The sequence below is a fragment of the Pleurodeles waltl genome, chromosome 8 (genome assembly GCF_031143425.1).
Source record: "Pleurodeles waltl isolate 20211129_DDA chromosome 8, aPleWal1.hap1.20221129, whole genome shotgun sequence".
Lineage (NCBI taxonomy): Eukaryota > Metazoa > Chordata > Amphibia > Caudata > Salamandridae > Pleurodeles > Pleurodeles waltl.
Window position 1 is genome coordinate 325,411,008 of NC_090447.1, and position 1,153,433 is coordinate 326,564,440.

At 44.2% G+C, this 1,153,433-nt stretch overlaps 1 protein-coding gene and 1 long non-coding RNA gene across 6 annotated transcripts; one reads left to right on the forward strand and one right to left on the reverse strand.

The window, feature by feature from the left end:
• The first annotated feature begins 110,381 nt into the window (after positions 1-110,381).
• Positions 110,382-631,770, forward strand: LOC138249932 (uncharacterized). 5 transcript variants are annotated; one of them, XM_069204181.1, is made up of 7 exons: positions 110,382-110,754; positions 113,603-113,710; positions 303,881-303,951; positions 457,656-457,744; positions 548,298-548,843; positions 559,863-559,922; positions 627,601-631,770. In XM_069204181.1, exons 1-5 carry the CDS (start codon positions 110,532-110,534, stop codon positions 548,392-548,394), a joined length of 588 nt encoding a protein of 195 aa, XP_069060282.1. In that variant the 5' UTR covers positions 110,382-110,531; the 3' UTR covers positions 548,395-548,843; positions 559,863-559,922; positions 627,601-631,770. The 5 variants fall into 5 exon arrangements, with proteins under 5 accessions (XP_069060282.1, XP_069060283.1, XP_069060284.1 ...); XM_069204182.1 differs by lacking the exon at positions 548,298-548,843 and having other exon boundaries at positions 457,638-457,744; XM_069204183.1 differs by lacking the exon at positions 548,298-548,843.
• LOC138249934 (uncharacterized) lies at positions 541,822-650,440 on the reverse strand. The gene is made up of 3 exons (XR_011194863.1): positions 650,352-650,440; positions 613,234-613,454; positions 541,822-542,166 (listed from the first exon to the last, which is right to left on the reverse strand). It is a non-coding gene; the product is annotated as an uncharacterized lncRNA (long non-coding RNA).
• Positions 650,441-1,153,433: the final 502,993 nt, after the last annotated feature.

Sequence of the window (1,153,433 nt, forward strand, 5' to 3'; positions counted from 1 at the left end):
TAGTGTTGTATAGTTTTTGTTGTGGAGTGTTATCGGGAGAGTGTCATCAAGTTCAGTCATTTAGATTAGCATAGAGTGGAGTACAGTGCTGTAAAGTGGAGTGGCATATAGTGCAGTAGAGTGTTGTAGAGTGGAGTGTTGTTAAGTGGAGTGTCGTACAGTAGACTGAAGGAGAATGTCGTAGAGTGTAGTGTCAGACTGGAGTATTGTAGAGTGATGTGCCATACAGAGGCGTGTGCTAGGGTGTTGCAGAGTGGCATTGAGTAGAGGGGCATACAACTGAGTAGAGTCTTCTAGAGTGAAGTGGTATACAGTAAAGTGGCATGTCGTGGAGTACAAAGAAGTGTCATATAGTAGAGTGGAGTGTTGTAGAGTGGGGTAGAGTGGTGCAGGGTTGAGGGGCATACAGTGGAGTAGAGTGTTCTAGAGTGGAGTGGCATAGAGTGAAGTGCATATTGTAGAGTACAGTGGAGTGTAATTTCGTAGAATGGAGTCTTGTACAGTAGAGTGTTGTAAAAATGGCATACAGTGCAGTACAGTGTTGTAGAGTGGAGTGGCATACAGTAGGGTGGAGGAGACTGTTATACAATGGAGTGCTGTGTCATAAATTGGAGTGGCATGTTGTAGAGGTGAGAGGAGTGGCACGTCATAGAATATCACACAGTGTAATAGAATGGCTTAGAGTGTACAGGCATAGAGTGGAGTAGAGTGTCATACAGTGGCATAGAATATTGTAAATGAAATTTCATAGAGCGGACTAGAGTGTCATACAGTGGAGCGGCATAGAGTGGAGTGTCGCCCAGTGGCAAGATTCATTAAAGTGGAGTGACATGGAGTAGAGAGTGGGGAGGCATACAGTGTCGTAGAGTTAAGTGGCATAGAATAGTGTAGAATGGAATAACGGAGTAGAGTGAAGCAGTGTGTCATAGGGCAGAGTTGAGTAAAATAGAGTAGAGTGGCATAAACATAGTTTCCATAGAGTGTTGTTGAGTGGAGCACAGTGTCGCAGAGTGGCCTTGAGTGGAGTAGAGTGTTGTACAGTGGACTGCCATAGAGTGGAGTAATGTGTGGTAGAGTGGAGGGGCATGGGGTGTCGTAGAATTGGGTAGTGTGTCATAGAGCAGGGTAAAGTGGAGTGCCATAGGTCAGAGTGGCATAGATTGGAATGTTGTATAATGTTGTATCATAGAGAGTCAGATCATACATTATTGTGTCCTACAGTGTCATGGCGTACAGTGGTGTGACATATAGGTGGTCATTACAACCCTGGCGGACGGTGTTAAAGCTGCGGTAATACCGCAAACAGGCCGACGGACAAAAAAAGGGAATTACGACCCTGGCGGAAACCGCCAACTAAGACAGCCACTTTAACACACCGCCCGCCACGGCGGTACAGACAAACAGCGCGGCGGTCACCGCCAACAGACAGGCGGAAGACAATGTACCGCCCACAATATCACAACACACCAATCCGCCACCTTTTCAAGGGCGGATTCACCGTGGATAAAAACACGGCGGAAACAGCCATTTCAATGGGAAAACGCTCACCTCAACACATCCCACGAGGACACCATGGATCCGGAACTACAAATACTCCCTGCCCTTGCATTCCTGCTCATCTACGACCAACAGCGACGTAGGCGCAGAACATACCGGTGAGTACAGCACCTACGACACGGGGAGGGGGGAGGCAAAAGTTACGGGGACACCCACCAAACACCCCCACCCCCACCCTCGCATATTACAACATACACACCAATGCATTCACAAAAATCACAGTAACAACCCACAATCCCCCCGGAAGAATGCAAAGACAAAGCGAATAGCGGTCAAACTTTGTATTGTGCCAATATACTACTCATTAAAAAATATCTGGATATATATATCACGAAATCTGTCAAAAATAAATGTACAATACAAGAAGTAGTGCAGATATGTACACAACAATGTCCGTGCACCATCAGTCCAAAAATGCATGGGCGACGCCCACAATAGATACCTGACCAAAATCCGAGAGAACACTGCCGGGGCATCAGATAGAAACACTACAGGCACCTCAGGGGGAAGGGAAGGGGGGGCACCTCAGCCAGATGAATGCAAAGCCAGATCCACGACGGGGCTCCATGCCCATTGATGTATCCTGGGGAGTGCAAAGCCACAGTCTCTCAAGTCACTTCAGTGGGTGGGTTGCCCACTGTGCCATCCTGGGGAGTGCAAAGCCACAGTCTCTCAAGTCTCTACAGTGGGTGGCTTGCCCACTGTTACATCCTGGGGAGTGCTAAGCCACAGTCTCTCAAGTCTCTACAGTGGGTGGCTTGCCCACTGTGACATCCTGGGGAATACAAAGCCACAGTCTCTCAAGTCTCTACAGTGGGTGGGTTGCCCACTGTGCCATCCTGGGGAGTGCAAAGACACATCTTCGCAAGTAGATGCAGTTCTCTACTGGTACTGTGTGGGACTGGTGCCCAGACTGGATGAGTCTCCCCGCGAAAGTACATGTCCTGTCACAGTCCCAGCTGCACATGGGAGAACGATGCCTGATGTGCTGGACTATTCATACCCACAGGGTCTTTGCCCTGTTCAGCGGTGCTTTGCCATGGCAGTCTTTGCCCTGTTCAGCGGTCTTCACCATGGCGGTCTTTGCCCTGTTCAGCGGTCTTCACCATGGCGGTCTTTGCCCTGTTCAGCGGTCTTCACCATGGCGGTCTTGGCCTTGTTCAGTGGTGCTTTGCCATGGCTGGCTATGGACTGTTCAGCGGTGCTTTGCCATGGCGGTCTTTGCCCTGTTCAGCGGTCTTCACCATGGCGGTCTTGGTCCTGTTCAGCGGTCTTCACCATGGCAGTCTTGGCCTTGTTCAGTGGTGCTTTGCCATGGCGGTCTTTGCCCTGTTCAGCGGTCTTCACCATGGCGGTCTTTGCCCTGTTCAGCGGTCTTCACCATGGCGGTCTTGGCCTTGTTCAGCGGTGCTTTGCCATGGCGGTCTTTGCCCTGTTCAGCGGTCTTCACCATGGCGGTCTTTGCCCTGTTCAGCGGTCTTCACCATGGCGGTCTTGGCCTTGTTCAGCGGTGCTTTGCCATGGCGGTCTTTGCCCTGTTCAGCGGTGCTTTGCCATGGCAGTCTTTGCCCTGTTCAGCGGTCTTCACCATGGCGGTCTTGGCCTTGTTCAGCGGTGCTTTGCCATGGCTGGCTATGGACTTTTCAGCGGTGCTTTGCCATGGCAGTCTTTGCCCTGTTCAGCGGTCTTCACCATGGCGGTCTTGGCCTTGTTCAGCGGTGCTTTGCCATCGCTGGCTATGGACTGTTCAGCGGTCTTCACCATGGCAGTCTTGGCCTTGTTCAGCGGTGCTTTGCCATGGCGGTTCTGGTACGGATATTGGTGTGTGGCATTACGATCTCCGCAATGGACATTGGTGTGTGGCATTACGATCTCCACAATGGACATTGGTGTGTGGCATGACGATCTCCACACTGGACATTGGTGTGTGGCATGACGATCTCCACACTGGACATTGGTATGTGGCATGACGAACTCCACACTGGACATTGGTGTGTGGCATGACGAACTCCACACTGGACATTGGTGTGTGGCATGATGAACTCCACACTGGACATTGGTGTGTGGCATGACGAACTCCACACTGGACATTGGTGTGTGGCATGACGAACTCCACACAGGACGTTGGTGTGTGGCTTGACGTTCCATCATTGCCCAGCGGGGCTGTGGGATTCTGGACCCTCCTGGGCTGTGCCTCTGGCGGTGGCGGTAGTCTCCTGACCAGTAACGATACTTGGGCCCTCCTGGGCTATGACTCTGGCGGTGGTCTCCTGACCAGTTACGATACTTGAGCCCTCCTGGGCTGTGACTCCGGCGGTGGCGGTGGTCTCCTGACCAGTAACGATACTTGGGCCCTCCTGGGCTATGACTTTGGCGGTGGTCTCCTGACCAGTTACGATACTTGAGCCCTCCTGGGCTGTGACTCTGGCGGTGGTGGTGGTCTCCTGACCAGTAACGATACTTGGGCCCTCCTGGGCTGTGACTCCGGCGGTGGCGGTGGTCTCCTGACCAGTAACGATACTTGGGCCCTCCTGGGCTATGACTCTGGCGGTGGTCTCCTGACCAGTTACGATACTTTAGCCCTCCTGGGCTGTGACTCGGCCGGTGGCGGTGGTCTCCTGACCAGTAACGATACTTGGGCCCTCCTGGGCTATGACTCTGGCGGTGGTCTCCTGACCAGTTACGATACTTGAGCCCTCCTGGGCTGTGACTCCGGCGGTGGTCTCCTGACCAGTAACGATACTTGGGCCCTCCTGGGCTGTGACTCCGGCGGTGGCGGTGGTCTCCTGACCAGTAACGATACTTGGGCCCTCCTGGGCTGTGACTCCGGCGGTGGTCTCCTGACCAGTAACGATACTTGGGCCCTCCTGGGCTATGACTCCGGCGGTGGTCTCCTGACCAGTAACGATACTTGGGCCCTGCTGGGCTATGACTCTGGCGGTGGTCTCCTGACCAGTAACGATACTTGGGCCCTCCTGGGCTATGACTCTGGCGGTGGTCTCTGGACCAGTGACGATGGTGCTGGCGGTTGTGTCTGGACCGCCGGAAATGATGGCGCACTTCTCCGCCGTGACACTCACAACAGGTTGGGGAGACTTCCTCGGGACCTTCCCCACCTTCTTTTGAGTTACAGATGACTCACCAATCGCCTTGGATCCCATTTCACTGTGTGTCCCACCAGGAGTCTTGACACGGTCCCGTCGTCCACTCTCCAATTTTGGAGCCTTTACAGGGGGTGGGCTGACAGTGCCTTGGCTCCGGGTCCTACTGCCTGCCCTGGTGGACGGGGCACTCCAAAAACCTGGTACACGCACCACTGCTACTGGAGGCTTTTTGGCTGAGGCGCTACGACGGGACTGATGAATTGGAGGGGGGGGGCAAAAAGGTCAATTTGACATAGGGACAGTTTCTGACGTAGACTGGGATGGGTAGCTGGAGGGGCTCTGGGAGTGGAGGAAGAGGAGGTGGTTGTAGGAGGTGTCAATTTAGCTGTTTTGGGTGCAGGTGCAGGTACTGGAGGCTGTCGTGAGGTGGATGGATGTTGGGTGAGTGATTGCCGGCGTTTGTGTACTTTGGGAGGGGGCGTCACAGACACACTGGGAGAGGACACAGGGGACGTGTATATGGCAGTGGAGGTGGTGAGTGCAGGTGAGCGGCTTGTGGTGCTGGGTGTCCTGCTGCAAATCCTAGTGCCTGTAGATGTGGTGAATGCAGGTGTGTGTGTAGACGACACTGGGAGGGAGGAGGGAGAAGAGGAGGAGGGGGACACAGTGGAGACAGTGGATGTTGCTGTGTCTGTATGGGTCTGATGCTTGTGTGAGTGTCTGTGGTGTGTGTGGTGCCTATGTTTGCTTGAGCTACTTGTGTGTGTTGACTTGTGTGCATGCTGGTCTGTAGGTGTGCTTGGGATGGGCTGGGGTACAGGGGATTGGATCTGGGTGGAAGAAGTTGGAGGGGGGAGGCTGGACACAGGGACAATGGCTGCCATCAGTGCTGAGGCCAGAGATTGCAGGGTTCGCTGAAGGACAGCCTGACCAGACTGAATGCCTTCCAGGAATGCATTACCGTGTTTCAACTCTCGTTCTACACCCTGGATGGCATTCACAATGGTAAACTGCCCAACAGTGAGTGACCTGAGGAGGTCAATGGCCTCCTCACTGAAGGCAGCAGGGGTGACTGGGGCAGGGCCTGAGGTGCCTGGGGCGAAGGTGATGCCCACCCTCCTGGGTGAGCGGGCACGGGGCGAACGCTGAGGGGCTGCTGGGAGGGCGGTGCTGGTAGGGGAGGTGGCGGCTGTACCTGTGGAAGTGGGGCACACAGATGGTGCTGCCACCACAGGGGAGCTCCCATCGGCGGACGAGTCCGTGTCGCTGTTTGGTGATCCTGTGGCCAACGTGAAGCTCCCCTCGTCCTCCGTCCCACTGGTGAATTCAGAGTCTGTGGTGTGGCCCTCCATGGCCATGTGGGATGCAGCTCCCTCGTGCTCCGGTGCCACTGTACCTCCGCCTGTTGATGCTGATGTACAGAAGGACAGGGAGAGCAGAAAAGGGGTGGAGACAGAAGAAAGAGAGTTTTAGTGCATGGCATACCGCTACCGTTGGCGGACAAGACAAACGCAGCAGCCCCCTGCATTACGCCGTGCTCCTGCCCTCTGCACATGCAATTTCTGGGATATGGCCTACATGGCAATGGTAGAAATCTGCCCACATGGATGGCAAAGGGGCAACTATACATCAATTTGCCTTTTTTTTTAGCTGGGGTAGAGTGCCACATGGCCTACATAACGGAGGGGCCTAGCCTACCTAACTCGCCCTGGCCTAGGGACACCCACAGCCCACCACCCACACCCAGACAGCTCCACTGCACGCAAAGTCCATAGGATGAGGTTGTACTCACCCCCTTGTGTCTGCTGTGATGTCCTTAAGCGCCCATCCAACTCCGGGTAGGCCACCGCCAGGATCCGGAACATCAGGGGGGTCATGGTGCGACGGGCACCCCTCCCACGTTGGGAGGCCATCCCCAGCTGAGCCTCTGCCGTCTTCTTGCTGCAGCGGCGAATGTCCTCCCATCTCTTCCGGCAGTGGGTGCCCCGTCTCTGGTGGGCCCCCAGGGTCCGGACTTCCTTGGCGATGGCACGCCAAATGCCCCTCTTCTGGTGGGCGCTGACCTACATGACATGCACAAGGAAAGAGGAACAGTCATTACCTACAGCACCATCGTTGTAATTGGCCCCCTCCCAACTCTATCCCTGTGGCCCATTCATCCCCATGCATGACTGTTCTATGTACTCTGCCCCCTTCCCTCATCCACCCAGCCCTCTCCACCCAGGCCTAGCCCATACGATGTGCTCCCTGTGTACTAACCTGTTGGTCTGGAGGACCGTAGAGTAGCGTATACTGGGGGAGGACCCCATCCACAAGTTTCTCCAGCTCCTGTGCAGTGAAGGCAGGGGCCCTTTCCCCAGGCGCAGCAGCCATCGTCGCTTCCAGACCGAGGTCACAACAGCACTAGCAGTGTAGGTCCTCTCCTGTCGAAGGTCAGGTATCTAGTGATTGAAGAGATAGAAAATGGTGGTGACGTCCGCGGCGGTGACGTCCGCGGCGGTGCGCATCATCACCGCCAGCGCACCTGTTCATTGGCTCCTGGGACACATAGGGTCCAATGCTAACCAATGCAGCATTGCGCCGCGCTCTACGACCGCCTACCGTGACGGTGTCCAACACCAGCGTAGTTACCCCACAATTCCATTGTCCCAGTTTAGAGGTCAGGCAGCCGCCATTTCAGGGGCCCACATGGCTTCAATTACTTCTGCATCACACATACCGAGGCCTACACTCAAAACCTTTCCCGGATGGGTTAATTGTCTGGTGTAGTCTTGTGTGTGACTGTGGGTACATACCTGGAGGAATGCTGACAGTTTTTTCGCTGTTGCCCTTCTTAGGCACCGTCAGTTGGGACATATTGGAAGATGGCGGAATCCGCCGGTGTACCGACCGCTGGTGGACCTGTTGACAATGGAAGAGCGACATGTCATCGTGACCTACCGGTTTGACCGTGCCACAATCCGGGAACTATGTACCCAGTTGGAGCCAGACCTGATGCCACCAATCCGCCATCCGACTGGAATCCCCCCTGACGTGCAGGTGCTGTCAGTGCTCCATTTCTTTGCAAGTGGGTCTTTTCAGACAACAGTGGCCATGGCATCAGGGATGTCCCAGCCTATGTTTTCCAACGTTTTGTCCAGAGTGTTGTCTGCCCTGCTGAAACACGTAAGGAGATACATCATTTTCCCTGAGGTGGCGGATTTGCCTACAGTGAAAGGTGACTTCTATGCCCTTGGACATATCCCCAACGTCATAGGTGCCATTGATGGGAACCATGTAGCTCTGGTCCCCCCTGCAGGAATGAACAGGTGTACAGGAACAGGAAGAGTTATCATTCGATGAATGTCCAGATGGTCTGTTTGGCAGACCAGTACATCTCGCAGGTAAATGCAATGTTCCCTGGCTCAGTGCATGACGCCTACATCCTGCGGAATAGCAGCATCCCTGATATGATGGGTGCACTCCAGAGGCACCGTGTAAGGCTATTTGGGGACTCTGGTTACCCCAACCTGTCCTGGCTACTGACCCCAGTGAGGAATCCCAGGACCAGGGCAGAGGAACGGTACAATGAGGCCCATGGGCGGACTAGGAGGGTGATCGAGCGTACCTTCGGCCTCCTGAAGGCCAGGTTCAGGTGCCTCCATATGACAGGTGGATCCCTATTCTACTCACCGAAGAAGGTGTGCGACATCATCATCGCCTGCTCCATGCTCCATAACTTGGCATTGCGACGCCAGGTGCCTTTTCTGCAGGAGGATGATCCAGATGACGGTGTTGTTGCAGCGGGTGAGCCTGTGGAGCCTGTGGACAGTGATGAGGAGAAAGATGAAGAAGATGAAAAAGACAACAGGGAGTCAGTCATACAGCAATATTTTCAATGAGACACAGGTGAGTACAATTTCATGTTTCACATTATATTACATTTCACACGTCTACCTCTATCCTCTACCTACATTTCACTCCCTATTTGGTAACTGAGTTGTCTCCTTCCATTTCAGTTTCAGTAATGTGGTAACCTACGTGTCAACAGCTTGCACCCTTGAAAGGCTTGTGATGTGTGACATTGGTATGTTGACCTTCCAATGGGTAACCTTTTTTAACACTGTAATTGACAATACAAAGTTCACAATCATTGACTGACTCCAATATTATTGAGGTTTCAAGGGTGTTTATTGAAGTGCATAAAAATATAGGGGGGTTGTGAAATGGGGAGAGGTCATGGGGGAAGAATGTCCATGGCAGAGTCCAGTCTATTAGTCTCACAGGTACATTGCACATCTGGCCATTGGAAGTGGAGCTGGGGCAGTTCCAATCTGGACAGGGTAACAAAGTGGGACAGTGGGGGACAATAGGGGTGGTCTTATTTCCTGGCAGGGGTCTTGCCATCTTCCTCTGTCCTGTTCCTGGATCTCAGGGCCCACTTTCGTGGTGGTTGTCCGTCTGCAGGGGGTGGGGTGCTGGTGTGGTGGTCCTGTGGCGGGGCATCCTGTCCACTAGCGCCGGCGGAGGTGGTGGGCATTTCATCGTCCTGGCTAGTGTCAGGGGCCCCTTGGAGTGCCACGGTGTCCCTCAAGGCCTTTTAAATGTCCGTCAGCACCCCTACAATGGTGCCCAGGGCGGAGCCGATGGTCCTGAGCTCCTCCCTGAACCCCAAATATTGTTCCTCCTGCAGACGCAGGGTCTCCTGCAACTTGTCCAGGACCGTTGCCATCGTCTCCTGGGAGTGGTGGTATGCTCCCATGATGGAGGATAGGGCCTCGTGGAGAGTGGGTTCCCTTGGCCTGTCCTCCCTCTGTCGCACAGCAGCCCTCCCAGTTCCCCGGTGTTCCTGTGCCTCCGTCCCCTGGACCGTGTGCCCACTACCACTGCCCCCAGGTCCCTCTTGTTGTTGGGGTGGTGGGTTACCCTGGGTGCCCTGTAGTGGTGGACACAGCGCTGATTGACCTGTCCTGGGTAGGGAGGTATGGGCCCGCTGGGTGGGTGCTGTGCTGGGGTTACCAGAGGGTGGAAGGTCGGTGTTGGGCTGTGGCTGGGCAAGGGGAACCGACTGTCCTGAGGCCCACGATGGTCCGGGCTGGTCATCAAGATCCAGTAGGGCAGATGTGCTGTCGTCACTGTGGGCCTCTTCTGGGGGTGGAGTGGTGTTGTCTGGACCGTCTGGTGTGGTGACATTCCTTCGGGTTCCTGCAGGGGTATAAGTACATGATTATTGCATGTGTGTGTTTCATGGTGTGCAATGGTTGGGTGTGCGTGAACCCCAGTGCAGGCATTCCTGTGTGGGGGCTTGTGTGGTGATGGTTGGGGGGTGTTGTGGGTCTGTGCAGTGGGCATGCTTTAGTGATGGGTGTCCATGCTTAGTTGTGTCATGCAGGTCTTGGGGTTGGGATGGGTGGTTGGTGTTATGGGTAGATTAGTGAGGAGTTAGGGTGATAGGGGAGGGTGCGAGGGTGGGGGTGTGTGATAGCATGCAGGTAGGGTGGGGGATATGATAGTGAAGATTTGACTTACCAGTGTCCGTTCCTCCAACGACTCCTGCGAGGCCCTCAGGATGCAAGATGGACAAGACTTGCTCCTCCCATGTTGTTAGTTGTGGGGGAGGAGGTGTATGTGTATTTTGAGCGCGGCGGTGTGTACCGCCAATGGAATACCGCGGTTGAAAAACCGCCACGTGGATTCGTGGGTCGTAATAGCATGGGTGTGTTTCTGTTGGCGTGGAGGTGGAGGATTTGTTTCCACATATTTATCGCTGACCTTTGGTGTGGCGGACTTGTGTGGGTGTCTGAATTTCGGCGGATTCCGTGATGTGTGTCATAATAGCTGTGGCGGTCTCCCGCCGCCGCCGCGGTGTATTGCCGGTCTTCTGCACGGCGGTAAGCGGCTTTTACCGCCAATGTTGTAATGACCCCCATAGTGTTGTGGTGTAGAGTGTTTTGGTGTACAGTGCTGTGGCGCAGAGTGGAGGGACGAGTGGAGTGGCGAAGAGTGGACCTGGTGCATCACAGTGAAAAATACAAAAAAGTGATGGATGGAATGCTTGAATTAATGTTAGCCACTGGTAATAACTTGGGGCTGCATCAAAGTCCTTTCTTTTCTGACCATTTATTTTAAGTACAAAAAAGTGGTAGGGCAAAGGAAAAGGATATACTGCCCAGTGCAGAGCAATTGATAGTTGCCCGCAGCCATCAGCAATTTAAAAGCAAAAAATATTAATGTAGGGGGGACCCCACCTCATCACACCCAACTTACGTTAATCCTCCTTAGTCCTGGTCCAATAGGAACAGTCCTGCCCGAGCTGCCAAGCCTGGTCCTCTCTCAACCATTATCCAAGCAAATCAAGACTGGTTTGGACCTAACTGGGCCTCTTTATTCATTCGTAGCTTGGTTCCAGTTGCACAGTGAGCACAGGACCCATATCTGGGCATTCATATCACACCTAGGGCATCACTACAGAAATTACAAAAAGTGATGGATGGAATGCATGATTTATTCTCATCCCCTGGTAATTACTTAAGGCTAGATCCCAATTTATATTTTAGTTTCCCACCATTCCACCTCAAATTAGTCCCAGTCACATGAAAATCAAACGGTACTCTCTTTGGACAGCCAATCGATACATTGGTGTTGAAATAATAAGATTCTGTTTGACCGACAAAACTAAGGGCCAGATGTAGCAAACCGTTTGCGAGTCGCAAACGGCGAAAATCGCCATTTGCGAGTCGCAAACGTGGGTTTGCCATGCAGAAATGCATATTGCGAGTCGTTACCGACTCGCAATATGCATTTCCGACTCGCAAATAGGAAGGTGTGTTCCCTTCCTATTTGCGAGTCGCTGTGGGATGCAATACCATTTGCGACCGCGTACGCGGTCGCAAATGGCATCGCAGTTACCATCCACTTCAAGTGGATGGTAACCCACTCGCAAATTGGAAGGGGTCCCCATGGGACCCCTTCCAGTTTGTGACTGGACCCAAAAATATTTTTTCAGGGCAGGGAGTGGTCCAAGGGTTTGCCATGCAGAAATGCATATTGCGAGTCGTTACCGACTCGCAATATGCATTTCCGACTCGCAAATAGGAAGGTGTGTTCCCTTCCTATTTGCGAGTCGCTGTGGGATGCAATACCATTTGCGACCGCGTACGCGGTCGCAAATGGCATCGCAGTTACCATCCACTTCAAGTGGATGGTAACCCACTCGCAAATTGGAAGGGGTCCCCATGGGACCCCTTCCAGTTTGTGACTGGACCCAAAAATATTTTTTCAGGGCAGGGAGTGGTCCAAGGGACCACTCCCTGCCCTGAAAAAATACCGAAACTAAAGGTTTCGGATTTTTTTTAAGTGCAGCTCGTTTTCCAGTAAGGAAAACGGGCTACACTTAAAAAAAAAAAAAACTGCTTTATTTAAAAGCAGGTCACGAACATGGAGGTCTGCTGACGTCAGCAGGCCTCCATGTTAGCGAGTGCCTATACTCGCAATGGGGCCGCAAATTGCGACCCACCTCATGAATATTGATGAGGTGGGTCATTGCGACCCCATTGCGAGTCACAGTCGGTGTCTGAGACACCGTACTGCATAGCAAATTGCGACTTGCAATTTGCGAGTCGGATGGACTCGCAAATTGCAAGTCGCAATTTTGCATTTTGCTACATCTGGCCCTGAGTTGTTTCAGAATCTGCAGAATGCCAAACATGGCGGAAATATGTATTGATGTATACAGTTTCCAATTGAATCCTATTGTGTCAACACCGATTTATCAATTGGCTGTCCAAGGAGAGTACTTGTAATTTGAATTACATTCATAATACACAAGACCTAATGAAGCGGTGAGTGAAACGTGTTGACTGTCTTGCTAAATTTTATACTGTTTATTGGAAGAAGAATAAAGAATACATCTATAAATGAAGCCTGGGCTTCCTTGGTTCTTTGAAGTTAAAGTATTGCATTTTTGTTGCCTCTCTGTTTTGTATGGCTTTAGGTGTGTGGATCTGGGACAGCTGAACCAGGGAGGAGAGTAGCACTATTACCTAAGTAGAAGACTTACAGGAACTAGCCTGTAGGTGCGGTGAAAGGCTTTTAGCTGTCCACAGTTAATGTAATATCCAATACATGGCCCATATGGATTACCAGTGGGTATGAACATTATTGTTTTTTTTTTATTTCCAAGAGAACAAAATTACATAGATATCCATAGTGCTACACAGCATTAAATACAACATTGTGACTGTATAAGAGGCCATAGCAGAGTAACAAGAATCACTCCAGAGCTAAGAGTCCCTCTGCACCTTGATTTAGGGCTGAAGGATACAAAATGTAGCAGTGCCTATGCTAAGAACACAATATAACTTGAACAATTGCAGCGGTGCCAGGGGTGATCAGTTGTTACCTGATTGAAGAGATGGAGGGGTGGTCAAGCTTTTGTCCGCTACATCAGCTGGGACAAGACATTTTTGTTTTGTAAATGTCTTTCTTGTAAGTTTCCATGTAATTGATCAGTGTATTTTCTCTTTGAGTTTCTCTTCTAGTTATACACTAGGGGGCATATTTATACTTTTTGGTGCAAAACTGCACTAATACAGTCTTGCATCGAAACGTTTTGCACCAGCTTGCACCATTCCTGAGCACCTGCCGGACACCATACATATGGACTGGAGCAAGCCGGCACAAAGGGTGGGTTAGCATTAAAAAAAATGACGCGAGCCGGGTTGGGGTGGAGGTATGGGAGAAGGGGGTTTTGCAAAAACAAACATGACGTTAGACAGGTTACAGTAAAAAAAAAATGACTCTAACTAGCCTAGCGTCATTTTCTGATGCAAAACCATCCATACCACAGGACTCCTGTTTTAGAAAAGAGTCATGCCCACCACCTCAATGGCCAGCACAGGGGACCAGTGTCCCCTGGGCATGGCCATTGCACCCAGTGCCATGTAGAGGGGCCCATTTCAGGGCCCCCAATGGCACTCTAAAAAATAAAACAAACCTGTACTTACCTGGGATGGGGTCCCCATCCTCTGCAGTCCCTCTGGTGTGGGTGGGGATGTCCCTGGGGCCTAGGGAGGGCACCTGTGGGCTTATTCCATGGTGTTCAGCAATGGAAATAGGCCCACACGTCCCCTAACGCCTGCCCTGACCCAGGCGTTAAATAATAGTGCAAAGCAACCATTATTTGACCCCTCCTCCCCCTCGTGTGTGATTTTAGCATGGGGGATAAATATGGCGCCAAGGCAATAGAGTATCTTTGCATGGGAAGGCCTACCGTTTATCTCATTGACGCAAGGTAGGTTTACATGTCCAAAAAATGACTTTAACTCCATAACTTTGGCGCTAGAAGGGTCTAGTGGCAAAGTATAAATATGGCGTTAGTTTTGCACCGAATTTGAGTAAAAAAAAACAAAAGACACAAACTTGGCGCAAAACAAGTATAGATATGCCCCCAGGTTTCAGTCATATCAATTATTGTGATATCAGTATCTAGGTCATGTGGTATCACCTCCTGGGATTCAGGGTCAAAGATCATATTTCACTTCCTGTCACATCATTAATGTCAGAGTGTGCAATGTCACATCCAGTAGCCCAGGCATTTTGGAAAATCGAGGTCCATTAAGCTAACCCTCCTACTTTTTGACCTACCTTCTCTGCTTCACAGGCTGAGGAATGGAAGGATTCTTTTAAGAAATAGAGAAAGAGACACATCTTTCATTAGGCAATATATTCCAGCTTTTTATTTTAGGCACAATAAATTAATTCTTTGGATATGCCAAACAGGTGAGAAGGTTTTAGTGATAAGGTGAACGAATATCCAGACACATAAAGAACAGAAACTAACCAAGATGACAAGGGGGACTGGGAGTAATCAAGGTCCAGCATACATGCTTCCTAACATAAGATAATGGATAAAAGGTATGCAGTTACTAACAAGAACAGGGTAAAGACACAATTTGTCACCCCTGATGTACAACAGGTCAGAAAGAAAATCAATTAATTTAGGAGCAAGAGCCCTCACCCACCCAGTTAGGTGGCATCTTCATCAATGGGCAGCTCCTCGTTAGGCCAGCACTGCAATGCCTAGAGGACACTCACAAGGGGGATCTTTTATGAACAAATGCTGCATAAGTGAAACTGTAAGATGTGCAGATTGAAACTAATAGATATTGAAAAATGGCTACGGGACACCTAAACTATTTTTATTCTCAAGGTGTAGATTGTCATGATTAACCCTTAAGCTGCTGGGCCTTCCCTCCTCCCCCTGCCCCCCTCCTTCGTCCCCCCAGTGCTGAGCCCTTTTTTGGCTAGTTTGCGCTTAGATCTTCATAACGTTTTGTCCACATATGCTATCCACACCAAATTTGTGTCCTTTTTTCCAACATCCTAGGGATTCTAAAGGTACCCAGAGTTTGTGGGTTACCCTGGAGGAGTCCAAGAAATTAGCCAAAATACAGCTAAAATTTTGTTTTTTTCAGAACAATAGGAAAAAAGGCGCTGCAGAAGAAAGCATGTGTTTTTCCCCTGAAAATGTCATCAACAAAGGCTTTAAGGTGTTAAAATCATCATCTTTCCAGCTTCCAGGAACAGGCAGACTTGAATCAGAAAACCACATTTTTCAACACAATTTTGGCATTTTACTGGGACACACCCCATTTTTACTATTTTTGGTGCTTTCAGCCTCCTTCCAGTTAGTGACTGAAATAGGTGTGAAACCAATGCTGGATCCTGGACAGCTAAACATTTCTGAAAAGTAGATAGAATTCTGAATTCAGCAAGGGGTCATCTTTGTAGATCCTTCAAGGTTTTCCTACAAAAAGTAACAGCTGAAATAAAACAAATATTGAAATTGAGGTGAAAAAGAGCCATTTCTGCCCACGTTTTCTTCTATAACTTCTTCCACCTATGACAGATTTTTGAAAGCAATATATTGTTACATCTGCTAGACTCTTCTGTTTGCAGGGGTATATAGGACTTGTAGGTTCATCAAGAACCCTAGGTACCCAAAGCCAATAAATGAGCTGTACCTTGCAATGGGTTTTCATTGTATACCGGGTATACAGCAATTCATTTGGTGAAATTTAAAGAGTGAAAAATAGATATCAAGGAAACCTTTGTATTTCCAAAATGGGCACAAGATAAGGTTTTGGTAAGCAGTGTTTAGTTGCACATCTCTGAATTCCGGGGTCCTCATACTAGCATGTGAATTACAGGGTATTTCTCAAATAGACTTCTTTGTTTACACACTGTCTTACATTTGGAAGGACAAAATGCAGAGAAAGATAAGGGGCAATAACACTTGTTCTGCTATTCTGTTTTCCCCCTAGTCTCCACTTGTGTGGGTAGGCCTAGTGCCTGCGTCAGGAAATGCCCCAAAACACAACGTGGACACATCACATTTTTCTTTTGCAAAGTGCCTAGCTGTGGAGTTTGGCCTATAGCTCAGCAGGCACTTAGGGAAACATAGCAAACCTACATATTTTTTTAAACTAGACACCTAGGGGAATCCAGGATGGTGTGACTTGTGGGATTCTCACTAGGTTCTGTTACCCAGAATCGTTTGCAAACCTCAAAATTTGGCAAAAGAACACTTTTTCTAATATTTCGGTGATAGAAAGTTCTGGAATCTGAGAGGAGCCACAAATTTTCATCTAACCAGCATTCCCCCAAGCCTCCTGATAAAAATGGTACCTCACTTGTGTGGGTAGGCATAGTGCCTACAACAGGAAAAGCCCCTAAACGAAAGACGGACACATCAAATTTTTATATTGAAAAATGATGTGATTTTTGGAAAGTGCCTTGCTGTGGAGTTTAGGTTGTAGCTCAGCAGGCACTTAGGGAAACCTACCAAACCTGCACATTTTTCAAAACTAAACACCTAGAGCAATCCGAGATGGGTTGACTTGTGGGGCTCTCACCTGGTTCTGTAACCCAGAATCCTTTGCAAACCTCAACATTTGGCAAAAAAAACACTTTTTCCTCATATTTCGGTGATGGAAAGTTATGGAATCTGGGAGGAGCCACAAACTTCCTTCTACCCAGCATTCCCCCAAGTCCTCCAATAAAAATGGTACCTCACTTGTGTGGGTAGGCTAGTACCCGCAACAGGAATGGATCACACAATGGTCAATGGTAGTCCTTGCATTAGGGCTATTGTTAGCCCTAGAGTGATCCATTCCTGACGGAGGTACTAGGCACAGGCACACAAGTGGGATTCTGTTTTTATCAGGAAAGTTGGGGAAACATTGGGTGGTAGGAATTTTGTGGATCCCTGCACATTTCTGTTGTTTCAGTGACGAAAAAGCAAGGAAATATTGTGTTTTTAATCAACATTTCACTTTGAACAATATTCTGGGTAAAAAAACTTTGTGAAATCCAAACACGCCACACTTCCGTTGACTGCCCTCAGTGTTTAGTTTTCAGATATGTCTAGGTTTAGTAGGCTTCCCTACATGGCCGTCGAGCCCAGGACCAAATACTCAGGTGACTGTCTTACAAAACCAGGCTATTTTGTGGTAGGTAATTTTGATATCTCCACAATCTGTTTTGGGTACTTTCCTGTTGCGGTCACTTGCCCACCCACACAAGTGAGGCAATGTTTTCCCTGGAGAGTTAGTGGAACACGGGATGGTAGAAAATGTGTGGCTGCCTGCAGATTTCAGGACTTCCCTGTACGAGGATGGCTGGATAGAAACACCAGACTGCACGGGTTGTCTTTGGTTTAGTAGATTTGATTTATTGAATTGATAGGTAATATACAAGCAACAGCTACAGATGATTGTTCTGTTCTGGTGGGTGGTGGTGACTTCTCCTTCAGATGCGTCTCTCGCGTCGTCCTCTTCTTCTTCTCTTTCTCCCAGGACCTCGCGGGAAGCGTGAGGAAAAAGAAGAATATAGAATCGGTAAGTGTGGGATTGCGGTTTTACTTTCTTAGTATTTTCCCTCTCTCTCTTCTTCTCGCCTGTATTCCCCTTTCTCCTGTCTTTTCTCCTTTGTTTCTTTCTTCTAGTATTCTCTTAGGCCTGGTCTATTTCTCTCCTTGCTCTCTTTCTTTCTTTTCCTCTGGGTCGAATACTCTAGATTTTCTTTCCTTCCTGTTTTCCCCTTCTCGAGTCCTTGCCTTTAACTTTTAATCATACTCATTTACGACTCTCCTCGCTGTCTTTTATCGCTCTTCTGTTTGTTTTGCTTCTTCCCAGTGTTTCCTGTTGTGGCCCCGTTTCCACCCCCCTTTTCTGCAGTGGTCCTCGTGCCGTGTCCCCCTTGGTTTTCCTTCCTTCGTAGTGCTCCCCGTGTCGCGTCCCCCTTTGTTTTCCCTTAATTCGTAGTGCTCCCCATGCCGTGTTCCCTTTTCTTTTCCTTTCTTGCCCTTTTCCCACACCTCCCGTCTTCCCGCCCCTTCCCCTTGTACCGCTCCCCGTACCTGGAAAGGCCACGCTTCTCCTGAAGGGTGGCGGCTTTTCCGTTCAGCTTCCCAGGGTCAGCGGCCGTCCACAGGGGTTCCCGTTGATTCCGATTCAGGCGGCGCTCCGCTCCTCCATGGAGCGGCTGCTTCTGTTCTGGTCTCGGTGGTTTCTGCAATCGTCTGTTCCTCCAAGTTTGCGAGCTCTGATGCCTCCCAGCTCCTATTCCCGTTGTGCTCACCCGAAGACAGAGGAAGCCGACTTTTAAATCCCGTTAGGTACCGCGGTCTCGTAATACAACCAATGCTAGCACTGTCATCCAAGGTCACTTCTGGTGCAACAAAGGCAGAGTCAGCACAAGTCCGGGCAGAGTGTGGGTCGGATCGAGAAGACCCATCACAAACACTCCCCCTAGAGAGCATCTGCCGATGACGCTCTGGCATGGGACGACGGGAGAGAAAGTCCGCATTGACCATGGCCCGGCCAGGAGAATGGAACACCTGGAAAGAAAAAGGTTGCAGAGAAAGAAACCATCGCAGGATTCTAGGGTTGGTGCCCTTATGTCGAGCGAGCCAGGTAAGAGGAGCGTGATCAGTTATGAGGGTAAAGGAGCGACCACTGAGGTAATAACGAAGGGATTCAATGGCCCACTTAATGGCCAGACACTCTTTCTCAATAGTCGGATAGTGGAGTTCCCGGGGAAGTAGTTTTCTACTTATGTAGAGGATGGGACGGGTAGTACCATCAGGTTGTGGTTGTGGCAACACAGCCCTAGCCCCACTCCTGAAGCATCAGTCTGTAAATAAAAGGGGACATTGAAATCAGGACAACATAAAACGGGGTCAGTGGATAGAGCATTCCTGAGTTGGAGAAAGCTATGCAGATAGGTCTCGGACAGGGTTTTAAAGGTTTTCGGGGATGTATTTTTCAGTAAGTTAGTAAGGTGCTCTTCAATTGTAGAAAAGCCGGGTATATACCTTTCTATAGTACCCGACGAGTCCTAGAAAGGCACGCACGTCTTTTTTGATGACAGGATAGGGATCTGTTGGATTGCCTCCACTTCCTCTACTTTAGGGCGGACCTGCCCCTGACCCAATATGTATCCCAGATATCGTATAGACGTATATCCCAGTTTACATTTTCCGGGATAGGTGGTCAGGTGTGCTTCTCGTAACGCCTGTAAGACCGCAGATAGGTGTTGGAGGTGGTCTGACCATGTGTCACTAAATATCACAATGTCGTCTAAGTATGCGGCCGCATATCTGTAATGGGGTCGTAAGACCATGTCCATTAATCTTTGGAAGGTGGCGGGGGCTCCATGTAATCCAAAGGGTAATACTGTAAATTGATATAACCCGGAGGGTGCTGCAAACGCAGTTTTCTCTCGGTCTGTTTTGGTTAGCGGTATCTGCCAATACCCTTTGGTTAGATCTATGGTGGACATAAACTTGGCGTGACCTATTTTCTCTAATAATTCGTCTACGCGGGGCTTGGGATAAGCGTCAAAATAAGTAAGCTCATTGACTCTTCGGTAATCTACACAAAATCTGGTAGTCCCATCTGGCTTAGGCACCAATACCACTGGAGAGCACCAAGGACTATGGGACGGTTCGATAATACCTGTCCATAGCATGTTTTGGACTTCTTGTTCCATTACCGCTTTCTTGGCCTTGGGATACGGTAGGGTCTTTGCCTTGCTATCTCTTCACTCTTTGTGTGGGTACTATGCTCAGTTAAGGAAGTGTGGCCAGGTTGTTGGGAGAAAACATCGGTATAGGATTGAACGACTTGGGCGAGGGACTCTTTATAGGAGTCCAATAAGTTGGTGTTGATCTGTGGTTGGGCTACCTCTGGGTTTTGGGTGGGATAGAAGGAGGGGTATGGTATGTCGTCACTATGGTCGGTTGTGATATATTGGACGCTCTGTGGGTTTTCTGCCTCCTGCCATTTTTTTAACAGGTTGATATGATAAATTTGGTCTCGATGCGGTCTATGGGGAAGGGCCAATCTATGTGTTGTGGGGTTGATTCGTTCAATTACTTCATAAGGCCCTTGCCATCGGGCCAACAATTTATTTTCGCTACTGGGGAGGAGGATCAGCGCCTTGTCCCCGACATTAAGGGTACGAAGGACACTTCTAGTATCGTGATGTTTCTTCTGTCTTTCCTGAGCTTCTCGGAGGTTGTCATGTGGTGCCCTATCCCAAACTGACTGTAAGTTTTCTCTTAATTCTTTAGTGTAAGTCAATAGGTCTTTTGTTTCTTCATCTGTCTCTTCCCCTTGTTCTACTAACATATCTAGGAGAGTTCGAGGGGTTCGGCCAAATAATAGTTCATAGGGGCTATGTCCAAGGGAGGATTGAGTGTGGGTACGTATTGCGTATAGTACAAGGGGTAATATTTTTTCCCAATCCTTTCCGTCCTCTGCAATACTTTTCCTAAGCAACGATTTAATAGTTCGATTATAGCGTTCCACTAGACCATCGGTTTCGGGGTGGTACACGGAAGTACTAATTTGTTTTATTCCCAATAACTTACAGACCTCTCCCATGAGTCTGGACATGAATGGGGAACCTTGATCAGTCAGAATCTCTTTTGGGAACCCCACACGTGAAAAGAACTCAATCATAGCCTGAGCAACTACCTTGGTGTGGGTACTCGGGAGGTGTATTGCCTCAGGGTATCGGGTGGCATAATCAACAAGTACTAGGATATATTGCCTCCCTCGAGTGGATGGAAGGAGGGGACCAATGATGTCCATTCCTACCCGAGAGAAAGGTGTCTCTATGATAGGGAGGGGTTGTAATGGGGCTGGGGGTTGGTTGACGGGATTATAGAGCTGGCATTTTTGACAACTTTGGCAGAACCAACGTATCTCCCCATATACTCCTGGCCAGTAGAATCGTTTAAGGACCGCCTCCTCAGTCTTATCCCTTCCGAGATGCCCTTCCCCGGCTCCCCCATGTGCTACCTGTAACACCTGTAAACGATGGCTGTTAGGGACTACTAATTGTCGCTGTTGATTATTACCCGTCTGTGGTCTCCTATGCAACAGATCATTATGAATGAAGAAGGAGGGGCCTGCTCCGGTACTCTCATTGCTAAGGGCTTTTTCCCACGCATGTTTCAGTGTGGGATCCTCTCTCTGATTTCGTCTAAAATCACTCGCTATGGTATATACCTTTCTTGTGACATCTGGTTCATCACTGTTCCCACAGTCCTCCTCACAGTATAACCGTCCCTGATTCCTTTTCTGTCTTCTACTTAAGTGGGGTTTTAGAGAACGTGTTTCAGTTATCTCCGTATCGCACGGTATTTCTTCCCACCACTTTCTCATGATGTGTTCCTCCCCAGCTTTACTTAACAACTGTGTAAAAGCTGGATAATCAGTCCCAATGATAATGTCTTCTTCGAGATGTGGCAACACCTCGACCCTGAGAGGTTCCTCCTCACCCCTCCACTGGAATTGGATCATAGCGACAGGATAATAGGATTGGTCTCCATGGACACAGGCAATTAAGACATGGGACTGGGGTATGGTTTGTTTTGGGCTCACCAGCTCTTGTCTTATTACACTCTGACTGCAGCCCGAGTCTACCGGAGCTACCTTCTCCTGCCCGTTCAAAAGAATGGGTAGAGTGTATGTGGGTTTGGTCACCCCGGCCCAGAACACCCTTCCTTTAGTAACCCCGATTTCCATGGGCTCCTCTGTTATCTCTTTTTTGTGGACAAAATCGTGCGATGTGCCCCCACTCTGAGCAGTTATAACATTGAGGACCATTTGTGGGATACGAGGTTGGATTTGGATGGGGCATACGTGCTCGTTCCGGTTCGTGGGAAGTCGGGTACAAGAAAGTAGTATTTTTCCCACTCCTGGGCGTATGGCGGCTGGTGTCAGGTTCCTAGTGGGGTTAGCCTTGAAATCCGGGCTTCTATGAAAAGCACATGCCAATTCAATGGCCGTTTCATTGTTTAACCCGGGATGTTGGCGAACCCAATTCCTTGTGGAGGACGGTCGGGCATCCAAGAATTGTTCCAGTACTACGACATCGAACATCTCTTCCCTGTTTTTTTCTGTGGGTCGCAGCCATCATCCCGCTGCATGTTGAACCCTGTAATATAAAGTACGAGGGCTCTCCCGTACTGTCCATTTCATATGTCTGAATTTATGTCGATAACTTTCACTATCCAGGCCCACTCTTTCCAGTATGGTCTTTTTAATGTCCGTATACGGGAGGGTGCCCGTAGGATTTATTGCCTGATATGTAGCCTGTAATTGTCCGGTCAACAGAGGAGCAATATACTGACCCCATTTATCTTCGGGCCAGTTAGCAGATCTGGCCACCCGCTCAAAATTCAGGAAGAAGGAGTCGGGATCCTCCTGTTCTTGATATTTTTGGAGTACACTGCTGGGTACATTGGGATGTACCTTCGTGTGGGCAATGGTTTCTGTTAACTTACTTAGGGCTGTTTCGTGGACGAGTTGATTGTTGGCCATAATTGTGGCCTGACTCTTAAGTGTGGTTTGCAATGCATCTCTCTCCTCTTTGGCCTCCTTCAGTTGCTGCTCCCACATCAACTGGAGATGTTGTTGCCCCTCTGCTAGTTGTGCGATAACATCGGCCATAGTCGGTTTTTCCTGCATGATCCCACTTCTGACACCACTTGTACGACGATGGCTGGATAGAAACACCAGACTGCGCGGGTTGTCTTTGGTTTAGTAGATTTGATTTATTGGATTGATAGGTAATATACAAGCAACAGCTTGCCATTGCCCTTTTCCCGCACCTCCCGTCTTCCCGCCCCTTCCCCTTGTACCGCTCCCCATACCTGGAAAGGCCACGCTTCTCCTGAAGAGTGGCGGCTTTTCCGTTCAGCTTCCTGGGGTCAGCGGCCATCCTCAGGGGTTCCCGTTGATTGCGATTCGGGCGGCGCTCTGCTCCTCCACGGAGCGGCTGCTTCTGTTCTGGTCTCGGTGGTTTCTGCAATCGTCTGTTCCTCCAAGTTCGCGAGCTCTGATGCCTCCCAGCTCCTATTCCTGTCGTGCTCACCCGAAGACAGAGGAAGCCGACTTTTAAATCCCGTTAGGTACTGCGGTCTCGTAATACAACCAATGCTAGCACTGTCATCCCGGGTCACTTCTGGTGCAACAAAGGCAGAGTCAGCACAAGTCCGGGCAGAGTGTGGGTTGGATCGAGGAGACCCATCACATTCCCCTCACTGAAATGCAAGACAAACGTGTTTTTAAGCAAAGTTTGTGATTTCAAGGGGATTCTGGGCAAAAGAAAACTGGTGAGGGCCACGTAAATCCTGCACCTTTGGACTCCGCTGCAACTAGTATGTCAAAAGTTAATCCACCACTCACACTGGTTGTTTTTAGCACCTCCAGAAATTTGGGTTTCAAGGCATGAATACTGAAAGTATCTGAACATTGAAACCAAGCCTTCTGAAGGTGTGCCACAAAGCCACATGTCCTGGCACCAGCCTCTTTATGGTCCATTCACAGGCCATTCAGGCACAACAAACAAACCTTTCATACCGCCGGCCACTGGCCAAATCCAAATAACTTACAGCTGCCAGACAAGAGCCTACCACATTCATATGCCATATGACAGAATAAGTTTGACTACATTTTACCACCTGTCACTTCCTGAACATTATCAAAGGCATGAGTAACAAACCTTTACTAATGACTCCCATGACAGCCACCTGAGGCTCAGGAAGATATGTTTTTCAAGCGCCTTTAGCGCACTCAGGAGCATATTTATAATCAGTTTGCACCGAAATTGGTGTCATTTTTTTACTCTAATTCGGTGCAAAACTAACTCCACATTTATACATTGGCGCTAGACACGTCTAGAGCCAAATTCATGGAGTTAAAGTAATTTTTGGAAAGTGGAAACCTACCTTGCGTTAATGAGATGCAAGGTAGGCGTTCCATACAAAAAATGACTCTATGGCCTTAACGCCATATTTATACTCCTGTGCAAAAATGGTGCAACGGAGGGAGGATGGGTCAAAAAATTGTGCAAAGCTTGCCTTGCCCCATTTTTAAGGCCTGGGTCAGGGCAGGCATTAGCTGACCTGTGGATTGATTTCCATCGTGGTATGTTGTGTGAAGTGATTCCTCGAACTGAGTGAGCATATCTACCTTTGAAACTAAGGCAAACATGCTGGGGAATTCTCGCGATGTTCTCTAAAGAGAAAGTCATAGGCTATCAAAAAGGGTTGTGTTTGACACACAGTGTAGTCTGTGAGAATGTAGCATATGTCCCAGCCTTTAACAACACAAAAGGATGATGGACGGAGTGCTACACAATTCAAACACTCACCCCCAGTCACAGAACTGGGTTCAATCCATTGTTCTTTTGCTCACCTTGCCACCCCAGTTTGGACCCATATGCAAATCAGTCTTGACCCTGTTCCTCATGGGAACAGTCCAGCCTGAACCACCAAGCCAGGTCCTCCATGGACCGGAAACAAGCATCCTGGGACCGGTTTCAGATTATCATCCTTCATCAACCAGGCTAGCTTGAATTCTGTGATACAGTGTGCACAGGACCAACGTCTGGGCATACCCTTCCCACTTAGGGCAACTTTAGCAATGCAAAAGAATAATGGATGGAGTGCTGAACAATTCAAACACTCACCCCCAGTAACACATCTGGGTTTAATCCATCCTTCTTTTGCTCATCATGCCACCCTAGTTTGGAACCAGCCACATGTAAATCAGTCTTGATCCTGTTCCTCATGGAAACTCTCCAGCCCAAACTACCAAGCCAGGTCCTCCCTGGCCTGGAAACAAGCACCTGGGACCGGTTTCAGAGTATCACCCTTCATCAGCCAGGCTAGCTTAAATCCAGTGGCACAGTGGCCATTGGACGCACGTCTGTGCATACCCTTCCCTCTTAGGGCAGCTTTATGTCCCAGCCAACAAAATGTGCAGTGCTGTCACTGTAATGCACTTATCATACAGCAAATTGAACATCTACTAAGTTCTGATGGAGGATGAACATGAAAAGCAGGTCAAAAACTGACCCATACATGTCATTGTCCTTCAGTGCTGGGATGGCACAAATGGGTTTGAATCCATAGGTGTAGAAAATTTACATCTGTACTAAGTTTACTATCCGTCTTCTACCTGTGCAATGTCCCTTTGAAGGTACACCTACCATAAGCTTTCCTTACCCGTTTATGTCTTTGTCCTCATCAGAGTCCTGACTAATCCTGTATAATTGCCAAGTGAACCTATACTAGTTTGTGGATGCAAGTTGGGGGTGTCCGAGTATGCCTTGGGAGACCTGTTCCTAGAACTGAATAAGCATATGTACTATTGAAACTAAGGCAGACATGCTGGTGAAGAAATCCTAAGGTCTCTAAAGTAAAAAGTCAAACAAATATCCTGTGGGACTCATTCACCAACACTTCTACTTTTGCTTTGAAAGTGAAGCTACAAATTGAGTTTGCACACTTTCAAACAAATAGAAATGTTGGTGAGTATGTCTGACAGGACATCTGTTTGACTTATTACACTTACTCTGGTTCTCATTGGCAATCATGGTGGTCCTTGTGTAGCATACATAAGTTCCCTAACAAGCACTTCAAAATTCAGTCACGCCTTCAACATTTTCCCACACAGGCTACTCCGTGACAATGTGGCATATGTTCTGTTCACTAGAATGTGCAGTATGGGGACTATAATGCATGTTAATTGAAGAGAACACCTACCATGTTCTGACGGTGGATATATGTGTCAAGCAGGCCATAAGGAAGTCCATGATTTCCTGAAGTAGATGAAGTAAAATTCTGTGGCTGCTTGCCTAACAAAGCAGTGGCCCATGGACATTAGGCATCCATGCACAGCCACAGAAAGGATTACCCAACAGCAGCTCCACCTCAGTCGATTTCCCAGAACTTTGCTTTAGTATGATACAACGTAAAGCAAGTAGGGACACAGAGGATTGGTTGAGATGGGCGTGGGGACAATAATACAGACTCTCCTGCCCCTTTCCATGCTTCGAGCACACTTTACAGCGACAACATGGACGATCCTTTTTGGGTGTTTTAGGAATGTGATCAGCAAAGTGTCGCTCCTGCAGCCTTGCCACATCCTTCAGAACATAAGAGGTGGAGGCTGCTGCTGCTTCTGTAACAGCAGTAAGGCTTTCAATTGCAGACAACTGGAAGTCAAGGAAAGTCATGAGTCTTCCTGTGGTTATCTAACGGTAAACAACATATGCATTCCATGTTGCCATCTGGATCAGGTGGGTAAACAGTTTCTTGTACCAAGTGTGAGTTTTATGACACTCATTGTATGGTTGAAGAACCTGGTCGTTCTTGGCCATCTGACCCCAAACCGTGATGGAGGACATGCTCACATCGTGAACTGTATTGAGCACGTATACATCATGCGTATCCAAGAACTTGATTGTGAGCAGTTCGTTGGAACGCAGCGCAGTACTCTGGGATTTCTGGAGCTTTTTGCAAACAAGGTCCTGCGAGAATCCTTTGGGGTTACAACAAACTGTACTGCAGGCCACAGTGCCAGCTTTGTAGAGCTCACTGAACAGCTCTACTCCTGTATGGAAACTGTCCACATAAGGGTTATAACCTTTGTGAAGGAGTGGCTGGACAAGTTCCCATACAATCCTACCTGTGACCTCTAACGAGGGAAGGCAGCCTACAGAGTTTAGGGTAGAGTCCTTCCCTGTATACACTCTAAAGCTGTACACGTAGGGCTCTCACATAGAATGTACAGCTTTATGCCATAGCGAGCTTTTTTGCTCGCACGGTACCGTCTGAACAGCAGCTGTCCTTTGTACAGGATCGAGGACTCATTGACTGCTATATTCTTTCCAGGAGGATAGATCTCTGGAAACCTGGCAGATAAATGTTCCATAACAGGCCAAATTTTGGACAACCTTTCATGGTCTGGATGGTCCCGGGCCAATGCAGCAGAATTGTCATTGAAATGCAGCATGTGTTGCAGTAGCAAAAAACGATCTCTGCTCATGTATGGTGCGAAGATAGGGGTTACCCAAACCGTGAGAGTCCTTCAGTAGGAGTGCAAGGTTGGTTTTTGCACTACCCCCATTTAGAGAGTAAGGCCCAAAAATATCTTCAATTCTGCCAGCAAAGTGGGTGTCCACTGGGGTGCCATAGAACAGGGCCCTAGAGTGCCTCCATGCTTCCCCAGAATTTGCTCTGAACGCATATTTGTTTGTTGCACAATTTCCTGAAGGAAGTCAACATCCAAAAATAGATGTACATAGTCGACCGGCAAAAGTTAGCCATATAGACTTTACATCAAGCGTCACCATTAAAAGGTGGAATTTGGGGCACAACTAAATCTGGGGCCTGCCAAGAGAGCACTCTCTCTGAGCTTGTGGCCGCATGCACCTGCTCGCTGGGTTGGGCTAACCCGCTATTGTCCCACTGCACAGTCCGTGCTTTCGAAGGGAGAGCACGATTGTCCTCATCGTCTCCCTCAGAATCACTGGAAGAGATGTCGTTAGATGGGACTCCGCCATCTGAAAAATCACTCCCGGACTCTTCCCTATTGTCCTCTCCCTCAGATGCTGTCTGAGTGTACCTCTAAAGTACTAGCCTACGTAGAAGGCAGATAGAGTCACAAAATTGCATGTGGATGTGTGTGGTGTCCAATAGTAAATGTCATCACCTTACCTTTGCTTCTTCTCTGATTCAGCAGATTCTCCGAAGACATTGAAAAAAAACAAAAAAGAAACATTATTACTTCACCTTACCACATACCCATCATCACAGTCTTTAGCGCTGGTGGCACCCAGTGCGACCGTAATTTTTGGTGCCCTGCCTCCCATGACGTCCTCTTCTAATTCCTTCAGTACCACCCAGCTAAACCGCTCCTCATATCTCCATAGGCCCCCTCCACATATATTTCATTTGTTTTAAAGCGCAGGTAATGCCTGGCTTTACTAATCGACTCAGCTAAATACATATATATCTTTTGCAGCAGGCATATAAACCATCTGCGCGACTTTATGATGTCAAAATTGCCACTAGACAAAAGACAGATCTATTTCTATATAGAGAGAATCTATCTCTCTCTACTTTCTCGGACCGTGGTAGTGAGGGAATTTGTGAAAAAGGTTATTTGGGTGGGAAGCAACAAAGATTGTTGTACTGGGGGCTACCAGCGCTAACGCCAGCCCTGCATAGAGGGTTCACATAACTGCTCATATACCACTGCCTCTTACTGTGCCATTAGATAAGAATGCCCACATAACCTACGTTTCATGGTCACATTGAATCACAAACCATTGCTCCGTAGTTTTCCACAAGGTCATAATTAATGACTCTTCTCACTACTTTTTATTTCCCACACCAGTCTCAATCACCAAAGTGACAGAAAATTGCAGTTCAATTGTAATATTATATAACACCAACATAATAGGAACTGCTGGTAATTTAATGTTTCCACAAGGATTATGCGGTAATGTGCTTTTTTGTTTAGAATGTTCAACTCTGTCATGCTCTATCAGAGAGGTGGGGGAAACAGAGAGGAATGGCTGGGAAGAAGGAAATATTTATAACTGAAGTGGTGGAGTTAAACTTTGAGAAAAAACATTTTTATGTTAAATACTATTGTTCATAAATTGTAGATATTTAAAATGCAGAACAGCCTAAAAGATTACAGCACTAATAACATAATTATAAATGAAAATGCAATTATTCTGAATATCATAAAATAAAATTAATTTTATGAAGTTTAAATTAAGAAAAACAATTCCCACTGAAAATATTTCTATTTTATTAATTACTAAAAGTGATGTATAGACTTAATTAAAATAATTGTATTGCATTTTATTACAAATTAATGACACATGAATTCTTAAATTCAAAAAAGGTTATTAAAATATGTTATAGTTACGGTACAGTTAAAGAGGCTACGTGCCTGATCAAGGCAGTTGCTGGAGATGATCCAGCTATAGAGGATGCTTTCAGAGAGTTCTACCAAGACTCTATATACTAGCAATCCTTTACCTCCAGATACAGTCACCCACTATCTAGATTCCCACCTACAGTACTCTTTACCATGGCATTGGCAGCATAACTTGAATGAGCCCATCTTGCTTGAGGAAGTGATTACAGCCTTTGTTAGACTTAAATCCAGAAAGGTGCCATGTCCAAATGGATACCCTTTGAGCCTGTATAAATCCTTCTGCCACAAACTAGCTCCCCTACTCATGCACCTCTTCAACAAGGTGGGAGATGAGGAGCCCCTCCCAGAAATGATGTGTTAAGCTGTGGTAACTGTTATCCCAAAACCAGGGAAGGACCCTACTCTGAGCAGCTCCTACACATCTATATCATTGTTGAACGTAAATGTGAAATTGTTAACAACGATTCTGGCTGCTAACTAGGCCAATGCTACCTACCATCATACATTCAGATCAATCAGGTTTCATTCTAGGTAGACAGTGTGGAGACAACACCGAGAAACACGTCCTTATTATAGGAAACGTTCACAGGAAAACTTGAAATGTCCTCCTCCTGCGCTTAGATGCAGAGGAGGTGTTTGATAGAGTTGACTGGCTATATATGAAGGAAGTATTAGAAAAACTAGGGCTGTGTCAGAGTCACCAGATCCTCGGGGTCTGCGCACGTTCCCAACACATCCACCACAAGACAGCTCCAATACTCTGATTAGAATGTCACAGAGTCTAAGAGAGTCCAAGTGGGGAAAAGGGGATTAGGAAGGGAACAGCTGGGAAGGAGACCTGTAGGAAACAAAAGGATAAAACACACAATATAAAGATTATATTATATTAATCATTACTAGACTATGATTCTAAGCATTGTCATACTGGAAACATGGATAACTTAAGCATGGACTAAAATAACTAGGCCTCACGATGTCTAGATACCTGTGAAGGAGTCAAGAAAGATTAATACAACTTTCCGACGAACCTCTCAATGAAATGTTACACATGGATTAGAAACATCAGAACCTTCTAGAATTACGCTTTCAAATTCAAGCATAGTATTTAGCATGAGGACCAGGAAATAATCTGAATGATTTCTATAACACCATATGAATTGTACTTAAGGGACTTATTATGCACATGCAATATAACATCTAGGATTCTAACACTTTAGTTTTCTTAAAATGCAGGAACATGAATTGCGCACATTGCGGATTTCCACAAGGGTTTATAAATGCCATGAAATGATTGTGCACAATGAATAACATGAGTTAGACACAAAAAATGAATCGCGCGTCTTGCCGATTCGAAGGCCACCAAGCAAATACCATGAAGTGGTAGCGCACAGTGAACATCGTGATTTAAGCACAAGAAATGAATTGCGCATCTTGCCAATTCGAATACCACCATGTGAATGCCATGAAATGGTAGCGCACAATGAGTAACATGAGTTTAGCACAAGAAATGAATTGCGCGTCCTGACGATTCAAATGTCACCACGTAAATGCCATGAAATGGTAACACACAATGAATATCATGAATTAAGCACAAGAAATGAATCGCGTGTTTTGCCAATTCGAATGCTACCTTGTTAATGCCATGAAATAGTAGCGCACACTGAATATTCACGAATTAAACACAAGAAATTAATCCCGCGTCTTGCCGATTCGAAGGCCACCATGTGAATGCCAAGAAATGGTAGTGCACAATGAATAACATGAATTAAGTACAAGAAATGAATCGTGCGTCTTGCCGATTCGGATGCCACCATGTGAATGTCAAGAAATGGTAGCGTACAATGAATAACATGAATTAAGCACAAGAAAGGAATCACGCGTTTTGCTGATTCGGATGCCACCATGTGAATGTCACGAAATGGTAGCGTTCAATGAATAACTTGAATTAAGCACAAGAAATGAATAGAGCGTCTTGCTGATTCGGATGTCCCCATGTGAATGCCATGAAATGGTAGCGTACAATGAATATCAAGATTTGTACACGAGTGAAGAATCGCGCGTCTTGCCGATTCGAGTGTCAGCATGTAAATGCCATAAAACATCAAGCGCACATTCACACGCACAAGAGCAAAATTGTTTTATCAAGCAAATTAGGCCCAAAAACTCAAAAGCCTTCGAGAACGGGATCGGGGGCCCAGCCCAATCTCCGTCTTACCGCCCTGATCAAGAATCACTGACAAAGTGAAAGGGCAAGGCCTGGAAGATCAAAGTAGGCCTCCGGAACAGGAGCTCAGGAAGTTGCTGCTGCTCTGCACCGGGACCTCTGAATAGTGAGCACGTGGAGCTGGGCTGGCTCCCTTATATAGAGTCTTGGCCCAGCCCACAAACCACACCCAGGCATGCTGCAGGGAAAGCTTCTAGAAGGCCCTGGAAAGGGACCACACCCTGACACACTCTGAAAGCCTGCAGCAGTACATTGCAAATTAACAGTATTTATAAGCTCCTTGAACATAAGTCTTCAGGATTAAACTTTGTAATGCAAAAGGTTAAACAACAGCATATCAGCACAATGCATAAATTACGTTATCTTGAAAGGGCTGGGTTTTTTCATTCTAGTCGCCCGTAGAGCGCGCACTGCCCTGATGTTGACAGGCTGGCCCTGCGATTCCTCCACATGGTTACCGCTAACTCCCTGATACCCACAGTCAGGATCAGAGTAAATGGTGTGCTATCACAGCCCAATTCTTATTGAGCGAAGAACCAAACAGGGTTGCCACCTCTCACTGCTTTTGTTTGCCCCTACATTAAAGCCCTTTACCAATGGAATTCAAAATTCTGAAGGGATTCAGGACCCTAAATTTGGCAATGAGATTGTCATGTTAACTATGTTTGCGCATGACATCATGCTCTACTTGTTGTAACCCGAATAATCTGTACACCTGCTCCTGGAAGAACTCCAAACATTCCAATCTGTACCCAATATTAAAATCACATCACCAAATAAGATGCTCTCCTGTAGTATCACCAGCCAGTTCAACTGAAGAACCTACATCACCTTATTCCAATACACTGGGAAACAGACCCCTTGGAGTACTTGGGAATTCTCATAGACCACATCCTATCTAAAGTGATCACCTTGAATTACACACAATTAAAACCTTACAGCAAGACTTCCATTGCTGGTACTCCAGACAGTTTCTTGGATGGCGTGAATTGTGGTAATTTAAATGAGAGTCTTGCCACAAATCCTCTACCTATTCCAAACTATACCCTTACCGCTACCTCCATCTATTCTTAAACGTTTTCAGACACTGCTAAATCTTCTTTATCTGGCAAAATAAGCATCCAAGAATTACGAACCGCAACTTTTGTAAATCAGTTGCTCAGGGAGGGCTGGCGGTTCCCTATTTTACATCATATTATCCAAGAATTACCAACTGCATCTTTTGTAAATCAGTTGCTTGAGGCGGGCTGGTGGTTCCCCATCTTACATCATATTATCAAGGGTCACAGCTATAATTCCTGGTGGAATGGGGCAAGAAGCACCCAAAGACGAAACGGTTCTTCACAGACTAACTTATAGCAGGTTTCTTCTCTAGCAAGTCCCAGGATTAGAAATCCCCAGCGCGCTGTATTCCTCGTCTGTAACTAGGGCCACAGTTGCTGTCTGGTATTAAATAGCTTCCCAGTCGGCATTTAGTTAATTCCCATCACCATTTACACTGATCTCTTTTAGCTCACATTTTACCAAAGCACATCTGCCCTCCCAGATTAAAACATGGAGATAGCACAAATGCTTTATAGTTGGCTCCCTCTTCGCAAACCAGTGAATACTTCCATTCAAAGTCATTATGCAAAAATTCAGTATTCCGGAGGCCAAATATTTCACAAAGACCCAACTTTGCCACTGGATTCTTCATCCCACAAAGAGAGGTGAGCAGCTAGACGGCACACTGGACTGGAGAAATGGCTTAAGGATGGACCTGACAACTGAGCTTTAATATTCACTCTTTACCGCTTTTTCATAGACTCCCCCTACAGCGAAAAACACCAGGAAAAAAACTGGGCTATAACCTGTCACTGACGGATTGGGACAAAATATTTGACAGAGGGCATAGATTTGCAGCTGAAGTACACAGTGGTAAAAGTGGGTACAGAATTCTGATGTATTGATATAAGATCCCGGAAAAGGTGGCAAGGTGGAATACGTCAAAATCTGGCAGTTGCTAGAGAGAGTGTGGGGCCCAGGGCACCCTTTTACATCTACTTTGGCAATGTCCCAAGCTTCACAAATATTGGGGGGATGTGCTCAAAGAAATCAACATTGCTTTCTCACACAAATCGCTATGGACCTTGCAATGATCCTACTAGGCATTTCCTACCCACACCAACGATCCCCAAAATCAGCCAGGGGTTAAACAGGTAGCTATGACCTTGGTTGCCACACTTCAGAATATACTGAGATCATGGGGAACAACCAGGGAGCCCACATTCCTTGACTGGACAGCCTACCTCTGGGAGACATTGACAATAGAAAAACTAGTGATGGCAAGTCAATCCATTCCCATCTCATACGAAATCATCTGGGATCTCATTATATGCATATTATCCTGAGACTACAGAGAAAATTCACATGCTCCCGATTTCTGAAAGTAGTACGACTTACCCTTAGAGAGCTGTCCCACCTTCTCCTTACACATGAGTAGTGATCACTCTCCTCACCCAGGAGCCTACACAAACTATTCAATCACTTCCTATACATAGGAACATTAACAGTGGGTCTAGTGGAATAAACAGATGAGGGGGGCTGGGAGTAGTAGGGGGTAAATGTTTGTGTTATGGTCTTGCTCCATGATAAATATAAAAAAGTCCTGCCTCGCCGGCTGCTGGAATGCAAGCAACAGTATGTGTAAAGACCTAAATTCAATTCAAAATAAACATTTAAACCAAAATATTTTATAATTAAGTAATAATGTTTTACTTTTAAAAATTGCTTTTAACATTACATTATAAGTGCATATATATATATATATATATATATTTATATATATATATATATATATATATATATATATATATATATATATAAATATATATATATATTTCTAATTACTCATTTACTAATTTAATTTAACATTATTTCCTGTGGGGTTTTATTTTACGTCCCTTTGTCCATTGTTTTCTACGGGAGGTTGCTGTTGTACTAGTGATTTGCCATGTGTGGTGCTGGACTTATTACAATTCTTAGATGGAGTAATTCACCACTGTTTAGGGTCCATTTTTGGTTGTAGTAACTTCATAAGTGCAGTTTGTGTCTAGCAATGGGCCTAGTCTGTTTTTGGGTTGGGAAATTTTCTCTCTACCCCCCTCCCTAACCCTCCATAAACCACCTCTCCCTCTTCCATAAACTGTTCCCGTTTTGTAATATGTAAGCCCCTTTTTCAGCTTCTTGGTCCCTCCCCCATTTACTAGTAAGTAGTAAACTTACATGTGTCAGTATCTCCCCATGGAAAAGATAGGAGCAGTGGACGTAGATATTTACACTAACAGGTTTTGAATAGCATTTTGTAGTACTTTAGTAGCACAGTTGTACTGCTACTGAACATACTACAAAATGTATTTTTTGTAACACAAAGACGTGGGGGATTACATGCTGCAGATAGGTCAGCAGAATATATAAGAATTAAATCTAACTGAAAACCGGTATAACAAAATGTCAACTATTTGCAGGGTATATGAATGGAGTGCGCATCTGAAGTACAGACAAAAAAGCTTATATATAGAAAATAAGGCTCCCAGCATAATTGGAATTTAAGGAGGGAGGGTGAAAACTCCGCTGTGAAAACATTAGTGCGTGAAATTAAGAGGACTCAGATAAAAGCTGTCTCCCAAACAAGAGGCATTTCAAAATACCAAACACGAAGTAGAAAACATCTGCAAATAAATAGCCCAGGAATGGGATCTTTAGCCATTTTCTAGGTTATGTGTATAGCGCTAACCAATGTTCCTTCTAATTATTTTTTTCTTTGTGCTGCAATGACCTCTTCGTGTCCTCACATTTCTTGTCTGTGTGTGCAACTGAGTGATACTAACAAACATGATACTAACTCTTAATGGGACCAGAAGTGACATCTCTCCATACATTTAAAATAGTTTAAATAATCAATTAAAAGCACATTTTTCTACTAAATTGTCTAAAGGCAAGACCTTTAGAAATTGTTCTCGAGGGGAGCCATGAATCGATCCAATTCCTTAGATTCTGCCTCTTGTATCGGGACTAGAGTGCCGAGAAGCAGAAACAGTACAACCCATGGTATGTGGGTCCATGGCGTCCACTCAGAAGCAGGGACAGCACAACCCAAGGAATCATAGACACCACAGGTAGTGGTTCTATGGGATGCACACTAAGCAGAGATGACACAACCCAAGGGCAGTCACTGACTCACAATGTGTGTTTATGCTGTAAACAGAAGTGGAAAAGGCACAACTGACTTGAGTGGGTGCTACTGGTGAACCGATGAGAAGAGCGGCTAAAATGTAGACTTGTGGAGGAAAATAAAGGTTAGAATTAAGAGAAGAGATAAGGCAGAAGTGGATAAGGAAAAAGGGAAGGTAAGAGTATAGAGGGCCTGATTACAACTTTGGAGGAGGTGTTAATCCGTCCCAAAAGTGACGGTAAAGTGACGGATATACCACCAGCCGTATTACGAGTCCATTATATCCTATGGAACTAGTAATACGGCTGTGGTATATCCGTCACATTTGGGACGGATTAACACCTCCTCCAAAGTTGTAATCAGGCCCAGAGTGTCTAAGTAAAGGTCCTATGCAGCCCTGACATACCCAAACAGGGAAGATGATGCAAGGAAACACCCTTAAACTCACTGCCACTCATCAGGATACCACAGGATGAAAGGTTAAACAGTGCAATGGGGAAGAATGACTGCTTGTGATTCACTTGACTGACAGCTTTTAGCCTTTGACGGCATTGGAAGGAGGCATTTGGACCAAAGCTGCTGAGAACAAGGTCATCCTCAGGATTATGGGCGCCCCAAGAAAGACCTATTTTGTGGGCTCCTGTTTGGAACATCCATCATTTTTAGAGTCGAGCCTGCGTTGCATGCGCTCGCGCATGCTTTCGCAGGGAGACTCTTTTGTATTTATAAAAGGGCTCGGAGCCCTGTCAACTTCACATCAGTGTTTTTTATTGGTTGGTTGGCTTCCCTAATAAAATCTGCTTGCTTTCATTAGTCGATGGCACGCATATGGCATGCCTTTTCCGGTGGCTAGCCCTCCTCCAGCGCAGCGACCAAGTACAGAAAACATGCCAGGCTCGCTGTTTTCTATGGGCTCGTGGACTTTTTTTTCTCTAATTTACGAGCCCGATCTCGCTTGGCAGAAGTCGAGCGCTTTACGTACTTGATTTCACTTTTTCGGGTTATGTACATAAATGCACTTTTGCCCTGTCCAGTTTCTTTCATATTTGGACTCATTTGGTAGAACCTATGGTCATGTCCGCCAAGGCCATCATACTAGGTAATTTTAATACTCATTTTGACGAGGTTCACAATCCGTCCGTTGTCGGCCCTTGATTGGACTCTTAAATTCTCTTCTGCTACACATGTAGCAGGACATCTATTAGATGGGGTCTTTACCTGCACTGAGGACCAGCTGGAACTATCGAATACCCCGCTAAGCTGGACTGATCATTTCCTTCTGACCTTTAAATTAACAGTCAGTCAGCCTTCCCTGACACCCAAAGCCAATAGTAAACTAATTAGGCAATGGAAACATGTCAAATTAGAACAGTTGGCGCCCGCCCTGGAAGAGGGATGGGACAAGGCTAACAAGCTGTCTCGGTCCCCGTTAGACAGCTTCAATCAGGGCATTAAAACTGCTATAAATCAGCTGGTCCCCTCCAAGGTATATGTGCAACGTAATTTTAAGATGCCCAGTAAACCTTGGTTTACTAAAGAACTCAAGCTCCTCTCAAAGAAAGTATCGCCAACAAGAACGACGCTGGAAACTCAACCCTTCTTTAAGGGATTAAGACACATTATAGATTGTTCTTAAAACTTACAAAGAAGCAAGTTTTAAAGCCAAATCGGAATTTTATACTTCCAAAAATAAAGAACCCTCAAACGCCAACAGAGAGCTCTTTAAAGTGATTAATGCACTGTCTTCCCCCAACACTGTCTGAATTGAAAAATTCCCAGGAATTCTGCAAAAAAGTAGCTCTGCACTTTGAAAATAAAATTTTACAAATGTATGCTAACTTCACTCCCTATCAGGACATGCTGGATCATCCTACCTTAATTCAGATGGACTCTAAAGTTAGCCATCACACTTCCCCTTCTCGGGATAACATTAAAAAGCTGATCTCTGAAATTAAATCAGGCTCTCCCCTGGACCATTGCCCCCTCTCTATTTTTCAATTGGCCCCCGAACTCTTCTCCTGAGCTTTAGTTCGCATTTTTCAGGAGGTCCTTATTTCCGGGGTTTATCCAGTTTCTTAGAAGGAGACCACAGTCATCCCCCTGAAAATAAAGCAAAATGGAGACAGCCAGGACATAAATAACCTACGTCCTATTGCGCTTCTTCCCTTTCTGGCTATGATTTTTGAAAAATATATCAATAAGGAACTAGTATATTTCTTAATGGAAGCAGGAGGCTTAGATGCCTCCCAACACGGCTTCAGAAAAGTACATAGCACAGAGTCCGTCCTGATTACTTCCTCGGACTCCATCCGGAGAATGGTGGACGAAGGGCAAGGGGCTTTTCTAATTTTATTAGATTTGTCTGTGGCCTTTGATACCATTTCTCTGCAAATCTTGCTTGCCCGCCTCTATCAAGCAGGCATCAGAGAGCAGGCTCTTAAGCTATTGGATTCCTTTTTGACTGATAGGTGGACCACGGTTAGTTGCGGTGACTGCAGATCCACGGCTTGCTTACTACTCTGTGGGGTTCCTCAGGGTTCAGCACTGAGCCCCACATTGTTCAATGTGTATGTTGCCCCACAGTTGATTATCCCAGTTAATAAGAACTGTAAAGAAGTGGCGGATTGTTTCAATAATTGCATGGAGGCAATAAATAGCTGGATGCAGACTAACTGGCTTAAATTAAATGGTGCCAAAACTGAAATTCTTTGCTTTGTACTTGGCAATGAGCGGTGGAACTCACTTTGGTGGCCGACTGATTGCGGCACCCCTCCAGTTCCAGTTACCGCCACTAGGAATTTAGGGATCATCTTTAATGATCGCCTATCTTTTAAAAGTCAAGTGAACCATACTGTAAAATCATGCTTGTGGACTTTAAAAATGTTAAAGAAAGTTTTTCCCTATCTTCAAAGGGAACGGAAAATCACAGTAACTTTGGCCCTGGTTATGTCCACAATGGACTATTGCAATGCCCTATTACTTAATATGGATAAAGATTCTCTGAACAAGCTACAGCTGATCCACAATGTGGCTGCTGGAACTATCCTTAATCTTCCCCGTTCAGTCTCTGCCAGAGATAGTCTCAAACAACTACACTGGGTCCGGGTGGCCCAGCGCATTATTTTTAAAACACTTTGCACGACTCATAAAGCTGTTCACGGCATCGGCTCCCACTATCTTGTCTCCAAACTTTACTGGTATAGACCTATGCGACTTCTCCGGTCATCTGGAGCTTACAAAATTCAGGCCCCTCGCACCAATAAAGCTAAATGGGGTGACAAAGCTTTCACGTGGCCACAGCAAAATGTTGGAACTCGCTTCCCCTCAATATCAGGAAGGAACTTAGGGCCAGATGTAGGTATATTCCAATTTGCGACTTGCAAATTGCTAGTCAGAGTGACTCGCAATTTGCAAGTAGCAAATTGGAATGTAGGATGGTGTCCCTGACACCATCTGTGACTCGCAAGGGGGTCGCAAAGGCCCACGTCATTAATATTAATACGGTGGGTCGCAAATTGCAACCCCCTTAAGACTCGCAGCACTCACAGGGATGGTGGCCTGCTGGAGACAACAGACCACCATGTCTGTGACTGCTTTTAAATAAAGCAGTTTTTTTCTTTTGTAATGCAGCCCGTTTTCCTTAAAGGAAAATGAGATGCATTACAAAACTAAAAAATGAAACGTTTATGGACCACTGCCTGCTCTGGAAAAATGTCATTAATGCCATTTACAAAATGTCATTAATGCCATTTGAAATGGGTGCTAACTGCGATTGCTTTGGGACCGCGTTTGCGGTCACAAAGCAATCTGGCATTGCACTGCGACTCGCAATTAGGAAGGGAACCCCCCTTCCTAATTGCGACTCACAAACCCTTTTTGCGATTCGGTAACCAGGTTACCGAATCGCAAAAGGTGTTTTGTGCATTGCCAAGTGAAGTTTGCACGTCGCCAACAGCGAAATTCGCTGTTGGCGACGTGCAAACTGTTTGCTACATCTGGCCCCTAGTTATTTAAGTTTCAGGAAATTAGTCAAAACTTTGGTTTTCCCACGATAGTTATTGGCCTCTGCCTTCTTGTTTTCTTCTCTCTGTTTAGTGTCTTGTGTCTCTCACCTCTGCTAGCTGGAATGCGCTTTATAAAAACTATTATACATACATACATACATGGGTAAAACGTTTGTAAATGCCTACAAAGTCGAGGATAATTAAGTTGTAGCAGAATAATAAAGTATATATAATTGAAAAGCAACATTGATAATTGAGAAGATTAAAAGCTCTGTAAATGGGAAGAAGTTTGAATCTGGAGTTTAAAATGTAAGTTGATACTCTTATCTTGACTTATGGGGGAGCAGCGCGAGTACAGCACATGCAATCCAGTATGGATGAATGGTCTCATTTCAAGCACTGGTATACACAGGCATAAAGAGAACACACATTAGGTGCTAAAAAGCAAAGTGATATAGTATAGTCCAGAATATCACTTTGATTTTTATAAATAAAATTACATTTTGAAAAGCTCCTATCTTCCCACTAAAATAAAAAGTCAGATTTTTGCATATTTCCATCATTTTGTGTATTTACAGAGTTTGAAATTGTAGCAATTACTTAGCCTAGGGTCTTTGACTTCCAGCAGTGATTAGGTGGGGGTCCACATAAGACAAAAGATCAAGAACCTATGTGCTAGCTCCTTGATTTAAAAAAAAAAATCTTTTTATTCAATATTTGCAGAATGCAGGCAGTGATCGTAAAACACATTATTTGTCATTTATATGGTATTGACAAAGGCAAACGTTTCATCAGTCTACAGTTTGGAACCCACGTGCACAACTTCGTAGACAGGGACACATACAAGATCATTCTCACTGTTCCCGGGTTGTGGTTCCTTCTCTGGCCTCCTCCCAGTGGCTACTCTGGCACCACCTCTGTCTCTCGGTAAGAGTGCCAGCTTCTCGAGATCTTTTCCTATTTTTTTGTGTATATCACTTTTTCAGCACGTTGGCAGCAGTCCATGTCTCGCCGCCACTCCCGAAGCATAGGAGGTTGCGATGCCCCCATGCTTTTGCAATATTTCTTTTTGTCACAATGGCCCCAACCTCAAGCTAAATCGCCATATATTTTGGCCATGTCCACTCACCCTTCACGTTAAGGAGAAGCCACTTGGCCTCTAGAATAGTAGTCACTGCTGCCACCCACACCATCAGGCCTATGACTCCCTCCCAGTAGGGTTGAATCTTTGGACAAGTCCAAATATATGCAGGAATGTCTCCTCTTGTCCACAATGTTATGTAATATTAGAGGTTTGTAAATTGCATGGATGCCCAGAGAAAGGGCTTCCCAGAGCAAGTACCAGGGTAACATAACCATAAAATCACACAACACAGTGGAGCGGGGTCATATTTTAAAAATAATAACTATAATTCTGATATTTACTCCAGGGTTTTTTGGTCCTCACAGAAGTCAATCAACATTTTTGGACGGAAAGGCCTCACCCACATAATGGCGGCATGCTTTATCATTGGCCAGTTCAACCAGCTGAGTCAAGATGATACTGACTCAGCGGTCTCAACTATAGCCCCAGCATAGAACCAGCTCGAATTGGGACAGGTAGATCAGATTAAGGTCTATTCTGGTCAATTGAGAACCAGGAAAAATAATTAAAACTGTCTTTGTGCCTATTCAAAGTTAATACTTTATTAGGGATAGTACGAGGTAGGGTTAAAATAAATCATTGGTGTAACTTTGATCTTGTTTGGATCAGTACACCTTCATAATTTCCTATACTGTTTTGGCCTTTTCCCAAGCACATATTTGGAACATCCTTTCTCAAAAGGTCTTGAGGCCTTCATCAGAGCATAATCTTAGTCAAAGATCCTACTGTCTGTCACATGTTGTGTTATCATACGTGCAAAAAGATAAGACTACCTCTTATCTGGTCCTCTAAGCACCTCCTGGGATCCTGCATTAAATAGGAAGAAATGCATGCATGTTTTCATATGAAGGCCAAAGTGCTTGAGAGAGTACATGGGGCCTCAGTGCTAAAAAAAAAGAAAAATTGAGGTTTTTATAATAAGATGATTCAAGATAATGAATGAGTTCACTGGCTGCGAGAAGTTGGCGCCACCTCATATATTCAATATGTAAGTGACAGTGCATCCTTATATGACAGAAAGGGACTTTTTAACATGAGAGCGACTTACAAAAGGAGGCCATCTAACATTTGTGAATGGTTGACATGTATTACCATTAAAATTGACAGGGATACTTTGACTTTAAAAACATTTCTTATGAGACGATATAGATGGTTCTGGGAAGTGTACTAGAAAAGAAGCTAAGTATTAATCCTCTATACATATAAAATATTGTTTATGAAAGTAACATTTCTTTGTATATTCTGACGTGTAGCGTGTGTGACAGTTAGTGAGACGCCATTGCCTAGTGACTGATGAGAATTTTCCCTGACAATTGCAGGGTAAGAGGCATTTATTAATTGCATACAATAATGGTTTGCTGTGATGTCACCCGCTAGTTTTAAAATTGGGTTTGAATTAGAGGTTGTTCACCTATATATGCACTGTCTGTAGAGTGCAGTGTGTGCACTCAAGTTATCACCAATGGTGTACTTTGGTTCCATGCCAAATGCAATTGATTTAATACAACAACATCTAAAAAAACTTTGAAATAATGTTATTTCTTCCTTTTTGATGCAAGATCCCAGGAGATGTTTAGAGGACAGGTAAGAGGTAGTCTTACTTTGTTGCATGTATGATAACACAACATGTGACGGATAGTAGGATCTTTGACTAAGGCTATTGCCCTGATAAAGGCCTCAATACTTTTTGAGAAAGGATAGTTCAAATAAGTACTTGGGAAAAGACTAAAACATGTTAGCACCAGTATAGGAAATAATGAAGTTGGACTGATCCAATCAAGATCAAAGTTGCACTACTAATTTATTGTAACCCTACCTCATACCATCCCTAATAAAGTATTATCTTTGGATAGGCATGAAGGCATTAATTATTTTTCCTGGTCCTCAATTGACCACAATAGACTTAATTCTGATCTCCATGTCCCAATAGGAGCTGGTTCTCTGCTGGGGCTACGGTTGAGACTGCTGAGTCAGTATCATCCTGACTCAGTGAGTTGGACTGGCCAATGATTAACCATGCCACCATTAGGTGGGTGAGGCCTTTCCATCCAAAAAAAATCGATTGATTTCTGTAAGGACCAACAACCTGGAATGAATATCAGGGTTAAAGTTATTGGCCGATTAACAAAGGTAAACTTACACTTTTGGTCTAAATTTATACCAAAGTGTAAGTTTATGACTTCTTGGTATTCACAAAGGTAAGTTACGAGTAGTATCTTTATGTCCACACTCGGGTGGATCATCCACACTCAGGCCGGATTATTCGCATTCGGGGCGGATCACCTGCACATGGGCCGGATAATCCGCAATTGGGTCGGATCAGGCAGAAATGAATGATGTCACACCTGTGTGAGTGCCTACCATCCCCCACCCAGCTGAAACTCCTCAGCCAACACCTAATCCCAGCCTTGCTGCATACATAAAAGCAAAGCTGACACAAACAAACCCTTTCAGACCTTGCAACATGTCGCAGAATGTGTTTGTCAGGTTGCCAATTGCTTTGCGACAGGATCAATAGAGGTGGAGGAGGAGAGTAGAGAGGATCTTTAGACAAAGGATAAACCTTTTTGGGATGTTCAGTCAAGATGTCCTGGCCAGATACTGCTTTCCCCCTGATATCATCCTGGAGATGGTTTGTGAGTGGGAGCAGGATATTGACTCAGTGCCCTGCCACTCCCAGGCCATTACAGCCTATGTCAAGATCCTAGCAGCTCTCCATTTCTTTGCTACGCGGTCATTCCAAAGGGTCACAGGTGACCTTGTGGGCATCTCCCAGGCAACCCAGTCCCAATGCCTGCATCAAGTACTGAGCTGCATCAATAGGAGAGCCCATCACCACATACAAATGCCCCATACACTGGCCAGAAGTCAAAGGGTAGCAAGATAACAGTGCCACGCCCTGCAAGCAGGTCCTATGTTCTGCATGCAGAGAGTATGCCCTGGGTGCAGATGATCTGCACTTGGGGCGTAGAATCAGGCGACAGACCAGAACCCAATTATTATCAACAAGAAGTGACACTGAGGAAATGCAAGGCAAATTGTCCCAGTCAGGAAGTTGCAGGCAGCCATTTTATAGTCATTCTGAGTCATCCTCTGCTACAGACAGGATCCTCAGCCATCCTGCTACTCAGTTCATCCTTACTGCCCCCAACATGGCTGAGAGAGCTGAAGAAAGGGCACTCCTCTTCAGTGAAAGGGAATTGGGCATCTTAGCTGGGGAAGCGCTGGACCAATACCTTCAGCTTTATGGGGGCCTGAGGACCAGCTGAACAACACAGTGTGCACTTGGATGTAGGACCATATTCTGCAGTGCTGCAGTGCAGTGGGAGCATACCCCTGGCAGGCCAGTACGTGCTACAAGCACTAGGAGGACCTGAAATGGCCTTGTTTGAGGGTCCAAGAACTGCTGGTGCAGTCCTCCCAGCCCTGTGTGCTCCCAGCCCTGCCTCATGCCATTGTACAGGAGGATCCTGAGTACAGCCTGGCCGACCCTCCATGCTCAGTTGGAGGAGTTGGAGCAGCAGAGTGCATTGCTTGCATGCTGTGTCTGATAGCATGGTGTGAGTGGTAACAGAGCTGTACAAACATGTATCACATGTCATCACGTGCAGTATATGGGCTTTTGCTGCAGCTGTCATAAGGCCAATGCCCCATAGGATCACACTGGAACCACTGACCCAAGTGCATCCTAGGACTTGTAGTGTGCTGGACACTACAGGGGAAATAGCCATCACTCATGCTTTCTTGTGAAGAAATGCAATGCCTCCACTATGACTGGGGAAGAAAGAGCCTTAGCACTGCTGGGTGCAATGCCAAATGGAGGGCCAGACACTGTCCAGTGTGAGGTGAAGTGGTCACATTTCCTGTGTCGGATGCTGTGACATGCATGCCTTGGTTGTGCGTATCATCAGTGTAAAAAAACATTTCTTGTATCTTGGAGTAATGGCTGACTTTGGAATACCTGTCTCACACAAAATGGTTCCGGAATTCTCAAGGTTGAACTAAAACAGTGGCTCATTTGTCTCATTTCAAACCTAACTAGCTGAGCCAACTTTGCACACATGCCAACTGGTGTGTAGCACCAACAGACATTCTTGAACTGCTAAATGTGGCACATGCCATGTAGATTGGCAGATAGTTTCAGGCATCCCCCAGTGCATGTACTCACAGCTTAGCAAAGGTCAGGGGCAAGGGCTTGTTTGTAGTAGTACACCCATTCAAGCATTTATGTGGAATCAACCCATGCTGCACAGGTGATATGCAATATTTTGAGGCTATCAAGTCTGCACTTGGCAGGATGATCATTGACACATGTGGCCCTATTCACAAGCGTTAACTTAGCCCAAAAGTCTTTTTTTTTTAGACCACAAGTCTAAGTTTAGACCTAAAGTCTAACTTTACTTGTTGTAAGCTTAGACTTTAGGCCTAAGTTTAGACTTTTGGTCTAAGTTTACATTTGTGAATCGGGCCCATGGCGTTGAGACGGACAGCTCCATCCAGACTGTGTTCCATCTCCACTTGTAGACTGACTTGTGAAGAAGACTAGGTAGTGAGGACAGGAAACCCTTGTCCCAATGTCCTTGGGCAACTTGAAACTCAGTCCAATAATTCACACGTACAGCTTTTATAGCCAAGATTTTTAGGTTTTGCTTAAGGTTTTTGTCAGTATAGTAGGGCTTACCACACACAATTGTAACAGATGTCAATGTGTGAGTTATGTCTGGACATATCAGTGATAGTACACATTCTGTTGGGAATCAAAGTCACCCGAAATTGGTCAATGAGATTAAAGGTGGACAAAGTCAGCTTTTGCTTCAGATACTCATGTGCTTTGCCATGATTTGGACATCAACTACATAATGTTCTCACTTCCATTTCAGTGGACCCGGCTGGCCAAGAAGACCAAGGAGAGGACTGGGGACCAAGAAGAGCTACCTGGGGACGATGGCTGGCACGACCTCTATCGTCTACTGAGGAAGAAGAGGAGGATGGACCTGTACCATCTACAGGCAGGGGAAGTGGGCCCACTTGGACCGACTCTGAGGAAAATAACCAGGAGGAGACTATGGAGACTGTAGGGGGGGGCATTGATCTGGACACCTCTGCCGAGGGGGGGAGGATGTCACCTCTCCCACGGCTATTGAAGAGCTTGATCAGCTAAAGGTATCCCCAGAGCCGCAATCTCCAACATCTGTGCCTGGCTTTGTCCCCTCCCTAGAAACTGAGGCCCCCAGTCCAACAGGGACGCCAGCTGCCACCCCTGCCATCAGTCTCCCTCCATGTGCATTCCCTAGTCCAAATGGGAGCTCTGTTGTCCCTGACACCCCACATCCCTCTTGTGCAACCCAATCCCCTCCCAGTGTTGTGACCCATCATCCTTGTGTCCCCCTGTCGTTCTTCCTACTCTGTTTCCCTCCTACCCCTTGTACCCCTGTGTGTCTCTGTCCTGTGGGGTATCAGGTCCTCCTATGACCAGCCAGGAAGAGGCCACAATGGCAGACACTCTCATTATCATAGAAAAAGGGGATGACCAGAAAGACAGTTGACTTGATATTTGATTTGGACTGGACCTTTCTTATTCCCCCTTGTGAATAGACTGTTTTCCCTGACACTTCCTGATGTGTTTTATTTATTTTGTCCAACCCCCTCCATGTCCCCTGCCTCTACTCTGTGAAGAGTAATATTTTATCTTTGTTTCTCCCTTCCCAATGGACGGTTGTGTTTTTTGTATTACATTTATCTATATTAAGAAAAAAGAGAGAAAGTATGTTGTGTAGTTCACTGTCTATGCTGGAACCATAGTATGGAATTCCACATCTGGAGTTGGTTGGCTATGCCTTCCGCATGACACAACTGTACACAGGTGGTTCTAGTAATGAACATGTCTTACCCACATTAAGCCTTTGAACATCATCAGCTAATGACCAAACTAATTTAAATGTGCAAAGTGTCATTTATTTATATAATACTGTGCATGCAAATGTCATAGTAGTCATGGGGGATCTCGGCTGCGTCTTCTCAGTTTTCGTGGTGAGGACTTTTGCAATGTTGTGTGTTTCCTGCAGTACTTAGTTCCAGGTGGGTGTGGTGCCTGTGTAGTGTTGGGGTTGGCTTGGACAGCGGGTGTCTGAGCTGTCCAGTGTGGAGTATCCCCTCCATCATCTTCATAACCAACGTATGGTATTTTGCACTCTCTTCCATCTGTATGGCCATGATGTCTCTTCTCCATGTCTTGCCAGGACGTATTCATCCTCCCCAACACCTGGGTCATTCTGTGCACCAACTGTGGGATGCAGCGCATGTCCTGCAGTGAGGCAGACATGTCAGACAGGGTAGCCCTTATGTCACAAATATACTGCCTCATATCTGACTGCTGCTGGAAAAAATCTTCCTCCCACTCTCTGACATGTATATCTGCCAGCCCTCTCCGCCTGGAACGCCCTCGGATACCAACAGCAGGTCCACAAGCAGGGAGGTGGTGCCAAGTGGGAGGTCGTGAGGACTAGATTTGTGCCTAGGGGCTACCTGCTCCTCACCAGAGCTGGCATGTCCCTCAGATGTTGGAGAGAAGGCTTGAGAAACACTGTCAGAGTAGGAATGTGTAGGGGAACCAACATGTCTGACTTGGATGTGAGGGTCATAAAAAGGTGAGCTGTGGGTTGGTGTTTGAAGAGGAATGGATAATTCTCTGGGACAGTGGTTCCCAACCTTTTGACTTTTGTGGACCCCCACTTTATCATTACTGGAACTCGGGGACTCCCACTGAATCATTATTTGAATCCGGGGACCCCCACTGAGTCATTATTCAAAGCTGGAGACCTAATCTGTTAATATTATTTAATTTTCTAAGCAGTCGCGGACCCCTGTGAAGGCTTCACGGACCCCCAGGGGTCCCAGGAACACAGGTTGTGAACCACTGCTCTGGGGTGTAGAAGGAGGCACCATGCCAAACACAGCAGATGTGGGCTTTGTGTGTGAGCTGCATGGGCCAAATGGTGTGGTCATAGGATTGGCCTTCACATTACTTGGATTCAGCCCCTAAAATCCCTCCTCTTCTACTTCTTCCTCCTCCTGGCCCTCTCCTGTGCCATTCTGGAAGTTCACAAGGCAACTTGGAAGAAAAGTGGTTTTGCCACAATGATCTTCATTGTCCCCACCTGTGAGGCAGAGTTTGCAACAGGCTAAGTATGTGGCTTACAACATGATGCAGTGCAACACAGGTATTGGTCAAAATATGTCTTAAATTCAACAAATGATCCACATGTGGCCTGGTTTGTGTACCCTAGACATGATAGCTCACGCTGTGGCACTGAGAAGTTCAATGCAAATGTGAAATGCCTAAGCAAACTCACCAGTCCCAACCACAGGTCTGTGTGGTATTGAGCTCCTTCTAGATGCCAGCTGCTGGACCGGGCTCCTTGACTGTGTAGCAGAGGAACAGGTCTGTGATGCAGCAGCTTTAGAGAGAGGTGACACCATGGTTACTACTCTCCATGTATCAAATGTGATTATTCACACCTGACATAAGCATCACAAATCAGTTGGAGTACATTTTGCACACCAACTGCAGAAGAGATAAAAAAATGGCAATATCTGCTCATCCACTTCCACAAGGAATTGGTTCTTGCTCAAGGGTGGGGTATCAATATGGCACAATATGGCACACTTACCTGACGGACGGATGGCAGGGAGTTTGACTGCAACAGCCAGGATGTCTGCTAACCCCTGGATGGTGTCAACGTAAAACTGATATTGTCCTGGCAGCAGATGTAACATAGCATACATATCCATTACTGATAGAAATGGATGATGGTGATGATTCCGCTTGTACATGTTAGAGATAAGGGCCAGTGATCTACAAGTTACACTAAGTCCCAGATCAACCATGTTCCACACTTATATGCAAACATGTAATTGGACATCACTGAGAGGTACAGGACAGGAATGACTTGAGTGTCCTGCACTGGCTACCTCTGGACACACCTACATGTTCATTGGCATCATGCATCCAAAGTATGATGTGGTATGTGCTAATTTGTGAAGGATTCTTCCTAAACCTGCAGAGTTGGACAATTATTGCACATCAGATTTTGTCAGTACATGTTTGATATACACAATTATTAACCAGGTGTGGGTGACATGTACAGTATTTAACCCCACCCAATAGGGCAACATTGCTAATTATGGACTGTGAGGGCAGCTGTCTCTGCTGTGCACTTATCCTTTAGCTTGTGTTTCAAATGTGTGCGTACAACTTCATGTTCTATGTTACCTGACAATGTATACAGTCATAGCCAGCACACATTCTGTGGTCCTCTATTCAGAGGTTCAATCATTTGTTATATTGCTGGCAAAAGGAAATTGACAGTATTAAAGGAGCCCACATCTTGCTCAAGTGGAAAAGCTGAGCTGTTCCCCAGCTTTACTGTTTTTACAATGTGCTGTTCAACAACTAGATGTCTAGCCTTCCCCTCCTTTACACCAAGCTTGCCACCCAATACCACACTCCCACAATGCAAGCCTGCTGGTATCAGTACACCCCTCACCAACAACATGATTTTAGCAGTTGTTTCCTGACATCTTGTCAGCAAGTATCCATGTCAGGAAATTAGGAACAGGTTGTGAATCCACTTCTCCATGATGGACTTGGGGACAACTTAATGAGCCCCTCAGGGCCCCGGAGGATCACTCTTTGTACAACTCCAGCTGCATTCACCACTAAACCATGTCTATGGGCCACAGCAGGCCACTTTGCATGGTTTGAAGTGACCTACGTGGAGTGTGTCAAGGTTGGATCAATCAATGTGTCGCCTCACTCTCCACTTGAATGACATTCCATAAGCTATGGGAACACTTGTAACAGTTCCCCAGAGTGACAGAGCCATATAGGGTAAAAGCACCTTATGTCCAGTGAGCTGAGTCATTGTGACTTGTCATATGAAGACCTCCAGCACTGACCCAGACAAAAATCATTTTACACGAGGGCCCACATGAACCCTTAGATAGGTAATGTATATTTACATGTTTGGTAGACATATCAATGGCCAACATGTTAGGCTGGTGTGTGGCATACTGTTATGAGCCATATATGAGCACATAGGGATAAGTGACAACAATGAAACTAAACATACATCACGTACTGCTGACATTTATAACACAGTTTAGGAGTAAAAGCTTATTGTGAAGCCATTGTCATGTATCGTTACCAGTGTCTGAAATCCATCCAGTGTGTGGTGCCTAAACAGAAGTCACACCCATACATGTTGCAGAGGTCACTGCAGGCTGTACCTTTCTGGACAACGTCACAGGGCCTACAATAATATGTGTGTGTTCAGTTAACATAGTAGTTGATATGTGATACACAAGCATTTCACAGGTTTAAAACAGTTCATGCATTCCATGTACAATAACTATGAATTGACTGGTAACAGAGTATGGGAGAATGTCCTCCCCTAGCCATATTTATGTACCAATTTGTGCTGATGATATGTGTTGTTGTGCTCCATGTTGTTACTTCACTGATAGTGCAGGGACCTGTGCTCCAGTGTGTGACTAATCTCTGGCTGTATGTGGCAACAGAACAGAAAGGTCATCAGACATGTCCAAGATATTTGGTTATGTGCATACTGTGACATGACTACACATTTGCATCTACATGCCAACAGCAGTGGTAAATGTATGAGGGACCTTTTCTAATGCCATACACCAGTGAGGAGTGTATGAGGCAGCAGTAATGGCTGACTGTTTGGGACTGTGGTATTGTAAATGTTTATAGCCATCACAAAGGACTCTGGTAGATGTAGTGTAATGGACTAGCTGAGACACATGAGGGGCAGAGTCACCATGCAGATTGCACTTATTTGGGACATCATTCATGGTCACATTTAATGAGTATCGCAAACATTAGTTATTTTGTGTCATTGTTAGTTACATTGCAAAGACTTGGCACCACATTGCGGTCATCAGTCACAGGCAGCCCATGTAGCAGCTGGGAGTCGATGGTAGAGAGGACATCCCTCTCAAGTGGGGTGAGTTAGAGGCGGGCTCCAGTTTGTACATGTAGGTAAGCCCTGGTCACCTCTATCCTGGTGTACTTCTCCTTCACCCTCCTCTTCTCATCCTTCCACTTCTTCTTGATGGCATTCACGGTCCAAATGTCCTCCCCTAGTGTAGTGACTGCTGTGGCCAACTGCTGCCATATAGCTGCCCCTTCTGTGAGGAACTGCTGCTGGAAGGTTGGATACCATGCAGACTCTTGTAGTTCCTCACAATAAATTTCAGGATCATGGTGGTCTACCCCTCTGTGTCATTTTTTTCCTCCTAGTGGGCAGCATGGATTCAGGATATTCAGCACGGTCAGGCATAGTTTGGTTTTTGGGAAACCAGAGCCTGGCTTGTGTGCTGCTTTTATCTGGTTTTTGGATCTGGGTTGCAGGTGGGTTTGATTATGTTGCGGTGCATGTGATTACACTGATTACGGCTGTGGTCCGGATGATCCAGCCCGAGTGCGGATGATCCGTCCCATGCGTGGATGATCCGTCCCAAGTGCGGATGATCTGGCCCGAGTGCGGATGTTCTGCCCGAATGCAGATGATCAGTACCAAGTACAGGTGATCCGACACGAGTGCAGACGTAAAGATACTACTCATAACTTACGTTTGTGACTACCAAGAAGTAATTTTGTCAATTTGTTTTTAATCTTGTTCTAACTCCTTTCTTTGGTACAATAAACAGTGTTGGTTTCCGGGGTTTAGAACCAATTTTAGTATCTCGCTCTCCTGCCTGAAGTAGTGCCTGACCGTGGCATTCTCTTGAGAACTTTCTACCAAGGCAGTCACCACCAAAAGATTTCTGGCAAAGAGCCCCCTAGCGGGGAGCCCGTCAAACATTGCAGCGCCGGTCTGACGAGGAGCACCCCGATGATGAAGTATGGCATCCTTCAGGATGTGTGAGGGCTCTTGCTCCTGAACTTGAAGGTTCTCGTAGATTATCTCTCCTTTGGAACAGTGTACTCTTTTTGTATAATTAGCAAGTTGGGAGACCGTACACTGGACCATCAATCTCCCTGTCCCTCTTTTGATGTTGATGTCTGAGTACAGCAGCTGTGCTGTGGGACCTTATTTACCTCTCTAGTGTGGTTTGATTCCCACTAGCTACTCTGTTACCATGGATAGTTTCCAAAGTTTGAGTTTTGATGATGATGTGGTGGCAGCAATTCTGCAAACCCCGTCAATCCTGAGTAATGATGGGTCAGCACCTTCAGGTAGTCTCAAAGAAGGCGGGGACAAGTTGTCCACCCTGAAACGTGATCTGATCAAAACCATAATGCATGGGACAATAATGACAGAGTATCTAAGAGCAAATATTGCCCCCAATGGCTTACTTGTGTCTAATATACCCAGGATCTTTCTACATGACCTGGCGTTTAGGAAGGATTGGGCCCAGATAGCCTGGAAGTGTACAAGGGATTGGCTAGTACTAATTATCAACACCTCCAGATGTCTGGCAGATGCAATTACCATCCAAATCAACCTCTTAGAAGGCACTTTGAAAACTACTGTTACTTTGGCCACTTTCAAAAGCCGCCTAACTGAGATCAACTCTGAATTAAATGAAACAAAAGATTTTCTTACAAACTAGAAGATCTCCAAACTCCAAAAGAATATTACCAAATTCAGCAGAGAGAAGGTCTATCCCTACATTCAAGAAGACTTTGAAGTAGACACCCAGTCCCGTTCATCTGATGAGTCACAGTCATCTTTCAGAAAACCACGGAATAACAGTAACAGCTCTTCCTCAGACGGATGGAGCACGGACGATAACCCCCCGCAACCCTATTATAATTACTCTCCCTTTCCTGCCAACCACCCAATGCCCTGGCAACCACCGTACCCTTTTTTCCAACCTCGCCCAGTGATGCCCTTCATGCCTTTTTTAGGCCGCGGACGGGGCAGAGGAAGAGGCAGAAGGAGAGGCAGAGGCAGGCGCATACAATGGCCCAGGGAGGAGCCTCGGATGGTTACCAGGAGTCAGGGCAAGAACCAACCCCTGAGAACTTACTGGTGAATGTATCCCCTAGACACCTTTCTGAGGTTGAGACCAATGTCCTCAATCGAGGCCTTGGGTTTGTTCTGACTCCTGTTGAAGGTTTTTTCAGACTTAACTGTGAACTTTCAAAAAATTTCCGCAAAATTCGGTTACAATTTTTCTTCCGTGATAAACCGGTTGATTCACTTCCTGTTGACTCCGGTTTGAGACCACCTTCTACGTTTGTTCCCCCTTTCTCCGATATCCCCTGTGAAGTTCTTGCATTTGAGAAGGCGGTGTTGGCAGACCTGTCTACATTACATCCTAAACATCCCTTTATCAATATCTCCACAATTGAAAGGAGAGCCTTAGGGACACTTGCTAGTGACACCACCATTGTTATTAATCAGGCTGATAAAGGAGGAGCAATTGGTATAATGAATACCGATGACTACAGACAGGAATGCTTGCGCCTGTTGAGTGATCCGACCTATTATTCTTCTATTACTTGTGTTCCTACACCCAGACTGCAATCTTAGATTGGGACCATGATTGAAGAAGCATTGAATAATTCCTGGATATCCTCCAAAGAGGCGTCCTTTCTAGACACTGCCAACCTGAGGGTACTGTATTTCTATTGTCTTCCCAAAATTCACAAAGGCAAATTGCCGCCTCCTGGACGTCCAATAGTGTCTGGGATTGGTTCCATCCTAGAACCACTGTCTATCTTTTGTGATCATTTCCTTCAGTCACTTGTAAGGGGATCCTCCACCTATTTACAAGACACTAAAGACATTTTGAATTTGATTGAGACCATTAACAATACAGTGGAAGTCCATGGTTTGATCACCCTAGACGTCGAGGCTCTGTACACTAACATACCCCAGGAGGCAACATTGCAGGTAGTGGAGACAGCATTACGTGAAAGCCCTGGGAATCTGTCCTCTCCTATTACTTTTATCATGCAATGTGCAACACTAGCCATGACAGAAAACTTTTTTTAGTTTGAAGACCAGTTCTATCATCAAATTAAAGGTACTTCTATGGGCAGCACATTTGCACTGAGTCTGGCCTGCCTTTACGTGTACAGCTTTGAGAAACAATTTATTCTTCCAGCTACCAATCCTCTTTTCAATCACATTAAGCTGTGGCGTCGTTATATCGACGACATTTTGGTTGTGTGGGAAGGCCCCCTGACCAACGTTGATTCTTTTACCGACTGGATCAACTCACTCAATCCTTACTTGAAATTTACCTCCACTGTTTCTACTACTCAAGTTTCCTTTCTAGACCTTTTGATCACTATCCGCAACGGTAAACTATCTACTTGTACATATCATAAACCCACAGACCATAATAGTTTACTTGCATACGACAGCCATCACCCAAAATCCCTACAGGATAACTTACCCTTTGGGCAATTCTTACGGTTAAGACGAAACTGTAGTTCACCACATGTGTATGAAGTCCAAGCTGGTGACTTACAAATTCAACTCCTTGCACAACAGTACTCATCGCAAATTGTCAGTCAAGGTCATAAGAGAGCTAGGAATAATAACCACAAAGCCCTACTTCACACAAACAAAAAGGAATGCAACACGCAATTGACTTGTGTCTCTACTTTTACTCCTCTATCTAATGACATAAAAAAATTAATCAACAAGAGATGGTCGATTCTAACAAGCGGCTGTAAAACGATCCCCAGACCTCTCTTTGCCTTTAAGCAACATCAGAATCTCAAGGATATAGTCATACATACCCGCCCCTCAGCTCGACCTCAGATTGACACACAAACAACACTCTGGAACCTTCCTCCCGTGGTGGGGCATTATCCTTGCGGGCATTGTAATGTTTGCCCTCTGACCAGCCATGCTAAGACTCTTGATTTGGAACCAATAGGCCAATGGCGTCTCACTAAATACACCAACTGCAATACTAAAAACTGCGTTTATATGGTCACGTGCCCTTGTGTCCTGCGATACGTTGGGATGACAAATAGACCAGTCAAGACACAAATAAATGAACACCATAGTAATATCAGGTGTGGACGCGTCACCACTAAATTGTGTGCCCATTTTTTAGAAGCACCCCACAATCCTGAAGATTTAACATGGGTAATCTTGGATGCCCCTAAGTTCAGATATGACACCTTGCATTCCTTGTTCAGGCTTGAACAACGATGGGTGTTTAAGCTCCGTACAAATATAGATGGATTGAATGACAATATCCCTTGGGTTTCATTGTCTTAATAATTACATTGAGTCGTATTGGGTTGTTAGAATGTGTAGGTGACAATACCCCTGCTGATTACCTTGAACACACCTCCATACTCAATGTTTCTTTATATGGACCCCATTTGACTTATTGGATCAAGAATGGCCATATATTTGTTCACACCAACTATCTTGGCATTGTAAAGAAGTTGCACAACGTCACTTCTCTGTGTTAGTTTTGTAAATATGTAGCCGAGCCAATTTTGGTTTTATTCCCCCAGTGTTGACACTTCACGCTTGGCACAGGTCTCGATGTCTGGAGGGGCATTTTTGCCCTTTTCCATTCCCCTTTTTGACCTGACTACTGTGGATATCCTTTGATTTCATTAGGATACTGAGATGGTATGTGGGACTATTTGTCCTTTTAATTAGAAACAACGGGAGCTATTTCCTTTCCATCACGGCTTCCTGTTGGGGAATTAGTCTTTGTCCTTCCCCTATTTCTGTGGCTTAGATAGAAGCTAGGTACCTTCCCTTCTTCTATCTTTATTAATTCCGACACGTGACCCGGAAGCGCGATAAGCTCGCGTCTCTGTATACTTTAAAAAAGTACCTTGGCGCCCGACGTTCATCGATCCGGGATAACACGCCGGGGTAGGTTCCACACAGAGGGCCCATCGCTGCACAAGTGAGTACTCCTTGACCTGTGCTCTTAAATACTGCGTTTATTTTGGACCGAAGAGCATTTTCTACACCCACTCTTGCACATCTTTAAGCTAGTCAGAGTCTTTCCCTCCTGCTAGCATGACCGATTACACACCTTTGGGGCCACAACGTTTTTTTTCGCCGCATGGTTTAGACACAGGGGTCCCTATGGCGTCAGTGTGTATGTGTCATAAATCAGAGACTACTAGCGTGTTTCATTTTTACCAAGAACAGGTTCAACTTTTTTGTCATTGTTGGTATTCTAGCCCTCGTGCGCTAGTTGTTTAGTGGTTGTGTCGCCCCTAATATGCTTTTAGACACCATCTGAAGCCTTTGTGTAGTCAATTTGACAAATTTCGTGACCAACAGGCAGCAATATATGCCCTTATATGAATATGGGTCCAAGCAATTGCTTTTCGACCTTGTTTTGCTCTGCCACTTACGTACCTATGATTATATTACATTGTCTTGACCATATTCAAATTGACTTGTAGTTCTACGAATGTTTGGTCTTCCCATTTTTTCTGATATTAGTAGCGACCGTCCTAGGCCAGTTCCTTCCCGTAGAGCCCTTTCCACGACTGGCGACGGTAAGCACATTACCTTTGTTCACACCATTGCATTATAGGTTGTCACCCTGTGTTTTCACTGGTTTATCATGGGTGACGTTGGCACAAACTATGTGTATTTTAATTTATGATTCTTTCTTAGGGCGACCTTTTTGTTCATTTGATCGATTGGACAGTATACTTCAATGTAAGTGACTGGATGTAAATACATATAAAAAAATATTTTTGTGTATCTAGTTAGACCTATCAGTGTCTTTACCAACTATGGGTCAGGAGAAGTCCCTTTTGTTATGATGGTCCTGAAGAAGCGTCATAGGATCTGTTTAGATGGCTGGACGGGAAACATGTTGACCGGTATCTAGGGGTGACGTGATAATTTCCCTGTCCCCATTCACTCAAGAAAGTGTTTGAGCATTACTTCTCAATTTACCACTTTCACTTTGTTTTTAATCTTGGTCTAACCCCTTTCTTTGGTACAATAAATAGTGTTGGTTTCCAGCGTTTAGAACCAATTTTAGTCTCTCGCTCTCCTGCCTGAAATAGGGCATGACCGTAGCATTCTCTTGAGAACGTTCTACCACGGCAGGCACCACCAAAAGATCTCCGGCAAAGAGCCCCCCAACGGGAAGCCCGTCAGACATTGTAGCGCCGGTCTGACGAGGAGCACCCCGATGATGAAGCATGACATCCGTCACGATATGTGAGGGCTCTTGCTCATGAACTTGAAGGTTCCCGTACATTATCTCTCCCTTGGAACAGTGCACTCTTTTTGTATAATTACCAAAAAGTAATAAACTTACACTTTTGGTCTAAACTTAGGTCAAAAGTGTAACTTTACCTTTGTGAATCGGGTCCACTATTTTTAAAATATGACCCCGCTCCACTACGTTCTGTGATTGTGTAGTGATTAGGAGTTAGTGGAGTGTTAAGGACACCTCCTACCTCTCTGTAGTGTTACTACACCGTAACCATAAAGTCAGCCGCAAAAGGGCAAAAAAGCAGAGTAACCCTTAGATCACATAAGAGGAGAAAAGCCAGGTCTACAAAGCTTTCCTGAAAGACAGATGGTTTGGGAAATTCCTAATATCAAAAGTAAGAGAATTCCAAAGTCAATGAGCTTTTACTCCAAGAGTGTCCACCTGCTCGTACTCTCTCAACTGAGGAACAGTGACCAGTTTAAGATTAGCTGATCGTAGAGAACAAGGTGGCTGGTATAGGGACACCATACTCACCAAAATAGAAGCCACCTGGGTGGACAGAATTTTGTGAGCAGTGCAAAGTGCTTTAAACTGCACCGCTTCTCCACTGAAGGCCAGTGCAGTTTCTTAAGCAGGCCAGAGGTTGAACAGAACTTTGAGCAGGAAAACAGCAACATGACTGCAACATATTGGACACACTGGAGTCTACCGATTACTGCTTTACTCGCACCTGGGTATAAGATATTGCAATAATCCAAGCATGATAGAATAGTTGCCTGTACAATGATCTGACAAACAGCAGGATCAAAGATACCATGAATAGGTTTCAGATTCCACTAAAGTCCAAAACATGTACCTGCTATAGCTTTTTCCTGTGCTTCAAACGATAACTTATTGTCTACCCCTACACCAAGATTTTTAACTACTGTCTTGGGTATTGGAGGACGCCCCAGAGAGGGGGGCCACCAGTGGTTGTCCCCAAGAAGGGAGGCTGTTTCAAATCCCGTAATTTCTGGCTTGTTAGCATTTAAACATAGACAATTGGCGCTCATCCACTCAGCCACGGCAAGCATCCTTTTCTGAAAAAAGCCCAGGTCGGCCATGGAATTATCGGAGAACGAAAGCAGAAGCTGAGTGTCATCTGCATAAGACACCAGTGGGAGACCCAATGCTTTCATGACCTGAGCCATGGGTTGAATATAAATGTTAAAGAGAGTCGGGCTTAATGCAAAGCCCTGAGGGACACAATGGCACAAAGTGTGAGATTGAGGAACAATGACCAGAAAGGAGCGCTCTGTACGCAACGAGGCAAGCCAGGCCAGTGCAGAACATTCTATACCAAACCCCTGTAGATGCTGTCAAATGTGGCACTTACGTTGAGTAAAATTAAAGCAGCAGGCCTACCTTTATTGAGAGTCCCACGCAGATGCTCTATAACAAGGAGGGCAGACTCAGTGCTGTGCCCCGGCCTGAAGCTGTATTGCGAATTGCCCAAGGACTGATTTACTTCTAAAAACTTAGCTAAAATGACATTCACATATTTTTCTGTCACTTTAGCCAAGTAGGGCAGCAAGGAGATGGGACAAAATATTTCCAGGTTGGAGGCATCTAGACATGGCTTCTTCTGGAGAGGAATAACTTTGGCATGCTTCCAAGAGCTTGGAACTGAGCCTAATGTTAGAGAAAGATTAGTCAGTTCAAGAAAAAGTAGTGTGAGAGAATCTTGCAGTTTGCAGAATAGGTCTGGCTTAAGGGGATCAGCAGGTGAGCCAGATTTTACTTGGTTACACAGAGAGTGTAACTCGGACAAACGCATCTGGGGTAGAGAGGTGAACCAAGGCAGGACCTTACCAATTAGGTTGTTTGCACTCTGATCGGTAATAGTCCAAATTTGCATAAATGGCATCTTTCTTGCCAATTAAGTGCTTAGCTAACTTCTCACACTGTGGGTTAGAGGCTTTTACAGGATCTAATGAAAGTCCTGGTTTAGTAAAGGTACCTAGAAGGGCAAAAATATCTTTACTAGGATTACTACTTCTTTTATTTTTGTCTGTAAAATAATCTGTCTGCACCTTCTTGTATGAGTATATGATATGTGTCAATTGCAGCTCTGTAGAGTGATTTTAGAGGAGGATCATACGATTTTCCCCAGGCACGTTATAGAACTTTGAAGCGTTTCTTGGATGCCATCAAAGTCTCATTAAACCAGGATGCTCCCTGTGGTTTCTTGCTAAGGGCCTGTCTCATAGGGATAAAGAAATCTAAGGCTGATGTCAACCAAGCTTCTATCCTGCTATCTGTTATCTCTGCAGTGGAAGCCACCCGAGGGCATCTGGTTTTAATATAGTCTTCAAATTTTGGAATATCAAGCTTATGCCATGGACGTTTAAAGATCGGTGCAGAGCCGCAAAGCTGTCTCACACAGGATTTACGTAAGGACATTGAGATCAAAAAGTACTCAGTCCAAGGCAGAGGGTGGGGGTTCACTACTGACAAGTCATGAAAGTTGGAAAATACTGAATCTCGAAGATGGCCTATTAAATGAGTAGCACCAGAGACTAATTGGGTTAACTGACAAGCTGCAAGCTCCTCTATCAAATGAATGCAACCTTGTATACAGTCCTTGGTTGGGGCCCTCCCCAGCTGGGTATAGCAGGGTTGAAGCATATTATGACCTATGTAGGATGCACTGTTGAGCCAGGCAGAACCCAGCTTGAATAGCAATTTCTCTGGGACTCTGTAGAGCTTCTCCATACTCCTCGTCCTCCATGTGCCCCACATCTTCTTTCTATCTGACTGTAAGGGACCCCACAACCTCCAGAGCGTTATTCATGATTTTTTATATGTTAGTGAGGTGGCCTTTTTACCCATAGGGTCTAGTAAGAGTCTGTCTTCCAAGGGTGAGGATTCTTCTATTTGTAAACCTCGTGGGAGGTGTGCCCAAAGGATGCGTGTCGATAGTGATAGTTCTGGAACTTCTCTTGTAGTTCAAAGGATGCGTGTCGATAGTGATAGTGCTGTGAGTCAGCTGGCTGGAACTTCTCTTGTAGTTCAGGTCCGGGACCCACTCTCTTTCCAAAGATCCCATAACCTCTCTATGCCTGTAAGCTGCCTCCTCAAATATCCCTTCAATCTCCTAACCTCAGACATTAGGTCACTGTCCCACATAGGGGTATGTTCCATCATTCTACCAGTCCATGCCAAGAAAGCCACATGCCATGTATCTGCTTGCTGATTATGCACATTGCATTCCACCTGCTCCAGCTCTAACTGCCAAAACATGTGCTCTTCACAATGTGATCTGTATTGAACATGTGCCACAATCAGGAGGATAATTATTCAATTCTTTAAAAAGCAATCAACTGCCAAAAGGCACATGTGTGCATTTTAATATTTAAGAATGCTTGCGAGTCTCAGGCTTGCTTGACTTTGTACCTATTGCTCTGCTCACCTGTTTCCAGGCAAGTTCCTTGTCCTCCAGCCTACCGCAAGTCGAGTTCCAGTGCAAGTACTGTGCCTTGTTCTCCAGCCTGTGTCCAGTCGAGTTCCAGTATTCCTCATTCTCCAACCAGTTTCGAGTCAAGTTCCCACAGTTCTTGTCCTCCCGACAGCCTGCGGAGTCCCGGCTTTCCTCTCTGTCTTCTGTGATGACCCTGTATTTCCTGTAAAAGAGAGAAAATAGGAAAGGTGAAAAAACCCAGTTTAGGTTCTTCTGGAATTTGCAAGCAAGTAACTTCATTTCACTGGCAGGAAAGATGAACTGCTTAAATTAAACAAAACAGAGCTCTGTCCTTTAAATAATTTATAACAATAAGAACTAGCATGATTTATCATTTGGGTGGGAATCCAAGATACCACTGAACAGTCATGAAGGAAAGACATATTTCCTGTAATAAGCCCTCCCCTGAGAATTAGGAGATTGGAAATAGAAATAGAGCAAGTTCCTCAGAACCATAATTGGCAAGAGATTATGCCAGAATACAAAGAAGCCCACTAGTCAAGCTGATTGTTTTGGAGTTTGGACATTGCTTCAGAAGCTCTGAAAGTATTACAAAAAGAGGAAGAGACTTGTTCAGCCTTGTAGAAACATATGCATGTGTCAACAATAACTGCCCAGAATCCTAAAAAAACAAGAACCCAGTATTTTGAGAAATCAGAAGTCCTGACACACGACACGCAGTCCAGGGTCCAGCAGTCCCATTTTGCAGTCCACAAAGCAGAAACTGGTATTTTATCTTTTTCTCTTCCCAAACCCCCTTCCCCTTAAGAACTTGTGATAGGTTAAAGTACTCTTCATCGTGATCACGTTAGTCCTCACCGGGATTGGGGAATTGTCATCGCCCCATAGGAATGCCTGGAATTCAGGTGAGTGGCTTGCACAGAAAACCGAGTATCGGCAGGGCTTTTCTAGTTTTGGTTTGATATAATATTGGAAGGTACATTTTAGGTCCCATTGCCTCCTTGTCTACCCATAGTGCAGGTTCCTGACGATCAGCATAGACCCAGCCATTAATAATCACCAACTGGGATGTCCAATAGTATTTAAGTATGTCTGGGACCGCTAGTCCCCCACATACCCCCTTCTGGAGATTGCGCAGGCTATTCTGGCTGGCCCTCCATCCCCGTGCAGAAGATGGACTTCCTGGTCTATCTTTTGAAAAAAGGGGCGTGGAATGGGAAAGGTTGTGTTTAGAAGTGCATATAATAAACAGGGCACAGCCATCATCAAATTCAAAGCAGATCTACCCATCAGGGATAATGGCAGCTTCGGCCAATGTCCTACATCCCAATGGAACCTATCTAGAACTGCTTATAGATTCCTTTTTAAGAATTCTGCTGCATCTTTTGTAATGTGGATTCCCAGGCAGGTGAATCCATCCAGTTGATTTCAGAGTGATATCGCCCGTGGTAAGCGTGGTACCCCCGCCAATGGGAATATCCCAATGTATGCAATAACAGGAGTGATTCAGATGCTTAGGTAAAGTAGGACATCTTCCGCATATAGGGAGGTGCATTCCTCCCAATAATCCCTGTCTCATATTCCCTAAATAAGTGGGTCTGCCCGCACCCAGGCCACCAGGGGTTCTAGCGCTAGCGCAAATAACATGGGTGATAATGTGCACCCTTATCGGGTACCTATACTCAAGCTGAAGTGCCTAGATAGCACCCCATTGACTTTGACCCTCACCACTGGGTTTGTGTACAAAAGTCAGACCCAGGCACCAAAACTAGGGTCAAAGTGTATTGCAACAGTATCATAGCAGTGTCCTGAGTGGCCTTTCCTTTCAAGTGGAGCACTCCATACAACCAATTTAAATTGAGGCATGCCCCCCTGTGAGGCCTTAACCCCAATTGATCGGGGTGTATAACCGAAGTGATCACTTTACAGAGCCATAGTGCTAATACTTTAGCCATCACCTCAGCCTCCACATTCATGAGTGAGATGAGTTGATAGGAGGAACAATTTGTAGGTGGCTTGTTTTTCTTTGGGATCACCACAATCGCCACTTATCTTTGATCTATGGGGAGTTCACCTTCATGCAGGGAAGCATGGTATATAGCCAAAAGGTATGGGGACACATTTGATGCCATCCTCTTGTGTATTTCAACAGGTAGGCTGTTAGGGTCTGTCGCCTTCGCATCTTGCAGGGATCTTAAGGCTTCTATGACTTAATTCTCAGGAATAGCACTCTCTATTGCGTCCCTGTCTGGATCCAACAGGGTTTGGACTTGAATGTTTTCAAGAAACTCATCACATTACCCGGACTTTGTCCCAGAGGTAGTTGTGTAAAAATTCTGATAGTAGGCAGAAAAGGCCTCTTCTATGTCATCCGCTGACTCACATTGATCGCCCTTTTCGATCAAGAAAATGCACCATTACTCCCCTGTCCTGGTCTCTCCTTTCCAGCCGTGCCTGGAGCCTGCCCGCATTATTTTCAACCTCATAGAGTCAGCATTGCACACAAAGTGTGTTTCCTGGCTAAATCTTCCAAGAGTGGCCAGAATCTGTTTGAGCCAGAGCTCATGGCTCCGCTGTGCCTGTGCATGATCTGGGGTAGCACACTCTAATTCTTGGATGTCCCACTCTAAGGCCCCTAGTGCCTCTCGCTTTTCCTTTTTAGTTCTTGTGATCATACAGATTGCCTGGCAGACAATCACCATTTTGAACGCTTACCACACTATACACGGGGACTGGACTGTACCCACATTTTCTCAGAAGTATTACACTGCTACTTTTTTGAGTTGTGTCATCTCAGTCTTATCTTTGAATTACCAGGGATCTGTTCGTAGTACTGTGTCTCGTCCAGGAAACAACCCTAGAAAGGTTGCGTCCAGTGGTGTGTGATCAGATATTTTTCTGGGCCTTGGTCGGTAGCCCATGAATCTAGATGTCGTGGTATGATGTGTCATTATATAGTCCAGGCGAGGACCACTGGAGTGGGCCGCTGAGTAGAATGTTTATTGACAGTCCAGGTGGTAATGTGAACTCCAAAGATCCATGAGGTCGGGGCAGCCGTAAAGATTGGTAATGTAGAGGATCTCACCTCACAAGTTCTTGGACCTGTTCTATCTATCATAGAGTCCATAGCTGCGTTACAGTCTCCCCCATAACTAGTACTCCCAGAGGCATTCCTATTAAAATGTCACTGAGGTCTGGCATTGTTTGTGCATGCAGTTTAGGTGGAATGTAAACCAAACAGATATTTAAGGAACATCTCTGCCAGCTTCTGGATTGTGCCACATAGCTCTCTAAGGAGTTGTGCCATGTAGCCTGGGGGATATATGGAAGTGATTTCTTAATCAGTATTCTCTCTCCTTTGGAGTCGGATGTGGAACCGGCATGCACTGTCAGTGTATACCCGATCCTATTCACAGCCTGGTAGTTATTGCCCTTCAAATGTGTCTCATGTATAAGAGCAATGTCTGGGGAATGCCTTCTCAGGCATTGCAGCACCATCATTCCCTTAATTTTTCTTTCCAACCCATTAACATTCCAGGTTATTATCTTTAGAACTGCCCACCACCGCAACATGCAGAGTGCCCGTCGTCCTAATAAAAACATGATACAGTTAGAACGTTACTTGTACACCAACCAATAAGTCATTGCTCTTCCATCAGTCAGTCAACCATTCCAATTGTAGAATATTGTTCTGCCCCCCAAAAAAGTTTATGCAGCTCACTGCAGTCTCAGACCTCCTTACTGCACCCATTAGAGTATGGCAGTCAGTTGGTCACAACAAAACATCTTGTTGTCCAGGCCAGAGTCTTCACCCATATCTCTTAGGTCACTCCTGATCATTGCGATCTTGCACTGGGGATCAATGGTTGTCCAGTGGCTTGGTACCTTTCTTATTGTGTTTGTGTTTCTTTTGCACTTCTTGCCAGCCCTCTAACCAGTCCCATGCTTCCTCAGGTGTCTCAAAATGCCATGTCTTGCCATCAGCAGCTACTCAGAGTCTTGCCAGGAACATTATCATGTATTTCAAGTCTGCACCCCCCAGGGCCTTCTTGACCTCCAAAAAGCTATGTGGTTGGTGCTAGACTCAAAGTGTAAAGTCCAGAAAAAAATTGATCATTGTGTTTTCAAATTGGATAGCCCCTGTTGCTCGAGCTGCCTGCATTATGGCATCCTGGCCCTACAGTTAAATATGCGGTCTATTATGGTCTGGGGTGGCACCCCAGGTTTAGGTGGGGGGGGAACGGGTGCCCTATGCACCCTTTCAACCGTAAGAAAGTAGGAAAGTCTTTACGGCCTGAGGTATTTGTGATAAGTTCCTCCACAAAGAGTTTGATGCTTGGGCCTTCTGCCTTTTCTGGGACACCTATGATTCGGATATTATTGCGGCATGTCCTTCCTTCTTGGTCTTCGAGCTTCGCTGCATACTGAGTATGCTTCTCCACTAACTTGAAAATCCTTTCCACTACAGATATTGTGGAACCTTGCAGAGCGACCATGTTAGATTCCGTCGAAGTGACCTTTACCGATAGTCTCTGGTAGTCTGCCCGAAGGAGGGCAACGTCGATTGTCACTGCATCTAATTTCAGCTCTATGGTACCCTTTAGGTCCTTTATTGCTGCCATTATTTCTTTGAGGGAGGTTTCATCCCTGGAGGCCTCTTCCTCCCGGGGGTGGCTCGTCTCTGGTCCTGAAGATGATCCCCCCTGTTCAAGAGGCCAGGAGTGCCACTGCATCTATCTGTCCATCTTCTTGTTGCAGGCGCCCCGCATCCCCCAACCATGCCAGGTACAGGCAAGCTGCAGTATCCGTCCCCTCTATCTTATTACTTCAAGGCTGCAATGCCTCAAATGAACTCCCAGTGGCCTGGGAAAGACGGTTGTGGTGGTTGGGTGTTAAATCCGGTATGACTTGATAAGAGACGGGCTACGTCATGCGTCCTCTAAGTTCATTTGCTCCCTGGGGAACCAGGAGCTCACCTATTTGTACTATACCGCCCATCACCATCAGTGGTTGCTCAAGGGGTGACCTGGGGAGAGGGGAATTTGCGTCTCAGAAGTCCCCAGGATATTGGAAGTGGTCAGTCCCCACTGGCACATGCAGGCCTAGGTAGCATGGCCCACAGTCACCTGCAATCACAGGTTCCCCCCCTCACCAGCACCAAATCACAGGCCAAATGGCGGTGCTTTGTCTCTTCGCCTGCGGCCACTCACCTTCACTGTCCCCCAGAGGCAGGTAGACAGGACATTCGCAGGCACCCACATCGGGCATCCGAGTCCCCAGGATTCCTTGCAACAGTCCTGTGGTGTAAAGACACGCCAGTTGGATGTTCCTGCTTCTTGCTGTTCAGAATCGGGCAGACGGGCTGGAGTTGGCTACCACCAAGGAGTTGTCCGCACCTCGTCCTGCACTGACACAGGCTCACTACAAGGCCGCTGCATTCTCGGGCCGATTTCGAAGCTCTGGCCTCTCTCACCCCTCTCATTCTCAGGCCAAGGGTGCCTCGAGCGCTACTTGCCACACCCCAGTTCACACCATTGCCTGGGGACCGCTGCACTCCATGGGCATTCTGTAGCCCTTCAGCTGCTCGGGGGGGGTTTAGATGCTGCTGCCAATTCTGAGAAAATCTGTACAAATGTGGGATGATTGAGATGCTTTCAGTGGAGCGGACTTAGGCTGTGGCCATTTTCTACAGTGTCAAGCCACCCCCTAAAATGTGCTAGCTCATTGATGATCATTGTTTGAACTTGAAGTACTGCCAGAGGATTCACTTCCATCATTGGTTTAAATATGGCACATCTCCACCATAATGCAATGGTTTCTGTTATCTTCTTGAGAGTCACTGCTATCACAAATCTACAAGGATTCACGTTATATTAGCCAAGCACGGTTGAACCCCTATCGCACTATGTTCAGCAATTCACATAGGTCTGTAGGTTCTCTTCCTTGCCCAATGGTCTACCTCAGGTAATTTAATAACTCTTCAGCGATTACTACTCAATAGCTCTATTTAAGTCTAAGGCTCTACCCATGTGACTTCTAGCTCTCTTGTCTATACTTTGTGAGTCCCACATAAGTATATCTATTTTGCATTCACTATTATCTTGCATACAGTGTTACATACTATGGAAAGGTTGTGCTCATAACCCTAGGTCATTTTCCTTTTATTTCAGTACTTTTAATGACATCTGTCCATGTGGAGGCTTTTTATGTTTTTTGTTTCTGCAGTGCTGAAAGGTTATTTGACAATATTCAAGATGGGTATTGTTATTTAACTCTGGTATCCCAGAGACCCAGGTACTATTTCACGTCAAGTGCATAATAAAGTTATGCACTTTCTACATCGGGGATTGAGTTAAGCAGTCAAGGCTTGCGCTTGGAGGTGACAGAGCATTTTTAATCCAAATACTGTGTGACAGGCAATTATACTCAATTTCAAAGCACAGTTAAAGGTATATCTTTGCAAAGGAATATGTAGTGATTTACTTGTAGGAAAATAATTAACTACACAATAATTAAAGGAAAGGATTCCCTAATTTTTAATGCAACATAGCACAGAGCACATTTGCTGTGCTGTATTGTGCAAGAGGAAAAATACAGCGCAGAGCAATATCTACTAAAACTGGCATGCTGTCGCTGTCATTCCCTGCATTGGTGCACAAACTGACTGCCCTGGAGCAATGCTCAGCCTCGCACTATGGTGTAGGGGTGATTGTATTCTGTCTAGCATACAATTTGTACTTGAAACGTGCTCTCCCAGTACAAGTTCCTACACCTAGACAAACTCAGAAGGACCCCTTGCACTGGATGTGTCTTGTGCACAACAGCACACATGCAATATACAGGTGCCCTATCTAGCAGACAAGACATCTCAGAACAGTGTAGAAATCCTTTTAGATGTAATGCACATCACAGGAAAATTATTCCTATTGGGTTAAAGATAAGGTATTATGTTTGGCTTTGAATAACTTTAACCCAAAGACACTGCATAAACACAAAAACTGGACTACAGAAATTAAGGTTAAAGAACAGAAAGAAAAATACATTGGCAATGTAAGCTACTGGACCACCAGCCCTGGCACTTATGTGCACTTCTATTAAGTGATCAGAAAAATGGTATCACTCAGTGCAACATGCCAATGACTGAAGTGGGCTGATCCAATGCCATATGCTGTATGTTGTTGTTGGCAGAAGCAAAATGTAAATGACTGCTGAACACACCAATTGATTAGGAGGGCTGGCCCAAAGTACATTGGTGTTTTAATATATGAATGCAATGTTCATTTCAATTATTAATTTATATGATTATATAAGGCTGGCAAGAAAACCAAAGAAGATTTTTCTGGGCCAGAACTAATAGTGATAAAGAAAAGATTATTTCAATTGTATGTCTCTGTTAGAAAATGGCCCTCTCTGAAGGGTCACCACAAAACTTTTTGCCTCTTTTCCTGACCGCGTTTCTGTTGGCTTTAGGGCTCTGTGCACTTTACCACTGCTAACAAGTGCTAAAGTGCTTGTGCTCTCGCCCCTAAAATATGGTAGAATTGGCTCATACTCTAATGGCATACTTAACTCACTACAAAAGTCCATAGTAATGTGTACTATATGTTCCCATGGCCTGTAAATGAAATGCTACTAGTGGTCCTGCAGCACTGATTGTGCCAGCCATCTAAGTAGCTCCTTAACCATGTTTCAGGTCTGCCACTCCAGAGCCTGTTTGTACTGTTGTAAACTGCCATGTTGACCTGGCAAGTTAAACTCTTGCCAAGCCTAAATCTACCGTTTTATGCATATAGCTCAGCTCTAAGGTAGGCCCTACTTGACCCACAGGGTGGGATGCCTTGTATTTAAAAGGCAGGAAATGTACTTTAAAGTTTTACATGCCCTGGTAGTGAAAAACTCCCAAATTCACTTTTTCACTAATGCAAGGCTTATCTCTCCCATAGAAAAATATTAGGATGAATTTATTACATTTTATAAATGTTAATCCCAATCTGGAAGAGATAAATTTGACAAGTTTGGCGTCTCTGAACTCACAATTTAAAATCATAACTTATGGTGAAGTCAAATTTTAAATTGCAGTTCTGAAAATGCCATTTTTAGAAAGTTGGCGTTTTTATTTTACTTTAGCCATTTGGTGCCTAGAGCCTGTCTCCATTACACATCTTGGGTGGGGTGACAGCTGGATTTGTGCATTCCCTCTAGACAGTCACACACAAGGGGAGCATAGGTGTGATAGATAGGCCATCAAAATCCTGATGGGTCATCCTGGGCAGGATGGGTCGAAGGGGCTGACACTTACACCGAAAAAGGAACTATCATGCCTCATGCAAAGAGCTGCATAACCCCCTGTAGTCTGGAACCAGGGCACGAAGGGAGGCCCTCTGTGCACTTCAAAGACCCTTCTTTTAAGCCTCCCCCACTTCAAAGGCACAACTAGGTATAAGTACTGTACCTCCAACACCACCAACTCAGTAGACTTCTGGACCTGTGAATACTCTGCCAAGAAGAGCTGCTGTGTTGCTACAGGCACTAATGTTGTGCTGAACTGCTATTTTGATACACCACACTAGACTAAGATGTAATAAGGCTTTACGGAGCTGACCTGCTGCCCTCCTGCCTGGGAGTGAGAAGGACTTGACTACATCCCAGAATCAAAGTGACTCCAAGGGCTTGCAAGTTTGCCTCCTGTTTTCTGAACTCTCAGGGATACAAAAGACTGCTACAGTTCCTGGACCGATCTTCAACCAGCCCCTGGCACCCAGGAAGTGCCTTTCCTAGGTCTGGGCCATTAAAAGTTGTTTTGTGGCTGAAATCCAGCTTTTGGGCTCCTCGCGAATGCAAACTGGCCCACTTGCACTCCAACTACACCACTCGCACAAAGAATCAGCGCGAGTCACCACAAGTTTGTCTCTTTGCACAGTAAGCATTACCGCTCATGACCACAAGGCTCCAGTTCACCCGTAAGTGACGCCCGGCTGACTCATTGTGCCTGCGGACCACCACAAGCAAGGCACTCCTTGCTCCCAGCAAACTTCTTCCCCGCGAACAGGACTCTTGGATCAATTCTGAGAAGGTAAAACACCAGGACTTATCTGGGATTGTATGTGACCCATGCTCCATCGTGGCAAGCCTGAACTTTTCGATTTGCCCCTGTTTAGTGTGACCAGATTTTCCCAGTTGGTGCATTTTAATGTTTAAAAATTCATAGCTCAACTTCTTCTTATTGGATGTCTGTCATTTTGCTCTTGTTTTCTTAATAACATTACTCTCTCTTTATCTAATCAGGTGTGGTGACTTTTTGTGTGGTGTTTTTATTGTTTTACTGTTTGAAGCGTTGCACAAATACTTTACTCATTGCCCCTTAAGTTAAGCCTGATTCTTCTGTGTGAAGCTACCAGAAGGTGATCCCAAGTTAAGTTATGGTGGTATCTGACTGACCGTGACTAGGAATGTGGTTCCTGCTTGGACAGGATGCATACCTCTGCCAACCAGAAACCCAATTCTAACAGTCTTCCATTGGAAAATGGGTTTGATACATTTTAGGAGTCGCCCAAGAAAGACTTCTTCACATTTTGCAATTAGCAGTAAGGTGGAATTAACTACAACTACAACTAAGTTCAGCCACCAATATTAATCAGCCATGGGGTTTTGAAAGAGATCATAAAATCATGTTGAATCTTCAAGAATTGATTGGATGGTTTGTCACATTCATCTTTGTAACTGTAATGTGTGAATTTAGATATTATGGGTTGTCGTCACATGCATGCCTAATTAAAGATAATTATTGCTTTTGCCAATATTAAGAATGCTATATATCGAAAAACATTTAACCTGATGCTAACCTATTGCTCCTTTTCCACGTGTCAATCCATGAAGTGCTTGAAAGGAAACATTGCTACTACACATTTTGCACTAAAGATTTGAACCCATGGACTTTTTTTGCATTTATTTATGCAGTCTTTGTGGGCCTGAATTGATCGGTATTAAAGAAACTATGGACATTAAATTAAACAAAACATCTTCTTTCGTATTGTCATATTTTTAGCAATGTTTCTAGTCAGCATGGTGTAATTTTGCAGCATTAGGCTTATCACTACTTTTTCCACATTTCTGGGTTCATCTAAATGAAAGTCACATGCCAGAAATGTTGGCATAAGTATGCAAATTGGAAGTGAAACACATCTTAAAATCTCTGTATTTCACTGGGTACAAGGAAAGGGGTTTCTTCACCAGGAGATATATTTCCCTAATGGCTAGTTAAATGTGCTAATGCACGTGTCCCAAACTTGCAGCTGTGAAATGTCTTCTGCGGAACATCCACAGGAATAAGTTTAGTACAGAAGAACTCCTGTAAATATACAACCTCAACAGATGTACATAAGTACCTTAGGTCATATTATTAAATTCACAAAAAGGCAGGGCAAGAATTCCACTTTGTAGTATGTTTTGTAGTACTAAGGAGTACTACAAAGCTTATTCCGAAGTGATATTTACAAACTGCATTTTTCAGTAAATTTACACTTTTAAGTAAATGTACTACTTTTCAGTGTCCACAAACTATACTTTTGTAGGAACTTACACTACTGCAGTGACTTAAACCTTTATAGTAAATCCAGCACTACACATGGCCAACCACTGGTATTGCCCCATTAGAAAATAATGAAGGTAGTGACTTACTACAAAACAAATGTTACTACAAAAGTATTAGCGACTACAAAAGTGCAATTTGTGAATATTGAAAAGTAGTGAACATATTGAACAATGTAAATTACTACAAAAGTGCAGTTTGTGAATAGCATTTTGTCATAAGGTTTGTAGTACTACTTTAGTGCTACAAAACGTACTACAAAGTGCAGTTTGTGAATCAGACCCCCTGCATCTACTTAAAGAATAGAAGTAAACCTTCAGCAAGCGCATTCCTGAGCCTTAAGATCAAATTAGTGAATTGGCTACTGAGTGTTTGTCACTCCACTGTACAGAATTAATTTTGAGAGTTTGTCATTTCACTCTTTTGGCAAATTGCTTTTCTAAAGGCATTGGATGAATACGCATGTATTATGAGCAGTGAACATGATATTACCTTTATTCATCTATTTCTTCCTGGGTTTCTTTATACTCTGTATCAGCTCAAATCCATTGAAGATATCAGATATTGCCACTGGCAAAAACAAAAAGAATGCTGATCAGATCTGAACATGACAGAAACCAGGTAACAATTAACTTTCAGAAACTTCCCAGTAACTAAATACAGTTTTACAAGACCCTAAAAGGCACTCATTAAATATTCAAGTATGTTCATGGTGTGCCAAGTCAGTGAAGTTTAATTAATGCTTCCAGGACATGAGTTTTTATTTTCAAAATGTGCAGGAATGTCCCGTGTAGGTCAATAATTACCTCCATTGTGCCATTATCACAGGTTCCTCACAAATGCTATAGGTGCCCCCTTATGACAAGAATTACATACAATATGCTGGTGCTAGAATTTTGCCAAAGATGCTGTCTATGTATCATGGGTGACCCACATCAAAACCTTTCTATAGTATGAGAGATCCAGCATTATGCCATGTTTGCCTGCCTCCCATATGCCATGATTGTCCTTCCTAATGCCACAAATTAGCACCAGTATTTTGCCATTGGTGTGCAATAAGCCAAACGTTAACTCTGCTGTGCCAGTATTGAGCCATGAGTGCCCATTATGCCAAGAATCACCTCAAACAAGCTAGCTCCAGCATTTCATAATGGGTGTCGCTTATTCAAGAATTACCTTCAAAACGCTGCGGTCAGCATTTTGCAATGGTTGCCTCTAATGCCAAGGATTACCTCCAGCGTGCTAGTTCCAGCACTTTGTCTCTTATGACAATATTTACTTCTAGAGTATGAATGCCAGTATTGTAGAATGACTATCCTACATGCCAAGAGGTACCTCTTGTATACCATGCCAGAATGTTGCCTTGGGTGCCCCTTATGATAAGAATTACATCCAATATGCAAATACCAGCCTTTTGCCATGGGTAGCCCCATTCCAAGGACTACGTCCATAAGCCTGGGCAAGTGGCACACTCAAAAGCATAACGTGCTCCCCACACACTCTCACTCACTCATTGACATTCACTCACTTGTTTCATTCAGTCACTCACATTCTCACATCCTTCCAATCTCTAACACTCCCTCACACTTATTTTTTATCACTCACTCATTCACTGGCGTTCATTGTCACACTCACTCACTCTTACTCTCAGTTTCACACTAGCTCTCTAATTCTCACAGTCTCACATATCCTCATTCATTCTAATCCACTCATTCTCACTCACAGTTATTCTCACTGCCACTCACTTCCATTCACACACATAAAATTTTACACACTCACCTATATACACTTTCTGAAACACATACATACACAGGCACATTTTTTTCAGCAACCTCCACTTGCCGGTTCTGCTGGGCTTCAGCTCTTCAGCTGCTTAGACTGTATAGATCCTCAGAGCAGGAGCAACAGCTTTCACACTCCTCTATTAATGAAGCAAGAAACTGAAAGCTTGCACAGTGCTTATATCAACCTGGTGCATCTTACAGGCTCAAGCCTTTGGCCCCTTGTTTTTTCCACTTTATCCTCTACATCCTAGGTGAGGCTCCTGATCTCAACCCACCCTGTGACGATTTAGGAGAGGTTGAGGTGACAGCCTGAATAACAGGTTATCACTCAGCTCTATAGGTCTGGAGCTCAATATGCCTGGAGCTACCTTTAGAGGTAATGCCATGGCATGTCACTAATGTGGAGGTACTGAGATGTGGCAGACCCCCGACACTAGGGTTGGAAATTTGCCACCCCTGGAACGCCTTTCTTATCACTAGTACAGATGCCTCTATGTGCTTGCTACTTCCATCAGACATAACTCAATGCCTTAGGTTTCTGCTTGTCCCTTCCTCCGATCGGGTCAGTATTTGTTTTTGTACCAAATTGTAATGCTATTCGTATTTAACCACCAGCTCCATCTTGACTACTGACTCCATTTTGTGCTCAGCTTAGCTTCACGCACCATCAGGTAGTTTTCCGAGTACAGCTTGTGCAATATGTGTTAGCTCTTTCTCACTGAAAGATGGGTACATAACATGCAGGAGTGAAGAGTACTGATGATAAGATGTACCAGGCTGAGAATATTTATGGTAAGGCAGGGAACAGCTCGGTCTTCGAAAAACACTGTGAGATTTGGCCAGTCTCACGCGTGCTCCTTTCCAACACTGACCTGCACAGGAGCAGGCCGCAGCCAGCGTTTAAATAACAACTTACAGTATGGGAGGGGGAGTTTCTAGAATTCTCCTCTCCTCTCTAGCTTATTTTTAGTATTTAAGAGGGAAGCTTGATGAATTGGGTTAGTCAGAACTCATTCTGGGAGGGGGACGTCTTTGCCCAGATTCCCAGTGAGGGTGGTTCTCTCTTTCCGTAGTCATCTGGGTTCTCGACTTGAGGTTGGCAAAGAGATGATGCCACTGTCAAGCCCTATTGTGATGCATCTTATTTTTAGCTTTGAGTTGTGCATGAATATATAATCACTATATATATAGAAATATTATCCATGATTGATGTAGTGTATTTTCATTGTTTCTATGATCAATATTATTCTGCTGCTGTGATTATTTTCAGAAGTGTACTTGTGTTGCTGCATTTGACCTGCACGCTTTCCCTGTACGAAACTTACGAACTTTGCGAAGTGCCTTAATAAATTTATTTCTCAGACTAAGAGTGCTGCATTGTTGGCATTCCTTTCATTTAGTCTTTTCTCAGTCTGAAGTATAGCACAACACAAATGTGAATAAAACGGGGGCAGAAAATAAGGAGAGGGATGCCCCAATGCACATTATGGTGAGCTGCCACTTCATAGCATATTGAAATATTCCTGGTACCAGTAAAATAGAAAAACACCCGTCAGACAATTTTATAAACAGAGTGGCAATAATCATGTGCATTTTAAAGTACAAATCTCAGCACAGTGTGGTTTGTAGAAGCTTATAATTAGCTATCAATCACAATGGTATAATGGGGTGACTGTGGTAGTGTTTGGGGTAGATGTTGTTATAGAAATCTCCTTACATGACACATTCATAGTCTAAAAGGGTTTATTACTAAAAGAAAAATTGTTTTTCTGTGACTCACAGAGTCAATCGACAAGGGGTCCCTCTGAAATAATCAATGGAGAAAAGCTGCTCAAATATAGGCAACATTCAACATTCCTTTACCACACATAAGCTCATAGCAGTGGTCTTCAAACTGGGGGGGCGGGCCCCCGCGATGGGGGATTCAAGTGATCCCAGGGGGGGCGCCAGGCTCTGGCCAAAAGAAGCATTACACAGATAACAGTGTTTTGTTTTAAGCAGAAACATGTTATTGCACTTTTAAAAAGGTAACAGTACTTAACTGCAATGTTTAAATACGTCTAGACATATTTAAACATTACCATCTTTATAAAATAATTGTGAAAAATTCTGAGAAGGGCCCAAAGATTTTATTTGTCAACTGGGGGGCGCGGCATAAAGAAGTTTGGAGACCACTGGTTTATAGCATTATTCACATGGACAGCTTTCGCACAATACATATAAGCCAGTGCCCAGGTGAGCTCATGAGCACTGATGAAAGACCTTCGATAGTAACAAAAAAGTAAACAGTTTTTGACTGAGCAAACTACTTCATTAATCTGTGCTTCGAGAGCCAAAACGCAAGGAGCATCAACGTCAGAGAACGGTACTTAATGTGGGAAATGTTATCCGGAGAATGCTGAAGCCAGTTAAAGTTAAACTAATACAGGCAAAAAATGTGTTTAAGGTTTTTCACAGTGACTAGAAATAGTAAGAGTTAAGCTGCCAAATAATGCTGACAGTCAGAGGCCCAAATTACAAGGTATGGGGAACATGCTTTCAGTAAGAAATATGTACGTTCGAAACAACAAATGGTTGACGAGTGATTTGTGACACAGGAAATACATTTAAGGACATATTTGTATGTGTGACCCTGGAAACTCAACAGCGCATGTTTAGTACTCTATCAAAAATAATTTGCTTGCCAATAAACTTTAATTTCGTACCATGCGTTTACAAGATTTCCACATGTGGCTTTACCGTGTATTAAATTTGCATGTGGAAATACTGAAAGTGAAAGACCCAGTGGCAAATCCACATGCGAAACAATCACAAACATTAATTATGAACTGCATGGAAACCATTTCAACATGAGGAATCAGCACCCAAAAATAACGCTTCCTACCCTGAGTAGGTTAAATTTTTAACATGCCTTCTGTCAGATCAACCTAAAAGGAAGATTAAACTACAATGGATCTCTAGAAAGTAATTAAAACCACCCTAAATTGTTAATTAAAAACAAAAGGTGATACATTTGAGAGAGCTTGGTACCCAGTAACTTCCTACCTAACGAGTAAAGATATGCTGTTAACATGCCCAAAAGCATTGAGATTGGTGCGTACTGTATCCTTAACTCAGCCAAGGAGGTTGTTTAAGTGCAAATCATTAAGCGTAATATGGGAGAACCAGTGGGATGTTAATCGTTGACTTAAGAATTTACAATTTTTTTTAGACTGACGTGAGCCACTGGTGGGGATTGGGAAAAGTGGGGGGGAATTTTGGGGACATCGAGGATAAGAGAATAGCTCCTTATATTCTTTGCACCTGCTTTGGAATTGCGAAGTGACGTGTTCTTGTAGCTTAGCTTAAAATCAATAAAATCGTGTCGTACAAAAAAAGTACTATCACACAATCCTCTTGAACAGTGATTTTTTTTGTAAAGTCCACCAACTGCAACAAGCAAATAACTCATCCCTTTCGCTTAACAAATATTCCCTCAATACAACTAAGAAAACTCTTCACAATTACCCTTGATTGCCATTACCACCTTCCACCATTCACCATATTACCCCATGTTTTGGATCAAGCCCTTTTTGCAGGGTTCCCCAGATTTCTTGTTTTCTGTTGCTGAACCCGTTTTTTGTTGGCATTAAGACCTTGCACTTTCCCCTGCTTGAGAGTGATAAACAGTTTTCACTCTCTTCCTAAAACATGGTAAAATTGGTATATCCAGGGCATGTAAATTAAATTTCTAACAGTGGGCAGCAGCAGTACTCCTTGTGCTACCCACTAAAAAAGCTTTTTTAAACATGCCTCAGGCCTTTCACTGTAGACTGTGGTGCAGTTTTAAACTACCACCTCAGCCTGGCAAAATACACCTTTTGCCAGGCCTAAACCTTGATTTTTAATACCTATAAGTCACCCCTAATGTAGGCCCTAAAGGCTTATAGAGCAGGGGGCATTGTATTCTTACGTACATTTCTTCATTCACGTTTTACATGGTAACAATACAGAGTAATGCCATTGGTGTAGCCAGGTTGCATACAGTACAATTACTCTTAACCTATGGAGCAGTACCACCCCCAGAAAGGCCTTAATTTGACTATCTACTCACCCAACACTCTGACCTGGTGACCCATTTCATTCTTCCCTGTATGTTATTGGCAGTGGGTCTACTATTCTCAGAACCCTTTCCGCCCATTCTGCTGTGTCCTCTGCCACATGCTCATCTCTGTGGGCACGCTTAATGTGCTGCTCATCTGCCACCATCCACTCCAGTAAGTCCTGCCTCCAGGCCGAGATCTTGAGGAGCCGGGGCCCTCGCCAACTGATAGCAATCCAGCATCTCACCAGCCCCACCCCCAATGCAACTATTCAGGCCAGCATCTTTGGTATCCTGCTCCCTGTGGGAGCACTCCCAGGAGAGACACTTTTACCGTTCTTGGCAGCAAAACTCCTGTTGTATGTGACAAAGTACTAAAAAACATTGATCCAAAAACCTGTCAACCGCCCACAGTCCCAGGTCATATGTAAACATCCTGCTGTTGGCTCACCGCATCTACTACATCTGAAAGATGAGCCAGGATACATTTTAAGGAGTCTGAGAGGGGTCATATAGGCTTGATTCAAATAATTAAATGAGTTTAAAGCGTGCGTTGGGTGACACACACAAAACACCCTCCCACAGTCAGAGTGCCATCTCTCTCTAGCCCTGAGAGCTTCCCACCGTCTGCCAGCAGGGCCTCCTGCAGGTGCATGATGAGGCGTTGGCAGCACACAAGTCTCCTAATCTTTGTAAAACCTCACGCCTCCTTGGTTCATTTGGAAACATGGTCCAAATGCCCTGGGCTGCATGTGCCAGGCAAGCATACTCCAAGAATCGACCTGGGCCAATTTCAAAACTATTCTGGGGTTGGTCAAACGTGATGTGATACCATTTAATGGCATGTAGGTCTTTGACTTTCTTGCAGCCCCTCCCCCTCTCAAAAGACACATTTCATAGCACAGCAGAAAATGATCTAAGCATTTACAGGGTTAAGTCCTCAGCACAGGGCACCCTACACAAGACCACAAACACTACTCTGTGCCACACTCTACCCTTCTGGTGCAGCAAGTAGGGTAATGAGTAAGGGACATATTCCCCATCATAAGAAACTCCTGAAGCACCTAGGGGTCATAGGTTCCCACAAGTAGGGTCTTTTCCCAGTTCATCTCTAGGTCTAACCACTGTACTGCACGCTGTAGTTGTGATGTTGCATAATATAGAAAGGGGACTGGCAGTCTGAGCCCCCGACTCTGTCAAAATATTTTGCACGTGTTCAATTTGACCCGACTTCTATCACCCACCCAAACTAGGCGTCTAAACAATCTGTTCAGCTGTACAAACATTGAGGGAGGAATTGGCCACATTGCATTCTGCAGTATGTAGAGGAAGCACAGCAGGAACACAATTTTCACTGCAGAAATACACCCCATCATGGAGAGTGGAAGTGTCTACCAGAACACTACTGACTGAGCCAGCTCCTCCACCACCCTTTCCACAATCAGTGCAGAGTGAGCTTTTGAGTCTTGTGCTACCCAGATCTCCAAATACAAAGAAGCCTCAAATTCCCAGGGTATTCCAGTCACATCGGGAGTTCCATTTCTCCCTGTACCAGTCCCACCAGGGGAAACAGCCTGGAATTTGCCCTGTTTGGGTGAAACCCCGAGACTGCAGCAAATTTGTTCGATTTTCCCAGCAACAACAGGACAGATGTTGTTCAGGTGCCAAAGGTTGTACAGGGTACTCCTCCTCAAGATAAACCCAGTTTGGTCCAGATGTATGTGCGTTCTGACCACTCGCATCAACCTGCTGGCCACACTCTTGCAAAGTATTTTCAGATCATGGAGAGAGACCTGTATAACATTAGATCCATCTAGTCCTTCCCATCTAGGGGTCATTGTATTTAAAATGTAGGAAATGTTTACTTACGTTTTACAACTGGCAGTAAACAAAACTCCTAAAGTCGTTTTTCATTAGCATATCTCTCCCAGTAACTAAAACTGGGTTACCTTATAACATTTGATAAGTGCTAACTTTATATTTGGAAAAGATAGAGATATGTTGTTCACACTCAAATTAATTGAAATATGAGATATACTGTTCACACTCAAAATAAGTGTAATTTAAAATCCGCTTAATAGTAAAGTCAGATTTTAAGAATTTAGAAAATTACATTTTAGGAATATGTCATTTTCTTGTCCCAGCCCTTTGTGCCTTCTGCCAATGACCTGAGTCACATTACTGTGAATGGCTCTACTGTTGGTGTTTGTGTATTGCGTCCAGACAGTAACGCAAAGGGGGCTTTGGTGTGAACAATATGGGCCATCCTTGCAGGATGACTAGAGAGAGGCTATCCCCAGCCCCACTTACACTTCAAAGGGTTTTAACTCCTGCATAAACAAAGGAAACTTGAACAGCAGCAACTGGCAATGCGAGTCCTGCACTTTGCCCTACAACCGGGAAGCACAATTGGGAGTACGGGGTTCTTGTGTCAGGGGCAGATCAGTAGTGCATCATTTGTAGTACTGAGCCCCTCGTGGACCTCAACTCGAGGCAGGAAAGGGGTGGACTGAAGTGTATGGGGTGGGAGGGGAATTTCCTTTACGGACTAGGTGGTCTCACACACTCAATGGTGTCATGCTTCATCATATGACCACCTAGCCCCACCCAGGTAGGACAATGCCACCTGGGCGGACTCAACCTCACTGTTAAAGGAACAGGAGGGAGTGCGTAAATCAGTTCTGATTCTGGAACGGGATCCAGCTAGACTAGGAAATAAAAACACCTAAACAGATACCTATGTAAGTATTTTAATAGGACGTTCTGTTTGATGTGATTAAAAAGAGGACTGGGACGCCAAGGTGAGAGCAATGACTCACTGGGTCTCCTATCTAAAATGAAAAGGCCGACATGTTTCTGCCCTCAAAATAGAGCTATGGAAGGTCTTGGGGCATTCATCAGGGCGCAGGATCCCCGCTGTACATGTTTGGTAAGCAATGTATAGGTGGTAATGATTAAGTAGAAACTAGTGACACCCAGAAGGGCGGAGGGCCTACCTTGCCGAGGAAATACCTGGGGAGTACCTAAAGGAAGTAAGACAAATCAGTCCGGTACTAGGGGTGACAAAGTGGCACAGCAATACACGGCAATCCACAACACACGTGAAAGGAAGCATGCACGACCCAGCAATACTGGGTGCGTAAGGTATATTTCACATAAAAAATTATATAACACGTTTTGGCGTGATGGACAACAAAGACGGGGAGAGTATCTTACCCTATCACAAGAGGCTAGTAGCCTCCGGTGTCCAGGAGAGGGAGCGTCCCCTTATAATCAGACTCTGAGGTAAGGGAAGGAGGAAAAGGGAGATGCTACGTGAGAAGAAATAAAGGAGAAAGCAAAAAGAAAAGAGAAAAAAGAAAGGAGAGAAACAAGAAAAGAGAAGACCCCTAGACCAGCGAGGGTAGTGTCCTGGAAAAATGGAGACTGAGTAAGGTCCAGGCCCTACAAAAAGGGCAGAGACATGGACAAGAAGAATAAGTAGAAGTAAAAGTGGGGGCTGGTAATGAAAAGAGTGAAGGGTAAGAAGGGGAGGAAAAAGGGTAGAGGTGGGGTAACAGAGAAGGTTAAAAATGATATAGATAAAAGAAGAAAGTGTAGCAATGGATAATAGTTTGCCCTACAACAACAACATCCTGCAATGACTGCCAATGTAAAGCTACCAGAATGACCATCTGTAATGCCCTACCAGCTCTCCAAACTAATGCAACAACCGTCCACAAATTCCAGACAGCTCTTCACACTGCAGCAATGACCATCCACAACACTCAGCCCCTTCTGCATGGCTTGATGCTGATTGCCTATAACAGGGCTAACAAGGAGGTGGCAACTTGGCCATTTGACAAACTTTGTATTTAACTGTTCATAGGATCTTACTGATGTAATATATGTTTACATTTGTCTTTTGTTGTGACCTCACTTTCACGAGTGCTACACCAATCTCACCTTATGAAACACCCTTCTATATAATGTTGCTGTCTTACAATACGTGATTGATGTTTTGTTTTTGGCTAAGTGGTGCAAAGTGGTGCTAAGTGGTGCGTTGTTGTAAGTCACTACATAACATATTTAAGGGGGATTCTTGGACCCCTTATCCAAAAAGTTGTTTTTCTAAATCTTTTGTTGGTGTTAATATGTGAAACATTCTGGAATTATATATTCATCTATGAGAAAAGCATATACTATTAGCAAGATCTCCAATGTATGTGCACCTTGTGTTGGAGAACGAAGATGCACGCTTCTGCCAGACCAACCTTCAGACCCCACAAGCCTGCAGCTCCTACAGGGGCTGGGCGGACTTACCATCAAATGGGCAGCAGCGGCCCAGCCTTCTCTGCAATCATAGATTATAGCAGGGAGCTGAGGTGCAGCTGAGCAAAAAAAGCTTAAGATCTGGCCTCTCCAGCAGCAATAATGTTGAGTACACCCCCTGGAACAGTGGTTCCAAGCTGCGTAAAGAACTGCAACATCATGGCATAGGGGGCCCAGACCTCCAGGAAGCATCTGAGGTTAGCGCCACCTGTCTCCTTCAACTCCACTCTGCTTGGACTACCGGGAGCAGCTTTCAGGCTGTTTGGCCTTCACTCTCCTGGAAGAGGAACAACTACAGGGTATTCCTTACACACACCCTTGAGTCAGATGGGTCCTGAGCAAGCTGAAAGGTCTTTGCTTGATACAACAGCTGCTGATGGCCAAGCAGTCTGTCCCTAAATAGACCAAGTATGCCCAATCAACCAGAGTACAGTGCTAGATAGACCATTCATGATCAGATCACCCTAGCTAACCATTCACTACCATTGGGGCACAGCCAGACTGTTAGGGTTTGTGCACAGCAAAGAGCATGTCCCCTCTCACTGCACTAGTGGGTTCTGTAACAGCTCCCTTTTAAACTTACTATTGAAAGCCTTTCTTGTTATCTCACCTTCCCCCCCCCAGGCTTCTGTGTATGTTGTTTAATGTGCTGTTTTGTTTACACATTGGGCCTTGCTTTTACCAAGGCGTCTTTAAAACACTCCTCCCTAGGCCATGTGTTAATTCAACTCACTTGTATAATAACTGAAACTCTGCACACCTTTCAAGAACATGTGCAGCATGTGAGGACCACACCCAGCTCTTCAAACCACACCCAGCTCTGCACACCTTTCAAGAACATGTGCAGCATGTGAGGACCACACCCAGCCCTTCAAACCACACCCAGCTCTTCGAACCACACCCAGCCCTGTCTATAAAAGGCAGCCCCCGAGCCTCACCCAGTGCTTGTGCTCGTCTACCTCCCGCTTACCTGAGACCAGATCCCTCGGCGCTGGCACTCCTGCTCTCTACAGACTTTCATTGGCTTCCTCCGGTTTCCGGTTCCTCCTTGCCTCAGCCTCTCTCCTACAAGCAACCTGCAAAAGAGAAAGAAGACAAGGTTAGACTGATCAGTATCTCTTGCCAGCAACAAGTAAGTGCAAAACTTTTTATTACCTGAAAGAACTTTGACAACAATTTCTGGATTCGTGTATAAACAATTTGAAACAAGACACCTTCCACGAACATTGTGTTTCAAACTCTTTGTTACAAGAATACTTTGCGGAACTTTGTGAAGCAAACATTTTTTTTTTATGGAACTTTTAAGAATTGAACAGTGTAAACCATTAACAGCAAGACAAACAGTAAATCAAGGACTTGCACAAATTACATGCTGTATTTTGATGTAAAAGTACAGTATTTGTTTTATAATAGATTCTGGAAATATGGGAAAAGTGAGTCTGCTATTGGGAGTTTAGGCTTTAGTTATATTAAGATGAATGTTAGATATTGGTAATTCTGATAACAGTATTTGTTTAATGTTTTAGAAGCTTTACAGCAATAGAAAGCACATCCCAGAGTAGTAACACATTCCAAACCTGAAAACTAGAGACCAGGATCCAAGAGGTACTTTTAGAAGAGAATTTCTAATAAATAAAGGGATAGTCAGGAACCCATTTAGGAATAGGTTGTACTTATCTGTTCTTTGTTTATGTTTCATTAGGCACCAGTTTCTACAGAAGTCAGAAAGGGCCGCAGATTTGTGCAGCACTTCAACAGTGGAAACGCAAGAACGGTGTTGTCTCTCTTTTTTATTTTATCCACTTCCCCCCTTCCCTTGAGCTTCTGTTCTTAGTGCACTGTTTTAAAAACTAGTGTGCTGGAACAAGCAGTTTCAGGGTGGGGTCGGATTGTCTTCAACCTCCATCAGAACTGAACAAGGACTCAGGTGAGCTGGGCTTTGACACAGACAGCCAACCATAAAGTCTGGACACTGGACTGTACTCTATATGGATGGGACTTTCTGCTTGCACTAAAGAGGCAGGCTGGATAATGGAGGATACTTCACTTCAAGCCAGTGGGTGGATGGAGCCTGAGCCCTGAGGGTCCAGGCCCTGGAGGTTCAGCAGGAGGTTTGGAGTCTGATGAGAGCTTTTGTCCCAGAAAAGTCCAGGAGTTCCTGCAAGGCATCTGGAAACCTGAAATTGGTGCAAGGACCACATCAGGCCAGCATACAGAGCCCAACCCCAAGTTTCCTGCCGTAGGCCAACAGGCTCACTAAGCTCTGATTGGGACTAGGTACTTCTAACTGCTCTTAGATTTGGGAGCCATCCCTGGCCCTAAGGATTCTTGTCCAATATACAGAAGGATACCTTTGGTCAGTGGTTGAACCTGGCACTTCCCAAGGAGCCTAAAGTCAATCTTGTCATAGTCTCTTGACTGAGAGCAGGATCTAGTTAGTGAGAGTATTCCTTTCTAGGGGGAAGGTGACTAGGTTTTCTTGTAATCTAGGTATCCAGAGTGGCATAGGGTCTTCTGAGTGGAAGCATCTAACCTCATGGTGCCTTGGATGTAAGAACATTTCAAACAAGCCCTCATTGAGAATTCTAGTGCAGCCACAAATTCTGATCTGAGTGTACCATCTATATGTTATTTGGTACACAACCCAATCAGTGACTTTGGTATGACAAATTTTGCACACCCCTGGTTATGATAAAAATCACACATGTGTAATTTTGGACACTCCTTTACGAGAAACCACTAATAGAAGAATTGAGAGACACAGGACTAAGAGCCATATGTCCCAGAACTGGGCCGTTTGAAACATGAAAATAGCATTTTGCCATGTACCAATTGTAGGAAAGTACCCCCTTTTTGGCATGCTATCCCCAATTTCTGCCTGATGTCAGTGTGTTTGACTGTGTCACTGGGATCCTGTTAACCAGGACCCCAGTGCTTATGCTCTCTTCCCTCTAAATGTTGTCACTGCATACTGGTAACCCAGTATTTCAGTCAGAATTAGCATACTGGTCACCCCTAATAAGTCCCTAGTATATGATACCTAGGTACCCAGGGCATTGGGGTTCCAGGGGATCCCTATGGGCTGCAGAATTACTTTTGCCAACCATAGGATGCCCATGCAAAGGCTTCTACAGGACTGCCATTGCAGCCTGTGTGAAATGGTGCATGCACCCTTTCACTGCCATTTACACTGCACCAGTCCACTTATAAGTCACCCATATGTCAGACCTTCCAACCCTGAAGGCTAGGTGCAGAGTGCCTGTGTGTGAGGGCACCCCTGCACTAGCAAAGGTGCCCCCACATCATCCAGGACCATTTTGCTGGACTTCGTGAGTGCGGGAACACCATTTTACGTGTGCACTGTACATAGGTCACTACATGTACAGCTCCATAATGGTAACTCCGAATATGGCCATGTTTGGTATCAAACCTGTTGGAATCAACCCCAAGGCTGTTGCAAGCATTGGTTGTTTGATTCCATGCACTCTGGGGGCTCCTTAGAGGACCCCCAGTATTACCATTACAGCTTTCTGAGGTTTTCCAGGCAGCCCCAGCTGCTGCCGCCTCACAGACAGGTTTCTGCCCACCTGTTGCTTGAGAAGCTCAAGCCCAGGGAGGAAGGCAGAATAAAAGATTCCCTTTGAGAGAGGGATGTTACACCCTCTCCCCTTGGAAATAGGTGTTACAAGCATGGGAGGGGTAGCATCTGAGTGGTCAGTGCCAGCAGGTAACGTCAGAGCCCTCCAGTGATAGGTGTTTACCTGTTAGCTGACCAATCCCCTTTTCAGGGCTATTTAGGGTCTCTCTCTTGGGTGGTTCTTCAGATTCAGATTGCAAGACTCCATCAGGAATCCTCTGCATCCTTTACTTCACCTTTTTACCGAGGAAACTGAATCTGGACCCTCCAAGGAACTCTACAACTGCAACAAAGAAGCAAAGATGACTTTTGCAACATTGTATCTTCAGCTCATGCCAGCAATTGCAACTTTTTTCCCGGTCGTGCATCCTCAGAGGACAGCCAGCCTTCAGCCTGCACCAGAAGAATGAAGAAATCTCCCTTGAAGTGAAGGAGTCATTTCCCTGCTTCAGCGGGCACCCCTCTGCAGTGATGACCGGTGGCTTGGGTCCCCTCTCATGAAGAAGTGCGTGGACTCAGCAACACGGGTGGTGGACTAAAGTGGTCCCGACGGTCCTGAAGTCCAGCTGTCCAACTTTGGTGGAGGTAAGAGCTTGCCTCAATACACAAGACAGTACCCCCTTGCACTGTGTGTTTTGCAGTTCCCAAGGCTTGTTGGCATCCTTCCACAAAGTTCTTTGTGCACCGTGCAGCTTCAGCCCCCAGCACTCCTTCCAGTGATGCACAGCTTCCTGCATGGTTCTCTAGTGGCGTGGGATCTCTTTGTGTAGTGCTGCATGGGCCTCCTTTTGCACCTTCTTTGCCCCTGTGGCGTGGGACTCGTGTGCATGCTGCCTGGTCTTCTATGGGCTCTCTGAGTTGCTGAGAACCCCCCCTGCCTCCCCCCCATCCTGGATACATGCCACCAGGTCCCTCCTGGTCCTGGGCAGAGACGTTTTCTGCTAAACACGAGCTTTGCAAGTGCCAAGGCTTGTTGGCAGAATCCAGCGATACAAACCAGACTGCAATCATCCATCCGGAGTGGGACATCATCTGCACCAACCAGGAACCGCATCCATCTTCTTGGGTGCAGTACTGACTGTTCTTCTTCACTGGTGGTTCTTCTTTTGCACCTCCATCTGAGTTAGCAGGGTCTGCTGTTCTCCCTGGACTCTTCAGTGCTTCTTGGACTTGGTCCCCTTCTTCCACAAGTTTTCAGGTCCAGGAATCCATAGTTGGTGTCTTGCAGTCTCTTCTGGTTTTTGCAAAATCTTCTATCACGTGTTTTTGTGTGTTCTAGGCAAGTTACTGTGATTTACTCCTGCTTTCCTGAGCTCTGGGTTGGGTTCTACTACTTATCTTTGGTGTTTTCTAACACTCCCGGCGCCTCTCTACACACTAAACTTGCCTAGGTGGAAAACTGATTTTCGCATTTCACTATTTTAGTATATGGTTTGTGTTCCCCCAGGCCCATTTCTAATTATTGCGATTTTCACTATTTGCACTGTTTTCTAACTGTTTTTACATCTATTTTTGCATTCTAGTGTATTTACTGTGTATATTACTTGCCTCCAAACAGAGTGTAGTCTTTAAGGAATTTTTGGCATTTGTGTCACCAAAATAAAGTACCTTTTTTGTAACACTGAGGCTCTCATTATGAACATGGCAGTCTGGACCGCCGCGCCGGCAGTGGCAGTCATTACGGCCAACGGCATGGCGGCCTAGACCGCCATATTCTGAACATAGTAGTGAACTGGCTGCAAAGCAGCCAGTCATACCACCCACCGCCAGGCCACAGTCCACCGCTGGGCCAACTGTGAGCACAATCAGCCAAGCAGTGGAGGCAGGACAAGCGGTGGGATTACGATCCTAATTCCACCAGGAATTCCCTGGAGATTTACCCCGCCAGGTAATCCCTGGCAGATAGCATACAGGTGACAGGAATAATCATTCCTATCACCTGTATGTGACATGCCTGGCCCCTCCCCCTTTCCACTTTCCCTACCCACCCCCCCAGCCCCTAGAACACTCCCCACCCACTGAATACTGAAAACCGCCCCCCTAACCCTCTGCCCCCAAAACCCCATGCAGGTCCTCCCACCCCAACCTACACCATCCCCCACCCCTACATACAGGTCCCCCCAATCCCCCACATCCACATTCACTCATTCACAGACATGCACACATGCATAAATGCACTCAGACACACATCCCCCCACAGACTCCCACACCCCCCCATGCACTCACACACACACACACCCTCCCCCTTCCCTCTCGGACAGCACTTACCTTTTCCGATGTGCTGCTCCGGGAGGTAACAGGCTCCTTGGATGCTGCTCCGCCACCATCGCCGTCTCTCCATACACCGCCACGCCTAAAACTGCTTCATAATAGGCGTGGTGGTGTAGGGAGTGACAGAGGAGCAGCATCCACCCCTGCCAACGACTGTCAGCATGGCGCATGGTGGGCCTCACCGCCATCAATGGTAATGAGGCTCCATGTGTCATTATGTGGCGGAATGCTGGCCGCCAATACTGGCGGTCTTTTGTTGTCCGCCGGCATGGTTGGCGGCGGGGCATCCCTCCATGTACTTAATGAGGGCCTGAGTATTTTCTTTCATGTGTGTGGGTACTGTGTGACTACAGTGGTATTGCATGAGCTTTGCATGTCTCCTAGTTAAGCCTTGGCAGCTCATCGACTCTACTCCTAGAGAGCCTGGCTTCTAGACACTGACTACATTTCCCTAATAAGGGATAACTGGACCTGGTATAAGGTGTAAGTACTTTAGGTACCTACTACAAACAGGCCAGCCTCCTACACCAATGCTATTTTGCGATTTGCTAATCTATTTACCGAATAACAAAATAGGTTTGGAAGTCCCTATTTAGAAGGGGCATGCTGAGGGCGTCCCTTCCTGATAGCAAGTCATAGTGGTATGTGTTAGAAATGGGTCTCTAGTTGGCATAGTTATACACCTTTGTCCAAGTAGGGACCACAATCCTAGTCAGGGTACGTCACAACACAATCCAAATAATCCTGTGCCCACCCTCTGGTAGCTTGGCACTGTGCAGTTAGGTTTAACTTAGAAGGCAATGTGTAAAGTATTTGTGCAATAAATCATAAAGTAACACAGTGAAACCACCGCAGAAATAGACCAAACAGGTTTAGAAAAATAGATTATATTTATCTGAATAAAATAAGGTAAAAATTACAAAGATCCAATAAGCACAAATTGAAATAGCACTGTTTTTTTCCATAGAAATAACAATACCTGGTTTGAGTAAAAAATAATGGCACATGGAGACCGCATACGAGGAGATGTGTGGACAAATAAGGTGTTGTGTTGGAGTTTCCGACGCGGCACAGATGATGCATTATTTCTTTTCATGCGGCAAGAGGTTTGCATAATTTTTCGGTGCACATCCTTGGTTCCTCACTGTGATGCAGGGATATTTTGAAGCCCAGGGATGATGCTTTGAAAATGCTTGATGCACTGGAAGTAGGAACAGGCACTGCATCGATCCAGTAGGCGATGCGTCTAACTTTCCATTGCAAGGTAAGTGCTGCGTTAAATTTACAGTCTGGGCTGCACCATTCCGGTTGGCTGTGCTGCGATTTCTCAGCCGCAATGAAGGCTTTGCGTCTATTTCCGCAGGGTGTAGGAGGCTGGCCTGGCTTGTAGTGGGTACCAAGGGGTACTTACACCTTGCACCAGGGCAAGGTATCCCTTATTAGTGTAGAGGGGTGTCTAGCAGCTTAGGCTGATAGAAAAGGTAGCTTAGCAGAGCAGCTTAGGCTGAACTAGGAGACGAGTGAAGCTCCTACAGTACCACTAGTGTCATATGCACAATATCATAAGAAAACACAATACACAGATATACTAAAAATAAAGGTATTTTATTTTTATGACAATATGCCAAAGTATCTCAGTGAGTACCCTCAGTATGAGGATAGCAAATATACACAAGATATATGTACACAATACCAAAATATGCAGTAATAGCAATAGAAAACAGTGCAAACAATGTATAGTCACAATAGAATGCAATGGGGGCACATAGGGATAGGGGCAACACAAACCATATACTCTAGAAGTGGAATGCGAACCACGAATGGACCCCAAACCTATGTGACCTTGTAGAGGGTCGCTGGGACTGTAAGAAAACAGTGAGGGTTAGAAAAATAGCCCACCCCAAGACCCTGAAAAGTGGGTGCAAAGTGCACCTAAGTTCCCCAAAGAGCACAGAAGTCGTGATAGGGGAATTCTGCAAGGAAGACCAACACCAGCAATGCAACAACGATGGATTTCCAGACGAGAGTACCTGTGGAACAAGGGGACCAAGTCCAAAAGTCACGATCAAGTCGGGAGTGGGCAGATGCCCAGGAAATGCCAGCTGTGGGTGCAAAGAAGCTGCCACCAGATGGTAGAAGCTGTGGATTCTGCAAGAACGACAAGGGCTAGAAACTTCCCCTTTGGAGGATGGATGTCCGACTTCATGAAGAGTCGTGCAGAGGTGTTTCCGTGCAGAAAGACTGCAAACAACCTTGCTAGCTGCAAGGGTCACGGTTAGGGTTTTTGGATGCTGCTGTGGCCCAGGAGGGACCAGGATGTCGCCAGTTGCGTGAGGGGACAGAGGGGGCGCCCAGCAAGATAATGAGCCCTCTCAGAAGCAAGCAGCACCCGCAGAAGTGCCGGAAGAGGCACTACAAAGTGGAGTGAACCAGAGCTCACCCGAAGTCACAAAAGAGGGTCCCACGACGCCGGAGGACAACTCAGGAGGTCGTGCACTGCAGGTTAGAGTGCCGGGGACCTAGGCTTAGCTGTGCACAAAGGAAATCCTGGAAGAGTGCACAGGAGCCGGAGTAGCTGCAAAACACGCGGTTCCCAGCAATGCAGTCTAGCGTGGGGAGGCAAGGACTTACCTCCACCAAACTTGGACTGAAGAGTCACTGGACTGTGAGAGTCACTTGGACAGAGTTGCTGAGTTCAAGGGACCTCGCTCGTCGTGCTGAGAGGGGACCCAGAGGACCGGTGATGCAGTTCTTTGGTGCCTGCGGTTGCAGGGGGAAGATTTCGTCGACCCACGGGAGATTTCTTCGGAGCTTCTAGTGCAGAGAGGAGGCAGACTACCCCCACAGCATGCACCACCAGGAAAACAGTCGAGAAGGTGGCAGGATCAGCGTTACAAGGTCGCAGTAGTCGTCTTTGCTACTTTGTTGCAGTTTTGCAGGCTTCCAGCACGGTCAGCAGTCGATTCCTTGGCAGAAGGTGAAGAGAGAGATGCAGAGGAACTCTGATGAGCTCTTGAATTCGTAATCTAAGGAATTCCCCAAAGCAGAGACCCTAAATAGCCAGAAAAGGAGGTTTGGCTACTTAGGAGAGAGGATAGGCTAGCAACACCTGAAGGAGCCTATCAGAAGGAGTCTCTGACGTCACCTGCTGGCACTGGCCACTCAAAGCAGTCCAGTGTGCCAGCAGCACCTCTGTTTCCAAGATGGCAGAGGTCTGGAGCACACTGGAGGAGCTCTGGGCACCTCCCAGGGGAGGTCAGGGGAGTGGTCACTCCCCTTTCCTTTGTCCAGTTTCGCGCCAGAGCAGGGCTGAGGGATCCCTCAACCGGTGCAGACTGGCTTATGCAGAGATGGGCACCATCTGTGCCCATCAAAGCATTTCCAGAGGTTGGGGGAGGCTACTCCTCCCAAGCCCTAACACCTTTTTCCAAAGGGAGAGGGTATAACACCCTCTCTCTGAGGAAGTCCTTTGTTCTGCCTTCCTGGGCCAAGCCTGGCTGGACCCCAGGAGGGCAGAAACCTGTCTGAGGGGTTGGCAGCAGCAGCAGCTGCAGTGAAACCCCGGGAAAGGCAGTTTGGCAGTACCCCGGTCTGAGCTAGAGACTCGGGGGATCATGGAATTCAATGATCTTAGACATGTTACATGGCCATGTTCGGAGTTACCATTGTGACGCTATACATATGTTGTGACATATGTATAGTGCACGCGTGTAATGGTGTCCCCATACTCACAAAGTCCGGGGAATTTGCCCTGAACAATGTGGGAGCACCTTGGCTAGTGCCAGGGTGCCCACACACTAAGTAACTTAGCACCCAACCTTTACCAGGTAAAGGTTAGACATATAGGTGACTTATAAGTTACTTAAGTGCAGTGGTAAATGTCTGTGAAATAACGTGGACGTTATTTCACTCAGGCTGCACTGGCAGGCCTGTGTAAGAATTGTCAGATCTCCCTATGGGTGGCACAAGAAATGCTGCAGCCCATAGGGATCTTCTGGAACCCCAATACCCTGGGTACCTCAGTACCATATACTAGGGAATTATAAGGGTGTTCCAGTATGCCAATGTAAATTGGTAAAATTGGTCACTAGTCTGTTAGTGACAATTTGGAAAGAAGTGAGAGAGCATAACCACTGAGGTTCTGGATAGCAGAGCCTCAGTGAGACAGTTAGTCATAACACAGGTAACACATACAGGGCACACTTATGAGCACTGGGGCCCTGGCTGGCAGGGTCCCAGTGACACATACAACTAAAACAACATATATACAGTGAAATATGGGGGTAACATGCCAGGCAAGATGGTACTTTCCTACACAACCCACCCCCCAAATGAAGGACAATAAGACTAGCCATGACGTGATGAGTCTTCATTGTCTAAGTGGAAATATCTGGAGAGTCCATCTGCATTGGAGTGGGTACTCCCAGATCTATGTTCCACTGTATAGTCCATTACCTGTAGGGATATGGACCACCTCAACAATTTAGGGTTTTCACCTTTCATTTGTTTTAGCCAAAGTAGAGGTTTGTGGTCTGTCTGAACAATGAAGTGAGTGCCAAACAGGTATGGCCTCAACTTCTTCAGTGCCCAGACCACAGCAAAGGCCTCCCTCTCTATGGCAGACCAACGCTTTTCTCTAGGGGTCAACCTCCTGCTGATAAAAGCAACAGGTTGATCCTGGCCCTCAGAATTAAGTTGTGATAAGACTGCCCCTACCCCTAATTCAGATGCATCAGTTTGGACAATGAATTTTTTGGAGTAACAGGGGCTTTTCAGGACAGGTGCAGAGCACATGGCCTGCTTCAGCTCCTCAAAAGCTTTCTGACAGTTTGCTGTCCATAATACCTTTTTAGGCATTTTCTTAGATGTGAGGTCATTAAGAGGGGCTGCTATGGAGCCATAGTTGTTTATGAACCTCCTGTAATACCCAGTGAGGCCTAAAAAGGCTCTCACCTGAGTCTGAGTTGTAGGGGGAACCCAATCTATAAAAGTTTGGATTTTCCCCTGAAGTGGTGCAATCTGTTCTCCACCTACCAGGTGTCCCAGATAAACCACTTTCCCCTGCCCTATCTGGCATTTTGAAGCCTTGATAGTGAGGCCTGCCTTTTGCAGGGCCTCCAGAACTTTCCATAGGTGGACCAGGTGATCATCCCAGCTGGAGCTAAAGACAGCTATATCATCTGGATATGCTGCACTAAAAGCTTCCAGCCCTTGCAGGACTGTGTTCACCAACCTTTGAAAAGTGGCAGGTGCATTTTTCAATCCAAAAGGCATTACTGTGAATTGATAATGGCCTCCAATGGTTGAAAATGCAGTTTTTGCTTTTGTATCCTCTGATAACTTGATCTGCCAATACCCTGCAGTCAAATCAAAGGTGCTTAGATACTTGGCAGAGGCCAGTGTATCTATTAGCTCATCTGCCCTGGGTATAGGGTGAGCATCAGTTTTGGTTACCTGGTTGAGACCTCTGTAGTCAACACAAAATCTAATTTCCCTTTTGCCATCTTTGGAATGAGGTTTTGGTACAAGTACCACAGAAGAGGCCCATGGACTTTCAGAGTGCTCAACCACCCCCAGTTCAAGCATTTTCTGCACCTCTTGTTTTATGCAGTCTCTGACATGGTCAGGCTGCCTATAGATCTTACTTTTGACAGGCAAGCTGTCTCCAGTATCTATAGTGTGCTCACACCAAGAAGTGGTGCCTGGCACAGTAGAGAAGAGTTCAGAAAACTGACCCGGGAGATTTATGCAGTGGTCTTTCTGCTCAGCAGTAAGACAATCTGCCAAATCTACACCTTCCACTAGAGCATCTTGTTTTGTGGAAGAGAAGAGATCAGGGAGAGAGTCACTCTCTTCTTCCTGTCCCTCATCTGTTGCCATTAACAGGGTGAGATCAGCCCTGTCATAGTAGGGTTTCAGGCGATTGACATGGAGCACCCTAAGGGGACTCCTGGCAGTGCCTAAGTCAACTAAGTAGGTGACTTCACCCTTTTTCTCAACAATAATGTGGGGTCCACTCCATTTGTCTTGGAGTGCTCTTGGGGCCACAGGCTCCAAAACCCACACTTTCTGCCCTGGTTGTTACTGAACCAAAACATCCTTCTGGTCATGCCATTGCTTTTGGAGCTCTTGGCTGGCCTGAAGGTTTTTACTGGCCTTTTTCATGTACTCAGCCATTCTAGATCTTAGGCCAAGTACATAGTCCACTATGTCTTGCTTAGGAGCTTTTAAAGGTTGTTCCCAACCCTCCTTCACAAGTGTTAGAGGACCTCTCACAGGGTGTCCAAATAGGAGTTCAAAGGGGCTGAAGCCCACTCCTTTCTGGGGTACCTCCCTGTAAGCAAAAAGGAGGCAAAGTAACAGGACGTCCCATCTCCTGCGGAGTTTGTCAGGGAGTCCCATTATCATTCCTTTGAGAGTTTTATTAAACCTCACAACCAGCCCATTTGTTTGTGGATGATAGGGTGTGGTGAACTTGTATGTTACACCACATTCCTTCCACATGGCCTTTAAGTAAGCAGACATGAAATTGCTTCCCCTGTCTGATACCACCTCTTTTGGGAAGCCCACCCTGGAAAAGATTCCCAGGAGGGCCTTTGCCACTGCAGGAGCTGTAGTGGTCCTTAGAGGAATTGCTTCAGGATATCTGGTGGCATGGTCCACTACCACCAAGATAAACCTATTGCCTGAAGCAGTAGGAGGGTCAAGGGGGCCAACTATGTCAACCCCTACCCTTTCAAAGGGAACCCCAACCACAGGCAGTGGAATAAGGGGTGCCTTTGGAGTGCCACCTGTTTTGCCACTGGCTTGACAGGTTCCACAGGACTTACAAAATTCCTTTGTGTCCTCTGATATTCTAGGCCAATGAAACAAGGGGACAAGCCTGTCCCAAGTTTTCATTTGCCCCAAATGTCCAGCTAAGAGAATGTCGTGGGCTAGAGTTAGGAGGAACTTTCTGTATTCCTGAGGAATCACCAATCTCCTGGCAGCTCCAGGTTTTAGATCCCTTGCTTCAGTATACAAAAGGTCGTCCTCCCAGTAAACTCTGTGAGAGTCACTGACATCCCCATTTGCTTGTTTGACAGCTTGCTGCCTTAGACCCTCTAGTGTGGGACAGGTATGCTGTGCCACACTCAGCTCCTCCCTAGCAGGCCCCCTTCACCCAAAAGCTCAGCAGTGTCTGCTTCCAGCTCCTCTGGTGTAGGTTCTGCGCAGGGTGGAAATTCTTCTTCCTCAGAAGTTGAATCCACTGTAGAGGAAGGGATAGTAGGTAGTGTTTTACCTTTACTAACCCTAGCTTTAGGGAGCACTTGGTCCATTCTTCCAGGATCCAAGTCACCCTGTCCTTTTTGCTTTTTGGCCTGAGCCCTGGTTAAAGCAAAAATATGCCCTGGAATGCCCAGCATTGCTGCATGAGCCTCCAACTCCTCTTCTGCCCAAGCCGATGTCTCTAAATCGTTCCCTAGTAGACAGTCTACAGGTAAATCTGAGGCAACCACAACTTTCTTTGGACCAGTAACCCCCCCCAGTTGAGATTCACAACAGCCATGGGGTGGCTAAGAGTGTTGTTATGAGCATCGGTTACTTGTTACTGGTGACCAAGTAGGTGTTGTTCAGGGTGGACCAGTTTCTCTATTACCATTGTAACACTGGCACCTGTGTCCCTGTAGGCCTGAACCTCAACACCATTTATTAGTGGAAGTTGCTTGTACTTATCCATATTAAGGGGACAAGCAACCAAGGTGGCCAAATCAATGGCCCCCTCAGAGACTAACACAGCCTCTGTGGTCTCCCTAACAAGACCAACCCCAACTAAGTTACCAAAAGTGAGCCCAGCTACTCCCTTGGATTGGCTATTAGTAGGTTTGCTCCCACCACCACTGCTATTACTAGGGGCACTAGGTGTAGTAGCAGGGGTTGTAGTGGTAGGAGGCTTGGTGCTTTTCTTTGGGCAACTGGGATCAGTTGTCCAATGGCCTTTTATTTTACATAAATAGCACCATGGTTTCTTTTCTTTGTTTTGATTTGAAGAGGATTTGGGCCCACCACCCCCACCAGAGTGTTTTTGTGGGCCTGATGAAGACTCATTTTTAGATTTGTCCCCACCCTTGTCAGAATACTTACCATCCTTCTTCTTGCCATCCTTGTCACCCCCTGTATGAACTTCTCTGTTCACCCTTGTTCTGACCCATTTGTCTGCCTTCTTTCCCAATTCTTGGGGAGAGGTCACATCAGAGTCTACCAGGTACTGGTGTAACAAATCAGACAAACAATTATTAAGAATATGCTCTCTCAGGATTAAGTTATACAGGCTTTCATAGTCAGACACTTTACTGCCATGTAACCACCCCTCCAAGGCCTTCACTGAATGGTCAACAAAGTCTACCCAGTCTTGTGAAGACTCCTTTTTGGTTTCTCTGAACTTCATCCTGTACTGTTCAGTGGTTAAGCCATAACCATCAAGGAGTGCATTCTTAAGAACTGTAAAATTATTGCCATCACTTTCTTTAACAGTAAGGAGCCTATCCCTACCCTTTCCACTGAAAGATAGCCATAGGATAGCATCCCACTGCCTTTGAGGGACCTCCTGTACAACACAGGCCCTCTCAAGTGCAGCAAACCACTTGTTAATGCCACCCCCCTCCTTGTAAGGGGGAACTATCTTGTGCAGATTCCTAGAATCATGCTCTTTTGCAGGATGACTATTTGGAATACTGCTGCTGCCACCATGGGGTCCTAACCCCAACCTCTGTCTTTCTTTTTCTAAATCAAAGGCTTGTCTATCTAAATCCAGCTGTTGCTTCTTGAGCTTCAGCCTGGATTCTTCCACTCTCAATCTATTGAGCTCTCTTTCTAACACTCTGTCATCAGGGTGGGTGGGTGGGGCATGCCTTGACACAGAAGTATGGTGAGAATGAACAGAGGGAGACCTGTCCCTAACAGGTGGCACTCTAACATTCTGGCCTACAGAAGTAACACTCCTACTATGATGAGAAGTAACACTCTTACTGTGATGTGAATTCACATCAGTACCAGCTATGCTAGGTGGCCTGCTAATGGGCAGGTTGGGAAGGTTCCCTTCTAAATCTTTTGCTAGGGGTGCCCCAGGGTCAGATTGGGAACCATCAGCTAATTTCTCAACAGAAGTGCCAACTAAGGTCTTATCTTGTTCAATTAGCATATTAACCAATAGTTCTCTAGAGGGATTCTTCCCTACCCCTAAACCTCTTTCAATGCAGAGACTCCTTGCTCCTTTCCAGCTAAGGTGATCATAAGCAAGTTTGGACAGATCAACAGTTTGACCTGTGCCAGACATTATAGAAAGTGTTTAAGGGACAGAAAAAGAAAGAAAAAGTTTTTAGAACTTTTTAAAGAACAGAAAAAAAACTTTTAAAACTTTTTAATAACGTTTTGAAAGTTTTAGAGGTACTTTTCAGCGCTTAGCAAAGAAGTGAGAGGAGAAAAGCAAAACTTTTTGGTTAGGTGTACATACACTGAACTTGTTTTGTATATTTTTCTCTTATGAAAAGTACAATATGACAAAGTGGTAAGTAGTTGCAAAGTACTTACCCCACCACTGCACAAGGAGGCTGGCCTGGCTTGTAGTGGGTACCAAGGGGTACTTACACCTTGCACCAGGGCCAGGTATCCCTTATTAGTGTAGAGGGGTGTCTAGCAGCTTAGGCTGATAGAAAAGGTAGCTTAGCAGAGCAGCTTAGGCTGAACTAGGAGACGAGTGAAGCTCCTACAGTACCACTAGTGTCATATGCACAATATCATAAGAAAACACAATACACAGATATACTAAAAATAAAGGTATTTTATTTTTATGACAATATGCCAAAGTATCTCAGTGAGTACCCTCAGTATGAGGATAGCTAATATACACAAGATATATGTACACAATACCAAAATATGCAGTAATAGCAATAGAAAACAGTGCAAAAAATGTATAGTCACAATAGAATGCAATGGGGGCACATAGGGATAGGGGCAACACAAACCATATACTCTAGAAGTGGAATGCGAACCACGAATGGACCCCAAACTTATGTGACCTTGTAGAGGGTCGCTGGGACTGTAAGAAAACAGTAAGGGTTAGAAAAATAGCCCACCCCAAGACCCTAAAAAGTGGGTGCAAAGTGCACCTAAGTTCCCCAAAGAGCACAGAAGTCGTGATAGGGGAATTCTGCAAGGAAGACCAACACCAGCAATGCAACAACAATGGATTTCCAGACGAGAGTACCTGTGGAACAAGGGGACCAAGTCCAAAAGTCACGATCAAGTCGGGAGTGGGCAGATGCCCAGGAAATGCCAGCTGTGGGTGCAAAGAAGCTGCCACTGGATGGTAGCAGCTGTGGATTCTGCAAGAACGACAAGGGCTAGAAACTTCCCCTTTGGAGGATGGATGTCCCACGTCGAGAAGAGTCGTGCAGAGGTGTTTCCATGCAGAAAGATCGCAAACAAGCTTTGCTAGCTGCAAGGGTTGCAGTTTGGGTTTTTGGATGCTGCTGTGGCCCAGGAGGGACCAGGATGTCGCCAATTGCGTGAGGGGACAGAGGGGGCACCCAGCAAGACAAGGAGCCCTCTCAGAAGCAAGCAGCACCCGCAGAAGTGCCGGAACAGGCACTACAAAGTGGAGTGAACCGGAGCTCACCCGAAATCACAAAAGAGGGTCCCATGACGCCGGAGGACTACTCAGGAGGTCGTGCACTGCAGGTTAGAGTGCTGGGGACCTAGGCTTGGCTGTGCGCAAAGGAAATCCTGGAAGAGTGCACAGGAGCCGGAGTAGCTGCAAAACACGCGGTTCCCAGCAAAGCAGTCTAGCGTGGGGAGGCAAGGACTTACCTCCACCAAACTTGGACTGAAGAGTCACTGGACTGTGGGAGTCACTTGGACAGAGTTGCTGAGTTCAAGGGACCTCGCTCGTTGTGCTGAGAGGGGACCCCGAGGGCCCGGTGATGTAGTTCTTTGGTGCCTGCAGTTGCAGGGGGAAGATTCCGTCGACCCACGGGAGATTTCTTCGGAGCTTCTAGTGCAGAGAGGAGGCAGACTACCCCCACAGCATGCACCACCAGGAAAACAGTCGAGAAGGCGGCAGGATCAGCGTTACAAGGTTGCAGTAGTCGTCTTTGCTACTTTGTTGCAGTTTTGCAGGCTTCCAGCGCGGTCAGCAGTAGATTCCTTGGCAGAAGGTGAAGAGAGAGATGCAGAGGAACTCTGATGAGCTCTTGCATTCGTAATCTAAGGAATTCCCCAAAGCAGAGACCCTAAATAGCCAGAAAAGGAGGTTTGGCTACTTAGGAGAGAGGATAGGCTAGCAACACCTGAAGGAGCCTATCAGAAGGAGTCTCTGACGTCACCTGCTGGCACTGGCCACTCAGAGCAGTCCAGTGTGCCAGCAGCACCTCTGTTTCCAAGATGGCAGAGGTCTGGAGCACACTGGAGGAGCTCTGGGCACCTCCCAGGGGAGGTGCAGGTCAGGGGAGTGGTCACTCCCCTTTCCTTTGTCCAGTTTCGCGCCAGAGCAGGGCTGAGGGATCCCTGAACCGGTGCAGACTGGCTTATGCAGAGATGGGCACCATCTGTGCCCATCAAAGCATTTCCAGAGGCTGGGCGAGGCTACTCCTCCCAAGCCCTAACACCTTTTTCCAAAGGGAGAGGGTGTAATACCCTCTCTCTGAGGAAGTCCTTTGTTCTGCCTTCCTGGGCCAAGCCTGGCTGGACCCCAGGAGGGCAGAAACCTGTCTGAGGGGTTGGCAGCAGCAGCAGTGAAACCCCGGGAAAGGCAGTTTGGCAGTACCCGGGTCTGAGCTAGAGACTCGGGGATCATGTGGCATTGGGGTGACAATTTCATGATCTTAGACATGTTACATGGCCATGTTCGGAGTTACCATTGTGACGCTATACATATGTCGTGACATATGTATAGTGTACGCGTGTAATGGTGTCCCGCACTCACAAAGTCCGGGGAATTTGCCCTGAACAATGTGGGAGCACCTTGGCTAGTGCCAGGGTGCCCACACACTAAGTAACTTAGCACCCAACCTTTACCAGGTAAAGGTTAGACATATAGGTGACTTATAAGTTACTTAAGTGCAGTGGTAAATGGCTGTGAAATAACGTGGACGTTATTTCACTCAGGCTGCACTGGCAGGCCTGTGTAAGAATTGTCAGATCTCCCTATGCGTGGCACAAGAAATGCTGCAGCCCATAGGGATCTCCTGGAACCCCAATACCCTGGGTACCTCAGTACCATATACTAGGGAATTATAAGGGTGTTCCAGTATGCCAATGTAAAGTGGTAAAATTGGTCACTAGCCTGTTAGTGACAATTTGGAAAGAAGTGAGAGAGCATAACCACTGAGGTTCTGGATAGCAGAGCCTCAGTGCGACAGTTAGTCATAACACAGGTAACACATACAGGGCGCAGTTATGAGCACTGGGGCCCTGGCTGGCAGGGTCCCAGTGACACATACAACTAAAACATCATATATACAGTGAAATAGGGGGTAACATGCCAGGCAAGATGGTACTTTCCTACACAGGGGTTGCATTGATTTTCGATGCACAAGGAATTTCTTGCAGAGGTGAAGTCTTTGTTGGCCCTGATACTTCAGACACCGGAGCCAAGCCCTTGAAGAGCAGTTTTGGGGAAGGCAGAGTCCTTCCAGCAAAGTCAGAGGCCAGCAGGGCAGCAATCCATCTCAGCAAAGCAGTCCAGATGAGTCCTTTGGGCAACCAGGCAGCTCTAGGTCCAGAAGTGCCTGAGTTGGTGGGGTCGGAGACCTAGTTTATGCATCCAAAAATGCCTTTGAAGTGGGGGAGACTTCAAAGAGTGGTTTTGAAGTGCACAAGTTCCCCTTCCAGCCCAGTCCTGTCTGCCACGGTCCCAGTGGGGAGTTATCAATCTATTGTGTGAGTGTCAGGCCCTCCACCGTTCCAGCCCAGAAAGATCCATTCAGTATGAAGGTGAATGCTGATGTCACATAGTGTCCGGTGTTTGTGGTTGTCTGGGTGAAATGCACAAGGGAGCTGTCAACCAGCACGGACCAGATGCTAATTGGAGACAGGCTGGAAGGCACAGATGAGTTTAAGTTCAGAAAAATGCTCACTTTCTAAAAGTGTAATTTCTAAAATAGTAATATTAAATCCAACCTCACCAATAAGCAGGATTTCCTATTACCATTCTGGACATACTAAATATGACCTGGTTACCCCTTTCAGATCAGAAATTACCACTTAAAAAGTATATGAGGGCAATCCTAATGCTAGTCTATGAAAGGAGCAGGCCTCACAATAGTGGGAAACAAATGTAGACGTTTTTCACTACCAGGACATATAAAACACACATGTACATGTCCTGCCTTTTACCTACGTAGCACCCTGCCCTATGGGTTACCTAGAGCCTACCTTAAGGGTGATTTATATGTAGAAAAGGGGGAGTTTAAGGCTTGGCAAGCACTTTTAAATGCCAAGTAGAAGTGGCAGTGAAACTGCACACACAGGCCTTGCAATGGTAGGCCTGAGACATGGTTAAGGGGCTACTTATGGGGGTGGCACAATCAGTGCTGCAGACCCACTAGTAGCATTTAATTTACATGCCCGGGGCACCAGCAGTGCACTTTACTAGGGACTTATAAGAAAATCAAATATGCCAATTGGGGATGAACCAATGTGTTACCATGTTTAAGGGAGAGAGCATGTGCACTTTAGCATTGGTTAGCAGTGGTAAAGCATGCAGAGTCCTAAAAACAGCAAAAACAGTGTCAGAAAAGTGGAAGGAGGCAGGCAGGCACAAAGTTGGGGGATGACCACTCTAAGGCTGTCAGGTCTAACAGTATGTAAGATTGTTTTGCGGCCGTGAATGAGTTTGCAAACAATTGCATTTACCACCAACTTCAAGTTGGTGGTAGCCCATTCACAAAAATGGGGACGGCAACATTTTTTCAGAGCAAGCAGTGGTCCCAAGGACCGCTGCTTACTCTGAAAAAAAGAAAAAGGAAACTTTTCTTTTTTTTTTGTTTGTAATGCATCCGGTTTGCCTTTAAGTAAAATGAGCTGCATTACAAAAAGAACTGCTTTATTTAAAAAAAAGCAGTCACAGACATGATGGTCTGCTGTCCCCAGCAAGCCACCATCTCTGAAAGTGTGGCCATTCCTAATGGGGTCGCAAATTGGGGCCTACCTCATGAATATTAATAAGTTAGGTCATTTGTAACCTCAGTGGGAATCGCTATATGTCTCTGAGACACATTTGTATATTTCATTTTGTGAGTCTCTAATTATGTTTCACAATGAATCCCAATTTGAGACTCTCAAAATGAAATGGTCGTACACCTGGCCCTAAATGTGCAACAATATGCTCACGAGACAGCTTTATTTAAAAATAAGTTCTGAACAAGAAGGAATTACTGAAAACAGGCCTACTGAGAATTCAGTCTTCGCTCTCCAACCACTTCCTAAATCCTAATCCGTACAAGACAGAATTTTTATCTTCTCACCTAACAGCAGCCTTGCACATAAACCGTTCATTCACTCAGACACTCTTGCCAGCATGCCTGTGACTTCAAATATAGCAACATCTTTGGGGTTTATTATAGATCATAAACTTCCACATCATAGACACTCAAGCTACATAGCTAAGAATATTCAACAGCTATTTTTCACCTTATGCAACTTAAGGTACCTGATCGTGACCCAAGACATTCAGATCTTACCATATTTCTCAGTTATATGTATGCAATAAAAGACTGAATTGCACTTCCTCGTGGCACCCAAAATCTACCCTCTGACCTCTAAAAGCAGTTCTGAAGTAAACAGACGCACCTTTCTCTAGTTTTAATGTAACTAAACTAGTTTCAAATGGACAGACAATGCGTTCTTAGAAGGCATACATCGTATACCCATACGGCAACGCTCCAACATGCTCGGCACAGAAATTCAGAGTCTGAGATAAAAACAAAAGCTTTAGGACCAAAATGCCCAAGGTACTGATCCCTAAATTCAAGAAACAAAAAAAACGTAATTAATCCTTCCCTGCGGCAGCCCCAAAAATGTGGAACAGCATTCCCCCAGCAGGATAAGGTGCCCCCTCTCCCTACAATAAGCTCAAACTTTATCTTGTAGTCGAGAAAGACTGTGAAAGCCTGATACCTTACTATCGCTTGAATTGTTTGTCTTTTATCCGTATTACCTGTAAGCACTAAAGTTTGATATCTGTCTCTGTATTTAATGTGCTCTGACATTAACAATGACATTGTCTGCACTTTATGAAACTTTTAAACATATAAATACGTAATCACAGGAACTAGCATTGATTGGCTTGTAACAGGGTTCAAGCACAGGCACTGGTAGGCAATAGCACCGTAGAGGGGATCGCTATAATGACCTGGTGCCACATTAAGACTACCACACACAGATGCCTTAGAGTACAGCCGCAAGAGGGTGCCAGATTGCTATGAAGTATTCTTTTGGAGAGGGATACACTCAATCTTACTTTGTATAAGGCACATCACAGGAAACAGTGCTGGAAAGCAGGGTGGTCCATTCAGATCCCGGCTCAATAGCTATTTCTGGGCTGGTTCTGAAGCCACTCAATCCATGGAAACATGCTGAATTTGTCCTGGTGTCATTTCCTGACAGCAGGACATAATGCAGAAGTGCCCGCAAGTTGTCTGCATTCCGTTAGGAGCAGCAACCTGCAGGCAGTGATTAGGTTTTCTTATTTTAAATTCCAGGTAGGCTCAAAACTAATGCCTGATTTAAAAGGCCATCAGCCTTACTTTTGTTCAAGTATAATCCAGGCTCGAAGCCTTCTGGAGCCTAACACCTAGACCCCAATGCAATGGAAGGAAACTAAGGTGCACAGTTTGTTATTCCTTCACAAATACTTAAGATAGACTATAGGAGGCAGTTTTTAACTTTCTTCAACACCCCCATGTAAGAGATGTGCTTGCACTGTAAGAATGCAAGATGCATCTGTGTGTAAGTGTTATTATACAAATATTGATGTTAATGGCACCTACTATTTTTTTATTCTTTTATAGTGCTACACATACCAGTGTAGGGTTTTAGAGAGCTTTACATCACACAGAGAGGCACAATAAATCATGCAAGTGTGTAAATCAATGTACAGGAAATGTTACATTAAACCAGGGTCTCCAACCTTTTCTTTTATAAGAGCCACTTATATTCAATTAAAGTCATAGTGAGCTACTAATATTATTAGTGTTGCAATAGTGCCCACATCAGAAAAGGTTACATTATTAGTCACCCCATGCAGGATTACCAACAGTGATCACCTTAGTGCATAAAACAACGTTGCCAGTAGTAACGTTAAAAGACTGTCAATTTTGATTCCTTTTATATAGATACTCCATAACAGCCATAGCTACAATCCTCCTGCCACCAGTGTAATAATAGTAATACGTCTCCCCAGCACCAAACGATTTATCACTCAAATATCAGCTTTAAAAATATTTTGGAAATTCAACCATTTTTCTTCAATCATCAGCCTATAAATTCTGAAAATACACAAATATTCATCTCCAATACACACTTTTTGATTTTGGTATACATATATGATTTAATTCAGCCTAACAAAAGCTTCTAATTTAGCGGGCTGGGCCACACATAGGGGAGCTACTGACAGGCAGTTGGAGAGCTACCAGTAGGTCACGAGCTACTCATAGGAAAAGCCTGCATAAAGCAATGATTGTTATAAGGTGTAGGAATCGCATATCACCCATACTTGTAGACATTACATGTTAGGAGTGAATGATCAGGAATAACACAAAAAGAGTATATTAAAAATAACACAGCGATTGTGGTTGTCTGTACTATCAAGACTGTATTTCTTCCCAAATTAACGCTTCTTTGCAAATGTAGAATAATAACAGATTGACAAAAACAATAGGGATCTAAACCCATGACTTACAGTTTGCATGCAGCTCCTTAATGCCGGTAAATAGATCAATGTGCTAGACTAGAAGGGTTGAAATTTATGATCTAGAAGTAATAAAAGGGTCTCAGAGTCAAAGGAAGTACCTTCCTTACCTATCTAAATAAAATACAAATCGGTAATCTGCATGTTACATGATGTGCTTTGCAGCAGGCAGATTAACACTATGACAGCGGTTCTTAACCTTATGACATCTGTGGACCCCCAATTAATCATTACTTGAACCCAGACACCCCAATAAATCATTATTGGAATTAGGGGATCCCCAACTGAGCCATTACTGGAATTTGGGGGCATCAGCCTAAGCAATACCAATGATTTTAACTGCAAAACATTACACACAAATACAGAAACAAGCATTCATCAAACACACATATGATTAAATATTTTCTTTAATTTACAAATAAAAAAAATCAAACATTTTAATTTACATAGTATAGTTGGAGCTTCTCTAAATGCAACTGAGTCTACTCATTGTCCATATTATATTGTTTGATGCAACTGCACTGGTCCACAAATCAATATGAGATTGCTGACTTTATTTTTAGCCTTAAACTTGAAACTCCTTTGCAATTACAGAACGTTTTACATTTGTCAATTTACATTTTACTTCTTTATTTATATACACTTTATGAATCTGTTATATTATTTATTTTTTAAGCAGTTGCTGACCCTCTGAACAGATGTCATCGACCCCTTAGGGTCCCTGGACCACAGGTGAAGAACAGCGGCTCTATGCTACTTTATGAGTAAAAACTGTGACTGGACCAACACAGCGTTCTCCGCGCACTGTGTTAACACCTTGAGTTATTTTGCCACCATTATAATTCCCACAGATTTGCTGGGCACATAATGATCTCTGCAGCAGGTGTCTAAACACTGTAAGATATTTTAAAGTGAAGCGTCTTTGTGACCAATTAAATAATGTAGAACACATTTACTTTCACATATGTCCTTGTTGCCAATTTATTTGCAGCAGTTTTTTTTTTTAAATAAATGTATACGTTGACTGTTGGACTCTACTTTTACCTTTCAAGCTCTGCCTCTCATGACTCCAACCCCTTTCCTCTGCCCCACCTTGACCTCCAATCAGGTGTGCAACGACCATTGGGCTGAGAGGGCTTGAGTTCCCCCCCCCCACCCCCACCCCCCCTAGTCAGATTCCCTGGTGTGGGCTGGCTGGGCTTAGGCTACCGACTTGATCTTTAGCCACATCCGCTAGTAGTTCCTGCGATGACGGTTAAAGCCCCGACAAAACATTGGGTGTTTTTATTGTTTCCATAATCACTGCTGCCTTCCTGTCTCATGTTATATAACATGATTGTTTCAAAGCCATACAAAAAGTAAAGACACGCCCTATCTAATGTGGACAGGTGAATATCGGCAGAGTCAAAAATGCCATGCTCGCTAACATCTAAATAGCATCCAGCAACACTTCCACTTCAATATGTGCCCTACAATAAATACTCATCATGGGTTAAAAAACACAGCTTTGTCAGAAGAATCTTGCCTTCCAAAGAACTTAGTCTAGTGTATTGAATTATAACATGTATTATAATAGAGTTTTGTTTATTTCTTTATACTGTGAAGCCAGTGTAAAAGGTACAAAACAAAGATTACGTTTTGACATCAAATAAAACAAAAGAGCCTTCCATCTAAAAATCTGCTTACTGTGCATTATTGGAGCTGGGTGTATGTGGGTAGTTATATGTGCCTTTTTTTGTCATCTACAGGCATCAATGCACAACCTGAAGACATTTTAAGTTAATGCAGGGGTGTCCAACCTTTCAACTTTTCGAGGCTGATAAAATGGATATCACTGAGTTAAGGATAGAACACATTATTTAGAGTCATGCAACATTTGCAGCAAGACCAAGGCTGATTAGCACATGGCTGGTTCCTTTCAGAGGTGGCATGGTGGGCATAAAATGATGGACTGAAATGCAGCCTCATGCAGTTACTAGTGGCAGAGATTAATTTAAACTTTCCACCCATTGCTCTTTTGCTTTCTTCAGTGCCACGCTCTAAAAGCCCAGACCTGAGTCCTGTGCTCACCATATTATAGGGCTCAAGCACCCTACTGACCAGGTCGAATGGGCCAAAACCAGTTTAGGGTTGCATGTGGTATTGTTCAGAGGGGTCAGGGAATTATAGTCTAAACTGAACTATTCCTAATGGAGCCGGGCTAAGGCTGATTTGCTAGTATCTGCCTGTGTGTGGTACGGCAGGCAAACCAATTATGCACTGGAATGTGGTTCTGAGTAATTGCCACTTGTTGAAATTAATTTAAAAAATCCACTCAGCACTTTTCTGCTTTTGGCAGAATCTGCTGTAGCAATCACTATGTAGAACACAATGTTACATATTTGTTAAACGACATACAAAGATTCCATGGATTTTGCTGGAGTTTGTACCATTACCTTCCCAGTGTATTTGGGGCTATTTGTGACATTCTGGCCTTTGCATGTTTTAGCCTCTTTTCCACTCCTGACACAGTGGGAAATGTCTGCTCATTGTAGGGTATTTAACATCTGCTATGGGCTGGGTGTTTTAGCACCTACCTAGTTACTTTCTATGGGTCATGTGACTTTCACACCCTGTCTTTACCACCTTGACTATCTGCCATCTTTTAGTCTTTGTTTTCATGTGATGGGATTTACCACCACAACTCCCAGCTGACTGTTGGTGTCCTAGGGACCAGAATAAACAAATGTAATGGGCTGGGTGGTTTGAAGATCAGTCTTGAGGGAAGACAGATAAGTTCTGGAAGATGACAGAGGTGTTAGCAGGTGTCCACTGACCCAACACTCTGAGCTGGGATCTAGCCCAGATCCCCAGATCTCCCCTTCTGCATATATTGCTATATATTGCTGGGGACCTCAAAGTAGACTTCTGCGCTTACCCTGTCTTCAAATACAAACTTTAACACTGAGGTGATCCCCAGGGCAAAGCCCTGCCCCTCACACCAGCCTTCATACACTATTGGTGTCAGGAGGCCCCTAGGCCCATCTTTCTGCTGCCCATGCTCTACCTGTTCTGTCTGTCAAGTGAGCATGTATTGGTGTTGTCAATGATGGACATGTTTTGTGTGGGAGAACATCATGCATGAATTGTACTTGCTGAGCCGGTTGATGTGTTTTTTGAATGTGCAACACTGTTACTACATTTGAAGTAGCATTTCATGTTCAGATGGTGCAGTGTGGTAATGGCCCACATAATATTGTGGTTGTACTACTGACTTTTATTTTAGACCAAGTTGCTGGCCGGGGACATGGTGACCATCTGGCAACATGCATCCATGCCAGCTGCGTTGTCCAAAATTCTGCCTTTGTGGGATGTATATTTGATGCAAATAGCACTTAGTGCTCACCTGAGAGAAATTTTCTCTGAGGTTGTTTTGTAACAGGTATGGTAGGCCAATGTGGTGGATGTCTGAGGGAGAAATTGATGAACAGAGCACAATTATTTGGGGGTGAAGAAGAGGGGCGGAGGAAAGCAAGGGGAGACTGAAAATGCAGGAGATGAAGCGCTAAGTGGTTGCAGAATGACAAGCAGAGAAGGAACTCAGAGAAAGATGAGGAGGTGAGACAGAAAACGAGTGAGAATGAAAGAGAGACTGAAAAATCCTAGAAAGAGAGATCCAAGGAGACTGGCAAAAAAATAGAGAAAGTGTAGGGCCATGAGAAAGATCCCAGAGAAACAGAGAAAAAAAGGTGCTTCAAAAGTTAAAAAGAAATGTTACTTTGCTTATTTGTCTCTGATTGTCTTAAGATGATATTTTGCTTTTCTGTGTAGCCTTTTAAGCCATCATTTAATCACTTCAAAGCATAGAGGGGTGGTCAACAGAAAATGAGGGGAAAGAAAGGTAGAATATAAGGCAGAGAGGATGAACCTTGTACATGAAGACGGTATTCTCCAAGATACCGGTCTCTCACCAGAGAGGCCGCAGTGCTTTTTTGCGAAACCAGCTTTAAGCATCTGACCAACAGCTATGCAGTACAGAAAACTAGATACAATCAGTGGCAGGAGAGATCAGTGAAGGATGTTCTTGGGTTGTGGGTTGACAGTAAGAAGAGTCAGATGCCGATAGAGCTTTGTAAATCTTACAAAGATACTAAGGTAGGTCAAATAGAGTCCCAATGAGGTAGGAAAGTGTCCAGCTGCTCTACAATATCTAAAGTCTGACCTCTCATGAGCATCCTACTAATAGTTACATTTCATGTGTGCCCACTGCTGAAAAAGTGTTTGATGAAGATCTGATCTGCGAGGGCAGAGGGCATTAGTTTTGGAGATTTTAGGTCTTTAATAATTGTTTAAGAGGTAGAAAGGAGCAATTTAGGTTTGTAAGAGGGGCCATGCAAATTACTCCTGTTTATCCAAAACCTTTTTCTCAATTAATCTTATGTAACTGCATCACTGCTGTAAGAAGCTAGGCTACTCTTGTTTCTATAAGTACATTGTTATGCTTTCACTGGGCATTGCTGCAAGAAGTCGTATTTCATACTCCTGTTTCTCCTACTCAAGGATTTCAAGTAACTGTTTATACCACTCTGTGTAAAAACATTGTGAAGAAATTCTACAGACTTAAGGCTGTAGCATTTCCTCTTCTTGCACTGTTACTGTCTTCAGAAATCATTAATATTTATAACTCTTCTGCTACTAATGTTCACATATGTGATACATACTTGGGTGTTGGTTTTGTGCAGTCATGGACTTCAAACAACTAAAGTACCGAAGTGGAATTGGCATTACATACCCTTTGAATGTGGAAGGCAATTAATTGGTTGATCTTTTGACCCCCCCCTCCGCCCCCTGAGCCTCTCAGCCCTCCTTTTGATTTCCCAGTGCAGGATTTTTAGAGATATGTTTAGTTTCTGATCCAGCAACTGTCTTGATGAACCTCAAAGGTAACAATACCAAACACTGCCAGGGTTTGCAAATGTTCTAACACCTGCAGCAGCTGACACCACTGGGTAACTCTACTTTTTGTGCAGTATATGCACCATGGATAATCATACTTTATATTCAGTTTCTGTGCTTCATCAGATGCACAAACATCTTTACAAATATAAGCTGCTTCAGGCCTTGGTACTTGCAAAGCATATCAAAAGCATGAATATGCAATTGGAGCTGGACTTCAGAGCTACCATGTAGTACCACTGAATACAGCTTCAATGTTCTGTGAGTTATGCTGTCCTGATTATGTAGTATACCACAATGGTAAAGGGAGCCTCAACTAGTCACTGTGACCCAGGTTCTGAAATTGGCTATGCTGCCAGTCATCAAAGTGGTACTCCCCTTCCCCCCAAACTCTGAATCTAGTTCCACCCCTGCCCCCAGTGTATGGGTTCTTAGTTTATTTTTTTCCCAAGTCCATCATGCAGTGCTTTAAATGGGCAGGTACTATCCGGCTCTGAGTACCTGCATTCTTTAATTTGAAGGGGAGAGTACCTGCACCTCTCAGCACTACTGCAATACATTACACCTGATGAGTACCTGCACTTCTCGAGAGCAAACTGGTACTCTGAACAGAGAGCACGTGCACTTCTACATTTCCATTTAAAGCACTGCCATCAAGTATTCCAAAGTAGTACAGGTCATTAATGACAAATTCATAGGGAAATATGCGAGCTCAGTGACACACCATCTCTTCGGTCGCAAATTAAAAGTACAATTCCATAAAAAGGACTTTTATGGTAGAAACCTCAAAAAAGTCTAAAAGAGCAAATACCATGTTTATTGGAAGTATTTGTGTTCTACTGCGCTTTACTGGCTGTAAATACGATGTTAGTTGATTTTAAAAGGATTTTAATAATCTCGCCCGGGGTTTCCTGCTGGCAGTTTATTGTTTTACGTCTCGCAAGTACCGAAGCTCGTGAAAAATATCGATGGCCCGTATTGGAGATCTGTGTTTTAAGAAGCGTTCAGCTATTATCCCCCTCTTTGGTTTGTTTTACCACTGTTGAATGCGTGCATGTGGAGACGCAGTACGATAAGTCATAGTTTAAATACCCCTTTCACACAGTAAGTGCACCGTGCTATTTAAGATATCCTTATGAAATGGGCACGTTTTGAAAAAAGGAGTTTTCAAAGAAAACAAGTTTCAGTCCGGAAAAGCCCACGCACTTCTTTTCGGACGGGGGTCCGCAGGGGGAAACGGCTGCTGCGAGAGAGCCTGGCACTTGGCGTTGTGTGTGTGTGTGTGTGTGGGGGGGGGGGGGGGAGGTCTGGCAGGTGGGCCGCAGCCGAGGAGTCTCCGGTGGGCGGGGGCCACGGGGTTCTGCATGCAGGCTGCTTGTTGTCAGGCGGGGGCCGGCAGGGGGGCACACACACAGCTCGGTGGCGGGATCAGGTGACTGTTTGTCAGGTTGCAGCGGCAGGCGGCTTGGGGCGACACAGAAGGGCTGGTGCTGGCAACATACGAAAAGAGGGGGAGAGAAACGCTGCACAGGCGCCCCGGATTCCTGCAAGTAAGCGAGAGTGGGAGGATGAGGGAGGCGGGTGGGTTTGACGGAGGAGACACACACAGGGTTGGAGGAGGACAGGGGAGGCAGAGGTGGCGGGGGCTCGCAGAGGAGGTGGAGGAATGCAGCAGGGGAGGCACAAGTCGGGAGTCCAGACAGGATGTTTGTAGCACGGCGAGCGGGCATCAGGCTGCTTGCTCTGCATTAAAAAGCAGATGAGGTCGTGGCGCAGCTTCCCCTGCGCGCTGAGGTGTTTGGGCAAGACCAGCAGAAGACCGGCGGCTCTGCGCGGGTCCTCCGGTCGGGTGTGTGGAGCCAGCCGTTTCCCCTTCTGGACCATCTGCTCCTGCGCAGCAGTTCATCTCGCTGGTCTGCAGGTTGAATATGCAGGAGTTCCGCTGTCTCGTCCTTGTCCAGACAGGCGCGGGAGCCAGACAGGTAGGACGCTATCAGTGTCCGAACTCAGACTCGGCAGCTCACTCGCATGACGCTCTCGTCAGCCAGCAACTTTCACATTCACTTATGTGGAATGTGCAGAGGAGTGGAACAACCCCTCCTTCTACCCTCCAGGATATAGGGATGCGTTGGGGAGGAACACATGGAGTTTATTTTGCATTATTATTATTATTTGTATCATATTATTGAGCTCTTCTCATATGGAAGTGACTTAGATTTTGATACGGTTAGTGGTTCCGTTGCTCGTGCATAGGTTTTAAAATTTACTAGGTTAGAAGAACGTCCCATGGGATGATAGGTAAATGGATTATGGTGTTAAATTGACATTTGACTCCGAGATCCCACTTCCTTGAGTTCGCGAAATCGCCTTTTAGCACCGTAGAGCGAGCCTCACATTACCGAGGCGTGAAGTGTTGCCGTTTATATGTGGTTACATTATCACAAGTCAACTACGTATGAGCTTAGGCTGACCTTTGCTTACATGACCAGACATTTGATCTCCATACCTTAACAAGGGCAGCACATCACGGATTAAACAAATCACCCAAAAATGTATGGCAGTGTCTCCTTCCACCCATGGCACAAGAAGCAAAGATAAGATGACTGAAGTTTAAAGTTTTGATCAGCCCCCGGATAAATGTTGGTGCAAAAACGTGCTGTCCACAGTGCCGCCTTTATCACCCAGAAATATTGCTGAATCTGGGCCCAAGTTTCCGCTAGGGTGCTTGGCGTTCCCATCATAGTCCACTCCTGTGAGTTCAACAGACCCCTCAGTTCTGCAAGAAGGACCAGAGGATTTCTGCTTTCCCGACTGCACGTGTTTTGAATTCTTCTGGTTGTCCTGCATGTGGACATAGCAACCGATCAGTTTGTTCCACCATAGCTAATCCTGGCAGAGGAAAGCATTTTGCAGTGGGTTTGAGAACTCATCCCAGTGTGTGAGAAGTTGAGGCTTTTCCGACTTAGGGCAACAATCTCTGCAAGCACTTTTTTAGAGGGATCACCCAGATCTTACACTAGGTCTCAAAACCCAACCAGTCGCATTATGTATTTATGTATGTGTGTGCTATATCTATAGCTCTAACTTAGCCAACAGGCTGTGGTGCGCTGCACAGAGTCAAAGACAAGCATAAAGTCAAGTGACAGGAGAGGTAGCTAGTTTATCAACGAGTTATGCATTGTTATGTACTGTTGTTAAAGGAGGTGCTTCCTAAACTCTTTCCTAAATTAGAGCAGTGATAGGGTGATCCGGATGAATACTGGATGTTGTTCCTGATCCTGGATGCATCGATGGAAAAGGCATGCAGTCTTGTCTTTTTTGTCACTTCTTGGTCTGTTGTCTGATGGTGTCCTGGCTGTGGATCTGCCAAAAACCACCAGAGATGGTGGTACAAACCATTAACCAAGACTAATTCTCGAATTCTTATTGGTGATAACCCAGGGTTAGGTAAAAACCTTGCATTTTTAACTTTCACTGATGATTCTCTATAAAATAACTCCACCACAAATGCATTACATTCTCTGATATGTGACCTCCCTCAAAGAAATAACCCAAATGGTATTGTATCTAACAGTGCCCCGAATTATTGTGCAGGTACAAGTCACAATATGTTCTAATGACCCATGTATTGAAAGAAACATTTTCATAAAGTTCTTACTGACCTTGATACTTTACTAGAAAAGCAGAAGGCATTAATAGGTGAAGTGTACCAGATCCAGGGTGTTCCAATGGATCTCTTAATTCCAGTGGAGCCAGTAATCCTGCAGCCAGCATCATCAGAAGTGAGAGGCCACTTGTAATAAGGACTTACATTTCTGAATTGCAACGTTTAATCAAAAGGCAAAAAAAATCTTTAATTTTGATCTACTGGACAGAATGTTTTTATCCTAAATGTAAGGATTCCAGTGTATTGAAGCACTGCTATTGACTACTTTGTGCATTTGTCAAAATGCACATTTTGCTGTAAATACCATGAGACAACAGTGAGTGTTTTTTTGTATATCTTTCTAGGAAGTGAATTTGCCACCGTTCACTGGGCCAGATCCAAATTCATTTAGAGATTTATTTTGTTTCTAAAATTCCCAGATCAACACGTTACGTGCAACACAGCTGAACTTTCCTGTGCTCCTTTACCTAAGCCCACTGTCTTGCCCTTCAGATTTTACAACAAAAGCTGTTGCTCAGCCCGCTTGTAATGAGCAGCCTTACACTCACTGCAGTCGTTGGTTCCCTGAGCAGCGGGAGCAGGTGCCAGAAACACCTGTTCCAAAATGTGTTGTTGTTAGATAGTCCTCAAAGGGATCATTTTTATTTCCTTCCTTTCAGGACTTGGGATGCATTTTAATAGTTTTACACCATACAACTAAAACTGTGTGAACTGCGAGTTATTGCCACTGGTTAAATCATCAGTTTAAAGTCAGTGTCAAACATTCTAATCTTGGCTCGTCTACTTTATCACCCTTGCAAGGTGGGGTGGCAGAGGGCCAGGTCTGCTGTAGATTTGCAACATTGCAGAGAGGAATGTGGTTGAAATTGTTTGTCTGTGTGCCATGTCACCTGCAGTATTTTACCGAGCACACTCTCCAACAACATAGTTGTTTGCCTTTTGTCTCATGCCCAATTTCATACATTTTATTTGGTTTAAATAATGGCATGGGTAAGGTCTCCATGAAGCTGTTCTCTTGGAAATCAACACTCAGTGTTAAAATGCTATCTAAAAAGAATCAAGATGGGGATATTTTGTATTGTAATGTAGCACAGCATTTCTACTGTATGTAACAAAATGTACTCACAACTTTTACCTATTTTTTAAAACTTTATTTACTGCAGCTGGCAGTGTAGCAATCGGCAGCACAGACTGGCAGGTGCTACGTGAAGATATGCAGCACAAACGAGTACAGACCAACTTGACCAAGCCTTTGAGCAAGAAAAACACAAGTATGTTGGAGCGATTACCTCAAAGTCCTGTGATAATCATTTTTTCTTTATTTTTTCTGCTGTATGGTACAACATATTTACAGCTCTATACGGGATACACAGTTTGTAAAATATAGCAGATATTTTAAATATTTGTGTCAGAGTAGGAGAGCTTGTGAATGCTAATAAACTGTATACCTAGGGTATTATAACATTTCAACCAGGTACTTAAGTTTTGGAATAAATAAGTGGCTCGTTTCAGTACTGAAAACAGACATATTTAATATTAGGTTCATTTCTACAGAAAAAGGAACACAGCAAATTTAAAGTATTGTCTTTTGAGCTAAACTAACCGAGTGACCATCTGTATTTGTGTCTGTTCATGTGGCATTCTGATGGGCAGTCACAAATACCAGTAGTGCTAACTAGTGGCCTGCTGCAATTAATAAACATTGGCCAGATCCCATCTCCACCATCTATACCTTCAAACTCAACTCAGTTTTCCTAAATGTTTTGGGAGTGTTTTTCCACAGTATATCTGGAGTATTCTTTAACACACACCGGCCCTCACCCAAAATCATAGTAAAGATCTGGTCTTCCTAAGGAATGCTTTGTAAATATCTGAGGCGTTTTCGGGGAATGCCTCTCTTGGCTTTACTTATTCACTTCAGTAGGCACTGTTCTACATAACTTTCTTATTACACAAGTAGGGGGAAGTCCCGCACTCTCAGCTGTTTTCTACTGTGGATTGCCCAGAGCCCATGCGTGAAAGCTCATCCTTCAGATGCCATTTATTTCTCTTTTTGAAATGGGCAAAACTGTCTTGGCAGCCTTGGAATACGATGAAACTCGTCGCTGCATGCCATTGGAAAGCAATGACTGTAGCAATAGAACAAGTTCATGTGATTGTCAAACAGGAACATGGAACACCAAAGCATATTTACGCAGGACTGGAACCAGTACCTTTAAAAGCAAGTACTATAATTGTTTACTGAGCACAAATCACTGATGCAGACAGATCCAATATAGGGCGAAAATGTATATAAAAGCAGTAAAGCATTTGATGCTAATGTCTGAGTATTTGTAAGTAAGCCAGTCTGGAATGCCTTGCATGATGATCCCCACAATGTTCAGGGTAAACGTTATTGAACATACATGGACAGGAGATTCTGCTGCAATGTCCCCTGGCCCAGGTGGTGCTGGAAGCCGCATGGTATAGTCTTATTAAGCAACCATTGTTTTATCTGTGTTTGTGTGGCATTGTCAGAGTTCATACTCTGAAACATTAGGAAGTCTCCATGTCGAGCAAGGACAAATTCAGTGGTAAACAAGTGCATTAGGTTGGTAAGATCGCCAGTGCTGAGAACCTTTCTAAGGAAATGTTCTTCATATTTGTAGAGCTAACACTTTATGTGCAAGCAGCCACATTTTCTGCATCTTCACAACTACCTTTGGAATACCTGATCTAGTATTAAAAACATAAGTAGAATACCTTCTGAACCACACTGCCACCCAAGGACAATGCTGTTGCTAAGAGTCTTGAAATCTTCGGTCTTACATTTATGAGCTCTAGTGCCATCAGTCAAGATCATTGTCTAAGTCACTGCTTCCATCACTGCCCAACATGCTAACAGGCATCTTATCCTAGAAACCTTAAGCATAACTTTATTACCACCTCCCTAACAGCTGACTGCTGAACTGGGAATCTTGGAGGCTTCAAGACTAGTAGATTTGCTCACCTTACCTTTTGTGTTCCCAAAAAGATAAAAAAAGACACACCTACAACTGTGTCACCTTCTTAACTTCATCATAAAGATGTTTGGTCAACACCCAAGATTCTGGATCATGGGTTTGAGGATGTAGAGTTTCTGTGTCCAGTGCCAAGTGCTTTTCTATTTACATATTTGCTTCCATGCTACAAGGCAAAAATTGGGCACCAAAACCCTGCTGGTCATCTTCCTGCCAAAGTACATTTAGGGGCATATTTATACTCTGTTTGCGCCGAATGTGCGTCAAAATTTTTGACGCACATTCAGCGCAAACACTGCCCCATATTTATACTTTGACGTCCGACCCCGGGGGCGTCAAAGTTCCACCATGTGCGTCATTTTTTAGAAGGGGGAACCAGCCTTGCGTTAATTATATGCAAGGTAGGCGTTCCCTTCCAAAAAATGACTTTAAGGCCTGTGCCCCATATTTATACTGTGACGTCATTTTGACGCACAGGAGGGGGCAGGCCTTAAAAAACGGCGCCCAGCCTGATGGGCGCCGTTTTTTAACACCTGGGTCAGGGCAGGCGTTAAGGGACCTGTGGGCTCAGAAGGAGCCCAGAAGTGCCCTCCCATGCCCCCAGGGGACACCCCCTGCCACACTTGCCCACCCCAGGAGGACACCCAAGGATGGAGGGATCCATCCCAGGGAAGTTAAGGTAAGTTCAGGTAAGTATTTTTTTTCATATTTTTTTTGTGGCATAGGGGGGGGGCCTGATTTGTGCCCCCCTACATACCACTATGCCCAATGACCATGCCCAGGGGACATAAGTCCCCTGGGCATGGCCATTGGGCAAGGGGGCATGACTCCTGTCCTTGCTAAGACAGGAGTCATTTCAATGGGGGTTGGGCATCAAAAAAAATGGCGCAAATCGGGTTGAGGCCAAAATTTTGCCTCAGACCTGACTTGCCCCATTTTTTGACGCCCAAGCTCCATTTTCCCCTACGCCGGCGCTGCCTGGTGTGAGTCATTTTTTTTTTTACGCACACCAGTCCGCAGCGCCGGCTAACGTCATTCAATAAATAAGGCGCCCGCATGGCGCTTTGGAATGGCGTTAGCCGGCGTTAAAATGTTTGACGCACAACTGCGTTGTCGCAGTTGTGCGTCAAAAAGTATAAATATGGGCCTTAGTGTGCCAGCGGATCCTTGCATTGTCATGGCTTAGCCCTCCCGAACACTGCTGCTGAATCTATAACCCAAACCCAACCTTTGAAAACTCAGCAAAAATCGTTTGTTGGTCTGTACTGGTCTTGTTCCATTTCTCCTGCTCCCCTTTATCTCACCCACTTACTTCGATAGTTCTCTTCAGTATGCATGAGCACTATACAAAATAACGTCAATAAATATACATAGATTATAGACCTTGAGTTGTTAGTTTATATGTTTCAAAGCTTTACTTATCTGAGCAAGTCATCTATTGCTACTGGTAAGATATATCAAATTTGCATCTCAATCTTCATCTACTCAGTGTCACAAGTTGTATATGAAGTAAAGCTGAGCTAATTTTTTGAGGGGAACAGGAGAGGGGTGTTTTGCTTGTGGATGGAACTATGCTGATTGTCTCCATGAAAGATGAGACAATGGAATTTGCTGGAATTTCTTAGTTTAGGCATCTCAACTACCACTTCTCTGCCAATCATGGGCTAATTTCCAAAATGAGAAGTGCATCATAGACTTTTACAGCCCAGATCTACCTTTTTAGCACATTCGGTTGCATTTAAGTGACAAAAGGAACTTCTAGTTTATTTACCACATATACTATACTTATCTCATCACCTCCTAGATATGGCTTTCCAAAGTCTGCTTTCTATTTAACTGAAGCATCTATGCTGTAAGTGTTCTTCTTCAAAACAAGCCAGTAAGAACCAGTTTTAGGTCAGCCTTATTAATCTACTTTCCTCATGACAGAAAATCAAGCAGTTTTCCTAAGCTATTGATGATGTCAGTTTAGTAACCTTTATGATGACAGTGGTTTCTTTTCACAGTCCTCATCATGAAGGGACAGAGGCAATCTCAGGCCTACAAGCACAGCCATTGGTGTGCAGGATGCTCTCCTACCTCCCTTCTTCATCCTGAATATCGGTCTTCTTGGGAACATGTGTACAAGGGATGAAGTTCTGCAGCAACATGCCATGTGGTCTGGTCCGTGGTTTAGATCTGGTTACCATTTCGTAACTCTTGAACAAGAGAACTCGAGCTACTTCCAGTGAATAAGATGAAAGACACAGGAAGCTATCCAAATCCTGACACCTCAATGAATCAGCTAAGGTACAAACAGTGAGAACAGGGTAGGCCTCCCTAGGTGGCTACAAGAGTATGATAAAGTAATTGAGTTGACAGGTCACAAGTTGCTAGATTGTTTGCAAACTTTGTAGAAAAGGGGAAACCGTTTTATAAATAATGAATGGGTATTTTGTATCAGCTTGGTAGCTGCTGTTTTCTTTCAAATGGGTATATTTCTCTTTTTATATCTATGGGTTTAGCTTTAATGAGTTCATGGAACTCATGTCAACATTAACAATATTGATAATGACCTGTGAATGTATATTGATACCATCATGAGTGAAACTGTAGAACTAATTCCAGGAGAGTTTTAAATGATTTATGAACACATTTCAAGTGCTGTTAGTTCTGCACAATCCCGAGCCAATGATGATCGAAGACCATTGTTTTGTAGTCAATCAATTCATTTCCTTAAGCTGGAAAGATTTTTCTTACATTTAATTAAAAATAATGTGTTACATACAGTAAGTATATATCTAAAACATAATTAACAGCACTTGTGACATTAAAAAGGATTGGTAAATGAGCAAAATGTCTTTAGAAAAAGATGTTAAGTTTAGGGAGACATTTTTATCATTGTAATACTTACACTTGTTAGTGAAATGTAATACCGTGTATACTTCATGATACCTGATTAACTAGCTGCAAATGTAATACAACAGAAGAGGGACATAAAGTGGAGAAGAAAGTAGAAACAGCCAGGAAACTGGTAAACATACACATAATAGAGGTACCACTGTACATGTTTGAAGTATTGAAAATAATTTCTCATAAATATTAGGTTAATTAGATGCACAATATAACAAATGTAATTGTAATGATGGCTGCACAAAAACCTCATCTCTTCCTACATTTAAACCTTTATCCTAAGGTACTAAGGGCCAGATGTAGCAAAGAGTTTTTCCCATTCTGTGTCAATGGGAAAATGTGTTCGTTCATATGGCCCTAAGTGGCATTTGTTAAGTAAACCATAGTGAACCTTTTTTGACAATAGCATGAAATAGCATTAGCTGTATCAATTCTGTAATTAACACGTCACGTTTCACCAGTAGGTACAATATGGCATTTGAGTATCTGTCCAACATTTGTATAGCAATTTATATTAAGATTAATCAATGATTGTATAATATGGACAACCTAAGGAAATAACCAGAGAACCCAAGGAGAGGTTGGTAATAGACAAACATGTAAAGACTAGTAGTTTATTTAATCTTTCTCTACATTATTTTGCAAAACTGTAGACTTTCCTACATTACTTGTTAAGATACCAGATTCAGAGTGTCACAACCTATATTTATTTTGAAATGTGGAGAGTTATTTCTGTTTTACTTAGAGTTGATAAAAGTCTTCTGTGCACCAAAAAACAAAGTCTGCGCTACGGAAGCAAACTTAGACATTGTATACAATCTCAGCAAAAAAAACAAAACAGATCCAGGGTTTTACAGTCGACTTTACCATTTTATACAGTGAGTGCCCCAACTGTAATGATGTCTGAATTCCTAATTATTTTGTCATGGATGAACACGGACCATGTGTGTGCACCATGACATAGGTCTGTCTTACCGATAGCCATCTTTTTGGACCAGGAATGGCACCCAAAGTGTTACCCTCCCCTGTAAATCGCTACTGCCTTTACCAGTAGTTGGGCAACATGAGCGCGGTGATGACAGCATACCGTGTAGTGATCAGTAAGAGTGAACAGGCCTTTTTACCTGTGTCACTGGAGTGAGGCCTACAGGCCCACTAAAATAAAGTTACTCTGGGGTGTGCTTAGCTCACCCATGGCCTATTTCAGTTTAGTATGCAGTACTGTGCAGCATATGTGTGTTATACATGTACTAGGTGTAATTGTCCTCTGAATGATACAATACCAGGATAGTGCGCTGTGGTGTGTGTATATTATATGCATGTGCTGGACGTATGTGTGCCTGTGAATGGTACAATGCATAAAGGATGTAGTGCTGTATGGTGCATGTATGTTATATGCATGTGCTGCGTGTATGCGTCCCTGTTAGTGGTATATACATGGAAGATTATGTTTTCCATTTTGGGAGACCCAGGGCTAACAGGAGGAGCATGAGGGGAATCTCGTAGACAGATTTGTGGATTGCTGCATTCCTGTGAGCTGGGTGGGACACACTGGAGGAAGGAAGAGCTATCCTCTTCAGTACACTTCAAAAGGTGCTTGTGGATTCAGAGAGAGGTCACAGGAAAGTCGCCTGGGCATATCTCAGGAAGGAGATGAGGCTAATAAGAGAAGCATAAAGAGTAGGGCCAGAGCCCTGGGTAATCTTTTGATACACATCGGTGTGGCTGTCATCTAGGACTGAACCTCTAGTGACTCCCATGGCCTGTGTTGTGTGGCTTTCAGATTTGGAGTCACTCCTGCTGTGTCAGGCTGCTTTCTGGAGGAAGGAAAGTGCAGAGGAGAGACACTTCAAAAAGAACCAGATCACCGAACATAAACTTTAAAGACTCAGGCTCTAAATCGCATTTGGTGTCTACAAATGGACTAAAAGAAGGCGTGGTCAAGGTCTCCAAAATTGTCAGCTGTCAAGCAGGCAGTCGGGCAGTACAAAGAGGAGCAGTTTTTCAAGACTTTTGCCTGTGATAGGGACTGGGGGGGCGAGGCCTTCTAGTCTCGCAATTGGGTGAGGGAACATCACCCAGAGACTTCAAGACGACCTCCAGCATCAGGAGCCTGGAGCACAAGTACCTGCTTGCTTGCCAAGACCAGTGAGCCAAGTGAGGAAGCCGAGAATGCTGGAGGGAGCGCGGCCCAGTGGGGGATCCTGTTGCTTGGATCTCTATAGTGAGGTGGCTGCAGCATCAATCGGGTTATTGCTTATGTGCAGGGAAAAGTCATCGACCAGAGGAGGGCCACCTTGAAGTGAGCTGTGACTGTTGCTCCACCGATCGAGTCATGGCTCTTATAGAGGTTTAGTCAGTGACCTCTTGTGCCAAGTGGGCCACCTTGAAGATTGCTGTTGTACTGATCGGGCTGTAGCACATGTACAGAGTGGACACAGTGCCCTGATATGTCAGGGGGCCATTGGGACAAGGCAATGAACATAGGGGGTTATTACAACTTTGGAGGAGGTGTTAATTCTTCCCAAAAGTAACGGTAAAGTGACGGATATACCACCAGCCGTATTACGAGTCCATTATATCCTATGGAACTCGTAATACGGCTGGTGGTATATCCGTCACTTTACCGTCACTTTTGGGACGGATTAACACCTCCTCCAAAGTTGTAATAACCCTCATAATCTGGTTAAGACTGTCATTGTGAGGAGGAAGCCACTCTTGTGACCCAACCCAGCCCTAGCACCGGCTAAGGACCAGCACCAGGAGCATTGCAATCCTCCATGCATCTGTGGGGAGAATCCCGAGAAACTTAGCAGTGATCAGAGGAGCATAGAGGATCCCCTGGCCACTGCCTCTGCAGGACTGTGCATGAGGAACTTGAGGGCACCCGACCACTGCCCCTCTTAAACTGCGTGTGAGGAACTTACCAGAGACAGCTGCTGCAGCTTCAGCACCTGCAAAGGAGGCGTGCTCAGAGCTTATGGTTGCTTAGATCCTGCTGGTGTGGGTATGACTAATTCACAGGCCGGGTGGCCCCGGGAAATCTTGCCTGACATATAGCACTTTAGCGCTGGAATGCTTTAATAAAGAATCGGAGTGGGACTCTTGAGACTTGGACTACTAGTGGGGCTTAACTTGAATGTTGCATATATTGAATGAAGAATAACCACTAGTGAGAGGGGAGTGGGACTGAAGAAACCGCCTATAAAATGCTAGAGCCCTGACCTCAGGGTTTGAGTTAGTGTTTGTGAATGTCGTGTATTACTTTGTGTTCATATATAAATACAATTTTGTTCCCTAAAAGTAGGTATTTGACTAAACAGTCATTCATTGCTGCTCTGCTAAACATATTTTGAGTTGTGAGCCTGTGTTCACCGCCCCTCCCCATGTCTACCTCCCTGCTGAGAAGCCTTGGACTGCCAACCCCAAGAATCAGTTGCTCAGGATCCATAGTAGGTCAGGCCACCAGACATCATAAGTAAAAGGCCTCAACGCCCACAGGCAAGAGGGGGGAAGAGAATAATTTCAGACCTCTTGTAGCACTACCCATGAAAGAAAAGAGGATACTGAACGTGCACTAGCAAGGTGTGCACAAGTATGCCCAGATCTCTTGACAGCCTGTGACTGGAGGAAAGCCTGTGAGCAAGTAAAATAAATCTTTCCCAGTACACAATCCACATTTCAGTACCTACATAAGCTGATTCACATTTCACTACCTACGTAAAACAAACATTACAGTGAAAAAACTAGTATTAATTTATCCAGATTGGATATATGCTTGCAGGAGATGTGGATTGTAAGGGGTTGACTTTATTCACATAGTGTGGGACTGCTCTCAAATGGCCAAGGTTTATGATAGAGTAGTGGGGAGTCTCTGCGTAGCAACATGGTCACTGTTGACAAGATCTACCAAGCAGTGTTTGTTAGGACTATTTCCCACAAAGATTAATTACAAAATGGAAATAAGGTTTGCATCTTTGGGCAAAGTCTTGGCAAAAAAGTGAATAGCTATAATTTGAGTCAACCTGATTGCCCAAAAGTTGATCAGTGGAAACAAGATTTGCAGGAATGGAGAATCAAGATTTGAAAGCCTCGAGAAAAGAGGAGAAATTAACAGAAGACTGGGTTTCTATGCTGGCAAAATTGATAGACCCACCCAATAACAGTCTCCTGAGTGTCTGATATAACATACATTGCTTTATAATAATAATATTTGACAATTAAATTGGAATATGTGCTTAAGGGCTGGAAGGAGACTGGACCATATTCAAATTAATCTGCAGTACTGTATGTGGGGTGCATGTGAACTGGTGTGTACCTGAAATTTTATTTTTCTTTCTGATGACACTGTTCAAATAATAATAAAAGGAATAAAAACAGTAATTGAAATAACCAAACAAAATTCCTGCCCTAAAAAGATTTCCAACATATGGTTTTATTTTTAATCCTTATTATATTTGTGGACCTCATTGGGGAAGGGACAAATCCATTTATGACATTTTTTATTCTGTAACCAATTAGAGATATGTAAAACACTCGAAACACAGAAAAAGAGATAATAATGGTAAGAACAGGTTGTCTTGTAAAAGTTTAAGAATTGAAACAATGCAACCAATAATAGGATTGCCTCAGGCAAAAGGAGATTTCAAGTCTGCAAATTTTACTCAACCTTCAGTTTTTGTTTTGTCCCTCTGGATAATTCTAAGTTCATTTTTATGCTATAAAAAGTTAGGTAAATACATTCTATAGATTTGAATACATAATTAGGTATAACAAATGGAAATATTGATAAGTATGAAAAAAGGAACTGACATACGTTTAATGGATTCCAGTCAACAATGACAAGGCAGATCTAACGAAGATAATTTATCAATTTAAGAACTTAGGGCCCGATGTACAATAGTTGTTTGTGATTGTGGAATACTGTGATTCACAAAATGACAGGTTTGTGACTTCAAAATGCTACACTGGTATATGTAATTGTTAGCTTATGAGTCTGAAAACTGTTTCTGATATACAGTAACGTTTGCGACTCATTCTGAAATGTAAATAGGAGATTGTGTGAAAGGGATGTTCCCCCTACTATTTACAAGTTGCAATAAAATGTATCATTAGAAGCAATTGTTCTGTTATCAACACTGACGTAGGGTGATAAGTTACTCACAAAGGGGGAGCATTTCCCAACGAAAAGCCTCCCAATGTTTTCCTTTGGGTATTGGGGCAAGTGCCTTGAGGTGGAGCACACAGTTTGCCATGTGTCCAATGCATGCCCTGACCACTCTCCCCATCCCACCCTGCGTAATTCCCGTTAGCAGATGAAAAAAATAAATACAGCCTGTATTCTTATAAGGGACAGGGGCTGCTTTTAAAAACAATCACTGGGAAATCCAGTACTTCTGGCCTTGGGAAACCTGTGTGATTAAAGGTTTCTTTTGTATTGCAAGCATATTCTATAAAAAAGGAAACAGAGAGAAAACATGCATCTTAAACATGCTGCAATCCTTTACATTTATAAAAAAAATCATATAATTTCAACTGAGCAGTATGAGTGCTTTCTGTCAGAAAGGTGAACTTTGTATGCACATAAAAACTCTTTTAGTGTTAGTGCACAGATCTGGAAAATATTATTGATATTGATGCAAATAAAGGTACTGTTAGCTTTGAATTATTGCAACCTGAAGAAAAAATGTCAAAAAGCATAAACAATGGATAGAAAAATATTGTAACCTGAAGAAACAATTTCAAAAAGTATAAATAATGGATATAAAAATATCTGGAAAATAAAGTATTGACTGAAGAATGCTCATTCAAAATGCTGTGCCTCAGTGCAGGAGAGCCAATGGAAGAAGTGGGATGACCCATTACCTAATGCTGTATGCTATGGTGGATAGAACCAACATTTGAATGCCAACTGAATGGCCCAGTGGCGGAAGAGAACTGAAGCCCTTCAATCTATGTAAAAAGTATGCACTTAGATTTAATACCATTTTTGATTTCATGGCACTGGCAAGACAAATAAAGCTTTCACTTGGAAGAAATACAAAAGCAGGGATTAGTCTACTGTCCTTGGCAGGCCTCCATCCCTGTATTTGCAGGTATTTCCTTCGGGGGCAGGTGGGTTCACAAAATGTCTTTTGCTTTACCAATATTCACAAAGCAGGCTCTGTAAGCTCCTACTAATGACCATTTTGTGATGCCATTGATTGGTATGTCAGCTGTGTTGCAAAATTAAGCCCTGCCCACCAGCCAGAAAGTGTGCTATTGTTATAAGCTGGTTTGTGAAAAGAGCTCATTACATCAAGTCCAAATATTTATTTTATATGAATAAAATCCATTTTATTGTGTATATGACATTATTTGAATATATGTACCATGATAATTTATGTATTGAACTTGTATTGTAATCCAGTTTCAGTAGATATCTGATATTTAGAGGGGCTATCTTTGTTTTTTGAAAATGTACTTTATCACCTAATGTGTCCCAGTATAATTTGATTTTGTTAAGAAAGACTGTAGAACATGAGCTATGGTTATATATATACATACATATATATATTTACTTAGAAACAAAAAGTTAGAGGAACGTTATAGTTAGGTTCTGAATTTACTCACACAAAACCATAGAAATTCAGCAGTGATAGTTATGGTTAGCTGAAGTAACTATAACTCGTGCCCTAAGGAAACTATAAGTTGCGCCCGCCATGCAGTTTTCTCATATTACATTGATATTGTCAATGATGTTATCAAAGATGTCATGAGTGTTGTAATATGTGGGGTAATTAGCAGTGCAAGGCAAGGGCACAAGTTCCAGTTACCTTAGGGCACTAGTTATAGTTCTTCAGCGAACCGTAACTGCTGAATTTCTATGATTTTGTGCGTGTGAAGTCAGCACTTAACTATAACGTCCCTCTATCCTTTGGTTTTTTAAAGTGAATTACTTTGTTTTTTTAATTCTATTTCCCAATTATATTAGTTTTTTTCAGTGAATTTATACTTTCTTTTAATGTTTAGTAATTGTAATTACTTTATGTTAATCCAACCACCATGATGCACGGCCTTTGGCCATGCGCAGCAAGGTTTGGCTGCAGGCCAGACCCAGCGGCCTATCCCCTATAAGCAGTCAACTCCCTCATATCCCCTATAAGCAACCACCTTTGGCCGTGTGTGGCGGAGGTTGACTGCAGTGCCTGGCCTGTGGCTAGGCCCTGCTGCCAACACCCTACTGTCACCAAATCCCACACCACACACGGCCTTCAGCCATGAGCAGTGGGGGTTGGCTGCAGGGACACACCTGTGGCCAGGCTCTGCAGTCAGCACCCTTTAAGCTCAACACCACGCATCATGCATTGCCTTTGGCCGTGCGCAGCGGGGGTGGCCAGAAGCCCTGGCCTGTGGTCAGGCCCTGCAGCCTACCCCCATAAGAAATCAACCAACGGCACGCATGGCCTTCAGCCGTGTGCAGTGGAGGTTGCCCGCAGAGCCTGACCTTCAGTCAGTCCCATAAAAGCCCCAAATGCCGCGCCATGCATGGCCTTCATCGAAAAAAAGAAAAAGGAAAAGGGGGCTGGGCACATATAACATAACACCCTTTCCTTGGTCCGGGGGTGCCCCTGGGACCCTGCAAGTGCCAAAAATTATGTTTTTGAAGCATTATTGCCAAAATCCGTGTATTGATCCACAGATTTTGCCGAAATTTTTTTAAAAAGCAGTCTCCTAGCTTGTTCTTATTTTTTCCCCCGGGTGGACCAGGTCCCTGGGGCACGGCCAATATAACAAATTATGAAGGGGCACACTGGGCCCCTCTCCTAGGGCTTTTAAAAGCCCCAGGGACTACTACTAAGTATACCGGATGGCCAAACAGATCCACCAGGGCCCTGGAGCCCACTGACTCACTGGGGCCACATAATGAAAATAGGGGAGCTGCACTGACCTCCTCACACCCAGGAAACCAGTACCTCCCGTGCTACATTAAAAAAAATATATGAGGTGCCCTCATGGAACCTTTCCAGGGACCACCACCTCTCTAGTGCTACATAATAAAAATAGTTCGGGGGCTGCACGCACCGTCCCCCTCTCCCCTCGGGACCATCCCCTCCCTGGGGCCAACTTTGTACTTTAAATTGGAGGGGGCCTCCATAAGCCGATTTCAGCCCCAGGAACCCCATCCAGTCACGTCCTCCTGGGTGCCTCACCCAGGGCACTCAGTTTACTTTGATGAGGCCCCGGAGTCCTGGCTGGCTCCTCACTTCCTGCGGGAGCCAGTATTGCTTATACACGCAAGGAGCTGCTAAATGTGCCGCTTCCTGCATGCAGGAGCTATACTTCCATCTCTTTCAGGCAGGGAAAGAGATGAAATCACTGCTTTCAGCAAGCTGGATTTTTACACCTCCTGCTTGCTTGAGGCGGAGTGTTTGCTTTTGCTTGGTTGGAGCTATCACTGCTCCCGCCAAGCAAAAGCAAACTGTTATCTCCTGAGGGTGGGACCCTCGGGAGGTAACCAGTGCTGGCCCTGGAGATGGTGGTTCCCAGGGCCATATATGGCTCTAGGAGGGGGGCGTGCAGCACCCTTCCTTTCTTCTGTACAGGCCGGCCTCAGGGAGGTGGTGGTCTCTGGGACTGTATATGACCCAGGTGGGGGGCCCATGGTCCCCCTCCATGTTTTTAAATGTTTATATGGCCTGGGGGTGGTGATGGTTCCTGGGGCGGGCTGCGCAGCCCCCCAAGCAATATTTATTATGTAGCCCCAAGTAGTTGGTGGTCTCAGGGACCTGGAGGTTCACGTGGCTCTCGTCTATTTATTAAATATAGCCCCAGGGAGGTGGTGGTCCCTGGGGACCAGAGGGGGTCTGTGCACCCCCTAAACTATTTCTGTTATGTAGCCCCAGGCCCTCCATATATTTCATAAATGTAGGTCTGGGGAGATGGCAGTCCCCAGGGCTTTTAAAAGGCCTAGGAGGGGGCCTCTTTATTATCTTGTGCATGTCCCTGGGCCCTAGCCCACCCGGGGTGGCAAGTTACTAAGAGGCCTAGGAGACCATGCTTTTAGGAAAAACATTCAGCAAAATCCACGGATCCACCAGCAGATTTTGCAGACAAAAATAAAAAAATCTTTTGAACCCTGGCGGGGTACCCGGGGGGACCTCAGGACCAAGGCAAGGGGATTAGGATATTCCTACTCTTCCCTTTTCTTTTTTTTTTTACTTTTCTTTGTGACTCAGCTGAAGCTCAGTCCGAAAATGGCTGCTACCACTTCCTGGTTGAAGTGTTGGCAGCCAATCAGATATCAGCATGGGGGCGTTGGCTCTGTGGAGGATCCACATCCCTAGATGTGTATATTTTTTAACCTTTAACTCCGAAACTACTGAACGGATTTACCCCTAATCACAAAAAGCACGATCTGTGCACCAAGATCTAGCTTCCTTCCAAGTTTGGTGTAATTTTGTTCAGCAGATTGAGCTGTAGCCGTGGCTAAAAGCCCTATGGGAATAACTTGGGAAATGCACTCCACCCCTTTTTCTCATATATATATATATATATATATATATATATAGAGAGAGAGAGAGAGATATATATATATAGATATACGTAGCAACAGAACCTTACGACAAGGACAAGCACAGACACCAGTGTGCAGGGCACATAGTACATAAAACAGAGTTTATTAACAAAGCTTCACCAACATGTTTTGGCCATAGCCTTGATCACAGTGTGTATACACACACACACACACACACACACATTTATTAGCTACCGGTGGTCTCTAGTAGGTAGTTATAGCTAGGATCTGGGTTTTATAGGAAAAAAGTGTTTTGACTTGCCTATATCTTTGGCACTGTTAGATGAATCTTCAAAAATTTTTACAAAAAAGTGTCCTGTAGGGTCTTGTTGTGCATGGAAAGTTTCAGGACGATCCGTCAAATAGGGGCAGAGAAAAAGGGGTGGAGTGCATTTCCCAAGTTATAGTAGTATAATGTGAGAAAAACATCAATAGCTAATCCATCCGCTCCATAGGATTTGCCTTTTCTTAGAGTTAATGGAAAAAGACTATCTCATCCAGCATAACCTCAGACTTTAAAGAAGCAAAATCAAATTGTTCATAATTAGTAATAGTTATGAAGTATCCATCCAGTTATCTGTGAAGAATACCTTATCTTACAGGGTAATGGTTAGAATAAAAATGCACTTGAAATATTCATCTCAGGAAGATCAACTGAGCTATCACATTCATCAGTAATGCTCTCAATATGCTTTAGCTAACCTTTTTACCATCCTTATTCTAATCCCATAATATTTAGCTTTTATTTTATAGGTCTGGCTAGAATACAGATTTACATGTCTGCAAAAATTCATGTAATTGTGTGTGTTGAGACCCTCCAGAGATGGTGTGTTTGCAAGCCAGATACATTTGGGTGTAGGTTGTGATTGCCTTGTAAATGATGCAGTTGGTTTTAAAAGTGCTGCAGGCTTGAAAGGGGAGCTAGTGGAGTTCCATTTGTCCATTTGTATGTGGGTGAAGAGTTTGTATTTTCACATTGTATCCAATTGTAAAGCAATGCATGCCTCTCACTGAGCAGTAGAAAGGAAATTACCCAACAGTGAAAACTATAGAGTGGTCTCACCCTGGTAAGTAAAACACTGATAACTGAATAAAACTGGTTAGAAATTCAGTCTAATAGCCAGGGCAACATGCCTAGACACCCACACGGAGCACACTAAGACAAATGAGATATAAATTAAAGGGGAGCCTGGTGCATGAGCTGTTGGTAACAGAAAACCCATCAACAAAAGCATTGCCAGGCATAGCTGTATAAGACATGCTGGTTTAATGCCTCCCCAAACCCAGAATTAATGTGTCTTGTGACCAGATCAGTCCTTACTGCTATATTGGGCTGGGATCACACCACTTAGTACAGATGTATCAGGAATCTGTGTGGTAGCCATGTTGGAATGAGAAACGCAGCAAGATTTATTTGTATGTGAAATGTGACCCTAATGCCATCGGAGCCCAAGTCTCAATTTTGTCCACGCACTCTTAGCTGGAAAGTAATCTCCTATACTCCTCCAAGCGGAGGCCTTCGTAGTCACATACATTGTGCATTTACCTAGGGAGATGCTTGTCTAAGGGAAAAACTACAACCAATTTGAATACCAAGGTGAGTGACATGTGTACTGATACTGTACCACAGCACCATTCAAACATGACTTACTTAGCTATCCTGCCATCTGCCTCCTGCCAGAAGACCAACCAGCATTTCACTTTACAAGCTAGCACAGTCATGGAGGTCACTTGAACTACTGATTCCCTGCAGATTGATCCAGTTGGAACATGGCGAGTAATTTTTTCAACAGAAATGGGTTCAAGAAGGCCAACCGAAATACTAAATGCTTTCTCACCCAACAAGTCACTGCTCTCAGGGAGGTCAAAGGGCCAGCTAATCATAGCCTGTCTAGCTTTGCTACAGCCATAAGCATTTTTTTTCTCTCTTTGCTGCATGTTTTAATTTGCATCTCCGGCACACAATGGCAATCAACATGTTACAAAAGTATTTCTGAATAGCCAGTAGTGGCATCTTTGACTTGTATTTAGAATTAATTAATAAATTGTTTTTATAAGATTCATCTTGGCTGTATTGGCCATGAATGATGAGCCCTTGAACAGGATTATGGTTATAGTCTCTAGAAATGATTTGATCATGGTCAAGGCCTTTCCTGGCAAATGTATGCAAAAAGACAGTTATCATTAAATGTGACAAGTATCTTAATCACTGTGCTGTAAGCAAATCCATCACTGGCAATAGTCGTGCTCATGAAATGGTAGCAAAGTCCAAGCTATACAGATAAGCTATTAGTATAGTTCACGCTTTACATAGGTCTACAAATACTGGCAAGATGTTTAATAATTTACTGGAATCATATGATTATACTCAGAAACAAAACAACTGTTCCTAAAAAGTACCACACAAGACTTTTGACCAAGTATGTTTTTAGTGTCAATGCAGTCAGTATTACAGAAGAGGCCAGACAAGTGCCTCCAGCCCCATCTGTAATACTAAAATGCCCGAGGTGCAGAAATCAGGTGCAAATGCCTGTTGTGCCCTCAGGACACTTAGTTGAACACAGCCCTTGGAGCCTACATTGTGTTTTCAATTCTTTTTATCAAGCTTAATATCTCTATAAAAACCAAAACAAAGATGTATCACAACATGACAATAGGGCGCCCCGCAATTGTGGTGCATTTGAATCTCTAGTACATGAGTATGCACATGGATAAGCTACACATTGAGAAAGTATCAGAAAGCTGAATGAATACAATGGCAGGAGGCCTGGCCCAGTCAGAGCAGCGAGGTTGAAACTTAATTGCACAGCAGTGTGTCGGTCTTAGGGGGGCAGGGGGGCAGGCAGGGAGCGGTGATCTCCCCGGGCTGCTAATAGGTCGAAAACATTGAGTGTTGACAGATAGGCATGAAGCGGCTGCCAGATATCTTTCAGGCGTGATGTGGGTGGTTGTCTGGATGCATGTATTTTGCTTGTTGAATCAAAGTATATGAGACTACGAAGCCATGCCCGTACTGTGGGGAGTGTTTTGGAGCCCCAAGCTAGTAGGAGGGCTATGGCTGTGTATCACCGCAGTGGCCTAGCAATAGTCTCCACATAGCCCATGAGTGCCATCTGGGAGTAAGGAGCCACAGAGACCTCCTACATAGAGGAGAACGTGACAAAAACATCCCTTCAATACTCCGAAACCATGCCACAAGTCCACACCAAATGCACAAAGTCAGCATCCTCCTCCGCACACTTCCAACAAGTGGAGGGTCGTGCGGGATCAAACCTGACCATGTCGTTTGGTGCCAAGTACATTCTGCGAAGAAATTTGTAGTGAATGAGCTTGTGTCTATGATGGAGTGATACTGTGCATGTCTGGGAGCAACATGCATACCACACTTTGTCTGAGATCTGGCATCCCACGCCCCCCTATCCCCGATCGGGAGATGAGTGAAGAAAGTATGATATAACTTAGCAACTGAGCAATTATGATACAAGCAAGTATGATACAACTTAGTAATGAAATGGTGGCTGAGTCGGCAGTGATGGGTGATGTCAGGGGTGTAAAATCAGTGGGCGTGAGCCAGGAAGTGGGGATTAGTGTGCGCAGTGTACTCTGCAGCCTGCTAAGCACAAGTGATCCATGGTCGTTGCGGTGCGAAATTAAAGTATCTCAGTCCGCAAAAATATATGTCTGTGTGGGAAAAGGCCACCCATAGTGATAAGGTTGTGGGAGCACAGGGTGAGATGTACCAATTTTCCTGTGTGAGTGGGAGCCATGTGTTATCTCTCAGGGTGAGAGCTGGTGAATAAATTGAGGTATGCGCCAGTAGGTGCACCAATCACTGCCATGCCCAGCAAGTCCTGACCAAAGATTGGACATCTGTGGGGTCCAATTGGACACCCGACGGGAGCAGAGATGGCCATTTATTGGGGAACACCAGGTCTCTCTCTGGAATGAAGTATGGCACCCGGGCATTGAAATGGTACCAACAGTATGTGTAGTGGCACTGGAAGCTAAATAGTATAATAAAAAATGAGGAACACCAAAGCCCCCACTCTCGTATGGGAGTGTTAGTAGTTCCCAGCTCATGCAAGGGCATTTGCCAGCACAGATCAATTGTGTCAGGGAGCTCTGAAGTGTTTGGAAAAATGAGTTATTAAGGGGGATCGGGATATTTACGAACAGATACAAAAAGCGTGAGAGAGCAACCATTTTTGATCAAGGTGATTTAATGCGCGTGGACAGTGGAAGACAAATACATTTGTCTATCTGTGTATTAAATTTATCCATTGCTGGCCATAGTCGAGGTGGATTATTTGTTCCTGGTTCCTATGTATAAAAATAACAAGGTATTTGACCTGATCATCGCACCAGGAAAGTGGGTATTCAAAAGCTACCTCTGTGAGGGGGAATAACTCAGACTTGTTCCAATTTATCCTTAGTCCCAAAAACTCCCTAAATCAGGCTTGTTCCTGAAGATCTAGGACCAAGTTGGTAGTGGGGTGGCGGAGAAATAGGAGAACATCATCCACTTAGAGAAAGACCAGCAAAGGACCCATCTTGAATTGCAGTCCTCTATGCAGGTGCCTCTCCTGTAGGGGCCGGCCAAGAGGTTCCATTGAGATTATAAAGAGAAGAGGGGACAGGAGGCAAATCTGACTTGTTCCTCTAGTAATGGGGAAAGCTGCAGTCAGGAGGCAACCCTGACTTGTTCCTCTAGTAATGGGGAAAGCTGCAGTCAATGTACCATTGATGCGCAGTCAGGGAGGAATACAGCAACATTATTAAGGAGATAAAGCCATGGGGTATGCCCAGTTTGTGGGAGGAGGGTGTCCTCCAAGAAAGACCATTCCAGAATGTCAAAGGCTTTCTCTGCATCTAATAGGGTGATTACCACATAAACCTTAGGCGATACCCTATGAAGCGTTGCAAAGACTGCCTGCAGATTGATGGATGTGGGTCTGTGGGGCACAAAACCCGCTTGGGCATGCAAAACGATCTGATCAATGAGCAGCGACAGGCTGTTAGCGAGCAGTTTGGCCAAAATCTTATTAGCAAAGTTTAATAAGGATACCTTACCTGGTTTCAACAGTAGAGTAACCTCTGCCTTCCTAGTCGTTCCCATCTCCAGGGCCTCTTGATACAGATCAAGAAGGTGAGGGGCCAGGAGACTTTTATAGTTTTTATAAAAGACACTGGTGAAGATGTCTGACCTGGGCACCTTGGAACCATCCAAACTATCAATGGCGAGCAGGATTTCTTCCTCGTAAAAGGGTTCACTGAGGTATTGCTGTTGCGCTGAGCTCAGCCATACCATGGTCACCTCACTAGATATTACAACAACTCAGGGGCACAAGATGTAACCCGGGCCTTATACAGTTGAGTATAATAGTTGAGGAGGTGTGCCTGTATATCAGCAGTATTCAAGGCCACAGAACCATTGGGCAAACGCATCTCTGGGATGTAGGAGACGAATCGGGAGGGGGGGGTCAGAGGAGGCATGCCAGCATGCGACCTAGCCTGTCACCCTTGCCATATCAACTTGCCCTTGGGTATTTGCCCATGAACTTGATCTCGTGCTCTGCAAGTTCCCGGAACTCGTCCATGAGGCAGGACCACACCCAAAAAGATGCCCTATCAGCACATGGTGTAGTCGCAGTCCAGCTCGGCAAGGCTGATTCCACCAAGCCCATGTCTTTCCAAATGGAGTGTTGACCCCCAGAATGTTTAGATATGACAATCCCTCTCATGTAGGCCTTAAAGGCCTCCTATAGCATCACCTTGGAGGGTGCCATGTGTGCGTTAGTAGCAAAGTATTCTGTGATGGCCGACATTGCTTGGAAGTGCCATAGGCATTCCATGTAGTCCATGCATGGAGCTTTAGGCGGACCGGGGAGTGACTTGACAGAGTACTCAGGAGATGGGTGACCTTCCGAGCCAGGGTAAGGTCACGGGTGACAACCATAAGCAGGTTCAAGAAGTTCAACCAGCATACCCAAAGCCACATTCTCAACTGTAAACCCACCAGTACACCCAAGGACTTGTTTTCATCCTACAAAAAAGCATGTTCTTGGAGGTCATATTACCTACTCCTACTGTGCAGGTCTACTATTGAGGCACAGCCTGACGATCTTTCCTGCCACTAGAAATAGGCTCATGGAAGCTAGCTAGCCTCCCCAAGCCCTCAGTCTCACCCCCATAAGCCAGCACTGTTATGGAGCTTACATAACCTGCTAATCTGCAGGTCCAAGCAGTTGCTGGGCACCCAACTTTCACATCAACAGGAACTGATTCAAGTAGGCTAACCAGCATACTGAAGGCTTCAGTCTTGACCCACGCTCATGGTAGGCAGATGATTTACCCTTACTCCATAGTCCCAGACAGTTGTGGCTTGCACAGTTTTCCTCTCATTATGAAAATGACCAAGAAGGCCAACTATACACCCTAAGGTCTCAATCCTGCTTTGCAATGGAGTACACTTGCAAACATCATGTGACCTACTGATACTCTCCAACCACGGGCAGACATTGCCCACCCAGCTTTCCCACCGGCAGCAGTAGGTTTAAGAAGTTCAACCATAATTTCAAAGACTTAAATTTTGCCCCACAAATCGGGGTACCCAAAGAGACTGTGGTGGTCATTCCGACCTAGGCGGGCGGCGGTTGCCGCCCGCCCGTCGGAAGCCGCCTGAATACCGCCCCGCGGTCAATAGACCGCGAGGGGTATTCTGACTTTCCCGCTGGGCCGGCGGGCGATCTGATTCAGATCGCCCGCCGGCCCAGCGGGAAAGCGCCTTCCACAAGGAAGCCGGCTCGGAATCGAGCCGGCGGAGTGGAAGGCGTGCGACGGGTGCAGCAGCACCCGTCGCGCTTTTCAGTGTCTGCATCGCAGACACTGAAAAGCCTAGTTGGGCCCTGTTAGGGGGCCCCAAGACGCCCGTTCCCGCCGGCCAGGTTCTGGCGGTAAGAACCGCCAGAGCCAGGCCGGCGGGAAGGGGGTCGGAATCCCCATGGCAGCGGGAAACTGGCGGGAGACCGCCAGTTTTCCCTGTCTGACCGCGGCGTTAGCGCCGCGGTCAGAATGCCCTTAGGGGCACCGCCGGCCTGTCGCCGGTGCTCCCGCGCCCGTTGGCCCTGGCGGATTGTATCCGCCAGGGTCAGAATGAGGGCCTAAATGAACTCTGCAGCTCCATCACAATCGCTGGAAGTTTTAAATATGCATATGTGTAACATTTCTGTGTTTCTTATTGTCCTGTTAATTTTCTATTTGAGGTGCCCTAGTAGTAAAGGCTTGCAATTAATAAACATGTTTACAAAGATGTAATGGCTGACACCCTTGTGTTCAAATACAAGCTGACCATCACTTTCATCACTTTTCCAGTTGAAGGATGTTATCTTACACAATCACGTGACTAACGGTCTTTTAGTTTTTTTGTGCTTAATACCAGGGGTGTGACAGAGCCAACTGGGATTACCAGTTACTTTTAAATTGTAGTGGGTACAGCCTTTTTAGGGATATTTATGCATTTTATTTTTGGTAGTTTAATAGTGACAAGTTTAATGTTAAATGCAAATGTTCCTTTTACATAGCTTCAACAAATGTCATTGTGCTTTTATGATCACAGTGTTTAATTTTATATTTATGTCTGACTTTTGGAAATGTACTGGTGTTCCTCTGTTGCCTTAATATCCCTGTTACTTTTTACAGTGCATTGTTAATGTTTTATTTAACTAGTGCTTTATTTCTTAGTGTTTGTATGTGTGACATCTGTGGGGCTAAGCAAGACTCTAAGTTGCACTTTGTATTCTGTTAAGGCTAAAGAGTGGTGGGGCAAATCTGAACATTAGTGCATGATCATTTGGTGGTGGGGCAAATCGTAACATGCATAATCGTGGTTATTCTTCACACATTGTGGGCCTTTTTAGCACAATGATGCCTATCCCTGGTATAATGCCTAAACTGGCATAATATTGTTTTTAATTTCTGTGCTCATACCGTTTATTACTACTGGCGTCTGAAGCCTTAGCCTTGAAGATTGATTTAACTTCTCTTCATCAAGCCATCCACGCATATAGCTATACAGAATACCTAGGCCTCCATCCATACAGTCACTTATTCAGCTATTCATCCATCCCAAGACTGACTCATTAATTATCCATGCGCTCTGCCATACTTTTATTCATGCGCTCACTCATTCATCCAACCATTAACACATTCTCACATTTACCCATGCACCCATCCATATAACCGCACACACATTCAGTCCATGAATAAGTATGTTCACTAACAGCCAGACTTATTGCCTTGTCAATGTCTGTTAATAATAAACCACAAGTGTGATAAAGTAGATTATTACTGGGGGGTAGGCGACTGCCCACCTAATTAAATAATACTGGTACTACAGGTTCCCAGAGCCAGTAAATTAAATACTACGAGCGGGCCTGCCGCCCCTTATTGTGGCATGCACTTAAGTAGCCCTTTTGAACATGCCCCAGGTCTGCCATTGCAGCCTGCATGCAGTTTTAAACTGTCATTTCGACATGGGAAAACAAACCTTAGCCAGGCCCAAACCTTATTTTTTAATTCATATAGGTCATCCCTAAAGTAGGCCCTAAACAGCCGAAAGGACAGGTGGTAGTGTATTTAATAATTTGGACATGTACTTTTAAGTTTTACATGTCCTGGTATGAAAAACTCACAAATTCGTTTTTCATTACTGCGAAGCATACCTCTTCCGTAGGATAACATTGAGTTACCTTATTAAATTTAATAACCCTTTGATTAGGAAATGTACATTAAAACCCTCTTTAATAGTAAAGCTGGATTTTAAGTCACAATTCTGAAAATGCCTCTTGTAGAAAGTTAGCATTTTCATGTTCTAACAACTTAGTGCCTGCAGGTTGATTCTGGATCACATAACTAGGGTTAGTTGGCAGTTGTATTCCTCCCAGACAGCCACACAATAGAAGGAGTAGGTGTTGGCAGCATAGGCCATCTTCATTTGATGGGAGGGGTGGAGATGTCTCCTGTTACACTAGCACTCCAAAGACACTGCCTCAGCCCACATACAAAGAACTTCACCCTAGCATTTTGTAACCCCAGACCCAAAACAGGGAGATAGGAAATTCCAAACCTAGATGGGGGTGGGGAAGAGGGACAGAAGTGGAGTCTACAGATTTCTCACATTTCAAAGCTAGCAGCAGCAATAAATATTAGACCCTTAAACCAACTCTTTAGATCACTTCTGGTCATGTGGCAAACTCATAAAAAGGACTGATATGCTACCATACTGCTTGAAGGATTGCCCTGCTATGTAAGGAAGGAAGACTAGAACAACTGCTTATCCCTGAACCACCAAATTACTCCAATGGCTAGGTGACTGGCCTCCTGTTCTGAGCTACAGTGACAACACAAGCTCCAGGGACCTGCCCTGCATCTGCCCAGCTGCCCAGACTCAACTAGACCTACCTGTTCCCAGCTGCTGCCCTCTGCTGTAGTGAGTCCTGATCCCTAGGAGATACCAGGTCCTAGACCCTTGGCGAGCATTAGAGTGTAATTCTTCTGGCCCAACTATGGTTTTCTCAGAAATACCTGAGCTTAACGCAGCATGATTCAGGGCCTCACATCACAGCCTTCACAGCTTCTTATTGGAACCGACGCATGTATTGCAGTGCGCTGCATCAAGGACATAAAGTACAAGTTCAAAGGGACTAACCTGGTCCCTGTATCCGGCCTGCTCCCCCACCCCATCACAGTTGGCCTGAACTTGTGACTTTGTCTGGTCCAGCACGGCCAGATAACCACAATTGGCACTTTGTGCTTTTAGGCGCTTACTTATCTTAAAACCTTGAAATTCCATGTCTCTGATTCTACTGATTAGGCTTTTGTTGTTTTGGTGTCAAATGATTGTAAAAACAATTACTGTATTTTTCTAAATTGGTGTATGATTTTTCTTGTGTTGTGTTTTCACTTTATTGCTCTTTGTGTGGTGCATAAACACATTGCACGTTGCCTCTAAGATAAGCCTGACTGCTTCTGTGCTAAATTACCCCAGAGGGTTACGCGCAGGTTAATTTAACGAGTGTGTTTGGTTCACCGTGGTAAGGACTGTGGCTGTTGCTTGACAAGGGCTCAGACCCTTTTCAGCCAACAACCCAATTTCCCACACCAGCTGCCCGGCATTGATCATAAACTTTCACATATTACTGGAAGACTTGATGATGAAGAGCAGAGAATCTCGGACCCGAAGAATCAGCAGGAGTGCTCCAGAAAAGGTCCCAGAATCTTTGTAAAGAAATTAGTACTTTAAGGAGCAGATAGGCGGAAATTAAAAATTATTCCACCAGCCCAATCTGAGGTTTATCGGGTTTCCAATGAATGCTGAAAGTGCAAGTGGAATGAGTCCACTAGCTAAAAGACGATGCAAAAATAAATCATGCCCAATTTCACTTTTGATCTTACAATTTTGGGAGCCCATCAGGTTCCTGGCAAATCCAGAGCCCTCATTTGAAATACCCATAGACAGTCTTGGTTAATTTTTCAGGTTACCAGATCAAAGAACAGGTATTGGCCAAAGCAATGCAACAGAAGGCGTTCAGTTCTTTAGAATATTTTTCTTGTCAGGTCTTCTCAGATATCGCAGCAGACAGGCCAGAAGCACTTTAGAAACCTACTGGACCCTTTTAGATTTGGTGGAATGCTAGCCTCACTTGTTCAGCAGACTAAACTGAAAGTCTTGCATAAGGACCAACTTCAGGTTTTTACTTCAGTTGAGCAGGTGCAGTTCATTCTAAAATTATTGCTAAAATCCTCCCTATTGGAGAGCCCTTGAGTTCAGTTCCATGGCAACTTGTGTTGGAGAGAGTGTCTTCAACTCCCCAGGGGGAACGGCAGGGAGGGATGTATTGGAGCGTTAGGGGCAGGGAGAGAGGTAATGGAAGGGGCATGGGGTCCCGCTGGTTGGTTGGGGGTGGGGTAGCAGGGTGGGAGGGGCTGTGGGGTAAATGTAGATGGAAAAAGAGGAGAAATTATAGTCTTAAACTGAGCCTTTTTTGCAATCACAGTGTCAGGAGATGGTCAGTCCTCGATTATTGCTGATATAGGCTGTATATGCACTTGAGGTATTTTAGTATCCACATGCACATTTGCAAGGAAGTCATGATATGTACAAGTTATTCAGATATGGTGAAGCTCTTCTATTCCAAACTTGCATCTGAAAGGAGGGACGAGATAGAGAGGGTCCAAGAAGTTGTAAAGTCCTCAAAATAGGATTATAAATTGTTTTGTGTCACATTTTTAGAAATAAAGTCTCAGTCCTTTTGGAATATTTTGCACTTTTTCAGCACAGGCACATTAGAGATTATTTTGCATATGTTGCCTTCTCATTGTGACGGTAATCTATGTTCTTTAGGCTTCAAAAAGTTGTCTAGATGTTCAGCTGTTCACCATTACTGATTACACAGACTTGTTGTGCAAGGTAGAACTTTCTGAACTCAGATGAGAACGGGGAGCGGGACAGTTTGAAGATTCTCTCAGTCAGTGCCAACAGTCTGAATAATAAACATGAATGGCAAGCCTTAGAAAAGTGAATATTAGTTTATACTCCTTACATAATCTTCATTCAAGAGACTCATATAAAGCATTCTAAATCAGCTGATTTTGGTATGTTTCAGAAGTGAGCAGGGTTTGAATGTATTTGTACATCCACAGCAGCCCATAGCGGTGTGGGTATATTTATTAGTAAATATTTGCAGAAAGAGATTCAAGTTTTCTAGGTAGATAGAGAGCAGATGGGCTTTGATAAATGGGTCAATAGACAGCTCATGACTTACATTAGCTACGATGTATGCCTCATATTGGACCATTCTGCACTACTTGTTGAGCTATTCTATTCTCTTATGCTTAGCTTAATCCGGGGAAAGTGATTTAAGAAGTGGATTTCAGTTTTCTCCAAAAATCAAGCTTAGATGCATCCATGATGAACTGCAGACCAAATAAATGCAGAATGGCTAGGATACTGTCACAAAATCAGAAAGGTTTTAATTTAGTAGACCCCCTTGAGAAGTACGTTTCCCAATCAGCATGAATGTACTTGCCTACCAGATAGATGTAAGTCTGCAGCAAGGCTAGATAATTTTTTTGTACCCTTCATTTTAGCTCTGAAACAATACATTCATCGTCCAAATGGCTTCTCTGCTTCTTCTACGCTAGAAATGCATATTGTCGCCATTTGGAAGCCTCCAGCTATTTATAGGTGAGCACTCAATAGACCATATCTGGAGGAGGAACTCTGGGTTACAGAAATAGAAACAGACATCCATCAGTTTGTTTTCAGAATGGGCACTCACCCTTGATGTTGTGTGGGATGCATTTAAGGCAACCATAAGGGCGACTATATTGTTCAAAAACATTGTAAAGAGGAGAAAGTCTCACAAGGAAAGGAAGAAGCTGGGAGAACTAAAACAGACCCATGATAATTACCTAAGAAATAAGAGCAGTTGCAACAGCCAGATTTTTGAACGGTTGAAAAGAGAAATTCTGGTTGACTATTACAAGGAAATAAACCAGAATAATAGAGCCTTATATGCAGGAGGTATACGAGGAAAGTGAGTACTTGGGTTGGCTTGCAGCCTGGCATGCACATAAAAGAGCATCTAAAAACACATCAATGTCACTGTATGATAGGGGCACTGATTCTTGGATCATAGTTGCCAAAACGATTCAGGATAATGTATTTCAACATTATAAAAGTATTTATTATCTTCAACAAGACTTCCACAAACCTGAAGTCTTTTTTAACAAATCTCCTGATTTGTGTTTTAGTTTTAGTTAGAACAGTTACAGTGGAAAATGTGGCTAAGGGCCTCATTACGAGGGTGGTGGTGACAGTCGACCCGCCGCAGCTGTGGGGGTCTGACCGCCATATTACAATGGCATAGGCAGTGCAGAGGCCCCCTGCCCAGCAGGCTCATTTGCAGGCAGTGCGCATCCTGAGGCTGCTGGTCGGCCCCCTATGTGCCACGAGGTACCACTCAGCTCCTTTAAGGGAGCCGATTGCAATCTCTTAGCACTGGGAACGCTCTATTTCAAGGTTTCTGCCAGATAGCCAGAACAAGCCACCAGAAACCTTGTAATAGGGCCTGGGAGGACACCACCTCCATGGTGGTGGCGTCCTCCCTTCAAGTTTGGCGGTCCTGAGTTGGGACTGCCAAACCCATAATGAGCCCCTTAGTCTTTGCAAATGGAAAGGCGTGCAGAGAAGACAGCCTTCTGGTGGAGTTTAAGTTTAGTGAAAATACTAAATACATACATTGGGAAACTAGCAAACCACATATTGCAGGAAAGAAGCATGCCCCCATCTTTTAGTGCTTGAGTTGTGGTTAGTTGTTTTAAAAAATAAATTCCCATAAGCCAGTTAGTCTGTTCCTGTAGGTCAATTAGTCTGTGGAATTCAGATTATAAGATAATAACTAAACTGCTGGGCAATAGATTATATCAAGTGGTAGGTCTGTTTCAAAACAAAGAATAAAATGGCTTTATACCTGAAGGCAATTACCAACTAATATGCTTTATTTAGTTGAAGCCCTTGTGTCTTTCAATAGTAAATGGATCCCTGCTCAGTTTTTTAGATGCTAAGAAGGCCTTCGATCTTGGCAACTAGCAAATCCTTTTTTCCCATTTTGAAAGCATTTGGCCTTCGTCCCAGCTCGTTACAGTGCTAACTAATCTTTTTGAAGTATTAAAGTCCCAATTGATTGCAAACTCTACCGATGTTGATATTTGCAAAGTCAATTATGGCACTAGAGCAGATACCCACTGTCTCCTATTTTATTGGCTTTTTTTAATTGAGTCCCTAATGATCGCCTTTAGAAAAGATATGCAAATTAAGGCTCTGATTGATGAAATGTTGAAAGATGAAATTGTATGTGGATGACACTGCTTTTTAAAGATCTAAGGCAGATGAGCAGTGTACTCTTTTATATTTATTTGAGTTTTTCAAGCGATAGGAAGATATAAGATAAATACGTTGGAAACTAAGGCCCTCATTCTGACCTTGGCGGGCGGCGGAGGCCGCCCGCCAAAGTCCCGCCGTCAGATTACCGTTCCGCGGTCGAAAGACCGCGGCGGTAATTCTGACTTTCCCGCTGGGCTGGCGGGCGGTCGCCTTCAGACCGCCCGCCAGCCCAGCGGGAAAGAGGCTTCCACGATGAAGCCGGCTCGGAATCGAGCCGGCGGAGTGGAAGCTGTGCGACGGGTGCAGTTGCACCCGTCGCGTATTTTGAAATACATGTAGGGGCCCTCTTACGGGGGCCCCGCGACCCCCCCCTACCGCCATCCGGATCCCGGCGGTCGGACCGCCGGGATCTGGATGGCGGTAGGGGGGGTCGGAATCCCCGCGGCGGTGCAGCAAGCTGCGCCGCCGTGGAGGATTCAATGGGGCGGCGGTACACTGGCGGGAGCCCGCCAGTGGTGCCGGTCCGACCGCGGCTTTACCGCTGCGGTCGGAATCCCCATTGGAGCACTGCCGGCCTGTCGGCGGTGCTCCCGCGGTCCTCCGCCCTGGCGGTCAAAGACCGCCAGGGTCAGAATGACCGCCTAAGATTTTATTATGTAATTGCACTTTAGACACTTTGACCCACAGGCCTGCATCCATTGATTAACTCAAATCTAAAGCAACAGTTGGGTATATTTACAGCTACCATTGTTGAGGTCCTATATGACTGACTATAGACTTTTTATAGATAACATTAAGGGCCTGATTACAACTTTGGAGGACGGTGTTAAACCGTCCCAAAAGTGGAGGATATACCACCTACCGTATTACGAGTCCATTATATCCTATGGAACTCGTAATACGGTAGGTGGTATATCCACCACTTTTGGGACGGTTTAACACCGTCCTCCAAAGTTGTAATCAGGCCCTAAATCTTTATAAAATTGATCCTCTGTCCTCTTTCAATTATAGGAAGAGTAGCACTACTTAAAATTCTGTTTCACTGCTATTCAATTCTCTATTTTCTGCACTTCCTTGCTTTTTTCAGAAAAATTGAGGGGCTGATCTCTGCTTTTATATGGGCTACTAAATCACCCTGGCTCACATTGCACATGTTAAACAAACAAATGAAGGGGACTTGGCATTGCCAGATGTAAAGCAACACTATTTTGCAGGTTTTTCACATTTTTCCTCCCATTTCAATTATGTTTATTCCTTATACAATATATTAAATAATAACTTCATGTGCCAGATGCTGGCAGAATATAATATTTTGGATATTATGGCCCTCATTCTGACCTTGGCGGGCGGCGGAGGCCGCCCGCCAAAGTCCCGCCGTCAGATTACCGTTCCGCGGTCGAAAGACCGCGGCGGTCATTCTGACTTTCCCGCTGGGCTGGCGGGCGGTCGCCTTCAGACCGCCCGCCAGCCCAGCGGGAAAGAGGCTTCCACGATGAAGCCGGCTCGGAATCGAGCCGGCGGAGTGGAAGCTGTGCGACGGGTGCAGTTGCACCCGTCGCGTATTTCACTGTCTGCGCAGCAGACGGTGAAATACATGTAGGGGCCCTCTTACGGGGGCCCCTGCAGTGCCCATGCCAGTGGCATGGGCACTGCAGGGGCCCCCAGGGGCCCCGCGACCCCCCCTACCGCCATCCGGATCCCGGCGGTCCGACCGCCGGGATCTGGATGGCGGTAGGGGGGGTCGGAATCCCCGCGGCGGTGCAGCAAGCTGCGCCGCCGCGGAGGATTCAATGGGGCGGCGGTACACTGGCGGGACCCCGCCAGTGGTGCCGGTCCGACCGCGGCTTTACCGCCGCGGTCGGAATCCCCATTGTAGCACCGCCGGCCTGTCGGCGGTGCTCCCGCGGTCCTCCGCCCTGGCGGTCAAAGACCGCCAGGGTCAGAATGACCACCTATATGTTTGACCAAATCACAGAAGATATAAAACTGTTTTGAGCTTTAAAAAGGCAAGATCAGCTGTTCAGATCTTATTCTATCTTACATTTTAATGCATTTACTCAGGTAGGAGATATGTTAATGATCGGGCAACTCTTGGAAAGGAATATGATGCCAAGATAGATAATAAATGGCCATTCTATCCTGGCAGATTTCTTGAACAAGGATAACAAGAAAACATGGGTTAATATTAATTCCTAGAACAAATGTTTTTATACCACTTTCTGAAGAATCTCAATCTCAAAGAAGTTAGTAGTAGCTTGGAGATGGTTTAAGATCTTATAGAGACGATTACACTAAGATCATGGACATCATTTAGGGATCCCCAGAGGTCACAGCTGCAAACTCTGGCTTGCCCTTTGCGACTCCTGGCACTGCCTTTGCCACCATGGCAAATTCAGTGCCAGGAACACAGTGGCTACTCGTCCCTATGGATGTCAGTGTGGCTCCACCCTCTTTGTTTTCTGTCAATATTTTACTACACTAATAGTGAATAATAACAATTTATTCACTATTAGTATTATAGAAATGTGAATATGCCCATCTATGACAGCTAAGGCAATTAAAAATGCTTTTAAATGTAGGTTGTGTGCGTGCTTATAGGTGAGAGTGTGTTTATGTGAGGGTTTGTGTGTGCAAGTGTGAATTTTTCTGTATGTTTAAGTATGTTTCTGTGATTGAAGGTGGAAGTCAAGGGGCGGGTGATGTAACTTCTGCTACCCCTGGCATTTTGGTGAATTGACACCCATGAGTAGGATCAATCAGATATTGCAAATCTAGATCAGACTCAGCATTAAAGATTAATACATTTACAAGAATGTCTCAGAAATAACATACAGCCAATAAATAAACTACTTTTTAGGACATGTGGAATAAAATAAATGGTTATCATTTTTCTGTCCTTAACAGCTGCAAATTTCTGCAGAATGCAGTTTTTTACAAAATGGTTACTATAGAGAACACCAGTATTTATTCTTAATACAATGTCACAAATTTCATCTAGCTCTTTTAGATATTCATCCCACTTAGTGGGCAGTTTGACTCACACCTGTGCCTGGCTGTGCCTAAAACTAGAGGGATGTTGGGCTGAAATATACCAGTATAACCAGGCAACATTGGGCTTAACCCTGCCCGAAGACTCTCACGCCCTCATTTCGAGTCTGGCAGTCCTGGGATTGTCAGACTCACGGTGGCGGTCCGACAGCCACATTATGACCATGGCGAAAGCTCCACGATCAGACCACCGGCACCGCCACTTTTTCACCGGCCGACGGCCTGGCGGTACTGGCGGTCTTAATCTGCCTAGGAATTATGACTCCCGTGTCTGCCAGCTTTTGCTTGGCGGTTCCACCACCATGCAAGGCTGGCAGAGACAGGATGTGGGGCCCCATGGGAACCCCTGCACTGCCCATGCATGTGGCAGCCCCGTCGTGGTTTTCACTGCCTGAATTACAGGCAGTGAAAAGCGCAACCGGTGCTGTGGCACCCGACACACTGCAACATTGTCGCTGCTCGATTACGAGCCAGTGTCAATGTTGTGGGTAGTTTCCCACTGGGCCAGTGGGTGAAAACTCTGTTTCCGCCCGCTGACCCAGCGGGAAACTCATAATAGGGCCAGCGGGCAGAAAACTGAACTGGTGAACATCCGACCTAAAGAGTTTGGCCCTCATAACTTTCTGTCCACATAACCTATACACGCTAAATTTGTGTCCATTGTTTCCAATACCCTAGGGATTCTAGAGATGTGTGGGTTCCCCTGGAGGAGACCAAGAAATTAGCCAAAATACAGCTAAACTTTTGTTCTTTTTTAAAAAAAATGAAGAAAAAGGGCTGCAGAAGAATGCTTGTGTTTTTTTCCCTGAAAATGGCATCAACAAAGGGTTTGCAGTGCTAAAATCACCATCTTCCCAGTGTCAGGAAAAGGCAGACTTCAATCAGAAAACCACATTTTTCAACACCATTTTGACATTTTACTAGGACATTACTGTTTTTTTTTTTTTTTTGCTTGCAGCCTCCTTCCAGCTAGTGACAGAACTGGGGTGTGAAACCAATGCTGGATCCTGGACAGACAAACATTTCTGAAAAGTATACGAAATTCTGAATTCAGCAAGGAGTCATTTGCGTAGATCCTTCAAGGCTTTCCTACAGAAAGTGAGAACTAAAATAAAAAAATATTAAAATTGAGGTAAAAAAGAGCCATTTCTGTCCACGTTTTCTTCTATAACTTTTTGCAGCTGTGGCAGATTTTTTAAAGCAATATACCGTTACGTCTGCTGGACTCTTCTTGTTCATTGTATACCGGGATTACAGCAATTAATTTGGTGAAATAAAAAGAGTGAAAAATAGGTATCAAGGATTTCCAAAATGGGCACAAGATAAGGTGTTGAGAAACAGTGGTTATTTGCACATCTCTTAATTCCGGGGTCCCCATACTAGCATGTGAATTGCAGGGCATTTCTCAAATAGATGCCTTTTTTAGACACTGTGGGGGTCATTACAAGCTTGGCGGGCGGCTACCCCCGCCCGCCAAGCTGTAACCGCAGTGCAGCCGCCAATGCGGCTGCACTCCCGCGATCCCCATTACAACATCCCCGCTGGGCCGGCGGGCGCAAACCTAGTTTACGCCCGCCGGCCCAGCGGGGATGCGGCCGCAACATAGGAGCCCGCTCCTAATGGAGCCGGCGGTGTTGCAGCCGTGCGACGGGTGCAGTAGCACCCGTCGCGCTTTTCACTGTCTGCTATGCAGACAGTGAAAAGCTGCAGGGCCCTGTTAGGGGGCCCCTGCACTGCCCATGCCAGTGGCATGGGCAGTGCAGGGGCCCCCAGGGGCCCCAGGACTCCCCTTACCGCCAGCCTCTTCCTGGCGGTGCAAACCGCCAGAAACAGGCTGGTGGTAGGGGAGTCATAATCCCCAGGGCAGCACTGCTTGCAGCGCTGCCCTGGTGGATTATCACCGCCAGGGCTAAAACGGCGGAAAACCGCCGACCCCGGCGGTGCGACCACCAGCCTGTTGGCGGTACGGACGCCACTTTAGCCCTGGCGGTTTCCGACCGCCAGGGTTAAAATGACGCCATATATTCCATTTGGAAGGAAAAAATTTACAGAAAGACAAGGGGCAATAACACTTGTTCTTCTATTCTGTGTTCCCCCAAGTCTCCCAATAGAAATGGTACCTCACTTGCGTGGGTAGGCCTAATGCCTGCAACAGGAAATGCAACATGGACACATCACATTTTTACATTGAAATCTGACTTGTTTTTTGGAATTGCCTTGCTGTGGATTTTGGCCTCTAGCTCAGCCAGCACCTAGGGAAACCTACCAAACCTGTGCATATTTTAAAATTAGACACCTAGAGGAACCCAGGATGGGGTAACTTGTGAGGCTCTCACCAGGTTCTGTTACCCAGAATCCTTTGCAAACCTCAAAATTTGGCAAAAAAACACTTTTTCCTCACATTTTGGTGATAGAAAGTTCTGGAATCTGAGAGGCGCCACAAATTTCCTTCCACTCAGCATTCTCCCAACTCTCCCAATAAACATGGTACCTCACTTGTGTGGGTAGGCCTTGTGCCCGTTACAGGAAATGCCCCAAAACACTACGTGGACACATCAAAATTATCAAATACAAAACTACCTGTATTTACCTGGGGGGGGTGGGGGGCACCTGCGTTTTTGGTCCTGGACTCAGGAGCCATCTAGGGAAACCTACCAAACCCAGACATTTCTGAAAACTAGACACACAAGGGAGTCCAGGGAGGTCTGACTTGTGTGGATCCCCCAGTGTTTTCTTACCCAGTATCCTCAGCAAACCTTAAATTTAGCTAAAAAAAAACAAATTTTCCCCACATTTCTGTTGTGGGATCACCGCACCGGCACAAATTTCCTACCACCCAACGTTCCCCTCAGCCTCCCGATAAAAAAGATACGTCACTTGTGTATGTGGGCCAAGTGCCTGTGACAAGGAAGAGCCAAAACATGTTGAAATTGAGGGGAAAGCAAAGCAGGTCCAAAAGGGCATTTTGAAAAAAAAGTTTTTAGGCTGACAAGTGGGGCAGAATTTTTATTGGTATACATGCAACAACGCTGGGTGGTAGGAATTTTGTGGATTCCTGCAGATTCCGGAAGGTTTCATCACAAAAATGTGGGAAAAATGTGTGATTTCAAGCTAAGTTGGAGGTTTGCAGGGCATTATGGGTAAGAAAATGGTGCGGGTGCATGTGAAGCACACCACCCTGGACTCACCCGATGTTTAGTTTTCAGATGTGTCTAGGTCTCATAGATTTTTCTACATGGCAACGTCCTAAAGTCCAAAAAGTGCAGCCCTCACAATTCCAAAAGAGATGATTTTGAGAGTTAGACAAGCTCTCATGGCCCAAATGTAAAACAAAAACCCAAAATAATCAAATGTTCTCTTGCTTGCCATTTGGATATGATCTTTTAGTGTGTGGGGGGAGAGCTGAAAGACTGTTACCCCCTTCATTTGGGCCATGCTCATACTGGTTGGTAGCCACCACCCCACATTTTTTTTTTAATTCCCTGGCCTCTAGTAGGCTTTCTGCCCCCCCTCAGGGAGTGAATCAGGGGTAGTTGCCCCATCTGCGCACAGGTGGGTAGAACAACTTTGTCCCTGTTTATTTGGGGTGGGGTATGGCCATACCCCCACCCTCTTTTTTTAAAACAAATTCTTCCTTCATGTCTGGTGGGCTTTATGCCCCCCTTGGGGGCAGATGGGCCTTACAAAAATGGGCCAATCTATCCCCAAGGGGAGCAGAAATGGCCAATACTAATGTGCCCCCATGGGGAGCGACCCTTGCCCAAGTGGCTGTCCCCCCAAACAAAACACACACACCTACCCCTGATGCCTAAGTGGTTTCTCCCCCCCCCCGGGGGCAGATCGGCCTATTAGAAATAGGACCATCCACCCGAAGGGGGGGCATAAATGGCCTAAAATAAATTTGCCCCCCAGGGGAGCGACCCTTGCCTAAGGGGTTGCTCCCCATCTGTAAAACAATTTAAAAAATCCTGGTGCCTAGTGATTTCTGCCCCCCAAAGGAGGGCAGAAATCGCCTAAAATAAAATTGTCCCCCAGGGGAGCGACCCTTGCCTAAGGGTCACTCCCCACATCTGCAAAATAATAAAAAAACATGATCCCTGGTGTCTAGTGGCTTCTGCCCCTCCTGGGGGCAGATCAACCTAATTAAAATAGGCTGAACTGCCCCCAGGGGGGGGGTCAGAAAAGGCTTTAAAAAAATGCCCCCAGGGGAGCGACCCTTGCCCATGGGGGGGAGCGCAAGACATTACGTCTGTGGCCCTGAAGGTATTAATTGGGGTATCCAATCCTTGTACAGTAAACGATATAAAAAAATTGAAGTTACAAGAAAATTAAAATAAATAGCATTAGAGAGTGTGAAACGTCTCAAAGATTAATTAGCAGGAGCAAATATTCCCCTTTCAGCACAAAAAGAAATATAAGAAAATGAGAATGTTAAAGAACATGAAGCAGTTCAAGTATAATCACTTAAAAATGAGGGACGACATTTTTTTTAAAGTTGGGTAGAGAACAAAGTAAAGCAGATAAGCAAGTTTTCCAACAACCTGAAGAAAAATATGTAAAAACAACATGATAGATTTAAAAAGGCCTATGTGTTCGCACAGGAATACAACTAATCAAATAATATCTGTAGAAAGGCACAATAATACAGTCTTTCAATCAATTTATCAGCCATTTAAGTAAGCCTCTTCAGCTTGACAACTGTCTGTATCTTCAACTCTTCATGTGTTAATGCCGTATTAAGCTTGCACTTCGAATACAACAAAAAGATGATATGTTGAATGAAATGTGAAGATTAATCTCAGCAATTTGTACTTGTTGAAGGCTGAAGCAGTAGATCATGTTTGCTCAAGTTAATTCATTGCACAACTACAGATGTTAAAAACCTGAATCCAGTTTGATTACCCTTGGCCCATTCAGAAGAATAGTCTCCTTGTTTCATGATGGCATTTGAGAAAATGTGGCATTCAGTTGAATTTAGTGAAACGTTTAGTGGCAAGATGCAAATGCAGGTACATTAGCATTCCTTAGTGTATTTTAGTTTGCTACACAAGATGGCAAGTCAGTATTATGAGGCAAAGTCCCTCGCACTAATCCACTAACAATACAAAAGAAAGCAATTCTGCTTTTACAATCTGCTGTCATTGATAATTATCTTATAAATGCTGTATTTGTTGAAATAGCTCAGCAAGTAGTTAACTAATTAAATGTGAGTTAAGACACCGAGACAGTGATGAATGAACGCCTCTTACTCTGTCTCATCTGAGGTATTGGTTTCCTTCATGAGATTAAACATATGCCCATTAATCAATGATCTCATCTTCAAATATTCATACATTACTGAAGTTACGACTACAGTTGGTGCTGACCTCATACTTCGGTTTGTTGGCTCTTGTGTCGGCACAACTTTTCCTTAAGTATATATGTGGTTGACACACTTTTTAATTTCAAATACATTTGTAAAATGTTATGTCACCACATGAAATGTAGAAATGTGCAAGCTTGGATACTGTTTCATTTCTCTCTCTCTCCCTTGCTTTTTTTCATTCTTTCTCTCTCTCTCCCCCTTCTCTTATTCTTGATTCCTGTTTCTTTATTTCACAAACTCTTTATATTTGCATGACTGTTTTAATATATTGTGTAGTTGCCCCGACGTACAGTTTGCACAGCAGTTTCATTTGTATTTAAACACTGCTATGTATCTGCATTTCAAATATAACTTCTCCATTAAGAAAGAGTTAAATCTCTCTCCTCTTTTCCTTTCAGCTCTGTTCTGCCTTGATATAGAATTGTTTCATGTGTATATGTGTTGAAAATTGCATTACTCCATTAAAAGCCTGTTCTTAGCTATAAGATGACTATTAGGAGATTTTGGCATTATTGTTGCTATTAGCAGGAAAGCTGTTTGAGAAATAATAGAATGACCATATTCAGCATCCCGCAATGGTCTGTGCAGAGAAACATTGCATGGATATGTCTTTATTAATGACTACTGAGGTAAAATACTCACATGAAAATCAATAAAACCGTTTATAAACCCATCATACCAAAGTTTTGATTCTAAATAACACCTGTTGTGCATATCTCTACAAATATATTTTTTGTGCACTGTAAATTATGGCATTTTGCTTGATCATGTATGAGCAACTGTCTAAAAATAAATGTTCTTCTGTGCCAGGTCTAGTTTGGTCAGTACTTTGTTGCTTTTTGTTTGCTTTTTTCATTCCATTATTTATTTATCTTTTTAATATTTTTCTTTGTTTATTTAAATTATACTTTCAGTTTACACTAGTTCAGTAGCTGCAGTGAATAATCTTTCTGTCAGTAATTGCAAGCCTCTGGCCGCCATATTTAAGTAACAGCAAGTTTTCATTTTTCTTCTCTTGATTTTTATGGCATATCCTTGTAATAATGTTTTAAAAGAAAAATATCATCACATCAGCTTTCCAAGGCAAAACAAATTGGTCTTGCAAATTATAGTTTCTTTTAGACGGCTATAGTCTTGTATTGTTATGAATTTTTTGTCGTGAGTTGATCCACTGATATTCAGCTTTTCTGGCAGACAGTGGGCATTTTATTTGGTATTGCTTGTAGGCAGGCAGTATAGTAATCTTTGAAGATCATGCAGGTGTGGAGCTGCCTCCAGCCAGGATGACAAAACTAAGCCTTCAGTGGCAGTTGTGAAATCCCCTTCTACAAGTAAACGTTTGCTTTTCATAGGGGTTAGAGTTGATACAATGTTCTGTGTTTTTATAGCAATTGACATCTGGAAGACAAATGAAATGTTAGGATTTTGCACTCTGCTTGAGAAGAAAGTTGAATCTGTCTAGCTCCACCATGTCTTCTATTGCCATAATTGCAAACATGTCAGTCACAGGTAAGGTATATGCTAGAATGATTGGCATGATTACATAACATTTTGAAATCAAATCTAAGGTGGGAGAATCCCTACAGCATCTGTTAAAAGATAGGTTGGACAGCAGTGTACACAGTGGTGATTAACTGGCATGAATGTGTGGATAATACAAAATGTTAGTAAGACTCCATTGGGTAGCGCAACACAACTGGATGTTGCAGAGCTTATGAGTGCTTCGCTTACAAACACCAAGTTACATTAAACTCAGGTGATACCGGCAGATTGAGTGCTCAAGTGTTGAGGTATTTGTAGATGTTTGTTTGAAATAGACTATACACACTTTAGCGGTGCCAGTGAATGAGAAATCATAAAATCATAGTGGGGTTTCATTTTAACAAGGTCAATATCTCCACAATCATCACTTTTTTTCAAAGGGGACTCTAACGACCACATAGACTGTGGTTCTTGGACAACAGACCCAAAATGGATGAAGGAGGATGACTAACAATGTGAACCATACAGAGAGATCCTGGTTAAGACTCAATAGATACAGACTGCTGTTATCACATGCAAGTAGACCTTTATGCAGTCTATGTGGCAGAACCAAAACAGCCACAACTACTAAGGCAGTGCCACTACGAACACCAGGATTCAGACAAAAGTGTTTATTTTCACAGCAATATCTCAAATCCAACTAAACTACAAACTGCCTATCAATATACAGTGAAGGATACAGGAGCCCACACTTGTAAGCCAGTCTTCACAAACTTCTTCATCCAGGCTGCCAATAAAAAAATGAGCCCCCCCTAAAATAAAAAGTACATTCTCAACACAGTTAAATCTGGTATGCCATCTTTGAGAGGCAAAGTATGGTGCAGATCGAGAGACACATAGGCATATGATAAGAGCCTGTATATTTACCATTAAAACAGTATGATTACTTGGACGCAACTGATGCATGAGTCAAACGCAACATGGACAATTGATTGTGGCATCCCAGCATTACTGAGATATCTAAGCAGAACGCACATCCTTGATTAAAGGCAGTCTAGCTACATGTGGATAGTTGAGCCAACCACCTTATTCCTCTGAGGACAATAAATGCTTCTGAGAACTAGTGGCTGGTGCGAATACGCTTCATAACTTCCTGGTAACAGCAACCTTGTTGCTATTGCGTACCGTATGTGTGTCAAATTGTTATTGCACATTGGTGGTAGTAGATCATTCGGATGAGTGAAATATCAGCTGAATACTATATTTTTCACTGTGCTACCATTTGCTCTGATAGCATACGTCATTGCACAACCATGAAAGTAACACAGCAAACTCAGTCTGCAAATTTCTGTAGACACAGTTTTTAGATTTATTCCAAATGCAGAGAAATTGATCTTTTAACTGGACTGCAGGATGTGAGACTGCAAAGACTTGCTCCTACTTTGGAAGTGGACTTCATCACTTCCAATAACAGTTGCACTGTCAGGGATGTCCAGCATGTGGTTGGTGTAATGTTTAGGCCCTGCTTTGCTCATGTTTCCCATGTGTTAAGAACTTTACACCTTATTCAGTATAAATCTGGTTAGTAAATTCTGCCTTTAGTCCAGAACATATACCAATGTTTCAACCAATGGCACAGTGCCTGCCATTGTCTTGCGTGCCTTTAAGCTGCACAAAACCTTGCTACAAATCTGCTGAAAGTGCCTTTCCTCATAACTAGTAGCTTCTCCCTGTCTGAGTGGTTGTATTAGTTGTGTGAGTGGCTGTAAGGATATGTGAGTGGGTTTGCAAGTGGCTGTCTAGCTCTTTCAGTGGGTGTGTAAGTGGCTGTATAGGTGTGTGAATGGGTCTGTGAATGTTATTTGGGTCTGTGAGGTGCTCTGTCAGTGGTTGTATGGATTTGTGAGTGGATGTTTAAGTGGTTGTATGGGTGTGTGAGTGTATCAATGTATGAATTGGTGTGAGTAGCATTGTGTGCAAGTTTGAGTAGTTCTGTTGGAGTGCTTGAGTAAGTGGCTGTATGAGTGTGTGTTGCTGTCTTTGTTATATGTGTGTGAGTGTGTTTGTGAGTAGTTGTGTGAGTAGGTTTGTAAGTGGTTATGTGGGTGTGTGAATGAGTGAATGGGTGTGTAAGTGATTGTATGAGTGTGTTACTAGATGAGTGAGTGCATGTGTGGGTTTGTTAGTGATTGTGACTGTAGATGTGTGAGTGGGTATGGTTGTATGGGTCTGTGAATGGGTCTGTGAGTGGGTGTCTGAGTGTTTGTGTGTCTGAGTGAGTGAATGGTGGTATAGGTATGTCAGTGGGTGAGTGAGAGGTTGAGGGTTTCTCTAATTGGCTGTATAAGTGTATCATTGGGTGTGGGAGTGGTTATGTAGTTGTGTGAGTGGGTGTATGAGTGGTTGTGTGTTTGATGTCATCAGTGATGCCACTAACCTTGTCTTGAGTGATGTAATATGTGAGGTCGTAAGCAGTGCATTGGAAGGGCATGGAGCATAAGTTATTGTGAGGTAAGGTAACTAAAACTGCTCAATTTCTATGGTGTTGTACCTTTAGAATTTGTGCCTAATTATAACATCCCCATAACCTTTGATTGTTTTTCTGTGAATTTTCAAGGTTGTTAAAATTTTATTTTCCTAATTACAACGTCCCTGTAACCTTTGTTTTTATCAGTGGATTTCTGTTTTTTTATAATTACATTTCCTAACAATAGTCACCCTTTAAACTTTGTTTTTCAGTGAATTTCTTAGTTTTTTTTGTAAATCTTTTAGTAAGTATAAAGTATGCATACCTTCTGATTTGTTTGTGATTTTTTTTTGTTACTTTTAAATTTAATTTACAATGATATTCTATATCTGTGTAACATATGTTTTATTTAGAAAATATTTTATATTATTTGATAATAAATGGCCTGATTAATGTGACGGGTATACCACCTACCCTATTACGAGTCCATTAAATCCTATGGAACTCGTAATACGGTAGGTGGTATATCTGTCACATTTGGGACAGATTAACACCGTCCTCCAAAGTTGTAATCAGGCCCAAAATGTTTAATAGTATTTAATTGTGCTGTGCAATGTAGTTTTTTCATAATTGAAAAATACTTTTTAAGTAGATTAATTTTTTACAGGCTTTATAAATGTAATTAAATACATTTTGATAACAAAATATTAATTTTGTATGTAAATTTATTTTTTTTAAACATTTTTGGAACCATTGATCCCCTGTGGGTCTGAAAAATCTAGACTGGACTGCCAAATCTCTATGCTTTATGTTTGTGATCACATTGTTGGAATGTATCCATGAATTCAGATTGCAGATTCGACAAACATTTAAACAAATATTTTGTATATATATTCACCTATATTGCCTTTAGTAACACAATTGTGCACATATTTATAGGTTTAAATGTGCACCCTATATTTGTTTTTAGACACAGTTGTTGATTGTTCGCGATTTACAAATTTGTAATTATGTGGGCTGGGATCGCAAATCCGCCCAGTGGGACAACCTTGCCATTTAATTGGCTGCAACAGGACCCCACCCTACTGTATTTGAAGCCACACCCTACAGCAGGTATTTCCACTTTCATCTCTCTGGAGACGGAAGGAACATCGAGTGTTCCTGGGTTTTTCTGCAGATTTTTTACTGTTTGTCCTTGAAAAATGGCTAAAGCTTCATCTTTGCAGGAACCTCATGCATACATCAGTAAGGAGGAAGAACAGGAGGCATCTCCTCCCAAAAAGGAGAGTAAAGTGTGGAAACATTTGTCCATACCATTGGGGGGGAGAAAAGGTGACTGTCAAATATGTAACATCTGTGGCAAAGAGTTATCAAGAGGGACTACAATGAAGTATCCACAAGGAAATAGCTGCATGTGGAATCACTTGCAAGCCATACACAAGAGGGTTGATAATCGTTTGATGTGGGACAAGACAGCTAGACCAGGTCCTTCAACATCTTCTGGATCACAGGGAGAAGCCTCATCATCCTCCATGATTACCATCACAGCTCTTTGCCAAGAAGTTAGGGAAATGGTGACACACTGTGGCAAATGGCAGATGCCAATAGCCCTCAAGGTCTCATCTATCACTGTGTTCTTCGCTTCTGTGCAAAACCACCGTTGTTAGTTTTTTTTACATTTCAAAAACAAGTTAATCCAGTGTGTAAAGTCAAGGCAGTTGTTTCTTTTTATTTTCCTCTGTTCAGTTGTGTTACAACCAGCTTGTTTTTTGTTTATTAAAATACAAAAAAAACAAAAGATAAAAAAGTGGTTAAAAAAGAAAACAGTTTGTGTTAGAACTATTTCATCCAGTCCAAAAAGAGCAGTCTTTGTGTTTTTGTTGTTTTAATAGCTACATATTGTGGAAGTGTATAAGTGCATGTATGAGTGTTTATCTCAATGTATGACTGTTCACATCAGTGTCTGGCTGTGTGTCTCAGTGTGTGCATCTGTGTGTGCCAGCATATGCATCAGAGTGTGCCTTGGTATGTCAATGTATGCATAAGTTCCTTTCTCGGTGTGTAAGTGTATGCATCAATTTGGGCCTGAGTGTGTCAGTGTATGTATAGGTGTGTGCCTGGGTGTGTTAGTGTATACATGAGTGTGTGTGAGTGTATGCATCAGTGTGTTCCTGGGTGTGTCAGTGTATGCAGAAATGTGTTCCTAGATATGTTAGCGTAAGCATCAGTGTGTGTCTGGTTGTGTTAGTGTATACATAAGTGTGTGCCTGGGTGTGTCAGTGTATGTATCAGTGTGTGCCTGGGTGTGTCAGTGTATGTATAAGTTTGTGTGTGGGTGTGTCAGTGTATGCACAAATGTGTGTTTGAGTGTGTTATTGGATGTATTAGTGTTTGCTTGGGTGTGTCAGAGTCTGCATCGCATGGGTGTGTGAATGTCTGCATCAGTGTCTGTATGGGTGGGCCGGTGGTATATCAATGTCTGTCTCAGTACATACCTTAGGTATGTGAATTCTTTGACCAAGAGTGAAAGAACTAATTAATTAAGTACATTGCTCCAATAGATAGTTCTGTTGATCTGTACCTGTGATGTTGTTCTCATTACATTGTGTCCATCCACTTTTAGTTTTTAAATAGAGATATTAGTATCCAGATGTACTAATAACTGCTTTATGAAAGATGAGGGCCTTAATAGTGTTTGTTTATCCAGAAATCGTTTTGTTCTTATGGTTTATAGTTTGTAATGTCTGGATCCAATTTACTGCCATCTGCTCTGTATTGTAGAATTAACTGCACACAAGCTTGTTGAAAGCCTTATAAAGCCATCACCCCTTGTAGGGCGTATGATGTCATAAATATTCATAATACAGGTGCCACAAAAATACTATTTCACTTTTTCAGCTACAATCCTCCTTAGAATCTAGGTTCAAGAAACAGAAGATAAGAATTCGGTAGCTTATAAGGCACTCTTTGCTTGAAGATGAGTTTACTGTCATTGCACTTTGTCCATCCATTTTTATTTTTTAAATACCTTTTATAGTGTCCAGATTTAACAGTAACTCCTTCATGAAATATAACTGCCCTAGTGATGTATGTTTTACTGAAATAGATATTTACCCTGCTTTAAAATTTGTAATTTCTTTTTCCCATTTATTCTATCTTTTCTGCATTGCTGTAGCATTAAAATAAGATACTTGCCACTTCTTCGTATATGTAAAGTTGACATAGCATCTGATCAACAATTTCTGCATGTGCTGTTTTCTGCAGCTTCTTTTAGCAGTCTCTCAAAATTGACAGTTTTGCAATCTGGTAGTTTTAAGTAAGTAAATCGCTCTGAATCTATTTCTGTACTTGATGTTGAAGAACAGTGTTCACAGTCATGGTTTCATGACTAACTAAGTCCAAATAAGTTGTCAATAGGTACTTTCTCTTCTTCTAAAATACCAAAGATTACCATTAGAAATTCTTATGCATCTTCTTGAGTGTTTTGGGTAAACTGTACAAACACAGTGCATGCGTCTGCAAGGTCTCAAATGTGTGATGCACAATGTGTTTTACTTCTATCATTGGAGATAAGTTGTAACATAGCAAATAGTTCAGAGTACTATCTCTTCTCTTTTCTCCGTTCAGTTACATGAACAACATGAGATATCGTAAACGATGTGTTGAGATCCGCATTGGCATAGCAGTTGACAACTGGTAACTAACAATATCTCCGGTATTCTCTGTTTTTTTTCTTAATTTAATGGTCGTTCTTTCCCTTCTCAGCAAGGTCAGTATAATCCTTTGAAAGTTTTCACCTCGGGCAGCGGGTAGGTTTTTCACAACCCGAATTCTCTCATAAATTAGGAGCATAAACACTTCTCAATTGGTTGTACACCTTCACACAACTTGGATTGGCATTTACTTTACTGACACCAAACTCAACAAGATACAAACCGGACAGTGTTCTAACTCACGATAAGGCTAAATATGACATACCTTCCTTAAACATGGTACTACCAATATTAATAAATGCTGCATCTGCACTTAAACCTTGGGATTTATAAATAGTCACAGCATATGCTAGAGAAACTGGAAACTGCTTCCGCCAAACATCCAAGTCTTTCAGAAGTAAAAATTGTGCAGTGGACCCTCCAATCTGTTTTACGCCATCAACATGATCAGATTTTATCGCTAGGTATTCAACCTCATTCCTGTGAGCAAAGGACATGAAGTCATCACTTAAGCAATTGCACCATTAACTAATCCTTCCTCAACATTTAAATTTCACTGCAAAACTACTCTGCAGTTCTTACAAACACAGAACACTACTCTAATCCTGCAGTTATGGAAACAGATTCTTCCAATGAATCCAATTTGGCTTGTGGTTTTTTTCTTTAATAATACTGTCACACCCTTGTGTTCTATTTTGTCTGTTGCTTTAAGTTGCAAAAAATCTTCCTTCTCCAATTTGAGTAATTTTTCATTAAAATAGGAGTACTCCTGAAGTATAGGCATTAGGCAGACTATGGATTTTCCTTCTTGAATAAAACTGAATATTAGCTCTGCTGCTGTCATCTTTGTAGAAAACTGTTTCTTTACAGGTAGACTTTCTAAGCGACGTTTCCCGTCTTTTTTGAGAAGTATTACTCTAATATCTTTGAGAATATTTGCTGATTCAATGTCAGATGCTTGTCGCATATTCCTAAGTAGTTCTTTGTATTGGAAGTTCAACCAAAAGTTTATGTTTCCAATACTTCCCAAAGATTTCTGAATTTTGTCATGGAAAAGTGTTTTGAATACAAGCTGTCTTTTGATTGGGGGTAAGTTGTAATAGATCGCCAAACACAATCAAGTGCTTTCCTCCAAGCAGCACATCACAGTCTGTCTTTAAAATCTGTTGCATTCTCAAGTGTACAAAGGCAAGCATTAAGTTTTAGACCGTGCTCACGTCATCAATGATTAAAAGTTTTAATTTCTGCAGTACTCGTGAGACCTCATACCAAGCTTCCTCAGATAACACTTGATGCTCAAATTTGTTGTCAAGTTCCACGGGCAGCATGAGAAGTCAATGTAAAGTAATTCCTTCATTGCTGTGCACAGCTAATCCACTGAGTACTGTTACTATACATGATAAATTAGAGTATAGTTCTCTGTAGGAAAGCAGTGAGAACATCTATTAAAAATCATATCACGGTGCCAGCTTGACCACTGAAATACAATAGTATTGGCTTAAATTCTGTGCATATACACTGTTTCTTTTTATGAAGGAATCCATGCTCAACTCTGTCTTTTACCTCCATTTATATTTCTTTTTGTTCATCATTTGGTTGTACAACTGACAGTTCCAAATCAACACTTTCCTATTTTGCTTGTTGCATTGCAGTCTCCACCTCATTCATGGCAATGGCAGCTTCGTTTCCAATAACTGGTTGTCCAAGAGGATCTTGACATAGGGGTCCTGAACTTTGGCTGCTTTATGAACTCTCCTTAGCAATCTCAGCAGCAATTGTTTCTTCCTGTTCAATCTCATCATTTAACATTTTCAAATAGTTAGGAAACACTGAATGCTGCCTTTTACAGCATTGAAAGAATCTTCATAGCAGTCAAAGTCTCCGAGTAATTCTGATTTAGAACACCAAGGCTTGAATAGTTCTAGAGGTGCCAAATCGAAAAACTCTGTTTATCAAGAGCTTGGCAACACAGTTTTCTGTGGTTAATTAGACTGCCTTTTGTGTGTCAAACCAGGCAACCTTCACAAACAACAACTGCATATTTCCCTTCATCTACATTTTCTGTTACATTATTTCTGTATCTCTAGTGTTGAAGCATTTAATAAAGACACATATTTTCAGGATGTGGCCTCCTTCTTTAATAGTAAGTGTCCAACATGTTTGTTTCACAATGTGTGTACTTTCCAGTGGAACTCTACTAGTTACTGAATTTCTGGAAAAGACTTCAACACTCTATTTCGCGTGCTTTGATTTTGATTTGATTTGATTTATTATTTGTAAAGCACGACTGGCACTCCCAAAGGAGCATCCTGGCGCTAGTGTAGGAGAACAACAGGATTTGGTAGCTAAGGAACCCATAGCAGCAAAAACAGAAACATGTTACAGAATGTCGGAGTAGCAAGGGGGATCTGAAATCTCATAAATCCAGGTCTTATGATGTTTACTAAAAGCAGATTCATTGACAATGAACCTCAAATAACTGGGTAGAGAGTTCCAGGCCTTTGCTCCAAGAGCCGTGAAAGATTTACCACCTTTTGTTTTTAATTTCAAATAGGATGGTTTCAATAAGTTGGCCTGTGATGATCTCAACAATCTATTAGAATGGTAATGTTTAAACCTTGTCTTATGGATCGGCAGCCAATGGAGGAGGTCTAAGGCTGCTGAGGCTGAAGATCTCCAAGGCCATTTAAGAACTGCTTTTGCAGCAGCATGCTGAACAATCTAAGCCTCTGAAGGCTTTGTTTTGAGGAGCCGGTAAACAGGTTATTACAGTAATCTAGCCTAGAGGTAATAAGGGCACTTGCTGCAGTTTTCCTGACAGCTAATGGTAGAAGATCAAAACATGTCTTCAATAATTTGATTAAATTAAAACAAGAACCTACAATTGTCTGGGCATAAGGGCAGAAAGACAGCTGGAAGTCGAACTTCACTCCAAGATTTCAGACTACATCAACTGTGAGCAGGGGTAGGGGGAAATTCTCAGGCCACCAAAGGGAGGGGTGAATTAGTTGGTTTTACCCAATAACATAATCTAAATTTTTTCTGTATTGCACTTATGATGGTTAGACTGCATCCAATTAATAAGTGTGATTAAACAATTTTTGAAGTTTCGTTCTGAGCCCAAAGAGGATTTGTCCATCTATAAAATCAACTGAATATCATCAGCGTATGAGATAGGCTGGATCCCAAACGATGAAAACAAGGAAAGTAGTGGGCCATATAGATATTAAATAGGACTCGACCCAGTGAGGTTTCCTGTGATACTCAAGCCTCCACTGAGGTTACCTTAGAGGAATTTGACCATTTGTTTGCATCCAGTAAGAAATTATTTCAACCACAGGAATGCGGGTCCGACAGTTCCACGCTCTTGGATGCGATATAGAAGGCTATCTTGGGAGATGGTATTGAATGCAGCTGATAGGTCCAATAGAACCAACACAGCATTCTTCCCTTCATGGAGAGTAAGTTTCGGCCACTTCCAGCAGGGCGGTTTCAGTTGAGTCCTCAGGGTGGAATTCTGACTGAAAAGCATGAAGGGCATTGGCGGTTTCTAAAAAAGAGATTAATTGAGTGTTCACCATTTTTTCTAGCATTTTACTCAGCGATGCTACCAGAGAGATGGATCTCAAGTTGGACATGATAGTCGCACTAAGTGGAAGTTTCTCATTAAGTGGTTTCACCACTGCCATCTTCCAGGCTTCTGAGACTTCTGCTAGAGTCAACAAATTGTTCAAGATCCTATTGATTACAGGGTTCACAATATCTACCAATTCATGAAGGGCCGTAAGCGGGTAGGGGTCATTAGGTGACCCAGATTTACATGTCAGGATGGCTTGATGCATCTGTTCCATTGAAATGGCCTGAAATGTCATCAACAGATTGAGATCTTCCTTTGCAGCCATTATTTCTTTGGAGCTAATTCAATGGGGATGGGGTAAAATGTTTACAAATCCCATGTATCTTGCTAAAAAAAAGAAGAGATAGTGCTACACAGGAATTGTGAAGGGGGAATCTGACCTTCCATTCCCTTGGGCTTAAGAAATGAATAAGAAATATCAAAAATTGCTTTTTGTTGAATTTAGCTGATTCTATTTGAATTGAGAAGTATGACCCTTTATCTGTTTATGATATTCTTTAAGTGATGCTCTAAAGGCTACTAAATCATCGGGGTGGTAGGCTATCTGTCATTTCCTCTCCATTTGCTTACATTGGAGGTGTAACTCTCTCAGAGTTGGATTGAACCAGGGGGCAGAAGGACGTGGTTCCAGCTTTATATTTGCTGATATATCAGCAGAGGCGCTCTCTCTGTGGCCAGAATTATCCACCTATTCTAAGTCTCTACATGATCTGCTACACAACCTATAAAGGAAAGTAAAGACTTATCTAGAGCTTGTAGAAACCTGGGATTAGATAAAAGTTTTCCCCATCTGTGAGTTGTCGTAGCGGTCATGGGATGCTCAAAGGGGATAGGTTTCTCTAACTCGCAGGTTAGGCAGAAAGGAGTGTGAGTGATCTGACCAACTCACTTGTTTGGGGTTATTGACCCCAAGCAGAGGATTATTGGTACAGATACCATCAGCAGAATGACCTTGCTCATGGGTTGAGCCTGAGACTAAGTTGCATAGATCCAAGAGACTCATGGTGTCCAAGAAATTGCTAACTTCAGAAAAGTTTCTACATTCCAGGTGTAGATTAAAATCCCCTAAAATAGTAAAGTTTGAGTATCGCATAACTAGGGGGGCTAGAGTCTCACCAACTGAGGCTAGAAACTTAGAGTTTGCCCCTGGAGTGCGGTATATCAAGATAGGAGGGAAGGATAATGAAGGGCTCACCCTAAAACAGAATCTTAGGCACTGAGCGTCATCTGGGGGGCTGAAGTTGATTGCGTTAAGTTTCAAGATTTCCTTAAAAATCATGACAAACTCCCCCCCCCCCACCCGGCAATCAGGTCTGTCCTGCTTAAATACCTGAGTTTTGAGAGGCAGCATGGCTGGCGCTAGCTGCATCCACGTCGTAGATGGGTGCAGATGGGTTTGCCTTAGACTGTTTGAGTTTGCTTCTCTCAAAAAGATGAGTAAGTCATCCTTTGCGTACTACTCAACTGAATATCACAAACCAAGTAGGTGCACCTACGTTTCGCAACATACATTTCAGTTCACCATGGCGATGATAGCAATACTTGTTGATACCATGTTGCCATGCCATCAAGTTGTATTCCAACTTTTCATCTTTACCCTGAACGTTGTCAACAAATTCTTTTGCATACGGATTTTGTAGATTAACCTCTGTCTTCAGTATGTGGTTTACAGCATATGATAGTCCAGGCAAGTCACTCTTAAATAATAGATGGAATATATATGGAATAGTTTGATGAACTCTAAGGTCCTCTAAATATAATGTGGCTGACCTGTACTCAGGTGCTGGTACTTTTATGGGGCGGTCATCATACTGCCCATGCACTTCAGTTGGAAATGGTTGTGTAAAACAGCAAGATTCCAACCTTTTCTCCCACATTCTCATTGGAGCTCCTTTTGCTTGTTTCATTTGAAAAAGATAAATAGCATTGGCAATAATGTCTTTTGAATGGAGTGGATGGATACTACAGTGTTCATTTATTTCTTCTGATTTGTTTCTATCTACTTTTTCAATCTATCCACTTGATGGTAACATTTCATCTTCCATACAACTTCCATCTCTAATAACATCAACATTTTTGTAATAGATGTTATTTTGTTTTAGGTATAATGTAGCTTTTTAAACTTTATTAACATCCACTAGCTCTTGCCAGATTTATTTTGTTTTTAGTAGGCACACCATTTACTACAATGATAAGTGGTTCATCAATATCTCTCTGCATGCCCACAGTTTCAATATTCCATTTAAAATCTAAAGGTAAGTAGACCACTCTTTCTTTAACACCTTTCTGTAGATCTGTCGGTGGTAGTTTCCCAGTATTTGTTTCCATACAAACAATTGCTTGAAAAGGGTATATAGATTGTATCAGATTCATAAATATTTAATTATCAAGGTTCTTTTGGAATTGAAACCAATTCTAACTTGTTATGTGTTGCCCTGGCAGGCATTTTATTATCCTCTAACTTATCACAGCAATACTTACATATAATTTGCGAAGTTGACAAATTAAAGTGTTCCTTCCACAAATAAATATACAGCAAATCCTTGCCACTTATCTCTGTTCTTTTGTTCAGTTTATGAGAATAAAACAACAATTGAGTTTGCTTTTGTAGTGTGTGCATCAACAACAAATACAGTTTGGTTTTTCTGAAGAAATGTTGTTAAACCTTGCAGTCTCTTATGTAAAGTTATCAGTACTAATACCTGTGTCCTGTTCTTTTACACATGCACATACCAATGCCCCATTTTCCCTACACTCTTGTTCAGAACCAAAGAAACGTACCAGAACATCTTCACAAACTGTTTCTACCCTGCTAGAGTACCATACAATAGAGCTCTATTAGTTTCTCCTAAACATAAGGCAGGAGTTTTCACAAAGTAAAGTCTCCTAACTAAATTTTGTAATTTAGAATGATGAACAGCCAACTTTCTAAAGTGATGAAACATGTTTGTACATACTTTCTTGGGTAGACAGGCCAGTGAATGTCCTTGTAAATTAGTATACTTCCTCAATCTGCAAGGATCTAGTCATTGTAAAATTGCAATTTTCTGTTCCACACTTCTGTCTGGAAATTGATTTAGAAAATGTGTTAATATGTCAGTCGATACCTGCCGCACCCTACAAATACTACTACATTTCCACTTATATAAAGGACTATGTTTACCTCTACCTCGTACCTCTTCCACTATATCTTGTTCTACATTTCTAGGAACGATCTGCTCTTTCGCGATTGGAATACCATCTTTTACCTCAATGCATCGACCAGTTGGGTGTGTCAGTGTGTGCATTGGTGCGTGTCCGGGTGTGTAACTAGCTGTATTAATGTTTTACTGGGTATGCCTGTGGCTGTATCAGTGTGTGCCTGGTTGTGTCAGAGCCTGCATCAGAATATGCCTGGGTGTCTGTTTGGCTGAGTGTGTCAGTGTCTGCATCAATGTGTGCATGGGTGTGCCAGTGGCTGCATTAGTGTTTGCCTGGGTGGGTTAGTGTGCGTCTCACTGTATGCCTGGGTGTGTAAGTAGCTGTATTAGTGTATGCTTGGGTATGTAAGTAGCTATATAAGTGTTTGGCTGTGTGTATCAGTGCCTGCATCGGTGTGTTCTTCAATGTGTCAGTGGCTGCAATGGAGCCATGAATGTGTTAGTGGATGTATTAGTGATTAAATGGGGGTGTACATAGTTTTCTAAGTGTCTTTCTCAGTGTGTCACCTTCTGTTTAGCTATAAAACCTTTGGGTTCATGAACACTTTTCTGAGACTATAATTGGGTATATAAGTGAAGTGCTTTTGTAGTGTGTAACACACACTCTAAGTCTGTCATATTGGACTTACACATATGCTTATAAATTACTGTATGGATGAGTGACTAGGTGTATCAGTACTAATTGATTGTATGAGTGCCTCTGTGGCTATCTCACTAGATTTGTAAGTAACTATCTCAGTGTATGAATGCCTACCTTAGTAACTGTATGGGTCTCTCAATGGGCATGTAAGCCCCTCTATTGATTGGTCACTAGCTGTGTTAGTGAGTTTTGTAATAGTGTCTAAAGTGACTCTAATTTGTGTACATAACTGCTGTCTAGATATCACAGACTATGTGTAAATGCCTCTGTCATCATGTGACTCAAGCCTAAAGGGCCCTATAGTTTTTCAAAAAGGTATACAGTAGCTAAATTAATCAGTGAGTATGTATGGTTCTCTACGTCTGTCTGTAGCTGACTTCTTTCAGAATTTGGAGATCTGTATGAGTTAAACACACATTGTCTATATGGTAGTCTGAAAGAATATTTTACTACAGTGTGGCAGTTACTCTCTGGTTATACATGTATGCTGATCATACTCATGTCTATAGAACTGTAACTTGATATGTAAGCGCTTGCTGGATTTCCTCTGTCAGTACAAAATATGAACTAATCAGTTATTTACTATAATTAAATATCTACTTTTATTTCCGAAACTCATTCATTTGTAGTAGTGTGATAAAATAGCTCTTGTTACTCTTTATAAATTATTATTCCTCCTTTGCTGCTCACTGTATTTTTTCTTATTATCATCCTGTTCCCTCATATTATATTACTTTTTACTTAAATATGTTTGTTAGTCTGAAACTTGTTTTGTCAGTATCAGTTACAATCTCTTCTCACTGAAAATGTGAATGCTGAAGCAGAAGAATGGTATACCACTCTCCTACAGAGGAACCATTAATGGCAACCTTTTCCACTTTGCTTTAAAGGTTGCTAAGGCAGAAAACAAATCACAGCCTTCCTTTCATTTATGACTTATGTTATACCGCTTCTGAATGGTCAGCCTTGTTCACCCTTTCTAAGACTCCTGTAAAGACGCCCAAATTGGTAGGGGTTTTGGGCGGATCTGCTGCAGTGCTCAGCGCGACCCCCAGTATAAATTTGCAGCAGATCTGCGAATCTATAAATCTATTTCAAAATCTGCTATTAAACAATGTAATTTATACTCCACTTGGTGTAAATGACTAAATTTGGCTCCAAACGCTGTTCATTCAGTATTTTCTTTGATACCACTCTCCTACTATGTTATTAGTCTATTTTTTGTTGCATTCCCCCACATGCTCTCATAGCTCCATTTCTATAGTGACCAAGATTGATACATTCTCTGCAAGCACTAGGTTAAAAGTTCAAACCACTTACTGATGGGAGCATACTAGCTTCAAACTCAACCGCACCAGTTGTTGAGTGTTTGCAATTATAAGCATATCCCAAACACCATTACTTTGTTGGTATTCCTCCAACGCCTATCACACATCTACATTCTTTCATCTCAATATCACTACCTACTTTTAGGGAGCAGTAATTTACACTATTTGATAAAATTTGATCTTTTACATTTTAGGGGGAATCCTCCATTTTAAATGCCTTTCGTTTTAAGTCTGTCGTATGGAGCTGCAGCCTTTTCCTGTGTGCTACTCCAGTGTTCATTCATAATGCTCAGAGTGTGGATTGTGGGTTATAGTTCTGTGTTTTGGGGCCAGAGAGTGTGCTAGAAACAGTGGCATTGACAGGGACCTGGGTTTACCTAATGGGGATATTACTTGAGTTCATCAGAGAGGGTTAAAATGGCATCAGTTGATATCTTTGCTTAAAAGCGTTATGGATGTTCAATATCCGGACCTCATGATTGTGCACTGTGGTAGCAATGACCTGGCACAGTTACTGAGCTACGACTGGAAATCCCAATGAGAGTTACCTGTGGTAAATTAATGGCATGTTCCCCACACACTGCCATGGTATTTTTCAACTTTTCGCAAAGGCAGGAGTGGATGTGATCAACAGAATTCTGTCCACAGATAGGCAAATCCAGAAAACGTGAATAAAACTGTTTCTGCGTTCCTCAGAGACCACAATGTGGTCGCTATATACCACAACAATTTACACTTTGATATGGATGGTATGTGTAGAAATAATGGAGTTCTTTTGACAGAGAAAGGTCACAGTGTGTTCCTCTGGGACTTCAAAGCCTGCATCCTCCTTTTCCCAAAGACAGATTTATTTTTTTAACTTCAATTTTTTTAATCTTAATTGGACCTGTGGATCTAGTGCAGATTCACAAACCAAAAGCACTCATCCAATACACGCCTGCAACACTTCAGGATGACTCAGTGAATGTCTCAGTGGTTTCATCTGTGTATCAGTGGGTGTATCAGTAAATGTGTATGTCTGTGAGTGGGTGAGAGAGTGTCTGTGTGGGTCTGTGAGTGGGTGTGAGAGTTTCTGGGTTTGTAAATAGGTGGAAGAGTGCTTGGGTCTCTTAGTGTCTGAATGGGTCTGTGAGTGTGTGTGGGTGTGTGAGTGTCTGTGAGTCCGTGGGTCTGTAAGTGAGTGTGTGAGTGGGTCTGTGAGTGTCTGAGTGGGTGTATAACTGAGTGTATGAGTGTCTCAGTGGGTGTGTGAGTGTCCGAGTTGAGTGTGTGAGTGTCTGGCTGGGTGGCTGAGAAGGTGTGTGAGTATTTGAGTGGGTGTGTAAGTTGTGTGAGGGTCTGGCTGGGTGTGTGAGTGAGTATATGTGTGTCTGAGTAGGTCTGTGAGTCAGTGTGAGGGTCTGTTGGTGTCTGTGTGGGTCTGTGAGTGGGTGTTTGAGTGTCTCTCTGGGTCTGTGAGTGGGTGTGTGTCTCTTTTAGTCTGAATGGTTGTGTGAATGTCTGTGAGGGCCTGTGAGTGGGTGTGAGAGTCTCTGGATAAGTGGGTCTGTGAGTATCTGAGTTGGTATGTGACTGAGTGTATGAGTGTCTCAGTGGGTGTGTGAGTGTCTGAGTTGGGTGTGTGAGTCTCTGAGTGAGCCTTTGAGTGGGTGTGCGAGTGTCTGAGTGGGCCTGTGTCGGACTGTGTGATTGAGGAGGTGTGTGAATATGTGAGTGGGTCTGCAAATAGGTGTGGGAGTGTCTGGCTGGGTGTGAGAGCGGGTGTGGGAGTGTCTAGGTCTGTGAGTGTGTGAGTGAGTCTGTCAGTGTCTGGGTCTATGAGTGGGTGTGTAAATGTTTGAGTAGCTATGTGAGTGGCTCTCTCTTGGGGTCTGTGAGTGGGTGTGTGAGTGTCTCTCTGGGTCTGTGAGTGGGTGTGTCTATCCTAGTTTGAATGGGTGTGTGAATGTCTTTGTGGACCTGTGAGTGGGTGTGAGAGTGTCTCTCTGGGTGTGTGAATGGGTGTGTAAGTGTCTGTGTGGATCTGTGAGTGGGTGAGTGAGTGCCTCTATGGGTCTGTGAGTGGGTGTGTGAATATCTGTCTTAGTCTGAGTGGTTGTGTGAGTGTCTGTGGGCTTGTGAGTGGGTGTGAAAGTGTCTGTGAGAGGGTGTGTAAGTGTCTGTGTGGGTCTGTGAGTGGGTGTGTGAGTGTCTCTGTGGGTCTATGAGTTGGTCTGAGAGTGTCTGTAAGTGGGTGAGAGTGTCTGTGTGGGTCTGTGAGTAGGTGTGAAAATGCTTGTGTGGATTTTATAGTGTGTGTTGGTCAGAGTAGGTCTGTGAGTGGGTGTGTGAGTGTCCCTGGGTGTGTGAGTGGGTTTGTGAGTGCCTCTCTTGGTCAGCGAGCGGGTGTGTGGATATCTCTCCGGGTCTGTGAGTGGATGTGTGAATGTGTGTGGGTCTGTGATTGGGTGTGAGAACACTTGTATGGGTTTGTGAGTGAGTGTGGGTCTGAGTGAGTCTGTCAGAGCATCGGTGTGTCTGTGAGTGGGTTTGTTAGTGGCTGAGTAGGTTTGTGAGTGAGTCTGTGTGTCTCTATGGGTTTTTAAGTAAGCATGTGAATGTCTTCATGGGTCTGAGAGTGTGTGGGTCTGTGAGTGGGGGTGAGAGTGTCTGTGTGGGTCTGTGAGTGGGTGTCTGAATGTCTGTGTGGGTCTGAGAGTGTCTGTGTGGGTCTGTAAGTGGGTGTGAGAGTGTCTGTGTGGGTGTCTGAGTTCCTGCATAGGTGTGTTAGTGGGTCTGAGAGTGTCTGTGAGTGTCTGTGAGTAGGTGTGTGACTCTGAGTGGGTTTGTGAACGAGTGTGAGAATGCTTGGGTGGGTTTGTGAGTGACTGTGTTGGTCTGTGAGTGGGTGTGTGAGTAAACTGCTGAACGGATTTACACCAAACCACAAAAGGGGCTCTTTCTGGACCAAGAGCTAGCTTTCTGCCAAACTTGGTGTATTTCTGTCCCACAGTTTGGGCTGTAATTATGTTCATAATCTCTATGGGAAATTGCATGGGGAAAATGTGGTTTTTGACACCCCCTTTTTCTCGGTCCATGCATGATAGACAGCAGCTGAAGTGAGTGGCAAAACTAGTTTTGAAAAGTTCATGAGAATTTGTCAACTGACACTCAGGTTATTGGCAAAACAACAAAAAAACATTTCCTATGGAAATTAGGTCCTAACTTTAACTACTTAGTGGTGATCTCCAGTATGTAAGTTATTTAGTTTTATATATGTGTGTGTGTGTGTGTGTGTGTGTGTAAATATATTTATATTTTTTAGAAGAGAAGAATGCATGCTTGACTTGACATTCATTTCTGAAGCTGTCTAATATCATTACATTTCTACACAAACTATGTGATCTGTTTTAATAATGGATTTGGGAATAATTATTTGTTTACATTCATATGGCTATTTCTGTAAAGTTTCTGTTTTAAAACTAGACAGTGTACATTTAGAATAGTACATTCCTCTACTTAATAGAGGAAAGACTTTCAGGAAGGTGGCTTGTTGATACCTTAAAAACGACACCCTCTTTTATCTCTCTCTGATTCAAATATGAGCAAACAAATAGAGGAAAGAGCCAATAGAGACATTGGGAGAGGAGAAAAGGCAGAAGTGCTGCTGACTGTCTGGACGGGTTGGGCCCTCCAACTATTGGTGGCTTAGTAAAGAAAATGCAGACTATTTGGCAATAGTGAATAGTACATAATCTGTAGGTGATCTTACTGGCCTGGTAGTTGGAGGGAGGCAAACCCAGGTGTCCATGAGATGTAGCAAACACTTTAAAGAGAGCCATGAGAGAAGACAGGGGGGTGTAACAGAAAGCTACAAGAGCTTACCAAAATACTTGCGCCATAAAGACAGGGACAGTGGTAAAATAGATCAAAATTGTACAGAAAAAGCCAAGTGTGCGCTCACTACATTCCTGGGCAAGGGAATAGAGTCTAAAGCTCTACTTGAAAATGCTGCTTCTGATGGTGGAAGTATTATAGGCCATTCTGTTAGAACACCATGCAGCTGCTATGTTGAACTGTGACAAACTCATGACCAGTCCCCTATCTCTCAAGAGAGGAACCCACCTTTTTAATGTGAATTGAGTGCAAGACCAATACTTCAGTCTTCCATGTGCAGAGATGTGACTCAGTGACTACAGATGTCATTCACCTCAAACCGGTCGGTGATCTCCAAGTGTACCTTTGAGCCTTGGAAGAAAGACACCCTCTCCAAGCAGAAACGTTCTACATACTCAGAGGGGACACAATCATTTCAACTGGCAAGTGTGCCCCAAACTAGAGTGGCCAGAGATCAAGTGCTGTGTGAACCTGCAAGTAACATTAGCACTCCCCAGCTGGTGTAATAGTGTGACTTGCTCTCACAAGCAGATTTGCAAAGGTTCTATGGAGCATTGGTCTCAGTTTCAAATTATAGTGTCTGTGCTCTGAGAAAGTCCATTTGAGCAATACGTCCTCAAAGAGAAGGACATAAATGATAGGTCTGCTGTACTCACTGCAGCCGCTGCGCAAAAGGGGTCATTAAATTTTTCAGAGTCAGAAAATGTTTCACTAACAGAGCTGCTTATTGTGGGATGTCCATTGATAAATTCATGTTCTCTGATATTAGGTGACAGATCTCTAAAGGTAGGTCTGTTGCCTCAGAGATGATGGTTACTGGGCTTGAATCAATATAATCTTCTAATCCCAAAGATACTTACTATATTCTACTATATTTTTTCTGGGGAGGCCACTTACCATCCTGAATATGCTCCATGTCTGCTGTAAAAATGTAAAAATTAGAATTTTAGAGTAAAACTAAACTCAATCTAGACGAGTGATAAATTAGATACCACAAAAGTAGAAGATTCAGAAATTTGGAAGCCAGAGGAAAATGCATTTGTTACATCAGGGGTTAGGGACAGACATAAGAATTAAGGGCCTGATTTAGAGTTTGACAGATGAGTTACTCCATCACAAATGTGCGGGATATCCTGTCCACTGCATTATGATTTCCCATAGGATATAACAGGATAGTAATAAGGCAGACAGGATATCCATCACGTTTGCCCGTCAAGCTCTAAATCAGGCCCTAAGTGTACAGTGTGGTACGGTGTGAGAGATGAGGTACAGCGTATGGGTTAATGCTAGAGTAGCACCTGCAAGCTAGAAAGTGCATTCACCAGAAAGATCTGACGGCTCTGACCTGAATGTAAAAAAACATTTTTTGTCAGGTAAAATTGTTAATTGTTGCCATTCATCATGGTAGATATTCATTAGCAAAACATAAAACCAAACACCTCTTGACCTTGATCTGCTTTTAAATAAGGTGATACATTCTGACTGGTAGTCATAAAAGGCACTATTTGGAAAGTAAAATAATTGCGGAGTGTTTCAGGAGCAGATTGTTTTCTTACTTCAGTCTTATGTTAATTTAATGTACTGTGCATTGCACCTATTCAGTAGTACTTGTCTTCGTCAATCATGCTTTGAAAGTGAGTTTCAAGAAAAAGGGCAGTATAAGCACAACATAGCATATTGTATGCGATATTTTGTATTAAGATCACCTCATGATCTTATTACAATAATTGTTTTTTACAAACAGACACATAAGTGCACATAAGTGAGCACACATTCTGTCTGTGCCTCAGTGTATCCACCCAGTTTCTCTGTCTCATGCTCCTGTGTTTTGCTGTCTGTTTCTCAAATGCCTGTTTTCTCCTCTTTCCCTCTCCAGTTCTGCCATCCACACTGCAAGGTCTAGTCTTGGCATTATGGGGGTTATTCTAACTTTGGAGGAGTGTTAATCCGTCCCAAAAGTGACGGTAAAGTGACGGATATACCACCAGCCGTATTACGAGTTCCATAGGATATAATGGACTCGTAATACGGCTGGTGGTAAATCCGTCACTTTTCCGTCACTTTTGGGACGGATTAACACCTCCTCCAAAGTTAGAATAACCCCCTATATACTTAAAAGCAAAATTGTATTATGTGTCCCCTTTGTGCCTCTAGCAGCTCAACATTTCCTGATTAATGTTCTGGTTTACCTTCCCAAAATGGACCTCTCAATCTAACAGGTCCACTTAGTGCACTGAATATAGAATGGCATCATGTTCATGAGGTCCATAAACAATCATCCTAAGTTTAAGAAGTCAGACTTTCAACAAATGTGAAGATTTCCTAATGTTTAGAGATCAAGATCAACACATTTGCATTTGTGTATTTATGTAAAAGATACAATACCAGTTTTGAATATGTGCAGTGTACATGCATATCTTTCACTGCTCGTAATTTGTTGATTTGTGCAGCATAAGCTTGATAGAAATTGTAGTATTGGTCCTTATCTGGCTAGGTGCATTTGACATTTTTTCTTTTTTAGGGGAGTGCTTTGCACCTTTGTCTGTTGGCTGGTGTTATAGGTAGTCTATTGGCTAGGGGGCTACTGTACAAAATGTTTTAACAGTTGCAAACCTTCAGATTTGCTAAATCTGAGAGTTTGCGACTGGTAAAAAATATTTCTATATTTACTAAACACACTTATTGGTTCAGAACTGTGTTTCTAAATTGGAAAATGGGGTGCAGCAATGGATTACAATTTGCTATTTGGAAGGGACATGTTGTGGGTGTTAGTTCCTAACTGCGATTCATCCCTTTATGTATCAATAGTTTGCACAATTCTGGACCACAAGCCATTAGTTACAAACTCCAAAGTTGGTCTGGTAACTGATTTGGAGAGAGAAAAGTATTCCCCTTGGACCACTTCCCCTTTAAGAATGTTTTAAAAAATAGACGTTTTTAGTCCACCGGATCACTGCCAGCTTTCAGTGAAGCTTTTGAAAAAAAAAAAAGCATTTTTACTTTTAAACATAATTCTGTTTCATTGAAGGGAAAGTATGTGTTTATTCTGTAATTCTACACAGTCGCAGGCGTGGGGTTCTGCTGACCCTTGCAGGACCCCACCCCTGTTGTGGTCTATAGCAGGGTCTCAAACTGAGAACTGGCTAACGAATGATTATTAGGCAAGTTATCATGTGACCTCTGGTACCCTATTTTGTGAAAGCACGGATTTGTTCTTAGTTGGTTTAAAAGATCCATTTACCAAACCCAACATTCACTGCACCAACAGCTCCCTACAACCCACTGACACTAACACAGTCCTGCAACCAAATACACAACAATCCACACTCACATGCATGCTCAACACCATCTCACCCAGCAGGCATGCTATAAAGATCTGGAACCTGCTGCATAACTATGCCGTGACCTATTATGCCATATAAAAACATGGCGGAATCCTTCATTAGCACCTGACATTGCCACAGCCACCCTCCCTGGTTACAAGATTGCCAGGCAAGTCTTCCCAAACAAGGAGACGGATCACCAACATCCACAAGAACACCATCAGCTAGACCTCATTTATGGACACCTCATCCCCCAATGTGAAACACCTGTGTTTCAAACTCTACGTCACAGCCAACTTCACCGTAAGAGGCACCCTCAACTAGAGACCACCGGATCCAGTCACCAACTTCACTAACGCTATCACAGATGTTGTTGCACCATTCACCCTTAATGCTAGCAATTACATCCTTCCCAGAACCCTGAACTTCCACCTGGAAGACCACGCTGACCCCAACTCAAAGGCACATATTAAAGCCCTTGGTGGCCTGGGCCTCACCCGACGAGTAAAGGGACCCACGTACATCCCTGCACATCTCCTGGACCTTATTTTCACCAACTTCAGCAACATCTGAGTAGAGGAGCCTTCCCAGTTCCCTGAACAGGCCATAGCCATGATCAAGTTCAACATCCCCATCCTGGTCCAATGCACATGCACCACCTCAGGCCCAGCCTGTTGACACTGAAACAGCATCACTTACAAGGATCAGAACATTGCTTTCAACACCCACCAACTCAAACGCAGCAACAGCCTCCCCAAATCCATAAAAAATGTCAACAATGGGATCACCTGCTCAGACTCCCTGGAACCCCCTCAAACACAGCAATACAACAAGATCCAGACCCTAGCACAGTACACTGATGAAGAGCCACTGAAATAAACTAGGGCACAAATGGAGAATTAGCCAGGACAATGCAGACAGGAGCACATTCAAATCCATCCTGAAACACTACCATCAAATTATCGGGACCACCAAACGCACCACTCTGGTGGACAACATCAGTGCCAGCTCCGACATAAGCAAATAAATCTTCCCTCTTGTAAAACATTGCACCTCAAGCCACCTCATTATCAGCCGGCTCCAACTCTCTCACTTCCTCGCAGGACCTCTATAATTATTTCTCTCAATTCTCCAGCAACAAAATCACCTCAATTTACAGCAACTCCAGCCCGTCATACTCACCAGAAGGCAGCAAACCATTCAGAACTCGGTGGGCCAAAATCACTTCCAACCTCCCATAGAACACTCACATCACACCAGACCAGACCTGAAGGAACTCCACTGGCTATCCTTCCACTAACATGCAGAATTCTGATTCCTCACCTCCTCTTTCAAGGCCCTACATAACACTGGCCCAACATACCTCACCAATTGCATCTGCTTTCACAAACCTTCCAGACACCTACTCTCGTCTGGACTTCTTCTTGCACAAATCTCACTCATACATGCAGCACCTAGATATCCTTACCGGTGATTAGTCGAGCCCTATAAATCCTGTTTGATTGATTGATACAGACCACCACATCTGGTAGTCAAGCCTTCTCCTGCATCGCTCCTAAAGCATGGAATGACCTGTTGCTACACATAAGAGTCTCCCCCTCACTTTTTGAACTCTGCAAGGAGCTGAGGTACCTGGCTTTTTGAGTAGTCCCACTAGGCCCTATGTCTGTCTAGACTCACACCTGCTCAGCTCCACAATACCCTTCTGGGTGATAGTGCCCTCTACAAACCTGAGTAACACAACATAACATTCCCAAAATGCTTGTGTATAACCTGCAAAAACTTTTTGAGAATGGAATAATAGTACATCAGGCACTTGCTCTTGTAGTACTTATGAATTTTAGGAGTAAGCCAGGAGTAATCATGGCTTACTTCTAAATTTCATGCATAGCTGAAAAGTACACAAGGATAAATCACACCTCCTCATATACCAATCTTTGTTAATCAGGCATATTGCGTTAAATATTTTACTTACTAGTGCTTGCACATTGCGCTCAGTCAACAGCTAAGGAACGCAGAGCTTAATTTTAATTTTCTTTACCATCAGGCCAAGGGCATATTTTTATGCTGATTTGTTTTTGTATATTGCAGCGTAGAAAAGGGATGGATGGAATGCTTGCATTAATCTGAGCCCCTAGTAATTACTTAGGATGCATCCCAGTCCATCATTATTTTTGCAAACAATGTCACCCTAATTTGGACCTATCCACAATGCAAATCAGTCTTGACAATGCTCCAGGTGGAACAGTACAGCCCATGCTGCCAAACTAGATCCTCCCTGAACTGGAACACAGGCAACCCAGGTCAGATTTTGCCCTAGTTAGCCAGGTATAGCTTGATGCTAGTAACACAGTGTGCATGGGACCCACAATTAGGCATATCCATCCTACTTAGGGTGATACACTAAAGCATACAAAGTGATGGATGGAATGCCTAAATCAATCTCAGCCACTGGTAATTACTGGTGCTGCATCCTAATTTATCATTATTTTGCACACCTTACCAAGGTTGGACCTAGCCTTAGGTAAACCATTCTTGGCTATGCTCCAACAGGAACTGTCCAGCCCAAACTGCCAAGCGAGGTCTTCACTGAACTGGAACACAAGCAACCCAGGACTGATTTAACCATAGGTGGGGTTGATCAGCCCGGTATAGCTTTATTTTGAAAACTCATATATGCTCAACCTTCACTTCATACCAAGATTGGTCTTTTCTTGGAATAGTGTGTTGATTAAGCTGTTTATTCATAACCTACATCAGGTGGCATTTCTATGCTGTGTTTAGTTATAAATCACCAATTGGTCCATATTGTTGACATTGGCAAGCAGAATCTAAGCCTTGACATATGACCAAAAATTGTTAAATTCTTAACAACTCACTTTACATCTCTGTATTTTGAATTGTAAATGTATTGTACAAAACTGTATAGAGTGCTATCTCCTATTTCCCCATTATCATATTCCACTGCATCTCCGTTGCTTCCTGGTTTCCAGGATCTGTTATAAGCTGAAACCACAAACACTCCACTGTTCTACATAAACCACCTCATACGTGTGTTTCTTCTGAAACATAGAGGCAGATGCTTGGTAGTCCAGAGGCCAGGAATGTGCAATGCCCTCATCCATATTCTGAAATATGAACCGAAACCCATGAAGTTCAGGGAACCTTTCAAATCTGGTGTTTAGCCTTGTGCACAGACTTCCGCGTCAGGGTGGAAGAGCATCTGATATGGCTACTAACTTCCTTCCAGGCAGGCTCCATTGCTTTCTTAGTTCTCTTTTTGTGTGTACCTATTTAACTAACTCTAGTGCTCTGAAGTAATGTACCGACTTACAAATATTACTTTACAGAACTCCTGAAAAATCTGTTGTAGGAAGTTGGCTCTGTATGTGCTATTTCAAAGTAAGGAATAGCATGCACAGAGTCCAAGGGTTCCCCTTAGAGGTAAAATAGTGGTAAAAATAGATAATACTAATGCTCTATTTTGTGGTAGTGTGGTCGAGCAGTAGGCTTATCCAAGGAGTAGTGTTAAGCATTTGTTGTACATACACATAGACAATAAATGAGGTACACACACTCAGAGACAAATCCAGCCAATAGGTTTTTATATAGAAAAATATCTTTTCTTAGTTTATTTTAAGAACCACAGGTTCAAATTCTACATGTAATAGCTTATTCGAAAGGTATTGCAGGTAAGTACTTTAGGAACTTCAAATCATCAAAATTGCATGTATACTTTTCAAGTTATTGACAAATAGCTGTTTTAAAAGTGGACACTTAGTGCAATTTTCACAGTTCCTAGGGGAGGTAAGTATTTGTTAGTTTTACCAGGTAAGTAAGACACTTACAGGGTTCAGTTCTTGGTCCAAGGTAGCCCACCGTTGGGGGTTCAGAGCAACCCCAAAGTCACCACACCAGCAGCTCAGGGCCGGTCAGGTGCAGAGTTCAAAGTGGTGCCCAAAACACATAGGCTAGAATGGAGAGAAGGGGGTGCCCCGGTTCCGGTCTGCTTGCAGGTAAGTACCCGCGTCTTTGGAGGGCAGACCAGGGAGGTTTTGTAGGGCACCGGGGGGGACACAAGTCCACACAGAAATTTCACCCTCAGCGGCGCGGGGGCGGCCGGGTGCAGTGTAGAAACAAGCGTCGGGTTCGCAATGTTAGTCTATGAGAGATCTCGGGATCTCTTCAGCGCTGCAGGCAGGCAAGGGGGGGGTTCCTCGGGGAAACCTCCACTTGGGCAAGGGAGAGGGACTCCTGGGGGTCACTCCTCCAGTGAAAGTCCGGTCCTTCAGGTCCTGGGGGCTGCGGGTGCAGGGTCTCTCCCAGGTGTCGGGACTTAGGTTTCAGAGAGTCGCGGTCAGGGGAAGCCTCGGGATTCCCTCTGCAGGCGGCGCTGTGGGGGCTCAGGGGGGACAGGGTTTGGTACTCACAGTATCAGAGTAGTCCTGGGGTCCCTCCTGAGGTGTCGGATCTCCACCAGCCGAGTCGGGGTCGCCGGGTGCAGTGTTGCAAGTCTCACGCTTCTTGCGGGGAGCTTGCAGGGATCTTTAAAGTTGCTGGAAACAAAGTTGCAGCTTTTCTTGGAGCAGGTCCGCTGTCCTCGGGAGTTTCTTGTCTTTTCGAAGCAGGGGCAGTCCTCAGAGGATGTCGAGGTCGCTGGTCCCTTCGGAAGGCGTCGCTGGAGCAGGATCTTTGGAAGGCAGGAGACAGGCCGGTGAGTTTCTGGAGCCAAGGCAGTTGTCGTCTTCTGGTCTTCCGCTGCAGGGGTTTTCAGCTGGGCAGTCCTTCTTCTTGTTGCAGGAATCTAATTTTCTAGGGTTCAGGGTAGCCCTTAAATACTAAATTTAAGGGCGTGTTTAGGTCTGGGGGGTTAGTAGCCAATGGCCACTAGCCCTGAGGGTGGGTACACCCTCTTTGTGCCTCCTCCCAAGGGGAGGGGGTCACATCCCTAATCCTATTGGGGGAATCCTCCATCTGCAAGATGGAGGATTTCTAAAAGTTAGAGTCACCTCAGCTCAGGACACCTTAGGGGCTGTCCTGACTGGCCAGTGACTCCTCCTTGTTATTCTCATTATTTTCTCCGGCCTTGCCGCCAAAAGTGGGGCCTGGCCGGAGGGGGCGGGCAACTCCACTAGCTGGAGTGTCCTGCTGGGTTGGCACAAAGGAGGTGAGCCTTTGAGGCTCACCGCCAGGTGTGACAATTCCTGCCTGGGAGAGGTGTTAGCATCTCCACCCAGTGCAGGCTTTGTTACTGGCCTCAGAGTGACAAAGGCACTCTCCCCATGGGGCCAGCAACATGTCTCGGTTTGTGGCAGGCTGCTAAAACTAGTCAGCCTACACAGATAGTCGGTTAAGTTTCAGGGGGCACCTCTAAGGTGCCCTCTGTGGTGTATTTTACAATAAAATGTACACTGGCATCAGTGTGCATTTATTGTGCTGAGAAGTTTGATACCAAACTTCCCAGTTTTCAGTGTAGCCATTATGGTGCTGTGGAGTTCGTGTTTGACAGACTCCCAGACCATATACTCTTATGGCTACCCTGCACTTACAATGTCTAAGGTTTTGTTTAGACACTGTAGGGGTACCATGCTCATGCACTGGTACCCTCACCTATGGTATAGTGCACCCTGCCTTAGGGCTGTAAGGCCTGCTAGAGGGGTGTCTTACCTATACTGCATAGGCAGTGAGAGGCTGGCATGGCACCCTGCGGGGAGTGCCATGTCGACTTACTCGTTTTGTCCTCACTAGCACACACAAGCTGGCAAGCAGTGTGTCTGTGCTGAGTGAGGGGTCTCTAGGGTGGCATAAGACATGCTGCAGCCCTTAGAGACCTTCCTTGGCATCAGGGCCCTTGGTACTAGAAGTACCAGTTACAAGGGACTTATCTGGATGCCAGGGTCTGCCAATTGTGGATACAAAAGTACAGGTTAGGGAAAGAACACTGGTGCTGGGGCCTGGTTAGCAGGCCTCAGCACACTTTCAATTGTAAACATAGCATCAGCAAAGGCAAAAAGTCAGGGGGCAACCATGCCAAGGAGGCATTTCCTTACACAACCCCCCCCCAAACGAAAGAGGATGAGACTAACCTTTCCCAAGAGAGTCTTCATTTTCTAAGTGGAAGAACCTGGAAAGGCCATCTGCATTGGCATGGGCAGTCCCAGGTCTGTGTTCCACTATAAAGTCCATTCCCTGTAGGGAGATGGACCACCTCAACAGTTTAGGATTTTCACCTTTCATTTGCATCAGCCATTTGAGAGGTCTGTGGTCAGTTTGAACTAGGAAGTGAGTCCCAAAGAGGTATGGTCTCAGCTTCTTCAGGGACCAAACCACAGCAAAGGCCTCCCTCTCAATGGCACTCCAACGCTGCTCCCTGGGGAGTAACCTCCTGCTAATGAAAGCAACAGGCTGGTCAAGGCCATCATCATTTGTTTGGGACAAAACTGCCCCTATCCCATGTTCAGAGGCATCAGTCTGCACAATGAACTGCTTAGAATAATCTGGAGCTTTGAGAACTGGTGCTGAGCACATTGCTTGTTTCAGGGTGTCAAAGGCCTGTTGGCAGTCCACAGTCCAGTTCACTTTCTTGGGCATTTTCTTGGAGGTGAGCTCAGTGAGGGCTGTCACAATGGATCCATATCCCTTCACAAACCTCCTGTAGTACCCAGTCAAGCCAAGGAATGCCCTGACTTGAGTCTGGGTTTTTGGAGCTACCCAGTCCAGAATGGTCTGGATCTTGGGTTGGAGTGGCTGAACTTGGCCTCCACCTACAAGGTGGCCCAAGTAAACCACAGTTCCCTGCCCTATCTGGCATTTGGATGCCTTGATAGAGAGGCCTGCAGATTGCAGAGCCTTCAAAACCTTCCTCAGGTGGACCAGGTGATCCTGCCAGGTGGAGCTAAAGACAGCAATATCATCAAGATAAGCTGTGCTAAAGGACTCCAAGCCAGCAAGGACTTGATTCACCAACCTTTGGAAGGTGGCAGGGGCATTCTTTAAACCAAAGGGCATAACAGTAAACTGATAATGCCCATCAGGTGTGGAGAATGCTGTCTTTTCTTTTGCTCCAGGTGCCATTTTTATTTGCCAGTACCCTGCTGTCAAGTCAAAGGTACTTAGAAATTTGGCAGCACCTAATTTATCAATGAGCTCATCAGCTCTTGGAATTGGATGGGCATCTGTCTTGGTGACAGAATTGAGCCCTCTGTAGTCCACACAAAACCTCATCTCTTTCTTTCCATCTTTGGTGTGAGGTTTGGGGACTAAGACCACTGGGCTGGCCCAGGGGCTGTCAGAGCGCTCAATTACTCCCAATTCCAGCATCTTGTGGACTTCCACCTTGATGCTTTCCTTAACATGGTCAGACTGTCTGAAGATTTTGTTTTTGACAGGCATGCTGTCTCCTGTGTCCACCTCATGGGTACACAGGGGTGTCTGACCAGGGGTTAGGGAGAAAAGCTCAGGAAACTGTTGTAGGACTCTCCTACAATCAGCTTGCTGTTGGCCAGAGAGGGTGTCTGAGTAGATCACTCCATCTACTGTACCATCTTTTGGGTCTGATGACAGAAGATCAGGGAGAGGTTCACTCTCTGCCTCCTGATCCTCATCTGTTACCATCAACAGATTGACATCAGCCCTGTCGTGGAAGAGCTTAAGGCGGTTTACATGGATCACCCTCTTGGGGCTCCTGCTTGTGCCCAGGTCCACCAAGTAGGTGACCTGACTCTTCCTTTCTAGTACTGGGTAAGGGCCACTCCATTTGTCCTGGAGTGCCCTGGGAGCCACAGGCTCCAGAACCCAGACTTTCTGCCCTGGTTGGAACTCAACCAGTGCAGCCTTTTGGTCATACCAAAACTTCTGGAGCTGTTGGCTGGCCTCAAGGTTTTTGGTTGCCTTTTCCATGTACTCTGCCATTCTAGAGCGAAGGCCAAGTACATAGTCCACTATGTCCTGTTTAGGCTCGTGGAGAGGTCTCTCCCAGCCTTCTTTAACAAGGGCAAGTGGTCCCCTTACAGGATGACCAAACAGAAGTTCAAAGGGTGAGAATCCTACTCCCTTCTGTGGCACCTCTCTGTAAGCGAAAAGCAGACATGGCAAGAGGACATCCCATCTCCTTTTGAGCTTTTCTGGGAGCCCCATGATCATGCCTTTTAATGTCTTGTTGAATCTCTCAACCAAGCCATTAGTTTGTGGATGGTATGGTGTAGTGAATTTATAAGTCACTCCACACTCATTCCACATGTGCTTTAGGTATGCTGACATGAAGTTGGTACCTCTGTCAGACACCACCTCCTTAGGGAAACCCACTCTGGTAAAGATACCAATGAGGGCCTTGGCTACTGCAGGGGCAGTAGTCGACCTAAGGGGAATAGCTTCAGGATACCTGGTAGCATGATCCACTACTACCAGGATATACATATTTCCTGAGGCTGTGGGAGGCTCCAGTGGACCAACTATGTCCACACCCACTCTTTCAAAGGGCACCCCCACCACTGGAAGTGGAATGAGGGGGGCCTTTGGATGCCCACCTGTCTTACCACTGGCTTGACAGGTGGGGCAGGAGAGGCAAAACTCCTTAACCATGTTGGACATATTGGGCCAGTAGAAGTGGTTGACTAACCTCTCCCACGTCTTGGTTTGTCCCAAATGTCCAGCAAGGGGAATGTCATGGGCCAATGTTAGGATGAACTCTCTGAACAGTTGAGGCACTACCACTCTCCTAGTGGCACCAGGTTTGGGGTCTCTGGCCTCAGTGTACAGGAGCCCATCTTCCCAATAGACCCTATGTGTTCCATTTTTCTTGCCTTTGGACTCTTCAGCAGCTTGCTGCCTAAGGCCTTCAAGAGAGGGACAGGTTTCTTGTCCCTTACACAGCTCTTCCCTTGAGGGTCCCCCTGGGCCTAAGAGCTCAACCTGATAAGGTTCAAGCTCCAAAGGCTCAGTTCCCTCAGAGGGCAGAACTTCTTCCTGAGAAGAGAGGTTCCCTTTCTTTTGCTGTGTTGCAGTTGGTTTCCCAACTGACTTTCCTGTTCTCTTGGTAGGCTGGGCCATTTTTCCAGACTCCAGCTCTACTTTTTCACCCTGTGCCTTGCATTGTGCTCTTGTTTTCACACACACCAGTTCAGGGATACCCAGCATTGCTGCATGGGTTTTTAGCTCTACCTCAGCCCATGCTGAGGACTCCAGGTCATTTCCAAGCAGACAGTCCACTGGGATATTTGAGGAGACCACCACCTGTTTCAGGCCATTGACCCCTCCCCATTCTAAAGTAACCATTGCCATGGGATGTACTTTTCTCTGATTGTCAGCGTTGGTGACTGTGTAAGTTTTTCCAGTCAGGTATTGGCCAGGGGAAACCAGTTTCTCTGTCACCATGGTGACACTGGCACCTGTATCCCTCAGGCCCTCTATTCTAGTCCCATTAATTAAGAGTTGTTGTCTGTATTTTTGCATGTTAGGCGGCCAGACAGCTAGTGTGGCTAAATCCACCCCACCCTCAGAAACTAGAGTAGCTTCAGTGTGAACCCTGATTTGCTCTGGGCACACTGTTGATCCCACTTGGAGACTAGCCATACCAGTGTTACCTGGATGGGAGTTTGGAGTGGAACCTTTCTTGGGACAGGCCTTGTCTCCAGTTTGGTGTCCATGCTGTTTACAGCTATGACACCAGGCCTTTTTGGGATCAAAGTTTTTACCCTTGTACCCATTGTTTTGTGAAGAGGCTCTGGGCCCACCCTCCTGTGCAGGTTTTTGGGGGCCTGTAGAAGACTCTTTACTATTTTTAGTTTTGGTTGTCTCATCACCCTTCTGCTGGGGAGTCTTTGTGACCCCTTTCTTTTGGTCACCCCCTGTTGAAGTCTTGGACACCCTTGTCTTGACCCAATGGTCCGCCTTCTTTCCCAATTCTTGGGGAGAAATTGGTCCTAGGTCTACCAGATGCTGATGCAGTTTATCATTGAAACAATTACTTAACAGGTGTTCTTTCACAAATAAATTGTACAGCCCATCATAATTACTTACACCACTGCCTTGAATCCAACCATCTAGTGTTTTCACTGAGTAGTCAACAAAGTCAACCCAGGTCTGGCTCGAGGATTTTTGAGCCCCCCTGAACCTAATCCTGTACTCCTCAGTGGAGAATCCAAAGCCCTCAATCAGGGTACCCTTCATGAGGTCATAAGATTCTGCATCTTGTCCAGAGAGTGTGAGGAGTCTATCCCTACACTTTCCTGTGAACATTTCCCAAAGGAGAGCACCCCAGTGAGATCTGTTCACTTTTCTGGTTACACAAGCCCTCTCAAAAGCTGTGAACCATTTGGTGATGTCATCACCATCTTCATATTTAGTTACAATCCCTTTGGGGATTTTCAACATGTCAGGAGAATCTCTGACCCTATTTATGTTGCTGCCACCATTGATGGGTCCTAGGCCCATCTCTTGTCTTTCCCTCTCTATGGCTAGGATCTGTCTTTCCAAAGCCAATCTTTTGGCCATCCTGGCTAACTGGATGTCCTCTTCACTGGGGCTATCCTCAGTGATTTCAGAGGTGTTGGTCTCTCCTGTGAGGGAACCAGCATCTCTGACTATTATTTTAGGAGTCAGGGTTTGAGGGACCCTGTTCTCCCTAGATAGGACTGGTAGGGGGGAATTGTCCTCCAAGTCACTATCCTCTTCCTCTGAGTTGCCACCCTCAGAGGGGTTGGCCTTTTCAAACTCTGCCAAAAGCTCCTGGAGCTGTATTTTGGTAGGTTTGGGGCCCATTGTTATTTTCTTTAGTTTACAGAGTGACCTTAGCTCTCTCATCTGTAGATGGAGGTAAGGTGTGGTGTCGAGTTCCACCACATTCACATCTGTGCTAGACATTATGCTTCTAAAAGTTGGAATACTTTTTAAGAAACTAAAACTGATTCTAGAATCTAATTCAAACTTTTAACAAACTTTTAAACTCTAAAAGAAATGCTAAACAGGATCTAACACAAGGCCCTAGCAGGTCTTTTAAGAATTTAGAAAACTTTTCAAATTGCAAAAATCAATTTCTAATGACAATTTTGGAATTTGTCGTGTGATCAGGTATTGGCTGAGTAGTCCAGCAAATGCAAAGTCTTGTACCCCACCGCTGATCCACCAATGTAGGAAGTTGGCTCTGTATGTGCTATTTCAAAGTAAGGAATAGCATGCACAGAGTCCAAGGGTTCCCCTTAGAGGTAAAATAGTGGTAAAAATAGATAATACTAATGCTCTATTTTGTGGTAGTGTGGTCGAGCAGTAGGCTTATCCAAGGAGTAGTGTTAAGCATTTGTTGTACATACACATAGACAATAAATGAGGTACACACACTCAGAGACAAATCCAGCCAATAGGTTTTTATATAGAAAAATATCTTTTCTTAGTTTATTTTAAGAACCACAGGTTCAAATTCTACATGTAATAGCTTATTCGAAAGGTATTGCAGGTAAGTACTTTAGGAACTTCAAATCATCAAAATTGCATGTATACTTTTCAAGTTATTGACAAATAGCTGTTTTAAAAGTGGACACAGTGCAATTTTCACAGTTCCTAGGGGAGGTAAGTATTTGTTAGTTTTACCAGGTAAGTAAGACACTTACAGGGTTCAGTTCTTGGTCCAAGGTAGCCCACCGTTGGGGGTTCAGAGCAACCCCAAAGTCACCACACCAGCAGCTCAGGGCCGGTCAGGTGCAGAGTTCAAAGTGGTGCCCAAAACACATAGGCTAGAATGGAGAGAAGGGGGTGCCCCGGTTCCGGTCTGCTTGCAGGTAAGTACCCGCGTCTTTGGAGGGCAGACCAGGGAGGTTTTGTAGGGCACCGGGGGGGACACAAGTCCACACAGAAATTTCACCCTCAGCGGCGCGGGGGCGGCCGGGTGCAGTGTAGAAACAAGCGTCGGGTTCGCAATGTTAGTCTATGAGAGATCTCGGGATCTCTTCAGCGCTGCAGGCAGGCAAGGGGGGGGTTCCTCGGGGAAACCTCCACTTGGGCAAGGGAGAGGGACTCCTGGGGGTCACTCCTCCAGTGAAAGTCCGGTCCTTCAGGTCCTGGGGGCTGCGGGTGCAGGGTCTCTCCCAGGTGTCGGGACTTAGGTTTCAGAGAGTCGCGGTCAGGGGAAGCCTCGGGATTCCCTCTGCAGGCGGCGCTGTGGGGGCTCAGGGGGGACAGGGTTTGGTACTCACAGTATCAGAGTAGTCCTGGGGTCCCTCCTGAGGTGTCGGATCTCCACCAGCCGAGTCGGGGTCGCCGGGTGCAGTGTTGCAAGTCTCACGCTTCTTGCGGGGAGCTTGCAGGGATCTTTAAAGTTGCTGGAAACAAAGTTGCAGCTTTTCTTGGAGCAGGTCCGCTGTCCTCGGGAGTTTCTTGTCTTTTCGAAGCAGGGGCAGTCCTCAGAGGATGTCGAGGTCGCTGGTCCCTTCGGAAGGCGTCGCTGGAGCAGGATCTTTGGAAGGCAGGAGACAGGCCGGTGAGTTTCTGGAGCCAAGGCAGTTGTCGTCTTCTGGTCTTCCGCTGCAGGGGTTTTCAGCTGGGCAGTCCTTCTTCTTGTTGCAGGAATCTAATTTTCTAGGGTTCAGGGTAGCCCTTAAATACTAAATTTAAGGGCGTGTTTAGGTCTGGGGGGTTAGTAGCCAATGGCCACTAGCCCTGAGGGTGGGTACACCCTCTTTGTGCCTCCTCCCAAGGGGAGGGGGTCACATCCCTAATCCTATTGGGGGAATCCTCCATCTGCAAGATGGAGGATTTCTAAAAGTTAGAGTCACCTCAGCTCAGGACACCTTAGGGGCTGTCCTGACTGGCCAGTGACTCCTCCTTGTTATTCTCATTATTTTCTCCGGCCTTGCCGCCAAAAGTGGGGCCTGGCCGGAGGGGGCGGGCAACTCCACTAGCTGGAGTGTCCTGCTGGGTTGGCACAAAGGAGGTGAGCCTTTGAGGCTCACCGCCAGGTGTGACAATTCCTGCCTGGGAGAGGTGTTAGCATCTCCACCCAGTGCAGGCTTTGTTACTGGCCTCAGAGTGACAAAGGCACTCTCCCCATGGGGCCAGCAACATGTCTCGGTTTGTGGCAGGCTGCTAAAACTAGTCAGCCTACACAGATAGTCGGTTAAGTTTCAGGGGGCACCTCTAAGGTGCCCTCTGTGGTGTATTTTACAATAAAATGTACACTGGCATCAGTGTGCATTTATTGTGCTGAGAAGTTTGATACCAAACTTCCCAGTTTTCAGTGTAGCCATTATGGTGCTGTGGAGTTCGTGTTTGACAGACTCCCAGACCATATACTCTTATGGCTACCCTGCACTTACAATGTCTAAGGTTTTGTTTAGACACTGTAGGGGTACCATGCTCATGCACTGGTACCCTCACCTATGGTATAGTGCACCCTGCCTTAGGGCTGTAAGGCCTGCTAGAGGGGTGTCTTACCTATACTGCATAGGCAGTGAGAGGCTGGCATGGCACCCTGAGGGGAGTGCCATGTCGACTTACTCGTTTTGTCCTCACTAGCACACACAAGCTGGCAAGCAGTGTGTCTGTGCTGAGTGAGGGGTCTCTAGGGTGGCATAAGACATGCTGCAGCCCTTAGAGACCTTCCTTGGCATCAGGGCCCTTGGTACTAGAAGTACCAGTTACAAGGGACTTATCTGGATGCCAGGGTCTGCCAATTGTGGATACAAAAGTACAGGTTAGGGAAAGAACACTGGTGCTGGGGCCTGGTTAGCAGGCCTCAGCACACTTTCAATTGTAAACATAGCATCAGCAAAGGCAAAAAGTCAGGGGGCAACCATGCCAAGGAGGCATTTCCTTACATCTGTGAATAATTTTTTGTTTATGAATTGGTCAGATTCTACTTAGATGTAAGAACGTAAAACAGAATAACGTGTCAAGGCTGTCTGTAAGGTGTTGTGTTCCATTGTTTATACATTTATCTAAGGTTTTTAGATGTAATTTACTGCATTACAGTAACATTTATGCTTAAATGGAGCTTCTCACCAAAAGACATAGACATTGTCAGGCTGGCCTATAGGGCAATCAGGCATTACCCATTGGGCTGATCTGACAAGGTCAGTGTGTGAGCCAGTTTTGTGGATGTTTGTAGGCCTGTTCTATGGACAGGTGAAACGGTTTTTACTGTTTATTTCCCTCATATTACAACAATTATTGCCTGCAGCTAATACAAATGGATGCAGTCTCCCATAACCTACCAAAATAACCAAGAAGCATGTCTTTACAAGTTAACAAAATGCCATATTTTGCAAATGAGGACCCCTTTTTTATTTATCTGGATTACTGATGGAGTAAATGTTATTTTGGTGTGTAGGCCTATTTTTGTTCCAGTCCGAACCTGGACACAGACCACACCTAGTAATAATCTGTGCTTTCTTACACCCCAGCATGTATTGCACTATTTTTATATTACTTTCTCTGACAATTCACAGTGATTAAATAAATTGGCAGCCTTCTGAATACATGTTCAGGAATCTCGAGGTGGCCACAGATTTTAAAAATGGGCAGCCAGCCTTGAATATGATGTACATTAAGCTACTGTAAACCTAACCCAAGGGTGCAGCCAGAGTGCACTAGGGCTGGGGCCCAGTAGCGTGAGGGCCCACATTCCACCTGCTGCTGTTACGGGGCCCTCCACACTGTGGAGCCTCCAGGCCTCCTCTTACTCTAGGATGTGTTTTCTGTTGTGGGAGTATGGAAAAGTCGGGGGTGAGGGTGAATGTCTGTATCCTTGTCATGTAATATATGCCTACTAATTTAAATGCTGCCTTCAGAAATGGAGCATGGCACATATCTTCGGCCAGCTTGGGCACAGTTTTTTGGCAGACACTTAATGACAGAGAATGTATATGGAAAACAGACTGCACATACACATGGAATATATAATTAAATCAGCTGGTATATAAGCATAGAGTGTACAGGGACAATATAATGCACATATACCATGCTTTATGAAGGCAGCCTGCACATACACTCAGAACTTGTAGGGGAAGCACTTTACACATACACAGTATACATGAAAGCAAGTTACCCTTTTGCTAGCATGCAAACACACATGGATCCAGCAGTCTGCACATACACACGGACTGTATAGGGAAAGGAGCCTGGAAATACACACAGCAGGGGCATGGCTATCTATAGTACACCAGGTACATTGGCACCAAGACCCAGGAGCTTTGAACGGCCCACTGCATCAAAATTATAACTGCTTTTCACTGTTAAACCAGGAGGTGGGGGCCTACCCCTCATGCTTGCATTAGGACTAGTAGAATCCATGCTACGCCTCTGCCACAAACAATTACCAGAGTTTTCTGGGTGCAGGTTCCACATATCTTCCATATAGAGCCACTAATATTTCTAAAACCTGTTACAGGCAGGTGAACTACCTTGCTCAGACTATGGCTGTTACAAAGGTGATGCCTAGTGGAGAGTCTGTGGCTGCAGCTTGCACAAGAAGTCCAGGTCTTCACAGTTCTTGTCTGTCACAGATAGGGGCGAACTTTTCCAGTTTGCACGTTGCTGTCGATGCCAAGTAGTGCCTAAGTGGAAAGTGCTTTCTGAAAAAAGCCTTAAAATGGAGGAAAACTCCCAGGGGGCAATAAAACCTCCATGATGGCTTTGAGGCATCAAGGCTGGACGTCGGACCAGGTATCAAGGAAAGAAGGCTGAAGAGATCTAGGAAAACACTGAAAAAGAAAACAGGATGGCGAATGTGGTTGGAAGGCACCACTAGGAAAGGAAGTAACAGTTGAATAACTGGAACTTTCGAAGTTACGTACTGTAGCACTGGAACATGACCACAGGAAACCTAAGTGCTCCAATGCAAGGAGTGAACAGATATCCTTTCTGTTATAGGCCAAAAACAGGAAAGTACTTCATGAAACTTGGACCACCATGTTGGATTGGACCGCTCCCATAGACTAACAATGTGACAGCCATCTTCAAATGGGCAGTATGTGCTATCATAGAGATTCTCACACAAGGACTCTGGGAAAGGGAAACTACTGTCCTGTGAAGGCGCCAAGAATATCTCAACATGGATTCCTGCAGTTGGATGGTAAAGGAGGATAAACCAGCAGACTGGCTGCCTTGAGTAATGTTGTCACAGGGATCGTAGCAGTCAACTGGTGTCTTCTTGGCCCTCTCCGCTCCTGAAAGATCGGGCATCCCGTCTGTCCAATATAGCCGTGGGTGCTGACTCTGTGAGGAACTGCGGCAGAAGTGCCACCTTATGGCCTGATTCTGGAGCTCCTAGTTTATCTTGTACACTTGAAGAAGTGGTGAGCCAGTACTGGATCATTAAGAGAGAAAGCATCTTTACATCTTTTCCAGTGGATCAAAGCTGTAGTTTCTCTCTGCAGGTGTGAGAATTACAAATCTCTTGAACTTCAAATTTTGTTCCTAGTAATCCAAAATAGGAGGCAAGGACAAAAGACATCAAAAAGCATCAGCTTGGTCAGGATTCAGGTGAGGGGAATGAAACATTGGATTAATTTTTCCAATTCAGAGGCAGCTGAATCTTGAAGGCAACTGAATTAATCGTTTGAATGATCTTAAAAGGTCCATAGAATAGAGTTTTCAATTTGTTCTGAGAAAGATAATAAGGGAAAAACTTAGAGGATAACCACATTTGATCCCCAATGTTGTAGGTAGGAGAAAATGTATGATGGCCCTCAGCATATAATTTCAAGTTCAAATTTTTATTAGAGATATGGAGCCTCATTATGATGCTGGCAGTGCAAGAACCACCAGCCTCGTGGTGGTCCAACTGCCACATTACAACCCTGGTGGGCAGACCCACCAGGGGACCGCTGTCTCCACCGGGAACGTGTTTCCTGGCAGTCTGACTACAATCTAAGTTGTACTCAGCCAGGGTGGCGCTAATTTCAATGCTGCCTGGCTGATTCCAACTCAGCTTTTCACCAGCTTTCTCATGGCATGGTCCCTGTCATGACAAGGCTGGTGGTGTGGAATCGCATTTTACAGTTCTTAGGTATGCTATGCCTAGTGGCCCCTGTGATACACAATGACAATCTCTGCACTGGCCTAGCATTAAGTAAAGAGGCCTACAAATGTAATTCGCTACTGCTAGGAACGCATTATGTTGCAAGGCTTGCCCTCTGAACAGCCATCATGAAATATCATCGTCATTGCATGCTAGCTGAAGCAATCTCCCTTCTGGAAAGTACCAGTCTGAGTACGTGATGTTCTCAAGTTCTGTCACAAGATGGACCATGTGATATTAGGCACGTAGGCCACCTTGTGTAAAATCCTTTTCTATGCTTTTTGTTACTATATATGGTATGATAGGAAAAACTACCTCAGCCATAATGGAGAAGTAGTCATACGTCAATCATACGTCAAAGCCAAAGAACCAATAAGACGTTGAATTATGTTTGTGGTTTAATACTATAAAAGATCGTGTATTACTTCCTTGTATTAGGCTGTTCGTGTACACTAGTACAGAGCATCCTCCATGTTAAAAGTCTTTCTATTTCTATCTCTAATAAATCCTAAATGTTTATCTAGAAAGAGCTGGCTAACGGTCGTTTGTATCCTGAATGGGTGCTGAATAATTAGGCTTCTACAATGGAAAGCCAGTGCCGGGGGCAACAGGCCCCCCCCTGCCCAGCACAGTCAGAATGCGCACCGTGCTGGGTACTTTTGCACTACGGTATTGTCCTCGGCTTCCTTAAAGGAACCAAGACCAATAACATAGCACTGTTCCTACCACGCAGCCCGGCGGGAACCGCATACTACAATTTCCCCACCGGTCAGCTCAGTGGGAACATTGTAATATGCTCAAGGGGGATGCCATGCCGCCAAACTAATGATAAGGCCGTTAGATCTTACAGCGAGATCTACAATATATAAAATACAACCATTTAATACAATTTTAAAAAAGATCTAAAAAATGTAAAACATTTTTCACACATTAATTTATTCACTGGGCAATTTATCACCTCCATTGCAGCTTTTATAGTTTTAACACCATTCTTTTTAAAATGTGGTTTTAAAATCTGTTCTTGGTAAATCCTTAACACAGGACAAACATATATGACATTCCCAATTGTCTGTACACCAGTATAGCAGAAACTACAGAATCTTTCGTAGCAGGCTTTATTCCGACATGTGTCCATTATGGATTTTAGTGGCAGACATTTAAGCCTGCATAGCAATATACACTTATGCACCCTATGCTCCAGGTTCCAATTGAAATATGCCTGTGGTGTAGCTGCCTGGCAGGATTGGATGACACCATGGATGTGAGGTTTTGCTCTGCATAAATCCATATCATGCACCATTCAATACATTTTCATATTGTGCTTTACAATGTTTTTAAGGTGAACATAGCTCATATTTTGCATATCCCGTTTATTCAGAGAATAGTGCTGCGGTCAAATAAAACATTAGATAGAAACGAGATAGACTGTGCAGAGGCAAAGACACGTTACATAGCTATAAGTCTCCTTAATGATCTTTAGCATGTGAAATACAATGATAACATCTTAAAATAGCAGCTAGGCCTATTATATGAATACTCACCAACCCAAATTCTAATCTTAGTGTGTCTATTGAAACTATAGAATTTAAAATGCAAATAGTTCACAAAATCTTACCTTCCACTTTATGCTTAAAGTGCCCTTGACTAATTTGTATTGTCTGTACAGCATATAAGAGAATTGAAGGAACCTTCATTTAGTATACAGCTAAGAGATGTTTAAAATGTCTATAACTTGTCGCTCCATAAATCCCTTTAGTGCATTATCATGGACATAAGGCCTTATATGATATATGTGCAATATGATCCTTTTCAGCCAAATTTGCTGATATAATTTTTCCCAGATAAGTGTATGACTTTACTACTTCTGAAGTAGAATTATTGTAAAACCACTTTTTGTCAGTTGGGCACCCTTTTGGACAAAACTGCATGATTTTGGTCTTGTTTATATTGACCTCCTAAAACTGGGCATCAGATTAGGAGGCCAAAACATCAAGATGTTTCTGAAGGCCTTTATGAGTCAGGTCTATCAGGACAATATCATTGGCATGAAGCAGTGTCCCCAAAGGATAGACATCTAATTTTGGGGCATCCCCGGCTTAACACATCAGGCAGATCTGCTATATATAAAGAAAAACGCAAGGCTGCCAATAGGCAGCCCTGCTTCAGGTCATTTTCTTGCATATAATTTAATCCTTTGGTCTGACTCCTGAAGACTAAAAAAAATCATCTAACACTGTGGAAGACTGTAGTGCTCTAGAGATGCTATTTCAGGGGTTTCTGTTCACAGGCACACAGAGGATGCACGGAAGGCGCGCCTAAGGCAAGCCTATCTGTGCCTATCGACGTCTGGACTGCACCCGGTGCCTGCATCTTCTAACCGGGACTTGCCTCTAGTCATTAGATACTCAAGAGAGGACCTTTGGAGATTATGTGGGAAAGGTGAGTCTGCCCCTTAGGGCCTTTTTCATTTCTCAATATATATGAGCGATGTCATTTTAATTGTAGGGCTTGTGGTTTTCAGCTGAGATATTTGCATGCTATTGTCTTTGCTAATTCAATGAGTAATGGAATCAGTCAGTTTAGGATCGATAAAATTGGAGGGCCTAAAGCCGATGAGCCAGGGATTAAGTTCAAAGAGTTTCTCATCAATGTAAGATCCCTAGTTAAACATTAATTGGAGTTTGCAGATTTTCTAGTATCACACAACCCTGATTGGGTTTTTGTTACAGTGTCATGGACTAATGAAGCCTCTGGTCCAGATCTGGTTGACACTATCCCACTGGGCTTTTCCATCCTCAGACTAGATAGAGCACGTAGGTTGGAGGAGGCTTGACTGTTTTTTTAAGCTCATTATCTTTGCCATATTGAATCTGACCTAAACACTAGCTCCTGAAAAGCTTTTTATTTCAAGCTTAAATTGTCATATTCTAGCACATTTGCAGGGATGCTGGTCTATAGGCCCCCTGGTCCAAGAACTACTTTTCCAAATTAGATTGAGACTGTTATAGAACCCTCCCTGGTAAAAACGTAGGTTGACCATCTTGGGTGATTTTAATTTTCAGCATGAAGATAATGTGAATAAAGACACCACTGCACTAAAGGAGTCCCTTAGCAGTGTGGGGCTATGCCAGTTGGTTACAACACCTGCCCATGTGGCCGGGCACACCATAGCTGATATTTTTATGAACAATCCATGGGTTTCATTCCAGTCCATGTCCCCTCTTAGTTGGTCAGAACATGGAGCTGTGTTATTCTCACTAACACTCCCCCTTTCGTATGTGAAATGCCTCTCATTCAATGCCAAGGTTGGTAGGAGAAATTGGAAGGGGGTATCTGCAGAAGCCTTTGTAAATGTTTTTGGTAATTTGTGCGTGGAGTTATATGATAAGGCAGATAAGGGTGCAGAGGCGTTTTGTGACCTGGGTAGGAAAGGCTGGAGATGCAATAGCCCCATTCATGTGATTAAGCTGAGGAGGAACTCCCCACATGGCCCCTTGGATCAACGAGAGGCTAAAAGCTCTTAGACATGTTACCGTCAGAAACGAATATGGAGCAGGTCCTATGAGGGACAAGAAAGAGTCATTTATAAGAGTAGGATTAGAGAGTATACAATAGCTTTCAAAGAGGAAAAATCATTATACTGTACCAACAAAATTAATTCGGCTTCATCCTCTTAAGAGCTCTTTAGAGTGGTACAACAGGTCTCCTCCTCTCCTTTTGTCAGAGGGAATGAAGGGTCGCACAACATTTTTTTCCAGCTTAGAATTACTAACATCTATGATGAGCCGGAACGAACCAAAAGAGCAAGCAACAGGCTGTGATCTCTTACTAGTGAGCATCAGAGGGATCCTGATATCATCCCACATGGTATTGATCAAGAGAATAATGTCCTTTTTTTTATGCCGCTTATCCCCAAAATGGTGGAACAGCACCTTGTTAATACAGTGCAGGTTCACCTTTGGAGATATGCGGCCGTGCAGTGTTGCATGTGGTGACTGGTACCTTGGTACACCCCCTTGAATCTCTAATGAATATGGCGATCTCATTTGGCTGCTATCAACAACTATGGAAGGAGGTGGTGGTCAGGCCTCTTCTTAAAAAATCGATAGTAAGGACTGTATGAACTACCATCTGATCTTGCTCCTTCCAGTGCCTGCTAAGATGATGGAAATACATTTAAGTGTCCATCTGATGATGTTTGTGGAAGACCACGGATGGTGATAGATCACAGTTTGGCGACATCACAGATGCATTAGTGTCAGTCACAGATTTATTAGGCGGTTAGTGGGTGAGGGGCAAGGTGTGGCCTTGATCCTGTTGGATCTATCTGTGGCCTTTGATACCATCTCACCCTCTCTACTAATTGAATGCCTATAAGTGATGGGCATTACAGCTAGGGCCTTGGCACTGTTGTCGTCCTTCCTCAAAGATAGCTCTCAAACGGTTATGCTGAAGCAATACTATTTGAATGTTTTCTCCTTGCCTTGTGGAGTACCACAGGCCTCATCTTTGAGCTCTATGTTATTTAATCTCTATGCTTCTCCACTTGCCAACATTAACTGTTCCTATTGGCTGCAGACGATATCTTTGTTGACGACAAATAAATCATTTTGTTGATTCCCAAGAACTCTGCAGCCACACAAGTTAATTTCTCACATTGTATGTCTGTGGTAGCATAATGGTTGGGAAGACATTTTCTTAAATTCAGTGGTGAGAAGACTGAGGTGCTGCTTTTTGGAACTCATTCTTCGGTCTGGAACGATGCTTGGTGGACTGACTTCGTTGGCACCTTGCCTGTCCCAGTTGATAAGGCTAACAATCTTGGAGTGATTCTAGATACGGAGCTCTCTCTTAATTGACAGGCCAATCACACAGTTGCTTCTGGCTTATAAAAAGGCTGAAAAAAATATTTCCCTTCATTCCTGTATTAGCACAGACGCAGGTTTCTGTGACATTGGTTAGGTCCAGAATAGATTATTGTAGTGCTCTCTATCTGGACCCCAAAATCAGTGCCCAAGCAAAACTGCAAGTAGCACAAAACGCCCTCGCTATGGCTGTTCTGGACATTCCTAATCGCCAATCTGTGTCAGTGGGGCTGGGGGAGCTTTCCTGGCTCCCAATCAGAAAGTGCATACAATTTAAGGCCATCTGTATGGTACATAATAAGACTCTATCAAATTTGCCCAGCTGAAATAAGGGGGATATTCCAGGTAGAGACCAACGTTCTGCCATCACAATCTAGTTACTATGCACAGAGTATGCAAGGTGAGAGCTGAGAGACTCTGGAACTCGCTCCCCCAATCTCTGACTTCTATCAAAGGATATTTGGCCTTCAGAAAGGCATTAAAGACATGGCTGTATACTGTGTAGACTCCTCTGTTTGTGGCCTTGCAGCTGTTGATTTACCGCCTGATTGTGCAGGTGGCTGTAAATATAGCGCCTTGACGCCTTTGGGCAATTGTGGTGTACACATTTAAAATCAAAAATCAATCAAATCAACTGTTGAACAAAACTGGTGTCCTCAGGAGTAATGGCTGAACCTTGAAAATCAGAGAGACAGTCTTGAGAACGAAGACCATGGAAAACGAAGAATGGTGAAGACTGAGTTGTGCTATGGATGGATTAGTTATAAGAAAACTCAATTCTATGCAGTGGTGGTGAACAGATTCCTAAATCTCTATTTGCTTTTAAACGTACCACGAATGTCAAGGATCTATTAGTCCACACTAGACCTCGGCCTGCCCCTTTACCACCCCGACAACATTCATTATGGGGTATCCCACCCGTGGCTGGCCATTTCCCATGCGGTACCTGCAATGCTTGCGCCTTCACCAAACGGTTAAAATCCATTGACTTTGAATCTATAGGCACTTGGCAACTGGTCAAACACACTAACTGTAACACTAGGAACTGTGTATATATGATCACCTGCCCATGTGGTTTACAATACATAGAAATGACCACAAGAGCAGTGAAACTGAGAATCAACGAACATCGTAGCAATATTAGATGTGGTCGTGCCACAACAAAATTGGCTCTTCACTTCCTTGAGATTAGACATAGCCCTGATGACATGTGGTGGGTTGTTCTTCAAACTAACTCACGAAACACAACTAACTCTCTATTTGAGCTAGAACAACAATGGGTGTTTAAACTGCGTACTCATGTTAGGGGATTGAATGATGATATTCCTTGGATGAGTTTAATTAATTGACTCCACCATCTGTCTTTAGTTGTGTTCCGACCTCATTATCTTCACAGTCCCTTGATTTATATGTTGGCTCCATGACCATATGTTTGAGTCTATATACATATTTTGTTGTTTTTACACTTATACTGATATGGCTCAGTCAGAGGTGGCATAACTGCATTATTATTCTATTTCTCTCCTATGGCACGTTGTTCTAGAGGTTGCTTCCTCTGTGGACTCTATAATTGTTACGAGTCCGTTTTTTACTTTCATCCGTGTTTTCTTTCCCCCGGGTCTCCCTCTTGTTGGAGCCCTTTGTCTCTTTCCGTGTTTTCCTTAATTGCGCTCGGGCGCCGCACAGTTGTGTGACCCCGCGTACACCGGAAACACTAATTTGTGATTTCCGGGACGCGGGGTTTAACACCGGCACGTTCGTGGTGCCTTTCATTCTTCAGGAACCACGGACCCGGGTAGGTTCCTGACCGGCAGCGGCAGCAATCTCAAGTAAGTGCATGACTGTCTGCACTCATGTGGCCTGCGCCCACCATTTCGGGACCCGGCCTATTGCTTTCCATTATTGTTCACCTCTTCTGTTCACTTTGTGTGACTCTACAGGATGTTTTTCCGGTAAATCCGGCTACTCCCCCTATAAATTCAAGTAATTTTTTAACCTACTGGGACTCATTAAATTTTCAAATTCATGATAAAATGAGCCAATGTTTTTCTTAAGGGCTGTCTGTGATCTGTACTGGTCTTTTCTTTATTTTAGTCCACTATCTATGGATTTAATTTACCAAAACCTTACCTCCACTACTCGCTGGGTCTATAATTTTTTTAGGCATACCAGCAGTTTGAGTTTTTTATTGATCATAGCACACACTCCATCTACCCTGATAATAGGAACTATAATGTTATCCTTACAGCAGGTCTACTCTTCCATGATATTCTGAACGTGATTTACCTTGACAACTAATTGGTGTTCCTTTCTCTTTTAACCTTCTTACACCTCTTCCTTAGACTTAATTTGTGCCTGACCATTGGTCTCTGTGTTCCTAGGAAGCTTGTTCTCTAAATTGGGACGGTAAGCCAAGACGATGTATAAATGCATGCGTTTTCTTCACCAGTTGACACTTTCACTGTGTAGCACGGTTGCCTTCTTTCCCACAATATATATTTTTGACCTATAGTAACTTGGTTTGATTCGCCCTGCTTTTGATTGACCTGTGTAATTTCATTTGCAGGGCGACAGTTAGGAATTATTGGTTCCATACTGATGTAAGTGACTGGTTACTTTTTCCTGATAATCTCTGGTTACTAGTAATCCGTACACCTCTATGATTAAGGAGACACACTTGGCCCTTATAATTAGGAGATACACATAGTCATCTAGGTCCTGACGAAGCATCACTGGATCCGTATGGACCACCAGGATGTGAAACATGTTGACCCATGACAGGGCTGGTTTTGGAAATTTCTCCAATCCCCCCATTGTTACCTTTGATATAGAGTGATTGATCATTATCTCTGTTTCACTCTCATGACTATACTAACCTTGGTCCCGACCTTCCATCTGGTCTAATAAATTAGTTGACCCGTTGGAGGTTCTGAGAGCCAATTTTAACCACTATTCCTTTGATATCCTCTGTTACTTATTCACTCCTGGGGTCACGGCACCGTCATTGAAAAAGATCTCCGGCAAAGAGCCCCTCTCCACCTGGGGTGGTGCCCGTCAGACATTGCAGTGCCGGTCTGACGAGGAGCAGCTCCGATGATGAAGCATGACATCCTCATGGATGTGTGAGGTTTCTTGCTCCTAAATTTTAGGACCCCTGCCATAAGTTCCCTTTCTCTCCGTTTGGAACAGTGTATCATATATTTTTTGACATTTTTTAATAAGAAAACTCAACCATGGCGAAAAAGGAAGACCAGTGATTTTGATTGAAATTACAGAAGCATTGAAGATATTGGGGCACATTATGACCCGGTGGTAAAAACCGCCTACCGCAGCGGCGACAGCCACCTAAAGACATCACCGAAGCTATGAGCCGTCCGCCCTATTATGACCACAGCTGGATTTCCACCAGAAGGTTGGCGGAGATCCGGCTGTGGCTATGCCGGCGGATGGCGGTAAGGTGGCGCTGCTGCCAGCAGCAGGGCCACGCCAGTAGTCCGCTGCAGACCGTATCATGACCCATGATACGGCCTGGCGGTGTTCTGCTGGCGGACATTGCTGGTGGCAGCATCCCCCCATCCCGTCTCCGGCCACAGGACCCTCTGACAACAGGTAAGTCAGGTGCTCCAACAGGGAGAGGGAGGCAGGTGGCGGGTGTTGTGTGTGTGTGTGGGTGTGGGTGTGTATGTGTATGCCTGTGTGTGTATGTATGCGGGTGTGTGATGTGTGTTGTATGTGTGCATGTATGGATGTGTGAGTGCGTGTATGTTGTGTGAATGCGTGTGTGCATGTATGTATGTCAGTGTGTGTGAATGGATGTATGCATGCGTGGATGAATGTGGGAATGAGTGTGTATGCGTGTTTGTGTCAATGAAGGTGCTTGTATGTAGTGGGGGTTCTGGGGAGGCGGTGGTGGTGGGGATTTGGGGAGGGGGAAGGGGCGGGGAAGACCCCTATCAGTGACAGGGAAGGGATTCCCTGTCACTGATAGTGCCTACCGCCATGGTTTTCGTGGTGGTAAGGTTGCCACGAAAACCATGGTGGTAGGCGGGGTCATAATCCCGCAGGCGGGCAAGTGATGGCCACCGGGCTGGAGACTGAAGTCTCCAGCCCGGCGGTCATTACTGCTGTGGCAGTTGGTGTGGTACACTGGGGGGTTTGGCTTTAGCCAAACCGCCAATGTCTTAATATGGAGAAAAGTACCGCCAGCCTGTTGACAGTACTTTCCTCCATATTAACGACGTCCGCAGGGGTCATAATGACCCCCATTGTTCTAGTCCTTGGTTTAATCATTCAGTTTGGCCATTTGTCTAGGGGTGAAAACTGGAGAGCAGGGCCACATCAATGTGAAGAGATTTCCAAAAATAAAAGATATTCAGAGAGCCTGATCCAAAACAATAACTTGGGGCAAACCATGCAAATGAAAATTTTCCGGTTAAAAATATGTCCCAAGCCCTTGGTAGAAGGCAATGCCCTAAGGGCTGTGAAATGAGCCACTTTGAAAAAATAATCAATGGTGGCCACGATTACCTGATTCACTTCAGAAGGAGGCAAAACTATGATGAAATAAGTACAAATAATGTGCCAAAGTTCTGGTGGAATTGGTAAAGGTTGAAGAAGGCCTGATGATTGAGTGATCGGTCTTCCCCTGAGCACAGACAGGGCAAGAACCAATATACAGTTCAATTTTACTATCGAATGGAGGATCACCGAAAGATCAAAGAATGAGTTCCAGAGTAGATTTAAGCCCTCAATTACCAGCAGTCAGAGAATTGTGGCACATCTTGAGCACTTCAGCTCTCAACTCTTTGGAAGGAATAAATAAGGCTTAATTAAAAAAAAGCCAAGCAAAAAACAAGATTTCTCTTGTTATGCAGTACTCCTTGCAATATTTCCCATTCATTGCGGGGAACCTTGGCTTGAATTATTTCAAGAAATGATTGAACTACCCCAATGATCTTATGTGGAGAAAGGATATTTTAACCACATGTTGATGGAGCTTGGGGAAATCCACATCAGAGGGCATCAGCCAGGATGTTCTTAAGTCTCGGAATATGAATGATGATGAAGTCTTATTGGTAGAAAAAATAAGACCAACTAGCTTGACGACTGTTCCTACACTGCATATTCAAGAGATACTAAAGGTTGCTTATTTTCTTGACCAGGGCACATCCTCATAAAGGTTTTAGCACACTGAAATAGCACATACAAAGCTAGAAAAAAATGGAAGAAAGAATGAAAAAAGGAAAATTATTTCTTCTGTATAGGGCCATTGTGTAACCATGCAGCCACCTCAGACAGCTTGACGATGGTAAGTTTACTAAATCCAATCCATTCCAGAGCCTTCAGGCAGATGTTAAGAACATTTTTCCTTGAAATGTTCGGGGGGGGGTGGGGGGGGCAATAGATGGTGAAGCTTGGGTGGATGGGCTCATTTACAGGAGAAAGCCAAGTCAACCAGGGCGATATCTTTTTATGGGTGCTTTGTGATGAGTAGGGCTGGTCACAGGATTAGGGGGTGAGGGTTCTACCCAGTCTCTGCTTTGCTATAGGCGTCCTTGAAAAAAGAGGTTTTCAGGTGGTTTCTGAAACTCAGGTAGATCTATTGACCTCTGAAGCCTGAGGTTGATTTGTTCCTTAGACGGGGTTCGGGGATTCGAGAGATCCTCCTCTTTGTTTTAATCGTCTGGGTTTACTTTGGCAGGCTTTTACCTGCTTAAATAAAAATGTCTTTGTTGTCAGAGTTGTTGAAAGGCAAGATTTCCTATAAATGAGAGCGCGAAACATTGCTTGGCCTTACATTCAACACAGTATTTTAATAACCTTTAAAAACATGAAACATTGTTGCCTGACTTTTCCAAAGTTTTCAAAAATATTTTTGCAAGTCATACTGCTGCTTGGTGCCAGAGGCTTTTACCTTCTACCGACAGCAATGTTCCATTTTTCTGACCTACTTTAGAAAAAGTATTTAGCATTCTTGTATAGTGCCTGGCAGATCGCTCTGGAAACAGCGTTCTCTGACACTAAGATGCAGGCACCAGGGCTGCACCAGCATCGCCGCTCTATCACAGTATACATAGATAAATAGCGGCGCAGTGAATAACACACCCCCGCCCCCCACTCCCGGGCCGCCGGCGCTCATCATTTGGCATCTCTGTTAAAATGAGCCCAACGTGTCTCTGGTGCAATCCCAATTTAAAGGCTACGCAGGCATTTCATCGAGCACCGTTTACATGCAGTCGCGTCTGCGTTTTGGCGGCAAACGAGACTCTGATTATGGTGGTGCTTTGCCAGAAGAGCATGTCTCATGTTTCTGCCCTTTAACCTCGCTATAATTTGATTTGGAAAATAATATTTTTTCATTATTATAAACTCCTTGGCCCTTTTCTTTTCTATACCAGATCATAAACAACTATCACGGCCACATGTGTAATTATTTCCTGTTTGACAGATACATGTTTCCTCTGAAGTAAGTTCTGAAATAACTTCTGACAGGGATTTAAAGGTTCTCTGGGTAGCAGTGAATAACTATAATTAGACTCCCGATTTAAGTTAGAGATGCACACATTCCTCAAGGTTATGAGATAGCAGTCTGACCCCCGAATAAGAGCGGATGTTGTGCACATACTGCATAGCTCCAGGATTCCAGTATGCATAATGTTATCTTAATCGTTTTATGTAAGGCTTACTGTAGGACGCAGCCAGGATTAAAGTCTTCAAATATGGCATTACTCATTAAACCACATCCAACAAACTAAATGTCCACCAGTACTGTATCTTTTAAGAGGATAGCACCTTCTTGTGCTGAGTAATAATCACAAGTGTTTTGAAGCAGTAAAGTACAAGGGCTAAACTAGATTTTCTTTAACATGGGGCAGAAATATCACAAACTGGATGAAGTGAATCTTCTGACGTATTTCCTTAGCAATGTTTCTCCAAGGTACGATCCTATACTTAACATATATGTGAAGGGTGTCACATGTCTCCATAAGAGGCTCCTAGTTAGGAGGAAAAGCCTAAAAGGACAGAACAGACTTCCTTAGCAACAGGAATAGTTCTTGATTTAAGATGAAAAGCGTTATAAGAGTTTTGAAGCCAGACAACAAACTTCCTTGAGTCTGAGTAGAGAAAGTGTGTAGCAGAATCTTCTAGGCTGAAGAATCCAACAGGGAACATCATCTGCATTATTAAATCGTAAAAATCAGGAACAAAAACGTAAGGTGGGCAAAGATGTGATGAAAAACAGGGGAATCAAAAGCATTGTAACTCATCCTTCTGAAATCTAAGCTCCCATATAAGGGGTAAAAAATGATGCACAGGAAAATGCTTGAGCTCCATGTTGGAAAAGGGAGCTCTGGCAGTTCAAACTGGAAAGATGACCATTTTGATTGGTAAAGAATGTAACCCAAACCACACCTATCAAAACGTTATCCTCATTGGGCAGAAGAGAGATGGTATGCCTGACAACTTGCCTTACATCTCTCTTTGGTCTCTGGTACTACGTATTGACACTCTCCTTCCTCTGAACTCTCACCCTGACACCCTGGACCATGTGCAGAGCAGCTTGCCACCAGTCAAAAACCTTCAGAGCTACCCCAAGTACACTGATGCCAGCCCAAGATCCTGGACCAAGTACACTTATGCCAGCCAAAGGTCCTGGACCAAACAGCCTGGAAATACTTCCTACACACCACATTTGTGAAAAACACAGCTTAGTTCTTCTGTCTGCAAATTTAACACGAGGTGTCTGACAACAATAATACGATTTTGCAACCTTGCTATTACATGCTGTGCTTCACTGGCCTTTGGCTCTGGGTTCAATAGCAGACAATTGAGTTTGCTGAGGCTCCTGCGGATTAGTTCCCAGTTTAGAAATTTTTTAAACATTGCATTTATATTAAATAATGTACACAACATCCACAATAATATACAGATAAAAGTCAAACATACTTAAAATAACATCAGGTTTGAGCTTTGAAGTAGTATAGCACAAACCATTCTCAGGTGTGCAACAGTGATAAATAATTCAATAGGTTGTTGAATACCCAATCTTTATTTATACTGGAATTCAATTGTTATTGGATTCTTTTTAAAAGAGAAAGAAGACAATTGAATGGGAGCACACAAGCAAAGTAGATGGGCTCAAGAAAATTGAGCAAACCACAGTGACAAGTGCATAACGTGATTAAATACATTAAGAAAAGTTTTTTATATATGTTATATATATCACCTGTACCTCTGCTTTATGCAGATAGCTTTCAAGTTTTGCTTGGGAATATGTCAATAATCCTTATATATTCACATGAGATAGTGTGCTGCTTTCCCACATTCCTAAAATGATTCTCTTTGCAATCATTACTACTTTTTAAATATGGTTCTTCGGTAAATACATTTGATAATATCCTGGAATTATCAGGGTTTTAGAGATTGTTATATGAGTTACCAAAACAAAAGGAATTCCTCTTAAAGAATCATTCTAAAAAATTGTTGTATTCTTTTGCATTCATATAGCATATGTATTAGAACACTTCTAAGGTCATGGCGTGGCCAACAATTGGCATTATCTGACAGCCCCACCCCGAGAAGTTTCACCAGAGACCTTTAAATGCTTGTGGATTTACTGCGTATCGCAGACTGTACGTAACTTAATTTTCCAGCGAAAGTCCAGGGAGACCAAAATACGATATTTCCAATATGTTTTAAGGCCTGGAGTCTCCAGAGTGTAGAATCCTTTTGAAAATGTATTTCCTGCTCTGATAAATTATTCCAAAATTGCTTCAACCTAAAACATCTACCGAACAGCAAGGCAGAGAGGATGCCAAGGTTTGGGGTGCAAAGAGTCTCATTGTCCAGTTCAATGACTAGTGGGAAACTGGTGTCCAGGCAAGATACTCTAAGAAACCTGTAATGAAAAGTTTGCATTTCGAGCTGGTCTCTCAGCTTTTCCTGCTGTGGACCAGCCATAAAGGGTATGGATCAATCTAAACTTAATTTGATTATATTTCTTGACGAGTAAAGCCACAGATTGTCAAAACATATACTGCAAACCAAAAACAAATCCAGGACTGCAGAGTTTCTATACTCAACGCTGAATAAAACTAACACATAAATACATCAATGAACATTTATTTAACAAAAAAATAAAAACAGTTACACTCAGTCTCAAATACTGAAACGATTTCGCATGCTCAAGTACAATTTTAGGGTTAAAAAGACATAATTACTGAGGGGTATTCCAGGATCCCATTATCAGGATAGAATTAAACATTCCTGATTCTTATATGATTTTTCTTGTAAGTTTCATAATGCGCTTGTGGCCATTCCTAAACTTAAATTTGGCCCTGGGTTTCTGGCATGAGTTTTTTTTTAGCATAGGAAGCGGTATATGTAGGCAAAGCAGTTTCTCCACTAGAACACATTTCCAGTGAATAAAAACATTAAAAACAGGATGTCCAGGTTCTCTATCAATTTTACATACCATTTCTGCATGCAGACATTTACATTTGCTACTTTCCATCATATAGGGCTGCTTATGTATCAAAATATACTTCAAATGTACTACTAGCTCAGTTGAGACAATTTTCAAGCTTTTCGGAAACAAACCATTGTGAACCAGGCTCACATTGTATGCTGTTATTTACAGCATAATGAGTGACAGGTTGCTGTACATAAGGTGCTGAGCCCCAGTAGTCATCATAGCTACGTCTCTGCAGACTACAAAGGCATCACATTTGGGTCTGCAGTAGTTAAGTCTTTCTGCACCTGTTGACAGGGATGTGGATGTTCAATTACAATTTTGTTTTCCGATAACTTCAGAAAATTCTCCTGCAGCTATTCAGAGATGATGTCCGAAAAAAACAGAATTCAAGCTGTGCGGTGAATGCAGGAAGCAGGTGTTAGTCATGGACCTGCACGGTGTGTGCCTTTGATGCTTGGGACCCAGTCACAACTCAAAGTCATGCAATAAATGCACCCTCATGTATCTGAAGGGGATCCAGGCGCAGGAGGTGAAACTACATTCCCAAACGTAATAAAGATCATAGTTGAAAAATAGATCCTGCACCAGTCCTCTGGCCAGTCACAATCTTGTAAATGGAGTCTATCTTGCAGAAAGGTCCAGTACCACTCGAAGTCTTCTGGTAAGTCGAAGATCCGCTATAAGTGCAAGTAGGGCAAGTGTGACTTCACCCCATCTTTCTACTCAAAATCAGGCGAGAAGGTTTGCGATCATACCCCACAAGTGTCTTCTGACTCCGATATGGTCCTGCAATTGGTCCAAGAGCCCAAATATCACAGCCATGTCATCCCTGCAGGGAAACCATGATGCAGCTATATCAGAAGTTCCCTCCTCCTTCTGTTGCACCTTTGGACCCCTCTAAACAGCAACAGGCTCAAGTTGGGCTCCCTCAGTGCCAACTGACCCTGAGGGGTCTGATCCTTTTCAGTTGCCAGTTCATGCTTCCAACACGGGTCCTAATGTCCACATCCATTCACTCTGTGCAAACGCCACTACCAACTCTGCCATCACAGGACCTGATCCTAAATCGAATATAAGTTGGAACGAATGCTGGAACCATGCATGCCTAAAAATGCAGTTGGAACAACAACAGTGTTGTTACCACAAATGCCTTTACCACAAATGCCTTAGCAATGATTTTTTTGTTGTAAAGGCATTCCTGGTAAAAGCATGCCTGGAACGACATGTGTGGTTCCAGCATGTGACCCCGACCTCCTGACCCCTAAAACAATCGTACCCCAACCCTCACCCCTAAAAACAATTCTACGCTACCCCGACCACCACCCCAAAACTTAAACTACCCGCCTCAAAACTACTGCAACCCTCCATCTGCCTAAAACTTCAACTACCCCGGCCACCCCTCCGCCCCTAAAAACTAAAAGTACCCCAACCCACTACAGTGACTCCCCTAAACCCTAGACTACCCTGACCCCTATCCCTAAAATTTAAAAATACCCCGACCATCCACCCCGCCCCTAAATCTACCATGGCCCCCCACCCCTCTAAAACTTAAACTACCTCACCCCTAAAACTACCGTGACCCCCACCCCTAAAAATCTAAAAGTAGCCCCTGCCCCTAAACCTACCCCAACCCTGCCCCAGCCCCACTTATCTGACTATGACACCCCATCTAAAACTTAAACTAGCCCGACCACCCAACCCTACTTCTAAAAACTAAAAATACTATGACCCCCAACCCGCCCCTAAAACTACCCCCACCTCGCCCCTAAAAACTAAAAATACCGCAACCACCATCCCCCTCCCCTAAAACTACTGCGCCCCCAAAACCTAAACTACCTGACCCCCCCACCCCGCCCCTAAAAACTAAAAATACCCCGACCCCCACCCCTAAAACTATCGCGACTTCGCCACCCGTAAAACTTAAACAATCCCGCCCCTAAAAAATGAAAAATACCCAGACTGCCCCACCCCGCCCCTAAAACAGCCCCAGCTTCACTTAACTGCCCCCCCCTCCTCCTCCAAAGCCGACTCCCTTCTTCTGTGCCTTAGCCATGCATGTGCGTTGTTCAGCACATGCGTTTTTAAGCTTTCGTTGTTCACAACTTCCTTCTTCTGAAGTCGTGCTTCAAGATTTTTCACCCCAAATCTGTTATTCAACCCTGTGCTATTATCGGTTTGCTCTAATCCTGTGTCATCCTATCAGATCACAAAAGCACAATCAATCAGTTTGCTAACTTAATCCTGGACCTCTGCCTTGATGCCAGTACTTTCAGGGGCAGGAGGCCTTATTTGCATCTGACTCTGATGCAGTTCATGTTATACAAAATGTTCCCTATGACACTGATGGTGACGAGGAGGTGGACAACTGTTCTCCCTCACTATATCAATAATGGGCACCACAATGTACAAACTGTTATAGGGCTAGATACATCACCAGAAACTGAGCTAGACTCACCACCTGGGGCACCAATGGAAGTGTTTCTTTAGCAGTAGTTGTGCAAAGGGCCACCAATAGAACTGTCTCTTTAGCAGTAGTTGTGCAAAGGGCTGCAGAATGGCTTGATTTACAGTTCACTACTGTGGAAACCAAGACAAACCTGTTAACTGAGATCCTTCAACTAGGCCCAACTTCTTCTAAGCCATTACAGCAATTCAGTGAGGATCTTACAGTCAGCCATATGACCCCTTGGCCCAAACATGCTTGGGCCATGTGGTCAGTCATCCTGTTGCCAGGTGACTTACGCCAACCCCTGGTGACACCAATTTTCTAACAAGACACCCTATGCCTTAAAGCTAGGTGGTACGGGTGTTGACGAGTAAAATCACTCCTCGTGCCTTTTTGACCAATCCTCCTGATAAAGAATAAGGCTTCAAAACACGTTGATGCCTTCAGTAAAAGATTGTTCTATTCAGTCAGGTCGGCTTTAAAGTCTTTTAAAGTGGTATGCCTTCTGGGCTGGTACCTCCATACTTTATGGGACATGTCCAGGTAAATCATGCAAGCCAGTCTGGAAAACCTCACAGCCTTGCTGGCTCAAACAATACATGATGACAAGGATACTGTAAGTTATGTCTTGCCTTCTGGTTTGGGCACCATGGGCTGTGTGATAAGAGCTATTAGCACCAATGTAGTGCAAGATAGCAGGCCTAGATGTTATCAACCAGTTTTCAGGGGATGTTTGGTTATCCTTCATAGACACGCTTTTTGATAACACTAGGTTGTTTTGAGAGAAGGCTTATTTAGCGGTCAAACAATTAGGACAGTCCATCCACAGCACAATGTTTGGGGCTCTTGTCCCCTTCCAAGCAGCTCCATCAGCAGTATAGGAAGTTTACTTATCTATTCCTGCTACCCTTTCTGAGGTATAGGCCATCAACCAGGACTCTCAAGCCACTTTGTCCTTTTCTTTCAGTCTGACTCCAGGTGTGACCCATCTCCTTGCAATCAGCCATGAGGCCTCAGCACCAGGTGTTTCTTGGCCTTCCTATTTTAATTTTCCCTTTTCTCCTAAGGGTTTAAGGTCAGGGCTTGCCTTATGGTATTTGATGCAGCCTTGCAGAGATGTGGCCTATCCAGCCACAACATCTTTTCATGATTTCTTCATGAGCAGGAAGTTGGGAAGTCTGCTGCCATAGGTTGTTGTTGCTGATAGTGTTTGGCCAGTGGATTTGGAGGATTTTCCTCAGACAGGTATTGATGGATGTCTAGATTCTGTTGCTGGTGATCACTGTTGTCCTCCAAATTTCTGCTCCAGATAAAAGGACTGATTATACACTGGTGTTAAAAAGCCTGATCTTGGTTTGCAGCGTTATGTCTTTGGAGCCCCACATCTAAACTTGCTTTGAGGACTCTTGCCTTGATGTCGGCGTCTGTGCCGCCCTGCTTGTCTATGACACTGCCCAGGTAGGTGAAGGTGTCAACCTCTTCCAGTGCATCACCTGCAAGAGTGACTACAATTGTGCTAGCTGTGTTAGCCTGCAGGATCTTGGTTTTTCCCCTGTAGATGTTGAAACCAATTTGTGCTGATGTGGCTCCCACATTGTCGGTCTTCTCTTGCATCTGCAGATGGGTATGGGAGAGTAGAGCCAGGTTGTCTGCAAAGTCCAGGTCATCGATGTGCATCCAAGGTGTATCTGGATCCCATTTCTTCTCCTTGTTGTGAATGTCTTTGTGATCCAATCTATGGCCAGCAGGCAATGAAAAGGTGAGAGCAAACAACCCTGGTGGGCTTCACTTCTCAATTGGAAGCTACTGTGAGTTTTCCTCCATGGACTATTTTGTAGGTCATACCCTCATAAGAGTTCCTGATGACTCGTACAAGTTTATCTGGCACACCATAGTGATGGAGGAATTTACAAAGAGTCTTTCTGTCCACGCTGTTGTATGCCTTCTCATAGTCAATAAAGTTGACATAGTGGGGGGAGTTCCATCCCATCGACTGCTCAATGATGATGTGCAGTGTTGACATCTGGTCTGTGCAGGATCTATCTTTGTATAAGCTAGTTTGGTGTTCATGCATCTGAACGACCACTTGTGGCTTCATTCTGTTCAGGATGAGTCTGTTGAACACTTCCTGGGCTTGAAAGAAGAGTTATCCCTCTGTATTTTTCACAGTTACTCAGATCACCTTTCCAAGCTGATGGAACTTCTTCCTCTCCTCAGATCCTCCCAAACATGGAGTAGAGCATATCTACTGATTTGTCAATGTTTGCCTTCAGTGCCTCTGCAGGAATGTTGTCAGGTTCTGCCGCCTTCCTATTTTTGAGATGTTTGATGGCTTACTGTATTTCTTCATTGGTTGGTCTGCTGCAGTCAGTTGGCAAGTCCTTGCCATAGTGGAGACTATGGCACAAGCTTGTTCAGCTGTTCTTCAATGTACTCCACCCATCTTTGTTGTTAGCATTCGTTACCCAAGATTGCCTTCCAAGCTTTCTTTTAACAGGTCTTTTTGGCTTTCTGTCTGAGAGTTTCCTTGTTATGTCATAGAGTTCTTTCACATTTCCATGGCTTGCTACTTCCAGGGCATCTTTGGCAAGACCATTGATTAATTTTTGCTTGTCTGCTTTTAAGCTTCTCTTTGCTTCCTTTTCGGCTTTGGTGTATCCGCAACAAGGTTTGGCTTTTTCTGCTCTGTTTGGCTGGTGTTGACTGCAGCTTTATTTTCCTTTCTCTCTTAGATTTTGCAGAGATTTTTGGTAGAGATCCCATCTTTATGCTGATGTTTCTTGGGACCCAGTGCCTCCTGGCAGGTTGATGTCACTGTTTCATTGATTTTCTCCCACTGACTTTCTACTGGGTCTCTATCATTCTATAGTTCTTACAGTACTTGAAACATGTCACTGAGTATTCACTTCATTTGTGTGCATCTTTGAGGAGGATGGCATTATTTATTTTTTGAGACTTTTTGAGTGCATATTGTAACTTGATCTAACACCATAATATACTTTAACAGGGAGTCACGGACTAGGACTTGGAGACGTGAACACTGCAACTGTGAGGCATGGACAGGAATATGAGAAGCTGTTTTTGTCACTGGCAGGCACAGACATTAGACAATGAGACTTGGAGTTACGGATACTGTGGCCTGGAGTTACAGACACTGGGGTTCGGAGGCACAGATGCTTGGCTAGTGAACACATGTACAGGGTGTGGGGAAACTCTGTCAATGAAATAGGAAGATACAGACAGTGGGATGGAGAGATATGGACACTGGCCAGGAGAAGTGCTGGACCATGGAGACCAAGACATGGGCCTGGTGAGACATGGGGATGGCAAGACAGACGTGAAGGCTGGGTATGGGTAGGACAACACAGGACAAGGGAGGTAATTTGACAAGGAACATGGGCATTGTAACTGCACTGATAAGGCATAGACACAAGGTTAGGGGTGCATGGACACAGTGAGAGGCACAGACATATACAAGGTGAAATGAGAGGGATAAAACACACAGAGAAAGGGCTTGTGAGTCACAGGACACTTATAATGATGGGCTGTTTGCACTAGCACAACATGGAACATATACTCAGACTGGGAGAAGTAAATAATAGAGCATAGTCTTAGGGCCCCTGGAGCAGTGAGATATGGACATTAAGTCAGATAACTACATACACTGACAAAAGGATTCAGGGATATATGCATTGTGGCAGGGATACTGGAACATTGTGCTAGAGGGATGTGAACACTGGGAGAGACTAGGCCACAGACAATGGAATACAGAGACGAAGGCACTGGGAGAGGTAGGCACATACATGAGCAGGAAATGACTTAAATGTACATTGTGATGTGGGGACAATGGGCCAAATGTACAAAACATTTAGCATTTCTTAATGGACCGAATCTCAATTTCGGTCCAATAAGAAATGTTAAATGGCCTTTCCATATGTACATAGGCATTTAGGGAATTGCAAAGTGTGATTTTTACTGTGTAGACATTTCATTCTGTGATCCCCAAATAAGGAATTCGCAAATAGGGATTTCCTATTTCAATTTCTTAAGCACATTTACAAATCATACCCTAAATGCGAAATGGGCATTTAGGAAGTGCAATTACCATCGACTCCAAGTCAATGGTAAACATGTGCAATTTAAAAAAATCATTTTTCAAACTTACATGTAGTGCGCACTGGCCCCTAGGGCATTTGTGAATGTTACATGTGCACCACCTGTTTTGGGGCTACATCGGGGGGCCTTAGGGCCATAGTCCCCCTTGGTATTGCATTTCCTAATCTGTGATTCCCTGTTCGGAAATCACAAATTAGGAGATGTAAAACCATTCCTACCTATGAGCCATTAGGTCCATTGGAAGGAATGGTTTAGCATTTCTTAAACAGCAACATCCTAATAGTGATTCCTAGTCTGTAGGAATCACTATTAAGAAATTGCTATTTTTGTATGTTTCATTTTGCATTTCCTAAAAAGCGATTTCTAAAGTGTCGGTATTTAGGAAATGCAAAATGCGATTTTTGTATATTTGGCCCATTTTCCCTGGGACTGAAAGGCAAGAATTCAGAAGCATAGGCAAGGGTCAGGGTGAGGTGGCCAGCATTAATACAGACCCATCCTTACACAAAACACCCAATCTGAACCTTCACGCTTAAAGCCAATCTCATAAACATTCTTTGAGGTGGGCAAAAGTTGTAAGGCCAGATCCCCGAGAAGAATGATGACTGCTGGGCCACATATATGCATGCCTTCTACACCGATTACACTATTTAATTGAACATGGTTTTGGGGATGGCTGCAAAACTGGACCCTCATTTCCAGCTCTTTCTGGTCCCCCATAGCACAACCTGTAATTACAGTGCACATGACCTACCACCGACCCATGCATGGGAGCTGTAGAAGCTTGTTACATCCACTTCTGTATGGGGTTCTACTTAATGGAAACCCATTAGTGGTAGACAACTCTCTGTTCCCTGTGACCCCCTTTAGCATAAGAGGTTTTATAATTGTCAAAGACATTTCCCTTTAAGAACAAAAAGTAGCATACCATACAATACCATGCACTGCCGTGCTGTCCCATAGTATACCTTACCGCACAGCACTGGAGAAACACTAGACCTTCAGGAAATTTTCTGGATTTGGGGGTGCAGTAGTTTGGAATGATGTGAATTGTCTGGATCCGTTGTATCGCAGGGTCTGAAACTTTAGGATGGTAGTAATATGGGTAAAAGGAAGCACGGCGCAAAATATGATCACATGGTTTGTCCATAACAGTTTATTTCTATTTTCTGCACAATCCGAATAAGAAAATGGAGAAAAAAATGTATTTAATTTTCTTCCCGCCAATCTGCCACCACTAGAGTGTGACACTTTGATGAAAGTTACTAACATTAAGTCCCTGCACTTTGTACATTTCTTGTAGAAGATAAAGTGGCAGACTGAGACTCCTGGCTCCAGAACCCATCAGTTTCCGTCTACGAACCTTTGAACAGAGCTAAAAATACATGTCCGTAAGCGGACGGGCTGGTAACCTTAAACATGTTTTGCAATACAAGTCACAAGCTTACATGTATTGATCTGATATTTTTTTTATTGCTAGAACAAAATTAGGTTAATGACCTCAGTGCCAATGCCACTGCCCCTGTAACGGGAGACACATACTACAAGCAGTGCGCCATTTGAATGATTGTGGAGACCGCTTTCATGTGGAGTATGTCACAGTTTTTTTGCATGGCCACTGCTCTCACAGAGCATAGTCCATACTTCTTAAGTGTGTCTGTTTTGCTTGTGAGTGTTGCAGACTGGTGCCTGTTGATGGTCAACAGAGTAAGATGATAATAGGGTGGAGCAGGCTGGACCTGGCCAAGAAACAGGACCTAGATTATGTTGCCCCACAGTGAGGTCCAGACCCATTGAAACAGTAATTGGAGATCCTACCTTTTGTATCTTTTTGAGTGGGTCAGGATCGTTTGGCTAGAACGCATGTTCTTGGTGGGATCATGATGGGGAACACATTTGTTCTGTTACTTCAAGAATCAAAGACTGCATCCCTGAAACAAAACCCTGTATTATGTGTAAATAGTCATTCTTTTTTTTCTTTGCTGTGTAAGAAGGAGCTGGAGCTGTATTGTAGATATGTGGCATTGCCCCCACTTTTCAGCGTCCCACACTAGTGGTAGGCCGGGTACAAATCACAACAGTGTGCCCTATCACAGTAGATGCGCTCTTGCCTGCACTGGCAACACTATAGTAGTAAAATGTGCACCTTTCACTTTTATGTACAGTACAGTCTACCGTAGTACTGTGTAAATTACAATGAGTGACTGCACCGACCTGCAGGGGGATTCCCGGGGGAGTTCTAGGGGCTTCATTTCCTTCCATTTAGTGAATGCGGTGTGGGGGGCACACTGACTGTGTACTCTCTCTATGTGACTCACAGTATACCTCCTGACAAGCACTTTATCACTGCACCCATGTCTGTGATATGATGCAGGCACACAGGCAAATGGTTCCCTCATCTGCATGGAGCCGGAACCCCATGGAAATAAAAGGAATCCCCCTTTAGATCGTGCCAGAAGGAGCCACACACACGTTTGTAGCCCTTTCTGTAATATCAAACTGCCCAGGGTACGGACTCAAAAAGTGGGCGCACAGGCACTTTGTGAACTTGGGACCCTTTAAATTATGTGAACCCTAAAGGGAAAATCCGTGTTTTTGAGATTCTGGAATGTCGTTTCGGTCTTGTTTTGTAGTCTGTATGGCTACTGGGTTTCGAATTTCTTAAGACTTCCAAAGGTAATTTTTCAGTAGTCTTACTCATTTCCACATGGCAACTCGAAAAGAAAAGTGGGAGAACCTGCCTTAGTACATTCATAACATATTCATAGTGTGTGTTGCATGTGCTGTATGTAGCACAGTAGTGTGCTTTGCAAAAGCACAGTCAGATAATTCAACACGTGCTTCATGTAATATGTTAGTATTATAGAGCTTTCACCGCATATTAACTTTTGATGATAAAAGCTGAAATTGCCAGAACTGATTCAATAAAAATATGGAAGATTAGGAAAGCTATTAACTGCCCAGTTGTATTTCTGCATATGTTTAACTATTAATAGAAGCCTTTTCTGCACTGAATCAGTTTGCCTTTTAGACGTTTAATAGAAAATGCATATCATCATTTTGTATTAGGTAGGATTTAATGGCTTTAAAATTTAATTAATGTTCAACTTACGAAGTAGATATGGAAAGTATGTAACACCTTACCAAAAAAGTTACAAGTACCAGATTCTAAAATTCAGCTACACACAAAACAAAAAGTCCATTCTGAAACACACTGCAATATTGGACTGAGATCGGTAAATGAGGAATCCCACCTCTCATCTTTTCACAAAATTATGACAATTCTTACTTTGAAGATGTGCCTCAGAGGCAAAGCTGAAGTCTGGTGTTCAGTAGAGTCTTTCAAGCTGTTCTGAGTACGTCCACCAGTACAGATTACTCTTTCGGGCACAAGATGTAACCTGTGGCATATTGGGAGCTACCTAGAAAGCCAGTCTGTCAAGTTTACATATGCCTCATTGACTTCTGGAATGCATGGTTAGGTATACAGTGCAACTATCCATCTGCTCTCCATTACTTCGAAAACCACTTTCATTCAGCCCCAGCATGCCCACCCAGTATTGATTTGCCCTGCAAAAATCCAATGTGTATACCATGCAAACAGTCATAGTAGGTCCGCCATGTTGTCACAATAGTCCATTGACTTGCATCCCTCTTACTTAGTCTTCTGTTGGTATTTCGCATCTTTTCTCCACCTTTGTATTTATAGAATAGTATGAAATCCCATTGGGCATCATCTGTTATTTCTACATTTTAAAATAAACTAGGACAAATAAAAACAGGCATCACATTAAACTTCTTCATTCCTGCTTGCTCTGAGAGGGACCTGAACGTTGGTTGGTCTTAAGTTATTGTTGGGCCTTCAGGAAGTGTTTTTTAAGCTTTGTATACATATAGCGACCAGACTCTGATATAGTGTAACTGATGCAAATCAAAATTAAGATTCTATATTTGCATGTGCGATTATTTTGCTTTTTGGTGGGAGTTTGGCTTAAATTGTGTCTTTCTTGCACCACATTACTCCCACTTGGCATGATCAAAAGTGTACAACTTGTCTGGTTTCATAGCACTATGGAGCATCCGTTTTTGTCAGAAATTTTTCTTCTAAGTGTGGCGGAGTCATAATGAGATCATATCTCTATGACTGTGTAAAGTAACTAATATAATATTAACTGTATCATACACCACATATATAGATCATATCGAAAATAAATGAGTTCCTCTTCAGCAAACCCAATCCCTTTTGTTTGAACATTATACCTTCTGTAAGAGTGATTAACCAAAGAAAGTCACTGTAACTCCTTTCTGGCCACTCATCCCTAACAGGTAAACTTTAATGGATAAAGAAACTCTTTAGTCCAGTTTCCATGCAAGGCTTCAGGAGTAATAGTTATGTGACTTCAGAAACACTGGAGAAATCCCCGAATTCTTTCTGCAGATAGAAGAAAAAGGGATGCTCTCTGGAAATGCCATGATATTTTCAGGCTCCCTCCTATGCAAGCTGAAAGGACCTACTTTCCTCTTTTCCGGACTACAGCCATATTTCAAATAAAAAGAAAGAGCTTCCTTATAGGCTGCTCACTGTCAGGAGTTTCACTTGTAGGAAGATATGCTACTAGGTTATTGAGAATCATGTCTGTACTCTCACAAAGTAAAAACAAATAGCTTTACTTAATTCTGATGTACATGCTTAAATTGCCTACCTCAAGTGGAGGTATCCTTGATGCCTAATAGAAGGCAATTATCTAATTATAGTCCTCCAACAACAACATTTGCATTGAAAAGTTAGTATTTCAGAATCTAGCACCATGGTAGTGGAACCTATTGTGTTCCCTCTTTTTGGACAAGTAAGACCACAAGGCTCAATATCCAACAGTCAATCAAGGTAAAGTTTCATGTAGGAAGATTAGGCAGAAGTCTACCTAACATTCTCTTCTTGGTCTATTACCAACATGTGTGTGAATAAACTAGAGCTATACATAATGAGACAAAGAGAAGCGATCTTCTATTACATAGACACTTATGCTCAGGCAGTGCTTAATTTGTAAAGGAATAGGTGCTGGTGTCCAGATCTCGGCTCAGAACCCCATAGGTTTCAATCCACCTTATGGCTCTTCCATCAGGCACTCCCTTCCCCTTTATCTCACTCTGGCAGGCTCTAGCTTTTTCCCTTTTTGACAGCTTTACTGTTTTTCTCTTCCTCCTTCTTTACCCACCCTTTGTGTGTTTTTTCTGTCTTTTTCTCACAGGAAAAATAAGCTCTGGTCCCCAAAAATGAGGGCCGGTCCCCCCGCCTGCTCAAATTGAGCATTGGGCTTATGTGATGTGCGCTCTGCTCTGAGACTGATAGACATGCTGCAAGTCTACCACTGTTACACAACAGTCCAATAGGTTCTGATAGGCAATTTCTTTTAGTGATGTTGGGCCCTTTTAATTAACTTGAGATTTCGCACAGGTATGCTCACCAAAAGATGGCTGTGGTGCAAAGGATTGTTCAGGAATATTTTTTACGTTGATCTACCTATCTGACCATCTATAAGAGTTGGGTCTAACACCTACAGCTGGCACAAAAACAAAGGGCATAATTAGGAATTTGCGTCAACTAATCAATTCATTTCAGCCCTTGGACATGGGTTACACACGAGGGTTACTTTGTGAAGCGTTGATGTCAGTCCTCGTTTTGAACGTTTGTTTTTTTCTAAGTGAGGACCATCACAAGTATATGATTTATCACAGTACACTGTCTTTGAAACATCTCTTATCAATTTTTTGACCCTGATTGAAGACACCTTAGGACAAGATAACTAATCAACATGTCAATCAACAAGTCAATAACGTCATCAATAAGACTCAGAAACCACCATGACCTTTCAGTCATGAATAACCACACCAGTTTAGTATGATTTTGTGATGTTTATTCCCTATTTATTACAATTCTACTAGCACGTTTATTAGTCTCAACACCATGAAACACATCAGCATTGTCATAATATGGCAACTCGAATAAGATTTCATCAAAGTAAAGAAAAGAGCACAAACATTAGAACATAGCACAACGTCAACATAGGTTATTCTTAGCAGAGTATCATTAGAGCATTATTCAACAAAGCATTGAGCCAGTCATTTGTCTATTTGCGTCCGCTTCAGTGAATCCCTTAACTAACCTCGAATTAGCATTGGCATGTTGGGCTTCATGCAAAAAATTTGGTAACACGAATTTAGAAAACATCTAACTATGGTCTCTGTCAAAAGAAGCAGTTGTTACCTAGAAATGAAAGGCAATCAGACAATTACAATTTCATCATCATATAGTTACCCTCCGTAATGGGTTACTCTTCGTTCTCAGGACATCAGTTGATTCGCCATCAATCAGGGAATTCGGCAAGGTGGGTGAGAAGGGACACTTTCCTCATAAGGAGGAAAAGTATATAACGGGCAAGGTAAGGCAAGGATGGTTTAAAGAACCAAACAGAAAAGTCTCTATGCAGAGTGACAAAGTGTCTGGGTCATAACAAAAGTTTGCAATGGCATCTCCTAATGGTTCCTCGTGTCAAAGGTTTTTATCCCTTTTCTGTTACAGTCCCCTAATTCCTGATTGGTTAGCGTTGGCACCCCACCATCTTCATCCAGTGGGTTTACAGTTTTAGTATCAAATTTTGTCACCCCATAACAGTTCTCACGTAGTTTATTGGTTCTTATGACTGACGTCTCCAGCGGGCAGAATGTCCGGTATGATTTCATACTCTCGTGTTCCTCTCTCATCTTCAGTCAGTAGGTCCATTGTCTGTACCGGTTCAGGCGACCTTGTACCTGTAACTAGTCTACAGTGTTGCATTCAGCAAAAATGTTTCTTCTACTAAGTCTTATTTCATGAGAACGGATCTACTATGGTTACATTCATCCTTTAGCTTTGGAAAAGTACAAGTACATGTCCTTCAGCAAGTCAGCACACTGCACGTTAGAAAAACACATTTAATATGAAAACTGGGAAACTAGGCCTCGACTCATGCTAACTAAGACCTATTGATTTATTACCAAAAACCTTAATATAACTCTTAATATTAGGGTAAAATCATACTTTAACATCTAATTTTCATTATTATTAGTCAGTTTCATTAGTCATTGTATACATTGGTGGCCACTCCCACTGGGCACATTTCAAGCGCGTTTTTAGCAATAACACATTAATACATTTTCTATGCGGCATTATTATGTATTAGTTCATAAACATTTCATGTTAATTTTGAGTATAGGTTGCTACGCTCTCTCACAGTCTATTGTATTGAGCCTGTCGTGCAACCTTCCACCAGAATTTAGATCACAAAAACAATCTGATGGAGCTGCTTGTCCTTCTGTGTCATCAACAAAGAGGCCAATCACAACCTTACAACTGTGTGATCACATGTAGCAAGGAGTTTCATCAGGGAGGTGAAGGATGTTGCAGTTTAAATGGGGCTCCCATTTCATTTATGACACTCAACGATACATAAGATATTTGAGGAAATCAACCCTCTGGGCCATGTTTACACCATTTAACCATTTAATGTGTTTCTTAAACGACTTGATTAAAAACAGGATTTATGCTTTGGGTAAATAGTAATTATTTCTTAACTCGCAACTAAGTAGCTGCACAAGAGATCTAATTTTGTCCAGATTTCCATTCACCTTATAAACCTCAGATTTCTAGAACTTTTCAACCCTTCATTAGCAAAGGGGAGACTTTTTAGGGGCTAAGAGATGCAGAGCTTATAACTTGTCTATTTCCTAGGCTCCCACAAACAGTCCCTTTCTTGATTGCTTACCTGTTTCTTGTTTGCTGTTGGTGAACCAAGAGAGAGATAGTATGTTGGAACTTTCCACGTCATGGCAAGGTAAATATTTGAAGGCTATTCTTCTCACAGAGAGCTGTGCAAAGATTAATAGGTGCTGTTAAGAGGTGTCAATGATTTCCCTCTCTGTAGCCCAGAGGCACACATTGTCCCAATCTCCCAGACCTGAGTGGGAGATAGATGGTGGGGTGCTGTACATGAGCTTTACTAGTTACTTATCTCTCCGTACCGCGGCCAACATCCACACTAGACTCACCACCCCTTAACTAGCAAGCATCAACACAGTGCAGCGAGCTCCATTATTCTTTGGGTCTATAGCTGGGTAGATGCACCTACACTGTGGGGCTGTACCTTCACTTATGTGCCTGAACTGAGCATATTGGCCTATGCATGAGAACATGAACCTGCCTTAGCATGTAATGTCATATGTGAGCACTAGAGCTATGCCTGCTCATTATGAGGTTGCACGGGGCGAGACAGTATCTGAACGTCTGAGGCTATTCCTGTGCATTTTGAGGTTGGCCTGTACCCAAGAGGATACAACGAGGAACTTGAGCCTTCGCCTGAACATTTGAGGCTGTGTATATTATATTTTCACTTGTGCATTTAAAGCTGAAATTGGGTATTTGATGTTGCACCTGGGCATTTAAAACTATGCCCACGAACACTAGAATTATGGGATTCTGTGGACATTGCATTTTCCAACCAGGTATGAATTTGCTGGACAGACCACATAATCTACCATTCACTGCATGATTGGCAGGTATCAACAAAAAGTAGTTTTGCACTCAAATTGATAACAGTTTGCTAAACAAAAGTGCTACGCGTGATACCACACAATTTGCAAGCACTTTGAAAAGGTCATCTTTCAGCTGCAGATTGCTATATTATGAGATTAAACTGACACTAGTGAGATGAAAAGTTTACAGAGATCTTATTAATGTGTGTTAAAATGATAAAAAAGAGAAATACAACTTCTCCAGAATGTGCCAAAAAGCAACAGATAATGTCCCTTTTCTCTACGCGTAATTTTGTCAACCATGTTGGACAATTCTGTCCTCTATTTGGCCTAAATAATGGCCTACAGTGACCTTGGCCTAAACGTAAGAGTATATTTCTGGACTTTCATGGCTATTAGGGCGAATTAGTCAATGCTTAGGCATTTAAAACTGTGTGAGGGCATTTCAAACTATGCTTGAACCCCTGACAATGCCTGTGCCTGGCAGTCCATGGGAATCTGAAGCTGTTCCTGATGGTGCGCTTTACACTGTTTGGGTAGAGGAGCCTGTGGCTAGGCTTTCGAGGCCATGCCTGGGAATCAAGTTTGTGATTGGGTATGTGAGACAAGCCTGAACATTTGATACTGACCCAAGGTTTTTAAAGCTGTGCCCATGCAAGTACTGGTTGTGCCAGGGTGTCTGTGATTGTGCCTTTGCTTTTTACACAAGGAGAGAAGGGCATGGAATGGAGAAAACTAGAGAGTGAGAGTACAGCGGAACTAAAGCAGTAATGAAACGATAGGGCAGGAAAGGGAGGTAGGCTAGAACAAAAGATGAGAGGAAACAAGGAGGAAACATACTGAAGGCAGGAACAAAAGAAGACAGTAATGAAGAAAGGACTACAAGATGTAAGGAACACCAGGTAAAGATAAAGGGAAAGCAGAGAAAGAAGCTAAGGTAGGAAGAGAGTAAAAGGAAATAAATAAATTAAATTAAAAGGAAGCAACTATAAAGGAAGAACACTTGGAAGGAACCTGATTACACGACATAGCCAGAATGAGACTTAGTGAATTGAGTGGCACTATTTCAATATAAAGCTAACCGATTGACAAAGAATGTGAAAATTGAAAAGGAAAATGATTAACAACTAATTATGGAAATTCACAGAAATTGAGAGAATCTATTTATTCAGCAATTGCCATGAAGAGAAAGAAACAAGGAAGATAGAAAATGTGATGAATAAAGACTTTCTATAACCAAATAAAAAAAATGTATGCACAGAGTCAAAATGAAAAAGACATACAGTAAAAAAACCACAAACAATAAAACATAAAGCATTATTAAAAACGGCGAATACACGACATTTGGAGAGAAAAATACATAGGGTAAAAAAAAAAAAAAAATTCCAATAGATGCATAATAAGCTTTGGCAAAGCCAATAGATTGCGCCTATTCAAGAGCTATTAGCTTTGCCAATTGGTTTTAGCCATGTTCTACACCAGTGTGGCTGCTGTTCAGCATGGCTAAAAGTTGGTGACATAGAAAAGAGTGGTGTGGAGTGTCATAGAGTGGAATGGCGAAGAGTGGAGTAGAGTGTTGCAGAGTGGAGTGGCATACACTGGAGTGGCATAGAGTAGAGTGGACTAGGGTATAGTGCATTGGCGTATAGTTTTGCACAGTATAGCTGCATAGAGTGCAGGTTCACTGAATTCAGCGGCATACAATACAGCATTATAGAATGCAGTGGTGTAGATTAGAGTGGTGCATAGTCGAGTGCAGTGGCACAGAGTAGTATGGTGCAGAATAGAGTAGAGTGGCATAGAGTAGATTGGGTTATAGTGGTGCAGAGTAGAGTGGCGTAGAGTTGAGTGGTGCAGAGTTGAGTGGCATAGAGTGCAGTGGTGTAGAGTAGCATAGAGTACTGCAGAGTAGACTATAGTGCTGTAGATTGCAGTGACATAGAGTGCAATGGCATAGAGTGGAGTAGTACAGAGTGGAGTGGCATAGAGTTCAGTAGTGAGAATGCAGTGTTGCAGAGTCGAGTGAGGTGGCATAGACTGCAGTGACATAGAACGCAGTTCTGTAGAGTGCATTGGCGTATAGTGTAGTGGTTAAGAGACTGGTGTAGAGTGCAGTGGCATAGAGTGGAGTGGCGCAGAGTGGAGTGCAGTGGCGTAGAATGCAGTTGTGTAGAGTGCATTGGCGTAGCGTGCAGTGGTAAAGAGTAGAGTGGTGTAGAGTGCAGTGGCATTGAGTTGAGTGGCGTGTAGAGTGGTGTAGAGTATCTTGTCTCAGAGCAGAGTGAAGTGGCATGGTGTGGAATGGTGCAGGGTAGGGTGCAGTTGCATAGAGTGGCAGAGTTTAACTGTAGAGTAAAGTGGTGTAGAGTGTAGTGGTGCAGAGAAGACTAGAGTGGCGTACATAGGATTGGGGTATAGAGTTGAATGTTACAGAGTATATTGAATGGTCATAGAGTGTATTGGCATAGAGTGCAGTGGCATAGAGGTGAGTTGTGAAGAGTAGATTGGTGTGGCCTAGACTGCAGTGGTGTAGAGTGCAGTGGGGAAGAGTGTAGTGGTGTAGAGTAGAGTGGTGAAGAGTGCATTGGCATAGAATATATTGGTACAGAGTAGAGTAGAGAGGCACAGCGTAAAGTGACATAGAATGCAGTGGAGTGGTGTGAAGAGAAGTGGTGCAGAGTAGAGTGCAATGGTGTTGAGTGGTGCAAGGTAGACTGTAGTGCCATAAAGTGGTGTATGTATGGTGTGGTAGAAGACTATCATTACAGACAACACATTTTCAATTGAAATGATTATTACATTTGTACAGACATACAGTTTTACTAATAAAACTATACAGTGCAGACGAACATTTATGGAAATTGTATCACCTTTTGTAATGATTTGTTTTGATCACATTAAAGTATTTGTTTCCAACACCCTTAAGAAGTTACAAAAAATGTGCTTCATTTGTGTTCCTAATTCGATATATTCTGAAATACTTAGTTCATTTATTGTTGTTGTGTGCTAGAAAAAACTCTTTCCTACCCCATAGTATACAGCAGGATTGCCATATAAATCCCCTTGGAAGACAGCACCTGACATTTGACCTCGGTCTTTGAATGCACAGCAAATGTCACATGATAAGAACAAGATTTACATGCCTGTTTACCGAAAGTGAGCACTTGGAAGGAAATTGTAAATAAGGTTTGGGCAAGGGAAGGTACAAACTTAAGCTGGACAGCCTAAAACCAGCCAATGGAAAGCAAGAAAATGTGAGTTACAGACCACAAAGCCAATGGCAATCAACGGGCAGAATACATTCCTAGATCAGCTTTCTGAATGTCCCAAAGATGTCGTTAGCAAACCAGACAGGTGCGCTGTAGTGTAAGCTGCAACCTAAAAAGAAATAACAGAATTAGAGCAGCAAATTAAGAGAGGAAATGACAAAAGATAGAATGAAAAGAATAAAAAATGCATGGCTAAACAAATGCATAGAAAGGCAGGAAAGGAAGAGGAGAGAAAGCAAGTGGAAACAACACAAAGACAAAGGTAAAGAAACCAGAGTGTGCAATGAAAGATTAAAGAAAACAAAAAACATGAGGAAAGGTTACTCTAGAAGTACAGAGAAGGAATTAAGCAGTTTGAAAATGACGTGTAGTATTAGTTGCTTGCTTCACTGCGTTGATACTATGCGTACCTATGACTGGTTGGCTTTGCTAGCTCTTACTTTTGTAGAGGTAGATTTTATTTTTCCTATCTCATGCTATAAAGGCTTGTCTCTAGCCACTTTCTTCTTGCTCATCTGTAGCGTTGGTAAACTGCGCTAAGGTAGCATAAATCCCTAGTATTTTTATAATTACTCTAACAAATACCAGGCTTGTAGCCTTTCCCTTATTCCTCTCAAAACCAGCCTCAAATGATAAGTAATAAATGCCAAAGTACAAATGTTCATTATACAAGCCGAGAGTGTAATAACGTGAAGGGATTTTAACTGTGATGTCGTTAATGTGCCCCAATTAGTCCCCTGTTGTTCATCATTTTCTGCTGTGAAGAGGATCATTTATATTTGAATAAATGGTTTCCTCGTCTGTCCAATTAAGAACATTTTCCAGATATAATCTGCTAATTTAGCATTTATATGATGCTTCCAGTTTGGGGACCATCACTGCACAAATGTTGAGCTGTGAATGAAACACTGCTTTATAGGTTTAAAACACTGAGTCAAGTAGGTTTTGCTTGAAGACTTTACATTTCTAGTCATGTTTAACTTTAAAGCTTTTTGCTTTTTCAGACTCCTGTGGCTTCCCTGGTACACCCACACCACTCCATACGCTGTAATTGCTTGGAGTATGCTGTATTCAACTCTCACTTCCTCTATATTTAATAACATGCATTGTTTGTACTGGAGAGAGGCGATACATGATTTTTCCTGTGCCAGACTTTATTTTTGGACTTTCTGCCAGCAGTATAGCTAGGTCCCATGCACAGACTCTTTCATGCGCCTGGTGGAATTATTCCAGCATTAAAGGGGAAATGTGTCTGGTGCCTTTTTCTGTAAAGTATACAAAAAGTGATGAATGGAATGTGTGCAATAATGTAAGAAACTGGTAGTTATTGCAACCGCATCCCAATCCATCATTATTTTGTACATCATGCTACCTCAAGTTTGGACTTGCCGAATGCAAATCAGTCTTGATCTTTCTCTGCTGAGAACAGTCCAGCCCAAAAAGTCAGACCAGATCCTGGATGCAAACTGAGGTGGCATGGTGTGTAAAAAAAAATGTTAGTTTGGGATGTGGCCTTGACTAATTACCAATGGCTGAGTTTAATTCAAGCATTCCGTCCATCACTTTTTTGTATTTGATGCCATATGCTGGGCAGATGCATGTGTTAGGCTAACAACATTGTGTCAATGATGGTGAGTTCTTACACCACCACCCCTCAGCTCTTTTCTGATCTAACATTGTATGCTGGCTATTCTCCACTAGTGCCACTCAATCCACATTCATCTCTGTGGGACTGTCAGTTCATGGGCATTGTGCAGAGAGAGGGGTTCTGCATGGATAATTTTACACAGGTGAGAATCTCTGTTTTGATAAGTTGAGCTTGGAGTCCTTGTATAGCATCAAATGATCCACTCTTAGTGATTAAGAGCCTAGGGCAGAGAAGTCTACCCTAGGTCTGAATGCTAATTCAGTTAAAGGATTATCTGTGTGCTTTTCGGATAGTTGTACTAGAGGAGGTAGAAAGATTTAATGATGTCTTTGTTGGGGTTCAAGTACACGTCAAATGGGAAGTGTATGACGGTGGAGCCTTAAAGGGTGCCTGCATCTATGGGGAGAGGTGTGAGAAGGAATGGAGGATCGGACATTATTTTAGATTTCTTTGTAAAACATGATATGATGTAGTTCAACAAGTTCTTTGTATTCTAAGGTCAGCCTTACTCGTAAGTAGGATGGGTTGGTGTTGTGTATCAGTGGCTGAAGAAAGGCGTAATAGAATGAATACAGCAAAGCCATTCTGATCTACGGTAGATCTGAGGTCATCCCAGATGATGAGGTACCTTGACTGGTAAGGTATCCTGTTGGGGGTCAGAATATGTTTTTTAAGAGAGCAGAGAGTTGCAAGTATGGTGTTCTCTCTGTGAGTTCCCACCTAAAGAGTCTGTTCTCATTTGGTCTCTAGTTTGTGGTGTCAGATGAGTTGGTGCCATTTTATCTAAATTTAGCTTTGTAGTTATTTGACAGTTTCACAGTATTACAGGGTTAATTCTTTCAATGATAGTTTAAATCCACAAACACACTGACTGTTGAAACACCCCACCATATTTGAAGCACTGTCCCACCACTACAATGATAGTAACTACTGCTCTGCAAAGTCTATGTGTAGGAAACTGGGATATTAGTTGAGTAGGGTGGAGACCCTATTTAAGCAACAAACACAATCCTTGTCAGGGTGTACCAAGAAAGTAACTCAATTAACCTGTGCTTAACCCTCTGGTAGCTTGGCACAAAAGTAGTCAGACTTAATTTAGAGGCACGTGTGTTACATATTTCTGCAGCACACAAACAGCAATAAAGTGGAAACACAGCACAAGAAAACTCCCACAACAATTTAGAAAAACTGAATAACATTTAATAAATAAAACAAAATCTCATCATTAGAACTGGAGATGTGCAAATTCAAAGTTTTAGGTAAGTATAGTGCATAAAAGCACAAAGCATCTTTTGCGGTAATCTGGTCATGCTGCACTGGGGAAAGTCACAACTTGAGACCGACCGCAATGGAGCATGGTCCAAATAAAGGGACAAGGTTAGCCCCACTGAAAATGTTGCCTTTTCAAAGTCTGGTGTGAAGAGTTCAGTTATCAATGGAGTGGCCACAAAGAGCAGGTAGAGCATTGTGATTGGTGATGCAGTAGCACAAAGAGCAGGCTTGGCATCCACGACTGTCACCGCTGCAGCATGAAGATCCAGTCAAGCATTGTAGATGGTTCTTGCTGGAGCGTTGTGTTGGTGGTCACTATGGGCTGTTGTTGCTGTACTGTGAAGGGCAGGTCTCACAATTCCGGTTATGACTGGTGGTCTCTGTTGCGTGAAGAGTCAGGTCCACCAGAGCTTCATGTTGGTGGACGTCCCAGCAGCAGAGTCTTGGCCCAAACTAGACTCCTTGTGGTCACAAAGAGCCCAAACCTTTAAGATTTCTGTTTCAGAGAAGGACATTCTAATGCTAATCAAGGGTTACAGGCAGCAGGCACCAAATGGTGAGGACAAGAAAATGCCAGCTTTCTAAAAATGGCATTTTCAGAATTGTGACTTAAAAATCTGACTTTACCATTAAAGATGAGTTTAAATTACAATTCCTTTGAGTCTAAGCTTGATATTCCTATGTGTTCCCAATCATACATTAGCACTTTATCAAATGTAATAAAGTAACTCAATGCTATTCAACGGTAGAGATAGGACCTGAAGTAGTGAAAAAGAATTTAGGAATTTCTCACTACCTGGACATATAAAACCTAAAAACACATGTCCTACTTTTTAAATACAATGGTCCCTGCTCTGTGGGCTGTTTTGGACTTACCTTAGAGGTAAATTATATGTTTAAAAAAGGAAGGTTCAGGGCTTGCAAAAGGGTGTTTTTGCCACACCGAATTGGCAGTTTTAAAACGGCACTGCAGGCTGCAATGGCAGGCCTGAGACATGTTTTAAAAGGCTATATAAGTGGGTGGTACAATGAGTGCTGCAGGCCCAATAGTAGCATTTAGTTTACAGGCCCTGTGTACATGTAGTACCAAATACTAATGTCAAGTAAATTAAATGTGCCAATCAAGCACAAGTCATTTGTACCATGATTTAGGGCGAAAGCACAAACTCTTTAGCAATGGTTAGCAGTCGAAAAGATCACAGTCCGAATGACAAAAAAAATCAGAAACAGGAGGGTGAAAGGCAAAACATTTGGGGAAAGTCCATTCCAAGGATGATAGGTCTAACAATATGTAGTTTATTGTAAAATATAACCTGTGTCCACAAAAGGAATAGTTCTCTGGATATTGCTAGATGCCAAATAAATTCAAAACCCCAAAGGTAGCTGAGATTCTATATTAACCAGAAGTCCATTTTGACCTTTCTTTGTGAAATTAACAAAGTGATATTTTGTCAGATGTTACCTTTATTAGAGGACCAAAAATTTTTAGTTTCGCACTAGTCAAGACCTCAAAGGAATCTAAATCAGATAGTTCTAATGCAGTTGACCAGATATTTCATATCAGAGCATTCAACTGTATTTCAAAGTAAGTGAAGGGAAATGACAACTTGGAAAATACAACAAAAGAAGAATCCATAATATTGATATCTTTCAGCTGTGAGTCAGAATAATAATCAACATAAGAGACAATGATATACATATTTCTCAATGAGATCTTGGGGAAATAAACACAAATAGGGATTAACGTTGGGTAAAGGGGGTACAAAAAACGTCTGTCTCTGTTTAATCTTATATTTTTTGCATGTGAACATTTATCTGACTATTATTAGTGTGTATCTCATTATTTGAAGTTTATTTGTGAGCTTCACATTAGTGCCTTCAATACAATTCCTGATACAGTGTATATGTGTTCATGTGATTAGTTCTGTAGTGGTCTGCATTAAAGACAATGTGAATTTGGTATGTTATGTAAATTATTTAGAGTCAACATCTATCATTGTACGCTTCAACACAACAACAAAGTAAAGAAAAAGCACTTGAAGGTATTCAGGAATACTGTGTTTATTAATCTATTTGATCCAGCTACTTAATTCGTAGTAACACTGAAGTTCCTCTGGTTTGAAGCATATCAAAAGTAAATGATTCATTAATTTTAGATGCACACCCAATAAAGACCTTATGTAAATAGCATATTATATCAGTGATCTCTGCAGTTCTGGACTATTACATATCTAAAGAGTGAATTAGTAGTTAGCAGTATGTTTCAGGTCTGCTGTGAAAAGGATGCCTTGCCAGTAACAAATTACTTAACCACCTCTAAATTCAACAGTTCTGCTACTCAGTGGAGATGAAGCAGGGACACAAGTACCCAGTGGTCTGTAACCTCTGGATTCGTGGTTCTTCAGTTAGAAATTGGGAAGACCTCCAGAACTCTATTCAAGCTTCAAGTTTAATAATGTGTCTGCAATGACTGGAGCAGAGAATGAATAAAGGGGTTTAGAGACACGCACCTCCCCCAACCCCAACACTCCTCTTACATAATGAGTAAAGAGGGATCTCTTCCATCATCTTGGAAGAAAAACCCTGACACGGGAAATTGACTTAGGTTATGCAGAGCCAAATACAGCATTCATGTAAGACACACCAAACCAACAAGAAAAGCTAAATAATAGTTTTTTCACAGAATTCACCGAACATACAACATGACTTGGCAGTCATGCATGCAGTACAAACAGAATAGAAGCAAGAGAGGACAAGGCTGGGCAATGTCTCACTGAAAGAAAAAAAATATCAGAGAACCCTATCGAGGTAATGAACAAAGGACACAACAATATCAGAAGAAGAGTGGTTATTACCTAAATAACAAACAAAAACAATTACATTCAATGAATTCTACATCTTTACTGGTTGAAGATGTCAAGGAAGGTAGCTCATAGATGAGGATGTTTGATGCCAGAAATAACAAAGCAGTAGCATGTCATAAAGTAAGAGAAGATTGGTACATAGGAATCCAGGCAAGTAAGCAGGAACAATAAAGTATGCAAAGGTTGGTCAGGCATTATGATGGTTAAGAAGTGTACTGTGCTTAAGATGTGCTTGGGCATTTAGAGGTTACTTGATCAGTATCTGTAACTGTTACAGTTACCTATCACTGGTGTTGCAGGACCTTGGGCCTGCTTGCTCTTCTAATGGATAACCAAATTACTCCCTGTGAACAACTGACTCTTCAAAGATAGCTAAGACAAACAGGAAAGGGTTACTCTTGAGGTGCTAATAGATGGGGAAACATCCTGAACAACTAGGTCCTAAACAACTACTTGCCTAAACCACTACTGCTAAACAACTAAAAAGTCTCTATAACGAAGTACTGAACAAGTACGGTCTAAACAATGATTTTGCCTGAATAACAATTGCCTGAACAATGAATTTTAAGGTAAGTTTTTCTCTTTTTTTATGGTTTATTCGCTGTTTAGAATTCATATATATATATATATATATATACCCAGTCGAAGGCTCAGGCCGAAACACGTTGCCATATCTGTTTGAATAACACTATGCACTTTGTACTCTACATGAAAAAATAAAATAAATTACCTTTCGAGTTGATGGATGGTGCTGGCGTCATTCCTGCCATGCCATAGCATATTCTTGCTATTTAATTTGATGGACGGTAATACCTATGTAGCTCTGTGTTTTAACCCCTTTGAGACACAGAATATGTAATGATTAATAAAATGAAATGTTTTCTAGGTTTTTCTCTACCCGTAATAAACTAATTTTTAATTGATCAGTTAACGGAAATACATTTTAGAGAGAAATATATAAAGATACATGTCTTTGATTATCACACAAAACTAGCAACATGGGACCATTTCACAAAGGCACGCATGACTATATAAAATGACACTTCTGTATTTCTCTTTTATGTATTCTGACATGGGTTTGCGAATGGGCCCCAAACCATCTAAAATGTGAATATTCGGGGAATATTCATGCACACTTAATAAAAATACAAAATAAAGTGCCTTCTTTGTACTTTTACTATAGGGAGTGGAGATGGACGCTTCAGAGCCAATTCCCAAAGGCATGTAAGAGTACATAAGAGACTTCTCCAGAAGTTCTATTTCCTGTGCTCCTAAATGCTTTTGTAACTCGACCCCATAATCTTTAGAGCAAAGTGATTTGATGTTGAAGAGCACTGACATTTTCACCTCTTAATGCAGTCTCATTCTCCACAGCTAACTCAGTGCACGTTAACTTGGGCTGCAGTCTTACAGCAATTTACAGCTGAGCAAATACAGTTGCGTTATGCTTCCCACGGGCGATAAAAGCACTATTTACTTATTGCCACCATTGTAATCACTTACTTTTAGGGTCCATTTATTGTTGGCATACTGCTTCAACGGTTATTTTTTCCTTTTTCATTTTTTCTAAGTTATGTGCAGCCTAGTAGTCGACGCCTTCTGTGGTTCACCGATCACTTCATTTTCCACGTTGAACACACTTTTGAGGGCAAGGGGAATTCGATAAATACAGTAGTTATTATTCATCTAAGAGTTTTATACAGTGCTGCATGTCACTGTGTGTCGCATTATTCCTTAAAATGCCACTGTTATGATCCCAGTTTTGAAGCCCTGCTTCTTTAATTTATAGCATTACTGATTGGTCTATGACTTTCAATGACGTAGCCCATAGTGGGTCATTGTTCAGCCAGCATTGCTGGGGTGCCACACTACAGGTTTGAGAAACCCTCATCAACCTTAGATTTGTCACAAGAAGTTATGCACCCAATTATCAGTCAATATAGACATAATTAGGCGTCTCCTTATCACTTAGGTCATAGTTATTAATAATTTCTCATTTGCCTTTTCTAATGCTTTTTATTGTCACATATCAATGTAAAGCTTCAATTTGTAGGGGATTTTTCAAACTCAGTAGGTATATGCAATCATTGACTGCGATAACACCACATTTCCTAAAGAACGCTCAGATAATTCTTTGATTTGTAAACTAGATGCCATTCTCCTTGTTCTCCTGTACAATTGTTTACAGTAGACCTGTACATCCTAAACTTTTTAGGTGTTCGTTCTCTAAGAAGACTAGAGAACCAAGGGACAGATGTACAAAAATGCAATTTTGCACGTCTTAAATAGTGACTTCACAGAAATAGCTGTTTAAGAAATGCAAAATGCTATGTACAGAGATACCGATTTCCTAATAGCGATTCCTACTAAGTAGGAATCGCCATCACGAAATCGGTATTAAGAAATCCCATTGCATTTTAGTCAATGCGCTATTTAGGAAATGCAAAACCAGGGTTGGCAAAGGGGAAAAAGGCCCCCCTTGGAGTATCCAAAAACGAGGGTTGCACCTCTAGAACACACACATGCCTAAGGGGCATGTGTGTGCTCTATTGCAATTAAAAAAAAGCACCTTGGGATGCTTAATTGTAAATTGTAACTGGTTGCCACCGTCTTCAAGTTGGTGGTAATTGCATCTCCTAAATGCCGAAGTTGCATTTAGGAAATGCTTTGTACATCAGAATAGGAACCGCAAATAGGAAAGCCCTAATTGTGATTTCCTATTGTGGGAAAAGTAAATAGCGATTTCTACAGGGTAGAAATCGCAATTTGCAATTTCTGAAAGGCCTTTGTACCTAAGAAAAGGCCGTTTTGCATTTCTTAACGGCCTGGAATACAGATTCGGACCGTTAAGAAATGCAAAAGGGCTTTGTACATCTCGTCCTAAATCTTTCGAACTTTACACCTGCGTTTTCTAGAAAAAGGGGTTTTATTTCATCACAAGTTGCCAGCATTTTGCATTTTTAATAGGCATATTTGTATATTCCTGCTATCCATATAATGTCTTAAAAAATAATGAAGGATGCATTCCCTTGAGGCTGGCAGCCCTATAATTTATGTTGTTTGACCTGCTCAACTAATTTGGAAAGTCTCATTTCTCTTTGCTGTTTCCCTATAATTTTGTATCGAATTACTATTGTATCCTATTTATAAACTGCAAACCACACCGACAAAATCATCTCTATGCAGTGGTGGGTACAGATATATTGTTGATCTAACGTTGCCACATTCCGATTATAACCTGAGAATTTGTGTCAAGAATTGGAATCCTAGATGCTAGGATGGGTGCTAATTGCCTATCAGAGTTCCAGTTACTGGGGTGTAAAACAGGGGTTTCATCAGTAGGTGCATGGGGCATTCCACTCCACCAGAGGACGTCACTAGACTTCAACTTGCGAATCAGTGGGGTGAAGTTAGCAAAATACCCAGTACTAGTTGTAAGTTATCTGACCAAGGGGGATTCCTCAGCTAGTTAGGGAACAAATAAAAATCGTTAGTGCTAAGGATAGCAATGCCCTAGAACTTCCTATCTGTATCTAGTCAATCACACTCTCGATACTTAGCAAATGTACATTGTCTCATCTCAACATTTACCAAGTTTGCAGCATACATGCTAGAAAAGAGATGGATACACTACCAGAATTACAGAGAGATACACAATTCTTAGATGGATGACACTAAGGAATTCTTGGGTCTTTATATATATATATATATATATATGTATATATATATATATATATATATATATTATGACATGCTTTTTGGCTGGGGTCAATTGCAAGGCTTGAAATTGTCTAAGGGATGTGTTTGGTTGTCGTATGAACATCCTAACCCTAGAAAACCTTACTCTACTTTTACCATATCAGCCTTGCACAGCAACGAGAAGATAATGTATTTTCTTCTGGACATGTCGGGAACACTGTGTCCTAGCTCCCTTTGCATCACTGAGACTGTGTCAGTGGATTGGCAATGTGTTGTCCACATATTCAACCCCCAACCAACTTCCCCAGATCAGCCGCATGCATGGACCTTTGTGTTCTGTGACATTACAGATGGTTTTAAAATGGTACCAGCTTAAAAAAACAGTATTTAAAATTTCGTTTGTGAAAGTTAAAGATGAATTGTTTCTTTGAAAATAATTTTGATATGGTTTTTAAGCTGTTGCAATTAAATATAAATTATCCCTGCAAGGCTCGCCAAGTACACAAATTGTATTTTCCAATGGAATGATAATTTATTCAATCATACAAATACGTGTTCATTTAAATTTCTTACCTTACTGACATCATATTCAAAAATATTTGTTATTATAGCCCATGTATTGCAAGCTTTGTAATTTTCTGAGTTCACTATAGTGCATAAGGGTTTCTTCACCAGCACTCAAGGTTCAAATCTCTCATTATAATTCACTCTTTTTCCAGCATTCAGGTCTTTTCCAGCAATCTGTTTGAACCCAAGACTTTTTCTTAGTCTCTCTCTCACACACTTTGGTTATGTACCATTATGTACGTCCTTATTTCCACCTATACTTTCTCACCCTGTGGCCAGTAGTTGCAGTGTCTATAGGAACAACTTCTTTGCTCTTAGTTTTAATGCCTGATCATTACTAAATTGAGTTCCTCAGATCTTGAACCAGCGCAGAATCCTAGCATTTGTGTGGAGTGCTGAAGATCCTTGTCCCCTTCCTGCTCGGATCAACTGCTGAACAGACTTGTCCTACAATTATTTACTACGTTCTATTAATTTAATTTGGAGGCCTCCCAATAATGTTATGTTTATGATTTTGTTTAGCTTTTTTATACTTTTCTGAAGGAATGATCAGTGCGTGCATAACTGCAAATAATTGTGTGATGGTAATAAAAATTCATATTCTTCAATTATGAAATAGACTGTGCACTTCTTGCGGGAGACTGAATCATAGGCATGATAACATATGGATATGATTTCACTTATAAGGAATGGTATTAATGATTGTTTTATACACTTTCTGAGAAGTTGTCAATAAGGATGTTAAACAAAAGTTAGTTCAAGCTATTACTCTATGGGGTATATTTGAATACCTTGTTTAGGACCATCAAAACTGACAGTAGGTACGGTATGGTGTATTAGCATTAAAGACCAAGCAGTAGAATTTTCTGATGGTTGTTGAACACAAAAGCATGTTGAATAACATCATTCAGGTACTCAGATATTTTTTTTACTTTAAAAAGACTCCAGTTCGAGTGGTTATGACATCAGGTCTTTCATTTTTTAACATTGTATCTGTACTCCATATTAAACCATGCCATTTGAGAAATTGCTCTCCCGGGTACATATAGCTCAGGAATCTAAGACTGAAAATGACTTAGAAAAACTATGGTACGGTTCTCCCCCCTTTCTTAGACGTTAATAAATGTAAACATGTATGTTGCTGAAGAGAGAGATGCCACATTGTAACAGTTGTTTCAGGTCACTCCCACACCCAATTGAAAATAAATCATTTGAGGAGAATAGCATAGGTCCATTTCATATCCTTATCGATGAATAATCCCTCACCTAGCCCCTATTCACCCTATAATGGGAGTTTAGTGAGTTTGGTTCCTACGGGTGTACAGAATGAAGGGTGTGTGCCTCCGCTCAGCGTTGCAAGGCTTATAAAGTGGCTTATGCTGCACCCCATCCTTCTTGAGTGCTAAGCCCTGAATGCCTGGCACTCTAGCCAGAGTGCCACAAAGTTGTGCTCTGTACCACAGCGTCCCATTCTCTTGCCTTTCCAAATGTGTTTGTAAACACTGAGGGATTGTTCTTACTCTAGAATCAAATAGCGCTTAGATCAGATGGTATTGAATGCATGACACCACAAACAGGAACTTTAGCTTGATCACAAGCAAACAGTGTCTTGCCAAAACAAATGATATATGTCCAGAGCTGTTCACTGACACCACATAGTAAGACCTGAATACCCTTCACTGTAAACGATTTTCAGAAACGATATATTTGAAGTAATTTATCGTTATAGAGAATTGATTGAATTTTGAGCTGTAGAGGCAAATCCTGTCCTCAACACATTGTGTAGCACATTATTAAAAAAACGCTGCATGAGTGATTGTATGCAGTTTAAAAGTGACTTGTACTCGAATTGAACACAGGTGCAGGTGGGCTAGCAAGGTGAGGTATTTCTCTTTGGGTGGTGGCCACGCTGTGTCAGACCAACCACCCGACAAAACGCCAACTAAAAGTGTTTATGACTTGTTGCTAATGCTAATTGATTAAGAAGGCGCCCACTGCTCTCATCAGTTTATTAGATGCTGTCAGCTGCTGGACATCATTCACTCTGCTCCCTGCTGATCGCAGGAAACAAAAGTAAGGCAGCACTGCATGGCGGGGTGCCCTCAAAGTAATGCATTTGTTAAAATCTGTAGCCCTTGTTTGTTCAAGTGAGTCAGAGAAAAGCACTTCTGAATTCCCCGTGACTTCATTGACTATTAACCAATTTACTGTAAAGAGAAGGAGGTGTACCCACAGTTAAAGAAGTCGTGAATTATGTTCATGGGAACACAGTTTTGAGCTTGCCTTGTCCTTAGTTACTATTATTTAAAATAAAGTTTTAATCATTTTGATGTTTAAGAACAGATACGTATATTACACATTGCAGGGATTTCAAATTGGCTTCTTTTGTTATGTTCAGCAGTGCGAGATGGAAGGGTTGGTGGGAAGTATGAAGAATTCACACACCTGGGCAGTTGGCTGAGCTGCCACAGATGGTAAGTGGGAAAATCTGCCAGTATGAGAAAATGTAGGACAGTGTGTGATTGAAAATAGTGGACAGTGTTGGAATCCGGCAGTGGTAATTGATGCACAAAATGGGTACTGCGTGGAGCTGGAAATATTTGGACTGTGCGAGAAGTCAGTACTTGACGGGCACTGTGATAAGCTGGCACTGGTAGGTCATATGAGGGGCTTGCAATAACGAGTAGGGTAAAGAACAGGCACTGCTCGGCTGTATGTATTGGTTCCACAAGTGGTAGTAGAAGAATCTGGGACTGGGAGGAATTGTGAGAGGCTAATACTGATGGGCAGTGTAAGGTGCTCACAGTGATGGTGGTGTGAGGAGACATCTGTGGTGGTCAGTGTGAGAAGACAGCACATGGGTAATGTGAGAAGATGGCACTAAGGAGCTGACACTGCTAAGCTGTGTGAGAAGCAGGCAGTAGAAGGCATATGAGGAGCACGCACAGGTGGACAGAATAAGGATTGGGCACTTATGGGTGGTAGATAGCCAGTGGTGGGAAGAGTGAGGAGTAGGCACTGGTGGACAGTTTGAGGAGTTGGACCTGGTGGGCCACGTGATAGGTAAATACTGGTGGGCAGTGTGAGAGTTAACAACTGGTTGCCAGTGTGAGGAGTAATTGTAATTGTGATTATATTTATATAAATAATGCTATTCCTGATGAAACGCTGAAGCACTTTTCAGGAAGTAGCACGCCACCCTAAAACCCAAAATGGATAAGTGGTGGATTGGTATATGGAAATAAAAGTTGTTAATTTGAATAGTGGACCTGTGAGACTGCTAGTTGGATTGAATAGGATAAAACAGGGCTAGAGGAAGAAAGAGTCTGTAAAGTGTTATATCGGAGATCATAGTATTAAAGTGAATTTTGGGATGAGTCAAAGGAGAAATGGAGGAGCGAAGAGTCTAGTTTTGTTTGGGAGACCATTGCAGTAGAATGAGTTTTGGGAAGAGTCAGAGAGTGAAGGTAGAGGATATATTGAAAGAGGTATAGGATGAGACAGAGCAGTGAATTGAAGAGAGTAAAAGGGCTTTTTTTAATGTATTTTTTCTACAGTCTAATGTAATAAATGCACAGATACAGAACTACATAGGAAGCTATACATGCCTATTGAAAATAGTAAAGGGATATGAAATTGTATTATATAAAGTCCCACATACATTTAAGGATAAATAGTTCGAAACTTCAACTTTTATGCGTTGCTGTACATAAAGCTAATTTATTTGTGTATTTTTTTTTTATTTTGTTATGCTTTTTATGTTTATTTTTTATATTTTCTCCAATACTTCAATAGTGAAGCACTTATAGATACAATTGTTATGACTATATTTACACATTGTGATAGGCACCGGTTGGATTTGTTGAGAAGCCTGACAGGTGAATAGCATCAGGTGCTGGTGGGCTGCTCGAAGCCTCACTGTGATCTGATGCAAGAGGAGCTGGCTGCGGTGGGCAATGTGAAAACCTGAAAGTTATCAGCATTAAGTAGAGCAATCAGTAGAATAAAGTGTCACTGGTTGGCAGTGTGAGGAGCAGGAACTGGTGAGCAGTAAGTAAAGCATCCTGTGATAATTTGTGCGAGGAGTTAGTGATAGCAGGCAGTGTAAAATGTTGGTATCAATGGACAGGAAGAGAAGTGGGCACTGAGGACCGTTTTGAGAAACCAACACAGATGGGCACTCTGAGGTGCTTGGATTTGATGACACTTTCAGTGAATGTCATTGGTGGTTTATTTGAATAACAAGCAAGGTGGGTTCTGTAAAAAGGGAACAGTGGTGGAAAGAATTGAGCAGCAAACACTGTCTGACAAAGTTGAGAGCTAGCACTGGTGAGACGTATGAATAGGTGGCACCTGCTTCCATTGTGAAGAGTAGAAGCTTGTGGTCAGTGTGAAGAAGCCATCCAAGTGGGCAACGTAACACAGTGCCACTGATGGAAAGTTTGAGTAGGTGCCAGTGGTAAGCAGTGTGTAAGAATCACATTAAGCTTAGTGTGAGAAACAGGTATAAGTGAACATCGGAACAAAATTGGCACTGGTTGGCGGTATGAGGTGGTCTAACTACTGGAGAATGTGAGGAGCTGTAGCAAATGGACCATATAAGCAGTGTTCACATGTGCCAAGCTGGCACTAGTCACATTATTGGTGGGTGGAGAAGAATTCTGCACTAGTGGACAGTGTGGAAAGCTGCAGTAGTGGCAAAAGAGATCATGAGAGGAAATTGAGAGGCTGCAACTGGTGATCAGTATAAGGCATTGACATTGGAAGGCAGTGTAAAGGCAGGAGCTGGTGGGCATAGCAAGACTGAGCGTGCGTAGCAGCGTACAGAGCTAGTATTGGGGAGAAACATGGGGTTTAGGGCTCAGAAGGCTAAAGAGAGGTAAATATTCGCATTGGTGGATTTTTTAAGAAACTAGTACATAGTGCAAAGAGCTGGTACTAGTGGACAGTGAGAGACGTGGACGCAGCTGGACAGTTTGAACTGGCACTGGCCTGCAGCATGAGGAGCAAATATTGGTGGACACTGTGGGCAGCTGACACTGATTGACAGCATCATCCGCTGACACTGACTGGCAATGTCAGGAGTCTAAATTAGTGAATAGATTGTGGAGAGCCATTGTTACGCTTTGGCTTACCTGATATTTCCCTGGCTTCTCTAATGTTGCTCTTGTATATGTTTCTTTCAAAATTTTACTTTTGCAAATGCTTTTTGTGCACTTCTCCATGTTTTGGAGATTGATTGTTTATGCTGTTAACCCTTTACCAGAAATATGATGTATGCTACGGCTATGGTAATGCAAAGCATTTCATTTTTTAAGTCTCATTTGCATAAAACATGATCAATACATCTTGCTTACACTGCCGAATGATACAAAGCAATAGAAGCACTATTATTCAGTGGCTGTATGTGTAAAGCAGTTTGTCGTTTCCTGCGTAGGAATAGCTTCCACCTAAGGAGTCTACAAAGCCAGTGGCCAAAAAATAAAGCTCTGCTTCTTCAGCCCAAGCTGAGTATTCTTGCTAAACATTGTGTCGCTCAGTAGAGGTTCTCGCTGTTTTGCCACTGCAGGCGATCTACACAAAACATTCTGGGGGTTATTCCAACTTTGGAGGAGGTGTTAATCCGTCCCAAATGTGACAGATATACCACCAGCCGTATTACGAGTTCCATAGGATATAATGGACTCGTAATACGTCTGGTGGTATATCCGTCACTTTACCGTCACTTTTGGGACGAATTAACACCTCCTCCAAAGTTGGAATAACCCCCTCTGTGTTCAAATATACTTGAATGCAAATCTTTTAGGAAGGTGTCTTGCTGAATGCTCAAATGGAGCTAATGTTATAAGCTATTCAATAAGTCAAATTAGTGGAAGATCAAATTGAACAATAAACATAGCCTCACAACATAATTGTACCATCTGTGCTGGCTGCTTAAAACAACAAACCCCAGAACAAATTTGTGCATGCACAGACTCATATGCAGGGTAACAGGAAGAGGCAGGCAACAGAAGGGCAGACAAGGGAGTTACAAGTAGAGGTGGGAGATAAATTCCGCTCTGCCTGAGGAGTTTTTGGGCAGTCCGTGGTACGCATGTTAGGTGGAGTTTTGGCCAGATTCAGCCCACTGCCGTGTGCAGAGCTTTTTTCATGTGCAGCTCGTCAGCGGTAAGTTGGCGAGCCTGAGCAAGAATTGCCATCCCCTGGTGCGATTTTCAGGCACTAGGAGAGCACCTAGCAACATTTTCCCAACGCAAGCAGTCCCAACCATTCACATTGAGAAAGCTGCTGCTCAAGCAGAGAATCTACTTGAGCTGCAGCAAAACCTGCTCAAGCAGCAGGACTCTCTGGCACACCACATGGTGCAGTTTGTGCTAATTTTTGAGAGTGGAGCAAGGTCCTGGCACTAAAAAATCAGCGCAGACAGTACGATGTGCCAATTTCTGCCCGCTGGCAGAACTTCGCACAATCTCACGATTGTGCAGTATACAAATACCAGATTACCAATGGACCATGATAAAATACTTGCAACAACTTAGTGTGAGGCACTTTGCACATTGCAGAACACCTCCTATGAAGCAGGCCTGATATACCTAGGCTTCAGTGTTCACTAATACAAACACCTCTCCCACCTTCATTCTGCCAACCCGACCTGCTAATTATGTAATCAGCAAGTATTTCAACAAAGGCTATATAGATGCCTCTGAGACCTTGAACCTAAGCGGAATTCCCTCCCACAACAAACATATATTTTGCAATTCTCTGAACCCATGCTTCCTGTAAGTCCCTGGTCTGGCGGTGGCAATCAACCCAAGTACCAATTACGCAGGTATGATTTATCGAACTGTGCGTCCATCATAAATAATCAAACACTCAATCACGTTTTCAGCTCTTGCTGTGGAGAAACCACGCTGTAAAGGTCATCCGCTAACCTGTTAATTGCATTGGCTTAAAAGGGTACTATGAGGTGAATCTTAAATAAAAAGATCCAATTAGTGGGTGAAATAAACATGAAGGAAATGCACCCTTTGATCTTTTGGTACGAATATTTACAAATGTGCATGGTGGATTTGTAGACATGCATATTTCTCAAATACTCTTTGGGCTTGAAAAATAGTTTTTTTTTATTCTTTAAAACAATGTCAAGAGTATTCTTTCTGAGTGAAGTCAAACCTTTTCTAAATATAAGTAACTTAACAGTTTTTTTCATGGTACAAGATCGATTCATGTTTGCATATGATTTCAAGTACATTTTAAAATCAAAATACAAAGCAATACCACAAACGTAGAAAAAGGCTAAATGTAATAATCGCCTTCTTTACTGGTATTATATTATGCATCACTTTTCATAGCAAATGCCACAATAGGAAGATCATTCACAATCAAAAGATTTACACTTATTGGATGCATATACTATTTTCATAAGAACTTGTACACGTTTTAGACTGAAAAACGGGCAAAGAAACAAAAAATAAACAAATAAAAATTAAAAATAAACAAAAAGCATTTTTAGAAATTATATTGTCATGTTAATAAATGAGAGCAGTGAAAATTAATCATACGTTTCAAGCTTATAGGATTCAAAATACCTCTGAGTCATTATTCCCGTTTTCTAACTATACATATGATTAAGAGGTGCATTTAAGTGAACAAGAACCCTCCCATTTACCGTTCAAAATTGTGTCTATAATTTCCCTTAAATTATCTATTGATAGCAGATTATTCATTGGTATTTACACCGAAAACGTTTGTCTTATTACAATGTGCATCATAGTTTTAGTGAAAGTTTGTGGTTAGATGAGTAAACTCTTTCGCTTCTCCCCTCTGGGTAATTTCCTGTCATTGTAAAGTATGCACCACATGTGAAAGACCAATCTCATTAATGTCTCGATGAAAATGAGAATCAAACAGCGACCAAAAACTGTACCAGACAATGAGTCACACAGTAACTTGGGGGAATTATATGCCTGTCCAGACTGTACTTTTTTCAGGTATACTTAGCGATGTGAATAGATTCATTTTTGGGGCACAGTTACAAAACGCTTGCACAAACAAATGTAGGACGATGTGCCTACTTCCTGAAAGGGCAGATCTCCCAGTGCAAATTGTGCAGAAAAAGAAGTACGACGGGTGATTGGGCTTCAATGTGTAGCGATATTTATCAACTTCGCACCCGTACGACCTGCTCCGTATGTAGCGCATATTTCACCTACACCCACGCGCAGAGATAGGTGCACATCACATGCAAATTGATCCTATTACTCTGACTCGGATATAAAGGTTTTTCAGCTCTTTATCATTTATGTCTGAGAGACACGCATGGCCAAAACTGGGTCTAAAATAGATGCCTTTGCTCTAGATACTGCATTCTTGCGTAGTGCTGAAATGGATCTTGGAGGTGAGGCTTAAACATACCTAAAGCAGTCCTTGTCTTGGTATCATCATAAGTGAGGAGGACAGATGTGAATTTAAGTCTGCAAGAAATGGTTCGACTATGAATCGATCAGACTGAAAATGCAAACCCCAACCTCAAATGAGGATGGCATCACTCTGGTTACTTTGAGCATAGGTTCCTTCGCAAGAATCCCATGAGAAAATATCACTGTGCTGTAAAAATAGTCAAGCAGGCACATTACCTTGCTTGAGCAAACAAGTTGTGAATAACAACCAGGGAACTCTTCCGGGTATTTCGAAAGACACCTGACAGTGATTTGTTCAGCAATAATGAGTTTATAGGACACAAAAATAATAACATCTCAAATATTTTATTGTTGCTTGCCAAAATGTCACAAACATCCCCTTTTCACACACCATACCTTCACAACAACTTTAACAACTTTCCCGCCTTTTACCGAAGCACAAGCCAATAAATTAAACGTCTCAAACACGCCATCTGGAGTGAATGGAAGCAGCACTGGGCAATATTGTAGTCAAGGTGGTTTGATCTCTAGTTGTCTCTCGTGTAGCAGTGTAATCTTTCTTGACCACTCCAGATTTCTACCACGCAGTCTGCTAATTCCTTTTGTCTGACACCCTGCGCATCTGGACAGGGGTATGAAAATCAGACTCTACTCTGAAATTTTGTAATATCATTTCTGGAGGTGGGCCTCGAACTGGGAGTCAGGCAGAGACAGCAGCAACAGGTGGAGATGCACAGGGGATGGCAACAGACGCTGACCAGGAGGTCAGAGGAGTCACCAATCCTGTAAGTCAGAACCAGCAGATCAGAATATCCTCACTCCTCCACTAAAATACCATCTGCAACATCCCTCAAATATCTGTTCTGTGTCATTCCCCGGTAAGTCTATACATGCATCATTTAACCACCGCAACTGTAGTTCTGTATGTATGTAGATGATAAACACATCCTCTTTTAGCTTTATGGTAAATCAGAGTACTGACACTACATCTATTTTTCGTAGAAAGTCTATCACTGATTTACAAAATTACAAAAGGAATCCCAATTGCTACCTGACAGTCTAACATCTTTAGAGTGTGCTTGAATATCAACTGTCTGGGGCCATATCAAACTCCATGACTTAAGGAAATTAGGTCACCGTGCCTCATCAATATACAGGATCTTAAATTAATCACAATGATTCATATTCCCAGCAAACTAGAAGGCAAGAAATTTTAATTCAGGGATACATGGGTGGGCCTGATGGGAATGAGGCCTGAATAGTGCTAGCAGTGACAAAAACAGAGGCAACCACAGCAAAATCTGCATGCAAGTCTATAAAAAGGGCTATTGGAACACCAGGGAAAATTTCTAAAGTCACTAAATTACTGGTACTTAATTATTAGCATTTCTGATCAAATGTTGTAAATATTCTCAATTTAATATGAGTGCAAACAGATGCGATAATATCATGTCTTGGCTTAGAAAGGCATCCAATACCGATTTGTACTAACAACTTCCCTAAGAATTGAGGTTGCATGCTTTGGAGAAGTTATACTGATGTTGAGAGGATCTATGATAAAGGTGATTTTTTTCATCTTGAACATCTGTTGTCCCTCGCAGTGAAGAGCTTCATGGTTACCTGTAAATTAGTGGATCCAATCTCATTACACATTTGAAGCTCGTCAGTGCTCTGCAACAGGAAGTGTAAAAATATGGTGCTTAGCAGGCCAACAGACGCATTTAGAACAAGCTAGATAACCACTAGCAACAAGTACAATACCTGTTTATTGCAGTGTAACATATTCATTAGTGTTGGCCTCTGAGGATAAGTTTTAGAATGAGTACTAAGTGGAATGTTGTGTGATGCTCCCAGTTGCTGCCACCTGACTAACCTCATCATCAGGCAGTGGCATGACACGTTAGCTGCTTGTTCATTACTCATTTATTTATTTTAGCTTGTATAGGTGTAGATGGTGTCCTTGCAGCTGGGGGAGTGAATTTGTTAAGGCTAGCATCTTGTGTTTTCTTTGTTACACAAAGTTTGCTTCTATTCTTTCAGTTGTGGCCCCGGTCATCGTCTTCATTATTGACCACTTTTTCATTTATGGAACGCATTTCTCTGAATCACCGCCTGCTTTCAGTTGCTTTCATGACTGTGACTACTTGATAAATAAATTTGCCACATGGTGTTTTTTCTTTTGAAAAGTGGGTTCTTTCATGTATCTCCATTACGTACTGTGGTCCTGAAGATGGTCTTGTGGACTTACACTGTGTGAGACCGAAATATTGACTTACAGCCCATCTCTCCCTTGGACAATTTCTCTCATCTTTGCAAGTTTTGTCTTAATAACAGACAGACATTCATGTGTTCTTATTAGTGAGTGGGCTTTTGGTACATTGATAAATGTAAAGAATCAGCAGTGCAAAATCTTATTGGACAACACATTGTCAATGTATCCTCGTGATTACATTATCATTGAACCCCAACATTTTTGTTCGCTTCAATATAATTTGCTACATTTAATAAGAATAAATGCCTGTCTGTGTGATTTTTTTCATTGTTTGATTTTTTATTATGAATATTATTATTCATGTATGATGAATGATGCACGGAAGGATATTCTAAACTGAATTAAATGCTATTTTTTTGTTTATAATTCTCCTAGTGGAAGATTACAGTTGGGAAGGCAGGACCAACACTCGGGACACCTTTAAATGGAATTTTGGGCTACTCAATTGTAGAGCACTTCTGTGTCATAAATTCAAATTCTTCTCCTTAATAGAGGAGGAACAGCTCGATGCCCTGTTCCTGACTGAGACCTGGCTTCATGATTGCTCCATGCCAGAAATTATTCAGACACTCCCCCGGCTATTACATCTGCAGGAGAGATCACCTATATAAGAAGGGTGGGGGCATTGCCATCATTTAAAAAAATGAATATAAATGTAGACACAATTCCCTTGTAATACCAGCCTGTGAAAATATGGGCTTCCCGTTTAACTTTTAGGCCACATTTTCCTTTTCTATCGACCCTATGGACCATGTATGAGTATCACAGGAGCCTTCTTAGAGGTACTGGATTGCCATGTCTTGGAGAAAGCCAATTTCACTGTACTAGGTGACTTAAGAATTAATTACAAAGAAAATAACAATTATATGGTAATTAATATTCAACACGATTAAGACGGCACGCTCGTAACCCAAAGGATTAAGGGCCCTACCCATAACAAAGTTCATATTTTAAACCATATTTTATTTCCAACAAGCCTTATTTGGAAATTAAGAATCCCCTTCCATTGGCTTGGACTGACCATGCTTTGGTGTCTTTCGCGGTGGAGAGCCCCTCCCACATTCGGGGATATTAAAGACCCTCTGAGCCAAGGTAGACATTGGTCAAAGCTCAGTTCAGAAACCTGGACGGCTTCACTTGTGACAACTCGACGTCAGCTAGGAAGCAACCCTCAGGTAGCAAACACAACACTAAATAAGTGGATTATTGGCTCCCTTGAGGATTTGATCCCTATCACGTCGCTACAAAAGGGGAGAACAAATAAATCTGCACTATGGTTTCAAAAGCATCTACTCTCCCTAAAAAAAGGATGCAAAAAAACTGGAGAAAAAAATATGAATATAGGGCAAAGCTCACCTATCAGGCATTCGGCATTTCCATCAAGAGATTGAAAGGGCTCAAGCTGCATACAATGACAATTTACTTGGTAAGGCAGCTAATGGATTATACAGTCCCTTACTACATTAAAAACTGAAGATGTACTACCTGGTCGCTCTGAAGGATGCTGCAATGAATTAGCAAAATTATTTCAAGATAAAGGCCCTCATTATGAGTCTGGCGGTTGCCTGGCTGCCAGACTCGCGGTGTCGGTCCCACCGCCAATAGGTTGGTAGAGGGACTGCCACAGTATGACTGTGGCGCAGCCGCTACGGTCAGACCACCGACACTGCAAGGTTTCTGCAAGCCTACAGCCTTGCGGACCTGGTGGTTTTCATCCTCCAGGGCAGTGCTGCTTGCAGCGCCACCCTGGGGATTAGGAGCCCCCATCCACCAGCCTTTCCATGGCGGTTTACACTGCCATGGAAAGGAATGGAATGGGTGTGGCAGTGCAGGGGCCCCCTTGCACAAACCTGTCATGCATTCCACTGCCTGAATTATGGGCAGTGGAATGCGCAACAGGTGCTGCTGCATCCGTTGCACCGCCACATTGGGGCCTGCATCAATGTTAAGGCCCTGTTCACCGCAGGGCCGACGGGCAAAAACACTGTTTCCGCCCGCCGGCCTTGCGGTGAAGTCCTATTAGGGCTTGCGGGTTTCAGGCCGCACAGGCGGTCTGAAGGAGGGAAGAGTTTGGTGGCTGCCAAACTCTTAATGAGGGCCAAAGTGTCTGCTATCTATAAAAACAACTCCAAAAGAACAGAGTAGTCCTATCTAATGGTCAGGACACTCTCCCCACAATCACAGAAGGAACTAGCCTGTCTAATTTTCCTTCAGTCTCTGAAGGAATACTGACTACCCTGTTTAGGAAAGTGAAATCTGACTCTCCCTTAGATTCGGCTCCCCAACATATCCTTACTTTGGGTTGCCAAGAAGTATTTCCTACCATACAGGAGCTACTCAATCTCTCCATTTCCACAGGCCAAGTCCCCAGAGAATGGAAACAGGTGGTGGTCAAGCCTTTATTAAAGAGTCGAATCTTGACCCCACGTGTCCTGGGAACTATAGACCTATATCCCTGCTTCCAGCGCCTGGAAAGCATTAGAAAAGCATATCAATGCTCATTTTTCTACTTGTCTAGAAGAGCATTCACTCCTGGATGCAACCCATAATGGTTTTTCGACCCAAACAGCATGGAATCTGCACTTCTACTGGTAACAGAGGAAGTGCGGCAGATCATTGATGGTAGTGGATCTGCAGCCATTATCCTCCTCGACTTGAGTGCAGCCATCGACAAGGTCGACCATGAGGCTCTGATTGTCAGATTGAGGGATATTTAAGTAAGAATGGTGCCTTAAAGTGGCTTTGGGCATTTTGAAAAGATAGAACTTTACAAATATGGGATACCCTTGCTATTCAGAAGTTGTCCCCCTAAATTGTGGGGTCCCACAGGGGTCTACTCTCAGCCCTACTCTTTTTAATATTTATTTATGGCCTCTAGAAACTATTGTGAAGGTATTTGGAATTTCTATTGTCTCGTATGCTGATGACACTCAGCTGGTTGTTTCCCTTGCCTCAAAGGAAGATTCCCAACACCAGCTGTGTCTGTGTCTAGAGAATGTGGAGAGCTGGATGACAAATTGTTCACTAAAACTAAATGTTGACAAAACCAAACTGATGGTTATGGGGAACTCTGGTCCCTTTAAGGCTCTGTCAGATTGGTCGGATAGCCAATGACCCCCACCTTCTCCATCATCCACTATAAAAAAAAGCCTTGGAGTGTGGCTCGACAAATACTTCTCAATGGACGCACAAGTCAAGAAAGTGACTATTTCATGCTTTGCAGTGTTTAGAACTTTACGAAAAATACTTGACTTAATACCAGCTCTTCCCAAAAGATTGTGGTACAGTCACTAACTTTGCCACACCTTGACAATGTAAACTCCCTGTATTTGGGCACACCCAAAGTAGCTCTAAATAGGCTCAAAGTAGCACAAATGTTGCGGCTAGGACAATTTTCAAGCTTCCCAAGTGGTCCTCAGCCAAAAGTGCCCTGGACGCCCTACACTGGCTCCCTGTGGAGAAGAGAGTAAAATTCATGTCACTATGCATGACACATAGGGCAATTAATGGGAGAGGTTCCCTCTTGATTAAGTCAATGCTGCTATCCTATACCCCAAATAGGACTCTCAGGTCCTTTAATTCAGGTCTTCTAAAGGTCCTACATATAAAGAAGGCCAGATGGGTGGGTAGATTGTTTTCATATCTGTCACCTAAACTGTGGAACTCTTTGCCTAAAGACCTAAGAACCAAACCTGACAAAAGTAAATTCAGAACGATGCTTAAAACTTGACTCTGTGCCAACTAATCTTCATTAAGTTAACTGAAAGGGGGAAGGGACACGCTTTTATCTTCTCATTGCTGGGATGCCTTCAGGGTAGCTTTGGGCTTTATAAATCTGCCTAATGTAACATAACATAACCTTATTAACCCCTTAGCTGCTGGGCATCCCCCCCACTCTCTCAGTGCTGATCCCTTTTTTGGCTATTTGGGGTAGTTTGCGCTTAAGCCTTCATAACATTTTGTCCACATAAGCTATCCACGCCAAATTTTGCGTCCTTTTTTTCCAACATCCTAGGGATTTTAAAGGTACCCAGAGTTTGTGGGTTCCCCAGGTGGAGACCAAGAAATTAGCCAAAATACAGCGAAAATTTAGTTTTTTCTGAAAAATGGGAAAAAAAAGGCTGTAGAAGAAAGCATGTGTTTTTTTCCCTGAAAATGGCATCAATAAAGGCTTTGAAGTGCTAAAACCCCCAACTTCCCAGCTTTACACAATTTTGCCATTGTAATGGGACATACCCCATTTTTACTATTTTTTGTGCTCTTAGCCTCCTTCTAGTTAGTGGCAGAAATGGGTGTGAAACCAATGCTGGATCCAGGACAGCTGAACATTTCTGAAAAGTAGACAATATTCTGAATTCAGCAAGGGGTCATTTGTGTAGATCCTACAGGGTTTTCCTACTGAAAATAACAGCTGAAATAAAAATTCTGGTGGAAAAAACAGCCATTTCTCTTTTCACGTTTTACTCTGTAACTTTTTCCTGCAATGTCAGATTTTCAAAAGCAATACCCCGTTAGGTCTGCTGGATTCTTCTGGTTGCGGGGATCTATAAGGCGTATAGGTTCATCAAGAACCCTAGGTACACAGAGCAAATAAATGAGCTGCACCTTGCAATGGGTTTTCATTGTATACCGGGTATACAGCAATTCATTTGGTGAAATATAAAGAGTGGAAAATAGGTATCAAGGATACGTTTGAATTTCTAAAATGGGCACAAGACAAGGTGTTGAAAAGCAGTGGGTTTTTGCACATCTCTGAATTTGGGGGTCCCAATGCTAGCATGTGAATTACAGGGCATTTCTCAAATACACTTCTATATTACACACTGTCTTACATTTGGAAGGAGAAAATGTAGAGAAAGACAATGGGCAGTAACACTTGTTCTTCTATTCTGTGTTCCCCCATGTCTCCCAATAAAAATGGTACCTCACTTGTGTGGGTAGGCCTACTGCCCGCAACAGGAAACACTCCAAAAAGCAACGTGAACACTTCACATTTTTACATTAAAATCTGATGTATCTTTTGCAAAGCGCCTAGCTGTGGATTTTGGTCTCTAGCTCAGCCGGCATCTGGGAAGCCTAGCAAACCTATACATTTATGCAAAGTAGACACTTAGGGGAGTCCAGAATGGGGTGACTTGTGGGGCTCTCACCAGGTTCTGTTACCCAGAATCCTTTGCAAAACTCAAAATTTGGCCCCAAAAAAACTTTTTCACATTTCGGTGATGGAAAGTTCTAGAATCTGAGGGGAGTCACAAACTTATCTCTACCCAGCATTCCCCGAGGTCTCCCAATAAAAACAGTACCTCACTTGTATGGGTAGGACTAGTGCCCGCGACAGGAAATGCCCCAAAACACTGCATGGACACATCACATTTTCCCAAAGAAAATGTAGCAGTTTTTTGCAAAGTGCCTAACTGTGGATTTTGGCCTCTAGCTCAGCCAGCATGTAGGAAAACCTAGCAAACCTGGACAAATCTGAAAACTAGACACCTAGAGGAGTTCAGAATGGGATGACTTGACTTGTGGGGCTCTCACCAGGATCTGTTACCCAGAATCCTTTGCAAACCTCAAAATTTGGCACCAAAAAACACTTTTTCCTCACATTTCGGTGCTGCAAAGTCCTGGAATCTGAGAGGAGCCACAAATTTCCTTCCACCCAGCATTCCACCAAGTCTCCCGATAAAAATGATACCTCACTTGTGTGGGTAGGCTAGTGCCCACGACAGGAATGCTTCACATAAGTGTCAATGGTAGACTTTGCATGAGGGCTACTGTTAACCCTGGAGTGATCCATTCTGGACGCAGGCACTAGACACAGGCACACATGTGGGGTTGTGTTTTTATCAGGACAAGTGGAGAAACACTGGGTGGTAGGAATTTTGTGGATCGCTGCACATTCCTGTAGTTTCTGTGATGAAAAAGCATTGAAAAATAGTGTTTTTTAATCAATATTTCACTTTGTGAAATCCAAACACGCCACACTTCCGTGGACTGCCTCAGGTGTTTAGTTTTCCAAAATTGCTGGGTTTGGTAGGTTTCCGTATATGGCTGTTGAGCCCAGGAACAAATACTCAGGTGACTGTCTTGCAAAACGAGGCTGTTTTGTGGTAGGTAGTTTTGATGTCTCCACAATCTGTTTTGGGTACTTCCCTGTTGTGGTAACTTGCCCATTCACTAAAGTGAGGCAGTTTTTCTCTGGAGACTTAGTGGAACGCTGGGTGGTAGAAAATTTGTGGCTGCCTGCAGATTCCAGGACTTCCGCTCACTGAAATGCAAGGCAAAAATGTCTTTTAAGCAAATTTTGTGATTGAATACTTATCAAAGTATCTGAATATTGAAACCAAGCCTTCTGAAGGTGGGCCATAAAGCCACGTCCAGGCACCAACCTCTTTATGGTCCATTCACACGCCAGTCACACACAACAAACACTCCTTTCATACTGCTGGCCACAGGCCCAATCCAACCAATCACTGCACTCACATTAACTTACCGCTGCCAGACAAGGGCCCATCACGTTCATACGCCACTGGACGGAATAAGTTTGATTACATTTTACCACCTGTCAAGTAATAGCCTCCTTCTTCCTGAACATTACCAAAGGCATGCATAACAAACCCTTACTAATGACTTCCATGACAGCCACCCGAGGCTCAGGAAGACATGTTTTTCATGTGCCTATAGCGCACTCACTGTGATAAATCAAACTCCGTCCAGTTTGTGGATGCAAGTTGGGGGTGTCCGAGTATGCTGTACAAAGCTATTTCTTGAACTGACATCTCTACCTTTGATAATAAGGGAGAAATGCTGTGGAATTCTCACGATGTTCCCTAAATAAAAGGTCATAGGCTATGTGTTAGACCTGACAGCCTTAGGGTGGTCACCCCTAACTTTTTGCCTGCCTGCCTCCCTCCATTTTTTAGACACTGTTTTTGCTGGTTTTAAGATTTTGTGCACTTTACCGCTGCTAATCAGTGCTAAAGTGCATATGCTCTCTTCCTTTAAACATGGTGACATTGGTTCATAGCCAATTGGATTATTTAATTTACTTATAGGTCCCTATTAAAGTGCACTATATGTGCACAGGGCCTGTGGATTAAATACTACTAGTGGGACTGCAGCACTCATTGTGCCACCCACTTAAGGAGCTCCTTAACCTTGTCTCAGGCCTGCCATTGCAAGGCCTGTGTGTGCAGTTTCACTGCCAATTCGATTTGGCATTTAAAAGTACTTGCCTAAAACTCCCCTTTTTCTACATATAAGTCACCCCTAAGGTATGCCCTAGATAACCCATAGGTCAGGGTGCTGTGTAGGCAAAAGGCAGGACATGTACCTGTGTAGTTTACATGTCCTGGTAGTGTAAAATTCCTAAATTCATTTTTATACTGCTGTGAGGCCTGCTCCCTTCATAGGCTAGCATTGGGGCTACCCTCACATATTGTTTGAGTGGTTGCTGCTGATCTGAAAGGGGTAGGAAGGTGTATTTAGTATGGCCAGAATGGTGATACAAAATCCTGCTGACTGGTGAAGTTGGATTTAATATTACTATTTTAGAAATGCCTCTTTTAGAAAGTGGTTGTCATAACAAATTAGGCAAACCCATATAACCCTTAGGCCTGAGTAATTAAATATTGATAAACAAAATAGGTCAGCTTGGGGGAAGTATATGCCCAAACTTCTACGGCATTTAAAAAAAATATATACCATCAACCTTAATCTTCCAAAATAAATGTATAATACTCCAAGTTAATTTATACCATCATTTAATGATTAATCTAATGAAAAAATATCTCATTTAATCATAAAAACTATTTTGTTTATCAATATGTACAAATGTGGTTAAAAACCATAGAGAAAAAGAGCAAACTTCAAGCCCCTTTCATTGGGCAAGACTCTTCCAGTATTTTATTATTACAAACATTCCTTTATTTTGACTTTCAAAAGTCTTCTCCAGTTCGTATCTACAGGAACAAAGAAAGAAAACGCCGTCCATGTTGTAGGCTACAACATGGACTGCGTTTTTTTTTCTTTTTTTCTTTCTTTCTTTCTTTTTATTATTACAAATATTCCTTTATTTTGACTTTCAAAAGTCTTCTCCAGTTTGTATCTACAGGAAGAAAGAAAAAAAACGCAGTCCATGTTGTAGCCTACAACATGGACGGCGTTTTCTTTCTTTGTTCCTGTAGATACGAACTGGAGAAGACTTTTGAAAGTCAAAATAAAGGAATGTTTGTAATAATAAAATACCGGAAGAGTCTTCTCCAATGGAAGAGGCTGTAAATTCTTGACACCTGGAAATATAAAAAAAGAGGAGACGTATTCAATGACTTAATAGGAATCGCTCAAATCAGATACCTAGAGTATTAGGTGTTCCCAGTTAAAAGAGTTATTCAGTCCTGAAGATGACCCACTAATGATTGATGTCTTTATATAGGGTCAAAACTTTGACTATATTATATGTGAATTATATATGAGTAACTTCAAGACACCTGGACTGAAGGGGTCCCTTTGAAGTTTGCTCTTTTTTTTGTGTATGGTTTTAACACATTTGTACATATTGGATATAACACTTTTGCACATGTATCACTTTTGCACTTTCACTGCGTCGTGTATTGGGAGCACCTACTTTATAATGAAGTTTTACTGATTAAATGAGATATTTTTTCATTAGATTAATCATTCAATGATGGTATAAATTAACTTGGAGTATTATACATTTATTTTGAAAGATTAAGGTTGATGGTATATATTTTTTTTAAATGCCTTGGAAGTTTAGGCATATACATCCTCCAAGCTGACTTATTTTGTTTGTCAATCTTTTAGAAAGTGAGCATTTCTCTGCACTAAAATCCTTCTGTGCCTTACAATCCATGTCTGGCTGGGTTTGGTTGACAGCTCCCTTGTGCATTCACTCAGACACACAGGCTACTCAGCCTCCCTTGCATACATCTGCATTTTGAATGAGTTTTCCTGGGCTGGCACTTCTAAACCACTCTTTGAAGTCTCCCCCACTTCAAAGGCACATTTGGGTAGTTAAACAGGGCCTCTGCCCCTACCAACTTAGACACTTCCTGGAGAAGAGAACCTGAACCAGAACGTGCATTCTGCCAAGAAGAACTGCCTGGCTGCCCAAATGACTCACCTGTCTGCTTTCTGTGAATAACTGCTGCCTTGCTAATGCCCTGCTGCCTTGCTGCCTTGCTGCTCTCTGGCTGTGGTAAGAAGTGCAAAGCAAAACACAAACGCTGTGGGATAGCGTAATTGGATGGACGGAATGCGGAACCAATCAAACATTCACCCCCAGTCACAGATCTGTGTTTGATCCATCCATTATTTTGCTCACCATGCCACCCCAGTTTGAACCCAGCCATATGCAAATCAGTCTTGACCCTGTTCCTCATGGGAACAGTCCAGCCCGAACTGCCAGGCCAGGTTCTCCCTGGACCGGAAACAAGCATCCTGGGACCGGTTTCGGGGTTTCACCCCTCTTCAGCCAGGCTAGCTTGAATCCAGTGGCACAGTGAGCCCGGGACCAACGTCTGGGCATACCCGGCGCACTTAGGGCGGCAAAAGCAAAGCAAAACACAAACGCTGTGGGATAGCGTAATTGGATGGACGGAATGCGGAACCAATCAAACATTCACCCCCAGTCACAGATCTGGGTTTAATCCATCCATTATTTTGCTCACCATGCCACCCCAGTTTGAACCCAGCCATATGCAAATCAGTCTTGACCCTGTTCCTCATGGGAACAGTCCAGCCCGAACTGCCAGGCCAGGTTCTCCCTGGACCGGAAACAAGCATCCTGGGACCGGTTTCGGGGTTTCACCCCTCTTCAGCCAGGCTAGCTTTAATCCAGTGGCACAGTGAGCCCGGGACCCACGTCTGGGCATACCCGGCGCACTTAGGGCGGCAAAAGCAAAGCAAAACACAAACGCTGTGGGATAGCGTAATTGGATGGACGGAATGCGGAACCAATCAAACATTCACCCCCAGTCACAGATCTGGGTTTAATCCATCCATTATTTTGCTCACCATGCCACCCCAGTTTGGACCCAGCCATATGCAAATCAGTCTTGACCCTGTTCCTCATGGGAACAGTCCAGCCCGAACTGCCAGGCCAGGTTCTCCCTGGACCGGAAACAAGCATCCTGGGACCGGTTTCAGGGTTTCACCCCTCTTCAGCCACGCTAGCTTGAATCCAGTGGCACAGTGAGCCCGGGACCCACGTCTGGGCATACCCGGCGCACTTAGGGCGGCAAAAGCAAAGCAAAACACAAACGCTGTGGGATAGCGTAATTGGATGGACGGAATGCGGAACCAATCAAACATTCACCCCCAGTCACAGATCTGGGTTTAATCCATCCATTATTTTGCTCACCATGCCACCCCAGTTTGACCCCAGCCATATGCAAATCAGTCTTGACCCTGTTCCTCATGGGAACAGTCCAGCCCGAACTGCCAGGCCAGGTTCTCCCTGGACCGGAAACAAGCATCCTGGGACCGGTTTCGGGGTTTCACCCCTCTTCAGCCAGGCTAGCTTGAATCCAGTGGCACAGTGAGCCCGGGACCCACGTCTGGGCATACCCGGCGCACTTAGGGCGGCAAAAGCAAAGCAAAACACAAACGCTGTGGGATAGCGTAATTGGATGGACGGAATGCGGAACCAATCAAACATTCACCCCCAGTCACAGATCTGGGTTTAATCCATCCATTATTTTGCTCACCATGCCACCCCAGTTTGAACCCAGCCATATGCAAATCAGTCTTGACCCTGTTCCTCATGGGAACAGTCCAGCCTGAACTGCCAGGCCAGGTTCTCCCTGGACCAGAAACAAGCATCCTGGGACCGGTTTCGGGGTTTCACCCCTCTTCAGCCAGGCTTGCTTGAATCCAGTGGCACAGTGAGCCCGGGACCCACGTCTGGGCATACCCGGCGCACTTAGGGCGGCAAAAGCAAAGCAAAACACAAACGCTGTGGGATAGCGTAATTGGATGGACGGAATGCGGAACCAATCAAACATTCACCCCCAGTCACAGATCTGGGTTTAATCCATCCATTATTTTGCTCACCATGCCACCCCAGTTTGAACCCAGCCATATGCAAATCAGTCTTGACCCTGTTCCTCATGGGAACAGTCCAGCCCGAAATGCCAGGCCAGGTTCTCCCTGTGGTAAGAAGTGCTCTTCAAGGGCTTGGATAGAGCTTGCCTCCTGTTCCCTGAAGTCTCAGGGCCAAAAAGACTTAATCTCTACAAGAAGGACTCCTTGTGCGGCGGAAATCGACGCACAGCCTGCCAGAAACGACACACAGCCTGCACCGCAGTGAAAAATTCACCGCACGCCAAACCAGAATGACGCAGCCTGACTTTGCAAGGAGAAGATCGACGCATCGCCAGCGTAGCGACCTGAAATTCGACGCACGACCCACTGGATCAACGCACAGCCAAGCCGGAATTACGCAGCCCGACTTCCAGAGAGGAATCGACGCAGCGCCTGCTCTGCAGTAGAAAGTTCCACGCAACGCCCACCGGATCTACGCAGCTCCTGTGACTTCATCCTGTCAGCGCCGGAAATCCACGCATCATCCTCGGGGTGTCCGAAAACCCCACAACCCGAAGAGAATCCACGACCGAGCGCCGGAAATTGATGCACAGCTGTCCCTGCGTAAAAACTAAACGACGCATCGCCGTGTGCAACACGAGAAATCAATGCACACACCCTTGTTTTCCACACAGCTCCTCCTCTGCGGTTCTTTGCAGAGATTTTGAACCTGAACCAGGTACTTTGTGCTTGAAAGAGACATTTATTGTTTTTTTTTAAAGACTAAAGACACTTTATATCACTTTTAAAGTGATATCTCAACATATACTTATTGCATTTTATTCTTTTTGACCTGCATTTTAACAGATAAATATTATATATTTTTCTAAAAACCGGTGTATTTTTGTGGTGTTATACTGTGTTATTGCATAAATGCTTTACACATTGCCTTCTATGTTAAGCCTAACTGCTCAGGTGTAGATGATGTACATCTGTACTACTTTTATTATCTGCCTTATATTATATGTGCAATATCCCTGTGAAGGTACACTTACCATAAGCTTTCCTTACCCATTCATGTCTTTGTTTTCATCAGAGTCCTGACTAATCCTAAATAATTGCCAAGTGAATCTATACTAGTTTGTGGATGCAAGGTGGGGGGTGTCCGAGTATGGATTGGGAGGCTTATTCCTCGAACTGAGCGAGCATATATACCTCTGAAACTAAGGCAGACATGCTGGTGAAGAGATCCTAAGGTCTCTAAAGTAAAAAGTCAAACAAATATCCTGTGGGACTCATTCACTAACACTTCTCAAAAATAGATGGACGTAGTCGACTGGAAAAAAGTTGGCCGTATCAACTTTACATCCTGCATCACCAGTAAAAGGTGGAATTTGGGGCTGAACTAAACAGGGGGTTGCCAAGAGAGCACTCTCTCTCTGTGCTGGTGGCCGCATGCACCTGCTCTTTGGGTTCAGCTAACCTGAGGTTGTCCAGCTGCACAGACTGTGCTTGCAAAGGGACAGCATGGCTGTCGTCATCGTCTCCTTTAGAATCACTGGAAGAGGTGTCGTCAGACGAGACTCCACCGACTGAAAAATCACTCCAAGATTCTGCCCCATTGTCCTCTCTCTCAGATGCTGTTTCCGTTTCTGATCCTGACTCGGAGCTATCCTCCTTAACCTGAGTTAGGGCTTGAGCAGCAGTCATCCAATGAAGCGGCATCTCTGTTAGTAGCTAAACTGTCCCTCTAAAGTACTAGCATTCGTAGAAGGCAGGTAGAGCCACAAAACTTATCGTGGGTGTGTGTGTGATATGTCCAGTAGTAAATGTCATCACCATACCCTTGCTTCTTCTCCGATTTGGCAGATTCTATGAAGACACTGAAAAAAACAAAAAAGACACAGTATTACTTCACCTTACCGCATACCCATCATCACAGCCTTTAGCGCTTGTGGCACCCAGTGCAACAGTCAATTTTGGTGCTCTGCCTCCCATGACCTCCTCTTCTAATTCCCTCAGTACCATCCAGCAAAAGTGCCCCTCATATCTCCATAGCCCCCTCACACATACATTTCATTTGTTTTAAAGTGCAGGTAACGAACGCCTGGCTTTACTAATCCACTCAGCTAAATACATATACATGTATATACTTGGCAGCAGGCAAATTACCCATCTGCGCTACTTTATGGTGTCAAAACTGCCACTAGACAAAAGACAGATCTATTTCTCTCTCTCTCTCTCTCTTTCTATCTCTCTCTCTCTCTCTCTCTCTCTCTATATATATATATATATATATATCAAAGAAAATCCTCCCAGTTCACCATCACAATGAGAACGCCGGCACTCTGTACTGCTGCACAATTAATCATTTATTCCACACTGGTTACACGAAAGTGCAATAACATCATAAGGTTATGGGCAACGTGTTTCAACCTAATCGGTCTTCTTTGTAGCCCACCTTATTTCAAAAACAAATATACAAGCCACACCCCACTCCCCCTTCCCATTTTATATTCTGTTGATCAATAGACATAAAAGAAATACTATCATTGAGCAATCCTAAACATCAAAAAACAACACTAAACCAACTCTAATGATTCAAATATTTCCTTCAAACTTAATTCATAATCTAATTTCTCCCAAACTTCATTCCACAGGAAAAGGGGACAATTTTAACTATCTTGTTCATTTCTTTTTGTTAATTAATTGAATGAATAACTCAAATACCACTCATTATCCCATATTCTTGATATCTCTAATAGAGAATTCATCCTATAATCTCATTCTTTACAAATACCAATTACCAAATGTTCCTACTTACCCAAACCAAAACAAATTTCAAAACCATTAACAAAAACCCACTTTTATAATAATTAATTCTTACAATTCATTTTACAATCCGAGGGAATGGTGTCAGGTACATAGATCAAATAACGCCAGGTCATCATAAATATCCCATTAACCCACATGTACATACAGTTCTTCATCCTGATTCAAACCCCACGGGGCTCTGCTATTAAGTCTAATAATATACTCTGATTCCATTTTCCTCAGAATCCGTTCTCTGTCTCCTCCTCGTGGGGATAATACAGCCCTGTCAATTCCAAAAAATGACATGTCATCAACTCTCCCATCATGGGTTTTCCTACAATGTCGAGCTATAGGATAATTAACATCATTGTTCTTAATCGCCCTCCAGTGTTCCAATATCCGTTTCTTAACAGGAAAAATTGTGCTGCCCACATACCAGAGGTCACACGGACACTTAATAACATATACACTATAGTCCGAATTACAATTTATAAACTTATTAATTTTCCTCTCCTCCCCTGTGGGCAACATATATGTTTTACAGTTCTTACTATACTTACATGCCTTACATCTCATGCATTTATAAAAACCTGTCTGCTTCATAAATCACACATTGTCATTCCTACTTTTATTATCATAACTATGCACAAGAATGTCCCGCAGAGACCTACTCTTCCTATATGTCATTCTCGGATAAGGGCCAACTAATGAACCTATAGTCTTATCCATTTTAATTAAGTGCCAGTATTGCTTTAAAATAGTCATCATTGCCTTAGAGCCGGCATTAAAAGTAGTAATACATCTTATTACCCTCTCATCGCTGTCTCGTTTTTTTGGAAATAGGATGCTCTCCCGATTAATGTTCGCTACTTTATTACAGGCATCCTTAATAACACTGCTAGGATAATCTCTAGCTCTGAACCTGGCAATCATATTCCTTTGTTCTTTCTCAAATCCAATATTGGTGCTACAATTCCTTATTGCCCTCAACAGTTCCCCATAGGGTATACTCCATTTAAGTTTGGTGGGATGGGCACTCCTAGCGTGTAAAATGCTGTTACCTGCTGTACTTTTCCTATATAAACTTGTCTGAACTTTGTCATCCTCTAAAGTAACTAACACATCCAAGAACTCCATCATCTGCCTATCCATTTTATATGTAAACTTCAGGTTAAATTCATTCCTTTGTAGGCCTTCCACAAATTCCAATAAAACATCCTCCAGGCATCCCATATTATAAAAATATCATCTATAAATCTTGCCCAGAAAATCAAATATTGCATCCACCTATCATTATCTTCAGTCATCACATGTTGGGTTTCCCACCAGCCCATAAACAAACATGCAAAACTCAGGGCAAAGCAACTTCCCATCTCAGTTCCTGTGATCTGCCTGAACCACTTATCATGATATAAGAAAAAGTTATTTTCCAAACAAAATCTCAACATTTCTGATAACATTTTCGTATGTGCATACATCCTCAAAGGTTTGTCCCTAAAAAAATACTCACAAGCCTTGATCCCTAAATCATGATTAATGCTGGTATAAAGGGATACCACATCTATCGTTACCATAATGTAACTCTGCTTCCAAGGGATATCTTTTATTTTAGTAGTAAAATCCATACTATCCCTACAATACGAGGCCAAACTCAAAACATAAGGACATAAAAAATGATCCAGGTAAATAGATGTATTCTCTAGGAGACTGCCTTTTGCTGATACTATTGGTCTTCCTGGCGGGTTCTCCCTCTCTTTATGAATCTTGGGCAGCATATAAAAACACGGTGCTATTGTTTTTTTCACCATCAAAAAATCAAATTCATCTTTATTCACTAAGCCTCGATCGTACCAATCCAGGAGCATAGAATTATAGATTTTAATAGATGCCTTATATGCCATCACTGTTGATGCCTCATAACATCTAGAAAATTCCAACTGTCTCCTTGCCTCCTGCTCATACTTACTCACATCCTATAACACCACATTACCTCCTTTGTCAGCAGGCTTGATGACAAAGGATGTCGCATTCTTCAAAGTTTCAAGTGCTCTTTTTTGCCCCATTGATAAATTATTCGCCCAACACTTCACATTATTCTTCCATAATTGTAATAAATCAAATCCTACTGCCTCATGGAAGGCATCAATGTTATCATGCAGAGTAATTGGATTGCATCTTGACTTTGGTTTAAAACCACTTCCACTAGAGCTATCACAGTCCAGTCCTAGTTCATTTAGCAGATCCCTCTCAGTTTCCCACATTTTCTCTCCCGCTTCCAATTCCCTTAAGGTAGCTAATCCCTCAAGATCGCCTATGCACAATTCCTCTGATGCCAAAACCTCCCCCCCATCCTTTTTCTGCGATACCTGCCCTTTTGCCTTCTCTTTTTGTTGTGTGAATATCTTCAACAATTTTAACTTCCTTACAAACTGAAAAATATCTATTTGTGCTTTAACATAATCAAATTCCAAAATGAAAAGGACAAAATGAAAGACCCAATTCCAAAACAGAAAGCTCATCCTCAGTTAAAACATGAGATGAAATGTTCACCACTGTCATCTTATTCACACTTACTACTTCTTCTTTCGAGTCTTGCGCAGAAACCTCCCCTGTTGTCCATAGTCTCCTCCCAAACGACCTCCTTCTCCCCCTCCTTTTCCGTTGTCGCCTCCTCTTCCTCCTGGAGGCTTTCTCCGGGGCCGTTGGTTTATTTGTATAAAACGATATTCCTCAGATGTTGTTAATGGTACACCTAGACTACCACCCGGGCCTGATAGTTCATCCACATCTGAAATGTTGTCCAAGCTCGATCCCCCCGAGACTAACTCCTTTTGTTGCAACAACTCATTGCGTCGAAATTCCTGTCTTGCCAAATCAAATCTTCTTCCAAAAGTGAGAACTCTTCCCATAGCATAATCCATCTTGTCCCTCAAAAATTTCCACTTTTTCCTAATTTTAATTTCATCCTCATATTTACTCAGTCTCACTTCCATTTCTTTCATAAAGGCATTGATTTCCTCCTTCTCCAAGCTATTCTCCAGGGTCCCTCTCAATTTGATAATTTCCTCACTCGTTTCCTTCAGTTCCATTGCCGCATATTTAGACAGCAATTCCAACATGCCCTTACCAGTAGATGCCATTAACAACGACCATTCTTCCAACAATTTCGGATGAGGGTTTGCATAAGCAGGAGATATCAAAATACGTAGGTCCCGAGGTATCCTGCCCACTTCAATGTAATTATTTAAAGAAATTACCTCCCAGCTCCTATTTATCACTTTTTTGCACAAACGCTCCAATTGCCATAATTGTTGCTTTGTACTCAAATTCCCATTAATGCCGGCATTTCTCTTCTGATCCTCAATGAATAATACTGATTGTTCTCATCAAAAAGATTACATGCCGATTCCAATCTCGCTTTTATCGCTTCCTCCATTTCCATGCTGTCGTTCCTGTTTATTAGTAAAACCTGTCCACCATGTACAACGTGGGTCACCTACAATCGTTATATACCAAGACGGCTTTGAGTAGATATTCCTTATAATCACTTCGTAAAAGAAACCACCGACTCCTCCGTTACTAAATATCCGTGTTTAGCTTGCTCACTGCTTCCTAACTAGTTAAACACTCCTCCAGAGAGATACATTGTATCTTTCATTAGCCGTACCGTGTAACAGAGGTATTTCGCTGCCACAAGCCGCCGAAATCCAACCAGGCGTCTTCGATTTACACAACTCGCGTTCCAAGTGGAATCAGCCTTCTTTGTGCATACGCTAGTACACCGCTCACCACAACGGGAGCGGAGCCCCTGCCCCCAGTCTCACATGACGGGACAAACTACCATGATTCGTCCGTAGTTGCTCAGCTGTTCGCACCTCACATTACCAAGGGGCGGTGGGAGTCAGGCACAGAACTTCAAAAAACAACGTCCTGCAGTAGCTGACTCAACCACCTCACGGTGCCGGTGCACGATTCCGGATGCCGGCTCCGTAATTATCAAAGAAAATCCTCCCAATTCACCATCACAAGGAGAACGCCGGCACTCTGTACTGCTGCACAGTTAATAATTTATTCCACACTGGTTACACGAAAGTACAATAACATCATAAGGTTATGGGCAACGCGTTTCAACCTAATCGGTCTTCCTCATAGCCCACCTTATTTCAAAAACAAATATACAAGCCGCACCCCACTCCCCCTTCCCATTTTATATCCTGTTTATCAATAGACATAAAAGAAATACTATCAGTGAGCAATCCTAAACATCAAAAAACAACACTAAACCAACTCTAATGATTCAAATATTTCCTTCAAACTTAATTCATAATCTAATTTCTCCCAAACTTCATTCCACAGGAAAAGGGGACAATTTTAACTATCTTGTTCATTTCTTTTTGTTAATTAATTGAATGAATAACTCAAATACCACTCATTATCCCATCATCTCGATATCTCTAATAGAGAATTCATCCTATAATCTCATTCTTTACAAATACCAATTACCAAATGTTCCTACTTACCCAAACCAAAACAAATTTCAAAACCATTAACAAAAACCCACTTTTATAATAATTAATTCTTACAATTCATTTTACAATCCGAGGGAATGGTGTCAGGTACATAGATCAAATAACGCCTGGTCATCATAAATATCCCATTAACCCACATGTACATACAGTTCTTCATCCTGATTCAAACCCCACGGGGCTCTGCTATTAAGTCTAATAATATACTCCGATTCCATTTTCCTCAGAATCCGTTCTCTGTCTCCTCCTCGTGGGGATAATACAGCCCTGTCAATTCCAAAAAATGACATGTCATCAACTCTCCCATCATGGGTTTTCCTACAATGTCGAGCTATAGGATAATTAACATCATTGTTCTTAATCGCCCTCCAGTGTTCCAATATCCCTTTCTTAACAGGAAAAATTGTGCTGCCCACATACCAGAGGTCACACGGACACTTAATAACATATACACTATAGTCCGAATTACAATTTATAAACTTATTAATTTTCCTCTCCTCCCCTGTGGGCAACATATATGTTTTACAGTTCTTACTGTACTTACATGCCTTACATCTCATGCATTTATAAAAACCTGTCTGCTTCATAAATCACACATTATCATTCCTACTTTTATTATCATAACTATGCACAAGAATGTCCCGCAGAGACCTACTCTTCCTATATGTCATTCTCGGATAAGGGCCAACTAATGAACCTATAGTCTTATCCATTTTAATTAAGTGCCAGTATTGCTTTAAAATAGTCATCATTGCCTTAGAGCCGGCATTAAAAGTAGTAATACATCTTATTACCCTCTCATCGCTGTCTCGTTTTTTTGGAAATAGGATGCTCTCCCGATTAATGTTCGCTACTTTATTACAGGCATCCTTAATAACACTGCTAGGATAATCTCTAGCTCTGAACCTGGCAATCATATTCCTTTGTTCTTTCTCAAATCCAATATTGGTGCTACAATTCCTTATTGCCCTCAACAGTTCCCCATAGGGTATACTCCATTTAAGTTTGGTGGGATGGGCACTCCTAGCGTGTAAAATGCTGTTACCTGCTGTACTTTTCCTATATAAACTTGTCTGAACTTTGTCATCCTCTAAAGTAACTAACACATCCAAGAACTCCATCATCTGCCTATCCATTTTATATGTAAACTTCAAGTTAAATTCATTCCTTTGTAGGCCTTCCACAAATTCCAATAAAACATCCTCCAGGCCATCCCATATTATAAAAATATCATCTATAAATCTTGCCCAGAAAATCAAATATTGCATCCACCTATCATTATCTTCAGTCATCACATGTTGGGTTTTCCACCAAATAATTAAAATGGATAAGACTATAGGTTCATTAGTTGGCCCTTATCCGAGAATGACATATAGGAAGAGTAGGTCTCTGCTGGACATTCTTGTGCATAGTTATGATAGTAAAAGTAGGAATGACAATGTGGGATTTATGAAGCAGACAGGTTTTTATAAATGCATGAGATGTAAGGCATGTAAGTACAGTAAGAACTGTAAAACATATATGTTGCCCACAGGGGAGGAGAGGAAAATTAATCAGTTTATAAATTGTAATTCGGACTATACTGTATATGTTATTAAGTGTCCGTGTGACCTCTGGTATGTGGGCAGCACAATTTTTCCTGTTAAGAAAGGGATATTGGAACACTGGAGGGCGATTAAGAACAATGATGTTAATTATCCTATAGCTCGACATTGTAGGAAAACCCATGATGGGAGAGTTGATGACATGTCATTTTTTGGAATTGACAGGGCTGTATTATCCCCACGAGGAGGAGACAGAGAACGGATTCTGAGGAAAATGGAATCGGAGTATATTATTAGACTTAATAGCAGAGACCCTTGCGGTGTGAATCAGGATGAAGAACTGTATGTACATGTGGGTTAATGGGATATTTATGATGACCAGGCGTTATTTGATCTATGTACCTGACACCATTCCCCCGGATTGTAAAATGAATTGTAAGAATTAATTATTAGAAAAGTGGGTTTTTGTTAATGGTTTTGAAATTTGTTTTGGTTTGGGTAAGTAGGAACATTTGGTAATTGGTATTTGTAAAGAATGAGATTATAGGATGAATTCTCTATTAGAGATATCGAGATGATGGGATAATGAGTGGTATTTGAGTTATTCATTCAATTAATTAACAAAAAGAAATGAACAAGATAGTTAAAATTGTCCCCTTTTCCTGTGGAATGAAGTTTGGGAGAAATTAGATTATGAATTAAGTTTGAAGGAAATATTTGAATCATTAGAGTTGGTTTAGTGTTGTTTTTTGATGTTTAGGATTGCTCAATGATAGTATTTCTTTTATGTCTATTGATAAACAGGATATAAAATGGGAAGGGGGAGTGGGGTGCGGCTTGTATATTTGTTTTTGAAATAAGGTGGGCTATGAAGAAGACCGAGTAGGTTGAAACGCGTTGCCCATAACCTTATGATGTTATTGTACTTTCGTGTAACCAGTGTGGAATAAATTATTAATTGTGCAGCAGTACAGAGTGCCGGCGTTCTCCTTGTGATGGTGAACTGGGAGGATTTTCTTTGATAATTACGGAGCCTGCATCCGGAATTGTGCACCGGTCCCGTGAGGTGGTTGAGTCAGCTACTGCAGGACGTTGTTTTTTGAATATATATATATATATATATATATATATATATATATATATATATATATATATATATATATATATATATCACTTTTAAATATGTGTGGTTTCCCTGGGAGGCCTATTGTGGCTCCCGGAAAACAACATAAGTGAAAAAAAATATATATATTATATAAAAAAATACATTTATTTCATCATCTGGGGGGTGCGGTCGCCCCCAGAACAATCCCAATGTATTTATTGTTTTATTTATGCCCCCACAGGGGGGGGATGTTCCACTTACATGGGGGCCGACCCCCCCCAAACAAGATCCCTAGTGTCTAGAGGCTTTTCCTGGCCTTGGATCGGAGCCTCGCTGCCATCCATGGCCAGAAAACTGTGCCAGGAAGGCCTCGATGGAAAGGGGAGACTCTCCTCTTTCCATTGATGCCTCCCTGGCTTCTGGGGAGGCAGTTTTGGCATTTTGTTTCTCCCACCGGAGTTGGGAGAGGACGCTTACCTACTCCTCCACTGCTCCGGTGGGGAAAAATGTGATGTCAGCGCATCTCGTGGCACGCTGATGTCACAGAGGGGCAGGGGGACATGCAGAAGTTCCAGGGTAATTTAAAAAAATATATATCCTCCTGAGGATTTTTTAACCCCCTCCCTGGTGTTGGCCACTGGTCGTGATCAGCACCAGGGAGGTAGTGTGGGCGTTGGCCAGTGGCCGACGCCTGCACCAATGAGATTAATAGCTTAATATTTTCATCAACATTGTTAACATGGAATACATTGGATTAAGGAGAGCTTGCTATGCCTGCTTGCTGCCAACGCCAACATCTTGGGGACCTGAAGTAGGTCATATCGTTCACTTCCCCATTCACCTTAATACCAATTAATTCACAAAGCTTTATCTGTTTGTCACTGACAATCACATACAAACCTGCTTGATATGCTGAAATATCTACATTTGTAGGTGACATCTCTGAATGTGAATCAGAAATAAAGCTGAACATGAGTTTTCCATGAGTAAGTCTGACTTACAAACAGATAACAGATTTACACATGCAAACTTACCAATGTGAATCAGATCCTACATCCATCTAAGTGTGAGAGGCAGGGAAATATTTTTTTCCTTTAATCTGACGCGACAACAACAACTAATGGCTAAGAAGGAGGCGACTTATGTCATGCTTCACATTGAAAAGTTAGAAAGATTGCCTTTTACAGTGGCCGAGATTCCCTCTGCAGAGTGGTTGATTCACGGGGTTAATAATCTGCCTATTTCTACATTACAATTCACTTCTTGTTTGAAACATGTTCCGGTAGGCAGATATGAGAAGCTGGGAGATAGTTACATCCATGAGGTGTGGGAGCTTCCCTTCTTGTACAAATTCCTCAATGGCATGAAAGAGGTCTTTCTTAGCAGCAGTGAATGTGAGACTTCAGTCAGCCATTCAATGATTTGTAAGCAGCTGTCTTTGAAGGGGTCGTGTAATGCCTCGGTTGCGAATTTGGCTTGCTACCTGAAGGGAGTTCCAGTCCCCTTGATTAAACGCACGTTCCAGGTGCTTTCAAACAACAGCTATGTCCTCCTCAATAGTGAAGACTGTTGTGGTATGTGGGCCAGAATAGTTTACGGACCATGTCGCGTAGGCTCTCATTATCCTAATGAGACTACTGGATTTTTGGGCGGCAAGATCGTTCGCAGTGTGGGGGACTAAGTCTGACCCATGGTGAAGGACCTTTGTCACCCCAAATCCAGGTTATGCTCCGGCTAAATAATAGTGTCTTATCTCTCCTGAAGGGAAGAGACAATAGGGCAGCCGAACGCATGACATCTTAGTACTTCCCAGGGAAGTCGTGGTCACTCAGGTCACGACCGGTGCTCTCATACACAGTATGGACTCAAATGAAAATGACAAAGGCAGTTTAAGTCTTAAAGATTTGTTTAATAAAACCACTGCATTTTATATAGTAAGGCGTGAGCTGCAATAACCAGAACGAAACAACACAGTAGGATTAAAATAGTAACGATGAGAGTAAAGCACAAGAATAAGGCTATCATAGTGCAACTATATTAAGTTCTCTCTAAGTTATATTATGAGCACAGCATGTGAAGCTGTAAGCCTGCCTTTCAGGTTCCCCCGGGAGGACATCAACCCTCATACCTGAGCAAAGGCCTGTAAGCTGCATCAGCATCTGCAACGGGGCAGTCAGCATCTAGTTGTAGGTTCCTGGTCGGAATCTCCCTCTCACCTGTACTAGGATTAGAAAGTGATTTTATAACTAACACGCAGATGTTCTAAGAAAATGTCCCTACGTAAGGATGCGTATCATCTATTAACACTAGAGACTAAACTTCTACCACTTGACCCGGCAATGTACCAGACTGTAGCCTTGACTGAAGCACAGGGTGAGCAAGAATGCATTGTTTGAGAACACAGTGCTGAACTAAGCTAAACAGTGTGATAGAAATAAATAAAACAAGACTGTAAAACTGGTTATTGGAAAATAACAGTGCAAGGCTGAATAAAATGTATCTAGGGCACAGAGGCCTAATATGTTAACCTAACGTGCATAAAGCTATATTAAAAATGGCTATACTACACCCTCCCATTGTCGGTAGAAAGTGGTTTAAGCCAAAGCTAAAAATGCCCTAATGCTAAAATATCAGTAAAACCCTGTTCAATTTCAACAAGTTAAGAGGACACACAAGCATGGTGATTTTCAAATTAAAAAATGAGCATGCGGCCAAATGCCGAATTCAAAGGATAATGTCAATTTAGAATAAGTCCAATTCAAGCATTGGTCATGGAAAGCAGGATATTCTCCACTTCGGCAGATGACAAAACCGGAAAATCCACGCCAAAGACTAGCAAGGAGCAGGTGTGTTCCAAAGCCCCAGTAGCAACCAAGGCGGCATCCCGTGCAGTGCCTATGGACGAGTTAACATCAACTTCCTCCAGGAAGGGTATCTCGTATTCAGCTTCTCTAAGCAAACGCAGCCGCAGCGCGCATGTCTGGTAATGAGCCCTCATCGAGAACATCAACAGATCACCATCAACCACTGGGGGGCATTGCTGTGAGAGACAGATGTCCAGTGCATGTTCAAAAAAGCACTAACGGCACCGAAACACGGGCTACACACAATCCGAAACCAGTCTGAATGACAGAGACCAGTCACACCCCAAATGTTCCAGGAGTGTTGCTCCTAAGTACTGTATCATTTGTTCACGACACAGCTGCGCTGATGGCAGCGCCCACATTCGTCCTTGTTGGGGCGGGACAGCCATTGCGTAAAAACAACAGCAACAGTAAAATGCCGGCTAATAAAGCCAAAGTTATCGGAAATCCCCCCAAAATGTTTCCGAAAATTTAATGAATAGCCAAAGGTATTAAACCTAATATGGAAGAAAAGGTATGAATGAAACCAATACCAACAGCTTTGAAAAAATGTGCTAATCCAGCCGTGCTGGACGCATTAAATATACGTCCCACGAGTTCACCAAAGTGGCTCGGAAAGTTGGTATTTAACAAGGACTGTATTTCCGCCGATGACCTTGCCACTTGAAGTGCGTAGGTCTCGCGTGCAGATGTAAGGGCCACATGCTTCTGAAACAACAAAGCCTTCAGTCTGCTTAACTTGTCAAAATTCACTTTGGAAGTAGCAATGTGAGGCCAAATATCTGCTACCTCCCTCATTTTAGTGGGGGGAAACAACACGTTCCCGCAGCAAGTAACAACCTTAGTGACTGAAACAACGCGCAGGATCACCGGACTGCTGCTGGGGGCGGGCCAACAGCCCCTTTAAACTCTGTTTGGTGCGCCCGCTTCGCAGGACGCGCAGGATCACCGGACTGCTGCTGGGGGCGGGCCAACAGCCCCTTTAAACTCTGTTTGGCGCGCCCGCTTCGCGGGACGTGCAGGATCACCGGACTGCTGCAGGGGGCGGGCCAACAGCCCCTTTAAACTCTGTTTGGTGCGCCCGCTTTGCGGGACGCACAGGATCACCGGACTGCTGCTGGGGTGGACCAACAGCCCCTTTAAACTCTGTTTTGCGTGCCCCTTTTGCGGGACGCGCCCGGGCAAAGCCCAGGCCAAGGGTGGGCCCAACCTGCGCCCCTCCTGCGCCCGTCAGCGCCCGGAGGAGGCTGGGCCACATTATTTTCATTTTCGTATTTGGGGTTGGTGACCAGCCGTTGAAACCATAGCAAGTCTGAGGATTATAAACTGTTGCAGGCGAGCTGCACCATTCCAGTGTTCCAGCAAGGCCCCAGTAGGGCGGGAATAGAGGAGACAAGTGTGCACAGTAAGAGGCTGATCAAGGAATTGAAAACACGTCTACTGGCTAAAGGAAAACAAGAAGGGATAAGATGGGCAGACGGAAGGGGGTGGCACCTCTGGGAAAGGCTGGTAATAATAACAAGACTTTAGATGGATTCCTTCAAAAAGCGGTTGGAGCCTTAGAAAAGGAAATTGAAATGGTCGAGCGCCGTTTAACTGCCCCCTCATTGTTAGCAGCTAATCGCCAATCTCTATCCCCACCGCAAACTCCAATACACCTTCCTCAGTCACATGATTTACAGCCCGCGCCAGCCATCCCACCCCCAATCCTTTTAAGAACTATTCAGGAGCCCATCGCAGTGATTCAGGACGATGCCACTGAATTATCGGAACTGGCACGGCTGACTTTAGGCAGGTCCGCACCCAACCCAGAGCGCAATACAAAAGGGAAAAGGAAACGAGGTGAGGCAAATCTAAGGAATAAACGGGCCCGTATTTTGAGCTCCCCCGATTCCGGCCTACCAACTGGGAACAAAGACCACTCACCAGCTCAAGTATGTACTGTTGACCATTCAGCAATTGATTATATAATAGATCATATAAAAGAAGAGCTTTCTGAGAGGCTTCACCCTATAGTAACCCGCTTACAAGCTATCGAGGAGAAATTGGGAGGCCTCATTAAGTCTCAGCAGATGGTTACTCACCCTTTAGCGGATCTGCACATTCCCTGCCAAACTCTTTCTCCGAGCCTACCGGGCAATAGTGATAGTAGTCTCCTCTTACCACTCGGCAAGGATCATAGGCTTCTGAAGAATTGCCCTGATCCCTTGCACCATTTAGAGAGGGATTCAGTTGGCAGGCTGGCCATTGCTTCAAAGGCCAAGTGCTCTAAGGTATCCGCCTCCTCTTCGAGGGGAAATGGAGGAACAGTTCCTTTGAACGAGTTGATAAAGAAAACCCATAAAACTATTTCCGCTCAAAATTACCAACAAATAGGCCCCCCGGAATCGGTGCAGACTGATGGAGGAATTAAGTTGAGAACCTTACATCTCCCGCCGGAATCCTGCCCATACGTTCTTGTCATTACAAGTGTCCCTAAACTTAAAACCAATATCTCTGAATCATTCACCGAATTGAAAAATAAGGTCATACGCTGGCTACATATTAATGCCAGATTTGGATTTCACATGGTACCCTCAATATTAATGGTGAGGAGGGTGGGCTGGGTGAGTCCACTGAAAAAGCATGGCTCGGGGTTAATAACTTTGATTCACCTGCCCTTGTCCAGCAGCTTTCTTCAAATGTGTGTAAATCTAATCCTCTAGAGGGAGAAGTATCTCTGTGTAGACTCCAAGCTTTTTATCCTCAACCAGTTACATCAGCCATTAACAGGGCGTTGATACCACTTGGAGGCTCTACTTGTTCTCAGACTCAGCTTGCCCCCCAGTTAGGATGCAGTTCCCTTTCACCCTCTCTCTCTGAAGTTGATTGACTCAAAGCCAGCCCCATGCAGGGCCCACCTAAATCCCCAGGAATTAGATACTTGGACAGGGATTATCTTGTATCTACAACTACTGGAACACGAGGACTAGGAATAGGTAGCCCTGAGGCTGGGCAGACTCCCACTGTAGCCTTTAGAGGCTTTACACTAACTTCTTCTGTAGGATGAAAATTAGTCAGCCTCCATTCTGTTGTGAATTGATTGGGGAGATTACTACTTTGGGAGCTAGTGGGGAGGGTGAGGCTCATGTCAGCAATCTAGGTCTGCAACCAATAGGTCCCAATAACTGCGGGACTATCCTACCTGCCCGGGTATTTGATCTGACCACAACAGGCTTTGATCCAATTGGGGTAAGGGATCCTTTGGTTGATAAAGCAGCTGAATGTGTAATTGAGACTAGTTTAGCTACGATTCCAAGGAGCATTAAGCCTTTTCATGACACTCCACCTGTTAGAGGCCAGTCCCCTGGCAAAGCAAAGCAAGGTAGAGCAGATGTGTTAGATACAGTTTTTAGTTGGAATATTGCAGGGTTGGAGAATAAAATGGGTATCACTGAATGGGGTAAATTTATAGATGAACATAAGATATGCCTCTTTCAAGAAACATGGTCACTGGAGCCCAAATATAGAATTGGGTTTAAAAGCTATTGGGTCTCAGCGTGTAAGGCGACCTCTGGGAGACCTTCAGGTGGACTGCTTATATGGCTCAGCTGTTCCCTCAAGTGTTGGGTCGAAGTAGTAGACATGGGTTGTCCCGATCTAGTGGGCTTAATAATACCAACCCTTAAGGAGAAACCGCTCCTAATAATTAACATCTATAATAGGAGCCTGGGCAGTAAACATGAGTCAGATGCTTTGACTATTTTGGATAGCTTTCTTTCATGTAAAACTTCTACTTATTTCATTCTAATTGCAGGGGATTTTAATGTTACTTTTTAGCCCTACTCGTTGGCCCAGGAATTATACAAAGAAGAGGATGCATATTGGGGCATCCCACAATTGGTGTCGAGTAAAAGACCGAGAATGAATAGAATAGCATATCAAGTATATCACATTGGCATACGGTCTTCAGGCCTGCAATGGTCGCTCCAGCATGGATGCTAACCTTCATTATACCTTTAGGCGTGGAGCCCAAAAGAGCCAGATAGATTACATCTTACTTGACATCCGATTGTGGGGTCATATTGCTAATATGAAGGTTTTAGAACACGAGGAAAGGGACCATGAGCCACTGATCTTATCGACTAGGGGTCTGCTACCTTTACTTGAAGCCCTTTGTTCTAAGATTTACGATCAGCAGCTTACACTGACTAATAATAGACGTAATGTAAAATGGGAATCTGTCAATACCAACTTAGGTTCTATTACATCCATATATAGCTTATTGGCCGACCAAATGGAGTATATGTCCCTGCTCTTAGAGGATGGTGATGGGCTTATAGCAGCTCATATAGAATTATTTAATTCCTTAAACATTTTTCCACCAAAGAGATTGTTAGTAAATCAAAAAAGAAGTGTAACGAAAGGTGGTTTAGTATTTCATGTAGGGAAGCACAGCATAATCTACTGAGAGCCATGAGAGGGGGACAGACAGAGCACATAAGACAATCAAGGAAAGATTACAAGCAGGAACTTAGCAGGGCTCGCAGGAGCTGAGATGAGTCAAGATGGGCTGCCCTTCTGGAGTCTGCAAAAGTTAATGACACTTTGAGGTTCTGGAAACTGATTGCAGAAGTTAGTGGGGAATCTTGTCTTCAGCCTGGTACCTCAATCCTTCCCGCAGTGTGGGCTGAACATTTTGGCCGATTATACTCAGGGCCTGATGAAGCTACTACTAAGGAACTGACTGATATTATGACATCTGGGGCCTCCCCAATCAAATTTACCTTGGCAGAAACCAAGGCTGCGATTGTTTCATTGAATTGGGGAAAGGCCCCAGGTCTTGATAAAATTCCAGGCGACCTTTATAAGACAAGACCGGACATATGGGCCCCATATTTGAACATGGTTTTTAATGCAGTTGCAGCAGGAGAGCCGGTCCCGAGCTCCTGGAAGGGAGCAGAGATAGTCCCTATTTTTTAAAAAGGCAGTCCCTCCGATCCCGCTAACTACAGCCCAATATGCTTACTTGACAATTCTCAAAAACTTTTTGCAAAGCAAGTCTTGTCCCATCTTGAAGAATGGATCTTAGAGACTGAAGCTATCTCTAATTTGCAAGCAGGGTTTAGACCTGCAGTCAGTACCATAGACCAAGTCCTAAGATTCTTAGCAATCAAATGGAAGACCGTGGAAGTAGGAGGGGGACATTTGTACGTGGTTTTCTTTGACCTTAGAGCCACATTTGATTTGGTCCCCAGGAACCTGTTATGGTTGACATTATCTATCATGGGTGTTCCTCAAGGTCTCTTGAAACTTATGGTTCGACTGCAAGAGAACACCTATGCACAAATTAGGAGTGGAAAGGATGGTGATCTAACATACCCAGTTGCTATTAAAAGAGGAGTTAGACAAGGCTGTGTTTTAGCCCCTACCCCTTTCCTCTTATACATAAACAATTGCATTAAATACCTAGTGAATTGTACCAATGACTCGCCTAAGTTGGCAGGGAAGAAAGTGCCATGTTTGATTTACGCGAATTATACCATTTTGTTGGCCAAAACACCTATGGGAATTCAAAATTTGGACAATCAATTCTGTGCATTTTGTAGAGACTATGGGCTGGATGTCAATGTTAAGAAAACTAAACTTATGATATATAGCGCCCCGAAAAAGAGAATAAAAGTAAATATAGTGATGGACTCAGTCCTTTAGGAGAGGGTCATGGAGTACGATTATCTGGGCATTAGGTTATTGGATAGGGGCAACTGGGATGCAGCCATTACTAAAGAGGCACTTATTATAAGTCAAAGAGGTGGAGCGTTAGAACGAAAGGCCAGAGCTGTAGCGAGCCCTCCTCCGATTCCCATTTCTGAAATTTATAAAGTTCAAGTCCGTGCTGTTGCCCTGTATGGAGCGGAGCTCTGGGGTTCTTACAGACAATTGGATAACCTCCAAATTAAAGAAAATAATTTTCTCAGACACATATCTAGGCTAGGGAAGGGCACGCCGATGATCCCTCTTAGACTAGATCTGGGCGTAAACAGCATCAAAGATACAGCGGGTTTAAGACCACTTTTATATTGGATCCGATTGTGGAAAACGGAAGAACTTGAGCCTTTTAGGGCAGCAATCACAGATCTTATAACATCTCATAAGGGATGGGAAAAAGTTTGTTGGTTGAGGGAGATGAAATCAGCTTGGGTCAAGTTGGGTTTCCCCCGTTATTGGGAGAATCCTGAGATGATTCCTGCTAATGCCAGGTTAAAGAGAGATATTGGGGGAAAGTTCATGATGAGTCCTTTCATTGCAATGGGTCTGGTCGGTTGACAGCAGAGTTTTTGCTGGTTAAACACGAACCCCGGCCCGATAACTTTTTGGATCTCCCTATACCAGCACGTGCTCGAGCCCTATTCCTTCAGTTCAGATATGGTACACTAGCAGTAAACAGTTTCACGGTCTGTTGGTCGACTAACATCTCCATCTCTGATAAATGTATAAATTGTCACTCATGTAAGGAAACACCTGAGCATGTTCTGTTTTTCTGTCCCTTGTACAAGCGCCCTAGAGGAAAGTGGATTATCCCTCTGTGCAAGGTTTTGCTATTGCATGATCGACCTAGTGCCTACAGATTATGCAAATACGATTCTTCCACGTTGATAGTAAGCTCAGTCTCCAAATATCTGTCAGCAGCTTGGACCAATCGTAGTAGGACTATCCTAGATTCTGGTCTATTAGTTGGAGAGAGGTCTAGCAGCTAATGGACGAGGATTTTAATTGGCCATGAAATCCAAATATGATCATTTATGTTGTTTTACCTTTGGACTAATTTTAAAGATATTAGTTTTTTTTTTTTTTAATAGATTTTTTTACCTAATATTGTTATGGAACTTTTTTATAACCAGTGTGCTTATTTTTCCCTAAAGTTGGGTATTTTTCTTAACTCTTGATTAATAGTACTGTAGCACATAGCACTTTGTAAGTAATAAGACCTAACTCCTATGAACAATTTATCTGAGAAATTAGTCTTAAAAGTACATATACATGTATGCCTATTCTATTCTGCTGTACTTTTTTAACATTTGGTTCATAGTATTATAGTATAAAGTATTTTTTAAAGTACTGTGAACTACTTTCCATGAATAACTTATTTAAAAAGTGTGTTTTAAAAGTGCATATTTATGTATGTTTAGATTAAAGTACATGGTATTCTGTAGTTTAAATGGGTAAGATCAGAAAAGATTTTAGCATATAATCCGGTTTTTCCAACTTGTTTTGGTAAATGGTATCCATCAGGACGGGGAAGCACCAAGTTAGGAGTATTATTTAACACCTGTTTCGTTTGACAAGGAGTGTATTAATTGTATTTGTTTTTGTGAAGGTCCTGATTTTTGTTTTACTATTTATGCATGGTTGTTCTTATTGTATTTTAATGGTCTAATTTTAGACCGAATAAATAAATAAAAAAAATTATGCTGAAATATCTACATTTGTAGGTGACATCTCTGAATGTGACTCAGAAAAAAAGCTGAACATGAGTTTTCCATGAGTAAGTCTGACTTACAAACAGATAACAGATCTACACATGCAAACTTACCAATGTGAATCAGGTCCTACATTCATCTAAGTGTGAGAGGCAATAGGAGACTTTACACAGAATAATGTTTTCCATTTTAAGCAAAAAGAAATAAAATATTTCTGAAACATGACAGCATTCTTAACAAAATGTATGTGGATATTTCACAGCGGAGAAAATCCAAGACAAGACAACCACTGGGGTATGCCTTGAAAGTTACATAAGCTGTAATTTTCCCTGGTGTGTGTATAATAGCACTATACATTGTACTTTTAGGGTGTCTCTTGTTTGAATCCTTGACACTAGCCCAAAGCCCCCAAAAATACCAACATTATAGTCTATTTTACAAGGTCCTGCACCTCTGAATATAAATGCTCATGAAAGTCTCCTACTCCTTCAAGTCAAATATTGATAAGTTGTCAGAATCATCTAGCAACCAATTTACTTTGCTAGGAAAACTCAATTCTTAACTAGTCCCTTCTGATTTCAGAACCACAGTCCAGGACCTTGTTATTTAGTGCCTAGAAAGTGGAAATGCCAATTTGTTGGAACTGCTATGGCAGTTTCTACAGTGAAATTTATTTTCATACTGCTGCTTGTATGGTTTTGATGCTAGTGAACGTGATCACAATAACTGAATACTGCTTAATTAGCACTGTTTGCCCTTTCACTCCATGATTGAACTCAAACTTTGCTCCACAGCCTCCAAGGCTTTTACTCTTTGTCAGCCTGCACACCCTGCTGACATATTAGTATCCTAGAAGGGGTGTATAGACTAGGATTAAGATGATTCTGGCCTGCCTCTCTCTGGAAACTGGCATCTACAGATGCTTCTCGTTTCTTCAATTCTCTTCCAATTGACATTCATTTATTTTGGGTCTTCTGCCATTTTCTCAACATTTGAAGACTTACTATTCAAATTGGCCTTTGTGTGCTGAATTATTTGCTAATGAACTGTTATGTTTGTTTATTTTTCCATTTATTTAAGGTTACATTTTTCTACTGAGTTACTCGTGTATATTTATTGATTTACTCTTGTTTGTTAATACATGTCTAAGTAGAATAGATAATATGCTAGTTACGATACAATGGAAAAGAACATGGGACAGATCTGCCAGGATGGGCCCTGTAGTGTTGGAATCGTCTGTATACTTCAACTAGACTGCAGACAAAAAATAATTATTCTAGAGAGAGTTGAAAACATCATTGCTTACACAAATTTCAGAATTCCATCACCCTCTGTATTTCTTTGAATGACCAGGGCTTGCTTTGTCAAAATGATATTCACTGCCTTCTGAGGTGGACACTATCTAAGAGTGTTATATCATCTGCAGTGGTGCTCAAAGTGATCTCAAAGGAATTTTTTGAAGTCCAACAAAATACCATAATAAATAAATCAGTAAATTAATAGAGATGGTACACTGAGCTATAATTTCCTTTTTGATGGCTAATCAAATTTAGGGATTTGGGAAATGCTTGGCTTCAAACTATTTTTTCTTTAATTCAATCTCTTTTTAATGGTTACTCATAGCATAAGAAAATGTGACCTATGATAGCTGGATTTATGCTATGTGGGTGATGAAATTCCGTGTCAGTACTCTGTGATGATGCAGTGTGATGTCTGGGGTTTCTTTACAACAACAAGTAGTACACTAATAGTTTTAGCCAGGCCTTTAAATCATTGAGTTATGGGGAGAAGAAGGTATTGTCTGCTTGGTATAACAGAATGTAATGTTTCTCATGCATACAACAATCTAGTGTTCATAACTTGAGGAAAAGAGTCTCTGCTCAGACTTTTACTTCCAAAGCATAAGAATGTCCCAAACAGCCTGATCCATCATATTTTCAGAATAACCACATACTAAGCAAATATATTTACATTATCTGTCAATATTATCTAAATAAATATCAAGGTAATCTAGCATGATTGTGGTGCTTCTGGAATTATGTTGGACACCCATTCTGCAGGCACTTCCAGTGTTCCAAGCACTACCACTCTTCAGATTGGGGTTGGCATTAGAAAAAGAAGAATGCAAGGACATTCAAAGAGGTCTGTGCACTGCATAAGGAACAGAAACCTTAGCCGCAAGTTCATTAGGGGTTTCATGGTTTATAGCTCACAGTCAACCCTCCACATCCCTAAGCCACACCAGCCTGGGAATGTGGAGAATCCATATAAATCAGCAGATGTCCACAGGATTGTCAATGTCAGGAAAACTATTGCAAGCATTGTTAAGCTCTTCCCTCAGCAAAAATGATTCCCCTTCTCCTTGTACCCACATTGGTTGCAGCGGTGTCCTCACTCCTGGTGGCTCTTGCGGGGGCTGTTCTTAGAACTAACTTCTTCAGAACTAGCTTCTTCAGGTTTAACTACCACTCAAGATGGTGGCCGCAAATCCTTGTGAGGTCAGCGCTCTAGTGTTTCTACCTTAGTCTCGTGCTGCAGCCTCCCTCTAGCTGTTTCTCTCTTGGAGCCCTGCGCTTCAACTGTCATCCTGAGGAGAATGAGCAGTGTTCCAGAGGTGCTTCATTTCATAGAGAATTCTTCCAGTTTTGAGTAATTAATTATTTTTCTTGTTACGGTGTGCACACCAGCTACTTTTTCCCTTTTGAAGAAGCTGATTTTTTTTCCTTCTTCCAACAACTGGCTTTCGGCTTTCTGAGGAAAATTCGTTTTGGCTTAACAGAACTTCAAGCAACTGCAGTAAGGAATCCTTTTGCATGATTTCCAGACTTGCCAATATATATATGTACATATATATTCAGGAACTCTTTGCTTTGCAGACTTGTCAGTCTTAGAGACAAAGCTCAGTGCTCAGACTACTTCCTAGAGACTGTGATTGAGAAAACTGAACCTTGAGAAGGAGTTTTCATTTCCTGTAAAAGACATCAGTATTTTGTATATTTGTGAACTTTTGAACTGTTCTTCAGAGAACCTTGGAAACCTCTGACTCCTGGAGAAAATAAGATATTAAGTTAACATTGTTCTCTTAGAGAGAGGCTAGTCTCTCAAACGATCCAGGTGCTTCCTTTAAAGCAATCCCAATAAGAAGAAGGTGCAGCTTTTCAGAGACACACACTGAATATTCTATCTTCAAGTGGGAAACACAGGCTGGAACTGGATCTGGAGGCGGTCTCTCTTTTTCTCTTCCCATTCCCCTTCCCCCTAGCGGATGCAGGGTTCAGATAATCAGTTAAAGTCTGAGCACGGATCTGTTGGATGGAGTTGGGTAAAAGGCATCTGCCCCTGTGGAAGTTTGATTTAATGGGTAATCTTCTGACAGTCAACCAGAGAGAGACCCCAAAAGCAGCCCAGCAGGGAGCCAGTGAAAAGGAGATAGAACAGCATGACAGACAGACACACAGAACATCCTAAACAAGAGGTAACAAGACAGTGAGGTCAGAGTAACGTTCCACAAGCTGCAGGTCTACCATGGAGCACATGTGAAAGACTAAATCCAGCCAACAATCCAAGCAGAACAAGCATTTGCCTTGCAATAGGTCTCGCATTTGCTCGAGTGAGAGCTATTATCATTGTAAACTCCTAACCGGACTTTTCTTGCCAAATAAATTGAATCAACAAAATAAAAAGAGTGCAATCGCGCTATGTAAAACCGTGCGCAATTGCGCTATTTGGAAAATAAAAAGATAAAGTAGCGTAGAAACCAGGTGAAAAATATGGAGCCTCGTATGTTTTAAGTAGTTTACCGGTGCGCTCGAGGAGGACTAGAAACCAGAAAAGGTATGACATATACATGCCTTTCACTAATGAGATCAAGCGGATTTGAAAAGGCAAGCCCATGCAACAATAAAAGTGATGGCGTGACATGGGCGTGGTTAAAAGCCCAAAGAGAGATTACAACAGGGACGGAGCGCTTATGCGCTGTACCCTAAAAGGCACTGGAATAGCCAAAAGGTCGTACCTAAAAGACTATAGGGTTTGCTGATGTTTTTTAGCCATGGTGTACAGCACTGTGTCACTTTTTAGTTGCATGTCTGTGTTCAATAAGGACACTTTTGTGTTTCTTATTTACCAATTCAAGATGGATTGTAAATTTTAAAAATGTAGTGCTGACGGGGTTAAGTAACACAGCAGGCAGAGGAGAAGCAACATGGTTGGGGGGGCTGGGAGCAATAAGAGGGTAGGAGCACGGGTGAAAGAGAGCAACTTGAAGCAAGAGGAAGAAACACAGGTGTGAGGGATGAACAAGAGTGCGGGTGGGGGAGCACATGGGCAGAGAGAGGAGGGGACTAGAGAGATAGCTGCAAAGACACATTAACTCTCTTGGAGAGCTTAAACACTAATTTAAACAAGATAGTTTTATAAAAGCAAGCAGGAGCATAGGCACCAGCCATTCAAAGACAGGGGGTAAAGATGGAATCCTCTATTGGAGGACAAGCACACAATTGGGGAAAAAACATCAACTAAGAAGCAGCCAAATAAGAGGGCCAGGAAAGCCAACTAATGGTAAGCAATGGGCGTCTTCCAAGCCCCTGTAGGTTCTTGGTAAGCCCAAAATATATCTTCTGCATCCAAACAGCTTGCTATGTCTAGTGATCTGAATCTAAAAAATGGCACCTTTCTGACATGTTAGCATCTGTGTGTATGAAATCAAAAACATTAAAGCACTACATTTTTTTTCTCAAAAATCAGCATTTTTAAAATGTTTTATTGTAGCTGCCAAGTGGTGCCATGGCATACATGACACTTTTTACAAATCATGTTTTTGCTAACACTGGTATGCTGGGATTGCCGAACCCACACTCACAAAGGCAAAGCAGGAACTACAAGCTAGAAACTACTGAAGGTTTCACACTACCTATTTCCTGCTACCTTTAGGTTTTGGAGTACCGTGCTACTTACAGCAAAGCGCTTCAAAGCTCTGTCAGTGGTAGTAGGTGCTTGTTGGGGACAGCACATTTTGGTTGTCTGTGGCGAGGCCCTACCCAGACAGAACCTACTACTCCCAACAGGGGTGGGCGATTAAACTCACTGTATAACCTGTGCTCACCCCTGGGTAGCTTGGCACACAGCAGTCAGGCTTATCATGGAGGCAATGTGTAAAGCATTGGCACAGCACGACCATATATTAGGAACACTGAGCATCACAAAAGAGAGAGTTCACACAAGATGTGTGTAAGTAAAGGATTATATTCAACACACACATGAATTAACACCACATGAACATTATGTAAATATGGGCATAAATCACATTCATAAATATCCCTATAGGAATGAGACCCAACAGTGTTTATACAAAATCAGCAGTATGTACATGTGAGGAAATTTTATTTCCCTTCCCGAACCTACAGGCGGTACTACAGTGTTGGCAGCATGAGACCCATCCCAACGCTCACCCAAGTTCAATGTAAAACAGTAACAGGTTGAATCCCGGACCCAATGATAGCAGCAATATATACATACAGAGACTGTGGCACTTTTGAAAGAGCTAGGTCACACCAGTTGCTGCGGATGAAATAAAGACCAGACACTCACTCCCACACACTCACTCTGCACTGCTATGCAGTGCCATTGATGTGAGCCATGCTCACCTACACACACTAGCACACACTCAATTCCATTACCCTAATGTGGTGCTCTAACAACCTGCAAATGAAGTGTAAATGAGCTTGCAGACTCCTCTTGGACCCAGACCATCCTCCATCCTCCAACCAATTCCCGCCCCTCGTTTAGTATTAGAAATTAAGCAACTCTTCTCCAGAGACTAGGCCGCTCACGGCTTAGTCAAGATCCAGGGGCAAAGGTACGGGGGAAGAAGGAGCGAATAGCCGATCAGGCAACAATTGGCACATGGAGGTTTAGTCTCCACACCGGTCTTCCAGCGCAGGCCCCAGTCTGCAAAGCACAGGGGTAGAGTAGCTGTGGGACATGCTGTTCACAGTGGTGCCCAACCAAGCCAGACAATCCACTTCACAGATAGTTACCAATTTGTCACCTCCCAGGACAGGAGGCACTACATCTGGGACATGATGACTTGGGCTGCTCCAGGTGTCCCAGTTGCACATGAAGAGATTACAAAATTTCGTGCCCTCCTGGTATGGGCACAAGGTCTGGTGCGCGATGCCCTTTAGTTGCACCAGACATGTTCAAACACAGAAGCAAAGTGCTCAGTGCAGGGTCCCCCTCAGATGAGGCCCAACATCTGGTGCACGATGACTTGAGTGGCACCAGACATTTCAATTTATACATTACAACTTACCAAGACAGTGCCTCCAGGAAATGAGGCACAACGTCTGGTGCGCAATGACTTGAGTTGCACCAGACAGTCCAGCTGCACACGAAAAGTTACCACTGCAGTGCCTCCATGGAATGAGGCACAACATCTGGTGCGTGATGACTTGAGTCCCACCAGGCACCTCTGAACATATAATCAGTTACCGTCCTGTACCTCCTTGGAATGAGGCACAATGTCTGGTGCACGATGACTCGAGCCGCACCAGTTAAATCCGGTTCACACACACAGAGGTGTCAGCTCAGTGGTACCACATGAGGTAGAATGTGGCACTGCTGCAGGTACGCCCCCACTTATGAGGGTTGCAACCAGTGAAACGGACACCGCATGCAATGTGCATGCAGTCGGTGGTCGCATGAGAAAAATGTGTCACACTCAACAACAGCTGGCCACGCGGGGTCCCGCAACTAGTAATCCGTTCGCTACCAACCAAACACTTATGTGTAATGTGGCACCATGATGAAGGGTCACACTCCTTGAATGTGCAGGTCCTGCACCAGTCAAATCCTGTCTCCAGGTCCAATACTTAGTTCAACGCTCATACTGCTGCTACCAGGTAGAAGCCAGCAGATGAAGTAGATTCGTAGGAGGGCACTGCTCTCCAGATGACACGGTAGATGCTGTAGTTCCCTCTCAGGAGGTCTTTGATGTCCCTGAGAACTCCATGCAGAACAGGGGGCAAGCCAACAAGCCCTTGGAGAGCACATTTCAGAGTGTCACAGTGCAGCAAGCAGAATGCCCAGGCCACCTCGATGCAAGAGGGGTGCACAATCCCTCCCTAGGACAGTAAATGCTCCTTTGCACAACAAATTTCTTGTGCAGTGTGCACCATGAAGCCCGGCGACTCTGTCCAGTACTGCTGCAGTATGTCTTTAAGTTGCTGAAGTGTGGTCCCCCTAGTTATACTGCAGTGGGCCTTTGAAGTTGGGGGGTGGTTCAAAGGGTTCCCCTTTGAACTACGGCTGTCTCCCCTAATTGTCAGGCCTGTCTGCCATGGGGTCCTGGAATGTAGGTCCTTATCCTTTTGAGGCCATGATCTGGCTCTGAGAGGCCAGGTGTCAAAACCTCTCCCTCCACTCTATTCAGCCAGGCCCTCAGATGTCAGAGGTCCGTTGTTTCAGTTGCCCAAGTTATACAGATGTAACTGAGGAATGCCCAGATATGTCTTCCCCCAGTACAATGAAGCTTGGATTAAAAAGGCACGCAAAAAGAGATTTTAGAACACGGAAAATCCCACTCTCTAGAAGTGGCATTTCCAAGGTATTACTGACAAACCTTTGGAAAGGACTTGTCATTAGGAAGCTATTGATAGTAAGCATGATGAGGCTGCTCCACTGATATCCACTATTGCATCTAGGATTAATTACAAACTTTCCTCCATATTAACCTATAGGCAGAATAGCTTTCAATGGCAGTGAACACACACATGGACATTCTTCAGTCCATGGGCACATGTGCCCTGGTGCACACACAAGCTTGCAGGGGCAGGCTGGACACAACCTTTGAGGACACTCTAAGTGTGCAAGTGTGCCCATATGGGCCTCCTGTGTCAGGCTCAGTACATACATAAAGACCCTAATGTGCAAGTGTTCGAATACTGGCAAGCTGTGACAGGCTCAGTATACATATGAAAACACTAATGTGCAAGTGTGCATAAATAGGCAAGCCATTCTAGGCTCAGTATATACATGAAAACATAATGTGCAAGTGTGCACATGTAGGCAAGCCATGCTAGGCTCGGTATATAACAGGGGGGTGCTGTTGTGGAAGGTGGGTGGGGCAGAGGGTTCTGGTATGGAGGGGGTATTGGAATTGCAGGTGGTGGGTTGGGGGAGTCGTCTGCCTGTGACAGGAAAGACATTTCCTGACACCGGTAGCCTTTCCGCCAGGGTTTTCGTGGCAGTGCTACCGCCACTGAAACCCTAGTGGAAAGCTGACTCTTGATACTGCCAGCGGTCTTCATTGGAATGTCGGGTCGGAGATGGTAATCTCCGGCCCGGCTGTCCAACCACCCTGGCAGTACAGACAGGAATGTGGCGGTCCTCACCACTGGCCAGTCGGCGGTGAGACCGCCACCGTGGCCAAAGACCGCCAGGGACTTAATATTTACATGAAGACACCATTGTGCAAGTGTGCATGTATAGGTAAGCCATGCCAGGCTCCGTATATACATGAAACTACCCCTTCCTAACCAAGGAAGAGACAATCTCCTCTGTAGGAAAACCCATGTGGGGGTTCTCCCCTACCAGGGCATAGGACACCCTTGTGTATCTGCCTGGCCTTCTGCCTACCACCTGCTCCACCCCCTGGGGGGTGCTCCAAGGATAGTGGAAGGCCTACTTAGGGCTGGTCCCAATGGGGAAGATGCCCCCTGAGTGTAGGCACACCTGCGCCAGTACATGCCTGCACTAAAAGGCCTGCATTACATGTTGGTCCCGCTCCTCGGTGGGTGGCACGCTTAGTGCAACGTCCCACTAGTGGCCAGGACTGTACTCACCCTGTGTATGTCTTGTACCTTTTTACAGGGAAGTCCTCGGTATGGCATCTCAACCAATCATGTAAGCGTCTCTTTCTATTGTGAGTAGGAAGGGCGCCCCGAATAAAAGAGAGTCAGCAAAAACTGGTAGGAAAAAAGCTAAACGTTTCACGGAAATCATCTAAGACGAGCCATGTCCAACAGCGCTATATAAATGCAATTTCCAGTTACAAATAATCTGTCCCTAATTTGCAGCTTGGGGCTGCCTCTGTCCTACATAATACAACAAAAAAGAATAAAATCCTTGTTGACTTCCGGAGCTCTGAGCAGCAGCCTGGTCAGGGGCATTCCTGCTGGACCACATTTCTATAACCAATGAAGGACTCTATCCAGTAATATTTTGTTCAGAAAATAACATCCTGTGGGCCTAGCTCAGTGAGAGGTTTAATGCATTATGTAAGAAGACATATGCATGATTATGAGATAGATGACAGTGTGGTTCCTCAGCTGTTTCAGAGCTTTTAGCCCAGCACTTGTGTGAATGCTAGAAAAAAGCAGCAAGGAGCCTTTGAAGGTGGAGCATTAATGGAGCGTAACATGTAGTCAAAGCTCACATACAGCATGTAGCCAACTGCTAAAATAGCTCAGCGAGCTAAGCACTTAATCTGCCATTGGTATGCAGTCTATGTGCAAATCTACGTTTTTAATCTGGGAATGGGATGAAGAAGAATTTCATCCTTGGTACTGTAGCCACATCACATGAAAGCCAGAGCTGATCGGGTCTGGTGCAGGAGCCATCATTCAGTGGAGCGCCATATGGTAATCCTTAAAATGGAACTGCCAGGAAAAAGAACTCATGAGTTGTGACCAAGTGAAGGTGCTGAAGGCAGAGGAAAGTTGCCTTGGTAAGAAAATCACATTTGTTTCAAATTATAAAATTATGATTGAGAATTAAACCGAGGCAGGCAGTAACTGGTAAGAAGAAAGAATTGATAAACCCCACAACCTAGAATAGCATGTGGTGTGGTGGAAGGCAGATAGTCCTCTGACAGAGTCAAATCCAACTCTATATTTTAAAGATTTGTTAACAGCTTTGCAGATGTAGACCTAAAAATATAATTGTTAGTAGCATTTGTTTCTACTACCTAAGCTGATTTGGGGAATTTTGCAGAAGAGCTGGTGGCTCCTGAACTGGCCTACGTATACTCATAACTGTAATTGTTATCCTGCACATTGTGTTTATTTCTTCTTAGAGGAGGCCCCAGCACACACCACAACACTGTGGTCTAAACACTCATTAGTGCAGGTACATATCAAGACAGTTTATATATTTTATGGAGAATTGGGGACAGACTGCAAGATGTGTGACTGGATGAAGAAGTCGGCTGCCTGCTGTATATAAGTGTTTTTTTGTGTACTTTGAAAGGGTTTATGGGCTGAGGACGGATTACATTCTCTGCGGAAAGTGCTCAATCTATGTGCTGTTTCACTAGTACCCAGGCATACAACACCCCATATTCGCATGCCTCTACAACCGTATAGTGCTACTATAAGTTTGTGCTTTGTTTAGTTCAAGCTGTGTGCTGCATACAGACATCGCCCAAGCCTGAGAGTGGATGAAAATGATGCCGGTCCCCGGATTCAGAGCAAACAGTATTATGACTGTTTTGATTTCTTTTTAGTATGAAGCGTTGTGCCACCTCCTTGGTTGGTTCAGCCACTGTTAGGCATTTTCAGTAGCAGAATTGCAATCCCAGTATACAGGGAGCACCTCTGCTAGGAGCTTTCTATTTTAATTTGAACGTGGAATAGGTCCACAGAGTCCCTGGGGATCTTCAAGGCTTATTGTGTGTTGTGAAGACTATGGGAAATTGGGAAATGTGTGTAAACCATTGTATAACACAAGATCATGCCAGAGGATAGATGAAAATGTTTCTCAGCTCTACTAACCTTAACAAGAATGAAAGAGGAAGAAGATAAAATAAAAGAAATAGTACCTAAATGACAGCGCAATCAGCAGGACAGTAATCAGGCTAAAGCAATCAGTACTTGCTCCATGCTCCAATCAAAAGAAGAGGAAGTGACAACCAGCACATGCTAGCCAATTAGAGGTAAGCAAATAAAAGTAACAACGAAGCGAGAAAAGTGTAAGCAGTGGGTGTGCTGCAAGCTCCTTTTAGTAAACAGTATCTCTTGCTAGCGAGAGCTCATGCAGTGCATTCACTGATGCAGGCAAGACCTAAAAATTAAAGGGTTCAAGGGGCACTCACCTGTTCTCTACTGGCTGCACCTCCAGCACCTCACACAGTGCAGCTCCATCAGTGAGAGCAAACAGAATTGGCTCCAAACCCAGCTGAGAGCCAGGGAAGGGTAGTCCAAACACTGGAATGCCCACCACACAGTGCCAAAAAAGCCCCACAGGCAAGCCCAAACCAAGCAGGGGACAAGAAAACTAGCAAAGGCAGGAACACAATCCACAGCAGAAACAAACTGTCTGTGACAAAAAGGAAAATCCTAAAATATCACAAAAGGTAAGATAAACTCCTATTCATAGATCTTAAAACACAGACTGATTGCCTCTCATGGAAGACAGACACAAGGTATCTAAGCAGTGGTCTTTCCTTGGCACATCTGGAATGGTGGGATGTAAGGACTGAGATAAGGATTTGGTTATGTTTTGTAAATTTATAAAGGTCCGCTTTAATTTGGGTTTTCAAACGAATCTGCTGTTTTGTTTTAGACTAAAGAGGCTTTATTGACCTTGCTTTTAAAGTTCCAGGGAGGACTTCAGATGCAAGAGGTAAACAGGATCATGGTAACACAGCCGTACTTGAAAATTACTTATTTCGGCTGTGGCTGATGCATATAGGCTGGGAAGCAACGTCCATTAAAACTACCACTCCCTCCACCTCCACTTCTTACCTACGGAACTAGTGGAATTGCATTTGTATTCTACTTTATGCTATTTCAGTAGTACTGCATTCATGAATCTTTCATATTATGTAACGGCAGTTGCTATAACGTATTTACTTTCCCATTCAAACTGGAACGTGGTTGCTTCAACAGTTTTTGTCAAAACTCTCCAGGGCTGATGACAGTGGAGTTAGTTTCAGAGAGGCAACCCAAACGCATGTGTCCTAATGCAACGCCTTTTAGTTTCAGCCGTCGCCAATTTAAAATGGTAAAACCAGTTCATACAAGCACTTGGCCATTACCAACGGCTAATGCGCCTTATTGGGTTTGGTGGATGCCAGTTCTACTATTCCTTTCATGTTGCCTCGAAGGATGTCTTTTTCTGTTTGCTCTAAGATACATGGGAAAAGTCTTCCAGTGAAGAATTTTCATCAGTTTTAATCAGAATATATTTGTGACTTCCTCAACAGTACATGAAAAATTTTACACTTCATGAGCTACTGCAGGTGCTATTAGAGCTGATAGTTTTTTCAAAGTTTAAAATGGATATTCTGGGGAAGGGGTTTGCACCTTCACTGTCCTGGACCGTGATAGTGAGGGAAGATGCTAAACCCCTACTTCAAAAAATTAATAATTAAGCAACCTTCACAGGTGGGGTCCCAGCTGTGAATTATTTCTACTTAGAAGGTATATTTACATGTTTTCATTTTTTCTTTTATTTGTCAATAAGCACAAATGAGCGGCGTATCCCTTCTGAAGTATAGACAAAAAGACCATTGTAACTATAATTTATGACTCCTTCACTTTTCTGTCAAAAAATTAAAATGTCTCTTCAGATTCTGTGAATGGAAAGGCGCAGCACACAGACATGACCGCTCTCAAGGGCTTTACCTCTGAAAAATGTTCACCTCAAACTCTGGTGGGGACGTTGTGATTCCATGTTTAACAGAGACTGATGTTCTTGTGGCTCATGGAGATGCCTTTCTTCTGGTTATACTACAAATGTTTGCAAGTTACTCGCATCTTCGGCAAAAAAACATTAAAAAAACATATTTTGGGTCAGCCTATTTGGGATGAGGGAGACAGTCAAATGCAATATTTAATGAAGGCTGCTGAAGAACTGCATGCAAAATGTATATATTTATGTGCAATGCATTTAGCAAAATATTCGGTCTGGGGAAGACCCTTCCCTAAGGGACTCCTTTGAGTGTTGGGGAGATCAGTCCCAACTTCTTCATTCATTCGCTCTTTGTAATTTGGGCAGTTTATTCTTATTTCACTTCTGCAAAGTTCATCAACCTGCACTGCTGTATCCCACTTCACCTGAAGAAGACAGCCTCAGATGTTGTAATTATAGATGGCAAACAACATAAAATTAATTTATCCATGTACTCGCCTTGTTTCATCCAAATAAGCCATAAGGTAAATCGTTGGAGGTGTTGATGGGGAATGACCCACTGATCCCGGGTGTCCTCAAAAACTCCTAGAATCCAGTATACCAATGCTTGGTGTACTGTCGCCCCTCACACTCTCTAATGGTCTTAAAATAGGTTCCTCCTTCTTTTTATAATATGTCTTCTTTTATGTCAAATAATATCAACTCAGATTTTTTTGTTTGCTTCATTCTTTTTACTTATTCTTTTTCACGAACATATTATTCATTGTATTAAGGTGCTCTTCAATAGATGCTTGGAAAATGAAAAATAATCTATAAAACATAGAATCCTCAATGCATTTCGGACCACAGGTCCTTCATTAGGTGGTCGACTTCTAATTCCCATGCTGATATATATCTTCATGTTTCTACACTACTGTTCATCAAACAACTGAATTATGTACATTTATCCAGGTATCTCCAGATGTCATTATGTTCATTATCCAAGTGTATTTACAGAGATCCACAGCAGTTCTATTATCCTTTGCTTGTTTAAAAAAACATTCAACGGTCCTTTCATGTCATTCAAACTGCAAAAGTATCGATGTTTGTGCCATGAAAATCCTAATCCTTTCAGAATCAGCATCATGTTGAAAAACCAACATAATTCATTGATAAATTCAGAGATAAACATCCATATCACAATTCATATCTAGAAATTCAAACTTGGTGTTGCGATAGTCCCATTGACACAACCAGAGATAAACATCTATATCACAATTCATATGTAGAAAATCAAATTTGGTGTTGAGATAGTCCCATGCACATTTTCCTGGTATTTACTCTTCATTCCCCCGTTTGAGTAATGCTACCCCTATCCAGTGTAATGCGAATCCACTTACCCCGGTACTTGTGTTGTAAAATAAAATGTTTACGTTTTCATCTATTGTATCCTGTCAGGTAATCTCAAACGCTCTGTGTGTGTCAGTGTGTTCGTCCTTGCATATTCTGCAAATCTATTAGTATATAAATTCTTGCACTTTGTTCTGAATTTGAAAGATAAATAGCCCCTCAAAAAGAGTTTCTTTGCCAGGGCGGTTATCTATAAAGACTCACTTCATACCCCTAAGCCTCTGTGCTTAGTGTGTATGCCTTCAGATGTGTTTTTTTCGGCATCCTCGTGGTCTGCCATGTTTGTGTTGTGAACTTTTTCAGAAACCATACACCCCCAGTGGGAATGGTAGACTGGAAATGTTTAGTGTGTTCAAGTAATCCTTTCATGGAAGCCATGTTTGATTACCAAACTGATCTTTAGTGATGAATTGACTATGTGTATGGTAGTCAGTTAATATGGCACTCCATCAAGATTTCAGGATAAGGTTTACTCATAAAGCATCAGAAATTAATAACAAAATGATAAAACGCATATTGTCCGAAATATTCACTTGTTCACATTATCTACTCTTGTTTCTACTAAAATATTGATGCCTCCCATTTTTAATGGTATGTTATGTCAAATTATGTAAGCCTGGGTTTTCTTCCCTTAACCATGTTCCACCTATGTTCATCATTGCAACCATTGTCCTCATCCCGATCCCATGGTATTGCTGTTTCTCATCAATGAAGTGAACTAAGCAAACATGGGAGAATCATGTTTGTTCTTCCCCTAGCCATATTTCACCTCTATTCATCACTGCAGCCGTAGTCATCACCCAGATCCCACAGTGTTGTCATGCCGCATCATTCATCAAATCATAGAAAACAGGAAAGCTCAAGTCTGTCATTCAATCCTGTCGGTATTAATGTGTTTAGTCTCTTTATCCAATACAAGTCTCTTTTTAACAAGTTCTTTCTATTGTCTTTGTCTTTTCTTGTTTTCACTTCTTCCAGTATCTGGAACCTCACTTGGCTGGTGTTATGCCCCTTCTCATTGAACGCTACTGCTGATTTTTAATCCTTATGTTGCTGTCATACTAGGATGATATTCATATCAAAGTATGCCATGAACAGCACCAAAATCAGGAAAATCACTCTAAAATATTGGCCAATGATACGATCAGAACCTGATTTTATGGCCTTGTTTAATCAGATACCAGTGTTTGCATATGAGCGGTCTAAGAAGTTGAAGGAATTACTATATTTTCATAAAGATGACAATGATGTCAACTCGAGATACCAGGGAACCACACCTTGTTTGAATTGCAACAACTGTAATGGCATAATTAGGGGTACAGAAATGAATCTTCCATTGAAATGTGTTAAAATCAAACTCAGAACTATTGCAATGTGTGAAGCGAAAAACATGATATGAATGTTAAAATGCCCATGTGACCTGGCCTACGTGGGAGAAACTGAGCGTAAGATTAGAATAAGAATAAATGAATTTACGAGCAAAATTAGGATGAAAAATCAACAGTAGTGTTACATTTCAATGATAAGGGGCATAACATCAGCCAACTGAGATTCAATATACTAGAACAAGAGAAAACAAGAGAGGACATAGACAATAGAAACAACTTGTTAAAAAGAGAATTATATTGGATAAAGAGGCTAAACACATTGATAACAACAGGATTGAATGACAGACTTGATTTTTCCTGTTTTCTATGATTTGTTGAACGATGAGACGTGACAACACTATGGGATCTGGGTGGTGACTACGGATGCATCAATGAATTGAGGTAAAATATGGCTAAGGAAAGAACATAGAATTGTCCTGTGCTTACTTTGTTTAGTTTGTTGATTAGAAACATAAATGCCATGTGATCTGGGTGAGGGCCTCTGTTGCAGCGATGAACATAGGTGGGACATGGTTAGGGGAAAAATACACAGTATTGCTCCTTGTTTATTTTGTTTACTTTGTTATTGTATTAACACACTCCAGAGAATTCACATTTCACTACAGTGGACTTTACCATCTTAGTACCCAAAGTAGGACAATATAAATATTGGTATGTTTTTTTACAATTTACGTTTTGTGGTTACACAGTTGCATCTTCAGGCGCACACAACACACTTTTTTACAGAACATACCATTAAAAATGAGGGATATCAACATTTTAGTAGAAACAAGAGTAGACAATGTACACAATTTAATATTTCAGATAATTTCTGTTTTGTCATTCATTTCGTTGCTAATTTCTGATGATTTATGAGTGAACCTTATCCTGAAATCTCGAGGGAGTGTCACATTGACTGATTTCGGTACACACAGTCAATTCATCACTAAGGATCAGTTTGGTAATTCAAAATGGCTGTCATGGAAGGATTAATTTAACACACTAAACATTTACGGTCTAGCTTTCACACTGGGGGGGCATATGGTTTCTGTCATAAAGTTCACAACACAAACATGGGGGGCTCACGAGGGTGCCGAAAAAACACATTTGAAGGCAAATATGCTACACTCAGAGTCTGAGGATTATGCTGCGAGTCTTTATGGATAACCACCATGGCACCAAAACTCTTTTTGAGGGCTAGATACCTTTAAAATTCATAAGGAGGTATAAGAACGTATATACTAATAAATTTGCAGATAATGCAGGGATGAACATGCAGACACACAGAGCGTTTGAGATTACCCGATAGGATCTGATAGATGAAAATGCACACATGCTATTTTACAACACAAGCACCTAGGGTGAGTGGATTCACAATACACTGGAGAGGGGTAGCTTTTCTGAAATGGGGGAAAGATGAGTAAATGATAGGGAAATGTGCAAGGGACTATCGCAACACCGAATTATATTTTTTAGATACGATTGTGATATGGATGTTTAGCTCTGATTTTGTCAATGAAAAAGTTAGTTTTTCAGCATGATGCATTTTATGAAAGGATTTTCATGGCACAAACGTAAATATTTGGAGCAGTTTGAATACATGAAAGAACTGTTTAATATTTTTTTTAAACAAGCAAGGGTTGATAGTACTTTTGTGGATCTCTGTAAATACGCTTGCATAATGAACATAATGGCATCTGGGGATTCCTGGATAAATGTACATAACTGAGTTGTTTGATAAACGGTAGTGTAGAAATGTGAATATATACATCAGCATGGGAGCTAGAACATGTTATTTTCTTTTGTTTTGCAGAATGCAATGACCTCCGGATGAAGGACCTGTGGTCCGAAATGCATTGAGGATTTTTTTGTTTTGTAGATTATTTTTCATTTTCCGAGCATCTATTGAAGAACAATAAATTAATGCAATAAATAATATATTTGTGAGAAAGAAGGAGTAAAAAGAATAAAGCAAACAAAAAACCAGAGTTGATATTATAGTTTGACACAAGTGAATACATATTATAAAAAGGAGGAACCTATATTAGGACCAATAGAGAGTGTGAGAGGGGGAATCTACACCGAGCATTGGTATAATGCATTCTACCAGTAATTGCAGATGGCTAAAGTTCACTGGACAAAGGTGGTATCTGACGGTCAGTGCAATGTCAAGTCCTTGGCGCTGTGTCCCCAGAGCAACCTAATTTTAACCATTATACCAGACATAATATGCTTTCTGGTGCAAGAGACCTTTGTCACAAGTCTCATGATCAGTGCTCTACCTAATTAGGGTGTGTTTCTCATTGACTGAGTGTTAGACTCTGCAAGGGTGTTTGGGGACCACCCAAAATTATATACTCTTTAGTATGGGTAACTACTGTCCCAATTCCAAGGCTATGATATTACTGATGGCTGATTGCAGCTGGTTATAATAGTGTGCAAGACTTTTTGTCTGAACCTTACTGTGGCAATTAACTATTGGTTGTTCCCTAAAGAAATCATGTAATAGGGTAATATATGGGCTTCCTAAATCCCTTAAGTATAAGGTGTGTGAGTGTGCTTGTGAATATCTGGATACATGTCAGGTAGGTTATTCAGTTTTGGCACTCCCCTGTTTTTAATGAGCCCCAGAGACTCTGTGATGCTCTGTAAGTTAAGGGGTAGGCTGAATTTGATATACACTTCTTACCTTCCACATGTGTTCACCTACTCTTAATTTAGATTCCTCTTCCATTTGGAATATACTGTAGGTTCAAGGGTGGTATCTGACTTTTAATACCCAACACCAGCAGGGGCTTAACTGAAACTTTGAAACTGACCAGCAGGTCTTAGAGAGGGGAAATCTGGTACAAAGACCTTGGCTGTATGGTCTGGGCAAATGGTCAGACCTCATAGAAAAAACCCTGCTAGCGCCACATCTTCACATCATTTGTTTTGGCAGTGAGCACAGACTGCTGACATGGAATGCACAATTGACAGGTTGCCTGTTTCGCTCCAGATGGTTTCCATGGAGCTGCGTTTTTCTGAAAGAGAAATGCATTTTACAATGATGAGTTTCCCTCAAGCGTTTGGGGAAACTTTGAATTTTATTTTACATTTGGAGATCCCTGTTGTCCTAAAGACTGGATAGAAATGTGCCCTTCTCATTTACTTAGCGTTCATCTTCCAACTCACTGAATCTCTGGGCACCCATGTAGAGAAAATATGGGACCAGAGACAGTATAGTTGGCTCTTTTCATTTAAAAGGTTAGAAACAGATCTCTAAGACTGCTGCAAGGATGTATGATGTCAACCTTTGTGGGTAAGAACGTAAACTTCCTTGTGTGCTTATAATTTGCCTAGTACTGCTAGAGCTTGAGATCCTGTGTACCCATTTCACAGTGAGGTGCTTGGCGCTGCTAAGTGTGAACCAGACTCGAGATGACAACCCCAAATTGAACATCAGAGCAAGCCACTTGTTCATGTTTTGCAGTCGGGAGACAGGTGTGTGTGTGTAACCTGACAAGAGGCACCCCATGAGGTGGTTCATCTCCACTGTGAAGTCATATGTGACCCTGCAAGTGGAATGCCATATAGTGTCCCATCACGCCTATGAATCCTCTGCAACCTAACCAGAAGCTGCACCTCTAAGCAGGCACATTTACAGAGTTGCCAGCAAGCTCCAAATAAGATACCATCACCCTCTTACTGCCCACAACCATCCTCAAAGCAAGTGGGATGTCGAAATGTTATTTTCCTCTGCAACTCTCCAGTAAAGCCCATTCAGACATATGTGTACACTGCAGCAGGCCAACTTACACCACACTGGCTGACATACAGTATAGTGCCCCTGATTATTCCACTTTCATAGAGACCCAGTGGGCCCTGATAACAGGAGAGATGCTGAACCTGGGCCCTCCATGACCTCAGTTCAGTGTTAAAAAGCAGGCTGATAGATGGTTGTTCCTACGTTAAAAATCATATATTTATACCCCTATTGCATGTGCATCTTTTCCCATTCCTGTATAGCGAAGAACGTGATAGGATGGTATTTATCATTTAAACCCAAAGTAACATTTCCAAACCTTGAAAATGGGCTCTTGGCGTTTCACTAGCTTGCAGTAGTATCTGGGTTTCCGCATTTCCTGGTACAGTGGCAGTGCATGCTACGAGGATGGTCTACTTTCCTTTGATTTGTACATGCTCCAGAGAATGGGCCTGACAGAAGAGAAAGAGCAAGCTCTGTATGGGGGTGAGGGGGGGCTCATCTCATTAACACAGTTTTGACTGTTGTCACATGCAGCCTAGATCTTCCCACTGGTGAATTATAATGTCAATCCACCACAGTGGGTGCCACCTTCAAGCCACAACAAACAGTTTCACTTTGTTCCGTACCAAGCCTTTGACTTTTATAGGAATCTTTCGTATCTGCAGAAGCCTATTTGCTATAAGCCTGACTTATAAAATTGAGACCGCTTTGAATGGGGAGGGTCTTTTAGGATTCAAAGGATAAATCAAAAGTACACTATCACGATGCATATGGTTATGAATGGTATTTGCATGTCTTTAAATCTTTGTTTGTCTAGCAATTTTTAAAAGCTCTGTCTCCTTTCTGTTACTTCACACCACTGACCGAGATGGCATAAAAATTAAGTTAGTGAGTGAAAGTGGACGTTGGAGTCGAGCTAGAAAGTGTGAGAACTGTGTCATTCTTCATTGGCTACCACATTCTGTGTGGTGGTCAGATGAAAACAAATTGTTATCGCTCTGTGTTTGATGGGTTTTTTAACAGATTGCTATTGGATTCAGATCTCAAGCTCATAATAGAGGTCGTTCCTCTGTATAGACCCAGTAATCTGCATAGATGCTTCAGCCTCTTTCATTGGTCGTTGGTTAATGTAGAATTGAGAGAGCTTTAGACAAAAACATTTATTTCTAAAAGTGTTGCAATTTGTTTCTAGTGTGTGCCTCAGGACACATTGTTATTTCCACTTCATCTGTGGAGCAGGCAAAGGTGACAAACATTTGAGATTTCAAAGGCGAGAACAAGGCCATCGTGTTATGTGTAATTATTAGTTTTCCTAATCACCATGGTAACAGCACTTAGGGTTCCACATTCAACAGAGCGTCTTCAAATCAGGAACTGTGACTTACATTAACGCCGTCCGCTGCCGTGCTTGATTATAAGAGCCACCAAACGCATATTAAAAGCTTGGCAGATTTTGTACTTGATTCTGAAAATGTGTTCAGTTCCCCAAAAAGTGAGGGTAATCAGCAATATTTTGATTGCTAGTCGGTTTTTGATTTGCCTTCAAAAACAAAATTAGCTGTGCCAGTCCAATGTTCATAAAACATTTTGAGAAAAAAATAAGCAGAAAAGCAGATCATAAATTGTTAACTATGATGATGGGACTTTGGTACATTTTTTCTTTGGCATTTGTATGCCTCTTCACAAGTGAATTGATCAACTCCTCTATAAAAATGAAAGTTGTTGTTCGTCTGTACATAAAACGACAACTGTATGCGCATAATTGCTATCTGCCATCTATTCCGTTATACATGGCAGTTTTTTTTCTGGTCTTGAAAAATATGTTTCTAATCGCCATTACTGCATTGCATCGCTGTCTTTTAAGAAAGAAAATACTTTGTAACCATAGCAATGATATTCCCACCCTGGCATTATTTCACAATGGCTCGTGAAAGAGGCTTTTTTGCACATAGCAACCACTGCCCTCTTCCAAGGTGTCAATCATTCTCAGCCCCCCTCTTGCGGTCTCTTAAAAGCGCCGCACTTGTCTTTAAACGGTGGCATTCATTTGTGAATTCCCAAATAACTCAGACTCGGTAGATGCCTTAGTCATAGATAATGGCTTGAACTCCCACGTTGAGCATCGGCACCTACAGTGCCCCCACCTGAAACTTCAGCACAAGTTGGAGGCCGCATTTGAAAAGCTTCTCCTGCAGGGTTTTTAGAACCTCTTTTGCAATGTGGTGAAGGTTTATGTTTTTTACCGAGGGCTTCTGTTAGAGGTAAGTGAAGAAATCTGTACATTTTTAAAAATCCTAGTGTGTTACACTGTTCAGATCAGCAGGGTGTGGATGTCTTTATCGTTATTTTATTACTATGCATGGGACCTGGGCCGGATTCACTACGTTTTGCGTCGTGCTTTGCGTGGTTTTGTGGCTCAGCCACGAGACAAAATGCTAGCAGATATCTACAAAGCCTCGCAAGGCTTTGTAAAGTAATTTAAAGAAATGTGATGCAACGTAATGGCTTCCACTGACTTATGTTACATTTCGTTTTGGGAGCCGAGCCATCGGCGGAGCATGGCGTTCCTGCGCATCCACCCATGGATTTCACGCAATTCCAGAATTACAAAACTTTGTAAATCTGGATTATGTGAAATCTCTATTCCTCCCAGAGCAATAAAGAGAAAAATCATTTTTTTTCTCCTTGGTATTTCCTCTTTCTACATGTGCTGCACCTTGCAGCACACATAGAAATATGAAGTGTCTTGAGAGATTGTTTTTGTGCACCCAAACACAATTGTGCTTCTAACAAAGGCACCATTTCACAGTGATGCAAAGGTACTTACGTTCTTACTTACAATCTGATCATTATGGACAGCACAAGAGAAAAGTATAGTTTTAGGAAAGGTCTGCAGCAGCTGTATTCTGAGGCCTTTATCACAATAGTGTCAGAAATCTTGTTTTGGTCACAAACTCCAGCTTGCACTCAAAACCAGATTATAATTTGGGTGCAGGTCACAGCTGTTTGGCTCCTTTGATTTGCCAGCAGGTGAACTCTGCAATAAATACAACATGTGATGTTTGCACTCATCTGAATGGGATAAACATATGCTTTGGGTGTGTTAATCCCCATTCCATAGTGGAAGACTCAGAGTCAAGTGCAAATTTCGCACCTTTTAATTAGCACACTGCACACTAACTGGTTAGTATTAGCATCATTTGCCTCCATACTTTGCAGGGCCATTGTAACTGGATTTAGTGTATGGTAGGCCTCCAGATCCAAAGCATTGTAGCTAGGAATTGTTTACCTTAATAAAGCCTTAATGTGATTCCTTTATTAAAGAAGATCATGCTATTTTCTTAATTTGTTCTTAATCATTTCCCATTTTAGTGCTGTTCCTTGGACCTCACACTTCCCCTTTGAAAACCAACTCCATAATGTACAAGAATTTTACACTGGGCACCTGTAAAGGATCATGATGCATCACACAATTACCTTTTTGTGTTTTGGTTCTTGGTGCTAAACACTAAGGAAAATCAGCCTTTCATTATCTTACACTCTTATAAGGTATCGTCTGTCTGCAAGCCTTCAATACTATTATCAAAGCCATGTCCTCTTTATTCATTGAAATTAGTCTCAAGTTCAAAGCAATATGACATTATGTGTGCATATTTGTTGAGGATTTCTCGACTCCCAATGATTGTACGAGGTTTGCAGAGCTGATATTCATAATCTATGTTGTTTTTCATTTGATATTTTGCCCCGTCAACCTTACTGGGCAGTTTTTTAATCATGCACTCTTTAAGTGAGGTTCTTCTGCTGGATGCTGTTACTGAAGTAGTTGTCACACTTGAATTGGTTGACTCCAACATGACAGCTCAGTTACTTACATGAACTCCATTGGCACATGATCATTTGCTGGGCACTAGTTCAAATCCAGGCAGGACTGGCTCAGCTTTCAGTCCTTCCAAAACAGATTAATAGTAACACCTATTATTACAGTGCTTAAACACAGAATGACTTCTGTATGAAGTGATGCACAAAGGACGTTATTATTATAAAGGGCTTTATAGCATGTAGTGGACTACCTGCCCTCTTTGCCAGAACAAAAACAAGGTGTTCTTATTTAATACAGTGATCTATAAAATAGTGGTGCTCTCAGGATGGATATGAACAACAAAGCCAACTGAGGTTGCCTTTTTCACTGTCCATGTCAAAGATGAAATGTCTTGTCCAGTTTCCCCATGATTCATTGATCCAACTTGTTTGCCATTAACTGAAGCTACCCAAAGACTGACAGATTCTGGATGGATTAACTGCAGTATGCTACCAGAAATTCCTCTTATTTTTGGAAACAGCATCAACTGTGGCGAGAATCTAGTAGTGCAATTTCATTCCCTATACCATACCTAAGGTGGAGAAAAGTTCACTATTGGATTATCTTCTGGATTTAGCATTTTGTTCAGGAATTTTATGTAATCACCCATGCTGCATATAAGCATGGGTTTCTCATGAACATCTGTGAGTATGGCAGAGCTAGGCTTGGTGTAAGACACCACCACACTCTACAAACTCTACCACTCCAAAAAATGCTTTTTAAATCATGCCTGGAAATGTCTTGCGCACACACCCAAACACACACACGCGCACACACCCACACACACACACACACACCAGACACACACACACCACATACAGGCACACACACACCCACACAGATATCTACTGGCGGTCACCAGTAGATAGCTAAAATTAGAACCTAGTTTACATAGTAAAAAGTATTTTTTGTTTTGCCAATAACCTTGTGCCGTTTGATAATTCTTCACAAAATTTTAAAAACTAGTTTGCTACTCACTTCAGCTGATGTCTTAAAAGTTTTGAGATGATTTCTCAAGCAGGGGCCGGGTAAAAAAGGGGGTCCCAAAATGCATTTTACCCATGCAGTTTCACATAGGGATTTTAGACACAACTACAGCCCGAATCACTGAATAGAAGTACACTAAATTTGACACAAAGCTGGATCTTTGTCCAGAAAGATCTCTTTTCCTGATTTGTGAAATACAACCCAGGGCCACATACCCCCACGCCTAAAATATATGTGGCTGACCCGAGGGGAGGGTTTCCCTGGGTCCAAAATTAGACTGGGGAGGTGTGTTGTGTGCCCCCATCCTGGGGTGGCTGCCTTTAGGGGGTTGGTCACAAGGCCTGCCTGCAGGCCAGGCCCTGTGGCCAACTCCTCGCTGTATACAGATGAAGGGCCTTGTGCAGCGTGAGGCTGGCTGCATGCAGGGTGTTTGCTACAGGGCTTGGCCACAGGCCAGGCCATGCAGCTAACCCCCCACGGACATGGACAAAGGCCATGTGCAGCAGCAGTTGGATTAACGGATGTTAATCAAATATTACTTTACGTTAAAAAGCCCTAGAAATGAACTGAAAAAACAAACATTACAGGAACATTATAGTTAGGAAATAACATTTTAAAAAACTTAGGAGTTCGCTAAAAAACAAAGGTTACAGAGACGTTATAATTAGGTTCAGATATTACACACACAAAACCATAAAAATTCAACAGTTATTGTTATTCTTATCTCAAGAAACCATAACTCGTGCCCTAAGGTAACTGTAACTTGTGACCTCCCCATGCACTGCTAATTACCTCACGTATTACATCACTCATGACATCTTTTATCTTCTGTAACATCATTAATAATATCGCTGCAACAACTGCAGTGCAATTATTGATGAGAAAACTGTTTATGACGGGGGGTGTATAAATAAGTCGAGCCAGTATTTGCAACAGTGGTACACTGCACACCACAGTTGCATTTGTTTTGTACACCACATATATTTACTTTACACATAGTCACAGAATTGATTTGCCCATAATCATATGTTTCTTGGTCAAATGCCATAGCCAGTATTTTATGAATTTTACTTGAACTCATCGTACCAGTGGACGAGTGAGTAGTTTTTCGTAGTACCAAAAATCCAAAGTAAGCACTTTAAAAACAGAACAGGCACCAGCTCCCTCAGATATATATTTTTAGTCTCATTGATCACTAATGCTTGAAGGTTCTTTCTGATCTCCAGACAGTAGAGCAGGGAAACACAATATAGTGAGAGAGGAACTTGACTACTGCTTAGAAATGGCCATGCGGTGTTATTTTGCAGTTTCTAACTAGCACAAACTCAACCCAAAGGTATTGGAGCACTTTAACCAAGACTGTTTTTTATTAAAATTCCCCCTTTCCCTCAATCCATCTATCGGCTGGAGTCACTGTGAGTGATGGCAATCTGCTCTTTGACAAGGAGCATATTGGCACACAAAGTAGTTTTACTCAGTGCCAGAAACTACTGAGGCAATGTGTTTTTTTGAGCCAAAAAATATTTTTGCTTTTTGCCAATGTTTGTTACAATGGTGAGGGCTCGGCAGCTCCCAGTGCAACTGTCACCAGACCTTTTAAAATACACTAATATTCTACAGTTCTTTACTTCCACACAAATACATATCCATTCCTGTGCTATTTATTTTTAATGCTTCACATTCCTATACAACATTCTTTAATAGACAACCCTATTGGCATTGTTAATGCTTGTTTAGTTTGACTGATCATAGCAATCTGCAAAAACACTGTTTTTTTTCCAAGAACAGAGCTGCTTTGATACACTTGCGTTGTATTAGTGGTTCTTTCTGAGAGTAAGTAGTGAGCTTTAGTATAAAAATACAAGGAGAGGCAGTGCTAGTTTTACAGTTGCAGATTTATAAATCTCACTTGCGTCGTATTGTTAGGCTGAAAGCATTAGTAAATACCGAATAAGTGAATGCACAGGGAGCGGTTGCTATCCTTTTGACAATGGTATATTGTAAGTAAGAAATTCCAGTATGCCGGCCAAACACCCTGTGTTATGTCCAATAAAGGAGCGTAAAAATAATATTACACATGGATACAGTGATAATACCGTGGGAGGAACCTCTAATTAAATGCATCTGTCAGTAATAGTAGAGATGTCTTCAATATCTTTTCCTGATGGACTTTTTGTGTGGTAGCGACTGGTGGGAATCGCCAAAGGTTCTTTGTGATGATAGAGTTAAAGGCTACCAAAAATGGGTACTACGGACAAAGCCATTACTACAGTGTATACCCAGCAGGTTCCTCACTGAAGCACTTATACTCAATTCAGGAGCAGTCACTATGTGGACCTGGTTCTCTGAATGAGCCACTTCCTGGAAGAAGTCATATTTCTGACAATTCTTCCAACCAAGTTTTGAAACATTCCAGAAAAAAATGGGTCATAATCACAACGTTCTGCTGTGTCCCAGCTAAAACAGTGGTAGGCTTCATTACTAGAGGTAAATATTTTCCCCGACAGTAAAAATTGCCATTGTCCAGAAATTAAAGTGTGAACTGAAGGTGCAGTCCTATAGCAAAACCATTCCCTGCCTACCTGAGTGCATAGTGACCCTTCCCAGGCTAGACGTCAGGTGGTGTTTGCTAGTATTACTATACTGTAGTTCATACTATGCTGGGCCCGCTCGGAGCTGGTGTTATTTTTAGTTCTTTGATATCATTTTTATATCTTGTAATAGGAAAAAATAAAATACCCTTGCCAACTGTAATCAAACACAGTGGTTTTTTTCTAGTGGTGTGGTAGTTTCTCCTTTTGGAAAGGGAAGTATATTATTGCTGACTGCAGCTCCCATTTACCACTGTAAAGTGACCACTCTTTACACAATGAGACTGAGATATCACTTTTATATTGAACATGGTCATTGGATGCCACCATTTTAAAAGTTCATTGTAGTGGGACTGGAAGTAGCTTCCACAGAGACCTAATGCCATAGATGTAGTGTCATTACTAATGTGTGAGTTATGGCAAAACATGTGCAACAGAGAAAGCACAATTAGGTAATGGCTTTAAGGCAAGGCATCATTGATATTTTTTGCATACCTATCTGACAAGTTGCTGATGTTGCTTATGACGTATATGCTCCAGTTTGCATCTCTAACTTCACCTCAATGAAAAACTTGATTTATGTCTCGGTCCTGGTGCTGTTAATACTAATTTAGACCGGGCCAATAAGCTTAGGGGATATGTTTTAGAGGCGTTTACGCAACAAGACGCACCACCAAGCTGGTCTACAGCAGGCAGGGCCACTGGAATAATGCAGCAAGAGAGTACTAAATTATGCAGCAGGATTCATTACAATTTAGCATCGAGAACATGCAAATTATACTACATAATGTGGCACATTTTGTGATAGTATCAGTTCATGATTTCGTCATTTGTAAACATGTTAACACTGTCTGGGCAAGGGTTTCTCCTTATAAGTACTAGTTTAACATCCAAATACAGCAACGTGCAACTGAAAGTTGAACAGTCAACATTTACAAAGTGGTACTTCTGCATAGCAACAGACGTTCCCTACATTTTTATCAACGTTTGATCTGTTTGAGCTAAAATAATTTTTTTAATCTTCAAATTATGCAGCAGATGATTGATTATGTGGCAAATGCCGCGAATCAAAAAGTATGCCAAAAAAACCAAAACCCGCCGTGTTCCTAGAATTGCATAATTCCAGTGACCCTGAGTCTTTTTTTTGCCTAATGGAGAGGCAGTACATTATTTGCAAAAAAAGATAACTAAGAATATATATGTAGATTTCATATAGATCATATGCAATGGTTCTTTACGGATTGTATGTCAGTCGCACTGTGGCGTGTATGTGTTTCAAAGTAAGACGTCTTAAATGGTGTAATTATTTGTAATTTTGCGAACCAAAGCCAGACTCTTACAAATATATCAATACTGTGCAAGTTTTAGGTAGATGGAAATCTGCCCCAAGTTTGACATCTGACTAGAACTGGTGCAATAAGTATTTGTTGTGATATATAAGTTGGTGCACTGAATTAAGGAAAGGTGAGTTTTATGATAGTTGAAGTGGACAGAAGTTGCCTTTCTGTTGACGGTTATTTGCATATATGTAATTACAGATTTCTCCAACAACAGGGCTTCCCACCGTAAAGTACACAGAAGGTAAGCAGTGGATGATTACAGGATCCAAGACTGGAAAGCTGGTGGTGAGTGTCATTACAAAATAATATCAGCAATGTTATGCTTGTGTGTCCAGAATGTGCTGACTTGGTCTTTAGTGCCTTTGTAATTGATGGTGGGATTAATAGACAATGGGGCCATTTGGGGGGATTATGTGATTTAGAATGGTATTATTAAGGTTTGAGCTAGGTGTCATATCCTATTTCCAGGGTGAGCAAGTCGCAGAAGGGGAAAAATGATGTGAACCTTAAGGAGGAATAGGCAGACATGGAAATCATGATGGGGTGTTGGGTTGGGTTTCTGATTGCCAGTAATGGCCAGGGGTGTCAAATCTGCACTAGAATGCTATCCTGCCTCAAACATGACTGTGTCAGTTGGCCACAGGCTCTAACGTGGATTTCAGCAACTCCCCTCCTGAGTGTCACAGAAAAATGATGCCCCGTGCCTACAGCTCTGTCTGAACACTGAAGCTAAAGTAGACTGCAGAACTCTTATGCATGCACAGCCTTTATGTATGCAACAGAAGCTACACCTACTACCTCCTAAGAAGAAAATGATCTTGGTCCCTTTCCCTAACTCATAAATCTATGTATGGCCACACTGCAAAATACCAAAAGATTAGAGCTAAGTTATGTAGTCTTATTAGTCTATGTGCTCCATGAACAGCAGGACCATGGTGGCACCCACATTTCAAAAGCTCTGGAGACAAGGGCAAATCATGTGTTTCCAGGTTTAGGAGCTGCTCGTGTCCTACCATACAGAATATGCTTTCTTATCCTCATAAAGTTGGGGTAAACACCTACTTGTTTATGTTGCCTTTCTTTATGATCAAGCTTAGATCTGTTCATAGCAATCAAGCACTGTGATCAAGTTTGCATACTACTAAATGGTAGTGAATGTCGATTTTGGCAAAATGCAATGTGAAATGAGGCAGTTTTGTGGCTATTTAGCTTGAGGTATCAGACACAGCTGATAATGATAATGGAACATAATAATAATATTATGATGATACAGCTTGAAATGTTTTGTTTACATTTATATTTCAACCTTCCACTACTCTAAACCTGACAAGTGACAATTCTACACTCTTATCAAGCCTCTGTATGTGGGACAAGACAACGACATCCATATTCCTCAGACCTGTGCCTTTTCTGAAAACGTGCTAGGCTCGCACATGATCTTCGAGCATACCTTTTTCATATAGCTTAGGGTCATGATTCCAATTTCATGGTTAAAGCTTGGTTCCATCGGCTGTGCTGTTAACACATTTTGCTCCAGTGAGCCAGTTGATATACTTCTCTTTCTAGTTAGTATTTGGAGTACTCAGTACCTGTTCCTCAGTTGTTGGTAATAATATTCTTAGAGTACCAAAATGTAATACTGTGGTATCATCTTGTGTATTTCCATAACTAGCCAAGAGCAGTAGACCCTCTAGGCACCAAAGAGCAAGCTCACATTAGCTTCATCTAGATACCTTATATAAAGGAGGCAAGCCACGATCTTAATGAAAGCTGGCATCCGGGATACAATGAATGTTCTGAATTTTCTGTTGGGAAACATTGAACCCTGTGTTCGACTTTGTAACAGCAGAAAGCATGGAAGTTGAGAAGGACTCTTTTTAGTTCTTAGCCTTTATCCCTTTCTCTTTACAAGGCTGTAGAATACTCATTTAACTAATTGCCTGTGCTTTGTTGAGTCCTTCCTCTTGTTTCTTTAGACTTGTGTATCTGGAACAAAAGTCCACTATTCATTTCCAAGGAGACACACTAAAGTGAAGAAGCTTGGAGGTAGTGGGACATGGATCATACGAAATGAGAACCCTGATCTTGTAGGGAAATTTGCCCATATGATGCCATTGAGGATGTGTCTTGTATGGTGTCTTGGTGTGATGTTTATATGTTTTCCTTATTAATGGGCACAATGCTTTTCATTGACTGCAGCAACCTTAGATGCAGTTAGCACTTTTTTATGCAGGCAACATTTTTTAAACTCACTTTCTTACTGTAAAATGGCCCATTTTGGCGTCCTGCACTTTTCGGCAAGACGCTTTAAGTGTAATTACATTTTATTTATGCATATGTACAGAAAGATCTATTGACCTGAAACTGCTGTTGATTTTGTTTTTTTTATAAACCAGGTTTATGGACTTTTCCACAGGTAAAAAGACACAACAAGAATACACAGCTTCAGCTCCTGTAATCATCCTACAGCCTCCGTGCATCATAATTAAAACATTATCGATCCCACCCATCCAAACCATGGTACTTCCACCATTTGCCTCATATCGTTCTATGCTTTTGTGGGCATCCTTGAGCCTCACAGATAGGTTTTCCTGTTGGGTGCACCAGTCTTTCCCACCCGGCATGTGACCATCAGAAGGGGACTTACATAGTTCCACTTCCGTGCAGTGTCCGTCTTTGCGCCCAGTGTCACGATCCCAATGAACAAGCATTCTGCCCTCAGCCACCCAAGTCCTCCAGAAGTCTCAACAGAATCAACTTGGCTGTGAGATCCATTTGTCAGTTCAGGATGGTGGAAAGTTCTTGCCTTATTCTTTCCCAGTAGTGTGCTAGCACACAGCAACACCACACCACATCTAAGAAGTCTGCATCCTGTGAGTGGCAGTGGAAGCAGGTTGCCTGACAAATCATGGCACCTCAGTGTAATCTTTGAGGGGTCATATATGTGAGATGTAAGTAATTTAGCCAAATCAATTTAAGCCTTGTGGAAATGGACAACTATCCCGGGGCCATCATGGCCACCCTCCACTCTGTGTTTCCAGCTCACTGACCCATGCCTCCTACTTCTTTCGCAGTTTCCAGAGGTGGTCATGGACATTAAAAACTAGGGTGCAGTAAATCTCTGAGATGGTACCCCTGTGGAGCCTCCCGCTCCACAGTTTAGCCTCAAGGGGGCTAAAATTCACGATGTCTATGTCTGGGGAATGTTAGCCGAGAGAGCATGTCTCAAATACTAGTATTTGTGAAGCTGAGTGTGTGAATGTCTTCAAGATGCATAATACCTATAGTCTCCAAATTTGAGAACCCCTCTAGTCCTGCAGTCTGATGCAGCCATTTCCTCCACTCCAGACTATGAGGCAAAGCGGCACTCTCTAATTCAGGAATATTGTCTGAGTCATTGCTGGGAGGGTATGTCCATTATCCTATCTAAGCCCATTAGCGACAGATTTACTTGGTACATCAGGTCCCTTCAACCCCCTTTAAGCCAGTCATTAACTATGACCAGTTGTGATGGCCTTTAGTAACACTGGAGGTCTTCTATCCAGGGGCGGCTCATCCATTAGGGCGGAGAAGTGTTGCTCCCTGCCAGCAGCGACAGCTGCAAAACCTTTTTCAAGAAAACGATAATAAACTGCATTTATTATCATTTCTTGAAAAGGGGCAGGGCATTAGGGGTGATGAGCACTTGAGGGGAGTGCACACAGCACTCCCCTCAGAGTGCATGTGTGTTTGACCGGCCGTCTTGGTTCTTGGGCCGGCCAAACACACATGCGCAGTAGGCTCTCTCCAGCTCTGCAACACAGTTGCCAGGCTGGAGAGAGCCTGCACAGGCTCCCAGTCTGCCTGGGAGTGCCTTGGCTGGGTGATTGGTAAAAGCTAATAACATGATGTAATACCAGAACTCTGCAGTATTGCTTCTAAAGAAATTGTATTAGTAGCAGTAAATAATGTTAAATCCTCCACTTGTCCTTTGGCAGTTTAGGCAACAATGTAGCATCGTTCTGGGCACTGTTTAAAGAGGAGTTGCAAACAAGGAGGATGGGTGCCCATAAAAACGTAAAACAATTAAAAACACACAATGGGTAGCTTGACCACAAGATGGCTCCCAAAGGTGACTGGAACCAGGCAACTCCAGCACAAATACGCACTACAAGGAAAGTAAAAATGTCTTATCAGGTGGCAGGAAACAAAGTATCTTTTGATATCTTTAAGCATAGAGCCCTCCACTCGAGAGCTTAGACCAAGGGCTGACATGCAGCTTGCATCTTTAAGACACCCCCCCCTCTAAAGGGGGTGTGGCTAAGATGTGATGACACTGAAAAATGGGAATGGCAAAGCAATGCTCCTAACTTGTTTGAGATGTATGATTAGTTTCTAAAGAACCCTCTTCTGTTCATTCATAGATTAGAACAGTCAGCTCAGTTGTCCTTTGCAGAATACTGTGATTCTCACTTGACCCAGCCATAACGGTTTCGGATTGGACCAACTCCATTTTCAAAGGGTTCAGGTTGTGGATGATAGTACACCTTTTTGGTCATGTCAGTCTTTAACCTTTGCAGCAAATGGCCATTGTGCTAAGCTTGTTTAATTGTGGTAGTTGTATTGTTTTGCTCTGGAAAGAATGGATTCAAGCCATTTATCAAAATACATTTACTCTACTTGGCATGATGAACTCACCTGTGAAGAGGGTGTGATTATACAAGCTTGTTGTTGATGGCTCTATACTTAGATTTGAGTACTATTTAGATCAAACTACATGTGTTATTATGCACAGTCTCATGCCACACGGCCACTGGATCATGTACAATCATCTCATGTTGTATACTTACTGTTGTGATGTTTAAAATAGCAGAGCTGTAGTCTTGCCAGAGGCTTGCGGCAAGATTGGCAGCAAATACAATGGAGCAGCTGACCAGTTGGACTTAGCCACGTGAGCTTCGGGTTTTGGGGCCATGCCCCAGGATTCAGAACATGAATGTGCAAAGCTTTTTTTCCTCCTATAGTTACATCTGTGACACCATCAGGGTATTGTGGCCTCAACGTATGCAATGGCAGCCTTAGGAGCTTCTCAGTAAGATGCACAAGTGCAGGACTTATTTCAGGACATATTGCTGCAAGCCTTCACATGCCAGGAATTGCTCCGTATCAGGATCACAGCCAAGACAGGCCCCTTCACATGAGCACACCAGAAGACAGTCCACAGAAAGAACTTCTATTTTCTGCCTAAATGTGTTGCTTCACAGCTGTGTTGTCGGAGCTCCGGAACTCCAGTATTTTATGCTCCATGGTACCTCCTTTAGACCAAGGTGCAAGGAAATAGGTTTCCACTGCTGCTTCTACAGCTTAATGCCTTTCTTCTTGTGGTCCCAGTCTGCAGTGCCCTTACTACCACCTGCCTTTAGACAGGTGGGCTGGATGGGAGGGAAGAGCTAACACTTGCACCTGTATAGAGCTGTGCCTGTCCGCACACAAAGAGCTGCATAACCCCCGGTAGAGTGTCTGGAGCCAGGGAAGGAAAGACAAGGACCTTGTGTACTTCAGAGACCTCTATTTGAAGTCTCCTCCACTTCAAAGGCTCAACTGCGTATAAGTATTGGATCCCAGAACCCATCAAATCAGTACAGTCCTGAATCTGATGACATTCTGCCAGGAAGAAAGACTGATGTGCTGCCACAAGGGACTGCCACTCTACTCAACTTCATTGCTGTGTTGACCTGCTACCTCTTGCGTGGCAGTGAGAATTACTGGGCTCTGTTCTCTACATCCTCTGCAGAACCAAGTGACTCCAAGGGCTTGCTGGCTTACCTCCTGTTCTGGAAGCCTCAGGGCAATCAAAGACTTCCCTCAACCCTACGGACTTTGCCATTGTAAGTCCTGCCCTGCCAAAAATCCAGTCCTGGATCTTTAGTGAGGACTCTGCAGCTGTTTTTCTTAAAAAAATGACACATCAAGGCTATTGCGCCACTCAGGACCACCACAGTGCTGACTCAACAACAACATGAGTCCCGACTGTGAGGTCCGATGATGACGCAGCACCAATCCGAGGACATTGTTTCATGGCTTGATGACGCATTGCCTGTGATGTTGTGGGTCCTGACTGCGAGGCTCGATGATGACGCATCTATGACTGCGTGGATCAGAACCTATGCACTGAGTCTGCGGTGCCGACGCTTGCTGCATCCAAAGTATTTTTTCAGTCGCCCCTGGATGGGTCCTGTAGCTGGCCTGCCCTCTATCAAGGTCAGCCTGACCTTTGGATTTTACCCAAGTGCTGGCAATCTCAAGTGATCTTTTAGCGCTATTGACTTTAAAGCACTATTTTGAAGTTTATTCTTTAAACATTCATAACTTGAGTTCTACTTATTGGATTTTTGTTGTTTTGGTCTAGTTTTACTCAGATAACTATCCTCTATTTATCTACACTGGTGTGGAGTCTTTTTGTGGTATCTTACACTGTGTTACTGTAATTTAAGTATTGCACAAATACTTTACACATTGACTTTTAAGTTAAGCCTGTCTGCTCTGTGCCAACCTACCACAGGGTGAGCACAGGTTAATTTAGGGTATGTATCTGACTTACCCTGACTAGGATTGTGGTCCCTACTTGAACAGGGTGCATACCTCTCCCAACTGGAGACTCAATTACTAACAATTACCTTTGTAGAAAGGGCTTAGGGCCAGGGGCAAGGCACGTCATTGACGTCTGCCAGAGGTGACCGGCCTTCAGTTAAAAAGGAATAAGCACTTGCAAGTACTGTTGATTGTAAGCGGTCTCATAAAGTGCAGTATTTGGTAATAGTGGTTACATCATTGTATAGAGCAGTTACCTGCCTATAGGAACAAAACCCAGTATGAAACTAGTAAGTGAATGCTTACCTTAGTGCCAACCTGAGGGAAGGTTTTGCTACTAAAGTATATTGTGAGAAATATAATGCAATGACTATTAACGCTATGCCCTGTACTTACTTCTTCTGCAATTTTATCTTGCTGCTCAATGGAAGGGGAGCCAATGACCATGGCTATAAATCACTAATATGTACAGATCTCTGTACTTATAATTGTGATGTCTCAGTAGTATGGCTGGCGTTTCTTTCATCATCTCGCTATTACCTTCTGGATTGTATAGCAGGTCCTTCTCATTTGGGGTAGGTATGTAAATGAGTGCTAGAAGATACAGTTAATGCTTTATGATGCTGTTGAATCCAATGGTGACTCTGCATTTCTATTTATATATTCATCTCACTGCCCTTTAGGTGATTAATGTTTCTTTTTCCTCTACTTTCCCACCTGCAGTATTTGTTATTCCACATCCTCCACATTAGAAACACCCAGTGACTTTGCTTGCATAGCATGAGCTTAGCTATAAGGTAACTGAGTTATTAACAAGCTAGAAGTAGTACTCTCAGTGGGTTACAGGTAAAAGGATCAACATTAGTAATGGTCATTCCTGGCATGTAGGAGTTGTTTCTTCTTGAAAAAGCATGCGTTGTCCTCAGCATCCTCTAAGCCTGCAATAGTAGACACCACCTTAAAGAGTCAAAAAATATTTTAAGGGGAGAGTGTTCCAAAAATAAGGATGCCATAGGGGGAAGAGTTCCTACCACAGGAGACCAGGGGCATGGGAAAATAATAGGATGATGACACAGCATTTGGTGGCATAAGAGAGACAAGCGCGTATTGAGTGGTATAGTGTGCTGGTTACTTGACGTGGTATGAATGGGAGAGGACTAGGTTGCTGGCACAGAAGAAGAGGACTAGGTTGCTGGCACAGAAGAAGTATAGAGCAGGGGAAAGGATGGTGCCTGAAAGGATGGCGCATGAAGAGAAACACAAAGGGATGATGGAGTGCTGCTACAAGACGGGGGTAGCACAGGAGAGGTAGTATTTCTGGCATATGGTAGAGGGTACTTCAGGGAAAAGGGTGCAGTAAAGGAATGATGTGGTGCTGGTACAGAGGAGATGGCTGAAGGGCTCGCACAGTGAAAGAGTAAAGGAGAGGAAACTGAAAGATAAATGGATACAACTTTAACGAAACGAGTCAGGTAGAAGAAGACTTTGCGAGGATGATGCAGGCTCAGTAAGTTATGGGAGATCAAATATAGGCTCACTTTTTTGATATTTTCTTTTTCCAGGTGACATTCTTGCTAGACAGAGATAGAAAACGTATTATGGGAGAGAGGAAGGATAAACAGGCATATCAAAGGTATGAGATGAATGGAAAAATGGTTTAGTGGATCTTCAGGTCAACACGGCAACAAGTTCAGTCTTGATAATGATCCTCACCTTGCAGTACAGTTTCGCTGCACTATCAAAGACTGGGACCTGTGTGAAGTGAGATGATAAAGCTGAAAACTGTCTGCTTACCTCAAAGCTACTTTTAAAGATACTGAAAGGGTGACTGGAGGAAGATCAGTGAAGAGCATTATTTGGGATCAAAGAAAAAGTTCACATTAGTAAATCAGCAGGGCTCGGAAACATTTTAGTAAGACATTGTAGGCATCACATGACACAGGTGATAAGACTGAATTGTAACAGTTGGTTCCGAAACAAATAGAGTTTGAGCACAGATGACATGATGTGCAGTGGTGGTAATCTAAAAGAAGGATATACTGGCAACCCAAAGCTCTAAGCAAAAACATAAAGGTAGGGCTGAAGAAACTGCCTTTCACCCCATGAAAGAACAGCCACCTACTGAAAATTATCAATGTATCTATAGACAACCTGGGGCATGAGGAGCAAGTGAAAAATGTCAGAAAGATTTTTATAAAGTAATAGTGCCCCTCATGCATGCACCGTGCCTGCCTGGGTGTATACAGACTGAAATGAAAAGGCACACATCCTCAGACCACACTAAACCCTGACACGAAGACATGAGACTGAAGGAGAGGAGTGGCATCGGGAGCAAAGTGTTGGAGGACAGAAGAGGACACGTTATGTGCATGTGTGGTGTACTAAAAGAAAAGGGATGTAATGGCAGACCGCGTTCAGCCTCACAAGAAAGATATTGAAAGAAAGGTTGGAGGCTTTAGAGGGAAGTCCATGCAGTCAGACTCACTTGCTAAAGAATGAAGAGCTGGTGCAAGATTTGGCAAAGAACGCGGGAGGTAAAGCTGACGCTCTTGTGTGCATCGTGTCTACCTGTCCTGCAGCACTCCGGACTGTAGTGGCATGCATTGGCAGGCCACACATGAACGTCATGTCAGCGAAATGCCAGGGGTAGCAGAAGTGACATCACACCCCACTTCACCTTTGCTTTCACTCACTCACACACGCACGGCTACACCCATGCACACATACACTTACTCTCCCATTAGTGGACTCTCACCTAAAAGCACACACACAACATACAATTAAAGGTAATGTTTACTTACCTCAGATGCCAGGAAGGGCCACATTCCAACTAACTGTAATCCATTACTTGGTTCGTGAATAATAAAACGTTATTCACTATTAGTGTGATAAACAATTGACAGAAGACGAGGAAAGTGGAGCCTGAAACGTACTCCATAAGGACTATCTGCCCTTTAGTTTCTGGCACTGACTTTGCCGCGTCAGGGGTCTCAAAGGCAGTGGCAGGGATCGGAGGGGGCAAGCCAGGGGTCGCAGCTGCGACCCCTAAATGATATTCATGAGGCCATCACAGGCCCAGTGCAAAAAAGGACCTTGGAGACCTAGTGCTTGAGACTGGAGCATAAGAGCGGCATCACCGAGGAACAAAGAGTGTCACTCGGTTTCGAATTCATAGCCATGTGCCAAGAAGTGCCCATACACCAAAGGAACGCAACTGCATAGGTATTTCTGTGTGGAATAGCATAGCAAGCCCAAGGAGGCCAAGAGGGTCAAGGGGCAGGTCACCCTTCACCCTGGTACACACATTCAACTTGCATACGTCTATGTGGAAGTCTACGTGGAAGGGATGCCTCATATATGCCGGATGGTTTCTTAGAACCATTGCTAATAGCACTCTGCTTTAATTTTCAGCAGCTGCGGCTTCAGGCATTTCAGTGCAGACTGGCAGCTCCTTGAGATAAATGTTAACATGACTCGTGCGTAGGCCTACGTTTCACAACTCCTGGACGACAAATGGGTTGGATTCCTGTTGTTTAGATTCGATTTTATTTGCCCGTGTTTGGTGCACAGAAAGGGAATGGCGCAGCACAAGGGGTTAACCATGTGCACTTAGAACAAGGAGTTTATCGAACAAAAGAAGAATTAGAAAATGACATCTCGCTTAGGAAGGCAAGGCATTTTCTGCAAAGGAGGACAAAGGCATTTGAAAACATTACAGATCAATATAATTTCCAGCATGAGGCAGAGGGAGCTTGTACCGACTTCGCAACTCCGTTGGTTAAACAATGGAAAAAGCAATACTATATTTTCAAGCAGGACTGATTGGAAGCATGCAACAAATGTTAACTCAGCAAACCCATTGGCATGAAAGCAGTTGATATCAAAGCACTGTCAGTAGACACTAGGCGGGAACATTTTCCACTTGACAGAATGATGCTCAGACAACGCATCAAGAAGTGCCAGTAACCAAACAGTACCTACAATTCCAATCGAGAACAAATGGAACTGAAAAACTAGTGGCAAACGGTACGGGTACCATCATAATACACGCTTAGAATTTATTTCACCATCTTTCTAGGTGTTCTCGGGACTAATAAGAGAACACAATATTTAGTGGCAGAAACCTATCCAAATGGTTAGAACTTTTAGTGCTCATCCTGAATATCGAATCCAGAAAATTGTGGCATGGAAATATTGCGGACAAAATCTGGAATCCAAAATATTGAAGGGTAAGTATAGACTTTCTACATCTAACTCCATATTTATGTAGTTTCATAATGTATATATCTTCAAGGTACGTAGATGTGGAGTTAGGAATTGTAAATCTATACTTCCCTATATGCACTTACCTTTTCTAATTTGTCCCTGGGTAGTATCATGAAACGTCAGCAAGAGTAAAGCAGCAGCTAGAATCTGAGAGAGTGTTGCAGAGCCAGAGAGGCACAGGTATGTTATTGAACACCTAATGCACAGTTTTGCAGCAGACATGGCAGACGAAAGTGCATTCTCAGTGGTCAAATTACAGTGAGTGTTCTGTTTAATTCACTGGAAATATTGAAATACTGAACAAAATACTTGTACTCCATAGAGAAGAGAATAAAGCTAGTTAGAACAAGGTGGGATGAGACAGGCAATCCCAGTGGAAGGGGAAATCTGAGAATACTCAGTGACGGGGCACACTCCAGCATTCTTTTTCTTTGGCCACAAATCCTGCCATCCAAAGCCATAAGAAGGTCGGGGGTGGGGGGGTGGCCAAGGCGTCAAGATGGCGGACGCACTTTTGTAGTGCTCCGGACCCCTCCGTCATCCGCCTTAATTTTACCCAAATCCACCTATATCCAGGGCATCCTCTGGTTTGAGAGGCTTTGTTGTTCCTCTCCAGACGGAGCGGTCGTTTCACCGGGGACCTTTGCATGGTTTGGAAGGAGAAAGGCCCGGAGGTACCGCGTGCGGAGATCGGCCGGCGGGAGTGACTGGCGGCGCCGGGAGTGCTGAAGAGCCAGGCCGTGGGGCTCCGAATCCCAGAGGGGGGCTGCCCGGGGGTGAGTGACGGTGGCGGATCCCTCGATTCCCTCCAGCTTTTTCCGGATGACGAGTGAAGAGGCCGGCCGCGCTGAAGGCGCAGATGAGCAGGGGGGACCCCCACCTAAGATGGCAGCCGGACGAGCGGCCGACGGTGGTAGGCCCTGCGGGTGGACTCAGCCCCTGCGGTAGGGGCAGAGAGACGGAAACGGAACAGCAGGGACTGCCGCAGAACAAACCTGATGTGGCCAAACACCGGCAACAGAAGCGGCTGACAGGTACTGGGACTGCGGGGTGAGGGGAGCGCGGGGCGGTGCAGAGAGGGGCTGGATTGACGAGCGGAGGAACCAGGCCCCCGACCCCCCTCCTGTCGCTTGCTCCCTTCCTCCCCCTCCCTTCCTGTGAAACCCCGGGAGAGATACGCCGTGGGACGATCCTTCGCTGGGGCTGGACATTGCTGGGCCTTGCTACCCCGCAGCCACAATGACTGTTTGCCCAAAATAGAGGAGAAGGGACTCAGGTCTAACCCGCGATCTCACCGGGGCGTGAGACGCCCCAGAGCACCACGGACGCCAGAAGAGGCGACACCCCAGACAGGCTTAGACCTTTGCCAGTACAGGTGTATGCCGGTGGGACCCCAACGAACCAAACATGGGCAAGGACAAGGCGGCAAAGCAGTCGGCTGCGCAAACGCGCATAGGACAATTTGCCACAAGTGCGAGCGGACAACGGGTAGAAGCCCATACCCCGAACAACAAAGGAGACCTACCGGCGGCATCTGGTGACCTGGCGACGATCCTCCAGGCCATCTAGTCATCCCAGACCGCAGTGGAAACTAAGATTGGGGAGGTCAGAGAGGAGGTGTCCCTGGTCTGCCAAGATATTCGCAATGCCACTGCCCGTCTCACTGAAGCAGAAACCAGAATCTCCACGGTAGAAGACGAAGTAAACACTCTTAAGACACAGATCTCTGTACTCATGTCTCGTACATCAGAGCTATACCGGAGGGCGGAGGACGCTGAGAATAGATCAAGACGGAACAACCTCAGGGTGATTGGCCTGCCTAAGGCCACAACCACGGCGTCTCTCGCCACATTCCTTGAAGACTGGATCTGCTCCTGGATTCCGGCGGCACGTCTCAACCCATGGTTCTCCATTGAACGAGCACATAGAGCCTTACAGATGAGGCCCCCGCCGGGGTCTCCGCCCCGGCCGGTGATTCTCCACCTCTTTAATTTCAAAGACAGGGATGTCGTTCTACAAGAGGCTCGCTCCAAAGGAGACCTCTTCTGCAACGGAGCTAAGGTCCTCCTCTTCCCCAACTACACAAGGGACGTACAACAGCAGCGGTGGTCGTTTCTCGAGGTCAAGCAAAAATTGAGAGCGATGGGCATTTAATACCGCCTGTTGTTCCCCGCGAAACTGCGAGTGGTCTATGGCAATAAAACGTACTTTTTTGAACAGCCAAATTCGGAATGGACTTGGTTGACTGAAGAAGTGCCTCTCGGATCAAACAGAGAGCGTCCTGGGCTGAAACAGACTGGAAACCAAGTTAGCACCCAACCGAGGCGGCCAAATACCAAGCGACATCATACACGTTCAAGGAAACGCAGGGAGCGCGGTAGCTCCCGCTCGATCTCTCCACTAATGGCCGCATCGGAGAATCCGGAAGGTCGGCAATGGCTAAAATCACAAGGAGACACTGAGAAAGACCCAAAGGCCAAAAGCCCTCTGAGGGCAGATTCTGATTCATCCCAATGCATTGATCTCTCCTGCAGCCCGTTACTGTAACTTGACAACAAAGGAAATCTCTCTGGAGAGGGAACCAGCTGCCCTGTTGAAACACTACTGCTATCAACAATTAACTATTATAACCTGTTTTTCTCTAAATGATCCGACAATATGGAGGGGTCCACCACCACTGCTCACTGCTCAGTCAGTTACGGTCCTTACCCTCTAGGTTAGGGGGTAGGATGCTTATGTGTAAGGGAGTTGGGGGGTCAGGGAATACGAGTCCTATGTTGGGACATTCACAGTTGTTTAATGTTACGTTGACATTTGTATTTATTTTTATTGTTATACAAGACAGAGGGCAGAATAGTTCCAGAGGCAGAATAGGATTCTCATCTAGACACACAGGAGGGGAAGCGGGGGGCTCCCTAAATCCAAAACAACCACATCCCGGGGGTAAAGCTGCGACACATCCCTACAGATATCCCAATGAGTCCAACTCAGGCTATCTCATGGAATGTTAATGGTCTCCTAGACAAAATCAAACGCACCACAGTTTTCACCTTCATACATAGGTATCGACCAAATATGCTCCTTTTACAGGAGACACACCTTGTAGGAGAACAATGCCCCATCATGCTACGGAAGGGTTTTGATAGGGTGTATCATGCAGGGTTTACGCGAGGATCGCGTGGTGTCGCGATTCTGCTTCATCGCTCCTTTCCTCTGACGGTGATGCAGGTTTGGAGGGCTAGCCAGGGCCATTTTGTGGCCATCACTGGAAAGGTTGAAGGGGTGACAATTAACGTAGTCAGCGTGTACGTCCCTCCAACGTTAGTGCATGGGGCTCTCAGGGAGCTGACTCAGCCTCTCTTGGGTCTGTCCCCGGGACTTACCGTTCTATGAGGTGACTTTAATGCAGTTCCAAACCCAGCCGCGGGTGTGGAGGGCTCAATATCGACCCATCGATACACTGTGGTGTAGTGAATCCTAGTTTGTTTTAATGGGATAACAGGAGTTAGCTTAGCCGTAGGTTTGTAAACTCGTGCCCCCGTCACCTAGTGACTTTTAACCTACTTAGCTTGCTTTGTCTTAGCTCATTTAATTATTTATTTCCTCTAAGATTGTTGCCTTTTTTATAGTTAGGCCACTTGTTATGAGTTTTATTATCAGTGTCACTGCGCCAAGGCGTCAAGATCAAGCACAAAAGACAAACAAACAGTATGTGTTCACACTTAGGGATTTTCCCTCTCTATACTTTTGAGGGATTGTTGATATTAATTGCCGTCCCAAGCATGCCTGTTATCTATTGTTTTGAAATACACCTACGTCAGGGGACCTTGTAGATCTGTATAAATACATCACACTTCAGACAGATAATCAGAGGGATTCCGACCAGAGGGCATCGCCACCATCGCTGATACCGATGCTGCAGTCGTCTTGACGCTGACCCAGTCTTCGTGTCCCTACGGAGTCTGAGATAGAGACCTCATTCCAAGGTAACGAGGGTTGGGGGCGCCTCTCATGGACACGGCTTTGGCAGATTAGGTTTAGCAAACCCAGCTTTCCTTTAGGTAGGAGGTTAGGCCTATTCTTATTAGGGTATTAGGGCATATTCCATCTCATACATATATATATATATTTCTTTCATATATTGCAAAAATGGTGGGGGTCTTTATAACCATGACTCTCTTCTTCACAATACTGTTGCTTGGTATATTCATTATCCTAATCATTGCAGTTCATGCAACTTATCGCAAATTGCAGTTATGTTAAATAAAAACTACTATAACTTCACTGCATCTGTGTTATTGCCTTTTTTTGTATGAAACATAATATATCTGTGAGAAAATTGTAATTTCCGTTTAACCACGACAACCCTGAGATATCTTACTTTGAGTCCATGCGTAAGCGACTGCTACAAATCACCTTTTACTATTGTGTTTCTGGTGAGGTACTGCTAGTGAGCCGGTAAGGTTTGGACAACAGTTACAACTAGTTGTAGGAAGAGACTTAGTCACCTACAAACAAAAGTACTGTCATCCTGAGACCAGCAGTCTTGCTCAGAGCAAGAGTCCAAACTACGACATGGCGCCACCAACGATGGTGTTTAGGCACTAATTTACGGTTACCCTGACTATCACTGTCTCACAGACAACAGGTACCCTAAGTACCATTATACGGAGATGTCCGTGGTCTTTGGGAGAATCATCCACAGCTGAACAGGTAACACCTAATTAAGCTGTAGGTTGTTCGAGCTCAAACTCATAAAAAGGAAAAACGTCCCCTATTTTTGGTGTTCCGTTTCTCTAAACAACTATGGCTAATACCATAGACATTCCTGCAAATGCTAGACATGCACTTACACAACATTTATTAGCGCATGGCCTTACAGAAGAGGGCGGGGATGTTACGCTGATAATAGAGGCAACTGAAGCATACCAAACAGAAACATTTTACTGTTGGGTCACCTTTCCTGAGGCTGACCAAAGAACGCACACATTTCACACATATGAAATTGCGAACGTACCTGTACGGTACGAAGCATACCAGTATCATGAAATATCGCTCACATATCAAGACCATCAGAACTGGTTTGAAGGCGCCCTACCACATGTACTACGAAGAGTGAGGCTAGGTCCTTTAAGTAATGAGGGCCCTACATGGCCTATGTTTGCCAAATATACACCTCACCCAGGCATACAGAATATGCCGATCGCAGATTTACGAGTACTATATAATGAATTAGTGGCATTATATAGACGATTGGTTAAGTTCGTAATTCGAACACTGAACACTACACCAGCGCGTCTAGCACCGCCAGTAGCTGGTGGATATCAATTGGATACTGGGATTAATCCACAAACAGTGCATAGTATTATGGGTAAAGTGCCCACGGAACGGGAAAAAATACCGGTCTGGATTGCCCAGAAAACAAATCAGCTGGAAGCTGTGTTCCCCCATACGGGCCACAGGAAAAACATAGACTGCTCACTATGTGCTTGCCGTTTGGGATGGTTCCCTCAGTGGATGAATGTGCCACATGGGGTACAGTCTTCGCTGCCGTTTATACTACCACACATGGTACCCCTACACTTGCCAATTTACCGGAAGTGTTAAAACAAATACAAAATGAGCATGGGGCTGCACCGGCCCTGGATCTGGGGATGAAATTGATGCGTAACTTTGATGCCGTCTCCTCGATAATACTAAGTAATATTAAAGGGGAAGCGGTGGCACTGGCAATACGCCAGCGTCTCCGGGAAACTCCAAATATGGAACAAGAGAGACAGCTACCGAAAATAATTTCCGATACCTATACTAGTATAGGACGGGATAGTTTGGGAGCCAAACCTAAAAAATTTGAATTACCAAGTGCCACCCATAAGGAAGGTACAAAGCAGGCACAAGAGGGCTCTAAAAAGCGCTGGGATAAACAAAAAGATTTCAAAGACAGGAGAAATAAAAGAGCTTATTCTCCACATCCGGAGTACTCCAAAAGGAGGTATAATCTCAGAAATAGGACTAACATTAGAACTCCAGACAGATATACTGATTCGCGTCCTTCTTGTTCCTTTCAGGATGCACCGGATAAACGTAGCGAGAGAGGGGGCCGTCAAGATCGACGTCCGGAATACGTGAAAGAAAAAAAAGACTTGCCACAGTCTACCATTAAAAAAGAAGAAAAGACTCCTCAGCAAAAGCCACGGTTTAAAAAGAAGAAAGTGGCAGCACTGACAGTTAAAAATGCCAGTAGTATTGAGAACACTGTTGAGGAACAAGAAGTGGGCCGTGACTCTGTTGGACAGCGCGGCAGAGGTCACGATATGTCACCAGAGTCTGAAAGATCATCTGGATGCGACAGCAACTAGCGATTACATCGCAGTTGAGACGACGGATGGCCGCGTTCTCCCACCCGATAGGGTTTATGATTTAACAATTCAGATAGAGGGGGACGTGGAACGAATTATTAGTGTAATATTTTGGGATGAACTTACTAGTGATATCCTATTGGCTGAGAGAGACTGGCCCCCTGAACACGTCCGCAAACTCCTGCATGGGGAAGATGTTGTTTTGCCTTCTTTCTCCGATCTTGTTCCAGAGGCAGATAAAAAAGCCTATGCTGTTGAATGGGCTTTAGCGCAGGCACCTGCATTATACCGTAATCATGTAGGTTGGGACAAGGACTGTCCTTGTCATGTTATTCCCGTTCGGTCTACACCCCAACCACAGCCACAATACCCTGTTAAACATGACGCAAAAGCTCCGGTGACGGAGATACTCTCACAACTTGAGTACCAAGGAGTGATTGAGCCCTGTACATCGGCGATGAATAATCCATTATTTCCCGTTGCAAAACCAGATCATTCATATAGAATAGTGGTTGATTATAGACACTTAAATAGTCATACACGTACATATGCTATACAAAATTCACACGGCACAGCACTGATAAACAATATAGTGCGTAAAAAATATAAAACTAGATATATCTAATGGGTTTTTCTGCCAGAATTTAGCACATGAAAGTAGGGACCTAAGTGCATTTTCATTTGGCTCTCAAAACGCTTTTGTCGTTTACCCCAAGGCTATAAAAATAGCCCAGGACTGTTTTCAGCACGTGTAACATCAATTTTGCACAAGCTTGATTCCGATGCATTGTCCTATGTGGATGATATTTATCTCACTGACGACGACACCCTCGACATTCATCTTGCGAGGGTCGATCGGATCATTTTGGGATTTGCAGACCTCGGTTATAAATTGAATTTTAAGAAAAGCAAGATAGCCTTTCTTAGTGTATTGTTCCTGGGATATGAGCTATCAAACGAGGGGAAGAGTCTGGCCCCGCACTTCCTAGAAAAGTGTGCTCAATTACAGCCTCCGAACACACTTAAGAAATTACAGTCATTACAGTCATTACTGGGTTTCTTCAATTTTGGCAGAACATACATTCCAGATTATGCAGAAAGCATCAAGCCACTTTTTGACTTAATTCAGCTCAATTTTTCTAGCAGACGATGGACGATTGAACACACACACATCCTTAGGGACATACAACGAGACATGCTGGAAGCTAAACACTTATACACACGTGACAATAAAACTAATTTGGTCATCAGAATAATTGCTGGTGCCCTTGGGTTTACTTATGTCACCTTTAATGAGGGTGACACAGTGCCGATAGCATATAAATCACACTTATACTCAAATGCTGAAAAACATTTTGCACCTACAGAGAAGATTCTGACAGCGGTTCAGATGGCCGTCATAAAGAAGAGGCCACTTGCCCAGGGGAAACGCATTATTGTTGTCTCCCCGGTGCCGGCCTTAGAGGCTGTCACTAAAGCAAGCGTTCCGAACGCTAAGGCATTACATCCACGCTGGATTCAATGGGCAACGTCTCTGACTGCCACTGATGTTGATTATGTGTTTGACCCCAGGCTTCAGACACAAGAATTTCTCCAGTATGAACAGGAGTACCCCGCTCCTCTACATATCTTGCCACTGGACAGTTATAATACTATCATTTATACTGACGGATCAGCACAACCGGCTGTAGGTACTAAACATCAATACTCGGCAGCTTGCGCAGCCGTGTACGGGATAATGGAAGACGGAGTTTTCCATCCTCACAATACCTACACTCAGACCTTAGGGGACTGCACAGCCCAGTTGGCCGAGCTTAAGGCTCTTCTTCTAGCGCTCGAACATTCTGAGCCAGGAACACAGACTTTGATCGTCTGTGATTCATATTACTGCGTCCAGTCATACAATGAATATCTCAATCATTGGAAACTGAACGGGTTTAGAGATTCTAAAGGGAACACCATTAAACACAAAATGTTGTGGGGAAGGGTGGCTGATCTTAAGGATAAGCTACCAAGTGTCCATGTAGTACATACATTAGGACACCAACGTGTAGGAATACACGTTGCTGGCAATACATTGGCTGATGAAGCAGCCAAAGCATCAGTAGCTACGGCTTCTGTGGCTGCAGTGACTCGTTCTCGGACGAGGTTGGATAATGAAATACTGGTTGCAGTTAAAGCTTCGGCTGCAGGCAAGACCCTTCCGAAAGGATACCCTACAAACTATACTTACCATATCAGTGCACAGAATGTTGCTTATGCAACAATTCCTGGAGTTGGTGATCGCGTAATGCCCAATGAAGACCAGAGAGTAGAGCTGATTACAGCCGCACATGAGGGTGTCGCTTCTGCACATGCTGGTATACAGGCCACAATCACAATTCTACAGCAACGATACTGGTGGCCTGGTCTATGCAGACGGACTAAACAGTATGTCCTTTGCTGTGACATTTGTCAGCAGATTAAGGCCTCAAATATCAAACGCCCTCCGCAGACATCCCTCTTAGTGTCAGACAAGCCACTCCAATGTGTGTACCTGGACCATTGTGGTCCCTTACAGCCTGATGGTGCATACAAATATATTTTAGTGGCTGTGGATTCCTGTTCTAGATTCCTGTGGGTATGGCCACAGCGGTCGGCTGACGCCCGGACTGTTATAAAAGATTTGCTGATCTTTATCGGTACATATGCAGTTGCAGCATTCGATTCGGACCAGGGCCCTACATTTGCCTCTAAAGCTTTCAGGGACACCATGAGAACGATGGGTGTTGAACTCCATTACTCCTCACCATACCATTCCGAGGGAAATTCAGTCGTGGAGAGGCAGAATCGTGATCTAAAGCAGTCCTTAACAGCTCGAGTATTAGGTTCAGGCCGCAGTTGGTTACATCACTTATTTGGGGTCCAGAGAGCACTGAATAATCTGCCAAGACGGTCCTTGGGGGGAAAGTCTCCATATGAGGTTCTCTTTGGGATACCTATGTATGTCCCTGATCTTGATGCCCCTGGTATGGTGGCAGCAGAAACACCATTTGACATAAAAGAACGTCTCACTGTTTTACAGGAGCTTCAACAATTTTGTGATGATAAATCATCTGCAAGTGCTGCCACCTTAGGAATAAGGGAATTGGCGAAAACTTCGACTGGCTGGATTCCTAACGTTGGGGATCTGGTTTGTGAGAAGATCGCTGTGAAAAAAGAGTTCGGTCCATCATACAGAGCACCTGTACCGGTCTTGGGAATAAAAGGAACCAGGACTGTGATCCTTCCACCATTGTCTGGTTCTAAATCGAACAGATTAATCTCCATTGATGACATCAAATTACACTTTGTGGCCGATTCTTCACAGTAGACCAGGAGGTCCCTTCGGTAGTTCCCGATCCCCTCTCACTACCCAACAGGACATCCATCTACATAGTAGGATGAATATCACTACTACTGATTATGCAACTATGTCAACTGCTGTTCCAGACACTTCTTCGACCATGGGGAGGGCGGAAAATTAACTTTTGTTGGTTCCAGTAACAACTTCGGTGACCACCCCGCTTCAGGATTTGACTGTATTTTACTCAAACACTTCCACGACTAATGTTGATGTCTATCAAGAACCTCCACGAACGGTGGATCAGAATTCAGCGGGTCCTGTGTTTGCAGAGACTTCCTCTGGCTATTTCATTGACATTGATGATTTTTCTTCGGATTCATCCTCAACTGTGACTGACAAACTTTCGAAAAGTAGTAAGCTGTATCGATGGCTTAAAAAGAACTATTTGATCTACCCATGGAACTATCTATGGTTCTGTTTGACATTTATTGCATTATTTTTATGGATTGGTTTTGTGACTGTTTTCTTTTTACTGATTAATGGTCACTATATTGCTGATCGCTCCTCTGTGGAGCCTGTTGATTAAATTTTAACACCACATCATTCTTCACATAAGGTCCGACGTGATTTGTCCCCTGTCAATATTACAGCTATACCAATTACTGATGGGATTGTATGGGACAAAGTTCCATTCGATATATACGGGCCTACAGAGATAATTCAAATACCATACGTGTTCAAAATTTCAATGTCTGATGTTATTACACCTAATGTTGTCTCTGATGATTGGGATGTCCACACAGTTGATTCAATGCTAGCTGAAATGAAGGACTATTCCGCTTTTGGAAGTGATGATGTATATGATTATACAATGAATTATGGGGAAATGTTCTGCTATAACAATTGGGGACATCACTACCTACATCGTGCAACTAGATATAGGCCTCTCTTGAACTATACACAATGGGAACACTGTTCGACACCACAAGTGGGGAGTCCAAAGTATTACAGAGAAAAATGTACATACTTTTCTGGGCATGATACAAAAAAAGCAGAGTTGTATTATTTTAAAATACCTCCGGCACAAATTAGAAAACTTTTGCTAACAGATACAAAACTGATTTATTCAGATCCCTTTGTTTCCCGGCTCTCGATTGAGGGTTACGAATATTGGAAAGATACTATTGATTTGAAAAGTGTATGGGGGACACAAGATTGGCAGATACAGGGTAGGGAGGCTTTGTTTCGAGCTTGCCTGATTCCTGTGCAAATTATTTTCTTAAATGACACTATTGAGCAGACATCCTGTCTGGGGCTAGCGAAAATTAAAGTCCTGAACACGCCCAGTATCCCTACTCCGACAAAGTTTAAAGATTGGCAACACTTTCTTAATGTCTCAGAAGACAGGCTAGATGCAATGGTTAAGGCTGGTACCTATAATTCTTCACTTTCATGTCCCGGCGGGTGGTTGGTTTGGCCCTCCGACACTGATGAGTGTCAAAAGCGTTTCTGAAACTCTTCAGGGGGTTTTTCCATTCACAGGCCTGACCCTCGCTTTCTATCAGGTCAACATACAGGTATAATTACAACATACAGTGTGGGTAAGCTGTGCCAGCAATGGGTGCAGACAAGCACGTTAACAGCGGTTAAGCAACACCTGAACACTCTTTCTGACAGTATAGACTTACAGGATTTCCTGTTAGGTCCTAGGAAACAACGCTCGAAACGGTTTTCGTATGCTATGTATAATGAAATTTGGAAACTTTCCCAGATTGAGGCTGCTGCACGTTTAAGGCAACTAGATAAGGAGAATTTGGAAAAAACATTAGCTGTTGTCGACAATGGCATGAACACGCTGTCCAACAGGATTTATTCACTATCAAATATAGGCGGTCAATCTGACCGCGGCGGTCGGCAGTCGCCGTCCGCCAAGCGGTTCCCGCCGAAAGACCGCTCCGCGGTCAAAAGACCGCGGCGGCCATTCCGGCTTTCCCGCTGGGCCGGCGGGCAACCGCCAGAAGACCGCCGGCCGGCCCAGCGGGAAAGCCCCTTCAACAATGAAGCCGGCTCGGAATGGAGCCGGCGGAGTTGCAGGGGTGCGACGGGTGCAGTGGCACCCGTCGCGATTTTCACTGTCTGCACAGCAGACAGTGAAAATCTTTGTGGGGCCCTGTTAGGGGGCCCCTGCACTGCCCATGCCAGTGGCATGGGCAGTGCAGGGGCCCCCAGGGGCCCCACAGCACCCGTTCCCGCCATCCTGGTTCTGGCGGTGGACACCGCCAGAAACAGGCTGGCGGGAAGGCGGTCAGAATCCCCATGGCGGTGCTGCAAGCAGCGCCGCCATGGCGGATTCCCTGGGCCAGCGGGAAACCGGCGGGAAACCGCCGGCTCCCCTTTTCTGACCGCGGCTTTACCGCTGCGGTCAGAATCGCCCAGGAAGCACCGCCAGCCTGTTGGCGGTGCTTCCGCCGCCCTCCGCCATGGCGGTCATGGACCGCCAGGGTCAGAATGACCTCCATAGTGTCATCTGCTATTGATATCACTCAGACTGACTTGTCCCGGTTATATCATGGGCAAACACAGCCACGTTCCATCATGCAGCTGGGGTGGACATTACAGACACTGAAAAGTGGCCACATTCCATGGAAGTACATTAATGGGAGTGAACTATTCACTGCTTTTAATTTTTCCAGGGAACAAGAGACAATGGCTAAAAGGGAGGCTCGTTTCACCCTGCTTCAAGTAGAGAAATTAGATAAGTTGCCCTTCATGGTAGCAGAGAGTCCTTCAACTATCTGGCTCTTGCACTGCATTATTAATTTACAGATTTCAACCTTTCGTTTCTCGAGCTGCCTGAAACATCTTGCAGTGGGACGATATGAGCAGCTAGGAGATAGCTTTATTAAGGAAGAGTGGGAGTTGCCCATTGACTATAAATGTCTGAACGGTGAACAGGAGGTCTTTCTTAGCGGAAGTGAATGTGAGACTGCTGTTCGTCATTCTATGATATGCAAACAGGTGTCTCTTCACGGTCTTTGCAATGCGGGGTCGCGAATTTGGCCTGTTTTCTGAAGGGTACTCCCGTGACCTTAATTCGTCCAGTGTTTCATGTACTTTCCAATGGAAGTTATGTTCTACTGAACGATGAAAGCTGTTGCGGCTTGCGACCTGGAATTGCCTACGCAATTTCAGTCATGAAGGTCGTTACGTGTTGTGGACATGTTTTGTTTCCCCCCACACGAGAGATAAAAGTATCTGAAATGTGTCCCCACATAGGTACTATTAATATGAACTATGACAAGTTGAGTAGACTAAAGGCGCTATTGTTTCAGAAACAGGTCGCCTTGACATCCGCAAAAGAAACGTATGCTCTCCAGATTGCGAGATCATCAGCTGAGATACAATCCCTTTTAAATACCGATTTCCCCAAACACTTTGGAGAGCTGGTATCCAGAATATTCAATGCTTCAAGCACAACTGGGATTGTTCATTTCTTTAAGGCTGTCGGGTCTGGTTTTGTGTCCATCTTCCAGACTGTCTTCGGAGTCATCCCATCAGCCATCCATTCTCTCTTTTCCAGTGTGTTTGGTGGCTTTCCAATTATTTTGGCTTTAACTGGCGGACTACTACTGCTATTTCTTCTGATTCGCGGTGGCTGTTTCTTTCCAGCAACACAGAGCAATGGAGCTGCTCCCGCCAACTCCACTGTGCCGTGAGCGCATGATTCGGATCTTCGGTACATCTTTGCTGGTGGAACTGGAGCTTGACTGGTCGTTGTCATTCCGGCCACTTCTCTGGTGTGTTCAACCGGACTCCCGCTGCATATGGTGTCTCTTTGAGCATCTGCCTATGGTCTGTCTTGCTGTTGCACCGACATCTCCTTTGGACCACGAACTGCTGATGTCCCCGATGAGGGTTCATTCACGGTCATGCCCCTTGAGACTGAGGTTGCTCCGCGAGGCCACCTAAGAGCCTTCCGTTATAAGATCTAACATGGATGAGGACACTGCAGCAAGTATCGATGCACCGATTAATATGGCTCACTTCTGCTCTGTGGATCCGTTTGTCCACCCAGCACTAGACTTCACTTCGGACGATGTTGACTCATTTTTGAGGTCCTTTACTGGTGACTTCGATGACATTCTTCAAGATCCTGCGTATAACACATAATTTGATGAATTTGCTTACCATTCCCGATTCCAAATTATGCAATTATAGTAGACGTTTGCTGTACTTGTCATGGTTGATATTAACATCTCTGTGTGTGTTTTTAGACAGATTTGTTTTAATGTGTTTTCACCCACAACGATTTTTTATTATTAGCTTTTTATTAGCAGTTTTTTTGCCTTTGGCCTTTTAGTTCAGAAGCAGCTTTTTTAGCGTTTCGGTTCCTGTACCTTCATCATACCTGTTACGGCAATGGGGAGGGTGTAGTGAATCCTAGTTTGTTTTAATGGGATAACAGGAGTTAGCTTAGCCGTAGGCTTGTAAACTCGTGCCCCCGTCACCTAGTGACTTTTAACCTACTTAGCTTGCTCTGCCTTAGCTCATTTAATTATTTATTTCCTCTAAGATGGCTGCCTTGTTTATAGTTAGGCCACTTGTTTTTTATCAGTGTCACTGCGCCAAGGCGTCAAGATCAAGCACAAAAGACAAACAAACAGTATGTGTTCACACTTAGGGATTTTCCCTCTCTATACTTTTGAGGGATTGTTGACATTAATTGCCGTCCCAAGCATGGCTGTTATCTATTGTTTTGAAATACACCTAGGTCAGGGGACCTTGTAGATCTGTATAAATACATCACACTTCAGACAGATAATCAGAGGGATTCCGACCAGAGGGCATCGCCACCATCGCTGATACCGATGCTGCAGTCGTCTTGACGCTGACCCAGTCTTCGTGTCCCTACGGAGTCTGAGATAGAGACCTCATTCCAAGGTAACAGCTTTGGCAGATTAGGTTTAGCAAACCCAGCTCTCCTTTAGGTAGGAGGTTAGGCCTATTCTTATTAGGGTATTAGGGCATATTCCATCTCATACATATATATATATATATATATATATATATATTTCTTTCATATATTGCAAAAATGGTGGGGGTCTTTATAACCATGACTCTCTTCTTCACAATACTGTTGCTTGGTATATTCATTATCCTAATCATTGCAGTTCATGCAACTTATCGCAAATTGCAGTTATGTTAAATAAAAACTATTATAACTTCACTGCATCTGTGTTATTGCCTTTGTTTGTATGAGACATAATATATCTGTGAGAAAAGGGTAATTTCCGTTTAACCACGACAACCCTGAGATATCTTACTTTGAGTCCATGCGTAAGCGACTGCTACAAATCACCTTTTACTATTGTGTTTCTGGTGAGGTACTGCTAGTGAGCCGGTAAGGTTTGGACAACAGTTACAACTAGTTGTAGGAAGAGACTTAGTCACCTACAAACAAAAGTACTGTCATCCTGAGACCAGCAGTCTTGCTCAGAGCAAGAGTCCAAACTACGACAGTGGCAGCGAGTCTTGCGGGCTGCGGGACTCTGTGACGCGTGGCGGCTGTGGCATCCGAGGAAAAGACAATTTACTCATACCTCAGTGGCCCGCGTCTCACAGGCCCGAATTGATTTGTTATTACTGCCCAGCACTGATTGTGGTGCCCTATCCCACATCGAGATCCTGCCGCGGGGCATCTCTGACCACGCAGCACTCCGCTTCATGATAGGCCATACCCGACTGACAAACCGCCCTATGTGGAGGCTAAATGTCTGGTATTTGCAAGACGAGAGGTTTGTTGAGCGACTGCAGAAGGCGCAGACTGAATACTTTACCCTCAATGACGGCTCAGTGCCCTCCCCTGGCACCCTGTGGGCCGCGGGTATGGCTGTGCTGAGGGGGGCGGCCAAGGGCTTCATACGAGCGTTCAAAAACCCAGAATATTGAGGCATTGGAAAAGCGGATGGCAGGTCTTGAATCCACACAGGAGACGGAACCCACTGAGATGATAGCGTGACAGATTTCCCTAATACACAAGGAAATCAGAGATCTATCTCTAGAAGCAGCAAAAGCACTGTGGAGAGCAAGCACCGCAAGGATTTATGGATGGGGAGACAAGACTGGCAAACTGATACACTGGCTGATCTCCCATCACAGGGCCTCTGCCATCATTCCTGAAATATGGGATGGAGAGCACGGTAGAGTCGAGGGCCACCAAGAAATAGCAGAAGCATTTGCCCGCTACTACAGAGCGCTCTATAGCGCCTCAGAGTCGGTCGACCTTGCTCACGCCCGCAGGCTATTAAAGGGCGCATCCCTGCCGCGACTACCCCTGTCCGAAAGGCAGATATTAGACAAACCCATTAGCGAAGAGGAGGTAGGCAAAGCGATCTCTGATTTAAAAACAGGGAAAACCCCGGGCCCTGATGGTTTCCCATCAGAATACTACAAAACATATAAGAAGGATTTGAGGCCACGTCTGACCGCCCTCTTTGAGGAGGTGGAACAACAGGGGTCCTTCCCGAAAGGGATGGACGCCGCTACCATTGTGGTGCTCCCCAAGACTCAGCCCCCATCACTATACTGTGTGGACTATAGGCCGATATCCCTGATTAATTGTGAGGTTAAAATCCTCGCTAACATTCTCGCGACACGCCTCGGGCGGGACTTACTGCTGCTGATCACCCCTGACCAATGTGGATTTATAGCATCTCGGAGCACCCGCCATTGCATTCGTCATCTACATGTGGCTCTCGCTGAGCGTCACCGGCTGCCCCGAGACTTAGCCCTCTTATTTATCGATTTTGAGAAGGCATTTGACTAGGTGGACTGGAGCTTTCTCTTCCTGGTACTCCAAAGGGCGGGCATTGGACCGAGATTTTGCCGCCTGGTCCAGGCGTTATACGCTGACCCCTCAGCCCGGGTGAAGGTTAATGGGACCATGTCGTCGACCTTTGCGATCACACGAGGCACGAGACAAGGCTGCCCATTATCTCCCCTCCTCTTTACCCTGGTTATTGAACCTCTGGCCCAAATGGTCCGGACTGATCCGGAGTACTGTGGATGGAGGTGGGGACATGCCCGAGAAGACAGAATAGCCCTATATGCGGACGATGTCCTGCTATATATGGGCTCACCGAGTGTGTCAGGCCCACGCAGTCTCCTTCTCTTAAACAGCTATGCACTGGCATCGGGCTTAAAAATGAATCCTGCCAAGTCAATGCTTGTCCCCTTGGCGAATACCCGAGACTGCTTCGATTGGCAAGATACAATACCCCTTCGGAGATTAAGCTTCAAATATCTCGACGTCTGGGTGACTCTCCTACCGGAATTGACATGGGCCAAGAACCTAGACTCACTCATGGCGCACGTTAAGACGGATCTACAGAGATGGCAGACCCTGCCACTGAATGTCATAGGCCGCTTTGCCCTGTATAAGATGATGGTTCTGCCTAGGTTACTATACGCGTTTCAAAACTTTCCCTTTCCAGTGCCTCGTTCGTGGTTCCGAGCTCTAGAAGCCACCACAGCTCTGTTTCTTTGGAGGGGAGCTAGACACCGAGTGGCAACACGGTATTGTCAGAAAGGAACTTATGAAGGAGGCCTGGGAGCTTCGGACCCTTACTTGTACTAACTGGCACCCAGCTGCTAGTGATTCATGATTGGTTCGCTGGAGGTTGGTCAGATCTGGCTTACCAGGTGGAACTGGAACTCCTGGGGTTCCCACGCGTCCTCGATCTATTATATGGTACACCCCTCCCCCGGAATATGGAGGGGGTCACCAGGGCGGTCTTCCTGGCATGGCGGGCGGCGCTGCGACACACCTGCTGGAGCGCAGTGGTCACTCTACAGACTCCATTGTGGAGAGGGAGATGGTTGAGTGCTACGGCTACACTGGAGGGTTTTGCCGAATGGGACCTGTTGGGTATTTCACTAGTGGGAGATGTGTGGAGGGGTGAGACACTGAAGACCTTCCAGGAACTACAGACAGACCTCCAACTAGCACGAACTCAATTTTTCAGATACCTTCAACTTAGACACGCTTTAAGGACACACATCCCAAGAATAGGCCCATTGCCAGAATTTAGCCCGCTAGAAGCTAAGTTACTTAAGGGGAGCTTAGACGGGAAAGGTGTCTCACAGATCTGCAAGACGTTGATCAATAACACACCCGAGGACCTGGACTCAACCAGGGCGAAATGGAAGGCATGGTTGGGCACACTAGATGACACAGAGTGGCTGGAGGTGCTTGGGGCCCCTAGGACTCTAGCCATATCGGCGAGACTCCGCCTAGTGCAGTTCTACTACCTACCTAGGGCATATCTAACGCCTGTCAGAATGAGCCGAGCCGGACTACGTCCTAACAGTCAATGCCCACGCTCTGCTGGGGAGCCCGCAGACTTTTTCCATATGGCTTGGTCCTGTCCGGATCTGCAAATATACTGGGGGAGAGTTCTAGCTGAGTTGAATATGGTGCTGGAGATGGAGATACAGCTCCCAGCCAAATCTGTGCTGCTGGGGGTGATGGAGGGCGTGGTGAGTTCCCGGGCGCACCGCACATTTATTGGCACAGCTTTATTGATAGCCAAAAGAGATATTGCTGCGGCTTGGGGCTCACCATTGGGTCCGTCCCTACAGAAATGGAGAAGAGGGGTGGACTGGTGCGCTAATCAGGAGAAGAGAGTGTATGAGTCGAGGGGATGCCCCCGCAAACACAATAAGATATGGGGTGCCTGGCTGGGGAGGATGGCTTGAGATAGGATGGGTGGGAGGCCCCCTTGCTGTCGAAATTTGTTGAAAGAAGTGCATATACCCTCCGAAATGTCACATGGTCTGAAGTAAATAATGCATGGAATTGAATTCTTCAATACTGCCTATATTAAATGTTTGAAAATCTGTCTTTCCAAAAACAATAAAAACTTGTTTATAAAAAAGAAAAAAAAAAAAAAAAAGAAGGTCAGGGGGAAATTCATGAAGCACCAATACCACCTGCTCAAGTATTTCATCCTTGGCCAGAAACGCATTGCATCAGTAGCCAGACATATTTAATCCAGTTTGTACAAATGAGCAATCCCTCCTGTCAACTGCAAATGTATTACACCTGCAGACAAAAACAAAGTGCAGAAACCCCAACTGCAGCCAACCCACAGTCTCCAGGATTCTCCCCATGCAACATATGTGTTGTTTGTAAATAACCTGTTCACCTTTTGGCCTTTTACATCACATGCTTATTCTTACCCAACTCAATGGTATGTGTTTTATCAGCTTCCGGAGGGTGAAAAGCAGTTGAGCATGGGTTTAAACATAGATTCCTTCTGTCAATGCATTAGTCCACTGAGCAAGCAGACCCAGGTACAATCAGTGGGTACAAACATATCCTGCAGTCAGTGAAAAACAAGCTGCAGGAAGGAATGCAGGCTGCATGCTCCAGCATTCACCCATCGGCCACAACTGTCTTCCATTGGCTCAAGATACAGGTGCCAAGAGCGCTCTGGAGGAAACAGAAGTCTCCACTGCATGCAGTCCATAGACACAAGAAATGAGCAAGAGAACCTTAGAGTTACAGAGGATGCACTGCAACCGTTGGGCATGAGGAAGAGTGGCAGCACCTGCATCCTGTCCAGTGCAGTGCTGTCAGCAGTGATTTGCCCTGCCACTTCTCCATTACTCTGTGCATCTGTTTCTTGGCCATAAAGTAGTGACAGATACAAAGAATCAGCCAATCAATCCAACCATCCCACAAACCAAACCTCCCACTCAGACTTGGCAGCCAATGGGTAGTCTGTACTTATCAATGAGGAGGGGTGACCTGTGGAGGGACAGTTCATAAATACAACCATTATTTTAATAACCAGCCTGGCCAGTGTTGCCAATGTTAGTATGTAGAATGTATGCTATGTTATTGTCTCCCTGCAGTCTTGTTGTTTTTAGTCTTCAGTCTATTTGATGGCTTTCTTTAATTCAACATGTCTCGAGTAGTGACATGAAGCGGCAACCTTTGCTGCCTCTCTGCTGTATCCGGCAGATCTCTTATGGTGGCGTGTATTGTTTTTTTCGGTTTTACTACTGAAATGTGTTTTTCTCTCAGAATATATCTGCAAGTAACAGATCAGGGGAATCACTTGATCATTCTGTCGAGTTGTTACCATGTCCAGTGGCAGGCAGAGCAGGCTTAAGAAGTGCATTGATAGTATGTTCTTTATCAATTTGGGTAGGTATTTTTGCAAGTAACGACCGAGATCCTGCAATGGAGAAGTCAGGAAGATACATATGATTCTGATTTGAAATATTATATTGCAAAAATCAGTATTTTTTCAGTTTTTGACAACATATAATTTCATGATAAATCGCATATGTTGGAATAAGATTCCAACCATCAATATGTTTAGAGAATTAGTGGACTTAATATTCATGCAACTTCTATAAATTCATCCATTAATGGTATAACCAGAAGGATACTGGATCAATGATGCGGTCCTAATAATCTGCAATATGGAAACCATATGTAGATGGGCTGTCTCTGCCATCTTGAAGATGGCACAGCGGTGATGAGTTAAAGAAGGTTAAATTCTGCGAATGGCAAAACGTTTAAAAAGCTCATTAGAACTTTGGCATTTTGGTAGCTCCATTGAAAACAATGAAGAGGCTCGGGGATTATAATGGCTGTTATAAGCATTCTCCTCCAACTTTCCAATGTTGTCTTTCTGTTTCTCCATTTTTAATCTAGAACATTCTAGAACATTCAGTGGGTGGAATGTTCTATTAGCCTTAGAGCCCTTCTGCCTTTGGCTCTACCAGTTGTTAAAGGCCTTCTCGCTCCTTATACGCCAGAGCCACAAGCGATGACCTATACTTTAGGTTCGGGGCCATTAACAACTGGTATAGCCCTCGACCGCAGGCTATAATAAATCTGACATGGGCTGATTGCTAAACTACGCTGTATCATACCTGTAGAAATAGCGTATTAACCGTCAATTACTCTATATGAGGCTTCTCCAGAAGTTGCTTTGCTGAGTCCAAGTCAAGACTGGTTAAATTAAAAGCTCCTTTCTGCCCTCTAACTGACTTTGCAGACTTACAACGCAAAGGGTCTGTCACGCCCAGCTTCAAAACAGTGGATTTATGGTACTTGGCCTACACACCAATCAGTAGTGTCCTTCAGGATGACATTAGTAGCATAAAGAATGTCATGTCCTTCAGAAAACGCAAAGATGGGTAACAGCCAAATCCCTGGTGCAGTTTCAGGTGTTCTGAGAGTGCTGCAAGGTGGCTTACAGTGCCTCATAGAACCCTAAAAAAACATAACAAATAAAAATCTCTCTGGGCCACTTTACTTAGAGCTCCTCTACCTCACAATTAATTCATTCATTCATTCATTCATATGTGCGTACAAGCCAGTGTAGAGTGCAGGAAGATGGAAATGAAGAGTCTTGGAGCAGCATATTGTTTGAGGTGAGGGTGGAGGCCATGGCAGTAAGTCAGCAATTTCTCGTTTGCATGTACATAATGTATGAGCTGCACAGTGTGCCATGGCATTTTGATATTTATTCTCACTTGGTTAGCTTAGTAGCTGTAAGGCATGGTTTGTTTGAAGTCAATTACAAAACAACTTTTTTCAGCACAGTGGAACCACAAAACCCACATAGAAAACGAATGAGTCATGAGTATGCAGTTGATAAGTGTTTCTTTCTGATATCTAATATCCGACTTTCAGAAGTAATGTGAGGACTTCCCCAAACATTAATTCCACTGCAAACGTGTTTTACTTTTTTCCCCACTAAGCTCTGACTAAAGTTACAGAAGCTCTGAGGGACAGCACTAGGGGGCGTCCCGGATGCGAGCAGGGGAAGTTTAGGCCACGATGCCGCCGCGGAAACGTGTTTGTTATACGTTTGTGAATACACTGCACTCGCTGATGTATACATACTCCACGTTGCATAGAGTGATAAATACGCACTTCTTCCTAGCTCTGAGTTTTCTTTTGCTAAAGCACCTAAAGGTGAATGAGCGAAAAAGACTGGGTGTGGGGTATGGTGAGAGCAGTGAATTGATGAACCGACAATTCGACTGAGGGAAGGACCAGTGTTAAAATGACCTACATCTTCTACATTAACCTTTTCTTTGATGGTCCTATGGCGCAGCAGGAGTGTCATGTATTCTAATGAAAGAAAGAAATTAAATGATCCCCCCCATTTCCGAAAGTTGGGTAAATACATCGATAGTTGGTGCAGTGGGCACCTCACAATCCTGTAACTGGGTGCCACTGCACCTGTTGCGGTAAGGATAGCTCCGATGATGTTTGTGTCGCTAGTTTAAAATGTAGCTGAGATGGCTAAAGCACCATATGCTTATTCTAGAACCAAGAAATGACATGTCTTTATTAAAAACAACTATATAACGCAGTCTATTTCTAGAAACAACAGGTAAACAAAGTAAAAAAAAAGAGAAAATAGTCAGCGAGAGTTGCAGAGTCTGAATCACACAGATTAGCAAGCAGTTTTTCTATGCTTCTATTTTCTATGCGCCAAATTCTAGAGAGATATAAGTTCGGAATGTGATAATGTCTTTCAGTCTTTGAAACGATCTAATACACTGCAGAGCTTTATTTTTTTTTCTTTAGAGAACTTGAAACGGTACCTTCAGCAGTAATTGGTCTGGGGTGTTTTTGAGCCCTTTCCTTTATAGCTGTTTTGTGGGGTTGGGAGAGAGGCGTTGGAGCGCAACTGGTGAGAGGCCTCCCTCTTCCAAGGGCGTAGATTGGTCCATTCTCAATGTGCATGGTACTGGTGCGTACATAGTGTGTGGTCTCCCAGATCTGACTAATGTATTTATGTTCTGTGACTGAAAATGCCTCTCAGCTTGCCAGGCCTGACTGAGAGCTGTGGAATGTGCTGCCTTTTTTTATTTCTCCTATTCTCTCTTTCTGTTCTTTCCTGAGGGGAAACGGTGGAGGGGGTGGATGCGGTAGGGAGGCGCGGAGAGGAGGGTTTTTTTTTTTGGGGGGGGGAGGGTGTTCCAGGGAAAGATTTTTTAAACCACATTTAAGCAAAGTCCTGTAGAGGCAGATTTTTTCAGAAACATGAAGATGTAAAGAGAAATGCCTGCACGTTCTGGAATGCGAGCGCCCCCAGCACCCCCCAGGGACACTTTACCAATCAGGTGGCAAGTGATCAGAGGAAGAGCATGGAAAGGAGGGCTGTCAGTGAGATGTTGAGGAAGTAGGAAGGGGTGTGAACAGGGCGGGCTGCTTTCCCTGTTTGCTGAAGCAATAACAGCTGGTTGTTGCTCACATGACCCAGGAGTTATGATGAAGCCAGTTTACTGTGGTGGTCAGCTGGTTCTGACTCGCGCATCTAAGTCAGCTGAGGTTGATTAGTGACGCAGCCGCAGTACAAAAAACTTTTTAGAATACTGGTGGGAGGTACATCCAGTGTAGCCATTTGAATTAAAAAATATATATATATATATATTGCCGGGTTTAGTAATTCGCATTCACATAAGCGTCCCGAATTATTTTTAAATACGCTTCATTTTCAAAGACTTCGGCAATCAAGCAGGAATGCGCGCCCTGGTTCACTGCAGTGAAATGGAAAGTATGACGTGTGCATGTAGGAAGATTTCCTGCTGCATTCGTTGTACAGACTTCTATACCGACGTGGGCAGTGAGAGATTTCTCATAATGTGGCGGAGGGCAGGATTTTGGGGGACTTCCTATTAGAATCAAACACTTATAGACTGGGTCATTTCAAAGAGTTTTGCAGCGCAAGGTATCCGTCTCACTCCACTTGAAGGTTTTGCATGTTAGTGAAGCGCTGCGCATCCAGAGATTGGGTTTCCGCTGTCTGTTCGAGTAGCACTAACCGCTGCAGGGGAATTCCTGGCAGGTGGGCTCGTGGTATTTGGATGTGAGAAATGTGGCCAAAACACAAGCATTAACAAGACCAGAAGAATCACAGAAATGCTGCATCTTTTTTTCGCCTTGTCTAGTACTTAAAATGTGCTGTGTATCTAAAAACCGGCATTGGCAAAGCCAAAGGTTTCGCATATGAGAAATGTATTGGCTAAAAATTGTTATACCTTGTATGCTCTTCAATGTTCAATTGATTCTGGTGTTCGCAGGTAACAAAAAATATACAACCCAAGTATGATTTAAAAATATGTCAAGTAAGACTGATGAAGCAGATAGCCCAGGTAACCATGAAATTGAAAATGTCAAAACACTCATTGGGGTTGCACATGACAGAGAAATGGAACAAAAAAGCTTTCAATTTTTTTTTTTCATAATAAGGTGGAAATACGAAGCAAATTAAGCGCAATGCTATAGCAGCATTATAGTTATTTTTCTCCATATTGTGAACAATGTGTTAGGAGGCACGTTTTAGAATGGTGGGTGGGATGCTATTACCTTCATAGCAACTTTGTACATTGCATAACTCTTTACCTAACGTTTCCCGAATGGGGACTCCTTGCTAGCTCCTTGTATAACAATCAAGTTATGGCTTCTGTGAACACAACAGAGTTGCGACCACCACAGGTTTAATTTGTTTTGCCTTTTTCTAATTTGGTATTTTTGCATTGACTACCGTTATAACAAATGGTCTCGGACAGCTTGATTCCCTGCAGTGCTTGGTGTGTGTCGAATCTAAAGAAGGTGAAACCAAAATGCTTCTAACTGTGTTGGTAGCGAGACCGCAAAAATGAAACCAGCTGCTTCCCTCCAATGAAGTGCATTGTTGACCTAGTGTTAACGCAGCTTATTCCCTGCAGTTCTGTGTTGTGTGTGTGTGTGTGTAATCTAAATAAGGTGAAACCAAAATTCTCCTAAAGCTGTTGGTAATGAGACCGCAAAGGTGAATCCAGCTGCTGCAGCCTAATGAAGTGCAGTGGTGACCCAGTGTTGATGCAGCTGATTTCCTGCAGGGCTGTTTTTTTTTTTGTGTGTGTGTGCGTGTGTGTGTGTGTGTGTGTGTGTGTGTGTGTGTGTGTGTATATCAGAGGTGAAATTCAAATCCTCCTAAAGCTCTTGGTGGAGAAACTGCAAAAATGAAACTTGCATGACCAATGAAATCAAACGAAATTAGTGACATCAAAGCTAATCAATGGTAAGTAATGGACGGGCTTCAAGCTCGTTTTAAGTTTATTTTTTAGAACAAAAATCAAGCCAAGGCCGGAGACACCAAGTCTGCCAGGACAGGGAGCCTGTATTTGCTGCCCCGCCGGACCTCCATTTGTCCCATGAGTGCTCCCAGAAGCATGCACGCTTTGTCCTGTTTCTATTATGGGAGAATCTTCCTGTGCCCAATGGTCATGAAAGACTGGCAAGCCTGCACCCTACATGCATTCCACCACTTCTTGACGATGATGATCATGTGAGGATGACATACTAGCACCTTGCATTCACTGCAGTTGTTCCCTTTCCTGATAATTGCGTGAGGCCAAAGTGTCTGAGTTCTGCATTCAATTATGTACTTCCTGTATCTGGGAATCATGTGAGCCTGTGTACTGCATCCTGCGTTTGGCACTGAGTAGCCTGCTCCCGATGTGACTGCGAGATGTGAGCCTGTGTGTTATACCCTACATTGCCCCAGGTCATCTTTTACAGTTGCGACCAACAACACAGTGACCTTGTATGCTGCGTCCTTCATTGTAGCTGAATTGTCTGTGCCCAATATAAGTGATACCCATGTGTTATACCCTCCATCGAAGAACTTCTTTTTGAGACCGAGACACATGGGACACCATGAACTAGCTCTCAGACTTACGGGTGAAGCACTCTTCCCCCATTTCCTCACAAACAGCTGGCTCTGATGGATGGGCCTTGTGCCCACCCTAACATGTGTGTTCCTCCTGATTGGCCCACACAATGGCTGCCGACCTCTCTGGGACCATTTACCTTGGAAATTTGTCTCTGTTGGGAAGCAGTGTGGCCCGCCATACAGCTTCAAGATCTCTGAAAAGAAGTGAGACATTTTGAAATTGTGATCAAATGAACTCTTGCAAGCACATGTTGTGCTTAGTTGAAAAATGGGGTTAGGTCCCTTGTGTTAAACCCCTGATCAGTGTGCAAGCAAATGATTTACAGTATAGTTATGAGAGAACTGTAGATTTACATGTACAAAATAATTTTGTCATACACATTAAAGTTTCTGAGCATATACCTCGATAAATAATAGATGTGTTTTGCAAAAAGAATAGCATTACCTGGGTATTATAATTGGAAGGCATACATATGCCGCCAATATCTATAGGATGTACTCCATGCGACTTTTCAAGATTAAGCATTAACTGTTAAACGTTACTGCCCCCTGAAAGTCAATTTTTAAAATGAAGGTTTGTGGCATTTTAGCGAGTTTCCAACAAGCAGTAGTATTTGGTTTCTTTTTTCCAAGTTTAGTAGCAGGGAGGCGCGGTGCGGAGTTTTTTTGGTGGGGGAGGAGGGTGTTCCAGGGAAAGATTTTTTAAACCACATTTAAGCAAAGTCCCGTAGTGGCAAATTGTTTTAGAAACATGAAGATTTAAAAAGAAATACCTGCACGTTCTGGAATGCGAGCGCCCCCCAACAACCTCTAGGGACACTTTACCAATGGGGTAGCAAGTGATCAAAGGGAGAGCATGGAAAGGAGGGCTGTCAGTGAGATGTTGAGGAAATATGAAGGGGTTTGAAGGTTGTTAGAAGATTTCCTAACTGCCCTGTTGTTGTTCAGCCTCCAGAGCACTGATCTAACTGATGTTTTCACAAAAGCATGTGTCAAAGTGAATAGAGGCACACGGAAGGCCATGCTTGGTAAACTGAAGTCTTCGTGAAACAGCAACTGCAATCCTTGTCAGGATAACTGTCAGGCAAACTCAAAATTAACCTATGCTCACCCTCTGGTAGTTTGGCACAGTGCAGTCAGGTTAAACTCAGAGGAAATATGGAAAGTATTTGTGTAACACTTTCAAACAGGAAAACATTGTACAAGAAGATTACACATCTGGTTAGAACAATAGATCTGAATTTAAAACACAACTAAAATGACAAAAATCCAGAAAGAAGAATTTGAGTTATGAATTTTTAAAGATTAAAGTGAAAAAAAAGTGCTTAGAAGCAATGAACACCAATTGAGGATAACTGGTCACACCGGACTGGGATAATGTCAAAGGTTCAGGTCGACTGCGATGGAGCGTGGCCTGGCTACAGGGACCCAGTTAGGCCCACAGAACCAAAGTACGTTAAATCTAGATTGTGGAGCTTTGTGTCGGTTCTGAGCCATGAAGTAGAGGTATGCGTCAATTTTCTCCATGCAGCAGCGGTGATGTGTTGGTTCTGAGAGGCAACATAGTTAGGGTGTATGTTCCTGCTGCGTCAAGGATCAAGGCACTGTGGCTTGTGATGCGGAGAGTGGTGTTGAGGATGCGATGTACAGTTGAGGTGATGCCTCAGTTCCAGTGAGCGCAGAGGCTGCGATGTTGAGATTCGTTGTCGCCATTGACCCTGCCATCAACGGGGATGCGAGATCCTTGCACCAGGAAAAGCATTGCAGTGGAAGTTCTAAAGTGTTACAAATGGAGTCTCTAGTTGGCAGAGGTATACACCTTTGTCCAAGTAGGTACCACAATCCTAGTCAGGGTAAGTCACATACAGTCTAAATTATTCTGTGCCCACCCTCAGGTAGCTTGGCACTGAGGAGTCAGGCTTAACCTAGAAGGCAATGTGTAAAGTATTTGTGCAATAACCAGTGAAAACACTGCAACAATACACCACACAGGTTTAGAAAAATAGATAACATTTATCTGAATAAAGTATGGTCAAAACGACAAAGATCCAATAAGCACAAGTTGACATATCACTTTTAAAAGGTTTAAAAGAGTCTTAATCCTTAGAAATAAACACCACTTGGTAGGGCAGACTCCCAGATGGCAGAGTCCAGGTGCAGGAACAGGGTGGTTGGAGGTCTGTTATGTCCCTGAAACTTCAGATCAGGAGGCTAGCCATCTAGCCCTTGGAGTCACTCTGGGTTCAAGTGATGCAGACCCAGTTCTTCTCACAGAGGCAGGGGAACAGCAGGCAGCAAAACAGCACAGCAAGGCAGGAGTCCGGCAAAGCAGTCATACAACCGAGTGGCAGTCCTTCAGTAGCCCAGTAGTCCTTCTTCCTGGTAGAGAATTCACAGGTCTATATGGTGGTGTCAAAAGTCCAGTATTTAGACCCCATTGGGCCTTTGAAGTGGGGGAGATTTCAATGACAGGCCTTTGAAATGCATAGAGGTCCTGCCTTTCCTACTCTGGCTCCAGACTTAGTACAAGGGGTTATGCAGCCCTTTGTGTGGAGACAAAACACAGCCTATTCAGATGTAAGTGAGGCTGTCCCAGCCCCTCCCTCTCATCCTCCCATAATGGCCCATCAAGTCACACCTAAGCTCCCATTGCAAGTGGCTGTTTAGAGGGAAAACACAAAGCCCAGCTGTCATCCACCTTAGACAAGGGATCAGAGACATGCAGCAGGCACCAAGGGGGTCATTCTAAGTCTGGCGGGCGGCGGAGGCCGCCCGCCAGACTTCCCCCCTCCAAAATACCGCTCCGCGGTCGCAAGACCGCTGAGGGTATTTTGGCTTTTGCACTGGGCTGGCGGGCGACCGCCAAAAGGCCGCCCGCCAGCCCAGTGCAAAAACCCTTCCCACTAGGACGCCGGCTCAGAATTGAGCCGGCGGAGTGGGAAGGTGCGACGGGTGCAGTGGCACCCGTCGCGTATTTCAGTGTCTGCAATGCAGACACTGAAATACAAAGTGGGGCCCTCTTACGGGGGCCCCTGCAGTGCCCATGCCATTGGCCCCACGACAACCCATACCGCCATCCTGTTCCTGGCGGGAGAACCGCCAGGAACAGGATGGCGGTATGGGCTGTCAGAATCCCCCATGGCGGCGCAGCAAGCTGCGCCGCCATGGGGGATTCCCAGGGCAGCGGAAAACCGGCGGGAGACCGCCGGTTTTCCACTTCTGACCGCGGCAAAACCGCCGTGGTCAGAATGCCCTGCGGGGCACCGCCAGCCTGTTGGCGGTGCTCCCGCCGACCCTGGCCCCGGCGGTAAGGAACCGCCGGGGTCAGAATCACCCCCCAAATGTCTAAAGTCAGAAAATGCCAACTTTCCAAAAGTTGCATTTACAGAATTGCAATTTAAAATCCAAATTCACTATAAGTTGTGCGTTTAAATTGTGACTCCAGAGACACCAACTTGAAAACTTTATCTCTTACAAATTGCGAATTACACTTATAAGATGTAATAAGGTAATCCCAATGTTATCCTATGGGAGAGATAGGCCTTGCTGTAGTGAAAAGAGACTTTGGGAGGTTTTCTCTACCCTGGCATGAAAAACTAAAAAGTACATAGCCTGCCTTTTTAATACATTGCACCCTGCCCTTCTGGGTTGTCCAGGACTTACCTTACGCATGTCTTATAAATATATGACAAGCATTGGCAAAGCCAATAGTTTTCTGCTTTGTTTTTTCTTTTTATCTAACTGGATTACAAAACATTAGAAAAATGTTATAATAATGTTTGTTTTAAATTTCATAAACATTAACGGTTTATAAAATGTAAAACAAACATTATTATACAATGTTTCTAATATTTATAATCAAGTTGCATAGAAACAAGAAGAAAGAAGACAAAGAAGATAGCAGTGATGAAAGACGAAGGGTATTGAAGAAAGAAGAAGGACAGTGAAGAAAGAAGACGGAGAGGATGACAAGTGTCAAAGAAAAAAGAAGACGGCAGCAAAAAAAGAAGACAGAGAAGATGGCATGCGGCAAAGAAGAAAGAAGATGACAGTGAAGAAAGAAGACAAAGAAGATGACGTGTCAAAGAAGAAGGGCAACAAAAAAGAAAGACAGAGAAGGCGGCATACAGTGAAGAAGAAAGAAGAAGGGAAGCGAAGAAAGAAGATAGAGAAGACGGCATGCAGCAAAGAAGAATGAAGACATGAGCGAAGAAAGAAAATGTGAGCTAAGAAAGAAGACTGCATGCAGAAAGAAAAAAGAAGTACTTTCAGCGTCGTAGCCAGAGGAAGGACACTGGCCAGTGTCTAATGGCAAGTGATCGGTAGGAGTACTTAGTCCAGAGGCAACACGATGGCATGAATGGCAAAGAAGACAGCAGGAAGTGAAGTAGACAATGTGCTGATAACATGCTGGCCAATCAGAGGCAGTTAAATTAGAGTGACGTTGGACCTAGACAGTTAAGTAAGGGGCGTTTTTTTACATTTTTTTATAAACAAAAGATTTCGCAAGCACAGCGTGCAAGCGAAACCTTAAAATTGAAGATTTTGGCCTGCCCAGAGGGTTATTTTGCCAGGTCGACATGGCAGTGTAAAACTGCACACACATGTCCCCCCTGCAATGACAGGCCTGAGATAACTTTAAAGTTCTACTTAAGTGGGTGGCACAGTCAGTGCTGCAGGTCTACAAGTATCAGTTAATTTACAGGCCCTGTACAAATGTAATGTATTTTACTACAGACTTATAGTTAAATTAAAGATGACAGTTGGGGATAAGCCAATATTACCATGCTAAAGAGAGACCTTCAAGGCCATCACATGCCTGTATAGATCAATACAGACCGACACAATAGGTTCACTGAACTCTTTCAGGGCCCGCTGGGAGGAGGACCTAGGGACGCCCATTATGGAGAGGGCCTGGGAGATTATTTTAGAAGGAATACCCAAGATATTTAGAAATGCTTGTTTCAAATTGATAGGGTTTTATATACTACATATGGCCTACCTTACCCCTGAGAAAAATAATACGTGTTCTGGAATCAATGACACCTCCTGTTCTAGGTGAGGGGAGGTGAATGGCAATTTTCTCCACATGATTTAGGCATGCCCCTTTCTTGCTGCATATTGGGAGAGGGTCACTGCAATACTGGCGAGGCTGATCGAGAGGGCGATTCTCACGCCTTTGCCTTCCCCACTGTTTTCCGCACACAGCTAAAATAGGGTCACTAGTAAATTCCAAGATTTAGCCTTAATCCTTGCAAAACGGGAGCTCACACATCACTGGAAGGATCCGAAGGGCCCACAGCTTATAGCATGGTGACGAGAACTGGAGAAATGGGTGCGTTGCAAGGGTTCACTATTGCTGAGAGAGACCCGCCAAGGCATTGGTAAATTAGACAACGCTCTAATGGCCTAAAGAACACTGCCTAAAGTGTTCCATGGCCTAAAGAACATGGACCAGTGCTCTGGTAATAGTACTCCCATACCCACCCTTTCATAAACACCAGTACTGAAACCCCTTGGTAAGCCATGAATTAGTAAATACTATAATCTTTCAAATGTACGCCGACTTCACAGTCCAGGACACATACATCTAATATTATATCAGAAGGGTCAATAGGAAGTTGTGCATTACAGATGGGCTCCATACTAGTCCTATTGGAGTACTCTTGCGTAGTTGGAAAAGCCCGACTCAGAGGATGCAGAGGGGTCAGGGCTGGGAGACAGGGAAGGCAGGAATCAGAATATTAATATTGTATATCTATGGATGATTATCACTATGTATTTCCTATTACTGTTATTTCCACTGGTTGGGGATTGCTGTAGTTTTTGAAAATCAATAAAATGTGTTTTAAAAAAAGGAGAGAGCACACGCACTTTAGCACTGGTTAGCATTGGTAATGGCACTGAGTCCTGAAGCCAACAACAACAAGGTCCAAAAAAATAGGAGAAAGGCAAAAAGGTATGGGGATGACCCTGCAGGAAGGGCCATTTTCCAACAACCATTATAAGGAGAAGTTTGGGGGACCTAAAAAGGAGTTGGCTCAACCTCTGAGTCAGGATTAGGAAAAATGTTGCTTATCACGTCATGCCTGTAAGTGGCAGATCTCAAGTGGCAAGTCATTTCTGAACCTTTTTATAGTTATATTTATTCATATAGCATGTGTAGCATAAGATTCCGAGACTATAACACAACAGATATGCCTGTTGTAAATAAAACAACCGTATTTCCAATTTCATATGGAAGCTTAGCATACAGGTTTCTCGGCATACCTGATATTGTCTGTCATGATATATCCTGAATCTTGGCAGCTGTCATTGAAAAAGCGTGGCCTCAGTTATTAAGAATCTTTAATGGAGTATCACCAGTAAGGTCTGATTTGCAGATCTTTGCACAGGAGGTGGGAAATCTCTTCAAATTCTGGTGGTTAAGAATCTTGGGGCTTCCCATAAATGGCTTCATGTACTATTACCACAACACTTTCCTGCACTGGAAGACAAGTGTTTGCAGCATGGCTAAGATGTTGTTGAGTTTCCAAGTCAACCGATCTGCTTTGCAGCTACTTTTTGAACTTGAAGAAGCTAAGGTAAGATTTTCTTCCAGGGCCACTGAATGAATGCAGTTCTCATACTAAAGTCGTGATTTTCCTAGAATATAAAACAAGTATGTATAGAAAGGAGATTCTTGGTACATCAGTGTTATTATCCTTGTTTTCTGGTGGTAAAAATATGTGGAGGAAACTTTGTCGGCCTGATTACCTATAGCCAGAATTTGGTACACTAGAATACTGAGTTTTCTGATGGCTTACAAGGCGAATCAAGCACTATTCCATTAGTGGTGGCATTCCATAGTGAAAACGACTTATTGGTCAACAGTACCTCAGTCTTTGTTAGATGATTCAGCTTCAATTATTGACTGATATTCGCCATCTTGTCAATATGTAAGAGGTGAATTGTTTTGGTGTATCTTTCACCACTCCTGATTGCTAACCAAAACACAAATTATTATAATTCTAGCAGGGTATTTATTTTGTACAGATGTTATCTCTGATGACACACTAAGGGGGTCATTCTGACCCTGGCGGTCAGTGTTAAAGCGGCGGCCAACCCGCCAACAGGCTGGTGGTCCAAAAAATGGAATTCTGACCCTGGCGGGAACCGCCAACACAAACCGCTGCTTTAACACTCCGACCGCCACGGCGGCACAAACAAACAGCGCGGCGGTCACCGCCAACAGCCAGGCGGCAGACAATGTACCGCCCACCCTATCACGACTCACCAATCCGCCACCTTTTCCGGGGCGGGAGCCCCGCCGATAAAAACACGGCGGAAACAGACATTTCCAATGGAAAACGCTCACCTCGACACACTCCACGCGGAATCGGGACAGCATGGAACCGGAACTCCACGTCCTCCCAGCCATTGCCTTCCTGCTCTTCTTCCAGGATCACGAACGTCACCGCAGACGACAACGGTGAGTACTGCACCTACGACACAGGGGAGGGGGGAGGAGGAAAGGTTACGGGCACACACATACGCCACACACCCACCCCCACCCTCACCCCCACCAAAATACCTACACACCAATGCAGATTAAAAAGTCAGAGTGACACCCCCAAACCCCCAAAACAAAAATGCAAAGACAAAAGGCAATGATTGTAAAAATAGAACTACATTATAGCAATAATTAAGTATAGCGAATATAAAATATATAAAGAATATATAAAGAATTATTACACATCTAGAACTATATATATACAAGTAGCAAAAGTCCGGCACAGTTTTGCAAAGTTCAATTGTCCGTGGGCCAATGTGCAGCAACACATGGGCAAAGCCCACACACGAGATCGAGTCCATTGGAGAGAACACTGCTGGGGCATCACAAAAATAAAATACTGGCACCTCAGGGGGAAGGGAAGGGGGGGCACCTCAGCCACATGAGTCCACGACGCCAGATCCACGAAGGGCCTCCATGCCCACTGTGCCATGCTGGGGAGTGCAAAGCCACAGTATCTCAAGTCTCTTCAGTGGGTGGATTGCCCACTGTGCCATCCTGGGGAGTGCAAAGCCACAGTCTCTCAAGTCTCTACAGTGGGTGGATTGCCCACTGTGCCATCCTGGGGGGTGCAAAGCCACAGTCCATCAGGTGGATTACAGAGTCCACTGGTCATGGAGGAGGCATGGTGGGCAGAATGCCTCGTGAAGCCCTGCCCGACACAGAACCGGGCCTGCCAATGGGCCAGCGGTGCTTGACAGGAGGGCCCAGCGGAGCGGTGCTTGACAGGAGGGCCCAGCGGAGCGGTGCTTGAGATGAGGGCCCAGCGGAGCGGTGCTTGAGATGAGGGCCCAGAGGAGCGGTGCTTGACAGGAGGGCCCAGCGAAGCGGTGCTTGACAGGAGGGCCCAGCGGAGCGGTGCTTGAGATGAGGGCCCAGCGGAGCGGTGCTTGACAGGAGGGCCCAGCGGAGCGGTGCTTGACAGGAGGGCCCAGCGGAGCGGTGCTTGACAGGAGGGCCCAGCGGAGCGGTGCTTGAGATGAGGGCCCAGCGGAGCGGTGCTTGAGATGAGGGCCCAGCGGAGCGGTGCTTGACAGGAGGGCCCAGTGGAGCGGTGCTTGTCAGGAGGGCCCAGCGGAGCGGTGCTTGACAGGAGGGCCCAGCGGAGCGGTGCTTGAGATGAGGGCCCAGCGGAGCGGTGCTTGAGATGAGTGCCCAGCGGAGCGGTGCTTGAGATGAGGGCCCCGCGGAGCGGTGCTTCTCACGGCGGGGCCCTGTTCAGCGGTGCCTGTCTTGGCGGGGCCCTGTTCAGCGGTGCTTCTCACGGCGGGGCCCTGTTCAGCGGTGCCTGTCTTGGCGGGGCCCTGTTCAGCGGTGCCTGTCTTGGCGGGGCCCTGTTCAGCGGTGCTTCTCACGGCGGGGCCCTGTTCAGCGGTGCCTGTCTTGGCGGGGCCCTGTTCAGCGGTGCTTCTCACGGCAGGGCCCTGTTCAGCGGTGCTCCTCACGGCGGGGCCCTGTTCAGCGGTGCCTGTCTTGGCGGGGCCCTGTTCAGTGGTGCTCCTCACGGCGGGGCCCTGTTCAGCGGTGCCTGTCTTGTGTTTCGAGTGAACCACACCTGGCCAATACTTCCGGCTCAGTCAGCATCGGACCTTTCCGTTGCGGGGCCCTCCTGTGATGGAGTCCTGGGGCCCTGGGTCTCCTCCGATACCCCCGGAATGGGGCTGGTGGGGCCCTCATGGCCAGGTCGGCTGCTCCCTGCCTTTTGCGCTTTGCTGCCCTTGCCCTCCTTGGCAGACTCTCCGTGGCCCTTGGCTCCCTTACCCGATGTGGCAGGTGACGGTGCAAGGCTACCCTCCTTGGGGGCAGACGTATCAGGCCTGTCGCGCCTGCCCTTCTGTTTTTTGCTCCTCTTCCCAGGGGGGGGGGGCTGGCTGTGCCTTTGCTGCTGGCCGATGTCCCTGCCCAAGGAAAGGGCGGACTCCAAAAACCAGGCACGACGTTCTTGGGAGTTGCTGGGCTGGTGGTGGCTGAGGTGTTTTTGGAACTCTCACGAGATGGAGGGGGTGGGTCAGGTGAGGAAAAGAGGTCCAGTTTAGAGAGGAATAGTTTTTTAGGAGCAATGGGAAGGGTAGCTGGAGTGGGTATGGGAGTGGAGGAAGAGGATGTGGTTGTAGGAGAGTCTGGTGTCTTTGGGTGCAGGTGCTTGGGCTGGAGGCTGACGTGAGGTGGATGGCTGTTGGTTGGGTGCCTGCCTGCGTTTGTGTGGTTTGGAAGCGGGGGTGACAGACACACTGGGAGAGGACACAGGGGACGTGTACATGGCAGTGGGGGTGGTGACTGCACGTGTGCGGACTGGTCTGGAGGGTGTGCTGGTGATGGGTGTACTGGCTGATGGTGGTGTGCATGCAGGTGTGAGTGTAGACGTCACAGGGAGGGAGGAGGGAGACGAGGAGGTGGGGGACACAGAGGAGGTAGTGGCTGTTGGCATGTCTGCATCTGTATGTTGCTTGTGTGAATGCTTGTGTGTTCTGTGGTGCTTATGTCTGGATGAGCTTCCCTTGGGTGTTGAGGTGTGTGCAGGCTGGTCTGTAGGTGTGAATGGGATAGGCAGAGGAACAGGGGAGTGGGACTGGGTGGACGGAGTTAGAAGAGGGAGGCTGGAGACAGGGACAATCGCTGCCGTCAGCGCTGAGGCCAGAGCGTTGAACGATCGCTGCTGGGCAGCCTGACCCGAATGAAGGCCCTCCAGGCATGCATTGCTTTGATGCACCTCCCTCTCCACACCCTGGATGGCATTCAAAAGGGTAGACTGCCCAACAATGATGGTCCTCAGGAGGTCAATGACCTCCTCACTGAGGGCAGCAGGGGTGACTGGGGCAGGGCCTGAGGTGCCTGGGGCGAAGGAGATGGCCGCCTTCCTGGCCGTGCGGGCACGGGCCGAAGGCCGAGGGGCTGCTGGGAGGGCGGAGCTGGTGCGCTGGGTGGCGGCTGTACCTGTAGTATCGGTGGGCACGGATGTTGCCGCCACCGCAAAGGAGCTCCCATCCGAGGACGTGTCGGTGTCACTGACGTCTGCACGGGTCCCCGTGGTGGACCCCCCCTCGCCCTCCGTCTCACTGGTCATGTCGGAGTCCGTTGCATGGCCCTCCGGGGCCATGTGAGATGCAGCTCCCTCTTGCGCCGGTGCCACTTCTCCTCCGCCTGATGATGCTAATGCACACATTCACAGAAAAACAAAGAAAATGGGGGGGGGGTGGAGAAACAAAGACAAGTTGAGTGCATGCATTGGGGACACCGTTGGCGGAGAGGACAGACACAGAAGCCCCCTGCACTACGCTGCGCACTTGGGGTACACTACTCATTCACTGGGACATGCCCTACAAGCCTATGGGCGACAACTGCCCACACAGAATACACAGGTCCATGAATAGTGTTACTAGGCACCCTACAGAGGTGGGGGGCAGGGGCACAGGACCATACCTCACGGAGGGGCCTAGCCTACAGAAATCGCCCTGGCCTAGGGATACCCACAGCCCTCCTCCCCCACCCAGGCACCTCCACTGCACGCAAATATAGCTGAATGTGCTGGTACTCACCCCCTTGTGTCTGCTGTGATGTCCTCAAGCGCCCATCTAAATCGGGGTAGGCCACCGCCAGGATCCGGGACATCAGGGGGGTCAAGGTACGACTGGCACCCCTCCTAGGTTGGGAGGCCATCCCCAGCAGAGCCTCGGCGGTCTTCCTGCTCCCGCGGCGGATGTCCTCCCACCTCTTGCGGCAGTGGGTGCCCCGTCTGTTGTGGACCCCCAGGGCCCGGACGTCCTTGGCGATGGCACGCCAAATATCGATCTTCTGATGGGCGCTGACCTATGTGACATGTACAGGGGGGGAAAAGAAACATCATCACTTTTCTGCATGCTCGATGTGAGTGGCACCCCCTCCCCAAACTTGCCATGTGGCACATGCTCTCATCTGTCGTGCCATGCATTCGTAATTCGCTCCCCTCCCCTCCATCGTTCATCCACCCCACTCATCACAGGCATTGCCCACTATGCATTGGCCCCGTGTACTCACCTGTTGGTCTGGAAGACCGTAGAGTAGCGCATACTGGGGGAGGACCCCGTCCACGAGCTTCTCCAACTCTTCGGAACTGAAGGCGGGGGCCCTTTCCCCAGTCGCAGCAGCCATTGTCACTTCCAGACCGAGGTCACAGCAGCACTTGCAGTATAGGTCCTCTCCTGTGGATGCTCAGGTCTCGTGTGATTAAGCAGAGAGAAAATGGCGGTCACGCCCGCGGCGGTGCGTACCGCGGTGGTGCGTAGCGCGACCGCCGGCGCACATCGTCATTGGCTCCTGAAACCCATGGGGTTCAATGTTAACCAATGCTGCTTTGCGCCGCGGTCTTCGACCGCCTACCGCCACGGCGTGCCACGCCAGCGCAATGACCTCACTTCACATTGTCACACTTCACAGGTCAGGCAGCCGCCATTTCAAGGGCCCACATGGCTTAATTCCTACTGCGTCACACATGGCTAGGCCTTGCATCGACACTCATACAAGCCATTCAATCCAGAGAGATTCGTGTACTGTGCAGGCTGTGGGAACTTACCTGTGGGTTGATTGACTCTGTGCTCCATGTTGTCCTTCCTAGGCACCGTCCGCTGGGACTTGCGAGGAGACGGAGGAATGTTCCCGTGTACAGACCGCTGGTGGACCTGTCGACAATGGAAGAACGACATGTCATACTCACCTACAGACTCAACAGTGCCACTATACAGGAACTGTGTGCCCAGCTGGAGCCAGACCTGATGTCACCCATCCGCCAACCCACAGGGATTCCGCCTCTAGTGCAGGTGCTGTCAGTACTCCATTTTTTGGCTAGTGGATCATTTCAAACGACAGTGGCAATTTCATCTGGGATGTCTCAGCCTATGTTTTCAAGGGTATTGTCCAGAGTGTTGTCTGCCCTGATGAAATACATGCGGAGCTACATCATTTTCCCTGAGGTGGGTGACTTGCCTACAGTGAAGGGTGATTTCTATGCCCTTGGACACATTCCCAATATCATTGGTGCCATTGATGGTACCCATGTGGCTTTGGTCCCCCCAAAAGACAATGAACAGGTGTACAGGAACCGAAAAAGTTATCATTCGATGAATGTCCAGGTGGTCTGTTTGGCTGACCAGTACATCTCCCATTTAAATGCCAAGTTCCCAGGGTCAGTGCATGACGCGTACGTCATGCGAAATAGCAGCATCCCTTATGTGATGGAACAGCTACAGAGACAGCGTGTGTGGCTAATTGGTGACTCTGGTTACCCCAACCTGCCTTGGCTATTGACCCCAGTGAGGAATCCCAGGACAAGGGCAGAGGAACGGTACAATGAGGCCCATGGGCGTACTAGGAGGGTGATCGAGCGGACCTTTGGCCTCCTGAAGGCCAGGTTTAGGTGCCTGCATATGACAGGTGGATCCCTAATGTACTCACCAAAGAAGGTGTGTCATATCATCGTGGCCTGCTGCATGCTTCACAACCTGGCTTTGCAACGCCAGGTGCCTTTCCTGCAGGAGGATGGTCCAGATGGTGGTGTTGTGGCCGCTGTGGAGCCTGCGGAGAGTGAAGAGGAGGAAGACGAAGAGGACGACACAGACAACAGGGACAGAGTGATACTGCAGTATTTCCAGTAACACACAGGCAAGAATCTACTCCTGCATTTTATTATATCTGTAACAGTACTGGCTCTCTACTGTCTGACCTTTCACCCCAATGTATGGTAACTTAGTTGTGAATTTGCCTTCCTATTTCAGTGATCTGGGGCCAGATGTAGGAAACAGTTTGCGACTCGCAAACGGCAAAAATTGCCGTTTGCGAGTCGCAAACCAGAGTTTCCTATGCAGAAATGCATTTTGCGAGTCGGAACCGACTCGCAAAATGCATTTCCGACTCGCAAATAGGAAGGGGTGTTCCCTTCCTATTTGCGAGTCTGAGTGGTATGCAATACCATTTGCGACCGCGTACGCGGTCGCAAATCGTATCGCAGTTACCATCCACTTCAAGTGGATGGTAACCCACTCGCAAATTGAAAGGGGTCCCCATGGGACCCCTTCCACTTTGTGAATGGACCCAAAAATATTTTTTTCAGGGCAGGGAGTGGTCCCAGGGACCACTCCCTCCCCTGAAAAAATACCGAAACTAAAGGTTTCGTTTTTTTTTTTAATTGCAGCTCGTTTTCCTTTAAGGAAAACGGGCTACACTTAAAAAAAAAAAAACTGCTTTATTGAAAGCAGTCACGAACATGGAGGTCTGCTGACTACAGCAGGCCTCCATGTTTGCGAGTGCCTACACTCGCTATGGGGCCGCAATTTGCGACCCACCTCATGAATATTCATGAGGTGGGTCATTGCGACCCCATAGCGAGTTGCAGTCGGTGTCTGAGACACCGTACTGCATACCAATTTGCGAGGTGCAAATTGCGAGTCGCATGGACTCGCACTTTGCACCTCGCAAATTTTTACGTTGCTACATCTGGCCCTTTGTCCCCACGGAGTGCCCTCTGGTTGATTTCACCATGGACTACCGCTGTGTGACACTGGTATGTTGTCATCACAATGTAATTGGACATTTTTGGTTGGTTATATCGAATACATTTGGTTTAAAAAAATAAATAGCAGACTCCAGATGGTTTTTGTGCAATAATTGTGTTTATTGAAGTGCAAAAATTGGTGGATAGTTCAAAAAGGGTGATGGGTGATGGTGGAGGCATGTCCATGGCAGAGTCCAGACTCTCGTTCGCACAGGTGCATTGTCCATATGCCTGTGGAAGGTGGAGCAGGGGCAGTTCAAGGTTGGACAGGGTGAACAAGTGGGACAGTGGGATGATATCCGGGGGGATCCGTGCATGGTGGGGGTCTTGACATCCTACTCTGTCTTCTTCCTAGATCTCAGGCCTTTCTTGCGGGGTGGTTCATGTTCTGCAGGGGGTGGGGTCCGGGTGGGCCGTTGCTGTTGTGTCGGGGCCTCCTGACCACTAGCGCCGGCGGAGGTGGTGGGCTGTTCTTCCTTCATGCTAGTGGCAGGGGCCCTTTGGGGGGCCACATGGTCCCGCAATGTGGTGACAATCTGGTTGAGTGCCTCCACGATTGTACCCATTGCGGAACTGATGCTGCGCAGTTCTTCCCGGAACCCCATGTACTGGCCCTCCTGCATGGCCTGGATCTCCTGGAACCTGGCCAGGACCGTCGCCATCGTCTCTTGGGAGTGGTGGTACGCTCCCATGATGGTGGTGAGGGCCTCTTGGACAGTGGGTTCCCTAGGCCTGTCCTCCCTCTGTCGCACAGCAGCCCTCCCAGTTCCCCTTTGTTCCTGGGCCTCTGTCCCCTGGACGGTGTGCCCACTACCACTGCCCCCAGGTCCCTGTTGTTGTTGGGGTGGTGGGTTGCCCTGGGTGCCCTGTAGTGGTAGACACACCGCTGCTTGACCTGTCCTGGAGACAGAGGCATGGGCCCGCTGGGTGGGTGCTGTGCTGGGGTTTCCAGAGGGGGGTAGGTCTGCTGTGGCCTGTGGCCTGTGGCTGCCTGAGGGGAACCGACTGTCTAGAGGTCTCCGATGGTCCGGGCTGGTCATCAGGTTCTAGGTTGACAGAGCTGCTGTCATCACTGGGGGCCTGTTCTGGGGGTGGGATGGACATTTCTGGACCCTCCGGGCCGGTGTGTTGGCGTTCGGGCCCTGCAGGGGTAAAAGAGTATGGTTATTGCTTCTGTGTGTGCCATGGCGTGCGATTTGTGGGTGCCCTTGTCCCCCAGTGATGGCATTCCCTTATGGGAGGAGTTGTGAGGGTGGTTTGGGGGGGGGGATGGGTATGTGCAGTGGTCATGCTTAGGTGATGGGTGTCCATGGTTTGTGTTGGCATTCAGGGGTTGGTGTTGGTTTGGGTGGGTTGTGCTGGTGAGACATTAGCAGGGAGGATATGTGCTGGGGGGTTGGGGGTGAGGGTGAGGGTGGGGGTGTGGGTTGGCATGCTGGTGGTTGGGGGGGGTGAAGTAGTTGAGATTAGACTTACCAGAGTCCATTCCTCCGCCTACTCCAGCGAGGCCCTCAGGATGCAGGATGTTCAAGACCTCTTGCTCCCATGCTGTGAATTCGGGTGGAGTGGGTGGGGGTCCGCCACCAGTCTTCTGCACAGCGATGTTGTGTCTTGACACCATCATCCGCACCTTCCCCCGTAGGTCGTTCCAGCGCTTTCGGATGTCTTCCCGATTTCTGGGATGCTGTCCCACAGCGTTGACCCTGTCGACGATCCTTTGCCATAGCTCCGCCTTCCTGGCTATTGTGGTGTGCTGCACCTGTGTGCCGAAGAGCTGGGGCTCTACCCTAATTATTTCCTCCACCATGACCCTGAGTTCTTGGTCCGAGAACCTGGGGTGTCTTTGGGGTGCCATGGGGTGGTGTGGATGAGGTGTGGGGTGGTGTTTGTGGTGATGAGTGTAGTGGTGTGTGGTGTTTTGTGCGTAGATGTAGTGTGGGGGATGATGTTGGGTTCCTGTGTGTGTTGTGGTTTGCGTTCCCTGTGCTCTCTCTCTGTGTATTGCGCCTTGTCTCTGACTTTCGATTTGTGGGGGTTTGTGGGTGATGTGGGTGTGTGTTTTATATCGTATTGATTGTGTGGCAGTGGTGTTTGTATGTGTATCAGGTGTGTGTATTTGTAATTGTCCAATGTGGCAGTGTTTTGTAGATGTGTGTGTATTTTGAGTGCAGCGGTGTGTACCGCCAATGGGATACCGCGGTTGAAAGACCGCTGCGTGGATTTGTGGGTCGTAATGGCATGGGCGTATTTCTGTTGGCGTGACGGTGGAGGTTTGGTCATCTCCAGTTTATCGCTGACCGCTGATGTGGCGGCCTTCAGTGGAGGTCGGGTTTTTGGCGGTTTGGCAGTTGTGGGTCAGAATGACCCTGGCGGGTTACCGCGGCCGCGGCGGTGTTATGGCGGTCTTCTGACCGGCGGTAACTGCCTTTTACCGCCAGGGTCAGAATGACCCCCTAAGTCTGTTCTGCATCTGCTGTGGAGTGGAGTGGCACCTTGGATTATATCGTCCTGCTAGGGCCATTCACAGAGATACTGACATCTTATTTGACCACAAACTGTTCACTATTTGATCTGGGTTAGGACCAAAGTGAGTTGAATGAAGATTCACAAGTTGTACATACACACTTAGTGGATTGTTGCAGGTCTATTCTTGAGGGGAGCATTTTTTGAGGCAATTCACTTGCTACTAAGAGCCTTCTTCTCCTCCTTATTTAGCTATTGAGTCTAATAGGGATACTAATTTAGCTGGGTTGATAGGATATCATCCCTTGCAGTATATAGTGTTCCCAATTTGGAGACCTGGTTTATTTTCATTTGGGAAAACTGGCTTTTGACCATCAATCATTTTGTCCCCCTTCCCAGCAATACAGATCGTTATGAGTGAGACAGTAGTGAAAGAAACAGTGAAGGAATAGGAGACTGACTCTTCTAGGGGTGGTTACATTCCACGTGTAACTGCACTGTTGATGGCTGCTGGATTTAAAGTGCTTCCAAAAGTGTCATATAACTGCTGGTTCTCTCTCAGAAAAGGCATAGCGTGGACAGGCATCAAACTGTGAGTAAAGGTTCGTGAAACTAAGCAGGTTGCCTTCTCTTTGCTCCCTCATCTTAGCCCCCAAATTTGCACTAACATCAAATGCAGCAAGGAAAGAACAGTGTGTAAATAAAGAGCAGAAGCAAAGAAACACTGAGTATACGAGCACTGCACAACTGAAAGAGGGGAGGTTTGGGGGAATGAAGAGTCCGGGTTTGTAGAGTAAGGAAAGTTTGCAGATGGCCCAGTGTAAGAAAATGAAGGATTGTGGCTACAAACAAAGAATTCCACAAGGGTGGTGGTCCTTTATTGCCAATGCTGAAGATCTCAGCAGGTGCCCACTTTACCTGTTGTGCTACTTTGCAGAGTGTGTAAGTGTCATATAAGCAGCATTAGGCATCCATTTGGATCATTCTCCACTCTTCTACCCTGGTTCGGATTGCTTGTGCTTGGAATCCATGTACAGACACAGTGAAGGGACAGGCCATGCACCCTTATGTCTCTTCTATGCCTGGTAGCTAGCAGCATGCATCTCACCTAGCAGCATGCAAACTCAGGGCATATTGATCCATTTAACACACAGTCATGATTCTATGCTACCTCTATTTAAATTAAAGTTGGAACAGAACCAAATTCCCAAATCCACAACGGTGGCACCTCTGAGCTCTGTGTATTATTTAATGGCGCCCCATGGGGTAGGACAAAGGCTGCCACTGGGGGCAAGTCAGCATAAGATTCTGGAAAATATCCCCTACTATGCTGACACCAGGCAGAGGCCAGTGAGGAATGGTTTGAGACCAAGAGCATTTTTATCCTTGTTATTATTCCTGTGTAAATTGACCAGTAGGGTACTGGTGTCATCTTTAGCTGTGCCAGCTGTAAAGAAAGGTGAACTTTAGAAAGGCAAATACAGCTTGCAAAGAGAGCACAAGGCATACAAATATTAGGTGCTTCTGCTAACACTTTGGATAATTGTATATTCAACCTGAATGCAGGGACCACCTCTTTTAGTGTGCTTTTTATCCTTTGGCTCTCCAGTCTACCTATCAGAACACATATATTGACAAGAACCTCACATAGGGTACCAATCATTCATGACCCTCACCTTTGCCTGAAAAGAAGAGTGTCAGGCTAAACAAAAGTCAGCCTGACAGATGCTCTTGGTTCAGGTCAGGCAGCCAGAAGCTAGACATGTGTTAAATGTGCAGGCTCCTGGATGCCTGAGCAGAACTTTGCCGGGGCTGAAGAAGTCACAGCTTCTGTAGCCGTGATACCTTCAGCCAAGCAAAGCACTTTGAGGCCCTCCTCTCTGGACAAGGGATTGCGTCACTGATTGCCTTGGACCTGGGTAATTCATTTCTAACCCCTGAAGTGCCCAGGGCTGAGTGTCAACCAGTGACACCAGGTCACAGAGTGGGGTGGGGTCAGCAACTCTCACTGATCCTATCCCACTCTGTGACAAGTTGGGACTGCTGTCTTCCATTATTGGCTGACCTCAGCCAATGAGGGAAGACAGTCCCAACTCTCCTGGGACCTCCGAAGCAGAGCTGCAGGTAAGTGTGATTTTCTTATTTTTTTTAATGTTTGGTGCGTGCATGCATGTAGGAATATATGGGAGTGAGTGTTTTGAATGAATATTTGTGTGTGTGTGTGTGTGTGTGCGTGTGTGTGAATGCATGGGTGTGAGTCAGTGTTTGTGTGTGATTGTGTCCCATCCACCCTCCCTCCCTGCTATGAGTACCGGCCACTACTGGTACCAATATTAACCCAAGACATAGCCCTAAGTGTCTGCCTCCATCTGCATTTTAATTGAGCCTTCACATGATTGAAACATGGTAAATACTCTTACATACTCCTACAATCTTCAAGGCATACAAGCATGTACTGTGAACATGCCATATAAGGATGGCTATGGTGGGTTATTACTAACAGAATTGTGTTACAATTATGGACCTTGGGAATCAAATTCTTTATTGTGTATGAGCATCCTCTAGTTTTTGTATTTTTATACTACCACAAACAATGCACCCGATCCAGTACTGCGATCAACTCCCCGTTGAGAGGATCATAAGGTTGTCTGTCTTGTATGATCTATGATAGGTTTACCTGTTAAGGACGAGAACCCTCACACACCCTTTGGTGGCATGCTTCATTATAGGTTTCCTCCTCGCACCATTAGTGGTGTCTAATAGGGTGGGACATTACTTCCCTCAATGGACAAGGAGCTCTTTTGAGGATAGTTCTTTCTTTGAGGAGAAGGGGGCACCCTCTGTGTACACTGATGTGGGTGAATGGGTAATGATGAAGAGTATGAAATGAAGAAATTAAAACTACCTCATGGTGGGATAAAATAATTTTATTCTATTCCCCAAGCGGTAGAGATAAATACTAAAATAAATGGGGAATGTTCAACCCTATCTTGATGCTGGGACTCCTGCACTATTAGGTTGTTTCAATTCTGCCATTTCATACTGTGCATTACCCATTCACCCACAACTATTTACCTAGAAGACTCACCTTCTCATTTGTTTAAAAAAATGTTTAAAGTTCATGAAAATAATAAAATGCAGATATTCTGATCTTTCATCACTGATACTTGATTGATGAATGTAATGATGCCCACAATTATAAAAATGGAACGGTTCTTGGTGGATTTCGGCATCCAAACAAGGATCTTCATTAATTGTTTATTCAATAAAATTTATGAATTGTAGGGTATCTGAATCATTTCAGTGGGGCCCAATATTTGATATGTTACCCTCTGTCCAAAAACATCAAAAATAAACAATATGCAGTGATGGTGGAAATATTACAGTCTGTTTTAGTTCTGTGTGATGAATATGTGGTTGTAATTCCTATAATGTAGGAGGTGGTATCAAACCTTCATGAAGATTATTCCTATGCAACACCAAGAAAGTAATATTCAACATATTTAGCCACAAAATAAACTGTGATATTTTAGCAAAGATCCAAATGTATGACCATGGTGGTGGCTGGAAAGAGTCCAACAGTAGTGTGGACTAATTGTAAAAGTTTATTTTTCTTGAAGAGCCAGAAGGAAAATAGCTTCTGTTTTATGCTTTGGATTTGACTCATTCCCAGATACAAAAAAATCTTCCATTGATATAATTTAAATTGATGTAGACTCTTTTGGTGGTGCACATGTTAGTGGTGAAGTTGTAGCAATCATAATGGAAATAGCAACAAGTTCACTTGTTGAAGATGTTGCCTGCACCACATCTGGATCAGTACTTGATGATGGGTGTGAAGTTGGAGACCCAGCAGACTCATCTGTCCCAGAAGTAGGATCAAGGATTTCAAATCAGCTTGGGGCATCTTCAGAATATAGAGGGGAAGTGCTGGCCTAATCTGGAAGCATTTGTGCATCAGCTGCAGACCACTGAATGGAATCAGCCACATGATGTTTTTTCATGTGATTGATAGACACCTTTCTGTTTTGCTTCGTACCAGGCAATGGTGGCAGGATTATGGCGCATTTGCCTTCTACCCCAAGAACTGGAAAAGGTGGTCTGTAGGATAGCCCAGAGGCTTGCTTATTGGGAATCTGTTCCTAAACTATCCCTCCCATCTTTGAGAGTCACCCGTCAGCATCAACTTTCTCTTTAGTGGCAATGTTGAAGTCTTTCACATTTTCTCTCACTTCTTGAATGCTCTGCAACACATGCAACAGTGAGACAGGGTCAGATGAATCAAATTTTGGCTCCATTTTTTTTCCATGGAGAACAAAATCAGGGACGTTCATTTGCATACCAAAAACATTTCACATGGTGTTTGATCACCTAGTACTCATCTTTGAGTGCTTGCTAAGCCCTTTAGAGGTTGTGGTATATCACGGTATCACAACAATTCTCAGGCAAAAACCCTAGCAGTACTCAGTGTCTCGCTCAAACACACCATTCGATTCTGTACATAAGGGGTGCGAGAATAGCAGTCATACTCAGAGAGCAGACATAGCATTCCTAAACACCTTACTGGGGAACAAAAGACCAATGTCTAAATGAGCTGTTTGAACTGCTCCCATTGCAACTAGACATTAAAAGTCTTTTAGAGCAGTGCCAATCTTTTGTGGCAAAACCCATAGGATTCTAGTACAGGAATCGACTGCAGCCAATATATTGTTATATTGATTAACTGCTGGCAGTGGGTCAACATACTCAAGAAAATCACCACTTAAGGTGATATTGGACATCATAAGCATTGCAGCATCTGTCAACAACCCAGGTGCTGGTTTACAATAGTAGAATATTACGTTTGTTGACAGATGCTACAATGCTATACATATTTCTTTGCATTATTTAGTAAATGTGACCACCAATATTGTTGCTGTAGTATTGATACAGTAGTACTGATACCAGTTTGAGCCAAAGCTAACCTTTCATGAGCTATCCTGATCACTTCTAATCTAGCTGTCATTAGATATATGCCTTTCTCAAAACACTGGTATAAAACCACAGGAAAATTGTCCTTGGTGAGGCTTTTGAATCTTTGGAACTGAACCATCAGGGGCGTTCCCCCTTTCAATGTTGCCTCAAATTACACCAATATGGCTGCACCGACCTTCATTTAGGATTGTGTCACAGCAGCAGTGCCGGATTACCAAATAGGCAAAGTAGGCACCAGCCTATAGACGCAACTCTTTTTAGGGGCCCGTGTAGGAGGCTGGACTGGCTTGTAGTGAGTACCAAGGGGTACTTGCACCTTGCACCAGGCCCAGTTATCCCTTATTAGTGTATAGGGTGTCTAGCAGCTTAGGCTGATAGATAATGGTAGCTTAGCAGAGCAGCTTAGGCTGAACTAGGAGACGTGTGAAGCTACTACAGTACCACTTAGTGTCATATGCACAATATCATAAGAAAACACAATACACAGTTATACTAAAAATAAAGGTACTTTATTTTTATGACAATATGCCAAAGTATCTTAGAGTGTACCCTCAGTGAGAGGATAGGAAATATACACAAGATATATATACACAATAGCAAAAATATGCAGTATAGTCTTAGAAAACAGTGCAAACAATGTATAGTTACAATAGGATGCAATGGGGAAACATAGGGATAGGGGCAACACAAACCATATACTCCAAAAGTGGAATGCGAACCACGAATGGACCCCAAACCTATGTGACCTTGTAGAGGGTCGCTGGGACTATTAGAAAATAGTGGGAGTTAGAAAAATAACCCTCCCCAAGACCCTGAAAAGTGAGTGCAAAGTGCACTAAAGTTCCCCTAAGGACAAAAGAGTCGTGTTAGAGGAATAATGCAGGAAAGACACAAACCAGCAATGCAACAACTGTGGATTTCCAATCTAGGGTACCTGTGGAACAAGGGGACCAAGTCCAAAAGTCACAAGCAAGTCGGAGATGGGCAGATGCCCAGGAAATGCCAGCTGCGGGTGCAAAGAAGCTTCGACTGGACAGAAGAAGCTGAGGTTTCTGCAGGAACGAAAAGGGCTAGAGACTTCCCCTTTGGTCGACGGATCCCTCTCGCCTTGGAGAGTCGTGCAGGAGTGTTTTCCCGCCGGAAAGACGCCAACAAGCCTTGCTACACGCAAATCGTGCGTTTGGCGTTTTTGGACACTGCTGGGGCCCAGGAGGGACCAGGAGGTCGCAAATTGGACCTGCAGAGAGAGGGGACGTCGAGCAAGACAAAGAGCCCTCACTGAAGCAGGTAGCACCCGGAGAAGTGCCAGAAACAGGCACTACGAGGATGCGTGAAACGGTGCTCGCCAAAGTTGCACAAAGGAGTCCCACGTCGCCGGAGACCAACTTAGAAAGTCGTGCAATGCAGGTTAGAGTGCCGTGGACCCAGGCTTGGCTGTGCACGAAGGATTTCCGCCGGAAGTGCACAGGGGCCGGAGTAGCTGCAAAGTCACGGTTCCCAGCAATGCAGCCCAGCGAGGTGAGGCAAGGACTTACCTCCACCAAACTTGGGCTGAAGAGTCACTGGACTGTTGGGGTCACTTGGACAGAGTCGCTGGATTCGAGGGACCTCGCTCGTCGTGCTGAGAGGAGACCCAAGGGACCGGTGATGCAGCTTTTTGGTGCCTGCGGTTGCAGGGGGAAGATTCCGTCGACCCACGGGAGATTTCTTCGGAGCTTCTGGTGCAGAGAGGAGGCAGACTACCCCCACAGCATGCACAAGCAGGAAAACAGTCGAGAAGGCGGCAGGATCAGCGTTACAGAGTTGCAGAAGTCGTCTTTGCTACTATGTTGCAGGTTTGCAGGCTTCCAGCGCGGTCAGCGGTCGATTCCTTATCAGAAGGTGAAGAGGGAGATGCAGAGGAACTCGGCTGAGCTCATGCATTCGTTATCTAAAGTTTCCCCAGAGACAGAGACCCTAAATAGCCAGAAAAGAGGGTTTGGCTACCTAGGAGAGAGGAAAGGCTACTAACACCTGAAGGAGCCTATCAGCAGGAGTCTCTGACGTCACCTGGTGGCACTGGCCACTCAGAGCAGTCCAGTGTGCCAGCAGCACCTCTGTTTCCAAGATGGCAGAGGTCTGGAGCACACTGGAGGAGCTCTGGACACCTCCCAGGGGAGGTGCAGGTCAGGGGAGTGGTCACTCCCCTTTCCTTTGTCCAGTTTCGCACCAGAGCAGGGGCTAAGGGGTCCCTGAACCGGTGTAGACTGGCTTATGCAGAATTGGGCACATCTGTGCCCAACAAAGCATTTACAGAGGCTGGGGGAGGCTACTCCTCCCCTGCCTTCACACCATTTTCCAAAGGGAGAGGGTGTCACACCCTCTCTAGGAGGAAGTTCTTTGTTCTGCCATCCTGGGCCAGGCCTGGCTGGACCCCAGGAGGGCAGCTGCCTGTCTGAGGGGTTGGCAGCAGCAGCAGCTGCAGTGAAACCCCAGGAAGGGCAGTCTGGCAGTACCAGGGTCTGTGCTACAGACCACTGGGATCATGGAATTGTACCAACAATGCCAGGAGGGCATAGAGGGGGCAATTCCATGATCATAGACATGTTACATGGCCATATTCGGAGTTACCATGGTGAAGCTACATATAGGTAGTGACCTATATGTAGTGCACGCGTGTAATGGTGTCCCCGCACTCACAAAGTTCAGTGAATTGGCTCTGAACAATGTGGGGGCACCTTGGCTAGTGCCAGGGTGCCCTCACACTAAGTAACTTTGCACCTAACCTTTACCAGGTAAAGGTTAGACATATAGGTGACTTATAAGTTACTTAAGTGCAGTGTAAAATGGCTGTGAAATAACGTGGACGTTATTTCACTCAGGCTGCAGTGGCAGGCCTGTGTAAGAATTGTCAGAGCTCCCTATGGGTGGCAAAAGAAATGCTGCAGCCCATAGGGATCTCCTGGAACCCCAATACCCTGGGTACCTCAGTACCATATACTAGGGAATTATAAGGGTGTTCCAGTAAGCCAATGTAAATTGGTAAAAATGGTCACTAGCCTGTCAGTGACAATTTGGAAAGAAATGAGAGAGCATAACCACTGAGGTTCTGATTAGCAGAGCCTCAGTGAGACAGTTAGTCACTACACAGGTAACACATTCAGGCACACTTATGAGCACTGGGGCCCTGGGTTACCAGGGTCCCAGTGACACATACAACTAAAACAACATATATACAGTGAAAAATGGGGGTAACATGCCAGGCAAGATGGTACTTTCCTACAGCCCGCAATAATGGATCAAAATAATATTGATTTGATCTTGAAAGAAAATTACAATCAAGCTTTTTTAAATTGTTTCCAAAAGATAGAAAAAAAATAATCAACTCAAAAAAACGAAAAGTTTACATTAAAGACTCTATATAGAAAAGGGTGTATTAATGTAATGTACCTATTAACAACTTAAAGTACATAAACCTTAAACATCAGATTCACATTACAGTTTATCTCTTAAAAGCTCATCTTCTGTCAGTTATCAGTTTGTAAATCAATTCAGTGCAAACTACGTACTTGTAATGTTTAGTTTTGTGTAATGAAATTAGTTTATTAAAATTGTTGGTTGGTAAAATTAAACGTATTAGGAGATAATTTGCGAGGGAGGCTCCAAAATTTCAACTGCCTAGGGGCCTCCACAGGGTTTAATCCAGCACTGCACAGCAGCAATCTTGAAGGTCTGCACCGCCTTTAGTGCAACTAAATGACCTGTGCAGTTCCTGTTCAATTTTATGGGCTATTGTATGCTGTGCATGGTCCACCGCTAGTTTGTCCTATAAGGAAGCCACCTTTCCCCAAAGCTGTTGTGCCTTTATCACTTTACCTTTTGAATTTCTGAATCATTTTAGGTGCCAATGTAGCAAATCCACCATGTAACATTGTACACAGAATGTCAAATCAGACATCATAAATGTGGAATCTGATGAACCACCTTTCTGAAGGGTAAGAGGACATTGATTTCAGCTATTTTGGAAATGGACTCACCTAAAATTTTAGTGTGAGTATGTAGCTCTTTGAAGTGGTCATCCTCAAAAACTCCTTGCACTGCAGTGCAAGCCAGGGAATATTTCTGTTTGGTGCTAATTGCAGTCTGCACAGAGCCATCAATATGCAACACACTTTTATACACATGTACAGGTATTATATGTGGAATTTGCAGAATTGCTATTTAATATTGAAGAGAGTCCTTCTTTTAGGGTGTAGGGTTGTATTCAAATTTTACGGAATTTTGTGTCAGAACCCATTGCACCCAGCACAGGTGCAAAGCACACTTACTATGGAGGCTGGCTTTAGTAGCCGACTTGAGAGTAGCTCCATTTTGTACCTCCTTATAAGCTTCATATGTGTAGCCTGAAGTGCTAGGAATAACACAAATTGCATGGTTGTTCTTATTGTCTCAAGTCTGAAGATATTTTGGCGGTCATTATGAACATGGCGAGAAAGACCGCACCGCTGACGGTGGCCGTAACTACCGCCAACAGGCTGGCGATCTGGACCGCCAAATAATGAGGTACAAGAAAAACAGCCAGCATGAAAACCACTCACCGCCAGCAGAGGAGTGCCTACATCGACGGAAGACGCTGCCCACAGGCCGACAGAAAAGACTCCACCCGCCCAACAAATAATGATGCACAAGAAAAACAGCCAGCATGAAAACCACACACCACCACCAGAGGAGTGCCTACATCGACGGAAGAGGCCACCCACAGGCCGATGGAAAGGCCCACCCTCCCAACAAATAATGAAGCACAAGACCGCCTTCAGTTCCGGGGTGGGAACCACTGCCACACAAAGTCTGGCGGAAACAAACCAAATAAAAGGAAACACTCACTGTAGGCACACACAACAAGCCGAAGCAGACATAGAAAGAGAGTTGCAAATAATGCCAGTCCTGCTCCTTGCCATATACCTCCATGACCATGACTGCTGATGAAGATGACGATGGTAAGCACCGCAACCTACTAAACAAAGGAAGAAAGGGCAAAGTTACACACCCACCCACCACACCCACTCTGCAATGCACCCCTAACCCCTCACAGCATCACAAGCCATACACACCAGAACAAGAGTTACTTACCCGACACAAGGACAATAAAACCTGCCCATGGTACACACATTTGCACACCACACCCCGACAATGAAACAATGAACCACGTCTCCAGAGATTGCCAACAGCAACACTGGGCACTCAAACTTTAATAATAATAGGAAATTCAATGTCCAAATAAGGCCATTGGCAGTCCACCAGAAAAAGTCCGAAGGGCCCAAATGGCCCGAACTTGACTCCCACTTGTGCACATGGTACTCCACCATAAAGGGACATCAATGGGGCAGCCACGCACCTCAGTGAACAGGGGCAGGGGATGGCAATGGTGGGGACTTACGTCTGGGAGGGGGGGCTTGGGCTTATGTTTGGGAGGTGGTGGGGGCTTGGGTTTGCTCTTGGAAGGTGGGGGAGCGGGCTTGGACCGGGGGGTGGCAGATGGTCCTGGGCCAGCACGGGCCTTCTTGCTCACTGGGGAAGGGGCACGGGAATTGGAAGGGTGGACCGGGGGGGACTTAGACGTGGTAGGAGTGGACAGGGCAAGGAGGTGGGCACGTTTAGGGATGAGACGGGGTAGGCCAGTGGGTTCGAAAAGGTCAACACGGGCTAGAAAAAGTTTTTGGGGGGCAGTTGAGGTGGACATGGAGGAAGGTGTGGGGGTGGAGGTAGAGGGAGTGCTTGTAACAGGTGTAGGTGTACTGGACGTGGATGCAGGTGCCTGTACAGTATGCTGAGGTGTGGTGGATGTGTGTTGGAGTCTGGAAACATTTGAGTTTTTTGGAGGAGCGGGGTGGACACATGGGGAAAAGACAGGCTGCCAGCATAAATGGATGTTGTCTGGGTGTCTGCAGGTCTGGTGAGTGTGCTGCATGTGTCAGTCAATGTCGTTGTGGTGAGTCCAGGTGTGGTGTCTGGGGTGTATGACTGGATGACTGATGTTGTGGTGACTGCAAGAATGGGGTCAGCAACAGTGAATGAGGGTGCAGTGCTTGTGAGTGTGCATGTTGAGGTGACAGACAGAGAGGTGGGAGAGGTGGACACACTGGGGGAAGTGGATTTTGTTGTGTGTTCTTTTTTATGTTGGCTATGTGTATGCCTGTGGTGGGAAGTGAGGTGCTTGTGTTTCTGGGTATGGTTTTTGTGTGTTGAGGTGTGTGCATGGCTGTCTGTACGTGTGCTTGGGATGGGTGAAGGGAGTGGGGTGCTGGAGAAGGCAGAGGTGGTTGGAGGGGGGGAAGGAAAGGCCAGGGACACTGGCTGCCGTCAAAGAGGAGGCCAGAGCCTGAAAAGATCTCTGTAGGCCAGATATGGCACTGTGAATGCATTCCAGGTATGCATTGCACTGCTGCATCTGCCATGCTAGTCCCTGGATGGCATTCACAATGGTTGTCTGCCCTACAGAGATGGTCCTCAGGAGGTCAATAGCCTCCTCTGTTAGGGCAGCAGGGCTGACTGGGGCAGGGGATGAGGTGTCTTGGGCAAATGAGACGCCCACCCTTCTGGGTGAATGGGCACCTGGGTGCGGAGCAACTGGGAGGGAGGTGATGGTATGAGGGTGGCAGAAGATGTCAAAGAATGGGTGGGCCCACTAGGGTCCGCCACCACCAGGGAGCTCCTATCGGAGGAGGTATCAGAGTCACTACCAATAACCCACTGTTCCCCTTGGCATCGGTAGACTCTGCCTCCTTGGAACCGTGGGCTGCTGCATCCCCACTCGCTGGTGCCACTGCTCCCTTGCCAGATGATGCTGATGTACACAGACAACACAAGAGTACAGGGGTGGGGATACAAAGCATGAGAGATATATGTAAATACCTGAATGGATGTACAAATGCGGTTCACTCATACTCCCACCCAGCCTATACACCAACATGCAGCATCTACAACTATAGTCATGCCTACGCCCCTGACTAGTGGCCACAACCCTAGCATACAACTCTTCTCCCACATGACATAAGGACCTGATGAACTGCAGACCTGCCCCTAATCATATCAATGCCCATGGGGGCTGGATTTCTGTAAGACACCTGTCAGAGTACCTGGCACTAGACAGCATACATCGTACAGCACCCTCCGACATCCATCAAAGAGGCATGAAACAGTGTTGGTACTCTCCCCCTTGTGGCTGCTGTGCAGCCTCCAAGCGCCCATCCAAGTCTGGATGTGCCACCGCCAGAATGCAGCGTTGGGAAGACTTCCCTAGCTGGGCCTCGCAGGTCTTCCTGGCCCAGTGCCACAGGTCCTCCCACTGCTTCCTGCAGTGGGTGCCCTGCCGGTTGAAGACCCCCAGGATCCGCACCTTCCTGGCAATGGCCTGCCAGAGTGCCCTCTTCTGATGGGCGCTGACCTGTAGGGGACACACAGAAAAGAAAAACAGAGTTCAGAAAATGGCCATGTGATACCGCTGACTATACATCCCCTATAGGACAGACACTTCACAACATAATTTCACCATCTCACTCACGGTACTTGCCTCGCATTCTACGCATGTGCAAGTACATACTGACCACACATGCATACAGGCATTCACCACCATCACACACATCCATGCACGTCAACCACCTACTCACCTGCTCCTCTGGTTGCCCATATAACTTGGCATACAGGGGTAGGACCCCGTCCACTAGCTACTCCAGCTCCTCCGTGGTGAAGGCCGGGGCCCTTTCCCCTGTGACTTGTGCCATTTGAGTAACCAGAGTCAGGACACAACAGTGCACTCAGAGGAGTACTTCCATGCACGGGATCCGGGAGTCATGTGAACCTGGGGTTACGACATGGCGTACACTCTGTGGCGTTGTGCACTGTCACTGCCGGTGGTGATCATGATAGGCCCCGGTTCCCCATTGACAACCATGTTAACCAATGAATGGGTGCACGGTGGTGAACACCGTCTTACGCCATAACAACAACCGCCAGCGGAATGAGGTCACTTCCACTGCTACATATCTGGATGGCAGGGGATGCCATTTTGCTAGCACGACGCAGAGTTTTCCTGGTCATGGGCCCCATGCAGGCCCTAAGGATCCCAGCCCTTAGTCGCATGCACACATGACTCTTTTCTCCCCACAACAGTCCAGATGTATCACTTCATACATGTCCCTACAGTGGTACATCATACATTGCTTGTCTGTAGCCTACATATTGTATAGCAGTTATTCATACACAACATGTTATGCATATGTATGTGTGTCCCTCACATGTGTGGGACCCCCTAGGTACAGACCCATGTGGCGAGGGAGGGACCCATCTGTGTACAGATCTCTTGTTGACTTGGAGACCATGGTGGAACATCACATTATTATCAACTACAGACTCAATCGTGCTACAATCCATGAGCTATGTGCATTACTGGATCCAGTATTGAGACCGGCTAATCGGAATCAGCATGCCATCCCTACTGAAGTGCAAGTGCTCTCTGTACTCCATTTCCTGGCCACGGGCTCATTTCAGGTGACAGTGGGCATGGGTGCAGGTTTCTCACAGCCAATGTTTAGCCTCATCCTGTCCAAATTCCTGGATGCATTTGTATTGTAACCATTGTAACCAAACCAAATTGTAAACAGCCTACTATCCCGGTTACTGGAAGACAGCAAGGTACTCAACACCTCCCAATCCGGATTCCGCAGAAACCACTGCACTGAGACTGCACTCATTGCTGCCACAGACGACATTAGGACCATGCTCGACGAAGGAGAAACCGCAGCACTCATCCTCCTGGACCTCTCCGCAGCTTTCGACACGGTATGTCATCACACTCTCCGCACACGCCTACACAACGCTGGAATCCGCGACAAGGCAATCGACTGGATCTTGTCATTTCTCTCAGGCAGAACCCAGAGAGTCCGCCTCCCACCATTCCTGTCAGAAGCTTCCAGAATCATCTGTGGCGTTACCCAAAGATCTTCGCTCAGCCCCACGCTCTTCAAAGTTTACATGGCCCCCCTCGCCAACATCGCACAAACCCACCACATCAACATAGTTTCCCACGCAGATGACACTCAGCTCATCCTCTCCCTCACGAAAGACCCGACAACTGCAAAGAACAACCTCCACCATGGACTTCACGCCATCGCCAGCTGGATGGAATCAAGCCACCTCAAGTTAAACACAGACAAGACAGCAATCCTCATCTTTGGCACCAACCCCTCAACTTGGAATGACTCCTGGTGGCCCACCTCCCTAGGAACAGCGCCCTCACCCACCACCCACGCATGCAACCTAGGCTTCATCTTGGACTCCACACTCAGCATGACTCAGCAGGTCAATGCCATCTCCTCTTCCTGCTACAACACTCTCCGCATGCTCCGCAAAATCTTCAAGTGGATTCCCGTTGAAACCAGGAAAACTGTCACCCACGCCCTGGTCAGCAGCCGATTGGACTACGGAAACACCCTATATGCAGGAATAACAACCAAACTCCTAACAAAACTGCAAAGAATCCAGAACGCATCCGCCCACCTCATTCTGGACATCCCACGCCAGGACCACATTTCCCCCACCTCAGAGACCTTCACTGGCTACCAGTGTCAAAGAGGATCACCTTCAAACTCCTCATTCACGCACACAAGGCCCTCCACAACACAGGCCCAGCCTACCTCAATGACAGACTCCCCTTCCACACCCCCACCCGCAATCGCTCCGCCAGCCTCGCCCTCGCCTCCATCCCCTGCATCCGCCGCACCACCGCCGGAGGAAGATCCTTCTCTCACCTAGCCGCCAAGACCTGGAACTCCCTACCGCTCCACCTTCGCCAGACCCAAGATCTCTTGACATTCAGGAAACGCCTCAAGACATGGCTCTACGACCAGTAGCTCCCCCCAGCGCCTTGAGACCCTAACGGGTGATTAGTGTGCTATAAATCCTTGATTGATTGATTGATACTACACCTTCAGACATATGTGAAGTTTCCGCAAAGGGCTGAACTCCCTGCAATCAAGTCTGAATTTTATGCCTTTGCTAACATTCCCCTATGTGACAGGTGCCATCAATGGCACCCACATAGCTCTCATCCCCCCAAGAGTAAATGAACAGGTGTACAGAAATAGGAAGAACTTCACTCAGTCAACATACAATTGGTGTGTACTGCAGACCAGTACATATCACATGTGAATGCTATGTTTCCAGGATCAGTCCATGATTCATTTGTCCTGAGGAACAGCAGTGTACCACATCGGTGAGTGTGAATGACACTGGTTCTGTACATAGCTGACAGCCAGGCTGCCTGCAAGTAATGGCAGTCTGTTACAGTCCTGTTTCACCCACTTTTGCAGGTGATTCTGGCTATCCCAACATGCAGTGGCTCCTGACACCTGTGAGAAATCCTAGGACAGATGCAGAGAGGAATTACAATGAGGCCCATGGACGTACTAGGAGGGTGATAGAGTGTACTATAGGTCTCCTGAAGGCTAGATTCCGTTGCCTCCATCTCTGTGGGGGTTCCCTGCGCTATGGCCCGAGAAGGTGTGTAGAATAGTGGTGGCCTACTGCATGCTACACAACATGGCTGTGAGGATAGCTATCCCCCTAATGGAGGAGGGGGGTGCTGTATATCCTGGCCTGAATCCTCTAAGAAGGGATGAGAGTGATGGTGAGGATGAAGAAGGGGAAGATATCCACTCCAGGAACCAGCTGATCCACCTATATTTCCAGTGATTATGAGGTACTGCTCACAGATAATGTTGTCTGCAATGCATAATATCTGTCTGACTTATTCACTATGGGGATGTGGGGTCTGTAGTCATTGACAGTGTTACCTGAATATTGAGGTGTCATGTGCCATGGAGACAAAAATGGTGTACATTTCTATTTACTCAACACAATGTTGTGCGTGGGGTGGCATTCCTGCAATAAAGGTCTGATTATGGAATTGATGGGCAAATTCATTCACATTTCAATTGATTCATCAATATGACAGGAGAAATACGATTTGGTGTACATGTGTTTTATTTGTTGTCCTTAATGCATTGGTGCACTTTATAGTGATAGGGAGTGGGCTAATGGCGGATGTCCATAGTAGGTACATGGGATGGGCGATTGGTGGCAGTGGGTATAAGTCCATCTGTCCCTTGCAAATTGTTATGTTGCTATTGGCGGCTGAGGATGGTGGCACAGTGGCACACTTGGGAGTCAGTCCATGTCAGAGTCACTTCTTGGTGGGGGCCTTGGTCTTGGCAGGTGTTCCTGTGCCATATATGGGTCTGAGGGACCGTTTGAGGGTCTGGTGCTGGGCTGCACGGGTAGGGGTGCTGGTCTCCTGTGCCCCTTTGCCAGTGCCACCTGTCCCATTGCTGCAGCTGATGTAGATGGCTGGCCTGTGTCCTGGTCAGTGGTAGGGGCTTCCTGGTTTGTGGGGTTCTCATGCTGGGTTAGGTGGTGGTGCTGCAGCGCCCCTTCTATGGTGGCCATGGTGGCATTCAGTTGTTTCCACTGCTCCATGGTCTCTTGATGTTGGACTATCTGTAACCTTTGACTCTGTTCCAGGGTGGCCAGATCTGGCCCATCCTGTCTTGGGTATGGTGGTATGCTCCCAGGACCTCAGAGATCACCTCCTGGGCTGCAGCATCCATCCTTTGGACTCCCCCCTGGGCCAGTGATACCCTCGCACTGGGCCTAGCCCCCTGTGCCTGTGTCCCCTGCACAGGTCTGGCAGTACCACTTGTACTGGGGCCATCGTCATCCTGCCTGTTAGTAGGTGGAGACTCTGGCTTTTGTACTTGAGTTCCACCAGTCTGTGGCCTGGATACACTGGTGTGGGGTCATTTGGCCAGAGCTGATGTTTGTGGCTGGGTAGTAGGGTTGTCAGTGGTATCCTGGGTGGGGCTGCTGGAGGGTGACAGTCCAGGACTGTGTGATGGGCCAGGGTATTCCTCACTGTCCACACTTCCCTCTCCAGTGTCCTGTGTGGGGCCTGTCTCCATGTGGGGCCCTGGCACTCCTTGGCCTTTCTGTCAGCGTGGCATGGGTGGTGGTGCCTGTGGAGGGGAATGGACATGTATGTTACATTTACTTAATCGGATGAGGATGCACAGCCCTGCCCTATTTTGTGCTGTTTATTCCCCTGTTGGGCCATGCAGGGACCTATTGTGGGGTTGCCATTGCATTTTGTATGGGATGTGGCGGAGCATTGTGGGTGGTGTAGTGCCATTGTGATTCCTTGCAGGGGTAGGTGGCTGTGTACAGGGGGAGGGATGTGGGCCTGTTGGTGGGTTTGTGGGCATGCAGGGTGACTGGATGTAGTGATTGCGGCCTGGGTGGGGTTGTGGTCCTGGTGGTAGTTGGAGGGGTGGGGTGGTGCATGCATTACAGGTGTGGTGGATATAGTGTAAGTGTAGATGACTTACCCAAGCCCATTCCTCCAGTGAGTCCAGTGAGGCCCTCAGGGTGCAGGATGGCCAGTACCTTTTCCTCCCAGTCGGTGTATTCGGGTGGTGTACTTGGGGGTCCACCCCAGTCTTCTGTACCGCAATGTTGTGCCTAGATGCCATCGACCTCACCTTCCCGCGCAGGTTGTTCCATCTCTTGCGGATGTCGTCCCTCATGCGTGCATGGTTTCCCACTGCATTGACCTTGTTCACTATTGTCTGCCATAACTCCATCCTCCTGGCGATGGGTGTGTGCTGGACCTGTACCCCAAAGATTTGGGGCTCGACCTTGAGTATTTCATCCACCATTTTTCTTAGCTCCCTATCTGTGAAGCGTGGGTGCTTAGGGGATGCCATGGTGTGTTTTGTGGGTAGTGTGTTGGGTGGATATTGGTAAGGGTGCTGTTGTGTGGTTGGGTGTGTGACTTGTGTGATGTTGCGTTCTGTGTCTGCGTGTTGCGTTGTCATTCTCAGTTGTCCTATTGGCAATGCAAAGGATTGTGGGGCGTGTATGTGAGTGTTTTATAGTGAGGTGGATGTGTGTCAGGTGTGTGGGTTTCGAAATTGCCAATGTGTGCATTTATTGCTGTTAGGCCCCATTGCTGGCCGTGGCGCTCCGTACCGCCAATGGTCGTTTGACATCCATTATCCGCTGCAGTGACTTGTGCATCATTATTTGGAGGACGGGGATTTGTCTGCTTGGCGGAGGCATGGTGTGGTGTGCAGCCTTTCCACCATCAAGGGCCTGGGTGGTGGCGGTTTCTGTTTTTGGCATCACTATATGGCGGGTTTCTGTTCACCGCCAATGTCGGTCTTCTGTTCACCGTCGCCACGTCGGGCGATGGTGTAAACCACCATGTTCATAATGAGGTCCTTTGTCTCTAACATGTTTGCCTGCAGGCCACACAAAACAACAGTATGTGTGTCCATATAGTTCTTATCAGAAAATGCCAGTCATCAATTCATCTAAGGGCTTCACTCCTTGAGCATAGTTGGCCGTTAAGCTCTTCTAAAGTTCAAAAAAGGGCTTGCAACTTCATAGTGTATTTGGAGGTAATGTAAAAGACCTCTGTAGGGAGCCCAGCATCAGTCTTTTACCCTGACTGGATAATTAATATTGTGAAAAGATCATGTTAAGAAATGTAATGTTAAATTTACCAAAGTTTATTTTGTTTTTATGTTGCACTATGATAGTCACAATTCTTCCCACCCTATTTATGTGTCATTGTTAAATCATAATCTATGATCTCTGTCAGCGATATGTGACAGCACTTCAAGATCTTCTTTTAACTTATCCATAAGTCTAGCTGCAAAAATCCCTGAGCAGTTCTTATACTTTTGTGGCGATTCTGTATAGGCATTCTTGATTCCACTGAATAAGATAGAAGTTAGATACTGTTATTCAGGTGGAATATTGTATCCAAATAATTCAATCCGTTTGCTATGTTCTTAGGTATTTTCTATTGTTTCCTCACTAAATTTATCATGAGTTCAGTACTGTATGCATTTTGCACTGCATGCGTGCATGCATGTGATATAAAATTTGTGTAGTCTAGATCGCAACTATTCATTCTTATTTGTCTAGCTTCAGTACCACCGAAAGGGGTGTGTTCATGATCGAGTGAGAAGGCACTGATACTGCAGTTGATTTAGGAAATCACTTAAAACACACTTCTCTAAATTTAATGGATATCAAGGATACACCTATGGTCCACTCTTCAGAGGAATCACGTGTGGTACAGACACTTTATCCCACCCTATTTGATTTCTATACAATGCAGGAGCTTGTTTTAAAGTCCACTAAAGTGGATGTTTCCCCCAGAGATCATGAGGTATTAATAAGGAGTATGCTTCCATTATGATTTCATCCTCTTGGGGTGTCTTCCTTAATGAAGGCCAGTCATCCTGAGAAGGATGCTGTCACAGGCATCCAGTATGAGTATAATACAGCTTTCATTGAACTAAGTGTATCTGTATTTCTACATTATAAAATCCCATCAGGAGAACACTATTGCTCAGGTCTCATTCCACAGAAGTATTTGCAGTTTCTGAGGCATACTTCCTTTTCAGACCAGCCACCTTTGTGACCTTTTGGTTGCAAACCTTTCCCTTACTTCTTCTCTTTAAACTCAATGTGATTGATCATTTAAGTCTTGGGTCTGTCATAGTCCTCTTTCTTATTTTAATCAGTTGGTCTACACATTTTTGCTTGTCTACCCTACCCAGTGTAAAAATATAATTTCAAGCACTCCACTATTACACCAAGGTAAAGTACCAAAGTAAGTAAGCACTCCAGTAGGGTTTCTTTTTCTTGTTTATTTCACTTGGCATCATTTTCACAGGCTATAATAAAGAGCAGCTTCCGAACACAAAGCCAACACATGTTTCATATGCTAAGCAGATATCATCGCAGACTTCATCAGGACTACAATATCAAGATTATCAGTTAATATACAAACCACCACGAACACCACCGGGGGTGAAGAGGAGATCAAGCACCACACGCTAGTGCCCAAAGAATTGTACAAATCGTCACAACCAATGTAAGTAGAAAGATCACCGTAAAGAATACCAGTATGTGACTATTCCAAATTAAAAAGAACTATGGAAGAAACAATACCACAAACTAATCCTCTAGATCCTCTAAACGTATACCAGAGTTAATATCTCATCTAAAGAAATGGTATATTATATACGTTCCATCATCCTAAATCCAGTAAAACGTTTCCTACAATGCCAAGCCACCATGTAAATGGTATCCACAAACTCAAAACTCGAACCCAAATATCCCTTGTCAATTATCCAAAACATTCATAAGCTCACCAGAATTGAACATACAACAATACATCGATACAACCTTCCTAATATATCATCAATACATGATCTGTAAAAAAATATACATAGTGCACAGTGATTGGGCTAGCATACATCATTTAAATCTCATTTAATAAATAGAGTCTCCAGTATATGAGCCTGCTAAGGGATGAATGTCATACCCAATTGTGAGAAACAATAGCCTTAGCAGACCGTGAGCGTAGCACAGGTCACTGGTAAACAAGTGCACAAGTACTTGTTATCCATATCATAGATAAGACCCTGTAAAATGAGGCATATTGTGCTAATATATATATATATAACAGGCAAGCAAAGTCACTGCTAAAAGACATAAAGCATCACTGAGAAGTCACTCCAGTCTCCAAACTCATCGACTCATGATCAAAACATATCCTTTGTTATCATTATTACGATAAATACACCAAGAAGAGTACTGCAAAACCCACACAGTATTTCCATAAGCGAAGCGTGGTGTAGCGCAGCCGCCATATTGGATATCCCATTTATACTTGGACTTCCTGACAATGCAATCGAGGTAGATTTATACTTGGACTTCCTGACAATGCAATTGACGTAGGACTAGCTAAAGCTGACCCAGAAATCTCTCCCGTGGCCAATTTTCATCTTGGAGTGTAATATATTATACTCCTGTATTATTATTTAGTTCTATTCAGCAATAATATGAGGAAGGCAAGTATACCGTCCCCATATGTTTACAATATTCTCTACTAGGAATTTAAACTAAGCAATTGTCCACAGCAGGAAAAGCATCCACATCAACTAAATGGAAATTGGATATCAGTCACCACGCTTAGAAATAAAGCACAACATGTCATCAGGGCAAAACATATGTGTAAAGGACTCACATTGTGTCATAATTTAAGTTAACTATGCCAGAGTGAAAACAAATGGCACTAAACTTTCTAAGTGGGGTGTAAATTGGATCTCTATATTCAAATTTGGTACCATAATGTAGAATAGGTATTCAATTGAATAGGTATTCCCCATTCAATGTGAGCAAACACCCATGTGGATTGAAACATATTGGATTAAAACCACATGCAAAATATTAAACATAGTAAGGAAGACATAGGATGGGGCAGAAGAAGAAGAGTGCATATGAAAAGTATAGTAGCACAAGAGTAATTAAATAATTGGCAATATCTTTGACATGACATTTCACACCTAATATCATATTAACCCCATCCTAAAGCTACTATATAGACACAAACAGAATTGTCAGTTAAACTCTTACAATGGTGAAACACAAATTAGGTCATGTACCTTATAAATGTTCTGATATCAACATTTGTAAAGTACAAACTCAAATGAGCACATCATAAGATTTGTATGTAAACAATAATTCTTGAGACTGAAAGTCCATGTCATCAAGATTGTTACATATTCCGTGTTGTACCTTGAACATATTAGTATTACGGAAGCCCCATATGTCATTACGTGGTACCATTCAATCTCCCAAGAAATAATGGAGTTCATGATCTATATTGAGCCCCTTATCCACCGTTTTCAGTCTCAAGACCCATAACGCCTCTTGCCTTCTTAATTTCAATTCACAATTGCCTCCTCTGGTGTCCACATGGACTATCTCAATCCCATGAAATGAGAAAATATGATGAGATTTATGTCCCTGAACTGTAGTGTATGTGACGCAAAAGGTGACCTTTCATGACCATGTTTTACCGCCCTCAAGTGTTCGATTATTTGTTCACTTAGTGGGCGAATAATACTGCCCATGTAAATTTTATCATATTTGCAAATCAGTACATAGATCACAAATTTAGTGACACAGTTTATGTTACTCAAAATCCTATAAGTGGACCTACCATGATAGCTAAATTACCTGATTATATCTCTCGCTCGTCTGCATACTCCACATTGTCCACATTTGTGAAAAACGTTAGCTTTGGCAGAAAGCCATGTTACCTTGGAAGCAGTTGGATAACTAGGACTATTCCTGATATATTCTTCATGGTTTGACCCTTCCGAAAAGTAATATATGGCCAGGTATTGACAAAAGGTTTAAGTTTGTCATCATCTCTCAATAGGTACCAATGCCTCTATTTTTGCTTGGATTATTAATATATTTACCATACATAAGGACGGGTCTAATTTCCCCACCTAGAGCGGATATTCTAGCCTTACCCTCCTTTTTGGGTATCATTTCTGTTTAATTTAATGCCCTCTTGCTAGCACTTGCATCAGTACATTTGTCATAGCCCTAATAAAAAAATCGTTGGGCAATATCCTCTATATTGTTTGTGAATTCATCATCAACACAACAGTTTCTCTTAGCTCAAACCATCTCACCATAGCGGATAGCATCATTTTGACGTTTGGGATTTGCACTGGAAGCATGCAAAATAGCATCACATGATGTCTCTTTCCTGTACATACGATTCAACAGAATATTTTCATTAACATAAAATTCCACATCAATGACTTGTAGTTTATCTCTAGAGTAATTCAGTGTAAAAGACATATTGTAACTATTGGAGTTTAGGTAGCCTTTGAACCCATGGAGTTCATTTGTAGAGCTTGTCCAGATCATCAAAATGTCATCAATGATTCTGCTCCAATAGTGTATATGTTGTGTCCATGTAGTACTGTCTGGGGCCCAGATCAGCACCTCCTCATCGAGCCCATAAATAGGTTTGCATAAGAAGAAGCGAATCAGGAGCTTATCGCTGTGCCTCAAATCTGGTGTTACCATTTCTATCAAATAAGAATACATTGTAGTGCGTGCATGTGATGCTTGATCTTCTCTTCTCCCCGGGTGTTCTTGGTGACGGTTTGAGCAGATCCTTTTTTGTGTGTATATTAATTGATATAATCTTGATGTTGTAGCCCTTAAGAAGTCTGCAGTGATACCTGCTTAGCAGATGAAACACATGTTGACTTTGTGTTTGGATGCTGCTCTTTAATGAAACCTGAGAAAAGTTTGCCAAGTGAAATAAACAAAAAAAAAAACCCTACTGGAGGACTTACTATGGTACTTTACCTTGATGTAGTAGTGGAGTGCTTACCATTATATTGCTATATTTAGTGGATTTTCTGGCTTCAGAGGAACAGGTGGCACTCCTGTATTTTCAGTACCCATCATAAATTTTGAGACTGAAGATATCTTCACAAACTTATGAACGAACACTGATAGTGTGTGCACCATTCTCCCAGCCTCCTATTTCCTTTCTTATTTACTCTCCCCAGTGACCTGCAGAGAACAGGAAGGACAGCATTAGTACAGGTATACCAATTTGAGTTTCTTATTTTTCACGGTCTATTAAATTGTAAGCAGCTTATACAGGACTGATATGGAGGAGATCAAGTACAGGGTTTCTCTTTAGCATTGTTTATTTTTTTGTTCCTAGAGCGTCTTTCTCCTTTACCAAATCCTCAGAAACATTTTTACTTTTGAGTTTTGGTTTCAAGGCAGAATTACCAATCAACTTCCTACTCAAATCCATGCTTGGTCTGTATTTGTTTCAGTCCAACTGATAACACTGCCAAAGAGGGTATACTATGCACTGTACTAAATCTAGGGCCAGTGGTATAATGCAATTGTGCGGCCGTGGCATTTTTTGCATGATTGTAGTTTTGCTGCATTTGACACATAATCCATTATCTGCTGCATAACCTACAGATTTAACAAAAAAATTGTTTCTAGCTTGAACAGTTCAAAAGTTACTAAAACGCAATGGCATGTGTTGCAGTGCAGTGGAAGTCTATTTGGAAAGGTTGACTGGTCACCTTTCTTTTTTTTAAATGCTTTTTATTGATGCTTTCTGGATATGCCACATAAAAATACATCCATGAAGATTAAATGGTTGGTACAAGGGGATAAAAAAGAACCAAGGAAAATGTCATGGTGAGATACAATATACATAAAAAGTCATTACATTGTTAAGTTATTTGCCATTCCATTTCCAGCAGGTCATCCAACAAGATAAAATGAGTAAATAAATTTTGGTGGGTATATAAAATGGCAATGGCATACAGCTGTATGATTGTGAATAAGAATCTGCTGAGAGGTTGGGCCAAATTAATCTATTCCTAGATATAAAATTCCACAAGTATTCACATCCTAATAAGCAAGTTCATTTCAAGACGTACCAGTAATTAGAAATCTCTACCTGGAGACATTTCACCACCAAGTAGAGATATCAACCCAAAGCTGCCATTTATTTATGTCCCCCACTTCGATACTTAAAGTGCATATGATAATGAAAGTGATTAACATGACTTAAAGTGCTCGGGGAGAAGGCCGGTCAACCTATAGTCTGACCAAAAAGGCCTGAGAATCCTTAGAACCGTAGATGTGGACATCAAAAACAGACAGACATTATCCAGACTTGCAACACACCGAATCTAGAAGTGGTCCCCAACTCGTCTTCCTCTTCCACTGGGCCTTCTTCCACTTGTGCTCATAAAGTGCAATCTCCAAATTAATAACGGAAAGAATCCGCCCTTTCCATTGAAGGTAAGATTGGGGTTGGGAATCGAGCCAAGCGGCAGCACACTGACATAGCAATGAATATTAAAGATTCACCGCCAGTGGCACTTGTTGCCTTCCGTACCCCCAGGACCATAATTTGAGGTGTCAAAACCAAAGCAGTATTTAAGGCATCCCCCAAAAATGTGGATATGTCCAATTTGAGCAAGTCCAACTTGTAGTAAGCAGAAAACATATGTATTAAATTTGCTTTCATATCTAGACACCGTGGGCAGCATAATCCTTCTGTACCACCCCACTTGCCAATTGTGGCAGGAGTGAAATATAAGCCAAAAAACATTTATTGCTGCATCTGTAATCCTGAGGAACAAAGTATAGTGCAGCAGAGCACCAAGGACTCATAAAAACAGAGATCCTCTGAGTCCAATCTCTGTTGCAATTTACTACTGTGTTTCTCAAGGTCATCAGGCATTTCGGAATTGAGAATTTTGATATACCTGGCTAACAGAACATTCCTCTGGACCCTGCAGCAATTCTAGGAGCAGTTTTATGAGAACCCAGCTGTCCCACCAATGTTCCTTTGTAAAAATAAATCACCAATTTGTAAGTATTTTAAACAAATCTCTGCAATTCAAATCAAACCTCTCGCGAAGCGTGTCAAATGATGCCAGACTGGAGCCTTGATAAAAATCCCTTAATTTCAAAATTCTCTGTCTCCACCACCTTACCAGGCATGCATCATGAAAAAGATTGGGTAGCAGTGGGTTCATATAAACTGGAGTATGCTAATTATGTCTACCTAGGCTAGCCTTTTTCTTCCAAGCAACCCAGTTCTTGAAGTTAGCACCTAGCACTTTAAAGCAGACTTTTTTGTAGTAACTGGGTTCCATAACCCTTAAGAGAAAGCCTGTAGGCTCTGATCCTGTTAAAGGTGAATAAATACCTGGTGTGTGCTTGTGAAGTTCTTTCCCTTCATATCTGTTATCTATAAGCAGTCTCAAATATTGGAGGGCAGCAGCAAGCTGCTATAGCTTTAGGTTCGGAAGTGCCAAACCACCCCGCTCATTTGCAACCTCAGCTGCGTCGAAAAGTGTAATAGCCCGGCGAATGTGATAAGTAGTGACCCTACCCGGAATGAAGCCATGCTGATTAGTGACAATAATTTGGCAATAGTATGACCCAGTCTAGTGGTCAGAACTTTGAAATAGATCTTTGAGTCACTGTTTATTAGAGTAATGGACCAATAGGATCCTAGATAGGAAGGGGCCTTCCCTTTCTTCAAGAAAACCACGATGTTAGCTACTGACCAAGACTCTGGAGGCCTTTAACTCTGTTGTACCAACAAGAACAACCTCAAGCATACATGGAAGAAGCAATGTATCAAACATCTTGTAGAATTCAAGCGGAATTTGATCAGTCCCTACAGCCACCCCCGAAGGTAGTTCAGAAATAGCGGCTTGCAAATCTTCAGAGGTAATATCATCCCCCAAGAAATCTGCTCTTCCTGCGTAATTCTAACTGTAGCCACGCTATCCAGCAATTCATCCATAATCGCTTACACCCAAGAGATCGCACCTGGTAAAGTTTCTCATAATAACCCCTAGAACTTCCCTTATACCTTTGGGATCCAAAACCAGGTCGCAAGAGATGTTTTTAACTTCACTAACATATCCTGCCCCCACCTTCCGGTGCTTACGAACTGCTAAGAGGTGCCCCACCCATTGACTAAATTTGTAGCATTCCTGACGTCTAGCTAAATATTTTTTTGCAGTTTTTTTAGCTATTTTTTCATTAATCACAGTTTAGCTAACATTATTTTAGCTGCACTGAGGCAAGATCTGACCTTTCAGTTAAAGCTTCGACAAGTAGGGCTTCTGCTCTACTAAGATTCCGGTATAGCTCCTTACTGTGCAAGTAGTCTTGCATCCGACAGCTTAAACCAAACATAAGCATTTCCCCCGGACCCGTGCCTTAAAAGTGTCCCAGACGGGGGTCACTCCCTATGTTTAATTAAAAGAATTCTGGGATCCACAAATGAATCCAGTGAATGTGAGCAGGATCAGAAAGAAGACCCCTCTTGAAAGTCTATCTCAAGGCCTTTCTTAAGTCCTCTTCCAAGGATAGCTCTAGAACTAGGGGATTGTGGTCTGAATTAAACCGGACTAACAACTCTGTTTGAGCACCTTTTAATAGCTCAAGAGCCACAGAGAAATACTCTAGCCGAGCTAGAGAGCCAAGAGGGGCAGAATAATAGGTGAAACCAGGATTGGGTGCTTTGAGCGTAAGCCAAGCATCCATCCGCCTGGCCAATCTCTTTTGAAAACTGTAAAGAGCCCTGTATACGGGGGGCTTGTGGCCACCTTTGGGGCCCATTGTGTCACTAGGAGTTAAGCTGGATCCATTAATGTTGACATCCCCATATGGGGGGCCATGACGCTACCTCTACAGAGAGATAATCAAAGACATCAGGTTCATCCAACATTGACCGTACAATGTACATAACGTGAAAGTCCCTCAACCATATGAACATTCTGTTATAGCACATCTCGCACATTTGTCAGCAGAGCAATGTCTAAAATCACACAACCTACCACAAGCCAGAATGGCTACCCCTCTGGTTTTGGTACCCTAAGTTATGCATGACAAGCCCACTGTTTCCAACATTTTCTTACTAGTTCGGTCTATAGGAGTTTCCAAAGGCAATAGAAATCTGCCTTTAGGGCCCTTAGAGACTCTGCCACTCTTCTTCTTTTTGCCCCATCGTAAGACCACAGATATTTAAAGTAGCTATATGTAGTTTTGACATAATAACAATGCATTGTATTTATCAAACCGCAGAACATCGATCCAGAAAGGTGCTTACATCTCCAAAGCAGTCCCACCACTTACTTTTACTTTTCAATTTCCATTCTCTGTCTCACTCCTCACCGCTCCCAGCCACCACTGCTATGACAATCTCGTCATCTCCAACGCCTTGTACCAGTTTCCTTTGCAGCCCCACTCCCCCTCCCCCGAACCTGCCCCCCCTACACTGTTCTCCCTCAAAACCTGACCCCGAACACCACCCAATGCCGTCTCCCTCCCCCACCTGCCATAAGTGACAGGCAGGATGATGGCTCCCATTTTATGCCTCAAGTCATAGTTCACCGGGTCAAGTGCTTAGTAGCAAAAAAAAGAGCCCTCCCTTTATCCACCCTGAGCAAAAAACATGGAGAAATAAACATATGTAAGCATGATACATCTGGATAAAATCCTATAACCATTCCGGAAGAGCAGCCCTTAATGCGGGGAAAACCAAAACTATCCAAGTACTTCTTGGCTAAGACGTCAGAGGTAAAAGTTCTGATTTTGCATTTAAAGTTGGTTTTCAAACGGGTAAGAACCAATAGAAAAGCCTCTGCCCTGGCCACTTGGAAAAGCGTAATCAGCTGTCTAAGTCTCCACCTACACTCCACCATAGTATGACAGAAGTCAGGGGGTACATAAAAAGTATGACCATTATAACAGCGCACTGGGCATGCTTTTTCATAAATTGCTTGTCTGAGGTTGAAGTTTCCAAAAAAGATGAGGACGGCTCTGGGTCTCTCATCTGCCCCTCGGGTAAGCTTCTGCCTTTTCTGTGTCATCGGAAAACGATGTACTTTTTGCACTTCAGAGTCCCAATCCAGGGCTGCCAATTCCAGAAAGGCTCCTTTAACCAAGACTATCATGAATGCTCTGATATCATTGCCTTCAGCCCCTCCCTTATCCCAAGGAAACCTGGGTTGTTTCGCCTTTGGCAGTTTTCAAAATCCTCCATCTTCCATATGATGTCAGTAAGTTGCCCCACCTGCACTTGGAAGTCTCCCACATCCGTCTCTACCAGTGCCATCCCCTCCTTAATGATATCGAGTTTCTCTCCAATCTCAACACAGGTTTTGGTCACTTTCTTCAGTGTCCCTTGCTGAGTTTTTGTTGCTAGCCTGGCCCTTCAACACTCAGTCTGAGTTTCTGTCTGGTGTTCCTTAACTGAGTCATAGATAAGCTTCCTCATGGAGTCGCCTCTCAGTAGAGGAACCAATATGGCTAGCCCCTTTAGATGTTGAAGAGCCCTTGGTCCCCACTTCTTGATAAAAGAGCCCCGTGGCCGAGTAGTCCCATTTCAAGATGGCTGTCTCTAAATGTTGGCTATTCTTATCCTTCACTGATGAGAGGGTGCAGGCTTCACTTTCACACTCTTATGTGGCTGTCTCCACCGTTTAACTGTGGCCCCCTGCGCCGTGGAGAGGCTACTTTCAATAACCACAAATTGACCAGAACTAGCTTTGTTCTCGCTTGGGCTGGGACTAGGGCTGAAACTGGCATCTTGTGAGAGATTTGAAATTTTGCTATTATTAACCGGATTGGCTTTATGGCCAGGTACTCTTGACTTCTTCGCCCTAAGAGGACTTCCTTCAATATCCAGACCAATATTTGAACTCTTGGGGAGTAAACTGACTTGAATCAATGTATTAGGCTCTGTGCTTACCCCAGGAAGCTGGGCAGGACCCCCCCTTTGATGAAGGTTATCCAAGCTGGTCATACCATCTGTCTGATCTGGCCCTAGTGAGCTACTAGCGCTAGGCTGCCCACTGGCCTCTAACACACATACCTATGGTACATAATGAAGTTACTTTCCGCCAGCTTCTATAGTATAATAACTTTGTAGTTTGGGTCAGTCATGGCATTCCAAGATGTGAAAAGCCTAGATAAAGCCAGCTGTGCCCAGGGCCTTCATCTAAGATGTCTGTATAATGTAGATCGCTGGGAAGAACCCAGTAAAATCTGAATGGGTCGTTCTTCGAAATGCCTTTGCATCAGATTTAAATATCCTTTTCCCTTATAGGAAGGCCATACCATGTATTAGCGATGGGAAACTCAAGAATTAGCATACACATTCGGTGACTCCTCAAACAAAATCTACCACATATTATAATTCATACTGGTGCATAATATATGAGCAATTGATGTACTATCAATATACCATAAAGCAAATACTGTATGGTAACAATGTGCAATTAATACTAAATGAAATACACATTTATAAATGAGAAATGTGTGTCCAAATACATGAATAAATGAAGTTCAATTTAATGATAGGCACAGAAGCAAGAAAACATAGGCCCTCATTATGACATTGGCTGTAAATCCCACTTACACCACGCTGACTGCCGGCAACTTACCGCCGCCGCGGTGGATATCCGTTCACCATATTATGACACACATACACCAATCTGTCATTATTCAGCCACAGACACAAATCCGCCACAACAAACATCAGTGATAAACTGGTGGTATCAAAATCCACGCCATTACGCCAACAGAACAACGCCCACCTCATTATGAGCCACAGATCACCACGGCAGACATTCAATGGCGGTAAACCATTGGCGGTACATACAGCTGCGTTCAAAATACACATACACATACAAAACAACACCACATTGGACAATTCAAACAACACACACCTGACACCCATACACCAACCACACCGACACCACTATAAAACACACACCCGTATTACCCACAACCCTCTACCATTACTAACTATTGGCACGAGACGGACACCAAGACCACAGACAAAACCAGAGCCGCACACTACTTACACCTATACACCTCTCACACACCCCACATTACACACCCCAACACATCACCCTACACACCCTCACCTACACACCTCACACAACACCCATGGCACCACAAAGACACCCCTGATTCACAGAAGAGGAGCTAAGGGTCATGGTGGAGGAAATCATCAGGTCAGAGCCACAGCTATTTGGAGCACAGATGCAGCAGATATCGATAGCTAGGAAGATAGAGCTATGGCGGAGCATCGTAGACAGGGTCAACGACATGGGACAGCACCCAAGAACTAGGGATGACATCAGGAAGAGGTGGAACGACCTACGGAGGAAGGAACATTCCACTGCAGCAGGACACCAACTTGCTGTACAGAGGACTGGCGGTGGACCCCCACCTCCTCCCCCACAACTAACAGCATGGGAGGAGCAAGTCTTGGCAATCATGCATCCTGAGGGCCTGGCTGGAGTAGGAGGAGAACTGGACTCTGGTAAGTCAACTCTATACTACTACTACCCCCCCTGCATACCATCACATAACCCCACCCTCACCCTCACTCCCATCACTCCACCACTTTCCACATACCCCACCATCACATCTCACTTATCCCAATGCCAAGCCCTGCATGCCATACCAATGCATGGACACCACCCACAGACCTTCATGGACACCTATCACTAAAGCATGCACACTAGAGAGAATCAGCTAACCCACCATATACCAACTTACACAAGTGAAAGCTGCCAGGGCAAATACAACCAAAGAGGACAAGCCACGGATGCACAATATGTCAGACACAGAAACAATAACAACATTTACATCCCCACAGGTACCCCATCCAATGTCAGCGGGGAGGAGGCGCCAGCAATAACCAGTCCCCCAACAGAAGAGGCCCACAGTGATGACAGCAACTCTGGTCTTCAGGATCTGGATGACCAACCTGGCCCATTAGGGACCTCTGGACAGCCGGTTACCCAGGCCCAGTCACACACCACCACAGAGCCTCCTCCATCAGGAAACACCACCACAGCACTCACCCAGCGTACCCACACCTCTGTCCCCAGGACACGTCAATCAGAAGTGTGTCCACCGCTACAGGGACCCCAGGCCACACCTCATACCCAAGGCAATCAGGGACCTGGGGTCAGTGACAGTGGGCATATGGTTCAGGGGACAGAGGCACAGGCCAACAGGGAAACTAGGAGGACTGCTGTGTGCCAGGGGGAGGACAGGACCAGGGAACCGACTCTCCAGGAGGCACTTGCAGAGATCCTGGGAGCATATCAACATTCCCAGGGCACAATGGGCCAGATCCTGGACAATGTGCTGGAGAACAGGCGGCTGCAGGAGGGACAGTACCAGGGAATCAGGGAGGACTTGCAGGCCATTAACAACACCCTGATCTCCATAGCAGGGGTACTGGCAGACATGGCCAACATTGTGTGGGAGTCAGTCTCACACCAGCGAGCCCCTGCCACTAGCCCTCTGAACAGCCTTCCACCTCCACTGCCGCTAGTGGCCAGGAGCCCCACCACAGACCAATAGGCCGGTAGCACCCCTCCCCCTGCAGAAGGTGAACCACCCCGCAAACATTCCCTGCGATCCAGACAGAAGCAAGAGACACTTGCCAAGACACCCCGATTGTCACCCTTGTGTCCTACTCTGTTACCCTGTCCACCTTGAACTGCCATTGCTCCCTTTCCTATGTCTCCTTGGACAATGCACCTGTGCTACAAATAGACTGGAACTATACCCTGGACTTTCCTCCATCATCATCCCATCCCATTGCACTTGCCCCTCCATATTTTAGCACTTAAATAAACACTCTTGGAAAATAAGACATTTTGAGTATGTCACATTTTTTAAGTATTTATTCATTTCAACAGGTACAGACATTGCAATTCAATTGTACAGAAAATGAGCATAGGTGTATGACCTTTAGATGGCTGCAGTGATCACACCAGGAGAACATGTGAGGTCACCAACATCTGTAAAATGAGTTGCCAAAGGGTACAGTAAGTGGGCATAGAAGTGGGAAATAGCAGCATGCCAGTGTCCCAGAAATTCCAAAATATTTAATTGAAATGTGAAGTAACACTGACTTACCTATGTGTCATTGGAAGTACTGTCTGATGACTGATGTTTTGTTGTCTTCATCCTCATCCTCTTCCTCCTCATCATCACTATCCTCAGGGTTCACTGCTGCCATAGGGGCATCTCCAGCCTCCTCCTCCTGCAGAAAAGGCACATTGCGTCTCAGGGCAAGGTTGTGCAACATGCAGCATGCCACTATTATCTGGAAGACCTTCTTGGGTGAGTAGCACAGGCATCCACCTGTTAGATGGAAGCACCTGAACCTGGCATTCAGGAGGCCAAAGGTCCTTTCTATTATCCTCTGGTTCGCCTATATGCCTCATTATAACATTCTTCTGCCCTTGTCCTGGCATTCCTCACAGGGGTCAGCAGCAATGAGAGGTTTGGGTAACCAGAGTCACCTGCAATATTGAGGGACAACATTTAGCCACACACTATCCTATATGGTCCACACCATACCCATACACCAACATATATTGGGTGGGGACCAGGGCTCACCTGTTAGCCACACCCTGTGCCTCTGTATTTGGGCCATCACATTTGGGATGCTTCTATTCCTCAGGACAAAGGCACCATGCACCGACCCAGGATAGTTAGCATTGACGTGGGAGATGTACTGGTCCGCCAAGCACACCATCTGTACATTCATAGAGTGGAAACTCATAAGTTTTCTGAACACCTGTTTATTTTAACGGGGGACAAATGCAATATGAGTTCCATATGTCGCCGCAATTATGTTGGGGATATGTCCCATTGCATAGAGCTCGGTTTCAATGTGCCAAATCTTCAACCTGGGGTAAAACATGTAGCCGCACATGTGTTTAATTAGGGCAGACAACATTCTGGTCAGCACGTTTGAGAACATTAGCTGTGACATTCCTGCTGCCAAGCCCACTGTCACTGGGAAATAACCAGTTGCCAGGAAATGGAGAACTGATAGAACTTGCACAAGGTGGGGGATCCCAGTGGGGTGACAGATAGCAGATATCAGGTCAAGCTCCAATTGGGCACACAGCTCTGTGATTGTGGCCCTGTCAAGTCAATAGGTGAGGATGATGTGCCTGTCCTCCATTGTTGCCAAGTCCAACAGGGGTCTGTACACTGGGGTGTTTCTCCATCTCCTATTAATCTGCAGCGGTAGCAATCTAAGGGACAAAAGAGTGAGGAGCCGGTCACAAACTAAACAATGGGGCTACAACAGTACGATGCATGCTGTCAAATTGTAATGGGTCAGTGAGAATTGTCCTGTATGTCCAAAATTAAACAGTGACGCAGTAATTATCCAGGGCATGCCCACCCCCCCCCCCCCGAAATGGCTCCCGTCTGTCCTGTGTGGAGGGACAGGTGGAAGTGAAGTAATTCCGCTGACGTTGTGCGCTGTTGCCAGAGGTGGTCGTGAACCGCCATGCAACTCCTTATTGTTTATAATTGAGCCCTAAGGGGTACAGTGGCCAATGATGATGTACGCCGGTGATGACGTATGCACCCCACGGACGTGACCGGCATTTTCTATCTGATTCCTCACTTACTACCTGACCTTCAACAGGAGAGGCCATACACTGCATGTGCTGCTGTGACCTGTGTCTGGATGTCTGGAACCTACCATGGCCGTGTGACTGGGGAAAGGGCCCCTGCCTTCACTTCGGCAGAGTTGGAGAGACTGGTGGATGGGGTCCTACCCCAGTATGGACTGCTGTATGGGCCTCCAGACCAACAGTTGAGTAGACTGTGGACATGATGCATGTGGCATGAATGCGTGGGGTGTGAAGGCATTGTGTAAGGGGGGGTGGGTGGATGTCCCCTGGGCACGTACAGGTTGTGTGCTGGGCCATGTGTGTATAAATGGTGATGTGAAGGGGTATGGTGGGCCATAAGTGTATCAGGTAGGACTGTCTGACTAATACGATTTTCCTGTGTGTATTCCCTCTGCAGGTCAGCACCCATCAAAAGAAGGGTATATGGCATGCCATTTCCAAGGAAGTACGGACCCTGGGGGTCTATGCCAGGCAGAGCACACACTGTCGGAAATGGTGGGAGGACCTGAGATGCTGGGCACGGAAGATAGCAGAGGCTCAGCTGGGGATGGCCTCCCAACGAGGAAGGGGTGCCCATCGAACCCTGATCCCCCTGATGGCCTGCATACTGGCGGTGGCCTATCCTGAGCTGGATGGACGCTTGAGGGCATCACAGCAGCCACAAGTGGGTGAGTACAGTGCCCATCATTACAACTTACGCATGGTAGGATGGTATCTGGGTGGGGAAGTGTCAGTGGGTGCCCCTAGGCCAGGCCTGACATTGTAGCATAGGTCCCCTGGTGGCTAGGGTTATGAGGGGATAATCCTGCTACCTAGCTTGTAAGCATCCACTACTGGTCAGGGCTGTGTGGTTCACAGGTGTGCTGCATTTGGTGATGTGTGCCCCTCCCAATGCCTTGGATGCCAACTTTTTCTCTGGTAGTGCTATGGCATATTGCGTAGGCTTGTTCCCTGTGTGTGAGGGTGCTATGTACGCCAACGGTGGTGTTGGTGCAGCCACTGACCAAGTGTATCCTTTGTCTCTTCCCCCCCTTATTGTTGTGTCATCCTGTCCTTATGTGCATTAGCATCATCTGGTAGAGGAGCAGCGGCACCGGGGACGGAGGGAGCTGCATCCCACAGGACACAGGAGGCAGAGTACACTGACGCTGAGGGCACCAGTAGAACGGAGGGCGAGGGGAGCACCACGGCAGAGACTGGAGGTAACAGTTCTGACACAGATACCTCCTCCGATGGAAGTTCACTGGTGGTGGTGGACACCTCTGTGACCACCCCAGCTACAGGTACAGCCCCCCCCACGGACCAGCACCGCCCTCCCAGCAGCCCCACATTGAGTTGCCCATGCCCTCTCACACAGGAGGGTGTGCATCTCCTTTGCCCCAGGCACCTCAGGCCCTGCCCCAATGAGCCCTGCTGCCCTGAGTGAGGAGGCTATTGAACTCCTGAGATCCATCTCTGTAGGGCAGTCAACCATTGTGAATGCCATCAAGGGGCTGGCAGCCCAGATGCAACAGGCTAATGCATTCCTGGAGGGCATTTACACTGGTTTGGCGACCCAACAGAGATCGATCCAGGCGCTGGCCTCCTCGCTGATGGCAGCCATTGCCCGTGTTTCTACCCTTCCCCTCCAACTTCCTCTTCCCAGTCCCATTCTCCTCAACCCCAACCCATCCCAAGCACACCTGCAAAGGAGTATGCGCACAAGACAACACACAAGAGTGGTACAGGCAAACACAAGCACCACACTTCATCCCACAGGCACTCACACAAACACCATGCAGATGTAGACATACCAATATCCACTATTTCCACTGTCTCCCCCTCCGTCTACTCCGCCACCTCCCTCCCAGTTCCATCCACACTCACAGCTGCATGCACTACATCATCATACACTACCAGCATCTCCACCACACCAAGCAGAACACACACCTCACTGGCAGACACCTCCACAACAGCCATACACACGTCCCCTGTGTCCTCTCCCACTGTGTCTGTCCCCCCTCCTAAGGTACACAAACGCTGACACTCAGACACCCAGCAGCCATCTACCTCACAACAGCATCCAGCCCATGCACCTGCACCCAAAATCAGCAGACAGACACCTCCAACAACCACTCCCTCTTCCTCCACTCCCAAACCTTCTCCCTCTTCCCGCCCCTGTTCCTATCCACTATTGATCTCTTCCCTACCCCTCCCTCCCGTCCAGCACATCTGGCCAGGGTGGGAAGAACCCAGCCAAGCACCTCAGCCACCCAGTCCATGGGCCCAGTCGTCACCACACCCACTCGTGGTGGAAAAGGATCCAGGGCACATGTCCTGAGGGTGAATGAGCCTGCCCAAACTGCTGCCAAGAGGGGAAAGGAGCCTGCCCAAGCTGCTGCCAAGAAGGGAAAGGAGCCTGCACCAGCAGGCAGGAAGAGCAAGGGGCCTGGGGCAGGAACTGTGATGGAGCCCACATTACCAACCATGGTTGTGCAGTCATCGTAGGGTGCAGGAGATGGGCAGGAGCCTCCGCCACCAGCAGCAGCACCACCACCACCTCCAGTGAGCAGCCGTCCGAGGTTGCAGGGGATGGTCAGGAGCCTCCCCCCACCAGCTGCATCTCCAGTGAGCAGCCATCCGAGGTTGCAGGGGTTGGGCAGGAGCCTCCCTCCACCAGCAGCACCACCACCTCCTCCAGTGAGCTGCTGTCACCGCTGGTGGACGGTATATAATCCTGCCTCCATGGGCTGCTGTGCGGCCTGACCCCTGCAAATCCAGTGGGTATGACACCTACCTGTGAGACTGTGACCTTGCACTCCCCAGGATCAAGAGAACAGGGCACAATGCTCACTCCAGAACCAGTGGGTAAGACACCCATCTACCTCAGACTAGCCAGGATCAAGAGCACAAGGCAGGATCCCCCCTCCAGAACCAGTGGGCAAGTCACCCACTCGAGAGACTGTGGCCTTGCACTACCCAGGACCAAGCACAGGGCATGTTGCCCCCTCCAGAACCAGTGGGAAAGATACCCACTTGAGAGACTGTGGCCTTGCACTCCCAAGGACCAAGCACAGGGCATGTTGCCCCCTCCAGAACCAGTGGTGTTGTTCCATCTCCCGGCTGAGGTACCCTCCTGTACCCCTGAGGTGCCTGCCTATTTACCAGCAGATGCCCCTGCAGTGTTCTCTCCATGTTGAGGCAGGTGCCATGTTTGGCCTTGGACTTTGACCTGTGGACATGTGGACTACGTAGATTGGGGACTGGGCTGTGCCCCTTTTTGTGTACATAAGTATATATCTCTTGTCTTGTCTTGCCTCACTTATTTATCTTGATGTGTTTCTCTCCTTACATTCACTTACTCTAAATCATTTTGTCCTTGCATTATTCATACGGGGTACAAATGTTTTGGTAATGCAGCTGATTGTGTGTATGGTGTTGGGGGTGTGTGTGTGGTGCATGTGTGTATCACTCTCTTTTTCCTCCCTCCGTCACTTGTGTGCTAAGCGTCTGTACTCACCGTCATCGTCTTCGCTGGCGTTGGTGTTCGTGGTGGAGCAGCACGTATAAAATCATGAGGAACACATGCAGCTCAGGCTCCATGGCGGCGTGGGTGTTCCCTGTGTCTCCAATGGTGAGTCCTTTCACTTCTTTGCAGTGTTTTCGCCAGGCTTTTGATGTCGTTGCTACCGCCCCGGAAAAGGTTGCAGAATCGTATGTCTCAATATGGTGGGCGGAACATTCACTTCCGCCTGGCTGTAGGCGGCTACCGCCGTGGTGGCTGTTGTTTCCACCCTGGCGGTTGGTGTGGTACATTGGCTGTCTATAGGAGATCTTTCCACCATGGTCATAATTTGGCGGTAATTACCGCTGGCCTGTTGGTGGTATTACCGGCTCTTTAACACCAACCACCAGGGTTGTAATGAGGGCATAATGTGCAACAAACAGACCTCAGTAATAGAAGTGACCGGAAACTGTATCTCAGACATTGAGAATACCATATTCAGGTAAAAAGAAAAGGACTTTCAGGCAGATAAAACCATGGAGTCTGTGACAGCCAAATGCAAAGATATGGAAGCACAATCAAGGCGCAATAATGTCTATATCAAAGGCATTGCAGAATTTACCAAAATCTGCAACATGTGGACCAAACTGGAATCTCTCCTATCAGAACTGTTTGTCAGAGATCGGTTCTCCATAACATTAACTGTTCAGCAAGCATATAGGACATTGAACCCTGAGCAGTTCTAGGTGCCAACCTACCCACTTATCAGAAGGCTATGAAACTACAGTGATCAGGACATGGCTATGAAGCTAGCTTAGGAATAAAGATGCCAGAATCAATGGCTCCTCAATATCCCTATTCCCAGACTTGTCTCACATGTACAAGAGGTCCAACAAGCGTTTGAGCATCAAGAAGAAACTTCAGACATTGAATATCCAGTATGACATGCTATATCCAGCTTATCTAACGTTCAATGTTGCAGGCATGGCACAGATATTCAGAGATCCTCAGGTGGCCACCTCTTCCTTAAGAACTGCACTAAACTACTAAAAATCTCCCCATCTGTGCTCTCAACCAAGAAGCAGCATGCACAGCATGGACATTAATGACCAGATTAATTACTGGTAATCTTCATTATTCAGAGTCCAGATCTTCTTGGTCACGGTCCTTTTTTAAACGTTTTTTTTATTTTTACATATTTTTATTATTGATGTGCAATGAGCATAACAAACAAAAGTGAGGAACAGATATATGGTAAGTAAAAAAGCCCATCCCAGGCGGCAATGCAACCATCGGTGAATCGTGGAAATATGCGTCAGAATATTGTGCCCACCCACAAGTCACTCAGTGTAATAAACAAAGTATGTCCACTGCACCGTGTCAAAAGAAGAACCATGTCCCCTTAGTTGGTTAAGGTACTTTAGGGTATGACATCACAGAGGGCAGAGATCATCCCTCACTTCCAAATTCCAGACATATAAGATCCAAATCGTAGCTCCTGCCCCATCGCTTCCCAGTCTGTGAGCTTCTGCAAGGGCATCCGCTTCTGCATCTGCCCATTTGAGCAGTAAGCAGAGCCAGCACAACTTCTTGCGTGACCAGCGTTCATGTGGCTCAATGTCTGGTAGACAGCTGTGAGTTAGTAAGGCTGTATAAAGGGATGTAATAAGTCTGCATGCACCCCATGTGTGAGGACCATGTGGCGTGGCGAGACTGTAGGAGTTTCTACCCGCCACTGTCCCCAATGTGATGCTTCTGCCCTTTATACCACATGATATGTGAAAAAGTGTCAGTGAGGATACCATGGGAGTCTTAAGATCTTGAAAATAGAGAAACAGGCCATTTACATAAAGGTCCCACATCTGTATCAATCCAAAGGAATCAATGGGCAGTATGTGGATCTTGTCAATGTGCCATTAACATACTGCAACCCACAATAACATGCAACACACATCTGGCGTGTCTCTTTATAGGGACACTGTTCAGGTGAAGTGAGCCAGGTATAGAAAGGCATCCCATCCAATGATCTGCCTACATCCACCTGCTACAAGCGGGCCATACCCAGCCAACAATCTGGCCACTGCAGCTGTGCCGCAGCATAATAGAGCTCGTAATTAGGTCCCCCCACTACCTCTTCTTGCATAGGTCTGAAAAGGTGTGAAAGCGAAAGAGAAATTAATCACCTTCAAGAGCCTCACCCACGCACACAAAGCCCTCCACCACACTGGACCAGCCTACCGGAACGAGCGACTCAACCTCCACGTACCCCACAGGACCCTACGCTCAGCCTAGCTCTCTCTCGCAGAAGTACCCTGCACCAGGAAAACCAGAAAAAAGGACGCTCCTTTCTCTACCTCGCAGCCACCACATGGAACTCCCTCCCTCTCCACATCAGACAAACCACCTCCCTCCTCAGCTTCACGAAGGAACTGAAGAATTGTTTTTTTTAAGAACCACCTCACCAGTATATGCTACACTTCACCCCACGCCAAAGTGCCTTGAGACCCTAACGGGTGAGTAAATGCACTATACAAGCACTGATTGATTAATTGATTGATTGAAAGCGCCACTTGGCTCCTGCCAGAACCCCATGTCAATTCCACATGGAGCTTGGTGAGGTCAGCAAAAAAGCAGGAAGTCATAATGGGCAATGCTGCAAAAAAGTATAATAGGAGAGGAAAAATAAGCATGTGGAGATTGCCATCCTACCCATTAGAGACAGAGGTAGCGATGTCCAGAATGGCAGAGATTCACTCATAGAGGACAGGGCACCCCCAAATTTTCATCAAAGAGGTCAGCATCATTGTGCTTGTATTGGCCTGCTCCAGGATCTGGTGTAGAGGAAACATACAGGCTTTTGGCCAATTACCACAAAGGCCCTAAACCATCCCAAAATTCTCTAGGATTTCTATAAGGCTCAGGAGTGAGGTCCTGATGTCCCGTAAATACCCAAGGGCATCATCTGCAAAGAGGGAGATCACATGGTGTACTCCATGTCACAGACAAGTGACTCCATGGGTAAGGCAAAAATCATACCATATCCGATAAAGGGCAAGCCTGTCAAGATCCTCTCTGTAGTCAAACTCAGATATCAGCTGTCCCATCTTGACCCGTGCTACTGGGTGCTTGTACAATGCTCAAAGCCACCTCAAGTGCCGTGGCCAAAGTTCATTGTCTCCAAAGTTGCTAACAAATATCCCCACCTTAGTGTATCAAAGGCTTCTCGATGTACAGTGAGACCACTATCAGAACACCGGTTCCAGCTTGGGACCAAGGAGGCCACTAATATTATTTGTATTTGTATTTAAGTATTTCTAAAGTGCATTCCGGCCTTAGCATCGAAGCGCTGGAGTAGGTGCAGTGCGAGTCTGAGAAAGAGCACCAGATGCAGAAAAAGCCAGTTAACGAGGAAACAGACAGGTTTTCACCAACGTCCTGAAAGTCAGGAAGTTGTCCTCCTTCCTAACGTCCCAAGGGAGCGAGTTCCAGTGCTTAGCAGCCGATACTGTAAATGCTTTATCCTCCCATTTCGCCCTTCGAGTGCGATAGATTTGAATCAGATGACCGTTTTTAGATCTAAATTGCCGACATGGACTGTACCACAGTAGTCTAGCAACTAGGTAGTCTGCTCCTCCTCCGTGTACCGCCTTGAACGTTAGGCATAGAGTTTTAAATATGATCCAGCTCACGACCGGAAGCCAGTGCAATAGTTTTAAGCTATTGCTGGCAGATGCCGAACAAGGGAGATCTAGAATGAGTTGAGCCACATTGTTTTGAATCAGTTGGAGCTTTCTCAATGACATTTTATCCAGGTCCAACAACAGAAAGTTACAGTAGTCCAATCTGGACATTACCAATGCCAGAATGACCATCACTCTCTCCTCCTGCTGCAGAAAAGGAAGGATTTTCCTCAATGTTTTTAAAGTCCAATAGCTTGCTTTGACCATGGTGTTTACTTGAGGCTTAAAACACAGACAGTTATCGAAGATGACTCCCAAATTTTTTGTGGCAGCAATAGGGAAGGGAAGCTCCCCACACTCCAAAGGCCACCATCGGGAATTCCACACCTCATTGCTAGATCCGAAAAGCACAATATCTGTTTTATTACTGTTAAGCTTTAACCAATTCTGACCCATCCAACTATTGATCTCACGCATACAGTTACAAAACCGATCAGCCACTTCCTCCCAGTTATTCCCAGCCACCGGGATGATCAGTTGGGTGTCATTCGCATAGGAGGTGGGCATAAAACCGTACGAATGGATCAGTTTGGCCAAAGGGGCAACATAGACATTAAACAGAGTAGGACTGAGAGCCGATCCCTGAGTGACGCAGCACAGCAGACAAAAAGCAGGAGCCCTGAAGTCGGCCCAGCTCACAGTAGTCGGTCTATCGCCCAAAAAGGACACCAAAATCATAAGGGTAGAATCGCTAATCCCTGCTCAGTGGAGTCTTGATACCATATTCTGAGGAGAGATGGTATCAAATGCACCAGAAAGATCCAGCAGGACCACAATTGCTTCCTGCCCCTCATCCAACAACCTATGAATAGTGTCAGATGTCGTCAACAACGCTGATTCAGTACTGTGGGCCTTCCGGAATCCATATTGAGACCGATCTAAGCTGCCAGAGTGTTGAAAAAAAGTACAAAGCTCATAGTTAATATGTTTCTCGAACTTTTTTGCCAAAATGGGAAGTAAGGAAATCGGTCGTAAGTTGTTCAGATCATGAGATGCTCGGTCCGGTTTCTTTTTCAGAGGGATTACCATTGGCTCCCTCCAGGATGGGGGGAAGAAGACACCAGTAGATAACACCTCCTGAAAGACCGGCACAAGAGCCGGAGCGTCTAATTCAGGAACCATCTGTAGGATGTGGGGTGGACAAGGATCATTAGGGGAGCCTGATTTAATTCCCATTAAGAGTTCTCTGATCCTGTCAGATAGTAAAGGCTTAAAATTCGTGAGCAGTGGAATGTTGATGTCTGAAGAAGAATTAAAGACATTGGAAGAGCATTGCATCTCAATAGAGTGCGAAACGTTTAAGTGAATTTGTAAGATTTTAGTTTCAAAATAAGATGCCACTTTATTACAGAATTCCTGAGAATTATCCACCTCAGGGGTGTCGTCAAAGACCGAACCACCCTAAATAATTCTCTTGGGGTATTCGATGCACCTTTAATCTTTGCAATTAAATGGTCCGACTTGTCCTTAGAGCATGCATCCTTATAGACCTTCAGGACTATATTCTCAACTTATCCTTCTCCTCTGAATTGGGAGTAAGCTTCCAGTGCCTTTCTTGTTGGCGATATCGCCTTTGCAAAAGCTTAAGGTCCTTATTGAACCATGGACAACTAGTTTATTTTATATACTGACGAGGTCCCAGTCACCACTGGAGCCAGTTGATTCAAAGCGGAATTAATACCTTAATCAAAACCGTCTAAAACGGACATAGAGGAGCTACCCGCAGCTTCCCACCCAGCAGTCAAGCCTGGGCTTAGCAGATGTTTTGTGATCCTGTTCCACTGTCATGCAGAATTGCATTTCATGCTCGTGTGTTGATCAGGATATAAATTCCTACATCTAAAGATTAAAAGGTGATGATCTTTTTTTCTGGGACGCGGAGCAGGGGTAGGTTATCCACCCGGTGGCCACACGAGCGGGTTGACTATACAAGCCTGGACCACTGATGCTTATCGCTATCCCGATGGGGCCCATCCTTTAATACAAGGAGGGTTTTTGTGGTACAAAGAAATCCTGTATTGGTTTATAACATGTAGATTATGTCCGTTTTTTGGTCCTGACGAATCGCACCGATCTTAACAGACATTGTTTGCGAGAAACATGTTGACCCGATGATAGAAGTATAGTTAGTTCTGTACTCTAACTCTCCACATTCCCCCAATTCAGGGACTGACAGTTTTTTTGTTTCTGAGGGTGGACTAGACATTACTTCTAATCCTTACCCACACCCTGTTTTGAATCATGACAGGGGTCTGGGTTGATTAAATACGATATTTCCAGACCTCTAGCCATTTTTATTTTCACATACCCATATACCAATCCCACATACTAGCACTCAGCTACCGGCATTCTTTACACTCAAAAGATCTCCGGCAAAGAACCCCCACGAGGGGCCCGTCAGGCATTGCAGTGCCGGCCTGACGAGGAGCAAAAGCCAGATGATGAAGCATGTCACCATTTGGTGAGTGAGGGCTCTTTTTCTAATAGGAGCAGACTCATAGACTCTCCGACCGCCAGGGGAAATGTGGCGTCCGTACCGCCAACAGGCTGGCGGTACAGAGACCCACCGCCGCGGTCGCACTGCCGGGGCCGGCGGTTTCCCGCCGTTTTAGCCCCGGCGGTGATAATCCGCCAGGGCAGCGCTGCCCTGGGGATTATGACTCCCCTACCGCCAGCCTGTTTCTGTCGGTTTGCACTGCCAGGAAGAGGCTGGCGGTAAGGGGAGTCCTGGGGCCCCTGGGGGCCCCTGCAAAGCCGATGCCACTGGCATGGGCAGTGCAGGGGCCCCCTAACAGGGCCCCGTGCAGCTTTTCACTGTCTGCATTGCAGACAGTGAAAAGCACGACGGGTGCTACTGCACCCGTCGCACGGCCGCAACACCGCCGGCTCCATTAGGAGCCGGCTCCTATGTTGCGGCCTCATCCCCGCTGGGCCGGCGGGCCTAAACTAGGTTTGCGCCCGCCGGCCCAGCGGGGATGTTGTAATGGGGTCCGCGGGAGTGCGGCCGCAAGCTTGTAATGACCCCCTATGACTTACTGTATACATTTGTACTAGTCTATTGGCTGGAACTGTGTACTTTTGTTTTTTTGATGATCAGACCACTCCAGAGGGATGTTAGTCACCGTCACTTGATACTCAGGATGGGCAAAAATGCAGTCTAAAATGTGACCGGCCGAATGAGTGGCCAAAGTGACTTTAAGATCCCAGTCAAAAGTCGCCATAAAATCGACCAAGTCCTTAATATGATTGTGTTGACTATCATCAAAATGGAGATTAAAATCCCCCAAAATAATAAAATTTGTGGAAATAGCCAGTGGCTCAATTAAATTTGGTCAGTCTTGCAAGAATGTTGCGTGATAGCCTGGGGGTCTGTAGACCAGAAGTCCTTCCCGAAAATAATACTATTTTTCTGGCGAATTTTGAAATACAAGCCCTCACACGTCTTTGATAGAAAATTTGCGGGCTCCCACTGACATGTGAAATGAGACCTACAAATAATCGCTAACCCACCCCTTCTGCCCGTAGATCTATCTAGTCTAAAGAAGGAGTATCCTAAATGTGTCTCTGCAATAAAATCTGGATTAGAGTTGGTCTTAGCCCAGGATTCTGTGATAAAAAGACAATCTAACTTATGACAGTAAATCAAATCTTCAATCTCTGCCTTGTGTTTAGGAAGGGACCGCACATTCATCAATACACAGACCAGAGGGTTCCTAGATTTAGCCCTGTTTAAGCGAATCCTTTTACTTTCTCCAAGTAACGGCTCGCAGACAGCTGAGGTCAGAGGTGCCCAGCCGTACAGTTCACAGACCCAATCTGTACAATTTTATGAGCCCAAAGGTCTCAAATGCTTGTACGACGAGGCTGCTTCTAGGGCGTGAAGGGTGTGAGATGCATAGACGATTCACCTTGGAATAGCCGGAGGCAGTGCAGAATCCCCGGACCCTGTCAGACGCAGACAGGCGCAGACGGGCTTTCCTTAGGTACGCCAGGGGCGTGCCAGCAGCGCGTCCGATGCGCAGCCGCATCCGACCCAAAAATAAGCGTGCCGGTGCTGGCTTAGGAACCCACGTGACCAACAGCAGCTAGAGCGCTGACCTGGTCCGTGATCCCAAACAACTAACTTATGGCGGGGGGGCGCTGACAGACCCATACCTTACCACTAGAGCACCTGATAAGATGCCAAGAAAAGTGCAACAAAAAGTTTTAAAAGAAAAGTTTTTGTTTTTCTTTTTTTAAAATCAAATGTTAAAAATAGCACACCATCAAAGGCAATAAAACATTAAATTATCCCGCTCACCGAGACTCACAAAGCACTCCTCGCTGCGCAGCCGCATCAGACCTGAAAATAAGCGTGCCGGTGCTGGCATAGGAACCCACGTGACCGGCAACAGCTAGAGCGCTGACCTGGTCCGTGATCCCAAACAACTAACTTATGGCGGGGGGCTCTGACAGACCCGTACCCTACCACTAGAGCGCCTGATAAGAGGCCAAGAAAAGTGCAGCAAAAAGTTTTAAAAGAAGAATTTTTGTTTTTCTTTTTTAAAAATTAAATGTTAAATGTTAAAAATAGCACACCATCAAAGGCAATAAAACATTAAATCATCCCGTTCACCGTGACTCACAATGTGCTCCTCGCTGCGCGGCCGCATCCGACCCAAAAATAAGCGTGCCGGTGCTGGCGTAGGAACCCAGGTGACCGGCAGCAGCTAGAGCGCTGACCTGGTCTGTGATTCCAAACAACTAACTTATGGCAGGGGAGCTCTTACAGACCTGTACCCTACCACTAGAGCACCTGATAAGAGGCCAAGAAAAGTGCAGCAAAAAGTTTTAAAATAAAAAGTTTTGTTTTTCTTTTTTTTAAATTAAATGTAAAATGTTAATTATTAAAGATATTCTGGCCAGGAATAAACCCACTTTGGTCTGCGTGTACGAGGTATGCAATGATGGGCAACAGCTGGTTCTCTAAACCCATGCCCAGTATTTTGTAGCCAAGATTCAAGAGCGACAGGTGTCGATATGACCTCACATCCGGGGGTTCCCATCCCGGTTTGGGGAGCACCACTATAAGGGCTTCCCTCAGAGTTTTCAGTTGTGTGCCTCTATCCCATGCCTCTTTGCATATCTCTTGGAGTAGAGTGGCTATGTGGTGGAAAAGGCTGCATATTACTCTATACAGAGCCTATCCGTACCTGGGGTCTTGGCACATGGAATTTAGTGTGATGGCTAAACATATCTTCTGTATCTGTAGGGGGCGCACCAAGTTCCACTCTTTGAAGTGGATCTAGCCAGATGCAGGGGGAGCCCCAGGGTGTCAGCAGAGGGGGCAGAGGTCTTGAGTATAAAGCACGATAATAAGCAAGAAAGGCATCATTAATTTCTCTCTGTGTACTAACAGTACACCCAATATCTAGTCTCACTGCTCCGAACGGAGAGTGTGAGCAGTCATCTCTGGGCATCCACGCCAAGAATCATCCCAATCTATCACCTTCAGCATGTAAGTGGGCAGGTGTGTTTGTAATTGCCGAAGGCCTGCCTCGGTGTCTCGGTGGTCTGTCTGCAGCTGGTGAAGTCTATCGCTCTCCACACAACTTTGCAACTGTCTCATTTTAAGGTGCTACATTGCTTCTTCCTTTGCTTTAATCTCCCTTTTGGTGTCTGATGCACCTCCTAGGTTGTGTCAAGGCAATAACTCCCGGCAACCACCTTGTGAGCCATCAACTTCATCTCCCTATCCGAAGCGGTCCCCTCATTCAGTGGAAAATACTGTGCAATATGTGGTGCCAACTCATCAGGGAAAAGGGCATTACGAAGCACCAACATTTGCAGCGCCACATAGGTATACAGGGCCAAGCCCTCCTCCATTGCAGTGTAAGTTGGAGCGGGCAATGATCAGACATCGTCCATGCTAGATATTCAGAAGGATTGCCAGGAGGCAAAGCTCCGCAGTACAGAGTAGATCCATACGAGTGTGCAAGCTGTGTATTTCATATTTCAGTCTGAGGTTGCAAAGTTGGTGTTTAACAGCATCATAGGAGTTATGGCATTGATCCACTTCCATAGTTTATTCGGGGTATGCAGTGATAGTGGCGTCTTCAAATTGGAAGGGGGCTTTAGAACAGAAAAGCTGAAGGATCAGATCCCCATCCCTAAAGTTCAAAAGGTGTGCTTTAACGGGCCACAGCAAAGCTCTTGACAGTGGAGCATGGCCCGGCATGTTGTGTGCACGCTTGATAGAAAAGTATCTGGGCACTCTGCCGGCCAGGAAAGTGGACTCCAGCCATTGTCTGGGAAAGTTTGTCACTAGGCATTGCTGTGCGCTCTGGGAACCCCAACAATCTAATGCTATTCCAATGTGATTGTCCCTTTGCCATCTCTGCTGCAATGTAGTGACATCTGCACGCAGGTCACGGAAGTGAGATTATAGCCCCTGCACCACAGAGTGCATCATGGTCAATGTAGACTCTGTTTCATCTACTCTTTCTACCAGCTTCCGGGGATCCATTTGAAGTAAGCTCACATTTATGCACACTACATCTATCTTCAACTCCAGTATGGCTTGCAATATCTTTTCAAATTGCCCCAAATGTTTATCCAGCGTGACTTCCAGTTGGTGCATGACTTCTGCCCCTTGCATCATAGCCCTGACCGAGGCTTCTGACTTCAGTCCATCTAGAGAGGGGGGTCGCCGTGGTGAGCTTGGATTCACCATCGTCGCTCACGGAGAGGTCAGTTATTGTCCATCAGTCACCCATGGTGTGCAGCTGCGGGGGTCACCAAGTCCAGCGCCACCGCACTCCTATGAAGCAAGTGGTTGTGCATTCACAAAGCACCAGAAAGTCACGATCCACTGCGGGCCAGGTGTGTCTTCTTCTGATTCCCCTACAGTCAGGTGCACTGAAGGGACCTGCCCTATAGCACCCTCGACTGCAGTCATAGTATGATGGTGATGGGGTGTTCCCCTTGTAGTGCCCCCTACTTCTGGGCCTGGGGGAGTTCGCCATGGTCACAGCAGATCCCTCGTTGAGCCCTGGATGTCCAGCTCAAGCTGTGGGCAGTCAGACAGACACAAGGTCCCCTTTGCGATCACCTCTCGTGGAGCTGCTCAGGGCAATAGATTTAAGACCACAGGTCTGGTCTGTACTCCAATCAGGCTGCCAGACCCACAGTCAGTCTCTGTTGTGGCCCTCACAGATGCTGGGTGTGGCCAGAGAGTTCCCGTCTCATCCACATTGTTGTCTTGGGGTATGCATAATCCTGTCGGGAGGGTTGCATGGCCAGCCAACCCTTAGAAGCCACCAGGAAGTCAGAAGCATGTGAAAAGTAGGCCAAGGTCTTTTTTGTTCAGGGTTATTTTTTTTGCAGGGGTGGTTTCACCACTTGGGAAGCACAGTCCACCTGCCACCAGTGGTCCAATTCACAATGACATCCTGCTCCAATAGCAGCAAGGAATTTCCCCATGGTGGACCCACAACAGAGAGTGCCTGCTGTCCTGTATTGTACAGCTATAGGTGCCACTGCTCGACTGGATGCGGAAGGCCTCCAAGGATAGCAACTCGTGCTGGTGGCTCCAATAAGTTCACAGTATTTCCAGCCTCCTCTGCAAGGAAGGGGATGCTGCATCCTGCTGCCCGGAGGTGCTGATGCACAAGAGGGCTTCATAAGCGATCATTCTCAGGGCTATGGGTCTCACTTGTCGGCCAAAAGTGCAGCCGTTTTGTCATATAACAGAGGCACCAGATCCATCTGCGCTCCACTGTGTTGTTAAAGTCTCCCCTGTACACCAGATTAGCAGGGGCCTCTGACGTAAATCAGCATGCTCCCAGCAGCGGCCTTGGAGGCTGTCCTGGGACAGGATGATGTAGGATGCACTGCAGGCTAGACCGCCGCTCTCGTTCAAGCAACAGCTCCGGGCGCCATCCTGACCACACCCCTGGTCACAGTCCATTCTGCCTGAGTTTACTCCCTGCTCCCAAATTTTACAAGTCTATCTTGATCAAAAAAATATAAACTTAGCTGCCCTATTTTTCCTGCTTAGAATTACAGTAGACAGTTGAGCGCTATTCTGTTCCTGCAAATACTCATCCTAACAATCATTATAATTGTTTGCTGTTGATTTTCCAATCTCTCAGAGAAGGCAGCAGGAAAACTGAGGACTGTGATGAGGAAGACATGGACTCTGACTAATGAAGATTACCAGTGAGTAACGGGGGCATTTGCTTCTCGCCCATCTTCCCCGTCCCAGACATTACTGCTTGAGTCGATACCCAAGCAGTTAAATGAAACAGCATACATAATAAATACAGAATGCAATCATGCGAACCTCAGTGAATTTTACTAAATGTGCATTTGAACAGAATCATACCAATTCTAGAAATTCTAACAACTTACCTTCCAAGTCTGAGGCAGTATGTTCACCCACATAAAGTCTGTGATAAGCCACAGATGTGTGCGGAGTTGTCCATTTGGTTGCCACACAGCTGTCTTTCATAAAGACGCCTTCACAAAACGTCCATGAGGTAGATACTCCACAAGTTGATCTACCTTGAATAGATCCAGAGAGAATCTTACCTTCCCTCTGGAAAGTGATGATGTCTGTTTCAATCATCTGCTAAATATGGATATAAAGGGTTTAAGTCCACTTTCCTGACTGGCACTTTTCTGACAGTACAGGTAGAAAGAGCAAACTGCACATCCAAAGAATGTAATGCTTACTCTTCCAGAGATGCTGGTGACAGATAACAAACAAGGACTACCAATTGTTGAGAAAAATGAAAGGAAGGTGCTACCTCAGATAAAACAACCCTGTTGGCAAAAAAATAAAAAAGGACCAGTGGAGAATAACATACCTAAGTACCCATGCCTACTCTAATAGTAATTATATTTATATAACACTTACTACCCCTGACGAGGCTTTGAAGTGCTATTCGGCGAGTAGCTTGCTACCCTGGAACCCAAGAGGATTAATGGTGGATAAGTATAGGGAAATATGAGTACAATACTAGTATTTGTATAGGAAGGTATGAGTTAATTTGAGTGGAGGATTGTGAGTCTGTTAGTTAGATTGAATAGAATAATGGAGGGATAGAGGAGGGAAGAATCCAGAAATGTTAAGTGGGAGATCATGGTAGAAATATGAGGTTTGGGATAAGTAAAGGAGAGATTGAGGATGGAAGAGTCTGTAAAAGGGGGATTGGGCAGATCATAGTATTAAAATTGGGTTTGGGATGAGTCAAAGGATAGATAAATGATGGGCAATTAATTAGGGTTGTGTTATACCTGACAGCCTTAGGGTGGTCATCCCCCAATTTTAGCCTGCCTCCCTCCATTTTTCTGACCCTGTTTTTGCTGGTTGTAGGACTCTGAACACTTTACCACTGCTATTCAGTGCTAAAGTGCATATGCTCTCTCCCCTAAACATGGTAACATTGGTTCCTGCTCAGTTGGCAAATTTAATTTACCTGTATGTCCCTAGTAAAGTGCACTACAAGTGCCAAAGGCCTGTATATTAAATGCTACTAGTGGGCCTGCAGCACTGATTGTGCCACCCACATAAGTAGCCTCCTAACCATATCTCAGGCCTGCCCTTGTAAGGCCTGTGTGTGCAGTTTCACTGCCACTTCACCTTGGCATTTAAAACTACTTGCCATGCCTGAAACCCCCCTTTTTCTACATATAAGTCACCCCTAAGGTAGGCCCTAGGTAACACATAGGGCAGGGTGCTTTGTAGGTAAAAGGCAGGAGATGTACTTATGTGTTTCACATGTCCTAGTAGTGAAAAACTCATAAATTCATTTTCCTCTACTGTGAGGCCTGCTCCTCCCGTAGACTAGTATTACAACTGTCCTCATATACTTTTAAGTGGTAGATTCTGATCTGGAAGGAGTAGCCATGTCATATTTGGTATTGCCAGAATGGTAATAGAAAATCTTGCTAACTGGTGAAATTGGATTTAATATTACAATTTTAGAAATACCACTTTTAGAAAGTGGGTTTTTGTCTGCACTTACTGCCATCTGTGCCTTACTGCCTGTCTCAAATCCATGTCTGGTCTGTGCTAGTTGACAGCTCCCCTTGTGCATTCCACCCAGGCAACCATAAACACAGGACCCTCAGTCACATCTTCATTCATCTGCATGCTGAATGTGTCTTCCTGTGCAGGAAGAGAGGAGGAGCTTACACTTAACATTTCAAAGGCAAGTGGCCTGCCCTCTCACAAAGGACTGTTAACTCCCCACAGGGATCCTGACAGAATGGACTGGGCTGAAATGGGAACGTGTGCACTTCAAAACCACTCTTTGAAGCTTCCCCACTTCAAAGGCATTTTTGGGTATATAAACTGGGTCTCTGACCTCACCAAAGCAGACACTTGAACTCTGTCAGAGGAACTGCCTGGCTGCCCAAAGGACTCATCTGGACAGCTTTTCTGAAAAGAACTGCTGCCCTGCTTGTTCACCTGCTGACCTGCTGGCCTCTGACTTTGTTGGAAGGACTCTGCCTTCTCCGGAAGTGCTCTCCAAGGGCTTGGATTGAGCTTGCTTCCTGTTTTGAAGACTCAGGGACAGCAGACTTCACCAACTAGCTTTTTGCTAGTTTTCAAACTTCAGTGACACCAGGAATGACATCAGCGCGACGCCAGCACCAACGCCGCAGCCTGCTCCCCCTCTGTGGACATCGTTGCATGCAACAATTGCAGCCTGCAACGCAAGACCGATGCTGCTGCAACACAGCTGACATCACACAGGGTCATCGCGAGACTGTGAAGTCAATACATCACGTCTTCACTGACTGTATCCATCGACCCCGCCGGGTCACAAGGGACCGACGCATAGCTACCGACGCTGCTCCAGCTCCCCCTGCAACCATACGGAACCGATGCCTCACCTGCACCTGCCTCGCAGTGGGGAACTGATGCCTCATCTCCCCGTAAAGGACTAACTCCTCACTGGACCCAGCGACGCCTCATCTCCCTGACTCTGTGCGACGTCTTTGTTTCTTCATTTTCAAAAGGTACTGTACCTTGGGATCCATGCGACTCCGTGACCAGTGCCTGTGGCGTCGGATTATTGGGAACAACTCCATTAATGATGCTGTGATAGCCCCAGTTGGAGCTATTGTGCTTCTAAGCGCTTTAGTGGGATTTATTTTTAAAAAATTCATAACTCTGCTGGTGAACAGTGAATTTTCATCGTTTTAACCTTATGTTATTCAGCTAAATCTATTTTTCTAAACCTGTGTGGGGTATTTTTGTGGTGTTTTCACTGTATTACTGTATGATTTATTGCACAAATACTTTACACATTGCATTCTAATTTAAGCCTGACTGCTCAGTGCCATGCTACCAGAGGGAGGACACAGGATAATTTGGATTGTGTTGTGACTTACCCTGACTAGGACTGTGGTCCCTACTTGGACAAGAATGTATACCTCTGCCAACTAGAGACACCATTTCTAACAGGTAGTTTGGGAGATTATAGTGGTAAATTGAGGTTTGGGGTGAGCCGGGGTAGGGGTGGGTAGTCTAGGAAGGGTTTTCTGGAGATCACAGTTGCTGAATGGGTTTGGGATGAGTCAGAGAGTGGAACCAGAGTATAGATTGATAGAGGTATATGGTGATGCAGAGTAAAGCTTTTAAGAGAGTATTTTTTTCTCCTCTTGTACAGTAGGACTAAAGTAGTAAATATATAGATACATGATTACATAGTAAAGGAATATATGTGTAAGGAATATAATATATTGAGATTTAAATTTGTTTCATATAAACACAGATAATCACTCTATCAATATCCTATGCATAAATCATTACAAATATGAGGTTAGGCATATCTCATAAACACAATGTGAACTTCGCCTGGTGTCTGTACAATTGAAGCACAGAAGTCGACGCATGTTTCAGTGTCAGATGGTCAACAAACCACACACCTTCTTCAGGGCACACACAGATGGGTCAAGCGAAGAATAAAACCGAAAGCCAAAGGACGGGGGAGGGGCCACGATAAGAAGATCCACATCAATTTACAAAAATAACCAGTATCTTTATATGTATTTAGGTACCAGAATCACTATGATCAGGTAAGTACGTTTTGCAAGAGAAATACTTTCAGGTTTCAAAAGTCGACAGTGCATTTTTCAGAGGAGGCAATGTTATCCTATGGAAGAATAACAAATACTGTACACAAGTATAGTACAGTGACTTATGGGACCAATTTCCTGGACTTAAAGTATGGGGCAAGGTCCAAAGTAGCACCAACAGGTCACTTCAGGCAACACTGGGGTGGGGGCAAGGTCCGAGGTAGCACCAACAGGTCACCTCGGGCAACACTGGGGTAGCCGTGTGCAGAGGTGCTTTTCAGCATTGGGTGCCCAGTGTTATCCTATGGGGGAAAAACATATGCTGCATTCAGGCACTTCAAATCGATGTACAGGACAGTCTCCTGGACTTAAGGTACATATGGGGCAAGGTCCAAGGCCACACCAACAGGTCACACCGGGCAGCACGCTGCAGAGGTGCAATAGAGTGTTGGGTGCCCAATGTTAGTCAATAGGGATTGGTCCGGGTAAAAAGAGACTGCAGATTTGGACTGAGAGGCCATTCGGATTGGATCAGCAAGTGAGTTGAGCTCTCACTATGCTCGGGATGTGGAGACACCTAAGGTCCTATTCGCCAGGGGCAATGGGTGCAGATGTGTCGTGTCTGGAGGCATCTGATTTTCAGCACCGGTAGCATTCTTGGTTGAGGGGGGCTGCAAATAGAGGCTGCAGGCGGCGGTAGTGAGCCTAAAGTAGGCAAGTATAAGGTAGGCTTTGTCTCTGGAGGGCTGGGGGACCACGCAGGCACCATTGGCCTACTTCAGCTCGGGCTAGGCAGAATGGGTGCAGTGGTGCTTTCTGGTGCCAGGTTTTGGCAGCCCAGAGTCCTCTCAGGTCTGTTCGGGTGCCTGCAGGGAACAGGGAAGCAGCTCCGCTGCTCCACAGTTCCTGGGACTTTGTTGAAGGCAGGCAGTCCTCCCAGGTTTTTGGAGGCACAACAGCTTGCAGGACGAGATTACTTTGGCTCAGTTCGGCAGGAACAGCAGACAGGCCAGCAGGGCTGGTGCCAAGTCAGTTGCTTCTTCCTCAGTCTTTGCTTTCGCAGCTCTTGAGTGTCCTTCATAGTCAGCAGCAATCTGACTTCCTGGTGCCAAGGGCTCTCCTAAATACTGAATTTAGGGCTGTTAGGGGAGTGTAGGGTAGTAGCTCATGGGCTACATACCCCTGGGGTCACTACGCCCCCTATTTGATCACTTCCTGTGGGAAGTGGGCATAACCTGTCCCAGAGTTTCTAATTCTACCAACACCAATATGGCATATTTCTAAATGCTGTGTCCACATCTGGCAGCTTACCTTAGGGGTGGGACTGACCTGAGGTGGGGACACACCTCTCTGAATGGAAAATGTTACTTACCCAGTAAGCATCTGTTTGTGGCATGTAGTGCTATAGATTGCCATAGTGCCACATCCCTGTCTTCACACGCGGATGTTGCAGGAATGTCTTTCACGACAATGGTCTAAGGTAGAGGTCAGCTACAGGATCTAGTGTTGGTAGACAGCCACACCTATTGCTCTCTGCAGTGATAGAACAAAATCAATCTTCTGAAGGGGCAGCCTTTTCTAGGCCTTCACTCAGATCATTCTGACAATGGACACCTCTTAGATGGGGTGAGGCGCTCACCCACAAGATCTGAGTCCAAGGTCTTTGGGATCATACACATCAAACTTTACACATCACAATCTAGAGTTGCTAGCTGTTCAACTAGCACTCAAAGCTTTCATAAGTCATCTTATCAACAAAGTAGTCCTTATATGCACAGTCAACATGACATCCATGTATCATGTGCAAAAACAGGGGGCACACACTCTCTACAGCTCTCTCTCATCTCTCACAGACAATTTGGCATTGGGCCGCTTGCCACAACATTTACCTGTCTGCAGAACATCTCCGAGGAGCACACAACAACTTTGCTGAGCTCCTCAGAAGGTTACGGCAATATGTCCAGGAGTGGGAACTCCACCCTTAAGCCCTAAACCCTTACTTCCAAAGGTGTGGGTTTCCAAGCATAGACCTATTAGCAACAAAAGAAAACACAAAATGCCCACACTTCACCTTCAGGTTCCCACACCGTCAGCACAAGGGCAATGCACTATGGATGACTATGTTAAATGCCTCAAGTCCAGTTACATAGCGCCATGTTCGTGCAATACCACTCCTTGTTTTCGATCGTCAATAAAGGTACATGTTTTTCTGAAGCAGTGTTATGTCTTCCCAACTACAACTTTTAAGTCCCAAGTAAACAAAAGCTAGCACTCACAGCCATTTATTACGTGGCAAATCCAAAATTACAAGTACTCAAATGGAAAAGAAAATCTTGCGATAAATTAACCACACACTAAGGGCCTGATTATGACTTCGGCGGAGGGGATTACTCCGTCCCAAATGTGATGGGTATCCTGCCCGTGATATTACGAGTTCCATAGGATATAATGGACTTGTAATTCGGCGGGCAGGATATCCGTCACATTTGGGACAGAGTAATCCCCTCCGTCGAAGTCGTAATCAGGCCTTAAATTCTTAACTTGAGAGCTTGGAGCCTAAGTCTACAACTCCGTATTACCACTGCACCACGCAACAGGATGCAGATTCAACCCTAAACAACACCATAAGGCTTCCCGTCACCACCCTAACATGCCATCGCAACCTCTCATCGCAGTTTCATTCCCTGTCATACCGCATTTATTCAGTAGTAAGGTGTCTTAGTGTGTAGCTCTCACTATCTTCCACTGCTTCAGAATTGAATGCTAGCGCCACTCTTCCTGAATAGCTTATTCGTGCACTCCAGAACATCAAGTGCTATACGCTCAGATTCGAGTAGGTCGGGCCATCAGAGCATAAAGCTACTAAAGCATCTTGAAAGAAAGGAGCTCTAAAACTACCATCTCCAGAATTTCAAAGGGAGCCAATTGCAGAGATTTAAAACCTAAAGGGAGATCCTAAGAAGAAACTGTATAACGAGAAACTGTTTTAAAAAAAAAAAAAAAATTCTAATACCAGCCTACCAGATCATCAGTAGAAAAATAATTGGCACCTTGAAAATCTCTAATTGCCACCCACTGACTTCTCTGAGTGAAACCTACCAAGCCAAGAACAAATCCATCTCTTAAGAAAACTAGCACTCTAGCTGGATTGCATGAGGCTGGCTGCAAATCCCTTGCTCACAACATTTCGAATATGAAGCCCAATGTCTAACATTAACTTCAGGGTTGCTGGGCATGTGAACTGCTTATTGTCAGCTGCTAGATCTGCCAACCAGCCCTGAGATCTCGAGTTCCAAACCCCTAGGCGCAGATGCAATAGTGTTGCTTGGTCCAGGTATGGGACTGACAAAGCAGAGGGATGTACATGAACAATTCAATGAGGAATTAGCGATAATTTCAGCAGAAGGGGAAAAAAACTCCTTTACATGGTCTTCCTGAATTTCCCTTGGGATTAAAGGAATACAGAAGTCCCTGAGGCCACACAAAGACAGGTCATCCATTGCCAAGACCTTCTTATAATTAATTAGGGTACAAAACTAGGAAAACAGAGAATTCTCTTCTGACTCAAATAGATCCATCCAAGGGACTCCAAACTTCTGTTATCACCTAAAATAACTGTGGATGTAGACACCAGGAAGTCGAGTTATAAACAAATGGCTCAGATGGTTTGCCCCAGTGTTCTCCTTCCCCAGGAGATAAATTGCACAGAGATGAATCAGATAGGTCTCTGCTCACAACCCAATCTCCTTCGTCAACAGCCATAGCTCTAGGGATCCAATTCCTCTCTGATGATTGAGAAACGATTTGGTAACCATTTTATCTGTTCGGACATAAACTACCTGTCCTTTCGGGTCCTGTGCAAAACAACTCAAGGCTAAAAAAAATACTGTTCTATGTTGCTGCTCCCAACGGGAGGATCTGAATTGCGCCTGGGGCTCCCACCTGCCCTGAACTTCCTCAGAGTTGTACCTCACGCTGAACCACTTACATCTCTGCTTAATACCTTGGGGAAGGGAAGCTGGTAAAAAAACCCTCTGGTTAAATTTCTTGACTAAAGCCACCATTGGTGGCTGGATTAAATTTGAGTTGTCATAGGTATCAATTGTTCGTACCACTGTAAACATAGGGTTTCAAAAGTTATGGAGAGGCCACACTAATAGATACAGGTGTAGACAGACCCAAGGATCCAAATACGCCATGGAAATCACATTTCCCTTGCCATCTTGGGCTCTGACTTCGGTCCTGGAAAGGAGAGCCTGCAAATGTGATAGTAATTTTACCCTTCGTTGATCTGTATAAACACTTTCCCCATGTCGGGTTTAAATAGAGATGCGATGAACTGACGTAACTGGGTTGAGTTCAGATTAGATTTGGCCACATTCTCGAGAAACTCATGTTCTTCCAGCACATTGGCCGCTGTTGATACCTCCTCTGACCCTTTGAGGAAAGTAGGAGAAACAATCAACCAGCCACCCAGGTATAGGAATACAGATATTCCTAGAGATGAATTCTACTTACAACTGGAGAGAAAAGTTTTGTGAATACTCTCATAGCAGTTGCTAGGCCAAATGTGAGGGCTTAATATTGGAGATGGTCATACTATGTATGAAAGCGAAAACAACATTGTGATAACTTGTACATAGGTATGTGCAGATTGGCGTTTAGTAGATCGACTAGAGATATGAAGTTCCCCTGCCTCAGCACTGGTATAATACTCAATAATGTTGACATTTTGACCCTCCGAAAAAAGAAATAAAGGAGTTCACTTATTTTAGAGCTAGTACATGTGTGTGTACCCTCATGATGACTTCTGTATCAGAAATACTATTGAATAACAGCATCTTCCTTTATGCTGGAGAACCAGTACAATCACTGCTTTCTTCGAAAGATCTTGAATTCCCTTTAAAAAATGCCTTATGACAAAAAGGGTTGGTTAAAAAAAAATAATGGGTTTCCTCTAAAAAAGTTCAAATGATATCCTAATCTGATGATCGCTACTGCCCATTGGTCCTAGATTAGAACAACAAAATGTAAACATCCTTCCATAGGACGAACAGCTTTGCTCCAGGTGTAGTCATGCTTTCGAAAGGGGCAAGGGGGTTAGAGGGTTGGGTCACTTATGGCATAGGTTTTGTCAGAGACAGAGCACCTACCTCCCTGGCCACAACCCTTACCTTGAAACGGCCCACACCTCTTGCAGCAGAACCTGTTCCAAACACTCTCTTGTGAGGAGCTCCTCTGTCTCTGAAGCTTGAACGAGCTTGAACTAACGGATTTTGATCCTCAGCCGAATCTTTTTAACAACTTCCTGCATCTGAGGAGCAAAAATCCCGTAACACAAAAAGGGAGGATGCCGTAACAAAGATTTTTGAGAAGCATCCGCCTTCCAAGGACGCATACACAACTGTCTCCTGGCTTCCGCTGCCCTGCGAAAGCTGCTCCAAGTGTGGGGCCTCCAGCAAGACAGCCCACAAAGGCCAGAACAAGTTTTGACAACAGGGAGGTGCATAGACTGTGCATGCTGCAAGCTGTTTACCTTACAGTGTGCATGTCACCATAATGTAACATCACCCATTTTCTTCCACATTCATGTGACTTTGAGTGGGAAGATGTTTGTTTTCCAATAACACTACACCTCTGGACTGGCTTGTGACAGTGTGAAGGGCTCAGATCCTTTGAGGCATCTACACTGATCCCATTTTAAGTGCTTCATGTAGCATGAGAGTATCTGCCCCATATTGTTTAGCAGCTGTTAGCACCTCACCTCTTTTGGCCTTGTCCGGAAGGTCAATAACATTCCAAGAGATGCATCTCACCAGGGGCTGGAGTCGTAATTGAGAAGAATCACCTGCCATGGAGTATTGCATTGGATTGAATGTCAGACAGGAAACGGACCTGTTGCTCCTTTAGTGACAGTGTCGGTGACAAATCTACTCCATTCTGCATCTAGTCGGACAGTCTTTAAAAGTCATTCAGCAGAGACTCAATTGTATAATTAGAGTAGGCGCTTACATGTACTGCAAATTTTGACATACCTTCTCCTTACTGCCGCCTCTACCTTTTTGTCTACAGTTTCAGAACTGCTTTTTCGGAAATAATCACCACCTTGTGAAGATAGACCTTCCATCAATGAATCCGCTTTCACAGTTTTGAGGGAATTTGTCTGCAAAGTTTCGGAAAGGTCTAACGATCCACATCTTCCTATTTGTTAGACAGAACTTTCATTATCACAACAAGCAATGGCAATGACTCTAGCTCCTTTTTTGGTAGTGGCTAAAGAAGTCTTCCTTATCAATCAGGACTGGAGCTCTTGGCTCTGTACAAAACGATTCCCGATATCCTCGTCATCAGTTCCCAAGGCCATTTCATCATCAGAGTCTGGAGACATCCTAGTAACTTTTGGAGGAGGGGCTCCTTCTCTGGCCACAAATGCTACCTCAACAGCTTGCTCAATCACCTTGTGGACTGAGGACAGTTTAATTGATTCCTGATCTTGGTATCAGGGTCAGGCTCTTCATCTGGCGCAGAGAAATCCAAATGATTCATTTTCGTATTCACTTTCTTCGTGGCAGTACAGCACACAAGCTGCCAATTGGAGAGCATGCTTCATCACTGCCTATTCAAGTGGTTGCCAAGCAACGGTATTATCGGTGATAGTGAGGGCTCTCGTGAGAGGAAACAAATATAAATGTGTTTAAATTTGCGCTAACACCCTTTTTAGTTATGTTCAAACAGAGCCCTACACTGTAACATGCTCCGATTTCTTCAAGAACGGTAAGTTCCATTTTTTAATACATGCCGGATCACTAAAGCATGTCCACCGGCTGCCTGCTCCATAGTTTGTCTGCGCTGATACAACTGCTCGGAGAGCGGGATTATAATTATGTGGCATAAACCATCCTGGTTCACTGTAGCAGAGTCGAAAATAAAGGAATGTACATACATAAAGTTAATTTAACAACTTGACAAACCTGCATTGTGACGCGAAGAAATTAATGTAAATTGCGTGCTCTAAGCCAGAACAAGAGGGGAGTAATGTTTGTCGTTTTTTCTAAAGACAGACTTGTAAACTTCGGGAGCAGGGAGTAAACCCAGGCAATAAGGACAGGGATTAGGAAGAGGTGCGAGGAGGTAATAAGCATCGTGGCCGTTTTAAGGTTGAGCCCTTGTTGTATGTTGTAACCACTTAAACTCCAGTTAGCCAACAACAAAGGGAGCTAAATGTCAGTAGAGACTACCTCCCCCTTTTCTTTTTTTGATTCTCTTCTCTTGCAAATGTCAGTCTGCATCTGAATACCTTTCGAGAATGGCTAAACTAAAAAGCCATAAAATCTATATCAATATAGCAATAACATTTAGGGAGGAAATTATTTTTACATAGCTCATGGGGCGATTGACTCTGGACCAAATGTTTTTACTGGTCAACACTGTGAAGTTGCACTGTTATTTAGTGGGAGTCATGCCCGCCCATAGTGTGCACCATGCTGGTACATTTGCCTTGAGTTGGGGGACGACAGACGCTCTAGTGAGATTTGAGGAGATCAATGTGGGTGGGGGAAGGGAAGTGGTTTTACAATCCATAAAGCTTCAGTGATAACCAATGACGCTCAGGGTGGCAATGCAACAGTTATAAAGGCTCCAGGCACGCCTATAAGTATGTTATATATTCTTACCCGGAGAAACATGAACATCACTCAGAAGAAACTGCAGCCCTACTTTGTTGTCTAAATGATGCCCGTAAGACCAGGAAAGTGCTAGCTTACTTATACAGTCAGAAAATAGACACAGCATTCTCACAATAAACCCCAAGACAATAGTCAACAAGAAAGCCAAAACTGCTAGAATGGGAGTCCAGCTACTTTTGACATCAAACGGTACACACCCTTGAGGGTAATGATCTGGATATGTAGTGGATTCCCACTTGAAGTAAATAAAACATACTAGGCCTTAGAGGGCAGGTGCCTAATAGTGCAAGGATATGTTTGTGATCCAAATGTTGTCTCCAGAAAGCATATAGGGGGTCATTATGAGTTTGGCAGGCTCAGGGCTGCCATGTTGGTGGTGATGGTTGTACCGCCAACAGGCTAGCGGAGAAGGCTGCCTAATTATGACCATGTTAGTATTCCCAGCAGAATTCAGCCAAACCACCGCCGGCACCACCACAGTCGACAGTAGCCACCTGCAGGCCGACAGAGACCATGATCTCATCGGATTTATTATGAGGCTCCACACCACCAAGGTTTCCGTAGCAGTTGCACCATCATGGAAACAAAGGCGAAAACCAACATTATATAAGGAGACACTCTCCATCAGGAAGCCATACCCGTCCGTAGCCGCCATGGAACCAGAACTACATCTCACTGCTCCTGCTCGCCCAACGACTTTGGAACCAGCAACTATGACGACAGCAACAGAGAGTACACACACTTACCTGTCACAGTTGTAAAATGTCAAAGTACCTATGCACACACAACATACCAATTGAGAACAGGTGGCGAAGGTGACACACATGTAACCCCACACCAACATGCAGCCAAATACCCACACGCACATACACAGTACTCACCCTGCGGCTAACATGCACACACACACACACACAGCTGAAACACACACCAACCCCCAGCTACACAGCACCTGCACAGTCACACACAACAACTCACAACACCACCAAAAGGCACAACTACACCACAACCGCAACACTACCAAAGCATCGTCAAGCACCCATAATAGACACCACAACTTGACAAATCATACATACAACACAATGTACCAACACCAGAGAATGAACACACACAATCATACATCCAAACAATGCAGCATATGTCATACCCCACAAACACACATCACAAAGGATCTGACATACCAATCTCCACACACTCACGCACACAGTACAACCACACAGACACACAACACTGCAAATAACATGTCAACACAAACACCACACAATACTAACACAATATGTCCCCAATATATACATGCCCATCACACAATATATACCCATCACTGGGGCGCAAATGCTATGCACACAACCACACATGCTGCCCAAACACAACTGGTAGCACAACCACCACTCACACAAAACTTACTCACACACAAACAAACTCAGCCAAGACTAAAACTGCCATTAGAAAATAAAAGCAGGACAAAGATGTAACCTTTGAACCAACAACAGGTTGGTCCTGAAATATATTAATTGTAAAAAATGTATATATATAAATATATATACAAAGATGAAGGCCATAGGCCAGTCTAAAATCAACAAGTGTAACATGCACATAATGCACTTGTATGTGCCCCTTACTTGACTCTTGACTGTCATGTAACCTCCACAGGTAGGAGCATCGAGGGGGCGGCAGGCACTTCAGGGATTTCGGGGGAGTAGAAGGGGTGTTTGGGCTTAGTGTTGGGAGAGAGATCTTTGGGTTTGGGATGGGGGCTTAGGTCAAGGCTTAGGGGAGGGTTGGAAACTCTCGGGAGGGGTAGACTTCTTGGCGGGGAGGAGCATGGGTACTTGCAGGGGGGCAGGGGAGGTGGTGGAGGTGGAAGGGCTGGACTTGGGGAGGGAGACAGAGCATTTTGGGGTCTCACAGGGTGGGAGAGGAAAAGGGAAAAGATTTAACTCTGAGAAGAAAGCTTTCTTTGACACACAGGGATGGTCATGGCAAAAGGGTTTGTTGTGGAGGGAGAGGTAGGTGTTTGTCTGAGGTGTTTTGGTAGATGTCTTGGTGCATGTGTGTGCGGGGTATGCTTTTGGGTGCTGGGTGTCTGTTGGGTGGGTGAGTGTGGGCGTTTACATGTCTTGGGAGGAGGGAGGTAGAGGTGCTGGGAGATGCCATGTTGGATGGATGGCTGTTGGGATGGTGACTGCAGGTATGATGGATGTGCTGCATGCAGGCATGTAGATAATTTACAGTGTGCCTGACTTCTGAAACCTGTGTATTTGCTTTTTGTTACACCATAGCTTACATCCAGATGGTACTCTCTGTCATGCTCTGTTTCTTGAATGCAATACTGACTATTCAATAGTGTAAACCTGGATTTCAACGACGTGCACATCTGCCTGCAGATGTGGTGACTGGGTTGGATGTCTGAGGGTCTGATATTGTGCTGATTGTGGGTAGGATAGGTGGTGGGGCTGTATCAGCAAACGTTGGTGTGGTGACTGTAGGTGTGCCAAATGTTGTGTATATGATGCTGGGGGTGGTTGGGGTGTCAGGGCAGGTAGTGACTGTTGATGTGTCTGCAGGTGGATGTTGCTTGTGTGCATGCCTGTGGTGGGTCTTGTGGAGCTTGTGTTTGTAAGTGCTACCCTTGGATGTTGAGGTGGATGCATGGTTGTCTGTTTGTGTACTGTGGCTGGGTCAGGGAAAAGGGTTTTGGGATTGGGAAGAGGAAGAAGAAGGTGGAGGGGGACGGAAGACAAAGGGTGACTGGCTGCCATCAGCGAGGAGGCCAGAGCCTGAAAGGATCTCTGTAGGTCAGCCATTGCACCGTGAATGCCCACCAGGAGCGCATTACTCAGTTGGACCTGAGTTACCAGTCCCTGGATGGCATTCACAATGTTCGACTAACCCACAGAGATTGACCTCAGGAGGTCAATAGCCTCCTCCCTGAGGGCGGCAGGGCTGACAGGGGCAGGAGTGGCTACAAGACGCCCACCCTCTTGGGTGAGTGGGCACAGACAACTGGGTGGGGAACTGCAGGGAGGGTGGTGGTGGAAAGGGGGGTGGCAGATAAAGATAGTACCAGGGTGGCCCCAGATGGGTCTGTCACCACCAGGGAGTATTCACAAGAGGAGGATTCCAAATATGATGTGCTGGATCCAGTCTCCCCTGGGGTACTCCTCTCGCCCTCTGGGCCACTGGGTCTTTCGTTGTCAGTGGTATCAGCACTCTGGGTCCCGTGGCCAGCAGCATCCACACTTGCCTGTGCCAGTTCTCCTTCACGTGCCAATGCTGATGCACATAAACAGGGAGAGATAGAGAGGGAGAGAGAGGGTCATCACATTCTTCACATACACACATTACAAAATCCACAACTGTAGGTATACATCTCCTAGCAAGGTAATCCCATATTAAAAATCACAGATCCTACATCATGTCAAAACATGTTACTTCTGTCTACCCCATTTGTCATCTCGCTCACCGACATCATAATCCATGTAAGGGGGGCACAACTGGAGCATCCCATCAAATCACCTGTAAATCAAAGCATGCTCATCATACCCTGGCTAAAGCTGATATGTCATCCTCACCCAGCTCATAACTTTCCATATTCTTATCACTTTAAAGAAATGCAGTTGACTGCTAACACCATATCATGCTTAATCCGATTCTACACCTGCCCAGCCTATGAACATAAGTCATGTTCCATGCATGTTCCATAAAAGACAACTCTCTTCACAAACGACAACCCCACCTGCTATTCCAATCACATGCCTAGCTGATCCCTTTCTACATATATGACACAATGGCAACAATCTCTGATAAAGGCACAACATGTGGTTAGTCCCATACAGTTTCCATCACATTTTTACATTCCATGTCTGGAAAACAGCTATGTCGCTACATGTACCAAATCTTAGAGGAATAGCTGCAGTCACCATTCACAGATATTCCATATCACACCATAGATGCATGTACTGCTACTGTGGCCTACCTAGCACACATGAGACATCCACTGACAATCACATAGAGCATAGTTACAACTACTACACAATGGACAGCCTACTAATTCCTAGGAGGGGACATTGCATTGCACCTGACATGGAGATTCAGTGCCACGACATTCCAACATGAGTACACCAACATCACTTGCAGAATTCCTGACGTGATTTCCAGTAGCTAAGCCCAGACAACACACATATCCCATTGAAAAGACATGTACACATGATGTACTCATGTACTTACATGACTGCCATTGCACTGACATCATATCCCACAACAACATCTGTATGTGAAATAGTAGTACAGCTAAACCATGACATCTTGAAATATGAGTTGAGCCAATACCAATTAATGTCCAAAATGCCCACATCAGCTAGGCTACGGGTAGCAATGATTGTTCCACTCCACAAGATCTGCCCCCAGGTAACCATTGAGAGATGATGTAGGCAGCTAATACCGTATGTTGCACTTTTATTGGTAGGGCATTGGCACATCTATCATGGACATTGCACATTATCAAAGGGTAGGACAGCCTAGCCACCTGCCTTCGCTACAACAAATGCATTGGCATAAAAGTGATTTGTTCACATGCCAGTGGCATGGAAAATGGAAATGCATGGTAAGGGCAAATAGACAAAATCAGACACCGATAGTTGGATGTCCTTCCGTTACAACCTTCACATACTCTATTGTATGAATATGAAGGGACAATGTGGACACCTCCACAAACCCATTTGAACAGTCCAATACTGGCCATACCTATTGACTGAATGAGATGCCAGTGTCACATGGAGTCAATGCCTGTACCAGCACACAAGGTAACTAGGCCCTATACCTAATATGTCAGGCCCTATATAGCAAATACAGCTGATCTTTACAAATGGGAGTGGTCTGTCACCTTAGAGCTACATTATTATATAATCTGATTAATGGACCTGGAAATACTAGATGGGTAGGGTGATACAGCAGCTTACAGACATATATATGGCTGGGTAGAGTCACATATGTGGCACTGTCCAATGTGCATCTCCACATGCAGTCATAGATAATCCTTGACACTGGTGATCTAAACGTCTACATGCACAACCCTAAGGCCAGATCTCCATCTTTAATTCGTGCAACTTGAGTACTATGTATTCCCAGTAGTCAACATGTAGCATCTACTACAGTGTCATGGCTGCTAAAGTGTGGCAGAAAACACCTAACTACCAGAGGGAAGTACATGGAGTCAGTCAGTACTTACCCACTTGTGGCTGCTGTGCTGCCCTCAAGTGCCAATCCACCTCAGGGTAGGCCACCCCCAAAATGCAGGCCGTTAGGGAGGTCAGGGTCGATGGACACCCCTCCCTCGTAGGGAGGACATCCCCAGCTGGGCCTCAGTGGTCTTGCGGGCCCAGCGTCTCAGGTACTCCCACCGATTTCTACAATGGGTGCTATGCCGAAACTTCCTTGGCAAGGGCACGCCAAATCCCCTTCTTCTGATGAGTGTTGACCTGCATGGATGTCACAGACTAAAGGAGAAAGTCATGTACACCTGTGCCATACCAACACATGCGCCATACCAATAGGAGTGGTCATTATTCATCAGTTACAGCAAGTAGGCACACATACCCATCGTCTCTGCACACATGTTTGCATGCATCTATACCCTCACAAGTTTACGTGCCCGGTGGAACGTCACACAGGACACCTATCACACATATCTAGGACATTGGACGCACCTGCTCCTCTGGAGCCTCCTATAGCTTTTCATACAGGGGTAGGACCTCCTCCACTAGCCTTTCAAGCTCTTCCGGGGTGAAGACAGGGGCCCTATCACCTCCAGGACATGGCATGATGGCTCCCAGAGGCAGTACAACAGTGTCAGGAGTCAAGTGAGCAATAGTGCAGAAGATGGCGGTCACGTCTGCCATGTACATGACAGTCACCGCCGGCAGGCATTGACATTGGCCCATGTCCGCTAAAGGCAGCAATGTTTTCCATTGGCAAGTTACACAGAAGGTGTGACCGCCTACTGCCACAGCGTCTTCTGCGGTAGACTTAGGTCACTTCCACCTGTCCAGTACAGTAGGTCAGGCTCCTGCCATTTTGGGCACATTTAGTAAATGGAAGTGTTTCCATTTTGGGCACATTTATTAGATGGGAGTGTTTATTAATCTGTGTCATTCACTTACTCCCCTAAAGTGCTGTTTATCTGTATGTAGTGTCATCATGTTTGGGTCTCATATTGTGCATATGTGAAGTAAAAGCTATGTTGAGTGAAAATATATGGTGATGTTTATGTACAGCTACTCGGAGGTTCTTAGTCCACGGAAGAATATAAATTGATTCCAAAAATGTGTGATTAGTGCAGGACAGCTATGTCACACACATATACTCTAACAGTAGCATTGTATGTACAATCCCATTGTCATAGTTGGCAATGTACACCAAGGAGGGTGAAACCGGATGCATATCTATGGGCCCTACTGTATATGTCAGATGTGCTAGGCGTCCTCTACAGATGTTCGGTGTGAGGCAAAAAACAAAGTGTACATGATGTGTGCATACTCCATAACTAATACTATTTTCCCTTCTCTTCACATAGTTATCCTGCCATGAGCAGTGTACCTTCCACTAGTAGGCCTGGACACCATGCAGGAAAGGCATGTCATCCAGACATATTGTCTTAATCGTCATACCATTGTAAATCTTTGTACTCAGTTGGAGCCAGATCTGATGCCTGCCATTTGCAATCCCTATTGCATACCTCCCATCAAGCCTTGTCTGTGCTACAATTCCTGGCCATAGGCTCCTTTCAGAATACAGTGGCTTTAACAGCAGGGAAGAATCAGCCCATGTTAAGTATGGTTTTGAAGGATGACCTGTGTGCATTGCTAAGACACCTGGACAGCTACATAAGGTTTCCCCACAGAGCGGATTTCGCCTACGTGAAAGCAGACTTTTATGAGATGGGACACATTCCTCATGTGTTAGGATCCATTGATGGCACCCATATAGCCTTGGTCCCTCCCAGTGGCAAAGAACAAGTGTTTAGGAACAGAAAAAACTACAACTCAATCAATGTTCAGGTGGTGTGTCTGGCAGACCAGCACATCTAACAAGTCACAGCCAGGTATCCAGGATCTGTGCATGATTCCTACATCATGCGGAACAGCAATGTCACACCAGCTAATGACCCAACTCCACACAGAGAGGGCCTGGCTGGTTGGTAAGTTTCCATTGTAGTGTGTGTTTGTGATTTATGTCTCCTTTTTATGATAATATAGCAAGTCACACATACATGTTTGTGGTGTTCAACCACTTTGTTTACATGTGACTCAGGCTATCCAAACCATCCTTGGCTGTTGACACCAGTGAGGTACCCAGCTACGCCAGGGGAATACCGTTACAATGAGGCCTACGGGAGGACATGGTGTGCGATAGTGTGAACATTTGGGCTCCTGAAGGCAAGATTGAGGTGCCTGGGCCTATCAGGAGGAGCCCTCCTCCACTCGCCCCACAAGGTATTCCAAATAATTGTTGCCTGCTGCATGCTCCACAATTCAGCCCTTAGAAGTCAGATACCATTGATAGCAGATGAGGGTGAGACAGCTGGACCTGTGGCTGGAAATGCTGATATGGCAAGTGATGAAGAGCCAGAGGTCGAAGGAGCAGGTGACTCTAGGGCATCTCATCAATCAGTACTTCAACTGACATACAGATATGTGAAGTGGACCTTTTGTTGTGATGAATATATAAAACCACAGGTAGATGGCTGCCGTTACACCTCCTTTCATGCTTTATCTGTGGGGGTCAAATGTGTGAGTTGTGGATGTAGACTGATATATTGTAATGTGTACAGGACAGATTATTCTGCTTTTTTATGTATTTTTACAGCAGATGCTAACATACACTTCTAGTAAAGACTTCTCAGATTTGAGGTATGTTTCGTGCAATCTCCCGTCCTCTTTTCCTTCCACTCACTGATTTAGCTAGGTCCTATTTGGCTCTGCAACCTAGGTGTGAGGTATTCTGTGTCAGTAGCCAATGCTAATTGCTAACAGACATGAGAGGTGTACCTGACAGATACCTTCTAAAATGAGATTCTTTTCAGTGGCGTGGTACCTTGATAGTTTAGCCTTCATAAAAGTAGGGTGGTAAATGCTTAGTCCTTTTCTTTTACCTGTGGGGTTGAGAAGGATGTACTTTGTGATGGCCATGGGACCTAGCTGTGCTTGTGTTCTAACTTTGCAGTCCGAGGTGCATGTTACTGTATACTGACATAGGTGAGTGACAATCCTACAAGTATGGGGCCAAGTTTAGTGTATGTTCTCAGTACTTGGTTCCTCTGTAACATTTTTTGTGTTTTCCATGGGGTATGTGATTTAATAGCTATGGTATGGGTATGTGAAGAGACTAAACATGGTGATACAGAGGACCTATCTGTGTACCCCAGCTTTGTAGATAGTTTACCATGTGCCTGACTTATGTAACCTGTTGATGTGCTTTTTGTTACACCCTGGCTTACATCCAGATGGTACTCTCTGTCATGCTCTGTTTCTTGAATGCAATACTGACTATTCAATAGTGTAAACCTGGATTTCAACGACGTGCACATCTGCCTGCAGATGTGGTGACTGGGTTGGATGTCTGAGGGTCTGATATTGTGACTGTCATGCTCTGTTTCCTGAATGCAATACTGACTATTCAATTGCATAAACTTGGATTTCAACCTCTTGCACATCTGTCCTCTGACATTTCTGTAGCAGTGTGTGTCCTGCTGAGGGATCCTCTGTATGATGAGCATTACACTGGCTGTTCAATACAGGGTGGCATGCCCAGACCACGGTTGGCAAGCATTGCTATTATACATGGATTGTAAAGGACACCTACAAAGTTGTGTTCACGTGTGATTTTTGTGCTTGTCAAAAGACTATCATTGACAAAAATTCTAGATAAATTAACATCCAAGTGATGGGTGAAGTCATGGTGGATGATTTCAAAAGGCAGCCACTACACCAGTTGGTTTCACAAGTCCAGTGTCATAATACCATGGGAACATGGAGTTGGGTTTCAGAACTGTCAACAGGGTTATCTGTGGCACATAAGGGTGACAAATCAGGAGAGGTTCACTTCCTGGCAGTGGGTTTGGTCTTGGCATCTGCTCCTGCTGGATGTCTGGATGGATGTCCACCTTTGCGGGTGGGGGGTACTTACTCTACAGAGGGAGAGGTGTCTGAAGCATGGCCTTTTCCCAGTAGGGCCTCCAATGCACTAGCTGCCATAGATGTAAAAGGGGCAGATGTTACGTTGCTAGTGGAAGGGGTCTGCTGTTGTGTGGAGAAGGTAACCAGGGTGGTGTTGGTGCCCCTCAGCATCCCTGCAATGGTAGGCATATGTGCATTTTGTGCCTGCCACTGCTGCATGACTTCCTGGTGGTGTTCCCTCTGCAGTCTTTGATTTCCCCCCAACATGGTGATGATTTGGCCCATCCCGTCTTGGGGACTTTGGTAAGCTCCCAAGACTTGGGAGATGGTTTCATGGTCAGATGTATCCCATTGAGGCCCCATCCTTTAGCCCAAAGCATCCCTCCCATGATTTCTAGCCCCACATGCATGTGCCCCTTGCACAGTGTGCCCACTTCCAGTGGTTGCAGGTCCATCATTGTCAATGGTGGCAAGGTTAGACTCAGCCACCTATACTGTGGGGGACACAATAGCTTGAACGTCCTTGGGACAACAGGTTTGTAGGAGAATGATTGCCTGTGAAATTGATGTATTGGGAGGTGTTGATGTGGGCAGGGTGAGGCTGAGAGTCGTTGACTGGCCAGGTGTCCCAGACAGGCCAGGTTGTTCTTCAGTGTCCAGATATCCAAGGGTGTTTTCCTCATTGGGGCCTTCATCCTGAGTGGGACTGACAGTCTCAGGTATCCTCTCCATGGTGGCAAGGTTACCTGTGGAGGGAGTGAGACACAGAGTTCAGGTTAGAAAATGTGGTTTGTTGCTTTTGTGTGAGATGCAGATAGTGACTTGACATGAATCCCCGCAATGACATTGACAGCTGCTGCACAGCATACGTTAGTTGTACATACAAGTCTGTAATTTGTTTCTCTTACTCCATGTTGGGAGCGTCATACTAATTGGGTACAAAGTTTAGTGCACATGCAACCTGATGATGTCTGATATGTGACATGACTGTTCTGCTATGTTACCTAGTGTAGAGGTAGGCTTGCCAGATGTCACACATTAAAGCTGCACAATGTTGTCCTTGTGGGATCACAGTATGTGAGTGTGCAGGGGTAATTGTCCTATAAGTATGTGATGTACATGTGCATCGACTCTGCCTTCTTCCTTTCCAACCCAGGTCTGGCTATTTCTGATTTGGTATCTGTGATCTGTGGCCATGTGTAAATGGTCACTGAGCTGTGGCTATGTTTTCCTTTGGTTGCTGTTGTGGGGGTGCCCTTGCATTGGTGTCATTGCCATGTGCTAGTCTTCACTAGAACAATCTAGATGGTATTGCCAGTACATTAGTTATACAAGCATTACATGTGATGTGATGTTCACTATCCACATTTTCACAATGATGAGTTAGTGCATTCTGGGAGTCGTAGTGCTCTGATCAGCCTGTAGCTAACGTGCCATTTCCAAGGGCTGTGAGGGCAGTTGGGTTGAGTGGAGAGGTAGCATGCAAGAGAGGGGCATTTGGTGATTAGGTGAGAGGTGTTGTGGCTAAATTAGTTAATTAGGGAGGATTTGGGTGGTGAGGAAGCATGCAGCACTAGTCAATTGTGTGACATGAATGTTGTGGGTACTTACCAAACTCCAGTCACCCAGGTATTCCAGGCAGGCCCTCAGGATGCAGTATGTCCAAGACCTTCTCCTCCCAAGATGTGAACTGTGGGGGAAGAGGAGGGGGCACTTCCAGTTTTCTGCACGGCTATCTGGTGCCTGTATGCCATGGAACGCACCTTCCCGCATAGGTTGCTACACCTCTTCCTGATGTCCTCCCTTATGTGTGGATGACTGCCTACAGAATTGACCCTGTTGGCTATCCTTTGCCACAACCCCATTTTCCTGCCAATAGATTTTTGTTGGACCTTTGCTCCAAACAGGTGTGGCTATACCCTGACAATTTCATCCACCATGACCGTCAACCCGTCATCAGTGAAACATAGGTGTTTTTGTGGGGACATGGTAGTGGTTGTGTAGATGGTGTTTAGGAGTTTTATGAGTGTAAGGGTTCAGTGTTAGGTAATTGGTGAGGTGGTGTGGGTGCTGAGGTGTGAGTTGGGGACTGTAGTTGCAGATTGTGTGTGCTAGTGATGTATGTATTGTGATAGCTGTGCTGATGTGGGGTGTGCGCTGAGTGATATGTGTATGTGTGCCTATAGTGTACAATTATGAAATCTTCTCTTTTACGGTTCTTGGGGTATGTATATTGCATTCTGGATGCAAAGGATTGTGTAGCGGTGTGTTATATAGTGCAGTGAGTAGTTGTGTCGGGTGTGTGGATGTGTGCAGGTGTAGGGTATTCAAACTATCCAATGTGGTGTGGTGTTCTGACTGAAGTGAGTTGGGACAGCCGTGGTTCGCACCACCAATGGTTTTCTGCCATGGTAGAACTGCTGTGGTGATTTCTGGCTCGTAATCTGATGGGTGGAATTTTGTCAGGCTGGCAGTGCTGGTGGTGGGACCTCCTCTTTTCCGTCCTCCGGTGTGCTGGCAGTTTTGGAATTTTGGCGTTTTTTTGGCGGTTTTACAGTATGAGTCGTAATACGGCTGCCGGATTACTGCCAACATGGCGGTCTTTTGGAGGCCGCCACTGTGGCGATCTTGCCAAAAGATGGTCAAACTCGTAATGAGGGCTATAGTGCACTGGGCCCTTGTGCCTTACTTTGGGGAAAACAAGAGTAAAGTCATAACTATAGACCTAGATAGATCTCAAAACAATTGAAAGAGAATCATTAGAAGTTGTCAAACAATTGCTTCAGAAGGTTACAACAAAACAATAAATGTTTGGAGCCAGAGTAACCCATGCACCTCAGAGTTTACCTAGTTACCCTTAGTACACAAGGGGACGTTTCTTTATAGGTTACTGTAGGGTACGTGAGACGTGACCACTTGGGTAAAGGGCTGCAGATGCATGGAAAGAACACTCTCCAACCATGCCCCCCTGATGGCAGAACTGGACTGCCCAATAGGGACCCTTGTGTTTTTAAACTACAGTTCCCTTTGGAGCACTGGTGGATTCAGTGTTTAGGTAGAGGTTTGCAAGAAATACTGGAATATCTCAAAGTAAATCAGAACTTTTTATTGAGAGCCAATATCCTTTGAGAAACCCTTAAAGGGTATCTGTATCTGAGGGTATCTGTATCTCAAGGCAGCGAGTATCCTGATAATGTTTTGTGATAGCCATAGCAAGGTGTAAATAAAAATCAGCACACTGGAAAAACATGCTGCACATGCAAATGGATAGATCCTGCAGAAAATCTATTCCAAATTTAAAGATTGTAAATACATGGCGGATAGAGAAATGAAATATCTAGAAAAGTATACTGTGGCAAAGAAGTATAGTGATGGAGAACACCCAGGCAAAACACTAGCTACAGTACTCCAGCCCACATGGGCAACCAATGAAATCACGTATGTTTATCGGGACCTGCAATGGTGTCTAGAGACAATTAAGGAGTTACTATAGACGAGCTAACCGATTGGATCAGTATGTGAAATAAACTTCAACATTTCCATAATGAAAATGAACATCTTTGTCCTCTGTGAGAATCATTGTATTGTCCATTCATATCTACAATTTATGTAGTTTTGTATATGTGTGGTGAATTACAAAACATTACATAAGGACATATGGAAATCTACCGCAAACGTACATTCCAAAAGTGCGTGGTTTTTACATTAAAGTAGCACAAAGTAGAAAAATGCTTTCATAGTTGGTAACAAAAACATTAAAAATTATGGGTTTTTTTGTGGACTTCTAATTGTCAGAAGAGCTATCTTGCATAATGCAGTGACTGACACCAATGCTAAGGAAGATGCCATTTGGAAATTATAGTCTGAGCTACATAGTTGTGTTCTTTCATTAGAAAATTAACGTGAATCCTCCTTTATGTGGCTGAAATATGCCCAGTGTATTTTTGAGAGTGGTGCTGCATAAAAGACACACTCCCTTCCCCCGTTATCTACATGTCACCTGCATTGTGTTCCACGGCTTCAGAATCTGTGCTTATTTTATACTGATTGTTTTTCAGTTCTTACCGGAACTGTATTCCAGTGATAATGGGGGATAGCACAGGAAGCTTGACTTTCCACTTCGAGCAATTCCAGAGGGTTAAACCACTCTAAGTCAGAGTTGAGTTCAAATATAGATGGCAAGTGGTGGTTTTGGAGGTCTACAGTTCAATTTATGTTGCACTCAGCCCTTTTTCTTGCCACATTGCAGACTTATAAATCTACATATTTGGAAACAATTCAGGAGGGATCAAGCAAGCCTCATTCACTGAGGGGTGCCAAGAAGATGATCTAGGTAATGGTTTGGGCCAGGAGTGAGTAAGTAAGGGCAACATCAGTTGTGCTGGCAGTGGCACAGCATGGAACAGTGTTGTGGCTGTGTGTGGCATAGCCTGTCTCATGTCATAGGGGTAGTCTCATTACTTGTTGCCGTGGTAGTGTAACCACAGTCTGACCCATTTTATCTTCCTCTTTTCTTAATTTGCCTGTCCAACAATCTTCGTGCATGATGCAGATGGAAGGTGCTGATGGAGCTAAGGGAACTATAGTACCATGCACTGTAATTCCTATAGTAGTTTAGTCCTAAATTATGATTTTTAGATCTTGCTTAGGCAGCGCATGTGCTGTCTTTTTCGAGACATGCTGTATCTGCAATATGGGCTTCAAGCACCTCCAATCTTTTCCATTTGTTCCCGTTAGTGCCCTTCGTAAATGCCTTCTTTTGTTTGATGAATATGCTTGATTATTCCCGCCTTTTGGTGTTTCAGGCCCTACCAGGAGACTATCCTTGTTATGTGGTCTTACTTTTTTTTATTTAGGTTCCTTTTTTTTGCTTCAGCTTGTGTATCTGCACGGTACCCGCTTCACGGATGCTGTGCTTCATGTTTCAGACTGCATTTGCATTTTCCAACACTTTTGTTTTATCAGTGCAGCAGGGCTCGAGTCCAGCACCAATGCAGCTTGGACTCCCTGCCACCACAGCGCCCAAGGAGGCACAGCATGGACTTGAGCCGAGGCAGGCTGCGCTTTCGTACCTTACCAACATCTTGCTGGATGGGCCCCCCACGCCCCGCAGGAGGACGTGGAGGCATGCGCCCACCAAACATACATAATCCTTACAACTGAGGTTACCACAGGAATGTTGCGAAAATGGTGGACACAGATATGTGCAGTGTTTGGGGCAGTAGCATTGTTCAATACAGCTAGTGTTTATTTGTTGCAACCAACTCACCCCAATTTGTTACCTATAAAAAAAACAAAGGACTTGCTCTTTATCAAAAGGGCAATAGAAATGAAAAAACGTCCATAACTTTTGTTATCAGGATCTTTTTACGCTAACCATGTTCTTTGTTCAGACATTTTTGCATGTCTAGTGTAAAGAGGGAGTAGGTGAGTACCTCCAAGATGGCAATTATTTTGCATAACTAAAGAAAGAGGTCTCTGACTTCCTGGCGGTCTCTAGTTAACCTGTTGTGAAATGTACCTCAGCTACAGACACACCGCAAAAAAATTCTTATTGTTGATTTTGTTTACAAAAATAGCATGGAAGCCCATCCTTGGTGTGTTTTTGGCCGTCCACCTTTGGCACGTCAAGTAACAGTAGATGTTGTAACAGCCTGGATAATATACTGCATGGCTAAATATTTATAAGGTCCCAAAGGACTCTGCCAATGCTTGTTACACTAGTCGCCCCTTTATTAACCATTAGTATTTTGAAAGCGTGAATAGAGGGAACTAGTTGCAAAGTTGATGTTTGGTTCCTAGGGGTTCCCTACCCGTTCCACGTGGAGCATGGTACGTTTTAACCAGAAAGTATATTTTAACGTTCTCCTAGTTTTCAGAAAACACATGAACAGTTCGACTGAATTTAAATCAGAAAACTGTACTCTGTGAAAAACATAATACAATTCTCCAGTTGTTTGGACACAGAAGTGATCTATCCGAATTGCCTACATTGCCTGAGCTTCTCAGTCCCTTACCCTTAACAGCCAATAGGAAAAGGGCTGTCTGTTTGGCACATCTTCAGAGCTCATCGAAAAGTCCAAAGGCCATAAAGCCTCTTTTTTCGTCTGCTTCCCTTAACCTGAAGATGGATTCACACACGAATATGGCACATCACTGTTTCTGAATCAAGCTGCCAAGAAGAAACATTCTACACACACATCACTTGTGTTATAAAGAAATACCTTTTTAAATGCCCCACCTGCCCACGCATAGCTTTTGTTGATAAAATTCCTTTCTTCTACTTCTCCTTGTTCCCACACAGCCATATCTGGATTGTAAACAGTGTACACACTGTGCGGCTACACTGTACAATATTTGTACTGGCTCCTGCTAGCTGTTACAGTACTAAAAGCCACAGCTGGCTGCAAGTTGCAACACAAGTACACTATTAAATAATATATTAACAAACCTGTTCTCCAACGGCTCATTGTTAACGGCCATACAATGTTTGAGCCAATAAGCAATACAGAGGAAATTGCAAAGAAAAGACCAAAAGGATATGTCGTGTGATGGAAGGTAACATATAGGGTGTTACATCACTCTCCCCAAGTAGCAGCATCTTTCCTGACCTATATGGACGTAAAGAATGTCCATTGAAGTGCTGTAGCGGGTTTGTACACATTCGACCTCCTGGTTGTGATGCAATCAGCAGAGAAAGCAGCATTGCTGCAGTGGCATTGTTTTCACATTGATTCGGTTTTATATATCATGAACATGGCTCAAAGGCATTGGCTCTCTTTAGAGGGAAAAATCATTTAGGGCAAGATGTACTAAATACTGGTTGCAAAAACTGGTCTCAATTTGTGATCAGTATTTTTGCAACCATATAGAATTTTATGACTCGACCTACATATTAATAGGTCGGTTTTTTTTAATTCCGATTTAGAGTGGGCCATATTCCAAACTACCTCATGAATAATAATGAAGTGGGTTGCAAGCTGGGACCAGCAAATTAGGGTCAACGGACCAACATGTCTGTAATCGCCTTTAATCAGATTTAACTTTTTTTTTAATACATCAGGTTTTCATTAAAGGATAGAGTGCTGTGTTTAAACAAATACTTTTTTTTAAAAAAATGTTTGTTGGGGAGTGATCTGTGGTCCTCTTGACCACTGACCAACAAACTTCTTTTATTTTCCTCCACAAAAAAGGAGGAGTCTCAAGGGGGCACCTTCTCTTTTGCGAATCAATTACAGAACTTAAATCAAATAAAAGTCTATGTATAATTAGAAGCAAATAAAAGGAGAGTAACATAGCTGTATGAAGTGAAACACATGAAAGAGGATTTAGTGGTAAACGAATAGGAAGAATAGTATTGTCAAGGCAGACCTCCCACCATGAACAAAAACCGTGTGAGAAGGGGATGGTCCGAGAATGGGGTTGGGTCTCGTGCCAAGAAATACCCAAGAGACACTTTGCCCCAACCCTGCCCGCACGCCCCCTCCTCCTTCAAAAATAATGCTTTCTGAGGCTAGTGCCTAAGCCCTGTGGTGTTTTCACACCCCCTTAAGGGACTTCAGCAGTCCAAAGCCTTGGAAAACGAGCTGGAAGACCACTATTTGCAGTGAATTTCAGCTCATTTTTCCTGCCACTGCGTGATATTGGCTTTTCAATGGGTGACCGTGTGATAGAAGCCGATATTGTGTGTCACGTGGTGGTACCATGTGAGTTAAGTTGGAGGAGAGAGGGAAGGTAAGGGCTAAAATAAAGGCTAAAACTGAAAAAGAAAGCCACTGTGAGGAAGGAAGGTTCCAGAGTCATGAATTTAATTAGGAGCAAACAAGAAGTGTCTCAGGAAAAGAAGTTGTTTCAGCTTGGTCTTAAAGGTAGCCAGGAAGTTGGTGGTCCACAGCCTGGGGGGGGGGTAGGGAGAATTCCGAATTGTGTCTGCACTCCCAGAGAATGATGGAGCGTTCCTTGTTGAAAGCTGAAAGTTCAAAGAATAGTGTTTTTGAACTGCTTAAAAGTAAAGACATTTTAAGCTTTGCTGCACATATTGACTGCTAATGTCATCACACGTATTGAGGGCTAGCGTCATCAAGTGCTATGATCACAGGTAGCAATTACATTCTAGGCTCTCCAGTTGAGCACAACCTTTCACTACAGTGGTGTGGAATTATTGAAAGTACTTGGGTACCCTTTTTTCACTTCAGCACATATTCTTCCATAAGTCTTTTTTTCAGTGAGTTGAACAGGGGTGCAGCAGGTAAGATTTTAATTTGGTCTTTTTCACAAAAAAATACCTCGACACATTTTCTCTTTTGAGGTGTGACAAGACTAAGCACTCATCTATTCCTTCAAATCTCTCAACCAAAGTATGCGAGCGAGGGTTTTATAGCAACTGTTTAAATGGCATGGTAGGTCTTCCTTGACTACTTTACTAGAGGATAAACACAAAGTATAACCTTAACCTCTCTTTTTTTTAACATATCTTTTTAAAAATATATATTTTTCTTTGCCGACCAGTATCGCTGTGGCCAAGTGGTACATAACATGTTCATAACATGAAATTCCAGTGGAACCCACTGTTGTCTCCCACCTATAAAAGAGTGTAGATGTTCTTTCCCATAATGTACTTTCCTTGTTTCTATCACCTTGAAACCACTGAGCAATATATGTCCTTCGAATCTTTCACAAAAGGCTGCAAAAACAGAGAAATTTCCTGACATAGGCTAGGTCATAAACGCGGTCTCTTTTTTTGCCAGTGAAGATGAAACTTTGAACCCTGTTTGCTCCCCTGTGCACATATTTTCCAAAAATGTGGCCTCTGGGACTCCTTTTTAGGTCTAGCGAAGACAGATTTTCTTCTCTGGAGCTAATTCTTTACTGAAGGAAAAGGAGGAATGTCTATAAAGTGCACCATTGATTGAGATGTGCCAGACTTGCATATGTAAGCACGAAGTGCAAAGGGTTAAAAAGATGAGGTTCCTGGACCATCCTGGAAGCAAGGCTTGGGCCTTACTTTAATTCACTAGTTGCTCTGAGTGAGTTAGCTGACCATTCAGCCCTGCTGCCAACTGTGAATAACGTGCATTATAGCCAGCCTCCAGGATGTGGCTAACTGGTACCACAAGTTAAAATGCAGCCTGTGGACCACGGAGGCATACTTAGAACTGGTGGCCCTACCGTTTAAATTCTGTACCCTAGTACTACAGCTTTCAACAAAGCCCAGAGGAAGCTGAAATATTCGAAAAATGGCATGCTTATAGAAAGCCACGCCATTAACAACTGAACAGGCATTATTGCCGTGCAACAATTTGGAGTAAGGTGATTTCTTAGGCTATTTACTTTAAAAACATTGACACAATTTCTGCTCAGTGTCAATTCTGCCCCCTCCTGACCCCCCGAAGCTATCCCCTTGGGCAGGGTGTGCAGTAACAAACTACCACTGCATCACCAAAGCTATATTATTAAGTTAATTACAATGTAACCATCCTTAAAATGCTTTGGCCCTGTATTGATCACATGGGTGCTCACAGTGGACATCTAAAGCTGCCTCTAGGACGAAGTCGAGCTACAGCCATCAATTGCAATTTTGACACAGCAATTTTTTTTATTGCTAAATAGTCATTCTTTCAAAACAAATAAGGGTACCAGAGATAAATGAAAATACTTGCTTCACACTGGTCGGAATCGCACAACTTTTCAAACCTTAGAGAAATTACTGCTCCAACTCAAGAATGGTGCAACAGCCATTTTGTGTTTTTGCTGCATAAAACAGCTGTAGTCAGTGCTGTTCTCTGATCACTGAGCTTGACAAAAAGAAAAACTATTGTAATCATTGATCTCATCACTTTTACTTGTCCCACCATTAAACCATTGCATTTCAGATTTTTGTCTTATCTACCCTACCTTCTACTAAACACATGGGCTTGTTTGCAGACCCCATTCCCGCATTTATAGTCTGACCACATACTGAGCAACCTTCCCTCCCTATTCTGAACCTTTTTAATATGATTCTCCCTTAAGGAACAGTCACTTGCTGCTAATATGCCACTATCCATACCATGGTAAAAGAATATTCTTATGATACGTGTCCCCAGGTGCAGCACATTCATTACCTCTCTCCAGGATCAGACAGAGAAAAAATAGGTCTGGGTGCCAAAATAAAAGCGGCCCACTTTACTAAAGCAGATAGTTAATGATGTGGTAATATATTAGGCCTAGGCACAACTCACAGAATTTCACTACACAGAATCATGAGCAGTTACATAAAACCTCTGCACAATTCCGCCCAGAGCTATAATATATAGCAAAAACAGTAAAAAACTAAAAAAGTCCAACCTGACCATAAAACCAGCCCAAAACCGCAAAACAAATGACCTACACACTGACCTGTCAGACCAACTCATCAGGCACTGCCCGATTACTCGTTAGCATAGTCCGACCAACCCTATCCCTCTTAGCAAAACTAATAGAACAATATGTAACCATTTAGCTACAGTTCTGAATTGAAAGTCTCAACATGCTTCTCCCATTTTACTCCAGATGAACCTCTTGTTGCATAACAAATCTATTCTTCTGTTTGAAACAATGTTCTAAAAGCATATAACCTTTCACAAATGCTTGACTTCATTGATTAAGACATTATTGGCAGCCCTATTACAACAGGGGACTCATGGTTCTGTTGTTTAGGTCGAGCCTAGGCAGCGCACATGTGCTGTCTCTTGACATTCTGTAGTCTACTTCTGTGGGCTTTCTCCACGCTCATCACATGCCCATCACTTTCATTCGTTCCTTGGCCTGCCTTTCAAAAGTCCTTGGTTTGTTAGGTAAATGCTTTGGGTTTGTCCCGCCTGGAGGCTGTTTTGTTACTGCCTTGGAGACTGATCCTCTTACATGGATTATTGCACGATTGGCCAAATACGTTAGTGTCAGCGCACTACTTTTTAATTTTTTCCTCTCCACTTCGCACTCATGGCAGTAGGTTGGTTCTTCCTCTGGCATCTCACTATTTCTTTGCAGTCTCTGCACCCCCACAAAGGCTGCAAGCTGGAAGGGGAATCTTTTTTACTTATTTATATAGCGCAAACTCCACCGGAAGATTGCATCGCTTTACATGAGCACTGATTAAATTTGCAGCTGCATTCCCAAATTAGTTCTAAGTGTAGCAGTTGAAAAATATACAACCGGCACCTTTTAAATAAAAAAAAGCACAAGAGAAGACCCTCAAAGTGGCTCTCACCGGCAAAGAGGGAGAACCAATACTACAATATTCACTGTACTCTGAAAACCAGCCCCATAATGCTTTGCGGGGCATTCATTTTACAACACATTTTTGCCCATAAATCAGCCTGTGGTGGTCCTAGGACAATGTGACCACCACCAAAATTTTCAGCATGACATGCTCTTTCTGTCCAGCTCAACTTCTGGGTCCACACTCTAGGTTGGGGGGGGCTCAAGATCATAACCCCTCCCACCATTCAATGTCCTTTTTAAGCTCTCTCGTGGCTGGAGCTTTTGCTTTACAGTTGGGAGTAGTTTGTGTTCTAAGGGCTTGTTTGTAATAATATTCTAGCAGGCCTGCAAGGCCTAAAAATCTGTAATGCACTATGTTCTGTAGGGGCAGAATATATGGTTACACTACAATGTTCTCTGCTCTTCTCTTGTGGTAATGCCCTGTAGGGGCTGACTTTATGGTCATGTTATTGTGGTGCTCTCTAGGGGATGTTCTGACCATTACAGTTTAATGCCAAGTGTATGAAGGTATGTGCACAAACACATTTTTTTCTGATAAAGGTTTAATGTGCTGCATGGCTAAATACTTATAAGGTCCCAAAGGTGAGACCTTTTGGCTATGCCTATGCTTGTTCTCAAGTGGTTCATGTCTTTTACTGTGGAGTCCGAAATGTTCCTCATATACCTTCTCCTTCTAGACATTTCCCACCAATCCTTGTTATATATTATCTGCTGCTACTGTAATCATCACACTTGGCCAACCCATCTAATTAGGCCTTCTTGATGATCATCTTGGGGCTGTGGTATGTTGACCTAGATGGATTGACCATGGGAGCCTGATCATCAGTCTGTATTGTTGTCACAAATGCTGTCAGCATGTTGTAATATCCTCCTGCTGCTATCCCCAAAATCTCAGTTGACACTGTCCCAGTCCTTCCTGGTCTCCACATTGAAAACATGAAGAATTTGAAAGATGAGGTGGTTATAGCAGCTTGGGATGTCAGGGTAATTGGAGTTGGAAGTATAGCTAGACAACTTAGAGAGTGTCACACTTCATTGAACATAATGTTTCTTTTGGTGCTCTGGGAGTGTATTTGTGACTGATTGATTCCAAAGGTGTAGAAGCGTTTTTTCCATATTATGTTCGCAAATGTTGTTTTGTAACGTCTTAATGTTCTTCCGCAAGGTATATTTTTTAATGGTAGGGTTTTCTCTGTTGAAGTCTTCTAATAATTTGGGATATATTAGGGCTCTTGATTCAAGAGGTTTCTCTTCCTTTTCTCTTCCAGGACCTAGAAGATAGCATATCATTTGCTGTCTAAATTAGCCATATTCAGTTCTTGACTGTGATGAAAGCCCACCTTCCTCATAACTGATTGTTATTCCAGGAAAACACTTGGGGGCATATTTATACTCTGTTTGCGCCGGAATTGCGTCATTTTTTTTGACGCAATTCCGACGCAAAACTAACTCCATATTTATACTTTGGCGTTAGACGCGTCTAGCGCCAAAGTCCATGGAGTTTGCGTCATTTTTTAGCGTGGACACCTACTTTGCGTTAATGATATGCAAGGTAGGCGTTCCCGTCTAAACAATTGACTCCGAGGCATGTGCGCCGTATTTACACTCCCGGGCAAAATTCACTCCCGGGAGTGGGCGGGTCAAAAACAAATGACGTCCGGCCGCTTTTGTGCCATTTTTTAGCGCCTGGTCAGGGCAGGCGTTAAGGGACCTGTGGGCTCGGAAGGAGCCCAGAGGTGCCCTCCCATGCCCCCAGGGACACCCCCTGCCACCCTTGCCCACCCCAGGAGGACACCCAAGGCTGGAGGGACCCATCCCAGGGACATTAAGGTAAGTTCAGGTAAGTTTTTTTTAATTATTTTTTTGTGGCATAGGGGGGCCTGATTTGTGCCCCCCTACATGCCACTATGCCCAATGACCATGCCCAGGGGACTGAAGTCCCCTGGGCATGGCCATTGGGCAAGGGGGCATGACTCCTGTCTTTGCTAAGACAGGAGTCATTTCAATGGGGGTTGGGAGTCGAAAAAAATGGCGCAAATCGGGTTGAGGCAAAAAATTTGCCTCAGCCTGACTTGCCCAATTTTTTGGCGCCCAAGCTCCATATCCCCCTACGCCGGCGCTGCCTGGTGTACGTCGTTTTTTTTCACGCACACCAGGCAGCGCCGGCGGCTAACGCCGGCTAACATCATTGAATCAATACGGCGCCCGCATGGTGCTTCAAAATGGCGTTAGCCGGCGCTAATTTTTTTGACGCAAAACTGCATTAGCGCAGTTTTGCGTCAAAAAGTATAAATATGGCCCTTGGTGGCTTATTTAGAGGTTGGCTGGTAAATGGAAAGCCACCAAAAACCGTGAATGTTCTATTTGTATTGTTGTCCTCTCTTCCCTTATGGAGTTGGAAAATTACTAGGTTTCTGCCATTTCTGCTGATGGAGCCACTGCCGACAGAAACACTTGTCCTACCGCTTGTCTGCCACTGGTCACCATGTCACAGTGGTGGTCATCATGTTGTATTTATGGTGGGTCAGCCATCACTACTTTTTTTCCTTTCTGTGTCCACCTGTTGTGCATAATGGACTCAAGAGGAGAAAACAATCAGTGGCCCCCCACATGTATTAGGTAGGAAAATCCCTGCATGTCAGTGTGATTGATATTTTGCTTGTCAGAAATAAACCACTTTAGGGTTTGTCGTAAAAATAAAAAATGAATGCGCTAGGGGAAATTAAAAAAAGATATGGAGCCTGGTCAGCCTTCAACCGTGATGAAAGTGCACCCCCACATTGATGGATTCAATTTCATCCAGAGACCCCTGATAGGCATGCTAACCTGGAAGGTCTGCAGCCCTCTTCCCCTGAGTAAAGTATAAATCTCTCCCTTAGATCATTATAAATCTTTAATGATAGGCCATATTGTCAGGCATGGTGATTACATAATCACCACATATTTACAATAAAGATTTCCTACAATTGCTAAAGCTAATGCAAAATGTTTTTACTAACACTGGCACCTTCTCACTTGGCCTTCAACTGAGTTTATAATAGGAAAGCAACTTAAAACATTCCTCTTCCTGCAGTAATCCTTGCTCTATTAGAAAAAATCCTTCTTGCAAAATGAACTTTGAGGAGCACAGATGTAACCTGGACTCAGGAGAAAGGCTGACTGATTTTGTTGCACTTATTACCTTCAATATTAAAATCACAGCAAAGGTCGTAGTAGTAATACAGCATTTGTACAAAGTATAAGTATTATACCTTTACCGGGTGAAATTCCAGATATACACAGATGATACCCAGATTAACATCTGCTTAAAGAGCAGCAGTTTAGCATCTTGTACTGCCTTTTCAAGCATTGTTTTGCAAGGAAACTTACTTTTATTTGAATGGACAAAAGACTGAAGACCTAATCATGGGAAGACTTGAATCAGGGTCACCTCATTTTACCAGCCTTCCATCTTGTGCTCTGGTCATGGCTCACCAGGACTTCTGTTACTCTGGCTACACTGGTCTAAAAAAAGAAATTATTGTCAGACTGCAAAGATCAAAAAACCAGGAAGTGAGAATGTGCTTTCACATATTGAAACATGACCACATTAATTCATCCCTAAACACTGCCCTTTGACTTCCAGTGTAGTACGGAATCAAGTTCAAAACAGTATGCTTTATGCAAAAAACATACCGGAGCAAGGGTTAGGCTAGTGTCAAAAACTTGCATACCACTAACTCCAGCCAGAAATGTGTGCTCCTTGGTGGATCTCTGGTCAAGTAGCATCTCGCTAAGACATTACAATACATTGTAAGCTCTTTGGAAGCCCAGATTCTGAAATTACAGAACAGTCTTAGCCCCACTTCCAAGTGAAAGCTGCTTATCTTCAGTTCTGAAAAGTCCTGAAATCAGACCTCTTCAGTCAGACCTTCAATTTAGTTCAACATTTATATGAGAAAGAATGAAGAATGCCTCATGTAGGATCATCTTAGACATATGGTGGACTCTGATGTCCTCTGTACTTGTCCTATTTTTCTCTTGCTGTGTCCATGATGTGAAGCAGGAAGTGGTACATGTTACACTGCACAAATAGAGTCAAAATGTTCCTGTAAAATAAATCTCCAGCCACACTGTTACTGCTTGAATATGACATTTGTGCTTGATACTGCAGGATTTACATATTGCACAAATAGTTTTAACATACGGTAACATTTGACCCGAACTGGGGCCCGTATTTATACTTTTTTTAGCGCCGCATTTGCGCCGCTTTTTGACGCAAAACGGCGCAAACCTACAAAATACAATGGTATTTTGCAAGTTTGCGCTGTTTTTGCGTCAAAAAACGACGCAAATGCGGAGCAAAAAAAGTATAAATACGGGCCTGGGTGACCTCCTGATCTAGGACCAGAGTCTATACTTGTTGCTATGAAGCTCCCAGACAACCTTAATGAGTCTGCATAACAAAGGGTTCTCCATCCAACAGCTACAGTCCTCCTAGCAGCATACAATATATCTGTTTTGCAGACTCTGAGACTCATTTAGAGTTTGACAGATGTGAGACATCCAGTGGTGCCCATCAGTCTTGTTTAGAGTTTATAGAGGCCATATGCACCCTAAATAGAGTGTACAAGACATCCACCAAATTCTAAATAAACCCTTCTATCTTGATAATGAAATATGGAAAGGCAGGTCAGATTGTCAGATGCATCAACAAGTCCAGGTTGTTATCTCCCAGCATTCCATGCTTGTTTCTTATGAGCAGAGAAGCCAGCTGTCCCATGGTGTAAGTAAAATATTATTTCCAGTAGGATTCCCTCCTAATGTGTGTTTTCGTCTGTGTGGTCATGCAGTTTTGTGTTTGCTCATCCCATGTACCCAGGGTACAGCTTAGGTATGATACAATCCTTTGCGCAATTACAAGTTTAAATACCAACTTCACCTCTCAGCACCACCCTCCAAAACCAACACGCTCACAGTGATACTGAAATTTAACGGATAGGAAACACCAATGTAGGCTCTTAATTCTCAAATACAATAGAGGAGAATAAAGCAATGCAAGTTATCTTTATGAGAATGAAACTGTTACAATAGTATAGTGTGAAAATGAAATGTACTTTGTGTAGTGTCTTAGAACTGTAGATGTTAAGGGGGGACTTACGAAGGGAATTATCTAATCATTCTGGGAGGTGCCTAGGTTTGGTCTTAACAGTTATAGGGATTTTGAAAGTTCAGTTGTTGTACGCTGATGAGTAAAGACATTAATTACGAACTCTGTGTGTGGTGTTTTCTTGTGCATGCTACCAGGCTGGGGAGGGTGCGACAACAGGCGATGAGGATGGGATACATCTTCCAAGAAACAGAAGTGCTCTCCCTGGGAGTTTGTAAGAAATAGAATACTGCTTGTGCATGCCTTGTGCTCCCAAGCCAAAACGAAGAAGCCTGCAGTTGATGCATGTGGAGTGCAAGCGCTTCTCCAGCCCGTACAAGGTCTCATAGAGAAGTTGAAGGCCCAACAAAGTAGCACCATTGGAAAGCCCACCCAGGCTGAGAAAAAAAAGAAGGTGCTGCACCACAACTCCAAACCATCAGTCATACAAAGAAAACACTAATGGCAGTGACAACCAGGTACAACATAAAAGGCAGCGATAATCAGAGATAACGTTAGAAGGGAGTGACCTGGTACGCCAAAGGCAGCGACAGCCAGATATAACATTAGAAGGCAGCAACAACCAGGCACGAGAAGAGAATTTACTCACTGGTCATACAACCTCAAAATCAGACAATGTGACTCGAGAGCCAACACAGAGGATGTGCTTGCAAAACTGTTGGTCACAGTAGGAACCCCCGAAGCCACCTTCGAAATTGTGAATTTTTTAGTGGCTGCCACAAAAGCATGGAGTACGGTGCTGCTGCTTTAATAAAATCTCCACTGCCATGCGATACTGCCAAAAAAAAGAGAATATTGGCATCAGATGGACCATGTGGATCGAGACTTTGGATGATTTCATAGAGTCCATGGAAGAAGTAAGTGATGATACAATCATTAAATATTTATAGAATTCACTGGTGACAAGAGTGAAAGTAGTGATAAAGAAACTCTCAAAGACTGAGACAATTTCTTAACTTCAAATCAAAAAAGCACTAGGACCCACGTTTCACACTAGGCCAAATGTTGACTATGAAAGGTACATTTTTAATCAAGTAAGACAACAAGTTGGTAAAACGATGGATGAGTTAGCCAAAGACTTGATGTGCTCATTAAACATTGCAAATTTAATAAAGCTGATGATGAAGAAGCCATGTGCCTCATTGTTGGAAAATGGGCCATTGGTAAGGGCAGGTAAGTACCTACACTTAACAACAGGCCACTAACCTCCACTTAGGTCCAGTTAGGTCTCAGTAAATTAAACCCAGCTCAACCCTTGGTAGCTTGTCAACGAGCGACAAGGCTTAACTTAGGAGACAGAGTGTAAAGCTTTCAAATATCACAAAATGGTAATAAATAAAATACAGGAAACAGTTTAAAAATCCACCAACTAATTTATCAAAATAGATCATATTTTTATCTTAAAAATGACACAAAAACGAATACAATCGGATAAGGGGAACTGGAGATATCATTTTTTAAAGAATTATTGTTTTCTAGCGCCTAGAAACAAAAAGCGCCAGTCTGGTCATCTGGTCGCACCACGACCGGGGCAAAGTCACAGTTTAAGGGGGACCGTGATGGAGCCTGGCTCGGCTACAGCCTGCGGGAGGCCTCGGTCAAAAGTTTACCTTCGGACTTAGGCTTTTTTCTAAAGATTTTCTTCAGCGGGACGAACCTGCCAGTCCAATCCGACCTCCTGGAACTCTTCTCCGGATACGCGTCGCGGGAGCCCTCGTGGAGATTTTTACCTTCGGACTTAGTCGTTTTTTTGAGGTGAAAATCCTTCAACCGGGGCAAACATGGATCTTGATCCGATGTCTTTGGAGCCGTCCTCGGATACGCTGGCTGGGAGGTCCCAGTCAACTTCTTACATTCGGACGTAGTCTCTTTTTTGGAGATTTTCTTTACAGGGACGAACCTGCAAGTCAGGCCGGGTCGCGGTTGAGGCAAGCCGGCTAGTGTTGCCGCGGTGGGTCAGTCCCTCTATGGAGCTTTTTTTCAAAAGTTCTCCAAACTTCTCCAAACTTCTGGATCTTCTCTTAGATGTTCCTTTAAGGTTCTTTTGGGGTCCACAGCTCACCCCAAGGTTCCAAAGACTCTGAGATGATCCTTGGGGGTGTGGACTAGAACTCCCAGAATGCACCTGGCACAAACTTCTTTTTGGCCACTGGACAGTGGTCAGCTGGTTGGTTTCTTCAGGAGTTGGCGCAGGGGACTCTGGTTGGCAATTTTTCACCTGTAGCAAACAGGGAGTCCCTCCTTGAACCAGTTGAAGCCAGGCAAAGTCCTTCTTGTGGTGAAGCCCAAGTGTGCAGCTGGTGCAGTCCTTCAGGGTGCAGGGTTCAGGTGCAGGCCAGGGGTCCGGCAGGGCAGTCCTTCTTCTTCTGTGGTTCTTCCTTTTTGGAATCTGATAGGGTTCTGAGGTGTGGGTGCAGGTCTGCCAGTTTTATCCTTGCTCCTGGGTGCAAAACAAGGGGGTCCTGGTTATCCAATCAGGTGCAGGGTTATTCCCCCTGTGATGATCACTTCCTGGGAACTGTGGCAGAAATCAATCCCAGGAGGCAACATTCCTCAAAATCCATAATGGCTGAAAGTGATTTTTGGAGGTTACATCTGGCTGAGCCCACCCACTGGTGTGGCTAAAAATCCTAAACACACCCCTCTCCTGCCCTCTTCTAATCTAATCAAGGGGGCACCTAACTGACTGGGTTTGCAGGATGTGGGGGTATGCTGGGTTGCTCCAAATGTCCTTCTCTGCCTTTGAAGACGAGCTGGCAGCCCTTCCTGCCTCACCATCTGCTGAGGGGAGATCTCCTCTCACAGGCACATCTCTTTGTGTGAAGCCAGGCCACTTTACACCTCATCAAGGCAGCCTGGCCAGGCTGCCAGAGGCTGGCCAATCAGAGCACAGCAGCAAAAACAATGCAGGGCTGAAGTTGGCAACTTTTTAGGTAAAGTTCAAAACTCTTTACCTGAACAAGTTATATTAAATCCAACAACTGGAAGTTGTGGGATTTATTATAACAATTAATTTGATACCAAACTCTTGGTAACTATTACTTAAGGGGACTTTTACAATTAAAATAAATTCTCCCCATTGTAGCCTATGGAGGCCATTCACTAAAATGTGGGAAAAAACGAATTTGGCTGTTTTACCACACCAGGGCTTATAAAACTAATTGTATAAGGTCCCTGCTTATAGTTACATGGCACCCAGCCCTAGGGGCACATAGGGCACACCTTAGGGGTGACTTACATGTAAAAATAAGGTAGTTTAAGACTTTGGAACTACTTTTAATTCCAAAGTCGAATTTGTATGTAACTTTAACTTAAGAGCAGCCAGCAAGGCAGGGCTGCCTTTAAAATGACACTGGGCACCTCAGCAGTGCACCTATGGGGGCACTACCTATGCTGGGGTCCCTAAACCTCCATGCCCTACCATATATTAGGGACTTATAGGTAGGCTGACTTAGCCAGTTATAATTAACCTAATTTGCATATTGATGTTACACAGAGCAAAGGCCCTGGGACTGGTTAGCAGTACCCAGGGCACCATCAGAGTCAGGAAAACACCAGCAAAAAGAGGAAAATGGGGGCAAAATGTTAGGGGGCCTCTGCAATCAGCCTTGTTCTCTCACACTCATAGTCATTGATGGTTGTTTGTCGGACTCGTTCAGATGATGCATTTTGCAAGACACATTCTACAAAAGGTGTTAATGGCTGTCAGAGATGAGGATCGAGTTGATCGGCAAACCGTCAACATAGAAGTGGGAACAGCAAAAGGTGAATCGTCATTAGTCATGAAGAATAGACACCAACAATAAGCAGATGCCCGTAAACTGACATCCTCGGATTGAATTGTCATTTCATTACCACATCAGAATAAATGTTCAGCCATTGGACACACGTATATGTGGTGCACAAAGAAGAACTACTTTATAACTGTTTGTAAAGTGAAGATAAAAAGTGCCTCAGGGTAGAAGGAGAAGATGGACACCAGAAGTTTCCAGAAGCAGTCTCGCCACACTCACAAAGACAAAAACTACCTCAACTGTGACAGGTCCAAACTAAACGAAGTCAGACATCATCAAGTTCATCCTGAAACAGTTCCTTGAAGTCACCATCAAGCAACAGTGACTGTGGCTCCGATGTGGATTTTTATTTCCACATGAGAATAAATGTCCAGCCATCAGGCACACATGTATAGGGTGTGGAAAGGAAAACTACTTTATAACCATTTGTAAAGTGTAGAAAAAAACAAGTGTGTCAGGGTAGGAGGAGAAGATGGATGACAGAAGTTTCCAGAAGAAGACTCGCCACACCCACAAAGACAAAAAACTGGACCTGTCAACTGTGACAGGTCCAAACTAATCAAAGTCGAACATCATCAAGTTCATTCTGCAAGAGTTCCTTGAAGTCACCATCAAGCAACAGTGAAAAGGGTGAATATGCAATGATCATAGATTAAAGGGACTGACAAGCACAAGTGGGCCTTGCTGCTTGCACTGAATATTAAAGAAGGGCAGAAACAAGTGAGCTGAGAAAGCGCAAGAATCCATATGGACATTGCCCAAAATCAAACAGAAAATCAACGGTTGCTCAGTAAGTTTTGTATTCGATAGTGGTGATCAATCAGCATCATACCAGTTGCCAGTTGAACAATTTAAGTCAATTGCCTGTATCACAACCCAAAGCACCAAATACAAAGGTGTTCACATGGGCTGCTTCTAAACCTTTGCAGATTCAGTGTTCATTCATATTTACCCTGCAGCATAAGAAGACATCTGTGCAAGCCCGAATTCATGTTCTTCAAGGTACTTCATCTAGTGAATGTCTGCTTAGCTTTACAACTGCTGTTGATTTGGGGCGGATATCCATCAATTGCAACTTAAATACACATATGGAAATTGTGGGTCAGTTCACATCACTGTTTCATGGTCTAGGAAGGCTCAAAACTTTGAAGGTACAAGTTCACAATAATGAAGAGGTCCAGCCTGTTGCGCAGCGACACAGCAGGATACCATTTCACCTACAAGAAGTGGTTGAGAAGGAGCGAGAAGCTTAGCTGAAACATTACATTATGGAGCGCTCTACTGGACCCACAACGGGGTGTTGCTCATCGTGGTAGTGCTGAAAAAGGACAGTGGAGATGCAGTGTGCATCTGCTTGGATCTGCACCAAGCCAACAAAGCAATCAAGAGAGAGAGACATCCATGTCAGCACATTGCAGATATGATCATACAGTTGAATAGAGCCAAAGTTTTTTTCTCGCCTTGACCTGAACAAGGGCTACCATCATCTTGAACTGGAAGAGAACAGCAGGTACATTACCACTTTTCAACTAATTATGGTTTACTTAGATACAAGAAATGTAGCTTTGGAGTGTCCTCTGATGAAGAAATATTCCAAGATGTTATATGTAGCATTATTCACCCTGTGACACAAGCCTTCAATTGCAGTAATGATATACTGGTACTTGATGCAACACAGTAGGAGCATGTTAAAGCCACCAAGCAAGTGTGTCAATTACTTACAGGTGCAGGCCTCACCTTAAATGCTGAAAATTGTGAATTACATAAAACAAAGCTCAAGTTCTTTGGATGTGTATTTTCTAATGGAGGCATGACTCCTGATCCTGACAAAGTACAATCACTATCAGCCACCAGTCCTCCACAAGATGTTTTTCTTTGGCATGGCCAGCTATTGTTTGAGGTACATTAGTGAGTTTGCCACAGTGAGTGCCCTCTGCGAGACCAAGAAAACGAAATGCCCAATTCAGATGGTCCACTGAATGTGACCACAGTTTCAAGAACATAAAACATGCAATTGAAAATACGACTGAGATGGCCTAATTTGATCGTAAATTACACACTGGGATCACTGTTGATTCAAGTCCTGTGGGGTTGGGAGCAATCCTTGCTCAAAACAGTGGATATCTAAATGCTCGGAGCACATTGTGGCATACGTCAGCCGAAGTTTGTCTGGCACAGAATGTGCTGACTTTCCAACAGAAAAAGGAGAGTCTGGTGGTGGTGTGGGCCTGTGAACATTTTCATGTGTTTCTGTATGGATAACATTTCATGATCGCCACTGACCACCAGGTCTTACTCATCATTTACTGCAACCCGAAAGTCAATATGCCCCCTCACATGGAGAGATTGGGGTTGCATCTACAAGAGTACGAATATACAGTTGTGCACAAGCCAGGCACAAATCAGAACCCTGATGATTATTTCTCACAAGTACTCCTACAGCGGCACAATTTCATTTAGAAAACTGCGGAGGAGTACATCAACTTAATTGTAAAGTCTAGCACGCCTGCAGCTCTGTCCACTGAGCAGATCATTGCCGCTACTGATGCTGATAAGGACATGTCTGCCCTTAAAGACATTATTGCAGCGCTGTCCTGGAGACAGAATATTCAAACTTTGAGTGACAAGGTGTTGAATTTCAAAAATATTGCAATGTCCAAGATGAACTTTCTGTCACTAAAGAAGGGATTGTGCTAAGAGGATCCCGTATTGTCATACCTTCATGTTTGAGACAGCAAGTTATTGAATTTGTCCTTGAGGGCAATTGTGGCATTGTGGCCACCAAGAGGGCATTGAGGGAGTGTGTGTGGTTCCCTCACTTGGACGAGAAAGTGGAAAGGGAACTAAAGGAGAGTCAATTATGCAACTACCTTTCTCCCAAGATGACCCGGCATCTCCTGACAATCCTTCTGCATGTGTAGGAAAGAATTGCTGTTGATTTCTTTGGGCCTCCAGCCAATGGACATCATCTTTTGGTGATCATTGACGAGCATTCCCGGTTTCCTCTGGTAGAAGACATGTCATCCACAACACACAACAAAGTAATTGAGCGGCTAGACAACATCTTTGTAGAGTGGGGCATATCGGACATTCTCAAGTCTGACTGTGGTCCAGCATTCAACAGCAAGGAGTTTCTAGCCAGTCTTACATTAAGCATCCGGAAAGCACACCTTTGTGTCCTCAAGCCAACGGTGTTGTGGAATGATTTATGGGGACCCTGAAGCTGGTGATTCATCCTGCATCGATAGATGGACTTGATCTAAGTCAAGCATTTTGCCAAGCCCTCCCTGATTATCAGTCAACCTCTTAATCCACTACAGGTGGGAGACCTGTCACTGTGATGTTTGGGAGAGCCTTGAGAACTAAACTACTGCAGTGGACACCTGAGCAAACCTTACATGATAATGTGGTTTGTTCTACTGATGCTACTCAGAACCAACTGCTTGGGGATCTCACTTATGCACTTGAGTTAGCTCTGTGCTCTGTGTAAATGACAAGCCCTGCTGGAAAATGACCTGGAGATAATATGAGTGAGGCAACAGCAAGCACAGCCTGTGTCATCCAGCAGTGAAACATTGACAAGTATCACAAAGCTATGTGCAACTGCCTTATGGATCTCATGTTAATACAGCCACCATTCCATTGTATTACTTTTTTGTTGTGGATAGATATTATATCATGGCAAATGTTATTAATAGCACTGATGTATAAGCTTTATAAAATAATTGTTGACACTATTTTATTTTGTTTTTGATTCCCATCCTACAGTCGGTCCTTGTGTGAAGAATGTGTCCACTGAATTGTGTTTTATATTTAATGTGAAATACAATGAAGATAGCTGTACAAAGATGATGGAAAATATACCGTAGGTACCACCACTCCTTATTCGTTATAACATGCCCATGTGAAATTTCCATTTTCATCAGGTATCTTAGCTATTATGCAGTGGCCCCAGCTCATTTAACCCTAGTCTGCCTGATTACTGCGTCCAAATTGCTTTGCACAGGTAAAGGCCGTCTTCATTTCAATGAGACTCCCATTGCAACTACACAGACTGGCGCTAGCTGGAAATCACAAACTTGTGTGTTTTTTTGCAGGGTGAATTTTTTTTAGATTCAGATACTCCATCGTGGTTGGTCTTGGAAATTACATCCTGTACTCCCGAGTCTTTAAAATGGATGTTGATCCTAGGTGTGGCTGCAACAATGCTGTAAGGTCTTACACACAAAGCTAGCAATACCACACACATGCGCATCACATTTAGATTAGCTGCTTCCGCCATATGGGTATTGTTCTGTAGGGAGTAAAACAGATGAGGGAGAACATAGTATGTTTGATGTTGGAATCTTCAGAGGAGAAGATGGTAACAGAATATCTGTGAAAATGTAGAATTGTGAAGTCCACTAATCTTTTCAACACTTTGGCAAGAAAACAGATGTTTAAGTTGAGTCTAGATTGCAATAAATATTTTCTGTTGACAGATGCCCAAGATTTGTACCTATCACCAGTTTACTAAGTGTGAGGGCTTGAGCACATTTTTAGATTAGGAATCCAAAAATTAGGAAGCAAAGGTTTGTGGCCAGTTTATGCAATGACGTCGGGTGGTGTAAGTGATTTTCCGTGTAAGCAGGACTCTAGAGATTTTTTTATCAAATTAGAGTTTTGAACTGTTAATGCCCTACACAAGCCCAGCAAGGCAATCTTCATTGGTAACCACATCCTTCATAAAAATGTGCAGGTTCCAAAGAACCTAGAGAGAAATGTGGTATGTAGGCTCCCATATTGAGGCATGCTAGTAGTTTGGCATTATCAATCCCAAAAAAAATCGATTGACCTCAAGCTGGACGGTACAGTGAAAGAGGTGACAGGCTCTGTGACTCATTCAACATTGAAATCAAATCAAATATTGAATTTTAAATCAGCTTTAGCTTCGGCATCTGCTGCACTTCCTCTGACGTGGGTACATTAAAAAAAACTCTTAAAAAAGCCACATTTGGGTTCCAGATAAGAATATAAATACTTCAGAAATACAATTTTTCGTCACTATTGCTATGCTAATCCTTTTGAGTGTGGAAATTATGGTGGGGATACACAATTGAGAAGTTTGATAGCATGGGAAGATTATAGCGCTGCTAGCTTCAATCTTGACATTTTTCCATCTCATCACACAACTTTTTCCTGGTCAGAACATAAACTACTCACTTTGACACTGCAACGTGCCCCAATACCTCCCCCACACACACACATTAAAGCAAAAGCTCAGTTCACGCCATGAATAGCTCCAATGCTGTAAAACAAATTGCCATAGGTGATTAGCAGTCTTTGAAGAAGGATTACATTCTGCAAAGAATGAAAGACTTGGTCAAAGTCGGTCTGGATACACTGAGAGATCTCTGTACTACAGACAAATTAGATTAGCTTCTTTTACAGAGGTATTGTTTAAACTTCCTAAACAAAGGATTAATCCATGGTTGAATTTGCAGATGAGTTGCCACAGGATGTATGGATGCTAAAGTGAGTCTGTTATGAGATCAGGTGGGACTCCTCAGAGACTTTTGGCAGGTAAAATTAAGCAGATGATGAAAAGCTTCCAGGGGGTTCCATAGTTAGGTCCTTGCATAATCTCTCTCTCCTTCACCACAACTGAAGTATTTATTTTCAGCTAGTATTAGAATTAAATGTAGAGGTACGACTGTCCGAGAGCAATCTACAAGGCTTCTCTTGGGCCTTTGGCCAAGAGCAACATTAAAAATATTAGCTCTGCTGATAGCTTCTTTGCTAGGAAGGACTGTCACTCATTCTTTGTTTGAGGGCCTGGTTCTGAGCCATTAAACACACTTTTTACCCCTCTTCTTTAGAAGAGGAGCATCCTCTCAGAGGACTCAGTTAAGTTTAATCAAGTTTGAAACCAACCCTTGGTTTTAAAAGGACTACATTGTGTGGTCAAGATAAGCTGCTAAGGCATCTGCCAGAGACCACCATACCTGATTACTTGCAATCAAGAGTCACCCATTTCATGGAACGAAGGTGGTCCTGTTGATATTAGAGTGAATCAGCTGTGGGTAAGGGATAGAGAGCAAATTGATGTCCTAATGCTTTTCCATTTGTCTGCTGCTTTTGATACTGTGGATCATCACATCTTAGTGTAAAGAACGGATACAGAGCTAACAGTGTATTTTATTTATATTTATTTCTTACATATACAGATGTAGTGTGGACCTAGTCACATAGGCAGCAGTTGATTTGGAATTTTAAGAACGAGAAAAGGAGGAACTAGTATCAGACAGTCATAATTGCTGTGGGCTGAATACCAATACCGCTTTTCTTGAATTCTCTGCCACTACAGACCAAGACCAGCCACATGCAAGGTCTTGGCCTTGCACCAATAGGAACAGCCCAGCCCATCTAGTAGGCCACATACCCTGCCAGTGGAAACACAAGAAACCATAGGTTGAGTCCACAGTGCACAGGCACAGGGAGGTACGCGACCCACATCTGGCTTCCGCCTAGGGGCTTTCTCTGAGCAACATAAGAAAGCGCTAAATGGAATGCTGGAATTAATTCCAGCCCTCACATTTAACAAGAACATACAGCAAAATAGAGTGAGCAACAAAAAATTGGGAGTTGCGACTATGACAATTATTATTGTTATTATCATGTTCAAGATCATTATTGCCATTGTAATTATTATTATTAGGAGTCATATTGTTAATTGATGAAAATAATAACAATAATTGCTATTCAATTAATAATTATTATTACTAGCAGACGTTAACAAGATACTGATAACTAAACATGTCCATCTACAATGTCTAAAAAAAAATATATTCATGCATCACATCACCGCCGAAGAAGGTGGTCCATGCTTTTGTAATTTCCAGACTAAGTTTATATAATTCTGTTTTGCAGCCATTTCCTTCTGTCACCTAACCCAACTCAGAGCAGTCTTACACTTAGTGGCATCTCTGATACATAGACGTAAAAAATATGATCATGTGTCGTCTATTCTCCATGACCCTTCAGTGGCTACCCATCTGTGGTAGAATCCAATTCAAACTATGTGTCACTGCTCACAAGCAATCAACAAGTCACCTGCAGTACTCCATCGTCCAAGACACGTGCCGCACTCAGTCATTCCTGACTCCTGGAGCACTTCCTCCTTCCTAGCCCTCGCAGATCTCCCTTACAAAGGATGACTTGACAGCCACACCCCTCCCTCCAGCCATCCCTCCAACAAAGGCACACATGCTGCATTACAAATACGTTTTGAAAGTTGATCCCTATTCTCAAACAGAAGGAATTTTAAGTGGGCATACATTTTTATTTACTTGCATTGCATTTTGACACACACTAGGACCGCAAGTTTATATGTATAATAATCCCTGTATGAGTGCCTTTCTCTAATTTCCTTATTAGAGTTCAGTTGTGAAGTCTCTGGTCACCAGTGATAACGAAATTACATTGCAGTTCAAGTGTAATAAGTTATTACAGTTGTGTTGTGACATCTAAATGCATGCTGCCAGCAGCCAAGTTGAAGGCAAGCCACAGAGCATAATTACAGCTGCAGTTTAAACACGGAACATGAGAACACCATTTTCGTTCTTCTGATCTAGTTTCTAAAACAAACCATGAACAACAAAAAGGAGATACTTATGGCAACATGTTTATTTGTTACACGTCATTACAGCAACAAATTGGGATTGTTTGCATGTTTCACCACATTCAGAGCTAAATCTTTTTATTGAATCTGAGTTACATTAAACTTATTCTAATATATTTTTGCAACAAATTACTAACTGCTCTGGTGTGTTAAGTTTTGCACTGCAAATTACACATTTACTCTTCATGTCTGCAACAATACTATCTCTTTCATGTGAACCAGCAAGGCTTCATTTATTTCAGACGTTTGTAGGAGGGGGGATGGTTTATCCATGTATCCTAAGGAATAAAATGCCCCCTGCCATACATTAAAATGATATTGCAAGTCAACATCTGTAACCCTTGGCCTCATTTCTCTATATGGTCCTGAAACTCATTGGTGACTTTCAATATCCTTATAACAGACAGTCGGGTTACTCTGTCCCAGTATCTTGCTCCTCTTGATCCAACCACAAGGTGGGACAGAATGATTCACTTGTATTTGCACTGCTCAAAGTAGGTGGACCATGATGTTGGCAGCCTATGTTGCAGCATTCAGGACAAAGCAGCCATACTGTAAGTGGGCTAGTCATGTGACACTGTCAGCTCAAACTAGATTTTTTCATTGCTCTGTCTGTTTGCTTCTGTGCTCCTCCGCATCCCCCACCCCAATCTCCATGTTGCTCTGTTTTACCATGTGATTCTCTACTTCACCCGTGTTTTTTCGATCCCCAGTGTTGCATCCCTCATCTCTGTTTGCACTGTTTAGCTGTGTGCTTCTGCGCTACCCTTATTCTGCGTTGTTGTCTCTCTGTGTCCGTCGGTTTGTCCCCCATTGTTAGGTCTTGCCATGTGCTTCTCTGCTCCTCCTGTGTTGCTTTTTTATCTGCTTTGTTGCTTCCTCTCCTGCCCACGTCCCCTCTTTTGCTTCCTCATCTGCCCGCATCCTCCATTTTGATTTCATACTCCGTATCTGTTTTTTTCTCCTTATTAGGAATCAAACCAACTCCTGCTAACTAAACATGAAAAAAGTGCCTGTGTCATTTTGTGCATGTGTGCATGAGTGGTATGCTTGTAGGCCCAATGACATGGACATCCGCATCATAAGGGCTTTTCTTCTTTATCCATGCATCACAACATGGCTAAAGCCTATTGACAGTAAGTCCCAAAGGTAAAACCCATTGGCTTTGCAAATGCTTGTTGTATTTGTAGTGTCACTTTTTATCATTGCAAGTTTGGGCTGTTGGCTACAAAGCCAGAACGTGCTGTCAAACACACCAACCGGCTTTACTAAATAAATGTTTCTAAACATCTAGCAAGCCGCTGTTGAATGCATTTCAGTAGTTGCAGCTATTATTTAATACGATAATCTAGTACTGGCTACGTTCACAGTAAAATGCATTTGGTGTTATCATTACACACTGTGGACTTATCCAATTGTGGAGAGTCAGGTCCGAGCTTGAGCAAACAAACTAGGAGAAGACTGGCTCAACATGGCCTGGCATGAATCCAGCTGCTTGTGTGACAAGCAGATTCTTATAGCAGTAGTCTGATACCCACCAATCTATTCTCAACCGAATCCCTCGTGAAGTGATGCATGCTGATAAAGCTCCTGTGACAACAGTTGCAAACCCCTTCTCCCAGTTTCACCTGGCTGTTCTTTTGTAATTCTTTAGATGGGGTCAGGCATGGCAAAGGTCTGCTGTCTGGCTGGAGACACATACACCATAACTACCAACATTATTGGATGTGTGTTGAAAGACAGGCCTGTCCGTTTTTATCATCAATTAAATGACGAATCTCGGAGGTTGCGGTGATGGAGGGGCTTTTCAAAAACGAGGTGGTCTCCTCCCTGTTGTCTGACACATGGCAGGCATGGTGCTGCCCCTCCGCTCTAGCAGGACCCTTTACCCCCTACTTAGTCACCCCCAGCAGCATCATGAGCCGTCGTTTCACAGAAAAGACTGGTAGAAAGTAAAGTAATACATCGAATTGAAAATGAAAGGCAACAGGTTATCACTGGCATTTTGGTAAATCGAAGTTCATGGGAAGGAGATACATTAGTAATTGGTACGGTACTTGACAACACATCCGACGTCTGTGACTACTGTCTTTGCATTAGGCAGGTTAATGAATACATACCTTACACTCTCAGAAGTGTTTAGCCATCTATAAATATACTTACTTTTCCTCGGGGATGCATTATCAAGCCGCTGTGCGACCTGCAAGACTTTCTAATAGTTTTGCATTTTTAAACGTTTCTTTGCCTCTACTTGGCCTCTGTCACTCAAGAAACAAGGTTGGGTGAGTTTATCCTTTTAAATGAAGCTAGATGAGATGTAGGTATGCAATAGCTAATTGGTTAAAGGTGTTGCCAGGGTGGAGAATCGAAATGCCTGCTGCCCTGGGAAGGAACCAGGCCGCCGTGTTCGAGCACAATGGAATGTTAAGAGAGCCGGGCCTGTCGTTTCCAGAGAAGGGCGGCTGCTGCCGTGGCTGTGGGAAGAGCTGACTCCATCGACGAGCCCACTCACAGGATGCGGGGGGGAGGGCATGAACAAGTGGGGCGCGGGCGGCTGGGCAGAGGCCTCTCGTGGGCCAGTGTGGTTGTACATCCTGACTTTCCATCGCCTAATGCCGTGGGTTTGAAAAGAAGGGCGGACTGCAGGATGCTGGGTGTGTGCAGCGCGTGGGCTGCTGCGAAGAAATGGCAGTGGGTGGAGAACATGACTGTATTTCATATGATTTTTTTTTCTCTGACACCTTTTAAAGCGACAGCTTGCGTTTCTGTTTGGGAGGTTTTAGCCAATTCTACTGCAAATGTAGCCGAGCAATCTGCATGGATGTGGCAAACCACCTGCTGTTCTGATTTGCTACACAGCACTTGCAACATTTATCTGCCCTAAGCAGACACTGTCGGGAGTTTTGCATTGAAGTAACATGTCATCAATAGATAAAGCACAACTTTTCACGTGCATTTCGGACAAAATATCGAAAATGTTGAGGAAATGTTTTGTTTGCGGGCGTGCAGCTTTTGTTCTTAATATTCATTGTGTGTACGCATGTTGCAAACACTGTGCCGCCTCTTAAATGAATAATATACATTGTGAATAATTTATTTTAGACAGTCTATGAGATGAAAGTCTCGTACGTTAGGCCGCAATTCTCATTTTTGATAACGCTAATTTATTTATCGCTGTGTTCTCTCACTTACTAGATCCTTGTTCTCTCTCTCATGCAGTGTTCTTGTCTTCGACAGACCGAGGGTTTGGCGCCCACTGTGACTGATCGTCTGGCATACCGAACAACCAGAGAGCAGACGCCTCACGTTTTCTATGAGCTGACCAGGTACATTTACAACCATAAACGGTCAAATATGTTACTTTTGGTTATCTGAGGAGTTCACCGCACTCGGTAGCTTGACACAATTGAAAGATGAGCTCAGTGACCCTGAGGTGGAGATAAAATACATTATTCAGTAATCTCCAACGATGAATGTATTGTGATTCTGATACCCCTAGATGTTCTACATTGAGAGAGTACATAAAGTGAGTTAACAGCCCCTTACCTGTGGACTCTAAAGCCGAATGACACTTGTTCTGTGGCACTACTCATTGGGGGCATTCTACTGAAGGACATTTAGGCCTGCCACTGTGATGTCAGGTGGTAAAGGGAGGCACTTTAGTTGGCCACATCCCCAATATAGACTTCTGTGGTGTCCTTTACTAGTCCTCTTCTGGAGGCGCATGCTGCACAGGTTGTCTCATGCAAAGGATTTTGAATATTAAAGCGCAGAGGTTTACAGACCTGTCTCGCTTCATCTCCAGGGTTCTTAATTGATGGACAACAGTTATGTTTACAGAGAGATGAGAAGTTATTTTTCTCAGAATAAAAGGCACAAAAGCCGCAAATACCCGTTGGAGCTGGTCCCAGCATGTAACATGTCGAAGTACTGTAGTGTCCTATTCGGAGGGGACTGAACTTACAGAAGCCTAGCACATCAGCAAGTACTCAAAACGTCCCACTTCGTCAGGTTCTAGATTATGTTGGACGAAGACCTCCGTCCAGGTTTATATGAGTTCCCATAGCTAGCCTCTTCCCTTCCGACCTTGATTTCACAAGAAATCTTTGTCTAGACGTTTCCTCCTGCTACATAGTTAAGGGAGAGCATTTTACAGGAAAATAATGGGATGTGAGAGGGAGACATTAATTCTAGTCTGGATCGTGGCTCAGATGATAAGGATGCTAGAACCAAAAATGCAATACTTACAGTTGTGCTGTCCATTGGGCAGCGTGGGCCCGACCCGCATGTAGGAAGAAGAAATACAGGCTGATAAATACTCAGTCCTCCTAGGCCAGGGCCATCTGGATGTAGGATACCACTGTCAGGTGCATCTCTGAAATTGTCGTTTTTCCTGAATTGAGAAGGTAACTTTGTTTCATTTTGACCTGGAGAAAGAAAGTGGGGCTGCAGTTACATTTGCCGTGCTGTATATTTGCTCCATTTGTGTAGGCTTTCCAGTGTTGTTTGGTAGAGGAATGTGTATAAAATATATATTTTCCAAGACCTGCCATACAATACAATGGCAAGAAGAGTACACTGAGTATTGGGGAGCTAGTTAAGTGATCCACCACAAAGCTCACATTATTTATAAATGTATTAGACTATGTTCTGCTATGTTATAGTAATTTATTAAACACCCTGTTTCCCTTATGCATGATGGCACTTACAAGAGAAAGGAAGCTGTGATTAGTCGAACAAAGATTGTTAATGGAAAGAGGCATACTTTAAGCGGATTGGCTTTATTTGCAGAGATTTTTCGCTGGATGAGTAGTGTTTTCAATAAATGATGGACTGGTAACGAAAAAGATCTGTCTCCAGAATAAGTTTTGTATCCCAGAAAGAGGGCTGAAGATGAAGTCAGTGATCTTGTGCAAATACAGGGGGTCAATATTGTTTCCTTAACATGTCGGGTCTGTGTTTGTAAAAGGTCTAAAAGTTGTAGGTTAAACATGATGTACTGCGCCAGAGGCAGTGGTGAGGGCAAAGATCTGGTGTTACGTGATATCTGTACCTTAATCATGTTATTTGATGGAGGGATGCATTTTGCAACCTCTGGACGGGATTAGACTGCTATTTTGATCAGCCTAAATTGTGCTCTTGAGATGGTTTAAGTGAGAAAACACAAGACTTACCACCTTGCAGTTGTGGGCTATCTCCCTGTCGCTATGTCAGATGAGGAAACAAGTATGCAGAGGGCTCTAAGTGAGATGTCTGTTTTCACTAAAAGTAACTTTTTTCATGCAGTGAAACTTATGAAACTATTCTTTTGTAAACTGCTTCGATGCAGTAGTAACTTTCCTCATGTAAAATGGTACAAAACACTTGTGGGTATTTTCTGCATTATATTAAACTGCATATAAGCAAATAAATAGGTGGAATTTTTGTTTTCTTTTTTGACTTTTGCATACATTGAAGATTTTGGTAAATCCTAATCAAAGAAGACTCAGGAGTTTCGCACTTTAGAGGCTGGTGAGGGACAGTGTTCTAGTTTTTTTAGTAGTTGAAGTAGCTTTCCTCATAATGCAATGCTGAATAAAATATACAATATTCACCTACCTAAATTCAGATTGTGTCCAGTATTTGGAAATGTATAGCTGTATAGTAACCATGTTGTTTGTTACCATTTTTATTAACAACTATGTATGAAAGAAACATTTTAAAATAGGAAATTGGCCACTGCTGCAAAATCCATTTTTTTGCAAATGTTATCTGTTTTTGAATGCTCTGATGTGTCTCTTTTTTAAATATAAACATTTATAGGTCTTGGGTTTTGAAATAGACCTGTTGCTAACAAACTACATAGAGTGGGCTTTAGATCCACTCCTTTTAGCCTCTTGTAATTCACATCTCACCATATTCCACTGTAGTTTCAGCTGTACCCTTCCACTTCCATGCAAATGGTTGCTTCAGTCAATCAATCAGGAATTTGTAAAGCGCACTACTCACCGGTGAGGGTCTCAAGGCGCTGAGGTTGGGGTTGGGGGTGGTGGGGGATGGGGGTAGGTGCTGCTACTGCTCGAACAGCCAGGTCTTGAGACGTTTCCTGAAGGTAAGGAGGTCTTTGGTCTGATACAGGTGGGTGGGAAGAGTGTTCCATGTATTGGCGGTGAGGTGCGAGAATATCTGCCACCGGTTGTAGTTCTACAGACGCGTGGGACGGTTGTGAGGTCAGCAGAGTGAAGATGCCAGGTCGGGGTGTAGAAGGAGAGCCGCCTGTTGAGGTATTCTGGTCCAGTGTTGTGCAGTGCTTTGTGAGCGTGGGTGAAGCATGAGCTTCAAGAGAGACTACTTTACAATTACGGCTCTCTCTGTCCTCTCTGCTGGCTCCCTCCGGGGTGACTAGCTATAATGAGGAAACACATCAAGCATTAGTACATTTAAACCAGACGTACTGTTTTTGCCAGTGCTTGTTTTTCTACTGTGCTTTTTTATGGAAAGAAGCATCCTACTTGATGAGTAAGCAAGTAATATTTGTTAGGGACCAGCCATTTATCCAGGCTAGACTTAAATCTACACAACTAAAAGATGGATCAACATTAGTGGTAAATATGCTTAACTCTTATTACAGAAATGGGCATGAATAGGTGTTAAATCCCCAGTGAGAAGTGGTTTTATGGTTTTGGAGCTTTATCTTTCTTGTTGTTAATAAATATATATATATATATATATATATATATATATATATATATATATATATATATATATATATATATATATATATATATATATATATATATATATATATATATAAAAACCCTCATTTCTTGTTCTGCGCATCATGATGCTAATTCTTGAGATATTAGCATTTTTAAAAGCGTGTTTTTGTGTATTGCATCAGATCGCAGTTTTGTGTATTTCTAAGTTCTGTAAATAATGTGTTGTTATTAAACAATGCTATGTTACTTAGCATCTTTATTTGGCAATGGATGCTATATAACATCCGCTTCCTTTACTGGGTAGTCTTGATTCTCCTTGCACTGCTAGGGTCTGATCAACACACCCTCTGCTTTGGTCAAACTCATCCTTATTGTTTTCTTAACTGCTTGTCCACAGCATCAGAAATGTACTGTATAATGATTTTCACCAGGATTTTACTCGGGATTGACAGAAAGAAGTGTGAATCCACGCCAGTTGTTACAGTTGGTTAATGCTTACTTCTTTGAAATCTTGATGACAATACATTGGTTCCAGTCATCTGGTACTTTCTTTCCCTCCCAAATCAATGTCAACAGTGGTTGGAGGATCTTGGTTGATTTTTCAGGGTCTGTCTTTAACATTTCTGCGTTCAGGTTATCTTGGCCAGGAGTCTTCCTGTTCTTCAGCAATTGGATAGCAGCAACAATTTCTTTTTTTCTGGGTGGGGCTGTGTTCACATCCAAGTCTGCTCGCTTCTTAAATGTCCACTTTCACTCTTTGTTCAAGAGTTCTTTGAAGTGCTTCGCCCAGCGTGATTCCTGCTCTTTCTCCATTATATAGTTTGTGTTATATAAAACTCTACAAATAAAAATAAAATAAATGGCCACATTAGGGTTAAAAATTGTGGTGCTTCACACTGACATTTTGGCTGCAAAGCAGCTACATTCTTTGTTTGAAACACGGGTGGAAAATGTGGGATTTAGCAATGAAACACTGATTCCTGCTTGTTATTCACCACAAATGGCCTGTTATTTCCACTTCAAACTCTGTGTAATTATTGGGAAACCAGGTAACAATATTTGCAAGGAGAAGAAATAATAGGGATTATTCTAGACAACTCATAATGAAGCCCTATGTGTACAGTCCTTGAGGGTCCTTCCCTTTTACCCCATTTCAGGCCTAAATTACTTATTGTTACCGATACCTTAACTATATATATAAAGAGGGCCCTGCATAGAGGTGTATCACATTTTGCTATTAGATGTTTGGCGTGTCACCCTGCCTGCAATGGAGTGCTTGCATTGTAATGCATGAGGGACTATTTTACATTTCAAAGGTGCATTGTATGTCAAAAATTTCAATTTTTATCTCATTGGTGCATTGTATAATGAAATATATATTTTTTTGTTTTATTTTCAGTGCACCAGCTTTTTATGACTGTTTTAGTCATGATCCAAAATGCAAGCTAGAACTATTGGCTTTGTGAGTTCATATCGTTAATGTGTACATCAAGCTTCTAGTTAGCCTGAATTATTTTGTTCCAATTAGAAACCAGATCAAACATTTACCACTGCCTTCCAGAGATCAACAGGTGAGCATCCATGAATAGTTTAATGCCCTGAAATCGGGAATTAAGTTCATAGGGGTGCCTTCATTTGCCTTACCTAAGTCCATCTGCTTGCTGACACTGAGAAAATGCTTTAATTGGGTTCAAAGTGCTCCAGAAACTATTTGTGGATTTAAATGTATTAGCCACATTTCCAAGTGGTGCCAGTATTTACGAATGAGGCTGATGTTCCTCTACTCTTCTTTCTTTACTTGCTGCAGGCTAAGATGGCGCTTGCTTTGTCACATTCAGGAACAATTTGAAACATCATGCACAACACCGGAACTCCAAAAAGATAGCGTTACTAAAGCTTTGCATGCAGAGATATCAAGAGAACAGGCGTTCAGCAAAGTGTGCAGATATTAGTAGTTGAGACCTGGAAACTTTTCAGTAGTTAACCGAGTCCAAGATTTGTGCCTTTGTGGGTAGTCACAAAAATACCTAGTGCCTTTCCCGCACTTATCAGCACTTTCACACTTACACCTGACTGAACCAGGTGTAAATTGTGCAGTGAAGATATGCATACATTGAGTTAGAAATATATGTGTAAGACGTTTAACATCACCTAGACATTTGTAAACCTAAACAATGTATAATGGAAGTCTTGCATCTGGTGATTTGCAGGTGCTTCAAAAATCAGCTTCAAGTGCCTGTGCACTTTGCAACAGTTGTTGCAGACCTATACACCAAATGTGACACGGTTCTTAACATGACTTTACGTGACCCATATTTATCATGGTTTTACATGATTTGAAAAAACCTGTGTACACAAAGTGGAGAAGTACTAGATACCCCTTTTGAGTTCTGTAGACCTTATGTAATGTAACATGCAGGGCACAAACAGGGCTACACGTGGGTAGATAGCATCTACCCACTCCTTTCACAGGATGGATGCTATCACCCCTGTCAATAAGTTGGTTCCCACAGAAATATACTGATCTCGTCGGGTGTAATTTTCCAACACTGGGACACATTCAGCAGCGCCTGCATTTTGTCTGCTATCAGTCTGAGCAGAAACTTGCAGGCCAAGGGGGCCTTGGCATTTTAAATTCCAGAAGAGATCAAAATAAAGATGGAAGTTAAGGGGCCATCAGGCCTCCTTTTGTTGGAGTATCCTGGCTAGGAGTTATCTGGAACCTCACACCTAGATGGAAATTCACTGGAAGGGAAAGAAATGCTCACAGCTTGTTATAACTTCACAGGTACTTAAGAGAGGTATGATTTTGACTTTATTCAAACCGTGCATACAACTCATAAGTATGCGCTTGTAAGAATGTCAGATGTGTTTGTCTGCTCCAGTATTCAGACAAAAAACTATTTATATACCACTTTTATGTTTGACTTATTTTGTAGTGCTACTCATCCCAATCCAGGATGTCAGATTGCTTTACATGTACACACCATACATTGACAATAAATCATGCGTGTAAATCAATTTGATGTTGTAACAATGTACAGGGTTTGTCATATAAGACAACGAGGGCTACAAGGTGTAGAAGTCATGTGTTCTTCATAGCTCACTGTGCTATATTAAAATGATTAAAATTTATGAACTGAAGTAATGACAGGATCTCTGTGATGAAAGAAGTAACCCAATTACCCAGATACATAAAATAAAAATAAATGATCTGCGTGTCACATTATGTGATTTGCAGGAGACATATGAAAGCTTTACGCTACTTTTATTCAAAACTGGGACTAGACAAAATACGTATCTCTCTAGGAAGTGAATTAACCTCCAGAGATATGTTACCATTATTATTCCCTGAGAGTTGATGGGCTCGCTAAGAATTATGCAGCAAATGCCTTAACCACATAAGATGTTATAAAATGCAGACTTTGCAACAATTAAGCAGAACAGATTTACTGTTTTGTTTTTCCCCATTGCCAATTTCTTTGTGGCAGAGTTTAAAAAATGTAATGTTTAAGTTGAGGCCCAGATTTTACGTCTGGTTTGTTTCACGTTTTGGCACAAGTCCAACACAAAATTTAATTTGTTAAATATTGTGATATTTTCAAATGAACTCATGGTAGAACTTCTAAACGTGTGAGGTCTTAAGATCTGGCGCCCTGCTTGTGATGTCATTTCCTTTGATGTTACAGGTTGTGATGCCACTTCCTGTGATGCTATGTGCAATAATGTCACTTGCATACTGCATAACTTAGTTGGTCCTCCACTTCTTTTTTTAGGGTTTGTGCTCCTACAACGTATTCGTAAAATTAGTTTTCGCTCCTTGGGGTATGCTGGTACTGAATTGCAATGTTTGTTGTTACCCAACTCAATGGCAGTCATTGAATTTACTTTTGAAGGATGAAAGTCAAGAGTGGCCCCGCTGAGACTAGATAATGCAGTGAGTGGATGGTTAAGTCCACCCACCCACCAGACTCGAACTATGTTGATTCTTTACACTGCACTAATTCAACATGCTTTCAGTTAGTAAATGTTTGTTTCATTTTCTTTACATAAAAACGTGCTGTAAATTTCAAATCTCCCCTTCCCTCACTTACCGTTATAACATGGGGAGTGTTATATGCAGTTGTCCACTTTTACCGCAGTACTCGCTCAATTAGTAGGGAAATGGCCTGGCATCCTTTTAAAAAATCCACAAAGATATGAGTCAGAGGAGGTTCTTTTTGGGTAGTGCGCACAAGTGCTTTGACCTGTTGTAAGAATTGTGGGCTTTTAAATACGCCCACCGCATGCCCAACGCTTTCACTAGTTTGTGGGCTCGCCTTTCAAAAATCTTTTGTTACCATTGGTAAGTGCTTTACGTGTGTCCCTCCTTGGGGAGGTTTTGTTACCGCCCTGTAGATTGACCTCGTTACATGGATAATTAATTGCATGATTGCCGATACGTTTGACTGTGAGTGAACTTCTTTTTCCTTTTGTATCTCCTTCATGCTCATTGCAGCCATGGTGCTTTCAATCCGCTCACTGATGTCAACTAATTTTTTACACTTCATTTCAATTTATGTAGCAAGAAAAGTCCAGTTAGGAATTTACAACCTGATAGCTCTAACCCGAGCAAATGCGAGACCCATTGCATTGTAAATGCTTGTTCTTTAGTTACCACCCCTGACACTCCCCGAGGATGCATTCTCCGCTCCCTGTAAGTGCAACTATTGAATGCAGATAGCACCACAAAAGTTACTGAAATTCTGCACTCTTAAGTGACGTCTTTACATGCCAATCTAAACCGATTCTGTGGTGGTAAACATGCGCGTGGTTTTTGCATGTAGACCTTGAAATGCATTATTTTGATTTATGGAAGTTAACACATTTGGAGAACCAGACCCTTAGAATTAAAAGAGTCTACGGCTGTGTAAACGCTCCGGGATCGGAACCTTTGACCTGCAGATCGCGAGCACATGCCTGCTGCGGAAACATTAATCCACTGAGCTATCGTAACTGCTGTACAAGCCAAACATGACTCCTAGCACTGCACAATTGCTATCCCAAAACCTTGTTTCATTGTCTTAAAAATACCTCACGTTCCAGAAGGTACCAGAGCATAAAACGCGCACGCTGACTGAGGTCATATTTAATTTGAAGGGTCTTCAAACGCAGGAGCATAGAAGCATCAGTGCGCAAGATGTTCATATTTCACATTCTGAAATCTGTGGTATGACGTTATCTTGCGAGTGTCTATTTCCTGCGCCGAGAATGGCAGTGTGCTGCGCGAGATGGGGCGGACTGGTTAGTTAGGAATTCATTGTCCATAACGGGGAGTGGCGCTACATGTGGAATGCAGGCCTTTGCGAGACGCTGCAGGAAGTCTGACTGGAATCCGAGGGTGATTAAGGACACAGAAAGCTTTAACCCTCTACACTGTCTGTGTTCCAAGGGCGCGCGCTTTCAGCAGCAGAGGTGGCTATACACGTTATGTGCAGTTAAATAGCACTCTCTCAAAAATGTCATGACCACGAGACTGATTCGACCGAAACATAACGGTAGCGTTTGGTAGTCGGTTCCAGAAATCAGTGACGAAAAAATGTTTAATTTAGTTATGCGCGTTTTCCATTTCTGAGAGTGTTAGTATGATTCATGCCTGGCTGCTGCGTACCCACGGTGTATTGGACGTCACATGATCTACAGTTCTTTCGTGGGCTATTGACCAGTATTCATTCATAGTATGGCATTTTTAGATTTTACGTCTGACTCATTAAACCGCTAGTATGGGCATTAATATTATTTCAATTGCAAAGGTTTATTGCTATGGACTAGTTACAAAAAATAAAAAACGTAGGAATCTCTGATTATTAACTTGTGTGTGCTTAGCACGGTCTTTTACATGCATGTAATATTGCAGTTCAGATCGCTGAACTTTGTCACGATAAAATATTTAAATGCGGAACAGCCTCCTGAGAGGAAGGGGGGCACAACCACTGTCTTTCAGTGTATATAGCGGTGGTTTACAAGACAATATAAACGTGCTAGTAGTCAGTGCCCAGAGAACCCTTTTGCTCCAGAAAGGTCTTACACAAGTTGGAACATCTGTATATAAAACATCTTCTTCTATGGAATGAAATGTGTTTTTTGTGTGTGTATATGTTTCGTATAATGTATGTGTTTTTTCATTTGTATTGGATTGTATATTTATAAGTATGTGTATTTATAAATGAATTATGATTTATATAGTAGGTTTTTGGTTCTTAATTGTCTAGGGTAACCAACACCCAGATACTCATGTGACTGATTCTGACCTGAATCTTTTATATATTTGAATTATTTGATGGTATCTCTTGTCTCTTCAAATCAAATGTTTGACAAAGAATTTATAGTGTGCTCCACTAATTGTTTTGTTTTTGTGATTAACTGGTTTTGCTTTTTTGATTCCAGTATGTACATGTTGGCAGAGGATGTACTTTAGTGTTTGAGCACCACTAATGTTCACAAGATTTTTTGAAAACTTAAGGAATGCGCAGCTATTTATAGTCATTGTTGCCTATTGTGTTTTTGTTTTTTAAACGCGGAACAGCCTCCTGACATGCGTGAATTCACCCGAGAGGAAGGGGAGCTCAATCACTGTCTTTCAGTGTATATAGCAGTGGTTTACATGGCAATATAAACGTGCTAGTACTCAGTGCCCAGAGAACCCTTTTGCTCTAGAAAATAGTTTGGAACTCTCCCATTATTAAAAATATTGTGAGACCACTGAGAAGTGCAGGTACTCTGGCTTTCAAATCAGATTAGTGCACACTCAGTAATGCAGTGCCCCCCTTTAAATTACCGCTTACAGCTAAATTCTTCACGGTTTGCAGTGTAGCAAAAAGATTATGCCAAAACACAGAAATATTTTAAGTGGTGAATTCAAATTGCAAACAAATATCACAATTTTGTGGCAATGAAACAGTTTCACCAAAAAACGTTCAGCTGTTTTAAATCTGATCAGGGCGAAATGACAGCACCTCCTTTTGGAGCAGCCTCAACAGGAGGCCATAATCTCCCCACACCTTTCTCTACATAGTCCTGGAATAATGTGACCTCACAATTTTGCTGAGTAAAAGGAAAAAAAACTCCTCGGAACGCTCCTCCTTGTGAACCGCACAGATCTGCCTTTAGTTCCTGTCATTCCACATCCAGAATGCGCCCAAGAACAGTCACTCCAGCACCCAACCACCCACAACACTGCATACTCATTATTCACCCGTATGCCTTTCCTTATTTCCTTCTGTACCTGCACCTCTAGCTATTCCGATATGTCTTGCCTCTATGCAACCCTCCCATCTACGTCTCTTCTACTTCACCTGCTTTCTTTTAGCATGTCCTGTGTGCAAAACCTTTCTTCCCTGGTAGTCTGCCGACTTTGAATGGCCATGGATGACCATGGCCCCACATTCTCCTCTTTGTAATACCCCACTGAAAATGACAGTCTCTGCCTGCCACTTTTCCTGACCCTCCTACGCCTACTAACCTAGTTAAATATTTCCTCGCTCTGCTCAATCCTCCATCTCAACCTCTGAACCTGCACCCCTCAACTTTCCTAATTTCTACTGACTGCTTCTCTTCCACCCAGCTCACACATCCTCATTAATGCTAGATGTATTGCATTGTTGAAACTGAGCTCTTTTTCTATTAATGAAACATGACATGCAAACAAAACACTCCCATTGTTTATGAAGCCATCCTGCCCATTTGCAAGATTGTTCTCAGTAGCCAATAAGAAATCAAAGGGCATCCCCATCGTCCTAAATACCCAGCCTTCCTTTTAAGCTCTTGCTGCCATCTCTGTCCCATAATGTGAATTGCTTTTATCAAGGTGAAGTCTCTCGTTCCAGTCTTGTCTCTCCCTTTTTCTCATTTACCAACCACCTCTTACATACCCTGGCTATGTTGAATCTTTTTAAGTTCATTACATCCATGGTTCTAAATCATCCTTCTTTTGAGCATCCTGTGTGTCTTTCCTATCTGGTTTGAGCTTACTTATTGCTGCCATTAAATCCATGACTCTCAGTCTGCAACCCTTTGTCAGGTTCTGGTCCTTGTCATGTTCATGGAAGGACCAGAGATGCAGGGTACAGTGGAGGAGTTTACTCAAGCACTCCCAAATCAGCAGGGGAATCTGATCAACTTAGAATTCCATCTTCCTAGGTGTGTTGGAATTTCAGGACATCTATATAATCTAAGACATAAATTCAGTAACATCACATAATATCGCCACAACTTCCCTCTTACACAAAGCTAAATACAAACAACAAGAAAAACAAAACAAATACACACAATAACAATACATAGTAAGAAGAAAAGAAAATGCCTATGTAACACAACACTGCATTAAATTAGAAATAATTGTATAAAAATCACCTCTTACAATACATAGGTATTACATGATCAAAACTCCACCCTAAATCAGCAGCAAACTCATTAGGACAGAATCAAGCACACAATTCATTAAAAACTCTTTAATACCTACATAGTCTTTTGATAACACACTCTCTCCTTATTAGATTGTGCAATGGGATGTTATTTCTGTCTTGTTCAAACACTTTGCCTGCTTATCTATAACTTGTGACTCTACATCAAGTTTTTCAGAACTGCTGTGTCCTAACACATCACCCTCCTTGAGTATCAAAAGTTGCATACAACCACCATCCATCTGTCAATTTATGCTATATTGCCCACACTTTCTATCACTCGCTCAGTGCTATGAAATGTTGATAGCCCTTTTTTCTAACAAGATAGGATTCTTAACCTTAACATAACCTCCAATCTTCACTTTGTGGCCTGAACGCCTCTTCACACTACCCCTACCGTTCATTCCTAGCCTCATCTGATTTTTCTTTGGCATTCTTCCACAGCTCGCTAATTTTGTTTCTCATCAGCGCACATCTTCATTTTCCAGGACGGTCATAATGTTTTTGCAGCCTTACACCCACGCATTAGTTCAAAAGGACTTACCCCAGCAGCAATATGCTGCATAATACGGTAAGATCATTCTAGATCTCCTAAATCCATGATCACATCACTCTTGTTTGGATAAAAACTTTGAATACTCAACCCTAACACTTTGTCAAAAACATTCCACCTTTCCATTAATTTGGGAATGATGAAGAGCTGTTCTGATATGTTTTATCCCGCTATGAACGAAGAAAGACTGGAGTTATGATGGCACAAATTGTATGCCATTAACAGAACGAGTGGTAGGCTCATCAACAGGTTTAACCTCCACCCACCTAAAAGTGACGTAACAAAATGTGAGATTCCCCCCTGCAAAAATTTACTGATGACCCCCCCACACTCGCATCAATAGGGGCCAACGGGGACTTCTCTAATATGGGTAAGCTTGGGCCCCTCTGCACCACATCGGCCCCTGTTACCTCCTGCCACCTAAACAGATGGTCAAACAACACAATGAAGATTTTTAAATACTGTGGCAAAAATTGGAAGAGTCCCAGAAAATCCACACCTATTTTATGCCATACCCTATCTGGACTCAAAACAGTCTTTTTTTCAAGTACTTCCACAATCAGTTTTGTTTCACTTATATTGCATCTCACACAAACCTTGACAAACATTTCCACTTCTTCATCTGTCAGGCCACCAATGCTCACTCACTTGTGACTTTTCCCCTCATGATGTTAATGTCTAAATGTCCAGTATGGGTTGCCCCCGTTATTTGTTTTAAAAAATACACACGTTGTACTAACTTATCTCTTCTGAAAAGTTTCCCTTCCTTTATAGACAGTTCGTCAGCAGCTTTATAATAAGGTTGAAATATTGGTTATAATTTGCCCTTTTCAGCCAATCCTCAACTACCATTCCTAGAACTTATGGGCCTCCCAACCAGGGGTGCTGTACTCTTGAGAGCTGTCCTTGCGGTCTGGGAGGAAGCCAGGCTCAACACTGTGACTTTCTGGATGACACATTTATGGGCTTCCAGGAACTTCAGGAGCGCTATGGCTTGCACGACAGAGCCTTCCTGACTTATGGGGCTATTAGGCAAATGTTGATCAAGCACTGGGATGTCATAGGCTCGGAACACACCACCAACCTCTGCAACCTACACTGCATACTGTGGGCTGTGGCAGATGCTTGATTTCTTAGCTGTATGGGGCGCTCACACAAGAACCCCTTGGGGTTCATGGTGCACCTCTAAATCGAATGGAAAGATTCTCTGGAGTAGGTGATCCATTATCCCGAATGGCTTGAAGCCCTGGAATACTTATGAGCACAACACTGTCCCCTGGGCCTATTTCCATTCCCCAAAACTAAAAGCTATGACAAGATTTATGGACTTAGCTCTGCTACTGGCCAAGAGGGCAGTGACAATGTGGTGGGAGTCACACACCTCCTTAGGTTGTAAGATGGAGAGCAGAATAGATCTTAGCTCTTTACAGAGAGGAAAAGGGGATCTAGTAAAAATGCCTATGGCGATTTTGTTTGGATACTTTTCTCCAAGATTTACCGATCACATGAAGGAGAATACCCACCAACCATCCATAGGCACTCTGATCAGTGGGATCTCAGGCCTGTGTTATGTTCTGGGATCCTTGATGCAGACTCCTTCTCCTGTTACTAAGCCCCATTGGCTTGGTCTTACCTGGCAGCACCCTTACACTGCCCCCAATACTCTCCATGTTGCACTGTTCTCTCACTTACTGCTGTTTAGGGAAGCCCTTGTGCCAGACATATGCACGCCATTGTTCTGGGGTGGTGAGTCCCCATAGGGGTAGGAGGGATGGGTTATTGAGTTACTTACTGTGTAACTGGGTTGTTGGTTGACTGGGTTGTGAGCTATGGTCAAGCAACAGCCACATTCCCTTGCAGGGTGACCCACAAAAAGGCTCTAAATTAACCTGTACTTAACCCTGGGTAACTTGGCACAAAAAACAGTCAAGCTTAATTTAAAGGAAATGGGTAAAGTATTTATGCAACACACAAGCAGTAATAAAGTTAAGAGACAACACAAGAAAAATCCCAAACCAATTTAGAAAAATAGAGTACATTTTAATAAATTGGCACTATAACAACACAATTCAATTCACTAGAACCAGAGTTATGATTTTTTAAAGTTTAAAATAGCACTTAAAAGAGAAAAGCACCAACCACAGACATCTGGTCATGCTAGACTGGGACAAAGTCAAAAGTTAAGGCTGATGGCGGTGGTGCACAGTTCGGATACACAAAGTAGATTGGACTCCATCAGTGCTTAACTTCAGACCTAGAAAATGTTCAAAGAAAAAGCGCCTGAGAAGGTAGAAGTTCAGCAGGGCAATACTTCAGGGGTGTCCAAGGAGGAATCATCATTGCCGGATAGATATGGAGTGGAGTGACTGAAGATTTTTACATTTAGACATAGTTGCCAAGATGGATGTTGGGGGACTAAGCAGAAGGTGGTAGCTGAAGATAGCTCCAAAGGGTCGGATACCCCTTTAGCAAAAGACCACTGAAATGAGTTTGTTGCTGTGGAGAAGAATGTAGCGGGAGAAACCACAAAGTCAATCTGACTGGCGATGCACCTCAGGCAGATAGGCGAGCAGGTTGGACCCAGTCTTCTCCTAGTTCTCAGGGCCCTTTTTAGCCAAATTTTGTCTAAGTCCTCAGTGTTGGAAAATGGCCATCTGGATACCCTTAACACCACAACCAAGGGTTCAGGAGTGGATGGAGTCCTCTTGGGGATTTAGGACTCACTCAGGTTTGGTGCAGGTTAGGGTTCAGGATGGTGGGAGCCTGTTTTGTGACTGTGGCTCTGAAAAGGATGCCAGTTTGCCCTTGGAGTCACTTCTGGAAGTCCTAGGTGCAGGTGAAGCTGCAGGGTTTAACAGCAGGGCTGGCCTCTGAGGTTTAAAGGCAGGCTCCAGGTAGCAAAACAGTCCTTCCAGGTACAGCAGCTGTCTGGCAGAGTGCACAGCAGGTCGCAACAGCAGGCAGTCCCCTGAGAGTCCTTCTGCAGGTGCAGGTCCAGAAGTTAACTGAAGATTGGGTCTGAGGACCCTATTTGTATATCCTGGTGCCCTGCTCCTAGAAGAGGGGAGGAGTTTTGAAGTTCTGGGAATTTCCTACCTCCCCTGCCCTAGCTCCCAGCTCGCTGCACTGATAATACAGGGTCGGTAAGTCTATTGTGAGGAGACAGGACACAATCTATTCAGATGAAAGTGGGACTGTACTTAGCTTTACCCCCACCATCCTGCCAGTTGAAGGGACATTCAGGCTCTGCTAGTCCCACTATTGTGTGTCTATCTGGAGGAAATGTGCAAAATCCTAACTGTCATCTACACCCAGTCATGTGACCCAAGGTAGGCTGATGGCACAAAGGGCTAGGGGCAGGAAAATGACAACTTTCGAAAAGTGGCATTTTCAAAACTTGTAATTACAAATTTGACTTTAACATTCAATCAATTAATCAATCAATCAGGAACTTGTAAAGCACAGTTTATCACCCATGGGGTCTCAAGGTGCTGTTGTGGGCGGGCTATTCACTCAAAGAGCCAAGCCTGGACATCCTTCCTAAAATGCTTCAGTGAGGCAACCTCTCTGAAGTTGAGTGGGAGCGTGTTCAATGTCCAGGCTGAGAGGCAAGAGAAGGATCTGCCTCCAGCTGTGCTCTTCCTGATTCTGGGGATGGTGGTGAGGGCGAGTTGGGAGGATTGGAGCTGCCTGGTCGGTGTGTAGAAGGTCAGGCGGTGATTGAGATAGGATGGTACGATGTTGTGCAGTGCCTTGTAGGTGTGTGACTGTAACTTGTAAGTGATGCGTTTGTCAGGAGCCAGTGCAGGTCTCTGAGGTGGCCGGAGATGTGTCTGTGTTGCAGGGGATGTCCAGGATGAGCCTGGCTGCTGTGTTCTGGATTCTCTGTAGTCTTGTTTGAAGCTTCTTTGTGATGCCTGCATAGAGTGAATTGCCATAGTCCAGTTTGCTGCTGAGACGTGTGTGGGAGACTGACCTTCTTGTATCAATGGGGATCCACTTGAATATCTTCCGAAGGAGGCAGAGGGTGTGAAAGCATGACGATGAGACTGCATTAACTTGTCGAGTCCAGGATGATGCCCAGGTTGCATGCATGTTCGGTGGAGGGTTTTCTAGGGTGGTTGGCCACCAGCAGTCATCCCAGGAGGAGCGGATGGAGCTGAATATGAGGATCTATGTCTTGTTTGAGTTGAGTTTGAGGCAGCTGATTTCCATCCAGGCGGTGACTGCTTTCATTCTCTTGTGAAAAGTATGTATGGCTGTTGGTGGGTCGTCGGACAAGGAGAGGATCACTTGGGTGTTGTCGGTGTAGGAGACGATGTTTAGGCCGTGCTGTCTGACGATTTTGGCGAGCAGGGCCATGTAGATGTTGAAGAGGGTCCAGCTTAGTGAGGATCCCTGTGGTACTCCGCAGCATGTTTTTTTGAGTACTCAGGTGAATGGCAGGAGTCTGACGTTCTAGGTTCTTCCGGTGAGGAAGGATTGAATCCATTCCAGTGTGTTACCATGGGTGCCGGCGTCATGGAGTCTGGTGGAGTGGGAGACTGTGTCGAACGCGGCAGAGAGGTCAAGGAGGATGAGGGCGGCCGATCTCTGTGGTCCAGTATGGTACGGGTGTCATCCATGGCTGAGAGGAGTGGGTGCTACGGTTGCTCTTGAATACGGACAGGGAGGGGTCTAGGATCTGGTTTGCTTTGAGGAAATCCATGAGGTGCATGTTGATGGCCTTTTCAGTTACCTTGGCTAGGAAGGGGAGCAGAGAGATGGGTCTGTAATTCTTCAACTCCCTTCGGTCAGCGGAGGTTCTTTTTAGGAGCGGGTTGATCTCTGCATGCTTCCCGTCGGATGGGAAGTTGACAATCTTGATGGAAAGGTTACTAGTCCGTCAGAGCTCTGGTGCGATGGTAGTGCTGGCCAGTTTAAAAATGTGATATGGGCACGGGTCTGAGGGTGCCCATGAGTGGGTAGAGTTCATGAGTTTCCGGTTGTCTTCTGTGGAGATAAGGGCCCAATGGTTCAGGGCCTGGTGCGGCGTGGAGTCTATGGTGGTGCTGGTGGGTGGTGGGGGTGGACTTTGGTTCTTGAATCCTTCATATATGTCCTGGATTTTCTGGTGAAAAAAGTTGGTGAGGTCGGTGCAGAGGTCTTGAAAGGGGGTATGTCTGAGGTGTCTGTTCCAGGGTGAATAGCTCCTTGCTGTATTGTGCATTGGTGCTGATGCGCTCTTGAATGGCTACTTTCTTGGAGGCTTTGATGAGTTGGTGGTGTGTGGTGACTGCGTTTCTGTAGGCTGTGTGGTCTTTCGTTGATTTGTCGTTTCTCCATATTCGTTCCAGTCATCTGCAGGGGAGTTTTGATTATTGCAGTTCTGCTGTGAACCACCTTGGTTTCTTACAGTGCTGGTTTCTGGCGGGCTTTCTGACAGCGGCTATGCTGTTGGCGCAATCTGTGATCCAGCAGTGCAGGTTGCGTGCTGAGTCGTCTGTGTGTGAATTTGGAGTGGCTGAGTGCATCGGAGAGTTGCACTTCGGTGACTTTGGCCCAGCTTCTGCCTGGTGGACAAGGGGTGTGGGGGGCTTGTTGGCGTGCAGTGATCTTCGTGAAAGGGAAATGGACGCACCTGTGGTCGGTCCAATGGTGTTCGGAGGTGTGAAAGTTGGTGATGTTGGTCCCTGCTGAGAAGATGGGTTCAAGGATGTGACCTTCTGAGTGAGTGGGGAGGTTGACTAGTTGTTTGAGACCGAGGGTTGTGAGGTTGTCCAAGAGGGTTGTGGTGTTTGGATCGTCATGGCTATTGAGGTGGAAGTTGAGATCACCAAGTAGGATGCAGTCAGTGGAGACAAGTGTGTGGGGGTGACAAGGTCAGTGATGGCTTCGCTGAACTCGGGCCAGGGCCCAGGCAGTCTGTAGATAAGCGCACTCCGTAGTGAAGTGTTCAGGTCGCTCTGAATCTGGAAGTGTATGTGTTCAAGGGTGGTTGGCTGGTTCTGTGACTTGATGGTGGTCGACAGGCAGAGGGTGTTCCTGTATGCTATGACGATGTCTCCTTCTGGTCGATTGACTCAGTCTTTGTGAATGATTTTGTAGCCGTCGGGAATGGTGCTGGCAATGTCCGGGGCTGAGGAGACGGTGATCCAGGTCTCTGTGAGGAAGGCGACGTCAGGAGCGATTGAGTCGAGGAGGTCCCAAACTTCTACTGCACGTTTGACAAGGGAGCGGGTGTTGAGGAGTATGCACTTGAGGTGCCCGTCTGGGCTTGGTGCAGAGTTGTGTGACAGATGGAGCCAGGTGAGGGAGCAGAAGTGGCAGGAGAATAGTCCATCAGTGCTCTTCAGGTCGGCTGGGTGGCAGGCTGAGGATCTTCCAAGGTTGCGGGCGTGCAGAGCATTGGCGTCGTACCGATGGGTGGCACAGGAACCAGGGTCCATGGTGCTGGGCGTGGTCCAGGCACAGACGGACTTGCCTCTGGTGCGCCATTGGTGCAGCCGCGCAACAGCCACCCATTAAGAAGGGGAGGGAGGTGGGAGGGCTGGTCAGCTGGGAGGTGGGATGGCCAGAAAGTGCTTTGCACGGAGGGGGCGGGCCAAAGGGGAAGCAAAGGAAGGGAGAGAGCACAGGGAATGGCGCACAGTGAAAGTGCTGAAGCAACAGCACAAGAGTGCAAAAAACAGACAAATAGAAAAAAGGAAAAAAGGAAAAAGCAGGAATGACAGAGACAGACAGAAGCAGATGGCCACTAGGCCACCATGGATGATGCACAAGCGGGTGTCTGCGGGTGGAGGCGGGCCTTGATCTCAGACCCGGCAGGCTGCTGAAGAGTTCAGATGCAGCAGCAGGTGGAGCTGAGTAGGAGATAGCGAACAGAAGCTGACAAGAAGGTTAGTGGAGTTGCCTTTCACTGTGCAGCGTCCACCATTAAGAAGGGGATGGAGGTGGGAGGAGCTGGTCAGCTGGGAGGGTCGGAAGGCTTCATAGGGAGGGGCGGGGCACAGGGGAAGCAGCACAGGGGAAGCAGCGGGAGGGAGCATGGAGAATGGCACATAGTAAAAGTGCTTAAGCAGCAGCACAAGAGTGCAAAAAACAGACTGACAAAAAGTGAAAAAATAGGAAAAAGCAGGAAAGACAGAGACAGACAGAAGCACATAGCCACTAGGTCACCAGGAATGAGGTGCAGGTGGGTGCCTGCAGGTGGAGGCAGGCCTCAATCTCAGTCGGCAGGCTTTTGAAGAGATCAGACACAGCAGCAGGTGGAGCTGACCAGGAGGGAGCGAACAGACGCTGACCAGAAGGTCATTGGAGTCACCTCTCACTGCGCAGCAGGCACCATTTAGAAGGAGAGGGAGATGGGAGGGGCTGGTCAGCTGGGAGGTGGGTGGGCAGTAAGGCACTTCGGAGGGAGGGGCTGGGGAAGCAGGGAGAAGGAGGGAGCGCGGCAAGCAGCACACAGTGAAAGCGCTGAAGCAGCAGCACAAGAGTGCAAAAATCAGACAAAAAAAGTGGAAAAAGCAGGGAAGACAAACAGAAGCAAATGGCCACTAGGTCTCCAGTGGTGAGGCGCAGGCGGGTGTCTGCAGGTGGAGGCGGGCCTCGATTTCGGAGCTGGCTGGCTCTTGAAGAGATCAGACCCAGTGACAGCAGCAGGTTGAGCTGAGCAGGAGGGAGCGAACAGACGCTGACGAGGTCAGTGGACTTGGGGTTCCCATAACATGTTTATAGGTACCAAACATGACATATCTACCTCCTCTCATTTAAGAATTACAACTCATTAAATGTAAATAGGAATTTCCAATATTATTCTATGGGAGGGGTAGGCCTCACAGTGGTGAACAACGAATTTGGGAGCCTTTCACTACCAGGACATGTAAAACCTAAAAGTATGTGTCCTACCTTTTAATTACACAGCACCCTGCCCTATGGGCTACATAGAACTTATTTTAGGGGTGACTTATCTGTAATAGAAGGGGCGTTTAAGGCTTGGCAAGGCGTTTTAAATGCTAATTCGACATGACAGCGGGACAGTGCATTCAGGCTGCAATGGCAGGCCTGGGATGTTTTAAGGTGCTACTTAAGTAGGTGGTACAATAAGTGCTGCAGGCCCATTGGAAGCATTTAATTTACACGCCCTGGGTATATGGTATACAACTCAGCAAGGGACTTACATGTAAATTAAATATGCCACCCAGGTACGTGCCAATCAATGTTTAGACGAGTGAGCACTAACACTTTAGCACTGCTTAGCAGTAGTAGTTACATGCTCAGAGTCCTAAGACAAAGAAAAGCAAAAATCCAGAAAAGGTGATGACAAGCAGTCAAAAAGCTTGGGGGAAGACCAACCCACGGCTGACAGGTCTAACACTCACAAAAACAAAAGTTATCTTCTGTACTACATTGCAAACTACTTTGTTTGATTGGCAGTGTTGTCTCAGTTTTGCATATAGCTTTCATATTCGCTTCGACACATGTATAACGGACCACTGTTTGTTAACTGTAGATACCAGCAAAGATATATTTTTAAAGATACTATCCTTATTACATCCACCAGTTCCTATTCGTTGTTCACTTCCTGTACCAAAATGTTTTAATTCCCAATTTCAAAACAATATTTAATCACAAATGGTGGCCCCAATACATTCATCAGTTTCATCTTCTCATTCATGCTTATCAACATCCGGAATGGGTAACCTTGACAAACGGCTCCATTGTTTATTCCTCTGGCATTTATTCAGACTTAAAATTGTATTCAGGTAGTTTTGCGGGCAGTCTGGCTTGTTAGGCCACAGACTTTTTGATTTTGACACCTGATAAAATATGAATCAGTGGTCGATGGTCTGCTCTTAAAACAAATAGTCTACCCCACATATAATATTTGAAATTTTCTATGCTCCTCACACATGCAAGAAGTTCTTGTTAGATAATAGGATATTTACTTTCTGTAGATGTCAATGTCATAGATGCAAATTCAACCGTGAATTCCAGCCTATTGTCATATTGTGTGAAGGCAGCTCCTAACCCAAACAAGCTCACATGGACAGTGATACCGTTCAACTGTCCTTCCACATAAAGCTGCAATGCAAGTGAAGTCAACAACTTTGTGTTTGATTTCTTCAAAACACTTCTGACATTCTTTAGACTAACAAAACATTGCTCCTTTTTTAAGCATGGCCCTGGCGCATTCCATCATGCTTGCAAAGATTTCCATATGTTTAGGGTAGAACTCGCATAACACCAAAAGTGAGAGTAACTGTTCCTATTAAATGGTGCTGGGGCTGCAATTATACTTCAAATCAAACTTGGCTTAGGCTTCAGCTCTTCCTTTGATAGTACGTGACCTGCATATTCAACGTGTCTTGAAGATGCATTACCCTTCGCCCTAGAGCAGTGATACTCAAAGTACGGCCCGGGGCTGCATGCAGCCCTTTTGACCTTTACATGCGGCCCCCAGGGCAGTAGTAGCACTAGGCTGCAGTTTACTCAACTTAACAGGCAATACTTTATTTAAACACTATTAAAGATAAAGAAAGGAAGTAAGGAATATGTCCTGAACCACTTAACTGCAGGAACACTTTCATTTTTTAATAAAGCTTGCAGCAAATGTCTGCAACTATGATAAGGGTTCTTAAAAATAAAAAAACTGTATTTCATTTGTACGCAGGACCATTTCATTTTACTACATCAGATTATATCAGTGCATGGAGAAGTATTTTTTTGAGAACAATAGATTTCAAACTTAAGTTCAGAAACATTCATTCTTACCCCCACCTTGATAGCAATGCCAATAGTGAATTAAGAGGCAAGTCAGTTATCTTCACTCTTTGATTGGCTTGATTTGCTATTATACATGAACAGCTTCATAGTTTATTAAATCAAACACAGAAGGGTTCACACAGCGCACATACAGAAGTCATGCATTGTGAAGTCCCCCTACATACAATAATGAAGAAAATGAAAGGAACGTGAACTAAAGCAATTGCCTAGGATCACATAATTTGGTAAAGTGAGGAAGCTGGGATTAATGCCACGTTTTCTGGTTTCACATTGAGCAATAAAGCCACTAGATCTATATGCTTGCTGCTCCCTACACCCACCATAGTGCCACAACCCCTCCCCATCCAGAGCCCCGTCCTCCCTTTGATCGCCAAGCTGCTAGCATCAGTGTGGCCCTCGGTCACACCACAGACCAAACTTTGTGGCCCCTGGGAAAATGTTTGTGAGTGCCGGTGCCCTAGAGTCACAATATTTTCTTTTAAAACCTTCAACAGATCCTCAGTTGTCTTTTCATGTTTTTGTTCAGTTTTTTAAATCAAGATGTCATCCTGAAATGTCAGGGCTAATGGAAAGTCTTTAAACATTTTGGCCAAAGTTTTTGACAAACAGTAATGGCAGATGCAAAGCCAAATGGCATTCTACAAAACCGAAATAATCTATCAAGTGTAACAAATGCAATCAGTGGCACAACTACAGATCAAGTTCTACCGTATAATAGGCTGCATTTAAATCAAGTTAAGGAAACCAACATTATTAACCTATAAGGTTTATCAAGTCTTCTATTCTGGGAAAAGAAATCTTAAACATCTTAACATTGTTCACACTTCTTAAAACAACACACATTCATAATTCCCTGATTTTTTTAGGTGCAAGTACTACAGGAGAAAACCTGAGTGTAGCATCCACTGGCACAATTATCCCTTATTTGCATAAATCATCTAATATGCTACTCAAGTCCTCCTTATACTTTGAGGAACATTGTGTAACTTATGCTTAATTGACAATCCATTCTGTTTGAGCTTGATCATGTGTTTAACACTTTTAATCTTGCCAAAACTGTCCTGGAAAATAGTGGCATATTCATTGAATCAATAATCGTTATCTTATATCTTTGACTCCTGCAATTATGCTGTCATCAAGACAGTCCCAGCACATTAATCTTTTTTTTTCCACATACACATATGTCTCTCATATTTTGATTTTGGATTTCATTTTTGCTAAAATAGCCTACCCAATCTATTTTACTATTCTCATATGCTGGTGTAGTAATGCCAGGTGTTAGTAACATGCAGTCCAGCCAAAGCTCCTTATACTTATCACAACCTACAATTGTGATGCAAGCAAGTGAATCCAGAAGAATATTGAAGCTGTGCACATTAATGCACACACTAACATCAGGTTCTACTATTGTCATTTGATGATGGCATTCAGTTATACAATGTTATCTGCTTTGCTCATCCAACACACATCTCACACCATTATGTTGTCCTTTCCTATATAGTCTATAAGAATGATCCATTTCCCACAGTTTTCACAGTATAGTTAAATTGCTGGACAATTAGTTGCTGATGAAACCTGCGTTAACAGTCCACATCGATAGCATATGATTTTCATTGCTTGTTTACCATCTGGGGCACTATTACACATAGAGTGCACTTTCTCTGTTTGTGCCACGGCATACTTTAAAACGGGTGTGCCGGGTGCAAACAGAGAAAGTGCACCCTATTACATTGAATGCGCTGCCCCAGGGCAGCCATGAACTCTTGCTGCCCTGGGGTCAGTGCATCCAAGTGAAAAACAGAACATCTTCAAAGAAGCCGCTCCATGTTTCACTGTACAAGCAGCAACCCACCTGCAAGTTTAAGGGGGATTAGATATTAGAGCAGAGATCTTCAAATTGGGGGGCCTCAAGTGATCCCAGGGGGGGGCGCCAGGCTCTGGCCAAAATAAACATTTTACAGATAACAGGGCTTTGTTTTCAGCAGACATATGTTATTGCATTGCTATAAAGGTAACTTAACTGCAATGTTTAAATAGGTCTAGCCATACTTAAACATTGCAATCTTCATAAAGTAATTGCGAAGAATTTCTGAGGGGGGGGACAAGGATTTTTATTTTTCAACTGGATTAAAAAGTTTGGAGACCACTGGATTAGAGGGATGTCTCTGGGGTCTAAAGGACCCCCTTTCTCCTTCCAGAGGACTACCATTAGGGAGCACACTGACAGTGCATCTCCTCACAGCTTCTTTGCCTTGGCGCCCATGTCTATAATACGGCGCGGGCACAGAGGCACACCCCCATGCAACTTTGGGAACACCCTCTGGCAATAGCGCTGGCGCAATATGTGCACCAGTGCTATCTGTATTACAGAAAGGACAAAACGAGCATCTGTGGCCCTTTCTGTAGTACCAAAACCTCAGGGAGTGGGAAAAGTGGGCAAACACGCCTGGTGCATCCCCGAACACTTTTTATAATACGGCTCCTGGTTCCTTATATTTGACTGCATGTACATTATACTGCTTCATTGCACAAGTGACAGCCCCAGATACTGTCATAGTGGATAAGGAAACCTCTAATTGTTTGAAAATGTCAATGAAATTCTCTATGCTTTTGGGAATATCAATAGCCTTGTGTCATTGAAGGTTGAGAACTAATACTTTATATTGTATCTAATAAACTGTCTAACTCGCTGTCCATGAATAGAATAAATATTGAGAAATTATTCATCCGTATAGCAGATGTACACCACATGCCAAGCTTGATGGAAGCTTGCAAATTGTTCTAATCATGTAGTTTGAATTGTTTAAGACTGCCTGTCACCATCGTTGGTACTAAAATGACATAAATGTACAACTGAGTTACTGCTCATGGGTGTGATTTCCTGCAATAATCTGGAAATACTTCAGAAGCATTGAAGACTCTTTGGAGTGCAGCAATAAGTAGTGATGATGTAACCCATGAATTACCCACTGGTGAAGGCACAACCCAAAGATTACCATAAAATTAGCACAGGCACCTCACCCAAGAATCAGTGGTGTTCCACCCAGAACCAGTGAAGATATAAGCCAGTGCAATTCACAGATTCCTCAGTAAAGGGCTCAATGGGGCCCACATAGAATTGGTGAAGGTACAACTAAGGATTATCACAGGCACTCCAGTAGAAGGCTTGTAGGGTCCCCAATAGAAGTGGTAAAGGTGTAAGTCAATGGAATTCACCAGACATCTCAACAGAGGGTCTATAGGGTCCACCCAAAAGCATGAGGTCATTAATTACAAGCCAAGGATTAACACAGATGTCTCATTAGAGGGCATAGGTTACCCCCCAGGTGTGGTGAAGGATCAGTCCACTGGCATGGGTGTGATTAGCGAAAACTGTGACAGGAATGCAGTTAGATTAAAGATCAGGGAGGGATGACAAGAGGTTGAATATTCAGATAAAGATGTGAGGGGGCAAAGTGGCAGACTGTGTAAACCAAAGCCTGTTCCCTGTACAACAGGGAGGATGCATAGCAAGACACCAGGTAGCCAATGAAATTCACAGGTAGCTCAGTAAAGGGCTCAATGTGGTCCACTTAGAATTGGTGAAGGAGCAAACCAAGGATTACTATAGGCACTACAGTAGAGGGCCTATGGTGTACCAACTAGAAGCGGTAAAGGTGTAAGCCAAGGGAATTCAACAGACACTTCAGTAGACTATCCAAAAGCATGAAGTTACAACCCAAGTATTAGCACAGATGTCTCATTCGAGGGCCTATGGAGCCCCCCCTCTGCCTCCTCTCTCCGATATGGTGAAGGCTCAACCCACTGGCATGGGTGAGGTTAGTGAAAACTGTAGACTGAATGCAATTAAATGAAATATAAGAGAGGGTTGGCAAGAGGGTGAAGATTCAGATAAAGTTGTGATGGGGAAAAGGGCATCCAATCTGAACTAAAGCCTGTTACCTACACAAGCAGATAGGAGGCCAAAGTACGGCACCAAGACACCCCTTTTACATTCTGTAGGCTCAGGCACACTGTGGGTCATAGTCATCTGTTTGAGGGGATGGCGCTTCTACTTGCAAAATATATTTCTCCTGTACTGCTGCTGAAAATGAAAAAATGAAAAAATAACTAGGCAAATGCCCTTTTTTATAGCTTTGTGGGGAGGAGAGTCAATGAGGTTTACCCAGCCCAGGAAGCAGACTAGCTTAGTTTGAAGACATATTCAGAAAGGGTATGGGAAGATAGGCTCTGGGAGATAGATAGGGACATATTGTGCTGCTGAAAAGACAATATGATGTATCAGTCACATTGCACTAGGCTGCCTTAAATTAGGTGGCAAAACTTGGACTTTACACAAGTTTCTTTCTGATTCTTTCTGATGGATACTTCTAACCACAGGTTCTTAGCATTTATAATATATCCACAGGTGCTAGAGTGGCTTTACAGTAACTCCAAATCTGTGCAGAGATGACTGAGTGGAGGTGTGGTGCATATAAGCATCATCACTGTGCACTAACATGAGGTCCTTTCATTCTGCACACTTTGATGCAAATATAGATGTCTGCTCCGACTTTGCCGGTCTTCTGACAATGCCAAAAAATGTTCACAATATGCATGATGTCCCCTTGGAAAATATCAGGGTTGAAGCTGTGCTGACTGCAGGAAGCAGATGTCAGCTTTCTTATTCTCATTCTGACACAAGTCTAGGGGGAATTGCAAGAGCATCAAAATATAGTCTCAGTCTTGAAATGTCTCCTGAATCTGAGCCATCCTACAATTGGTCCTGATGCAGGTCACATTTCCGGGGCTGTTGTCAATAGTACAGCAAAGAGCGGCCTTCAAAGAGGATCTTTAGTGTGATTTTGGCTACCTCTTCCTGTGTGTGGGGACATAGAGTTTCACCTCCTGGTCCTTAATCGCCTAAGGGTGCAAGAAGTTTCTCTTAATGCATGGATGGGGGCCCAGTTTTGCATGCTGGACTATTCTCCAAGTCATTCATTAACAGGCGCATCCCCTCTGAATTAGAAGGAAGGACTTCTGTATACGTTTCCATCACTACCTCTCCAATCTACGTTTTAGTGTAAGGTCAAGACAGACCATTCTGAAGTCATTCTTACCACTTCAGACTGAGCCAGGAGAGTATGGTACCAAGAGTTCCTCTGATCAGGCTTCTCCTTCGGGGGGCCGCCTTTCTCAGCAATGGAACAGGGCCCTACAGTCTCCAAAACATACTCCACCATACATGGAGATTGAAGGGTGGCAGATAAATCTGTTTGATTTGTCATCTGAGGTAGCTGATGTCATCTTTGCTGTCAGATACCCTTCCATGAAGTTGATCTATGGTATGCACTGAGAAACGTGGTGCCTGGGATGGTGCCTGAAACATTGACTCATTGACTCTTTACAAATCAAACTTTCTGATGTTCTCTTGTTTTTTTTTTTTTTTTTTTTTTTTTTAGCCCAGCAAGGCCTTGCTATGGGCATAGGTAAAGATTTTTTGTCTGCCCTTTCGGTCCTTCTGGGTTTACCTGACCAACCACCTTTCTTTAAGTTGCCACTTGTGGCACATTTTATGAAATGTTTGATTCACGTTTTCCCCTAACCATTTATTATAGCCCAATGGGATCTGAACTTGGTCTTGAAATTTACTATGAGCTTGGCCTTCGCATGTGCACAGCCGTTCCTTATGACTTTTGTAAAACCACATCAGTACTGAATGCGCTTTCCGTGCATGTGTCCTACACCAATTTACTTTCTTGCATGACAGATTGTTACTGAGGACCAAGGAATCTTTCCAACCAAAGTTCATTATTCCCCTCCTTGTTTATCACTCAGGCACTCTGACAGTGTTTTTTGCTTCGTCTCAGCCCTGAAGGAGGAAGAGAGACTCCATCATCTAAACCCTAAGATGGTGCTTAGTTTTAAGATTGACTTAAGGATTGTTATGTGGATGGTTAGCTCTTTGTGGTTTTCTAGTTGAGAGAAGACAAGACTGTACAACAAGTGCTCGTGTCAAAGTGCATAGTCCTCTGTATCAAAATCCACTATGCGCTGGTCAACAAACAGTCCTTTGAAGACCTGTGGGCAACTTCTACCAGGGCCCACACTACTACAATGGTTTTGGTGAGAGGGGTCCCTGTTCTAGACATCTTCTAGGCTGTAGCCTAGGTGAGTTTACATTCACAAAACACTACTGCCTTGACAGTCATGTTCGGCAGGACGGTTGGTTTGCCTGTTCGCTTATACAAGGTGTTTCAATGTGAATCTGCTGCCCACACCATTCACCATTTGGAGGTCCTCCAGTGGTACTTATTCTCCAGGTGAGGAATCTGCAGTTATAATCCATCAAGAAAACAAGTTACTTATCTTCAGTAATACTCTTTCTGAATAATACTCTAGCTTGCCGCATATTCGTCACTGCCCTCCTGCCTCGTTCTTTTATAGAGTAGCCTGATTAACATCTTAATTGGTCCGAAGACAGAAGAATAGCACACTTTCTGAGACATTTCATTCTACAACCTGTTCCTGAGGGTGAGGAAGGAAAATGATACAAGAAACTGACTTCATGTTTCAGGGTTGGCTTTTATATGTGGCACTCATCGATCACTTCCGAGGTTGTACAGAGACACTAGGGATAGCCTAAAGGTGAGGAAATCTGTCTTTAGTCTGAGTACTTACTAGACAGAGCATTATCAAATTGGATAAACATGTTCTTTTTGGATAACTTACTGGAATGTAAACAGTCTTTCCCCAGGTTAGGGAGTGCCAAAGTTAGGTATGATATGAAGAATATTCTGCTTTTACAGGATGCTCACCTACGGAAGTTCATGGCCCACTATTGGCACTGAAATGGGTTTTTGTCATATGCACATTAGTGACCAAGTTGCAATAAAAGAAGTGTAAAATACTGCTAAGCAAGAGATTAAAGTTAAGAGGAGTGCATCAAGATTGGGACTAACGGGGTTCCAAATGAATATGGCCCTCACAGTAGGTCCACACTAAAACCACAGCATTGATATTATATAATCTCTGATTAATTTGGTTTCAGAACTTACATTCTAAAAACACTTTTTTCATTAGATAGGACTTCCTTTTGTGTAGAATCCCCTCATTACCTTCCTGGGTAGGAGAGAACAGATGTTTATAGCTGAAATACCCAAATTAATGAGAATTCTAAAACCAGGTTCTGCAATTCTGTATTTACACCAGGGAATGCTGTGGAGATCAGTAATTACTGAAGGGTAGAAAATGATTGCCTCTTGATCAATGTGCAACAAATGGATTGGAGTCTGAATTCTCTCCAGGGGAGGAGAGAAAAGAAGTATATACCTGAGATACCCAAATTATAATTGCTATTGCTGATCTGATTCATTCTTCTTAGAATGTCAACATCTTGCCATTAAACATTGTTGCCTCTACCAGAATAGGCACAGTTCTTAATGGCAAATTGTATTGTTAATATAAAGAAGGCGGGCATGTAGAAATTGACATGGAGTCTGTATTTTTCCTGGATCAAGAACTAGTTATTTTTTTCTTCTGAGTTTGTACTCTGACAGTTCTAAAGAGGGTGAATAGTGGACCATTCACTATTTTTGGATGAGACATTGTAGATCTTTTGAGGCTCAGTTGCTGGATTTAAGTGCTTGAATGTTAAATTAATTGGCATTATCTTATACTGGAATGATCTTAAAGATTTCTGGAAGAAGCCATTGTTTATTGTATGGAACACTAATGGTCATTAGAGGGAAAATAGTGCCTGCTTTTTCCTACTTCAGCACTTTTTAAATTTTACTCACATTACACATATCATTAGTTCTTTTTGATGTGTTTCATTTCACACTTGATTCCGCTTTTATTCTTCATGTCTGCAACCAAGCTACTAATTTCATATGAAAGAGCATGATACCAAGCATTTAAATGGTTTGCTGGAAGGGTGAGGATGTGGCCATGTATTATAAGGAATAAAGTACCCTCTGCCATACATATTAAGGATATTGCAAATCACCATGGGTTTCGAAGGCCTTGTAAGGAAACTCGACTTTCAATCTTGTTCCTTTTTATGGTCACGGAACTCATTAATGACTTGCAATATCCTTATACTCTATGACAGGATACTTTGTCCGATATATAATTCTCTAACTGACAAAAAGATAAGCATGTTTGAATAAATTAGATACATTATCAGAGATTGCTGTAACCAGGTTCAACAATTCTGAATGTGCACCAGGGAATGCTGGGGTGATCAATATTTATCCCCTCGTGATCAATCTGCAATGAATGGATTGGAGTCTTAATTCTCTGCTGCTAAAATTGCTAGTGGTAGAATCAGTTCACAATCTAAACAACCTAGCTGAAGAGCTGAGTGAATTGCCAGTAGAAGGTAATGTGATGTGTATATTTTTTTCTTTTTTCAGGAGCAGATGTGTTTGATGATGAGCTTTGTTTGATATATCCCTTCAGTTGTCACAATAATGAATATAGAAGTACATAAATAAAACCCAGGAAAGTCCATTCATTTTGATGCTAACAAACCTTGTCACTGGATGGAGTTGGCAGTCATGCAGAACATGCTGTTTGAGGTCGAGTTTATGAATGTTCTGTCAGCTTCATAGAGCCCCCCTTTAGTTTTTCTAGTGATGAACCAACAATTGAACAAAGTCATTAAAATAAGTTGGACACAAATGAGAGAGGTGATCTCGCTGTACGTTTTTAGGTACAAGCCAACAAGACAGAGCAGCTATTTTGTTGCTAAGATATATTGGGGACATGCTGAAGGGTGACCTAGAAATGCATTCCTATCATTGCATGCCGTTGGATTTTTTTGTAACTCACATTTGCTTATGTTTTATTTGTTTTAAGCCGTCTAGCATGTCTTTGTCCCTCCCATGGAGCATAGCCTTTTTCCATCCATTTTATAGGCTGAATTGAATCCATGCACTGCTCACTTTTTAGGGAACTAACTTTTTCTCTTATGTTAAGCACTCCATGTGAGTGCATGCATTATCCAGCTCTGTCTCTCTTCTACTGCTCCCCCCTGAAAAAATCCCTGCCTCCATTGATCCAGGACACCTAAAGGTAATTGAAAATGGCAAATCTGACGCTTAACAACTCACCCACTGATTGTTTTATCAAGGTTCATGAAACTCATGGAAACCAAACCATTTATATTGCTAGATATGAGTGTTAGTGCTTGAAAAAATAGCAAATTCAGTTTTTGGAGTCTAGAGGGCATCACATTGTACTAATGTCCATGTCAAATGAATCTTTTTTGTATTCAGAATATTGATGTCTTCTTTTTCATCTCTTTAAAGTTCATCTAAAATATTCCTCACTTCATTACTAGACTGCGGGCCAGTGAAAACCACAGACTTTCACATGTCTAGCCGCTCCCAAAGGGAATCTACACTTTAATAATATTTAAAGGCAGCCCCGTGTTAACCTATGAGAGGGATAGGCCTTAAAACAGTGAAAAACAAATTTAGCAGCATTTCACTGTTATGACATATAAAACACATTAGTATATGTCCTACCTTACACATACACTGCACCCTGCACAAGGGGCTACCTAGACCCTACCTTTGGGGTGTCTTACATGTAGGAAAAGGGAAGGTTTTGCCAATACGTTTCACTACAAGCAAACTTTTGTTTCCTTTTCTGTGCCTCCTTCACGCTCATGGCAACTGTTGGCTCGCATATGTGAAACTGTTTTACTTTTCATTATCAGTTTATGTGGCAAAGGAAAGTCTGGTTAGGAGTTTACAATGATAATAGCTCTAACTCGCGCAAATGCGAGACCCATTGTATTGCAAATGCATGTTAACCATGTTGTACAGCAATGCATAGCTGAAAGTGAAAAAAAGGAAAAGCTTTGACGCGGTCAATGCTGGCCAAGTCATGGTGCTTTTTTTCTTAACTTTCGAATATGCTACACAGCAGCCGCTCTGCTGTAAAACATGGTTTAAAAAACACTGACAAAGCCAAATAGTAAAGCTGATTGGCTTTGTCAATGTTTTCTTTTTGTTGTGTTGTACAGCAGACCGGTTGCTGTGCTGCATAGTTGAAAGTGAAAAAATAAGGACGCAGGACATGGTTAGTGTTGATTACGTCATAGCGCCTTTTTTCTACTTTCAGCAGTGCTACAAAGAAGTCACGCTGCTGTACAACATGGCTAAAAATAACATTGAAAAGCCAATATATCTCTCTTAGGCTTGTTTTACCTACCACACCTCTTTGATGAGCTGCTGTGAATTGGAAGAGCATGGATGTAAAAGCATGTCTTTGCAGCACAGGTGTAGGAAGTTGGCTCTGTATGTGCTATTTCAAAGTAAGGAATAGCATGCACAGAGTCCAAGGGTTCCCCTTAGAGGTAAAATAGTGGTAAAAATAGATAATACTAATGCTCTATTTTGTGGTAGTGTGGTCGAGCAATAGGCTTATCCAAGGAGTAGTGTTAAGCATTTGTTGTACATACACATAGACAATAAATGAGGTACACACACTCAGAGACAAATCCAGCCAATAGGTTTTTGTATAGAAAAATATCTTTTCTTAGTTTATTTTAAGAACCACAGGTTCAAATTCTACATGTAATATCTCATTCGAAAGGTATTGCAGGTAAGTACTTTAGGAACTTTAAATCATAAAAATTGCATGTATACTTTTCAAGTTATTGACAAATAGCTGTTTTAAAAGTGGACACAGTGCAATTTTCACAGTTCCTAGGGGAGGTAAGTATTTGTTAGGTTAACCAGGTAAGTAGGACACTTACAGGGCTTAGTTCTTGGTCCAAAGTAGCCCACCGTTGGGGGTTCAGAGCAACCCCAAAGTTACCACACCAGCAGCTCAGGGCCGGTCAGGTGCAGAGTTCAAAGTGGTGCCCAAAACACATAGGCTTCAATGGAGAAGGGGGTGCCCCGGTTTCAGTCTGCCAGCAGGTAAGTACCCGCGTCTTCGGAGGGCAGACCAGGGGGGTTTTGTAGGGCACCGGGGGGGACACAAGCCCACACAGGAATTTCACCCTCAGCAGCGCGGGGGCGGCCGGGTGCAGTGTAGAAACAAGCGTCGGGTTTGTAGTGTTAGTCTATGGGAGATCTCGGGATCTCTTCAGCGCTGCAGGCAGGCAAGGGGGGGGTTCCTCGGGGAAACCTCCACTTGGGCAAGGGAGAGGGACTCCTGGGGGTCACTTCTCCAGTGAAAGTCCGGTCCTTCAGGTCCTGGGGGCTGCGGGTGCAGGGTCTCTCCCAGGCGTCGGGACTTAGGATTCAAAGAGTCGCGGTCAGGGGAAGCCTCGGGATTCCCTCTGCAGGCGGCGCTGTGGGGGCTCAGGGGGGACAGGTTTTGGTACTCACAGTATCAGAGTAGTCCTGGGGTCCCTCCTGAGGTGTTGGATCTCCACCAGCCGAGTCGGGGTCGCCGGGTGCAGTGTTGCAAGTCTCACGCTTCTTGCGGGGAGCTTGCAGGGTTCTTTCAAGGCTGCTGGAAACAAAGTTGCAGCCTTTCTTGGAGCAGGTCCGCTGTCCTCGGGAGTTTCTTGTCTTTTCGAAGCAGGGGCAGTCCTCAGAGGATGTCGAGGTCGCTGGTCCCTTTGGAAGGCGTCGCTGGAGCAGGATCTTTGGAAGGCAGGAGACAGGCCGGTGAGTTTCTGGAGCCAAGGCAGTTGTCGTCTTCTGGTCTTCCTCTGCAGGGGTTTTCAGCTAGGCAGTCCTTCTTCTTGTAGTTGCAGGAATCTAATTTTCTAGGGTTCAGGGTAGCCCTTAAATACTAAATTTAAGGGCGTGTTTAGGTCTGGGGGGTTAGTAGCCAATGGCTACTAGCCCTGAGGGTGGGTACACCCCCTTTGTGCCTCCTCCCAAGGGGAGGGGGTCACAATCCTAACCCTATTGGGGGAATCCTCCATCTGCAAGATGGAGGATTTCTAAAAGTTAGAGTCACTTCAGCTCAGGACACCTTAGGGGCTGTCCTGACTGGCCAGTGACTCCTCCTTGTTGCTTTCTTTGTTCCCTCCAGCCTTGCCGCCAAAAGTGGGGGCCGTGGCCGGAGGGGGCGGGCAACTCCACTAAGCTGGAGTGCCCTGCTGGGCTGTGACAAAGGGGTGAGCCTTTGAGGCTCACCGCCAGGTGTTACAGCTCCTGCCTGGGGGAGGTGTTAGCATCTCCACCCAGTGCAGGCTTTGTTACTGGCCTCAGAGTGACAAAGGCACTCTCCCCATGGGGCCAGCAACATGTCTCTGGTGTGGCAGGCTGCTGGAACTAGTCAGCCTACACAGACAGTCGGTTAAGTTTCAGGGGGCACCTCTAAGGTGCCCTCTGTGGTGTATTTTACAATAAAATGTACACTGGCATCAGTGTGCATTTATTGTGCTGAGAAGTTTGATACCAAACTTCCCAGTTTTCAGTGTAGCCATTATGGTGCTGTGGAGTTCGTGTTTGACAGACTCCCAGACCATATACTCTTATGGCTACCCTGCACTTACAATGTCTAAGGTTTTGTTTAGACACTGTAGGGGTACCATGCTCATGCACTGGTACCCTCACCTATGGTATAGTGCACCCTGCCTTAGGGCTGTAAGGCCTGCTAGAGGGGTGTCTTACCTATACTGCATAGGCAGTGAGAGGCTGGCATGGCACCCTGAGGGGAGTGCCATGTCGACTTACTCATTTTGTTCTCACTAGCACACACAGGCTTGTAAGCAGTGTGTCTGTGCTGAGTGAGGGGTCTCTAGGGTGGCATAAGACATGCTGCAGCCCTTAGAGACCTTCCTTGGCATCAGGGCCCTTGGTACTAGAAGTACCAGTTACAAGGGACTTATCTGAATGCCAGGGTGTGCCAATTGTGGATACAATGGTACATTTTAGGTGAAGGAACACTGGTGCTGGGGCCTGATTAGCAGGGTCCCAGCACTCTTCTCAGTCAAGTCAGCATCAGTATCAGGCAAAAAGTGGGGGGTAACTGCAACAGGGAGCCATTTCTTTACACAAGCCCCCCCCCAGCCCACAGGCCAGGAGACTCAGCCCAAGCTGGGAGAGTCTTCCTAGTCTGTCAGGCGAGGAAGAGTAGGAGAAATAGGCTGGTTAGTTGCAGGGCCTACTCTGCCTTACATCCTTCTGTTCAGGTCATTCCCTTTGGGGAACTGACCTACTTCCACAGTGATAGGACCTAGTCTGAATTGCCTCTTGTCTGCCTCTTCAATGTCTCCACCCATTCTTTCTATTTTGGTCTTAGAGGTATCCACCTCTGCTAACCTTATCTTGGCCAGGGTTACCCCTAGCTTACCCAGAGAGGTTACCCAGAGCTGGAGTAACCCCACCATGACCAATAGGGTCAGGGGGCCTAACTTGCTATTTGGCATGGGGTCAGACCACCATGCTAAGGATAGTGCAGCCATAAAGGCTAACACCCAGCAGAGGCCACTGACAGCTGTCAGTGCCCAGAACCACACCTTTAGCTCTTCACCTAAAAGGGAAGGGGCTAAGTTACAGGCCTCTTTGGGTTCAGGTTGCCTGTCTGCTGTATTAGAGTGGGGGGTTACCACATCTTGTAGTAAACACCCTTCTTCCACTCTTTCTTCTGTTAGCTGAGGAGCCACCCACTCAGGTTTAACAGTTGCCTGACTAGCCAGGACTTCTTGTGGGTCAGGTTGGACTTTATCAGGGCCATTTGTGGAGTTCTCCCCTACTGGAGCAGAATCTCCTTGGCTTGCTGTAACCTTGGCTAAAGGTTGTCCACCCTTCCTACTCTGTTTTCTTTTCTTCTTCTTCTGGGGCCTGCTTGCATTTACTGCAGAGGCAGGACTTCCAGAATCCTTGGGAGAGGACTGGCACTGGACCAGTTCCTCTCTTGGGCTCTGACTAACCTCTGGGTAGTCATTTCCAAGGAGACAATCAAGGGGGAGGTCTGTACTGACTACTACCCTTCTCCAGCTAAGAGTGCCACCCACTTCTATGGGTACTAAAGCCACAGGCCTCTTAGTGACCCTGTCTAGGCTAACTCTTACCCTGGCAGTCTCACCTGGGATGTACTGGTTTGAGAGCACCAGCCTGTCATGCACAATAGTGTGACTGGCACAAGTGTCTCTCAGGGCAGTGGTTGGGATTCCATTCACCAGTAGGTGGTGGAAGTGTCTACTTCCCTCTGGAATCTCCAACTCACCTGTTGGGCCCTGTTTCCAGTTGAAGGCTATGAAGACCTCCTCATCTGAGGAGTCATCTCCCATGGCTACACTGGTTACCCCTGGAATTTTGTTCTGGGGTTTGTTTTTGGGACAAGAAGTGTCCTTGGTGTGGTGCCCAGACTGTTTACAGTTGTGGCACCATGCCTTAGTGGCATCCCAGTTCTTACCCTGGTACCCACCTTTGTTTTGGGTTGTGTCTTGGGGCCCACCCACCTGTTCTGGTTTTTGGGGGCCTACAGAGGACTCTTTTTCTTTGTTTCTAGTGTCACCCACTTTCTCCTGGGGAGTTTTTGTAACCCCTTTCTTTTGGTCACCCCCAGTGGAAGTTTTGGTTACCCTAGTCTTGACCCAGTGGTCTGCCTTCTTTCCCAATTCTTGGGGAGAAATTGGACCTAGGTCTACCAGATACTGATGCAACTTTTCATTGAAGCAGTTACTTAAAATGTGTTCTTTCATAAACAAATTATAAAGCCCAACATAGTCACACACTTCATTTCCAGTTAACCAACCATCTAGTGTTTTTACTGAGTAGTCTACAAAATCAACCCAGGTCTGGCTCGAGGATTTTTGAGCCCCCCTGAATCTCATTCTATACTCCTCAGTGGAGAATCCAAAGCCCTCAATCAGGGTAACCTTCATGAGGTCATAAGATTCTGCATCTTTTCCAGAGAGTGTGAGGAGTCTATCCCTACACTTTCCAGTGAACATTTCCCAAAGGAGAGCACCCCAGTGAGATCTGTTTACTTTTCTGGTTACACAAGCCCTCTCAAAAGCTGTGAACCATTTGGTGATGTCATCACCATCTTCATATGTTGTTACAATCCCTTTGGGGATTTTTAGGATGTCAGGAGAATCTCTGACCCTATTTAAGTTGCTGCCACCATCGATGGGACCTAGGCCCATCTCTTTTCTTTCCCTTTCTATGGCTAGGAGCTGCTTTTCCAAAGCCAATCTTTTGACCATCCTGGCTAACAGGGGGTCATCTTCACTGGAGTTATCCTCAGTGATTTCAGAGGTGTTGGTCTCTCCTGTGAGGGAACCAGCATCTCTGACTATTATTTTTGGAGTCAGGGTTTGAGGGACCCTGTTCTCCCTAGATAGGACTGGTAGGGGGGAATTTTCCTCCAAGTCACTATCCTCTTCCTCTGAGTTGCCACCCTCAGAGGGGTTGGCCTTTTCAAACTCTGCCAAAAGCTCCTGGAGCTGTATTTTGGTAGGTTTGGGGCCCATTGTTATTTTCTTTATTTTACAGAGTGACCTTAGCTCCCTCATCTTAAGATGGAGGTAAGGTGTGGTGTCGAGTTTCACCACAGTCACATCTGTGCTAGACATTTTGCTTCTAAAAGTTGGAATACTTTTTAAGAATCTACCACTGGTTCTAGAATCTAATTCAAACTTTTACAAACTTTTAAACTCTAAAAGAAATGCTAAACAGGATCTAACACAAGGCCCTAGCAGGTCTTTTAAGAATTTAGAAAACTTTTCAAATTGCAAAAATCAATTTCTAATGACAATTTTGGAATTTGTCGTGTGATCAGGTATTGGCTGAGTAGTCCAGCAAATGCAAAGTCTTGTACCCCACCGCTGATCCACCAATGTAGGAAGTTGGCTCTGTATGTGCTATTTCAAAGTAAGGAATAGCATGCACAGAGTCCAAGGGTTCCCCTTAGAGGTAAAATAGTGGTAAAAATAGATAATACTAATGCTCTATTTTGTGGTAGTGTGGTCGAGGAATAGGCTTATCCAAGGAGTAGTGTTAAGCATTTGTTGTACATACACATAGACAATAAATGAGGTACACACACTCAGAGACAAATCCAGCTAATAGGTTTTTGTATAGAAAAATATATTTTCTTAGTTTATTTTAAGAACCACAGGTTCAAATTCTACATGTAATATCTCATTCGAAAGGTATTGCAGGTAAGTACTTTAGGAACTTTAAATCATAAAAATTGCATGTATACTTTTCAAGTTATTGACAAATAGCTGTTTTAAAAGTGGACACTTAGTGCAATTTTCACAGTTCCTAGGGGAGGTAAGTATTTGTTAGGTTAACCAGGTAAGTAGGACACTTACAGGGCTTAGTTCTTGGTCCAAAGTAGCCCACCGTTGGGGGTTCAGAGCAACCCCAAAGTTACCACACCAGCAGCTCAGGGCCGGTCAGGTGCAGAGTTCAAAGTGGTGCCCAAAACACATAGGCTTCAATGGAGAAGGGGGTGCCCCGGTTCCAGTCTGCCAGCAGGTAAGTACCCGCGTCTTCGGAGGGCAGACCAGGGGGGTTTTGTAGGGCACCGGGGGGGACACAAGCCCACACAGGAATTTCACCCTCAGCAGCGCGGGGGCGGCCGGGTGCAGTGTAGAAACAAGCGTCGGGTTTGTAGTGTTAGTCTATGGGAGATCTCGGGATCTCTTCAGCGCTGCAGGCAGGCAAGGGGGGGGTTCCTCGGGGAAACCTCCACTTGGGCAAGGGAGAGGGACTCCTGGGGGTCACTTCTCCAGTGAAAGTCCGGTCCTTCAGGTCCTGGGGGCTGCGGGTACAGGGTCTCTCCCAGGCGTCGGGACTTAGGATTCAAAGAGTCGCGGTCAGGGGAAGCCTCGGGATTCCCTCTGCAGGCGGCGCTGTGGGGGCTCAGGGGGGACAGGTTTTGGTACTCACAGTATCAGAGTAGTCCTGGGGTCCCTCCTGAGGTGTTGGATCTCCACCAGCCGAGTCGGGGTCGCCGGGTGCAGTGTTGCAAGTCTCACGCTTCTTGCGGGGAGCTTGCAGGGTTCTTTCAAGGCTGCTGGAAACAAAGTTGCAGCCTTTCTTGGAGCAGGTCCGCTGTCCTCGGGAGTTTCTTGTCTTTTCGAAGCAGGGTCAGTCCTCAGAGGATGTCGAGGTCGCTGGTCCCTTTGGAAGGCGTCGCTGGAGCAGGATCTTTGGAAGGCAGGAGACAGGCCGGTGAGTTTCTGGAGCCAAGGCAGTTGTCGTCTTCTGGTCTTCCTCTGCAGGGGTTTTCAGCTAGGCAGTCCTTCTTCTTGTAGTTGCAGGAATCTAATTTTCTAGGGTTCAGGGTAGCCCTTAAATACTAAATTTAAGGGCGTGTTTAGGTCTGGGGGTTAGTAGCCAATGGCTACTAGCCCTGAGGGTGGGTACACCCCCTTTGTGCCTCCTCCCAAGGGGAGGGGGTCACAATCCTAACCCTATTGGGGGAATCCTCCATCTGCAAGATGGAGGATTTCTAAAAGTTAGAGTCACTTCAGCTCAGGACACCTTAGGGGCTGTCCTGACTGGCCAGTGACTCCTCCTTGTTGCTTTCTTTGTTCCCTCCAGCCTTGCCGCCAAAAGTGGGGGCCGTGGCCGGAGGGGGCGGGCAACTCCACTAAGCTGGAGTGCCCTGCTGGGCTGTGACAAAGGGGTGAGCCTTTGAGGCTCACCGCCAGGTGTTACAGCTCCTGCCTGGGGGAGGTGTTAGCATCTCCACCCAGTGCAGGCTTTGTTACTGGCCTCAGAGTGACAAAGGCACTCTCCCCATGGGGCCAGCAACATGTCTCTGGTGTGGCAGGCTGCTGGAACTAGTCAGCCTACACAGACAGTCGGTTAAGTTTCAGGGGGCACCTCTAAGGTGCCCTCTGTGGTGTATTTTACAATAAAATGTACACTGGCATCAGTGTGCATTTATTGTGCTGAGAAGTTTGATACCAAACTTCCCAGTTTTCAGTGTAGCCATTATGGTGCTGTGGAGTTCGTGTTTGACAGACTCCCAGACCATATACTCTTATAGCTACCCTGCACTTACAATGTCTAAGGTTTTGTTTAGACACTGTAGGGGTACCATGCTCATGCACTGGTACCCTCACCTATGGTATAGTGCACCCTGCCTTAGGGCTGTAAGGCCTGCTAGAGGGGTGTCTTACCTATACTGCATAGGCAGTGAGAGGCTGGCATGGCACCCTGAGGGGAGTGCCATGTCGACTTACTCATTTTGTTCTCACTAGCACACACAGGCTTGTAAGCAGTGTGTCTGTGCTGAGTGAGGGGTCTCTAGGGTGGCATAAGACATGCTGCAGCCCTTAGAGACCTTCCTTGGCATCAGGGCCCTTGGTACTAGAAGTACCAGTTACAAGGTACTTATCTGAATGCCAGGGTGTGCCAATTGTGGATACAATGGTACATTTTAGGTGAAGGAACACTGGTGCTGGGGCCTGGTTAGCAGGGTCCCAGCACTCTTCTCAGTCAAGTCAGCATCAGTATCAGGCAAAAAGTGGGGGGTAACTGCAACAGGGAGCCATTTCTTTACAACAGGCATGACTGCGCACACACAGTTATAAACTATCAAGATTCAGGAGGCCCCTTGTCATGACATTCACTGGCATAATGCTCAGGAGCCTTCACTAACAGCAGTTTGTATACTGGGACTTGAGGTTTTACTTTTCAGCTCTATGAACTGGTGAGACTGCAATCTCAACAGGTGGGTCTATAATCTCAGTGAAAATTGTGTTTTTGGCTAACATTCAAGGACCAGTGGACGTCCTACTTTTTGGGGTGGTGATACACACGAGTCACATATCTGCTTGCACCTTAAATTGAATAAGCACTTCCTTTGTATTCCAAAAAGCTGAAGATGATGTATGTACATGATAGGGAAGTATCTGTTAAACTAGATGCGGATGTAAATGACCAAGTTTGTTCTACCTAAAGGCATGCACCCCTTTACGAAACAAGAATCATTCCCCAGCCTTTTGTCCACAAGTGATATGGTATATGTTGTGCTAGTGTATGCCTAATTTGTGGTTATAGGGATAACATCTGAATGAAACACACAGCATGAAAGCATACTGCATTGTTTGAGTACTGGGAACATATTGCATACAATGCAGATTATGCTGGTCCCTTCTTGAAGTCTGTAAAACCCCACTGGATATTTTGTCTGGCTTAGAGTGGTTGATCACGGCTCTTTTATTGTTCACTTATCAGCACTTCTGAGGCCTACAAGGTGGCGTGAGGGAACTCCCTACTGCTGCAAGGAGACCAGAAACCCCCTAACTGTAACCAAAACAGCTCCAGCAAATGGTAAATCAGGAGAAACGTTAAGGCAGAAAGCACTAGTCCCTCCAAGTTTTAAAATGCTTTACATTCTGATAACTATACAACATGCGATCTGGGAACAAACAAAGTGATGCTTTGCTGCAAATGTCATAAACACATCAATTTAATTGAAATATAATTATGAACATTAATATATCCATTTTACGAACCCTAGCCCTTAATTAACTTAAAGGTAACCTTAGCCTGGCCTGTAAACCATACCTAATCCTGCCCTAACCCTTACTTGATTTAAATGATGTGATATTAAAATAAATCATTAAGTTCACATAACTCAAAATTAAATTATATGTAACCAGATTGATGAAGTGGCATTTTCTGTATTAGAAATTTCAGTCTACAGGCATTGATGTCATCACTCATCGGTGTAGTAGTATTGATATTGTTGGGATTCACCATGCAAAGATTATACAAACCCATAGAAGATTATTAACAAAGAGATGCTTTGCTGCAAATGATGTTAACATAACAAAACATAGCATAACAGAACTACTGGAATGCAGAGTGGATCAAAACAATCAGTAATGCATTGAAAGAGGACATGATGGAGAGCTTTAGTGCACTAAAGGACGCTTTAAAGTATTTGAATAAGACAGGAAGTGATGAATACTGCTTACTTGCGACTAGATCTCTTAATTGACAACACTCTAGAAACACAACCACAAATATGTATTACACAACTATTGAAATTACATTGCTAATGAAATGATACAGGCAGAGGGGTTTCATGTCAAAGCTATATGACATCATAATAGGAACAATACATGCAAGTCACTGCGGAAGAAAATAAGGAAGAGCTGGCAGAAACTATAAAAAAATATAAGAGGAAAAAGAGGGGTCATAATGTTTACTTATTTGTGACTGCATTAGTGTCCACTTCAACAGTGACTACATCATTAAAGAAAGTTTGATCCCAGTACCTTGGCCTTACATCTATAATAGTCTTTTTAGATTAATCATAATGTAGTTTATATGTATTATAATTAAATAACCAAATACCAACTGCAAGCCTGGTCATAAACACATCAATTTCATTGAAATATAATTATGAACAATAATATATCCATTTTAAGAACCCTAGCTCTTAATTAACTTAAAGGTAACCTTAGCCTGGCCTTTAAACCATACCTAATCCTATCCTAACCCTTACTTGATTTAAATGATGTCATATTAAAGTAAATCATTGAGTTCATGTAACTCAAAATTAAATTATATGTAACCAGATTGATGAAGTGGCATTTTCTGTATTAGAAATTTCAGTCTCCAGGCATTGATGTCATCACTCATCGGTGTAGTAGTATTGATATGGTTGGGATTCACCATGCAAAGATAATACACACCCATAGATGATGAAGTAGTATTTATATGGCGGGGATTCACCCTGCAGAGGTTATTCAAACCCATAGAAATTACTGAGAACTGCACGACTTCAGTTTGCACAACTCAGTATATTGCATAATGGCCCTGGATGTTCCAGAAAGGGCTACAAGCGGGACTCATGACGGAAGATGTGTGCTAGTAATATCTTGAACACTGGTGTGAAAGATGCAGGCAAAAAGGTTCTGCCCCACCACTAAGGAATGCAGGAACCTAACCTCTACAAAATTTGAATACAAAAATGTAAATGAAATTTGGTATACAGAATCTGAAGGAAAGTTACATGATGTTTACTATTCATCTTTAAAGATGTCACTTGCCTAGGAAACCATAGTAGGGGATGATTACATACTGTTATTGGTATATACAGGTAATACATGCAAAAACATTAGCTCACCATGTCAGTACTGCTTTCATGAAATGGTTGTCTAACATAAGAAAGACAATGACAAATGAAAGATTGATATATTGGCTACATGATCAGGAAGAGATCTTCAATTTAATACACAGTTGACTTCTAAGTGTGTCCTAAACAAATGAATAAAGTAGAGATATTTGACTCAATTGGAATTTCCATGTGAAGAACCAGTAGCAAATGACTGACCAGCCCTGCTGCAAATGTATGGATTTTGGCTTGCTCCCGGCAGGGTTTCATGTTGCATTTAGTCATGCTGTTTGAAATATTGGCATTAAGGAACAGAATGATTTTATCCATGTCCTCTTTAATTATAGTGCATGTTATTTAGAAATCATATTGAATGTATTTTGTTTTTCTCCATTTCATGAACCAGTGAACATCTTGTCTCAAAGTATATGCCTAATCTGCATCAAAACTGTAAATTAACAGTCAATTAAAAATCCTAGAGTCATTTCTCAGAGGCACACAATTATGGGTTTTATAAGGCTGTAGGCATACATTTCTGACAGTTCTAAACATAACGCTCCATTAAGGTGCCATTACCATCTTGTGAATATAAGATGACATCTATTTTGTAGCTCTTACATCTTATCTAAGCAGTCAATGCATCGACCACCGAATACTCCTTAATAGACTCCCTTAACAGAAGAATCCCAGCCAGATTCCTGACAACTTTCGAAGATGCTGCCTAATCACTCTCCTGTCATTCCGATAAAGAAGTGTGAAGAATGCTGTTGTCAGTCAGATACATAACAAGATCAAAAGTAATGCCCATGGTTGGGTTTCAGTCCACAATGGAGCCCAAAGATTGCATTCATCTGAGAAACTGATGGAGCTATTCTAATCACTGGCAGTAGTCACCTCTGTACTACTCCCGTTCCGTCTTTTAGCAACCTTTAAAACTGGTAACCATGCCCTTCTCAGCACATTTGTCCTCGATAATACGCATAGTTGGTAAATCGGTTTTCTTTTTACCCGAAGTACACATTTCAGGTCATACAAATAAAAGTCATCTTTTATGTCCTGAGTTCCATAAGGCCCCATCTCGTTGCCAGTGATTCATGAGCTCCACATGCAGTCCATCTGCATCACCTTCAAAGCGTGCTGTACCGTCTTCAAGTCTGTCAAATCAAGAACTTGTTGGTACCTGACAGTCAAAATCTGTATCTTAGGTAGAACTTGCAGCATCAGCACTAGCACAGTTCGCAGTGGAAATTACAGGTGCGAAAATATATAGGTAAAAGCCTTCTCCTTCTATGAACCAAGGATATGTATCTCCAGATCCCTTCAAATCCGACATTCTCCTTATTCCCCATCGGAAAGGAGATACTGTAATTGTAACACTTTTCATCCCCCAGACACCCACAAACACATACAAATGTTTCCAGTTACTGGATGTCCTTGCGACAACCCACCATTATCCTGCCTTCCCTGATACTTCATGTAATTGCTCCTCTACTTCTCCTCAACTCCCCTTCTCCCTTATATGCTCCATCTTTTTCACACTACTCCCTTGCACCTGTGTGCACATTTTAGCTGTACAACTCCCTTTCATGTTGTGTGATGTACTCACGTTAGAATTTCCTGCATACCTACATTAGAACAATATATTATCACTATAAATGTAATACATTCTGACCACTGAGGAGTCAAACCTGCTACTGATCAGGTTGTAACAGTAACTCACTCTGGTCCCTAAAATACAAGTTATGATGGGCTTTCACCTGCGAGGTACTTACACCAGTACTAACACACTTTGAAACTGTGGCAAACACAATTAAATATGGCAGAAGGTCTCTGCTATGTGTACATGCTTAAGGTGATGTAGCCAATATACCCTTTACCCCTCAGTGTTGCTAGATGATATGACCAACGTAGAAACCATCAATATTAGAACGTTTCGACCCGCAAAGTTGTCTTTGCTAGTTAATTCAAGCTGAGCCAGTTGACCTGGTGTCAAAATATATGTAAAACCAAAATACCATTTCTACTCAGTGCCACCCAGTCATCCCTTTGTGCTCTGAGTGAGCAACTTAGGCATAATCCCTCCTGCCTAGTGCCAACGAAAGGGCGAAATAAATAGAGAAATGGCCTGCTACATACCAACAAACTGACTGAACGAAATCCAATCTGAATTTACCTGTCACATGACTTTTGTTCTCTGCAGTGTGAAATGTAAATTATGAAAATGCTGTTTGTAGAAATTGATCATCTGTATAAACCCTCAGTGTTAGAAATGGGGTCTCTAGTTGGCAGAGGTATACACCCTTGTCCAAGTAGGGACCACAGTCTTAGTCAGGGTAAGTCACAACACAATCCAAATTATCCTGTACCCACCCTCTGGTAGATTGGCACCGAACAGTCAGGCGTAACTTAGAAGGCAATGTGTAAAGTATTTGTGCAATGAATCATACAGTAACACAGTGAAAACACCACAAAAATACCCCACACAGGTTTAGAGAAATAGATAGTTATCTTGAACAAAATAAGGTCAAAACAACAAAGATCCAATAAGCACATGTTGAATCATCACTTTTAATGTTTAAAAGAGTCTCTATCCTTAGAAATAGAGAGTTGTCTCTTTGTTACACACAGTACCTGGTATGCGTCAAAAATAATGACACACAGAGACTGCAGAGGAGGAGATGCATGGAAAATAAGGTGTTGTTTCTTCCCATGCTGTAAGGGGTTGCGTAATTTATTGGCACGCAGTCTTAATTCCTCACTGTGATGCAGGGATATTTTGATGCCCAGGGATGATGCGTTGAAAATCCTTTATACGCTGGAAGAAGGAACAGACACTGCATTGATCCGGTAGGTGACGCATCAAATTTTCCATCGCAAGGTAGGTGCTGCATCTAATTACCAGTTGGGACTGCATCATTCTGGTCAGCTGTGCGGCGATTTCTCTGTCGCAATGCAGGTTTTGCGTCGTTTTTGGGAGTGGTTGCATCGATTTTTTGATGCACAAGGAATTTCTTGAAGAGATGAAGTCTTTGTTGGCCCTAAGACTTCAGAAACAGGAGGCAAGCTCAATCCAAGCCCTTGGAGAGCATTTTTGGGGGAAGGCAGAGTCCTTACAGAAAAGTCAGAGGCCAGCAGGGCTGCAGACTTTCTCAGCAAAGCAGTCCAGATGAGTCCTTTGGGCAGCCAGGTAGCTCCTCTGACATGGTTCAGGAGTAGATCCAGAAGTGTCTGAGTTGGTGGGGTCAGAGACCAAGTTTATATACTCAAAAATGTCTGTGAAGTGGGAGAGACTTTAAAGAGTGGTTTTGTGGTGCACAAGTTCCCCTTTCAGCTCTGTCCTGTCTGCCAGGGTCCCAGTGGGGGGTTATCAGTCCTTTGTGTGAGGGCAGGCCACTGGCCTTTGAAATGTGTCAGGCCTCCACCCTTCCAACCCAGGAAGACATATACAGTATGCAGACGAATGCAGATGTGACTGAGTGTCCTGTGTTTGTGATTGTTTGGGTGAAATGCACAAGGGAGCTGTCAACCAGCACAGATCAGTTGATTGGAGACAGGATGTAAGGCACAGATGGCTTTAAGTGCAGACAATTGCTCACTTTCTAAAAATTGTATTTTGAAAATAGTAATATAAAATCCAACCTCACCAGTAAGCATGGTTTTCTATTACCATTCTAGTCATACTAAATATGACCTGGTTACAACTTTCAGATCAGACTCTACCACTCCAAAAGTATATTAGGGCAGTCCTAATGCTAGTCTATGAAAGGAGCAGGCCTCTCAGTAGTAGAAAACAAATTTAGGAGTTTCTTTTACTAACAGGACATATAAAACACATATGTACATGTCCTGCCTTTTACCTACATAGCACCCTGCCCTATGGGTTACCTAGGGACTTCCTTTGGGGTGACTTATATGTACAAAAGGGACATGTAAGGCTTGGCAAGTACTTTTAAATGCCAAGTCGAAGTGGCAGTGAAACTGCATACACAGGCGTTGCAATGGCAGGCCTGTGACACGGTTTAAGGGGCTACTTATGTGGGTGGCACAATCAGTGCTGCTGACTCACTAGTAGTATTTAATTTAAATGCCTTGGGCACATGTGGTGCAGTTTACTAGGGACTTAAAAGTAAATTAAATATGCCAGTTGGGTATGAGCCATTGTTACCATGTTTTTAGGGAGAGAGCACAGGCACTTTATCACTGGTTAGCAGTGTTAAAGTGTCTAGAGTCCTAAAGCAAGCAAAAGTGAGATCAGAACAATAAGAGGGGAAAGGCAAAAAGTTTGGGGTGATCCTTCAGAGAGGCCATTTTCCAAGACTTAGCCTTATTTAAAACACTCTTTCTCCTTTTGGATGTATTCCTCACTAGCAAAACTGCAATAAATAAAATGTGTTGACCTACCAGAGTATGGAAAAACAATTTAATAAGCTGAGCATAAAAAGCCCAAGATCTAAGGAAAGTTCTGACTCTGTTTTATCAACTTTGCAAAAAACATACCACTTGCCCAAAAATCTTTTAAAGATTTCTTATTAATAACACAGGCTTCGCAAATATCCTTAACTCACTTTCAAATTAATTGTGCGAAAAAACTTTATCTTGGACTTGGAGGGTTCCTGGGTTTACAGCCTAGCCAGCAACTGAGTTGCCCCTGTGCCTGGCTTGCAGTTTAACAAGAATGTTTTCTCAGACCATTCCCATGCTTCATACAATCTTTGAAGGAAGGGAAATCCACACATGTAGGACTAATTACAGACAGTAACACCAAAACCAAAACATCTCTACAAGTTCAAACACTGTTAAGCATTTAATACTAGTTAATTTGTCCTTAGTCCCATTGGACTTTTTCTGCAATTGGTTAGAAAGAACAGTGTCACATAAAAATACATTATTTAACTTAGCCTACCTAGAAATCCATTAGAGTTCCATGACCACACTTATAACCATAATTGTATAATAGTCTACAGGGCTTCCCATACCGTTATAGTGAAGAATTCAGATGATCAATCGTGTTGGGGAGATAGAATTTTTGTAATCTCATGAGAAGGTGTGCATTTTCTTTTATACTGTGATAACAGAGAAAAACATATCTCCAAGCTCTGTAGTCAGATGTGCATGCCAGTAACCATATTTGTCATGGTTTAATATTGAAATAATAATGTTAAGTGTTATAATTTAATGTATGGTGTATCATGGCACCATATGTGTTTGAAAGCGTGTAGCTAAAATTAATTAGAGGCCATTTTGAAGAAAATGCTATAAGTAGCATACCTCCAAAGGGGAAGTTCAGCATCAAAGCGTATAAAAAATTGTAATGGCTTTAAAATACACGCTAATAAGAGAAAGATTCTGAAATATTTTTCGTGTTAAACTGATACTTCAAGAAGGGCTCAGAATTTGGTTGAATGCATGTAATTATTTTATTTCAGTGTGATGAGAAACGTAATATCTTCTAAAGTATGCTATGGAGGATGTATTGTTAAATGCTGTCCCTGTGAAACCAAGCTAATCCCTGAGACCACCAAGCATCTTTGTTTCTCGGTTAGGCCACCACTGTGCCATTTTTAAGGCAAGGGCCAATTGTAAAGAAGTGCAGAGCTGCACATTGGTCTTCTCATCACTTTTTTGTTAAAATTGTGATTTTAGCGATGATTTTATGCTGAAGTCCAATTTTAACATTGTGTGCCAGATGACCTAGAGATGGCTGTGAATTCTGTGACTAGAAATTATGAGAGAATACATGCTGTGCTGTAAGAAATTAGCAAATGACTTACTCAATACATCTGGCTTCCTTTGACTGGTGCTTTTTATGCCTCCACAAGGCTGCTCAGTAGCATGCGGGTTCCAGGCAGGAATAATTAATTTTGTTGTAGTATGAAAAGATTGAAACTTTGCTGCATACTGTAAAGGCTGCTTGAGGGGAATTGTTAGCTGCATTGCGCTTTACAAAGGTTCCCAGTGTTCCAGTATGAATGGAACATAATTGAAAGCATGTGGGCCCGATCACAAAACATTTTTGACTGGCGGTATAATATGTCCTGGTGTTGAGTTAAGGCAGTGCTTGGTACACACACCTTCTACCACGTAATTTTCAATTTCTGGAGGTGATAATGTGCGACAAGAATTTTTGTGCATATTTGTTTTGATGCGTTTTTTGCTGTGGTGCTGATGGGTTGACCCTTATGCTGTTGTGTGTTTTTTTTACTGCATTATTTCGATCTCTTTTGATTGTTTGTTGTGTTGTGCCCTGTTGTCTTTTAGTTATGTGTTATTGTGTCATGCTGTGCAGCTACGTACCCAGCCAAAATAAGTACATTCATTTAAAGTTACAGTGACAACCACTTATCACTTCTGTGGTGGTGAAATGCTATTGCGCTGGGTCTACAACTATTGAAGATTATTTTGGCCAAATCACAAAACATTTTGGGGGTCATTACGACCTCGGCAGTCTTTTCAAAAGACCGCCGAGGCCGCGGGAGACAGAATACCGCCATTGCCGGCGGTATTTCTGTCTCCCGATTATGACATTTCCCCTGGGACAGCGGAAATGTCACATCAACATTGCTGCCGGCTCGTAATAGAGCCGGCGGCAATGCTGATGTGCAGCGGGTGCAGTAGCACCCGTCGCGCATTTCACTGCCCGAAATTCGGGCAGTGAAATGTGCGACGGGGCTATGCCTGGGGGCCCCTGCACTGCCCATGCCAAGTGCATGGGCAGTGCAGGGGCCCCCAGGGTCACCGCAAGTCCCCTTACCACCAGCCTTTCCATGGCGGTGTGTACCGCCATGGACAGGCCGGCGGTCGGGGATTCATAATCCCCAGGGCAGCTTTGCTTGTGATTATGACCGCCAGGCGGAATCCTGGCGGGAAAGTGGAGGGGCCGGCGGTATGTCGGTGGCAATTCCGCCACGGTCATAATTGCTGGCGGAACACCACCAGCCTGTTGGCGGTGTTACCGCCAACATACCGCCGGCCGCCAGGGTCGTAATGACCCCCTTTGTCTGGTGCTAGCTCATATCCTTGGTTGTAAGTAATGCAGTGCTTGATGAGAACATCTTTTACCACTGTATTGCGAAAGGAGGTTTCCTTATGTGGGACAATAATATTTGTTCTAAGCTGTTTCATTTTGGTGGCATTCTGTTATTTTGTGGTGGTGTGTTTTCTGCTGTATCATGTCAATATGATATTGTTGTGTTCTAATATGATTGTGATGGTGCATTCTGTTTTTATTGTTTTGTTGCTTTGTGTCCCTTTATGTATAAAATGTGTTATGGGGCTTTATGTTTTGGTTTTCTTGTATGTTGTTTGCTTTAGAAAGGGCAATTTATGCTGCTGCATTTCTAGTCAAAAGCTGCACATGCCTTCTCCGCCGTTTAAAAGTGGTACAATACCACAGCTCCAGCTCTGTAACTATTTAAGACTCCAAACAGCCCAAATCTGTGGCAGAGACTGTGACTTAACATAGAGCTCCAAGTGCTCACCTTACCTTATACGGTCTTAATCATCCCTGAACTGTGGCAGTGACCTGCCTTAACTTAGAACTGTGCTCATTTTAAGCCCTACTGCCCTGGGTCTCTTAAAGTAATAATCATGAACAGGAATAACGTATTGGGTACAAACTAAAAATATGTGGGTTCAAAAGAACTAGTTAGTAGTATGCTTTGCTCTCTGGTGGTTAGTGGAAACACTCAATAACTAATGGCCACGAACCAGAACTGTTGCAAACATTTATTTTTTGGTAATACATGCGTTTCGAACACATTTTTGTTACTTTGTGAAATGTCTAACGAAAAAGGCTGTAGATTGAATGGATATTTTGTGAGGTTTATACTATAAACTATTTTGTAAATAATTTGGTAAGTCATTTTAAATACACACACTGACATTTTCAAAAAACTGATACTTTAAACTAAAGTCAACCAGCAGCATGTACTCTGCATAACGTACAAACATTATCTTTGTTTCTCCCAGCCCTAGTACATATTTGAGGTTTTTCGTTTGCCAGATATGTCAATGTATGGCCACAAAAACAGTCTGGGTGGCATAAGCAGGAAACACTTTTATGTTTCTGTATTTCATTTAATGTTCTGTGTGACCCTTTTACTCAGTAAACTGGAATGACTTACATAGATGTGTTAATCCAAAATCCACTTCATCTCGTGCCCAATAGCACAGAATGCATGATGTTATAAGCGATGCTGCTAGCTGGATTTTTTTGACTTTATTGGGGAAACATTGGTCTGCATATCTTTTATTTGCAATAGCGGTAAAGGGAAAGACCCATGTGTTTTGAGTTGCTTTAATTGTGAGACATGCATGTGTTCCAAGGGGAATGAGAAGTAGGCACAAAAATAGCATAGCAATAGTTACATGTTATATCAGCATTTCAGTTTATTCTTCAATATAGAAATACATTTAGTTTAGGTTTGATGGTAAGTCTCTCAACTCGCAGACAATGAAAATGGAGCAGAAGTAGTGCTTTTCTTTTTTAACTTTACTGTGAGGGAACATGAATGGGCTCCATAGGGGTGCAGAGTTTTTATTGCGAGAGTGAAGTCTAGCACACGTTATTGGCCTACTGGAAGTCACGGAGTTTCTAGTGTTTCCTATGTTTCCATCCTTGTATAGATATACCCCCCCGCAAACTGGAAATATTTCCCTACAAGTGGTAGTTGGCACTGAAAATAGATGTCCTCTTTGGGGCTGGTGTTAGTCATGACCTTTAGATTATTCCAACATTATATATGTGTTAAAGTACTCAGGTGTAAATGATTTATTTGAAAAACGATGTAATGGAATACTGATACTGAGAAACCGTTTCATCTAAGTGGTTTAATGGAACTTTTCAGGATGAATGGCATGCTTATTTTTAAGCTGTAAATGGAATGGCTGCAGGTCTTACTTTCAGAAACATTTTTGCTGAAGGTACTTATATCAGTCCTTTATGTCAGGGAACATTATTTCAGATTTATATCAATTACTTTGGACACTTTTAATTTGCTGAACCCTCGCCACCCATAAACACCATCTATCTCTTCCCCCTAAGAATGTCTCCCCATGCATACACTAAACCCATCCCTGACACTTAAACTCCACTGATCCCTGAACTCTAGAAGCCCTTTCTAAGCCTAAGCTTCACCCATCCCTGAACCCAAAAACCCGTTCACAACACTCCACCCATCCCGACCCCTGAACTCCACCTATCCTTAAACCCCTTTCTGCGCCTAAACTCTGTTAATTTCTTAACCTGAAACCTCCCTCACCATCCCTAATCTCAACCCATTCCTAAACCTCAAAAAACCCTTTTTATGCCTGAAACCCACCATCCCTTAGCCCTAAAATCCTGCACCACCATTAAATTCCGTGCATCCCTAAACACTTAAAAAAAACTCTTACCACCTCTGAAAACCGTCCATTTATGACCCCTAAAACCTGTGACTACATGTAAACTCCCACATCCCGGAGTCCTAAAAACTCTTTCAATATATAACCTCCACCTATTCTTGAACCCTTAAAACCAAACACCACCCCAAACTCCACCCATTTCTGAACACTAAAACACTAACAACCCATCACCACCCATTACTGAACCTTACAAAACTCACCAGCCCTAAACTCCACCCAACCGTAAAACCTAAAAAAATCCAACACCTTTACACTCCACCCATCCCTGAACCGTACAAATGCCTCACCACCTCTAAACTCCACTCATCCGTGAAGGTTAAAACACTCTCACCACTTTAAACTCCATCCATGCCTGATATCTAAAAATCTGATACCACCCCTACACTACGCCCATTCTTGATTCCTAAAAAATCCTTATCACCCCTACAAATCACCCATTCCTGTACCCCAAAAAATCACTACCTCTAAACTTCAACCAAGTGTGTGATTGTGAATGTTTCCTTTAAATTATCTTTCCAATTTGTTTTGTTTTTTATTTAGTTGTATTGCTTTAAAATTGTATTTCTTTAAAATTGTCTTTCCATAATTTGGTTGCCTCCAATGTGGTTTCTCAGTTTTTGTTTTTTCATTAATTCACATACATCAAAAGTATCCTGCTGCACAGTATAAGGTTATTGCAAGTCACCGAGGAGCTCCTTGGCTACATAGATGAACAAGGACACTTTTCTCTTCAGTTTGATGGTCTTCTAGGGGATGCGGTTGCTGGTTGTGACAGCATTGTAGATAATGCAGCAGGTTTTGAAGGTAGTGTGATATGCCAAGGGAAGCTTGTGGAGTTCCATTAGGAAGGGCATACACTGGTCATATTTCCTCTGCTACTTAACGTTTGAGCATTCTGCAACATGTAAAATGCTCTTAAAGAGACTCTTTGTGGGTTTGAGTATCATCTCTGAAGCTGCTTTGTGGCAGGAATGGTTCGGCTTTCTTTAAGAGAAATAGTACCAGGCCATCTTGTCTTGGTTTGTGTTCTTTGAGGGTGAGGGTGGTTTACATTGTGAATCAAAGTGTCTTGGCTTTGGATGAAAAATTGGATTTAGATCCTTCCAGATTCATGTAATTGAGCTCGGTTTGAACTAGCTGTTGCTTCTTGTTTTTCATAAACAGTAGGAATTTCGACTTTTTGTGCCTGAGTTTCAGGTAGGTACTAGATAGGCAGGTCTAGATGATGTATTGGCTGTGTTGGATGCCTGAAGTGGAGAAAATGTTCAAGTAGAATTGTTTATCATCAGCATGTTGGTGAATTGTAATGCTGTTACTGATGGGTAGAGTTCCGAGAAACTTCACATTAAGGTTGAAGTCAATGGGGGACAAGATGGAGATAGGGATTTTCTGGGCTCTGGAAGTGCTCATATGAATGAACTGGTGTTGGTTGGATAGGGAGGAGAAGAACCAGTGAAGAACTTTGCCAGTGAATTCCATTCAAGACTTCAGAGTGTGGATGAGGGTGGGATGATCAGGAGTATTGAAGGAATCAATGTCAGGAGGCAAGAGTCACCTTTTCTGTTGCCTGGAGGGTATTGACTATGATTTGGTATGTACTTGCCTCTGTGCTGCAGTATGATCTGAAGCCAGATTCATAGTTATGCAGGAGTTGATTTCCATTTATGTGAACTTATGCACATACTGATTTCTTTAATGATCCTCCCAATGAACTATAGTAGAGCGATAGGCTGGTATTTTGAGAGGTCATCAGAGATTCTTGTTTTCTCCATTTTCTTTTCTTTCTACAGATGGAACATTTGTTGTCAGCGAGTACCACGGTGTTGAAGGGATTGGCTTTAGTTGAAGAATCTGTGTCTATATTGTTTTCCAGAAATATATTCAAATACTTAAGAAGTGCATTAATAATGGTGGTAGCAGAGCGAGATTGGAGTTTGAGCTTTGGTTGTCATTGAAAAAGTCTGTATTTATAATATGTATGCTCCCTCTTGATTTGTAATATACTTCATTTACATTCCTCAATCCTTACTGCTGCTTTCACTTACTCTGTAAATATAGAATAAACATCCTCACAATCTCTTCATTTTTATATCATCAAGTTCCTGTGCTTCTATTACTGCTCCAAATTGAATGTATTTAGAAACTCTGCAAGTGGATCTTTCACTCATTCTCCGCTACGCAGTATCAAACTATTACTTTTTCCCCTGCATTTTTCTATTTCATTAGTAATAAGTTTAGTTTTCTTCTGGTACTGTACATGAATACTTGTGCACAACAGGACATGTGATGCAACACATTTGATGCAACACTTTCAAAGATGCTGTCCTCATTACTTTGTTACCTGTTTAGGTCGAGGATAAGCTCGACCTCATGTATACTTTTAGTATACTTCTTATGGCTTAAAGCAATTTCATTTCTTGGTTGCAGTGTCCTTTAAAAAATCTTGCTCGCTAGTCGTCAGTTCTGCCTTTTTCTCCCTCCTTTTTCTGTTTCGGAGCAGTGACCAACTACTGTGTTATTGCACTTTGGTTTCTTTATCTTTTGCTGTGACAGACATTTTTGTTATGCCTTTGTTGCTGCCTTTTCACTGTGGGTGTTTTAGACTGGTAGCTGCCTGTGTTATTGCAGCATTCCCTGCCTCCCATCCCACCCCATGTCCGGGCATTTGTTTTGGCTCTATTCTAGTGCTGTCCTTGTTTACCTCTGGCTCCTAAAATAAGCTTATTTTACACAAAAAAACACAGTTCTTTAGCTCACTGATCAGAAGACCATAATATGCCCTTTCTGTTAGAATGTAACTAAACCTCCAAGCAATGATGTGAAATGTGTTTTGTCTCACAGAGTCTCTCTCTCCAGGGCCCCTCCCTGCCAGCACTCAGGACATTGCACACAGGGCATTGCTAATACTTTTATTGGGTCCATAAATCTTCCCAGGCTGCTCTGCTATTGTTAACTTCATTAGACCTTTGTTGAAATGGGATGTAAGAACTCTTGAAAGACTTTTCATTCTGTTAAAATAAAAAGACAAAATCTTTCCAGCCTTATTTTCCAATTTCTGTTCAGATATTTCTGATGTCAGTAGCCACCAGTGACCACCAAAACATGGCAGGAAAAGATGAAATTATGACACAGGGTTCACCAATTTATATGGCAAGGAAAGTCCAGTTTTAAGTTTACAATGCCAATAGCTCTAACTCTAGAAAATGTGAGACCTATTAAATTGCAAATGCTTGTCTCTTTTTGTCATTGATCGTGGCATGTAATTACTTTATTAAACTAACACCTGTTTCACTGTCTCTTAGCTTTTATTTTAAAACATCTTTATTGATCTTTAATGTCTACAGTAACCATATAGGACCCTTCCAATCTGCTCTGTCCCTTAATCGAAGAATTTCACTCAACATCTGGTACAAACATTTTGTTTATTTCAACTCTAGTATTTCCCTTTCCCACCTGTCCCTGCACATCTGTTCTCTTGTGGATATGATCATTAGGTCCTATCTTGCTGTCTTCAAACCATTGCATCTATGGGAGATGTTCTTACTCTCACATCAGTTTTATAGATTGCCATGCAGTGACTATTATCACCATCCTTCAAGTCACTTATGATCGCCTCTACAGTGTCAATTCCCCTGAACACAACTCTTCTTTCTCTGTGTTCTGAGCTTCACAAGATGTCATTAGCGGTGAATGAAGTTTTTGTATTTAGCAATACAAACAATAGTGTGTAAAGCATCTTATTAAGGTCAGAATTACATGTTATAGACTTGAATGTAGGATTGTTGCTCTTCCAATTCTATAGGGAAGACTTGTAGACCATTTGGATAGTGCTGCAGTGTGTAGATTGACCGACATGGAAAAAAGAGCCAAGTTCATGTATATTGTTGCTTTTGATGAGTTGCGGGCCTTGATTCTGTCATCTAGTACTATTGTGTCAGGAAGGAACCACATACCTAGGAGGGTCTGCAGGGTGGATGGAGGGGCACTCTGTCTACCAATGATGATCTTGCAATGGCAGAGGTGCCAGTCTTGGTAAATAGCCACTATTACACACATCTTTAAAAAAACTAGACTATCAAAAGCAAATGCCAAATGCAATCAAATACTTAGTCAAATACTTGGAAAAGTCTATATTTTCTTGGTATTCATTGAACAACATATGTATTTAGGCCAAATCATCTAGAAGGGTCTTTGAAATGAGCACTCTTGACTATCCTCTTGGCTGGGCCAGAACTGGCCAGGCTGGAGGAAAGGGGCAACCATTCTACTTCCCACATGCCTGGTACGGATTGAAATCAGAATTGTAGGCTCTGGAAATTGTTGCTACTCTGTTGAATTTGTATTGATAATGTCTGATTTTGGATATGCCACTATGTTTGTCTTCAAGACCCTGCCAAGAAGGTAGTACTGAAGAAGTGGACCACAGGGGTGAGCCAAAAGAATGTGGAAGGCCCAGTGTAATCTCAGGAGCAAAAGCACACTGCCTAGTAATTAGTCTTTATAGTCCAGAAGCCATTGGGAGTCTGCTGTTTTGCTGTCTAATGGTGTGTGAGGATCCTGGGCCTTTTTGCCTATGGCTTTATGAATCAGGTCCTGGCATAACTCCCAACTTCTGTTCATGTTAGTGGTGAATATCTGGTGAGTGGATCCTGTATGACCTGTATTTATTTCCTAATCAGAATTGTTTCTGAACTAGGAATTTTCAAAGGAGACAGCAGGAGACTGAGATGCTGGGAGCAGACCCCTTTATAGACCAGTCCGATCCTTTGCTTTCAGTTTTCTTGTCCAAATTCCCAATGGGTGTGGTCTTGTTGGTGGATGCATAGGTGTCTCTATACCGGATCAACGTAAGTGTGCCTTCCTTCTACTTGTGTTGATCTCTAGACTTCTGACTGAAATCAGCAGGGCTTGTTTCAGTTCTAGTGCCAGAAACAGGTGGAGAAACACTGAGATTGTGGGACTAGTCTGGTGCCCCAGGTACTCAAAGAAAATTGAATATGTCGCTGTTGGTGTTGACATTGAGAGTGCAGCGAGCAGCACACAGCACCCATGAAGGACTTTTGTCAGCCTTGGAGATGGGTTGAAATAGGCAGGTCCACAACCATCGGATGGTACTAACCTTTAAACAGCTGTTCAGTCCCACTATTTGTGAATAGGCCTTTAAAGTATTCCTTGCCAGATTCAGTAGTCCTATTAACCTTTTGTAGAAGTCTCAAAGAAGCTTCTAGCCATACTTAGTTCTTCTTGTTGAAATGAGAAAGTATGTGTGCCACAATGCAACCCTATATATATTTGGGTATTTACGGGTCAGGTTCTAGAGTTCTGCCAAGGCCTGCGGTTCCTCTTGGAGGTTAGGTGTTCTTTCCATGAGAAGCAGGAATTTGTGTTACTGTATTTCTTTACCAGCATGACAACTTGGTGTGAACTACATTGTAGCCATGAATGAGGATTGAGTCAAAACTGTAATTTCACTGGTGCTTGGTAAAGCAAGCTTCATCATGATTGGCACATCCTAGGGAGGCCTGTAAGACAAATCAGGCAAGATCTGCCATGTAGGGCAGCTACTTGGGTTATGCCACTTCTAGATAAAGTGCTAGAGAGAGGGGATTTAACGTTCGTTTTTCTCTTTTGTGCTAGAACAACCAGATGCCCTTTTGTTGTCGGCAAGTTTTGCATGCACTAAAATAGATGTGCTGGCAAGCACATGGATGTTTGGGGTGTAATTCGAGATTTGCTGGCTCTCTACTTCTGGCACTCATCCTACCTGCCTTCTTGTTTCTACTTGGTAGTTGCCTGTTAGAATGACCTTCCATTATCAAAGCATTTCTTATAGGCCATGCCAACGCTCTGTTCTATGTTTTATGTTTTTTTGTCTTTTTATTAAGGCAATCACATCACACCATGTCAGCAAAACAACTTGTTTCCATTCTTGGGCTTTCCTTTTCACACATCATTGTTCTCAGTCGTGTTTAGCCAAAAGGTTTAATAGAAGCACAACAAGCTCACAACAATCATAGATCATTTGGCTCAGTTGAAGGACATAGACAGAAAACATGGGGCCCAATGTATTAAGACTCCTATTAAGAAATCATTAAATCAAATAGCGACTTGAAATCTGCAATTTCTTAATATGAATTCACTAAAATGAATTTGGGAGAAATAGGAGAAGTTCGCACACTGACATTTACCAAATGCATTGGTATTTTGTGAACCAACCTATATATTAATAGGTTGGTGCACAAAACAGCGATTTGTAATGGGTCACAATTCGACCTACCTCAATAATATGCATGAGGGAAATTGCAAACTGATTGGTTAAAGTCACAGGCATGGGGGACTGCTGGGGTAAGCAGACCACCATGTCTGATTGTTTTTAATTAAAGTAATCTTTTGTTTTTAAAATGAATACTTTTCTAAACATTCTTTACAAGCAGGCAGTTGTCCCAACCACCACTGTCTGCTTATAAAAATGTTTTTGTTGACATTCACAAAGGAGAAGGTGCCCCTTGGGAGATCCGTCCCATTTGCAAATGCTTACCACCACTTTTGATTTGATGGTAAAAAATGTATGTTTTGCAACCGGATTTCAGTTGCAAAACATTAATACATAGGCGAACTAATCTGTAGTTGGAAGGTACACGCTTTACACACCTCTCCCAAATACTGATTCTTAATTCTAAAACACAAATTGCGATTCAGTTACCATGATACCAAATCGCAGTATGGTTTTGGTACATATTAAAAAGCTATTTTGCGATCGAAGGCTCAAATTTGACCGTAAAATCGCTTGATGCATCAAGCCTATGGTATCCTGATGACATGCCCACTAGTAAATGTTTATGACAGTAAGTTACTGATGAAACCCCCATAGATTCTCCTCGATTCTCCTCCTCCATCTTCTCTGTTCCATCTGCCCTCATTTGTATCCCAGCCTTTCTGCCCTTATACACAGAATTCCATCATAATTTATTTTACCCAGTCAGTCAGGACTTACCAGAAGGATAATAGTACAGGAGTGTTACCTTGTTCTTTTTTAGCACTAAGGTCCCTCATGTGGCATTGAGGTGCTTATCAGACATAAAAGGTGCTTTTCATCATAAATTATATTAAAGAGTCGAAAAAGAGTGCAACCAGTGAGCAGAGGTGAAAATTTTAAGTATTCACTACAAGCTCTCACTTACACGTTTACCATGAATGTTTATTAAAAGAGAATATTAAATGTTGAAGAATTTTAGTATTATGGTACATAAGAAAAAAGGAAAGTGGAAAAAAGGAAAATGTTAAAAATAGTCATCTTTGACTCAGTGTCAAAAAACCCATTACACTTCAGATAGTGTAACTCAATGCAGACCCTTACCAAGGAACTCCGACACAATCGTGGGTAAATACTCTTCTGTACATTAAACAATCCAATGACTGATTTGACTGAAGGAGCGACAACATAAGCAATAATGATTAGGTAGACGGGAGGCAACTCACTCAGTAAGAAATGTTTTGGCATTCCACAGGAAACTGCAAGGGCTCTGATTTTAAGTATGTCGGAATAGGCAGTCGTACCTACAGCACTAGATAAATAAAGATAACCTTGGGTTAGGTAATTACCATGTGCAGTAAACACCCCCCTGCTTATATCTTTGAAGGTGAAAATAGGGAAATGCATGCAGAACCATGTATCTTGCAGGAATTTGGTGGCCAACAAGATGGCTGACAACACACTCTAAAGGCCAGCTCCTGAGCCCCCATTCATCATCCTACATAATCCTGCACCTTGGCGTGTGCCGGAGTGCCCTGATCACGCACAGTACTGTGGACAGACACTGGCCCGTTATGAAGGGAGCTCTGGCTCTTCCCTGGTGATGGCAGCAGTTCCTTTTGGGCATGTGTGGGCCCTGTGACCTAGAAACATGGCCGGAGTGACGTGTCTAAGGATGAGAAAACTGCCACAGGACCCCATGAGCAGCACCTGCACTGGCAAAAGATGTGAAGAGGTGACATGACGACACTGAAGGAGTGGCAGAACAGGATTTGGACTCCAGAGGAATTCCTTTTCAGACTGAGGGCACGGGGTTTGCTACTTGCGGCCCACGACAAGCTGATATGTCAGCCCTAGATCCCAGCAGGGCCTAAGCTGTGGCCCTAGCAGTGCTGGCTCCTCCTTGCCTGCAGGGGAGTGACAAAAGTGAGAGGTTCTGACAGATCGTTCCCTGTTGCCCCTTTAGACGTTTAGGATGCATAGCCCCAGCGCCGAGACCCAGGCGCTGTGGAGCCAGTTGGAGGTGCTGCAAAGGACCCCGTGGATATCCTAAGAATGAGTGGTGACTCTATGTGCTGCATGCTGCTGGGGAAAGCGCGAGGACCATGCTGGATAATCACAGCCCTGCTGGGCTGAAGTAAGTTAACAGTGGGGAAGACTGTGTCAATTTCCCCCCAAATTTCTCCTCCATTGACCTGAGGGGATAGTAGTATGGTGGCACTGTGCTGTCCACTGCTGCCATGGAGTCAATGTAAGAGGTTCGGAGGGGGCAGCCCACTCCCTGTGAACTATTGGATCTGGAGATTCCTACTGGTCCCTCCCCCCCTCATGTCGGAAGACAGTCGAGGGCGGGTGCTGGATGGAAGGGACAAACATTTTGGACCCTGCTGGAGGAGATTCTCCGCTGCTGGTATGGGCACACAGAGTCTTTTCTCCCCACAGTACAGATGTGTTGAGGTTAAAAGCCCTTATTAGGAGTTTGGCCAAAGGATGCATATCTCTTATATACCCATGGGGCATGGGCAGTGAGGACCCTCCTGTTGTGCACTGCCAAAGTGACCGGTTTGCTTATGAGAGGTGCCCTGGGCTGGTTGGCCCCGCAGACGAAAATGGATCAGTATGCTCCACCTGGCCCAGAAAGAGAGGTGTGGTGGGCGTGAGCATTTGGTGGGGCAAAAGGGGGGCATCCCTGGCCAGGCTGGTAGGGGGGTCCTACTGCAGCAATGCAGCACAGAATGGTGGACCCCATAAAAACGGTTAGGTGGAACGTAAACGCCTTAAAGTGGTATGGAACACATACATTACTCAGGCATCAAAACATCCCCAATGCATTCCTGCAGGAAATGCATCTGCAGGATTGGGAGGCACAGAAACTGAGGAAGAAGTGACATGATCAAAAGAAACTCCTGTACCTAAGAGAGAGGTGTGGCTATTTGAATAGCCTCTGGGGTCCCATTTCACATTATCCATTGCAAGGCTGATGTGGAGGGGTGGTGTGACTCCAGGGGCACTGAATGGCAGAGAGATTTGTATGTTGAATGTCTACGCACCTAACACTAATGAGAGGGAGTTTTATGCCCTGTTAGAGCTCTGCTACTACCCTTCATTGTTACACCCCTGCTCTGGGTGGGAGACTTTAATTTGTCCTAGAAAGATGCGCATTCTCCAAAAATGGGAACAAAGCCAAAGATAACTGCTGATTTAAGGGACACTACGTAACACCTTGATCATGTAGATATATGGAGAGCCCAACACCCAAGCAGAGAGCATGTTCATGCCACAAAGTATTGCACAACACCTACAGCAGACTGGATACGTTCCTGGTGATGGGGGAGATGGCGCTTGAGGTGGGGGAGACACGGTATTTGGTGCGTATCTCTCGGACAATGTCCCACTATTGTTGGAGTGGCACACTGCATTCTAGGGTGCTGCTCTGAAGACTCCAACCTGAAGTGCTACATGACGGCGTGTTGCAGGTGGGCCTGGGAGAGTCAATAGAGGGGTACTTAAAGTGAACAGTCACTGCTGGTAATAGTGGTTTGGAGTGGGATTAAAGTGGTGACCCGTGGGGAGTGCCTCCCCTAAGTTTTTGGCACCCACCACCAACTAAAGGCAGATCTGGAGGAGGGAGCTTAATGACTGGAAGTGCTGCAGTGCAGTACCCTAGGGTGCAGTAGAGGGGACAATCAAATAATAGAGGCTTGCAGGGCACAATAAGACTCCTGGGACAGTCTAGATAGCTTTACGAGGTGTGACTTTTGGCAGGGATTGCACTGGAAAGTCGACAGGCTGGGAAAGCTTCTGGCCTGGATACTAAAAAGGGAACGTCCCCACCCCAGATATTGGGCCTCCTTACAGCTGAGGGATTGGCGGCATGTACGCAGGTCACTATCAACGCTTTGCTTCATGTGCACTTAACAAACATTTACAAAGGCGCAGCCCCTATAATCCTGGTGGGTATTGAAGGGTTACTGAACCAGGTAGAGGAGCCCAGATTAACAGGGGATCCGTGTAAGCAATTGGAAGGCAGACCTTCATGGAAGGGAACTGGAGGAGGCTCTGAGGAACATGCTCAGGTGCAGGGCCCCAGGACTGGATGGTCTCCTGGTTGAATGGTACCAACAATACAAAGCACATATCATTCCTAAACTACTGGAGACCTTTGAGAAGGCGAATCGTGTGGGCACTCTCCCTCAATCCATGGGGGAAGTGCTGATAGTGATAATCCCAAAAATAGACAAGCAACCTACAGACCTGGGGTCAATCGCCTATTGTCAATGATTATTGTTGACACCAAGATCCTCTACAAGGCACTGGCTACTAGGCTGAGGGGTGTGGTAGTCCATTTGGTTCATGAGGACCAGTGCAGGTTTATTCCGGATAGAGGCACGCATGTGAATTTTGTGGCACTTGTCCCATGTCATGCACTCTGTCAGAGGAGAAAGAGTTGAGTGGGCCCGTCATCGAAAAAGTATTTGAATTCTTGAGTTGTGAATATCTGTGGGAGTTCCTGCGTAGGATGGGCTTTGGCTTACGGTTCATGCACTGGGTGCACCTATTGTATGAGGTGCTGTTGGCCAGACAGCACACCAGGAACATTATACCCATAGGGATAGCCAGGGGGACCAGGCAGGGGTGCCCACTGTCCCCAATGTTGGGGAGCTGCTAGCAATATATCTTAGGACCTGCATGGATGAATGTGGCATAAGGATTGGGCACAAAACACATGTTGTGTCTATGTATACGGATGACACCCTTGTATACCTATCACAGCCCAGGATGGCGGTTCCCTCTTTATGCAGATGATGGAAGCATTTAGAGCTGTGTCTGGCCTACAGGTAAACAAACAGAAAATAGTGGTATTCCCACTGGCAGAGCTGGAGTGTGGACTGGAAGGAACTTCCGGATGTAAGAGAACTTTGGGAGGTGATTGTGTTTAGATACCTGGAGCTTCAGGTGGCTTATACACCAGAACAACAATATGAATACAATATGACAAGGGTGATGCAAGGACTAGAGAACTTGATTGCCTTCTGGAATAACCTGCCATTATCTGTTGTGGGGCAGGTGATCAAGTGCAAAATGGTTCTGCACCCTACATGTCTGCATGAGCTACAAAATACTTTCTGTGCCATCCCCTGTATGAACTTTCCACTCTACAGCCTCCTCATCTCATTGGTGGGGGGCGGGGAAGAGAAGTAGAGTGAAACTGGTTGCTTGAAGTTGGACCTGTACAGAGGGGGTTTGGGGGTCCACGATCTACTCCTCTACTATTTCGCAGGTGGCCAGCAATATGCAATGATTTGGTGTGAAGAGGACTCAGACTGACAGAAATGGCTGCTGGGCAGGCTAGTTGAGCAGGTGGATCACCTGCTGTAACTTATAAGCAGTGGCCTAACAAAACTTGATAGGGCCCCCAGCAAAGTACATGGAAGGGGGGCCCCCATGTTCCAGACCCAGCCTGGAGCTCTTAGGCCAGGGGCCCTGCTGCCCGTGCACAGTAGAGGAGGGGGCCCACTGGAGCCTAGGGGCCCCCGCACCTCGGAGGCTATTGTTACGCCACTGCTTATGAGGTGATGCCAGAACTCCAAGGAATGCCCCCACATTGTACGACAGTGGATGCATGGGAAGCAGCAACACATAGCGTCCTTTGTTACCAGATTGTTGGCTATATGGTGGCTGGGTCTACTCCAGCGGATGCACACTGTGATACATGTAAGTCAGTGGACAGTTGAGGGATGCCAGTCTTTGGGGATCTGTGTTAGGGAGATCCCTTTATCTGCTTTGCAGAAGCCAGAAGGCATCTTAACCTTGGCCCATGCCAACTTCTGCAATATGCAAAGATCTGCCGAACATCCGGGGGTTGTGGCCTGACTTTAAATTGGAACCTCGGGATTCCCAGATGTTACGGCTCATTCTGGACATAGGCTCCAGCAGGGGCATGATCACATACTTCTATGTGGCACTAAAGTTGGACCACTGGAGAGGGACTGTCCCTGATGTCACACCTTGTTGCCTCTGGAGTTGCCCTGTCAATCACCGCTGTTTTGTGTATTTTTTTATTTGTCTCTTGTATTGTTGACTCGATTGTTGAATTACATATTTTTTTATTGAAATATATAAATAAAGTCATAAAAACATGCATACTGCACCGATTTCTGCATTTCATATTCAGCAGTCTTGAGCTGCTGAAATTTGGCATGGAAAATGTCACAAGCACAGTTTTTGCCACGATACTCAGAATTCCAATTCCTGTGCAATCTCCTGTTTGAGCAGGGTTCAGGTTTATCCTCCAAACGCTAAATATAGTCCAAGAGGTAGTACACGATTACCAGTAGTCTGTCTACTGTTTCCACTTTTGAAATAGGCAAAACTGACACAAAGGCCCTCATTACGAGTCTGGCTGTCCTAGAACCGCTAAACTTGCGGTGGTGGTCTGACTGCCGCCAAAGCGGTGGTCCAACTGCCACATTATGACCGTCGCAGTTCAGCCATGGTCGAACTGCCAGCTCCGCCAGTTTCCCTCCACTGGAGGTGCTGGCGGTCCTAATCCGCCAGAGCAAGGCTGCATGCAGTGCCGCCTTGGGGATTACGACCCCCCTCTCTGCCAGTTTTTAAATGGCGGTTACAGCGCTATGTAAAAGCTGGCGGAGACAGGGTGCCGGGGCCCCCATGGACAGCACCGTTGCACTTTTCACTGTCTGCTTAGCAGAGTGAAAAGCACGATGGCCCGTATTTATACTTTTTTAGCGCCACATTTGCGTAGTTTTTTGACGCAAAAACGGTGCAAACTTGCAAAATACCATTGTATTTTGTAGGTTTGCGCCGTTTTGCGTCAAAAAGCGGCGCAAATGCGGCGCTAAAAAAAGTATAAATACGGGCTGATGTGTGCTGTTGCACCCTGCACACTGCAACATTGCTGCCGGCTGAGCCGGCGTCAATGTTGTGGGCTATTTCCCAGCGGGAAACTCATAATAAGGGCCTGACCATGGGAGTTTGGCGGGTGGACTTTTCTGCTTGCCAAACTTGTAATAAGGGCCAAAGTGTTTGTTGAGAAATTACCAACAACCAGCTGATTAAATACATCAAAAGAATGGTTGTTGGTAATGTGAGGTCCAAACAGAGACCCAGGTAGTAACGGGGTGATGGTGTTGCTCTGGAAGGAGGAGAACCATTTGGAATGTGCAAAACAAGTTGAAGAGTCATAGAAACCTACCACACATCGAGTGGTATACATGTGTCATCGTCATATATGGTGGCGGGTGTGATGGCAACGGGACAGATGGGGAAACTGTTATACCTCATTTCACTGAAACTCTGAAATGAAAAATAACAACTTGACCACCACAGGGTGTTGAAACTGTTGTCAAGAACTTCCAAAATAGGGAGAACGTTTTCCTAAAAAAAAAATTAAAAAAAAATTAAGAAATGTATGAAATGAATAAAATAACAAGGGGAACGGGAGCACAATGACAAGAAAATTACACAAGAAAATAGGTAAGGATAATAAAAGGAGATAGTAGTAGAGGTTTGAAGAGGTATGAGCTTAGAGGTAGGATCTGATGTACTAGAGCATGGATAGGGATTAGGTACAAGGGTACAGGCACCCGAGAGGTACTATAATATAGACTGGAACAGAGGTACTAGCATGTAGCTATGTTTAGAGGTGCTAGGGTAGAGTTAGGGGTAGCAGTAAAGGATTTATTTAGGCATTATATTACTGGGATATAGGTATACTAGGTGGGGGTAGTGGTTCTAGACTAAGCCAGAGGAAGAGCTGCTAGAATAGGGGAATAAGCATATAGGCAGAGTAGAGATGAAGAGGAGAGATGACATATTAGGGCAGTGGTTCCCAACCTTTTGACTTCTGTGGACCCCCACTTTATCATTACTGGAACCCAGGGACCCCCACTGAATCATTATTGGAATCCTGGGGCCCCCTCACTGAGTCATTAATAGAAGTCTGGGACCCCGGTCTAAATATTGTCAATGATTCAAACTGCATAACAATACACACAAAAAATATGGAAACAAGACAGAAACAAGCATTTATCAAACACGTAGACAAATGATAACACATTTTATTTGATTTGCAAACAAATATAAATTAACAAACATTTAAAAAAATAATTTTAATAGGAAGGTTGGAGCTTTTCTAAGTTTAACTGAAGCCACACATCCTCTGTACTGTATTCTGTCTGATGCCCGCACTGCTCCCACAAATCAATCTGAGGATACTAATTTAATTTTTAGCCTCCAATTTCAAATGCCTTGACAATCACAGTACGTTTTCAAATTTTTAATTGTACATTTAGCCACTTTATTTATATACACCTTATTAATCTGTTAATATTATTTATTTTTCTAAGCAGTCGCGGACCCCCTGAGGAGGCTTTGTAGACCCCCAGGGGTCCCCAGACCACAGGTGGAACCACTGCATTAGGGTTAGTCAAGGTTAGTAGTAAAAGGTATAGATTGGGGTACATGTGTTAGAGGTTACTTAGATATAAACATACAAGGGTGGAAGTATCAGGGTATAGGCAGTGCTTTATTTGTAAATAAACAGGTGCCGGTGCTCAAAGCCCTCCTCTTAAACATGCGGCTGCTGCAATTAAATGTGCGAACATTGAATCCTGAGGCAGCGTAATCCTGAAGCCATCTCGGGCCTCTTCAATCCATTTTAGCGTACTCCCTGCCCCCTCAGCTCACTCTTGCACCTTTCTGCTTTCTCCCATAGTGACTCTTTCGTTTTTCTCTTCCTCCGTTTTTCCCATATGTGTCTTTTGCTCACAGTGAGTGCTTGAGGCAGAAAGATAAGCGCCGGCCTGCAAAAATAAGTGCCGGTGCTCAGCACCGGAAACAACAAGCACAAATTAAGCACTGGGTATAGGTAAGGAAGGGGTACTAGTTGACAGAAAGAGGTAGATGTACTAGGGTTTAGGCAGAGGAAGTGGTGCTAAGGCATGGGTATTAGCAGTGATAAGAGTGTGGGTAAAGATAACTGTCGAAGCGGAATATGCATGCACACGCTTATTAAAAACAAAAATCAATGGTCTGTGAATCATAAGGCCTGGTGGTAAGAGGTCCCTCGTGCACCCGAAGAACATAAAAGCTAATGAGCACATTTACATAGAAGACGTTTATCGTTTTTTACACACCCGCATCAATGTGGAAACCAAACGGCAAGAGCACTGCAGGTGTAAATGGAACCTGTGGAGACAGCATATTCAAACCTTCAAGATAAAAAAAATATAATTTTTTTGGCACTGAGAGAGACACTCGAGGATTATGGATAACCATTGACAAGCCTGAAAACGGGGCTCTATGCTTTCGAGGTGGCGCAGCTGAGTACTATTGTTAACAAACGCAAATAATGTGGTGTTTGTGATCGCAGTAGTGCCTGGAGACCATGTTCTAAGTAGGGCAGAGTTACTCGGGTATCGGTAGGTGGTGAGGGGCTGCAGAAACAGTGGCTGAGGTGCAAGGTGATAGCGAGCGTGCGAGGGTATACGTAGGGGAAGATGTACTGTCTTATATGTAGTTTTCGAGGATCAGGGGGTACAGTTGGAGGTAGAGAAACTAGGATATATATAGAGGTTGAGGTACAACGGTATAGGCTTAGGTAGAGGTAGAAAAGTATATGCAAAAGAGGGGAAAGGGAAAAAGCATAGTTGATAGAGAAGGGGGAGACTCGTCCACGGTCCAGGAAGTGAAACGACTAAACGAAATAAATAGGGTGAAGGGAAAGAGATCGGATAGATCGAGTTAAAAGAGAAGGTATTCGATCATGGGAAAAGGCTGCTGGTGTTTTTATTTTTTATTTTACGTGAAGAGTAGTCACCAGGAAGGAATCTGTATCTTGCTATTCAACTGGTTAAAAGTGAGGGAACAGGTTCATAGACAAAGTTTCTTTGAAACAGGTTTCTTTAAATTAGTTTTGTCCAGGATCACAAACATACCGAGATCTGGCAGGAAGAATCGGAGAAAGGAAGGCTAAGCTGTCTCCCAGGATAGTAATATATTAATTTTGCAATGCTGCAAAAACATCTCACACTCGCAACAAATTGTATTTGTTACACATTTTACTGCACAATACATAAAGCATGCTCAAAGTAATGGTAGGCTGGCTGAAAGGTCTTTTAAGCTTAAGAAACAAGGTACAGCATACCACACACCTAAAACTATACAAAGACCTTCCAAGTTAGAAAGTGATTTAACAGCACACTAATTAATGTACACAACCTATTTCTAAACCAAACAACTGCACACAATCAAACATCTACAAACATCAGACAGGATTGATGGTCTTCTCAGTTCCACAAGAAAGGGCATACAGTCATCAACTAGACTACCATGCCATGGGAATGGCGATTGGCACTATAGAAATACGTATACATTAATCATCTTTTGCAACCAGGTTGCTGATTGAGGGTTGGTTCACGACGATTTTGGTGTGAATTATTCTTCTAATAATCCAGAACTCCAGAAGAAAGACAGGAGTGCTCCTGAAATTCTGGAGTAAGCCTCTCTTACTCGTTCAGAAATCATGTGAACTAGGTCCCTAGTTTTTATTAGTGGAACTGAAAAGCTCTGCCTCATTCTCAAGGTTATCTTTCCCCACTGGCCTACCCATCTTCTGTGTTGGTCGGCCCAGAGCCCCGCAGTATTTCCCAAAGATGATTTGAATTGCATTCATTTTAAGGTAGTAGTAGGCGTTTCTGCGAATGTGAAGACATTACATCTCATTCAAAACTTAACAAATGAAATTTGAATGTCTTACACAGTGTAGTCTCTTGCCAGATACACTTATTTATATAGGAATCCAAAGTATAAACAGAATAGACAGAGTAAAGAGACCCCTGTCTTTGCGCGTGCTCTTTTCGGTAAGTAACGCACTGTATAAAACTGAGAAAGGGACGAAGACTGAATCCAAAAATCATATGACTTAAGCAGGAAACAAATAATGCAACTTTCAGGTTTTCAGTAGTACTCCAAACAATTAAGGCCTCATTATCAGTTGCCCCTTATTTTATGTGCAAATAGTGCACCCTATAAAATACTGTTTGGTGAAGTACTTACCAGGCACCCTGTGTCATAATATGTTATGTTGAGCTTTTTTGTATGGCACGCATATTATTTGGGAGAGTATCCTGGCACCTAGGAAGGGTAAAGCTGTTCTAACTGGAGCCCATTGGAAGACCAGGTTTTCAGTTAATTGTGGAAACCTGTGATGGAGCTATATACTCGTAAGTCCGAGAGCAGGAGATCCGAAGGAGACATAACATGGTACGAGACCTTGCACACTCAGTTAACACCTGTATATCGTGTGCGAGCAATATTTCCTTACGCAAATTACTCCAGGTTATTGCTCGCAAAACGTATCTGCAGAAATCTGCGAGATGCGCTAAATGCGCAGTACTCATAATCTGTTTGGGCGCAAACATTTGCGCACGAATTGGGATTTACAGCGCACATGTAATCAAGCTTTTACTGTGTAGCCCAGGGGGGTTTTAAGTACGTAAAAGTCTGGAGCAGAAGCTTTCCCTTTGAGAAAAATAGATAACACGACCAGCGACTATTTGTGTCCTTGAAGTATTTCTGAAGTGATCTCAGGCACTCTACTCAGGAGCTACGGCTATTGCGCAGGACTATTACAGTGAGACACAAAACGTGTCACTGTGTTAGAGCATCTCAGGAGAAACAGTTATATCACAAAACCATTCCTGCAAAATTAGACATGCTTCTACAACAAGACATCAGGCTGCGAATTATTCCAACCAGCGGGCTACAAACTTTGAAAGAGCGCTTTATCCACGTATGCAACCTGTTGGAAATTATTACGAAGCCGCATACATAAAGAAGGCGAACGCCAGGCTCGTTTTATGTCATTCCCTCAAGAGACCTCAGTGTTACTCAGAGTTGAGTGATTCAAACCCTGTGTAGGTACTTATCCCACTCTCTCCTCACACCCACCCAGTACCACCCCGGCTTTCGTGCTCCCCCATTGTGTACTCAGCACCGCTCTTTCCTGCATAAACCGGTGTAAAGTAAATAACCAGCTTCTGAGAAGGAGTCGCATAATTTGTGCAGAGAATGAACCTGCCTCCCTTGAACAAGTGGCATGGAAAACCCTCCTGTATGCGCCGAATGAATGTGAATACTGTGCAAAGGATCCTTGTCTGGAGAGTGTTACACGTAATATGTAAAATGTACTCCGCCTGTCTGTGTGAGGAGGCTTTATGACAACATTCTTGACGCTCCAGCATTTAGAAATCAAAAGCCTAATTTTTGTAGTTCCCGTGGGATTTCTTTTTTCAATAAACTTATACAATTCTCTGCGCACTTTTTAGACAGCTGAGGGCCCGATTCAAACAGCATTTTGCTCAGCTATTTTGTAATTACCGCACTAAATAATCACTTTGTAAATGTACATTCACAATTCTGATTCAGAGAATTGGGATTGGTGGAATTTTCGCTAGTATGGTTCTGTTATAAATTCCACATTCATAAGTTAAGTTTAGGGCAGCATTTTGAATGTTTTGGGTTCAGGCAATAGTCAGAAGTAGATGAACACACAAAGGTCCTGACATGCTCCTTGCAGATAGTTTCCTGCCATGGAAATGCATTCACATTTGCTTGTCTTGAGGGTTCCGTGCGTTCACAGAGTGAGCGTTGGGGCAGATCATCCTCACATCTAAAGTGGGTGTAGGGGAAACAATTTCTCTGTAAGGAGTCTTGAGGTCCAGTTTACTATCCTCACGTGCAAAGAAGGGAAGTGCAAATTGCAAACTGACTGGTTGCAAACAGGGATGCAGTTTTTGATGCACCCTATAAACTATTAGACTGCATCGCAAGTTTCCCATTTGTGGGAGTTTGCAAAACAATTAACATAATAATAATTAGAAAGGTGTTCATGAGACCTGCGATTAGCTGCAAACGCAGGGATGGTAGAGAGCAAGGGACCGCAGAGGTCCCCTTTTCACCCACCTCCTAATAATGCCCTACTTGAGGTTCCAAACATCTGCACTAACTGGCATCTTCAGAGAATATCAGATTTGAGAAATGCCCCCTCACTTCTTCATCTCCACTGTAATGACCGAGTCGTACACACTGCTAAATCAACGCAAAAACTATGGGGCAGCTTTATGGTGTGAGAGGGAGAGTTGAAGTTAGGAATAAGAGTGGCATACGATGAGAGTTAGGGTAACAGTTAGGGTTAAGGTGAGATTTGGGGTGAGGGTTAGGATTAGTTATGGTTTAGGGTATAGATGCTTAAACTGTGCCTTTTCATCAAGGTCGTGGCTCCGTTGATGTAGTAGTCGTTCAACATATAGGTGGTCATTCTAACCCTGGCGGTAAAAACCGCCAGGGCGAATGACCGCGGTAGCACCGCCAACAGGCTGGCGGTGCACCGCTGGGCATTCTGACCGCGGTGGTTCAGCCGCGGCCAGAAACGGAAAGTCGGCGGTGTACCGCCGACTTTCCGCTGCCCTTGAGAATCCTCCATGGCTCCGCCGCCATGGGGATTCTGACACCCCCTACCGCCATCCTGTTCCTGGCGGGTCTCCCGCCAGGAACAGGATGGCGGTAGGGGGTGCCGTGGGGCCACTGGGGGCCCCTGCAGTTCCCATGCCAATGGCATGGGCACTGCAGGGGCCCCCATAAGAGGGCCCCAAAAAGAATTTCAGTGTCTGCCTAGCAGACACTGAAATTCGCGACGGGTGCTACTGCACCCGTCGCACTCCAGCAACTCCGCCGGCTCCATTCGAAGCCGGCTTCATCGTTGCTGGGTCTATCCCGCTGTGCTGGCGGGCGGCCTTTTGGCGGTCGCCCGCCAGCACAGCGGGAAAGCCAGAATGGCCGCCGCGGTCTTGTGACCGCGGTGCGGTCATTTGGCGGTAACCGCATGGCGGGCGGCGACCGCCGCCCGCCGCGGTTAGAATCACCGCCATAGTGTAGGCTGATGTGATGGGAGCTGAGGTATTTTCCATACAGATGTTTTAAATGGTTTCTCCAGAACAAGCTTCACGTTTTACAGACATAGGGCCTGATTCTGACCCTGGCGGCCGGTGACCGCCAGGGTCACCGGCCACGGGAGCACCGCCGACAGACCGGCGGTGCTCCGAAGGGCATTCTGACCGCGGCGGTTCTGCCGCGGCCAGAAAGGGTAAACCGGCGGTCTCCCGCCGGTTTACTGCTGCCCTTGGAATCCCCCATGGCGGCGCAGCTTGCTGCGCCGCCATGGGGGATTCTGACACCCCCTACCGCCATCCTGTTCCTGGCGGTTCGCCCGCCAGGAACAGGATGGTGGTAGGGGGTGCCGCGGGGCCCCTGGGGGCCCCTGCCGTGCCCATGCCAATGGCATGGGCACGGCAGGGGCCCCCGTAAGAGGGCCCCACTGTGTATTTCAGTGTCTGCCTAGCAGACACTGAAATACGCGACGGGTGCAAACTGCACCCGTCGCACATGCCCACTCCGCCGGCTCCATTCGGAGCCGGCTTCCTCGTGGGGAGGGGTTTCCCGCTGGGCTGGCGGGCAGCCTTCTGGCGGTCGCCCGCCAGCCCAGCGGGAAAGCCAGAATGGCCTCCGCGGTCTTTTGACCGCGGAGCGGCCATATGGCGGTTCTCTCCAGGCGGGCGGCGACCGCCGCCCGCCGGGGTCAAAATGACCCCCATAATCAGAATTAGTTAGTTGTAAGTGGTACATGGTTATTTGCTCTATTGGTCCAACGAACATATGGGGGACGTTTTCATGAGAGTATTTTCCCTTGTAAAACCCTCTCTTTCCAACGAGAGCATATATAATCAAGTTAGAAATCAATAGTTTCTAGACTCTGTTTTGATTAATTCGTGGCACCTCGCTAGTTTTATGAAAGTATTTTCAGTGGTTCGTGCCAACAGCCTGAACATGCGCTACACTAAATGTGTGAGCTTTGAGTAAAATGGATTTTACTTTGCAGATTTTGCAGAGATGAGGCATTTACCATTCATTAGAAGTATACTGGTTTGGTGACACCTTTCATGCCAGAGTAATGTGTGATCAAGTCCCGTGACACCTTTAAACGTGTTCCAGTAATGCTGAATTTTCATTTTATTTTAAATGTGATTGTCCATTCCAGTTTTGTAATAGGGCTATGTATTCCAGGAAAACGCTACTTATACTTTTAGCCCTTTGTGGCTTGTGTGCACATTTTATCCAGAAATCATGTGTTCCAATGATGTATCACTTGCATTGTTATTTTATGTATTCCAGTGAAGTCGTTTTTACATTTAGTGATATTGTAAACCTTTCAGGGATCTAGTACTTTGAATATCATTTGCATGCGAGTAAAGTGACATTTACCTTGGCTAATAGGTTTTGAATCAGCTAATAGGTTTTAAATCAGCTAGGGTAATGTTTTCCACTTGTGTGTCCTTTACATTTTTTAGACTAGCATTTGTGTTCGTGAATCAAACTTAAATTTGAAAGTAGGACTTTGCATGTTGCATTTGTATGTGATAACACCATACTTGTTATACTGTTGTTATTTGTGTTCATTTGATGTGGCCGTTACAATTTGTTTCTGGTTCATGGGGTCCAGTTTTGTGCTTTAGCATTTTGTATTAGTATTATGCATTAATGGTACATGGCAGTTAAATTATTTTTATGCTGTAGAGATCTAGTGATGAGGCCTTTGCTTTTAATATTATAGTGATATATTTCAGTGATCTGGAATGTGAACATGTTAATAAGGTGATTTTTTTGTATAGTTTATAATTTTTTTAATTGTATTTATTTAGCTTTGAGGAGCAACAAACGCAATCAAGTACATGCATAACTGCATCTATAGCATTCAAACTCATTAAATCATATTAAAGAATGTTCCCCTTCATCGCTTAGCTAATTATGGTAGTATTTGCCCAAAACAATAACTCGTTACTAGACAAGTAACACATTTGAAAACAAAAAATAAAAATGTACCCCACTTTCCTAAGTTATTGTTACCACCTTGTCGACACCTTCAAACACTGTCATTATATTCTGATCTACCAAACCACTCGGCTACTGGTGCCCATACCTGGGCTCCCAACTTTCTTTTTTTCCCGCCCCTTGCAATGATAAAAATTGCACTCCATATTGTACATGATGAACAGTCTGGCAAGCCATTGCTGGGTGATGGGGGATACCGGTTACGCCATGCCAAGGTGATACATATATGTATAGCTGCTAAAGCCACAAACATAAAATACTGCTTGCCCTTGTCCTTAAGACACTCCTGTCTACACCTTACAGAATCACCTGTGGTGTCATCTGCACCTACATATTAAGCACAGACCTCAAGTAGTGCCTAACACCTTCTTTAAAGACCTCCAACTTTACACAGCTTTAAAAACTATGCACCAAGTCGGCATTGTGGCTGTCGTAGTGAAGGCAAATGGATTCTGTTATTCCCCTAGCTAGATATTTTGGCTGGTGTGAAATAGAGGTTGAAGAGTCTTCTATAATGTCGAATTCAATCCCACATTAATAACACCTTCTGACCCACCTCTAGTGACTTCCTAAAATTAGTCCTTATGGCGGCTAATCTTCTCTCCCAATTGCCATCTTGCTTAATGAGATCCAGCAAAGCTTTATAGAGTTGTCTAATCTTCCCCTGCCCCCACTCCCAGAGCGTCCGATCTGATCTAATAGCGGATCCCGCCCCTTAGTCATAAAGGGCCAAATGTACAAAAATCAGGTTTTGCGACTCGCAAATTGCGAGTCAGTGTGACTCGCAATATGCGAGTCGCAACACCTGATGTACAACAGTGTTAATGACACTGTTTGCGATTCCCAATGGGGTCTCAAATGACCTACCTCATGAAAATTCATGGGTTAGGTCGAAATTTGCGACCGCATTGGGAATGGCCGCATTACAGGGATGGTGGCAGTCTGGAGACAGCAGACCACCATGTCTGTGACTGCTTTTAAATAAAGCAGTTTTTAAAAAAAATGTAGCTTGTTTCCCTTAAAGGAAAACGAGATGCGTTTCAAATTCAAAAGTGAAAAGTTTTCCTTTCATTTATTCAGAGCAGGCAGTGGTCGGTGGGACCACTGCCTGCTCTGAAAAAAATATTTCCGCTGCTATTCACAAAGAGGAAGGGGTCCCCTGGTGACCCCTTCTGTTTGTGAATGGGTTAGCACCAGTTTCAAACTGGCGCTAACTCTGATTGTTTTGCGACCGCATTCGCTGTCACAAAACAATCATACATACCATCTGGATTTGGTATTAGGGAGGGACGCCCTTGTCACGCCCCTTCCTAATACCAAATCACAAAACCCAAACTGTGATTCGGTAACAAGCTCTGTACAACCCAAAAAGCAGTTTTCTAGTCGCAAACGGGCCGATTCGCCGTTTGCGACTTGAAAACTGCTTTGTACATCTGGCCCTTAATCTTCGTCTGTTTTCAACATGAAGGGGGTTATTCTAACTTTGGAGGAGTGTTAATCCGTCCCAAAAGTGATGGTAAAGTGACGGATATACTACCAGCCGTATTACGAGTTCCATAGGATATAATGGACTCGTAATACGGCTGGTGGTAAATCCGTCACTTTTCCGTCACTTTTGGGACGGATTAACACCTCCTCCAAAGTTAGAATAACCCCCGAAATCCCTTATTTGCAGACACTTATAAAAAGTCTGTCCCTTCAGCCCAAATTTTAGTTGCAGATCCACAAATGAATCTTTTTCATCTAAGATAAGCAGATCCTCCATCCTTTCCACTCCGGATTTTTCCCAGTCAATACAGTATCTGTCACAAAATATATTTGGGAGAATTGCTGAGCACCAAAGCTGAGTATAGTAATTATAATGGCCTATTTCAGTTTCGACCTAAGATATAGCCAGATCTATTGTGCCAATGTAATAACCATAAATTTGACTTTTTAAAAATAGCTTGGCTCTACAATCCTTAAAAAAAACATCCTTTTACTTCTTTTTCCCAATGTAGTTCAGAAGGCAATTCTTTGAGCCCTGCCTGTTTAGTTTATCTGCGGTGATTAAAACCCCCATGTGTTGTTGCAGTGCTGTTCCATAATAAAATCTGAAATTCAGCACTTTCCAGCTTCCTCTCGCACTGGAGCTCTCCTGGCCTTTTTTGTATTCCAATATGAAGCTACTACAGATCGCCTCCATCTTATTGAACCATTGGCGTTCAATTTCCAGAGAAATCACCTTAAAAAACATAGAGCACCTTAGGCAATAGCAATATTTTAATTACGTTACAGTAACCTGTCAATGTTAAGTGTAGAGTATTAATTACATTAATAAGCAACTCCTTCTTGCCCTTATTGAACACAGGGGAGAGATTCAGACCCACAATCTTTTCTACTCTGGCCATCAGGGTGACACCCAAGTATGTTGTGATTTCAACTTTATGCCCATCTTCCATCTGTGTTTTCCTATTGATGATTGTTTGAGTCTTCCTCCTGTTCAAGTAATAGCCTGCGATTTTCCCAAACTCTTCACCCTCATTCGCCACCTTCCTTATAGTCCCTACAGGGAATGCAATTTCATTGGCATATGCCAATATCTTGGTTTTACTTCAATTTACTGCCACTGGTCTGATTGCGATATTCTCCTCCAGCCTTTTAATCAGTGGATCTATATGTGGGGTAAATAAAAGGGATAATCACAGACATCCCTGCTTTGTTCCTCTCGTTATCTTAATTTTGCATGATTCCCTCTCCATTGCTGCCTTGCTGTTGGTTAATTATATAGTATCTGAATAGCAATGACAAAGACCTGGCCTATCCGTTTCTTCCTGAGTGTCAGTCATAAATAATCCCATGCCACCAATGAATTCCTTTTCAGTGCCAAGAAGAATCATGGCCATGGGGAAATCCAGTATCTCCTTTTCATCAAGCAATGTAATTACCTTTCTAACATGCTCGTAGTTTGTCGCCCCAGGATAATGCCATGCTGCCAGGGAGAAACCAAATTAACTATAAACCTATCTAAATGCATCACAAGTATCTTAGAGTATATTTTAACATCACGGTTGATCAGCAATACTGGCCTGTAAGAGCATGGCTTTAGCGAGGATTTACCCTTCTTCTTAAACACCACAATATTAGTCACTGTCCAGGAGGCTGGAGTTGAAAGACATCGCTGGGCTTCAAGGATGGTATTGACCAGATCCCCTTCCAATCTGGGAAAAAAGACCGGATAAAATTCCAGCAGTATTTAATCTGGCCCTACAGCCTTTCCCTTAGACAGCAAGAACAGTGATAACTTCATTTCTCCCAGAGTTATTGCAGCATCTAAATGAGCCCATCCTCTGCCTCATAGCCCCCTTTACTGCCTAGATATAGGTACTGTTCAATGTCTTCCATAGGGGAGACTCCTCGGCCCAATACAGTGTTTCATAGTACTCCTTGAAAATCTTTACAACCGTTTTCAGGGTGCTGACGACCTGTCCTGTTTTATTGGTTATAGCACTGATTCTAGTTCCTTAAACAGTGCTTTGAGTTTCCAAGCCTGTGCCCATTGCATGTGTAAACTGAATGTAAGCATCTCTTCCCTTGTTCCAGCTTTCAGTGAGTCACAGACAATTCTTACCAATATACCCCTTCTGTTGTTTTCCATGAAGTCTTTTATCCTGTTTCATATGTGCAATGTATTCCAAATTAAACAGCAACGCCCTTTCAAAAGACCAAAAGTGAGTCTGTGCCACAGTAAGTGCTACCTGAAGTTCTATAATTAGGGGATTATGGTCTGAAAATATCAATGGATGTCTCTCAGTGAAAGCCTCCCCAAGCAGCCCAGCAGAAACCAAGAAGTGAATGAGTCGAACAAATTTATGAGGATGCAAGAAATATGTATAGCCTACCTCTGGTGTCTTCACCCTATCCCTTGCATCCATAAGGCGTTGGATTATGCATTATATAGGGCTGCTGCATTGCCCTATATAACCTGGGTTTCTTGCCTTCAGTTCATCCCTGGATGCAATCTAAATGTATGTTCAGATCCCCACATAATAGGAGCAAAGTAAAGCCATAAGACAAGCTCAACATCCACATTTTCAAAAACTGTCAGGTCATCTAAATTAGAGCCATAGATAGAACACATTGTATAGTCTATCCCAGCCATCTGACATTCCATCACTGCCCATCTTCCCAGTTTATCCCATAACTTACACTTCACCTCACAGACATTTTTACACGCCAAAATTGCCTCTCCCCTTGTTGTAGTCCCCTGAGTGGTGTATGCAAGAAGTACATATCCCAAGGTTTCAAGAATCTCTCTTCTCACCCCCTCTGTATGTGTCTCTTCCAGACAGAACATACCTGCCCCAAGGTCTCTAAGGCCCTCTGCCACTTTAACCCTTTTAGCCTGGTAATTTATCCCACATACATTGGCAGTACCAATATGAAGCTTTCTTGTTGGTGCCAATCAAATTTGAAAGAAATTCCTTGCCTATTCCTTTGTACCAACATTGCCTTATTATTCTCCTCCATTGCCCATCGCTTGGGCAGAAGTTGAAGACCACTGCTTATCCATCCTGAGATTCACACACTCTGCATTGCTCCTCCTGTTTACAACCCACCTCCCCCTCCAACCCTCCCTTCACCTCCCCCTTCACTACCCTTCCGATGTTCCCCTTCCAACAACCCCCTTCAGCCCTCCCCTTCTGACCCATTCCCTCTCCCTTCCTCCCAAGTTAAGCCATTCGACCAGGATTGGTCTTGTGATATAGTTTGTATGCCCCCTTCCTCCTGAGCCAACCCCTTCTGTGCAACATGGAGAAACAAGAAATATCTACAAAAGAAAAACCTTCTTATCCAAATTGAGAACCAAAAAAAATCCCCCTTTCAGATATTGCTGACATAACTTCAGGCCCATTATCTGGCACTATATAGCTCGATGAGTAATTGCCCAAGCTAAAACACAGTCCCGTCCTCATAACTCTCCATGTATCCTTTTTCTTGACTTCAGAAGTGAATAACTGTGCTCTATTTCCATGTATAATCTTGAGCCTTGCAGCATTCATCAAATAGGCTTTTGCCCCTTGTTCTGAAATGATTTGATCAATTGCCTTTACCTCCATCGTCTTTTTACTGATGAATGCCCCCTAGTTTGTCTGCATGCAAAGTAGCTGCCGCCAGATGCCCTTTCTCCCTCAGCCTAGCCTTCAAAGAAGTCAGTAATGGTAAGCCTTTCTCGAGCAGGGCTGGATACCTGCTCATTTTGCCTGGCTTGCTGTCTACCTTAGCTGCATCTGTCTTCATCAGCGTTGATTCTCCATTGACGGGCTGATTCTGCTTTGATCTCCCTGTGTCCTAACTGTGGGATCTTGCTGGCTTCCCCGCTCCATGCTATTGCCAGCACCCAATGTTCCTCCAGTGTGGCTTTTCAGAGCCCTAGTGCCATTGGGGACCATTGTCCTGGAAATCTGAATCCGCCTTGTTCTTTGCTGGCTATCCAGGGACTTGTGGCTGCTACTGCCTGACCTTGCTGGTGTTCGCTGAGTTTGCTGAATGACGGCAGCTGACACCCACATGAAAAGGAGCCTCCATGTTCCCTGCAGCCGTACAAACTGCCCCCAGATGTCGTGGTCATAGTCTCACCCCTGACCCATGTCCAGGTGCCCAAAAGTCTCTCTTAATCCACGTTGCTCAGTGAACCAGCTTGGAAACGAAGAGGAGGTCGTGTTCGGCTGCTCACACAGCCGCCATCTTGTTTTATAATTATGATGTTGTAATCTAGTGATGAGACGCTTGCATTTAGTATTATAGTGATCTGTTCCAGTGGTCTGGAACTTTAACATGTTCTTTTTATATGTTATGATTATGGTGGTCTGTTCCAGGAATGTAATATAGAACAATGGTTTCCCTGTGTATTAGATGTTTTTAGTTAACTAACGAATGAAGGGTATTCATTGGGAGGCAACCTAGTTGCTCATATGAATGGAGCACACAGAGAGGTTTCATCATAATACCACGTTCAGTGATTATTGAGTTAAAACATTTGGTATAGTGAATGGTAACGCAGTGAAAAGTACTATGTGCAGGCAAAAGTACATAGATTCCTTTGAAAAGAATCACTAAGGGCCAGATGTAGCAAAGGGTTTTACCCATTCTGTGTCTATGGGAAAATGTGTTTGTACATATGGCCCTAAGCCCCAGAGAAAGAATACAGGTGGCGTATACCACTAGTGGATAAATGTTAATGATTTTCTTGGAGTCCATAATAAGATTACTTCCAGCACTTCTAATCAAGTCGATGTTTTGACCCCAACTTAATAATCATAGGGTCATATTTGGGACTGGAGCCAAGTTATTGCACCTGAGCATCCTTGTAGAACTTTGGTGTCAAAAGGTGGCTTTGGATGATTTTGTATTTCAGAAGCAGTGAGAAAAACAGTAACATTTACAAAGCTCCAAAGAGTATGAGGCTGTTCTGGGATTAATTGAGTAGGAATCTGTGCATCCAATGGACAGAAGTATCCAAATGTAGGTGATTATATGAGTGGAGAATGACATGCTCTTAAGATTCCATAGACTAGTGTTGTGCAGGGTTGTTCACAATACTTAGAAGTTGCGCCTACTTGTAAAATGATATGTGTTGCATAATACCATGGACTCCCTTATGAATTTATATTTTAATCGGGATTATCTGTTTCAGTGATGTGGAACTACTTTCGTTCATGGACACGAGTAGTGCAGCTGTGTGACATTGCCTTCAATCCTTGGGTGGAGTACTGTAGAGCTTTGACACTTGCGTTGTATACCAGGATTTCATGGATGTTTCGAATAGGCATTTACATTTGTATGCTAATTTCATACTAGGGTTATGTGTTTTTCACTGTTGTGGCATTTGCATTTTACAAGAATGGCTCAGTGTGGCAGTTATGTTATATTGCACTTGCATGCCGAGGTTTAATTTCCAGTTATGCGGCATTTACAATTTATTTAAAACAACTTGTATGTTCCACGTCACGTGGCAATTGTATGACAAGCTTATGCATTCCAGGAATATGGCACTTATCTTGTAGCCGTGGGATATATGTGTTCCAGACATATATTTCGCTTGCATTCTATACTGTGGCTGTGTATGTTTCATATTAGTCCCATGTACTTTATACGTTTAGATCTCACGTCATAATTGGTTTATTTGTTACTCTGCTATGAATCTATACAAGGGGTACGTTTTATATCGCGATTCTTATATTTTATAACAGTTTGTGGTACAGTGTGGTGGCACAAATGTTTCAGTGATGTGGCACCCATATTTAGCACTAGACTTATTTCAGATGTTTTGCACTTGGAAAATGTGTTGGGGGTTTTATTGATGTGACGTTAAAGTGGTGTGTTCTTGTTTGATGGCATTTCCATTTTACATTAGGATTATATGTGCCAGTGAAGTTCCTCTGGCTTTGTATTTTCGGGGGTTATATTTCAGTGTTGTGCCTCCTACATGCTGCACTAGTCTTACGTGCGCCAGACAATTTACACTTACCTTACTTACTTGGTTTACGTGTTCATTGGTGAGACGCTTATGTTGTGATTTGATGTGATATTTACATTGCTGCATTTTATATTAAAGTTAAATGTTTCAGAATCGTCAAACTTGCATTTTATATCAGTTATAAATCGCGATAGTGAACGCTTCCAAGTTTTAATAGGGCTGTGCCTTCCAGCGATGTAATTGATAGGCAGCGCAAAATTACCGAAAACTGGATTTTCTTTGCACGTAGGTAAAGTGTTATTTTGATATAAAAGATAATAGAACGTAAAATTGGGACATTGCTCCAACGTCACGCGCAACCAGTTATTAAAGCGTGCTGTCCAGTACAATAGGTTGAAAAAGCAATATCTGCGCATCAAAACATTAAATGAAAGTGGAGCAAATTATTAGCTTTAAGTTTTAATCAACCAGGGCATAATTTACAGCTGTAAACTTGTGAAATTACATTACTCTCCTATTTCCTCAGTCGAGTGTGAAAAAGAGCTCTGTCAAACGCGTCCAAAAATGTTTTATAAGCAAAGGACTTGAGAAAAAAAAGAATAGGAGCTTTTTGGTAAATTAAATGGTAAATAAAATCTTTGCTACTGTGGAAATTGATAAAATATGTGCTGTCTTTCAACATTGCTATTGGATTTCATGTTAGCACTATTTTCATACTTCTTGAAATATTTTTCGACCTCCGGGACTCGTCCAAAATGAGGCTCGTGGTCACCTTTGGTAGCACAGAGAATGTACTCCAATGGCGGGAACTTGAATGTTTGCTGCCAGCTGTAAGCTGGCCCTCGATTAAAAGGAGAGTGCAGTAAATATATAAAAGAGGTGATGGAAGGCTAAGGGAAGTGACGAAGCGCAATATCAAAATCCTCAAGCCATGGTTGAGCCAATGAGCAATATCTAGAAGTTAGAGACTTTCTTGTAGCAGAGCAGGTCTCCTTGAACCCCAATAAGGAGGTAAAATAGATTTTATCATATTTTCTGCCTTCCGCAAACTTAACATTTGAGCCCTCTCCTCGTCACCCAGATAAAATTGCATAGAAATATTGTTGCCAGTCTGCAGTCTTAGCTTCAAATTGCAGACTATTGCACCTGAAAATTTGAATGAGAGCTGCCCTGCTCAGAAACTACTGCAGCAAGAACAAAGTGATTGATGGAATGCTTGAATTCATCTAAACCACTAGAAAACGCCTGTGCCGCACACCAGCCCATCATTTGTTGCCCTATACTCAAACACAAGGCAGATCATTTCTGAGGTTGATCCCTGATTGTCCAGGTGGGTATACTATTGCTTCTGTAGCTATCGTAGCCCAGTTTTAAGGGGGCCCAAACGACAAAATATAGCACTATACCGACTGCAAACAGCAGGAACCTGGCTCATGGAATGAAAAAAGCAAGGAAGCCATTCAAGCTGCAGTAGCTTAAAGTCACTCAGAATCAAACAATAAAAGAATTTAACTTTGAAACATTAATGATCATGGGCAAAGCCATAACAAATACACAACCAATATATTACAATTATAAATCTTTAACTAGTAGCCATTTATCAATAGGCAAAACATGCATGCAAATTCCAGACACAAAGGTGAATACCTGGAAAGGAAGAGTGTGAGAATTTGGGTCGTTAGTTGAAGGAAGTCTGAGTCCTTCTCAAGCACAAGCCACCATCCTTGTCAGGGTGAACCACAAAAAGTCACTAAATTAACCTCTAATGGCTTGGCACAAAAGGCAATGTAAAGTATTTATGCAGCACACAATCAGTAATCAAGTGAAAAACAACACAAGAAAAATCCCACACTAATTCAGAACACTAGAGTAAAATTTAATACATTATTTAACCCCAACATGACAAAAATTCAGTGAGTGGAAACCAAAGTATGAAATTTCAAAGATTTAAGTTACTTATTGCATCTAAAAGCACAAAGCACCACTTGTGTTTTCTTCTCGTACTAGATCGGGTGAAAGTCACAAGTTCAGGCCAACCGCGATGGAGTGTGGGCCGGGTACAGAGACCAGGGTGGTCCCACTAAAAAAGATATCCTCTAAAAGTCTGGCATGAAGAGTGAGGAGCAGGGAGAGCATTGCATATGTCTGTCGCTGTTGCATGAAGATCAGTCTGGGCAGGTGGGTTTGCGTCACAGCTGGTGAGAACTCCTAAAATAAAAACATGCATATATTATGACAGTAGATGAAATACCTCAATATTAAACAAAGCTATTCCCAAGGTAATTTGTATAAAACCCAATCTCTGCTGAGTCAGAATAGCAAAATACTTGCAGGAAAGTATCTTTTCAGCCAATAGAATAAGGCTAAAGAGCAAGAATTTCTGTGGACTGAGGGAAACAACAGGCAGCTCAATGCCTTTGAAGAAATACATAATGGCGCCTGGAATCGCTAGAGACCACAAATGTTTGTAAATGTCACATAAAACTGCAGAACTTAACTCCCATACACATATGTAATCTAGTATTTCTAATTGGCAGAGTAAATTTGGGCACAACACCAACAACGAAGGAGACATAAAAGTCGAGCCTCCCTTCATGTAAAAAATCAAATGGGCGGAACATCCTGCAAGCTTAAGATTCTTGACGGTATCTATTTCTTCAAAAAATATGCATTATAAAGTGACCAAAGGCGGTCACGAGAGTGACTGCCAACATAGTCATGTGTGGAAGACCGTTGTAACATATTTTGCTGTTTATTCCTTCCTGCCAGCTGGAGCCACTGCAACCTTCACTGGGTTGCGGCCATGTTCATCGGCATCCAGACCACACCCCTATGGAATCCTTTTTAAGGGCGAGCTTACCAGTCAGCACAAGCTGTCTGGTTGCGGAAGACATATTTTGGGCTTACCAAAATCATACAGGGGCTTGGAGACCTTCAATTTCTTGCCAATAGCTGGCTTTCCTGGCACTCTTATATGGCTGCTTCTTATTTGATGGCTTTTCTGCTAATGTTGTGTGTGCCCCTCCCATACAGCATAGCCTCTTTACTATCTCTTTCAATGGCTGGTTTCTATGCTACCTCTGTTTGCTGTTAGGGAACCACTTTTTATTTAACTACTACATGAGAGTGCATGTGGCTTCCAACTGTCTTCCTGTTGTGCTTTTCTCCCCTTTAGTCTCTCTGCCCATGTGCTTCTCTTCCCCACCCATACTTGTGTATGCTTCTGCCACCCGCGCTCCACATTTCTCTCTTTCACCTATGTTCTCCCCTTGTTGTTGCTTCTCACTCTCCCACCATGCTACAATCCCCTTCCCACTTCTGGGACTGATTGATCCAGTGCTCTATGCTTTAAAAAAATCTCGGTTCAGTAAATAAAAAATGGTGTCCTTTTGTAGGTGTGCACATGCATGTTGAATGCATGTGCATACCTACACAATGATGGCACAACATCACATCTTTATTTATTTAGCCATGCTGCACAGCAGCTGAGATGCTGTACCACATGGCCAAAAACATTAGCAGATACAATGGGGCATATTTATACTCCGTTTGCGCCGAATTTGCGTTGTTTTTTTCGACGCAAATTCGGCGCAAAACTAACGCCATATTTATACTTTGGCGTTAGACACGTCTAGCGCCAAAGTATGAGGAAAGAGCGTCATTTTTTTGCGTGAACGCCTTCCTTGCGTTAATGAGATGCAAGGTAGGCGTTCCCGTCTAAAAAAATGACTGCGACGCAAATGCGTCGTATTTATACTCCCGGGCAAAAATCACGCCCGGGAGTGGGAGGGGCAAAAAACCCCGCATTTGCGCCTCTTTTTAACGCCTGGGTCAGGGCAGGCGTTAAGGGACCTGTGGGCTCAAAATGAGCCCACAGCTGCCCTCCCATGCCCCCAGGGACCCCCCCTGCCACCCTTGCTCACCCCAGGAGGACACCCAAGGATGGAGGGACCCATCCCAGGGACATTCAGGTAAGTTCAGGTAAGTATAATTTTTTATTTTTTTTAAAAAAAAATTTGGCATAGGGGGGCCTGATTTGTGCCCCCCTACATGCCTCAATGCCCAATGACCATGCCCAGGGGACATAAGTCCCCTGGGCATGGCCATTGGGCAAGGGGGCATGACTCCTGTCTTTACTAAGACAGGAGTCATGTAAATGGCGTCTGGGCGTCGTTAAAAATGGCGCAAATCGGGTGGAGGCAATTTTTTGGCGTCAACCTGACTTGCACCATTTTAAGACGCCCTAACGCCATTTTCCCCAACGCCGGCGCTGCCTGGTGTACGTGGTTTTTTTCCACGCACACCAGGCAGCGCCGGTCTGCTAGCGCCGGCTAACGCCATTCAATAAATACGGCGCCCGCATGGCGCTTCAGAATGGCGTTAGCCGGCGCAAAACTTTTTGACGCTAAACTGCGTTAGCGCAGTTTAGCGTCAAAAAGTATAAATACGGGCCAATAGGTCTTATTGGCTTTTTCAATGCTCTTGTTTGTCAATGCTTGATAATTACTGAAGACGTTTAAACACTCTGGGGGTCATTCTGACCTTGGCGGTCTTTTCGCAAGACCACCGAGTTACCGCCGCGGTGAAGACCGCCGACCGCGGCGGTATGCCGCTGTGCGCATTCTGACCGCTGGGAGCGTTCCGCCGGAAAACCGCCAGCAGCCACACTGGCGGTCGGCGGGAAAGTGGAGACTGGTCAACCTCCACCGCCACGCCAGCAGAACACCGCCCACAGAATTACGACCCACATTTCTGTGTGGCGGTCTTCTGTTGGCGGTCTTCTATTGGCGGTCACCTCCCCATGGCTCCTGTCACCTCCCGGAGGACCAACGCACAAGGTAAGTTGATCGTCCGTGAGGGGAGGGGGTGGGGGGGGTGTTGTGTGATGTGTGCGTGCATGGGGGTGTGCGTGTGAGTGTGTAGAGGGGGTGTGTGAGTGCGTGCATGCGGGCGGGGAGTGCTGCTGTGCCTATGGGCAATGTGTGTAGTTCGGCGGGTGCGCATGTCGGCATGTATGTGTGCGGGTATGTGTCCCCGTTGTGTATGTGTGTGTGTAGGGGGTGTGTATATGTGCATGTTGGGGGTGTGTGCATGTCGGGGTGCGTGTATGTGCATGTCGGGGTGGGGGTGGGGATGGGGTTCGTACCACCTCTGGGGGGCGGCAGGGGGGTGGAGGGTGTGGGGGGAGGACTCGGGGGGGCAGTGGGGGGTGGGGGAGACCCCTATCAGTGCCAGGGAAGGAATTCCCTGGCCCCGATAGTGCCTACCGCCATGGTTCGCATGGCGGTTCCCGACCGCCAGAAACCGCGGCGGTAAGCAGTGTCATGATACCGTTGGAGGTCTTGGGTCGACCGCCGGACCGGAGTGCGCAGACTCCAGCCCGTCGGTCATGACCGCCGTGGCTGTCGGAGTGTGGAAGTGGCGGTCGGTCGCGGCGGTGACCGCCGTGGTCAGAATGCCATTTTTTATACCGCCGGTCTGTTCGCGGTCCGACCGCCGCCTCTCCGCCGACCGCCAAGGTCAGAATGAGGGCCTCTGTCTCCAAAAACCTAAATATTATTTCTACCTACAAGCCTCTTTTGATCATGTATGTTCCTTCACCTAAATGTGGGCTCCTTACGCTTGTGATAATAACTTTACCTTAAAAAAGCATTTATCAGTGTGAATGCTTGCTAGCGATCTTTTTTTGAACACCAAGCTTAAGCTTTTCAGACGTGCCATGCATTTTACTATCATAATTTGTGGAGGAGACAAGAATACATTGCTGCCTACCTAAACACTCAAATCGCAGGCAGCTACAATGTTACAATATCACTTAAAATATTTAGAACATAAACTTTAAAAAGGGAGCAAACAAAATAAATTGGCCGGTATTTACAGTTAATATAAAAATAAATACAATAAAAAATACAGTTTTGCAACTGAAGAGAAAATAACTTTTATATTAGGCTGATATGGACTATGTGCACAAGCTTTTTAGTGACTTAATGTAAACAAAGCTAGTGGCCAAAGTGGCCGGCCAACTGCCCCATGCTCTATGCTGTATGCTGTGGTAAGAAGAAGCAAAATGTGGACAACAATATAAGAGACCGGTGAATAAAGTCTCCCTGACCACAAGCCTTCGATGTATGTATATTGTGTGTGTTTTGGAGAAAACGCTGGTCTTGCAAGACAGCTGAAGACTTCTCAAAGCCAGACCTAAAAATAATAACATCTGATCAGTCAAAGACTAATAAAAAATCACTTTCCCATGGCTACAGTTTCTCTTGTTCCGAACTGGTTAATGTCTGAGAGCGATTCTTCCGTATGGGAATTGGAAATAATTGGTAAGTTCATATCCCCTTTATCAATTGGAACTTAAAGTTTATTCGCTTTTGTCAGACTTTTTCCCCCAACTTCCCATAAAAATCTTGGTGCAGTGTGCTAAAGAAATGCATGTATTTTAGAATTCCCGTTTTGGACAAATTAATCTTACAGCTTAAAGATAATGGTAATTATTTTCATTGCTCTCATTTCCTCAGACCAAGAAAGGCACAGGCAGCATGGCTGTTGGCCGTTGGGCTAAAATACAGTACAGAAAAAAGGAAGCAAATTATAGGTCGGGAAATAAATCATAGATTGAAAGTGCTAGAGGTCCATGCTATAACCTGAAGCTCCAGCATTGTGCCAATGCCCAACTCTTCAAAGAGGCTATAGGTAAGTGCCCCTTTGGTACAGCCATTTTTTATACTTCATCCACACACTAATTGTGTAAGGGAGTGAGACAATCTAAGATGCTACTGAACCCCTATTCTTGGCTTCACAGTCTACTTTTTGAAGACTTTCCCTCTGCCACATTGCCCAAACATGTTTTCTGCTCTGGCCTGAGATCGTCGTGCTGGCTTGTCCAACCTCCTCTCAGGGTTTAATAAGCAGTATCTTTAGTTCTCCAGTGTTAAACTTGGCATCCTTAGTGTGATTTTCCCCCTAACTTTTTACTGACTTCATTTTTGCTGGCTTTAGGAATCTGCATCACTGCTAACCGGTGCTAAAGTGCTTGTGGTATCTCCTTATACATGGCTCATACCAAATTGGCATATTTAAATTACTTGTAAGTCCCTAGTAAGTTGGCACAACCTGTGTCCAGAGCCTGTAAATTAAATGCTACTAGTGGGCCTGCTGCACAGATTGTGCTACCCAATCAAGAGGCACTTTAAACATGTCTCAGATCTGCAATTGCAGCCTGCTTGTACAGTTTTTAACTGTCATGTTGACCTGACAGAGAAAACTTTTTGCCAGGCCCAGGACAGCCCAGAGGGCAGAGTGAAGTGTATTTACAAAGTGGAATATGTACCTTTTTTGTTTTACATGACCTGGTAGTGAAAATAATGCAAGGCATACCTCTCCCATAGGATAACAGTGGAGTTACCTTATTACATTTAATTACATTTAATACGTAATAATTTCCAAATGGAATGGCAGCAGATAACTAATTCATGTTTGGTGTCTTTGGAATTGCAGTAAATAGTCCTTGGTCAGGGCGAAGTTGAATTTTAAATTACAATTTTGAAAATGCCACATCCATGGGGAAGCAGATTCAAGACTGATTTGCATATGGCTGTGTCCAAACTGGGGTGGCATGGTTGGAAAAATTGATGGATTTAGGTCTAGATCTCTGACTGGGGGTGAATGTTTGACACTGTTCAGCATTCCGTCCATCATCTGTTCTTTTTGCATTTGTCATCCTGCTTGTTTCCGGTCCAGCGAGGACGTGGCCTAGCAGTTTGGGCAGGACTGTTCCCACGGTGAGCAGGATCAAGACTGATGTGCCTATGGCTGGGTCCAAACTGGGGTGGCATGTTGGGCAAATAAATGAGGGATTTAGGCCCAGATATCTGACTTGGGTGAATGTTTGACATTGTTCAGCATTCTATCCATCATATGTTCTTTTTACGTTTATAATGTTGGCATTTTTCTGACTTAGCCCCTTAGTGCCTGTAGCCTGTCTCTGGGTCACATGACTGGGTGTATTGGACAGTTGAGCTTTATGTATTACTCCTAAACAGTCGCAAACAATAGAGAGCTAATAGTGTGCCTGGTTCGGCCATCACTGGCAGGGTGGGATGGCGGAGATGGGCACAGCCCTACTTACACTTGAATAGGCTTCCTCCCATCTCCACAAAAAGGGCTGAGTACCCCCTTTACTTAGTTTGGAGCCAGGACAGTGAAGGCAGGATGCCTGAGGATGTCAAAGAGAAAATGGGGACTTCAAGGGGGAAACCTCTAAATGCTTTTCTACACTTCAATTGTATTAATATTGGACCCGACACTAACTCTTCAGTACACTTCTTGACTTGTAGATACTCTGCCAGGAAGAGGAACTGCTGTGCTGTGGAAAAGACAGAAGGCTTCAACAACCTTGAACCCAGTGGTGCCAACCTAGTCCTGGCCCCTTGAAGTGGGCCTCAAGGTGCTCTTCAGCCCATCTGTGGGTCCAGCTAAACCAACACATCTCCTCTGCTCCACAGCACAACCCCAAGCAGAACAGATGCATTGCCTCTGCTGCAAGGGTTCTCCCGATGCAAGGTCTCTGTATCAACCTCTCAGCCTGCAACGGAACTGCCACCTGAGCAAAGCTTTCCTGACCAGCCCCTTGCATCACAAATCCCTTATGGATAGCAGCCTTGACTTGACAATAGCACAGGTTCTTGCATCGCAGTTCTTCGGAAGCGACACATCGCCTCAAATGCATGATGCATCCTCAACGCTAGACTTTGCATTGCAAGCCCTCATCAACTGAATCCTTGACGACAATGCAGGACCTCTCATTGCAGCTCTGTAATGCCTCTGCTGCGCAACACATCTTCAGTGTGGGGCCTAACAGCACTCCGCAACCTGGACATAAGGTACTTTTGTTCAACTGGCCTAACTGAGTCCTTGTAGAACTGCTTGCCCACTATTGAATCCACTATAATATGTCCTCTATCATGGATGTCTGTAGTGAGTGAGGACTGCACAGTAACAACGTTTATATGTGATGCTTTAAAAAAAATGCTTCAACCAGTCCTGTCACAAACGTGCAGTGCTCAGGAGTGTGAATGTATGGAGAGGAGTTCTTAGGGGAGGGGACAGCATTGTCACTTGGTATGGGATTCCTGGGACTCAACAATAGTCTTGTTCATGCATTCACCGATTCCTTTACAACATCTCTTGTGATCTGAGTTTACTTCAGGATGTGCAATAGCAGAGTTCTCCATTTTCGGTTATACTGTATTAAACTGTATTAAAACATTTGTATAGCTCTTTAATGTCCCTCATGAGACATCAAAGCGCTTTCAGGGAGGACATGTAAGAAGCTACTCAGTTTGTTGCGCATGGTGTGATCAGCAAGGTTAGCACTAAAATGTGAGGCACATTTCACTCATTCGTTCATTCATTTGATTTGATATTGACAAACAGGAATACCCCTTTTTAGGTGAGCAGCAGTTAAAAATGCGACGTTCAGAGAACTTCATTGGTATTTTTTCTGTATCTTTGAAGTTATTCCAGTAAGTGTGATAAGTGCACTTGGTATAAATTGAGCTCTGTTGACGGGTAGCTTCTTTTAATGAACCACAACAGTAAAATCAAATTGTTATTTTAGATTCCATGGTCTGTATTCACAAAACGTGTTGCACTCTTGCAGGTGCATCACAGACTTGTAAATCGCAGGTTGATTCCCAGAAAGCCGGACATTGCCTTTCATCCTTTTGCGATAGATAACATAGAAATAGTTCAGCTAGCTATGATTGAAAACATATAACTAAAATGTTTCGGGCCTTTCCAGTGCACACTAGAGCAGTATTGAACTGCATGTTAAATATACAAGAACCAAAACCAGGAATTGATCTACTGTTCCTACTATTTTCAAACCCAGGAACTGAGTTATTTTAACTACTATTTCCAAACCCAGGAATTGTTATGATCCTGCTATTTCCAACAGTACGAACCTGACAAACATGGTGCAGTCACGGAGCAAACTATTTTTGCTCAGTTCTAAATCGAAAACACACAACACCTAGAACAGGTCTTTTGCTGACATCCTTAAGAAGGGGGCTGCAGAGTTTTTTTCTATAGACATAGTAACGTTGCAGTGACCTAGTGCCTATCATGTGAAGTGAGATCAGTTGGGGACATTAAACGAGAATGCAAGTTAAAATCAGACTGGCCTCTTTTTCAGTTGCTCCTTTTTATTTAGTAAAAGTCTTAGGACATTGGAATTTTGAGAGCTCCATTGAGGAAAAGAAGTGGTTTGTGGCTTATAATGTTTGGTATAAGCCTTCTGCTCCAACATTCCCATGTTTGTTTTTCTGTTTCTTCCCTTTTATTTCAGAACATTCGACCCTCAGTGAGTCAGTTTTATAGTCCTTTTGCCTCAGGCTTTACCGGTTATCAGATCATTGGAATGTTGGGAGCTCAATTGAAAATAATGGAGTGCACCAGGCTTCTAATAGCCAGTAGAAGCCGGGAGCGCCAACATTCCAATGTTGTCAGGTTCACAGATGTTGCTGTGAACAAAGGCCTCCTGGAGCCCAAGGGTGTTTCAACCCCTTGGGCTCCGTGAGGCCTTTTTTATTTATTAGAACATTGTGCCCTCCAGTGGTGGAATGTTCTATAGCCTTATAGCCCGCCATAGCTGGGCTATACTGTCATTAAAGTCCCCCTCTCTTGTTAAAGGCCCTCGCCTTCGTCTCGGACCTTTAATGCTGGAGCGGGACTTTTAATGGCCAACATAGCCCGCTACGGCAGGCTATAAGGCTATATTAAAGCCCCTCTCCCTCATTATAGGCCAGAGCCGGTATAACTCAGCTTCAGGGCTTCTAACAACCAGTATAGCCCTCGAAAGTAGTCTATAATATGAACCGGTTGCTTATGTAGCACTTCACCTTCAACACACCCACCATCAACAGACCCCAACTCCAACCATCGGATAGAAACTGGAAAAGAATAACTGGCTATTAGCTCACTGCCACCCTCGCCACCATCGCACACAACGATGAACCAAAAACCACAGCACTCACCTTCCACAAATGGATCACTGACTGCGCCAACACCATAACCCCCCTCAAAAAGAACAACAACACACCACGCAAAGAGAGCCATCTGGGTTCACCCCCGAACTCCGAGAATTGAGACGCACCTGTCGCTGCCTCGAGAAAATCTAGAGAAACACCAAATCCCCAGAAGCCCACAGCAACTTCAAAGCTGCCACCACCGCACACCACCAACTCATCAGAAACACCAGAAAGAAGGCTATACAAGACAGAATCTCCTCACAAGCAAACAACAGCAAGGAACCTTCAGCATCATCAAGGAGTTCACCCAACCCAACAGTGAAACAACGGACATCCCACCCTCACAGGACCTCTGCGACAGACTCAACACCTACTTCCACCACAAAATCAAGACTATCTATGACAGTTTCAACAAGGACAACCTACGCACAGAACCCGCTCTACCAAACCCCGACACCAACAAAACAATAATCTCCACTGGACACCCCTCTCAACCGAAGATACGCTGAAAACAATGAAGTCCATACACTCCAGAGCCCCCACGGACCCATGCCCCCATCACATCTTTAACAGAGCTGCAGACACCATCGCCCCCAAGCTTTGCCTCACCAACAACCGTTCACTAGCTGCCACCACCTTCCCCGACGACTGGAAACACGCCCCTCAAGAAACCCTCGGCAGACCCCACCGACCTCAAAAACTACAGGCTCATCTCCCTACTTCCATTCCCTGCGAAAGTCATTGAAAAAGCAGTCAACAGCCAACTCACCACATTTATAGAAGACCACAACATCCTCGACATCTCCCAATCCCAAACTACAGCACCGAAACAGCTTTTGACACAGTCTCCCATCACACCCTGATAAGAAGACTCCACAAAGCTGGCATCAGAGACAAGGCCCTCTACTGGATCCAATCCTTCCTCTCCGGCAGAACGCAATGAGTGAGACTCACCCCCTTCCTCGCAGACACCACAACCACCACCTGGGGAGTGCCCCAAGGATCCTCCCTCAGCCCCACACTGTTCAATGTCTACATGGCCCCGCTAGCCCCCCTCATCAGAATCTACGGAATAAACATCATCTCCTACGCCAATGACACCCAACTCATCCTCTCTCTCGCCAGCAGAACAGACAAGGCCAGACACAACTTCTGCAAAGGCATGAAAGCAGTCGCAACCTGGTTGAGAAACAGCTGCCTTCAACTCAACACAAACAAGACAGAAGTACTCATCATGGGCCCTCAACCTAATGCATGGAGCAACTCCTGGTGGCGCCCCACCCTCAGAAACTCGCCCATCCCCTCCAGCCAAGTCTGCAACCTCGGAATCATCCTGGACCCTGACTTCAGCATGAACCATCAAACCAACTCAGTCACCTCCACCTGCTGCCACACCCTTCACCTCCTACGCAAGACCTTCAAATGGATTCCCCCTAGAACATAGAAAGACCATCACACACGCCATAATCACCAGCAGACTAGACTACGCCGGAATAAAAGAAAACTCACCTGCAAATTGCAAAACATCCAGAACGCCGCCGCCAGACTGGTCCTCAACCTACCCTGACACTGCTACATCTTGCAACACCTACATACACTGTATTAGCTCCCCATAGAGAAAAGAATCACCTTCAAGATCCTCACCCACGTACACAAAGCCCTCCACAATACCGGACCAGCCTATCTAAACCGGCAACTAAACTTCCACGTACCCCACAGGGCCCTACGCTCAGCCCAGCACTCTCTCGCAGAAGTACCCTGCATAAGGAAAACCAGAACAGGAGGACCCTCCTTCTTCTACCTCGTAGCCTGGAACGCCCTACCCATCCACATCAGATAAACCAACTCCCTCACCAGCTTCACGAAGAAACTGAAGACATGGCTTTTTTAAACCACCTCACTGGTATACCCTACACTCCCCCCCCCAGCGCCTTGACAGAATAATGGGTGAGTAGCTGTGCTTTACAAGCACTGATTGACTGATTGATTGATTGATTGATTGCTATAGCAATTTATATCCTGAGTCTCCAGGTGCTTATTTTAGCACTCATAGAAGGATGGAAGGCTGAGAGATTCTGTAGTGATTTAAACCTGGGATCTTCAGATTTCACACAGATATATGTTACAGATGCACCAGCCTATGTGGCTATTATATCAAACTATATTTCCAAAACAAAATAGCATGTAGTCTGATTTTCGCAAACATTTTTTGCTTAAACAACAGAAAGTAAAACAGATTGTTTGCTGTTTTGCATCTAGCCTCATTGTTTTGTCGTTCTTCTCTTGCGCTATTGCCCCAAATTTCCTACAAGTATTCCTTCACCCTTCCCAAAATATTTTAAGATATTTCATTTTTCACAGTTTGTCTCCAATGTTTACCATGGTGTTTTTCATCATATTTTGCATGTTTATCTGCCCATACACAAAATTATACATTATCTGATCTGCAAAATAAAACCGAAACAAACAAAGCAAACATGGCCCACACGCTACTCGTTGGTGGTGGATAACATTAAAAAAATCACAAGAACAGCTTATTTGAAATGCCCATAAAAAAGTCCAGAATTTAACAAATAGTCGATAATGTAGCAGAGAAATGGAAAGTCTAATGAAAATATTTTACCTGGAGTAATAGGTCGGTGAAGGTAGTTTTAAGGTGGATTGACAGGTTTAAGAATTGCTCATAAACTGAAATATTGATAACCAAAGTAGAGGTAATCCCAAGGAGTAGAAAAATTAAGAGCTGGGTAAAGAAAGAAAGTGGTAAAAGGGTGGAAAATTGACAATAGAGGGATTTTGGTTACAGAGTCCACAACGGATCAGGGTGAATTAAATTGACAAGGAATTTGCAGAATGATAGAATGCAACAAAAGATTTGGGATCCTGCTGGGATAGTGAGATTTTGTTAAAACAAGCCATAAGGGCTGATACAAGAGTGGGGAGGTTGTTGAAAGAGAATGGAGACTGATGAAACGGTATGCAGACTAGCCAAAGAGTGATGACATTTGTAAAACTGTTGATTCTGGTGAACCAATGAGCAGCTGTTGAAAGAGTGGGATGACACATGGTAAAACAGATAAACAAAGTTGAACTACATGATACACGTGACTTATGTTATGCCATGTTGTGTTAAGTACATTTGGATAGTGCATTTTTACAATCTGTATGGTCTTGAGACATTCAAGATTCTGGGATTCTCATGGACAGGAGTCAAAGCAATATTGATCTGCGTGGGATATTGTATGCATAGATGCATGAGCCAAAGGACATTAGGATTTGTTCTGCCCTCCAATGGCACACAATTGCCCGTTGATTGCCTTTTAATGGATGTTTTCGAGGTATTTTGCATTGATACTGTGTATGTAGGGATGGTTGTTTTGTTAACCAATGGGTTGGCAAATACGTACCTAACTAGATGGCGTGTACCCGTGCTGGGTGTCTAATGTATCTAATGTGTAATTTTAATATAGTGTGATGTTTCAGTGTTGCTGGGCTCTGTGGACCTGATTCACAAAGGCATACTTTTGTGTAGGGTGAATATTTTTCGGTATTCACAAACTCCGAGTTTAATTTTACTATTAGTCATTTATGACTTCAGAAACTCCACAGTCACGAAGAACTCGCACATAAAAAGATAGGATAGCCTTATCTTTTATGTGCATCCGTAAAATTTCTAATAAGAAATGTAAACCTGCAGTTTAGGAATCCCCCAAAAAACCTAGTAAGCTTATACAAGAATGTAAATTTACACTTGTGAATCAGGCACTGGGTGACTAAAGTACATACGGAACAGACAGCTGTAGAGGTGAAAAGTTGTTGACAGAATGTTATGAAGAGCGACGATAAGAGCAAAACTGTCACAAAAGACGTAAAAGAGAAATTTAACACAATGATTTCTTAAAATAAAGGATAATTATCAAGACCTAATTAGAATTTAAACAAGCATTTGCAATGCAACGGGTCTCGCGTTTGCTAATATTAGAGCTGATCGCGTTGTAAACTCCTAACCCGACTTTTCATCTATCGGCAAAAGTGCTTTTATGTACGTAAAAAAGTGAAATTAACTGTGTAAGCGCTCGACTTCTGCCAAGCGAAATCGCGCTACGGAAATAGAGAAAAAGTAGTCCACGATCCGACAGAAAACAGCGAGCCTCGCATGTTTTCTGTACTTGGTCGCTGCGCTGGAGGAGGGCTAACCACCGGAAAAGGCATGACGTGTGCATGCCTTCCACTAATGAAAGCAAGCAGATTTTACTAGGCAAGCCCACGAACCAATCAAACACACTGACGTGACGTCGACAGGGCTCCGAGCCCTTTTCTAATAACTAAAGCGTCTCGCTGTGATACGCATGCGCGAGCGCATGCAACGCAGGCTCGACCCTAAAAAAGGGTTGCCCTAAAAACATTTTGTCAGTTTTCTTGCAAGAATGCGCCTTTACTGGGTCTCATGTGTGAAACCCGACCCTCCCTATTTGCACTCAGACCGGTATTGCCTTGGTTGCACGTTATGTGGCACAGTACAGTGTGTCCTACAACATGAAAGGAAACTATTACAAGCCAATTTGGCAGTTTTACGGTTGTTTTGATTGGCTAACCACAAGCAAGTGATAATAGGATAAGGAGCCACTGTGAAGCAGTGGCTTAACAAAGGCCCCCGCAGCCCATGAAGTGCTGGGGGGCGAGCTCCAGGGCCCCACTCAGCACAGTATACTGTGCATGGGTTCCAGGCCCTGGCCAGGGTCCAGAGTGGAGGGGACCCCCTACACATACTTTGCAGGGGAGGGCCCTTAAGTTTCTGTTATGCCACTGCTGCATTGCCCATCCCATAAACATTTTTGTCTAGTATCACATGTTATATTTTTTGTTTGTAAGAGATTTGCCTTTTTGACATATGCAAAGCTATTTCACTCGAAACAAACACAAAAACTGATATCCTGCAAGTGAATTCATGATTTAAAGCAAATAGGGAACTAAACTGCGCAGAGTGTAATGTTACTTTTAGTAAACCACTCGGTGTGAAACATTGTATAACAAAGCACAGCACAATTCTCGCTCAAAAATCCTGACTCCCAACTCAATGCTACCCTGCTCTAAGTAGTAGATAATCCAGAGAGTATAAAACTATAGATGAAAGATAAAGACACCTATGGGTAAGAAATGTATCAACGATTAAAGCATAAGAATTTCTTAATTTAGTGAATACAAAGAAAAAGACACGCCCAAGCTTTCTTAAACTTTTCCTGTGCACGTTTACAATTTACATTTAAAGATTACTGAATCGTAGCGAGGGATTTATCCTGTGAATATTAAGCTTGATGAGTATGTAAACGATTGACCAAGACAATGAGGCCTTTTAAGAATTTTTCTTATGAATAATTGAAAAGCCTTGAGAAAGCCCCAGGTATAAACACCACTAGGGGGCGAAACACTGTCGGCATTTGCTCAGGCGTTTGCTCATCCCTTATGTACTTCACATGAATCTTCATTCTCCTTGTACTCAAAATAAATTTCTATTGGATGTAACGACCTGACTGGATGTTTCACTAGATTTGAACTGTGAAAAGCAAGACATGAACTAACTATCATATATGGGTTTACCTACATTTTGTTGTCTAACTTCATGTACTGAGGTCACTTCATAAGGGGTCCACACCTCCTTGGTAACCCATATTGTTTATATCTGAGCATTAAGTAACAGAGTGTTGGGCCCTTCCTGGATCATATTTACATTTGCAGCATGAACGATCTTTTAAACTAGTCATTGTAGTTCTTAAATCTGTGAGACTTACGCCTTACTCATTACTTTTTCAGTTAGAAAAGATCAGCTTTCCTGTAAATCAGTGGCTTTGAAACCAACTCCACACAATGTTGTTTCATCATATTACCAGGGATGAAACAACATTTATATTCTAAGCCTTCTAAAAAAGGGGTTACTTTGAGTAGTAATTTTTTTTTATTAGTACAGACACCATCAACCCATGGGCTACATTTTAAATCCAGGCTTTTTGTTTCTCCTGTCTATGCATTTGTAACATATAATGCTTACAGTTTGGAATCTTGTAACCCTCAGTGTCTTATGTAACATTACACTCTTGTATGATTCATTGTATCAGCATGTATTACCTACTGGCGGTCGCCAGCAGGTAGTTATAGTTAGGACCTAGTATAAATAGAAAAGGCATTTTTTGACATGCCTATATCTTTGCAATCGTTTGACGAATCTTCACAAACTTCTCCCAAAAAAGTGTGCCCAAGAATCTTGTTGTGTATGGGAAGTTTCTGCCAAGCGGGGGCAGAGAAAAAAAAAGTGCATTTCCCATTTTAATTCCCAGCGAGATTTTAGACACAACTACAGTCCGAACCACTGTGCTAAATTACACAAAATTTGGCATTAAGGTAGCTCTTGGTCCAGAAAAAGAGCTTTTTGTTGTTTGGTGTAAATCCTTTCAGCAGTTTTCAAAATTTGAAATATTGAAAGAAAACCAAATTTGTATATCTGATACCTCCAGCCGATCTCGTGCGGAGATCTGATTGGTTGTCAGCACTTCAACCAGGAAGTGTTGGCAGCCATTTTGAGACTCGGCTTCAGCACTGCAAGGCTTAAAAGCATTAAAAAAAAAAAGCACCGCGAAAATTGCAGCACATACATGAATTTTGCCATGATTTTTTTTTTTAAAGCGGTCCCCTGCGTTTCTCTGTTTTGTTGCTCACAGGTGGTCCTGGGGTATTTTCGGGAAAAAAGGAGTGGGCGCATGGGGCTTTCAGGACCACGGGGGACCGCCACCTCCATGGGGCTATGTTTATGAAATATGGAGGGGTGCATGAACCCCCTCGCCTCAGGGACCACCACCTCCCCTTAAAGAAATAAGAAGAGGGGCACATGACCCCTTGGGCCCCGGAGACTGCCACCTCCTCGGGGCTCAAACTTTATAGTGTGAAGGGGTGGCGGTCCCCCCAGGCCCCAGGGACACCCACCTCCCTTGGGCTAAAATAACTTTAAAGGAGTGGGTCCATCGTGGACCCCTAGTCCAAGGACCATCACCTCCCTGGGGCAAAACTGAAATGAAGGAGGGGGTCGTGCAGCCCCCCTCATGGAGCTGTACATTACATCACCCTATGGACCGCCACCACCCAGGGTTGGCTCCTGCTATCTCTCGAGGTGCCCACCCTCAGGAGGTAGCTGTTTGGTTTTGCTTGGCAGCAGCTAACTGCTTCCGCCAAGCAAAAACAAACATATCTCCGCTTTCATCAAGTGGGAGCTGTCAAACAGCTCTCACTTGCTGAAAGCAGTATTTTTTTCTCTTTCCCTGCACGCTAACATGCATCCACGGAAAGAGATAAAACATTGCTCCTGCAAGCAGGGAGCTTCTATTTAAAGCAACCCACTGCTTGCAGGAGCAATGCCGGCTGAGGCAGCGGGGGCCTTGAGGCTCCCACTGCAGTCCCCTAAATGAAATGAAAAAAAATATATACTTTCAAGGTGGAGCTGCAGATTTGCAGTTATACCTTGAAAAGTTATCTGATGAAAATGCTCAAGGAATAATAACATTGAGAGAGTTACAGACAGACAAGGTCACTGGAGACATTATCACAGTGTCCTTTAAGGAGCTCTTGTGTAGGAGATGAACTATACATTTACCCAACGAAGGAGCACTTACTAATTAGCCAGTAGAAAGGATTCCAGCTTGGGTAGACGTTTTGCACAAAACAATGGGTTTTCTTGGATAAATTGGCATGACAGGATTCATTATGTCACAATGCTCATTTCACAAAAATTAAACCTCAACAGGAAGTACTTACAGATATAAACACTCAAGTTGAAGCTCCACTTCTGTAACGTACTAATCATCCAAATTTCTAGTGCATGATCAAGGCAAAGCAGATGTTTTTTCTCTGCATTTTCACCTTCAAAAGTTGTTTTTAAACCTTGATGGAGGTGTTTGCAGTCTTCCTTTTTTGAGCATAGTATCTCATGTGTGACTGGCTGTGCATGACGCAGGGTTGGGTGGTTATAAGGATTGGCTGATCTCAGCCCTGGGAACCCCATCCCCTGGGACCTGGCCATATCTCCTCAGTGCCCTCCAGGGTACCCAGTTAGCTCTTTTGGGGTCTGTGAGGGGAGCCTGAATGCCTCCACGATCCCAGTCGGCTCCCCGCCTCCTGCGGGACCCGGCATTACTGTCACAGACAGGGAGCAGCTAAACATGCAGCTCCCTGTTTGTGAGAGCAATAGTTTCCGCTGTTTCACTGCCTCCATGTCTGTGAGCAGGGAAACAGAGGAAACTCCCGCTCCAAGCAAGTGAGAGCTGTTTGACAGCTCTCACTTACTGGTAGTGGAGTTGTGTTTGCTCTGACTTGGCGGGAGCTGTCCCACCAAGTCAGAGCAAACAGCTATGTCCCGTGGGGTGGGAACATAGCAAGGGCCATTATTGGCTCCTCGACGGGGCAGTGCAGCCCCCCTCCAATGTTTGTATTTAGCCTCAGGGAGGTGGTGGTCCCCGGTGGCAGGGGTCCACAATGGCCCCTCTATCTTTTTTTATTTTAGCCCCAGAGAGGGGGCGGCCCCTGGGGCTGCGGGGGGGGAGGGTCATGCAGCCCCCCCTTATTTTGAAACAATTGCCCTGGGGAGGTTGTGGTCCCCGGGGCTGTGCGGGAGGGGAGCATGTGGCTCCCCTGCATATAATTGAATGTTAGTGTGACAGGGGATACCGTAATAAATACTAGTAGCCAGGGTATATGGTGCACACAATGTCTTTATTGAGTAGATTAATGGTTGTAGTTGATGTTTTGATTTATTTTGGTTTTCTTCCTTTCTTCACAATTCTGCCTTGGTTCACAGGGTGATCATCATCTTCTTCTTCTTTCTTCCAGATGGGCTCTCAGGAGGCACATGTGGGAGGAAACAGAAACAAAGCACAGATGAGCGGTCTGGTAAGTGTTCTTCTGGTGATTGTGGTTCTTTCTATTCTGTTTTCCTTCTTCTATTTATTGTGCTTTATCTATTCTTCAGCTTCTCTCTCTCTCTCTTTACTTCTCTGTTTCTTCTATCTGTAGCTCTCTTACTTTTCCTCTGGTTCCTTCTCTCTACTCTCTTTTCCTCTCTGTTTCTTCTATCTGTCGCTATTTTGCTTTTCCTTGAGTTCCTTCTCTTTGAGACAGTATAGGGCGACCTTACCATTGGGAACTGTCTTTTCTTCCCTTTTGTCTGGTAAAGGCTCAGCTTCCTAGAAGAATTTTCTCCTAAGCCTATGTGGCGTGACAATTCAGTGTTACTACTGTCTTTAATGAAGGCTGCACGGAAGGCCATAAACAACAAACCCAGTACATGCTATAAAACGCAATCCTGACTGCATTTTCTTGTCTTAACCGAAAAACAACACCCCTCCTCCTCCCACTCGTCTCGGGAACACAAAAAGAAGAAAAATAAACAAAATAAACAAAAAACTCAGATTTGCCCCTACTCCCACGTACCTGCCGAGGCCACGCTCTTCCTTGAGCGTGGCCGGGTCGCTCTGCCTCCTTGCCCGATGCCGTCTTCTGACGAGTTGCTGGTGTTCCTGGTGCTGCCGCTGGTCCGGGTCCTGCTGCTGCCACTGGTCCGGGTCCTGCTGCTACCGCTGGTCTGGTTGCTGCCGCCGTCTGCTGTGTCCCCTCTGCTTCTTCTTCTGTTCTCCTCCTCCCTTGGGTTACGGCGAGAAGGGCTTTACAAAGCCCTTCGTTAGCCGGAAGTGGAGCCGGATAGGTCCAATGTCCGAACTGGTGCCCCAGGGGTACGGTAAGTGCGACCGAGGCGAGGTCACCCGTCACAGTTAGCCTTGGGGAGGTAACGGTCCCTGAGGTTCATGGGGGTCCGCTGGATCCCCTCTATTATAATGAAGCAATTTTGCCCCAGGGAGGTGGTGGTCCCTGGGCCGTGGGGCGGGGGCTCGTACTACCCCCACATACTTTTGAAAATAAGCCCCTGGGAGGTGTCGGTCCTCAGGGCTTAAATAAGTCCAGGAGGTCGGCCCTGCGTGCCCTCTTCTTCATTTTTGATATACCGCCAGGACCCGGCCTATACAGGGGCTTTAGTAAAACAAGTGCAGGAGACCGCACTTGTTTTTAAAAAAAATGTTTTGCTGCAAATTTGCATCAAAATTTGTTTTTTTATAAATGTTTTTTTCCCTTGGCAGGGTCCCTCAAGGATCCCAGCACCAGAGCTAAGGGGTCATGGTGTCCCTTCCCTGACCCCTTTTCTTGTTTTTCACTTTTTTCAGGGAATATTCCTGAAGCCGAGTCCCATGATTGCTGCCAACACTTTGTGGCTGAAGTGTTGGCAGCCAATCAGAGCTCTACAGATCTTTGCACGAGCTTGTTATTATTTGCAAAGTCATTGGTGAGGAACTGTGGACCTAGATATACAAATTTGTTTTTTCTTTAAATTCTCTTAAACTACCTAACAGATTTTCACCAAATAACAAAAAGTGTAATCTGCAGACAAAAAGCTAACTTTCTGCCAAATTTGACATGGGAAACACATCTTTTTTTATCCCCCCTCCTTTTTTTCGGCCCCCACTTGACAGATCACCCCAAAACTTTCCATGCACAACAAGAATCACTGGCACACATTTTTTGGCAAAATTTGTGAAGATTCGTCAAATGGCGCCAAAGATATAGACAAGTCAAAAAATGTTTTTTCAATGGAAACATTGTCCTAACTATAACTACTAACTAGCGACGGCCAGGAGGTTTTATAATATATGTATGTATATATATATACATATATATAGATAAATATATATTGAGAGAGAGAAAGTGTGTGTGATGTAAATCACTCTGGAACTGTGCAATGGGATGAGTAGCACTATAAAATAATTCAATAAAAAGTAAACTAGAAAGTGATAGAAAGTGCAGTTTAAATCATTTTGTATATAACTTTGTACAGAAGCTTATACAGATAGTGACATGTAACATTCTTATAGTTCATGCATATCTTTTACATGCAGCAGTAAAACAATGTAAAAAACTGCCTCCAAATCATAGTTTCTCATGACTAATTGTGATTTCAAGTTGTGTGCCTTTGTTTCCCTCCATTGCATTGACAAATAGGTGTTGGGCCCCAGATAGCTGCCAGCCAGGATGATACTCAAACAATAGAACAGTTGATGGCCCTTTATCTCAGGCCTTTGTTTTGGACCCATCTTGAAATTAGAAAAAAAGCCCCCTCACCCACTGCAGGTTGCACTTCTGAAAGGAAAGCAGACAATGCATAGGTGCTGCTGAATGTGTCCAGGTGTCGACAAATTACACCGGAACAAATTCAGCATATTACACTAGGTCCAGCTGGGATCCTTGATACAGTTCAATAATAGCCGCTAAACCCCAGCTGGATCCACCTCATTTCAAATAACTCATCCCAGAATGTCGTAAACATGGCAAAGGTGACACAATGACACAAAGTTAATATAACTGTGTTTGTAGCTAACCACAGCGCCAGTAACAGACCGAATATGCATGTTTCGATTTCAGAAAGTTGATGGTGAACATTGCATCATCCAAAAAATCCTTATTTATAGAGGATTCAGATGCTTGTAGCATACTTATACAATCTTGGTTTCTAAATGCTTTAATCAATTTTCTCTTTCCAATTTACCCCATTTTATTACTTTACATTTAATAGCTCTTTGTAGAACTTTGAGACTCCAGACTATCTCGCTTGGGACCAGGAATGGCAAAAGAAGGCCATAGCTCACTTGGAAAGGTATAGAACATATGGTGTAGGCAAATCATCAGAGAGATATTTCTTTATTTATTAAGACTCCAATACTTACCTCTTCAAGATTACTTTATTTTTTTTTTAAAGCTTTATTTATCATTTTGAGTAAATCAACAATTACTCAGCTTCAACTAAACAAGAAAGAAACACTCCATCCAAAGTTGAATATAATCACACAAGGGTACAAGTTCATGATGTGTCAGACGACAGGAGTTTAGATATTCCAGAAGGGGGGGACGGGGCCTGTATACTGTGAGATAACGACACTGGGACACAGCTTTACCTCTGGACATGTATTTTAGGAACGATAGACATTAGTTGTAGATTAGTGTTGTAATTGCCTTGGGTCAATGTAAGAAGAGTCTCTGAGAGGGTGCCATATATCCATCGGCCTAGAGGTAATAGGTTGCAGGGAAACATAGAGGTCACTGGTAGTGTCACAGAAAGTCATGTCTTTGAGCAAGGTGGCACTAGTCGGGATACGTGAGCTGCTCCAGCACAGAGCAATCTGTTGTGTGGGAAGGAGTATCCAAGATCACTTTAAATAGAAGTATTCTCCATAATCATAAGTTTGCAGCATTATGTGTGTGTACTTGCTCCCAAGTATAGAATAAATGCACTATTTCCTGGTATTTTTTTAATATCAAGTTTGAACCTTTGCATGAACTCTTCTCAGGCACAAGGTACACCTATACTTTCCATGCTCCAGTTCCATTTTCTCTGTGTGCATCCAGAGTGGCCTTTACATTCCTGGAAATGCTTTGGAGCCTTACACTTACTTTCTCTAAGACAAATGCATGATGAAACTTCTCACTGCATGAAAAAACTAAACTGCCTCTACACCGTGCTTAATTTGAGCTGGTGGTTGCAGGTGAGGCCTGCAAGCACTCTGTTGCCCCTACTTTTCCCGATAAAACTTTGAGCATGTGTAGGAGAGAGAAAAACAATGAAAAGGGGAAAGAAGGAGGTAGACACCAGCAGAAAAACAGTGACATCTTAAAAAAAGTAGGTATGAAAAGAACCTGCAGAAGTGAGACAAAGGGGCAAGGAGTGTCTGGTGGTAGATGAAAGAGGCATGAAGTTGAATCAAGACTATGCAGCTTTGGTATTCGACAATACTGACATTCGTCAGTGCCTGACATTGGCTCCTGAGAAATTATTTGGAGCTGGTGCTTAATATTAAAAAAATGAAGTCTTGCCTCTAGAGCTTCTCATCTGTAACTCACTCAAAGGGGTTTTGGTTTAGTGTTCGGAACCTAGACAAGCGAGTTAAATGGATTGCAAGTTTGTCAGTAATAGGGAGAAATAGAATACAAAGACTTTAAGATCTATGTAAATTACTTAAATCACTTTAAAATGTTATTTGTGTAAGAATAAGACGCAGATGCTCCCACACTAGGTTATAAAAACCTTTCTCCTCAGTTCTGATGTAGACATTGTCAGAATTGGAAACAAAACATGTTAAATAAGCAGAAAATGGATTTCCACTCACTTAACATGCTATTCTACTTACAGAAAAGTACATTTCTACATCAAAAAAATCCACAGTAAAACTGTCCATTGTCCCAGCAAACATCTTGTGCTCAAGCTACACTGTAAAGTGAGGTAAAGCATAAAGAAACGCAGTTTTCGTGTTCTAGTTCTTTTAATGTTAAATTAACGGTTATAATGCAACATCACAATTACCATTTGCATTCATGGAAATACCCGAATCAGTTTTAGGGTGATCTATTAGGCAAACTCTAAATGAGAGCCTTAATAGAACACATGGTTGATCTTTTCTTTGGAAATTAAGTTATTGAAACAACAGGTAACCCCTACTAGATGACAAGTATGTCCAAGGGCAAATATCCCTATCTATGGGAGACCTGTCCTTAGTACATGTTCAAGGGTGAATCAACATACTTAAAAAAAAAAAATGTTAGGCAACCGCTCACAAACCAGCCTAGGTTATACTTCATCACACGGCTGTCTCATTCGCCAGAAATTATTATAGTGAAGAATGGGCTTCTCCTGGTCCAGTGCGTCAGACTAAAAATCTCCAATTGCTTCCCAGCTAGTTTTGTGAACACTGCCTAGGGTTAAGGAATTAAGCCAAACTGCCCCATTAATGCTTATAGTACAAAAGAACACAGCATTGCACCACATAAAAAATGACTTTACCATTTAAGACACGTAAATACAAGTATACTATATGACTCCTGTGGTATGAAAACTACGAATGATGGCTGGTTGACGTATGAATGAATGTACGGATATAATTGATAACTTTGTAGGCACCCTCATCCTAATGAAAGCCAGGGACCCCTTTCGGGGCCATCAGTTGGCTGACAATGAACCAGGACTACAGTGTTATCCACATACAGCATATAATTAGTTTATAAATTCTACATAATATAATTAATAACTATAACTAGATAAAAAAACAAAATAAAATGTGTTGAAAGACCTCCAGAGTATTTCCAATAAACCCATCTGTTCTAGCCAAAGCTCGATATAAGTTGGGAATATATAAGATGAAAAGTTTGGGACACACCCCTGTTTCTACCTATTTAGCAATGCAGTATTAAGAAAAGGTTGGTTTTCTTAGCCAATTAGGACACACACAATGGGAAAATTTATTCTAACCAAATCTTTATGTCTAATTTTATGACTGTTGTTAATATTCAGTTACTACAAGATACCTTACATGGCCAGTTGTCCCCTCTATATCATTTGGTGATTTTATTAGCAGGTGAGCTAGATGTCAAAAAATGTGGAAAAGGATATCTATCAAGTTCAAAAAGCCACAATTGAGAGAGATTTAGCAGATAAGCTGTTAATTGTTTTCATGGCCTCAGCCTGTACATGCCAAATGGGTGCTTCAAAAAAGAACAGTCAGCTTGAAAAAATGTTATAAGATGCAATCTTCACCGCTTCATTGACTGTATGTACACTGTATGTACACTGATATACGGATACTTACAGTTTTAGTCACTGGCTTTTGCGGTTTTTACCTTGGTGCGGGGGAGAGGGTGCGGGGAGGTGGAGGAGAGATTATTGCCCAAACAAGGCCATATCGTATCTACCGGGAATACCATGGCTGGTAGGGCAGTATAATATGGTAGCTGGCCTGGTGGAGGGAAGGTTATTAAATTATGGGGGCATAGTATATTAGAAATTAGGAAACAGTGGAAACAATTTTTAATAAACAGATGCTTGTGTATAAAGCACTTGGTTTTAATGATTTAATTGATTATGATGCTAGGATGTGCACAATTGGGAACTCAGTAGCGGAGCTCTTTACTTCAAAGTGCAATTAGTCAATGGGCCTGATATAATGTTGGTGGATGGGTTACTCCATCACAACGGTGAAGGCTAGCCTTTCTGCTGAAATATAAATCCCATTATATCCTATGGGATTTATATTTTGGGGGACGGGCTATCCATCACCATTGTGACAGAGTAACCAGTCCACCAACATCTAAATCAGGCCCAATATATGGTTTGATTGTGATTGCAAGTTTATGAAAGCGCAATATCATAAAAACTTAGGGTCTATATTAGATGGAAAAGATGCACATGATCAGTTGCGACATAGAAGGCTGTTAAATAAATGTAAGTTGTTAAAGAAAAGAAAGAAAAACCAATGTAAGCAGAAGACTTGAAGGATAAGGGAAGAAGTAATTGAAGCAAAGGATGATAAACGTTATTGGAAAATGATAGCTGATGAGTTGGCAGTTATACAGAACCCTGTAATTGCCAGAATATCTAAGGCAAATTGAATTAAGTATATTTGCAAATCATACCTTAGCTCTACCAAAGTGGCTAAATGCAATAATCAAGATAGCTTTAAAAACAGTAAAGATGACAGAATCACTTTATAATTGGAAAATATTACAAGAGAGTTAAAGCAAGGCCCGCCTGATGGAATCTCAAACACGGTTTATAAATAGTAATGGTTGTTATGAACAATATATTTATGTCCATTCTTCAATGCCCAAAAGCTGGAAAGAACTCTTATAAAACTCTTTTTCAAACAAGGGCACATATGACCCCCAGCTTATTGGCTCACATCTATCCTAGATTCCCCCGTAAAGAAACTGCTAAAATTTAGTTTAAGTTAATACTGATGGCACATGCTGTTTTTTTACCCTTGACAAAGTTCTGACAATCAGATAATTGCCTTGGAGTACATCATGGACAATCATGGTAAATTGGCCACTGGTTATGCTCACTTTAAATCTGCTTTTGACACAGTGGACAAGGGTCAGGTATGTTAAAAACTAGCTAAACTAGGGATTCCTAATGGATAAAAGGTTTTCTAGCAAACGTGTCAAGAATTTCCAATTCTTTTTAGGACACGGAGGCGAGGATTATGCTTTCTTTTTGTTATACTGTAAATTTCAGCAGCCAATCAAAGATCAGAAAAAGAAACTACATTACCCATGAACATGTTAAATGGAAATCACATGGCCCAATCATGATACAGTATCCTCATATAAATATCATCTGCCTGAAAATAGTGTCCTCTTTCTTTGTAAAGTCTCATAAGTACCAAAACTCATAATCAAAGTAAACTGAGTTCAAAACTGATCCCAATGAGGATCATGAAAAGTCCAAATCTCACAGTTCCAGAGATCCATCAGCCCAATAGGAGCCTGCACAGAGATGGAGAGCCCAACCATCTTGAAACAAAGAAGATCACAGTCAACAGGACTTCGTCTCCTCGCCTACCCGAGTACAATCACAAAACAGAACTCAGCCAGTCTTTTGGTCATCCCCGGAAATGATAAAAATGGTTGTAATACCCCAACAGGAGAAACTTAACATCCAGATTCTACACTGTAATAAAACAACCTTTCAATCAGGGTGGGAGATCCATAAGAAATGTGTACAAGAACATATCACAATACATTCCATAAATGTAAATTGTTATGCAAATAGAACGGGTGGGATAATCCTCACCTCTGTATCCTTAATAGAATTGAAAATTCTTGATGCGTAAGCTAGAAATCTTTTTATTTTATGTCAGGACCGGAGGCTCTGATTATGTTTGTTTAAAGCTGCATCACCACTACGGACGCTACATCAACAATTGGTTTATGATAGAATTCATGAAAAATAGACTCGGAAGACCAATCTGCTGCCTTCATAATGTCCTAAAAACAAGACCCTAAAGCATACGATTTTGAAGCCATGGCTCTCCTGGCCGAATGTGCTCCAAAAACTGAACCAGTAACCATCTCATCCATCTGGCCAAAGTATCTGCTGACACTGGCTTAAAAGGTCTCTGAATAGCAATTAGCAATTGACTCCTTGATTCTTGTCTCAGTTCCTCAGTAACACACTCATAAGCCTTCAAACATTGAACTACACACAGTTGTGGATTCTCTGGAAACACAGGATAAGTTACCAACCTGCAATTAGACTTAGGCCCACATTACGACTTTGGCGGTCAATTCCATTGACCGCCAAAGCCGAACCCACCATTTGACCACCAGTGCTGGCGGTCAGCAGACCACCATATTTTCAATGGTGGCTGCTCACCGCCATTTTTGAGGCGGAGGGCAGTCATCATTCGTTCTGGCGGTGCAGAGGTTGTTCCCTCGCCAGCACGGCCACCCCAGCATGACTCATCCCTCCGTATTACGAGCTGTAATATGGCTCTGTGGTTTCCTGGTGGCGTGGTGGTGGCAGAGAGGGAAGACCGCCAGGCCCCATCCCCTCCCCGACGTCCTCCTTGATGGAAGATGTAAGTGGTTGTCCGTAAGGGGGGGGGGCAGGGGTTCTGTGGTGTGTTTGGGTGCGTGTGTGTTTGCAGAGGGGGGAGATGGTGCTGAATGTATGCGTGCCTGCAAGTCTATGTATGTGTGCGTGCGTGTATGGGGGTGTCTGTATGGATGAATGCGAGTGAGTGGGTGTGTCTGAGCACATGTATGGGTATGCTGAATCGGTGTGTATGTGAATGCATGCGTGCATGAAGGGGTGTGGGGGTGCCTGCGAGTGTATGGAGGGGTGGGGGGATGTGTGCATGTGTGGTGACATGTGTGCCGGCAACAGAAATGAGGATTTTTGTCACCGGGTGCGTGACTGCCAGGATTTTGTGGCGGGTAACCTCCACGGAAAGCCTGGCGGTGTGCAACCTCGTAATCCAGACGGCAGCCTGAGGCCTGCCGCCGGATTGGAGGAGATCACCACTGGCTGCGGTGGTGCAACCGCACCGGCGGGCCAGGCGTAGTTGTGGAGGTTTGGCTTCAGCCAAACCCCACAACTCGTAAAACAGTGGTGAGACCACCACGGAGAGTATGGCGGTCTCAATACCGCCAGACTCATAATGAGGGCCTCAGTCCTTCTAGTGATCTTAAATGTCAAACCTTCCGGGGAATATACTCTACCTGCTAGATTCAAGGCTCGAACGAAGATTAGACATAATAACTTTGCTAAGGAGACAGTAGAGCAACTGTCTATATTCCCAGAGTTGAGAAGGAGGTAGCCCAAATTCACGCTTTAGGGACTCACACAATTTAAAGGAGCCCTCTCCCTGCATGCCATTCATATACAGAATCTCTTTCGCAAGCCACAGTTTACAATTTCACTCTGTCTGATCAATAAGTATGTCTCCATTTTGCCAGAGGAGGGCTTTCATATGAACCATATCATCTGTCCCAAACGTTCTATGTGCTGTATGTCCTACAGATGCCATAATAGGGTTTGGTCAGTATCAGTCTTCACACCTCTGCATAGAAGACTCACATATTCCCTTTCATATTAATGATGTTCCTTGCTATAAGTACACATAGCAATGTACTAATTCAGGAGGGCTGTATGTATTTGGAACTAGCTAACTAGTGAGCTAGCCAGTACAATGTCCTATGTGGCATCCTAAGGCCCGAGCCACTGTGGCAGCATATAAGAGTGACAGCTTCATTCTGGGCCTGGCATTTCAACATACATATGATTTGATTTTTATATCTTAGCCCTGGCCCCTTCATATACCTCTGTAAAATAAAATGTTGTCCAAAGATTTTCATATTTGATTTGTATTTGTGTATCATTAGAGAAGTAACTTAGGGTGGGTTGACATTGCTATCCGGGCCGATTTTTTTTCTGGATGACATTTTTAAAAATGGCGGATGTGTTGCAGTGATTATGTAATATTTCAGGAACTTAGGAGACCAATACACTTCATTTTGGTGTCAAAACATAGGTTTTTGGGGCCAAATAATCTTATAGAGACAGAAATTAACTCCTCAGAGCAATCCTTCTGCCATTTTCCAAAATGGAGGCTCTATTATGATGTGTTTTAGCCATCATATTGGTAATTTATTTTAATATTGATTTCAGGTTTTCTGTTGATTCAAATTTGTAAACATGAGCAAAACAAGTGGTAGCAGAGGATCCTTACCGCCTGCAAGATTGTTGATAACTACAATATTTGAGGACTCCATCGACAAAGAAAAATAAGTCATATGCCAAACTAAAGAAAAGCTAACATCAACTGTGGCTGGACAGAAGAGAGTTCAAAATGCTGCAGAAATACAGCAAGATGAGTTCACAAAAGATTGAAAGTGATAGGTTAAAAAGAACAAGTGCTACAAGTGGCATACAATGGAAAAAAGCCTGGAAAACAATTGTCAAAAAATAGCAGAAACCAGTGAATCACAACGAGAATTCAAGTCTTCTGAGAAATCGATGACAACCAGACCCAATGCCCATCCACTTAGAAGATCAGTGGCTACTCCTAGTCCACCTCTAGCAACTGATCAGAAAGCAGAGGATCTTCAATGTGATATCTGTGGTTTAGCCAGAAGAAGGGCCAATTGGACTGACAAAAGAACACAGTACAGATGATGTGAGTCTCAAAGGGACGAATGTTTGTGTCCGCAGCTAGTTTCTTCCAAAATGAAGTTTTCAGCCTAGTAGGTGATCTAAACTACAATGTGAATGTATTTGCAGCAAATTTGTATGCCCACCTGAACTACATGCATGCATACATTCGAAAATATGAAAGTACAATGAGCTCCCAGCAGCAACTTAACCGTCAGCATTCAGTTAATTTTACACTCTTTAAAAAAAGCAAATTAATTTTTAGAGCCACTTTTGAGTACTGGCTACGGATTCACACTCAGTGAGATCAGAGAAATAATGGTCAACATTGATGAAACTGTATTGGTCCATAATAATGAAATTACGATTTTTTTGGTGAGAATGTACAATGACAGAATTTGTTTTTGTCAGTCTAATAAAAAGAATATGCCAATTATGGTGTTCTCAGCTGATTTGACTCCTGATGTTCTTGCTGCCAAAATAAGATCACAGGATGCAGTAAAATCAGCATTTTAAGAAACGTCCTGAAAGATTTAGATTGTGGACCTTGACAAATTTTGTGATGCCCCAGAGCTCTGCAAATCATGGTAGTCAACAAGAATGCCTGATGTTGTCTTAACATTTTTTACATCATTGTTTAATATCAGCAAAGCAAAACTGTTAGAAACGAAAGTTCTTGAGTTCAGAACAGAAGCCAATAACATTGATGATGGGTTTTAAGATATAAGCAAAGAAGTGGAAGACAATCCCATGAACCAACAGGCTTATGCTGTGCAAATACTATGCAAATGCACTGTCTTTTCCAAATCATGTTTTATGAATTGCATCACGGCAAAAAGAAAAATCCGCTACACATGATGACTGCCTGCTCAATCTATGACAAGTGCAAAAGTAGAGAGCTAATCACTTCAATGAATAGGACTGGTGTATCAACAAGTTATAATGACATAGAACGGAGCAGGAACTTGTTAGCACCTCATACTGTAAAATCTTGTGAATCCGACAGCAGACCACTTCCAAGTCACTTTACCAGGAAAGGATTTACAATTGCTGCTCTGGATATTTTTGATTTTGAAGACAGCTTTTCTTTGTCTGGAACATTCTGCACACATGATACAGCCAGGGTGCTTTTTCAAGCCTGTACCAATGAAGTAGCTGCTGGAAAACAAGCTGTGTCAGCTGTAGGCATAAACAAATGAAGCTGCAAACTTATATCCCAACTGCCTTGTCCATGTGTGCAAAATCACTACAAGTCATCAACACATCCTAGTCTACCAGAAAGTTTCAAGGTGGCAGAGGACATGGATCTTCTTCTACCTGATGCTGCAGTCTGCAAAGCTGATTTAACTGAATGTATCATATTGCTTATGTGGTATGGACTGAAGAATGAAGAAAAGGTTGTTCCTCTGTGGACTGGATCTCCTAGGATACTGCCCCACTGAAGAGGGTTGTGTTTTTACTAGTAATACCATCTCTAGTCACAAACTATGCAACAGTATATACAGCTCTAACAAAAATGTCCAAAATGTGTGTGCTCAGCATGAAGACCAGCCTGTCCTGACAATTTTTTGTGATTAAGGTGTTATTGTAGCTGGCATTTTTATGAGCAAGCTGGTAGAATTTGATGATCTTTATCCAATGATGGGCATTTTCCATATGACAAAGGTTGTGTTGCTGTGTGCAGGACTTTATCTCAGTGGATTTGGCATAGACAAGGCACTTACTGAGGCTGAAATCTTTAGAAACAAATCAGTCCAGTCAGTATTGAGCAGAACTCATTATGTTTATTTGTTACAAGGTATGCTCATCATATCTGATACTATAGAAACGTGTTGGAATGATTTCTGGAACAAGAATGACAAATTTGGTTTTGCTTAACTTATCTCAGAAGTGAACAAAGCACAGAGTGCATTTCATTCAAAAGACATAATGCAAAGCCAGGCAATATTCAGTACACTCAAGTCTCAATCAGAAAACCTGCAAACCAAGTTTGTTTGTCAAGGAATGTGAAGAAAAATCTAAACTTTTCAAGTATTGGGGAAATGTTTTACACATGATAGCTCTAGTGAGAAACTTGGTACATGCTAATCAGAAAGGTGATTGAAAGCTGCACATGAAGACTGTGGAGTCACTGATTACTGTTGTTGTGTAGCCATTTTAGGTATAGCTCCATGCACGTTATTTTAATACACTAGGCCGCTGTGCACTTTGACCTAGATATATTTTATTCGGCTTCGCATTGTTATTTTTACAATAACCAGTTTTACGGTCTTGTTTTAATTTCTTCTATCTAACTGTTTTGCTTAGCCCAGCACTGTGTTCTCAAACAAGACATTCTTGATCACTTTGTGCTTCAGTCAAGGCCACAGTTTGGTACATTGCCAGTGAACGTGGTAGAAGTTTAGTCTCCAACATTCGTAGAAAATACACATCCTTACGTAGGGACATTTTCTTAGAACATTAGCTGTGTTATTATAAAAACACTTCCTAGTCCCATTACACGTTAAGAGGGAGATTCCAGCCAGGGAACCACGACTGTATGCTGATTGCTGAATGCTTCGCTGCAGATGCTAACGCAGACTACAGGCCTTTGCTCAGGTATGAGGGTCGATGTCCTCCCGGGGGAACCTGAAAGGCAGGATTAGAGCTTAACATGCTGTGCTCAAATTATGATTCAGATAGAAAATAGTCCATCGATTCTAGTGGCAATATGATAGCGTTATTCTTATGCTTCACTCTCATTGTCACCATTTTAATATTGTCATGATGTGTCGTTCTGGTTATTGCAGCTCACGCTTTGCTATCTAAAATGCAGTCGTTTTATTAAACCAGTCTTTAAAACTTATACTGCTTTCATTGCCATTTATATATGAGACCGAACTGTGAATGAGAGAACCGGATGCGACCTGAGTGACCACGACTTCCCTGAGAAGTATGATATGTCATGTGCTCGGCTGCCCAATCATCTCTACCTTTCGGGAGAGACGAGGCACTGCTAGTTAGCCGGAGCAAAACCCGGATTTGGAGCGACAGGTGTCATCCACTGTGGGTCAGACTCAGGTGGTCATTACAACCCTGGCGGTCGGTGCTAAAGCTGCGGTAAAACCGCCAACAGTCCGGCGGGGAAAAAAATGGAATCACAACCGTGGCGGAAACCGCCAACAAAGACAGCCACTTTAACACTCCGACCGCCACGGCGGTACAAACAAACAGCGCGGCGGTCACCGCCAACAGACAGGCGGGAGTCAAAGTACCGCCCATAGTATCACAACAGTCCAATCCGCCACCTTTTCCGGGGCGGATTCACCGCTGATAAAAACATGGCAGAAACAGGCATTTCGAAGGGAAAACGCTCACCTCTACACACCCCACGAGGAACGAGGACACCATGGACCCGGAACTCCAAATCCTCCCAGCCATAGTCTTCCTGCTCCTCTACCAGGAGCACGTATGCCGGCGCAGAAGACAACGGTGAGTACTGCACCTACGACACAGGGAAGGGGGAGGGAAAAAACAGTGACACACACGCAACACCCCCACCCCCACCCTCACCCACTACAACACACACACTAATACATATCTATACATCACAGTTACACCCCCCAGACCCCCTGGAAGAATGCAAAGACAAAAGGAAATGACTTTAACCATTGAACTATATTGAAATACCGCAATCAAAAATATATACACACTAAAAACTGTTATATACACCAAATTTACAAGTCCAGGCATTGTACCAGGCATTGACCGTGGACCACTGGGCCCAAAAAACATGGGCAAAGCCCACACCGGATACCTGACCAAAACGGAGAGAACACTGCAGGAGCATCAGATAGCAAAACTACAGGCACCTCAGGGGGAAGGGAAGGGGGGCACCTCAGCCGGATGAGTGCACAACGCCAGATCCACGAGGGGGCTCCATGCCCACTGTTCCATCCTGGGGAGTGCAAAGCCACAGTCTCACAAGTCTCTACAGTGGGTGGGTTGCCCACTGTTCCATCCTGGGGAGTGCAAAGCCACAGTCTCTCAAGTCTCTACAGTGGGTGGGTTTCCCACTCTTCCATCCTGGGGAGTGCAAAGCCACAGTCTCTCAAGACTCTACAGTGGGTGGGTTGCCCACTGTTCCATCCTGGGGAGTGCAAAGCCACAGTCTCTCAAGTGGATAACAGTCTCCACTGGTTCTGGAGGGTGCCTGTTGGCCAGAGTGCTTCTTCCTGTCAGGAATGAGGTAGTGGATGCATGTCTCCACTGGTTCTGGAGGGGGCCTGGTGCCCAGAGTGCATCGTGCAGCCCTGTCCGACACAGATGCGGCACTGCCCCTGCCGCTCATGGGCCAGCGCTGCGTGAGATGGCGGTCCCCTGTTCAGCGGTGCTTGAGATGGCGGTCCCCTGTTCAGTGGTGCTTGAGATAGCCGTGCCCTGTTCAGCGGTGCTTGAGATGGCGGTCCCCTGTTCAGCAGTGCTTGGGATAGCCGTGCCCTGTTCAGCGGTGCTTGAGATGGCGGTCCCCTGTTCAGCGGTGCTTGAGATGGCGGTCCCCTGTTCAGCGGTGCTTGGGATAGCCGTGCCCTGTTCAGCGGTGCTTGAGATGGCGGTCCCCTGTTCAGGGGTGCTTGGGATAGCCGTGCCCTGTTCAGGGGTGCTTGAGATGGCGGTCCCCTGTTCAGCGGTGCTTGGGATACCCGTGCCCTGTTCAGCGGTGCTGGCCATGCCGGGGTGCTCATGTGCCATCTGTCCTGGGCCTGGCGGGCCCTTCTGCCCACCTGTCCTGTGAGTGCCGGTGCCCTCCTGGGCAGCTGTGCTGGGGCTTTTGGTGGCCTCCTGGGCAGCTGTGCTGGGGCTTTTGGTGGCCTCCTGGCCAGCTGGGATGGGGCTTGCGGGGCCCTCCTGGCAAGCTGAGCGGTGTTGTCGGGCGTGCTGCCCTTCCCAGCCTTTCCTGCTCTTCTGTGGCCATTCCCCACCTTGGCCGGTGTCCCAGCTGCCTCGACACTCCCGCCGGGAGCCCTGGTAGGGGTTTTTGTCCCTGGTGTCTTGACCCTCTGCTGCCGTGCACTGTCAATTTTTGGATGTTTCTGAGGGGGGGGGGGGCTGGCTGTGCTGTGGCTCCGTACCAGACTGGCTGCCCTGGTGGGTGGTGCACTCCAGTGACCATGTACGACATGCACCACCGGGCCCGGTGATGTAGTGGCTGAGGTGCTAGCTCTGGGCCTATGACATGGACGGGGTGGGGGAGTTGAGGGGAAAGAGGTTAAGTTTGGAGAGGAAAGATTTTTGGGGAGCAGTGGGACGGGTAGGTGTAGTGGGTATGGGAGTGCAGGAAGAGGTTGTGGTTGTAGGAGGTGTAAGTGTGGCTTTGGGTGCAGGTGCCTGGGCTGTAGGCTGTCGTGAGGTGGATGGCTGTTGAGTGGGTGGCTGCCTGCGTTTGTGTATCTTGGGAGGGGGCGGCACAGACACACTGGGAGAGGACACAGGGGACGTGTAAATGGCAGTGGGGGTGGTGAGTGCACGTGTGCGGGGTGTTCTGGTGTGTGTGCTGCTGATGGATGTAGTGGCTGAAGATGCTGTGCATGCAGGTGTGAGTGGAGACAAGACTAGCAGGGAGGAGGGAGACGTGGAGGAGGGGGACACAGTGGAGGCAGTGGATGTTGGTATGTCTGTATGTGGATGTTGCTTGTGTGACTGCCTGTGGGATGTGTGGTGCTTATGTCTGCGTGAGCTGCCCTTGGGTGTTGAGGTGTGTGCAGGCTGGTCTGATGGTGTGCTTGGGATAGGCAGAAGTACAGGGGATTGGGCCTGGGTGTAGGAAGTTGGAGGGGGGAGGCTAGACACAGGGACAATGGCTGCCATCAGTGCTGAGGCCAGAGATTGCAGGGTTCGATGAAGGGCAGCCTGACCAGAATGAATGCCCTCCAGGTATGCATTACTTTGGTGCACTTCCCTTTCTACACCTTTAAAATGGTAGACTGCCCAACAGTGAGCGACCTGAGGAGGTCAATGACCTCCTCACTGAGAGCAGCAGGGGTGACTGGGGCAGGGCCTGAGGATCCTGGGGCAAAGGAGATGCCCACCTTCCTGGGTGAGCGGGCACGGGGCAAACGCTGAGGGGCTGCTGGGAGTGGGTGCCCCGTCTGTGGTGGACCCCCAGGGTCCGGACGTCCTTGGGGATGGCACGCCATATATCCGTCTTCTGGTGGGCGCTGACCTATTTGAAATGTACAGGGTGAGAAGAAAAGTAATTACCTTCTGCACCATCAATGTGAGTGGCCCCCCATCCCTACCCTTGCCATGTGGCACATGCACTCACCGTCGTTTCAAGCATGCCTCAATCTCTCTCCCCCCCCCATCTTTCATCCACCCCACTCAACACAGGCATAGCCCATACAGCATTCTCCCAGTGTATTTACCTGTTTGTCTGGAGGACCGTAGAGTAGCGCGTACTGGGGAAGGACCCCATCCACAAGCTTCTCCAACTCCTCTGATGTGAAGGCAGGGGCCCTTTCTCCAGTCGCATGAGCCATTGTCCCTTCCAGACCGAGGTCACAGCAGCACTTGCAGTGTAGGTCCTCTCCTGTCGAAGATCAGGTATCGAGTGAATTAACAGAGAGAAAATGGCGGTCACGTCCGCGGCGGTGCGTACCGCGACCGCCGGCGCACATCGTCATTGGCTTCTGAGACCCATAGGGTCCAATGTTAGCCAATGCAGCATTGCGCCGTGGTCTTTGACCGCCTACCGCCACGGTGTGCAACGCCAGCGCAGTTACCTCACATCCCATTGTCACACTTTACAGGTCAGGCAGCAGCCATTTCAGGGGCCCACATGCCTTACTTTTTGTACTGCGTCACACATACCTAGGCCTTGCATCCACACTCATACAAGCCATTCGATGGGTTAAGATCCGTGTTTTTTAAAAGCTGGGGTTACGTACCTCTGGGATGTTTGACTCTGTGCTCGCTGTTGTCCTTCATAGGCACCGTCCGCTGGGATATGTGAGGAGATGGCGGCATCCTCCGGTGTACAGACCGCTGGTGGACCTGTCGACAATGGAGGAGAGACATCTCATCCTGACATACAGGCTTGACCGTGCCACTATTCTGGAACTGTGTGCCCAGCTGGAGCCAGACCTGATGTCACCTATCCGCCATCCCACAGGAATCTCCCCTCAAGTGCAGGTGCTGTCAGTACTCCATTTCCTAGCAAGTGGGTAATTTCAAACAACAGTGGCCATAGCATCAGGGATGTCCCACCCTATGTTTTCCAACGTGTTGTCCAGAGTGTTGTCTGCCCTGCTGAAACACAGGCGGAGCTACATCGTTTTCCCTGAGGTGGAGGGTTTGGCTACAGTGAAAGGTGACTTCTATGCCCTTGGAGATATCCCCAACATCATAGGTGCCATTGATTGGACCCATGTGGCTTTGGTCCCCCCCCACAGGAGTGAACAGGTGTACAGAAACCGGAAGAATTATCATTCCATGAATGTCCAGATGGTATGTTTGGCAGACCAGTACATCTGCCATGTGAATGCTATGTTCCCTGGCTCAGTGCATGACGCCTACATCCTGCGGAATAGCAGCATCCCTTATGTGATGGGTCAGCTCCAGAGGCACCGTGTGTGGCTAATTGGTGACTCTGGTTACTCCAATCTGTCATGGCTACTGACCCCTGTGAGGAATTCCAGGACTAGGGCAGAGGAACGCTACAATGAGGCCCATGGGCGAACTAGGAGGGTGATTGAGCGGACCTTCGGCCTCCTGAAGGCCAGGTTCAGGTGCCTCCATATGACATGTGGATCCATATTCTACTCACCAAAGAAGGTGTGCCAGATCATCGTGGCCTGCTGTATGCTTCACAACCTGGCTTTGCGTCGCCAGGTGCCTTTTCTGCAGGAGGATGGTCCAGATGGTGGTGTTGTAGCAGCTGTGGAGCCTGTGGAGAGTGAAGAGGAGGAAGATGAAGAAGACGACATAGACAACAGGAACACGGTGATACTGCAATATTTCCAATGAACAGAGGTAAGAATACAAACCGGCCTACTACATGTACTTAAACACTACTACCTCTGTACTGTCTGTCCTTTTCACCCAGTGTATGGTAACTGAGTTGTCACTTTCCCTTACGATTTCAGAGATCTGGGTCCCACAGTGTGACATCTGCTTTGTTTCCCCATGGACTACAGCTGTGTGACATTGGTATGTTGGCATCACAATGTAAATAAGCATTTTGGCACTGTAATTACAGATAAATATATTCACATTCACAGACAGACTCCTGATTGTTTTGTGCAATAACGGTGTTTATTCAGGTGCAAATTATTGGAGGGGGGTTGTAAATTGGTGAGGGGTGATGGTGGAGGAATGTCCATGGCAGAGTCCAGTCTATTAGTCGCACAGGTGCATTGTCCAAATGGGTCTGGGAAGTGGAGCTGGGGCAGTTTAAGGATGGACAGGGTGACAAAGTGGGACAGTGGGATGACTATCAGGGTGGTATCCTTTCTTGGCGGGGATTTTGGCATCTTACTCTGTCCTCTTCCTGGATCTCTGGGACCGCTTGCGGTGTGGTTCTCCTTCTGCAGGGGGTGGGGTGCTGGTGGCCTGTTGGTCCTGTGTCGGTGCCTCCTGTCCACTAGCGCCGGCGGAGGTGGTGTGCAGTTCTTGGTCCATGCTAGTGTCAGGGGCCCTTTGTGGTGCCACACTGTCCCTCAAAGTGGTCACTACCAGATTTAGCACCCCTACGATGGTGCCCAGGGCGGAGCTGATGGTTCTGAGTTCCTCCCTGAAGCCCAAATACTGTTCCTCCTGCATGCGCTGGGTCTCCTGAAACTTGGCCAGTACCGTAGCCATCGTCTCCTGGGAGTGGTGGTATGCTCCCATGATGGAGGAGAGGGCCTCATGGAGAGTGGGTTCCCTGGGCCTGTCCCCACCCTGTCGCACAGCAGCCCTCCGAGTTCCCCTGTTTCCCTGGGCCTCTGTCCCCTGGACCGTGTGCCCACTGCCACTGCCCCCAGGTCCCTGTTGTTGTTGGGGTGGTGGGTTAACCTGGGTGCCCTGTAGTGGTGAACACACTGCTGCTTGACGTGTCCTGGAGACAGAGGTGTGGGCCCGCTGGGTGGGTGCTGTGCTGGTGTTTCCAGAGGGGGGTAGGTCTGCAGTGGCCTGTGGCTGTGTAAGGGGAACCGACTGTCCCGAGGTCCCCGATGGGCCGGGCTGGTCATCTAGATCCAGGTTGACAGAGCTGCAGTCATCACTGTGGGCCTCTTCTGGGGGTGGTGGACATTTGTGGACCCTCCTGTGTGATGACGTTGCGTAGGGTCTTGCAGGGGTATAAATGCATGATTATTGCATCTGTGTGTGGAATGGTGTGCAATGGGTGGGTGCCCGTGTCCCCCAGTGCTTGCATTCCTGTGTGGGGGCTTTTGTGTCGGTGGTTTGGGGGGGGGGGGTATGGGTATGTGCAGTGGGCATGCTTTGGTGATGGGTGTCCATGCTTTGTGGTCGCATGCACGGCTTGGTGTTGGGATGGGTGCGTTGTGATGGTGGGACATTTGCAAGGAGAAGGAGAGATGGGGTGAAGCTGAGGGTGGGGGTATGTGTTGGCATGCAGGTGGGGTGGGGGGGATGAAGTAGTGAAGATGTGACTTACCAGAGTCCATTCCTCCAGATACTCCGCCGAGGCCCTCAGGATGCAGGATCGCCAAGACCTGCTCCTCCCATGTCGTAAATTCTGGGGGAGGAGGTGGGGGTCCGCCGCCAGTCTTCTGCACTGCAATCCGGTGTCTGGATACCACGGAACGCACCTTCCCCCGTAGGTCGTTCCACCTCTTCCTGATGTCATCCCGATTTCTTGGATGCTGTCCCACTGCGTTGACCCTGTCGACTATTCTGCTCCATAGCTCCATCTTCCTTGCAATGAACGTCTGCTGCACCTGTGCTCCGAATAGCTGTGGCTCTACCCGGATGATTTCCTCCACCATGACCCTGAGTTCCTCCTCCGAAAACTTGGGGTGTCTTTGCGGTGCCATGGGGTGGTGTTGGTGATGTGTGGGGTGGAATGTTTGGTGATAAGTGTAGTGATGTGTATTGGTGTGTTGTGTGAAGTGCGTGGTATTTGTGTGGGTGATGGTAATATGTGCGTCTGGGTGCTCGATTCTTCTATATGGTCTCTCTCTCTCTGTGCGTCGTCCTGATTTTTTTGTGGTGGGGGTTTGTGGGTGATGTGGGTGTGTGTTTTATATTGTATTGGGTGTGTGGGAGTGATGTTTGTATGTGTTTCAGGTGTGTGTATTTGGATTTGTCCAATGTGGCTGTGTTTTGTAGGAGTGTGTGTATTTTGAGCGCGGCGGTGTGTACCGCCAATGGGATACCGTGGTTGAAAGACCGCCGCGTGGATTCGTGTGTCGTGATAGTGTGGGTGTATTTCTGTTGGCGTGACGGTGTTGGTTTGGTTATCGCCAGTTTTTCACTGGCCTTTGGTGTGGCGGACTTCTGTGGGTGTCTGTATTTTGGCGGTTTCCGAGTTGTGGGTCATAATGACCGTGGCGGTTTACCGCGGACGCGGCGGTGTGTTGGCGGTCTTCTGCACGGCGGTAAGCGGCTTTTACCGCCAATGTTGTAATGACCCCCTCAGTCTCCCACACTGTGGACGATCTTGCTGCTCAAAATCCAGTAGTCTCATTAGAGTAATGAGAGCCTACGTGACACTGTGTTTCACAAATTTGATTGCATAAACTACCTGAGAGATGTGTCCTGTTATTTGGAAAGAGTGAAGAATCTAGAGGTGGAAAAACCATACCTCTACAGTAAATTCATCCAAAGACATTCTGTGGTGAAAGACAGAGGGGGAAGGTTCAATGTTGTGGCTCCAGATATGAAAGTGGAACAGATGATCAAGAGATCACAGAAAAGCTCCAAGGGAATTGTTGGTCAGACACATAAAAAAGTGAATATGTTGCTTAATGGCAGCCAGTTTACCATGAAGTCCTTTCTATTTGTAATGTTTTCAGAGAGATTACAAATTCAAAATGAATGGACTATCGTACAACTGTTCCTCATCCGCAAACTTGTGGGAAAGAGAGGGGAACGTTTTGATAAACATGTTGATAGCCTTCTTCATTTCATGGAGCAGAAGGAAACCGCTTTAAAATGAACAGGGTTGTGCGACTACACAACTTTATGACCAAACAATATGTGGATAATAATATAATGACACATCTACTGGATGTCCTGAAACATGGATTGAAACTATGTGCAGAACTGAAGCAGGAGAGATTTGTATTAAAAGATAAAAAGCTGTTTGACATAATCACTAAAGCTAAACTTCCACACTTTAATAGCCATAATAAGAGTTTTGTCCAACCAGCCACTACAAAACTGGTTACAAAAAACAGCTTTCGCAAACCCACTTAGATATGGATGTAGCAAAAGAAGGGGGTAAGGACATTCTGTCACATGATCTTCTTCCAACAAATGAAGATGCTGCAACCAAACCAGTGAACCGCAAACTCATACAAGAACTTGAAAAAAACCTTTAATCTGAAGAATTTCGATTTGAAAAGTTGTCCTCATTAAAAACTGCTAGTGTTGATGACTATATATCACAATTGTGAATTGTCAAGATTTAATCCGTGCAAAACGTCAGAGAGGTAGTTCAGACAGTTTTACAGATATCAAAGTCAGTGTGCACCTTGCAAGAACTGCACATAGTCTTTGACAGTTATCTTGATCTATCTGTCAAAGAATGTGAGAGAATCAGACAAATGTCTACAAGTGGAACAATTGACCTCGCCTGCATCAAAAATTTGATATCTATACCTGTGTAATTGATAAATTCTGGTCATCAACATCAAACAAGATGAACGTGGAGATCGTAACTCACCAAACATTGCTGATGCTTCAGTGAACACTGAATTAAAAATGATTGCAAGTGGAATGATTTTCAATGAGGAGTTGGTGCCTGGTGAGAGATATTCAAAAGGTATAGGCCATATTGTTCAAGAATTTAACCGCAAATTGGAGGAAGATGACCTGCGTGTTGTGCCACATGTTGAGTGGGATGTTCGAAATGGTTCTAATCAATTTATTGTACTGTCAAATAACACAGATGTTATTATTGTGCTACTAAGATTTGTTGCAATGTTCATAAGTCGAGGATTGTCAGAGTTATGGATAATTTGTGGAACAGGCGAGAAAATACACTTAATCCCACTTCATATTCTGTACAAGAAACTTGACTCATATATGCCCAGTGTTCATATTAAGGCACATATTCTTACGTGAGATGACGCTATGAGCAAAATTAGAACAAAGGTTGAAGCATGTATATGTGCATGTCTGAGTGTGTGCATGCAAGTGAATGTGTATGTCTGAGTGCGTGCAGGTGAGTGAATGTGCATGTCTGAGTGCATGCATGCAAATGAATGTGTATGTCTGAGTGCATGCATGCAAGAGAATGGGTGTTTGGGTGCAAGTGTGTGGGGGTGTATGTAAGTGAATGTGTGGGTGAGTGGGGGTGCGTGTATGTAGGTGTGTGGGAGTGTGTCTGCCAGCAACTTGGAGATTCCTGTCACCGGGTGCATGACCAGCAGCATTTTCTTGAGGGGTGAGACTGCCACAAAAATGCTGGCGGTCTACAGAGTCGTCATACCGATGTCTGTATTGCGGCTACTGCCTGGCTGGAGGTTCTCACCTCCGGTCCAACGGTCCGACCTCCCTGGCTGTAAGGACGGTGTTTCAGCAGTTGGGCTTCTGCAAAACCACCGAAGTCGTAATTTGGCAGTCTTCACCGCCGGTCTGGCAGCGGACCGACCGCCACCACTGCCAAGGCGATCAGGTGACCGCCAAAAGCATAATGACCACCCTTGTGTGTGTGGAAAATGAGGTCTGACTGTCACACATTTGATGATCTTCGGTACAGTGAGTTCAAGAGATCAGTCTGGCTAAGTGATCTTATACCAACATCACATTCTGTGCGTGGACACAGTAAAAGAATGTTCTACTTGATCAGAAGATGTGTAAATGTTTTTGATCATGCGTAAATAGAGAACGATCTGTGTGAATTTGGTTGAGGAGATATTGATGGGGTGCTAAAACCCATGAAAACTATAAAGCCTTTACCCAAAGAACTTACACGTACATGAACTTGCAAAACCCTACATATTTCCTTACCACCAAAAAAACCATACCGACCCTAAAACCTAAATATCCCCTTGCCATCCCAAAACTCATACCTATCCTAATCCCTTAAAACCCCTTACCATAAAAAAAAACATACACCCTTACACACCCTAAACCCTAAAAACTGTCTTTCCATTATAAATGTGGGAAAAACAAAGGTTATAGGGAAGTTATAGTTAGGAAATAGATTTTTTTTTAAACATAGAAATTCACTGAAAAAAACAAAGGTTAGAGGGACGTTATAGTTAGGCTCACATTTCAAGTAAACAAAACCATGGAAATTTAGCAGTTATAGTTACCTTAGCTAACTATAACTTGCGCCCCACTAATGCACTGCTTATGACCTCACAGATTATATAACTCGTGACATGGTCAGTGACATAAGTGATGACATCTCAAATGACAGCACTGATAACATCATTTTTTCACTGACACACCCAGTCATTCACACACAGAAAATCTTCTATGTCAACGCACACACAACTACTCACATATTTCATCACACATAGATGAAACTAGTGATATACCGACATTCATTCTCTTAATAAGTCACTGCCAGAAGCACTTAGTCACCCACAGAGTAAGAATTTACATACTAAGAGAACCATACAGCTAGTAACACATCCACTCATACACCTATACAGCCTTTAACACACTCACTGATACACTCATACAAAGGATCAGAAAAAACAATTATGCTCATCTATCAACACATTCAGTGAATCAACTGTACAATTACTAACACATCCACACACTCACCCATTTAGTTAATAACACACCCACCCAGTCCTCAGTACAATCACTAACACCCATAATCACTCAATTATTAACCATTCACACACCCACTGACTGACATGCAAAGGCACGGATACACCCACTCATTCACCAACACAAGTAATAACACATCCACTTATTCTCCAATATACAAAACTGACACACACCCCTCACTTTATGATACATCCTCTTACAAACCTATTCACTCTCACATACAGTTAGTGACAGAGGTTCTCAGTTATAATTACATCCATTAATAGACTCAGTTACTTAAATAGACAGTAGCTCATTCACCAACTCACTCAGAAATAGAATGACGCCTATTGCTTTACAAACAAAACCACTCTCACAATCACTCACTCACCCAAACAGTCACTGACACACTCATTCATTAAATCAAATACAGGCAGTCACACAGTCATTTCATCACCCATACGGATATTCACGTGTCCATGCACTGCCCCATACTCCTAATAATTGAACCAGTCATTCACCCGCAGAGCCACTCATACACCCACTTACACATTCATAGTCAGTTACAGTCACTTGATAATGTCATGAGTGATGTCATTTGAGATGTCATCCTTGATGTCACTGACCATGTCATGAGTTATGTAATCTGTGAGGTCAAAAGCAGTGCATTAGGGGGGCGGAAGTTATAGTTGGCTAAGGTAACTATAACTGCTGAATTTCTATGGTTTTGTACGAGTAAATTCAGAAGCTAACTATAACGTCCCTCCAACCTATGTTTTTTTCAGAGAATTTCTAAGTTTTTTTTCTATTTCCTAGCTATAACGTCCCTCTAACCTTTTTTTTTGTGAAAGTATATATATATATATGTATATATATATATATATATATATATTCGATGTCATACTTAGCTGCAGATACACATGCTGTGCGTTATTCTGCCATCTAGTGTTGGGCTTGGAGTGTTACAAGTTGTTTTTCTTCGAAGAAGTGTTTTCGAGTCACTGGATCGGGTGACTCCTCCTCTTCGGTTCCATTGCGCATGGGCATCGACTCCATTATTAGATTGTTTTCTTTCTGCCGTCGGGTTCGGACGTGTTTCCTCTCGCTCCGAGATTTCGATTCGGAAAACTTTGAAAAACTCTCTTTTCGTCGATATTGTATTGATCGGGTTTATATCTTCCATCGACATAGCGGTACTGTCGGGGAAAACAACTTTACTCACCCTTTGGGGAATGCACACCCAACTCGGGCCTATTCGGGCCGACCGCATGGAAGCCTCATGGATCGGACTCCTTTCCGGTTCTGTCCTCGGTGCCATGCGAAATACCTGTATACAGACCAGCATCTGGTTTGCAATCTTTGCCTTTCCCCGGATCATCAGGAAGAAAATTGTGAGGCCTGTTGATCCTTCCAATCCAAAAAGACTCTTCGAGACAGGAGGGCACAAAGACTCGAAATGCCGTCGAGAAGCAGAGAACATCTCGATGTGGAGGAGGAAGAACTGATACAAACAGCGGTCTCGGTTTGAGATTCCGAAACCGATCAGGAATCAGAAGAAGACAGACCGGTCACAGCAGGACAACATGAGAGTACGCCTGCCCCTGTACCGTGACAAAAGCAAAAACATAAGGCCTTGGGTACACCACTGCCGGAAGGCCATGGCTCGGCCCGAAAAAAGACTACCGGTGACCAACTTACCAGTTCGGCACCGAAAAAGGCTACTCCTCCCAAAACATCGGAGGCAACAAAGAGCTCCGTGTCCGACTCCAGCAAACACCATTTTTCGGAGTTGAAAATTAGAAAAACACTTTCGGAGCCGAGATCATCGACAGCATCATCTTTTTTGATCCTGAAAAAGCCTGCTTCGGAGCCGAAAATGCCAGCATATACAGAGGAACATTGACTTTCAAAAAGACTTAAAGACAGCCACAAAACCTCTGAAGAGGAGTATCAAGTACAAACAATACTTGAAGTTATGAATGAAAGGCAGTCCAGGATCCACATCCATAAGGAAACAGGCAGAATTCAGACAGCACTTCCTCTAAAACCAAAAAGAAAGCTAGCCTTTCAGGAGGAATTGGACACTATGCAGCCTCCAGCAAAAGTGCCAGAGCAGAAGGAGAAACCACCACCTCCTCAATCTTCTCCTCCTCACTCTCCACACCTACCTACCTCTCCTCCTACTAGTCCTACACCAGAGCAGTCACCCACTCACTCTTTTGACTCACAACAGGACAATGTGGATCCATGGGACCTTTATGACCCAGATCTCATTTCTAGTAATGACCCAGACAGCTATCCCTCTAAACTATCCCCACCTGAGGTAGCACTGTCTAGAATCAAGTTATAGCTAGGGCTGCAGCATACCATGGGGTCACCATGCAGAACCCCTAGAAGAGGATTTCTTGTTTAACACCCTATCCTCAACACACTCTAAATATCAATGCCTTCCCATGCTCCCAGGCATGTTAAACACGCAGATCAGATATTTAGTGAACCTGTTAAGGCATGTATAATAACTCCCAGGATAGAGAAAAAATATAAACCTCCACCCTCTGATCCTGATTACATCACCCATCAGGTACCTCCAGATACTGTGGTCGTTAGCGCTGCCAGAAAAAGAGCAAACAGTCAGACATCAGAAGATGCGCCCCCACCTGATAAGGAGAGCAGGAAATTCGATGCTGCAGGGAAACAAGTTGCATCCCAGGCAGCAAATCAGTGGAGGATAGCCATCTCACAAGCACTGTTAGCTCTCTATGACAGAGCCCATTGGGATGAGATGCAAGACATAATCCAGCATCTCCCCAAAGAACACCAGAAGAGGGCACAACAAGTAGTGGAAGAAGGGCAAGCCATTACTAACAATCAAATTCGATCTGCCCTAGATGCAGCAGACACCGCTGCTAGAAGTGTCAATACTGCAGTCACAATACGCAGGCATGCATGGCTCAGATCTTCTGGATTTAAACCAGAAATACAGCAGGCTGTGTTAAAAATGCCATTCGATAAAAAACATCTTTTTGGGCCGGAAGTTGACATAACCATAGAAAAATTAAGAAAGGATTCAGACACAGCAAAAGCAGTGGGCGCATTATACTCGACACCATACAGGGGATCCTTTCGGAAACCTCAGTTTCGAGGTGGGTTCAGACCACAGACAACAGAGGCATCCACATCAAAGACAATGCCAATCTACCAACTACAATACCAACAAGGTGGTTTTAGGGGCACATACAGAGGGCAGTACCCCAGAAATAGAGGGAAATTTCAGACCTCTAAGCAACCTCCACAGCACCCTAAACAGTGACTTATCTCATTGCCTTCCACTCCACACTTCTCCTGTGGGGGGAAGACTACAACAGTTCCACACAAATTGGCAAAACATTACCACAAACAATTGGGTACTATCAATTATTCGCAATGGCTATTGCCTAGAATTGATACATACTCCTCCAAATATACCACCAAGGTCACACAAACTATCCACAGAACACATCAGTCTGTTACAAGAAGAGGTCCAATCTCTACTACTCAAACAAGTAATAGAATTGGTACCACAATCTCAAATAGGGACAGGAGTTTACCTACTATATTTCCTAATTCCCAAAAAAGATGGCACCCTCAGGCAAATATTAGATCTCAGGAACCTCAATCTTTACATTCTGTCAGAACATTTTCACATGGTAACTCTACAGGATGTCATCCCACTACTACAAAAACACGATTTTATGACAGCATTAGACCTCAAACATGCGTATTTTCATATACCCATCCATCCTGCACATAGAAAATATCTCAGGTTTGTCATTTGAGGAAAGCACTATCAGTTCAAAGTGTTGCCCTTTGGAAAAACAACAGCTCCAAGTGTATTCACAAAGTGCCTAGCGGTAGTCGCAGCCTACCTAAGAAGACAACATATACATGTCTTTCCATATCTAGACGATTGACTAATAAAATCAAACAGTCATACGCAATGCCAAAATCATACGCATTATGTAATACAAACCTTGCACACACTAGGGTTCTCAATAAACTACCAAAAATCACATCTACAACCGGCACAAATACAGCAGTATTTGCGTGCAATACTAAATACTCAGCAAGAGTTAGCATGTCCAAATACACAAAGGATACAAGCTTTCCAAAATGTAATCACACATATACAAACAAATCAACAATACACTGTCAGATTTGTCATGAAAATTTTAGGGATGATGGCATCATGTATTACAATTGTTCCAAAACGCAAGACTAAACATGCGGCCCTTACAACAGTGCCTTGCACAACAATGGTCATAGGCACACGGTCAACTTCAAGATCTAGTGTTGATAGACCGCCAAACATGCATGTCCCTTCAGTGGTGGAATTCCACAAATCTAAGCAAAGGGCGGCCATTTCAAGACCCTTTGCCTCAGACCATAATTACAACAGATGCATCAATGATTGGTTGGGGAGCTCACCTAAACAATCACACATTCAAGGGCAATGGGATGCCAAACACAAACAGCTACATATAAATCACTTGGAGTTGTAAGCTGTCTTCCTAGCACTCAAAGCTTTTCAACCTCTTCTCACACAGAAGAATGTTCAAAACAGACAACATGACAACCATGTATTACCTAAACAAACAGGGAGGGACACATTCATCCCAACTCTCCCTTCTAGCTCGGAAAATCGGGAAATGGGCAATCCACAACCAAATTCACCTGTTAGCACAATACATTCCAGGGATAGACAATCAATTAGCGGATATCCTCAGCAGAAATCACCAACAAATACACGAATGGGAGATTCATCCTCAAGTTCTTCAAAAATACTTTCAACAATGGGGAATGCCAAACATATATCTGTTCGCCACAAGCGAAAACACAAAATGCCAAAACTTTGCATCCAGACAACCACATCCCCTATCCAAGGGCAATGCTCCATGGATCAATTGATCAGGGATATTTGCTTACGCTTTTCCCCCTCTCCCACTCATTCCGTTTCTAGTCAACAAGTTGTGTCAAACTTCACTCAATTTGATACTCATAGCACCAACATGGGCACGTCAACTGTGGTACACAACATTATTAGACCTGTCAGTAGTACCACACTCTAAACTCCCAGACAGACCAGATCTGTTGACACAAAACAACGGCCAAATCAGGAACCCAAATCCCAAGACACTCAATCTAGCAATTTGGCTCCTGAGGTCATAGAGTTTGGATATTTACAACTCTCATCAGAATGTATGGAAGTCATTAAACAAGCAAGAAAACCCACTACTAGACAGTGCTATGCAAACAAATGGAAATGATTTGTATATAACTGTCAATCTAAACATATTGACCCTCTTACAGCATCAATACAAGACATCGTATGCTATTTACTTCATTTACAAAAGTCAAATTTAGCATTCTCTTCCATAAAAAATCATCTTACTGCAATTTCAGCATATTTACAAAATATACAGCACAGCTCTTTATTTAGAGTTCCTGTCATTAAAGCTTTCTTGGAAGGCTTAAAACGCATCATTCCACCCAGGACACCTCCAGTCCCCTCTTGAAATTTAAATATAGTGCGTACACGACTTATGGGACCACCATTTGAACCCATGCACTCGTGCCAAATGCAATTCTTAACATAGAAGGTTGCCTTCCTAGTGGCAATTACTTCTTTAAGAAGAGTAAGTGAAATCCAACCCTTTACTCTTGAGGAACCGTTCTTCCAAGTACACAAGCATAAAGTTGTACTAAGAACAAACCCAAAATTTCTTCCAAAGGTCGTATCACCATTTCATATAAATCAAACAGTGGAACTGCCAGTCTTCTTCCTACAGCCAGATTCTGTAGCAGAAAGAGCTCTACATACATTAGACATCAAAAGAGCTTTAATGTACTATATAGACAGAACTAAACCATTCAGAAAGACTAAGGGCCAGATGTAGCAAGCCGTTTGAATGGCGCAAACTGCGAAAAACGCAGTTTGCGCCATGCAAACGGCCTCACGCGATGCTCATTCCCAAATTGCGAGTTGGTACCGACTCGCAATTTGGGAATGCGACTCGCAAATAGGAAGGGGTGTTCCCTTCCTCTTTGCGACTCGCATCGCAATTCAGAGTTGCTTTGTGACCGCGAATGCGGTCGCAAAGCAACTCGCAGTTACCACCAGTGTCACACTGGTGGTAACTCATTCGCAAAAGGGAAGGGGTCCCCATGGGACCCCCTTCCCCTTTGTGAATGTCGAAAAAAATAAAATGAAAAAAAAAACTGCTTTATTTAAAAAGCAGTCACAGACATGGAGGTCTGCTGACTACAGCAGGCCACCATCCCTGTGAGTGCAGGGACTCGCTATGGGGTCGCAAAATGCGACCCACCTCATGAATATTGATGAGGTAGGTCTTTGCGACCCCATAGCGAGTCGCAGAAGGTGTCTGAGACACCATTCTGCATCCGATTTTGCTACATCTGGCCCTAAATAACTATTTGTAGCCTTCCAAAAACCTCATACAGGCAATCCCATATCAAAACAAGGTTTAGCAAGATAGATTGTAAGATGCATCCAAAAATACTACTTTAAAGCCAAAAGACAACTCTTAGTTACTCCTAAAGCACACTCTACAAGGAAAAAAGGTGCTACGATGGCCTGTTGAGGGAATATACCAATGGCTGAAATATGTAAGGCAGCCACTTGGTCAACACCACATACATTCACTAAACACTACTGTGTAGATGTTTTATCACGGCAACAAGCCACAGTAGGCCAAGCGGTACTAAGAACATTATTTCAAACAACTTCAACTCCTACAGGCTGGCCTCTGCCTATTTATGGGAGTACAAACTGCTTTGTAGTCAATGCACAGTATGTGTATCTGCAGCTACACATGCCATCGAACGGAAAATGTCACTTACCCAGTGTACATCTGTTCGTGGCATGTTCCGCCGCAGATTCACATGCACCCTCCCACCTCCCCGGAAGCCTGTAGTCGTTTAAGTTACAAACATTTGAACATATGTATATACATTAATATTAGCATGGACATCTTTTACTCTGTACCTATATGCTTTGTCACTCCTTCCTTTACCCTCTGCGGTAAAACAATCTAACAATGGAGTCGATGCCCATGAGCAATGGAACCGAAGAGGAGGAATCACTCGATCCCGTGACTCGAAAAACACTTCTTCGAAGAAAAACAACTTGTAACAGTCCGAGCCCAACACTAGATGGCAGAATAATGCACAGCATGTGAATCTGCAGCGGAACTTGCCATGAACAGATGTACACTGGGTAGGTGACATTTTCCATATAAAACCAAAGCTTAGAGGGATGTTATAGTTAGGAAATAGAATTAAAAAGATACAGAAATTATCCAATTATAGTTAGAATTATCTAAATTAACTCTAACTCATACCCTAAGGGAACTCTAACTCACGCCTTTATCAGTTCGGGATGTAGTCGTGTCTAAAATCCCTATAGGAATTATAATGGGAAAAACACTTTTTTTGACACCCCGTTTTTCTCGGTCCCCGCTTGACGGATCTCCCCGAATCTTCCCATGTACAACACGATTCTCTGGAACACCTTTTTTGGAAAATTTTGTGAAGATGTGTCAGATGGCCCCAAAGATATAAGCAAGTCAAAAACGCTTTTTCAGTGAAAACATGGCCATAACTATAACTAGCTACGGGTGACTGCCAGTAGGTAGTGTGTGTGTGTGTGTGTGTATATATATATATATATATATATATATATTCATATACACACAGTTAATACTTACCTGTACTTACCTTTAAAACCTTTACCACACGTATGCTTTTACCATTCATGCATTTACAGAAATAAAAAATAAATTAATGCTCGCCTTTAAAACCTTTACCACGGATATGTCTTTACCATTCATGCATTTTGAACGAAAGTTGTTGTAAAGGCATGCGTGGTAAAGCCATATTCATGGTAAAGGATTTCTGTAAATGCATGTGTGATAACGCATATGCGTGGTAAAGGTCTTGTGGTAATGTCCATGCGTGGTTATGACTGCATTGTAATGACTGTTTCATGTCACGTATATTGTCTAAGTGTCATTTGGTGATAACAGGTATTAAAATAGGCAGAATAAAAACTGCTGACCCCCGGGTAACTCACGGATATTACAATACAGTCAAGTTTTAAATTCCATCAGAATCTAGTTAAGGAAGATTTTGTCTGAAGAAAAAGTGGAAACTGATTCCACAGTTGTGCAGATGCCACTTGAAAAGATCTTTTCCAAAGATTTTCATATTTATATTTAGAGATCGTGTAAAAGGCATGAGACTGTGACCAAAGTGATCGAGTATGGGTGTACTTTTAGAGCGTCCTAGGTAGGAAGAGACGTCCAGTGTTACTTTAAATCTTAAACATCATGCATTTCACTTTAAATTGGATGAGCTTGGAGATAGGTAACCAGTGTAGCTGTTTAAAGTAGGGCAAGATATTGTTCATCTTGTGTAGATTAAAACAGAAGCACTCTGAATCTTCTGTAGGATAGCAATATTAATCTTAAGGAGACCTTACTTGAATTGCAGAAATCTAGTGTAAATTTCACAAATGAATTGGCTGCCATGATTTTCTAAAGATAAATTAAAGAAAGGAAAGGTTATTTTAAGGATGTTGATGCTGAAATAGCATGCTTTGATCACTGCACCAATTTCTGTGTCTAAGTCAAAGTTACCATCCATCAGAATATCCAAGCTTCTTTCCACAATCGCTGGAGTAGGACAGCTAGGTGCTGAGGCCATAGAGCTTCCAAAAGATTGATTAAAAAAAATAATGTGTTATGTTCTGATGTAGTTGGATTTAATATTAGAAAGTTACAGACTGATTCTAGGTAGGATGGGAGACATGGAGGAGCCCTGGTGTAACCCCTAGTTAAGGCTTCTAGGTGCTGAATTAAAGGGGCTGACTTAAATTTCTTGGCTATGGTCAGTTAAAAAAGATGAAATCATAGCCAGAGCATAGCCTTCAATCCCCACTTCCTCTAGTAGCTGAATCTGGACAAGGTGATTGGAAGGTATGAAAGATGATTGACAGATCTAATGGTACAACTGCTGCAGAAATTGCCCTTGTCCAGCCTCATTCTCCAATCATCAACCACCGATGTCATCACTCTGAATGAAAACCTGCTTAGCATGAACCTAAGATGCTACTTGCCTCTAAAGTCTCTTGGAGTTGTTTGATTGTCACTTCTTCTAGCAGCTTCACCAAGAAGTAATGATAATTTTCTGGGACATCTATATCAAGACCTGGCTTTTTTTTAACAAGGGACATAGAAGTAGGTTTATTCAAGGGGATGTATCGCTGTGGAGACAGAGGAACTATGATTCCCAGTGTGCATGAGGGCAAGAGGCGGTCCCTCCAGCCACCCACCTGCTGTTGATGTCTTTTTAGCACTCTATAGCGTGTGGCCGTTCCCCGCAGCGTGGGATGTATTGCTGTAGAGACAGAGGAACTGTGAGTTCGAGGGAGCATGAGGGCAAAAGATGGTACCTCCAACTAGCCACCTGCTGCTGATCACTTCTTGCGCTCTATAGCTCGTGGCCATTCCCTGCAGCGTGGGATGCATCACTTTGGAGACAGAAGGACGACAAGTCCCAGGGAGCACGAGGGCAAGAGGCGGGCCTTCCATCCACCTACCTGTTGCTGATCTCTTCTAGCGCTATATAGTGCGTGGCCATTCCCTGCAGCACGAGACGCATCACTGTGGAGACAGAGGGATTACAAATTCCAGGGAGCACAAGGGCAAGAGGCGGTCCCTCCAACCACCCACCTGTTGCTGATCTCTTCTATCTGTATATAGTACGTGGCCATATCACGCAGTGTGGGATGCGTGTGGGCTGTGCTCAGGCAAAGCCCAGGCCAAGGGCAGGCCCCTCCTGCGTCTGTCAGCAACAGGAAGAGGCAGGGCAGGACCACTCTTGGCCCTGCTATTTCAGGCCCCAAGACCTCAATGTGGTAAGATCTTTCAGTAGTGGCTCTTATGCCCTAACCTAGGTTGGATGTTAACCTGGGCTTCTGGCTGAGAGTATTTTATACCCAGTGGCGACCTGCCATTGGGATAAAGCTCAGTTGTGGGCTGCCCTAGCCAAACCGGCTTACACACTCCAGCTTTGTGACTCTCTTCTTCAAGTGTCCAGTGATTGTGTCATTGCAACCTGGTAGAAGGAGGACACTGCCTCGGAACTTACTAGTGATCTATGGAGCCCTAACAATGGCAGCACCTCTCTGAGGTTGATCTCTAGGGCCACATCGGATTACTTTGAACTCACTGTTTGTTCCTCCCTTCAAACATGTCCTGCTGATTAGAGGATTCCTTTTTCACTTACATATAGTAGGCTGCTGGTCTCATAATTGTTTGACTTGGTCAGCTTCGGCTACAAGGAGGATCCCTTGAGGCAGAGTCTGCTACCTGACTGACAGGGTATATTCAGGTTGGGACGGTTTGGCTCAGGGTGGTATATATATTGGTTGCTTACAGGACCACTCCTAGACCACTTGCTATTGAACTTTTGTGCTGAACATTGTATGAAGAACACTAACTATTTGCTTTATGTGTATAACCACGACTTAGAAGTTACCTTCCGATTGTCTGTTCATATCCATTTTTCAGCTTGGGCCCCCATTGGATTCTAGACATGGGCAAGGTAAAGCTGTTGAATCCCCTGCAGGAAAAAAATAAAAGCTGTATGTTCACCTCCACCTCTGTTCCTTCCAATCCCCACACCTCTCCTACTCTTGATAACATAGACACACTTATTGAGGATGTTGAGTCACTACTGAGTGATAACCATGTTGAGAATCGGGCTTTAGCCAAACTCCACAAAAAAGTTGCCCCCATATTTTCAAAGAGGAATAATCTAAACCTTTGGCCATAATCTCGAACAAGTTAGGTTGCTAACCTGGCAGATGCTGAGCCTATTGGCCCCCTTATCAGTCCCTGTCTGCCAGCTTCCCCCATTGTTTTACCTACTCAGGACATAATGACACTGCTCACCCCTTCTTAGTGGTCAAACAAATTTGCTCAACTTACTATGCTTTTCCCTTTGCGAGAAGAGGAGTCAGGCTCAGGAGAGGCCCCCATTGGTTCCAACCCAAGCAATTCATGATATCTTTGTCAGCTGAGGTGGACGAACTTAAACTAACATCTCTAGTACGTCCAACCTCCTGCACAGTCCCTGTGCTTGACATACCCTCCTCCTACTTCACCCTGATCGCTGGGAGCACTAGGTGCAAAGATAACATTGTGTGACTCCCCTTCAAACATTGGCCCGTCCACCCCCCCACTCCAAATTTATGCCTGGCATTACCCCAGACAGGCCCTCGCTCTGATCCCTCCATCTGCCCTTGACCCTTTGTAACCATATAGTTAAGTAAGGAATAATGTCCACACCAACCAGAACCCATTTCCCCAGCAGGACTCTCCAGGGACTGCCTACATGATAAGGGTCCCAAGGTTACCCCTTTGGGTCACTTGAGGGTGAGGATTCCCTGATTAATAAGTGTGTTCACTATATAAGGTTAATGCGAAGTTGTTACTACATCATACGCTCTGATATTGTACACGCCAGATGCCTCCACAGCTTGTCGATCAGAGGGCCTCTTTATTTTATCAAGATAACATTCAGATCCAACACTATGGTGGACAGGATCTTTGGGCTGGAATTGTGTAACGATCCACTCTAACACCTCTAGCCAGTCTAAACTAAATTCCCCTCTGAGAGGTGACCCGTAGCAAAACCCCCGCCCCACCTCAATTTCAGATACGTCAATGGTCGGCTGACTGGGAACCAGGCATGAACCGGCCCAAAGAGCGGTACTGGGCCATTCAGTCCAAAGGGAGCTATCACTCGGAGGCCCAAACCGGCGGAGAAGAGCCACAATGTCCCTGATAGGATTCTCTCATTTTCAAACACCTCCCCTGACTTACACATCCTGCCTCTGATCATAACCTACTTGTTATCTTGGAGTGTGTCAGGCACTAAATCCAAGCTTAGAAATCCTGTGTGGGGAGCTTTTATAGATTAATTTGACATATGCCTTTCACAAGAAACCTGGAGCATCGAGCCCACCCATAGATCATAGTTTGTTAATTTTTTCATCCCAGCAAGTCGTTAGGAAAAGGGTCGTTCATGGGTGGACTCCTAATCTGGGTCCGTACTTCATTGAACGTCAAACTTCGCCCCGCTGACCAGGCATCTCATGACATTCAAGGCATTGTGGTCACTGGAGCAGATTTCCGCACATTCTAAATTTGTAATGTCTATAACAGAGGGAACTGGGGCGTGAATCGCAGAACATACATCAGCTTGTCAATCACAGTAACTCCGTTGCTACACATGACAATCTGATTGTAGCAGGAGAATTCAATACGACATACAAGACCTTAGAGAGTAGTAGCTCTGCCCTTTTTGAACCGGAGGATGAAGCTTGGGGCATTCTACCCACTGATGTCACTCCTTTAAAGCGCTGGTCAGATGCTACATACCATCAATTATGCTTCAAAGTTATGTATAAGCTAAAGGCATGTAATAGCTGCACCCCTTCGTATCAGAATGCAACTCATACCTTCAACCATCCTGGCTCCACCTCCAGGATAAACTATATATTGATATCCCTCCCCCTTTGGCCTGCTGTACTGGATATGAGGATAATAACTAGATCTGCCAGCGATCATAACGCACTTCACTTCTATTTTAGTAGTCTTTCTAGCCTGTTAGATCAGGCTTCGCCCTCCGTCTCTGCAGATTTGATCTCATCCAACAATTAAACATGAGTTAAGTGGGCAAAAGTTATAACCCAACCAGGCCTCCAGAGAAAAGACGCATAGGGCTCTGCTTCATGCCACCTCTGAACTTGAAAGCGCTCACTCCCTAGAAAGAAGAATGATGGTCATGCCCACTATACACTAAACCCTATTTAAGACACAGGGGGAGTGCTTCATACATCACCACACTAATTCAGGTAGTAATCCTAAACCTGGCCGAAATTGGTTTAACAGACTGCAGTAGGTCCAAAAGTGAGCTAGAAGCTGCCCTCAGGAAAGGGAAAGTTCCGGACATTAGAGCCTGTAGGAAAAAACTAAAAACTGATTTAATTTAGAGCTCAGGATGAATGGAACACCCAGCTCTGGGATGACATATATGAAGTGGCAATTAAAGATTCCAGGCAATTCTGGTGGCTGGTAGCCAACAAGGGGCAGAGCCCAGCAACCCGGTTAGTGGACTTTACTCACCCAGAGACATGGCACAAACACTTCTCAGATCTCTAGGCCTCTATGTCAGCCTTAATTGTAAGTGATAACGCCCTCCTGAATTTTTCTCCTTGCCATTTCCTATCCCCTTAGTGTAAGTGAAGAAACCCCCCTGGAACTTTTCACCACACCTATCCCCATCTCCAAGAACTGTAGAGATTAGCAAAACAGGAAAGGCAATTAAGTCCACATCAGCTGGAAAAGCTGCAGGGCCGGATGAGGTACTCAGGGATCTTTTCTTAACTGACATGGAGACCTGGACCAAGTATGTAAATAGGCTAACTGCCTTAATTATGGTGGGGATGGAAATCCTGCATAGTTGGAAAGTGGCGGAAATTGTCCCTGTCTATAAGAAGGGTCAAAGGGGTCCCCCCTTAAACTACAGACCAATCAGCCTTATCAATGTAATGCACAAGGTCTTTAGTAGACAGATTTTATTCCAGTTGGACCATTGCACTGAGGATCATGGAGCCCTGTCTTATCTGCAGATGGGGTCAGAACCCAGGTTAGCACTGTTGACCAGGTCCTCAGGTTAATGTCGATCTATTAGAAGACTGTTTTAAATGAAAAATGTCACTGATACTTATTTTTTGTGGACCTGAAATCGGCGTTTGACCTGGTCCCACGCCCCAAATTATGAGAGGTAATTAAACCCAGCAAAGGCCCCCGATCTCTTTTCGATATTATCAGATGGTTGCACAAAGACACCAGCGCAGGTTTGCTGGGATCCCAGGAGGGAACTGAGGGATCGGATAGGAATCAATAAGTGTGTACCGCAGGGGTGCATCCTTGCTCCAACTTTGTTTTAGCTATACCTAAATGGTGTGGTCGCCTACCCGGACGATTGTATGTGCCGAGGTTGGTGGACAGGAAGATCCCCCTGCTCCTATTAATTTCCAAAACCCCAGCTGGCCTTTAAATGCTAGTGGATAGATTTGGGGCATTTTGTGATGAAAGAGGGATGATCATCAACCATGCCACAACAACACTTATGACCATTAACCCACATAAGTCCTTCAGAGTCGCCAGTCTCCTTGTTGGTACACCCTTAGACAAAGTCATTGAGTTTAACTACTTGAGAATTACACTATTGAAGAAAATGACATGGACCTCGCAGGTCAAGAAAAGTGCCCTTAACCTCTCGCAGCATACAACAGCAGTTCTTAGATTTTGTCTAGACATCTAAAACCAACCGGATTTATCCCATTTTAAAAGCTTATCTGGCTACAGCAGAAACCAGCACGTTGTATGGGGCAGAGATTTGGGGGCTTTCGAACACAGCCGACCTGAGTGTAGCAGAAAACAATTTTCTGAGGGCCTTTATTAGCCTGCCTACAAGTGCTCCCTTACTATCATTGTTCCAAGATATGGGCCTTGTGCCAGTGGTCTCAGAGGCTCACCTGCGCCCTCTGGTATACTGGTGCCGACTTAAACACACCCAGGCCTTGGATGACTATTATCAAGCCCTCAAAGAAGTAGCTGCACTAGAAAAAGCGTGCAGAATTGAACGGCTATGCTATCTGAAGGACAATCTAACAGAACTCAGCCTTGGTGAATATTGGTCTAATGATTCCCTGCCACTTTCCAGGGAGGCTCTTAAAGATTCCTTTTGGAAGTGGAAGTGGAAGCAGGCTATGTCAAATTCATACCATGGCACTCTTTCAAATGCTTTGAGTCATTGATTATTTATCTTCTGCATGTGCCAGAAATGTGTTCATCAGAGTCCATTACTCTACCACTTTTATCCTTTAGTGCCAAATTGCAGTCAAACGTTGGTAAAAGTATTTTCTGTCCAGTATGCATGCAGGCAGAAGAATCATTACCACATTTTAGCTTCTTCTGCCTCGACTATACCCGGCCTCCGAAAAGTTGGATTATTCCAATATGTGGGCTGTTGAAGTGTAGAAAGTATCTCCCGATGCTTAGGATACTACACACCGAAACAAGAGAACTAGCGGTCTGCACGGTGGCCGAATATCTGCAGGGGTGTTGGGTCATTAGAGCAAAAGCAATGGAATAGTTCTGGTGGGTTATGTTCCTTCTAATTGATGTTTCTATTTTGTCATGTTGTCCGAACTGCTATTGTTATGTAAGTATTTTAACGATGACCTTTTTATAATCAGTATATATGACTTTTCATATTGGAAACCTTAACATTTTAACTTGAACGTCACTTTTATGTGTACATCTACTACGTGTACTGATTTGTGCGTCTGTATTGTTTTATGTGCTTTTATGGTTTCACACGAAATGAAGTATTATTGATTGACTGATTAGGGGACAAACTTTAGTTTTCTTGACATCTTTTGGTATAGTACCCGATTCCAGAGAGGAATTTATACATTTTGACAGTAGTGTTGCCGTCTTCATCTTTTAGAATATGGGCTGGGCGAACACTGTTGAGGAGCCCATGGTTTGCAAACATGCATCACAATTAATTTTCCTGCTTGGAAATAGACTTAAACTCCGAATATTTATCTATGTTACTCTCGGTCTTTAGGGAGATGGGGCTCCTTAAAGTAATCAGCAGTGACGATAACTCAGACAATGCTTTTGCCTGATCTATAAACTGAGATAACACTAGTTCTGCTCTGATTAATCTCCAAGTTTATTTGTAAGGTCTTGAGCAGGATTCAATTTAGTATTCAGAGATATTGGGTTAGTCAGTTGCTGAATTCTGGCACACACTTCTCACAAAGCACTTTTAGCTGCTAGACTTTTTTTGTGTGTAGTAGTTTTTCTTTGCTGCTCTGATTGCATGGTTACAGTTGCGTAATGCCGGAGAATATTCAACTCTGTGGACTTGGGCATAGCTTTTCCACCAGATGACTTCAAGGTTTAACAGAGCTAATATCTGCCTGTTGAGTCTGGGCATGATCCATCAATAATAACTACAAATAAGATTAATACTAATTTCCTTTACTGGCACAATTGCATCTAATGTTGTGGATAGAGCTCTAATGTAGTTATATAGCATTTTCCTTGTACTCCAGGTCTCCTTGGCATATAGCACATAGAAAGCCATTTCCCCATATACCCATAAAAACACAAGGAGTGACTAGCTTCTAGCACTGATCTACTTTTATTTGTTTACTTTTTCCTTATATTATAGCTTTTAAGATTTCATTTTATCAAGATAAATACAATAATTATATGTGCAAGTCATTTCCAAGGAGTGTACGCTTTGTGTTTGCCAAAAAATTAAATACAAAGTGTGGCCTGTTCTATGAGTGGGACCATTTATTCTAGTCCTAGTAATGTGAGGGAAGTAAGCATGTTTGAAGATAAGACATCCCCTGGCCAGTCAGGCAGATATTAAAGTCTCTGAGGAAGAAGTCATTACCAATTGTGAAGTATTGCAAAATTAGCTCTTCCAGTCAATCCAAACAGTATTCTTGATGGAGTGGCCGTGGTAAATGGAGTCAAAATGGGGACTGGTGATAATTCTTAAGTTTAATGCATCATTGTAGGTTATCTCTAACTTTCCTTCTTTTTCCCTATCCGATCACATCTCCTAACATTGAAATTAGGTGGAATCATATCTTCGACTAAAGAATGCAATCATATTTTAACTAAGTTTCTATAAAAAGAAAAAAATTGTGCATGTTTTTGCTGCTAATCTTGTCCCGCTTTATTTGCAATGTTATTTGATTTTAATGCTTTTAGGGCAGTCAATTTAGGAATTTCAGAAGGAGGGAAGGATTGATAAAGATTCTCACAAATGAGTGCCTTCCTTACTTTGGTACTTGATATAACAAACTTGTCAAAGAAAGCTCCAGCAATTTTCATTAAGAGTGTGCTGTTGAAGCATTTGTCCTCGCTGGTGACTGAGTGATTCGGGCAGCATGGCAGGGTGCTTATGGGACCATGTTTTAGGATCTGTCAGCATGGCCATTGTCTTCTTCGGTGTAGAGTACCAATTTTTATTCCCCAGCAGTTCTTGGAATGCCCCATGTAGCTAGGTTCTGCCTAATTGCTCCTGGTAGCTATTCCAAAACTTGTGAAAACAAGAGTGGGGAAAGAAGACAACTTAGACTAGCCCTTCTCAATAAAGGGAAACGTTGGGGAAAAAGCCCCCGAAGCCCATCACTATTCCACGGTATAGCCATCTGATTTTGATTTTGTCTATAAGACCATTTCCTAGGCCTAGCCTGTCAATTGTCTTGTTGCGTAGGTTATAACTTTGGTGTAACTCTACACACTGTGCTTTCTCACCCACAGGTATCACGGGTAAAGTTGGTTCCATGTACCAGTGATAAATGTAAAATACAAGTTATTGTAGCTCTACAGGACACTATTCAATGTGTAACTGAGATAGAGGTATTGCTTTTGGATTACTAACAATCCCATAAAGGGATCAGGGCACCGTAAAAACATCAACAAACCTTAATTCATTATTCACAGTATCACACACATTGTACTAAGAAGGATGAACACTTTTACATTGGAAGTATTTATTACTACAGGTCTCTCGGCACGTCTAAAAGAACTACACATATTATAATAATAGCAACAAGACTTGTTATCAATAAGAAGAAAAAATTTTGCATTGATAAAATGTCATTCAAACTGTGATCCTAAACCTAACTCCCTAATGCCTACTTCGTTGCATGATACTATGATGGCGCAAACGACCGAGCAACTTATAAACTAGAGTTTCTTAGGTAGAAGAGACACAATGCATAACTCGTTGACAGTAAAGGCTGTCTTTATCAGCGGTGGTGTGACAACAGTGTTCCCTGCAAAGGGCAAACACCCACTGCGTTAACAGTCAGTTAGTCTTCCTCTGGAATAAGGTTTTGTCAGCTTCAGGTGAGATGTATCATATACAAAGTGTGAAGTGCGCTGACAGTAGGTGAGATTTGTCTCTGGCAGAATCTTGGACGATGATCTGGGTGAAAGACCTCTCTCCCCAAGTGGTCAAGTGTCAGTTCTTATAAATCAAATCTTATTTGAACTTCTGAAGGATGTTTGACACAGCTTTACGTATCAGGGTATGCATCCCAGATTAACATATAAGGAAAAAGGATGTCAATTTAGACCACATTACTTTATTATATGTCTATATTTAGTCTTATTGACCTTGAAATGGTGAAAATATTTATCATTTGCACATCACCAAGTAAAGTGTTCTGAGTTTTTTTTCATCTTATTAAAATATTTTTTTATCACACAAGGGCAAAAACATGGTCTTTCACAGCTACTGAAATATATTTTGAAATGTTTGTTAAGGTGACTTAGTTATATAAGTGTTGTGTGGTAGGAAAGACCTGATACCCACAACCTTTCATTTCACACAGGTCAGACAGTTCACCTTCCAAAATCCTGGAACTCTGCAGTCACAAGGAAAAGTATTTGCATTGCAAGAAAACAAACTGACTGATTATCTTTGTCTCTGAACACAGAGCAAATGTGACACAAATAAGTTTTAAAGGCCTCTTAATTGCTAATTCAGTTTCTGTCTGAACAGAACACCTGTTCTTTGTCCACTCTCCAGAAGGGTCGAGTAGTTTCTAAAAATAGCTCGACCTCCTAATGTGTTAAGTATTTGTGCAACACTTCAAACAATAAAAGAGTGAGAACACCACACAAAAAGATACAACACCTGGTTCGTAAACACAGAGCTTAATATAATGAACAAAACAAGACCAAAACAAAAAGAATCTGATAAGTGAAACTTGAGATATGAATTTTTAAAGAATAAACTAAAATGTAGTGCTTAAAGGCATAAAGTGTCAAGTGGGGCTACCTGGTCGCAATAGACTGGGTCAAATCTGAAAAATCAGGCCGACCACGATGAACACAGGTCATCACTTGCCTGCTGAAACAGTACCCTAGTACGTGGTTGTGTCGATGATGAGAACAAGATGAGAGGAGCAAAGGAGGCGGTGTTGCATCAATCTCAATGATGTAGGCAATGCATCAGCTTCAAGATGCACAAAGTCGGGGTGCATCAAGTATGGAGGTGATGTGCCTTGCCGTTAGCAATGCTCTGTCCTCGATCTTTGCAGGAGCGGAGATGCAGCAGCATTGACAGCGGTGTCCTCGGCCCTCACAGCAGCAGTGATGCGTCAAAGTTGCTGGAGATGTGCCAGTTCCAAGTGCTGCAACGGCATTGATGCATGGATTTTGGCAGTTGCAGCAATTTATACCCACTTCCAAGAGCCCAGGACTGGAATGGCACCACTTGGCATGGTAAGACTCTCAGATGGCATAGTCGATGTGCTGTAGTTGAGCAGTCAGAATTCTTTTGTATCCCTGAGACTTCAGAAGAACAGGAGGCAAGCCAGCAAGCCTTTGGAGTCACTCTGGTTCTGGGTTCAAGTGTTGTGGGTCCACTCCCTCTCAGTCAGCCAAGAAGGGCAGCAGGTCAGCACAGCAAGAAAGCAGTTCTTCCATAGCAGCAGTCCAACAGAGGAACAGTCCTCCTAGCAGCACAGCAGCCCTTCTTCCTGGGAGAGTATCCATAGGTCCAGAAGTGTACTGAGTTGGTAGGGTCAGGAGTACAGTTCCTATGCCCAGTGGTGCCTTTGAAGTAGGGGAGACTTCAGAGAAGAGCTTTGAAGTGCACAGAGGTCCTCCCTTCCTGCCCTGGCTCCAGACTCACTACAGGGGGTTAAACAGTCCTTTTGTGTGGAGTGAGGACACAGCTTATTCAGGTGTGTGAGGCTGTGGCCAGCTCCTCCCTCCCATCCTGCCTAGCATGGCACATCCGAATGTTTATCATCAATCAGTCACACCTAAGCTTTCTTCGTTCGTGGCTGTCTATAGAGAATGCACAAGGCCCAAGTGTCACCCCACCCCAGACATGCATTGGAGACTGACTGCAGGGACATAGGGCTAAGAGCAGGAAAATACAAATTTTCTAAAAGTGACATTTTCAGAATTGTAACAATAAATCTGACTTTAGTTTTAAAAATAATGTATCTTTACAATTCCATAAGTACTAAACACAACAGATCTACTCCTTCCCAATCAGGAATTACAGTGTATTGAATGTAATGAGGAATCCCCAATGTTACTCTGTGAGCGGGGTAGGCCTCGCAGTATTGAAAAATGAATTTGGGAGGCTTTCACTACCTGGACATGTAAAACTTAAACGTGCATGCCCATCCTTTTAATTACACAGCATCCTGCCCTCTGGGCTACCCAGGGCCTACCATAGGGGTGACTTGTATGTATGCATTCAGGTTGCAATGGTAGGCCTGGGACATGTTTAAAGTGCTACTTAAGTGGGTGGCACAAGCAGTGCTGCAAGCCCACTAGTAACATTTAATTTATAGGCCTGGGTCACGCATCGTGCACATTACTAGTGGCTTAAAAGTAAATTAAATATGCCAATTGGGTATATGTCAATCAAACCATGTTTTTAAGGGGCGAGCACAAGCACTTTAGCACTGGTTAGAGAGGGCCATTTCCTACAGATTTCCATAATGTACACCGAAAATAAACCAGGACTAATTTTATAGTCCATAGGCAATGGTCAGAATGAAAACTGCACTCTGCTGAAGTTAAAAGTGGTTAGATACTCACTTTCCGGCACTATGGCCCTCATTACAACCCTGGCGGTTGGTGTTAAAGTGGCAGTAATACCGCCAACAGGCTGGCGGCAACTACCACCAAATTTTGACCATGGCGGAAAGATCCCTGAAAGACAGTCAATATACCACACCCGCCAGGGCGGAAACAACAGCCACCACGGCGGTAGCCGCCTACAGCCAGGCGGAAGTCAATGTTCTGACCACCATATTAAGACCCTGGAAACCACCACCTTTTCCAGGGCAGTACCAACGACATCAAAAGCCTGGCGGAAACTAAGCTTAGAAGGGAAAGGACTCACCATTGGAGACACAGGGAAGAACCCCGCCACCATGGAGCCTGAACTGCATGACTTCCCCATGATCTTCTACGTTCTGCTCCACCACGAACACCAACGCCAGCGAAGACAACGATGGTGAGTACAGCCACCTAGCACACAAGGGAGCGAGGCAGGAAAAAGAGAGTGACACACACACGCACCCCACCCACCCCAACACCATACACACAATCAGCTGCATTACAAAAACAATTTTACCCCGTAACTCGGATGAATAATGAAAGAACAAAACAATTTTGAAAAAGTAAATGTAATAAGATCAACACAGCATGAAAAATAAGTCAGGCAAGATAATAGATATATACATATTTACACAAAAAGGGACACAGCCCAGTCCACAATGTTCCTAGGCCACATGGCCACAGGCAAAAATCCAAGGCCACACATGTCACCTGCTTCAACACGGAGAGAACACTGCAGGGGCATCAGTTGGTAAATAGGCAGGCACCTCAGGGGGACAGGGACAGGGGGCACCTCAGCCAGGAGGTGGAACAAGATCACTGGTTCTGGAGGGGGCACCGTGCCCTGTGCTTGGTCCTGGGGAGTGCAAGGCCACAGTCTCTCAGATGGATGACTTGCCCACTGGTTCTGGAGGGGGCAACATGCCCTGTGCTTGGTCCTGGGGAGTGCAAGGCCACAGTCTCTCGAGTGGGTGACTTGCCCACTTGCTGTTGAGGGGACAACATGCCCTGTGCTTGGTCCTGGGTAGTGCAAGGCCACAGTCTCTCGAGTGGGTGACTTACCCACTTGCTCTGGATGGGGCAACATGCCCTGAGCTTGGTCCTGGGGTGTGCAAGGCCGCAGTCTCTCAAGTGGGTGACTTGCCCACTTGCTCTGGAGGGGGCCTCATGCCCTGTGCTCTTGAACCTGGGGAGTGATGGTTATGTGGGTGTCTTACCCACTGGGTCTGGAGGGGGGCTTGTGCCCTGTTCTCTTGATCCTGGGGAGTGTTGGGCATGTAGGTGTCTTACCCACTGGTTCTGGAGGGGGCCTCGTGCGCTGTGCTCTTGATCCTGGGGAGTGCATGGTCACAGTCTCTCAGGTGGGTGTCATACCCACTGGATTTCAAGGGGGCAGGGCACACAACAGCCCATGGAGGCAGGATTACATGCCGTCTACCGGCGGCGTTGGCTGCTCAGTGGTGGTGCTGCTGTTGGTGGGGGGAGGCTCCTGCCCATCCCCTGCAACCTCGGATGGCTGCTCAGTGGAGGTGGTGGTGCTGCTGGGGGGGAGGCTCCTGCCTATCCCCTGCAACCTTGGACGGCTGCTCAGTGGAAGTAGTGGTGCTGCTGGGGGGGGGGGGGGACTCCTGCCCATCCCCTGCAACCTCAGACGGCTGCACAACCATGATTGGTGGTGGGGGCTCCATCACAGTTCCTGCCCCAGGCCCCTTGGTCTTCCGGCCTGCTCCTGAAGGCTCCTTGCTCTTCCTGGCAGCTGGGACAGGCTCCTTTCCCTTCTTGCCTGCTGGTGCAGGCTCCCTTGTCTTCCTGGCAGCTGGGGCAGGTTCCTTTTCCTTCTTGCCTGCTGGGGCAGGCTCCTTGCTCTTTCTGGCAGCTGGGGCAGGCTCATTTCCCTTGAGGCTGCCTGGTGCAGGCTCCTTCACCTTCAGGACATGTGGCCTGGATCCTTCAGCGTCGGTGGACTCTGCCTCTTGGGTCCTGTGGGATGCAGCTCCCTCCGTCGCCGGTGCCTCTTCTCCTCCGCCAGATGATGCTAATGCACATAAGGATAGGATGACAAAACAAAATGGGGGGGAGAGACAAAGGATACACTTGGTCAAAGGCTGCACCAACACCACCGTTGGCATACACAGCACCCTCACACACAGGGAACAGGCATACGCAATATGCCATAGCACTACCAGAGAAATAGTTAGCAGCCAAGGCATGGGGAGGGGCACACACCGCCAAATGCAGCACACCTGGGACCCATGCAGCCCTGACCCTTAGTGGATGCCTACAAGCTAGGTAGCAAGATTTGCCCTTCTGAACCCTAGCCACTGGGGGACCTACGCTGCAATGTCAGGCCTGGCCTAGGGGCACCCACTGACACACATCCCCCACCCAGGTACCACCCTATCATGCGTAAGTTGTAATGATGGGCATTGTACTCACCCCCTTGTGGCTGCTGTCATGCCCTCAAGCGCCCTTCCAGCTCTGGATGGGCCACTGCCAGCATGTGGGCCATCAGGGGGGTCAGGGTTCGATGGGCTTCCCTTCCTCGTTGGGAGGCCATCCCCAGCTGGGCCTTCGCGGTCTTCCGTGCCCAGAGTCTCAGGTCCTCCCACCGTTTGCGACAGTGGGTGCTCTGCCTGCCATAGACCCCCAGGGTCCACACCTCCTTGGCGATGGCACGCCATATACCATTCTTTTGATGGGTGCTGACCTGCAGAATCAATACACACAGGAAAATAGAATTAGACAAACAGTCCTGCCTGTTACACTTATGGCCCACCATACCCATTCACATCACCATTTACACACACATGGCCCAGCACACAACCTACACCCTGCCCAGAGGACATCCACCCCCCCCTAACTCGAGGCCTTCACATACACCATTCCATGCATTCTTGCCACATACATCGTGCCCACAGTGTACTCACCTGTTGGTCTGGAGGCCCATACAGCAGTCTGTACTGGGGTAGGACTCCATCCACCATTCTCTCCAACTCCTCCGAAGTGAAGGCTGGGGCCCTTTCCCCAGTCACACGGGCCATGATAGGTTCCAGACACAGGTCATAGCAGCACATGCAGTGTAGGTTCTCTCCTGTGGAAGATCAGGTAGCAAGTGAGGGATCCGATAGAAAATGGCGGTCACGTCTGCGGCGGTGCACACCGTCACCGCCGGCATAGATCACCATTGGCCTCTGTAACCTATAGGGCCCAATGTTAATCAATGAGGAATTGCACGGCGGTTCCCGACCGACTCCTGCAACGGCGCACAACGTCAGCGGAATTACCTCACTTCCTCCTGTCTTCCACCTGTCCCTACACACAGGACAGGGAGATGCCATTTCAGGGTGGGGACAGGCCCTGGAAAATTGCTGTGTCACTGGTGAAATTAGGACATACTGGACAAATCACACTGACCCATTACAAGTTAACAGCATGCAAAGTTCTGTTCTAGCTCCATTTTTCAGTTTGTGACCGGCTCCTCACTCTTTTGCCCCACAGATTCCTACTGCTGCAGATGAATAAGAAATGGAGACATACCCAGTGTACAGAGCCCTGGTGGACTTGGCACCAATGGAGGACAGGCACATTATCTGCACCTATGAACTGGACAGGGCCACAATCACAGAGCTATGTGCCCAATTGGAGCCTGACCTGAAATCTGCTATCCGTCACCCCACAGGGATCCCCCCTCTTGTGCAAGTTCTATCAGTGCTTCATTTCCTGGCAACTGGTTCTTTCGAAGTGACAGTGGGCTTGACAGCAGGAATGTTACAGCCAATGTTCTCAATAGTGCTGACAAGAATGTTGTCTGACCTAATTAAACACATGTGCAGCTACACTATATTTCCCCAGGTTGAAGATTTGGCCACAGTGAAGGCCGAGTTCTACATATCCCCAACATAATTGGGGCGATTGATGGAACACATATTGCATTTGTCCCCCCCTGTCAGAATGAACAGGTGTTCAGAAATCAGAAGAGTTTCCACTCTATGAATGTACAGATGGTGTACTTGGCAGACCAGTACATCTCCCACTTCAATGCTAAGTATCCTGGGTCGGTGCATGGTGCCTTTGTCTTGAGGAATAGCAGCATTCCAAATGTGATGGGCCAACTACAGAGGCACAGGGTGTGGCTAATAGGTGAGCCCTGGTTCCCACCCGGTATATGTTGGTGTATGGGTATGGTGTGGGCCATATGGGATAGTGTGTGGCTAAATGTTGTCACTCAGTATTTGCAGGTGACTCTGGTTACCCAAACCTATCATGGCTGCTGACCCCTGTGGGGAATGCCAGGACAAAGCAGAAGAACGTTATAATGAGGCACATGGGTGAATCAGAAGGATAATTGAAAGGATCTTTGGCCTCCTGAAGACCAGGTTCCGGTGCCTCCATCTAACAGGTGGATCCCTGTGCTACTCACCCAAGATGGTCTGCCAGAAAGTAGTGGCATGCTGCATGTTGCACAACCTGGCCCTGAGATGCCATGTGCCTTTTCTGCAGGAGGAGGAGGCTGGGGATGCCCGTGTGCCAGCAGTGGACCCTGTGGACAGTGAGGATGAGGAGGCAGAGGATGAGGGCAACAGAACATCAGTGATCAGACAATACTTCCAATGACTCACAGGTAGGACAGAGTTACTTCACATTTCAATGAATTTGTTTGAATTTCTGTGGCACTGGCATGCTGATATTTCCCACTTCTATGCCCACATACTGTTCCCTCTGGCAATTCATTTTGCAGATGTTGGTGACCTCACATATACTCCTGGTGTGATCACTGCAGCCAGCTACAGGTCATTAATCTATGCTCATTTTCTGTACAGTTGAACTGCAATGTTTGTACATGTTTCAATGAATACATAATTGAAAAATATGACATACTCCAAACTTCTTTTTTTTCTAAGGGTGTTTACTGAAGTGCTAAAATATCGAGGGACAAGTGCAAGGGGATGGGGTGATGATGGAGGAAAGTCCAGGTTATTGTTCCAGTCTGTTTGTAGCACAGGTGCATTGTCCAAGGGGACATAGGAAGGGGAGCAATGGCAGTTCAAGGTAGACAGGATGACTGAGTGGGACACAAGGGTGACAATCAGGAGAGTCTAATTTCCTGGTGGGGTCTTTGCAAGTGTCTCTGGCTTCTGTCTGTATTGCAGGGAATGTTTGCGGGGTGGTTCTGCTTCTGTAGGGGGAGGGGTGCTGGTGGACTGTGAGTCCTGTGGCAGGGCTTCCTAGCTACTAGCGGCAGTTGGAGGTGGAAGGCTGTTCAGATGTCTGGCTAGTGGCAGGGACCCGCTGTTGTGTGACTGCCTCCCTCATAATGTTGCCCATGTCTGCCAGCACCCCTGCTATGGAGATGAGGGTGTTGTTGATGGCCTGCAAGTCCTCCCTGATCACTTGGTACTGTCCCTCCTGCAGCTGCCTGTTCTCCTGCACATTGTCCAGGATCTGGCCCATCGTGTCCTGGGAATGTTGATAGGCTCCCAGGATATCTGCAAGTGCCTCCTGGAGAGTCGGTTCCCTGGGCCTGGCCTCCCCCTGGCACACAGCACATCTCCCAGTTTCCCTGTTGGCATGTGCCTCTGTCCCCTGAACTGTGTGCCCACTGACACTGACCCAGGTCCCTGATTGTCTTGGGTATGAGGTGTGGCCTGGATTCCCTGTAGAGGTAAACACACTGCTCATTGATGTGTCCTGGGGACAGAGGTGTGGGTACACTGGGTGGGTGCTGTGGTGGTGTTTCCTGATGGGGGAGGCTCTGTGGTGGTGTGTGACTGAGCCTGGGTAACCAGCTATCCAGAGGTCCCTGATGGGCCAGGTAGGTCATCCAGATCCTGAAGACTAGAGTTGCTGTCATCACTGTGGGCTTCTTCTGTTGGGGGGCTTGATATTGCTGGCATCTCCTCTCCACTGACTTTGGCTGGGATACCTGTGGGGATGTAAAGGATGTGTTATTGTTTTTGTGTCTGACATATTGTGCATCCGTGGCTTGCCCTCTTTGGTTGGATTTGCCCTGGCAGCTTTCACTTGTATATGTTGGTGTATGGTGGGATTGTTAGTTCTCTATGGTGTGCATGCTTTAGTGGTGAGCGTCCATGCAGGGCTGTGAGGGGTGTCCATGCATTGGTACAGCATGCAGGGCCTGGCATTGGGATAAGTGAGATGTGATGGTAGGGTGTGTGGGAGGTGGTGGAGTGATGGGAGTGAGGGTGAGGGTGGGGGTATGTGATGGCATTCAGGTAGGGGGGTAGTAGTAGTAGAGAGTTGACTTACCAGAGTCCAGTCCTCCTCCTACTCCAGCCAGGCACTCAAGATGCAGGATTGCCAAGACTTTTTCCTCCCATCCTGTTAGTTGTTGGGGAGGAGGTGGGGGTCCACCGACAGTCCTCTGTACAGCGAGCTGGTGTCTTGCTGCAATGGAACATACCTTCCCCCGTAGGTTGTCCCACCTCTTCCTGTCATCCCTAGTTCTTGGGTGCTGTCCCACGGCCTTGACCCTGTCCACAATTCTTCTCCAAAGCTCCATCTTCCTAGCTATCGATATCTGCTGCACCTGTGCTCCAAATAGCTGTGGCTCTACCCTGATGATTTCCTCCACCATGGCCCTTAGCTCCTCCTCTGTGAAGCGGGGGTGTCTTTGTGGTGCCATGGGTGTTGTGTGAGGTGTGTAGGTGAGGGTGTGTTGGGTAATGTGTTGGGGTGTGTGATATGGGGTGCGTGACTGGTGTATAGGTGTGTATAGATGTGTGGCTCTGGTTGTGTCAGTGATTTTGGTGTCAATCTCCTGCCAGTAATTGTTGTTTGTAAAGGGTTGTGGATAATGTGGGTGGGTGTTTATAGTGGTGTATGGGTGTGGTGTGTGTATGGGTGTCAGGTGTGTGTTGTTTGAATTGTCCAATGTGGTGTGGTTTTGTTTGTGTGTGTCCATTTTGTGCGCAGCGGTGTGTACCGCCAATGGTTTACCGCCATTGAATGTCCGCTGTGGTGATTCGTGGGTCATAATGTGATGGGCATAGTTCTGTTGGCATAACGGTATGGGTTTTGATACCGCCAGTTTATCACTGACCTTTGGTGTGGCGGATTTGTGTCTGTGGCTGAATACTGACGGATTGGTGTGCGTGTGTCATTATATGGTGAATGGATATCCGCGGTGGTAAGTTGACGGCAGTCAGCGTGGCGGTAAGTGGGATTTACTGCCAATGTCATAATGAGGGCCTATATTTTGACTGAAAAGTACATTGAAATATTCAGGGTCGTTTTGTACATTTTCCTCACCAGGTTCATCACTAAACCTGTACTGTGGGCGTTTTGTACTGCATATGTTCCTGTATTTGAGTTTGGATTTATTATATTATATTGTATTGTATGATTGCAAGATGGGAAAAGGGGTGTGTTCATAAGTGAAAGGCAAGGCTTTATTATGCCCTGATACTGCAACTGATCCAATATTGCTTTGATACCACATTCTGCTTCTGGTTTTAAAGGGTATTCTGCTTGTAGTTATGGTACCCTACGTATGGGAATAACATGTGGCTGTAGATTGTTGATTCCACCCCACTTTATTTCTATATAGAGCTGGAGCTTCTATCACTGCCCATTCACTGACATAAATTTCCCTGATATCTTCAGGTACTATGGAACCTTATGACTACCCTTATGACTTCCTCTCCCCGCAATGCTTCCCTAATTAAGGTGGGGGGTAGTCTTCTTTTTCTAGGATGATATTATAATAATCAGACAGGTGGGTCCAGAAGACTGCTTTGATAACACGTGGTATGTCCCCTTCAACTTGCTTTTTTAGATTGCAAACCCTATCAGGGGGATTTAAATGTTTATCTGTAATCTCGACCTGTATGAGGTCATCAGCTGAATTTGCATCCAGAAACATCTGAAGCGTCTGATGTACTAGTGTGACTTCTGTGGTGCTATCTAAAAGCGCACTTACCCAAGTCCTGTTACACAGAAGGACTCATAGCTGAATCAGCATGTTTCTTAGAAAGTACTGCAACTTTCTTCTTTCTTGCAGGGTTTTTTGATTCCAGTCCTTTTCTCTTCCCTCTTTACAATGACGTCAGTCTCGAGTCCTCCTTCACTTCTCCTACTGTATTCCTCTTTTCTTTCGCACACCAATCATCTCCCCCATTTAGTTCTTTTACCTGCAGTGTCCTGAAAAGAACAAGAAGATCAGCTATCAGAATACTAATACTGTGCAGGTTTTTTAATGTTTTTGCGGTCTCTCAAGTTATAACCTATATCATTTTAAACTTTGTTTGTTCTCTACAGTTTGTATTTTTTTTTTAGATGTTTTTATATTGTTTTAAACTTTATTATCATATTATATGGCTGGTTTCCTTTTTGTTACACATGTGTTTGTGATCAGTTTGCAGATGCTGTTCCATTAACCTTCTGTTTATTCTTTTATCCACTTCCATACAGGCCACAACTGTATGGTAGTGTCTTCAGTATATGCCGAAGTGCTGCATGTGCATGTTGTTGGTAATTACTGCCTCTTCTTGTTCCAGCACTTCCTCCAGGACAATTAGTTCTCTTTCCACCTCTCACTTCTTCTGCATCTTTGCATATGCTACGGTATTTGGGTGCTTCCACAATCCAGTGGCTCCCATTGTATACTGCCCACGCTTCTCTCTATACCCCGCATTTTGGCACAAAGTGCATACAAACTCCTTTTTTGCCATCTAGAAGTTTGAAAAACTGCCATACCAGTGATTCCTTCACTGGCCTTGCTTGTTGTAGTGCCTTCAGCTGTGCATGGTGGTGGGATGGCTGCCCACCATGGCCTGAGGCCAGGCCTTGCACCAAACCCTTGGTGGAGCTTCTCCTCATGTTTTTGCCTTTTTTCACAGTACTCCTGTAGACCACGACCAAACATCACTTTCATGGTACCACAGGACCATGCAACCTTCACAGAGTGAAGCTTGCACAATCCTACTACTGCACAAATCCCATGGGAGTTCCGAAGCACCTCATGGAAGGACTGTGCTGGGTTCAGTGAGAGTACAGGGGTCCCATGGGGTCCCTCTGCAAACTCCCCCCCTAAAAAAAACACTCAGGGTCCTGGTATCCCTACCTCATAAATTACCATCAGGACTTGTCCTGTGATTTCAGTTGCAACCTTTTTGCTGGCAAACCAGTCAGATCTCTCTGTCCTAGGAGACTGAGATAAGTAAAGGCAGGAAAGTCTTCCTCAACCAATCAGCTTGCTCTATTTTTTAAATTTTTTGTCCTGCTCAGAAATGTTTTTTATAAAGCAATTTTTATTAGCATTTTAGCAGTAATAGTCAAGAGAGTTTGAGAGCTGAAAGTAACGAGAATAATTTTGTCTTTACGTAATCGTACTTATGTACGAATGTGTGAAATAATCTGACTATAAATTTATGTTTACAAAAATTGTGCTCTACTTAGTGGCCACCATAGAGTAAAGGCCTGCATATGTTTTCTAATGTTGATGTTGTATTAATATTGTGATGAGAAAATATTCTGTCTCTTTAAGGTCATGTTCTCTGCAAAAATAAATGCTGAAATAATGCAAGTATTTCTTGACCTCTGCTGGGTTTGAAGCAGAGCAAAGCCACTGTGCAATGTTATTTGTATTAAATGTTTCTAGTGTACTCTGTTCTTATGACTTCATGTCCATTGCCTAACAGACTTCATTCATTGAATTTGCATATTTGTCTGTAATTATGTTTCTAACTCATGTATTTCTCTTGAGGGAGTGGTTTGGAAGAAATGTTTCAATATATTGTAATCACTGTCCAGCAACAGCGTATTCGGAAGGTGCCGAACAAAATAGATACAATCGGAGAAGGAAGTGTGTAAGATACATTTTGTAAAAGTTTGGATTACGTTAATAGTACTGAAACCAATCAGCAGTTGGTAAATGATTTTTGTATCATCTTTAGTGTATACTTGATAGCCAATGTCTTTGTTATTGGACGTTTTCCCCTCGTACCATGTTTTTACCCAATCAAAAGGTTTTGTGAGTTTAATTTAATGTTCAGTCACCATTGGTTTGGAATACAGATTTGTGATTTTCTTTCTTGGGTTCCAGAGACTTTACTTCGTGCTCTTAGTGTGATCTGCCACTTTGACACTTCATGCTTTTCCAGTTAGTCTTCTGACATTCTTGTGTTTTATTATGATCTGAGTTTACTATGTCAGTTTGATACTGAACTATATGCTCTGATGGTTTAGTGATCCTATAGTCCAAATTCTAAACCATCTCCCCAACCTTGTTCCTGTTCTGATGCTGGTGTTGCTGTCCCCCTGATGAAGTCATTATCTGATTGCTGACTACCTTAAGGATAGGTAATTATATAGATCTGTATATTGCGTTTGTCTTTTGTTTTTTAGGTACCAGCTGCTAATGATTGAATACTGCTGCTATAATTTTTGATAGTGCCATAGCTAGATGTTTTTCTAAATTTGTGTTACTAAATATTTTACATGAAGCCCACATGTTAATGCTAATTAGTGATTACTGAGGTGTTACTCCCATGCTCATGAATGATCATTGACTCTTTTCTTTTGTTGATTCAATGTACCCAATTTTTTTTGCTCAGATTCAATTGCTATTGTTTTGTGTATTCTCTACAGTATTGAGTTAATAATTCTTACTGCTTTGTTTAAGCTTAGGTTCATTGGTCGACTTAATCAGCCTTTATTGTTTCTTTACATATATCAATTGAGTTTGAGAATAATAGTCGTGGCTTTGGCATTGTTAATATAGGGAAATAAACATTTTAACTTCTTAATAAACTGGTGTGGTTATTAATGGTCACATTGATCATGGTGTGTTTATAATGATGTGTAGTGTATTGTTTGGTATTATTTAATTTGATGCCTATGATGTTTTCTTTAAAGCAGATTTGGCTTGGGTCATTGACCTATAGAATGAAACCCACTATCTAGTCTGTTGTAACTAAAATATAGCAGAGATTTCTGCTTTAACAGTTTTGGTAGCAGAGGATAGTTAGTATCCCTTTAAATGACATCATAGGTTACATCATAAGTTTTGTAAATTTGATTTGATTGTTTTGATTATTGTTTTGAAATTGTTGTATAACATGGAGAAGATGAGTTCCTAAATGCCCAAAGTGACTTTCCCTGTCCTTGGAGTCGGACTATATTGTTGGGAATGTTCTCAGCGTTTTATTGTTAGAGTGAATGAAGCGGATTATGCGCTTGCACAGCTTTAGCTAATTTGCAGTTGATTGAGTTTTTTATGAGATTTTAGGGCAGTTGGCGTACTCCAAATGTGGTTAAATAAAGAGTTGGCGTACACTGAAGTGCCTGAGTAGGGAAGTCAGTGAACTTCACATGTGTGTGGCGCTTGGTGCTCAGAAAAATTGTCCAAGTGGTTGTTGGTATACGGACCTCACAGGGTAGGTCTAAGACTCCGGAGTATATTAAAAGTGTATTGATACACTTGTTTTTTGTTGTTATTTGTCTATTCAGTAGGCCAATCGGTGTGGTTGGCAAATCGAGTTTGTGAGTCAAATCGAGTGTTAGGTCTTTTCGAATTAGATTTGGCGAGTTCTATGTGCATCAGGACAGTATCCTCTGATCAGTTGAGAGTAAAATTTGCTTGCGAATCTGGGGAGCTGAGAAATAAGAATAGCTGCAAGATCGAAAGCCGTCAGTGAAAATCAGTAAAGTTCCTGAAGCGATTGTATTACCCTACCTACAGTAAATAGACAAATTTGTTTTACTATTGGTTTTGATGAAGTGCTTGCAATTAATATCACATTAGTTTTGGGTGTTTTTGAGTTTAGGAGGACAAACCGCAAGACTTTGTCAGCCCCTGTGTGTAAGTGTGACGTCATCTTTGTGCAGCGCTGGGATAGGTTGGTTAATGAGAAGGGTCGCGCATGGATTGGTGGACAACCATGAAGGGAGACAAAGAGGATTGTGGGATTACAAAAATTAAGTTCTTCAAAGCTTTAAAGAGTGCTCTTAGAGGAGATGAGTATATTCCGGCTAGGCGAGGAGAAATTTGTCCGCCAGAAGGTACTCCGGCTTATATTGTAATTTAGGAGAAAGGCACTGAAGCATGTCTTTGGTTAAAATATTGGATTAAAATCACAGAGAAGGAAGGGTGTTTAGCGTTTTCTGAAAATTGTACATTTAATTTGAGAATTTTGTAGAATCTTAGACAGGTGATATATAGTCTAAGACCTTCACGAAGGCCAGCTCAGTTCGAGGCATTAGCGATACTGGAGCTAGTAGCTAGACAACAACAAGCATTGAAATTTGAGAGAAAAATTAGAAGAGCAGAGAAGTCACTAGAAGAAGCTAGGTGGGACAATGACCAAAGACAGTGGAGATATTATGCCTTATAAGGTGTTAGGTTGTTTCCTGCAATGTCTGAAGACAGTGAGAAAGATGCAAAGAAAACTTCAAAGAAATCTAAAAATAATTCTTCTTTATCAGTTGCAGAGCAGACATCAAAAGAACCTGAAAGGTCTTTGATTAGTAATGAGGAATCGGATGATGATGAGTTTATTTTACAGATTTTGAGAAATCGTCCGCCACCTTATGTGGCTCAAGAAGGTTCAAGTACTAGTGATACAAACTCTATTGAACCAATACCAGCTGCAGTGACAGAGAGTAACCATAATATGGCTGAGAGTTCTGTACAGGTTAATTCTAACTGAACCAGAGCTCAGTACAGACTAGTCCTTTTGTGCTTATACCGATGCAGAGCAGCTTCAATCTGCTAACAGACAATAGACAGCTGCCACAGCTTAGTGTTCCTTGGATTTATCCAGATGTACCGTATGTGACTACTAATCTAGTAGTATCCTCAGGACAGACTTAAGTTGGTTCAAACAGAGCCAACTCTAATGTTACTGCCTCAAATGCAGAATGCAGGTGTAGTGCACTCTCAGAACACAGATACCAGATAAAACCCAGATGCAGTGTCAGTGCCTATTACATTTGGTCCAATTTTGCCTTTATATGCCCAAGGCAATAAGAGTGCAGATAATCAAGGAGTTCAAAACCAGAACGAAAACGTGAGGTTAATTTTGCCTGTAAAACAAACTCTAAATAGAACAAGGTCATTATTAGATTTAGCCCCTATTAGAAATTTTGAAGTGGCTGAATCGTGTAACGGTCCTGAGCTAAAAATGTTAACTCCTCAATGCATGAGCCCAGTGCAGCAACAGCTACTGAGTGTGCAGCCTGGTAATATTTCATTACAGGGTTTGACAGCACAGCAATGAACAAGGTGGTTGGAATAATTAAGTGTTTCAAGTGTTCCAGAGAATCAGTTCAAAGAAAAGGAGTTTATAAACAAGACGAGACTGTCGATGAAAGCCGGTGAGCTTTCTGAAGGGACAATGGGAGTAAACAGACTTGAGTCTTATACTTAAGCTGAGTTGAGATATTTGTGTCCATTAATTACAGAGGGTGCAGTTGAAGTGCATCAGCAACTATAAGAAGAAGATAAATATTAAATAGATCTTACGAAAACAAAAGACCTGAAAAGAAGTTATAGATTACATTTTGAAGCTGAAGATTTTGAACACATGAGGTCAACAGGGATGAAAACACATCTTAGAGAGTTACTTGAGAAAGTACAACTTTGGAGAGCATTAGAAAAATGGGAAGGCAGATGGGTCAAGAAAAGAGAAAGGCTAAGGAAAGGTTCAGATACTCCTCCTGTAGATGTAAAACAAATTAAAGAGCCAGTAAAAGTTTTACCAATGAGAGAGATTACAGGAGGGAATTTTGTACATGTCCCTCAGAGCAGAAGTTACATTTTGTCATTTAGAAATGACTGCCCCAGGTTGAGGCATAAACCAGTGCAGTGGTACCAGCAAACAGATAGGTTTGTGAAACTTGCGAAATGCCTGTGGGAGGATTTGAACACTCTTTTGGAGATAGTTATTCCAGCAGATTTGTGGATCGAGTGCAAGAAGAGTTTAGATTGGCCAATACGTGAGCTGCCAAGAGATCCAACAACAGGTGCACCATCTCCTGAAGTAATGAATTATTACTATAAGGTCATTGAGTTCCTAAAAACGAGAATTTCACCGAAAAACATTGATTGGCAGCGCATAGAGAGGACAGCTCAGGAAGCGAAAGAATCGATTCATGCACACTATGAGAGGTTGTTAAAAGCATTTAAACATTACAGTGGTACAGAAACAATTGAGCCGAAAGACATGATTCATTTTATGTTCAGGTTTGTTGAAGGACTCAGATCAGAAATTAGTCAGATGATTAAGAGTCATTTGATTTGCTGGCAGGCCAAGCCGATTGATGAGGTGCTGCAGTATGCAAAATACTGTAGTGATGAGAGTGAATTGAAACAGAAAAATTTGAAGGAGAAGGCAATGGTGATGCAATCAAGGCTGCACAGACAGGGATTCAGTGAAGTTTTCAGCCTCAGCAGCAGCGACAAAATAGCATGTTTCAGAGTCAAGGTATGTTTCAGAATGGAGGCACAGGTAGAGGTTGTAGTGGTATGGGAAGTGTTAATCGTGGTCCTGATTTGAACTTGAATTCTGTGATGATGCAAGGAGGGCCACTGGGAAAAAGAAAGTTACCTTGTCATGTTTGCGGGGGAATCAGGCATTGGAAACAGCAGTGTCCAATGATAAATCAAGGAGGTGTTGTCCAACAGGTGAACGTTGTCAATGCTTTTCAGAATATGAAAGGACCAAGAATGAGAGGTCAAAGTCTAAATTTCCAGAATAATATAAATCTGATGCAGGGCTTCCAACCCTTCCAACCCATGCAGTATGTGCAACCACAAGTACAAGTACAATTACCCCAATTGCAACAGATGCATCCACAAGTGCAGATGGTTCCTGCACAACAAATTCATATGCTTAGATAATTGCAAGTACCGCAGTTTCATATGGATCAGCAACAGGTGAAGCTTTCTCAGGTGGTCACGAGTCAGAGAGTAAATCACAGTAATAATGCAGTACACCAATTTCCTTTACACAGTGAAAATGGAATAAACGATGTTTGGCTATCGGATAGTTCAGATGAGGAAGAATGTATGATGGCTGCTTCTTTAGAAGTGGATCAGAAAGGTCCTTATTTTAAGGGAAAGGTGCATGGTCACAAAGTTTATTTTCTGGTTGATACTGGAGCTACCTGCTCAACAGTAAGATTTGCAGAGGTTCCAGATCTGCCCTTGTAAGGGAAGACAGTTCAGATTGTGGGAGTTGTAAATCAATATTTGACTAACCCAATTACAGAACCAGTCTTGGTTAAAATTGTTAATTTCAAAGGTTTGCACAAGTTTGTGGTTTGTGGTTCAAATCCAGTATCCTTACTGGGAAGGGATTTATTGTGCAAAGCCAGATGTTCAATTACCTGTTCTGATGAAGGAATTGAAATTCAAACAAACAGTGATGATGAAGAAGACCCGACACTTACTGTCAGTAATGAGTCAGTGCCTGAATATTTTTCTTTGATTAGCTTTGATGAGCCAGTGATTGAGGAAGCGCCTTTGATTAGTTTCTTTCCAGTTTTTTAAGTGAAAGATCTTCCTATCGATTTGCAAAAGACTGTTAAGTTTAAAGTTTGGCATCCTTCAGGAAAGGACTTTGGGTTGAAAAAAGGAGCAGAACCAGTCAGAGTTCCAGTGAAGCCTAATGTAGTTTTTACCTCAGACTCCACAATATCCAATGACACCTGAAGCAATCGAGGGTGTGAAACCCTTAATACAACAGATTGTGGAGAAAGGAATTTTTAAAGAAGTGTTGAGTAGCCCATGTAATTCACCAATAATGTTTTTGTGAAAACCAGTTGGGAACATTTGTCTTGTCCAGGATTTGAGAAAAATAAATTACGTAGTGATTAAGTGTTGTGCAGTTGTGCCAAATCCAGCTGTGATTATGTTTCAGATCCCATGTGATGCTGAATGGTTTACCGTGTTGGACCTATGTCAAGCATTCTTTTCCGCGCCTCTTCACGAGGACATCAGATATCTCTTTTGTTTTAAATTTCTGAACAAAGTTTACTTTTGGTGTAGAATTCCACAAGGTTTCTTAGGGTCAGCGTCCATTTTCAACCAGATCTTGAAAAATAATTTAGAGTCATTGGTGATGCCTTAACAGTCAACGTTAGTGCTATACATTGATGATTTGTTAATTGCATCCAAGACAAAAAAAGGGTGTACATACAATACGATTGCTTTGTTAAATTTCCTGGAAGACAATAGACATAAAGGGGGTCATTCTGACCCCCGCGGGCGGCGGGAGCCGCCCGCATGGAGGGAGCCGCCATATGGCCGCTCCGTGGTCGAAAGACCGCGGAGGCCATTCTGGCTTTCCCGCTGGGCTGGCGGGCGACTGCCAGAAGGCCGCCCGCCAGCCCAGCGGGAAACCCCTCCCCACGAGGAAGCCGGCTCCGAATGGAGCCGGCGGAGTGGGTATGTGCGACGGGTGCAGTGGCACCCGTCGCGTATTTCAGTGTCTGCAAAGCAGACACTGAAATACAAAGTGGGGCCCTCTTACGGGGGCCCCTGCAGTGCCCATGCCATTGGCATGGGCACTGCAGGGGCCCCCAGGGGCCCCACAACACCCACTAATTACGACACTGAAATACAAAGTGGGGCCCTCTTACGGGGGCCCCTGCAGTGCCCATGCCATTGGCATGGGCACTGCAGGGGCCCCCAGGGGCCCCACAACACCCCTCACCGCCATCCTGTTCCTGGCGGTCGGAGCCGCCAGGAACAGGATGGCGGTGAGGGGATCGGAATCCCCCATGGCGGCGCAGCTTGATTCCCAGGGCAGCGGAAAACCGGCGGGAGAGCGCCGGTTTTCCTCTTCTGACCGCGGCCAAACCGCCGCGGCCAGAATGCCCTGCGGGGCACCGCCAGCCTGTTGGCGGTGCTCCCGCATCCCCGACCCCGGCGGTCCTTGACCGCCGGGGTCAGAATGACCCCCAAAGTGTCCCCTGCTAAATTGCAGTATTGTCAGAAAGAGGTGAAATATTTGGGTCATCTAATTGAAAAAGGAACTAGGAGAATTTCCAGAGAGAGAGTAGCTACAAATTTACAAATAAGTACCAAGTACACAAAAGGATGTGAGGATGTTTATAGGAATGGTTGGCTAGTGTCGCCAGTGGATCCCAAATGTTTCAGTTCTTTCAAAGCCTTTACAGAAGCTGACTCATAAAGATGTTTCTGATCCTACAGTACTGGATTCAGCTTGTATGAAAGCATTTACTGGTTTGAAAGAAAGTTTGTGTCAAGCTTCAGCTTTAGGTATGCCTGACTACACCAAACCTTTCCTATTGTTTTGTCATGAACGTGATGCATGTTCTTTGTCTGCCTTGACACAGACTCATGGTGGTGTAAATCGCCCAGTAGCATATTTTTCAGCTACTTTGGATCCGGTCACAGCAGCCTTACCAGGATGTTTGCAGTCCATTGCAGCAGTTGAACAGAGCCTCGCTCAGAGCGAGAGCATAGTGATGGGTTATCCCCTTACTATTATGGCACCATATTCTATTGAGATTTTGCTTACTGGTCCAAGACACAATATCTGACCAATTCTAGGCTGACCAAATACAAAACCGCAATCTTGGGGTCTCCGAATGTTACGATTAGGAGATGTACAGTGCTTAACCCAGCAACCTTACTTCCGATTGAAAATACTTTCTCTGACAAATTGGATGATATAGAACTTGATTGTCTGGAAATTACACAGTTATGCATAAAACCCAGAGCTGATATCAGAGATACCTGTCTTGAAGAAAATGTACAAATTATTTTTGTTGATGGTTCATACCTGACAGATAATGTAGGCATATTAAGAGCAGGATATGCAGTGTGTACTATTACGGGCACACTGTAAACATCATGGCTTCGAAGAATGTTTTCCACACAAATGGCGGAATTAGTAGCTCTTACTAGAGCCTGCCACATTTCAAATCAAATGAAAGTGACAATTTACACAGACAGTCAATATGGATTTGGCATTGTGCATGACTTTGGCCAAATCTGGTCACAGAGAGGTTTCATGACTTCTCCTGGTTCATCAATAAGGAATGGTGAGAGAATTCATGAGTTGTTACAAGCCACTCAAAAGCCCGAAAAAGTTGCTGTGGTGAAATGCAGTGCACATCAGAGATCACAAGATTACGTGTCATTGGGAAATGCATATGCGGATCAAGTCGCAAAGTTTTGTGCCTTGAACGGCATATCCTTCAAAGGAAACTTGGAATTGTTGCCTGAAAATGATGAAGTCTATGTGAATTTTAACATGCAAATTATTGACACTTTGGAAGAGTTAAAGGCTCTACAAGATAATGTTCCCAAAGGAGAGCACAACGATCGTTTGAAAGCAAAATGTGTACAGCGTGAGGATGACATTTGTGTTACAGGAGAAGGGAAGGTAGTTCTGTCAAATAGTCTACTGACTTAAATGGCTAGATACTATCATGGACACACCCACATAGGGAGAGATGTTATGGTCTGCAGTTTCAAGCAGCATTGGTTCAATCCAAAGTTTGGACAGGTTGCTGAAGCAATTTGCCATAGGTGCATTGTTTGTCAACAGATGAATGTTGGACAATGGTCAGTATGGAGGACCATTTAGCAGAATGCAGATGGATTTCATTGAGATGCCTGCGTGTGCTGGTTTGAAATACGTGTTGGTGATTGTGTGTATTTTCTGTCATTGGATTGAGGCTTATCCTACAAGGAGAAATGACAGCCTAACAATAGCAAAGTTACTACTTAGAGAGTTAATTCCACATTTCGGTTTTCCAGTCTCTTTGGAATCAGATAGGGGAAGCCACTTCAACAATGAAGTGATTAAGTTGCTATGTTCAGCCTTAAACATTGAACTGAAACTCCATTGTAGTTACTGCCCAGAAGCTTCAGGACTCGCAGAGCAGATGACTGGCACTCTGAAATCGAGATTGGCAAAAATGTGTGCATCCACAAATTTGAAATGGCCAGATGCTTTGCCGTTGGTTCTAATGTCAATGAGATGCACCCCTGACAAGAAAACAGGACTGTTGCTCCATGAAATCCTCATGGGAAGAGCTATGAGATTGCCAGCTGTACCTACAAATGCTATTGTGAACATTAGAGAAGATATGATGTTAGACTACTGCAAGGGTCTAGCTGATGTGATAAGATCTTTCTCTCATCAGGTGGAAGATACCGCACTTCAAGCACCTCAAGGCCAAGGACACAACCTGAAGGCTGGTGATTAGGTTGTGATCCGAAAGCACGTGAGAATATCGTTTTGAAGCATCAGTGGAAGGGACCCTACTAGGTGATATTAATAACGACTATGGCTGTGAAGTGCGCAGGACTTCCTAACTGGATCCACGCAAGTCACACTCAGAAAGTAAATAATCCAACAGAGCATATTCCAGGTCAAGAAAGAGAAGGAGAAGAGCTGGAGGCTACACCTTGAAACGCTCCAGTCGACTTCCCCACTCCTGTGTCAGATGAGGATGGAGGGTATCCTGGAAGATGAGGGTAAATCATCCTCAAATGAAACAGTATAAGAAACGGTCCAAAGAGAACAAGAGAGAGTGCTGGTCCAGAGAAAACCTGCTTAGAGGAGGGTGTCCTCAGAAGCAAATGGTCTGACAAACCAGATTGAACAAGTGACTGACCCCAATGGAAAGGGAGTTGAGACCGATCAAAGCCAAGAGGGGTTGGCTCCTCCTGAACCAGTTGTGGGAACGTTGAAGGAGAAGAATTTGAGTTCAGTCCTGAAAAGAGCATTAACGAGAAAACCTCTGAAAGGTGACAACTGGCCGGAGACAAGCTTAGAGGCAGGGAAGATTAACGTGGTGCCACCAATTCAGGAAGAGAACGAGTTGAACAGAAAAGAAGATCTCACTGAAGGAGAAGCCAGTAGTGATCTAAGATTGAAAAGGAAAAGAGTTGCCAATAAAAGATAGTCTGGTCCTGAATGGGAATATGCAACTACTAATGAATGGCAAGAAGAATTTTTGAATTTTTGCTTTGACAGAGGCATTCCAGGTCTATATTTTGGCACAAGGAGAAAGCAGATGAAGATTAGTTGAGAACATTTTTTCATTTGAAAAGGAAAGTGAAAAGACTTTGTTGAATAGTACCTAAAAAGAATTTGACAAGCTGCTAACTGATTTTGACAACTTCTACCAAACTTTGACAAAGGGTCCTGATAGTGTGAATTAACTTTTAAAGTAAAAAACAAAAGAACAAAAATTAGTAGGGATTGAAAATGGAACATTGAAAGTTAAAGATTTAAACATTTTTGACTTTTTGTTTTGTTTTGATTTTTGCTGCATAGCCATATTATTTTTTTGCTTTTACTTTTTGATTCCGTACAGACCATGGGAAACTCTGGTAGGCAACACTATAGAAACAGATGCTGTAAATTCACAGGTATTGGTTTGGCAATTTTTTCTGCAATAGTATGTTTGATATTGATTGTGAGTGTGATTGTCTCTGATTCGAATGGAGCCAACCATACCATAGCTATACATACAACTACTACATCTTCAGAATTGATTCCTACTCCTTCAGCTATAGATAGGTTTAAAATAGATGGAAAATACTTACACAAAGAGAAAAGCTTTCTTCTAATGTCTTCTATCGCTTATTGCATGAGTATGGTGACACTATGGATGCGAGAGATTGCTGTGTTTGTATGCAGATTCCGACTTCTGTTGAAGAGGGAATTTCTTATCACAGCTTGCCATTAATTTATGGCATCACTTGTAATCTTTTACTAACAGGGCTCTATAATCAACAGAGTATTCAGTTTTTTGTATTCAAATCATGATCTTCTATTTTCTTTTGTACCTATAATTAGATATTTGAGTAGAGTAGCTAAGGATAATGACATAGTTTTAGTAAGAGGATTCTTTGAACCTACATTAACGTTTGGCACCATGTATGCCCACCGGAATAACCTAACCTGCTTACTAACATCTGTTGAAAAGAGATTTTTTAGAGAACACTGAGGAAGGAAGAAGGGTGATGAGAGATAGATAAGGGAATGGTTCAACGAAGCCCTGGAACTGATCATGCTCACTAAACAAGGGAGGTTAGCTTTAGATGCACAACATGTAGGGAAGCTTTGTATATGTAGGCCACATATACATCTGTGGCAAAATGCTTATTACCATCTTCCTATAGGATGGTGTGGCACATGTTATTTGGGAATAGTCTTTCTGAGAATGTACCAACTGGATGACTTGAGTAAATTTCTTAAATTTACAGAATTTCAACCTAGACACAAGCGAGAATCCGTTTCTAGCATTGTGGGTGACATATTTAGAGCAATAATTCCTTCAGTGGGAGTTGTTCTGAATTCAGTGAAAATACAAAAGTTGTCTACAGTAGTGGATAACATGTTAACGGATTTTTCAGGAGCTATTCTCCTCTTAGATACTGAAATGGCTGCGACAAGAGCTATGACTCTTCAGAACCGACTTGCGGTAAACATACTTTTAGGAAAGGAGGGCGGAGTTTGTAAATTGCTTGGTCTGCCGATTGATTAATAATATAACGAAACATGAATCAGAACTAAAATAATGAACTGAAACTAATATTTGGGAAAAGGCAGGCAAGGGTATTGTATCAATGGGAAATTGAATTGGCAACCTTGGAGAAGGTATTATATTAAAATAGGTAAAATGGATTTCAATTATTGTGTTTTGTCTAATTGGAATTTAGGGAATATACAAATTATTTAAAATTATCAAAAGAAGAAGATTTGAAAAGAATCAGTACAGGGTAGATGTTCAAATTGTAAACCTTTATGGGAAAAATTCAAGGAGAAAGAACATTTTAAAAAATTTGAATGAAACTAGGTTTTAAATTGTGCATTGAAATAAATAAATGTATTTGTTTTTTTTATGTGATGGCATGTATAGTCATCAGTGGAGGGATTGTGAGAGCTGAAATTAACAAGAATAATTTTATCTGTACATAATCATACTTATGTACTAATGTGTGAAATAACCTGACAAAAAATGTATGTTTATGAAAATGGTGCTCTGTTTAGTGGCCACCATCGAGTAAAGGCCTGCATATGTTTTCTAACGTTGTATTAATATTGTGATGAGAAAATATTCTGTCTCTTGAAGAGCATGTTCGCTGCTAAAATAAATGCTGAAATAATACGAGTATTTCTTGGCCTCTGCTGGGGTTGAAGCAGAGCAAGGCCACTGTGCAATGTTATTTGTATTAAATGTTTCTAGTGTATTCTGTTCTTATGACTTCATGTCCGTTGCCTAACAGACTTCATTCATTGAGTTCGCATATTTGTCTGTAGTTATGTTTCTAATTCATGTATTTCTCTTGAAGGAATGGTGCAGAAGAAATGTTTCAATATTTTGTAATCACTGTCCAGCAACAGCGTATTTGGAAGATTGGGAACAAAAATGTCTACATATGCAACCGGAGAAGGAAGTGCGCAAGATACATTTTGTAAAAGTTTGGATTATGTTAATAGTATAGAAACCAATCAGCAAATAATTTTTGTATCATCTTTAGTGTATTCTTGATATCCAATATCTTTGTAATTGGGTGTTTTCCCTCATACCATGTTTTTACCCAATCAAAATGTTTTGTGAGTTTCATTTAATGTTTAGTCACCATTGGTTTGGAATGCAGGTTTGTGATTTTCTTTCTTGGGTTCCAGAGACTTTTCTTCGTGCTCTTGGTGTGATCTGTCCCTTTGACACTTCATGCTTTGCCAGTTAGACTACTGACATTCTGGTGTTTTATTATTTTCTGAGTTTACTATGTCTGTTCAATACTGAACTATATGCTCTGATGGTTTAGTGATCTTGTAGTCCAAATTCTAAACCATCTCCACAACCTTGTTCCTGTTCTGATGCTGATGTTGCTGTCCCCCTGATGAAGCCATTATCTGATTGCTGACTACCTTAAGGATAGGTAACTATATAGATCTGTATATTGTGTTTGTCTTTTGTTTTTCAGGTACCAGCTGCTAATGATTTAATACTACTGCCTTAATTTTTGATAGCACCATAGCTAGATGTTTTTCTAAATTTGTGTTACTAAATCTTTTACATGAAGCCCAACATGTTAATGCTAATTAGTGGTTAGTGAGGTGTTACTCCCATGCTCGTGAATGGTCATTGACTCTTTTTGTTTGTTGATTCAATGTATTCAGTTTCTCTTGCTCAGATTCTACTGGTATGGCTTTGTGTATTCTCTATTAAGTTAACCCCTTCGCTGACAGGCCTTTTCCCCCTCCTGTGCCAGGCCTTTTTTTGGCTATTTGGGCAGTTTGCGCTTAGGCCCTCAAAACTTTTTGTCCACATAAGCTAGCCAAGCCAAATTTGCGTCCTTTTTTCCAACATCCTAGGGATTCTAGAGGTACCCAGACTTTGTGGGTTCCCCTGAAGGAGGCCAAGAAATTAGCCCAAAATTTTTGTTTTTTTCAAACAAATGGGAAAAAGTGGCTGCAGAAGAAGGCTTGTGGTTTTTTCACTGATAATGGCATCAACAAAGGGTTTGCGGTGCTATAATCACCAGCTTCCCAGCTTTCAGGAAAAGGCAGACTTGAATCAGAAAACCCAATTTTTCAACACAAATTTGGCATTTTACTGGGACATACCCCATTTTTACGATTTTTTGTGCTTTTAGCCTCCTTCCAGTCAGTGACAGAAATGGGCATGAAACCAATGCTGGATCCCAGAAACCTAAACATTTCTGAAAAGTAGATACAATTCTGAATTCAGCAAGGGGTAATTTGTGTAGATCCTACAAGGGTTTCTTACAGACAATAAATACTGAAAAAGAAAAATATTGAAATTGAGGTGAAAAAAACAGCAATTTTTCTCTACGTTTTACTCTGTAACTTTTTCCTGCAATGTCAGATTTTTTAAAGCAATATACCGTTACGTCTGCTGGACTCTTCTGGTTGCGGGGATATATAGGGCTTGTAGGTTCATCAAGAACCCTAGGTACCCATAGCCAATAAATGAGCTGCACCCTGCAGTGCGTTTTCATTCTATACCGGGTATACAGCAATTCATTTGCTGAAATATAAAGAGTGAAAAATAGCTATCAAGAAAACCTTTGTATTTCCAAAATGGGCACAAGATAAGGTGTTGAGGAGCAGTGGTTATTTGCACATCTCTGAATTCCGGGGTGACCATACTAGCATGTGAATTACAGGGCATTTCTCAAATAGACGTCTTTTTTACACACTCTCTTATACTTGGAAGGAAAAAATGAAAAAATTTAGTGAAAGACAAGGGGCAATAACACTTGTTTTGCTATTCTATGTTCCCCCAAGTCTACCGATAAAAATTATACCTCACTTGTGTGGGTAGGCCTAGCGCCTGCGACAGGAAATGCCCCAAAACACAACGTGGACACATCACATTTTTTGACAGAAAACAGAGGTGTTTTTTGCAAAGTGCCTACCTGTAGATTTTGGCCTCTAGCTCAGCCGGCACCTTGGGAAACCTACCAAACCTGTGCATTTTTGAAAACTAGAGACCTAGGGAAATCCAAGATGGGGTGACTTGTGGGGCTCTGACCAGGTTCTGTTACCCAGAATCCTTTGCAAACCTCACAATTTGGCTAAAAAAACACTTTTCCTCACATTTCGGTGACCGAAAGTTCTAGAATCTGAGAGCAGCCACAAATTTCCTTCCACCCAGCGTTCCCCCAAGTCTCCCGATAAAAATGATACCTCACTTGTGTGGGTAGGCCAAGCGCCCGCAATCGGAAATGCCCCAAAACACAACGTGGACACATCACAATTTTTGACAGAAAACAGAGTTGTTTTTTGCAAAGTGCCTACCTGTAGATTTTGGCCTCTAGCTCAGCCGGCACCTAGGGAAACCTACCAAACCTGTGCATTTTTGAAAACTAGAGACCTTGGGGAATCCAAGATGGGGTGACTTGTGGGGCTCTGACCAGGTTCTGTTACCCAGAATCCTGAGAGGAGCCACAAATTTCCTTCCACCCAGCGTTCCCCCAAGCCTCCCGATAAAAATGGTACCTCACTTGTGTAGGTAGGCCTAGCGCCCACGAAAGGAAATGGCCCAAAACACAACGTGGACACATCAAATTGTTTCACAGAAAACAGTGCCTACCTGTGATTTTGGCCTCTAGCTCAGCCGGCACCTGGGGAAACCTAGCAAACCAGCGCATTGTTGAAAACTAGAGACCTAGGGGAATCCAAGATGGGGTGACTTGTGGGGCTCTGTTACCCAGAATCCTTTGCAAACCTCAAAATTTGGCCAAAAAAACACTTTTTCCTCTCATTTCGGTGACAGAAAATTCTGGAATCTGAGAGGAGCCACCAATTTCCTTCCACCCACCGTTCCCCCATGTCTCCTGATAAAAATGGTACCTCACTTGTGTGGGTAGGCCTAGCGCCCACGAAAGGAAATGGCCCAAAACACAACGTGGACACATCACATTTTTTCACAGAAAACAGAGGTGTTTTTTGCAAAGTGCCTACCTGTGTATTTTGGTCTCTAGCTCAGCCGGCCCCGGGGGGGCAGAAATGGCCTAAAATAAATTTGCCCCCCCCCACCCCTTGCCTACGGGGTCGCTCCCCTTGCGTGACATTGGCGCAAAAAAAAAATCCCCGGTGCCTAGTGGTTTCTGCCCCCTTGGGGGCAGATTGACCTAAAATCGGCCGATCTGCCCCCAAGGGGGGCAGAAATGGTCTAAATACAATTTGCCCCCAGGGGAGCGACTCTTGCCTAATGGGTCGCTCCCGATCTCTTAAAAAAAAAAGAAAAACACCCCCAAAAAAATTGCCCTGGCGCCTAGAGGTTTCTGCCCCCCCCCCGGGGGCAGATCGGCCTAATAATAGGCCGAACGTCCCCCGGGGGGGGGCAGAAATGGCCTAAAAAAAATTGACCCCCCCCCTCCAATCCCCCCCAGCAGCGACCCTTGCGTGACATTGGCACAAAAAAAAAATCCCCGGTGCCTAGTGGTTTCTGTCCCCTTGGGGGCAGATTGACCAGAAATCGGCTGATCTGCCCCCATGGGGGGCAGAAATGGCCTAAAATAAATTCCCCCCCCCCCGGAGCGACCCTTGCCTACGGGGTCGCTCCCCTTGCGCGACATTGGCACAAAAAAAATCCCCGGTGCCTAGTGGTTTCTGCCCCATTGGGGGCAGATTGACCTAAAATCGGGGGCAGAAATGGTCTGAATACAATTTGCCCCTCAGGGGAGTGACCCTTGCCTAATGGGTCGCTCCCCATCTCTAAAAAAACAAACAAACAAAAAAAAAAACACAAAAAAAAGTTGCCCTGGCGCCTAGAGGTTTCTGCCCCCCCCGGGGCAGATCGGCCTAATAGCAATAGGCCGATCTGCCCCCAGGGGGGGGCAGAAATGGCCTAAAATAAATTTGACCCCTCAACCCCCCCCTGGGAGCGACCATTGCCTACGGGGTCGCTCCCCCTGCGTGACATTGGCGCAAAAAAAAATGCCCTAAATACAATTTTCCCCTCCAGGGGAGCGACCCTTGTCCAATGGGTCGCTACCCATCGGTAAAACCAAAACCAAAAAAAATCCCCGATGCCTAGTGGTTTCTGCCCCCCTTGAGGGCAGAAATGGCCTAAAATAAATTTTCCCCCCAGGGGAGCGACCCTTGCCTAAAAAAACACAAAAAAAAGTTGCCCTGGCGCCTAGAGGTTTCTGCCCCCCCCCGGGGCAGATCGGCCTAATAGCAATAGGCCGATCTGCCCCCGGGGGGGGCAGAAATGGCCTAAAATAAATTTGACCCCTCAACCCCCCCCTGGGAGCGACCATTGCCTACGGGGTCGCTCCCCCTGCGTGACATTGGCGCAAAAAAAAATGGCCTAAATACAATTTTCCCCTCCAGGGGAGCGACCCTTGTCCAATGGGTCGCTACCCATCGGTAAAACCAAAACCAAAAAAACTCCCTGGTGTCCAGTGGTTTCTGTCCCCCTTGGGGGCAGATTGGCCTCATAAAAATAGGCCAATCTGCCTCCAAGGGGGGCAGAAATGGCCTAAATATAATTTGCCTCCTAGGGGAGCGACCCTTGCCTAAGGGGTCGCTCCCCACCTCCAAAAACTCAACAAAAAAAAAATGATCCCTGGTGCCTAGAGGTTTCTGTCCCCCCTGGGGGCAGATCGGCCTAATAATAGGGCGGCAGAAAAGGCCTTCCAAAAAAATGCCCCCCCTGGGAGCAACCCTTGCCCAAGGGGTTGCTCCCTTATACCAATTTGAAAAAACAAAGAAAATCCCTGGTGTCTAGTGGGCGTTTCAGAAGCCGGTTTGCTTTGCAATCCGGCTTTTTAAACGCTTAGAGAGACTTCAAAGGGAAGGAAATTCCTTTCCCTCCCTTTGAAGCCTCTCCGGGCCTCCCCCACGTGATGCTTTGCATTTCTCTTTCGATCGCATGGGAGGGTGGAAGGGGTCAGAGGTGGAAGGGGTGGAAGGGAAAGGGCTTCCCCTTCCATCCCTGCCTTGGGGGGGGTGGATGTTGAGCACATGGGGGGACCGCTAGCGCTCTCCCCAGTTCCTGGGTGCAGGACGAGGTGATCTCGTCCAAGGCACCTGGGAACCGGTGCCTTGGACGAGATCACCTCGTCCAAGGTACCCTAGGGGTTAATAATTCTTACTGCTTTGTTTAAGCTTCGGTTCATTTGTCAACTTAATCAGCCTTTATTGTTTCTTTACATGTATCAATTGAGTTTGAGAATAATATTCATGACTTTAGCATTGTTAACATAGGGAAATAAACATTTTAACTTCTTAATGAACTGGTGTGGTTATTAATGGTCACATCGATCATGGTGTGTTTATAATGATGTGTAGTGTATTGTTTAGTATCATTTAGTTTGATGCCTATGAAGTTTTCTTTAAAGCAGATTCAGTTCGGTTCATCAACCTATAGGATGACTTACGCTATCTAGTCTGGTATGACTAAAATATAGCTGAGATTTCTGCTTTAACAAGAGTGCCATTAGTGAAACAAGGTTTCCTCTTTTGGATACAGTGTTTCGCAAGTAGTAAATACACAGCAATTATCTCCAATCTGCCCGCCCTCCTCTTTCCTAGCCTCCACCCCCAGGATAGGGATGTCATAAATACGTCCAAAAGGTCATAGTGGGTCACAGGCATAGCTTGGTCCAACTGATCATAGGTCTGCCTAAAGAGGTAGCTTTGACTGTCATCACAGGGGTTATGTTGAGCGAATATTAAAACCTACTGTCCAGAAATACTTATTTTTTTAATCCTTTGAAGCCCATGCTGAGTATCTCTGTAAAAACTAATTTTCTTAAAACAACACAATTGATTCACACTAAATAATGAAAGCTATGCTTTCCTAGTAAAGTTATATCTTTGTGCCAAATTTAGTGTAATTTCTTCAATCCAGTTTTAGGGTCGAACCTGCGAATGCATGCGCTCACTTGCAAGACTCTGTTGTGTACAGTAAAGGGCTTGGAGCCCGCCTGTCCCTTACCATTTGTTTGCTAGCATGGCACTTTTCTTTACAGCCTTGTAATTCGTCACTGCAAGTAAAACATAATTTACGTTCCTCTGTGTGGAGGTGGTACCAAGCAGTGATTGATTCAACTTGATCAGTGCCAGTCGGCTACTACCAATGTGATTGAGGTACTATGTTGTTCTTTCTAACTTCTAAGGCCTTACAAACAGAAGGCTTGTGACTGGCAAAAATGTGCCCAGCAGGACAAACAACATTGCAAAGTTTTATTTTGTAAAGCTTAACTTTCTTTTTATTTTGCAAAGTTGTCTTTTCTCACTTTGCAATCATATTTTCTTTTGTTTTTGCTCGTGGGTGCTTTTCCCAAAAGATGACATTTACCTTGTTCTAAATATTACAAGGCAAAAAAATGTCTTTATTATGTGTAATTTCCGAAATTATGCTTTAACACATAATAGTGCAGTACGCCCCAATCCACCTGACTCCAATTCGCACCACTACCATCCACCTCCCTTATCCCACACCAATCCACCTTATTTCAATTCAAACCACTCACCCCAATCCAATCCCCCAACCCACCTCACTGCAGTCCTCCCAACCCATTCCAATCTAATCTGTCCCACACCAATTCGCCTCACTCCAATCCAAAACAATCCGCACCACTACAAAACAATATGCCCCACTCCAATCCAGTCCAACTCACCCCAATCCACTCTGCCCCACTGCATTCCAACTCACCCCACTCCAATTCACCCCACTCCCATCCAATCCACCCCACACCAACACAATCCACCCCACTCCAATCCAATATACCCCACTTCAATCCACCCTAATACAACCTTCCCCACTCCAGTCCCACCCAATCTGTCCCACTCCAGTCCCCTCTACTCCAATCTGCCCCACTCCAATCCATAAAAATGTGCCCCACTCCAATCCAAAACAATCTGCCCCACTCCAATTCAAAAGAATCTGCCCCACTTCAATCCAAAACAACTTGTCCACTCCAATCCAATTCAACCTGCCCCACTACAGTCTGCCCCACTTTAATCAAAACAAATCTGCCCAACTCCAATCCAATCCACCTCACCTCACCCCACCCCAACCCAATCCACCCCACTCCATCCCAATTCACCCCATTTCAATCCACCACACTACAATCCAGTCCAGCCCACACCAATCCAATCCAGCCCAGTCCAGTCTAACCCACTCCATTCCAATGCACCTCACCCCAGTACAATTCATCCCACCCCTCCGGATCCACTCCAGTCTAATCCACCCAGTCCAGTCCAATCCACCCCACTCCAGTCCAATTCAATCCTCCCCATCCCATCCTACTCCAGTCCAACCCATCCCATCCCACCCCAATCCAATCCAACCCATCCCAATCCACCCACTCTAAACAACTCCACCTCTATCCAATCCACCCACTCTACCCCAAACATCCCACTCCAATACAATCCACCTAATACCACCCCACTTCAGTCCAATCCACTCTAAATCAAACCTCCCTACTCCAGTCCAACCCACCCTACTCCAAACCATCTTAATCTACCACACTCCAATCCACTCCACCCCTCTCCAAACAATCCACCCCACCAATCTGGTTCACTGACAGAATATCGAAACCCTAAATATTGTGACACAAAATAACGAGACAAAAATATCAAACTCAAAAATATTGTTATCCTATACCTATAATTGAAATGACCAAAATATCGGAAAAAAATATCGTTTGACACTAATATAAAAATAAAATATGCAAAAATATTGTGATTTAAAATATATACAGTTAAAAATAGTTAACATTAAATATATTAACAGCAATTTAATGTAAATTCGATATATTTATAAAATAAACTATATATAAATACATATTTATTTAAATAAACACACACATATGTGCTTGTGCATGTTTGTTTGCACATATATAATTCAAAAGTAGTAGTAAAATAATAATTTTAATTATTTTATATTTTACAGTTTTTTCAATTTAATATATTTATTTATATATATACACACACACTACATTAAAACTGTAACAAACTGGAAAAAATTTAGAATTTATTTACATATAAAAATAAACAATATAAAAAATAAATTGTATTAAAAATATATAATACATTACAAAAATTACTAACTAAAACAAATATAATTTAAAATACCCAAAAACATAATAATGATTTTTGAAACAATATAAACAAAACAATGTCATTATAAAATAATACAAATGCCATTCCCACTCCACTTTGTGCAACAGTAGGGAAAGGGTTGGACTCAGGAGGGGTAAAATATACTATTCCCACTCAATTCAGTGCAAAAGTAGGGAAAGCATTGGACTAAAGAGGGGTAAAATGTACTATTCCCACTCCAGGCTGTGCAACAGTAACAAAGGTGTTGAACTCAGGAGAAGTAAAATTCACTATTTCCACTCCAGTCAGTGCAATAGTAGGGAAAGAGTTGGACTCAGGAGGGTAACATTTGCTATTCCCAAACCAGCCTGTGCAACAGTAGGGAAAGTACTGGACTCAGGAGGGGTAAAATGTACTATTCGAACTCTAGTTGGCGCAACAGTTGGGAAAGTGCTGTACTGAGGAGGAGTAAAATGTACTATTACCGCTATTACCATTCCAGTCAGTGCAACAGTAAGGAAAGTGTTGGACTGTGGAGGGGTAACATTTACTATTCCCAGTCCAGTCTGTGTAACAGTAGAGAAAGTGGACTCAGGAGGGGTAATATTTTTATTCCCACTCCAGTCAGTACAACAGTAGGAAAAGCGTTGGACTCAAGTGGGGTAAACTTTACTATTCCCACTTCATTCGGTGCAACAGTAGAGAAAGCGCTGGACTCAGGAGGGGTAAAATTTACTATCCCCACTCCAGTCAGTGCAACAGTAGGGAAAACAGACTTAGGAGGGGTACAATTTACTATTCCCACTCCAGTCAATGCAACAGTAGGGAAAGATCTTCACTTCAAACACATACCTTATTTTAATACAAGTACTAAGTTCTTAAAATTATAAAACGATTAACATAAAATTAAATATATACATTTAAAAGTAAATTAAACAATTCAAATAATTATTGTTCTTTAAATAATTAATATAAGAAAAAATGTTATTTAATAATTATTTCAAAAAATTCCCACACTATAGTAGCACATGAAACTTATAGCTAAATTTAAAAAGTATAATAATTACACAATTTACATAATTACTTGTACGTTAATTATAACATATAATTAATTATTTAATTAACTTCCCATCCTATACCTCTACAAACCCAGCAACCCACACCTAAAATGTAAATTAAAAATGTATAATTACACAATTTACATAATTAACAATTAATTAGTAATTTATGAATAATTCTTTTATTATTTATTATGTAAATGAGTTCCCACCCTATATCCCTACAAACCCATCAACCTGCACCTAACATATAACTTAAAAAATATTATTTGCACAATTTACACACGTAGTAATCAAATAAATAATTAATAACAATTAACAAATATATGAAATAATTATACACAATTAACTTCCCAACCTACCCCTACAAACCTCACAACCGTCTACAACAGTATAAATTACTATTTTACAATTAAATCAAAAATATAAATAACTTAAAAGTGCAAACTATATTTAAAAACATGAACAATAATTATACAATGTAAAATATTGACAATTAAAATGTTATATAAACACATAAAGAAACTTAAAAATCAATATTCCTAACCTTAAAACACAGACATTTTTGTCACTGATATTTTTGCTCATTATATTTCTGTGTCACGATATTTAAAACTCAACATTTCTGTAACTCGATATTTTTAAAACAATATTTTGTCTGAGCACCCTCCAATCCACCCCCACCACTCCAGTCTACCCCACGCCAATCCACCACACTCCAATCCACCACAGTCCACTCCCCCATACCCAACTCCAATCCACCCCATCCCATCCCTATCCAATCCACCCCATACCACCACACTCAAACCTATCCAGTCCACCACACCCCAAACCACCCCACTCAATCCATTCCCCCCACTCAATCCACCCCACTCAATCCAATCCACCTCCCTCAATCCAATCCCACTCACTCCAATCCAATCTAGTCTGATCCACCCCAGTCCGACCTACCCCACTCCGATCCATCCCAGTCTGATCCAATTCACCCCACACCAATCCAGTTCACTCTACCTCAATGGAATCCAATGCACTACACTCCACCCCAATCCAACCCAATGCCTGAATCCACCCCACCCCAATCTACCCCACCCTACTCCAGTACACCCCCTCCATTCACCCCACCCCAATCCGCCCCACCCAGTTTCAATGCCCTCCACCCCAATCCAATACAACCCACACAATCCAATCCACCCCACACCAATCCAAACCACTCCACTACAAGCCACCCCATCCCACTCCAAATACACCACCCATTCCAGTCTACCCAATCCAATCCATCCACCCCACCTCAATGCAATCCACCACACTCCAAACCACCCCAAAACACCTTACTCCAATCAAAACTATCCCACTCCAACCCAGTCCATCCCACTGTATCCCACCACATCCCACTCCAGTCTACCCACCCCATTTCAATTCACCCTACTCCAATCCAATCCACCCCAATCCACCCACTCACTCTATTTCACCACACTCTTCTCTAATCCACCTCACTCTATCCGAGTCCAATCCACCACAAACCATCCGAGTTTGTCCACCCCACTCCAATCATTAAGCCTACCCCACTCCAATCCACCCCACTCCAATCCGATCCACCTCACCCCAATCCAATGCTCCCCAGCCCTATCACTCGAATCCAAACCACCCCCAATGCAGTCTAATCCACCCCACTCAAATTCACCCCAATTCAATCCACCTCACCCTGTTTCAATCCACCCTATCCAAATACAATCCACCCCACTGCCTCAATTCACTCCAACCCACTCCACCCTGTTCCACCCCACCCCAGTCCATAACACTCTCTGCCACTGAGCCACTGAACTCTACTCTCCTCTGCTCTTCTCTACTCAGCTCAGCCAGTTTACTGCTCCTACTCTACTCAACGGCACGCAAACAAATTCACTCTACAACACTCAACTCCCCCATCCTACTCTGACAGCCCACGCCACTAACATTTAGCCATGCTGAACAGCAGCCACACTGGTGTACAACATGGTAAAACACAGTGCCAAAGACAATACCTCTTGTATAGGTGAGACCTATTGGCTTTGCCTATGCTTTTTTTATGTATTGCTTCCCAAAATTTCCTATGCTAATTAGCATTGGAGAACGACGTTTTGGGACCTCATCCCCTTTTTCTCTTCTCCCTGATAACCCTGAAACTTTCCAGGAAGGAGCTCAGGTGGGTAAACTTATTTTTTTCAAGTTTTGTGAGGATTTATCAAACGGCTCCAAATATATCAGCAAAACAAAAATATATATGTATAACCTATTGTTAGGACTATGTTTCTATAGGAAAAGCATTTTTTGGTTTGCTTATAACTTTGACTCATTTGACAACTCTTCATGAAACTTTCAATAAAAAAATCTTATCCACCTCAGCTCCTTCGTAGAAGGTTTCTAGTTGATCCCTCAAGCGGGGTCCGAGAAAGGGGGAAATCCCAAAACACATTTTCCCCCATTCATTTTTGCATATAAAAATTTAACAGGGATACTGCAAAAACTGCTGAATGAATTATACCAACTTTGGCAAAAAGCTAGACCTTGGTTCAAAAAGTGTGCTTTTTTGTGATTTGGTATAAGTGTGTTCAGTAGTTTTTGAGAAAAGAATGCTAAAACATTGTATATTTCATGCGGCATGGGGTCTGTGGAGCCAACAGATCGTAAGGCGCTGAGCTGCTAATTGCCTCCCATATTACATCACTCATGACATGTTCTGTGACATTGATAACATCACTGCAAAGTCTGAAATGAGATTGATGAACTCTGTACATAGCTTGGAGGGCGTTATAGTTACTTTCGGACATGAGTTATTGTTTCATGAGATAACCATAACTGGTGAATGTCAGTGGTTTTGCTCATTTAAAATGGTATGTTTTAACTGATATTTGCACATAAATATATTATTTTAACCTTTGGACTATATATACATAGTGGCACTTGCCACGGTGTATTTATGATTCAGGCAGATGCACTTTCCATTGAAAGGGTATTTGTTTATTTGCCTATAACTTTGACCCCATGGAAGGAGCCACAGAAAATTAAGCAATTGCTTGGCGTTAACAGCTATCGTCTTGAATACCATTTCAGGCAGGGAGGAAAAAGTTAAAGGGTGGGGTAAACAAATATGTGCTTCCCCATTTTAGCTCCCATAGGACATTTTACTTGCAGCTATAGCCACTATAGGTATTTACATCAGACTTGGCATGGAAGTAGAGCTTTACTCCAAAAGCATGCCTTCATTGTTTTGGTGTAAACCTGATAGTTTTTTAGAAAAAATTATTCAAAAAAATTGCCAGGCGGACTTGAAAAGATTTAACACGTTTATATATCCCTGCAGTTTGCCAGCATAGCACTGTGTGGAAAAAATGCACAGCAATCTGGGATGAGAGGATCACTATGTTTCTAGTCTCAGAAGAGTTCTGAGAGGGACCCAGAGAAGTGGCATTCTCTATTTCCACACCAGCAAAAACCAGAGAAAAAAGCTTGTTTTGCCAGTCAAAACGTGATTGCAATTGTGCAAGCACCATTTGAGGTAGTAGATTTGTATGCCATTTTGTGGAGAAAAAAAATCACACATCTGGTACGATTTATGACTTTTGCAAAGGGTTAAAAAGGAAAAAGAGAGCATGACAGAGGGGTGTGGGGCAGAGACCCAGAGAGGGGCAGAGCCATTCGCAGCGCCTGGAAATGTGCATTGGGGGTAGTTTGTGTGTGGGACCTGACCCCAGGCTGCCAAAGTCTGTGTGCAGCAGGGTTTGGGAATAAAGTCTATTATAAAAAATAAAAAAGCCACACTGCTGGGTGTGTGGAGCTGAAGTGAACAGTGGTGGGCATACCACAGTTTGTCTCTGAGGTAAGAGGCAATCCATGTCTGAGGTGATGGGGGTCTTTATAATGGTATATGCTGGTGGACAGTATCATAAGTTTCTTATACCATAAGCTGCCGGAAGCAATAGGGCAGCCTCTCTGTTCTTGCCCACTTTTGACTTTTACTTCCTCCCAAAAGGATATAATGGATGACTGTACCTCAGCCTATATCTGGACTGTTATCTGACATCATAATTTTCTGCCATAAATGTAAAATGTTGAATAAAAACTTTTCTTTCAAATATTTTTCCTCAGAACTGGCCATTAGGCATTAGTCTGTGGCTTGCTGGGTCCTGTGAACTGAGATTGTTAATTCTGAGGAGAGATCCAATGTAGATTTTCAATGTAGGTAAGACTTGGGTAAGAGAGAATTTTGTTCCAAGAACTAGTTGAATTCGCTTATAGCTATCTCACCTGTGCAAGCTGTGCAAAGGATATATTTAAAGATGTTTAGAGGTGGTATGGATTTATTAAATGGTGCATAACACGTGTCTGGAGTGTTAACCCTGTTTCCGTTAAGGTAGTTTTATTTTTAATCTTTGAGATGTATTCCATTGAGATTTGGTCACTGAAAGCTTGTGATTGTGGTGTTTCTGTGTGTCCATGTTTCCGCACTCTGGATTACGAAAAGCTGCTAGGTGGAAAATCTTCCTCAAATGTTCAGCAAGTCAACCTTTATCGTTTCCTATGGGGTTTGCCATCTTGCAATGGGCTCTTAGACTCTAGGGCTTAAGCTCAATATGTTTTGGCCCTTCGTATTTTGGGATTTTCCAAATGATGCTACTGAAAACCTTCTGTGGCACAGTATGCCTCTGGAAAGTCCCATTCTCTATCATAACAGGGACGTGACGATAGATTGCCAGTCGGCTACTACCAATGTGATTGAGGTACTATGTTGTTCTTTCGAACTTCTAAGGCCTTACAAACAGAAGGCTTGTGACTGGCAAAAATGTGCCCAGCAGGACAAACAACATTGCAAAGTTTTATTTTGTAAAGCTTAACTTTCTTTTATTTTGCAAAGTTGTCTTTTCTCACTTTGCAATCATATTTTCTTTTGTTTTTGCTCGTGGGTGCTTTTCCCAAAAGATGACATTTACCTTGTTCTAAATATTACAAGGCAAAAAAATGTCTTTATTATGTGTAATTTCCGAAATGATGCTTTAACACATAATAGTGCAGTACGCCCCAATCCACCTGACTCCAATTCGCACCACTACCATCCACCTCCCTTATCCCACACCAATCCACCTTATTTCAATTCAAACCACTCACCCCAATCCAATCCCCCAACCCACCTCACTGCGGTCCTCCCAACCCATTCCAATCTAATCTGGCCCACACCAATTCGCCTCACTCCAATCCAAAACAATCCGCACCACTACAAAACAATATGCCCCACTCCAATCCAAAACAATATGCCCCACTCCTATCCAGTCCAACTCACCCCAATCCACTCTGCCCCACTGCATTCCAACTCACCCCACTCCAATTCACCCCACTCCCATCCAATCCACCCCACACCAACACAATCCACCCCACTCCAATCCAATATACCCCACTTCAATCCACCCTAATACAACCTGCCCCACTCCAGTCCCACCCAATCTGTCCCACTCCAGTCCCCTCTACTCCAATCTGCCCCACTCCAATCCATAAAAATGTGCCCCACTCCAATCCAAAACAATCTGCCCCACTCCAATTCAAAAGAATCTGCCCCACTTCAATCCAAAACAACTTGTCCACTCCAATCCAATTCAACCTGCCCCACTACAGTCTGCCCCACTTTAATCAAAACAAATCTGCCCAACTCCAATCCAATCCACCTCACCTCACCCCACCCCAACCCAATCCACCCCACTCCATCCCAATTCACCCCACTTCAATCCACCACACTACAATCCAGTCCAGCCCACACCAATCCAATCCAGCCCAGTCCAGTCTAACCCACTCCATTCCAATACACCTCACCCGAGTACAATCCATCCCCCCCCCTGATCCACTCCAGTCTAATCCACCCAGTCCAGTCCAATCCACCCCACTCCAGTCCAACCCATCCCATCCCACCCCAATCCAATCCAACCCATCCCAATCCACCCACTCTAAACAACTCCACCTCTATCCAATCCACCCACACTACCCCAAACATCCCACTCCAATACAATCCACCTAATACCACCCCACTTCAGTCCAATCCACTCTAAATCAAACCTCCCTACTCCAGTCCAACCCACCCTACTCCAAACCATCTTAATCTACCACACTCCAATCTACTCCACCCCTCTCCAAACAATCCACCCCACCAATCTGGTTCACTGACAGAATATCGAAACCCTAAATATTGTGACACAAAATAACGAGACAAAAATATCAAACTCAAAAATATTGTTATCCTATACCTATAATTGAAATGACCAAAATATCGGAAAAAAATATCGTTTGACACTAATATAAAAATAAAATATGCAAAAATATTGTGATTTAAAATATATACAGTTAAAAATAGTTAACATTAAATATATTAACAGCAATTTAATGTAAATTCAATATATTTATAAAATAAACTATATATAAATACATATTTATTTAAATAAACACACACATATGTGTTTGTGCATGTTTGTTTGCACATATATAACTCAAAAGTACTAGTAAAATTATATTTTTAATTATTTTATATTTTACAGTTTTTTCAATTTACTATATTTATTTATATATATATACACACACACACACACACTACATTAAAACTGTAACAAACTGGAAAAAATGTAGAATTTATTTACATATAAAAATAAACAATATAAAAAATAAATGTTATTAAAAATATATAATACATTACAAAAATTACTAACTAAAACAAATATAATTTAAAATACCCAAAAACATAATAATGATTTTTGAAACAATATAAACAAAACAATGTAATTATAAAATAATACAAATGCCATTCCCACTCCACTTTGTGCAACAGTAGGGAAAGGGTTGGACTCAGGAGGGGTAAAATATACTATTCCCACTCCATTCAGTGCAAAAGTAGGGAAAGCATTGGACTAAAGAGGGGTAAAATGTATTATTCCCACTCCAGGCTGTGCAACAGTAACAAAAGTGTTGAACTCAGGAGAAGTAAAATTTACTATTTCCACTCCAGTCAGTGCAATAGTAGGGAAAGAGTTGGACTCAGGAGGGTAACATTTACTATTCCCAAAGCAGCTTGTGCAACAGTAGGGAAAGTACTGGACTCAGGAGGGGTAAAATGTACTATTCGAACTCTAGTTGGCGCAACAGTTGGGAAAGTGCTGTACTGAGGAGGAGTAAAATGTACTATTACCGCTATTACCACTCCAGTCAGTGCAACAGTAAGGAAAGTGTTGGACTGTGGAGGGGTAACATTTACTATTCCCAGTCCAGTCTGTGTAACAGTAGAGAAAGTGGACTCAGGAGGGGTAATATTTTTATTCCCACTCCAGTCAGTACAACAGTAGGAAAAGCGTTGGACTCAAGTGGGGTAAACTTTACTATTCCCACTTCATTCGGTGCAACAGTAGAGAAAGCGCTGGACTCAGGAGGGGTAAAATTTACTATCCCCACTCCAGTCAGTGCAACAGTAGGGAAAACAGACTTAGGAGGGGTACAATTTACTATTCCCACTCCAGTCAATGCAACAGTAGGGAAAGATCTTCACTTCAAACACATACCTTATTTTAATACAAGTACTAAGTTCTTAAAATTATAAAACGATTAACATAAAATTAAATAGATACATTTAAAAGTAAATTAAACAATTCAAATAATTATTGTTCTTTAAATAATTAATATAAGAAAAAATGTCATTTAATAATTATTTCAAAAAATTCCCACACTATAGTAGCACATGAAACTTATAGCTAAATTTAAAAAGTATAATAATTACACAATTTACATAATTACTTGTACGTTAATTATAAAATATAATTAATTATTTAATTAACTTCCCATCCTACACCTCTACAAACCCAGCAACCCACACCTAAAATGTAAATTAAAAATGTATAATTACACAATTTACATAATTAACAATTAATTAGTAATTTATGAATAATTCTTTTATTATTTATTATGTAATTGAGTTCCCACCCTATATCCCTACAAACCCATCAACCTGCACCTAACATATAACTTAAAAAATATTATTTGCACAATTTAGACACTTAGTAATCAAATAAATAATTAATAACAATTAACAAATATATGAAATAATTATACATAATTAACTTCCCAACCTACCCCTACAAACCTCACAACCGTCTACAACAGTATAAATTACTATTTTACAATTAAATAAAATATATAGATAACTTAAAATTGCAAACTATATTTAAAAACATGAACAATAATTATACAAACAATGTAAAATATAGACAATTTAAATGTTATATAAACACATAAAGAAACTTAAAAATCAATATTTCTAACCTTAAAACACAGATATTTTTGTCACTGATATTTTTGCTCATTATATTTCTGTGTCACGATATTTAAAACTCAACATTTCTATAACTCGATATTTTTAAAACAATATTTTGTCCGAGCACCCTCCAATCCACCCCCAACACTCCAGTCTACCCCACGCCAATCCACCACACTCCAATCCACCACAGTCCACTCCCCCATACCCAACTCCAATCCACCCCATCCCACCCCTATCCAATCCACCCCATACCACCACACTCAAACCTATCCAGTCCACCACACCCCAAACCACCCCACTCAACCCATTCCCCCCACTCAATCCACCCCACTCAATCCAATCCACCTCACTCAATCCAATCCCACTCACTCCAATCCAATCTAGTCTGATCCACCCCAGTCCGACCTACCCCACTCCGATCCATCCCAGTCTGATCCAATTCACCCCACACCAATCCAGTTCACTCTACCTCAATGGAATCCAATACACTACAATCCACCCCAATCCAACCCAATGCCTGAATCCACCCCACCCCAATCTACCCCACCCTACTCCAGTACACCCCCTCCATTCACCCCACCCCAATCCGCCCCACCCAGTTTCAATGCCCTCCACCCCAATCCAATACAACCCACACAATCCAATCCACCCCACACCAATCCAATCCACTCCACTACAAGCCACCCCATCCCACTCCAAATACACCACCCATTCCAGTCTACCCAATCCAATCCATCCACCCCACCTCAATGCAATCCACCACACTCCAAACCACCCCAAAACACCTTACTCCAATCAAAACTATCCCACTCCAACCCAGTCCATCCCACTGTATCCCACCACATCCCACTCCAGTCTACCCACCCCATTTCAATTCACCCTACTCCAATCCAACCCACCCCAATCCACCCACTCACTCTATTTCACCACACTCTACTCCAATCCACCTCACTCTATCCGAGTACAATCCACCACAAACCATCCGAGTTTGTCCACCCCACTCCAATCATTAAGCCTACCCCACTCCAATCCACCCCACTCCAATCCGATCCACCTCACCCCAATCCAATGCTCCCCAGCCCTATCACTCGAATCCAAACCACCCCCAATGCAGTCTAATCCACCCCACTCAAATTCACCCCAATTCAATCCACCTCACCCTGTTTCAATCCACCCTATCCAAATACAATCCACCCCATTGCCTCAATTCACTCCAACCCACTCCACCCTGTTCCACCCCACCCCAGTCCATAACACTTTCTGCCACTGAGCCACTGAACTCTACTCTCCTCTGCTCTTCTCTACTCAGCTCAGCCAGTTTACTGCTCCTACTCTACTCAACGGCACGCAAACAAATTCACTCTACAACACTCAACTCCCCCATCCTACTCTGACAGCCCACGCCACTAACATTTAGCCATGCTGAACAGCAGCCACACTGGTGTACAACATGGTAAAACACAGTGCCAAAGACAATACCTCTTGTATAGGTGAGACCTATTGGCTTTGCCTATGCTTTTTTTATGTATTGCTTCCCAAAATTTCCTATGCTAATTAGCATTGGAGAACGACGTTTTGGGACCTCATCCCCTTTTTCTCTTCTCCCTGATAACCCTGAAACTTTCCAGGAAGGAGCTCAGGTGGGTAAACTTATTTTTTTCAAGTTTTGTGAGGATTTATCAAACGGCTCCAAATATATCAGCAAAACAAAAATATATATGTATAACCTATAGTTAGGACTATGTTTCCATAGGAAAAGCATTTTTTGGTTTGCTTATAACTTTGACTCATTTGACAACTCTTCATGAAACTTTCCATAAAAAAATCTCATCCACCTCAGCTCCTTCGTAGAAGGTTTCTAGTTGATCCCTCAAGCGGGGTCCGAGAAAGGGGGAAATCCCAAAACACATTTTCCCCCATTCATTTTTGCATATAAAAATTTAACAGGGATACTGCAAAACTGCTGAATGAATTATACCAACTTTGGCAAAAAGCTAGACCTTGGTTCAGAAAGTGTGCTTTTTTGTGATTTGGTATAAGTGTGTTCAGTAGTTTTTGAGAAAAGAATGCTAAAACATTGTATATTTCATGCGGCATGGGGTCTGTGGAGCCAACAGATCGTAAGGCGCTGAGCTGCTAATTGCCTCCCATATTACATCACTCATGACATGTTCTGTGACATTGATAACATCACTGCAACGTCTGAAATGAGATTGATGAACTCTGTACATAGCTTGGAGGGCGTTATAGTTACTTTCGGACACGAGTTATAGTTTCATGAGATAACCATAACTGGTGAATTTCAGTGGTTTTGCTCATTTAAAATGGTATGTTTTAACTGATATTTGCACATAAATATATTATTTTAACCTTTGGACTATATATACATAGTGGCACTTGCCACAGTGTATTTATGTTTCAGGCAGATGCAATTTCCATTGAAAGGGTATTTGTTTATTTGCCTATAACTTTGACCCCATGGAAGGAGCCACAGAAAATTAAGCAATTGCTTGGCGTTAACAGCTATCGTCTTGAATACCATTTCAGGCAGGGAGGAAAAAGTTAAAGGGTGGGGTAAACAAATATGTGCTTCCCCATTTTAGCTCCCATAGGACATTTTACTTGCAGCTATAGCCACTATAGGTATTTACATCAGACTTGGCATGGAAGTAGAGCTTTACTCCAAAAGCATGCCTTCATTGTTTTGGTGTAAACCTGATAGTTTTTTAGAAAAAATTATTCAAAAAAATTGCCAGGCGGAATTGAAAAGATTTAACACGTTTATATATCCCTGCAGTTTGCCAGCATAGCACTGTGTGGAAAAAATGCACAGCAATCTGGGATGAGAGGATCACTATGTTTCTAGTCTCAGAAGAGTTCTGAGAGGGACCCAGAGAAGTGGCATTCTCTATTTCCACACCAGCAAAAACCAGAGAAAAAAGCTTGTTTTGCCAGTAAAAACGTGATTGCAATTGTGCAAGCACCATTTGAGGTAGTAGATTTGTATGCCATTTTGTGGAGAAAAAAAATCACACATCTGGTACGATTTATGACTTTTGCAAAGGGTTAAAAAGGAAAAAGAGAGCATGACAGAGGGGTGTGGGGCAGAGACCCAGAGAGGGGCAGAGCCATTCGCAGCGCCTGGAAATGTGCATTGGGGGTAGTTTGTGTGTGGGACCTGACCCCAGGCTGCCAAAGTCTGTGTGCAGCAGGGTTTGGGAATAAAGTCTATTATAAAAAATAAAAAAGCCACACTGCTGGGTGTGTGGAGCTGAAGTGAACAGTGGTGGGCATACCACAGTTTGTCTCTGAGGTACGAGGCAATCCATGTCTGAGGTGATGGGGGTCTTTATAATGGTATATGCTGGTGGACAGTATCATAAGCTTCTTATACCATAAGCTGCCGTAAGCAATAGGGCAGCCTCTCTGTTCTTGCCCACTTTTGACTTTTACTTCCTCCCAAAAGGATGTAATAGCTGACTGTACCTCAGCCTATATCTGGACTGTTATCTGATATCATAATTTTCTGCCATAAATGTAAAATGTTGAATAAAAACTTTTCTTTCAAATATTTTTCCTCAGAACTGGCCATTAGGCATTAGTTTGTAGCTTGCTGGGTCCTGTGAACTGAGATTGTTAATTCTGAGGAGAGATCCAATGTAGATTTTCATCTTAGGTAAGACTTGGGTAAGAGAGAATTTTGTTCCAAGAACTAGTTGAATTCGCTTCTAGCTATCTCACCTGTGCAAGCTGTGCAAAGGATATATTTAAAGATGTTTAGAGGTGGTATGGATTTATTAAATAGTGCATAACACGTGTCTGGAGTGTTAACCCTGTTTCCGTTAAGGTAGTTTTATTTTTAATCTTTGAGATGTATTCCATTGAGATTTGGTCACTGAAAGCTTGTGATTGTGGTGTTTCTGTGTGTCCATGTTTCCGCACTCTGGACTCTGGATTACGAAAAGCTGCTAGGTGGAAAATCTTCCTCAAATGTTCAGCAAGTCAACCTTTATCGTTTCCTATGGGGTTTGCCATCTTGCAATGGGCTCTTAGACTCTAGGGCTTAAGCTCAATATGTTTTGGCCCTTCGTATTTTGGGATTTTCCAAATGATGCTACTGAAAACCTTCTGTGGCACAGTATGCCTCTGGAAAGTCCCATTCTCTATCATAACAGGGACGTGACGATAGATTGTATTTCTCTCACCCCTGGTGCACAGGCAGCTCTCAGATTCCACTTGCCACGCGAGTACATCTGTGGGTCGAAAATACGCAGAGTAAAAAAAAAATACTTCTGTACTATGCATGTAGAGAAAAGCCCTAGAAAATGCCCTTCTACCCACTCTTTGTTATCCGGATACGCTGTGATATTGGCACTGCTGTTGTGGAAAGATCCCTGGTTGCCAGAGCATGTGCCTGCTTATGGGCATGGGTACCAGTGACATGCACGTATGTGTGCCTGGGAGGGGGCAAAACTTTTTATTGCCATAGTGACATTGCCCCATCATCGCGTGGATCTGTGGATGCTTGCAGTAAGCACCGAAGAACTTGGAGTCTGACACTCAGGGCAGCAGATGCCAGAAAATTACACTGCACTGCGTGCTGATGCCCGTTAGGTACAAGACTTATAAAATAGTTTGTAAAGTGTGCCTGAAAATCGGGGGCACAAAAATGAACGCATTGGCTAATAATATGTTTCATTGTTGACAGGCGAGATAAAGAATCGCTTTTTAACGTGTGCTATGGGTAAAGACAATGTGAGACTTACACATGTTTTCAATTACAGTGGTATTTTTGTGGTATGTGGTGGAATAAAGTTAATATCTGATGGGGGTGTTTCCTGTAATTGTTTTGTGCACTTATATATATTCACGCAAATTATTACCCCGACCCCTCTGATTTAATTCATGTTCAGCTTAAGAGGTCTGGTGTAGCTGTTTCTGTACATTCTTCTCATTTTTTTATGCACACCCGTTGAAGTTTGGGACTTTTCGTGCATTCATTGCCCCGCTGTTTACATAGTTTGTGGTTAATTAAATCGTGAGCTGGTTCTGCAAATTATTAGCCCACATTCCACGGGAGCCCGAGATCAGCCAGTGGCACTTGCATGAACGCAGAAAGGCTGGCAACACCCACCCAAATGTGGCTCCTGGTGCCTCCGCGGAGGCGCGTCGTTTGCCCACCTCCCAACTCGTGTACAATTTCTCCGGCATGCTGCCCCTTTCTCCCGCCGCGCACTGAGTAATGCTCTTCCTTCCCCCGTCTCCCACCCACACGCACCACCCACCCCTTTCCTTCTCCTCCCACCCCCACGCCGCCCTCCTTCTCCACCCACACACCACCCACCCCTTCCTCCTCCTCCCAAGTATGCTATGCAGCGCCGGCCGACTTCCTCTGAGTCAGACGTGAGCTGCGAGCGGCACGTGTCTGGGGCGGCCATGCTCCTCCGCGGGACTGGTGCTCTCACGGAGGGAAAGGCGTGATATTCCTGGGAGTGCCCTTTCTCCGGGACCTGCGGCCACGTGCTTGAGGTGAGGCGGGATCTGCTTTGTACAACCACGAGGAGGTTATGGGCGTGTGGGTTTAGCTTCTTCTAAATTACCGTCTGTTGCCTTATATCATAATTCTGTGTGAAACGGAACCAAATTAATTGATGGTTCTGTCATGTAGGCAATGTGGGTTCGGTCCTATGTTACTTCGAGTCCTCGAGGTACGTAGCTACCCCTAGTTAAGCGTTAGCATCGTGAGACCTCCCTCCTCGCCTCTCCCTAAATAAATCATTGTGTATGCGTGTCCCCGTCTGACCTTTCCCTTTCATGCACCAATATCTGTCCGACGGGTCATTTTTGTAATATGTTTTCCCATATTTGCGCGCTTCGGTTACCATTTAAAAAACAAACATATTTAGGTCCTGGAAGTGCAAAACTGGTTCAAAATGTGGTGATTTAACTTGTGTGTTTATGAACTGAGGGCAAACTCTATGAGAACGCGAATTAATTAAACATACGTGTAATATTAGTAGCTGGTTGTGTCGAGAGGTATCGGAACCCCACGCACAGCGCAATAAAGCATACTAGGACGGATGAGCGCTGTTAATTCGTGCGGTTAGTTTATTGCGATTTGTTTTTAAATTGCATGGCCGACTTTCTGCTAGAGACGAAACGTCATATGGGATTTAACACACCGTCATATGCTGGAAATACATAGTTTCTCTTCAGCGCGTTTGTTTGCATATTTGTTTTCTGGAGTGGGACTGTGGACTTCCCAAAAACTTTTAGAGAGAAACGTACAGTTCTCTTTTGCGGCTGTGTGGGACAGTACAGCTCAGTCTGGGTTTTTGACATATGTGCCAGTCACCCCCCTTCTCCTTGGACTGCCAAGTTCTGGGTGTATGTGTGGGGCGCGGACTTTCCTGTCTTTAAAGCGCTCGCAGGCCCAGCCTGGGCGTTTTCTGCTCGCTGCCTCTTTTTTTCTGAATGAGTGTCCTTTGTGTAACCCCAGTAATTCAGAAATCTTTGTGCCGGGGAGAGGGACTGCCCTGTCATGTGAGGAGGCCCTGGGGGCGGCCCCTGATGGGGCGGCCTGTAATTGGCGGCTCTCTATAAGAGCTCCTGTCCCGGCATGCAGAGAGTCTCTTCTGTGCACTCATGCTCTCAGTGCAGCTCCTGACGTACGCTGACCGCGTGTGAGCAGGTAGTGCGCCCATCTACCCAGGACAGGCTCTGTTCCCGGCTGCAGCCACCCCGGCCACTGGATAAGGACTCCTCCAGGATGGTAACGACCTCTTTGAGATGATTTACTCCTTAAGCAGTGGCCGCGACAGAACGCCCCGTGTGATCTTTCTTTTGTCGGCGATAAGGAAAAGTCCGCGTCGGTAGACCCGGCGTTTTGCTCTATTTTATTTAGAAGCTTTATATAATCCGAAGTCCCTTTTTCGGCCGTGGAGTGGGGTTTCGTCTAACGGAAGCCGCAGTGGCTGCCATGAGGAATAGTAGCAGCAGTGGTCCTATTGGGCAAGTGAGGAGTGGCCATACCGCATAATGTATGGCACCACGAGTGTGCGAGGTACCGACGGGTGAACATCGCGCACCATTGGAGAGCTAGGTGGAGCGGCCTGTTTTGTACGAGGGTTATATGCGTCCGACTAAAGTCTGCAGGGGTGTTTTGCGCTTTAAGGACACGAATGGCTGGTCTTGAACAGCGCCTAATGGAAATCCATGCCACATCTAGGACGTGTAGTTTTGTTGCAGTAAAGAACGCGTCTTATCCCAGGATCGCTCACGTTGGTCACCGGGATACACATTCTATTCCAGGGGCGTAGCTTAAAGGGGGTATTCGGTGTGTACACCCCCCACCCCGACAATAAATCTAGTTTCTGATTAGTAGTTGGGTACAGATGCTTTAAAGTCGGTTATGGTGAGATCTGTCGGATTTCTCAAGGAATTTTTACATACACATATACAAACAAAAGCAAGCGCGCGCACTCCCTCTGTTTTGAAAGTGCTCAAAAATGTTGGTTGATTTACAAACTAATGTTTTTTCTCTTAGTACTTCTACTAATCCGCAGTCCTCTCCCTTTCCATTGCCCCTTAAGGACCTCTCATGCACTGTGCTTGTAGTAAAATGTATTTAAACATTATTTGCAAGCCTGGTTGTTGGGCAATCCGAAGCTCACACCCCCCCTAACCTTACTGTCCAAACTACGCCCCTGTTCTAATCTAGTCCGAAATTTAAAATTGAGATATGGTGCCTCGTGTCTTACATTGGACTAGCCACGTGCTCGTGAGGCATTTTAAGTGTGGCGCGATGGATCTAAACCTTACTAAGGTATCTCCCCTGCAGTGCACGTGGTCTTGGCGGCACGAGACCCCGAGAGTTCAAGCAAATGAGTTCCTTATTGGTGTTTGTGCGAAATGTAACCTCATCGCGGGGGCTTTATATTTTGTTGTGCTGTCGGAAAGGTGTTTCATTTGTAAGCAGTGCATTTTTAATATTCGAAACTTGCGCGGTTTGAGCAATTAAGCGTAGACTTGTCTGGAGGAAACTTGTTCCTGAGTCTGAAACTGTCCTGTCACCTGTGTGTTTCGGGGTCTAAACGGGCACGTGCGCGCATGGCAATGCTGTTTATTTTCTGTAGTGTGACTCTGTACTGCTCCTGCTGTAGTAGTAGTTGAATTTGTCCTAACATTTTTGCGGTGTATTATGCAGATGTGTTTATGTTTTTGGCATGCAGGTAAGCAGGGCTTAATGGTTTATCCATGTAAATTCACCTGACCATGCTTTTTCCACCACTTAACGTTGATGACGGTGTTATGGTAATTCCATCTATTCTGCATCGCAGTGATGTTACTTTTAATGAGCTGCACGTATCCCTTTTAAGCAGAAATCTGCAACCTGTCATGTTGGTTCTCGTTAACATAACGAGGGCAGGGGGCAGTTTGAAGTCTCCTACCCGGCACCTGGTTTGTCGGCGACTTTAAAATCCAAAGGTGAGCTAAACTTCTCAATAAATTCTGAATGTGGTTTTACTGTATCTGTCCTGTCGTGGGGACAGTGGGCGTAAGCCATTGGTCAGAGCCGTGGTCACGTGGTTCTGTACAGTACTTATGCATGTGTTCGTAGTATTCCATTAGTTCTCGTTCGTGAATCAATAGCAGAGCCGCCAAAGACATTGACCCGCTCTATGTGCGGGACTTGTAGTCAGTCTCATGTCCACAAAACGCATGCCGAAATGTGCTCCCTTAGAACCCGTTCTTGGCTGGTGCCAGTGGTTAAAGTTCTCAGGCTGGCAAGAGCTCAGTGAACTAAATACTAAATGTGTAAATCTGGGTGTGAGCTCCGTTTCTCATTCCATAGTCGATTACCTAAGTGTCAGTTTGCATTGAGCTTGGTGTGTGTGTATATATATATATATATATATATATATATATATATATATATATATATATATATATATATATATATATATATATACATATGTACAGCTGTTAGTGTAAGAGATCTATATGTTAGGGGTGCGGTAATGCCCGGACCCACACCTGCCTAGCCAGCTGTGGTGTGCATGGTGGCGGTGGGGAACATGCACTGCCTTGTACGCACTCAAGGTTGCCGTACGTGTGACCTCCTCCAGCCGGAAGCATCTGAAGCGATTGGGCTTGAAAGACGCCGCCTGTGTGATAAGCCTATCTCCGGAAGGCCGGCCGTGGGAGCTTTACTGCTCTGATCTGAGGTGTGGCCCATAGCACCTGGGAAAGTGTAGGCCGCTTTCCTGAAGCTCGCAGGTATCGGTCTGTATGTTTTATTCGTTCTCTTTGCCATAGGTAATCTTTGTCAACTGCTATACGTTGTATTCTGCTTTTCAAGATCCTATTTTCTGCTTTCATTCATCCATTCGCACGCCTAACAAATTACAGTGATAAGTGCTGCTGGCTTGAGTACCAAGTTGGAGGAGATTCTCGCTTAAGAAAAGGGTAACTGATTGAATTCTCTGTGGACCTTTTTTACCGCTGATTAAAAGCAACTGATTGCTCAACAGCACATATATAATGTTCACAATGTAGTTCCCATGGCAACAGCGTTGTTAAATATTCCGAACTCTTCTCAGCGCGTGGTGTGGGAATGAAGACGGAGTCCGCGGCCCTCTCCCTCTGGTGTGTCACTGCGTGGGGTAAGAACCTGTCATGTCTCGGTAGTAGATCGATTTTCTGCCTGGAATATTTTGCTGAGGTGCTGCAGTTACTGAGTACCGTTGACTTTGGCGTTAATGATGAAACCTACACACCATAGGCAGTGATTGGGTCCGGTGCAAGCCGCGCGTTGATTGGCGCGCGCGTGGCTAGTGTTCTGTGGGCGCCCGTGAATCCGTGTCTGCACAGGTGGAGGTACCGATCACTCTACCCTGCGGTTGTCGCTTCAGATTTGGGGCACTTTCCTTGCTGTCTGGTAGGGGCATTTCCCAGCTGCTAGCCTCGCGTACCGCATTGTAAACTTCGTGTTCCTTCACGCCACCCCTTGGTGATGGTTCATTCGTACCTTCTCTGGGCTAAGTTACTACATCTTCTAAGTTTAAGACGACTAATGGATACATGAAGGGTCTAAGAGGTGACGAGCTCGGCAAGACCTACAGATTATTACAACTCACAATTGAGTCATTTTTCATAGCTCCTCTTCTTCCAGGATCTCACACAAAATGGAGATCTGCTCTGCCATCCGAAACTGCAAATCGTGATTAACACGGATAGCACCACACCCATTTCTCTGCTATTTGTAGTGTTTCAATTTTACACCCACTACTTTCCAACAATGCCGTTTTTGTTTTTTCCCAAAATAAGGAGGGGCCGTTTTTTGTGAGTTTAAATCTGTGTCCTCTGGACCGACTTTATGGGTGAGCTTTTGAGGGTTGGGGTTTTAACTCTTATCCGGTACAAGAGGGCAGAGTGCGGCTTCCTATGATTCCTAGCTCCCACTTTGGTAATATGTCTTCCACCGTCACTGCCCTGCTCTTGGATGCCTTTGCAGTTCGCACTCCTAAGCTAGAGTTGGTAAGGCAGGCTGCTGAAGGTGCAGTTTACACAGCACTGCGGCTCCCAATGCTCAGTTAGCGTCCTGGGTGCTGTCCACCAGAAACCATACTAGTATTTGAGTATCCAGGCACCGTTGTAGCTCTTGCTGCAATAGGTCTTCTCAAGTGATGAAACATTTCAGTTGTGATGGTTTTGAACATACCCCACAGTATGTAGTTTGCTACCTACATTAGGTCACTTGTACACAATTTGTTCTTCTGCCTATGAATCTTTATAGGATGATTCTGTCAAGGATTCTGAACCTAGTCAAAGTGATTTTTTTTTTTAATAGGAGTTTAAACATCCCCACTTAACAGTGGATAATGGGTAGTCTATCGCATTCTTTTTCTATAGGCAAGTGTGTAGGAGTTAACAAGTTTCTTAAGCATATATAGAGAAAAAGGTAAAGACTCTAGGGACATTCCTATTCATCATTTTCTTGGTTGAGGAATCAAAATGGCCTCATTTCAGATGGGTTCAGTGGCTTGTCAAGAATTACTTACTGCTAAGCATTTGACTACATTGAGAAACCTCTTGGAAGGTGAACTTGGGATACTATTACGAATTCCCCCATACCAAACATATATGAGCAAAGGTTTGAACCGGGGTGAGATGGCGGCTGCAAACACTAGGAATCTTCGTCAAGGCCCCTCTTCTTCTCTTGCCTTGGAGGTTTGAAAGGTGACTGGCTGCTCGTTTGTTGTTGAGCTGCAACACTCAGTGAATGTAGTCTGAAACCTACTAGCCTCTTAGATTCGCAGCAGCAAGTCCCATCCATGTACAGTCGAGCATTATTAGAAGGGGCACTGCGATAGTGTAGTGCAGCATTTAATTGGTGATCAGTCAGCTACTTTCAGGTGCTTAGGTGTATTTACTGTCCAGTTAGTACTAACACCCACCACTTTATGGGCTGTGGGTAAGGGCTTTCATCTGCAGGAGGCACAAAAGAACGTACTAAAATGTAATTCAAGCCAGGCACTACAATGATCTTGTTATATCAAAGATTTGCTCACCATTCATGCTCATTCGTGGTTACTTCACCTTTTTCTTGAATCAGGAGTTATTTCAAGAGGGTTCTGAGGGGTAGGAGATGCAACGTTTTTAGAATCTTCTAAAGATCTGTTTTGAATCCTAACTGCTTTTTAGTGGGACAGGCATACAATGCATATTGCATTCTAATACTTCCCACAGCTCTTTCATAATTAAGAGCTACTCCAAGGTGTGTTCTGTAGTGTCAGATGATAAACATGGCCAAAATATTCCAGACTTACAAATCAAAGTGTCTGTCCAAATCAACAAGCATGTCAATTCTTGAGCTCTCTTAATTTAGATCAAGGCACAGGACCACAACAAACTGCCTCAAGACTGTCTGCAACTTCCTCAAACTATTGACGAAGGCAATGCATAGCTCCAGGCCTGCTTGACTTCAGAGTTTGATATGGTCGACCCTGTCCCCCTCCTCATACTGCTTCCTGGGTTTGTTGGCTTCATAATCTCTTCTGAACGAGTTCTGGTCCCAACTCACTAATCTCGTTCAACAAGTGGGAGTTGACAACTCAGTTTGAAAACTCACACCTTCTTTTGGTGTGCTGTAAGTCTCTATTGGCTCCCAGCTATCCCATGGAACATATATATTGACTCTGTAGGTGAACTCCTGCAAAAAACACCATCTCCTTTCACCAGATTGCTTATGGCACCAAGATGTACCTCACAATAGATTGTTCAAGCAGTTCTCTCTTATCACATGAATACCTAAAATGCAAACCTAGCTGGAGATTCAGCATCGGAGCAAAGAATTGGCATTATGCCTCCTTTGCAACGTCCATGGGAGCCACCCTTCCCTGGAATGTGACTTTCACATAAAGACAACTGCAAAATGTGCCTATAATATCAGACATTTCGTCCCCAGATTCAATCTTAAGAACTTAATTCAAGTCAAGGGCTTATCTGAAATTGAAACAGCTACTCTTTGCCTGAACGCTTCCTTAAGAAGCAGCTTTTTGCATTAAACGCAGTTCTCGATTGTGCTGCCTGTCTTTTTGAAAGAGAGCATTCGGTCCCTCACTCTACTCCAGGATCATTGAAGTGGCTACCTCTGGAAGCTCAGGCAAGACAATGCACACACAACACCTGGCAAACAATCTCTCTTGGATGGAGGAAGCAGAGGCCCACACATGAAGACCTTCCTACACCTCAGTCCTCTGGAGTATGAAGCTTCAGCATAGAGTACACGATTCCAGCAGCGTCGCAGCACTTTAGGTAGGTCCTCGCAGCCAAGATATAGATGGGCACCTCCTTCCCATTGTTCAAGACCAGCCAGAAGGTTCACCTGACTGCTGCCTGCCGGCTCTCGCTGTATGTGTCCTAATGTATATGCTGTATGAGCCACACCACCATAACTGTGAGCTCTAAACTGTTTATTACCTACCTCCATACATTCTCCTCATGTTTGGTATGTATAGATTTTCAGGTATGTAGAGCGCTCAGCCATGCCTGCTGAGGTTTAAGACAATCGTAGAAGGCCCATCGAAAGAAACACGTGATTTTATATTTAACAAGGATGTGCGGAATAGAAGGCCTCCCTTTACTACAAGAAGGTGGCCTGCTCAACGGGTTTAGATAAACAGTTCCACTCGGGGAGGTAGAAAAGATCATATTATTAAAATGGTGTTCCTGTGTTTCCTTGTAAAACAGTCATCTAATTGTTGGTAGTAGTTTACGAACGGTCTGCTGGATGTTCACTTTCGAAACCTTTATCGTGTAGCTTTGGACCTCTGTGCTATCGGCGTGCGTAAATGAGGTGGCTGGATGCTCCCTGGCTGGGACGTTCTGTTTAACGTGCTTTTTAATCCTCTATTATGCGTTAATGGGGCCCTCGATTGCCGCGGACTTTCTGTGAGTTTATAATGGCCTGTGCTTCTAGCAAACGAGGGCATGCCTTCCAGACCTGCCTGCTCCTCCACACTAGTCTGCATTAAATGTGTGGAGATGCTTAAAAACGAACGAGTGTCTGTTTCGAAGTTGTGTTCCTCATGCTAATAAAAGCCCTGTCCAAGGGCTTGTTCGATAAAATAGACCTGTAGTTTGTTCCTGTGGGATGCACTGTTGTGCTATAAATAGTTTCTCTTCTGGCTGGCCTTGCTCATAATAACTCGCCAGTTAGTGAAAAGCCCCATGAGTTTTGGTTTAATTTAAACCTAAACTTCATTCTCCAATAAAACATACCCGGATTATTTTATTGTATGTTCGCAAGTCCGTTGTTTTTGTCTGCATCGTGGAGGGGAGGAACGGAGCTGAAAATATTTAGATATTTTCATGGCTAGTTAACTCTTCTGTTATCACAGTTGGGGAACTGAAGTGCGCACTGTAGGCCGCAATTTGGCAATAGATGGGATGTTTGAAAACTAGAAAGATCTACAATTTTGTTTTTCATCTTTAATGTAACCGTTTTTTTATGAAAATCTGCAAGGTGGGGGAAAGTAAAGGATCACATGAGAAGAAGGCTCATTTTAGAATCAATGGTGTTTACTGTTTTTTTGGCAGCTCACAATGCATGCCCATTTGAAATCATTTGATGCCAATGTCTCTAGTGGTTTATTTAAACTGGTATGCATTTCTCAGCCATAGGTGCCTCTGCTTTTCTTGGCGGTAAACATCTTGTATAGCTGGCATGAACTGGAAAGTAAATTATTTGTTTGTGAACCTGTGTGTTAAAGATGCATCATTGTCCTGCTCCTTTTTCGTCATGAGTATCTGTTGTATTGAATGTTTGCACAGTTTTCACAGGTCTTGTCGTGCATCGGGTTCGTTGTCTGGTTGTTCGCTGGGATTCTGGGTTTACCAAAGTGAGCCTGGGGGAGAAGGTTCCTTATAGTGGTGCTTTGAGTGGAGGGGTTTGGAGTCGATCTTGTGTGCTGTGTGTTCATGTATCTAGATTAGTTTTGTGAGGCATGTCTTCTCTGTGTTGCTCTGTCTGCCCTTGTTGATGTTTTCCTGGCGTGACTGCCTTGTTGTTGTTGGTGTGTTCCCAACACTGCTCGAAGGTCATAGAGCAAGTCCCTTTTTTGGCTTAGATCACTAACAGATGCATTGACTGTTAGAGTCCATAACTGGGTAAAACGTTCTGTGAGGTGTAGCATCAAGCTAGGGCACTGCCTATTGTATGAGTCTTGTAGGAAAGGTACATATGGGTCCGAAGTCAAACCTCCACGCTTTATCACAAGGCAGTTTGGCTCCTTTTTTATGTTTATACATGTGCATTCACATCTCCCTTGAAAGTTCTGTTTGCTTATCTCAAACCTCTAAGTTATGGCTGGGGTAGGAGTTTTAACATGTAATGGGTGAACAGGAACGTGAAGTGGCTCATGGTCGACACTGTTTGTGTATTGGTTGAGAGCCCATTGGATGACTGGAGGCGTGATTATTAAAGGTGCTGCTCCTTTTCTTGTTGTGGTGGGCGCCATCCTTCACATGCCATATTTAGGATTCACGTGCTCTAGGCCTTGAATCTTGGGTTCTCATGTGTCTGCTCTGGCGTGGCATTGATTGTATAGCTCTAATTGAAGCTGTGGCCAACCAAGTTATGGTTTGTGCGAAGGCAACATGCGCAAAACTCAGCTCTGCTCCAGGATATTTTGGGGATCAAAAACACATTGCCATGAAGTAGCCTTTCACAACAATTTACAACACCCTCCACACAGTTAACATGATCGGGTGTCTGCTAGTGGTGAGGTGTTCTTGGAGTTGAGTGAGTATTTGTCCTGTCCTTTAGGTGCCTGTGATGTCGAGGGCAGACCCTACTAAGAGTCGAAGTAACTGAAAACAGACAGTTGTCAGGGTGGGAGAACCTCAAGCTGGGCATGGCTGGTAAATTTGAATGTGGTTGAATTGCACGTCTCTGTAATAAAATGGGCAAAGAGTTCATGGGAGGCATAGTTAGAAGTATAATTGTCCTGACAAAATGGGTGCTTAATATGGGCATGGGAGGGGGAAGTACCACCTAGATCTGAAGCATGCAATGTGAAGCATAGGCTGCTTTAAGGAGGACAGTATAAGCAGCCAGGCTTGTTTTCTTAGGCTTCGGTGTAGATTTCTGTCCACAATGTGAAAAGATAGGATTTGTACATTTGACAAAGGCATTGAGTCAACAATAGGCGCATTGCCAGTATCAAAGATGCCATTCTCCTGGCAAAGTGCCTCATGTCTGTCTGTTCGCACAAGTGTAAAATTATCCTCCAGTATGTGCACATACAGCATAACCAGTAAGCCAGTAGTGACTGCGGAGCTCACCACATGGTGTGTGCTTAACAAACTCTCTTCATCAAGCACAGACAACATATGGTGCCCCTCCCAGTGAATTGTTCTTTAGGTGGTACCAAGTCAGCATCGTGATCTGTGTACATGCAATAATAGGTGCTCCTTCTATGGATGTGCCTACCGCAATCAGTCATTCAGGTCATATTTATAGAGTGCTACTTGTCACCCTAGTTGTTATCCAGGTGCTTGCTGCAGTCCTCCAGGCCTTGAGTCTGATGGTGCAGAGGTGAAGGGGGTAGGGTGTTCCAGGCTTTGGCATCAAGATTGGAGAAGAAGCATCCTTCGGTGCGGCTTCGGCGTATGCAGGGTATTTCTGCGAGAGCGAGGTGTGCAGCATGGAGATTCCAGGGTGGCCTGTGGAAGTGCTGGCGGTGGTTCATGTAGGTGGGCCCTTGGTCATGGAGGGCATTGTAGGCATGGATTAGGAGCTTGAAGTGGCATCTCTTGTGAACTGGGAGCCATTGGAGGTGCTAGGTAATTGCTGTTTTCCTGGTGCTGATGGGGAGTAACTGGAAGATCGTATGGAGAGTGTAGAAGCAGGCTGAGGAGACAGCATTGGCTTGAATAATAAGCTGTCCAGGATGATGCTGAGGTTGTGGATGTGGTCTTTTGCTGTAGGGGTGAGCCGAGTTCACAGAACTGATGCTTTGCTCTGTGGATGTGAGCTTCTCCTGGTCTTTTTCCGAAGAACATCTTTAGAATCAAGAAACACTACAGTCTGTAAACCGAGAATACTTCCATTGAGTCTTAAATTTATTCATACCGTGGGAGATATGCAACAGATTAAGTTCATATAGGAAAATTAGGAATGATGCCTGTTTCCTGTCAAAGAACACGGGAAAGGAAACAAAATTCACTAATAGCATCTGAAGCTTTTGTTCTGAAAAAGACGGTGGTGAATGCATGTGGAATCTTCAACAGTTACACAGTAAATACTTCGAGCCTTAAGCTTTCACAAGTCGCCAATAATACGAAATATATTAAGGTAAAGAGCAGGTATACTCTGTTTCGATAGTAAGCAGTCTGGATAGACTGAAACGTTCTCACCTGTTAAATTGTATTCTTATTGCCTTTCAACACAAAAATGTCAGTGATTGAATATGGTGACACCTTACCAACTCTAAAGACATCCACAATGTCTATTGCCCATTTTTTATAAAGTGGCTCATAATCTTGAAATCAACCAAATTGTTACAGCTGCAGATCAAATTAGAAGTAATTCTTATTCGTTTAGAGGGCCGTGCTGTCCGCCAGCCCATGATTTTTTGCTATTTTGTGTTTGTGGAACTTGTGTAGTGCTAGAGATTGATTCCATGCCATTGTAGCGTATTTTAAGGCTGTTTCCTATTTTGTTGATCTTTGTATGAGGCTAGAAGACACAGGTGAAATTTGAGTTATGCTTGCGTAATTTCTCCTCATGCTAGTTACGCAAAATTCCCAACATTTAATGCCACGTGGCATAATTATGTCACATTTGTGAACATTTGTAACACTGGATCATCTGATTGAAGCGTCTGTTGTTCATAGCATTTCTGCTCTTTGATTGATATATATATATATATATATATATATACACACACACACACACACACACACACACACATATACTCGTGTCCAAAATGGACACCAGTATTAATTTAGTGCTAAAATAATGCTAATATCAGTTCACACAACTTTTGTGGAATTCCACATAATTGCGCAAAAGCAAATTGTGTGAATTTTGCAGACCCCTAGACACTAACAGAGTGATCAGTGTCTAGAAGTTGTCTGTTAGTTTGAAGTTAAGTTGTGTTGATGATGGGAGATCTTTCGTCAGTGTCTTGAATTTGTATTTTCAGATACTCAAGCTGGTGCAGTAGGGGGGCACCAAGAAGTATGTTTTCTCGTGCAACCCCTCCCCCTCCCCCCGCAAAAAAACTTCCTCCTGCTGGAGCTTTGACAGACTATTCCGGAATGTGGATGTGGTCGGCACAGTCATGGTGCAGGCAGCTAAAAGGAAAACCGCATCAACTGTTACAAGTGAACTTTGAACTGCTGTCCCTGTAACGGCAACCACACTTATGAAATACTTGATGGGTGCCTGTTGGGGGTTCTTCCTACAAACGCCCCTCCATGTCAACACTATATAGGGCTTCTTTACTTCCCTTTTCTTTCAGCTTTGGTGTGAATGTGTTCCAACGCCAAGGAATTGTTTAGAGTACACATCTCATCCGTTTAACACTTTCCTATCATGAGCTGTCCGTGGATTGTTTCTGGTTTTGTGCCGCTTTTTTAGTGTAGGAAACCTTCCTGCTTTTTGGCAATATAATGACTTTGACAGATGTAAGTACGATTTGATGAATTAATATCATCCTTTTCACATACCTGACGGAGCAAACTCCAGAAACCCACGCTGTAGAATCCACTATCTTGGAATTAAGACATGGTGCTGTACTTATTTTAAAGGTCTTAAGCAGGAATACTTTTGGGTCGATGTCCTGGTCTGGTTCAGCAATAGGCTCCGTGCCTCTGGCTGCACCTCCGTTTCATCTCGTCTCCCAGGCAGTGTCTAATATTGGCTCCAATACACCTCTTCAGACTGACTTGCTTTTAGGCGCTTGCAGCAAATGTAATGCACCATTTTATCTTGAACCCACATACTGCTTTAATCCCAACCTAGTCCAATGCGTTAATGAAAGAGTACATATCATTGCAAAATGGAAGCCTTGTGCTGCAGTAGTGAAGACTTTGGGCCCCAGAATCTGTTTCTTACCCTCGGTACTATCTTGTCAGCAGTGCGGCAAGTGGGACCTTGTGCCACGGCTTACGTTCCTCCTGGTTCTCACACTTGTTGTATCATTAATGGAACCATCTCCGTTCCCAGCTTTTGAAAGTGCACTCGCCTACATGCTGAGCAGAGGTTGTGTGCCTAACTGAGAAGATGCTGTAGTTGTACCCATGTCCGCTCCAGTGCTTCCCAAGGAGGATGGTCTGTTTCGAGCCCTTGAATGTTGAATGTGAAAATGTATAGGCTCAATTCATGAGAGACGTGTACCACCATATCAGAATTCCAGCTGTCTGGTGGAAGCAGTTCTAGCGGCGCTGTTGCACCTTCATCTCTTCCTTAGATTCCCCAGAAGCCACCTGCTCTTATTGTACATTGGTATTGGGCTCGGGGCTTCGCCTGTATGGTGACTTTACCTGTTCTATCCCTTTCTCATTGGTTAATCAAATCCACATTCGTATGTAAGGACATGCATGCTTTGTTTGGTTCAGTCTTAAATGCAGCACTCTGCTCAGTTCCTTTTAAAAAAATTTTTTTTCCTGAATATCAGTTACTGTCATTGGATGTTTAAACAGAATAGGAGTGGTAGAAGAACATTAATGTCACAAAATAGCATGTTATGACACAAAACTGTAGTTTCACAAAGCTTTACAATATCAAATGCAGGAGATTTCTCTTTCTAGCTTTAGACCCTAGAATGCCTAAAATTGCATGATGTTGCCATTAACATGGCGATAGGTGGGTTATTTTTAGCCAAATTCCCATCACTAACTTGTCAGTGATGGGCTAGATTTTGCAGTTTGTTTTAACTAAGCCTTCATGTTCCTATGATTCTTTAAACCAGCATTTTTTTTAGTTCCACCATCTTCAGTCAGACTTTTCCTTAACTAAATTCTCATCACACCCCATTCGTGTTTGTTGGATCAGCCCTTCTACACAGCCCTCAAAGACACTAGTTTCACTAGGTGCACATTGCATAGACTGTGAACCACTCCACAGGTTCGGGATCAGTTTATGAATTGGTCACAAAATCCATAGTTTATCCATCCTCAAGTGGGGTACTCCTAAATCTTTCCTCCCTAATGTACATAGATGCAGGAGTAGACTATCTCTGAAGGGAAAGTTTGCTGGTCCTGGGTTCCTTCAACTCGTTAGTTTTCCTTGCTGCAGATAATGCCAGGAGTCTGATTCTCCACTGGAAATGAATTAGTGGGACATCTCCAAATGGTAACAGCAGCGTGTCACGTGGGAATTTGCAGCCCAATAAACCTATCTTATTCAAGTGATGCCTTCAGTAAGATATGTACTTTGGGTCATAACGCCACTATAGAGTGGTATATCTACATCCGTGCCATTGATAATTGACCAGAACAGTTATTCACTACTTTGAAGGGATAGAAGTCTATAAATTGGGTCTATCTGCTCCTCAGACAGTATGATCGGTCACTTAAATCAACCACCAAATAGAATAGTCATGCATTAGGAGTACCTGTTTCTGATCAAAATGGTCGGGTTTAATAATCCCGTAGGCCCACATTCTACTGGTAGGGTATGCCATATAAAGAATATGCTTCCCACTTTTTCCACTTAACGTGCCAAATTGTGCATTGACACAGCCTTCAAAGCATCCTTTTCAGAACTGCGGTCCCTCAGGACTTAAGGTTCTTGGTTTCATAAGGAAACCTAAAAAATCCCTTTTTTGTCTGCAGGAGACTCCTGATCACATGACCTTATGTGTCTCTGTAGTCCAACATGCAGCTCTGTAGGCTGGACTTTTGAGGTGGTAATCCTTTCTAGATGGCGCCATAAATTGCAGCTCTATTAAAACAGTTGGTTGTGCTGAATGTGATTTGCATGCTATCTCTGACTAAATTCTATTTGTCTGCAAACAGCCGACAAATGTTGTAAACTCTATTTTTGTCAGGCACCTGCCCGTGGAGTCATTATCTGTAGCTCTTTGTGTGGCTATTTGTATTGCTGGGGTGGGAAGATGATATTTCGCTCAGAACCTGCGATTTAGTCTATAGCTAGCAGGTATTCTGGGTACCAGCATGGCCCTCCTTTCCCATTGATCTCCAAGTTAGAAAGGTCCAACTTATGTGTGGGAATGCTGAAAAAATGAACGAGTGGTGATCTACAGGATGGTATATTTTATGCAAACAATGTTAATTTAAACGGGAATTGTACTGTAACATAGCAATTTACAAGTTTGAATGTTGGGGCCCAATATATGTTTGCTGAACTATAATGCGCCGAGCTGCTAGAAGCCCCGTCATAAACCCCTTGCTAGTTGTGCTTTTTTTCCTAACTTGCCGTATTTCAGTGTACATCTCTCCATGCCTCATACTCCATAAACCGGGCAAATGCTTTGTGCGGTGATAACACATTTCAAACATAATATCTGGAAGGCATGTTTATTAGATTTTAATTGGTTTAATTTAAACATAAGGGGAGCGTGAACTGAGTTACTTGGGTAACCGTATTGTTTTTTTGACAGTGAACTGACAAGAGTTCTATAAAAGATGAGCTATAAAATATGATGATGGATCTGGTGTGGCACGTAAGTGGTAGTATATTCAAATGATAAAGTTGTCGTCAGTGCGGCGTTCAGGGCATTGAGGATAAACCTGACCCTTGTTACCTCCACCGGAGATACGTGGGTAATGGAAAGCAGTGGTGGTAACCGAGTGACTTGACAACACCAGGCCCTCGCATTAAGTCTCGGGTATGGTTAGGTTACTGAATGCATGGGGAAAGTTGTAAGTGAAAGTGGCCATTGATAATATGCAGGGGGGTGGTGTCTCAACAAGGCTTGAGTCGGTGGCGGATGGGTTTATAGAGCCTACTGGAGGTGTATGAGCATGTACGGTGCATATTACTGGTAGTAATTGGGAGGAGTAAGTGTGAGGTGAAGTGAGGGAGTGCAGGGGAATATAGGCCGTCTAAGCCTGGTCACAATATATAGAGTGCGAAGAATGGTGTGTTTGGCATTTAGTTGAGTGCAGAAGTTGGCAAGCCACATAAGACTCGAACCAGACACTTGGCTCTGGGACAGCTCGAGGGTCTCTTGGATCCTTGAGCCCAAAACAAGTAGAGCTTAATTGTGGCTTTTGCCTTCTACCTACACTCTACCATCAAGCACATAAAATTAAAAACGAAGCATAAACATTTTGTGTGAGAAAGATGTAGCTACCGAATGGATGAAATGCATAAAGTGAAACCAAAAAACATGGGACCAATACTGGATTCCTCAAAATGTGTGATTCCCAGACAAATATTATATTTTACAGAGTCACTCTTTTCTTTGTTACTGCATATTGGCGCACCTTCCAAAATGTGAGTTCATCGTGGGCACTGTATAAAAATGCAAGCACCCTCCCCCATATACCCTCCACATGTCTGGAGCATGATTTGGATCCCAACTATTGAGGGGTCGACTCATGGTAGTACTCATAGAGCCCAATTGGACCTTTGGCTCAGCTCTTCCTGTTAATTTATTGGCTTGCCCACCTCTAGTTGAGGGTGGTGGCAGTAGGCGGGTTGACTTTGAAGCTTTGGCTGGAAGGAAAGATGCGGGTGATCTCAAGCACAGTATACAGGTGATGTGGTTGCAGGAGGTTCTTGGAGGTAAGCCTGAGGTGGCAGGTTATTTGTGAGGGTATACTACTCCTGCTCCTCCCCTCTCCTTGAAGTGTATCATAGTGAGGTAACCTAACCCAGTATTTTTCCCATTCAACTCAAACCTTTTACACAGATGCCTTGAATTGCGATATGTGTGTCACACAATTTTCCAATGTAAATAGAATGTTAAGAGTCTGACTCGAACTGCTCTCTATCGCATGAGTGGATAGCTAAGGTGTGGTGAAGGTTGGAGGGAGTTGGAAGGGGTGGGAGATGGTTTAGGTGAGTGTCCTTGTTTCTTTAAAACTGATTTGCAGTGTTCATTCTTTGAAGAGCAGCATAGAAAAGATGCCTTTGAGAAGGTGCTCATGTAGAAGACGTGTTTAGGAGAGCTTGCTGTTAAGTAAAAAAGAATGCAGTTCTGGCACAGTTATGTTTTTGTTGGGGTTTCCATTGTCTGGTGTGTACTTTGTATGATATTGCCATTTGATAGCTAAAGACAGAGGGGGTTGTGTGTGTTATCTGATGCGTATCAGATGGGGTAGTCTTTTTGCCTTTTGCTACAGAGGTGCTGTTACCACTAGGGGGAAATTATTGCAGTTGCTAAAAAAAAAACTGGACCAAAGAAGATGAGGTTAGAGGACCTTTTTCTATAAAAGTGATTCCATTGCTGTGCTTGTGTGGTAGTGTACACTTGTGTGGTGATCAGATTTAAGATATGGCTGTTGTTCAAACTTCTTTGAAAAGGATGTTACCTAGGCCCCATCTACCCAGCTTATATTTTCCTGGTGCCTTCCTTTCCCAACTATGTTCGCTCTCACAGTTGACTAAATAGCAGAGCTGTACTTCTGCATTTTCTGGAATAGATCTGCCTAGATGTAGAATCTGGGATAGCTGTTGTGCATTGAGCCTCTTCTGGTGTCCCAGTGGTGCCATTTGCAGGACCTGCCTTACAACAGATGAACATTCTGTAGGGTACCACAGATACATTTGAGCTCTTCATCCAGCTGTTGGACAAGATCATCCATGGCAACTGCCAAACACAAGAAGTCATACCTTATGCATGCTGTCTCAACCAGTTCCTTTTCCTGCTTTTATGCTCAGTGCTTAATAATGAGGTAGAAGGCTAACTTCTCCCAGGATGGGTCAAACAAGAGTGCCATGTTCACCTGCTTTGTAGGTTAGCTATGTACTGGCTGCTAAACACAGTGGCTTTCGAATCCCCGATTATGCCCAAGAAGAGGATTAAATATAATTGGTGCTGCTAATTATTACGGAGTTGTAAAAGTCCCAAGAAATGTTGAGACATTTCTAGTGTTTTTGGGCTAGACATTGTAGGTGAATGAAATATATGGCCTCCTCTTTGGTGAGGGCTTAAGTGATGTGTGCATTGGTAACGTCCCCGGAATCGTGCATGTTGCTTCTTTCTTTAGAGTCCCTCTCAACCTAGCCCTAATTTCCACTGAGGTTTTCATGTGAGAACTAGAGGGAGGGCATGTTTCTAACAAAGTGACGCAGCACAGAAAGTCACCTTGATGAGCTGTATGACAGTGAAAGTGCAAGAATGTGCAATATTTAAAAGCATATGGAGCGTCCCTGTCTTTGTCCCTGCACTGTTTTGGCTGCCTAGCTCCAACGCAGGCACCCTTGCACCATGTATCTGGTAATGCGTCAAAATCTATGACTGTTGCCTGGGGCAGAAGAATGCAGTGCAGTGATTTGTGCTGTGTTGCATTAATCCAGGTTTATCAAGTTACTAGTGCTTAATTTGTAAATAAAAAAGTGCCGGTGCTCAAAGCCCTCCTTTAAACATGCTTCTGCTGCAATAAAATGTGCTAACATAGAATACTGAGGCAGCGTAATCCCGAAGCCATCTTGGGCCTCTTCAAGCCCCTCCCTGACCCTTTAGCTCACTCTTGCAGCTTTCTGCTTTCTCCCATTGTGAAGCTTTTTCGTGTTTCTCTTCCCCGGCTGTATATGCTTGAGGCAGAACAATAAGCGCCGGCCCTCAAAAATAAGGGCCTGTGCTTAGCACCGGTTTCAACAAGCACAAATTAAGCACTGCAAGTTACTCAGGGCCACCCAAGGTGGCCTTGCCTGCTTACAAAAATACATTTTAGGCTTGCCTCACGCATGCACCATGTTTTTCCTCATTTTGGTATGTTCTGGAAAGGTATTATGTTCTCTTTGACACTGACTAGTTAAAAAAAGAAAAATACACTAAATGGCCTAAAAGTAACTGAGAAAGTGTTGTAAATGCCCTTAATGCTTTAACCCTTAGCAAATTAAGGTTGTTCTGATGTGCACAGGTTAGAAATTAGTCTGTGAAAGCTTTATAACATTTGCTTCTTTGGAAGTGTTGCAGTATTTTATGCGTTTTCACAATACTTTCTGGACTGTTGTGTGGCAGCTACTTGTAGAATTACACAGTATCTTGTACGTCGGGGAGTCGCACTACCGACTTTTACAGCAGTGTAGGAACGCACCGCTGTAACAAGCAGGTGGCATTAGGATGGGGTGTTGAACCCCACCACTGCAATTGGCTATAACTTAATTGCATTTATTCTCTGGCAAATTCCAGCACAACAGGTGCGCTAGCACGCCCGATCCCCCCACCAGCCCCACTTTGCAGTTATGTATAGGTATATTTAAAAACTATTTGAAAAGGACTGAATGCAAAGGCTTCGATCGCCTTGAGGGTCGGTGACGGCGTTTTGGGGGAAAAAGTGAGCCACCGCTCTGCTGTAAATTGTGAGTGTTTGCACCTGCAGGATTCCCCTGCACTGTGCGTACACCAAGGCCTGCGGTTGGCCCATAACTCAGCGTTCCCGAAAAGTGAAACGGATTCTGGTGTATCTAGCGCTCCCGTGCTAAATGGCGAGCATCATAGCACTTTGAAAATCGTATGCCCACGCTTATGAAAAAAAGTTACATGAACTGTGAGTGAATTTAACGTTTAGTGTTGGAACATAGAGTGGAAATGTCGCGAGCTGACCGCGCGAATGCCATTTCGCGAAGAGTATATATGAAGTGTACAGATGTGCGCTTCAAGTTATGAGGACATGATAAATATTCATTTTTATAATTTTAACACGTGTTTTCTTTTCTTGCAAGTCACGCATGTAAAAAAAAGACTGAAAACGTGAAGTCTTGTGGTTTCCAAGAAATCCTTGCAGAACAAGAACGGTTTGAAGGTAATTCTCCAGTAATGTCTAATTAGAATTGTTTTTTAAAACTAGCTTGAGTCTGTCATTCGGGCTGTTGTGCTGGCCTTGCCCTCAGCAGTTCATTTCAGTGCGTCCACCCCAGGCCTGCTCGTTCTAGTATTCTCTGGCGGGGACACTGAGACGTCACGGCCAGGAATGTCCCTTAAAGGCTCAGCCGGTTCCGAAGAGTCCCTCCCAGAGCAGTTTACTAAATAGCGGGGCTGCGAGTCAAGTGACCATCAGCTGGTGCTCGCGTATTTGGCCAGCAGTCACAAGGCTTCAGGTATGCAGGGCCTGGAACCACTACAAACACACTGATGAGATAGTCACTCTGAATCAAATCATGTGACTGCGTGACGTTCTCAAGTTTATGCTTTGAATAGCATTGTAAATGGGATTTCACCTTGGTGTAATTACAGCCTGTCTCTCATTAAGAGTCATGAGTGTGCTAAGGCGACAGTTTCCTCAGGAATGTCACTGCGTGTACCGCTTTAACTATTCGTCGGGCACGCGACCCTTGTCCAGCTGCTTGGTCTCTAAAACGTGGCCTCGATTACTTTTACTAGACCTGGCCGGAGCCGCTGAAGTTCAGGGGTGCGTCTTTTTACGAACTCGTTTCTTACATACTACCCTATGTATGGTTCGTTTAAGGCCTACACGTAGGAGTTGAGTACTGACTTCAAAAAGTTATTGATGCAGCCACGGCATGAAGGTTTCAGATTAAAATGCAGTGTCCCAATGGCTGTTCTGATGAATCTAAGTGAACTGCAGTTATGTCCTGTTAGCTGAGTCTGCTAGAAAACTCTGGAAGTTAATCAACCCCCTTCAATGTCGACCCTCCGCGCGACAATTTATTAAAATTGAACAAAAAAGTTCTCACGTTTTTACAAACGAAGACGGATGTGCGCCTGCTTTCCTAACCGCTGATGTAGGTTTGTAATTTGTGCAAATACATAGTACTTGCGTCCTCTTCCCATGAGTTTAGGCATATAGACGCATTATTCTTGCCAATGAGCGTCTGTACACAGGGTAGTTTCCTCAGAGTGACTCATGGATAGTAAAACCGTTCAAATGTACTTCATACTTAGATTATGGTCCCTATCCTCCTAGTGCACTCCATTCATGCATTTTACTCTGCCTACTTTTATGAGCTATGTGCGTTCATAAACGTGAAACAACCCTGTAATAAGATAACTCTTCGCAGTTGTAAGAAACGGAGATTTGCACGACTGATCTTGTTTACACTGTAAATGTGACGGTCGTGCCAAAGCACTAAAGCTTGGTGTAAGAATGAATTATAATGCTGAATTGGAGGAAACCAAATTGCAGACTTTGAAATGTATTTCACGGGGTTTATTTTAGCCCTGTCTTGTTGTAGTACCGTTCTCATTAATCACAAATTCCAGGGACAGTTTCCTAATAGTGATATGATCCCTACATCTGCTTTTTAGTCCTTCTTTTGATTCTCCGTTTCTTCCAATGACTCGGTTTGCTTTAATAAATGTCTGCATTTACTGCATAGCGTCTGCACTTCTCAAAGCTAGGTCCTCCATGAAATGCAGCTGCATGCCTGAGGAGTTTTGTTGGACTATTTGTTGTTAGTCCTGTGTTAATTCTTTTACCGGTGGGACTTCCCAATCTCTTCTCTTTCCCTGCTCATTTCATCCATATCCATCCCTTCCTGATTGCTCAGTATTCATCATCTCCTGCTTTCCCTTTTCCTTTTTTTACTCACCCTCCTGTACTCTTAAACTCACTTCTGCCCTTCATTTCTCCTGCCTTCCGTCTCTTTACTGCCTCTGCATTCCCTCTAATTTCACGGACTATCCACATCTTCAGTGACTGTTGTATGTGTGTATATATATATATATATATATATATATATATATATATATATATATATATATATATATATACTTTTTTTTATTTTTTGTTTTTGTTTTTGTTTTACATGAAACTGAATTATGAATTTGTAGCCGAGTTTTGATGAGTCTCCCTTTGATATGTCCTAACTTGATGATCCTAAGTGTGTGCGCCACCTGATTTGCAGTAAGAACTTGTACTGGCTGTCCTCATTTTGTCTGAAATCTTGCTTGAGAGTAAGTTGGTTTGCTTGCACTGTAGCTCCATCCTTACTTCAAAGACCAGACCCCATATCTCTTCGACTAAACTCACTCAATTGGCTCCCAGTGGAGCCCAGTTTAAACTGCCTGCAGTAAGGGGACTTGCAGGATCTACTTCATACTCAATAGCAACTAAAAACATTAAATCTATGTTAACCAATACTATCCTGCAAACCCAATGCATATAGATCTAGTCCCATATTTAGGAGGCCCTTGCGCCGCTTATGTGTCACTTTTTGTGAGTGAGCAGCGCTAGCCCTCCTCTAAAAGTTATAGTTTGGCTACCTGGCACTTAAGTATTTTGTTTCACTAGTTCATTAGTGTGAACTGAGCTGGCTAGTAACAGAGCGCTGTACAAAGGGCAAACTCCACTGAGTGTATGTAGGGGGCACAAGAGGAGATACTGGGTAGAGGAGAGGATAGAGCAAAGGAGGTGCGAAAATGGCCTTTCTGAGGTAGTGCTCATAGAGAAGTTCTGAGTTCCTTCCTGAAGTGTGGGATGGTTGGTACTGCTCTGATGTGTGGTGGGGTGTTCCAGATCCTATGGGTGGAGGCTGAGAAGGCTTGTTTTCTTCTTTCTTTAGTGTTTCATCTGTATTCGGTCAACATCAGAGCTCCTCGTCTGGCACTAACCTCCAGGTATTACTAATTTGTTAGCTACATAGGCACAGCTGCTGATGTACAGGACCTCGTGAATGTTGATCTTAAAGATGATCCGGGCTTGCAGAGAGAGCCAGTGTAGATCTTTAGTGCGAGGGCGATGTGGTAGGATTACATCAGCCCCGTGATGAGCCATGCTGCTGTGTGAAGGTTAACTTTCAGGGTACGTTTATATTAGCCATCATTTCAGCTTTATTGGAATGGGTACATTCGGTTTGTAAACCTATAGGCGGTGAAATTCATCCCTCCAAGAACGCCCTACAGCAAGCCACGCTAAGCTGCGAGCAGCTCACCAAGGGCCAGATGTAGCAAAGGTTTTTACCCATTCTGTGACTATGGGAAAAAGTGTTCGTACATATGGCCCTAAGTGCCTTGTCTACTCCAGCTAGTGTCCAGAGTTTCATTTAAAATAAGCGAGAAAGAAAACATGACTGATAATTAAATGGACTGTACACCACACATCTTGAATCTTTGCTCTAGTGCAGCTAAGGGATTGCTGAAAATATCTGAAACTGATGTTATCTTTTAGATCAACTACAGTCTGTGCCAGGTTTGCTCTTTTGCTGAAGACATTGTTATGTGATACTGCAGTTGTTAACACTTTTTCTGCAGGTTCTTTCACTCCCACGCAAGGCTTGCTTCGCAATTTGATCTAAGGCCACTGGTTATCGCCACTTCATGAGTATTTTTATTCAAAGCACTGGTTTCCAACTGTACTAATAATGGTTGGGCGACCAGAGCCTTTGATAACAGTAAGCCTGACGTTCAGTTTTCACATTGACCATTTTGACCACAAGAGTCCAGTTCTGTATCCAGAAATGAAAGGTTTAACTGAAACCCCAATCTGGAGTTATAGTTCCACTTTGGATTATGGCCCATCTGGATGCTAAGACAACTGGATGCAGCGTCTTGGCATCAAACGGTTAGAACTCGATAGAAGGCTGAAAATGACTGAACCAACATGTCTTTAAAATGGATTGGTTTCTAGTTGGGATGCCTGTCCAGAGAGTATGGTAACCATACACCAATTTAAACCATCAGAGAATTACTACAGAAGGCTGCCTCCAGGCAGCAGGATATGTGTCCAATAAATATCAGTTTAGGAGAGAAATTCGTGTAGAGGAATCCCCTGCTGCTGGTGGGTTGGGTTTGGGGGAGAGGATAACGTCTATAAGGTATTGCTTGCATAGCAAATCATTCAGAGGGCCTCATTAGATGCAGGTTATTGCCCGCAGCTGTTCAGGATATGCTGCTTCTGGTATTTTTTTAATGTACATACACACAGTTGCTTTTTGTCTACTTGTTTTTGCATTGTGAGCTTTTACTTGGGGAAAACCTGTGTGAACCTCACTTCAAAGTCTTAGGAGAACTGCGATTACAAAGTACATTTCCCTTGTCTTATTGTTATATTTATCAGAATCAATTCTGTATGGTATAGACCGAAGAAAGAAAACTGACCTTCTCCCAAGCAGTATCAAGGTTATCTATATTAGTTTTACTGATGCATATTTGACGTATTATTTTGCATCACACTTTGATGCCTTCAGCCCCTCCTCAGTAATATGGATATAGCGCCACCAGCGGCTCATGTTCCTGAGCCAGCCGAAATAACAGCATGACCGCAATTTACACCCTATTGCCAGCCGTCATAGTCGAAAACACATCCATGTACAAAGTGCTGTTTATCCTCATGTCATGTGGTCCAGGTACTGGAGCCAGTGGGGTGTGGTGCAATGTCTCTGAGCTGCCCGCTTCGGAGATGGGGGAACCCGGTTCTTGTCTCAGTGTGGGGTCCACAGCCGGTGATTCTGGCGGATCGTTTAATCTCCCCAAGTTTAGAATTCAGCGCCTTTAGACCCTCGCAGGTGACTTCCCGAGCTTTACAAATCCTGGATTTATTTATATATAAAGACTGCTGAGGATACTGGGCTGACATTGGCATGTGTTTACTCACTGCTCTGAAGATTTCAGACAGGATGGATAGGGGTAATTGCCAGATTTCTAATAAATATTCCCCATCACTTTAAGGAATCTGCTGCTAAACTTTATTTTTCTATCAGTTTATTCCCTGCTAATGGGTCACTGGCTTGTCCAACCATATTAAACCATTGTGGCTAATTTAGCTGCCTTCAGTGAAACCAGGTCTTCCACAATGAAAGTTATAATTAATATGAAATGTGCAAATTAAAGATCCTGTCGCTGTGGCTCATCACCTTGGTCTACACTTAATAAATTCTAGGGCCATGCCAATTTCTATATCCTTTTAAAAATTGACAAACGCAGATTCGTGCCTGGAGTTTCTGAACTCTGCTCAAGCAGAGTGCTAGTAGGAACTAACATTGCTAACTGGGACAGCTCAAGATCTTAACGGTATGTAGATTTGATAAATGTGTTGCTTCTAGAAGGCAATAGTGAAATGTGATGTGAGCCTTCTTAAAGGGTTTGAAGTACAGGCACAAAATGTTAGACTTGGATTATGTTTAACGTTAACCTGTGTGCGCTAACAAACCACCAATGCTAAACATAATATATGTAAATTAGGGCAGTGTTTAAATACATATGCATAAAGTACCCCCTGCCCTACATTGTAAGGAATGTTGCAAGTTTCCGAAGAATGTTGTGACTGTGTGGAGAAGAGGCCGAGGGCAAAGCTCATTTATAAGGTCATGGGAGCCCCAAGGTGGCTTGCAATGTCTTTTAAATGTACCATAGAGGGTAACTTTATTTTCCTTATAATTTATAGTCACGCCATCTCTCTATACCCAAACTGTAAAAATCTTTGTTATCTTCTGCTTTCATATGAGCGAGATAGTATAGTTACAGGTATGAAGAATGAAAGCAGTATCTGTTGCAAAAATAAACACCTGAAAAGCATCTGTTTAATATGTCAGATTAAAAAAGCAAAAATTGCAGGGCTCACAATTTGTAGGAAAACAGAATAGCTCTGAATTTATTTACAATTATCTTAAGTGTGCAGAAAATAAACCTGTTCCCATTAATATCTCTTCTGCTGATCACTATCCTGAAATCCCCCAAAAAATCAGACAACTGAAAAGCCAGTTCACGTTTTTGCTGCTTTGTTTAAACTGCATCAGCATTGATGCTGTGTGGCCTGTCTTACACCTTGACTACAGCCAGCAGGAATTATGGCGTTGCTCTTCGACTGTAATAACTTATTACAGTTGAAGTGATTAGAGATGTCAAGTTCCTTTTAGTAAGGAAATTGGATAGCAGACTCCGACGTGTTGTACAACAATATTCTTGGAAGCTAAACCACCTCATTCACACCTCTCCTCCCCTGCATCCACCCACGTTACCATCTGCAACTTTGTTCTTTATAAGTCCACAATAGTTGATCAGTAATTGCACAAACAAAATACCGTGACTGTGTGGCGTCAGCACTAGTTGCTGTTGATCCATCATACTTTTCTTAATGTAGCACTTCGTAGCGTGATGTGACACGAAATTCCCCTTTCTCCACAGATCTTCTGGCCACTTAAATAGCAAATCATGAAATCCATAAAGTGCATTAAAAAAGCCTGAATGGAAGCCTTTGTGATATTGACTCTGCTCGCTGGACCATACAGTGCCTCAATTAGAAATACGTGTATTGAAACGTGGTAGTGCCTAGTTTTCCCAGGTGCGTGTCCCTCTGCGAGTACAGCCCTTTGCTTCACACATTCCGGGTTGATAAAATGTTAGTGCCTTCTCCACTGAAGATAATTCTGCTTGAGCTGTCGACAATGGGACACAACTTTTTTTTATGAACAAAGGTATACTTTCTCAATTTACTAAAGTCATCCTTAAATGTCATGTAACCTCCATGATCTTAGCATCTGGAAGCCAATTCTGTGGCATATTTTCCAGATGGAAAATATTGTACGTGCTCCCTTGCGTTTGTACAGGCTAGTCAGCCGATTTCTCATTTGTCCCTGGGTAATAATTTGGTATGTTCTTTTTCATTAAGCCGCACCCTTCTAATTGAATATTTTCCACCTTGTGGTGATGCACGTGAGCTTATTCCCCCCGTCGGCTTTTCGCGTGGGTGGAGAAAGGAAATCTCATCTTTACAGACACTACTCTAATGCTCCTAATTAAGATTAGTCATTAGCTACTTCAGTCTTGGAAAGGCAAACCAAGTGAAAATAGCGCACGCTACGCCGGTGCCACTCAATGTATGGCCTTCAGGACACGAGCGGCCCTGCAGACCTTTCCTTGCAACCCGCAGAATTTCCTCGGGACCACTAATAAGCCGATCCCTAGAGCAGAGAAAACTGCGCGAGTTCTTTATTTTATTTTTTGGTTTTGTTAATTCTGCTAGCCAAGCAGTGTTGCTTTGTGATTCTGGGGTTTGTTTCTATAGTCATTTTAGCTTGTTCTATGAGCAGGGCTTCCCTGCTCATAGAACAAGCGGAAATTGCTGTAGCAACAGAGACAAACATTAAAAACAAAAAAGACTATGTTGCACAGCTGCTTGTTTGTGCTCTTCTGGCTGTTTTCACAGCCAGTATAGCTTGTACTGTTAGTTAAGCTTTCACCTATGAGCAGGGTTGCAGTGCTGAGTGGATTGTAGAAGTTCATTAAAAGGTATGGTAACTGTGATCATACCTACAGTGGGGAAGGATGAGGGCAGGAAGTGGTTTAGACAGGCGGCTAAAAATAAACATTCTGTAACTATTTTGTTAATGTTTAACATACAGGTAACTGAACATAAAATGTAATGCACACACCTTACACGAATGAAAGTTAAATCAACCTGTGCCAATGTGTTGTTTTGGTAGGAAAGCTCTGTTGGTTAATGCAGTCACTGCAGACTTCGGATATCTGTGTGAACCGGAGGGTCACTGACTAGAATCCAGGAGGTTGGTGCACTTGGGGACAGTGATGTATATTTACAGTGCTATGAGGCCGCATCCTGTGACGTTATGCACTGTGAATATGCAGATAATTAATTCAGAAATGTATTACACAGAGTATAACCTAAGCAAAACAATATGCAAAATTGTATAGGCTGAACACAGTATCATAGGCTTCAGCAAATAGAGCAAAAAAGGATTTGAAACAAATCATTTTGTAGTAATCTTCTGAAAACGTGTGTGTGTGTTTTTTTCCCTGTCCCCCATTATGCTTCACCTAGTCTCCCAAGAAATGCCATGGTATTGGTGCGGCCCTCAAGCGCACCGCAGCCTACTTTTTTTCACCCCAAGAAAATGTTTGAGTACCCATGCTCTAGTCAATGATTTATGGGAACCTTTCCACTTCTGCTGCATTTCCTTATGTACTTTAAGTCATGCTTCTACTTGAGGATTAAAATGGAACCACAAGAGCTTCTAGTACTTCAGTTTCCAATACAGTTCAAAGACATTCAGTTATAGATTCTGGCCAGAACGCTGCCCCCAAGTCCCCTCCAGTGCCCCACATGGACCACTCTACGCACTTTACATCTTCCACGTCTTTTACTTCTCTGCCACCAGAAGTGTCTTCATTAATAGTCTCAGACCAGGTTCCCCACATGCCTTGAGTAATAAGACTAGGTTGTGCACAATACAACCATTTGTATGTTGAGCGGGAGTGGACTTCAGCTCAAGGAGCTGGTTTGTATGTTGTTGCCAATACCTGCTAAAAGAAGCAGCTGTGGGGTGGTTGTTCACTTTTGAAAAGATGATTTCAGACTTTAGGGGAAGGTGCATGCTTTGTTGCAGATCTGTGTATGAGCACAAGATAACAGCTTTTCATAGTTAGGTCAGATCCTACAGGTTGTTCTGGCTACAGACCATGTAGTATGTGGCCCCAAGTGAACTCTAAACCCAGTTATTACATCTTGAGATATGTTCTGGATTCGCTTATCAACTGAAACAGAGTGGCACAGAAAAGTGGTAGCTTTTATTTTGTTGCATTACAGAAATACTGTTCTGTACTCCACAGTTCATTTTAATATAGCAGTTTCATCGTGCCTGTGCTAATCTGTTCATTGAATGTCATTGCAATACTGCCCAATAGATTAGAATGGTTTGGAAGAAGCCACGTCTCTTCTGCCCACCATATTGAAACAGTTGACGGAAAAGGCGGGCTACTTTCATTTGTGGTGCAGTGTTTTTGGAAGTCTCAGTCTTTGATTGATATATGTCTCTTCTTAATGATCCGTATTCTGCTCCCTTTTCGCTCCTTTTTCCATGTCTCCTGTCTTTCTTTCCTACTTGCCTGAGTGTATTATTTTATGCCTGCTGGAGCAGATCAGTTTAGCACACGAAACATAAAATGACAACCTTGCAAAGTTGATAGTGAATTGTATAAACATTGACAGAATTGTTCCTCCCTACTCCTAGTAGGCGCACGGCCCTGTTCCCGACTTCAGCCCTTTTAGTAGCCTTTTCCCCTCGCCGTTTTTGTGCAGCATTGTTTTTAACACATTATCGGTTCCCAAGTGCACCAAAGCCACTTCCGTACCGCTGATAGCACCTCTAAGCCCGGCATAAATAAATGTGTGGTAGGAAAGCTGGTCGGATAGGTGCCTAAACATTTGAACAGCTGCGTCCTGCAGTAACCAGAGTGCCCACTTGGTTCGCAAGTGAGCGAGTTATGCTCCTCCTATGGCAGGAGTTTGGGCACGATGAGCCATAGTACCACATTGATTGGTGCAGCATGCAGGCCTATGGTTTCAGTATTGGAAACACTGAGCACTTCCCTCTCATGGGTTCTTGTTTAAGGTCGTGCATTAATTTTAACCTCGAGTAAAACGTTAATTTGTCTCATTCAGAGCCTTTGAATGTACCTTTTATGGCCCGAATTTTATTGTGATGTCCTGAATGCCCAGACTACATTCCGCCATCTATCATCATCGAGTCTTATCTGGGAACTTGGTTTAAAGCTTGAGGTGTGGGCCCTAAAAAGCTTTCTCGTTGCCAAGGTGTATTAAAAAATAAAGTTCTGCAGGTTGCCATAATGGAGACTGCCTATATTAGCAGTTAATAATTCTGCCTTTTATTCAGGCGCCCTGACATGCAGAAAGCACACTTTGCTTAAGTGCTCTGACATTTCGGATAGAGCAAATAAAAACATGTTTATAAGTCTGTAACTGTACTGGAAAATAAACATAATTTTGCCCGAATTTGCTGTTTTCTTTTCCCGGATTTAAGGTTTTAGGAATCGTACGTTTTCACTAGGGTTACTTGATAGTTCCCTTATGCCTTTTTAGGGCTATTTTTACATAGACCTTACTTTTGCTTTAACCACCTTTTATCCATCCACATCCTTCTGTTTTTGCCTTCACGGCGAACCTTGTATTAAGCAAACTCTACTTATTCTTATGTCTTTTGGTTTGTGGTGCAGACTGTATTTCCTCCCAACCATCCAAAGAACAAAAGGGTAAAACATAATAAAGGATTGAATGTTTTGACAATACTGCGGATCTGATTTGCATAAGCCTCAAATTGTGTCTTGTGAATAAAATGATATTTTGCCGTTACGTGAATCTGGCTTCTGAATAAACATTAATCATAAAGGTATTTGCAAAACAGTCGCATTTACAAATGTAATCTCTTTTTTATACTGCCTTTTCTATGCGGTTATAAATAACATATGATACTATTAGGCAGAGTGTGGTGCTCTTAACACCCCCGATAACGATGGAGGAATAAGCCTACCTTGCTCATGCCTTCAGAACGCTGCACTTGTCAATAGTAACGTTTAAGTTCAGCCCAGTGATCGATCATCCGGGCATTGAGAAGCCTTTCAGTTCATTTAGTGTTTCTTTTGTTGTTGTTTTTGTTTTAAAGAAATTCTGGACCCCATGAATTGGCGTTTTACTATAAAAATGACTTGATTCAGTGCAGACTGTAAACTAATTAAATAATTGTTCCAATGAAATGTAAGTTTGCAGTGATGTTTTGTACGTCCTTTTTGCCAGATTAAAATATGTTCTTTTTCCCCCCCCCTAGGTGTCACTTGGCATGTCACAGAACGTTTTTTTTATTGTAGCCTATCACTCGCTCAGTAGTCAGTGTAGATTCTGTTTCTGTTCAGCAGCTACATCTGGCTACTGGGTCTCTGAAGGCCGCCTCTTCTACAGTAGACCACCCGGGGACGAAGGGGTCTTCCTTCTACGGCCTACGGACAACTCTCCGAAGATCCCGGCTTGTCCTGTGCATGCTACCTCGCTTTTGGTACTTGAACTATCAAAGTTGTCTTGGTAAACGCCACACACGGATGTATTATAGATCTTGAGTGCATCATTTACAGTAACACGTTAAGGGGCTCTAGGTTACATGGGCAGATTTTCTGAAGAATTCAGGCAATCACATCCTTAATCTATATTAAAAAAAAACAGGAACTTTAAAGCAGCGCAACGTTTACTGGGCACCTTCTGGTATCTGCCGATAGCTCACCATCAGTTAAGTGTGATTACGTCATTCACTTACAGTTAACACACTATATTGCCACCTTATTTGGTAATAACACCATTTGCGTGCGTGTGTTCACAATAAACTGAGGTGATGTGGGCATGGCTTGACACACCACCAGGGATGCTAGGCGTCACTGTTAATATTATGTGCTCTGAATAGCAGTGATGGCTTCGATTGCACTGGTTTCATCGTCAGTAATCTGTGTGCTCGAGCACAACTCAAAATGTTTCTGGCTTGTGGTCCAGCAGTGCCTGTTTCTGGTGGTTCTGTGGACTGTACAGTTGTAGCTTCATAGTGGGTGGGTGATGGGGAGACTATGTTGAGAACTGACTGCAATGTTAAGTTGTGTTAAATTTACTTTCACTGTGTTGTTGTGTCACGTCCTAACTCTAAGGCTGGAGCACGTGATTCATATGCTCAAAACTTGCTTGCATTGCTGTTTCCCAGTAAGAGGTTCCTTTCTCAAGATTCCTAAGATTATTTCAATTTCACTCAAACTTGCCACTTCCGCTACCAATAGAGTGCTACAAAGATGCACATTTGCCGAGCACAAGCCTGTGTGCTCTCTGGGAGGCAGCAGCATTTGAAGGGTGTCCCGATGTGTAACTCGTGATTTTGGAAAACCTAGAACAAGCGGCAATGTAAATTTGGCAAAGAGTTCAAGTAGAGTTGAAGCACCAAAAGTTTCCAGGAATGTACCCCTATTGTGATTGGAGCAGCCACCGGTATCCCTCTCAGAATGTCTGCTTCTTTGGCAGGGACTGCTGTCCAAGTTTACAGGCTCTGGACAACTTATGGATTTGCACTGGGTCACATGGGGGTCTAGAATTTGTAGCCACTCTGTAAAGTTTGCTGATGGCTCAACAGCTGAAGATTGTGCAAATGCTACAGAAGCTTAAAGTGCCGATACTAAAATCTGGGTGTGGGATAGTAGAACACTTAAGTGATGCAGCAAAGCCTTTCAGCTAGACCAGAAATCTAATGGCGGAACATACAATGTCCAGGAAATGTTTTTGTTTTGAGACTGGTTTGTATGTAGTTATGAAAAACAAACTGTATGAGGAGCTTCTTGTATGTGTGTACATATATAGTATTTTTGTTTCAAGGCTCAATGGAAGAATAACCTTGGGTTGCGGAGCAGCATCCTGCTTAGCATAAAGTGCTTCAACTCCTCTCCTGGAGTAGTAAGTTCTAATGCAGTCCTGTAGAAAGCACTTTCTCTTAGTGTCCTTGATTCTGCCACTAGAGGGCAGTACGTTAATGTGTGTGAATCAGTCGTTACTAACTGACCAAGAAAGACCCATTGATCCTGGGCAATAGCTTTATTCAAAACGAACAGTCTGCTTGGGTTAACTTGATTTCACCTATCAGCGTTAGTACAAAGCCATACCTTGGGTTCAAACACAGCACATTCGTGGTTTTTCTACCTGTCTCTTTGAGGGCGGCAGCTCTCCTGGCACTGATGAGATATCGATGAGCAGATGTTAAAAAGGTTATTGTTACTTTTTCTTCACGGCATATTAATCCCAGAATGCACCACTCATCATTCTTTGTTTACAAGGCCAGGGTGGTTTGTCTGCGCAGTGTATAAAGTATTTATACGCTCCACATTTTTATTTTGCATAAATATATGAAATGCTCTCATTTGGCAAGTACTTAAGGATATTTTACTTAATACAAACTGAAGAGTATATGGTAATTCAAGTAGTTTTATTTTCTCAAAATGAGACTGAAAATGGGCTTGTAGACCAATATGAGCGGTGTGCAGTGAAAATGTTAAACTTTAAAAGTAATCCTAAATGTTTTCTAGCCTCTGTTTGCATAGTTTAACTTGCCACATAGTCAACAAACTACTTAAAGGTGTTTGTACATTTTAGCAGCTAATAGTGATATCTGACTCATCTTTATTTCAGGTATTGTCATAAAATATTTACACCAATGACTGGAAGCCAATTGTTTTAGGGCCACCTCTATCCTTTCAACATTTTCTCAAAGCAGTTGAAAAGTAGTCAGATTAGCACGCAGTCACAGAGCTTTTTAATTGTCTTTAACATCCACACTGAATTTACTTAGCAAATGAAACAGTTTTAACCTAGAACTTGGGTTGTAGTTATGAAGTGAACATTAGGAAACCACAGGAAGCCCTGGGTTAGTAGACGGTGTAATACCGAGCTGCTGTTCAAGGGCTAACAGTTTGCCTTGGAGGGAAAGCACAATTATCCCTGAATCCACAGATGATCAGCTTCTGCTAAGACACCAAGCAGTTAGATGTGTGGTCTGAATTCCACCTTCTGAACCGTAGGCGGCGCCCTGTGAGCCGGTCGTATGTCACTAGATCGTGGTCGAAACATCGAACACATCTACAAAGTACAGGTCTATTACCCTGAAATCCTTAATCACTTACCTCTATGACACAGTGTTAGTTAATATTATGGATACGATATTCTTGCAAGTTTATATTTCTGCCACTATATTGTGGTAGAACGCCGTGTCCTCCCCACCCCTCCTGGGTGAGAGTGTGAATCTGACTCATACAGTCACATTTATGGTTTACCTTTGCCTCCAACGCTCACTCCTGTTTTAAACGTTTTGGTGACCAGCCCCACCATCAAAAGACCCTTTATCCTTATGGAACCCAAGTTTTCCTACATTAAGAAAATAGCATATTAAAAAAAGTTATTAGAACATTTTTAATGTCCTCTCTCAGAGGAAGTGTGAGACATGCTGTTCCTTGAAAAAACTTTGAATACATTTGGATGTCTCAAATTTACCATGTAAAATCACTTGGGATTGCAATCTTAAAATATTCCGGACCACTCCATAAAACTTGAGTTGTTGCCCCTGCTACCCACTTTCACAATGCACAGAATGAAATATATTTCTTCTCGAGGTCTATTGGAAGTATAATTGTCACTTTCATTCCCTTTGTAATGCAGGATTTTCGGTTTCCATTGTCATCTGCAGACATTGTCAGATACAATGACCCACTTCTATTTAAAAACAAATATTCTTCTATTTCAGGTAAGTCACATCATATAATTAGCCCGACCTATAACATGTGCAGTCATAAAAGTTCAGGCAACTGGTCTACTTCGAGTTTTCTCCCCAGCCCTGTGACTTAAAGAATAATTTTTACTTTGTTGTTGCTAACTTAGTAGCTCTCACATCTCTTTAACTAAACTTCCAACTTCTCATTAATTGAAATTTGCTCATGTCCCCATGCTTCTAGGTGCTGTCCCCCTTCAGTGCACCCATAACTCATAAGAGACCTCTTTGGTATTGTGACCGTAACATTCTCATACAATTCTCCTGCGAAAATAAATCGAAAGGAAATAGTCTGAAATGAGGAAAAATGTTTGAACATTTTATTGGTGGCTTAAACCTGGTGTTGTCTCCTAACTGTGGTTGCAGAACTGATTTTTGAACAGAAGACAAGTTGGGTAACAAAATAATACAATGCATCAAATGTTAATTTTGTTTTTATGATTTGAAATTTTAATTTTGTGGCAATGATCGAATTTAAGTCAATAATTGTAAAAGCAAAATACTTACACCCTCCTTCTGAGATGCTGGTAATCCTGATTGGAGCGTATACCAGAGTTACTGCCTAAACCAGAATCAACCCGGATGCATTTCCCCAAGTAAAACCTGTTTGAATTTATCTCTGGGGAAACTGCCCTCAATTGAAAAAAATGCATACATTGGTGCTTAATCCTAAATGCATATGGCTATTTCCATTTTCTAAGGTTTGAAGTTGCATAGTGTGGTAGTGCCACGCACTAGAATGACTGCACTCTGCAATATTGGAAATCCTTATTGTGGTAATTCTGCGAAGGGATGTGCAAGACTCTCATAATGAGGCCCCATTAAAAACACCTTGAGCGACCCCCTTCAAGCATTTTCTTGGCTGCAATGTAAAATGTATTTGTAAGAACCAAGTAGTAACATTTGTACATGTCAGTAAAGCTACTGTCGCCTCAGCTTAAATGTGCAGCTGTTTATTCTAGAAAGATGTAAAGGATGGATATATATATATATTTTTTTTTAATAAAAAAAAAAGTTTGGACATATTGCACCGTTGAAGAACAGTCCGTGTATACAGCAGCTCCGCATCCCATTACACGGCTTCGTAGGCATTACATTGTTCTCTCTTTTGAGAGGAATATCCAGGTTGGGGCATGGACCTGGCATACAATGTAGAATTCTGTGTTTGTTAAGCAACAGCTACATTGTCTGCTGGGTTTCAGGCTGCCTGGAAATACAACATTTCTACATTATTATTGTTATGTTCTGTTTGGAAATCGTAGTTAATGTGTGGCATACATTAAATTATTGTTTTATGTTGATTGTTTTTTTTTTTTACCTTGGGTGGAGCAAGTGCAGATGCAATCATGTCTCCTACTAGGTGAGCTGTTGCTGTTAGCACTTTCGAATGTTTAATTGGCCTAACTTTCTTCCTGCACCCGCTTCTTCTAGTTCTCTGCCTGTTTTACCATAGATATAATTCTATAGGAAACAGCACGTAGAAGGCAATGGTAATATAAATTTTCTTAGATTTGCAGCCTTCATAATGTTTAGAAATCTGCTTTAGTGCTGCAATGCAGACCGTGCTAGCATCATGTCACATTATTAATTCTGTGCCTCTTAGAAATAGAACATCCCCTATATATGCCCTAGGTTCTTCCTTTGTATTAGTATAACTACGTGCCTATCTGCCCCAGAGTCCTTCAGCAGAATTTGTCAAACAATCTGTATGTCTGCGTTAGACTCCTTCACCAGAACATTGACATTTTGCCATCCTGAATAGGACTGTCTCACAAGACACAATACCTGTTTTGCCATAAGTCATCAACTCGAGCCGCGTTCTTCCTTTCTTAGGTAAGCCCCAAAGAATACTTTTCCCCCTGTTGGCTGCCTGATTTACGTGTGATTTTCAAACTCGCCTCTTCATGAACATCATGCAGCAACTATCCTGCCCTTCCGTTTCCTGTTTGTACTGCTGCTTGCTAGCCGGTTTTAAAGAACTTCTCTGAAAGTGCTCCATTTTCGGTCTCTCCTCAAGCAAGATTGCCCTGGCTACTTCTAGTGTTGACCTGTCCCAAGCATCTCCCCCCTATACGTTCAAATTATTCCATCAGTGTGGAAAGTCTGAATTGTGGAGAAGTTGCCAGATGTTTTCTCGTTTTCCTGGTTGGTGTAACACCTGTTATCTGTGCTCTACTGTGTGCTGCTCTTAAGTTACAGTATCTTATAGAGGACTCTTGACAGCCGAGTTGATCTAGCTCATAAGTAGCAAAGCTCCTTTTCCACTATAGTAGTTTCTACATGGTCTGTTTTGGTGGAGACACGGGCAAGCAGTTGAGAAGACAGAGACTGGTTATTGCTTTGTCAGAAAGCAACATGATGATTCTTCTGTGCATAGTAAGCTCCCCTCTAACCCCATATTACTGCCCCACCTACTACTAGCTCAACCAGAAGGCCGCCACTTCCAACAAACTCCTCGGTCTTAATGACATGGATTCTAGCAGCAGGCCAGATCTGGGGTCCTGTGTTTTAAAGAACATGGTCTGATCAACTGCCAGGTGCACTGCAAGAGGAATGCACAGTTGGGAGTCACCTACCTTTGTCAGTGGGTTTGTGGAGATGTTTTATGCCTTTCAGTGACAGTTATTACACTTACTGCTGCCTTAATTCTCAATTGTAACGTAAAATATGGGTCACTTGTGACCTGTTCTATAACCCACAATATTACCTTGTTTTTTGTGAGGTCTGCTGTGTAAAATAAGTGGGGAAGGGTATAGTTTTGGGTGTCTGAGGTATGTGACGACTATAGGAAATGCTACGTGGAAAGAACTAAAGTCAGAGAAAAACATGGTAGGTCACTTTGGGAGGGAGGTGTAAGTGTTGTTTGCATCTCGTGGTGAAGATTTCAGGAGATCTGTTTCTTACATATTGTAGTAGCACCTTTTCTGTGAGTGGCGAGTGAAATAGTTGCAAAGCAGGCCAAATTAAAGTTTGTGACCTGATGTGGCTGTACATTAGTGCTTTCTGGCGTGGAGGAGCTACTTGGTGGTATTTACAGCTAAATTCAGTAGCATTTTGCTGTATGAGACAAGCTTGGGGATAGAGGACTTGGGCATGGTAGGTTGTACTCAGATTCAGTATTTTGTTTTGTTTAGCCACAGGTTTCTTTGGGGGGGGGGGGGTTGAGAGTTAGAGGTGGAAATGTACACCAATGGTAGAATTGAAATGTAGTAGTTGTGACCCCTTTTTATGTCCTCGGATTTGAGTGCAAGTGACCCTTTGAGTAAGGCAGTTCGATGTGATGCAGTAGATTCTAGCCTTAAAGGCGACTGTAACACTGCACACCTAAATGTCTACTGTTTGTAAGATGAGTTTCCCAGAGCAAGTTCACTTTGAGGGCTCCTGGCAACCCAGAAACGTATGTGGCACCATTTATATAGTGCCTATTTGCCATGAGTAAGCTCTTGTATTGAATGTTATCTGGAATTTACCTAGTCCAAATATTGACGGGTTTCGAGGGCTGTCTTACAGTCTATTTTTTGGTGTATATGGTGTGATGTGTAGGATGAGCATTCAGCCTAACTGCAGGTGACTCACCAGTGTTGGTTTGTTAAATGACCATGGCATCTTCGGTGAGCGAGAGCGTGATTTTATTTGTTGAGTCTGGTGTTCATTTGCTTAAGTTAGTGGCTGACTTTTTCCAGGTGGTTAAAATTAGATTCTCATTTGTTAGTCATATGCCAAATGTCTGAAACTATGTACCATTCCTGTGCAGTGTTGGGTGGGAGCTGTGCCCTGGGTAATGCATTTGAAAAGTATTTTTAACTAGTATGCGTGAATGTGCCATGATTCCTGGCTGTATCAGTGCTTTTATATGTTTGGTCTAAAGCACCGTGATGGATGGAAAGTAATTGAGATCTGTGTTCTGTGTCCCTGGTGTGTCTTGGTAGCTAGTGCTGCTGGCAGCGACCAGATTGCTGGCTTCCCCTGCTCTGCTGGTTGTAAGGCGCTGTTTGGGCTAAGGTTTTCTGGTGTTAGTCTGTTCTGCCAGAAGAATGCATTCTTTCCACTGCTGTGATGTGCTAGCTTTCATTTGTTTACGAAGAGTAGAGATGAAATACCATTTACATGTAACACTTGGGGTCACTATGTGCTAGGGGATAGATTGGAGAAAAGGGTATAAAGGAACAGCCGTGCCCTACTAGTGGCAAGCGAGAACCTGGTCGCGGCTTTAGACCCTGTGATTGCCCACTTTTATAAAGTCTTGGTGGGATTGAATTCAAACAACTAGTTTCACTATTTGTAAGTTTTTGCAGACCCCAATTATGAAAAAGAAATCAATTCCAAAGTGGGTATATTTACTTGAGGCTATTAAGGCAAAGCAAGTGTAATAGTCAAAACCAACAAGTAAAGCTCAGCTTTAGTTGTGCTTAAAATGTAATTTTTACATATTTATTTGATTTGGAGCCGTTAGATAATTTCGCTCGTTTAAAACATTGTGTAAAATGTATTTATTATGACATTTATGTAAATTGTATCTTTTCAGTGATGAGAAACAATACGTTTACTACGATGGAAAAGCGAAGACATTTGATTATGTGCTTAGAGTTAAATGTATTCCGTTTTCAAACGCTGGATCCTTAATGTCACGATAATAAAGCTAAATAAAACATGTGTTTCTTGTACTTTAATCGGATCTGTATTTGCTTAAATCTGTCTAAACAAAATATGCAGTTCAAGGACTGTTACGTCGGCACCTTTCCAGCGTGCATCGGCTAACAAGGCCATCACAAAGTGCTTTAGATATTACTTTCAACACTGTGTAGCGAGTAAACTTCCAATAAAGTGTTTACTTGAATCAAGTGTATGATGGGGAAGGCACTACTATTTACATTATAACACCCAGTTTCAGTTTTCCCAGTGCCCTGCACTCCTGCTATTGTGAACTCATTTTTGTTTAAAACAAAGCTGGCTTCTTTTTTTCTTTTCTTTAGTGTCCCTAGGGCTTCTGCTAATTACTTCTTAGCTCCTGTAAGCAAGAGTGTTGATCATACCTAGAAAAAGGCTACATACCAACATTAAACTCCTCCCCTACTGCTGTGCTTATAAAGTACCTCCCAGAAACCTCAAAATAGACTACCAAAGGATCCCATCAGACTGAGATCAAAACGGTGCACACAGTGGCATAGACCGCCACATAACATAAATGACCGCATAGACTTGAGAACTGGGATGACGAAGTAGAATGGAAATAAAGAGACACCGGTGAGCATTCCAAAGTGTATGCCCCTCCCAATACCTCAATTTACTTTTAATATTATTTGTTTTAAAATTGTTCTGCGGTATGGGCCCTACCCTGAGTACCTTACAAGTGACTAAGAGGTTCCATGTAAATAGGGCAGGCCTGCAAGGGGAGGGGGCACAGAATACATATTCTTTCTGAGTCAATAAGGTATGTCAGTATACACACAGAAACAACACACTTCTTTTTTATTATAGATTCTAAAAGTCAGGTTCTTGCACACAGTAAGCTCCTACTGCTTACGTTTGTGTAGAAAAAAAATAAATGACGAGAATGTTCTGGCTAGTATATTTCGAGGTGTGGGGTGTCTGATGAGAATATAACCTGTGAAGATGGGCAGTTGCAAAGCATAGGGTTTCTTCAAGATTGCATTCCGGTGGATATTCAACAAAGAGGTGCTGTGATCCTGCACAAACAATGGAGGTAATTTTTGTAGCTCAATGGAACTGATGCTCTGTTAGTAAAAAAGAAAGCTGAACTCTGTCAACTCTGTGTGGGGTGGTTGCTCCTTGAGTATACTTTTTGCTGTGTACAGGAGTCCACAGCAGGATTTCCATAAGCTCTTACGAATTTTCCATTGAGGAGTGAGCTCCTGAACCTGTAGGTGAGAACTAGCTTGTTTTCTTGGTCAGATACAAACTCTTTCTGTGTGTTTCTTGGTATCTAATTGGGTCAACACTGACATTCTGTAGTGGATAGATATTGTGTTCTTTATTCCAGTCTTCCTAACGGTTAAAAACAAGGGGGTGTAGTGCTCCAGAAGGGTAACGCACATACCACAAGTATAAGCGATGTGGAAGCGGAAAAAGGAAAGTTCTCTAATTAAATGGACCCAGGACTGCCCCAGCCACTGACCATTTCCATAGTGCCAGCAACAGACTGTTTGCCAACACTCTAGAATCAATACAGCATCCATAGCAGGCTGGTTCCATAAACATCGTAACAACAACATCATAGATGCTATCAGAGTAAAATTCAAAATAAACAATAAAGTAAAATAACATATACATACTACATCATTGCCACTCCTTAATAAACACAAATATATACAGACATAAAAGAAATGGGAAAACAGGCACAGAAACAGCTAGAGTAAATAAAGTAATAATAAAGTCAGTTCAAAATATAGTCATCAAACTTGACAGATATTTTGACTACACAATGGCTGTGTGTACACGTAGGTTCTTGTGCAACTCCATTTTCCCAGAGCATCTCTGATCCATGACTAACCTCACTAATCCTCGCCACTTCTCAGATCAGTCGACAAGTCTGACTCGTTTGGAAAGTGTTTCCCGTGTGCAATAACATCTGTTGGTAGCATGGAACCTGAAGTGTTGCCTCTTTCTAACTACGTGTTTGAAAATGTCTGCTTGAGAAGTAGAGATAGGAACTACATTGTTCCTGTTCCACCACCCGTTTCTCCTCCCAACAACAACGAAGGTCTAGTGACACCTAGGCCCGTATTTATACTCCGTTTGCGCCGAATTAGTCGTTTTTTTTTACGCAAATTCGGCGCAAAACTAACGCCATATTTATACTTTGGCGTTAGACGCGTCTAGCGCCAAAGTATGGGCAAATAGCGTAATTTTTTTGCGTGAACGCCTTCCTTGCGTTAATGAGATGCAAGGAAGGCGTTCCCGTCTAAAAAAATGACGGCGACGCAAATGCGTCGTATTTATACTCCCGGGCAAAAATCACGCCCGGGAGTTGGCGGGTCAAAAAACCCCGCATTTGCGCCACTATTTAACGCCTGGGTCAGGGTAGGCGTTAAGGGGCCTGTGGGCTCAAAATGAGCCCACAGGTGCCCTCCCCTGCCCCCAGGGACCCCCCCTGCCCACCCCAGGAGGACACCCAAGGATGGAGGGACCCACCCCAGGGACATTCAGGTAAGTATAATTTTTTATATTTTTTAATTTTTTTTGGTGGCATAGGGGGGCCTTATTTGTGCCCCCCTACATGCCACTATGCCCAATGACCATGCCCAGGGGACACAAGTCCCCTGGGCATGGCCATTGGGCAAGGGGGCATGACTCCTGTCTTTACTAAGACAGGAGTCATTTAAATGGCGTCTGGGCGTCGAAAAAAATGGCGCAAATCGGGTTGAGGCGATTTTTTTGCCTCAACCTGACTTGCCCCATTTTAAGACGCCCTAACGCCATTTTCCCCCTACGCCGGCGCTGCCTGGTCTACGTGGTTTTTTTCCACGCACACCAGGCAGCGCCGGTCTGCTAGCGCCGGCTAACACCATTCCATAAATACGGCGCCCGCATGGCGCTTCAGAATGGCGTTAGACGGCGCTAAATTTTTTGACGCTAAACTGCGTTAGCGCAGTTTAGCGTCAAAAAGTATAAATATGGGCCCTAGTACTTTGACAGGCATAGAGAATTTAAATTCTCCTTTAGTAGCTGTGTGTTTTTTCATTTTTTTGACCAACACCCAATCATTAACATTTATTAGTACATCGTTCCTTAGGTCATAATACTTTTTTTTTTTTGTGAAGACTTTTTCTACAACTTTGTTTTTCAAATGATCTGCCACAGTACTTGAATATACTTTGGATTTTTCCACTAAGAACTGAGGTAGCCAGGTCGGAACCAATTTAGTTCTGGCATCTCTACCCCTTAGTAGGGTAACCGGGGATACATGTGGAGTGGAGTGTGGTTAGGTATGCCCAAATTTTCTCTTGGAGGAAATGAGAAACATCTACACTGGCTGCTATCACAATTTGAATACCATCTTTAGTATGCGATTGGCCTGCTCCGCTTAACAATTGGATGCTGGACTGTATAAAGCTACTTGAGAATGTTTAATATTAAACTTTATCACAAAGTCTTCCATTTTCCATGAAACAAAATGTACACCATTGTCAGTAACAATACTGGTTAGAGAACCCTCAAATAAGAAAATCTTCTTTAGAAGTGATATAACAGAATCTAAATCAGCTAGCTCCACAAATGAATAGTATATCCATTTCGAGTAATAGTCTATGGCAACTATTACGTTTTTTTTTGTCTTTAGGCAATAGAGTGGTCCTGAGAAATCAAAGGCTGTTCTATTCCAAGTGCTTTCTGTAAATGGAACAGTTAACAAGGGCTTGGTAGAGGTCTTCCAGTGCTTTTCCAAAATTATACAATTTGAACATTTAAAGGCTGAGACCTGTTAAATAACCCTGGCCACCAGTACACTTGTTTTAGTTTCTTGCAAGTAGCTGAGAATCCCATGTGACCTTCATGTGCTATCATAATAATCTTGTCTCTTATGCTAGCAGGTGGTACAAAAACACCAGCTCTCATGAAAATGTCATTCTCGTAGGTCAATTCTATGGCTATCTTCCCAAAACGTTTAAGGCTCCAGTAAGATTTATTTTTCAGAAGGACAACCATTCTTTATGAAATGAAGTACTTGAAGACGTACCTCATCGTTATCCATGACACTTTCCATTCATTCTTAGTAATAACGCCATCACAAGCTGAAATTGCATCAACAAGCCTCACAACACACTCGAGCCCTCATTATGACTTTGGCTGTCTTTTTGCACAACTGCCAAATCCACTCCCGCTAACAGACCACCAGTATTGGCGGTCTAAAGACTGCCATATTTGGAGTTGGTTTTGATTTCTGCCCGATTACGGGTGGAAATCCGGCCACACCAACAGGACTCTTGCTGCCATATTATGATGCATCATGGTGGTGTCCTGTACTGCGGTGCAGTGCTGGCAGTGGCAGTTGCCAGGACCCATCCCCTCTCGGATGATCACCTTGCTGAAACTGGTAAGTGGACCTTCCGAAGGGGGGAAAGGGGTGGTGCATGTGTGGTGTGTGCGTGTATGTGCAGTGGAATGGGTGTATGTATGTGTGCGTGAAAGGTGTGTGTCTGCTTGTATGTGGAGGGGAGATGTAGGGGTGCGAGTGAGTAGGTGTGTGTATTGGGATGCATGTGAGTGGGGAGTGCATGTGTGCAAGTCTGCAAGTGAGTTGGAGTGTCTGTGCGAGTGAGTAGGGCAGTCTATGCGTGTGAGTAGGGATGTCTGCGTGCCAGTGAGTGGGGCTGTCTGTATGCGTGCGAGTGAATGGGGATGTCTGTAGGTGTGCGGTTGGGTGGGGGTGTTTGTATGGAAGTGTGCGGATGTGGGGGTGTTAATATGGAAGTGCGGATGAGGGGGTGTTTGTATGGAAGGATGAGGGGGTGTTTGTATGGACATGTGCAGATGTGGGGGTGTTTGTATGGAAGTGTTGAGGGGGGTGTGCATGAATGCGGAGGAGGGTGGGGGCGTGAGTAATTGCAGAGGAGGGGTGTATGTGAGTGGGGGTGTGTGTTTGTCAGTGGGAGAGTGGGTAGAGGTGTTAGTATGGATGTGTGTGGACAGGTGGGTGTGTGTGCATGTGCCGGTGACAGGAATGGGAATTCCTGTAGCCAGGTGTGTTACTCCTAGGCTTTTCGTGGCAGGGCGACCGCCGCAAAAAGCCTTGCGGTATGCCGCCTCCTAATATGGGTGGCAGTCTGGGGCCTGTCGCCAGCCCGGAAGAGCTCACCGCCGGCAGCATCGGTGCAAGTGCACCGACAGGCCGGGTAGCATTGTGAAGCCAGACTGGCTTGCTTGTAATGTGGTGGTCTTTACCACCAGGTCTGTGGCGGTAAGACTGCCACACTCATAATGAGGGCCACAGTGTCATCAATACCATCACTATCTGAATGAGGCAATGGCGTATGTGATAGACAATCAGCTTAAACATTTCCCCCCTTTGCCCATATTTCACTTTCAAGTCATATTCTTGCAATTTAGGTAATAGGCGTGCTAATCTTGCAGATGCTTTTCAAAGTCCATTTCCACTTAAAAGGAAAACTAGAGGTTTCTGATCAGTGAAAATGTAATGTCTTACCCTATATGTATGTTTTAAATCTCTGTACTGCCCATACACGTGCTGGAACCTCTCTTGATTGTACTATAATTACTCTCTTACTGCAAAAGTGCTCTGGGTGCAGAAGCTACAGTATTTTTGTGCCCATTAACCCACTGTCTGAAGACAGTTCCGAGCCCCCTGAGACTGGCATCCACAGTTATAAATGAGTTCCCTGTGGGTTCAAAAGATTTAAGAGCTGGAGCTGTGATTACCAATTTTTTCATATCCTCAAAGGCATTGGCAACCTGGGTACCCCAAACAAATGTGTTGCCTTTTTTTTTTTTTTTTTTTTACAGTGTTCTGAGAGGTTTTGCGGTTAAGGCATAACCTGGCACAAATCTAGCATAGTATTAAGTCCTAAAAAGGATCATAGAGTATCTTTGTCAGTGGGAGGGGGTGCCTTTTCAATAGCTCCCAGATTGCAAAGTTTAGGTTTTATGCCTTCTCCTGAGATTGTGTGTTCTAAGTATTCAACATTCTGCAGCAAAGGTTTGCACTTTTCTGCTTTAACAGTCATACCACATGATTGTCGAACAGAAAATACCTTCTCCAGGAACATAAACTGTTCTTAAGCAGTTTCTGTGTATATTGGTATGTCATCCTGTAAAGCCTGCATATTGTCCGTATTTCCAAAAAGAGCATCCATTTAAAAGACACTTGCCGCAGATGTGAGTCCAAATGGTAACAAAATATTTGTAGGCCCCAAACGGAGTCACAAATGTGGTAAGTGTCTGAGATGATGATAAGCAGAGTGCAGATCTATTGTAGAAAAAAAAAATTGAGGTGCCCACATTGGTAATCATTTCCTGTATATAGGGAAGGGGATGGCAATCTATCAAGATGTTATTGATGAGAGATTTTAAATCTACACAAATCCTAAGATCACCATTTCTTTCTTTGCTAAAACGAAATAGTTAATAGTGAATAGTTGGTGGGTGCATTAATTTCCTCAGAAACCAATGTACTGAGTAATACCTTTAACTTTTCCCTAACACTCAAAGGTACTGACCTAACTTTGTGTTTCACGGGTGTAACACCTTTCTTCAATTTAATGCAATGTTCGAAACCTTGTACAGTTCCCAATTTATATTTAAAAACCCTACCAAACTTATTGATTATATGATTGAGTAGATCATCTGCCATGTTTACAGACATGATCAAAGACTCCTCATTAGTTTTAGGTAAATCTCCAAATACAATAGGTACTTCATACCTGGAATGCGGAATAATGCCTAAGTTGGCTAAATATTTCCTGCCTCCAATGATTTTACCAAACATTTTATGGTAGATAAGAAAAATCCAAGTAAATCCATAAGCTTTAGGACAGATATCAGAATGTTCCAATGTCATTGATTTTAGGCTAATATTTAAGATGAGTACTCTCAGCCAAAATGGTAACCGGTGCTCTTGAATCCGCCATGACAGCAACTGACTTACCATCAATGATGGCTTCAAATTTAGGCCTTCTAATGAATATTTCAGGTATATCTATGGTTAACAAAACATTCAAAAATATTGAAGTGGACTCGTACACTATCATCCAAGCCTGAAGTATAAACATTACTGATTTTAATTTTAGTATTGCGAATGTTGGAAATAGGATTAGTGCTTCTACATACAGCTTGAAAATGGCCAAATGTATGACATTTCAAACATTTTTTTCCCCATGGTATGAAAAGAAGGGTTGTTCCCAACATATGATTGCGAGAAGCACAGTGGAAACAAATTTTACCTCCTTCAGGTTGTGTTTTTTTTTTTATTAAAGATTTTTGCAATTTGCTATTGATGGTCTAAATTAAATCCTCTTCCTTGACATAATTAATAGTCCGTTGGGTTCCGTTACTCGATAATACCTTGGATGTAACATTGGACCTCTCTATGCGTCTAGCAATATCAATAGTTTTTGCTAAAGTAGGATTATGACAGGTTAACAAACATTCTTGCACCTTTTTTGAATAACAATAAAACAAATTGATCTGCAGTTTATGTGTCAACATTGTTGCCAATGGCTTCCAATACACGTAGGTTAGCTATATGCCCTACTGTTTCATCAGCAGATTGTTTACAAGTGGCAAAGTTAAACCTCTCAAGTAAAACACTTGAGTCATCAAAGTACTGTTTTTTCTTTCTTTCTAATCCTTCCATATAAACATTCCACATAACATTTACTCTGTGGGCGTTCTGGGATGGCCAGTAAATTGTCAGACACCTTGCCCTGCAATTCCTAAATGATTAAACAAGAGAGACATTTTCCTAACAGGTGAATAATTGATGGCATCAATTGCAATAAGATAGTTTTCAAAAATGCAAAACCACCCTGCCCATTTTATTTCCGGTTTGTCTGGTTTCTGGAGAAAAGGGGGCGGTTGGACAACCGCTTGATTCGTGGCCATGTTTGAAGAAGGAGTCAAATAATAAGACTAACTCTGCTGCCAAACCAGGATGCTTCAGTATGTAGAAGTCTAAAATACACTTACTAGGGAAACAATGTAAAAGGCAAGATAGCGCCACACTAGTTCAAAATGAATCACGAAGCGCAATAACCGCCCGATGAAACTGTCACACAGCTGAAAAATACTGATGCAGAGAGAAACAAGATGACGGCACTTAAGGTCACCTAATTATTGAAGCACAACCTTGCGTGATGACGTACAAGAAAGGAATAACAAGAGTGGCAGCAGCTGACGTCTTTGAAACGCAGAAAAGCACTTGCCAGCGTCGCGCGGAGAAGCTTCAGGGTTGCTAAGGCAGCAATCATCGAAGGGAGTGCGGGCAGTTTAAGATTGCCATGATGTAAATAGTGCTGTAGGTAACGTTTAAGCAGGCAGCTTCAGAATGTCCAAAAATAACTGCCTCAAATTTACTCCTTCAAGCATGAAGCGCTAAACGCAAATGGCTAGGTCAATACGTTTTTCTTTCCTTTCAAAATTAAGTAGACAAGCCAAGTTAATGTGGCACGAGTGAAATAAAAGTTAGCCTCCTGTACGCAACAAGGCTTCTCTGCTGCCCAAGTACTCACAACACTGCAGATAATCGAACCACAGCTCCAAGTCCAATACTGCCACAAAATACAAATCCAGTGGCTGCTGGTAGACAGCAGATTACAGGGAAAGTAGTAAGCAGAAAAGTCTTGATACTTTGAAGCAGTGTCTGTGGGTCCACGAAATTTCCACCCCACTCCTGGTACCATATAAGTAGTGCTCTGGAGAGGTAATACACATGTCACAAGTAAATGTGACGAATCGTGGAAGTGGAGAAAGGATAGTTCTTTAATCAAATGGACCCATAACCGCCTCCAGTTCCAGAGTGCCAGTAACGGACCGTCTGCCAACACTAGAACCAATGCAGTACCCATGGCAAGCTAGGTTCCATAAACATCCTGATAGCAACAGCAATAGAATAGATGCTATTTGAGTACAATTCAAAATAATAAAGTAAAATAATGCACACATACTACATCAGGGGGTTTACAGAGACTTGTATCTCGTAGTGTTTCCATGTTTCTTCACAATTGTAAACCCTAGGTGGATCTAAGGCATTGAAAGGAGTCAATGGTGGCTAAAATTTAAAATTTTATTAGGGATGTTTTATGAAAATGCATCAAACGCTGCCGAAAGTATTCGCAAACAAGCATTTTAGAATCTGCATTTCTCTGGGAAGAGTGACCCTAATAAAAGCTGCCTTTAGAGGATTGTGTGATCTAGATAATTCTGCCCATATTTATACTTTTTTAGCACCCCGTTTGCGTCACTTTTTGATGCAAAAGCGGCACTAACTTACAAAATACAGTTGTATTTTGTAAGTTAGCAATGCTTTTCCGTCAAAAAGTGACGCAAACGCGGCGCAAAAAAAGTATAAATATGGGCCTTAGTTTTAGACATTCTGTGGACCTGCATAAGAGTCCCACAAGAATCTCGTAGCTGTCCAGAGGTTTCTTCTTCAGTCGAAAATTCCAGAGATCACAATTCAAGGAATGGTCGGACTATCCCAACAATATAAAAGCAAGCATTGACAAAGACAACAGGTTTCGCCTTTGTGAGATCCAGTGACTTTGACAATGTTTTTTAACATGTTACACAGCAGTATGAGCTGCTGTGCAAGATGACTTAAAGTACAAAAAAAAAGGGCCATGATGCGGTTTGTGTGTGTGTGTTTTTAAATTTTATATGTTTAGCCATGTTGGCTATATAACACGTTAAAAAATGCTATATAGTAATTTGGCCTATGGGGGCAGCAGGATAAAGCTTGTCACAGCTGTGCACTGAGCATTAAATCACACCAGCACACACCACTGCTCACACTATTGCATGAATAGGAGGGCCAATGGGGGGGTTGACCCATGGGGGTTTGTGGGAGGTTTCACTACAAAAGATTTTGCCGGCATAGTACAATACTAGTGGTCCTGTAAAGTGATCCAATAACTTCAGGTCGGGTTCACGCTACATAAAACTGCAATAACTTGATAAAGTGGCATTTCTTGCACCAGAAAGGGGTGGTTGAGTTTGTTTGTAGAAGCATATGTCCCTACGTACCAAATTGTGAAAATCTTCCAGCGACAGAATGAGGTCACTAATCTGCCAACACTTTAGAGCAGCACAGGATGAAGGCTTGTGCACACAGTTTTCACTATGAGGAAATGCAGCACAGGTTATATTTACAACATACTGTAGCCATGCAAAGGAAGGCAACCTGTTTTTAGTGTGTTGGTGCCACAGAGCAAACAGCGTCTGCCATTCTCACTTTAGGAACATGACAAGGTCGTCAGACTCATAGATGTCATACCACGTGATCCTTATTCACATACATTCTCATCCTCTAAAATGCACACAACTCACCCACCCTGGCCCCGCTGTTCTCAGCTCAGTCTTGAGGAGTAGGATTGGGAGAGTAGTGCAGCAATGGTGAAATGATGCTAGCAGCTGGGAGCAGGATGGAGTAGGTGCTCAAACACGATGCACCCTTTGATGAATGTGTGACTACAAGTGCCATCGTCCCTGCCCCAGCCTTGAGGTCAAAATCCCTATAATGTAGGGTTTCCATAATTCTCTAATGTCACTCAGGGAGGCCTTGAGTGTGTGACTATAAAATATTATTTTCCACTAGTGTGGTAGAACAGCAGTCTGCTCACACATGCATGGTTAGGGATCCTCAGGCCTGAAGAATGCCCCAGACCACGCTAGGCTATTTGTGAGGGCAGCAACATGTTGGCTTTGTGTTAAGATGGGGTGAAACATTGAACTCACTGGTACTGTTGATGTATTTTTTTTTTTAACTTAGCAATGGACACCACTATTAAAGGTGTATAACATTGGTAGTCTGCTGGGTAGTTTTAAATTCAACTGGATCCCACTATTATCCAGAAAACTTTAAGAATGCCCTCTGGGTGTAGTTCACCATACGGTTGAGTTTGCCCTGGTGGCACTGCCCCACCAAGTTGGGGATAGGTGGTCTATGATGAAGCATGACCCTATTAAATGTGTGAGACCACCTTTTCCAAAAGGAAGAATACCCTGTATTACGATCAACACAACAGTCTCAAAAAGACACCTTAGGTGTTGACAAGATCACAACCAATGTGGTTGAGTGATCTCATTTCCTCCACACCTTTTGTGTATAAATGGTTCCTTATGCAAGTCTGGAAAAATGGCTCTTACTGCACCTATTAGCTGCCCCCTGAAAGTGGTAGTGTGGTGTTGTCTCAGCCAGTTCTTTAAATGGAAATAAAGGAGTGCAGGTAATTGTTCTGCAACAAAAGCGAGAAGGGGGAACAACAAAGAATGTGTAGAGTGAAGCAGGGGTATTAAAAAGAATGGAAAGTGGTGGGCTAAAAAGAAAAGCTCGGATGATGGGAGAAGGCCTGGTGGGTGGGGGTTGATGTAGTTTGACTTAACTGAGAGTGGGAGGAGGGGGTGCTCCTCTCACAAACAGTCAGGCTGCATTGTTTCGAGCAGCATAGTGGAATATCTCAAGCAGCCTGGTGGAGGGACCGAGCATCTCCAGGTTGATACATTCTAAACAAAATAAACTGTCAAAAAACACTTCACAGTAAAGACCGATGCGCAGTCATTTTAAGTCCTTTGGAAGCCACAAGCTCCACAGTTGTTATGTGGTTCCTACATAGTAATAAGACTGCATGTTTAGGATGGCAGCACCACCTGACATGGGAGAGTGAGTGCAAACTGCTACTAACTCTTGGCTAGCTCACAGTGGCTCATCCAAACCTCCAGACCTGGCAGGGTGAAAAGGTGACTACAGCAACCTCAACATGACAGTGACTCCTCAGGGAAGTCATGGAAACAGATTGTACCCCTTTCTTTCAGTTACTCACAAATGCTAAGGTGAAACGCAGGATGTGAAAATGATTTCAATGCATTTATTCAAGCAATCGGATTTGGGTATAAAAAGCATGTGCTGCAATAATTGGGCAGATGAAACAAAGCAAGGTAACTAACATTACAATCAAAGTGAATATGTACATCTCCCCCACCTATCACCCTCCCTGTTGTGTGTTTTTAGATGTTCTAGAAGTTCCTAACTAACTCTGTGTCTACACCAGAGAGCATTGTGGTTGGTACCCTCTGCCTAATCCTACAGGATTAACCCCAGCTTCATTCCTGAATTTAATAGCAGGGGCCTACCTGTTGTGTGAATGCCAATCCTCTTGAGACAGTGAGAAGTCAGTGCCAGCAAAGCTGTCTGTTGTGTAGTATGCATTCCAGGATGATCATGACTGGAATGCCCTCTACCCTCCTTGGGTCAGTGTGTAGTTTATACAATAACTCATACCTCATTTGGACAACAGTTCTGATGTAATGATGTGCCTCTGAGTTGGAAGCTGGCTCCTGGACTGGCAACACAAGTTAGGATATGATTTATTGCATGTAACAGTCTTGGACAAGAAGTACAGATTATATGTGGTGCAAAGGCTGATTAAATGTACAGTGTGACCCTTGCCTTCTTGGAATGAAGCAGCTGAAAAAATATGTAAAAACAATTGATATAAAGCAGTTTCACTAAATCACAAATAAAAAAATGTATGGATGTAAAATAAGGCACAAGCCATGAAACTAAGCAAAGACAGGTGCCCAACCTAGGTACTAAAAGGGTTCTCATGACACAGTAAATCAATGTGACCCTGTCATAGCTCTCAGCAGGTAGCTGAACGGGTGTAAGACCTCACTCCCTTACCCTGCTGAGCATCTGCAGTATCAACCCAAAACATTATTCTCAATCAGATAATATTGAACAGTTAAATTTATGTATTATCTTTTCCCCCCTGCTGCCCTGATCAAGGGAATTACATAACCCATGCTGTAGCTAGTAGCTTAAGATACCAAGGTCTGCTGCCTGACGTGTTGTCGTTTGGATGGCTATATGGTAGTGGGTTGATGAAATAAAGTTGTTTATATTTTTTAATTTGCTGTCCTTAGTTACTGCACTTGGAAATGAGGAACACTGTAAAATAGGGTATTTAAGCAACCCTGCCCTATGAGTTGGAAGACCATTAACTGAACATTCTGTGGCCCTGGTTGTCAGTCAGTGACGTTAAGAACTTGGAGACGCTGTTCTCTTCTAGCTGAGAAGAGATGGTTTTAACAAATTTTTGTGTATTTTAAAATAGTTACAAACGCTTAAGGTTACGATATCGACAGCCCTTCACATGTCATGTTTCTTCTATTCTAGCAAGCAGTTTGTACCAGTTGAAACACATCCAAAGCATCTTACCTCTGAACTATGGGGTAGTAAGGGTGAGAAATGCCGCACATCTAGGGAGTAAAAACCAGTAAAGTTGGTGAATGTAAACACAGTCAAGGATTGGTGGCAAATGGTCAGGTGCCTTACTACCCAGTAGGCACAAAATTGAGTACCAATGTACACAATGACAAAAAACACAATGCGACCACAGCACACAAATATATAGTCCAATCAAGTAGCAAGGATTTGTATCCCTGGTAGAACGTTTGAGGTTGGAGAAAGAATACGTGGAGATCCCAAGTTCGTTGGAGAGAGTGTCTTTAATTGTAGGTACAGTTTGCCTCAAGATTGCGCGTTCTTCAAAATACAGCCAACACGTGTTTCGTCACTTAGGTGACTTCATCAAGGCTGCAAAACAATAATATAAGCAAACTTGTATGTAATGATACCTAAAATTTGGCAAGGCACAAATTGTGCCAGATAGTAGACAAATACCTGTGCATGCAAAAGGAAGGCAGCAAGAAGTGTGCAACCCAAGTGAGTGGAGAGAGAGAGATGGTGGGCATGGCAAGATAAGCAATAGGAAAGAACCCTGGTTATTTGTGCAATTAGAAGGACACCTCAAGTAGAAAAGTCAAAGGAGCATAAGTAGAGTATCCACAGTCTACGTGCTAAGCAAATAAGGGAAATTGTTCCAAGTAGTCAAGATGGGCTGTATAAAAATTATAAAATAGTTATAAAATGAAAGTGAAGTAAAAAGTGAGAAAGTCAAAGTAATATAATCGTACCTAGGCCGTCCGGCCAGCTAGAAAGAATTTGGAGAACCTGCGGATAAGGCAAGTAGGTAAAAATCTTGAAAAGATAGAGAAATGGCAGTGAGTGGCCACCGTAAAGACTAAGAAACATGGCAAGATGAAAAAATCATGTAATCCTATGTATTACAATATCTTGCAAAGTTGAGTGTTATTTATGGTAGTGTCTCCAGAGTATCGGGTGCTAGAGGTCACAGTGGTGACCAGGGAGAATGGGGAAGGCCCTGATAAGCCTTAAATCAAGAAACCTGCACAGAGATGAGAAAAAAGTAGGGACGGGAAGAAGGGGTATGTCACATCAATGAGAAATGATTAGAAGCGGAAGGTTTCCCACTAGAATAGTAGTTTACTTGGAAAGGTAAATAGAGTGTGATGCACTCACAGACCAATATGATAAAACGGCCCAAAGAAGCCCCTATATGCCGAAGGCAAACTATTTCTCAATGAGAAAGTGAGCGCTGCAATGTATGGTAGCAAAATTCAAATTCATCTTGAGGACAAATCCAAGACCTGCACACCCAGATTAAACAATAATCCCAACCATGGTGAACTTTTGGCCTTGCAGAGACTCTCGACATGCACGGACATAGTTATCAGGGAGGCTGACAAAGGGGGCAACAATGTGGTAATGAACAGGTCTGATTACGTATCAGAAATCAATAGACAACTCAGTGACACACAGGCATACATACAGCTGCAAACTAACCCCCTTCCTGGCATCACCAGTATGATTGAGAACAAGTTGACACATTGGAAGAATCTATGCCTCTTGTCAAATTTGGAATACAAGTACTTATACATTGTGACACCCCGGGCACCCTGCATATACATTCTACCCAAGGTTCATAAATCAGGGAGTTTTCCACCAGGGAGACCCATTATTTCTGGTATTGGCTCACCAACAGAACACAACTCAGAATACATTGATTCTTTCCTCAAGCCATTGGTACACAACCTACCTTCATACATTCAGGACACCAGGGATTTGTTATGTCAACTGGAAGATATTGAATGGACAGATGAGTGTATGTTTGTCAGCTTTGATGTAAGTTCTCTTTACACTTCCATTCTCCTAGAGTTGGGTCTAGAGATGCTCTCAGCAACTCTCGTTGATCGCGATGCTACACTATACGAACACACCCTCATGCTTCTTGACTTAACATGCCTAGTACTTGAGAATAACGTATTCCTACACGAAGGGAGCTGGTACCAACAGCGCCAGGGAGTAGCTATGGGAGCCAAATTCTCTCCCTCATATGCAAATCTCTATATGGGACAATTTGAGAAGGTACACCTGTGGTCTAGTTTCCCTACACATATCACCCAACACATTTTGTATTGGGGGAGGTATATTGACGATATATTGGCTATCTGGACTGGCAACAGTGTGGAACTTAATGCACTCATAAACCATTTAAATTCCAACGAGTATAATCTAGTGTTCACTCTCAGGGTGGATTGTGCCCAAATTGAGTTTCTGGACTTGCTTTTGTACATTACTGATAACAAGATTACTTTCAGATTGTACAGGAAACCAACGGCCTGTAACTCTATTCTTCATGTGCAGAGCGCACATCCCCTAACACAAATCAGGGCCATTCCCTATGGGGAAATGGTAAGAGTACGGCGTAATTGCAGTGATACCGGAATTTTCAAACAGGAGCTTGAAAACTTGGCACAACGTTTCCGGGATAGGGGTTACACAGAGAAACTCATCTCGGCGGCAAGTAGACGTATATCCTCTAAAGACCAACATTCTTTATTGATTAGAGGCAACAAAAAAGCTTGCTTTGATGGGTATAAAAAGAGGCCTGTCTCCTTTATCACACAATTTAGCCCTGCCAGCAAGACAGTGCTTCACATTCTCAAAAAGCATTGGCATTTGTTGCTTTTGGACTCTAGTTTGAAGGGCTCCATTGGTAGTTCGCCAACTATTACACACAGTAGGGGTCGCACTCTTAGGAATATCTTGTGCCCGAGTTTTCTTGCTCCTCCCCCACAGGTACATCCACCGTCTTGGATTCCTGGTAAACCTCAAGTGCGGCTGCTGTGTATCTTGTCAACTAGCCCTTAACAAAAGTGTATCCTTCTCTTACAACACGAAGAACATTTACCACATCAAAGAGTTTATGAATTGCAATACCAGGTATACAGTTTATTGTGTTATTTGTGTATGCGGTTTGATCTATGTGGGGAGTACAATACGTCCACTGAACGAACGCATCCAGGAACACGTTAGAGCCATCAGGAATACAATACAACTTATCCCCTTGCTGTTCACTTCAACTCACAGCATGGGGAAAAAGATCTTCTGAATATAAGATTTCATGGTATTACTCAGGTATCCAATTCACCCAGATGGGGTGACAGAACAAAAGACCTTCGCAAATGTGAGGCGAAATGGATCCTGAAACTTCGCGCAGTTGAACAAGGACTCAATACTGACCGTGAATTACATGTTTTTCTTACGTGAATGATATATCCCTTTTGTCAACTGTAATGTCTTGGGTTCTCTCATCAGTGTTTTAATATCACATCTTTCTGTCATGACTGTGTATTAGTGAATAACCAGCAATCTACTCTACTTATACTTGTGGCTCTTACTGTGGGGTTTGTAGCCCATGTATACTATTGGTGATTCCCCTATTTTGTCCTCTACCTGTTGACTTTTCAGATTATCACTCTGTATTATGTATTGATCAGCATTTCACTGGACTCATACGTGTGCCCTGAATGGAGGATGCGTGACCTAGGTCACACTGGCCGTGTCCCTCCTTGACAACTAATTTTGTTTCTCTGTTGATTACTTCTTGATTCAAATTGATTCTCACTGTTGCTGTTGATTATGACCATCTCTGGACTCATACTACTTTATTGATGCTTGTCTTTTGATATCTCATTCCTCTCTACACCTGTTACATAATAGTTCTTGAACATAACACTCTTGGTTGCATCTGGCCCCATCACTGTTTTCTTACACTACTAATGTACGGAGACCTTTCTTCCATCACTGGAAGACCGTTGATCTTAGTCTACTATGACCGGACTTTGGGCCTTTCTATTCACTGGCATTACTTGCTTACCCTCCCTTTTTCCTATATACTATGCGTTTTCGCTTCGCAATTCCAAGATGGCCGCCGTATCTTCTCATTAAGTAGGGAGCCTTTACAGACTTTCTCTGTTAGCGTTTATTCCATCGTCTATGTTTACTATTTGCATTTTTAAACAAGCTACAAGCGCCGGGCTTTTTGACTTGAATACCCGTTTTTTGTACCGGCCATACGACCGCTCCGGCTTTACGTTTAGATCCGATTAGTTCTTACCTTTTTTGTCTCCCACCGTCTTCACGCTACGCTACCCTCCCTTTTTCCTATTTACTATGCATTTTTGCTTCGCCATTCCAAGATGGCCGCTGTATCTTCTCACCAATTAGGAAGCCTTTACAGACGTTCTCTGTCAGCGCTTAGTCCATTGTTTATGTCTACTATTTGCACTCTAAACGAGCAACAAGCGCCGGGCTTTTTTACTTGAATATCCGCTTCTGTACCGGCCGTACGACCGCTCCAGCTCTTCATTTAGATACGGTAAGATCTTACCTTTTTCGTCTCTCACCTTTGTCACGCTACAGCCAGCGTCTTTTGCTGGTTTCAGCTTGGGATTCCTAAGAGTGGACTCTGTTATATTCTATTTTTTTTTACGTCTGCATCACAGAGCTTATATACTCACCGATGCCGAGTGATCGCTTTATTAGTCTGATTGATATTGCTACAAGTCATTGGACTTTTGGTCATATTGCTTAGGTAAGGATTGGCGACCTGGGACCCCTCCCCCCACCTTTTTAAAAAAATGTTCTACCATATTTTGCAGCGCTCACTTTCTCATTGAGAAATAGTTTGCCTTCGGCATATAGGGGCTTCTTTGGGCCGTTTTTATCGTATTGGTCTGTGAGTGCATCACACTCTATTTACCTTTCCAAGTAAACTACTATTCTAGTGGGAAACCTTCCGCTTCTAATCATTTCTCATTGATGTGACATACCCCTTCTTTCCTTCCCTACTTTTTTCTCATCTCTAGGCAGGTTTCTTGATTTAAGGCTTATCAGGGCCTTCCCCATTCTCCCTGGTCACCACTGGGACCCCTAGCACCCGATGCTCTGGAGACACTACCATAAATAACACTCAACTTTGCAAGGTATTGTAAGACATAGGATTACATGATTTTTTAATCTTGCCATGTTTCTTAGTCTTTACGGTGGCCACTCACTGCCATTTCTCTATCTTTTCCAGATTTTTACCTACTTGCCTTACCGCAGGTTCTCCAATTTTTTTCTACCTGGCTGGACGGCCTAGGTACGATTATATTACTTTGACTTTCTCACTTTTTACTTCACTTTCATTTTATAACTATATATTTTTTTTTATACGGGCCCATCTTGGCTACTTGGACCATTTCCCTTATTTGCTTAACACTTAGACTGTGGATACTCTACTTATGCTCCTTTGACTTTTCTACTTGAGGTGTCCTTCTAATTGCACAAATAACCAGGGTTCTTTCCTATTGCTTACCTTGCCATGCCCACCATCTCTCTCTCTCCACTCACTTGGGTTGCACACTTCTTGCTGCCTTCCTTTTGCATGCACAGGTATTAGTCTACTATCTGGCACAATTTGTGCCTTGCCAAATTTTAGGTATCATTACATACAAGTTTGCTTATATTATTGTTTTGCAGCCTTGATGAAGTCACCTAAGTGACGAAACACGTGTTGGCTGTATTTTGAAGAACGCGCAATTTTGAGGCAAACTGTGCCTACAATTAAAGACACTCTCTCTAACGAACTTGGGATCTCCACGTATTCTTTCTCCAACTTCAAACGTTCTACCAGGGATACAAATCCTTGCTACTTGATTGGACTATATATTTGTGTGCCGTGGTCGCATTGTGTTTGTTACCTCTGAACTAGTTCACCAGCTTTAAGTGCTCCTCACTAGATGCCCATGGTCAGATGCTCTACTCTCAAGGCACTCTGTATTGCTCACTGTACCTTCCACAACAAAGTAAGGGGCATATTTATTATACCCTAGTGCCACCTTGCGCCACATTAACGTCATTATTTTTTATGTTAATGTGGCCAACAAGGCCAAAATAGCTGTGCCTTATTTCCAGAGTGGTGCAATGCATGCATTGCGGCACTCTGTAACCCTTTGCGCTACATTATGCCTGCACCAGGCATAATGTATGCAAAGGGGGCGTTCCCCCATTAGGGGAGCCGGAAAAATGGCGTAAGGAAATCTATTAGTTTTCCTTGCAACATTTTTTATGGCACTTTTAACGTCTGCTCAAGAGCAGGCGTTACATGGGGCTTTCCATTCTTTAGAATGGGGCCCTATGCACTCTGCAGGAGTAGCGCCAATATTTTGGTGCTATTCCTGCAGAGTACACCAATAGTGTCATGAAAAATTACGCTATTGCACCCCTACCATGCGCCATTGTGTGCCATAAATTAAATACGACGCACACATGGTAGTAAGGGTGAGGATATGGAAGCAATGTCCACCCATTCTTGGATGTCTGACTTTTCGGAGACTGGTTGTTCCATGCTTCCAACACAAACATGTTATTAACTGAGTGTGGAGAAGTCCACCCCTGTATTATGTGGTCTTGAATGGAGGGAGAGTTTAACTGTCTGCAGCTGATATTTTTTACCTTCTTAAAGGTGCCATCGGGTGAATGATATCACAATGAGCCTTAGGGGGGGGTGCTAAGGGGTGCAGGCAAAGTGGCGCTGCACTTAGTGCAGCACCACTTTCTATAAATCTGCCCCTAAGTTCCTTCAACCCAGGAAAACTGCAAAGTGATCACAGAAGATTGTCCCCTTCGTCAAGCTGAAACACTTTAGTGGCTTGCCCTCTGTAGAGGTGGTAAAAACATGGAAGGTGTTCCTCATGGCAAAGATGAGAAAAGTGTGTGACCAGCTTTAATCCAAAAAGTAGTTAAAAAAAAGTATTTTCCCTAACAGGAGATGAAGGGTCCCACCAATCACCAGAAAGAACAATTCACCCTCACAAGGTGGGTATCGATGCTAGAGAACTGAGGATCATACCTTCCCTGGACCTGGAACCAAATTTCCCTTAAGGATGGAAAGACGAGTATCAGGAGTAGTAGCCATCATTCTTCTTTCTCCACTCCACAAATAAGCTATGTGTACCATCGGCTTGGCATGAGCAGCACCTGCAAAAATGATCAGCACCAAAACATTCCTTGCATAGGCCATGGTGTATTTTTTCACCCTAAGACGGATAGAGATAAATGGAATGGCCACTGCCGTGACTGCTGGGGTGCATTTAATGTACTTAAATGGTTGTAGGTCAAATCGAGAGTCACAGTTATACCAGAAGTGCAGCTAAGAGTAATTGTTCATCATCACTGATGGTGAGTAATTAAGTTATTGTATTGAAGGTGAAGCAGGCTAAAGGAGGGCACTGCATATCTAATCTAGAGATTAAAAAATGGACATCAAAGGATCTGTCTTCGCCCTAGAGCTCTTCCCGACTTTTCTGCATATTTAAAGCAATTCAAAATTGTTCCTCTAGGACATGGTTTTATTAGATCAACTCGTTATGTGTTTGGCAAAGCAGTTAATGGTCCTAGTTACGTTTTGACATGCAAGTAAATGAACAATAAATGTGGCAACGAATATGGTTATGGCAAGTAGTAGAACGCAAGTTAAGCTTGTGTAAAATAAAACCCAACACTTCAGGAAGCCCAAATGTCTAACGTAATTAATGCAAAAACAGTCAATATGCAAGCAAAATGATAGGCAACAATTGTCCATCCAATGGACCAAAGTATCTGCTCCAAATCCAGCGGGAGCATGTCATGATAAAATCCATACCTTTCAGACACAGTTTTATAAACTTTTCTAGCAAGCCAGTGGAAATGGGAGCACATGTTAGAACCTTACTTCAACAAAACTTAACAAATGAGCAGAAGGCAGGATGTTCTTGTGAGTATAGAAGGTGAGAAGGCCATGGGGAGATACGGATATATAAACAAATGCTGACTTCACTACTTTGGGAAATTGACGCTTTTTGCTGTATGAGGTTATGCTTTCTACACCATCCAGGAAATATGCATATGAACAACACTGGGTAAAAAGATTTTAAACCTCAGAAATGCATGAACCATTACAGACATACTAAGGTTAATAATATAGACTTTGGGCATAATATAAAAACAGCATTGAACGAATCAGTGAATTTTAAAGCGTACATGCAGAATGGTGTGTTCATAATTAACCTTTGCATTAAGGCACGAAGCATATGATTCTTCTATCTCAGTCACTCCGCCACCCTTTTTATGGCAGGTAACAAAATCCTACACAATGATTCAATTGCATACAAGTGGATCATTTGGGATTTTACATCCTTATTATCACTATCTCAAAGATCCTCAGTACTAGCAAGCAGGTAGCTGTAAACAAGGCATTTTGTTTGCACAGATGCATAGGGAAACGCAGATCATTAGATTTTATAATATAGTCACAGTTAAAATAACAGCAATATCTATTTCAAATAATGTCATTCCCCATTTTCCAAAGATTCCAGTTAGCCAATACCAGACACCCCTTCGGTTAAAACGTAATCCATTCTGAAGTTCATGTAATTTCTTAACACTAGCTTTAGTGTGATCCATTGTATGCAGAGTGAAGTGTTGGGAGTGTGCAGCACTCGGTCCCTACTGTTGCATAAGCATACCCCCTGACAATTATCGCACAGAAGTGGGGAAAAGGTGAACAACCCAACGTTATTTGTATTTGAGATGGAATAGAAACAAACACGGACTTACTCCTTTTCAGTATTTTGGTAGTGAAGTCCAAAAAAAATGTTTACTTCCTATAAACGACAAGCTTTGAGCAGATGCTCCAAAACTGTGCTAGAATTGGCAAAGCAAATAGTAGCAACCAGCCATCTTGAAAGTGTATTTCCTATGTCGTCAGGGTGGCTTCCATGTTGTGATATGCAACTTGGGGACGATTTTTGAAAGTATCGAAAATAATAATTTTGAACGTTCAAGATGGCCACCACTCTTTTACACCATGTTATGTCACACACCATAGTGACCAGTTGAAAAAAAATCAAATATATGGTTTTAAGTGGGCCATCATCACTTTCGCTTTGCCAATACTGGCTCAATTTCAAAAGCATCTGACATTGGCAAAGCCATTAGTTGTGGCTGGAGTTCAGTGGAAAAGGGGAGAGAGAGCACAAAAACAAGCTTCAGTAGTGCCTGATATCCTCAGTATCTTGACAGAGAGGGCGAGGTTGGAGGAGGAGGAAGCTTAAAAGTGCACTATTTGTTTAGAGAGTAAGGATCAAGACTTGTACTTTCTTCAATGCTAAACAAGGAATTAAATTGTTCCATGACGTCAGCAGTGGTAGGATGCAACTCTTCCATTCAAAAGTGACGGCCAAGAAGAAATGCGGCAGGGTCAGAATGAATGCAAGAATAGAGGTGAAACCCATCCACTCATGAACAAGGGGCTAACCAAAGCAGACAATCAGTTGTATTGTATGTAGCATTCTCCATGAAAGACAACTGAGACTGTCTGTAGGAAAACCACAAAAAGTAGCTTTTACAGTGTTGACAGGCCTTGTTTTTCTAATGGTAGCTAGTGATCTAAAGCCTTGTAGCCAGCTTAAACATTTTTACCTGTGGCAAAAATGACTAGACCTATTGAGTTCACTCTGGCATATTGTTATTTAAACCTATGATCACTATTACACTATGATCTATGTCAGTTTTGAATGGATAGAACTGTATTTAGTTTATGAAACAGATGAAAAATTAGGCTGATCTGATACCTATGACTAGAGCACTTAGGGCCAGATGTAGGTAGGTCCGAGATTGCGACTCGGAAATTGCGAGTCTGTCCGACTCGCAATTTCCGAGTCACACTCTCGGATGCAGAACGGTGTCTCAGACAGCGCCTGCGACTCGCTATGGGGTCGCAAAGACCCACCTCATCAATATTAATGAGGTGGGTTGCATTTTGCGACCCCATAGCGAGTCCCTGCACTCACAGGGATGGTGGCCTGCTGAAGTCAGCAGACCTCCATGTCTGTGACTGCTTTTTAAATAAAGCAGTTTTTTTTTCATTTTGCAGCCTGTTTTCCTTAAAGTAAAACGAGTTGCAAAATGAAAAAAATACCGAAACCATTTGGTTTCGTTTTTTCAGAGCAGGCAGTGGTCCATAGGACCACTGCCTGCTCTGAAAAAATGTTTTTGTCGACATTCACAAAGGGGAAGGGATCCGTCCCATGGGGACCCCTTCCCTTTTGCAAATGAGTTACCACCAGTGTGACACTGGTGGCAACTGCGAGTCGCGAGTCGCATTCCCAAATTGCGAGTCGGTACCGACTCGCAATTTGGGAATGAGCATCGCGTTAGGCTGTTTGCATGGCGCAAACTGCGATTTTCGCAGTTTGCACCATGCAAATGGCTACCTACATCTGACCCTTAATCTCTAATGTTGGTAAATGAAGAATTTACACAAGCGATTGCAGTTGAAATTCTATTGCCACTTTTGTACTTCAACCTCATAATGGTGAATGCTTTTCTCTCCTTAATATAATTAAGTGCGTGTGATTTTAGGATGTTTGATTTGGTCTTCAAAACATGATAACATCATTAAATAGAGAAGTATGTTAAAATATACAGTTATGAAATTTATGACATTTCATTAGTCCTATGAGTTATACTCTGATGATGGATAATATACATTAGTGCTTTTGGTTATTTTTTTTTCAAGGAAATGGAAGGAATTTGATGTTGAACCTCATCAACGTATTGATAACTGAATTTAAAGCCACCAGAAGCTCTTAATACTTGCAGAAGGCAAATGCAAAGCTTCAGACCCTCAAAATATTGATACTACAGAATCTCAAACACGAAAGAGTAGAGAGAAAACCTAAACAACGACAGTATTCACACGATGAGCACACAAGCCATGAGAAAATCCTGAAAATGAATTCCTCATTTTTGAGAGATTCCAACTGTCTAGCAAGACAAAGGGGTAGATTTCCCATTCTTTCATGGTACACAGCATAGGAAGGCAACTTGCTGCACTGCATTGCGTGAAAGGAAGAGAGGAGAAAAGCTCCATATTTACAATGATATGGAGCATTTCTGCTCTCACCATGCACTGTCACACTGTGTGCTAACAAGCAGCAATGCAGGCACCCTTGCACCATTGTGGAAGAGTGTCTGCTCTATGGACACAATTGTTTAAATGCAGGAAGGGAAACCTTCCTGCATAACAAACAATCCTTAGAAGCATATTTCTCTTTCTACTTGTGCCACAGAAAGGAAAGAGGAATTAATGGAGAAAAGTACAAGTCTTTGTAAATCTAGGTTTACGTCAAAATACATGGGTGGGTGCATAGTATGCCCATGTAATGCCCACTCAGCACAAAGTAGCCCACAGCAGGGCTGCTTTGAGTTACTTTGAATTTACTAAACCACACATAGAGGTTTTGCATGGCTTAGTAAATGCCTCTTAGGTATTTGCTTTGCCTTGCGATGACTTGTGTTACACAAGGGCAGTGCAAGTCCTTAGTCAATCTTCCCCTTACTGTCATTATACCCTACTGTGTGCAGTGAAACACAGAGCCAATCCACTTTCTTCATAATCCACCCCAATTCTAAAGGGACTGTTTGCTATCTGTAATGTCTTCTATGAAAAAGATGACCTATATCATCTTATATTAATGAACAAAAGTACATCAAGGACTAACCTAGAATCACAGATTCCTTTGTGGTCACCTTCCAAAACAACCAGTTATAGTGTTCTAAAAGAAACAATGCTTGAAGAAAGACAGTGAGCATCAAGCAACGTTATTTAGTATGACCCAATCCAGCCCAGAAGAAGGTCCAGAAGAATAACAGTAATTGACCTAAATGCATATACTTATTCAAAGCACTAGAAAAAAAATAACGAAAACATTGGATGAATATATTTTTCAAATGTTGAATTGAAAATTGTCTGTTTGTAGTAAGCTGCACCCTTCTTGTGAGCACCAGTGTAGAAAGAAGCACACATTTCATGGTGTTAGTTTGGACTAATGATTTAATTGAATCTTTCATATAGGTTTCACATGGACCAAACGTGGTAAACGTTATTGCTGCTCATGTAGTATAAATACATTAATGAAATGTTTAAGTAAACATGTATTACATATATACTGGCTTTATTTGTGTAACAATGGCCATGAACCATGCTCGATTCCACTAAAAATATTTATATTAAATGGATTAACTACTAGATTTATCAATACATAGGCAACATGACTAATTCTATGCTTCTTAATTTGATTCCCACGATCACTATTTTTGTGGTAATAATTTACTTCAATTCTTGCAGGATAACAAGAGTACCCCCCAATACACTTACTGCAAAGCTCATAAACAGAATTCCATTCAGTACTAAAAAAACTCCAAAATTCAGAGCAGCTTCAAACCATCTCTAAGGAAAATTATCACGATGTTAGTTAATGTACTACTTCAGGAACAAATGACCAAGTACTGCAGTTTCTCTACTCACCAATCTAGGGTCCAACCTGAATGAACAACAAAAACAATCACTGCCGATTCCTGAAGATTCTCTCCGTATTCCATATAAAAGAACACCTGCTTCTGGGTTGTGATAGGTCTTTGAGTGGATTCTGACACTTGTCTACGACACTGTAAACACACAATTTATAGGTACTGAATCATCAATACCTGGCATGTTTCTGCTGGTAGTGCACCAGTGGCTTGATCAATGCAAACCACTTGGAATTACGCTCACAGTAGTATTATCCACAAATCCCATTGATTCGCCATCAACAGCAATTATAACGTGAGGAAAAACAGCATAAATGCTGGAAACTGCTCTGTACAAATGCTTGATTTACTCAGGAGAGACAAACATTGCATTGGAGTCCAAGACCATTCAAACCATTGTCATGTCCCTCCTAGTCAGAGGGAACACAATTTTTGCCATTTGCACAAGAGCATCTCAAAACAAATTATATGGCAGCTTGTCTAATCACATGAGCATAGTACTTCCATGTAGTCACCATGACTTTCATTGAACTACATCTGCTGGATGGAAGAAAAATATTATTTGAAGTCCTGTTTATCAATTATGAAGCTTACCTCTACAACAACTAGCAAACCAACGTAAAAAATGTCAGCTTCACAATGGTAGTAAAATATGTCAACTTGCATCTCATACTTGAGTGCCCTTTTTTACAGCAATATAATTATGATAAAGAACTGTAGTAATAAGGAATAGTGATACAGCAAACTACATTCAGATACCAAAAGAAAGTCTTTAGAGTAATGGGAATACTATCACCCCTACCCTGAACAAGGTTAGTCAGGAGCACACTTAAACATCAATGATACACAGTTTGCATTTTATAGTATTTAGCAGATATCAAATGGTAGTGCAATCAATTGTATTTATTACATTGTAACAAGTGTATTATGATCCCATTTGATATGCTAGTATGGTTCAGAAATATTGATATGGTCAACTCGTACATCCGGGGCTTTTGATTGCAGACGGAACAGAAAGGTGAAGTAGATAGTTTCCAATAATTGTCAAGTGAATATATCCACTACCTACAGCTGACATCTATTTCGACAAAAATACCTCTTTTAAGGATGTGGAAATATGATATAGAACAGGCAGAGAATAAGAAATTAGAGACCACATGTTTGAGTTGCAGTATTGTTGATAGAGAAGAGGAACCATGACTGTGATAGCAATTCAGTTCCCTAAGAAAGAGTAAGGTCGCACTTGTGCTAGATCAATCACCAAAGTGAATAGATCAGTTATAGTAAAAAAGATCACATCACCCATGTGTTAATATTGTCGGAAGAGAAGAAAAGATCATAATGCATAAATAAAAACATAATTACATAATGATATTGAAAAACAATTTCAAGTCTCCCTGAAGAATAATGAGCTAAGGAAGAAAGATGCAATATCTCATGATAAGTAAATATTGGCTAGCTTGGTCGAAATGTTACCTAAAAACATGAAGGGTGAAAAAAATAGATTTCAGGATACTCACAGTAGTATTGGATAGCAACAAATTGACTGTGGATTGTTTGTAGATCTGGGAAATATAAATCACTTGAGCATGTGGTGAAGGTACTTCATACTCCATCTTATGGGATTTTCTTAATAGACATGCTGAAACGTAACAACATAAAACCCTACTAGAGATAGAAAAAGTAGAACAGATCAACATTTTGAATGTACCTCATATAGTACTAAAAATAACAAAAAATGTAAATACTTGATTCTCATCAACTGTATCTAAAAGATAAAAAACTAAAAAGATAACTCAAGATAAAAATGACTACATGTGAGGATTTGGGCGTACTGTATGATATGGCTGTGGGGCCTTATCGTGCAGCGCACTCTCAAATACCACTTTGGGTCCAGTCAAGTACATTTACTTAACCTTAAGCTCAACCCTGTATAGCTGTGGCTGCGATCAGTAAGACTTAGCAAAAGAACAATGTGTAAAGCATTTAAAAACACCAAACAATGAAATAAGAAAGCAATGACACAAGAAAGAAGGAAGACACCAATTTATAACAATAGATTATATTTTATGAACTTTTAGAGGCCTTGATGAACAAAATCTACCAGACGATTGCAGAGGTACAGATTTTAGAATACATTTTCACTTTTAAATGTAACCGCAAACAAGCCTTGGTCAACAAAAACTTTGGAAATGTTTGAAAAGTTTGAAACAGTTAGTTTGGTTACTCCAGCCCGAGCTGATTGACCAGTTCCGGCAAGACAGAGGTCTAATGGGCCAGAGTGGACACTTTGGACAGTTACCTGGCCACCAGCGCATTTTTTAAGCAAATTCCAAACTTTACAGGACAACTGCCATACATGAAAATGCAGTGGTACTGATGCTGAGGGATGCAGGCAAAATATGTTCAAAGAATGGTCCATTTGTGGTGCGGTCAATTGGGGTGTCTTTGATGGTGCTCCTCGGTCCACAGGTAGAGTGGGGTGAACCTGACCACAGAGATCGGGGTCCCTTGAAGTCCTCTACATTGCAGTAGCAGGCCAGCCGATGCTGGTCTACTGGTCAGTCTGCACTCTGCTTGGGATGAATTCCTTAGGTCGGGGCTAGTGTCCCTTGGGTGCAATGAATTCAGACTTGGATAGCACTCCTGGGTCCGGTAGACTTGGATCCAACTTTTGTCTACTTCCGATTTGTCCACTTGGGTCCCTGGCAACTGATAGTGGAAAAACCTCTGCTGTGGCTACCAACTTGTTGGTTTGGGCATCTTCAGCTCTTTTGTCCCTGGAGCTGGTTCCAGGAGATCAGCCAACTGATCCTTGGGCTCACTGCTGTAGGCTGGGGCTGGGAATCTGCAGGCACAGTCCAATCTTTGCTATCCCAAAGTACAGAAGGTGCAGTCCTGCCGATGGTGTAGCTTTTCTTTGTGCGGGTCCATGGTCATCTGGGCAGTCCTTCATCAGTCCGTGGGTCTCCTTCTACCTAGTGACAAAGTTCATGTTGTGTGGCATCTAGCTATCCCACAGTGCCATATTCTTCCCCCTTTTGAGATGGCATGACCCTTCCTCAGTCATTAGAAGCTTGGTAGCTCACCCTAGAGTTGTGGCTACCAGAGGGCTACAAGCCCGACGGTAGAACTAGTTTGGGGTGTTAGTTTTCCCTCCTTGATCCTGTCTCCACTTTGTCTGCATGAACAAAAGGTATCCTGCTCAGGGGTGTTGGTGCTACCTCCCTCACAAAGGCGGCTTCACCTTTGAAGTTCACCTTTTGGGCTAACTGCCTAAGAAGTCATCCTGGGAGAGGAGGTGACACCTTTGTCTGTGGCAACTGCCTTTGTTCTTGTGCCAGGGAGCCGTTCGACCTGGCATCTGGTCGTGTTTAATGCCACAACTAATTTGGTACCTTACATGACCCAGTTTGGTAGCCCCATTCAGGTGTTAGCTGGGTTGGGATGCCAAGGGGGTGCCCTGTGTTAGCCAATGCGGCTACTGACTTTGTCAGACTCAAAATAATGTGTTGCTGTTAAGACATCAAAAATATATGTCTTAATGTAACAAAATGCAGCTTCCTGCCATAGAGCTCCATAGGCTTTCCTTAAGGGACACTTACATGTAGTGTTATGGGATAGAGTGGACTTGCCATTAATGTGAATGGCAAAGTCGAACTGGTAGTGAAAACACTGCCCTTTGAGTCTGCAGTTGTAGGCTAGGGGGTCAATTTTGTACTCAGTTACAAAGAGTGGTCCAAACAACAGTGCTGCAGACATGATTGGACACTCTGGGCCTGATTCCAACTTTGGAGGACGGTGTTAAACCGTCCCAAAAGTGGCGGATATACCACCTACCTTATTACGAGTCCATTATATCCTATGGAACTCGTAATACGGTAGGTGGTATATCCGCCACTTTTGGGACGGTTTAACACCGTCCTCCAAAGTTGGAATCAGGCCCTCTGTCTTACATTGCCTGATTACAATATACTTGGTACCTATGTGAAAGTCACTCCTTGCCAATTGGGTGTATCCAGTTCGACATGCAATTGGTATAGGGTCAAAACACCACCACTAAGATCTGGTTAGTAGGATTCAATGCACTCTCAGAGTCAAAAAACCATCATCATCAGTCCAACAATGTGTTGGTGAACAAGCAAAAAAATACATTTCCTTATGCTACAAATGTGGTTGCATTTTCGTGTATGCCAGAAAATATGTCAGTATTGTTTCAAGCAATAAAACTAGAGAAGTAACAGATCCCAACCTTCACACCCCCTCAGTGAACCAGGTCTCTCAAGCATAATGAATGAGCTCCAAGAAGAGTGTACATTTGAACTAATGCAAATAGCCTCATCCTCTTTTTTCAGAAGAAATACGCCGATTCAGAGTGGGAAACAAGGTAGCGAAAAAATTGGGAAGGTTCAAAACAAACCGCTGAGGCAAAATAAAAAACATGGAAGGCACCTAAAAAGAGGGAATGGTGACCAGATCCTGGTCTAAAGGACAGTAATGACAGGTGAAGAAAAGACTCCTTTACACCTTTCTTAAACCCAGGAGAGACTTAAGGGTGCAATCCCAGCTTACCCCCAAACCAGCAGGATTCTATAAATACTGCAAATGCAACATGTGCTCTTATGCTGTAAACAGAACAGATGATTTTCAATATAACTGTGAAAAAAGTATAAAATATGTGACTTTATTAAGTGCAATCCCAAATGTGTTACCTTTATCGTTATATGACACTGCTCACAGATTTGTCAGTAGCCCTTCCAGGTGACTAAAAGAACACATTCATGAACATATCAGAGCCATACGCAGCCAAGCTGAGTCTTACTCTTTGGCTACACATTATAAAACTATACACACCAACCTAGCTATCATCTCAATCATATTGTTGTTCTTGATATGCAGACTGTTAGGACTGCACATAATATTCCTTCGTGGGTTAGCAGTGCCTACAATGGTTTGCTACTCTATTGCTCCTGGGTACGTTTGGTGTAATACTCCACAGTTGTTTAACACCATCTCTACTGGGCTGCTCCTCTGTTTCTTCTGTCTTTTCTAGGTAATCTACATATTGTGGCTTACTGGATGCTAAACAGTCCCTCCACTGAGTGTCTCCTCTTTCGCTCCCAGGTAGACCCCAGAATAATGCTCTTTGGTAGTTTATCAGTGCCTCCAATGGGCTGTTCTAATGCTGCTCCTTGAAGCTCCTGGGTAGACTGCCAATTGGTCTTCTTGGTGGTATAACAGTGCATTCAACGGTTTGACTCCTCTAATGCCACTAGGGGCTCCACATACCACAATCAACCCTACTGATACTCATCAACGTGGCTTCTACCTACGACATTGCCTCCCCAAAAGGCAGAAAGGGCATGCATGAGCAGCTGCATCTATTCTCGCACTCTCTGCAACACCCATGCTTATGTTCCGCTATGGTCAGTGCACTGTGCACATCAGTATGTCTCATATAGGCCAAACGCGCTTCCAACCATGCATTCTGAATGGCGCCAAGGAACCTAATGCAAATTGGAGCGCTTGGATGACCTCACCACAAGTATAACTAAAAGAACCGAGTCACACAGGAAAGCACTTTAGGACCTGCAAGGGAAAGCACCATATGAATGCCAATACAATACAATACAATACAATGTTTATGTGGCGAGTAGCCTGAAAACTCTTTGATTTATTGTTCTTGCTTAGTATTTTAAGCATACATGCCACCCTCCCCACAGCACACACATTTGTTTTATAAATAGTTTGTATGATGCACTTTACACCTCTTCCAAAACAAAAGATCAATTTGAGTGCAATTTATGTGTTCAATTGAGATCCTCTCTCAATTTTATAAATGTTTCAAAAGTTACAAATTTGTAGGTGGTACCCAAATCCCTATTTATAAGTCCTTAGCTACTCCTAAACTACTCCTGTCATGCACTTGGCAATGCCTTCCCTTACAATACCAATACGAATTTCCTTGTGTATAGTGTACAAATGTGCTGAGTGTGTTACGGTCACATATAACACGCAGGTGCGAGTGGAGTTAATACTTATACACATTTGTGGAATATGTGTACATTTTGCATACCTACATGAACTTTTAGTTGAAATATATCTGATGCCCACCTGCAAAAGCTTAGATAATTAGTCCCCGAGTATTATGTCATCCGAGTCTTTAAACAAGTATTTTCACTAGTATTCCTGCTGTTACTCCCCTCTGAGAGTATAGTTGTAATGAAATCTCAGACAAAAACATATAAACGTGTTGTTTTCAGAAGGCAGCAAGGTCTCGTGCTGTATGAAGTAGCTTACATGTGCCTGTTTAATACTTTCTTTTACTCGCACGAGGAGCTTCTACTGTTACAGTTTAAGTGAAGCTTAGCATGAAGGATGGGCATGACACCCTAACAATTGGTTACATTCATCATGTATTGTTGAAAAAGCTGGCAGTTCTCTTTGGCGTCCCTTTCTTTGCCAAGACCAAACTCTTTGATCCTTTATAAGGTGCCCTTCTTTATCTTTGAAAAGACCGCTTGGAATAGGTTGCCTAGTGACTTTCAGAGTGCAAGGTAGAAAGGTCCTTCCACATTGATGTGCAAATGGATTGACGCCTGCTGGACATGCAGCTGCTCTGGGTTCGGAGGCGTTGGCACATTCGCTAGTATTATCATTACTCAGCACTTGCATAGCACACGACCTGCCTTTAATGTGGCATAGTTCAAAGCAATGAGGCAAAACCCTCTAACCCTTTTGACCAGGGCAATAAACAGAATTATTATATGGTCAATGCAAGGGGGAAGTAATCCTAGACTTCCACGGTAAGCTATCTAAGTGATAATTACGTAAAACAATTATTGCTACATTAATTGTACTTTATTTCTTTTAGCTTTCTCAAAGAAATGTAAGTATATATTGCACATTTTCTTTATAAGGTATCTGTGATAGTAGGTGGTCCTATATTGAAACACAGTGAAAACTGAATATTGTGAATAAAAGTGATGGTGTAATATACAATATGTAGAGAAAGTGGTTAAGAACAATCTGGACTTGTAACGGCTCCGGCAATCCAGGAAGGCCTGAAGTCACAAAGTATTTTTACAATTTATAATCCACATTCAATCTCATGTCGACGTTTCGACCCAATTACAAGACGTAAATCAAAAGAGGGTCATCATCAGGACTGGGGATATTTCTTTCGGTAGCACCTAGAGATACCAATAATTAGTTATGGTCTTCTGGTCAGTATCTTGTATATTATCAAGCCCGGATAAATTCTGTATTTCCAAACTGTGGTGTCCTTCTTAACTTCATATGAGTGGGCTAGCCAAGCAATAATGGTGGCTGGTGAGGCTCACGGTATTTGTATTATTTAGCATTCACCATATCTCAATTATGGCTTCCTTCTGTGGTGCATTTCAGTGGGCCAGCCGTGCAATAATGGTGGCTGGAGAGGCACACAGTATTTGTATTATCTACGCTCGTGTAGCCGGGGAAATATTTTGGGGGGATTGAGATATGGTCAATGCTAAATAATACAAATACCGTGAGCCTCACCAGCCACCATTATTGCTTGGCTAGCCCACTCACATGAACTTAAGAAGGACTCCACAATTTGGAAATACAGAATTTATCCGGGCTTCACCTACATCTTTAATAATAATTGATAATGTGCAAGACACTGACCAGAAGACCATAACTAATTACTGGTATCTCTTGGTGCTACCGAAAGAAATATCCCCAGTCCTGGTGATGACCCTCTTTTGAGGTCGAAACGTCGACATGAGATTGAATGTGGATTATAAATTGTAAAAATACTTTGTGACTTCAGGTCTTTCTGGATTGTCAGAGCCGTTAGAAGTCCATATTGTTCTTAACCACTTTCTGTACATATTGTATATAACACCATCACTTTTATTCACAATATTCACTTTTCACTGTGTTTCAATATAGGAGCACCTACTATCACAAATACCTTATAAAGAAAATGTGCAATATATGCTGTTACATTTCTTTGAGAAAGCTAAAAGAAAAAAAGTACAATTAATGTAGCAATAATTGTTTTACATAATTATCACATAGATAGTTTACCGTGGAAGTCTAGGATTACTTCCCCCTTGCATTGAACAAATAATAATTCTGTTTAATGTGGCATAAGCATGACTGTCTGCACATTATGAATCGGGTGTAATGGAGTGCAGAAGCAACACTTGGCTTCCCTTGTCGTACCCCTGGGATTGCCCTCTCTAATCCTATTATCAAGGGTCTTGAAGGTAGCATTACAAATCTAACCTAAAGGGGATACTAATCGCCCCGTTTGCTTTCTCTTTTGAACTCTTCCTCCTCCACCAGCTCTGGGGTAGCAAATGAGAAGCTATTAGGGGTTAAGGATGGGACAGCGGTTTGGTTCTGCACTGCCACCTAGGTGGCAAAGACTACTCCTTCGGATCTGGGACTCAACCTCCGCAAACACCAGAGTAATTTCTGGGGTAATGTACAACATGCATGCTTGTAATCCTTATAGGCGCTATCTTTCTTGAAGACCTGGTTTAATTAGTGTACGTTTATGCAAATATGTCAAATTGGGCTGTCAGCAACAATAGACCTTGTAATAAATTTCAGTATGTGCGGCTACCAAGGGGAAGGAACTTTAGAGGTGTGGAGCAATTGGAAGGGTGGTGGGCTTACATGCACCAGCACTATCTCGTCAACATTTAACCTTCCTAACAGAGCTGGTCCCATGCACGGGAATCTTGATGACCACCCCAAACTGTGGCTACACAGGGACACCAAGAGCAGCAGGCAAAAGAACTTCTTAGGCACCAATCATGACAGGGGAACTGCTTTTATTCCCTTTGGCCTCTCGATGAGTGGTTCTCACTCCTCTCTTAATACTGCTTGCATTTCTTTATCTCACTAAACCACCATCCCCTTATAAAAAATGATATGGCAGGTCACGCATTCAGAACATTTTATTTTTCTTTGTCCTCATAAAAGCCCATTCTTCCAGACGAGGGTCATCAACCTGCACCCCCTCACAAAGGGGGGGCACACATATCCTCACCTCTCTTGGTCTTATCCACACCTATGCGCCTATAAATCGACATATGATGTTATCCAGGCCAACCAAATACATAACCAGATATATAAAGTTGGCTGGCTGAGAAGAGGGCAATAATCATTGGACCAGAGAAAGGAAAGAATCACACTGTTGAACATTTTCCCAAATTTCCCAGCAATCGTCCCTTTTTTCGGGGGGCCATGGGCATCCAAACGACAATAATAATTAACCAATGTCAACCATCCAGATACCGAAGGAGAAGAAGGGGAGATCCATTAAAACAAATTTGTCTCCGAGCTAATAAAATCAACAAAAACATCAAATCCCTCTGAGGTTTAAGCAATTTAAGCACTTCAGGAGCTACCCCGAAGATCACTAATGTAGGAGTTACCTCTATATCAGGGTTTATCATGTACTTAAGGATAGCTCCTATGCTAGACCAAAAGCCTCCGAGTCTGCTACAATTCCAAAACATATGAATATCGTTCGCTTTAGACTCCCCGCAACATGTGCAGCTTTTAACTGACTTCTCCAGACCTGATAGCCTCTGAGGAGACCAATAAGCCCTATATAAAGTAAACAGATGATTTTTCTTTAGTGGGGCTGGCCTAACAACAGACCAAAGCATAGAACAAGATGTTTCCCATGTCTTAACCAAATCCAAGGAAGGAAGGACCTCGCCCCATCTCCTCTCCACTAAAGGAAGGCTTGAGTCAGAGGCTTCCCTTAATGCCTGATACCAAACCGCAATTTCTTTGGGAACCGAGGCCTGAATTAATTTCTCCTCCCAGGCATTTTCCATAACCCCCTGATCCTTAAGACTTGCTACCCAACTAGCTAACTGCAAATGTTTAAACTTCAAAGACCTATGTTCGGTTATTTCCTCAAACCTCTCCCAGACCACCACGTTTGAATCGTCCAAAATCTGTCCCCAACAAACCACCCATCTTAACGAAAGTGCCAACTTATCCAGCAAGCATTCTGGGGTACCGGGGGAATCCCACGCCAGAGCCAAGGAACTATAGTACTTAATTCCTAATGCTTGTCTAACCCGCCACCATACCCTGGCAGCGTCCCTGAGGATCTTTAGCTGAATCTTGAAAAAATATTTAGGGTGGCCAAACTTATATAAAAAATACCTGCCAGCCTCTAACAGCTCCTGAGTCATTCCAGACCAAAAAAACATATATTCCGACCTATCACGTAGCAAAATCCGCACATTCTTCAGATGAAAAGCTCAATAATATTTGTAGAAATCTGGGGCTGCAATACCACCTTTTCCCTTTGTCCTACATAGATTCTGCCAGGCAATCCTGACCCCTTTGGAAGCCCACACAAATGAAGTTAAATCTCCCTGCAATTTTTTAAACCAGCTTTTCATAAATTCCAAAGGAATTGCATTAAACAAAAAGGTAAACTTTGGAAGGATAATCGTTTTAAGAATATTTACCCTCCCAAGGAAAAACAATGGGAGGGTCACCCATATTCTAAGCAATCTACGAGTCTCTGTGTACACCAAATCAAAATTTATCTTAGCTATATCATGGAGGTTAGCAGTAACTTGTATCCCTAAATATCTAATTTGTTGTTTAACCAAGGGACTATTGTAAGTGGTATTCCAGCACATAATTTCTGTTTTATCCGAGTTTACCAAATAACCTGACACTTTGCAAAAGTCATTTAAATATTGTACAATTCTAGGGAAAACACGCGTCAGGTCGCCAGTATAGATCATCAAGTTATCTGCATATAAAACGACCTTTTTCATCCAACCTTGACATTGAAATGGGGGGGGATCTGACAGTCAGCCCTAATTTTCGCAGCTAACGGCACAATATACAAATCAAAAAGAAGAGAGCACAATGGACAGCCCTGAAGTGTTCCTCTTCCAATTTTACATTTCAAAGACACTCTATCGTTAACCAGAATGCTAGCGACCGGGGCTCTGTAGATAGCCTGGACCACACTAATAAATCTTGAGCCCAAGTTACACTTTTTCATAACTTTCAATAAAAAATACCAGTTTACCCTATCAAATGCTTTGGCAGCATCGAAGGTAAGCACCGCCAAAGGGACCCTGCTTGAACCAGCCAAATCTACTGTGCCTAACAGGTCGTGGGTCAACTCATGCAAGTGTCGCCCCCCAATAAAGCCTTTTTGATCTTCATGAATCAACCTCCTAATTGACTCTTGGAGTCTCTTAGACAAATCATAGGTATAACGTTTTTAGTCTGAGTTCAACAAGGAAATTGGTCTATATGAACTACACAATGCCAGATCTTTCCCGGGCTTTAAGAGAAGACTTATAACTGTGTCATTCCATGAAGTGGGCATGTCTACCCCTTCCTGTAAAAGAAGATTGAACAGCTCTTCCAGAATGGGGACGACCTCATCACAAAGTACACAATATAGCTCATTAGGGAGCCCATCAGGACTCAAGGCCTTCCCTTTTTTCAAAATTGAATTGCTGTCCTGACCTCCCCAGTATCTATTCTCCTTGTCAACTGTAGCCGTTCAACATCCATTAACTGAGGGAGATTAAGCCCCTCTAGATAACCCCTAACCAATGCTTCCGAACAGGGCAGGTCTTCAGTGTAGAGGTCCTGGAAGAAAGCAACAAAAACCTCTTCTATTCCGGCAGCATCTGTACATAATGTTCCGGTTATCTCTGATTTAATAGATGTAATATAGCTTTTAGAGTGATCCGTTTTAATTTTCCATGCTAGAAGTTTACCGCAACCTTCCCCATACACATAATGAGCATACAGACTACTGTCCCAACTCCTTCTGTTTTTCCCCTCCAGAAACGAAGATACATTGATTTTAGCAGAGTCTAATTGGGCATCCAATGTATGTCCTTGAATTCCCTCGCCTGTGTGATTGGAAAACACTTCCTGCAAGGATGCCACCCAAGATTCGAGTTGCTCTAACTGAATCTTTTCTTCTCTGTAGTTGAAAGTGGCTAGACCCACCAGCCTCCCTCCAATCAATGCTTTATATGCATCCCACAAAATCTGCAAAGTAGTGGAACCATATTTAAATTTAAAAAACTCTTTTGTGTCCTTCCTCAAACCCTCAACAACCGGCTGGTCCAAAAAAAGGGTTCGATTGACTGTCCATCTGTAGGGTAAAGGTTGAATTTTAAGAAAAATATGCATTCTTACTGCTGCACGATCCGACAAATGAACCGGGGCATGATCAACAAGCCTCACCAAATCCCTCAAGTTATTCTGAACAAGGAAAAAATCTATCCTAGATCGGTGGCCGTACTTTTTATTATTGAACGTAAACCTGGGGCCCTCCCTTCCTTTCTGATGCCAAATGTCAACCAAGCTCAAATCCAACATCGCTTGTTTTATCCACATACGAGTTTTAGGAAGGTTGACCGTCAACCTTGATGTTGACTTATCCAACCGGTGGTCTAATAAAATATTAAAATCCCTGCCCATAATAATCGGACACTTAACCTCCAGCAAATAGGTATACAGTTCTTGGAAGGGGGCAGGATCATCCACATTAGGCCCATAATATCCTACTACCGTAAACCACATACCTTTCAACTCTGCCTCGATAATCAGCCACCTACCCTTAGAATCTCTTATAACCTTTGCCACTCTTGCCTTTAAAGATTTCTTTATAACAATCGCCACACCTTTCACCGTATCAAGTTGATTTGTACTAGCACTAAAACCCACCCAACCCAAGCGTTTAATACATTCCTTCGACTCGCTTTGCGTTAGGTGAGTCTCTTGTAAAATAATCGCTTCAGCGTCTGCCCCTTTCAGGTACTCAAAGATTTTTCTCCTCCTCCCTTTAACTGTTAGACCCTTAACATTCCATGAAACAAACTTCAAACAAACACCCTCCTTATTAGCCATTATCCAAAAGAGAAAACAAAGACCAGGATACAAATGAACCCAAACCCATAGCTGCCCCTTCCACAGTATTCTTGAGGACCTTCACATAATTAATATTTACCCAATCTACCCCTACCCCCCGAATAGTGGAAAAAACCCACCAACCAAACATAAACACACCCTCCATACAACCCCCACGGGAACCCTCCCTGCACCTTTAATGGGATGAATATTACAACCCATATGAGCTCAGTATGGTCCCGGTCGACTAATATCCAAGAAAATCACACAGTTATGGTGGCTTTTTCATCTTCTCAATCAGAGACTGAACCTCGGCCACGATCCCTAATATTGTACATTGTGTTATTCCACATAATTTTTAGGAATGCCAGAAATCTCATCTGCACCGTGGCACCGAAGGATCTGAGTTCTTGCATGAATTTTCCCAGCTCCCATTGCCTGTCTAGAGTCACTTTGGAGACATCTGACCGTATCTGAAAGGACCATTCTCCCATTAAAAAGCTGCCTACCTTAAGAGACTCTGACAGAATCTTCTCCTTGATGGAGTATGTACTAAAATTCATAAGAATCTTCCTAGGGACCTTTCAATCAGGCTTCCTTCTTGAAGGGGTCTCGATGAACTCTCTGTATATCCTCCTCCACGTTTATATGTGCCATCAACGGAAAAAACCTCCTAAGCAGACTCATCACGTAGCCCCTGATATCCTCGCCCTCTGCCCCTTCAAGAACATTCAACAATCTAATATTGTTCCTCCGCAAATTATTCTCCAACGATTCCAGCTTGTCTTGAAATGCTTTTTCCTTACGTGCGAATTTCACAATACCCTGAGAGTTAGCAGACACCTGTGTTTCCTGCTCCGCAACCATAGTCTCAATCCTGATGATTCTCTCTGTTAACATGTCAATTTGGTTTCTAAGGCTATGCAGGACTCCCTAATTTTCTCTTGATTATGCTCAGAGACCTCAAACTTTCCCCTGATCTCATTTGTTAATGATACCAGGAGATTCTGAACCACCGAATCCTGTGATTTTAAAGCTGACTCTGTCTCTGGTACTATAGCTGACCGAGGGGTAAGTGCATCTGCAGATTTAAATGAAGCGGCCACTATGACACTAACTTTTCCATTTCGTCCAGCTTCTGGCAGGGAGGTGAGGGTAAGGATCTGGGAGGGCAACATGTCTGAACCTCCCGAAAGATTCCTCAAAAAGCTCCGTCCGCTACCCGCTTCCGTCTCCCTTCGCTACTAGCGGCGAGGGGACAAGGGAAAAGAAAGAATAACCACGGCCCAGGACTTCCACGCTGCCGCCACCCTTGCACGCCGACCGGGACCAGGTGAGCTCACGGTCTCGGACTTCACACGGCCGCCATGTTCCCCGCCTATAGTATAGTACTCTACAGGTGTACTATGCATTCAGAACACTTTGAGGGGTTATCAAAATACTACATTTTTTCACATGGCACTTTGTTTTGAGTGTTTGGGAATTGAGATCTGGAGCATCATTAATTTAAGCTAATTTTTGTAGCAATATTATGGCATTTTGAGCAATCTCCATATCAAAACTCAAGCCCAACATCACTAAGTTGGTTTCTCAACTGATGCTTTACCCCAGAGAGAACAATTAAACCAGAGCAACATGTTATACTGTGTGGTTTTTAAAACCATTATACAACTGCCTAGTCAACTAGACATAAATGCATGGAGTTGACACTGTATACAATGAAGCATTTGCAATGTTAGCAAGTTCAGCTAAGAGAGTTTCTGTTAATTATGTATTATTTATTTGAATTTTCATACTTGGACTGCTGCATTTGTAGTGTACAAATAAAAATGAGAGTATCGCAGTGCGAGTAAATGGAAGAATATCATGAATTAGGCACATCTGACAGGGAGCAAGTACATTTCTGCAAATATCATGAGTGCACTATTAACAGTAAAACAGCCCTGCTCAGAAGTTCTAATACTGATGAATTATAAGAATAAGTGATCTACAACAAGTTCTAATATTATACTATTAAGAATATAAAAACTCTGCAAACGTCCAACTTTCTCAATTCTAAAACATAGCAATTGTGCTGAAAAAGCCGGGTACTGTCATGTTGCATACCTATCATCCTTACTGAAGAATTGCTGTACTATCTTGTTGAAATTGCAGCAGCACTGCTATGGACTCTTGGTATTTCCTCTCTAAAAGCTTAACAGTCCTTCTGAAATATACTAAAAGTGTCCCATTAAAACTTGAGATCCATGCATGGAAGAAATGGAACTGACCCACTGAAGGTCCAGCATAACTGCTACAAAGTGCAGGCGATCTCCATTACTGCAGAGCAGCCCTGCTGAGAAGTGCTTCCACGTGGTCCCACTTAAAATGCAAAAGCATTTGCTAAAAGGTGCCCATAGTGTCCCAATTAAAGTACCACAGTCCTAAAACAAGCACTACAATTGCACCATTAACCCTTTAGTTGGTCTTCTGGGAACTTGTTATTCTGGCAGATTCAGGATATGGCAGTCCTGCTGGGAAGTGCCCCCATGGTTCAATTCCAAGTACAGCAGTCCTGCTCACAAGTGTTGGTACTGTCTGATGTACGGTATAGTTAATGTTGAGAAGTTGTAGCTCTGACCTATTCAACGAATTTCAGAGTAGAGTTGTAATAGTCCCTTTAGAGCATAGGGGCCCCTCAGAAAAGGAGGTAGTTCGGACCCCATTTTAATCTCGTTCCTGCCCTCACTATTGATACTGTCCTATACACAACCTTAAAAACATGCCACACTATGCATTTTCTTACTTTTGCCACCAAAGTTTGGTCCTATTCACCCACAGCATTTTAATCCATGCATTTGTTCACATCAGACGGGATGACCAGATCCTTATTTCATCCAAAGTCAATATGTAGCCATTAGCTGAATCTTCAGCTGCCTTTGTGTGTCTTAAATAGCTATTTGCCAAGCACATGAAGAAGGAGCTTGAGAGGGATAGAGCATAGGAAAGGTGGGGCTTTGCTTCTTTTATCTACTATTTGTTTAGGCCACCTTGGGCAGTCTTAGCTGAAGAATGGCTGAGCCCACAAAAGCACAGATAAAGGCAACCTGGGCTTCCTTGCAAGTCCTGAGGTGGCTGAAAAATTTGCAGTGACCTGGTGCAGTGCTGGGCCTCCACACAAGAGCTGGAAACCTTAGGGATTCCTCCTCCTCTCAGTGTCAAGTGCAGGATGAGATTTTCTCACAGGATGACATTGTAAAGATTGCTGATACTGAGAGTCACATGTCAGTACTGTGTGAGTTGGCAGACCTGCAACAATGTGAAAAACCTGAAAACGTAACATTATTATTGGAACATAAAATAACCTTGTCAATTCAATTAATGGCATCCTAGTATTTTTTCCTTGAATGCAATAAGACAATGACAGTACTTTTCAGTATGTAGTCATGCTTGTTTCAAAACTTGAAATTCATATTTGCATCGGTCAAAGGATGTGATAGTGTTACCTTTGTATAGATCTTGGAGGGTCCTACAATCCCCTACAGGCTACTTTGGAATCTAATGCTGGTGTAAAGCCAGCATTTGTAGCTAAAGGGGTGCGCGAGGAGGGGAATGTTGTGAGGCCCTGCTTGAGAGCAAGGTGGTCCCAAATGTCAAGGACCATTTTAGTAGGAGTTGTTGCATAGGCACCTTTGGGGTGAGCGGTGCAAGGGAGCCATTCTAAGTTCCATATCAATCAACACACAACAGTCCTGTCTGTATGAAACCTATGCTTTCACTCTGTCCTGTGGCCCATTGTTAGATAAACTGTGGGTGTGCAGCCGAATGGTAGTCTAATAGGTGTGGGTGAGTTAACCCATCTTTATCTCTTGGGAGCATAATCAGCTTGTGCAAGATACACAGGTGTTTCCTGTTCCAAATGAAGTTTCGGACTTGGGTTTGGAGTCGTAAGATGTAAGCCGTGGGAATGGGTGTCAGAAGGCATTGAAAGAGGTAGAGGAGATGGGGGAATTTCATTATATTGATGCACCCTAGCCAAGACATGCATAATGGGTGCCATCTCTGGAGATGTTCCACAGTGGTAGTCCGGTATTCCTCCCAGTTAAGTCTAGTCCAGTCTGTTGGATGTGGTATAATGTGGAGACATAGGTATCAGGTCGAGGTAGTTGCCCATCAGAAACAGCTTTGCAGTTAAATGGATGCTACGTCTTGTGTGGATAGTGTGAGATTGAGGATGTATGATTTGTCTGCATTCACTTTGAACCCTGACACAGTTTCAAATTGAGTCACGAGAGAGAGCAGGACTGGTAAGGGATTGACAGGGTTTGTCAGTGTATGTAAAACATCATCTGCAAAGAGACTGGGCTTGTAGATAAAGCCCCCAAAGGGAATCCCTGTAATGTCATGCAGTCATCTAATTTAGATGACTAGAGGTTCGATCACTAGGCGAAGAGGAGAGGTGAAAGAGGACATCCCTGCTGTGTTCCCCTGGCCAGTGAGATCCATTCAGTGCATTGCCCGTTGACCCATATCGTCATTGTTGGAGTGGCATATGCCACCATAATCTCATCTTTCATCTGGGGACCGAGTTGTATGTTGTGTAGAACTGCTTTGAGGAAGGCCCAGTTCACATGATCAAAAGCTTTTTCTGCCTCGAGCGACACTACTAGGGCTGGTATGTTTTGTTTGTGCACTGTTTCTATTAGATGAGCTAGTTGTCAGATATTATCTGCTCCCTGCTTATTCTTAGTAAATCTGACTTGATCTTGAACAAGTTAGACTTGGAAGGAGGGATTTTAGCCAGAGTCTAAGATTTTGGTGTATAGTTTAGTGTCCGTGTTAAGTAAAGCTATGGGATGGTAGGAAGAGCAAGATTTGGAGTCTTTCCCCAGTTTCAGAATGAGTGTTATTTCTGCCTCACACATTGATGGTGTGAAGCTGGTGGAACGAGTAAAAGAGTTGAATAGGGGGATTAGGTGTTCCTGTAATGATGGGAGGAAAACTCTATAGAAGGTGGGGGTGAGGCCATGCAGGCCTGACAATTTCCCAGTTGAGAGAAGTTTCAAGGTCCTGTGTATCTACATTATGTCAATTCAGGTCTCTAAGCTCTCTTTGGTGTGTGCATCAATCAGACCTCATGGTCAATCTTGTAAGAAGGAGTTAATATCCTTCTTGGTTTTTGGGACCTCAATCATATAAGATTTGGCAAAAGGAGCCGAGGCCCTATTTTCTAATTCTCTTTGTCCAACCCCCTGTTTTGTTTGTATCTGTGGGATCAGCATTTTAGTTTGGCAAAGTCTAATTTTCTGACCAAGTAGTGAGCCCACATTGTGCCCAATTGTGATATCGTTGTCCCAAGGAGAAAAACACTCAATCTGCAAGATTGATTCTAAGGGTTTTTAGTTGACCTCTCACCCTGCTTACATTGAGTAGTTTTCAAGGGTTTGGGTAGTCATCATGAGCTGTATTAGGGCCATAAATGTTCAGGAGGGTGGGGGTAGTATTGCAGTTTGAGAAATGTATAAATAGTGCCATTATTTAGGTCTGCCTCCCACCCGTGCGCCATTTTTGCACAGGGGATAAATATGGTGCTACAGGCTTAGTCATTTTTTGGATGGGAACGTCTACCTTGCATCTCACTGATGCAAGGCGTGTTCACGCATCTAAAAAAATTGCGCTTACTCCTATATGTTGATGCTAGACACGTCTAGTGTCAAAATATAAATATGGAGTTAAGTTTGTTCCATTTTAGCATAAAATAATGACTCTAAAAGGACATAAATAGAGAATAAATATTCCTCTACGGGTATGACTGGTAGAGACCAGGAGACCAGGAGGGATAACCTAGAAACATAAAACCAATGAAGGCCAACAGGGCCAGTCCAATGGCTGGAAGCCTTCCACGGAATGTGTATTGTCTCTACTTCCCACTCATGGTGCTACCCTCAGATGTGTGGCTCAGGGGGAGGGAAGTTGAGCCTCTACCTGGGAGCCAGGGCTCGGGTTAGCGACGGTTGAGTAAATTGTCTCTTAAGGGCTCCCCCTGTCACTGCAGTCTTGTCAATGGTGCTCCATTGAGTATCCTAATGTAATGAGATTTTTCATATGTACTTTATCCTTGTGGGTTAAAGTGTTTGGTCCCTGGGATTCCTGCTTCACCTTGAGGAGGTCTACTTTGGTTTCATTGTGGGTTGTGTCTTCCAGTATGCAGGGTCTAGTGGATCTATGGACAGTGCGCCATTCAGGGAGGAGGCCCTGTCTTTGCTGGGCATGGTCCAAGTCCTATATTTCTAAGTCTGGGTGCTTCAGAAGGCTCAGGAGGGCTGAAGCCCCCAAGAGGGTTTTGAGAACGTGCCACCTTCTGGCCCACTGAAGCATAATGCTAAAGGGGTGCCCCTATTAATATTTGTTTTCCCACAAGGAAGTTTATGACTGGACGGAAGTCCAGGCAACACCACAGGGTGGTTGTTAATAAGTCCTAGAACAGCCATATAGTATGTCCTTTGAAGACAAGATCTTATTTCCCCCTTATGACCTGCAGTATGTCTTCCTTCTCTTCAAAGAAATGTACTCTGGTAAGTATGCCATGGGCTGTATCCAATCTGGAAGAGGTGGGGAAGACTCGGTGGGCCCTGTTAAGACTCAGTGGTGGAAGGTCTGGCTGTCCCCGGGAGGGATGGAGGAGGTCCTTGGTGAAGAGCAGAATGTCTGTGTCCTCTGCGCCTTTGGGTACACCCCTAATGAAGATGTTTTTTGCAGCTGCGGTTTTCTAAGCCCTCTTGCTTCATTTGGAGCTCTGTCTGTGCTTCCTCCGGTATTTGCATTCTTTGCCATAGATGTTCGTGGGCTTCTCTTTTGGTGTACATGGTGCGCTCCAAGTCATCTACTTTTTGCCCCACATCAGTTACCTCTCTCCATAATTCTTGTATGCAGGACTTGAAATCCATCCGGATCAGTTCTGTCTCCGAGTGTATGTCAGTAAGGATCTTGTCCATGTATTGTTGCATTAGTGGGGCTGCAGTACTGTCTCCAGTCAAGGCAGTAAGGTTTTCATTCTTATGCATGGGCTCACCTGGGCAGCCCCACATGTCGACCAGCGAACCCTCTTTGTGTTGTTTCTTGTTAATTATGGTGGTGCCTGAGGTGTATGTCGAGGAGGGTTTCTGAGTTGTGATAGGCAGTCGCGTTGTGGTGGGGCAGTGCTCCTGAAGCGACACAGAGTACAAGTGGACCTTTATTGCATGAGCTTGCACTAATTCAGTGGTAGTCGAGGGGGGATGTCATCTTGCATGTCCATGATGGCGGTCAGAATAGTGCTTTAAGTGTTGAGTGCCTTGCCTAACTCCAGCAGGCCAACAGGCAGTGATATCATTGTCTTCCAATGAGTTGTCTAGCCTTGTGAGAGAGTGTTGAAGCTTGCACCGTCCGGTCGTCCTGCCAAGCTGGTTATAGCGTGGAGATATGTGAGTAGGTGTTCCACTGCACTGCACTGTGGGTATTATGTGTACACCTCCACAGGTCTTGAGGGACTGGGCTTCCAGATGTGAGTCCTTGGGCCCGCCAGAGAGCCCAGTGCTTCAGAATGTCCTGGGCATCCACCAGTACATCAACACTGATGGTAGGGACCTCTTTGGTTGAGCTGCAGCAGTGAGGACCATGGTGCCCTTTGCCCCTCTCCTAACAGCAGACAGAGTCCCGGGGGTGGGGGATGAAGCATGCTGAGCTGTTGCCTTGGTGGGGCCCGGTGGAGTGTGCTCCACCGACGAGTTCTCTCGAGCAATTCATCTCCGGTTACTCTAGGCCAGCTGGAGAAGTGTTTCTGACTCACAGTTTGAGTGATGCGCACGGGGCAACGGGCACAGCAGAGTTCCCCTTGAGTATGCTGCCTTACAGTGGGACAGCAGCATCCCTCTGCCTCCTGCCATGCTGCCACTGTGCCTTTCCACAAAATCTGAGGCTTACCCCATAGGGCCCAAAATGCAGGAGACTGTGGAGGCCACAGCCACGACATATGTTGATGGTTGGAGCTGGCTGCCAGGAGGGGATGCTGCGCACTCACTCGCAGCCGCACATCAGGCTGAGGCCCGCGCTACTGTCTCTTCAGGGTACGGCGTCTTTCTCCTGCTGCTCAGGGAGTCCTGTGTGCACCCAAAGACAAGATAGCAACCCTCCTCCCCGCAATTCAGTTATGTCGGTGGGAGAAATGGTCCTTTTTCTCGACTTGCGCAGTGGAAGTAAGGTTGGCCTCTCAAAGTGTACTGGGTGCTAGTGGAATCTGTGGTGAGGTTTATGCCTCCAATAATTGGGTTCTTTTTTCTTCTGAAGGCTGAGGAGGAGTGGCGCCCATTCAGAGTGCTTCTGACTCCGTATGTGGCTTAGCCACATCCCAATCCTTGTTTTTTTTTAAATTAACTTATATAGATTGACTTCATTTTAAAGAGGGGCTCTTCACTCAAAACTTCATTTAGCTTTCTAGTCATTCTAAAGTTGGCTGTGGAGCCTGGAAGAATTTAGTGAGTTTTAGAGGATAAAACGGTATGGCCTTCCAAGAGCAAAAGCAGACGAGGCTAGGAGCTAGGCTGCTATAGATTTGTAGAATACAAACGTTTTTGGGTAGAAGAAATCACAGAGTTTTGACAAATAGTAGCAATGCCAGAGACACCCTTGGATAGTCAATCAACAGCAGGTTACACTATAAATTAATTATGAACTTCTAGACTACTGTGGTAAAGAAAGGAGTACATTTGTGAAGTTTCCATCAGAAGAGGAGATTTCCATTTTCACTTGCCTCAAAACCTTTACCCAGTGAGCGTAAATAACGCAACCTAATACTTAACCTTTAAATGACCAAACTCAACCATGGATTCCTTCTGATCCAGTCACTCAAAATATTATTTTGTCTTTGAGGGTTGCCACTTATTATCTATGTATACATTTAATTGAAAATGATTTAGGGAATTCGGCTCACGATCCGTTCAACCATTGTGACCATCTTCTCTGCTCATGAGCTAATAATGTGATAACTATTGCAATATAAAGGCTTGCTTAAATATGTAAAAATCTGGAAAGGTAACTGTACTTTTTCACAAATATGTTGTAACAGTATGGGCAGAGAATTACAGCTTTGCATTAACATAATGTTCATGACTTAAATTTCTGTTCATATCATTCCCAGAAGTACACCTGGAAAGCTGCCCCAGATGCTGATTTGAAGGTGTATTTTTGGGAACGGTTTGACTTTTCCCAAAGGATTCCCATGTGTGAAGGTGTCCTTAGCAAACAACATCACATAGGGGAATGCACATAGGGGAATGCAGCCTCGGGCGCAAAAGTATTTTTTTTCTCTAGACGGAAAACATTGTTCCCTATAATGTAAGCCCTTCGCTTGCATAGCAATTCTGCACTGTTCCCCTTTCCATCCTGGATGAGGAGTAACTTCACACCTTGCCTGTAGGGCATTTCTGACCAATCAGTGGGAAGGGGTTGCAAAGGAGCTTTGGAAACTTAAATGTGGGCGATCCAAAACTTCTACTTCTCACCTATAGAGTGTGATTTACATTTTGCCTTCTCTGTTTTTCGGTGGAAAAATCCACATTAGTAAGTGCATTTAAGCTTTTCAGTAATCAATTTGTGAATTCAATACCTTGCAGGCTTAAAAAGGTAAATGTGGTTTTAAATGTATTGGCTTGATCAAATTTTTGTGTACCACCCCATTAGTGGTTTCCGTGGTGTTACAAAATACTCTCTCAGAAGAGAATTAATTGAATAAATAATGTTTTATTGACGAAAAATGAGGCATACAACTAAATTGACTAAGAAACCTATGAACGAAATCCAATGGTGTCCTATGGATTTCCCCCATGACAGAAAATGTATCATTTTACCAGTGTAATTATTTCTTAATGCGTCCATTTTCTTACGATAATGGCATTACTCCTAGTCCTACTCCCTAGCCTTCCTTTAAACCAATGAGGCTTCCTGCCTCCCTCTAGACCCTCCCTTCCCCTTTTAAACCCCCGCCCACCCCTACCACCTCCTGTACAAAAACCAAGCCCAAGTAGCAACTGAGACAGTCCGTACCGGGGGGGCGGGAGGGAACGGAAAGGAAGGCGAGGGAGTAGGACTAGGAGTAATGCCATTATCGTAAGAAAATGGACGCATTACCTCCAGTCCCTCCCTCGCCTTCCTTTAAACCAATGAGACATAGCAAGAAACACTCAGGAGACGGACTCTGAGTTGCAAGAAGTTTATTATAATGCACATAGGCCACCAAGACCCTACCCCTATTATCTCATAGAAGATAAGACTCGGTGACCCAATACCGACTCCAAACCACCCAAGTCTGACAGTCTATAATGCCGAACAAACGTCGAAGGAGAGGCCCAAGTGGCGGCCCTGCAAATTTCCACCACTGAAGTCCCCTGAAGCTCAGCCACCGTAGCCGCCATACCCCTGGTAGAACGACCCTGAATCCCCTGCGGAGGAACCACCCCCTTCAAGGAATAAGTCAACAGAATCAACGATCTCACCCATCGACTCAAGGAAGCCGTGGAAGGCCTCTCCCCTTTACGGGCCGGACCGAAATTCACAAAAAGCGAATCACCCTTACGGAAAGGAGCCACCACACACAGATACTCCAACAAAGCCCTGGGCACATCTAAAGAATGTAAACGAACCTCCTCCACCGAGGAGGGATTCGGACAAAAAGAAGGAAGGATGACCTCCTGGCGAACATGGAAAGAAGAATTAACTCATGGAATAAAAGAAGGCACTGGAACAAGAACCACCCGATCCTGAAAAACTTTACAAAAAGGAAAAGAACAGGCCAAGGCCCCCAATTCCCCTAAACGGCGGGCCGAAGTAATGGCCACCAAAAAGAATGTTTTCAAAGAAAGATGGCGTAAATCACATTCCCCCAGTGGTTCAAAAGGGGAAGCAGTTAATGCATCTAAAACCAAAGAAAGATCCCACAAAGGAAAAGAAAGTACAGGGCGAGGAAACAAATTAAGAAGCCCCTGAAGAAATCTAGGCATCAAATGACCCTCATCCGGAAGATTACGCCACGGACCCCTAAACGTCTGAATAGCCACCCATTGCACCCGCAGAGACGCCACTGACAACCCCAAATGCGCACCATCCTGTAAGAACTGCATCACATCAAAGTTAGACACTCAGGTAGGATCCAAGTCATGCCGTAAGCACCAAGATGAAAAAACCTTCCACTGTCTACCATAGGAAAGCAAAGTGGAACGCCGCCTGGAAGCCAGCAAAGTAGCACTCAAAGCCACTGGTACCCCCAGACCCATCAAACCCCGGCGTTCAACTTCCAGGCCGTCAAGCTTAACCTCCTCAATGACCCCATCAAGAGGCAGGGAAACTCCAGGGGTGACGGACAAAGAGGAAGAGGCCACATCCGGCCGGATGCCATCAGCTGCAGCAATGGAAACCAATTTGCCCTCGGCCAACGGGGCGCAATCAAGATAACCCTGGCCCCCAGAAGCCGCACCCTCAACAGAAAAGACCGGATCAGCTGAAACGGTGGGAAAGCGTACGAAAGTCCCCTCGGCCAAGGACACGACATCCTCTCCACCTCCCAAGCCTGAGGACACCGAAACCGGGAGCAGAATCGACCTAGTTTCGCATTTTCCGTGGACGCAAACACATCCAGCACTGGAAGACCCCAAAGACGAACCAGATGAAGAAACAGTGACTTCCGGAGGGAGAAAAGTTGAGAGGAAGGAATCACCCTGCTCAGCAGATCCGCCCGAACATTGACCACCCCCGAATGTACGTAGCCCGGAGAGAAGGAACCCACTCGTGAGCCCACAAAAAAATCTTCCTGGCCAGACAGAACAAAGCCCTCGACCTGGTCCCCCCCGGCGGTTGACATAAGCCTTGGCTACTAAGTTGTCCGTCCGCACAAGCACCGCAGCTCCCTTCAGGGACACCTGGAAATGTATCAGAGCCAACAATACAGCTTTCAACTCGTGCCAATTCGACGACCGATTGGCCTCCAGCGGGGACCAGAACCCCTGAATCTGTGCCGGCCCCATCCAAGCACCCCATCCGGAAAGGCTGGCATCCGTTGTCACCACCACCGGGCTCAGAGGAGACAAAGACACCCCTACCCGAAGATGATTGGAATCCAGCCACCATCTCAACTCCCTGCAAATCAACTCTGACCCCGGAATCCTGGTCATCAGAGAACCGGACCCTGGTGCCCACCTTCTCAGGAACCAGGTCATCAAGCAAAGCAGATGGAAACGAGCCCAAGGGACCAGAAATATCACCTACGCCAAATGACGCTGCAAACGCAACCACAGAAGAGCACGGGGGGCAGTCCGTAACACAACCTCCCTCACCATGGACTGGAATACATTCAACCTCTTTTCTGACACCGTCACCAAACCTAGAAGAGTCCGAAACCGAGCCCCTAGAAAAACCAGATCCTGGGATGGGACTAAATCTGATTTCCCCCAGTTGATCAAAAACCCGTGGTTTTGCAGGACCACCAGAACCCGGGCCACCTGCCTCCGCAACAGGCCCTGCGAGGGCACATGAATCAGGATGTCGTCCAGATATGGATGAATAAACACCCCTTCTGAATGCAGCAAAGCCACCAGGGGGGCCCGCACCTTTGTAAAAATCCGATGAGAAGACTTGAGGCCGAAAGGCAGTACACAAAACTGATAATGCTCCTGATCTGCAGCAAACCTTAGGAACCTCTGAGAAGTCTTTGCCACAGGCACATGTAGGTAAGCATCCTGCAGATCCAGTGACACCAGAAAGTCCCCCTGACTGACCAATGGGAAAATAGTCTGAATTGCCAGCATGCAGAAATGCACCGTCTTGATCCAAGCATTCACTCCTTTCAGATTGAGCACAGGCAGAAACCCCCCTGAAACCTTCTGAACCAGAAACAAGACAGAATAAGTGCCCTGACCCCTTTCTTCCAGGGGAACGCGGGAAATGGCCCCTTTCAAAAGCAAGTCCCGGACTCCGTTCAACAATGCCTCCCTCCGTGCCCCAACTGTAGGCAGAGGAGTGGGACGTACCCCCGAATCCAGAGGCACCATAACAAAATAGATGACGTAACCATTGGCCACAATTCACAGCACCCAATGATCGCTGACACTCTCCTGCCAAGTTGAAAGAAAGTGTCTCAGCCTTCCCCCAACCGGCCCTATGCCAGGCCCACAGTGATTGTCAGGACCCCTTCTTGAACCCACCCCGGTTCGAAGGAGCAGCTTTCTTAGGGGAAAAACGAGGCTGAAAATGACGTTTCCTAAAAGAAAAAGATTTTGCATCCATCATGGGAGAAGAGCGGGAATGCTTCTTCCACCCTTTCCCTGAAGCAGATCCCCCTTTATAAGGCAAGGCATGCTTCCTTTCCTTAAACGCCTTGGGAAGCATGGAAGGCAATTGATCTCCAAACAAGCTACGACCCTCAAAAGGCAGTCTCAGGAGGGCAGACTTTTCCCCAGGGTCGGCTTTCCAGGATCGCAACCAGAGGGACCTACGGGCCCCAATCAAAGCTCCAGACGCCAGAGCCGAAGTACGGACCACATCTGACGATACATCCGCCAACAACCTGGCCCGCAGCCCCATACCAGCAAGGAGTTCGTAACACTCCGCCCCTTCCTGAACAGCCACAGCCAGCTTATCAAAGTCCTGCACCAACGACTGGGCCATATAAGCAGAATATATACCTGCTCTCAGTGCCAGATTCTCAGCCGCAAAAGCCCTCTTGACCCCTGAATCCACCTTACGGTCTGTGGCATCAGTAGGCACACAATCCTCCGGATTGACTGCCGTTTTGCCAATCAGGGTAGCCAAAATTTAATCTAGGCGGACAGATGGAGGTAATATATCCTCTCCCTCAAGTAAATAAAGTTTCTGAAGGAATCGTGGAACCTGAGCCTTATCCACGTCCTTCCATTCGCGAAACACCATATCCTTCACAGGTCCCTGAAAAGGCATGGCAAACTGAGAAGGCGTCTGATATTGCGGGAATAAGTGAGAGTCAGAGTTCGTAGGCTGAAACACTGGAAACCCTAAATTGTCCCGTACATGTGCCATCACCTCCCACATCTCCTCTCTGGATACATATTTCCCCCCAGAGGAAGTAGATGGAGCCTCCCCCTCCTCATCCTCTGAGGAGGACCTCCCCGCAGTAGCAGGAGTATGTGCAGTTTTAGACCGACTAGGCCTGGCCATCCCGGCCTGAAGAGCCCTGGAAACAGCCACCTCGATCATCGCCTGCACCTCCTCCCTGGACATGAGTGGTGCAGCACCACCCCCCGGAATCTGGGGACCCCCAGGGGCTGAAATGACAGCAGCACCCTCCTCATCTGAGGAGGAGGAAGAAACAATCCTCCGTCGCTTAGCAGGCACCTTAGGCATGGTAGAATCACAAAACACTACCACCTTCCTGAATACACTCCCAAATATACAGGGCCCAGGACCTCCCACAACACAACCATTAACCAATCCTCATCAAGTCAAAATTAAAGAATGTAGTTAAAAATGCGGGCAGAACCAAAAAACGCTTCTCGGTACCTCTACGCGGCTCTGCGGGCAGAGGAAACCAGAAATTGACGCCCCAGCTGCAAAGAGCCGGCTGACCCCGTCAGCCGACTCCCAGGACGCGTCTCACGAGCAGCCCCGCCTGCTCAGAAAAGACGCGACCGGCCAGAGCACACCTCGCGGAGCTCCGCGCCCTGAGGAGTGCTGCAAACGACGTCCCCCAGGCCCCGCCGTGGAAGAAAGAGAAAAGGCAAGTCTAGCGTGGGCTAGACAAAAAGAACAGGAGGTGGTAGGGGTGGGGGGGGGGTTAAAAGGGAATGGGAGGGTCTAGAGGGAGGGAGGAAGCCTCATTGGTTTAAAGGAAGGAGAGGGAGGGACGGGAGGTAATGACCCTTTATCACAACTTTGGAGTGTCTGGAAATGTACAGTGCTGCAAAAATGAAAAAAAGCAAGCATTACATCTGTTTCAGTAAAGAAAAACGGACTACCCGAGACTCTGCTTAATAATCCATTATGGTGCTCGTCAAACTTGTTAATGTTGTGCTCCCTTCTGATGTGAAATAATTTTACCACCCCATCCTCCAAAATGTCAAACATATCTGCTCACATTTATTCTATAAGATGTAAAATAGTGCAAGCAAGGTAACAAAATATAGTGTTGCTTAACAGCGTGCCATGTAACAACTATAGACAACATTCTTGGCGCTAATGCTTTTCAATTAGTCATACCAAATATTTGCAGTGTAAAACATATCAATCTAGCTAAACATTTCAGGTTAGATCACCGGGTAGAGGGGTATATTAGAAAAACTAACCAAAAGCAGTATTACATCTTACTTGTTTCTTACAATAAATCTTGTGTGTGAAATTGAAAATACATTGTAAGCAAATGAGCCAAAATAAGGGGTTTCAGAGGTCCTCAGACAAATGTTGACTACAATTGATTTTCACTCTTGCTGGCAAATCCCCCAAGCCATGCATGGCGCTTTTAAGCAGCCCTGTTTTTTTTAGTTTTTTTTTTTTAGATAAAAGCACTTTGCAGAAGATTTTGAGCCCGTCCGTACTATGTTAAAGGAGAAACAACAATTCCCAAAATGCAATGGGCTGTTTAAAAATACCATTGGGCCACTTGGCAGCTCTGGACATATTTAACCATAAGAACGCTGCAGTTATGTTCAGTTACCCGGTTAAAAGCTCGCTCCAGGTGTGATCCTTTGTCAGAAATTGGGGGGTTGTGATTTATTTGGAGGTCCACCTTTGACACCCACTTCCAGCAAGGACTGGACTGTCAGAAGAAGCTACTAATGGCCCATTACAGGTTTATTCCCTTAAATTTATAGCTTTGCTTTTCACTATGATATCTGTCTTCACCAAGAACACACTAAGGCCCATATTTATACTTTTTAAGCGCCACATTTGTGTCATTTTTTGACGCAAAAGCGGCGCAAACCTACAAAATACAATTATTTTGTACGTTTGCGCCGCTTTTGCGTAAAAAAACGGCGCGAATGCGGCGCTAAAAAAGTATAAATATGGGCCTAAATGTTCCTCTCTGCCAGAGCCTGGCACCACCTTTGCGCGGATATTTTGTTCATGCTCCTCTGAGGGCCAGCACCGCAGTCGGAAGACTACTAATCTATTGTTTGTATGGCTTCTGATTCGACATTGAGAGCAGTTCTGCCCAAGGGAGATCATCATTTTCACGGCGCTCGTTGTTTGAGCCAACTACAAATGTGCGTCACCTGGAGAGTCAAACTGGATTGCTCACTTAGACTGCGTTTAGAGAGGGCCATCCACTACACATCCCCATGATACTGATGTGATAATTACTTGATTTCTGCTGCCAACTTCTCTTTTCATGAAGATTGTTTTCATCTGGTTGTATGTGGTTGACATTTTTCTTCTGGACTGTACTACAGTAATACTGCAGAGACACCTCTGACTGATTATGGGTTGCAGAATACATTGTTTTTTCATTTGGGGAAAAAGGGTATTTAAGGTAAGGAAATCAGAACCAAAGAAGAGCATGCTTTTTTTAGGAGCGAGCGCAAAGCGCTCCGTCCCCTGTTGTAAAGCCAATAGGTCTCACCTTCTTGATTTACTGGTTTTGCCGATGTTTTTTTAGGGGCGAGCGCAAAACGCTCAGTCCCATGCTGTAATCTCTATTTGGGATTTTAACCACACCCATGTCACGTGTGGGCTTGTCTTTTAAAATCTGCTTGATTTTCTTAGTGAAAGACACGCATAGGTCATGCCTTTTCTAGTGTTTAGCCCTCCTCGAGCGCACCAAGCAACTACTGGAAATATACCAGGCTCCATGCTTTCGTTTGATTTCCGGACTACTTTTTCTCTTTATTTCGCAGCGCTATTATGATCGTGCTCTTTTTTTTTCTCCATTTAATGTGTCAAGGAAAGTCCGGTTAGTAGTTTACAACGCTAATAGCCTCGCTTCTTGTTGATGTTTTCATTCCCTTAACTTGACTTTTTCTCCCTCTTTCCCGATGTCCACAGCTTTCCTCTGATCTTCTGCTGCCTCTGTGCCAAAATATCTTTAAAAGCGGCCACTGGATGCCGGGTGAAGGCCGATAACACCCGACTTTAGCTGGCCCTTAAAACAGAAGGAAAATCACGTCTCCGTTCCCCTGTCGATATTCTGCTTTCGTTCTGACAGGAAGTACGTGTTACGTGTCTCCGAGTGCCTTTTGCAGTTTCGCTGCTGAGGCTCTGCGAGGACTTAAAAAGTCTGGGTCCAATGTGCTGTTCATCACTATTAACCCAGGAAGCTGCAGTCACCCCCACACATGAGGTGTATGTAGCATGTGGGGAAGTGAGGTGGGTTCCTGCAGTCCCAGTGGTGAAGGAGAATCCCCATCCTCCAGAAGGACCCCCATTCATCCTTAGGGACCCTTCAACACATTGTGCAAGGAAGACAAAATGTGGAATTATGCCATGGGCGCTAAAAAGACATCGCACCACTGCACACTTAGGGCCGTATTTATACTCTGGTTGCGCCGAATTTGCGTCGTTTTTTTCGACGCAAATTCGACGCTAAACTAACGCCAACTAACGCCATATTTATACTATGGCGTTAGACGCTTCGGGCGCCAAAGTGTCCGGAGTGAGCGTCATTTTTTAGCGTGAACCCCTTCCTTGCGTTAATGAGATGCAAGGGAGGCGTTCCCGTCTAAAAAAATGACTCCCAGGCCTTTACGTGGTATTTATACTCCCGGGCAAAAATGACGCCCGGGAGTGGGCGTGGCCAAAAACGGCGCATTTGCGCCGCTTTTTAACGCCTGGGTCAGGGATGGCGTTAAGGGACAAGTGGGCTCAAAATGAGCCCACAGTGCCCTCCCCTGCCCCCAGGGACCCCCCTGCCACCCCTGCCCACCCCAGGAGGACACCCAAGGATGGAGGGACCCATCCCAGTGAAGTACAGGTAAGTTCAGGTAAGTATAATTTTTGTTATTTTTCAATTTTTTTTTGTGGCATAGGGGGGCCTTATTTGTGCCCCCCTACATGCCACTATGCCCAATGACCATGCCCAGGGGACATAAGTCCCCTGGGCATGGCCATTGGGCAAGGGGGCATGACTCCTATCTTTACAATGATAGGAGTCATGTTGATGGGGGATGGGCGTCGAAAAAAAATGGCGCAAGTCGAGTTACGACGATTTTTTCGACGTAACCTGACTTGCCCCATTTTAAGACGCCCATGCGCCATTTTCCCCCTACGCCGGCGCTGCCTGGTGTACGTGGTTTTTCTCGCGCACACCAGGCAGCGCCGGTCTGCTTGCGCCGGCTAACGCCATTCAATAAATACGGCGCCCGCATGGCGCTTCAGAATGGCGTTAGCCGGCGCAAAACTTTTTGACGCTAAACTGCGTTAGCGCAGTTTAGCGTCAAAAAGTATAAATATGGGCCTTAGGATCCCCTGTTAAAGGGCTCTGATCTAGAGGTGGTCACATTTTTCACCAAAAAATGAAGAGGTTGATGGGGGCATTTGTGGTTCATTCGTGAATTAACCTTGTCTCCCACAGATGTTTACTGTCATCAACGTGTGCAAAACAAACCAACCTGTAGCATGACAGAAGCAATCTCTAAAAAAATACACCTTAAAGCAGGCTTCACAAATCTGAAGCCGACACAAACAAACTTTGGTAAAGCCAATAGGTCTCACCTTCTTGATTTATTGGTTTTGCGATGTCTTTTAGGGGCGAGCGCAATGCGCTCCATCCCCTTTTGTAAAGCCAAGAGGTCTCACCGTACTTGTTTTAATGGTTTTGCCGATGTTTTTTTTAGGGACGAGCACAAAGTGCTCTGTCCCATGTTGTAATCTCTCTTTGGGATTCTAACCACGCCCATGTCACGTCAGTCCCATAAATTGGTTCGTGGGCTTGCCTTTTAAAATCTGCTTGCTTTTATTAGTGAAAGGCATGCCTTTTCAGGTGTTTAGCCCTCCCCGAGCGCACCAACCAACTACTGGAAACATATGAGGCTCCATGTTTTCCGTATGGTTTCTGGACTACTGTTTCTCTTTATTTCGCAGTGCGATCGCTTTTCTTTTTTCATTTAATGTGGCAAGAAAAGTCCGGTTAGGAGTTTACAATGCTAATAGCTCTAACTTGACGAAATGCTGGACCCGTTGCATTGCAAATGCTTGTGTGATTAATGCAAGTACATAAGTGGTCACAGTGTATCCTTATTTGACTATGCTGTTTCCTTCAATGTTATCAGTCTGTGCACATCTCTGCACAGAGTTTGAAAACTGTCAACCGGATTAGGATTGCTTCGAGTATGTCCGTCTTTTCGGTTACAAACTCTGTTGGATTCTTACCTACTGAAAATCCTGCAACCCTACATTGTGGTTTGGAATTCCAGCAATTTCAGGTTTTAATGACTATTGGCAAGTCGGCTAGGGAGCTGGGCAAGGCTTTAATTGAAGCATATGACATTTTCCAAGTACCATTCTAATTAAGTGAGATATGTTGTAAAATAATTACTAAAAAGACATCTACAATTTTATTTTTTGTAGGAGAGTTCCTCCATTCTAATACCAAACTATCCAGAAATATAATTTGCAATGTATGTCTTGTTATTCAATAGCCTGTCTCAGTATTTGATGACATACAAACTTGCTGCCCTAACATCATACATGTTAATGTAAATAAACATTGTCAAAAAACTACTTTGTCATTCTTTGCAGCATGTTCCACCCTACGAAACTAGCTACTTGCTAGCCAAACAAAGATTGAAACGAAGAGGTTTCAGGCACAAGTTATTTCCCACACATGCCAGTCATCTCTAAATGGCCGACTCGCTGTCTAAAAGGTGATACCATGTACCTTGCCTTGGCCATTTATCTATTCGTGGATTCAATAGAGAAGCAAACCTGCTGAAAAACCTATCTTGTAGAGAATAACTTCTTACAGTGGGTTCCTACTTTGCATATATCTTGGTGGCTTCTACTCTGCTTAATAGGCTCCAAGAAGCCACTATCTTCCCTGCTCTCCACGCCACACCCATTACGATATATAAATAATTAGACAATAATATTAAATCACCTAGCTTGTTGTTTCTCTGTGCTGTGCTGTTGGAAATGAGGTACTGAGACACAACGTGATTGATTATGATCAGTCCAGCTCTTTAACTTAGACGGCATATGAGTAAAGGTAAGCACTGGGGTGTGGAAGGTAGACGTATTATGTCAACAGCACAGGTGTGCTGCCCCTGTGCCCCCTGGCCAACCACTAGCACACAGTGGATTGTTCAAATCTTCTTAACACCAAAATGCTAAACCACTCTGCCAAGAAGAATTCTGACTTGGTAAAGTGAGCTATTAATCAAAAAGACCCTGAAGCTGTCAGTGGTGGAATAGGGTTAAGCGATGTAGTTCCCTCTGGCCTTTTGCAGAAATGTGCATCTACTGACGACATAAAAGAGTTGCTGTTGGCCCAATATCCATTACTGCGGCTAAATCTACTGGTGTTTAGCTAAAGTGACCTTAAGCAATATCAAAAATAGCAGATCCCTTTGAGCCTTCACCCCTTTTGGAGTGTGATTACCATAGGAGGCACACACAAACAGAGTGCAACACTTTCTTTTCTCCATCCACTGATCTAGTGGCAAAAAACAAGGGCAAATAGACTGCTTTAATCACGCATGAAATGACTGATGAACAAACACTCAGCAGTCCCATGCTCTGTGTTTTGGCTCGCCGTCTAGGAAAGTATACTGTGGTAAACAAAGGTAGAGTGAAGTGGCAATGTCAGACGAAGCCTTAATTTATACATTAAGACATTTAAATCTATTAGAAGAAGCTTCATTTCCTTTATTGATCATATTAAACATTCACATGACACCCAAGATGAGTTTTGTGAAGGGAAAGAAAATGAGAATATAAACATTAATTTTCCTTTTTATGAGAGAGTTGCCACAATTCCCCTTATCCTCATCCTAGAGGTAGGGTAACGAGCATATCAGGGTTGTAGATGATAACTGGTAAAAACAACAAGCAACTGATGTCACTTAAGATGTTCTGGAGAGTGTTTTATCAATAGAGTAATACTTAGGCAAATCCATCAGCAAGGTTTACTGGTAAGGTTCTGAGTTAAGAAAGAAAAACATAGTTGATGTGGCAAATTGAGTGACAACTCGTTATAACAATGAACTTGGTCTGAACTTGGTACTGCTGTCATTGTTGTGACCCAAAGCGATCATGTTAGAGCACATATCCTGATATTAAAGAGATGCTTGTCACTGTCTACCACTATTCAAACAACATCAGGCAGCACTAGAAAGCCAAGTATGAGTATTGATGCAGTGCCTTTTTCTAGGTGCTCTAATACCCGGGTTGGTGACTGCTCAACTCCAGAGGAGGAAGCCGTAATGATAACCATAAGACAAGTCTTCCCCATTTACAAATCCATGATATGGAACAGCATCCTCATTGACATCATACCAGCCCCAACTCTTCTGAACTTCAAGCAAGGAGCTGAAGACTCATATCTTTAAGGAAGATTACTCCCAACACGCTTATATCCTGCAGTTAATTTCATCCCCTATCCTATTACATCACTCATTGAGCTGTTACCCTTGATCAGAGCTCCATGCTTTCCAGCTAGGTTTGCGTTATATAAGTACTTACTTAGGGGCATATTTATACTCTGTTTGCGCTGAATGTGCGTCAAAAATTTTGACGCACAATCGGCGCAAACCCTGCCCCATATTTATACTTTGCCGTCCGACCCCGCGGGCGTCAAAATTCCACCATGTGCGTCATTTTTTGGAAGGGGGAACCAGCCTTGCGTTAATTATATGCAAGGTAGGCGTTCCCTTCCAAAAAATGACTTTAAGGCCTGTGCCCCATATTTATACTCTGATGTCATTTTGATGCACAGGAGGGGGTGGGCCTTAAAAAACGACGCACAGCCTGATGGGCGCCGTTTTTTAACGCCTGGGTCAGGGCAGGCGTTAAGGGACCTGTGGGCTTGGAAGGAGCCCAGAGGTGCCCTCCCCTGCCACCAGGGACACCCCCTGCCACCCTTGCCCATCCCAGGAGGACACCCAAGGATGGAGGGACCCATCCCAGGGAAGTAAAGGTAAGTTCGGGTAAGTATTTTTTTCAGATTTTTTTTGTGGCATAGGGGGGCCTGATTTGGGCCCCCCTACATGCCACTATGCCCAATGACCATGCCCAGGGGACATAAGTCCCCTGGGCATGGCCATTGGGCAAGGGGGCATGACTCCTGTCTTTGCTAAGACAGGAGTCATGTCAATGGAGGTTGGGTGTGAAATAAAATGGCGCAAATCCGGTTTGAGGCCTGAATTTTGGCTCGCCCCATTTTTTGACGCACAACCCCCATTTTCCCATACGCCGGCGCTACCTGGTGTGAGTCATTTTTTTTTACGTACACCAGTCCGCAGCGCCGGCTAACATCATTCCATAAATAAGGCACCCGCATGGTGCGTTGGAATGGCGTTAGCCGGCGGTAAAATGTTTGACGCACAACTGCGTTGGCGCAGTTGTGCGTCAAAAAGTATAAATATGGGCCTTAGTGCCAAAAGACTGAAAGGGCAGAATATAATCTACACACCAGCTGTAACCATCTTGGTGAGACATACACATAGGGAGAATGTGCTATGGTATTAATAAACATCAAAGAAACAAACACGCTTTAACCTTGTATTCTCGCCAAAATATCAAGTACTAATGAATGTTGAAAGTGCGAAGCACAAATATATTTCTCAAAATCATAAAGAGGTGATTGCTGAACACAGGATCTCACACCAAAGAGAAAACTAACCTGCTGTTCCATTCAGAGACGAAAAGATGAGTTATAGATAAATCACTAACTAAAATGTAATTAATACAAATAAGAAATTAGCTGAGTCAATCAATTATTTCAAAGAAAATACAGAGGTGCATCCTCATGGGCATTTCCTGGTTTTTACATTGTACCCTAACGTGGACAGGCAGTTTAAATTGAGATTAATTCAATGCCAAGTTAAGTAAAACAATGCAGTTTATTAAAATATTCAGCAATAACTCCCTTAAAGAATCATGGGCAATTCGTCAAACTCAACTTGAAGCTTTGGCTGGTAGGTCCTATGCCACACTTCTCATGTTGAACAGTGTTTTAATGCCAAGATCCCCGCCACTGAGCAGAATTCACCAGAACCAACTTATGAAAACCCAAAATTGGACTCTAGAGGGGAAACATTCATGGGGACTCTTTCTCGCTCTAATTTTAGAATCCTGAATGGCATACCATGTTCAGAATTGTGTTTTTTAAGAACTACCTCCTCATTACTGGATTCACGTTAATTAACGCTAAGTACTTTCATGGTGTTTCCCTCCTTTACACACCTGATCGATCAGAGGGGTTCACTGCCCTCAGTGCATAGTAGCAGTCTGTAAGCAATTTGGAAATTACCAGGTGGAGGATAAGACTAAGAGGAAATAATCTGTCACAATTTGATGGGAAATGCCAATGAAGTGTGTGATATACTAATATGGAAACATATTGTGCTGTAAAGGACGAGGAGATAACAGAACATAAAGTATTTAGTTCTAACTGACCAGCTTCTGAGTATAATATTAAATATCAGTCAGGAAGACACAAAGAACCCAGTGTGATTTAATATTGAAACAAAGTTAAAACCGATATATACACCAAAAAGGGTTAGATTAGCGCCTAGAAATATTTACTTAACGTTGATAAGGGTCACGAAATAAAAAGGCTGAGGCAGGAATTCAAAAATCTCATCAAATACAAAAATTGTATATACACTGTGCAAACTTGGAAAATATGCTTGAGCTAATTAGAAGATGGAAAGTAAACAGATTTGGAAATCGTCATATGAGGGTTTGGTTACTAAACACAAGGCACTGGAAGGTCCATGTAATTAAACTCTAAGGACAGTGTGGAAAACCAACCCATCATCAAGGACCTAAATCCTTGACTAATAGGTGTCTATTTTCAATCCAACTTATAATATATTTCTTAATGCTGCCAAAGTCACGGATTCCTGAAAACGCTCATGACATGATTTAGGCTTCACTCTGGTCTCTGTGTTAAAAAGGACAAGTAATGGAAACCTGGTAATTACTGATTATTGGATAGGCTGAGCTTACGGAGAAAATCAAGGAATTGTATCAGCATATATTTGTAGCTACGAATAGCAACAGGATTTTACTGCAATCACAGATTGGATTTTGAACGAACAATACCACTGTTTTTACTTGCATGGCCAACTCAGCTTTGAATAAGAATATTCTGACTCAGCACTGCGCCACTGTATATTTTGAATCTGCCGCTCATTGAACACCATAGACAGAGTGTTACTGTTATCAAAGTTGAATAGACTAGGACTACTGTCAACCTTCCTGAAAAGTCAGCAGCTACTGTATACCTAAACCTGCTATTTGATCATCAAATGATATATCAACAGTCGAGGGTCTTGCTTTCTGGCAACCTGTCAAGGAAGGGTGAGTACTTACACATCTTCTGTTTAAGATATGTGTGTCTAATTTGGATAACGTTTTGCAGTCATATCCAAACTTACGGAATCAAAGTCACATTGTTGCCAGCATTATCTTATGTTAATGGCATTTTGCTGTTATCCGCATACCAACCTGATTACAATGCCCTTTGAGCAAACCAAAGGCATACTGCAGAGTAAGTTAACTGGTAGTTGTTAGACTTTCCATCCTTGGCGTGGTCTCCCTTAACTTTATGCCTCTGTTTTCTAGGTTGTTGATGTGTGCTGGACTCTGTTTTTGCTGTTTTTGTTACTCTGGGCATTTTACCACTGCTAACCAGTGCTAAAGTGCAAGTGCTCCTTTACAAAATGTGTATGTAATTGGCTTATCCACGATTGGCATATTTGATTTACTAGTACATCCCTAGTAAAGTGTACTATTGGTGCCCAGGGCCTGTAAATCAAATGCTACTAGTGGGCCTGCAGCACTGGTTGTGGCACCCACATAAGTAGCTCTGTAATCATGTCTCAGACCTGCCACTGCAGTGTCTGTATGTGTAGTTTTAAACTGTAAATTCGACTTGGCAAGTGTACCCACTTGCCAGGCCTAAACCTTCCCTTTCTTACATGTAAGGCACCCCTAAGGTAGGCCTGAGATAGCCCCAAGGGCAGGGTGCAGTGTATGGTTAGGGTAGGACCTATAGTAATGTGTTTTATATGTCCTGACAATGAAATATTTCTAAATGTGTTTTTCACTGTTGCAAGGCCTGTCCCTCTCATAGGTTAATATGGGGGCTACCTTTAAATATGATTAAAGTGTAGATTCACTTTGGGAGTGGATAGACATGTGGAGTCTGTGGTCTCTGAGATCACAATTTAAGAATACATCTTTTAGTAAAGTTGATTTTAAGATTGTGTGTTTGAAAATGCCACTTTTAGAAAGTGAGCATTTTCTTGCTTAAACCATTTCTGTGACTTTGCCTGTTTGTGAATTCCCTGTCTGGGTCAGTTTGTCAGTTGGGCTGGTTGTACCTCTCACTAGACAGTGACACAAAGGGAGCTGGGGTGTAGTCTGTATTTCCAGATGAGCCATCTGTGCTAGGAGGGCGGGAAGGAGTGGTCACTCACATCCAAAAGGGCTGTGCCTGCCCTCACAGAATGCAGTCTCCAACCCCTTGGTGTGTGTCTGGGGCCTGGCCTGAGCAAGGCAGGATCTCACAAACAATAGAGACTTTTCTTTGAATTATGCCTACTTCAAAGAGCAAAATGGGTATAAGAAGGGCACCCAAAACCACAGACTTTAGAACACTTCTGGAAACCAAGAGGAACATCTGCCTGGAAAAGAGCTGAAGAGCTGAGGAAGAAGAGCTGCTCTGCCTGTGACTGTGCTTTGTGGAGCTATCCTGCAGTTGCTGCTTCTGCCTGTGATAGAGGACACAGACTGGACTTTGTGTTGCCTTCCTTCTTGTGAAGATCTCCAAGGGCTTGATTTAGAGCGTCCCTCCTGTTATTTGAAGTCTCAGGGACAGCAAAGACTTCTCTCTGCCAGCACCTGGAGTCTCTGGAGAGACTCCTACCCTGCCAATTGGTGTCCATTCAGTTCCTGGGGACCTGAAAGGAGATGCTGGCAGCCCAAGAGTAAGAAATCCATGCACAGAACGCCGTGTGGGGAAAGATCGACGCAATTCCGATCTGCTGCTGAAAAATCGACGTCCCGCCGGCTTTGCGGTTGAAAATCGACAGTCGCCTGCAACGTGACCCAAAGATCGACACCACTGGCTGGAGAAACAACAGTGATTCTGTTTTACCCTGACTAGAGTGAGGGTCCTTGCTTGGACAGGGGGTAACCTGACTGCCAGCCAAAGACCCCATTTCTAACAGTAGTCAACCATAAAAAGGATCAAGGAATTTATTGGAGTTAAGTACCACACTGGTGGGTGGCCAAAGTGAGTGAAACTTAACATGATCCACAAATAGTTGCATTGGGTAGCAATTGGTATTCAAAACACCTTGCAAAGTCTGCCATGCTTGGTCCTAATTGTTTCATTAGAGAGTTTGAGGTCTTTCAATTTATGACTGAACACAGAGCAAAGGGGGAGACAGAGCCTGCAATATTGGAGACTTAAATTTCCCAGAATACCTCCTGTTGGCAACTTACACCTGCCCACCACTTGCAGGGATTTATTTCATTATCTGTGGCCTCAGCTGTGCATGGCATTCTTTGTTTAGGTTGCCTGGACTCTCTTTAGGGCGAGAAGGAGCTAGCAATATCGGGGGCTCAAATTCTAAAAACACCTTCAATCAATCAATCAATCAGAAATTTGTAAAGCGCACTACTCTCCTGTGAGGGTCTCAAGGAGCTGAAGGGGGGAGAAGGGGAGGAGGTGCTGCTACTGCTCAAACAGCCAGGTCTTGAGAAGTTTCCTGAAGGTAAGAAGGTCCTTGGTCTGGCGCAGGTGGGTGGGAAGAGTGTTCCATGTTTTGGCGGCAAGGTGCAAGAATGATCTACTGCCGGTTGTAGTTCTGTGGGCACGTGGGTCGGTTTAGAATGCGAGTTCGGTGGAACGGAGATGCTGTGTTGAGGTGTAGAAGGAGAGCCGTCTGTTGAGGTATTCTGGTCCGGTGTTGTGCAGTGCTCGTGTTGTGCAGAGCTTCAACTTGAAACATGCCCACCACCTGCAGGTAACTATATAATAGACTGCAGCTTTCCTGGGCAGGGCATTCTTTGTTTGTGTTGCCTGGACTATCTTGAGGCAGAGCTGCTAATATCAGGAACTCAAATTCCCATAATGCCTTCAGCTGGCAATTTGAGAGCTGTCCACCATCTGCAGGCAACAATTAACTGACTGTGACCCCAACTCCGTCTTTCCCATATGTGTCTTTTGCTCGCAGTAAATGCCTGAGGCAGAAAGATATGTGCTGGCCCTCAAAAATAAGTGCTAGTGCCCCACACGGGAAACAAGAAGCACAAATTAAGCACTGATTTAAGTGCATGTGGAGTCTTTTACAGTGACAGCCTCAGGACATTAAGGGGCTCATTCTGACCCTGTCGGTCCAAGACCGCCAGGGCCACGAATGACGGAAGCACCGCCAACAGGCTGGCAGTGCTTCAATCCCCATTCCGACCGCGGCGGTAAAGCCGCAGTCGGATTGCCGGGGCCGGCGGTCATCCGCCGTTTTTGCCCCGGCTGGGAGAATCCGCCAGGGCAGCGCTGCAAGCAGCGCTGCCCTGGGGATTCTGATCCCCGTACCGCCAGCCTGTTTCTGGCGGTTTTCACCGCCAGGAAGAGGCTGGCGGTAAGGGGTGTCCTGGGGCCCCTGGGGGCCCCTGCACTGCCCATGCCAGTGGCATGGGCAGTGCAGGGGCCCCCTAACAGGGCCCCATGAAGCTTTTTACTGTCTGATTAGCAGACAGTGAAAAGCGCGACGGGTGCAACTGCACCGGTCGCACCGCCGCAATACCGCCGGCTCCATTCGGAGCCGGCTCCTGTGTTGCAGCCCCCATTTCCGCTGGGCCGGCCGGCGCTAACTTGGTTAGCGCCCGCCGGCCCAGCGGGAATGTCAGAATGGGGGAAGCGGTATTTTGCCCGCATGGCGGCCAAATGGCGGTTCCCGCCTGGCGGACGGCTACCGCCGCCCGCCAGGGTTGGAATCAGCCCCTAAATGTCAAATGAAAACCAATCATATATAATTCCATAAGCGCCTAAATCAGAAAAAACAGAGCACAGTGTGCAAACACAAACAAACAAGCATTTGCAATGCAATGGGTCTCGCGTTTACTCGAGTTAAAGTTTTAGTGTTGTAAACTCCTAACCAGACTTTTCTTGCCACATAAACTAAAAAGTAAAACAGTTTCACATAAGCAAGCCAACGGCTGCCATGAGCGCAAAGCAAACACCCAAAAGAAACAGAAGTCTGTTCGCAGTGAAACGTATTGGCAAAAGTGCAATGATCCATGTAACCGGCAAAAAGTGCAATTATCCATGTAACAGAGTCGATGTCATGCAAAGCGCTCAACTACTGCCTAGTGAGATCGCACTGCCTACAAAATCAAGAGAAAAAGTAGTCCAGAAACCATACTGAAAACATGGGGCCTCGTATGTTTTCAGTAGTTGGCCGGTGCGCTTGAGGCGGGCTAAACACCGGGAAAGGCATGACGTATATGCATGCCTTTCACTAATGAAATCAAGCGAATTGTAAAACTCAAGCCCACGAACCAACTAAACAGATGGGCAGGACATGGGCGTGGTTACAAGCCCATAGAGAGATAACAACAGGTACAGAGCGATTTGCGCTCGACCCTAAAAATGAAAACGTGTCACAATGGAAGAAAACAGAAAGCTGCAAGAGTGAGCTGAAGGGGTAGGGCGTGCCTGCAAATGGATTGAAGAGGCCCGAAATGGCTTCAGGATTACACTGCCTCAGTATTCCCTGTTCACACATTTAATTGCAGCAGCATGTTTAAGAGAAGGGCTTTGGGCACCGACACCTTTTTGTTTACAAATGAAGCACTGACTTACATATCTCTTCTACTTTTAGTGGTGTGAAATTAGAGCTCTTTGTAGGACGTGTGCTTTCAATAACGCCTTGTTGATGGTTCTTGTTTTCCAAAAAGGATGTGTTTCAAGAAAACCATCCAATTACTTATTTTTTCACAAAATGAACTGTACAGCCTTGGAGGCTCCAGTGAATAATTAAATAATATCCGAATGAACACCTTTTGTTGATTCACCTTATACATGGATAACAACATAATTATATGTTTCTCACGGACTTCTGCATTTCTCTATTAGCAGTGTTCTGCACAGTGATACTTTTACCCTTCATAATGTTTTCCTTAATTAGTTCACACATGTCGCCCACCAAAGCGAGATTTTCTTATCAGTGCCTCTAGTGTATTAAACACGTTTCATAGCTGAGCTACAGTTCATCGCTCAATGGACACGTGCCATGTCTTTTCCTCTTCCAGATGTGCAGTGCACGTCAACAATGGCATTTTCTGAACACCCGTTAAAATCATAACCAACTTATTTTCAAATAGTTTTAAAGGTTCACTAATACGCCCAGAATCGAACATCATCAATCAACATCCTCAAGGTAATTACAGCGTTTTTTCTGCATTACGTATTTCAGAAGTTTTTCCCTTAATATGACATTTGTCTCCTGGCAAGACTGATGATGAGTTGGGTAGGGGAATATTTTGGCACAAATAGTCTAACGGGCATTCCTCAATTTTAGTGCACTGTGGTCACTCTCGGTCTAATTTAACGATACATTTATGGAAAAGTCAGAAATCTTTTCCAGAAGGATTAATCTTACATTTAGAGTGCATTCCCATTTCTTGTTGCAGTGAGTACTCTAGGCAGTTCACAACAGTCCTAGATTTTCTGGAAAACGCCAGTGCACTAAATGTACAGAAGTAGAATTTCTACCAAGTGGAACTTTCCTAATGCATAATTGACGAGTTATTGTGAATTATCATTTATAAACTTTTTTCCAGGAGGAAAATATTGTTTTTGTTCAATAACCGCTACACTCACATTAAATATGGGGGGTGTTTTACCCATGCCCACTTGGAAAGTAATTTATTCCCAACATTTCCAGGAACAAGTTTGTGTGTGTGTGTTTCCAAGGCCGAGAAACAATTGTAAGAGCTAATTAAGTCCCCACAAACGTAAACGTATTTGGGTGTTCTCTTCATTTTGCAAGCTACCTCACACGGAAACGTTCAGTACCACAACTTTAAGCCTATTCTTGCAAATGTGCCACCATTCTACATAAATTATCAAAGTGTCCGAAAGCACTAACTCTGTGAATCTCGGTGTAGACTTTGTGCTCATGAAGTGCGTTTTGTGCACGTAAGTGCAAATTTAGTGTGCACAAAAGTTTGTGCCCTGTGGCATTATTGTTATGCAAACCGAGACCCATGTCTTGTTCTTCTTCCCATTTGCCCCCAGTTTTATGCATCCAGGTTTAAAAGAATAGTAAAATGGGTGGACATAGTTCATCTCATCCATGCCATTTGCATAGTTGATTAATGCTTCTTGGTGCTTAGCCAGAAACATGAACACTTATCCCCACAAGGACGTAATTGAAGAGATAATGTTACTCTAAACACAAGTCATTATCGAAGTTGAAGGTACATGAAAATGAAACTTCCTAAAATCTGAAGCTCTTAACCCCTTAGCTGCTGGGCCTTTCCCCCCCCCCAGTGCTGAGCCCTTTTTTGGCTATTTGGGGTAGTTCGCGCTTAGGGCTTCATAACTTTTTGTCCACATAAGCTAACCACGCCAAATTTGCGTCCTTTTTTTCCAACATCCTAGGGATTCTAATGGTACCCAGAGTTGGTGGTTTCCCCTGGAGGAGACCAAGAAAATAGCCAAAATACAGTGAAAATTTAGTTTTTTCCAAAAAAATGGGAAAAAAGGGCTGCCGAAGAAGGCTTGTGGTTTTTTCTCTGAAAATGCCATCAACAAAGGGTTTCTGGTGCTGAAATCACTATCTTCCCACCTTTCAGGAACGGGCAGACTTGAATCAGAAAACCAAATTTTTCAACACAAATTTGGCATTTTACTGGGACATACCCCATTTCTACTATATTTGGTGCTTTCAGCCTCCTTCCAGTTAGTGACAGGAATGGGTGTGAAACCAATGCTGGATCCCGGAATGCTAAACATTTCTGAAAACTAGACAAAATTCTGAATTCAGCAAGGGGTCATTTGTGTAGATCCTACAAGGTTTTCCTACAGAAAATAACAGCTGAAATAAAAAAATATTGAAATTGAGCTGAAAACAACAGCCATTTTTCTTTATGTTTTACTCTGTAACTTTTTCCTGCGATGTCAGATTTCTGAAAGCAATATACCGTTTTGTCTGCTGGACTCTTCTGGTTGCGGGGATATAAAGGGCTTGTAGGTTCATCAAGAACCCTAGGTACCCAGAGCCAATAAATGAGCTGCACCCTGCAGTTGGTTTTCATTCTATACTGGGTATACAGCAATTCATTTGCTGAAATATGAAGAGTGAAAAAGAGGTATCAAGAAAACCTTTGCATTTCCAAAATGGGATCAAGATAAGGTTTTGAGGAGCAGTGGTTATTTGCACATCGCTGAATTCCGAGGTGCCCATACTAGCATGTGAATTGCAGGGCATTTCTCAAATAGACGTCTTTTTTACACACTCTCTTATATTTGGAAGGAAAAAATGTAGAGAAAGATAAGGGGCAATAACACTTGTTTTGCTATTCTGTGTTCCCCCAAGTCTCCCGATAAAAATGATACCTCACTTGTGTGGGTAGGCCTAGTGCCCGCGACAGGAAATGCCCCAAAACACAACATGGACACATCCTATTTTTTTTATAGAAAACACAGCTGTTTTTTCCAAAGTGCCTACCTGTAGATTTTGGCCTCTAGCTCAGCCGGCACATAGGGAAACCTACCAAACCTGTGCATTTCTGAAAACTAGAGACCTAGGGGAATCCAAGGAGGGGTGACTTGCGGGGCTCGGACCAGGTTCTGTTACCCAGAATCCTTTGCAAACCTCAAAAAGTGGCTAAAAAAACAAGTTTTCCTCACATTTCGGTGACAGAAAGTTCTGGAATCTGAGAGGAGCCACAAATTTCCTTCCACCTGGCGTTCCCCCAAGTCTCCCGATAAAAATGATACCTCACTTGTGTGGGTAGGCCTAGCGCCCGCAACAGGAAACGCCACAAAGCCCAAGTGGACACATCCAAATTTTTGGAAGAAAACAGAGGTGTTTTTTGAGAAGTGCCTACCTGTAGATCTTGGCCTCTAGCTCAGCTAGCACCTAGGGAAACCTACCAAACCTGTGCATTTCTGAAAACTAGAGACCTAGGGCAATCCAAGGAGGGGTGACTCGCGGGGCTCGGACCAGGTTCTGTTACCCAGAATCCTTTGCAAACCTCAAAAAGTGGCTAAAAAAACAAGTTTTCCTCACATTTCGGTGACAGAAAGTTCTGGAATCTGAGAGGAGCCACAAATTTCCTTCCACCCGGCGTTCCCCCACGTCTCCCGATAAAAATGATACCTCACTTGTGTGGGTAGGCCTAGCGCTCGCGACAGGAAACGCCCCAAAGCGCAACGTGGACACATCCAAATTTTTGGAAGAAAACAGAGGTGTTTTTTGAGAAGTGCCTACCTGTAGATTTTGGCCTCTAGCTCAGCCGGCACCTAGGGAAACCTACCAAACCTGTGCATTTCTGAAAACTAGAGACCTAGGGCAATCCAAGGAGGGGTGACTTGCGGGGCTCGGACCAGGTTCTGTTACCCAGAATCCTTTGCAAACCTCAAAAAGTGGCTAAAAAAACAAGTTTTCCTCACATTTCGGTGACAGAAAGTTCTGGAATCTGAGAGGAGCCACAAATTTTCTTCCACCTGGCGTTCTCCCAAGTCTCCCGATAAAAATGATACCTCACTTGTGTGGGTAGGCCTAGCACCCGCGACAGGAAACGCCCCAAAGCGCAACGTGGACACATCCAAATTTTTGGAAGAAAACAGAGGTGTTTTTTGAGAAGTGCCTACCTGTAGATTTTGGCCTCTAGCTCAGCCGACACCTAGGGAAACCTACCAAACCTGTGCATTTCTGAAAACTAGAGACCTAGGGCAATCCAAGGAGGGGTGACTCGCGGGGCTCGGACCAGGTTCTGTTACCCAGAATCCTTTGCAAACCTCAAAAAGTGGCTAAAAAAACAAGTTTTCCTCACATTTCGGTGACAGAAAGTTCTGGAATCTGAGAGGAGCCACAAATTTTCTTCCACCCGGCGTTCCCCCAAGTCTCCCGATAAAAATGATACCTCACTTGTGTGGGTAGGCCTAGCGCCCGCGACAGGAAACGCCCCAAAGCGCAACGTGGACACATCCACATTTTTGGAAGAAAACAGAGGTGTTTTTTGAGAAGTGCCTACCTGTAGATTTTGGCCTCTAGCTCAGCCGGCACATAGGGAAACCTACCAAACCTGTGCATTTCTGAAAACTAGAGACCTAGGGGAATCCAAGGAGGGGTGACTTGCGGGGCTCGGACCAGGTTCTGTTACCCAGAATCCTTTGCAAACCTCAAAAAGTGGCCAAAAAAACAAGTTTTCCTCACATTTCGGTGACAGAAAGTTCTGGAATCTGAGAGGAGCCACAAATTTCCATCCACCCAGCGTTCCCCCAAGTCTCCCGATAAATATGATACCTCACTTGTGTGGTTAGGCCTGGTGCCTGCGACAGGAATAGATCACACAACGGTCAATGTTGGTCCTTACGTGAGGCAGCTGTTGACCCTGGGGTGATCCATTCCTGACACAGGCACTAGGTGTAGGCACTCAAGTGGGGTAGTGTTTTTATCAGGACAGGTGAGGAGTCACTGGGTGGTAGGAATGTTGTGGATCCCAGCATATTCCTGTAGTTCGTGTGACAGAAATGCGAGAAAAAGTTTTTTTTCAACATTTCAGCTTTGCAGGGTATTCTGGGTAAGAAAACTTTGGGGAATCCACACAAGTCACACCTCTGTGGACTCCCCCGAATGTCTAGTTTCCAGAAATGTTTGGGTTTAGTGTGTTTCTCTATATGGCCGCCGAATCCAGGACCAAAAACACAGGTGCCTGCCTTACAAAACCAGTTTGTTTTGCCATAGACAATTTTGATGTCTCCACAATATGATTTGGGTGGTGGAATTTGGGGCTGAACTAAATTGATGAGCTCCCAAGAGAGCACTCTCTCTCTGCTTGCCGCCGCATTCACCTGCTCTCTGGGTTGGCCTAACCCACTATTACCCAGTTGCACGAACAGCTTTTGAAGGGACAGCAGGACTGTCCTCATCACCTCCCTCATAATGTACTGGAAGAGGAGTTTTCGAATGGGACTCCTCTGACTGAAAAATCACTCCCAGAGTCTGCGCCATTGTCCTATCCCTCAGATGCTGTCTCAGTATCTGATGTCTCAGTCTCTGATCCTATGTCAGAGCGGTCCTCTATAACCCGAGTGCAGGCAGCAGTCATCCATCAAGATGCCATCTCTGCTATTGGCTAAACTGTTGCTCTAAAACACTAGCCTACGTAGACAGTCACAAAATCTATGGTGTCTGTGAGATACGTGCAACAGTAGAGGCCACCTTACCTGCGCTTCTTCCCTCAATCAGCACGTACTTTCAAGACACTCAAAAAACACCTTGTCACTACCATTCGTCATAGTCTTTAGCACCTCCTGCGCCCAGTCCAACAATCATTATTGGTGCTCCCACTCCCTCCTCCTCGGATTCCCTCATTACCACCCAGCAAAAGTGCCCTTCATCTCTCCATAGACTTTACTAATGTACTCAGCTATTTACATAAAATACAGATGTGCTCTTTGCAGTAGGCATATAAACCTTCTGCGCTTCTTTATGGCACTAAAACTGCCACTAGACAAGTCGGACCCTTTTCCCCCCAGGGAAACCACACACATATTGACAAAAGTGATGTATATATGACAGCCAACCACCTGAAACTCAACTCAAGCAAAACCGAAATAATCCTCTTTGGCCCTCACCAAAAAAACCTGGGACCCCCCCATGGTGGCCCACCACGCTAGGCCCTGCACCCACCCCCGCCAACTACGCACGCAACCTCAGCATCATCCTAGACTCCTCCCTCTCTATGACCCAACAAATCAACGCTCTTACCTCCTCATGCTTCAACAAACTCCGTATACTGAAAAACATTCAAATGGATCCCCACAGAGACCAGAAAAACTGTCACTCACGCACTCATCAGCAGCAGGCTTGATTACAGAAACGCCCTCTACGCCGGCACCACTCTAAAACTCAAGTGCAAACTACACGCATCCAGAACTCAGCAGCACGACTCATCCTCGACCTCCACCGACACGAACACATCTCTCCACACCTCAAATCCCTCCACTGGCTCCCCATTGACAAAAGGATCACCTTCAAGATCCTCATCCTCACACACAAATCACTCCACAACACAGGCCTACCTCAACGAGAGTCACCTTCCACACCCCCACACGAAACGTCCGTTCAGCTGACCTCTCTCTCGCCTCTGACCCCCGCATCAAACACACCACCACCGGGGGCAGATCCTTCTCCTACATTGCACCCAAAACATGGAACGCACTCACAACCCACATTCGCAAGACCCAAAACCTACTTCTTTTCAGGAAGGGCCTCAAAACCTGGCTTTTTGAACAGTGAACCTCCTAGCCCCTTTCCCTCCCCCCGTCCCCCCCCAGCGCCTTGAGACCCCCACAGGTGAGTAGCGCGCTTTATAAATCTCTTTGATACAGATCTACCTATATATATATATATATATATATATATATATAAATATATATCTACATAGATATATCTATAGATATATCCATGTACCTAGATATATCTATCTACATAGATATATATATATAGATATATACATATATATTTTTTTAGTTGTTGTATGGTTTCCTTGGGGGCCAAAATGGCCCCCAGGGAAACCCTACAACATCTAAAAAAAGAAATTGCCCCCACAGGGGGTGACCCTGCCCACGGGCGACCCCCTGTCATTTCCTTTTTTTTTTTTTTTGAAAAAAAAAAAATCGCCGGGGGGGGGGCACCTACCTTTTTTTTTTTTAAAAGAAAATTATGCCGGGGGGGGGGCGGCCCGTTTTCCGGGGGGGGCCGCCCCCCAAAAGTGAAATCCCTGGTGTCTAGTGTCTAGTGGGGTTTCCTGGCCCCCGATCGCAGCTGTGCTGCGATCGGGGGCCAGGAAACCGTTTCAGAAGGCCTCATAAGAAAGGGGAGACTCTCCCCTTTCTTACGAGGCCTTCTGAAACTGTTTCTGGCCCCCGATCGCAGCACAGCTGCGATCGGGGGCCAGAAACAGTTTCAGAAGGCCTCGTAAGAAAGGGGAGAGTCTCCCCTTTCTTACGAGGCCTTTTCAAAATGTTTCCTGACCCCCCCGATCGCAGCTGTGCTGCGATCGGGGGAGCCAGGAAACCTGAAAGTGTTTCCTGGCCCCCGATCGCAGCACAGCTGTGACCGGGGGCCAGGAAACACTTTCAGGAAGGCCTCGTAAGAAAGGGGAGTGTCTCCCCTTTCTTACGAGGCCTTCCCGAACGTGTAAAAGGCCGTTTTCCCCATGAAAGCAGGAAGCGCCCGCAAGGCTGCTTCCTGCTTTCATGGGGAAAACACCTTTGCAACGTCGCGCGCTGACGTCACAAAGGGGCGGGTGGGAGGCGGGGGGAGACACGGTAGCTTCCGTGTCTCCCGGGGGAAAAAAAAAAATAAAAAATCCTCGGGTGTGACGCACCCTAGGATTTATTAATGCCCTTCCTGGTGTCGGCCACTGGTCGTGACCCGCACCAGGGAGGGTGTGTGGGCGTCGGCCAGTGGCCGACGCCCGCACTTAAGAGGTTAATAACCGCCATGTCAACAAATAAACTTACTTAAAGTTTAGAAACAAGCAGCAGCAAAGCAGTTAGGTCTTGCCTATGCAAGAGCTATTGGCTTTGCCAGTGTGTTTTAGCCATGTTGTACATCAGCATGGCTGCTGTTCAGCATTTCTAAAAGTTTGTGGCATAGAGGAGAGGGGCGTAGCATGATGTAGAGTGGAGTAACTTAGAGTGGAGTGCCATACAGTAAAGTGTTATTGAGTGTCATAGAGTAGCGCAGAATACTGTAGAGTGAAGTGTCATAGAGTGAACAGTAGGAGAGTGGAGTGCCACAGGGTGGAGGGTCATGGAGTGAAGAGGTGCAGAGTGGAGTAAAGTAGAGTAGAGTGTCATGGAGTATAATGGCATAGAGGTTTGTAGGGTGGAGGGTTGTAGAGTGGTGTGCAGTGGCTTAGCGTGGAATAGAGTGGAGTGTCATAGAGTGTTCTAGAGTGCAGTAGACTAGAGGTTCACAGAGTGGAATAGAGTGGCATAGAGTGGAATAGAGTAGAGGAGCACAGAGGGGAGTGGAGTAGAGTGGAATGTTGTGGCCTAGACTGGAGTAGAGTGGCTTTGAGAGGTATAGAATAGAGTAGAGTGTAGTAATGTCATTAAGTGGAGTGACGTAGAGTGGAAGGGCATAGAGTGGCATATCATAGAGTGGAGTAAAGTGTTATAAAATGGAGTGGCACAGAGTGGAGTAAAGTGGCATAGAGTGTCATAGAGTGGAGTAGCGTAGAGTGGCAAAGAGTGTCATAGAGGAGTGTGGAGTGGCGCGGAGTGGAGTGAAGTGTCTGAGAGTGGAGTGTCATAGAGTGTCATGGAGGGTTGTTGAGTAGAAGGTTGTAGAGTGAAGTGGCATAGAGTGGAGTAGAGTGTCCTAGAGTGAAGTGTCCTAGAGTGGTGTGTTGTAGAGTGCTGTAAAGAAGAGTGGCATAAAGTGTCATAAAGAAGAGTGGCATAGAGGGTCAAAGAGTGTGTAGAAAAAGGTGATGTAGAGTGGAATGAGTAGAGTGCCATAGAGTGGAGTAGAGTGTCATAGAATGGAGTCTCGTGGAATGGCATAGAGTGGAGTAGAGTGGTCTAGAGTGAAGTGGCATAGAGTGGAGTAGAGTGGCCTAGAGTTAAGTGCAAAGAGTGTTGTAGTTTGGCATAGAGTGTTGTGGCCTATAGTGAATTGGCGTAGAGTGGATTGGCATAAAGTGGCATGGAGTGGAATAGAGTGTCATAGAGAAGAGTGACAGAGTGGAGGGGTATAGAGTGGAGTAAAGTATCGTAGAGTGGAGTGCAGTAGAGTGGAGTGGTGCAGAGTAGAGTGGAGTAAAGTGTCATAGAGTGGCGTGCAGTAGAGTGGAGTGGTGGGCCGTAGTATGGAGTACAGTGTCGTAGAGTAGAGTATCGTGGAGTGCCATACAGTGGAGTGGGCTAAAGTGAAGTGGCCTAGAGTGCATAGAATGGAGTATTGTAGGGTGGAGTAGAGTGGTGTGGAGTAGAGTAGAGTGAAGTGGCGTAGAGTGGAGTAGCATAGAGTATCAGTGTGACATGGAGTACAGTGTTGTAGAGTGAACTTGTGTAGTGTGGAGTAGAGTGTTGCAGAGTGGAGGCGCATAGAGTGGAGTATGCTTAGTGTGATAGTTCACTGCTATTACAGACAACACATTTTCAATTGAAATTACCGTTGCATTTGCACAGACACTTTTACTGATAAAACCATATAGCACTCAAACAATTATGGGGGTCATTCTGACCCTGGCGGTCATCGACCGCCAGGGCCAACGACCACCGAAGCACCGCCAACAGGCTGGCAGTGCTTCCTGGCCAATTCTGACCGCGGCGGTAAAGCTGCGGTCAGAAAAGGGAAACCGGCGGTTTCCCGCCGGTTTTCCCCTGGCCAAAGGAATCCTCCATGGCGGTGCTGCTGGGATTCCGACCCCCTTCCCGCCAGCCTGTTCCTGGCGGTTTACACCGCCAGGAAGAGGCTGGCGGGAACGGGTGTCGTGGGGCCCCATAAAGATTTTCAGTGTCTGCTTGGCAGACACTGAAAATCGCAACGGGTGCCACTGCACCCGTCGCACCGCAGCAAATCCGCCGGCTCCATTCGGAGCCGGCTTCATCTTTGCTGGGGCTTTCCCGCTGGGCCGGCGGGCGATCTTTTGCAGATCGGCCGCCGGCCCAGCGGGAAAGTCGGAATGCCCCCGCGGTCATCTGACCGCGGGGCGGTGTTTGGGCGGTTTCCGCCCAGCAGGCGGTGCCCGCCGGGGTCGGAATGACCCCCTATGTGTGGTTATGGCATCACCTAATGGACTGATTTGTTTTGATCATATAAAAATATTTATTTCCACCACACTTCAGAACTACAAACAAAATGCCTAGTCTGTGCTTTCCTCATTCTGATATCTTCTGAAATATTTGCACATTTTATTTACAGACATTAAAATGTTGTTGTATGTTACAAAAATAACATCATACAGCCTCTCCTTTGACATTGATAGCCTGCAGGACTGTCACATAAATCCCCTCACCAACAGTGAGAGAAATAAAAGTAAAGACCAAGCTCCCTCAGAGGACAGAGCCTGACATTTGATATCTGTCTTTGAATGCACAGCAAATGTGACAAGATAAGAACAAGATTTAAAGGCCTGTTTACAGAAAGCATGATGTGGAAGAATACATTTAATATGCTATGCTCCATCGGATGGATGAACTCAAGATGGACACTCTAAAAAAATAGAGCCAGTAAATAGAAAGCTAACAAATGTGAGTTACAAAGCCAATGGTAAGCAATGTGCAGAATGCATTCCCAGGGCAACTTTCAGAATATCTCTAAGTAGTTTTTAGCAAACCTAGGCTTTGACCTTAAAATACTAACTAATAGAGAAGAAAAAATGTAATCTTAAATTACAATATAGAGATACAATTATGCATTTTATGTTCTCAAAAATGGATCGTTTTGTTATTGCAACTGTAATGGAGTTACTATATTGAAACTATCTTAGAGCGATTGTGTAATTACGGAAAAACATGAACTTTGTGCTTCCACTTCCAAATTGGTTAAATCACATTTTCTTGATTCCTTCAGAGCTTTTGTAATCCATTAGTCATATTTCTTACAATGTTTAATTTATTAGAAAATAATTAAATAATCATGAAATATTATGATCCTAATTTCTGTATGCTACTGTGTTCCGATAACACATCATCAGCAGCAGTCATCATTCTTCGACTGCAGTTTAATAATTTATTTGACAACCATTAAGCCCTCTTATAGTCCTTTATTGAATATGTTTATAGTAAGTGCTTAGATTGTTAAATTTGTAAGATGCTTCCAGCCAATATGGTATTATTGCTCTCTTGTGTTTATGCTGTAGGTGAGCCTATGTTTTCATGCACACCCTCCTTTTCTTTGCAACAGGCAAATTGTAAATATCAGAAATCTCAACTAGTATGTATAGTGGAATGTTGTGGCATAGACTGGAGTAGAGTGTAGTAATGTCATTAAGGGGAGTGACGTAGAGTGGAAGGGCATAGAGTGGCGTATCATAGAGTGGAGTAAAGTGTTATAAAATGGAGTGGAACAGAGTTCTGTAGGTGAGCCTATGTTTTCATGCACACCCTCCTTTTCTTTGCAACAGGCAAATTGTAAATATCAGAAATCTCAACTAGTGTGTGGAAATCTCAATTAGTGTGTGTTTTGTCATCTATTTTCCGTCATCCCTTCAGAAAATGTAATTTAACAAAGAATCCCCATTTTCACTGATACAAATGAGGCTGTCACAATTTCCAAGTAGTGTTTCACTTGCTACTACCTATCAAACATCTGTTGCAAACAAGTGACATTCTATGTAGAGGTCAGAAAATGTTTTTAGTTTGTCCTTTACCACACCTGCTTCATAGTAATTGTTCTAGCTGACAACCATTATGGTCATTTAAAATACTTTTTTAAATCTTTTTCAAGTAGCTGCTATCCCAGATCATTTGTCTTCTTTGAAATCAAACAACTTTTTTTTTTATTTCAAGCTAAATTTCTAAACCGCTGTTACACAGTTGTAAGAATTAGCATTTATTTTCTTCATTTGGCCAAAGTTTTGTTGTAAGTTGTATACCCCAAGATCAATATGCATCTTCTCACTGTTCTGCAGTGTTTCAAACCCGCTAGTGTCATTTATGGTTAGATGTAGTGGGGCCTCAGTCATAAACTGGTGGATTTAATCTATTCCCATAGTTCCCCTTTAGAGGTGCGGGAATTGCAAGGTTTCGAACAGTGGCATTTCAATTGGCTCTGACATCAGAAATATTTGAACCGGTGGTCCATGGACCACACTGCAGCTGGGTTACTGTAATGGATGCCACATCCTACTTAGGATGGACCTTCGTAACTGATTTTTCCTACCCAGGACCGCAATGCGAGGCAAGCAGATCCAACAAATAAATAGAAAATTGTTTCTTGTGCAAGGGAAGGGTTTCACTCTGCACTTTAGGGACATTTCCTTTTTGCTTCTCAGAATCAATCTTCCACTTTGCTTGTTACAAAAGTGCAATAGAGAAAGATGTTGTAGCAGCTTGCTCAGATTTCACCTTTTTCCGAATGTTCATCTGCCTTATCAGCAGATTAACTTTCTCCAAACAGATCCCCACGAGCAGATGGAAATTCCTAAATGTGGTAGCAGTCCTCTGCTGGTGGGTGGAAGGCCTCTGAAAGTGGTCCTGAAGAAAGGCAAAATTCCTGACTTATTTCAGCGAATTTTATACGCTGATATTTAATAAGTCAGGTAAGGGTGGTAGAGATATCCAGCTTCATCAGTAAAGGATCAATGAAGATTCACAAGCATCCCACTTTCACTAGAGTGAGAATGCGGATACAACTCAGGCTTTTAACAGCAGCCCATTGATGAAGCGCACTGTAGTGGTCTGCCCGCCTCGGGTTCAGAAATCACAGGCGCGCGGGTGAAATACCAACAATGCCAACCTCAATCTCTCACCCTCTGGAGGTTGACTGAATCTTTGGACTTGGTGAAGAAGGTAGGAGTCAGAAACATTCTATCACATATTAACGACAATGTGCCATAAACAATATTTAGACACCATGAATAATTCAATACTAAATCAAACTCCAAACCAAATAAATAAAGAAATGTCTGAAAAGATTCAACCTGCTAAACATCAATACTGTTAGACACTCCAAAAGAATTATGTAGAGTAACAATAACACAATATGCACAATATTATTTGAATTCAAAGCAGATGATGATGACATAAACAAATAATCAAAATACAGTATTATTAATCAATTTCAGAGCTGGGCCATTCCTGACACTTACCAGAATTGAGACTTGCCTGTGTGGGAATGGGCTAACACATGTGGGCAAAAGCAAAAATAAAAGAAGGCAAAAATAATTTAGAAAATATCTAACTAGGAAAACTAACTATAGAAAAATATGCTGGTGTAAGTGACTGAACTTAAAGGAAACATAAAGCCACATATAGTTATACTTATCCTCATGGGACAGCAGACAGATGATTCCACATCAACGGTCATCTTCTTCTGGCATCAGTTGACAGCAGCATCAGGAAAGTGCAGAGAACGAAATGCACATAGGACAGACCAGCAGTTCAGAATTAGTTGGCCTTATTAGTACTGTTAGACCTGACAGCCTTAAGGCGGTCATCCCCCAACTTTTTGCCTGCCTCGCTCCATTTTTCCGACTGCTGGCTAGTGTTAAAGTGCATACTCCCTTTCCCCTAAATATGGCAACATTGGTTCCTACCCCAACTGGCATATTTATTTACCTGTAAGTCCCTAGTAAAGTGCCGTACATTTGCCCAGGGCCTGTAAATTAAATTATACGAGTGGGTCTGCAGCCAGCACTTATTGTTCCACCGACATAAGTAGCCCTTTAACCATGTCTCAGGCCTGCCATTGCAAGGCCTGTGTGTGCAGTTTCACTGCCACTTTGACTTGGCAATTAAAACTACTTGCCAAGCTTTAAACTTCCCTTTTTCTACATATATGTCACCCCTAAGGTAGGCCCTAGGTAACCCATAGGACAAGGTGCTATGTAGGTAAAAGGCAGGACATGTCCTTATGTGTTTTACTTGTCCTGGTAGTGAAAAACTCATAAATTCGTTTTCCACTACTCTTAGGCCTGCTCCTCTCACATACTAGCATTAGAACTGCCCTCATATACTCTTAAGTGGTAGATTCTGATCTGGAAGGAGTAGCCATGTCTTGGTTGCTAGTTCCAGAATGGTAATAGAAAATTCTGATTACTGGTAAAGTTGGATTTAATATTACTATATTAGAAATGCCACTTTTAGAAAGTGGGCATTACTCTGCACTTACTGCCATCTGTGCCTTACAGCCTGTCTCCAATCCATGTCTGATCTGTGGTGGGTGACATCTCCCTTTGTGCATTCCACCCAGACAACCATAAACACAGGACACTCAGTCACATCTGCATTCACTTGCATACTGAATGGGTCTTTCTGGGCAGGAAGGGTGGAGGGGGTCACACTTACATTTCAAAGGACAGTGGCCTGCCTTCACACAAAGGACTGATAACCCCCCACGGGGATCCTGGCAGACAGGACTGGCCTGAAAGGGGAACATGTGCACGTCAAAACCACTCTTTGAAGTTTCCCCCACTTCAAAGGCATTTTGGGGTATATTAACTGGGTCTCTGACCTTACCAAATCAGATATGTTCGGACCCACACCTGCAGTCTGTCAGAGGAACTGCCTGGCTGTCCAAAGGACTCATCTGGACTGCTTTGCTGAAAAGGACTGCTGTCCATCTTGTTGCTCTGCTGCCCTGTTGGCCTCTGACTCTGCTGCAAGGACTTTGCCTTGCTTCTGAAGTGCTCTCCAAGGGCTTGGATTGAGCTTGCCTCCTGTTTCTGAAGTCTCAGGGCCAATAAATACTTCACCTCTTCAAGAAGCTCCTTGTGCGTCTAAAATCAACACAAATCCTGCAGAAATCAATGTGAAGCCTGCATCACAGCTGGAAAATCGCGACCAAATGATGCAGTACCGACTTCCCAATGGAGAATTCGATGCAGCGCCTGCCTTGCGATGGAAAATTCAATACATCGCTTACCGGATCGACTCAGCGCCTGCTTCTTCTACCAGTGCATTGAGGATTTTCAACGCATCATTCCTGAGGGTCAAAATATCCCCGCATCGTAGTAAGGAACCAATACTGCGTGCCTGAAAAACCGACGCAACCCCTTACAGCGTGGGAAGAAACATCATATCGTCTGTGGATTTTTGTCGTTTTTACCTTATTATATTTAGATAAATATAATCTATTTTTCTGACCTGTGTGGTGTATTTTTGTGGTGGTTTCACTGTGTTATTGTATGATTTAATGCACAAATACTTTACACATTGCATTCTAAGTTAAGCCTGACCACTCAGTGCCAAGAAACTAGAGGATGGGCACAGGGTAATTTGGATTGTGTTGTGACTTACCCTGACTAGCATTGTGGTCCCTATTTGGACAAGGATGTATAACTCTGCCACCTCAAGACCAAATTTCTAACAAGTACTGACCCACATAACAAAATAGAACAGTTAAGACCATGATGAGAAAACTCATCAGTGGACTTAGAGTAGAAATGTGAGACAGCAGACTTCTGCAGACATTAACTTTCTCTAAGAAAGTTCAGAAGGAAACTGACATCAAGCAGGTTCTGACAAGGACTGACTTCTGTTCCAAAGTTCTTCACTAATTAAAATAGCCAAAGACCATTCATTAGTCCATTGTTTCTACTATGACTTCATATGATTCCACAAAATATTACATTTTCTAATAATCTGCAACATGCATTTCCTTACCATGGCACACAATAAACTAAGCTAATGTTCTTTCATATAAGCTTCATGAATCTTCCTGTGCAACACAGCAGTTAGGACAAATATTGTTACATTAGCTAAACTTGAAACATGTTCTTCTCCTGGAATACAATAGAACATTCAACAGTACAGTTTCTGCTAGAGAAAGAATTCAGGTTAAAGGACAAAGTTAACAGAAACTATTTCATTGCTGTTTGCAGAAATTAACGTTCAGGCTTAGTCATGTTAAGGAAGCTTAATGCACATTAATACAATTAATATATTAGTAAACCCCTTTGCGCACCTTTCAATTTAAACTTAAGTATATATGCAAAAAATCTATTTTACTGAACAGTTTTACCATGAGTAGTGAAGGTCCAAATTTCCTTCCTGTGTAAATGCCCGATAAGGGATTGAAGATTTGGTGGTGGGAACTCTAATAGGGGTATGGACCAGAATTCCCCTAAAAGAACAAAAGTCTGTAAGTGTTGAGATTGAGGACCCACTTAATGAGTACTGGTAAGGTAATATTGCATAATGCAATCTTGCAAGCAGCCAAAAAATCGTCCAGTCCACATTTAGTGATTCAATTATATTTATTGGTTAATTTGGTGATACACGTATCAGCATTTTATTCCGGCACCATATTCTTAGACTCTGTCAGTATGGCGCCGGAATAAAACGCTGATACGGCAGGTTCGTGCCGAATCCATTCTAACGTCGCTAATGGTATTTGGACCATATACATCATTATGCTCTACTTGACATGAAAACTGTAATGCTTTGAGAAAGCCCTAGGCGAACACACCATAGAGGGCGAAGCACATGTCGGCTGTGTTCGTTGTGTAACTTTCAAGTCTCTTCCAAGATTGGATCTAACCAAAGTAACCAATAAATATAATTGAATCACTACATATGGACTGGACGATTTTTTGACTATCTTACTGAACAGTCTTCATGTTATGTCAAAGCAGTTTTTAAATGTGCATTTATTTCCAAACATCATTAGTGCGTTTAATTCAAGTTAATTTGATACTCAAAAATAAATTTCATTTCTACTATTTCTACTTGGAAATAATACTTTCAGATAAATATTGATTAATAATCCACACATTTGTGAATGTAAAATGTTTTATGACAAACATGGTGTCAGAAATACGACTAGTAGGCACAAATGCCCCCCACAATTTAAACTTGCACGTTTTAGTTTGTGCATTATTTTGTTTTTCCCGTTAGGCTTTTCAACTGCAGATGTATTAGCTGCCATATGCTATGTCTTTGCCAATAATTAGTTAATAAAACGTGCTCTCTCTCACCATCAAGACTGAATGGTCTATGAATCACTGCTCAAGCCTGTCTACAGAGCTACATCTTTTTACTTAAAAATAAAGGTTTTGACAATAGGCAATAATTGTCTAGCTTATTTCCATGCTCACTGCACCAGCTTAGACTGTATGAGGTTCCCAACTCTATCCTGACTGTCACACTAAGGCCCGTATTTATACTTTTTTAGCGCCGCATTTGCGTCATTGTTTGACACAAAAGCAGCACAAACTTACAAAATACAATTATATTTTGTACGTTTGCGCCAAACAATGACGCAAATGCAGTACTAAAAAAGTATAAATATGGGCCTAAGAATTTGCAACATGGAATGTTGAATAGGATTGTTTATACTTCACTATAGCATTGTAGTAGTCAGTTTAGGTCTGACCTAGAAACAGCTTTATTTGTTTGCCAAAGCTCATCTAAAAAATGGAGAGGCCCTTTGGATTGCTCCACTTTAGCCATTAGTTTCTTTGACTTAGCCCTCTGCTTAATGAGAATGTCAGTCAAATGTAACTTAGTCCCAGAACTGTTTTATTATGTTCATGGTATTGGCTATTAGATGTATTAGTCAACATAAACACTTCTTACATTGCAATTCATAAATAGTGAAACATTCATGTATGCAGATGGAGGTACACCGTTTTCCTACATTACACTTACCCCTCCTCCTACCACTTCTGCCATTCATGCTCATCCTCCAACTCATATCACAATTATTTCCCTGACTACTACCTATGTCTTTTTACCTCTTTCTCCCCTATGCCTACACTTATCCCTACACCTACCCCAACTTAGTTTCATACTGATGCTTTCAATCCTATCCATACTTCTACTTTGAGTCATACTGCAACTGTGCTTCCTATTCATAGCCATACCCATACTTACTCCTACTCTTACGTCTGTGTTCTCCTTCACTTACTCATATTCTGTCTCCTACTGTTACTCCTAATCATACTTCTACTGGCTTCACTTTGACTCCTACACGTACTCCTATTTACTCCTACTTCTCCTTACACCTACTCTAACCCCTACTTACTCCTTTGTCTCCTACTAATATTCCTGGTCTTAATTATATTACTTCCACTTTCTCCTACTATTATACTTCTACTTGTGCCTGTTCTTTTTTCTGTGTACACCTACTCTTACCCTACGTTTATTCCGATTTACTCCTATGTTCCACTACTCCTAATTATGCTTATTCATAGTTTCCCTACTCTCAGCCTCCTCTTCTTTTGCCCTTAACTTCTGTTGAGCTCATATTAATTTCCACCTCTTTCTCGCTTGCCTAATTTTGTCACCACTTTGCTTACTACCACTCCTAAACCTATCCCATACTACTACTCTCCTGCCATCTCATTTGCCACCCTTCTTCCTCTTTCTCCATCCCTCCAGTACTTTCCTTCTCTGTACTTTCTCCACTCATTTTGATTGGCCAACTCAGCCATCTGTTTCTGACCATATCCAATAGATTCTTTGTTGTTGAGAAGTTAACCCAAGCAGAAGGGGGCCTATTTATCTCTGGTGCCATGCTGAAGCAATTTGCCACCACCTTATGTACACCAGCCCCATAAATACCAACACTTTTGAAGCCTGGTCGTATGAGTCATTGGGCTGTGTGGAAATCTCCTATAGCCTACAATACACAATACACTGACAACATTCTAAAATTAACTCTCTGCCTGTTTAACTCATCCCATAAATTCAACAATCTGCCTACGCCCAGTCCTCTTACCTAGTCTGTCTATCTAGCACTCCTTCTTTTGCCCCAAATACCCTCACCAAAGAGCTAATGGCAGATAACCATATCAATATTGTATACACTCATGGGTATACACCTTTTAGTGCAAGCACCAAATCCCAGCTAATCTGCATGCTATTAAGTGCAATCAAGCACAGGTTTTCATCCTGAAATGTCTAACCTTATGTCCAACCATTATTTGGGCACTCTATGATCCACTGATCCTGTTTTAACGCACATTGTGAAATTATCATTCACTTACTAGTTATTCAAGGATACTTAATCAATGCTGACAGAAAATAAATTAGAATGTGTGTGAGGAATGTGGTATATTGTATGGTGTGGTTGAGCAAACCTGATGTTGTAATACACTCACAATACCAACTTGGTTCCATTCAAGCTTGTGCGTTAAACGTAAGCTCAACACTGGGTAGCTATGGCTTTGAGCAATCAAGCTTAAACAAAGAAATATGTGTAAAGCATTTAGAAGCTCCAACAATGAATTGAGAAAGTCACTCAACATGAAAGGAATCCAAAATCAATTCATTAAAATAGATCTTATTTTTACGGATTTTTAGACATCATATGAGATCTAGATCTTTAAGTAAATCAAAAATCACATCAAAATTCCAAGAAGCATCGGTTACCACAAACTTTTTAAAAATGTCAAGAATTGTGTTTGGCTACGCTTACCTCACCACCAAAGCAGTTTCAAGGCAAGTTCCAGGCTCTATGGGCGAACCACCATGGACCTTAATGGAGCTGTTCTGATGCAAGGGAGACAGGATGCTGAAGATGCTGTAAGAGGCTGAGAATGCTGTGTGGTAGACCTGGTTGTTCCGGGGGCTACTCCTTGGTCGTCCGTCCAGCTGAGGCTAGGCTACTTTGGCCACAGGGATCTTTGTCCCTCAAAGTCTTCTCTGGGCCAGCAAAGTCCAGTTACCAGAGGACTACTGGTCCTAGGTGACATTGAAACTGGCTGTTAGCTTTGGTTAAGGCAAGTATCTGTCTTGGGTGACCAAACTACACTCCAATAACTCTGGCAGGTCCAGCAGACTCAGGTGCAATTTTTGAGCATCAGGACTTCGTCATCCAGGCTGCATGTTGTCGGTCTGAAGAAATCAAGCGATTGTGGCAACTGACTGCCAAGAACGGGCTTCTTCAGCTTTTGTGACTCTGGTGCTGTAGCCAGAAGACAGACAATTGACTCTTAGAGTTCATCTATTTTGTCTGGGGCTCTGGAGTGATGTTTCCATGAGCCAGGCACCATAGGCACAATCCTCTCTTTATTAGCCCAAAGATCAGCAGCTCGCAGTCCAGGGGTTGGTGCAGCTTCTCTTGCAAGGTCCAGGGAACAGCAGTGTAGTCCTTTTTCAGTTCTCTATCCAGTCCAGATGTGATCTGAGGTCTGGATGCTAGGAGTGCCAAATTTAGACCAAAAAGTGCCCTCGAGGGATGTAGCAGTTACCAGCCAGTGGGCTACTATGGCCCACTCTGCCTTATGATGACTTCCTGCAATGTGTGGCATCTAGCTATCCCAGAGTGCACTCTTTTGCCCACTCACAAGATGGCAGAACCTCTTTCTTTGTGTGTGAAGCGGAGTAGCCAACCCTAGAGGTGTGGTTACCTGATGGCTACAAGCCCATGGAAAAACTGGTTTGGCAACCGGTTTGTCCTCTCTCTCTCTCAAATGCCAACCTGCCTACCTCAACAGAAGAACAGCCCCTCTTGTGTATGTCAACCATTTGCCATTCAAATGCAGTTGCCCCTTTCAAGCTTGCCTTTTGGGCTCACACCCTGTGTGGTTCCCTGTCAGGGAGAGGTAACAACTTTTCCAACTGAAGGCCTCTATGGTTCCCAGGAGGGGAGAAGGCTGTCTTGTGACCACTGGAAAACCTGGGCAACAGAGTGCCAACTCTCTAAAAGTTGAATTTCTTGAAAAGTTACATTAAAATTGACTAGGGCATTATGTCAGGTGTAAGGTAACAATAATGTTTATACCTTGAAGTATCAACTTTAATAGTCCCATTAAGAAGGTAGCACAGCTGAATTGTCAGCATGTAACCCTGTACTTGCTAATGGAGTTACTAACTTTTCCAAAATAAAAAAAACCAATTTGGGCTTATTACTTTTACTTAGAACATGTAACAATGCCTTACCTTCTAATATACAGCACCGTGCCTTATGACCCAGTAGGCATGTTCTAGGGGTGACTTAAAAAATATATATTAAAAAGGGGGGCTTGGGCTTTGCCATTGGTTTAAAAGGCAAAGTCGAGTTAGCAACTTACAACTACTCTGTCACTTTGCAGTGACCGAATGGGAGACATTTTCACGTTGTGACATCCAGAGTAGCTCTATAAGTGCTACAGCTCTAGTCAGACACTTTAACTTACAGGCTCTGGGTACCTCTAGTACCACATATGAAGGACCTATAAGTAAGTAATGGCATACCAATTGGATATCAGCCAATCATACCAGCATACCTCAAAAACAACTCAATACAAAGGCAAAACTATCAAACTCACCTTTGCCAATCTAGACATCAAAAAATGCTTCTCTACATTCTAGTTGGCTAGTTAGACCACTTTCCCTTCCAACAAAATGCTTATCATGAAAAACTGGATTCTTTCAGTAAGAACGCATGATTTACCATAATTTAAGACCTAAACTAAAGCAACTGGTCCTGTCACCTTGCACCAATAACACTGCTAAGAAACATATTAACATTCACACAGTTGTTAATTCAGTTGGCTTATTTCAACTTGAAAAATTTCAAAAAAGCTCAGGCCAGCTTGAGTTTCATCATCCCTATGCTATCCCTATTGAATAAAAGAAAAGATCGGACAAGTGGAAAATTAATAGGGGATATTCAAGTCCCCTGTACTCCAAATTAAATTAAAAAGGATGAGACACTGTTAAAACAATTATTTCTCCTAAATAGAAATGCATCCAAGAACAAATCAGTACCCTACCTAACCATTCTCATTACCTCTTCTGGCATGATCAGTGTAATACGATTCCTCCCCCACTAAATATGAGAAATTTCATCACTTTTTTTACAAGTAAGCTATGTTCAATCAGAACTAATTTCAGATCTGATTTATCAACATGGTGCATTCTGCCACTAAAAACTCAAACTACTGGTTTCTTGATATATGGATAGCTTTATTTAGGCAAATGTCTTTTAAATAATTAATTACATGAGAAAACAAACAACTGTAACACTTCTCTTGTCATAAACAACTATGTTCTATCTAACATTAGTTCAGTTCAGAAAGCATTGGAATACACAAAGAAGGCCACCAGTCCACAAGTTGAGATTTTATTTGCTACCGACCTCAAAGCTCCATTGCTTCATAGACTTGTTAGCACTATAGATATGTCATTACATACATACATGCAAACACAAATATACACATCCATAGACTGCCTGAGAAATTAATCAAAGACAACTTACATATCCACCTGGTCTTACCTTCTGAATGCATCCCTCACCCAACAAGTTTTCCCAAACTCTTTAAATATCTTGATCAAGACTTGCTTTCCAACTCTCAGCTAGCATACAATCACCCTTATGAAGCCATGAAGAGATGCATTGAAATGAACTGTCATCACTATCAATAGGAACTTGCAGACTCCTAATCTGGCATTTGTGCCGGTTTTAGCAGCGATGGCACATTAAAAACATGAGTGATGCGCACTGCAAACTGGACATGCAAATGCCAATTTACTCATGCTGCTCTAGTTGTCAACAGTTGATAATGGTATGTTGATTTGAATGCTAGAATTCACAGGGGGTCTCATGGTCAAGTTCCTTTCACACCAATGAATACCAAGGGCCTGATTCACAAAGGTAAACTGACACTTTTGTGTAAATTCCAATTCTTTGTTATTCACAAAGTTATTTTGCTAGTAGTGTGTAGACTGTGGAGTCTACACACATACAATAAGGCAGTCTTACAAAAGTGTAACTTTACCTTTGTGAATCAGGCCCTGTTAGACTTGGAATCCTTGGTATGAGCTACCCTACCTTTTGCCTCTGCTTCCCAGGTCGTTGATGTGTGCTGGACTCAGTTTTTGCTGTTTTTGGTACTTTGGACACTTTACCACTGCTAACCAGAGCTAAAGTGCAAGTGCTCCTATGTAAACTGTATGTGTAAATTGGCTTATCCATGATTGGCATATTTGATTCACTAGTAAGTCCCTACTAAATTGCACTAGAGGTGCCCAGGGCCTGTAAATCAAATGCTACTAGAGGGCCTGCAGCACTGGTTGTGCCACCCACACAAGTAGCCCTGTCAACATGACTCAGACCTGCCACTGCAGTATCTGTGTGTGCAGTTTTAAACTGCTAATCTGACTTGGCAATTGTACCTACTTGCCAGGCCTAAACCTTCTCTCTTTATACATGTAAGGCACCTCTAAGGTAGGCCCTAGATAGCCCGAACAACAGGGTGCTGTTTATATTAAAGGCGGGACATGCATTGATATGTGTTACATGTCCTAACAGTGAAATACTGCTAAATTCAGTCTTCACTGTTGCAAGGCCCATCTCTCTCATAGGCTAACATGGGGGCTGCCTTTAAATATTATGAAAGTGCAGATTCTCTTTGAGAGCAGATTGAAATGTGGAGTTTTGGATCCCTGAACTCACAATTTAAAAATACATCTTTTAGAAAAGTTGTTAGATTGTTAGTTTGAAACTGCCATTTTTAGAAAGTAGGTATTTTCTTGCTTAAATCATTCTGTGACTCTGCTTATTTGTGGATTTCCTGGGTCAGTTTGACAGTTGGGCTGTTTTCACCTCTCCTCTAGACAGCGAAACAAAGGGAGCTGGGGTGTAGCCTGCATATCCTGATGAGCCATCTGTGCTAGGAGGGGAGGGAGGAATGATCACTCACACCTGAAAGGGCTGTGCCTGCCCTCACACAATGCATTCTCCAACCCCCTGGTATATGTCTGGGGCCTGGCCTGGACAAGACAGGATCTTGTGAACAACAGAGACTTTCCTTCAAAGGCAGAAAGGGGTGTAAGTATTGGACCCAAGAGCCCTGAAAATTGGATCATTTCTGTATTCAAGAGGAACCTCTGCCAAGGAGAAGAGCTGAAGAGCTGAGGAGAAGTGCTGCCCCTGCCTGTGACTGTGCTTTGTTGGGCTATCCTGCTGTTGCTGCTTCTGCCTGTGAAAGGGGACAAAGACTGGACTTTGTTGTGCATTCCTGCTTGTGAAGAATCTTCAGGGGCTTGAGTTGAGCTTGCCTTCTGTTTGGAAGTCTCAGGGCCATCAAAGACTTACTCTGCTAGCATCTGGACTCTCTGCTGAGAAGAGCGGGGAAAGTTACGATGCACTATCTGCAATGCGGCTGATAAATGACATGCCACCAGCCTCGCGGCTAAAATCGACGCTCAACCTGCAGCGCGGCTGGGAGATCAACACATCACGGCTGGAGAAATGACACGCAACACCCGCTTGCCACTGCTGATAACGACGCAAACCCCACGCAGTGCGGTTTTCCAACACCGTGCAACCGGATTTTCCACACATCGTCCCTGGGTGTCAAAGTCAACTCGACTCTGCGCGGATCCGAGGTGCCCTGTCTGGAAATCAACACATCACTTTCTTGCGATTGAGAAGAAAAGACACATCACCGACCCGACCGGAGAAGAAAGTGACGCACGACCACCCTTGTGAGGAAGGAATTGACACACCGCTGCCTTTCCCGATGCACACTCGCCCGTACGGCTTTATTTTTTACGCTAACCAGTTACTTTAACAACAACATTCTTAGTGTTTTCTAAGGATTAGGGGGTCATTCTGACCCCCGCCGGCGGCGGAAGCCACGGGCCTCGCGGGAACCGCCAGAAGACCGTACCGCCGTCAAAAGACCGTGGCGGTCATTCTGACTTTCCCGCTGGGCTGGCGGGCGACCGCCAAAAGGCCGCCCGCCCGCCCAGCTGGAAAACACCAACAACGAGGAAGCCGGCTCCGAATGGAGCCGGCGGAGTTGCTGGTGTGCGACGGGTGCAGTTGCACCCGTCGCGATTTTCAGTGTCTGCCAAGCAGACACTGAAAATCTCAATGGGGCCCAGTTAGGGGGCACCTGCAGTGCCCATGCCAGTGGCATGGGCACTGCAGGGGCCCCCAGGGGCCCCACAACACCTGTTCCCGCCATCCTGTTCCTGGCGGTTTTTACCGCCAGGACCAGGATGGCGGGAAGGGGGTCGGAATCCCTATGGCGGTGCTGCGAGCAGCGCCACCATGGAGGATTCTTTGGGGCAGGGGTAAACCGGCGGGAAACCGCCGGTTGCCCTTTTCTGACCGCGGCTTTACCGCTGCGGTCAGAATTGCCCATGAAGCACCGCCAGCCTGTTGGCGGTGCTTCCGCGGCACGCTGCCATGACCGCCTAAGACTCTTATTCTTTTGAAAATTCATATTTGACTTGTGTATGTTGGTCTTGTTCGATTTAGATAAATATCACCTATTTTTCTAAACTGGTGTGGTGTCTGTTTTTAAGTGTTTTCACTTTATTACTGTGTGTGTTAGTACAAATACTTTACACATTGATTCTGAAGCTAAGCCTGCCTGCTCATGCCAAGCTAACAAGGATGTTAGTGGGGGTTAACTGAGTGTGATTCTCCTTTACCCTGACTAGAGGGAGGGTCCTTGCTTGGACAGGGGGCGACCTGACTGCCAACCAAAGACCCCATTTCTAACAGGCCCCAAATGATAAGTGTCAGGAACATCAACAATGTCTTGTGGTGCCCCCCAGTGCTTGAGTATCTCCATGTCCTTATTTAGGCTATACATGTAGTCAGTGGGTCTATTCCTAAAGGTTGTGGATATCACTGTACACACAAACTCAAATCTACTTAAAAACAATTTAGGACACCCTGACTCTTCTCATTTGCCCTGATAAATTGCATACACGGGTGTTGGAGAATTCCTTATGCTCAGCCATCAAATTCCTCCACTTCACATGAACTTGTAGGAATAATACACACCCTCATGGCAAGATCTACTGTGATTAGAAGACCTTTCACTTTTTTCACACATTAAAGTAACACACATTCACCCATATTTCAACCTTCCCCCTTACCTCAACTATGTGGCCTATCAGTCGAATTCCCAGTTCTCTCACTTAAAAAATAATAACAATCTGTACAAACCAGTTGAACACAGCAGTTGAAGCTTCGTTTGTGACCAGAGAGGCTTTGGAAATTATTTCCTACTATATGTTCCACAGCCTTTACCTACACCACTCAAGCAATGCTCCATTCTTTGCCAGACTGATCATAGTAACAAGAGAATTTGATCTCACCACAGCCACAGTTTATGGGCTTTATTGACATACAATAAAAAGCATGAACAATTTCAAAACATGCTCCATCTCCTACGACGTCGTTCACTTTATTCTTTTCTGATTTTCTCTCATTCTAGGCAAAGATGCTTTAGAGGCAGACACGTCTTGCACCTCAAAGTAACACAGTTCAGAAATTCTTTTGCCCAACTTTCTGTCTCTTAACAGTCACATACAACCTACCATTCCCACTTTAAGGAAGCATGTAAAAATATATTTTCAGCCTCTATTTAAGCAAATACTCCTTCGTCTCCAAACACCTACCAACCCATCTATGAAAATGTAATTTGTAACCCAATATATTTTTATAAGTTCCATGCAAGATCCATTTTACTTTTATTGTACATGTTACTCAAAAGGTTTTTCTGGTTATATACAATATGTGGCAAATTGAATTATACACTTTTTGATATATGAGCCTTATATTACATTGTAAAAAATAAATATATTTCTTTCATTTGTGCTCTCAGAGGCAGTTGTTGGAGGTGCATTGTTTATAATTCATGCCAGACGCTGTATTAGTATTAGTTCAGCCAAGAAGCACTGTTAAGCATCATGTTCATCCCCACCGGGCCAACATTACTCCATTTTCCTATGAGAAAATAGTAGCAAGTTTGCAGGTAAGCAATTAAAACCTGGTGATATTGCCTCATATTTAGTAACATATCTTTGCACTGCAGTTTGTACCTTGATGGGGCGTAGCCCTAGCTTCCAGTGTATAACCACGTAAAAAATATATAGGGTTTTGGCACCTCTGAAATGTTAAATTGTCTTTGGTTTAATTTTGTAGACAGTAGTAAAGATGACGGTTTAAGTTCAATTGTTGATAGTTTTATTTGTAATCCATTTATACATTTTCTTAAGTAAATATTCCTCAAACCTTCCACGGCTGGACATGTACCTAAGGTGTAAGCTAAAGATTTCTTATCAAGGCTCCACCCTGGTAGGAACCTCTATCTAGTAGCAGAACTCACAAAGTCATTGATATGTCCTTGAGACTCCTAAAAAACACCCCATATGTCGATCGATTTGAAGCCAAACAATAAGGCTTGTTCTTTAACACCTTGCAAATAAGTACTTTAAATTTACCAACTTTCAGAAAACAATCAACCAACGATTTCCCTAACTTAGCTCAAAAGTGATCAATATGTTTTGCATTTTATATTTGCCTTTCAGAGGCGACAGCAAATAAACAGTTCCACATCATATTTGCACAACAATGCTAAAATATAGTTTGACGAAGTCTCATTTGCTGATTTCACTGCTCAAGCTCTGCTTAACTGATTTGTTTGTAGGGGAAAGCTCCAAATTGTAATAGATTGTGCAAATAATTTCTTGGTATGAATTCTATTTTTGCATTGTACTTTCCATCGTAGCTCTCATGTTTTCCTATGATAGGCATGAGAAGCTGACCCAGTCTCGTTTTTTTCTTTCCATTACATAACTTGTAGTTTTTCCACCACATTATAAAGACAAGACTACAGTGCCAAATCGCAAAGTGAAAAAGTAGGATTGAATGAGATAACCATCCTTGACATTGAAATAGCAGAAGATAAGCAGCCGGGGAGAGCAGGGTGACCAAGTAGGTTCAGAGGCAGCATGTCACCCTTGATGAAGTAAGTCCTTACTGTATACATTTTGGGGACGATTCGGCACCATACCAGATGATTGGTTTCTCCTAATTACGATATTTATTTTTCTTTACCTGTTTTGCTTATGTGGTTTATGGCAATATTCCTCCAGTATTTGAATACAGGGGCATGGTCCCGCCGCTTCCCATGTGGCATTTGTAATTCCCCAGCAGAGTAAGTCCCAGTAAGAGGAATGGTATGTTGACACAATGACACTATCCAGGACTGAGCATGCAATGCTGCTTCGATAGACATATTATCAACACACTAAAGGCCTTATTTTTGAGGAAATGGCGCAGCGCTGAACCGTAAGCAATTTTGCTGAGGTGAGTGGCATCATTTCCAAAATGCAGGGATGCACCATATTTACAAGAATACAGCCCATTTCTGTGGTTTCCTCCACGCTGGTGCTAAATCAGCTGCTTAGAGCCAAAACAGGCACCCTTGCCCCATGTTGCAAGGATGCCTGCGTTGCGGGGTGATTGTTTTTGTGAAGGAAGAGACACCTTCCGCCATAAAAAACAATCATTAATGGTTTTTTGCTCATTCTACATGTGCTGCAGAATACATTACACATAGAAATAGCAACAAATGGGAGACATAAAAGTATTTATCCTCCTTGCGCCACTCTAACACCACCCCTGGTGGTGTTTTTTGACACTGCTTCAGATTTACATTTTCTTGTAAAGCTGGGGCAGTGCCAAAAAACCAAAGGGTGTTGCGTGGGTACATACACAGCAACACCCATTGCATGGCCCTTTGCCACATAAAACTGCGGAGGACGGCCTACATTTACAAGGCCGGGTTAAGCCATGAAATGTGGCTTAACGCCACCTTGTAAATATGAAACACGGCGCAGCACCACAGGAGCATCGCAAAAAGTGACACTCTGGTGGTGCAAGGGGCTTGTAAATAAGCCTCTAAGTGGGGCACAAAATATAAATATTTTATGCATTAACATTGTATTCTTGCATGACTGCATTTATATCAGAATCTCAATCATTTGACACAATATGTATTTGTGGAACGCACGCCACCTTAGCTATGAAGCCTCAATAAAACTATCAGTGCTTCTCAAAGCTTGTGACTATACCTAAGAATCTTATTTTGTGTTTCTTTATTTTATGCATTTCCTTTTTACAGGAATCAAGACCTATTCAGGCTATTTGTCGAGGCGAGTAGTATCTCACCTTGTATGCATTAGAAGAACAATGCATGTTTTGAACGAAAGCAGTGTGTTTGTTTTGTCCTGATGAACATCTGCGACCCCAGTGGCCATGGTTAGAGGGCTGAAGCATGTTGACTAAGAGTTAAGGGTATTTGAACCATTATATTCTTATTCCCCTTCTTTGTAAGTTAATTTTGACCATACCGAAACAACTGTTAGTATAGGGATACTGAGGTTGATTTGAGGTACTTTTATCATTTTAGGTACCTCAGCTAAGAAAAATATTTAAAGAGCTCCCTAAAATAATGTCAAACCCATCCTGTTTTTTAGAGACCAGGATGTGGCCCGATGATGAAACATGCCAGTACTAGAGTGGCAGGGGATACCTTTTTGTGGTTGTTGATAAGCTAGCCATGCCTGTCATTGGAAAGCAACACATGAGCTAGCCTGACATTTGGCAGCAGGGGATGAGGTAGCCATGCATGTGATTGGACACAATAAGATGAACCAGCCATACCTGACATAGGACAGCAACAGATGAGCTAGCCTGACATTGAGCAGCAGGGGATGAGGTAGCCTGTCATGACAGAACAAAATGAGCTAGCCATGCCTGTCTGAACAGCGAGAAATGAGCCAGCCATCCCTCACATTGGACAGTAGAGATGAGCTGGCCAGGCCTGACCTTAGAGAGCAGGAGGTTTGTGCACACCACAGCACCGACTTGGGAAATGACATGCAAATCGTTTTGCTATTTCTTTTAATAGTTTACTCTTATTATATTTTCTGTATCAGACCACACTCAAATCCTTAAATTACATTAAATATGTGCAGCACAGCTCATTTTAGCCACATTCCAGGCTTCCCATCCAGATTTTCTTAAGCTGTAGACACTACTTTTTAATTAATTAATTCAATAAGTAAAGTGGCAAAAACAGCTAACTTTAGTGTATTTCCAGAGCACCAGTTAAGTTAATGTGCTGCACAGACAAAATAAGCAACTACTCATTAAAAACCCTGTTTGACTGCTGAAGCAGATGCCTTAACTAGAAATTATTAATGAGTGTTTATGTATTTTGACTAAATGAATTATGTAGAAAATGAATAACGTAGAGAAATAATGCACACGTTTGGAAAATGTGACCTCGAGAATGGCCACCAATGTTCACGAAATGTACTAATTAATGATTAATACTTATGAAATATTGAAAATGTATTAGATTAATGTAGTAGTATGTCATATTTAGGGTTATGAAGTGTGCTCTAGTTTTATTGATTGTAGGCTTTAACTTAGTGAGTGTCTTGGCCTTGTTTTGCCAGGCTTCATGCAGAGACTGTATTTCTTAGCGGTTAATAAAATGCTGATAGAGTGAATTAAACTGTGAAATGTCCATTGTCTTGTTAAAAGTGCTTAGCCAAAGCTTTCCATGAGAACCAACTAACAGGAGATGATGTTCCTAGCAATGTAACAAGATGTGTGTAATGTGATGTACTTTCCCAGGACGCGAACAATGAAGACACTGCCTGGAGATGAAAATGCAACAACATTGTTACCTGATGAGCCAGATGATGAGAACATCGTAAAGTGCACCAATCAACTTCGTGTGAAGAGCGAAATATTAGAATTCATAGATTTGGTATAGAAATATTATTGGGTAGTGTATAAACGTATGATTAACTGACCAACAGGGAATTAGGGGATAGTTTAGGTGACTTTGCTATAACAACGCGACAGAGGAGAATGATTTAGACTTACGCAGACCTTACCCCGATTTGAGATGCGATATTGAGAAGAAGAAGAGACTCAAGATTCTGTCATTGGGCTCATACTCTCTGACTGAGAGCCTGATGTTATGCTGATCGATTGATGACATGAGGATGAAGACTGATTCTGTTTGCTGACCCATACCGTGGATAGGTAGATATGACAATGTGATGTAATGCACTTTATGCCTTTTCTTTCTAGGTACCAACTGCACTGTCTTGATAATTCCTTAGCTAGATGTTTCCCTAAATGTGTTTTCTAAATTCTTTTGCATGAAGTCCAACATGCTGATGCTAATCTGGGTTAGTTGATGCTATTTACATGACGACTGACAAATCACAGGTACAAATGGTGATGAGTTATCTTGCTGAATTCTATGTATCATATATCTTTATTGCAGATGACTCTGCTATTGATCTGCACATGTTTATTCCGTTGTTTTGGACAACAAATATTGTTCTTATATGTGTTTCATTTGCTTTTGAGATTAATCTACATGACTTTAGCATTGTTATTGTAATGGAAATAACTTATTAAACTTTTCTAAAGGTGTGGTTATTCATGGCTGAAAAGTCATGGTGCGTGACAATTACTGTCTCCATTGATTATTGAATTTTGACTAATGATTATTGATTATTTTGTATTGATTATTGTTTTCTGTCCTGGAGCTACTGTAAGAACATGTTAAACGAGTCAAAAGGTTCATCGACCTATTGACGTCACCTTGTAAGTTTACTTATTAAGGTCCGACACGCTAACAGTTATGGTAGCAGAGGGTGTTTTGTATCTTTGGGAGCTTGCCATAGGTGTCCAGAATGGAGTGACAGGTGTTAACAGTTGTGGTAAGAGACTGGACAGGTGCCCTTACTTATGGTAATAGTTTGAAGATTGATCTGTTAAGAGTCCACTGCTAGTGAGATTTGGATTTTATTTTTCAAAGATGACATTTGTAGAGAAAATGATGTTCCCTTAAGCCCAGAAATGACTTTCCCAGATCCTGGATCCTGCTAGTGGTGTTGGGTATGTTCCTGGGGTTCTAGTGAAAGAGTGAGAGAGATAGGTTGCGCTTGCACAGCTTATGCAAATCGCAGGTAAATTGTGATGTATGGGAGAATTTAGGGAGTTTGCGTACTCCAGATGAAGTTTTAGTAGTAGTGTGCGTAATCCGCAGCGAAGTCGTCGAACTTCACATGTGTGTGATGCTTAGTGCTAAAAAATTGTCCACGTGGTTGTTGACGTTCGGACCCTGCATGGTCTAAGACAGTGTGTGAGTTAAAATTGCAGAGAGAAAATTGCGACTGAGATTTGGCAAGTCCTATGTGCACCAGGACAGGCCCATTGATCAGTTGAGAGTAAAATTTGAGGATCAAATTTTGCTTGCAAATCTGGGAGACCGAGAAAGAGGAATAGCTGCATGCGTGAAAGGGCCATCAGTGAAAATTCAGAGGGTTTCTGAAGCAATTGTGTTACTTTCCTGTAGTAAATCAGCAGCTTTGACTTGTTTTTTTGTTTTTTTGATTAGTGCTCACAATATTTTGCATTAGTTTTGTGTGGATTGAAGTCTAGGAGGACGAGCCGCAAGACTTTGTCAGCCGCAGTACGTGTGAGTGTGATGTCATTGGAGCCACGCTGGGATAGGCTGGTTAGTAAGAACGGTTGCACACGGATTAGCAGCCGTTCGTGAGAGGCAATTGGTTGAGAACGTGGGTGAAAGGAATCTTGGGATTAAAAGTCATTTCCTGATTTGATTTTGAATAACAAAAGGTAGAAAAGATTAAGTTTTTCAAGGCATTGAATAGAGCCCTAAGGGGAGATACGTACATTAGACCGAGCGTAGGAGAGCATACCCCGCCAGAGAATACACCGGCTTACATTGTAATGGAGGAGAGAGGTGTTGCCCCATGTCTTTGGTTAAAGCAATAGTGCAGATTGACAGAGAAAAATGGGAGTTTAGCATTTTCTGAGAATGGGACGTTTAATCTGAGAACTTTGGAGCAATTGCGGATGGCGCTATATGAATCAAAGCCCACTCCAAGACCAGCACAGTTTGAGGCATTAGCAGTTTCGGAGCTGGTAGCTAGACAGCAACAGCAGTTGACATTTTAGAAAAGAACAAGAAGGGTAGAAAAGACTTTAGCAGAAGCGAGATGGGATTGGGAACAGAATAGATGGAGAGCAGAGATTTTGCAGAGAGTTAAGTTGTTTCCAGCTATTACACAGGAGGATGAGACGGAAGGGAAGAAAGCGACTAGAAAGACTAATAGAAGTCCGTCTGAGATCGACCACCACTGTATACAGTGCATGAGAGTGGTCTGAGTACTAGTGCTGATCCAACAGCCCCGGCACAGGCAGCGGGGGCAGGGAGTCCAGTACAGGTTAATGATAACCTGACACAGAGTGCTGTGCAAGGTAGTCCTAATGTGTTGACTACTCCTGTAGTTCAGACACAGATGCAGCCACCACAGATACAGAGAATTTATCCTGATGTGCCTATTTTAGGGACGACTTCGAGCTTAGTGGTGCCTACGGAGCAAGTGGTGCCGAGACCAATGCTGGCCCAGACTGAGCCGACTGTGATTTTGTTGCCCCAAGTGCAACCGCAGGTGATGCAGAGATTTACACCAATGACAGGAACACAGTCCGACTGAATCAGAATATGGCAGTTACTCACCCACAGAGTACAGGTGCCAGGGCAGCCCCAGAGAAAATATCACTGCCAATTACTGTTGATCCAGCAGTACCATTATTCACGCAAAAGAAACCAATTGTGAGTGAACATGAAGCAACTACTCATAGCCTAATGAGGAGGGTACCAAGTAAACAAGTTCAGGTAGTCTCTTCTGTGGGTCAGACCTTTGATGGATGGAGATCACTGTTAGATCTTAGTCTGTTTGTTGCAATTCTAGATGATGTAAATAGACCAGGTGCAGGTCAGAACATTAAATTATTGACACCACAGACTCCGAGTGCAGTGGCACAGCAGGTACCACTGGTTCAAGTTAGTAACATTTCGTTACAGGGATTGAAAGCTCAGCAGTTAACAGAATGGTTAGATAAATTGAATACTCCACAGAATACTTCTAAGGGTGAGGAGCAATTGAATTGTGTCAGATTAAGCATGGAAGCGGGTGAATTAGTTGAGGGAACGATGGGGGTGAATAGATTAGAGTCCTACACCGAAGCAAAGTTGAGATACTTATGCCCAAAGATTACTAGAGAGGTGAGCAAGGTACATTATAGATTAGCAGATTTGTCAGAGAAACATGGCATAGAAATTGAGAAGACAAAACATTTGAAGAGGAGTTACAGATTAGATTTTGAGGCAAAAGATTTTTAACACATGAGGTCAGCCGGAATGAAGGCACACCTTAAAGAATTACTGCAAAATGTTCAGGTCTGGGGAGCATTAGAGAAGTGGGAAGGCAGATGGGTAAAGAAAAGAGACAAGAAGAAAAGAGATTCTTTAGAAGTTACTGAAAATGTACAACAGGACAAGGATCCGGTGAAGATTTTGCTAGTGAGGGAAATCCCAGGGGGAAATTTTGTTCACGTACCCTGGAGTAGGAGGGACATTTTATCATTTACGAATGATTATCCAAAATAAAGGGAGAAGCCAGTGGAGTGATTTCAGCAGACAGACAAGTTTGTGAAATTTGCCAAGTGTTTGTGGGAGGACTTGAACACCTTACTGGAGATAGTAGTTCCAGCTGACTTATGGGTCGAGTGTAAGAGGACTGTAGATTGGCCAACAAGTGAACCAGAGAGAGATAAGAAAACAGGTCCTCCTGAGGTACTGAAATATTACTATAAGGTGATTCAATTCCTAAAAACAAGGATTTCGCCCAAGAATATTGATTGGCAGAGTATTGATAGGACAGTGCAGGAAGCAAAGGAGTTGATACATACGTACTATGAGAGATTGTTGAAGGCATTCGAGGAGTACAGTGGCAAAGAAGCAATTGAGCCAAAGACATTTTGCACTTTGTGTTCAGATTTGTGGAAGAATTGAGACCTGAAATAGGTCAGATGATTAAGAGTAATTTGATTTGCTGGCAAGCAAAGCCGATTGATGAGGTGTTGCAGTAAACGAAATATTGTAGTGATGAGACTGAGTTGAAACAGAAAACGTTAAAGGAGAAGGCGATGGTGATGCAGATTAAGGCAGCTCAAACAGGAGCACAGGGAAGGTTTGTGCAGCAGATGCCGCAGCAGCAGGGAAATGCTATGTTTCAGCCACAGATGAGAGGTAAGGGTCGTGGAGGCAACATGAATCATGGTCCAGATTTGAATACTGTTGTAGTTCAGAATTATGTGCAAGGAATGAAGAAGCTATTGCCGTGTCACACTTGTGGAGCCGTGGGACACTGGAAGTGGGAGACTCCTATGATGGTGCAGGAAGGTGTTGTTCAGCAAGGTAACTACATCAATACATTTCAAAATGTGAGAGGACCAAGATTAAGGAGTCCTAATCCACATATATAATGAATTGAATAATGTGAATCAAGTGCAGAATTTCCAGCCTATGCAACAGGTGCAGATGCCCCGTGCAAAAGTGTCACAGTTACAGCCGATGCAGCAGCAGGTTCCCATGGTACCTAGACAGCAAATGCAGATGCCTCAAGCCCCGATGGAGCAGCAACAGATGATGCTTTCTCAACAGGTCAGAGACAAGACAGAAACAGTAACACACTGCATCAATTCCCGTTACACAGTGAGAATGAAATAAATGGTGAATGGATGGGTGACAGTTCAGATGAGGAGCCATGTGTGCTTGCGACTTTTTAGAGGTAGATCAGAGAGGACCCTATGTGAGGGGAAAGGTAATGGGTCACAGAATTTCATTCTTGGTGGACACAGGAGCTACACGCTCTACAGTGACAATTGCAGAGGTTCTGAATTTGCCCCTTTCAGTGAGAACAGTTCAGGTTGTGGAAGTAGCGAATCAGTATCTGACAAATCTGATCACAGATCCAGTACAAATTGAGATTGGCAATTTCCAGGGATTGCATAAGTTTGTAGTCTGCGATTCAAGTCCTGTGCCTCTACTGTGAAGGGACTTGTTGTGTAAGACAAAGTGTTTGATTACCTGCTCAAATGATGGAATTGAGATTCAGACAAATAGCGATGATGAGGAGGACCAGGCTTCAGAAACGGAGTGTGAAACTACAAATGAGGAATACCCATTGATTGAGTTTTTCCCAATGTTCACAGTGAAAGAGCTTCATTCAGATTTACAGGCAACAGTACAAGAGAACGAGTGGGATTTGACAGGGGAAAGAAGTAAGTTTGATCAAGGTAGTGGAGCTAATTAAGGTTACCTTGAAGTTGAATGCAGATTTTCCTCAACTTCCCCAGTACAACATGACACAAGATGTCTTGATGAAAGTGGCTCAGATAATTGCAGATTTTGTGAAGCAGAGAGTTCTGAAGGAGGTGTTGAGCAGTCCATGTAATTCACCAATAATCAGTTTGAAGAAGCCATGTGGGAAGGTTCTGATTGTTCAGGATTTGAGAAAAATAAATGAGATTGTGGTCAAGTGTTGTCCCTTAATGCCCAACCCAGCTGTGACAATGTTCCAGATTCCATGTGATGCAGAATGTTTTACAGTCATTGATTTGTCACAAGCGTTCTTTTCTGTGCCTCTTCATGAGGATAGCCAATTTCTCTTTTGTTTGAAATTCCTGGATAAAGCCTGTTGCTGGTGTAGGCTTCCTCAAGGGTACACAGAATCACCTTCCTTGTTCAACTTGATCTTGAAAAAGAATTTGGAGTCATTAAAATTGCCTTTCCAATTGACCATGGGGCAGTATTTTGATGAGGTATTGATTGCGTTCAAGACAAGCGACTAGTGTAAGTATGACTTGATCGCCCTGTTGAATAATTTGGAAAAATATGGTCATAAAGTGTCTCCACTGACATTGCAGTATTGTCAGAAGGTAGTGAAGTATTTGGTTCACCAAATTGAGAAAGGGTATAGAAAAATATCCTGAGTGAGGATTACAATGATACTGCAGATATGTCCCCCAATTAAGCAGAGAAGTATCAGGATGTTCCTGGGAACGGTGGGCTATTGTCACCAATGGATCCCGAGTTTCTCAGACATTTCAAGACCATTGCAGTTGCTGACTCATAAGGATATCACCGATCCCATAGTGCTAGATAGGATGAAATGAGAGCGTTCACTGATTTGAGAGAGAGTTTGTGCAGAGCTCCAGCACTGGGGATGCCTGACTACACGAAGCCTTTCACATTGTTTTGTCATGAGCGTGATGCATGTCCATTGTCTGTCTTGACTCAGGTCCATGGAGGTGCTCATCGCCCAGTAGCATATTTTTCAGCTACCTTGGACACAGTTGCAGCAGCCTTACCAGGTTGTTTGCGTGCAGTTGCTGCAGTTGGTCAGAGTCTTTCACAGTGTGAAGGCGTGGTGATGGGATATCCCCTGACTGTAATGGTCCCTCACTCAATTGAGATTTTACTGACAAGGACAAAAACCCAATACTTGACAGGTTCTAGGCTAACTAGGTATGAGATGAGTATTTTGGGAGCACCAAATGTGACACTGAAAAGATGTACAGTGCTGAACCCGGCAACTTTACTTCCGAGTGACACTACTGAGATTACAAAAGAGGAAGATGTTGAACATGATTGTCTCGAAGTAACTGAGTTGTGCACAAAACCAAGACCTGACATTAAAGCCACAAGATTGGAAGAAAATGACCAAATTATTTTTGTTGATGGTTCTTGTCTAAGAGACAACAAAGGGACACTGAGAGCAGGATATGCTGTGTGCCCAATTACAGGTACCTTAGAAGCTTCCTGGCTTCGAGGAGTGTAATATGTCCAATAGCGGAACTGGTCGCTCTTACTAGAGCATGCCATGTTTCTGCTAGATTAAGAGTCACTATCTATACGGATAGTCAATATGGATTTGGAATAGTTCATGATTTTGGTCAATTATGGTCGCAGAGAGGGTTTCTGACCTCTACTGGGTCCCAGTAAGAAATGGTAAGAAAATAAAGGAGCTGTTATATGCAATTCAATTGCATGAAGCATTTGCCGTGGTAAAATGAAGTGCACATCTAAAGTCGCAAGACTACGTGTCATTTGGGAAATGGATATGTGGATCAAATTGTAAGGTTTTGCGCATTGAACTGTATATCGTTCAAGGACAAGTGGGAATTGTTACCTAAAGAAGACACAACATGTACGAGTTATGCATCAAAAGTGATTGACACTTTGGAAGAGTTGAAATCTTTGCAGAGTAATGTTGACAAGGAGGAGAAACGTTCCTGGAGTAAAATGAAATGTGTTCAAAGATAGAATGAATTGTGGGTTTTTGAGGAGGGTCAATTGGTCTTGCCAAATAGCCTGTTGTTCCAGATGGCGAGGTACTATCATGGTCAAGCACACATTGGGAGGGATGCCATGGTTCGTCTGTTCAAAATTGATTGGTTTAACCCTAAGTTTAGACAAGCCGCTGAGGCAGTATGCTATTGTTGTGTTATTTGTCAGCAATTAAATGCGGGGAAAGGGACAGTGGTTAATTTGAGCCACATTGGAAGAGCAGGAGTCCCATTCAGCAGAATGCAATTGGATTTTATTGAGATGTCTGTGTGTGGAGGTTTGAGATGTGTGTTGGTGATTGTTTGCATCTTTAGTCACTGGATTGAAGCATACCCTACACAGAGAAATTATAGTCTCACAGTAGCGAAATTGCTGCTTAGGGAACTGATACCGCATTTTGGATTTCCGATCTCTTTCGAATCAGATAGGGGAAGTTACTTCAATAACGAAGTAATTAAATTACTGTGTGCAGCATTGAACATTGAGCAGAAGTTGCATTGTAGTTACCGCCCTGAAGCATCAGGACTAGTGGAGCAGATGAATGGTACTTTGAAGTCAAGAATTGCAAAGATGTGTGCAGCTACGAATTTGAAATGGCCCGATGCATTGCCTTTAGTGTTGATGTCAATGAGAAACACACCTGACAGGAAGACAGGATTGTCGCCCCATGAGATCCTCATGGGCAGAGCAATGCGATTGCCAGCAGTACCAGCAAATGCACTTGCCAACATTACGTATGATATGGTGTTGGATTACTGCAAGGGTCTGGCTGATGTAGTCCACTCTTTCACTCAGCAGGTGGAGGCCACCACAATGCCATCGATCCATGACCCAGGGCACAACCTGAGAGCCGGAGACTGGGTTGGTGTCCGAAACCATGTGCGGAAGACGTGTTTGGAGCCTCGTTGGAAGGGACCATGTCAAGTGCTTCTAACAACTACTACAGCTGTGAAGTGTGCTGGGATCCCGAACTGGATTCACGCGAGTCAGACGAAGAAAGTAGCAGGTCCACTGAATCATGAAGAAGCGTTGTTGAGAGTGCCAACAACGGTAAGACAAATTACAGCACCAGAAAAGGAACCAAGAGGAACTGAGACTGGATCAGAGCTCATTGAGGACGGTTCAGTTACTCCTGTGAGAGACAAGGGTGAAGACCTCCAGGAGGGTGCCTAAGAACCCATTTCAACTGAAGCAGCAGGAGAGCCTAGTAAAGAGGGGCCTCTCCCAGAAGCAGATGATTCCAAGAGACAAGCAGAGCAATTGCCAGACCTAGAATGGGAAGGAGTTGAGGTGGATCAAAGTCAAGGTGATCTGACTCCTCCTGAACCGGTTGCAGGTCCGCCAAGAAAATACACCACAGAGAAAGAAAAGGGTTCAAGTTTAGTCCTGAAGAGAATACTGACAGAAGGTTCACTGAAAGGAGATAAATGGCCAAAATCGCAAGTGGAGTAATGGAAAGAGGTGGTTGTCAAACCAACTATAGAGGAGGAGGTAGATACCACGAGAAAATAGAAACTAAGTGAAGGAGAGCTGAATCCACTCAGGCTCCCCCACAGACCCCTGCCCCCACCACATCTTCAACAAGGCCAGCGCAATCATCGCTCCCCAGTTTCGCACCGTAATCAACAGCTCCTTCAATGCCGCAACCTTCCCAGACTCCTGGAAGCACGCCGAAGTAATCGCACTCCTCAAAAAACCCAAAGCAGACCCGGAAGACCTCATGAACTACCGCCCTATTTCTCTTCTCCCCTTCCCCGCCAAGGTCGCTGAGAAGATAGTGAACGCCTGCCTGTCTCGCTTCCTAGAGGAAAACAACGCACTCAACGTCTCCCAGTCTGGATTCCGCAAGAACCACAGCACTGAGACCGCCCTCATCGCCTGCACTGACGACATCAGAACCAGAGTTGACAAGGGCGAGACCATTGCACTCATCCTCCTTGACCTCTCCACAGCTTTCAACATTATTTGCCACCAAACCCTCCGTGCACTCCTTTTCGATGCAGGAATCTGACACAAGGCCCTGGACTGGCTCACCTCCTTCCTCGCCGATAGAACCCAGAAAGTTTGCCTCTCTCCCTTCCAGTCCCCAGCAACCAAGATCATCTGCGGGTCCCCCAAGGGTCCTCCCTCAGGCCTACCCTCTTCAACATTTACATGGCCCGCTCACCAACATCCCCCCCCTCACGGAATCACCATCATCTCATACGCAGACGACACCCAGCTCGTCATCTCCCTCACCAGGAACCCCACCACTGCAAAGACAAACCTCCATGCCGGACTCCTCGACACTGCCAAATGGATGACAGCAAGCCACCTCAAACTCAACTCCAACAAAACAGAAATCATCATCTTCGGCCCCAACAAGACAGTATGGGATGACTCCTGGTGGCCCACTGCCCTAGGACCACCCCAACACCCTCCACCCACGCACGCAATCTCGGCATCATCGTATACTCATCTCTCTCCATGGCCCAGCAAATCAACTCCATAACTTCCTCCTGTTTCAACACCCTTCGCATGCTACGAAAGACCTTCAAATGGATCCCCGTAGAAACCAGGAAAACCATCACCCATGCACTCATCAGCAGCAGACTAGACTACGGAAATGCCCTCTACGCTAGTACCTACAGCCTAGCTTCATCAGAAACTCCAGTGAATCCAGAAAGCAGCTGCACGTCTCATCCTGAACCTCCCACGCCATGAACACATCTCCGTCCACCTCAGATCCTCCTGACTTTAAGAAAACACCTCAAGACATGGTTATTCGAGCAGTAAATTGGCATCCCCTCCTTTTCTCCCCCTCCCCACAGCGCCTTAAGACCCCACCGGGTGAGTAGCGCACTTAATACATTTTTTGATTGATTGATTGATTGATTGAATGGTGATCAGGAGTTAAAGAGGAAGAGGATTGCAAGTCGAAGATACGCAGGTCCTGAATGGGCGCATGCAACTACAAATGAATGGCAACAAGAGTTTATGTCCTTTTGTTTTGATATGGAAGTTCCAAGTCAATATTTTGAGGTGACGTGAAGAAGATTGATGAACTGAACTGATAATTATTTTTGAGAAAAGACTGTTGAAAGTAACTGGAAAAGACATTGATAACCTAATTTGACTTTTGAAACCTGATTTTGACAAGCTGCTAACTGATTTTGACAAGAAGGGTTCCTGGAGTGAAACTGAACTGGTGAAAGAAGAGTCTTTATTTTTGAGTTTGATGTTTGCAGCAAGTTTTCCTACGTTACTTCTGCTTTCTGATTCTTTACAGACCATGGCTGACTTTGATAAGCAAGTTAGGGATGCCAGGTGCTGTAAATATATGAGCATTGTGTGGCAATTATGTGTGGGATTTTGTTTATAGTGTTGATTGTGGGTATGTCTGTTCTTGATGCAAAGGGAGCCAACCATACTTCTGCTTTTGAGACAACTACACTAACAGCTTTAGGGAGGTTTAAGTTAGATGAGAAGTATTTGCATGATTATACTAATGCGTAGGGAGAACGTTCGTCTAATGTTTTCAATCACTTATTGAGTGAGTATGTGGAGACGATGGATGCAAAGAATTGTCTTGTGTGTATGCAAATTCCTTCATCAGTCGAGGAAGGAGTCACTTATCATAGCTTGCCACTAACCTACGGGATAAGTTGTAGTCTGTTACTAACAAGGTTATATAACCAGGAGTATATTCAGTATTTCCATTCTAACCATGATCTTGTGTTTTCGTTTGTTCCTATTATTAGGTATTTGAGTAGAGTAGCTAAGGATAATGACATAGGATTAGTTAGAGGATTCTTTGAACCTACATTGACGTTTGGTACAGCATATGCGCACAAGAACAACCTGACATGCTTGCTTACACCTTTAGAGAAGAACTTCTTAGACCATACTGACGACAGAAGAAAGGCGTTAAAGGAAAAATTAGAAAAAGACTTAGAGAAAAGGACTTACAAGAATGATTATGCGTATAGTTCAATTACAACGCAAGGGAAATTAGCTTTAGATGAACTATATGTAGGGAAACTTTGTACATATAGGCCAAAGTGACGCACTGACACTTTATTTGTGGGTACGAGTGAATGTAGGCATGTGTTTTTGTTTCAGAGTAAATGCCCATTTATGTTGAAAGGACAAGACCCTGCGATTCCGGATATATATTATATTTGTGGACTTAATGCTTACTACCGTATTCCAAGAGGAAGGTATGGGACATGTTATTTTGGGATAGTTTTCCCAAAGATTTACCAGATGGAGGTTTGGGAAAAGTTTCCGAAGGTGACTGAATTACATCATAAGAGACAGAACAGGGAGTCCTCTTCTGCGATAGTACAAGATATATTTGGTGCGGTGATTCCTTCAGTGGGAGTCATCCTGAATTCGATTAAGATTCAAAAGTTATCTACTATTGTGGATAACATGCTGACAAATTTTTCAGGGGCTATACTCCTGATAGATACTGAATTAGCTGCGGATAGAGCCATGACTCTTCAAAATCGTCTAGCTTTAGACATTCTTTTAACGAAGGATGGCAGAGTCTGTAAAATGATTAACTCTAGGCATTGTTGCTCATACATTCCTAACAATAGTAAAGAGATAAGAGACTTAGGGGGTCATTCTGACCTCGGCGGTAAAAGGCGCTTACCGCCGGTCAGAAGACCGCCATAACACCGCCGCGGTAAACCGCCACGGTCATTTTGACCCGCAACTTGAAAACCGCCAAAAACCCGACATCCACAAAAGTCCGCCACACCAAAGGTCAGCGAAAAAATGGCGATGACCAAACCTCCACCATCACGCCAACAGAAATACGCCCATGCCATTCCGACCGACGAATCCACGCGGCGGTCTTTCAACCGCGGTATTCCATTGGCGGTACACACCGCCGCGGTCAAAATACACACATCCTTACAAAACACAACCACATTGGACAATTTGAAATACACACACCTGATACACATACAAACAACACTCCCACCCCCCAATACAATATAAGACACACACCCACATCACCCACAAACCCTTACGACCACAATTGCGACTGAAGGACAGAGAGAGACAGCACTGCTTAGAGTAGACCATCACACAGAGGCAAATCACAACATCACCCACACAATTACCACGCACAAAACACAATACACCACCACACAAATTACACTCTACAACACATACAACATCCCTCACCTCATCCACACCACCCCATGGCACCCCAAAGACACCCCAGGTTCACTGACGCAGAACTCAGGGTCATGGTGGAGGAAATAGTTCGTGTAGAGCCCCAGCTCTTCGGGGCACAGGTGCAGCACACCACAATTGCTAGGAAGATGGAGCTATGGCAAAGGATAGTGGACAGGGTCAACGCGGTGGGACAGCATCCACGCAATCGGGATGACATAAGGAAGCGATGGAACGACCTACGGGGGAAGGTGCGTTCCATGGTATCAAGGCACAACATTGCGGTGCAGAAGACTGGCGGCGGACCCCCACCTACTCCCCCAGAATTTACAGCATGGGAGGAGGAAGTCTTGCACATCCTACATCCTTAGGGCCTCGCAGGAGTAGGCGGAGGAATGGACTCTGGTAAGTCAAATCTTAACTACTTCTTCCCACCCCCACCCCACCTGCATGCCAGCACATACCCCCACCCTCACCCCCACCCCCATCACACCAACTCCTTGCAAATGGCTCACCATCACAACCCACCCATCCCAACACCAAGCCCTGCATGCGACCACAAAGCATGGACACCCATCACCAAAGCATGCCCACTGCACACACACATCACCCCCACAAGCCACCCTCACAAAAGCCCCCACAAGGGAATGCCTGCACTTGGGTACACGGCCACCCACCCATCACACAAAATGCCACACACAGAAGCAATAACCATACCCTTATACCCCTGCAGGACCCGAACGCCACCACACCGCCACGGAGGGTACAGAGATGTCCATCCCACCCCCAGAAGAGGCCCCCAGCGATGATAGCAGCTCTGTCTCCCTGGACCCAGATGACCAGCCCGGCCCATCGGGGACCTCTGGACAGTCGGTTCCCCACAGACAGCCACAGGCTACAGCAGACCTAACCCCCTCTGGGAACACCAGCACAGCTCCCACCCAGCGGGCCCATGCCTCTGTCTCCATGACACGTCAATCAGCGGTGTGTCCACCACTACAGGGCACCCAGGTTGACCCACCACCCCAACAACAACAGGGACCTGGGGGCAGTGGTAGTGGGCACACCGTCCAGGGGACAGAGGCCCAGGAACACAGGGGAACTGGGAGGGCTGCTGTGCGACAGGGGGGGACAGGCCCAGGGAACCCACTTTCCAAGAGGCCCTCTCCTCCATCATGGGAGCCTACCATCACTCCCAGGAGACGATGGCTACGGTACTGGCCAGGTTCCAGGAGATCCAGGCACTGCAGGAGGAATGGTACATGGGGTTCAGAGAGGAACTGAGGAACATTGGTTCCGCAATGGGGACCATCGTCGTGGCCCTTAACCAGATAGTCACCACATTGCGGGACCATGTGGCACCACAAAGGGCCCCTGTCACTAGCCTGGACCAGGAACAGCCTACCACCTCCGCCGGCGCTAGTGGACAGGAGGCCCCCACACAACAACAGGCCACCAGAACCCCACCTCCTGCAGAAGAAGAACCACCCCGCAAACGGAACCTGAGATCTCACAAGAAGACAAAGTAGGATGCCAAGACTCCCGCCAGCATAAGGTACCCCCTGATGTCATCCCACTGTCCCACATTGTCACCCTGTCCAACCTTTAACTGCCCCTGCTCCATCCTTCCACAGGCATATGGACAATGCACCTGTGCGACTGAGAACTGGACTCTGCCATGGACATTACTCCACCCCCACCCATCACCGTTTTACAATCATGTACCTATATGTAGCACTTGAAATAAATCACTTATTGCACTTAAAAAATCAGGAGTCTGCTTGTATTCTTAACAAATGTATTACACATAACGGTGCAATAATGTTCAGTTACATTGTGATGACAACATACCAATGTCAATAAGCTTTAGTCCATGGGCAAACAAAGCAGAAGTCACGCAGTGGGTCATACAGCTCTGAAAAGGGAAGGGAAAGTCACAAATCAGTTTAAAGGAACTGGGGGGAAACACAGACAGTAGAGACGCAGGAGGCCTTAAGTAAATGTAAAATGGCGTGGGTGATTCTTACCTGTGTGCTACTGAAAATATTGTTGTATGACTGTATCCCTGTTGTCCGTGTCGTCCCCTTCGTCTTCCTCCTCTTCACTCTCCACAGGCTCCACAGCTGCTACAACACCACCATCTGGACCATCCTCCTGCAGAAAAGGCACCTGGCGTCGCAAAGCAAGATTGTGAAGCATACAGCAGGCCACGATGATATGGCACACCTTCTTTGGTGAGTACATTAGGGATCCACCTGTCATATGCAGGCACCTAAACCTGGCCTTCAGGAGCCCGAAGGTCCTTTCTATGATCCTCCTAGTTCGCCCATGGGCCTCATTGTACCGTTCCTCTGCCCTGGTCCGGGGATTCCTCACTGGGGTCAGTAGCCACGACAAGTTGGGGTAACCAGAGTCACCTATTAGCCACACACGGTGTCTCTGTAGCTGTTCCATCACATAAGGGATGCTGCTATTTCGCATGATGTACGCGTCATGCACAGACCCAGGGAACTTGGCATTTACATGGGAGATGTACTGGTCAGCCAAACAGACCACCTGGACATTCATCAAATGATAACTTTTTCTGTTTCTGTACACCTGCTCACTTTTTTTGGGGGGAACCAAAGCCACATGGGTCCCATCAATGGCACCAATGATGTTGGGAATATGTCCAAGGGCACAGAAATCACCCTTCACTGTAGCCAATTCGCCCACCTCAGGGAACACAATGTAGCTCTGCATGTATTTCATCAGGGCAGACAACACTCTGGACAAAACCTTAGAAAACATAGGCTGAGACATCCCTGATGACATGGCCACTGTTGTCTGAAAAGACCCACTTGCCAAAAAATGGAGTACTGACAGAACCTGCACCAGAGGGGGAATCCCTGTGGGTTGGTGGATGGGGGACATCAGGTCTGGATCCAGCTGGGCACACAGTTCATGTATAGTGGCTCTGTCAAGCCTGTATGTAAGTATGATATGTTGTTTTTCCATTGTCGACAGGTCCACCAGCGGTCGGTACACGGGAGGATTCATCCGTCTCCTCGCAAGTCCCAGCGGACAGTGCCTAGGAAGGACAACATGGAGCACAGAGTCAAGCAACCCACAGGTACGTAACCACAGCTTGCACAGTACACGATTCGCTATGCATTGAAAGGCTTGTATGAGTGGCAATGCAAGGCCTAGGCCTGTGTGACGCAGTAGAAATTATGCCATGTGGGCCCTTGAAATGGCGGCTGCCTGACCTGTGAAGTGTGACAATGGGATGTGAGGTCAATGCGCTGGCGTGTCACACCGTGGTGGTAGGCGGTCGAAGACCGCGGTGCAAAGCCGCATTGGTTAACAGTGCACCCTATGGGTTTCAGGAGCCAATGACGATGTGCGCCTGCGCTCGCGGTACGCACCGCGGCGGTACGCACCGCCGCGGGCGTGACCGCCATTTTCTATCAGATTAATCACTCGAGACCTGATCATCCACAGGAGAGGACCTATACAGCAAGTGCTGCTGTGACCTCGGTCTGGAAGATACAATGGCTGCTGCGACTGGGGAAAGGGCCCCTGCCTTCACTTCTGAAGAATTGGAGAAACTTGTTGATGGGGTCCTCCCCCAGTATGCGCTACTCTACGGTCCTCCAGACCAACAGGTTAGTACACAGGGTGCACGTTGTATGGGCTATGCCTGTGTTGAGTGGGGTGGATGTAAGATGGTGGGGAGGTGAGCGAATGAGGAGTGCAACGCACGACAGATGAGAGCATGTGCCACATGGCAAGGTTGGTGAGGGGGGCCACTCACATTGACCATGCAGAAAAGTGATGATATTTCCTTTCCCACCCTGTACATGTCACATAGGTCAGCGCCCATCAGAAGATCGAAATGTGGCGTGCCATCGCCAAGGACGTCCGGGACCTGGGGGTCCACAACAGACGGGGCACCCACTGCCGAAAGACGTGGGAGGACATCCGCCGCGGGACCAGAAAGACCACCGAGGCTCTGCTGGGGATGGCCTCCCAACGTAGGAGGGGTGCCAGCCGCCAATTGACCCCCCTGATGTTACGGATCCTGGCGGTGGCCTACCCCGATTTGGACGGGCGCGTGAGGACATCACAGCAGACACAAGGGGGTGAGTATCAGCACATTCTGCTATCTTTGCGCGCAGTGGAGGTGTCTGGGTGGGGGAGGAGGGCTGTGGCTATCTCTAGGCCAGGGCGCTTTCTGTAGGCTAGGCCCCTCCGTTAGGCATGGCCCTGTGCCCCCGCCCCCCACCTCTGTAGGGTGCCAAGTACAGCTATCCATGGTCTGGCCTCACCTATGTGTGCATTTGTCGTCCATAGACCTGTAGGCCTAGTCACAATAACTGAGTAGTGTACCACGATTGCGTGGCCTAGTGCTGGGGGCTTCTGTGTCTGTCCTCTCCGACAATGGTGTTGCCAATGCATGCACTCAACCTGTCTTCATTTCTCCCCCCCCCCATTTTCTTTGTCTTCCTGTTCATGTGTGCATTAGCATCATCAGGCGGAGGAGAAGTGGCATCGGCGCACGAGGGAGCTGCATCTCACATGGCCCCGGAGGGCCATGCAACCGACTCCGAGTACACCAGTGAGACGGAGGGCGAGGGGAGCTCCACAACGGGGACCCGTGGAGACGTCAGCGACACAGACACGTCCTCGGAAGGGAGCTCCCTTGCGGTGGCGGCAACATCCGTGCCCACCGCCACAACAGGTACAGCCGCCACCCAGCGCACCAGCTCCGCCCTCCCAGCAGCCCCACAGCGTTCGCCCCGTGCCCGCTCGGCCAGGAAGCCGGCCATCTCCTTCGCCCCAGGCACCTCAGGCCCTGCCCCAGTTACCCCTGCTGCCCTCAGTGCGGAGATCATAGACCTCCTGAGGACGCTCATTGTTGGGCAGTCTACCCTTTTGAATGCCATCCAGGGTGTAGAAAGGGAGGTGCATCGGAGCAATGCATACCTGGAGGGCATTCATTCGGGTCAGGCTGCCCATCAGCGATCATTCAACGCTCTGGCCTCAGCACTGACGGCAGCCATTATCCCTGTCTCCAGCCTCCCTCTTCAAACTCCCTCCACCCAGTCCCAGTCTCCTGTTCCTCTGCCTATCCCATCCACACCATCAGACCAGCCTGCACACACCTCAACACCCAAGGGCAGCTCATCCAGACATAAGCACCACAGATCACACAAGCATTCACCCAAGCAACATCCAGATGCAGACATGCCAACAGTCACCACCACCTCTGTGTCCCCCACCTCCTCGTCTCCCTCCTCCCTCCCTGTGACGTCTCCACTCACACCTGCATGCACACCACCATCAGCCAGTACTTCCATCACCAGCACACCCTCCAGTACAGTCCGCACACATGCAGTCACCACCCCCACTGCCATTTACACGTCCCCTGTGTCCTCTCCCAGTGTGTCTGTCACCCCCTCTTCCAAACCACACAAACGCAGGCAGCCACCCACCCAACAGCCATCCACCTCACGACAGCCTCCGTCACAAGCACCTGCACCCAAAGACAGCACACTTGACTCTCCTACAACCACATCCTCTTCCTCCACTCCCATACCCACTGCACCTACCCTTCCCATTGCTCCTAAGAAACTTTTCCTCTCCAAAATTAACCTCTTTGCATCACCTGACCCACCCCCTCCATCTGGTAAGAGTACAAACAGCACCTCAGCCACCACAAGCCCTGCATCTACTAGGACCATAGTTCAGGCTATTGGAGTCCACCAGCTCCTAGGGCAGGAACATCGGCCAGCAGCAAGGGGACAGCCAGCCCACCCCCTGGGAAGAGGACCAAAAAAACGAAGGGCCGGCGCGACAAGCCTGAGACGGCTGCCTCCAAGGACAGTAGCCTTGCCCCGTCACCTGCCACATCAACAAAGGGAGGCAAGGGCCACAGAGCTTCAGCGAAGGAGGGCAAGGGCAGCAGGGTGGACAAGTCAGGCAGCAGGTGAGCTGACCAGAAGGGCCCCACCAGCCCCATTCCGGGTGTGACGGACGACACCCACGGGCCCAGGACTCCATCACAGGAGGGCCCCGCACCCGAAAGGTCGGATGGCGACTGTGCGGGAAGTATTGGCCAGGTCTGGTTCCCTAGAAACACAGGACAAGCACCGCTGAACAGGGCCCCGCCGTGACAAGCACCGCTGAACAGGGCCCCGCCGTGACAAGCACCGCTGAACAGGGCCCCGCCGTGACAAGCACCGCTGAACAGCGCCCCGCCAAGACAAGAACCGCTGAACAGGGCCCCGCCAAGACAAGCACCGCTGAACAGGGGCCGCCGTCTCAAGCACCGCTCCGCTGGGCCCTTCCTGTCAAGCACCGCTCCGCTGGGCCCTTCATCTCAAGCACCGCTCCGCTGGGCCCTTCATCTCAAGCACCGCTCCTCTGGGCCCTTCCTGTCAAGCACCGCTCCACTGGGCCCTTCCTGTCAAGCACCGCTCCGCTGGGCCCTTCATCTCAAGCACCGCTCCGCTGGGCCCTTCCTGTCAAGCACCGCTCCGCTGGGCCCTTCATCTCAAGCACCGCTCCGCTAGGCCCTTCCTGTCAAGCACCGCTCCGCTGGGCCCTTGCTGTCAAGCACCGCTCCGCTGGACCCTTCATCTCAAGCACCGCTCCGCCGGGCCCTTCCTGTCAAGCACCGCTCCGCTGGGCCCTTCCTGTCAAGCACCGCTCCGCTGGGCCCTTCATCTCAAGCACCGCTCCGCTGGGCCCTTCATCTCAAGCACTGCTCCGCTGGGCCCTTCCTGTCAAGCACCGCTCCGCTGGGCCCTTCCTGTCAAGCACCGCTCCGCTGGGCCCTTCATCTCAAGCACCGCTCCGCTGGGCACCGCCGTCCCAAGCCCAGCTGGCCCATTGGCAGTGCCGGTTCTGTGTCGAGCAGGGCTTCACAAAGCACTGTGGCCACCATGCCTCCTCCATTACCAGTGGAGTCGGTAATCCATCTGATGGACTGTGGCTTTGCACTCCCCAGAATGGAACAGTGGGCAAGCCACCCACTTGGGAGACTTGAGAGACTGTGGCTTTGCACTCCCCAGGATGGAACAGTGGGCAAGCCACCCACTGTAGAGACTTGAGAGACTGTGGCTTTGCACTCCCCAGGATGGTACAGTGGGCATGGAGGCCCCTTGTGGATCTGGCGTCGTCGACTCATGTGGCTGAGGTGCCCCCCTTCCCTTCCCCCTGAGGTGCCTGTAGTTTTATCATCTGATGCCCCAGCAGTGTTCTCTCCAATGGTATCTGGTCTCGTGTGAGGGCTTTGCCCATGTGTTTGTGCACATTGGCCCACGGACTATGGAACTTTGCCAAAATGTGTAGGACTTATTGCCTATGTATATATTTTTCACTATGTTCATTCTTTAATATGTATATTTCATATTGCATATTTCCCATAACTTCAATTGAGCTATAATATACTTAAAGTTTAAGGATCATTTTAATTTTGTCTTTGCATTATTCCGTGGGGTTTGGGGGGTGTCACTCCGATTTGTTGCTCTGCATTGGTGTGTAGGTATTTGGGGTGGGGGGGGTGGGTGTATCGCATATGTGTGTGCCCGTAACCTTTCCTCCTCCCCCCTCCCCTGTGTCGTAGGTGCAGTACTCCCCGTTGTCGTCTGCGCCGGCGTTCGTACTCCTGGTAGATGAGCAGGTAGACAATAGCTGGTAGGATGTTTAATTCGGGTTCCATGCTGTCCAGATTCCTCGTGGAGTGTATAGAGGTGAGCGTTTTCCCGTTCGTAGTCTGTTTCTGCCGTGTTTTTATCGGCGGGGCTCCTGCCCCGGAAAAGGTGGCGGATTGGTGAGTTGTGATAGGGTGGGCGGTACATTGTCTGCCGCCTGCCTGTTGGCGGTGACCGCCGCGCTGTTTGTTTGTCCCACCGTGGCGGTCGGAGTGTTAAAGTGGCGGCCTGTGTTGGCGGTTCCCGCCAGGGTCAGAATTCAATTTTTTGGACCGCCTGCCTGTTGGGGGGTTGGCCGCCGCTTTATCACCGACCGCCAGGGTTGGAATGACCCCCTTAGGGCCAGATGTAGCAAAGGGTTTTTTCCATTCTGTGTCAATGGGAAAACATGCTCATACATATGGCCCTTACTTACTAATCTGACTAATGCAAGTAGTGATTTGAAAGAATTATAAGAACCGAGTGTTTGGGAAAAAGTTGGCAAGGCGTTTGCTTCAGTGGGAAATTGGCTTAGTAGCATTTGGAATGGTTTACTATTGAAAATATTACAGAGAATACTAATTGTCGTGGGTTATCTAATTGAGATATGGGGATTATGTAAATTATGCAAAAGAATGAAATTGAAGAAGTCTAAAATATATCAGAGGAGGGAAGAAAAGAAAAGAGAAAGATCTTACAGGGAAAATTCAAGAAGAAGACAAAATTTTGAAGAAATCGAATTATAAAAGTTGTGGGTGGTAATTAGAGTGATGACACATTTAGTAATTAGAGGAGGGATTGCTGTCGCAGGTGTCTTAACTAGAAATTATTAATGTGTGTTTAAGTATTTTGACTAAATTAATTATGTAGAAAATTAATAACGTAGAGGAATAATGCAAACGTTTGGAAAATGTGACCTCGGAGAATGGCCACCAATGTTCACGAAATGTACTTATTAATGATTAATACTTATGAAATATTGAAAATACATTAGATTAATGTAGTAGTATGTCACATTTAGGGTTATGAAGTGTGCTCTAGTTTTATTGATTGAAGGCCTTAACTTAGCGAGTGTCTTGGCTTGTTTTGACAGGCCTCATGCAGAGGCTGTATTTCTTAGCCGTTAATATTATGTTGATAGGGTGAATTAAACTGTGAAATGTCCATTGTCTTGTTAAAAGTCCTTAGCCGAAGCTTTCCATAAGAACCAACTAACAGGAGATGATGTTCCTAGCAATGTAACAAGATGTGTGTAATGGGATATATTTTCCCAGGATATGAACAATGAAGACACTGACTGGAGATGAAGAAGCTACAAAATTGTTACCCGATGAGCCGGATGATGAGGACATTGTGTGAAGAGCGAAATATTCGAATTTATAGATTTGGTATATAAATATTATTGGGTAGTGTATAAATGTACAATTAACTGACCAATAGGGAATTGGGGGATAGTCTAAGTGACTTTGATATAACAATGCGACAGAGGAGAATGATTCAGACTTAGGCAGACCTTACCCCGATTTGAGATGCAATATTGAGAAGAAGAAGAGACTCAAGATTCTGTCATAGGGCTCATACTCTCTGAGGAGAGCCTGATGTTATGCTGATTGATTGATGAACTGAGACGAAGACTGATTCTGTTTGTTGACCCATACCGTGGATAGGTAGATATGACAGTGTGACTGTAATGCATTTTATGCCTTTTCTCTCTAGGTACCAACAGCGCTGTCTTGATAATTCCTTAGCTAGATGTTTTCCTAAATTTGTTATCTAAATTGTTTTGCATGAAGCCCAACATGCTGATGCTAATCTGGGTTAGTTGAGGCTATTTACATGATGACTGATGAATTACCGGGACAAATGGTTGACGAGTTATCTTGCTGAATTCTATGTATCATATATCTTTATTGCAGCTGACTCTGCTATTGATCTGCACCGTTGCTTTAGAATGTGTTATGATTCAAGCGTTGATTAGATTTTGTTTCTTCCGTCGTTTTGATATTGTTCTCATACGTGATGCATTTGCTTTTGAGATTAACCTACATGACTTTAGCATTGTTATTATAAGAGAAATAAACTTACTAAACTTTTCTAAAGGTGTGGTTATGCGTGGCTGAAAAGTCATGGTGCGTGACAATTACTGACTCCATTGATTATTGAATTTTGACTAATGATTATTGATTATTTTGTATTGATTATTGTTTTCTGTCCTGGAGCTATGGCAAGAACATCTTAGACAAATCAAAAGGTTCATCGACCTATTTGCGTCCCCTTGAAAGTTTACTTATTAGGGTCTGACGCGCTAACATGACTGAGGTAGTAACATCTGTCCATCAGAAAAAAGCTCACTGCTGTAGAGCGTGGGTTTCTGACTAAGCAAATTATTAAACAAGAATCAGCATAGTGAATCTTACACGATATGCTGAGCTGCACTTATGAGTTAGAAACCATACTGGTATGTTTCATTAACACTAACCTTTGACCACAGACCATTCCATAGCACTACATCTGCACTTAGTGACTCAGTGAAGTAGCAAGGCTGCAACAAGCCCGGATGGAAGCAAGCAAAATGGGAATCCCTCCACTAGAAGTAAAAAAAAAAACAGCAGTAATTAGGGTACAGTTGACCCCATGTACTGGACTTTGGTGGGGACGAATGTTTGAATGGACCTGCCAGGATTCAAACCTATAACGATTGAATCAAACACACATCCTTGTAGTAGGCACATTATTCCACTGAGCTACTATAACAATCAGCCCAGCTCGGATCCTGGGGCTCTTTCTTTATCATTTAGGATGTGTTATTAAAAATTTACATCTTTAAATGCAGAGTTTGTGGTGTACAGCGTTGAAGTTTATACTTATATTAACACTTGTTGTAAATCACCATCATCATTCATTCGTCATCATTCAAGGTGAAAATCACATTGACATTATCCGGGTGCCCCCACCAAAACCGCTCCCCACCCCACACGCACACACAAGCTCTCCTCATCAGCTTCCCCTCACCGGACACCACCGCTTATTGCTTGCTGTCAGGATTCGAACCAATTGTCGGTGTGTGTCCCAGCTTCAATGCCACTTATAGATTTTATGTTGAGCTCTGTTTGTTAATCCTGTTGCGAGGCCATCCCTGGAGTCCCTCCTGCCTTTTTGGCATGGATTGGGATTTTCCTCCAAATTCGGAATCAGGGTCCTAGTATCTACTAGAGAACAGTAGGGCTCGTGCATTTAGTGTTTCTGGTTCAATCCCTTGTTAAGTACATATCCTTTTGGAACATCATCATCCCAACCCCGAGAACTTTTGTATGTTGTCATGAGCTACACTATTTTTTTAGTTTTATGTTATTTAATCAGAGAAGCAACATGTTCAAAACTCTCAGTCATGATGAGCCTTATTTAGAGATGAGTGGTGAAGATTTAGAGTTTGGTGGTAATGGAGAATCCTCCAATTTCAAAAGGAATTGCTAAAAGCAGAGGTGAATCTACCCATAGATTTTCTCCACCACAGGAAAGTAAGGAAGAATTCATTCAACTGGTGGTTTCGTCTAAGGATTTAGCACTAACTCTATTACCACCCAATTCACAAACACTCATCGATATTTACTGGGCTAGATTATGAATTCTTAAACTTCTTGGCATGTCCATGGATGGCCTGACACATCATCTCTTCTGACTCTGTGAAATCAGTCGGTTTTCCCTCACATTTCAGACAACAGATTTCATTCATAAATTACTTTTATCCCATAGACGGTGTAAAGAATGTTATCATTTGTTTTCATCCAAATTTGAAATTTACTGACTGTATCTTTGCCTCTCCACAGTGTCTCATAAAATGCCGTGAGCTCAGTCCCACGATAGCACACCACATAGCAAAGACATTTAATGGACTCTTCTTCAATTGAGGCTAGTCAAAAACTTTCTTCGGCCTTTGGATCTGGGGTAACCTACAGGTAATCTAACATGTATGGTCTGGACCACTCATGGGAGGGATCTAGTCAAGTCAAGTCTAAAACGTTTTGGAATGAAATTCGTTTTTCAGAAAAAATATTTGAGATGAAGTAAAAGGAGCTTACATTTAGATATTTCTTTATCGTTCTTTGTTTGCCTCATCATTAGGCAATATCAGTTGTCAAATGGTTTTAGAATATTTGCATACATCAATGTTTACTATTCAGATAGGTATTCTCAAACATGTAAATTAAAGTGTACAACACAATGGCACTGACATATGCATCTTGATGGCAGTTGTGCCTCTTTGGAGACATCAATTATATTCTAATATAATTAAATGAAATAATGTCAACGTAGCCATCGTAAGTTCCTCGGAAAGTCCTAGTTTAGCAATTTCTTTTCATCTTATTGAGTTATTCTTCTCCCTTTTGGTGTTTGTGGTATATACGCTGAGGAATTTGCCCATAGATAACGTGAATAGACAAAGTAAGCGTGTAAACATTCCACCAACTTCAGAACCCAAGAGCTTTGGGTTCTGCACAAGTGCATTTAATATCAGGATGGGAGACTGCCACATTATATTTTACCTAAGAGGACGAGGTGAACAGCTATTGTTTTTTGCATGGGAAAAAGTATTTCCAAAAGATTAGCCCTTTCTCTTACCTGGAAAAACAAGAACACATTTCTCCCATGCAGATGTCATTCGTGAGGCGTGTGAAATGCTCTCGTACCGAGCAGGCTGCCTGTTCAGACAAGCAGTGGGTGTAGAGATAATGACTCATTCAGTTCTCGCATAGGTGTGTGTTTAAGATCCCACCATCATTTGCATTACAATTTCTTTTGTGGGAATTAGGCCCCTTTACTGTACGGGTTTTTAAGTGAGCATGCGTGCTACAATCTCATGTTCGAACCATTGTAGTCATATACCCATTGCCTTTTCTTGTTAAAATCTGAAATAAATGACAAGTGTTTAAATACTGATTCTCAATAGGTCTTTGAAAACTGTCCGTAGAGTAGCTCTTCTACATTGTCTTTACAAGAGTACACTTTGTTCTCAAATCTAGTGAGGTCGTGGCAAATATTTTTTTCAAGTAGAAACATCAGCTTAACTTTGCAAAGTGAAATATGCAATACAAATGCACGCAATTTAATTTGGACCAAAGCAATCTTTTTATGTATATTTGCTCCTGAAACGGCAAGCACAACTAGACGTATTTTATTTTATTGACTTGATAATACTGAAAACTGAGGCGTATAGACGATATTTCTTAGTTTAAATGACACATTTTCTACTGGCTCCTCGGAAGACATTTCAGGTAAATCTGGCTGTTTTTTAGTTGATGCATGCATGCTGCAAAAACAGACTGCCCATATAGTACAGAGTGAGTATTTTCATACTCATCGACTAGTCATTGTCGTCGGAGCTTCGTGGACTGCAGATACCATCAGACTAACCATGTGCACTCGAATGGACCCGCTTGAATGCCACAGCACTTAATACCTTCCACATGTATTTGTGTGTGGCTTACACAGTTGGTATCCGTGTCAAAGTTCTATTCACTAACAGTCCCTCAAACCAAGCTCATATTTATCAGTTTTTGAGGATGTAGCCACAAAGGCCTGAACTACCGACTTTGGAGATGGGGGAACCAGGTTCGAGTCTCAGAGTCGGCTTACCATTCTGTGATTCTGGACAAATCACTTAATCTCCCCAAGCCTACAAATCAGAGCCTTGAGACCCTAACGGGTGATTTGCCCTGCTATACAGACTTTGGATCCTTCACAAACTCACTGTGGTGCCATCAGGATGACCAACATCTTCGACAGGTTGACTTAAAGCAGTATGATTGTTAAAAATCTTTTACTAGAAAGCAGTGAGCAAATCCCATAGACTTAGTTATTTGTAGGGACTTTTCAGAAGGAAGAGTGAGGATAAAGTAAGTATAAAAGGAAGTCCTCTGAGCAATTGGTTTTAGGATTGGATGACAAAGAAGAATTGTCACATTTTTTTGAAAGCCTTTAAGGAGGTGAAAGATCTGGAAAGATGGAATGTGCCACTTTTTTTAAAGCCCTTTAAGGACGGGGAAACATTGGGTAGTCCCCGCTCCACAGAAATTAGATCCTTCACAAACTCACTGTGGTACCATCAGTATGACCAACATCTTCGACAGGTTGACTTCAAGCAGTATGTTTGTTAAAAATCTTCTAATAGAACGCAGTGAGCAAATCCCATAAATGTAGTTAATTGTATGGACTTTTCAGGAGGAAGAGTGAGGGAAAGACATAAATATAAAAGGAAGTCCTCTGAGCAATTGGTTATAGGATTGGATGACAAGGAAGAACTGTCCCATTTTTTTAAAGCCTTTAAGGAGGTGAAAGATCTGGAAAGATGGAATGTGCCATGTTTCTTAAAGCCCTTTAAGGAGGGGAAACATCTGGTAGTGAGGGGAAGCTGATTACAGGTTCATGACAATGATGGGCCTAACACTTTGGAAATTGTTAGTCAACTATGTCGAGTTGCTAACAGCTTGCTTCCACTAAGTTATATTTTTGGCTTAATACCAAATGAAATATCACCATCAAAACATCTGAAATCAACATACAAACTGAACACAATTCTCACATTACCCACATCAGCATTTGAAACAATCTGGACACCTCTGATCCATTGAATAACACACTCCTGAAGACCTCTTTCTATGTATTTTAAAGAACGATCATAACTTTAATTCCTCACTGGCTCGCACATTGGATTGGTAGACTTCACTTTCCTGCTGAAATGTCCTCTAAATGCATTTGTTTCCTTTCCTCTGTTTCAACCACGGACAATGTAGCCAGTAGTACCTAAAGTCATTCCTTAGGTTTGACGTTTTTTGAGTTCGCCATCCTACAAATAAGGGCTCCTTTAGCTCCCAAGGCTTCCTTGATTAATATATCTCTTTTTCTCTCATCTCACCCTATCACTGGGTCTTCACTTGTTCCACTGTGGGCTGTGGCTTTTACTTCCATTATGTTAGCACTGGCAAGTCCAGAGTGTCAGTGAGATAGTCCAATAAATAACTTGTTTATCTGAAACAGTAACATCAGAGGGAAATATTATCTAATAGAGTAAGTGGGCATCTAGAAGAGACGTTTATTGTTTGCACTTTAATGGTGCTAGTATTATGAGTCTTAATTGCAGGCCATACTCATGCCACCCAGCTTACACCACCTCCTCTCACTAGTAACTATACCTTTATTTATAGCCAGTGGAAAACTCTAAGACTCTGTTAAATAAAAGAAAAACAAATTACTATTATAATTAGATCACAAAGGCTGCATTTCCCTACTGTCAATCAATCAATCAAGATTTATAAAGCATGACTTATCATCTGACAGTGTATCCACACACTTGCAGGTCCTGGAGGCATATTCCAATAGCCAGGTTTTGAGGGCCATTCAGAGTTCCAGGAGTGAAGCGATGGTCCGGAGGTGCATGGGGAAGCATGTTGTAATGCGAGAGAAGGAGCATCCTTCACGTCCGCTTCAGTAGATGCGGGAATATGGGAAAGTGAAAGGGAGGCAGAGCCTTGCCTCTGCTGTAAGCCATAAGCATCAGACATGGGTTATATTAATGAGTCCACCACTCAGGAAGATTGTCTGTCAAAGAGTCTGGTTTATATTCATCAAAAAAACATTATACCTGCAATGTGATGTAAAGAAAAATCCAGGTTAACATGAATGCTCCAGATAATGTGCACAATTTGAGTTCCCAAAATGAATCCTCAGTGTGTTTACTCTAGAAATCGAACTCCCACCACCCAAAAAAATCAGCATTAATATACTGTTTGTTTTCTAGTAGGTAAAGGTTTTATTTGTGATGCTTTGGAGTGAGTTTTAGGCCATTGAACTTAATTACACACTGTTTAATCAACAGAAGCAGTGCTTTGCTGGGGTCCCTCGAATGATCACTCTTGAATAAATGTTTCATGTCCCTTGGTTTCCTTGGTGCTGTGCTGCCCGGAATCAAAAACTACAGAAATGAACTGTAAAATATGTTTGAAAATATCTGTCATAACTTATCCTAGAAGGTCCATCAGACCAAACAAAGCAAGAAAAATACTTATGGATGTCTTTCTTGGTTTGTTTTGAGAAGTTGAGTGGTAGACTCTTGTAGAGTCGGGCTACATATAGAAATCTTAGTAGTAAATTCATTGTAATGGAGTTGAACCTGATGATCCAGGATAGGTCCAGACGCACTCACCTGTAGAGATCATTGAATAGGATGTCTTGCAATGAAAGACTTTTGCATTTATAGAGCAACTCATTGCTTTTGGGGATGTGGATCCTGAGGAAGGAGAGTCACTTACATACTAGACTGCTCTGTGATGAATGTGCCAAATGCGTGACTGCAGAGGGTCAGCAACCACCGTTCAATAGGATTTAGGCCCATATTTATACTTTTTTTAGCACTGCATTTGCGCTGCTTTTTGACGCAAAAATGTTGCAAACTCACAAAATACAGTTGTATTTTGCAAGTTCACACCACTTTTGCATCAAAAAATGACGCAAATGCGGTGCTAAGAAAGTATAAATATGGGTCTCTTAGTATCATTAATTTTGAACCCTGACATCTGTGAGAATTTTTCAAGCTCCTTCATGAGAGCCAGCACAATGATTTCTGAGCCTGTCAAGAAGCAAATGACATGGTCAGAAAATAGTGCCAACTTCCAGGTCACATTTTCTGCGACCACTACCTTTATTGGCTGGCTACTGTTTATTTTTCAAATTAAGGGGGTCATTACAACCCTGGCGGACGGTGTTAAAGCAGCGGTAAGACCGCCAACAGGCTGGCGGTCTTTTTTTGAGTATTATGACCATGGCGGTTATCGCCATGGTCATCCGCTGCTTCTCCGTTCCGCCCGCCAGGGTGGAGACGACCGCTGGGCTGGAGACCTGGGTCTCCAGCCCGGCGGCCGTGACAATACCGCCGCCGGTATTTTGACCCGGCTTACCGCCGTGGATTTCCAGCAGTAGGAACTGCCATGAAATCCATGGCGGTAAGCACTATCAGTGCCAGGGAATTCCTTCCCTGGCACTGATAGGGGTCTCCCCCACCTTCCACCCCCACCGCGACTCCCTCCCCTACACCCCCCACCACCCCTGCCACTCCCCAAAGGTGGCAGGACCCCCCTCCCCACCCCGACCCCCAACATTACCTTACACATACACACCCGACACGCACGCAGGCACCACCAACAGACATACACGCACACACACAGACATACATGACAACATCCACACACACAGTCAGACACGCACACCCACATTCAAACATACATGCACACATCCATACAGACATACCTACAGACATACACGCACTCATTCCCAAAACACGCAACACCCCCACAAGCATACACGCACTCACACACCCCCTCTACATACACAGACACACACCACCATGCACCCACACAACACACAACACCCCCCTCCCCTAACGGACGATCGACTTACCTGTTCCGTCGATCCTCCGGGAGGGGACGGGAGCCATGGGAGCCATGGGAGCAGCTCCGCCGACACCACACCGCCAACAGAACACCGCTGCGCCGAATCCCAGGACGTGATTCGCTGGGCGGTGTTCTGTTGGCGTGGCAGTGGAGCAACCTCCACTTCCCCGCCGCCCGTCAGTATGGCTGTTGGTGGCTCTCTGTCGGAAAAACGACAGAGGGCAACCAACAGTCATAACACGCAGAGCGGCAAACCGCCACTACTGGCGGTCTTCTGCACAGCGGACCCTCGGCGGTCTTGTTTTGGGAACGCTGAGGTTGTAATGACCCCCTAAGGCTTCATAATTAACTCAAAAATCAAGGGTCAGAGAGGGCATCCCTACCTGAAGCCTCTTTCTAGTTGCATTTGTGGTGACTGGTTTTATGTAATTCAATTTAAAATCCAATCTGTTCTTTTAAAGGTTTTCTCCACGTCAAGTGAGAGAAGGACTATCTATTTTTTCTCTAGTGGCAATGCTTATCAGTTTTACAGCCAATCTTATGTGGTCTGTTGTTTGAAACCTTTCAACATAACCTTACTAGAGAAGAGAGATAACAATCTGCCACATTGGTAAAAAGCAATGCTGTCAGAATTTTGTAAATATCGTAAAGTCTTGGTTGACCAGACCTATTGGGTGATATAACATAACAAATTTTTGATCTTTGTATGATTTATGAATTACATTTATTGTGGACACTGTCATTTTGTCTGTTACTGTTCCTGTAGCTCTTACATGATTAAAAGTCTTGGCTGACGGCCAAGCTGATAAGTCTTGGAATACATTATAGAAGTAGGAAGATAACCCATCTGTCCAAGGGCTATATTGTATTGCAGTTCTTGTATCACACACTGGACTTTTTGTGGTGATATGGGGTTTTAAATTTCTTAGAGCTCTTAAGGTATTGGAGGAATATTTTAGCATGTGAGATAAGGAAACTTATCTAAGAGTTCTGTTTTGTACAAACAGAAACAGTATGCTATAAATGTAGGTAGTATGTCCTGGGTTGAAGTGTGGTGAACCTATGGCTCATCTAATACTTTCTTCATAAGGTCATGTGCAGCCCTTAATTTGTAGACCAAAATGTGATCAGCATTCCCCACCTTTTTCATAGTATTTATGATTTGTAAATAGCATTTCCATCATGTTTCCTTCAGTTATGAGATATACCAGCTCAATTCTCAATGTAGGTAGAGTTCGATATGTTCTGACGCTACCATTAGCTATGTATTGCAAGTGTACTACTTGGATAGTGGATTAAAATTCTGTTTTTTCACCATTGATCCTTCTCCTATAGGAGGCAGGGGCGTGTGATATTAACTCCTCTCTCAGAACAGCCTTGGCTGCATCAAAAACTGCACTTTATGATTATACCTCTGAATTGTTCTGTTCCATGTATTCACCAATGGTCTTAGTGATAGAACCTCTCAAAGCAATGTTTCTGATCACTATGTCAGTAAAGGCCGATCGTCTTTGACAGAGGTTTTGGTGGCTGGTAAATATGGGGTCTCTTAGTTGGCAGTGGTCTGCACCCGTTCCAAGAAGGGACCCTCACTCTAGTCAAAGTAAGGTAGTACTCAGCTAAGATAACCCCTGCTCACCCCTTTGGTAGCTTGGCGTGAGCAGTCAGGCTTATCTCAGAAGCAATATGTAAAGTATTTGTACACACACTTACAGTAACACAGTGAAAACACCACAAAAATACTGCACACCAGTTTAGAAAAATAACCAATATTTTCTGAGTAAAACAAGATAAAAACAACAAAAATCCAACATGCACAAATAAAGATATGAATCTTTAAAGATTATGGGGGTCATTATGACTCTGGCGGTCACTAGACCGCCAGGGTCACGTTCGGACCACCGCCAAACTGGCGGTCCGACCATGGTATTATGACCGAGGCGGAGCTGTCACGGTCCAACCGCCAACACCACCAGGCTGCCGCCAGCCTGCAGCCTGGCAATCCCGGTGGTTGTAATCCACCAGGGAAGCGCTGCCCTGGGGATTACGAGTCCCCATATGCCATCCTGTCCATGGTGGTAAACACTGCCATGGAAAAGCTGGTGGAGTGGGGGACTCAAGGGGACCCCCATGCGCAGCCCCATTGCGCATTCCACTGCTCGAATTACGGGCAGTGGAATGCGCGGTGGGTGCTACTGCATCCACTGCACCGCTACATTGCAGCCCGATCCATTAGGAGCCAGCTGCAATGTTAAAGCCCTGTTCCCCTCTGGGCAGTGGGTGGAACACAGTTTCTGCCTGACAGCCCAGTGGGGAAGCCATAATAGGGCCGGCGAGGTTCAGGCTGCTCAATGTCATAATGAGGGCCTATATCTTAATATAGCACTTAGACACAACAGCTCCAACTGGAGCTTTTTAAGACTTCTTGATGGAGTCGTTCTCAACAGTCCGATGCCACTCACGAGGGAGTGTGGGATGGTCATAGAGTCGCATGGACCCCAGGCACAGTACCTTTGAAAATGATGAAGAAATGCAGACGTTGCCCGGAGTCAAAGAGGGGAGGTGCCACTGGAGGCAGTGCAGCGTCAGTTCCTTACTGCTATCGGGGAGGTGATGCATCAGTTCCTTACTGCTAGGCAGTGGAGGTGAGGGGTCAGTTTCTTATGGTTGTACTGGAAGTCATGCAGCATAGGTACTGAGGTGTCAGTTCCTTGCAGCCTGGCAGGGTGGATGAATCCAGCAGGTCAAGATGTGAGGTGTCGACATTGCGGTGTCGCGATCACATCATGGGGGCACAGGTGCGTCGGAGTCGGGTGTCAGGGGTGTAGGAGGTACAGCACTCAGGACTCACACTGGGGCAGGACTTCGAAGGTGCTGTGGTGTTGTTGGGCTTGCGGCGTCAGTTGCGGTCATTTCACTCAGCAGGGACCATGGCTCCAGTGTAGGCAGTGGCACGCAGTTGGACAGCGGCGCCGGCTCTGAAGTCGCTCTGGAGTCAGTGTGCTTGCTTCTTCTTGGTAACACCATGGCTCACTCCCAAGGGCCCAGGAACTGGATTTGGCACCACTGGGCAAATTAAGAGAGCTCAGGTGCTGGCAGATGGTCTTTGATGTCCCTGAGACTTCTTAACATAAGGCAAGCTCAGTCCAAGCCCAGGGAGAACCTTTGGAAGCAGGATGTGGAAAGCAAAATCCAGTCCTTTCACTACCAGGACAAAAGCAGTAAGCAGCAGGCCAGCACAGCAAAGCAACAGGCAGAGTGGCAGTCCCTCCTACAGCATCCAGCTCTCCTTCCTGGCAGAATGTCCTCAGTCCAGAAGGATTCTAACAGGTGTAAGTGTCAGCTCCTCCCACCACTCTAGCTCAGGAAGACCCATCAGGAAATGCAGGGCACACCTCAGCTCCCTTTGTCTGAATGTCTAGAGTGAATTCACAAACATTCCAACTGCCATCCTGACCCAGACGTGTATTCCACAGTCAGGCAGAGGCACAGCATGGTCAAGCAAGAAAATGCCAACTTTCTAAACATGTGATTTTCAAACTTACAAAGTAAAACCAACCTCACCAAAAGATGTATTTATAAATTGTGAGTTCTGAGACCCCAAACTATCTCTTTCTGCTCTCAATGGGAAATTACAATTACAAAGATATTTCAAGGCAATCTCCATGATACTCTATAGGAAAGATAGTTTTTGCAATAGTGGAAACCGAACCTAGCAGTAGTTTACTATCAGGACATGTAAAACACATCAGTACATGTCCCACCTTTTAAATACACTGCACCCTGCCCTTGGGGCTACCTGGGGCCTACCTTAGAGTTGATTTATATGCAGCAAAAGGGAATGTTTGGGCCTGGCAAGTGGGTGCACTTTCCAGGTCCAAATGACACTTTAAAACTGCACATGCAGACAATGCAATGGCAGGCCTGAGACAGGTTTGCAGGGCTACTCATGTGGGTGGCGCAATCAGTGCTGCAGCCCCACTAGTAGCATTTGATTTACAGGCTCTGGGCACACCTGGTGCACTATACTAGGGAATTATTGGTAAATCAAATATGTCAATCATAGATAAACCAATCACCAATACCATTTAGACAGAGAGCACTTGCACTTTAGCACTATTTAGCAATGGTATAGTGCCCAGAGTCCTAATGCCATCAAAAACTAAATTCAGCACAGGATCGAAAACAGGAGGTCAGAAGCAAAATGTTTGGGGATAATGCTGCAAAAGGGTAATTTCCAACAGTGGCCTATATATTTAGTAACATACTTATAGGGGAAGGGTCAGAGGTGCTCCCTAAGCCTGGGCAGTGAAAAGTGTATTCTTAGATGTAGGAACAAGTTGATCCTCGAGCTACCTGTGGAGCCACCTGTGGATTCACTAATAGGAAATGTTGTCCTGCTCTTGAGGATATTGTACTCTCCACACATCCTGCAAACCCAGAACCACTATCCACCTAATCAGTGGGTCGGGTAGTTGTGGAGTTTCAACTCTGTCAGATAAAATATAGGTAGTTAGCTCCTGCATCTACCAAGGAACGAAGCACTAGCGAGTACCCCAATTCGAGGTCATACAACCCCAACCAGTATTAAAATCGTTGATATAGAGGAGGTGTCCAGAGATGACTCTGTAGAATAATTTCAGTGCATGCTGGACTGAAAATCTCATGGGTGTTAGGGGCACATTATTTACAAGTCAGGGCTGGACTTTGAGCTTACAGGGTAACAAGTCACCATGGGTGCAGAAGTCCATCATCCTTTAGTAGACTAACCAGGAAGCATCTTTACCTCCTCTCCTTTCCCCTCCACTATCTCTCCTCTGCCTGCTTTCTCTCTCTCTATGTTCTGTGTGGGGTTTCATTTCAGCCCAGTTGTTGTTATCCGGTGGAAGATGTCCTGCTGGGGTTTCAGCACAAGTAGCTTTTAGCCTTTTGTTGAGATCGCAAATCCTGTGGGCTGTCTACTCCAAGGTGAAAAAGAGGCCACTGCATAACGCCATTTGTAGGGCATGTTCTTCTGGTCGGAGGGTAGTGGTGATATGCCAAACATCTCTTCTTCATGCCAAGATCGCCACACAACATCTTTGAAAGCATTTTTTTTGCCTCCAGGGATTGTATAGGCTCAACTGATCGTGCTTTACCCATAAGTCTTTCTTTTAATTTGAAAAAGTGAATTCTGTTGCGAATGTTTGGGCACAATTTTTGACAAATTTGCTAGGTACAGAAGATACTGTGGATTCCATCACATGCGCCATCATGTGTTATTCTAGATCGGAATTGGCAATTTCAGGGTTATTGACTCTTAGTTGCATGTTGTCTTCCATAAATAATTAACGCTTTGCTCAAGTTTTCAGAAGAGAGTGGTATAATGACTTTCAAGTTTCACCACTATCTCTTCTGTTGGATCAACCTTGTGTGTTTCTTCAGTGAGCCTGATCTCTACTTAAATTACACTATTCTCAGCTTTTTTTGAGGATGTTGTCTATGGGCCTCATTACGAGTTTGGCGATCCGTCGACCACCATAGCGGCAGCGGTCTGACCACCATCGGCTTGATGGCCGGACCGCAGATTATGAGTCATACGGGCCTATGAAGCAAAAATAGCCGCGGTCCTGGCAGCACCACCAGGCAGCACAGACCACCACGGTCACAAGGCTGCACAAACAGGTCGGTGGAGCCTCTGTTTCCGCCAACACATTATGAGGTTGCACACAGCCAATGTGACTGTAGAGTCCAACCGCCACATCCCAGTAAGCGGAAACAGGGAGTATAAAGGGAGACACTCACCTGCAGGCAACCTAACATGTCCGGTGCCACCATATAGCCCATCATACATGTCCTGTCGCTGCTCCTGCTCATCGAAGGTGCACAAAATCCATGCCCCCGTGGGCGCAACCGCATGTAAGTACACACACACACCTACCTGTGTCACTGCGCTCAAAAACAGACCGTTGCCCTGTCATCCACATCATATGGGGTCATGCTATGGGCACCAAGTACACATCTCATTGTGTCCCGACTCAGAATCATATATATTGCAGGACACATGCACACAATATGCCCCCTTTGGACAGGTCACTCACAGTTGCTTGGCTGAAGTTGTGCAATCACAATAACCATTGAACAAGTAGGAGACACCATTACCCTCAAACCTTTGCCCCATGCAGAATACCTCAGTTACCTGTTGGCATACAATAGTAGACCTATGCTAAATACGTTTCCACAGATCCCACCCTAGGTCATGACCACCTCTATTTCTCACATACATAATGACCCAACAATAAGAGATGATGTTCTAAAATCCTGCCACGTTGATGACAAAAGTACAGTATCCTGAAGAAGGTGACATGGAAATACTAATGTCACACTGGAAGCAGTTACACTATGCACATTTCAATGATATTTGTCCCAATACAGTCCTATGGGTATTATTAATGTTGCTCAGATAGGCCACACATGTGGCATGGAAATAGACACTGTAGACATCATATGCAATATGTCAGGGAGAGATGTTCCTAAAATCCACAATGCAATGAATCAACAAGCCCCCAGGAAATCACCACTAATGCCTGCCCCCCCCTTAAATGACATACTGTGAGTACATCAGTAGACACCATTAGTCCCTTGGATGTTGAGGAGGCCCAAAGATTTGCAAGTACTTGTTGATGGCCCTCAACATGTTTCCCCAATTGGAAGCTACATTATTGTCTCCATTTTGGACATGCAGACCCAGATGTCTGTCTGTGGATGAATGCTTGTATCCAAACACAAGTGATTGTAAAGCACTCCATGATGCTGGCCAACAGCCAGGTCATAAACCTTACACATTACGCATGGCTATGCACGTTTCCACCTGATGCCAATTCAAGGGCATAGATATTCACATTGTAGCTGTAAACTTTAGGCCTACATGTCCCTCATTGTTCCTGCAGTTATACATGCCAAATGACAAGCTATGATGGGTGAGGGTATGTGTCAGCTACTAAACAATGGTGCCACACTCCTGGATGACATGGTACCCGGGCTCACTATGCCACTGGATTCGAGCTGCCTTTCTGATGAAGGGTGATACCCTACAACCAGTCCCAGGACGCTTGTTTCCAGTCCAGGGAGGACCTGGCCTGGCAATTCGTGCTGAACTGTTCCCATGGGGAAAATGGTCAAGACTGATTTGCATATGGCTGGGTCCAAACTGGGGTGGCATGGTGAGTAAAAGAATTGGGGCCATATGTACGAACACATTTTCCTATAGACACAGAATGGGTAAAACCCTTTGCTACATCTGGCCCTTGATGGATTAAACCAAGATCTGTGACTGGGGGTGAATGTTTGATTGGTTCCAAATTCTGTCCATCATTTGTGTTTGTACACTTCTGTGCGTGGCACACCATGAAATGTACCCCCATTGTAAATGTCCTATTTCACACACAGATTGCCATGCACATTAATGTGAGGGCATACAGACATCATCTTATCAACGTAGGTAGATCATGCATAAAACAGCAGCTTACAACTGTTTTTTAAAAGAGAAAGGGACACATGCTGACTTGTAGGCAAAAGGAATGTTGACAACAATGATGGCACATAAATGATATCAATGGACATTCCCCACTTACCAAGGTAAAATATTGACCTATAGCTGCATCCAAAGAACAATGTAAGTTCTGCCACGTGTATGGTGGACATCTTCACATTACAGACTGCAGTGAGACACCAGTACACATCATACGCTGAAGACAACTGGCTTCCGAGTGACAGATGCCTATATACACATTTACCCAGACACATGGCTGAGGACAGTGATTCTTCGCCTACTTACTTTTGGCCTGTATATTTAGGAGTAGTGGTCTGTTGCATAGAAATTACACATATTACAACAACAAACAGTAGTTCTTTGATCAATGTATACAGCCATATGTCGTCCCTTCAGAGTAAGTGGTTTGTGGATTCTACCCGGTTGTGTCCTAGGTACCTGGGCCAATATGCAAGGCGCAACCATATGCACCACATGACTTGTCTACCCAAACAATCACTCATCTTCTGTGTGGCACATGGCTCATCCCTAATTGTCAGAGGGAGCTGTCAGAACCTAACTCATTCATTTTGTAAGGTGAAAGGCAGAAATATGCCCTTTCCTCACCCCCTTGTGGCTGCTGTGCTGCCCTCAAAAGCCCACCATGCTCCAGATACGCCGCTGCCAGGATTCAGGCCATTAGGAGGGGGTCATGATTCAACCGGCAGACCACCAAAGTTGGTAGGACATGCCCAGCTGGACCTCAGCGATATTCTGGTCCCAGCGTCTCAGGTCTTTCCACCTTTTTTTGCAGTGGACGCTCCACCAGCTGTGGACCCACAGGGTCTGCGCCTTCTGGGCGATAGCTCGCCATAATCCCTTCTTTTGATTGGTGTTGATTTGCATGAATGCAAAAGACAAATCAAGAGAAAATGATTACAAGTTTCATCACAGATGGTTGGGTCACATACTTGTCAGTAACCGCACGCTAGGACTTTCCTATTTGTCAATACTTCCCAAGTGTGACACATATAAGCCAATATGTACAGGGACATGACTACAGACATATATATTTCCATCAGCAGACTTACCCACTACCCTGCTCAGGCCCTACAGTGACTAAGCAAGCCTACAGACATCATGTAGCCCATGCTCTGGCAACCTGACTGTGATGTGAACCACTATGAAACACATCACACTTGAATTGACCAACACATTCACACTCAGTGAGAATGACTCTCTGCATACAGTCCATGTAGGCAACTGCCAGAGCACAAATTCAAACATTACACATGAGTAACAATGAAGGGACTGGCATGGTGGGTACAGAAAGTGTCTTCCCTGTCCATATGTGGACATGTGCCATAAAAAATGCACACTCCTGCCACTTCAGGGCATGGGGTTATGTGCTTTGTACCTGTACCAAATAATAGTCCTTTGGACATATGTGTCCATCCTACAGAGTTGGATCCAACAAACAGTTGAGTACTTTGGAAATCAGATGTCATCATAACACAATAATTTAGTAAGTATTATGACATTTTAAAGAGAATTTTACTACAGGAGCATGCTAGCACCTGTGTGGGATCACAATAAATGATTTAATCACCATAAACATATTTAGGGACTTGGTGTAGTAAATTCAAATTAATATTGTTTCTGTAATAAAGAGGATTTGTTATAAGCTCAGGAAGGGAGAGATGGTTTGGGATGATGTTTTAGCCACTGTTAAACCTCAGTGTTGAACAATATGGGTTGGGACACCAACAAATATCTTTTTTTAGCGATTCATTGTTTACAAAGTAATCTTTGTCCTGAAGAAGGTAGGGTGAACCATAGGAAGGACCACCGCAACGCTTCATCAACACTTCTATATAAACACTTGTATATGAGCAACTCTCATTGCATAATATATTGTTTGACAGTAGCGGTGTGCCAGCAATACACTATGGATTTGATACTAAAATATCCATAAAGCGAACTTTCTGTTTGTGTAACATAAATTAACCTTGTCCTTTTATTGGTATTGGGGATTTCTCTCTTAATTTTTGGTGTCAATGTCTGACAAGGCCCTTTCTTCCGTGGTCTGGGATGGGGCTGTTCCTTTGTATGTGTACCTTGACACAAAATGAGTCAGCCGTGCTTGGCTATGACAGTCCAAACATATTTCAACAGCCTATGTGCCGTACAATGCAATAAAATGTTTGGGGTGACCAGACCTTGTAGCAATGTGTTTGTGTGCATTGGTAGTAATCCTTAGCAGGACACTGTACCTGTTCCACGTCCCTCCCTGCATTGGTAGCTTGTGTGTGCCTCATTTGCTTCACATGGTCCTACATTGCTACATAGCAAAATGTGTAAAAAATGCAAGCAGATAATGACTTTGTGATAGGTAGATTTATTGAAAATGTGTGCTTAAAATAAAATTGGAGCATGATTGAAAAGAAAAGTGAAGGGTTCAGTCTTGGGGGATGAAATCATTGGAGTAGATGCCACACCATTGGAAGTCCAAAGTCCAGTAGTCCTCTCATTGGAAATGGAATGTTGTGAAGAACATTCTACACAGTGAATATGTGGCACACAAAAGAGGTCATTTTCGAAGAGGTCACTTGCTGGCAGTGGATGTCCTCGCTTGAGTGGTGGGGGGGATCTGCTGCTACAGTGGCAGGGGTGCCTGGGCTGGGTTCTTCTTCTGACAGGGCCTTCCTTCCTGTGGCTGGAAGCAATGAAGGACCTGGTGTAGATGCACCAAAGGAAGGGTTATTGGGGGTCATTATGACCTCGGCGGTCTTGGAAAAAGACCGCCGAGGCCGCGGGAGACAGAATACCGCCATTGCCGGCGGTATTCCTGTCTCCCTATTATGACATTTCCGCTGGGCCAGCGGACGGTAACAGTGTTACCGTCCGCTGGCCCAGCGGAAATGTCACATCAACATTGCAGCCGGCTCGTAATAGAGCCGGCGGCAATGCTCATGTGCAGCGGGTGCAGTAGCACCCGTCGTGCATTTCACTGCCTGAAATTCGGGCAGTGAAATGCGCGACGGGGCTATGCCTGGGGGCCCCTGCACTGCCCATGCCAAGTGCATGGGCAGTGCAGGGGCCCCCAGGGGCACCCCAAGTCCCCTTACCGCCAGCCTTTTTAATGGCGGTGTTTACCGCCACGGACAGGCTGGCTGTCGGGGACTCATAATCCCCAGGGCAGCGGTGCTTGCACCGCTGCCCTGGGGATTATGACCGCCAGGCGGAATCCTGGCGGTTTATTGGAGGGGCCGGCGGTATGGCCGTGGCAATTGCGCCACGGTCATAATTGCTGGCGGAACACCGCCAGCCTGTTGGCGGTGTTACCGCCACCTTACCGCCGGCCGCCAGGGTTGTAATGACCCCCATTGTGTTGTTGTTGATCCCTCATCAGGGTGGTGTTAATGTCCTTCCGCACCTCTGTTAAGGAGGCCATGTTGATATTCTGAGCCTCCCACTGTTCACGCATATCCCTATGGATGTCCACCTGCTTGATTTTCCCAGAGTTCTGCAAGTACCTGACCTATCATGACTTTGGACTCCTGATAAGCCAGAACCATCGTCCATGTCCAGATGTCATCATCGTGTATCGGGTATCATTGTCACGGAGGGCTTCATTCATGGGAGTAGTGGCAGTCTCTTCTTTGAGCTCTGTGTGGCCTTTGGCAGCTCAACCTGTTGATATGAAACATACAGTGTTACTGGTTGTAATGTGACATCTACCTCCAAACATTTACAGTGACAATTCACATACACCTTGTACATAGTTGATTTGCAGGTTATCCTGTTGTGAGAGGTACTCATGCTATTGGTTGTATTGACCTGACATTTGTGTAGAATGCCAATTCCATTTAAGTCAATCAGCTGCTGAAATGTGCAGATCATTAACACTTGGAAGGATGGCCTGAGAATGCCATATTTTCACCAGTGCAGGCAAAACAGTGTCTATGCAAGATATGTCTTTGGCCATTTTGAGACCTAGTTGAATGTTATGCAGGCAGACCCAGGACTGTGTTGTATATGTGATTGGAGTCATCATGTGGTCAGTGCATTGTGAATGTGTCTGCTGCCAATACCATTCTGGTGAGGCATCTTGAGGCCTTTGAGATCATTGTTTTGCACACTGGGTAAGGTGTCATTCCTGTCCTCAATAGTTTAATTGTGGGTTAACAGGTCAAGATAGAGCTAGGCAGCCAGACACATCTCAGAGTGGAGCATGATCTGTATCTAGGTCCCTCCCAGGTGAGTAAACTTCAATTGGGAGTTAGCAGGCAAGGGTATTTGGAGAAGTGACCACTGTTCTGGTGTTTGGAGTAACTGAAACAGTACCTCCTGGGAGTTGCAGTCATGTCACTCTCAATACTAAACACACCTGACAGATGGTATCCTCCCAGGTGAGTGAGCTTCACTTGGGATTTTATGAACAGATGGAATTGGGCATGTGAACTTTGTTTTTGGAGTTAGGGACACAGGGTCTATTAGGTTTTGCATTCTGGTCACTCCCTCTACTTCCCTCCCACCCTACATATGTTATGCCCCCGTATGAGTAAACTTCATTTGAGAGTTAAGACACAAGGGTATTTTGGCATAAGAACACTGGGCTTGTGTTTGGAGTGGAAGAGACAAAGCTTCCTGGCCTTAGCAGTCATGTCACTCCCATTACTTCATACACTTGATAACTGTCATCCCCCAAGATGAGTGCACTTCATTTGCGAGTTCATAATGAAGGCTATTTGGAGGAACTGAACACTGGACTGGTGTTTTGAGTTAGTGAAACAGTGCCTCCTAGGATTTGCAGTCAGATCACCCCATCCATGACACACACTGTACACATGTTATCCTCCCAGATGATTACACTTCAATTGAGAGTTACCAAACAAGGGTATTTGGACAAGTGGATACTGGTCGGGTAGTTGGAGTTAGAGAAACAGTGAATCCTCTGAGTGGCAATACCTCACAAATATCCCCCCTTGGTAAGTAAACTTAATTTGGGAATTGACAACCAGTGGTCTTTGGAGATGAAACCACTGGGCTGGTATGTGGAGTGACAGTAATAGTGCCTCCTGTGAGTTGCAGTCATGTCACTGTCTCTACTCTCCAATACCTGACAAATGTTTTCACCCCAGGTGAGTAAACATTATTTGTGAGTTCACAAACAAGGGTATTTGGACAAGGAAACACTGTGTTGCTGTTTGGAGTTATTCACACAGTGCCTCCTGGTCTCAGCAGTCATCTCACTCCCTCTACTTCACACACTTGACAAATGTTATCCCCCAAGGTGAGCATACTTCATTTGTGAGTTACTAAACAAGGATATTTGGAGAAGAGAACACTGGACTAACTAGTGTGTGGAGTGACAGTAACAACCCATCCTGCGATTTCTAGTCATGTCACTCTCTATACTCCCCAGTGCCTGACAAATGTTATCCCCCAGGTGATTAAATGTCATTTGGGAATTGACAACCAGTGGTCTTTGGAGAGGAGAACACTGGGCTGGTATGTGGTATGACAGTAAAAGAGCCTCCTGTGAGTTTCAGTCATGTCACTCTCACTACTCTCCAATATATGACAAATGTTATCCTCCCAGGTGATTAAACCTCATTTGGGAATTGACAACCAGTGGTCTTAAGAGGAGAGAACACTGGGCTGGTGTTTGGAGTTACAGAAGCAGGACCTGCTGTGAGTTGCAGTCAGGTCACTCTCTCTACTTCCCAACACTTGACAAATAGTATCCTCCCAGGTGAGTAAACTTCAATTGTGAGTTAATAAACATGGGCATTTGGACAAGTGATCACTGGGCTGGTGGAGTTACTGAAACAGGGCATGCTAGGAGTTGCAGTCATGTCACTCTCTCTAGTACACACATTATACAAATGGTATCCTCCTAGGTGAGTACACTTCATGTGTGAGTTAACAAGCAAGGGTATTTGGAGTAGGTAACACTGGTCTGGTGTTTGGAGTTGTAGAACAGTGCCTGCTGGGAGTGTAAGTCATGTAACTCCTTGTAGTACACACACTATACACAAATGTTCTCCCCCAGGTGAGTACACTTTAATTGTGAGATGCCGAACAGGGGTCTTTGGACTGGTAGACATTGGGCTGGTGTGTGGAGTGACAGTAAAGGTGGCAAAAGGTGAGCAGTGAGCATGCATGGCATGGCATTTTGGTGACAATTTTATTGTTGTGACTTACCTGACTCCACTCCCCCAGGTATTCCTGTCAAGACTTCAGGATGCAGGATGGCCAAGACCTTCTCCTCCCAGGGAAAGAGATGTAATGGGGTACTGGGAGGGTTACCACAAGCCTTCTTGGCCTGCAGCTGGTGGCCGGAGACCAGAGAACGAACCTGGCACCTGAGGTCGCTCAACCTCTTCCTAGTGTCCTCCCTTGTGCATAGGGTGGTCCCTACATCATTCACCCTGTTGATATCCTGTCCCACATTTCCATTTTCCTACTGAGAGGAGTGGACTTGTGCTTCAAACAACTGTGGCTCTACTCTTAAGATTTCATCCACCATAACTCTCAACTCATCCTCAGAAAAGCATGGATTTTTAGAACGTGACCGTGGAATTTGAGGAAAAAAGTGACTTACTAAAGAGGGGAAGTGCAAAAAAGGGTGTGACTGGACAAATGTGTGTGCTGGGTGTGTGTGTAGGAGGCTGGCCTGGCTTATAGTGGGTACCTTGTGGTATTTACACCTTGTGACAGGTCCAATTATCCCTTATTAGTAGATTAGAGGTGTTTTAGCAGCTTAGGCTGATAGAGGTAGCTATAGCAGAGCAGCTAAGGCTGAACTAGGAGACATGCAAAGCTCCTACTATACAACTTATATCACTTAGCACTATATCATAAGAAAACACAATACTCAGAGTTACTAAAAATAAAGGTACTTAATTTTTGTGACAATATGTGAAAAGTATCTCAGAGGATATACTCCCTTATGAGGTAAGTAATATACATAAAATATACACACACAAACCAAATCAGGTAAGTAAACAGTTAGAAATGTAGTGCAAATACTGTAAAACACAATAGAATGCAATAGGAGAAAATAGGCCTAGGGGCAACACAAACTATATACTCCAAAAGTGGATTGCGAACCACGAATGGACCCCAGACCTAGTGTAGTGTGTAGAGGGTAGCTGGGAGTGTAAGAAAACACTAAGGGTGTCAAAGATACCCCACCCCAAGACCCTTAAAAGTAGGAATAAAGATACCGCACTTCCCCAGAAAGACAGTAAAGTCGAGATAAGGGATTCTACAAGGACAACAACTGACTGGAAAGCACTGAAGATGGATTCCTGGACCTGAGGACCTGTAAAGGAAGGGGACCAAGTCCAAGAGTCACGCAAGTGTCCAGGGGGGGGCAGGAGCCCACTAAACCCAGATGAAGGTGCAAAAGGGCTGCCTACACGTGGAAGAAGCAGAAGATTCTGCAACAACGGAAGGTGCCAGGAACTTTTCCTTTGGTCAGAAGATGTCCCATGGCATGCTGGAGGATGCAGAGTTATTTCCATGCAGAAAGAGCACAAACAAGCCTTGCTAGCTGCAAGAGATGTGGTTGAGGATTTTGGGTGCTGCCAGGGCCCAGGAAGGACCAGGCGGTCACCCCTTGAAGGAGGAGACAGAAGGGGCACTCAGCAACACAGAGAGCCTGCACAGAAGCAGACAGCACCCACAGAAGCACCGGAACAGGCACTTAGAAGATCTGTGGATGACGGTCAACTCAGAGCAACAAAAGAGGGTCCCACGACGCAGGAGTCCAACTCAGTTAGTTGGGCAACATAGGACGGAGTGCTGGAGACCTGGGCTAGGCTGTGCCCAAAGGAAGTCTTGCAAAAGTGCACAGGAGCCCGAGCAGCTGCAGTTCACGCAGTACACAGGATTACTGTCTGGCGTGAGGGGGCAAGGACTTACCTCCACCAAATTTGGACAGAAGGGCCACTGGACTGTCGGGGACACTTGGACCCAGCTCCTGTGTTCCAAGGACCACGCTCGTCAGGATGAGAGGGGACCCAGAGGACCGGTGATGCAGAAGTTTGGGGCCTGTGTTAGCAGGGGGAAGATTCCGTCGACCCACGGGAGATTACTTCTTGGCTTCCAGTGCAGGGTGAAGACAGACAGCCCTCAGAGCATGCACCACCAGGAAACAGTCAAGAAAGCCGTCAGGATGAGAAGCTACAATGTTGCTGGTAGTCTTCTTGCTACTTTGTTACGGTTATGCAGGCGTCCTGGAGCAGTCAGCGGTCGATCCTTGGCAGAAGTCGGAGAGGGAAGTGCAGAGGAACTCTGGTGAGCTCTTGCATTCGTTATCTGGTGAGATACCCTCACGAGAGACCCTAAATAGCCCTCAGAGGAGGATTGGCTACAGAGAAAGGTAAGCACCTTGTTGTGTAGCCATTTTAGTTATAGCTCCATGCATGTTAGTTTAATACACTAGGCCGCTGTGCACCTTGACCTAGATATATTTTATTCAGCTTCGCATTGTTATTTTTACAATAACCAGTTTTACGGTCTTGTTTTAATTTCTTCTGTCTAACTGTTTTCCTTAGTTCAGCATTGTGTTCTAAAACAACGCATTCTTGATCACTCTGCTTCAGTCAAGGCTACAGTCTGGCACATTGCCGGTAAACGTGGTAGAAGTTTAGTCTCCAGGGACATTTTCTTAGAACATCTGCTGTGTTAATTATAGAAACACTTTCCAGTCCCATTACACGTCAAGAGGGAGATTCCAGCCAGGGAACCACAACTGTATGCTGAATGCTTTGCTGCAGATGCTGACGCAGATTACAGGCCTTTGCTCAGGTATGAGGGTTGATGTCCTCCCAAGGGAACCTGAAAGGCAGCATTAGAGCTTAACATGCCGTGCTCAAAATATGATTTAGATAGGAAATAGTCCATCGATTCTAGTGGCAATATGATAGCATCATTCTTATGCTTCACTCTCATCGTCACCATTTTAATATTGTTGTGTTGTGTCATTCTGGTTATTGCAGCTCACGCTTTGCTATCCAAAATGCAGTTGTTTGATTAAACCAATCCTTAAAACTTATACTGCGTTTATTGTCATTTATATATGAGACCGAATTGTGAGTGAGAGAACCGGATGTGACCTGAGTGACCACGACTTCCCTGAGAAGTACGATATGTCATGCGCTCGGCTGCCCAATCATCTCTACCTTTCGGGAGAGATGAGGCACTGCTAGTTAGCCGGAGCAAAGCCCGGATTTGGAGCGACAAGTGACACCCGCCATGGGTCAGACTCAGTCCCCCACACTGTGGATGATCTTGCTGCTCAAAATCCAGTAGTCTCATTAGAATAATGAGATCATACGCGACATGACGCCGCCAACGTTTGGTCAGGCTCTAATTTTCGGGTCCTCCGGAGTATCTCTGTCTCATTATATATAATGACAAATCAATGCCGTATGCAGAGACGTCCGTGGTACTGAAGATTTCCACCACAGCTGTGTAGGTAATCCTATTACCACTGGTGGTTGTTCAAGCTTGAAGTTTAAAAGGAAACCCCATTTTGGCGTTCCTTCTCTGAACTCATAGTGTTACTATCATGGCGAATCCCCAAAATGTACAAATAGCTGTTAACATGAGAGAACCTCTCACAGCACACTTATTAGCAAATGGCCTAATGGCTCAGGGAGGCCCAGTCACATTTGTGGTGGACGCCCACGCAGCTTATAGAACAGAACTTTTTTACTCTTGGGTCACATTTCCAGCAGTTGATGGGAACACAAATACATTTCACACATATACAGTTGCGAACACGCCTGGACAATACAGAGCGTATGCATATTTAGAAATACCTCTATCGTATCAAGAACATAATAATTGGCTTGGTGGCGCCCTACCCCATACAATATTACCAGTTAGGTTAGGTCCACTAAGTAATGACAGTCCTACCTGGCCTTTATTGGCCACTTATACACCACATCCTGCGGTTGGGAATTTAGCAGTAGCAGAGGTTCGTCGCTTCTACATTGAGTTAATAGCAATATACAGCCGATTAGTACAATTTGTGATGCAAACATTAAATACAAACCCAGGACGTGCTGCTCCAGCACACCCACATGCAATAACACTAGGTATAAATCCTGCAACTGTACAATCGTATTTGGGTAAAGTACCCGCCAAATGAGAGGAAACTCTCTAAACCTGAGGGTAATAAGAAACGCTGGGATAAAAAGTGACAGACGCCTAAAAAAGAAAGGGGAGAATCTCCACGCACGGAGACCCCACAGAATAGGTATAATCTCAGAAATAGAGATAATATCAAAACGCCTGATAGATATCAATACACTGATACACGCCAATCTCGTTCCTTTCAGGACTCATTGGAAAAGAGAAATGAGATAGGTGGGCGATCAGAGCGAAGAACAGAGTATGTGAAACCGAGGCAGGAATCACAACGCTCTGAGGAGGTTTCTGTTAAAAAGGAAGAGAAACCTGCCCAACAAAAACAACAATTTAAAAAGAAAAAGGTGGCAGCAGTCGCAGTTCGACATGCCACACAGGAAGAAGGTCCTCTTGAAGAACAAGAACTGGGCTCTAGCATTGCTAGACAGCGCGGCAGAGGTCACAATAGTTCGCCGGAATCTTCTAGAGCATCTGGAGGTGAAAGCAACTGATGACTTTATACAAGTAGAAACAGCTGACATGCGTGTCTCCAAGCCTGATAGGGTGTACAAAGTAACGCTGCAATTAGAATGAGACATTGAATGCACAATAAACACAATCTTTTGGGATCGCATAGTAAAAGTGTGTATGATGTCTTGTTGGCCGAACAAGATTGGCCGCCTGACTTTGTCCGTACTTGCCCATATGGAGAAGATGCCATTAAGCCTTCTTTCTCGCTCCTTGTTCCAGAGGAACTTGCTGAATCCTATTCCATTCAATGGGCTCTAGCACAAGCACCTGCATTATACAGAAATAACGTAGGGTGGGATAAAGACACCCCCTACCATGTAATTCCCATTAAAAGTGAACCTCAGCCACAACCGCAGTATCCTATAAAACATAAAGCAAGAGCACCAGTTAGAGAAATAGTCACGCAATTAGAGTACCGGGGTGTAATTGAACCCTGTGTCTCGTCGATGAATAACCCTTAATTTCCTGTAGCTAAACCGGACCATTCATACAGAATAGTCTTAGACTACAGACATTTAAACAGTCATACACGCACATATGCTATACAAAATTCACATAGCACTGCAATAATGAGCAACATAGTGCGCAAAAAATACAAAACAACATTAAACATTTCAAATGGGTTTTCTGACAGAATATAGCGCCTGAGAGCAGGGACTTAACAAGCTTTAGCGCACTAGGCTCTCATAAACAATTCTGTTGTTTACCTCAGGGGTATAAGAACTGCCCAGGAGTGTTTGCGGCTCGTGTTACTGCCATTTTACACAAGATTGACCCTGAAGCATTGTCCTATGTAGATGATATATGTCTCACGGATGATGAGTTACTACAACATTTAAGACGGGTAGCCCGCATTGTTGTAGGGTTCGCCGAATTTGGCTACAAATTTAACTTCAAAAAAACAAAAATTGCTTCCTCAGCATCCTATTTCTAGGATATGAGCTGTCAAGTGGAGGAAGAGCCTAGCGCCACAATTTTTAGAAAAACGCTCACATTTACAACCACCGAATACAATTAAAAAACTCCAATCATTATTGGGTTTCAAAAATTTTGGCAGAACCTACATACCCGATTATGCCACGCGCCTAAAACCTTTATATGACTTAATACGTCCCGATTTTTCAAGTAAATTCTGGACAACTGAACATACACGCATACTTAGAGAATTGCAGACAGACATGCTTGCAGCACAACATTTACACACAAGGGACAACAAAACACATTTGGTCATCAGGGTAATAGCTGCGGCCATCGGTTTCGCCTATGTGACATTTAATGAGGGTGAGACAGTCCCGATAGCATACAAATCACATTTGTATTCAGCAGCTGAACAACGCTTTGCTCCCACCGAAAAAATTCTCACTGCTGTGCAGATGGCTGTTATTAAAGAAAGACCTCTTGCCCAGAGAAAACACATAATTGTCGTTTCTCCAATCCCAGCCTTAGAGGCTGTTACAAAAGCTAGCGTTCCGAACGCAAAAGCACTACATCAACGTTGGATACAATGGGCTCCGTCTTTAACAGCCACTGATGTCGACAACATTTTTGACCCGAAGTTACAAACTCAGGAATTCCTGCAATATGAAGTAGAATATCCAGTTCCAGCAAATACCTTGCCTATTGATCAGTATCATAGAGTCATGTACACCGATGGCTCTGCACAACCTGCAATTGGAACTTAACATCAGTATTCTGCTGTTTGCGCAGTCGTAAGTGGCTATATGGAAGGGGACAAATTATGTCCTCTACATACCTTTACAAAGACCCTAGGGGATTGTACAGCACAATTGGCTGAGCTAAAAGCTCTGCTGATGGCACTAGAACATACGGATCCGGCACTGCCTACGCTGATTGTTTGTGATTCATATTATTGTGTCCAGTCCTTTAATGAATACTTGCATATTGGCGCCAGAATGGGTTCAGAGACTCCAAAGGTAACACCATTAAACACAGACTACTGTGGGGGAAGGTAGCGGATCTGAAAGAGATGCTACCAAAGGTCCATGTTGTGCATACACTTGAACACCAGCGCGTTGGAATACACGTTGTTGGAAATACATTGGCTGATGAAGCCGCAAAGTCAGCAGTGGCAGTAGCCACTGTAGCTGCAGTGACTCGCTCGAGTTCCAAACCAGACGCAGACATTTGGGCTGCCATAAAAGCTACGGCTGATGGTACGCCCCATCCTAAAGGATTCCCTAACAAATATCAATACTATATGGGAAGTATGCTGAACCCTGAAGTTAAGATACCAGGCATAGGCGTACGGGACGTTCCTAACAAAGATATAAGACCACAATTGATTAAAGCAGCGCATGAGGGGGTGGCATCTGCACATGCCGGTGTGGCAGCTACAATTTCAATCTTACAAGCCCGTTATTGGTGGCCCGGTCTTTATAAAGAGACTAAGCAGTATGTCCTTTGTTGTGACATCTGTCAACAAATTAAAGTTTCCATGGCCAAGCGCCCGCCGCAGACACCCCTCTTAATTTCTAACAAACCGTTACAGTGTGTGTACTTGGACCACTGCGGTCCACTAACACCTGACAGTGCATACAAATACATATTAGTCACTGTTGATTCATGCTCCAGATCTCTATGGGTGTGGCCACAACGCTCGGCTGACGCTAAGACTGTTATTAAAGATTTGCAAGTCTTTATTGGTACATATTCAGTTGCGGCGTTCCATTTGGACCAGGCCCTGCTTTCGCCTCAAGGGCATTCAGGGACACCATGGCTTTGTTGGGGGTCCAATTGCAGTACTCGTCTCCATTTCATCCAGAGAGAAATTGTGTTGTGGAGCGGTTAAACCGCGATTTAAAGCAATCCTGAACAGCCAGAGTCTTAGGTACGGGTCGTAGTTGGCTTAATCACCTGTATGGAGTCCAGAGAGCACTAAATAACCTGCCTAGAAGGTCCCTGGGGTGTCTTACTTCTTATGAGTGCCTGTTCGGAACTCGAATGTTTGTTCCGGATCTTGATGGTCCTGGTGTGGAGGCAGCAGAAACACCTTTTACATAAATACATGTGTCACTGTGTTACAGGAATTACAACAGTTCCGTGATGATAATTCTTCCAAAAGTGCTGCCACCACAGGAATTAAGGATGTGCCAGTAACATTTACCGGCTGGATTCCCAGAGTTGGGGATCTTGTACGTGAAAAAGTCGCAGTGAAAAAGGAATTTTGTCCTTCTTATCGAGCACCAGTCCCTGTACTAGGGATACACGGTACCAGAATTGTTATTCTACCACCGTTGGCAGGTGCCAAAGAAATTAGTTTTGTTTCAATTGACAATGTCAAATTACACCATGTGGCCGATCCTGCACAGCCAACCAAGAGGAACATCCAGTAGTTCCCGAATCCCTCTCACTACTGGCGAATAAGTTCCACTACAAGTTGTTTATACCAACACTGATACCTCTCCGAGCTTGGGGAGGGTGGATGATAATCTTCCATTAGTTCCACTAATATGAAATAATTTAGAAACATTTGACCAAGTCAACTCGACTACAAGCCAAACGGATGGTGCTGTCTATAGTGTGCCACCGCAGGAAACACCAACTCCACCACTGACAACGGCTACGCCATTTGCACGAACTGTCTCTGGTTATTTTGCCGACTTCAACGACGGTTTATCAGACTCATTCGCCTCTTCGACAGCTGATCTGTCAAGTGCACATAAGCTAACACACTGGCTTAAAGAAACATACTTCATTTTTCCATGGAACTATGGCCCTCATTACAACCCTGGCGGTCGGTGTTAAAGCGGCGGTAAGACCACCAACAGGCCGGTGGTAAAAAAAATTGAATCACGACCATGGCGGAATCCGTCAACATAGACAGCCACTTTAACACTCCGACCGCCATGGCGGTAGAAACAAACACTGCGGCGGTCACCGCCAACAGACAGGTGGACGACAATGTACCGCCCACACTATTATGAGAGGCCAATCCGCCACCTTTTCCGGGGCAGAACCAACGCGAACAAAAACACGGCGGAAACAGGACTTGGAAGGGAAAACACTCACCTCTACACATTCCACGAGGAACCAGGACGCCATGAAGCCAGAACTCCAAATACTCCCTGCGATGGTATTCCTGCTCCTCTACCAGGAGCACGAAAGACGGCAGCGATGACCACAGTGAGTACTGCACCTACAACACAGGGGAGGGGTTAGGGAAAAGAGAGTGACACACACACACGCAACACGCAACACCCCCACCCTCACCCACAACACCATACACATAAATACATGCTGCAACATTACATTTACACTCCCCAACCCCCCTGGGAGAACGCAAGGACAAAAGGAAATGAGTTGAACGATTGTAATAAATAAAAATCCATTAGTCAAAACTTGAAATACAGTATAAACAATTATGTACACCAACTACACAAGTCCGGATAGTGCACCATTCATAGTCCTTGGACCACTGGGCCCAAAATGCATGGGCGAGGCCCACACTCGATACCAGACTCCAAATGGAGAGAACACTGCAGGAGCATCAAATCAAAATGAAACAGGCACGTCAGGGGGAAGAGAAGGGGGGGCACCTCAGCCGGATGAGTGCACAACGCCAGCTCCACGGGGGCCCATGCCCACTGCTGTATCCTGGGGAGTGCAAAGCCACAGTCTATCAAGTCTCTCAAGTGGGTGGGTTGCCCACTGCTCCATCCTGGTAAGTGCAAAGCCACAGTCTCTCAAGCGGATAACAGTCTCTACTGGTTCTGGAGGGGGCTTGGTGCCCAGAGTACTTCATCCTGCCAAGGACTGAGGTAGTGCATGCCTTTCTCCACTGGTTCTGGAGGGGGCTTGGTATCGAAAGTGCTTCATCCTGCCAAGGACTGAGGTAGTGGATGCCTTTCTCCACTGGTTCTGGAGGGGGCTTGGTGCCCAGAGTGCTTCATCCTGCCAAGGACAGAGGTAGTGGATGTGATACTTCACTGGTTCTGGAGGGGGCTTTGTGCCCAGAGTGCTTCATCCTGCCAAGGTCTGAGGTAGTGGATGCCTTTCTCCATTGGTTCTGGAGGGGGCTTGGTGCCCAGAGTGCTTCATCCTGCCAAGGACTGAGGTAGTGGATGCCTTTCTCCACTGGTTCTGGAGGGGGCTTTGTGCCAAGAGTGCTTCATCCTGCCAAGGACAGAGGTAGTGGAAGTGATACTCCACTGACGGCGGTGCAACATGCAAGCTGCCGAGGCTCCTGGAACTGACCACCAGCCTCGTACGACTGACCACTGGGGATAGCAGCCATTATCCACTTTTGTTTTGCCTGAGCCCTTGGTGGCAGGTGTTTTTGTCTTCTCCCTCTGGGATGTGGGCAACTTTTTTACCTTGCCCTCGCTCCGTGGAACACTGGCAGCCCTGTTGCTTGGCACACTCCAAAAGCCCGCTGTTGCTGGCACCACTGTGCCCGGTGATGTGGTGGCTGAGGTGCTCGGTTGGGACCTGGAAAGGCGGGCCATAGGGGATGGACAGGGGGGAGGTGTAGGGAAGAGGTCAATTTTAGACAGGAAAAGCTTTTTAGACACAGTGGTATGGGTAGATGGAGGGGGTTTGGGAGTGGAGGAAGAGGTAGGGGTTGTAGGAGGTGTACGTTTGCTGACTTTGGGTGAAGGTGCATGGGCTGGATGCTGTTGTGAGGTGGATGGCTGTTGGGTGGGGGTGTGGCTGCGTTTGTGTAGTTTGGGAGGAGGGCTCACAAACACACTGGTAGAGGACACAGGAGATGTGTGAATGGTAGTGGGTGTGGTGAGTGCACGTGAGCGGTGTGTGGTGATGGGCGTGCTGGTGATGGAGGTAGTGGCTGAAGATGTAGTGCATGCAGGTGTGAGTGGAGATGAGACAGGGTGGGAGGAGGGAGACGTGGAGGAGGGGGACACAGTGGGGGGAGTGGATATTGGTATGTGTGCATGGGTATGATGCTTGTGTGAGTGCCTGTGGGATGTGTGGTGCTTATGTTTGCCAGAGCCACCCTTGTGTGTTGAGGTGTGTGCATGCTGGTCTGATGGTGTGCTTAGGATAGGCTGATGTACAGGGGATTGGGTCTGGGTGGATGAAGTTGGAGGGGGGAGGCTGGACACAGGGACAATGGCTGCCATCAGTGCTGAGGCCAGAGCCTGGAATGCTCTCTGTTGGGCTGCCTGGCCAGAATGAATGCCCTCCAGGTATGCATTTGTTTGTTGCAACTGCCTCTCTACACCCTGGATGGCATTCAGAATGGTAGACTGCCCAACAGTGAGGGATCTCAGGAGGTCAATAGCCTCCTCACTGAGGGCAGCAGGGCTGACTGGGGCAAGGCCTGAGGTGCCTGGGGCGAAGGAGATGCCCACCCTCCTGGATGAGCGGCTATGGGACAGACACTGAGGGGCGGCTGGGAGGGCGGTGCTGGTAGGGAGGGTGGCGGCTGTACCTGTTGATGCGGTGGGCACAGAGGGGCCCGCCACTGCAAGGGACCTCCCTTCAGAGGAAGAGTCGCTGTTGCTGATGTCACCTCCTGTCCCCACCGTGGAGTTCCCCTCGCCCTCCGTCCCACTGGTGGCTTCAGACTCCGTTGTCTCGCCCTCCACTGCCATGTGGGATGCAGCTCCCTCCTGGTCTGGTGCCACTGCTCCTCTGCCTGATGATGCTAATGCACACAAGAACAGGGAGACCACAAAAAGTGGGTGCGGGAAAGACAGAAGAAAGACATGTTCAGTGCATGCAATAACACTACAGTTAGCAGACACTACAGACACAGCAGCCCTCTGCACTACGCCATGCACTTAGAGTTCCTAGATTAATCACATGCCCACGGGGTACAAGGCCTTAGCCCGATTGCTGCACACATGGAAGTCACAGGAGCCTGGCTCTTACACTGGTGGGGTTGGGGTGCCACATAGCCTGCCTCACCAAGGGACCTTGCCTACAAAACTTGCCCTGGCCTAGGGGAACCCACAGCCCACCTCCCCCACCCAGACACCTCGTAATGCGTGCAGAGTCAGATGGATGTGACTGTACTGACCCCCTTGTGGCTGCTGTGATGCCCTCATGCGCCCATCCAACTCCGGATAGGCCACCGCCAGGATCCGGAACATCAGGGGGGTCATGGTGCGACGGGCACCCCTCCCACGTTGGGAAGCCATCCCCAGCTTGGCCTCTGCTGTCTTCTTGCTCCAGCAGCGAATGTCCTCCCATCTTTTCCGGCAGTGGGTGCTCCGTCTGTGGTGGACCCCCAGGGTCCGGACGTCCTTGGCGATGGCACGCCAAATATCCTTCTTCTGGTGGGCGCTGACCTAGAGGAATAGTACAGGGGAAAAGGAAAAACTTTAACCGTCTGGACCGTCACAGTCATTGACCCACATTCCCACCCTTGCCCTGACGCACATACACTCACCATCCGCTCATGCAGGCCTCAGTGTCCCCCCCCTGTATCTTCCATCCACACCACTCGAAACAGGCATTGCCCATACAGCATGCTCACAGCGTACTCACCTGTTTGTCTGGAGGACCGTAGAGTAGCGTGTACTGGGGGAGGACCCCATCCACTAACTTCTCCAACTCCTCCGAAGTGAAGGCAGGGGCCCTTTCCCCAGACACATGAGCCATTGTCACTTCCAGACTGAGGTCACAGCAGCACTTGCAGTGTAGGTCCTCTCCTGTGGAAGGTCAGGTATCAAGTGAGTGAACAGACAGAAAATGGAGGTCACGTCCGCGGCGGTGCATACAGTCACTGCCAGCGTACGTCGTCATTGGCTCCTGGGACCGATAGGGTCCAATGTTAACCAATGCAGGATTGTGGCGCGGTCTTCGACTGCCTACCGCGACAGTGTAGAACGCCAGCGCAGTTACCTCACATCCCCTTGTCCCACCTTACAGGTCAGGCAGCCGCCATTTCAGGGGGCCACATGCATTATTTTTAAATGTGTCACACCTCTCTAGGCCTTTGCATACACACCGTGACAGTCCATTTGCGGATTGACAAATGTGTGTAATAATACATTTTTTAATACCTCAGTGTTGGCTGACTCTCTGCTTGCTGTTCTCGTCCATAGGGCACGTCTGCTGGGGCAGGTGAGGAGATGGCGGCATCCTCTGGTGTATAGACCGCTGGTGGACCTGTCGACAATGAAAGAGAGACACGTAATAGTCACCTACAGACTTGATCGTGCAACAATCCATAAACTGTGTGCCCTGTTGGAGCCAGACCTGATGTCAGCTGTCCGCCATCCCACAGGAATCCCCCCTCTAGTGCAGGTCCTGTCAGTACTCCATTTCCTGGCAAGTGGGTCTTTTCAAACTACAGTGGCCATTGCATCAGGGATGTCCCAGCCTATGTTCTCAAACGTGTTGTCCAGAGAGTTGTCTGCCCTGCTGAAACACATGCTCAGCTACATCGTTTTCCCTCAGGTGGAGGATTTGCCCACAGTGAAAGGTGACTTATATGCCCTGGAACATCATAGGTGCCATTGATGGGACACATGTTGCATTTGTACCCCCCGCAGGAGTGAACAGGTGTAGAGAAACCGGAAGAGCTACCATTCAATGAATGTGCAGATGGAGTGTTTGGGCGACCAGTACATCTCCCAAGTGAATGCCAAGTTTCCAGGCTCAGTGCATGACGCTTACATTTTGAGGAATAGCAGCATCCATTATGTGATGGGGCAACTCCAGAGACACTGTGTGTGAGTAATAGGTGAGGACAAGGACCCTATACAGTGTGAATAGTTGTCTGGGGTTGTCCCTAAGGGTTAGTGTGCGTCTAACAGTTGTCTCTCGACATTTGCAGGTGACTCTGGGTACCCCAACCTGTCATGGCTACTGACCCCAGTGAGAAATCCCAGGACAAGGGCAGAGGAACGCTACAATGAGGCACATGGGCAAACTAGGAGTTTGATCGAAAGGACCTTCGGCCTCCTGAAGGCCAGGTTCCGGTGCCTCCATATGACAGGTGGTTCTCTCTACTACTCACCAAAGAAAGTGTGCCAGATCATCGTGGCCTGCTGTATGCTGCACAACCTGGCTTTGCGACGACAGGTGCCTTTTCTGCAGGAGGATGGTCCAGAAGGAGGTCTTGTGGGAGCTGTGGAGCCTGTGGACAGTGGAGAAGAGGAGGCAGAAGAAGAGCAAATCGACAACAGAAACAACGTTATCCAGCAATACTTCCAGTGAAACACAGGTGAGAAGATGTCACTGGCTCACACATCTCATACAATTGTTAGATCTATCATATGTCTGTCACTTTCACCCAGTGTATGGATCCTGACTTTTCACTTTGCCTTTCCATTTTACAGATGGGGGTCCCACTGTGTGACCTCTGTTATATTATCTCATGGACTAGAGCTGTGTGATATATGTTGAAAATGCAATCGACATTGCTATTTTCCTTAGTTATTGCAAATACACATTTGTGAAAGCACAGACTGACTCCAGATTGTTTTGTGATTCAAATGTGTTTATTTCAGTGCAAATTAGTGGAGGGGGTTGTAAAATGGGCAGGGGTGAGGATTGTCCATGGCAGAGTCCAGTCTATTTGTTTCACAGGTGCATTGTCCAAAGGGGCATAGGAAGTGGAGCTAGGGCAGTTGATGGATGGACAGGGTGACGAAGTGGGACGAAGTGGGACAGAAGGCTGACATTCAGGGTGGTCTCATTTCCTGGCGGGGGTCTTGGCATTGTTCTCTGTCTTTGTCCTGGATCTCAGGGACCATTTGCGGGGTGGTTCTCCATCTGCAGAGGGTGGGGTGCTGGTGTCGTGGTCCTGTGGCGGTGCCTCCTGTCCACTAGCGCCGGAGGAGGTGGTGGGCTGTTCATCATCCAGGCTAGTGTCAGGGGCCCCTTGTTGTGTCCCTCCTGGTGTTCACAAGGTCCTTCAGCACCCCTACAATGGTGACCAGGGTGGTGTTGAGGGACTTGAGTTCCCTCCCTGATCTCCAAATACTGTTCCTCCTGCAGCCGTTGGGTCTCCTGAAATTTGGCCAGTACCGTTGCCATCGTCTTCTGGGAATGATGGTAAGCTCCCATGATGTTGGAGAGGGCCTTGTGTAGAGTGGGTTTCCTGGGCCTGTCCTCCCCCTGTCGCACAGCAGCCCTCCCAGTTCCCCTGTTTACCTGTGCCTCTGTCCCCTGAACCGTGTGCCCACTGCCACTGCCCCCAGTTCCCTGATTTTCTTGGGGTGGTGGGTTTGCCTAGGTTCCCTGTAGTGGTGGACACACTGCTGCTTGACATGTCCTGGGGACAGAGGGTTGGGTTCGCTGGGTGGGTACTGTTCTGGTGTTTCCTGAGGGGGGAGGCGCTGTGGTGGCATGTGCCAGTATCAGGGCAACCAACTGTCCCGAGGTCCCAGATGGCCGGGCTGGTCATCTTGATCAAGTTGGACAGAGCTGCTGTCATCACTGTGGGCCTCTTCTGTGGGGGGAGTGGACATGTCTGGAACCTCCTGTCCAGTGATGTTGGGTGGGGGTCCTGCAGGGGTGTAAAGGCATGATTATTGCATCTGTGTGTGCCATCGTGTGCAATGGGTGGGTGAGCCTGTACTCCAGTGCTTGCATTCTTGTGTAGGACCTTGTGTGATAGTTGGTTTGGGGATCTGTGTGGGTATCTGTAGTGGACATGCTTTGGGGATGGGTGTCCATGCTTTGTTGTAGCATGCAGGGCTTGGTATTGGGATGTGTGGGTTGTGATAGTGGGGCATATGTGAGGTGTTGGAGTGATGGGGGTGAGGGTTGGGTATGTGATAGCATGCAGGTAGGGTGGGGGATGTAATAGTTAAGATTTGACTTACCAGAGTCCATTCCTCCTGCTACTCCTGCGAGGCCCTCAGGATGCAGTATAGCGAAGACCTGCTCCTCCCATGTTGTTAGTTGTGGGGGAGGAGGTGGGGGTCTGCCGCCAGTCCGCTGAACTGCAATCTGGTGTCTTGAGACCACGGAACGCACCTTCCCCCGTAGGTCGTTCCACCTCTTCCTGATGTCATCCTGTGTTCTTGGATGCTGTCCCACTGCGTTGACCCTGTCTACGATTCTGCACCATAGCTCCATCTTCCTAGCTATGGAGGTGTGCTGCACCTGTGATCTGAATAGCTGTGGCTCTACCCGGACGATTTCCTCCACCATGACCCTGAGCTCCTCCACAGAGAACCTGGGGTGTCTTTGCGGTGCCATGGTGTGGTGTGGGTGATGTGTGGGGTGGTGTGTGTTTTGATGTGTGAGGGGATGTGTTTGTGTGTGTTGTCTGAGGTGCGTGGATGTTGTGTGAGTGATGGTGTTGTGTGCCTGTGGATGCTAGTATTGTTGATGGTGTGTCTCTCTCTGTGCTTCTTTCTCAATTTCTGTCGTAGGGGTTTGTGGGTGATGTGGGTGTGTCATTTATATTGTATTGAGTGTGTGGAAGTGGTGTGTGTATGTGTATCAGGTGTGTGTATTTCGAATTGTCCAATGTGGTTGTGTTTTGTAAAAGTGTGTGTATTTTGAGCGCAGCGGTGTGTACCGCCAATGGAATACCGCAGTTGAAAGACCGCCGTGTGGATTCGTGGGTCATGATAGCGTGGGAGTATTCCTGTTGGCGTGACGGTGGAGGTTTTGTTATCGCCAGTTTATCACTGACCTTTGGTGTGGTGGACTTGTGTGGGTGTCTGGATTTTGGTGGATTCGGCCTGTGGGTCGTAATAGCTGTAGCGGAATTCCGCGGCCGCAGCGGTGTGTTGGCGGTCTTCTGCACGAAGGTAAGCGGGATTTACCGCCAATGTTGTAATGAGGGCCTATGTATGGCTTTCTTTGACTGTTCTAGCCTTTCTACTTTGGACTGGCTTTGTTCTTATCTTTTTCTTATTAATACATGGTCATTTTCTTCCCGAAAGATCAGCGGTTAAACAGGTGGAGGAGGTTTTGAAACCACATTTTTCATGACATTAGGTCCGAAGAGACTTATCTTTTGTGAACATTTCCTCAGTGCCAATTCCTGATGGGATTGTTTGGAACAAAATAATGTTCGATATATATGGTCCCACAGAAATTATTCAAATACTGTATATCTTAAAATTATCAATGAATGATATAGTCATACCAGGCATTGTACCTGATGATTGTGATGTAAAAACAGTTGATTCTATGATGGCAAAATTGCAATATTATACTGTCTTTGAAAACGAAGATGTTTTACCAACTCAAAGAAAATTATGGTGATATGTTTTGCTATAATTATTATGGGCACCACTTCATATATAGAGCGAGTAGTCCCAAAACGATATTTAATTACACGCAATGGGAACATTGTCCAACTCCACCGCAAGGGAGTTCTAAAACTTATACTGAAAAGTTTGCATATTTTTCTGGGCATAATCAAAAGAATGCTGAGTCATATTATTTTAAAGTAACTCCTACTAAGGATATACATATGTTATTGACCAATACGAAATGTATATATTCGGAATCTTTTGTTTCCCGGTTATCAATAGAAGGTTATGAATATTGGTCCAAATCTATTGATTTGAAAAGTGTTTGGGGAACGAAAAATTGGCAGATCAAGGGAAAGGAAACATTGTTTAGAGCATGTCTTATCTCTGTTCAGATGATCTTTTTAAATGAAACAGTGCAGCAAACAAGTTGTTTAGGCTTAGCAACAATCAGAGAATCCCAGTATTCCTGCCCCTGCAAAATTTGACAACTGGCAAAAGTACACGAATGCAACTAAAGGTGAGCTCAATGAGTGGGTTCAGAATGGTACGTTTAATGCTTCACTGACACGTCCAGGCGGGTGGTTATTGTGGCCCATAGATACCAATGGGTGTCATCAACGTTTTATTAACTCTTCGGGGGGTTTTAGGGTGCGTAGGCCAGACCCTCGCTATATATCACCAAAACATGCACATATAATTACACCATATGGGCGGTCATTCTGACCGCGGCGGTCGGCGGTCGCCGCCCGCCAAGCGGTTCCCGCCGAAAGACCGCGGCGGCCATTCTGGCTTTCCCGCGGGGCCGGCGGGCGACCGCCAGAAGACCGCCGGCCGGCCCAGCGGGAAAGCCCCTACAACAATGAAGCCGGCTCGGAATGGAGCCGTCGGAGTTGCAGGGGTGGAACGGGTGCAGTGGCACCCGTCGCGATTTTCACTGTCTGCAAAGCAGACAGTGAAAATCTTTGTGGGGCACTGTTAGAGGGCCCCAGCACTTTCCATGCCAGTGGCATAGGCAGTGCAGGGCCCCCCTGGGGCCCCACGGCACCCGTTCCCGCCATCCTGGTTCTGGCGGTGGACACCGCCAGAAACAGGCTGGCGGGAAGGCGGTCGGAATCCCCATGGCGGTGCTGCAAGCAGCGCCGCCATGGCGGATACCCTGGGCCAGCGGGAAACCGACGGGAAACCGCCGGCTCCCCTTTTCTGACCGCGGCTTTACCGCTGCAGTCAGAATCACCCAGGAAGCACCGCCAGCCTGTTGGCGGTGCTTCCGCCGCCCTCCGCCATGGCGGTCATGGACCGCCAGGGTCAGAATGACCCCAATAGTGTAGGAAAATTGTGCCAACAGTGGCTAAAATCAGCCTCACTAGACGCAGTTAAAGCACACCTCAATCTCTTGTCTAACACTACTGACTTACAAGATTTCTTGTCAGGCTCCAGGATACCACGTAGGAAGAGTTTCTTATATGCAGTGTACAATGAACTATGGAAGCTTTCCCAACAAGATGCTGCAGCACGGTTAAGGCAAATAGATCAGGAAAATTTGAAAAAGGCATTAGCTGTTGTAGATAATGGGATCAACACCTTGTCCAACCGGATATACACAATAAACAACATTGTATCTTCTGCTATAGACATTATCCAATCTGATATGTCTTCTTTATACCATGGGCAGAGTCAGACCAGGTCCATTATGCAGTTGGGTTGGACGCTTCAAACATTGAAGGCAGGTTGCGTTCTGTGGCAGCACGTCAGTGCCAGGGAAATATTTTTCTCCTTTAATCTAACGCGGCAACAACAATGGCTAAGAATGAATCGACTTATGTCATGCTTAACATCGAGAAAATAGAAAGATTGCCTTTCACCGTGGCCGAAATACCTTCGGCAGAGTGGTTAATACACAGGGTTATTAATCTGCCTATTTCAACATAATAATTCACCTCCTGTTTGAAACACATTCCAGTAGGCAGATATGAAAAGCTGGGAGATAGTTACATCCATAAGGTGTGGGAGCTTCCCTTCTCACACAAATGCTTCAATGGCATGAAAGAGGTCTTTCTTAGCAGTAGTGAATGCGAGACCTCAGTCAGCCATTCGATGATTTGTAAACAGCTGTCCTTGCACGGGGCGTGTAACGCCTCGGCTGCAATCTTGGCCTGTTATCTTAAGGGAGTTCCAGTCTCCTTGATTAGACCTACGTTCCAGGTGCTTTCAAACGGCAGCTACGTCCTTCTCAATAGTGAAGTCGGTTGTGGCATGCGAGCCGGAATATTTTACATTGTTTTGGTCTCTAAGGTCGTTACATGCTGCGGGAACGTATTGTTTCCCCCACTAAACTGAAGGAGGTAGCCGATATCTGGCCTTGCATTGCTACTTCAAACGTGAATTTTGACAAGTTAAGTAGACTCAAGGCTATATTGTTTCAAAAGCATGTGGCCCTTACATCTACCTATGCACTTCAAGTGGCAAGGTCATCAGCAGAAATACAGTCCCTGTTAAATATTAACTTTCCGAGACACTTTGGTGAACTCGTGGGACGAATATTTAATGCGTCCAGTATGACTGGATTAGCACATTTCTTCAAAGCTGTCGGTTCTGTTTTTATTCACACCTTCTCCTCTATATTCGGTTTGATACCTTCAGCTATCCACTCAATTTTTGGTAGTATTTTGGGGGATTTCCGATAACTTTGGCTTTATTAGCCGGCATCCTGCTGTTGCTGTTGTTTATGCTTAACGAAAGAAAGGGGGGGAGGGACCAGGAGATTAACTTGTCCAGTGTACGCTCTCCCAACAATAGTACAAGCAACAAAAGTACACTGTTCCATAAAGAGAAGAAACTAGGGAGACCTGAAACATCAGGAGCAAGTGCCCTCAAGCATCACAGTGGATGACTGGCATCATCATCGGGTCATGCTCCTCGCCAGGCCGGCAGTGCAACGCCTGACGGGCTCCCCTCACGGGGGCACCAAGCTGTACTGTTCTAATAGTGACTGGTGAGTTCTAACTATCTAAACAGACATGCCTATATTTGGGCACCAGCACACCAAGGAGAGAACAAAGAAAATTGCGAATAAAATTGGTTAATCGTCACTACATATATCATCATTTTAATCAATAGTCAGGGATGAAACCAAGATTAAAAACAAGAGAAAGTAATAGATTGAGTGTCAATGCTTAATTACTTTCAAAGAGCAGGAAACTCGGAGGAATAACACTCTAGAGATCCCCCTCAACCAGGGTCAACATGTTTCGCGTCGGATCCAATGACGCTTCATCAGGACCAAAATATTTAAGACGTAAGTCAGCTCTTCTCCAAATAAACAAAAATGAGTAATAGAGAAATTAAAAATTATATAAGCCGGTCACTTACATTGAAGTATACTGGCTAAGTCACAGTCAGGTCGCCCTAGAAAACACAAGGTAGAAACAAACACCAAAAATATACCCAACAAGTGGTCATAGGTGTAGTCATGCAAACATTGTGCAGTCAATCATAGAAGGAGGTGTGATGACAATCAAGTGGGCTTACCACCCCCAAGTCGGGAACAGGCTCCTTGGTAAGCACGTTCCGAGGACTTGGTTAATAGCTAGATATAGTAAACATAAATCATCAACATATGTCAATGTAAAGCGTCTGTCATATGTGTATTATAGGACAAATCAGTACCCTCGTTTGGTAGTACATATAGTAGTGAGGATATGAAAGAAAAAGGGTGTCGAACATATCCTCACCAAACAATGTTTATAGTGTAACAGTTGTTGTACAGTAACTAGGTTATTAAAACATTGATAATGGTGATCAACAAACCACTGATAATGATGATAAAGGATTGACACTTAGGTGGTATTCATCGCAGTAAATACAGCTTTCAACGATGCTGTAGATGTTAATACGGCAGTTAAAAATAGACTGACTCAGTCACAAGGACGCTATTCGAATTACCAAAAAGCGTCAGTATGTCAAATAACACAAAGCAGTTACTGACCGAAATAAGGTGGTAGCTCAATCAATCGCTAAGTTTATATAAAGAATGTCCAAAGTACTTACAACAGAGTAACCGGTCTGAATTTTGGACCTACCCTCCGGAATCGTGAAACCGCAACTAAACGTGGTAAAACGCCACCGGAGTTCTTAAGGACGTCACAGACCCGGAAGTAGGCAATTAACCAAGGTCTGCGCACGTCTAAAAGCAAGTGAAAGAGACAAGGGACTCTAACCTGAATGGGAGTCATAGAAATAAAGGAAGGACAGTGAAAATCGGCTGTCCTAGCCGGAGAACCAAATATTGGCAACACAAATGGTAAAAAAAACCATCGTAGCCCTAAACCAATAGCGAAGGTTCGTGCATTTGCAGACAACTCTAACATTGGACAAGGAGTGTCATTGCTAATCTCAATTGTGAACGGAAAAAATGAAGAATACACCAAGGAATATGATAAATGGGAATCAACAAATAGTTTGATGACGCGTGGGGAAATGTTTCATTAAATCAAAAATTATGGAAATTGTAAACAGTCAGTCCCTCAAGCGTAACAGCACAGAGAACATCTTAGTGAAGTAACAAGTAATGTTTAGTCAAGATGTTACAAAACCTGTGGAATCCAGTCATTCATTAGTAGAGGATACAGGGTGAGTGAATAATTAGGTTAAAGAGGTCCAAGGAATGTCATCATTAAGACCCCGTATATTAGTGCCCAGTTTAAACACCCATCTCTGTTCCATCCTGAAAAGGTGTCCTGAGTCGTTGGGTCGAACTTTAGGTGCTTCTAGAACTACCCACCAAAGATCATCAGGAGAATGTTTGGCAGCCAGAAAATGTGTACTAAGTTTAGTAGTGATCCTATTACACCGGATATTACTACGATGTTCATTGATGCGGTTCTTAACGGGTCTAGATGTCATGCCTATGTAACGTAAATCATAAGGACAAGTAATCATATAGACACAGTTCCTAGTATTACAGTTGGTATGTTTCTTAAGGTGCCATAAACCTATCGGATCAAGATTCACTGTCGATAAGTGTTTGGTAAATACACAGACACTACAATTACCACACGGATGATGACCTACAACGGGGTAGACCCCACAGTGTCTTTTGGGTGTGGGTATCAAATTGTGGTCGTGGACGAGTATGAATTACTTTATCCTTGATATTGGCTGAACGTTTGAACGCAAACAAAGGTCTAGAAATCTTGCAACCTCCACTGGTGAGAATGGACCATCTTTTATTAATCAGTTTCTTGATTGAGTTAGATAGAGGAGTGAAAGTGGATACACACGTTATTCTGGTTTGGGGTGTCTTATCAAAGGTTGTGAGTAAAGACTCCCTATTATTATTTTTGGCCCTCTTCCGTGCTAAATTCACAATTCTGGACGGGTAATGGCGTTCCAAAAGTTTCTCTTGAAGAGTGTCAGCCTGGTGGTCAAATTCATGGGAGGAACTACAATTCCGTCTAAGCCGTAGAAATTGGCCAACGGGTAAATTATCTCGTAACGATTTTGGATGGTGACTTTCATAAAGTAAAAGGGAATTACGGTCAGTGGGCTTGTGATAGATGGAGGTGGACAATTTGCCGTTATGGATGGTGATCATTAAGTCAAGAAAAGGTAACTGTGTAGCAGATACAGTAGTCGTAAATCTCAAAAAAGGGATCAAGAGTATTGATCCAGGTTGTGAAATGGTCCGCAAGTGACAGGGGACCTTTCCATATGATCAAAATGTCATTGATGTAGCGGCGCCATGATGTGACATGATTTGAAAAGGGATTAAGAGGCGACAAAATGAATTTCTTTTCAAAATCATACATATATAAGCAAGCCAAGCTTGGGGCAAAAGTACTGCCCATCGATGTTCCCCGGACTTGATGATAAAACTGATCCTCAAATTGAAAGAAATTTTCAGTCAAAGCCAATCTGGCAAGGTGCATAATAAAGGAAACTGGAGTAGAAAGTGCATTCGGTGACTCCTGGAGAGCTGACTCTATAACTTGTAGAGTGGCTTCCTGTGGAATATTGGTATACAATGCTTCAACATCCATAGTGATTATACCTTGTGCAGTGCCAGAGTCGTGACTTTCATAAAGTAAAAGGGAATTACGGTCAGTGGGCTTGTGATAGATGGAGGTGGACAATTTGCCGTTATGGATGGTGATCATTAAGTCAAGAAAAGGTAACTGTGTAGCAGATACAGTAGTCGTAAATCTCAAAAAAGGGATCAAGAGTATTGATCCAGGTTGTGAAATGGTCCGCAAGTGACAGGGGACCTTTCCATATGATCAAAATGTCATCAATGTAGCGGCGCCATGATGTGACATGATTTGAAAAGGGATTAAGAGGCGACAAAATGAATTTCTTTTCAAAATCATACATATATAAGCAAGCCAAGCTTGGGGCAAAAGTACTGCCCATCGATGTTCCCCGGACTTGATGATAAAACTGATCCTCAAATTGAAAGAAATTTTCAGTCAAAGCCAATCTGGCAAGGTGCATAATAAAGGAAACTGGAGTAGAAAGTGCATTCGGTGACTCCTGGAGAGCTGACTCTATAACTTGTAGAGTGGCTTCCTGTGGAATATTGGTATACAATGCTTCAACATCCATAGTGATTATACCTTGTGCAGTGCCAGAGTCGTTGACCGACTCAATCAGATTAAGGACATCTTTGGTGTCCTTCAAATATGTAGAGGAGTTCTTAACTAATGTCTGTAGAAAATGATCACAAAAACTTGATAGTGGTTCTAAGACTGAACCTATCCCCAAGACAATGGGGCGTCCTGGAGGTGGTGTAATGCCTTTATGAATCTTGAGTAGGCAGTAGAAGTAAGGGACGCGGGGATGCGGTGTGTCAAGGAATTCAGCCTCCTTGGGTGAGATCCAAAGATTGTTCCTGGCTTCTTCAATAAGAATCCTGATCTGTGTCTGTAATCTGCTGGTGGGATCATACCTAATCTTAGCGTAGTAAGTTGAATCACTTAACAGACGCAGACATTCATGTTTGTAATCAGTGGAATTCATAATAACAATAGCACCGCCTTTGTCAGCCTGTTTGATAGTGATTTGAGGGTCAGATGCTAAATCTAGAAGAGCCCTCTTTTCTTTATTGGGAATGTTAATGAATGGATGTTTAGGACATAATTTATTTAGATCAGTAAGTACTGCTTTCTCAAAGGTCACAACTTCACTGGGCATGACCACTTGTGGTGGCACAAAAGTCGAAGGTTTTTTTAGACCTGAGTCATGCGGTGCTGGTTCTACTGTCTTGTCCTTAAAGAAGAAATGTAACTGGATTTTCCGGAAGAATTGGTCCATTTCAATGTGTAGACGGAAGAAATCCTCCTCAGGGGTAGGGACAAATCCCAAACCCCTATTGAGCACATCCATTTCAATAGGTGTAAGAGATCTGGTTGATAGATTGACAACTAGGTTCTCACTGAGGGGCTTTTTGTTTGGCTCCTGGTCACCATCTGGGGTTCCTCTCTGGACCACTGCACGCGTCTGCCTCTTCCTCTTCTTCTGCCTCTGCCCCTGCCCCGGCCGTGGCCTAAAAAAGGCATGTATGGCATCATAGGGCGGGGCTGAAAGAAGGGATAAGGGGGTTGCTAATGCATGGGTTGGTGTACTGGGTAAGGAGGATAGTTGTAGAAGGTTTGTGGTGGATTCTCGTCCGTACTCCACCCATCAGATGATGAACCGCTACTGTAAGCACGATTCTTTTTAGAAGCTGTAATGGATTCATCAGATGTTCGAGACTGATTGTCTGCGTCGTAATCATCTCTGATGTAAGGGTACACCTTCTCTCTACTAAATCTAACAATGTCCTTTTGAAGTTTGGTAATCTTTTGTTGTGTTAAGAACTCTTTGGTCTCATTTAATTCAGCTGTGATTTCAGAAAGGCGGCTTTTAAAGGCTGTTAGCGTTATTATTTCTATGACTCCCATTCAGGTTAGAGTCCCTTGTCTCTTTCACTTGCTTTTAGACGTGCGCGGACCTTGGTTAATTGCCTACTTCCGGATCCGTGACGTCCTTAAGAACTCCGGTGGCGTTTTACCGCGTTTAGTTGCGGTTTCACGATTCAGGAGGGTAGGTCCAAAATTCGGACCGGTTACTCTGTTGTAAGTACTTTGGACATTCTTTAAATAAACTTAGCGATGGATTGAGCTACCACCTTATTCCGGTCGGTAACTGTTTTGTGTTATTTGACATACTGACGCTTTTTGGTAATTCGAATAGCGTCCTTGTGACTGAGTCAGTCTATTTTTAACTGCCGTATTAACATCTACAGCATCGTTGAAAGCTGTATTTACTGCGATGAATACCACCTAAGTGTCACTCCTTTATCATCATTATCAGTGGTTTGTTGATCACCATTATCAATGTTTTAATAACCTAGTTACTGTACAACAACTGTTACACTATATACATTGTTTGGTGAGGATATGTTCGACACCCTTTTTCTTTCATATCCTCACTACTATATGTACTACCAAACGAGGGTACTGATTTGTCCTATAATACACATATGACAGACGCTTTACATTGACATATGTTGATGATTTATGTTTACTATATCTAGCTATTAACCGAGTCCTCAGAACGTGCTTACCAAGGAGCCTGTTCCCGACTTGGGGGTGGTAAGCCCACTTTATTGTCATCACACCTCCTTCTATGATTGACTGCACAATGTTTGCATGACTACACCTATGACCACTTGTTGGGTATATTTTTGGTGTTTGTTTCTACCTTGTGTTTTCTAGGGCGACCTGACTGTGACTTAGCCAGTATACTTCAATGTAAGTGACCGGCTTATATAATTTTTAATTTCTATATTACTAATTTTTGTTTATTTGGAGAAGAGCTGACTTACGTCTTAAATATTTTGGTCCTGATGAAGCGTCATTTGATCCGTGGGGACCACACGACGTGAAAAATTTTGACCCTGGTTGAGGGGGATCTCTAGAGTGTTATTCCTCCGAGTTTACTGCTCTTTGAAAGTAATTGAGTATTGACACTCAATCTATTACTTTCTCTTGTTTTTAATCTTGGTTTCATCCCTGACTATTGATTAAAATTATGATATATGTAGTGATGATTAACCAATTTTATTCGCAATTTTCTTTGTTCTCTCCTTGGTGTGCTGGTGCCCAAATATAGGCATGTCTGTTTAGATAGTTAGAACTCACCAGTCACTATTAGAACAGTACGGCTTGGTGCCCCCGTGAGGGGAGCCCGTCAGGCGTTGCACTGCCGGCCTGGCGAGGAGCATGACCCGATGATGATGCCAGTCATCCACTGTGATGCTTGAGGGCACTTGCTCCTGATGTTTCAGGTCTCCCTAGTTTCTTCTCTTTATGGAACAGTGTACTTTTGTTGCTTGTGCTGTTGTTTATGCGCAATGGCTGTCCCGCTGCAACAAGGACAAATGATGGCGCTCCCATCAGCGCAGCTGTGTCGTGAACGTATGATGCAGCATTTCGGAGCAACACTCCTGGACCATTTGGAGTGTGACTGGACTTTGTCATTCAAACCGGTTTTGTATTGTGTGCAGCCCGTGTTCCGGTGCCTTTGGTGCTATTTTGAACATGCACTGGAAGATTGTCTTTCACAGCAGCGCCCCCCAGCAATAGATGCTGATCTGTTGGTGCTCTCGTTGAGGGTTCATTGCCAGACATGTGCACTGAGGCTGCGTTTGCTACGTGAAGCTAATTATGAGCTACCCTTCCTGGAGGAAGTTGCCATCAACTCATCAATGGGCACTGCACGGGATGCCGCCTTGGTTGATACTGGGGCTATGGAACACACCTGCTTCTTGGTCGTTTTTGGCGTGGACTTTCCGGTTTTGTCATCTGCCGAAGTGGAAGATCTCTTGCTTTCCATGACTCGTGCTTGATTCAGAACTGTTCTAAATTGACATTTTTCATTGAATTCTGTTCTAAGCCGCATGCCCATTTTTGAAATTGCCAAGTAGTATGTTTGTGTGGCTTTTTAACGTGTCGAAATTAAGTAGGGTTTTAGGTATATCTTAGGTTGAGATATTTTAGTTTTGGCTTGAACCACTTTCTACCGACAAGGGGAGGGTGTTGTGTAGCCATTTTAGTTATAGCTCCATGCACGTTAGTTTAATACACCGGGCCGCTGTACACCTTGACCTAGATATATTTTATTCAGCTTCTCATTGTTATTTTTACAATAACCAGTTTTACGGCCTTGTTTTCATTTCTTCTATCTAACTGTTTTGCTTAGTCCAGCATTGTGTTCTCAAACAACGCATTCTTGATCACTCTGTCCTTCAGTCAAGGCTACAGTCTGGTATAATGCCGGTAAACGTAGTAGAAGTTTAGTCTCCAACATTAGTAGAAAATACACATCCTTACGTAGGGACATTTTCTTAGAACATCTTAGAACATCTGCTGTGTTAATTATAAAAACACTTTCTAGTCCCATTACACGTCAAGAGGGAGATTCCAGCCAGGGAACCACAACTGTAGGCAGAATGCTTCGCTGCAGATGCTGACGCAGATTACAGGCCTTTGCTCAGGTATGAGGGTTGATGTCCTCCCAAGGGAACCTGAAAGGCAGGATTAGAGCTTAACATGCCGTGCTCAGAATATGATGTAGATAGGAAATAGTTCATCGATTCTAGTGGCAATATGATAGCATTATTCTTATGCTTCACTCTCATCGTCACCATTTTAATATTGTTTTGTTGTGTCGTTCTGGTTATTGCAGCTCACACTTTGCTATCCAAAATTCAGTAATTTTAATAAACCAATCTTTAAAACTTATACTGCTTTTATTGTCATTTATATATGAGACCGAATTGTGAGTGAGAGAACCGGATGTGACCTCAGTGACCACGACTTCCCTGAGAAGTACGATATGTCATGCGCTCGGCTGCCCAATCATTTCTACCTTTCGGGAGAGATGAGGCACTGCTAGTTAGCCGGAGCAAAGCCCAGATTTGGAGCGACAAGTGTCACCCGCCATGGGTCAGACTCAGTACCCCACACTGTGGACGATCTTGCTGCTCAAAATCCAGTTGTCTCATTAGAATAATGAGAGCCTACGCGACAACCTATCAGGAGGGGTCTCTGACGTCACCTGCTGGCACTGGCTACTCAGAGCTGTCCATTGTGCCCTCACACCTCTGCATCCAAGATGGCAGAGGTCTGGGACACACTGGAGGAGCTCTGGGCACCTCCCTTGGGAGGTGCTGGTCAGAGGAGTGGTCACTCCCCTTTCCTTTGTCCAGTTTCGTGCCAGAACAGGGCTGGGGGATCCCTGAACCGGTGTAGACTGGCTTATGCAAGGAGGGCACCATCTGTGCCCTTCAAAGCATTTCCAGAGGCCAGGAGAGACTACTCCTCCCAGGCCCTTCACACCTATTTCCAAAGGGAGAGGTGTAACACCCTCTCTCAGAGGAAACCCTTTGTTCTGCCTTCCTGGGACCAGGCTGCCCAGGCCCCAGGGGGGCAGAAACCTGTCTGAGGGTTGGCAGCAGCGGTAGCTGCAGATGAGACCCCCGAAAGTTAGTTTGGCAGTACCCGGGCTCTATGCTCGAGACCCGGGGATCCACGGAATTGTCCCCCAAATACCAGAATGGTATTGGGGTGACAATTCCATGATCCTAGACATGTTACATGGCCATGTTCGGGGTTACCATTGTGACGCTACATATAGGTATTGACCTATATGTAGTGCACGTGTGTAATGATGTCCCTGCACTCACAAAGTCCGGGGAATTTGCCCTGAACAATGTGTGGGCACCTTGGCTAGTGCCAGGGTGCTCACACACTAAGTAACTTTGCACCTAACCTTCACCAAGTGAGGGCTAGACATATAGGTGACTTATAAGTTACTTAAGTGCAGTGTAAAATGGCTGTGAAATAACACGGACGTTATTTCACTCAGGCTGCAGTGGCAGTCCTGTGTAAGAATTGTCTGAACTCCCTATGGGTGGCAAAAGAAATGCTGCAGCCCATTGGGATCTCCTGGAACCCCAATACCCTGGGTACCAAGGTACGATATACTAGGGAATTATAAGAGTGTTCCAGTGTGCCAATCAGAATTGGTAAAATTAGTCACTAGCCTGCAGTGACCATTTTAAAAGCAGAGAGAGCATAAACACTGAGGTTCTGGTTAGCAGAGCCTCAGTGATACAGTTAAGCACCACACAGGGAACACATATAGGCCACAAACCTATGAGCACTGGGGTCCTGGCTAGCAGGATCCCAGTGACACATATCAAACATACTGACAACATATGGTCTTCACTATGAGCACTGGGCCCTGGCTAGCAGGATCCCAGTGAGACAGAAAAAACACACTGACATATACTCACAAACAGGTCAAAAGTGGTGGTAACAAGGCTAGAAAGAGGCTACCTTCCTACAGTGTGAAAGGAGATGTTGAGAAAAAAGTGGTGCCTAGTATCTTTGCTGCTGTGTTGAATAATTAGCTCTGGCTTCTGTGCTTGGCGCTGGTGATGCAGAGGATTGTGGTGTGTGAATGTGCAGATGTGTCCAGTGTGGCAAGGTATGTCAGCTGTGTTGTTCTCAAATCCATACATTGTGCAGTTGTGTATTACTTTGGTGACCGCAAACCGCTGTGGTTTAGACCGCTATTGGCTGACTGCCATGGGTGCCCGCCACTATGACTTTGGGCTTGTAATATGGTCAGTGATTGGTCACTGTGCTGTCGGGCTGAAGGTCTGACTGCCTATTTCCGGGCCTCCTTGCTGCTGCCGGTCTGCCTTTTTTGGTTGGCGTTCGTGTCTGCATAACTCGTAATACAGTGGTCTGCGAGACTGCCAACATGGCAGTCTTTTTAGGCCTGCCAACAAACTCACAATGAGGCCCTGTGTCTGAAATGGTTCTAAGGTTGTGTCTCAAGGAGACCATCTCTGCCTTGGACTCTCTAAATAACATCAGGACATCTCTTTTTGTTGGGTCTTCATTGACACCAGGGGTGTCTTGTTTTCTGTTGGTTCTTGAGAGTCAGTGATACCTGTTCTGCATTTGATGCCTTTTTTGGGAGCTTAGCAACTCCAAAAAATATGGCATTTTGGGCTGTTTGACTCTCGTAGACCAGTCGAAGTATGACAAAGTTATCTTAGGTGTTTTCTTCTGTAGGGGGAGCAGCACGATGAAGCACAATCCTGGTAACTCTGTAACACAGTAGCAAGGCTCAAATAAGGTCAGGAGTGCAGGTGTGCTCCATGCCACCCAGACTGCATTCTAGGGGTAAGTCAAAGAATTAGGCAGGCAGGAGAAGGAAGATGCAGCTGCCAGACATTAAACAGTAGGAGCTGATCTGTTATTGAGCCAGTTTTATTCCAGTTATGTGCCATCAGAAATAAAAGTGGGAGGGGGCTGCACCAACATCAAAAGGGACTTCAAGGAGGTTTACAAAAGCCCTTCACATTTTGTCTGGACAGGAATCACATTCATACTCTTCCATCCCTGCTCATTGCATTCCCTTCATATATGCTGAGGTTTCCACTGTAGAGTATAAGGGTGAGGCTGCTCATCTGATCAGTTGCCTGTAGCATGTGCACCAGTCCTGACACCACCTCCGGCCCTCCATGCTCACCTCTTATGCTCACTGCACCCTCTAGGCATATTCTAATTCCCACCCTTTAGACAAAATTAGTAAGTCCAGTCAGTATGCACCCAGGGCACTGCCACCTCCAGCAGCCCCCATGGTGTCAAGCCTTGGCTCCATTTCAGCCCTCTTTTGTAGTACTTGGTGTATTTTGCCCTCAAACCCAGTACGGTTGCATTCAGTAAGGGAGACTGTAGAGCTGCATCCAAGCCACACAGAGGCCCTTCTCCCCTCTTCTTAGAGGACTTTTGCTTGCATCACAGCTGCTATTTTGTTCTCACCATTGTGCTCCAGTCAATTTGGCTAAAACATTTATTCTAGCAATTGTGAATGGAAGTCCGGCAACCATGCAGTATCTTTGAAGTCTCTGCCAGAGACGGGAAACCTTCACATTCAATTCTTGGTGGCCTCGTTCAGTCGCAGCAGGCCATATCGCAGGCCCAAACCAGAGTTTTTATACATTTCTTTACATTTTAACTTTATATGTTGCAATGTTTAAGTCTTTAAGTGCTAATATCAATATATTGGGATGCTGTTTCCAGCCTATACATGATATTATAGATCTTTGAGTTGAGCCGCATTATGTGTAATTACAGGACTTGTATGCATCTTACAATGAAAAATATCCCCAAGGATGAAACTGTATATTTCTTGGTGTCTGTTCCTCTTAAAAGAACCTACAGTTAGTCCATTTGGGTGGAACTTAATAGATGTTTTTACTGTGTATTATTGCCAGTACAATCATTAAAAAAATAATTTTAATTTAAAAAATATAAATTATGATCATTCTCATAATTTGCAGGAATTAGAATATGGCTTTATTTTTCCGAACATATGAATAGGTATTGTGTGATACTGTTGAAGTCTGCATTGGCAGAGGGCCTGCTCATATTTTCCACTTGTAGCATTGCACAATCTTGCAGCAATTGGTATGGGGCGGAGGATCTTCCTTCTGTTCCTTTGGTAATGGCTTGTTTCCTACCTGGGTGACCTTGGTTATAACTATTTTTAATATCATTTTCTTCCCATTCATAATCAGTTTCTTCATATTTTTAATCATTTGGCAGCATCCACGTGTAAATAACGTAAGTACCTTGTGTATTTTCCTTATCACTTGATGATTACCATGAGGGTATAAACCTTTTCTTCTTTCCAATTTTTGTTTCAATTTCTCTTGCGAGATTATCACATTTTACATAGATTTAGAACTTCTGTAAAACGTGATTTTACTGCACCTTGGGTGATGGTCAGATTGGTAGTTTTCTAAATTGTTTTTTCTAATTTAATCTTTAATTTCTTGTTCTTGCAGCCTTGAGAAAGCCCCAGGTACAAATACCGCGTAGGGGGCGAAAGACGTGTGGGCTATTGCCTTTCAAGTGTTCTGTAATAAATGCCCACTAGATTCATTGATTTGGCTTAGCGTATTGATTAAAAACATCTTTGCATGTGAAGAGTTGGATTCTTATACTGGATTTATGGTGGGTCTACCAATCTCTTTTGTAGCCCCAAACCAGAGTTTAGTTGGACATGTGTTGATGGGTCCTCCCACTGACTGCCCCCCTAACTTCCTAAAATTGTTAATGCTGATGAAATTTAGACCCCGAAAAAGGGGCAAGGTGTGGGATGACTTTGTTAGCTGGGAATCATGGAACTATTCTAGTTTTAAAAACATAATTGTGTGTTAATCTCCCTGGCATTTGGTTAAGACTGTAGTGCCACAAATAAATAGAATGGAAGAAGAGTGTTATGCAAATACTGGAAATATAACCTAATTGTCAAGAAGACCTATTTTCCAAGAGCCTCAACTGGTATTGAAATGGGGACTTTTTGTGCACCCATTCAGGGGCTACTTAGAAAAGCATCTGCAATTAATCATCCCTAGTCTTTTGATCCTTGTTAATGCATTATTTTTAAATAAATACTCTTTCTTTTCTCACCAATTAAGTTTCCAAGCATGGACCACCATTAACTATCAACTCAGTAGCATCATAGTGTAGGAGACCATATCACATTCTTAATGTATGTACGTGGTCACAGCAACACTGGTTTCATATTGTGTGTTGCATTAGTCTCCATGCGCTGTAATTAAGGTATTGTGACCACTTCATAAAATCCTTCAAACTCCACTTTCCAGTAATCTTAAGTGTGGGGAACTCCATCTGCACTTCTCCACAAGCATATTTCAGATTGATTGTAGTGTGTCCGTAGAGTGGACTGGACATTGAACAAGTATTCACAATTGGTTTTGAGCCAAATATCTTACTCCTGAAGAGACTCTTTCATTAATTCAGGGTCGAAACTTTTACATTTCCCCTCCTGGTTCCCAGATTTAGTGTGACCAATAGGGATTGTGGATTGATCTACACATCCTAAAATGTATATCTAATATAATGTATGGCTCTAGGGGCTTTGTACAGTATCTTATGTATATGTTATATGTATTAATTCAACTTCACGAACCTGGAGCACTGCAGTTTTGTTCACTGTTGCACTAACTACTGCATATTCTCTGTGTAATACATACCAGTAACAGGAACCCTCTGATTTGCATGTTTTCTTGATGTATAATTCAAGCAATAAGTCATTACTGGGTTATTATAAAAATACATTGATCTGTGGACTCCCTAACAAGTTGTAAGGTGTCCTACATGTTGAATGATCCCCACGGCACACTGTATACATAGTAAACATTGACCCTGGTCCCTGTGGTCATATAGTATTGTCCTTATGATAAATTACATGTGGCACTCAAAAAGGAAGCAACCACCTTGTAGCCCACCTTTGCATTTCAGATATAAAACAAACATATATGTGCAATCCTTAATAAACAAACATCAAGTGGGTGTTAACTGTAGAAAATGGTGTGAAGAGTGACACCTTGTGCCCTGCATCAAATACTAATTTCACCGGTCTTCCACCATGACTGAATGTCCAATTGTTTCACACAAGATACAAAATGAAGTGAAAGGTACTTTACTTGGATGTGCATTATTTGACTTCTAATTGTCTTTGTGAAAACACCCAAAAAATATTTTGAACCAATGATAGAACAGTTGCTATGAACAATGGCATTGTGTTGTAATGTAATTCATATGTTCCTTTTTTATGTCCTTGTCCTCTTTCTCCATTTTTATTCTTCTTTGGTAGAATCCTGTGACATATCTAGGACCACTGGAATTATGCGATTATGCTGCCGTGGCGATTTTTGCATATTTATACACTTACCACATTTGCCAAATAAACCTTCGTCTGCATTATAATTTGCAGATTTTAACAAAAAAATATTGTTTGTTGCTCAAACAGTGCAAAAGTTACTAAAAGTGCGACAACACCTGTTGCCGCACTGTGAAAGGTCCTTTGCAAAGCTGGACTGGTTACCTTTATGTTGCTTATTGCCAGTGCTTGAAATGGAAAAAATAAAGTGCAGGTACTCTGTGCCAGAGTACCTGCTTGTTTCTGAGAAGTCCCGGTACTCTCCAGTTAAAAGTACTACGTTTTTCTTGAAATACGCCGGTACTCTCCCTCTCAAAATAAAAAAGTGCCGGTACTCAGTACCGGACAGTACCGGCCCATTTAAAGCACTGCTTATTGCTATATTTGGTTGTTAAAGTGGTACTAAGGAGGTGCAACCAGTGCTGAGATAGTGTTATCAAGTTTAAAATGGTGAAACCATGAAGTAATACTATTACACAATGAGCTGCATTATGCCGCATAATTTGCCTTTTCTTGAAACATAATTTATTTAACGCTGTCCCATACTTAGGCCCTCTCCTGCCACATAATTCCAGTGGCCCTGGACATAACCCTGAATCTCCCAGAAATGTTCTATGACTTCGTAGAAGGGGATTCTGAAAGAGGCTGTGAGGTATTGTTATTATGCTGAATAAACTAGTCTTTCATTAGAGTTGAACTCATGTTTATTCACAACACATAGCAAGGCGAAGAGTTTAGAAAATGTGAGGTACATACGGTATCAACAATTTCTCAAAGGTTAGGATATGTAAATTCCCAAAAGAATGCCCCTGCCGCAACAGCATTAATGCCGAAAATAGCTAAGACATTGATATGATCAACGCATAAAATTAATATTAAGAGGAATACGTTTTAATTATATGTCTGGTTTTTTTTTAGTTTCTAAAAAGTATATTTTAATATCGGTTTGCTTTATTTAGAGGGGCTGCTGTGACGAAACTGCACACTTTGCAAGTTTGTGGCGAAGGTATGGAGTTGAAATAATGAAATTAGACCGTGTGCTTTTGAGAAATGGTCAGCAAATGAAAATAAAATCATTTTATTATAGAACTACATTAAGTACCTCCAACTTTCTTTTATAGTGAAAACGTGATGTACTGAAGATATGTATTACATTTCACAGCCAATTTTTGTTGTTCATATGGTCTAATAACTAATATTCTTAGAATTTGCTATACTCAAACGCTACATAATCGGTGAGATTCAAGTACACGATCGCATAGCACAGATAATCTATACATCTGGTGATTCTATAGAACTTCTAGAAACATTCTTTTTGCTTCTGACGAAAAGACCATGCGTTACACTTTGAAAGAAATGCAGATTATTTGAAATAATTTTGCATAGCCTCCTTTCCTCTCTAAAGGGCCTGAACTGTGGAAACATTTGACTAAATTATTTGATCGCAGATATTTGGTGCACACCGGGAGACTATTTTTTCCACAAAAGTCAGTGTAATGTATTTTACAGACACCAAGAATATTTACGCACTCCTCACCGAATATGCTAAACATAGAGGTGTAGCTGGTGTGAGTGAGGTACTTGCAGCTGTGATCATAGCAGTTCTGAAACAACTTCTCGTCAGATGCTAGCGACCTGCTGTTGAAACTGCTCTGCCCTTGATACGTGATTTGAAATATTCAAAATTACGAATACATGCTAAAATGCGATAGCAGATTGCAAGTTAAAAAGTGGTACTCTATAATACTCAAAAATCAGGCTCTTGAGACAACTGTCAGCATGTCGTTTGTGCTTGCTCCTGGCTGCTTTAGTATATTACTTTCTGGATACGTTGTGTGGTTTAGTTGTCATTCTGTGGTTGGTTTTAAACGACTTTGATTTATAAAGAATATTGTAAATCTAAGAGAGTAGATGTAAGTCTCCCCGTATCTTAGATCACCAATTCTCTTCAAATTCAATTTTTTTTAAAATTGTTTTAGGTGGGTGATCAGGAGATTTCCAATAGTTTTCTTGGAAACCCTAATGCTCTACTAGGAGCATCATCCACTAAGGAACATCTATGTATGATTAGATGAGCAGTGCATTGGACTCTAATATTTCTATGTGTTTTCTCCACTGGGAAAAGAGTTTTCCCTAAGAAGGCTTTTTATGCCTTACAATCGAATTTATCTGTTTTCCACCATAGGAATTTCCTATCATTAAGTCTGTGGGTTTGATCAATGAAGATAACAGTCACCATGAGAACTGAAGAAAAATCCCAAAAGTAAAATAGTGGAAGGAAGTATGCATTTAAGGAGGCCATTTAGCTATTGGCAGAGGAGTAGCATCACTGTGGACCTGGGACGACTCCTGGTGGCCCACGGCCCTTGGCACCGCACCGACCCCCTCAGACCACGCACGCAACCTCGGCTTCATCTTAGACCCACTTCTCACCATGACCAAACAAGTCAACGCCGTATCATCCTCCTGCTTCCTCACCCTCCGCATGCTCCGAAAGATCTTCCGCTGGATCCCGGCCGACACCAGAAAGACCGTGACCAACGCCCTCGTCACGAGCCACCTGGACTACGGCAACACCCTTTACGCTGGAACCACCGCTAAACTCCAGAAACGTCTGCAACGAATTCAAAACGCCTCCGCCCGCCTCATCCTCAACATACCCCGCAACAGCCACATCTCCGCACACCTGAGACACCTGCACTGGCTTCCCGTCAGCAAAAGGATCACCTTACGTCTCCTCACCCACGCACACAAAGCCCTCCACAACAAGGGATCAGAATACCTCAACCGTCGCCTCAGCTTCTACGCTCCCACCCGTCTTCTCCGCTCCACCAGCCTCGCTCTCGCCGCCGTCCCTCGCATCCGCCGCTCCACGGCGGGTGGAAGGTCCTTCTCCTTCCTGGTGGCCAAGACTTGGAACACCCTCCCCACCATCCTCAGGACCACCCAGGACCACTCCGCATTCCGGAGAGTTCTCAAGACCTGGCTCTTTGAGCAGCAGTAACCCCTTGCCCCTAGCACCTTGAGACCTGCACGGGTGAGTAGCGCGCTTTATAAATGTTAATGATTTGACTGTAAGTCAACAGTGTTCACCCTAAACTGGCAGGTCACCTGCTCCATTTAGAATCAGGAGAAGTGCGGTGTTATGACCAATGTAAACACTTGATTTCTCCACCCATTCTCCACTAGGCAGCAAGGTTATAGAAACATTTGTCCACCTTGCTTAATGTGGGCTACTGTCACTCCTTTCCCTACTGGGAACTGCCATGTAATGCATGGTGGGTCCCGGTGGAAAAATGCATAATAGCCCTATGCACAGGAAGGAAACGCCTTGCATATCAGGGTCATCATTTATTTTGCAGAGCATGAGCATAATACATGGGCCAGTACTTACAGTGTATTCATCACAGCAGAGATTCCTCTAAAGGCATAAAGATCCCTGGAAGTAAGTTGGGATCTGTAAACACGGGGAAGGTCCTCCTCGAAAGGTGGGGATAATGCCTTGCTTCATGGCTTCCCAGACTCCTCACTGTCCTCAGTTCAGGTCAGTCCATACACAACAGTAGGTCTCTTCCAGGGTGTAAAAACTATGATTGCATCACCCCCATCGAGATGGAACTCCCATCTTCGGTTTTCTCCGACTTCTGTCTCTTCCCGCCCCTGCCCTCCTGCTCCTGCCTCACCCCCCTCCCTCACTCGCCTCCCCCTCACTATCACCCCTATCTACCCTTTCGCTACCTGCCTCCCTCACTCCTCCTATCTACCAATCTACCTATCTCTCCATCTAACTCCCTCACTCACCCCTTCCTCCTATCTACCTATTTTTCTATCTCTCCACCTATTTCTCCATCTATCTATTTCCCTATCTCTCCCCCCGTCCCGACACCCCCTCTGTTACCTATCTTCCTATCCTCTCACTCTACCTCTCACCCTCACCCACCTCTACAACCCCCCTCCTCTATCTTCTCAACCCTACTCCTATCTATCTCCCTATTCTCCTAAAACTCTAACACTCACCCCCTCCACCCTTAGTCCCCCCTCCCCCAGCTCTTCTCACTCTACCTGTCCCCCCTCCCTCGCGTTTTCCCGCCGCGACCTCCTGCACGCCCCCACCCCCCAGCTCCCATTCGCCCCCAGCTGACCCCTCCCCCCCTACCTCTTATGGCGGCCGCTGCGCATCCGCGCAGCGGGTGTGCCGCTGGCGCACCAGAGGCAAGCCCGTCTGCGCCCGTCCGTGCCTGGCCCGCGCCCAGCACCACGACCCCTGGTCCCCAGCTCTCCCGTACCCCGCTGACCCGCTACGACCCCACCACCCTCCACGCCCTCAACCCCGGGCGCTCCAACACCTGCTTCCAAGCCCACCCCAAACGCACCCATGGACCCTTCGCCTGTAACTCCTGCAAACGCATCTTCCACCACTCAACTACCACTACCACCAGCCCACACGCCATCAACCACCTCAAGTGCATCCTGGTCAACGCTCGCTCTGTCCACAAGCACGCCGTTGAACTCTGGGACCTCCTGGACTCCACAGCTCCGGACGTCGCCTTCATCACGGAGACCTGGATGAACGCCTCATCGGGTCCAAACATCGCCACTGCCATCCCCGAAGGCTACAAGATCTCCAGAAAAGACCGCACCAACCAAGTAGGAGGAGGTATCGCCATCGTCTTCAAAGACTCCATCAGCGTCACCACCTCCACCGAAGACACCCCTCTCGCCGCTGAACATCTGCATTTTCAGATTCGCACCGACCCCAGGACCACCCTCAGAGGATCACTCGTCTACCTTCCCCCCGGACCGCGCGCCCCTTTCAGCGACGCCATCGCCGACTTCATCTCCCCGCACGCCCTCGCCTCGCCGGACTACATCCTCCTGGGCAACCTCAACTTCCATCTGGAACAGAACAACGACCCCAACACCACCGCCCTGCTCGACAACCTCGCCAACCTCGGCCTCAAGCAACTGGTGAACACCGGCACCCACATCGACGGACACACGCTTGACCCTATCTTCTCCGCCAGCAAACACATCTTCTTCAGCCACAACTCCGCTCTACACTGGACCGACCACAGCTGTGTCCACTTCACATTCCGACGAGAGACCAACCACCTCCGCACTCAACCCATCCCTCGTCGACAGTGGAACAAGATCCCCGAAGAGCAACTCTTCTCCGCACTCACCGCCAACCAACCCACCCTCACCACCGACCCCAACGACGCAGCCCTCAGCCTCACGAACTGGATCTCCAACTGCGCAGACAACCTTGCTCCCCTCAAACGCACGCATCGACAGACCAACACCAAAAAACCTCTCTGGTTCTGTGACACCCTCAAAGAATCAAAGAAAACTTGTCGCGCCCTCGAGAAGGCCTGGCGCAAGGACCACACCGCTGACAACATGACCGCCCTCAAGAACGCTACCCGCGAACACCACCACCTGATCCGCGCTGCCAAAAGGAACTTTTTCACCGACAGACTGGACAAAAACAGCCACAACAGCAGAGAACTTTTTAGCATCGTCAAGGAGTTCTCCAACCTCAACGCCAATGCCGTCACGCCCTCACAAGATCTGTGCGACTCCCTCACCACCTTCTTCCATCGCAAGATCAGCGACCTCCACGACAGCTTCGGACACCAGACCCAACCAAGCATCACCGAACCCGCACCCCCGGCCATCACCCTCAATGACTGGACCCACATCAACACTGAAGAAACCAAATCCATCATGAACTCTATCCACTCCGGCGCTCCTTCGGACCCCTGCCCTCACTTCATCTTTAATAAAGCCGACGACATCATCGTCCCGCACCTCCAGGCCATCATCAACTCTTCATTTTCTTCTGCTACCTTCCCCGAATGCTGGAAACACGCCGAAGTCAACGCCCTACTAAAGAAACCTACGGCTGACCCGAGCGACCTGAAAAACTTCCGCCCCATCTCACTCCTCCCTTCCCAGCCAAGGTAATAGAGAAGACGGTCAACAAACAGCTGACCACCTTCCTGGAAAACAACAACCTGCTCGACCCTTCACAAACCGGATTCCGAACCAACCACAGCACGGAAACCACCCTCATCTCAGTCACAGACGACATCAGAACCCTGATGGACAACGGTGAAACAGTCGCCCTCATCCTCCTCGACCTCTCGGCTGCCTTCGACACCGTCTGTCACCGCACTCTAATCACCCGCCTCCGCTCCACCGGGATCCAAGGCCAGGCCCTGGACTGGATCGCCTCCTTCCTCTCAAAGCGTTCCCAAAGAGTTTACCTCCCGCCGTTTCGCTCAGACCCCACCGAGATCATCTGCGGCGTACCTAAAGGCTCATCGCTCAGCCCGACACTCTTCAATGTCTACATGAGCCCCCTCGCCGACATCGTACGCAAGCACGACATCATCATCACCTCCTACGCCAACGACACCCAACTTATACTCTCCCTCACCAAGGACCCCGCCAGCGCCAAGACCAACCTACAAGAGGGTATGAAGGACGTCGCAGATTGGATGAGGCTCAGCCGCCTAAAGCTGAACTCTGACAAAACGGAAGTCCTCATCCTCGGCAACACCCCATCCGCTTGGTCCGCAAGGGCCATGGGCCACTCCTGGTGGCCCATGGCCCTTGGCACCGCACCGACCCCCGCAGACCACGCCTGCAACCTCGGCTTCATCTTGGACCCTCTTCTCACCATGACCAAGCAAGTCAACGCTGTGTCCTCCGCCTGTTTCCTCACCCTCCGCATGCTCCGCAAGATCTTCCGCTGGATCCCCGCCAACACTAGAAAAACCGTGACCCACGCCCTCGTCACGAGCCGCCTGGACTACGGCAACACCCTCTACGCTGGGACCACCGCCAAACTCCAAAAACACCTGCAACGTATTCAAAACGCCTCGGCCCGCCTCATCCTCGACGTACCCCGCAACAGCCACATCTCCGCACACCTGAGACACCTGCATTGGCTCCCAGTCAGCAAAAGGATCACCTTTCGACTTCTCACCCACGCACACAAAGCCCTCCACAACAAGGGACCGGAATACCTCAACCGACGCCTCAGCTTCTACATCCCCACCCGCCTCCTCCGTTCCTCTGGCCTCGCGCTCGCTGCCGTCCCTCGCATCCGCCGCTCCATGGCGGGTGGGAGGTCCTTCTCCTTCCTGGCAGCCAAGACCTGGAACTCCCTCCCCACCAGCCTCAGGACCAACCAGGACCACTCCGCATTCCGGAGACTCCTAAAAACCTGGCTTTTCGAGCAGCAGTAACCCCCCCTTTCCCCCTAGCGCCTTGAGACCCGCACGGGTGAGTAGCGCGCTTTATAAATGTTAATGATTTGATTTGATGGCTACCCTTGCACCATCTTCAAATCAGCTACATCATTACTAAAGCCATCATGACCTGTACCCTAACCTGTCTAGCTGTCAAGCTCATAAGCCAGGGCATCATCAGATGGGGGAGTAGGCTGTAAAAAAATAAAGCAGCAGGACTTTTCCATCTATGCATCCAAGATCTGGAACAAAATTCCTGTGTCAATCAAGATCGCCCCAACCCAGTTCAGAAAAATAGTTGAGGATATACCTCAATAAATATCACTACATCATGGTGAACCAACAGTCCACAAACCAGCTGTCTCTCTGATCTCTTGTTGAATGGAGCTGCTTTTGAACCTGCACAGCACTCCGTCACCTTTTGGCTAGGTTTGCTCTGTGTAAATACCTCACACATAGATACACACACAAGCCACTGGCTGATCAAGTCGGTCCCTTTGGTACAGTGGGTCAGCGACTGTTACCAGTACTGGTCCAACCGTACTGAATAATCTGATTGGCTAATTGCAAATCAAGAGATAAATGTTATGGTTGTCATTATTGCTCTCGGGCCCCAAGTGCTAAAGTTACCAAAAAAAACATATTAGAGGAAAGGATATAGACACTCTGACACACATAGCCCTGTCTTGTGACTGCAGGTTGGGGCTTGGGGGCAGATTGGACAAGCGAGTAGACATGTAAAGCAGCTTGGACTTGAGAAGAGGCACTGAAGAGACGTCCATAATGTTGTCTGCTGGTTTGCTGTATTAAAGTGTCACATCATTCTTTGGGTGCCATTTAAGTACAGCTGGGGACAATGAGAGATGGGAGAAGCAAGGGCCACATCATCACCATTTCATAAGCACTTAGATCAGTCTTCTGACTTGGAATGATTCAAAATGACCAGAGTGCCAAGGGTAGTACATCAGATCACTTATGGCCTGTGCCTGTAACAATCTTGACTTTCAAAGGGAAATATAAATGTTACCGTTTTTGGGAAGAGTCAGGTGAAATACTGAGTGGAAGTGTTGTTTGATCCTTAAAGGTTTGCATAGGTCTTGAATGACGGAGGACACAAAGTGGGTACCCTTGTCATTTCCTATCCGAGAAAAGGCCCCCAAACCTAGGAATGAAATGCCAGATCAGCCTATTGACAACTGTAAATGCATGTGTTTGCACATGGATAAGCTTCTATCCAACCAGCAAACATAGAAAACAGCTACTCTCCTGGTGATGTCCCTCCTCACTCCAACATTATCCCTTTTATAATTCTGTTACATCCAAGACATCTTCGCTGCCTCTGTAGTACATTTCTGCAATTCAGACACATATTTCTGAGTAGGAATTAGACACTATGGGGGGGGTCATTTTAACTTTCCCGCTGGGCCGGCGGACGATCTCCAGAAGATCGCCCGCCGGCCCAGCGGGAAAGCCCCTGCAAAGAGGAAGCCGGCTCCGAATGGAGCCGGCGGATTTGCAGGGGTGCGACGGGTGCAGTAGCACCAGTCGCGATTTTCACTGTCTGCTAAGCAGACAGTGAAATTCTTTGTGGGGCCCCATTAGGGGGCCCCTACACTGCCCATGCCAGTGGCATGGGCAGTGCAGGGGCCCCCAGGGGCCCCACGACACCCGTTCCCGCCAGCCTCTTCCTGGCGGTGTAAACCGCTAGGAACAGGCTGGCGGGAAGGGGGTCGGAATCCCCATGGCGGCCATGGAGGATTCCCTGGGCCAGAGGAAAACCGGCGGGAAAACACCGGTTCCCCTTTTCTGACCGCGGCGGTGTCAGAATGGCCCGGGAAGCACCGCCAGCTTGTTGGCGGTGCTTCCTCTGCCCTCCACCCTGGCGGTTTGAAACCGCCAGGGTCGGAATGAGGGCCTATTTCTTGAGAGATGTAAATACTGACTTAAGTGCTTGAAGACAATGCAGCGTTTTTAACAGTTTGATTAGCAAAAGCATTTCTCCTAGACACTGAGGGCCTGATTACGATTACGGCAGTCCTGGGATCGCTGTACCTGTGGTGGTGGTCAAACCACCGCATCCTCGCTGGACTTACTGCCAGATTACAAGGATGGTGGTTGGCCCACCACAAGACCGCCCCAACCACCAGGATCTTGGATCCCGTGGCCTCAGCTGTAGGGAAAGCTGTGGCCAATTGCGGAGGTGCTAATGCTGGCACTGGCGTGCTGATCAGAACCTGCTTTTCCGCCGAGCTTTTGATCGCAGGGACCCCGCCATGAAAAGATTGACTCCAGGGTGATTTAGCCCATTGGGCAGTGTGACTGGGGGCACATGTGCCCCGCTATGCCTGCACTGTTGGTGCACACTGTTGCCATGAACAACATTGTGCATGGCAACAGTGCGCCTGAGGTGTATCTGGTGCTGCTTTGTGGTGGCATGTGCTTCAAGCTAACTTTGTGAGCCAAAGCATGCTACTGCAGTGACACCACCGCAGACACTACTGCCAGCATGACAATAGTGTCGTAATACGACAGTCGGGAGGCCGCCATCTTGGCATGTCATCTCATCCACCATATTGCCGGTTGGAGGTCAAACCCCCAAAGTTATAATCAGGGCCTAAGTCCTGAGAGGATTTGTGAACAGCACACATGATAATAGCACTTTTGGAAGGTAACAAAAGTGTATCAAGTAGTCCTTCAACATATGCACTGTTTTTAATTGGAGGTCTTGCGAATGGATGACACTGTGTTCCTATACAGGAGCCCAAAATGGTAGACCACTTTGAAAACAAACTTTGAGACTGTGAATATGGTAACAATTTCCTGATTAGCAAAAACACTAGCATCTTTGAGAGCGATCTGTTCAGCAACCTAAGCTGTGTTCTTGAGCCAGACATCGACTTTCACGAATGTCATACAGAGTAATGATCATGTACGCAGCCCAAAGTGAGCCATGGTAATTTCTAAGGCAAGAACTACCAGCATAATTAACAAGATCACAATTGGGTATTTGTGCATCAGTGACTTCAATATGGGTCTTGGTGAAGTGGGTGGTACTGGTGAAGCAAGCAGTCATATGGTTCCCCACCTTGGTAATTGAAAGCAGAGGGGTGGTGTTAAAAATGGCACATTGATCAAGGGTCATATAAGAGGCAGACAGCAAAAGAATTTTGCACTGTGACTGTCTAGTCATTGATGGCAGTTTAGATTTAGTGGTTAGCACAATAGCAACTACATAATGGGCTTGGGATCACCAAGCATTCAATCCATTACTATATTCTTAGAATTCTCCTCGACATGGGCAGCCACACCCACATTTCACAAGCATGATGGAAACCCCAACACAACGGGATCTAGGGCAGAGGTGCAATAGGTAAGGGGAATCTTTTATTCTCCATGATCTCACTCCAATACCCTTGAAGTGATACCAATACCCTTCTTTCATGACAGTACAGTGTGAATGATTTGTTATACTCAGATAGTCCCAGAGCAGTAGCAAAGGATAAGCTTGTTTCAGAGCCACAAATGCCTGTTTAACCTCCTTGGACCTATGTAATGCAACAACTGTTTGAATTCAGCCATTTTTTATTGGAATTTCTGAGGGTTATTATGAATTTTGGGATTCTGTTGTTTGATATTCTCTCAATCCGCAGAATATAGATGCTGACACTGTCCCTTTCTAAGGGCCATGGTGCTCTTGCAAGGCAAGAAGGCAAAGTAGTGGTGAAGTTGGGCAGCCTGGGAAGGTTGTATGACATTACCACATATTCCTTCACTACACACGTTTTTACAGTGCAGATTTTACAACACACCCCACCATATTGCATTTACATTCACTCAAGTGAAATACCTTCACCTCACAATCCACTGCCATGCATACTTTTTCCACGCTTACAGTTACAGAAAAATCTAGTCACATTCAAACACTGCCACCAAATTATACATTAATTCTTAATACGTTATTTTTAACAATATATATTACTTTATTACTTTTATGTTGATTACAGGTTTGCTATTATTTTAAAAACTGATTTAAAACACACCTTTTTAAATTGTCCTTAAAAATGTATAAACTATTTACCACATGTTCATCAATACACACATATATGCATTGTAGAGACTTGCGTAGTAAAGACTTGCAGGGTAAAAGTAATTGTGATGTAAAAAATGCATTGTAAGTGCATTTTGCTGATGTAAAAAATGCTTGTAATTGCATTTTGTGGTAAAAGATTTATGGCAAAGGCTGTTCTCCTCCTGGGAATTGTCAGTAGATTGCTTGATGAAAGTGTTTGTTGGATGTTTATCAGGATTCATTCAAGAGCTCTCACTCCCTGTCCAACTGTGCACCTCAAACTATCCTTGGCTATAGTTGGGCTGCAGGCCCTATTGCTCTGACTCCGAGCATCAGAATGATACAACACTGAGTAAGAGCCAGCTCCACAGGACAAGAGTGATGTGTCGCAGGATCACAATATTGTGGTAAGCAATATAGCTGGCAAAAATAATGTGTGAAAAATATTGTTTACAATATTGTACTCCTATACTTCTAATGGTAAGTACAAGATATCAGAAATAATAATGTTAAGACTAGTATGGTCCAATAATAGACAAAAATATAGATTTTTTAAAATATGACTAGAGTTCAAAGTAGTAAAAGTTAAGTATTTTAATATAATGTAAATATATATTGTCACTAATATTTACTACTATATGTAAATATATACTTGTATAAACACCCAAGCACATATAAATGTGCCTGTATTTATATAATGATTTATAAATATAGTATAAAGTTATAATATTTAGTTTACATTATATTTTTAAGATTTATATATTATATTATGTTATATTGTATTATATTATATTATATTGTATTATATATATTTTCTCTGAAAAAAAAGGTTACAGGGACGTAATAGTTCGGTTCTGAATTTACTCATACAAAACAATAAAAAATCAGTAGTTATAGTTAGAGTTATTTTAAGTAAATATAACTCGTGCCCTAAGGTAGCTATAACTTGCACCCTTGCCATGCAGTTTTCTTATCAATAATTTTATTGCAAATGCTGCAAATGGGACCACCACCTCCCTGGGGCTTTACACAAACACGATGAGGGTGGGTGCGTGTAATGTTGGAAGAGGGACATGCAGCCCCCCCTTAAGGAGCCAATGATGGCCCTGGGGACTGCCACCCCCCAGGGCCGGTTCCTGCTATGTCCTGGTGTGCCCACACCCGAGACATAGCTGTTTGCTTTGGCTTGGTGGGAGCTGACAGCTTCCACCAAGCAAACACAAAGTCTGCTTTCCGACAGTGGGAGTTGTCAAACAGCTCCCGCAGTCAGAAAGGAGAGTTTTCATCTGTCTTCTATGCATGCAATTATGAAAAATTATGAAACTTTTACTATAAAAAATAATAATTAACATAATATATGTATATATATTAAAGCTAAAACAATTACTCAATATACATAATTACTAATCAATAAAAATAATTATCAATTCAGAAATAATTGTTGTTCTTATCAATTAAGAAATAATTGTTATTCAATTGTTCCTAAAGATGACAACATACACATTTAAAATAATTTAAATAATTAATTCGCAATTAATAAGTAATTGTTAATTAATTGTAACTTAATTAACGTCCCACCCAAGACCCCTACAGACATAGCATCCTGCAACTAAAATAAAATAAAATAAAAACAGAAGTACTCCACAATTTACATATTCAAAATCCAATAAAATCATTAATTGGCATATAATAACTAATCAATTATTACTTAACTTCCCACCCTATACTGCTACAAATCTATTGCCCCGGAATATAAGTAAAATAAATCAGTATTCCAGTTTTTACCTAATTAAAAAATCAAATAAATAATTAATTACAATTAATAATAAATCAGTAATTACTTATTGCTTAATTAACTTCCAAATCTATATGCCTACATACCTAATAGCCCACAAATAACACATAATGAAAATAAATCAGTACTACAAAGTTTACCTGATATATCAATCATATCATTAAATAGAATTTATGAAATAATAATTATTTAATTATTACCTACTTCCCACCCTATCCCCTACAAACCAAATGACCTGCTACAACACTTTGAATTACTATTAAAAATAAAAAACTTTTTTTTAAATGTACATCCCTAAAATCACAAGCTCGATTTTAAAAACAATGAATAGCATTTAACGATAGTAAGACATAAAATTAATACATCAACTAAAACACATTAAAATAAGCACAACACAATATTTTAACCACTTTATTAGTGAAACGATATTAAAAACATTGATATTGTTTAAAACACTATTACTTACCTCAAAAATCTATATTCTTGTCAACAATATTTGTGCATCACGATCTGTGTGTATCATGGTATTTAATTTACCATATTTCTGTCTCACAACATTTTATAAACAATATTTTGTCCTAACACCATGTGGCATCAGCCTCTCATCTTGTGTGTGTGTGTCACACCATTATCTCACACTTCACTGCTTGTTGCGCCACCACTTCCTGTGTTTGTTGCTTCCGCATGCATATCATGTGCCAGACACCTCGTCTGCAAGCTGAACTGCTGGTGTTGCTCCATTTCCAGTTGTCACCGCTGATGCACCCGGGTGTTATCCACCAGCAATTCAATTCATCTAGTAAATCCTCCTCCTTTTCATGTATTAACTCTTATTTCTCAGCTATGAATTATAGAAATGGATAAGGAGAAAGATGTAAAGGAATATAAGCCCTTACCCTGCTTCTCAAGTGGGTGATTTCATATTTCAACTTCTTACAGGTTTCTTTTATTCCCCATATCTGAGACTCTTTTTATGTCTGTTGGCATCCTCATGCAAATTTAGGAAAACTGCTAATTGGCTAGCATCTGTCCTGCTCCTGAGATTTGTTAGTATTCTTCTAGAATTATTTAGGTACTGCAGATCAAAGATGCCTTCTTCTGGAAAGGACTTCTTCTCTCTTCCTGATTAGTAATGCTAATCCGCTGTTCTACATAGCTGCATGTGCTTTCCCATGCTGGTGATACATCACATGTGTGGCAGTGCAATTACGCAGGACTTTTTCTTGTTTTTACTGTTCTTTGCCTCAGTTTCCTTCACCGTGCCTGCTTTCACAACCAGGAAAACATTAAGATGTCTGCCAGCCTTGTGCTGCAGCTCAGTCCATACAGTGGGCTAAAAGGCGAAAAGGGTAAGGTTGGGACTAACAGCTCTTTCCCATCTGTTCTCATGGTGCAATGCAAGAGAGTTGTTTCACACATGTTCACTGAACCTCTGGTTTTTTAAATCCCTGGTCACAGCCTGTCAAGTCTTGCAGCGATTCTGGTGCAACTGGATCAGCAACCCTCCTTCATTCACACATTCGTGTGCTAGGAGCTGTGGTTGGTATTCTAGACAATTCCTTACTTTGGGCCTCTGTTAGAAATGGGGTTTCTGGTTTGCGAGGGTATGCACCTAAGCCAGGCAGAACCCACCCACTCTAGTCAGGGCAATGGAGTTACACTTCCAAGATAACCCCTGCTCACCCCCTTGGTAACTTGGCACGAGCAGTCAGGCCTAACCTGGAGGCAATGTGTAAAGCGTTTGCACAACACACATACAACACACGTGACACAATACGCACACCACAGAGTAAACACAACACTGAGCTATGTAAAAATAAACTGTATTTCACAAAACATAATTAGACCAAACATTACATGTCAGTAATATCCTGCTACCATAGCAGTTGTCAGAACATTACACAGGTTACTAATACTCTACAAGAATAAGCAGTAGTCACATTAGAACACTTAAGTACTCAGGATTCTGAAACATAAGCAGTAGTCAGGAATCACAGTAAAGAAATAAATGCGCTTGTCATTACTACATCTAACTACCCATAAAAAGGAACATTAGAGAACATATTGCAAGTCATAAAATTATACTAGCCTGTTATGCCCATAAAAGGAACATTAGCAAAACAGATATGCAACATCATAAACTCAGCAGTTTAACATATCCCTCCATACTGCCCCCATCAGGAACCTAAGAGAGAGTATGTCCCAAAGAGTGCCTGCGATATGATGAAAGGCACTTCTCATGCCCTAAAAGGTCGATATGTGGTGCCCCGGCACTCCTATGTGCAAAATGGGGGCCCCATGTTGATCCTGGGGGAGAAGGGGCTGCACGCACCTCTCCGGTGTTTGTAACAGGTCCCTCTGGGGGCCCGTGATCTCTGCCCCCCCGGGGCCTTCACTGGCCCTCCAACGAGAGGGGGCAAGGCAAGCCCCAAACAAAACAACCAGGGCCGTAAAAGGGGACCTGCAGTGCGTGGGGGTCTCCGTTGAGGCTTCCGCCCCACCCGCAGTCTCCTCAAACAAAATTAGTGCTTCGTTGGGACAGGGGAGCCTCCAATGAGGCTTCCTTTCCCCCCCGGCCTGTCCACAATACCACGGAGGCTCTGGTGGGGCGGGGAGCCTCGGATGATGTTTCCTTCCCCGCCTGACGTCTCCTTCCTTTTGGTCGGCCCGCTCGGGCCGCAGCAGTGTGCAGGCACTGAAGCAGGTGCCTGCTTGTGCCCTAGGGGCGCTCTGCAGAGCTTGCTTTGCCCCGGGGCCACAATATGAGTGCGCTCACTCCTTATCTTGAATAAAAGGTCCCCGGGGGTCCTGGGGGCCGCACATCCGTCACGCTTGGATTTTTCCGATGCCCGGGCCGGGGCTGTGATTCAGCAACACCTGGGCTGTGGCGGTGATTCAGCAACACCTGGGCTGCGGCGGTGATTCAGAAAAAGCGCTACGAAGCACAGGGGGCACAGAAAAAGCACTCACCCAATGCTATATAAGAAGGGAAGCAGCCCTCCTCGGCCTTGGTTTATGGCGGGGACCATGGCACCCTGCCCCTGGAGACAAGAGAGGGGGGAAGCACAGGGCTAGCAGGCCCATCAAAGAGGCCAGCACAAGGGATGCAGCTGGTGGCAGTTCCTCCTAGTGACCAGGCAGGTCACAGGTCAGCACAGCAGCAGCAGTCCAAGGTGGGTCCTGGTGTGTCCATTCAGCAGCACCCTGTGTCCAGTTTCAAGTAAGTCTCTTCCAGTCTAAATTGTGGGGAAAAATCCCCTGTACTTATACTCAGTTTTGCAAAGCATTTTCAATGAGGAGGAGCGGGGGTTTCAACGAGTTACAACTGGTTCTAGGAGTGTCCCCTCTCTCCTCCAGCATAGGCTCCAAACGTCAGTTGGGGGTAAACGACCCTATTGTGTGAGGCCAGGGCACAGCCTTTACAAATGCAGGTGTGCGCCGCCTCTCCCTTCTCTCAGCCCAGGAAGACTATTCAGTATGTAGATGCACCTCTGTGACACCTCCACCCTCCCTGTGTACAGGCTGTCTCAAAAGTATGCACAAAGCCTGTCACTCTGCCCAGACATGGATAGGAGTCAAGCTGCAAAACACCAGAGTCATAAGCACAGAGAAATGCTCACTTTCTAGAAGTGGCATTTCTGAAATGATGATAAAAAATCCACCTACACCAGTAAGCAGCATTTCTCACTACCATTACAACCATACCAAACATGCCTACGCTACCCCGATGAATCAGATAATACCCCTTACACATAAGGCAGGCATTTCCAATGCAATCCTATGAGAAGGCAGCACTCACAGCAGTGAGACACCAAGTAGGTTGTTTGTAACTACCAGGACAGGCCACATTACTAGGCACATGTCCTGCCTTCTACACACATATGGCACCCTGCCCATAGGGCTAGCTGGGGCCTACCTTAGGGGTGGCTTATATGTAGTATAAGAAGAGTTCTGGGCCTGGTAAGTACATTTATATGGCAGGTCCCTGTGGCAGAAAACTGTGTTCACAGGCCCTGCGCTAGCAGGCCTGAGACAGGGTTAAAAGGCTACTTCAGGGGGTGGTGCAAGCAGTGCTGCAAGCCTACTAGTAGAATTTAATTTACAGGCCCTGGGAATAGGGAAACCACTTTATAAGGGACTTATAGGTAAATTAAATATGCCAATTAGGTATAAGCCAATCATACCAAGTTTACAAGGGAGTGCACATGCACTTTAGCACTGATTAGCAGTGAAAAAGTGTTCAGTCATAATGTCAGCCAATAAGGGTCAGAAAAATAAGGAGGAAAAAAGGCAAAAAGTTTGGGGAATGACCCTGTGAAAGGGCCAGGTCCAACAGCCTCTTTCTGGAGCTTCCTACTGAATAGCATACATTCTACAGACACTTCTAGCTCCAAGTAGCCTGGGATTCCCCTTGACCTATGCAAATCAGTTTATGCCACAAAAAATGCTTAGATTACAATTTAAAAAATTATATTCAAATTCTTACAGCCAATTCACACCATCAAACTTCACATTCGAATTTCAGCAGAGAAGGGAGTTCTATCAAATCACAATGGGGTACCTTTGTAATTCAATTATATAGCCATGAAAATAGGATGTCAATCAGTTCATCAAGATAGAAAGTTCTCCATTCCCATAAATATACGGGAGCCAGAATGTAGAGTCTTCAACAAACTTTTACTCTTCAATAAAAATAATCCAGCCCAGCCAACATGTTTTGTCCCTCCAAAAGAACTTCATCAGCACTGTGAAACAAATATATACAGAGTCAACTTTAAAAACACATAAAACAAATAAAAATTAAGAGGCTCATTATGATCCTGGTGGTCCGCACGCCGGGCTGCCAATATGGCGGAGGGGAGGCCTCCCCACTGCCATATTATGATCACCCCACCCAGCTGGTCAGTGGAAACAGTGTGGAGGCATTGGCTTCAGCTCTCAGTAAGAGCAGAGTCCAAATCCCCCACAATGTCTGTGCCAGCAGCACAGTCGGAATGCATGCTATCTGCCATGGCAGACAGCGCACATTCCCAGTGTGCTGATGGAGGGCCCCTGCACTGTCTATGACATGGGCAATGGAAAGTACAGGGATTCCCTTGTGGCCCCATCTCTGCCTTTCCACCAGCCTTTTCCTGGCAGTGACCCCATCATGAAAAGGTTGGCAGAAAGGTAAGTCGTGATCAGCACTGAGGTGCTGACATCGGCATTGCTGTGCTTGATCATGACTTGCATTGCGGACAACCCATTGGGTTCCATGATGCTGGTGGTGGCAGCAGTCTTCTGGCGGTCCGACCGCCAGCATCATAATCTGGCAGTCCGACTGCCAAGATTCCAGTGGTTGGGCTGCCACCGTCGGTGCAGAGGTCTTTGGACTCCCATACTCATTATGAGGCTCTAAATACAATTCTCACTGCACCCAAACCTACCTTAAACTTACTTTTAAGACCAAGACTTAGAAACCATCATGACTTCAAGACCCACAGCATATACGTTATTTACAGACTGAATCCTATTTGTATTACATAATCAAAACCTGCCCCAAGTGTCCCAGTTACCATATTCCATCCCAAAAACATCAATACATAATTCAATAATAGATCATTTTGTGTTTCCCATATTGATACTCTAACCTCACCCATTGGAATATATACCAGCTAGACTTACAAAGGTAAGCAATACTTACAAAACAGAACAGTATATTGCTAATTCTATTATTCATCACAAGCTACCTTCAATGCAAGTGTGGAGGAACCTGTCACCACCACCACGCAAATAATGGCCACGACTGAGCCACCCTAGTAGGAGGAGAGAATACATGATTTGCCCCATTGCTACGTTCAGATTCCTCATTTATCCAAGTACAATTTATGTGTGTGGTGTGATGGGATTAGAAGTATGATACTAAGTTAGACACATGAGATTTTCTACACTTGATAATTTACGTTGTACATGGATAAATGAGGAATCTGACCATCCAAATGAGGCAAATCTTGTATTCTCTCTCCCTTCTAGGATGACTTACTGGCAGCAATCAATTGCATGGTGGTAGTGACATGTTCCTCCACATTTGTGCAGAAAGTAGTTTGGGATGAATAACAAAATCAGCACTATACAGCAAAATGTGAAACTTGGACCAGGTCTGATTTTGGCATCTGGTCAAGCACAGGCACTTTCTGGCCAAATGAACCAATTCTATTAAAGAAAATCTGCCTGCGTGACAATTCAGTCTAGAAATATTTATTACCTAAAGAAAACATAATTGTGACTCACAGAAACGGGCGACAAGGGGATACCCCAGCACTCTAAATGAGCATAAGCTGCACAAGAAGAGACAATACCCAGATTTATAGCTTTTTGTTATTTGGGTCTAATGGAGATCAGTCGATGTGACTTAAAGAAGTTACACAGGTTTAGGATTCTGGAGTCACAAGACAGTCTGAACGCAACCTTCAACTAGACACACAAATGTAAAGTCTTATCTCTGAGCAAGCTAATCAGAAAGTTCATGCTTATCCCCTTTGCTGCCAGGCCTTTTCCCCTTCAGATGGCAAGTCTTTTTTATGGCTATTTGGGGCAGTTCGTGCTTAGGCCCTCATAACTTATTGTCCACATAAGCTACCCACACCAAATTTGCGTCCTTTTTTTCTAACATCTTAGGGATTCTAGAGGTACCCAGACTTTGTGGGTTCCCCTGAAGGAGACCAGGAAATTAGCCAAATACAGTGAAAATTTCATTTTTTCATAAAAATTTAGAAAAAAGGGCTGCAGAAGAAGGCTTGTGGTTTTTTCGCTGAAAATGGCATCAACAAAGGGTTTGTGGTGCTAAAATCACCATAATCCCAGCTTTCAGGAACAGGCAGACTTGAATCAGAAAACCTAATTTTTCAACACAATTTTGGCATTTTACTGGGACATACCCCATTTTTACTATTTTTTGTGCTTTCAGCCTCCTTCCACTTGACAGAAATAGGTTTGAAACCAATGCTGGATCCCAGACAGCTAAACATTTCTGAAAAGTAGACAAAATTCTGAATCCAGCAAGGGGTCATTTGTGTAGATCCTACAAGGGTTTCCTACAGAAAATAACAGCTGAAATAAAAAAATATTGAAATTGAGGTGAAAAAAAACCAACAATTTTTCTCAATGTTTTACTCTGTAACTTTTTCCTGTGATGTCAGATTTTTTAAAGCAATATACTGTTATGTCTGCTGGACTCTTCTGGTTGCGGGGATATATAGGGCTTGTAGGTTCATCGAGAACCCTAGGTACCCAGAGCCAAATAATGAGTTTTCATTCTATACTGGGTATACAGCAATTCATTTGCTGAAATATAAAGAATGAAAAATAGGTATCAAGAAAACCTTTGTATTTCCAAAATGGGCACAAGATAAGGTGTTGAGAAGCAGTGTTTATTTGCACATCTCTGAATTCTGGGGTGCCCATACTAGCATGTGAATTACAGGGCATTTCTCAATTACACGTCTTTTTTACACATTTGGAAGGAAAAACTGAAGAGAAAGACAAGGGGCAATAACACTTGTTTTGCTATTCTGTGTTCCCCCAAGTCTCCCGATAAAAATGGTACCTCACTTCCGTGGCTAGGCCTGATGCTCGCGACAAGAAACGCAACATGGACACATCACATTTTTACATTGAAATCTGAGTTGTTTTTTGCAAATTGCCTAGCTGTAGATTTTGGCCTCTAGCTCAGCCGGCACCTAGGGAAACCTAGCAAACCTGCACATTTCTGAAAACTATACACCTAGGGGAATCCAAGATGGGGTGACTTGTGGGGCTCTGACCAGGTTCTGTTACCCAGAATCCTTTGCAAACCTAAAAATTTGGCCAAAAAAAGACTTTTTCCTCTCATTTCGGTGACAGAAAGTTCTGGAATCTGAGAGGAGCCACAAATTTCCTTCCACCCAGCATTCCCCCAAGTCTCCGGATAAAAATGATACCTCACTTGTGTGGGTAGGCCTAGCGCCCGCAACAGGAAATGCCCCAAAACACAACATGGACACATCAAATTTTTCCAAAGAAAACAGAGGTGTTTTTGCAAAGTGCCTACCTGTGGATTTTGGCCTCTAACTCAGCCAGCACCTAGGGAAACCTAACAAACCTGCACATTTTTTAAAACTAGACACCTAGAGGACTCCAAGATGGGGTGACTTGTGGGGCTCTCACAAGGTTTTGTTACCCAGAATCATTTGCAAACCTCAAGTTTTGGCTAAATAAAACACTTTCTCCTCACATTTCGGTGACAGAAAGTTATGGAATCAAAGAGGAGCCACAAATTTCCTTCCACCCAGCATTCCCCCAAGTCTCCTGATAAAAATGATACCTCACTTGTGTGGGTAGGCCCGCAACAGGAAATGCCCCAAAACATTATCTGGACACATCAAAATGATCAAATACAAAACTACCTGTTTTGGGGGGGGCGCAACCTGCGCTTTTGGTCCTGGGTTTAGAAGCCATCTAGGGAAACCTACCAAACCCAGACATTTCTGAAAACTAGACACCGGAGGGAGTCCAGGGAGATGTGACTTGCGTGGATCCCCCAAAGATTTCTTACCCAGAATCCTCAGCAAACCTCAAATTTAGCTAAAAAAACACTTTTTTCCCACATTTCTGTGTGGGATCACCGCACCGGGTTCCTACCACCCAACGTTCCCCTCAGTCTCCCAGTAAAAATGATACCTCACTTGTGTAGGTGGGCCAAGTGCCTGTGACAGGGAACAGCCAAAAACATGTCGAAATTGAGGGGAAACCAAAGCGGGTCCAAAAGGGCAGTTTGAAAAAAAACATTTTTAGGCTGACAAGTGCAGCAGAACTTTTATCGGTATAGATGTGACAATGTTGGGTGGTAGGAATTTTGTGGATTCCTGCAGCTTCTGGAAGGTTCCATCACAAAAATGTGGGAAAAATGTGTGATTTTCAGCAAAGTTGGAGGTTTGCAGGGCATTGTGGGTAAGAAAATGGTGTGGGGTGCATGTGAAGCACACCACCCTGGAATCAACCAGATGTTTAGTTTTCAGATGTGTCTGGGTCTTGTGGATTTTTCTACATGGCAGTGTCCCAGAGTCAAAAAGTGCAGCCCTCACCATTCCAAGTGGGACGATTTTGAGAGTTACCAAGCTCTCATGGCCCAAATGTAAAACCAAAACCGAAAAAAATCAAATGTCTTCTTGCTTGCTGTGGGATAAAATGTTTTAGTGTGCGGGGAGAGCTGAAAGTCGGTTACCCCCTTCAGTTGGGGAGGGGGCATAACCAGGCGCATACTGGTTGGTAGACACCACACCACTATTTTTTTTTTTTTATTCCATGCCATCTAGTAGACTTTCTGCCCCCCCGGGGTGTGGATCGGGGGTAATCGCCCCATCTGCCCACTGGTGGGCAGAACAACTTTGGCCCCATTTATTTGGGGTGGAAGTATAACCATACCCCCAACCTCTTATTTTGAAACAAAATCTTCCCTGGTCTCTGGTGGGCTTTCTGCCCACCTTGGGGGCAGATGGGCCTTCCAAATATAGGCCGATCTGCCCCAAGGGGGGCAGATATGGCCAACAAAAATGTGCCCCCATGGGGCGTGACCCTTGCCCAAGGGGCAGCCCCCAAACAAAACAGACACATACACACACACCAATCCCTGGTGTCTAGTGATTTATGCACCCCTTGGGGGCAGATTGGCCTAACAAAAATAGGCTGATCTGCCGCCAAGGGGGGCAGAAATTACCTTAATACAATTTGCCCCCCAGGGGAGCGACCCTTGCCTAGGGGTTCGCTCCCCATACATAAAAACATAAAGTAAATATAAATATATATATATCCCTGGTGTCTAGTGGTTTCTGCCCCCCCTGGGGGCAGATCGGCCTAATTATATTAGGCCTAGAAACAATTTGGCCCCCCAGGGAGTGACCCTTGCTGAAGGGGTCGCTCCCTAAACATAAAAGAAAAAAAACGAAAACATAAATAATCCCTGGTGTCTAGGGGGTTTTCTGCCCTCCTGGGGGCAGAAATAGCCTAAAAATGATGTACCTCCCTGGGGAGTGGCCCTTGCCCAAGGGGCCGCTCCCCTTATGTTCTATTTAAAAAAAAAAAAATCCCTGGTGTCTAGTGGGCATTTCTGCTGCAGAAATGCTTGCAGATACATGAAAGGAAAGGCCTTTCCTTTCATGTCTCAGCTGGCCCCCTCCTCCCAAGTGGAAGAGAAATGCTGAGCATTTCTCTTCAGCAATTGCGCTGGAAGCATGCTTCCAGCGCGATGTTTCACGTGCCGACGTCATCAGACGTCACGGGGGGTTGGGGGAGAATCTGGGGTGGAAGGGGAAGCGATTCCCCTTCAAGCCCTGACCTGACCTGGGGAGGTGAGGGGCGGCCCTCGGGGGGAGCGCTAGGGCTTCCCCCGAGTGCCGGTACATGGACATAATGGTTACGTCCGTGGCGCCTGAGACGCACAGCCACGGGCGTAACCATTACGTCCGTGGCGGTCAAGGGGTTAAAGAGCCAAGCATGGAAATGAGGCTTCACACATCACAGATGGACCCAACTTGAAGACATAGCTAGCGTGAACAAAAAGATGGCTACAGCAGTTAATTACGCTGAGGCAAAATCTTCAAATCTGACATGACTTTAAATAGTAATTCTTTCATATACTACAAACACTTTGTAATACATTAATATAAGGCCCAAATTATTGATGTACACTGCGGCATTCCACACATTTATAATGCAATACACTCAAAGTATTTTTTTACCCAAATCATTCATTTCATCTTATATAAAACAGTCTTTATTAGGTCTTCAACAATATTTTAGAAGACTTTTCAATTGGGGTGAAGTACTATAATTATTCTAAAAACACACGCATGCAAAACAAAGCAGTCAATAAAACTTTGAAGGGTTGCACTATCATTCCACACATATGCCTTTTAACATGTTTATTTTGTTAATCATCTGATCTATAGTATCAGATTTATTCATAATAGACACAGCAAAGCAGAAGATTTATACCAACTCAGACTAACGGTAGCAAAGCACAGCAAAGATAAATAATAGAGCATTCCAGAATTTAAAGACTGACATAGTGGTGAGCATGGTTAATGCCTGATACTATCTATTTTACAGTACTGAAGCAGTCCTTTTCCTTTACACACTTTTGTATTCTTTTTTAATTATGTTATATTCACATTTTTATCAGCTACAGGAGGCTCTCAGGTGTGCGTTCCAACATACCATATTCTGTAAACTGTTTCCCCACCAGAACCAGTAATAAGATTCTATTTTCAACCTCACTGATCCTGAGTGGCTTGATAATCACAGGAAAATTAATTTTCCACCTAGACCTACTGACACCATGAGGTATTTCCAAACTGTTAACGTGGCATTGCAAGATAATGATATGGAACTAGGGAGCTACCACTTCACCTGAGTTGTGTTTGGACCCCTAATAGACTTCAATTCTTAATTTACTAGTTGAAAACTACCAGTCTATCAGAATAAACAAATCTTGTCCCACACTCAATGGTAAACTAAGGCACTATTCCCTTCGTCAATTACATATTCTTAATCTTCAGCTGTGTTCAACTTAATTATAAACAGGAACACACCCACTAGTTTAACCTTTTTCAAATTGGGTGTCATGCACTATGCTTTCCTGTACCTTTATTAAGAAATGTAACATTATATTTATTAAACTATAATGACTTTTATATACTATTGATTTATTCTACACAGCACTTTTGGCAATGATTACTACATACTGAAACATGTTTTTACTTTAGGTAGGAATCTATCTGTTAATTTAAACTTCAACAAAATAATTGTAATTTAACTTAATATATTAAAAGTTATGAAAGATTTAGACCAAAATTAATTATAAGTGCTGTAGCACTTTTTATTCTGTTTGTCATTTAAAATAAATATATAAAAATAATTTACACAATTAATTAACATAAACTTATTTGTCTGATTTTTTTCTAGTGAAATGAACTTCAATTTTGTCTGTACTTTACCATAAGGAGACTATGCAGTTGGGGTGGATGTCTCTGTGTAGTAACTTTTTAAAAAAAGTTATTAAACTTGAAAAATATTATTAAAATATTTTATATGAAGTATTGTTGGAAAATAAATGTATATATCAATGTTAAATGTAGAACAAAATAAAAACGTTTACAACACTATTAATTTTGAATTTAATCTTTAATTAATGTAAAATGAATGTTGAATAAAAATGAGTTTTCTGTAGGTTAAACAAATGTTATGATACATTCATAGTTAATAAAAGTGATGAAGTACAGAATTGATTAAAAGTAGTTTAATTATATTATTTAATTGTACTAAATTTAATTATAATTTATAACATGCCTGGGAGCACTCCATAATGCCCTCTGAGGTCTCATTGACATACTTCTTTGGTGCTTGTGGTACCACAAAACAAATCAGGGGTACCACCAATGTTATTTCAGAGCTGTGGGGGCTGCACAGAGTGAAGCAGCCTAGTTTCAAAATAATTTAAAAGTGTGTCCTAGATTTCCTTGGTCCGCACAGTCATGAAACCAGAAGAGGTTACAAGTGAAAATGATGTTTACCAAGCTAAATGTTTGTTCTTGTGCTTTGGAGTGCAGGGCACTTAGTGGTTGGTATTATGGCTGTTTTGTTTGGCCTGAAAGTGTAACAGAAAGACTCTGACACATGTTACTTTAATTCTCAAAGCTTCATTTACATTATTTTGTGGGGGGGAACATTACTGATGCTTTTAAATTATTACTTATTCCATGGGTTTTCATAATGATTGTGAATTTTTGATTAAGATATGAAATAATATGGTGACCGCTTGACACAGGCAATAGGCTTACAATGCTTGACACAGCCAACAGTCTTATACATTAATGTGATTACCCCATGACAAAGCCAGTAGGCCTGATTTAATTAAAATGACATACCCTTTTATTGTGATGTTGCATCTGGTATGGGGGGATTAGTTAAGATTATAGGGGTCAGGACCCCTTGGGGTCAAATGTAAATTGAAAATATCTTCAAAGGTATTGCTATCTGTCTGACGTATATATTCATAAATTAATTAACAGTATTTAGTAGTGTGTGTTATAAATGTATTTTTCTTTTTTTAAAGAAAAAACATTGACTGGACAATACTTTACTGAGTGCTGTTGTTATGTGGTAGCTGATGGAGATTAATTACCCTATGCCACCTTCCCTGAGTAGGCCATTGCCTGCTTTGCTTCATTACCTTCAAAGAGTCATTACCTTATTTGCACCAACTCACTTCTCTTTGAGATGATAACTGATTATGATATAGCAATATTTCCTTCTTCTGAAGTACATTTACAGGTGGAAAATCCAGCATGCAAGATGCTAATGAAGCACCACTGTGTTACTACAACTCTGAAGAGTCTACGCAGACTTTTAGTTAACATAGTATCTGACAGTAGAGGTACATGTATGTAAGCCTACAAAAGTGGTGTGGAAATTTGTTGTGTGCCTGTGTATCACATATACAACAGGGAGAGCCTTCATTGTGCAGCCATCCATTGACCAGAAAACTGTACCCACATCTTTCCCTCTGATGTGACGCCATCTGGCAACAGTAATGAGGAGAAGTCAGACATTCAGAGGCAGTGGAGATTGTTGAAGACATGGGCCTGAAAAACTTTTCTCAGTTTAGGGGGAGAAAGGGGGGGAGCTGTTCATCAAATAGAAGATCTGGAAGGATATCACCAAAAAAAAACTGCATTGCATCCATACAGGAAGATAGTGCAGTAAGCGAGGAAACGCTGGTTGGACCTCTGCAGCTGGGCCAACCTACTTCTTCTTAACATGAGTGGGTGATGGATCTAGCTAAAAAATATATTGGTCTATGTTCCTCTCAGTCGAGACATGGTTTGATGGAGGCCTTCTCAGATCTATATGCCCAGGCAACTAGGATGCCAGTGATTACAATTTAACTTTAAGTTACTCCCATGTCACATACTACTTAAATAAGTGAGCTAAGTTTTCATAAATGCATTTTATGGTGTTATGATGTTTCATAAAATCAGCAGACACACCTTGACAGTGCGTGCCAGTAGCCAAAAGTGAAGATTTTTCACGTCTCCACCTGTACAATATATCCTGGGTTCCCATTGAAAATGTGGTGCGCAAACAGATTTAATTGTATGGTGAAATATGAATGCCGAGAGGGTTTACAATGATTAGATGACTGGCACCAAGTGACGTGCTTGCTTACCATTGTGTAACTGCTGTTAGTTGAGAAACATCTGCATGTGTGTCTGGCACACGATGTGTGGTTGTCTTGATGGAGATCTCCTCAGGTTCTAATGCGTAGCCAGTTGCTCGGCCGAAATGTGTGCTTTATGTAAGAAACATGATAACTTATGAAGCTGTTTCAAGTGTTATCCTGGCTGCTCGCTGATCCAAAAGTTTTTCTGGTCCTGGTTGCCCTACGTTCATGCTGGATAATCTAAAATTTATTTTTATATCATGCAGTGTTTCCTCTGGCCTTTTTGTTCAACTCTGCATGCCATTCTGGGACTTGTAGTTTGTTTAGATTTTACCTCTGCACACATCCTCAAACCTCTTGGAACATAACGGGCTTCTGACAACTTACCCTGGGTAAACTGGAGGTGTCACACGTGACATGGGACCACTAGGCTGCTGCACTATACCATGAATTGCAGATGCATGGCTCATCTGCAGCACTGTGTAAATGTAAAATAAGACAAACCAACTTGTGTAGTTTGCTTTATTATCCTCACAAAATAAAAGTAGTAATATGTGTGTAATGTATGTTGTGAGCCTTCCTAACTACTAAGTATGTGGACCTATTGCCCATTGTCTTAAACGTCACACTTCTCATGCAAGAAGTACCCTACTTTCTGTGTGTTACACCCATTGAGTACTGCTGTGAGAGCCCTGTCTCAGTTCTGCCACTCACCTACAAAACATTTATAAATAACATTTAAATTCTTTGTCATACAAGATGGACACACATACCCTCGCAACCAGGTGTGGTTACACTGTGGGTCCTATCTAAGCCTTTGGGATAAGAGACCATGTGCAGCAGCCAGGCAATGACATTGATTCAATGAAATATAATATGAAAGTGAATACCTGCAAATTCTAAGGAACGAAGGGATATGCCACTCCTCTCTCATTTGAGCGTTGAGATATATTTGCAAGTATATTTGACAAACTTTACAGCCTAGCACAGGAGTTTTAGCTTGAGGACACATCCTTAAAAAACATCTTGCCACAATCAGAGATGCCTGCGCCCTAGATTTCTAGGTCTCCGCCTCAGATATCTTTAGTTGTTTGTTGGCAGACCAATTGTTCCTAAAGCCTATGTGTAGTGGGTTTGAGTCGGCTTCTTCCTCGTGATTGGATAGCTTTGTTGTCTATTTCAGGTGTCAGCTTCCGTTTTAACGGCTATTTTCAGTATTCTTGTGTTTGTGCTGCCCGGGAGTATTTTGGTCATAAAATGTTCTGGCAGGGACTTGAGAGGGCTTTGTTTTTTTTTTTTTTGCATGGCGGCACTCTGTGGGAGTGCATGTGTTTCCTTGCTCCTTCCCCGGTTTATTTCTTTGCCACCTGAACACTCTCTTTGTGTGCCCCTGACCAGCACCCTATTTTAATTGGTAGTTTTATTTCATATTTTTCTGAGCGCCCGATAACTTCAAAGTGCTGACAGGACGTTTGGTTCCTTTTTTGCACTGGCGTGCATAGTTTTTCATTTTCTTTACTTTTATTTTACCATTCTAGCAAAGCTGGTCTCCACATAAGCATGTACATGTGTGCGTCACGATGCATGCAAATGTAATAGCAGTCATCTAGCAATTTTTTTTTGTAAACAGAAAACCCATTATGAGATTTCCAGCCATGCGGGTCCAATTGGGCTCATGTGTCTTGACTCGTGTTCACAAGTGACTACCAAAAAGCATAGGCAAAGATAATAGGTCTCAGCTCTAAAAGGCTGAGCTATTGTTTAATTATAGATGCCAATGCTGTATACATAGCATACAACTGTTATGTTCGTTACAAGAACAGTACAAAGTGCAACAACTTTGCCGCTCCACCATGTCCAATGTGGGGCTCTTTGCTAGCCTGAGACACTCTAGCATTTCCACACCCACAGAAACCAGAAGGAGTACTTGACAATTTTGAGGGATGTGACATGAAGGTGACGGCAGGCTTTCAAGACACTCTGGTGTGCAGAATATCAAGCTTGGGATTTTTCTTTTTAGAATCACAGATGCCAAAAATTCCAAATGAAAGGCAGAGTTTGGCCTTTTAAGATGCCCAGTCAAAGATGGTGGCCACTCCAGGCTGAGGTGGGCACTGGAATCTTCCAAGCCAAGATGAGGTCGAATTTCTTCCTGACAGAAGTGAATAAATGCCAGTGCTTGAAAAGGCATGACACATAACAACTCTTTCATCCCTGATTTTTTGTTGTACTCCTCATCCTCGTGAATTATCTCCTTGTTCATTGTTGATTTTTGCATGCCATTTAACACTTATTTTATGATAATTTGCTTCTCAAGCAATTTGGATCTTCTTCCTAGGGGTTCATCTGATCTTGACCTGTTACGCTGCCGCTTGCCACTTTTCTCCTTCCTGATGTCAGGATGATTTTAGTGCCTTGCTGTTTTTACCAACACAATACATATCTGCAATCAAGATCTACAGGATTGCCAAGGAGGTTTTTACCTTTTGCGGGTTTTTCTTCCTAGGTGGCGAGCCTCCAAAGGGCAGACCTATCACCCTTCATGTATAGCATTCTGTGCAGCATGGCACTATGGCTTGTAAGAGGAGTTGCCTTTTTATCTGGCAATCTAGAAGACCTATTCATTGTCTAGTCCTTTAAAAACACAACAATACCTTATGTAGCAAAGACATGACAGCAATCTGGTGAAATATGGAGAAAATGGAGAAAAACATGTATATGCCCTCATACATGATATATGAATATGTGGAAACTACTTCAGGATCTGAAGTAGTTTAGCATGTATAAAAACGTATACGGCTGGCAATATTCTGTGATGTTAATGAATATTGTTCCTGATTGTGTGCTGAAAATAGATTTTGTAACATTATTTTTTGTTTGTAAGTTCCTCAGCTAGCAGTTATGGAGAAGGGGAAGAGGTAAGATCTTCATCTAAGCACTGCAGCCAATTGACCCAGGGAAGCACAGTATGTATGCTTGTCTTCTAAGAAGTAGATAAAGGACTAGGAGAAGGCGATGAACAAACTAATTCTTTGTGGTTAAATGTTCGGCGTCTCAAAAATTACAATAGCTTGACACATCCCTGCAGATGTTTCATCTGGAGAGGCAATGCCATTGTACTGACTAGTACAAGTTTTCTCCTCAATTGCTTTAAACATGGATTTGTGGTTGCAGTAGTACTGTCACTAGATGCCCCATCTAGCAACCAGTCATTTGCCTACCCCGTTTAAAAGAAGCACCAGATTTCCGTGGAACCCCAGCTGCCTTTGTCATTGTAAATCTATGGCATAAGGTCTGTCAGCCATGGGTTCATCTGTCAATATACGTCAGAAGGTGGGCTCCATCTATTGTGGGCCTTTGGCTACACGTTATTCCTGTTTGAGACTGCCAAATAACGCCTGGAAACAATAGAAATTACTCACATGCACTAGGATAAAAAAAGCAGTGCATCAGGGCAGTTGACTTTGTTTTAAAGAAATACATGCCCACTTTGAGGGTTTGTTTCTGAAAAACAAAAAATGCTTACCGTCCTCTATGCATTATAATTTTTCCAAAAAGACTTTTCGCTGCAGCAGTGTAAGCACTTTAGGTAAAATGATGCCGATCTTTTGGTGTGAATCCCTAACTATGCAAGACTAAGGGACTGATTCAGATATTAGCAGATGAGTTACTCTGTCACAATGGTGTCGGATTTCCCGTCCACCGAAATCTAAATCTCATAGAACGTAACGGGATTTAGGTTTCGGCAGACGGAATATCCGTCCCTGTTGTGACAGAGTAACTTGTCCGCCAATAACTAGATCAGGCCCTATGTTCTGATGTGAAAGCAGATGTGGTAACCCCCTGGCCATCACCGACCTCACGGATCACTCTTATTGTTCTAAAGGATACCTGTAGTCTGAAGGGGGTTTTAGGGGGGAGAGCCGGAATCGGCTATCTCACCCCCGGGAAATTTGCGAGAGTAGTATAGCCCACGCGCGCCAATTTTGGGCGCTGTTTGGGCTATACTTAGTGTTGTAGGGACAGCACAGGGCTACATTATAAAAAGGGGGCGACATTTTAGGTCGCCACCATTTTGTAGTGACAGGGCTCGGCTAGTGGTTTGCTCGCAGACCAGGTGCCATCGAAAAGGCCAGGAGGAAAATTAATAGGGAGATGAAAAGTTTTTGTGCCGAGCAGGGTTTCACATACGTGGAACATGTAGATATCCGGTTCGAAGATAAAGAATATTTTAGGGGCGACGGTGTACACCTGTCCTTTTTGGGCATGGAACTGTACCTGCTCCAATTGAAAGAAGTGTTGTCGCTGGCTTTTAAAGAAGGATAAGCTAAAGGATTGTCAAGGAAACGGATCGGGATGGGGGGGCAGAAAAGGAGAGGACGGCTAGGGGGACGTTTCCTCGTCCTTTTCTGGTGGCGGAGACAGAGAACGGGCACATGACAGACGTGAACAGACGGGAAGAAAACAAGACAAGACAAGACAAATGCTGATTGGATAAGGGTGGACAGTAGCAGGGAGACCTAGTTAATATCGAAGGTGAAGGGCTGGAGACTTGCACGCTCAAGACGCTAGCAAACGACTATTAAGGTACTTGGCAGAGTAGATAGGACCACGAAGTAAGGAGGACTGGACTATGGAGCGGCAAGTGCAAAAGGGGAGGGGTGCATAGGGGAGGGGGGGGTATCTGATAGGAGAATTTATGTATAGTGAGGTTTTAGTTTTGTAAGGCACAAGGCCAAGGGATTGAATATTGTGAGTGCACCTGTTTCCAATAAAGCGGCCTTTTACACACAAAAATGGTGTGATGGAGCAATACTTATCTCTCGCAAGGGGGTTTTGGGGGGGAGAGCCGGAATCGGCTATTTCCCCCCCGGGAAATTTGCGAGAGTAGTATAGCCCACGCGTGCCAATTTTGGGCACTGTTTGGGCTATACTTAGTGTTGTAGGGACAGCACAGGGCTACATTTTAGGTCGCCACCATTTTGTAGTGACAGGGCTCGGCTAGTGGTTGAACTTTTTCCCCTCCCTCCCGCCCATTAGGTGATGGGTTTAAGGGTTTTCTTTTTTCCTATAATTTGGCTCAGTGTTTATTGAGGGTCCATTGGGAACAGGTGCGCAAAGGGGGTTATATTGTATTGTCGCTTGGAGCAGGTGCAGGCGGAGACAGAGAACGGGCACATGACAGACGTGAACGGACGGGAAGAAAACAAGACAAGACAAGACAAATGCTGATTGGATAAGGGTGGACAGTAGCAGGGAGACCTAGTTAATATCGAAGGTGAAGGGCTGGAGACTTGCACGCTCAAGACGCTAGCAAACGACTATTAAGGTACTTGGCAGAGTAGATAGGACCACAAAGTAAGGAGGACTGGACTATGGAGCGGCAAGTGCAAAAGGGGAGGGAGGGGTGAATAGGGGAGGGGGGGTATCTGATAGGAGAATTTATGTATAGTGAGGTTTTAGTTTTGTAAGGCACAAGGCCAAGGGATTGAATATTGTGAGTGCACCTGTTTCCAATAAAGCGGCCTTTTACACACAAAAATGGTGTGATGGAGCAATACTTATCTCTCGCAATTGAATGTTTCCTTTAGAACACTCACACGAGGCTGTGGATGTGTTCACTGTTGTAACGCTAAGTTTCCAATCAGCTCGACAGACACTTAAAAATGTCTGCCAAAATAATAAGAAAATAGTAATAATAATAACAATAACGCAGCATCATTGGATTTGCTATGCCCAAGCGTTCTTCCAAATAACAATAAACACGTGTATTTTTCGTACAATAAACTATACGTTGCCACCTTTACACAGATACTGTCTGTTCTCTTAGGGGGCCGCGTGGACGCTGCAAGAGGCGACTGATGTGGTACAGAAGAGTGTCTGGTTTTCCGTTTTCTGTGTACATTCCGTTTTTTCCTGGATGAGTCAGGCTTTCACATGGCCGAGAAAGTCATAGTGACAGCAGTGACTATTCCCTTTTGGTGTTTATGACTTTTTCCAAATCAAATACCACGAACAGCTCACAAAGTGAAATTAAAGAGGCTCTTGTACGCACCGCCGATTGCCAGCACAGTGTCCTTTCTGTGCCATTCATGAGTCTGGTGCTCATTTTTTTCTTTTCTTTTTTTAATTATTCATCCTCTGACTCACTGTATATCTGCGCCCTCGGAAAGGGTTTCACCTCCCCAGGGACCACGGAAAAACTGTGGCATGCACTTGAGTCTTTTCCTGATAGCAGGGAGGGTTGAGACGCGGGTAAATACTAGTAGCTTGATGAGGAAGTGCTGTCATTTCCACCAGGAAGCGTGACTCACGGCGCAGGGCATTCTGGGACTGACTCAGAGTTCTGCAAGTTGAGGATACTTTGAGTAAACGCGAAACCTCACATGCTTTCACTTAAAAGGTGACTTCTTTGACTGCTGACTTTTTGACTGGTGTGTAAATGTAGGGTCTCGGATTACAAGGGTGGGCGTATGGGAGCGCGGGAGGGTGAATGAAAGGACTGAGAGAGATAAAGCAGGGTGCTTCATTCAGAAAGAAGAGGAAAGCATATCCCGCATTATTGAAAAGTGTAGTAGATTAGAATTGCTAAAGTATAAAAGAAACGACATTGTATCTAACGTATACATCAAGTAACAATAGCCTGCAAAATTTACTCCACGTTTCATTTGCTCTATATTGAGACAACCCAAAAGATCATGTAAAGTACAAACAATTATTATTTCGAGTACTTCCCTGCCTACGCACCCGAAAGAAGAGAAACACAGCAATAAAAAACAAGCATTTGCAATGCAATATGTCTCGCATTTGCGAGAGTTAGAGCTATTGGCGTTGTAAATGCATAACTGGACTTTTCTTTCCGGTCAACCCTGCCACATAATTTGGTCCTCTCTGCCACATAATTCCAGTGGCCTTGCATATAACTAAAGCACTTCCATTTACCTTCCTCTATCTGAGCAAAAAATGAAAATATTTCCATTTAGCATTCTAATTTTAATCTGCCATGCTAATTTGAATAGAATCTCACTTTCACCACCCCACTATCAAAGTTGCTGGCTGACTAACAGAAAAGCTGGGGAAAGGCTAGGAGTATAAATATTAACAAGCTACATCCCTGACTTTGACTCAAAGGAGTTACAGTGGCAAGAAAACCCCATTCTTAAATGATTTTCTCCATCAGACCTCAGAGTGAAAAGCAGCGCGGTACGGGGTAAGAAATGAGAAGTGGACAGCAATGCAGACACACAGCAGCACACACAATGAAGAGAAAGGGGGTGAGGAAAAAAATGGGCGAATGGAGTACAAAAGTCTGCTACCCATCAGCAACGTGCTTTAAGGGCAGTAAATGCTATTTCAGTTGCCAATAAATACCATACTTCAGGCACAATTTTAAACAGTTCCCACGTTGGCAAATCTAATGAATACATATAGAAGCCTAAAAGTACAGAGGGTGCAAAACTATCCACAATTGTAAAGCATTATAAAATGCAGATTGATGTTAATACCCAGCTTTTAGAGGATACTGACAGGTAGCTTCGTCCTGCAGCACGGAGGAACACAAAAGCATGTAAACTCACCAGCCAAGTTGTGACCTCGGCTTAAAGAAGATCCAGTGTTGGTGGTGACAAAATATTACAGACTCACAAGGCAAAGAGTCAGTTCACCCGCACTGATGCTAATAAGAAGCAGAGGAACTGTCTCCACGCTACCACACCGGCTGAAAGGCTGAACAAGTGGGACAGACATTGTCACTCAGGAAGCAGCCATGGGGCCCACAGAAGGAAAACTCCATGCTGGGGCACCAAGTGCACTCTGTGATAGCACAGACAATTGAGAAACTGCCAAATGTTCCCTTAGCCAGCCAATAATAAAGTAATAAACTTACGTACTTATGAACTGCGTAGCTGCCCTGACGTGCTACATATAGTGACTGTGCTGTGCATCACGGATGGACGCAAAGAGAACCAGACATGGCAGACGCACAGTGAGACGGATGCAGAAAACCTTTTTTTGAAGCACATTATAAATAGATTAAATACCGGAAGGGCCGTAAATTGGAGGTGAAGCTGCACTCGATAACTGCACTTGATAACAAATAGAGGCACACAGAAAGAGTGACACGACAAACAGATGCACAGAAAGAGACATTCGGAACTTGCAGAGAAAGTGTGGCACTCGATGACTGATGCATGTAAGCAGAGGCAAACATGGCAGATGCACAGAAAGACAGATTCAGAGAAGAGTTCATTGGCACACTTTCTAAATAGATTAAATACCGGAAAGTGAGGCTGTGAATCGCCCAAGGTTTTCCTGTCCTGCTCGTTTGGAGCCCTGCTGCTAGAGCACGCTGAAAGGTAGACACTATTGTAATCAGAGTTTTTGAAAACAAAAGTTGTACATCGCATTTTACAAAAACACAAAGGTCGTGTTTTACCGTGACCTTTTTAAACTATGCATGAGGAAGGGAATCATGTTTACACAACGTGCAAGGTGGCCCTGGAAGAACGCCCCTCTGTTTTATTATGTTTGCAAAGGGAGCTGGTGGGGAGGAGGGACTGAACAAGCACCCACAGTCTTGAAGTCAAACAAGCAAATGGTAAAAAAAAGTCCCTTACAGAAGAGATGAACAGGACATAGCGTAATTACACAGTACTTTGTGCTGCTCCCAAAATCAAAAAAGGCAGGACAAAGGAAAGAACTGACCACTAGCAAGCAAGGAATTTTGAAGGACACTGCAACTAACGAATCAAAACACTGAAACTCACTCTATTGTATACTTTAGTATACAGCAGGCCGAACGCTAATGCTCAACCTAACTAGCATTGGCAATGCAAATAGCTCTTGCATTTGTGAGAGTTAGAGCTATAGGCGTTGAAAATGACAATGGCCCTCATTCCAACCCTGGCGGTCTATGACCGCCAGGGTGGAGGTCGCCGGAAGCACCGCCAACAGGCTGGCGGTGCTTCATATGGCATTCTGACCGTGGCTGTAAAGCCGCGGTCGCCCAGCCGGGTCCGGCGGTTTCCCGTCGGATTACCCCCGGCTGGGGGAATCCTCCATGGCGGCGCTGCAAGCAGCGCCGCCATGGGGATTCCGACCCCCTTCCCGCCAGCCTGTTTCTGGCGGTTTTCACCGCCAGAAACAGAATGGCGGGAACGGGTGTCGTGGGGTCCCTGGGGGCCCCTGCACTGCCCATGCCACTGGCATGGGCAGTGCAGGGGCCCCCTAACAGGGCCCCAGCATGATTTTCACTGTCTGCATAGCAGACAGTGAAAATCACGACGGGTGCAACTGCACCCGTCGCACCCCTGCAACACCGCCGGCTCCATTCGGAGCCGGCTTCAATGTTGCAGGGCCTTTCCCGCTGGGCCGGCGGGCGCTCCCTTGGCGGGCGCCCGCCGGCCCAGCGGGAAAGTCTGAATGGCCTCTGCGGTCTTTTGACCGCGGAGCGGCCAAGTGGCGGTTCCCGCTTGGCGGGCGGCGCCCACCGCCCGCCAATGTAGGAATGACCCCCAATGTCTTTTACCTATGATTTTTTAGTTTGAAGTGGAACTATGTGGATTGCATTGGAATTGATTGCTGTGGGGTTGTGTGGAGGGGAATTGAGTGGTGTGCAGTGGATTTGGTATTGGAATTATGCGGTATGGTGGCAGCGGTTGAAGTGCATTAAAAAAGTATGGGAACTGTGAAGCTGCAAAGTGAGTGAGCATGGGGGCGGGGTCAAAGGTGTGGCTAAAACAATGAAATATTATGTACGTTTTGTTGGTCTTTCACCATCTGGTAGCTACATATAATAAAAAGGCAGCTTAAATGAAAAATGAATAAAAAAGGTGTTAATCAATGGGAAATGCACTATAGTACATTATAAAACCTCTATTAGTTAATGCACTGTAGAGGTCCGGGTGTAACCAGAGAGCTAAACAAAGGGGAGAGAAGGTGGGTTGAGGGGGAGGGTCCATCCTCCTTAAAGATTCAATAAACGTATTTAGAGACCCAACCCAGAAGGGAAAACTTCCACAGAAAAAAAGTTTTTTTGTTAGAAAAACCTTCACCCAGGGTTATCCTTTGGAGCCATGCTTCATCATTGGGTTTCATCCCGTTTTGCTGTAGAACGAGGTGTGCTGCGACCGATGGAATATGTGGGAGCACTTTTGGTATCCATGATGCGGATACTAGAAAGGGATAGAAGTGGTGGGGTCGTGGTAAAATGAAAATACCCTCCTCTGGATGATATTACTAGTTTATTATGTCTCACAGGGGTGGGTATATTATGTACCTGTTCTCCTTAGTGGTCTACATGTTTCGGAGTTTACCCCTAAACTCCTCTTCAGGACCAAAGTGATCTCCCTATTATCACTCCTCATGCGCCTTACACTAGTAGAAGTACTTTAACTGTTTACTGTGGTAAGGTGATATATACAAATTAAATAAAATTAAATAAATAATACCCATTAGTGTCAATGCTCTGCTGGGTAAATCTGTGGAAGAAAAGAGAAAATAATAGACGTAAATGCATCTCTCAGGAGTATGTTGAAGTTGTCACCATCACCCAGCCAAATGGCATCAATAGTTCATACATAAAAATGAATACAAAACGTACTACATATAGGAAACACTACAAAACACTTAATACACGTGAGGTACCTCTAGGAAAACACACATTGTGCATGCATGACCTACTTTCAGTGTTTATGCTAATTGCATCATAGGTCCTCTGGGACGGGGGTGCTTGTAGTCACACGCTGTAAAAATGAAAATATGATGAGAGGCAAGCTCAACGAGCGTGTCCTAATCAATGCCGGTGGTCTAGGGTATGCAGAGTATTTACGTCTTCAAAGCGACACTTCTGCTATAAAACCTACTCCTCACCTTGCCGTGGGCCGAAATAAGACCGCGATCCCCGTAGGAGTCCGGTTTAGGTAATGGGGAAGTGCTCACGCAGCCAGGATTGTCGGCGTGTGAGAGCACTACAGCAACACCCTTCCAAAATGGCGGTCGTTGGTGGCCCGTAGAAGGGCTAAAAGGGTCCTGAATGGGGGATTCCCCTTCGGATGCATGTACCTTTAAAAAAATATATATATATAAGGAAATGTCACAAGGGGGGGTTGGGGGAAAAAAAGGGATGGGGAAGTGGAGGGTATAAAACAAGGGGAAAGAAAAGGGGGGATATAGAAAAAGGAAAAGAAAACAGACAAGAAAGTTTCTAGTGTTAAAAGGAAAGAAAAGAAAAAAACAAAGTAGAAATTATATATTGAATGTAGAAAAAAAATGAAAAAATAATAACGAAAAAAGGAATACAAAAATTATTACTAAAAAGGCTAAAAAGGAAGAAACGAAGATAAGAAGAAAAAGAGGAGGGAGGACACAGGGAGGGGGAAAAATAGAGATTGAGGAGAGAAAATAAAAAATACATAACATTAAACAATCCAAATGGGAGAAAGAGGAGAACGTGAAGGAAAAAGGAGGAAGAAAGGGAGAGGAAAGGGTGGGGGAAAGGGAAGGGAAAAGAGGGAGAGAGATGGAGGTTTACGCAAGTAAGAGAAAATCGTCATTCATTACGGCTGGAAAAAAAAAAGGGGGGCTAGATGGTAAACGAGGAATCCACAAAAGTTAAGTCCACATGTGGACGTCTAAGTGTCTTGCTCAAGGAGGGTGACCAATAATTAATGTTGCATTAGTTGTCCCCATGGGATGTTTTCGTTGAGCCCATGTTGATGAGTGCATAAATTGAAGACCCAGCATTGTTTCCTTTCAAGGAGAAAGGACTCAGATTTAACGTCCTTGTGATGCTTGAGGATGACCTACTGGTAGTCATCTACTGTGTGGGCGTTCTCAATTAAATGGAGGACATTTTTGTCATAGCTTAAGTTGCTGCAATGTTCCCCTATGCAGATCTTTGCATTGCGGGTAGTCGTTACAATGTAGTGTATGTTGCATGGGCATGTAATCATATATACTACTCCTTGGGTGTTACAGTTGGGTTGGTGCCTTTGAGAATTATTTCTTTCTCCAGATGGTGAACGTAAAGACCTGCTAGACTTGGAGCAAAGGTGCTTCCCATGCTGGTGCCATGTTTCTGTAGGTACAGGGTGTCTTCAAAACCAAAATAATTTTTGGTTAGTGCCCAGAAACAGCACTCCAGAACCAGGTTGCGTGGGGTCTGATATTCCAAGTCTACATCGAAAATGACTTCTTCTATGATACGTAGAGTGTCCGAGTGGGGTAGATTGGTGTATAGGCTCTCTACATCTAAACCCAAAAGTGTTTCGTTAGTGGGGTTGAACAGCCTGTCTTTTAGGAGGCATAGTACATCTTTTGTATCCTTCAGATACATGTCTGTGTTTTGAGCTATAGGCCTTAGGAAAGCATCAGCAAAACGGGACAAAGGCTCCAATACTGAGTTTATACTGGACACAATGGTTCTCCCTGGTGGAGATTTGGGTTTTTGTGGATTGTAGGTATAGTGTATAAATATTGGGTCACTGGGTTCTTGTTTATCAGGAATTCACCCCCTTTCTGGGAAATCCAGTCGTGTGCCAGTGCTTGCTCAACCATACTGCTAATCTTTTTTTGCAGGAAACCCGAGGGGTTTTCCTGTAGTTTTTCATAATTCTGTGTGTCACTCAGCACTCTTTAGCAGTCATTCCTGTAGTTGTCCGTAGTCTGAATGACCAGGGCGCCCCCTTTGTCTGCTGGCTTAATAACTATGCTTGTATTGTTGGCCAGGTCTTGGAGCGCTTTCTTTTCTTCCCTAGTGGTATTGTGAAATACCTTCAGAGAGGTAGGATTAATGTCATTGATATCCTTCATAACTGCTTGTTCGAATGTCAAGATCTCGATTGGAATAAGAGTACTAGGTGGTGTGAAGGAGGATTTGTTACGTAGACCAGTGTCGCCAGTATTGGGGCCTTCACTAGATGAGCTGTCCCCAAAGTAGGATCTCAGTTTGATCTTCCTTATAAATTTGTTGCCCTCCACACATAGCTTGAATTTGTCTAGCGGGGCAGTAGGGACAAAGCCTAAACCTTTCTCCAGAACACTTGTTTGTGCAGGGGTAAGGGTCAGGCTACTTAGGTTTAAAATTAGGCTGTGTGGTTGCTCGGGCCTGCCTGAGTGTCCCGACCATGTGAGGTTTCTATTGTCATACTGCGGGTCAGCATCCTCCCCTGCTCTGCATCCGGTGCCCAATGGGCTTGTGACTGCTTCTTGATCCTGCCCGTCGGACGTCCCTGGCCCATCCCTAAAAAAGGCCAGTATTATCTTTGGTGGTCTCCCTGGTGGCCCCACTGTTTGAAAGGGCGGGGATACCTGTGAGGTGGCATGGGACCTTGTGGAAAAGGGCCCAGTATAAAAGGGCCTTGCATTACATGTGGGGGTATATGGGGTACATAGGCCACCCCCTCCTAGAGCTGAAACCTGTTCTTCTTGCTCTCCTATTATGTTATATCCTGTACCTGTATCCGAACAATAGGGCCCCCAGGGAGACCACCAGCCACAATACCGGCTGTTTTTCCCTGGCGGATGAACCCACCAGGAAAAGGCTTGTGGAAATGGGAACATTATCCGCAGGCTAGCGCAGGTACCCTGACTGTCAGTGTTTCTACTCACCACCAGGCTGCCTGACGGCGGAAGCCTGGCGGTGAGTGAAAGCTGCCGATGGCGGCCCTCACCATGTTCAGAATATGGCGGGTTGGCCTGCCATGTCGGCTGGCGGTTTCAGCCGCCAATGCCGGCATGGCGGGCCAACCCGCCATGTTCTTAATGAGGCGCATAATTTCTACTTCCTTTTTTTCCTTTCTTTCCTTTTAACACTAGAAACTTTCTTGTCTGTTTTCTTTTTTCTTTTTCTTTTTCTATATCCCCTCTTTTTACCCCTTTTCTTTCCCCTCGTTTTATACTCTCCAGGGTTTTTCTACCTAAAAAACTTTTTTTTCTGTGGAAGTTTTCCCTTCTGGGTTGGGTCTCTAAATACGTTTATTGTAACCAGAAAGCCACAGAATTAAGGCCCTCATTATCACATTGGTGGTAAGTCCCAGTTACCGCCATGCTGACTGCCGCCAACATACTGCGACCGTGGCAGTATACCGCTATCAATATTATGACACACACATAGCAATCCGTCACTATACAGCCTCACACACAAGTCCGCCAGCCCAAAGGTCAGTGATAAACTGGCGGTACCAAAACCCACACCGTTACGCCAACAGAACTACGCCCACAGCATTGTGACCCACGAATCACTGCGTGGACATTCAACCGCGGTAAACCATTGGCGGTAGATACTGCCGCGCTCAAAATACACCCACACACATACAAAACAATACCACATTGGACAATTAAAACTACACACACCTGTCACACACATACACACACCACACCTACACACCCACACCAATATAAAACTCACACACACTACCCACAACCCTTTACGACTCCAGAAAATTGACAACAGAGAGATACATCAAGAGCACCCACAGAACCAGAGCCACAATACACCATCACCCATACACCATCCACGCACCTCATAGCACACACCCCAACACATCACCCCACACACCCTCACACACACCACACACACTACACCCATGGCACCACAAAGACACCGCAGGTTCTTAGAGGAGGAGCTAAGGGTCATGGTGGAGGAAATCATCCGGGTGGAGCCACAGCTATTCGGATCACAGGTGCAGCAGACATCCATCGCAAGGAAGATGGAGCTATGGCGGAGAATCGTGGACAGGGTCAACGCCATGAGACAGCACCCAAGAACCAGGGATGACATCAGGAAGAGGTGGAACGACCTACGGGGGAAGGTGCGTTCTATGGTAGCCAGACACCAGATAGCAGTACAGAGGACTGGCGGGGGACCCCAACCTCCTCCCCCACAACTAACAACAAGGGAGGAGCAAGTCTCAGCAATACTGCATCCTGAGGGCCTGGCAGGAGTAGCAGGAGGACTGGACTCTGGTAAGTCAAATATCTATTACTATCACCCCCCTACCTGCATGCCATCACAAACCCCCACCTCTAACCTCACCCCATGACCCCACCACCTCACATACACCGCAGTATCACACCCCACCTATCCGAATACTAAGCCCTGCATGCACCACTAATGCGTGGACATCACTCACAGCCCTGCATGGACACCCATCTCTAAAGCATGCCCTTTAGAGAGAATCACCTAGGCCACAAAATAACTACTCACACAAGGCAAAGCTGCCAGGGCCATCACAACCATACAGGGCAACACACCCATGCACAACATGTCACATGCAGAAACAATAACACTCCATTTACATCCCCACAATTCCCACACCCAACGTCACCGGAGAGGAGGTTCCATCAACATCCAGCACCCCCACAGCAGCTCTGCACGCCTGGATCAGGATGAGCAACCTGGCCCATCAAGGAACTCCGGACAGTCGGTTACCCAGGCACAGTTCCATACCACCACAGGGCCTCCCCCCTCAGAAAACACCACCACAGCACCCACCCAGCTGGCCCATACCTCTGTCCCCAGGACACGTCAATCAGCAGTGTGTCCACCACTACAGGGACCCAGGACACCCTACAAGCACAGGACAATCGGGGACCTGGGGTCAGTGGCAGTGGGCACACGGTTCAGGGAACAGAGGCACAGGACAACAGGGAAGCTAGGAGGACTGCGGTGCGACAGGGGGAGGACAGGCCCAGGGAACCGACTCTCCATGAGGCAGTCACCAACATCCTGGGAGCATATCACCATTCCCAGGAGACAATGGGCCAGATACTGGACAAGTTGCAGGAGACCCAGTGGCTGGAGGAGGGACAGTAACTGGGCAGCAGGAAGGACCTGAGGGACATCCTCACCACCCTGGTCACCATTGCAGGGGTGCTGGCAGACATGGCCAACACTATGAGGGAGGCAGTGGCTCACCAACGGGCTTCTGACACTAGCCACACCAATAAACAACCCTCCACCTCCGCTGACGCTAGTGGACAGGAGGCCCCACCACAGGAAGAACAGGCCACCAGCATACCACCCCCTGCAGAAGGAGAACCACCACGCAAACGGTCCCTGCGATCCAGGCAGAAGCCAGAGACTATTGCCAACACCCGCCAGGAAATAAAACTCTCCTGATTATCACCCTAGTGTCCCACTCTGTCACCCTGTCCCCCTTGAACTGCCATTGCTCCACTTCCTATGCCCCCTTGGACAATGCACCTGTGATACAAATAGGTTGGAACTGTATCCTGGACTCTCCTCCACCACCCCCAGCCTACACCAATACCCCATTCACTTATTAGCACATGAATAAACATCCTTGTAAAAAATACAAGTATTTAGTCTGTCAAGTGATTGAACTATGTATTCATTTCACAATCTGTAGACATTGTAATTTAACCGTACAGTTATGTATACTTAGGTATGACCTGTAGTTTGCTGCAGTCAATACACCAGGAGCCAGAGTGGGGCACAGATATCTGTGAATTGACAAGTCAAAGGGTACAGTAAGTGGCCATTGTAGTGGGAACATCAGCCTGCCAGTGAAAACTTACAACACAAAACTGCAATGGTAGGTGAAGTTACAGTGTCTCACTTGTGTGTCACTGGAAGTACTGTTGAATGATTGCTGTTCTGTTGTCCACATCCTCATCCTCTGCCGCATCTTCATCACTGTCCACATGCTCCACTGCTGCCACACGCCCATCTCCAGCCTCATTCTCCTGCAGACAAGGCACCTGGCATTTCAAGGCAAGGTTATGCAACATACAGCATGCCACAATGACTGGCAAACCTTCTTGGGTGAGTAGCACAGGGAGGCAACGAAACCTGGCCTTCAGGAAGCCAAAGGTTTGCTCTATAATTCTTCTTGTTTGTCCATGTGTCTCATTGTAACGTTCCTCTGCCCTTGTCCTGGCATTCCTCACTGGGGTCAGTAGCCATGAGACGTTGGGGTAACCAGAGTCACCTGCAAATACCGAGGGATACCTGTTAGCCAGACACTAACCCTTAGGGCCAACCCCACACCCATATACCAACATCCACTGGGTGGGGACCATTGGCTCACCTATTAGCTAAACCCAGTGCCTCTGGAGTTGAGCCATCACATATGGGATGCTGCTATTCCTCAGGATAAAGGCATCATGCACAGACCCAGGATACTTTGCATTGATGTGGGAAATGAACCGGTCCGCCAGGCACACTATCTGCACATTAATAGAGTGAAAACTCTTTCGATTTCTGAAAACCTGTTCATTTCTTCAGGGGGGGACAAAGGCAATATGTATACAATCTATTGCTCCAATTATGTTGGGGATATGTCCCATTGCATAGAAATCAGCTTTCACTGTGGCCAAATCCTCCACCTGGGGGAAAACGATGTAGCTGCGCATGTGTTTCATCAGGGCAGACAACACTCTGGTCAGCACGTTTGAGAACATTGGCTGCGTCATTCCTGCTGCCAAGCCCACTGTCACTTGGAAGAAGCCCATTGCCAAGAAATGGAGCACAGATAGGACTTGCACAAGTGGGGGGATCCCAGTGGGGTGACGGATAGCTGAGATCAGGTCTGGCTCCAATTGAGCACACAGCTCTTGGATGGTGGCCCTATCAAGTCTGTAGGTGAAGATAATTTGCCTGTCCTCCATTGTTGTCAAGTCCACCAGGGGCTTGTACACGGGGGATGCCTCCATCTCCTATTCATCTGCAGTGGTTATAATCTAGGGGGCAAAACGATGGGACTCTGGGCAGTTTTCAACATTTCCTAAATGTACAGTGCATTGCATAGTGTTACAGAAACTGTATGTTGATGTTTAGTCCCAAAATGTGCCGATGTGTGCGGTGATGCAGTTAGGTGCCATGGCCTGCCCCTGAAATGGCGGCCACCTGTCCTGTGTGGATGGACAGGTGGAAATGAGGTAATGCTGCTGACATTGTGCGCGTTGTGGGAGGCGGTCGTGTACCGCCGTGCAACTCCTCATTGGTTGTTATTGGGCCCTATGGGTTACAGTAGCCAATGGTGATGTATGCCGGCGGTGACGGTACACACTGCCGCTGATGTCACCGCCATTTTCTATCTGTTCACTCACTTGCTACCTGACCTTCAACAGGAGAGGGCCTACATTGCAAGTGCTGCTGTGACCTGTGTCTGGAACCGACCATGGCTCGTGTTACTGGGGAAAGGGCCCCTGCCTTCACCGCTGAGGAGTTGGAGAGACTAGTGGATGGGGTCCTACCCCAGTACCGATTTCTGTATGGGCCTCCAGACCAACAGGTGAGTACACTGTGAGCACGATGCATGGGGCATGAATGCATGGAGTGCTGTATGTGTGGGCCTCGTGTAAGAGGGGGTGGTTGAGGGGTCCTGGGCATCATGCTGCATGTATGGTGGGCAATGTGTGTGCGTAAGGAGATGGGAGGGCTATGGCGGGCCATGAGTATAACAGGCCGGACGGGATGACTGATACCTTTTTCTATGTTTATTTCTCTGCAGGTCAGCGCCCATCAGAAAAAGGGTATATGGTGTGCCATCGCCAAGGACGTGCGGCCCCTGGGGGTCTACGGCAGGCGCAGCACCCACTGTCTCAAACGGTCAGAAGACCTGAGACGCTGGGCAAGGAAGACAGCGGAGGCCCAGCTTGGGAACCCCTCCCAACGAGGAAGGGGTTCCTGTCGAACCCTGACCCCCCTGATATCCCACATACTGGTGGTGGCATATCCAGAGCTGGATGGGCGCTTGAGGCCATCACAGCAGCTACAAGGGGGTGAGTACATTTCCCAATATACTACTTGCACGTGGTGGGGTGGTCTGCGGGTGGGGGATGTGCACCTGTTGGTGCCCCTAGGCCAGGCCGGACATTGCAGGGTAGGTTCCATGTTGGGCAGGGCCTGATGAACTCCACCTCCAAACAAGCTAGTGGGCATCCACTACTGGGCAGGGCTTTGTGGGTCTTAGGTATGCTGCAACTGGCGTTAGATATTACTGTCCATGGCCTGGTGACTAGCATTGTTTCTGGTAGTGCATTGCCTAGTGCGTAGGTCTGTCTGTCTGTCCCCTGTGTGTCGTGTACGCCAACGGTGGTGTTGTTGCTACCATTGATCAAGTGTATCCTCTGTCTTTTCCACCCATTTTTTTTTGTCATTCTGTCTTTCTGTGCATTAGCATCATCTGACGGAGGAGCAGAGGCACCGGCAACGGAGGGAGCTGCATCCCACAGGGCGCAGGAGGCGGAATCCACCGACGGTGAGGGCACCAATGGGACAGAGGGCGAGGGGAGCACCATGGCGGAAACAGGCGGTGACAGTTCGGTGAGTGATACCTCTTCCAATGGAAGCTCCCTAGTGGTGGCGGACAGCTCTGTGGCCAACCCAACTACAGGTACAGCCACCACCCCTGTACCAGCATCGCCCTAATAGCCTTCGTCCCTGGCACCTCAGGCCCTGCCCCAGTTAGCCCTGAGTAAGGAGGTTATTGACCTCCTGAGATCCATCTCTGTTGGGCAGTCAACCATAGTGAATGCCATCCATGGCCTGGCAGGGCAGTTGCAACATACACATGCATTCCTGGAGTGCATTCCCTCTGGCGTGGTGGCCCAACAGAGATCAATCCAGGCTCTGGCCTCCTCCCTGATAGCAGCCATTGTTCCTGTCTCTAGCTACCCCCCTCCAACTTCCTCTGCCCAGTCCCATGCCTCTGAACCCCAACCTATCCCAATCACACATTCAGGCCAGCATGCACCCAACACACCACACAGGAGTGGTTCAGGCAAACACAAGCACCACACATCATCCCACAGGCACTCACACAAACACCATCCAGATGCTGACACAACAACATCCACTGCCTCCACTGTGTCCCCCTCCTCCTCCTCGTCCACCTCCCTCCCAGTAGCATCTCCACTCACACCTGCATGCACCACATCCACACCCCCATGCCTCCTTCACCATAACACCTATCAGTACAAGCCCCTCACTGGCAGTCACCACCCCCACATCCATGCACACGTCCCCTGTGTCCTCTCCCACTGTGTCTGTGCTTCCTCCTCCCAAATTACACAAACGCAAGCACTCAGACACCCAACAGCCATCCACCTCACAGCAGTATCCAACCCATGCACCTGCACCCAAACACAGCAGATAAACACCTCCTACAACCACTCCCTCTTCCTCCACTCCCAAACCTTTGCCCTCATCCTGCCCTAGTGTCCCTAAGAAGCTTTTCCTCTCCGCCGTTGACCTCTTCCCTACCCCCCTTCGTCCTTCATGTCAGGCAAGGGTGGGCAGAACCCAGGCCAGCACCTCAGCCACCCAATCTACTGCCACTGTAGTTTTGGCAGCTACTGCAGGTGTGACAGGCTCCGAGGAGACGCCCATCAGCACTGGCAGTGTGCCTGCACCAGCTGCCAAGGGAAAGGGCAAGGTGGCACAACCACATAACAAAGGCAAGGGCAAGGTGGCACCACCACACAGCAAGGGCAAGGGCAACAAGGAGGCACCACCAGAAGGCAAGGAGGCACCACCAGAAGGCAAGGGCAAGGAGGCAACACCAGGCGGCAAGGAGGCACCACCACACAGCAAGGGCAAGGAGGCACCACCACACGGCAAGGGCAAAGGGCCTGCCCCTGCAGGTAGGAGGGACAGGAGGCCTGGTGCTGTGACAAAATCTGAGCCCACAAAACCAACCATGGCACTTCTTCCGTCGGAGGCTTCAGGGGAAGGGCAGGAGCCTCCACCCCCCCACTGGCCGCACCGACACCAGCACCGCCATCAGCACCGCCACCTGCACCAGCACCGCCACCAGCAGCACTGCCAACAGCAGCAGCCCCAGTGGGCAGCCATCCGAGGCTACAGGGGAAGGGCAGGAGCCTCCCCCACCACTGCTAGCACGAACACCAGCATCGCCATCAGCACCGCCACTAGCACCGCCACCTGCACCGGCACCAGCACCACTGCCAGCAGCAGCAGCCCCAGTGGGCAGCATGCCGAGGCTGCAGGGGAAGGGCAGGAGCCTCCCCCCACAACTGCTAACACCGACAGCAGCACCGCCATCAGCACTGCCACCTGCACCGCCACCAGCACCGCCACCAGCACCGCCACCTGCTCCGTCATCAGCACCACTGCCACCAGCAGCAGCCCCAGTGGGCAGCCATCTGAGGCAGCAGGAGACGGGCAGGAGCCTCCCTCGACCACTGGCAGCGCCGACACCAGCCCCGCCACTGCCACCACTGAGCAGCCATCACCTCCGGCGGGCAGTGTGTATTACTGCCTCTATGGACTGTAGTGCGTACTGGCCCCTGAAAATCCTGTCGCCGTGACACCAAGGTGAGAGACTGTCACCTTGCACTCCCAAAGATCTGCATTACAGGGCACAATGCCCCCTCCAGAACCAGTGGAAGAAGACATCCACTCACCGCATCCTTGCCAGGATGAAGCACACAGGGCACAATGCCCCCTCCAGAACCAGTGGAAGAAGGCCTCTACTCACCGCATCCTTACCAGGATGAAGCACCCAGGGCACAAGGCCACCTCCAGAACCAGTAGAAGAAGGCATCCACTCACCGCATCCATGCTAGGTTGAAGCACACAAGGCACAAGGCCCCCTCCAGAACCAGTGGGCAAACCATCCACTTTAGAGACTGTGGCCTTCACTCCCCATGACCAAGCAGTGGGCAAACCACCCACTTGAGAGACTGTGGCTTTGCACTCTCCAGGACCAAGCAGTGGGCAAACCACCGACTAGAGAGACTGTGGCATTACACTCCCCAGGACCAAGCAGTGGGCAAACCACCCACTAGAGAGACTGTGGCTTTGCACTCCCCAGGACATCACACAGGGCATGTTGCCCCCTCCAGGACAAGTGGCGTTGTACCATCTTCCGGCTGAGGTGCCCCCCATTCCAAATCCCCCTGAGGTGCCTGTGTATTTTTGACCTGATGCTCCATCAGTGTTCTCTCCGTGTTGATGCAGGAGTCAAGTGGGGCCTTGGCCTATGTGATGTGGCCCTGTGGCCCACGGACCTTATGGACTGGGCAGTGTCCCTCCATTTGTATATCTGTAAATACTGTTTTCAATTTAGAGGACTTTTTTCTGGATTTTTATCTTATTACACTCACTTTCTTCAAATCATTTTGTCCTTGCATTATTCCTGGGGGGTACGGGGTGGATGTGTAATGTTGTTGCATCAGTTTGTGTGTATGTTGTTGGGGGTATGGGTGTTGCGTGTTGCATGTGTGTATCACTCTGTTTTTCCTCCCCCCTCCCCTGTGTGCTAGGTGGCAGTACTCACCGTGGCCGTTGTCGCCGGCATGGTATTCCTGCTGTAGGAGGAGGTAGACCAGCATGGGGAACATCTGCAGTTCGGGCTCCATGGTGGCGTGGTTCTTCCCTGAGTGTCCAGAGGCGAGTCCTTTGCCTTCTGTGTTCTGTTTCCGCCGTGCTTTTGATGTCATTGGTACCGCCCGGAAAAGGTGGCGGATAGGCCTGTTGTAATACAGTGGGCGGTACATTGTCTTCTGCCTGGCTGTTGGCGGTTACTACCGTGGTGCTTGTTGCTACCGCCGTGGTGGTCGGTGTGTTAAAGTGGCTGTCTGTGTTGGCGGTTTCCGCCGTGGTCATAATTCCATTTTTTTTTACCTCCAGCTTGTTGGCGGTATTACTGCAGCTTTATCACTGACTGCCAGGGTTGTAATGATGGCCTAAGTCTTGATTGCTGTAGTGGAGAAAAGTGACTTGTGTATTTTAGTGCTACAATGTCACAGCCTGTGACTGAAAGCACTATGAATATGTAATTCATTATTTTAAACGTGCATTGCACACAGTATAAGATAGAGTGCTGCAAAATATTTAAGATAAAATGGTTCTTCGAAAATACAGATTTTAGTAATACCCAGAATGTACGTAGTGCAATTTATTTTACATTACAGTCCTTTCAACATCTTCTGGTGTAGTAAGCGCTATATAAATACATTTACAATTAAAAGCACATGCTTCACAGGCCAGTTGTTAACTCTCTGCACTACCTTTCAAAAAGAAAAAATCTTTGTCATCACAAATCTTTGGGTGATTAGGTCAATTAAAGCAAGTACCAGCGGTTGCAAAGCATCCTTTAGATTTGGAGATTAACTTGTAGCTCACATTTGCATTTCTTTCAGGCAAGCAGGCACCCTGGTAGGAAGGCTTCTTTACCTGTCCGCCCAGCTTTGGTTTCACTACACAGAAAACTCACTGAATGACACTTCATCTGAGGCATTTAAACTGCTGAAGCATTTGAACTGTTGGATTTACCCATCCCAGGATGGTTATCGTTTTACAAAAAGTAGGGAAACAGTGTTTCATAAACTATAAAAGTATGGACACGTTGTTCCCCTCCAATCCCGCCCACTTTGACAAGGTATGATGCATAGAAAGGGGTGAGAGCTGCACAGAATAGGTAGACATGATGACTGAGAGGGATAGGTAGTTTGTGTGCGAGGTGGTGAGTGAACTCCAGAAATAGGAGCAGAAAGATTGTGTGAGATAGAAATAAGGGAAGAGCAGGCAACAGATGCATGAAGACGGGATGCCTGTGCATGCAGAAGACACCCCAAGAAAAGTAGGAGGGTGTGGGATTGAGGGACGAGAACCTTGAAACGTTGAAAAGGCACGGGAAAGAAACCGTGCTCGAAGACCTGAAGTCAACCACATGAGAGAGGTGGGAAGAGTGCATGAGAGAGGGACTGGTTACTCTTCCCAAAGAAACCTTATTAACCTCAAAGTAAGGAAGGTGTTCAGAGAGGCAATGACCACCCACCAGTGGACAGCAGGGCATTGAGGTTGGGCACCGGACCGAGAATGGCATGTGAGCTGACAGAGTGAGCAAAGGAAAGAGACAGGTTGTGCACATCTTCCAATTTTTTTTATATAAGTGAGAGCAGTACCAATATGAGTGGTCAGGCACCCAAAGAAGGGGGGGTGGCAAGAAGTGGACGAGTGCACAGAGTGAGGAGTTGCCGGAAGGCAGTATTTGTGTGTAGGAAGTACAGAGAGGAGACAAGGAGTGTGAGCAAGGATGAGATGGGGCAGTGGAAGTATGAGATGAGAGGGGAGTGTGAGAGAGACATGAGAGGGGCATTGGAGGTGTGGGGGAAAGATGACAGAGTTGCTGGAAGTGTGTGGGAGAGATGAGAGGGGGCAGTGGGATTGTGAGTGAGAGATGACTTGGTCAGTGGGAGTGTGAGGGAGAGATGAGAGGAGGCAGTGAGAGTGATGGAAAGGTGACAGTGTTGGTGGGAGTGCATGGGAGAGATGAGCAGAGCTAACCAAAGACAATACACCACCTAGATGAAACCTAGATAAAACTTCTAAATAGTCTGCCAGATGCTGTAATTTAGTCAGGGCTTCAAGCTCTAAAATTCATGGACTATACAAAGATACCCGTGCACATGGATGCCTGAAGGGTTGGGGGGCAGCAAGAAACCATACGTTGTGGCTCACTCGTGCAATACACTTGAATAGAATTATTAGCTTTGTAGTCAAGGACATGCATGTCATCAACTGCTTAAAGCTTTATTACAAAACCTCGTACTTCTTTCTTCTTTTTTTAACTTTTCTTCCTAACATTCTTCATAGCTACCGGCCTGGCACTTTTATACTACATATTTCTGTGTTGTTCTGTGTTTAAACATCCATAGAGCCAGAACTAGAAGGTTTCCCGCCTGCGTATTTGGAAAAGAAAAACAGGGAACCATTTCAAAAGATATTGTCTACCTAGTGATGTCACATTTCTATTAACCAGTTTATTTCTTTTAATTGCCGATTATTGCACAAGACAGTTTTGAGTACTTGGATAGTTCACCAATTACAGATGCATGCTGTTGGAAAGTGGATTATTGGTAAGGGCAAGTAAATACCTAAACTTAGCAATAGGCAACTAATCCCCCGTAGGTCCAGTTAGGTCTCCATAAATTAAACCCAGCTCAACCCTTGGTAGCTTGGGAACAAGCATCAAGGCTTAACTTAGGAGACAGGTGTGTAAAGCATTTAAAAATCACAAAACAGTAAATAAGTAAAACACAAAACACAATAAAAATCCAACACCAATTTATTAAAATAGATTATATTTCTATCTTTAAACTGACACCAAGACTGTTAAAAAACAAAATCACTGGGCGGACTTAAGATGGTGGGCGGATAGGATGCATGGTTTGGACCCTCTGTGCTCGCCACCCATTCCATGGCGGTTTTGGGGAGATCCCGGTGATGCGTACCCCCATGAATCTCCCCTGACGAATGTTGTAGCTGTCTAGCGTCAAAATATCAGAGTGTGCGCCATTTTCTAGATGCGTGAAACCGCCTTGCATCAATGAGATGCAAGGTAGGCGTTCCTGTCCAAAAAATTACTCAAACACCCATGCGCCATATTTATCCAACCGGGCAAAAATGACGCATGGATGGGAGGCGGAGCTGGAAAATTACGCAAATCCCGATTTGCGTCAAATTTTAACATCTGGGTCAGGGCAGGTGTTAAAATGGGGCAAACACATCACTACTTAAGGAAAACTCACACAAGCAGCATCATTGCTCAAGTAGGACAACATGGAGGTGCTACTCATGGAGCATGCCAGTAGACGCAGAGCACAGGACCAACAGCAGCAGCTACCACCACATCAATGTGGACCCCAAAGGCAACGCAGAAGGCAGGAGAGGCTATTCAGGACCAGGACAACCCTCCTGGGCCTCAGGGAACATGATATCATCGAGAGGTACAGACTCAACTGGCAAGCCATACAGCAGCTGCTGCTCCAAACTGAGCCACAGTTAGCAGTCAGCTTGCAGACACCCCACATTATTCCACCGGAGACCAAGCTGCTAGCTGTCCTGCACATGTTGGCAAGTGGCTCATTTCAAACTACTGGTGCCCTGGTTGCTGGGGTCCCACAGCCCTCATTCTCCGCCTTCCTTCTGAAGGTACTTGATGCCATCATCTCCCTCATACCCCGCTAGATCAGCTTCCCCAACACACAGTAGAAGCAGCAGGAGACCAAACAGGGGTTTTATCAAATTAATGGCTTCCCACACGTGCTTGGTGCCATTGACTGCACACATGTCCAGATTGTGCCACCTGCTGCAACCGAGCACCTATACCGCAACAGAAAGCACACACACTCCATCAATGTGCAGGCCAATGTTGATCATCAGGGATTGTTCACCATCATCATGGCAAAGTATCCTGGTAGTGTACATGATTCCTTCGTCTTCCGCCACAGCACCATCAATCGGCACTTCCAGGATGGACGATATGGCAATGTCCTTCTTGTTGGTAAGTCCAGAAACCTAGTAATTTACACAGCACAGCAACCCTTTAAGACACACAAGACATACACCACTACATTGACACATGGCCAGGAAGACACTGAGGTGTGACACTGGTAGTCATGTTTGATATCCTGACCCAATGGGATCCACACCTATGGACAAATTACGGCTGCAAATAACAATAGATGCCACTCTAGAGCCACAAGGGGACAATTTAAAACCACACAGTGACAATGGCATGGCCTTAACTGGCAGTACAACTTGGAAGATGAACCATTCAATATCACATAAGGCCACAGTCAATCCCACACCCTTCCAAGCAATACGTCCTGTGTAAGGGGTGTGTAATGTGTGTTGCTGCAGGTCAAACACCATGAGACATATAGCAAGATGATGCGGACTCAAATTAATGTGACATGGAACTATTGAGGCAGTACCAACATCCCACATCACCCCTAGGGTGACCTTGCCAGCTAGCAATAAGGACGTGGACTGTGCAATGAAAAAATGTTGATGTGACACTAATGCAAAGTGCACACTGCTACACATACTGAATGAGACAATTCCCCATATACATAACAGATGTACAGGGAGATGGACCTTCCTACACTAAATCCTTCACTCCAACAACCAAGTTAGCCAGCTCACCTGGAGCAAGTCAGTAGTGTAGGTGCACAGTTGCACATGAGCCAACTAGGTGAGGGAACAAAAACAGGTTTGCATAGAACTAGTCACACATGGGATAATAGTGCCTTGTCAATACTGAATACTTCAATGCTGCCAACTTGTGGAGATGTGTTGTGCATTGTCACTCCGGCAAATCAAAGGGCCTCACTGTTGCATTTCACCTGCAATTACATTTGTCTAATTGGATGGGATGTCCAGGCCATGTAGTACAACCATGTTACCACCACAGTGGAATCTATTGTGTGTGTGGAAGTATCATGTCACCTCCAGTGAATGTAAACGGACACATCTTTCTCACTACATAACGCATGGGAGACACTGAACTACAAGCTTCTAAAAATGCCAGAGATATCAGGTCAATTAGCCAAACACCAGTTTTGCTAGTCAAACAACCAATGCAGAGAGAACCTCACAGAAGCCTAGGATCCCACACAATACCACAAACACATATAAGTCACAGACAACACAAGATAACAACTGCCATGCAAAGTGACATTCCTGGTGCAAACAACAACAAAATACTTTCCCCCATTTTCTCTTTCAGCTGATCAGGGTTACGGGAGCCAGCCATGGATCCTGATCCTATTTGCCAACCTAAGCACTGCAGCAGAGTGTGCCTATAATGGGGCACATCGTAGGACACGCAGCATAGTTGAATGGACTTTTGGCATCCTGAAGTCCAGATTCAGGTGCCTGGACATCACCAGAGGCAGCCTCCTATATTCCCCAGAAATGGTCTGCAAGATCATTTTGACCTGTGCCATCCTGCACAACATTTGTGTTAGGAGGAACATTCCCCTATATGAAGCTGAACAACAACTGCCTGAAGAGGAGGAGGAGGAGGATGCTGCCCGGGAAAATGAGGGGGAGCATCCTGACACAGCTGCAGGAATGCGTCGCAGACAACAGATAGTACAATTTTTTTCCAACTATAGTCACTATTACCACTTTGTTATGATATGGAATTAAACACCTCACTTCATCACTCAATCATGCTCTGGGTAATTATTTATGCATCACATGATCTCTTGGAATCCTAATCAGACTATTGCCTCATGGAACATTGCAGAAAGACAAATTTGCATACTTCAAATGCCACATCACATTTGATGGGTATGAATGTACAGCAACATGACACACAGTTTTTATGAAATACATCCTGTCTATTTCACATTTGAAGGGCAATTTCATAGGACCACAGCTATGAGACACATCCATGTTGCCAACATGGTCCATTGCAGCATATGACACCCAACTAAGACACCATCAATCTGAAGGTAAAAAAAATGCATCATATATGAGGCAGTGAATGTGCAATTGCATTGGTAACATGAATGTATGACTAGACCCTTGACAGCAGTAAGTGTGACATCAGCTATCTCTGCAAGGAGCATGTGTGACAAGAAGTGCATCAAACCTGAAAATGGATAGCACGAGTACCCTAGGTATGACAAGCATTGCTCACAAGACATGCCCTGTGCAGTCCATCCCAGGTAATAAGTCCTGCCACTGCCATGTTTTAAGTCTCTGCCCACCCTTCTCTAGGGGGTGCTGTAAATGGACTATCTGTACCCTGGGACTCATCATCTACACTCACCCAGACTCCCATTCTGACTCCTGTGTGCTTCCCTCTTCAGTATTGCATGCCATAGTTCTAGTTCATCAGTCTGCATGGACTTCAGGTCCCATAATACACTGCCTGATTGTCGATAGGACCTGTAATCTGCTGTCCATTGCTTCCCATGTGAAAGGTCCGGTTGACCCCTTATACTGGATTCTCAACTCCAGGTCTTGTTAGAGACTGAAGCTGCACACACCTGTGAGCACTCTCATGCAGCCCAGCCATTTGACTTTGCCCTGCCCTTGCTGCTGCCTGGAACTGCTTAGAAGCTGCCATTTCCTGAATCTCCTTGCTCTGCATTGGAGTACAAATCCTGTATGTACCAGAGCCCTAGTGGGATTGTGTAACAGTGCAGATTACACCAGAAACTGCTCTTTGCTTCCACAGTGTTGTTCCTGCTTGTTCCAGTCAGACTCTGCTCACTGTGTATTTGCCTTGCTCATGTTTGTTCCTGACAGAGCCTGCATCCTGTTAGCCAGACTGGTTCCAGTCTTTGCGTTAACCAGAGACGTTCCCTGTGGCTACATTTGCCTCATAATTGGTTTCCATGCCCTCCGTTTCCTCTAGGGGTATTGTGTCTGATAGGTCTACGATCAGTCCTCAAATGTATAGAATAGTTTAATTTGTTTTCTTATCTTATTTTCTTCTGGGGCATGTTTTCAAAGGGGAGAAATCCAGCCCCCATCCCTTGTCTGGTTTTGCATGGATTCATTAGTGCCAAACAGTGACAGTGTGCTATGGCTGCATGCCTGGATTTGGTACTGTGCCTCCAGACCAACAAACAAGGGCTGCTAAGGACAATACGTTTGTGCCCTGACGGTCCAGACACAGATTCACTTCTGCCGCCATCTTTTGATGGGGCTTGCGTGATGTCTAGCTGTGAGATTAATCTGTACAGAGGCACTAATGTTCCTTGTTACGGTGGGAATTTTAGAGCCCTACCCTGTGTACAAATGTAGTGATGAAACCTGCCTGTTTTTCCATTACTGATCCAAAATGTGTTTGACCACACCAAGGTTGCTCTGTCGTCAGCCTTCTGAAATATCTGCTGTACCATAGCTGCCCTATTCCCTTGTATGCCATTAACTGATCTTTGGCTTTAGGTCAAATCTGCTTTGAATGATACCCGGTTAATTCAAGGGTTGGCTCCACAGACTCCTGACTAGACCTGCACGTAACTGTTACACCATGGAAGCCAATACTGACACAGGCTACACATGGCCACACACTTGAACTGAACACTTTTGTGCAATGAACCACTGGAAATATGTGAACACATGCAGCATGGTCTGCTGTTGCACCACAGCCAGAGGAGAAACATAGGTCATTTACATTAATCAAACTGTGGTATATATAACAATGTTATGATTGGATTTGATACTCTGTGTCACAAACACTGTGCCTACCTAGCATGTTCAAATGCTGACTCATGGGTAGTGTACACACAAGTGACCATGAAGTGGTAGCCAACATTTCATGAGATGTGAGGGGTAACATATCTGACATAGCCCTCATCAGCCGTCCCTGATCTTTCCTGTGTATAGTTAGTCATGGGAAATGTATTCTCCCCAATGTCAAGCAATTACACACAGCATAAGAGGCAACATATATTACAAACACATATCATGACTGATGTACCTCATTGATTGGCATCGGATGGTTATACCCATTTGTAACACATTCATACATGAACATAATGCCAAATGTTTTGCATGCCATTCCCACAGAGGCACACAAATAATTTTAACAGACAATTCACATACAAAACACACAGGCCACAATTCATTTTTTAGTAACGTAGCCTTGCTGTCCTCTATTGATGCAACACCTGCGCAAACTTGAAAAATCCAATTTAATTTCCAAAGTTTGTGCTGCTGTTGCGTCAGTTAAGAGAGCTAATCCTGCACAACAATATGAGTAGTGTGGTCTGCCACATGAGCCCAAACACTAGAACACACACTGCAGGTCATACCATCCTATCTTAGTCTAGTTATAGGCTCCATGCATGTTACAATTAGAAAAATGACGCAAACACATTTTAAGACAGAATTTTTGACGCAAACGCATCCAAAAAAGATGCATATATGTCAAAAAATGACACATGTGCGTTAAAAATGATGCATATGCATTAAAATATGATGCTCAGGCACATCAATTGGACCCTAGCGTTAATTCCACCAGCGCACCCCAGGCATGTGGATATCCATTAAAAATGTATTAATCCATGAGTGTGTGGGATTTTAACACATATGTATAAAAAAATATTGACGCAAACCTCGTAAGCGTAAAAAATGTACATGCAAGACAAAAAACGGGCTGCAAATGAGACAGGAAGTGATGTGATAGGAAATCCTGTTTGCAGAAATTGTACAGTGGGTGTACTTTCACTTTCACTTTGCAGTCTGTGATTATTCTAGACTGTGTGGCTGTGTTTTTGGTTGTCTCTCTGTGAATATTGTGATTTTATCTCCTGTGTGCTCTTTATATTGTCTTTTGGTGTTTGGTAAGTGTCTTTTGTATCATGTGTAAGTGTATTTGTGTCATCAATTGTATTCAGATTTGCCTTTGTACTGTTGGGAGTCTGTTTGTGGGTAGTATTAGTTGGGGTAGTTTTGGGCTGTCTTTGGGTTAGATAAATTTCCTTTTTCTACCTCCTTTCCCTGCTTTTCCCTTGTTACTTTTGATTTACTGTTTTGGTGTGATGTCAGGAAGGCCACTGCTGGGGTTCATGGGTGAGGAGGAGCTACGGGCACTTGTGTGGCTGGTGTGCCCCTTTCACCCTCTGCTAGTGCAGTTACCATCTGTGTCACTTTGGTGCCAACCCATTTTCTAAAGTGAAAGGGTCAGCATGGGATCCCTCATCTTTGTGAATGCATGGTCACAAACTATTTTTTGAGCATGATGTTGTGCAAGGGACCACTGACTGTTTCCATGATACTATTTTAGTGAAGAAATAGGTTGTTAAATTACTTTTGGTACACCCCTGCTGAAATATTGCAGCATTCCTACAAATGTAAACTTCTCAGTATGAAGGCAGTCACAGACACGGTGGTCTGCTGAGCTCAGCAGGCCAGCATTCCTGTGAATGCCGCCATTTCTGAGGTGTTTTCAAATAGAGACCTACCTCATGATTGCAGAAGTAGGAAATTTGCTACCCTTTTTTTTATTAGCGGACAGTGTCAGTTCGGGTGTACTACCACTGATCACCCAACTTGCCAATTGTAAGTTGCTGACTCTGGAAATGTGTGATTTACAATACCTGATATAGGTACACATGGCCCAGAGTAACACATTTCTGTTGCAATGACTACACCTGTGCCCATGCATTCTGTCAACGATGATGAACTAAGACGCTGTCAGCATGCATCATTTTGCAGTTTTGAATCAGAAAAGTGGCCAATCCATGCTTAACGTAACATTGTCATCAAGTAACACACAGGATCCCTGCCATCATGTTGCCATAGGGGGCATATACGGCTTAGGGTTCACTGCCAATGTGGCATATGTAACCTACATACAACACTGGCACACCTATTATGGACCACTGAAAGCACAATAATTCCTGAAAGCAAATCAACTCACATGACCATCAAACAGATACTCATTGTCCCTTGATGCACAAGCCACAATACCTGAGTCACTGGTATTGCAGTGCCCCAGGAATGTGGCATTGCATGTGTCTCCCAATTACAAAAGATGAATTTGAGTACCATCTGGAATCTATTAAGCACAAAATTGAATAATCATGTTTGGCACCACATGATTGTTAGGGCCAGTGCATGTGTACATATGTGTGTCTATCATTCACTGGAGTGACAGTTTCAATGCATGTTTGCAGTGGTATGTCTGTTGGGGGGTCTACATGTCTGATGTGCATCATATAAAATGTCACACACAGTAATTTGTGGTTCCAACTTTTGTACAGTGAGCAGACATTAAACACATATAACCCTTCCATGTTTTACAGGTGGACCAGCCCCTTACACCACATGTTTGTCCTGTGTTGTGTTTGCAGCTGTTGAGTGATTGACTCCTCTGTGTTGGACTGCAAGATATGATGAACTGGCACATGATCTGATATGTGACTTGACAAGAGGTTGACATAGTGTTCCATGGAAGAGTTAGACATTCACTGGCAGAGAGTCATATATTGGGAGTCGAGTGCTGCAGAATAGGCATGGGCAGGTGAACAAGGTGATTTGTCTCCACATGTATGCCTAAAATTGATTTGGAGGTGGCCAGTATCATAATTTAGTCAGCAAGTCATACCCTAATTCACACAGAACAGTGATGCATCAGTTTTACACACCAACTTGCGCATCCCTGTTAAGTAATGAAGATGTAGGACTCTATGGGTGACTGTCCCACAGCATCTAGCTTCACATGTTGTACTCCATTTACGTGGCACTTGAGTGATATGTCATAGGCGTGCATGCAGGTCAAGGCCAGATGGGTGCTTGCATCAATGTGGTTGATTTAGGAAATGTGTCAGTGAGATCTGATGTTGATGGTTGTCCACAAATAGAAACATGAATGTAGATGTGATTGTCCAGTGGTTGACTCAATCCTAGTTGGCAGGCCTCCTTACCTGTGGTAGACTGACTAAATCCATGTACAGCTGAACAAAGCTTCGTAGTTGTCCTTGATGGTTGAAAATATGTATTGCATGCCCACCCCCCTGTGGCACAGGGTTAGGGGGAGGAAATATATGTAGCTAGGTGTGATGGTCAAAGTGTAGATGACAGACATGTAATTCAAGCATTCACGTGTGCCAAACTACAATGCCCTCTTATGATTACCAACTGCATACCATCCTGCCAGTTCCATAAAAAAAAAATCACAGGTCTTGTGTGCCTGGAATTTGATCCAGAAGATAGGGATTAGTTGGCCTGCCACATGTTGAGTACTTGCGGCATTTGTTATGTGATGAATAGCAGTACATATATGCACAGATCATTTAATTAAGTACACACCCTGTTGTGCATTGCTGTGTTGTTAGATAGTTGATGTGGGTAGGCTGCATTGGCTTGTCATTCCTCAGGGACATTCTATCATCTGTACTATGATTTGGACTGCATGTGCTTTTTGTGAGGAAGTGTTGGATTATCATCTGTACATGTATCACACAATGATGTCACTAATGTTTGCCAGTCTCTATTTTTACAACTGCTCACATGAATGCAGAGGAAATCCGTGAATTTCAGAGATGGGCAGTGCGGTACCAACACATCCTCGATGTGGAGGCTCGGTACCGTATGATGGCTAGGCAGTAGTCACAGGGGCATGGAGGGCATTTAGCCAAGGGGGGGCAGCATTGGCCACAACAGCTGCCGCCACACCAACTCCAAGCACAGTGGACACTGGGATGACAGCCACTCCAGCTAGTCCCTCAACCTCGTCAGCACAAGGCCCAACAGCAGCACCATCTGCACCACCACCTCCAACCATGGCACCTGCAACATCAAGTGTTACTCAGACCACCACAGCTGGAGTAATGGACATGGCAGATTTCTGCAACCTCCAACGTGACATGCAACGTATGTTGCGCCTCATGGACAGTCTACAGCAGGAGACTGCGAGCGATAAAAAAAATCCTGAGGAGGGCCAATCTTTGAATTTATTGTTCCTCACTCCTAATTCTGTTCCCTCCCTCCTCCCTCCTCTTTCCTCATACTTTTTTTTAGTGGGTTTAGGGGGCTTAGTGATAGGTTAGCGTAGGTTGTTAGTTTAGTTAGGATAAGTGAGATGGGGGTAGGGGAGTTATATTATTACATGTTTGTTTGTGGTTGATGTTGGGGTTTATGTGTATTTTAAAAATAAATAAAAAAAAAAATGAACAAAAAAAATATATTTGTTTAGGATCAGTTAGTATGTTTTTTAGGTTAGTATATTTTGTCCTACACGTGCCCCTTCATATGGGGGGGGTGGTGGGTTGATGTTTAGAGTGTTTAGTTACATGTGGTAAGTAAGTTTAGCTTAGGGTATTTAGGGCCAGTTGTGGGTAATATATAGTTAGGATAGGTTAGTTTAGTTTAGGTGTTTGACATAGTTTAAGTTTCCTTTTGTTAGAAATCTGGTCTTTGGTTGACAGTCAGGTTACCCCCTGTTCAAGCAAGGGACCTCACTCTAGTCAGGGTGAATGAGAATCACCCTCAGCTGACTCCTGCTTACCCCCTTGGTAGCTTGGCAGAGCAGTAGGCTTAACTTCTGAGCGATAAGTGTAAAGTATTTGTACCAGCACACTCAGTGACTTAATGAAAACACTACAAAATTACACAACACCAGTTTAGAAAAGTAGAAAATATTTTTCTAAAAATAAACATACCAAAATGACAAAAATCTACATTACACAAGTGAAGTTATCAATTAAAAAGCAAAACGAGTCTTTATGTAGTTTAAAACACACACTAACGATGTTAGTGTGAAAATGTACCTTGGATGCATCAAAAATAACCCCGCACGGGCGAGTGTGCATCAAAAAGGGCTTGCAATGCGTCGATTCCATTCACGAGCGGGACCTTGCGTCGTTTCTCCTTTTGTCTGGTCAGGGTGCGTTGTTCCTTCTCTCTGCAGGAGAGTGATGCGTCGATCCGATCAGCGCTCACGGGTCCGGGCAGGCCTTGCGTTGTTTTTACATGCCCATCGGTGCTTGTGTAGGAAATCCAGCCGCACGATGATCCGAAAACCACGCAGCGCAGTTTATACAGCTCCGTGCGTCGATTCTTCGGTCACGTTTCCTCTCAGGGTCCCAAGAACTGGATGGTCACCACAGGGCAGAGTAGGAGTCTCTCCAGAGACTCCAGGTGCTGGCAGAGAGAAGTCTTTGCTGTCCCTGAGACTTCAAACAGCAGGAGGCGAGCTCTAAATCAAGCACTTGGAGATCTTCTCAAGATGGAAGGCACACAAAGTCCAATCTTGGCCCTCCTACTCTGGCAGAAGCAGCAACTGCAGGATAGCTCCACAAAGCACAGTAACAGGCAGGGCAGCTCTTCTTCCTCAGCTCTTCTCCAGGCAGAGGTTCCTCTTGGTTTCCAGAAGTGTTCTAAAGTCTGTGGTTTTGGGTGCCCTTCTTATATTCAATATCTCCTTTAAAGTAGGCCTACTTCAAAGTAAAGTCTCTTTTAAATGTGAAATCCTGCCTTGCCCAGGCCAGGCCCCAGACACTCACCAGGCGGTTGGAGACTGCATTGTGTGAGGACAGGCACAGCCCTTTCAGGTGTGAGTGACCACTCCTTCCCTCCCTCCTAGCACAGATGGCGCATCAGTAAATGAAGACTACACCCCAGCTCCCTTTGTGTTACTGTCTAGTGTGAGGTGAAACCAGCCCAACTGTCAAACTGACCCAGACAGAGAATCCACAAACAGGCAGAGTCACAGAAATGGTATAAGCAAGAAAATGCTCACTTTCTAAAAGTGTCCTTTTCAAACACACAATCTTAAAATCAACTTTACTAAAAGATGTGTTTTTAAATTGTGAGCTCAGAGACCCCAAACTCCAAATGTCCATCCGCTCCCAAAGGCAATGTACGATTTAATCATATTTAAAGGTAGTCCCCATGTTAACCTATCAGAGGGAGATCCCTTGCAATAGTGAAAAATGAGTTTAGCAGTATTTTACTGTCAGGACATATAAAACACATTACTATGGCCCTCATTACAACATTGGCAGTAAGTGCCACTTACCGCCATGCTGACTGCCGCCAACATACTGTGACCACGGCGGTACACCGCTACAGGTATTAGGACCCACACATAGAAATCCGCCACTATACAGACACCCACACAAGTCCGCCAGCCCAAAGGTCAGTGATAAACTGGCAGTAGCAAAGCCCACACCGTTATGCCAACAGAAATACGCCCACAGTATCATGACCCACAAATCACCGCAGCGGACATTCAACCGTGATAAACAATTGACGGTACAGACCGCCGTGCTCAAAATACACACACACACAAAACTACACCACATTAGACGATTCAAACTACACACACCTGACACACATGCACACAACCCTTTACGACTCAAACATTTTGGCAAGTGAGAGAGAGACTAGCCAGGAGCACCCATTGAATCTGAGCCACAAAACACCATTACCCATACTCCATCCACGCACCTCACAGCACACACCCCAACACATCACCCGACACACCCTCACACATACCACTCACACTACACCCAAGGCACGACAAAGACACCCCAGGTTCTCAAAGACACCCCAGGTTCTCAGAGGAGGAGCTAAGGGTCATGGTGGAGGAAATCATCCGGGTAGAGCCACAGCTATTTGGATCACAAGTGCAGCAGACATCTATTGCAATGAAGATGGAGCTATGGCGGAGAGTCGTGGACAGGGTCAATGCCGTGGGACAGCACCCAAGAACAAGGGATGACATCAGGAAGAGATGGAACGACCTATGGGGGAAGGTGCGTTCTGTGGTAGCAAGACACCAGGTAGCTGTACAGAGGACTGGCGGTGGACCACCACCTCTTCCCCCAAACTAACAACATGGGAGGAGCAAGTCTTGGAAATCATGCATCCTGAGGGCCTCACAGGAGTAGCAGGAGGACTGGACTCTGGTAAGTCAAATCTTTACTACTGTATCCCCCACCCTACCTGCATGCCATCACAAACAACAACCCCTACCCTCACCCCATTACCCCACCACCTCACATATACCCCAATACCACAACCCACCCATCCCAAGCCCTGCATGCAACACCAATGCATGGACCCCCATCACAGACCTGCATGGACACTCATCACCACAGCATGCAGACTAGTGACAATCACTTAGCCAAACCAAGCACAGCTTACACAAACCAAAGCTGCCTTGCTAATAACAACCATAGAGGGAAACATATCCATGCACAAGATGGCATATACAGATACAATAGCACTGCATTGACATCCCCACAGGACCCCCACTCAACATCACCGGAGAGGAGGTACCAGCCACATCCAGTCCCCCCGCTGAAGAGGCCCACAGTGATGACAGCAGCTCTGCAAGCCTGGATCACGATGACCAACCTGGCCCATCAGGGACCTCTGGACAGTTGGTGACCCAGCCACAACCCCATACCACCGCAGAGCCTCCCCCCTTAGGAAACACCACCACAGCTCCCACCCAGCGGGCCCATCCCTCTGTCCCCAGCACACGTCAATCAGCGGTGTGTCCACCACTACAGGGACCCCAGGCAACCCCACAAACACAGGACGATCAGGGACTTGGGTTCAGTGGCAGTGCGCACACGGTTCAGGGGACAGAGGCATAGGACAACAGGGAAGCTGGGAGGACTGCTGTGCGACAGGGGGAGGACAGGCCCAGGGAACCGACTCTCCACAAGGCACTCACGAACATCCTGGCAGCATACCACCATTCCCAGGAGACCAGAGGCCAGATACTGGCCAATATGCAGGAGACCCAGCGGCTGCAGGAGGGACAGTACCTGGGGAGCAGAGAGGACCTGAGGGACATCCACACCACCATGGTCACCATTGCAGGGATGCTGGCAGACATGGCCAACACCATGAGGGAGGCAGTGGCACACCAACGGGCCCCTAACACTAGTCAAACCGAAGAAGAGCCCTCCACCTCCGCCGGCGCTAGTGGACAGGAGGCCCCGCCACAGGACCAACAGGCCACCAGCACTCCACCCCCTGCAGAAGGAGAACCACCCTGCAAATGGCCCTTGCGATCCAGGCAGAAGCCAGAAAACATTGCCAAGACCCCCGCCAGGAAATAAGACTCTCCTGATTGTCACCCTTCTGTCCCACTCTGTCACCCTGTCCACCTGGAACTGCCATTACTCCACTTCCTATGCCCCCTTGGCCAATGCACCTGTGATACAAATAGACTGGACTCTACCCTGGACTTTCCTTCATCAGCAACCCAGCCCATTGCAACACCCCTACACTTATTAGCACCTAAATAAACACAGTTGGAACAAATTCAAGTATGGAATCTGTGAATTCTATGACAAATGTATTAGTTTCACAAACTGTAAACATTGCAATTCAAATGTACTGTAATATTTACATAGGTATGACCTGTAGTGGGCAGCAGTAAACACACCAGGAGACAGAGTGGGGCACAGAGAAGGTACACTAAGTGGCCATAGAAATAGGGAAATCAGGCTGCCATGTTCAATGTCAAACACAAAACTGCAGGGTAAGGTGTCTTAGCTATGTGTCACTGGAAGTACTGTTGAATTAGTGTACTTCTGTTGTCCACATCTTCTTCCTCTGCCTCTTCTTCGTCACTGTCCATAACTCCACCGCTGCCACACGACCATCCCCTGGCTCATCCTCCTGCAGAAAAGGCACCTGGCGTCTCAAGGCTAGGTTGTGCAACATGCAACATCCAGCGATGATCTGGCACACCTTATTGGGTGAGTAGTACAGGGATCCACCTGTCAGATGGAGGTACCGGAATCTGGCCTTCAGGAAGCCAAAGGTTCTCTCAAGGATCCTTACTTGTTCACCCATGTGCCTCATTGTAACGTTCCTCTGCACTTGTCCTGGAATTCCTCACTGGGGTCAGTAGCCATGAGAGGTTGGGGTAACCAGAGTCACCTGGAAATATCAAGGGATACCTGTTAGCCACACACTCACGCTTAGAGCCAAACCCGCACACATATACCTACATCAACTGGGTGGGGACCATGGGCTCACCTATTAGCCACACCCGGTGCCTCTTGAGTTGAGACATCACATATGGGATGCTGCTATTCCTCAAGATAAAGGCATTATGCACAGAGCCAGGATTCTTGGCATTGTCATGGGAGATGTACTGGTCCGCCAAACACACCATCTGCACATTCAGAGAATGAAAGGTTTTCCTATTTCTGAACACTTGTTCATTTCTCCGGGGGGGGGGGGAACAAATGCAATATGTGTACCATCAATGGCACCAATGATGTTGGGGATATGTCCCATTGCATAGAAGTCAGCTTTCACTGTGGCCAAATCCTCCACCTAGGGGAATTCGATGTAGCTGTGCTTGTGTTTCAGCAGGGCAGACAACACTCTGGTCAGCACGTTTGAGAACATTGGCTGAGACATCCCTGTTGCCATGGCCACTGTCGCTTGGAAGGAACCACTTGCCAGGAAATGGAGCACTGACAGGACCTGCACTAGAGGGGGGATACCTGTGGGGCGGCGGATAGCTGAAGTCAGGTCTGGCCCCTATTGGGCATTCAGTTCTTTTGTGGCCCTATCAAGTCTGTAGGTCAGGATAATGTGCCTGTCCTCCATTGACGACAGGTCTACAAGGGGCCTGTACACGGGAGGATGTCTCCATCTCCTATTCATCCTCAGCGGTTGAACTCTAGGGTGAAAAACGGTGAGTAGAAGGTCATATTCACAGATATGTCCAAATTAATATGCATTTCTTCCTTTACAGACACAGTATGTGAACTTTTGAGTCAATTGATGTGCCAATGTCTGCTGTGATGCAGTTAGGTGACATGGCCTGTGCCCCCTGAAATGGCGGCTGCCTGACCTGTGAGGAGAGAAAAGTGGAAATTAAGTAATTCCACTGGCGTTGTGCGCCGTTGCGGTCGGCAGTCGACGACAGACTTGCAACATCGCATTGGTTATCATTGGGCCCTATGGGTTCCAGGAGCCAATGGCGATGTACGCTGGTGGTGACGGTACTCACCGTCGCGGACGTGACTGCCATTTTCTATCTGTGCACTCACTTGCTATCTGACCTTCAACAGGAGAGGACCTACACTGCAAGTGCTGCTGTGACCTGAGTCTGGAAGCGACAATGGCTCGAGTGTCTGGGGTAAGGGCCCCTGCCTTCACTCCGAGGAGTTGGAGAGACTAGTGGATGGTGTCCTACCTCAGTACACTTTACTCTATGGGCCTCCAGACAAACAGGTGAGTACACTGTGAGCATGATGCGTGGGCCATGAATGTATGGATTGCTGTGTGTGTAAGCCCCGTGTAGGGGTGGTCTGAGGGGTCCTGGGCAGAGTGCTGCATGTATGGTGGTCAATGTATGTGTGTAAGGGGATGGGAGGGATATGGTGGGCCATGAGTATGACAGTCCGGACGGTATGACTAATCTTTAACAGGCAGAGCATCCACTGCCGCAAACGGTGGGAGGACCTGCGCCACTGGGTAAGCAAGACAGCAGAGGCCCAGCTGGGGCTGGCCTCCCAGCGAGGAAGGGGTGTCCGTCGTACCCTGACCCCCCTGATGTTCCGCATCCTGGCAGTGGCCTATCTAGAGTTGGATGGGTGCTTGAAGGCATCACAGCAGCCACAAGGGGTTGAGTACAGATTCAGAATCGCCGTGCCAAGAGCGCTTTACATCTATGGACTGAAGTGCTTGAATTGCCGTGCCAAGAGCGCTTTACATCTGTGAACTGAAGCGCTTGAACTGCCGTGCCAAGAGCGCTTTACATCTGTGAACTGAAGTGTTTGAATTGCCGTGCCAAAAGCGCTTTACATCTGTGAATTGAAGTGCTTGAATTGCCATGCCAAGAGCGATTTACACGTGTGGACTGAAGCGCCAGAACTGCCGTGCCAAGAGCGCTTTATATCTGTGGACTGATGCACCTGAATTGTCGTGCCAAGTGCGCTTTACACCTGTGGACTGAAGTGCTTGAATTGCCGTGCCAAGAGTGCTTTACACCTGTGGACTGAAGTGCCTGAACTGCCGTGCCAAGAGCGCTTTACACCTGTGAACTGAAGTGCCTGAACTGCCGCGCCTAGATCGCTTTACATCTGTGGACTGAAACGCCTTTGATCATCGCGCCTAGGCTGCTGAAACCTGGAAACTGAAAACACTTTGCTCATTGTGCTAAGGGGGCGCTTTACTTCTGGAAGTAATGACTTCCTCCAAAATTGAAGTCATCAAGGCCTTATCGCTATGAGTACGACCTACTCGTTTTTTAATTCACCATGGAAACAAGGATACTTTGATCGGATGCCTCTCTGCCATGCAGGAACTCTGCTCTTCTTCAGAGAATCCCCCACGAGGTCTGACTGCATCAAAGTCTTCAAAATAGTGAGCAACGTGCTTGGGTGTGGCTGGGCTTTATAGGCCTGCCACACCCCAAGATGGCTGCTGCCTCTAAAAACATGGGAATTGTAGTCCCTTCATGGAATAGCACTGATAAGTGCATCTTGTCCACCAATGTCCTGAACCTGCAGCTCTATGAGCTTTGCCACAGGGCAGATGACGCTGATGGCCATCTTTGAGCAAGAGGGGATGACAAGTGGTGAAAGAAAGCGCCGTAGAGCCACGCAGCAGAGTTTCGGGCAGGACCTGGACTGTGCATGGTCTTATTCCTGACAACACTTTAGCACTGGTTAGCAGTGGTAAAGTGCTCAGAGTTCAAAAACCAACAGCAGCAGGTCACAAAAAATAGGAGGCAAAAAGATTGGGGATGACCCTGAATAAGCAAAAAAGTCCAACACCTTTCATACATATATAATAAAGTTTGAAGTACTCCTTTACAGTATGTGTCATATGCTTGGGGATCAGGGCCTTTGCATGAGTGTACAGTGTCAAATTTGTTTGCCTGTGTGTTCGATCCTGCATCCACATCCCATTCTTGACATGGTTATTCTCACTTCAAAATGAGCTGTCACATTGGCAGCTACAACAAAGCTACTTCTCTATGCATCTGCCATCCATTGAACCCACCACTCAACGTAACTATGGTTCCCTATGTATTGTAAAGGTTGGTGTGATTTTAAATCTGTCATCGTTTGAGTCCTGTGTTGGAATATTGGGGACTGTGGGACGTCTGCCTGCAGCCTGATGTTCATGTGAACTCTGATAAACTGAGTGGTGTCATAATCTTATGAAGTTCAGTATACATAAATCACTTGTACTCCCAGGTGACATTATTGTCAAAACACTCATACACATCCATTTCTGCTGTATGGTGTGGGATTAAAGTTTAGGGTCAAATGTCACATACATAATGATTATCTTGTAGGGAATGTGGGCCACATTGAGTTTCATCGTGTAGATAATTTGGGCCTGACATATACATTTCTACACAGCATTATACTGTTTGTGATGCTTTAACTTCAGAAATAAGCCAAAGGCAGTACAGATGATGATAAAATCCAGACCCTTGTGCATGGATATCAGCCCACATTCTTTCTACACTATTGTGTTGACATTCTGTGGCCATTGCCATGTTACATGCATCACAAAACTCCTACACAGTTGATGTGTCACATTACACAGAGACAAAGTGGTTGTGTAGGTGATGTTTAGTTTAAAGTTCTGTAGTGCAATATTTACATAGTCCAGTATTGTAAGCCCATTAGTGTGACGCCTTCTATTGTGACGCAACACAAGTACAATGGTGAGGGACATTTCATTGGACATGTTGTGATGGAGTGTCATTCAGTGCAGAGGAACATGGATTGCCAATTAGGTAGTGAGACACAATTGCAGTCCATAATGGTAAGGTAAACAGTGTGTTGGAGAACAGTGCACGTTACCAACTGTAGCAAGACTAGCATGTTGTCAGGCACAGGACATAAGAAAATCACTGCCCATGTGGAATGGACTGTTGCTACCGGGTACTCCTATGGCTGAAGGTGATCTGTTCCATGTCTTCATCTTCTGATGTGTGTGTCGTCTCCTCTGCCCTTGGTGGTGGTGGGTTTGACAGAGGCAACACACACTTCAGTGTTTGAAGAAGTGGACTCTGAATTCCTGGTAGTTGCCAACTGTGGGGCTATTAAGGGCATAACTGCGGCAAGGAGGAGCTGCTGGTTATTGAGTATAGCAGCTACATTCCTGTGGTAGCCAGCCAAGTCGGCCCTGAGGGGATCATGATTGTAGTCGTGCACGCAGTGAAATGTTTGGGATGCCAGGTGTTGTGGCAACTCCCTAACAGTTGTGGTAAAATCCCTCCCACACCGTTGTTGTCCTTGCAGTAGGGATTTTTGGACTTGCATGGCTGCTGACTGTTCTGCGGATGTCATCATGCACATGCGCATCCCTTCAAGTCTGGCTGCCATATTTTGCATCCCCACCTGAACCTTCTTGGCCAGCTCCCACTGTACTCCCACTACTGTCCTCTCAAAGGTGGTATTAGTGTCATCAGAGTCCTCAGCTGTGTTTGAGCTGGCAGGTCATACTATTGGGGTGGTGGGCGGTTCCTCTGTGATGGCTGCTACATCTGTGCTCCTCCTTGCGACTGAAGGTGGGGTCTGGAGGGTTCCAAGGACATCTTGGAAGGTTTCCTGGCTAATGGTTGTCAGCCAGTCAGCCATGTCATCAGGGTAGTCCAGGACAGGCATATCCAGAGGTGAGCCATCATCCTCTGCAATGAGATATTGTACAATTAGTGTGTCTGTGTTGTGGCAGTTGTAATGTGACTTCACTGACTTCCTATTAGTGGAACATTGTAATCTTGGTTCCTCTTCATTGTTCCTGTCATTAATATTATTCGATTCTGGCGGCCTCAGCCATGTCAAAGATACGGGTGAGGGTTCCAATGACGTCTAATAATTTGTCCTGACAAGTTGACCAGGCTTTGTCCACCCCTTTCCTGGGATCCTTGCCAAACTTGGTGAAAAAAGTGAGGATGGGTTGGTCAATAGTAGGTGTAATGGATGACTTATGCGCCAAAGAGGGACGAGGACACTCTTATTTGAGTTTGGAGCGAGTTTGTTTATCCAGTGGACAAAATAATTTGGCCGAAACATAATCCCCCACATGAGTGGCCGGGAACCATTCGGTTGAATTGGGGCGTAATATAAAAGAAGGGTCAAACATAGGCAAGCCTTCACAGTCTAGAAGCGGAGTGGTATTGGAGGCCTCAGAGGAAGAAAAGTTTGTTTTTTTGGGAACAGGGGCGGAGTCACAATCATCTTGGTCAGATGGATCAGCATCTGAATCCGCATCGGGTACCTCATCATCAGTGTCCGGAATGGAGGTAATCATTAAAGGGGACATAATATTTTTTGTTTTCGCCTTGCGTTTCTGAGACTTAGATGGAGCCTTTTGAGGAGCCGCGTCCTCTGCCATGGGTGAGGAAACCTCACAAACTTTTAGCGCCGATTTTTGTGAACTTTTTTAAATGAGTGAAGGGCGCTGTCTGCACTCCCCTGCAGACTATGCTGATAATGACTTATTAAACATTTTTTAAACTGAGGATTCGAAATGTTTTGACAAATTATTTATAGAATTATTAACAGCTTGCTGTATAGAATTTTGGATGAATTCATTTATATCTTGTTTAATGGCAGAAACTTCCTCAGAGTCCACCTGAAGCGAAGTTGAACTGCCAGAATCCATGTTAATAGCAACACCAGGAGTTTAAGGGTTAATAGGTAAGGGAAGGGAAGAAAAAACGAACAGCTCTGCCCCAGGGCGTGCCCAAACACTGCCTACTGTTGAGTCACTCAGAAGAAGACGAGCGTCGGAAGAGAAAGGACGTGTCCGGTAAGGAATGGCTGGAAAACGGCCTTAAAACTGCAGAAACGCGGCAAAGAACGCTTTAGTAAGCGCCTCTTGAGCAGTAGGAGCCACGGTTGTTACTCGTTCCTCACGCGCGGTCCAGAACAATGGCGCGACACGTGAGGAACGGTTAGAACCGTTTTCAGAAAGCCGAGCACGCGCAGGGGAGCGCGAGCAAAGAACTAGCAGTGCGGCAACATGCCAACTAGGAGGCAAAAGCAAAGTTAATAGGCAATAACATAGCGCAAGTAAAGCGCGATAATAATATGAAATAACACTAACAATTACAATGAAAACACCGTATTATAAGAGAAGTATGGAAAAAACGACTTCACTGGCTGCGAGCAGCAAGAAAAGAGGGCTGTTTGCAGTCCAGTTACATCATAATGGCACATATAGTTACTCATTGGCTAATGTTATTGGATTACATCTTGTTTTCCATTGGCTGGTTTCTCTGCGCTCATGGGAATTGTAGTTTTCTTCACTTGCTGCTGTTTTATTAAAGCAAGAAAAGAATGCATAATAGGAGTCTACGGTCTTGTCATAAAATGTGTATGTATTAATACACATCTGCAGAGCTCGTTATGCATTTGTATGTTGGATAGTAGTTGTATTGTGGGATTAGATTGGAAGGAGGTTTTTGTACTTAGAATGAGAAATTTCCTAGCTATCGTGAAGGAAAGTTTCAATGCTATTAAGGACACGGAGGCGAGGATTATGCATCATCTTTCTCCACTTTTTATTAACAGCAGGTTCAAAGTTCAACAATAAAAAATTAACTACAACACCCATGGGACCACGTCCCCATAGCAACCAATGTCCAATCACTGTACTATCCGACAGTCCGTATATATATCCATCCGTGCCGACGTCCGTCCTCGACTTCACTGCGATCGGAAGTTAAGTTGTTGATAGGTTGGTGCGGCTTCTGTTCCTAGGAAGAAATGTGAACAATGAGATTGGGACCCGTGTCCTTCAACGTATAAACAGGTGAGGTAAACAACAGTCTGGAGATCCCACTCCTTTCATTTTAAGGAACGATAATGTTTGCAAACATCATTAACCGGCTTGAACAATTCAACCTTAGATAACCACAGTTTCAAATTAGGAAAAAATGAATACCACCTCCAGATCCGGTGAATTCTTCCTGGGTGGGCGACATGCCCGTAATGTCGGGCGGGATAATCCTCGCCTCCGTGTCCTTAATAGGATTGAAACTTTCCTTCCCGATAGCTAGGAAATTTCTCATTCTATGTCAGGACCGGAGGCGAGGATTTTGCATGTTTAAAGCTTACCTACCACCAATGAGGCTGCTTCGTGAATAGGTTTAAAATAGAATTTTTTTAATGTAGACCAGTCCGCCCCGTTCTTGATGTCCTCCAGCCATCCCCCTACCTGAATGGCTTTGGAGGCCATGGCCCCCCGAGTGGAGTGTGCTCCAAAGACCTGAACATTGATGCCCGCTTCCATCAAGACCCATTTGACCCACCTAGCAATGGAGGGGGAGGAGACTGCCCTGAAGGGTTTCTTAATTGAAATCAACAATTGTCTTTCCCCTGGAGGGCGGAGATCGGCCGTCACTTCCTGATATGTCTGTAGACACCTTACCACACACAGTTTGGGCGTATGTTCAAAAGCTGGATAAGTTACCGACCTGGTATTACACTTTGTACGTCTGGATATCGTGAAGGTCACACCCTCAGGAGAGAAAACCCTAGCGGATATATCCAGAGCTCTCCCTTCCGAGACTAATTTGCACAAGATGAGGCATAGCAAAATAGCTAGCTTTGCTGACAATTCTTTTCGTGAAAGATACAGGTTGTCTTGCCAGGAGGTCAAAAGACACAGAACTTGGTTGACGTCCCATAGTGTAGAATATCTGGGTTCAGGAGGTCTGGTCAATCTGATGCCTTTCAGTAGTTCCCCTCCCCGGGTGCTCCCCCACCGGGCAATTGTTAATAGGGGGGTGTACCGCCAATATCGCAGACCGAACCGAGTTAATCGAGCAGTAAGACTGACCGGTTTCCGCTACATTGGCTAAGAAGTTTATGACATCTGTAATTTGGGCCCCCATGGAATTGACGTACCTTCCCACACACCAACGAGCCCAGCGATTCCAGGCTGATCTGTACCTTTTACAGGTGCTTGGGCCCAAGCCTGTCTGATAACTTTTTCAGCTTCTGCGAAAGTCTGTGGCCCGTCCAGCGAGACCGGAAATTCTCCAAGCCACCAGAGAGAGATGGCCCTGAAGGACCAGCGGGTGTGACTGTCCCTCTGGGTTGGATAGGATGGTCGGGAAGACCGGAAGCGGAATCGGAAGATCGCAAGAGAGTTCCAGGAGGGAAGGAAACCACACCTGTGACCTTTGACAGCGGAGTAATCAAGATCACTGTCGCCCCTTGGTGACGTATCTGCGCTGTCACTCTCGGGATTAAGAGGAAAGGGGGGAACGCATAACTCTGATCCCGACCCCAATCCTGAAGGAATTAGTCTACCGCCGTCACACCGGGATCTGGACGCCAGCTGAAGTACTGTGATAGGTGGGCATTCCACCTTGACGCAAAGAGGTCCACAGAACAGGGACCCCAGCGCTTCATCAGTGCGAGGAATACAGCTCTGTCCAGTCGCCAATCGCTGGGATCCTCCAGATATCTGGAGTTCTAGTCCGCTAGGGTGTTCTGGGAGCCCAGAAGGTACTCAGCCATCACCGATATCTGCCGTTGGAGGCAGAAGTGCCAGAAGTCCTTCACCAACTCCGCCAGGGCCTTCGAGCGGGTGCCCCCAAACGGTTGATATACTGCACCGCCGATATGTTGTCCATTCTCAAGAGAATGCAACAGGAGACCTTGTCCCGCATCAGGGATTTGATCGTGAAGGATCCCGCTAGGAGCCCCAGGCAGTTGATGTGAAGGTTGAGTTCCCGTTGGGTCCAGCGTCCCCCGAATGACATATCCCCACATCGCGCCCCCCAGCCATAACGGCTGGCGTCCGACTCTATCACGAGGTCCGGAGAGGCTCTAAAGATCACCCTGCCGTTCCACACCTCCATATGATCCATCCTCCACTGGATCTCCGTCTGCATCTCCTGGGGGAGAGTTATCAATTTGGAAAAGTAAGGCCGCGCCGCAGGTGATGAGCCTTCAGGTGCTGAAGGGCCCTGTAGTGAAGCGGGCCCAGGAAGATGGCCTGAATCGAGGATGAGAGGAGTGCCACCACTCTGGCCAATTGCCAGAGCGAGATCCTGTCGTGCCTCAAGACCTTTGACAACTCTTTCTTGATTTTTGTTATCTTCGAGCCTGGGAGACTGAGGGAGGCCACCTGGGAGTCGATGAGGAACCGCAGAAAGGTCATGGTCTGAGAGGGAAGAAGGTCAGACTTCTGAGAGTTTATCACGAACCCCATGTCCTGGAGGAGCTGAATAGTTGTGTTCGTGTTGGATATTAGCCGCGTGCGAGACTGGTCCATCAGGAGGATGTCGTCGAGGTAAATGATCAAACGGATCCCCCAGGACCGTAGGTACTCCACCACTGGTTTGAGCAGCTTCGTGAAGCACCACGGTGCCGACGACAGACCGAACGGCAGGGACTTGAACTCGAACACCTGATCCCTCCATAGGAACTGCAGGAATCGGCGGTGGGCGAGAAAGATCGGGACCGTAAGGTAATCATCCTTGAGGTCTAGCCGAATCAGCAAATCTCCGTGCAGCAGGAGATCCTTGAGCATGTGAATACCTTCCATTTTGAAGTGCCGGTAGACGACCCGCTACGATATCCGTAGGCACGGGAGTATTGGTGCGCTTCACATGCTCGGCAAGTTGTATAATCTGAGTTAGAGGTCCCAGGATGTCCAACAGCTTGTCCTGGCAACCTCTCCAGGATCGGTCTATGCCCTTTTTGGGGTCTTTCACATATTTCGCGAAGAATGTGCACATCTTCAGATCGATCTCGGATGTTGCCGCTACCTTGTTTGGCAGAGTAGGGCGAGGGCATTCAGACCTCAGCTGGGCTCTAACCTCCTTCTCTAGAGGCTGACGGATTTTACTGGCGACATAGTCCGCCACTCTCTTCTCTGGGCGCCATTCCGAGGATCTAGGGTTGTAAATATCCTCTGGCTGAAACATTTCAGAATCGGAGTCCTCAGCCTCCTGCGTGTCAGACAACTTAGAGGTTGGACGCCACGGATGCCCTGAATCCTGTTCCTCCTCAGAGGAAGAATCCCCTTCTGTGTCCCCCTAGACCCGCTTGGGTGACCCTGTCTCAGGGTCTGGTATGTGGTGAACCGCTTCACCGGTCTCTCCGGGGTCAAAACCCTCCCGGAAGGGTGGCCGCTTTAGCGTGTGCACACTCTTATGGAAAGTTTGGGAAGGACCGCGAAGCCCTCCAAGTGCCCCGCGTCACGCTTCCAAATTTTCTTGGGGGCCGCCGCACCCTTTTGGTCAGCCCCTGTCTCCCCAAACGTGCCTGTCCCCTTAAAGACATGATCCGATAGTTTGGCCACACTATCCTTTAAGTGGGCCAAGGCCCTACTGATGGCCTGTGTAAGGAGGAGATCCACCTCAGGGGGCAGCGTCCGCTGAGAGGGGCCATCCCCAGGGGACAGGGTGGGGTAAATATTGTGGTCCTGCAAGGACTGAATGGAGGGACACAGAGAGGCCTATGACAGGAGGAACCTCCCTTAAAAAAATACAGAGGGAAGCCTCCCCACATTCCTGTCAGTGAATATGGAGACTGACGGCCTCAACGCGCGATCCGTGTTTGCTACGTCACTCTCAGCTAAGAGAGTTGTACAACTGCAAAAGCGGTGTAATTGCGGGGTTGGAGGTTTAACAGTGAGCTGGTAACTCACTAGAAACCCTAGCACGTTGCTCTGAGGCGATCGAGAGCTTAACACAGCTCCGATCGCTTAGGGAACGCTTCGGGCACAGGAGCGCACGAAAGAGCACCCTCTGGTGGACCCGACGTAGATTAAAATCAAAGCCACGCTCAGGCAAAGCAAATTGCCTACCGCGTGTTCTTGCTGCCAAACTCAGCAAGGATAAACAAACAGTGGCTCAGCGAGCACAATCCAGAGCAACAAATATAAGAAAAGGCTCATAAGTACAGAAAACAAGTCACTCTTCCAACTCAGAGACACTAAGGGAATGCACTTAACTGACGAATGAGCAGTGAAGAAAGAGGATGCACGTCGGCACGGATGGATATATATACGGACTGTCAGATAGTACAGTGATTGGACATTGGTTGCCATGGGGACGTGGTCCCATGGGTGTTGTAGTTCATTTTTTATTGTTGAACTTTGAACCTGCTGTTAATAAAAAGTGAAGAAACATGACGCATAATCCTCACCTCCGGTCCTGACATAGAATGTACACATAGATATGTATAGCATTTTAGAAAGTGTCAATCATAGCGGACAGGGAGTGTGGTGCTATTAGATTCTGATGGGACATATCTATATTGGATATATATGGATAAGTGGATTAATTATTGAATTGATTTGTTACAAATACAAGTATTTATATTTGCAATGTTCTGATTTTAATGTAGATTGGAACTTTTACGCTGTTGACTTGGTCCAGGCGTGTACCACTGTTATGGTTATAGTTCACATCTTCTTCAAACCTTGAGGACTTCGTTGTGAGAATTGAGAATTCTAAATTGGACCTGGTTTGCTTTGGGCATTCTGTTATAACTAATGTGGAAGAATTTGTAAGGCTGGTTTATTTATGTCCCTTAGTTATGTATTGGTTAATACATTTAAACAACATTCGGGCTTTTTGACATATTTCTTATTCCCTCTTTTAGCTCTGTGCTTTTGGATCTACGATATACACTGTCAATAAGGTACATCGGAACATAGCACCTTCACATTATGGGATTTTTTAGGGTTTGTAGAATACTGCTTGGTTTACTGTTTTATATATAATTTTGGTCTATGCAATATATGCTTTTTATACGTTTTTCTCTTCTGAAGTCTGTCTTTTACCTTGCATGGATGCATGGGTGTTGGAGCACTTTTTTGGCTCATTTTTGTTTTGTAAATATTGCAAAGGAATGCTGGTTTATGGGACACTGGGTGTTTATTTTGTATAGAATTATTAGAGTGTGTTTTTTTGCATTTGATTAATTTAATGTTAATATTTTTAATATAAAAAATGTGTTTGTGGCTTAATAGATTTATGGAAGAAGTAATCTAATAGTATTCTCTTGTATTATAATTCTATCAGCCTTGAAAAAGTCCTTGATAGAACGAAACACGTGTCGGCTGAAGTTCGTGTTCATTGGCTGAGGTCTTACACAAGTTGAAACATCTGTGATTAAAAGAAAACTCTATGGAATGAAGTGTGACATGTTCTGTGTATATGTTTTGTATGTTTGTGTTTTTCATCTGTACTGAATTGTATATTTATAAGTGTGTGTATTTATAAATAAATTATTATTTATATATTATGTTTGTGGTTATGAACTATCTAGGGTAACCAACACCTAGACACTCATGCAATTGATTCTGAATTGAATTCCTTATATAGTTATATGATTTGATGGTATCTCTTGTATCTTCTAATCATATGCTTTACAAGGAAATTATAGTGTGCACCACTATCTTTTTGTTTTAAATGCCCGATAACACAGAAATCCCCAGGACAACAACGATGGGAAGCTGAAATTGGTAGATCTCTCACACATAGGGACTGGGAGGGCATATACTACAGGGCACGCCACACAGCTAGGAATATGGCAAGTGAAGAATCCACAACTAAAGTTGTTACATACTGGTATTTTACACCAGTTTATATTTACAAAGTGGACCCTTCATTCAACCCCAGGTGTTGGACGAGTTGTGGCACCTTAGGCACCCTGACACATATTCTATGGGAGTGTCTGAAGCTCACACATTACTGGGGGGCAGTGCTGCAGTACATTGACTCACATCTTGATACCCAGCTCCCCCGCTTCCCAGCATATATATTGTTCGGCCTCCCTAATGTGATTACTTACCCTCAGAAGTCCCATAGGGGGCGACTAATAGGGTTGGCATTGGTTGCGGCCACTCAAAACATACTAACTCACTGGGGTACTGATACTCTTTCCACAAACCTGTGGCACATCTTAGGAATGGAGAAGATTACTCTGACATTAACGAGGAAAGTGGATTATTTCTGTGAGATATGGGGCCCTTTGCTGACGCTCTCTCTGTGGAGTTAAGGGAATTGACATGCTCCAGATATCTCCGGCTTCTGAGACTCCTCAACACACCAGCCTTTCTTTATGTGCTATGTTTTTACTGTTAGTAGAGTTATATAATTATTATCACTATGCAGCCTCCTTCAGGGCGAGCCATACAGTGTGATTGCTCTATATTGTTACATACCAATAAAAATTATTTTAATCTAAAATAATACCGCAACTATTAAAATTGGACAAGAGGAACCGAAGATAATAAATTTTAAAGAATTCATGTTTTTTAGTGCATAGAAACTAAAAGTGCCAATCCCGTCATCTGGTCGCACTAGACCAGGGCAAAGACAAAGTTTGAGGCCGACCCGAATGGAGCCCTGCTCAGCTACAGCAGGTGGGAGGCCTCGGTCAGAAGTCTACCTTCAGACTTAGGCCCTCATTATGACTTTGGCTGTCTTTTCAGCAGTCCGCCGAAGCCTCGGGTGCCAGAAGACCACCAGGGCTGGCGGTCTTCTGACCACCATATTACGAGTACTGAAGGATTTCCGCCACAGTTTGGACAGAAATCCTCCAGTAGTCGTGCTAGCAGTCGGAGGTGCATGGGCAGGTCCTCCACCGGCCCCGCCCTGCCAAAAGGACTCCACCAGCCGCATTACCACCTGTAATACGGCCTGACGGTGTCCTGATGGCAGGGCGCTGCTGGCGGTAGAAGCGCCTGTTCCCGTTCCCTGCCGAACAACCTCCTCACTGGACAAGGTAAGTCGATCGTCTGGCAGGGGTGGGAGGGGTGTTAAGTGTTGTGTGTGCATGTGTAAGTGGGCGTTGTCTGTGTGTGTGAATGTAAGTGTGTATACGTGTGTGTATGCATGTGTATATGAGTGTTTGAATGTGTGTGTATGCGTGTTTGAATGCATGTATGATTGTTGAAGTGAGTGCGTGTTGGAATGTTTGTGTGAATGCGTGTATGATTGTTGAAGTGAGTGCATGTTGGAATGTTTGTGTAAATGCATGTATGATTGTTGAAGTGAGTGCGTGTTGGAATGTTTGTTTGAATGATTGTATGATTTTGAAGTGAGTGCATGCTTGAATGTTTGTGTGAATGCGTGTATGATTGTTGAAGTGAGTGCTTCTTAGAATGTTTGTGTGAATGTGAGTATGGATGCATGTGAGTGAATGCGTGTGTTTAAGTGTTGGTGAATGAGTGTATGCAAGGTGCATTTGGGTCTGTGTGCGGGGGGTTGGTGGGAGTGGGAGTGGGGTGCTCTTCTTTTGAGGGGGTGAGGGTGCTGTTCTGGAAGGGGAAGTGGTGGAGGGGGGTGCTGTTCTGAAAGAGGTGGTGGGGGTATTGAGAGTGCAGTGGTGGTTGGGGGAGTTGTCTGCCAGTGACAGGAAAGATATTTCCTGTCACCAGTAGCCTTTCCGCCAGGGTTTTTGTAGCAGAAAACCCTGGTGGGAAGCGCCTCGTGATGCCACCTGTGATCTTCAGGTGACTGCCGGGTCGGAGATGCTATTCTCCGACCCGGCTGTCCAACCTCCCTGGTGGTATAAGCTGGGATGTGGCGGGTTGGCAGAGGCCAACCTGCCACACTCATAATGTGGATATCTCCACCGCCGGCCTGTCGGTGGTGAGATCGCCACCTTGGCCCTGGCGGTCTTCGGAATGAGGGCCTTAGTCTTTTTCTTGAAGATTTTCTTCAGCTTGATGAAGTCACCAATCCGATCCGACCTCTCTGGAGCCCTCTTTGGATACACCTCGGTGAAGAATTCTACCTTTGGACTTCGATGATTTTTCAGGACAGAAATCTTCATTCGGGTCAAAGCTGAATCTTGATGTGACGACCCTGGAGCTCTCCTCGGATTCACTACATGGGATGTCCCGGTCAACTTTTTACATGAAGACTTTGTCACTTTTTTTAGCTTTTTCCTTCCGACGGTGGTCAACCCTCCACAGCAAGCCGATTTCGATGCAAGGTCGTTGGATCACCTTTCCAGGAGCCCCCAGTCAAATCTTGGAAGTCTGGGACTCAAGAGCTTTTCAGCGGGACGAACCTGCAAGTTAGGTCGGGTCATGGTTGAGGTAAGCTGGCTTGACTCACCACAGCGGGTCAGTCCCTTTTTGGAGTTTTTTTCCAAAAGTTCTCAAAACTTTTTCAAACTTCTGGATCTTCTTCCGGTAAATGCTTATTTTGACTATGAAGCACATCAGATCGGTATATCTCGAATTTTAATAGTTCATGAGTATTTTGATGTCCGAAGCACTCGCTGGAAAGCGTTCCTTTAATACTTAATATGGGAACACCTTGCTTGATCCGTTTACAATTGTAGGAGCCTTGAAATACACGGACATCAAAATACTCATGAACTATTAAAATTCGAGATATACCGATCTGATGTGCTTCATAGTCAAAATAAGGACACTCTAAAACAACTCAAGATTATTTGAGATAAGCCCTGAAGAAGTCGTTGGGGACAAAAGGATTATCCCAAGACGAAACACGTGTTGGCTCAATGTGTATGGCTCAAGATGTATCTTCATGTTATTTATTGATTATCAGAAGATGTGCAGAAGATGTGATCCAATAAATCCTGGATGGAATTGGACTTTATGAAGACTGGCGTGATATTTAAGATTGCGTTCATTTGAACTTTACTCACTTGAATTTTGACCTGTTTGACCGCTAAAATTGATAAACTGTGTTAAATTTGTTATATAACAAAGAAATACGAGGGGGGACCTCACTGTATATTTATAATTGTTGTTTTTTTTTTAACCTTTTAGGGAGGGGTGTTTTCCCTTGTGTAGGTAACCCCCAATGAGATCTGTGGCCAGTTAGTTTCCTGAGCGCCATCAGTCCCCTATTTATACACCCAAATCCTTTTCTCATCGAATTTGCATGTAACTTTAATTTAAAAGCAGCCAGCAAGGCAGGCCTGCCTTCAAAATGACTCCGGGCACCTCAGCAGTGTGGGTAGCACATATGCTGGAGTCCCTAAACCCACGTGCCCTACCATATATTAGGGACTTATAGGTAGGTTGATACTGCCAATTATCATTAGCCTAATTTGCATACTCATTTTAATCAGAGCACAGGCCCTAGGACTGGTCAATAGTACTTAGGGCGCCATCAGAGTCAGGAAAACACCAGCAAAATGTGAACATGGGGACAAAAAGGGGGCTTCTGTAATCAGGGCAGTTTTCTCACACATGCCGATATAAATATGAACATAACCTAAGTATAAAAGTGAATGCAAGTTAGGGTCACTGATCTGGCTTTGATGACACGGTTGAAGAACGCCAGCATGCACATAAAAACATCAAACAAACAATCACATTAACTTCAACTGCACTTGAAAATGTCTGACCACTGCCTGAAATTTCTAGAGCATATGGCTCTAAACAACGACATAACAACCACCCTCCTGCTAAACTCATGGTCTTTCCTTTGACTAAAGCATCTCATAACTGTGCAATCATGAGATGCAAAATAAATTTGCATATTGGCGGTTGCTCAAAAAAAAAAGTAAACAAAAGAACGAAAGCTGTCTGTAGCATTCTGTTACATAGCTAAGAATGTTGATCCAACATTTTCATTCTATAGAATTTGTACTTTTGAAGGGCTGTCACAGTCACCACTAAATCAGTTCTGAAGCAAAATAGGGGCAGTTTGATTTTGGTTATCTTAAAGAAAGACTATTGAGCGTAGATTGACTAGTAAATTACCCCTGTCAAGCAGTCCAGTGGTATGTTTGAACGAGCTCACTCTACATGTATATCAGTGCTGAATCTCAAAACACATGAAACTCACCACACCTGGAGCAGTCGCAAAAAAACTGCAATCAGATGGAAAAATATGAGTGTGTAGTCTAAATTAATTAAATATTCATTTTAATGCTTGTATTACGTGGTGACAATTGGCTGCATCGCTGTATATGTATCAGGTAGCACGCTTCTCAAGAAGACAACACTTGTTCTGCATTGGAGATAGACACTCTGACAAAACGAGTTGCCATTAAGTTGAATAGATGAGATCTCATGGCATCCAACCAGGTGGAGAGCTGTGTGGCGACATTTCCAAAAGTTGCTGAAACAACGGTTAGTGTAGCACAGGAAGGGTATTGCTATTACGTCAAGAGACACACAGTGCAGTGATAGGGGCCTAGCAGAATCAAATGCTGATGTGAGTAAACACAAGTGCCTTGTGTGTGTCTTACTTTTATTAGACCAGTTAGTGGGTGGTGAAGTGTAGTGGCAGGCGACTGCTGGCCCGCCTGCTAGCCTGAAGTATGCTCCTGCCCAACCGCGGGTCCTGGTTTATTTCCATGTAAGAAACGGGCACGCTTCCACCCCACCCAGTTTCGTCACCAGCATTGAGACTCCCACAAAGCACCACAATCGCATGTCTGTTAAGCCTGTACTGAAAGCCACAGAGGGAGACAGCAGCGTGTGTGCACTGTGCTGAGAGCCCCTTCAACCCTGCCGGAGACATTAGGACAGATCTTGCGTGACCAAGTTCTCTCTGGGCTTGCGTCACACCATTAAATTTAGTCACCATCTTGGAGGGACAGTCACCTTCCTGTTGATGCACAGTTCAACCCTGGAGTGCTCAATAAACTACAACACTTGAAAACAGAACATAATATATAATATATTCTATATTATCATTTCCAAACAAACAATAAAAATACAACAATCTATTGTAAAATAGGCTTTTGAACATTTACATCAAATACAACTCCAATAACACATTCCATACACATAAATTTAAAGCAAAAGTTTTATAGTACCATATATTATTTCTCATGCCAGTTCTCTTCCTTTCAGTGGTAATGTTTCCCCATTTAATATGGTGGATAAGTTGTGCCATGCAGTCTCTTCTCTATCTAAGGAACTTGAATGCTTGATGCTCTCCACAGAAACCTGGCAGAAGAGGGACAGGGTGTGGAATAACACGTAGAGCTCCTGACTTTGGAACTGAGAAACTGGGTTCGAGTCTCAGCGTTGGGTCAACATCACTTATGTGGTCATTTCGACCCTGGACGTCTGAAGACCACATTACAAGTGTAGCGGTTTGGCCTGTGCCAAACCGCCAATTTCCTGTGCTTACCGCATGCTGGTCAGACCGGCAGGTCAGAGATAAGCATCTCTGACCCGGTGATCCACCCAATACCGCTGGCTGTATCACAAGTCCCCTTTCCGCCAGGGATTTCGTGGAAGTAGCACGAAATTCCTGCCGGAAAGACTACCAGCAACAGGAATTTTCAATTCTGTCGCCGGTAGACGACTCTCCCACCTCCCATCTACCCAAGAGCCCTCCACCCCCCCCTTCCTTTACAACATTCTCACCCAAACCTCCCAGTAACCCCGCCATCCCCAGGTCCCACTAGTGACCCCCCCAACCCTGCATACATGTACTTACTCCCCACCCCAATCCCCGTACTTACCCTTGCATACACGCACACACCCACAGACACGCACACCCTGACGCTCACTCAGATTCACAATACCCTTACACTCGCACACACAAACACACGCAACATCCCCCAAGTCCATACACACATACACATGCACAACCCCCTCACTCACACACATACTCACTACTTTCCCCCTATTGACACGTATACACACTCCATCCCCCACCCCCTCCTTTCCTCAACATACATACACACACAACCCCCACCCCTGTCTACATGCACACATATACACACACCTCCACCCAGCATTCACATTCAGCCACACATGCATCGCCATTACCACATTTAAACATAGACACATATGGACAAACACTCAACCCCCCTCCCCCCATTTATGACAAGCATACACACACTCACACACATCCATTCACACACCCTGCCCTCCCTCCCCATGCGGAGGACACTTACCTCATCCAACGAGGTGCTTCTCCCTGAGGGGACGGGACCTGGCGCTCCCACGGTTGGCAGCGCCCCGCCATCAGGACACCGCCAGGCCCTATTACAGGTTGTAATGCGGTTGGTGGAGTCCTTTTGGCTGGGCGGGGCCAGTGGTGGAACCACCTCTGCGCCTCCAACGCCAGCACAACTACTGGAGGATTTCCACCCAAATTGTGGCAGAAATCCTTAAGTACTCATAATATGGCATTCTTCTGGCACTCGCCGCTTCAGCGGTCTTAGGAAAAGACCGCCAAAGTCAGAATGACCACCTTAATGTCCCCGTGCTTAGAAAAAATGAATATGTCCTTGTGTAATGTAACCAGTGCTCATGTAAAGTCTCCAATGCCATTGGGTGGAGTTCTGGCTATATACAAATTGCCAAATTAAAAAAACTAAACAGAAAGGTAGGTGTGGGCGGGTATGGTTGGAGGCAAACAGTAAAAGGAGCAAGAAATAAATAAAAAAATAGTCCCTAAAGAACAGATAAAGAACTAAAGCTTAAACATACAGTACTTAGTCCCCGCTCTGTGGGAGGAAAGAAAGACAAAAAGGAGGGACAAAGGGGAAGAACTGACCACTGACAAGCAAGGAATTTTAAAGGACACTGAAACAGACAAAATAAAAGCTGTAGCCCACAAAGAAGTATATACTAAAGTATATACAAGAGGACTCAAATGCTCAAACTAAAAAGGGTAAAACAAACCATTTCATCCTAAATCTTTTCTACTTTTTTATGTGAACTTGCATTTACTCTCAAGCTGTGAAACAGCCTTCTACTAGACTCTTGTCTCCATTTTATTTGAGATTCTATCACAACATCTCTTTATCATGATAATATAGTAGTTGTCAATACTGTGAACTCGATGTTGTTACAAGTCAGTAATTCAACTACGATGTGGTGATTCCTCCACCTTTCTTCTACAAGGTACATCAAGGCAAAATTATATCAAGCCTTCTCTAAACTTGAGCTTTGTATTGCTGACTCATTCAAAGTGCCAAGAAGTCCTATGAGTAAACAAAGGCCCCCTTCTAATTCATTTTAGGCTCTAAACCTTCAATATGCACTTTTGACCTTTTGGCAAAGAGATGTGAGATGCATTTGGTGCACTTCTAGAAGCATGCCAATTACAAGCAAGTTAATATATTCTTGCAGGATAAAAATTAAACAGCATGCAGGATAAGATAAAACACCAAGTAAGTATCACAGAGTGCCACATCTAGATTAAGGTGAGATTCCTCAGCCTAAATGAAGCAATCACCCGTCTTGGTCCTGGGTGGTGAACACCCCAATTTGCTACTGAGCAACTGGTCCACATGGCTGGAGTCACGATGACCAAGAAAGCAAATAAACTGGCAAACATACTGGACTTAGGTTTTGCATTTATGCTGGACATCATTGCTTTGGTCAGGGGTGTCACTGTCCAACTGCCTCTACTCAGAATGATCTCCCTACCCCTCTAAGCTGCTCATTGAACTAATGTGAGCCTGGCGTTATAAAAAACTCAGCAGCAGATTGCAAAAGTTGCACAACCAGACAGCCATGTAGTGTCTAAGTCTACACAGAAGTTCATGTGAGGCCGGCTTGGAATTAACTCAACTGATAGGGGATATATTTAGAATTCTCTGCATCATGGGCAACATTTACTCTGGACAAGTGCCTAGCTACTCCACAGTCTTGTACCTCATGATACCCGGCTAGACGCTTATGGTCACCCTCCCATTTTATCCCAAAAGGGCTTTCAAGAGACAGAAACACATAGGCAGTTGAGCGGGTACGAGGCTACAGACTGAGGAAATGTGTGAACCCTAAGCTTCATCAGATTCCAAGTATCTTCAATTAAGGAAGCTTCTGACTACTTAAGTCTTTAGACTAGACCTTTTCTGATCACCAATTGCATTTCTGAGAGTGATTTAGGAAAGTCAGAATGGAACCTCCACTTTAGGCTGCATTTTAATTCACTGCAACCACTCCTTTCTTCCACACACACTCTTGCCAAAACATGCACTCAGAAGCAGCCAAAGATGATGTGGGGTTATTGTATGAAACATAAACTAAAACACACTCATATTATTCTGCGGTCATTGTTTTTGCAGCTTCAAAACAACACAGACATCTACAAAATAAAGCATACATTAGGAAGAGGCAACACGGTGCTAAATAGCACCTCAGTGTGAATTAGAACCACCTAGGCTGTCTATGCAATCCAGGCCAAAGTCTTCACAGCTCAAATGTACAGCTGCCGTCCTAGAATAAACAACAGGGTACCTAATCACATTTTACACCACTTTAATTTAATTGTTATTATCGGATTATTTGTTTCAGTCGAGAGATATACACAAGAATGTCTGTAAGACCAAATGCCAAGGCCTCTGCTTTGCTTCAAGTACATGTACGTCCATCCTGGTCCACATATGTCATGTCCAGTTCTCACTGTGCTTGGCAAAGAGCTGAAATCTCATCTCTTCAAGCAACACATTTCCCCAAAATGGCACTGCAGGATCCCACAGTGATCCCAATCTCCCCATTCCGCCTCTAACTATCCTATTCTAGCTCTGAAACCTTCTGTTTCCTCCTCCACCTTCACTTCAGTTCTTGTTTCAATAATTTATTTTCATACTGTACAACTTTCTAGTCGACTGTGTCATTCATGCCACCTCCATCCCTCCCCGCTAAACATGGGAGCCTTCCAACCACTTGAATTCCCAGATGCCACCTTCCAACATGTACTGTACTGTAAAATATAAAATATAAAAAGTTGTAGTCACAACCATTTGCCTTTTCCTTAAGGCCCCTACACACACCAACCCGCATCTCACGTTCAGTATCACCTTACTTGTGTACATTGCTCCATTGATTTGTAGTTAGGTTCACAATATTTAAATACATGCATATATATACTGTGGAATACCTGTCACCAAGTACTGATTGGAATGCTTGGGAGTGAATTGCATTTACTGGGCAGTAATTTCCTTGAAAAATACATTTCCTAATAAAGACGAATGACTAGCATGTTTCTACAAGTTAAACCATGATTGGGACATGCGTAGCCGAACTGGAATCAACGTTAAAACATGTTGGAAACTGCCACATAATACAGGAGGCCATGATTACAATCTGGCAATGGGGCCTGGCTTTCATTTTTGGGTCATAATAGCCCATCCAAGTATGAAAGCAGCACCCCAGAACGCAGCTACCAAGAAAATGCTTGAGTGGAAATGGTCAATTCAACGCTCAGGACATGAGCCTAAAGATCTGAACCAATTAAAATATGGCTGAGTGGAATTAAATTATCGCTCTATTTTTATACTTTCATGCACAACTTGAGAAACACCATGAAAAGCGCAATCCCCCTTAAGCAGAAAAAAACAAACGCTAAGGCCAAGAAAAAGTAGACCCAGAAAAATATTGCTTACAATTTATACATATCATCCAGGCTAAATGCACTGACACCTCATTTGTTCAAAACAAAAGCTATACTTTAATCCCCAGCAATCTGGAAACATTGACGTGCTACTTTAAAGCACAACTTTCTAGAAAAAGTAAATGCATACACAAAAATGGCATGCCTCTTTTTACATTGTCAACTTACCACAGCATTAACAATTTCTAGCACAATAAACTATAGGTGTTTTTATTGCCCAAATGAGCAGTATTCAAATGAGGCCATTTAACTATTTTAATACGTTTATTTTTTATCAGTTTTGTCTACTGATAAGATAGCTTAGTGAGTTGAGACAGTTACTGCTGAAATCTGTGTTTACCCACTATATCTCAGCTTTCAGTACTAGCCATTTAGCACACAGGCTCAGCTCCTTTGCGATAGCGAGGGGCTGGTCCATGGGAGGGGGAATGGAGTCACTGTGCACTAAGTGCGCATGTCAGTTTGGCCGGCCATCTTAGACTGGCCAAACGGACACGTGCACTTTGGTTTCTCCAACCCGGCTGTTGCACAGCCGGGTTGGAGAAAGTGCGCAGACCCCAGTGCACTGTCTGAGTGGCAGAACGAGCAACTCAGACCAAACCTGACGTTGCTCTCATGCTAGGTATAGCAGCACTAGGATTGCCACCAACACTATCTCAGGAAGAGGATTGAGGCAGGCTGTGGCAACAGGTAAGTTAAAAAAATATGTACATTATTTCATTTCCCCCTACCACACCCCCCACACTCCTCTCACCCTTAGCCTTGAGATTTATGGCAGCTGTCGCTGGTAACACAGGTAATTACGATGCTTGCTGGAGAGATCTTTCGGTCCAATGTACTAAGATACAAGATGGAAAAAGTGGCTGCAAATTGCACACTGACTTTTTGAGATCTGTCTCTGATTTTGCAATGTGTCATATGTTCACCATACGTAATAACATGCAATAATGTATTCATGTCAGTCAAATTAGAACTATAGAATTAACCCCTTCCCCGCCATGGACGTAATGGTTACGTCCATGGCAGCGCCCGTGTGGCGCCATGGACATAACCATTACGTCCTGATACCGGCCCTCGGGGGAAGCGCTAGCGCTCCCCCCGAGGGCCGCCCCCTCACCCCCCCAGGCCAGGGCTGAAACGGGAATCCCTTCCCCTTCAATCCCTGACCCCCCCCAGCCCCTCTGTGACGTCAGCGCACATCGCGCGCTGACAATCACAGACCCTCCCCCTTTGAAGTCTCTCCCAGGGTTTCAAAAGCCGGATTGCTTGCAATCCGGCTTTTGAAACCCAACTAGACACCAGGGATGTTTTTGTTTTTTTAAGTGACATAAGGGAGCGACCCCTTGGGCAAGGGTCGCTCCCCGGGGGGGGGGGCAAATTTATTTTAGGCCATTTCTGCCCCCCCTGGGGCCGGCTGAGTTAGAGGCCAAAATCCACAGGTAGGCACTTTGCAAAAACACCTCTGTTTTCTTTGGAAAAATTTGATGTGTCCATGTTGTGTTTTGGGGCATTTCCTGTTGCGGGCGCTAGGCCTACCCACACAAGTGAGGTACCATTTTTATCGGGAGACTTGGGGGAACGCTGGGTGGAAGGACATTTGTGGCTCCTCTCAGATTCCAGAACTTTCTATCACCGAAATGAGAAGAAAAAGTGTTTTTTTGGCCAAATTTTGAGGTTTGCAAAGGATTCTGAGTAACAGAACCTGGTTAGAGCCCCACAAGTCACCCCATCTTGGATTCCCCTAGGTGTCTAGTTTTCAGAAATGTGCTGGTTTGCTAGGTTTCCCTAGGTGCCGGCTGAGCTAGAGGCCAAAATCCACAGGTAGGCACTGTTTTCTGTGAAAAAATGTGATGTGTCCATGTTGTGTTTTGGGCCATTTCCTTTCGTGAGCGCTAGGCCTACCTGCACAAGTGAGGTACCATTTTTATTGGGAGACTTTGGGGAACGCTGGGTGGAAGGAAATTTGTGGCTCCTCTCAGATTCCAGAACTTTCTGTCACCGAAATGTGAGGAAAATGTGTTTTTTTAGCCACAATTTGAGGTTTGCAAAGGATTCTGGGTAACAGAGAACCTGGTCAGAGCCTCATAAGTCACCCCATCTTGGATTCCGCGAGGTCTCTAGTTTTAAAAAATGCACAGGTTTGGTAGGTTTCCTTAAGTGCCGGATGAGCTAGGGGCCAAAATCTAAAGATAGGCACTTTGCAAAAAATACCTCTGTCATCTGTAAAAAAAATGTGGGATGTGTCCAAGTTGTGTTTTGGGCCATTTCCTTTAGTGGGCGCTAGGCCTACCCGCACAAGTGAGGTACCATTTTTATCGGGAGACTTGGGGGAACGCTGGGTGGAAGGAAATTTGTGGCTCCTCTCAGATTCCAGAACTTTCTGTCACCGAAATGTGAGGAAAATGTGTTTTTTTAGCAAAATTTTGAGGTTTGCAAAGGATTCTGGGTAACAGAACCTGGTCAGAGCCCCACAAGTCACCCCATCTTGGATTCCCCTTGGTCTCTAGTTTTCAAAAAAGCACAGGTTTGGAAGGTTTCCCAAGGTGCTGGCTGAGCTAGTGGCCAAAATCTACAGGTAGGCACTTTGCAAAAAACACCTCTGTTTTCTGTAAAAAAATGGCAAGTGTCCTTGTTGTGTTTTGGGCCATTTCCTTTCATGGGCGCTAGGCCTACCCACACAAGTGAGGTACCATTTTTATCGGGAGACGTGGGGGAATGCTGGGTGGAAGGAAATTTGTGGCTCCTCTCAGATTCCAGAACTTTCTGCCACAGAAATGTGAGGAACATGTGTTTTTTTAGCCAAATTTTAGGGTTTGCAAAGGATTCTGGGTAACAGAACCTGGTCCGAGCCACACATGTCACCCCATCTTGGATTCCCCTAGGTCTCTAGTTTTCAGAAATGCACAGGTTTGGTAGGTTTCCCTAGGTGCCGGCTGAGCTACAGGCCAAAATCTACAGGTAGGCACTTTGCAAAAAACACCTCTGTTTTCTTTCAAAAATTTGGATGTGTCCACGTTGCGCTTTGGGGTGTTTCCTGTCGCGGGCGCTAGGCCTACCCACACAAGTGAGGTATCATTTTTATCGGGAGACTTGGGGGAACGCTGGGTGGAAGGAAATTTGTGGCTCCTCTCAGATTCCAGAACTTTCTGCCACAGAAATGTGAGGAACATGTGTTTTTTAGCCAACTTTTAAGGTTTGCAAAGGATTCTGGGTAACAGAACCTGGTCCGAGCCACACAAGTCACCCCATCTTGGATTCCCCTAGGTCTCTAGTTTTCAGAAATGCACAGGTTTGGTAGGTTTCCCTAGGTGCCTGCTGAGCTACAGGCCAAAATCTACAGGTAGGCACTTTGCAAAAAACACCTCTGTTTTCTTTCAAAAATTTGGATGTGTCCACGTTGCGCTTTGGGGCGTTTCCTGTCGCGGGCGCTAGGCCTACCCACACAAGTGAGGTATCATTTTTATCGGGAGACATGGGGGAACGCTGGGTGGACGGGAATTTGTGGCTCCTCTCAGATTCCAGAACTTTCTGCCATAGAAATGTGAGGAACATGTGTTTTTTTAGCCACATTTTGAGGTTTGCAAAGGATTCTGGGTAACAGAACCTGGTCCGAGCCACACAAGTCACCCCATCTTGGATTCCCCTAGGTCTCTAGTTTTTAGAAATGCACAGGTTTGGTAGGTTTCCCAGGTGCCGGCTGAGCTAGAGGCCAAAATCTACAGGTAGGCACCTTCCAAAAAACACCTCTGTTTTCTTTAAAAAATTTGGATGTGTCCACGTTGCGCTTTGGGGCGTTTCCTGTCGTGGGCGCTAGGCCTACCCACACAAGTGAGTTATCATTTTTATCGGGAGACGTGGGGGAACGCTGGGTGGAAGGAAATTTGTGGCTCCTCTCAGATTCCAGAACTTTCTGCCTCAGAAATGTGAGGAACATGTGTTTTTTTAGCCAAATTTTGAGGTTTGCAAAGGATTCTGGGTAACAGAACCTGGTCCGAGCCACACAAGTCACCCCATCTTGGATTCCCCATGGTCTCTAGTTTTCAGAAATGCACAGGTTTGGTAGGTTTCCATAGGTGGCGGCTGAGCTAGAGGCCAAAATCTACAGGTAGGCACTTTGCAAAAAACACCTCTGTTTTCTTTCCAAAATTTGGATGTGTCCACGTTGCCCCTTTGGGGCGTTTCCTGTTGCGGGCGCTAGGCCTACCCACACAAGTGAGGTATCATTTTTATCGGGAGACGTGGGGGAACGCTGGGTGGAAGGAAATTTGTGGCTCCTCTCAGATTCCAGAACGTTCTGCCACAGAAATGTGAGGAACATGTGTTTTTTTAGCCAAATGTTGAGGTTTGCAAAGGATTCTGGGTAACAGAACCTGGTCCGAGCCACACAAGTCACCCCATCTTGGATTCCCCTAGGTCTCTAGTTTTCATAAATGCACAGGTTTGGTAGGTTTCCCTAGGTGGCGGCTGAGCTAGAGGCCAAAATTTACAGGTAGGCACTTTGCAAAAAACACCTCTGTTTTCTTTCAAAAATGTGGATGTGTCCACGTTGCGCTTTGGGGCGTTTCCTGTCGCGGGCGCTAGGCCTACCCACACAATTGAGGTATCATTTTTATCGGGAGACATGGGGGAACGTTGGGTGGAAGGAAATTTGTGGCTCCTCTCAGATTCCAGAACTTTCTGCCTCAGAAATGTGAGGAACATGTGTTTTTTAGCCAAATTTTGAGGTTTGCAAAGGATTCTGGGTAACAGAACCTGGTCCGAGCCACACAAGTCACCCCATCTTGGATTCCCCTAGGTCTCTAGTTTTCATAAATGCACAGGTTTGGAAGGTTTCCCTACGTGCCAGCTGAGCTACAGGCCAAAATCTACAGGTAGGCACCTTCCAAAAAACACCTCTGTTTTCTTTAAAAAATTTGGATGTGTCCACGTTGCGCTTTGGGGCGTTTCCTGTCGTGGGCGCTAGGCCTACCCACACAAGTGAGTTATCATTTTTATCGGGAGACGTGGGGGAACGTTGGGTGGAAGGAAATTTGTGGCTCCTCTCAGATTCCAGAACTTTCTGCCTCAGAAATGTGAGAAACATGTGTTTTTTTAGCCAAATTTTGAGGTTTGCAAAGGATTCTGGGTAACAGAACCTGGTCCGAGCCACACAAGTCACCCCATCTTGGATTCCCCATGGTCTCTAGTTTTCAGAAATGCACAGGTTTGGTAGGTTTCCATAGGTGGCGGCTGAGCTAGAGGCCAAAATGTACAGGTAGGCACTTTGCAAAAAACACCTCTGTTTTCTTTCCAAAATTTGGATGTGTCCACGTTGCCCTTTGGGGCGTTTCCTGTTGCGGGCGCTAGGCCTACCCACACAAGTGAGGTATCATTTTTATCGGGAGACGTGGGGGAACGCTGGGTGGAAGGAAATTTCTGGCTCCTCTCAGATTCCAGAACTTTCTGCCACAGAAATGTGAGGAACATGTGTTTTTTTAGCCAAATTTTGAGGTTTGCAAAGGATTCTGGGTAACAGAACCTGGTCCGAGCCACACAAGTCACCCCATCTTGGATTCCCCTAGGTCTCTAGTTTTCATAAATGCACAGGTTTGGTAGGTTTCCCTATGTGCCAGCTGAGCTACAAGCCAAAATCTACAGGTAGGCACCTTCCAAAAAACACCTCTGTTTTCTTTCAAAAATTTGGATGTGTCCACGTTGCGCTTTGGGGAGTTTCCTGTCGTGGGCGCTAGGCCTACCCACACAAGTGAGTTATCATTTTTATCGGGAGACGTGGGGGAACGCTGGGTGGAAGGAAATTTGTGGCTCCTCTCAGATTCCAGAACTTTCTGCCACAGAAATGTGAGGAACATGTGTTTTTTTAGCCAAATTTTGAGGTTTGCAAAGGATTCTGGGTAACAGAACCTGGTCCGAGCCACACATGTCACCCCATCTTGGATTCCCCTAGGTCTCTAGTTTTCAGAAATGCACAGGTTTGGTAGGTTTCCCTAGGTGCCGGCTGAGCTACAGGCCAAAATCTACAGGTAGGCACTTTACAAAAAACACCTCTGTTTTCTTTCAAAAATTTGGATGTGTCCACGTTGCGCTTTGGGGCGTTTCCTGTCGCGGTGGCCTAGGCCTACCCACACAAGTGAGGTATCATTTTTATCGGGAGACATGGGGGAACGCTGGGTGGAAGGGAATTTGTGGCTCCTCTCAGATTCCAGAACTTTCTGCCATAGAAATGTGAGGAACATGTGTTTTTTTAGCCACATTTTGAGGTTTGCAAAGGATTCTGGGTAACAGAACCTGGTCCGAGCCACACAAGTCACCCCATCTTGGATTCCCCTAGGTCTCTAGTTTTTAGAAATGCACAGGTTTGGTAGGTTTCCCAGGTGCCGGCTGAGCTAGAGGCCAAAATCTACAGGTAGGCACTTTGCTAAAAACAGCTCTGTTTTCTGTGATGTGTCTATGTTGTGTTTTGGGGCAAATCCTGTCGCGGGCGCTAGGCCTACCCACACAAGTGAGGTATCATTTTTATTGGGAGACTTGGGGGAACATAGAATAGCAAAACAAGTGTTATTGCCCCTTGTCTTTCTCTACATTTTTCCCTTCCAAATGTAAGACAGTGTGTAAAAAAGACGTCTATTTGAGAAATGCCCTGTAATTCACATGCTAGTATGGGAACCCCGGAATTCAGAGATGTGCAAATAACCACTGCTTCTCACCACCTTATCTTGTGCCCATTTTGGAAATACAAGGGTTTTCTTGATAGCTATTTTTTACTCTTTATATTTCAGCAAATGAATTGCTGTATACCCGGCATAAAATGAAAACCCACTGCAGGGTGCAGGTCATTTATTGGCTCTGGGTACCTAGAGTTCTTGATGAACCTACAAGCCCTATATATCCCCACAACCAGAAGAGTCCAGCAGACGTAATGGTATATTGCTTTCGAAACTCTGACATTGCAGGAAAAAGTTACAGAGTAAAACGTAGAGAAAAATTGATGTTTTTTTCACCTCAATTTCAATATTTTTCTTTTTCAGTTGTTATTTTCTGTAGGAAACCCTTGTAGGATCTACACAAATTACCCCTTGCTGAATTCAGAATTTTGTCTACTTTTCAGAAATGTTGCGGTTTCCAGCGTTGGTTTCATGCCCATTTCTGTCACTGACTGGAAGGAGGCTGAAAGCTCAAAAAATCGTAAAAATGGGGTATGTCCCAGTAAAATGCCAAACTTGTGTTGAAAAATTGGGTTTTCTGATTCAAGTCTGCCTGTTCCTGAAAGCTGGGAAGCTGGTGATTTTAGCACCGCAAACCCTTTGTTGATGCCCTTTTCAGGGAAAAAACCACAAGCCTTCTTCTGCAGCCCCTTTTTCCCATTTTTTTTAAAAAAACGAAATTTACACTGTATTTTGGCTAATTTCTTGGCCTCCTTCTGGGGAACCCACAAAGTCTGGGTACCTCTAGAATCCCTAGGATGTTGGAAAAAAAGGACGCAAATTTGGCGTGGGTAGCTTATGTGAACAAAAAGTTATGAGGGCCTAAGCGTGAACTGATCCAAATAGCCAAAAAAAGGCTCGGCACAGGAGGGGGAAAAGGCCTGGCAGCGAAGGGGTTAAGTGAAAATACACATATATATATATATATATATATATATATATATATATATATATATATATCTATATGTATAACTATATATAGCTATATATACATATATATATGTTTTAATGAGAAAGCAAAATGATAGTGTCTTAAATCAGGGATGTTAAGATTCACTTCAGATTTAGGTTTCTTTAAGGTTGAAAGAGCGACCCTAGACTTCCTTCCTTCATTTCCATAGAAATTTAGAGAGTAAAGAATCTTAAAGTATGAATATGGAACATGACTTAGAATCATGGAGATGGCATATAGAATAATGCAGGAATAACATGAATTTAATTGAATCTAATATACCCCACCAGGATATGAATATTGGATTCCACCAATTAAATGTGTCATTTAATGTAATTTTGTTCCAATCAAAGTTTAGTTTTATAGTGTCTTTGATGTTATTGGGGAACCATATTCCCAAATATTTTATTTCAGAGGGTTACCAGTTAAAATCAACTGAAACAAATTGTTGTTTGGTACAATGGATGTTTAATGGTAGAATATCTGATTTGTCAATGTTTATTTTGTATCCTGACTGGTAGGAGAAAGGTGAGACATATTTCATAAAGTAGGGGCTAGATAAAGATGGTTTGGAGCAATATAAGAGAATGTTGTCTGCACATACAGAGAGTTTGATTTAACTGTTGCCCTAACTGAAAACCTGAGATATTTGGGTCTTGTCGGATTTTATTCAGCAAAGGTTCCAGCGCAGTAATAAATAAGAGGAGGGATAGAGGACAACCAAGTAATCCGATTAAATATCATTACCAAAGATGGATGCTTTGTGTCCAGTATACAATAAAGAAATGAGGTTCCAGACTTTTGGAGGGAAATAAATCAATTTTTGTGCTGTAAACAATTCTGTCAAACACTTTCTCCATGTCCAATGTGATAGCAGCTAAAGAATGATCCGAAAAAAAAGCACAGCCAAGTGTATCAAATAAAAGACGTGAATTGTCAGAAAGGATTCTGCCTTTAACAAAGCCATATTGTTCTGGGCTGATAAGATCTGGAAGAATTGGATCAATTTGCATGGATAACATTTTTGCAAATATTTTGTAATCTGTATTAAGCAAGGTAATGTCACAATAGTTACTGCAATAATTGTGAATTTATTGTCTTTTGGAATCAAACAGATGACAGCTTCTTCGAGGTAACTTGAGAGGCATTTTGCATAATGAAAGAATTAAAAAGATGTACAAGATACAGGAAAATAAATTTTGAAAAGCGGGCATAGAATTTGATGGTAAAACCATTAGGTCCAGGTGCTTTTCCTTTTTTGAGAAGAGCCACTGCGTTGATTATATCAGTAATGGTAATACCGTTGTCTAGTGATGCAAGGACCACATTGGGTATGCTTGGAGAGTCTATAGTTTAAAAAAAGATTAAATATGTCTGACGGAGAGGGATTTTAGTACGTTTATAAAATTGGACAAATTTGTTCCGAATATCTTTGATTTTAACTAGTACATCCCCATTTGTGTTAACTAAAGAGTTCATTTTGATACAATCTTTTTAGATTTTTAAGTAATTAGCAAGTAATTTTCCCATCTTAATTTGGCCTCCATAATAGCAAGCACTGCTTTTCAATAGATAATTGAAGCAGCCTTGGTAGTAATGCCATTGCCAGTGCTGTCTCCCTAAATCTGATGTATGTGAATTGGTATCTCCAATTGGCAAGTATAGTAACTCCCTTATAAGTCCCTTGTAAAGGGTACCACTGCTTTTAGTATATGCCAATCCACCCTGAAGATGTCCTCCTGAAACCAGGAGGCAGGGTGCATAATATTGAAAGTGTAAGCATATAAATGCAAGCTTATATGCCCCTATAGTGGCCTTTGCCATTAAAGGCTACTATAAGTAGTTAGCAGCCCATAGGCTAACATTGGCTGGCACACAAGCACCCTGAGAATGCCAACTCCATTATGGTCCTGCTGAAATATGGCATGTTTGGTCTCAATCAACTTGCCTCATTAAACCTGACTCGAACCAGAAGTCAGATTTAATGTGACACACACCCATGTGGCTACCATTGAGGTTCCCCACCTGGTTGCCCCAGCAATTCCTATGCCCCAGCTGACAGCTTGCAACTGCTGCTGCCAAGACAAGATTCTGACCCTCTGCAAGGAAGTGTGAACACTCCCAGGAGTCAGAAACAAGGCCTGCTTTGGCGGGAGGTGTCACTCCCCTTCCTGGCAGGAAGTCCATTGAAGTGGAACATTAAGGAGGTGAGATTCAAATGGCACATCACCTCTGATATCCAAGTAGCCTGTCTGCCAGATGAGGACAAAGCTGTCTCCCTGCCCCAGGCACATTTGCACCCAGGCAGGATGTAAAATTGGGTAGTCAGGAGGCGTACACCCCCAGAAGGCTAGCCACTCCTCTAGGGTGGGCTACATTGTCTATATAGCTGAGAATGGGTTTGCCATTTTGAAAAGTGACAAAATAGAGAGTTCTGGGTAGGAAAGGTGACACACATCCCGGATGTGGCCACCTCAGGAGCAGATTTGCCGCTGGGACTAGTAACTCATTGGCCACTTGCCCCACACCCAAAACTTCCTTAAATCTAGGGTTTAAGGGCCACCCCTCACACGAGAACCTCATATCTGCTCTGAACCGCAACCAAAGACAAAGATGAGACCCATGTCTGCATATCCAGGACTCCACAAAGAAAATGGTGCAAAACTCTGCACCTGTGGCAGCCATCCTGCACCTGCATGACTACAACTGGCCCCAGACCACAGACCTGTTCCAAAAAGAAGGAGAACTCATCGGCAAGCAGAATGCATCACTAGAACTTCTGTGGGCTAGAGGTACTAGTCCCCTGCAGCCTGCAGGTAGAAACCACACTCCCGGAACCATCATGAAGTTACTGTCCGTCAGGCCCACCGAGGGATCGCCCAAAAGCCAATAGTCTAGTGGCTTCTGGAAAACATAGGCCCGTATTTATACTTTTTTTAGCGCCGCATTTGCGCCGCTTTTTGACGCAAAACGGCGCAAACCTACAAAATACAATGGCATTTTGCAAGTTTGCGCCATTTTTGCGTAAAAAAACGACGCAAATGCGGCGCAAAAAAAGTATAAATACGGGCCATAGTCTTGACCTCCAGCAAGTTTCAGTTGCCTATTGCTTTCCCCGGATATCAAAGTATCCAGGCAATGTATTTTCCACTGCCAAGGTTTGTTGGTGGCCAGTCCGGCTACTGACCCTTTGTTCAATGCTGTACCTCAAAGGAATACCCCTGCAACTTCAACCAACAACCTCAGTGGCTCCATTGTCAAGCTTTTGCATCCGTTTCCCCTCCAGCACTGCCTCAGTGGTAAAACCAGCACCAACTCCTGTTCAGCACCAAAGATAGCCAAGCACACCTCTGCACCACAGTCCCCCAAGCTAGTTAGAGTTTTTCTGCTTGGTGAATCCTGTGACAGGGGCCCACACTGGCTTATCCCTTAGTAGGCTCCCCGGAACTCAACCTGGAAGTGACTGAGGCCCACATTGTATAATTGGCGATAAGTGCCGCCTACCGCCGCGGCGACGGCCGCCAAAAGACCGTCGCCGCAGCTAACATCTGTCTGCCATAATATGACCACAGACAGATTTCCGCCACAAGAAGGGTGTAAATCCAGCTGTGGGTATGCTGGTGGACGATGTTAAGGTGGCGCTGCTACCACCAGCAGCCCCACACCAGTAGACCGCCGCCAGCCGTATCATGAAAGATAATACGGCCTGGTGGTGCTCTGCTGGTGGGCGCTCCTGACGGTAGCAGCGCCCCGTCCTGTACCCTGCCGGAAGACCCCCTGGATACAGGTAAGTCGGGTTTCCGACAGGGAAGGGGGTGGGGTGTTGTGTGTGTGTGTGTTGGGGTGTGTGCATGAATGTGTGAGTGTGTGCATGAATGCAAATGAGTGTGTAGTGTTGTTTGCGTGTGTGTGTGTGCATGTGTGATAATGCGTGAATGAATGGAAATGTGAATGCGTGGCTGCGTGTCAGTTTGAATGTGTGTACGGATGTGTGCGTGAATGAATGGATGCATGCGTGTAAGAATGAGCGTATGCCTGTGTGAGTGAGTGTGTGAATGCGTGGTGTGTGCCTGCGAGTGTATGGGGGGAGGCTTGGAAGGGGAGATTGTGGATGGAGAGGGGTGGGGGTTGTCTGTGGAGTGTTGGGGGGTGGACCTCCTACCAGTGACAGGGAAGGAATTCCCTGTCACTGGTAGGGCCTACCGCCATGGTTTTTGTGGCATTACAAACGCCACGAAAACGATGGCGGTAGGCAGGATCATAATGCCGCCGGCGGGACAGTAACTGCTGATGGTTGGAGATTGTTATCTCCGGCCCGGCAGCTGCTACCGCCATGGCGGTCGGTGTGGTACATTGGCAAGTCATAATGTGGCGGTATGTACATTTACACCGACCGCCAGGTCAAAATGACCCCCTGAGAGTCACTAGTGTGATTTCTCAGCACCTGCGGCTCACCCGTTTAGTACCAAGAGTAGCCAGCACACCTCTGCAACCGGCCCCCATGAGCCAGGTAAAGTTGGTCTGGCTGTCAAAGCTTGGTCTGGGGACATGCATCACCTTAACTAACAGTGCGTTCCCCTAAACTCTCCCTAGTGGTTTCTCCAATGACAGCAATGGTAAAGTTTGTCAGGTTATAAAATTGTGATTCATAGCTCCAGTTATGCATTTCTGATTGACTTCATTTAGGTATCTAAATTAACTTAAAAATCTGTTTTATTTTTATAGATTGATGTCAGATTCCTTTCAAGTTGTGTCATTTACTTAACGTCCATGTTAGTACTCTGAAATGCTTAACACATGTTTCTCTAGTAAAGCCTGCCTTCTCTTTGACACATTACCAGGACTGAGCTAGAGATTTATTAGTGTGAATCCAACGGACCCAGTTTGGGATACTGTGAGAGTATTACAAAGTGAGGCTTACCCAGCCTCACTCCATAATACTCTACTTTCCTACAGACAATATTTTGCTTCAAATATTTTTGTACTCCATATCATTGTATTCACAATATGTTTGGTGATATTTCTATAATTGACATTTTTGTGCATAAACAGTTAAAAAACAAAATTTTTGTACTTTTTTATTAAAGATATATGTTTTCTGGCATAGTGCCTTTACAGGAGGCCAATTATGATGGAAGGATAACTCAAGAACGACATTGAAAGTGTTTAAGTTGGTGTTTGGATCTGGGAGTTATCTGCATGACAGTCCTCAGGATATGTTAAACAAAGACACATTTTCAGTATTTGAGAAGTGGATTAACTCTTCTGATTCAACTTGCACCATTACATGAATTTCATTTAGTGTTAATAATATATTTTAATTATATAATCTGTGTTTTGTACTATACAGTGCAACATAAAGATTTAAACCCATGGCTTTCTTGGTGTGTAGTCCTTGCTGACGACCCAATTCCAAAATCTGGGGAACCAAAGCCTCTATTTACTGAGCTAGAAACTCTCCAAGAGCAGCAACAGAGACCACAACAAATAAGTCAATATTTACTAAATGTACATATATGCTCTGTACAGTAATAGCTATGGATTACGAAGAAGGGGACTATGTAGGAAATATGCACTCCAAAATGAGCCCACACAATATATAGGAAAGAATGTATAGCAGATCATCACAAAAGTTCATCTATGACCTTCTATAAGTAAGCTTTCCTCTGAAGCACAGTCACCTATCCAAGCCACAGGTCACAGCTGAAAAGTCCCAAAGTAGGAGTTAGCTTCTCCTTTCCTCAGATGGGAAAAGGCAGTCATTTCAATGCCACATAAAATGTCCGAGGAACAACCTAACTGAAAGTTAAATGTACCCGGACCTGAAACTTGCCATTACATCAAAGCCAAAGGACCGGAGATTAGAACTGAAACTGGTGGTAGTGAGGTATCTAGGTATGCTTAGAATTTAGGTGCGAGGACTAAAATGCCTCCTACTTTGGAGTCTGCTCAATGTGACGTTTTACCGACTATTGGTCATCCCTATGAGGTGTAATGGAAACTACAATGCTGCCTGGACAAACAAAGCAGACCCCCATGAAAGAAATAGGCTGTCTTGTGTTGATGACAAGTAAAGAAAATAGGCTGTTATTTCCCAGATTGCTCCACACCCCAAGCAATGGTTAGCTATTCCTTTAGGGACAAAACCCATTAAACCACAGTTGCATGGCAAATACTCCCCCAGTACACTAACATTGCATCAGGTTGAGGCACAATGACTTTCAGAAGCGCCTAGTGACACGAGGGCACTATCTCATTTTGCTCTGGCAATAGATTGCCAAAAGCACATTACCTCCAGTCCACCGCCAGGCAGCTCAAATTTCACAGTCTTCAGTTTGCCCCTGTCAGCCATTGTATTGTTGGCCAAATCTATTCAGTCTCCTCTTTTACACAGCAAACATTGCCACCAATGTATTAATGAGTAAAGCAAACAAAAGATTAATTTACTCCATCGTATCAGTAGGTATCCACCTTACCTCTCAAATACGCAAACATAATAATTAATGCAAACCAATATAAAAGCTTCAGGACATATTCACTGTTGGGTATATACTTGCTGCTGGGTTTCATTTAAAATTTTTGTTTTCAACTACTAACAGTTCTAGGTTAACCTTTCCTATGATTTTCCTTGGCCCCTCTCCCAATTATTTATGTCTTCGCTCTACATCACTGGTGTGTATTTTCTGGTGTAGACTGACCCTATTACTTAACTGTAATCTTCATTACTCCCAGTCCTATTCTGCATTGTCAAAGTAATTAGTACTATGAGGGGTGCTTATACCCTACACCAGTAACACCACTGCCTCACTAAATAAAAGAGCCCTTCCTTTATTTTTAAACTCTGACCTAGGCAGTAGGATGCCCTTCCGTGCAAACTTCCAAAGACGTACCTTAAACATACACCACACATCCTTCATTACTGGAGGAAGTACGAGGTGGTAGTAAGGACTGTGATGATGAAGAATAAGACTTGGAGTACTGGAGATTACCTGTAATAAATTGAAATCCATCAGTGTACAATGATGACTGTGAGGATGCAAATATTTTACCTCCCATTCTTTTTATCATTGAAAAAAAGCATTATCCCAGTTAGAATAATCCCCTACTCGATTCCTTATAGTGGTCTTTTAATACTTGACTCATCTTTCTATCATTGAAACACAGAATTAACACAGCTAAAAGATTAAGGTACAGGATTCCTTTTACTGAACTTTTAATGCCCTAATCTGCAATGGGGACAATGGATAGCCCTCATATTGTGACAGACAGTTAACAAGTCTTTACCCCTATTCCATCTTCTTCATTGTAGTCTATGATTAAGGAACAAATAGAGAAGATAGACTCACCACAATCACCCAGCAGCACAAATCCTTCACAAGACAGCCATGAATAATTAAACACAGAATCAATAGCAATTACCAAACCTAAATAAGCTAAAATAAATGTCCCCCAACCTCAGCTTACAGTGGGTGATAATTGTATTTGGAAACACTATGTAGATGCCCAACAGATGTGAGAATCATGGCTCGTAGAAGAACTCCTTGGTGTGAGAAACATGACCTTGTAGAAGGAATCCATGGAGTGGGTCTGGAAATTTGTGGACGGGGTAGTCACAATATCATGACTAGAATATCGACCACTAAAAGATGGACAGGTATGTATACATTTTCTATACTTAACTCACATTTATGTACCTTGATACTGTATGTATTTAGGATACACAGCCGTGGAGTTAAGATTAGTAAATCTATGTCTCATCTGTGCACCTATTTTGCTCATAATATTGTGTCCTCTTGATATTCTTTCCTCGATATTCCAGGCAACAACCCAGATGCACCAAAACATAGTAATTGGCACTTCAAATCATCTTTTGCAACCAGATGCTGAAGTAACAGGAAATTAACAGAGGAAGACTTATTCCTTGACTAGAAACTCCAGATGTACACAAAGTGTGCTATCTGTGAAAAGCTTGTTAACTTCTTTAGATAAATGTCAACAGATATCAGGCTGGCTTCTCCAGGGCACGCAGCCATGGGGGCCAACAAGCTTTTCTAAAGGGAAAAGGTTGATGGTCCCTAAAAACCAGTGCTCAAGATACCAAGCCTGCCATTGAAAGAGCGCCTCACCTATACCTCCACGAGTGTCTGGATAGATGACTTTGAGCAGTTCAGGTCTATCTCAAGGGTGGTATGTGGGGTGAGCATACGATTATCACAGATGCAATAAAGTATGAATGTCAAGCTATATGTGTTTAATAGCCCTCATATTACATTCCTAAATATATATGGTATATATTTAAGTTATAAACAGTGATCATAAAAAGAAAGGCACACTGAACGTGATACACAAATGCAAGACCGTAATCACGCAAAGAAAACAGTAATCTCACAATGAGGACATTTACTAGTAATCAAATAAAGCATATGATAATGGCACTATACAGCAATGAAACCAACAATCCTGGCCGAAATGTTTGAGAAGCTCTAATGTTCACAAATATCTAATGTTTAAGTTTGGACACATCAAGGAAAGAAGATGCAAAAAAACAACACAATGCAATGTGAATGGTAATACGGTAAAACAGGGATCACTAAAGGCTAATGTTTGTGAACCTTTGGTCACAGTTTACAACCTTGTGGGTTAATTAAACAGCACAGTCCAAAGCAAATCCAAGGAGAACTACAGTTTTAATGTCACTTGCAAAGAAAAGGGAAATTATCTCAAAAAGTGTGTGTATGTGTGTTAAGGTCACAGCTTAGTAACATTACAAAACTATTGTGCTACTAAAAATGTATTCAGAATATCGTCCTTAAAATGTTCTAAGGGTGGATAACTGTAAAGCAAGTATAGGTTTAGTACACTTAACACCACATGTGATAGTGAATATCTTCAAATTACATAGATTTGAATTTAAAAATAGTTCTACTATATTTACCTCCAAGATTTATTTGTTAGGCTGGCTGCAATTTGTTTGCATTATGATATTTTTGTTCATAATATCCTGACACACAACCTACCAGCAAGCCATGTCAGTCTTCCAGGTGCTGTAAGGCCACACTGTGTAGACCAAGGCTGTAACAAATGAAAACAGTCAGTGTCAGTGTAGGAAAAGCTGTGTTCTCCAGGACCAGTCAGCACTGTTTCTCCAACATGTTGTAGCAGTAAGGCCCTCATTATGAATCTGGCAGTCTTTAGACCACCAGACTTACTTTGGTGGTTGGACCGCCATGCTCCTCTCAGTCCGACCACCAAATTACTACCCTAGTGATCGGACCGCCCGAGGACCACCGCTAGCAGCAAGATTCCTGATGGGTATGCAGCAGTCAAAGTCGTGCTCAGCCACCGCAGTGCTTAAAGCAGCACCGCAATGAGGCTTTCTGCCAGCATGGTGGGCACCCCGTCATGAAAAGGCTGGCAGAAAGTCAGTGCTGAGGGCCACAGGGGGGCCTGCACTACCCACAACAAAGCTGTGGGTAGTTCAGGGCCCCCCCTCCCCAGCACCCTTGGAATGTGCACTGTTTGCTAAGGTAGACAGTGTGCTTTCTGAGGGTGCTGGGGGCACCCTCTGTGTAATGGCATTGGCCTCGGCTCTACCTAGAGCCGAGGCCAATGCCGCTGGATGGTTTCCTTTGGGCGAAGCGGCAGACACCTCCAATTTCTGAGGTTTCCGCTGCTCAGCCAAGGGGAAACCTCATAATTGGCCTGGGGAGAGACCGCCAGCTCCACAGCAGTCTCCTCTCCACGTGGCTGGTGGGCCGACAGTCAGCCCTCCAATCTCATAATGAGGCCTAAGTCTTTAAGCAGCCCGCCTCCTTCTCTTGCCAATAATTCCAGGGGCTCAGTATATGTTCACAAACACCATCATTGACTGAGAAAGTGTACTCAGCAGCCTACATCTGGTCTTATGTTGGGGTCTACAGCACACTTCAGGCTTTTCTCAGCATTCTGGGTCGTTTGTCTGATAGGTTGTCCTCAAAGAGCAAGGTTGGCATCCGCAGGGCACGGAAGTGTCACAATATGAGGGATACTCTTAATGTAGTGGACTAGTTTCACATGTAGACATGTTACTCTGAACCTCTTAAACAAACTCATCATCAGAAGCAGAAGATGCCGGAGGGATTCACAGAGTATGGATGTTGCCTGGATGGATGTGCAGTGCTAAACAAATGAGTGAAAACATGTTGCATGGAGCCACAGGACTCTCATAAGACTTGCAAATGGTGGTGTCCATCATGAGTACCAGGAGTATACATTTCTCATGGTCCATAGAGTCCTTGCTAGGCATTTGTGACACATAGTTGCACAGCTGGGATTTGTTGGAATTTCACAAACACTTGGGCCCATATTTATACTTTTTGAAGCAAAACTGCATTTGCATAGTTTTGTGTCAAAAAGTATAGCGCTTGCTTGCACCATTCCAAGACGCCAGCGGGTGCCAAATTTATGGAATGGCGCAATCCAGCACAAAGGGTGGATTAGCCCTGAGGCTCAGATCAGGAGGCCAGCAAACTGGCCTATTAAGTCACTCTGGGGTCCTATGTTTCAGATTGCAGGCCCAGTTCTTTTTCCCCAGGCAAGAGGGCAGAAGTTCAGCACAGCAGGTCAGCCATTCCTTTAGAGCAGCAGTCTAGCAGATTACCAGTCCTTGTAGCATCACAACAGTCCTTCTTTATGGCAGAGTATCCACAGGTCCAGAAATGTACTGAAGTGGCGGTGTCTGAGGTGCTTCTTTTATACACAGTTGTGCCTTTGAAGTTGGGAGAAGCATCAAAAGTCATGCCTTTGTAGTGCACAGATGCTCTGCCTTCCTGGCCCTGGATCCAGACTACCTACAAGGAGTCTGCAGCCCTTTGTTTGGAGGCAGGATACAACCTGTTCAGGTGTAAGTGGGGCTATGCCCACCTCCTCTCGCTCTCATCCTGCCAGGGAGGGCCATCGAGTAACACCTAATCTCCTATTATGTGTTGCTGTCTAGGAGGAATGCACAAAGCCCAGCTACCAACTATACCTAGTCATGTGATTAGAAACAGGTTGCAGGTACCAAATGGCTAATGTAAGAATATGTCAACTTTCTAAAAGTGGCATTTCAGAATTGTAATTTAAAATCCAACTTCACCTCTCTTTTGCTTGGTTTTCTGCTCCTTTTTACTCTCTCTCCTGTTGTTTTTTCTCCTTTTCCCCTCTCTTCTGCTAATTTTTCTGCTAGTTTTTCTCTCTTTTCTGCTTGTGTTTCTTCTCCTTCTTCTCTTTTTCCACCACTTCCCTCCTCCTGCCATTTTCCACCTCCCGCCTCCCAGCGCCCTGCCCTCCTCCCTGAACCTATGTAATGGAGGCTGCAGTGTGGGCATGAAGCGGATACACCACCAGCCTGCCATCAGTGCACCAAAGGCAAGCCTGTCTGCACTCATGTATGCCTGGACCGCGCCCAGCGCCAGGAACCCTGATCCTCCCACCATCTGCCGCTACACTGGCAAGGAGCTCCTCTCCCAGGACCCCAGTCACAGAACAACTGCTGCTGCACGTTCTCCCCACAATCAACCAAAGGACCCTTCACCTGCCGCCACTGCTACTTCTCATACAACATAGGTCCACTAACCTACACAGGACCCCACACAACCGCCACCCACATGACCACAAACAACATAGAACCACTCCATTGCATCCTGCTCAATGCTAATCCCTCTGGAAGCACACCATGGAAATTGTGACACCATCAACACCCTCTCCCCGGACGTTGCCTTTATCACTGAAACCTTGCTCAACCCCTCCTCAAATCTCAACATCACCACTGCATCTCCCGATTTCTACAAGATGATAGAAAGAAACTGCCCCAACAAACTCAGCGGGAGGTATCGCCATCATGTTCAAAGAAACCATCTGATGCACTGTCTCCAAAAATGACCCCATGCCTCTCATGGAAAACCTCAACTTCCAACTACAGACCAATTCCAGGACCACAATAAGAGAGGCATCCTTGTGTACAGACCCCCGGGACCCTGACCAGCTTCTGCAATGCCATCTCAACCTCATCAGACTACTAGCCATCAACTCCTACTACTATGTCCTACTCGGCGACCTTACTTTCCACATCGATGATCCCAATGACACCAACTCAACCACCCTGCTTGAGAACCTGAACAACATTGCCCTCACTCAACTGGCCACCAAACTCACACACACAATGCCGGTCACACTCAACGCCATCTTCACCACCAGTGACAGATTCAAATTCAGCCATGTAAAAGAACTCACCTGGACCGACAACAGCATCCTCCACTTCACAATCTCTGACACTCAGCACGTCAACTCCATACATCACTCCTCCCACTGCAGCTGGAGCAAGGTAACAGAGACACAGTGGACATAGACCCTCAGCACCATCCAACCCAAAGCTCTATCATAGCCCACATTGACACGGTGGCCAACCACACAAAGGTTTGTTTTGCCAGGTTGAAAAGGCAGTTTTAACTGAACACACAGGTTCTGCAATGGCAGGCCTGAGGCATGTTTAAAGTGCTATGTAATTGGGCGGCACAATCAGTGTTGAAGACCCACTAGTAGCATTTAATTTACCGGCCCTTGGCATGTGTATTACCACTTGACTAGGGACTTACATTTAAATTAAATATGCCAACTGGATGTATGCCAATTCTACCATGGTTTATGGAGCGAGCACAAGCCCTTTAGCACTGCTGGTTAGCAGTGGTAAAGTGCACAGAGTCTTAAAGCCAAAAAAAACAAATTAAGCAAAAATGGAGGAGGTAAGGCAAAAAGCCTGGGGATGTCTCTGCCATAAGGGCCAGTTCTAATGGCAACAGACGACATCACTCAAAGGCACTTAGAAAATATCTCTCCACTCACAAATTCACTCAGGCCATTATTTGCAATACCAGAGCCACCAGGTCTTTCAAAAGGATCGCCATATCTGTTGACATAAGGTACAGTCCCCATACTCATGGTCTCATCTACAGCAACGTCCATTTTATTGGAGCCCTGAAGGGAAGAAACTATGGACACGTACATGGATTGTTTCCAGCTAAAAGTGCATAGGAACTCCATAAAAGACCAATGGCTATGAAATATATGAGCCTCCACGTTCGATTTACCCAGACTACTTGTTCCAGTTATATGAATCATAGAGGATGAAGATCCAACTCTTTGCCAAGGTACAAAAGAATCAGTCACCATTGGATGCTGCCCCAGTACTTCAGAAATACTCTAACCAAATAACAGAAGTCCGGAGAGCTGGTGTGTCTCATATTGTGATTGTGAGTCTGTCTAGCCAATACGATACTGAATACCCTAGCAACCAGATTTCACTGATTCCAAAGTCACAGGGAAACGTGAACCATGTATAGCTGAAGTATGGTGAAACTTGACTCCAATAACTCTGGAAGAGACACAAAACCCACATGTGATGGAAATATGCTCTTGTTAGATGCAATTTCTAGGAGGTGATTATGAGACTTTTCCTATTTCTCCCTGAAACCATGCACATGCAGTTTCTCACATGTGATCCTAGAGTCCAGCTTTGCCTTCTGTGCAGACTACATGCATTACTTCAGAGACGTCCTCCATAAAATGTCTAAATATGTGCCTCTATCATCTCATCCATAAAATTAGCGGGGCAGGCATCCTCAGAGGGAACTAATGACGTTCATTTTCTCTTATGATTACATTCCTAAAGAAAAAAAAACTGTGTTTGAGGGCTCTTGATAATTTCATAACTAATTGGCCCTGAAACCTAGCAATTTTAGATAGGTCAAGATCTCAGAGAAAAGGTCCTTGGAGACATACTTCTATTTAGCTTCTCACTCGTACTTCTAAGCCTCCTTCCCAAACGAAGATGAGGAAACTTAAAACAAAAAAAAATGAGAAGAGAATGCACCTTCCTGCACCCGGACCGAGCAGGTATATTACCTGCCAATCTTTGTTTTAGGAATACAGGCGGGGATGTCATGAACCACCAGATTAGCAGCTTGGACAAGTAAAAGTTGCCACTGGGGGGCGTATGTAACATACAACCTTTAACATTTTTTTTATTATTCTTTTGAATTTGATTAGCTACTTAATCAGTGACAGCTGAAGGATTTTTGGGGGCCCGGGCAAGACTTTTTGGGGACTACTGTTAAGAATAACTGAATATTTAATGCATTTCAACTAATTCACTCCAACTTGGCTCAATGGTTAGAGCGGCAGACCCTGAGGCAGAGATCTGGCTCAAGACCAGGGTTCAAGTCCCACTTCGGCAGGTCTTGGGCTCAATTCCCCTTGACCAGATAATTCTCGCCTCGTTGCCTAATCTAACTGATGGGTCCCACTCTGCAATTCTGGGCAATAGCTTGCTTAATCTCCACAACGGCCCCAACAGTGCTTGGATGCCTGGCTTCACTCTGGGGGTGCTCAGGAGTGGGCACCTCACAGGGAAAAGCCAGGAGGGGTTCCATAGCGGTATGAGTACAGCGCCTTGAGACCCTAACGGGTGAGTAGTGCGCTATACAAGTGCTAATTTACATTTACATTTACAACTTCATGCCACGTAAATTAAAATATAAATTAAACGTTCAGTACTGAAGAGACACAAAAACAGTCGAAAACTCAAGCCGCTCAGTGACTGCCAGCCAAATAGCACTAAAAGAAAATTGAACAAGCATTGAGTAAGCCATTTCTTTTTGCTCTTGAATCCATATTTTTTGTCTTGCTGTAACAATATTTTACATTGAATTCCTTGTCTAACCAGCTTGTCCCTCCAATTGTAGAAAAGGCGCAGTGTACCTGGTTCAGTAAGGTAGCTTACACTTTTGAGTAAGTTTACACTGTTTAGTAAGTTTATTATTTTTCGGTATTCTCAAATTGCACTTTTGTAGTAGCTTACAATTTTATACTAACTTGCCCTTTTTTTAGTAACTGGGTAAGTTACTAATAAGTGCAGTTTGTGAATGCTGAAAAGTAGTAAATGTTTTCAAACGTGTAAACTGACTCAAAAGAGGTTTGTGAATTAGGCCCAGCAAGGGCAACTTTGTGCATGTTTAGAGGATTAGCACATAATATTAAAATAAAACATATGTACACTGTGCTTGGAGTTGTAGCTTTGATTTGCTGGTTATTTAGAATCACAAACAAATACCACATCACAACTGGCAATATTGAAGCAATAATGAAAATCATGACAGGCTGTTGCAACGTGGTGTCCGCTGGAACGAACGAGCCCTGTGCAATTCCCCACTTAAGCATCTCTTGCACAGGACTCGAAACAGAAGCTCATAAATACCACTAAAACTGAATATCATGATTGAGCTTTATAGTGCAGGAACAAATGCAACAAGAGGGTATGAAAGAAGGAAGGGAGGGAGAGATTTGGGAATAGAGAGAAACGTGGATGGATGGATGAAGATGAAAGCTGGAAAGAGAGAAGGATAGATGGAGAAAAAAAGGATGGGAGGATGGATACGTAGGTGAATGGATGATGGATAGATATATGGATAGATGATGCAATTCACAGAACAGTGAGGTGTAAAATGCTCCATTTGGCCACACTATTTGCAGAGTTACTACCAGAAATCAATTGAATAAATGCTGGCTCACTGGACTCAATCACAGTGCAAATCCTAATATGTTTCCAAGTGTAGGGTATTTTATTTTCTGGCTACATTCTTGACTCCTTACACTTTTCTTTAATCAGTGCTCTGATTTGGTCCTACACCTGGCTTAGAGAAAGGCAATGGATCCAATCTGGGATTGAGCAGATCTATTATGATACCAACCCTTATGTGTCTTTGTGAAATAAATTCCATAACAAGGTGTAACAGCCCATCCCCTTCGTTCATAGCACTAGACTTCAATTAGAGAGATAGGCCAGACCAAGAACAATGGTAAATTTGGATCCCAGAAATTGTTCTGCCAGAGCCAATCGTCCTTTCACCTGACAATCCAGTGACTTTGACTTATCTTCACTGCTTCTCGTCTTCACCCAGGCCACACAAATGTCAGAGAAATATTCACCTTCATCTTAGTAGATTGATATTGTGTGGAACTTATGTTTATAAGATGATGTGCTCCTTTTTGAACACTCCCTTCTGAACCAAAGAGTAGGTCAACAAATAATGGCAACCTAACAATCCCTAGCCTGTCTTCCAGAGACCAGGGAATCTGTTTCCAAACTCCCAGTACTTGCTGCAACCCTGAATCTAGACCAGCATGAGCAAGGAAACCTTCATCTATAAATAAATCATAGCAGCGAAACTAGTCGAGACAATGACAGTTCTCCAAAATAATTCTGGATCACTATCAAAAGACAATGACTACTTGCAGGCTATTTTAGGTGAAACAGTCAAGACGGGACCACTCTGGGGACATAGATTTTATAGCATACACTGCAGGAGAGAGTTTAATCTTAAAAATGGAAGTGGAACATTTCCTTTAGATATGATGAGAGATACCTGTGTTGAGTTGCAGGTGGACATCATTGTTATAACAACTGTGAAGAGGAAGAGGGGAGATGAGGTGAACTTTTTTAGCCTGCCTCACTGTATTGTGCACCCGTTATTGGAAATAGTTTGAAATATTTAGATTTTTATATATTCATTTGTCAAAAGACCCTATCTTTTTAGTGTATGCCTTTGTTAGGGAAAGTATTTCACACACACACACACATATATATATACATGTATGTATATATATATATATATATATATATATATATATATATATATATATATATACATACTACTGGTGGTGGCAAGTAGATATTTATAGTTAGGATCTAGTTTTCATAGGAAAAGCATTTTTTGTTACGTTAATAACTTTGCCGCCATTTGACGAATGTTCACAAAATTTTCAAAACCAGTTTGCCATTCACTTCAGCTGCTGTCTGGAAAGTTTTGGGGTCATTCATGAAGCGGGAGACAAGAAAAAGGAAGGTCCCGAATGCATTTTCCACATGCAATTTCCCATAGGGATGTTAGACTTGACTACAGCCCGAACAAGGTAAACAAAATTACACCAAGTTTAACAGAAAGCTGGATCTTGGTTCGGAAAGATCTTTATTATAATTTGGTGTAAATCTGTGCAGTAGTATTGGAGTTATTAAAGAAAAAAGAGTTCTGTATATCTAGAGAGGCAGATCAACAACTGATCCTCTGCAGATAAAACCATAGAAATTCAGCATTTATAGTTACCTCAAGAAACTATAACCAGTGCCCTAAGGTGACATATGGCGCCCTCTCCCTGCACTGCTAATTATTCAACACATTACATCAGTCATGACATCTTCTATGACATCACTGATAATATCATTGCAACATTACAATAAAATTATTGATGAGAAAACTGTGCATGGCGGGGTGAGTTATAGTTACCATAGGGCATGAGTTATAGGGCCAGATGTATGAAGCAGATTTCAAGTCGCAAACGGCGAATCAGCCCATTTGCGACTTGAAAAATGCTATTTGGGATGCCAAACTGCGATTCAGTAACTTCTTACTGAATCGCAGTTTGGGTTTTGAGATTCGGTATTAGGAAGGGGCGTGACAAAGGCGGTATGTATGATTGTTTTGTGACCGCGAATGCGGTCGCAAAACCATCGCAATTAGCACCAGTTTCAAACTGGTGCTAACCAATCCGCAAATGGGAAGGTGTCCCCCTGGGACCTCTTCCTCTTTGTGAACGGCTTCAAAAATATTTTTCTGAGCAGTCAGTGGTCCCACAGACCTGAGAAAAATGTTCATTTTTGATTTTGATATGCATCTCGTTTTCCTTTGAGGAAAACAGGCTGCATTAAAAAAAAAACTGCTTTATTTAAAAGCAGTCACAGACATGGTGATCTGCTGTCTCCAGCAGGCCACCATCCCTGTGAGGGTTTGCCATTCCCAATAGGGGTCGCAAATTGCGACCTACCTCATGAATATTCATGAGGTAGGTCATTTGGGACCCCATTGGGAATTGCAAACAGTGTCATTGACACTGTTGTACATCAGGTTCTGTGTCGCGAATCGCAAAACCTGAATTTTGTAGATGTGGCCCATAGTTTCTTGAGATAACGATAACTGCTGAATCTCTATGTTTTTTGTGTGCAAAATCTGAACCTAACTATAATATCCCTGTAACCTTTGTTTTTTCAGAGAATTTCTAAGGTTTTTTTCAATTCTGTTTCCTAACTATAACAATTCTGTAACCTATGTTTTTCCAGTGAAATTTATACATGCATACACAAACTGTTTTAATTTTAACACAGGGAACGGTGGGAAGCAAGGTGATGGGGAGGAAAACGTACAGGATTTGACAAAAGAACGCCCCCATGGAGCGAGAGAGGTGTAATAGCTATGAAACATATGTACTCCCATGGTATGCTGATGTCAAATTTTTAAAAAGTTTCTCCGATGTGAAATAAAATAATAAAACTCATTCTATCAGAACACTATGACATTGAAATGCTCCTATGACCCATCATATCAGGAAAGTGAGAAAGGCAACAAAGAATTGAATCAAGAGCAAAGGGCTTTCCTAAGAACCACTCTATGTGGATGTGATGTTTGGAAACAATAGGTCTGGCCAGCAGACACTAAAACTGTATGCAGCCAAGAGGAGTGGTGATAGATGAAGAACGTGAAAGTGTAATGCAGTCTAGTGCATATATTCCTAAGGAGACCTTAAAGAAAAGTTATTGTTTAGCAGTGCTTAATTTGTAAAAGAATAAAGCCCGGGACCCAAGGTTTTGCTCAAAAGCCTGAGGTATGCGGTATCCAATGTCAGGGTTCTGAACAGCAAGGCTGTGTAGTCTTGATGCCACCTTATGTCTCTTTATAGCCCCTTTTTCTAACTCCTGTATTGTTTTTTTCATCCCTGCTTCTTACCTTTCTCACTAGTTTTCCGTCTTTCTTTTCCTCCTTCTATTACCCTTTGTGCTTTTCTCTCTCTTGCGAGGGGTCAAAGTCGGATGATAAAATAAGTGCCAATACCCCAAAAAACGGCTGCTGATGGGCCTCACCTGCCACCACAGACTCAAATTAAGCACTGCTGTTTAGTATAGCCCTATTCATGGGCGTCCGCAGAATTTCTTTCTGGGGGGGAGAGGGGTGGGCATCCCGGAATGCTTTTGGCTGGGACCGCGGCGTACTAGTGCAGGCAGCTGTTAACGCAAATGTCTTGGTTAGAAATTATTAATGGATGTTTATGTATTCTGAATAATGAAAAATGTAGAAAATGATTAACGTAGAAAAATAATGTGCACGTTTTAAATTGTGCCCTCGGAGAGTGACTACCAAGATTCACAAATTATATTAAAAGAGCAACTAACGTGAAATGCTAAAAAAAATATTAAAATAATGTAGTAGTATGCCATATTGAGAGATATAACTCATGTTTTGCATTATATTGTAGAGCTTAATTTAGCCAAAGTCGTGGCTTAGTTTTGCCAGGCCTTGTGCGGAAGCTGAATATTAACGTTCCATATAAGACACCGACGGGATGAACTAACCGTGAACTGCTCATTGTTTAATAAAATCTGCTTAGCTGAAAACCTTTGCATGAACCAACGGACAGGAGATGATGGAATAAAAATGTAGCAGAAAGTGTGAAAAGCATACTGAGTGTACTTTCCCAGGACTCGAACAATGGAGACACTGACTGGAGAAGAAGATGCAACATTATTGATACCTGACGAGCCGGATGATGAGAACATTGTAAAGTGAACCAATCAACTACTTGGGAACTGGGTAATACTAGAATTCATAGATTTGAAATACGAGGGTTATTGGATAAAGAAGAATTGAGTGATTAATTGACCAATTAGGAATTGGGGGATAGTCTGAGTGACATTAATATAACAACGTGATAGAGGGAAACGTTCTCAGACCTTGTTACGAAATTGATGCGATATTGGGGAGAAGAGATTCAGGATTCTGTCATTGGACTCATGCGCTTGAGAGCCTGATGCGATGCTGATCGATTGATGACCTGAAGACGAAGACTGACTTTGTTGCTGATCCATACCGTGGATAGGTAGCTATGAAAATGTGACTGAATTACCTTTTTGTGCCTTTTCTTTCTAGGTACCAACTGCGCTGTCTAATAATTTTCTCTTAGCTAGATGTGTTTCCAATTTTATGTTCTAAACTGTTTTCGCATGAAGTCCCACATGCTAATGCTAATCTGGATTAGATGAGGTTCCTATTCTAAGACACTGACAACTACAGAGACAAATGATTGACAGACTGATTTGCTGAACTCTGCTACTCATATTGACATATTTACCTTTGATTCATATGTTGACTTATGTTAATGGTTTAGAATGTATTCTGTCACAAGTTTTGATTAGGTTATGTTATTGGTGGTTGCTAATGAGTTAATCTTGATTTGTGTCGAATAAAGTTTGAAATAATATCATGACTTAGTATTGTAACTAACAGGGAAATACAATTACTAAAACGTATATTGAGTTGTGGTTATTCATGACTGAAAGGTCATAGTGTGATGTTATTAACTGCTGTTTAATGATTAGCTTCATGGTCATTGATTTTGTGTATTGATTATTGAGAACATTGGTCACACCATAGCTAGGATACTCCATGTGAATCAAAAGGTTCATCGACCCATGCGCGTCCCCTTGTAAGTTTACTTATTAAAGACCAGGAGCGCTAACACAGCGTAACACTATAGCGGCCGTAGTCTTACACTGCACTGTCAACCTGTACACCAGGCTATACCTAAATCCCACGGACACCTATGGCCCCATTAGAAACAGACAACTGTGCTACCAACCCTGCAGCGATACTGATGATACACAAAATGACTCCTCCAAACGACCCCCACTGCTCATAGGCTTTCAAAACAACTTCAGAGACGGAAAAGTCTTTATTGATAACTGTTTCTTCAAGCTCTAGTGCACAATTACAAAACGTGTGTGTGTTTCAGTGACCACCGGACCATTCTGCATGGCAATGCAGCATGAGCTTTATGCTCAGTGGAAGCGTTTGAATACCCCTAGCTGTGCTCGGTACGCCTGTTTAAGTCCCTGAAACCACAGTCTGAACCGGGGCATGGCAGACACTGCCGACATACTACCAATGAGACCTGAAAGTGACAACTCTGTATGATTTGAAAGAGCTAATGACCACCTGTCGACGTGAGAACAAGCAAGACCAGTCTGCGAGCAGAGGGCTGATTGAATTTGTAATCAAGTTAGGTTGGCAAGACATCATAATTGTAGGCAGGTCGCTCGTCATCCACAGCGATAAAGCATTTTTGGCTCATACTGCATAGTACTTATGATGAGCAAGAAGGGGTCAACATCAGTATTTGTGATTCATTAAACCCTTTATTTTTTAGGAGTTATTCGGGATGAGAGAAGCTGGAGGAAATGTGCATCTCTGATAAACGAGGCACGGGACTTCTCTTCTTAAACTCTGATTCAACGCTGCGTTGCTGATTAGCAGAGCTGATAACCGGCAGGTGTGAAGGAAGGACTCATGCTGTTGAATGTCTTAAATAAATGGCCAAATAATTGGGGTCATTTTAATGACAAAATGATGTGTGTGGTGCGTGAGCCAAACTGCTTTAAAAAATAAACAAAAAAAGCAGTAACTTCAATAAGAAGAGCGTGCGTAAGTTGGCACCCTCATGAGATAGTTGCCCATAGAAATAGGATTCGGGCCGCAAGGGATCTCTTGGGCTCAATACTACAGGGAAACATCAGCCCCCATGCCCTGGGTCAGTGATACACTGAAATGCAGTGGTGCCCTCACACCTGTAAATCTCTGGAGTATTGATAAAATAGAGGGATCCTACCCTCTGAAGAGAAATCCCAAAACCCACTGCCACTTCTGCCAGCCTGTACTCACCCCTGAACCTTTTGTTTCTGTTTGCGCATTCTGTTTGCATCTCCCTACGCCACCAGCACTCTTTTGTCATCTCTGTCCCTCCACAGTCCATTCCCATATAATGGGAAGTCATGCTGTAGGAAGAAAGACAATTGTACCTAGGTTTGCCCCTGTGTTCCCATTCAGAGAAGCAGAAACAGATTAAGGGCCATATTTATGAGAACTGACACATCACTGCAGCAAGGCAGTGATGCATCAGAAATGTTGTGCAGTGGTATGACAGTTTCAAACTCCACCGATGCGCTGTATTTATGGTACAGCACACCATGTCGTAAGATCCCAAGGTGCGTCAAAAAAGTGATGCATCCGTGGGACAGATGCCGCAGAGAAAAGTGACACACGTACAGCAAAAGTGGTGCAAAGGTGCTTTACAGTTCGTAAACCAATGCTTACATTCCACAAATCACCTATGCATCGCAACAGAGCACGTAAAAAATCCCTCAGAAAGTGATGCATTGGAAAATAAAACATTACCTACACCTCAAAAGGGAGCGATCAGGGCAACAACCTCAACTCCAGCCAGGATGTCCAGACAGAACCCCCGGGGGCGAAAAGCAGGAATATTAATTTCAGTGAGGAGGAGAATGAAATCCTAATAACAGAGGTGACAAAGTATGATCATCAACTCTTTGTCACCTCCAAATTGCCATTAGGGAAGAACGAAGCCATTTTGCATTCTATAGTGGAGAAGATGAACGGTGTGTAGGGCAAGCTCAAAGGACAGTGCTAGAGTGCAAGGAGCGCTAGCATGATTATAAGTGTAGGAACAAAAAGAAACTGGCCAAGAACCTGAGGGCAGCCATGTGGACTGGAGGAGGACCCAAGCACCAGGGGGAGCTGGACCCATTGGAGTAGAAGGTGGCATCAGCCATCCCAGCAGAGTTGGTGGCAGGAGTAGTAGTACATGACAGTGCTGCAATTGAGGACCAGCAAGACCAAAAAGGTAAGTGGCAACTAAGGGCAATATGCATATAAAAGTCATGCAGTGCTGCAAGCTACATCTCTGTGCTGTACTATGCAGTGTGGAAGGGAAAGGGTAGGAATTACTCACATGTTCAGTCATATTTCACATAAATGTAAGTCGTAAAGCCCAGTTAAATGTTGCATAACCCATTCCAGCTCCATAATGTTTGTCTTGGCCATGAGTGATGTGCAGAACCAGTCCAGGTTCACCTTTGTAATCTAGGACTTATAGTGGAACATATAACATGAGTGACCAGGAGTACAAGCCCCACTATGCCAAGCTAAAATAGCTGGTCTGGAACATCTCATCATGCATGGACACTTCAGCCCTGCCCAACCTAATTGTAACAATTCAGGCCCCTTCCACCATGAGACTAGTGTGTCTGTCTTGGTCCCAAGTAGCGAAGTCTGGACTGTAAAGCAATGGAAAGAAATGATGTTGCTGAAGGATTAACTCATCGGGGGGGGCAATTGTGGTGTATGTGATGCATCACCACATAGGATCAAGCAAAGAGCCATGTGTACAGTCACTTGCATGTAACTACATTGCACACAGCTGCCATGATGTGCAGGGTGAGAGCACACAGGTGCTTTGGAAGAACAGATGTTCTGTGAGGCTGGATGGGCCTCTGGTAAATAGTGAAATGTAGGCATATTGAACTGGCACTGTGTCGGAATGGGGAGACATTGCATTGCAAGGAGGTGAGTTGTGACGTATGTACTTCAAGGTAGCTTGAGCAATATTCATGCATAGCTGTGTCTGATAGTGTCATGCTTGCGTTGAAGCTGTGAAGGGATACAATAGAAGTCAATAAGAGAATTTCTAAATAGTATAGCCATCATGAAAAATAAACCTAATCACCAAGGTGGATGTACACCTTATCTCAATTTACCCTCACAGACAGGATAAGCCAGCAGTGGCTGGCATGACCCGAAAAGTCACCCTTGTCACATAGTGGTTGTGTAAACAATGGAAAGATATTGCCATCTGAAAGGCAAACACAGTGCAACTTGGCCACATTACCTACAAGTAACATATGTACTGCACCTCAATGTTGAACTGAAATTGAATGAGAATTATGTCTGGATGTCAGGCAGATTACTCATGTCATCCTGTTGGATAGATCAGCATTAACAGTTTTCCAATTTCATTGCAAAGGAAGAATCAACACCTCCTGACCAGCAGCCTGTCCTGGATGACAAATCTATTGATGATGACATCCTGCTCCCCCATGGACGATGACACCTTCCAGCAACTACTGGACTCCATTGGAACACCTTCTCCGGTCACAGCGTTGCTAGGTCTCCGGAGAAACCGCCTACCCAAGAACATGCCCCATCTGCCAGCCCACCTCTGGAATCCAAAACCTCTCAAGTTGTCTTTCAACAACAAGTAGTAGGAGTCAAGCGGAAGATGGAATATGAGGTGGGGACAAGGATGTAGACCATTGCGGGTACCCCAGAGGGAGTCTGTTGATGCCTCGGTCTCACCTATCCTTCGTTCCTTGGAATGAAACAGTCCCTGGCTGACATTTCTGGTATCATGAGGCAGAGGCAATAATAACAGCCCTGCAAATGTGACACCAGAAAGGTTTCCACACAGCTGGGACCACACACACCATCCTCTAATCTATGGAGTGCAAGCAGGACTCCTATATTTCAACTATGGGTGCCTTCCACAGCTACCTTGTTGCCTTGTTGACAAGCCATCAGGCTGTTGTCAGTGCTGTGCTGCCTTCCTTGCTGGCACAGGCAAATGCTGCCAGGGACAGGAAAGGGACATCTTCTACCTCTGTTGTGTGTGTGAGTCAGATGCCTCTTGCACAAACACCAGCACCCTAAGGGGAGGCACAACACACATCAGAGGAGGAAGATGTGGACTCACCAAATTCTATCAGTGAATTCCCCATTAACACCTGTCTGTGCCTCTTGGCCACTTTATTTTTGGACATGTGTTTATCATCATTCCACTTCCTATCTGTTACTGTCCCCTTTTTCTATGCCCACCTGTTAATCTGATCCATTTGTGGACTGTTGATGAGCCCTACCTTCCCTAATGGCAATTTGGACCTCCTTCTTACTGGAATACTCCTCACCTGGACATGTCACATGGCATGGATCCCCTAAGGGCCTTATATGGACATCCTTTGTTGTTGAACATTGTTGGGTTGTTGCGGCAAGAGCTGCAAATATGTAAATCCCTATTTACAAACCTGTAAATTGAAGCACTCTCATGAACCAGCGTGTTGTATTTCTGTTACAGATAGGGCTAACTAGACGATGGTGTATGTGTTCCTACAAAATCCAGTTATTACCATTTTAAGGAAACAGAGCTAGTCACTATCACCTACTGTGGTTGGATACACCCAAGCATCATGTACATCCACTGCATTGTACATCCACTGCCCTGCCATTATGTTTTGAGCTTCATGTTGAATGTCATGGTGTGACAATAAGCATCAGTTATTTGACAGGCACAGTGACAATGCCTTCATATTCACACACATGCCTACCTGCACAAAATGGAGCCTGTGAGCAATGTGAGCCACCAACACAGTTTCACAAATCCACATATACCTTACTCTGTGGCCATATATTGTAGCCTCAGTGCTTATACTTGAGCGGTACTATGTTACCCAAATTATGCATGCACTGACAATATGCAGATACTAATGCCCCGGCTCCTTCTGATTTATCATTACACCTATGCCACTTAAAGATGAAGAACCTTTGTGCAACACCTTGGATGTCTTTATGCATGAAATGCTAGTAATACATATTTATGGTCCTGTACTAAAAGATAGATGGTGTCTAAGGGCACACTGGGATATGAAGTGTCAATTATTACATCTGCCTCTGGGAGCAATCATATGCACTGAGTGTGAATGTAACCATCCATGACATCAGTTGGAAAATATACATACATATCACCAGATAGGAGCCAGAGCACAGACCCAGGAACAAAGCTACATATCCCCAGTGTAAGAGGACATGTGAGACTTATCCAAACTTAACAAGTAATCTGCCAATGTCACATGCATGAAATGCCAAACTTAGCAAGTACTCAATGCCAAGGATGATTGAGGTTATTGTAGTGTAACCATTTTTAGTGCCATTTTAGTGTAGCGTTATGCACGTTAGGTTTTCATATTAGCCCTCTGTGCACTTTACCCTAGACACGTTTTTATTTCTCCCTACACTGTTATTTTATAATAACCAGTTTTACGGTCTTGTTTTATTCTTTCTATCACACTGTTTAGCCTAGTTCAGCTCTGTGTTCGCTAACATTGCATTCTTTCTCACTCTGTGCTTCAGTCAAGGCTACAGTCTGGTACATTGCCGGTACACGTGTTAGAAGTTTAGTGTCTGGTGTTCGTAGACGATACACCTCCTTACGTAGGGACCTCTTCTTAGAACATCTGCGTGTTAGTTATAAAATCACTTTCTGGTCCTAGTAGAGGCAGAGGGAGATTCCGACCAGGAACCTACAACTAGATGCTGACTGCCCCGTTGCAGATGCTGATTCAGCTTACAGGCCTTTGCTCAGGTATGAGGGTTGATGTCCTCCCGGGGAAACCTGAAAGGCAGGCTTAGAGCTTCCCATGTTGTGCTCATAATATAACGTAGAGAGAACTTAATATAGTTGCACTATGATAGCCTTATTCTTGTGCTTCACTCTCACCATTACTATTTTAATCCTACTGTGTTGTTTTGTTCTGGTTATCGCAGCTCATGCCATACTATATAAACTGCAGTAGTTTTATTAAACCAATCTTTAAAACTTAAACTGCCTTTGTCATTTTTATATGAGACCGTACTATGTATGAGAGCACCGGTTGAGACCTGAGTGACCACGACTTCCCTGGGAAGTAATAAGATGTCATTCGCTCGGCTGCCCAATTGTCCCTTCCCTTCGGGAGAGATAAGGCACTGCTAGTTAGCCGGAGCATAACCCGGATTTGGGGTGACAAGGGTCCTTCACTGTGGGTCAGACTTAGTCCCTCACACTGTGAAACGATCTTGCCGCCCAAAAATCCAGTAGTCTCATTAGGAAAATGAGAGCCTACGCGACATGGCGCCGCCAACGATTGGTCAGGCTCTAATTTTCGGGTCCACCGGTATATCTCGGTCTCATATAATATAATGATCCCTCAGTTCCGTATACGGAGACGTCCGTGGTACTAAGGAATTCCACCACCGTTGCATAGGTAACCCTATTTTCAGCGGATGGTTGTTCAAGCTTGAACGCTAGAAAGGAAATAAACAATTCCCCTTTTGGTGTGCCTTCTCTGAGTTCATGGTGCTTTGCTGATGGCGGATCCCCAGGTAATACCAATTGCTCTTAACATGAGACAACCGCTCATGGCACATTTGCTAGCACACAGCCTTACGGCCCAGGGTGGTCCAGTCACGTTTGTGGTGGACGCCCACGCAGCCTATAGAACAGAACATTTCTACTCTTGGGTCACATTTCCAGCAGTTGATGGGAACACACATGCATTCCATACATATACAGTAGCGAACGCGCCTGGACAATGCAAGACGTACGCATATTTAGAGATACCTGTATCTTATCAAGAGCATAATAATTGGCTTGATGGCACCCTACCCCATACATTGTTACCAGTAAGGTTAGGTCCCCTGAGCAATGACGGTCCGACCTGGCCTTTATTGGCCACCTATACACCACATCCTGCAGCTGTGAATATGGCGGTGGTTGAGGTTTGACGCTTATATACTGACTTAACAGCAATATATAGATGTTTAGTACAGTTTGTGGTGCAGAAACTAAATACAAACCCAGCGCGTGCTGCTCCAGCGCCACCACATGCAGTGGTGGCGGGTATTAATCTGGTGACTGTACATTCCATGATGGGTAAGGTCCCAGCCAAATGAGAGGAGACTCCGTTTTGGCTGGCAGAGAAATTTAATACGCTGGAGGCGGTATTTCCCCATACGGGACCTCAGGACAAACATAGGATATTAACTATGTGTTTACCCTTTGGGATGGTTCCCACAGTGGAACTTTGTAATACATGGGGCACGGTGTTTGCCGCGCTCTATACCACGGCACACGGTACGCCTACATTGGCTAACTTGCCTGAAGTGCTTAAACAGATTCAAGATGAATAAGGGGCTGCCCCAGCCTCAGATTTATGTATGCAACTGATAGGCAATTTTGCCACGGTTTCTTCAATGATCCTAAGCAATCTTAAAGGGGAAGCAGTTGCTCTTGCAGTGCGCATGCGTCTTCGTGACGTTCCGCAACACGATCAGGAGCGGGAACTGCCTAAAATAATAGAGGAAACATATTCCAGAATTGGTCGAGATAGCCTGGGTGCTAGACCACAAAAACCTCAGATTCAGGGGAAACTTACTAAAGATAGTACGAAACAGCAACCTGAGGGTACTAAGAAGCGCTGGGAGAAAAAACAACAAACACCTAAAAAGGAAAGGGGAGAATCTCCGCATACGGAGACCCCGCAGAATAGACATAATCTCAGAAATAGGGATAATATTAAGACACCTGATAGATATCAATACACTGATATGCGCCAATCTCGTTCCTTTCAGGACTCATCGGAAAAAAGAAATGAGAGAGGTGGGCGGTCAGAGCAGAGACAAGAGTATGTGAAACCAAGTCAGGACTCACAATGCTCTTCTGAGGTTTCTGTCAAGAAGGAAGAGAAACCGGTACAACAAAAACAACAGTTTAAAAAGAAAAAGGTGGCAGCTGTCGCAGTATGACATGCCACTCAAGAAGAGGGTTCTCTTGAAGAACAAGACGTGGGCTCTAGCTCTGCCAGACAGCGCGGCAGAGGTCACAATAGTTCACCAGAGTCTTCTAGAGCATCTGGAGGCGAAAGCAACTGATGACTTCATCCAGGTAGAAACAGCGGACATGTGGGTCTCCGAACCCGATAGGGTGTATACTGTGACTTTACATAATTGGAGGGAGACATTGAACGCACTATACACGCAATCTTTTGGGATCGTGTAGTTAAGATACATGACATTTTGTTGGCAGAACAGGATTGGCTGCCAAATTTTGTCCGCACCTGCCCTGCTGGGGAAGGGTTATTAGTCCTTCCTTCTCGCCCCTTGTTCCGGAGGAACTCGCTGAGTCCTATTCTATGAAATGGGCTCTTGCACAGGCACCTGCGTTATATAGAAATCACGTTGGGTAGGATAAGGATTCTCCATATCATGTAATTCCTATTAAAGGTGAGCCTCAACCACAACCGCAGTATCCAATAAAACATGAAACAAGGGCACCAGTGAGAGAAATACTTACACAATTAGAATACCAGGGGGTAATTGAACCCTGTGTCTCACCGATGAATAATCCCTTATTCCCTGTAGCTAAACCGGACCATTCATATAGAATAGTCTTAGACTACAGACATCTGAATGGACATACACGTACATATGCTATACAAAATTCACATAGCACTGCACTAATAAGCAACATTGTGCGGAAGAAATATAAAACAACCTTGGATATCTCGAATGGATTCTTCTGCCAGAATATAGCCCCTGAAAGCAGGGATTTAACCAGCGTTAGCGCACTAGGCTCCCAGAAAAAATTCTGTTGTTTGCCTCAGGGGTATAAAAACAGCCCAGGACTGTTTACAGCTCGTGTGACTGAAATTTTGCACGAGCTCGACTCTGAAGCATTGTCATATGTGGATGATATATATCTCACGGATAACGAGTTGCTACAACATTTAAAACGAGTAGCCCGCATTGTTGTAGGGTTTGCCGACATTGGCTACAAATTCAACTTCAAAAAATCTAAAATTGCCTTCCTTAACATCATATTCCTGGGATATGAGCTGTCGAGTGAGGGTAAGAGCCTGACGCCACAATTTTTAGAAAAATGTGCACAATTGCAACCACCAAATACGATTAAGAAACTCCAATCGTTGTTGGGCTTTCTAAATTTTGGCAGAACATACATTCCTGTTTATGCTACACGCATAAAACCTTTTTACGAATTAATATGTCCCGATTTTTCATGTAATTTCTGGACAATTGAATATACACATACTCTTAGAGAGTTACAAGCAGATATGCTAGCAGCGAAACATCTACACACACGGGACAATAGGACACATTTGGTCATCAGGGTAATAGCTGGGGCCATTGGGTTTATTTATGTCACATTTAATGAAGGAGAAACAGTCCTCATAGCATACAAGTCACACTTGTATTCAGCTGCCGAGCAACGATTTGCACCCACAGAGAAAATTCTCACTGCTGTACAGATGGCTGTTCTAAAAGAAAGACCTCTGGCCCAGGGAAAACGCATTATTGTCGTTTCTCCTATTCCGGCCCTTGAGGCTGTTACAAAAGCTAGCATCCCAAATGCTAAACACTCCACCCACGATGGATACAATGGGCCACGTCCTTGACAGCCACTGATGTAGACTATGTTTTTGACCCAAAGTTACAGACTCAGGAGTTTCTACAATATGAAGTTGAATATCCAGTTCCCACTGACACATTGCCTATTGCCCAATATCAGGTAGTCATGTACACTGATGGCTCGGCGCAACCAGCGATAGGAACAGAACATCAATATTCTGCTGCATGTGAGCGGCTATATGGAGGGGGAGAAATTCTGCCCCCAACATACTTATACCCAGACCTTAGGAGATTGTACTGCGCAATTGGCTGAGCTAAAAGCTCTACTGATGGCACTGGAACATAAGGATCCGACTCAGTACACACTGATTGTTTGTGATTCGTATTATTGTGTCCAGTCTTTTAATGAATACTTACATTACTGGCATTTGAATGGGTTCAGAGACTCGAAAGGCAACACCAGTAAACACAGGCAACTGTGGGGGAATGTAGCAGACCTGAAAGAGACGCTACCCAAAGTCCATGCTGTGCATACACTTGGACACCAGCGCGTTGTAATACACGTTGCTGGTAATACTTTGGCTGATGAAGCCGCAAAGTCGGCAGTGGCAGTTGCCACTGTAGCTGCAGTGACTCGCTCTAGTACCAAACCAGACACAGAGATCATGGCTGCCATAAGAGCTACGGTTGTTGGTAAGCCTTATCCGAAAGGATTTCCGAATAAATATCAATATTTTATGGGAAGTCATCCCCAATAAAGATGTAAGACCACGATTGATTAAAGCAGCGCATGAGGGGGTAGCATCTGCACATGCAGGCGTGGCAGCTACAATTTCACTATTGAAGGCCCGCTACTGGTGGCCTGGTCTCTATAGAGAGGCCAAACAGTATGTCCTTTGTTGTGACATCTGTCAACAAATTAAAGTTTCAACGGCTAAGCGCCCGCCGCTGACACCCCTCTTAATCTCAAACAGACCATTACAATGTGTGTACTTGGATCATTGTGGTCCGTTAACACCGGATAGTGCATACAAATATATCCTAGTCGCTGTTGATTCTTGCTCCAGATTTGTGTGGGTGTGGCCACAACGCTCGGCTGACGCTCGGACTGTTATCAAAGATTTGCGAGTCTTTGTCAGTATATATGCAGTTGCTGCATTCCATTCGGACTAGGGCCCTGCTTTCACCTCAAGGGCATTCAGGGACACCATGGCTTCATTGGTGGTCCAGCTCCAGTACTCGTCTCCATTTCATCCCGAGGGAAACTCTGTCGTGGAGCGATTAAACCGCGATTTAAAGCAATCCTTAACAGCCAGAGTCTTAGGTACGGGTCGTAGTTGGCTAGCCCACCTGTATGGAGTTCAGAGAGCACTAAATAACTTGCCTAGAAGGTCCCTGGGAGGTCGTACTTCATATGAGTGCCTGTTTGGAACACAAATGTTTGTTCCGGATCTTGATGGTCCTGGTGTGGAGGCGGCGGAGACACCTTTTGAAATAAATGACAGTGTCTCTGTTTTACAGGAATTACAGCAGTTCCGTGACGATAACTCTTCTGAAAGTGCTGCCTCCATGGGAATTAAGGATGTGCCAGTAACACCTACCGGCTGGATTCCCAGGATTGGGGATCTTGTGCGTGAAAAGGTCGCAGTGAAAAAAGAATTTGGCCCTTCTTATCGTGCACCAGTCCCTGTGTTGGGGCTACACGGTACGAGAACTGTGATTCTGCCACCGTTGCCAGGTGCCAAAGAAAATCGATTTGTTTCCATTGACAATGTCAAGTTACAACATGTGGCAGATTCTACACGAGCTTGGGGAGGGTGGATGATGATCTTGCATTAGTTCCATTAACCACGACCAATTTAGAAACATTTGATCGAGTCACCATGAATACGGACGTGACGGAAGGTGCTGTCTACACGATGCCGACGCGCGAAACACCAACTCCTACAATGACTGTGGCAGTGCCTTTTGCACGAAATATTTTGCCAACAACAACGATGATCTATCAGACTCGTTTGCCTCCTCAACTACTGACTTGTCAGGTCCACGTAAGCTGATGCGTTGGATTAAAGATACGTATTTTGTTTTTCCATGGAACTATCTATGGCTTTTATTGACTGTGTTGGCGTTTTTTCTTTGGATTGGGTTGGCCATTACCTTTTTTCGGTTGATACATGGTCATTTTCTTCCTGAGAGATCAGCTGTTGAACAGGTGGAAGAGGTGTTGAAACCACATTTCTCATCACATAAGGTTCGAAGAGACTTGTTCTTTGTGAACATTTCTGCGGTGCCAATTCCAGATGGGATTGTGTGGGATAACGTAATGTTTGATATATACGGTCCCACTAAAATAATTCAAATACCATATGTGCTAAAGTTATCTATGAATGATATAGTCATACCAGTCATTGTATCTGATGAATGGGATGTGAAAACAGTTGACTCAATGATGACAGAATTGCAATATTACACTGTCTATGAAAATGAAGATGTTTACCAGTTTAGAGACAATTATGGTGACATGTTTTGCTATAATTATTATGGGCACCATTTCATACATAGAGCGAGTATTCCCAAGACGATATTTGACTATACGCAATGGGAACATTGCCCAACTCCCCCGTATGGGAGTTCCAAAACGTACTTTGATAAATTTACGTATTTTTCTGGGCACCATCAAAAGAATGCTGAGTTGTATTACTTCAAATTGACTCCGACTAAAGATAAACAAATGTTATTGACCGACACAAAATTTATATATTCGGATTCCTTTGTTTCCCGGTTGTCAATTGAAAGTTATGAATATTGGTCAGAAAATGTTGATTTGAAAAGTGTTTGGGGAACAAAGAATTGGCAAACTAAGGGTAGAGAAACACTGTTTAGAGCATGTCTCATTCCCGTTCAAATGATTTTTTTTAATGAAATTGTACAGCAGACCAGCTGCTTGGGTTTAGCTACAATCAGAGAATTAAACATGCCCAGTATACCTGTCCCTGCGAAATTTAGTAACTGGCAAAAATACACTAATGCAACGTTTAGTGAGGTTAGTGAATTGGTCCGAAATGGTACATTTAACACTTCACTGACACGTCCAGGCGGGTGGTTATTGTGGCCAATAGATACCAACGGGTGTCATCAACTTTTCGTCACTTCCTCGGGGGGTTTCCGAACGAGTAGGTCAGACCCTCGCTTTATATCACCAGAACATGCTGAAATAGTTACGACATATAGTGTGGGAAAATTTTGCCAGCAATGGCTGAAATCATCCTCGCTAGATGCAGTTAAGACACATCTCACTCTCCTGTCTAATGACACTGACCTACAAGATTTTTTGTCAGGCCCGAAGGTGCCACGTAGGAAGCATTTCTTGTATGAAGTATACAATGAAATTTGGAAACTTTCACAACAAGAAGCTGCAGCCCGGTTACGGCAGATAGATCAGGATAATCTGAAAAAAGCATTAGCTGTTGTGGATAATGGTATGCACACCTTGTCCGACCGGATTTATACAATTAACAACATTGTTTCTTCTGCTATAGACATTATACAATCTGATATGTCTTCTTTATATCATGGACAGAGTCAGACCATCAGACCAGGTCCATTACGCAGTTGGGTTGGACCCTTCAGACATTGAAGGCGGGTCGCGTACCGTGGCAGCACATCAGTGCCAGGGAAAAAAAAAATTCCTTTAATTTGACGCGACAACAACAACTAATGGCTAAGAAAGAGGCGACTTATGTCATGCTTCACATTGAAAAGTTAGAAAGATTGCCTTTTACCGTGGCCGAGATTCCCTCCGCAGAATGGTTGATACACGGGGTTATTAATCTGCCTATTTCTACATTACAATTCACTTCTTGTTTAAAACATGTTCCGGTAGGCAGATATGAGAAGCTAGGAGATAGTTACATCCATGAGGTGTGGGAGCTTCCCTTCTTGTACAAATGCCTCAATGGCATGAAAGAGGTCTTTCTTAGCGGTAGTGAATGTGAGACTTCAGTCAGCCATTCGATGATTTGTAAGCAGCTATCCTTGCATGGGGCGTGTAATGCCTCGGTTGCGAATTTGGCTTGCTATCTGAAGGGAGTTCCTGTCCCCTTGATTAAACACACGTTCCAGGTGCTTTCAAACGGCAGCTACGTCCTCCTCAATAGTGAAGACTGTTGTGGTATGCGAGCCGGAATAGTTTACGTTGTTTCGGTCTCTCCCACTAGAATTAGGGAGGTAGCGGATATTTGGCCTCACATTGCTACTTCCAAGGTGAATTTTGACAAGTTAAGCAGACTGAAAGCTTTGTTGTTTCAGAAGCATGTGGCCCTTACATCTGCACGCGAGACCTAAGCACTTCAAGTGGCAAGGTCATCGGCGGAAATACAGTCCCTGTTAAATACCAACTTTCCGAGCCACTTTGGTGAACTCGTGGGACATATCTTTAATGCGTCCAGCACAGCTGGACTAGCAAATTTTTTCAAAGCCGTTAGTGTTGGTTTCCTTCATACCTTCTCTTCCATATTCGGTTTAATACCTTCAGCTATTCATTCAATTTTCTGAAGCATTTTTGGAGGATTTCCGATAACTTTGGCTATATTGGCTGGCATTTTACTGTTGCTATTGTTTTTACGCAATGGCTGTCCCGCCGCTTCAAGGACGAATGGGGGCGCTCCCATCAGCGCAGCTGTGTCGTGAACGCATGATACAGTATTTTGGAGCAACACTCCTGGAACATTTGGGGTGTGACTGGTCTCTGTCATTCAGACCGGTTTTGGATTGTGTGCAGCCTGTGTTTCGGTGCCGTTGGTGCTTTTTTGAACATGCACTAGACGTCTGTCTCTCACGGCAATGCCCCCCAGTGGTTGATGCTGATCTGTTGGTGTTTCCGATGAGGGCTCATTACCAGACATGTGCGCTGCGGCTTCGTTTGCTTAGAGAAGCTCAATACGAGATACCCTTCCTGGAGGAAGTTTATGTTCACTCGTTTATAGGCACTGCACAGGATGGTGCCTTGGTGGCTGCTGAGGCTTTGGAACACATCTGCTCCCTGCTAGTCTTCGGCGTGGATTTTCCAGTTTTGTCATCTGCCGAAGTGGAGAATCTCCTGCTTTCCGTGACCACTGCTTAAATTGGACTTATTCTAAATTGACATTATCCCTTGAGTTTGGCGTTTGGCCGCATGCTCCTTTTTCAAATTGCGAAATTCTGTGTTTATGTGTCCTCTTAACTTGTTGAAATTGGATAGTCTTTCTTATATTTTAGCAAAATGAAATTTTTTAGCTTTTGCTTAAACCACTTTCTACCGACAAAGGGAGGGTGTAGTGTAGCCATTTTTAGTGCCATTTTAGTGTAGCGTTATGCACGTTAGGTTTTCATATTAGGCCTCTGTGCACTTTACCCTAGACACGTTTTTATTTCGCCTCGCACTGTTATTTTATAATAACCAGTTTTACGGTCTTGTTTTATTCTTTCTATCACACTGTTTAGCCTAGTTCAGCTCTGTGTTCACTAACATTGCATTCTTTCTCACTCTGTGCTTCAGTCAAGGCTACAATCTGGTACATTGCCGGTACACGTGGTAGAAGTTTAGTCTCTGGTGTTCGTAGACGATACACCTCCTTACGTAGGAACCTCTTCTTAGAACATCTGCGTGTTAGTTATAAAATCACTTTCTGGTCCTAGTAGAATCAGAGGGAGAGTCCGACCAGAAACCTACAACTAGATGCTGACTGCCCCGTTGCAGATGCTGATGCAGCTTACAGGCCTTTGCTCAGGTATGAGGGTTGATGTCCTCCCGGGGAAACCTGAAAGGCAGGCTTAGAGCTTCCCATGCTGTGCTCATAATATAACGTAGAGAGAACTTAATATAGTTGCACTATGTTAGCCTTATTCTTGTGCTTCACCTCACCATTACTATTTTAATCCTACTGTGTTGTTTTGTTCTGGTTATCGCAGCTCATGCCATACTATAGAAACTGCAGTCGTTTTAATAAACCAATCTTTAAAACTTAAACTGCCTTTGTCATTTTTATATGAGACCGTACTATATATGAGAGCACCGGTTGAGACCTGAGTGACCACGACTTCCCTGGGAAGTAATAAGATGTCATGCGCTCGTATGCCCAATTGTCCCTTCCCTTCTGGAGAGATAAGGCACTGCTAGTTAGCCGGAGCCTAACCCGGATTTGGGGTGACAAGGGTCCTTCACTGTGGGTCAGACTTAGTCCCTCACACTGTGAAACGATCTTGCAGCCAAAAATCCAGTAGTCTCATTAGGAAAATGAGAGCCTACGCGACATTATCAAGGCAGGTAGGGATCACATCCATGATTTCTAAACAGCTAACAACATTGAACTACTAATACAATGATGCAAGGGTGAGTGTGTAAGTGGCAGGCAGCAGTGTATTTACCAGCACATGCAGGAATGGTTACTCTGGAGAGACAAAACCATCCATACTACACATGCAACATCTCGTACACACACAGTACAACAGTAAGTGTCTATCTTCGTTGATCTGTGAGTCAATTCAAATGAAGTGGACCACTCACAGTGCCTAAAGAATGGTAAAGTGACCTTAAATGACACAAGTGTGAGGTAGACTGACTCTGGTCCATAGGCCTCACACAAAGTTGCACATATCTACAAACAGTGCAGGGAATAGTTGCATCATGTACTCAACGCACCATAAGCAATGATAGCAACTCTTCAGCATGAAATGATTACAAAGTCATAAAAGTAGTAAAATATTTATAGATTTTAATATTATTCTTATCAAATAAAACTATCCACCCTATGCTAACTTACTATATTTAATCTAAGCCTAACTTGCCTATCCTACACTAACTTACACAATTTAAGCCTAAACTGCCTTACCCTACCTATCCTACACCTACTACCTTAACACTACTATAAATTACCTTAACTTATCTGAAACTATCATATAAATTTAGCACAAAAGACATGTTAGACATCAACCCACCCCCTTAGCACACACATCTTGGCACAAATCTACCATCAACTACACCTAAACATAAACTACCTAAACAAATAAATATATATTTTTTAAATGTATTTTTTTTTTTAAACATATGCTACACATCAACTCCCATTCACTAAAATCCCAATTAAATACTAAAATCTATAAAAGCACTTATCTAACATCCAAAAGAGAAAACCTACCTGCACTAAACCTACCCTAAACACTAACCAACTCTATGCCTAACTATCTAATAAATATTTAATAAAATATTAAATCGAAACTCCCAGAAAAACAAGGTCCAAAAGAAAGTTCACATAAGTTGTGATATCTGGACCAGGGCCTCCTCTATTGCGCCCTTCTATCTGCACAGAGTGGCCTGCTCCCTCTTGATTTCCACAAGGCTCGCTGTGATTTTCTTTAGTTTGCATAATATAAAGTACTTAAACAGGGAGCCACTCCTATGACTGGCTCTCCTGCCCCATGTGGTTGCTGTCTGTGCTGCTGCCAATGTAGTCACTGGTACCTGGGCTAGTGAGGCCTCTCACTGGCATGCACCCACTGTAGTTGTGATAGTGGAAGTGGCTCTGGCTGCTGATGTTCTTGGAGAATGAGGGACATTCCATGACCCACAGCCTATGCATATGTATATAGTGTCTGCGTTTTTGGTACCCCTTTGCAACACGTTTGATGTGGCTATTGTCCCTCCACATTTCAAAGGTCTTGAGGTCTTCAGCTATCATGTTATCTAGAGTGGTAATGGTAAAACTTTGTTAGCACAAACTGTACATGTACAGGGTGTGTGTGTGAAGATAGTTGACATTATAACACCATCATATGTGCCTGACCAGATCAACTTACAAAACTGAGATGGACACATGCACAAGATACTGTTACAACAGGGGCATCCCCTACTTCTTCAAGGAAAACAGTCTACTGCCATCTGGGTATACTTTATGTAAATATGCTCACAACGAGATTACAAAGTAATATACCTAACAATGATTCACACTCATGATGATGTATATATTTAAATAGGAGACATGGTCCTGAGTCAGTAAATTGGGTTGTGTGACTGCATCTTGCCAGTGGGCAGAGACTTTCACATACACATACACATACATGAAAGTGGTTAAGGCGATGCAATCCAGGTAGGGTGCATCTATATTGCATAGCCCTTCTGGAGTGACAAAAGGCAGCATGCATTGCTGACTTCACTTAGTCATTGTCAAATAGCCTATAGATGGATATATGTTTGTAATTTACGTCCTTCAAAACATGACTGGGATAGCTTTCAATTATGTACCCTCAATCAACTGAGGAGAAATGTGACATGTGGCTTCTGGTAGACACCTGTAGCTAAAAACATGCTTATTCATTTTAAATGTTTCAGCACATGCACCATCCCAAGCCTGCATTTGGCTGCACACATCATGACTTAGACAATGCTTCTCAGTAGTGTGCTTAAGCATGCCTGAGCACACATCAGACCAAGACCTTTGCTGCATATAATGCAGGCACCCTTGCACCATGACTCTGAGTGAGGCTCAAGTACACTTGAGACTGCATTACAACAGCCATACCTCACAGTAGGTCAAGACATAGAAGATCTTGGTTTCCACATGATGATGTACAAACACATGAACAATCACACATGTAGCCATGTCTTTTGTTCTCTGTCATGGATCATTTACACTTTGAAGATTTATTATTTCTATCTCAAAAACTAATGTTGTTAATATCCGTAACAAAATAGGTTTGGTTGTGATGACTACCCTGATGACACTCAGATAAATTTTTTGGGATCTAATATGTATTTTGTCTGGCATACTGCTACAGGGGCAGGTATGTTGTTGACAAACACATGAGGTGGAACATAGCTGGCATGTTTGCCCACCCTTGTGGTCTGTCAAACAGATATATGTTTTGTTTGAGAGATCTGAAGAATGCAGCATTTCGGAGCAAAGTATGCTGCGTGTTAATGTAACACATGTGGCATAATGACACACTGTGTGACTCTGATTCCATCATACCTAGGGCTTCCAGTTTTATGATGTTTGTTTTTTTAACATTTCCATCCGTATATTTTTCTTTTGCTAGCTCTATCTGTATTTATCCACATTTATTTTGGGATTTGTGGAAAAACAAAGCTGAAACTGGTATATTTCCACTTTTACAGACACAATAAACACACACTCTTACCTGAATGCCCAACGGGTTCCAGTAGTTTGAACAGCCACAGATGACAAATCAATATCCTTCTATGAAAGCATGCAGGTTTTAGTAACAATTTTGTGCATATCTACTGCTGCGTAAGCCCCATTTCTAAAATGTATTTCTTTTTACCCCCTTCCCTGTCAATCTGCACCACTATTGGCATTTCAGTCATTAATTGAGGGGATTCAGAATCATAAAAAAAACAACCTAGTTTCCATTTCCTCCACATTTAAAAATAAATGCAGACAGGGAAATAAATTGGTTTCCTGTCTGTATTTATAGGAAAAAGTCACTAAAAACGGAAAACAGGGAGCCTTAATCATAATTACCTGTACATGCTTGCTAACAGTGTCTGTATGAACATATTGCACATCATCTGCACCTGTGTCAAACCCAATTTTTTATGTATACAACAGACAACTAGCTAGACATACTTAGCAACACACAATTCACTGTGCTCCTACATACAATTAACCTTAATTCTACAGTTAAGTGCCATTTTTGGTGACAGCTGATGTGTTTATGTTGAAAACATACAGATTCTGCAACAGGTGATGGTTAGTGTGCCCAAAGCCACATGACTAAAGATGTCCAATGCTAACATGCTTACATCATGTGCGCCTGCTTACATACACCCTACACTCACAATGGGAAGCTTCCTTATTCATTCACAATTAATCTGTGGGTAGGTTCCGTTGTTTCACACACTGACCACAAATTGATAGTATGTGATCATTACCTCCCAAAACACATCACATCCCAATGTTACATGTAACTCAGATCACACACAGACCTAAACATTCAACATAGATGTACTCATGACACTTACCAGTAGCATTCGAGTCATGAAATGAGTTCACCTCTCTCCTGGGGAATGGTCTATGATCTCCTGGAAAATATGATTTAGAACATGGCTTTGTAAACAGTTCTTTAACATATGCCTAAAGGTACATCTTATAAACTATGCTATCCCAGGTTTTCATATTAACATGATAGCTTAGAGACAGATAGCTGCATACGGCAAACTCATTGAACACAGCTAGTCAGCTTGCAGACCTGAACTGGTCAGATGTATCCATCATCACATGCCTGAAGCATTCCTCAGGCATGTGATGTTTTTAGTTATGCTGTGCAGCGTCATGTCAGACTACATTGTACCATGACACCTAGCTGCATTGTCCTGCCTCCAAATAAAATGGCAGGAATATGCCATATGGATACCATTTAGCATATTCCTTTACTATTCCATGAGCTGGCATAATTTCAGAAGACTAGCACCAATGCAGATACCCTTGCACCATAGTGCAAGGGTGTCTGTTTTGCATGCATGCTCGTTTGGGTGCAGGAAGGGGCATCTGCCTTTACATAAAAAGTCCTGGGTAGTGTTTTCCTCTTTCCACGTGTGCTGCAGAATACAGCACACATGGAAAGAGAAAAAATACAAGGAGGTATAAAGCAAAATGTCCTCATTTGCACATCCCCTGGGGAGGTGTATGTTTTTGATGCATCCCCAGGTATTCATGGCCTTGTAAATTTGGTGATGCATATCAACCCATGGGTGTTGCAGGGGATCACTCACCATAACTGCCATGGAAGGCCTCCCTGACAGAGAGAAAGCCAAAGAAGCAATTTGTGCTGCCTTGCCTTGCCAGCGCAGCATCACCAAAAGTGATGCAATGGCCCAACAAAACTCTCATATTTATGACCCAAAGTTCATTTATTTTTATTCTGTCCCTGATATCCTCCCATTTTCATATTCATCAAAAATACATTGAAAAAATGATGTACAGTCCATGTTTTTGTTTTGCATTGATTAGATAGCTACATCACAAACATCAGAGGGAACTGTTAGTGTGCCAGACCTTATTAAGTACATTTATAAGGGAGATGTGATTAGGCTGATGGACCTTTTGACTCGCTTTGAGATTTTCCAACCATATATCCTGTTACCAATACAGATCAATAACATCAACAATCAATAACATTACTAATCAATGGGAGTCAGTGACCTCTTGGCCATGAATAACCACACCTTTATGTAAAAGGTAGAATGATTATTTCTCTATATTAACATACTAATGTCACGTAACTTAATCTCAATATCAAATGATAAACATACAGAAACAATACTGGCTGTCCAAAGCGGCAAAAAAATCACAATCTAATCAAAACTTGATCCACTACACATTCCAATGTTACAGTACAAATTAATAGCAAGAATAACTGCGCAAACGATATTACATACATTTAGATTCAGCAAGGAAAAGACTTCAACTGTGATTACATGTAGTGAACTTCATCAGTGAGAACCCTAACACTAGATTAGAATTAGCATGTTGGAGTTCATGCAAAAGAATTTAGTTGCACAAATATGGAAAACATCTAACTCTGGGTCTGTCAAAATAGCAGTTGGTATCTAGAAACAAAAGCAAATAGACATATTTATAAGTAAAGTCATGGTATACCTGTCCTTAATATGGTTCAGCAAGCTGCGACAATCTTCATCAACAGGACATCCGTTCGGTCAGCAATACATCAGATTTCAGCATCAAAGTTCAGAAAAGCAAAGTCTCTTTAAGCAGTAAAGTTAAACACGTCTCTTCTCAAGACGGTCAAGGAAATAATGGCCTATCTTCTCTCAGTGCAGTTTGGCTAAGTTAGATTTCCCAAAATTACTTCCCACATCCTAATTGGTCAGGGAATCGCATGTTCACACTTAGTCCAATGAAACCTGGAATGTCTTGATCAAAACAAAAAGGCAAAAATTATTTTTGCCATTCACTTGTGGATGCAGACGCCCATTCAGGACCTGCGTACCTTCGACTTGCTATTCTCTTTCTTTTCAACGTTCGATCTCCATTCAATTCTCCTTCACTTAGTTATTCTCTCCTTGTCATAGCTACTTCTTCCTCTATTGTTGTCTCAACAACTGCTTCCTTTCGCTTTGCTTGTGACCCTGGCCACTTATCTCCTTTCAGTGGACCCTTAGTCAATGCTCTTTTCAGTGTTGAACGAGAAACATCTTTTTGCTCTGCAGGATTTTCTCTGGACGGACCTGCAACTGGTTCAAGAGGAATCAGATCACATTGGCTTTGATCCGCCTCAACTCCTTCCCCCTTGGGGGTATGGCGTTTGCTCTGCTAGTCTCCCAAATTCATTTGTTTCTGGGAAAGCCTTCCTCTCACTAGGCTCTCCTGCTGCCTCAATTGAGATTGGCTCACTGTCACCCTCCTGGAGGTCTTCTCCTTCATCTCCCACAGAAGTAACTGAACTATCATCAATGGGCTCAGATCTGGCCTCAGTTCCTCTTTCTTCTCCTTCTGGCTCTGAGTCTTGTCTGGTCGTTGTTGATACTCTCAACAACTCTTTCTCATGTGGCTTGCGTGGATCCAGTTCAGAACTTCAGCACACTTCACAGCTGTGGTAGTGGTCAGAACCACCTGGAACGGGCCTTTCCACCGAGGTAACAAATACTTCTTCTGCACGTGTTTCCAGACCACCACCCAGTCACCCGCCCTCAGGGTGTGTCCTTGATCTTGGATCGGTGGCAGTGTGGTGGCTTCCACCTGCTGAGAGAAAGAACGAACCACATCAGCCAGACCTTTGAAGTAGTGCAACACCATATCATCTGTAATGCTCACAAGCGCATTTGCAGCAACCGCTGGCAACCTCATTGCTCAGCCCATGAGGATTTTGTGTGGTGACAATCCTGTTTTCCTGTTGAGTCTGTTTCTTATTGTCATCACAACTAACAGCAGTACATCTGGCCATTTCAGGTTTGTGGACGCACACATTTTCGCCATTCTTGATTTCAAGGTACCATTCATCTGTTCCACTATTCCTGATGCTTCAGGGCTGTAACTACAATGCAACTTCTGCTCAATGTTCAATGCTGCACATAGTAATTCCACTACTTCATTGTTGAAGTGACTTCCCCTATCTGATTCTAAAGATATTGGAAACCCAAAACGTGGTATCAGTTCCCTAAGTTGTAGTTTCACTACGGTGAGGCTGTCATTTCTTAGTGTAGGGTACGCTTCAATCCAGTGACAAAAGATGCAGACAATCACCAATACATATGTAAACCTCCACACACAGGCATCTCAATGAAATCCATTTGTATTCTGCTGAATGGACCTCCTGCTCTTCCAATGTGGCTCTAATTAATCACTGTCCCTTTTTTCGCATTCATTTGTTGGCAAATGATGCAACAATGGCAAACTGCTTTAGCAACTTGTCTAAACCTTGGATTAAACCAATTCTCTTTGAACACAAAATCATTGCTTTTCTCCCAACATGTGCTTGACCATGGTAATACCTAGCCATTTGAGACAACAGACTGTTTGGCAGTCCCAATTGACCTTCTTCTGAAACCCACAATTCATCCTGTTGTTGTACACATTTCAGTTTGCTCCATGAAAGTTTCTCCTCCCTGTAAACATTATTCTGCAATGTTTTCAATTCTTCCAATGTATCTATTACATGTAATGCAAAACTTTGACATGTTTCATCTTCTTCAGGTAACAATTCCCACTTATCTTTGAACGATATACAGTTCAATGCACACAATGCATGCAACTTGATCGGCATATCCATGTCCCATTGACACAAAATCTTGCGATTTCAGATGTGCACTGCATTTCACCACAGTAATCTTTTCAGGCATTTGGATAGCTTGCAACAATTCTTTAATTCTCTGACCATTTCTCACTGGTGAACCAGAAGAGGTCATGAAACCTCTCTGTGACCACAACTGGCCAAAATCATGGACTATTCCAAATACATACTGGCTATCCGTATAGATGGTAACTTTCAGCTGGGCAGAAACATGGCACGCTCTAATAAGGGCTACCAGTTCCGCTACTTATGCAGAATATACTCCTCAAAGCCAGGACACTTCTGGTGTACCAGAAATTGTACACACAGCATGTCCTGCTCTCAATACTCCTGTATAGTTTCTTAGACAGGAACCATCAACAAAGACAATTTCGTCATTTTCTTCTAATCGGGTATCTTTAATATCAGGTCTCGGTTTAGTGCACAAATCAGTCATTTCAAGACAATCATGCTCAATATCTTCCAACTTTTCAATTTCAACATTTTCATTCTGAAGTAAGGTTGCCGAGTTAAGCACTGTGCCACTATGCCACTGGATTCAAGTTAGCCTGGCTGATGAAGGGTGATACCCTGAAACCAGTCCCTGGATGCTTGTTTCTGGTTGAGGGAAGACCTGGCTTGGCAGTTCAGGCTGGACTGTTCCCTTGAGGAACAGGATCAAGACTGATTTGCATATGGTTGGGTCCTAACTGGGATGGCATGGTGAGCAAAAGAAGGATGGATTAAACCCAGATCTGTGACTGGCGGTGAGTGTTTGCGTTGTTCAGCACTCCGTCCATCATTCTTTTGTGTTGCTAAAGTTGCCGTAAGTGAGGAGGATATGGCCAGACGTGGGTCCTGTGCTCACCGTGCCACTGGATTCAAGCTGGCTTGCCTGATGAAGGATGATACCCTGAAACTGGTCCAAGGATGCTTGTTTCCATTCCAGGGAGGACCTAGCTTGGCAGTTTGGGCTGGACTGTTGCCTTGAGCAAGAGTGTCAAGACTGATTTGCACATGGCTGGGTCCAAACTGGGGTGGCATGGTGAGCAAATGAAGGATGGATTAAACCAATATCTGTGACTGGGGGTGTGCGTTTGCATTGTTCACTACTCAGTCCATCATCCTTTTTTGTCATCTACTCTGAGGGTCAGTGTTTGTGTAGCCCTCCTGATCCAAGAAGACAGCATTCCCTGACATACAACCTGTGTAATTGCACACACTCAAATGCCATTTCTCCATTGGGATCATACATGATTGGTGATTACCTCAACTTTGCACTTGTACACTCAGGGCAGGGCTAGACTACTCGAGCCATGCAGAGGTAAGTGTTAATCCTATTTCCTCCATCAAACCATGTTCAATGATTGTGCATGTGTAAACATAAGTTTGTGACATACTTTTCACATGCACATATCACACTCTTGGCATCTCTGTATCCTTTTTCTTTGAATATCTTTTATTAATTTTCACAACAAATTAATAAATAACACAAAATCATCACTTAATCGTAACTTTCCCCTAACCCCAACCCTCCCCCGTTCGTGCACTCCCGTCCAACCATATTTATTTCCATTAGTCATAACATTTCCAATATAGTGATCCATTACTTCACATATACTATCAGTTATATGTTTAAGTGATAGAGGTGTCTTCCATATCGGATTCTGAAGTTGTGCTTGTATCCTCTAGCAATGGATTGTCTGGGTGCTTCAAACTGTCTAATATTGTGTCTCAATGTCTTGCTATATCCTTTGACTTCCTATCCTGCACAGCTTCTTGTAGTAGTATAGTTCCTTCAACTTCTGCCCATTTTATCAATGTGTCAAGCCATCTATACACCTGAGGGCCCCCTGCGTCTTTCCAGTGGGATGTAATTTCCCTTTTGGCTTGGATGAGTGCCAGATCAATACAATTATTAGTTGCTTTATTGGCTGAAGGGTGGGGAAAGTCTCCCAATACCGCCATTAGAGGGGAAGGTGTCAGTATTCTTTCCGTGCTAGCAGATATATTCTTAAATATTTCTTCCCAATAAGATTTTACTCATGGGCAGCTCCATAGCATGTGTTCTAGCCCTGCTGCTGGTTCTGAGCATCTGGGGCAACCTCCTCCACTTGTATTAAACATCTTAGCTATCAATTGTGGAGTTAAGTAGACTCTATGATATATACAGAGGTTAATTAATTTAAATCGAGCATTTCTGGACACAGGGTATATGTTGGTGGTAATTCTAGCCCACTGCAGTTCAGCTATGGTAATTCCCAATTCTGTCTGCCATTTTAGTCTAAGCTTGTTCAAAGGTGTGTATGTGCTTTTATGTAATGCCTGGTAGATTGCTGAGATCACCCCTCTTTGCACCCCCACCGAACAAATGAGTCTACATCCTTTGTGTACAGGAGGTTCTTGTATGCCTGCTTTCCATATCCTTTGTATAATTCTAGTGATTGCGTTATATGTAATAAACATTCCTGATGGAACTCCAAACTGTTCTTGCAGCTCTGCAAAGGTACATAAATTCCTGTTGCTGAACAAGTCTCCCAATACTGCTATGCTATTTGCTGCTAGTTTTTTAATTCCTACTAGTACTGGGTTCCCTGCTACGTGTTTCAGGCATATTATTGGTACTTCTGGTGCATAGGGGATCATTGTGCGTGTACGCCACAGATACTGCTCCCAGCAAATTCTTATCGAATTCCACTCCAGTGGCAATTGCTGCTGTTTTCCTCTAGGGTTCAGTAATATGTTTAGGATGTCCTCTAATGAGCCATTTACAGTGTTTTGCAAACCATGGACTACTGCTGTTTCACTAATTAACCTTGCCAGCCATTGTAATTGACCTGCCCAATAGTATATTTCCATGTCTGGGGCAGCTAACCCTCCTTCTGCGGTGGGTCTTTGAAGAGTATGCAATGCAATTCTATGCCTGCCCGCTCCCCAAATAAAACTCGTAATCATTGATTCAATATCCTTAAACACTGATCTCGGAATTATTAGAGGCAGTGTAGAAAAATAATACAGCAGTCTTGGCAACACTATCATTAATGCTACTCTCCCCGTGACCGTCAGAGGTAATGTTTCCCAAAATCGCATGTTTGATCTCAGCATCCTTAGTGATCTATGTATGTTCCCCTCTATTAAATACTCTGATTTGTGATATATGTTCACCCCTAGGTATTTAAATGTAATAGGTGTCCAGGGCAGCCCCCGTGTGTCACTGATCCTCAGGGACCCTTCGATTAACGGGAAAACAGCAGACTTCTGCCAGTTGATCTGCAAACCTGAGGCTCCCCTATTGTAATGTCCTTTCCCTCTAATTTTCCATCTACCAAGACATATCTCCCTCCTTTATCTATAATCTCATGAGATTTTTGGAAGGGGACCCCTGGACGAATCCACAATAGTACCCCCCTGGCAAATGCTGAGTAAGTTATAACGGCTACTTGGCCTCTCCATCTCTTCGTTAGGGCTCTGACTTCATGTTCTATGAGGTGGGTCTCTTGTATTAGGGCTATGTGAACTCCTCTTCGCTTAAGCTGGTTGTAAACCTTATACCTCTTAGACATGTTATTTAAACCCCTGACATTCCAAGTGGCAATTTTATAATTCAAGGAAGCATTCATGAGTTTCTAGTGTAGTGTAATTATTATGTATACCCTCTCCAGGGCGTCCAAGCTTACAACTCAATAGTGTTTCTTTAATGTGAAAGACGGGTAATGTTATGGTGGTGGGTGCATGATTTTTATAACACACAAAATTAACAACCCAAAATCCCAACTTTCTTACCCCAGGACCGGTAACTACAACTATCCCCGTCCAAACTATGAAAACTATAACTAGCATCCTATAGGTAGGGTGACGCGCCAGAAGCCAAGAGCCTACGCTCCGGGCCGCCCACATGGCTCTACTAGAGTGTATTAACGATCAACAGGTTTGTTATTCAAGTTTTTTCCTGGTTTACTGTGGTAATATATATTGTATACTTAGATAACAACACCCTTGTCATAGATTATTTCAACCATTGTAATTTTCCTTCATTCCCCCACAGGCCACCTACTATTCCACTCAGACCCTGGCTCTCTTAAAGTGTTGTAAACTACTATAACTGTCAGATTGTTTGTTCATTATTACTCATGGTCCCTCAATATACTAATGTTCAAATAAGGTCTTCCGAATATCTCGGGGTTACTTTGGGCATACTGATAGAAGTATCCCGCGAGGAAACAGAGGAGCCCCCAAAGCTCAAGTCATGATCAGATATAGCCCCAGACGATTAAGTCAAAGGCAGGCCCCCTCCACTCAAAGCTGCTGCCACATCCACTGCCTCTCGCATTTCCTGTAGTGTTTGGTGTCTCTGAGGAGCTGCCTCCATCCCATGTTTCTTGGATCTACTGCGTTTCCTATGCGACATACGGATGCCACTGCTCTGGGGTTTTGAAGAAGTTGAGTTCAGAGATTCCAGCCAGTCCCATACCAGTTGTGGTGAGGTGAAAAAGTGAGCTGTGCCCTCGTACTCTACTCTCACTTTGGCCGGAAAGAGCATTTCATATTGGATTCCGCGTTCACGGAGCAAACGTTTGGAGTCTTTAAAGAAGGCTCTTTGTGCTTGCGTTTCTTTTGTAAAGTCCGGGAAGATCATAATTGGTTGGTTTTCCAAAGTTCTTTCACCCATTAATCTAGCTTGTGTTAAAATAAAGTCTCTATCTTTGAAGTGAAGCAGTTTCGCAACTATCAGTTGAGGTCTTGCTCCTGGTGGGGGGGTCTACTAGGAACCCTGTGAGCTCTCTCAATTGCAAAGAAGGATGATTGACCCTCTGGGGCTACTACTTCCCTTTTCCAGTTCTCTAGGAAAGTCTCCACGTTTGTTGCTGTGGATTACACTTTTTCCGGTAAACCTACTAGTCTGAGATTGCTCCTGCGGACGCGATTTTCTGCGTCTTCCGCTCTTGCTTCCAGCATTTTTACCCGAGTGTTAAGTCCAGTGAGGTCTGTGGATAATGTTTTCTGGATTGGGGTCAGTTGTTCGAGCGCTTTTTAATTTGACACCACTCTTTCTGTTAGTCTACGATGATCATCTCTTAATAATGAAAGATCTACAGTTAGAGTGTCTATTTTCTGCTCAAGGGCTTCGCGAGACTCTCTGATTGCTTGAAGTATCATATCCAGCATTGTTTCTTGATTCGGTGTACTATCTTGAGTACTTAGTTTTGAAGTTTGTTCAGAGGGCTTAGTTACGTTCGACTCCTCAAGTTCCTGGCCCTCACGTTTTTTTGGTTTTCCCATCGTATTGCCACTTAAGCTATTCTCTTAGGTAGTTAAATGCTGTTTTCTCCGGTTGGTCACAAGGCTTTATTTAAACAGAGAGCATTACAGGTAGGTCTTATCTGCCGCCACTTGGAATTTCAAAAGATGTCGGAGTGGGAGGGCAAATAGAGCCCGAGGTTTCTGTTTTGCAATTGTTTACTTTCCGTACATTTTGTATTTTTATCGATGTTCTGAGGGCCCAGGGGGGTTTTACAAGGGTCCGGGCTGTGTGATTCCTCTGCCTTATTGGAGTGGATGATCTCCTTCCGTCCCACAGCAATTCACTCATATAGTAATCTCAGGCAATAACATCTATTCCCCACTGTTCTTGTGGTACTCTTGTTTCCAGACTAGGTCTCCCTGAATAGCCGTTTCCTATCACAGTGTGTTGTGTTCTGTAATCACGCTTTGTGTCCAAATGCTATCAGATTCAGTAATCAAGAAGGAGTGGGCAATCCTACCAGTTTCTACTGCACTGTCCTTCCAGAACATTCAGATCCAGCTCTATGAACGGCTCCTGCCGTTCTATCGAGACAGGGCAGATCTCTTTCACGCTTGCTGCCATATAAACTCCCCCTCCCCTCATTTCTCCTCCGATTCTCACCGAGGGGGGAGGGCACCGCTACTTACGCCTCCATCATCGGGGAGGTCCGCTCCAGGCGTCCACAACCTCCAGCGGCCTTCCGCATCTTCCGAAGGGGAAAACGCAGCTCCGGCTCAGGGCTGGGTCTCAGCCGCCATTTTGTTTTTTCTCGCTGTGCGCTCCGAGCTTCGGACTCTTCTTCGCCGCCGCTCGTTTTGCTGGTGGGGCCCTCCAGTTCAAGCCCCAATCCTTCAGGATCTGGAGGCACTGTCCGGGGTCCAGTTTTCAGTAGTTATTCCTGCAGAATTTTGCGTGCCCCGCTTATGGCCCCGGGAGCGTTGCGCTAGGCGTGCGGCTTCATCGGCTGCAGGCCACGCCCCCCTCTCTGTATCCTTCAGGTGCTGTGATGTTGGATAAACACATCTCCACTATCATACCTCTCTGTGTAATTACTCACAATGTAAAATTTATCTGCTAACATTGTTGTGTTACAGGACTTTGACCCCCATCGCATGACTGCAAGGCCTGTGAGTTGTATTTACGGACAACTGTGCCCTGAAGTGGTATACTTTACAATTATGCCAGGAACTGAGTCACTTGTGTTGTCTTGAAATTCCCCAGACATGCATGTATGAATTCTGTAACAACTCAGTTACATCTTGTACACATCATACTTGTTCTTTGTCAATTGCAACTGTCACTCATGATCTGTGAAGGTATGTTCTGTAACAATAGCTCATGCAAAGTGTGCCTTTGTGCATGCAATCACATTGGAAAGGGACACTACACTGATTTGATTATTTCATGTATAATATATTTGTTTTTTGTGTTCCATCACTCACAGAGTGGCATCTGAAATACACGTTGCTGATGCAGAATACAAGACTGCTAGCTTTGGACAGGAGCGATTCATTTGGATGAGTATATGTTGCATGCTTGGCTTGTCCCTTTACTGCAGTGCACTGCATCACATGGTATTGCTGTATAGGTGGTCTGAATGAGGACAGCTATTGATACATGTAGCTCAATGGCCCTGAGAACATGATTGTCCAATACAAGTTGAACAGATGTGAGTGATTTGATGTTTACAGTGATTGTGACCTAACATTGCAAACACAAGGATTGTGGATATACATTTATTTACATTTTTAACAAATAATTTCTTATCTCAGATTTAGTCTATTCAGTTAATGAAAAATTACAAAAAGAAATTCTGTACAATGTGGTTGTGTAACCACATACCAGCCACTGTTTGTTCTATCTCTGCTCTGTCCTTGTCCTCATCCTCATCTTCCTCCATTGCTTCCTGCTCCTCTCGGGCCAAGTCGCACGGGACACTTGTCCATACACATGTGTTGTAGAGGATGCAACATGCAAGTATTATTTTGCACATAATAGGGGCGTAGGTTGCACTCTCCCCCCGATATGTCCGAGCAATGGAAGTGTGACTTCAGCACACCAAACATTCTCTCGACAATGCCCCTGGTCTTGCCCAGAGCCTGGTTGTACTGCCATTCAGTCTCTGTGTGGGGATGTCCAATTGGGGTCATGATCCATGGTTGCAGCCTGCATCCTTTGTCAGCTGAAATTAGAAGAAAAAAAATGTCAGTAAATGATTTTGGTGATTGATACACCCGCATTCCTGTACATGTCTTTGATGTGTACATTTCTACCAGTATTTGACAATATCTGTTACATATACCTTTGCCCATTTTAGTCCACATGTCGCTTCCAGTTCTATGTGTCATAGCAATAGACGTGCATGCCCTGATACTTTGGACACTTCCACATGCAGGCAATAATATTTGTGCAGTAGCTTACTGTGAATGGTGTTTTTAGAGGTTCATTGCCACTGGAGTTTATGTGCACTCACTGCATGTGCAAAGTGACAGTATGTTGATCTTATTTTTGCCCTTTTGGTCATCCCTATGTAGACTATGCCAGTGTCAACCTGTTTCACTCTCACACATACATATGTCACTGCGGAATCACTGATGTTGTTGCAGCACTACGTGGCAATGACAAAGCCTTTGAATTGTTCACTTACTTTGTATGTGATTCTGGTGAGTACATGTATTGAACTGCAAACATTTCCACTGATAGTTGTACGATTTATTGGTAGCCTTCAGCTGTTTTTTTTCATAAATTTGTCATTGTGCAAAGGGATTGATGAATAGGTATTGCAATACAATACATTGATCTTCTCATGTATGTGTTTTACTTTCACTTGTAGGGGATGGTGTACCTGTATGCCATGATTCTATCATCATTGCTGTAGCAAATGTGTGTTCGGTTTGGTATCCTGAGTACATAGTGGTGCCTTGTCCAAGTTGCATTTAATTCTTTGCTGATGACTGATGCATGCCATGTTTGCCAGCATTGCCTAGACATGAGTTTCACATTGCTGAATTCATTTGCTTTTCATTTAGGCAACTTACACCACTGAACAGATGAGCAATCACATTGATTGCATCTGTGAATGTGGCTGCAAAGTGTATGTCTGTACGTGGACTCTCAGCATGGCTGAGACATTTGTGTGTTTTGTACTGTTGAAACCACATTGTTATCCAGTATTGATATTTACCCATGTCTGGGGCCTACACTTATATTGCATGGCACATATGGCTGTTCAAAAGACTTCTTCATGTGCTGCTCCTGACACCTTTGTCACAATACAAGTATACTGGCACGTGTGACATACTTAATCATTTAAACAAATACTTGTTTTCTCTCTCTCGTGAATGTTGAGCCTTGACTGATACAGAGAGTAGGTATGCCATTGAGGTGACACTTATCTCACACTTCTCTATTGTGTTGCCTTTTTACCCATATTGGCTTGTCTGGTCTACCACATGGTTTAATCATAATTTGCTACCCGGTGCAGATGATGTTGTTCCATTCATTCACACAGAGTAAAATGACATGCTACTAGTCATTGATGTTCTGTGGCTACTGCATTGACAGATTAGTGAGTGCTTGTCAATGTGGGACATAATTGTCTACACGTTGCAGTGTTTTCATACCATTATGTACACATGACACAAAGGCCCAGAAATTTTGGAATGTGGCACTGTACTGTGCAGCAAGTCACCGATCAGCAATGCACTGCATCACTGAGAAAGGGTAGTGGTGATCAGCGTTTAGGCACACAGCACATTTCTGAATTTTAAACCTGCACCATCACACAATGGGCTGCCTAGCACAGAGACAGGCACACTTGCAACATGGTGCTCATGTGCCTGCATTTCATGTGGTATTGACTTTGTGCAGGAGGGGCCACCTTTCTGCACCGGATGAGCCCTTGGAGGTCTGATACTCTATGTATGCGTGCCACAGAATGCAGCACACATAGGCTGCAGGGCTGTCTTGGGTGACTTAAGTTATTTTTCATTGGTATACATGACCAGGAGGAGCAATCTATTTGACACATTTAAAAGTTTACTTGCTATGGGATACTTTACATGCCTTATGAACCATGGGAATTGCATGAAGAGAAACACACACAATAGCTATGGAACCCCACCTTTTCATACAGTGATACAACACTGCATTTTGCACAGTGTTGCATTGCTTTGGATCTTTACATCATTCAGAGGCACACACAGTGGCTTTGCCTGTCTTAACATGTGTGACTTGAGGGGTTTACAGTGCACTTGTTCTTTGATGCATGGTGCAAGTATGAGGTACACCCCTCATACATGTGGCCCCATCTCAGTCGACAGACAAAGAGATGGCTATCTTGTCATACATTATTTACTGTAAGTAGGTCTATTATATACTTTAGATTTGCTTACCAACAAGTAGGCCATTCCCATAATGCCCATTCTGGAAGTGCTCATTGATGATGGAGTGTCTGAAGATGCAAGCATCATGTGCACTCCCGTGTATTTTGCCCTCACATTGGTGAACATCCCCAGGTGGTCCTCCGTTTGGCTTGCACATTGATGAAATACATGTGCTTTCGGTTCGTGTATAGATGTGATGTTGCTGCAGGGGACACCGTTTGCACATGTGGGCAATCCGTGGCACCTAACACTTGTGGAAATCCCACCATGGCATAAAAGCCATGCTTGGTATCCAGCTGCTGTCTTTTTGTCCTGGGGAAAAGGAGGTACTGGGCTGTGAGGCTGATGATGGCATCCAGGATAGAGGATAAGAAGGCAGAAAAAGATTGCTGTGATATTCCTGCCACTCTGGCTGTTCTGCTCTGAAATGAACCAGATACCAGTATGTGGAGGACTGCCATCAGCTTGATCTGTGTAGGGATGTTGGTGGGCCTGGCAGTTCATGGCTGCAGCCTTGGCACAATCTGGTTCCGTAGTTCAATGATGGACTCCTTCCTGAGTCTGTAGTATGTGATGACCTCATCCTCCCCGAGGTCAACAAGGGACATCTGCTGGCAAAAAAACTCACTCCAATCTCCTGGGCTGCCTATGTGGTGTCTCCTCGCAACTCGCATCTAAAGAATGAACCCCTCCCTGGTGTATTGGAGCTTATCAAGCTGATTTGTGTATGTTCTTTTTATGTACCAGAGCTACTGTCATTTCTTACACCTAGATTGTCGATGTGCAGGAATTTTGATGCATTTGAGGCTCTGCATGCCACTTGCCCACAATGTGTCACTTACTCGGGAAACCATAAATATAACTGTGTTGGTTTTAGGTTAGAATTTACGAGAGAATGCCTACTTTGCATATTCTAATCTCTGCATGGCCCAGCCGGTTCTGGGGCAGGTATTTTGCAATCTAGGCCTACTGAAACTGAATCATTGGGCTACATGCGTCGACTTGTAAATAGTACAGCCTGTGCTGCTGCTGCATCCAAAATAATGATGCAACTGCTGCACAAGGCTGTCACAAATATGCCACTAAGTGTTTACACATGTTCATTCCTACCCCGTTCATGCCCCAGCACTCGAGGCACTGGAAGGTTTGTGAATGAAGTTATGAAGGAGTTTCTGTCAACAGTAACCATGCACTCTTGCAGTATCCAATGCAGGCCTGGATGTTCCAGGCAGTTTCCCACTCTTTTACTAAGTAAGTTAGGATGGTGGAGGATCCTGCCCTCCCCGGTGTTAGAATCCTCCAGATATTGTGCAAGCCAGTAGATAATAGCCCCACTCCTGTCATAATGACACCCAGAGGCTTTGGGGTAGGCCCACACACCAATATACACCTTCTAAGCATTGCTGCACACACTTTCCCTGATCTCTGATTTAGATCGGGTCACCTCCATTCAGTAAGAGACTCTGCTATCCCCTAGGGTAGGTAACCTTTGTCTGGGCCAGAACAGTAGGCTAAGTCTCACACCTTTACATATGGAAAGGAAAAATGACAGGGTACAGAACACTGACATGTTTGTCCATCTCTGAGCGAGGCCGCCAAAGCCACGGGTGTTAGAAGACCACCACCACCATATAATGGGTACTGCCGGATTTCCACCACACTTTCGGCGGCTATCTGGCCATAGTCATGCTGACGGGAAGTGGTGCACTGGCGTTGCTACCACCTGCATCGCCCCACCCCACGCCGCCAGAAGGACGCCACCAGCCATTTAAGACCATTAATATGGCCTTGTGGTGTCCTGCTGGTGGGACGCTGCCGGCAGTGGCTACGCCCCTTCCCGTTCCCTGCCAGACGACCTCGCCGAACAAGGTAAGTCAGGCGTCCGACAGGGGAGCAGGGTGGGAGGGTGGGGGATGTTGTGTGTGAGTGTGTGGTGTGCGTGTATATATGAATGCGTGTGTGCGTGTGTGCTTGTGTGAATGCGACTGTGAGTGTTGTGGTGTATGCGTGTTTATATGGGTTGAAGTGAGTGCATGTCTGCGTGTCAATGTGAATGCATGTGAGTATGCATGTTTGGATGTTTGTGTGTATTTGTGCCTGAATGCTTGTGAGTATGTGTGAGTGAATGCGTGTATGGATGCTTGTGAGTATGTGTGAGTGAATACGTGTATGGATGAGTGTGAGTGGATGCATGTCTGGAAGTGTAGGTGAATGGGTGTATGCGTGGTGTGTGTGGGTGTCTGTGTGCATGTGTGCATGTGTGTGTGGGGAGGGTGAGTGGAGCGCTATGTGAGTGGGGAGCTGGGGGCGCTGTGACTGTAGTGGGGGTGGGGCGGTCAGGTACTTGCTGGGGGATGGGAGAGCCATCTACCGGTGACAGGGAAGGAATTCCCTGTCACCAGTAGCCCTACCTACATGGTATTCATGGTAGTCCTCTGCGGACCGCTGGTTCGGAGATGAACATCTCCAGCCCAGCAGTTCATACCGCTATGGTGGTATGGGTGGAGATGTGGCAGGTTGGCAGCGGCCAACCTACCACACTCATAATGTGGCGGTCTTCACCGCCAGCCTGTTGGTGGTGATACCGCCACATTAACCCTGGAGGTCAGAAGACCGCCAGGGTCATAATGACCACCTTTGTCTCTAGTAAAGTAATTCCTCTGGTGTTCCAAGTTGACCTCTGTCCTTGGAGAGTATCACTGGCAGTCAAGAAACAGTCATGAGCCTGAGCCCTCCCCATATGATGCAGCCAGACCCTGAAGTGTCCCAAGGGAGGAAGATAATCTCCTCTGGCTAGGGGTGGCATGCTTGCCTCTGCACCTCTTTTAGCCCTGCAGCTAAGCTTCTCCACGTTTACTGGGTCTGACAATGTCTCCTACTGTTGCATAATTCCATGTGGTGTCAATGTTTCTAACAAAAGAATATGACAATTTAACTTTCATTATCTGTGCCAGGGAGGATGCAGAGTCAGACCAATTATCTCAGCTCATAGTGGACCAGCGCATCACTCTAGGCAGACTGTTGATTTTAGCTGGATGCATTAATGCACATGGTCTGCTGTAGCTAATTTTCTGCCTTTTGCTCCCTGTCAACATTAGGAGCTCAACAACCATTCTCACAGCAAGGCTATGGTGTAGATGACACCTTCCCTGCCTCCTTACACCTCAGACCTTGTTGCTACTTCACTGTCAAACTGCAGTCACTTTCTGATTCTACCAATATACATCTTTTTGTCCCCATAGTAGCCCAAAAGCTACAGATCTGCCTAATTCTGCTGCCAGCAGCCAGGACCTCATGACATCCATATGCACCACTGGTATTCACTAGAAAGATTAGCTATCAGGTTAACAGTTCACTTGTAGCATACTTTAAATAAGTGTTTTAGGCTTCACAAAGATTATAGAGCTATACTAATATAAATGCAATACACATAGACTTATAGATAGATAACAGTTAATTATGGGGACGTTTTTCACCAAGGGGTTGTGAGTAACATGAAATTGACAACAAGAGCGAAACCTGTGTTGCCTATTGTGTTACTCCGAATCCCAAGGTGAAACACATCTCTGTAATTCACTTCTTACTATCTATAATTTTATGTTATGCATGGCCTCCAAAATCATCTGCCCCACTTTCAACTGCTACACTGGGACTGAGAAGTAATTGGGGAACCATACATAACATGGCCTCTGTTATGTATTCCTATCCCAAAGGTAAAATAAAAACCTCACCTTCCATCGTTGAACAAGCCCCAACTCCTTCCCTGCCTTTCTTTCCTGCCTTCCTTCCCCCTATTGCAGTTGTGCATTTTCATTTCAGTCAAAGCAGACAAGCAGCACAGCGCTGGCAGGCTCTCAGGGAGCCCTTTCAGGCTGGCCTTGAAGGCCTTATGATGCCTGAACAGATGGTAGCAAGTTTTGTTATCAACTGTTACTATGTCATAGCAGATAGTTATGAGATTCAGAAACTGAAATAAATGATAGCAGCTCTCTGCGAGAGCCATACAGGACAATATAATACAATACAAGGGACTGAGTTTCTGTATGTGACTTACAGCGGCTCTGTATACAGCTAATTGTTGCCTATACAGTTTAGTACAGGGACCGAACCTTTGTTTATTTGTTCTTTGTTCGTATTGGAAGTGGTGATGTATATTGTGCACTAATTATCTCATTGCATGGCTCTAAAGTGAGATAAGCTAATATTGCTAAATTAAAGTAATGGAACAGGTATGGATATGGGTCAAAATGTTGCCAGTGCTCCCATCAAAATCTTTGGGATTTATTCTGTACCTTGTGAATGAAGACAATCAATGAAATGACAATTTGCACAGCACAGAAGTCTTACATTCTAAAAGTATTTTCTGTTTGTTTATATGAGTGTGGCAATAAGCCAGTGGTCAAAGTGTAAAAAAAAAAAAAACATAAGTGTGAACTCGGTGCACAGTGTGTGAAGTAGCTGAGGTGGGATCTGTGGGGTTGGAATGGGGGCAGTGGCTATTGTAGTGGGGTTGGAGGTGAGGCAGAAAATAGTATTTATTTGTATTTTGTGCTGTACTTTCATCCATGTATATGCAGCTTTTGAACAAAAATCACCTCACAATGAAATCTAATTTCTTCCACAGGTTTTTAGGCAAATAAATTCCTTATCTGTGCTGCCCTTTCATTCACATTTTTCTTCAGCAACTACTCGACTTGGAATCAAGACTGATAATTCAGAAGGTAAGGTGCATACTATACCTATCTCCAAGTCATCTTCAATCTGAAGAGAAATGCCCACTCTTTACAGTCACATAATTCTATTTAAAATTGTTATGCTAATAAATTGTGAAATTAGATTCTTCCTAGACTATCAGTACAACCCACTGTAATCTATATGAGCCACGTCTTTTCAGCAATCTACATTTCTGCTAATGCGTCCTTAATGCAGATCTTAAAGGTTGATCACTTTTGTCATAAATGCTCATAAATGCTCATACTAAATGAATGGCACATTTATTTTCAATATCATTCTACCTTCTCACAATGTTATAAATCTGCCTTCAAATATCTTTCTATTTTCCTTTCGAAGGCTGCCAAGTTATTAATGTTAAAAAAAACATACATTTAGAGTCAACATATATGCTGTTTGTTGTCAAGCTATCAAGCTTATAAAGTTTCTTAGTTTCCAGTTGCCATAATTACAGTTCTTGATCAAACATGCTTTCATGTTTTGTCACTTCCATCAATGCAAAAACATCATAGACCATCATATTTGCCATTGTGTGAATCTTTCAAACAAACGAACGTTGCTGAATTTGTAATCTGATTGGTCTATTGCTCCAATATTGTCTATCATTATTTATTTTAATGCTTAAATTGTACTTATTGCATAGGTATTTTTTATATGAGCATATGCAACATTTTGTATAGATACATTTATTGCAGTGACCACAACTGAAAAACCTTTTTAATGGAGGAGGCAACCAGTTCTGACTCTTTTCATTTGCATAATACAAAGAGACTCATCTCCAAAAATGTTACCTAGTCCTTTTTGTATATAGTTTGTGCTGATTACATCAAATTGCAGCTTTATTTGCCTGTAGAATTGGACAATGTTTATTTACAATTTTTCTGCAGACGCATCTAGCTGTCTTATATGATAAACCTGATTGATGTACCTGTTTCAATTTCAGATCTGTTCTCAAAATGTAATGAGGTGTCATTTTTAAGGTCTTATAATGCTTTCCATATTTTCCTCTTTAAGTTTGGGTTCTGCTTTTTTGGACTAGCTAAGCCTATTTTTCATCAATAGTGTATCATCTCTTCTGATGTAGGATAATCTTTTTTTGTGACAAACATCTCTGTTGATGGGTGGAACTATATACTCAACTATATGCTGAACCTTGAGAATTCCTTTAGGAATAGAGTAGCAGAACTGTAGAATGTTTGGAAAGCCCGGGCTTCTATAGATTACAGGTAACAGTACTGACAAGATTTAGTGAAAAAAAGAAGTTCATTTCGTGATTTATTTGCATGGTAATGTAATTTTATTAAATCTTTACAGGGTACCACACTCTAATAGGTTTAAACAACAGGCCAGTCCCCATATCTGTCTCAGTCAAATTCTCTTTTAGGAGTTCCAGTATACCTAGTTCCATGCCACAACATTCCATGAATGCATTCCATCTGTTATGAAACTGTGGATCTTCATTATCCAACCAGCACTTCACCACAGAACATAATCAATATTCACTCTCCCAAAGATTAGCCCCTGTATTTTAGTTAAAGCCATGATTAACTTCAAAGGAGGCACTTCAACACTAGTAATTATGACCCCTATGTATGTTGATACAAAATTTCTCCAAGCTATGAGTGTTATGCCATTAATTGTGTTTGACCCATGACTTTGTGTTTCACCACTGCGCATATTAGTTGTTCAATGTTCATCAGGAGTACCTTACATTCTGTATTCAGTTTAGCTGCCTATTGGCTTTAACGTGGCATTAGACATTACATTCTGTATTCAGTTTAGCTGCCTATTGGCTTTAACATGGCATTAGACATTACATTCTGTATTCAGTTTAGCTGCCTATTGGCTTTAACATGGCATTGGACATTTCATTTGGTGTTTAGGTTAGCTGCCTATTGGCTTTAACGTGGAGTTAGACATTGCAGTTGAGACATTGCAGATCTGTGTTTTTCCAAGCTGTGTTTTTCAAATTGAATTCACACAAACCCTAACGTGATAAGAGAGCGCATATTTGGTGTTTTCCTTTCTGCTCAGCCTTGGGAAGCGGAGGGGCCTAGGAGATCTGGCAATCTCCAATGGCTTGTTCTATTTCCAGAGTCTGAGAGGAAGGGGCAGGTTTTTGTAATGGTGGCCCTTGGCAGCAGCAGGGAGAGATCTTCCAGGACTTCAGTCAGTAGTGGATGCCAGCTGCCTGGCTCCCGTTTGGGTGGAAAGTCTCTTTTTTCGCAGTTGAACCGGAGTCATCAACTTGAAGATAGGAGAAAGATGACAAGCAGTGATAGGCCCTACGGTGATGCAATTTTGACTTTTATTCTTTGCTTTGAAGTTATGCTATAATATAATAACATGTATTTGCTGTGTACATTGCAATTGAGAAGTACTTTGATATAGTTTGCTTTCATTGCTGTGACTACTTTTAAACGTGTGCTTCCAACCTACTAATCTTGTCTTTCAGGAACCTCGTGGAGAAGTAATAATAATAATAAATGTCTTCTTTAAACTAAGAAGTTTTGTCAGCTTGGTCATAAGATAAGAGAAAGAAAGCAAAACAATGAGATGATGCAAAGGTAGGAACTATAGTAGCTTAAGACTGTCCAAATAGAGAGCAGTAAGAGTCCTAGAGACATCTCTTGGCATTAAACATTTTCACGATATATTAAAGATTGTGTATACTTTTAGATTTCTGCATTTTCTAGTTAGCAGTATCTAGAAGCCTATGACTCCAAATTATAGTTTTGTATAGCTCTTAAACACTTATGGGAACACCAAGGCAATCTAACAATCAATCAGCTTGACTCCCCCGGTTGTGGATAGGTTACCGTAGTAAGTTACCTATCCCACAACTGTGGTTTGAAGCTGCTGCTAACATCAATTTGTTAGGATATAATTTATACTAACATTACATGAATAGCCTGACATAGACCCACAAAGAAAGGTTTCTTTTTCAATATGGGTAGCAGCCTATCCCACAACTGCTGTGTGAAGCAGCTGCTGATGTAAGTTTGTTAGGAAATACATTATACGCACATTACATGAATAGCCTGACATAGACCCAAAAAGAAGGGTTTATTTTTCAATATAGGTAACAGCAAATGCAAGAAAGATTGTTAACACAGCAATGCCATCTGCATAGCCTGTAATTTCTTTTTAGCTGCTTTTTTCATATGATTGGTATTATGTCAGTATTTCTATATAAATGTGACAGAAATGGTTCTAACCAAACTTTCTGGTTACCTGAGACATAAGGCATGGGTGTGCAGGAGTGCTTTAAATAATAAAAACGAAAGCAATTAACATGGATGAATCAAACGTGAAGGCCTCAGATCAAAAGCTGCATTTTAAAAGCAAGTGAGAGCAATAGGCTTTCACATTACCATGTATTTAGTTAAACAGGCTGCGGAATGCATTTTCTTTTCTTCCTTTTTTCCCTGACCTAGGTCAGGAATGTGATGTGTTAAACTTTCATTAAAACAAATGTGCTGTGAAATGCATGAGTCAAGAGAAAATTGTTAGATTTCAACCTCCCATCAACATAGTTTTCATAGAATATAATAATGTATTAAAATGTTGATTTTAATTTCTGTAGAATGTTTCATATTTAGCTTAGAATGAATGAGAACCATATACAATCATGCAGTAACCCAGAGATCTAACCATGAACTGTTTTTGCCTTGTAGTAAGTGAATGATGGGAATCGTACCTCAACTTTTTAAACATATCAACTAATGTGTCATGTTAGAAGTTTAATGTTGCAAGTCATTGTCTATAGACTGCTTAGACGACTGAAGCTTTCCTGTTCCCTTGACGACACTGCCACCTGATTGGATGAGCTACTGTGAATTGCAACAATTTGTTGTGAGCTAATGCTCTGAGAAGCCGTAAAAATGAGGTTCCTAGAGTAGGCTGTTCAGAATCTGAGATCCTGCTTAGACTCTTCCCAGACTCCATCTTTGAGCCTTCATTTCAGATCAGTTGCAGACAACTACAGAATCATTTCATTTTGAGAGATCATTTCTCTTCCTGGCCTGAAACTATGCTGCTCTGAGACTACTGAGTTTCTGAACTTCTCTTTATGGGAGGTTCTGATTTATGGTTTGAGATCTAATGCTATAAGCTTCATGCTTTCTCCTCTCAAATTTAGAGCTCTTTATGGGTTCGGACTGATGCTTTTCTCCCATTCTCCATAGCTAGAATAGGGAGTTTTCCTTTATGGGGCACACTTTATGCACTTGCTCTGATATTACTGATATATAGTGAATAACGTATTTTGAAGCTGAACAATAAAGATTTGGGGCCACATGTACGAAATACAGGTTTTGCGACTCGCAAATTACGAGTCGCAAAACCTTATGTACAACAGTGTCAATGACACTGTTTGCGATTTGCAAGGGGGTCGCAAATGACCTACCTCATGCACATTCATGAGGTAGGTCGCAATTTGTGACCCCATTGGGAATGGCCACCCTCACAGGGACGGTGGCCTGCTGGAGACAGCAGACCACCATGTCTGTGACTGCTTTTAAATAAAGCATTTTTTAATTTTTTTTTAAATGCAGCCCGTTTTCCTTAAAGGACAATGAGATGCATTTCAAAAACTAAATTTTTTAAAGTTTTCTTTCCATTTTTTCAGAGAAGGCAGTGGTCCATTTGAAAAAAATGTTTTCGCTGCCATTCACAAAGAAGGGGTCCCATGGGGACCCCTACCCATTTGCGAATGGGTTAGCACCAGTTTGAAACTGGTACTAACTGCGATTGTTTTGTGACCGCATTCGCGGTCACAAAACAATCATACATAGGACTGCGACTTGCAATTAGGAAGGGAACACCCCTTCCTAATTGCGACTGGCAAACACTTTTTGCGATTCGGTAAATAGATTACCGAATCGCAAAAATGGGTCTGAACATCCCAAATTGCATTTTGCAAGTCGCAAAAGGCCCGATTCACCGTTTGCGACATGCAAAATGCTTCGTACATGTGGCCCCTACTTTCTAAAAGATTTTAAATAAAGCTTTGAAACTCGCACAAACTGTCATTACTAGCTCCCAAAAGACTGAAGTTGTAACCGTGATGAGTACTTATTTTAAATCTACAGCTTCAAATTAATTCTTGCTTACGGCCAAGGTCCATCTGCCTTGGGCCCGGTAAGAGCGGGGACTTTTGTTCAGATGTTATGTTGTTTTGTTATGGTAAGAATGTTTTGTTATGGTAAGATTTATGTCATAAACCGAATATTTATTTATAGTTTCTGCACCATAAGGTGTCCACTGTCACCCCTGCCTTTTAAGGGCAATCCCATGTAATTAATAGGGAAGACCAGCTCTTGATGTAAGACATATATCCTCATCATGCATCTAGGTGCAAATATAAACCCTTCCATAATATACCAAAGGAAGGGCTACTAGATCATGTCTAAGGTTATTTTCAACATCGTCCAAGAAATTCCCAGGCTGACTGTCTTCAACAGCTGGAATATCAGAGATAGTTGCATCAACACTAATATGGGCAGTTTGGTTCTCTGCTGGGTATGATGTGTGGGCAAAACTAAACACAAAATCACACTAACAATAAGGTGGGGAAGGAAAGAAGCAAGGTGGTCACATGTTAAACTGTTGCGGGCCTCTGAAGGGACAGGTTTAGCGTTGCCCGGCACCCTGCCGCGGCGGAGTGTTCAGGCATGTACCTGGGGCGATGTGCCTTTACCATAAATAATTGACGGAGCATTGTACCCTGTGAAGATATGGTTGTCGTCTGTCCTGGGCCCTTCCATGCAGCCACAAGGATTTGGAGCATCCCGGTAGAGGTGTGTGGCATGAGAGCTGAAGCACTCTAGACTGATCATTTCCCGGGTCTCCAAGGGAAGGGTCAGTACAGGTTGGTTATGGCAAGCCGGGCATTGGAGCAAACACAGAGTGCAGGGGAAGCCATGTATACCCAGGACCTCGCGCATGGTACAAGAGTAAGCATTATAGCCTACAGAGAGGACCCCTGGTATGAGGGGAAAGTCTCTGAATGGAGCTGGGAGGGGCAGCCTCACCAGTGTCACCAATTTTGCTGTGTAGCACCAGATAAGAAGTGTTATTCACAGCCTCTTTTAACATCTATGGCGAGAAGTCGAGGTAGGCCGGAAGAAAAACCAAGGTATGCGCCTTGTTCACACCCTTTAAACGAGGCAGCAGTAAGTCCGGATTTAGATTTGGTACCTGGGACTTTTGGGGTGCATAAAATCTCAGCAGCAACTGTTCAGAAAATATCTGCAAGACCTTCTAGTGGTAGTGGTGGGGTGAAAGTGGTAGGGGTTGGAAGGTTACTACAGCCCAGTGTAAAGCTCAGAGTAGGGTAGCTCTCTCCCTGAATTACATTTGTAAAGTGATGGCGGCAGCAGAGTCAAGTGCAACACTGGAGGGGAACCCTGATATGGAAGGGCAAACAGAAATAGGCCACACCCCATCCCCCCCATTCACAGGGGGAGGTTGCTGTTAATAATAAAAAAACATACAATGTAGCCCAGGGGCTGAGCCTGGAAGTGCTGAAAGTGGCCTCGGATACAACTATTGTGCTTCCCTTACAAGTACCTACCAGAAATAGGTCTGAGGTGTTGCCACTCATGCAGGGGTCAGAAACAGCGGAAGAGTCAGATTTGGTACCCCTGGACCAGCGACAGGGGAACAGCGCCCCATCTGGGGGAAGACTAGTAGGGCAACCAGCACTGCATCTGTACAGTTTCTGAGGATTCTCTCACAGCCATATTGCATCATTTCAGGGCTGAGATAAAGACGAGGTTTGAAGTCTTCGAAGTCAATCAATCAGAAATTCTGGCTTCCTGCTCAGCCTTATCCCTAAAAATGGATGGAGTCGCTTAACAAATCAAACAACTGGCGGAAGAAGTCATTCAGATCAAGCAAGATATTAGCAGAGTACATTTGGTATTTCCAAGCTGACCAAGCAGAATCAAGATCTGGTGGAGGGTCTGGAAAAGGTTGAGAACCATGCCAGAAGGAATACATTGAGTGCGTAGATATCAAGTCCTTTGTTATATCATTATTCTGGGACATAGTCCTTAAAGAGAGGCCAGATATAAATTTAGAGCAGAGGATCCAGAGAGTGCACAGGGACCCCTTCAAAAGGAAACCAAATCACTTTGTAACCCAGAAAGATCTTAGTAAACCTCCTCTCTTATGCAGTAAAAGAAGCTATATTGGGTTCTGATTTGGAGAATGGCCTATACAGCTAAAGGATATTCTTCCTCTATAAGGTCCGATGTTTCCAAAGCCACTGAACAGAGGCAGTGGGAATTGGGCAGGAGGATGAATGAACTCCATAAACTCAGTGCAAAGGTGCAGTTAAAATTCCAGGCAATGCTGAATTTTATGTGAAACAACCGGTTGTACACATATCAGGCCCCAGAGGACCTAGATGAGTTGACAGATTCAATTAGGAAGCATGCTAATTCTTGAGGCCCTCCTTTCAACTCGTCATTCTTGGTAGCACTTGAGTAGTCTCTCTGGGTGGTGAAGGTGGTGTGGGTGGTGGATAATGTTGAACGGGGGGATTCCACTGCAGTCTTTAGAGGACAGTATAGTGTATGTAAAGTCCTTTCTGAGGAGTAGCCCAATGGCATTAGATATGCCAATAAATAGAGAGAGGGTTACTCCGGGAGGGGCATGGGTAGGAGCACTGGGTGGGGAGCAAAGTGAAAACAACTCAAAAATTGTCCTTATGATCTCCAAGCTGTCGTTGTTGTCTCTGACGTCACTTGCTGTGTACCCTGCATAGATCCTTATAAGTCGGGGGAAGGTTAAAAAACATGTAACTATTAAATGACAGGCTAACAGATAAGTTTTGTTTCGTGGGATATCAATGGCCTAAGGTTAAGGAAGAGGCAAAAGCTGATTCCGGGGTCTCTTTAGGAGAGTGGGGCTCAGGCCATGATTTTGCAAGATACCCATTTAACCCCGTCAGAGTGTAGAAGTGTCGTCTTGAAGTGGATTGAGAGCTATGTAGTCTCGGATCAGGCAGAACTTTGTAAGAGGTTTGCTATTTTGGGGAGGAAAAGAGCAGGTGTGGAGATTCTGGCCTCGAAAACATACAGTTCAGGTGGGTGGCCTGAGATGCCATGACTATGAATTCATATGTGTGGGGCTTTATGGCCCAAACGCAGATGAGCCCTCTCCCCTCTCTATCCTGGAGTGGAACCTGATAGAGTACCCACTTCCGGTGATTCTGGTGAGTGATTTCAATACATTGATGGATAACATCTATGCGGAGAGACTGTGTCAATTCACCTAGTACTAGGCAAGCACTAAAGAGCATGTTGCAGGATTTGGGGTTGGTAGATGTGTGGCGGCATATGATGGGGAAAACTAGGGGAGTACACGTTTCATAGTAAGAAATATAGCCATTTTTCTGGGCTAGACGATTTCTTTGTTGGCAATAATATAACAGATAGAATTCAATGGATTTCTCATCTCCCTGGGCATATTTCTGACCATGAGGCCATGCGCATAACTGTTGTATGTCCAATACGAAGGCAGAATGTTGGATGGGCAGTCAATCATGCATTTTGCAAGATGAAGAAAACGTTCTAAAGCTGGAGAAGGTTAGCAGGGACTTTTTTAAGGACAATAAAGGGTCTGCCTCTCTGCGGTAGTTTGGGATATTTTCAAAGCCTTTCTGCATGGGGAAGTGCACAGTCTGGCTTGTCCGAAGAAAAGACTAGAAAAGCTAGCCCTGGTAGCCATGGAACAAAAAATCGGGGCACTGGAAGTGATCCTACATGGGTGTGGGGATGGGCAAGGGCAAAACCTTTCTCAGAAAATAGTAGCAGTTCAAAAGGAATTAGTTGAGGTCCAGCTGGATTACAAACTCATGCTGTGAAAAAAAAGTGCAGGGAGAAATGGCACCCCAAGAGCACGAGTCTATTTGAATAATGGGAGAGAGCAGTAGCACTCTTGACCTGGAAAACTGGAAAACGAAAACAAAGAGAAATCTAGGAATATTATCAAGAAGCAAATTATTAACCTACAGGGGCATACCTCTAAGAAATTGATGGAAATGAAGGAGCAGCTGGTAGCCATGTTTGCAGCATTATGCACCGAGGAGGTCAGTCCTGTCCTGGAAGAAATCAGTAACTGGCTAAGAGTCAGGGGTCTTACAGAGATAGAAAGAGAGGCAATCGGGGTGTAGATCACCAATACTCAAATTTGGGAACATCTGAATCACTCTAAGAATGGAAAGGCTGCTAGGTCAGATGTTATTCCCTCAGAGCTGTATAAAAGGATAAAAAAGGTGACTGTGCTGATGTGGGAAGAAAGTGTTTATTTTTCATTTTCTTCTTTAATAGTATATATTTTGGAAATGGTCAAATCCTGCAGTAATGGAAGGAAGCTACGTTAGTTTTGTAAGGATCCTAAGAAGATGGACTCCTACCAGCCAATCTCCCTTTTAAATGCAGATTGTAAGGTTTTTACTAGCATCTTGGCTGATAGACTGGGTAAAATTGCACCCCAGCTGATCCATCAGGATAAGAATGTGTTTGTTCCTAAGCACCAAATTTACAAGCTCATGCAGCAGTTAATTGGTTATATTGATTTGGTCTTTGACAGGTCGGCTCCCTTGGTAGTCTCCACCATGGACATTGCCAGAGCTTTCAACACGGTCTGCTGGGTGTTTCAGTGAGAGGTGTTGGCGGTTTTAGGTTTTGAGCCCATGTTTTATTTCCAATTTATGGAATATATACACCAACTCCACAGCCAGAATCCTGTTTAATGGTGAGTTAATGGAGAGTTTTACGATATCCTGTGGTATGAGACGGGGTGCCACATCTCCCCCTTCTCATTTGATGTATATATTGAACCATATGCCCAACTGTTTAGAAGGGATCAGCAAGTAATCCTCTTCACCAATAATCAATTGATGGTTGAAGTCGTGCTTTATGCATATGACCTGATTATATATACAGCTGACCCTGTTTGAACTATCCCTAGAGTAGAACTTGCAGGGGAGTTTGGCACCCTGTCGGGGTACTCGGTGAATACTGCAAAATCAAAAATTATGTGTTGGAACATAGATGATTGGGAAAAATAATCCCAGAATGGAAATACTTAGGTATCAAAGTTGTTCAGCCACTTGGGGTAGTTCCGGCACTTAACCTAGTGAGAGTGGCAAAGGAGATAGACCGGTTATTAGGCAGATGGAGAAATCGGCCATTGGTGATCTACAGTAGAGTAAACTTAATTAACATGACAATATTCCCCAAGCTGACTTATCTTTTGAATTGTATCCCCTTGAATTTCTCAGGAAAGATATTGCCAAGATACAAGAGAAGATTATGGGGGTCATTACAACCTTGTCGGTTGGTGATAAAGTCGCAGTAATACCGCCAACAGGCTGGCGGGAAATACCGCCAAATTATGACCATGGCGGAAACAGCTCAGACAGACAGACAATTTAACACACCGACTGCCATGGCGGAATCAACAGGCACCACAGCGGTAACAGCCTACAGCCAGGCGGAAGACAATGTTCCACCCACCTTTTTTGGGGCGGTACCAACGACATCAAAAGCCTGGTGGAAACAGAGCTCAGAAGTGAAAGGTCTCACCTGTGGAGACTCAGGGAAGAACCACGCCGCCATGGAGCCTGAGCTGCATGTCTTCCCCATGCTCTTCTTCGTGCTGCTCCACTACGAACACCAACGACGGCGAAGACTACCACAGTGAGTACAGCCGCCTAGCACACAGGGGAGGGGGAGGAAAAAGAGAGTGACACACACACGCAACACCCCCACACCATATACACAAGCAGATACAGTAACATAACATATTTAACCCGTACCCCTCAGGAATAATGCAAGGACAACTACAATAGATCAAAAAGAGAGTAATAAGATAAAATAGTAGCAATATGTGCATCCAAATCAAAAAGTATATACATATTTACAAATGTAGGGACACTGCCCAGTCCTCAATATTCATGGGCCACAGGGCCACATTACAAAGTCCAAGGCCCCACTTCACTCCTGCAACAACACAGAGAGAACACTGCAGGGGCATTAGGTCGTAAATAGGCAGACACCTCAGGGGGAAGGGGAACGGGGTGGCACCTCAGCCAGAAGATGGTACAACGCCACTGGTTCTGGAGGGGGCAACATGCCCATTACTCTGTCCTGGGGAGTGCAAGGCCACAGTACCACAAGTGGGTGACTTGCCCACATGCTCTGGAAGGGGCAACATGCCCATTACTCTGTCCTGGGAGTGCAAGGCTACAGTCTCTCAAGTGGGTATCATGCCTTGTGATCTTCATCCTTTGAAAGATGGGGTGAGTGGATGGCATCGCCACTGGTTCTGGAGGGGGCATCGTGCCCTGTGATCTTCATCCTGGGGAGGATGGGGTGAGTGGATGGCATCTGCACTGGCTCTGGAGGAGGCATTGTGCCCTGTGATCTTCATCCTTGGGAGGATGGGGTGAGTGGATGGCATCTCCACTGGTTCTGGAGGGGGCATCGTACCCTGTGATGCAGATCTTTAGGAGTGCAAGTTTACAGTCTCTCACGTGGGTGTCATACCCACTGGATTTGCAGGGGGCAGGCCGCACAACAGCCCATGGACGTAGGTCTACAGAATGCCTGCCGGCGGTGATGGCTGCTCAGTGGTGGCAGTGGTGCTGCTGCTGCTGGGGGGAGGCTCCAGCTCATCCCCTGCCGCCTCGGATGGCAGAGCACAGGGGCTGCTGCTGCTGGTGGTGGGGGGGAAGGCTCCAGCTCATTCCCTGCAGCCTCAGACGGTTGCCCACTGCTGGTGGTGGTGGTACTGGTGGTGGTGGGGGGAGGCTCCAGCCCATCCCCTGCAGCCTTGGATGGCTGCCCACTGCTGGTGGTGGCGGTGCTGGTGGTGGTTGAGGGAGGATCCAGCCCATCCCCTGCAGCCTCGGACGGCTGCCCACTGGTGCTGCTGCTGTTGGTGGTAGTGCTGGTGGAGGTGCTGCTGGCGGAGCTAGTGGTGGGGGGAGGCTCCAGCCCATCCCCTGCAGTCTTGGACGGCTGCATCACCATGGTTGGTGGTGGGGTCTTTGACTGAGTCCCAGCACCAGGCCCCTTGTCCTTACTGCCTGCTGGTGCAGGCCCCTTGCTCTTCCTTCCTGCAGTAGCTGGGGCTGGCTCCTTGCCCTTCCTTTCTGCAGCACTTGGGGTTGGCTCCTTGGCCTTCCTTCTGCCAGTACTTGGGGCTGGCTCCTTGCCCTTCTTCCTGCAGCACTTGGGGCTGGCTCCCTGCCCTTTCTTCCTGCAGCACTTGGGGCAGGCACCCTTTCTGTCTGACTGGCTGGTGGCCAGGATCCTTTCCCACCAGGAGTTGCTGGGGACACTACTGTGCCCGTGGACTGGGTGGCTGAGGTGCTTGCCTGGGTTTTGACCACCCTGGCCTGACATGAAGGATGGGGGGGGGTCGGGAAGAGGTTAATGGTGGAGAGACGTGAAGGGTGGGGGGAGTGATCGAGAAGAGGTCAATGGTGGAGAGGAAAAGCTTCTTAGGGACATTGGGGTGGGAAGAGGGAGAAGGTTTTGGAGTGGAGGAAGGGGGAGTGTTTGTAGGAGGCATCAGTCTGCTGTGTTTGGGTGCAGGTGCATGGGATAGATGCTGTTGTGAGGTGGATGGCTATTAGGTGTCTGAGTGCTTGTGTTTGAGTACTTTGGGAGGATGGGGCACAGGCACAGTGGGAGAGGACACAGGAGACGTGTGCATGGATGTGGAGGTGGTGACTGCCAGTGAGGTGTGCGTTCTGATAGGTGTGCTGGTGATGGGGGCAGTGGATGAGGATGTAGTGCATGCAGGTGTGAGTGGAGACACAACTGTGAGGGAGGTGGATGACGAGGAGGAGGGGGCCACAGTGGAGGCAGTGCATGTTGGTATGTCTGCATTTGGATGGTGTTTGTGTCAGTGCCTGTGGGATGAAGTGTGGTGCTTGTGTTTGCCATGTATACTCTTGTGTGTTTTCCTGTGTGCATGCTAGTCTGCCTGTGTGCTTGGGATAGGTTGGGGTTGAGGGGAATGGGATTGGGGAGAGGAAGTTGAAGGGGGGAGAGTGGAAACAGGGACAATGGCTACCATCAGAGAGGAGGCCAGAGCCTGGATTGATGTCTGTTGGGCTGCCAAACCAATGTGAATGCCCTCCAGAAAAGCAGTGGACTGTTGCATTTGGGCTGCCAACCTCTGGTTGGCATTCACAGTGGTTGACTGCCCAACAGAGATGGATCGCAGGAGGTCAATAGCCTCCTCACTTAGGGCAGCAGGGCTAACTGGGGCAGGGCCGAGGTGCCTGGGGCGAAGGAGATGCCCACCCTCCTGGGTGAGTGGGCACGGGAATCTTGCTGAGGGGCTGCTGGAAGGGTGGTGCTGGTACGGGGGTGGTGGCTGTACCTTTAGCTGGGGTGGGCACAGAGATGTCCACCACCACCAGGGAGCTTCCATCGGAGGTATCCGTGTCGGAACTGTTCCCTCCAGTCTCCGCCATGGTGCTGCCCTCGCCCTCAGTCCCACTGGTGCTCTCACCATTGGTGAACTCTGCCTCCTGGGTCCTGTGGGATGCAGCTCCCTCCGTCGCCGGTGCCTGTGCTCCACCGCCAGATGATGATAATGCACATAAGGACAGGATGACAAAACAAAAAGTAGGGGGAGAGACAAAGGATACACTCGGTCAATGGTGGCACCAACACCACTGTTGGCGTACACAACACACTTACACACAGGGAACAGCCCTACATACTAGGCAAGGCACTACCAGTTACAATGCTAGTCACCAGGCCATGGGTAGGGACACATACCACCAACTGCAGCATACCTGAGACCCACACACCCCTGCCCAGTAGTGGATGCCTGCTAGCTAGGTTGAAGGAATTTCACATCAGAACCCTGCCCAACATGGGACCTACTCTGCAATGTCAGCCCTGGCCTAGGGGCACCCAAAGGCCCACATCCTCCACCCAGATACCACCCCACCAGATGTAAGTAGTAATGAAGGGCACTGTACTCATCCCCTTGTTGCTGCTGCGATGTCCCCATGCGCCCATCCAGCTCCCGATAGCCCACTGACAGAATGCGGGCCATCAGGGGGGTCAGGGTTCGACAGGCACCCCTTCCTCGTTGGGAGGCCATCCCCTGCTGGGCCTCTGCCACCTTCCATGCCCAGCGTCTCAGGCCCTCCCACCGTTTCCGACAGTGGGTGCTTCGCCTGGCATATACCCCCAGGATCCGCACATCCTTGGCGATGGCACGCCACATACCCTTCTTTTAATGGGTGCTGACCTGCAGAGAAAATACTCTCAGGGAAAGGTATCAGTCAGACCGTCCTGCTGTTACACTCATGGCCCACCATGCCCCTTCCCATCCCCATTAGCACAGACATGGCCCAGCATACATGCTGCACGCTGCCGAGGGCCCATTCACCAACCCCCCCACACGAGGCCTTCACACACAGCACTCCATGCATTCATGCCCCATGCGTTGTACTCACAGTGTACTCACCTGTTGGCCTGGAGGCCCATACAGCTGTTGGTACTGGGGTAGGAACCCATCCACTAATCACTCCAACTCGGCCGAGGTGAAGGCAGGGGCCTTTTCCCCAGTCACACGCACTCTGGTAGGTTCCAGACACAGGTCACAGCAGCACATGCAGTGTAGGTCCTCTCCTGTTGAAGGTCAGGTAGCAAGCGAGTGAACAGATAGAAAATGGCAATCACATCCACGGCGGTGCGTACCGTCACCGCTGGTGTAGATCACCATTGGCCACTGTACCCCATAGGGCCCAATGATAACCAATGAGGATTTGCACGGCGGTTCCCGACCGCCTCCTGCAACTGCGCACGTCAGCGGAATAACCGCATTTCCACCTTTCTCTCCATACTGGACAGTCGGACACCATTTCAGGGGGTGAGGGGAGGCCATGGATCCGAACTGCGTCACAGTTCACAATTTCTCAATCTGGACATATGTCACCAAAATATTGTAACAATCACAAAATGCATTGAACTGTAGTGGTTACAATGTACAGATAATGACCAGCTGCTCACTATTTTACCCCATAGATTGCAACCGCTGCGGATGGATAGGAGATGGAGACATCCCCCGTGTACAGACCCCTGGTGGACTTGGCAATAATGGAGGACAAGCACATTATCCTCACCTATAGGCTTGATAGGGCCACAATCACAGAGCTGTGTGCCCAATTGGAGCCTGACCTGATATCTGCTATCCGTCCCCCCACTGGGATCCCCCTCTTGTGCAAGTTCTATCAGTGCTCCAGTTTTTGGCAACAGGTTCTTTCCAGGTGACAGTGAGCTTGGCAGCAGGAATGTCACAGCTAATGTTCTCAATAGTGCTGACAAGAGTGTTGGCTGCCCTGATTAAATACATGTGCAGCTACATTGTTTTCCCCCAAGTGGAGGATTTGGCCACAGTGAAGGCTGACTTCTATGCAATGGGACATATCCCCAACATCATTGGTGTGATTGATGGGACACATATTGCATTTGTCCTCTGCCGGCAAAATGAACAGGTCTTCAGAAATCGTAAAAGTTATTGCTCAATGAGTCTGCAGATGGTGGGATTGGCGGACCAGTACATCTCCCATGTCAATGCTAACTATCCTGGGTCGGTGCATGATGCTTTTATCCTGAGGAATAACAGCATCCCAAATGTCATGGCCGAACTCCAGAGGCACAGGGTGTGGCTAATAGGTGAGCCCTGGTTCCCACCCAGTGGATATTGGTGTATGGGTATGGTGTGGGCCATATGGCATATTGTGTGGCTAACAGTTGTCCTTCAATATTTGCAGGTGACTCTGGTTACCCCAACCTATCATGGCTACTGACCCCTGTGAGGAATCCCAGGACAAGGGCAGAGGAACGTTACAATGAGACACATGGGCGAACAAGAAGGATTATTGAACTTACATTTGGCCTCCTGAAGGCCAGGTTTCGGTGCCTCCATCTAACAGGTGGATCCCTGTCCTACTCACCAAAGAAGGTCTGCCAGATCATTGTGGCATGCTGTATGTTGCACACCCTTGCCTTGAGATGCCATGTGCCATTTCTGTAGGAGGAGGAGGCTAGAGATGGCCATGTGGCAGCAGAGGACACTGTGGACAGTAAAGATGAGTAGGCAAAGGATGAGGACAACAGAAGTGCAGTCATTCGTCAATACTTCCAATGATACATAGTTAAGACAGTGTTATTTCACATTTAATTGATAGTTTGATGTGTGACATTGTCACTGGCAGGCTGTGAATTCCTATTTCTATGGCCACTCACTGTACCCATTGGTATCTCTTTTTGCAGATGTTGGTGCCCCACTATTGCTCCTGGAGTGTTTACTGCAGCCAACTACAGGTCTTTCCTATGTAAAGATTACTGTACAGTTGAATTTCAATTTATGAACCTTGTTAAATGAATATATTTTGAAATAATTTCACATACTCCATACTTGTATGTTTTCTAAGTGTGTTTACTGCAGTGCTCCGACGAAAAGGGGGAAGTGCAATGGCGTGGGGTGATGATGGAGGAAAGTCCAGGTTAGAGTCCAGTCTATTTGTAGCATAGGTGCATGGTCCAAGGGGCCTAGGAAGGGGAACAATGGCAGTTCAAGGTGGACAGCGTCACAGAGTATGACACAAGGGTGACAATCAGGAGAGTCTTATTTCCTGGCGGGGGTCTTGGCAATAGTCTCTGGCTTCTTCCGCGTTGCAGGGAAAGTTTGTGGGGTGGTTCTCCTTCTGCAGGGGGAGGGGTGCTGGTGGCCTTTTGGTCCTTTGGCGGGGCCTCCTGTCCACTAGTGGCAGCAGAGGTAGAGGGCTCTTCAGTAGTCTGACTAGTGTCAGGGGCCAGCTGCTGTGCCACTGCCTCCCTCATACTGTTGGCCATGTCTGCCAGCACTCCTGCAACGGAGACCAGGGTGGTGTTAATGGACTTCAAGTCCTCCCTGATCCCCAGGTGCTGTCCCTCCTGCAGCTGCATGCTCTCCTGCATCTTGTCCAGGATCTGGCCCAGCATATCCTGGGAATGTTGGTATGCTCCCACGATCGCGGTGAGTGCCTCCTGAAGAGTCGGTTCCCTGGGCCTGTCCTCCTCTGGCCCACAGCAGTCCTCCCAGATTCCCTGTTGTCCTGTGCCTCTGTCCCCTGAACGGTGTGCCCACTGCCACTGACCCCAGGTCCCTGATTGTCCTGTGTTTGTGGTGTGCTCTGGGGTCCCTGTAGTGGTGAACACACTGCTGATTGACGTGACTTGGGGACAGAGGTATGGGCCCGCTGGGTGGGTGCTGTGGTGGTGTTTCCTGAGGGGGGAGGCTCTGTGGTGGTGTGAGACTGTGCCCGGGTAAACTTCTGTCCGGAGGTCCCTGATGGGCCAGGTTGGTCATCCAGATCCAGGCGACCAGAGCTGCTGTCATTACTGTGGGCCTCTTCTGTGGGGGGGACTGGACGTTGCTGGCACCTCTTCTCCGGTGACATTGGCTGTGGGGTTGTAAATGCAGTGTTATTGTTTCTGTGTGTGACATATTATGCACGGGTGGGTTACCCTCTATGGTTGTTATTGCCCTGGCAGCTTTGCCTTGTGTGAGTTGCTATTTGGTGGGCTAGCTGATTGTCTCTAGTGTGCATGCTGTAGTTTTAAGTATCCATGCAGGGCTGTGAGTGGTGTCCATGCATTGGTATGGCATGCAGGGCTTGGCATTGGGATGAGTGGGTTGTGATGGTGGGGTGTGTGAGAGGTGGTGGAGTGATGGGAATGAGAGTAAGGGTGTGGGTATGTGATGGCATGCAGGTAGGGGGGTGACAGTAATTGTGAGTTGACTTACCAGAGTCCAGTCCTCCTGCTACTCCTGCCAGGCCCTCAGGGTGCATGATTGCCAAGACTTGCTCCTCCCATGTTGTTAGTTGTGGGGGAGGAGGTAGGAGTCCACCGCCAGTCCTCTGTACTGTGAGCTGGTATCTTGCTGCAGTGGAATGCACCTTCCCCCGTAGGTCGTTCCACCTCTTCCTGATGTCATCCCTTGTCCTGGGGCGCTGTCCCACGGCATTGACCATGTCCACGATTTTCCGCCATAGATCCATCTTCCTAGCAATGGATATCTACTGCACATGTGATCCAAAAAGCTGTGGCTCTCCCCGGATGATTTCCTCCAATGGTGTTGTTGTGGAGCCATGAGTGTAGTGTGAGTGGTGTGGGTGAGGATGCGTAGGGTGATGTGTTGGGGTGTGTGATGTAAGGTGCGTGGGTGGTGTATAGGTGATGGTGATATGTGGCTCTGGTTGTGTGAGTGCTCTTGCTGTCTCTCTGCTGGTAATTATTGGTATTCATAAAGGGTTGTGGGTAATATGGGTGTGTGTTTTATAGTGGGGTGTGTGTGGTGTGTGTATGGGTGTCAGGTGTGTGTCGTTTGAATTGTCCAATGTGGTGTTGTTTTGTTTGAGTGTGTGTATTTGGAGCGCATCGGTATGTACCGCCAATGGTTTACCACCATTAAATGTCCGCTGTGGTGATTTGTGGGTCATAATGTTGTGGGTGTTGTTCTGTTGGCGTAACAGTGTGGGTTTTGATACCGTCAGTTTATCACTGACCTTTGGGCTGGAGCATTTGTGTGTGTGGGTGTATAGTGACGGATTGGTGTGTGCGTGTCATATGGTTAGTGGATATCCACTTGGAGGTGGTATGTTGGTGGCAGTCAGAATGGCGGTAAGTGGAGTTTACCGCCAATGTCATAATGAGGGCCTATATGTTTTTTGTAAGGTAGCAGAGGGGCCAGGCTCTCCTGAAAGAAACTGACATGGAGGCTGGTGGGGTGGTGTATTTGGCTCTCCTGGAATTAAATCTATACTGTGATGTTTCACACTTTAAAAACAGTAGGGTACTTCTGAGGATCTTGGATGACTCAACGTGGGGGCGAGCCTTTCAGAAATAACTTGTAGGGTGGGAGCATCAGGATTTCTACATAAATTTGAAGCACCAGAGTTCTTAAGAAATTTGTCCGAAAGTCCTGAGTGCACCTAGGTACTACTACTGCTATTCTAGCCATGCACCTGTGTGGGATTCCCCAGGTACTCCAGAGTGTTTACAGGATGGGCTGAGACTCCCCTTGACGAGGGACAGGTCATTAAGCTTGGGGTACCTGGCTACAGCGCAAGGGTTGCTACTGTGGGAAGAGTTGAGGGAAAAACAGTAGGGGTTGTTGTCTTGATTCAAATACCTGCTGCTCTCCTCCTGGTAGTGCCAGGCAAGAATTTGGCGGGGGCAGGGAAGTGGAATCACTTATGCAGAGACCATGTACTTTTAGCAAGGAAGTTTTGGTATGGTACTGGAAACATCTGGATACAGAGGACAAAACATTTGCTGCACCAGGATTGGTATGGAAAGGGATTGTGCAGGAATCTGAGCTCCCACGGTTATGGTGAATATCTTTCTAACTGCTGTACTTCACGAAGAAGCCAGCCAACTCAAAAAAAAAAATTTTTTTTTACTAATGACTGACTGACCCCGCAGAAGATTGGAAAGTTCGCATAGCCACAAATGTCAGGTTGTAAGAGATGTGGTCTCCTGCGGGCAATGACGAACATATGTTTTTCTCGTTAGTAGGTATTGGAGTGCGGTGGGCAAAATCATCACAGAAAATTTGGGAATTCAGGTCATGCTGAGCCCAGTATTGGTGTAACTAAGAGTGGTCTCTGAGACAGGTGCCATCCTTGAGAGGTTGCAGATGTCCCTGCTGTTTTACATGCAGTTGTTTGCTAGAAGGGAGATCTGCAAGCGTTGGCTGGTGCCTGTGGCTTCCTCCCCGGAGGAGTTGCTTAAGGGTTTTGCAGCAGACTATTAAGGTGGATATGGCGAGCCCCTAAGATGGGGCACAAGATATATGGGCAGATTATCTTAGATGGCAAGGTGTGTCAGTAATGGAATCTTAATGGTCCTGTGATTATACCTTCATGCCCAAGCCTGGTGGGCCTGGTAACCCAGCTGGGCGTTGCTGGTATCACTGCTAATTGTATCAGGTGTGAGTTTTGTGTTTCTGGCAGGCTGCCTGTGATTGTGACAGCTGTGGTGATGTGAGGACTAAAAGAAAAAAATCACACTTGCAATGTGTATGTAGTTATTTTAGAATACATTGTTGGATTGGCTTTTATAAGTGAGATTGATTTATATGAGCCACATTGTTTGTGGCTTTTGCCTTTCTTCAAAAAGACTGTGCTCAACTCTTCTGTCCGAGAATGTGGTCAGTTGTTTTTCACCCCAGTATCATTAAAACGCTTTCACAAAAATGAGTGCAGCTCGACAGAAAATATCTCCCAAAATTAAAGATGTAGGGAATCAGCCGTTGCTGCTTTCCCATTTGTCAATCGATCCATCCCTATTTGAAGTTCTTCCAGAGAGAAACTGAACTGAAAAGGGCTGCCACTGATAACGTCAACCTTTCCTAAACTTCTAGATATTCATGGAACTTCTCAATACTGCACAGCAACTCATCTCTGTATACATTTAATTAGAATGCACTAAAGGCTACCACAATCTGCCCCAACTCCTTCACATCTATAACTCCTGATAGAGCGGTCCGTAGAGATAATTTACCTGTGTTCGGACGCTCTTTAGGCCGATGAATCTTTTGACTAAGTGGGAACTCTCCGTACTCTTATATCGATCAGTCGCATCAAATCAATAATCAATAACGAACATAAGCAATACCTTGATCAACATAACACTTAACAATTAATCCAGAATACATTTCGGCGAACCCTGACCTTTCAGTCAGGAATAACCACACCAGTTTATTGCAAAGTTAGTGAATTTATTTCCCTATATTAACAAAGCTAGCACAATATATATGTGTCTCAACACCAAATGATAAACATAAATGAACATTAATAGCTGTCCATAACGGCGAAACAAGTGTAATCTATGTAGCATTTGAATCACAAGGCATTCGATAATAGCAATGCAAATCACTAATACGATAATCTGTAATGAGCTAATTGCGTACATTTAGTCAGCATAACAAGATCTCAAATTGCATTGTGCGACATATGGAATCCTCGTTAACCTCAAATTAGCATCGGCATGTGGGACTTCATGCAAAAACAATTTAGCAACATAAATTTAGAAAACTCTTAGCTAGGGCTCTTATCAAAATCAGCAGTTGGTTACCTAAAAGAAACACAATGCAATTTTACAATTTTCCTTTCATATTTACCAATTACGATCAGCATACAAGGAAGTCTTCGTCTCACAGGTACCGTTTCTCGATCAGCATGGGACGGGGCAAAGGGGCAGGGGTGGACGGGGCAATTGCCTCACGGCGGCAATAAAACTACTACTTCATGCAAAGGGCATTTCAAAGTTAAAGTCTCTAGGGCAAGAATCATTTAAAGTCTTCTTTCTCTCGATTAGAGAAAGCATCAAAGTATCTCTCAAAATGGCGTCGCAGCAAGATGGGCCATAATAGCTACGAAATGACGCAATGTCGGGCAATAGCTGGTAATGGCTTAATTTCTTCTCGTGCACCTGGTTTTTATAGACAACAGTTCGAATCCAGTAGGGTCTTCCATTGGAGGGTTCATAGGTTAGCTTCAAATTGTCCAATCAAAAACGACAGTTCTCAAGCTTTTACTTAAGCATACATTATCCTTGGAGATGGGTACGCACGTTGCAACATTGTATACCAATTAGTTCACTTTCAGAGCCTCCATTGTCCGCACCTGCAAATCGACCTTGGAGTAAAGAGAAAATATGCCAGGCTGGAACGAAACTTTAAGATAAGCATGTGAACGGTCTCAGTGGAAAAGTACAGCTTCAAGCAAAAATACACGTTTAATAGCACATTGGAAAAATACGAGCATCTAAACCGTGAGACCAGGCAACTAGGCCAAAGCCTCCATTAAAGTAATGCTAAGCTAAAGCATTTCAAACAAGCAAATCGTAGCACACGTTTATGATTATGTCGGACTAGTGCAATTCTAATACACCACGTTATATAAAGCGCGCTTATAAATGTTGGCAAACTACTCTAAGGGCACATTTTGTCCCCGTACAATCTTTATTAGTTCGGTTAAAGTCACACATGATTATTTCACACTATGTTTATGCGTTAATAAATCAAAACCTTCATTTTCTGCTTCATCACTCCCTTTAATTGTGATGCAGCTTTCTGTTTCCCTTTCATTATGTTTGAGAAAGTATCATACCTATATTCTCACTACATTCAAAAGGAATATTCTTACATTTCCTATATTCAGCAACAGATCTGCCCGTAATTTGTCTGAGAATTAGTGATTGAGTCACTACAAGATGTTTTAAAACCTCATCTTCTACATCAGATGAAGCACTATCCCGGACATAGGAGGCGTGTGATTTCCAGTGTTACTAATTGAGAGTGAGATTTGTTTTTTTCCCCTGCATGAGGTTTAATGTTTAATATATGTGGAAAAACTGCCCGACCCATGCTGCTGCCTTGAGTGAGTCCTACACTATATTTAGTGGATGCGTTTCTAAACTGTTAATGTCATTTCAGATAACAATTAACGTTAAAAACCTATATTCCTGATAACTCAGAAAAGATCTATCAAATGCCCAGCTGCCAAATAGATCCCAATCTGACAACCCCTATAGTGAGTGAACTGTGATCAGAGAGAGTCTTAGGGTTCAACAATACACGAGTCCCTTTTTATTTGGCAATAAAAAGATATAATAGTATCAAGGAATGAGTATTATTGCTGACAAATATGACTAATCTGCCTGCATCCTCATAATGCCGCCCAACCACCAACCTTAAAGTTTTCTTAGTATGGAAAGTAATTGATTTTACTAGAACTATCCAGGAGAGATTTAAGAAAGATTGTTTTGATCCCGGAGACCAAATAGAGTCCTTATCATTTTGGCTACAATTACTTCGGGGCTCTTAACTGTAGGGTCATAAACTAAGCAGACTACCACTTCCTGTGTTCCCTTACAAATCTTTCCAATGACCCTCTTCATATGTCTTTCTGTGTTTACTGCCATGTATATTTGCATAATAGAAGCCCTTTGAGTTGTGCAAGCTAAGAATAGCCTAATCCTGCCAGGAACCATTGGCCAGAATACTAGAAACAAGTATCTTGCAAACAGTTTCTTCGTTTGTTTGGAAAGTTCCACACTAACTAGATATCACTTTGATGGTATATTTAGCCCATCAATATTACATGAAACTAAGCTAGCTAACTGACATACTAGCAGCCATATTTTGAGAAGCAAGTCAGAGGAACACTTAAATTCTGCATGTCCTGCATTCTTATAATATACCTGCATCTATGCATACTTGATTCATGTTTCTATCCTTCGCTGTACCTCCCACCACCCAAGCCCCACTCTCCAAATCCCCCAAACCAACTACACCAACTCAGTGGCGAAATCACTCTAATCCAGATTGCATGAATTTAAGTCACTCTCACCCATCCCTCCTCCTGCCGGCCAGCATGCTTTAACACAAAGCTTCCCCTTACTTATGTTATGCTATGTTAGGGTTTATTTGAGCACACACATACTGGAGTTTCTTTGTGCTATTTAAACCAAAGAGTACAAAATGAGAGTAGAGTAAAACAGATTAAAAACTGTTTTAAAGCGAAAGGTTTTCAAGCCAAGAGCAAGGGCAGGTTAAGCAGTTGTAGTAATTTCCACTCTTTAGCAAATGCATAATAAACTGCTCTTCAACCACAAGAGGCAGTGTGTACCTTCTAAGCGGAGTTTGCCAGAAGAATGTACATTTTGAGAGGGAGAATATTACCCAGATAAAAGACTTTTGTGTGCCAGCTACTGTTTTATATGATGACCAGACCTTTAAACTGAATCCTATTTATCAATTAGAATCTGTGGAGATCGATCAGGATGAGGGTAATATATTCTTTGGTGGTTTGCAGAACAATAATCTGAAAAGCAGTGTTATAAATAGGTTGAAGTCTTATTGTTTTCTTTGGCACAGCGAGTCAGCAGAAATTGGCATACTCCAGTCTGGATTCGGTTACAGAAACTCAGGGCTGATCCTTTGGGATGGTATGTGGTGAGCCAGTCTTTCTGAATGTCCTGCTTTACTGCTTGTGGGAAGCAACCAGTGTTTTTTGACTCTTAGATGGACACCTGTTTTATTCTTTGCGGTGGTCCTGGTTTTTCTACCACTTATTAGAACATTGGAATGCTGGAAGCTCCATTGAAAACAATGGAGTGCTGCGGGCTTTTACCGGCCGGTAAAAGCTCGCAGCGCCAACATTCCAATGTTCGCTTTGTTCACAGCGTAGCTGTGAACAAAGCCTCACGGAGCCCGAGGGGATTTTAATCCCCTCGGGCTCCGTGATTTTTTTTTTTTTAATAGAACATTCTGCCCTGAGTGGCAGAATGTTCTAATAGCCTTAGAACACGCCGTAGCGGGCTCTACCAGCTATTAAAGTCCCTCTCCCTTGTTAAATGCCCTCGCCTTCGGCTCGGGCATTTAACGAGGGGAGCGGGCCTTTAATAGCCGGTAGAGCCCACTACGGCGGGTTCTAAGGCTATATTAATTCCCTGCCTTAATAAATGTCTTTCCCTGGCATCAATTTATTTGATTTCCTAGTCCTGATGATGACAGCTAAATAGTGTTTAATGCCATCGACAACCTTGGCAGTGGGAACATTGAATTGACGAACTGCTTCCTTCTTTCTATATACTCAATCGTACCTTGTATAATACCAATTAATTTTTCCATTGCTTTTATCTGTACACTCTTGTACTGGTTTTGGTATTTACACCATGTGATCACTGGAGCACAGGGCACTTGTTTATTCACTTATTTGCCTTTCAGATCTAGCCTTTTGTTTGTTTGTGATGTGAATTTTTTTTTTTTTCTGCCAGGAACCTCTGTTCTTGTTATGTATTGTAACGTGAAGCATTACAAGTAAATGGCATGAAAATAGATATGCATTTGTATAGAAGTGAAAACCTGTAGAATAATGGTGGTATAGGTTAAAAGTCAGATTACAGTTGCACTGTCAAGCCAGGCCTTAAAAAAATCCATGTAGGTTAATGACTGCCCTTCTCTTGTCTGTGCTGCTGTCAGAGAAAACATAAATTAGTAGTAATGTGCAACACTTTAATGGCATTATAACGTCATGCGTGTGAAAGTTCCAGCTCAGGAAGCTGGATAAATAAAATAATCACAGCTGCATGGAGGTCAAGCACTTTATTGTGAACAATTCTGCCAAATTATAGCATAGACTTCTGGCACCCAACATGAGGGCGGAACCAATGCCCATCTTCAGTGATACTCACATAATTGTCCGGTGACAGCTGCACTGACAAGCTAGACCATAAAAATGACTTTTTCACTGCCAGGACATGAGAAATCTAAGTACACATATCCTACTGTGTCGATACAATGCACCTTGCCCTACCTTGGGGTGACTTATAAGTACTAAAAGGGAAGGCTTAGGGCTGCCAAAGGTGTATTTTTCCTGATCAAAATTGCAGTTTAAAATTTCACTACAGGCTGCAGTAGCAGATCTCAGGTATGTTTTAACAGGTTACTTTAGTGTGTGGCACAATGAGTGCTGTAGGCTCACTAGTACCATTTAATTTATAGCCCTGGCAGTGGCAGGTGGTAATCTTAGCAGGAATGGGGGCAGACAGGGCTCACACGCACACATATACACAAACTTACACCCATGAATTCACACACATGTGCGCACACACATCCATTCACAACACTTGCTCCCAAATATTCATACATGCACCATGCACACACCAAACATTTTTACAAAATCACACTTACCTGCGCAGCTCTGCCTCGGAGGTTCCAGGAGGTCTGGAACTGCTGCCGTCTTTCACATCAACCAGTGAAAAGTGGCAGCAGTTCGTACCTCATCACAGAGTGAGATAGGTCAGTAAGAGTTACTGATTCCACCCCACTCAGTGATGAGCTGTAACTGATTGATAATGAGCCCTGGGCACTTCAGGGCTTAAAACTGAAGCACCCAGGTCCCAGTCTCAGTAATGCTCCCTCTGGTCATGAGGGGGGGTCAAGATGCTTTGCCAGGTTGAAGAGGTCAGGTGCACAGGAGCTGTGACATCTTTAGCCCTGCAAAGTTCAGCTCAAGCTACCAGGAGCCTGCACATTTAGGGCCATATTTATAAGGCAGTTGCATCACTCTTGCACCACACAATGTGGTGCATGAGTGGTGCAACTGTACAATGTGATTTATCAAACCATTCAAGGCCACCTTACAAGACCCTGAGTGGTTTGATAAATCCACAGTAGTGCAGCGCAGCACAAATAGCTGTGTTGCATTACTCTGCCACAGTGAGGCATTTTTATGGGTGTTGCCTGAGTATTCCCATTCAACATTCATGGATTTTGGCACATTCCCAGATCTACCAAAAGTGGTACACCTGGAATGCACCAAACCTGCTACACCTCCCCAGGTGAGGTGTGATGAGAAGAAATATGTTTATTTCTCCTCATTGTTTCCTCTTTCTATGTGTGCAACATTTTGCAGCACACATAGAAGGAGGGAAATGCCTCAGGTGGCTGTTTTGTGCAGCAATGCCCCACCAAATGCAGTCAACATGAGTGGGAAGCATGTATCCCCCTATACGTTCTGATTTCGGCCTGTGGGGCCACATCCCCTGTGTCCTGCAACCTTTTTAATAGGGAAGTACATGGCCATGTTTGGCCTCGGAGCCACATCCCCTGTGGCCCACCACTTAAATTATGAGGGGAGGCACGCAGTCCCCTTGCCCAGGTCGATTTCATCCCAGGGGACGCCATCCCCGGGGGCCAGGCCTTATTATAAAGAGGGGGCATGTTTCAACCCTTCCTGGGCCATTATTGGCTCCAGGACCCCCAGATCCCGGAGCCTGGCCAGCATCTAAAGAGGGCATACAGCCCTCCTCCCTGGGACAATAATGACCCCAGGGACCCCATCCCCAGGGGCCTGGTCAGCATTTAATGGCGGGATATGCAGTTCCCCTCCCTGGGCATCTTGACTTAAATGGTGACGTCCCCTGGCAAAAAATGCTGCTCCCTGCATGCAGGAGCAATTTTTTTTATCCCCCACCTGCTTTACCGCGGGCAGGGGCACAGATGAAAAGATTGTTCCCAGCAGGCAGGAGCATTTTTCCTGCTCCCGCCCTCTGGGAGTGGATTTACTGTTTGCTCTCACTTTCAGGGAGCTTTAAGCTGCTCCCGTCAAGGGAGAGCAAACAGAGGTTTCCGGGAGTGGGCATCCTGGGACATAGCAGGAGCCTGGTCCTAGATGATGGGGTCCCAAAGACCATTAATAGCTCTGGGAGGGGGACAGCATGCCCCCTCCCTAACTGTGCGTAGCTGGGCTCCTGGGGTGGCGATCCCTGGGGCTGAAATCAGGCCTGGTATGGCTGCAGATCCCCTCCCCTTATTTGTACATGGCTGCACCCCTAGGGGTGGAGGTCAGGTGCATGGCCCCCCTTCCTCTATTTGTGTCTGGCTGGGTCTCCGGGGTGGCAGTCCCTGGGGCTGAAATCATCCCAGTAGGGGGAGGGTGGACCCGTGACCTCCCTAATAGTATATGGCAGGGTCCCAGGGGGTGGCAGTATCCAGGACCAAAATTGGCCACGTGTACCCCTCTCTCCCCATTGTAATTAATAGTCCACACCCTCGAGACCTGGTCCACCCGGGGTGCATATACCAAACTATAACAGGAGCCCGCAAATGTTTTTTCCTTAACTTAACCACGGATTTGTGGATCCTCCGCAAATTGGCAGTAACATTTTTAAACTTTAGCCCAGGGTGGTGTCCCTGTGGGACCATTCCACCAAGACTATGGGGTCAGGGTATTTTTACCCTACCCTCTTGTCTTTTCTTTCTTTATTTTTTTAGGGGACTCATCTGAGTCCAAGTCCCAAGATGGCTTGAAGTGCTGGTAGCCTGATTGAAGTGTTGGTAGCCAATCAGATCTCACCATAAGATCTATTGGTTCTTTAGACCCTCAGCATCCTTAGATTTATATATTTCATTTTCCTTTGATAACTCCACAACTTCTTAACAGATTTACAGTAAATAACAAAATGCACTCTTTCTGGACCAAGATCTATCTTTCTTCCACATTTAGTGTAATTTTGTACAGCGATTTGAGCTGTAGTCATGTTCAAAATCTGTATGGGAAATTGCATGGGGAAAATGCATTTTGGCACCCTTTTTTGCTCAGCCCTCGCTTGACTAGTCACCCTGAAACTTTACAGGCAGCAGCTAAAGTGAGTGGCAAACTAGTTTTGAAAATTTCATGACGATTCGTCCAATGGCAGCAAAATTAATGTCAAAACAAGAAACGCTTTTCCTATGGAAACTATGGCCCAACTATTACTGTCTACTGGCAACCGCTAGTAGGGGATATATATATATCCCCTATATATATATAACTAATAATGTTTATTTGAATTCACCATTTAGTAGGACAAAGGTAGCTAGTCTGGTTTTAATGATGTCAGCCTAAAATCAAGCTGATCAAAGCAAATGTATTTGAAAGACATCCTTAGTATTATGTGGCTGTAAAGGTGTTTGACACAACAATATCAGAGGAATATTTTTCCGAAGTAAGCTCTGATCATAAATAAAGTATAGGAATGAAGTTTTGTCTTCTGGGATGGTGATCATTATAGATAGGTTGTACATAAATGGACAAACAATCAAGAAAGAAACTAGAAGCTATTCAGCTACACCTTACAGGTAAGAGGCAATGGATACTTGTTTAACATGGCTTTCTATTTCTAAAGTACAGATTCTTGACATTTAAACATAACTGCAAAACGTGGCACCCATGCGATTATTGATCACTGTTGATAGAACCTTCCACACTGTCAGTGCACTGCCTGTGACATAAAATTTACACAGTTATCTTTGCAGCATGTGCACTAACAATATGATAGGAAAAGCATATGTCTGCCACAGATACATTAACCCACTGATATTTCTCACTGGGCTAGGATCTGATATCAACGGGATAGGATCTGAAATCAAAGGGATTTTAACATATCACTGCAACAGGGACAGTTACTGACTTTTCCGAACTGGATGTGGCCTGCATGATACAAGTGAATCACTACAAATGATATATTAACCCACTGACCATTCTCCCAAGGTTTGGAGCCTGTGACCTCAAGGTATACCTCATGCTTTAACATAAAAAGACTCTTTATGTTTCTGCTCTTTTGTTTCCATTTTCATTATTTCCCATATTTTCCTTGTTCATTCTTCATTTTGTTTGTTTGATGATTTCTCGCTTTATTATTTTACTCTATTATTTACTGTTCCACGTGATCTGCATTCTCTGTCTCCTTTATGTTCAGTAAATAGGCCTGTTGCACTCCATGCTTTGCCCTTGGAATTATGTGTGGTTTCTCCTCGCCATCCTGTTGAAAGCCCACACCTGCCTCTTTCTCCTGACCCTAGGGAAGTGGTTTGCGGTGATGTCCCGCTTGTTATGTTTTAAGGTAATTATGATTTGGATTTTACTAATTATCAGTGTTTTTAAACTCTCTCTCTTTTTAATTGTAACAAGAAAAAAGTTAGGTGAAAACGACTATGTAATAAAAAACTAGAGACTTCGGGCATATTTATACTCTGTTTGCGCCGGAATTGCGTCGTTTTTTTTTACGCAATTCCGACGCAATACTAACTCCATATTTATACTTTGGCGTTAGACGCGTCTAGCGCCAAAGTCCATGGAGTTTGCGTCATTTTTTAGCGTGGACACCTACTTTGCGTTAATGATATGCAAGGTAGGCGTTCCCGTCTAAAAAATTGACTCCGAGGCATGTGCGCCGTATTTACACTCCCGGGCAAAATTCACGGCCGGGAGTGGGTGAGTAAAAAAAAATGACGTACGGCCGCTTTTGCGCCGTTTTTTTGCGTCTGGACAAGGCAGGCGTTAAGGGACCTGTGGGCTCGGAAGGAGCCCAGAGGTGCCCTCCCATGCCCCCAGGGACACCCCCTGTCACCCTTGCCCACCCCAGGAGGACACCCAAGGCTGGAGGGACCCATCCCAGGGACATTAAGGTAAGTTCCGGTAAGTATTTTTTTAAAAATGTTTGTGGCATAGGGGGGGCCTAATTTGTGCCCCCCTACATGCCACTATGCCCAATGGCCATGCCCAGGGGACTTCTGTCCCCTGGGCATGGCCATTGGGCAAGGGGGCATGACTCCTGTCTTTGCTAAGACAGGAGTCATTTCTATGGGGGTTGGGAGTCGAAAAAAATGGCGCAAATCGGGTTGAGGCGAAAAATTCGCCTCAACCTTGACTTGCCCCATTTTTTGACGCCCAAGCTCCATTTTCCCCTACGCCGGCGCTGCCTGGTGTATGTCGTTTTTTTCCACGCACACCAGGCAGCGCCGGCGGCTAGCGCAGTTTTGCGTCAAAAAGTATAAATATGGCCCTTCATCTTTCTGTTTCTATAGTTGGGTTTATGCCTTGTAGTTGCAATCCATCATTGCTTATCATGTTTTCTAGTTTTTCTAATGTCATGATTTTTCTTTTGTCCTCTGCTCATTTCTTGCTCTGTCGTTTTACCATTGCCTTCTCTCCATTGCATTTTCTTTGTTACCTTTCTATTTGCTTTCTCATGTGCTTGCATGCCGTTGAAGTGACAAGTGCAGCACAATAAATTGGAGCCAGACTGAGCAAACTATTGGTAGAGCAGAGCCCCAGGTTTCTGTCAGATTCATGTAAGCAGGATGCAATGCGCATCCAGTAGAATACCCTTCTCCATGTACTAGACATCAGCTAAAACAAGTATTGGCTATGCCAATGGGTCTCGCATTTGCGAGAGTTAGAGCCACTGGTGTTGTAAATTACAATGGCCCTCATTACAACCCTGGCGTTCGGCGATAAAGTGCCAGTAATACTGCCAACAGGCTGGTGGTAATTACTGCCAAATTATAACCACGGGGCTGAGAACTCAAATAGACAGCCACTTTACCACACCGACCACCAGGGCGGAAACAACAGCCACCACGGCGGTAGCCACCTATCAAGACCCTGCAATCCACCACCTTTTCCGGGGTGGTACTAACAACATCAAAAGCCTGGCAGAAACACTACACAGAAGTGAAAGGACTCACCATTGGAGACACAGGGAACAACCACACCGCCATGGTGCTGCTCCACCATGAACACCAATGACGGAGAAGACGATGACGGTGAGTACAACCGCCTAGCACACAAGGGATGGGGGAAAAGAGAGTGACACACACACGCACAACACACAATCCAACCCCAAGATCCTGTGGAGTGCAAGGTCACAGTCTCTCAGGTGGGTGTCATACCCACTGGATTAGCAGGGGCCAGGCTGCACAGCAGCCCATTGAGGTAGGACTACATACCGTCTGCCGGAGGTGACGGCTGCTCAGTGGTGGTGGTGGTGCTGCTGCTGCCACTGGTGGGGGGAAGCTCCAGCCCATCCCCTGCAGCCTCGGCAGATGCTCAGTGGTGGTGGTGGTGCTGCTGCTGCTGGTGGGGGGAAGCTCCTTCCCATCCTCTGCAGCCTCGGATGGCTTCTCAGTGGTGGTGGTGCTGCAGCCACTAGTGGGGGGAAGATCCTGCCCATCCGCTGAAGCCTCGAATGGCTGTCCACTGGTGGTGGTGGTGGTGGTGCTGCTGCTGCTGGGGGAAAGCTCCTGCCCGTCCCATGCAGCCTCGGATGGCTGCTCAGCGGTGGTGGTGCTGCTGTTGGTGGGGGGAGGTTCCAGCCCATCCCCTGCAGCATTGGATGGCTGCACAACCATGGTTGGTGGTGGGGGCTCCACGTGATTCCTTGCCCCAGGACCCTTGTCCTTCATGCCTGCTGGTGCTGGCTCCTTGCCCTTCCTGGCAGCAGCTGGGGCTGGCACCTTGCCCTTCCTGGCAGCAGCTGGTGCTGGCTCCTTGTCCTTCCTGGCAGCAGCTGGTGCTGGTTCCTTGCCCTTCCTGGCAGCAGCTGGTGCTGGCTCCTTTCCCTTCCTGGCAGCAGCTGGTGCTGGCTCCTTGCCCTTCCTGGCAGCAGCTGGTGTTGGCTCATTGCCCTTCTGGGCTGTAGCTGGGGCAGGCATCCTTTCCTTGAGGTTGCCTGGTGCAGGCTCCTTCACCCTCTGCACATGTGCCCTGGATCCTTTCCCACCACGAGTGGGTATGGAGACTGCTGGGCCCATGGACTGGGTGGCTGAGGTGCTTGCCTGGGTTTTTGCCACCCTGGCCACACGTGAAGGACGGGGGTAGGGAAGAGGTCAATGGTGAGAGGAAAAGCTTCTTAGGGACATTGGGGCAGAAAGAGGGAGAAAGTTTGGGAGTGGAGGAAGAGGGAGTGGTTGTAGGAAGTGTCTGTCTGCTGATTTTGGGTGCAGGTGCATGGGCTGGATGCTGTTGTGAGGTGGATGCCTGTTGGGTGTCTGAGTGGTTGTGTTTGTATACTTTAGGAGGGGAGGACAGACACAGTGGGAGAGGACCCAGGGGATGTGTGCATGGCTGTTGTGGCGGTGTCTGCCAGTGAGGTCTGTGTTCTGCTAGGTGTGGTGGTGATGCTGGTAGTGGAAGAGGATGTAGTGCATGCAGGTGTGAGTGTAAACGCAACTGGGATGGAGGGGGAGGAGGAGGAGGAGGAGGGGGAGACAGCGGACATTGTGGATGTTGGTATGTCTGCATCTGGATGGTGTTTGTGTGTGTGTCTGTGGGATGATGTGTGGGGCTTGTGTTTGCCAGTGCCACTCTTGTGTGTTGTCTTGTGTGCATGCTCATCTACCTGTGTGCTAGGGATAGTTTGGGGTTGAGGGGAATGGGATTGGGAAGAGGAAGCTGGAAGGGGCAGGGTGGAAACAGAGACAATGGCTGCCATCAGAGAGAAGGCCAGAGCCTGGATTGATCTCTGTTGGGCCGCCAAGCCAGTGTGAATGCCCTCCAGAAATGCATTAGTTTGTTGCATTTGGGCTGCCAGCCCCTGGATGGCATTCACTTCGGTTGACTGCCCTACAGAGATGGATCTCAGGAGGTCAATAGCCTCCTCACTCAGGGCAGCAGGGCTAACTAGGGCAGGGCCTGAGGTGCCTGGGGCGAAGGAGATGCCCACCCTCCTGGGTGAGCGGGCACAGGCAACTCGATGAGGGGCTGCTGGAAAGACGGTGCTGGTACGAGAGGTGGCAGATTTACCTGTAGGTAGGGTGGTCACAGAGGTGTCCGCCACCACCAGGGAGCTTCCATCGGAGGAGGTATCTGTGTCTGAACTGTCCCCACCAGTCTCCACAGTGGTGCTCCCCTCGCCCTCTGTCCCACTTGTGCCCTCACCGTCGGTGGACTCTGCCTCCCGGGTCCTGTGGGATGCTGTTCCCTCTGTTCCTCCGCCAGATGAAGCTAATGCACATAAGGGCAGGGTGACAAAACAAAAAGGGGTGGGGAAGAGACAAAGGATACACCTGGTCAATGGCTGCACCAACACCACCATTGACATACACACCACTCTCACACACAGGGAACAGCCATACGCATTGTGCATTGCACTACCAGTTATTTTGCTAGCCACCAAGGCATGGGGAGGGGCACACACCACCAAGTGCAGCACACCTGGGACCCACACAGCCCTGACCAGTTGTGAATGCCTACGAGGTAGGTAGCATGATTATCCCTTCAGGACCCTTGCCAGCAGGGGACCTACTCTGCAATGTCAGGCCTGTGCTAGGGGCACCCACTGACACACATCCCCTACCCAGATACCATCCTACCATGCGTAAGTTGTAATGATGGGCACTGTGGTCACCCCCTTGTGGCTGCTGTGATGCCCTCAAGCACCCATCCAGCTCAGGATAGGCCACCGCCAGTATGCGGGCCATCACGGGGGTCAGTATTCGACGGGCACCCCTTCCTCGTTGGGAGGCCATCCCCAGCTGGGCCTCCACCGTCTTCCGTGCCCAGCATCTTAGGTCCTCCCACCATTTCCGACACTGGGTGCTTGCCTGCCGTAGACCCCCAGGGTCCTTCTTTTGATGGGCGCTGACCTGCAGAGGTAATACACACAGGAAAATAGTCAGACAGTCCTGCCTGTTACACACATGGCCGACCATACCCACCATACCCCTTCACCTCACCATTTGCACACACATGGCCCAGCACGCAACCAATACGCCACCCAGAGGACATCCACCCACTCCCCCCTTACACAAGGTCTTCACACACACCACTCCATGCATTCATACCACATGCATCTTGCTCACAGTGTACTCACCTGTTGGTCTGGAGGCCCATACAGCAGTCCGTCCTGGGGTAGGAGCCCTTCCATCAGTCGTTCCAACTCCACTGAGGTGAATGCTGGGGCCCTTTCCCCAGTCACATGGGCCATTGTAGGTTCCAGACTCAGGTCACTGCAGCACATGCAGTGTAGGTCCTCTCCTGTTGAATGTCAGGTAGCAAGTGAGGAATCAGAGAGAAAGTGGTGGTCACGTCTGCAGCGGTGCATACCATCACCAACGGCGTAGATCACCATTGGCCACTGTACCCACTAGGGTCCAATGTTAACCAATGAGGAGTTGCACGGTTCCCGACTGCCCCATGTAACGGCACACAACGTCAGCAAAATTACCTCACTTCCACCTGTCCCTCCACACAGGACAGGCGGACGCCATTTCAGTGGGGGGGGTTGAGGCCATGGATAATAACTGCGTCACAGTTAAAATTTTGACATACAGGACAAATCCCACTTACCCAATACAAATTGACATCATGCATTGTACTGTTGTGGCTCCAATGTTCAGTTTGTGACTGGCACCTCACTCCTTTGTCCCTTAGATTGCTACTACTGCAGATGATTAGGATATGGAGACATACCCCCGTGTACAGACCCCTGGTGGACTTGGTAACACTGGAGGACAGGCACATCATCCTCACCTATAGACATGACAGGGCCACAATCACTGAGCTGTGTGCCCAGTTGGAACCTGACCTGATATCTGCTGTCACCCCACTAAGATCCCCCCTCTTATGCAAGTTCTATCAGTGCTCCATTTCCTGGCAACTGGTTCTTTCCAAGGGACAGTGGGCTTGGCAGCAGGAATGTCACACCCAGTGTTCTCAATAGTGCTGACCAGAGTGTTGTCTGCCCTGTTTAAACACATGTGCAGCTACATTGTTTTTCTGCAGGTGGAGGATTTGGCCACATTGAAGGCTGACTTCTATGCAGTGGGTCATATCTCCAACATAATTGGGGCGATTGATGGAACTCATTTTGCACTTGTCCCCCCCGTCACAATGAACAGGTGTACAGAAATTGTAAGAGTATCCACTCCATGAATGTACAGATGGTGTGCCTGGCGGACCAGTACATCTCCCATGTCAGTGCTTAGTATCCTGGGTCGGTGCATGATGCCTTCATCCTGAGGAATAGCAGCATCCCAAATGTGATGGACAACTACAGAGGCACAGGGTGTGGATAATAGGTGAGTTCTTGTTCCCTCCCAGTAGTTGTTGATGTATGGTGTGGGCCATATGCGATAGTGTGTGGCTAAATGTTGTCCCTCGATATTTGCAGGTGACTCTGGTTACCTCAACTTATCATGGCTACTGACCCCTGTGAGGAATGTCAGGACAAAGGAAGAAGAACGTTACAATGAGGCACATGGGCAAACAAGAAGGATAATCGAAAGAACCTTTGGCCTCCTCAAGGCCAGGTTCAGGTGCCTCAACAGGTGGATCCCTGTGCTACTCACCCAAGAAGGTTTGCCAGATAATCGTGGCATGCTGCATGTTGCACAACCTTGCCTTGAGACGCCATGTGCCTTTTCTGCAGGAGGAGGAGGCTGGAGATGGCCGCGTGGCAGCAGTGGACCCTGTGGACAGTGAGGATGAGAAGGCAGAGGACAACAGAATAGCAGTGATATGACAATACTTCCAATGACACACAGGTAAGGCAATGTTACTTCACATATCATTGTCAATATTTTGTATATCTTTGGCACTGGCATGCTGTTATTTCCCACTTCTATGCCCACTTACTGTACCCTATGGCAATTTTATAGATGTTGGTGCCCCACTATCGCTCCTAGTGTGATCACTACAGCCAAATACAGGTCTTTTCTATGTGCACACTTACTGTATGTATGCAGGGCTTGGCAAGGGAATGAGTGGGAGTGCAATGTTTAAACCCGGCAAAGCGAATACATACTTTAAAAATGTAACATTCTCCATACTTGTTTTTTTTCAAGGGTGTTTATTGAAGTGCAAAGAAAATGAGGGGCAAGTGCAAGGGGATGGGGTGATGATGGAGGAAAGTCCAGGGTATTGTTCCAGTCTATTTGTAGCACAAATGCATTGTCCATGGGGCTATAGGAAGGGGAGCAATGGCAGTTCAAGGTGGACAGGGTGACTGAGTGAGACACGAGTTACAATCAGGGAGTCTCATTTCTTGGTGACGGTCTTGGCAATAGTCCCTGGCTTCTGCCTGGATCACAGGGAACGTTTGCGGGTGGTTCTCCTTCTGCAGGGGGAGGGGTGCTGGTGGCCTGTGAGTCTTGTGGCGGGGCCTCCTGTCCACTAGCAGCAACGGAGGTGGAAGGCAGTTCAGATGTCTGGCTAGTGGCTGAGACCCGCTGTTGTGAGACTACCTCCCTCATAATGTTGGCCATGTCTGCATCACCCCCGCAATGGAGACCAGGGTGGTGTTGATGGCCTCCAAGTCCTCCCTGATCCCCTGGTACTGTCACTCCTGCAGCTGCGTGTTCTCCTGCACGTTGTCCAGGAGCTGGCAAATCGTGTTCTGGGAATGTTGATATGCTCCCAGGATCTCGGTGAGTGCCTCCTGGATAGTCGGTTCCCTGGGCCTGTCCTCCCCCTGGCGTCCAGCACTCCTCCCAGTTTCCCTGTTGTCCTGTGCCTCTGTACCCTGAACGGTGTGCCCACTGCCACTGACCCCAGGTCCCTGACTGTCTTGGGTGTGAGGTGTGCCCTGGGGTACCTGTAGAGGTGGACACACTGCTGATTGACGCGTCCTGGGGACAGAGGTGTGGGTATGCTGGGTGGGTGCTGTAGTGGTGTTTCCAGATGGGGGAGGCTCTGTGATAGTGTGTGACTGGGTCTGGGTAACCGACTGTCCAGAGGTCCCTGATTGGCCAGGTTGGTCATCCAGATTCAGGCGACCAGAGTTGCTGTCATCACTGTGGGCCTTTTCAGTTGGGGGACTGGATAGTGCTGGCACCTCTACTCCGGTGACATTGTCTGGGATACCTGTGGGGATGTAAATGAAGTGTTATTGTTTCTGTGTGTGACATATTGTGCATCAGTGGGTTGCCCTATTTGGTTGTATTTGCCCTGGCAACTTTCACTTGCTTAAGTTGGTATGTGGTGGGCCAGCTGATTCTCTCTAGTGTGCATGCTTTGGTGATAGGTGTTCAAGCAGTGCTGTGAGTGATGTCCATGCATTGGTACTGCACGCAGGGCTTGGCAATGGAATGAGTGGGAGGTGATGGTGGGGTATGTGGGAGGTGGTAGAGTGATTGGAATGAGGTTGAGGGTATGTGATGGCATGCAGGTAGGGGTGTAGTAGTAGTATAGAGTTGACTTACCAGAGTCCAGTCCTCCTCCTACTCTGGCCAGGCCCTCAGGATGCATGATTGCCAAGACTTGCTCCTCCCATGTTGTTAGTTGTGGGGGAGGAGGTGGGGATCCACCGCCAGTCCTCTGTACAGTGAGTTGGTGTCTTGCTGCAGTGGAATGTACCTTCCCCCGTAGGTCGTTCCACCTCTTCCTGATGTCATCCCCTGTTCTTGGGTGCAGTCCCACGGCGTTGACCCTGTTCACGATTCTCCACCATAGCTCCATCTTCCTCGCTATAGATATCTGCTGCACCTGTGCTCCAAATAGCTGAGGCTCTACCCTGATGATTTCCTCCACCATGACCCTTAGCTCCTCCTCTGAGAATCGGGGGTGTCTTTGTGGTGCCATGGTTGTTGTGTAAGGTTTGTAGGTGAGGGTGTGTAGGGTAATGTGTTGGGCTGTGTGATGTGGGGTGCGTGAGTGGTCTATAGGTGTGAGTGGTATGTGGCTCTGGTTGTGTGAGTGGTCTTGCTGTCTCTCTCTGGTGGAAATTATTTGTAGTTGTAAAGGGTTGTGGGTAATGTGGGTGGGTGTTTTATAGTGGTGTGGGTGTGGTGTGTGTATGTGTGTCAGGTGTGTGTTATTTAAATTGACCAATGTAGTGCTGTTTTGTATGTGCGTGTGTATTTTGAGCGCAGAGTTATTTTAATGGTTTACTGCGGTTGAATGTCCGCAGTGGTGATTCGTGGGTCATATTGTCATGGGAGTTGTTCTGTTGGCGTAACTGTGTGGGGTTGGATACTGCCAGTTTATCACTGACCTTTGGTGTGGCAGACTTGTCTGTGGCTGAATAGTGATGGATTGGTGTATGTGTGTGTCATAATAGTGTGAATGGATATCCGCCGCAGCGGTATGTTGGTGGCAGTCAGCGTGGTGGTAAGTATGAATTACTGCCAATGTCATAATGAGGGCCAAGGTCTTTTATTTGTTTTTGGTTTGGAGTGTAGTGAATGTTTGTATTGTGTAGTGGAATTAGATGGTTTTCTTTGGAATTGTTAGTTGTGGAATTGTGTGTGGTTCATTTGTGTTGTGTGTAGTTAATTTGTATAATGGTATTATGTGGATGTGAGATTTGCAGCGAATAGACAGGAAGACAGATAGTGATAGTTTGTGTATGAATTGGTGAATTATTATAATAGAGCAGCAGAATGCGTGTGTGAAAGAGTGAAAAAAGGGTAGGGTGTGCGACAAACATAAACATAATAGTGTATGTGTGAGTGCAACTTTAAGAAGAGTAGTAGCATGTGTGCTTTAGTTATGTTAAGTTTGAAAATGTATAGGAATTAAAGTGTGTTTGAAGTTTTGATTTTAACGTTTTGCGAGAGGTGGGAACAGGATGTGAGAGCAACAAACGGTGGTGAGACGGTATGAGAGAGAGAGGGTCTTTGGTTTTGTTAATTAAATTGTGTTAACTCAAAGTTAGTGTAGTTTTGGGCAACATTTTGCTACTTGTTTTTAATTATGAATGAGAGAAAAAGAAAGAAATGATGTGCGTATGTGTGAGAAAACAGGGCTGATTGCAGAGACCCCCTAACCTTTTGCCCCCATTTTTCACTTTTTGCTGGTGTTTTCCTGACTCTGATGGTGCCCTGGGTACTGCTAACCAGTCCCAGGGCCTGTGTAAAATGAGTATGCAAATTGGGCTAATTATAATTGGCTATGTTAACCTACCTATATGTCCCTAGTATATGGTAGGGCATGTTGGTTTAGGGACCGCAGCACAAGTAGTGCACCCATAGGTGCACTGCTGAGGTGTCCAGGGTCATTTTAAAGGCAGGCCTGCCTTGCTGGCTGCTTTTTAAGTAAACTTAAATGCAAATTCGACTTTGGAATCAAAAGTACTTCAAGGTCTTAAACTACCTTATTTGTACATATAGGTCACCCCTAAGGTGTGCCCTATGTGCCCCTAAGGTTGGGTACCATGTAACTTTACGCAGGGACCTTATAAAAATAGTTTTATAAGCCTTGGTGAGGTAAACTAGCCAAATTTGTTTTTCCATCCTTGTAGTGAATGGCCTCCAGAGGCTAAAATGGGGAGACTTTATATTTTAAATAACAAAGCCCCCTTAAGTGTCAGATACCTCGGGTTTGGTATCAAATTAATTGTTATAATAAATCACACAACTTCCGATTGTTAGATTTAATATAACTAGTTCAGGTAAAGATTTTCAAATTCTACCTAAAAAAATTCCAACCTCAACTCTGTAGTGCCCTTCTTTGATTGGCCAGCCTCTGGCAGCCTGGCTAGGCTGCCTTGATGAGGTATGAAGTGGCCTGGGCTGAACACAAAGCATGTGCCTGGGGAGGAGAACAACCTCAGCAGATAGGGAAGCAGGAAGGGGGAAGGGCTGCCAAACTGGTCTTCAAAGGCAGGGAAGGACATTTGGAGCAGCCCAGCACCTCCCTCACATCCTGCAACCACAGACAAGTAGGTGCCTTCTTTATTAGATTAGAAGAGGGCAGGAGAGGGGTGTGTTTAAGATTTTTAGCCACACCAATGGGTGGGCTCAGCCAGATGTAACCTCCAAAATCAGTTTCAGCCATGATGGAGTTTTGAAGAATGTTGCTCCCTGGGTATGATTTTTTCCTCACTTCTCAGGAAGTGGTCATCACAGGGGGGAAGACCCTGCATCTGATTGGAGAACCCGGGAGCAAGGATAAATATGGCAGAGCCGCACCCACACCTCAGATCCCTACTAGATCCCTACAAGGAAGAACATCAGAAGAAGAAGGACTGCCCTGCTGGACCCCTGACCTGCACTTGGACACTGCACTCTGAAGGACTGCACCAGCTGCACACTTGAGCTTCACCACAAGAAGGACTTTGCCTAGCTTCAACTGGTTCAAGAGGAGGGGTACTCCCTGTTTGCTACGGGTGAAAAATAGCTAACCAGAGTCCCTTGTATCAAATCCTGAAGAAACTGACCAGCTGACCACTGTCCTGTTGCTGTTTTGAAGATTGAACTAGGTGCATTCTTGGAGTTGTAGTCTGCACCCTCAAGGAGCAACTCAGAGCTTCTGGAACCGTGGGGTGAGCTGTGGACACCAAAAGAACCTTAAAAGACCTTCTGGAAGAAGACTCGGAAGTTTGTAGACAATTGGAATTTTTTTTGGAAAAAGCTCCAAAAAGGGACTGACCTACCATATCAACTCTAGCCGGCGTGCCTCAACCGTGAGTCTGAAAAAGTGACTAAGTCTGAACGTAGAAAGTTGACCGGGACCTCCCGGGCAGTGTATCCAAAGAGGGCTCCAGGGACGTCAGATCAAGATTCAGGTTCGGACCGGTAGACGGATTTTCATCTAAAAAATAGTGTGGGTCTGATTGTAGAAATCTTCACGCAAGCTCCCACGTGTATCCGAGGAAGGGCTCCAGGGAGATCGGATCGGACTGGCAACTTCATCCCGCTGAAGAAAATCTTCAAGAAAACTACTAAGTCCAAAGGTTGACCGAGGCCTCCTGCTTGCTGTAGCCGAGCAGAGTTCCATCGTAGACTGCCTTTAACTTTGACTTACCCCATATTGACACTTTTTTGTTTCTAGGTGCTAAAACCACAAATTCTTTAAATATTCATATCTCCGGTTCCACTTATCTGGTGTTATTTGCTTTGGTGTCATTTTAAAGATAGAAATATAATCTATTTTCATAGATTGGTGTTGGATTTTTATTGTGTTTTGTGTTCTACTTATTTACTGTTTTATGATTTTTCAATGCATTACACACTTGTCTCCTAAGTTAAGCCATGTCGCTTGTTGCCAAGCTACTAAGGGTTGAGCTGGGTTTAATTTATTGAGACCTAACTGGATCTAAGTGGAGGTTAGTGGCCTATTGCTTATTGTAGGTACTTACCTGCCCTTACCAGTAATCCACTTTCCAACAATATGTTGAGAGTGAGACAGTAAGGTATTAAATGAGAAAGCAAATAAATATTTGCAATAATCTTTTTACCAATGAGAGTACAGAGGGGGGTGGCTGCCTCAGGGAGTGGAGAGAAGAGAGAGGAGGCTCCTGCACATAGAGGAGGGGAGAGAGGGATGGGGTTATTCTGCATTGAGCCTAGAGCAGTGTGGGTGTCCTGCAGAATGGAGAGTATAGCTGGGAAGGTGGGTGAAGAGATGGACATCTTCAAAGTGCGGGGATGGAGAGGGGAGGTGCTGCTGTGGGGGACATGACTAATGGGAAGCAGAGACCATGACCTGTTCAAATCAGAGAAGCTCTGTGCGAAATGTGTCAATATGTCAACCACAGCTCTAAAAATGCAATCACCATTTGCATTTAATTGAGTAATGTTTGTTTGCAAACTATTAAAAGGGCAATGAAGCTAATTGTAATAAGCAGCTCCCCATGGAACAATGTAACATCGTTATACTTCTAAACTTTCTCTTAAAACAATGAAACTACAGGCCTGCCGGTTACTCTTATGCATGTGTCCTTTTATTCAGCAAAGGGGTTTCCATTTATGAAGCTGATATAGTGATCCATGGTGAGCTGTACATTACAGTTTGCCGCATTGCCCTTTTAGAAAACTGTCAGCAATCCATATTAAAATAAATAAAAAGGGAGGTGTCTATTTACAGCTACAGTTCAAGTACTGACGTATTCTGCACAAAACCTCCATGTTTTGCAGACAGAATTATTTTAATGTTCCTTGACAGTGGGCAGAAGGAAGTAACTATATCTCAAACTATCAGCCATGCAAAAAATAATTATTTTTACATCACAAAGTGAACATAAATATTATTTATTTTTAGTAGCTGGTATATTTGCTTTGGCATTAAAACGTGCTTCCCTAATTAATAAGTGACTAATTTAGTCACAATAGTACCAGCCCTTTTTGTTTTACAACATGTTCATAGTAAGGATTATTGGTTGCTTTACATTACATCTAGCTGCGTTGCACTTTTAGTTGCCTGCAGCAACCATATGGGGTTATCAAACGTTAAGACTTTCTACAATCTTTCTTTTCACCCTTTCCCAGTGAAATTGCAGTAATTAGTGGACCATGTGCAAAGACTACCAACCAGACACACCCTTCGATTGTTCCATCTTTTCTCAGGAGGTGGTTGTCCTCATCCTGAAGCACCCGCTCTGAATGCCAAAGAGGTGCAAACAACCTACTTTAAAGTAAGGTGAGAATCAATCAAACACAGCTTCCTGCCAGGTAAACCTAATGCTGAGCTTGTTAAAAATAGAAAGAGCTACAATGGCTGGGTCAAAGGTAAATAATTTTCAAATAGGGAAACGTGTTTAATAACAACTGAAATATGTAATTTTCAAATTCCAAAATATAATGGGCTAGAGTCTATATTATGGGCAGAGATGTTTTCTGAATGACTAGTGGGGTTGGCACTAGTAAGTTCCGTTGTATATCTAAACAAGCCAATTCAAAGCTCCGTCGTGAGGGAGCAGGAGCAAAAGAAAGGAAAAAGAAATTCCCTTGCAGTCAAACTTATTGGCAGAAGTACAATTGTCCATGTAACAGGGTCAATGGCAAAGGTGGTAACAAAACAGCCCAAGGAGGGACAAATGTAAAACATTTACCATTGAAAAGAAAGGATTTTTGAAGGGTGAGCCTACGAACAAGTGATAGTGATGGTCATGCGGTGGCCGTGGTTAAAAGCCTAGATAGATACCAACACCTTGGAAAAGCATTGCTTGTGCGCTGCTATGCTTGACCTAAAAAGACCCGGGATTGACCATGTTCTATTTGACATTGGAATGATCCATGAATTATTCATTTATCAATTTTAAATAGTGCCATTCTTTAGACAAGTTGTAATGAGTTTAGACACCCAATCGTCAATCCTTTTGAACCGGAAAGCAGAGAACAAGCATTGGGACAATAACAATGTGGCTCACACCACTTTTTCACAGAAGTAATATCACAGTCACATCATACCTTTCACTTTAACAGAAATGAGTGTGTTTTGCAGCCAAATCGGATCATTAAGGTTTGCGTTGCTCAGTATTTATGCATGAAATGTAACTTAATGGAAGCGTGTAGTAGATGTATAACATTTGTCTATAATGTTCTCATTACACTCTAGTTGGACATTTCTATAAACTTGTAATTAGATAGGCTTAGATACTCTGTTGTAATAAGTATCTAAAGTAATGTCACAGGGCCTACTGCCAAAGCCAGCAGACTGTTTGAAAGGCAGCCACAGAGCAGAATTACAACTGTTGTTTGAACAATGAAGGGGAGCACTGGTGTTTTTAACTCTTCTGAACTGTGCATCCCTGCAATGAACAGTCATTTGGAGGAAGGAGAGAATCATAGAAATGTTTATTTTTTTGCATGACTGGAGTTCAAATACATGGTAACAGGAATCTTTTTGCATGTTATCATATATTCTGAAATATAGCCATCCTTTGAAAATGGTTTAGGTTAAACTGCTTATAATGTGTTTTTTGTAGCAAATTGCTAGCTGCGTACTGGTGGGTTGAATGTTTTACAATATGTTTTGCATTTCTTGGACAAATCTGCAACAATGCTATCTCTTTTAGATGAGAGTAAGAGACCAAGCATTTATGCTGTAATGAGGAATACTAATAGCTAAACCAAATAGTAAAATCCACTCTACCATAGGTAAAAACAATATTGTAAGTTACCTAAGAGGTGCATGACCTTATGAAGAAACTTTACCACGGCTACATTCAATTATATAATGACGGACGTCTTATATTTTTATAAGTCACAGTAGAGGATACTTTATCCCATACATAAATAATTCATCAAATTACTGTCAGCGATGACATATCCGATGTATATATCTGTCATACATTACAGTGCTCTCAGTCTGTGTGATTTGGTTACAATTTAATTAGTAATGTGATAGGGCCTCCTGAGTGTGTCAGCAATGTAGAAAAAACAAGAAATTAAGGCTATCAATATACATACAGATACAAAAGAAACGCAAACCAATCAAAATTGTAAGGCAAAAATGAGATATGTCTGAGTAAAGAAAATTGACCAATTTCACAACGTAAGCTATATGGTGTGTATTTAAAAAAAATAATGCTTTGGTGTTAGATATCTTGTTACATTACAGCTCATTATGCCTCTCCGTAGCAGCCCTTACCTTTTGTAATCACCCTGTTTATAAAACTTTACACTTATTTCAAAAACTAAATTTCGTATGGAGCAGTTGCCCCACTCTTTTTCACTGTTCTTTCCATGCTCTTGGCTAGCTCACAGTACAGTATGACACCACCATTCTCGTTCTCAGCCTTGGGGAGATGAGATCAAAGCCAGTCTTAAGCACTGAGGAATTATTTTTATTTTACAAGAATTCCAAGAACAATTTAAACTGAATACTGGCATGGGAATGCTCTTTCCAAGAGTTCCTGCCCCAGGGGTGGTTTCTACATTAGGGCTCTGGGGATGCATCCCTCTGGAATTCCTACATCTTTACTGCAAAAAATAGTAAATAAAGGGATTTATTTAGAGATGCGATGATACCTCTAAATAAATTGATACAATTAAGTCTGGGCTTTCTGTTCCAGATTGCCTGCTTCACCTGCTCTGAACAAGGATTGGAAGCCAAGCAATAAATTAACTTTCTGTAATGTGATACATGATGCAGGGCATATCTTTCTAAAGCCCTTCAGTGCCATAGGAGTCTATGGTAATATTGTCTCTAGACCAGTGATGCTGCTAGCATCACAGTTTTGGGCGTTGTAGGCTGCATTCCTCCAAGAGGACAGACCTCATTGACAGGCAGAGGGCCCACCCTTTCCCACTCATTACATGGTAAGACTGGATGCGAACACCATAAGTGAGGTTTGACACCTTGTCTTCTGTAATGGTGCTATAATGCTAAACTTGTAGTAGGCACCTGGTCACGCTGATCTCCCCCACTGTGACACCCTAGGTCGTGACTAGAGGCAGCTGACCCTTTTCAAAGTGGAGCTGCTGTATTCACTCCCTGGTGAAGTTGATCCAAAAGCATGTCTGGCTTTTTCTCCCTGTCAAACCTGATCCAAATATCCGAGTCAGTCACAAAGAGAGAAATCAGTGCTAATTATGTCCTGATTTGTGGAATACCAGAAAAATGTAAGAAACATCAAATGCTATGATTATGCATTCCTAGAATATGAAGCACAAACTCTGTGCTTATTGAGGTCCTGATTTTTTTAGATTGATTGGTGCAGTTGTTCTCTAATGTTTTATCCCCAATCTGGACATGTTTTGATTTTAAAGACAGACGCTATAGCATGCTTAATGTTTGTGGTTGTGTTATTTTAGGGATCTGGCTCTGCCATACAGAATTAAAACATACATTGAAATGGGTCCATGTCTGACTCTATATTCATGCCTTTAACATTAATGCCAAAAACACTGATTGAAAGTTTGTTAAAAAAGTGAAGTTATGCATGTCAGCGATTTAGTTCCTGGTTCTATTTTGCTTATTTTACTTAATCTTGCATTTCTTATTTCCATCATGATGTGTTTCAGTGTTTTTTTCATGCATCTTATTACTCTTGTGTAATACATACTTTGAAATGGGTTGTGATAGGTGTTTATGATGGGCCATGATTGAAAGCACTGGTGCTGAGGCTGAAGGCAGAGCAACTTTCTCACTATGCCTGTCAGTGGTTTAGCATCTCTGCAGATCAACCAGAGCAATGATCACGTATTTCAGCTGCAATTGAAATTGAAATTGTGTGAAGGGAGTGCTCAGTATTCAAAATATTGACAAGGTGTAAGTAAAAGAAAATCAAGTGCTTACATTTGAGTGAGTGCAGTGTATGTTTATGGGCGGTGAAGTGAATGCGATGTGAGGAAGTGCATTCAGGAGAGAGGAAAGAGAGGGTGCTGAAAGAGGAAAGAGATGAGGTTTAAAATATACAGATTCACGAGATGTGAAGTAAAGACATACATGTCTAAAATAAATTGCACATAACCCAATAAATACTCTTTCCACCGCCCTCAATATTATTTAATTCACAGTCTTACAATTTCACATTTGAAACATTTTCAATATTAACTACATACAACAAAATCATTGCAAAAGCTGTCGGTGCTTTTCCAAGCCTGATTAGAGCATTTCCTTCCAAAATTGATGCCGTATGCAGTGCAAGACGTGATAAAGCACACACTTTATAGGGCCTGAGGTTCTTGCGCTGTACAATTTGCATGCTAAAGTAACTGTTGAACATATTTATGCAGTAAGATATGGGGAAGTTTTTAATATATTGAAATATTTCAAGACTACACATTCACAATTGCTTTATAAACCTTCTTTCTTTCTGACTATAGAGGTCATTCTGACCGCGGCGGACGGCTGTCCCGCTGGGCCGGCCGGCGGTCTTCTGGCGGTCGTCCGCCCTCCAAGCGGTTCCCGCCGAAAGACCGCACCGCGGTCATAAGACCGTGGCGGCCATTCCAGCTTTCCCGCTGGGCCGGCGGACGACCGCCAGAAGACCGCCGGCCGGCCCAGCGGGACAGCCCCTTCAACAATGAAGCTGGCTCGGAATGGAGCCGGCGGAGTTGAAGGGGTGCGACGGGTGCAGTGGCACCCGTCGCGATTTTCACTGTCTGCTAAGCAGACAGTGAAAATCTTTGTGGGGCCCTGTTAGGCATGGGCAGTGGGCATGGGCAGTGGGCATGGGCAGTGCAGGGGCCCCCAGGGGCCCCACGGCACCCGTTCCCGCCATCCTGGTTCTGGCGGTGGACACCGCCAGAAACAGGCTGGCGGGAAGGCGGTCGGAATCCCCATGGCGGTGCTGCTTGCAGCGCCGCCATGGCGGGTTCCCTGGGCCAGCGGGAAACCGGCAGGAAACCGCCGGCTCCCCTTTTCTGACCGCGGCTTTACCGCCGCGGTCAGAATCGCCGAGGAAGCACCGCCAGCCTGTTGCCGGTGCTTCCGCCGCACTCCGCCATGGCGGTCATGGACCGCCAAGGTCAGAATGACCCCCTATGTTTGTTATAATTTTTTTTTTCAAAAGGCACCATTTGGCAATCTTGTTTCAATTTTTTCTTAGTGAGGTGGATCCTCTGAACCCCATGTTTATCCACTGAGCTTGCTCGCTTCACTCCATATATAAAATTTATAACCAACTTTTATGCCCCACCACTTTCAAATGTCTCCAGCTGCCACTATTCTGTCCATTTTATCCTCTAGATAACATAAGTAATCCAAAAGAGAGAAGTCTCAACTAGGAGTAAACAGCTGTTTATAACTTGCAAGTGCTGCCTGGCCCATAACTTTGCGGAACCATTGATCTGCCACAATGGAAATTGTTGGAAGGCTATTCTGCACATTTTGATACATTGGCCATACGCTTTTGATTTTGTTACAAATCCAAGTATTTTTATCACAAATTGGATCTTTTTTGTCAAACACCTTTTGGTTTTGTCATTAGTTGCTTTGTAATGTGGCTATTTGTAAATAGTGTTTAATGGATAAACTGAACTTCAAATTACGGTTATTTCTGTTTTTGTGAAAGGTTTAACTTGTGGCAGTTAGAGCACTATTTGCCAAATCAACAGTTTGTGTGATGGGTGTGCAACCTTGATTCTGGGGACAATGGCTGCTTGGGGAAATAGCTCCCAACTAAGGTAACTTGTTGCTACGACATCCAGCAGCATCTTGACACCACAGCTGGACTACACACAGCTAGACAACAGGGTAACTTCTCCAGGGAGACAGGGCATCAAAGATCTGGTAGAGAGAGCAAGGCTGGAAATGTACATCATGTAGAGGAAAAGTGCAAACTGATCCCAAGACAGCAGTGAAGGAGGAGTGGGCCAGAGCATAAATGGGAAACACAGCTAGATCTGATATCCTGGGAGAGTATGAGCATGGATAAATGTTGTAGAGGTGCAGCCTGATGGAGCCTGACTAAGTGGTGCATGAGTACTGTGCCCTTTTCTGGACTTTGGGAGTTGATGGGTGGTGTTGGTAGGCCTGTTTGCAACATGATGACTGTTTGATGTCCCGTGGGCTGTGAGGGAAGGAGATACAAGGTAAAGAGACATACCTGGAGGTCACAGCAGCTTCATGTCAATATCCCACCTAAAATCTCAAGCCACACATGTAAAGTAGTAAGGAATGTCAGGAAAGCAGTGGGGATGGGGACACAGAAGACCACCTTTTCCCCCTCTTCTTTTATGCTGGATGCATGAATGGGGAAGAGGGGACACTACTGGATGCCACAGAAGGTGACTGCATATCTTTAATGTTCCAGTGGGTAGAGAAGCTTTACTTACAGGCGATGTTGTCAAGCTAATTTGGCCAGCAATGATAAGTTTTTCTACTGTCTTCTTCCCATTAAACAGATGGATAGCTCTTATCCCTCATGAGAGACAACTGGCTCCCACAATTTGTTTCCTGATGCAAGCTTCAATTTTCAACACAGGTGGTAAGGAACAATTACTGCTATTCCTGAGGTTGCTTTTAAGCTTACTCTTGATACTTCTCTTTGAATGATTAAACTTTCAGAATTAAAATTGTAGTTATATGTAGGCTTCAGCTATTTGAAACACATTTCAAATTACATTTATTAGCATAAAAGCAACTAAGGCTTCAAAATATCCTTGAATTAAGAGCACAGATTGCCATTAATAATTAATAAAGGTTTCTTTCTGATTTTTTCTAGCTACGATGACCTTCACGAAATGTCTCCATTTATCTTTTTGTATTCATGATATAGTGAAGACAAGAATACATGCTGGTTTTTTCCCCTCAGGTGGCTACACTTTGAATCACACATTTGTTGTGAATACATGCCTTGGATGATTGTTTATATTTAATCCTTTGCTGCTTTAACCCTTTTGCTGCTTCGCCTTCCCTCAGCCTCAACCCCCACTGCTAAGTCTTTTTTTGACTATTTGGGGTAGTTTGCACTTAGACCCCCCATAACTTTTTGTCCACATAAGGTATCCATGCCAAATTTGCCAAAATTGCATCCTTTTTTTCCAACATTCTGAGGATTCTAAAGGTACCCATGGTTTGTGCATTCCTCTAGAGTGGCCCAAGATGGTAGCCAAAATACAGCTAAAGTTTGGGTCCTTTGGGAAAAATGGGAAAAGAATGCTGCAGAAGAAAGCATCTGTTTTGTTCTCTGCAAATGGCATCAATGATCGGTTTGCGGTGCTAAAATCACTATCTACCCAGCTTACAGGAACAGGCAAACTTGAATCAGAAAACCATTTTTTTAACACAGTTTTGCTATTTTGCTGGGTGATAGCCCATTGTCCCAAGTTTTTGTACTTTCAACCTCCTCCCAGTTAGTGGTAGAAATAGGCATGAAACCAATGGTGGATACCAGAAACCTATACATTTCTGAAAGGTAGATGAAATTCTGAAGTCAGTAAGTGCTCATTAGTGTAGATCCTTCAAGGTTTTCCTAAGGAAGTAACAGTTGAAATAAAAAAATACTGAAATTGAGTTAAAAATAAATAGCCATCTGTGTCTACATTTTCATTTGTAACTTCTAACTATGGCAGATATTCAAAAGCAATATACTGTTACATTCCCTGGACCCTTTAGGTTGTGGGGATATATATAGGGATTGTACGTTCACCAGGAACCTGATGTACTTGGTCAATAAGTGAACTGCACCTTGCAATCTTTTTTCATTGTGTACCGGGTATACCATGATTCATTTGATAACATATAAAGAGTGAAAAATAGATATCAAGGAAACCTTTGTATTTCTGAAATGGGCATAAGATATGGAGTAGTTATTTGCACATCTATTAGGGTACCCATACTAGCATGTGAATTAGATGGCATTTCTCAAAATGACTTCTTTCTTACACGCTGTCTTACATTTGGAAGGCGCAAATGCAGAGAAAGACAATTCATATTAACGCTTGTTCTACTATCTTTGTTTACCCTAAGTCTCCCGATAAAAACTGTACCCTACTTTTGCAGGTAGAGCTAGTACCCACAACAGGAAGAGGCCCAAAATGCAACGTGGACACAGCACATTTTTCCACTCTAAACTGACCCTTTTTTGCAATGTGCCTACCTGTGGATTTTGGGCTCTAACTTAGCCAGCAACTAGTGAAACCTACCAAACCTGCACATCTATGAAAATTAGACCCCCAGGGTGAATCTAGGCTGGGTGACTTGTGTGGATCTTCTTGATTTGGTTACCCAGAGTACCTTGCAAACCTCAAAATTTGCCTACAAAACACATTTTCCTCACATTTCCGTGATGAAAAGTTCTAAAACTGGGGGGGGGGGGCACAAACTTTCTTCCACCCAGCATTTTCCCAAGTATCCCGATAAAAATGGTACCTCACATGTGTGAATAGGTATAGTGCCTGCAGCAGGAAAGAACCCAAAACACAACATGGACACATCACATTTTTCCTCCCAAAACTGAGTTTTTTTGCATTGTGCTTAGCTGTGGATTTTGAGCTCTAGCTCAGTTGGCAACAAGGGAAATCTAGCAAATCTGTACAATATTTAAGCCTAGACACCCATGGGAATCCAGGATGGGGTGACTTGTGTGGCTCTCACTAGGGTCTGTTACCCAGAATCCCTGGCAAACCTCAACATTTGTCTAAAACACATTTTCCTCACATTTCTGTGGTGAGAAGTTCTGGAATCTGAGGGGAGCCACACATTTCATACCACACAGGGTTCCCCCAGATCTTCAGCTACAAATGCTACCTCACTTTTGTGGGTGGGCCAAGTGCCCCTGACAAGGAAGGGCCCAAAACATATTGTGGAGGCATCAAAATTATCAATCACAAAATGTCCTGGATCCCTCGATGTTTTCTTAAAAATCAAATTTTCCTCACATTTCTGTGTGGGATCACCTCACTGGCACACATTTTCTACCAGCCGGAGTTCCTCTAGGTCTCCTGATAAAAATGATACCTCACTTGTGTTGGTGGACCAAGTGCCTGCGACGGGCAAGGGCCAAAAACATGTAGAAATTTAGGGGAACTAAAGCGGGTCCAGAAGGGCAGTTTTTTAAAATACGTTTTTAGGTTGACTCTGCTTTGGGTACCCACCCAATTGGGGCAGAATTTCTATTGGTACAGATCGGACAATGCTGGGTGGTAGGCATTTTGTGTATTCTTGTTGTTTCTGGAAGTTTCCACCACAGAAATGTAGGGAAAATGTGTGATTTCAGGCAAAGTTGGAGGTTTTCAGGGCATTTTGAGTATGAAAATAATGTAGGGTGCATGTGAAGAACACCACCCTACACTCCCCCAAATGTTTAGTTTTCAGAAGTGTCTGGGTCTGGTAGGTTTTTCCAGGTTGCAGCGTACCCAATTCCAAAAAGTACAGCCGCTTAGCATTGCAAGTGGGACAATATTGGGAGTTAGCCAAGCTCTCTTAGCCCATATGTAAAATCAAAACCTAAAAGAATCAAATGTCCTCTTGCTTGACAGTCTGCAGGGGGGTTGAGATGCCTTAGTCCACAGGAGGGACAAAAGACTGTTACCCCCTTCAGTTGGAGTGGGGGGCATAACCATACCCATGGCGATGGGCATCCCCCACCTCTCTATTTTTTCAATTCCCTGGTGTCTAGTGGGCTGCCTGCTCCCCTGGGGTGGATCTGGGGTAGTTACCCCATCTGCCGCAGAAAGACTGTGTCCCAATTATTTAGGATGGGGGCATGGTCATGGCCTCACCTCTCTTTAAAAAAAAAAAAATCCCTGGCGTCTAGTAGATTTTCTGCCCCCCCCCCCCCCCCAGGGAGATCAGGAGTAGTGATCCCCATCTGCCCCCCAGGAGGGCAAAACGATTGTGGCCTTTGGTGTTTGGACGGGTAGGGACACTGGCATGCCCATTTTATGCAGCCCCCACACCCCTATATATTTAAAAAAAAAATCCCTGGTTCCTAGTGTGCTTTCTGCCCCCCAGGGGGATTGCCTGTGCCATGTGCGTGGACGGCTGGGAGCCATCCGACGCACATGAGCACTCTGGCGTCGGACGGTTCTGACGCATCTGACGCATACAAGGGTTAACATATGGATTTATGCCAAGCTGATTGTCTGGCTATAAGGTGCGATGCTATAAGTTGTTTTTCCCCACAGGATTGTACGGTTGGTTAGCCATCCTCTCTATTCAACTTAAGTCAAGTTGTTCCTTCATTACTCCATCACCTTTACCATCAAACATTTGACTGTACACCCTGTATTCTTCTCTCTGCATTTATCTTGAGATTGAATGGGAAGATCTTGCAGAATACTGAAACATAATAAAGACCTATCTTCGCCTTTAATTTTAAAATATCCTAATCTAATTTTTCACAACAAGATTTTCAAAGAACTGGCAATTATCAACATTCAAATTTTTGATAGCATAGAAAATAATATTATAGCTAGTCAGACCTTCTTAGCATTTACTTCACCTCACCCGGCAGGGCCAATTTAAAAAAAAGCAAGCACTTAAAAAAAAATCAAGCACTTCAACATTGGTTAGGAGAGCAAATAAAGACATTGACTCCCACCCAAGTCCTTGTCATTGTTTGCTCTTGAAGATCTTCTACAGGAAATTAAAACTTTAAAGCCTTTTATAGCGGAAACTAATAATACTTTGCAAAGGATATAAGAAAAATGGCCTGTGCTCGAAAAAGAGAGTTTCTTTTGTAGAAAAGAGAGTGAGCAATGTTGAGAAGGTAATACCAGATGTTGTCAAACTTTCTCAAGAGACTGAGGCGGTCATTCTGACCCTGGCGGTTGACTACCGCCAGGGCCGGGGACCGCGGATGCACCGCCAACAGGCTGGCGGTGCATCCATGGGCATTCTGACCGCGGCGGTACAGCCGGGGTCAGAAACGGGAAACCGGCGGTGTGCCGCCGGTTTCCCGCTGCCCTAGGGAATCCTCCATGGCGGCGCTGCAGGCAGCGCCGCCATGGGGATTCCGACCCCCTTACCGCCAGCCTAGTTCTGGCGGTTTTGACCAATGGCATGGGCACTGCAGGGGCCCCCTAACAGGGCCCCACCAAGATTTTCAGTGTCTGCCAAGCAGACACTGAAAATCGCGACGGGTGCAACTGGACCCGTCGCACCCCTTCCACTCCGCCGGCTCCATTCGGAGCCGGCATCCTCATGGAAGGGGGTTTCCCGCTGGGCTGGCGGGCGGCCTTCTGGCGGTCGCCCGCCAGCCCAGCGGGAAACTCAGAATTACCACAGCGGTCTTTTGACCGCGCAGCGGTATTCTGACGGCGGGACTTTGGCGGGCGGCCTCCGCCGCCCGCCAAAGTCAGAATGACCGCCTGAGTGTCAGAAATAAGGCTGTGCGCAGTCCAGGTCCCGGCTGAAACTCCGCTGCCCGTATTTGCGGCACTTATGCGCACCACTTGTCATCCCCTCTTGTTCTAGAAGTGGTCATCAGCGTCGCCCGCCCTGTGGTAAAGGTCATGTAGCTGCAGGGTCAGGACATTGGTGGACAAGATGCACTTATCAGTGCTATTCTATGAATGGACTACAATTCCCAGGTTTCTAGAGGCATCGGCCATCGTGGGGTGTGGCAGGCCTATAAAGTCCAGCCACACCCAAGCACATTGCTCACTATTTTGAAGACTTTGATGCAGTCAGACCTCGTGGGTGTTCCTCTGAAGAAGAGCAGATTTCCTGCATGGTAGATTGGCAGCAAATCGGAGTATCCTTGTTTCCATGGTGAATTCAGATACGAGTAGGTTGTACTCGTAGCGGTAAGGTCTTGATGAGCCCAATCTTGAAGGGAGTTGTTACTCCCAAAAGTAAAGCGCCCCTTAGCACAACGAGCAATGTCCTTCAGGCCACATGAGTAAAGCGCCCTTGGCACGATAATCAAAGCGCTTCAATTAACACGAGTAAAACACCCTTGGCAAGGCAATCAAAGGCGCTTCAGGCCACACGAGTAAAGCGCCCTAGGCACAAAAATCAAAAGCGTTTCAGGCCACACGAGTAAAGTGATCTTGGCACGACGATCACAGCTCTTCATGCCACATGAGTAAAGCGCCCTCTTAGTACAACGAGCAAATAGCTGCAGGTCACAAGAGTAAAGCGCCCTTGGCACGACAATCAAAGCGTTTCAGGCCACATGAGTAAAGCGGTCTGGGCTCGAGGATCGAAATGCTTCAGGCCACATGAGTAAAGCGTCTCTTAGCACAACGAGCCTAGCGCTTCAGACAAAGCAAGCAAAAGGGCTCTCAGGCATAATGAACAAAGCACTTCATGTATGATGATCAAAGCGCTTCATGAACAACAAACAAGGCGCTTCTGCCCAACGAACAAAGCGCTTCAAGTTCAATGAGTAAAACTTTCAGGCCTTAGTAGGAAATGTGAAAACGTTTTAGGAGATAAGCAAATTATAGTTTTCATTGTTTTTTGGGAAGCATAATATGTGAGATACATATTTAAGTTTTTGAGAATTTCTAGGCTGAGATCAAACGTTTATGTTATGAATTAATAGTTGTTACATGATTGATATTCAGAGTATGACCATAGTCCAAAGCTCTTCCCATCTCTAGGTTCAGAGGCTGCAGTTTGTTCTTGTTCCATGATTCAAAGAAGGGGCTACGCCCAATTCACAAAGGGTCTCAATCTGATATCACGGAGACGCCTTTATTCAAGAGTCTATTGGTGAGTTTATACTGTTATGAATGAGTATATGCATATTTGTTCTAACCGTTTCTTTTCAGATCTCTCTCCCTGCAGTTCCCTACCCTAATTCCCTTCCCCCGCCTGGCTTCATCATAACTCTGTGCTCTGATAGCTTTCTGGGTTGGTGACGCCGGGAGGTCGGCCTTTTGTTCAGCAGCGTGCAGATCCTGATGAAAGGGCACTGTGACACTGAGGCCCATATTTCTACTTTTACAGCGCCGCATTTGCATTGTTTTTTTTTATGCAAAATCGGCGCAAACCTACAAAATACAATGAATTTTGTAGGTTTGCATCGGTTTTGTGTCAAAAAAATGACGCAAATGTGGTGCTAAAAAAGTATAAGTATGGCCCTGAGATTTTTAAGAGGTCTACAGTAGACTTGGAGAGTTGAGGAACAATCTGGGACTGTAAAGTATTCCAGAAGGTTCTCAAAGCTCAAATATGATTCCCAATTTGCAAAACACCTATCCATCACATTGTCAATTTGCAGCTATCTTCTCCTTTGAATAGTCAAAGGACACGTTGATTGCATCCAAAGCTTTGTCTTATACCTCCAAACAGAGGGGAGTGATCATTCTTCTTTTATATTTTACCTATTTATTATTTATTGTGCAGCAAGGTCTAAATAATCTCTTCAATGGCCAGAAAACCATGTCTCTTTTTCCCATAATGTTTTGAATGCCACAGCAAGTCACAGAATGCCCTTCCTATCCATGACACCTCAACTCAGGGCTATGAATACCAAATATTATTTGTTCATTGTGTGTCTTCAAAGTTACTTTCAGTGAAAAAACATATACCTTTGAAGATCCTAACAAGCTGAAAGAATTCACCCAACGGCATAGAGTACTGGACATGGAATTGGGAAAGACTGCTGATATTTTATATTAGCAAATATAGTCATATTCTGGAATGTTTATCAGAGATGTCCTATTCATTTGCTATACCTTCTGTATTATGTTAGTCCTTTTAAGGGTGCATCTGATCTACTTAGTATATTTTTCTTCTGTTTTTCATTGCTGTAGCAAGTTCCTTCAACATCCCGTTGTTTTGTTGTTCCATCATTGAGATACCCAACTTGTTGTTTGTCTCTCATCTCCTTTTAATTAATTTATCCAGGATATAGGTAAATTACCTTTTCTTGTCAATCTGCTTATGTTCATTCACAATAGTTGAATATTTTCAGCTCAGTTATAAATCAGAGTGTAGGATCCCATATTCTCCTTCAGGTGCTCCTCTATGCTTTCACCCTTTTGGTTAACTTTATCTATTTTGTGTTTGAGTTTTCTTGTGACTAGAGTTCTTTTTACTCCTTTTGCTGTCTTTTTGTCAAGTTTTTTCTATGTAAGGTTCTATTATCTGGTTTCTATGAAGTACTAAGTTATATGAGACAACTGCTTGAAATGTGAAGGGTTTGAAATATCCTATTAATGTCAAAGAGTGTTCACCCTTCTTTCTAAACTTAAGGGTCAATTATTGTTATTACAAGGATCACATCTCTGTGACGGTGATATAGATAAACGTAGGAAGTAATGGGAGGGTGATATTTTTTATCCCCCTTTACTTGTAATAAAAATGGAATGGCTATTTTCTGCAATAGGAGCCTTCTTTTCTCTTTCATTTATCAAAACAATGATTTGGAGGGTAGATGAGTTATTGTTGAATAAAAAATGGATTACTTCATTGTTTGGTTATTATGCATGGAAATGCATATAAGATTTCACTGCATGTTAGAATAACTGCATTTGTGGGCAACGTTGTCAGACTAATATGACAAGCATTGATGAGATTTTCTATTGTCTTCTACCTGTCAAACAGATAGATATCTCTTCCCCTTCAGAAGAGATGACTAGTTGCCGCCATTTTGTTTCTTAGTTTGTTTGTTACTTATTTGCTTATTATCACTCCTCTTTTGGCATGATTATCCTCTTTAAACTCTTCCGTTCTGGTTTCTCATACTACTAATGTTCTAATAACCACAGCCAATAGGCCTTCCCCTATTTATAAGATGTTTGGTTTCCATAGAACTGATAGGGATAAGGCTAAGAACAAGCTTTCACTGGAAGTTGAAATATCCCTTTATTGGGCAATCTCTACCTGGGATAGAATTTGGGCCAAAATGCACTCCATTTCACGTCTAGTCCGTCTAATACAAACATTATATTTTTTTCACTAACAGGTTACACAATACTCCTGTTCTCATTCATGCACAAACAATTGTCAAGAGTGATACAAGCTGATATTGTGAAGCAGATGTGGGCTCTATTGTGCATATGTTTTTAGTGTCCCCAGATTCATGCTCTTTGGTACGAGGTTTGACACAAAATTAATGGAATTATACAACTGTCTGCATCATTCTCATTATATAAATTGTATAGGAGAATTTCCTTGTTTGTGGTTTAGTAATATTTGCTAGGCAAACTTGATGGTTTATTGATAGCAATTACATTACAAGTTATTGCATCCAATTGAAAGGTAAATGACCGGCTTTCAGTTGAAGCATGGTAGAATCTTGTTTGTCACACTCATAGCCTGTGTAGATAAAACATACATTCTATACAATTAGCTGTTAAGTGCAATAACTTATGGCTTCCTGTTACCAATTATTTTTCTTATATTGCTCTACACTCTACACTTCTTGATGTATTAATCAAGGAAAAGTCATGCTAAGTTTGTATTTAACTATGATTTTCTTAATGATATGCTTACTTTTTATTGTATATTTTCTGACCAAAGGTATACATTTTAAGGATCCAGTTTTTGTCACCTAATATATTCTTGCTGATTTTGAGGCCATTTTTCTGGTGCCTTAGACCTCTGGAAAAAGTCACAAGTCAGGTGCTTTATTATCTGAGGGAGAGTCTGTTGATCACTATTAGGTCGCTCCTACATCCTTGATACTGCACTAAATATCAGCTATGGCCAGAAAGCCTGATCTACTTACACATGTCACATCAAATATGACTTGACTAAGCTGAAGAAATTGTAGCACTGCACTTCTTAAACAAGTGCAAGCTTGAGATGACATTTCTAAAAAAAACACTTGGGGGTAACAAAAGAAAGTTCCTGTGGCAAGTAGCACTTATGCCCTCCTTGGCCATGCTGGGTACACAACAAGCTCAAAGGAAGAATCAATTTTGTCCAAAAGTCGTAACTGTCTGTGTCTCTATATGTCTGTCTGTCTTACAGTTCCTCGATTGTCAATTATGTATTTTTAAGGAGAAATTTCCAAAGATGTTTTCGCCTATCAGAACGCTTACTGGATTCTCATTTGATTGCAAATTGAATGTCATTTTCATGTCATTTCTTTTGCTTTGAATGAGTTGATTATGTCCTTTGTTGTTTCAACAAGGACTGTCTGTGGTTGTAGTCAGGTGTACACAAGGTTTTGTGAGGAGTAGTTTATACCTTTGACCCACCATGTTTAAATGTGAGGGATAATTGTAGCTGTCATTTAATGGCTATAAATAGTAGTGGAGAAAAGAAACTAACTTTCATAAACTCTTGAATGGGTGGGTGACGTCCTTCCCTAAACCATCCCCTGAAACTCCCTAAACCAAGCTTACTCCTTCCAAATAAATCCTGTTTAGAAATATGTTTGCCCCTTTTCGTACCCTCTCCTCTGTGTCCCTCCCACATTTACTACTACAATCTATACTTACATGTATGGTGACTCCGCAGTCGGGATGTTATATCACCATTACATATCATGATATTTTTCATGGTATCAAGACTCCCTCCAATATGGTGCCCATATCTTTGATGTTGGTCTTCTGTATATATCTGGGGTATATGTAATTTTTGATCATGAGATAAGATTCACCCATGGAGTATTTTATATGTAGATAAAAATCTCATAAGGAGAACATGTGTTGAAAATCGTCATACTGAATGGGTCATAACATATAAATATTTGTACTTTCCACTTAGTATAAATAAATGCTTTATGTTGGCAATATGGCACCTGTGATCAAAACCATAGGTGTAAATGTGTTAGATGGTCTGTGCCAGGCTTTGAGCAAGACAATAAACCTTAACAGAACTGGAAAGTCTGGAATGCGGGTTGTTCCTTTAATAATTTTTGGTCAGAGTTCACAGATTTGTTGACGAGCACTCCATTCCCGTCCATATACTAACAAAGAAATAGATGGCTGTCAAGAGGTGTGTGTTCTGGAGGTGCTATGTTTTATCTATCTATCGGTCTATCTATCGGTCTATCTATCTATCTATCTATCTATCTATCTATCTATCTATCTATCTATCTCTCTACGTGTGTGTGTGTACATATACATATATATATACAAATAAAAGGTTAAAGTAACTATAGTTAGGTGAATATTTCAGTGACAGCTTCAACATTTTGAACTAAAAAAACACAGACATTCACCAGTTATAGCTAGCACAGCTAATTATAGCTTGTGCCACTGCCATGCGCTGCTTATGACCTCACATATTACTCACAGGACATATGTTTTTACGGACATATGTTTTTTTAAAGGGGAGGGGGCCACGTGGCCCACCTCTCCTGGCCTTATTCCCCCCAACTAAGCCTCATTAGGCCCTGGATGCCCCATCCCTAAGGGCCTTATGTTTTTTAAAGGGAAGGGGGAACAAGTGTCACCCCTCCCTGAGCCTTATTAAGAGCTGGGTACCCTATAACCCAGGGCTTTTGTTTTTTAAGAGAAGGAGCCCTGGCTGCCAACCTCCTCGAGCCTTTAAAAGGCCCTGGGGACTCCATCGCCCAGGGAAATATTTTTTAAAGGGGGCATACAGCCCCTTCCTGGTCCTTTAAAAGGCCCTTGGAACCTCGTCACCCAGGGTCATATCTCTTTTAAATGGGAGGGTTGCCATGTGGCCCCCTCCCCAAGCCTCATTAGCCCCCCATCTCTCAGGTATTTTCAAGAGAAGGGGCACCAAGTAACCACCCTCCCAAGCATCATTGGGTCGTGGGGAGCCAATACCCACAGCCTTCATGTATTTTGAAGGGAAGGGGACCACACGGCTCACCTCCAGGACCCTATGTATTTTCAAGGGGAGGGTGGTCCCAGTAGCCATCCGCCTTAAGCACTATTAGTCCCTGGGAGCCTCATTCCCCTGGGCCTTTTTTCACTAAAGGGGAGAGGGGCACATGGTCTCCTCCCTGGCCCTTATTAGGCCCATTCCCCAGAGCCTTTTTCTTATTAAAGGTGAGGGAGCTGCCTGGATCCCCACCCCAAGCCTGATAGGCCCTGGGGACCCCTTCCCCCAAGGCTGCTTTTCTAATAAAAGGGGAAGGGTCCGCGTGGTCCCCTCCCCGAACCTTTAAAAGGCCCTGGGACTCCATGCCCCAGGGCCACTACTTTAGTTTAAGGGCCTGGGGGGGTGCCCCAGTAGAGAGGACTGGCTGGTTTGCATCAGCAGAGCCCCGATTGGCTCCATTGATGGTTTGGTTCCTCTGGTGGTCTTACAGATTAGGGACTGTCGAAGGAAGGGCACTAAGCCACAAGCCGCATTTAGAACAGACTGTGTGAAGTCTTTTTTTCTGTCCATTGTCACAGTTAAACCCAGTGGTGAGGGATAGAAAAAAACTAGCAATTACCCCACACCAAGGGTATAAACCCCCCTTGATGTGGGGGCCCTTCAGTTTGTTTGTTTTGCAGAAACAAACTCCCACTTTGAGAGTTTGTTTTTGAAAAGTAGAAACTTTGTAAATTCCTGGTGAATGGCTGTTAAAACTGGCAGTAAACATCCACTACCAGTATGGTGGTGGTTGCTGCCAAGGTACAGAGATGACTGTCGGAACAACAGTGATAACGAAATTTGGCAGACCGTAGACAGAGTAGTATCTGCCAATCTCTAAATCAGGTCCTTAGTATGTTGAGATTACTCTTGTTTTTTTCAAATGTGTTCTGATCCATCAAGGTGGGGGGCAAACAAGAATTGATATGCTAATACATGCGGTGCTAAGTGATGGATCTGCATAAAATTTGGCTGACACCTCAAAAGATTAGTTTTCTATTGGGAGGTCATGTTTTGTGCCAATCTGTAAGGGAGGGGTAATGTTTAGGGGGCTGGGTTTATACAAATTGGATTTGCTTGTAAATTTGTTGTTTAAAAAATCTACATCAGTTGTGGCAGTTACCAAGTTACACTGATTGGAGACATTTCAGGTTCTTTGAAGATCCAATGGGATAGGCAAAGTTAAAAGGGTGGAGAAATATGTTTGATTTTCCATGCACTGTTTGGTAATTAGGCTGGAAATATGGGAGGGTTGTAGCCCATTTAGCCTTTTCTTGTATTTACATATGGGCAGACATCCAATAAGGAGGGGCTTAGTCAATAAACAGGGATGCGTTTATGTTGTAAATAACACTGGTACTTTGTGATGAACCTGAAAACAATTTGAGAGAAGATTGAAAGAATTTGTGTTCTATTGGTATTTTAAGGTTTATGCCAATCTATTCTGGGGCTGACATTAGAGGGAGGGGGAATACACTTTTCACTTCCTTATGACTTTCATACTGTTTGATGAATCTGTATCAAATATGACAGATATTTAACAATTTAGACCCACTGCAGGTGTATTAGGTTGCATGCAGATCCACTGGTGGGTACAGTAAAAGTGGGTGGAGGTCAAAACAGTTTTGATTTACTAATAAATTTGCACCAACGTTTTCTTCTTGATTTGGTGCAGACCAATCGGGATGATGTTTAGGAAATTGCTGTCTACATAGATCAAATATATATTATGGTATATATTGTGTGTTACACACAACAACTATACATTTCAGGCTTTTACCTTTTTGTGTTCTCTGGACCATAACTCACATTTAACTGTGCTTGTTTCCAGCAGTTTCCAGCAAATACACACACATATATACACTATGGGGGTCATTCTGACCCTGGCGGTCATTGACCGCCAGGGTCAACGACCACGAGAGCACCGCCAACAGGCTGGCGGTGCTCTCAAGGGCATTCTGACCGCGGCGGTTTGGCCGCGGTCAGAAAGGGAAAACCGTCCGTCTCCCGCCGGTTTTCCGCTGCCCTCAGGAATCCTCCATGGCGGCGCAGCTTGCTGCGCCGCCATGGGGATTCCGACACCCCATACCGCCATCCTGACAGGATGGCGGTATGGGGTGTCGTGGGGCCCCTGGAGGCCCCTGCAGTGCCCATGCCAATGGCATGGGCACTGCAGGGGCCCCCGTAAGAGGGCCCCACAAAGAATTTCAGTGTCTGCTTAGCAACTGCACCCGTCGCACCTTCCCACTCCGCCGGCTCCATTCGGAGCCGGCTTCCTTGTGGGAAGGGGTTTCCCGCTGGGCTGGCGGGTGGCCTTCTGGCGGTCGCCCGCCAGCCCAGCGGGAAACACAGAATCACCGCGGCGGTCTTCAGACCGCGGAGCGGTGTTCTGTCGGGGGAACTCTGGCGGGCGGCATCCGCCGCCCGCCAGAGTTAGAATGACCCCCTATGTATCTCTCTCTCTCTCTATATATATATATACCTTTCAGATGTATCAGATACTGCTTTGGCTGGGGCTCCGACATTGGATAAAGAAGTGGATAGATTGAATTTTTTAAAGCAATTCAGACTGTTGAACTAGGGAAGGATGGATCAACACAAAGGAGTTCACGCTCAGAGAGGCAGAGGACGAGGAGACAGAGGAAGAGGGAGAGGAACAGACAGGCCAAAAAGAGGGGGCGTAGGAGACAATATAAGACCCCAGGGAGTGGTAACCCGAGCACGCAAGTGAAAACCATGAACATTATTAATCTCTCCAGCAGAGTGTTGTCTGCTGTTGAAGAGGACCTCTTATCTCTGGGCCTGTCTTTCTGCCCAACCAGTTGTTTTAACTATACTCAGACTAGGATTGACACCTTTAAGTTCATTAGGAAGTTGAAATTGAAAAAGTGGTACCATACCAAGGTCAAAAAGGGTGAGCAAGTTGGGGTAGAGGCAAATGTGAGCAATCTATGTATCTCTGACATTGATGTATTACATACAGCAATGGATTTATGTGAGGGGGTAACTCCCCATGAAGATCCTATCCTAAATCTGATGGGGACTGGTATTGCTTTAAATAGTAATTGCCCTAGTAATTTTAAACCAAAATCGACCTTTCTACCTGCAATTCATTGTGATGCCCTTGAGGTTTTTGAGCGAGAAATGACGAAACAATTGAAGAAGTTGAGATATAGTGTGATGAATGTGAAAAATAGCAACCTATCAGGTGAACAGTGGCAAGCTCTCCGGAAGTTGAAGGAAGACCATACTATTGTGATTAGACAATCCGACAAGGGGGGTAATGTAGTCATTCAAGATACCATCAAATATGTGTCAGAGGGAATGAAACAGTTAAGTAACACTCTGTGTTATGAAGAAGTGAGTTGGGGAGATGTTAAATCAATGAATGAACAATATATTGATATGCTTATCGATTGGAAAGATCAAGGGATGATAGAATGGGATGAATTCCTGTTTCTTAAGTGTGATCGTCCGAAAATTCCAGTTATTTATCTTCTCCCCAAAATTCATAAGGATGCAGTTAATCCACCAGGGAGGCCTATAGTTTCGGCTATGGAGTCGCTCCTGGAGAATACATCAAAATATATTGATTTTTTCTTACGTCCCTTTGTTGAGTCAATACCCTCTTATGTTAAAGATACCACTCATTTCTTGAAAATCATTGAGGGTATTGTATGGGAGGAGGACTTCTTACTGTTAACCCTAGATGTGACTAGTCTTTATACGAGCATAGATCATGGCTTGGGGGTGAGAGCTATTAGACATTTTCTTAGAGCAAGGTCACTATCTTTCTTCTTCCATTCGGAAATGTTGTGCAATATGATCGAGTTCTGTCTCAAAAATAATGTGTTCATCTTTGATGGCCATCTATACAAGCAGTTGCAAGGGACAGCTATGGGCACCTGCTTCGCCCCCAGCTATGCAAATTTGTTTATGGGCTGGTGGGAGGAACAGGTGTCAGAGGAGATTACCCAATTCGATACCAATGTGGTCTTGTGGTGTCGCTTTATTGATGATATTTTTGTAATCTGGAGGGGCAATGTTGAATCAGCTGTGCAATTTGTGAGAGATTTGAACAGTAACGAGTGTAACCTAAGATTTACTGAGCATTTGGATTCGAAGTGTATAGAGTTCCTCGATGTGACAATTTCTGTGAGGGGCAACAAATTAGTGTCCAAATTGTATAGGAAGGCAACAGCCGGTAACAGTTTGTTAAGTGCACACAGTGCACATCCGGGGACTCTAATATGGAGTATCCCATTTGGGGAATTGTTGAGAGCCCGGAGGAATTGCAGTGAGGAAGCTGATTTTCACCAAGAGTGTAAAGTGATGTGTGAGAGATTTAGGAACAGAGGCTATGGGGCTAAAGTGATCGATCAAGCCAAACGAAAAGTGATGGCATTGAAAAGGGATGATGTCTTGTATGGAACCAATAAGAGGCAAGAGAAGGAAAGTGAGTCCATCAGATTCATCACAACTTATAGCAATCATTCGTATAAAATACGTTCATTACTTGGAAAGAGTTGGCATATTTTACAGACTGACCCTGTTTTGGTAAACTGGATCAGTGACAATCCCCAAATAACTTTTAGGAGGAATAAATCTCTCAAAGACAATCTGTGTCGCAATGAGGTAACATCAACAGGACGGATGCAGAATATGAGAATGGAAGGATTCTTCTGTTGTATGAAGTGCAAAGCTTGTAAAACCAGCAATAGCTGCAGAACTTTAAATGTCCCGGGAAGGTTAGACAATTTTGCAATTAGAGGTAACTACAATTGCAATACGTCTTACTGTGTATACTGTCTGATTTGCCCATGTGAAAAATTGTACGTGGGCAGTACAATACACAATGCGAAGAAAAGAATTTTGGAACATAGACGAGCCATTAAAAATCAGGACAAAAATTACCCAGTAGCTAGGCACTTCCTTAGCCATCATTTTGGCAATGAAAATCTGTTGAAGTTTGTAGTTATTGATTAAGTAAGGACGAGTAAGAGGGGAGGTGATAGAGAAAGGTTGTTACGCGTCTTAGAGTCTAAATATATAATAGACTTTGAAACATTGGAACCTGTAGGGCTGAACTCGAGTGAGGAGCTGAGTATCCATCTAGGGTAACCGATTTTTTGTCTGATAGGTGTCCGGTTGACAAAACATGTGAAGTAGGGGTGATTTGTTTGATTTATTACATATCTTTTTATGATTTAGTATAGGGTAATAGGTGTTGGGATCTATAAGGTTTTTACAGTAGATGAATTTGTACGTGTACCCACTTGGGTTGATAGGTTCCATACAACGTTATGTGATCCTTTAAAAAGTTTTGTGTAAGTGTACAGGTCCATTTGGATGGTATAGGATGAAATGTGATTGTTTTAAGCATAGGTAGTACTATTCAAGATTTATAAGTTATACATTGAATTTTAAACATCTTAAAAAATATTTATATTTATATTTTTTATAATATAATGAATTATTCTATTTACATTGTTTGTATTTTATAAATTGAATTTTACTCCATGTATTGAATATAATATCACATTAATTTAAAGATTTTAATGGATCTGAACAATAATTAGAGCTGCAATTTTGAAAAACTATGGTACAAATTACTGTAAAACTTGCTTATAGATGCACTTTAAGATGGCCGCCACATTATGTGCCTTTTGGTGGGGTTTTGAGGTTCTGTCCGTCTTTTATGTTTAGTACTACATGGTTTTTAGCTTGGAGCACTGTAATGTTGATGTATCCATGAGTAAGGCTGTTGCCGAAACGCGTTGGATTTGTGTGCTGAAATAAATTGATTTGCACCTTGGAGGTGTCCTGGGTCTCCTGTTATTTGAAGGAGTGTTGGAAGATATATATATATATATATATATATACATACACACACACATATAAATATAAAAGGCAAAAAAGAGAAGGGGCAGATGATGGGGCCTGATGGTGCGGTGGGTCCATTTTGCTTAGTCACTTGGGCACAGTGATAGCTTAGTTTAGGCTTATGAACTGTGCCCTTTTACCTAGTAACTATGCTCTGTGTTTCTGTGTTCAATTTTTATTCATTTTAATATTGCTTCTTTTAATGGCATTGTTTTAATTTCTTTAGCATCTGCTATTCTGCGAAAGCATCATTATCAGTGCTATGGATAACATACTTTGCATCATGTTCTTTTCCTCTGAATCACAAGAACGGAATGTGAGGCACACTGAATAATATTTTGTATTTCCGGCACCAAGAATGTGTAAACAGTCGAGCACCTAGGTACATATCCGCATCAGGCTTCAGTGCATGAACATAAACATGTCCCTTTAAAAACATCTTGTAGGACAAAGGGCATTAGAGGGGATTCTATCCAGAAATTCCATCCATGCTGCATGTCGGTTTTTAGCCGACCTCAGTCTCATGTCTCCACGGATCCTGACCTGGGGACTAGACGCCTGACTTTGTACCAAGGTAACGGGGGTGGGTTTTGCTTCTCATGGACACTTTACAGACACAAATTTGGCTTACATTGCCATGCTCTCACTCAGGGACCCGAGATTAGGCTTTTTGGTAGGAATTGTATGCTCATGTCAGGACAATATGTTGGGATTGTTTATATTTACATCTCTAATTTTCACAATCCTGATTTTGTTATTACGCATTATCCTAATCATTGCAGCTCATGCATTTAACAGAGATTGCAGTCTTTTCCCTAAAGGTTTTGAAAACTGTCCTGCATCTCTTTTTTTGCCTTTATGTGTGTAAGAGACTTGTATGTGGAGAGAAAAGGGCAATGCTTGTTTCACCACGATTTTACCAGAGGGTTATTCAGAGTTCCATGCAAGGCTGCCACAAATCTCCTTTACTATTTGGGTTTGGTGAGGTGTTGCTAGTGAGGCGGGAGGGCTGGGCCAACAGCTGCCAAGTGGTGTGGGAGTGACTCAGTCGCCTACAATGCAGAGGTGCTGCTGCCCCAAATCCAGTAGTGTCGTTGGAGTACGAGAGTTCCCATGACAATGGTGGGGTCCCACAGGGCCTGGTGGCAGCCAAAAGCTTTTTTATTTTTTATTTTTCCGTGGGTCCCTGGAAAAATAATTTTAAAAAACAAATGAAGTTTCCTGTGCTTGATTTTAGTAGACCCCCTGGGTGGTGGGGCTTGCCTAGTATATATTGGGAAAGGGGGCACACACAGCCCCCTCCTGGACCAATTTCAGCCCTGGGTACCCCTAACCTCCGGGGCCTGGCCATAATATTGAAGGGAAGGGGGGGCACACAGGCCCTCTCCCAGGCCAATTTCGATCCTGGGGACCAGACACCCCCAGGTCCCGGCCATTACAAAAAAGGAAGATGGGGCAACAAGGTCCCCCTCCTCAGACTATTTTCAGCCTTGGGGCCTGCCAACACCTGGGGTGTAGCCGTGCAAACAAATGGGAGGGGGCAGCACGGCCCCACTCCCGGAGCCATTAATGGCCCTGGGAACCCCATCCCCCAGAGTTGGTTCCAGCTATGTCCTGGGCTGCGCACCGTCAGAAGTAGTGGTTTTCTTGCCCACACTGGTCAAATTAGTACTGGTCAACTGGTCAATTCAGGCATAAGGTCTCTTGAAGCGTGTCACTGTAGTCACACAGGAGGTCAGCCAACTGATTCTAAGGGGCATATTTATACTCCGTTTGCGCCGAATTTGCGTCGTTTTTTTCGACGCAAATTCGACGCAAAACTAACTCCATATTTATACTTTAGCGTTAGACGCGTCTAGAGCCAAAGTTCATGGAGTTAGCGTCATTTTTTTGCGTGAACACCTTCCTTGCGTTAATGATATGCAAGGTAGGCGTTCCCGTCTTAAAAAATGACTGCGATGCATACGCGTCGTATTTATACTCCCGGGCAAAAATGACACCCGGGAGTGGGCGGGTCTAAAAAACCCGCATTTGCGCCGGATTTTAGCGCCTGGGTCAGGGCAGGCGTTAAGGGACCTGTGGGCTCAGAATGAGCCCAGAGGTGCCCTCCCCTGCCCCCAGGGACACCCCCTGCCACCCTTGCCCACCCCAGGAGGACACCCAAGGATGGAGGGACCCACCCCAAGGACATTAAGGTAAGTCCAGGTAAGTATTTTTTTTCATTTTTTTTTTGTGGCATAGGGGGGCCTGATTTGTGCCCCCCTACATGCCACTATGCCCAATGACCATGCCCAGGGGACAGAAGTCCCCTGGGCATGGCCATTGGGCAAGGGGGCATGACTCCTGTCTTTGCTAAGACAGGAGTCATTTCAATGGGGGATGGGCATCGTAAAAAAATGGCGCAAATCGGGTTGTGGCGATTTTTTTGCCTCAGCCTGACTTGCACCATTTGTGGACGCCCATACGCCATTTTCCCCCTACGCCGGCGCTGCATGGTGTACGTCGTTTTTTTTTAACGCACACCAGACAGCGCCGGCAGCTAACGCCGGCTAATGTCATTGAATAAATACTGCGCCCGCATGGCGCTTCAGAATGGCGTTAGCCGGCGCTAATTTTTTTGCCGCAAAACTGCGTTAGCGCAGTTTTGCATCAAAAAGTATAAATATGGGCCTAAGTGTCTACTTTTTTGCCCTGGGTACAAGAGGGAGCAGGTCCCATCCTTCTGGGCTCCTCCACGATCACAGACACTAGGTCCAGTCCACTTCTGATCATCTGCAGTTTCAGAACATGTGCTTAGGAGGATGCCTTGGGTTTCAAATTTATGGTTTGCATCTGATAGTGTGTGGAGGTTACTCCTAACTCCTCTCTAACCAATGTGGTAAAGGTTCCCAGGGGCAACCCTACCCTCTTTTGAAACAGCTTCTGTTTGCCCTACTGCAACAATCCCACAATGCATCTTTCTTCAGAAATTCACAATGGAGAAACTGTGTCTCCCTTTTGCTGAGCATGTGTGCCTATTTAGCGGTATGGCCTGGGAAATGAGAAGTTCCTTCGTGGTCACTCAAAACTGGTTCTGAGGGAAGCTTCCCTCTCACTAGGTATTGTGTCAGCCTGGCTGAGGAGGCAAAAGGTTACCTTCTCGAGTCTCACCTTACAGTTACATGTGAAAGGGTAAGCAGCTTTAAAAGCTAATAAAGTTCCAAAGTCCACCCTCACTCATCTTTCTGCAAGCCATTGCACCTGCTCTTGGAGCAGGTTAAAGCCAAGCCCTGGCAGACCAGCTGTCTGTAGGCTAATGCTAATTGGCCACTGAGGTTCAGGCAGGTAAAAGGTAGCCTTCTAAAAAGTTATTTATAAAATATTTGACTTTACCATTAAATTGGATTTTTACTAAATATAAAAAATTGTTTTTTTCAGTCATGTCCTGTTAAAAGTTACAAATTAGAGTTGATAATATGTGCTTTGACATTTTCTAGCATTCAACTACAGCCCTGTCAGTGGTGTCATGTTCAACTTTTAAATATGAGACAACTTGGCTTGTGGGAAACAAGATGTATTTCGGGGTGACAATATTTAAAATCAAGGTTTCCTGCTGGTCAAAGGGGCAATTTTGATAGATTTGACGCCAAGTTTTAGCCACTTTGAGTCAAGCTACACATGCTATGTCAGAAGTATGTTTTACAGGCTAACCCTGTGGATGTTACTGTAGCTGCTGCACTTCACAGGAGGAATTATTGACTTCCAGGCCCTGTGTGCCTTTCCTACACCATATACTATGGGCCCGTAGGGAAGGTAAATTTGTCAATCAACAGTAAGCCAACTTACCCTTGTTTAAAAGGGAGCACTGGTACTTTATTACTGTTTAGCAAGGGTAAGGGGCACAGAGTTAAAAATGCAAAAATAGGGTCCAGAAAGAGTTGTAAATCTCAGGGGATATGCAAAAAGGTGGGTTTTCTACAGTGCCTAATACCCTAATGCTTATGGCATCAACAGCCATTCAGAATCATGGCTGTATTCTTATGCACTTATTGCGTAACCAGAATACCCAGACTGCATTTAAATGCAGATCAGGAGAAAATGATCATTAGGGTCTACATTAGCTAGAAGAACCAATCTATCCTGTAATCGCATGAAACACATATGATTTTACAATAGTTATCTCCCTTTATCAGTGCACCAAATTCAGGGGAATTGTGTTTTTTGTGCCTCCAGGTACAGTGAAAAATATTTCAAGCAGTACCACATTTTCCTGTTGTCAGTTTTGCGAAAGAATCCCAAATGAATGTATAAACATGCACTGGCTACATATCATTGGACTTCTTGTCTAGAAAATTACAGGTCTGACTTAAAAGAGATTTATGTAACTTGCAAGCAATAACAGACCTGCCAACTCACACGGTGCTGGCACCGTTTGTCACACAATTTCAGCTCCCTTCACACAGTCACCCGATGAGGAGCCGAAATCATAACGTGGCAGTCAGGGTGAGCTGGAAACCACTGCAGAGAGTGGGTTTCCAACTCATTTTTTCAGACTGCAATCAGGTGATGTACATTAAAGGGTGTAAAAACACCCCAGGAGGTGTGAGGTTTTGTCAATGTTTGTTTAAGTTTGCACTCTTTTGTGCTCTGCTAATTAAGACTTTGCATTTGTCACTAACATAGAATTTGCAAATTCACAGTCTTTTGTTCACTAGGTCAAATGTCTTCTTATGATGTAATAGCTGTGAATTTTGATGAGAATAATTACATGTTTCGAGAACAGATTAAATGAAAGCGTGCATGGTACATTACAAATAAATACATAATTGCAAAAATAAATATAACGTCTACGTTTGTTGTTCTGCATCCTGAGCTATGGCACATATGTAGCCTTTAATTGTAATGAATATCCCTCCTATTGAAGGCACACATAATACACTGCTATGCTCAACGCAGATTTAGTTGGTGTTTTTTGATCGTGTCATGCCTGATTTCTCAATATGGTAAATGAGCTCAACATAGACTTTAGGAACAAACCATTTTTGTAAGACAACTCAGGGCAAATCAGGAAAACTGTTTCCTCTACTGTTTCTCTCTTTATGTAGGAAATCGTACAAAAAAATTAATAAACACATGGTGGTTTTAAGTGCTGTCAATAAGTACCCATTATTCAGTCCACGGGATTTGGCTATATTTAGAATTCTTTTTTGTGTTAAGCAGTGCTGCTTCGCTCAAACGTTTCAAACGTTTCTTCAGCATGGCTATGGAAGCATTGGCCATCTGACACATGGATGACGCAAACCTTGGTAAGTGGACTCCCTCAATCCCGATTGACCGCCCCCCATCGAGCGGTGCGTCTAACCTTCAACATAGTGGAATTTAATCAGATCTTTCCAGGCATAGCCATCTTGCATTGACTTTCTTTGGCAGCCCGGTCTGGTTGCACGATAGCCTGCCCTACATACAAAACTGTATTAGTTCCTAACTGCAAGTCACTGGGAATTAATTTCTTAATTTCGTTCCGCCTGATTTTTCGCTGTTAGGGCTTTCCGCATCCGGTTTTTTAAGTGTGGAGGAACCTGACTGGATTTTTTCGCATGGAAAACTACCTGGAAGAAATGCACGAGATTTTGGTTACAGCAGCAGCCAAGTCGTATTTCAATTTTCTCGCTAACTGTGGAGAGCGCAAAATAAAATATATTCCTCCTAGGGTGACCACCTGGCATTGAGGCAAATTCTGGACAGGACTGTAAAAAATTCAGGATAAAGGGTCTAAATTCAGGACAAAAATTCATGATTAAAAGACAGTTTTACAGACACACCCAAGAGAGGCCATGCCTCACTATGGTGCCAGTGCATTTATGTATTCTTTTTTAACATAGCACTATTTATTCACTGTGGTCTTTTTGTGATTGCCTCCTAGTATGCTACATTCAGGTGTCACAGTAAGTCCATGTTTAGTAGTAAATTAATGCCCTTCAGCAATGTGTCAAGGCCCTCACCCCTACCCAAATATACCCAATCCTTCTTGAAGAGAAAGTAACAGCAACATTTTGATTATGATTCTGAACATTTTAAAACCCTTGGCAAACAGGTTGGGAAACAGTAAGGTAACTACACTTATGCTAGTTTAAATAAATTGAACAAAATCATCAGGCTCACCCCAACCGCCAGTGGACTTTCAACCTAAAAACAAATTAATGAGGCAGGGCAGATGGTGTGGGCGACAGTCTCACATCCAATGTCAGGATGTAAGGTACCCACAACCTGCCTGCAGTCTCATAGCACTAGAGTGTATGTCTGGGGTATTTATTTCAGAAATGGGAACCCAGTCTACCAATCAAAGATAATAAAAGAGGAAGATGAAATTGAGATCAAATGGGAAATCCACGGCAAGTGATTCAAAGGGTTGTTGCTAAGTACCGGATAAATAAGGAAGAGAAGAACAATGTGTAACAATTCCTAAAATCAGACAAGATGGGTCCACCAAGACTATTGGAAGGTATTGGGTACCTGGGGAGTTGTCTCTGCACAAAGGAGAGAAACAGAAGAGGCACTTGTCAAGTGGCTGAACAAGCAACACCCATCCACCTTGGCAAACTCTTCTGGTGCAATAGTCTGCTGTTCGTGCTTGTGAAGAGTGAGAAGGGGCCAGATTCCTTGCAAGGTTGTGCAAGGCAATGGTCTGCTTTGTCCATGTCTTTAAATGGTTGAGCAAAAGCTAAACTAGTGATTTGGGTATCCCTAAGTGTCAAGTACATATAGAATCTTCAAAATATTTGGGATGTAAATTGCACAAACAAAATGTAAATTTAAAAAAATGTACTTAGTGTTTCTTTAACATATGTACATCACTCTAATCTACTCTACACCTCTGCACTCTATGCCACGGCACTCTACACCACTTTACTCTATGCCATCACACTCTATGCCACTCTGCGCAACTCCACTCTACCCTGCACCTCACCACTCTAAGCCACTTCACTCTACTGTGAGACAATCTACTTTACACCACTGCATTCTGTGCCACTGCATTCTATGCCACTGCACTGTGCATCACTCCACTCTCTGCAACTGCACTCTACAGCTCTATACTCTACTATGCAACACTCTACACTACTCCACTCTACGCCACTGCACTCTCTGCCACACAAGTCTACTCCGCATTCTATACCACTGCACCACTCTATACTACTGCACTCTATTGTATGCAACTTTACCCCACTGCACAATATGCCACTCTACTCTGCCCAACGCCACTCGATGCCACTGCACTCTACGCAACTGCACTCTACAGCACTATACTCTACTCTGCACTGCACCACTCTACACTTCTCCACTCTGCACCACTCTATGCCACTACACTCTATGCCATGCAAGCCTACTCTACACTACTGCACTCTCTGCCACTCTACTCTGCCCAACGCCACTCCATGTCAGTGCACTCTAAACCACTGCACTCTACGTCAATGCACTCTATACAACTGCACTGTACCCCACTGCACTGTACTCTGCACCACTGGACTCTAGACCACTGCTCCTATGCCACTCTACTCCACTCCCCACCACTATGCCACTAACTTTAGCCATGCTGGACTGCAGCCACTCTGGCGTATAACATGGCTAAAACACATTGGCAAAGCCGATAACTCTTGGTTAGACGAGACCTATTGGCTTTGCCAATGCTTGTTAGTATCATGAGGTACCGAGGTCCCTGAAGGAACTGTGAATGTGTAAGTCCTTAATTTAAACATTAATTCAACACCTCGTCAGGGGTAGTAAGCGCTATATAAATACATTTGCTTCATAATATAGGCTGCTACAAAATGCACAAATACATTTCGGTTAAATAAAAAAACGTCCTTATAAAATACAGATTTGAATAATATAAAGTTTATACCTAGTACTAACATTTTTTTATAACAGTCCATTAAAACCACACACTCCACAGCTCACCTTAGAACACCATTACAGTACCTCTCTAACAGAAAATATCTTTGTCATCAGAAAGCTTCAAGTGTCTCCTTTGATTAAAGTCAAAGCAGGTTTCCAAGCCCCTTTGCATTTGCAGATTTACCAGTTGCCCACATTTGCATGTCTTTAAGGAAGGAGACCCCCTGGCAAGAAGGTCCCTTTCTTATCTGTCTGCCCCTCCCTCCCTCAGCGCACAGGAGACTCCCTGCCTTTCAATCCAGCTGGGGAAACTCATCTGCCCGTAATTTCGCCCTGCCGGCCGTTGTCCTTTAGGTGAAAGCTTAAAATTACGGACAAAAGCCAGCTGTTAAGCCTTTCATCACGGACAACGGACGACAGGGTGAAATTACAGGCAGTCTGTGAAATTTACTGACAGGTGGTCACCCTAATTTCTCCTTCCATACCTTTCTCCAAGACTTTAAGTGGGACGAAAAAAGTGAGGCTCTCAAAAAGGGGTGTGGCCTATGTAATTAAGGGCGTGTGCTTAAACACATAAACTAGAATTCAGTTTCCCATAGTGTGCCTTCCGACCAGCAGTTTGGCTTCTCTGAGCTTTGGTATTGCATCTAGATACATAACACAACTGACCCACACACTAAAACCACCCAGTGGTATGGCTTTGTCTATGTGTTAGCTGTTTAAGATAAATAACAATCATAATTATATAGAAAGTATTTCAATTCTGAAAGTGCAAGACTACAAATGAAACAGTATTGATTCTTGTGTAGAGGTAGTGGTCTTCAAAGTGTCTCAATCACTTCCTTAAATTCAATCTCTGTTAGACATGAATTCCCTTTTTCTCTCCACATCTCATCCATCTGCATATCTCACACCTCATCTCTTTTCTCTTTAGCACCCTCTGTTCGCTCATCTGAATACGATTTACATTTCTTTCACTTCACCATCTCCCAAACAAACAACATATCCACTTACCTGTAGGCACTGCATTTTCCTTTAGTTTCCCCTTGTCTATATTTTGACAACTGTGAACCTCTTTGAAACATGATTGCAACAGGAATACAAGGCTATTGTTCTGTGTGGTCTGCAGAGAGGCCAAGGATTGGATGACTATGTCTTCTGAACACCTTTTTGACCCACTCACTGGTACTCTGAGAACCTTGCACTGCCCTCCTTCTTAAATCCAGGGGCTCTTTAACAAATACCTGGAGGCAACTAGGTTTAATGTATGCCCTATCTGTGAGAAGTATACTACACAAAAAAATACAGAAACCCCAAATCCTGGAAAAAGCTAACACTCTTAGAGAATGCAAGATAAACCATGTTAAATATAAACAGGCTCTAAATCCTTGACATTGATTAGTTTTAAGTTTCTTAAATATTTTGCTAGTAAAGTTAAGGGCATGAATATCGAAACCGATGGGGACTCAGTTCAATCTCCATTTTTAATTACTAACGTTCTAAAACCTGGATGGGCCTGGCCCACTTAAAACCCTGTCCTTGTCCACCCACCTGCGTCCCGCATCCTCCTTTCTACATAGAGAGTGCAGCATATCTTTACCACCAGGTCAGATCAGATTAGTAAATGTTAGTGTTAATTCCCACGGAATTTGAAATGCTAGGCCTCTTGTACGAAGATTTCATTTAAGCAATTGTAAATTGTGACAAATAATGATTTGCAATTTGTGATTCCTTAAATGGAATGTAAAAAAAAGATTTGTTAGAATTGGTCACAATTTTCACACCCGGCTTCTAGTGAATCCATTGCTATTTTAAGAACCGACCTATGTATTAATAGGTTGGTTCTCAAAATACAGATTTGTAGTGGGTCCCGATTCGACCTACCTCAATATGCATACAGTACGTCATACATAAAGACCCACTGTGATTAACTGCAATGGCAGGCATGGTAGTCTGCTGGGGTTATCAGACCTCCAAGTCTGTGATTGCTTTTAAATAAGCAATCTTTAAATGCATCATTTTCAAAACAGGGTGCATTTAAAATAAATTATTCAAACCTTTTTTATGAATAGGCAGTGGATTCATCACCTACTGCCTGCTTATAAAAAATATTTTTGCTAAGAGGTACCATTTGCGAATGATTACCACCTCCTTTTAGGAGGTGGTACAATAATAAGGAGGTGGTCAAATAATAGCATTTTGCAACCCGATTTTGGTCGCAGAACATTAATACATCCCTAAATGAATTGGTATTTGGAAGGGACACCCTTAACACTCTCCTTTCTAATGCCAATACAGCATCTATTCCCAAAATCAATTAGCAATTCAGTAGTATTCAGTAACATATTACTGAATCGCTAATTGAGTTTGGAGATTTTTTAAATGTCATAAATTTGGGCTCTGGTTTTACAAATCAGAGCCCTACCCACTGAAAATGGCATGATACATGAAGGCATCTGTTTGGTTTTACGTCCAAAAAACAGCCCCACACATTGATACCCCATTCCATGCAGTTAGGGTCATAATTGTATGGTACTAAGTGGATGTACTGCAAGGTAACAGTAGATTTGAATACAAACTTATTGTGCAGTACCAGAACCATGCAACTCATGATTGATAAAGTCCTTTTTCACATTATTAACATGGAATTCATAAGTTGGCATATTAAAAGTATGATTATTAAAACGTATTAATACAATTAATTGCTTTAATTCACTTGTGTTAGCTTAAGTGAGTCCTGTAATTTGTATTTCATGACTGTGCAGGAAATGTTGATTTATTTTTTCATAACGAGTTTTCTTTCAGACTTCATTCTCATGAGAATACAACATTTTGGTAATAGGCCCTCTTGTTTATACTTCGAGAAGATGTATCATATCATCCTTGAGAATGGAATACAGTGGAACACAGATGTCATTGAATACAATTGTTTCAAATTTCTGTGGAGTCACACAGATGGAAGATGTTCCCATGAACAGACTTGGGAATGGAATTTGATGTTTCAACCTGGAGTTGTGTGATCAATTTATATTGGATGATGTCTCTTCAATGTAATGTGGACTGCTTTTTGGAGCAAATCAAAGTGTTTCCTGAACCTTATTTTAGTTGTAGATTGTTGTTAAATGAAGTGGTGTATTAATGAGAGGAGAAAAAACAAGGGCGCTCAGGAAAACATCTGGCCACAATAGCAACTAGAAGGTGCCTTCACAAGGGACAACACCCTACCCTTACAAGGTTTACAAGGTAAACCAAAACTAGCACAAACATTTACGTGAGGCACTCAATCTATATATATGTGTAAATACAGCAATATCATAGCAATTAAGTAGAAACGTAGTAAAAGAATTAACATTCAAAATCAAAACAGTTCTTAATGTGTGATCAAATCCGCGTGATTTATTAAGAAAAGTCCTCCAAGAACTTGAATTCCACTAATTCAAACACCTAATGTTCCAAGCCTTCACGTGTTTCGTAATACGGAAAAGACCCAAACGACTTCTTCAGGACTTATTGACAATGAGAGTGTAACCCCCTCGTGTAACAAAAAACGGTATATATGTTGATTCCGAAGTGGACGTTAATCTTGTACCACATAAACCACATCTGGATAAAAATTCAACTGTTTAAAACCAATTGTAATTCTGAGTGAACGTATAGTACTCCCCACATATATTCGAGAGCATTTGCAACGTATCACATAAATAACAAAAGAAGTGTTGCAATCCATTGATGACTTAATTGTGACAATTTGACATACCCCACACTGTCCACACCTAAAAAACCCAACCCCTCGTGGGGGTAACCATGTAATGCTGGGCATAGTGGTAGTGAAAAGTTGTCTAGCTCGATGTTGAGCTCTCTTAACCACATTATTAGAGTAGCCACGTGCTCTAAACCTCTGGCCCTTGTCCTCAAAATGATGTAGAAACTCATTGTCCATATTACAATTTCGTTGTGCCCTCACCAGTTCCCCGAAGGGAATGGATGTACTTTGATGTCTGGCGTGGACACTTTTAGCATGTAGAATTGAATTGCATGCTGTTGCTTTACGAAAAAGCCTACTCTGAATTTTACCATCAGCAATAAAAAGTTTGACATCCAAAAACTCAATGTTCTCAGAACTATACTGATAAGTAAATCGTACATTCATAGAATTTGAATTTAGGAATTAAAAAAATTCAGTCAATTTATCTTTGCCACTAGTCCAAATCAGAAAGCAATTGTCTATGTAGCGACCCCAATATAAAATATGCGTCTGCCATTGGATAGACTCAGGACCCCAAACCCATTTATCCTCAAACCACCCCATGTAAAGATTAACATATGAGGGGGAGAATTTAGAGCCCATCGCTACACGTTGTTTTTGCCGAAACCAATTTTTATTGAACAGAAAATAATTGTTAGTAAGAATCAAATCCATCATTTCCGTCAGCATATCCGTATGCTCCCAAAAGCTTGCTGATCTTCTATTGAGAAACTATCTTATTGCCAAAAGTCTTAAGTCATGATTGATGCAGGTGTATAAAGAGACTACATCCAATGTAACCATTAACATATTGTAATAGTTGTGGATTGTTGGACTTTGGCCAGATTTCCTGCATTTCTGAACCTATGCCGATGAAGAATCTTATATGCTGAGGCCTTTGAAGAGGTATCTTCCTCTCTGCTTGCCCCTTTGATATGTCCCTTTGAGACTTATAGATTTTTACCCTAAGCCCTTTCTAAATGCTCTTCATTGAGCTTCTGATATGCTGACGCTTTCCTTTTTTACCTATCTTTTGCCCACTTTAGTTAATTTCCTTTTGCCAGAGATTTACTTTTTCTGAATCCTTTTTGTCCTTTTTATTCTTTTTGTCTTTGGCCGCATGTATTTTGCCCCACACAAGTATTTTCCTGATTTGGTAAGATGTATGGTATTCCCTATGTCCAGCTAAATTTATGACCGCTAAACTGATTTGACTGATTATTGCTACTTCAGAGCATCATTTATTTTCTGTATCACAGTTATCTTTATTGATGACATGTAATGTTCTTCTTGAATGTCTGGTCCTTTTGATGTTAATTTGCTTGAATTTATTTTGTCGCCTTGGGCAATCCTTAGTGATTATGTTTCTTTATAGCCGCATGATTTTGAGCTTGAATTTGTAATAAACCCTTTAACTTTATTTTTGACTGGAGGTTTCCTTCTGTGGCCACATTGGTCATGGTGTATAATTTAATTGGATTTTATTGCAATTATGGTTAATATTTCTACCAGAATCAGGGTCCAAAGATCCATCCGCCTTGGCAAACATGATTCCTGCGAAGGATGAAAATGCTACATCAGTTCTGGTAGCAGAGCTACAGTCTGTCCCACAAGGGGGGGAGAACCATATTTTTGTGCAGTGTTAGGGAGATAGAATTGACCTATGGTATTGCCCACACCAGATTCTGTCCCATGTTCCATTTTAAAGACTGATGAAGTTCCAGTGTCATGCCCACAAGTGACATAGAGTGAGTATTAATAGGGTTTTTGCACATGCATTGCTTTTGCCTTGAAGATGACAATGAAGTGTGATGTTGTGAAGTGTTTTGGGGAGTTGTCATGCTCAAAGTGATCGTGATTGTGGCACTTTTTGCTCAAAAATGTCCACGGTTGTTGTAGTTATTGTTGATAGGTCCATTGTAGCTGAACATCCCAGGATAACGCACAAGTGTACGAAGTCACTTAGTTAATTTATTGTCTGCAGTGAGGTACTTGTCATTGGGCACCATTGACAGTGTCAATAGTTTTTCTTGAAGGAGTGTGAGTAGTGGTTGGTATTAAGTGAATCCTGAGTGCACATGGAGAATCTGTATCAACTGGAGCATGAATTTCTGCTCAAGTTTCACTCATTGTGCATTTGTGAAAGCTACAGCTGGAAAGTGTAAGCCCACATAGCTTTGAAGTGTTTGAGTTCCTATCCTGTAGTTGGCAGACATGTTGTTGAATTTTGCTCACAATATTTTCAATTAAAAGTGTGATTGAGGGATTGTGTGAGGGGAAGCGGCTCCAGCTGTAGAACGAAGGGAGTGGGACATCATTTTGTGCAGCACTGGTATAGGCCAGTTGGTGTGAAGCTGAGCTGGTATTGGTGGACAGTTTTGCTTTGCTATTGGCTGAGAACAGTGAGAGCAAAGGATTTTGGGACTGATTTCACTTCCTGATTCAATCAAAAGTATTGATATTAATTGAATTTTAATAAAAATGAAACTTTTCAAAGCTTTGAAGAGTATGTTAAGAAGAGATGTGTTTATTCCAGTTAGAGAGGGTATAAAAGCCCCAACCGAAGGAACTCCAGGCTACTATGTCTCATCTGTGAAAGGATTTTCTGCATGCATATGGAAGAGTGGAGTAAAATTACTGAGAAAGAATGGGGCTTTAGCATTTCCCAGTTATGGGACTTTTAATTGGAGGATTTTAGACAATTTGAGGCGAATAATGTATGAAATGAACCTACCTCCATGACCTGCACAGTTTAAAGCCTTTAGGATTTGGGAACTCATATTGAGAGAGAAAATGGCAGCTAAATATAGGAACAGAATACAGAAATAGATTAAGACACTTGTAGAAGCTAGATGGGATGCAAAGCCGAAAATAATGGAGATCAGATATACTTGAGGGATTACGAATGTTAGCAGCTATTTCAATCGATGAAGGTGAAAGCAAAAAACATACGATGAGGAAAAAGGCAGGAAAAGCAGAACAGACAACAGAACCTGTGGATAAAAAGACAGTAACGTATGATTGTGATCAGGTGGAAGAATTTATAAATCAGCTTTTGATGAATTGTCCACCTCCTAGTCAGCTTGGATTCATCAATTAAACATCCAGATGGCATTGAGACAGTACATAAATGCTTGTCCACTCAATCAGTGCACCTCCTGGAAAGGAACAATATGATTATTGAAATGTTCACTTTCTGCCTGAAAAATAACTTCTTTTTGTTCAACGGTGAATACTACTTACAACAGCAAGGGACTGCAATGGGAGCTAAATTTGCTCCACCGTACTCCTGAATCCTGATGGGCGAAGTAGAAAGATATTGGTTATGAACAGAGAATACTGACGGCTTATCAAATCATATCATTTTCTGGGGCCAATACATAGATGATATTCTTCTTATCTGGCACGGTCAGAAGTCCCTTCCCCAACAGATTTTGAGAACCCTAACACCTAACAAATGGGAAATTGATGTGACCTACTAAATTTCAAAAATATCAGTTGAATATCTGGATCTTACACTCTAAATTGACTACAATCAGCTACAGACTCAATTCCATTTAAAAAAAACAGCTGCTAACACCATTCTCCACGTATCCAGCTGTCATCCACACAACACAATAGCGAATATTCTGTCAGGTGGATATAGAAGAATAAGACAGAATTGTAGCATCATTGATGAGTATGAGATATAGGCAACAGAAATTACTGATCGCTTATGTAAGAGAAGATATAACTGTTCTAGACTCAATCATCTAAAAAATATTTTACTAAAATGGATCTCAATGAAATTCTAAACAAACACAAGGCTCCAGAAACTCAAACACCTATCTCTTTCATTACGAATTTCAACAATGGTCATCAACCCATTTGCAAACTATTACAAAGACACTGGTCTCTGCTCACCATCAACCCCTTCATCTCCCAAGACATTCAATCATTTCCACAAATGTGCTCCAAAAGGGCATCTAACCTCAAATATAAAATCTGTCCTTTTCACCAGAAAAAAGGGAAATTATAAATTTCGTAAAACCAGTCTCTGGATTCTATACTTGTGCAAATTGCTCAATGTGCAAATTGGGCCTATCAAAAACAGAACAGATTGACATTAATGGCCCAAACTACAGAATACAAGATTTTATCAACTGTGAAAGTACCAAAGTATTATACCTCATAATCTGCCCCTGTGTTAAGTTCTACATTGGAAGTATGACTAGACCTTTAAAATCAAAGACACAAGACCATTTTCGTAACATACAAAGAGATGACTTGAGACTTCCTCCAGTGGAACATTATGCAATTTCATCCTTACTCCAAGACCTTCAACTTCTGCGGTCTCGTAAAGCTTAAACAACATTCATCAGGTGGAGACCTGGAACTGAAATTACAACAACATGAGAGTGCCCTCATCATTCGGTTTGACACAGTTTGACATGGCCTTAATAAAGATGAAGAATGGCATTATTGACTCTTTCAATGTACAATGTACACTGATCCATATGTAGACGTGCATGGAACTGAATCTCTAAGGGTATTATGCACATGTTTATAAATAATTTTCTGAATTTAATTTTCCTCTTAGGTCCCTTGTACTCCCTATGTTCACTCTTTCTTTTTTTCTCTTTTCTCTCCAACATAACTAGAAATGACTTCATATATATTTTCTTCAATGTCTTCCCAGGTCTCAGTTTTTTCTCATCTTTTTTCTCATTTTTTCTGTATCAACATGCCTCTGTGCTTCCTCCATGTCGCAAGAGTTGATGATTTTATGAGTATTGTTGACCAATTTTCAGAACACCTTTTCTGGTTCATTAATTACAACAACTCCTAATTTTTCTTATGTTCTTTTTCTTGTTTTTTACTCTCCATAAAATTATAGATGACTTCACATATGCTTTCCTCAACGCTTTCCCGGGGTCCCAGCTTTTCTTGTTTCTGCTCCTTTTTTCTGTATCAACAGTTCTCAATGTTTCATCCATGCCTCATGATTTCATGATTATGCTAACTAAATTAGGAGACCCTATCTGGTTCAACAGTCCTCAGTGTTTCATCCATCAATGCATCATCATTTCATGATTTTCTAACCAAATTAGGATACTAAGGGGGTTAATACAACTTTGGAGGAGGTGTTAATCCGTCCCAAAAGTGACGGTAAAGTGACAGCTATACCACCAGCCGTATTACGAGTTCCATAGGATATAATGGACTCGTAATACGGTTGGTGGTATATCTGTCACTTTTGGGACGGATTAACACCTCCTCCAAAGTTGTAATAACCCCCACTGTCTGGTAAAGGCTGCCGATCACTATCTTATTGGGCACACCATTTTTGATCCGATTTGTAGGACGCTTTAGAACATCTTGGTTTAAGTTGATTTATTTACCTCATTTTTAGTTACAGCAGTTAATGTATTCTCCGGCTGCCAGGGATTTAACCCTAGACGCATAACTGTCCTTCCGTTTATAATCAGCTTCTGATTGGTAAGTACAACTGTGTTTGGAGACTACCACATACCTATCCAGCTACCTACAGTTTGTTTCCCTAAATATCTATCTATTGCCATGTCTGATATAAGCATTTTGTGCTCAACCCACTTAAACCTCAATATAAGTATATAAGGCTTACCCCGAGACGCGTAACATGTAATTGTTTGTTTTCTAAATATCTATTTCATCCATGGCTACTTGAGAAGCATAAATGTCCTTCCATTAACAATTAGCCTTTTTCTGATTGGTTAGCAGTCATTTCCGTTCTTTTTCATGTTTAACAGTCATGATATTTCTGTTTCCTATGGGAATTACTGGACATTACATTCACATTTGGCCTACTTAATCCGTTGTTTACTTCAATATATTATCAGCTTTTTTGTTTTTTTTTATAATATGGACTGAGTTCTCTGATTAATGTGTTTATTTTTGCATTTATTATTTGTGCTTTACTCATATATCTGTTAAGCACCATGTATTAATGTAATATATCTAAGTCGATGTAACATGTGGACTAATCTCTCTGATACAGAAATTATTCTTGTACTACTTGTTAATTACCCTCGCTGATGTAGGGATTAACCTTATTTGACTATTGGCAGCCTAAAATAATCCCTGGTACCACTGAATGTTGCAGTTAGGCACTAACCTAAGAGATAATATCGGATAACCAGGATGCATGTGCCTTCTTGGAAAAATTGAAACTATGTTATCACAATATATTCTTTTGACAGTCTAGATTGATTTTTGATCTCCTGTATAATACCACAAAATGAACACTTTCTTTTGAACATTTAGAGAAGTATGTCATAATTGCATCTACATGTATAGGTTTAGACCTGGTAACCTTTCTCCATAATACTGCATGAGCATGCGGAGAATAAATTATAGGCAGAAGGTCCTCTTTTCTTTTCATTAAGTAATGACCGTTTTTTAACTCACACTTTTGAGATTTCTGGTTGGTGTAATCACTATAATCTATTTCATTTTCCTATATTTACTAAACAGCTACAGAAACTCAATTGCCAGCACCTTATTAAAACTAATTCACTCACTTGTTTTTTTGTATCTCATCAAATGATTTTATTTTTAATCTTTATTCTCTATTTTGTGACTTGTGATAAAATGTTGAATCACTCCCCCCTTCTTTTCCTGCACTTTGGATGTGGGAATTTTGGGTAACCCTGGCACAATTTTCTTCCTTGACATTTTCCTGAATTTATTTACTTTTATATTATATAATATTCTTTCTTTCTTTTTTACATCTTTTCAGCCTTGAGAAAGCCCCAGGTATATACACCCCTGGGGACGAAAATCGTGTTGGCTGTTTGTTTTTCAAGTTTGTTATAATAAACCTTCAACTGATTTTATGGATTTGATTCAATACATTAATATGCAAACACCTTGACTGTACGACACATCAAGCATATATTTTGAATTTAAGGTGGACCTACCAATCTCTTCCTTAGTTTTATGGATCCCTACTGAGGTTAATTGGTCCATACCTCGCTTTGGTAGTCACAATTGATTAAAAGGGGCATTGTATTGGAAGAGAGAGTTGGACCACGTTTTCCTCTTGGACAGAGTGGAAATGGTGTTAACACTCAGACATTGAAGAAAACTTGTATGTCATGATTGTGGAAACTTAGGACATTGGAGGAGGGTATGTATTATGATACTGTGACTAATCAAGTGCAGAATGTTGGAGCTCCTCAGACACCAGGTAATAATAGGTTCCAATTCAGAGAGTTCAAAGCCCTCAGTACAAAATGTGAATGTGTCCCTGGACAGAAGATACAAATACCACACGCCAGATGGCTCAACAGCAAATGGTTGTACCTCAACAAAACATGAACCAGATCTCAAATGCCAATATGAATCAGATAGCATCACAATTTCCCCTGCTGGACCTGAGTGAAGATGACATTTCAGAGTTGCTCCAAGCTAATAGCTCTGATGATGAGGATTGCATGATAGCCACAACCTTAGAAGTAGATCAACATTGTCCCTATGTAAATGTCAACGTTATTGGGCAGAAGCTACGCTTTCCACTGTCAGAACAAAAGAAGTACCAAATTTGCCCCTTTCAGGAAAAATTATTCATGTTGTAGGAGTCACAAATAAGCAACTAACAAACCCTGTGACAGAATATGCATCAGTTGTGGTTTGTGATTCAAGTCCTATAACTTGGTCGCTACCTGCTGTGTGAATTAAATTATTCCATTAGCTGCACACCCTGAGTAATAGCAATTCAAGCAAATGAAGAAGATGTACCCTGTATAATTGTAGAGCCGTACCTGAGTGTTGCATTGTAACTAATCCTTACATATATTCATTTTCCCGAAGACTTACAAGACACATTAATACCTGAAGTTTGAGACTTTTCATGAAAAGAGATAGGAGCTGAGCCTATTAAAATAACATTGAAGCAGAATGAAGTGTAACCAAAGACACCCCTGTAGAATGTGACACCACAGACAATTGCAGGAATTACGCCCCTGATAAACAGTTTTAATTGATCAAGGTGTATTGAAAGAAATTGTAGGAAGTCTAAGTGACTCTCTAATTCTACGATTACAAGAAAACAACTCAAAGTACTGCATAGTTTAAGATCTGAGAAAAGTGATCAAGATTGTCTTTCCATGTTGTCCTGTGGCACCAAATCGAGCAGTGATTTAATTTTAGATTTCCTATGAAGCGCAATGATTTACTGTGGTTGACCTCTGCCGAGTCTTCTTCTCCATACCATTGCTTGAAGGAAGTTAATTCCTTTTTGCATTTAAATTCAGTAGTCATGTTTTGTTCTGGTGCCAAACTCCTCAAGAGTATACTGAGCCACAGTCCATTTTCAAGCAGATCCTGAAAAATAATCTGGAGTCCCTTAAAATGCCCTATCATTCAGTCTCAGTCCAGCATATAGATGACCTGTTAGTTGCATCAAACACGAGAGTTGCATAAAGGAGAGATACAATTGCTCTCTTAAATCACTTAGGAGAAAACGGACATAAAGTTTCCCCTGCAAAATTACTGTATTGCAAGAAATAAGTCCTGTATTTAGATCACCACAATGAGAAAGGTGCAAGGAAGTTGTCACAAGAACAAATTTAATCAATCATGCAATTGAATCCTCCTGTCACACAGAAAGAAGTCTGAAAGTTTTTGGAAATGGTTGCTTACTGTCGTCAGTGGATTCTAAACTCTTCCCTTTTGGCCAAGAAGTTGACACACAAAGATGTCTCTGATCTGGTACCATTAGATGACAACTGCATGTGTGCCTTACAGAGCTGAAAGAAAGCCTATGTTGAGCCCCAGCTCTGGGAATGTCTGATTATAACACATGCTTTTTTTCGTTTTGCTGTGAGAGAGATGGATGTGCACTCTCAGTTTTGAAACAGCTGCATGGAAACGCTAACAAGCCTGTGTCTTATTTTATGACTACACTTGATCCTGTAGCATCAGCACTGCTTGGTTGTATAAATGCCATTGCTGTACTCAGCATCAGCATCAATCAGCGTGAAGGCATTGTTATGAGGCTTTTGAACGTTAGTACAAGCTTTTGAACATTTGCGAACATAGAAAACTCTTGATAAACTTTCTAGAAGACCAAGGAACTTTGTGAATAATTGCATCTTTGAAGAAATTATTTTTCACAAATAAAAAAGGATTGAAAACAGGCAGTGAAACATGAAAGCCAATTTGCATGTTTGATTTTTGAATTCAGATTTTTGGTTTGAATTTGGTGAAGTCAGGTATTTGAATCACAATAGATGTAGCAAGTGCAAATACATATACATAGGTTTAGTAGTAGTGACAGTAATTGTGATCATATCGATGAACATTTAATTGAGTTTGTCCCTAGTAAGTGATTCTGAAAAAGTTACATCCACAAGTGCCCCCAACTTGGCAAAAAAAAATGCAAAACAAGATTCCCTGTACAAAGATGAGAAATTTCTACGCACTGTTGATTCTAGAGGTGATCTATCAGCCAATGTAAACTATAAGCTTTTGTATAATTATGTAGTTATCATGGACATTGGACACTGGTGCCTGTGTACACAGTAGCCTTCCTCAGTAAGTGAAGGAATCACATATCATAGTTTACCCCTAACCTACGGAATTTCCTGTAGTCTGTTATTGACATTGTTGTATCAGCAGGACTATTATCAATACTTCTAATCAAATTATGATTTGGCATTTTCAGTTGTTCCCATCATGAAACATATGAGCAGCATTGCCAAAGCAAAAAGCATTGACACAGTGGGAGGTTTCTTTGAACCTAATTGACATTTGGAACAGTATATACGCACACAAATAATTTGACCCTTGTACTTAGCCATGTAGTAAAGACATTTATTGGTCAATTTGAAGAAGAGAAATTAAATCCAAAACAGAAAAAGGAGTCGTTTTACAGACTTGGGAAAAAGATGCAACACACTCAGTGGCTGGAAATCAAGGATTTGTGGCCTTAGATTGGCAACATGGAAGGAAATTATATATATATATATATAGCGATGGATCAATGACAGGCACACATTTTGTAGGAACTAGAGAATGTAGACATGTATTTTTGTTTAAAAATGTTTGGCTCTTCATGCTGAATGGACAGTATACGGCCATAGCAGGTGTTTATTTCATATGTGGCAAAAACACCTATTACAAGCTTCTGAAAGACTGGTATGGTGCATGTTACATGAGTGTAGTTAATCCAAAGATATATCATATGGACCATTTTAATGATGCAGTCTGGGATGAAAAATCTAATTCCAGAGTCAATAGAGGAGCTAGTGCTTCAGAGATTACAGGAAACATTTTTGGTGCCATAATTCCATCAGTAAGTGTAATCTTGAGTGATATCAATATTAGGAAGCTGTCAACGATTGTATCGTATCTACAACTACTGCAGGTGTCCTATTGTTAATGGACATGGAAATAGTTGCTATCAGATCAATGGTTTTGCAAATTCATTTGGCGTTAGATATTCCTCTTGCCAAAGAAAGCGGGGTTTGCAAATTGTTACATGTGCAATATTGCTGCACATACATACCGGACAATAGTGAAGAGACAAGAAAGTACATTGCAAATACAATTGACCTAGAAAAGGATTTGACATGGTTGACAGCAACAGGTTCATGTGAAGCTATTGGTAGTGGTTTTACATCCATTGATGGGTAGGTTGAAACTTAGGAAGAGGAATTGTGGGAACCATCTTGAGACCCCTGTTGATCATAGATTTGTGTGCCATAGTTGCACTTGGCCTATACAAATTGAAAGAGAAAAGAGCAAGAAATAGAGAGAGAAGGGAAGAAATTAAAATGGAGACTCAGAGAAGTATAAATTATTAGAACCTTAAGCAGCTGGAGGGTTCCAGAACACCTTCTCAGGATACGATCACTAATTCATTTAAAATGCTTGCAAATAATGAAAGAAATTAACATCTCAGTTAAACTTAGTGAAGTGCATTGATAAAGTCCTTTTCTGATGGATACAACTACCTGTGTATTCCTCACCTTATGAATTCGATACTTGCGCCAGCATCCGACGGAAAGTCTTCTTCCTAGCTGTCTACGTCGACGAGGACGTCATAATGGCACGGCTCCCAGTGACTCCGTCTGACGTCAACGTGCCAATAAGAGGTCCCTGTCGGCGTACTAACGTCAGTTTTTCCTTTTTCCGTGCATTCGACTCCAACGTTTTTTTCTTCCTGGCCTGTTGGTAACTGTAGCGATCTCTTGAAGTTACAATGTCGCCTCCGAAGAAGTCCGGGTTTAAGCCGTGTAGGGAATGCGGGGGTCGGATGTCAGTGACCGACCCCCATTCGGATTGTATTTGGGCCCGTATTTATACTTTTTTTGCGCCGCATTTGCGTCGTTTTTTGACGCAAAAACGCTGCAAACTTGCAAAATACCATTGTATTTTGTAGGTTTGCGCCGTTTTGCGTCAAAAAGCGGCGCAAATGCGGCGCTAAAAAAAGTATAAATACGGGCCTTGGTGTTTAAGCTCCAAACATGATGTGGAAGGTTGTTCTTCTTGCCAGAGCATGAATCCGAAAGCTCTGAAGGAACGCGAAGCGAAGCTCTTCTTGGCCAAGGCAAAGAAGAAGGAACACAAGAAGGTTTCTTCCCATGCTTCTCCCAAAAAACATAAGAAGCGGCGTCATCATGACTCTCGGCGCCATCATGACTCTCGGCGCCGTTCGGAGCAGAGCCGATCGAGGACTCGTTCGAGGTCGAGATCTCGTTCGTCACCGTGCCAGAAGACGTGGGAGATGAGTCCTATGGTCACGCCTCAGCCGGAGAGTCCGAGGTTGTCACCGGCGCCTTCAGTCTATGAGGTCACTCAAGGTAGTCCTCGCTTCTCACCGGCGCCGAGGGATCCTGATGTTCCCCAGACATCTACACAGCAGTACCCGGCTTTCCCGACTCCAGGGACGGATCCGGCTGCATTTTTGAATGCGATGTATGCTGTTTTTCAATCCATGGCCCCTGCTGGTGCACCGGCGGGTCCCACGGGGCCATTGGCATTCAATTTGGGCCGCCGGTGTCGTACAGGGCTGCTCCATTCATGCCCTTCTGCCCTACAGAGCCTGGTGGTCCGGCGCTGGGGGTTTCCCCCGGCAGGAGTCCTTCGCCTGGGACCGTGCATCCGTCAGCTTCTCATCCGACTCCTTCTCCGCGCCATCCGGCGTCATTGTTGGCCTCATCCAGACCGGCTCCATTACCTTCTGTACATTCGGCGTCAAGGAGGTCATCTGCCGACTTCGGGCCGGCGCCGTCTCCGGCGCCATTTGAATCCGGGAGCCTTCCGGAACTGGTTCAAGGTCTGAGATCATCGGCGTCGATGGAGTCCTTGTCGACGCCGGCTCTGGAGACGCATTTAAGATCTCGAAGGAAGGCGTTGAGGCTTCTGGAGGAAGAGGAATACAGAAGGCTTGAGGAAGGTGAGATAGAGCCTTCTGATGATTTCCAGGGACTTGCCACTGCAAGTGGTTTGGATACTTCCCCGGAGTGGGACATTGCTTCGCCGGGGGAGTTTACTGAGGAGGCCGCCTCTTTCCATGCTGTGGTGAGGAAGGCAGCTGATTATCTGGATTTGCTTTGTCCACGGCAGAAGTTAAGACTAACCTACTCACAGAGGTTCTTCATCCTTCTTCCTCCAGTGCTGACCCTTTGTTGCCTTTTAATGAGGCTTTGACGGAGCCTATTATGGACCTATGGAAAAAGCCGGTGACATCTCCTGCGGTGAACAGGGCAGTGGCGAGAAGGCATAGAAGTGCCCCAGGAGAACCAGTTTTTCTATCTCGTCACCCGACTCCGGATAGTTTGGTGGTGCAGGCATCATGTTCTGCAAAGTCTGCCCTCGGCACATTCCCTGGTGTTCCGAAAGACAGAGAATCCAAGAGGATGGAGCAATCCTCGAAGAAAATGTTCTCCTCCTGGAGCATGGCCCTGAAAGCTACCAATTCCACCTGTGTGCTAGGCAGATACATTCATGCCCTAATGGACTCTGCTAAGGAGATGGCGAAAGATCTGCCACAGGAAGTGCAAAAATCTTTTGGGGCCCTGTTCTTGGATGCGCAAGCTGCTGCACAGCAGATTATTCAATCTGGCTTGGATACTACGGATTCTATTGCCAGGGCCATGGGAACATCGGTGGCTACGAGAAAGCATGCCTGGCTAAGGTCTTCGGGCTTCTCGTCAGATGTACAATCCACTTTAATGGACCTTCCATTTGATGGGGAAAAGCTGTTTGGGGACAAGGCAGACTCTGCCCTTGAACGGTTTAAGGACTGTCGGGCTACAGCTAAGTCCCTGGGTTTGCAGGTCCCGTCTGCTACATTGTACAGGCCTTTTCGTAGGTTTCGAGAGTTTGCTAGAGGTTCTGCCTTTTGTAGGTCTCAGTCTTATGCCCAACAACCTGCCAACCCATCCTATCGTGCCTTCAGAGGGCGAGGTAGGGGTAGGGCTAGAGGTCCAGCCCAGCAGCTCTCTTCTTCTTCATCCTCCTCTGGTGGACAACAGCAGAAGCAGCCCTAGTTTTCCCACTTTATCAGTCACACTTCGCCTGTAGGGGGAAGATTGAGTCTTTTTCTGCAGCAATGGAGGTCAATTACAACAGACTCGTGGGTGCTAGAAATTGTGGAAAAGGGCTATGCTTTCCCCTTTCAGGAGTTTCCTCCTCCCTTCCCTCCCCGTCCCTCCTTTTGTTCAGAAGAACATCTTCTGTTGTTGCAACAGGAGGTTGTAGTCATGTTGGCAAAGGGCGCTATAGAGTTGGTACCATTGCAGGAAAGGGGTCAGGGGTGTTATTCAAGATATTTCCTGATTCCCAAAGTGGACGGTCGTCTCAGGCCGATCCTATACTTGAGGATTTTGAATTTGTTCCTCAGGCAGGAAAAATTCAAAATGCTGACCCTAGCGCAGGTGCTATTGGCGTTGAACGAAGGAGACTGGATGGTGTCTGTCGACTTGCAGGACGCGTACTTTCATGTTCCCATAATCAAGTCGCACAGGAAGTATCTCCGTTTTGTGGTCGGATCGCAACATTACCAGTTTGCGGTTCTCCCGTTTGGTCTTACTTCAGCACCCCGGGTCTTCACAAAGGTGATGGCAGTTGTTGCAGTACATCTCAGAAAGAGGGAGGTAGCGGTTTTTCCCTACCTGGACGATTGGTTGATCAAAGCCAAGTCTCCAGAGATTGTGTTGTCTCATCTGCGAATGACAACGCAGTTGTTGTTCGATCTGGGTTTTTTGGTGAACGCACCCTAATCTCACCTGGATCCCTCTCAACGCCTCCTGTTCATAGGGGCAGTATTGGACACAGCAAGGTTTCGGGCCTACCCCCGCCTCAGCGGCTATGGGACATTCAGGCGCTGATTCCTTTGTTTCAAAGAGGAGCGGCAGTTCCAGTCCTCAAAGTCTTACGCCTGCTAGGTCTGTTTGCTTCTTGCATTCTGTTGGTCACTCATGCTCGCTGGCATATGAGGGCTCTTCAGTTGTGCCTCCGCAGACAGTGGTTCCAGCACAAGGGGGATCTCAGGGATTCAATAAAGATCTCCAGGGACGCTGTAGAGGATCTTCATTGGTGGACAGTGGACGGCAACCTTTCCCAAGGAAAACCGTTTTCACTGCCACCTCCGGTGGCCACAGTGATATCGGATGCTTCCACTCTAGGGTGGGGAGCTCATCTGGGGGTCCTGGAGATCAAGGGTCGTTGGTCTCCAGCGGAACAGATGTTGCATATCAATCTGTTGGAATTGCGGGCTGTACGTTTGGCGCTCAAGGCCTTTCTCCCTTCCCTTCGTGGGCAGTCAGTTCAGATCCTGACGGACAACACTACTGCGATGTGGTATATAAACAAGCAGGGAGGAGTGGGGTCGTATCTTCTTTGCCGAGAAGCCCTACGACTCTGGTCCTGGCCTCAGGACCATCAAATTTGCTTGATGGCAAACCATTTGGCCGGAGTGTTGAATGTATGTGCGGACGTTCTCAGTCGTCACTTCTCATTAGATCACGAGTGGCGTCTCCATCCGGATCTCGTCCTCCACATCTTCGAGATGTGGGGTACTCCTCAGGTGGATTTATTTGCCACTCGGGAGAACGCGCATTGCCCGTTGTTTGGCAGTCTCCAGTATCCGATGCAAGGGGCTTTGTGGGACGCGTTTCAGATGTCCTGGAACGGCCAGTTGCTTTACGCGTTTCCCCACATACCCTTGATTCCTCGGGTTTGGAGGAAGGTTCGTCAAGACCGGGCCCAAGTCATCTTGGTGGCACAGGAATGGCCGAGAAGGGTATGGTATACAGACCTACTTCAACTCTCTCAGTGCTCTCCGCTCCGTCTCCCGCTCAGGGCAGATCTCGTCTCTCAATCGCAGGGGGAGGTTCTACACCCCCACCTCCAGAGCCTGCACCTTCATGCCTGGAGATTGAACGGGGCAACCTGAGTTCTTTTTCTCTCCCACCGGATGTAGTGGATGTTATTCTATCGTCCAGGCGACACTCCACTAAGTCTATTTATGCCGGAAGGTGGGCAAAATTTGTGTTGTGGTGTGGAGAGAACAAAAAAGATCCCTTAAAGGCCCACGTTTCCGATGTACTTTTGTTTGCTCTTAGTTTGGCGAAGAAACTTTGTGCTATAGCTACAGTTAAGGGTTATTTGGTGGCTCTGTCGGCTTTTTTTTGCCTTCCGGATCAGCCGTCTTTATTCAAGTCTCCCATTGTACATAGGTTCCTTAAGGGTTTGGTGAATAGCTTTCCTCCTATTCCTTTTCACATGCCTCAGTGGGACTTAAATCTTGTTTTAACATTCTTAATGGGTTCGCCGTTCGAGCCCATGCATTCATGTCCATTAAGATATTTAGCCTTCAAGACTGTTTTCTTGATCGCAATTACTTCTGCTAGGGGGATTGGAGAGCTTCAGGCACTCTCCGTTAAGCCCCCTTTCACTATGTTTTTCCCTGATAAAGTGGTTCTAAAAACCAGGGCTGCTTTTCTGCCGAAAGTTGTCACCCCATTTCATTTGGGGCAGAATATCACTCTTCCTGCTTTTTACCCTCCTCCCCACCCGTCTAAAGAAGAAGAGAGACTCCATAGGTTGGACCCTAGGAGGGCCCTGAGTTTTTCTCTCGAAAGAACTAAAGACTTTTGTTTGGTTGAGCAACTGTTTGTTGGATATGCTGGTCAGCAAAAGGGCAGAGCTGTACAGAAAAGGACACTCTCCAGGTGGGTCATCTTGTGTATCAAGATCTGTTACTCTTTGGCAAAAAAGGTCCCTCCTGAAGGTATCAGGGCCCACTCTACTAGGGCTAAATCTGCATCCTCAGCTTTGGCGAGGGGAGTTCCATTGATTGATATATGTAAAGCGGCAACTTGGGCGTCCCTCCATACTTTCGTGAAACATTACTGTTTAGACTCTGAGATGAGGAGGGACGGTCACTTTTCTCGCTCAGTATTGCAAGATTTCTTAGTGTAATCAGGTGGGCACCCACCACCGAGTGCGGTACTGCTTGGGACTCTATTCATAAGGTGAGGAATCCACAGGTAGTTGTATCCATCAGAAGAACAAGTTACTTACCTTCGGTAACGCTTTTTCTGGTGGATACACTGACTACCTGTGGATTCCTCACGGTCCCTCCCGCCTCCCCGTTGCCTGCCTGGTTACACTATTTTCTTGCATATAAATATTTATTATTATATTTTTATATTTATATATATGAAAGCGCATATATTTGTATATTTAGATGTATATAGTGATATTTCTCTATTTATTTTGTATATTTATGTATTTCAGCTTTCAATAAGAATGGATTGTTTAAATGGTCAAGGTTTTTGTGTGTGTATATCTTTCTATATTATTTATCAATTTTCATGGTCGGTTTACTCCTATTTGCTTTAAGGGCACGAAAAAAGTGAGGTGAAACTGACGTTAGTACGCCGACGGGGACCTCTTATTGGCACGTTGACGTCAGACGGAGTCACGCGGAGCCGTGCCATTATGACATCCTCGTCGATGTAGACAGCTAGGAAGAAGACTTTCCGTCGGATGCTGGCGCAAGGATCAAATTCATAAGGTGAGGAATCCACAGGTAGTCAGTGTATCCACCAGAAAAAGCGTTACCGAAGGTAAGTAACTTGTTCTTTTGTTTAACATGAAGGTAACATGCATAGTGTTGAATCATAACCAACATTGAATTCATAAGATTGCATATTAAAGTGTGATTATTGAAACATATTAATTAAATGTATGGCTTTAATTCACTTTTGTTACCTTAAGTGAGTCCTGTAGTTTGTAATTCATGACTGTGCAGGAAATGTTGATTTATTGTTTCATAATGTGAGTTTTGTTTCAGATTTAATTCTCATGAGAAGACTAGATATGGGTAATAGGCCCTATTGTTTAGACATAGAGAGAAAGTATCATATCTTCTTTGAGAACAGAATACAGTGGAACATGGACTACCACTGAACACAATTGTTTCAAAATTGCATGGAGTCACACAGTTGGAAGATGTTCCCCTGAACAGACCAGGGAATGGAATTTGATGTTTCAACCTGGAGTTGTGTTCTCGATTCCTACTGGATGATGCCCCTTCAAAGTAATGTGGACTGCTTTTTGGAGCAAATCAAATTGTTTCCTGAACTGTAGTGTAGCATTGGATTGTTGGACCTTGGTCATATTTCCTGCATTCCTGAACTTATGCTAATGAAGAATCTTGTATGCTGAGCCCCCCGGAGAGGTATCTTCCTCTCTGCTTGCCCCTTTGAGATTTTTACCCTAACCCCTTTCAGAAGACTCTTGATCCAGCTTCTCACACGCTGACACTTTCCCTTTTTACCTATCTTTTGCCCACCTTAGTCAGTTTCCATTTACCCGAGATTTCCTGTTTCCAAAGTATTTTGTCCTTTTTATTCTTTTTGTCATTTGCCCTCGTGTGTTTTGCCCACACATATATTCGTCTGATTTTGGATAGATGTAGAGTTTTCCCTGTGCCCAGCTAAACTTATGACTCTGCTAAATTGATTTGACTGATGATTGCTAATTCTGAAAATCATTTATTTTCTGTGTCACGGATATCTTTATTGATGACATGTAATGTTCTTTTCTTGAATGTTTAGTTCTTTTGATGTTAATTGGCTTGAATTTATTTTGTGGCCCTGAGCAGCCCTTAGTGATGATGTATCTTTATAACTTGGTCTTGTGAATTGTCTACATGACTTTGAGCTTCAGTTTGTAATAAACCCTTTAACTTATTTTTGACCAAAGACCACATTGATCATGGTGAGTAATTTAATTGGTTTGTATTGAAATTGTGTTAATGGTTCTACCACTTCCTGCAGCAGGGTCCAAAGATCTTTCCGCCTCGACAAGCACTTATTGATTCCTGCACAGGATGAAAATGCTACATCACTGGCAACAACATTTCAGACTAAAAAAGCATCAAATGTGGTGGAGTGAATGATTTTTGCCTAGATAGTTGACACAAATGCAGGATTGAATGGTTTAGTGAGCATATTTTGGTTGTTTACACGGCCCTTGCTGACATTTGTAAATTAGTATTGTCAGTAAATTTAGAATCCAAAACTTTTTTTGTCTCCAAATAATGTGCTGTGTTGTGATGCACACCGAGGCATTTGGGGGCAAACAAAAATCGGAACACATACAACTCAAAAAAATAATAAAAAGAGAGTTTTAATGACTCATATTAGATTCTTCAAGGTCTCAAATTGTTTAAGATTTCTCTATCATTATGACCAATTAATAGAGTAACACAATATTAGGCCATGAGCGCTGACTGTCCATCAAATAAATGTCATCACGAATAGGTGCGTGGTGAGTGTGACTTGATTAACATTGGTACATCACTTGATTAACATTGGCACAGCGCTGAAGAGAAAGGATGGGCTATTGATTGCTTAGTAACGTAAGCTATTTTAGTGTTTCTAGGCTCCCCCTCCCATTCTGGAACTGATTCCTAGCTGATTGCTAGCTCTGCTTTCCAGAGTTATTGGAAGCCCCTTATTGATAACTTGAGGAAGCAGACTTACCAAGCCAGGCACGGAAGATCTAGTACTGAGACCCTTTGTCATAGAATAGCACACCACTTGATTCTGCCAAATTGACGCTACACAATAAACAACATCTGTTTATGTTTTTACCATGTATTTATTCACCTACGGCATGTTGCAGTGTCTGCATTCTGTTGAGGCTCAGTAGCTGTATGGCTCCCTGTTTGTGTTACCTTGGCAGCTCCAGGGTTCATTGTGACATGAAGCTTGCAACTTATGGTCACTTGCTGCGATTCTTCTGTTTAAAATGTACAATTACATCTAAAGGAGTATTAAGGCATCATGATGCTGTCCAACTGACAGCATAATTGGTAAGCATTCAGCATGTTCCTCCTGAAACAATGGCACCACAATACTTTTCCAATGTTTGTACAATGCTTCAAGCTTTCTCTTTGAACTTAAATAAAAAATCCAAACACACCACGCAGTTCACTCCTTTAATCTGCTAAATAATTGAATTGATTAATTTCCTATGCAGAGAGGAGACAGAAGCTTGAAAGGAGTGAGCACATTGTGTTAAATTGAGAAACAGCAGGTATAAAAATCTGAGCTATTCTTGAAGGTATTGTTTTATTTTGAATAGAATAAGCGTATACTCCATTAATTTCCCTACTGATACAAAAGGCATCCCACGACATTCTGCTTCCGGGGTAGACTATATCTCTGGTATTAAATCCCATCTCATCTTCAGTGCGTATATTTGAAGGTCCCAAAGCCTTTGCCTTAAACTTTATGTACGTCGGTATCCATCCATCCATCTATCTATCTATCTATCTATCTATCTATCTATCTATCTATCTATCTATCTTATAATACATATTTATACAGATTAATGTGTATATTTCACTTAAAAAACAAAGGTTACAGGAACCCAATAGTTAGGCTCACCTTTGAAATGTACAAAACCATTGAACTACACCTGTTAGAATTATTTCAAGAAACTATAACTTGTGCCGTAAGATAACTATAACCTGAGTCCCTGCCATGCACAGTTGTTAGGCCTGACAGCCTTAGGGTGATCACCCCTAACTTTTTGCCTGCATCGCTCCACTTTTTGGACACTGTTTTTGCTGGTTTTAGGACTCTGACCACTTTACCACTGCTAAACAGTGCTAAAGTGCATATGCTCTCCCCCTTAAAACATGGTGACATTGCCTCATACCCAATTGGCTTATTTAATTTACTTATAAGTCCCTAGTAAAGTGCACTACATGTGCTCAGGGCCTGTAGGTTAAATGCTACTAGTGGGCCTGCAGCACTGCTTGTGCCACCCCCAGAAGTAGCCCTTTAACCATGTTTCAGGCCTGCCATTGCAAGGCTTGTGTGTGCAGTATCACAGCCAATTCGACTTGTCATTTCAAAGTACTTGCCAAGCCTTACAATCCCATTTTCCTACACATAAGTCACCTATAAGGTAGGCCCTAGGTAACCCATAGGGCAGGGTGCTGTGCAGGTAAAAGGCAGGACATGTACCTGTGTAGTTTATATGTCCTGGTAGTGTAAAACTCCTAAATTCATTTTACACTGCTGTGATGCCTGTTCCTTTCATAGGCTAACAGTAGGGCTACCCTCATATACTGTTTGAGTGGTAGATTCTGATCTGAAAGGAGTAACAAGGTCATATTTAGTATGGCAAGAATGGTAATACAAAATCCTGCTGACTGGTGAAGTTGAATTTAATATTACTATTTTAGAAATTCCACTTTTAGAAAGTGAGCATTTCTCTGCACTTAAATCCTTCTGTGCCTTACAATCCACTTCTGTCTGGGCTAGTTGACAGCTCCCTTGTGCATTTCACTCAGACAACCCCAAACACAGGCTACCCAGTCACACCTGCACACAACTGCACACTGACTGGGTCTTCCTGGGCGGGGAGAGTGGAGGGCCTGACACTTACATATCAAAGGACAGTGGCCTGCCCTCACACAATGGGCTGCCAAACTCCGAAATGGGGCCCTGGCAGACAGGATGAAACTGAAAGGGGACCTTGGGCACTTCTAAGCCACTCTTTGAAGTCTCCCCCACTTCAAAGGCGGATATGGGTATTTAAACAGGGCCTCTGACCCTATTAACTCAGACACTTCTGGACAAGATACCACTGGGGAAGAAACTCTGGACCAGAACCTCCAATCTGCCAGGAGAAACTGCCTGGCTGCCCAAAGGACTCACCTGACTGCTTTGCTGAAAAGGACTGCTGCCTTGCTGTTGCTCTGCTGCCTTGCTGCCTTGCTGCCTTCTGGCTCTTCTGGGAAGTGTTCTCCAATGGCTTGGATTGAGCTTGCCTCCTGTTTTCTGAAGCCTCGGGCCAAAAAGACTTCATCTCTGCATAGAACTCCTTGTACGGCGAAGTTTCGATGCACAGCCTGCCAGAAACACACACAGCCTGCATTGCAGTAAGAAAATCTCTGCATTATGAACCGGAATGACGCAGCCTGTCTCTCCGGGTAGAGATCGACACAGTGCCAGTGTTGCAACCGGAACTTCGACGCATGGCCCACTGGATCGACGCATAGCCGAGACGGAACGATGCAGCCCGACTTCCTGCGAGAAGAATCGACGTAGGGCCTGCTGTGCGAAAGAAATTTCCCCACATCACCCACCGGATCGACGCAGCTCCTGTGACTTCGTCCTGTACACCCATCATCCCCGGGGCATGCAAAATTCCAAGCAACCCGAAGGATCCAAGTCCGCACTCCGGAAATCGACGCAAGGCCCTGGCTATGTGAAAAATATCGACGCATTGTCTGTGTGCACCTGTAGAAACCCACAGATACATCCCCATTGGCAAGTGACACTTAGGGGGTTATTCTAACTTTGGAGGAGGTGTTAATCCGTCCCAAAAGTGACGGAAAAGTGACGGATTTACCACCAGCCGTATTACGAGTCCATTATATCCTATGGAACTCGTAATACGGCTGGTGGTATATCCGTCACTTTACCGTCACTTTTGGGACGGATTAACACTCCTCCAAAGTTAGAATAACCCCCTTATTGCTTTGAAGAACTTAAGACTTTTTTCAACATTCTCTAAAGTGATATTTAAATGTGTACTTATCAAATCTTGATCGTTTTGACCTCATTTTATCCAGATAAATATTCTATATTTTTCTAAACATGTGTGGTGTACTTTTGTGGTGTTTATACTATGTTATTGCATAATTTATTGCACAAATACATTACACATTGCCTTCTGATTTAAGCCTGACTTCTCAGTGCCAGGCTACCAGAGGGTGGGCACAGGATAATTTGGATTGTGTGTGACTTACCGTGACTAGAGAGAGTGTCCTTGCTTGAACAGGGGGTAACCTGACTGATAATCAAAAGCCCCATTTCTAACAACAGTTTTCTCACCTGTATTGTTACTGCAAATTATAGTGTAATAAATGAGTGGTAAAAATATATCGCTGGAGACAGGAAGATTACATTGTAAGATCGTTTAATGGAAAAGTACCCACTACAGCATCAGCATCCGATCCAGTCTACAGCAGACAGGCAACTGACAACAGCCCAAAGCTCTGTCACTTGGCTGGCACCTGATGTGATCATGGTTCCAAAAAAAAGCATTGGAAACAGACAACACTCATGTTTTCTGCTGTCATAGTTGATTTGTTGTGATAGTTGTTTCTCTAACACTCTCTGGTGTAAAGATGTTGTATCAGTGTTAAGAGGTATCTTAGGTTTTCTTGCTAAGATGTGAGATAACCATGATGGTGCAAGTTTTGTCCTCACATCTCTACCCCTGGGAAGTGTAAATGGAGGCACCCTAGTAGTAGAATGAGGTGGAGTCAAATATGCCCATATTTTCTCTTGAAGGAAGAGGGAAAACATCTTCATTAGCTGCCATTGTAGTTTGAATACCATCCTTCAGAATGTGGTTGGCCTTAGCTATTATGCCTTCCTCTGAAATAGTGTGGCCCAAGTACTCAACCTTTTTCCACCATATGTTTGCATTTTTCAACTTTGACTGTCATACCTTGTGATTGTAAGACAAGAAACACTTTTTCTAACACGTGGATATGTTCTTCAGCAGTCTCAGTGTGAACCAGTATGTTATCCTGGAGTGCTTGAACATTGGTCCATATCTCCAAACAGATTGTCTATAATTTTTTGAAGGGCACGTGCCACAGATGCAAATCCAAAAGCTAAATGTAGGTACTTGTAAGCACTATAAAGGGTTACAAATGTGATAAGTGCCTGAAAACTTTCACTTGAGGAGATCTGATGATAGGCAGAGTATAAACCTATGGTGGAAAAAATGCAGAGCTACGCCCTCCAGTGATCATTTCGTGTATATGGGGAATGGAATTGACAATCCACCAAAATATTCTTTTTATTGGGAAGCAGAAGATTAGGTTAGCCCTTTGGCTTGCAGGCCTGTGCCCCTGTCCCCTAGTGACTTTTAACCTACTCCGCGTGCTCTTTTTAGTCCATTTATCATATTATTTCTTTTAAGATGGCTGCCATTATTATAGTTATAAAAATTGTTTGATTTACGTTATCAGTGAAACTCTGAAGGCAAGTGATGTGCGTAGGTATTCACATCATGTCCCTTTCCAACTTACACGTGACAGGAACATAGGTGGCCATTACAACCCTGGCTGTCGGTGTTAAAGCGGGGGTAAGACCGTCAACAGGCCGGCGGTAAAAAAATTGAATTACGACCATGGCGGAAACCGCCAACATAGACAGCCACTTTAACACCCCGACCGCCATGGCGGTACAAACAAACACCGCAGCGGTAACCGCCAACAGACAGGCGGGAGACAATGTACCGCCCACAGTATTACAACCCACCAATCCGCCACCTTTTCTGGGGCGGATTCACCGTGAACAAAAACACGGCGGAAACAGGACTTCGAAGGGAAAACGCTCACCTCTACACCCCCCATGAGGAACCAGGACGCCATGGAACCCGAACTCCAGATTCTGCCAGCCTTTATCTTCCTGCTCCTCTACCAGGAGCACGAACGCTGGAGGCGAAGGCAACGGTGAGTACTGCACCTACGACACAGGGGAGGGGGGAGGGAAAAGAGAGTGACGCACACACGCTATACACAACACCCCCACCCTCACTCACTACAACACACACGCTAATACATATTGATACATCACAGTTACACCCCCCAATTCCCCCTGGAAGAATGCAAGGATAAAAGGAAAAGAGTCAAAAAATTGTGATATATTCAAATACATACATCAAAAATATTTACAAATATATACATTTATACAATATACAATTATATACACCAAGAACACAAGTCCAAGGGAGTCCACCATCATAGTCCGTGGCTCACTGGGCCCAAAAGGCATGGGCGAGGCCCACACAAGATACCCGAACAAGACGGAGAGAACACTGCAGGGGCATCAGATAGAAGTAAAACAGGCACCTCAGGGGTAAGGGAAGGGGGGCACCTCAGCCGGTTGAGTGCACAACGCCAAAACCACAAGGGGGCCCCATGCCCACTGTTCAATCCTGGGGAGTGCAAAGCCACAGTCTCTCAAGTTTCTACAGTGGGTGGTTTGCCCACTGCTATATCCTGGGGAGTTCAAAGCCACAGTCTCTCAAGTCTCTACAGTGGGTGGTTTGCCCACTGTTTAATCCTGGGGAGTGCAAAGCCACAGTCTCTCAAGTCTCTACAGTGGGTGCCTTGCCCACTGTTCAATGCTGGGGAGTGCAAAGCCACAGTCTCTCAAGTCTCTACAGTGGGTGGGTTGCCCACTGTTCAATCCTGGGGAGTGCAAAGCCACAGTCTCTCAAGTGGATGTCAATCTCCACTGCTTCTGGAGGGGGCCTTGTGCCCAGAGTACTTCATCCTGCCAAGGACTGCAGTAGTGGAGGTCAATCTCCACTGGTTCTGGAGGGGGCCTTGTGCCCAGACTGCTTCATCCTGCCAAGGACTGAGGTAGTGGATGTCAATCTCCACTGGTTCTGGAGGGGACCTTGTGCCCATAGTGCTTCATCCTGCTCGTGGTGGCCTCAGTAGCGTCAGAGCTTTTTGCGCTCATGGGCCTGTGGTGCTTGTGGCGGTGGTGTCCTTGGCAGCGGTGCTTGTGGCGGTGGTGTCCTTGGCAGCGGTGCTAGTGGCGGTGCTTGTGGCGGCGGTGTCCTTGGCAGCGGTGCTTGTGGCGGCGGTGTCCTTGGCAGCAGTGCTTGTGGCGGTGGTGTCCTTGGCAGCGGGGCTGCTGCTGGCGGTCCTGTCTGGGGCAGTGTGGCTGCTGGCGGTCCCCTCCTGGGCAGCGGGGCTGCTGCTGGAGGTCCTGTCTGGGGCAGTGTGGCTGCTGGCGGTCGCCTCCTGGGCAGCGGGGCTGATGGCGGTCTTGTCCGCCATGCTGATCTTCCCTGACTTGACGGTTTTCTTGTGCCCCTACTACATAGTACTGTGTTGGAGGGCCGCTGAATGCCATCCTATATTGAATTGCCCTGGGTCATGTCCGTTATCTAGTGTGAGGTTTATTTGGTGATAAATAGCCAGTGTAAGATTTCCAGTTGCTGTCCTCAAAATTGAATAAGGTTTTAGGGGTTTGCTCTTTCCTGTGGGATCCACAATAGGGCTAACCGAGAGCAAAGGTTTCGGATAGCCGATCAGCTTGGGAGATTTAGGCTCGATTCCCCATTTATAAAAGACATTTTTTTCCTTAAGAACCTTGTTGGCGACAGATGGGGAAACCCAGGTCACCAGGGTGGATTCTTGGTAGGAGCGGTTTTGCGTCCCGTCCCCAGTTAAAAATTCTATGAAATCTATGTCTGCAGATTGAATATTCTCCAGCGGGGTATGGCTTGCAAGAATTTTAGTACATTCCCATGATTTAATATATCTTGTGGACCCCTAGTTTGATATCTTTGGAGGAAAATCAGCTTATTTCCACCCCCAGCTTGGTCCTGCCGGTAACCCTCTGATACTGGTCCCGGATCTACTTCACGGTACAGTCCATGCCGGCCACTCATAGAAGTATGCGAGGAGCTATCTCTACCATTCGGTGGCAATTTGCTGTGATCAAGATCTATTCTTATGCTGACATTTGTAGAAGGCTCTGTAGTGGACTCAGTAGGACCCCCCCCACCCAGGACATTGTACTAAACGGGGGGCAAAATCCTTGATACTGGACAATTACCCTTTACGTTAACTTCAGATTTAGGAGCTACATTTCTTGTGGTTTTTTCATCGGCCTTCCTTCTACGATTCCCTCTTTGACCTACTTTTTTTTTTTCTCCAATTCGGAGCCTGTTTTTTGATAATTCCTCCTATCCACTTCTACTTCCCCATAATGTAAATTATCCATATTTGATATAGCCTCATCTTCAGCCTCTTCCAAACAATGGGAGAATACACTTGATCCAAGAGTAAAAGTCCTCCCTTTTTGAATGTTAAATAAAGGGTACACCTTGGTTGTTAGACGACTACTCCCAATATTTCAGTGGTTCTAATTACTTTACTCTTTTTTGGTATTGACTCTTATGGGAGTTGTAATATGTTGCATATCTCCATTGTTAGACATAAGGGGACCTTTTAGCCTTTTCCTAGCCTTTCTTTGTTTTTTTCTTTGCCTTTTAGTTTCTAGTGGTTTAGATAGCTGTCAAATTTAGATTTTATAGGCAGTGAGGGAGAAGGCAGGGAGGAAGAAGAAGGGAGGGACAAAAGGATCTGGTTAGATGACCCTCGTCGAGCTCTTATTAACTCATTTACAGGTGACACTGTAATACATTCATTATTCGGACTATGATAATCCTTCTTTTCACCATACCCCAATATACCAAATGACTCTATAAAACCTTCATTACCAGGGCAATGACAAGCCTTATGTTTACCACCCCTTATTTCACCCCCTCTTCCCTTTCACTGTTTCCAACACCGACCTGTTCATCCTTATTTAACTTTAAGTCCATATCATGGCTTTTTGAGGTGGCCAAATTGACTTTAAAGTCAGTCATCAGGGGGTTTATAACCTCAGGTAGAAAGGCTAACTTATTGATTATTGGGGCGCAGATGAAATCATGCTCTCTCATTTCAGCATAGCTCTGGGCTCGTTTGATCAGAGCATTTAAGTCTGCCAGTTTTTGGTCAATCCCGGCAACCGAATGTGCCATTAAGTTCAATAAGTCCACCTGCACATCCATCTTTGTAGATAGGTAGGATAAGGCGTCCAAAGTTGATTGTGAAGTTTTAAAGAAGATGTCCCAAACTTTGTTTTGGTTTAAGGGACCCTCATAGGTCTCTTCTGGAGTGGGACGATAATATTGTTGAGCTAGCATTGGGTCCTTTTCCTTTGGGCCCAATTTGCCTAGTGTTGAAAAATTGGGCTGATAATTTGTTGAAGTGATCTGCTCTATGTGCGGCACCTCTGCAGAAGGTAGAATAGTTTTTTAAATCGCTAGTTAAGCAGTTACCTTGGCCCTTGTGGGAACATATCTGCCATTCAGTATATAATCTCCCACTGCCCACCCTGGGATTTATGGCTACTGATTCTGTGGAATGCGGGACAGTTTGCTGCTGACTGCTCGAGTAGTCTGGGGAGTCCCCCATTGACTCTTTACTACCCAACATTTTGGGATATTCAGTAGCTATTGTCTTCTTAATGATGACATTTACTTCTAGGGGGATAGAACCTTTGGTCTGCAAAAGGTCTTTTGTTTTATTGGGAAATTGTGATGGTAGAAGAGAGGGGGATCTCATTGTCAGTAGTTCTAGATTAGTAAGCGAGCCCCGGTAATTTCCTTTATCGATCACTGAATTACTAATACCGGTCGGGGAGTTTTTTCCCTTTTCCCATCTAATTCTATTTCAACTTGATTCCTATAACAGATTGACAAGTTCCTCCCTATACATTCACTCAGTTCCAATGAGGTTGAAATATGATATGGCCCTCGGGCTTCAGGAGCTTTAAGAGAGGCAATATCGACCTGAACATTTGTTGGGAACATTTGACCAGCATCTTGCCCACCATTATCCCTTTTTCCAATTATGATGCTGCTTTTGCTTTTTGTTGGAGAAATGGGAGACGGGAGAGCTGTTTAGTGTTTAGTTGAGCAAACAGTCGCTTCCACGGGGTCAGCCAAAAAGTCAGATTTATGCAGAGGTAGTGCTCCTTTCTGAAACATACAGGCAATGGGGGAAATCAGAGCCAAACTCTCTTCCTCTGAGTTTTTTAGTCTCTTTGGCTTCCCAGATTTCGTGTTAGGTGAATTTTGTTTCCTCTTGTTTCTTTTTGCTTGTGAAAGAGATGCCATCTCTTTCCCTGAGCGCATTCTCCCTTGCGAAGAGTCGGTAATTCCCTTGAACAGAGATATCCGGCTATGGGAACTTTACTGCTTAACTGATTGAGCAATTACTCGATTGATGAGGAATACTAGAGTAAGCTGGAATGTGCCACCACACCTCGATGATCAAGGGGCACGAGCATGCCAGGAAACTGTTTGTCCTCCAAAATTCCACCTGAAATTCCTCCAATAGACCCACTACTTCCACACTCAGCACGTTTCCGGAACTTGCCTCTTGTGGGCCTCTGATAGCCACGCTACTAGCGCAAGTTGGGATTACAGGTCTTCCTGTAGCCACGCCCGAACCTGGTTGGGCCGCTTCCACAGTTGGCCTAGGTTCACTCTCAGCAGTGGACCACTATGCCCACTACACTTGTTGTGGAGTGAACCCTCGTCCAGGTGCTTCCCAAATGACCTTTCGACCTTATGGCCTTGAAATTCTCATAATCCTGCCTTTCGTGGATTTCCTGGGCAAGCTGGTTCTTGATAAGGCAGGTTCTTGATGTGGCAGCCAGGCCAATGTTAATGTTAATGTTGATGTTAATGTAGTTAATGCTGTTATGTAATTGAAACTACCCCTAGTCGCCAACAGCCAAAATAAACTGCTAGACAAAGTACGATGACGACAAGTGGCGACAAGTGTTGGTAGCTGCAGAGACTGTAGGGTGGGTAAGTTGTGAGGCAAGGGCAGCAAAGTCAGTTGGATGATTGGCTTTATATGGCAGAGAGCAAGGAGCAATGAGAGAAGAGATAGGATAAGGAAGGAAAGGCAGCGGGGCAAACAGGGCAACAGGGCAATAGGGCAAGTGCAAGGGCAATGCCGGGCCGGTGTAGCAGAGCGGGAGTATCAGAAGGCATAAACTGCTATTTCTGTAGCAGAATCAACTCACTGCCTGTCTCCTGCAGCCCTCAACTGCCCTCAGACGCACTGGAACCACACTGGAATCACGCTGCTCAGTCCAGTTAGCTGTGTTCCAGTGCCACCCACAAGCTGCGACTTCTGACCTCCAAACTCCTGACACATGAAGGTGCACTGCTTCTCTCCGTGTTGTGTCTCCCCTCTCCTGCACTGTCCCGCTGTTCTCTCTGCAGCCATGGGTAAGCCTGCCTGCCTGCATGGGAGGAAAGCCTGCGTCCTCCTCCCCGCTTCCTCCTCCACCTCCGACCTCCTGCACCGCAGCGTCCGCAGTGTCACAGCGTCGTAATAGGAAACCGGACTGGACGGAAACTGTGCCAACCGTTAAACTTGGAAGTCACAAGATTCTCTCAGTCACAGGTTTATAGCATATTTTGGTGTTGTAATAGTTTAGTAAGACGTATGTTTCATATTGGTGTGGTATTGCTGAATTGAGTATATCTGATCCTTCACCATTCTTCCTTTTTTAGCCAGGAGAGCAGTTGAAATAAATAGGACACATGGAAAAAAGTTTTCTACAATTATATGAGGGTACGTGATACTAATGTTCATGCTGAGAGTAAAAAGTCACTGCTTCTACACTGTTTATGTGTGAAGGTGGAAGAAGGTTGGAAGATTTGCTCAGCTCTGAGCAGGAACATGACATTTAAATGAATTTGGGATGAATATAAACAATTTGTTATGTACCGAAATTCAGTACCTTCCTGGAAATATACAATTTTTGTCCCCAGGCCAAGAGAAGAGTCAATAGAAGGATCTGTAGCAGACATAATAAAACTGGCAGACTCACAGTTAGTTTGGCAGCCAGATTGATGACAGAATAAAGGATAAATTTCTATGGAAATAGGTTGACTAGTGTAGAAAGTTGGCTCTTTATATATTGAACCAAAAAGAGGTACAATGTGTAAAGAGTCTAAGCAATCCCTAGAGGTATGATAAACGCACAAATGATATCCGAAGTGATCTCTTTTTGAGTAGTGTGGTCAAGCAGTGAGGTGGTAGTGCTAACCATGTAAGGCAGACACTCGTACAGTAAGTGTGACACACACATTCAATGAAGAAATCCAACACCAATGTATAAAAACAAGCATTTACAATGCAATGGGTCTCACATTTGCTTGAGTTAGAGCCATTAGCGTTGTAAACTTCTAACCAGACTTTTCTTGCCACATAAATTAACATTTTTAAGTAAAACAGTTTCACATAAGGGAGCCGAATCACAGTGCCACGGCTGCCATGAGCATCAGCGTGAAGAGACACACAAAAGAAAAAAGAAGTTCGCTTGCAGTCGAGCTTATTGGCAAAAGTGCAATTAGCCATGTAACAGGGGCAATAGCCAGGGCGGTAACAAAACCTCCCCAAGGAGGGACAAACGTAAGCCATTTACCAATGTCATCAAAGGATTTTTGAAGGGCAAGCCCACGAACGAGTGGTAGTGATGGGCTTAATGTGGGCGTTGTTAAAAGCCCAGATACATATCAACATGTCAGAAAAGCAGCGATTGCATGCTGCTATGCTCGACCTAATAATTGCTACTTTTATGTAAACTTTGATACCAAGGTCACCACAATCAGGCAAATACTTTTAGAGTTATGACTATTTAGACTTTGCAAAAGTTGACCCAAGGCATTTTTCAGTTGCGGTAATGTTCTCCTAGGGAAGAAGAACAAACACTATATACAGGTATAGTACAGCACCTTATGGGATCAATCTCCTGGACTTAGGGTAAGTATGGGGCAAGGTCCAAGGCCACACCAGCAGGTCAACTCGGGCAGAACTGGGCGGCCAGGTGCAGGGGTGCAGTTCAGCATCAGGTGCCCCATGTAAGTGTAGGGGGATCGGTCCGATTACAAAGCTGCTGCTGGGATGGATTGGAAGATCAGTCCAGGGGAACCCACAGGGGGGGCTCAACCCTTGATGTCCCCTTCTCCATGGGCTGTGGGGTGCAGGATCAGTGGTGTCTTCTCACATCTGGTCTGGTGCAGGAGTTCCTTGCAGTAGCAGGGGGCCTGCAGAAACAGTCTGCAGTCATGGATGGGGGTCAATGCCAACCAAAACAATGTATCAGGGGTCACAAGGCTGGGAGATGTGGGGACATCCCTGGCCTTCTTCTTCTCTGTCCAGGGCAGAGGGGTGCAGAGGTGTCCTGATGCGTCAGGTCTTTGTCTTCAGGTCACTCACGGTTGCAGGGGGGTCTGCATAAACAGGCTGCAGACACCACCATGAAGTCCACAGTAGGAGACCTCAAGCCGGGCTTTGTCTCTGGAGGGCCCGGAGACCATACTGACACTGTTGGCCCATTTCAGCTTGGGCATGGTGGCTTGGGTGCAGTGGTGATGTCCAACATCAGGTTTCTGGTGGTCCCAGTCCTCACAGTACTTTCTTGGTTGCCTGAAGATGCAGAGAAGGAGCTCCTCTGCTCCAAGAGAGTTTTTCTTAGCGATTTGCGAAGCACTGGCAGCTCTCCTGGGTTCTTGGAGACTGCAGCAGCAGGACAGGTCAGTCACGCCTTGAGGGACGGGTGCAGTGGTCAGGCTAGCAGGGTTGGTCCCAAGTCAATCATGTTCCTCGGCTCTCGGGTTCAGCAGGCTTCTTGTCCACTCTTTCCTTTTTGTCCAGCGAAGATATGAAGATCTGGTGTCAGGGTCCACTAAATCCTCAATTTAGGTAATGTAAATGGGAGTGAAGGGTAGTAGAAAATGGGCTATTTACCCTTGGGGTCACTATACCACATAGAAGACCACTTCATGTGGGGCGTGGGCATCACCTGTCCAGAGACCCTAAATACCACCACATACAAGATGGTGGAATTTTCTAGGCTGCTTCCACTTCAGGCTGGTCACCCTAGGGGTGTGTCCGGTCTGGAAATGTAATACACCTCCTGCATAGCTAGGTTTTCCACCTGTCCAGGTGCTAAATGGGCCCTGGGGCAGAGGGGTCTATATCTTGCTCTGAGGAAGGCCAGTTTTGCATACCAAAGGCAGCTCCTGTCTTGAAATTCAGATCACCCTGTGGGTCAGGGGTGTGTAACACCCCTGCCCCAGCAGGTTATGTTTCCACCCTCCCTTGGGGTCAGATTCTCAACTGTTGGTGACAGTCTGGTTCAAACTAGTCAGTGAACCCACCAGCAGTTGGTAGATTTTCAGGGGGCACCTCTGAGGTACCCTCTAGGCATATGTATGAATAAATCCATCACTGGAATCAGTGAGGGTTTATTAATGTGAGATGTTTGATATAAAAAAAACTATTTTCAGTGAAACCATCATGTAGCTGGGATCCTCGTATTGACCAGTGTCCGGTACATATTTTTAGAATAGCTTTCCTGTTAACTTACTATGTCTAAGAATCAACAAAGACATAGCAGGGGCACATCTGCTCTTGCAGATATGCCCACACATGCAATATAATGCACTCTGTCGTAGGGGTAGGCCTGCTATAAATATTACATGCAGTGTTTAGAGGACATGGAGAACAGGCTGTGGGCAATGCCATGTTTTCACTTTTAGGGACCACCTTGTCACGCAGTCTACATTGGCAGTCTGACATGAGGTTGGTGCTGAGTCCCTTAGAGTGGCACAAGTTGTGCTGCAGCTCTTAGGGCCTCTCTTCAGGACCCATGCTCTCGTACCAGGGCTACCAATTATTAGGGACTTACAGAGATGCTAAAGGGCCTGGCCACTTGGGGATGAAGTGACCAGGTGTCTCATTTTGGGGAAGGAGCACTGGCATGAGGACCTGGTGAACATGAACCCAGTGCACTTCATTCAAAGTTGCATCAAAAACCAAGAAAAAAGGAGGGCTTAATGCAATCAGAACCCAGCTTCCTTCACAAGGTGAGCCCCATTAAATTAAGTTTTGGTTGGTGACAAAAAGATGGAGCATATGATGGCCTGTGGTGGTTAGATAAAAACAGACTCTGAGAAGAACATGAATGTGAATGTAGTTAGCACAAAGTAGAGTTTTTAGGAAAATGTAGTAAGATGGTAGCATGAATCACTGTCGGCTGTGAAGGAATATCAGAGCTATCTCCTTCACTCTGATTCCCTTCTATTTTACAAAGAGAATTTTATGAAACAAACTGTGAGCCACAACATTATTTTTACTACCCCTGTATCTTTATAATTTTGATCAGTCTTGCTGCCTTGAGTTGTAAGTGGGTCATCTCCTCAGTATCTACATTTGCTCTCCTGTTGCTCCTGATCCGAAACTGCATCTGCACATTTAGCTGACAATGGAGAATCCAGTTGAACATGGCCAGTCGTTGGGCATCGATTGCTGCAGAACATAAAGCCTTGTATTGCTGGCAAGGACAGGGGCAGTTGTACTTCTCTGCATGCCCATGGACAGCCTATTGCAGCAACAAGCCCACTCCCTGAGAAACTAACCCTCTAGCTTCCTCCAGCAGCGGCTCACCTTGGAAAGATTCTTCTTGGGCTGCTCCCTGACCCAGGATCTAACTGCTCGACAACAACAAAAACGGGCAAAGTGGAAAGAATAAAAAGTTATTGCCAAGACAAATAGTTAAATGCAGTCCAAGGCTCCTTTAACCTCCATCAGCTGACAAAACAGCAGAATGTTCCAGTTTAGATGGTACTGACACAAATTCCACCTTCTACCTTTGTAAGCAACCTAACTGAATAAGGACTAACTGACACGAATGCTATGAACTCAAACACCATCATCTCTAAACAGTGCCCAGCTCACTGGGATGATACTGATTTTACAGAGGGAACTGTATTAGACTTTTTTCATGCCTCAAACATGTTAACCAGTATAGTTAACTCCCAAAGGGATGAGATAGGAGCATTTAGACTTCATGTTTCTCAAAGCTTTTTTTAAAAGAACCCCCAGTGCCTATCAAACAAGATGTCTCACCAAGAGACTACCCTTACCTCTCACCCTCAAAAAAGGCAGAGGCTCAGAGCTATTTCTTTTAATTCTCAGATGAGTCAGAATTAGGACTCTAATGATGAAAGCAAAGAACTGGGTGATACAGTGGTAATGAGGGATGGGCAAGCCGTCTATTAGGTGGATGTCATAGACAGAACAGAGTCTGGATGTAGGACTCACATAACCAATCGCAATTGCAGCCTTAACTTTCAAATTGATGTAGATCTCTTTTTGCAACATAATTTTAATTGATTTTCATTGTACTTAGGAATGCACTTTACAGCCTCTTATAAAGCATATGGTCCTCTTGGAACAGCATGCCTTGTGTAAAATGTGCACGGAAACAGAGACAGGTATACGTTGCAAGGGCGACAATTCAGTACACATGAAGTAGAAATTACCAGTATCATAGTGCAACTGAGAGTATGTAGTTTGCACGTTGTGAGAACTAGATCAAAGAAAATCAATACGAGTGGCAATAACAAAGCAGATTTAAAAAAAGACAACAAATACCCATTGGTGAAAGAGTTATTTTACAAATATACCAGAATACAAGATGATAACGTGCAGGTGAAGAGTTCAGAATGCCATGCTTTCACAAAATGCCAATGCAAAAGCAGTGAAGGTCCATCCCAGACCCAGGAAGTGGTCTCACTCCTAACATGCAACAACAATTAACTACATGGGAAAATTAATCTGGAGAACTGGTATGTAAACTAGAAGATTTGGAAAACTATATGCTGCAAAATAAACTTCTTGTTCTCAAAATTACAGATGGAAGTGAAAAGGACAATCTTTGTCAGTGTATCATCATTCTGATTCAGAAGGCTTTTTCAGAACTAAGTGGCTGTAATATAGACTATGCCCGGGTACAGAAATCAGCTCCGCTGGTGGAGTTTTTGGAATTCGGTCACTTCGTGCTTCATGGGGTAGCACGGAGTTCTCGAATTCCAACATCTGGCGTGGAGCGCAGTTCATTTGCACCCACAAGATTTGTTTTTTTATGATACTCTCGGTTCACTAGCAAATGTGTGCAAGACTTCACGTTCAGTTGCGCTGCTTCCAGCCCAATAGTTTCCTCCTAAACAAGCAGGAAAGCTTCAAAGACCAACCACTACCCAAGTTTCATTCTCACTTATTTTATTTTTCACTAGCCTATTTCTGAGATAGCAGAACCTTCCAAGCTACTTAAGAAGATGAACATATGTTCATTGTCAAAATGGATTTCTATCATGCTGTTAACGCGTCCTTCTATGTCAATTTTATACACATCAGGACTCGTTTTAGGCCGATGAATCTTTTGACCCAGTGGTGAGACACCGTAGAACAAGATAACTAATCAATATGTTGAGTAATATATCAATAAGGTCGCTGATATTTATTACCACAATACACTTTACTTTGGATAAAGACATTAATCAAATTGTCGACGCAACCATGACCTATCAGCCATGAATAACCACACCTTGTGATAGCATTTTATGAGTTTTATTCTCTATTGATTACAATCTACTAGCAAAGTATCAATCTCAAAGCCAAGAAACACATAAGCATAGTCACAATATGGCAACTATAATAAGACTTCAATAATGCAAAGATCACAAATAAAAGGGCATAACATAGAGTGAACATAGATCGAAAAACATAGAATATCATGTAAGTCTTAGTTCAGCATGGTATAATGTCAGTCACATCAGTTTGTGTTAGTCAGGGTGGTCCATCTATCCTAGCCTCTAATTAGCATCAGCATGTTCGACTTCATGCAAAACAATTTAGAACATCAATTTGGAAAACATCTAAACTATGGTCTCTAATCAAAAACACAGCAGTTGGTACCTAGAAAGGAAAAGCAAATAGACATATTACAATAGCATTGTCATAATTACCCTCCAAGGATTGAATCAGCACACAGGATCAGTCTTCATCTTCAGGACATCAGTCGTATCGCCATCGGTCTAACTTAGTCTAATGGTGAGGGGACACTTTCCCTCATAAGGGGGAGAAGCATAAAAGCAGTCTATGGGTGAGGAAAATTTATGAAGTCTCAAAGTCACCAAGCAGAGTGACAGAGTTTCTGGATAAAATCGATAGCATTCCCTACCTAATTCTCTCGACTCTTCTGTGTCATGAGCTTTTATCCCTTTTTCGTAATACCTTCCCCCAAAATTCTATTGGATATTCGCTATACCCCACTATCTTTAACCTATCAAATTATACATTAGGTAATCCAAATTGTCACCCCACGATAATTTATAACACTTTGATTGGTCTTCACAATTGACGTCTTCGTAGGTGGCATATCCGGGGGTTACTTCATCCTTTGGCACGTCTTCCGGGTCATGAGCTGCTTTTTCCACTGTTAAATGTCCTTGAATATTTCTCTCGTATACTTTTGTTTCAAAATCTGTGTAAAACTTATACTAAGGCAGCTAGCATGCGGATGAGAACAGGATGAAACTGGCTATATAAAACAAAGGAAAAGAACAAATGCTGGGTCATGGCCCTTTACGAGTCAGCACACTGAAAAATAGAAAATATGCTTTAATATGAGAGCTACACAGCTAAATCCTCAACTCACGCTATCTTAAGGCCTATGGGTTTTAATACAAATGCAATATTCGTAAGCGTTAATATATTCAATTAATCATGGTGCAAGCAATTATTTCTTACAATCGACATTAGTTTATGTGCACAGTAGTAACTTCACACTTATAATCATGTTGAGAATATAAACTAAGCAACTAATATTTATGATCGTTTTTCATATGCACCATTGTTAGGTATTTATATAAGCATTTCACATTTAATATATGTAATATTTAAGCTACGCTCTCTCAGTCCCTCCTCTGATGACGCTCGTCATCACACAAACCTTTCCCTTTGACCTTTCATTATTTTTTCAATTTTCAATTCTTCACCTTGCGCATAATATGCATTTCAACATCTTGCCCTTTATGTCAACTTTCCCAAATTTCATTGAACATTTTCTCTCTTTCACTTTCTTCGTTTCTCCTGGTTCTTTTGGTCCAATTTCTTTTTATTTTGTCATTAATTTTGCATGCCCCCCATAATCCTAATAGACAGACCAAAACAATTAATAGACCCATCAATATTTTTGCAAGTACCCCATTCCAAATGTTGGTAAACCAGCTCCCAACTCTGGCAATTCCCATTCCAATTTCTCCCAAACACCGAGTTCTTTCAAATCCTTCAAATCTGTACTATCTCTAGTAAGGTTAGTAAGCATACTTCTAATCTTTTTACTATTATCTGGAATGAATGAACAACAATGACGCTCATTGAGCATCTTGCAGACTCCTCCACTCTTAGCTAAAAGAATGTCTAAAGCAAGCCGATTTTCAAGAGTCATAGCTCTTTCTGCAGCAAGTTCAGTATCCATCAGGAGTATAGCCCCTGTAAAATTTGTCAACATGTTGTCCACTATAGTAGACAACTTTTGAATCTTCATAGAATTCAAGATAACCCCTACTGATGGGATTATGGCTCCAAATATATCACCAATGACAGCCGCCACTGATTCTCGTTTTTGTCTGGGATGTTGTAGTTCAGACGTCTTAGGTATCTGTTTTAAGTCATCAATTTGGTAAATCTTTGGGAATACTATTCCCAAATAACATGTCCCATACCATCCCTTAGGGAGACGGTAATAAGCATTTAGCCCACAGATGTAATAGATCCCAGGAATCACTGGATCTTGTCCATTTAGCATAAAGGTCCATTTACTCTGAAACAAAAACACATGCCTGCATTCACTCGTTCCCACAAACAAATTATCCTGCTCAGATTTTGGCCTATATATACAAAGCCTACCTACATGTAATGCATCTATAGCTAATTTACCTTGTGTCTTGATTGCAGTGTAAGCATAATCATTTGCATATGTGCGTTTCTCTAATCCTTTTTCTAATCTTTCTTTTAATGCTTTGCGTCTATCATCTGTGTGGTCTAAAAAGCTTTTCTCTGCAGGCGATAGTAAGCAAGTTAAATTATTGCGATGTGCATAGGCAGTCCCAAATGTAAGCGTCGGCTCAAAGAATCCCCTAACTATTTTTATATCATGTTCCTTAGCTAACTTGTTCAAAAATTCAATCACAGGCACAAAAGAAAACACAACATCCAAGTTTGAATAGAAATATTGCACATGCTCTTGATTATAGGATCTTGTTAATAGCAAGCTACAACTTATTCCATAAGTAAGAGGGAGGCTATGATATGTAACTCCCTCCTGCACAGATGAAGGAATTTTAGTGCATACGTAACAATCTTTCGCATCCATAGTTTCCACATACTCATTTAGTAAGCGATAGAAGACATTAGTAGAAAGTTCCCCTTTTGCGTTAGTTCCCTCATGCATATGTCTTGCATCCTGTTCAAATTTGTCCCATGGTGTTAGTGTGGTAGTTTCAGGCCTTGAAGTAGCGTTAATAGTTTCTTTCTCCATCCATGGCATTCCTACAATCACTACCACAATTATTACTGCGCACACAACACCTATTATAAGTCCTAGCCAACCACACACTTTACTTCCCTTGCTACTATTTCTATTGTAGGCCATGTTTGTATAGAATCAGACAGTAGAGCAACAATCAACTAGAGGATAGTTCAAACTCTCTGGCTTTCTGCGTTTATTTACAGCGTCTTCACTCACTCCAGGACCTCTTTTTGTCAAATCCGGTTAGCAGCTTGTCGTAATCAGGTTTATCAATAGTCAAATCCGGTTCTAGTGTCACTTTGGGTAATTCATAAAGTCTCTCTTTCGTTCGATTTTCAATTTCAGATTTTTATCCAAGATTTCCTCAGATTCGTTCAAGTACCGCAGTATTGGCCTGGTACTTCTCGATCAAAACAGAAAGCTAGGAATTCTTGTTGCCATTCTGATGTTGTAGCATACACCCATTCATGACCTGTATATCTTCTGTTTGCAATTCTTTTTCGTTTCAGCCTTCGTTCACCCTGTTGTTCTCCTTCACTCAATTCTTCCACTCGGGAGGTATCGTTCTCTTCTATTATTGTGTCGTTTGATACGTCTCTTATCTTGAACAGTGGTTTATCTGGCCAATTGTCACCTTTATGTGTTTTCTCTTGATGTGTTCTTTCAGGACCCTGGACAGCACCCTCCTCTTGTGATATGGTGTTTTCTCTTGATGGACCTGCAGCTGGCTCAGGAGATTCTGATACGTTCTGTTTCCTCTCTACAATTTCTCCTTCTTCTTCTTCTGGTTCTGTACCGGGTTCGAGTTCTAACCCGTACTTGTCTACTTCTGGGAGAACTTCTTCTTGATTTAATTCTCCTGCCGCCTCTACTGAGATAGACACTCTATCACCTCTCTGGAACTCATTGACTGTTTGAGGGACGAGGCTGTTCTCACTGGGCTCTCCAGTAATCTCAGTTCTTTCTTGACTGTTTTCTAGCCCTGGAACTTCTCTTTCTGAAGTTGTTGTGCCGGAAATTTCAAGTTCCTCTTCAACAGGACACGTTACCCTTTTTGTGTGACTAGCATGTATCCAGTTGGGAACTCCGGCACACTTTACAGCAGTAGTAGTCGTCAAGATTACTTGATATGGCCCTTTCCAATGTGGTTCTAGACACATTTTTCTCACGTGCTTCTTGACAACCACCCAGTCACCAGCTTGTAGAGAATGGCCTGGATCGCCAATCGGTGGCAATGTGTTAGCTTCCACCTGGTGAGAGAAAGAGCGAATCACATCAGCCAAACCTTTGCAGTAATCCAACACCATATCATCTGTAATATTCACTAGCGCATTTGCAGGTACTGCTGGTAATCTCATAGCTCTACCCATGAGGATTTCATGGGGGGATAGTCCTGTTTTCTTGTCTGGGGTGTTTCTCATTGACATCAGCACTAGAGGCAAGGCATCTGGACACTTCCTGTTAGTTGCTGCGCACATTTTTGCTATTCTTGATTTCAAAGTACCATTCATTTGTTCTACTAGTCCTGATGCTTCGGGGCGGTAGCTACAATGCAGCTTTTGCTCGATGTCAAGTGCAGCACACAAGAGTTTAATCACCTCATTGTCGAAGTGTCTCCCCCTATCCGATTCTATAGAAACCGGAAACCCGAATCTTGGTATCAGTTCTCTAAGCAGTAGTTTTGCGACTGTAAGACTGTCATTTCTACGTGTGGGATATGCCTCGATCCAATGACTGAAAACACACACGATCACCAACACACACTTCAGTCCTTTACAAACAGGCATTTCAATGAAATTTATTTGCATTTTGTCAAATGGACCTCCAGCTCCCAATGTGGTTCAAAGTTATCACGGTTCCTTTCCCAGCATTCATCTGTTGACAGATGATGCATCTGTGACAAGTAATTTCTGCGGTATGTCTGAATTTCGGGTTAAACCAATCAATTTTGAATGATCTAATCATGGCATCCCTTCCCAGGTGAGTCTGTCCATGGTAGAGCCTGGCAAATTGGGATAGAAGGCTGTTTGGCAAAACTAGTTTCCCTTCTTCTGAGACCCATAGATCATCTGCCCTTTGTACACATTGCATTCTTTGCCAAGAGCGTTTTTCTTCCTTGCTTGCACAGCTCTGTAATGTTTTTAACTCATCTAATGTGTCAACCACCCGCAATGCAAAGTACAAACATGTGTCATTCTCAGTTTGTGGTAACAATTCCCATTGCTCCTTGAACGATATACAGTTCAATGCGCAAAATCTTGCGAGTTGATCTGCATAACCGTTTCCCATGGACACAAAGTCTTGTGATCTAATATGAGCACTGCATTTCACCACGGCAATTTCAAGAGGTAACTGAATTGCATGTAACAAATCCTTTATCTGTTCACCATTTTTCACAGGAGAACCAGATGAGGTCATAAAACCTCTCTGTGACCAAAGTTGGCCAAAATCTTGTACAATTCCGAATCCGGATCTGCTGTCAGTATATATAGTGACTTTCACATTTACAGCTGCGTGGCATGCCTTATTAAGGGCAATCAATTCTGCCACTTGTGCAGAAAACACTTTTTCGAGCCAGGAAGCTTCAACGATACCAGTTATGGTACATACCGCATAGCCAGTTCTCAGTGTTCCAGTAGAATCTCTTAGACAGGACCCATCAACGAACACAATACAATAATTTTCTTTTAACTGGGTGTCCTGTATGTCTGGACGGGGTTTGGTACACAGCTCCGTTACCTCAAGACAATCATGTTCAAATTCTTCCTCGTTTTTGGTTTCAGTATTCTCATTAGGAAGTAAGGTTGCCGGGTTCAATACACTGCACCTCTTAAGTGTTACATTTGGTGACCCCAGTATGATCGTCTCATACCTATTGAGACGTGCATTTGTCATGTGCTGAGTCTTAGTTTGAGTTAACAGAATTTCAACTGAATGTGGAACCATTACTGTTAGAGGGTATCCCATGACTATGCCTTCACATTGTGTAAGGCTCTGACCAACTGCTGGGACTGCACGCAAACAACCCGGTAAGGCTGCTGCGACAGTGTCCAAGGTAGCTGAAAAATATGCTACAGGGCGATTTGCAGCTCCGTGGACCTGTGTTAAGACAGACAAAGAACAAGCATCACGTTCATGACAAAACAACAGAAAAGGTTTCTCGTAACCTGGCATTCTAGTGCTGGTGCCCTGCACATGCATTCTCTCAATTCCATAAATGACTCAAGCTCTTCTTTTGACAAGGTTATAGTATATGGCTCATCCTTGATTTCTTTTCCTGTCAGTCTTATTAATGGCTTTGAAATGATCGAGAAGTTGGGTATCCACTGGCGACAGTAGCCCACCATTCCCAAAAACATCCTGACATCTCTTTTTGTCATTGGGGGTTCATTTGCAAGACAGCTGTTATTCTTTCCTTTGATATTCTCCTGGAACCCTTCTCAATCAAATGTCCTAAGTATTTCACCTCCTTCTGACAGTATTGTAGCTTTCTGGGTGACACCTTGTGTCCATTCTTTCCCAGATGATTCAGTAATGCAATGGTATCATATTTACAACTGTCCCTTTTTTTGGACGCAATTAGCAAATCATCAATGTACTGCACAAGAGTTGAATTAAAAGGCAGCACCAGTGGCTCCAAATCCTTCTTCAATATCTGATTGAAGATGGATGGTGAACCCCTGAGGAATTCTGCACCAACTGTACACCTTATCCAGGAATTTGAAACTGAACAAAAATTGGCTATCCTCATGAAGAGGTACTGAAAAGAAGGCTTGTGATAGGTCTACTACGGTAAACCATTCAGCATCACAGGGGACCTGAAACATGATTACTGCTGGGTTGGGCACAACAGGACAACATTTTATCACAATTTCGTTTATTTTTCTCAAATCCTGCACAATTCAAACTTTTCCTCAGGGCTTCTTTAAACCCATTATTGGAGAGTTACATGGACTGCTCAAAACCTCTTTCAGAACTCCCTGCCTGAGGAAGTCTGCAATTATTTGTGACACTTCGATAAGAACATCTTGGGTCATGTGCTATTGTGGCACTTGAGGGAACACTGCATTTGGTTTTATCTGAACTCTAACCGGTTCTACTCCTTTTATTAGTCCTACTTCTTTCCCTGGTCAAGACCCACACCTTCTCTGTTACTGTCCCTTGTAGTTCGACAGGTAAGTCGATCAAGGTATGCATTGGGAATAAAGTAATCAGAGGGCAGTCTTCATTTGTTCCCGTTTCTTCCTCTAAAAACTGACTTTCATCTCCTTCATCGTCACTATTTGTCTGTACTTCAATTCCGTCATTGGAACAGGTAATCGAACATTTTGTTTTACACAACAAATCTCTTCCTAGTAGGGATACTGGACTCGAGTCACAGACTATGAACCTATGTAGCCCCTGGAAGTTGCCGATCTCAACTTGCACTGGATCTGTAATCGGGTTAGTCAAATACTGATTTGCTACTCCAACCACTCTTATGGTACGCCCTGACAGAGGCAATCCTGGAAATTCTGCGCTTTTGACTGTGGAGCGTGTGGCTCCTGTGTCAACCAAAAATGAAACCTTATACCCCATCACCTTTCCTTCTACATATGGGCCCCTCTGATCCACCTCTAAGGATGCTGCAAGCCTGCACTCTTCACTGTCTGAGCTATCGTCTGACCAATCTTCATTCATGCCATTTTCACCTCGTAATGGGAACTGTTGTACAGTATTGTTTTGATTTGTTACCTGGCCTGTGACCTGCTGAGGAAGCATCACCTGTTGCTGTCCCATCGGAGCCATTGGTAATTGCATTTGCTGTCTAGGCACCATAGGAGTCTGCTGCTGTACTGGCTGTAATTGTGTTGACTGAAAACGCGGCATTTGCATCTGCTGCATGGGCTGTACCCCTTGCATTTGCACCAGATTGTTCTGAAAGTTCGGGTTCTGATGTCTTATTTTCAGACCTCGTGAGTTTTGTAAAGCACCAACATTAGTACCTTGCTGAACAACACCATCCTGCACCATGTTCGGGCACTCCCGTTTCCAGTGCCCCACGCCCCTGCACGTGTGACATGGTGACATCTTTTTCGCCCCTTATACGTCAGTTTGAACCACAACAGTATTCAAGTCTGAACCGCGATTCACAAACCCTCAGCCTCGACCTCTCGGCTATGTCTGAAACACACCATTCATTTGCGGTTGCTGCTGTATCATCTGTTGAACCCCATTTCCCTGTATTCCTGCCTGTGCAGCCCTTATCTGCATCACCATCACCTTTTCTTTCAACTTTTTCTGCTTCAACTCAATCTTGTCACTGCAGTATTTCGCATACTGCAGCACCTCATCAATCGGCTTAGCTTGCCAACAGATCAAATGATTCTTAATCATCTGGCTAACCTCTGGTCGCAACCCTTCAACAAATCTAAACACGAGATGGTTCATATCCTTTGGTTCAATTGTCTAAGTACCACTGTAATGTTTGAATGCCTTCAATAATCTTTCATAATATGCATGTATCGATTCCTTAATCCCCTTGAGATGCCCGGTCGGTTTTCTGCCAATCAGTCACTTTCGGCGACACCTTTTGTTTCAAAAACTCAATCACTTTATGATAATACTTCATCACCTCTTCTGAAGGTGCCCCAGTCACCTTATCCCTTGCTGGTTCCTTTGTCGGCCAATCAACACCTCTCTTACACTCAAGCCATAAATCAGGTGGAACAATAATCTCAAAGAAAGTATTCAAGTCTTCCCAGAGACATTTCACGAGCTTCACAAACCTATCTGTCTGCTGATACCACTCGATCGGTTTCTCTCTCAGTCTGGGGTAATCGTTGGTAAAGGATAGAATATCTCCTCTGGACCAAGGCACATGAACTAAGACACCACCAGCTGTTTCTCTCATAGGCAATATTTTTACGGATTCCAAAACGGGTGAAGCCTTAGCTTGATTAGATCCTGGGCTCTCTCCCTTTCCTTTGTCTCTTTTCTTTGACCATCTGCCTTCCCATTTTTCCAGTGCCCCCCAAATTTGTGCGCTTTGCAACAATTCTCTCAAATGTGCTTTCATTCCCGCAGACCTCATGTGTTCAAAATCTTTTGAGTCGAAATCTAATCTATAACTTCTTTTCAAATGTTTGGTGTTTCCGATATCGATATTGTATTTGTCTGCCAAATTCGCTAGTCTCTGATGTACCTTGCCTACTTCTTTGGTAATCTTAGGGCATAAGTATCTCAATTCTGCCTCCATGTATGACTCTAATCTATTTACTCCCATTGTACCTTCCACTAATTCAGCAGCTTCTGCCCCTAGTCTCACGAAGTTCAGGTATTCATCTTGTTTTTCTTTCTCTGGTTCGATTGTAACCGCTGCAGTCTTTTGTGAGGTATAAGCATTTTCTAACCACTCATTTAACTGTTGGACTGTAAAACCCTGCAACGAAATGTTCCCTGCATGTATCATTGGGGAATGTGAGGTGTTCGTACTCATTGTTTGTGGAGTTAAAACTCCTAACCCTGCTTGACGCATGGCTTCGAGGGGTGCTCCTACCGGACTAAGGTCCATTAAGGGCCTCGGCTGTTCAATAACTTGTTCTCCGGGGGCCATTATCTGTGGAGTTCCCATAGACCCTCCTCTTATCGCCTCCTGAGTCATCATTCCCTGATCAGGCATACCTGTTTTGTCCTGTGCATATAATGGTACCGGTGGACCAACAGTAATTGGTAATGATATGGCAGCAGGTGTCTGACCCGGACCCAAACTCCGTGGAGCAGTAACTCCATGTATCTGTTCTAAGGTACCCGGGACAGGTACTAATGGCGGTCCGGCCACTGGGTTATACCCTGGTATCAGTTGTGGCTGTGGTTGCGAAAGCAACTTCGGAGTTTATTCAATCTGTATTAGCTTTGGCTTTGTGTATATCGGGTCTGGCAGCACTATCAAATTTGTAGTCATTTCAAGTACTGGGACATCTGGGTATATTCTCTGTATCTGCGGTGGGGGCTGCAACTGTATCGGCCTGTCTGGTGCAGTGGGTACATTGACACCATTCTGTATCGAGACAGTATCTTTAGTCTGTACCGTATCAGTAACTCCCTTTTCCTGCGTCTGGTTCCCAGGGTCTGTGCTAGTACTTGGAGCATTGTCGCTCACTGCATAAAGTGGCGGACGATCATGTAATAATCTGTCCATAAATTCCTCATCATCTGAATCGTCTTCCTCTTCCCAAGATCTTTTATTCTCTTTAGATTTGCCTGAGTCTGTCTGTTTTACAGGAGGCTTTCTTTCCCTGTGTCTCTTCTCCCTGCGATATTGCTGGGAATAATTTTAACCCATCTACAATTCCTCGTCTCCACATTTTGTTCTCATTGTTCCACCTAGCCTCTGCATAGGATTTTTCTGCCCTTCGCAATCTTCTCTGAAACCTTTCTTGTCTATGTTTAAGTGCCATTAGATCCCAAACCGCTAATGCTTCATACTGAGCTGGTCTCGGAGGTGGTTTCTGTGTACTTAACATCCATCTCAAGTTTTCAAGAATCCTCGTATTGAACGTTCCATGTTCCGGAAACGCTAAACATCCCTCCTTCTCTGTTAACTTGCGCCACTGTTTCATCCATAAACAAGGTGTGCCACCCTTCTCTTCCATGACTATATAAGCTGGAGTACCCTCGGGTGGTGTAGGTTCCCCATCAGTTGCAACAATATACACGTCTCCTTTCAGAGCGCTCTTGAACGCTTTAACAAAATTCATTTTGTGATTCTCTCTTAGTTTTGTATTTAATCGGCGTGACTTAGTTCCCAGGACACTCTTCACCCGCCTTTCTCAACCTATTGCCTCTCACGGATGGCAGCCAATCCGTGCGCGACCCCTCTCGACGACTGACCTATCTCAGCGCGGCACCACTGACGTCACACTCACATACACACTGCGGCTGACAAAGTCTTGCAGCTTGTCTGCTCCTCACTGAACCCATACAAACCCATACAACTAATGCAATTATTGCGAGCACTTTAAATGACAACACAAATCTGCCGGTTTACTACAGGAAGGGATACACATTCGCTTTAGAACTTTACAGAGATTTCACTTGAAGCCTCGGCCGCTACTCTCTCCTTCTCAGTTCCCGCATACGCAAGCAGAATTCGACCCGCAAACTCTACTCTCCACTTGTCAATGACTCCTTCTAGTGCACTTTAGAATTTGTCAAACACCATTGAAGCTTTCATACACGCATTATGACTCAAACTTGACTTGTCAACCACGCCCGATTGACACATTAAACCGCACAGATTGCAACATAAACCACATTTGTCTTCATACTCCGGAGTCTTAGACCTCAACGGGTCCGTACATGAACAACCAACCACGTGGATAATTTTGAGCACCAAGCGCCACACTCATATGAAGTACGCCGACTTCCCTACTTTCATACTATGGAGTACGCCCACTCCTACTAAACAACATATATTTTAACCTAATTACACACGAACCTTCACAATCACCTGCAAAATGCATAAGCCAAGCAAGCGCAAAAACCCTAACCACATACACTATGGCGCCGAGAACATTCCCAACTCACTTAGGCAGGCTCCGAGATCCCGGGAAAGTCATGGTGAACTTAGAAACCCATCATACCTTCAATTTGCATTATCACAGAAAACAAAGTTAAACAATGAATCTCCGTCCTAGGCCCCCCAAGGGCCAAACCATTGCTCTGCTACCAGAACTGTTAACGCGTCCTTCTATGTCAATTTTATACACATCAGGACTCGTTTTAGGCCGATGAATCTTTTGACCCAGTGGTGAGACACCGTAGAACGAGATAACTAATCAATATGTTGAGTAATATATCAATAAGGTCGCTGATATTTATTACCACAATACACTTTACTTTGGATAAAGACATTAATCAAATTGTCGACGCAACCATGACCTATCAGCCATGAATAACCACACCTTGTGATAGCATTTTATGAGTTTTATTCCCTATTGATTACAATCTACTAGCAAAGTATCAATCTCAAAGCCAAGAAACACATAAGCATAGTCACAATATGGCAACTATAATAAGACTTCAATAATGCAAAGATCACAAATAAAAGGGCATAACATAGAGTGAACATAGATCGGAACACATAGAATATCATGTAAGTCTTAGTTCAGCATGGTATAATGTCAGTCACGTCAGTTTGTGTTAGTCAGGGCGGTCCACCTATCCTAGCCTCTAATTAGCATTAGCATGTTGGACTTCATGCAAAACAATTTAGAACATCAATTTGGAAAACATCTAAACTATGGCCTCTAATCAAAAACACAGCAGTTGGTACCTAGAAAGGAAAAGCAAATAGACAAATTACAATAGCATTGTCATAATTACCCTCCAAGGATTGAGTCAGCACACAGGATCAGTCTTCGTCTTCAGGACATCAGTTGTATCGCCATCGGTCTAACTTAGTCTAATGGAGAGGGGACACTTTCCCTCATAAGGAGGAGAAGCATAAAAGCAGTCTATGGGTGAGGATAATTTATTAAGTCTCAAAGTCACCAAACAGAGTGATAGAGTTTCTGGATAAAATCGATAGCATTCCCTACCTAATTCTCTCGACTCTTGTGTGTCATAAGCTTTTATGCCTTTTTCGTAATACCTTCCCCCAAAATTCTATTGGATATTCGCTATACCCCACTATTTTAACCTATCAAATTATACATTAGGTAATCCAAATTGTCACCCCACGATAATTTATAACACTTTGATTGGTCTTCACAATTGACGTCTTCGTAGGTGGCATATCCGGGGGTTACTTCATCCTTTGGCACGTCTTTCGGGTCATGAGCTTCTTTATCCACGGTTAAATGTCCTTGAATATTTCTCTCGTATACTTTTGCTTCAAAATCTGTGTAAAACCTATACTAAGGCAGCTAGCATGAGGATGAGAACAGGATGAAACTGGCTACATAAAACAAAGGAAAAGAACAAATGCTGGGTCATGGCCCTTTATGAGTCAGCACACTGAAAAATAGAAAATATGCTTTAATATGAGAGCTACACAGCTAAATCCTCAACTCACGCTAACTTAAGGCCTATGGGTTTTAATACAAATGCAATATTCGTAAGCGTTAATATATTCAATTAATCATGGTGCAAGCAATTATTTCTTACAATCGACATTAGTTTATGTGCACAGTAGTAACTTCACACTTATAATCATGTTGAGAATATAAACTAAGCAACTAATATTTATGATAGTTTTTCATATGCAGCATTGTTAGGTATTTATATAAGCATTTCACATTTAATATATGTAATATTTAAGCTATGCTCTCTCAATGCCATGGCCCAATATCACATGAGACTAAGGAAGATGATTATAGCGTTTTGATCTGCGTAGACTTTCTCTAAAAGGCTGTAAAGTTAAAAGTCATAAGCAATGTACAGGCCTTTATTTGCACCTCAGACACAAAGACCCATTTACTTTCAGATAAATGAACATGGGGCACATCAATTGTGAATTTATTTATTTGTGAAAAGGGAAGGCGATCTCAGTTAGTTGTGGAATTTTCTATTATGTCTTTGCAGGGGCTGTGGTGACATTTACCCCCGCATCACTACTTGTGTCACATAAAGGAGATCATGTCAGAATGGATAGAAGCACTCTTGGAAATAGGGAGAGGGACAGAAAGGATTCCTCCTTGTGCTGTTAGAAGGAACATGGGAAGGTATGTAGGGATAAAAAGGAATTGATGAATGGTATGAGCAGGGTTGGTTAAGAAAACATACGTAGAATTGGAAATGGGTTATGTGCTACAAGTAAAGTACATCATGGAGAGAAGCTGTAGTTTTTGCCTGCCATCTTGTGCCTTCAGGAAACACATCTCACAAAAATAGACTGGGGTAAACAGAGTCAAGTGGAATTTACAGTTATTGGAGTTACTAAACAGAAATCACCCCTAAAGTGTGGTTGCTTTGTTGGTTAAAAGCTGTACTCGGCAGTGTCACAATCTAAAATCTGATATTCAGGGCCTGTATGTCAAAACTTATCTCCAGTGTTTCAGAGCCAGCATTGTATCATGGGTTGCTTCCTCCAACCTGCCCCCTTATCCCCAATGTGCCATGGCTGCCCTCTCTGAGGCAAACAAATACCTCCAGAACACCAGTACCAGCATTTTGCCATAGGTGTCCCTGTGCTGTGATTCTTGTGATTTCACAAGACTGCTGGACTTGGGGTGGCAGCACCACTGCTTGCAGGTGACTGAGTCTCTTCCACACCGGTTTGGCAACTGTCTGCCCAACCCTACCGGCTTGCTAGCAGTACTTTATCCAGACACAAAGAGTAAAGATGATTTGTGGCAGTCTAGCACATGCCACTCTAGTGACTTCTTAGGGGAGGCACACTGAATGGGTCATACCTTTTTCTCTTATCAGCCATGGGTCTTATACACACACACAGGCAAAGAGGGACATGCAGGGTAGTTTTCAATAGATTTATTGAAAAGACTGCAATCTACGATAAAATGCATGAACTACAGTAATGAGGATAATGAGGCATAATAAAATTAGGAATGGTGAAAATCAGTGATGTAAATATAAACAACCCCAGCATATTGCAATGAACATAGATAGATGATTCTACCTAACCCCTAAACTCTAGCCTTTAGCGAGAGCATGGCAGTGTTAGCCCATTCTGTCCATTCTGAGTCTATGAGAGCTGTGCCCACCCCCGTTACCTTGACACAAGGGTCTGCCCTCCGTCTCCTGATCTGGCTGTAGAGGCAAGGCTGAGGTTGACTGAAAAATAGCATGCAGCACTGATGGAAATTCCTGGTTGAAAGGACCTCTCTAATGACCCTTGGCCTATAGGATGTTTATATATGTAAGCATGTTTTGCAAAGTAAGCCTGACATGAACATGTGCCTAAGTGTTAGATTGTTCATGCAGTCTTGTGGAGCCAATACCAAACATTATCATGTGGCATTCTCCTTCTGTTCTTGTCAAACCTGGGGCAAGGAACACAATGAAAAAAGTTCATACATAACAATAATGATAACCCATTCGCTCCATGACAACTGACAATTGAGATTCCCTGCAACTCTGAGGGTAATGTGGAAAAAACAAAATGTACAATTGTTGTGATCCCCAAGAAGCTAAGGTTTTGATTGATCAGATGAAAGGGGAGAGCTAGCAGGTTGTGGAGGGCTGGGGCCTAAGGGTAGTATGAGCCACCCAATAAGGTTTCAAAGAGGGTTCCCCAGGGACGGTTTGGGGAAGGGCAGTGTGTTATATTTTTTAACGATCGGATTAAGGTCACAAGGGTGGGGAGCAGAAAGGGGACATTTTTTTAAAAAATTGAGTCCTTGCACGATTGTATAACTGTTGAGTTCAGACAAGAGTTACCTGTTTGGATAAGGACATGATGATGCACTCTGACGATATATCTAAACTTAAAATTATGACCTGGAATGTAAATGGCCTTAGAGTGAGCAGTAGAAGAAGGAGAATTCTGGAGTTACTAAGACTGTCTGATAGCCAGATCATTCTCCTGCAGGAGACCCATTTAAGATATGAGGAGTGGATGAGTATTCTTAAGTCACAAAGATGGATCACCCACTTTGCTTGTACTAACCAATCTTGCAATGTGAAAGGGGTAGCAATTATAGTAAAGAATAACATTCGAAGTTAGCTGACAGACGTCAGTGCTGATCCTAGGGAGAAATGGGTCTTGGCAAATATCAAGTTCGGAGGTCTCCAACACACTTTAGTATCCTATTATGGTCCTAATGTGGATGACCCGGGCCCAATTAGAGATCTCTAGGAGCAACTGATCAGAAGAGCTCAGAATTTGATAATAGCTGGCGGAGGCTTTAATGTTTTGCTTAATCCTTCCCTAGATAGTTCTACCCCCAGACCGGCTTTTAGTACACCTAATATGAGAGCTTGCTTACACAATATAATGGAAACATTTGGCCTGACTAATCCTTGGAGAAACAGAATGGGAAGACCAAGGAGTTCACTTTCTGGAATAAGAAACTCGGGCATGCTTCCAAAATGTACTTCTTTCTGATAGACATTAAACTTCAAAACAACCTAATGGCAATCTCCCCCCAGCCAAGCCATCTCTCAGACCACTCAGCTGTTCAGCTGACTATAAGTCTTTCTGACTCTCGTACCTGCACCAGATGGACACTGTATCATTCTCTCCTGAGGGAAGAAGAGATTGTCTAGAGACTCCAAGGAATTCTTTTGGATCAACTTAGGTTCCGCTCCAATAGCCACGGTTTGGGAAACATATAAGGCCTTTATCCATGGAAAACTGATTTGCTATGCTCCTTTTAGAGCCAAGAGAGCCAGAACAACAATAGAGACTCTTGAGGGTAAACTGCGTACCCTGCAAGCCCAAAGACTATCCTCCCAGGGCGCAACAACGCAGGCAGACCTACAGTATCAAATCCAGGAAGCCCAAAATTCACCCGAGGTCTTGTTAGAATCAATTGTGAAGAGTAGGTGGGAAGCTAGTAAACTGGCGCATTTTGAGTATGGCAAAGGCTGTGGCAAGTTATTAGCTTGGAAGACTAGGTCTGATAACATTAGGAATAGGATTAAAGAAGTAATACTAGGTGAAACTGGCAGAACCTCCTCAGAAGACCAAGATATTATAGGAGAATTTGTCAAGTTTTTTTCCGAACTATGTAGAGACGACTCAGTGATTTCAGTAGAGGCGATTGAAGAATGGTTGAAGGGAGACACACTCCCCAGGTTGGATCCAGTTAAGAATTCAAGCCTCAATCAATGCTTTCTCCCTAGCGTGATAGACAGTGTTATTGCTGGCTTGAAAAATGGGAAGGCTCCCGGTCCAGGTGGAATACCTGCTGAAATATATAAACTTCTGAGAGGCGAGCTTGCGCCAGTCTTGATCCAGTTAAGGAACTCGATTCTCATAGATTCCTCTCCTGTCCCATCCTCCTGGAATGAAGCTATTATAACCTTAATACTAAAATGTTCTTAATGCAATTAAAACTATTTACAAGGCTCCATCAGCTCGGGTTCTGGTTAATGCATTCTATCCCCATATTTTAGGATCGAATGGGGGACACAACAGGGTTGCCCTCTCTCTCCCCTCTTCTCTTTAATTTTTATATTGAGCCTCTGGCTAGGTTAATCAGGGCAGATCAGAGAATCACACCTTTTCAGCCCCACGGATGGGTCCTGAAGGAAGCCCTATATGCAGATGATCTTTTGATATACGCACAGAACCCTCAATGTGCTCTTCCAGCACTTTTGGAAATTATTGTTAGTTTTGGAGAAATTTCAGGTTATTTAATTAACACAGATACATCTGAAGTAATGAACTGGAATAACCCTTTGGATAACTGATTGGAGAAAGACGAAATCCTATATTTAGGGGTCAAAGTGGTCATGAACCTGGCAGAGATGGCCCAAGTGAACTTTGAGCATCATCTAAGGGAAACAAATAAGTTACTCCTTCAATGGTCACACCTACATCTCTCTATTTTAGGTAGAACTAATTCAATAAAGATGGTGGTACTGCTAAAATTCACGTTTATCTTTAACGATATCCCTTTATCTTTTAAAAATGAATGGCTAAAGCGATTGCAGGGTGTATTAGTCAGCTTCATTTGGTCCTATAATAAACCCAGAATAGAATGGAAAAAATTGAGAAAGAAAAAGCTAGATGGGGGAAATGCACTTCCGGACTTTCAGCTTTACTGCTGGGCATTCCAGCTGAAAAAAGTTAGATCACTTCTTTATAAGGAGTATCTATCCCCTCAACTTTAGGCTCTGATAGGGTGTTTCCGGGGACCAGGGTACACAGTTTCTTTATAAATTTGGCCACCCCAGGTATTACAAAAAAGGTAAACTAAAAACTTGTGTTAATGCCTGCAGCATCTGGTATGTAGTAAGAAAAAGACAGGGTATCCCATATTACAGTGAGTTGGCCCCAATCTGGAATTCTCCCGGTACTCTGATATGTCTCTAGGATATACTAGCTAAGCCATTGATAGAGGGAGGAATTGTGCAGTGGGGACAACTAGTCAGTGGGGGCTCTGATAGCTCTTGGGAATCCTTATCCGAAGCAACTAATGCTAAAATATCTAGGTTCAAATACGTGCAAATTAAAGGTTGGCTGCAAGGAGAACCTGAGGCTGGGTGCTCTGTGGGATGGGAGAAGGAAATTACCGGTCCACAGAGCCAAAAGAAAGAGGTTTCAAAGTGGTATTTGGCATTTATACAAACTGAAGATGCATCTTGTCCACCCTCTACAGAGGGATGGGACCTGGTGTTTCCTGCGCTAGATCTTCCTTATTTCTGGCGGACCTCCATGAATATTCTTTGGTCTGTGGTTAAATCTGCCCCTTTGCGGTGGAACCACTTGTTCACCATATATAGGCTTACTGGACCCCTAAAAGGCTTGCTAGAATAGCTTTTCAAGGTAAGAGTGGTTGCCCGAAGTGTGACCTAGAGGGGGCAGATGATATTCATCTTTGGTGGCAGTGCCCAGGGACTCATACTTTTTGGGAACAAGTGGGTAAGTCCATCTTGTCTATTATAAATAGGCGTAATTAGATAACTCTTCCAATGGTTATATTTGGGTTATATGAGACTGCCGAGAGGAGTTTTTGTGATAGATTGGAGAGACCTCTGATGCATCTCTTTTTCTATTTCGTTCTGATAGCCCGGCGGGAAATATGTATTAAGTGGATCTTTAGTCTCCCCCCACTTATATGGATTGGTTGTTGTCAGTTAAGGGAATTTCCGATTTAGACTGTAGTAATGGCTCTGATAGGTCCCTATGAATGTGGGAACCCTTTTTTGTTTTTTTATAGAACCATCTCTGCAGGCATTAGGCCAGTGTGAACTAATTAGATGTAACTTGATTTGACACTTGAGTCTTGGTTTCGGTAAGAGTCCAATGATTACATTTTTAAGATCTAACAATTAGGAGGATGGGGGCAGACTGGTTCTGCCCTCCCCCTAAGGCTGATGGGGGCCGCTCACTACCTGAGCTCAGGTAGACCACCAGGCCGAGGACCAGGGCCGGATCGTGATGCGGCTTCTCTTGTCTGTATTTGGATATTGTATGAGGACTCAAAAAAAAAAAATTACAACTGATTAGGAAAATAAAACACTACTACTGAAAGAAGGCTATTCTAAAATCAAATAAATGAAAACAATGCATATTAGCATATTATCTAGGTAAAAGGGCACAGGCTGCAGGCTTCAGCAAAGCAAAAATGTATGTGCCCGAACAAGACTAAAATGGACCCACGACGCCCTCCCATTGCCGGAACAAGAGTGCCAAGTCCAAACCTAAACCTAAAAATGCACGAAACTTAAACATATCTGAAATCTTATCTAGAAGAGATAAAGAATGTCTAAGTTGACAAGCAAATCAGGTCAATAGACAGACCAAATTAAAAGGCAATTTGATATCATATTTTACAATTTGAAAATGCCAAAGGTCAAATATTAACAATATTTATGACCTCAAAGAAAATCTCTGATATCATCAATGGAGTTTTAGACCAGAAAGGACTCCACTTCGGCAGGTCATAGGTTGACCAACACTTTAGCAGAAGACTCCACAGAGTAGAAGTGTGCAGAAGCCCAAGTCACAGAATGAACTGCGAGGGCGACACTCTCCATTGTGCCAGATGCTGTCAGAGCCAGTAGGTTCACAAGTGTCAGCTCATAAGATGCCCTGAGTATCAACCTCAGTCTCAATGGCCTGTCTGTGAATGAACCCCCATCGAAAATATCAACAGATCCTTGTCCAAAGAAGTCACAGGCTGCACAGCAAGATACAACTTTGGTGCGCTTTCAAAGAAGCACCACATGCAATGGAAAACCGGTTGGACACAAGTTGGTATTTAATAGGATTGTATCTAACCTTGCTAGTTGGAGGGCATAGGTCTCTCTGGCTGATGTTAGGGCTACATGTTTTTGAAACAACAGTGTCTTTAGTCTGCTCAGCTTGTCAAAATTTATATTAGAAGTAACAATGTGTGGCCACAAATCTGCTATTTGTATCTCTTGTGTGGGGAGCAATAACAAATGACTGCAACAATTTACCATTTGGGAAATCAAACTTGCATAGGCTATTCCAGGTTTCATTCCACAGCAGCTTTGATAATTCAGCATAAGCTAAGTTCCATTAGAAAGTGTCTAAAACACTGGATGAATCAAAGAGACAGGAGTACCCTTCAGATAGCATGCCAAATTCATGACGGCTGCATTGAAGAGGCTATGCAAGTGCACCTGCTTACAAATCATTGAGGGCCAGATGTATCAAACCATTTTGCATTCGCAAACGGTGCAAATCGCAAAATTCGGCCGTTTGCGAATGCAAAAACGTGGTCTGCAATGCATGAAAGGCATTCGCAGGCCAAAAATAAGGAATTGCTAAAATTGTGATTTTTTGCGAAGCAATATGGTTTTGCGTGTCGCATTTTGCGTCTCGCAATTTGCGACATGAAATACCGAATCGCAATTAGCGATTCAGTATTTCAACTCGGAAATTGCGAGACGCAAAATGCGACACGCAAAACCATGTCGCAATTCGATGCATCAAAAATTAGCAAATTGCTAATTTTCACAGAATGGCTTTTGCACATGCAAATT

Coding starts and splice junctions, on each gene's coding strand:
- LOC138249932 (XM_069204181.1), top strand. CDS start 110,532: ATGAGGTCGTGGCGCAGCTTCCCCTGCGCGCTGAGGTGTTTGGGCAAG. Junction 110,755..113,602: donor CAGGCGCGGGAGCCAGACAG/GTAGGACGCTAT, acceptor TATTTACTGCAG/CTGGCAGTGTAGCAATCGGC. Junction 457,745..548,297: donor GTTTTCTATGAGCTGACCAG/GTACATTTACAA, acceptor CTTGACTTGTAG/ATACTCTGCCAGGAAGAGGA.